The sequence below is a fragment of the Mobula birostris genome, chromosome 1, assembly GCF_030028105.1.
Source record: "Mobula birostris isolate sMobBir1 chromosome 1, sMobBir1.hap1, whole genome shotgun sequence".
Classification (NCBI taxonomy): domain Eukaryota; kingdom Metazoa; phylum Chordata; class Chondrichthyes; order Myliobatiformes; family Myliobatidae; genus Mobula; species Mobula birostris.
Window position 1 is genome coordinate 41013692 of NC_092370.1, and position 1037857 is coordinate 42051548.

At 42.3% G+C, this 1037857-nt stretch overlaps 4 protein-coding genes and 2 pseudogenes across 9 annotated transcripts; 3 read left to right on the top strand and 3 right to left on the bottom strand.

The window, feature by feature from the left end:
- Positions 1–151546: 151546 nt before the first annotated feature.
- ythdf3 (YTH N6-methyladenosine RNA binding protein F3) lies at positions 151547–188805 on the bottom strand. Of its 3 annotated transcripts, XM_072254450.1 has the most exons (5): positions 187991–188527; positions 187700–187724; positions 182056–182135; positions 171413–172972; positions 151547–152489 (listed from the first exon to the last, which is right to left on the bottom strand). In XM_072254450.1, exons 1-5 carry the CDS (start codon positions 188012–188014, stop codon positions 152469–152471), a joined length of 1710 nt encoding a protein of 569 aa, XP_072110551.1. In that variant the 5' UTR covers positions 188015–188527; the 3' UTR covers positions 151547–152468. The 3 variants fall into 3 exon arrangements, with proteins under 3 accessions (XP_072110551.1, XP_072110552.1, XP_072110553.1); XM_072254451.1 differs by lacking the exons at positions 187700–187724; positions 187991–188527 and adding an exon at positions 188557–188805; XM_072254452.1 differs by lacking the exon at positions 187700–187724 and having other exon boundaries at positions 187991–188525.
- A 12433-nt stretch (positions 188806–201238) lies between these two features.
- LOC140196657 (dnaJ homolog subfamily A member 2-like) lies at positions 201239–205954 on the bottom strand (annotated as a pseudogene).
- Positions 205955–229849: 23895 nt separating this feature from the next.
- On the top strand, positions 229850–304023 carry ttpa (tocopherol (alpha) transfer protein). 4 transcript variants are annotated; one of them, XM_072254473.1, is made up of 5 exons: positions 229850–230102; positions 277916–278069; positions 279784–279977; positions 302006–302116; positions 302977–304023. In XM_072254473.1, the coding sequence occupies exons 1-5, from the start codon at positions 229902–229904 to the stop codon at positions 303148–303150; spliced, it is 834 nt and encodes a 277-aa protein (XP_072110574.1). In that variant the 5' UTR covers positions 229850–229901; the 3' UTR covers positions 303151–304023. The 4 variants fall into 4 exon arrangements, with proteins under 4 accessions (XP_072110574.1, XP_072110554.1, XP_072110566.1 ...); XM_072254453.1 differs by lacking the exons at positions 302006–302116; positions 302977–304023 and adding an exon at positions 284785–285502; XM_072254465.1 differs by lacking the exons at positions 229850–230102; positions 302006–302116; positions 302977–304023 and adding exons at positions 231557–231670; positions 284785–285502.
- On the top strand, positions 248524–250156 carry LOC140205739 (paraneoplastic antigen Ma2 homolog; annotated as a pseudogene).
- A 40340-nt stretch (positions 304024–344363) lies between the features above and the next one.
- ggh (gamma-glutamyl hydrolase (conjugase, folylpolygammaglutamyl hydrolase)) lies at positions 344364–402207 on the top strand. Its single transcript, XM_072254494.1, has 9 exons — positions 344364–344779; positions 372798–372909; positions 376043–376093; positions 383786–383870; positions 388647–388785; positions 391360–391466; positions 397260–397353; positions 399112–399249; positions 400105–402207. Exons 1-9 carry the CDS (start codon positions 344674–344676, stop codon positions 400239–400241), a joined length of 969 nt encoding a protein of 322 aa, XP_072110595.1. The 5' UTR covers positions 344364–344673; the 3' UTR covers positions 400242–402207.
- Positions 402208–409484: 7277 nt separating this feature from the next.
- LOC140187780 (sodium/potassium-transporting ATPase subunit beta-1-interacting protein 3) lies at positions 409485–931044 on the bottom strand. The gene is made up of 6 exons (XM_072243537.1): positions 930991–931044; positions 668393–668530; positions 656133–656213; positions 509942–510139; positions 460176–460236; positions 409485–409526 (listed from the first exon to the last, which is right to left on the bottom strand). Exons 1-6 carry the CDS (start codon positions 931042–931044, stop codon positions 409513–409515), a joined length of 546 nt encoding a protein of 181 aa, XP_072099638.1. The 3' UTR covers positions 409485–409512.
- Positions 931045–1037857: the final 106813 nt, after the last annotated feature.

Genomic DNA, 1037857 nt, shown 5'->3' on the forward strand with positions numbered 1-1037857 from the left:
AGTCTGAGGTGATCTTACTTTTCTCTTAAGTGACCAACCTGACAGTTATGGACATCCAATTGTAATATGATATATCTATATATAAACCTGATTTCTTTTTATCTTTTTGTACCTATACAAAATAAAAGGCAATCATCCAGCACAATGAACAGATTGCGCTTCTTCAAATAAATGTGTGAGTTTCTAACCAATTTCCTTTAGCAGTACAAATCCCATCTAGAATCGATTGAAATGTCATGGATGATTTCTACAAAACCAAAGATTATTGTATGAAAGGAATTAATTTATTTACCAATTCAGTAAAGTTGTAAGAAAAGCCACTGGGATTTAAGTTGATCCTTTTCTGTTTTCTATCACCTATTTTACCGAGAGATGCCTGCAAAGGTTGGACCATTAAGCTTGAAGACTTAATTATTTTAATTTCAGCTATATAAGGTCTTAATGCCTCTTCAGATACATAGAAGGTAATCATTATGAAGGATTCATCACAATTCTAATTTTCTGCAGTGAGTTCGGTAGAATTTTTTATTAAACCTTTTCATTTTAACATTCTGCTGAATCTTCTGTGCACTGCACAGATCGTGGCATCTTTATGGATGTATAAAACAACCCTCTGGTTATTGTTAACCAGACAAGAATGCCTGTCCATGAGCACTTTCTTAAACATTAGTGGATATCTACAGGATGCTTATAGCAAATCTACAAAATTTACATTGTACTGAAGTTACTGAGCAGGTGGGCATTTCTTTCAGTGGCTACATGGGGAATTGAGCAAATTATGAATTAAGTTGCTTTGCATGTCTGATTTAAATGCCTCGCCTGCCGGTGATTAAAATCAGCAATGTTGGGCACATGGTTCCTTATATTTTATATATAACTGCGGCTTCCTGGCTATGCATTATAGAGGCAGGTTTCTGGCTATTACAATAGGATTTTTTAATCACCTTATTTTCTTCAACATTTTGGGTGGGGGGTATAGATTGAAAGATTTGCACAATTTGCCGTTCACACTCAGCTTCTATAGTTCAGAACTCTGCATGACTTTGATCAAAAGCAACTTGAGCACTGCTGCAATATGCAGTGCTGAAGTTTGACAAATGCTACATAGAAATAGCTGTAGCATTAACCTGCACGCGAGGTTCCATCAGGCAATGGAAACATTTGAACTGGGGCTAAATCTAGAACTAGAACTCATGTGTTAAGGGTGAAAGGTGAAGTGTTTAAGGGGAACATGAGGGGGAAACTTCTTCACTCAGAGGGTGGTGAGAGAGTGAAATGAGTTGGCAGATGCAGTAGAGGATGCTGGTTTGATTTCAACATTACTTGGATCGGTACATGGACGAGAGGAGTATGGCAGGCTATGTTCCAGGTGCAGGTCGAAAGATCTAGGCAGAATAATAGTTCAGTACAGACTAGATGAGCCAAAGGGCCTGTTTCTGTGCTTAAGTGTTCTATGACTCTCTGACTCTATGACTCTAAATCCCAAATGCCGCTGAGAATTGCTCCAGATCTTTGACCTGGACGCCCCGGGGGAAATTTTTTCCCTTTTTTTTTGCAGTGGCTTGAGTCATCTTAACATCGCACCAACCTCTGTGTAGCTTTTCATCATTTTGTTTCTTTTAAGATGACTTTCTGCTTTGACTATTCTTCTGGAAGCAATGAAGCCAGTATTTGGGATGTGATGCTGAAATTCTATAAGATGTTGGTGAGGCCTAATGTAGAGTATTGTGGCTGTTCTAACTAAGTACCTGCAGGAAAACTATCAATAAGATTGAAAGAATACAGAGAAAATTTACAGGGATAGTGCCAGAATTTGAGGACTTGAGTTAATAGGTTAGAACTTTATTCCTTGGAGCGTAGGAGAATGAAGGGAGATTTGCTAGAGATAAAGAATGAGTATAGATAGGGAAAATGCAAGTTGGCTTTATCAACTGTGGCTGGGTGGGTGGGACTAAAACTAGAGATTAACAGTTGAGGGTGAAAGGTGAAATGTTTAAGGGGAACATGAGGGGGAAATCTCTTCACTCAGAGAGTGATGAGAGGGTGGAACGAGCTGTCTGCAGAAGTGGATTATAGCTCAGCACTGACTAGATGGGCTGAATTGGCCTGCTTCTGTGCTGCAGTCTTGTATAACTCTCTGACTCTATTAAATGTGAGGTTGGTTGCAAGCATGTAGCCCAATATTGTTCAGGAAGCTCAGAAGTCAGTTTAGCCAGTGGTGCTTAAAGTCAGCCGTTGGCATTTTACTTCTAGATTTGAATTGATCTCAACTCCCGCATCACAATGGCAACCTGAGAATTAAACCAGAGGTTGCTAAAAAAGGAATCAGAGAATTAAATAATGGATTTTGAGATTTGAGAAATGTCGAATAGCAGGGAGCATAGTTTTAAGGTAGTTGTAGGTAAGTTTTTTACACTGAGAGTGCTCAATGCGTAGAATGCCCTGCCAGGGGTTGATGGTAGATGCAGATATATTAGGGACATTTAAAAACTCTTAGATAGGCACATTGATGCTAGAAAAATTGAGGAGAGAAAGGTTAGGTTGAAGTTAGAGTAAGTTAAAAAGTAACCCATCATTGTGAGCTGAAGAGCCTGTAGGTGCAGGCCCTGTACTACATTCAATAATAGGATATGCTGCTACAAAACATACATAACTGAAATCCAATTGTACAGTAAAATTCCAATAATCTGGGACCTCAAAGGCTGGCAGATTTTCCAGACTATTCGATGTTAACACTTACTAACCCACCTGCTATATTTCCCTTTTTTTCTCCACATGTTCCATGGTAGTATTATAAATTTTCCAATGAAGCTGGTGAATTTAAAAGAACCAGAAATTGATGTCCAGCAAGCTTACACAAAATGCAAAAGATAAACAAGTATGTGTCATCTTGATTTTTTTTCCAGCTTGTCACAACAAATGAAGTCATTCTGGACCTCACTCCAGCCATAAACTAAATTTCCTGACCACTAATATTCCTGATATTGACCCCAGCCACACACCCAGCTCACAGTTCAGAGCCTGGGCATGACCACACAACCAGCTCACATTCTGGACTTTGGACATTTGTCTCTCTGAGTAAATATTTCCAAACAGTTGGATAACGGATTATTGGAGTTTTATTTGCTCTGTGAGACTCCTGCCAATTGAAATGTGGAGGGTGGTGTGTCTATCTGGTAGCCTCCATGAGGTGATGAGGGCGGTATTACTACCACATTAACAAGAGGACAGGAAGAAAGATCAGAGATCGGTGAAGCATTGTAAAGCAGACTATCCTGTACAAGGTCATCGTCAATTTAATCAGCTCTATTCTGGGGTTTTACTTCACTCAGATCAGGCGTAACAGGCCAAGGTCAGTTATCCATGTGCTACCCAAGGACAAGGTCCCCTGGATATAGGACAGCGGGTGGGCTCGCAAAACTAGGACTGGGAGAACCCCATGATGGACTTGTTTTCCATGGGGTTTGGGAGGAAATCTGCAATTGGATTTGACTGTTAACATGAACATCAGTTTAAGCCCATGTGTGGAAAATGGTAAGTTTTCTGATCAAATCTGCAGTCAAACAATGCTCCCCCTCTCTCCTCTGTCTTGTTAGTTTACGTCAACTGCTTGCCAAATCTATCAGGAAGGGTCAGGCAGAAAAGGGGGATGATCCCAGCAAGCAGACAAAGTCATCACATCATCTCCTTCTTGGATCCACTGTCCATCTGCACGCCTCAAGTACAAGGACTGATCACAGTAAAAGCAAAGTTGAATTCTTTGGCAACTGGTCCCTTTAATTTTTATCCTTCAGGCTGTAACGGACATCCAGGGTAAAGCAGAAGTTGGGAATGTGGGGTAGGAGCAGAAAAAGTGTGTCTCATCTTCCATCCCAGTGTTGCAATAGTCAGCTGAAGAAGGAGGAGAGAGATACCCTTTGTCATTCCGATGACTATCTTTCTTTATGGCTGCATTGAGCTACACATAGAACCTGGTTAGGCAAACAGCAAATGCCATTACACACAGGTTCTCGCTGTCCATGGTGCTGCAGCATCGTTGCAGACCATTCCTTTCAACTGTGGTGTACTGTCCCAACTGCCCCTCATAGAAAAACATGTGCAGAAGAACTTCCTTAACCATGAGACATTCAGGGAGTGGAGTAAATCCATAACTTCCTGAAAATGGCAAAACAAGCGAATGAGGTGGTAAAGAAAGTTGCTTGCTTCATTGTTTGTGGCACAGAGAATAAAAGTTGAGAAGTCATATCACAACTATACAGACATTGGATAGATTACATTTTGGAGTATTCTGGTCACTGCATTGCAGGGAGGATCAGAATCAGGCTTATTATCACTGACATGTTTTCAAATTTGTTGCTTTGTGGCATCAGTGCAGTGCAAAGAATAAAATTTACTTTGTTACAATAAAGCAAGCAAACAAATAAATAAATAATGCAAAAGAGGAATAGTGAGGTGGTTCATTGGTTCTTGGACCGTTCAGATATGTGATGCTGGAGGGGAAGCATCTGTTCCTACAATGTTTAGTATGGGTCTTCAGACTGTTGTACCTTCTCACTGATGGCAGTAAGGAGCAGAGGACATGTCCCAGATGGTGAGGGTCCTTAACGATAGATGCTGCCTGCTTGGGGCACTGCCTTTTGAAGATATTCTTGATGGTGGGAAGGCTGTGCCCATAATGGACCTGGCTGACTCTACAACTTTCTGCAGGCTCTTTTGACCTCACGTTGGAGTCTCCATACTAGATCGTGATACAGCCAGTCAGAATGGTCTCCACAGTACATCTGTAGACATTTTTTTAGAGTTTTTGGTGACATACCAAATCTCCTCAAAATCCTAATGAAGTATAGCCTTTAGCGTACCTTCTTCATGATTGTATTAATATGTTGGGTCCAAGTTAGATCCTCTAAGATATTGACACCCAGGAACCTGATGTTCCACTTCTCTTTCCACTGCTGACCCCTCATTGAGGACTGGTGTGTGTTCTCCTAAATTCCCTCTCAACCAGCCGATTTATCTCACTCCTGTATGCCTCTTCGTTGCCATATGATATTCTGTCAACAACGGTGGTGTTATCGGCAATGTCAAGGGTGAGGTCAACAGTGGTGTGGGGGTTTTGAAGAGGGTACAGAAGAGATTCACCAGGATGTTGTCTGGACTGGAGAGTATGAATTATAATGAGAAGTTGGACAGACTTGAATGTTTTCAGTGGACCAGTAGCTGAGAAGTAACCTAGTAGAAGTATACAAAATTATGAGAGGCATAGATAGGGTGGATTGTCAGAATCAAATGCTAAATCCAAGAAGGCATAAATATGATATGAGAGGAGAAAGTTTAAAGGAGATTTATGAGGCAATTTTTTTCCACTGAGAATGGTAGGAATGTGCAAGCACTGTGGGGTGATGGTAGAACCAGAAATATTTAAGTGACATTAAGACAAACACATGATCAGCAGGGATAAGAAGTAAACAGACAATGTACAGTATATGCAAATGGAATTATTTAGATTGGCACCATGGTCAGCATCAACATGGTGAACCATAAGGTCAACCAACTGGTGGGCATGTTGAAAGAAGTTTTCAATCTCTCATTGCTACAATTGGAAGTTCCCACCTAACCAGTGAAAAAGAAGTATCAGTTTTGCTGAGTACATTGGGCTTAAAAGCACAAAGTTTGCATCAAATTTTAACTGCTCCAATGAAACCAGCTTTGTTGAGATTGTGAAAGTGATATGGGAACATGAAGAACCAAAACCATTCTTGATTGCAGAACACTTTAGATTTCAAAAGGAAGGGGACATAACTAAATTGAAGAGATTGTCTGAGCATTGTTGGTTTAGTAATTGACTTAATTATGCACTGAGAGATCATTTAGCTTATGGAATCTTACAAGAAAGCATTCAAAAACAGCTTATAACTGAAGCACAGCACCTAAACAGAGACTGGCCTGGCCAAACAAATTATGTTACAGGTTTCCCCCGCCATCCGAAGGTAGAGCGTTCCTATGAAACGGTTCGTAAGCCGAAATGTCGTAAAGCGAAGAAGCAATTACCATTTATTTATATGGGAAAAATTTGTGACCGTTCTCAGAACCAAAAATAACCTACCAAATCATGCCAAATAACACATAAAACCTAAAATAACAGTAACATATAGTAAAAGCAGGAATGATATGATAAATACACAGGCTATATAAAGTAGAAATACTTTTCCACAATCATTACTGCACTGTTCTCTGTAGCGAAAATCTCGCGCAAGCGCCATCTGCAGAAAATCTCACGCAAGCGCTGTTGGCAAAAACACAACGCAAGCGCTCTCCAGTAACCTTTAAGCTATGAAGCTGCCAAATCATACCAAATAACACAGCCTATATAAAGTAGAAATAATGTATGTACAGTGTAGTATCACTTACCGGAATTGGTTCAGTACCGAGCACACTGATGGTGGTGTGTTAGACTGAGTCGTTGCAGGTTGGGTGGTGCAGTGGCCCCACCCTCCAGGCCGCCAACAGATACCGAACCGTGAAGCATGCAGGGGTACAGCGGTAGCCAGGAGGCATACAGCACATCTTTAAGAAAAAAGCCGAAATAAACATGCTAATTAATTATGTGTCGGGCGGCACCTAATTAATTAGCATGTTTATTTCGGCTTTTTTCTTAAAGATGTGCTGTGTGCCTCCCGGCTACCGCTGCATTCTCCGCGAATTGTGGGGTGGTGGGACACTGGGGTGTCATCTCATCGTCTGTTTCCATTAGAGCAGGCAGCTCATCTTCTCCTATGACTGCCTGCCTCAATGTCAAAGGTCGAGGTTCGTTGTCTGCTGTGGCTGATGCGGAAGGCTTGCTTGACTGCTGAGCCTCATGCATTTTTCTATCATACAGTTCTTTGTAAGGACTCAAACCATCCTGCAAATATCCCCTAAACCTACGTACCCTTTCAAAATTAAAGTCGTACTTTATCATTGCAGCGAAAACCTCACGTAGTTGCTTCGCATTCAGTTCCTGGATGACTTCACTTTCGGTCCGTTCGCTACTGTATTCCATTTCAATTGTTATCCTTTCCTCTTCCAATTGCATCAACTCTTCACCTATCAGTTCTTGGTCATGGGATGCCAAAACCTCTTCAACATCATGTTCGTCAGCTTCCACAAGCCAAACTCACTTAGCTCAATTAGTCCTTACTTCGTTCACCACAATCGAAATGCCTAATTATGTCTAGTTTTACGCTAAGTGTAACACCCTTACGAGCTCTTTTAGGCTTTTCCAATACCTTAGAACTCATCTTGCAAATGGCTGCTCACAGGCACGTGTTTAAGCAATGCGGGCGAGAATGCAGTTCCGAATCTGGGGGAGAGCAGCTGCTCGGGGCGCGCGCTGCCTTTTATCGCGCTCTGATTTTTTTTCGTAACAGTGAAAACACCTTCTGAAAGCGAAAACAGAGTACTAATGTAGGTCTTTCGTAACAGTGAGGTTTCGTAAAGCGAACGTTCGAAAAGCGGGGGACACCTGTACCATTGAGGCAGGAGCTCACATATACCAGAATAATACAGGTGTAAAGGCAAAACACAGAAAATGTAACAAAATAGGACACATACAAAGAGTGAGTTGGGCAAATAAAAATAAATGGACTGCACAAGCGCAAGATAAAAAATCAAATTGCAGTTTCAGAATGAGCACTGATCTGCATGTTGTTAATGAAAAATCTGATAATGATGAGAGTGACTCAGGATTGTGTAGCCTTATGTTTACAATATGAAAACTAACAATAGACAAGCAATATGCTTACACCAGAAGTGAATGGCAAATTAATTAAAATAGAATTTGACACTGGCTCGGCTGTTTCAGTCATTCCACAAAATGAGTTTGAAATGCCATTTCAAAGATACTAAACTGAAGCCTTCAAAGATCCAGCTAAGAGCTTATACTGGGAAAAAAAGATCATTTCTGTGGGAATGACATATGTAACTGTGAAATACAACAAACAACAAGCCACATTGGGCTTGTATGTGGTTAAAAACAGGAGAGCCAGCACTGTGGGGCCACGATTGGCTGAGACAACTGCAATTTGATTGGAGATCCATCCTCAATTTGCATGCCACATCCCCTGCAATAGAGTCAACTGAAAGTGATTAGGAAAGGTACTGGATGATGCCACAACTGTCTCCATGCTGTACACCATGAAGCGTTGCCCAACAGAGGGCTAACAGGTGCTGATGCCAACCTCTATGCTTTTGGTTAGAAAGCATTTTGGATCAAGGAAGGACAATGCTGCTCAGAGGGATCATGAAAGTGATGAAAGCAGTGGTCCAATCACAACGGTTTTTGTAGGCAACATATTTGAGAAAGCTTCTGATATGTTAGTCAGGCAATTACTTGCAAAATGTTCACGGAGCTTTAGGTAGGTTCAAGCACTTGGCTTTTGTGAGCATAAAGAACCAGAGTCCATGCTGCATGCATTAGGATTATTGCATGAACATGTGGTGCACAAACGTGATGTTTCTGTCCCAGTCCTGCTCACCCAGCCTGGAACATCTAGCAGTCAAGTGTTGTCCATTTTATCTGCTGCAGGAGTTTTTAAACATCATCTTGTTAGCGGTGTATATTCCACCTCAGGCCCATGCCAAACAGTGAGCGACATAATGAACAAGCATGAAGCAATGCACCTTTCCCACCAACTTGGGGGATTTCAATCAGTCCAGCTTGAAAAGTTCCTAAATAATTATCACCAACATATCACTTGTGGAACCAGATGAGTCAACACATAGTGACTCTGTAATCTACCATCAAGAACCATGCTATTACAGGCCCACACTTTGGAAAGTCTGATGACCTGGCTGTACTTCTATTCCTTGAGGATATGCAGAGACTGAAGACCCCAGAACCAGTAATGAGGACCAAGAAGGTATGGACAAGGGAAGTGGAAGAGTGCTTACAGGACTGCTTTGTGTCGGTGGATGGAACAGTATTCAGGAATTCATTTTCAAGTCCAATTGAATACACCACAGTTGTCACTGACTTCATTAGAACCTGTGTGGATGAGTGTGTGTCTGTGAGAACATAGCATACATCCCTGGATCAAAAACTGTGGATGAACCAAGAGATTCATAGTCTGCTGAGGGCTGGATCTGTGGCATTCAAGTCTGGTAATCCAAAACTGTACAAGAATGCCAGGTATGACCTACAGAGGGCTATCTCAAGAGCCATAAGAACAGTTCCAATTGAGGTTAGAGGCAGATTCGGATGCATATCATCTCTCAAAATGTTTGCATGCCATTACCTACTATAAGTAAAGCTTAACATCAAGAATGACTGTGGTTCTTCACTTGAGATGAGCTCAACATCTTTCATGCATGCTTTGAAAGGGAGAATAAAGTTACAGCCATGAGAATACCTGCAGCATCCAGTCACCCTGTGACCTCTGTCTCGGAGGCAGACGTCAGAACGTTTTTCAAGAGGGTGAAAACTCATAAGGCAACAGGTCCCAATGGTGTATCTGGTAGGACTCTGAAAACCTGTGCCAACCAACTGGCAAGTGTGCTCAAAGATATTGTCAATATCTCATTGCTACAGTCAGAAGTTCCGACCTGCTTCAAAATGGCAACAATCATAACAGTGCCCAAGATGAGCAGGACAAAGCTGCCTTAATAAGTATCATCCAGTAGCAGTTACATCTATGGTGATGAAGTGCTTTGAGAGATTGCCTATGGCTAGAATCAACTCCTGCCTAAGCAAAAGTCTGGACCCTCTGCAATTTGCCTATTGTCACAATAGGTCAACAGCGGGATGTGATCCCATTGGCTTTTCTTGCAGCCTTGGACAATACAAATACTTATGTCAGGGTGCTAATTATTGACTACAGCTCGGTGTTTAACACAATCATCCCTACAGTTCTGATAGAAAATTTCCAAAACCTGGGCCTCTATACCTCCCTCTGCAAATGGATCCTTGACTTCCTTACCAGAATACCGCAGTCCACAAGAAGCTGAAATAACATCTCCACCTCACAGATAATCAACACTGATGCACCTCAGGGGTGTGTGCTTAGCTCACTGTTCTACTCTCTCTACACACATGACTGTGTGGCTAGGCACAGCCCAAATGCCATCTATAAATTTGCCGACGACAGAACTATTGTTAGCAGAATTTCAGGTGGTGGTGATGAGGCATATAGGGGTGAGGTAGATCAGCCGGTTGAGTGGTGTTGCAACAATACCCTCACATTCAGTAAGACCAAACAATTAATTGTGGACTTCAGAAAGGGTAAGATGAGGGAACACACACCAGAGCTCATCAAGGGACCAGAAGTGGAAAGGATGTTCAATTTCAAGTTCCTGGTGTTAAAATCTCTGAGGATCTATCCCAACATATCAAAGCAGTTACAAAGAATGCACAAAAGCAGCAATATTTTGTTAGAAGTTTGAGGAGATTTGGTATATTACCAAAGACACTGGATAATTTCTACAGATGTTACGTGGAGAGCATTCTAACTGGTTGAATCACTGTCCAGTATAGGGTCGAGGGCACTGCACAGGATTGAAATAAGCTGCAGAAAGGTGTGAACTCAGTCAGCTCCATCATGGCCACTAGCCTCCCCAGAATCCAGGACATCTTCAAGGAGCAATGCCTCAAAAAGGCGGCATCCATCATTACGGATCCCCATCACCCACGACACACCCTCTTCTCATTGCTACCATCAGAGGGGAGACGCAAGAGCCTAAAGACACACATTCAACAATTCAGGAATAGCTCCTTCCCTTCTGCCATCAGATTTCCAAATGGACATTGGACCCATCAATACTACCTCACTACTTTTTTTCCACTCTTTTCACACTACTTATTTAATTTAACTTTTTAAATAAGTTTCCTACTGTAAATTAGTTTTTATTATTATGTATTGCTATGTACTGCTGCCACATAACAACAAGCTTTACAACATATGGTGGTGATATTAAACTTGATTCTGATTCATGTAGGAGACAAAAAGCTGCTTGTAGATGTAGATGCAAAGACCAAAGTACAACTGGATGAATAGAAGGCCAAAAAGAATGAAGTCAATGGAGATAGGAAAAATGGAGATAGGAGAACTCATCAGATGGGAAGTTTTAAACTAATTTGGCAGGGGATGGGAAGCAGAGTGGTGGGACTGAGGATGGGGTAGTTGGTTCATAAACAGAGGCAATGTGTAGTGAGACTGCTAGCAAAAAGAGGCTGATGATAGGGTAAAATTTCAGTCCACAAGATCATCTATAGTTGTACCGTGAAGAGCATCCTGACAGGCTGCATCACTGTCTGGTATGGAGGGGCTACTGCACAGGACTGAAAGAAGCTGCAGAAGGTGGTAAATCTAGTCAGCTCCACCTTGGGCACTAGCCTACAAAGTACACAGGACATCTTTAGGAAGCGGTGTCTCAGAAAGGCAGTGTCCATTATCAAAGACCTCCAGCACCCAGGGCATGCCCTTTTCTCACTGTTACCATCTATTTGTCATGGTCCGGTCCATGAAGTCCGTATTCTGGTTCACGGTCCAGTCCATCGATCCTTGCTCCAGGTTTTTCTGTCTACCCAGTTTCTGTTCTTGTTGAGCTCTAATTGAGGCAGCTGATGCTTGTTGGGACTGGCTGCATAAATACCTCGAGAGACCAGGGCATGGCTGCTGGATTGTTCTTGTCCTTACTCCTTGTATCCCTTCCTCTGCCTTCTGTTTCCTTGCCTGGAGCCTTGCCGGTAACTCTCGCCTCGCTTGAGGTGCTCGTTTCGCCTTGCAATGCCTGAAGCCCTGCCTTGTCTTGCCGGTAACTCTTGCCTCGCCTGAAGTTCTGTCTTGTCTTGCATGGCCCGAAGCCTTGCCTTGTCTTGCTGTCTTGTCCTGGAGCCACCCTATACCTAGCTCCCTTCCTGTTCCTTGCCTCCGTCGGGTAAGCCAGGCCGTATTGCCATTACCTCCGGTTGGTTTTGACCCTTCCTGTCCCTTGCCTCTGTCAGGTGGAGTACCACGCCCTGCCCGGGAGTACCGCGCCCTGCCCAGGAGTAGTTTCCAGTCTTCCGCCTCCAGCCTCCTGCCAAGCCTCGCCTCGTCTCAAGCCTCCAGCCTCCTGCCAAGCCTCACCTCGTCTCAAGTCTCCAGCCTCCTGCCAAGCCTCGCCTCAAGTCTCTAGCCTCTAGCCTCTAGTCTGAAGACTCCAGCCTCCTGCCTAGCCTCAAGCCTGAAGACTCCAGCCTCCTGCCTAGCCTCAAGCCTGAAGACTCCAGCCTCCTGCCTAGCCTCAAGCCTGAAGACTCCAGCCTCCTGCCTAGCCTCAAGTCTGAAGACTCCAGCCTCCTGCCTAGCCTCAATCCTGGACTCCAGCTTCCTGCCTAGCCTCAAGCCTGAAGACTCCAGCCTCCTGCCTAGCCTCAAGCCCGAAGACTCCAGCCTCCTGCCTAGCCTCTAGCCTGAAGACTCCAGCCTCTTGCCTAGCCTCAAGCCCGAAGACTCCAGCCTCCTGCCTAGCCTCAATCCCGAAGACTCCAGCCTCCTACCTAGCCTCTAGCCCGAAGACTCCAGCCTCCTGCCTAGCCTCAAGCCCGTAGACTCCAGCCTCCTGCCTAGCCTCAAGCCCGAAGACCCCAGCCTCCTGCCTAGCCGCAAGCCCGAAGACTCCAGCCTCCTGCCTAGCCTCAAGCCCGAAGACTCCAGCCTCCTGCCTAGCCTCAAGCCTGAAGACTCCAGCCTCCTGCCTCCTGCCAAGCCTCACCTCAAGTCTCTAGCCTCAAGCCTGAAGACTCCAGCCTCATCCTGCCTGCCAGCCTAGCCTCATCCTTGCCTAGTTCTGGGGTCCGAGCCAGAGGCAAGACCCAGGTACTTGTCCAGTCTCTGGCTCGGAGTCCAAGCCCGGGCTCCTTGCTGTCTTGTCCAGTCCTGTTCTGGGTTTTCGGTTTTCATGTCCATGTCCTTGCTGTCACCCTGTATCCTAGTCCAGTCCCTAGTCCTTCAGTGTCTGTGTCTTGGACTTGGGTCCGTTCCTAGCCACCGCCTTATGACACTATTAGGAGATACAGAAGTCTGAAGGCACACACTCAGCGATTCAGGAACAGTTTCTTCCCCTCTGCCATCCAATTCCTAAATGGACTTTGAAGCTTTGGACACTTCCTCACTTTTTTTAGTATACAGTATTTCTGTTTTTGCAGATTTTTTAATAATCTATTCAATATATGTAGTTGATTTACTTGTTTATTTATTATTAGGGGGACAAAATTGAAAAAGGTGATGAATACAGGACTGCAGATGTTATATTTGAATGCATGCAGCATCTGGAATAAGGCAAGTGAACTTGTAGTACAGTTACAGATTGCCATGTATGACATGGTAGGCATCACTGATTCATGGTTGAAGTGAGACTATAGCTGGAAGCTTAATGTCCAAGGATACACATTGTATTGAAAGGACAGGCAGGTAGGCAGAGGGGGTGTTTCTTTTGGTAAAAAAGTGAAATCAAATCCTCAAAAAGAGATGACATAGCATTGGAATACATAGAATCATTATGGATAGGGCTAAGAAATTGCAAGAGTAAAAAGACCCTGATGGGAGTTATATACAGACCTCTGAACAGTGGCAAATATGTGGTCTACAAATTACAATGTAAGATGGAAAATGCATGTTAAAAGGACAATGAGGATTTCAATATACAAGTAGATTGGGAAAATCAGATTGGTGCTGGATCCCAAAAGGGGCAATTTGTAGAATGCCTATGGGATGTCTTTTTAGAGCAGATAGTGTTTGAGCCCACTAGAGAATCAGTTATTCTGGATAGGGTGTTGTGCAATGAAATGGAACTGATTAGCGATGTTAAGGTAAGAAACCCTCAGAGGACAATAATCACAATATATTAGAATTCACCCTGAAGCTGAGAATCATAAGCTAAAGTCAGATGTATCGGTATTGGAGTTTAGAAGATTGGGGGGAGACCTCATAGAAACATTTCGAATGTTGAAAGGCATGGACAGAGTGGATGTGGCAAAGTTGTTTCCCATGATGAGGGAGCCTAGTACGAGAGGGCATGACTTAAGGATTGAAGGGCGCCCATTCAGAACAGAAATGTGAAGAAATTTTTTTAGCCAGAGGGTGGTGAATCTATGGAATTTGTTGCCACAGGCAGCAGTGGAGGCCAAGTCATTGGGTGTAGAGATTGATAGGTATCTGAGTAGCCAGGGCATCAAAGCTTATGGTGAGAAGGCGGGGGAGTGGGACTAAATGGGAAAGTGGATCAGCTCATGATAAAATGGCGGAGCAGACTCGATGGGCCGAATGGCTGACTTCTGCTCCTTTGTCTTATGGTCTTATGGTCTATTACAGTGGAGTAAAGGGAATTACAGAGGCATGAGCGAGGAGATGGCCAAAATTGATTTGAAGGTGAAAGTAGCATGGATGACGTCAGAGCAGCAATGGCTGGAGCTTCTGGAAACAATTTGGAAGGTGTAGCATAGATACATCCCAAAGAAGAAGCTTTCTAAAGGCAGGGCGATGCAACCATGGCTGACAAGAAAAGGCAAAGCTAACATAAATGCCAAAAAGAGCGAATATAGTATGGTGTGGCGACCCACTTTCTACACAGCGAACCGGCTCACAAAATGCCACACACGTCGGCAGAGAGGCCAGCCCCAAGATGGCGCTGGGCCTTCTTCTTCACCAGCAAGGGGAGAAAGCCTGCACGCGGGAAGAGACTTTTGTAATGCACCTCTGACGTCATTTCTGCCCGGAGAGGGCGGGAATGGAATTGCATAAAAGCCAGTGCCGCGAAGTTTGAATACACTAGTCTCGAGTGCAACTTACAGACTGCGTGTCGTTATTTCTAGCTCTGTGTGTAGCACATCGCTACAATAGCAAAACATAGTGGGAAGTTAGAGGGTTCATTAGCTTTCAAAAACCAACAGAAGGCAACTAAAAAAATAATAAAGAAAAGATGGAATATTAGATTATGAGAACACTCAGTCCTCTTTTATTGTCATTTAGAAATGCATACATGTATTAAGAAATGATACAATGTTTCTCCGGAGTGATATCACAGAAAACAGGACAAACCAAAGACCAACACTGACAGAACCACATCATTATAACATATAGTTACAGCAGTGCAAAGCAATACCATAATTTGATGAAGAACAAACCATGGGCATGGTAAAAAAAGTCTCAAAAGTCCCCGAGTTGATCGACTCCCGAGTCCCCGATAGCAGCCGGCAAAAGGGAGAAACTCACTGCCATAACCCTCCAGGCACCGTCAACTTGCCAATGCCTTGGAAGCAGCCGACCACAGCCGACATGGAGTCCATCCATCCGAAAACTTTAAGCCTCCGACCAGCCCCTCTGATACAGCCTCCCGAGCGCCATCCTCTGCTGAGCGCCTTCGACCTCGCCCCAGCCGCTGAAACAAGCAAAGCCGAGGATTTCAGGGCCTTCTGCTCCAGAGATTCCAGTTACCACACAGTAGCAGTGGCAGCGAAGCGGACATTTCAGAAGTTTTCCAGATGTTTCTCTGTACTCTCACGTCTGTCTTCATCAAATCAGGACTGTGCACGGTCCCCTACTTGACAGATAACAGATATTCATCACCGGAAAGGCCGCGCGCGCTGCCGTCGTGCCACCATCTTCTCCTCCCATATGAGGTTAAGTTAGCAAATAATATTAAAGAGGATACCAAAAGTTTCTTCGGATATCTAAAGTGTAAAAGAGAGGCAAGAGTAGATATCAGATTGTTGGAAAAGAGGGAGGAGTGGGGGACAATGAAATGCCGAATGAACCAATTGCTTGTTTTACATCACACTAGCAGTATGCTGGAAATTCAAGAGTGTCGAGGGGTGAGGGGAAGAGGAAAGTGAAGTTGCCATTACAAGGGAGAAGGTGTTTGGGAAGCTGAAAGGTCTGAAGGTAGATAAGTCACTTGAACCAAATGGTCTACACCCCAGGTTTCAGAAAGTGGTTGCTGAAGAGATTGTGGAGGCATTAGTAATGATCTTTCCAGAATCAATAAATTCCAGCATGATTCCAGAGGAATTGAAAATTGCAACTGTCACTCCACTCTTCAAGAAGGGAGAGAGGCAGAAGCAAAGAAATTATAAGCCAGTTAGTCTGACCTCAGTTGTTGGGAAGATGTTGGAGTCCATTGTTAAGGATGTGGTTTTGGAGTACTTGGAGGCACATGATAAAACAGGTCTAATTCAGTATGGTTTCCCTGAGGAAAAATCTTGCCTGACAGATCTGTTGGAATTCTTTTAAGAAATAACAAGCAGGATAGGCAAAGGAGAATCAGTAGATGCTGTGTACTTGGATTTTCAGTAAGGCCTTTGACAAGGTGCCATGCATGAGGCTGCTTAACAAGTTAAGAGTCCGTGGTATACAGAAAAGATATTAGCAATGGATAGAGCATTGGCTGATTGATAGGAGGCAAAGAGTGAGAATAAAGGTTAGCCTTTTCTGGTTTGCTACCAGTGACCAGTGGTGCTCCACAGGGCTCTGCTTCTTTTTGCATTATATGTGAATGATTTGGATGATGTAATTGATGACTTTGTGGCTAAGTTTGTGGATGATACGAGGACAGGTAGAGGGCAGCTAGTGTTGAGGAAGCAGAGAGGCAACAGAAGGACTTGGACAGATTAGGAGAATGGGGAAAAAGTGGCAGACTACTTTCTAAATGGAGAAAAATTTCAAAAATCTGAGGTGCAAAGGAACTTGTGAGTCCTCATGCAGGATTCCCTAGAGGTTAGTTGCATGTTGAGTTAGAGGTGAGGAAGGCAAATGCAATGTTAGTGTTCATTTTGAGAGGACTAGAATATAAAAGCAAAGATGTAATGTTGAGGCTTTGTGAGGCCTCACTGCAGATTTGTGAGCAGTGTTTGGCTCCTTATTTAAAAAAGGATGTGCTGGCATTGGAGAGAATTCAAAAGAGGTTCATGAAAATGATTCCCTGATTGAAATGCTTATCATATGAGGAGCTTTTTATGGCTCTGGGCCTGTACTCACTGGAATTAAGAGGAATTAGGGGGGATCTCATTGAAACCTATTGAATGTTGAAAAGCCTCAGTAGAGTGGATTTGGAGTGGATACTTCCTATGGTGGGGGATTCCAAGACCCGAGGACTTAGCCTCCGAGTAGAGATGAGGAGGAATTTCTTTAACCAGAGAATCTGTGGAATTCATTGTCACAGGCGGCCATGCAGGCCAAGTCATTGGATTCATTTAAGGCAGAGATTGATAGGTTCTTGATTAGTCAGGGCATGAAGGGATTTGGGGAGAAGGCAGGAGATTGGGGCTGAGAGGGAAATGAATCAGCCATGATGAAATGGCAGAGCAGACTCAATGGGCCAAATGGACTAATTCAGTTCCTAAATCTTATGGCCTTATGGTCTTGTGGTCTATGGATGAGAAAACGAAGAGGAGAGATCAAATCTAAAGGGAGCAATAGAAGGATCAGTAAGAGAATACTGCAGTGAATTCTAATGCACCTTCCCAAGATCAAGATAAATATCCTGGAAAGAAGGAAAAGGAAAAGAAAAAGAAAGAGGAGGATGCCATAAGTGACATGGAAAAAGAAGAGCATCAATGAGACCTGACACAGATAGATAGATAGATATATAGATAGATAGATAGATACTTTATTGATCGCAAAGGAAATGATGGTATTATAGTCGCGTTACAAGTGCACAGATATAAATATTAGAAGAGAAGCATGAAACAACAAACAATAAGTTACCTCAAACAGTCTAACAAGAGAGTGTCATCACCTCCCTGGCTATAGGTTGACTCATTATAAAGCCTAATGGCCGAGGGTAAGAATAACTCCATATAGTGCTCTTTGGAGCAGCACAGTTTCCTTAGTCTATTACTAAAAGTGCTCCTCTGTTCAACCAAGGTGGCATGCAGAGGGTGAGAAACATTGTTGAGAATTGCCAGGATTTTCTGTAGGGTCCTTTGTTCTACCACAGACTCCAGTGTGTCCAGTTTGACTCCTATAACAGAGTCAAACTTTCTAATCAGTTTATTGAGCCTGTTGGCATCACCCATGTTGATGCAATTGCCACAGCACACCGCCACACAGAAGATTGTACTAGTGACAACAGACTGGTAGAACATGTGAAGGAGAGGCCTGTATACTCCAAACGACCCCAGTCTCCTCAGGAAGTAGAGGCGACGCTGGCCCTTCTTTTACACCGCTCTGGGTTGGTGCTCCACTCAAGTCTGTTATCCAGGTGCTCCCCCAGGTACTTACAGGTAGATAGGTAGATAGATACTTTATTGATCCCAACATAAATTACAGTGTCACAGTAGCATTACAAGAGCACAGATATACAAATATTAGAAGAGAGGTAAGAAAGAATTAAAAATAAGTTAGCTCAAACAGTCTAACAAGAGGGGGTTATCATTTCCCTGGCTTTAGGTTGACTCATTATAGAGCCTAATGGCCAAGGGTAAGAATAACTCCATATATTGCTCTTTGAAGCAGCATAGGTTTCCTATGTTTCTATAGTTGTCTTAGTCTATTACTAAAAGTGCTCCTCTGTTCAGCCAAGGTGGCATGCAGAGGGTGTGTAACTTTGTCCAGAATTGCCAGGAGTTTCTGTAGGGTCCTTTGTTGTACCATAGCCTCCAGTGTGTCCAGTTGGGCTCCTATAACAGAGCCAACCTTTCTAATCAGTTTATTGAGTCTGTTGGCATCACCCGTGTTGATGCCATTGCCAAGCACACCAAGGTGGCATGCAGATGGTGAGAAACAATATAGATATGCACTCTATACTGAGTTGGAGTTTAAAGCTAAGCAGGGAGGAATGTTGTGTATTGAATATTTCGGTAATATTTGAGTAATATTGTAAATATATTGTTGATTAAGCATTCTGTGTTGCTTATGTAATGCATTTAGGGTTATCTGGAAAAGTAACTACAACAAATGATGTACAAACATTTGTACATCAGCATGCCACCACATGATAACTGTGTGCGCCTCACTTAAGGCAAAATCTAAGCTAGACTGGCATTAGATGGCACCTCTTAGAAAGAAGCTCCAGAATCATTACTAGATTGGAGCCAAGTCCCAATCAAACTTAGTTGGAATGTTCCAGCTTCACAGTGTTCTGGTGAAACTGCCTCTTAAATAGGGTGTTCACTTTAGCTCCCCATGTTATAGTCATAGTCATAGTAATACTTTATTGATCCCGGGGGAAATTGGTTTTCATTACAGTTGCACCAGAAATAATAAATAGTAATAGAACCATAAGTAGTTAAATAGTAATATGTAAATTATGCCAGTAAATTATGAAATAAGTCCAGGACCAGCCTATCGGCTCAGGGTTTCTGATCCTCCAAGGGAGGAGTTGTAAAGTTTGATGGCCACAGTCGGAATGACTTCCTATGACACTTTGTGCTGCATCTCGGAGGAACGAGTCTCTGGCTGAATGTACTCCTGTGCCCACCCAGTACATTATGTAGTGGATGGGAGACATTGACCAAGATGGCATGCAACTTAGACAGCATCGTCTTTTCAGACACCACCGTGAGAGAGTCCAGTTCCATCCCCACAACATCACTGGCCTTACGAATGAGTTTGTTGATTCTGTTGGTGTCTGCCATCCTCAGCCTGCTGCCCCAGCACACAACAGCAAACATGATAGCACTGGCCACCACAGATTCGTAGAACATCCTCAGCATCGTCTGGCAGATGTTAAAGGACCTCAGTCTCCTCAGAAAATAGAGACGGCTCTGACCCTTCTTGTAGACAGCCTCAGTGTTCTTTGACCAGTCCAGTTTATTGTCAATTCGTATCCCCAGGTATTTGTAATCCTCCACCATGTCCACACTGACCCCCTGGATGGAAACAGGGGTCACCGGTACCTTAGCTCTCCTCAGGTCTACCACCAGCTCCTAGTCTTTTTCACATTAAGCTGCAGATAATTCTGCTCACACCATGTTACAAAGTTTCCTACCATAGCCCTGTACTCAACCTCATCTCCCTTGCTGATGCATCCAACTATGGCAGAGTCATCCAAAAACTTCTGAAGATGACAAGACTCTGTGCGGTAGTTGAAGCCTGAGGTGTAAATGGTGAAGAGAAAGGGAGACAAGACAGTCCCCTGTGGAGCCCCAGTGCTGCTGATCACTCTGTTGGACACACAGTGTTGCAAGCACACGTACTGTGGTCTGCCAGTCAGGTAATCAAGAATCCATGATACCAGGGAAGCATCCACCTGCATCGCTGTCAGCTTCTCCCCCAGCAGAGCAGGGGGATGGTGTTGAACGCGCTGGAGAAGTCAAAAAACATGACCCTTATAAGGTATGTCAGAGCTTTCAGGCTGATTCCAATCATCAACGGTCTGAGGGAAAACTGATGAAATTTGGGTTTTTCAACCACAAAATGTGACTGCCTGCAAATTCATTCCTACTCTAAGGTATTTCTCAGAGTTACATGATTGAAAATTGATTACTTTTTTCAGTCTGCAGGGTGACAGCCACTATTTCACATCATTTAAGTGAACACTCCGGGAAGTTGGACCGAGTGACTATCGATGGACGATCCAGGGAAAACCATGACTTACTACGCAGTGCAGGATGACCGCCTCTGGAAGGTAAGATTCACATTTACCCTGATATTATTGTGCCTGACCCAAAGAACAATGGCAAACCCATCACTCAAACACCTTCCTAAGGACCTGGTCCCAACCTCCAAATTTTCTGAGCTTCCTTCCTCTTGACGTTCTTTGATACTTCCGAAGCCTATAATCTTCCTGAAAATCAGCTCTGTCTCCCATTCTGACAATCCAGACGATCACCCACTCTTCAAGCTCGTTCTGATGCTTTGGGATATTTCACTGTCCTTCCACTGATAAAGATACGACTGGCTTTACACAGACTCGACTTCCCTCCCTGCCTCCCCTAGTGAAGACATTGTCAGTTTACCAATTTTTTTCAGTGGTGCACCAAAAAAAAAACAAAATGAAGAAAAAAAAAGCAGAAAACAAATGTCAGTGCCCCATTACAGAGGCACTAACATATCTGCCTCTGTGCACTAGAATTCACAGTCTAACCTATTTGTTGGACGGGCAGTTAAAATAACAAAAGGTATAGAAAAACTTGGAAAATTACTTAAAGCAAAATGTTAAGAGTTGAGTATGGAGTGTCAAACTGAAAATAGGTAAATTGGAGTCTAATGTGAAAAGTATTATAATGCCAATGTAACTGGAGTGAGCAGCAATGTATCTTCCACGCACACAAGAGGTACTGCAGATGCTGGAAATCCAGAGCAATACACACAATGTGCAGGAGGAGCTCAGCAGGTCAGGCAGCATCCATGGATGGGAATTAACAGTCGATGTTTTGGGCTGAGACCCTTCATCAGGATCTGCCACCCCGACTTACAACTTCACTATCTTCTTTCTCTGCCGCAGTTTATAATTAGCCCTGATAATGATCCACTTAAAGAAGCAAATGGAGCCATCAATTATTGTAGCCATCAGTTTGTACAGTCAGCCTGAGATCTCTAATCTGCAGGAAGAAGGGGATTGACTTGAAACTATGCTGTGCAATATTAATGCAAAATTATATAAACTTCCTTTGTCTGCTGCTTGACTAAAGGTATTAACCCGTTTGTGCTACTATATCACACAGCATGATTTCAGTCCACTTGCCTGCTAATGGCAATGACTGTCTCCAGTGCGCTGTTTACTACAACAGGAAACACAGAGCCAATTAAACCATTTGGAAACAATCAGCACTCAGTAACTTCATTTCTCCTGCTCTGTCAGATGGCAAAAGAACAGCCGAAGGCTCAGGAATCTGACCCCAACACCAACTGGAAGCTCTGAGAAAAACACAGAAACTGTTCTCGGGTATCAGTGTGCACGAGACAGATTGTCCGAAGTCCTAATGCATATTTACATGCTTCAGGAAGCATCTGCTAATTCAGCATTTAAACTTCTGCACCTAGTAGACAGGGTTCAGATAATGATAGTGCTGGTAGTGTTTTTGTGAAGTCTAGTTACTGGTATTCTCAGGAGAATATCTGAGAAATATTTTTAATCAGTTCTGCCTCTTAGCTTAGTAAATGAAAACAGCCAAAAAAAAAACTCCAGGAAATTTGCCTTTCATAGTGACTGATTTGAATGCACTGAAACTCTCTGAGATTCTACATGAGATGTTGCAGTTATTTTCTGCTTACAGCAAGCATTTCAAAGATCTAAGATTTTCTAATACTCTTGAACAACACACAGACGAGTGATCTCATTTTCTTATGCAAACGTTAATTGCTTGAAAAATGCTATCAGGAGATAGGCGCTAATGGTTTTTATTTTAAGACAAATTAAATTTCCTTCCATTTCTGTCAATAACTTCTGACCGATTGTTTCAGTTTTACTCATAATCCATTCTGAGCAGAGAAATGCTGACATTCTTCTTGACAAATTAGACAAAGCGACAATTAGATATAATTATTGTTTCCTTTCAGCTATATGTTTCCCTATAAATGTACGTACAAAACCAACCAGGGTGATTTTTGTCTCACTGTTCCCATTTGTGTCTAAAATAGTGTGTACTGGGTCAATACTCAGAAGGGGAACTGACCTGCTGACTTACTACCATAAGAACTATCCGTTCTCCTTTTGGGGGAACATCAGTTCAGACACCTGTAACTCATGTCGGAGTCAGCTGGGAGCCCCATCAGTTTGTGCAGTTAAGGATCAAATGTTCCTTTCCTTTCTTATCCTGTCCTGCTGCTGCCAGCATGTCATGCTGCATACAAAACATTTCATCACGTAGCACGGATTATTTCAGCAGTACTTTGACAGAGTGAAACATGATAACAAACCATTTCGTCATCTATGCTAGTCCCCAATAACGTTCGAAGGGAAAATTGAGCAACGAACCCCTTGCTCAATGTCGGCAAGACCAAGGAGCTGGCTATTGACTCCAGGACAAGGAAACCAGGGGTCCATGAGCCAGACCTCATTGGAGGATCAGAGGTGGACAGGGTCAGCATTTTCAAATTCCCCAGTGTTATTATTTCGGTGGATCTGGCCTGGGCCCAGCACGTAAGTGCAATTATGAAGAACATAGAAGTCTACACCACATTACAGGCCCTTTGGCCTATAATGTTGTGCCATCCATGTGATCTACTCGAGAACTTGCCTACAATTTCCCTGCCATATAGTAAAGCACGGCAGCACCTCTACTTACTTAGGAGTTTGTAAAGGTTCAACATGACGTCTAAAACTTTGACAAGCTTCTATAGAAGGAAACAACAGGAATTCTGCAGATGCTGGAAATTCAAGCAACACACATCAAAGTCGCTTGTGAACGCAGCAGGCCAGGCAGCATCTCTAGGAAGAGGTGCAGTCGACGTTTCAGGCCGAGACCCTTCGTCAGGACTAACTGAAGGAAGAGTGAGTAAGGGATTTGAAAGTTGGAGGGGGAGGGGGAGATCCAAAATGATAGGAGAAGACAGAAGGGGGATGGATGGAGCCAAGAGCTGGACAGGTGATTGGCAAAAGGGGATACGAGAGGATCATGGGACAGGAGGTCCGGGAAGAAAGACAAGGTGGGGGGGGACCCAGAGGATGGGCAAGAGGTATATTCAGAGGGACAGAGGGAGAAAAAGGAGAGTGAGAGAAAGAATGTGTGCATAAAAATAAGTAACAGAAGGGGTACGAGGGGGATGTGGGGCCTTAGCGGACGTTAGAGAAGTCGATGTTCATGCCATCAGGTTGGAGGCTACCCAGACGGAATATAAGGTGTTGTTCCTCCAACCTGAGTGTGGCTTCATCTTTACAGTAGAGGAGGTCATGGATAGACATGTCAGAATGGGAATGAGATGTGGAATTAAAATGTGTGGCCACTGGGAGATCCTGCTTTCTCTGGCGGACAGAGCGTAGATGTTCAGCAAAGCGGTCTCCCAGTCTGCGTCGGGTCTCGCCAATATATAAAAGGCCACATCGGGAGCACCGGACTCAGTATATCACCCCAGTCGACTCACAGGTGAAGTGTTGCCTCACTTGGAAGGACTGTTTGGGGCCCTGAATGGTGGTAAGGGAGGAAGTGTAAGGGCATGTGTAGCACTTGTTCCGCTTACATGGATAAGTGCCAGGAGGGAGATCAGTAGGGAGGGATGGAGGGGACGAATGGACAAGGGAGTTGCGTAGGGAGCGATCCCTGTGGAATTCCGGGGCGGGGGGAGGGAAAGACGTGCTTAGTGGTGGGATCCCGTTGGAGGTGGCGGAAGTTACGCAGAATAATATGTTGGACCCGGAGGCTGGTGGGGTGGTAGGTGAGGACCAGGGGAACCCTATTCCTAGTGGGGTGGCGGGAGGATGGAGTGAGAGCAGATGTACGTGAAATGGGGGAGATGCATTTAAGGGCAGAGTTGATAGTGGAGGAAGGGAAGCCCCTTTCTTTAAAAAAGGAAGACATCTCCCTCATCCTAGAATGAAAAGTCTCATCCTGAGAGCAGATGCGGCGGAGACGGAGGAATTGCGAGAAGGGGATGGCGTTTTTGCAAGAGACAGGGTGAGAAGAGGAATAGTCCAGATAGCTGTGAGAGTCAGTAGGCTTATAGTAGACATCAGTGGATAAGCTGTCTCCAGAGACAGAGACAGAAAGATCTAGAAAGGGGAGGGAAGTGTCGGAAATGGACCGGGTAAACTTGAGGGCAGGGTGAAAGTTGGAGGCAAAGTTAATAAAGTCAACGAGTTCTGCATGCGTGCAGGAAGCAGCGCCAATGCAGTCGTCGATGTAGCGAAGGAAAAGTGGGGGACAGATACCAGAATAGGCACGGAACATAGATTGTTCCACAAACCCAACAAAAAGGCAGGTATAGCTAGAACCCATACGGGTGCCCATAGCTACACCTTTAGTTTGGAGGAAGTGGGAGGAGCCAAAGGAGAAATTATTAAGAGTAAGGACTAATTCCGCTAGACGGAGCAGAGTGGTGGTAAAGGGGAACTGATTAGGTCTGGAATCCAAAAAGAAGCGTAGAGCTTTGAGACCTTCCTGATGGGGGACGAAAGTATATAAGGACTGGACATCCATGGTGAAAATAAAGCGGTGGGGGCCAGGGAACTTAAAATCATGGAAAAGTTTAAAAGCGTGAGAAGTGTCACGAACATAGGTCAGAAGGGATTGAACAAGGGGGGATAAAACCGTGTCGAGGTATGCAGAAACATGTTCGGTGGGGCAGGAGCAAGCTGAGACAATAGGTCGGCCAGGACAGGCAGGTTTGTGGATCTTGGGTAGGAGGTAGAAACGGGAAGTGCGGGGTGTGGGAACTATAAGGTTGGTAGCAGTGGATGGGAGATCCCCTGAGCGGATAAAGCCGGTGATGGTGTGGGAGACAATGTCCTGGTGCTCCTTAGTGGGGTAAGCTCTCCCCACCACTGAGCACATCTACACAAAACACTGTACTTACACTTGTGTTCTTAATATTATTTTTATTTGCATAGTTTTCCTTTTTTTTGCACATTAGGTATTTGTCTGACTTTGTCTGTGTATAGTTTTTCATATAATCCTATTGTATTTTTTTCTCTAGAAGAAAATCAATCTGAATATAGAGTATGGTGATGTACACATACTTTGATAATAAATTCACATTGAATTCTGAGCGTACAACACATCTGGTTAAGTCCACTGATTACTGGCCTAGTGCACAACCACACCAGTTTGATGCTAATCACTCATTCCTGCAAATACCTTATCTACTGACCACTGACCATCAGTCATGCCCCAATGCATTGGCCTGCTACCTTAACCAGCAGCCTTTGAGTCTGCCTCAGTCTCCAATGGCACATCTTCCATGAGATAATATTGTAGCTCAATAAAACTCTGGTTATACCACACCGAGTACTGTGTTCAGTTCTGATCACCTCAGTACAGGAAGGATGTGGAAGCTTTACAGAGGAGATTTACCAGGATGCTGCCTGGATTAAAGAACATGCCCTATGAGGAAAGGTTGATCAAGCTGGGGGTTTTCCCTTTTGAGGAAAGGAGGATGAGAGGTGATTTGATAAAGGTATGAAAGATTATGATAAGCATAGACAAAGTGAATAGCCAGCACCTTTTTCTCAGGGTGACAATGGCCAATACCAGAAGCTATCTGCTTAAAGTGAGTGGAGGAAAGTTTACAGGAGATGGCAGGAGTATTTTTTTTACACAGAGTAGTGGGTGCCTAGAACGCACCGTGAAAAGTGATGGTAGAGACTGATACAATAGTGACAGTTAAGAGACCTTAGCTGGGAACATGAATGTATGAAAAATAGAGGGTAATGGGCTTTGTAGGAAGGCAAGGTTAGATTGGTTTATATAGTTCAGCACAATATCCTAGGCCAAAAGAACTGTACTCTGCTGTACTGTTCAATGTTCTATATTTCTTAACATACTGTAGAGTCACCCGCTATATCTATCTGGGTCTCATCTTTTCTGAAAAAAAATTTTAAAGTATTTTATTCACTATTAAGTACAATGGTGGAAAATATAAGGAAGTGTTTTGTTTGCATTACATGGGGATGTTGCTTGGCTCTACAGACCATGTCTAATTCTCTAAGAGGCTGCACAAGCTGATGAATTCGGAAGGAATCTTTGATGGGGTCTTTAGATCATTCCACCTTGACTAGATAATAAAGAAGAAAAGGAGGAATCACGGAGAACAAACGAAAATAAAAATTTGTGCTGAATGAAATTTATTTCACCTTCCCACCAGTGTTTATGGATCTCTCCCTCATAAATCACATGGATTTTTATGCCTGTGCTTTCTAGGTTATGAAGGTGACAGTATACCTTTGGAAATCTTCACTCTTCAGTCCCTCAGTCCAGTGGTAGCAGAACCTGAACTACTGGATCATCCAAAGAGAATGCTCAAGGAAGTAAGTTAGCAAGTTGATAAAGTGGACGCAGGAGATGAACAGTAACATAATGCAATCCCCTGCCATCGTACCGAATGAGTGTGTGAGGGAGCAGGTTGCATGTAAGGAGAAAAAGATGAGGAAATGCTCATAAAGCCTCTGGTACAGGTGAGCTGCCGACTAACAATGTATTTCACTGTAAATGAGGCCCACGAGACAACTGATCTGCTGATCTCATCACACAAGCAGAGAAGAATCCCACCCCAGATAAACTAAACTGAAAGAACTCTCACTTCAATCTGTGGTCTTTTTATTGAAAATAGAAATAGTTTGAAACACTTTTATCTGCTTCCACCATTTCCCATGGCAATGAGTACCTACCACTTTCTGCACATAAAACAAACTTGCCTCACAAATCTCCTTTAAACTTTCTCCCTCTCACTTAAATCTTTGTCCTCCATTTTTTGACATTCCCAAAGGAATCTGAGGTAAATAGATTCTAACCTTTCATAATGCCTTTCATAATTTTATATATTTCTGTTAGCTTCCTCCTCAGACAAAGAAATCAATTCAAATTCATCCAACCTCTCCTTATAGCTAAAACTCTTTAATCTACTCAACAGCCAACACTTTCGCAACCTTCTCCAAAGTCTCAATCTCTTCCTTTAATGTGGTGACCACAAAGCACTCAGTACAGTACTCCAAATGTGGTCTAACCAAGGCTAAAAACAGCTGTAACTTGGCTTCTTGGCTTCTATACTTTATCCCCGACCAATTAAGACAAGTATGCCATTTGTCTTCTTCACCACCCGAACTGCTTCAGGGAGCTATGGATTTGCACCCTAAGATTGTACAGCAGTGCTCCTAAGGATCCAACCATTTACGATATAATTCCCTCTTGAATGTGGCCTCCCAAAGACTAAACTCCATCTGTTACTTGTCTGCCTACATTTCCAAATGATCCGCATCCTGTTGTATCCTTTGTTGACCTTCCTTACTATCTGCAACTTCATCAATATTTGTGTTGTGTGCAAACTTATGAATCAGTCCATCTACATGTTCATCCAGTGGAGGCCCCGGCTGTGTAACACCACTGGTCATAGACCTCTAGTTAGAATGACGCACCTCTCCCACAACCCTCAATCTTCTATGGCCAAGCCAAATCTACCAAGTCATTGTAGATCCTATGTGCTTTAATCTTCCAGATCAGTCTGCCAGATCAGTTTTCTTCGGCAGTTGAACGGGCCACGACTGCGCGAGCGCGTGCAAGTCGGACCGTGAGGCAGCGGGAGTATTTAAATGAGAGCAGTTTGTGGAAGTCGGTCATTTTCTTTGGCAGTTGAACGGGGCACGACTGCACAAGCGTGTGTAATTTGGACCGTGAGGCAGCGGGAGTATTTAAAAGAGAGCAGATTAATGGAGCGGGCAATGTTGTAGCGGGTGACGGAGTAGAAGGAGACAAAGTAGGAAGGTTTTGGCTCCTGAGGCTTCGGCGAGCAGAGGGTGAGGAAGAGCTACACTCCAAGTGAGATAAGGCCGGGTAAGTTCCTTTAATAAATCTAATTACCTTAGGAGTAGGTAATGGAGGCAGCAGTTAGGGCAGTTGAGTGCTCTGTTTGCAGGATGGGGAAGTCAGGGCAACCACAATCATCCCTGATGACTACACCTGCAAAAGGTGCATCCAGCTGCAGCTCCTGACAAACCGAGTTAGGGAACTGGAGCTGGAGCTGGATGAACTTTGGATCATTCAGGAGGCAGAGGCAGAAATAGAGAGGAGTTACAGGGAGATAGTCACCCCGAAGAGTCAGGAGACAGGTAGCTGGGTGACTGTCAGGAGAGAGAAGGGGAATAGACAGAATGAGCAGAGCACTCCTGTGGCTGTTCCCACCAATAATAAGTACATCGTTTTGGATACTGTTGATGGAGCCGACCTACCAGGGACAAGTTGCAGTGGTTGCGTCTCTGGCACCGTGATGGGACCCTCAGCTCAGAAGGGAAGGAGGGAAAAGAGGAGAGCAGTAGTGATAGGGGATTCGATAGTTAGGGGGACAGATAAGAGGTTCTGTGGAAGAGATTGCGAATCCAGGATGGTCTGTTGCCTCCCTGGTGCCAAGGTCCGTGATATCTCGGATCGAGTTCTCGGAATTCTCAAGAGGGAGGGTGAGCAGCCGGATATCGTGGTCCATGTAGGGACCAATAACATGAGTAGGAAGAGTGAGGAGGTCCTGAAAGGTGAGTTTAGGGAGTTAGGCGCCAAGTTAAAGGACAGGACCTCCAGGATAGCAATCTCAGGATTGCTACCAGTGCCACGTGCAGGTGGGTTTAGAAACAGTAAGACAGCGCAGATCAACACGTGGCTGAAGGCATGGTGCAGGAGGGCGGGCTTCAGATTTATAGATAATTGGGCAGTTTTCCAGGGAAGGTGGGACCTGTTCTGACGGGACGGTCTACATCTGAATTGGAGGGGGTCAAATGTTCTTGCAGTAGGTTTGCTAGAGAGGCTCCGGTGGATTTAAACTAGATATGAGGGGGGAGGGGGACCAGACTGTAGGAGCAGATATAGGGAAGAAGGAGGAAAAAGAAAATAGTAAAGTTGTTTGTACCATTAGTGATAAACAGAGAGTAAGAGGTGGAAAATTTCTTAACTGCATCTATTTTAATGCTAGGAGCATTGTAAGAAAGGTGGATGAGCTTAAAGCATGGATTGATACCTGGAAGTATGATGTGGTAGCTATTAGTGAAACATGGTTACAGGAGGGGTGTGATTGGCAACTAAATATTCCTGGATTTAATTGCTTCAGGTGTGATAGAATCGGAGGGATAAGAGGGGGAAGTGTTGCATTGCTTGTCAGAGAAAATATTACAGCGGTGCTCTGGCAGGATAGATTAGAAGGCTCATCTAGGGAGGCTATTTGGGTGGAATTGAGGAATGGGAAAGGTGTAGTAACACTTATGGGGGTGTATTGTAGACCACCAAATGGGGAGCAAGAATTGGAGGAGCAAATTTGTAAGGAGATAGCAGATATTTGTAGTAAGCACAAAGTTGTGATGGTGGGAGATTTTAATTTTCCACGCATAGACTGGGAAGCCCATACTGTAAAAGGACTGGATGGTTTGGAGTTTGTAAAATGTGTGCAGGATAGTTTTTTGCAGCAATACATAGAGGTACCAATGAGAGAAGGGGCAGTGTTGGATTTCCTGTTAGGGAATGAGATAGGTCAGGTGACGGAGGTTTGTGTTGGGGAGCACTTCAGGTCCAGTGATCACAATGCCATTAGTTTCAATATAATTATGGAGAAGGATAGGGCTGGACCCAATGTTGAGATTTTTGATTGGAGAAAGGCTAACTTTGAGGAGATGCAAAAGGAATTAAGAGGAGTGGATTGGAACAATTTGTTTTATGGGAAGAATGTAATAGAGAAATGGAGGTCATTTAAAGGTGAAATTTTGAGGGTACAGGATCTTTATGTTCCTGTTAGGTTGAAAGGAAAGGTTAAAAGTTTGAGAGAGCCATGGTTTTCAAAGGATATTGGAAACTTGGTTCGGAAAAAGAGAGATATCTACAATAAATATAAGCAGCATGGAGTAACTGAGGTGCTCAAGGAATATAAAGGATGTAAAAAGAATCTTAACAAAGAAATCAGAAAAGCTAAAAGAAGACATGAGGTTGCTTTGGCAAGTAAGGTGAAAATAAATCCCAAGGGTTTCTGCCGTTATCTTAATAGCAAATGGATAGTGAGGGATAAAATTGGTCCCTTAGAGAATCAGAGTGGACAGCTATGTGAGGAGCCAAAAGAGATGGGGGAGATTCTGAACAATTTCTTTTCTTCGGTATTCACTAAGGAGAAGGATATTGAATTGTGTAAGATGAGGGAAACAGGTCGGGAAGTTATGGAAACTATGATGATTAAAGAAGAGGAAGTGCTGGAGCTTTTAAGGAATATAAAAGTGAATAAGTCTCCGGGTCCTGACAGGATATTCCCTCGGACCTTGAGGGAAGTTAGTGTGGAAATAGCAGGGGCTCGGACAGAAATATTTCAAATGTCATTAGAAACGGGTATGGTGCCGGAGGATTGGCATATTGCTCATGTGGTTCCATTGTTTAAAAAGAGTTCTAAGAGTAAACCTAGCAATTATCGGCCTTTGAGTTTGACGTCAGTGGTGGGTAAATTAATGGGAAGAATTCTTCAAGATGGTATATATAATTTTCTGGATAGACAGGGACTGATTAGGAACAGTCAACATGGATTTGTGCGTGGAAGGTCATGTTTCACAAATCTTACTGAATTTTTTTGAAGAGGTTACTAGGAAAGTTGGCGAGGGTAAAGCGGAGGATGTTGTCTATATGGACTCCAGTAAGGCCTTTGAAAAGGTCCCACACGGAAGATTGATTCGGAAGGTTCAATCATTCGGTATTAATATTGAAATAGTAAACTGGATTCAGCAGTGGCTGGATGGGAGACGCCAGAGAGTGGTGGTGGATAACTGTTTGACAGATTGGAGGCCGGTGACTAGTGGTGTGCCTCAGGGATGTGTACTGGGTCCAATGTTGTTTGTCATAAACATTAATGATCTGGGTAATGGGGTGGTAAATTGGATGAGTAAGTATGCAGATGATACTAAGATAGGTGGAGTTGCGGATAATGAAGTAGGTTTTCAAAGCTTGCAGAGAGATTTAGGCCAGTTAGGAGAGTGGGCTGAAAGATGGCAGATGGAATTTAATGCTGATAAATGTGAGGTGCTACATTTTGGTAGGACTAAACAAAATAGGACATACATGGTAAATGGTAGGGCATTGAAAAATGCAGTAGAGCAGAGGGATCTAGGAATAATGGTGCATAGTTCCCTGAAGGTGGAATCTCATGTGGATAGGGTGGTGAAGAAAGCTTTTGGTATGCTGGCCTTTATAAATCAGACATTTGAGTATAGGAGTTGGGATGTAATGTTGAAATTGTACAAGGCATTGATGAGGCCAAATTTGGAGTATTGTGTACAGTTTTGGTCTCCGAATTATAGGAAAGATGTCAACAAAATAGAGAGAGTACAGAGAAGATTTACTAGAATGTTACCTGGGTTTCATCACCTAAGTTACAGAGAAAGGTTGAACAAATTAGGTCTTTATTCTTTGGAACGTAGAAGGTAGAGGGGGGACTTGATAGAGGTATTTAAAATTATGACGGGGATAGATAGAGTTGACGTTGATAGGCTTCTTCCATTGAGAGTGGGGGAGATTCAAACAAGAGAACATGAGTTGAGAGTTAAAGGGCAAAATTTTAGGGGTAACACGAGGAGGAACTTCTTTACTCAGAGAGCGGTAGCTGTGTGGAACGAGCTTCCAGCAGAAGTGGTTGAGGCAAGTTCGATGTTGTCATTTAAAGTTAAATTGGATAGATATATGGACAGGAAAGGAATGGAGGGTTATGGGCTGAGTGCAGGTCGGAGGGACTAGGTGAGAGTAAGAATTTGACACGGACTAGAAGGGCCGAGATGGCCTGTTTCCGTGCTGTAATTGTAATATGGTTATATGGTTACCATGAGCAACATTATTGAGTGCTTTACCAATCTAATTTCAATGCAGAGACAGGTGTGTAAAAATGGCCCAAAGGATCATTGGGGACCCAAGTCACCCCAACCACAAACTATTCCAGCTGCTACCATCTGGGAAATGGTACCACAGCATAAAAGGCAGGACCAACAGGCTCCGGGACAGCTTCTTCCACCAGATCATCAGACTGATTAACTCATGCTGATACAATTGTATTTCTATGCTATATTGACTGTCCTGTTGTACGTGCAATTTATTACTAATTACTATAAATTGCACATTGCACATTTAGATGGAGACATAACATAAAGATTTTTACTCCTCATGTATGTGAAGGATGTAAGTAATAAAGTTAATTCGATTCAATTAAATTCAACACATCCTTTTTATGCTTCATTTCCTAATGCCCCTCCAGTCCAGTTTTACATTATATCGCAGACACGAGGAAATCTGCAGATGCTGGAATTTCTGCAACACACATAAAAGTTGCTGGTGATCACAACAGGCCAGGCAGCATCTCTAGGAAGAGGTACAGTCGATGTTTTGGGCCGAGACCCTTCATCAGTGCTGGAAAGGAAGGGAATAGGGTTTGCTGCCAGGTGCCTGTGGATGATCCTTGCATTTGAGAAATGAACTGGTCCAGTTGTGGCTGCCTGACCTGCTGAGTTCCTCCAGCATTTAGTGTGTGTTAATCGGGATTGAAATGAAAACAACATCTTTTCTTTCTTCTTTGGTTTTAAACTTTATGTATTTTACAGCTAAACAGTGAAGCCATTTATGTCGCAATTGCCTCTGTGACCTTTCTCTACAAAGTATACCCTGTGGCATGTGACTTATCTTTTTATAGCAGCCAAAACAGAACTTCCTGTCTGTACGCAAGCAATTATTTTCATTGAGGTTCTTGATAAAGAAACTCACACCGTTAGGGTCTAGGTTGCTAAAAATGCTGGAGGAACACTGCCAGTCAAACATCTATGGAAAGAGAAACCAGTCAATGTATGAAATCAGTGAGTCTACTCTTCCCAAATTCGAAGGAAGAGTCACCAACCTGTTAACTTGACTGGTTTCTCTTTCTACAGTTGCTGTTTGACTGGCTGAGATCTTCCAACATTCCTGTTTTGGTTTCCGATTGCAGCTTGCACAGTTTTATCACGACACTTCAGTATTCCATTTCAGAAACGTGTGCGATCTTGTGCTCCCTTCACCCTGAATGAACCCTGATAATTGGCCACAGTGGGATCTTTTCACGCTCTTTATCAGGGTTTCTCTGCCCAGTTTAATGTGATGCCTGGCAAATGCTTAACCACAACTGGTTGTTCCTCACAATTTCACACTTGGCAAAATACAAAGTGTGTATCTATTTATTTATTTATTGAGATACGGTGCGAGGTAGGAGCTTTCAGCCCTTTGAACCGCACCACCCGGCAACCCCGATTTTACCCTAGCCTAATCACGGGACATTTGACTAAGACCAACTAACCCATGAACCAGTACGTCTTTGGACTGTGGGAGGAAACCAGAACACCCGGAGGAAACCCACGTGGTCACGGGGAGAACATACAAGCTCCTTACAGACAGCAGCAGGGATTGAACCCATGTTGCTGGTACTGTAAAACATTGTGCTAACCACTACACTACCCTGCTGCCCTGCAGGGCACCAATCTCCGATTCTTAAAGTGGCGGAGCACCTGGCTAATATCACTCTTGTCACCAACTCCCTCACATTCGTCCATAAACATTAGAGTATTTTATTAGTATACACTTAAACTTGAGTAATGTATCAGAACCTGTCAGAAGTTACAATGCTATTAATGCACAGACAATGGCCACAGAGTCACATAATTTGTTACGGCAAAAGGAATAAGGCTGAGCATTCCAAATCAGTGACAGTGGTTCTGATACAGGTTTATCTTTTCAGTATGAACTCCACCGCTGATCATTACTCTCTTCCCGCTGCTCCAGCTACACAGCGCAAAGGGACATGGTTATTATGGTATTTAGGCTGTCTCTCTGTCACAATTAGAATGAGAAATGGAGCTTGTAAAAAAAATATCAACAGCTTCAGATCACAGAAAATGCAGCCTGGTGTCAGCTGGTGATCCTGTTAAACATCATGGACAAGTCCCGAGCACAGTTATCTCAAATGAACTCTGCAATTTTGAGCTCTTTTCAAATACTTTGCCTGGAAAACAATTACCATGAATTGCCATAGATTTTGTTGTCAGAAAATTTGCCATTGTGTCCCTAGGTAACAGTAATATGTTTATTGGTGTGACTGTAATAGCATTCTTATTGCTCAGCAGACATGGGAGATGTCATGAATAGCCCAGTTAGCTTATGGAAGGCACGCCCTCTGCTGCATCAATTGAAGTCGGCAGATGAGTTCACCTCTTTCAGTCCTCCCCTGGAGAAACCATTCTTCAAAGATGAAAATTGGAGCCCAATATCAGATTGCCATTTCTGGCACCCCTTAAGATGGAGATGAGGAAAAGTTTCTTCTCTCATGGGATTATGAATCAATGAAATTCTTAACCCAAGACAGCTGCAGAGAATAAATCATTTAATAATTTTGGACAGATGTTAATACTATGGCACGGTTAAGGATAATGGGGAGCAGGTAGAAAAGTGGATTTTAGAGGCCATGATCAGACCAACATGATCATATTGTTTGGTGGAGCAGGTTCAAAAGACTACATGCAAAATATCCTGCTCATGTTTTATATGATCACATGTGGCACAATTGACGTCGAATCGAGTGACCTTTAATCATCTGGGTACCCACGTGACCTAGTTTTTCAGAAAATGGACCTGTGCCTTCTGTAAACCTTTAAAAGGAAATGGAACAGGAAGCAGATGGAGCACATCCTTCATCAGTTCCAATTCTTTCTTCTCAGCTTTGAGTGGCTTCAGCTGCAGATTTTACAGGGACAGCCGGAGGGTGTGGGGAAGTTAGTATTGGTATCTTGTATAGTTGGCTGGTATGGTCTGAAGGGTTCCACAGTACGTATGGGGACAGCTGCCATCCCTCAGCTGCCCTCCCCTGAGAATCACCTCCTCCTCATCTTCTGCATGGCCTGCTTGAGGGCCTATGGAGCCAATCTAAACAAGTATGATTGTTGCCTGCTGCCTGTAGATGATGTTTGCATTTGAGAAAAATGTTGCTCCAATTGTGACAGCATTACAGTGGATGTGCTTCCCATCTTCAAACCCATCTTGTTCCCAACAAATTCTATCATTTAACCAGTATTTCAATGTGCCCTTTAACATAGGGATGTTCATCATGAAAACGGATGCTTATTAATGTCAATAAGATTGTTATCGATCCCATTTTCTACTGCTTCTCTTTCCCAGTGCCTCCGGAAAATTACTGAGGAGAGACAAAACTGCTGCTTACTGCAAAGCTTAGCAAACAGGCAAGGAAACCCTCTGCCTATGGGCTGCCGGCAGAATGTGGAGAAGCAGGAAGCAAAGAAGGAAGAGGAAAATGAGTAGGAAGGAGATTGAAGACCAACATGAGAAGTTTCTTTAGCTGGGACCAAATGGAGGTAAGAATGGCAAGTGAGCAGCAGGGAGGTAATATGTGGGTGTGCTATCAGGGACCATCTCATGGAATACGGAAACTCAAGACAGACAGCGCACTGGTTTCATGGGCTAGAACAGCCAGTTGCTTGTACTTGAGAAGAAGCTTATTGCAACAGTTTACAAAGGCTCCATACCATTCTTCCATACTCTTCCATTGATTCTCCCAGGAACAAGCTACTTAAAGACGTGCTTAAAATTACAAAATTTTTCTCAGTACTAGGTTCATATTATCTAATGGAGAACAATACCACAATATCAGGCATCTAATAATAACCCAAAACAAAGATGAATGTTACTTGTCTAGTGTCCTGTTACTAATGGATGTTTGAAATAACATGGGTAAGGTTTACTTTGGCCTGGGCTTATTGACCTTCTGTGGCAGCTACCTTCATTAAGTATGTATCAAAATGCAAAGAGGCTTACAAACAATTGCTTCAATAAATATGTTCTGAGTCAGCAAGAGAAACAAAAATAGTATCTTGTCTTGTAGCTAAAGGGATCATAGCTCAGTAACAAATACAGGGTCTAGAACTCTCCTCATAACAATCTCGTGAGGATACAATTCTTCTATCTTTCAGAGTACAGTATCTTCCTCCTGGAGGAAGTGGCTGCCACTGTCAGCCAGGAGACCCTGGGTGTTGCTCCAGCTGGCTCCCTGGCCATGCGAGTGTTGCCTATGCTCTGTGTTGGTCCATTCAATGACTGTAGTACAAAGGTCGCAGCTGTGTGGCAAAGTGCTGGCAGCCACACAAGATTCAATTGCGGTTATGTTACTGGTGTAATCAATTATCACAATCCTTTGCCATCATTTTAGCACTGGTATTTAGGGGCAAATGAATTTTTAGTTAAATCTCTTTAACACTTTTCTTCAATTAAATTAGACAATTGTTTCAGGGATTTTACTCTGTGAATTCTTTGTCCAAGATTTTACAGAATAAAACCAATCCCACGACTGTTCTTCACCATACGGAGTCTGGCCAACTGTTTTGATTACACCAATCTCTTGTATTCTCATTTCATTAAAATAAACCTTCAGACATTGCAACTTAAATCCTGCTTTCTTTACTGCGCTAAAATTCGGTTGCACTGGCTCATGATCTAATAGTAGTGGTCATTAGGGAATTATTTTTAAGTAAAGCATACTACCTTCTAGCCACATATCAATGGACCAAAAAAAAATTACAGTCTCTGTATAGTCCTGCCATTAGCTTGTCAGAAATAAATGGAGTAGATTTGTCAATAAATTACTGCGTAGAAGAGGGTTGAAAATGTGGAATTCAAAGCTCAGACAATATAATTACTACCCTTGAAACAGAGTCTCAACATCAAAAGATACAAAGAAAGGTTCATTTTGAAACCATTGCTGATTCAGTTGGCAGGCAGACATTAATTACTATTAGAAATCCGGAGCTTGTATGACAAGAGCTGAACTGATATAAAAGGGGAATAGGAGGACTTTCCAAGAGTAATAGGCTTTATCATCATAATTAACATTGAGAACAAGAATTAAAAAAAGCTTAATTCTGAATGACAACAATCCAAATATATTAAATGGTGCTAAAAATGATCCATTGCACCAATAACTATAGAAAAAGAAAATTTATTTCTAGTTGAAGAACAAAGCCTTACACCTCTATCATTATTGTTGTCCAAAAATGGCAATTAAATAAGCCATGTTAAATAGTTTAGTGGTTAGCTTCATCTCTAAGTAGTGAAAGAGGAGCCGTATTGGGCTTTGACGTGAGTGTCAAAACCATTAACATTCATTGAGCATCAGGAAATGTCATAACAAACGAGATCGTTGGCACCTGAACATTTGAAGACTGTGTTATGAAGTAAAGTGACGTGGGGCCTCTGCACCTCAGGAAATTGTGACATTGACACTGCTCAGTAAAATAATTTGTATATTGAGAGCTGGGGAAACTGTACTAATACAGCCCGCAATGCATCTGATATGTCCAGGATGGAATCTAACACGTATTTTAAATGAAATGTAAAATTACATTTATATAGTATGGTTTATGACCTCAGGATCTTCCAAAGCACATTACAACCAATCAAGTACTTGACAAGCTTAGATACTGTTATAATGTAGGAAAGAGCATCTGCTAATGTAAGAAAAGACCTCGGGGTACTTTCTTGCTGCTCTCCTACTCCTCTTTACGCTGGCCATTCTCAGTCCTGATGCAAGGTTTCAACTGCTTATTTCCTCCTACAGATGCTGCGTTCCTCCATTACGTTGTTTGTTGACACGAGTAGAGAAGGTTGGTGGAGTTGTGGATAGTGTAGAAGGCTGCCATGGCTGACAACAGGACCATGACGTGATGCAGAGCTAGGCTGAAAAGCGGTAGATGGCGTTCAACATGGAAATTCACTTTGGAAGGTCGAATTTGAAGGTGGAGTACAGGATCCATGTCCATAGATCTTTCAACTTGCCACACAGGCTGAAAGGGTTGTCAAGGAGGTGTATGGTATATTGGCCTTCATTGGTCAGGGGATGCAAGAGCTGTGAGGTAATACTTATTTATTTTAATTATTGAGGTATAGCACGGAATAGGCCCTACTTGCCCTTTGACCCGCACAGCCCGCGACCCCTGCTTTAGCCATGCCTAATCACTGGACAACTTACAATGACCAATTAACTTACCAACTGGTATGTCTTTGGACTGTGGGAGGGCACCCAGGAGAAACCCATGTGGTCACGGGGAGAACGTACCAACTCCTTACAGGCAGCGGCGGGAATTGAACCCAGGTCACTGGTAATGTAAAGCGTTGTGCTAACCACTACACTACCCTGCCGCAGTTCTATAAAACCCTGGTCAGATCAGATTTGGATGACTGTGCTCAGTTCTGGTTGCCTCATTACAGGAAAGATGTGGAAGCTTAAGAGAGGGTGCAGAGGAGATTTATTTTTAAAATTTAATTTAGGGATGCAGTGTAGAATAGACTTTTCCAGCCACACAACCCAGCAGCCCCTGATTTAACCCTAGTCTAATCACAGGGCAATTTGTAATGACCAACTAACCTACTAACCGGCATGTCTTTGTGGGAGGAAACCAGAGGACCTTTAGAAAAGCCACATACGCATTCCTTGGGAAGGGCGTACAGGCTCCCGAAAGATGATGGCGGAATTGAACTCTGAATTCTAATGCCATGAGATGTATAGTGCCGTGCTAACCACTATACTACTGTGGCACTGGTATGCTGCCTGGATTAAAGAGCATTGGTTGAGTGAGATAGGGCTTTTCTCTTTGGAGCAAAGGAGGATGAGTGGTGACTTGATAGAAGAGTATGAGGTGATCAGGGGCATAGATCAAGTGGATAGTTAGAGAGTTTTTTCTCAGGGTGGAAATGGCTAATATGAGGGGACATCATTTTAAGGTGATTGGTGGAAAGTATAAGAGAGATGCTAGAGGTTATGATTTTAACACAGAGAGCGGTGCATTTGTGGAATGCTCTGCCAGGGGAGATGGAAGATGCAGATATCTTAGGGACACTTAAGGAACTCCTAGATAGGCACTTGAATGATATAGAGGTATGTAGGAGCAAATGTTTGGATTGGTCTTGGATTAGGTTAAAAGGTCCGCGCAATATTGTGGGTTGAAGGGCCTGTACTGTGCTGTAATGTTCTGTGTTCTATGTTCTAAGAATCTAATTGTTCCCATTTACAAACAAGAGAAACTCTGCAGATGCTGGAAATCCCAGCAACGCACACAAAATGCTGGAGGAACTCATAAGGCCAGACAGCATCTATGGAAAAAAGTACAGTTTACGTTTTGGGCCGAAATCCTTCTGATTTAATCCATTTGACATGGTCTTCCCCAGCATAGATTTTCCCTTCGTCCTTTCTCTCCCTCCCACCATCTTCTCTGCAATTTAAAAATATGATATTTTATCTCCCTTTCCCAGTTCTGCCAAATGGTCTCTAACATAAAATGCTTTTTCTGAGTTTCTTTCCACAGGTACTGTCTGACCTTCCGAGTGCTTCCTGTACTTTCTGTTTTCATTTGTTTCTGTGTCACTATCTGAGTGTGATGTAGCCTGAAATTTTATTACCACAACCAACATGACCCCAACAAATGTGAAAATCATTGAAAATCCCCCAAACTGTCCTGCTGATAAACGCTATGTATATATTCTCCACATTTGCGTAACACAACGCAGCCTAATGACAAAGCTTAGTTTGGTGCGCTGGTAGCAAATCGTCTGCTCCCAGCTTTACAGATTTACAGCATATGCACGCAATATCTAGTAATCTGCATGTCATCCTAAAAATATGAGGCCATCACTTCCTGGAGTGAATAGAAAGGATCTAAGGTGCCCAATTTCTCAGCTACACCTCCCTGGATTTCCTACAAGTTGACCATTGGCAATTCACTTCAACGTTCAAACTGACCTTAAGGAATATCACCTGACACTCAAATGTCCAGTAATGATTAGGCATCAGAAGTGACCTGGTTAAATAAATCAAAAATAACCAACTACTCACCTGCAAATGGAAAAACAATTTGTTTGCTCGAAGGATCAATGAAGTCCGCTGTGCAGCTATTTAATCTCAGGAGTGTTGAATCAGTGAACAACCCATTCCTGTAGCCAAGAACATGGTGGGGTCACTGGATTTGATTAATCTTCTATATGTATCAGCTCGAGGTTTAGTGAGCTGCTAATGTTTCGTGCCATCACCTACAGTACTGTGCAACAGTCTTAGGCACATACTGTATGCGTATAGCTCCTTCTTCATTATTGTCATCTCCTGACCTGTGCTGGCTTCAAGAAAATTAGATCAGAAAATTGGATGGCTTCTGTGACAAGAAAGATGGAGATATCTGAGGCATTAGCAGAGTGCTATCTAGCCTGCTGCGACTTTACAGACTCTCTAAACCAGTGATTGTGGTTTAACTGTTTAAATTGTAGTGTTCAAAAGACAGTCAGATTACTATCTGAAAGGAAGGAATTTTCAGGACTATGCACGAGGTGTTGCATTAGCTGGATTACTTTAGCACAGAGCCTGTACTGACCTCACTCTGTGCTCTACCCACTCAGTCCTGAGATCCTCTGAGAAATGATGGGGGTCACTGGGGAAACCTTCAAATGGTGTATGATTGCTTGAAGAAGTGTGGCAAAGGAATTTGTTGGGGGAGTGGAAGAAAGGCCATTATGGATTCTGGTAATTCACATCTGCAGCTGCAACCCATGGGCATCTATTGTGTCATAAACAGCAATGTGAACAGCGAGAGGTCAACCCACAGGGTGACTGAACACTAATGACATGAGTTTTGTTAGCCCTTACTCCTTTGCAGTTTGAAGAAAGAGCTCCCAGTCAAATCACACCTTCTAGCACCATACAAGTCACAACTCCTCAAGTACAACCCAAATATGCTTAAATATGACGAGGACATCAATTCTACCATCCTTTCAGACTGTGCTGCAGAAAATGTTTTCCTCAGTCCCCTCCAATCCTTCTCCTCTGAGGAAGAGGATCAGCCTCATATCCCCTCCTTTCTCTTACCCTACGCCTATGTCCTCGAGATTTATCTACCTCAGATGGGTGAACAGGTTTTCTGCTGCCTACCCTGAGCATAAGAAAATCTGCAGATGCTGGAAATCCAAGCAACATACACAAAATGCTGAAAGAACTCAGCAGGCCAGGCAGGCAGCAACTATGGAAAAGAGTAATCAGTCAATATTTTGAGCGAAGACCCTTCATTGGGACTGTGGTAAAGGACTAGGAGAGTCCTAGTGAAGGGCCTCAGCCCAAAACATTGACTGTTTACTCTTTTCCATAGATGCTACCTGGCCTGCTGAGTTCCTCCAGCACGTTGTGTGTGTTGTTATGTCCTTTATAACCTCCTCTGCTCCAGGGAGAGCTGGCCTAACTTCTCAAGAGTCTCATACCTGAACTGCTCCATCCCAAGCAACATCCTGGTGAATCTCCTCTCCAGTGCTGTCATATTCTTCCTGCACCATGGTGACTAGAACTTCCTATCGTTCTCCAGCTGAATTCTGACTAAGGTTATACAGTGGAATATTTGAAGGCTGCTGGTAATTCAGCCAGCAGAGAGCAGCACTTCTTCCAGCTGACCTGATAAACAGAGATTCCTGAAACACCACTGCTTGGCACATAAATGAAACTAATGCACTGCCAGAAGACACTGTCCTATATGCTGTGAATTGCTCCCCCCTCTCCAGCTCCCCACGCCGTCTTCCTGCCAGGGTTCTGCTATTGGTCAATTAGGCTCTAAACTCAAGCCCAATTAAAGGCAGTTATACAAATAACCTTGCCAAAATTAGAACCTAGATTTCCAAGTACAGCATGTACCCCTTCAGCAAGAAAACTATGGGCAAGCCAAGAGCAGGTAAGAAAACTTCCTGGTGCATTTCCCTGAGCTAAGTTTCCTCTTTGGATACTGCTGGGGGTGGGGGTGACCAGCAGATTACAGCAGCAACAGTCCGGCTTGTGGCACTACAGCCAGCTTTGAGGCTCAACAAGGAAGGGTAAAGTCGGGCAGTGCGGTAGTTATAGGGGATTTGATAGGGGGGCAGAAAGGAGATCCTGTGGCTGAAAATGAGATACCAGGAAGGTGTGTTGCCTCCCAGGTGCTAGGGTCAGAGCGGCTGCAGGATATTCTCAAGGGGGAGGGGGAACAGCCAGAAGATGTGGTCCAATTTGGCACCAATGATGTAGGCAGGAAAGGGGAAGAGGTCCTACGCAGAGAGCATATAGAGTTAGGACAGAGGCTCAAGAGAAGGACCTCCAAAGTAGTAATCTCCTCTTGGTTACTTCCTGTGCCCTGAGCAGGTAGGAATGGGGCGATAGTACGTATGAATGAACGGCTGAGGAGATGGTGCAGAGGACAGCATTTCGAGTTCTTACATCACTGGAACCTTTTCTGGAGAAGGGATGACCTGTACAAGAGGGACAGGTTGCACCTGAACAGGAGGGGAACCAATATCCTGTCCGGGACGTTTGCTGATGCTACTCGGGAGGGGTTAAATTATTTTTTGCAGGGGCTGGGAACCAGAACCCCAGGCCAGTGATGGAAGAATCTGACCAGAAGGTAGATGTCAGGGAAAGTTCTGAAAGGCAAAGTTGAAATAAAAGGCATGATGGGTCAGATAGTTTGAAGTGTGTATATTTTAATGCTGGGAGATTTATGGGTAAGAGTGGTGAACTTAGAACATGGATCAGTACATGGAACTATGATGTTGTGGCCAATACTGAAATCTGGTTGAGAGAGGGGCAGGAATGGGTGATTAATGTACCAGGTTTTCAAAGTTTTAGAAAAGATAGAGAAGGAGGTAAAAGAGGTGGTGGGGGTGGGGTGGAAGTTCCACTACTAATCAAGGACAATATCACAGTTACTTTCATGAGAGATATAATGGAGTGGTCAGACACAGAGACCATTTGGGTAGAGCTCATAAGTAGGAAGGGTGCAGTCACACTGAAGGGATTGTACTACAGACCTCCCCAGTAGCCACATTGAGGAACAGATATGTAATCAAATTAAGGAAATGTGTAAAAATTATTGGGTTGTTGTCATGGGGGATTTCAACTTCCCTAATACAGAATGGGACCTTCTTAGTGCAAGGGGTTTAGATGGAGCGGAATTTGTTAAATGCATCTGGGAAGGTTTCTTAAATTAATATGTGGACAGGCTAACTAGGGGAGGGGCTGTACTGGACCTGGTGTAGGGTAATGAGCCTGGCCAGGTGACTGACCTTTTAGTAGGTGAACAATTAGGGAACAGTGATCACAACTCCTTAAGTTTCAGGACTGCTATAGATAAGGATAGGTTTGGTCCTTGTGGGAAAGTTTTAAATTGGAGCAGGGCAAATTATGAGGGCATTAGCCAGGAACTAAGAAGCATTAATTGTGAACACCTTTTCTCTGGCAAGTCCACATCAGACATGGGGAGGGAATTTAAGGATCAACTGCACAGGCACGCTCCTGTTAGAAGGAAGGGCGGGGATGGAAAGATAAGAGAGCCTCAGATGTCCAGTGAGGTAATGAATTTAGTTACGAAGAAAAAGGAAAAGTATGTAAACCTTTGGAAGTTAGGATCAAATAAAGCACATGAGGAGTATAAAGGAACTAGAAAAGAACTAAAGAAGGAAATTAGGATAACTGGGAGGGGCCATGAAAAGTCCTTGGCAAATAGGATTAAGGTGAATCCCGAGACATTCTATACATACAGCAAGAGAAAGAAGATAACTAGGGAGAGGGTGGGACCACTCAAGGGTAAAGGAGGGAACATTTGTTTGGATGTGGAAAGTGTGAGTGAGGTACTTAATGAGTACTTTGCTTCAGTATTTACCAAGGAAAAGAATACGGAGGACCAGAAGTTCGGTGCTAAGTGAATAAATATGTTAGTGCGTTCAGCGGTCAAGGAGGAAGATGTGTTGGGCCTTCTAATGAGTAGTAAGTTGGATAAGTCCCCAGGTCTGATGGGACTTACCTCTTGACCAGTATCTTTGTGTCCTCTCTAGCCACAGGCCAGGTCCCAGAGGAACTGTGAATGGCTAATGTACTTCTGTTTAAGAAGGAATCAAGGAAAAATCCTGGGTACTGTAGAGCTGTGAGACTCATTTCAGTTGTAAGGAAACTGTGAGGAAAAAATTCTTAGGGATAGGATATATGAGCTTTTGGAAATCCATGGCCTAATTAGGGAGAGCCAGCATGCCTTTCTGTGTAGCAGGTCATGCCTTACTGACTTGATTGAGTTTTAGAGAAGGTGACAAGAGAGATTGATGAAGGTAGGGTAGTGAATGTTGCCAACATGGATTTAGTAAGGTGTTTGACAAAGTCCCTCAGGGGAGGCTAATCCAGAAGATGAAGGTGCTTGGGGTCCATAGTGAATTGGCTGTTCTGATTCACAACTAGCCTGCGCATAGAAGACAGGGTAGTGGCTGGAGGGACTTATTCAAGCTGGAGGTCTGTAATTAGTGGTGTTCCACAGGAACCTGTGCTGGGACCTTCTCTGTTTGTGATGTACAGAAATGACCTGGATGGAAACGTCGGTGGGTGAGTTAGGAAGTTTGCAGATGATACCAAAAATGGTGGAGTTGTGGATAGTGTAGAAGATTGGCAAAGCATACAGCGTGATATATGTCGCTGTAGATATGGACAGAGAAATGGCAGATGGGGTTTAACCCAGATAAATGGGAAGTGTTGCTCCTTGGTAGGGCAAATACAAGGAGACAGTACACCGTTAAGGGCAAGATTCTTAACGGTGTTGCTGAGCAGAGAGATCTTGGGATCCAAGTTCATAGCTCCTTGAAAGTAGCTACACAGGTCGATAATGTGGTTGAGAAGGCTTATAGAACGCTTGCTTTTATTAGTCGTGGCATTAAGTTCAAAAGTCAAGAGGTTATGTTGCAACTTTATAAAACTCTGTTTCGGCTACATCTGGAGTATTGCATATAGCTCTGGTCCTCCCCACTGTGAGATGGATGTTGAGGTTTTGGAGTGGGTGCAGAAGAGGTTTACCAGGATGCTGCCTGTTTCAGAGGGCATGTGCTATCATGGGAGGCTGGATAAACTTGGGTTGCTTTCTCTGGAACACCGGAGGCTGAGTGGAGATCTGATGGAGGTTTATAACATTATGAGAGGTATAGATAGGATGGACAGAGTACCTGTTTCCCAGGGTGGAATTGTCTAATACCAGAGGGTGACAGGGGTTAGGTTCAAGGGAGATGTGAGGGGAAGCATCTTTGATGCCTGGAACATGCTGTTCCTGTGCTGTACTGTTCCATGTTCTCTGTTCTACACTACTGTGTATTCACCTTAATTTTGCTGTCAACTTTCAGGAACTTTAGAGATACCTGGATCCAGCACTGAAATGAGGGTCAAATCTCTCTATTTGATGAATGACAATTGGCGACACAGTTCTCCCAGGGTGAGTGAGCTTGAGTGAAATCCAGATGCAGCTGACTGGACTGGCTGCCTGATGAGCTATCAATTTCAATGGTGTTAACCCCACACTCAGACTGAAACCCTGACATCCTGTGAAGTAAAATTCAGCTCTTATCTGGTTAGCATCACTCTGTGATTTGTAATAATGATTATATATACGTACCTAAAAATGCTGGTGCATTGATGGATGTGTTAAGTCTGTCCAGCAATGTGGGACCAGTGACTGTTGCATTTGTTCCACCCAGTATTCCTATTGCACGGTTAGATTCATGGGCTCAGCGATCACAGGATGCAGCAGAGACCAGTATTTTGGATGCTGTGATTGGCAGAGGGTGAAGCAGTGATGGTATTGAGGAGTGTATACTTAGTACAGGGAGCAGAAGGCTGAATCCCAGGGTACAAGGGAACAACAGGCCCAAGGCATGAGTATCAGGAGGCGATAAGTTCAGAGCAAGGGTATTGCAGGGAAGGAGTTGGGAAGCAGATTGAATGAAAGGATGTTTGAGAGCAACAGACTTGTTGCAACAGCAATAAGGAGCAACAGATGCAGTGCGAGGGTGTCAGGAAGTGGAAGATTCAATGGACGGATATCGGGGAGCAGTGGGCAATGCAAGAAAATAAGGGAGGGTTAGGTTCAAGATTCAGGGTTGTGGGGGGAGGCGGTAGACAAAGGTCTGAAACTTTGGTAATCATAAGGTTAGAGACCCACTGGAATTTGCAAAGAGATGGAAATAAAGTGTAAATGGGATGTTCCAAAGGATTGAAGTAAATTCATGAAAAGTGCAAAAACTTCAAATGCTGGATATCCAGATTAAATAGTAAAAACACTAGAGATACTCTCCATGTCAAGCACCATCTGTGAAGAAAGAAAGAGTTAACATTTCAGCTAGAAGAATGAGGGGAGATTTGATAGAGGTATACAAACTTATGAGGGATGTAAATAGGGTAAACAGAACAAGTTTTTGCCACTAAGATTGGGTGAGACTACAAGTAGAGGTCATGAGTTAAGGCTGAAAGGTGAAAAGTTTAAGGGGAACATGAGGGTAAACTTCCTCACTCAGAAAGAAGAAAGAATTATACGGTAGAGTTTTTGTAACAGTCCAGATAGTGCCAGAACCCTTCTGCTTCTTCTTCTTTTCCAGTCAAAATGGCAACCTGTCCTCTGTGAGAGTGTGGAATCAACTGACAGCACAAGTGGTGTGTGTCAGCTCGGCTTCAATATTTAACAGAAGTTTGGATAGGTACATGGACGGTAGGGGTATGTTGAGCTATGGTCCCAATGCAGGTTGATGGGAGTGGGCAGTTTAAATGGTCTGGCATAGACTAGATGGGCTGAAGGGCCTGTTTGGGTGCTGTACTTTTCTAAGACTATCTTATATCAGAAGGTAGATACATATTTTACTTGCAAGTGCAGCATTTAAGGCAATGATACAGTGGTAAAACCCAATTGTTTGCAGTCATTAATCCTTATCAAACTGAGAATAACTGACCTTCAACTACACAACACACATCAATAAAAAGTTCAATTTGTGAGCAATAACTTATACAATACGAGTGCATACAATGCTGAAAATCTTGAGTAGCGCGCACAAAATGCTGGAGGAGCTCAGCAGGTCAGGCAGCATCTATGGAAAGGGAAAAAACGATCAACATTTCAGACTGAGACCCTTCATCAGCATTGGAAAGGAAGGGGGAGGAAGCTAAAGTAAGAAGATGGGGAACAGAATGGAGTAAAAGCTATAAGATGATAGGTAAAACCAATTGAGGGGGAAGGTAGCTGGGTGGAGGAGGTTGGGGAGATCAGGTGAAAAGCTGGGAGATGATAGGTTGGAAAAGTAAAGGCGTTGGAGAAGAAGGAGTCTGATAGAAGAGGAAAGTGGAGCATGGGAGAAATGGAAGGAGGAGGGGCACCAGGCAGAGGAGTTCAGCAGGTGAGGAGAAAACCAAAAGATCATAAGGCATAGGAGCAGAATTAGGCCATTTGGTCTATTGAGTCTGCTCCTCCATTCCATCATGACTGATTTATTATCACTCTCAACCTCAGAGAAGAGATAAGAGGGGAGCCAGAGTAGGGATTGAAAAAGAGGGATGGAGGGATGGGAAAAAATTACTGGAAGTTAGAGAAATCGATGTTCAAGTCATTGGGTTGGAGGTTACTCAGACAGAATATGAGGTTTTGCCCCTCCAACCTGAGAGTGATCTCACCAGGGTAGTAGAGGAGGCCACGTAATGACATTTTGGAGTGGAAATCAGGATTGGAATTAAAATATTTGGCTATCAGGACATCCCCTGTTTATTACAGATAGAATGAAGGTGTTCGACAAGGCAGTTACCCGATCTACATCAGGCCACTTTGATGCAGAGAAGTCCGCAAAAGGAATATTGGATTCAGTAGGTGACCCCCGACAGACTCACAGGTGAAAGGTTGCCTCACCTAGAATGACTTTTGGGGCCCTCAATGGAGGTGAGGGAGGAGGTGAATGGATAGATACAACACTTCTTCTGCTTGCAGAGTTAAGTGCCAGAAGGGTGATTAGTGGGGAGAGGTGAATGGGCAAGGATGGTGGAGAGAGCCATCCCTGCAGAGAGTGGAGATTGGGGGTGGCAGGAGGTAAAGATGTGTTTGGTGGTAGGATCTCACTGAAGGTGGAAGATGTGGAGGCTCACGGGGTGGTAGGTAAGGTCAAGGGGAACTCTATCCCTGTTAAGGCATTGGAAAGATGGGATGAGAGAGGTCATTCAGGAAATGGAGAAGAGGTAGGTGAAGGTAGCATCGATGATGGAGAATATTTATCTGCTATAAGCAGTAAAAAACATGCACAGTACTGCGCAAAAGAGGTGAACATTAAAAGCTGTAGTATATCTGAGAGGTTTTAGTCTTGCTGGTAGAATAATGATTTTCTTGCATTTGGTTACTTCTCTACTCATTAATACCAGGTGATAAATGCCCTTGACCGAAATGCCACTCTCTGATTGGCCCCATGGGGTTTCTCACTCCAGAGGGCATTTTACCTTGATTGGACAAGCTTGGTAACAATTGATACCCGCTGTTGTAATTTCAAACCTGCTCTTAGAAGTAGAATCCTTTCAACCTTTAAATTGCATATGAATAGCTGCAGTTTTTACATAAATAGAGCAGGAGTCTGGGCTTGGGCTTTCTACGTGTAGTTTCCTTTTCAAAAAATCATCAGCCCAAATTTACCTCCCTCAGCTGAATATTTGTGCTCATCTAACTACCAGTGTGAAACATGATTTCTGGTTGAAAATGCCCAATTCCCATCAACGGTGAATTAAAAATTTAAATGCGTAATTAGTATCAGCCAGCAGGAAATAGCCAGGGCAGAGACCCTAACTAATTTATACTGATAGTGAGGCCTTGCATCTACTCAGCTTGATGTAGGCCCCATTGTGTTTTGCTTTTAGAAGCTCTAATTCATTAACAGCATAGTAACTATTAGTGCTGATGTTGTAAAGTGCTTGGTGTGTCCCAGGTGCTTCTTTACATTGAGACTTAGAAAACAAGTTGCCCAGATTGCTTTTATCACCTTTATTTAAACAGGTGCAGTATAGTATAGACAGCAAATGTATTGTCTGATGCAGACAATGCAAATGAAATGCATTATTTTAAAATAGCAGCTTCATTTAAAATGAATGCTAATATATTAAATTAAGCTATGGAAATAGCAAGTCTCAGGAAAACAGGCCCAGTGAATGTTAACTAGCTGCTGTTCAAATCAATGCCTGCAAAATGTTTGCTGCCTGTTCTTTTTAATGATTTCAAAACCCAGCCACAGTTAACCATGTTTGCTTCAAGCAGGGCATCTAATTTGTGAGGATGCATGGCAGTTCAAGCTACAAACATAAAATGCTGCAGATGCTGGTGATCTGAAGCAAAAACAAAAAGCACTGGGAAAAGCTCTGCAGGTGAGGCAGCACCTGTGGAAGAGAAACAGACTTACCATTTCAAATTTGGAACCTTTCATTAGAACTGGGAAAATGCAGACCAAAAAATGACTTTTAAAATGAACAATAAGTGGGAATTGAGGAAGCAGTGGAAGGGAAAGCGTGTGAAAGGTGAATAGAAAAAGAAATTTAAAAAGTTTGAAAGTGAAATTTATTGGTACAAATAACAATAAGAGGCAAATCTGGAGGGGTGTAAATGTGGAAACTGAGAATGATATCTGAAACTACAGAAGGTAAAAATAGTGTATATTTGAAATTGAAAATGAAGGTGCTGAAACTGACATTTATCTAAAATGGTTGAATTCATTGCTAAATCCAGAAGGCTGTAGGTCAGCAGATGAAACAAAGCTTATGTCGAGAGTCCTAGGGGACTGAAGGTTGAGCACTTAAAATGCAGGTGGGATTGATGACTAAACTGGAAAGCTGATAGTTTGGTGTCATACTTGTGGGCTGAGCTGAGGTGTTTGGGCAAAGTTGCCACCCTATCTGCCTGTATCGTGAGGAATTGCACACCATACCTGCAGTGTGGTGGAACTGATCACATCTCACCAAATGATGGAGGGAAAGAAACTGGCTTCAGTTTTCCAGTGGAGACCTTGACAGAGAAGGTAGAAGAGAGAAGACCCCTAAGGCTCGTGTTGGAAAAGCAGTGAAGAGGGTCAGCTCTGGAGGAATACTCCAGGAGTCAAGCCAAAGAATTTTGATGCAGCATCGCAATCTGCTCCTAGTGACTATTCAAACATTACAGCATAATCACTCGAATACATTATGTTACATGGACCAAGGCACTTCCTTCTCTTTTGTAGGGCAAGGTTGAGGAAGACTAGGAAATTAGTGAGAGACAGGCTTGACTACATAACTCACCTACTCCTCTCCAGAGCCTTCCTGGTTGAGGGGAACTTTTCATAATTTGATCAGCTGTGACTGGCATCACTCCTCAACTCTCCTTAATGTTGATACTCTAGTTACAGGCTTCCACACTGCCCTCAAATTCACCCTTTCAGATGCCACTCTCCACTTTCCGGATCTTTCTGCCTCCACCTCAGGAGACCAACTACAGACACCTATCAACATTACTATAAACCCACTGACTCTCTCTGCTACCTTGATTACATTTCCTCCCGCTCAGTCTCTCGTGAGGATGCCATCCCTTTCTCTCAGGCTTTCTATTTCTGCCTGCATCTATTTCCAAGATCAAGTTCTTCACTCCAGGACTCGCCTGGTTCCACCTATCACCTTCCAGCCCCTGTTTTACCCCTCCTTCTCACATCTTTATGTTGCCTGTCTCCTCTCCACACTTTCAGTTCAGACCCAAAACCTTCCATATGCCTCCTTGGTTGCTGTCTGACCTGCTGAGCGCCTCCAAGACTTTGATTTATGACCAGCTGCAGAACTGAGACCTGAGAAGACTTCCCATCCCTATTCCTCCTCAGCTTACACTACCTTCTCATCTACGCCTCTTGCTGCTTTCCCTTCCCTTTACTACAACATTTTTAAAATTTTCCTTATTTCAAATAACCCACAAAATGTAACCCTGACAGTAATGCCAGAAGAGGAAGGAAAGAGTGAAAATAAAACAATATCAGTCCTCGACCACCACCTCAGATACAGACACTCCGTGCACTGTAGATGATAACTCAAAGGCCCCTCCTGCAGCCGAGGCAGAGTAAGTGAGGAGTACTTGAACAGATCCCTGCAGGATGAGAATGTACATGTGTTTTGTGCAGAGGCAGCCCACAGGAGAAAGCTGAGGTGTAAGCAGAATGAAAGTCCCAGCACGCTGCCAGGATTTCCAGAATGCTACAAGCAATGTCCAGGAGCATGGGATATATAGATTCAGCCTCGTTCAGGGGCTTGCAGAGAGCTTAAAGCCTATCTCTACCATGGAAGTAGTGGCCAATTACATTAGTACATTGGCAGATTAGTCATATCAAAGCCTACTGGCACAAAATCACAACTTCCTTTACAACACAAGTGCCCAAGTCATTAGTGCTGCCCTGGACTGTCAGACATGCACCATGCAAGCTCGGGCTAAGCCTTTGTGGCAAAAAATACCTGTGGCAAGGACTCTTCCTAGGCCTCACCACATTGCTGCAATCTGTCCTCTAATTGATTACTAAGACTGCTGAGGTGCCCCGCGGAGAGGGTGACAGCAGCTCCAGATAGTGTGTAGCAGTACAGCAGCATTTTGGGATCTCATCACTGCCACTCTCTGGTACTCTCGCTGAAGCCTGTCAGCCAGGCAGCCCCTCCTGCTTCCTCTTATCACAACAATGTGCGGTCTGAAGCCAAGCCTTTGGGGCTCAGAGCTGACGTCCAGTTCCATCTGTGGTCTCCCCACAGAAAGCTGGCAGCCCGTAGCTTCCCACACAGTGGGAGGGGGTTCACTAAGCAGAAAAGCGGGGACTAGTGAAGACACGAATACAGGCACAACGTGATGGTGCCTACATGGTACTCGATATATTTTAAGTCAAAATCTGTTTTGAAGTGTTTACCTATTCTTGTGCATTTTTGTTTTCACATCTTGGTCAACAAAATGTTGTCTTCAATCAATAAATGGAAGGGAAGTTGCGAAACAGAATAAACAGAGAACTGGGTTTTAGTTGAATGATGGTACAATCTGAAGCTGGTTACACACAGAATGTGGAGGAGAGGACCAAGTAAAGCGTACGTAACTAAGTTGCTGATGAAACCAAGTGGAAAAGCAAATTGTGCGGAGGATACAAAGGGATATAGATATTTAAGTAAGTGGGCAAGAGTCTGGCAGATGGAGCGTAATGTTGGTAAATTTGAGGTCATCCACACTTTGCACAGTTTACAGTTCCTGATGCTTACAGCTTACAGATCCTGTTGACAGTTACTGATCTCTAGATTTGATAAGTATGCCCACAGAAAAAGAAAATCAGGATTGTATGTGGTGACATGTATGTGCTCTGATAATAAATTTTACTTTGACTTTGGAAGGAAAGTAGAAGATCAGATTATAATTTAAATGGTGGAAACTTTCAGCATGCTGTTGTACAGAGGGCCCTGGGAATGCTTGTGCATGAATTACAAAACGTTGGTTTGCAGATGCAATAGTTATCAAAAAATCGAATGGCTGGTTTAGGGTGGTGCTGCAACTACTTATTGGTGGCAAACAAAACAAAGAATACAACTAAATACTTTATTAATAATACTTTTCTGGAAAAATTTATGGCAAATGATCACCACAAACAATGGAGAGATAAGCAAAAGTAAGGCTGAGTTGAGAGTCAAAGCGAGCGGGTGTGAGGCAAAGTTGAGGCATATTCGAGGCAATGTCGGGGTGAACAGAAGAGAGGCAGATTCGAGGTCCATCCACCTAAACAAACAGTGAATTTGATCGACCAAGCCAATTTGGAAACATCAGGTGCAGGACAAAACATGGTGGTGGGGTCCAGTGCGTATCAACCAGACAGGCCCAGGCCCTAGAGTGAGAAACAAACCAAATTCTGGACCACTTCAACACTGGGCCAGATGGATTGAAAAGGCAGGATGTCTGGACCACAACCGAGGACTGGACCAGTTCTGCTCACTGCTCCACGATGTTACTCAGCTCTGGGTTGAACTCGGGCTGGGGCTGGGGCTGGGGCTGGGGCTGAGGCTGCTCTGGGCTTTGTGCCTGTGGGCTTGCTTTCATTCCGAATGCTTTTTGCTTACTTTTATTTTTTATTTCTCTCTCTGCATATTGAGTGTTTGATTGTCTTTTTTTTAAACGGATTTTTTGGGTTTCTTTGTTTTGTGGCTGCCTGTAAGGAGATGAGTCTCAAGGTTGTATAATGTATACGTACTTTGATAATAAATGTACATTGAACTTTGGAATGTTGGCCTTCATTGTTGGAAGGGCTGAACTTAAGAGCAGAGAGATTATACTGCAACTGCACAATGTACTGGTGAGGCCATATTTTGAGTACTGCATCCAGTTCTGGTCCCCTTACTTGTTGAAAGATGTACTGGCTTTGGAGGTAGTGCAGAAGAGATTCACTAGGTTAATTCCAGCGATAAGTGGATTAGCCTATAAGAAAAGAACGAGTCATCTAGGACTATAATTCATAAGAACAAGTGGAGATCTCACAGAAACATAAAGAATATGTACAATATAGATAAGATAGAGGCAGGAAAGTTGTTTCAACTGGTAAGTGAGACTAGAACAAGAACTAACTTTTGTACTTCCTCTTCCAGTTCCTATGTCAGAGATATTCCGTGCATTGCTGCTATCTAGATCAAATCTTTAATTGTGCTTCAGCATCAATAAAACATGAAGAGAAACAGAACTATTTGGGTGAGCTGCTCCATGAGTTGAGGGAAGAGATTGCTGAGCCTTTGCCTAGGATCTTTATGTCCTCGTTGTCCATGGGAATGGTACTGGAGGATTGGAGGGAGGCGAATGTTGTCCCCTTGTTCAAAAAAGGTAGTAGGGATAGTCCGGGTAATTATAGACCAGTGAGCCTTACGTCTGTGGTGGGAAAGATGTTGGAAATGATTCTTAGAGATAGGATCTATGCGCATTTAGAGAATCATTGTCTGATCAGGGACAGTCAGCATGGCTTTGTGAAGGGCAGATCGTGTCTAACAAGCCTGATAGAGTTCTTTGAGGAGGTGACCAGGTATATAGATGAGGGTAGTGCAGTGGATGTGATCTATATGGATTTTAGTAAGGCATTTGACAAGGTTCCACACGGTAGGCTTATTCAAAAAGTCAGAAGGCATGGGATCCAGGGAAGTTTGGCCAGGTGGATTCAGAATTGGCTTGCCTGCAGAAGGCAGAGGGTCGTGGTGGAGGGAGTACATTCAGATTGGAGGATTGTGACTAGTGGTGTCCCACAAGGATCTGTTCTGGGACCTCTACTTTTCGTGATTTTTATGAACGACCTGGATGTGGGGGTAGAAGGGTGGGTTGGCAAGTTTGCAGACGACACAAAGGTTGGTGGTGTTGTAGATAGTGTAGAGGATTGTCAAATATTGCAGAGAGACATTGATAGGATGCAGAAGTGGGCTGAGAAGTGGCAGATGGAGTTCAACATGGAGAAGTGAGGTGGTACACTTTGGAAGGACAAACTCCAAGGCAGAGTACAAAGTAAATGGCAGGATACTTGGTAGTGTGGAGGAGCAGAGGGATCTCGGGGTACATGTCCACAGTTCCCTGAAAGTTGCCTCACAGGTAGATAGGGTAGTTAAGAAAGCTTATGGGGTGTTAGCTTTCATAAGTCGAGGGATAGAGTTTAAGAGTCACGATGTAATGATGCAGCTCTATAAAACTCTGGTTAGGCCACGCTTGGAGTACTGTATCCAGTTCTGGTCACCTCACTATAGGAAGGATGTGGAAGCGTTGGAAAGGGTACAGAGGAGATTTACCAGGATGCTGCCTGGTTTAGAGAGTATGCATTATGATCAGAAATTAAGGGAGCTAGGGCTTTACTCTTTGGAGAGAAGGAGGATGAGAGGAGACATGATAGAGGTGTACAAGATAATAAGGGGAATAGATAGAGTGGATAACCAGCAACTCTTCCCCAGAGCACCACTGCTCAATACAGGAGGACATGGCTTTAAGGTAAGGGGTGGGAAGTTCAAGGGGGATATTAGAGGAAGGTTTTTTACTCAGAGAGTGGTTGGTGTGTGGAATGCACTGCCTGAGTCAGTGGTGGAGGAAGATACACTCGTGAAGTTTAAGAGACTACTAGACAGGTATATGGAGGAATTTAAGGTGGGGGGTTATATAGGAGGCAGGGTTTGAGGGTTGGCACAACATTGTGGGCCGAAGAGCCTGTACTGTGCTGTACTATTCTATGTTCTATGTAGCTCCAGATGAGATCATCATTGAATGTAGAAGTTAAGTACAATTGAGTGTTTGGCAGGCCTTGGCAAAGCAGCTCTAGCCCTGTGTGTAGCTGGCATAACAAATAACACTTGCCATACATCTCAGAGAGATACAGTGTTCAGAGTTCAAGGTACATTTTTATCAAGGTATGTGTACATTACACAACCTTGAGGTCTGTCTCCTAACAAACAGCCACAAAACAAAGAAACACAAAAACAAACCCCATATATATGAAGAAAGACAGTCTGACACCCAGTGTGCAGAGAATAAATAAACGCATCATGCCTGTAAGAAAATCAAATAAAATAAATCATAAGAAAAACTGTCAAACAGCCAATGTGCAATGAAAAAGAAACATCCTGCAAACAGTAACCGCAAGTAAGTAGCGTTTCTGAACTGAAGTCCAGAGAAGAATCCGAGCCACATCGTTCAGTGCAGAGCTGAGTAAGCTTCATGGAGCAGCGATCTTAATCTGCCCGTGATTCGCCGCCCTGACCTTCTACAGGTACTGAACCTTGACCTTTTCAATCTGGCCCAGCGCTTAACTCTGCATCCGAACATCAGCTTCTGCCACTTTGGGCCAGCGATCTGAATCAGTTCACTGCCCTTCAACTTTTACTGACTCTGTACTGAATTACAGATTCCTCATGAGCCTTCCTTTGCTCAGGAGCACAGAGGAGTACTATTGGCAAATGTGGTCTCCCTCTGAGAGCCCCTTCACCCCATTCTCCAGCACCACCCTGGGAAGATTATCCTGCCCGGCATGACTTCTGCTCATTCGTCTAATCATACTGCTGTCCAAGAGAAAGGGTGATTTAAGAGAGAAGTGTTGAAATCAAGTCGAATCCTGTCAGTTCTTGGCATACCATCTTTGCAGACTTCAGCAAGTTGTGGATGACACAGATTAGTGGAGTTGTTGATAGTGAGGAGGGTTGTCAAAGGATTCATCAGGACAAAGACCAGCTGGAAATATGGAACAGAGAAATGGTTGATGGAGTTCAATCCGGATAGATGTGAGGCATTCCATTTTGGTAGGTCAAATATGAGGAGAATATTCAGAATGAATGGTAGTAAAGAAGGCTTGGCTTCATTGGTCAGGGCATTGAGAAAAGAGTCAGGAAGTCATGTTGTAGCTTTACAAAACTTTGCTTAGACAGCACCAAGTATTATGCGCATAAATACAATTACAAAGAAAGCACATAGTACCTCTACTTCTTTAGAAGTTTGCGAAGATTCAGCATGACATCTAAAACTTTGACAAACTTCGACAGATGTGTGATGGAGAGTATATTAACTAGCTGCATCACAGCCTGGTATGGAAACACCAATGCTCTTGAATGGAAAATTCTACAAATAGTAGCGGATATGGCCCGGTCCATCGTGGGTAAAGCCCTCCCCACCATTGAGCACATCTAAATAGAGTGCTGTTGCAGGAAAGCAGCATCCATCATCAGGGACACCCACCACCCAGATCAAGCTCTCTACTTGCTGCTGCCATCAGGAAGAAGGTATGTGAACCTTACCTTCACACCACCAGGATCAGAAACAGTTATTATCCCACAACTATTCAACCATCAGGCTCTTGAACTAGAGGGGATAAATTCACTCAACTTCATTTTCCCCAACTTTAAACTGTTCCCACAACCTATGGACTCACTTTCAAAGACTCTTCATCTCATGTTCTCAATCGCTTATCATTTATTATTATTATTATTTCTTTTCTATTTGTATAGTCTGTTGTCTTTTGCACACTAGTTGTCTGCCTTTTTGGGTACAGTCTTTCACTGGTTCAGTGGCTGACAAGGGAAGTAAAAGACAGTATAAAGATAAAAGAGATGAAGTATAACATAGCAAAGATGGGTGGGAAGCCAGAGGATTGGGAAACTTTTAAAGAGCAACAGAAGATAACTAAAAAGGTAACACACAGAGAAAAAAATGACGTATGAAGGTTATCTAGCCAAGAATATAAAGGAGGATAGTAAAAGCTTCTTTAGGTATATGAAAAGGAAAAAAATAGTTAAGACCAAAATTGGGCCCTTGAAGACAGAAAAGAGTGAATTTATTATGGGGAACAAGGAAATGGCAGACGAGTTGAACAGGTACTTTGGATCAGTCTTCACTAGGGAAGACACAAAAAATCTCCCAGATATAATAGTGGCCAAAGGACCTAGGGTAATGGATGAACTGAAGGAAATTTATATTAGGCAGGAAATGGTGTTTGATAGACTGTTGGATCTGATGGTTGATAAGTCCCTGGGACCTGATGGTCTGCATCCCAGGGTACTTAAGGAGGTGGCTTTAGAAATCGTGGACACATTGGTAATCATTTTCCAATGTCCTGTAGGGGGTTTCTTCTTTTATGTTACTGCGTAGTTTATTAAAATGGCTTCTTTGTTATGTTATAATTGAAATGGCTTCTTTGTTATGTTAACTGCTGAGAAAGTCCTCCCACTAGCAGTTTGTTTGGATCATGTTACTGATAAGAGGATGTTACGAACCAAATGGGATAGTTGTTATGCTTACTGTGTGTCTGAGATATTGTGATGCGTGGGTTTTTGGGGAGAAGGCGGGAGAGGGAGACAGAGGATGGACCAGGTGCTGTGAATCCTCAGGAGTCCGAGGTCCAAGGTGTTCGGCGAGGAGAGGAGACGGAGATGGACTCGTGTGGAGCGTCTGGTCAACCACCATTGTTGGTCCCAGGCAGCAGGTCAAGGTGGTCCGAGGGGAGACGCGGGGTGAAGAAGGAGGGTCCTGAGCTCCAACTGTTTGTGCACGAAGATTTGAACTTTGATAAGTGTGCCGCCTTTTATTTTCCTTTTATATTTTATTCTCTATTAATTATATAGTTCCAGTAATATCTATAAACTGTAAATCATTTAATCGTATCTGGTATATTGCCTGTTATTTGGGTGGGGTGGGGTACATCACACAGCATCCACACAAACTAATTACCCAGTTTGGCGGGGCCGAGGGCTATTTCCCTAGACGACAGAGAGCTGAGTGACCCTAAGGCTGGCCAGGGGGGTTACAGTTCTATAGATTTAGGATCAGATCCTGTGGATTGGAGGGTGGCTAATGTTGTCCCACTTTTCAAGAAAGGAGGGAGAGGGTAGTTAAGAAAGCTTATGGGGTGTTAGCTTTCATAAGTTGAGGGATAGAGTTTAAGAGTTGCGATGTAATGATGCAGCTCTATAAAACTCTGGTTAGGCCACACTTGGAGTACTGTGTCCAGTTCTGGTCGCCTCACTATAGGAAGGATGTGGAAGCATTGGAAAGGGTACAGAGGAGATTTAGCAGGATGCTGCCTGGTTTAGAAAGTATGCATTATGATCAGAGATTAAGGGAGCTAGGGCTTTACTCTTTAGAGAGAAGGAGGATGAAAGGAGACATGATAGAGGTGTACAAGATAATAAGAGGAATAGATAGAGTGGATAGCCAATGCCTCTTCCCCAGGGCACCACTGCTCAATACAAGAGGACATGGCTTATGGTAAGTGGTGGGAAGTTCAAGGGGGATATTAGAGGAAGGTTTTTTACTCAGAGAGTGGTTGGTGCATGAAATGCACTGCCTGAGTCAGTAGTGGAGGCAGATACACTCGTGAAGTTTAAGAGACTACTAGACAGGTATATGGAGGAATCTAGGGTGGGGGCTTATATGGGAGGCAGGGTTTGAGGGTCGGCACAACATTGTGGGCCGAAGGACCTGTACTGTGCTGTATTATTCTATGTTCTATGTTCTATGAGGGAGAGAGAAAGCAAGGAATTATAGACCGGTTAGCCTGACGTCAGTGGTGGGAAAGATGCTGGAGTCAATTATAAAAGATGAAATTATGGCACATTTAGATAGCAGTAACAGGATCGGTCTGAGGCAGCATGGATTTATGAAGGGGAAATCATGCTTGACTGATCTTCTGGAATTTTTTGAGGATTAACTATGAAAATGGACAAGGGAGAGCCAGTGGACGTAGTGTACCTGGACTTTCAGAAAGCCTTTGATAAAGTCCCACATAGGAGATTAGTGGGCAAAATTAGGGCATATGGTTTTGGAGGCAGAGTACTGACATGGATTGAAAATTGGCTGGCTGACAGGAAACAAAGAGTAGTGATTAACGGGTCCCTTTCGGAATGGCAGGCGGTGACCAATGGGGTACCACAGGGTTCAGTGCTGGGACCACAGCTGTTTACAATATACATTAATGATTTAGATGAAGGGATTAAAAGTAACATTAGCAAATTTGCAGATGACACAAAGCTGGGTGGCAGTGTGAAATGTGAGGAGGATGTTATGAGAATGCAGGGTGACTTGGACAGGCTGGGTGAGTGGGCAAATGCATGGCAGATGTAGTTTAATGTGGATAAATGTGAGGTTATCCACTTTGGTGGTAAGAACGGGAAGGCAGATTATTATCTAAATGGAGTCAAGTTAGGAAAAGGGGAAGCACAACGAGATCTAGGTGTTCTTGAACATCAGTCACTGAAAGCAAGCATGCAAGTACAGCAGGCAGTGAAAAAAGCTAATGGCATGCTGGCCTTCATGACAAGGGGAATTGAGTATAGGAGCAAAGAGGTCCTTCTGCAGCTGTACAGGGCCCTGGTGAGACCACACCTGAAGTATTGTGTGCAGTTTTGGTCTCCAAATTTGAGGAAGGACATTCTTGCTATTGAGGGAGTGCAGCATAGGTTCACGAGGTTAATTCCCGGGATGGAGGGACTGTCATATGTTGAAAGATTGCAGCGACTGGGCTTGTATACACTGGAATTTAGAAGGCTGAGAGGGGATCTGATTGAAACATATAAGATTATTAAGGGATTGGACATGCTGGAGGCAGGAAGCATGTTCCCGCTGACGGGTGAGTCCAGAACCAGAGGCCACAGTTTAAGAATAAGGGGTAGGCCATTTAGAACGGAGTTGAGGAAAATCTTTTTCACTCAGAGAGTGGTGGATATATGGAATGCTCTGCCCAGAAGGCAGTGGAGGCCAAGTCTCTGGATGTTTTCAAGAAAGAGATGGATAGAGCTCTTAAAGATAGTGGAATCAAAGATTATGGGGATAAGACAGGAACTGGATACTGATTGTGGATGATCAGCCATGATCACAGTGAATGGCGGTGCTGGCTCGAAGGGCCAAATGGCCTCTCCTGTACCTATTGTCTATTGATTCTATTATGGCTATTTGTTTTACTGAGTATGCCTGCAATAAAATAAATCTTAGGGTTGTATATGCTGACATATATGTACTTTGATAATAAATTTACTTTGAACTTTGAATTCTGGTTGCCACATAACTGGAGGCTTGGAAGGTGTGGAGAAGAAAATCACCAGGTTGCTGTCTGGATTAAAGAGTTTGAGAGCTCCGAGAGAGGAGGCGGCACACAGGTCCAGGAGCAGAGTTAAAAAGGGGAAAGCTTCGCGGAAATTTGGCTATAACCGGAGCACCAATCGTGAGCTGGAGAGCAGGAGAACTTTTTTGGAGGAATGGAGAGCATGTCTGTAGGGTTAGTACTTTGCTCTGGGTGTCAGATGTGGGAATCCCGGAAATCTTCCAGTCTCCCAGATAGCCACATCCGTGCCAGGTGCACCAAAATGCAGCTTCTGAGAGATCGTGTTAGGGATCTGGAGCTGTGGCTTGATGAGCTACAGCTTATTAGGGAAAGCGAGCAGGAGATCGATAGGAGCTATAGGGAGTTAGTCACCCCGAGGCTGCAGGAGTTAGATAAGTGGGTGACTGTCAGGGAAGGGATGGGACGAGCTCAGATAGTACAGAGCACCCCTGTGGCCATCCCCCTCAGTAATCATTATCTCATTTTGCATGCAGTTGGAGGGAATGACCTGACAGAGGTCAACCACGGTGATCGGGTCTCTGGCACTGAGCCTGGTTCCATGGTGTAGAAGGGAGAGAAGAAGATGAGGGATGCGGTAGTCATAGAAAATTCCATAGTCAGGGGAACAGACAGGAGATTCTGTGAGCCTGATGGAGATACCCACATGGTGTGTTGCCTCCCAGGTGCCAGGGTACGGGATGTCTCAGATTGGGTGCAGAGTATTCTGAAGGGAGAGGGTGAACAACCAGAAGTCTTGGTACACGTTGGTACCAATGACATAGGTCGAAGAAGGGAGGAGGTCCTGAAGAGAGAACTCAGGGAGTTGGGTAGGAAACAAAAAAGCAGGACCTCCAGAGTAGTAATCTCAGGATTGCTGCCTGTGCCACGTGCTAACGAGCACAAGAATAGCATGATCAGGCATATTAATGCGTGGCTGAGAGACTGGTGTATGGGGCAGGGCTTCTGGTTCCAGGATCATTGGGGCCTCTTCTGGGGGAGGTACAACCTGAACAAAGAGGATGGGTTATACCTGAACCCAAAGGGTCCAATATCATAGCAGGCAGGTCTAATAGAGCTATCAGGGAGGGTTTAAACTAATTTGGCAGGGGAATGGAAACTGGAGTGATTGGGGTGAGGAAGGGGAAAACAGAAATAAATCAAAGATAGCATTCAACAGAGATGATAGAAAGGACAGGCAGGAGATGAGGTATAATCATAGAAACATAGAAAATAGGTGCAGGAGTAGGCCATTCGGCCCTTCGAGCCTGCACCGCCATTTATTATGATCATGGCTGATCATCCAACTCAGAACCCCGCCCCAGCCTTCCCTCCATACCCCCTGATCCCCGTAGCCACAAGGGCCATATCTAACTCCCTCTTAAATATAGCCAATGAACTGACCTCAACTGTTTCCTGTGGCAGAGAATTCCACAGATTCACCACTCTCTGTGTGAAGAAGTTTTTCCTAATCTCGGTCCTAAAAGGCTTCCCCTTTATCCTCAAACTGTGACCCCTTGTTCTGGACTTCCCCAACATCGGGAACAATCTTCCTGCATCTAGCCTGTCCAATCCCTTTAGGATTTTATACGTTTCAATCAGATTCCCCCTCAATCTTCTAAATTCCAACGAGTACAAGCCCAGTTCATCCAGTCTTTCTTCATATGAAAGTCCTGCCATCCCAGGAATCAATCTGGTGAACCTTCTTTGTATGCCCTCTATGGCAAGGATGTCTTTCCTCAGATTAGGGGACCAAAACTGCATACAATACTCCAGGTGTGGTCTCACCAAGGCTTTGTACAACTGCAGTAGTACCTCCCTGCTCCTGTACGCGAATCCTCTCGCTATAAATGCCAGCATACCATTTGCCTTTTTCACCGCCTGCTGTACCTGCATGTCCACTTTCAATGACTAGTGTATAATGACACCCAGGTCTCGTTGCACCTCTCCTTTTCCTAATCGGCCGCCATTCAGATAATAATCTGTTTCCCTATTTTTGCCACCAAAGTGGATAACTTCACATTTATCCACATTAAATTGCATCTGCCATGAATTTGCCCACTCACCCAACCTATCCAAGTCACTCTGCATCCTCTTAGCATCCTCCTTACAGCTAACACTGCCACCCAGCTTCGTGTCATCCGCAAACTTGGAGATGCTGCATTTAATTCCCTCATCCAAGTCATTAATATATATTGTAAACAACTGGGGTCCCAGCACTGAGCCTTGCGGTACCCCACTAGTCACCTCCTGCCATTCTGAAAAGGTCCCGTTTATTCCCACTCTTTGCTTCCTGTCTGCTAACCAATTCTCCATGCACATCAATACCTTACCCCCAATACCGTGTGCTTTAAGTTTGCACACTAATCTCCTGGATGGGACCTTGTCAAAAGTCTTTTGAAAATCCAAATATACCACATCCACTGGTTCTCCCCTATCCACTCTACTAGTTACATCCTCAAAAAATTCTATGAGATTCGTCAGACATGATTTTCCTTTCACAAATCCATGCTGAATTTGTCCGATGATTTCACCGCTTTCCAAATGTGCTGTTATCACATCTTTGATAACTGACTCCAGCAGTTTCCCCACCACCGACGTTAGGCTAATCGGTCTATAATTCCCCGGTTTCTCTCTCCCTCCTTTTTTAAAAAGTGAGGTTACATTAGCCACCCTCCAATCCTCAGGAATTAGTCCAGAATCTAACGAGTTTTGAAAAATTATCACTAATGCATCCACTATTTCTTGGGCTACTTCCTTAAGCACTCTAGGATGCAGACCATCTGGCCCTGGGGATTTATCTGCCTTCAATCCCTTCAATTTACCTAACACCACTTCCCTACTAACATGTATTTCGCTCAGTTCCTCCATCTCACTGGACCCTCTGTCCCCTACTATTTCTGGAAGATTATTTATGTCCTCCTTAGTGAAGACAGAACCAAAGTAACTATTCAATGGGTCTGCCATGTCCTTGCTCCCCATAATCAATTCACCTGTTTCCGTCGGTAGGGGACCTACATTTGTCTTTACCAGTCTTTTCCTTTTTACATATCTATAAAAGCTTTTACATCAGTTTTTATGTTCCCTGCCAGTTTTCTCTCATAATCTTTTTTCCCCTTCCTAATTAAGCCCTTTGTCCTCCTCTGCTGAACTCTGAATTTCTCCCAGTCCTCAGGTGAGCCACTTTCTCTGGCTAATTTGTATGCTTCTTCTTTGGAATTGATACTATCCCTAATTTCTCTTGTCAGCCACGGGTGCACTACCTTCCTTGATTTATTCTTTTGCCAAACTGGGATGAACAATTGTTGTAGTTCATCCATGCAACCTTTAAATGCTTGCCATTGCATATCCACCGTCAATCCTTTAAGTGTCATTTGCCAGTCTATCTTAGCTAATTCACGTCTCATACCTTCAAAGTTACCCCTCTTTAAGTTCAGAACCTTTGTTTCTGAATTAACTATGTCACTCTCCATCTTAATGAAGAATTCCACCATATTATTGTCACTCTCACCCAAGGGGCCTCTCAGGACAAGATTGCTAATTAACCCTTCCTCATTGTTCAAAACCCAGTCCAGAATACCCTGCTCTCTAATTGGTTCCTCGACATGTTGGTTCAAAAAACCATCCCGCATACATTCCAAGAAATCCTCTTCCTCAGCACCTTTACCAATTTGGTTCACCCAATCTACATGTAGATTGAAGTCACCCATTATAACTGCTGTTCCTTTATTGCACACATTTCTAATTTCCTGTTTAATACCATCTCCGACCTCACTACTACTGTTAGGTGGCCTGTACACAACTCCCACCGGCATCTTCTGCCCCTTAATGTTACGCAGCTCTACCCATATCGATTCCACATTTTCCCGGCTTATGTCCTTCCTTTCTATTGCGTTAATCTCTTCTTTAACCACAGCCAGTGGGATGAGTTACAGGGCAATGGAGGCATGGTGCAGTTAAAACAAAAAGCAACAAATACCGGACTGAAAGTGTTATATTTGAATGCGTGCAGCATAAGAAATAAAATGGACCATCTTGAAATTCAGCTACAGATTGGCAAGTATGACGTTGTGGCCATCTCTGAAACTTGGCTAAAGGATGGCTGCCATTGGGAGCTGAACGTCCAAGGATATACGGTGTATCAGAAAGATAGGTTAGTAGGCAGAGAAGATGGTGTGGCCCTGTGTGTAAGAAATAATACGAAATCATTAGAAAGGGATGACGTAGGATCGCAAGGTGTAGAGTCTCTAGGGGTTGAGTTAAGAAATGGCAAGGGTAAAAGGACCCTAACGGCAGTTGTATACAGGCCTCCAAACAGCAGCCGGGATGTGGATTACAAATTACAACAGGAGATAGAAAAGGTGTGTCAGAAGGGCAATGTCATGATAATCATTGGGGATTTTAACATGAAAGTGCATTGGGAAAACCAGGCCAGTACTGGAACTCAAGAAAGAGAATTTGTTGAATGTCTCGGGGATGGATTTTTAGAACAGCTTTTTGTTGAGCCCACTAGGGGATCGGCCGTGCTGGATTGGGTGTTGTGCAATGATCCGGAGGTGATTAGAGAGCTTAAGGTTAAGGAACCTTAGGGAACAGTGATCACAATATGATCAAGTTCACTTTGAAATTTGAGAAGGAGAAACTAAATTACAATGCGTTGGTATTTCAGTGGAATAAAGGAAATTACAATGGCATGAGAGGGGAACTGGCCAAGATTGACTGGAAAGAGACACTAGCAAGAAAGAGCAGAGCAGCAATGGCTGGAGTTTCTGCGAAAAATGAAGGAAGTGCAAGACAGATATATTCCAAATAAGAAGAAATTTTCGAATGGAAGAAGGACACTACCAAGGCTGACAAGTGAAGTCAGAGCCAAAGTATAAGCAAAAGAGAGGGTATACAAGGAAGCCAGAGCTAGTGGGAAGATACAGGATTGGGAAGCTTTAAAAACTTTCAGAAGTGAACTAAAGAGGTCATTAGGAAGGAAAAGATGAATTATGAAATGAAGCTGCCAACTAATATCAAAGAAGATACTAAAAGCTTTTTAAAGTATATATAAAGGGTAAAAGAGATTTAAGGGTAGATATTGTACCAATAGAAAATGACGCTGGAGATATTGTAATGAGAGATGCAGAGAAGGCACAGGAACTGAATGTGTACTTTGCATCAGTCTTCACAGTGGAACACATCTGCAGTATACCGGACATTCAAGAGTGTCAGGGAAGTGAAGTATGTGCAGTGAAAATTATGACTGAGAAGGTGCTCAGGATGCTTAATCGTCTGATGGTGGATAAATCTCCTGGACCTGATGGAATACACCCTAGGATTTTGAAGGAAGTAGCTGGAGAGATTGTGGAGGCATTAACAATAATTTTTCAAGAATCGATAGATTCTGGCATTGTACCGGATGACTGGAAAATTGCAAATGTTATTCTGCTATTTAAGAAGGGTGGGAGCCAGCAGAAAAGAAACTATAGACTTGTTAGCCTGACATCAGCGGTTGAGAAATTGTTGGAATCGACTGTTAGGGATGAGATTACAGATTACCTGGAGGTACATGACAAGATAGACCAAAGTCGGCATGGTTTCCTGAAAGGAAAATCCTGCCGGACTAACCTACTGCAATTTTTTGAGTAAGTTACAAGCAGGATAGCCAAAGGAGATGCAGTAGATGGTCAGAAGGTCTTTGACAAGGTACCGGACATGAGGCTGCTTAGTAAGATAAGAGCCCATGGAATTACAGGGAAGTTATTAGCATGGGTGGAGTATTGGCTGATTGGCAGAAAACAGAATGGGAATAAAGAGTTCCACAGGGGTTGGTGTTGGGACCGCTGCTTTTTACGATGTATGCCAATGATTTGGACTATGGGATTAATGGATTTGTGGCTAAATTTGCCGATGATACAAAGATAGGTGGAGGAGCGAGTAGTGTTGAGGAAACAGAGAGCCTGCAGAGAGACCTAGATAGTTTAGGGGAATGGGCAAAGAAATGGCAAATGAATTACAATGTTGGAAAGTGCATGGTCAGGCACTTTGGTGGAAAAAATAAATGGGCAGACTATTACTTAGATGGGGAGAGAATGCAAAATGCAGAGATGCAAAGGGACTTGGCAGATTACCCTAAAGGTTAACCTCCAGTCTGAATCGGTGGTGAAGAAGGCGAATGCAATGTTAGCATTCATTTCTAGAGATATAGAATATAAGAGCAGGGATGTGAAGTTGAGGCTCTATAAGGCACTTGTGAGACCACACTTACATAGAAACATAGAAACATAGAAAATAGGTACAGGAGTAGGCCATTCGGCCCTTCGAGCCTGCACTGCCATGATTCATGGCTGATCATCCAACTCAGAACCCTGACCCAGCCTTCCCTCCATACCCCCTGATCCCCGTAGCCACAAGGGCCATATCTAACTCCCTCTTAAATATAGCCAATGAACTGGCCTCAACTGTTTCCTGTGCCAGAGAATTCCACAGATTCACCACGCTCTGTGTGAAGAAGTTTTTCCTAATCTCGGTCCTAAAAGGCTTCTCCTTTATCCTCAAACTGTGACCCCTTGTTCTGGACTTCCCCAACATCGGGAACAATCTTCCTGCATCTAGCCTGTTCAATCCCTTTAGGATTTTATACGTTTCAATCAGATCCCCCCTCAATCTTCTAAATTCCAACGAGTACAAGCCCAGTTCATCCAGTCTTTCTTCATATGAAAGTCCAGCCATCCCGGGAATCAATCTGGTGAACCTTCTTTGTACTCCCTCTATGGTAAGGATATCTTTCCTCAGATTAGGGGACCAAAACTGCACACAATACTCCAGGTGTGGTCTCACCAAGGCCTTGTACAACTGCAGTAGTACCTCCCTGTTCCTGTACTCGAATCCTCTCACTATAAATGCCAGCATACCATTTGCCTTTTTCACCGCCTGCTGTACCTGCATGTCCACTTTCAATGAATGGTGTATAATGACACCCAGGTCTCGTTGCACCTCCCCTTTTCCTAATCGGCCACCATTCAGATAATAATCTGTTTTCCTATTTTTGCCACCAAAGTGGATAAACTTCACATTTATCCACATTAAATTGCATCTGCCATGAATTTGCCCACTCACTCAACCTACCCAAGTCACCCTGCATCCTCTTAGCATCCTCCTCACAGCTAACACTGCCGCCCAGCTTCGTGTCATCCGCAAACTTGGAGATGCTGCATTTAATTCCCTCATCCAAGTCATTAATATATATTGTAAACAACTGGGGTCCCAGCACTGAGCCTTGCGGTACCCCACTAGTCACCGCCTGCCATTCTGAAAAGGTTCCGTTTATTCCCACTCTTTGCTTCCTGTCTGCTAACCAATTCTCCATTCACATCAATACCTTACCCCCAATACCGTGTGCTTTAAGTTTGCACACTAATCTCCTGTGTGGGACTTTGTCAAAAGCCTTTTGAAAATCCAAATATACCACATCCACTGGTTCTCCCCTATCCACTCTACTAGTTACATCCTCAAAAAATTCTATGAGATTCGTCAGACATGATTTTCCTTTCACAAATCCATGCTGACTTTGTCCGATGATTTCACTTGGAGTATTGTGTGCAGTTTTAGGCTCCTTATTTTAGAAAGGATATACTAACATTGGAGAGGGTTCAGAGAAGATTCATGATGATTCCAGGAATGAAAGGGTTACCGTATGAGGAATGTCTGGCAGCTCTTGGGCTGTATTCCCTGGAGTTCAGGAGAATGAGGGGGGGATCTCATAGAAACATTTCAAATATTAAAAGGCCTGAACAGATTAGATATGGCAAAGTTATTTCCCATGGTAAGGGAGTCTAGGACAAGAGGGCACAACTTCAGGATTGAAGGATGTCCATGTGGAAGAGAGATGCAGAGAAATTACTTTAGTCAGAGGGTGGTAAATCTGTGGAATTTGTTGCCATGAGTGGCTGTGGAGGCCAAGTCATTGGGTGTATTTAAGGCAGAGATAGATATGTCCTTGATTAGCCAGGACATCAAAAGGTATGGGGAGAAGGCATGGGAGTAGGGATGACTGGAAGAATTGGATCAGCCCATGATTGAATGGCAGAGCAGACTCGATGGGCCGAATGGCCTACTTCTGCTCCTATATCTTATGGTCTTATGGTCTTATTAATGATAGAGAATGGTTGGACAAACAGATTATTTTCACTTGGAGCTGGGGAGAGAACAACCTGATCGATAAATTATGAAAGCATAAACAGATGAGATAGTCTCTTTCTTAGTATGGAAATATCGAAAATTAGATGCCACAGTTTTAAGGTGAGAGGGAAAAGTTGAAAGGAGATTTGCACGGTAAGTTTGTTACACAGAGAGTGGTAGGTGCCTGAAATACCTTGCCAGGAGAGATGGTGAAAACAGAAATGACAGCAATGTTTAAGAGGAATTTAGACAGTCGTATGAACAAGCAGATGAGAAATAAGCCATTTACAGGCAGTTGTGCAGTTTAAATTGGCATCGTAGTCAGCACAGATATGAAAGCCCTGTCCCTGTGCTGTATTGTTCTGCGTTCTATGTTCTATAAAACAAAAGAAGGAGTGACATTTATTGTAGTGCATTTCACAGCCGATTAATTTCTATTAAAGTGAGTCACAGTTGAATGTAGGAAATCAGTTTATGAAATGTCCCGTAAAGAGCAAAGTGATAATGAAATGGTTTAAGGTCGATTGTGAATGGTAGTTCCACAGATAATGACCACCAGTCTATGCTCTGGTGTTTTGTGGATCTCCAACTTCTGCATATATCACAGATATGTGGGATGCCAGTTGTCAGCCCTTCTCACCCCACACTCTCCCTCAGGAAGCTTACACCCTCACTTAAATGAAGTCTCTAATCTTCATTAAAAGGGTATATTCTGCTTTTTTTCACTATACGTTTGTTTCAGAAATGATATACAGTAGATGCATGTCTTTTTAACGGATTTTATTTTTAAAATGTCTATGTCAGCAATGCATATAAAATGCTGGAGCAACTCAGCAGGTCATGCAGCATCTATGGAAAAGAATAATCAGATGACTTTTCTTGCTGAGACCCTTCATCAGGACTGGCCAGACCCAATGAAGGGTCTCAACCTGAAACCCTCAACTGTATCTTTCTTTCCACAGATGCCGCTTGACCTAAACACGAGGAATTCTGCAGATGCTGGAAATTCAAGCAGCACACATCAAAGTTGCTGGTGAACGCAGCAGGCCAGGCAGCATCTCTAGGAAGAGGTACAGTCGACGTTTCAGGCCGAGACCCTTCGTCAGGACTAACTGAAGGAAGAGCTAGTAAGGCATTTGAAAGTGGGAGGGGGAGGGGGAGATCCAAAATGATAGGAGAAGACAGGAGGGGGAGGGATGGAGCCAAGAGCTGGACAGGTGATAGGCAAAAGGGGATATGAGAGGATCATGGGACAGGAGGTCCAGGGAGAAGGAAAGGGGGGAAGGGGGAAAAAACCCAGAGGATGGGCAAGGGGTATAGTCAGAGGGACAGAGGGAGAAAAAGAAGAGAAAGAATGTGTGTATATAAATAAATAACGGATGGGGTACGAGGGGGAGGTGGGGCATTAGCGGAAGTTAGAGAAGTCAATGTTCATGCCATCAGGTTGAAGGCTACCCAGACAGAATATAAGGTGTTGTTCCTCCAACCTGAGTGTGGCTTCATCTTTACAGTAGAGGAGGCCGTGGATAGACATATCAGAATGGGAATGAGATGTGGAATTAAAATGTGTGGCCACTGGGAGATCCTGCTTTCTCTGGTGGACAGAGCATAGGTGTTCAGCAAAATGATCTCCCAGTCTGTGTCGGGTCTCGCCAATATATAGAAGGCCACATCGAGAGTACCGGACGCAGTATATCACCCCAGCCGACTCACAGGTGAAGTGTTGCCTCACCTGGAAGGACTGTCTGGGACCCTGAATGGTGGTAAGGGAGGAAGTGTAAGGGCATGTGTAGTACTTGTTCTGCTACAAAGATAAGTGCCAGGAGGGAGATCAGTGGGGAGGGATGGGGGGACAAATGGACAAGGGAGTCGCATAGGGAATGATCCCTGTGGAAAGCCGGGGGGGGGGGGAGGGAAAGATGTGCTTAGTGGTGGGATCCTGTTGGAGGTGGTGGAAGTTACGGAGAATAATATGTTGGTGGTGGAAGTTACGGAGAACTCCATCCTCCCGTCACCCCACTAGAGATAGGGTTCCCCTGGTCCTCACCTACCACTCCACCAGCCTCTGGGTCCAACATATTATTCTCCGTAACTTCCGCCACCTCCAACGGGATCCCACCACTAAGCACATCTTTCCCTCCCTCCCTCTCTCTGCATTCCGCAGGGATCGCTCCCTACGCAACTCCCTTGTCCATTCGTCCCCCCCATCCCTCCCCACTGATCTCCCTCCTGGCACTTATCCGTGTAAGCGGAACAAGTGCTATACATGCCCTTACACTTCCTCCCTTACCACCATTCAGGGCCCCAGACAGTCCTTCCAGGTGAGGCAACACTTCACCTGTGAGTCGGCTGGGGTGATATACTGCGTCCGGTGCTCCCGATGTGGCCTTTTATATATTGGCGAGACCCGACGCAGACTGGGAGACCGCTTTGCTGAACATCTACGTTCTGTCCGCCAGGGAAAGCAGGATCTCCCAGTGGCCACGCATTTTAATTCCACATCCCATTCCCGTTCTGATATATCTATCCACGGCCTCCTCTACTGTAAAGATGAAGCCACATTCAGGTTGGAGGAACAACACCTTATATTCTGTCTGGGTAGCCTCCAACCTGATGGCATGAGCATTGACTTCTCTAACTTCTGCTAATGCCCCACCTCCCCCTCGTACCCCATCCGTTATTTATTTATATACACACATTCTTTTTCTCTCTCTCCTTTTTCTCCCTCTGTCCCTCTGACTATACCCCTTGCCCATCCTCTGGGTTTTTTCCTCCGCTTCCCCCCTTTCCTTCTCCCTGGGCCTCCTGTCCCATGATTCTCTCATATCCCTTTTGCCAATCACCTGTCCAGCTCTTGGCTCCATCCCTCCCCCTCCTGTCTTCTCCTATCATTTGGGATCTCCCCCACCCCCTCCCATTTTCAAATGTCTTACTAACTCTTCTTTCAGTTAGTCCTGACGAAGGGTCTCAGCCTGAAACGTCGACTGTACCTCTCCCTAGAGATGCTGCCTGGCCTGCTGCGTTCACCAGCAACTTTGATGTGTGTTGCTGCTTGATCTGTTGAGTTCCACCAGCATGTTGTATGTGTTACTCTGCATTTCCAGCATCTGTAGAATCAATTTTTTGTTCTACATGAGCAAAATTCAAACTTCAAAGTAAATTTGTGATCAAAGTACATATATGTCACCATTTACAACCCCAAGATTCTTTTTCTTGCAGGAGTTCACAGTAAATACAAAGAAACAACAATAAAAACAAGCAAAATAATAATAATAATTAATAAATGAGCAATAAATAATGAGAACATGAATTGAAGAATCCTTGAAAGTGAGTTCATAGGTTGTAGACAACAGGAATTCTGCAGATGCTGGAAATTCAAGCAACACACATCAAAGTTGCTGGTGAACGTGCCCCACCTCCCCCTCGTACCCCATCCGTTATTTATTTTTATACACACATTCTTTCTCTCACTCTCCTTTTTCTCCCTCTGTCCCTCTGACTATACCCCTTGCCCATCCTCTGGGTCCCCCCCCTTGTCTTTCTCCCTGGGCCTCCTGTCCCATGATCCTCTCATATCCTCTTTGCCTATCACCTGTCCAGCTCTTGGCTCCATCCCTCCCCGTCCTGTCTTCTCCTATCATTTTGGATCTCCCCCTTCCCCTCCCACTTTCAAATCTCTTACTAGTTCTTCCTTCAGTTAGTCCTGACGAAGGGTCTCGGCCTGAAATGTCGACTGTACCTCTTCCTAGAGATGCTGCCTGGCCTGCTGCGTTCACCAGCAACTTTGATGTGTGTTGCTCGTAGGTTGTAGGAACAATTCCATGCTGGGGTGAGTGAAGTTGAATGAAGATCTCCTCTCTCATTCAATAGCCTGATGGTTGGGGTGATAACTGTTCCTGAACCTGGTTGTGAATCTTTAAGCTGCTGAACCTCCTTCCTGGTGGAAGTAGCAAGAAGAGAGCACGGCCCCTGATGATGGATGCTACTTTCCTGCAACAGGGCTCCATGTAGATGTGCTCAATGGTATCAAGGGCTTTACCCTTGATGGACTAAGCTGTATCCAATACTTTTGGTAGACTTTTCTGTCCAGGAACATTGGTGTTTGCTTGCAAAGCTGTGACATGACCACCCAGTATACTCTCCTCTGCACATTTATGCAAGTTCGTCAAAGTTTTAGATTACATTGCGAATCTTGGCAATCTTCTGAGAATGCTGGCTGCTGCACCCAGGTCAGATTCTCTGAAATGATAATACTGAAGAATTTAAAGTTGCTGACCCTCTCCATCTCTGATTCCCCCTATGAGGACTGGGTCAAGGACATCTGGTTTTCTCCTCCTGTAGTCAATAACCAGCTCCTTGGTCTTGCTGACATTGAGTGAGAGATTGTTGTTGTGGCACCACTCAGCCAGATTTTCAATCTCCCTCCTACAGTAGATGCTGATTCGTCCAATAAATCTGTGCTTGGCCTCACAGTTCATAAGACCATAAGGCATAGGAGCAAAGTTAGGCCATTCAGCCCATCAAATATGTTCTGCCATTCCATAATGCCTGATCCCAATTCCACCCAACCCCATACACCTGCCTTCTAGCCTTAAGTATACCCATGGATTTGGCCTCCACCACAGTCTGAGGCAGAGCATTCCACAGATTCACAATTCACTGGCTAAAATATTCCTCCTTACTTGTGTTCTAAAAGGTCACCCCACAATTTTGAGGCAGTGCCCTCTAGTTCTGGATACCCTCACAACAGAAAACATCCTCTCTACATCCACCCTATCTAGTCCATTCAATATTTGGTAGGTTTCAATAAGATTTCCACGTATTCTTCTAAAATCCAGTGAGTACAGGCCCAAGCTGCAAAACACTCCTGATATGTTAATCCATTCGTTCCTGGAATCATTCTCATGAACCTCCTCTGGACTATCTCCAATGACGACACATCTTTTCTGAGATATGGAGCCCAAAACTGTTGACAAATCTCCAAGTGCAGCCTGACTAATGTCTTATAAAGCCTCAGCATTATCTCCTTGCTTTTATATCCTATTCCCCTTGAAATAAATGCCAACATTGTATTTGCCTTCTTTACCACAAACTCAACCTGTAAATTAACCTTCTGGGAGTCTTGCACAAGGACTCCTAAGTCCCTCTGCACCTCTGATGTTTGAACCTTCTCCCATTTAGATAATAGTCTGCACTATTGTTCCTTTTACCAAAATGATGGGAGGAGAGAGAGCAGTGCGCTGTGCGTGCGCAGCTCTCTGGTGAAAAATGATATCATATCCATTAAATCGGGGCCGTGGACAATTCTGATTTGATGGAGATGGACGTGAAAGCACAGAGGAACATCTAGAGAAATTTCTGAAATGCACTTTCGCTGCTGTCATTACTGCGCAGTCGGGAAGCTTCCGGACGGAAGGCCTCAAAATCCACGGCTTTGTCTGCTCTTGGCGACCAAGATTGAGGTCTAATCGTTCAGACAGAGATGGCGCTCAGTACCCGGTGTCAGAGAGCTGATTCAGAGACTCGAAGTTTTCGGATGACTCAGTGATGGATTGTGGTCGAGCACGGCAGGGAGAGTTTCTCTTCCTTCTCCCATCTGCGTGAGATGTGGGACATTTGAGAGAATTTGAGCTTTTTACTGTGCTCATGGACTTCTTCATCAAGTTATGGTATTGTTGCACTGTTGTAACTATATGTTATAATTATGTGGTTCTGTCAGTTTTTTCGGTCTTGGTCTGCCCTGTGTTTTGTGATATCACACCAGAGGAGATATTGTATCATTTCTTAATGCATGCTGACAATAAAAGAGGACTGCGTGTCTTCATAATCTAAAATAAAATATGCATTATCATAATTATCATACATTTCCCAACACCTTTTTTTCCCATTCTTCCAATTTGCCTAAGTCCTGCTGCAATCGCATTGCTTCCTCAGCACTATCTACCTCTCCATCTATCTTTGTATCATCCGCAAACTCTGCCACAAAGCCATCAATTCCATTATCCAAATCATTAAAAAAACAATGCGAAAAGTAGTGGTCCCAATACTGACCCTTGAGGAACAGCACTAGTCACTGGCAGCCAACCAGAAAAGGCCCCCTTTATTGCCTCACTGCCTCCTGCCTGTCAGCCATTCCTCTATCCATGCCAGTATCTTTCCTGTAACTCTATAGGACTTTATCTTGTTAAGCAGCCTCCTGTGTGGCACCTTATCAAACGCCTTCTGAAAATCCAGGTAAATGCTATCCACTGCCTCTTCTTTGTCCACCCTGCTTGTTACTTCCTTGAAGAACTCTAACGGATTTGTCAGGCAAGATTTTCCTTTACGGAAACCATGCTGACTTTGACTTATTTCATCATTAGTTTCCAAGTACCCCAAAACCACATCCTTAATAATAGATTCTCACACTTTCCCAGCCACTGAGGTTAGACCAACTGGCTTATAATTTCCTTTCTTTTGCCTTCCTCCCTTCTTAAAGAGCAGAGTGACATTTGCCATCTTCCAGTCCTCTGGGACGATGCCAGAATCAAGTGATTCTTGAAAGATCATGACCAATGCATCTGTTATCTCTTCAGCAACCTTTCTCAGGATTCTGGGATGAAGTCCATCTGGTCAAGGTGACCTATCCACTTTAAGACCTTTGAGCTTGCGTAGCACTTTTTCCTTTGTTATAACAATGGCACCCACTCCTGCTCCCTGACACTCATGGACGTCCAGCACACTGCTAGTGTCTTCCACAGTGAAGACAGATGCAAAGTACCCATTAAATTCATAAGTATAAAGTGAGTAGAGCAGGGATCTAGGCACACAGCCTTGTGGTGCACCTGTGCTGATGATGATTGGGGAGGAGACACTCTTGCTAATCCAAACTGTCTGGAGTCTGCAAGTGAGGAAGTGAGGATCCAGTTGCACAAGGAGGTATTGAGGCCAAGATCTTGAAGCTTTTTGATTAATTTTGAGAGGATGATAGTGTTGAATGCCGAGCTGTGGTCGATGAGGAACATCACGGTGTAAGCCTCTTCACTGTCCAGATGTTCCACCAGGATCGAGTGAAGAGTCAATCAAGTGACATCTGCTGTGGACCTGTTATGATGACAGGCAAACTGGGGTGGAACCAAGTCTCTCCTCAGGCAGGAGTTGATCCGTCTCATCACCAATCCCTTGCAGCACTTCATTGCACTTCTACTGGACAATAATCATTGAGGCAGGTTACTACATTCTTCTAAGGTACCAGTATAATTGAGGTCTGCTTGAAACAGGTAGGTACCTTAGACTGCCAAAGCGAAGGGTTAAATATATCAGTGAACACTCCATCCGGCTGATCAGCAACAGGTCCTCAGCACCTGGCCCAATTCGCTGTCCAGGGTAGACGTTTTCTTGTGGGTTCACCCTCCTGAAGGGTGCTCTCATGTCGGCCTCAGAAACTGAAATCATAGGGTCTTCAGGGGCTGTGGGAGTTCATGAAAATGCCTCCATGTTAGGATGGTTAAAGTGACCATAAAATGCATTGAGCTCATTTGGGAGTGAAACCTTGTTGTCACCTATGCTACTTGGTTTCACTTTGTAGGACATGATAGTGTTCAAGCCCTGCCACTTGGTTCAAGCATCCTTCAGTGATTCATGTCTGGTCCAGAATTGTCACTTCTCATGTGAGGTGGCTTTCCAGAAGTCATTCCTGGAACTTTTGTATTTTACTTGGTCACCAGACCTGAATTCCACTGATCCGGTCCTCAGCAGATCACAGATCTCTTGGTTCATCCAGGGCTTCTGGTTTAGGAAGACTGAATGATTTTGTGGGGACATCACCTATCAACAACTGTGACAACTGTAGCATATTTATTTAGATCCTCTGATGGGTCCTTGAATACAGACCAGTCGACTGAGTTGAAGCAATCTCATAGCAGCTCTTTTGCCTCCCATGACCACCACTTTATTATCCTTATCTCTGAGCCTCTACTTGTATGCAGGTGTATGCAGGACAGCCAGATGGTCACACTTCCTGAAATACGGTTTATCCACATTAAATTAAGGTAGGCATTCTTAATTGTAATATTGCAGTGGCTGATTGTGTTAGAACCTCTTCTGCTGCAAATGATGTGTCAATGATAACTGAGCAGAGAATTCTTCAAACAAGCCTTATTGAAGTCCCCGACAATGATTTGAAAAGCACTGGGGAAGGGTGTTTCTTGTTTTCTAATCACTGTCCTCCATACCTTGAGTGCCTGCTTAACATTGGTCTTTGGAGGTATGTAAACTGTGGTCAGAAACAGAGCGAAGGACTCTCTTGATAAGTAGAACAGTCAGCACTTAATCATTAGATGTTCCAGGTCGGAAAACAAGAGAGCGACAAGACCACTACATCCGAGCACCATGAAGAGTTTATCATGAAACACAGTCACCGTTTGCTCAGTCGGTAGTCCAATCCATCCGGCGTATCAAAAATCTCTTGGGTACTGATGTATTCAGCATGTCTTGAGTAAGCCATGCCTCTGTGAAACAAAGAATACAGCAATCCTTCATTTCCTTCTGATTCAGCAACCTTGCTGTTTGATCCTAAACGTTCTCCAGTGACTACACCTTTGTTAACAAGATACTAGGGAAGTTGTATACCCCAGTGTTTAGTCTGGCTTGGAGTGGGTGTAAATGAATCAGGAGCTTTGTCGTCTTTTGAGGGCTAGATCTGTGGCATTTAAGTCTGGCAATCCAGGCCTGTACAAGAAAACCAGAGATAACTTGCAGAGGGCTATTTCAAGAGTAAAGAAACAATTCTGAGCGAGGTTGGAGGCAGCATCAGATGCGTGTCAACTCTGGCAGGGTTTGCAGGACGTTACTTCCTACTAAGCAAAACCCAATTGCCCGAATGGGTGTGATGATTCACAACCAGACGATCTCAATGTATTTTATGCCCGCTTTGAAAGGGAGAATGTAACTACAGCTGTGAAGGTCCCTGCTGCACCCCGTGACCCTGTGATCCATGTCTCGGAGGTCAATTTCAGGCTGCCTTTCAGGAGGGTAAACCCTCACAAGGCAGCAGGCCCCATATCTGGTACGCTCTGAAAACTTGAGCCAACCAACTGCGACATGTACTCAAAGACATTTTTACCCTCTTGTTGCTATGGTTGGAAGTTCCCTCCTGCTTCAAAAGGGCAACAATTATACCAGTGCCCAGGAGCGAGATATACCAGCTAGTTGAGTGGTGTCACAGCAACAACTTTACATTCAATGTCAGTAAGACCAAAGAGTAGATTGTGGACTTCAGAAAGGGTAGGATGAGGGAACACAAACCAATCCTTGTAGAGGGATTAGAAGAGGAGAGAGTGAGCAATTTCAAATTCCTGGGTGTCAAGATCTCTAACCTGGTCCCAATGTAGTTATAAAGAAGGCAAGACAGCAGCTATGTATCATTAGGAGTTTGAAGAGATTTGGTTTGTCACCTAAAATACTCGAAAGCTTCTACAGACATACCATGGAGAGCTTTCCTACAGGCTGCATCACTGTCTGGTATGGTGGAGGGAGGCTACTGCACAGGACCAAAAGAAGCTACAGAAATTTGTAGAATTAGTCAGCTTCATCTTCATTACTAGCCTCCATAGAATCCAATACATCTTCTTGGAGTGACGCCTAAGAAAGGAGGTGTCCAACATTAAGTATTCCCACACCCAGGGCATGCTCTCTTCCCATTGTTACTGTCAGGAAGGAGGTACAGAAGCCGAAAGGCAATTCAGGAACAATTTCTTCCCCTCTGCCAATTGATTCCTAAATGAACATTGAACCCATGAAAACTACCTCACTTTTATTATTTCTGTTTCTGTACTATTTTTAATTTAACTATTTAATATACATAATATATGTACTATAATTGATTTACTTTTTTTTCTATTGTGTTGTACTGCTGTTGCTAAGGTAACAAATTTCACAACATATGCCAGTGATATTAAACTTGATTCTGATTCTGCATTTACCTCTCTTCCAGCCATGGGAGTGTACCTTTGTCCGCTTCAAGGTTGTGGCATTCAAGTCAATGAATATATTCAAGGTCAAGGTGGAGAGATTTTAATCTAATGGAGATCGAAGGTTATGGGGATCAGTCCGGTGTGTGCATTGAAGTCATGTTCTAAGTCTAGTTTGAGGGCCCACATGGTCCAATCCTCCTTATTATTGTCTTATTCTTAATTTTGTTTTAATTATTTTGTTTACTTATTGAAAGCCATTTCAGCGGTTTTTAAATCACCAACGCTCAGAGACATTTTTTTTCATTGTTTATTTATTCTTTCTTTTCTTTATTTCGAGCAGTGGGGATGTCAGGCAGGATAGTGGAATCTCCTCTTGCAGGATGTGGAAAGGCAGGGGGAGATCTTCAGTGCCCATGACCACTACACCTGCAAGAAGTGCATCCAGCTGCAGCTTCTAACGGACTGCGTTGAGGAGTTGGAGATGGATCATTTGTGCCTGCACAAAAAAAATAAACAAAAATGCAACAATAACAGTGACCCCCAAACCCACTCCCCCACACAAAATGCAAAAGAAAATCGCCCTCCAAATCCCCCTCTCCCCGCACAAAGAAACTAACAAAAAAACACAAGATTGACATCTACCCCCCCCAGACACCTCTCCCACTGCACAAGAAACCACAAGAACATCAATTCACAAAAAAAAGAGAAAGAAAGGGAGAAAGCACAGAATATTAAATAAAAAGACTAAAAAATGTCCATAGTTCATAGTCCAGTAATATATACAAAATATATGCCTATATTTAGTATTAATACTAATATAGTGGAAAACCAGTACAGGGACCCTTTACAACTTCTCCAGATTTGTTCATTTTACTTCAAATTTGTTTTAACTTGTTGAGGCCTCAAATAAGATAGCTGCCATCTAGAGTTAGGCAAGCTTGCATGCATAAAGAGCACTCATGTTTTATTGTGAAACTGGCTCATGGCCAGGTGTCTCACCCCTGTTACTGTGTGATGCATGTGAGTATATGTTGCGCTCAGCACACAGAACACACTTAACAGCTCGGTGTGTACTGGGAACCTGGTAGACCAGCTATCTCAGAGGGGGAGCATCAAGTGTTCATCCTCAAAATCTATCTGGTTATGTGGGAGACGATGATTTTCTTTGCAAAATTAGAAGTGTTATTAAGTTAGTCTTCAAAGATATTTTCATCAGGTGGCTTGTTTCAGCAATCAAACTAAATTTTAAGTCCATTTTTAGGTAACTTTTACGGATAAGGAGAAGTGCTTCCTTTATATGGCTCCTTATCATAAGAAATACTGTAAGTGGATTATAAACACCTTCATTTAATAGCAGCCCATAAAAGCCTATAAGTGTCAAATGAATGAATTGAATATGTTATTCCTTTCACCTTTTAATAGAGTTAGAATCTCCCATTGCAGCAGAAATGATTTGTTATGTCTACAAGCAAATCCTCAGCTAAGAATGACCTTTCTTGACAGTGGGATAAGCAGTAATATAATGATTTGATAGCTCATTTAAAATACTTTCATAGTTCAGTAAGTAGGTACAGGGCCAGTGTGGTACTGAGCTGCACAAACCAAGTCTATTGTTGGTTTGATGCTTAGCCTGTTCTAGTTTAATTGATCTTCTAGCTGTAGAGTTCAAGGCATAGAAAATTTTAGACACATTCCCACTTGGCTGCTGGGAGATTTGAATTGAAGAGCTGGGGAGGATTGGATTTGGATGCAGTTTTCCTCCATTTCTGTTGCTTTGAAAGAACCGCTTGGAGTCTGGAGCTGTAAATGTACCAAGTCTTTAGTCACCAGAAGCAAATATCTGGGTGAGACTAGGTAAAATAATCTTTCAGAACTCACAGAGTTTTTAAAAGCCTTTAGGTACAGAGATAGTAACAGCTGGTCAAATATAAATAGTTATAATGCATAACTTATCTTAATATTTTGGGAGAGAACAAATGATTACATAGATTTATCAATTTACATTGAGAGAATGCCTAAAAGATGCGATCATCTGTAAATATTCGTGTCTTTTGCTGAAATCAGGTTATTCACATTGATATTTCAGAAGCTACCAAGGACAAAACCCAAACATCTTCCTCAATGACTCAATCTTCAGGCTCTTGAATAAAGGAGATAACTTCACTCCACTTGCCCCATTATGGAAATGTTCTCACAATCAATGGACTCACTTTCAAGGACTCTTCATCTCATGTTCTTTATATTTATTGCTTATTTATTTATATTGTTATTTCTTCTTTTTGTATTTGCACATTTTGTTGTCTTCTTCACTCTGGTTGAACGTCCTAGTTTGACGACCATTCATTGATTCTGTTATAGTTACTGTTTAATACATTTGTTGTCTATGCCCACAAGAAAATGAATCTTGGAGTTGTATATGGTGACATATATGTACTTAAATAATAAAATTTAGTTTACTTTTATACCACAGTATTGTAAGGAGTGGTTCACTGTATACACCAATACCCCAAGTATTGATTGACAGAACAAATATCACTATAGCCATGTTTGCTCTGCCAGGTGAAAAATTTGCCAGTCTGAAATCTCCTTTGATCACTTTTTAGGACTGTACCCACAGGATTCTCTTCATCTGTGTCACAATAATGCAAAATATATTTGCTGAAGATGTCTGATGCTGCTTCTAGTGCCTGACATTCATCTATTAATCTCAGTATCAATGGATGTTTCTGAATGTGGTTGTGTCAGGGTTTGTGACATGACACTTTTAACATACCTCCATGCATTGGGTCAATGGATATGAGTATGACTCATTTGCTCTGCTCCAATAAATATCTTTATGCAGGTATTGAGAGATTATGATTTGTATTGTCAATTTCCAAAGAGTATCTCTTAAGTGGTAATTTACTGTGAACTGGTAGTCTATTCCCCACTCAGACAGCAGTATTTGTTTGTGTAGCGGCACTTGTAACTTTAAAGCCAATTACTGCTTGTGAGCTACCTATGGAAGTCGCTTGAGGACAGGTTACTATACCTCTCCCTCTCTCTCTCTCTCTCTCTCTCTCTCTCTCTCTCTCTCTCTCTCTATCTCTCTCCATCTCTCTCTCTCTCTCCATCTCTCTCTCTCTCTCCATCTCTCTCTCCATCTCTCTCTCTCCATCCCAGAAGATAGTGATGGTTCCTTTCAGTCAGTTAGTGGGGTTTGATATGTGCATTCTGGTGAGGGTGTACAGGCCAATCCTTGACAGGCACTGCTTGCCACATACTTGGCAAGTGAGGCCTGGAGGGGCAGCAGGGGCAGAAGCTCTGTTGTGGCGCTTCCTGGGCCTTTCCTCCATTGCCTCGTTGAGCCTCTTCTCAGCAGCGTCCACGCCTTTTCTGATGGCGTCCCTCCAGGGTGAGTGATCTTGAGCCAGATCCTCCCATGTTGATGGGGCAATGTCAGCTTTCTTGAGGCTACTAGACAGGTATATGGAGGAATTTAAGGTGGGGGGGATTATATGGGAGGCAGGGCTTTTAGGGTCGGCACGGCATTGTGGGCCGAAGGGCCTGTACTGTGCTGAACTATTCTATGTCCTATGTTTAACATGTCCTGCCCAGCACAGTTGGGTTGGCATCACCAAGGTTGAAACTGCTGGCATTCTGGCTCGAGAGAGGACCTCGGTATTGGGGACCTTGTCTTGGGCACAGTAACATAGTGGTTAGAGTAATGCTTTACAACACCAGTGATCTGGCTTCAATCCTGCTGCTATCTGTAGGGGTTTGTAGGTTCTCTCCACGACTGCATGGGCTCCCACCAAGACGAGCACATGATAAATGACTTCAACTCACCTTCTCTTTAGTCAATTTTACCCCATTTACCCTGCCTACCCTATTCATTTTATACACTGCTTAGATCAACTTTCTGTCACATCAGTTCCCCGCCCCCCCATATTCTAACAAATGTACGGATTAGAGTTAATTCGTTGTAGACATGCTATGTTGGCGACAGAAGCATGGCCAATACTTCCGGGCTGCCTCCAGCACATCCTCGGACTGCGTTGGTATTGACAGAAACGACGAATGTCATATCTTTCGATGTACATGTGACAAACGAAGCTACTATAATGCAATACACCCATGGACTATGGTTCCCTACTCCCTGATAGTCTCTTCCACCCACCACCCCAAAAACTCACTAAGCATCCACTGAAGAAGTCACCACACTGAAAAGGTGACACTGTCCATGGAAGTGGGCCTTCTGTGGTCGTGAGAAAGGCAGAAAAAATGCTAGTGGGGTTTGAAAAGATCCTGTAAAGGATATAAAGCTGCCTGTGGAACCAACAAAGATATGGTATGAAGAGAAGACGAATGAAATGTTCCACATTCTCAATTGCCAGCATGCCACTCCCTCTGCTGACTAACGTGACCCGAGTATGATGAGCAACTTCAACTCATTTTCTATTTGGCCAGATTTCACTTACAGCCTCCCCCAGTCATTTATACATTGACACCTCAGTTTTCATTCCACCCTTTCCAGCTCTCATATTACTCCTTCCCTCCACTAAAATCATTGACTTCAAGTGCCTTTAATACAATGCCAGGATAGTGAGCTTTATCAGCCCATTGAGTTCGTCCAGCAGTTTGTGTTTTGCTAATAAGTGGCCAGCTTTTGCTGTCACTTTTCATCCTCCTCCGTCCTTCAACCAACCAATGGTGTTTTCTTCAATTCCCTCTGTCTTTGGGCTCCTTACCTAAGAAAGGATGTGCTTGCATTGGAGAGGGTCCGGAGGAGGCTCACGATAATGATCACAAGAATGAAAGGGTTAACTTATGAGAAGCGTTCCAGGCTCCGGGCACTCACTGGAGTTTGGAAGAATGGGGACGGTGTGATCTCTCTGAAACCTATCAAATATTGAAAAGCCTAGATAGAGTGGACGTGGAGAGGATGTTTCCTATGGTGGGGAAGTCTAGGACCAGAGGACACAACCTCAGAATACAAGGACGATCCTTTAGAACAGAGATGGGAAGGAATTTCTTTCGCCAGAAGGTGGTGAATTTATGGAATTCATTGCCATAAATGGCTAAGGAGGTCAAGTCATTTGGAATATTTAAAGCAGAGGTTGATAGATTGTAGTCCTGATGAAGGGTCTCGGCACGAAACGTCGACTGTACTTCTTCCTATAGATGCTGCCTGGTCTGCTGCGTTCCACCAGCATTTTGTGTGTGTTGGTTGATAGATTCTTGATTAGTCAGGGTGTCAAGGGTTATGGGGAGAAGACAGGAGGATGGGATTGAGAGGGATAATAAATCAACCATGATGGAATGGTGAAGCAGACTCGATGGGCCAAATGGCCTGATTCTGCTCCTATGTCTTAAGCCCTTATCTCAGGTGCTGCTTTTCATCAGCTGGAGCTATGAGACAACATCTCTACTGACCCATTCATAGTATTATTAGCAGGCAAAATTATAATATAATCCTTTGCATTCAATTGTTCAGTAGGGGATTGATGTCACAAATAATACAGGCAGAGCATTATCACATAAATGTGTTCAGTTTTCCAATTTTATTGCAACGAATCTTGCTGGACCCACTGATACCATGATGTTTGCGTTTAGTTTCTCTGTATGCAGGGGGCCAAAGGACTGGCATTCTGCCCATCTCAGGCATCCTGAAGAATATAGAGGATTTCCAGCAGTGACTTAGCCTCAGAAGTCAGATCCAGAAACCCCATCCGAGATGTCCTTTGAAACCTTTGACAAATCAAAACTTTTGAACAAGCTTTAAATATTTCTGATAGAAAAAGTTTAAAATTATTCAAAATATTTAAACAAATTGATATAACTAAAATATTTCAAAAAGTTTAAAATTAATGAAGGATATTAAATCTCAACAAAATAATTATAATAATGAATAAATCTGAAGATAACTCAAACACTTACATTCTCAACGGGTTTGGAAGCATTTTGCATACTTAGGAATGGGTAGGGTCACATATCTTCACTTGCCAGCCAGCCCTGCTAACCCATCAACTGTCAACCACCTTGATTCAACCTGAGATTAGCAAAACTATTACAAAAACAGAATGTGCTGGAAATATTCGGCAGGTCTCCAAACTGAAGCATTGATTCTGTTTCTCTTCCCACAGATGCAGCCTGACCTGCTGAGCATTTTCTGCTTTTGTTTTAGACTTCTAGTACATACAGTTTCTGTTTGATTTTCACAAGCCTTTTGTTTAAACTCTAATTAACCTACAGCACTCCTATCATGTATAGTAGGGATGCCAGCTCCCTCTACTGTTCACTAAAAGCAATGCAGTTTTATTGTCCACATTTTTCTGAATGTGCTTTGGGGAGTTGAATAAAATTGGAACAAAACAGAATAAAATACTCCGATATTTCCCATTTTAGAGGCAATATTTTAATAGGAAGGACTATAACACTTTGTGTCTCTGCGGGCAGCCTTTCTTTTCAAATTTCAGCTATTCCCATTAAGTGTTTACTGTACATATTCTGGACTTACAAAGCTATCTGCACATAATGAAAATTTCACCAATATTTGCATATATTGTATTTTGTGCAGTACTTCTTCCTCCTACCATTTTGACTTCTTTGGCATTGTAATGCCTTATTGTTGCCTTAGGTTGTTATTGGGATTCATCAGAATTAATTCTGTGCCTCCTACTGTCACAATGGGGGCGCTGGGAGCGGACCCAAATGCAAGACACAAACACGTCTTATGAGGTTAAGTAAACTGAGTTTATTGTTCGTTACAAGGAGAGAAAAGCAGAAGCAGGGATAGCGTAATGGACAAGGACTCAGGCCCTAGACTAGGCTGGGACTAAGGGTCTGGGCTAGGACTTGGAATCACGGACCTCGGAGGCAGGACTCGGAACACGGACCTCGGAGCCAGGACTCGGAACACGGACCTCGGAGCCAGGACTCGGAACACGGACCTCGGAGCCAGGACTCGGAACACGGACCTCGGAGCCAGGACTCGGAACACGGACCTCGGAGCCAGGACTCGGAACACGGACCTCGGAGCCAGGACTTGATACTTGAAGCCTCCGGAGCCAGGAAATCTTCTTATTCACGGGACAGACTCAGACAGAGGACATAAAACACTGAGCCAGGAATCCTCCTTAGACACAGGACAGAGTCAGAATTCTTCTTGACACAGGGTCAGGACCCTTCCAGGGTACAGGGCCAGGACCCCTTTTAGACACAGGACATGGATACGGAGACCACACAATGATGGACAGTACTATAACTGGGCACAAGTACGCTCCAAGCAGCAGCGAGCTCTTGACTCACACCGGCGGGTTAACTTTGACTGACCCACTCTGACAAGGGAAGGCGGCTTGCTGGCACTTGCTTCGGGAGGAGACTAGGCTTGCTCTGGCCAGATGACATTGGTTCACAGTACCTTCGGTGACTTTGTTAACACTCTCGCACCGAACGTCTGAAAGCCGGAGACTTATAAACTGCTGGTTCAGCCGAAAGTAAATTGCCTCGGATCACCAAGCCTGAGGGACACGGGAAAACAGGGAACCAAAGGGAAAGAGGGAGTCAATGGTCCGGATCGTAACACAAACAAAGTAAATTTAAAGGGAAACCCAATCCGGACCATGACACCTACAAGGTGGCTTCTAAATTCTAAGGGTAACATCTCCTTAAGAAATCACAGCAAAGCATGAACTATAATATCAAGCTGGATAAATGAAAAGAGGTGGAAAAGTTGAGCACTTCTAGATAGCTGTTCATTAAGAGATATTCTTTGAAAAATGTCAGAGCATATCTTAATCTCTCAATATATACCTACATATGAATATTTGTTAAATATTAGGACAAAGCGAATGAGATATTTACAGTGTTGACTAATCTTTAACAATCTTCAAAAGGAACTGCTGGAAGTGAATTCAATAATATTAAGGAAAGAATAGAAAATAGGTGAGCATGTAATTAGAAGACTCAACATCAATGATGAGAACTTTTGGGTTTGATAATGGGAAAATGTAATCATTAATGGCAAGACCTGAAAAGATGTCAGGACTCTTATGGATCCTTTGAAGGAGTTGATATGTCCAAGGCCACCCATGGCAGCCTTATATATTTCGAGAAACCGGGAAAACTTGGGGCCAGGCAGCAAGTGCAGATATTGAGGCAGCAGAAATACTTCCCATGGAGCTGTAACCATTGAGGAGGTGGCTACTTTCCACAGGAGATGTTTAACATAGATGAGACACTGTTCCTGTGAAAAGGAATACTTTCGCCCATGTTCATCTTGAAGAATGGGAAACTGCTCCAAGTTTTAAGGCATCTGAAGATTGCCTTCCTCTTCCTCCTAGAGTAGGATTGCTATACCTGTCACTGAGGGATCTATAGAGCACTGAAGTGATACTCAAAGTCCAAACTTGCAGGGTACAGCAATCCTAACAAAACTCCCAGACAACAGCACTGCTCTACCAAGCCAACATCTTTTCTCTCATGGAGCCATACTGCACAAGGATGACCTGGAAAACAGAGTCCTGCTCATCATTAGCAAAATCCCTGTTCGTTGTCCTCAATGTCACAAACTCCATCTGCCCTGTTGTCTGGTGTGGCAGAGGCATTTGATTATGCTGGTTGCTTTGCCAAGGCAGCTAGAAGTATGGACAGAGGCTGTGGAGGCGAGACAGGCTATGGAGGTTTTCATGATGTGCTGAGCTGTGTTCACAGCTCTGCAGTTTCTTGCAGTCTCGGGCAAAATGGTTGTCATACCAAGCTACAAAGCATCCAGGTAGGATGCTTTCTGTGTGCGTCTACTAAAGCTGGATATTTCTTCCCCATCACAATGAGCAGTAGATACAAAAGTCTGAAAACACTACAAGACTTAAGGACAGCTTCTATTCCATTGTCATAAGACTATTGAATCAACTTTTTGTAAGGTAAGATGGACTCTTGACCTCACAGTCTCTCAAAGTGATCTTACACCTGACTTCTGCCTTCTCTGCACACCCTCAGTTAATGTAACACATTCCCTTATTGCTTTTCCCTTGTGCTATCAAGATGTAATGTGTAAACATTTCACTGGACTTCAGTACAAGTGGCAATAGTAAACCAATTTAAGTTTATTAATTTGCATCAACAGCATCATTATCCAAGCATTAGAAACTCAGCGGGTCGGGCAGCATCTGTGGAGAGGAATAAACAGTCGATGTTCAGGCTGAGATCCTTGACGTACAGACACCCTTACACCACTATCATATTTCTATATATGTATAAATATGTGTGTATATGTATAAATAATATATAATATGAGAGAGAGAGAGAAATTAATCAGAATTATGAGTAGGGGTAGACCACCCATGACTTCAGTCCCTTTCCACTATTCAATAAAATGAGCTGATGGCAACTTCAACTCTGCATTCCCATCTATCATGGCAACTTTTCAAGAACCTGCAACAAAGGAGATTCTGTCTCCATTTGCCCCAGAGCAAACGAATATGAAGGATCTACTGTACTGAGGGTCTCATCTCTATCAAAAGTGTGCCAGCCCTTATTCTGAAACAGTGATCCTCCTTCACAAAAGGAGCAATCTACACAGTTTGGGTCACTCAGGATTTTATATATTTCACTTGGTGGGAACTCTGAAAGAAGGTATTTATTATTACCTTACTCTAAGATTTAGTTATTATAATGACATTTCATTATTTCAGATTCTTATCTATTTGGTTTTTATCTTACTCAGATTGCTAAGCTCTGGAACTCTGGAACTCTGGTGAGACCACACCTGGAATACTGTGTACAGTTTTGGTCTTCAAATTTGAGGAAAGACATTCTAGTTATTGAGGGAGTGCAGCATAGGTTCACGAGGTTAATTCCCGGGATGGACGGACTGTCATATGTTGAAAGATTGGGGCAACTGGAATTTAGAAGGATGAGAGGGGATCTGATTGAAACATATAAGATTATTAGGGGATTGGACAAGCTAGAGGCAGGAAACATGTTCCCGATGTTGGGGCAGTCCAGAACCAGAGGCCACAGTTTAAGAATAAGGGGTAGACAATTTAGAACGGAGTTGAGGAAAAACTTTTTCACACAGAGGGTTGTGGTTCTGTGGAATGCTCTGTCTCAGAAGGCAGTGGAGGCCAATTCTCTGGATTCTTTCAAAAAAGAGTTAGATAGAGCTCTTAAAGATAGTGGAGTGAAGGGATATGGGGAGAAGGCAGGAAAAGGGTACCGATTGTGGATGGTCAGCCATGATCACAGTGAATGGTGGTGCTGGCTCGAAGGGCTGAAAGGCCTACTCCTGCACCTATTGTCTATTGTCTATTGTCTATTGGAACACTAAGTTTTTATACTGAAATAATGGGAAATTCTTTTTTGATTTACAAAATTTTGCTTAACAAAACATGTTTGAGGAATAAAATCCTTTCATAAATTGTGAACACTGAATTGTTAACTGAGATTCAGCAGAGGAATGTCCTGACATTCACACTGTTAATTCTAGCTCCATTAACCTTCCATCTGAAATAAGGATGTGTGCCCGTGTTAGCAATGTACCTGTGTGTGCCACAATCACAATTCTTTAAGTTGATGAAGTGTGTTTTAGAACTAATTTACTTGATGGTTTTGATTAGATGATATTGAGGTAGTGATCCCGGAATTAGAGTCTGAGGAAATCTATTCTGGGATTGGCAGTTTTATGAAATGGCATTGTCCAGGGAATGAAGATGGTGCCCAAGTACAGAAGTGATGTTTTTCTAAGTCTGAAGCTAAAGAGCTTTCATACCTACTCTGTTTATATATAAATGTAGAGTTTGTGAATCCGTGTTTTTCTCAGCATAAAAAAAGAGCTGCTGGAGGAATTTATCAGATCCAGCAACATCTGTAGACAGGAATGGACAGGTGACATTTTATATGAAGCCCCTTCACGTGGACTGCTCCATTTCCCTCCACAGATGCTGCCTGACCCATTGGGTTGCTCCAGCAGCTCGTTTTTTGCTCCAGATTCCAGCATTTGCAATTCACTATGATCTCCCTTCCCGTGTTGTTCTGGCTAAATTCAGTAGGAGCTGAAGATGTATTCACTGCTCCAGAGCCTGGATAGACTGAGACCCGATCTATCCAACAAAGCGTTCGCAAGGCACAGGCTCTCTGCTTTCCCCAGAATGCGGTGTGCAGTTTAAAATGCAGCAAAGCCAGAGAGAATAATACCAATAAGAAATTAGTTACAATTTTTATTATTATTCCTCCTGGTTCTATTGCATTCTAAATTCACAGGGAATGATTTCTGGTGCAATTCACCAAGAGTCTGTCATCTTATCATTGGACACCATGTATTCAGGTCTATTTGTGCAACACATTGAAAAGAATTGAAAGGTTTTTTTTTCTTTCATTAAAAGACATTCTGAGGTACCTTACTGTGTTGAGTTTCAAGGTTAAGTTTAACACAAAAATTCACAAAGTTAAAAGAACAATCCTTGCATTTTAAAAGGTCACAGTTCTTTATATTCACATCGATATGCTATTTCAATACGGTTATAACAATTTCAGGGGTGAGTTCCCAAGCCCTGGTTGGGTAAAAGGATTTTTCCTTATCTCGCCATTAATTCTTGCCGTTAATATGGCCACAGTGTTTATTTTAACTAAATTGATTATTTTAAAATTGCTTTTAATTATTTAAATCTATTTCAATTGCTCTTTTTATGTTTCTAGTCATCATAGTCATTTCAAAAGAAATTCAAATTAGAAGCAAGCTCTCAAAAAGGAATTAGAAACACCTTGTGGACAGCCTCAGAATCCAGTTCCAGAGACTTAGTTGCTGTCCACTCCATGGGAAGTCCATTATAGTAAGGGCTAGAGCTACAAATATTAGGGCATTTGTGGCCATCTCATAGGGGTGTGTCAGAAAATGTCGAGAAGGCTTGACCCTAAAGTAGAGATTCAGGGACAATTTAGCAGTAAACAATATTTTACTAATAAGCTGCAAAATAACAAGCTACAAGGGGCCACAAAACAGGAGGGAACAGATTGTTAACATGACAAGGCAACAAGGATACTGCAGTCTAAGAGCCACTGGTTGACGCTGGCTTGATGGGTGAACAAATGATTGTGGATGAGAGCTGGGTTTAAATAGGCTGCAGGTGATGAGTTAGAAATGAGTGGCATGTAAATCTTGGTAGCTGGGTGGAGACTGGGTGATGTCTGCCTGTGCAGACCTGACAGGACCCTTCCTCCTCCTTTGGTCAGCACTCGACAGCCCAGAGTGTTCCAGATGGGTCCAGTGGAACTCTTCGATGAGCGATGGATCTGAGATGACAGTTGATGGCACCAAAGACCTCTCCTCTGGGTTGCACCCTTCCCTGTTGACCAAGTACTGCACACCTCATCCTCGATGATGTGAATCCATTAACCTGCACACTGGACATCCTTCAACATGCAGAGGTGCAGGGTCAGGTGCGTTGGTTGGTCCAAAAGCGCAGGCTTGAGACAGGACACGTGGAAGGTAGGTGTGATGGTGGTGCTGGAGACGGTGAGTGACTGTGCTGATGTGATGGGTAAGCATAAAGGGACCAATGAGCTTGCAGGAGTCGGTGTGCAAAGGTAGATCTCAGGTGGATAGCTGGACACAGTCCCCAGGCCAGGGCAGTGTGGCTGGGCACAACTGGCTGCAGTAGGTGAGGTTGGCAGCTAGGATGGCCCTCCATGCCCTTTTCCAAGCATCCCAGCATTGGCAAACTAAAGCCCTGGCAGACAGGACCTCCACCGTTGGCTACTCTGTGGGGAACAATGGGAGCTGGTAGCCTTGAAACACTTCAAAGGGTGACGTACCCTGGCAGAGGAGGTGCGTAAATTGTGGGAACAGGTCAGCCCTGAGGAGATACTTCTTCCATGTGGAACGGTAGGAAGCAGCAACACATTCCAGAAGCTTCCCCACTTGCTGATTGGCTCTTTCTCATTGACCGTTGGTCTGCGGAATATTAGCCAGAGGACAAACCCATGAGGTGTGGGGGAGGGAGCGGAAGGCTCGCCAGAAACGGGAGACGAAATGTGGGCTCTGGTCTGACACAGTGTCCTGAGGGGAATAGTGGTGACAAATGACCGGTTGGAGAACCAGCTTGGCCATTTCAGCGACTAATAGAAGTTTGGAGAGGGCAATGAGGGGGCCACCCTGGAGAACTGGTCCTCACTGTTGTGATCACTGTGGCCCCGGCGGAAAGTAGCAAACCCCCGATGAAATCCATGGTGATGTTGGACCATGGGAGTGAGGGAACCGGTAAGGGCCGCAGGAGCCCAGGGAGCCACTGCTAGGAGAAATTACACTGGACACATCAAGGGCAAGCAGCAATGAACTGAAGTACATCGGCAATCACGGTGAGCCACCAGAACTGGTGTTACAGAAAATCCAGAGCTGTTGTGCACCTGGATGGCCTGAGAAGGGTGAGGAATGGGCCCACTGGAGAGCCTCAGAGCACACAGCCACTGGCATGTACATGCAGTTGTAAGGTGTGTCGGCCAAAACAGGCTCATGCTGTAGGCCCTGGCAGACCGCATCTTCAATATACCAGATAACTGGGGCAAGGATCTGCATTATCGTTCTCGCAGGCTGAGGGTTGACGTCCACTTCAGCTGGGCCTAACTGTTGTGATAGGGCATCCACCTTAGTGTTTTCGGAGTAGAGTCAGTTGGAAATGGTGAAGTTGAATTGCTCGAAGAAGAGGGCCCGGTGAGCCTGAAGCAGGTTGAGTGGTGGGTCTGTTGTATGGATATGTAGTTCTGGTGGTCAGTCAGGCTGAAGAAGAGCATGGTGTACTCCATCATCTAACGTCTCCATTCCTCCAAGGTGAACATAATGGTGAGTAGCTCCCTGTCACTGATTCCATAATGGTGCTACGTAGAGTTCCACAAGAAGGAGGCACAGTGGTGTATCTTCCTGTCCTGTCCTCACTGAGGGAGGATGTCCTTGGCACCTATGTCAGATGTATTCACCTCTACCACAAAAGGTCAAGAAGGGTTTGGATGACAGAAAATGGGAACGGCAATGAAGCGTCTCTCGAGTTCCTTGAAAACGTAGGCCATGACAGCAGACCAGGTTATCCTTGAGGTGTTGTGAGGTGGGGAGGGAGGTGAGAGGAACAGCAATTTGGCTGCAGTTCCTGATGAAACAGCAGTAGAAGCTGGAATAGCCCAAGAAGGGCTACAGCTGTTTGAGGGAGCACAGTCAGGGCCATTCAACAATGATGCACCCTTTCTCTGAGTCCATGGTTATGCTTTAGGGTGAAAGGATGGAATCCAGGAAGAAAATAACTTCGGTGTGAAACTGGCATTTTTTAACTTGCAGTACAGCTGGTTTTTCAATAGGTTTAATAGGTACATTTAATGTCAGAGAAATGTATACAATATACATCCTGAAACTCTTTTTCTTTGCAAACATCCATGAAAACAGAGGAATACGCCAAAGAATGAATGACAGTTAAATGTTAGAATCCCAAATCCCACCCCCAGCTCCCCACTCCCACGCACAAGCAGCAGCAAGGCAACAATCCTCCCTCTCCCCCACCAGCTAAAAAGCATCAGCACCCTCCACCAAGCACTCAAGCAAAGCATCAAGAAAGACACAGATTTGCAGTACCCGAAAAACTACTCATTCACCCGGTAATTCCGCATGCTACAGGCTCTCTCTCTCCCTACTAAGGGGAAAAGGGGTGTCTCCATTTCACAGTGAGAGGGGAGACATAACAAACAACTCACTGATTTATGATGTTAAAAGTCTGTTGCGTCACTTTTTCCGAGTTCTGCGCCCAGAGACTTGGTCCTAGGGTCAGGTCCCTGGACACACAGCTCCTGATGTTTTGTGTTCTCCCACTATGCCTCAGTCATGGGCACCAGCCTTGAATCAGCCTGTCTTCAGAGTCATGAAAATCCAGCACCCTGAAGGCGTGCTAGTTTTTCCATCTGTGTCCTTGGCATATCAAAAAGCGGCCGGTCGTGAGGCCCGGAGAACGGGCCCCATTTCTGCAAAGAACCAAAGTCAAAGCATAACCCCAGGTCAGGGTCTTCAAAAGAAACTTGAAAAGGGAAAAAAGAGATATCAAAGATAGAAATAGAGCTGCTTCTGAAGATGGCAAGCAAAAGGGTTGCCTTTTAGCACCACCTTAACTTTGCTCCACCCTCTTAGAGAGGCTGAAGGACTGAACGGACGTGACAGACGTGGTCTTGGGGATCTTTGGAGAAGATGAGGATGTCACTGAGATAGACAAACACATAGTTGTGTAGCACGCCTTGGAGGATCTCGTTGGTGAAGGTTTGGAAAATGGCTGGACCATTGCAAAGTCCAAGTGACATCACCAAGTATCGGTAGTGCCAGTGGGTGTTATGAATGCCATCTTCCACTCATCCCCCAGCAGTCGTGGATCAGGTTGTCTGCACTCAATAGATCCAGTTTGGTGAATGTCTGAGCCCCCTTGAATGCTTCGAATCCACTCTCCATCATAGAAACATAGAAACATAGAAAATAGGTGCAGGAGTAGGCCATTTGGCCCTTCGAGCCTGCACCGCCATTTATTATGATCATGGCTGATCATCCAACTCAGAACCCCGCCCCAGCCTTCCCTTCATACCCCCTGACCCCCGTAGCCACAAGGGCCATATCAAGGGGAGAGGGCAGTGGTTCTTAATGATGAGTTTGTTGAGTCCACAGTAATCAATGCAAGGACGAAGACCCCCATCTTCCTGTTTGACAAAAGGGAATCTTGAACCAGCTGAGGACTGGGATAGTCTAATGAAGCCATGCTGTGGTGCTTTGATGTTGTAGTCATTCATGGATTGGGCTTCAGGAGGGGAGCAGAACAGATGACCTCGGGGGCGGCTGGTGCCTGGGAAGAGGTCGATTGTGCAGACGTGTGGTCTGCGTGACAGCAGGGTGCTGACTTCTCCTTTACTGAAGGCAATGGCTAAGTCAGAGAGTCTGGGGAGGTTGAGAGTTTCCTGCGTCTCCACGGACTTACGGGGTGAAGTCAGCTGAGGTTGGGTCCCCAACTCAGCTGTGAACCGGATGACCAGGCATAGCGAGGATCATGAGTGGAGAGCCAGGGGTAACCCAAGATGAGAGGACTGTTGGGTAGGTCGATAAGGAGGATTCGCAGTGTACATAGTGCTTATGTGCATAGGCTGTGTGCAGGCTCTCACCGTCCCAGGCTGTGATGTAGAAGGTAGAATTAGGTTCAATAGGATGTTCAAACTGCACACAAACAATGTCCGGTCTAGAAAGTTGCCTGCCGTGCCAGAATCCACCAGAGTCTCCTGTGCACTTTGAGCAGCTGGGGTGTGGAACAGTACAGAGAGAGAGAGTCAGGCTATGTCGCTGGAATGAGAGGGCGGTGGGGGGTTGATGGGGGTGAGGCTTGCAAGATAGAAAGCCACTGCTCTCTACCTGGTGGTGCCATTTTCCCAGAATCAGAATCAGGTTTATTATTACCAGCATGTGACGTGAAATTTGTTAACTTAGCAGCAGCAGTTCAGTGCAATACATAATCTAGAAGAAAAAAAAACACAAAATAAAATAGTAATAATAAATAAATAACTAAATCAGTTACAGAATACATATATTGAATATATTGAAAATTGTGCAAAAAAAGAGAAATACTGTATTTTTAAAAAGTGAGGTAGTATCCAAGGGAATCAGATGGCATAGGGGAAGAAGCTGTTCCTGAATCACTGAGTGTGTATCTTCAGGCTTCTGTACCTCCTCCCTGATGGCAACAGTGAGAAAAGGGCATGCCCTGGGAAGTTGAGGATCTAATTGCAGAGGGATGCAGTGAGCATTTGATACGTGGGTGATCAATGGCTCAACAGTAAACACAGAAGTTGTTTCCCCACTGATGCTCACGCTCTTTGGGGGTGGGGGTGATTAAGGGAGCTCTTCCGAGCTGCATGGATACTGAGGGCATTGATAATGGGGGTCCTGCAGCCTGAAATGGTTCAGGGAATAGAACTGAGGTTCTAGCAGATGATCTGGAGGGCCATTCCATAAGACACTTGTCGATTCGGATGGTCAGAATGATGAGACTTTTAAGGTTGGTGGGCATCTCCCAGGTAGACCGCTCATCTTTCAATCTCTCTGAGAGGCCGTGATGTTAATGAAGCCAGCAGTCCTTCCACATTCTAGCCATACTCTGCTACAAGGGTCCTGTATTCGACAGTGTAATCCAGCACCAAGTGTGAACCTTGATGTAGGCAAAATATCCAATCCACTGTCCCCCTCCCACTCCCAGGATGGTCAAAAACCCAGTGCATCTCAGCGGTGAATTCCATATATTTATTGCAAATCTTGGCTCAGTCCATAGAATGCAGGGATGGCTGCAGCAGAGAGTGTAAGATGCACTGTTACAGGAAGTTGCGGCATCAAGTTGGGGACCAGTCAAAGCATTCATGGAGGACATTGACTGGCATGGGACTGCCTTATCAAGACAAAGAGTTGGTTCAGAGTGACGACGGATGGTCAGTGGTTTCCTGCTGCTGTGGGATTGTTTGATTCTGTCAATGGGTTACTTCCTTAGGTGAGCATACTCTGCTGGCTCAATCGTTGGTTCACTGATACTATCAGGAAATGAGGAGGAGTCTTGACCCAACAGCAGAACAGTGGAGACGATTTAGCTCTAAACAATATATTAATAATAAAAGGCAAGATAACAACCCCCAGAACAAAAGAACAAAGGAGAACAGATACTTAACATGACAAGATAGCTAAGGGCTAGGAGCAACTGGTTGAGGCTGGCTGATTTGATGGGTGAACAAAGGACAGTGGATGAGAGTTGGGTTTAAATAGGCTGCAGGTGATAAATTGGAAATGAGTGGCAGATGATTCCTGTTGGCTGCATAGAAATTGGAAGGTTCCTGCCTGTGTAGGACTGATGGGGGCAAACTCAGAGCAAAGTCTGGGTTAGGAATAATTCAACTATTTATATACAGTATCTGTAAAATGGGAATGTAATCGGTCATTGCTTTTCAATAAAGATAAGCGAGTATCACACTTTGGTAGGAAAAAATAAAGATATACTGTATATATTGGCAAATTAAGTGTAAATAGAATGAAGATATCTCAGGCTTCAACTGTATGCCAAATACTTAAAGCAGCCATGCCAGTTAATAAAATCATTTTTAAATATACAGACCAAGAACTAGTTTTATTTTCTGGGGACAGGATCGCAGAGGTTATGCTAAACATGATTTGAAGCAGGTTAGCCAATATTTAAAGTACACAGTATTAGTAAGCATATTACAGAAAGCATGCATGGCATTAAAGAATATTCAGAAGGTTTAAGGATGATATTGGAAACGGGACATCTACTTTTCATGGCAGGATAAAATGCATTCACAAAAGATGATGGGTGACCCTTTAAAATCTTAGAAAGCAATAATAGTGCAGACATGGAGTAAATCCATTAGTACAAGGTGACCTTAAAGGGAGTGTGAGGAACAGGATTCCGGTAAATCTAAAGGGAAGTGAAGCCAGATGCCGAACCATCAGAAATTCCGAACAATCGGACATCAAATTATTTGAATTTCATTACAGTATTTCAGAGGAGGCCAAATGGCCTTACTGTAGAGAAGGAATTAGAGGTTATATGCATAAGGATTTTTAAAAACTGACTGATTAGTTTTCAGGTGATTACATAGGGCCAGATGATAATAGTATTAAGTGATGAGTTCAACATTGTAATGATTCATTATGTGAGTATTTTAAACATGGACAGACTGGATTTAGGATTCTTGGAAGTAGATACAGAGGAGATGTCAGGGGTAAGTTTTTTACGCAGAGAGTGGTGAGTGTGTGGAATGGGCTGCCGATAGCGGTGGTGGAGGCGGATACGACAGGGTCTTTTAAGAGACCCCTGGATGGCTACATGGAGCTTAGAAAAATAGATGTCATGGTCCGGTCCGTGAACTCTGCATTCTGGTTCACAGTCGTGGACTCCGGACTCTGGGTCTTCCATCTGTCCCTTGTTTCACAGGCACCTGATGCTTGTCTTGGGGCTGGGAATATAAGAGGCCCTGGGTTCGAGTGCAGTTCCTGGTTTGTCTCGTCAGTATCCTGTCCTCGCCTCCGTGGGGTAAGTCAGGCCGTCTTTGCCGTTACCCTGCGGTTGGACCTGTCTCTTCCTGTCCTTGCCTCCATTGGGTAAGCCAGGCCATCTTTGCTGTTACCCTGAGGCTGGACTGTTCCTTTCCCGTCCCCTTCCTTCTGAAGCCTTGCCTGCAACCTGTGTCTGGAGCCTTGCCGCTACCTAGTGTTGGGAACCATCTCTCTCTGTGTCCATGCCTTGGCTAGGCAGGTCTGGCCGTTTGCCGCTACCTAGTGTTGGAAACCGTCTCTCTCTGTGTCCACGCCTTTGCTTGGTAGGTCCGGCCGTTTGCCGCTACCTAGTGTTGGGAACTGTCTCTCCCTGTGTCCACGCCTTCGCTTGGTAGGTCCGGCCATTTGCCGCTACCTAATGTTGGGAACCGTCTCAACGTGCTCAGCATTCTGTGTAGAGCCCTGGCCCCAAGTCCTGTTCCCAAGGAGGGATCCCGGCTCTGTGTTCCGTGTACGAGTCCCGGCCCCAAGTCCTGTTCCCAAGGAGGGGTCCCAGCTCTGTGTTACATGTCCCTGTGTTCCTGTATCTCAAGGCCAAGTTCCGTGTTCCCATGCTCTGTACCAAGGCTCTGTGTTCCTGTCCTCCCCAAGACCAAGGCTCTGTGTTCTGTGTTCCTGTTGTCCCAAGTCCAAGGTTCCGAGGTTCCTGTCGTCCCACATCAAAGGCTCGGCTGTTCCTAAGTACCAAGTCAAGGCTTCGTGTTCTCGTCCTGTCCATGTGCCTCGTCCTGTGCTGGAGTTCCCTCGTCCTGTACTGGAGTTCCCTCATCTTGCCCAGGAGTCTCTCGTTCCGTCCTGTAGCCTCGCCTAGTCCTGTCTCCCAAGACCATGTCATGTCTTTGCCTAGTTCCGGAGTCTGAGCCTGAGTCAAGACCCAGGTTCTGGATCCTTGTCCAGACTCTGGCTTGGAGTCCAAACTCAAGCCTCATCATGACCTCGCCTCGAAGTACCCAAGCCATGAAGTACCCAAGCCATGAAGAACCCAAGCCATATCCAGCCCTGTAGCCACATCATGTCCTCGCCTAGTTCCGGGATCCGAGCTCAAGTCAAGACTCAGGTTTTGGGTCCTCATCCAGTCTCTGGCTTGGAGTCCAAGCCCAGGGTCCTAGTTCCCAGTTCCTTGTTCTGGTCCCGCTTGCCTAGTCAATGTCCTAGCCCAAGTCTGTGTTCTTGTCCCAGCCCCTAGTCTGCATCCAGTCATGTCCCTAACTCTAGTCTCTAGTCCTGTCCTGTTCCTAGCACTTCAGTGCCTGTGTCTTGCATTTGGGTCCACCACCAGCACCCCCTTATGACAATAGAGGGCTATGGGTAAAGCCTAGGTAGTTCTAAGGTAGGGACATGTTCGGCACAGCTTTGTGGGCCGAAGGGCCTGTATTGTGCTGTAGGTTTTCTATGTTTCTATGATATTTGAGTATTAAATGAGGTGATATCATCATGACTCACTTGGTTAGATAAAACTACATTTTGTTCAATAATTGTGTTGAAGAAATAAGGGAAAACGTAGATTGTTTAATATCAGAATTATTATCTTTCAGATGGCTGATAATCTATATTTGGTAATGTAAATGCACTAGCTGTCAATGGATCACTTAAATGATCTGTCTTGTCTGTTCATGAGGGATTGAGAAACCAACACACTTCTCCCCACGACAATCCTTACCCTGGCACCTGAGATTTTAGTGTAAAGGGCCTGTGATCTCATTTGGCTTGAACTCCAAGGCAGTACTGCTCAATCCACAGGAGACACCAGCGATTATGCCCTTTAAGTGTGATCTTTATCCAAATGTTTTGTCAAAACCTTTCCCTCACAAGGGCAATTAGCACAATGCATCAAGCACTATTAATGGGCTGTGATTTTTGTTTGTAGAGGGTTTAACCATCTTTAGGCATCAGAAGACATACACTGAATAGCTAATTGCATGTGATCTGGAAGTTGCACGTTAGACGGTTCCTGCTGTAATAGCTGCATCACAACCACATTTTAATATCTATGAAACTTTGGACACTACCTCACTTTTTTATATATAGTAATTTTTTGCATGATTTTTAATCTATTCAATATATGTGCACTGTATAAAGTATACTGAATAAGATTTACTTATTTATTGTTATTATTACTATTATTTTTTCTTCTATTTTATGTATTACATTGAACTGCTGCTGTTAAATTAACAAATTGCACATCTCATGCCAGTGATAATCAACCTGATTCTGAATCTGAAGCTAACTACATGCCAGAGATCATCAGCTAGTCTCAAAACAAATATGTGTACATCCCTTCTCATCTCAAAGCACTCTTAGTATCTACTGCTAAGCTGAAACACAATTTCCCTCCTCTTTCTGCTTCAGCTCAGAGTTAAAGTTATCTAACTTTGTGTATAAAATGATGAAAAGCATTAATCATGTGGATAGCCAGAGGCTTTTTCCCAGGGCTGAAGTGACTAATACAAGGGGGCATAGATTTAAGGTGCTTGGAAGTAGGTACAAGGGGGGATGGCACAGGCAAATTTTTTACACAGAGAGTGGTGGTTGTGTGGAATACACTGCTGGCAATGGTGCTAGAGGTGGATACAATAGGGTCTTTTAACAGACTCTTAAAAAGGTACTTGGAGCTTAGAAAAATAGTGGGCTATGCGGTAAGGTAAATCTAGGTAGTTTCTAGAGTAGGTTACATGGTTGGCACAACATTGTGGGCCAAAGGGCCTGTAATGTGCTTTTAAGTTCTATGATTGTATTATTTCCTGAAGGCATTTAAAAAAATAAGTATCTGTCACAGTAGTCAAAGTTGACATGAAAGAAATGTAGCTTTTGAAAGGCAGTATTATCTAGTTTTTTTGCACTACCCATTTTTCTATTTACGATTTACAATTTAAATATTTAATATTTACTAATTGTAACTACTTTTAATATTTAATATTTGTAATCCAGGGAGTGTGAAGCGCAGAATCAAATATCGCTGTGACGATTGTATGTTCTAGTACCAATTGTTTGGCGACAATAAAGTATAAAGTATAAAAAGTATAATCACTGACGTCCTTTGCATCCTATTACTCAAACTGTAGTCAAGTCAAGTCAAGTTTATTGTCATTTCGACCGTAAGCTGCTTGTACAGTACACAGTAAAAATGAAACAACACTCCTCCAGGACCATGGTGCTACATGAAACAACACCAGACTATGTGAGACAGCACAAGGCTACACTAGACTATGTAGAACAACATAAAAACTGCAGACCTGCACAGAACTACATAAAGTGCACAAAACAGTGCAGGGCAGTACAATAATTAATAAACAAGACAATAGGCACAGTAGAGGACAAATTACAATATAATAATAAATGATGTAGATGTCAGTCTAGACTCTGAGTATTGAGGAGTCTGATAGCTTGGGGGAAGAAATTATCACACAGTCTGGTTGTGAGAGCCCGAATGCTTTGGTACCTTTTGCCAGATGGCAGGAGGGAGAAGAGTTTGTATGAGGGGTGCGTGGGGTCCTTCACAATGCTGTTAGCTTTACGGGTGCAGTGTGCAGTGTAAATGTCTATAATAGCGGGAAGAGAGACCCTGATAATCTTCTCAGCTGACCTCACTATCCGCTGCAGGGTCTTGCGATCCGAGACGGTGCAATTACCGAACCAGGCAGTGATGCAGCCGCTCAGGATGCTCTCAATACAACCTCTGTAGAATGTGGTGAGGATGGGGGGGTGGGAGATGGACTTCTCTCAGCCTTCGCAGAAAGTAGAGATGCTGCTGGGCTTTCTTTGCTATGGAGCTGGTGTTGAGGGACCAGGTTTGATTCTCTGCCAGGTGAACACCAAGAAATTTGGTGCTCTTAACGATCTCAACGGAGGAGCTGTCAATGTTCAGCGGAAAGTGGTTGCTCCGTGCTCTCCTGAAGTCAACAACCATCTCTTTTGTTTTGTTCACACTCAGAGACAGGTCTTAATTAAATTAAGAAATATCAAGGGCAGTATTTAACTTGCTATTGCATTACAATTGGATACCCATCTCACTGAGTCCCAAAAGTTAATCAATATCAGTAGAATTTCATACTACTTCTAAAATAAGAACCCAATACATGGATGACCAGTTTGACACACTGAAGCATAGTTGAAAATTGCCCTCCATTCACTTTTGAGGTACTTTGAAGCCAATCCTCACACTTATTTTTAAATTGATGTTGCAGCGTTGTGGTACTCTGGTGTTTAAAGATTTCATGACACTCATTGTACTGAAATAGAAGTTTATACTCTTAGGAGTCTCTTTATGTATCTACTCATCAAGGATTCTTTTGTGCAGCAACACTTCTACAAATATTTAAGCTGCAAAATATTTTCAGGTTTTTTCCTCTGCATTTGCACAGTGCCATCACCTCTGCAGTCCTGAGCCAAGTTAGACCTGCCTCTGGATCTGAGATGCCACTGATATCCTCAGGGATTGTAGGACTAGAGATTTAAGAGGCAAAGCGGAAGTGGATTCACATTCTTCAAAATTATTTTACTTTTGTTCAGTAGTTTTTATCATTTTTTAACATATTATTTGCTTTAATTACTTATTCCAATTTTAATCTTAGATAGATTTTAAGATTAGCTTTATTTGTTGCATGTAGTTTGAAACATCAAAACATACAGTTGAATTTGTCATTTTCATCATTGTTATGCGCTGGGTGCAGCCCACAAGTGCCACCAAGTTTCCAGCGCCAACATAGCATACCCACAACTCACTAAACTTAGTTGTACACCTTTGGAGCGTGGAAGAAAACTGGAGCATAGTCATGGGAAGAGCATGCAGACTCCTTACAGCCAGCAAATGGAATCGATCCCCAAACAGTGATTCTGGCATCCTAAAGTGATAGCACTAACTGCTACGTTACCATGCATTAGCCTCCCGAAAAGGCGTTCTTCTTCATTTATTCATTTATAAAACGTGGACATCAGAGACAATGTCAACAGTTGTTGTCCAGTCCTAATTCACCCAGGACTGAGGAGGCAGTTAAGGACCAAACAAGGCACGGACACTAGATATCCTTTCCTGAAGAATTTTTTGAACTACATGGTAGTTTGCAATGTATCAGTGGTTGCAACGTTAATGCTACCAGGTCCAGCCATTTTTTAATTCCAGGTTCATTTTAAGTACTTTAATTTAAATTCCACAGCAGCCACAATGGGAGGAAACTTCTACCTCTGGGTCGATGCAAATTAACCACAGCACTAACATATCCAATCATCCAGATAGAAACTACAATGCTCCCAATTAGCTCCATTTTTGTAAATGAAATGCTCTAAACCGTAGAAGTTACAGTTCTAATATGTAAAGGCAGTGATTATTTTGAATACAACTCATATACTGTCTTCTTTAAAATTACTTAATTTCCATTTGCATGAATTCCTACACCTACCTTTGATCGATGAGCAAACAACAAATATCCTTACAAATTAAAGCAATTTTATGTTATTACGAATGTTATTATTTGTGTAATTGGCCACATGAAAATAAATTCTCAAGTAATTGCTTAATCCATTTTGCAACCATCCATTGAATTTAATTTGCAAATCAATGTCATCTGTTCTTCGGCAGACCACTTATTTCTTGTATTTAATGATTCCCTATGTTTTACTGTGTAATTAGAACTTACTTGCTGCTATTGTCATGAATCATTTATCCTTCTATAAGCAAAAACAATATTATACTAGGCTTAGCGTTCAGCACTCAGAACCGCCGCTCTGGTGACCTAGATTTCGGTTCACTTTGCAAGCTATTTGGCTTCACTGGAATTTACATTGATATTGAAATGTTTAAAAATAATAATAATAATAATATGTTTATCAGTAACAGTAAAGCTGAGAGATGCTGTAATAATCAATGGAATTAATCATAAGAACATAAGACATAGGAGCAGAATTAGGCCATTCAGTCCATCAAGTCTGTTCTGCCATCCCATTATGGTTGATTTATTATCCCTCTCAACCCATTCTCCTGTCTTCTCCCAGTAACCTTTGACACTCTTACTAATCAAGAACCCTATTAATCTCTGCTTTAAATATACCTAATGACCTGGCCTTCATAGCTGTCAGTGGCTGCGGATTCTACAGATTCACCACCCTCAGGCTGAAGAAATTCCTCCTCATTTCTGTTCTAAATGGTTATCCTTGTACACTGGGGCTATGCCCTCTGGTCTTAGACTTCCCCATTATAGGAAACATCCTCTCCATGTCCACTCTATCTAGGCCTTTCAATATTTGATAGGTTTCAATGAGATCACCAGTCATTCTACTAACTCAGCGAATTCAGGCCCAGAGACATTACTAGAATGTAGGAATGGCCACTTCATCTCTCAACCCATTCCAGCATTCAAGACTAATTTGTGACTTACAAAATATACCTGTATTTTCCCTTAATGTCTTTAGTTAAAAAATATTTGTTAATTTCACGTTTAACAGTAACAATTGACATCTTGCTGTCTTGGCGTCTTATAACTGTCAATATATGTTACAGATTTCAAATCTCTGCATTTATTGTCAACTGACTGACTTCTCTGGGTCTTCATTACCGTCTGCACTTAGAATGTTGTGCACTGTTCTGGACAAACAATGTTGGAAGGTTGCTACACAACCGTTCAATATTTATCAGGAAAACTTGAAAGGCCTGGGTTCTTTAGGAAGAAAAAAAGTTAGGTAGGATTGACTGATCCCAGGATTTTAAAATGTGAAGACACAAGTGACTGCAGGTGCTAGAATCAGAGCAAAACACAATTCGCTGGAAGAGTACAGGAAATGGGTGTTATGCTTAAGTTCTATAAGACATTGGAGAAGCCTAACTTGAAATATTGTGTGCAGTTTTGTTCACCTACCTACAGGAAAGATATAAGTAAGACTGAAAGAGTACAGAAAAAAATTGCAGGGCTGTTACTGGGACTCAATGACCTGAGTTATGAGGAAAGATTGAATAGGTTAGGAATATATAGCTTGGAAAGTAGAAGATTGAGGGGAGATTTGATAGAGGTATACGAAATCATGAGGCATATATATAGGGTTAATGCAAGCAGGCTTTATCCACTAAGGTTGGGTGGGACTACAACTAGAGATCATGCGTTAAGGGTGAAACGTGAAAAGTTTAAGGGGAACATGAGGGAAAACTTCTTCACTCAGAGGGTTGTGAGAGTGTGGAACAAGCTGCCAGCGCAAGTGGTGCATGCGAGCTCAGTTTCAATGTTTAAGAGAAGTTTGGATAGGTACATGGATGGTAGAGGTATGGAGAGTTATGGTCCCCAGTGCATGTCGATGGGAGTAGGCAGTTTAAATGGTTGATCACAGACTAGATGGGCCGTAGGGCCACTTTCCTTGCTGTACTTTTCTATGACTCTAATTCAATGGGTTAGGCAGCATCTGTGAAGGGAAATGAATTGCTGAGGCCCTGCATCAAGACTTCGTATTTCTGCATTATGCTGTTCCACCATTCACCTGGGATTCTGAATCTTCCACATGATATTTTAGCTATATTTTGGTTGAGTTAGTCAGCTTATTCCATTTTGTTGCTCTTCATTAGCAACTGCTGTCACAGCAATTAGAACAATAAACATGAAATTGATGACTTGAAAATGTCCAAAGTGATAAATTAGGGAGCATGCAATTACTGTTGTCCTGTCAAGCTCTACTTCTGCCTCACTTTGGTGGTTACATTCAACTGCTACAGTGATCTTTCAAAATCCCTGTATATGTCAGGAGCAATAAACACTACCTATTGCCTCAGGGTCTTCCTAGACGCATGTTGTTAACTTAGAAGTATACAGAGATCCTGTTTAGCATTGTATCATTATATTATCCACCAAATCATTTTGTAAAAGGCCCTATACACCTCCACTGAAAGAGTATAGAGAAAATTTACAAGGACATTGCCAGGGCTTAAGGACCTGAATTATAGTGAAAGACTGAATAAGTAAGACTTGTGTCCTTGGAATGAGGGGAGATTTGATAAATTACTGTATACAAAATTATGTGTGGCATAGGGTAAATGCGAGTCTGACAAAGTTGAAATCTGTTCAATTTAGTGATAAATAGTAGTTCAAGTATTTTTATAAAAGAGTTAAAATAAATTATTTAATGTGAATATTATTTCATTTTGAGGAAAAAAGGATATTACTTTAAAACATGCAAATATATTTCGTTGAACATGCTGAGAATGTGCATGCAAGGTATTCTTCTAAAGTATTGAGCAATGAATCTGTCATTGACTTGTAAAGTCCTGAATTCAGTCTTCAACGCATGATTGATTGCTCACGCCTGCCAGAATGCATTTGTCTTCAGTAGGGGGGTTACGTTGTATTCCTCATTCGCCATAAAAGTACTGAGGAGTAAACAGTACAGCGTGTATGTTTCATTCATATCTTCTTTTTCCAAGAGGGAAAAGAAATACAGAAAATAATTGGAATTTTAAGTGAATTGGCAAATTTATGTTCTCAGAAAAATGTTGTAAAGCACTTTTTCTCCAAAGTTTTGTATAATTCTTTGAGTTATATGTTTGCTTGAAACCGTGAGAAAAATGCTGTTTTCACCCACATGGCTTGTACAATTGAAGTGTTAAAGCTGCATGGAGACAGTGCCATAAGCACGCAGTTTGGATGCAAAGAATTGCTGTTAACAGGAGATAGTAGTTAATTGGAGTATTTTTATATTTTGTTTTATATTTTTGATAATTTGGAATTGAAGTGATATATTCCAAAGAAATAACAGAAATGATAGTTAAACCAAAAAAAGGCCTGAATGTTAAATGAGTGTCAGTATAAACAGGAAAAGAATTGAAGGTGATTTCAGAATCCGAATAAGGTTTATTATCACTAGCATGCAACATGAAATTTGTTAACTTATCAGTGGCAGTTCAATGCAATATATAATGGAGAAGAAAAAGTTAAAATAAAGCTAATAGTAAGTAAATCAATTACAGTATACGTATGTTGACTAGATTAAAAAAACGTGCAAAAAACAGAAATACTGTATATTTTTTAAAAAAGTGAGGTAGTGTCCAAGGGTTCAATGTCCACTTAGGAATCGGATGGCAGAGGGGAAGAAGCTGTTCCTGAATTGCTGAGTGTGTGCCTTCAGGCTTCTGTACCTCCTACCTGATCGTAACAGTGAGAAAAGGGCATGCCCTTGGTGCTGGAGGTCCTTAATAATGGATGCTGCCTTTCTGAGACACCACTCCATGAAGATGTCCTGGGTACTTTGTAAGCCAATACCCAAGATAGAGCTGACTAGATCTGACAAGATGGAGCTGACTAGCTGACATCAGCCTCTGAGACAGAGATCACAGGGTCATCAGGTGCAGCAGGGATCTTCACAGCTGTAGTTGTGTTCTCCCTTTCAAAGTGTGCATAGAAGGCATTGAGTTCATCTGGTAGAGAAGCATCGCTGCCATTCATGCTATTGGTTTTCACTTTGTAGGAAGTAATGTCTTGCAGACCCTGCCAGAGTTGCCGGACATCCGATGTTGCCTCTAACCTCATTCGAAATTGTCTCTTCGCACTTGAAATAGCCCTCCGCAGATCACACCTGGTTTTCAGGTGCAGGCCTGGGTCACCAGACTTGAATGCCACAGATCTAGCCTTCAGCAGACGACGTACCTCCTGGTTCATCTATGGCTTTTGGTTTGGGAATGTACAGCAAGTCTTTGTGGGCACATACTCATCCACACAGGTTTTACTGAAGTCAGTAACAACTGCAGCATACTCATCCAGGTTGAAAGATGAATCCCTGAATACAGTCCAGTCCACTGATTCAAAGCAGTCCTGTAGGCACCTCTGTACTTCCCTTGTCCATAACTTCCTGGTCCTCACTACTCGTGCTGCTGTCTTCAGTCTCTGCCTATACTCAAGGAGTAGATGTACAGCCAGGTGATCAGACTTCCCGAAGTGAGGGTGTGGAATAGCACGGTAAGCATTCTTGATGGTGATGTGGCAATGGTCCAATGTGTTGCTTCCTCCAGTATTGCAAGTGATCTGTTGACGGTAATTACTTAGTGATTTTTTCAGACTGGCCTAGTTAAAATCTCCCAAAACAATGGTGAAGGCGTTAGGATGCGCTGTTTCATGCATGTTGATCCCATTGCTCAGATCTTCTAAAGCCTGCTTGATATTGGCCTAAGATGGAATGTATACTGCTACCAAAATGACTTCCGAAACTCCCATGGTAGGTAAAAAGGACGGCACTTAACTGCTAGATATTCCAGGCCTGGTGAGCGGAATTGGGACAGCACTGATATATTTGTGCACCAAGAAGAGTTGATCATGAGGCATACTCCTCCACCTCTGCTTTTGAGAGACTCTATAGATCTATCCTGATGGTGTATAGTAAACCTGCCAATCTGAATCACTGCATCCGGTATGGAAGGAGTTAACCAGGATTCCGTGAAACAAAGGACACACGCGGTCCTAATGTCCCTCTGATTCAGCAGCCTAGCTCTGAAATCATCGATTTAATGCACATCTCACCGCCTTTTGTTATACAATTACTGGATGTGCTATAATTTATTTTCGTTCACCATTAAGTTACTGAGGAGTAAATTCATATCTCCCTTTTTCGGGGATACTACGAAATTTTGGAGGCAGTGCTAAGATAGGTGTGCAGGTGGAACATCTCCTTGCCAGACTGGGTTCATCCAAGCCACACCCAGCCTTTTCTTAATCACATAGAGCAGCAGCAGAGTGCGGCAGTCGATTGGGGAAGGTGAGGCTGAGAGCTGATGGAGCAGTATATGCACTTGAGACAGTGAATGCTAGGGGCTGCCAAATCCATTCAGCAGCACCTAGTGTTACAGTCACCACAATAACTCGCACCGCTGCCAAGGGGCAAAGAAAATAGATGTGCTTAGGAACTTCCAAGAAGAAATTAGTGAGAAAGTGTGCGAATTACCTGTAGAACTCAGTAGTTTCCTTCAGCTCCCTGCTGCACCTGATGATCTCTGTCTCAGAGGCTGATGTTTGGCTGACTTTAAAGAGGGCGAACCCTCGCAAGGTGGAAGGTCCCTGGTAAGGCTCTGAAAACCTATGCCAAACAACTGATAGGAGTATTCAAGGACATTTTCAACCTCTCACTGCTACGGGCGAAAGTTCCAATTACTTCAAAAAGGCAACAATTATATCAGTGCCTGAGAAGAATACTGTGAGCTGCCTTATTGACTATCGCCTGGTAGCACTCACATCTACAGTGAAGAAATGCTTTGAGAGGTTGGTCATGACTAGATTGAACTCCTGCCTCAGCAAGGATCTGGACCCACTACAATTTGCCTATCCCCACAATAGGTCAATGGCAGATGTAATCTCAATGGCTCTACACATGGCTTTAGACCACATGCACAACACAAACACTTATGTCAGGATGCTGTTCATCGACTATAGCTCAGCATTTAATACCATCATTCCCACAATCCTGATTGAGAAGTTACAGAACCTGGGCCTCTGTACCTCCCTCTGAGATTGGATCCTTGACTTCCTAACCAGAAGACCACAATCTGTGCGGATTGGTGATAACATCTCCTCCTGGGTGACGATCAACATTGGTGCACCTCAGGGGTGTGTGCTTAGCCCACTGCTCTGCTCTCTATATACACATGACTGTGTGGCTAGGCATAGCTCAAATACCATCTATAAATTTGCTGATGATACAACCATTGTTGGTAGAATCTCAGAGGGAGCATGCAGGAGTGAGATATGCCAACTAGTGGAGGGGTGCCACAGTAACAACCTTACACTCAACGTCAGTAAGATGAAAGAGCTGATTGTAGACTTCAGGAAGGGTAAGATGAAAGAACACATACCAATCCTCATTGAGGGGTCAAAAGTGGAGAAAGCCAGTCGTTTCAAGTTCCTGGGTGCCAAGATCTCTGAGAATCTAACCTGGTCCCAACATATCGATGTAGTTATAAAGAAGGCAAGGCAGCTTCATTAGGAGTTTGAAGAGATTTAGTACGTCAACAAATACACTCAAAAACTTCTTTAGGTGTACTGTGGAGAGCATTCTGACAGGCTGCTTCACTGTCTGTAATGGGGGGCGGCTACTGCACAGGACCGAAAGGGGTTGCAGAGGGTTATAAATTTAGCCGGCTCTGTCTTGAGTACTAGCCTACAAAGTATGCAGGTTATCTTCAAGGAGCGGTGTCTCAGAAAGGCAGCGTCCATTATTAAGGATCTCCAGCACCCAGAGCATGCCCTTTTCTCACTGTTACCATCAGGTAGGAGATACAGAAGCCTGAAGGCACACACTCAGCGATTCAGGAACAGCTTCTTCCCCTCTGCCATCCGATTCCTAAGTGGACATTAAACCTGTGAGAACTACCTCCATTTTTTAATGTATATTATTTCTGGAGTTTTTTATAACCATATAACCATATAACAATTACAGCACGGAAACAGGCCATCTCGGCCCTTCTAATCCGTGCCGAACTCTTACCCTATCCTATTCCCACCGACCTGCATTCAACCCATAACTCTCCATTCCTTTCCTGTCCATATATCTATCCAATTTATCTTTAAACGACAACATCGAACCTGCCTCAACCACTTCTGCTGGAAGCTCATTCCACACAGCTACCGCTCTCTGAGTAAAGAAGTTCCCCTTCATGTTACCCCTAAACTTTTGTCCTCTAATTCTTGTTTGAATCTTCCCCACTCTCAGCGGAAAAAGTCTAACCACATCAACTCTATCTATCCCCCTCATAATTTTAAACACCTCTATCAAGTCTCCCCTCAACCTTCTATGCGCCAAAGAATGAAGACCTAACTTGTTCAACCTTTCTCTGTAACTTAGGAGATGAAACCCAGGCAACATTTTAGTAAACCTCCTCTGTACTCTCTCAATTTTATTGACATCCTTCCTATAATTCGGTGACCAGAACTGTGCACAATACTCCAGATTTGACCTTACCAATGCCTTATACAAATTCAACATTACATCCCAACTCCTATACTCAATGCTCTGATTAATAAAGGCCAGCATACCAAAAGCTTTCTTCACCACCCTATCCACATGAGATTCCATCTTCAGGGAACTATACACCATTATTCCTAGATCCCTCTGTTCTACAGCATTCTTCAATGCCCTACCATTTACCATGTATGTCCTATTTTGATTAGTTCTAGCAAAATGTAGCACCTCACATTTTTCAGCATTAAACATTTTTGCACGATTTTTAATTTATTCAATATATGTATACTGTAATTGATTTATTATTATTATTTTATTTATTTTTTCTTCTTCTTCTATGTTATGTTTTGCATTGAACTGTTGCTAAGTTAACAAATTTCGCGACACATGCTGATGATAATAAACCTGATTCTGATTCTGAGAGGACGTAGCTAAGAAAACATGTTCGACTCTCGTGTCCTTGATAAGTGATCATCTGAGAAGTGAGAAAGCTGGGAAATCTGGAGGACAGTGGCATGTCTGAACTTCTGCAGGGTAGAGACAAGTTAAGTGAGCTAGTGATTGCTACAACTGCTGTGGGTGATGAAATGAAGGAAGAAAGCAGGGAAATTGCAGTAACCAGCAGTTCAATACAAAGGTCAGCTCGTAACAGGCTGAACTCTAGTGATTAGCAGCAGTTAGTTCAGAGGAAAATTGTCCCACCAGCATGATGCAAAGACTTTAAAGTATCTGGTCAAGTTGGTGAGTCCGATCAGAAAGACAAGTTGTCGTTCTCTAGCCTTGTTTGCCAGATAGAAAACACCCTAAACAGAGGCTATCCAGAGGAGGAGGTAATCGATACAGTGACCAGAGCGATTATACCTGGGCTCCAGTTGTGCGGATATCTTCAGGGTAAATCAGACTTGAACTTGCCTACCCTTAGACGGACATTATCAGGAAAAAGGGGGAACTGAACTGTATAAGCAGCTGACAGCAGAAGTCCAACGCAGTACAGAGATGCCACAAAGTTTCTTAATACGTGTTCTTGATCTGAAGCAGAAAGTACTGTTTGCCTCACAGGAAGGGGAGCCTGGTCTGAAATATGATCCGTCCTTAGTGCAGAGTATGTTTTCGCATACTGTGCTCACTGGTTTACAAAGTGATTGTATTCACATTGATCTCCAGCCATACCTTGTAAATCCCAAAGCTTCAGATGAGGTACTATTTGAGAAGCTAAACCTTCATGTGCAAATGAAGCAGAGAGGAAGACTAAACAGCAGCCAACTGGGTCAGCCCGCACTACCGCCCCCCATTACAGACAGTGATGTTAGAGGAACATCCGTAAGTGTCGAGTAGAAAGGACTCATATAGACCTAGTGTTAGAGTTGAAAACATTTAGTGAAGACATTGCACAGGTTAAGGAGTAACTTCAACAGCCCATACCTGTGTGACAACAATGCTTCTCAGTTTCAAATAAAAAACAAGAGGTGAGAGCAACTCCTTCTGACACCATGTAATATTGATGTGACTTGGACACTGCTGTAGATTGAACAACCACGTTTATTCACCAGACTTCCATTTTCACTTTTCCACGTCCTGACATTATACACACTCTGATGCTACGAATACTCACACAATACATTACATCCCCCTTCTCAAGATTTTTTTTCTCTATTTACAACAGTGTGGATTACCAAAGCAATGCCTCTAGGTATGCCCTTCTTACAATGCAACAACTGTGACATAAACTAAAAAAATCTTACCTTCTTGTACTGTATTCTGCATTGTATCTTACAATACTAACAGCAATGTATTTTCTTCTACTAACATAGACTAATAAACCTTTTATTTCACACCTTGGAACTTATGACATGTGTGACTTTGGGTAGCAGACACCAACAGAATCAACAAACTCATTCGTAAAGCCAGTGATGTTGTGGGGATGGAACTGGACTCTCTCACGGTGGTGTCTGAAAAGAGGATGCTGTCTAAGTTGCATGCCATCTTGGTCAATGTCTCCCATCCACTACATAATGTACTGGGTGGGCACAGGAGTACATTCAGCCAGAGACTCATTCCACCGAGATGCAACACAGAGAGTCATAGGAAGTCATTCCTGCCTGTGGCCATCAAACTTTACAACTCCTCCCTTGGAGAGTCAGACACCCTGAGCCAATAGGCTGGTCCTGGATTTATTTCATAATTTACTGGTATAATTTACATATTACTATTTAACTATTTATGGCTCTATTAGTGTTTATTATTTATGGTGCAACTGTAACGAAAACCAATTTCCCCTGGGATCAATAAAGTATGACTACTACTACTACTGCCTCAAACTGTGTGAGACTGTATGTATGTCTAGTCTCTGTATCTGGCTGGAAGTTTGACTTGTCTCCCAGACCGTGTGTGATACAACTGTGACTGTGCTTGACCTTTATCAGTGTCAGTCTCTCGAGTGGCCTCTGTGTCTTTGGGGTCTGCATCACTCTTAGTGTCGTTTGTTTCCATGTCTGTATCTGTGGAAATGTCCTGTGCATCTGTACGTGGAAACTCCCTCTCGCCTGTCTTCAGCAGATGCTTCCTGTTCCTCCTGTGGACTCTACCATCCGGCGTGCGAACTATGAAGGATCTTGGTTGCTGATGTCTGTTCACAACCACAGCTGGTTGCCAAGTGTCTCCTCTCTGTACTCTGACATTTTCACCTGTATGCAGATCTGGCAACTGTCTTGTATGTCTGTCATAGTAGCTCTTTTGCTTTATTTGCTTGTACTTTTGCTTGTCATGTACTTGAGCATTACCTTCAGGAGTCAGTAGAGTTGTGGATGTTGGCAGTTTGGACTTCAGACGACGTCCCATCAACAGCTGCGCAGGAGAGAACCCCACACCCTCAATCGGTGTGTTGTGGTATTCAAGCAGAGCAATGTAAAGGTCATCGTTGCTGCTATGTGCCTTCTTGAGCATGTTCTTGACAGTTTGTACAGTTCTCTCTGCTTGTCCATTAGACTGAGCGTGCCCTGGACTGGAAGTAACATGTTGAAATTCCCAGCTTTCTGAGAACCCTCTGAACTCACCAATGGCATATTGTGGACCATTGTCACTAATGACAATATCTGGAACACCATGTCTTGTGAATGTCGACTTCATTGCGGTAATGACACCTCGACTGGACGTGTCACTTAACTTGGTGATCTCCGGATATTTTGAATAGTAGTCCACACAAAGCAGATATTCTGTACCATTGTAGTGAAAGAGATCTGTGCCAATCTTCTCCCATGGTCTTCCTGATAGTGGGTGGGGAAGCAGAGGCTCGCTTGGATTGCTGTTTTTGTTTTCATTACAGACAGCACACTGAGACACAATGTCTTCTATCTGAGTTGACATGCCTGGCCAATAGAGAATGTCCCTTGCTCTTTCTTTACATTTCACTATCTCCAGGTGTGAATCGTGAATTCTGTTGAGCATTTCCTGTCTCATTTGGTTTGGTACGATGAGTTTTGCCATTTTGAACATTAGTCCTGATGCATAGCTGATTTCCTCTTTAAATGTCCAGTATTTCTGCATTTCCTTTGGAACATCTTTTCTTTCTGCTGGCCATCCATTCATTGTAATGTCTCTTAGCATTTGCATTCCAGGATCATCTGCAGTCGCTTTCATGAACATGTTCAACTTCTCCTCAGAGATGGTAGCTGAGGTGTAACCCAGTTGACCTCCAGCTCTCTTCCTAGCAACTCTTCCTTTTGCTCTTTGAGGTAAGCACGGCTCAAAGCATCAGCATGTACAGTTCTTTTCCTGGCTTATAGGTGACTGTGAGAGTGTACCTCTGTAGCCTGAGAAGCATCCTTTGCAGCCTCATAGGAGCTTGGTGGAGTGGCTTTTTGAAGATGCTCTCAAATGGTTTGTGATCACTCTCAACCTGGATTTCTTTGCCATATACATATTGGTGGAACTTCTCACACCCATAAACTAAGGCGAGTAATTCCTTCTCAATTTGAGCATATTGGCGTTGACAGTCCGTAAGTGCTCGTGATCCATACGCCACAGGCCTCCCATCCTGCAGTATAACAGTCCTATTCCCTCCGAACTGGCATCCACAGACATCGTCACTGGTTTATTGACATCATAGAACTTGAGTATTGGTGCATTGGTAACCAACTGCTTCAATGTGTCAAAACTTTTCTTTTGTTTGTCTTCCCAATGCCATTCAGTGTTGCTCTCTAGTAGCTTTCGGAGTGGAGTGCTGACCTCTGATAAGTTGGGAATGAATTTGGCAAGATACTGTATCATGCCCACGAACGTCAATAGTTCTTGCTTGTCTTTGGGTGGTGGTAGCTGTACCACAGCTCTGACCTTTTCATCATCTGGTTTCAGCCCATCAGCACTGAGTACATGACCTATGTATTTGATCTCTGTAGTTCTGATCTTACATTTACTTTTGTTCAGTTTTAGGTTGTACTCACGTGCTCTCTCCAGGAGCTTCCTCAGTCTCTGATCATGTTCCTCAATTGTATCACCCCATATCAGCAAATTATCAATGATGATGACCACCCCGTCCAGGTCTTCAATCATTTGTGCCACAGATCTCTGGAATACCTCTGATGCAGAAGAAATCCCAAACGGTAGATGCAGGAAACAATATCTCCCTATGGGCGTGTTGAAAGTGCATAATTTGGAACTTTCTTCATCCAGCTTGATCCGCCAGAAGCCTTGGTTTGCGTCTAATACTGAGAAGTATTTTGCATTAGGCATGTGGGAGACAACCTCTTCAAACGTGAGCAGCGGATAGTGCTCTCTTTTGATGACTTGGTTGAGATCTTGTGGATCCATGCAAATCCTCGTCTTTTTTTCTGTGACTACTGTCACCATACTATTCAACCAGTCGGTCGGTTCTATTTGTCTTGTTATGACTCCCATCTGCTCCATTCTGTGTAGCTCCTCCACTGCTTGATCCCTGAGAGCTACTGGAATCTTTCTTAGGGCATGCACGACTGGTGCAATAGTTGGATCAATCTGGATATGGTGTTTCCCTGGTAAACATCTTAATCCAGAAAACAAGTCATCCAAGTCTTTGAGAATGTCATTTTCTTTTTTAACACCATAGATTCCCTTCACCAGGCCTAGCTTTGTGCACGTTGCTTTGCGCAGTATTGCTGGAACATGTTGCTGTACTATTTCAAACTCAATCTTGTATTTTTGATCTTTGTACACACAGGTGAGTGCTTTTTTGCCCAGTGGCGCCATCTTGTGGCTGAAATATGCAACAAGCTTGCAGGTGGATTTTTCCAGTCTTCCTCTGATGTCCAGTGAGTTGAATGTTTCTGCCGACATTACATTGCACTTTGCCCCAGTGTCAAGCTTAAATGTCACTTTCCTCCTGTTTATTATCAGATCTTGGATCCAATCATCTTCATCCTCCATCCCTGCATTGTTAATACTCTTGATGCATACCTCCTGTTCCACTTCAACTGTGCCAATGAACATGTCACTGTTGCCCTCACTCTGTTCCACAGCACACATTTTCCTTGCGTGCTCCTTCGACTTGCACATCTTTGCAAAATGATTTCTTTTCTGGCATAACTTGCATGTCTGACCAAAGGCTGGAGATTTTCTGTATCCATGTTTATAACCACACCTTTTGCAATTAACTGCCTTTTGATCATCCTGTGGAGCTGGCTTTGTCCTACTCTTGTCAGTTTTCACAGTGTTTATTCTGTGCATGTCAGTCTCTTCATTGAGCACCTTAACCTGACTTGATGTGATCTCGCTGGCACGGCAAACATCAATCGCCTTTTCTAATGTAAGATCCGCCTCTCTCAGTAGCCTGCCTCTCACTTGATCATCTCGTATGCAGCATACAATCCTGTCACGTATTAAAGAATCATGCAGTTGTCCGAACTCACAGTCTTTTGCCTTGCTCTTCAAATCTGTTACGTAGGCGTCTATGGTCTCCGTTAGTCCTTCAGCCCTCGTAAAAAACCGGTGTTGGAGGAACGGTAGGTTTTTTCTCGGTTTGCAGTAATCTTGAAACTTTTTCTCAACGCTTCAATTTTATCTTGCTCATCACCTTGGAAGACAAATGTGTTGCAAACCTTTATTGCCTCTTCTCCCGCCACGTGCAGAAACGTAGCACACTGCACTTTCTCCGTCTTTTCAGCTAGGCTGCTAGCGGTGCAAAGCAGCTCAAACTTCTGGATCCATATTTTCCAGTTCTCAGCAAGATGACCTTGTCGGCTTAAACTTGACGGTTGCTGTAACTGTGACATCTTTTACGTGTCTTCTCTTCCTTTATTTTCGCGATTTCTTCTGACACCTTCTAATATTGATGTGACTCAGACACCGCTGTAGATTGAACAACCAACTTTATTCACCAGACCTCCGTTTTTACTTTTCCACGTCCTGACGTCATACGCACGCTGACGCTACGATTACTCACACAATACATTACACTGAGCTGCAGGACCCAGCACAGAGATACCGGCAACCACCAGAGGCCTGAATTGTCCGTGAGGCAAAACATTGTCAGGTCTGAACTCCAGAGAGGACCAAGCATTGAACAAAACCGTTTATTGAACCTGCTCTGCCTCAGTCATACCCAGCCCCACAACAGCAAATTTTTCCCATTTCAGCAGTATGCAACAGTATCATATGATTGCTGTCCGAAGCGCAGTAGTCACGTCAAGTAGCTCCACAGAACTATTCATTTTTAACACAGCAGCATGGAGTTGCACGACAGTATCCAGTCCCAATATATCTATATCCTGGCCTGCCACAGCAGTTTCATTCACCATGAACAAGAAAGTGTTTCCACTGTCAGCAGAGAGGGTGTGAGGAAATTCACACTCACTGTTACAACTGTGGTAACAGCGAGCACTAGTTAGTAGGATGTAAAGCACGAGGGATAAACCTACCCAGAGAAGATCCTTTAAACCAAGACGAGTTGCTTCCGTGGGACAGGAAGTAACCAGTATTATGAGATGTGTCTATTTTAATGTAAGAAGCATCATGAACAAAGCGGATGAGCTTAGAGCGTGGATCAGTACTTGAGCTATGATGTTGTGGCCATTACAGAGACTTGGATGGCTCAGGGGCAAGTGCCAGGCATTAGATGTTTCAGAAAGGACAGGGAGGGAGGCAAAAGAGGTGGGGGTGTGGCACTGCTGATCAGAGATAGTGTCACGGCTGCAGAAAAGGAGGAAGACATGGAGCGACTGTCTACGGAGTCTCTGTCGGTGGAGGTTAGGAACAGGAAGGGGTCAATAACTGTATTGGGTGTTTTTTATAGACCACCCAATAGTAACAGGGACATCGAGAAGCAGATAGGGATACAGATTCTGTAAAAGTGTAACAATAATAGGGTTGTCGTGGTGGGAGATTTTAATTTCCCACATATTTATTGGCATCTCCCTAGGGCAAGGGGTTTAGATGGGGTGGAGTTTGTTAGGTTGTTCAGGAAGGTTTCTTGACACAAAATGTAAATAAGCCTACAAGAGGAGAGGCTGTACTTGATCTGGTATTGGGAAATGAACCTGGTCAGGTGTCAGGTCTCTCAGTGGGAGAGCATTTTGGAGATAGTGATCACAATTCTATCTCCTTTACCATAGCAACACACACGTGACGAAGGGTCTCGGCCCAAAACATCGACTGTACCTTTTCCTATAGGTGCTGCCTGGCCTGCTGCGTTCACCAGCATTTTTTATGTGTGTTGCTTGAATTTCCAGCATCTGCAGATTTCCTCGTGTTTGCGTCCTTTACCATAGCATTGGAGAGGGATAGGAACTGACAAGTTAGAAAGGCATTTAATTGGAGTAAGGGGAAATATGAAGTTATCAGGCAGCAACTTGGAAGCATAAATTGGGAACAGATGTTCTCAGGGAAATGTACGGCAGAAATGTGGCAAATGTTCAGGGGATATTTGCGTGGCGTTCTGCATAGGTACATTCCAATGAGACAGAGAAAGGATGGTAGAATACAGGAACTGTGGTGTACAAAGGCTGTTGAAAATCTAGTCAAGAAGAAAATAAAAGCTTACTAAAGGTTCAAAAAACTAGGTAATGATAGAGATCTAGAAGATTATAAGGCTAGCAGGAAGGAGCTTAAGAATAAAATTACGAGAGCCAGAAGGGGCCACAAGAAAGCCTTGGCGAGCAGGATTAAAGAAAACTCCAAGGAATTCTACAAGTATGTGAAGAGCAAGAGGATAAGACATGAGAGAATAGGATCAATCAAGTGTGACAGTGGGAAAGTGTGTATGGAACCAGAGAAGGTAGCAGAGGTACTTAATGAATACTTTGCTTCAGTATTCACTACAGAAAAAGATCTTGGTGATTGTAGAGATGACTTACGGTGGATTGAAAAACTTCAGCATATAGACATTAAGAAAGAGGATGTGCTGGAGCTTTTGGAAAGCACCAAGTTGGATAAGTCTCTGGGACCGGACGAGATGTACCATAGGCTACCATGGGAGGTGAAGGAGGAAATTGCTGAGCCTCTGGCAATGATCTTTGCATCATCAATGGGGACAGGAGAGGTTCCGGAGGATTGGAGGGTTGCAGGTCTTGTTCCCTTATTCAAGAAAGTGTCAGAGGTTACAGCGGGACATCTATAGACTGCAAAACTTGGCTGACAAGTGGGAGATTGAGTTCAACCCAGATAAGTGTGAAGTGGTTCATTTTGGTAGGTCAAGTATGATGGCAGAATATAGTATTAATGGTAAGACTGTTGGCAGTGTGGAGGATCAGAGGGATCTTGGGGTCTGAGTCCATAGCTGCCGTGCAGGTTGGCTCTGTGGTTAAGAAGGCATACGGTGTATTGGCCTTCATCAACTGTGGGATTGAGTTTAAGAACTGAGAGGTAATATTACAACTTTATAGGACCGTGGTCAGACCCCACATGGAGTAATGTGCTCAGTTCTGGTCACTTCACTACAGGAAGGATGTGGAGACTACAGGAAGGATGTGGAAACTATAGAAAGGGTGCAGAGGAGATTTACAAGGATGTTGCCTGGATTGGGGAGCATGCCTTATGAGAGTAGGTTGACTGAACTTGGCCTTTTCTCCTTGAAGTGGCGGAGGATGAGAGGTGACCTGATTAGAGGTGTATAAGATGACGAGAGGCATTGATCGTACGAGTAGTCAGAGGCTTTTTCCCAGGGCTGAAATGGCTAACACGAGAGGGCACAGTTTTCAGTTACTTGGAAGTAAGTACAGAGGAGATGTCAGGGGTAAGTTTTTTACGCAGAGATTGGTGGGTGCGTGGAATGCACTGCCAGCGACGGTGGTGGAGGCAGATACGATAGGGTCTTTTAAGAGACTTTTGGATAGGTACATGGAGCTTAGCAAAATAGAGGGCTATGGGTAACCCTAGGTAATTTCTAAAGTAAGTACATGTTCGGCACAGCTTTGTAGGCTGAAGGTCCTGTATTGTACTGTGGGTTTTCTATGTTTCTATATTTCTTAACCAAGATGAGTTGCTTCCGCGGGATAGGAAGTAACCAGTATTACGTAAGTGATCCACCAACGTGCCAGCAGTGGTAGTGGGTGTAAATACAAGGTACCCCAGATATAAAGTCTCTCATTACTGCTCAGACCAAGCACTGGAATAGGTGTAGGATCAAGACAGATAACAAGGGACAGCCATCCACCAGTGTTTTAGTTGCTCAGTCCAAGTCAGCCAATGTTCATCTGTAACTTCACTGGTGGGCAGACCGTGCCTTGTGGAATGATACTTACAGGGAAGCGATATGGGACACAGGCTCACAGATGAGCAGTGGAAAACTAGGCACTTACCTGGAGTTAAACCAAGGGACGGTTCAGAAGCAGTAGAGACACCCAAGGCAATACAGCTGGTGGCAGCTAATGGTGCAATAACCCCATATGTAGGGTGGGTTGAGGTCACTTTCAAGTTGGCTTCACCTGGTGCGAAAGAATTGATCGTACTGGTTCTGCTTCGGAAAGGCAAACCCCTATCTCATCCCATCACTGGATTCAACATGATTGAACAGGTTATAAAGGAAAGTGACAAAAGAAGTCTTAAAGACAAGAAGGGAAGACCTTTATATGAAACAGTAAGAGCTGCATTCCCTAGCCTTAAGAGAAGCAAAATCAAGGCATTAATCAATCTGATTTGCATTGAGAATTCAGTGAGTATTGAATAAAGGTAACAAAGGAGAGAGTTAACATACCAAAAACACACAACAAAGCAAGTTCAATGCTATGTCCATCAGGGGCGGCACTAAGGTGGTGCTCGCTGGTGCTATAGCCCCAGCAGAAACTGCAATAGCACCAGCATAGCACCACCAAGAAATTAACTGAAATTTCACATACAAATGCAGCTGCTTTGCTTTCTCCGTATAGTTTTGAATACAGCTTGTTTCTCCAGTTGATCTAGTGAAACAGTGCCCCCAATTACCATAGCACCCACGCAGCAATAATGCTATAAACTCTGTCAGATCCATTGACTTCGTTCGTTGTCAATGCCTTGCCATTGCTGTCCTCAGATCAGTTAAGCTGATCTAAGATCACTTAAGGTGGTGATGTCACTCGCTCGACAGATGGATAGTATACATCCAGGTGCAGATCCATGGTCTCGCGAGACTGACAGATGCCACACACACACACACACAGTGTGCTTTTACAAACTAGCGTGGGCCTGGTATGTGCATTATTTTGGCAGCGTGGAAAATTGATCGATTTTTAGTGAGAAAACGACCTCATCCAGAGGAATCAGTGGTGTCTCAGCCTGAGCCTGTCTTAATTGAAAGTGACATGCAGAAAGAAGTAAGTGGGTATGAGGACGACAGCAGTTCATTGAAGGAGCGTGAGGGTGAAGTAGAGAAAGAAGAAATGGAGCAGGATTCGGAAGAGTACGTGGATGAAGCTGCTCTTAGTGCTGGTGGGAATACTGTCAGTGATGTTAGCCAGCAGCCTGAGGAAGGAACCCATCGGCCAGCATTAAGAAAGTACCCTTCGCTGCTAGCAACAGTTCGGCAATCAGCAAAGGAATTTTATTCGTGGCTGGTTTGACTGACTGGAATATTCGATCACGAAAGATACTATGTTCTGCTTCGCATGCAGGCATTTCCTATGTGGAGGACATGGGTTCCATTCTGAGTCTACCTTCACTGTCACTGGTTACCGCAACTGGCGGAAAGCTACAACAGCTTTCAAAACCCACCATGTAAGTGCAGCTCATAAGTTTGCTATGGAGGCATGGGCCGAATTCAGATTGAGAAAACAAGATGGTTCAAGATTGGGAAATATGCTTGACAAAGGACATGCAAAGATTGTCCAAGAAAAGCGTGAGTATATGAGAGCAGTGGTTGAGCCTCTAGAAAGGACAGACAGTGAATGACACAGTGGAATTTCTAGCTCCAATGAGACCCTACCACGATGCATTTATAGATTTATACAAACTAATCTGCATATCACTGACTCTACCTGTGACTTCTGCCTCAAGTCCTTATGTTTCCTGCAAATCCTAAACTATTACATTTACTGCTATTAAGTCCATTGGTTTTGCTTTAGGCTTCCAAGCGGTGATTCTGTTGATTTTTGTTTTAAATTCAGTATCCGAATTAATTGAGGTATTGCATGGTCAGAGTACGATTTGTCCAATTCCTGGTAAAGCCTTGCATCTGTTGTTTGCCTTTTTTGACTTCAATAACGGTGTATCTTTTGGCATTTTCTGTCTATGTCATGCGAATAGCAGAGGCCATTGTGGGTTAGTGTTGTGTTTTTCAGTTGAAAAGCAGGCATTTGACGCTGATTGCGGGATTGGTGCTCTGTTGGTTTGCTTGTTTATGCTCTGTGTAGCCCGGGTTGTCTCTGATGCTGTTGACACTGTCACAGTTCACTTCTATATTATATTTATCAATTGCCGTTGCTTGTGAATCAACAGAGGCATTTAAAGTAGGCACATAATGCTTGAAACTGTCTTCTGAATTCCACGCGTCTGGTCTTGCGAATACATATTACCATAGGGTACCCCCTCAGCACCATCACTGAATAATTCAGCCCTACTATAGCACCAGCAAGAAAAAATCTCTGGTGCCACCACTGATGTTCATTTGTGAGGGAAGACAAAATCATACTCTTTGAGAAGTGAAACCACAGTAGGCAGAAGGCCTTGAACTGTGTGGAACACTCATAACACTCCAGAGGGGTGCATGTCCATACATTGCTATTGATGTGCACAACAGAACAGACCGTGACATCGTACTTGCTGAGAAGACAGTGCTCGGGATGTTACAACCAGTTACGTCCATGTTCCCTGTCACTGTGCAAGAAGGTGCCGTATGCGACCCAACCACTCAGCACCAAATAGAGGATGATATGAGTGAACTCGACTCTAATTTGTCAGATCTTTCAATCGATGTGAGCCACCTAAATATAGAACAGCAGCAGATCATGAAGCAGATGCTACGAGAAGAATGTCATTCTTTTTCAAAATCAGACAATGACATCGAATGTATCAAAGGATTGCAGCTGAGCTTCTCTCTCAAAGATGATGAACCAGTTACCCACTCTTATATTTCAGTTCAAAAACCCCGCTACAAAGAAGTGAAGAAATACTTGCATGACTTAATCGTCCAAGGGTGGATCGAGAAATTTAACTTAACTTACACCTCGCCAATCGTGTGAGTCAGAAAGAAAGGTGGATGTCTTCACCTCTGTATTGACTGTAGGGACCTAAACAGGAAAAGTATTCCTGACCACCAGCTCATTCCATGAGTACAAGACAATATGGACAGCTTAGGGGGTAGTGCTTAGTTCTTGTTACTTGACCAGGGGAAAGCATACTACCAAGGATTCAAGATGAAGGAAGGCAGGCCACTAACAGCCTTCATATGATTAGGTTCAAATTCCCTTAGGACTCATGAATGCACCCACCAATGTTTCATGGAGGAGTGCCTTGAGGGATTAAGAGAAAAAGTCTGTGTACCATACCTGGATGACACGCTGGTGTTCACTAAGACCTTCGATGAGCATGTTGATGCGGTGAGAGGAGAGCTACGGCAAATGCAGGCACATGGAGTGAAACTTAAACCCAGCACGTGTGAGTTCTTTCAGGCTAAGGTTTGCTACCTGGGGAGAACTTTCAGCAGAGGAAAATTGGATGGATCCTGCTGGTACAGTGGCAGTAACAGCACTGGAAGAGAAGGGGCCAGGCACAGTGGGAGAGCTGAGGAAGGTTCTGGGTTTATTAAGGTACTATCGGCAGTACATTAAAAATTTCTCTAGAATTGTGAACCCGCGCCCCCCACCCCTCCATGATCTGGTAAAAAGCAGAGATGATAGTGACCAAAATCAGCTTAGTAGCGGTAGCATCAGAAAGACAAATAAGAAGAGGAACTGTGTGCCTTCTTGCAAACCAATCACTTGGACAGAGATGCATCCAAGTATCCAAGACATCTTCAAGATCTACCATCCAATTCCTAAATGGATATTGAACCTGTGAACACTACCCCACTTTTATTATTTCTGTTTCTGCACTATTTTTAATTTAACTATTTAATACATGTATATACACTTACTTATTTATATTTATTTATTTGATTTGTTTATATATATTTTCCCTATATTATCATGTATTGCATTGTACAGCTGCCATTAAGTTAACAAATTTCACAACACATGCCGGTATTAAACCTAATTCTGAATTAAGAAACTTTGGAGAAGCTGATTGACTGCCTAGTAGAGTCACCTGTGCTGGGATTCCCAGACTCTGTACAACCATTCATTCTCCACTTGTTGCCTCCATTCAGGGGCTGGAAGCAATCCTGTATCAAAAGCAAGATGGCAAACTGAGAGTCATAGCCCATGGTTCATGAACATTGGTGAATGCAGAAAAAACTATCACCTACACAGTGGGAAATTGGAATCCCTTATCTTGAAGTGGGTAGTTGCTGAAAATTTTTAGGGATTGTGTGTACTATCCCCCAACATTCGCAGTTTACAGTGACAACTAGCCCCTCACGTATGTTCTGTCTTCAGTAAAGTTGGATGCAACTGGATATGGATTGGTTGGGGAACTTGCTGATTTCTACTTCATTATCTGTTATCACCGAGGAAAAGAAAATGTTGATGCTGACTCTTTGTCTCTAATACTGGTAACCATGGAAATGCCTGAGAGTGGGAGTGCAGAGAAATGTGATCCAATTCAGTGGGAGCCACAGTCCAGGACATTGAAGTGCAGCAAAGTGCAAACGTACCCTGGTCCATGGCAGTGACTGTACAGTTAGATGCAGTAGAAGTCAATTTGGTGATCACGTCAGTTCCACCACTGTCCGGAAGAGAGATCCAGCAAGACAGGAAGAGAATGGAGATATCAAAATGGTAATTGACTTTGTATGCTCATGTTCGAAGACTACTTTTTAATAAATAAACGAACCAGGTGCTTTCTGCGAGAGTGGGATAAATGAGTATTGGATGAGGATGGTATCCTTCATTGGAAGACTACCCAACGAACACAACTGGTGCTACCTGAGAAGTTCCATAGAAACCATAGAAACTACAGCACAGAAACAGGCCCTTTGGCCCTTCTTGGCTGTGCCGAACCATTTTCTGCCTAGTCCCACTGACCTGCACACGGACCATATCCCTCCATACACCTTCCATCCATGTATCTGTCCAATTTATTCTTAAATGTTAATAAAGAACCCGCATCTACCACCTCGTCTGGCAGCTCCTTCCATACTCCCAGCACTCTCTGTGTGAAGAAGCCCCCCCTAATGTTCCCTTTAAACTTTTCCCCCCTCACCCTTAACCCATGTCCTCTGGTTTTTTTCTCCCCTTGCCTCAGTGGAAAAAGCCTGCTTGCATTCACTCTATCTATACCCATCATAATTTTATATACCTCTATCAAATCTCCCCTCATTCTTCTACGCTCCAGGGAATAAAGTCCTAACCTATTCAACCTTTCTCTGTAACTGAATTTCTCAAGTCCCGGCAACATCCTTGTAAACCTTCTCTGCACTCTTTCAACCTTACTTATATCCTTCCTGTAATTTGGTGACCAAAACTGAACACAATACTCCAGATTCGGCCTCACCAATGCCTTATACAACCTCATCATAACGTTCCAGCTCTTATACTCAATACTTCGATTAATAAAGGCCAATGTACCAAAAGCTCTCTTTACGACCCTATCTACCTGTGACGCCACTTTTAGGGAATTTTGTATCTGTATTCCCAGATCCCTCTGTTCCACTGCACTCCTCAGTGCCTTACCATTAACCCTGTATGTTCTACCTTGGTTTGTCCTTCCAACGTGCAATACCTCACACTTGTCAGTATTAAACTCCATCTGCCATTTTTCAGCCCATTTTTCCAGCTGCTCCCTCTGCAGGCTCTGAAAACCTTCCTCACTGTCTACTACACCTCCAATCTTTGTATCATCAGCAAACTTGCTGATCCAATTTACCACATTAACATCCAGATCATTGATATAGATGACAAATAACAATGGACCCAGCACTGATCCCTGTGGCACACCACTAGTCACAGGCCTCCACTCAGAGAAGCAATTCTCTACCACCACTCTTTGGCTTCTTCCATCGAGCCAATGTCTAATCCAATTTACCACCTCTCTATGTATACCTAGCGACTGAATTTTCCTAACTAACCTCCCATGTGGGACCTTGTCAAAGGCCTTACTGAAATCCATGTAGACAATATCCACTGCCTTCCCTTCATCCACTTTCCTGGTAACCTCCTCGAAAAACTCCAATAGATTGGTCAAACATGACCTACCAGGCACAAAGCCGTGTTGACTCACCCTAATAAGCCAGTGTGCAGTCCTGAGAGAGCTACATGATAAAATGGGGCACCAAGGCATTGATCGCACAGCAGCTCTGGTAAGAGAGTGAGGTTTCTGGCCTCACATGCAGAGGGACTTTGAGCACCATTTTATTAACAACCTGGATGTGGGGGTAGAAGGGTGGGTTGGCAAGTTTGCAGACGACACAAAGGTTGGTGGTGTTGTAGATGGTGTAGAGGATTGTTGAAGATTGCAGAGAGACATTGATAGGGTGCAGAAATGGGCTGAGCAGTGGCAGATGGAGTTCAACCTGGAGAAGTGTGAGGTACACTTTGGAAGGACAAACTCCAAGGCAGAGTACAAAGTAAATGGCAGGATACGTGGTAGTGTGGAGGAGCAGAGGGATCTGGGGGTACATGTCCATAGATCCCTGAAAGTTGCCTCACAGGTGGATAGGATAGTTAAGAAAGCTTATGGGGTGTTAGCTTTCATAAGTCGAGGGATAGAGTTTAAGAGTCGCGATGTAACGATGCAGCTCTATAAAACTCTGGTTAGGCCACACTTGGAGTACTGTGTCCAATAGATAGAGTGGATAGCCAGCGCCTCTTCCCCAGGGCACCACTGCTCAATACAAGAGGACATGGCTTTAAGGTAAGGGGTGGGAAGTTCAAGGGGGATATTAGAGGAAGGTTTTTTACTCAGAGAGTGGTTGGTGCGTGGAATACACTGCCTGAGTCAGTGGTGGAGGCAGATACACTAGTGAAGCTTAAGAGATGACTAGACAGGTATATGGAGGAATTTATGGTGGGGGGTTATATGGGATGCAGGGTTTGAGGGTCAACACAACATTGTGGGCTGAAGGGTCTGTACTGTGCTGTGCTATTCTATAAGAGCCTGTACCTGTCTCAAGCAAAGGAAGCCATGTCGGGAAACAATGGCACCACTCAAGAGCATTTTGACAATGCAACTATTTGCACATGTGTCAGTTGACTTTCTTCACTATACCGGTGCAAGGATGGATACAAATACAGTCTGGTGATGGTTGACCATTTTACACCATTTGCTCAGGTATACACCATAACCTCGAAGTCAGGAAAAACTGTTGCTGACCATCTTTTCGATGACTTTGCCCTGAAGTTTGGGTTCCCATCACAAATACACCATGACCAAAGGGCCAAATTTAAGAACCAACTCTTCACACAACTGAGAAAACATAGCAGTGCAACTGGATCAAGAACTACACCGTACCACCCCCAGGGAAATGGATGAGAACTACACCGTACCACCCCCAGGGAAATGGACAAGAACTACGCCATATCACCCCCAGGGAAATGGACGAGAACTACAGTGTAACACTCCCAGGGAAATGGACAAGAACTACGCCATATCACCCCCAGGGAAATGGACGAGAACTACAGTGTAACACTCCCAGGGAAATGGACGAGAACTACACCATAACGCCCCCAGGGAAATGGACGAGAACTACACCGTACCACCCCCAGGGAAATGGACAAGAACTATACTGTACCACCCACAGGGAAATGGACAAGAACTATACCGTACCACCCTCAGGGAAATGGACGAGAACTACACCATAACACCCCCAGGGAAATGGACGAGAACTACACCGTACCACCCACAGGGAAATGGATGAGAACTACACCGTACCACCCCCAGGGAAATGGACAAGAACTACACCGTACCACCCACAGGGAAATGGATGAGAACTACACCATATCACCCCCAGGGAAATGGATGAGAACTACACCATATCGCCCCCAGGGAAATGGACAAGAACTACACCGTACCACCCCCAGGGAAATGGATGAGAACTACACCGTATCACCCCCAGGGAAATGGACAAGAACTACACCGTACCACCCCCAGGGAAATGGACAAGAACTACATGGTACCACCCCCAGGGAAATGGATGAGAACAACACCATAACATCCCAGGGAAATGGACGAGGACTACACTGTACCACCCCCAGGGAAATGGACGAGAACTATACCGTACCACCTTCAGGGAAATGGACGAGAACTACACCATAACGCCCCCAGGGAAATGGACGAGAACTACACCGTACCACCCCCAGGGAAATGGACGAGAACTACACCATAACACCCCCAGGGAAATGGACGAGAACTACACTGTACCACCCCCAGGGAAATGGATAAATTGAGAGGTTCTGCAAATGTTGAAAACACTAACAGAAAGACAAATGAAAATTGGAAAGAGTCATGGTTTATATCTATAACTGTCAAGGTCAGCAGTAACACCCAGTTCCACCTTCTCTTTGATAGATCACTGAGGTTACCAATAGATATATTCTTTGGCCAGAACACTGACAAAAGCCCTGCAACCTACAATGAATACTTGGAAAGGTGGAAAAGAGGCGTGCAAGAAGCTCATTAGATTGCCAAGGAGTACATGCAAAAGGTCTCAGGGAGAAATAAGAGAAACTATGACAGCAGAGTGAGATTTGCAGAGTGAGATTTACAGCGTTACGACCTGGGAATCATGTCCTTGTAAAGAATCCGACGCTCCGCAGAGGCCTGGGAAAGCTTCAAAGTTATTGGGAGGACTATATCTGTGCTGTTGTATGGAAAGTTAGGGAGGATGTGCCAATCTATGAAGTAAAACCCGAACAAGGATAGGGAAAATCCAAAGTACTACATCACGATCTTCTCATGCCATGTGAACACCTGTCTTTGGATGTTGAATCACGAGGATACCACAGCAAAGCAAGGGTATCTGCCGAAATGGAGCAGCAGGGCTCATCCACCTAAAGAAAGTGAAGAGAGTGAGCCAGCCAGCGACAGTGAGGATAAATATTACTACCAAGTTGAATATTTCCAACCTCATAGTAACAAGGACAGCAATAATTTTGAAGTAGAGCCTATACAACCTGCTGAACAGCAAATGAGGTTTGAGGATTCACAATACTTCCCACAACAGACGGGAAACATTCCAAATGTTAAAAGGCCTGAACAAATTAGATATGGCAAAGTTATTTCCCATGGTAGGGGAATCTATGACAAGAGGGCGCGACTTCAGGATTGAAGGATGTCCTTTTAGAACTGAGATGCGGAGAAATTATTTAAGTCAGAGGGTGGTAAATCTATGGAATTTGTTGCCACGAGCGGCTGTGGAGGCCAAGTCATTAGGTGTATTTAAAGCAGAGATAGACAGGCTCTTGATTAGTCAGGGCATCAAAGGGTATGGGGTGAAGGCAGGGGAGTGGGAATGACTGGAAGAATTGGATCAGCTATGATTGAATGGCGGTGCAGACTCAATGGGCCGAATGGCCTACTTCTGTTCCTATATTTTATGGTCTTATGGAATGTTTTGTGCAAGGAAAGTAATGTAGGGACTGTTGATTGAGAGGACTTTCTATGCCCTAAACTAGTGAATGTCATATCATAAAGCAACCAGCAAGATGGCATAAGGAAATGCTCGTGGACTGCTGTTACACCCTCTTGTGATTGAGAGGTATGCTCCAGGTACTCAAATACTGTTGCTGTCAAAGAGCACTTTAGAGAGAAAACTGCATAAACCTCTTCTCATTGGAGCCCAGAAATGCCCTGGTAATCACAAACCCTTGTTAGAAACCAGGACGTGGCAGCCATGGTCCATTTAAGTGCACTTGTGATTGTCATCTGCTTTCATCGTCAAGCAATTTTTAGCATTGAATGACTGTGATTCATAGCTAAGTATAGGGAAAGAAGTGCCTGTAAACAACTTCTCTGTCCAAGTTTCTACAGTGTGATAGCCTTGAGATTGAAATAAGAAAAGTAACACCGGAAGATGTCAGGACAACATCTAAATTTGAGGGGGAGAGGATGGAAAGGTTAAAATCTGTTCAATTTAGTTATAAATGATTGTTCTAATAATTTTAAAAAGAGTTAAAATCATTTATTTAATGTGAATATCAATTCATGCTGAGAAAAAAGGGATATTACTTTTAAAACATGCAGATGTGTTTAGTTGAAAATTCTGAGAATCTGTGTGCAAGGTATTCTTCTATAGTATTGCCATTGACTTGTAAAATCTTGCATTGAATCTCCAGTACACGACTGATTGCTCATGCCTGCCAGAGTGCCTGGTGTTGAAGGGTGAGGGGGTGGTTATACTGTATTCCTCATTCACCATAAAGGTACTGACAAGCAAACAGAACAGTGTGTATGTTTCATTCATTTCTCCCTCTTTCAGGTAGGAAAAAAAATACAGAAGATAATTGGAATTTTAAGTGAATTAGCACATTTTTGTTCTCAGAAAAATGTTGTGGAGTACTTTTCTCCAAAATTTTGCATAATTCATATATGTTTGCTTGAAGCCGTGAGAAAAATGCTGTTTTCACCCACATGGCTTGAACGATTGAGGTGTTAAAGCTGCATGGAGACAGTGCCATAAGCACGCAGTGTAACTGTTTGGATGCAAGGAATTGCTGTTAACGGGAGATAATAGTTCATTGGAGTATTTTCATATTTTATGTTATATTTTTTGATAATTTGGAATCAAAGTGATATATCGCCATGGAATAACAGAAATTATAGTTAAACCAAAAAGGCCTGAATATCAAATGAGTGACATTATAAACAGGAAAAGAATTGAACCTGATTTAATGCATATCTCATTGTCTATTGCTATAGTTAACTGGGTGTGTTGTAATTTATTTTCATTTACTATAAAATTACTGAAGAGTAAACAATACAGTGTGTATGTTTCATTCATACCTCTCTTTTTAGGGGTACTATACAAGCAGGCTTTTTGCACTGAGGTTAGGTGAGACTTGAACGAGGGGTCATAGGTGAAGGATGAAAGGTGAAATATCTTAGGGGCACCTGAGGAAGAACTTCTTCACTCACAGGGTGGTTCTAATGTTGAACAAGCTGTCAGTGGAAGTAGTGAATGCAGGTTCAAATGCAACTCTTGAGAGAAGCTTAGGTAAGTACATGGATGGGAGGGCTATGGAGGACTTTGGTTCGAGTGTGGGTTAGTGGAAATAGGCAGAATAACAGCTTACCATGGACTAGATGGACCAAAGGGTATGTTTTGGTGCTGTAATGCTCTAAGACTCTATAACTTATATTTGAATCTGTCCATGTGCCAAACTACCTAACCTCATTTGGAACAAAGATGCTAAAATTTGCTTAGCATCTCATTGTCAGTTTATCAGTAGCTATGCACATTTGACTGTTTTAATTATAATGGGCCCTTGTATTTTTTTATTTTTTCTTTATTAACTGTTTGATTAAATGACATTCATAAACACACTTTTATTATAATTGTATCAGTGTACGATCTGTTATTTCTTGCTGACAGGTAATTGCTAGTGGACAGCATTTACACAGCATTCACTCAGATTGGGGTGCAAGTGGTGAAAACATCATGGCTCTCACGCTCTGGTAGGACCCACGTCATATCGACCCTAGATGTACTGGGTTCGAGTAAGGTGGTTTTCTCACCGCTAAGGCCATTGGATTGTTAGCAAGGGGCTAACCAGCTGTGTTTCTTGAGACGCCCAGCATTGCACTTCAGGAACCCTCAGCCCTGTTGACACTGAGGCCTATTCCCATCTTTCTGATTTGGCCAAGCTTGCTGGAGGGAAGGGAACTGAAACAAAGCCATTAGCGTTGTACAGTGAACTTTTGATGCTCTGATAATTCCTTCTCTCAGATAGACTGGGATTACATTGGTTGTGGATTTCCTGCTGGAAAAACAGTACTGCTGACTCCTTCCAAATACTTGGATGCCTAGCTAAATGTGGCAACATACTCTAGACTGGAAGCTTGAAATGTACATATAGTTGCCAAGCCTTGCCAATATTGCTCCCTAGAATGATATTAGAGGGGGAGTGGTGCAGCTGGATCAGTCACTGCCTCTGACTCCTGGAGTCAAGTTCAATCAGAACCGCTGTTACTGTAGAGTTTGCATGTTCTCCTTGTGACCACCTGGGTTTCCTCCAGGTGCTGCAGCTTCTTCCCATATTGTAATGATATGAGAGTTGTGCATTGAACATAGAACAGCAAAGCATAGGTACAACACTTAGAATGGTACAGCCCTTCAGTCAACTATAACTACACAGTCTGTGATGCCAATCTAATCTAATCCCATCTGCCTGCACATGGTCCATAACCCTCTGTACACTGCCTGTTCACGTGTCTCTGTAAATGCCTCTTAAACATTGCTATCGTTTCTGCTTTCCCCACCTTCCCTGACCGCACGTTTCGGGCACCTGTGTGTAAAAGAAAATCTTTATACTTTATACTTCATTGTCGCCAAACAATTGGTACTAGAACATACGATCATCACAGCGATATTTGATTCCGCGCTTCACACTCCCTGGATTACAAATATTAAATATTAAAAATAGTTAAAATTAGCAAATATTAAAAATTTAAATTATAAATCATAAATAGAAAATAGAAAAATGGGAAGTAAGGTAGTGCAAAAAAACTGAGAGGCAAGTCCGGATATCTGGAGGGTACGGCCCAGATCCGGGTCAGGATCCGTTCAGCAGTCTTATCACAGTTGGAAAGAAGCTGTTCCCAAATCTGGCCATACGAGACTTCAAGCTCCTGAACTTGCTCCCGGAGGGAAGAGGGGCAAAAAGTGTGTTGGCTGGGTGGGTCGTGTCCTTGATTATCCTGGCAGCACTGCTCCAACAGCGTGCGGTGTAAAGTGAGTCCACGGACGGAAGATTGGTTTGTGTGATGTGCTGCACCGTGTTCACGATCTTACCCCACAAATCTCTTGTAAACCTACACTCCGAATTTATACTTATGCCTTCTAATATTCAACCTTTTCACTCTACCCTGTCTACGCCTCTCATAATGCCCCTTTTATCCTCTGCCCCTCATCCTCTGCTATCCCGGAGAAACAATACAAAGTTAACCAACTTCTCCTTGTAGCTAACACACTCCTATCCAGGCAAGATCCTTGTGACAAACAAGAGAAAATCTGCAGATGCTGGAAATCCAAGCCACACATACAAAATGGAGGAACTCAACAGGCCAGACAGCATCTATAGAAAAGAGCAACACACATCAAAGTTGCTGGTGAACGCAGCAGGCCAGGCAGCATCTGTAGGAAGAGGTGCAGTCGACGTTTCAGGCCGAGACCCTTCGTCAGGACTAACTGAAGGAAGAGTGAGTAAGGGATTTGAAAGTTGGAGGGGGAGGGGGAGATCCAAAATGATAGGAGGAGACAGGAGGGGGAGGGATAGAGCCAAGAGCTGGACAGGTGATAGGCAAAAGGGGATACGAGAGGATCATGGGACAGGAGGTCCGGGAAGAAAGACAAGGGGGGGGACCCAGAGGATGGGCAAGACGTATATTCAGAGGGACAGAGGGAGAAAAAGGAGAGTGAGAGAAAGAATGTGTGCATAAAAATGGCCATTCCCATTCTGACATGTCTATCCACGGCCTCCTCTACTGTAAAGATGAAGCCACACTCAGGTTGGAGGAACAACACCTTATATTCCGTCTGGGTAGCCTCCAACCTGATGGCATGAACATCGACTTCTCTAACTTTCGCTAAGGCCTCACCTCCCCCTCGTACCCCATCTGTTACTTATTTTTATACACACATTCTTTCTCTCACTCTCCTTTTTCTCCCTCTGTCCCTCTGAATATACCTCTTGCCCATCCTCTGGGTCCCCCCCCCCCCGTCTTTCTTCCCGGACCTCCTGTCCCATGATCCTCTCGTATCCCCTTTTGCCTATCACCTGTCCAGCTCTTGGCTCCATCCCTCCCCCTCCTGTCTTCTCCTATCATTTTGGATCTCCCCCTCCCCCTCCAACTTTCAAATCCCTTACTCACTCTTCCTTCAGTTAGTCCTGACGAAAGGTCTCGGCCTGAAACGTCGACTGCACCTCTTCCTACAGATGCTGCTTGGCCTGCTGCGTTCACCAGCAACTTTGATGTGTGTTGCTTGAATTTCCAGCATCTGCAGAATTCCTGTTGTTTTTGTCTATAGAAAAGAGTACAGTCAACGTTTCAGGCCAACGGGTCTTGGCTTAAAATGCCGACTGTACTCTTTTCCAGAGATGCTGCCTGGCCTGCTAAGATCCTGAAGAACCTCTGCTGCACCCTCTTCAAAGCCTCTGCATCCTTCCTGCAATGCAGTGACTAGAACTGCATCAAATTTGGCCTAAACAATGTTTCATACAGCTACAACATGCCTTCCCAACTTTTATACTCAGTACCCTGACCGATGAAGCCGTACGCCTTCTTTACTGACCTGTCTCTCTGGGTTTCTATTTTTGGGGATCTATGGACTTGCATCTTTAATTCTTAGGGTGCTGCAATTTATTGTCCTCTTGCAGTGGATCTCCCAAAATGCAATATCTCACACTTGTCCAGGATGAGCCCCATGTGCCATTCTCCACCCATGTTTCCAACAGATCTACATACTACCATATCCTTCCTCATTATCCACAACTCTATCCATTTTTGTCTCATCTGCAGACTTATTAATCAGTAAGTGGTAGGTTAATTCACCACTTTAAATTGTTCATGCAGGGAATTAAAGTGGAAATGGAGAGAATAAAATAGGTGAGGGTAACATTGGTGTAGATGGATGGACTTGCTGGGGCAAAAGGCTTGTTTTGTGTTATATGATTCTATGAGATATTATACACCATAGATCTTTCCATCCACAATGACTGCTTGGTCTCCTGGAAACTTCTAAGGCAGGACAGAGACTGAAACTGCGATTCAGAACAAATATTTCTCAACAGCTTTAAGCTTATACTGGACCTTTAGTTAAATTGAATTGAATTTATTTAAATCTTACATCCACCCCACAACGTGAGGGAGTAAAGATCTTCGGTGTTCCAACCACATGAAATAAAAACAGCTGAGCTTTTCAATTTTTACAAATATAAGCTTGAATGCTGTGAATATTCATAATTGTAGATAATCACCGGAACTTTTCATCTCACAGATCGACCTCCTGTCATAAATGGTGATACTTTAACTAAATGTTCCCAAGTGCTAACTTATTTCAAATACAACAGTGACACCAAATGGCTGCTTAAAAGATTTCCCTGACAAGATGGAGCTGAAAAACTCAGAAGTTTGGAAACATTGACTGAAATTAAGGACAATTATTTATTTGGAGTTAATTCTCTGAAAGATGTTCAAGATGGCGCCAATAAGTGGTGAATCTTTGACTGCAGCTCAGATGGGAATTACTAATTATTCCTGTTGAGGACTACTACAACTGAAATCCACAGTCACAGCCATGGGTAATTCAGTAGGCAACATCACTGTAAGATGTTTAAAAAGTCTATTGATACTCAAATCTAGTGATATTGGACAGCAGACTCGGGTTGCGAGTGCAGTTCCCCTTGAAGAAACAGAAGCAGGGACGGTGCGCCAGTCTACAAGTACAATTGAAATCCAAAGGCATCAGACTCCCCCTTCTGACTATCCTGCTGGCAAATGTACAGTCTCTGGAAAACAAAATCGAAGACCTCAGAATAAGGTTGCAGTACCAAAGGAATATCATGGACTGCTGTGTACTTTGCTTCACAGAAACCTGCCTCACTTCCACCATTTTCAGTGCAGCGCTGCAGCCTCATGGCTTCACCATTCACCATAAAGACAGGAACGCTGAGTCTTCTCAAAGTTGAGAAGGTGGAGCATGTTTTACGATTAACTTATCATGATGCACAGGTGTGGCAGTCTGTCTCAATCTTGCTCACCCGACCTGGAATACTTAGTGATCAAATGCCCATTTTACCTGCCTAGGGAGATTCCCACCATTATCCTGGTAGCGCTGCCAATATAAGGCAGGCACTGGAAGAGCAAAGCACCACAATCAGCAGTCACAATGACTTCTCTACTTTTCTGGGGGATTTCAATCAGGTCAGTGTCACAAGAATCACCCCTTGTAATAATGATCAGAGAGGCACAGAAAGGACTGTATTTACTGACCTTTATTGTCTAAGTCCACAAGTACGTGAATTCATACACTAGATATATTGTATGCACACCAACTAAGTTTTCCTGACTTTCCATGAACATTCAAAGAATAGAAAAGATATTACCAGTTAAAAGGGAGTTTCTGCTACTGGCCACATGTTCCTCGTTGTGCCATTTGGAATCTCTGCGTCTTTAAGGCACCTCACATCTGCCATAGTTGTTTTCAAACCGAGTTACCGCCACCAGCGCACTTGAAATGTCAGCTTTTAATATTCATTCCTTATCAATTCAAATATTGCACTCCAGCGTCATTGGATGTAGGTCATGTGTCTGACCTGTAACACCTTTTTATTGGCTCTGTTCCAGGCCAACATCCATTTATTGTCCTCTTCCCAGTAAGTAACAATTGGTGGATCTTTGTTCCCAATCACCTTGAACCATGCAGACCAGACACAGACCAACATTCACAAACCTGCATGCTGTATCCAACTAAAGGACAATTCACAAACAACTCCTTATTTGGAAATGATCCCTAGTTCAGCAAATTACCTGAGGCATCATTGTGTCAACTTTAAAACACTGACTCACAAAATGGAGAACCCAGTCTTCTTCATAAAATGGCAGCCTCCATCTCATCCCTCATGGCAAGAAAAAAGGCAATTGGTCCGTTTGCTTCCACTGTCCTTGATTCATAGAAACATAGAAACATAAAAAACCTACAGTACAATAAAGGCCCTTCGGCCCACAAAGTTGTGCCGAACATGACCCTACCTTAGAAATTACTAGTCTTACCCATAGCCCTCTATTTTTCTAAGCTGCATGTACCTATCCAGAAGTCTCTTAAAAAACCCTATCATATCCGCCTCCACACCGTTGCCGGCAGCCTATTCCACACACTCACCACTCTCTGCGTAAAAAACGTATCTCTGACATCTCCTCTGTATCTACTCCCAAGTGCCTTAAACCTGTGCCCTCTTGTGGCAGTCATTTCAGCCCTGGGAAAAACCCTCAGACTATCCACATGATCAATGCCTCTCAACATCTTATACACCTCTATCAGGTCACCTCTCATCCTCCGTTGCTCCAAGGAGAAAAGGCCAAATTCACTCAACCTGCCTTCATAAGGCATGCTCCCCAATCCAGGCAACATCCTTGTAAATCTGTTCTGCACCCTTTCTATGACTTCCACATCCTTCCTGTAGTGAGGCGACCAGAACTGAGCACAGTACTCCAAGTCGGGTCTGACCAGGGTCCTATATAGCTGCAACATTACCTCTCGAATGCACTGATTTGGAGACTGTAGTTCTTCCTGGGCAACTCCAGCTTGAAGAATTCTCTGAACGACTACCACCAACATATCACCAATGGAACTAAAGGAGCCAAGAACACTGACCATGCGATCCCTTGCACCCACTTTGGAAAGTCCAATCATCTGGCTGTACTGTACTGCTATTCTCAGCCGAGACTAAAGAACCTATAAGATCAAGGGAGGAAGAGGAGCACTTACAGGACTGCTTTAAGTCAGTAATTGGACAGTATTCAGGGACTCATCTACAAATCTGAATGAGATGCCACTGTTGTCACTGACTTCATCAAGACCTATGCAGATGAATGTGTGCCTTCGAGAACATACTGGACATACCCAAAGCATAAGTCATGGCTGAACCAGGTGATTTACAGTTTGCTGAGGGCTAGACCTGTGTCATTCAAGACTGGTGATCCAGCAATATACAAGGAGTCCAGGTACAACTTGCAGAAAGCTGCTTTATGAGTTTAAAAAAAAACAATTTCGATTGAAGTTAGAGGTGGAATCAGATGCACGTCAGTTCTGGCAGGGTTTGCAGACCATTACTTCCCACAAGGCAAAACCTAACATCCTAACAATGAGTAGCTGTGATGCTTCACTCCCAGGTGAGCTCAACGCCTTCCATGCACACTTTGAAAGGGAGAATTAAACTACAGTTGTGCAAATCCCTGCAGCCATGGGTGATCCTGTGATCTCTGTCTCAGAGGCCAACGTCAGAACATCTTTCAAGACCCCATCTCAAGGCGTCAAGCATTGATGGTATACCTGGTAGGTCATTGGAAACCCGTGCTAACCAACTGGTGGGAGTATTCAAGGGCATCTTCAATCTCTCACTGCTGCTGTTAGAGGCTCTCTCTACTTCAAAAGGGCGACTATTATCCCAGTGCCCAAGAAGAGCAAGGTGAGCGCAGTTGCACTCACATCTACTGTGATGAAGTGCTTTGGGAGGTTGGTCATGGCCAGACTCGACTCCTAACTACCTGGACCTGCTGCACTTTGCCTATCATTACAATAGGTCTACAGTGGATTCAACCTCACTGGCTCTCCACTTGGTCTTTGATCACCCGGACAATAGTTATACTTAAGTCAAGCTGCAGTTTATTGATTACAACTCAGCATTCAATGCAATCAAAATCTCAGTTCTAATCAACAAACTCCTTCCTCACTGGGAGACCACAAGTGATTGTTGTTGAAATAATCATGTATTCAACATCAGTAAAACCAAGGAATTGATTGTGGACATCAGGAAGGGGAAGTAGAGGGAACACACACCAGTCCTCATTGAGGGTTCTGCAATGGGAAGGCTCGGTAGTTTGAAATTCCTGGGTGTCAACATCTCTGAAGATCTATTCTGGGTAAAAGAAGGCATGGCAGCTGCTGTATTTCATCTAGAGTTTGAGGAGACTGGGTATGTCACAAAAAAAAATCTCTTGCAAATTTCTACAGGTGTACCATGGAGAATACTTGAACTGGTTGCATCACTAGTTGAGGCCTCAAGGCAGTGGCATCCATCATTAAAGAGTCCCATTACTCAGGACATGCCCTTGTCCCATTGCTACCATCAAGGAGGTACAGGAGCCTGAAGACACACACTCAAAATTGTATGAGCAGCTTCCCCTCCGCCATCATATTTATAAATGGACAATGAACCCACATACACTAACTTACTATTTGTTTTCTTTTTTTTTTGCTTTCTTTTTGCATTGCTTACTTAATATATATGACCAGCAGATTTTGGCCTAATTAAGCAGCTATCTTAATTAGCCAAAGTTTCATGGAAATAGTTAAAAAGGTATCAAAAGACAAACTACCAGTTAACTGAGTAACAGATTATGCATTTAAATGAAATGCAGAACAAATTAGAACACTGTCAATACCACTACAGTACGATGGAACTGTATATTAGCTCCTAATTATTATTAATGGAGGAACTCATCCAGTGTACCTGTATGCTGTTGTAGTCTTTTGATTGTCTGTAAATGGAAAACAATCTGCACAGATACCTAGTGTAGATAATGGACTGCCTTCATACAATGTTGTTGACTATTGCATCCTCCAGATTTTAACTTTCAAGCTGATTGTTGATACCTTCAAATTCTTTGTAGTTTCTTACTTGGTGAAGTGTGAAATTATTTCATTGTCACTCCCAGCCATCTCTGGTTTCTAGAAACCTGAGTGCTTGAAACTGCAGTGAGCAACACAGTTCTGAGTTGTCTTACTGCCTATTTCTTGCCAAATACCAGTGAGAAAAAGGACTGCTTTTTGAACATAAGTGCACACAACCATTTATTTAAAACAGTTTGCTCGATGTATGGTGTAATGCCTAATGGCCACATGTGCCTGATGTTAATTAGAAACTGTCCAGTAGGTTTCATGCCCCTGAAAAGCAGCAGAATATCCCAAATAAATGAAGGAAATCCAGCTATTTTCTTGATTAATTTTTGTTCTTTAAGAGTTGTCACAAATAACCAGCTGCCCCTATTAACGGATTGCCCAATTAACTGGAACATACTGTATATAGTATATATCTTATTGTAATTTATAGCTCTTTTTTATTACTATTGTAATGCACTGCTGCTCCAAAACAACAAATTTCACAACATATGCCTGTGACCTGATCTACCTCTATCATCCCCCTATGCTTTCCTCTAATCACTTCAAAAGTATACCCTCTTGTATTAAGCATTGCCACCCTAGGAAAAAGGTGCTGGCTGCCCACACTGCTTCTCATAATCTTTTACATTTATATCAAGTTACCTCTCATCCTCCTTCACTCCAAAGGAAAAACCCCTGAACTCACTCAACCTTTTCTCATAAGGCATACTCTCTAGTCCAGGCAGCGTCCTGGTAAATCTCCTTGGCACTCACTCTGAATCTTCCACATCCTTCCTATAATGAGGTGACCAGAACTGAATACAATACTCCAAGTGTGGCTTAGCTGCAGCATTACCTCATGGGTTTTGAACCCACCATATACCTTCTTAATCATGCTAGCAACTTTGAGGGATCTATAGACTTACACCCTAAGATCCTTGTGTTCCTCCATACTGCTATCAATCCTGCCATTAACTTTGTACACTGCTAACCTGTATCACTTCACATCTTTCCCAGATTAAACTCCATCTGCCACTTTGCCACCAAGCTCTGCATCCTGTCAATGTATTGTTGTAACCAACAACCTTCTACTCTATCCACACCACTGACCTTTGTGTCAGCTGTAAACTTTCTATCCCATTCTTCCACTTCCTTATATGTTAATTATAAAAATCACAAAGAGCAGCGATCCTGATGCCTGCAGTCTATTCGTCACAGACCAGCAGGCGGACCCTTTGATTTTCTACCACCCTCTGCCTTCTGTGGTCATGTCTCCTAGATCTCATTATGTTCTCACTGAGCCTACCACAGGCAAGGCAGTTTTTTAAAAAAGATATATATAAAGAGATGGAATATAACCATATAACCATGTAACAATTACAGCACAGAAACAGGCCATCTCGGCCCTTCTGGTCCATGCCGAATGCTTACTCTCACCTAGTCCCACTGACCTGCACTCAGCCCATAGCCGTCCATTTCTTTCCTGTCCATAAAGCTATCCAATTTAACTTTAAATTGCAATATCAACCCTGCCCCAACCACTTCTGCTGGAACCTCGTTCCACACAGCTACCGCTCTCTGAGTAAATTAGTTTCCCCTCATGTTACCCCTAAACTTTTGCCCTTTAACTCTCAACTCATGTCCTCTTGTTTGAATCTCCACCATTCTCAATGGGAAAAGCCTATCCACGTCAACTCTATCAATCCCCCTCATAATTTTAAATACCTCTACCAAGTCCCCCCTCAACTTTCTGCGCTCCAAAGAATAAAGACCCAACTCGTTCAACCTTTCTCTGTAACTTAAGTGATGAAGCCCAGGTAACAGTCTAGTAAATCTTCTCTGTGCTCTCTCTATTTTGTTGACATCTTTCCTATAATTCAGTAACCAGAACTGTATACAATACTCCAAATTTGGCCTCACCAATGCCTTGTACAATTTCAACATTACATCCCAACTCCTATACTCAATGCTTTGATTTATAAAGGCCAGCATACCAAAAGCTTTCTTCACCACCCTATCCACATGAGATTCCACCTTCAGGGAATTATGCACCATTATTGCTAGATCCCTCTGTTCTACTGCATTCTTCAATGCCCTACCATTTACCATGTATGTCCTGTTTTGATTAGTCCTACCAAAATGTAGCACCTCACATTTATCAGCATTAAACTCCATCTGCCATCTTTCAGCCCACTCTTCTAACTGGCCTAAATCTCTCTGCAAGCTTTGAAAACCTACTTCGTTATCCAGAACGCCACCTATCTTAGTATTATCTGCATACTTACTCATCCAATTTACCACCCATCATCCAGATCATTAGTGTATATGACAAACAACATTGGACCCAGTACAGATCCCTGAAGCACACCACTAGTCACCAGCCTCCAATCTGACAAACAGTTATCCACCACTACTCCCTGGCATCTCCCATCCAGCCACTGCTGAACCCATTTTACTACTTCAATATTAATACTTAACGATTGAACCTTCCTAATTAACCTTCTGTGTGGAACCTTGTCAAAGGCCTTACTGAAGTCCATATAGACAACATTCACTGCTTTATCCTCGTCAACTTTCCTAGTAAACGCTTCCAAATCCATGTTGACTGTTCCTAATCAAACCCTATCCAGATAATGATATTCCATCTCTAAGAATAGTTTCCATCAATTTACCCACCACTGATGTCAAACTCACAGGCCGATAATTGCTAGGTTTACTCTTAGAACCCTTTTTAAACAATGGAACAACATGAGCAACTTGCCAATCCTCCAGCACCATCCGCGTTTCTAATGACATTTGAAATATTTCTGTCAGAGCCCCTGCTATTTCCACCCTAACTTCCCTCAAGGTCCTAGGGAATATCCTGTCAGGGGACCCGGAGAACCATCCACTTTTATATTCCTTAAAAGCACCAGTACTTCCTCTTCTTTAATCATTATAGTTTCCATAACTTCCCTACCTGTTTCCCTTATCTTATACAATTCAGTATCTTTCTCTTTAGTGAATACCGAAGAATAGAAATTGTTCAAAATCTCCCCCATCTCTTTTGGTTCCACACATAGCTGTCCACTCTGATTCTCTAAGGGACCAATTTTATCCCTCACTATCCTTTTGCTATTAATATAACTGTAGAAACCCTTTGGGTTTATTTTCACCTTACTTGCCAAAGCAACCTCATGTCTTCTTTTAGCTTTTCTAATTTCTTTCTTAAGATTCTTTTTACATTCTTTATATTCCTCGTGCAGCTCACTTACTCCATGCTGCCTATATTTATTGTAGATATCTCTCTTTTTTCCGAACCAAGTTTCCTATATCCCTTGAAAACCATGGCTCTCTCAAACTTTTAACCTTTCCTTTCAACCTAACAGGAACCATTCTGTACCCTCAAAATTTCACCTTTAAATGACTTCCATTTCTCTATTACATCCTTCCCATAAACAAATTGTCCCAATCCATTCCTTCTAAATCCTTTCCCATCACCTTAAAGTCAGCCTCTCTCCAATCAAAAATCTCAACCCTGGGTCCAGACCTATCTTTCTCCATAATTATATTGAAACTAATAGCATTGTGATCACTGGACCCGAAGTGCTCCCCAACACAAACCTCCGTCACCTGACTGATCTCATTCCCTAACAGGAAATCCAACACTGCCATCAGAATATGCTGTCAGAACTGATAAAAGCAAATTGGAGAGCGTAGATTTCATGTCAGAGGGGCACATTCCTAGAATATCACCTATGTCACTATTTTCCATATTGCAACTTCATATTTCCCATTGAATCTCATGATAGCATTGGAAATATGTTTCTGCAAAATGATTTTCTTTTAACTCTGAATAAAACAGCTGCTGGTTCATCACAGGCTTTCACTTAGCACATTTGCTTTGGAAACTGCTAAGGCAATCTCTTAAATGAGTCCTGGTGAAGGGTCTTGGCCTGAAACATCAACTGTATTCTTTTCCATAGATGCTGCCTGGCCTGCTGCATTCCTCCAGTATTTTGTGTGCGTTGCTTGGATTTCCAGCATCTGCAGATTTTCGTGAAGGCAATCATTTAAATGGACAGCAGCTGTGTTTGGAGAGATAAACCAATACAGATGCTTTCACCATCCATCCTTCAGTGTGAATGGACCCTATTTGATATGAATTTAAACGTGTAAGCTGATTTAATGATGTAACTCACAATGGACAAGTGGCTGTCTAGGTTTACAACTCGGTGACTGGGCAAATAATATGGAAAATTCTGGGGAAAAGATCTGACAACAAACAGAACCTTCTGAAAGAAAGAAAATAGTTTATCATCAGTGCATGTGTAAGGAAATGTTAAAATGACAAAATTTGATTGTTTTGTATTTAATTCAATCCCTCACAACCACTCCCCCACCACCTCAAAATTCCTTAAGTGAATTTTATTCCATATCTTCGATTTTTGGGTTTTGATTTGTGAATTCTGTGAGGCCAAATTCCTCTAACCAAACAACCACAATGCAGAGACTGGATTAGCTCTAAGGAGAAGTTCGAGAAGGTTGGATTATTTTCTCCGGAGTGGCAACTGAGGGATAACCTAATAAAATTATGACAGGAATAGAATGAAAATGCCAAGTAGAGGGCATAGGTTTAAGGTGAGAGATAAACTTTAAAAGGGATAGAAACATAGAAAACCTACAGCACAATATAGGCTCTTCCGCCCACAATGCTGGGCCAAACATGTAACTTTAGAAATTACCTAGGGTTACCTATAGCCCTCTATTTTTCTAAGCTCCATCTACCTATTCAAGAATCTCTTAAAAGACCCTATTGTATCCACCTCCACCACTGTCGCTGGCAGTGTATTCCATGCATTCACCACCCTCTGAGTAAAAAAAACTTACCCATGACATCTCCTCTGTAGCTCTCCACACAATCAATGCCTCTAATCATCTTATACACCTCTACCAGGTCACCGCTCATCCTCCGTCACTCCAAGGAGAAAAGACCAAGCTCAATCAAACTATTCTCATAAGGCATGCTCCCCAATCCAGGCAACATCCTTGTAAATCTCCTCTGCATCCTTTCTATAGTTTCCACATCCTTCCTGTAGTGAAATGACCAAAACTAAGTACAGTACTCCAAGTGGGGGCTGTAACATTACCTCTCAGCCTTGAACTCAATCCCACGGTTGATAAAGGCCAATGCACCGTATGCTTTCTTAACCAGAGTCAACCTGCGCAGCAGCTTTGAGTGTCCAATGGACTCAGACCCCAAAATCCCTGATCCTCCACACTGCCAAGAGTCTTACCATTAATAATATATTCTGCCATCATATTTGACCTACCAAAATGAATTACCTCACATATATCTGGGTTGAACTCCACCTGCCACTTCTCAGCCCAGTTTTGCATCCTATCGCTGTCTCGCAGTAACCTCTGACAGCCATCCACACTATCCATAACACCCCCAACCTTTGTGTCATCAGAATATTTACTAACCATTCCCTCCACTTCTTCATCCAGGTCATTTATAAAAATCACGAAGCGTAGGGGTCCCAGAACAGATCCCTGAGACACACCACTGGTTACTGACCTCTATGCAAAATATGACGCATCTACAACCACTCTTTGCCTTCCGTGGGCAAGCCAATTCTGGATCCACAAAGCAAGGTCCCCATGGAACCTATGCCTCCTTGCCTTCTCAATAAGCCCTGCATAGGGTACCTTATCAAATGCCTTGCTGAAATCCATATACACTACATCTACTGCTCTACCTTCATCAGTGTGTTTAGACACATCCTCAAAAAATTCAATCGGGCTTGTAAGACACAACCTGCCTTTGACAAAGCTATGCTGACAATTCCTAATCATATTATGCCTCTCCAAATGTTCATAAATCCTGCCTCTCAGGATCTTCTCCATCAACTTACAAACCACTGAAGTAAGACTCACTGGTCTATAATTTCCTGGACTATCTCTACTCCCTTTCTTGAATAAGGGAACAACATCTGCAACCCTCCAATCCTCCGGAACCTCTCTTGTCCCCATTGATGATGACAAGGCAAGGTTTTTTAAAAAAAAAATTAGTGCACTGCTGGGACAACTGATAGAAGCAGCTATGATTGTTAAGAAGCAATGAGAGAGACACATGCATACACAGGGTGTAGAGGGATACATACCATGTGCAGGCAGTTAGAAAGTTACAGTGAGCTAGAGGGGCAGTTCTGCTATGCTTCCACAACATTAAAACATCTATGAATCCACACTCAGTGGCCACTTTGTTAGGTACACCTGCTCCTTAATAAATATCTGATCAGCCAATCATGTGGCAGCAACTCAATGCATTGAAGCATGTAGACATGGTCAAGAGGTTCAGTTGTTGTTCAGACCAAACATCAGAATGGGGAAGAAATGTGAACTAAGTGACTTTGACAGTAGAATGATTGAAAATCTTCTTGGATTTTCAAGCGCAGCAGCCTCTGTAGTTTACAGAATAGTGCAAAAAAAAATCCAGTAATGGCAGTTCTGTGGGCAAAAATGCCTTGTTAATGAGGTCAGTGGATAATGGCCAGAATGGTTCAAGCTGACAAGAATATATAAAGTCACTTGTATTTGCCAAGTGTTTCCAGATCTGTATGATCCTTTTATTGCATATTTTGCCATTCTACATACAAAACTCAACGCTCTTCCATTTTACTACTCCTAAAAAAAAGGTCACATTTCAAAAGGTAGAGGAAGCAAGTTTTCTATAAATGAAAAACCTGCTATCAAATAGTATTTGGTGAATTTAACCAGCACACTAAAGTTGGGATCCACTGCATGTTCCTTAGGCTTTTCAACATCAACAGAGATAAGGACTTCCAGGGTTAGTACTTGGTAAGATAGAAGACTAGTTATTGAGAGAGGTTAGTGTCACTTCTCAACTCCCAGCTCATTTTTCTCCCTCCCCCCCCCCCCACCTACTTGGCTTCACCCATCACCTTATAAGCTTGTGCTCCTCCTATTCTACCACCTACTTAATTCTGGCTTCTTCCCCTTTCAAGTCTTGATGAAGGATCTCGACCCAAAATGTCAATTATCGATTCCTCGCCATAAATGCTGCCAGATGTGCTGAGTTCTTTCGTATCCTCTCGTATCCCTTTTGCCAATCACCTGTCCAGCTCTTGGCTCCATCCCTCCCCCTCCTGTCTTCTCCTATCATTTTGGATCTCCCCCTCCCACTTTCAAATCTCTTACTAACTCTTCCTTCAGTTAGTCCTGACGAAGGGTCTCGGCCTGAAACATCCACTGTACCTCTTCCTAGAGATGCTGCCTGGCCTGCTGCGTTCACCAGCAACTTTGATGTGTGTTGCTGAGTTCTTTTGTGTGTCTTGCTCTGGATATCCAGCATCTGAAAGTTCTTGTGTTTAGTCCGCTTAAGTTGCCAGTTTCAATACTTCTACGAGTTCCCACCCCAGAGCAAACAGTATGCTCCTACTCCAGTGGTAAATCATGGGCTTCAAGCTTGTTTTTCAGTGATTCGGTCGATCTCTTCATAGGTGTGGGAATGGAAATGGAACACTATTCAACTGATCTTATCTCCATCCGTCCCACCCCAAACTTTGAAATGGCAAATGAAACTGTTTTTCTTCAGACACTGACCTTATTAGGCTATGAGACACACACACACTGAAAAATAACTCTAGGCAAATGGTTGACTTTGTTCAGGAAACAACCTGGTAAACATTAAGCACCAGCTCCATTCTTGAGTCTTCTAGCAAAAGTTTTATCTTTGCAAAGTCACCCATAATCTAAAAATCATTGAATCTGTAAGAACTAAAGAGGCTGTAAGGTACAATCTCAGAAATGAAGAACCTCTTGGTTAAAAACCTCACTCACAGCATATATATTCAAATATTTAGGACTATCCAGAGATTAATGAAACCAATATCTCCACCTCCTTGCTTAAGATTCAATTTGAGACACTGGATTATAAATTGTTTTATTGAATTGACTTGTTTCTGCTGAAAATCTACCGTCAAGAGGTAAATAAAAAATTTCATTAGCCAACCAATGTGTGACCCATTTCCTCCTTATCTTTCCAGTTATCTTCCTTTAAAACTCTACTTTTGACCAAATTTCTGGAAATTTTATTGCATTTTATGTGAAATCTATAAATCAATTTGGAGCATACCATGGCAAAGTGACATGAGTAATCTGGAGATAACATACGGGGAAAATAAAACAAATACTTAATAGCAGAATGCATTAGGGTATAAATCGAGCAGGGGAACACATTCCTTGAGATTGCTTTTGTAAAAGTGAGATAGATGAGGAAATAGTTTAATGGAACTAACATGCTGTAAAAAGAGACAAAAGTGTATTCAATTCAACCAGCACAAAGCAGAGAAATAAACACTGGTGGAAATCTTGAATCTCACACAAAATGCTGGAGAAACTCAGCAAGTCAGACAGCATCTACAGAGGGGAATAAACAGATGACATTTCAGGCCAAGACCCTTCTTCAGGACTGAAAAGGGTGCAGAAGCAAGAATGAGATGGGGGAGGGGAATGAGTACAAGCTACTAGGTAATAGGTGAGGACAGAGGGGAATGTAGAAAGAAGCTGAGAGGGGCTAGGTGGAAGAGGCAAGGAGCTGAAGGAGGAGGAATTTAACAGCAGTGAACAGTCACCTCAACTGAAAGGACTAATTGGGGCTCTGTATTGTGGTGAGGGAGCTGGTATATGGCCAGATGCAGCACTTGTCAAACTTGCAGAGGTAAGTGCCAGGAAGATCAATGGGAAGGACAAGTGGACAAGGGAAACATACAGAACCTTACGGTAAGCAAAAGGCATGGGAAGGGAAGTTGTGCTTAACTGTAGGATCCCGTTGGAGATTGCTGAAGTTTTGGTGAATGATGTGCAGGATATGGAAGCTTGTTGAGTGATAAGAACAAGGGGAACCCCATTACTGTTGTGGCAAAAGGGAGAATGGGGCAAGGGCAGATGTGCGAGAAATAGATGAGATGCAGGTGAGGTCAGTATAGATGGCAATGGAATGGAAGGGGAACCCTGTTCTTTGGCCCGGGGGGGGGGGGGGGGGGAGAAATTAATACATTTCAGACATTGAAATGGACAGCCTCATCCTGAGGACAGATGGAGGATTTGAGAGGACTGGTTGGGAAGAGGTAGTCAAGATAACTGAAAATTAGTGAGTTTGCAAGAGGTCAATGGATAGCCTTGTTCCTAGAGATGGAGACAGACTGATTGATAAAAAGCAGAGACATGCCAAAGATGGACTAAGTAAATTTGAGGACAGGGTGGATGTTGGAGGCAAAGTTTGTGAAATTGACGAGCTCAGCATGGGTGCAGGACGTAGCAGATAACTGTTCTACACAGCTGATGAAAAAACAGGTATAACTAGCCTCCATGATGAGTGCCCATGGCTGCATCTTTGGTTTGAAGAAAGTGGGTGGATCCAAAAGATAAATTTTTTGAGGGTATGAACCAGTTCCACCAGACTGAGGGTGGTGGTGAAAGGTTAGGTTTGCTACCCAGAAAGAAGTGGAGAGCCTTAAGGCCTTTTGGACCAGGGAAATGAAAGTGACTTAAAGGGTGGATGCAAATAGGAAGAGACTGAACCAAGAGGGAAAAAATGGAGTTGGTATATGTAGACACAATTTCAATGGGGCAGCAGGCAGAAACAATAGGCCTACAGGGAGTCAGATTTGTGGATCCTGAAATACATCTTGCAAAGCAGAAATATGCCCGCAGAAAAAATGAAAACATCAAATACACAAATCAATGAAATGAGACAATTTGATCTTTTAACTTTTAATTATACATGAAACAGCAATTCAAAATTTGTGAACGAGAAAGTGACCGATGGTGCATGGGAAGATAAAGTATAACTTGTGGGTTATCAGCGCAGGCATAAAACAGTAATTACTTTTATTTTAAATAAAATAGAACAATAAGCATTTCATTGAGATGCATATAAAGGTATGGGAATATTATTGGCTATGAGAAAGAATAGAATTTTAAAGTTTATGATTGCATTATTCTATTTCTTGGATAACTATCTGAATAACAAAAGTTCAGTTTTACAAAGCCATTCCAAAATAACCTTTACTAAACAGGTTATATTAGCGGTGTATTAGAATGAGAGTTCCCTTTAGGACTTCGAGTTTCATAACTTGACACTTCTACAATGTCAGAGATAAAAATTGAACTTCCTCAATCAAAGACTTGTGCTATTGCATTTATGCAATATTTTCACTTCCTTTAATACATACGCTGTTGTACATATTCTTTTAATCCATCTCTAATTTTAAATGTTCTTCTTTCACTAACCCAGAATTAAAAGAAATTAAACACATGACTTTCTGATCGTGTACATTCAATTAATTTTGAAACATGGGAAGAAACCGTATTATTAAACCTCCCATCTGTACTGATAGTTCCGTTGTAAAGGTCTGCACAAGATTATGATTTCATACAACATACTGAACCAGAGACAAAAATGCATGCAAGGTTTGTGGATATTAAGGCTACAGATCTAATCTTAAAATTTTCTCAATGAATGGAGTTAGGAATTTACATATAATATCATACTTTTACCCATTATAGGTGCCGAATGTTATTTGGGACAACATATAAACAGCATACAAAGATTAAATCAAAGGAAAATTAAGAGCAATTTAGAAAGTAAGTCAGAAGACCAAGAAATGGCTTCAAAAGTCTGCGAAGCTTAGCATTTTTGCATTCTTATTTCTCCAATTACTGCACCAACTTATGTCAGTATAATAGTTGGATTTCAAGAAAAAAAAATTACATTTGAATCATGGAACTCCATGATGTAAATGCATAGAAGTTATACATATCGATGCTAATTCACACTCAAATGTCTTCATACTAGTTAATTTAATTCCAACATATGCAAAAATGAAGCGATGAAATCATATGTGATAATGACTTTGTGTACACAATGCAGTTTTAAACTACTTGGGCACTGCAAACTCTTAAGTATGCACCCCTGACAAAGCCATAGATTTTAAATGACCCAGGACATTATACATGACAACTATAGGATCACATTGGAGACTGCCAAATTTAAATACATTGAAAATAATGCACTAAAATAAATTAAATAGCCTTCAAGGGATGAACAGTGATTTAAGTACTGTGCTTATAAAAAGTCCATTTTGTTTCTATTAGGCTATTGGTACCTACTGAAAATACACATTATAAATTAAGGCAATTACATCACTGAGACCGAATATATGTGGTATATGTAAACAGGAGACAATGGGCTCAGTATCTCCTAAATCAGTTCATTCCCTGTAAAGTAGTACTCAGAAAAATGAAAATGTGAAACCACATTGTAAATTAACTCATGCCATAACACTCACTAAAGAAGTAATGGATTTATTTAGCTAATGAATCATTTAGAGGAAAAAAATCACTTCCATGATAGTTTCCTGCCAGAAGGGCATATATTCAAAGCAAGGAAGTTGTATTTAAAAGATATTACATAAGTCTAAAATTTAAAAATCAAACTGAGGTACATTTACTTAGGACAGTTTCATCAATGGTCGTATCAAACATCTAGTATCTCCTCAGACAAATGTACTTTTCTGAAGCCTATGTAATACAAAGTACAAGAAAAAAAATCATTGCATTCAAATGGTTGCACATACACTTTTAAAAATATTTCAAAACCATGAATAATTTGGGTAAGAATCTTGCATAACTTATGGTTTGTTTCACATTTGGCAAAATATTAATTGAATTTATTTGCTTTATTGTCTACAATAACTTTCACATAGGCATTATATCGGATTTATCTGATTGAACTAAAAATTACACGATATCCAAATTGTTTCAAAAGAGCTAGAATTAACTTAAAAATCCCACAACAGAAAATATTCTGAAGAGCCAAGCATTTTGAAATCTCATATCATTGACCAACCTACACTCATTGTTAGTATTAGACGAATTCAAATCAAAAGTTATTGGTTTCTCACTTTCACTCAATTTCTGTAATTCATCTAAGAGGGTTAGCTCAGAAAGACAGGAATTACTGATAAAAGCTTAGGATGGCAGAAAGTGCTTGACAAAGTTATAGCGCTCAAATGTGTTTTGTGAGACAAGTGTACAAGGGCAAATGCATTAACGAGAACCAACACAGAAAGCCAATTTTGTGTTCAAGTGTTCTGTAGAGGTTGCCTTGAGCAATAAAGTTCCAATAATCATGTTCCTTGAAGATACTAGGCATTTCCAAGGTTTGTATCATTAGTGTTGTAAATGTGGTGGAGCTTCTCCATTCAGTTCCTACTTGCTTCTGTTCCGCTCCTGCAAACATCAGGAAAACATTCATGTCATAAAGATAAATATCTAGTAAGTAGCAACTTCAAACAGGTTACATCTGTAACTGTATTAGATACAAGGTGTGAGGAAAAGGATTCACAGCAACATGAGTTGTCATCAATGTGTACGTAACATTTGTCCTTCTAACTGACCTAATACCTTATTGATTAATTGCTTTTTGCATATTGAAATTGGCAGGAAGATGAAAGAAAACAAGCATTTAAAGTACTCCCCAAGTATTTTGCACAACTGGGTAAGATCCATGTTCATCAGAAAATTGATGGCAAAAAAAAACTTCTAAGGAATTCAATATTTGCAAGTAAAGGGGAGGGCGTCAGGAGGAAGAGCAAGAATTTTTAAACAATCTGAGATTTTAGGCAATTTTGTTTCAGCTCCCATAAGAGAAGAGTGTCATAAGTGGGAAAATTCTTATAACAATATGAAGAAAAAGAGTAAAGCAAAGCAAATAGTCATACAGTAATTGATTTCTTGCTCACAAGTTAAATAGCTGATCCCAAGAAAAGTAATTGTAAGATTAAGCTCAATCACCAAGTTACTTAAGAATTACTTTTTAAATCATGCACTTAAAGCAGTACTTTACTGAAAAGCATTAAAAAAAAGTTTGAAGTTGTGGGACATTCAAGCTCATCTTGCTGTTAACAACTCCTGGCCATTCGAATTTAAGTATCCAGTGTGATATGGGGGCTGACCCTATTGGTTCTGCAAGTCAGGTAGCAAGATCTCAGTGGTGACTACAATTTGGGTGCAGTGTTCAGAAGAATTGAAGTAGGGTTTCAACTCAATGCATCACCCATTCTTTTGCTGCTCCACCTGCTGAGTTCATTCAGTTTTTCGAGGAATTTGCGATAGCTTGGAATATTTCAAAGCTGGAGGTACAGGGGTTATATCTGCAGAGCCAGTGTTCTGTTCTGGGTGTCAAATCTGGGATTTCTGGGAGGCTACCAACGTCCCCAATGGCCACATTAGTACCAGGTGCATTGAGATGCAGCTCCTTAGAGACCGTGTTAGGGAACTGGAGCCGCAGCTCGATAACCTTTGGCTTGTTAGGGAAAGTGAAGAAGTGATAGAGAGGAGCTACAGGGAGGTAGTCACCCAAGGCTACAGGAGACTGATAAATGGGTGACTGTCAGGAGAGAAAAGGCCGAACGTCAGATAGTGGAGAGCACCCCTGTGGTTGTCCCCCTCAACAATAAGTACTCCATTTTGAGTACAGTTTGTGGGGGGGGAGAGGTGTACCTGGGGGAAGCAACAGCCACCGTGCCTCTAGTACTGAGGGTGGCCCTCTGGTTCAGAAGAGTCGGGAACTGAAGAGGATGGCAGAAGTAATAAGGGACTCTATAGTTAGGGGGACAGATAAACAGGTGTATGCGGTAGAGTGGGATCTGGAATCAGCCATTATGGAAAGGTGGAGAAGACTCGATAGGCTGAATGGCCTAATTCTGCTCTTACACCCTATGGAGAGAGAGCATTTTCTATCACTGTCAATTACTTCAAAGGATGTTAAATGATTCAAACAGATCTTTGAAAACTATTACGGTTGAAATTTATTAAAAATATTTTAAATTAATTAGAAACAAAAATTTTGGTATCATTAAGCCATGTATAAAAATTGAAAAATACTTACCTTCCCCTTTGTCCTCTAAGCAGCAAGCCTGGAATGTACACTGAAATTAATGTTATATCAGATTCTACACAGGTATGATGTAGCATATGATCTGAGTAGGAATTCCCAGGTGAAAAATTTCAGTTCTTTACTAGACTACACTGGGAGTCATGTCAGATGTTTGACAACAAATCAAGGCACAATCTTACTGAAATGTCAATGGCTGGAAGTTGATTTGCCTTGTTATAATAAAGGAATATATTTAAATATCTACTGAAGAGGCTGCCAATACAGCATAATACTTTTCAGTTTAATAAAAACTGAGCAGAATCTGTGGCAGGCGGGTTGGGGTCCAGGGGAGGGAGTTGCTGAAAGAATTGCCCACACTATTGAGATGCTACTGAGTGGAGAGGGAAATGAATCAGTATAAAGAGGAGGAGGGGTTAGTACATATTTGGTGGACCAAGGAGGAGTGAAGGATAATGGGCAAATGGAGCCAAGTAGGGAAGAATGGGTGTAGTTGCGATACAGAGGCAAATGGATGCAGTTATTATCAACTAGAATGGAGCCAGGTGGGGAAAGGGGTGGGTGAAGCTGGTGTGATGGCGGCCACTATTAAAGGAAGGGTGAAGAGCAAGAGAAACCAGATGGTAGCGAGGATGCAGTGGGTGAAATGCGTGCATTGTAGGTGAATGGAACCAGGAGCAGCACAGGTAGCCATGGAAAAGCAAACAAAAATGGGAGTACTAGAGATGATGTCAGATGTGCAATGGGGAAAATAATGGAAACACAGGAGGATACGGGTTAGCCAAAATTGGAGAAATCAATTTTACCACTGGGCCATAGACTTGCCAGGCAGAATACAAGCTTTGTACCATTAGTTGTTGTGTGGGTAGGACTCACTGTGGCAGTGAAGGCGGCCAAGGACTTATAGAGTAGTGTGGCACTGGTAAGGGGAAGATATGATAAGATCAGAGGGGATGGTTGGGGGTGGGGGGGAGGGGAGGGGAGTGAAGAAATGGTAGAAACCTGGCAGGAATTGGAACTAGGGTGAGGAGTGGGGTCAGATTTCAGGCAAGCAGGAAAACAAGTGGAAAAGTATGGTGGAGGATACAAGATACAAAGTCTGAAGGCGGCGAGGGCCATGGTAAGAATGGCTGCGGGGTAAGAAGAAAAAAAACTTTGGGAGCTCAGGATTAGGTGGGAGAACCCGTGGTATTAGTCCAACTCCATAAGCCTGAAATTAGACAGGAGTCCTCTTTCCCCATACCCCTCTGCAACTCCCATCATCTATTTTCATTCCTTTTCCTCCAGCTGCCTATTACCCACAAATTTCTCCCATGAGATCAACTTTCACCATCTGATTCTAACCGTCCTTTACCTCTCCCCTTATGATTTCCACTATCAAGTTCCTTACTCATCCCTACTTATTGATTTTCCAGTGTTACGTACCCCGTAACTGGGTTGCCAAACCAGCAGAAATGGATCACTCAGTTGCAGTCTGGATTACTAGAACTAAGAAAGTTTTATTAAAGAAACAAGCAACACAGTACTCTAATCAAAAGGATAATGAAGGTAACAGTTCAGCAATGATAAACACACATGTACACAGAATTCAGATAACAGGATCAATCAAGCTCTATCGTTGTCTAGGGGTAAATGACCAGTTTCAAAGTGACGCAAAGTTCAGTTCAATTTAGTTCAGTTCGCAGTAATCGCTGCCGTGGGAGATGAACAGTGTGGGAGAAGGAGAGAGAGAGCAGAAATGAATGAATATTCAAGGCTTCCACACAGACCTTCGCAGTCAGCTTTCGGGCGAGTCCTTTGTGACGTCATCTGAGGTCACCGACCGTGACCCCTCCGTTTCCAGATATGATCGTTTCCCTGCGGTGAACCTGGCACCCAGGCAAGGGTGGACACACACCAGGTTCCCGCCGATCGTGCCTTTCCACCCTGTGCGTTTATGGCCCGGTACTTCCCACCGACTTGTGAGAGACGCACCGCTTCCAGGGGTCTTATTACCTCGGGTGTCGTGTGTGTCCTGCCTTAGCGAACCTGTCCCTTTTATCCCCCTGCTGGGGTATCGCCTGTCCATCAATTCAAACAGTTCGGGGTTCAAAGGGGGAGCCGATCATGATAGCTCTCCTTCCTTCATTAACATCTCCAAATGCTGCTCCATTGTTTTCCTTATCTCTCTCTCTCCTGAAGACAGGTGGCAGACCAACTGCTGATTCCACTGGTGCCAGCCCAGGCCAGCTACATCTTAATCTATGTGTATTCTTGTCACACTTCCCCCCTTTAAGGATTTTTACCGGGGGTAAAAATTACAAACATGAATACATTATTTGATACACACAAATATACATCTTTATCAGCTATTTGGCTAATACAGCGAGTTTGAAGTTGTCAACACCTTGACAGACAGTCAGCAATCACATTTCCTGTTCCTTTTATATGTGTTATTAATAATCCCTTAGACCAGGCTCCAACTTAGCAAACTTCATAGTGGCCAAAAACACTGATGAATTGCGATCAATGTAACCTCTCATTGGGTTTCGTCCCGGACCACAATAACAAGGGTTGTCCCATTCCAACTTAGTTTTCTCTCGCAAGGGCTTAGTAGGAGGGGGAGGGGTAGTAACCGCAGAGTTATTGCAAAACTTCCTACAGTACCCTACCATCTCCAAGAGCCTTCTGAGGGCCCTCTTGTCTGTTGGGGTTGGGATGTCAGGGATAGCCCGCACCTTAGCCTGCATCGCTGCCAGCTGCCCGTGTCACCACAATTCCCAGGTAAGTGACCTTCGTGTGGCCGAACTCATTTTTTTCAAGGTTCACTATCAAGCTGGCTTCAGACAGCCGTATTACATCGCCAATACACACCTCTGTGTTCGTCAGCCCTTTAGTCACTGAATTACTCATTCTATAGGACATTGCTCGCTAGGCTGACCTGTTATAACAAGCACCACCCAATGTCCCAGTTCTTTGCATCGCCTTGGGACAATCAAACACACGTGTGCGAGTCGTTTAATTACTTCTCCTAAAGAGTCGCTTTGTTTGGGGATTAAGGGAGAGACCTTATCAGCAGAGCTGGCCAAAACAATAGCCTTCTCCCATCTGGTCGATCCCATACTCATCTTTTCAAAATGGTTTTTTTCTCTTATCAGGGGGACCCTAGCTTCATTGATTTCCGCGCTAACACCGACTAGGTTTGTTAGCATATCAAAAGCCTGTGACCGTCTCAGTTCGCGTCGGCCATAATCAATAACATCCTTCCTCCTGGGCAGCCGGTAAACCTCTTTCATGATTCCACCAACTGTTTCCTCCAGCACCGCAAAATGTCCACCAGGGGGTACCTTGTGGGCCAGGTTAAAAACCTCATCCCCATAACTCTTTTGCACCACCCCCCATTCCTCATCTGCGGGTACGGTACTTGGTCTCCCTTTCTTCCTTAGCACTTCCTCCTCCAACAAAACCATCAGCCCCTCGTCTCGCTCCTGCACCTGCACAAATTCTTTCCTGGCTAATGTTACGTCTGTCCCAGCTCCCTCACTACCTCTTGTCTCACTACACTCCTTCTTTTCACTTTCTACCCCCTTCTCGTACAAGGCTGGCAGAAACGTCTCAGCTAAATTTACTACCGCAGTCCCGTGATGAACCTGTGAGTCCATGGGCGGAGCCTCAATGCTGGCAGGCTGACCTGTCAATCTCACAACTGGAAACACGATTTCCCCGGCGACGTCATTACCGAGCAAGACTTCCACGCCTTTCATCGGTAATTCGGACCTCACCCCGATCGTGACTAGTCCAGAGACCAGGTTGCTTTGTAAGTGTACCTGGTGCAAAGGGACTGTCTCTGTCCCTTCTCCAATACCTTTGACCTTGACCTCCCCAGTCTGGGTCTCTGAGCTAAATTCTAATACACTCTTCAGTATTAGTGACTGACACGCTCCCGTGTCTCTCCAGATCCGCACTAGAACTGGTTTTAACCCCTCCTTCACTGACACCAATCCGGCCAAGATAAACTTCTCGTGCCCTTCCTGAACTTTGGCAGACCTGTCCTGTCCTAGCGGTTCACTTACCAGCTCGATACAGCCAGTCAAAATCGCGGCTTTTCCTTTTCCCGTCTCCTTCTTTGGGGCAAAGCACCTGGACGCAAAGTGTCCGACTTTTCCGCAATTATAACAGACGACCCCAGGAGACTTCCTACCAGACTGCTCCCGGTCTACCTTATCCTTCTCACTAGTCCCTGGCTTACTTTCTGACTTTTCCAGCGGACTCTCCCCGCCGTCCTGACTACCCTTCTGGTAGCCTTTACTCGGGACAAACTTCATTTTATGCGTCAACGCATACTCATCCGCTAACTTAGCGGTTGCGGCTAACGTGGCTGCCTCTTTCTCATCTAGGTAGTTCTCATACCCTCAGGGACGCCTTTAAACTGCTCAATCAGGATCAGCTGTAGCAGTCTGTCATAATCCCCCTCTACCCCCTTCGAGGCGCACCAACACTCACAATGTCTGCATCTCACGAGCAAACTCTAAATACGTGCGGTCCCACTGCTTCCTCGCATTCCGGAACCTCTGCCGGTATGCCTCCGGGACCAACTCATAAATCCTGAGAATGGCCTCTTTCACCACCTCATACCTCTGGGCACCTTCCACGGACAAAGCTGAGTAAGCTTGTTGGGCTTTCCCTTTCAGTACACTCTGAAGTAAAATAGCCCACTTATCCCTCGGCCAGTCCTGACTTGTAGCAACTTTTTCGAAATGGAGGAAGTACCGATCCACATCGGTATCGTCAAGTGGGGGAACCGGCCTAACCTCCTGGGTCGCCCAGAACCCTCCACCTTGGTTCGGCACGGGCCCCTGCTCTGCCCTTATCCTTAACTTCTCCAGCTCGAATTCCCTTTCCCTCTGTTTCTCCAACTGCCTCTCTTCTCGCTCCAACTGCCTCTCTCTCTCTTGCCTTTCTAACTCTCTCTCCTTCTCTTCTCGCTCCAACTGCCTTACCCAGAACTCATGCTCGAGTCTCAGTTTTTCAAGCTGCACCTGTACTGCGTCTCCAGCAGGTTTTTCAATAGACACCACCTCCAGCTCGCCTTGGGGAAACACACCTTTAGATACATAGTGCTCTACGATAGCTCTGTGTATCTCCTCTCTCCTCATTGTCGACTTTCCCTTAGCAAGATTCAACTGTTTGGCCACAGCTACCAATTCCGATTTCCTGGCATCCTCTCATGCCTCCAAGGTCGGCGCCTTTATAATTTCCTCAGCCTCCACTTCTGCTGTTGGTCTTTTCTTTCTTTCGGGAATTTTGACCCAATCAATTTACTCTGCCCCAAATTTAGCGTTCAAAATCGCCGACGAGCACCCCACTTATGTTACGTACCCCATAACTGGGTTGCCAAACCAGCAGAAATGGATCACTCAGTTGGAGTCTGGATTACTAGAACTAAGAAAGTTTTATTAAAGAAACAAGCAACACAGTACTCTAATCAAAAGGATAATAAATGCAACAGTTCAGCAATGATAAACACACATGTACACAGAATTCAGATAACAGGATCAATCAAGCTCTATCGTTGTCTAGAGGTAAATGACCAGTTTCAAAGTGACGCAAAGTTCAGTTCGCAGTAATCGCTGCCGTGGGAGGTGGACAGTGTGGGGGAAGGAGAGAGAGAGAGCAAAAACGAATGAATATTCAAGGCTTCCACACAGACCTTCGCAGTCAGCTTTCGGGCGAGTCCTTTGTGATGTCATCTGAGGTCACCGACCGTGACCCCTCCGTTTCCAGATATGATCGTTTCCCTGCGGTGAACCTGGCACCCAGGCAAGGGTGGACACACACCAGGTTCCCGCCGATCGTGCCTTTCCACCCTGTGCGTTTATGGCCCGGTACTTCCCACCGACTTATGAGAGACGCACCGCTTCCAGGGGTCTTATTACCTCGGGTGTCGTGTGTGACTTGCCTTAGCGAACCTGTCCCTTTTATCCCCCTGCTGGGGTATCGCCTGTCCATCAATTCAAACAGTTCGGGGTTCAAAGGGGGAGCCGATCATGACAGCTCTCCTTCCTTCATTAACATCTCCAATTGCTGCTCCATTGTTTTCCTTATCTCTCTCTCTCCTGAAGACAGGTGGCAGACCAACTGCTGATTCCACTGGTGCCAGCCCAGGCCAGCTACATCTTAATCTATGTGTATTCTTGTCACACTTCCCCCCTTTAAGGATTTTTACCGGGGGTAAAAATTACAAACATGAATACATTATTTGATACACACAAATATACATCTTTATCAGCTATTTGGCTAATACAGCGAGTTTGAAGTTGTCAACACCTTGACAGACAGTCAGCAATCACATTTCCTGTTCCTTTTATATGTGTTATTAATAATCCCTTAGACCAGGCTCCAACTTAGCAAACTTCATAGTGGCCAAAAACACTGATGAATTGCGATCAATGTAACCTCTCATTGGGTTTCGTCCCGGACCACAATAACAAGGGTTGTCCCATTCCAACTTAGTTTTCTCTCGCAAGGGCTTAGTAGGAGGGGGAGGGGTAGTAACCGCAGAGTTATTGCAAAACTTCCTACAGTACCCTACCATCTCCAAGAGCCTTCTGAGGGCCCTCTTGTCTGTTGGGGTTGGGATGTCAGGGATAGCCCGCACCTTAGCCTGCATCGCTGCCAGCTGCCCCTGTGTCACCACAATTCCCAGGTAAGTGACCTTCGTGTGGCCGAACTCATTTTTTTCAAGGTTCACTATCAAGCTGGCTTCAGACAGCCGTATTACATCGCCAATACACACCTCTGTGTTCGTCAGCCCTTTAGTCACTGAATTACTCATTCTATAGGACATTGCTCGCAAGGCTGACCTGTTATAACAAGCACCACCCAATGTCCCAGTTCTTTGCATCGCCTTGGGACAATCAAACACACGTGTGCGAGTCGTTTAATTACTTCTCCTAAAGAGTCGCTTTGTTTGGGGATTAAGGGAGAGACCTTATCAGCAGAGCTGGCCAAAACAATAGCCTTCTCCCATCTGGTCGATCCCATACTCATCTTTTCAAAATGGTTTTTTTCTCTTATCAGGGGGACCCTAGCTTCATTGATTTCCGCGCTAACACCGACTAGGTTTGTTAGCATATCAAAAGCCTGTGACCGTCTCAGTTCGCGTCGGCCATAATCAATAACATCCTTCCTCCTGGGCAGCCGGTAAACCTCTTTCATGATTCCACCAACTGTTTCCTCCAGCACCGCAAAATGTCCACCAGGGGGTACCTTGTGGGCCAGGTTAAAAACCTCATCCCCATAACTCTTTTGCACCACCTCCCATTCCTCATCTGCGGGTACGGTACTTGGTCTCCCTTTCTTCCTTAGCACTTCCTCCTCCAACAAAACCATCAGCCCCTCGTCTCGCTCCTGCACCTGCACAAATTCTTTCCTGGCTAATGTTACGTCTGTCCCAGCTCCCTCACTACCTCTTGTCTCACTACACTCCTTCTTTTCACTTTCTACCCCCTTCTCGTACAAGGCTGGCAGAAACGTCTCAGCTAAATTTACTACCGCAGTCCCGTGATGAACCTGTGAGTCCATGGGCGGAGCCTCAATGCTGGCAGGCTGACCTGTCAATCTCACGACTGGGAACACGATTCCCCCGGCGACGTCATTACCGAGCAAGACTTCCACGCCTTTCATTGGTAATTCGGACCTCACCCCGATCGTGACTAGTCCAGAGACCAGGTTGCTTTGTAAGTGTACCTGGTGCAAAGGGACTGTCTCTGTCCCTTCTCCAATACCTTTGACCTTGACCTCCCCAGTCTGGGTCTCTGAGCTAAATTCTAATACACTCTTCAGTATTAGTGACTGACACGCTCCCGTGTCTCTCCAGATCCGCACTAGAACTGGTTTTAACCCCTCCTTCACTGACACCAATCCGGCCAAGATAAACTTCTCGTGCCCTTCCTGAACTTTGGCAGACCTGTCCTGTCCTAGCGGTTCACTTACCAGCTCGATACAGCCAGTCAAAATCGCGGCTTTTCCTTTTCCCGTCTCCTTCTTTGGGGCAAAGCACCTGAACGCAAAGTGTCCGACTTTTCCGCAATTATAACAGACGACCCCAGGAGACTTCCTACCAGACTGCTCCCGGTCTACCTTATCCTTCTCACTAGTCCCTGGCTTACTTTCTGACTTTTCCAGCGGACTCTCCCCGCCGTCCTGACTACCCTTCTGGTAGCCTTTACTCGGGACAAACTTCATTTTATGCGTCAACGCATACTCATCCGCTAACTTAGCGGTTGCGGCTAACGTGGCTGCCTCTTTCTCATCTAGGTAGTTCTCATACCCTCAGGGACGCCTTTAAACTGCTCAATCAGGATCAGCTGTAGCAGTCTGTCATAATCCCCCTCTACCCCCTTCGAGGCGCACCAACACTCACAATGTCTGCATCTCACGAGCAAACTCTAAATACGTGCGGTCCCACTGCTTCCTCGCATTCCGGAACCTCTGCCGGTATGCCTCCGGGACCAACTCATAAATCCTGAGAATGGCCTCTTTCACCACCTCATACCTCTGGGCACCTTCCACGGACAAAGCTGAGTAAGCTTGTTGGGCTTTCCCTTTCAGTACACTCTGAAGTAAAATAGCCCACTTATCCCTCGGCCAGTCCTGACTTGTAGCAACTTTTTCGAAATGGAGGAAGTACCGATCCACATCGGTATCGTCAAATGGGGGAACCAGCCTAACCTCCTGGGTCGCCCGGAACCCTCCACCTTGGTTCGGCACGGGCCCCTGCTCTGCCCTTATCCTTAACTTCTCCAGCTCGAATTCCCTTTCCCTCTGTTTCTCCAACTGCCTCTCTTCTCGCTCCAACTGCCTCTCTCTCTCTTGCCTTTCTAACTCTCTCTCCTTCTCTTCTCGCTCCAACTGCCTTACCCAGAACTCATGCTCGAGTCTCAGTTTTTCAAGCTGCACCTGTACTGCGTCTCCAGCAGGTTTTTCAATAGACACCACCTCCAGCTCGCCTTGGGGAAACACACCTTTAGATACATAGTGCTCTACGATAGCTCTGTGTATCTCCTCATTGTCGACTTTCCCTTAGCAAGATTCAACTGTTTGGCCACAGCTACCAATTCCGATTTCCTGGCATCCTCTCATGCCTCCAAGGTCGGCGCCTTTATAATTTCCTCAGCCTCCACTTCTGCTGTTGGTCTTTTCTTTCTTTCGGGAATTTTGACCCAATCAATTTACTCTGTCCCAAATTTAGCGTTCAAAATCGCCGACGAGCACCCCACTTATGTTACGTACCCCATAACTGGGTTGCCAAACCAGCAGAAATGGATCACTCAGTTGGAGTCTGGATTACTAGAACTAAGAAAGTTTTATTAAAGAAACAAGCAACACAGTACTCTAATCAAAAGGATAATAAATGCAACAGTTCAGCAATGATAAACACACATGTACACAGAATTCAGATAACAGGATCAATCAAGCTCTATCGTTGTCTAGGGGTAAATGACCAGTTTCAAAGTGACGCAAAGTTCAGTTCGCAGTAATCGCTGCCGTGGGAGATGGACAGTGTGGGGGAAGGAGAGAGAGAGAGCAAAAACGAATGAATATTCAAGGCTTCCACACAGACCTTCGCAGTCAGCTTTCGGGCGAGTCCTTTGTGATGTCATCTGAGGTCACCGACCGTGACCCCTCCGTTTCCAGATATGATCGTTTCCCTGCGGTGAACCTGGCACCCAGGCAAGGGTGGACACACACCAGGTTCCCGCCGATCGTGCCTTTCCACCCTGTGCGTTTATGGCCCGGTACTTCCCACCGACTTATGAGAGACGCACCGCTTCCAGGGGTCTTATTACCTCGGGTGTCGTGTGTGACTTGCCTTAGCGAACCTGTCCCTTTTATCCCCCTGCTGGGGTATCGCCTGTCCATCAATTCAAACAGTTCGGGGTTCAAAGGGGGAGCCGATCATGACAGCTCTCCTTCCTTCATTAACATCTCCAAATGCTGCTCCATTGTTTTCCTTATCTCTCTCTCTCCTGAAGACAGGTGGCAGACCAACTGCTAATTCCACTGGTGCCAGCCCAGGCCAGCTACATCTTAATCTATGTGTATTCTTGTCACACCAGCCATCTGCAGCTTCAACCTCCCCCCATCTGGCTCCATTGACCTTTTTCTTCTGCTACAACCTATCACATGCCTGTCTCCCAACTCTACCCTTCCCCTTGTGGCTCCATATGCCCATCATCTCCCAACATTTTTCAATCCGCAAATTTCCTACTGGCTCATCTCACTCCTCTCCCCTTCTCTTTATACTTGCTATCAGGCCTCTACTATGTCTTGACTCAGGGTTTTTAAAGTAGAGTTTTTTGTCATATGCACAAGTACATATGTGCACAGGTGCAATGAAAAATTTATTTGCAACAGCATCATACAAGCAACATTCACAAGAAAAATAAAAGTATGCACAATTTTTTTTAAACACAACTAGAACAAAAAAGGTTAATTTTCACCCAAAACATCAACAATTCCTCCCCCCCCCCACAGATGCTGCTCAACTTGCTGAGTTCCTCCAGCAAAATGTTAATTGCTCCAGATTCCAGTATCTGTAATCTCACCTCCATTATCTGCTCATTTGGCATTTATGAAACTTACTAATAACGTGAGTCTGCAACAAATTTTCTCTCTGAGACTTTTTAGTTAACATACAAACTATTAAGTAGGAACTAGCCTTCAATCTATATCCAATGAATGTACTAATACTCAGAGGCAGTATCATGTGGATCAGCTGTGGAAAAGACACCAAACAACTATTTAACACAAGGTCTATATAACAGTGAGCAATACACTAGAGTTGAAAAATGTACCAAGCAACCAAGAACAGCCATCAATAGTGAGAAACAATGGATAAGTAGGCCATGAACTAATTAACTAAACATTCTAGAGTTAAGGTATTTGGCACCACTGAGCAGCGCTGACCATAGCTCTTCAATTAAAATTGTATTTAAACACATTTGTGTTAATGTGCTCAGAACCATCTTTCTCTGAACAAGAACATATGAAAATAGGAGCAAGAGTAGGCCACCGGACTCCTTAGTCCTGCTCAATCATTTAGTATAAACAGGTTTAAACTCCCTTGTAGTCCTGAATTACAAAGCATTCAAAAATTAACTTCCTTTTTAAATATCTCCTATAATCCACCAAACACAAACATCTAGGACAGAGACCACCACAGAAGTAATTTCCACGTACCCCAATTGGTCACTTTGTTCATGATTTCTCCCACTCATGGAATTAAATATTTACTTTGCCATGACTTCTCATGCTTCATTAAGATTAACCTCATTCTTCAAAATTCCCAAGAACACAGACCACACCCACATTACCTGCTTATGATAAGACAATTCTGTCAACCAAGGAGTTTTGGACATCCTCCAATGTTAGTATGTCCTTTCTTAAATTGTGGCTCAAAACTGTAATTACTCCAGAATAGACCAGCCATTAGATTACTGTGCACCAACAATGAAAGTTCATTCGTTACGTGCCATGCCTCTGTATGAACATAACAAACTCAAATTCACTTTTAAAAGGCCAATATTGCCTTGATTTCTTAACTACTTGCTGCACCAGGCAGCTAGCTTTATGATTCATGCACAAGAACACCTAGATCTCTACACTCAATTTCCAGTTTCTCTCCAATTAGGAAACATTCTACCTTTTGATTCTCAATGCAGCCCAAGTTTTTTCCCACTCAATCTATAATCCTGTTGCAGAGTCTAAATGTCCTTTGTAAATATGCCTTGACTCCTATCTTAATGTCATTAATATTTAGACTCAGTGTTTCAATCTGGAAAGCCATGTTTCCCACAGAAATCTCAAGGTGCACCTTTATGGGGGTCTGTAAAAGGATCTAGTGCTTTCCCGGCATATACGACGAATAAACTCTTCTTGGGCTTCCAGCCAGGTACAGGTATCGATTATAACCAATGTTTCGATGACAAATTCCAACATCTTCATTGATTGTAAACCAAGTGGGATAGCAAGAACATGATTGGTTGAGGACTAACCAATCAGGAAGGATGGATGACAGGGGTATATATACCCCTGGACTGGACGAGCCTAGGCATCGTTCCTGATGAAGATGGTGGAGTTTGTCATTGAAATGTCAGTTAAAGTTGATACTTGTACCTAACCGAAAGCCCGAGAAGAGTTTATTTGAGGTCTGCAAACGTAACCAGTACATAGGAATGGACAGGGGTTGAATTTCCAATCAACCTTTTGAACAAAATTTTGTTCTGTTATTTCTTTTCTCCCTTTATTCCGTTATTTTACTAATGGTGTCTTAGAAATCATAGAATGACAGGATAGTGTTAAATTTGCAACAACTTAAAAAATGACAGAAAAATAGGACAGGACCCACAGACCTCCAATTTATCTGAATATTTTCACTCCGAGCTAATTTTAGTGTTTTAAAAAAAACACCTGCCCGGAACATCGTCTCCACACCCCGCTGCCCACGAGAGGACTGCAGTGAGGAGAATCAGTGACCCACCTCTTTGCACACTATGAGTTTGTGGAGAAGGTGTGGAGGAGGATGGACGGGCTAGTGTTACGCTTCATCCCCAGCAGCTGCGTAACAGAGGACTCTGATCTACGGGCTGTTCCCAGGGACACACACAGAGACCAACATCTGGTGCTGCCGGCAGATCATTAACTCGGTGAAAGACGCACTTTGGTCAGCCTGAAACTTGATGGTCTACCAGCACATGGAGATGTCCGTGGCAGAATGCTGCTGACTGGGACATACCCGGCTCCAGGAGTATATGCTGAGGGACGCACTGAAACTGGTGGGGAAGGATCACGGTTCAGGGCTGTTCCCCCGCGGGAGTGGGAGGGGTCAGGTGGCGGGGAGTATACCCCTCAACAATGGTGTGTAAAGATGAAACAGAGTGTCACGTGAGTGGCTATAAGTGTGGAAATGTATAGAATACAGTGGAAACATCTGTAAAGGATTGAGAGTCATTGAATGGTTTATTGTACATAATTTTATCTTGGAATGAAGTATATTTTGTTAATTAAAAAAAAACACCAGTATGGAAGCCAAACTGCAACAGCAGTATGTTCTTCAAGCAATGAACTGGCAGAAATGAAAGGCTAACAATGGCTTGGCTCATTTTCCCAATACATAAAACGCTGACAGAATCCTACAAAGGTGGAAGTGTATCAAACATACGTATCTACCTCATGTTTACACTATACTGTTCAACAAATTAATTTCCATGAAGTTAAGTTCCTCACATTGCTTTGAGAGAGCATCCCTTTGCCTCAGGAGGTAATTACAGCCAATCCAAATTTATCTACCAGATGGCATGGTAACACATGTGATGAGGACAAACAAATTATCAACCAAAACTGCACTATCAAATATCAGCCAGAGGTAAAAGATGCAGCTGGTGTTACAAGACCCAAGTTTAGAAAGTAAGTAAATACCCAAGTCCTCATTGGGCCTCCTGACTTTACCAGAGGGGATAACTTCCTTCACTGAAGTTTACTCCTCCAGTCACTGAACTGTTCCAACAACCTAGGACTCATCTCATGTTCTTGATATTTATTACTTATTTAGTTATTATTTTTTGTATTTGCACAATTTGTCATCTTTTGCACAGTGGCAGGATCCTTCATTGATTCCATTATAGTTATTGGATTTATTATGCCTGAAGAAAATGAATCTGAGAGTTGTATATGCTGACGTATATTTACTCCGAACTTTGACAGCCAATGTAACTTTAAGACCAAGAACAAAATGCCAACATGCATTTAAGCAGAATCCATATCAGCCACGTCATTCCAAATCATTTTGTTCCACAGCTCCGAGTAATTAAACAAAAATTGAGAAAATTTTCTATTACTTTCTCAAATTTTGAGTAATTTGGGAATTTTAAAAGGGTGAATTTCCATAATCCAGATGACAGTGCTGGGTAGACCATTTGTAATCAAAGTTAATTCAAAAATCTAGGCATTAAAAAAAAAGCTTTGTGCACCACATAAAGTGAAATGCACCAAACATCTTATCAAGTTTCTAAGAGGTTGTACTAAACGTTTTAAAAATCAACATTATAATGCATTTATCTTGATGTAACATGGGTGTCAGAACATGAGAAACACAACGCACAATATACTTATTGTCATCAATTCCTTTCCTGTGTTTCAAGGAAAAGATTTTGATCTTGATCAATTCAACCACACTTTGACATTTATGGCTGTAATTTAAGAATGTTTGTAAAAAGAACTCACACAATAGCTGCGTGTTTGCAAAGATTAAAATGTTCTCTTTGCAACTCATGAAAAGCTGCTCCTTCAAAACAAAAATGACTATTGGCCCTATTGATTTGAACATTAGAATGACTGATTTTCATTGAAACAGCAAAATCTTTGTTATCAAGCTCTTTTTCAGCCCTTTCACATTTTCAAATTATAAACACTCTTTCCTCCAATCAGAAATGGCAAAGTTCACACTACAAATGTCCTACCAACTGTTTCTGTTACTTAAACCGAAATTCAGAGCCGTACTACAGATCATTAAGTCCGCAATAAATTTCCATTCATAGACAGGGGCCAGAAAATAAAAGGTACTGGAAACAGCACAAAGTAAACTATGATGGAAACAGCTTGCTTAATTTACGGAAGTGCCCTTTTCATTAATTCATAGTACATGGACATACTTAAAGCCAGCATTTATTACCGATACTTAATTAGCCTTGAGAAGTTGTGGTGAGATTCTGTTTTGAATTGCTGCAGTCTATAAGGCCAACGTATTTCCACTCTGTTAACAGTTCGGAAATTTCATGATTTTAAACAAGTCACAACAATGAAAGAACAGCCTATTATTTACCAGCAAGGATGGCACATAAGTTTTGAACAAATTTAGATTTTAATGTTCATTTGTGTTTACTGTCTTTTCCTTGGGTGGTAAAGATCCTGCAGCTGGTAGATACTCCTAAACATTTTGTAGATGGCACAACCTGAAGGAATGAATGCTTACATGTTGATCAAACAGGCTGCTTTATCCTAGATCATAATCCTAATTTTTTCTGTATATATAGTCTTTGCATCATTGTGATTTTAAAAGCATCTAATCAGACCTGTTCTTGTAGACAGAGTATCAATGTGCCTTATCCAATTAAGTTTCTATCTCACTACTGACCTCCAGAGATCTTGGTGGAGAATTAACTGATAACAACATGAAGGTAATAGGGGGGGAGAGAGAGAGAGGGGGGTGACAAAACTCGTAGCACACTTCCAAGTGAATGGAACAAGTGCCGCAACTGCCCCTACACCTCCACCCTCACTACCACCTTCAGGGCTCCAAACAGTTCTTCCAGGTGAGGCGACACTTCACCTGTGAGTCTCTTGGGGGGGGGGGGGGGTCACCTACTATATCCAGTGCACCTGGTGTGGCCTCCTTTGTATCGGTGAGAACCGAGGTAGAATGGGAGACCACTTCACCAAGCACTTATGCTCCAACCACCAGAAAAAGCAGGATCTCCCAGTGACCACCCATTTCAATACCAATTCCCATTCCAACATGCCAGTCCATGACCTCATCTACTGCCATGATGAGGCCACAATCAGGTTGGAGAAGCAACACCTTATATTCCATCTGGAAGCCTCTAATCTGATGGTATGAACAGCAATTTTTCAAACTTCTAGTAATTGCCCCCCCTCACCCTCTTCATCATTCCCATTTCCTGTTTTCCTCTCTCTCCTGATCTCCTTACCTGTCCATCACTTCCCTTTCTTCTATGGTCTCCGTCCTCTCCTATCAGATCCCCAATTCTCCAGCTCTTTACCTCTTTCACCAATCAACTTCTCAGCTCTTCACTCCTCCCCTAGTTTCACCTATCACATGCCACCTTGGACTTCTTCCTCTGACTTCCCCCCTTCCTTTCCAGCCCTGATAAAGGGTCTCGGCCCAAAACGGCAAATGTTTACTCTTTTCCATAGATGCTGTCTGGCTGCTAAATTCCTCCAGCATTTTGTGTGTGTTGCTTTGGACTTCCAGCATCTGCAGATTTTCTTGTGTTTGTGACACCCTTTAATTCAATCATATTTTCTTAAAAACTCTTGGTATAATGACTCTTCTGAATGTTTCTCTTAATTTTTCAGTTTGTCCCCTCTCACTGGTGCTTGGAATGCAACAATTATGGCTTTCCCTACTTTAGCACTCTTTTACATGAGTTCAGAATATCTCCAGTGACAGTGTGATCTTTGTTTTATATCGGTCCTATATTATACTGGACTGTAACATCCTGGTTGAAGGTTTCAAATCCAATAGCCTGTCCTAGTCCAATCCACAGACACCACAGCCATGAAAGCTCATCAATTCTTCTACTTCCTCAGGAGGCTAAAGAAATTTGGCATATCCCCATCAAGCTCTACCAACTTTTATCTATGCACCAAAGAATGCATCCTGCCTGGATGTATCATGGCTAGGTTTGGCAACTGCTCTGCTTATGACTACAAGAACATGCAGTGTTATGGACACAGCTCAGCATATCACAGCTGCCCTCCAAAAACTTAGTAGAGCAGTCAGCATAATCAAAGGCAGCAAAGAAATATGGACAAAGACCCCACTAATCCCAAACATTCTTCTCCCCTCTCCCCCATTGGGCTAAAGATACAAAAGCTTGGAAGCACGTACTACCACGCTCAAGGACAGGACAATTTCTACCCCATTGGCATAAGACTACTTAATGGTAAATGGTACGATAAGACTCTCTTGAGCTCACAATATACCTCTTTATAACCTTGCACTTTATTGTGTGCCTGCACTACACTTTTTCTCTAGCTGTTACAGCATATTCTGCTATTGTTTTCCCTTGTACTACCACAATGCACTGCGCAATGAATTGATCTGTACGAACAGTATGCATGACAAGCTGTGCCTTGGTATATGTGACAATAACAAAGCAATTCCAATTGTTATAATGAAAGAAAAGGCAATCTGATTCCTTTACTGCAGTATCTTGCACCATGCCAATACAAATCGTATACATCAAATTGTCTAAAAACTCATTTAATTCATGAACTGTGCATCATTAATCAAAGTCTTAAATATTTCAAGAATCTAAGACCGACACTCAATAGCTCATCAATACAGACATACTTCATACAAATATTAAGCGGTTACCTGATTTATGGTTGTCTTCTCAACAGTAATCTGAAAAAATAAGCAGAACCACATGGCACAAGTGGAAACCACAGGTACAATTTCTTCCATACTTACCCTACGTATGGCTTCCTCCTCTTCTTGACGCTTTTCATAATGTGCAAAATCATCAAAGATTGAAGTGGTATGCTTGTAAGTAGCAATAATTTTAAGCACTTGCTTGGCTTTTTCTAGGGGCACCTCCTGTGTGTCCCTTGAGTTGGTAACCGGTTTGTTATCATTATTTTCCAAACGAATATGCCGTAGCTGGTTATTGGGTACATCTTTTACAAAGATCCACTTCACTTCAAACTTGCCTTTCCATTTATCCTGCGACCATACTCCAGCGTAAGCATTATAGTCCACGGCCGACTTCATCTCAGCCACTCCACAAAAATGTCCACTTCCATTTACACTAAATAGTAAATAGAGTGGCCCTTTACTGTTCAAGGAACGAAAAGCAGCATCCAAACGTTTATTACCATGTTCAGTACTGCACCAAATAGAATATTTGATGGAACGGTGTATATCATCCTCAGAGTAGCTTTTAATTATAAATACTCGACCCGTCTTCAGACTCCAGTCAAAATCTTTGGGGTTGTAGTTGTGTATGCCTTTCAGTTTTTCCAATACAGGATGTACTTCTCCACTTGGCGGTGAAGTGCTTAAAGAGGCAATACCCAACACAAAACTCTCACTATTAGTACCACTGTTCTGATTGAAGCCAGCTCCCCGATTGCGAGGAGCAATCCAGCGGCTTTGCAACTGCTGCTGAACCTGAGGTTGCTGAGGCCCTACATGCTGTGGTGGGTGATGTGCTGGTTGGGTCTGAATAGCAATTGGCTGCTGTGGAAGCTGATGTTGCTGGATAACAACTTGAGGAGGCAGAACTTGCTGTGTAGGTGGGGCTTTGGGCACATTACCTTTGTCTTCCCAAGTTCCAATATTCATGTTATGTTTTATAGGTGGTGGTGGCACTGCAGACCCACCTATTCCTACGTTAGTCTTAGGCTTTAGCTTAGGCTGAGGTTTTGCAGGTTTCCTAGCGATAGCAGCCCATGACGTTGGTTTAGGCGCTGAAGTGGTTGTTGCTGGAATGCTATTAGCAACAATGCTACTGCACATACCAGTACTACTCAGAGCAGAACCTACAGTTTTAGTGACAGCTGTTGTCATATCTCCTCCAATCTTCAGTCCAGTCATGCCTTGCTCAATGCTATTTATGCCAGGCACTTTGCTCAAAGAATCACTTCCAAATCCAGCTTGTCCGTCAGCTATGGCTCTTCCGAGAGAACTTGGCGGATATCCATAACTGTTGTTATATGCAGAACTTTGTGTTGACTGCCCTTGAGATCCACTTGCTCCCCATGTAGAAAAGTCTGCATTCCCAGGAAAAAAGTTAAATCCATGTTGATTCAAAAATGGTGGGGTGCTCCCCAAGGCCCCTGGTTGATTAAATACACCATCTGGTATAAAGTGATGTTCACCATTGCTCATTTGTCCATATGTTGTTAAATATGGCATTGGAGGATCTCCTCCTGTTGACCAGGGAGCTTCACCAAGTGAATATGGAAATCCAATGGAAGGAGCATAGTAACTGGGCATGTATGGGTCTGACATTGGTGGGTAGCTGTTGCTCTGCAAGAAAAACAAACAAAATTTATTCTACCAACACTGGTGAAGTACTATATTTTTGTCACACATTCTTTTAAATCTACAGTGCCACTCACTCCAAACCAGCACACATTGTTACACATATCTGCAATAAAAACAACTGTATTTAAATTAGTGCCCCTTTAAAACCAGAAGGTGTAAATTCTTGATTGATTGAGGCCCAAGTTTCATTACGAACCCCACCCCTCCCCCAGCAAATGTAAAAGTTATACTTTAAACTAATTTTACAATTTATAACTTTCAATCACAACACACTTCCTCAGTAATCATATCCCAAAAATATTATTCAACATGTTTAGTTGGACATTTTAATCACAGCTGGCAAATTGTTCCAAATGCTCTATGAGAATTATCTACAGAAAAATAAACAGAACTTCAAATAACTTTTTACACATAGAAAACTCAGACTTCAAAGATACGTAGCAATTTGAGTAATTTAATTCTACCAAGGATGTCACTACAAATCTCACTAAAAATTTTTGTCGACCCAATGATCCAGAAAGTACAGATGAATTAACAGCAGGTCCCTTAAAAATTGAACTAGCACATTCAAAACTTCTGCACCTGCACACTATAGTGTAAAATTCAATGGGGGTCAGATGTCAGCACAAACAATGTTCTGTCGAGTCCCTGAAGCTGCCACTTAGCCTGGGCATTGTTTTTAATCTTACCCACCCAAGGACCCAGAAACACTGTAAACAGACCCTCAACCTTCAACCTTATGCATCTAACATGGCCCAATGAGATCATCAAAAGCAACTTTGTTCAATTGATTTGCACCTTTTATGTAGTAGAAAACATTTCTCAATAAATTTCCATTGCTTCCAAACACCTGCAAACAAAAATATTTAGTGACAATAGAAAATTCTTTCTGGTAGTATAAAGCATGGTGGCAAGGCTTTACAGTTGTTTAGAGCCATGCTACTACTAGGATCAGGTTGGAGGCAGATATGAAGTACAGGCCAGTCAAGGCAATTTGGCCAATAGCTTCTATTAAATGTGAACTTGCACTTTCAAAACTTTGCAGTTTTTTCCATATGACAAAACATATCTTGCATAAGAATTTCTCTATAAGACCTTGTACATGCAAGCTTATTTGAATACCCTAGTGAACTGAGCCCCCATTAAATCAAACTGGTTTCTACAACAATAAAGGTGAGGAATAATCAAATGCCTCAGCAAGTATTGTTGGTTGGAATAACAAAACTTTCTTCCTTTTCTGCTATTTGCCTAATTATAAGTAACCTCTCTAGTTCTGCCCAACAAAACCTCCCAAGTAGCAGCTTGATTTTGTGCACCAAGCAAAGGAACACAGCCAAAAATAATTTTATCAAACGCAATGATTCTGGTGGGCAAGTGGGTAGTATGCAAGGCTTGATTTTTGACTGACATAACTGTACACCATTCAATCGTAATCAGCTAACTCAATATGCATAAGACACCAAACCAAAGTATTTCTTCTTCACAGGCAAGCACTCCCGCAAAATCTAATTTACAAAATTAAAATAGCTATCCTAATATTCTTGACTGCATTCTCCGTTTGATACAAAAAGCCCATATAATGTGAAATTATCCTGTATTTAAAAGTAGCTAGAGGACCCAGAAAATATAACAAGTTTCTGACTCAACCTCTCATCTCCACCTCCTCCCCCCACCCCATTTATTTGGTTCCAAACATTGACTTACAGAGCTGTTTCTCAGGCCTCAATCCATAATCATTTCCTTATATCCACTGACTAAAATAAACCTTTCCAGGTAAATAACTGCAGTTGAATTCAATGACATACATAGAATCCGTACTGTCATCACCATAAGCGCCAATGTGGTAATAAATCAACGTACAGTTCAAATAAGTAGTGCCACAAACAACACTTTAAAACAGTGCCCTAATTTAACTCTCATCTTCCTTCTCCTTTCCATAAATGCTATATATATTGAAAATAAAATTCCTCTTGTATATGAATTTAATTCAAACTAACTTCAAGTTGCAAGTATTCAAGCAACACTAAAGGAATTAGACCATGAGACACAGGAGAATTAGGGCACTTGGCCCATCAAGTCAGCGCCATCATTTCATTATTGTTAATTTATTATCCCTCTCAACCCCCTGAATCTCAATCCCATGATTTTTCTTCAAGTGAGGAATTCCAAACTTTATATAGTTCAGAAACAGGTTACTTGGCACATCATGCTAACAAAGGTGCTTTCTTGATCTAGTCCTACTTACCTGTATTTGGCCTATCCTGAAACCCATCCAAATGTTTTTTTTTTAAAATGTTAACGTTCTTGCCTCTCACCTCCTCTGGCAGCTTGTTCTACATACCAACCAGCCTGCATAGAAAAACTTGTCCCTCAGGTCCTTCTTCACTTTAAATCCATGCCCTCTAGTTTTAGTGCTTAAAAGGTAAAAAAAATGCACTTCCAAAAGTTCAAAACCCCCAAGATCATCTGCTTGAAATGTACTCAACATGCTTTAAACCACAAATCTTACTCAGATGTAAACGCCACCACTTAGGCTTTCAGGTTCTTACCCCCATCTCAGGTCACATAATACTCAGGACATTTAATAATGAAAGGCTCAATGCCCTGGGCATGCTTTCTTAATATTGTATCACAGGAGACCATTCAGCCCATCGGATCTAAACAACCCCCACTGGAGCAATCATTCAGTCTCATTTCCCCTCTATTAGTTCACTTCCATTTCACTTTATTCTCTGGCTTACACAAGACTTTTACAAAAATATTAATCAACCAAGTTAATTTACTGTAGCAAATCGAGCTGCTTAAGTGGCACCCAGAAGAAACACAGCAAAAAAATCTGTAGATAGCACCTGAAATCAGAATTGAACATCAGTCCCTAAAGTTGTGAGGTAACAGCACTACCTGCCATGTCATCCTGCTACCCAATTAATGGTACATTTTAGGCAGACAACCTCTTTCTGAACAGGTACTGAATCACTGGGAAGATGACTACTGCAAAGTCTTACAACTTTAAATTGGCTTGGAACTTAGCATAACAGCATGTGGTGGCACTTCCCCAACAACCACAGTCTGTCACTTGTTCAATCTATACCAAAAGCACATTTCTTAGTTCTACTTAACGTACGGGTGCATTGCGCATTGATCATGAAGTACAACATGTGGCTCAGGCTGAATGAAAGCCCCTTCAGTTTGTCTAGACTAACACTCTAGAACTTAACCAAGAGCTCGTTACATGTAAGGTTTTGTGTTTTTTTTAAAGAGATGCTAACCAAAATTCCATCTATTCCTTCAGAAGTGCATAGAGTTACTGAACTTCAAAAGTATAGCAGGGCAATTACTTCCATGCCTGGCAGCACCCGTCTTCCCTTTTAACTTATGTTGACTGAGCAGCGAATCTATCGCTTCACTACTAGTCACCATATTTCCTCCATGACAATGCTAACTTCAAAATAAGTGTAACTGGGTATGAAGAGGATGTTCGTAGGCAGCAAAACATTATATCAACAAGTTACATCTGTTCAATATTTCAATGGTGAATGAGGATATCAAACAATGTAATTTACTTTTGTGATTAAGGTACATTGAAATATTAATATTCATAGATATAAGCTTTTCTATTTTAGGTCTATACTAAATATTTCACTTCTAAAGTGGTCCATATTTTATGTGAACAAATTCTTCAATCTTTAAATCATATTTCAAATTTAAGACCATCTATCACTAGTTTATCTTCCATATTTTCCTCCAGCAGTATCCTGCAATCCTTACAATATTGTTACCAATCCCAAATGAGGGATGCTGTACACTGAATGGCTATTACAGGTGGAAAAGAGCTTGAATTCATTCACTTTATTTCAAACAAGAATACTGCAGGTAAACACAGCAGTCTTACCCTGATGGTGAAACATACTTCTACTTTAAGGCAATTGGTACATCAACTAATAAAATGAGAAGATTTTTTTTTACTTGTTCTACCATTGTATTTATATTTCACTTACTTAAACACAAGTTATCCCAGAAACACACTAATCCATACGCACTTAGTGTACATTCCATCCATTCAAGGCTTTTGCAAAACTTCCTTATTATAGCTAATCCACAATATTTAAACATAAACAAGCTTAGAATGAGTGTGAACAAGAGACAATACTGTACACGGACCCACTAAGCTTCACTTGAATTGGAGAGATTAAAATCTGTCATTTGATTGTCAACCTTCACTGTTAATTGAAGTGCTGTAAATGAACGGCATAGTATGTAATTTTCTAAAAAGTGCCATTTCTTCATAATTCGAAAAAATTCCATTTGAATAGAATTATAAACTAAACCATAATTTTCGTGTGATTGCAGATAAATGGGATTAGGAGAAAAGCAATAAGGAAGGGTTGAGCCATATATCAATCCAAATTGATCAAGGTATTACCAGTGTCAATGAGAAAAACTTCAAAGTTTTATACTGTTCAGATGACCCAATGATCATATTTTTTTCCAAATTTTACTCAAAGATTTAAATGTCTAACCACTTTGACAGATTAATAATTTTGTGGTAAGTGTAAAGCATCCCTAAAAAGGACAACAAAGACTTGTAATAAGTTTAATTAAGTTTCATTATGTTTTGGTGTAAATTGGTACTTGGTGTAAATTTCAGTGTTTACAGGTCATTTAGCTAAGCTGAGGATTTTCTAGCTATATCATTCTAATTTTACTGCCATTTCATTGTTTAATATTATTTGTAAATATCATTAATTAAAAGATATGCAGCTTCAGAGTAAGCAAAACACTAACATATCACTGTTGTTCAAGGTTCTCTATCCAGATTCAATTACATAAGAATAGTACCAAAAATCACAGACTCATTGAGAGGTCAGGATTTGAAATTATGAAGGAGAAGCCTAACAAGTGAAATTATTGAAATTCTAGTGTGGCCACGAAAAAAAGGCATTTACAACAACTGTCAAAGTATTCCACAGTAAAATTTAGAAATTCATGAGCATACTCAGTATATTTTTAAATATCAGGCATATTGTCACATGCAACTGATCCTTTACTTTTAATAGCAACAGCAAAGTTTAATTAGCTCAACAGAAGAAAAATCAGATGGTCCTTCAACACTTCTACTGCCTTGGGAGGTAGAATGAAGTGAAAATCTCTAACACAAGAATGTCATTCAATGAGCAAGGAAATTTGTTATGAAAGTTAAACAACTAATCTTCGAGAGCAACTTAATGTTTGAGGTCTAATGCTAGTAGATAATTTATAAAGCATTGTCAAGGTTGTTTTACTAAACAGAAGGAATTTTGGCATGCAAATACACAGTGACAAAAAATAGTCAAAATATAGATCACAGCTTATGCACCATGGATCAATCTCCCATAGCAGCATCCTTCCTCTGCCCATGGTAATCTATGATTTTAATTATGGGTAAATTAAGGAGAATTAGAGAAAAAAAGCAGTCCCGATTTCAGTTGGATGACCCAGATAATTACCTGCAGGGGCTCACAAAACACAGATGGCAAGGGCCCATACATTACTGTCCTGAAGCCATGAATGGTAACTTAGTGGCAAATGACATGTAAAAGCTCTATTTGAAACTTTCCCAACAGTTATGACTGTTTGCAAAACCCTGCAGCCAAGTATTAACTTATTCCAATAGTTCACTTTTAGGAGATGTCTTAAAAGAAAAGCCAGAAAGACTCAGGAAAGAAATTCTTGTCTTTGTCTGGTTGACAAAAGGCACCGCCAAAGATGGCTTGAAAAGAATCAAGTCATGCAGAAGATCAGAGTTGAAGCAAAACAAAGATATCAACAGAAAGAATGTCTGATTCACCAGCAAGGCCAGCATTTATTGCACATCTCCCATTCTCCTTCTGGAAGGTGGCAATGAAGTGTTGTCCTTTTGGATTACCACAGTTGTGTGACAAAAATAGTGAAAGTCCCATTAGGCAAGTAGGAAATTCCAAGTTTTCAGGAACTGTAGTGCTTTTGAAACATCACTTCATGTGCATATGGAGATTATTCAAAAACATTCATTGTAGATGGTGTGAAAGCTTATGTCAGGATATAAAACAATCATTGCAGTATATCCAGCATCTGAACAACTTTTATAGCTGAATTATATGGCTGATCTAGGCAAGCTTTTGGCCCATAGCGTAGTGATACTCAGACTACTGATGGTGGGAGTATTCAACGGTATTACACATAAATTACAGCATTAGGTAGTTAGACTTCTCCTTACTGAAGAATGCGGCTGATGTGTCACTATTTTACATTTTCCCAAGCTGAAAATTTTCCAGGTCTTCGACATGCTTTCCTAGTAAGTTGCAAAGAATACTAAATAAAATGCAATGCCATAGATAAACACGTTATGAAGGGAAGGTCATCGATGAAGCAGCTGAAGATAGTTGGAAATAGGCAACTTCCCTAGGGCCCCATGCAAGATAATTTGTTTAAAACTATCATAATCACCTTCTTTTGTACCAGGTTAATACCAGATAAATTACTCTAATACTATCCCAGGCTCCTATCTTGCACCACATGCAAATATAGGCTCATCCAAAATTCTACAATATGTACTTGAGCTCACACAAAGTATCACTATTCCATCATCCCTGCACCCAACTGTCTCTAACTTTAATTTTACTCAGACTCCCCAATATCAAAGTCAAATGATGCCCTGATTGAGATTGCATGCCTTTGATTCAATACGAGAGGTTCAATTATTAATGACCCATCACACAAGAGTAGTGATGTGATCATCTGCAGTTGTGTTCTTTTTCATCCACAAACCATGTTCACTACATTTTAGTGTCTTCAGTAGTGGAAGGGGTTAAGAGATGGAATTGGGGGGAAAAAAATCGCAGCTTATGCCCTCAGGTCAAGAATAGAATTCTTGCTTCTGAGATGCGAAGATAATGAAATTCTTAATTTATTTTTTAAGATATTTCTTTAGCCCTTTTAAGATCCCTGAACTCTGACTTCGCCCCCTCAAATAATGCTTGTAAGCTTAACGCTGATTTATACTGAAGAGCAAATGCTATATCACAGAAGGTATAGCTGTGTACAGGGACTGTCAAATATTTCCACAATGACATTTTAGAAATATTTCTCATTTTAATGAAAGCACTGTTACAACTTTGTAATCTTTGATGCATTAAGCTGTGACCCGAAACCATCTAAGACCGCACTAGAAATGCATGTTGCTTGTGGTGATGCAATTTAAAGTTATTTGATTATTTGAGTATCTCCGTTGGATCACCTCTGTCGACTGGATCTTGCAATGTAATATTCTCACATATAATTTTACTCCATTCAGTGTGGATCAGCATATGCAATTTCCCCTACCTGTTCTTTCTCCTGGTCTGTCAGACAGACCAGGAGCAGAAATGAACTGCAAAGCTCGAGTACCCACCTGCCGCCTTGGTCATTCACAGAGTCGAGAATTCCCTTTGGCTGAGCAACGGACTGGGCAATGCAAACACACGCGATCCCATAAACACGAGCCAGGCACCTTCACTTTGAAAAGGCCGACGGTGACTCGCTCCTTCATTTCAAATAAAGGACAGAGAAGGACCTCATGGAATTTGTAGAGGCACCACAAGCAGGGACAAAGCAATCTGGAAAAGAAAGTCCAAATCCCAAAGTGCAAACTCTACTTCCCTAAGATTTTTCTCACAAGTTACTTGCAGCAGATTCCTGTAGGTAATTTTCAACTCTTGAAGACTCCTGCCAATACAGCAGGGATGGAAATGCTACTTCTATTACAGCATAACCAATCTGCCCTAATGCAGGACACACATGTATGGACATCCAGCAAGAATCATTGGACAGCAATTAACAATGAGCACTGTGGGCAAGTACACACCTATGCTAGTTAAAATTAGGAACAATTCAGTGTTTGGTAAAATGACTAAACAGATCAAAGCTTTTATTTTCAAAATTCTACTTCACTGCACATGTAGAGTGAACAAAATCCTTCAAAATCATGCTATACTGATAATTAATTTCCTCTCAAAAATTGTTCAAGAATAAAGAACAATTTTTTGATATATTTAACAGGACTTTGAAAATTCTGCTTTCTTAGAAGTGGTAGTATTTTGAACTCTAGGGTTGGTCCACAGTAAGAAAATACAAAGTGGGTTGGAAGAATTCTTCAAGTACCCTGCTCGTTTATTTATATAATTGGGGCAACATTTTATATTCCAACTAATTAGACATGCAGCAAATCACAGCATCCAATTTGATTGAGGAAAACCACAGGATTTAAAGCATAAATCAATGAATTTTAAAGAATAATTAATAAAGTTGAAAAACTGAATTGCACAAACCTATCTTAAGAGTTTTCCTGTAAATCTTCTTTCTTTAGACCAGCATTTTCCAGACCATGCCTGGCCTGCAGACCACCATCTCGTCCAAGAATTTCTCTCATTAAAGCATCAATGATAAGCTTACAATGGGAAAAAATCATCTATGCTTTGGGAATTATTGATTAGTGTAGATCAAAACAGCCAAATCTTTCAGCATTAGACCAATTTCATTGCCAACCGTATTAAGTGCCTATAATGCTGTTGTGCTTATCTGACAGCACTGAATTCAAGGACTGCAGAGAAATCTTAAGTAAGGCAATACAGAGTTGTTCAAGATATCATGCAGGCAACAGAGCTTATGCGGCAACATCATAATGCTGGTACTAACGATGATTAGGATTGGGAACTGATCCCTTTGGGTTTAAGACCTATGGACCTAACTTAAACATATCCATGATGTTTGCCATAAGGTGTTTTCCTCCCTCATCAAACATCAATGTTGCACCATCCATACAACTTATTTTGCTTCACTAATTTATTTGCCTATTTTTGACCTAAAGACAGGAATATTTTACCAAGTTCAATCAACTTTTACTGCTCTATAACTTACTACAGTAATTGTATCAGCAATTAGCAATATAAAACACGACAAAGAAAATTGAAAGCAACATCCTTCCACTGTGTAAATCTGCTTATGAAACAGCAGCGTATACAATGTTCTTCAATACTCAGTGAAAACACTTTGATAATTAAGGTACTTACCTGATTTGCCTGGGTTGTTAAATAAGGTTCAAAATCATCATCGTTCACTGTGTCTTTTTGATGCATCGAACCGTTCTGAACTGAAATTAAAAATATTCTATTAGTAACTCCTACTAACCAATGCAGCCACTTTTTAAAATACAATTTTCTGGAGTTTGTCTTACGTAAGCTAGTTTAACAATGAGCACAACATAACATTATAAATTCAGTGACGAAAAAGACAGGTGCCCCAAGAAATGCTAATGAAATTATAAGCAGTTTCAGGTCATCCTGTACGAAGGTATATAGTACATCAAACTGAAAATTATGTAGTTTCTGAGCTGCAGGTTTTTTTTAAAGTTGCATTCCCACAATACTCAGAGATTTAGGACAATTAAGAATAATACGAATGCACAACACAGCCAGGCCAATATATTGTAACATGACCAACATCTGCAGGGCATGTAAACAAAAACCACCATAGAAAAAATGCCATGTTCCAGTAAAAATTGAAACTAAGAAGTCACTCTGAAAACAGATTTGTAATGATCTGAGCATTTAATTTTGTAATACACATCATTTTGCAGGCAAGGGGCAACTTAACGCCAAAATAAGACTCAGTACAATTAAAGAGACCTCAAGTCCAAACTTCAACTAACTACTTGGTCAACAATGTGCACCAGAATGTTTAAAAGTATTTGCATATTACCTGTGTGTGCAATAGTCTATTACAAACATTTATCCTTTTTAATCTATTACTCAGTTGAAGCATAACTTACATTAAATACTGATGCAGATTGTAGTCGTCTCAGTTTCTTTTCATAATTAAATATGCTCAGCACTAATGATTTTCTTACATATTTCCCTCCCCAAAAGAAATTATGGTTTTACAGCCGTAGTAAGACTGATCCATACACAGCTGCATGCTATTTTGAATAAAAATTTAATAAGTCTTGTTTTGAAATGTTAATAGCAAGATAAACTATTTACTAAAACAACAGAGATATTGTAGCGCAATATGTACAGATGTACATACAAAGAACATTTATTATTAATTGCTTGGCAAGTCCATACCATGGTGAGTTCACCTTTTCTTAAAACAATATCATGTGACAATTGAATTTTCACTGGAGAGAAGTGTTACCAAATTTTTAACAACCCTAAATTGAGATATGCTACAAGAAGTAAAGCAAATCATGAAATGTATGTTGTATTACTTTAATAATAAATTCTTGCTCATCTGAATTGCACTTTAGAATTGGTACTAAACACTGAACTGTCCTAAATCAATTCAGAAGCTACTACTGATAAATTACATGAAAACTGCTGCAGCTGGGTTCTGATGACTGTTCAATTCCACATATTTCTTTGAAAGGGAACATGCTTATGGCCAGCTTGGAAAGCAGATCCAATTAATTTACTTCTAACTAGCAAATAAAGAGCGGGCATCCAAGCTCACTATTTACAGTCAAATTGTTGAAGTATGTCTACTGTAACACTTTGGTGATTAGATAGTAAGAATGAAAAGCAAATAGTACAAGTATTTGTTTGATGGTTGATTATGTCACTACTTGTTTGGTTAGTGTGACATAATTGCATGTAGAAGTTTCACTCGAATTGCAAAACCAATTCATGATGTGAAAGTAGCACCATATCCATACCTCTACCTGCTCTGCAATACACAAGGAAAATGCAAAAGATTCTAAATGGACTCACTATTCCTCTCACACTATTTACCGATTTATTTCATTTCTTTGTCTTGCACTACACTGCTGCCACAAAACAGATTTCACAACATATATCAGAATCAGATTTAATATCACGGGCATATGTCATCAAATTTGTCAACTTTACGACAGCAGTACAAAGAAATACATTATAAATAGAGGGAAAAAATCAGTTACAGTGTGAGTGTATATTATATATATATATATATACACACACACACACATATATGTATATATAAAATAAGTTTATTAAATATTTAATTTAAAATTAGTGCAAACAAAAACAAATAAAAAAGTAGTGAGGTAGAGTTCTTGGGTTCAATGTCAACTTAGGAACTGGGTGGCAGAGGGGGAAGAAGCTGTTCCTGAATCGCTGCATGTCTGCCTTCAGGTACCTGCACCTCTTTCCCGATGGTAACAATGAGAAGAGGGCACGTCCTGGGTGGTGTACACCCCGATTCTGAAATGATGCACGAAATATCTGATTGCTATGGGAGGCCAGCTAATTTCCTTCCTCTTGGGTAAAGATCTAATTCCATTTTTGATCCAACGTCAAACATCGGTGCATGTGACACATACAAAGTTCAAGAACAAAGTTACTGAACTTTAATGAAATCCACAGTAGTCTGCTTATATTGAATGGCAATGCAGAGTTCAAATATTCTCTCAAAAGATATAGTAAAATTATATCTTGCTTTCCATTCTTTGCTATTACATATTCCCCTCAATGTAGAGAGAAAAAAATAGAACTGTCTGAAATCCAGGTACAATGCGTAGAAGGCCATTGTGAGGGTGAAATGAGAATTCCATGTGAAGCTAGACACCTAACCGGATGCACAACAGTTGTGGCAGGGTTTCCGCGCTATTACTTCCTAAAAGGTGAAACCAAACAGTGATACTTCACTCCCGGATGAGCTCAATGCCTTTTAAGCACAACACCAGTGTGAATCATCACAGCATCTGGCGATACTGTGATCTCGTCTCAGAGGCTGATGCCCAAACATCTTTCAAGGAAGTGAACCTGCTGCAATTTGCTTACCACAACAAGTCCACAGCAGATGCAATCTCACTGGTTCTTCAGTCTGCTTTCAAGCAATTGGACAACAACAAAACACGTCATGCTACTATTGTGATTACAGCTTGGCATTCAGTATCAGTAGCCCAGTTAAGCAACTTTCAAAACCTGCACCTCCGCATCTCCTACAACTGGACCCTCAACCTCCTGGGAGACCACAGTCAGTGCAGATTGGTAACAACTTCTCTTCACTGGCCATCAACATAGACACACCTCAAAGATGTACTATTAGCCCACTGCTCCGCCTTCTACATTCATAACAGTGTACCAAAGCATCCATAAGTATGCCGATGACACCACTCCAGTTGGTGGTATCTCAGATGCTGTTGAAAAAATTTACAGGAGTAAGATAGATAGGCTGATTAAGTAGTATCACTACAACAACCTTGCACTCAACATCAGTAAGACTAAGGAACTGATTATTGGCTTCAAGAAGGGGAGGCTGATAGCACCACCAGTGATTGAAAGAGTGAGCAGCTTTAAGTTCCTAGACATCAACATCTCAGATCTATCCTGGGCCAAACACATTGGTGCAATCAAGAAGGCATGCCAGAGGCTCTACCTTGTTAGGAGTTTGAGGACATTTAGAGTTACCAAAGACGACTGCAAATTTCTATAAATGCACAGCAGAGAGCATTCTGACCGTTTGCATCACAGCTTGGTAATCACAAGAGATTACAGAGGGTTGTAGACCCAGCCAGCACCATCATGCAGGACCACCATCACCTGAGATACGCCCTATGTCAGTGAAAATAAATCTGATTCTCCTGATTTTGTTCCTTCAACATAACTCAATGGTCATTTGCAAATCAAACAATGTAAGCTTTCCTCCATGCAAGTTATCAAACATGGCAGCTCAAATAGCAATAAATTTAAGATTTTTTACGGCTAAAATGAATGTTTTCAGATCTCTGCAGATTGGAATCAGTCCATCAACCCATCCAAATGTCAACAACTCAAACCATTTAAGATCCAATCAGCAGTAAACAATGCACACAATTGACTGGGCTCAGGCAAATGGGTATAAACAGGAAATGAATTCAAAGCTTGGTACATTCTTAAACACTTAGTTAATTTTATTGAACAATATATGCATCTTCCATGTACTGAAATTCTCAATTTTTCCTGAAAAATTGTGATATTTCACAGTTCTAATATTCAGTTGCATACAAAATGACCAAAACTTTTTTAAAAAATCTCAAGAACAATGGAGCATTCTGCTATTACAGTAAAAGGGTACAGCAACTTCAACTGAGGGGCAAAATTTGATTTAAGCTCTGACATCCAAATGCTGCTGGCTGGTTTATGCCATTTCACCTTAGCTTAGCAAAACTCCACTTCCTGTCTTCCAAGAGAAATTCATTAAATAGCACAAAACTGCAGCACTTGCAACAAAGCTTTTCACAGTTATTCAGTATGGAAACTCAGCACATCAAGTTTTTATTGCTGCTTAAGAGAAATTGAATTTAAAGTACACTTTAAAAAATACTTAATTTTCCCATCAGTAATCTAGTGTTTGTTTCCTTCTGCTTTCTGTACGTGATTTCAACTATTCTAATATTCTTCCTTCCCAATCATTTCACTGCTTATTGCACAATACCTCAAATTTCATTAATAAATAACCAGATTGACTGCTAGATTCCAGATGTTTTTTATCACCCTCATCACACTGGTCAAGTTGCCCTCAAACCAGAGATAAAATTAAAAACTTGGAGCAAGTCTTAGTAATGGCAAAAGGTGAGAAATACCATGTCAAAATAAATTATGATCCTAATTGCAAATAACTGAAGATACTGTAAACAATTGAACTGAAGACTGCAATGAGATTTACAAGCTGTTAGCTCATCTCCACATTGTTGGTGTTGAGTATGTTACAAAAGTACAGTATTTGTAAAATTAGAAGAATGAGCAATGTTAATTTTAATGAGCATTATAGTATCAAGGCATAGTTTGGGAGTCACTTGGGAAATTACTGATTATGACTAGCAAGTTGGAAAGTGAAGTTGAGACCCAGAACATATCAGCCTTGATTTCATTTAATGAAAGAGCTACACTACTACTGTTTGAAGGTTTCAAATGCATGTACACCAGCTGCTGATTAAATTAGATTACTGTACAAAATTTGCCGAGGCAAATTTCATATTTTTAAAAAGCAGTGTTATTTTCAGAAGTAAAAGTTTTGGGTTACAAATATTGCCAATGTAAATCGATATTGTTGTGAACACACACAAAATAGCAGAAATACTCAAAGAGATCAGACTGCATCTGCGAATAAAGAAACAACATTAATGTTTCAGGTCAATGGCTCTTCAGAGATGGGTCCAATAAAGAGTCACTGAGCTAAGAAGATTACTTCATTTCTTTCAAGGTACTGCCTGACTTACTCAGTATTTTCACCATATTCTGTTTCAGATTTCCAGCATCTGCAGGTCTTTTCTTCAATTACATCTTAATCTCATTTTCAGAGTTTGAATCAAAATAAAATACTTATTTTGAAAAAAGCCAGAAGCAAAATTCAGACAAATGAAACACTAAAGCCACTTAAGTATCAACTTCAGACTGAATAATCGTAAGACATGTGCCCTGGCTGAACGCAATCTACATCTGTCAATTTAATTAACTCTCTTGGAGAAATTACCCTAAATCAGAAAAAAAATGTCCTCCAATATGAACATTAAACATATCCTCAAATTATGTAAAAGGGAAAAAATAGTTTCCAAATAGAGACGAGCTCCGAAATTTTTTAAAAAAGTGATATTAGGAAAAGCTTCGGGTTAAAAAAAAAATTGCTTTAGAAACAAACACAAAAAAAAGCAAAAACAGTCAATCTGTGAAACTAACAATGAGTTACGGACCAACTCACCTTTACTTCCCTGTCCTTTCGGTCTCTGATGTAGTATCGTGTTTAATAGAAAGCAAAAATGCAAAAAGAAAAAAAAAACAAAAAAAGAAAACACCCGTCAGTACCTCATGGAAATTCGAAATTCAATATTAAATTAGCTAATATTTAAACTAATAAATCAACCTTGTTACTAGAGTGCAAGCGACAGGAAATATGTAAGGGAGGGAGGGAAGGAGCTGTGGCCTGCGAGGAGGCGGCAGCGAGCCGGACTCGAGTACTCGCTTGCCCGCCAGCCAGCAGCCAGCACATTACCTGCTCCACGCTGGTGGCAGACATTCTTCATTAAACAACAGCGGGCAGGGTCTCGGCCGCGGCCTCAGGCTCCGCCGACTCTTTTTATATTAAAAAAAAACGAGCTCCCAGTGGATCGCGCAACGGCCCAGGCCAATGGTGGTAAATCCCAGGAGGAGGCGGTGGAGCGGGCAGCTGTCTGTGTTGCGAGCAGGTCGCGGTCTCCCCTCGGGCCGGGTGGCGGTGACTGACTGTGTGTACGTGTCTGTAGATGTACGGTTACTACTCCTCTCGCACACAATGGCGGAGCGCTCCTGCACCCACTTCCGCTCGGAGCCTCTGACCTTCCGGCATCTGACGTCAATGCGAGAAGGACAACCGGAGGAACGGCAGAGAACTGGGCAACAGCTACGACGCGGGTCCTCCAAGGAGGGGGCGCAGTACACGAATCCGCCGCTCCTTACCCCAAACACTGCCACCTGTTGGAACCGACCTGCACCGCACCGAGAATGGAGTTCCGTCCACCGCTTGTACTAATGTGGACTAAATTCGTATTCACAAAATGCCGTGGTCAAAGCAACACTCACACCACGCTAGAGAGCTCAGCAGGCCGGGCAGCATCCGTGGAAACGATGAGTCGACATTTCAGGCCGGAACCCTTCGTCAGGACTGGAGGGGGAAGGGGCAGAGCCCCATAAAGAAGGTGGGGGGAGGGTGGGAAGGGGAAGGCTGGTAGATTCCAGGTGAAAAACCAGTAAGGGGAAAGATAAAGGGGTGGGGGAGACGAAGCAGGGAGAGGGTAGGCAGGAAAGGTGAAGAAAGAATAGGGGAAAACACAATAGGTAGTAGAAGGAGGCGGAACCATGAGGGAGGTGATAGGCAGCTGGAGGAGGGGCAGAGTGAAACTGGGATGGGAGAAGGGAGGGGGAGGGAATTACCGAAATTTGGAGGATTCTATGTTCATACCAAGGGGCTGGAGACTACCCAGACGGTATATGAGGTGTTGCTCCTCCAACCTGCGTTTAGCCTCATCATGGCAGTAGAGGAGGCCATGTATGGACATATCTGAATGGGAATGCGAAGCAATTTCTCCCTCTGAATGCACTGCCCTCCACTCTCTCCGCACTAATCTCAACCTCACCATCAAACCCGCAGACAAAGGTGGTGCCGTAGTAGTTTGGTGGACGGACCTCTACCTTACTGAGGCCAAATGGCAGCTCTGTGACACCTCCTCTTACTTACCCCTGGAACAGGACCCCACCAAAAAACATCAAACCATTGTCTCCCGTACCATCACCGCCCTTATCAACTATGGAGACCTTCCATCCTCAGCCACTAAACTCATAATTCCCACACCCCGTACCGCTCGGTTTTACCTCCTCCCCAAGATCCACAAGCCTGACTATCCTGGTAGACCCATAGTTTCTGCCTGCTCCTGTCCCACCGAACTTGTATCTGCCTACCTGGACTCAGTTTTGTCACCCATAGTTCAGTCCCTTCCCACTTACATCTGGGATACATCCCATGCCCTCCACCTCTTCAATAACTTCCAGTCACCAATCCCGACCACTTCATTTTCACTATGGATGTCCAATCCTTATACACCTCCATTCCCCATCAAGAAGACCTCAAAGCCCTCCGCTACTTTCTGGACAATAGACCTCACCAGTTCCCCACCTCCTCCGGTTGGTGGAATTGGTACTCACACTTAATAACTTCTCTTTTGGCTCTTCCCACTTTCTTCAGATCAAGGGTGTAGCTATGGGCACTCACATGGGTCCCGGCTATGCCTGCCTCTTCGTTGGTTATGTGGAACAGTCTGTGCTCCAAATCTGTTCTGGTACTGCTCCCCAACCTTTCCTTGGCTACATTGACGACTACCTTGGTGCTGCTTCCTGCACCCATGCTGAGCTTGTCAATTTCATCAAATTTACTTCAAACTTCCACCCAGCCCTCAAATTCACTTCGTCTATCTTGGACATTTCTCTCCCCTTTCTCGATGTCTCGGTCTCCATCTCTGTAGACAGACTGTCCACTGACATCTTCTACAAGCCCACTGACTCTCATAACTACCTCGGCTATACCTCTTCCCACCCTGCCACATGCAAAAATGCCATTCCCTATTCCCAGTTCCTCCGTCTCTGCCGCATCTGCTCCCAGGATGAGGTTTTCCGTTTCAGGACATCTCAAATGTCCTCTTTCTTTAAGGATCATGGTTTCCCTTCTGCCGTCATCAATGATGCCCTCACCAGCATCTCCTCCATTTCACGCACTTCGGCCCTCACCCCATCCTCCTGCCACCACAACAGGGACAGAGTTCCCCTTGTCCTCACCTACCACCCCACCAGCCTCCGGATCTAGCACATTATCCTCCGCAACTTCCGCCACCTTCAACAGGACCCTACCACTAAGCACATCTTTCCCTCTCCACCCCTCTCCGCTTTCCACAGGGATCGTTCCCTCCATGACTCCCTGGTCCGCACGTTCCTCCCCACAGATCTCCCACCCGGCACTTATCCCTGTAAGCGTAAGTGCTACACCTGTCCCTACACCTCCTCCTTTGCCACCATTTAGGGCCCCAAACAGTCCTTCCAGGTGAGGCAACACTTCACTTGTGAGTCTGTTGGGGTCACCTATTGCATACAGTGCTCACGGTGTGGCCTCCTCTACATCGGTGAAACCCGACGCAGATTGGGGGACCGCTTTGTCGAGCACCTCCGCTCCGTCCGCCACAACAGACAGGATCTCCCGGTTGCCACCCACTTCAACTCTGCTTCACATTCCCATTTGGATATATCCATTAATGGCCTCCTCTACTGCCATGATGAGGCTAAACTCAGGTTGGAGGAGCAACACCTCATATACCATCAAGGTAGTCTCCAGCCCCTTAGTATGAACATTGAATTCTCCAGCTTCCGGTAATCCCCTCACCCTCCCTTCCCAGTTTCATTCTGCCCCTTCCCCCAGCTGCCTATCACCTCCCTCATGGTTCCACCTCCTTCTACTACCCATTATGTTTTCCCCTATTCCTTCTTCACGTTTCCTGCCTATCCCCTCCCTGCCTCCCCTCCCCGCCTCCCCTCCCCCACACCTTTATCTTTCCCCTTATTGGTTGTTTGCCTGGAACCTACCAGCCTTCTCCTTCCCACCCTCCCCCCACCTTCTTTATAGGGCCTCTGCCCCTTCCCTCTTCAGTCCTGATGAAGGGTTCCAGCCCGAAACGTTGACTGATGGTTTCCACGGATGCTGCCTGACCTGCTGAGTTCCTCCAGCGTGTTGCGAATTTTGAACGAACGTCTTATTTTTAAATCAGAATCAGGTTTATTATCACTGGCATGTGACGTGAAATTTGTTAACAGCAGCAGCAGTTCAATGCAATACATAATCTAGCAGAGAGAGAGAAAAATAATAATAAATTAACAAGTAAATCAATTACATATATTGAATAGATTATGGAAAAAATGTGCAAAAACAGAAATACTGTATATTAAAAAAGTGGGGTAGTGTCCAAAGCTTCAAAGTCCATTTAGGAATCGGATGGCAGAGGGGAAGAAGCTGTCCTTGAATGGCTGAGTGTGTGCCTTCAGACTTCTGTACCTCCTACCTGATGGTAACAGTGAGAAAAGGGCATGTCTTGGGTGCTGAAGGTCTTTGATAATGGACGCTGCCTTTCTGAGACACCGCTTCCTAAAGATGTCCTGGATACTTTGTAGGCTAGTGCCCAAGATGGGGCTGACTAGATTTACAGTACAACCTTCTGCAGCTTCTTTTGGTCCTGTGCAGTAGCCCCTCCATACCAGACAGTGATGCAGCCTGTCAAAATGCTCTCCACGGTACAACTATAAAAGTTTTACCATAGAAACTACAGCACAGAAACAGGCCTTTTGTCCCTTCTTGGCTGTGCCGAACCATTTTCTGCTTAGTCCCACTGACCTGCACACGGACCATATCCCTCCATACACCTCCCATCCATGTATCTGTCCAATTTATTCTTAAATGTTAAAAAAGAACCCGCATTTACCACCTCGTCTGGCAGCTCATTCCATACTCCCACCACTCTCTGTGTGAAGAAGCCCCCCCCCAATGTTCCCTTTAAACTTTTCCCCCCTCACCCTTAACCCATGACCTCTGTTTTTTTTCTCCCCTTGCCTCAGTGGAAAAAGCCAGCTTGCATTCACTCTATCTATACGCATCATAATTTTATATACCTCTATCAAATCTCCCCTCATTCATCTACGCTCCAGGGAATGAAGTCCTAACCTATTCAACCTTTCTCTGTAACTGAGTTTCTCAAGTCCCGGCAACATCCTTGTAAACCTTCTCTGCACTCTTTCAACCTTATTTATATCCTTCCTGTAATTTGGTGACCAGAACTGAACACAATACTCCAGATTCGGCCTCACCAATGCCTTATACAACCTCATCATAACATTCCAGCTCTCATACTCAATACTTTGATTAATAAAGGCCAATGTACCAAAAGCTCTCTTTACGACCCTATCTACTTGTGACGCCACTTTTAGGGAATTTTGTATCTGTATTCCCAGATCCCTCTGTTCTACTGCACTCCTCAGTGCCTTACCATTAACCCTGTATGTTCTACCTTGGTTTGTCCTTCCAACGTGCAATACCTCACACTTGTCTGTATTAAACTCCATCTGCCATTTTTCAGCCCATTTTTCCAGCTGGTCCAAGTCCCTCTGCAGGCTCTGAAAACCTTCCTCACTGTCTACTACACCTCCAATCTTTGTATCATCAGCAAATTTGCTGATCCAATTTACCACATTATCATCCAGATCATTGATATATATGACAAATAACAATGGACCCAGCACTGATCCCTGTGGCACACCACTAGTCACAGGTATTTGTTGAGCGTATTTGTTGACATGCCAAGTTGCTTCAAACTCCTAATAAAGTGTAGCCGCTGTCTTACCTTCTTTATGACTACATCAATATGCTGGGACCAGGTTAGATCCTCAGAGATCTTGACACCCAGGAACTTGAAGCTGCTCACTCTCTCCATTTCTGATCCCTCTATGAGGATTGGTATGTGGTCCTTCGTTTTACCCTTCCTGAAGTCCACAATCAGCTCTTTCATCTTACTGACGTAGAGTGCCAGGTTGTTGCTGTGGCACCACTCCACTAGTTGGCGTATGTCACTTCTATACGCCCTCTCATCACCACCTGAGATCCTACCAACAATATTTGCATCATCAGCAAATTTGTAGATGGTGTTTGAGCCAATCCTAGCCACACAGTCATGTGTATATAGAGAGTAAGCACACACCCCTGAGGTGAACCAGTGTTGATCGTCAGCGAAGAGAATATGTTATCTTCAATCCGCAGACTGGTCTTCCAGTTAGGAAGTTGAGGATCCAATTACAGAGAGAAGTACAGAGGCCCAGGTTCTGCAACTTCTCAATCAGGATTGTGGGAATGATGGTATTAAATGCTGAGCTATAGTTGATGAACAGTACCCCGACGTAGGTGTTTGTGTGGTTTAGGTGGTCTAAAGCCCTGTGAAGAGCCATTGAGATTGCGTCTGCCGTTGACCTATTGTGACGATAGGCAAATTGCAATGGGTCCAGGTCCTTGCTGAAGCAGGAGTTCAGTCTAGTCATGACCAAACTCACAAAGCATTTCATCACTGTTGATGTGAGTGCTACCGGGCGATAGTTGTTAAGGCAGCCCACATTATTCTTCTTTGGCGCTGGTATAATCATTGCCTTTTTGAAACAAGTGGGAACTTCTGCCCGTAGCAGTGAAAGGTTGAAAATGTGCTTGCATACTCCCGCCAGTTGTCTGGCACAGGTTCTCAAAGCCATACCAGGTACTCCATCAGGACTTTCTGCCTTGTGAGGGTTCACTCTCTAAAGACAGTCTAACATCGGCCCCTGAGACACTGGCACTGTCTAAACAGTGTTTTGGTTCTCACTGTCTCGTATGATTTACATATAATTTATATTGTGTGTTGTCTGTACCTACGCGCCTGTTACTTGAATTTTTTCATTCTACCCGTACTCACTGTACTCGCGACAAAAAAAAGAGCTCATTTGAATTTTTAAAAATTTTGCAAATATATATTTTTATTTTTTATTACAAACAAAAAAAACAAAAAAAAATACAGCACATCCACAAAAACCACGACCTTTACAAAATCAAATTAAATATTGAGCAGCAAAAGGGAGAAAAATATAAAGGCAAAAGTAAACATAGACAGCAGAGGTGCACCACACTAAAAAACCTCAGTCCTCACCCCGTAAGAAAATCCAATACAAGGCCTTATATCCTTTCAAAGATGTCCCCTCTGTCATCATTACATAGTCTCAGTCTCTCCAAATGTAAAGTATTTGGTAGTTCTCTCAGCCACAGATTGTATGTAGGCACAGAGTCCATTTTCCACATTTGCAGGATTAACTTCTTAGCAATCATCATTCCAAACAATACAGCCTTTTTTCATACATATTGGCTGAAGATAGGGAGCTTGTTGCTCCAAGGATGGCTATGAGCAGGTCTGGTTCCCACTGCTTCCCAAAAGCCTCAGATATAAACTGTATTCATAAGAACACGACGACTGTTTACTCTTTACCATAGATGCTGTCTGGCCTAATGAGTTCCTCCAGCATTTGGTGTGTGTTGCCACACTAAAGTAAGTTCCTTAGTCGGTAACCTGAAACCTGAAATGTCACTTATGGATATGTTGCTCTGTTGGCAGACTACAAGATGTATAACTGAATTATAAATACTGGAAATGTTATTTATTGGCTCTCAAAATACTCACAGCAATGCTCAATGATACAGCTAAGTACTTCATAGGTATTAGAAGATCACATGGGGCTCACCAAACTGAACAAATTGAAGCTAATTGAGACATGCAGATGAGAGATGGTAGAAATTAATGGACAATTTAATCCATTGTTTTGCTATTTATCAACATATATAAGATAGAAAGATAGCTCTTTATCTCTAGCAGCCCATGCAAAATGCTGGAGGAACTCAGCAAGTCATGGTTCAAAGTAAATTTATGACCACAACCATGAGATTTGTTCCCCTGCGGGCATAAACAGCAAATCCAAGAAACCCAATAGAGTCAATGAAACACCGCGCTCAAAAGGCCAGATAAACAACCATTGTGCAAAAGAAAAATACAAATATAAAAGGGAGAGAAATAAATAAATAAATAATAAATATCGCGAACACAATATGAAGAGTCCTTCAAAGTGAGTCGATAGGTTGTAGGAACAGTTCAATGATGGGGCAAATGAAGCTATCCCCTCTGACCGCAAGGATAGGAGCAGAATTAGGCTCATTGAGTCTGCTCTGCCATTTCATCATGGCTGATCCATTTTCTGTCTCAGCCCCAATCTCCTGCCTTCTCACCGTATCCCTTAAAGTCCTGACTATTCAGAAATCTATCACCCTCTACCTCAAGTATCCCAATGACTTGGCCTCTACAGCCACCTGTGGCAAAGAATTCCACAGATTCACCACTCTCTGGCTAAAGAAACTCCTCCTCATCTTCATTCTAAAAGGACACCCCTCTATTCTGAGGCTGTGTCCTCTGGTGGTATCAGACTCCCCCACCATAGGAAGCATCCTCTCCATATCCACTCTGTCGAGGCCTTTCAATATTCAATAACTTTCAATGATGTCACCCTTCATTCTTCTGAATTCTAGTGAGTATAGGCCCAAAGCCATCAAACACTTCTCATATGTCAAGCCTTTCAATCCTGGAATCATTTTTGTGAACCTCCTTTGAAACCTCTACAATATCAGCAAACCCATCTAAGATAAGGGACCCAAAACTGCACACAATACTCCAAGTGAGGCCTCACGGTGCTTTACAAAGCCTCAACATAACATTGTTGCTTTTATATTCTAGTCCCCTTGAAATGAATGCTGACATAGCAATTGCCTTCATCACCACTGATTCAACCTGCAAATTAACCTTGAGGGAATCCTACACAAGGACTCCCAAGTCCCCTTGCACCTCGGATTTTGGAATTCTCCCCATTTAAAAAATAGTCTTCCTTTTAATTTCTTCTACCAAAGTGCATGACCTTACACTTCCCAACAGTACAGTATATCCTGTAAACCACTTCTTTGCCCATTCTCCTAATCCGTCTAAGTCCTTCTGTAGCCTTTTTACTTCCTCAAAACTACCTGCCCGCCACCTATCTTTGTATCATCTTTGAACTTTGCTATCAGGCCATCAATTCCGTCATCCAAGTCATTGACATAACATAAAAAGAATTAGTCTCAATACAGACACCTGTGGAAAACCACTAGTCACCAGCAACTAACCAGAAAAGTCTCCCTTTATGCCCACAATTTGCCTCTTGCCAATCATCCACTGCTTTATCCATGCTAGTATCCTTCCTGTAATATCGTGGGCTCTTAACTTGTTAAGCAGCCTCATGTGTGGCACCTTGTCAAAGGCCTTCTGAAAATCCAAGTACACAACATCCACCGATTGCCCTTTGTCTACCCTGCTTGTTATTTATTGAAAGAATTCCAACAGATTTGTCAGGCAAGATTTTCCCTTGAGGAAACCATAGCTTATTTTATCACATGCTTCCCTGATGCCCCGAAACAACGTCCTTAACAATCAACTCCAACACCTTCCCAACCATTGAGTTCAGATTAATTGTCCTATAATTTTCTTACTCCTGCCTTCTTGAACAGTTGAGTGACATTTGCAATGTTCCTGTCCTCTGGAACTATGCCAGAATCAATTGATTCTTGAAAAATCATTACTAATGCCTGTAAAATCTGTTCAGCCACCTCCTTCAGAACTCTGGGGTGTATAATATCTGGTCCAGGTGACTTGTCTAACTTCAGACCCTTCAGTTTCTCAAGAATCTTCTCCAAGTAATAACAAATTTGCACACTTCTGCCCCCAGACACTCTAGAATTTCCATTATACTACTTGTCTTCCACTGATGCAAAATACTTATTTAGTCCACCTGCCATTTCCTTGTCCCTCATTACTACCTCTCCAGCACCATTTTCCAGTAGTCCAATATTTACTCTCGCCTCTCTTTTACACTTTATGTTCTGAAGAAATTTTAGAATTTTAGGCATCCTCTTTAATATTATTGGGAGCTTACCTTCATATTCAATCTTGTTTTTCTTAATGACTTTTACAGTTGCTTTCTGTTGGTTTTTAAAAGCGTCCCAATCCTCTAACTTCCCACTAATTTTTACTCTATTACATGCTCTCTCTTTGACTTTTGTGTTGGCTTTGACATCTCCTGTGAGCCATTGATTTGTCATCTTGCCTTTAGAATACCTCTTCCTCTTTAGAAGGTATCTATTCTACATCTTCAGAATTGCTTCCAGAAATCCCAGCCATTGCTGCTCTACCTGTGTTCTTTTCCAGCCAACTCTGGCCAACTCCTCTCTCATGATTCTGTAATTCCCTTTACTCCACTGTAGTACTAATACCTCTGACTTTAGCTGCTCCTTCTCAAATCGTAGGATGAATTCAATCATTTATGATCATCTGACCCTAAGGTTTCTTTTACCTTAAGCTCTTTATCAATTCTGGTTCATTGCACAACAACACCCAATCTAGAATAGCTGATCTCCTAGTGGACTCAAGCACAAGTAGCTCTATAAAGCCATCTCCTAGGCATTCTAGAAATTCCTCCTTTTGGGACCCATCACCAACCTGATTTTCCCAATCTACCTGCACATAGAAATCCCTCATGACTATTGTTACATTGTCCTTTTGACATGCATTTTCTATCTCCCATTGTAATTTGTAGACCACGTCCTTATTACTGTTTGGGGGTCTGTATATAGCTCCCAGTGCCTTTTTATCCTTGCAGTTCTTTAGCTCTATCCACAATTCTAGGGTGCATCACAACCTGGTATGGAAGTTGTCCTTTCCAAGACCGAAAGAAGCTACAGAAGATCGTGAACACGGCGCAACACATCACACAAACCAATCTTCCATACGTCGACTCATTTCACACCGCACGCTGTCGGAGCAGTGCTGCCAGGGTAATCAAGGACACGACCCACCCAGTCAACACACTTTCCGTCCCTCTTCCCTCCGGGGGAAGGTTCAGGAGCTTGAAGACACGTACAGCCAAATTTGGGAACAGCTTCTTTACAACTGTGATAAGACTGCTGAGCGGATCCTGACCCGGATCTGGGCCGTACCCTCCAAATATCCGGACCCGCCTCTCAGTTTTTTTTGCACTACCTTACTTCCTATTTTTCCATTTTCTATTTATGATTTATAATTTAAATTTTTAATATGTACTAATTTTAACTATTTTTAATATTTAATATTTGTAATCTAGGGAGTGTGAAGCGTAGAATCAAATATCGCTGTGATGATTGTACATTCTAGTACCAATTGTTTGGCGACTATGAAGTATAAAGTATGATTCAACACCTTCCGACCAAATGTCACGTAGTTCTAATGATTTGATATAGGCGGGTACGATAGGGTCTTTTAAGAGACTCCTGGATAGGTACATGGAGCTTAGAAAAATAGAGGGCTATAGGTAACCCGAGGTAATTTCTAAAATAAGCCCATGTTCGGCACAGCATTGTAGGCCAAAGGGCCTGTATTGTGCTGTAGGCTTCCTATGTTTCTATTTACCAACAGACAACACCAACCCCTCTGCCTCTCTTCCTGTCCTTTCGATACAGGGTATATCCTCGGACATTGAGCTCCCAAATACAACCTTCATTCAGTAATGATTCAGTGATGTTCACAATGCCAAACGTGCCAATCTGTAACTGTGCTACAGGTTCATCTACCTTATTCCAAATGCTGCATGCATTCAAATATAACACCTTTAGTCCTGTATTCACCTTTTCAATTCAGTTTTCACAGTGGAAGACATCTGTAGTTAACTGGACATTCAACAGTGTCAAGGAAGTGAAGTATGTGCAGTGAAAATTATGACTAAGAAGGTGCTCAGGAAGCTTAATGGTCTGAGGGTGGAAAAATCTCCTGGACCTGATGGAAGGCACCTTAGGTTTTGAAGGAAGTAGCTGGAGAGATTGCGGAGGCATTAACAATGATTTTTGAAGAATCGATAGATTTTGGCATTGTACCAGATTACTGGAAAATTGCAAATGTTACTCCGCTATTTAAGAAGGGTGGGAGGCAGCAGAAAGGAAACTATAGACCTGTTAGCCTGACATCAGTGGTTGGGAAGTTGTTGGAATCGATTGTTAGGGATGAGATTATGGAGTACCTGGAGGCACATGACAAGATAGGCCAAAGCCAGCGTGGTTTCCTGAAAGGAAAATCCTGCCTGACTAACCTACTGCAATTTTTTTTTGAGGAAATTACAAGCAGGGTAGCCAAAGGAGATGCAGTAGATGTGGTGTACTTGGATTTTCAGAAGGCCTTTGACAAGGCACCGCACATGAGGCTGCTCAGCAAGATAAGTGCCCATGGAGTTACAGGAAAGTTACTAGCATGGATGGAGCATTGGCTGATTGACAGAAAACAGAGTGGGAATAAAGGGATCCACAGGGTTCAGTGTTGGGACAGCTGCTTTTTTACGATATGTGTCAATGATTTGGACTATGGGATTATTTGGGGGTGTTGTGGATAGTGTGGAGGGCTGTCAGAGGTTATAGCGGGACATTGATAGGATGCAAGACTGGGCTGAGAAGTGGCAGATGGAGTTCAACTCAGATAAGTGTGAGGTGGTTCATTTTGGTAGGTCAAATATGATGGCAGAATATAGCATTAATGGTAAGACTCCTGGCAATGTGGAGGATCAGAGGGATCTTGGGGTCTGAGTCCATAGGACACTCAAAGCTGCTACACAGGTTGACTCTGTGGCATATGATGCATTGGCCTTCATCAATCGTGGGATTGAGTTTAAGAGCCGAGAGGTAACGTTGCAGCTGTATAGGACCCTGGTCAGACCCCACTTGGAGTATTGTGCTCAATTCTGGTTGCCTCACTACTGGAGGGATATGGAAACCATAGAAAGGGTGCAGAGAAGGTTTACCAGGATGTTACCTGGATTGGAGAGCACGCCTTATGAGAATAGGTTGAGTGAACTCAGCCTTTTCTCCTTGGAGCAACAGAGGATGAGAGGTGACCTGATAGAGGTGTCCAAGATGATGAGAAGCATTGATCGTGTGGATAGTCAGAGGTTTTTTCCCAGGGCTGAAATAGTTAGCATGAAAGGGCATAGTTTTAAGGCGCTTGGAAGGAGGAACAAAGGAGATGTCAGGGGTAAGCTTTTTTTTTTTTTCCGCAGTGTTGAGTACATGGAATGGGCTACCGACGGCTGCGGTGGAAGCTGATACGATAGGGTCTTTTAAGAGACACCTGGACAGGTACATGGAGCTTAGAAAAAAACAGAGGGCTATGGGTAGGCTAGGTAATTTCTAAGGTAAGGACACGTTCGGCACAGTTTTGTGGGCCGAAGGGCGTGTATTGTGCTGTAGGTTTTGTATGTTTCTATTAATGGATTTGTGGCTAAATTTGCCAATGATACAAAGATAGGTGGAGGAGTGGGTAGTGTTGAGGAAACAGAGAGCCTGCGGAGAGACTTAGATAGTTTAGGGGAATGGGCAAAGAAGTGGCAAATGAAATACAATGTTGTAAAGTGTATGGTCATGCACTTTGGTGGAAGAAATAAATGGGCAGACTATTATTTAGGTGGGGAGAGAATTCAAAATGCAGAGAGGCAAAGGGACTTGTGAGTCCTTGTGCAGGATACCCTGAAGGTTAACCTCCAGGCTGAGTCAGTGGTGAAGAAGGAGAATGCAATGTTGGCATTTATTTCTAGAGGTATAGAATATAAGAGCAGGGATGTGAAGTTGAGGCTCTATAAGGCACTTATGACACAGGGTACCCTTGTGCAGTTTTGGGCTCCTTATTTTAGAAAGGATATACTGACATTGAAGAGGGTTCAGAGAAGATTCACAAGAATGATTCAGTACACTCTCAGTCTTCCTAAAGTCCATCACCATCTCCTTTGTCTTACTGATATTAAGCTGCAGATGATACAGATTGCACCATTTGACAAAGTCCTCCACCAGGGCCCTGTATTCATCCTCGCGTCCTCCTTTATACACCTGACAATTCCTGAGTCATCAGAGAATTTCTGCAGGTGACGTACCTCAAAGTTGTATCTAAAGTCCGAGGTGTACAGCATAAACAAGAAAGAAGTAGTGCAGTTCCCTGTGGGGCCCATCAAAGCCATCATTGTAGGCCTCCCTCTGGTGCTGTCCAGCTGAGCTATGTGTCAAACTCCTCAGTGTCACCAGTCACCTCAGGGACTTACGGCTTGGCTAGTAGCAAATATTTCAACTATTTTGTCCCAGTTAATCCAATTATTCGAAAATCAAATTTGATGAACAAGTCTCCTTTTTCAAATGGATTACGATACCACAGCGTTCCTTCCCCTTTAGCAATACGAACACAACCTGGTTTGATAACTTTTCCTGGAGGATACTTCACAATATATTCCATCCATCTAAATGGTGGAACATGAATTGAAAACCACTTCAACAGGACCAGTTTTGTGTGTCATGTGCAAGCCATTCTTCTCTCTGAAACACCACATGTTCCTTCTCCTGTAGTACAAGGATAATGTCACCAGGTTCCACAGCAGGCAATTAGAAAATAGCTGCAGGAGTAGGCCATTCAGCCCTTCGAGCCTGTACCGCCATTCAGTATGATCATAGAAACATAGAAAATAGGTGCAGGAGTAGGCCATTCGGCCCTTCAAGCCTGCACTGCCATTTATTATGATCATGGCTGATCATCCAACTCAGAACCCCGCTCCAGCCTTCCCTCCATACCCCCTGACCCCCGTAGCCACAAGGGCTATATCTAACTCCCTCTTAAATATAGCCAATGAACTGGCCTCAACTGTTTCCTGTGGCAGAGAATTCCACAGATTCACCACTCTCTGTGTGAAGAAGTTTTTCCTCATCTCGGTCCTAAAAGGCTTCCCCTCTATCCTCAAACTGTGGCTCTTCGTTCTGGACTTCCCCAACATCGGGAACAATCTTCCTGCATCTAGCCTGTCCAATCCCTTTAGGATCGTATACGTTTCAATCAGATCCCCCCTCAATCTTCTAAATTCCAACGAGTACAAGCCCAGTTCATCCAGTCTTTCTTCATATGAAAGTCCTGCCATCCCAGGAATCAATCTGGTGAACCTTCTTTGTACTCCCTCTATGGCAAGGATGTCTTTCCTCAGATTAGGGGACCAAAACTGCACACAATACTCCAGGTGTGGTCTCACCAAGGCCTTGTACAACTGCAGTAGTACCTCCCTGCTCCTGTACTCGAATCCTCTCACTATAAATGCCAGCATACCATTCGCCTTTTTCACCGCCTGCTGTACCTGCATGCCCACTTTCAATGACTGGTGTATAATGACACCCAGATCTCGTTGCACCTCCCCTTTTCCTAATTGGCCACCATTCAGATAATAATCTGTTTTCCTATTTTTGCCACCAAAGTGGACAACTTCACATTTATCCGCATTAAATTGCATCTGCCATGAATTTGCCCACTCACCCAACCTATCCAAGTCACCCTGCATCCTCCTCACAGCTAACACTGCCACCCAGCTTCGTGTCATCCGCAAACTTGGAGATGCTGCATTTAATTCTCTCATCCAAGTCATTAATATATATAGTAAACAACTGAGGTCCCAGCACTGAGCCTTGCGGTACCCCACTAGTCACCGCCTGCCATTCTGAAAAGGTCCCATTTATTCCCACTCTTTGCTTCCTGTCTGCTAACCAATTCTCCACCCACACCAATACCTTACCCCCAATACCATGTGCTTTAAGTTTGCACACTAATCTCCTGTGTGGGACCTTGTCAAAAGCCTTTTGAAAATCCAAATATACCACGTCCACTGGTTCTCCCCTATCCACTCTACTGGTTACATCCTCAAAAAATTCTATGAGATTCGCCAGACATGATTTTCCTCTCACAAGTCCATGCTGACTTTGTCCGATCATTTCACCGCTTTCCAAATGTGCTGTTATCACATCCTTGATAACTGACTCCAGCAATTTCCCCACCACCGACGTTAGGCTAACCGGTCTATAATTCCCCGGTTTCTCTCTCCCTCCTTTTTTAAAAAGTGGAGTTACATTAGCCACCCTCCAATCCTCAGGAACTAGTCCAGAATCTAACGAGTTTTGAAAAATTATCATTAATGCATCCACTATTTCTTGGGCTACTTCCTTAAGCACTCTGGGATGCAGACCATCTGGCCCTGGGGATTTATCTGCCTTCAATCCCTTCAATTTACCTAACACCACTTCCCTACTAACATGTATTTCGCTCAGTTCCTCCATCTCACTGGACCCTCTGTCCCCTACTATTTCTGGAAGATTATTTATGTCCTCCTTAGTGAAGACAGAACCAAAGTAATTATTCAATTGGTCTGCCATGTCCTTGCTCCCCATAATCAATTCACCTGTTTCTGTCTGTAGGGGACCTACATTTGTCTTTATCAGTCTTTTCCTTTTTACATATCTATAAAAGCTTTTACAGTCCGTTTTTATGTTCCCTGCCAGTTTTCTCTCATAATCTTTTTTCCCCTTCCTAATTAAGCCCTTTGTCCTCCTCTGCTGAACTCTGAATTTCTCTCAGTCCTCAGGTGAGCCACTTTCTCTGGCTAATTTGTATGCTTCTTCTTTGGAATTGATACTATCCCTAATTTCTCTTGTCAGCCACGGGTGCACTACTTTCCTTGATTTATTCTTTTGCCAAACTGGGATGAACAATTGTTGTAGTTCATCCATGCAACCTTTAAATGCTTGCCATTGCATATCCACCGTCAATCCTTTAAGTGTCATTTGCCAGTCTATCTTAGCTAATTCACGTCTCATACTTTCAAAGTTACCCCTCTTTAAGTTCAGAACCTTTGTTTCTGAATTAACTATGTCACTCTCCATCTTAATGAAGAATTCCACCATATTATGGTCACTCTTACCCAAGGGGCCTCTCACGACAAGATTGCTAATTAACCCTTCCTCATTGCTCAAAACCCAGTCCAGAATAGCCTGCTCTCTAGTTGGTTCCTCAACATGTTGGTTCAAAAAACCATCCCGCATACCAAGAAATCCTCTTCCTCAGCACCTTTACCAATTTGGTTCACCCAATCTACATGTAGATTGAAGTCACCCATTATAACTGCTGTTCCTTTATTGCACACATTTCTAATTTCCTGTTTAATACCATCTCCGACCTCACTACTGCTGTTAGGTGGTCGGTACACAACTCCCACCAGCGTCTTCTGCCCCTTAATGTTACGCAGCTCTACCCATATCGATTCCACATCTTCCCGGCTTATGTCCTTCCTTTCTATTGCGTTAATCTCTTCTTTAACCAGCAACGCCACCCAACCTCCCCTTCCTTCATATCTATCCCTCCTGAATATTGAATATCCCTGAACGTTGAGCTCCCATCCCTGGTCACCCTGGAGCCATGTCTCTGTGATCCCAACTATATCATAATCATTAATAACAATCTGCACTTTCAATTCATCCACCTTATTACGAATGCTCCTTGCATTGACACACAAAGCTTTCAGGCGCGCTTTTACAACTCTCTTAGCCCTTATACAATTATGCTGAAAAGGCATGGCTGATCATCCAACTCAGAACCCTGTACCAGCCTTCCCTCCATACCCCCTGATCCCTTTAGCCACAAGGGCCATATCTAACTCCCTCTTAAATATAGCCAATGAACTGGCCTCAACTGTTTCCTGTGGCAGAGAATTCCACAGATTCACCACTCTCTGTGTGAAGAAGTTTTTCCTCATCTCGGTCCTAAAAGGCTTCCCCTTTATCCTCAAACTGTGACCCCTCGTTCTGGACTTCCCCAACATCGGGAACAATCTTCCTGCATCTAGCCTGTCCAATCCCTTTAGGATCTTATACGTTTCAATCAGATCCCCCCTCAATCTTCTAAATTCCAACGCGTATGAGCCTAGTTCATCCAGTCTTTCATCATATGAAAGTCCTGCCATCCCAGGAATCAATCTGGTGAACCTTCTTTGTACTCCCTCTATGGCAAGGATGTCTTTCCTCAGATTAGGGGACCAAAACTGCACACAATACTCCAGGTGTGGTCTCACCAAGGCCTTGTACAACTGCAGTAGTACCTCCCTGCTCCTGTACTCGAATCCTCTCGCTATAAATGCCAGCATACCATTTGCCTTTTTCACCGCCTGCTGTACCTGCATGCCCATTTTCAATGACTGGTGTATAATGACACCCAGGTCTCGTTGCACCTCCCCTTTTCCTAATCGGCCACCATTCAGATAATAATCTGTTTTCCTGTTTTTGCCAGCAATTGTTCTCCTTCTCCACTAAGTGGAATATGCTGTCCATGTATCATACCCTTGTCTATATGAACTTCTAGAATCTTCACTTCCATTATCATTTTTAACCCCTCACATTTTTTTGCATTGATCCTTTTCATTGATATCTGCACCTTCTCCATCACAATCAGAGCACACGTCTGCTGAACTGTCTAGCACCAACTGTCTAATCATGATCAATACACCTCATCTCCTGCAAGCACTGCATTTCTGAACAGCACCTGCCTTGATGCCTTGACCACTACGTGAACTGCATAGGACATTTTTGCTCAGCTGTAGTTTTGGCGTGTTTGCATTATACAAATCTTCCGAGGAAACCTTGAGGGGGGATGCACCATATCCTTTCCCCTTCATCTGCTGTTGAAGTTTCTACCTTGACTGTCCATGAACTCAAGGAGACATGAGAAAATATCATCCATTGCACCTCGTCCATCACCACAACTCTCATAGAACTTGTTCACCATAGCATCATAAAGTTCCCATTTCTCTTGATTTAATAAAACTTCATAAGCAAAGCTTATTTCTTTAAACTTATCACCAGCATGTGGGTTTTTATCTGGATGGTATTCCTTAGCTAACCTGCAGTATGCCTTCTTGAGCATCATGGCACCAGACAGGACCCCAAGAATATCATAGGGCTCCTGATACCATCATGATAGAGGAGGAGGAATGCAATCAGCAGTCACAAGTAGACTAAGGAATACCATCCTGTCACACCATGGGTTTCGGTGAGGGTCACATGCCCTTATGAAAGGTTTTTAAAAAAATCAGATGACAGGCCTCAATAACTCATTCAGTGCATAGGTGTCCATGCTATGCCATGGTAAAGGTGCAAAAACATTTACGGTGCAAAAAATGGCAAAATAACAAAAATCACAAGAGAAAATACAGATATATACCATCAGATCTTTAGGACTAAGCTCCAAAACATCCGTCTGAAGTAATGCACCTCATCTTACCACACCCCTCTCCCTCACACCAATATGAGCCTTTAAATAAGGATCTTCTTACTCAAGGAGAAAATGGATAATCCATTCTTTGGAATGCGAGGGAAGTTGTTACCATGAGCCCGAACAATTACAGGAAACTGAAACACAGAATTTCGCATCTTCCTTCACAAGCATAAATGTCCACAAATACAGTCATTGCAATAAGATCACAATGACAATGTGCATCGAAACTCATCAACAACTACCCATTTTCCTGGAGCCAGCACTCTTCCCATCCTCGAAAATGAACTCTTCCACTGAGCCAGCACAGAGCATGTGCCACCACACACACAGGCACCTTGTTTAAGACCCTGACCCCACCCATCAGTTGGGTCCCCTCCCTGTAACTGGAAGCAACAACATACAGGGTGTGTCACAGAATGTCACTGTCCTGGAGTGTGCGACTGCAAGCAAAAGTGTCCATGCATTATCCCAGAATGTGCAGCTGATAAGCATAACGTCAGCAATGTCAGACAGAGATAATAAGAATTATGGGGCTACTTGGGGTGGGAGGAAAAAGATACTTGTGGCAGACCTCCTCTGTCACAAATACCAAGATCTGTTAGTCTCAGCACGATTTAAACGAAATGTGAATTTAGCATTTTTATGAGTTTGACATAAAATGTAACTATGTAATCAGAAAAGGCAAAGATTACCTTGAACTTTAGGTCACCAAAATTACAAGCTTTCTGGACCCCCAGCAATATCCAATGGACAATGCCTAGCTTATAAACATAGCAGACTGAATTTGCCAAAATATGGAATGGGCAGCTATGTTGGTACATGTATATCATAAATGTGTCAGAAGTTGGGCTAGAGAGGTACCAGAAATAACTTGACATAAGGTGACATAAGAAAATATTATAAAGATAAACTTAATGACCATTTTATATGAGGAAAGAGGTTCAGAACGTCAGGACATGGCATCCAATGCTTAGTGACCAAAGGTGGAGGAAACCAAAATTAGGATTGCATAAGAGAACAAATTGGAGATAGATTTTGTGATATATCAGTCACTGTTTCGGTTCTGTCAAAACATAATTTGTGATTTATTTTTGCCTTTGTATGTCCCATTCTCCCTTAAAACTCCATGTCCCTTCTTATATCTCTACATCCATTTATTTCAGATGAAACACAGTGAGTTTCCTTGATATGGGTTTATTATGCCACAGGTGCCGTTTAAGAGCACGCTGCATGAATGTTACTATTATTGTGCAGATTAGAATCTATCTTAGTTCTTTTTGTTAGTTGAGGCATTGAGAGGATATCCTTGCTACACTCAGTCATCACTTTATTCGGTACTTCCTGTACCTGATAAAGTGGCCACTGAATTTAGGTTCATGGTCTTCTGCTGCTGTAGCCCATCCACTTCAAGGTTCAACATGTTGTGCATTCAGAGATGCTCTTCTACACACCACTGTTGTAATACGTGGTTGTTCACGTTAATATCTCCTTCCTGTCAGCTTGAACCAGTCTGGCCATTCTCCTCTGACCTCTATCATTAACAAGGGATTTTTGTTCACAGAACTGGCACTCACTGGATTTTTTTTTCCTCTTTTGTTTTCCCCGGAAACTGTTCCCACACAACTCTAGAAAATGTTGTATGTGAAAATCTCAGGAGATCAGCAATTTCTGAGATACTCAATCCACCCGGCCTGGCACCAATAATCACTCCAAAGTCAATGTCACTCAGATTACATTTCTTCCCCATTCTGAGGTTTGGGCTGACAACTGAACTTCTTGATCATGTTTTCATGCATTGAGTTACTGCCCCATGATTGGCTGATTAGATATTTATAATAACAAGTGTACAGGTGTACCTAATAAAGTGGCCACTGAGTATATATTTCAACTGTTACCACAGGGTTGAACTTTAACATCCACCTGAGCAGACACACTAACCCTCATTCACCATCTCCAAAAGTGTAGCACTCTTTCTTGAATGTCCGGTCTAGTTTAAGTGTTTAAATCTCGGATTGATTGTCTTCTGAACAGAGGGCAAGCAATAATGGAAGTTAATACATTTGTAAGCATTTTACAGTGTATTTAGTACAATTTTGGCAAATCTAGTATTCAAAGCTGTGGGCTGCTGAATTAACCTGACAGCTAACCAAAAGTTTGATTTCCAGTTTGAAACCAGTTCTGCTGAAAAGCCCTGGAGTTGAAATGTTAACAGTTCCTCTTCCCAAAGATGCTGTCAGACCTGCTGAATGTTTCCAACATTTTCTATTTCTGGTTCTGAAGCTTTTCTTCATAACTGATTGGAAATGCTGCACAGATGCAGTTTCTGTATTGGTCTTTGATCTACATTGTGCAGAGAAGACTGCATTGTGAACAATGCATTACAAGTCACTGCTTCATTAGAAATCATGTTCCTCAACCCAGCCAAATGAGAGTGTAAATTTTTTTTATTAAATAAGTGTTGAGATCTTCTCCACATATGTGCAAATGGGATCATAGGAAGGGGAAGAACTTATTGGGAGTGAATGAGAAATGGACCAGAGTGCTGTAGAGCAGCGGTCCCCAACCACCAGGCCGCAAAGCACATGCTACCAGGCCGCGAGGAAGTGATATGATTTGGCGATACGAGTCAGCTGCACCTTTCCTCATTCCCTGTCATGGCCACTGTTGAGCTTGAACGCATGCGAGATCATTACGCACGCATCATCCATGTCAGCGCGGGAAGAAGAACAACTCTTCGAGCTTGCAAATGACGGTGGGCTGAAAAATATGTTTGACATAACATCTCTGCCGGCATTCTGGATCAAAGTCAAGGCTAAATATCCTGAGATAGCCACGAAAGCACTGAAAACGTTGCTTCTATTTCCAACATATCTCTGCAATGAATGCAATGAAAACCAAATTGCGGAATAGACTGGACATAAGGAACCCCCTTCGAGTATCGCTGTCTCCCATCACCCCTCGATGGCACCGTCTTGTTGCAGGGAAACAAGCCCAGGGCTCCCACTGATTCAGCGATATTGATGTGTTGCAATGATTTTATATGTTCATACAGGGAAAATATGTGCTGCGTGTTTAATATCCAAACGTTACTTAAAATGTTATGATGCTATTGACTTATAAAACCATATAACAATTACAGCACTGAAACAGGCCATCTCTGCCCTTCTAGTCCGTGCCGAACGCTACTCTCACCTAGGCCCACTGACCTGAACTCAGCCCATAACCCTCCATTCCTTTCCTGTCCGTATACCTATCCAATTTTTCTTTAAATGATAATATCGAACCTGCCTCTACCACTTCTACTGGAAGTTTGTTCAACACTTACTTCAAGATCCCCTGTCCTCTCCTGATAATTGACTTATCACTATATTCATGCGAGGAAAATATGCGCTGTGTGTTTAATATAAAATTCATTCGATAAACCCTTTAGATCATTGCCCTCCTTTCTCTGCGATTAAATCATGTTCAACTTCTAACATATCAGAAAAACACAAGTAGGAGCAGGAGTTAGCCATTTGCTCTTTGAGCCTATTCCGACTCTCTAAGATGAGAACTAAACTGATCTCCACCTAACAGCCTTTTCCCCACAGTGAGTAATTCCCCTATGATGTGTAAAATTATCTAACTGTGTCTTGAATACATTTAATGAGGTAACCTGTACTGCATCCATGGGCAGAGAATTCTACTAATCCCCAGGAAAAGCAATTCCTCCTCATCTCTGTCCAAAATATACTCCCCAAATCTTGGAGCTACGTCTCCTAGCTCTCATCTCATCTACTAGTGGAGACAACTTTGCTGCCTATATCTTATATATCCTTTTCATAATGCTAATCCCCTCCTCTCTGGTATCAACCTGGTGAAATTGTCCTAAAGGGGGGCACTGGGAGCAGACCCAAATGCAAGACACAGACAAAGCAGGGGGAAGTGGGGAAGAAATGACGCTGGACATTGACACAGGCCCTAGACGAGACTAGGATACAGGGCCTAGGCTAGGAAAGCAGAACCAGGACAAGGAACTAGAAACTAGGAGCCTGGGCTAGGACTCCAAGCCAGAGACAGGACAGGGACCCAGAACCTGGGTCTTGACTCGGGCTCACGACTCCAGATCTAGGCAAGGACAAGACGTGGCTACAGGACATGGCGTGGAACTCCTGCATAGGATGAGGCATATGGACAAGACGAGAACCCAAAACTTTGACTTGGTCTTGGCAGAACTGGAACACAGACTTGCTCTTGGCAGAACTGGAACATGGAACACAGGGCCAGGGCCCCTCCTTTGGAACAGGACTTGGGGCCGGGGCTCTACACAGAGTCAGGACCCCTCCTAGGGAGCAGGACATAGGGCCAGCACTCATACAGTTCTCCACTCAAGGTAGCGGCAAACAGCCAGACCTACCTAGCAAAGGCGTGGACACAGAGACAATTCCCAACTCAACATAACAGCAAACAGCCAGACCTACCTGGCAAAGGCAGGGACACAAAGATAGTTCCAAACAACAAAAGACAGTTCCTTATCTAGACACAGCAAGGCTCCAGTCTTGTTCCGGTAGTAGAATTTGACAGTGATGGGAGGGGGGAGGGGGGAGGGGGGAGGGGGGAGGGGAAACAGTCCAGCCCATGAAGCTGTCTGTCTGTATCTTGTTTTACGGCGGTTGGCATCCAGCTTAATGGTGCATTACCGCCACCCTCTGCTCCAGAATGTGCACTAGACATACATTCTAAATCCCTTCACCCAATCTCACACACACACACACACACACACACACACACACACACCTACACTTCACCTTCCCATCTCTGACCATCCTAGTATCCTATTCCTGTTTATTCGTCATATTCTATAAAAAACCCCTGTACCCCTTAAAAATGCTAAAAATACCCAGACTTGTGCTCTCTCACCCATGCCCAGCAACCCTTTTAATGTGAATTCCTGCATCCCCAACTCCCTTAATTTATTTCTCATCATCTCTCTCTGTATCCCATACTTCCTGCAACACAAAACTACATGTTCTACTGACTCCTCTTCCTGACATTACTCTCACAATCCTGTCTGGTGTTTCCCTATCATTTTCAATGTTTTGTTTAATGCACAATGCCCCAGCCTTAACCTAGTCCACACAATTTCCTCTCTTCTGTTTCCATTACCTACCCTAGTAACTGCAACACTTTTGTATTTGATATAAATGCCTCCCTTTCCCTTCCCTGTCCCATCTTTCTTGCCACATTCGGTTGACTTTTTCCCCAGATTACACACTTAACCTCTGCTTTACTGATACTAATGTGCATTTCCACATTTTCTTTCTTTAACGCCCTCTTTGCCAACTCATCCACCCTCTCATTCCCCTTCACCCCTACATGTGCTGGAACCCATAGAAATTTTACCTGACCTCCCTGATTTGCAATCCTTGCAACTAACTGAAGGACTTCGTAAAGTACATCTTGCTGACTGTTTGTGTGAAAAGACCTTAAACTTGCTAGAATAGAGGATGAATCTGAACATATCAATGCTTTGACTTGGCTGGCTTTCTGCACCCATTGCAACGCAACCAACACTGCCAGCATCTCCACTGTAAACACTCCTAACTTATTAGATGTTCTTCTGCTGATTCCAATTTCTTTTGCTGGTATGACCACCCCAAACCCTGTCATTCCTGTTGCAGGTTCCTTCGCACCATCCGTATAAATGTGAGTATAATCGCTATACTTTTCCATCACATGACAGTTAAATGCATTTACCAAATCTGTTTTATATCTTTCTTTCCTTTTTACCTCTAACAAATGCCAGTCTATGTCAGGCCATACAAGCTTCCATGGAGCTACAACCAGATAAACTACTGAAGGACTTATCCTCAGATCAAATACTCCACATTCTTTTGCGATATCATTCCCTACCCGACTAAAGGTATCCCTCTGAAACCTCCCATTTTCCCAGCACTCCTGCAACACTCCTTTAGTAGGGTGAGAATCATTGTGCCCCTGCAAGTTAGCCTAGTAGTTTGCCATCAGTTGCATCCTTCTTAGTTCCAAAGGCATTATTCCCATTTCTACCTGTAGGGCTGACACTGGTGATGTTTTAAAAGCCCCACTGCACACGCTCAAGGCCTGAGCCTGAATCACATCCAGTTTCCTTATAAGAGACCAGCTGCTGATCCATATACTATATTTCCATAATCCAATACAGATCTTACTAAAGCCACATACATTCTCTTCAAAGCTGAACAACTTGCTCCCCATTCCCTACCAGTCAAACATCTCATCACATTTATTACTTTTTTACATTTCTCCTCAACTTTCCTGATATGGTCTGCCCATGTTAATCGTGAATCAAATATAACTCCCAGAAATTTAAATGATGCAACCCTTTCTAATTCAACCCCATACATCCTTAACTTCTTCCCTACCTCAACCCTTTTCCTGGTAAAAAATACAGATTGAGCTTTGTCTACTGAAAATCTACATCCCCAATCATAACCCCACTCCACCACTTCATCAATTGCTTCTTGTAGTTTCCTGATTATATGGTCCATGTTCCTGCCTCTTTTCCACAAGGCCCCATCATCCGCAAAGTGACCTACCTATATCCACTGGTACCTTTGTGAAGACATCATTGATCATAATCATGAAAAGTAATGGGCTAATCACACTACCTTGAGGTGTGCCATTTTCCACTATGTACTGTTTTGATAATTCTGATCCAATCCGAACTTGAATTTTTCTACCAAACAAAAAATCTTTAATTCAATTAAAAACTCTCCCACCAACCCCCATCTTGTGCAGTTTAATTAATAATCCTTCCTTCCACATCATATCATAGGCTTTTTCAATGTCAAAGAACACTGCCACTACTGACTCTCTATTTGCCTGGGCCTTCCTTATTTCAGTCTCTAACATAATCACTGAGTCCATGGAATTCCTTCCCTTTCTAAAACCACTCTGATAACTTGCCAGCATTCCCCTTTTCTCAAGCTCATATGATAACCTTTCTGTTATCATCCTTTCCATTATCTTACATATACTTGATGTTAATGCAATTGGTCTGTAGCTAGTGGGTTTTGACAGATCCTTGCCAGGCTTCCTTATTGGAATTACTACTGCTTCTTTCCATGCACTTGGTAATCTTTCCTCCTCCCACACTGTTATAAAAATGCAGCAACTTCAAGAGCGCTCCTTCTCCTAAATTTTTTAGCATCACAGAGCATATCAGATCTTTCCCTGGGGAGGTTGGTCTCGATCTCTTTATTGCTCTCACCATTTCTGCTAATGTAAATGGATCATCAATTATATCATCTGTTCCTTCCTTCCTGCTTAACACACCTGGGTGTTGGTTCATTATTCTTTCCCTCCTTCTTCAGACAAATTTTCTGAACTGTGTATCAGTACGAATGACTTGGCCATGACCTCAGCCTTATCCCTACTGGAGACTGCAGTTTCCTCCTCAGATATCATTACTGGATATTCCCATTCCCTTCTATCTCCTCCCATCCTCTTAATCATTCCCCATATCTCTCCCACAGGTGTTGTTCTTCCTACCTTGTCGCAAAAACTCCTCCAACTTGCCTTTTTAGCTTGATGTATAGTTCTTCTCACCACTCCCTGTGCTTTCTTATATTGAACCAAATGCTGCATATTATGGGTTCTTTTAACTAGCCTGAATGCTCTATTTCTGTTTTTTTACAGCCTGACAACATTCCTCTGTCCACCATGGTACCAGTTTTCTATTCATCCTATTTTTACTCCTAGGTATAGATCCTTCTGCTGCCATGATAATTGCTGAAGTCACCTGACTGTTTAATTCATCTACATTTCCAGAAATATCAATCTTTGTCAACCCTTCTTCACTCAACTTCTGGAACTTACCCCAATCAGCTTTTTCAAACACCCACTTTGGGGTTCCGCCACCTGGTCTTACTTCAACTCTTTCACCCACTGAACACAAAACTGGGTAGTGATCACTGCCTACTGTTGAAGCAGTCCAAACCCCCCAGTTACTAACGCCAGCCAAGGTATTAGACACTAACGTAATATCTAACACTGACTCAGTTCCTGTTGTTATATCTATCCTTGTGCCGCTACCATCATTCATACACACCAAATCCCTTTCTTCCATCAAATCTTCAATTACCTTTCCATTTGGATCTGAAATCTGATCCCCCCAGATTGTGCTATGAGCATTGAAATCTGCACACCACACTACTTTATGTCTGTTTTGTCCTTGTATCTTTAATAGGCTGTCCAAATCCAACCTTTTACATGGATTGTAGTAGTTAATTATAACCACTCCCTTCCCTCTCTCCCACACTTCCACCACTATGTATTCCTGGTCATCTCCTTTTTCCAGTACCCTATATGGTATACCTTGCTTGATTAACATAGCACAACCCCCTCCTCCCCCTAGATTTCTATCTTTCCTTATCATTGTATACCCATATACCACAAAGTCTAAAGTTGGTTTCAACCAGGTTTCCTGAATACACACTACATCCGGTTTTACAACCATTTCTTTAATAAAGTGCTTGAATTCCTGGCTATTGGCCAGTAAGCTCCTTGCATTCCATTGTAAAAGAATCACCATAATTAGTATTAACCAATACATGACACTTCCTGGCTTGACTGATTACTGAGGTTCTCTCTCACTTCCTCCCATGTCAGTCCTACTAACCCTAAATGGTTTACTGCTGCTTTTACCACCAGCTGAATTTTGTCACTTTTTGACTTTACCTCAGCAGTACTATTAATCACTCCTGCAATGAATGTTACTAGAGCCTTTTTGTCTACATAAATCCTGTCATTTGTTCTTTGTTGCATCTCTCGTATCCCTATTGCTCCCTGTTCATTAGGAACATTATTCTGTTCTCTTGACATTCTTACAGCTTCTGCATAAGTGATCTTTCTTTTCACTTATTTCTTGAATTTTAGTCTCCCATCTCACAACCACACACCCACTATATGCAACATTATGAGCTCCTCCACAATTGCAGCATTTTGGTTGAACTCCTGTTCCGCACTTTCCATATTCATGATCACCCCCACATCTAGCACATCTCCTCTGCCTTTTACAGTTTTTAGCCACATGTCCAAACCTTTGACAATTATAGCACCTCAGTGGCTTTGGCACATACACCCTTACTGGGTAACTCATGAAACCCAGAAACACCTTCCTTGGCACTCTTTCTTCTTCAAATTCAATCAATACTGATTCACTTTCCTTTTTCACTCCCTCCTTTGTTGTTTTCAGTCTTTGAACATTCATTACTTTCCCTCCTTTGATATTCCTCTTTATCTCCTCCATATTTATACTCATTGGTATCCCCATGATCACTCCTTTACAACCACTGTTTCATGCTCCCACCCTCCCAGTGTATTCCACCTTGCATTTTCCTATCTCTTTTAGCTTGAGTGCTTTCTCAAGTTGTTCCTCATTCACACATCTTACCAATAAGTTGCCATCATTAAGGACTTTTGCAAATACTATTTCCCCTACCTTATTTGTCAGAGTTGTTGTTAGCACAAACAGGTTAATTTTCTTCATATGTCCCTGAGCCTTCTCATTAAACCTAATTACAACAACACCTCCTCTCTGAGCTTGTTCATCTTCCTCACTTTCAGAGCTTTCTCCACTATCATTTCTTATTCTTTTATTCCCTTTGTCTTGGTTTTTATTCATCCAACCCCTCACTACCTCCTCATTCCCTTTATTTCTCCCTTCACAATAATCCACCTCTCCCCAGCTGCCTACCTCTGGTCCCAAGTCTCTATCCCTCTCCTTCTCCACTTTCTTTCCCTCAACCCCACCTCTTATCTTGTCCACCATTACCAGACCCACACAACCCCCTCCCAGCAATTTCCATTCCTTCCCCACTCTCTTTCCCTCAACAGGTTCCAAAACACACTCACACATCAAGCAAAACACAGCCAGCTTCCAGTCCAACCACTCTAGCCCATGAAGCTGAACCCTTGAGCTATTTATGTAGCCAACCCAAAATGAGAATCAGGTGCCTCAATTAGAGCACCCAACAGAACAAGGGAAAACCAGAAAACCTGGAATAAGGAATGATGGACCGGACCGTGAACCGGAATGCGGATTTTCTGGACCGGACCATGACAGAACTTCCTCTGCACTATCTCCAAAATCAGTATACCTTTTCTCAAGCAAAGCGACCAAAAGAAGCACACAGTACTCAGGTATAGCCTCAGCAGTACCCTGGACACTTGCAGAATAACTACTCTTAAATTCAATCCCTCTAGCAATGAAAGCCATCAGTAAACCTGACCTCAATGGCTGGGAAGATATTGGAGTCAATTGTTAGGGATGAGATTATGGAGTACTTGGTGACACAGGACAAGACAGGACAAAGTCAGTATGGTTTCCTTAAGAGAAAATTATGCCCGATGAACCTGTTTTCGGGAGATTACACATGGGATAGATAAAGGGGATGCCGTGGATGTTGTATATTTGGAAGGCCTTTGACAAGGTGCCACACATGAGGCTGTTTACCAAGTTAAGAGCCCATGGTATTACAGGAAAGCTACTGGCACAGTTAGAGCATTGGCTGATTGGTAGGAGGTAGTGAGTGGGAATAAAAGGATCATTTTCTGGTTGGCTGTCTGTGACTAATGGTGTTCTGCAAGGGTCGGTGTTGGGACTGCTTTTCATGCGGTATCCATGATTTGGCTGATGGAATAGATGGTTTTGTTGCCAATTTTGCAGAAGATACGAAGATTGGTGGAGGGGCAGGTAGTGTTGAGGAAACAGGTAGGCTGCAGAAAGACAGATAAGGAGAATGGGCAAGAAAGTAGAAAATGAAATACAATGTTGGAAAATGCATGGTCATGCACTTTGGTAGTAGAAATAAATAAATGGGGAGAAAATCCAAAAATCTGGAATGCAAAGGGACTTGGGAGTCCTTGTGTGGAACACCCTAAAAATTAACTTACGAGTAGAGTTGGTGGTGAGGAAGTCAAATGCAATGTTAGCATTCAGTTCAAGAGGTCTAGAATACAAGAGCAGGGATGTGATGCTGAGGCTTTAAAAGGCACTGGTGAGACCTCACCCTGAGTATTTTGGACAAATTTGGGCTCCTTATCTACGAAAAGATGTGCTGACATTGGAGAAAGTTCAGAGGAGGTTCACAAGGATGATTCCAGGAATGAAAGGGTTACCATATGAGGAACGTTTGGTAGCTCCGGGTCTGAACATGCTGGAATTTAGAAGGATGAGGGAGGGATCTCATTGAAACATTTCAAATGTTGACAGGCCTAGACAGAGTAGATGTGGAAAGGATTTTTCCCATGGTGGGAGAGTCTAGGACAAGAGAGTACAGCCTCAGGATAGAGGGGCATCCATTTAAAACAGATATGCAGAGAAATTTCTTTAGCCAGAATGTGGTGAATTTGTGTAATTTGTTGCCACAGACATTTGTGGAGGCCAGGACGTTGGGTGTATTTAAGGCAGAGCTTGATAGGTTCTTGATTGGACACAGCATCAAAGGTTACAGGAAGATGGCCAAGAAGTGGCGCTGAGGTGAGGAAAAAAGGATCAGCCATGATTGAATGGTGGAGCAGACTCCACGTGCCAAATGACCTAATTCTGCTCCTGTGTCTTATGGTCTTATTCCATTTCCTTTTTCAATAATCTGTTGCACCTGCAAGCCAAACTTTTGCAATACATACAAAATCACCCCCAAATCCCTCTGCACAGCACATGCTGTAATCTTTCACCATTTAAATAATAACCTGATCATTTTCTCCATCGTATAGATGATCTTAAATTTACCAACATTGTACTCTCTCAGCCAGACCCTTTCCCACACGTTTACCTATCTGCATCTCTCTGCAGTCTCTCCACGTCCTCTGCACAATATGTTTTTACATTAAGTTTAGTGTCATCAGCAAACTTAGATATGCTACATTTGGTCCCTTCTTCCAAATTGTTACTGCTTATCATGAACAGTTGTGGGCCGAGCACTAACTCCTGCAGCATTCTGCTCTCTCCTGATTGCCAGCTACAGTAACACCCATTTATCCCAGCTCTCTGTCAATCTTCTATCCAAGCCAAAACATTACCCTCATTTCCACGTATCCTTATGGGTAAGTCTTTTATGCAGCACCTTAGAGATCACTTTCCCGAAATTCACCCATTTCCCTATATCCACTGCGCTCATTACATTCTCAAAGAACTACAGTAAGTTTGTCAAACAGGGCCTGCCCTTCCTGAACCCATGCTACATCTCCATGATGGAAACTCTTCTATCCAGGCACCTCACTATTTCTTCCTTAATGATAGCTTCAAGCATTTTCCTGATTGCAGATGTTGAGCTAACTGGCCTATTTACCTGCCTTTTGACTACATCCATTTTGAAACATTTGCAAGTTTTATGCCTCATTCTTACTTCCAAAGAACCTTTAGATCACAAAATTGCCAGGATTGAACATCAATCTACTCTAGCCAACTTTCCTCTCATTCCATTGTAGTCTCACTTTTTAGGCATAGCACATGGTTTTAGATTGAACTACTGCACCCTCCATTTATATGACAATTTCAACCATTCTGTGATCACTCATTCCAAGAGGATCTCTAACTATAAAATTGTTAATTATTCACACCTCATTGCACAGGACCAGATCTAATATAGCATTTATAGTCATAGTCATAGTCATACTTTTTTGATCCCGGGGGAAAATTGGTTTGCATTACAGTTGCACCATAAATAATAAATAGTAATAAAACCATAAATAGTTAAATACCCTCTGGAGAAGCTAACGAAGCACACGAGCAGAAAGCAGCAGAAGATAGCACTGATAAGGAGAGGTAAAGGCAGGTGTGGGGAACACCAGACACACGGACTGGCTGAGCTGAATGGACTTGCCCTGTGTTGCCCCTAGAGCCATCTTCTAGCTTGCTTCCTGAACCTCTCTGCAAACCTCCATTTGTAGGGTCAGTAAAATATGGTTCAAGAAATCTATCACAGATGCATTCCATGAAGTCCTCCTCAAGAATGCCTCAACCAACTTGATTCACCCAATCTATGTGCAATGCAGTCCCATTTTTGCATGCATTCCTTGGTTTATTGCCTTGTGCCACTTAAGGTTATTATTTGCCAACCTATATAGTAAACAACTTCCATCAGTGATGTTTTCCCTTTACTGTTCATAATCTCTACCCAAATGAATTCAATATTGTGCTCCTTCGATCTTATATCATCTTCCACTATTGTCCTGATCCCATCTTTAATAACGAGCACTGCCCAACCTCCATTACCTTCCTGCTTATCCTTCAGTATTACCTGATACTATTGGATATTTAATTACGGATCTTCTCTACCCTGCAGTGACATTTCTGTAATGGCCACTAAATTATATCCTTTGGACTGATCTGTAGAAGTTCATTTAACTTGTTTCAACTACTATGGGCATTTAGATAAAGTGATCTTACACTCATTGTCCTTTAAGAACGTAATAATTTTTTATGTCCTTTGCTTTTGAATTTTCTGTATTCCACTCTTATTTTTCTCTTTTCTAACTTCTGCTTTGGTCTCTGCAATTGTTTTCCTGCCTTTCTGCATGCATTCCTGACCCCTCCCATATGTTCAAACACTCTCTAATAGCACTAGGAAACAATTCCCCTCAGACATTGATCCTGATCCTGCCCAGGTATAGACCAAATGGTTAGTGCTGGTCCCACCTTCCCCAGAACCATTTTCAATGCCCTATGAATCTAACATCCTGCACCACTGCGCAAGTCATATATTCATCCTAACTATGCAGCTGTTCCTAATCTGACTAGCATGTCAAGGCAGAATCCTGAGATTATTATACTTGAATTGAATTGACTTTATTTCTTACATCTTTCACATACATGAGGAGTAAAAATATTTACGTTATGTCTCCGTCTGAATGTGCAATGTGCAAATTGTGGTAATTTGTAATAAATAGTATGTACAGTAAGATAAACATGTGGCTTAGGAGGCCACATGTTTTAATTTGTTTCCTTGCTCCCAGATTTCAACTTGTAGGACTTCATCCCACTTTTTTCCCCCTATGTCTTTGTTACCTACATGCCCCATGACAACTGGTTGTTCACTTTCCCTTTTTAGAATGTCCCGCTGCCACTCTGAGACATCTCCTGGAGGGAGAAGGATGCAGGGGACTCCTGCACTACCTTCTCTGCCTTTTGGTCACCCACTCTCAATCTTCCCTTCATTCTTAAATTGTGGTGTGCACAACTCACTAAATGTGTTATCCACATCATTCTTAGCACTGCTGATAGTTCTGATGAAAACTTATTGACCTGTAATGTTGGCTTTTCAGACCAATGACTTGTCACATTGGGATCCAGTTGGCCTTAGCATAAGTTCTGTTCTTATTCTCTCTCCACAGCTACTACCTGACTTACTGAGTATTTCCAGCTTTTCCTTTCTTGCAATTTCTAACATATGATTTTGTTTTGTTTTTGCTTTATTGATGATATAGCTAATACCTGGTGGGTTTACATATTTGAATCAAAACAATTCTAAGATGAGACAGAACTGTGTTGAATAGGCAGTGAACGAGCCACAGTCCACCTGGCGGGTGGGGGGAGGTGGTGAATTGCAGAATGGTGATGAAGAGTGGACAGGGACAGAGATTCAAGATAATCAAGCAGAATTGTTGCTCAAAGAAAACTGGTTAAAATCAAATTTGTAATGTAAACTTTTATGTTCAGAAAAATAGCACGGCAAAAGATTATTGCTGATATTACAACTGGTTAATATGGTATAAATCCTAGTGATATTTTGTAAACACATGCATTTATCTGCTTGTTATTTATTACAATTAGGCTCAAAGGTTGAGCCTTCATGTATTAGGCATCAGTGCAAATGTATTAAATTAGGGTGGAGTGTTAGGTATGTTAAAAATTTCCACAGTTCGACAGATCTTAATGGTTATGCAAGTGTTTCAAGAGGCATCAACATGTGATGCAATAGAAGATGTAACCAGGAAAAGCACAATGCAATAGACTGGTGTGAAGATCGCAAAGAATATTAATGAACCTGCAGTCTTTCCACACCTAGTAGCGAACAATTAATCACCTCATGGGAGAAAGAGGGTCCATCAACATCGTGCTCCTTAACAATAGCAAGACTCAGCATGTGTATGCTAAGGACAAGGCTGGGGCATCCACAACAATATTTGTCAGAAGTACTGAATGAATTACCGTATCTGTCTTGCTTCCACTTGAGATCCGCGCTATTGCTGAGGCTAATCTTTAGACAATTGGTTTACTCCCTGTAATATTCAGACATGGCTGACAGCAAAAACGAAGCAACCACACAAGGTCACAATTGTAGTGCTGAAAACCTGTGCTTGAGAGCGAGCTGTTGCCCTTGCCTAGCTGTTGCAGTACAGCTACAACACTAGCACCTACCCGACAATATGGAAATACAAAACCCAGACAATTAGCCTAATTACTGCTCAACAGCAAAGTGATGGGAGGGGTGACTGAGAGTGCAATCAAGCAGCATTTAGTCACTATTAACTTGCTTACCAAAGCCTGGTTTGGATTCATCCATGGCCACTTGCCTTCAGGCCTCATCACTGTTCTGTTTCAGATATGCACCATGGAGATGAAGTTCAGAGGGAAGATGAGAGTGAATGCCATCGATATCAAGACAACGTTTGACCAAGTGTGTCATCAAAGGGCCCTCATTAAACTGAAGTGGATGAACATCAAAGAGAGATCACTCCAGTGACTGGACTTATATCTCACACAAATGAAGATGGCTAACTTTTCAGAGGTCAAACATTTCAATCAAAGGACATCTCCGCAAGAATTACCAAATGCAGTGGTGCTAAACCCAATCACTTACAGTTGTTTCACCAATGACTTTTTTCTATGATAAGGTCAGAACTGGGCATGATCACTGATGATTAGACAATGTTCTATTCCATTCACAAATTCTCATAAAATGAAGCTGCCCATGCAATATTTCATACAAAGATCCATACAATGCTCAGCATGGGCTGATAAGTACAAATAACGTTTATGCCACAGAAGTGCCAGGCAATGACTACTTCCAACAAGCGAGGGACAATCACTTACCGTTGATGTTCAATAGTGTCCTTTAGTTGTTGTGTGTGTTTCACATCCTTCCCTATCTCGCCTGTCTCTGGCACGCCCTATTGTGTAAAGTGATGCTGTGTTTTAGGAAGACCCTTTTAGAAAAGTCTCACCACAGAGACCCCCCACTCGTTTGGCTTGAGTACTCACTGTAGCAGTCACAGCTGCATATCTCATCTGTAGTAAGCAGAGGTGTCTCTGGTGGTCTTGCTTGACTACAACTGTCCTAGACTGTTCTAGCCTGGACTTTGTCTTTAACCCTTGCCTTAACACAACCTCCATGTACCCTTCTTCTTGTCCTGCAGAGGACAACATAAATCTTACTGAATTTCCATAGCGCAGAGTCTCTGAAACTCCATGACAGTTTCACCAGGGCCATATGTACAACACTCCTGGCTAATAATGGCACCAGTACCACCTCTCTTAGATAACAAGTCTAGTGCTATTCAATTTCAAGGGGCCACATTACGGATTGCAAGCTTCAAGACCTTGGCCTCGATAACTCCTTATGCAATTGGAATCTCAATTTACTCACTTGCAGACCCCAGTCAGTTCAGATTGGCAACACCTCCTCCATAATCTCCACCAACACAGGTGCGCAACAAGGCTGTGTGCTGAGTCCCCTGCTCTCCTCACTGTACATTTATGACTGTGTGGCTAAGCTCAGTTCCAATGCCATATTTAAATTTGCTGACAACACCACTGTTGTATGCCAAATCAAGGGTGGTGATGAGTCAGCATATAGGAGTTTGATTGAAAATATGGCTGAGTGGTGCCACAACAACAATCTTTTACTCAAAGTCAGCAAGACAAAGGAGCTGATTATTTATATCAGGAGGAAGAAACTGGGATTCTGTGAACCAGTCTTCATTGGAGGATCAGAGATGGAGAGGGTCAACAAGTTTACATGCCTCGATCTTGTCATTTCCAAGAACCTGTCCTGGGCCCAGCATATAAGTGCAACCATGAAGAAAGCACGGCAGTACCTTTTCTTTCTTCAGAGTTTCTGAAGATTTGGCATGACATCTAAAACTTTGACAAGCACCTATGGATGTGTGGTGTAGGGTATATTGACTGGCTGCATCATAGCCTGGTATGGAAACAGCAATGCCCTTGAATGGAAAATCCTACAAAAGGTAGTGGATACTGCCCAGTCCATCATGGGTAAAGCTCTCCCCACTATTGAGCACATCTACATGGAGCATTGCACAAAAATGCAGCATTCACCATCAGGGACTTCCACCGCCAGGTCCAGGAACAGTTATTACCCCTCAACCTTAAACTTTTGAAACAAAGGGGGTAACTTCACACAACTTCACTTGCCCAATTACCGAACTGTTCCCACAACCTATGAACTCACTTTCAAGGACATTTCATCTCACATTCTCAATGTTTAAGACTATAAGATACAGGAGCAGAATTAGGCCACTTGGCCCATCACGTCTGCTCTGCCATTTCATCATGGCTGGTCCGATTTTATTCTCAGCCCCAATGTTCTGCCTTCTCCCTTCTTGTCTTCATGCCCTGACCAATCAAGAATCTATCAACCTTTGCCGTAAAGACTTGGCCTCATCAGCTGCCTGTTGCAAAGAATTCCATAGATTCACCACTAAAGAAATCTCTCCTCATCTCCATTCTAAAAGAACACTCCTCTATTCTGAGACTGTGTCCTCTGGTTTTGGACTCTCCCAGCATAGGAAACATCCTCTCCACATTCATTCTATCAAGGCCTTTCACCATTTGATAGGTTTCAATGAGGTCACCACTCATTTTTCTGAATTCTAATGAATACAGGCCCAGAGCCATCAAACACTCGTCATATGACAACACATTCAATCCTGGAATCATTTTCATGAACCTCCTTTGAACCCTGTCCAGTGTCAGTACATCCTTTCTAAGATAAAGCACCCAAACCTGCTCACAATACTCCAAGTGAGGCCTCACCAGTCCTTTATAAAGTCTCAACATTACATCCTTCCTTTTATATTCTAGTCCTCTTGAAATGAATGCTATTTATTGCTTATTTCTTTATTTTCTTTGTTTTTGTATTTGCAGTTTGTTGTCTTTTGGACACTGGTTGTTCACCATGTTGGCGCAGTCTTTTATTGATGCTACTATGATTATCGGATTTATTGAGTACGCCAGCAAGAAATGAATCTCTGGGTTGTGTATGGTGACATAGACTTTGATAATAAATTTACTTTGAGCTTTGTAGGTAGGTTGATACTATCCCTCAAAACAGTTGCATTGATAAGAGTTTCTCCTCTGGGCAATGTAATCCCGTTCACCTTTTACAGTTCTAGTTTCATTATCAAAGTAAAACCTGGAACGAAACTCACTATGATTCAAGGGTGTTAATGCATTGGCAAGCCACCTTCTGAATGTATAGGCTCCTCTCTAGAGTACACCCAACAATCTGACTGGTTATACGACACGTATAATCAAAACTAAGATGAGGTGTTAGGAGTGTTAGTGTCGTGAGGTACTCTTGTATTTAGGTGGAAAATAGATGTATAGATTTTCTGAAACTTATAATGCATATTGGTTACCTAAGATGGCAAATAGCAATGATCAGGAGTTTAGTCCATCAATCCTTTTCATCGGTGCTCTTCCATCACTTGTTCCCTGGTCCGGTGGCAGAGCTGGCTTAAAGTTCGAGGTATGTATCCAAAACGGCTTTCCTCGTTACTTTAAAGTGGTATATGTGGTCAGCCACAATTGGAATGGACCTACCCAGCAGTCCTTATTTTGGTAGGCTCTTTTCAATAACCAATCTCCCAGCTGGTAGGTGCGGCACTCTGCAGTCAGCACGATCTTCTTAGCTTTAAATACCTGTTGGTGGAAACCTTTAAGAGCTTATATTAGTGCCCTATAATAATGCAACATGTTTCCATTCATAATATGGATGTCCATCTGTTTAATTGAACAGAAAGGGGCGATTGGCAAACGCATAGGACATCCCAGAACGACAGTATCTTATGTGGAGTTAGGCCTGTTACGGAGTTTGGAGGGCAGCACATTGTCTTGAGGGCCAGAGGAAGTACCTCTGGCCCCTTTGATCCAGTCTTGTCACACAGCTTAGCTAACCCGAATTTCGGAGCCCCATTCTGCCTTTCAGCTGCTTCTCTAAGGGCAGGCGAAATGATATCTTCACTACAAAACTTTTGTCCACTCATATGTAACTCTATGAGTGAGGACCATAATCCAAAACCTAGGAATAAATTCTCATAATAAAAATTAGCAACAGTTACTGCATCATTTCTCTGAGTTGGATAATCTTTTACCCATAGATGAACAAAATAACAAGTGCATAATCACAACCCATACATTTACATAACTGACTGCATAAAGTCCATTTGGAGATACACAAATAAATTTCAGGAGGAGGGGCCAGCAGCTGCAGCTACTGACAATGTCTTTCAGGATTATGTGTCTGGCAAATCATACAGTTGCTGCTTCTTTTCTTGCTGTAGGCAGGAATCTCTCATTTTCAATTAAACCCAACATTTTTTATAGATTTGCATGTCGTGTGCTTTAGTCCATGAAGTCCTTTCCGCTACTGACGAATCATACTACCAGTTCATCGAAGAATTTGGAAAGTGTAGGCAGACTGATCACACTGGAGTGCTATGAGGCCATAAAGGTCTGCTGTTGCTGCCTTAGCAAAAGAGTCAATTTGTTTGTTCCATCAAATTAATTCATCCTTCCCGTTATTATGGTCCGCAGAGTTTATACAGCAATTGCAGTAAGTAACTTAAAAGGTTCATAGTTAGTTCACCATGTTTTATTGGAGTTCCAAAGGGGTGTGAAGCCCAGCTGTCTATTGTCATGTGTTACTCCTAAGACGTAATGAGATTCAGCACACTGGCTGCAAGGATGCAGGCTTTTGTTAAGGCAAAAAGGTTGGGCTGCTTGAGCAGAACCAGACGGAAGGTAGCTGAGCTGTGCTGTATCAACTGTTATATAGCATGTATATACCACTGAAGCTTCCCACTATTTTTTTCAGTATAGGATCAGGAGGAAAAGCCGTCAAAGAAAAACATACATGTGGGTTTACATCAGGCGGCATTTTACAATGGGCAGAATTAAAATTGTACAAGTTCTTAAGTACAGTTTGGGAATGGATTATTTAAACTGCATAATCTATGGACTTGGTGAGGTGGAGGCAGGAATTGTTATCAAAGCTGCCTTGGCCCGATGTCATCTTCGAGCATCTTCGGCTGTCCGCAGACAAAACACACCCCTCACGAACATCTAGATGTTTTATCACTGTGTCCACTGCCCTATTAGATCAAAGAACTGTAAAACCCATTTTACAATGAAGAGCAAGAGGATAAGACGTGAGAGTGAAGAGCAAGAGGATAAGATATGAGACAATAGGACCAATGAAGTATAACAATGGAAAAGTGTGTATGGAACTGGAGGAGATGGCAGAGGTACTTAATGCATACTTTGCTTCAGTATTCACTACGGAAAAGGATCTTGGCCATTGTAGGGAAGACTTGCAGTGGACTGAAAAACTTGAGCATGTAGATATTAAGGAAGAGAATGTGCTGAAGCTTTTGGAAAGCATCAAGTTGGATAAGTCACTAGGACCAGACGGGATATACCCCAGGCTACTTTGTCAGGTTCCCTGAAACGTCGACCGATCTTTTCCACTGATGCTGCCCGACCTGCTGAGTTCCTCCAGCGTGTTGTGAGTATTGCTTTGACCCCAGCATCTGCAGATTATTTTGCGTTTCAAATAGAACGCCTTTTGTATGTGATACTCCATCAGAGTATTGTCACATTTAGATAACCATAACCAGCCTCCGGGTCCAACATATTATTCTCCGTAACTTCCGCCACCTCCAACGGGATCCCACCACTAAGCACATCTTTCCCTCCCCCCCTCTCCCTGCATTCCGCAGGGATCGCTCCCTTCACAACTCCCTTGTCCATTCGTACCCCCCATCCCTCCCCACTGATCTCCCTCCTGGCACTTATCTGTGTAAGCGGAACAATTGCTACACATGCCCTTACACTTCCTCCCTTACCACCATTCAGGGCCCCAAACAGTCCTTCCAGGTGAGGCAACACTTCACCTGTGAGTCGACTGGGGTGATATACTGCGTCCGGTGCTCCCGATGTGGCCTTTTATATATTGGCGAGACCCGACGCAGACTGGGAGATCGCTTTGCTGAACATCTACGCTCTGTCCGCCAGAGAAAGCAGGATCTCCCAGTGGCCACACATTTTAATTCCACATCCCATTCCCATTCTGACATGTCTATCCATGGCCTCCTCTACTGTAAAGATGAAGCCACACTCAGGTTGGAGGAACAACACCTTATATTCCGTCTGGGTAGCCTCCAACCTGATGGCATGAACATCGACTTCTCTAACTTCCGCTAGGCCCCACCTCCCCCTCGTACCCCATCTGTTACTTATTTTTATGCACACATTCTTTCTCTCACTCTCCTTTTTCTCCCTCTGTCCCTCTGAATATACCTCTTGCCCATCCTCTGGGTCCCCCCCCCTTGTCTTTCTTCCCGGACCTCCTGTCCCATGATCCTCTCGTATCCCCTTTTGCCTATCACCTGTCCAGCTCTTGGCTCCATCCCTCCCCCTCCTGTCTTCTCCTATCATTTTGGATCTCCCCCTCCCCCTCCAACTTTCAAATCCCTTACTCACTCTTCCTTCAGTTAGTCCCGACGAAGGGTCTCGGCCTGAAACGTTGACTGCACCTCTTCCTAGAGATGCTGCCTGGCCTGCTGCGTTCACCAGCAACTTTGATGTGTGTTGTCCACCAATTTTTGCTAGGTTGCTACAACATGTAGACATGAGATTTTCAGTGCCAGTACTCCTTTGGGTGCTTCATAAACCAGTAATTCCCAGGAGCTGGATGCGATGTCGCTTCCTTTCCCTGAGGAGATTTTGAGCCGAATGTAATTATTAGTTCAGTGGGGGGAGGGGGATTGTTGTCTGGGAATCTATATTCTCTTATCTCCCAGTTGATATGGAAAACTTTGCAGCGGCAGTGTTGGTTATTCCTCGCCGTGAATTGGAAGTGGCTTACACGTCAACATCTGCATCATCTGTACCCCTTGTTTGTATGTGCGTGCAAGCAACATTGGGAGCGTGTACAGAAGCAGATATGGATGACCTTCGGTCTGGCGTGAAGGCACCTTTGGCTGAATAGTTTGTCACTTGACCAGCAGATTAATTTCACTCTGGTGGTCAGATCGTCGAAGGCAGGGTGCATCACTCCACTGAGTGAAAATGTCGGGGTGAATACGCTTATACCAGAGTGCACTGAGATTGTATCTATTGAGAACCCTTTGGTTAGGATCAAGGCTTACACACCTTTACACACCCTCGTGAAGTAAATGCAAAACGGATATCGGACCGGAGGGCAGTACTCAGACAAGTTTCTGCTGACAACCTGTTCGTCAGGTATGCAAATAAAATCACAACGATGTTTATTGCTTCAGGCTGTATTTCACTGATCAACGCAGGTCACGGGGCATATTGATTTGCTATTGATGGTATATAATGTTGTATAGATGGGGGGAGAGGGAATGCAACTTGACAGTATTGTGTAGACTTTCCTCGTTAATTGACAATTCTGCTGGCACTGGGGATCTGGGTTTTACTTTCTTAATATAGTAAAAGAACATCAGTATAAACATAATTGAATCTGGTTTTACTTTTCATCTCTGGCGGGAGGAGAAGATGGCGGCGCGACGCAGCACACGCAGCTCTCCGGTGAAATGATATCATATTTGTAAGTAGGGTGCCGTGCACAATTCTGATTTGATGGAGACAGACGTGAGAAGGCACAGAGGAACATCTGGAGAAATTTCTGAAATGCCCGGTTCACTGCCACTGCTACTGTGCGATTGAGAATTCCGGAGGGAAGGCCCCAAAATCCCTGGCTTTGCCTGCTGTTGGCGTCCGAGGCTGGGGTCGAAGGGTTCGGCAGAGATGGTGCTCGGTACTCGGTACCGGTCAGAGGGGTGATCGGAACTCGAAGTTTTCGGACGACTCAGAGTCCGACTGTGGTCGGGCATGGCAAGAAGAGTTTTCTTCCTTCTCCCATCTGCATGCGATGTGGAACTTTCAAGAGACTTTGAACTTTTTTGCTGTGCCCATGGCCTGTTCTTCATCAAGTTATGGTATTGTTGCACTGTTGTAACTATATGTTACAATTATGTGGTTTTTGTTAGTTTTTCAGTCTTGGTCTGTTCTGTGTTTCTGTGATATCATACTGGAGGAATATTGTATCATTTCTTAATGCATGCATTACTAAATGACAATAAAAGAGGACTGCGTGTCCTCATAATCTAATCTAATCTAATCTAATCTATGCAGACTAGATAACATATTAAAACAAATCGATCCCTGGTTACATTCATAAAACAGGAACGGAATTAAACTTGTGATTGGAGGACTGCTGCCGCCACCCACAATATAAAATTAGGCGTAACTTTGAACGCCACTGTGATGAACCCGAGACGGTTCATCGTTTTTTTTCCGATTGCAGCATGTCGGCAAAGTGCTTGGCCGAGGAAGAGATCCCGGGGCACGGCGGCTCTGAGTTTCACCCGGACTCTGTTCTACGCTCCGTGTCGCAGCTGAGACTGAGAGCGCGGAACCAGAGAGCGATTTGGCCGCTGGGCTTGGAGGACGAGTTCCTGTTGAAGTTTCTGAGAGCCCGCGACTTCGACATCGACCTGGCGCTAGAGGTAGGTTTACGAGAAACAGACGAGCCACCGGAATCTAGCCGTGTCACGGAGGGGGGCTGGAAGGTGGGGAGAGATCCGATCTTCCCTAAATTCATTGGGGTCTTTAGAAGAGGACGGTGAGCTGAAGGTGAAAGGAACATTTGAAATTTTTGAAAAACGCTGGAAGCACTCACGGACACAGGAGATTCTGCAGACGTCGGAAGTTCTGGGTGTTCTCGGTGCAGATGTTGGAAGGGTCTCCGCCGAAAATGTCGACTGTTAATTAAATGCGCCTGACTTGCTGAGTCCCTGCAGCATTTTGCGCGTGAAACTCTCACGGGCGATAGGCACTATCTCTGGACAGAGAACGAACCAGCATCTTAGATGGACGACTTTCACAAGTTTAATAGCTAGAGTGAAACGTGTTTAAAATTGCAGAGAAGAAACAAGAAGATGTGCGGGACGATGGAACAGGGAAAAAAAATGAGTGCAAGAGAGTGTCAAAGTCTGGCGAATGACTCGGGTGGAGATGGGGTGATGTCAATGGGGCAGGAAAAGATTTGAGGTGTTATATGATGAAAAAATCACTACAGAAGTTGGAATGGGGGAGATAGGAAGCCGACACAGCTGACTGTCTGAAATTGCTGAATTCAGGGTTGAGTCCCGAAAGCTGTGATGTCTCCAACAGTAAAGTGAGGTGTGTGTATTGAGCTTTGGCGTCTGAAGAACGGGAATGAGATGGAGATTTAATGTCAGGATGGGTGTCAGGACGCTTGATGTCACTTTTCAAGTTCAAGTTTATTATCATCCAACTATGCACGTCGATGCAACTAAATTAAATATCGTTCTTCTGGAGCCGAGGTGCAAAACACAGTACATATACTGTAGTCATAAACACAGAGTTATAAAATATTAACACAGCTCCGAGAGGCATGACATGAAGATTGACATACTGACATATGTAATGTTACTGCCACTATTCTAATACAACAAGCAGTAGTATAAACATGTTCATTCTTTTTTCATTATACATAACTTTTGATATTTGCCAGCCACACAAGCCTACGCTAGCGCCACTTTTATCAATCTTCCCTGTTTACACACAACGATAAACTTTCCTCTTTGATCTCTGCCCCCGCACTCCCTTCCCCTCTCCACCTCACGTTTCTCTGTGCCCTTAATTTAGTTCTAGTTTCGAAGCCAGATCATCAGCCTAAAGCATTAACCACGTTTCACTTTCTAGAAATGCCGCCTGTCTTGCTGAATACTTGTTTCTATTGAAAATGGAGCTCACATTGGCGATACGTGCGCAGCCTTTTTTAAAACTTTTTTCCACTCATCCGCTTTGGTGCACTGATAACACGATCTAAAAGGGATTGCACAATATTGGGATATTAAACTTCATCATGGCGGATGAGCTAAACATAGTACAGTGTTAAAACAAAAGTTTCCTTGTTTATGAATTAAGTTTACCGGTGGCACCATTGGGAACAAAGCAGCAGAATTTACATTGGAACACCTCCCATCGATGATTGGTTCTGGTGATACAGAGACTGCCGATGCTGTACAACCTGTTCCAGTGGAGAAAGGTAACACTCTGTCGCAAGTATCTGGTAGGGCAATGTGCAAAGGATTTAGTGATAATTATTCATGCAGCCATCATCCAGGCAAACCACAGGAGATGTTGATCTAGTACGATCAATGATGTTTTGCAATAACAAGATTCCTTGTGTTGTCTTCTACGAATGCAGGATCATCCACTTCAAACCGACAACTGCAAACACTGACCTGCTGTTTCATCTACTCAGCTTGTTGAGAATTTACGGATGGAATTGGAATTGTTGATTATTGTCATATGCAGTGAGATACAGTGAAAAGCTTGCTTTTTCATATAAAACAAAGTGCATTGAGGTAGAACAAGGTAAAACAATAACAAAGCAGAATAAAGTGTAACAGCTACAGAGAAAGACCAGTGGAGGTAAACAATAAGATGCAAGATCATAGTGAAAATAACGTGCAATAGCTTTGGCTTCACAAAATTTAAATGTGTTCTGACACATCTACCAATCAGTAGTTCAGTATATGTTTGTTCTGTATTTTAATGTAGGGTATTCTATAATACAGTAAGGATTAGAAATTCTCCCATCTTCCCCCCTGTCCCCACACTAATGAAGAATCTATTATCCTCTGCTTCAAATATACCCAATGACTTGGCTACAACAGCTGTCTGTGACAATGAATTCCACAGATTCACCGACTTCCAGCCAAAGAAGTTTCTCCTCATCTCTTTTGTAAAGTAATTTCCTTCTACTTTGAGGCCATGCACGCTGGTCTTTGATTCTCCCTCTATTGAAATCATCCTCTCCGTGTCCATTCTTTCCATGCCTTTCAGTATTTAGTAGGTTTCAATGAGATAGCCCTCATTCGCCTAAACTCCAGTGAGCTATCAAACACTCATTATATCTTAACCCTTTAATTCCTGGGCTCATTCTCATGAACTTCCTCTGGACCCTCTCCAATGTCAGCACGTCCTTTCTTATATAAAGGCCCAAAGCTGCTACAATATTCCAAGTGTGGTCTGACTCTGACCAATGCCTTATAAAGCCTCTGCATTACATACTTGTTTTTATGTTCTAGTTGTCTTGAATGATCCAGGGTTTACTCTAGTAAATCTCTTCTGGACCTTGTCTAAGGCCAGCACATGTTTTGTCAGATTGGGGCCCAAAGGTATGACCAACCAGAGAACAGAACTTCTGCTAACTTGCTTGATGTGAGGTAAACTCAGTATGTTCTACTTGCATTGATATCACAATAATTGCTTTTCCCTCTGGCGAAACATCAATGCTGGATCTCCAAAGAATCACATCATTCTGGATACATAGATCATGCCTTCATCTTCACATTCTCTTTCCATCTGTGCTGTTTTTGTACACCTTAAAGGGCTGTAGTTATGTCTCGATGTGCTAGCTGTTGGAGTTTGAATACTTTATACTTTATACCTTATTGTCGCCAAACAATTGATACTAGAACGTTCGTCACAGTGATATTTGATTCTGCACTTCCCGCTCCCTGGAATACAAATCAATAGTAAATATTAAAAATTTAAATTATAAATCATAAATAGTGAATTATCCATGTGTTTTGGTAATGATATGATTCACCTGGTATTGGTATTTGTCACGGTCCGGTCCGTGAGGTCCGCATTCTGGTTCACGGTCCGGTCTGTAGACTCCGGACTCCAGGTCTTCCGGCTGTCCCTTGTTTCAGTTGGGCTTAATCATAGACACCTGATGCTCATCTTGAGGCTGGGAATATAAGTAGCCCTGGGATCAAATGTGGGGATTAGTTTGTCTTGTTGGTATCCCCCTGGAGCAACCTGCCGGTGGAAGGCTAGAGTAGCCATTTCTGATCTCTAGGCCTGGTTTGAGGACCACCGCTTCATGGAGCCTTGTTGTCTCTCATTGCAGCAGTCATCGTGGTATGGATTTGGCTGTTTCTGGGGCCAGCTGAGTGGCTGTCTGTCACTCCGAGCTAGGTATGGATTCGGCTGTTTCCGTGGCCAGCAAAGGTTGCTGGCCATCCCGAGACTCAGAGCCACCCTGGACTGAGCTCCCTTCCTGTCCTCGCCTCTGTGGGGTAAGTCAGGCTGTCCTTGCCGTTACCCTGCAGTTGGATCTGTCCTTGCCTCTGTTGGGTAAGCCAGGCCGTCTTTGCTGTTACCCTGAGGGTGGACTGTTCCCTTCCCCTCTCCATCTGAATCTCTGACAGTTTCCTCGGCAGTTTACCTTGGCAGTTATCCCGGCTCTGCATCCTAGTAAGCATCCTGGCCCTGCGTCCTAGGAACGGTCCCGGCCCTGTGCTCTAAGAAGGAGCCCTGGCTCTGTACTCAAGGGCTTAAGTGACCTGAGCCTTGAAGAACCCAGGCCATGTCCTCGCCTAGTTCCGGGGCCTGAGCCCGAGTCAAGTCCCAGGTTCTGGGTCCTTGTCCAGTCTCTGACTCGGAGTCCAAGTCTAGGCTCTTAATTCTCAGTTCCTTGTCCTGGTCCCACTTTCCTAGCCCAGGTCTGTGTTTCCGTCCCAGCTCCTAGTCTGTGTCCAGTCCCGTCCCTAACTTCAGTCCAGTCCAGTTCCCAGTACTTCAGTATCTGTGTCTTGCATTTCTGTACGCCTTCAATGCCCCCTTATGACAGAATTTCACAAAATAATGCATCAGTTTAGCACATCAGCACTCTGTTCTGCCCTGTTGTACTACCAAATGTGCATAGAAGTTAGAATAACACAGCACAGGAACAGGCCCTTTGGCACTTGATGCCTGTGCCAAAGAGTATGCCAAGTTAAACTGAATCTCGTCTGCCTCTAAGTGTCAATGGATCCTCTCAACCCATGGTTCTAACTGAATAAACCATGAGCAGGGACACATGTGATTTTCAGGCCCATTTATGGAAAGAATTATCATAATAATGGTAACTGCACATTCAAAGAGAATACATGCAGCTTTGAATAATTTCACATCACAAATGATGATTTTGAAGATTGAAAATTCAAGATAAGGCTTTTCTCTGGAGTGAAGAAGAATGAGAGTCCTATCTACAAGCCTCTTGAATGCTACTATCACATCTGCGTCAACTGCTCTGCTTGGAAGCCCATTCAAGACAACTAGCACTCCTAGTGCAAAATAAAACAGGCTGCACACATCTCATTTAAACTTTAACCTTCTCTCCTTGTGCATGTCCTCCAGTATTTGATACTTCTATCCTATCTATGCCTCTCATAATTTTATAAACTATTATCAGATCTCCCGTCAGCTTCAGACACTCCAGAGAAAACTACCCTGGTTTGTCTAATCTCTCCTTATGGTTCATGTCCTCTCTTCCAAGCAGTATATTGCTAAACCTCTTCTGTATGCTGTCCAAAGCCTCCACATCCTTCCTGTAATGGGGTGATCAAAATCATGCACAATGCTCTGTGCAGCTTAAGCAAAGTTTTGTATAGGTACAACATGTCCTCATTACTCTTCTAATTAATGAAGGCAAGCATGCCATATCTACTTGTGTGGCCACTTTCAGGGAACTATGGACCAGAATCCCCAAATCTCTCTGTACATCAATGACTTTCCAAAGTGCAACACCAGACACATATCGAAATTAAAATCCATCTGCCATTGGTGGAGTAACCAGATGCAGCCAATGACAATGTCACCTCTTCACTTTAACCAAATCAGTCTGTTTATTCCCTTGGAGCTACTAAAAATTCTCAGAGGCTTATGATAACCACAAAGTTCTGGCCTTGCAAGTATCTGTACAAATTCATTACTCCATTGATAAAAGTTAAACATTCATTGTTCAGATGTAAGTAACATTACTTTACCTTGGGAAAGGAGCTTGATGTAAACCTGACAGTTTGCTCATCATTCTTCTGGGGGTGTGGTAATTTAGGACCAACCCTGCAAGGACATGCATCACAGGACAGAGGCTTCACTCAATCATAATGAATAGGAACATGAGAATTAAACCTTGCTTCAAATCTCGGATCACAGCTTCTTGTTCATTTCTATTTTCGTATTGGTTGTGGTCCAGCAACTATTATAAATGTTCAAACATTTTGGATGAAGATGGCAGGAATTATCGTAGTATTTGAGAAGTCATAAGAAGATCTTCAACTGTCGAGATCTTTGGACTAGGTGGATCCAATGTAGCTTTAACCTTGTATTGAAATTGGTGGAGTTTTTCAGTCTCCACTGTTTTCCAGATAAGCTACATCTGAGGTAGCAAAGATGCATGCCTTTCTTCAGCTGCATTTCTACATCTCAGAATCTTTGAAGTATCTTCCAATTTCCTTCTCATGGTCCTACTGTCCTTCCAGGCACAAATGCAGCAGTTAGAAAAACTACAGTGCCACTTGTATCGAACAATCCGTTGTCCCCAGAAAATGCACAGAGCTGATATGATCCTAAATAGAAGTCTAACAGTCCAAGGTGTTCATTTATCTTTGAGTGTTCCTTTAAACTTATTTATCTTTGAGTGTTTCTTTAAACTTATGTCATACCTGATTTTCTGGTCAGCATTGTGAAATATTCCTGCTTGCAGTCTTGTCAACTTCCACTGATGTACAGAAAGGTTTGGTATAGTTCTGACAGTGTGAACAGTTTGGTCACATTAAGGTCTCCTACTTCAATTAGTTTGTTTATGATACACTTTACTTTTCTTCCCAGTGGGGTGTGTATTATTTGATTTCAGCCGGTCTTCTTTTATGTAGCTTTGCTTTCAATAAAACTGTTGGTAAATTTCCCCTGAGAATATTGATTACAGGGAAGAGGCACTTTGTATTCATTACCTCTGGGTTTGTGTTGTCACAGTGATAACAATTCCCATTTGGATAGTTCCTCGGTTTTCCCAAAGATGCCAACAAAGTTAGGCTTCAACATCTCAACAATCCAGGCCTTTGCTTGGTGGTGTTCCAAATCCTGTGCTTGCTCAGCTAATGTCTGTATAAAATTCAGTTTCTTTACAGTGAGCATCCTCTTTAGATGTTACGGAATCCCAAAACATCACTTCCAAATTTCTGCCACAATAGGATGAACAGCAATCTGCAGTGTTACTTGCAGCAAAGTAAAATTGTTCTATCCTTTTGACGCAGTCTGTCCATGATTCAGTGAACTACTGAAAAATTCCAAACTAATCATGTTCAGTGCAACATATCTAATAACATTTAACAATTATCAATGAGACCTACTGCTTCATGGCTCCAGAGAAAGAGACCTCAATGTGTTACGAAAGGAACCTGGGACTTGACCTGACTAAATGAGCAAGCTGGAGACTCAGAAGATTGCAGATAAGACCATAAGATATAGGAGCAGAATTAGGCCACTTGGCCCATTGAGTCTGCTCTGCCATTTTATCATGTCTGATCCAATTTTCCACTCAGCCTCAATCTCCTGCCTTCTCCTCGTTTCCCTTTGTGCCCTGAATATATCAACCTCTGCCTTAAATATACATGAAGACTTGGCCTCCATAGCTGCCTATGGCAAAGAATTCCACAGATTTACCGTCCTCTGACTAAAGAAATTCCTTCTCATCTCCATTCTAAAAGATGCCCCTCTATTCTGAGGTTGTGTTCTGGTCTTAGACTCTCTCATCATTGAAAACATTCTCTCCACATCCACTCTATCAAGGCCTTACCCATCAACAGGTTTCAGTAAGGTCACCACTCATTCTTCTGAATTCTAGTGAATACAGACCCTGAGCCATCAAACTCTCTTCATATGACAAATCATTCAACCCTCGAATTATTTTCATGAAACTCCTTTGAACCATCTCCAGTTTCAGCACATCCTTTCTAAGATAAGGGCCCAAAACCTGCTCTCAATACTCCAAGTGAGACCTCACCAGTGCTTTATAAAATCTCAGTATTACATACTGGCTTTTATATTCGTGCCCTCTTGAAATGAATGCTGGCATTTCATTTGCCTTCCTCACCACAGACTCAACCTGCAAGTTATCCTTTAGGGAACCTGCACAAGGACTCCCAAATCCCTTTGACCTCAGTTTTTTGTATTTTCTCTCCATTTAGAAAACAGTCAAATCTTCCACTTCTATCAAAGTGCATGACTATACAATTCCCGACATTGTATTCCACTTGCCATCTCTTTGCCCATTCTCCTAAGTTCTTCTGTAGCCTCTCTACTTCCTCAAAACTATCCGCTGTTTCCAGCTATCTTCATATCATCTGCAAACTTTGCAGCAAAGCCATCAATTCTATCATACAAATGATTGATATATAGCATAAAAAGAATTGGTCCCAACACAGATCCCTGTGGAACATTACTGGTCACCAACAACCAACCAGAAAAGGCTCCCTTTATTCCCACTCTTTGCCTCCTTCCAATCAGCTACTGCTTTATCAATGCTAGAATCTTTCCTATAATTCCATGGGCTCATAGTTTGTTAAGCAGCCTTATGTGTGACACCTTGTCAAAGGCCTTCTTAAAATCCCAGTACACAACATGAACCGATTCTCATTTGTCTATCCTGCTTGTTATTTCTTCAAAGAATTTCAACAAATTTCCCTTGAGGAAACCATGCTGTCTATGGCCTATTTTATCATGTGACTCCAAGTACCCTGCGACCTCATCCTTACTAATCGACTCCAACATCTTCCCAAACACTGAGTCAGACTAACTTCTGCCTCTCTCACTTTTTGAAGAGTGGAGTGACATTTGCAATTTTCCAGTCTTCCAGAACCATTCCTTAATCTAGTGATTCTTGAAAGGTCATTACTAATGCCTCCGCGATTTCTTCAGCCACCTCTTTCAGAACTCTGGGCGGTACACAGTCTGGTCCAGATGACTTATCTACCTTCAGACCTTTCAGTTTCCCAAGAACTTTCTCTCTAATTATGGTAACTTCACACACTTCATGACCCCTGTCAGCTGGAATTTCCATTATACTGCTAGTGTCTTCATCCTGAAGACTGATACAAAATGTTGATTCAGTTCATCTGCCATTTCATTATGCCCCCATTACTAACTCTCGAGCATCATTTTCCAGAGGTCCGATATTCACTCTTGCCTCTCTTTTACACTTTACGTACCTGAAGAAACTTTTGGTATTCTCTTTAATATTATTGGCGAGTTTACTTTTGTATTCCATCTTTACCTTCTTAATGACTTAGTTGCATTCTGTTCATTTTTAAAAGCTTCCTAATCCTCTAAGCTCCCACTGATTGTTGGTCTATTATATATTTCTATGTTGACTTTGACTTCTCTTGTTAGCCTTGGTTGTGTCATCTTTCCTTTGGAATACTTCTTTTTTTGGATGTATATATCCTGTGCCAGAAATTCCAGCCATTGCTGCTCTGCCGTCACCCCTGCCTGTGTTCTTTTCCAATCAATTCTGGCTAAATCCTTAGCAAATCCCTTTACTCCACTGTAATAATGATACATCTGATTTTAGCTTCTCCTTCTCAAATTTCAGGGTGAATTCAATCATATTATGATCACCTGCCCTCAGGGTTATTTACCTTAAGCTCTCGAATCAATTCTGGTTCATTACACAACACCCAATCCAGAACAGCTGATCATCTAGGGGGTTCAACCACGAGCTGCTCGAAAAAGCCATCTCATATGTACTCTAGAAAAGCCCCCTCCTGTCATCCAGTGCCAAACCTGATTTTACCATTCTACTTGCATATTGAAGTACCCCATGACTATTGTATCATTGCCCTTTTGGTATGCATGTTCCATCTCCCATTGTAATTTGTAGGCCACATCCTTACCTCTGTTTGGGGGTCTGTCAGGGTACTTTTTACCTTTGCAGTCCCTTAGCTCTATTCACAATGATTCAGCACCTTCTGACCCTATGTCACTTCTTTCTAATGATTTGATTTCATTTTTTACCAACAGAGAAACGCCCACCCCCTCTGCCTTCCTGCCTGTCCTTTCGATACAATGTGTATCCTTGGACATTATGCTCCCAGCTGTAATCTCCTTTCAGCCATGATTCAGTGATATCTACATCATACCTGCCAATTTGCAACTGTGCTGCAAGTTCATCTCCCTTATTCCATTTACTACGCACATTCAAATGCAACATATTTGAATGCCTTTTATGTTGCACCTCATCCTGTTGACTGCAATTTTGCCCTATCAACTTCCTCTCTTCACTGCACATTGCCTCTGTTTGTAAACCAGCTACCTCATCTTCAGCACAATTAGCTGCCTTCCCTATGATACCTCTTTCATTTGAGTATAGGCTCAGGACACTATTCACACCATGCTCAACCTTTTGATTCCTCACTTTGTCTGAGGTCTTACCAACTTCTACCTCCACAACCTCTCCACTAACTGTTCTGGCACTCTGGCTCCCATCCCCCTGCAACTCTAGTTTAAACCCCACTATGCAGCATTAACAAACCTTCCCACCAGGATATTAGTCCCCTCCAGTTCATGTATTCAGGTCCCACCTACCCTGGAGGAAAACCCAATGATCCAAAAATCTTTTGCCCCCCCTCCTACACCAACTCCTTAGCCACGTACTAAACTGTATAATCTTCCTAGTTCTGGTCTCACTAGCACATGGTAGGGGTGGCAATCCTGAGATCACAACTCCGGAGGCCCTGTCCTTTAACTTAGCACCTAACTCTCTGAAATCCCTGTGCGGAACCTCACTACTCGTCCTACCCATGTCACTGATACCTACATGGACCACAACTTCTGGCTTTCACCCTTACACTTTAGAATACTGAGGACTCAGTCTGAGATATCCCGGACCCTGGCACCCAGGAGGCAACATACCATCTGGGAATCTTGTTCTCACCCACAGAACCTCCTGTCCATTCCCCTAACGAATGAATCCCCTATCACCACAGTGTGCTTCTTCTCCCCCACCCTCTTCCCTTCTGATTCACAGAGGATGAGACCCACCACTGTGACTTTCCTCTGTTAGGTCATCTTCCCCTGACAGTATCCAAAGTGATATACCTGTTGTTAAGGGGGATGGCCATGGGGGCATTTGCTCCTTAACACTTTTCCCCTTCCTGAATGTCACCCAGTTTCCTGTGTTCTGCACCTTGGGTGTAACTAACTCTCTGTATGTCTGATCTATTACCCCTAGCCTCCTGAATGATCATCCAGTTCCCGCTCCAGCTCCATAATGCAGATTGTTAGAAGCTGTAGTTGGATGCACTTCTCACACTTGTAGTCATCAGGGACTCAGGACATCTTCTTGTCTTCCCACATCCCGTAAGAGGTTGAGCGTTTCACTGTTTGACAGATGTAAGACTCTAGAGAAAAACACAGACTGTTGGAGGAACTGGGTAGGTCAGGCAGTATCTGTGGAGGAAATGGATATTTCATGTTGAGACCAGTCCTCTGGACTGATACTAGAGGGGAGGTAGCCAGTGTAAAGAGGGATAAGGAGGAGTGGTGCAGGCTTCTCTGCATCTCACTGGTGATCAACATCGATTACTTCACTGAAATTTGCAAGAGGACAGGCCTTAAACTAAACATCCTGTTGACAAAGGGCCTTGAATAAACTATACCAGCTACACAGTGTTGTCCCTGGTGACCAAGAGCATGATAAGCTCCTATGAAATGCGAGTCATCCTTATTTTGAGAGCTGTTTCTCAGCAAGGGCAGCATTAGTTAATGTGATTAAAAAGAAAACACTGGGGAATCATGGACAACAAATCAATAGGAGCAAGCATTGATAACAGGAGAGGGAGTTTGCTGCCTTTTGGATGTATTGATTTCATTAATGACCCCTTGCACTTTACAGTTTGTACAGTGCAGTTAACTTGCACAGCTACATGAGGATCCTCTTCTGCTTCGGGAGGAAGCAAAATGAAAGTGCTAAACCTTAGTTTCCAATTGGATCTACCCATTGTCAGCATATTTAGTGATTACAGAAAAGTTAGTCAAAGTATAAACTGGCATGACACTGAAAAGTTTGTGTCGAAGGTTGAGTTGGCTATGTCTGATTGCAGCATTCAGTGCAACTCCCTATCACAGCTTTCTTGTTGAATCTTGGTTAATATATAGATAAGTCCTCCTCTGAACTCATTCCCCTGAAAACATGGCAAAAGTCATTTTCAGATGTTTAGTTCTTTGCACTTCTAGCCGAAAGGTTAGAAAAGCCAACTGCACCATGGTATTTGATCTATCACAGTGGCATTCATGTTAGTGTTCTTGCTTACAAATAGTGCTCTGCTTACTTATTTATTGATTACAATGCGGAGTAGGCTCTTCCGGCCCTTTGAGTGACATCGCCCCGGCAACCCCTCAACCCTCATTAACCCTAACCAACCCTAACCTAATCACGGGACAATTTACAATGGCTAATTGACTTACCCGATATTTCTTTGGACTGTGGGAGGAAACCGGTCTGTAATAGCATCGCTCTAACCGCTATGCTACCGTGGCGCAATATTTACAAATAAAGAAATAGGCACAGCTCTTGGAGTAACTTGCCGTGTTGAACATGAGGGCAAAGTGTTGTTCTCCTTTTTAGAGTATGTTCATGTTCTCCAAAATGTAGAAAGTTTTGATATGAAGCTTTGAGAATAGGTTGGGTGAACTTGGCCTTTTCTTTTTGGAGCGATGAGAGGTGACTTGATAGATGTGTATAAGATGATGAGAAGCATCAATTGCGTGGATAGCCAGAGTCTTTTTCCAAGGCCTGAAATGGCCAATATAAGGGGGCATAGTTTCAAGGTGCTTGGAAGTAGGTACAGGGGGAATGTCAGAGGTAAGTTCTTCACACAGAGAGTGGTGGGTGTGTGGAATGCACTGCCAACAGCAGTGGTAGAGGCGGACACAATAGGGTATTTTGAGGGACTTTTAAATAGGTACATGGAGCTTAGAAAAATAGAGGGCTATGCAGCAGGAAAATCCAAGGCAGTTTCTAGAGTAGGTTACATACTCGCCACAACACTGAGGGCCAAAGGGCCTGTCATGTTCTGTAGATTTCTATGTTCTATGTTCTATACGATAGTGATGACTGAACTCAGAGACCTGAACTAATAATTCAGAGAGCATCCGTTCAATTACTGTCATTGCAGTTTAAAAATGCAAAATCTGGAAGTAAGGTAATATTGGCAAAATCAGAATCAGAATTAGGTTTATTATACCGGCATGTGACGTGAAATTTGTTAACTTAGCAGCAGCAGTTCAATGCAATATATAATCTAGCAGAGAGAGAAAAATATAATAATAAATAAAATAGAACATAATAAAAAATAAACAAATAAATCAATTACATGTAATGAATAGATTTTTTAAAATGTGCAAAAAGTAGAAATACTGTGTATTAAAAAAGTGAGGTGGTGTCCAAAGCTTCAATGTCCATTTAGGAATTGGATGGCAGAGGGGAAGAAGCTGTTCCTGAATCGCTGAGTGTGTGCCTTCAGACTTCTGTACCTCCTACCTGATGGTAACAGTGAGAAAAGGGCATGCCCTGGGTGCTGGAGGTTTTTAATAATGGACGTTGCCTTTTTGAGACTACTACTACTACTACTACATCGACTCAGGCCTAGGGGGCCGGCGTCGGGCACGATGACGGACTCTCCACTTCTCCCTCTCCCTCATCAGTGTATTCAGTTCATCTACATTAGCCGCGCCACTGTCTTCTAGGGGCGTGTTGACCATAGTCTTGGGAGGGTGCCCAGGGTTCATCCTCCCGTGCTTGGGCTCCCATATGATGACTAGGCTGGCAGGTAGCTCGGGGTGGCGTAGACAGTGCCCCGCTAGTTGCAGTCTTCTCACCTCGATTTTAGTGGAGAGCATCGGTAGGTTGTTACAGAGCTCAACATTCGTCATGTGCTGTTGCCAACTCACATCAAGAGCCATCCGGAGCATTCGTGTATAGCAACCATCTAGAGACTTCCGCATCGTCTTGGTGAGTGTCCACGTCTCGCATCCATACGTGAGAATGGGCTCTATGACTGCTATGAAAATCCTCTTTTTAAGCCCTCTGGTCAGGTTCGACTTCCAGATTTCCTTCATGTCGTTCATAGCCCTCCACACCAGCGCCTTTCGTATCTTTATGTCCTTCTCCGAATTTATCATTCTTGACCCGAGGTACTTGTAGTCAAAGACTTTCTTAATGGTATCATTCTCTACGGTCTTGAGAGTACCTTCGTCGCAGTTAAACGCCATGTACTCTGTCTTTTTAGCCTTTAGGTGAAGTCCAGCTTTATGGCACTCAATTTCCACTTCTGTCAGTAGCTGCTGTGCTTCCTCCATCTGATCAGAGAGCAGGACTATGTCATCTGCACAATCGAGATCTGTGAGTGTAACTGGTCTGACCCTTTTGGTTGGTCCTGGTTTTATGGTAACCAAGCTTGTCATGATCTTTGGTAGCTTGACGCAGAGTGTAATCAAGGACAATTATAAAGATGTAGGGTGCCAGAGTGTCTCCTTGCAGCACACCAGCTAGGAGCTCGAACACTGCTGTTTCTCTGTCTGGCGTACAACTTTCGCCATGGTTTTGGTATAGCTGGACTCTATTGCTGTCAGTAGATGGTTTGGCACTCCGTAAGCTTTCAGGATCTTCAGCATTTTACCTCGGTGAATGGAGTCAAAAGCTTTGCGAAAATCAATGTAAGCAAGCACGGCTGGTAGGTTGTTCTTCTTGACTTCCTCGATGATCCTACGGAGAGCAAGTATTTGCATTACTGAGACACCGCTCCCTAAAGATGTTAGATTATTAAAAAAAATCTAGTGAGTGAAATAATATTAAGTTAAAGAAATGAGCCTTTCTTTACCAACAAGATACACTTGCTTCTAAATCCATCCCATGATGGGTTGCTATTAACTGCCTTCTAAAATGGCCTTTCTAGCCATAGTATTGCTGGGAGAAATAACAAGCAAAACTGGAAAAACAACTCCCCTGCAGCCCAGGCTTTAATCAGGACACAAAAGGTTCATTCTGCCTAGTTGGCCTTGAAAAATACTCCTCATCGACATTGAGGGATTGGTGCCAAAATCAGGAGAACTGAACCACAAACTAGTGAAGCAACAGCTTAAAAGAATGGCACTTATTTATCCGCAAAGTGTGCCAAATTCCTTCATTGTTCTTCAATATTTTAGATCCCAACACATGCAGTATCTACGCATTGTCTGGAGCTCTGCAAAAATTTGTTTGTGGTGAAATGTGGTTTAGGAAGTTTATTATGCTGATCATCAATGGACTCCCCCTCTCCCCACGGATACAAGTCACGCACCTAAAGAGAAAGCATTTTTCATATTGAACCTGCTTCCAGGAAGCACTTAGTGGGAGGGGGTGGGTAAGTAAGAGCCTGCAATGTATTCTCTGCACCTTAATCTCTCTCCCTCAGAGTGATTCTTTAGCTCCACCAATAATGTGATCTTGAAGGGCATTCAGTACACATTGTTTTTGTTTGACTTCAACTTCAGCAGATATGTAATTTCAAGATTGACCACTTTGCATTCCTTTGGTACAAAATGAGGTAGATTTATAATGGATAGAATCATACGAAAGTACAGCACAGAAACAGGCCCATCCGCCCATCTAGTCTGTGCCAACCCATTTAACCCGCCTACTTCCACTGTTCTCCATACCCCTATCATTCATGTACCTATCCAAACTTCTCTGAAACGTTGAAATGGAGCTCACATGCACCACTTGCAATGGCAACATTCCACATTCTCAAAACCCATGGCAAGAAGATGTTTCCCCTCACATTCCCCTTAAATTTCCCATCTTTCACCCTTAACCCATGTCCTCTAGTTGCAGGCCATCCAACCTCTATGGAAAAAGACTGTTTGCATTTACTCTATCTGTACCCTCATAATTTTGTATATCTTTATCAAATCTCCTCTCAATCTTCTACATTCCAAGGAATAAAGTCCTAACCTATTCAATCTTTCCACATAATTCAGGTCCACCAGACCCCGCAACATCCTTGCAAGTTTTCTCAATACTCGTTCAACCATATTTATATCCTTCTGATTGGTAGGTGACAAAAGCTGCACACAATACTCCAAATTAGGCCTCACCAATGTCTTATACAACTTCAACATAACATCCCATCTCCTGTACTGAGTACATTGACTTATGAAGGCCAGTGCACCAAAAGCTTTCTTTATAACCCTGTCAACCTGTGCTGCCACTTTCAATGAATTATGGACCTGTATTCCCAGATCCCTTTGTTCTACCAAACTCCTCACTGCTCTAACGTTCACTGTGTAAGACCTACCCTTTTTGGTCCTACTGAAGTGCAATACCTCACACTTGTCTGCATTAATTTTTCACCCCATTTTCCCAGCTGGTACAGATCCATCTGCAAGTCATGATAGTCTTCCTCGCTGTCCACTACACTCCCAGTCTTGGTTTCATCCTCAATTTTGCTGATCTAGTTAACCTCATTATTATCCACATTGTTGATACAGATGACAAACAACAATGGAGCCAGCACCAATCCTTGCAGCACTCCACTAGTCACAGGCCTCCAGTCAGAGAGGCAACCATCAACTACCACTCTCTGGCATCTCCTGCGAAGCCAATGTCTAATCCAATTTACTACCTCATCTTGAATGCCAAGTGACTGAACCTTCTTGACAAACTCCCATGTGGGCCCTTATCAAATGCCTCACTAATGTCAATGTAGACAACATCCGTGGCCTTGGCTTCATCACCTTTCCTGCTAACTTCCTTAAAAAAAACTCTATAAAATTGGTTGGACATGACTACTACACATAAAGCCATGCTGACTATCCTTAATCAGTCCAAGTCTATCCAAGTACTCATATTTCTGGTCCCTTGGAATATCTACCAATAATTTTCCACTACTGATGTCAGCCTCACTGGCCTATAACTCTCTGCATTATTTTTAGAGCCTTTCTTAAACAGCAGAACAACATTAGCTATCCTCCAATCCTCTGGTACCTCACTGGTCGCTAAGGATGATTTAAATATCTCTGCTAGGGTTCTGAAAATTTCTGCACTTGCCTCTCGCAGGGTCTGAGGGAACACTTTGTCGGGCCTTGGGGATTTATCCACCTTAACTTGTCTCTAGACAGCAATCACTACCTCCTTTGTAATCTGTACAGGGTCCATGAACTTGATTCCACTTTGCCTCACTTCTATAGATTCTGTGTCCGACTCCTGAGTAAATACAGATGTGTATACGATGATGAGAGGCGTCGATCGTGTGGATAGTCAGAGGCTTTTTCCCAGGGCTGAAATGGTTGCCACAAGAAGACACAAGTTTAGGGTGCTGGGGAGTAGGTACAGAAGAGATGTCAGGGGTAAGTTTTTTACTCAGAGAGTGGTGAGTGCGTGGAATGGGCTGCCAGCAACGGTGGTGGAGGCGGATACGATAGGGTCTTTTAAGAGACTTTTGGATAGGTACATGGAGCTCAGAAAAATAGAGGGCTATGGGTAAGTCTAGTAATTTCTAAGGTAGGGACATGTTTGGCACAACTTTGTGGGCCGAAGGGCCTGTATAGTGCTGTAGGTTTTCTATGTTTCTAAGTTTAAAAAAATACATTTCAGATCTCCCTGTCTCTTTTGATCCCATGCTAGGGTTACTATTCTGGTCTTCTAGAGGACCAATTTTGTCCCTTTTTCTTAACATATCTGTGGAATCCCTTCAGATTTTCCTTCACCTTGTCTGCAAAGTGAACCCTATGATTTTTAAAGCCCTCCAGATTTCTTTCCTAAGTATTCTCTCACGTTTCTTATTCTCCATAAGCACCTCCTTTCTTCCTAGTTTCGTATACTTACGAAGCATCTCCATTTTTTAATTTTAAACAGTGTCTCAGTATCTCTTGAAAAACAAGGCTCTTATCTTATCTCTTATCTTACCTCTTATCTTTCCCTTTTATTCTGAAACCTGCATTCGAGCTTTGTACTCTCAAAATTTCACTTTTGAAGACTCCCCACTTACTAAGTACACCCTTGTCAGAAAACTGCCTGACCCAATCCACACTTGCCAGATTCCTTTTTAATGGCCTTTCTCCAATTTAGAATCTCAGCCTGAGGACCAGACATTTTGTTTGCATATTTACCTTTGAAACTAATGGCATTGTGATCTCTAGATGCACAACATTCTGCTACACAGATTTCTGTCACCTGCCCTATATCCATCCCTAACTGTAGATCAAATATTGCTCGTGGGGACTTTATGTAGTGATTAAGAAAAATGCTCCTGAACACATCTGACAAACTCTATCCTATCTGGTGTTTTTACAGTATGGGAGTCCCGTCAATATGTGGAAAGTTAAAATCACCTACGATAACAGCCTTGTATTTCTTGCAACAATCTGTGACTTCTTGACAAATTTGTTCTTCTAAATCCCTTGGATTCTTGTGTGGTCTGTAATATAGCCCCATTAATGTGGTCATACCTTTCTTATGTAAGGAGTTTCTTCTTTTATGTTACTGCGTATGCTAATCAAAATGTCTTCTTTATTATGTTATAATTAAAATGGTTTCTCTATGATGTTAACTGCTGAGAGAGTGATTCTTTTTCTAGCAGCTAGCAGCTTGTTTGGGTTATCAATAATGATAAGGAGGGAATGAACCAATGAGTGTCCATGTTATTTTTTGGGGTGATATTCTGTTTCATAAGGCTGGGAAGCAGTGTGTTTGGCGGGCTTGGGAGGCGACACCGGGGGAAGACGGACGTGCTGGGAGCGCTCTGTTCAATCACCTTGGGTGGTCCTGAGCGGCGAGTCGAGGAGGTCAGGGTGGATCGCAGGGTGAAGGTAGAAGACCCCGAGTATTTGAGCTCCAACTGAGTGCACGAAGAAATTGAACTTTGATAAGTCTGGCGCCTTTTTCTTTCTCTTTTATATTGTATCTCTATTAATCTCATAGTCCCAGTAAGATTTATAAAGTGTAATCTGTAAAGTGTACACTGTGTGCGGTCTGATGTTTGATGTTTGAGGTCGAACCAGGTGGCATTGCACAGAAACCGACACAACCGGGAGACACGGTTGGGTGGCGGACGGGGTTTCCCCTAGATAAATACGAGCCGATATTGCTGAGCGTTACATTTGTGGGGGCAATGTCTGGGATTGAATTTTCAGTAAGCTGTATAAATCTCCACGTTAAGTAATGCAGAGATGGATCGAGATAAGATTGTAAGCTGGTGTGAATTAGAGGAGGTACCGGTTAATCATGCGTGTGTGTTAAGTGGGGTGGATTTCCGCACTTCAGGAGAAGTACTAGTGCAAGGGTTGAGTTTGATCAAAGCTATCGGCCAGGTAGAACTGATAGCTAGAAGGTGCGGTAAAGAAGTGGAATCCAGCTGGGTGTTGGTTCGTACGAGTGCTGACGTCATGACGTTGGAACTGCCAGCGACAGTCAGCGTCCGGGGGAGGCGGGGCCATGAGTCTCCACAAACTCCCGGAGGAAGAAAGTAAGGAGACACCGGAGGAAGAGATGAGACCCCAGGGGAGGTGCCAGTAGCCAGTGGTGGAGGGTCAGAGTGGGAAGGCTTGGCCAGGCCCCGTCCCCCAGCTAGAGGTGAGACCTCCGAGTTAGCAGCCGCCATTACCTCCATGGTGAGAAGGGCCGAGGGGCCCCGCCCGAAGCTGAGAATTTTCTCAGGATCCATGCCCACCCCGGAAGGGGAGGACGATTATGAAACATGGATCGAAAATACGTCCCAGTTGTTAGAGGCGTGGCCAGACTCGGATGAGGAAAAGAGACAGCGATTGGTGGAAAGTTTGCGGGGAGGGGCGGCCAGTGTCGTCTGGAATCTGAAAGCTGAACAGCCCTCGGCTTCCCTGGCGGAGTATCTGGAAGCTTTGGAGGGAGTGTTTGGAATGTCGGGAGGTTCCTGGGAGCTTTTAGTGGAGTTTCACCACATGCAGCAGGGAAGAGGGGAAAAGCTCTCAGAATACATTTTTCGGCTGGAGAGAAGGCTTACTGGTTTGTGGCGCCGGGGGGTAGTGAAGGCGGACGAGGTGGCAAGGTTGAGGATGAATCAGATATTTAGTGGTTCCCTGGGGGAGGACAAGGTGGCTTGGAGTCTCCAGCAGTCCTATAAAAGGAGCCTTCCTCCATCATTCGGGCAGCTGATTCGAGAGGTGCGGGAGGATTAGAGCGCGTTGGGCCGGAGAGAGGACTCTGGCCACCGGGGACGATCCTTAGCGGTACAGGAGGTGGTGGCCGGGTTGAGAACCAAGAAACCCAAGGGGTCCCGGGGGGTAGGGACCCCTCACTTGAGGGGATGGACAGGGAGAGTACACCCTTCAGGGGACAGCCCGTGCAGTGGGCTGGGAATGGCGGACGTCTTGGGAGGACAGGGGCGGCGGGTAGCGTGTGCTATTACGGTGGCAAAGAGGGGCATTTCCGGCGGGAGTGTGAGCGGCTGGGGGTGTGCTACAGCTGTGGGGAAGAGGGACACTTTGGAGGGATTGTGAGAGACAAGGCGCCCCGTGGAGGGCAATCTCCCGGGCGACTAAGAAGGGAGAGGTGTCGGGAAACTCAGTGAGGGAATGGACTGGAGTCTCTGGAGGACCACGTTCCCAGAAATCAGGTAGGGGACCACCGAAAGCCCAAAGAATAACATGGAAACTCATTGGTTCATTCCCTCCTTATCATTAGTGATAACCCAAACAAGCTGCTAGCTGCTAGAAAAAGAATCACTCTCTCAGCAGTTAACATCACAGAGAAACCATTTTAATTATAACATAACAAAGAAGCCATTTTGATTAGCATACGCAGTAACATGAAAGAAGAAACCTCTTACACTCTCCTCCCACCAAGTAAAAGTCATGCCCTCATGACATTAAAGGAGTTCACCAATGCTCCTTGCAAAACACAAAACCCAACCCAGGTGCACAAAGCAGTGACATAACTTCCCAGGGCAGTAGAGACCACACCCTGTTCTCCCGGCGCTGTATAGGTCAACCTCTCTGGGGGGGGTGCCTACTTCTCTGAGACCTCCGTACCTCCTCTGCCAACCCTTCCGGCTCAGACACTACGGGAGATACACCGGGCCTACCTGTCGGACCCTCACCCTCTCCCTCACTGGGACCCCTCGTCACCTGTGAGCTCTCTGTCTCGGGTTCTGGTTCCACCCTTCCCCCCCCCAATGCCGGCTGTATCTCAGGCTGGTCCTCAACACCCTCCCTCCTCTCACCTAACTCAGTGGGGGAAGGGTCAGGAGCCTCTTCTTCCGGTACTGGGGAATTAGTGAATGGAATTAGGTACCACACATCCGAATCATGACTTCCGTAGCAGTATCCCTTTCCGGGGTGGGGCCCGGCCCCATCTCTTTCGCAGCGGCCTCTTCCCTCGCCTTCGCAGAGTCCTCGTACTAGCATCTGGCTCTCTACCACATAGGGGGTGGCCGCCTAGCGATCCGCCAACTTGTGTTTACCAGGGAGTCCTAAATTCCGTGGGAGGACCTGGTCCCCTGGCAATAGTTGGGCGAACTTCACTTTCTGATCATACCTCCTCTTATTCCCTTGATTCTGCTTGGTGGCCGCCGCCTCAGCCAACTCGTACGCCCTTTTCAACTCTCTCCTCATATCAGACACATACTTACGATATGGCTTCGAAGATAATTCACCCACTTCAGTCCCAAAACATAGATCAATGGGCAACCTCGCTTCCCGTCCGAACATCAGATAATAAGGTGAGTACCCCGTAGCATCATTGCAAGTACAATTGTAATAGTGAACCAAATGCCCGATGTGCTGACTCCACTTACTCTTCTGACCAATCTCCAGAGTCCCGAGCATGTTCAACAGGGTCCGGTTAAACCTCTCGGGCTGAGGATCACCCTGCGGGTGATAGGGTATGGTCCTGGATTTCTTGACCCCAAGCATGTCCAGTAATTCATGGATAAGCCTGCTCTCGAAGTCCCGTCCCTGATCACTATGGATCCATCTGGGGAGGCCATAATGAACAAAGTACTTCTCCCATAACACCTTCGCCACTGTAGTTGCTTTCTGGTCCTTAGTGGGAAATACCTGAGCATATCTAGTGTAGCGATCCATGATGGCTAAGACATTCTCAGTGTTGCTGGTGTCTGGCTCAATAGACAGGAAATCCATACCAGGTCCATGGGTCCCGCACTCTGCAAGTGGGACAAAGGAGCCGCCTGCGCAGGCAAGGTCTTCCTCCTGACGCAACGGCTACAGGTCTTACAGTATTCTTCCACCTCCCCCCTCATCCGGGGCCAGTAAAACCAGTCCTTGACTAATCCATAGGTCTTTTCCACCCCCAAGTGCCCGGAATCATCATGTAGAGCCTGGAGCACAGTCTTCTGATACTTCTCAGGCATGACCAGCTGCCAGTGCCGGGGGTGGTCTGGAGGTGACGTGACCCGGTACAAGATTTGGTTCTTCAGCTTCAACCGAGGCTATTCTTTCAGTAGTAAGGGCACTGAGGCGTGTTTAGCCTTCTCCTCCTGAGCCATATCCCCCTCTTTAGCCGCATACCAGATAGCGCCAATGCCCGGGTCATCACACTGAGCCACCCCCACTTCCTGGGGGCTCAACTCCAGCAGCTGCCTGTTCCTCAGAGCAGTCAAATTACAGTAAGCAGTGGGTAGCGCGTCATCGTCAGCTCCCAGTTGATCTACTGCCCGATCCGACCCCATCGGGTCTCCTGCTTTAGCATTGCTTGCAAGTTGACTCATGGCCTTCACTCCCGGGGCAGGGATGCTCTCCCACTCCTCGTCCGTGGCCGACCCCTCGTGCGCCCGACAAAATAAAGCATCCGCATCGATGTTCCGACTCCCCAGCCAGTACTTCAGGCTGAAATCATAGGCAGACAAGGCCACCAACCACCAATGCCCAGTAGCGTCCAGTTTTGCTGGGGTCAGAATATAAATGAGAGGATTGTTATCCGTTCTCACCTCAAACTTGGCCCCGTATAGATAGTCGCTCAAGTTGTCCACTACCGCCCATTTCAGCGCCAGGAGCTCCAGCTTGTGAGTGGGATAGTTTCTCTCAGATGGCGACAAACTTCGGCTGACAAACGCCATCGGCCTCAATCCATGGCCCTGTTCCTGGTACAGGACAGCCCCTAGACCCTCTCGGCTGGCATCAGTGTGCAGCACATACGGCTTCCGGGGATCGGCAAAAGCCAACACCAGGGCCCGTGTCAACGCCCTTTTCAGAGATTGGAATGCTTCCTCGCATTGGGCATCCCACCTCGCTCCAAAGGGCTCTGATGGGTTCAAGTACCTTCCAGCCTCCTGCCGTCGGTCCCCCTTCCTTTTCTTCCCCACAGGTGGATAGCCACACAAAAGCTGGTTCAATGGGTGACTCATTTTAGCATATCCTTTCACGAATCGCCGGTAATACCCACAGAACCCGAAAAACGAGCGCAGGGCGCCTCACCTTCTGGGGTCTCGGCCAGGTGGTCACTGCGTCTATCTTAGCCAGATCAGTAGCCACCATCTCGCGAAATTATGTGTCCAACATAGCTGACCGACGCCTTACAAAACTGCCATTTATCCAGGGAAAGTTTCAACCCTTCCTCCTTCAGCCAGCTTAACACCTTCAGCAGCCGCTCCTCATGTTCCTCCAACGTAGATCCAAACACTATCAGGTCATCCAGATACACCAACACCTCCAGCAGGTTCATGTCCCCCACTGTCCGCTCCATGAGCCGCTGGAAGGTGGCTGGGGTCCCCGATATGCCTTGGGGCATTCGTTCGAACTGAAAGAATCCCAGGGGGCAGATAAAATCCGTCTTCTCTTTATCGGTCTCACTCATCGGAATCTGGTAATACCCACTCCGCAAATCCAATACGCTGAACCACTGCGCACCCACTCAGACAGGCCAAGGCACCTTCCACCCTCGGGACTGTATATTGGTCGGGAACAGTGTGCCGGTTCAGGGTCCTGTAGTCCACACACATGCGTACCTTCCCATTTTCCTTCCTAGCCACTACTATGGGGGATGCATAGGGGCTCCACGACTCTGTGATAAGCCCTGCATCCTTCAACTATCACAAGTGCTGCCGTACATCTTCCACATCTGCTGGGGCCAGCCGCCGCGACCTTTCTCTAAACGGGGTGTCATTAGTCACCCGGATAGTGTGACGAGTGCTCTTGGAACAACCCACATCCAACTCGCCCGGAGAAAAGACATCCCCTAGCTTCAGCATCTTCTCCATCAGTCTCCTCTTATACTCCGGTGGTACAGGGGAGTCCTCAAAATTAAAGGCCTCCTCGGTCAGCCGCCCCCGTTCTCCAATAGTTCTCCTCCAGTGGGCCTCACGGGGGCGCTAGACATCACCGTCACTGGGAACAAGTGAGCAAGGGGCATCCCGCGCTTAAAGGTGATCTCCCTCTCTGTTGTGTTCCTTACAATCACCCCCATCCGGTGTGCATGTAGAACTGAGGGCCTCTGCAATTCAGGTCTCACCAGCGCCCCAGCCGGGAACCGAAACTCCCCTTCAAGGTCTTCCAGGGCGACTACTAACAGGGCCTCGCCTGCCAGTACTCTGGGGGTCGCCATCACCAGTGCCACCTCCCCTGGCCGTATCACTTTAGGCCTCGCCTGAGTACACCACATCGTCCCTTGTTTGAACTCAGGATCCAGCCCCATGGGGTCACCCGCTTCTTCTAACGCGACTGGGTGTACTGAGAGGGTTTCCAGAAAGTTCTCCCCCACCTTCTCCTTACAGGCTTCCAGGAGCTGTCGCCCAAGAGGGGAGTTAGTCCCAACTAGAAGGGCAGTGCCACCTGTTTCCACTGGATCCGGACAAAAAAACACCAACGTCTCAAGGGCTTCTGGGAACACTCCCACATCGCCCTCCGAGAATTCCAATCTCACTGACAGGTACCCTTCGTATGGGCAATCACCATCACTTATACCCCAAATCTCCAGGGCATTAAACGGGGTTACAGAAAAATGCTTTAGATATTTGTTGTTGAACGACCGGTACAATAAGTTAACCTGCGACCCTGTGTCGAGGATGGCTCTTGCAAGGATTCCCTCTATCTGTAGGGACACGCTGGAACGGGGTCCCACTAATCCATTCGGAATAAGACACGTTTGGGTGGCGGACAGGGTTTCCCCAGATAAATACGAACCGATATAGCTGAGCGTTACACTTATTACTCATTTCCACCTATAACACCTCACTAGATGAGTTCTCCAGTCCATCCTGACTGAGCATTGCCGTGACATTTTTCCTGTCCAGTAACACTACCCCTCCTCCTTTAACCTCTTCCGCTATGTTATGCCCGAAACAACGGGATGCTGGAATATTGAATTGCCAGAACTGACCCTCCTGCAACCAAGTTTCACTAATGGCTGCAATATCATAATTCTAGGTGTTGATCCGTGCCCTGAGCTCATCTGCCTTTCCTAGAATACTAGAATATGCGCAACTCAGACCACTAGTCCCACCATACTCAACTATTTGATTCCTGACTTCGTCTGAGATCTTAACAGCATCTTTCTCCACAACCTCTCCACTATCTCTGCTTCCCATTCCCATTCAGACAACTCTGCTTCCCATTCCCATTCAGATATGCCCATACATGGCCTCCTCTACTGCCATGATGAGGCTAAACTCAGGTTGGAGGAGCAACACCTCATATACTGTCTGGGTAGTTTCCAGCCCCTTGGTATGAACATTGAATCCTCCAAATTCCGGTAATTCCCTCCCCCTCCCTTCCCCTATCCCTATCCCTATGTCACTCTCCCCCTCCCCCAGCTGCCTACCACCTCCCTCTTGGTTCTGCCTCCTTCTACTACCCATTGTGTTCTTCCCTATTCCTTCTTCACCTTTCCTGCCTATCACCTACCTGCTTCCCCTCTCCCACCCCTTTATCTTTCCCCTTACTGGTTTTTCACCTGGAACCTACCAGCCTTCCCCTTCCCACCCTCCCCCCACCTTCTTTATAGGGCCCCTCTCCCCTCCCTCTACAGTCCTGACGAAGGGTTCCGGCCTGAAACGTCGACTCATCGTTTCCACGGTTGCTGCCCGACCTGCTGAGTTCCTCCAGCGTGTTGTGAGTGTTGCTCTCCACTATCTGTTATAGACAATAGACAATAGGTGCAGGAGCAGGCCATTCGGCCCTTCGAGCCAGCACCACCATTCACTGTGATCATGGCTGATCATCCACTATCAGTATCCAGTTCCTGCCTTATCCCCATAACCTTTGATTCCGCTATCTTTAAGAGCTCTATCCATCTCTTTTTTGAAGGCATCCAGAGACTTGGCCTCCACAGCCTTCTGGGGCAGAGCATTCCATATATCCACCACTCTCTGGGTGAAAAAGTTTTTCCTCAACTCCGTTCTAAATGGCCTACCCCTTATTCTTAAACTGACACTCCGGTTCCCATCCCCCTGTAACTCTCATTTAAACGCACTAATAACTCAAATCACAGCATCCTTGAGGGTTAGGATGTAGCACAGCTGGGAACTACCACGGACACACAGGAGAATCTAGAGCAAATCGTGTGGTTCGTCCATCGTTGCTGATGAAGACCTCGATATCATTAGTCACTTTGAGACTGGATGCGGTGTGTCCGAAGATGACTGGTCAGGCCAATTCGGACACAGAATGTCCTGACACATGTTGGGCAGACAGGTGTAGGCACTGCAGTTGTTGCGCTGGTGGCTCTGGACCTGCGCAGCTCGTGTTTATGTTGTGCTTCAGCAATGCACCTTGCTTCATAAGCTTGACAGCCCTTGTGGATGCGGCCTGCGCCAGGTAGGGCGGTTTTGTGCCAGCATTTCCCGAGAGGTCGTGCCTATGTCAAATGACTTCAGGGAGGCCTTTAGTGTGTCTTTGTAACGTTTCTTCTGCCCTCCATGCGAGCGTCTTCCAGCAAATAATAACTTTCTGGAGGAACACAGGGGATCAGACAACATCTGTGGAGATAAAGAGATCGTCATTAATTTGGGTAGAGACCTGCATTAGGAGACTGGATATGAACATGACCTTTCCTTATCTCATTACTGTCAAACAGATGCTCATCCCTTGTTTAATGACAAATGCGTATGCGAATGAGTACTGAAATCACCTAGCAGCTAGGTCTAGCCTACCAATAAGTGGATCTCAACTCATGAAGGCTGTAAGGCAGAACTGTAAGGGTGTCAAATGGGGAAACTGCATGCATGTCGGAATAAATCATGGAATAGCTCTGAAATGTTATACATCCTCAAATCTACTCACGGCATCCATTCATGAGTGATGGGGAACAATGAAGTAATTAGCAAGACAAGATGGATGCAAGATCACCCAAGACCATAAAACCATAAGATATAGGAGCAGAATTAGGTCATTAGGCCCTTCGAACCTGCTCCACCATTTCATCATGGCTGATCCAATTTTCCTCTAAGCCCCAGTCTCCAGCCTTCTCCCCATATCCCTTCATGCTCTGATCATTCAAGAACCTGTGAACCTCTGCCTGAAATATACGTAAAGTCCTAGCTGCCACAGCTGCCTGTGGCAACGAATTTGACAGATTCACCGCTCTCTGGCAAAAGAAACTCGTCCTCATCTCCATTCTAAAAGGACACCTCTCTATTCTGAGCCTCTGGTCTTAGACTCTCCCATCATAGGAAACATTCTCTCCATATCCACTCTATCAAGGCCTTTCACCATTCGATAGATTTCAATGAGGTCACCACTGATTCTTCTGAATTCTAGAGAATACAGGCCCAGAGCAATCAAATGCTCTTCACATGACAAGCCATTCAATTCCGGAATCATTTTTGTGAATCTCCTTTGAAATCTCTCCATTTCAGCACAGCCTTTCTAAGATAAGGGGCTAAAACTTGTTCACAGTACTCCAACTGAGGCCTCACCGGTGCTTTATAAAGTCTCAACATTTTATTCTAGTCCTCTTGAAATGTATGCTAATATTGCATTTGCCTTGCTCACCACAGACTCACCCTACAAATTAACCTTTAGGGAATTATGCACAAGGACTCCCAAGTGCCTTTGTACCTCAGTTTTTGTATTTTCTCTCCATTTAGAAAATAGTCAATCCTTTCATTTCTTCTACCAATGTGCATGGGCAAACACTTCCTAACACTGTATTCCATCTGCCATTTCTTTGCCCATTCTCCTAATCTGTCTAAGTCCTTCTGTAGCTTCTCTATTTCCTCAAAATTACCTGCCCCTCCACCTATCTTCATATCATCTGCAAACTTTGCAACAAAGCCATCAATTCCATCATCCAAATCATTGACATATAAAGTAAAGATAATTGGTCCCAACACAGGCACCTCATCTTTAGTTGAAAAACACTAGGTTTCAAAGTTTCAAAGGTACATTTACTGTCAGAGAAATGCATACAATATACATCCTGAAATGATTTTTCTTCCCAACCATCCACGGAAGTAGAGGAGTGCCCCAAGGAATGAATGACATTTAAATGTTAGAATCCCAAAGCCCCCCCCCAGCTCCCCCCCATGCGTAATCAGCAGCAAGCAACAATCCCCCTCCCGCACTAGCAAAGAAAGCATTAGCGTCCTCCCCCCACTGAGCACTCAAGTGGGCAGCAAAGCATCAATAAAAACACAGACTTGCAGTACCCCAAAGACTACTTGTTCACCTGGTAATTCGACATACCACAGGCTCTCTCTCTCTCTTTCCCTAATAAGGGAAAAAGAGGTGTCCCTGTTTCACAGCGAGAGGGGAGACATAACAAACATCTCGCTGATTTAAGATGTTAGAAGTCCATTGCATCGCTTTTTCCAAGCTTTGTGCCCAAAGAACTCGGGTCTTGCTGCTTTCGATCTTCCACCTCCCATGACACACCAAATTCCTGCAGAGACACCGACCTTGAGTCCATCCGCCTCCAGAGCCACAAAGTCGCAGTCCTTCGAAGACAAGCTAATCTTCTAGGCCATGTCCTTGGTACCTCGAATAACGGCCATTTGTCAGACCCCGAGAGCGGGTCCCATTCCCACAAAGAACCGAAGTCAGTGTGTAACTCCAGGTCAGGGTCTTCAAAAGAACCCTGAAAGGGAATAATAGAGATATTAAAGATAGAAATAGAGCTTTTTCTGAAGATGCAAGCAAAGGAGTTGGCGTTAGATGCCATTAGCGCCTTAGCTCCACCCACAACATATTTCTTGAATAAAAACATACAGCTAGAAATACTCAGCGGATCAGATAAGAGACGTCTGAATCCCTGGGATCATCTTTTTTCCATTGTCAGCCTTCTAACTGCTTGATTTACTTAATATGATATGAAGAAGCATGCATCTATATACTACTAAAACTCTCATGCACTGTTTGTCTATTTGTGACCTCCAATTAGCGCAAACGGTGCATTACAGTGGCACTTTTTTGGCTAAATTGAATTAAAATGCGCTAACTTACAAAATGCAGGCAAAGTTCAGGGTTATATATTCATATAAGATTGCTTATTCGCAAAAATCAACAGGCTTGCTTTCACCCTAGAGCCAATCTGCCATCATGGAAATCGGGACAGCCCGATGCATGCGCACGCCAGCCTCGGCAGTGACACCTACTGGAACAGAAGGGCAGGGCAGCTCTGTTTTGAAGGGTTGCATTCTGCTAATCACCATCAGCGTGTGCAGGATTGGGACAGATCAAACTGCCACCCATCAATAAGAGATAATTAAATCTTATTGTAATGATGTACCTTGAGACACCCATAAAACCCTTTGCTGCAGTCAAATGACAGCAGTGACTATATTACGGCTATTTAAGGGAGCGCCAACCACACCATCAAGAATTGGTGTTACTGCTTCGTATCTTCTATCCAGCATTAGGGTTAAAAAAATGGTCAGCCTAATTATGCCACGTGGAAAGGGAAGGGGGACATTATGGTCAAGAGATGATGCCAAGCATCATTGGGAAGCAGTAAGGAGAGGGAGAAAATAAGAATCGGATGAGGCCAGGGCTGCATGACTCCAGGATCAAAGAGTCAGGACAAAAAAAAAATGAAAGAAGAGACAGAGGAGGAGAAGCATGCACGTCTCCAGGATCAGAGACAAACAACAAACAGAAGAGATGAAGAGACGGGGGATGAAAGGGCTGCATGTCTCCAGAATGACAAAAACAGGCACAGAAGGAGGAGAGAGGAAGAGACAAAGGAGCTGAAAAATTCACATCTCCAGGATCAGAGACAAAGAACAAACAGCAGAAGAGATGAAGAGACGGGGGAGAAAAGGACTGCACATTTCCAGAATGACAATGAGAGGCACAAGGGTGGCAGATCAACCAGACATTATGCCATCAAAAGTGTCCTTCATTAAACGAGGAGGAGCTATATTTGCTTTGCTACACGTCGTTCTTCTTTAATAAACTGAGGTTTCCTACTTCAGTTTCTAAAGCAAAGCGATACCAATAGCATTCAGGAAAATTTAATATTCATTCTGGTCACATCAGACTGCACTAGACTTCTCTCAAAGTGTGGCCCAATGGGTCACCCCATTGTCTAGTAACTACTAAAACTCTCATGCTCTTTTTGTCTGTTTGTGACCTCCAATTAGCACAAACAGTGTATTACAGCGGCACTTTTTTTGACTAAGTCGACTTAAAATGCACTAACTTACAGAATGCTTGCAAAGTTCAGGGTTATATATTTGTATAAAATTGCTCACTCGCCAAAATCAACATGTCCCGTTTCACCCCAGCCGACCAGAGATGATTCCAGCCATCATGGAAACCGCTGACACGACACTATGACACATGTGCACGGCCAGCCTCAGCAGTGCAAACCAGTTCCCGATACAGTCACGCTGTGCTATAACTATACACAAGGCGCAAGGCCAAACCGTGGAGAATGTGTCGATTTATCTGGAGAAACTGGTATTCCAGCATGGTCAACAGTATGTGGCTTTAAGCCGGGGAAAAAGAAATGAAAACGTTAGAGTATTCCTGAAGGGTGGCAGATCAACCAGAAATGTTGTCATCAAGAGTGTCCTTCGTTAAATGAGGAGGAGCTATATTTGTCTTGTGTTTACACCGGAGAGGGATCACTGTAGAGTTACTGGTCAAACACACCCGTTGGGGCACCCTCTGAGAGAAAGGTAGTGTAGTCTGATGTGATGTTCTTTGAAAATTAAAGAAGAAAAACTCAGTTTAGTAAAGAAGAAAGACACGTAGCAAGACAAGTATAGCTGAGGCTGGCCGTGCACAAGTGTCGTGGTGTTGCGTCAGCGGTTTCCATGATGGCTGGAATCGTCTCCGGTCAGCTCGGGTGAAACGGGAGGTGTTGATTTTGGCGGATGAGCAATTTTATACGAATATATAACCCTGAACTTTGCAAGCATTCTGTAAGTTAGCGCGTTTTAAGTCAATTTAGTCAAAAAAGTGCTGCTGTAATGCACCATTTGTGCTAATTGGAGGTCACAAACAGACAAACAGAGCATGAGAATTTTAGTAGTTACTAGACAATGGGGTGACCCGTTGGGGCACCCTTTGAGAGAAGTCTAGTGCAGTCTGATGTGACCAGAATGAACATTAAATTTTCCTGAATGCTGTTGGTATCACTTTGCTTTGGAAACTGAAATAGGAAACTTCAGTTTATTAAAGAAGAACGACACATAGCAAAGAAAATATAGCTCCTTCTCGTTTAACAAAGGACACTTTTGATGGCATCATTTCTGGATTATCTACCACCCTTGTGCCTCTCGTTGTCATTCTGGAGATGTACAGTCCTTTCACACCCCTGTCTCTTCATCTCTTCTGCTGCTTGTTCTTTGTCTCTGACCCTGGAGATGTGAATTTTTCAGCTCCTTTCTTCTCTCCTCCTTCTGTGCCTGTTTTTCTCATTCTGTAGACGTGTAGCCCTTTCATTCCCCGTCTTTTCATCTCTCATCTCTTCTGCTGTTTGTTCTTTGTCTCTGATCCTGGAGACGTGCATGCCTCTCCTCCTCTGTCTCTTCTTCTCTCATCTGTTTTTGTCCTGACTCTTTGATCCTGGAGTTGTGCGGCCCTGGCCTCATCTGATTCTTGTTCTCTCCCTCTCCTTGCCCCTTCCCAACGACGTTTGGCATCATCTTTTGATGCCACGCAGCATAATTAGGCTGACCATTTTTTTTTACCTTAATGCTGGATACAAGATACGAAGCAGTAACACCAAAGGATGCTGATTATTCTTGATGATGTGGTTGGTGCTCTGCTAAATGGATGTGATATAGTCACTGCCGTCCTTTGACTGTAGCAAAGGGTTTTATGGGTGTCTTGAAGTACGCCATTAACCATATATATAACTATATAACAATTACTGCATGGAAACAGGCCATCTAGGCCCTTCTAGTCTGTGTCCAACTCTCACTCTCACCTAGTTCCACCAACCTGCACTCAGCCCATAACCCTCTATTCCTTTCCTGTCCATATATCTATCTAATCTAACTTTAAATGACAACATCGAACCTGCCTCAACCACTTCTTCTGGAAGCTCATTCCACACAGCTACCACTCTCTGAGTAAAGAAGTTCCCTCTCATGTTACCCCTAAACTTTTGCCCTTTAACTCTCAACTCATGTTCTCTTGTTTGAATCTCCCCAACTCTCAATGGATCCACGTCAACTCTATCAATCCCCTCATAATTTTATATACCTCTATCAAGTGTTCTCTCAACCTTCTACGCTCCAAAGAATAAAGACCCAACTTGTTTAACCTTTCTCTGTAATTTAGGAGATGAAACCCAGGCAACATTCTAGTAAATCTCCTCTGTACTCTCTCAATTTTGTTGACATCTTTCCTATAATTCGGTGACCAGAACTGTACACGATACTCCAAATTTGGCCTCACCAATGCCCTTTACAATTTCAATATTACATCCCAACTCCTACACTCAATGCTCTGATTTATAACGGCCAGCATACCAAAAGCTTTCTTCACCACCCTATCCACATGAGATTCCACCTTCAGGGAACTATGCACCATTATTCCTAGATCCCTCTGTTCTACTGCATTCTTCAATGCCCTACCATTTACCATGTATGTCCTATTTTGATTAGTCCTACCAAAATGTAGTACCTCACATCTATCAGCATTAAACTCCATCTGCCATCTTTCAGCCCACTCTTCTAAGTGGTCTAAATCTCTCTGCAAGTTTTGAAAACCTACTTCATTATCCATAACTCCACCTATCTTAATATCATCTGCATACTTACTCATCCAATTTATCACCCCATCATCCAGATCATTAATATATATGACAAACAACACTGGACCCAGTACAGATCCCTGAGGCATACTACTAAACTCTGTCCTCCAATCTGACACACAGTTATCCACCACTACTCTCTGGCATCTCCCATCCAGCCACTGCTGAATCCATTTTACTACTTCAATATTAATTCCTAACAATTGAACCTTCCTAACTACCCTTCATGTGGAACCTTGTCAAAGACCTTACTGAAGTCCATATAGACAACATCCACCGCTTTACCCTCAACTTTCCTAGTAACCTCATCAAAAAATTCAATATGATTTGTCAAACGTGACCTTCCATGCACAAATCTGGCAATAATTACAATAAGATTTAATTATTTCTTATTGATGGGTGGCAGTTAGATCTGTCCCAATCCTGCACATGCTGATGGTGATTAGCAGAATGTGACCCCTCGAAATGGAGCTGCCCTGCCCTTTTGCTCCGGGAGGTGTCGCTGCTGAGGCTGGCCGTGCGCATGTGTTGGGCTGTTGCATCCCGATTTCTATGATGGCGGATCGGCTCTCTGGTGAAAGCGAGCCTGTTGACTTTTGCGCATGAGCAATTTTATACGAATATTTCACCCTGAACTTTGCCTGCATTTTGTAAGTTAGCACATTTTAATTCAATTTAGCCAAAAGAAGTGCCGCTGTAATGCACCGTTTGCGCTAAAATTGGAGGTCACAAACAGACAGACAGACAGCATGAGAGTTTAGTAGTATATAGCTTTAGCGGGAGAGATGGCAGCAAGGAAAATGTCACAGCATTGCTTAGTCAGGATAAAGGGAAGAACTTGTCCGGTGAGGTTTTGTGCATGGAACTGAGGAATAAGAAAGGGATGACCACATTAATGGAGCTATATTATAGACCACCCAACAGTCTGCAGGAATTAGAGGAACAAAGTTGTGGCGAGATCGCAGACTGTTGCAAGAAACGTAAGGTTGTGATAGTAGGTGATTTTAACCTTCCACATATTGACAGGGACTCCCTGTTACGTAACCGGCAACAATGAATATTAAGCAAGACAGGTTATATCAAAAACAACCAAACATTTATTAAACACATATAAACGATGAGGGAAAAAAAAGCAAAGGAAAACTTTAACTGGAAGTTAACAGATATGCAGCCGCTCACCAACTCCACTCGGCTCTGGTTCTTAAAGCGTTAAATGTGAAAACAGTTCTTAAAACAATACAGTCAGATATAGTTCTTAGAGCGATAACTTCAAAAGTCCAACAGATTTACGCGTTCAATTGGGAGAGACTTCTCTGGAGAAAGATTTCTTCACAGACGCACCTCTACTGCTGGTTCTGTCCACAGGATTCACGATGCCGAAAATAAACAGTTTAAATCGACTGACCTTAAATTCCTTTAGAGACAGAGAGCACCTTTGTGCATGAACTCATTGCTCTTTCTGGCAAGAGTTATCTCGATGCAGGTACTCTCCAACGAAGACTCAATAAGGTCGCTTCTTTATTAAACTGCCAAACGATGCCGACTTCTCTCGATCCTTCACTTCGATGAATTCTTCACTCTCCCTTCAACTGTCGGAATTGAGTAAATTGGCACTTCCAGCCACAACTTTCCAGTCCAAATATACTACATCTTATAAGTGAACACACCCTCCATTTTAAAAATGAAACTGCGTCACAAAAACAAACACAACAGAAACGGAGGCACAACACGTTCTACCTGGAAATCTTCAAACCCAAAAAAAAACTGCGTCACCTGGGTCGACCCTTATATAGTCACGGGCCACATGTCATCACGTGACCTCACATCGGCAGGAAAATCACATCAGGGGACCTCCAAAAGACCATTACATCATTCTCACAAAAAAAAACAGATCCCCTTGAGCATGTAACACTCCCATACTGTAAGAGGACTAGATGGGACAAAGTTTCTTCAATGTATTCAGGGAAGTTTCCTTACTCAATACGGCAGTCCCATTGAGAGAGGTGTAATATTAGTGAATGAGATAGGGCAGGTGACAAAAGTTTGTGTGGGGGAACACTTTGCATCTGGTGATCATAATGCCATTAGTTTCAAGGTAATTGTGGAAAAGGATCAGTCTGGTCCTCGGGCTGACGAAAGTGAGGAGAATCAGCGTGGCTGCCTTTCTTTTGAGAGGGAAGGGCCTGGTACTGGGGCCTGGAGAATGTTGCCCAGATTTTCTGCATTTTGGATGTGGACTTGGAGTGTAGACTTCCAGTCTTATAGTTCTTTATATTCTGTGTTTTTCATTCAATCTTTCTTGTATATTTCTGTGTAGGAGGAGGCACTTGGGGATTGATATGCCTGTTCCATTTTGTTAATTTTTTTTGTGCAGGAGTGATGTGCCTGTTTCATTTTTGGAGGGTGATAATCATGCTGCCTTTCTTTTCTTTCTTTTTTTCATGGCTACTTGGAGATGAAGAATTTTAAGTTGTATACTTTGATAAGAAATGAACCACTGAACCTTTGAAATCACAGCACAAGGCACATATAACACATACAAGATAATAAGTAAACATGCAGTCATACAAATTATATATACTGAATAGCCCAAGTCCCTGAGTGACATGTCCTGTAAATTAATGGTTAATGGGTGTTGTCGGTAACAGAAAAGTTTTCTCAGCAGTCCGCAGATGAATGCATGCAATCCAGCTGGTCATTTCACTGATTGAACACTAGATGGCAGCACCAACATGAGAGGCCAGCCTCCAAACGAGCATGGACTCTACGGTATGCCACCTCCAGCATCTCCTCTCCTGGACTGCTGCAAAAGGCAAGCCCACGGCTTGAGATGCCCGCTCCTCTCTACAACCAAGGCCACGCAGCTCCCCTGCCGCTTGTCTCACCAATAAACAAGGGAAGTGGACTTGCGACATTTTACATTATCAATGCCCAAACAGTGTTCTTGCAATTGCAAGAGAAAAGTCCAAGACAATCATTCATTGGTAGACTTCACACCACTTTCACGCACTGACTACAATGCCTTCCTGTAGCAGGCAGTAACACAGTCCACACCAAGCCCAGCTCCTCCACCAACAAGCAGCTCACTGATGGGGTAGACCTGCAGTATGTGAAGTCCTAAATGTCCAACATTGTCCTGTGATTGTCAAAAAAGGCCAAAATCAACTTTGTTTGGCTCCCAAGAGGCTGCTGTGTCTAAACATGCCGCCATCTTACCGGAAGCTGTGCCAGTGATCAGAACAGCACTTTAAATGCTTCACCAAGTAGAGGTATTTTAGTGGAGGAATTTGAAAAGTCGAGGAGTAAGATGAAGCCTGGTTTATGTTTTCAAAAAACACAGTGATCTTGATAAATTGATCATTTAGCTTATAGACCCTGGTCAGGGCTGTGATGTATTATAATCAGTATGGAAATTGTTACAATGTGAGGCATTTTGAGTTCCATGACCTGTGGTAAGGATTGTACACTGAGGTTTAGAAAGTGTGAGAGCATTGCATGCAATTAACCAAACCTGAAAAGGGATCCTCGTTTGAATCAAGCTTTATTTCCCTTCTTTGTGCTATCATATTTGTTTTGAAAATGGATCCAATTATTATGCAGACAAGTTGGTGATTATTTTCTGTTACCACAGAAACCAGAGGAGTCTGAAAATACTCAGGATGACAGTGCAAATGTGGTATGATGGAATTCCTCAGCTGAGCCGATTGTGACAACTGTTGCAAGATGAGCTAATTTATGCAGCTCATCAAAAAGTGGTGTGGTAGTATTGAAGTAGCCCTTTAATTGAACGTTACTCTCACGGGATACAAACGCAGGGCATTTTGATAAATTAATATGATCCGGTAATTCGTGTTACCCAATCATAATCAAGGGTCACCGGAGCTCCAAGCTGAACTCCTGTGTTCATAGTCATGCAGGGAGATGTGACTTGTGATCAGTGGGACTCAGAAACTTAGGGCTTCTCTGGAGCCAGGAGCAAGTGATCCTTATGGGGTCCTGTGAGAAGGGAAGTTTGCACCGCATCCTGACTCTGAAAGTTACAGATATCACAGCCAGAAGAGAAAACAGTTACTCAGAGGCAGAAGTAATACTGAATGAACTGCTTAATGGATACCTTCTCAGTAAGGTGATCTGTAGGCTGAAAAGCAGCCAGACTTCCGGCAAACCAATCATTCAGAGGGTATCATATATACCATATTTTCTGAGTATGTAAAGGATCTAGTGTTTGCTTGAGTTGTGGGTGAAGGGCAGAATGTATTTTAGGCAAATATATGCACGTGCTTCATTCCCATCAGTAAGTGTAGGGAGACTGAGACTGCACTGTACCTTGACCAAAACGTCATTTGTGATGGAAAAAAATGTAAATGCTTTGTACAGAATGGGGAAGCAATAAAACAATACAATTCACTCAATTAGATGAAGTTGAGTGTATTTCTATACACTCTCCAGGGTGTGTTTCACTGGCTGTCAAGGTGTGAAGAGGCTGATAGAGGCAATGATGATAATTCTTACTCTGTCTGGGCATTCAGCTTGTGTGTGCTGAGGAATTAAATCACAACTGAATAGACCAAATCACAAGCACGAGAAAATCTGCAGACGCTGGAAATCCGAGCAACACACACAAAATGCTGGAGGAACTCAGCAGGCTAGGCAGCATGTATGGAAAAGAGTATAGCCGACCTTTTGGGCTGAAAAACTTCGTTAGCCCTGCCTACTGTCCTATCCCACGCCCTCACTTCTGGAAGTCTGATCACCTGCCTGTACTTCTACTCCCTGAGTATAGGCAGAGACTGGAGACTGCAGCACCAGTAGTGAAGGCCAAGAAGGTATGGACAAGGGAAGCACAGGAGCACTTACAGAACTGCTTTGAATCGGTGGATTGGGCTGTATTCAGGGATTCATCTTTGAACCTGGATGGGTATGCTGCAGTTGTTACCAACTTCATTCAAACCTGTGTGGATGTAAAGACTTACTGTACATTCCCAAACCAAAAGCCAGGGATGAACCAGGAGGTACACACCAAGCTGAAGGCTGAATCTGTGGCATTCAGGGCTGGCAACCCAGGTCTGTACCAGAAAACCAGGTATGATTTGCAGAGGGCTATTTCAAGGGCGAAGAGACAATTTCAAAGAAGGTTGGAGGCAACGTCAGATGTAGGACAACTCTGGCAGGGTCTGCAAGACATCATTTCCTACAAAGCAAAACCCAATAGCATGAATGGCAGCGATGCTTCACCTCAACACTTCTATGCCTGCTTTGATAGGGAGAACACCACTACAGCTGTGACGATCCCTGCTGCAGCCAGTCATCCTGTGAGCTCTATTTCAGATGCCGATGTTAGGCAGTCTCTAAAGAGGGTGAACCCACATGAGGCGAAAGGCCCCGCTGGAGTGCCTGGTAAGGCTCTGAAAACCTGTGCCAACAGCTGGCGGGAGTATTCAAGGACATTTTCAACTTCTCACTGCTACGGATGAAAGTTCCCACTTACATCAAAAAGGCAACATTTATACCAGTTCCTAAGAAGAATAATGTGGGCTGCCTTAATGACTATCGCCCAGTAGCTCCACATCTACAGTGATGAAATGCTTTGAGGGGTTGGTCATGACTAGAATGAACCCCTGCCTCAGCAAGGACCTGAACCCATTGCAATTTGCCTGTCGCCACAATAGGTCAATGGCAGATGCAATCTCAATGGCTCTCCACCTGGACAACACAAACACTTATGTCAGGATGCTGTTCATCGACCATAGCTCAGCATTTAACACTATCATTCCCACAATACTGTTTGCGGACTTCAGGAAGGGTAAGGTGAAGGAACACATACCAACCCTCACAGAGGGATCAGAAGTGGAGAGAGTGAGCAGTTTCAAATTCCTGGGTGTCAAGATCTCTAACCTGGTCCTGACATCTCGATGCAGCTATAAAGAAGGCAAGACAGCGACTATACTTCATTAGGAGTTTGAAGAGATTTAGTATGTCAACAAATACACTCAAAAACTGCTATAGATGTACCATGGAAATCACTCTGACAGGCTGCATCACTGTCTAGTAGGGGCGGGGCAGGGGGGGCTACTGCACAGGACCGAAAGAAACTGCAGAGGATTGTAAACTTAGTCGGCTCCATCTTGGGTACTAGCCCACAAAGTACCCAGGACGTCTTCAAAGAGTGGTGTCTCAGAAAGGCAGCATCTATCATTAAGGACCCCCAGCACCCAGGGCATGTCCTTTTCTCACTGTTACCATCAGGTAGGAGGTACAGAAGCCTGAAGGCACACACTCAGCGATTCAGGAACAGCTTCTTCCCCTCTGCCACCTGATTCCTAAATGGACATTGAACCCATAAACACTACCTAACTACTTTTTTTATTTCTGTTATTTTGTATTACTTATTTTAACTTAACTATTAATAGACATACATATATTTAATGTAACTGAATTTTGTTCTCTATATTTATTTATCATGTATTTCATTGTGCTGCTGCTGTAAAGTTAACAAATTTCATGACCCATGTCCTGATATTAAATCCGATTCTAATTCTGAAGATGAGGTAGCTGGTTGATAAACAGAGGTAATGTGTAGTGAAGAAAGGCTGTTGATAGGGCAAAACTGCAGTCAACAGGATGAGTTGCAATGTAAAAGTTGGCCAAAATTGAAACGGGTGAATACAGGACTGAAGGTGTTATATTTGAATACAGGTAGTATACGGAATAAGGTAGATGGATTTGTAGCACAGTTACAGGTTGGCATGTATGAAGATATAGGCATCACTGAAAAATGGCAGAAAGAAGATTATAGCTGGGAGCTTCACATCCAAAGATACATATTGTATCGAAAGGACAGGCAGGAAGGCAGCAGGGGTGGTGTTGCTCTGTTGGTAAAAAATTAAATCAAGTCATTAGCAAGAGATGACATAGGGTCAGAAGGTGATGAATCATTGTGAATAGAGCAAAGGAACTGAAAGGGTAAAAAGATCCTGATGGGAGTTATATACAGACCCTCAAATAGTCGTAAGCATATGGACTACAATTTAAAATGGGAGATTGAAATTGCATGCCGAAAGGGCAATGTTACAATAGTCATGGGGAATTTCAATATACAGGTAGATTGGGAAAATCAGGTTGGTGCTGGATTCCAGTAGGGGGAATTTCTAGAGTGCCTATGAGATAGCGTTTTAGATCAGCTCATGGTTGAACCCACTAGGAGATCAGCTATTCTGGATTGAGTGTTGTGCAATGAACTGGAAGTGATTAGAGAGCTTAAAGTAAAAGTGGCAAGTGATCATACAATATGATCGAATTCACCCTGAAACTTGAGGAGAAGCTAAAGTCAGCTGTATCAGTTTTACAGTGGAATAAAGGGAATTACAGAGGCATGAGAGAGGAGTTGGCCAGCATTGATTGGAAAAGAACACTGGTAAGGATGACAGCATGGCAGTTTTGGCTGGAATTCCTGGAAGCGGTTTGGAAGGCACAGGATATACATATCCCAAAGAGGAAGAAATATTCTAAAGGCAGATGACACAACCGTGGCTAACAAAAGAAGTCAAAGCCGACATAAAAGCCAAAGAGAGGGCATATAATAGAGCAAAAATTAGTGGGAATGTAGTTAGAGGATTGGGAAGCTTTTAAAAACCAGCGGAACGCAACTAAACAGTCATTAAGAAGTTAAAGATGGAATACAAAAGTAAGCTAGTCTGTAATATTAAAGAGGATATCAAAAGTTTCTTCAGATACATAAAGTGTAAAAGAGAGGTGAGAGTGGATATTGGACCAATGGAAAACGATGCTAGAGATGTAGTAATGGGGGACAATGAAATGGCAAATGAACATATTAAGTACTTTGCATTAATTTTCACTGTGAAAGACATTAACAGTATGGTGAAAGTTTTAGGTGTCAGGGGTCATGAAGAGTTTGAAGTTAGCAGTACTAGAGAGAAAGTTCTTGGGAAACTGAAAAGTTCAAAGGTAAAGAGGTACCTGGACCAGATGGTGTACACCACAGGGTTCTGAAGGAGGTGGCTGAAGCGATGGTGGAGGCATTAGTTATGATCTTTCAAGAATTACCAGATTCTGGAAAAGTGCAGATGTCAGTCCACTCTTCAAGAAGGGAGAGAGGCAGAAGAAAGGAAACTATATGACAGTTAGTTTGGCCTCAATGGTTGGGATGATGTTGGAATCGATTATTAAGGCAGGGTACTTGGAGGCACATGATAAAATAGGCTGTAGTCAGCATGGTTTCCTCAAGAGAAAATCGTGCCTGACTAATCTGTTGGAATTCTTTGAAGAAATAATGACAGGATAGACAAAGGAGAATGGGTTGATGTTGAGTACTTGGATTTTCAGAAGGCCTTTGACAAGTTGCTACACATGAGGCTGTTTAACAATCTATGAGTCCATGTTATTAATAATAGGCATCCGTTAGTCTCGTGAGACCATGGATTTGCGCCTTGGAAGGTTTCCAGGGCGCAGGCCTGGGGAAGGTTGTATGGAAGACCGGCAGTTGTCCATGCTGCAAGTCTCCCCTCTCCGCGCCACCGATGTTGTCCAAGGGAAGGGCACTAGGGCCGATACAGCTTGGCACCGGTGTCGTCACAGAGCAATGTGTGGTTAAGTGCCTTGCTCAAGTACACAACACGTTGCCTCAGCTGAGGCTCGAACTAACGACCTTCAGATCACTAGACCAGTGCCTTAACTACTTGGCCACGCACCATGGTATTACAGGGAAGGTTCTAGCATGTATAAAACAGGAGGCAAAGAGCGGGAATAAAGGGAGCCTTTTCTGGCTGTCTGCCAGTGACTAGTGTTGTTCCACATGGGTCTGTGTTAGGACCTATTCTTTTTACGATATAAGTCAATGATTTGGGTGATAGAATTGATGGTTTTGTTGCAAAGGTTGCAGTTAATATGACGATAAGTGGAGGGGCAGGTAGTTTTGATGAAGTAGAGAGGTTACAGAAGGACTTAGACAGATTAGGAGAATGGGCAAAGAAATGGCAGATGGAATACAGTGTCACGAAGTGTATGGTCATGCACTTTGGTAGAAGAAATGAAAGGGTTGACTATTTTCTGAATCGAGAGAAAATACAGAAAACTGATGCGCAAGGGGACTTGGGAGACCTCGTGCGGTATTCCCTAAAGGTTAGTTTGCAGGATGAGTCTGTGGTGAGGAAGGCAAATATGATATTAGCATTCATTTCCAGAGGACTAGACTATAAAAGCAAGGATGTAATGTTGAGACTTTGTAAAGCACTGGAGAGGCCTTGTGAGTGGTTTTGGGCTCTTACCTTAGAAAGGATGTGCTGAAACTGGAGAGAATTCAAAGAAGGTTCACAAAAATAGTTCCAGGGTTGAACGGCTTGTCGTATGAAGAGCGTTTGATGACTTTGGGCCTGTGTTCACTAGAATTCAGAAGAATGAGGGGTGACCTCATTGAAACCTATCAAATGGTGAAAGGCCTTGATAGTGTGGATGTAGAGAGAATGTTTCCTGTAGTGGGAGAGCCTAAGACCAGAAGACACAGCCTCAGAGTAGAGGGGCGTACTTTTAGAGTGGAGATGAGGGGGAATTTCTTTAGCCTGAGATTAGTGAATCTGTGGAATTCTTTGCCACAAGCATCTGTAGAAGCCAAGTCATTATGTATATTTAAGGCAGAGTTTGATAAATTCTTGATTGGTCAGAACATGATAGGATATGAAGAATAGATAGGAGATTAGGGCTGAGAGGAAAATTGGATCAGCCATGATGAAATGGTGGAGCAGACCTGAAGGGCTAACTTCCCTTGCATTTTATAGTCTTATGGGCTGAACCTGTCCTTAATCGCTCCATAAGGAACTAAAGAGGCTACTGTCGATAAATGTGAGAAAATGGGCACAAAGCACAAACACTTGTTTCTGTTCAGGCAAAGAGCCTTCATGTTTAGCTGAAGCTAGCTGAGGAGCATTAGATGCAGAGGGTACAGATCCGGAGATGATTAGCATGGTAGAGACATTCCACTTTTGCAGTCATTTGACCTGGGGATTAAGGAGGCTGCCAGACTAGCTAATACAATGATGTTCATGAAGTAAATGATTTGGAAGGGATGAAAAGCACAACCATTCACTTCAAGTGCTGAATTCTACAAGGTTGTGAATGACACATAGGAAAGAACCCCACATTTGGCATGACAGTGGACAGTGGAACTGCAGAAATGCCACACCTCAGATCAAACAAAGTTACAACAATGGAAGTCATGATATTTTGAAGCACCAACCATCTTGAAGTCTATTGAAGGGATTTGCTTGTTTGGAAGATACATCATTTAGCATGACAGAACATTATGGAACTTGATTACTCTGTCATAGTCGATAACAGATTGACCATAACAATTACAGGTGGCAATCCAAATTCATTGTGTTAGTGAGACTGAATTCAGCAGCAAATCAGTACTGGTCTGGTTCCATGAAAAACTGACTCTTGTATGACATTTTTTAATGGCCAGTCATCGGTGATCCCATTGATTGTATATTTCCTCTATCTTTTGGAGGACCTGACACCAAGTTGTTTTTCCTTCCATCAGTCCTGTCAGAATGTGGAGTATGCACATTTTCCCTGTTGCAGCTTGCATTTCCTCCATTGCTCTAGTCTTCTCCCACATTCCCAAAGATGTGCCTGTTGACAGGATAATTATACAATGCAAATTGCCCCTTGTGTGTAGGTACAATGGGGAATTTGGTGGAGCATTGAAGGAATATGACGAAGGTGAACCGGGATTAATTTACGGGGATCTTTGATGGTCAATGTGGAATCAGTGGGCCAAAGGTATGTTTCCACTATCTATGAATCTAATCATTGTGGAAGTTGTATAGTCATAATCACTCATGAGCTTAAACAGTGAAAGTTACCAAATGCTTCAACCACTGAGGAACCATAAGTTATTTGTTTTCAATAGCCTGTTCATTGCGGCTTTGAGTATCACATTGACAATTCATTCAAGATTCAAGATTACAAAATAATTGTTACTCTGGCTCTGATGCAGCAGAAAATGAAACACAATAAGATAAAGAAAATTATAATTTTAAAAAAACAATAAATATAAATACATAAGAGTTTATATACATAGATTGATTGTATGTCCATGATGTAATGTGAGGCACAGGAGTGTCTGTACATAATGAGACTAACAGGAAATGATAAAGTAATGAAGTTGGTGTATGGGGGGCTGAAATGATGGGTGAAGGTGTTGATGAGCCTTATTGTGTGGGAAAGTAACTGTTTTTGACTCTGGTGGTCCTGGCATGGACACTACATAGCATCCTCCCTGATGGGAGTGGGACAAACAGTCCATGAGCTGGGTGTGTGGGATCTTTGTCCATCCTGCTTGTTACTTCCTCAAAGAACTTCCGTCAGGCAAGATTTCCCTTTACAGAAACTATGCTTTGACTTATTTTATAATTAGTCTTTGTACCCTGAAACCTCATCCTTAATAATAGACTCCAACATTTTCCCAACCACTGAGGTTAAGCTAACTGGCCTATAATTTCCTTTCTTTTGCCTTCCTCCCTTCTTAAGTAGTGGAGTGTCATTTGCAATTTTCCAGTCCTCCAGAACCAGGTCAGAATCAAGTGATTCTTGAAAGATCATGAGCAATGCATCCATTATCTCTTTAGCAACCTCTCTCAGGACTCTGGGATGTAGTCCTATTAGTTCAGGTGACTTATCCACCTTAAGACCTTCCAGTTTGCCTAGCACTTTTTCCTTTCTAATAGCAATGGCACTCACTCCTGCTCCCTGATACTCTCGAAGGTCTGGCGCGCTGCTAGTAAACTGATGCAAAATACTCATTCAGTTCATCCGCCATTTCTTTGTCCCACATTAGTACCTCACCAGCATCATTTTCCAATGGACCAATATCAACTGTCACCTCCCTTGTACTCTGTATATAACTGAAAAAACTTTTAGTATCCTGCTTTATATTATTGGCTAGTTTGCCCTCATATTTCATCTTTTCCCTTCTTATGGCTTTTTTAGTTGCCTTTTGTTGGATTTTAAAAACTTCCCAATCATTCAACTTCCCACTCACTTTTCCTACATTATATGGCCTTTCCTTTGCTTTTATGCAATCCTTAACTTCTCTTATCAGCCACGGTTACCTACCTCTGCCATTTGAGAACTACTTCATCTGTGGGACATTTCTATCCTGCGCCTTGTGAACTATTCCCAGAAACTTCAGCCATCTCTGTTCTGCTGTCATCCTTCTAGTATCCCTCTCCAGTCCACCTGGGCAAGCTCCACTCTCATGCCTCTGTAATTCCCTTTATTCCATTGTGATGCTGATACATGTGATTTATGCTTCTCTCTCTCAAATTGTAGTATGAATTCAATCATATTATGATCACTGGCTTCCAAGGGCTCCTTTACCTTAAGCTCTGTAATAAGATCTGGGTTATTACACAACATCCAATCTAAGTTAGCCTTTCCCTGAGCAGGCTCAAGCACAAGCTGCTCTAAAAAGCCATCTCATAGGCATTCAACAAATTCCCTCTCTAGTAATTCAGACACTCATCTTTTCTGTCTCTTTTCTGCAATTAAAGGTAATGCTTCATTATTGAGACTTAAAAATAGTCACATGGGACAGTAAGTACATTACTGGGCAAAAAAATTCTTCAGTGTACATTTTCCACTGTGAAGAAGAGCTGCACTAGGGAGCGTGCAATTCAGTGATGATATATTGTATACAGAGTCAAAAAGGCATTTCATCCTCAATTTATGAACACAATCAAAGTGGTAGGAGCCTATGGACATGGAGGAGATGGTGGTGGGGAGTGGGGAGACCAGTTGTGCTGGGAAAAGTATTCAATGGGTGATGGTCAGGCCAGTAGTAGAGCTACTAGATGTTTCAATCCCTATAGTAGGTTGGCAGTCTCGATGTTGGCAGTGGGTTTGGATATGTGGTGACAAGGAGGGAGGGTAGGTACGTCATCAGAGTCATCCGGTGGGCACCCTCCTTCTTTGACGTTTCGTTGATAAGCCCATGACGTCTCCAGAGGGCTCAGCGGTGCTACCTGGCATCCCAAATACACCCCACTCAGTTCCATACCCTCCTGTCTTCATCTTGCAGCCCGGTTGTTGTCTTTCCTGATAATCCAAATCCAGTTGCTGCTTTCTTCTGCTGCATTTGACAAGGACTTGATTGCTTGTTGGAGGAAATGACCCCTCACCCCCATCTTCTTCAATAGACTGGTCGTAGATGTAGCAACAAATCCCCTGCATCCCACTTCTACAGGGAAAATCTTGGTCTTCCAGCCATTCTGGGCAGCTTCAGTTGCCAGTTCAGAGTATTTGGTCTAGAGGATAATCGAGAGGGGGGAATGTCAAAGTGAGCTAGGGAGATGATCTGGGACCAAGTGAGAATATGAAAAGGGGAGCAAAAGAGTAGATGTAGAATTGTAGAAAAGTTTGGTGGTAGTGGAGAATATTGTGGATAAAATCAGAACTGGGTAGAAAATTGGTACTTATTATACAATCTATAGAAGGCTTCTTGAGACCTTGAAAAGAATGGAGATGAATTGTAGGGTTAGGAAATGTCATGTCTTTTTGGAGCAGGGCAACTACTGTGGATGAGAACATAGAATAAGGCTGCATTGAATAATACGGTGGCAGAAAGCCAGGTAATGTCAGGTCCTTTAACACCACACCATGGCTCATCCCTTCAGTTCAGGCCTTCTGCAATGTTTGTGTTCTGTGCGCTGGCAGGATGCAAATACATTGTTTAAGAACTAGATTTGTGGCTAAGTGATAGACACAGATTGACATGTTGGGCTTCATGAGTACATGCAATATGCTTATGGAAGGTGAGAAATTTTTTCCTGGAGTGTGCAAGTGCTGATTTGACTTTTAGTAAAATTCATTTATGGTACCATTTAAACATTTGTATATAGAACACAGAAACATATAACGTAGAAATCTGCAGCACATTAGAAGCTCTTCAGCCCACAATGTTGTGCCGACCATGTAACCTACTCTAGAAACTGCCTAGAATTACTCTACTGAATAGCCCTCTATTTTCCTAAGCTCCATGTACCTACCTAAGAGTCTCTTAAAAGACCCTATTGTATCCGCCTCTACCACTAACACTGGCAGTGCATTCCATGCACCCACCACTCTCCGTGTGAAGAACATACCCCTGACATCCCTCTTGTACCTGTTTCCAAGCACCTTAAAACTAAGCCCCCTCATGTTAGCCATTTCAGCCCTAGGAAAAAGCTTCTGGCTATCCACATGATCAATGCCTCTCATCATCTTATCCACATCTCTATCAGGTCACCTCTCATCCTCTGTCGCTCCAAGGAGAAAAGGCCAAGTTCACTCAACCTATTCTCATAAGGCATGCTCTCCAATCCAGGCAACATCCTTGTAGATCTCCTCTGCTCTCTCTCTCTATATAGTATCCACATCCTTCCTGTAGTGAGTTGACCAGAACTGGACACAGTACTTCAAGTCGGGTCTAACTAAGGTCTTTTACAGCTATAACATTACCTCACAGCTGTTGAACTCAATCCCATGGTTGATGAAGGCCATCATACCATACGCCTTCTTAATAACACTGTCAACCTGCACAGCAGATTTGAATGTCCTATGGACAGGGACCCCAAGATCTTGCTGATCCTCCATACTGCCAAGAGTCTTCCCATTAACATTATATTCTGTCTTCAAACTTGACCTACTGAAATGAACTACTTCAAACTTATCTGGGTTGAATTCCATCTGCTACTTCTCAACCTAGTTCTGCATCCTATTGATGTCCCGCTGTAACCTTGACAACCTTCCAGACTATCCACAACACCCCCCAGATTTTGCCATTTGCAAACTTATTAACCCACCCTTCTACTTCCTCATCCAGGTCATTTATAAAAGTCAGAAAGAGAAGGGGTCCCAGAACAGATCCCTGCAGAACACCACTGGTCCCCGACCTTCATGCTGAATACAAACCATCTACAACCACCCTTTGCCTTCTGTTGGCAAGCCACAAAGCAAGGTCTCCTTGGATCCCATGCCTCCATACTTTCTGAATGATCCTTGCATGGGGAACCTTATCAAATGCCTTACTGAAATCCATATACACTATATCCACTGCTCTACCTTCATCTGTATGAGGAATTGTGCATTAAGAAAGATAACTTCCAGAGAGACATAATAACAGTGAATTTTTAAAAATAAAAGTAAAAATTTGGCATTACTTTTCAATTATTCAAGGAGTGAGGAATCCTGTTGCCCAAATAATACCTTTCCATGTTCACTTCACAGTTACTGTCAAACTACCATAAATGGAGAGCTGAATGCCCTGAGATCAGCGCAGATCTGAGGCCTTCATCCATTATAGGTCTCCTAAAGGCTGGTTACCATGCAGTTTTGAGGTCTCGTGATTCTAGTGGAAGCAGAGTTTTGATATACAAGATTGGTAAGTACTGCATCTTCCCTTTGATTCTGTAATTAAAGAAGCTCATTGTACTGCACATGAGTCTCATTAATCTGTACTCCCTAGTCTTCAGGGGAATTCTTTGCTAAATAAACGAAGCATTAATATGAGGAATGTACAAGGAAATATCCTAGTTAGCATGAGAATGATTGCAAAACCAATGTTGATTGTTTTCTCCTTTCAAGATTCTGTTATTTTGAGTATATTAGCAGTTTTGTTATACTGTTCATGGAGACAGCATTTTCATGCATTGTACTTTTCCCCATGCCATCTCCTGGTTAAGCCGGCAACACACTGCACCTCTGTAGTTTTTGGAATTATTACAACATTTAGTATTTTTTATTTGCATGAAGCATGTAACGTGAATATTGCTAAGGACATCTAGTGATCTCTTTATTGTTCAAATCACTTATCACCTTCTAGCTTGTACTCCTTCATCTCTCCCCACCCCCACCCTGCCATCTTCTGATTCTGCTCCTTCCCCTTTTCTTTCTAGTCCTGATGAAGGGTCTCAGCCTGAAATATTGGCTCTTTATTCCATCCATTAGATGCTGCCTGACCTGCTGAGTTTCTCCAGTATTTTGTGAGTGTTGCTCTGGATTCTTTATAGCATATCTACTGTCGCATGGCTTGCCTTTCTGTTTTGCTGGGAGCTATAAATTGAGGTCATAGGTTGCACATTATTAGTTCATCTTGTTTTTTGCTGGCAAGGCAGAAATGAGCATTGCGGATGTTGGTTGCATCATCTCATGGGGAAATAATACAAACAAAGCATCAGCTACCCTACAGTGAGTTGCATCCAGAAGCTGCAGTGGGTGGGACTTCTATCAGAAATGGTCACCATTTTTCAAGGCATTTACAAAACAGTGTGTACTTAAACAAAATAAGCATAATTATATCTGATTTCTCGGCTTATGTGTGTATTAGGATGTCACATGAGAGTTTATCCTTTTGACGAACATAAACATTTCATATATCTCAATATTTCTCTGCCGCTTATCCACCTGTACGTATCTCGTTGAAGGCCGTTACTGTCCCCTGTATTTCATTAAAACTCTAAATGTTAAAGTCTGCATATTTGGAAATTCTGGCTTGTACATCCAAATCATAACCATTAACACATACCATATTTTAATAAAATTGGCTGCACTACTAACTTCTGAGGAAGTTGACTGTAACTTCCCTCCAGTGTGAACATTTCTTCTCTATTATTCTTTCCTGCTATTTAACAAACTTCCTATTCATGTTGTTGCAGCCCTTGTTCTAGCCTTCAATGTCTTTGACAAGCCCAGTGTTCCCAATTAAGTGAAAGGGGCCGTGCCAAAGTTGAGGATCTGGAAACAAGTCTATCTGGCCCCTTGGTTCAGTCTGACTGAGCCTCATCCTGATTTCCAGTAGATTCTTGCCTTCTGCATTACAACTCCTGGTTGCAGGTCAACATGATCCTGGCAGTCATGTTGGTGTTGTAAGGTAAGGATGTCTTGAGATTGTGTGAAAATGGAGCTGGGGGTAAATAATGGATGGAATTAGAATCATGTATGATGTTTCTCACAGGTTACCAAACAGTGGAGATGAAATAAAAAGGGAAATCTGAAGCAGTTCTATTAGATGATATTGAGTGAATTTATCTTTTCTGAGTGAGGTTGAAGTAAAGGAAAATGACTGGTATCTGATCACTGTCCATTTCTTTTTCTAGGACATTGGGATCCCAAGCTGTTTTCAGTCTACGAAGTATTTCGTGTCAGCCTGATCACATCAGAATTAATTGTGAAGGAGGTCAAGACACAACAAAATGGTGTAAAGGTTATCTTTGATCTCTATGGATGGCGATTTGCTCACGTTTTACAGATCAATCCAATAGTTGCTAAAAGAATTGCTGCAGTAATTGTAGTAAGTTTTTTGTCTTCAGTTAAATTTTGAATTAAATGTTTGCTTTATAACCAACCGCAGTGACAACAGTCACATTTTCTACCATTGAATATGAGGTACTGTACTGGCAGACTATGTTCAGTTTCACACTACACCCAGATTTTTTTCTGAAGCTTGCAACTAAGTATTAAAATCCAACCATTGTAGAAAATTTCTCAGCAAAAAGGATCACTTTTACCCCCACCAACTTTAATTTTCTTAAACCTGAATTCGGTGAATGTGAGCAAAGTTTATCAAAATACCAAATAAGAAGAAGCAATAAAATCACTATCTAAAAGATATTTGAAGATCATTCCAGCCTTAGTAAATCTAGCCTGCTTCAATGAAATAAGTATGATACAGATTTACTGATCAAAAACCCAGCTGAAGGAATAAAATTACTCAAAAATATGGTCTGAAATTGTTTCTTTTCCCATAAATCTGAATTAGTTTCTTGTATGCGAGAATACATATAGCTAAACATTTGTTAAATCTTAAACAACTGTTAAATATTTTAACATATTATGCTAAAAAGAAATTAACAATGCTCTACCTTGCCGAGGCACAGTGACAACTCGCGGATACCTCCTCTTATTTACCCCTCGATCGTGACCCCACTAAGGAGCACCAGGCCATTGTCTCCCACACCATCACCGACTTTATCCGCTCAGGGGATCTCCCATCCACTGCTACCAACCTTATAGTTCCCACACCTCGCACTTCCCGTTTCTACCTCCTGCCCAAGATCCACAAACCTGCCTGTCCTGGCCGACCTATTGTCTCAGCTTGCTCCTGCCCCACCAAACTCATTTCTGCATACCTCGACACTGTTTTATCACCCCTTGTTCAATCCCTTCCGACCTATGTTCGTGACACTTCTCACGCTCTTAAACTTTTCGATGATTTTAAGTTCCCTGGCCCCCACCGCTTTATTTTCACCATGGATGTCCAGTCCTTATATACTTCCATCCCCCATCAGGAAGGTCTTAAAGCTCTACGCTTCTTTTTGGATTCCAGACCTAATCAGTTCCCCTCTACCACCACTCTGCTCCGTCTAGCGGAATTAGTCCTTACTCTTAATAATTTCTCCTTTGGCTCCTCCCTCTTCCTCCAAACTAAAGGTGTAGCTATGGGCACCCGTATGGGTCCTAGCTATGCCTGCCTTTTTGTTGGGTTTGTGGAACAATCTATGTTCCGTGCCTATTCTGGTATCTGTCCCCCACTTTTCCTTCGCTACATCGATGACTGCATTGGCGCTGCTTCCTGCACGCATGCAGAACTCGTTGACTTTATTAACTTTGCCTCCAACTTTCACCCTGCCCTCAAGTTTACCTGGTCCATTTCCGACACCTCCCTCCCCTTTCTAGATCTTTCTGTCTCTGTCTCTGGAGACAGCTTATCCACTGATGTCTACTATAAGCCTACTGACTCTCACAGCTATCTGGACTATTCCTCTTCTCACCCTGTCTCTTGCAAAAACGCCATCCCCTTCTCGCAATTCCTCCGTCTCCGCCGCATCTGCTCTCAGGATGAGGCTTTTCATTCTAGGACGAGGGAGATGTCTTCCTTTTTTAAAGAAAGGGGCTTCCCTTCCTCCACTATCAACTCTGCTCTTAAACGCATCTCCCCCATTTCACGTACATCTGCTCTCACTCCATCCTCTCGCCACCCCACTAGGAATAGGGTTCCCCTGGTCCTCACCTACCACCCCACCAGCCTCCGGGTCCAACATATTATTCTCCGTAACTTCCGCCACCTCCAACGGGATCCCACCACTAAGCACATCTTTCCCTCCCCCACCTCCCTGCATTCCACAGGGATCGCTCCCTACACAACTCCCTTGTCCATTCATCCCCCCCATCCCTCCCCACTGATCTCCCTCCTGGCACTTAGCCGTGTAAGCGGAACAAGTGCTACACATGCCCTTACACTTCCTCCCTTACCACCATTCAGGGCCCCAAACAGTCCTTCCAGGTGAGGCAACACTTCGCCTGTGAGTCGACTGGGGTGATATACTGCGTCCGGTGCTCCCGATGTGGCCTTTTATATATTGGCGAGACCCGACGCAGACTGGGAGACCGCTTTGCTGAACATCTACGCTCTGTCCGCCAGAGAAAGCAGGATCTCCCAGTGGCCACACATTTTAATTCCACATCCCATTCCCATTCTGACATGGCCATCCACGGCCTCCTCTACTGTAAAGATGAAGCCACATTCAGGTTGGAGGAACAACACCTTATATTCCGTCTGGGTAGCCTCCAACCTGATGGCATGAACATCGACTTCTCTAACTTCCGCTAAGGCCCCACCTCCCCCTCGTACCCCTTCTGTTACTCATTTTTATGCACACATTCTTTCTCTCACTCTCCTTTTTCTCCCTCTGTCCCTCTGAATATACCTCTTGCCCATCCTCTGGGTCCCCCCCCTTGTCTTTCTTCCCGGACCTCCTGTCCCATGATCCTCTCATATCCCCTTTTGCCTATCACCTGTCCAGCTCTTGGCTCTATCCCTCCCCCTCCTGTCTTCTTCTATCATTTTGGATCTCCCCCTCCCCCTCCAACTTTCAAATCCCTTACTCACTCTTCCTTCAGTTAGTCCTGACGAAGGGTCTCGGCCTGAAACGTCAACTGCACCTCTTCCTACAGATGCTGCCTGGCCTGCTGCATTCACCAGCAACTTTGATGTGTGTTGCTTGTAACAATGCTTATTGTTAGATTTTGAATTACGTTGGATCTTCTTCCCCAGAATTAATGGACTGTAACCTAGAAGGAAATTCCATCTACCATTTTTGGCTGCCATACTTGACGCAGCTAGGAAGGATGCGGAATTCCTCATTATATTTGTCACTTCTAAGTAATCTTACAAAGCATTTTGGAAAACTTTTAAAACTCTGAAGTGTGAAATGATTCATTTTGGTAGGGCAAATATGATGGCAGAATATAGTATTAATGGTAAGACTCTTGGCAGTTTGGAAGATCAGAGGAATCTTGGGGTCCGAGTCCATAGGACACTCAAAGCAGCTGTGCAGGTTGACTCTGTGGTTAAGAAGGCGTATGGTGTATTGGCCTTTATCAATCATGGGATTGAGTTTAGGAGCCGAGAGATAACGTTGCAGCTATACTGTATAGGACCCTGGTCAGACCACACCTGTACTGTGCTCAGTTCTGGTCGTCTCACTACAGGAAGGATGTGGAAGCCATAGAAAGGGTGCAGAGGAGATTTACAAGGATGTTGCCTGGATTGGGGAGCATGTCTTATGAGAATAGGTTGAGTGAACTCGGCCTTTTCTCCTTGGACCGACGGAGGATGAGAGGTGACCTGATAGAGTTGTATAAGGTGGTGAGAGGCATTGATTGTGTGGATTGTCAGAGGCTTTTTCCCAGGGCTGAAATGGTTGCCACAAGAGGACACAGGTTTAAGGTGCTGGGGAGTAGGTACAGAGAAGATGTCAGGGGTAAGTTTTTTACTCAGAGAGTGGTGAGTGTGTGGAATGGGCTGCCGGCAACGGTGGTGGAGGCGGATATGATAGGGTCTTTTAAGAGACTTTTAGATAAGTACGTGGAGCTTAGTAAAATAAAGGACTATAGGTAAGCCTAGTCATTTCTAAGGTAGGGACATGTTCGGCACAATTCTGTGGGCCAAAGGGCCTGTATTGTGCTGTAGGTTTTCCATGTCTATGTTTCTATGTTTCTTTGATAAACTTATGTTAAATTATGATTAAATGCTACATTTTTATTACTAAGGAAGTGCATGAGAGTGATTACAATTCAAAATGGCAATTTTTAACCTTCTGGAACTTACAGTGCAAGGTGAAAACAAAAAATTCTTTGAAACTGCACAAATGTAAAACTGTAATGTATGTAACTCTCAGGCTCGCCCAGCTCGTATTCTTCGAGGGGAAACGGCCTTTGGCCCCACCAAACGGGGAAAGCACATTTGTGTGGATGCTGTGTAATGTACCTCCCAGTTACAAACCCACAATGCAAAATATCAGACAGTACACCATATACAATTAAATGAGTGAACTTTATGAATCTTAACCTGAATATAGGGTTAGTAATGAAAATAAAAAAAAGAGCCCAATTCAAGGAAAAGTCAGAAGTGCACATTGGAGTTCACTCAGTAGTCATTCTTCCATCATCAATCTCCTCTGAGCATGGTTGACCTTCGGCCCCTCAGATCCCAGTCCAGTCCGTCCAGTGGTCTACCAGCTCTCTCCACACGTGTCTTCCCTCTTCATCTCTCCTTGACCAAGGACCGCGAAAACAACATCTTTCCAGATTCACAACACAGAGCAACAATCTCTGACTGGCTAACAGGCATACCATAGTCCTGTTATCTCCAGCCATAACCCAAACATTGCTGCTGCAGAGAAACCATTACCTCAGCAGTGAACATTACAGAGAAGTCATTACATTAGCAGTGAATCCTTACAGCGCGTTACATGTATATTGCAAGAACACCAGGTACAACTATTCTGCTTTTATCACTAAGTATAAAATTATTGGTTCCTCAAATGTGAAATTAAAGGCAGCATTAACAGTATATGTTTTAGTGAAACATAGATTAGAAACTGTTAACTTGCTTTGAGGTTTTGGTGTTATGCAATAGAGAAAATGATTGAGGTGTGTGTTCTACTTGAAAGAAGAATCAAATAGTAATGTAATGAGTAAAAAGATCAGGCTTGCTAAAATGACAAAGCATATGCCTCAAGATAGTGTCCTCAGAATGAAGTATTCAAGTCCCTTTTGTAACAACCCCATGCTAAGTGTTTTCTTTGAATAACAAGGTGGCCTACATGAAAGAAGTCATCTCTCTGACACAGTGGTGTCAAGAAAACAACCTCTCCCTCATTGTCGCAAAAAAACAGGAGCCGGTTGTGGATTACGGGAGGAATGGAGACGGGCTAACCCCTATTGACATAAATGGACCTGGGGTTGAGAGGGTGAACAGCTTCAAGTTCCTCGGCATTCACATCACTGAGGGCCTCATGTGGTCTGTGCACGCCAGTTGTGTGGTGAAAAAGGCACAACAGCGCCTCTTTCACCTCAGATGGTTGAGGAAGTTTGGTATGGGCCCCCAGATCCTAAGAACTTTCTACAGGGGCACAATTGAGAGCATCCTGACTGGCTGCGTCACTGCCTGGTATGGGAACTGTATCTCCCTAAGTTGTAGGACTCTGCAGAGGGTGGTGCGGACAGCCCAGCGCACCTGTAGTTGTGAACTTCCCATGCTTCAGGACATTTACAAGGACAGGTGTGTAAAAAGGGCCCGTAGGATCATTGGGGGCTCGAGTCATTCCAACCACAATATATTCCAGCTGCTACCATCCAGGAAGTGGTACCGCAGCATAAAAGCCAGGACCAATCGGCTCCGGAACAGCTTCTTCCACCAGACCATCAGACTAATTAACTCACTCTGATTTTAGTGTATATTACATTGACTGTTCTATTTATTATAAATAATTATGAATTACTATGATTGCACATTACACATATATATGGAGACATGAAGATATTTACTCCTCAGGTATGTGAAGGATGTAAGAAATAAAGTCAATTCAACATTCATCTTCCCAAGCTTAACTGGCCAAGGAGTATCTGATTGGCTAAGTGAGGAACACCATGTGAAGATTTTCTTAGGAATCCTTATAGGATGATTTAATGAGGCGAACAAAATCTGCAAAAATTTAACTGGGGTTAAAAAGGAGGTAAACTTAGTGGCAGATGAATGCAAATATAACATTTATGAAAAATGAAGAAACCTATTATAATGCATTAATTTGATATGATCTGGAAGATACAGATGGAACAGTAATGGTAGTGTATCCAATAATAAACTTTCAAAAGGGAGTTAGCGAAGAAATGTGCTGGAAATAGAACATAGAACAATACAGCAGAGGACTAGGTCCTTCGATCCACAAGCTGTACTGAACCAATTAGTGGTCAAATGGCCAACTAAACTAATTCCTTATGAGAACGCAATATCCATATCCTTCCATTTTGCTCACATTCATGTGCCTATCTAAGCATCTCTTAAAAGTCTGTAATGTATTTGCTTCTACCACCACCCCAGGCAGCACATTTCAGGCACCCTCCACTCTCTCTCTGTTAAAAAAAAGTCCCTTATATCTCCTTCAATATTACCCACCCCCCACCTTACCTTTGTAAGCAGCAACCCAGTACTGAAAGTAAATTAATACCCTCTGCCCAGGATGGAGGATGGCTTTGTAAACCTGTCTGGAAGGCAACACCAGTAAAGTGGACTTAGCTAAGGCCTACCTACAGATGGAGATTGAGAGGAGTCCAAAGTGTTTCTCACCATAAACACTTACAAAGGGCTTTATCACTATAATCAGCTTACTTCTGGAGTAGCAACTGTACCTGCACTCTGGCAGAAACCTATGGATCAGGTGCTGCAAGGCAGTCTACTCAAGCGTTACCTTGGTGACATCATCGTTACTGGTGAGGATGACAAGGAACACTTCCGAAATCTCAAGACAGTGCTGAAAAGATTAGAAATATATGGGCTCGGAACATGACTCAACAATTGTGAATTCTTTAAACCAAACATCCCTTGCTATGGACACACCATTGTTGCACAAGGATTACACAAGTGTGCTGAGGAAATTCAGGCAGTGTTGGATACCCAGAGTGAAAGGGCGTGTCACAGATATTGTCCTTTTTAGGATTTGTCAATTACTATAACAGGTTCCAGCTAAACCCGGCTACTGTGCTCCACCCCTTGAACTCATTACTACAGATTGGAAAGAAGTGACAACGGACAATGCAGTATGAGGTAGCTTTCCAAGGACAAAGGCACTGTACTAAATTATGATCCACATCACCCAGTCATGTCATATGTGTGATGGAATTAGCCTTTGCATCACATTCCCTTACTGCTGCAGAGAAGAATTACGCACAGACTAACAGAGTGGCTTTAAATCTGAGTTGGGGTGTAAAACGTTTCAACCAGTTCTTGAATGGGAGTTTACCCTCATTACTGATCATGAAGCACAGTGTCCGTTATCAATCCACGGAAAGTTGTTCCACTAACACCAGCAGCATCAATGCAGGGATGGGATCTGTGTCTTGGAGGACACGGTTACAAGACTGAATTCAAGAGAACAACTAATTATGGAAATTTTGATGGATTGTCCCATTTACCCTTGCAAAAGGAAATACTTGAAAAACTTACAGCACAGGACCCTTCTTTTGATGTATTCTCCAAATGCAAATTGAAAGTCTCCCTTTACAGAAGAGATGATCCACAGGGAAACCAAAATGGCTGTAATGTGTAGCAGAAATTCCAGTTCACCTATCTCTACCAGTACGGGGATGAACTTACCCTTAATGGGGGTTGCCTTATGCGTGGATTGAGAGTTGTTGTACCATCCAAGCTAAGATCTGAAATGTTGGAGGAACTACATGCTGGTCGTATAGGCATGGTCAGAATGAAAGCATTGGCTTGAAGGATAGTCTGGTGGCCTAGAATTGATCAGCAGATCAAGTACCTTACGATGCACTGTTTGGGATGCCAACACGTCCTGAAAATGCCAAGAGCAATGCCCCTCTGTTCCTGGGAGTGGGCTGCATTGCCCTGGCAGAGAGTTCAGTTGGATTTTGCCAGGCAAATTTTTTTTTGTAGTAGTGGATGAAACTACAACATGGCCAGAAGTATTCCCAATAGCTTCCACAAAAGCCTCGCACACTGTTGATGTGTTGAGAAACCTCTTTGGCAGGACTGGAGTTCCAGAACACGTAGTCAGTGACAACGGTCCACAGTCATTCCTGAAAATGAATGGAATGGGCCACCCAGCTGCAAATGGCTTGGTGTAAATGTTTGTCCAGAGTCTAAAGAATGCACTGCAAGCAATGTCAGCAGAACACACTGCACTGACACTGAATCAGAATCTCACCAATTTCCTCCTTGCATGTCACAATGCAGCACACGCCACAAACGAGAACTTACCAGCTATGCTGTTCCTGCGTTGTCTCTTACACTCGTGCTTGGATCTGCTGAAACCCAATCTCAGAAGGAGTAGGCAGGACAAACAACTGAGACAAACTGAGGGCTCCTCAAACAAGGAGGTTTAATGTTTCACTCCTGGAAATACACTCCTGGTAAGGAACTAGAGGTGATCAAAAGTGGGTACGTGGAAAGATTCAGGACAGAATAGGACCACTGTCCTACACAGTGGAGATTACATCTGATATCATCTGGAGGCGACACATTGATCGGTTATGGAGAGCAGAGTCAATTGTAAGTGAAGGCTGGTATCCAGAGCTGTCAGAACCACTTCCTGCAGATCCAGAGTCAACTCCTACAGCCACCACGGAGGAGGCCCCCAAATCTGAAATTGTTTCACGGCCACAAGAGTAAGAAATCCTCCATAGCGATTAAATCTTTAGACCTGATTTTAAATTTATTTAGTTTAAAATTTACTATCACAAACAAGAGAAAATCTGCAGATGCTGGAAATCAAAGCAATACACACAAAAATACTGGAGGAACTCAGCAGGCCAGGCAACATCTATGGAAAAGAGTACAGTCTACGTTTTGGGCCGAGACCCTTCATCAGGATGAAGTGTCCTGATGAAGGGTCTCAGCCTGAAATATCAACTATTTACTCTTTTCCATAGATGCTGCCTGGCCTGCTAGCTCCTCCAACAATTTGTGTGTATTACATTAAAATTCACTGTGCTGTGGATGTCTCTATATTGTTGTATTGTTTATGCATGCCTCTGTGTTTGTGTGTATATATATATAGACTAGAGTTGAGATGCATTCTATATTGGATTGTTTATAGCTGAGCAGGGAGCAGTGTAGTGTATTTATTATTTCAGTAATACTTGAGTAATATTGTAAATATATTATTTGATTAAACATTCTTTGCTTACATAGTTCATTATGTGTTAAATTAAGGAGCACATGAATGGCATTCGTCATTTAGCCTCCTTATCATATGTGAGCGCATCACTAAAGATAAGAAACTAAGTACACATGTCCTGTGTTTTTCTTTCAATTAGTTTTTGGAGTTGCAAAACATAACACCCAGTAATCACTTAACTTGTCTTTCTCAATAACCTGGGGTCTACCCCTCAGGCCTTGGAGACTTATCCTCCTTCGTGCTCTTTATGAGACCCAGCACTATCTCCTCCTTTACTTGGAAATGTTGTGGCATATTAATACTCTCGGCACTAATCTCCGTATCCTCCGTATCCTTCTCCTTGGTGAATGCTTTTATTTTATTTTACAGCATGGGACAGGCCCTCCTGGCTCTTCAAGCAGCGCCAATCAGCCACCCCTGGTTTAACCTTAGCGTAATCATGAGACAATTTACAATGACTGATTAACCTACCAACCAGTGCAGTATGTCTACAGACAATGAGAGAAAACCCACGCGGTCACGGGAAGGATGTACAACCTCCTTACAAAATTTAACCCGTGTCACTGGTACTATAAAGCATTGTGCTAACCCCTACACTACCATGCTGCCCCACTGGTGTAAAGTAGTCATTAAGGACCACACCCACATCATTTGCATCCAACAAATGTTCCCATCTTTACACTTTACTCTCTCCCTAGTTATCCTCTTGCGCCTAACGTATGTATAAAAACGGCTTGGGATTTTCTTTTATCTTATCTTGCCATCCTTATCCCTCCTTCTGACTGGAACATACCTGTCCAGTACTCTATGAAATTGGCCTTTAGACACCTTCCATGTGACATGTATGGATTTGCCCAAAAATAACTGTTTCCAATTAACTCTCACTAGTTCAATGCTCTTGTAATTTGCCCTGCTCCAATTTAATATTCTCCTACAAAGTTCATACTTATCCTTATTTATAACTATCTCAAACTTAGGGAGTTGTGGTCACTATTCACCCACTGAAAGGTTGAACAGGCGGCAAGGCTCATCGCCTAACACCAGACCCAGTACAGCCCCTCTTCTTGGACAGTCTGCATATTGATGGAGAATTCCTCCTAGTGATAAGGAGTTGTACCTACCAAATTCTGCCTCATCTAAACCACTTGCGCATAGAAGGTCCCAGTTTATGTTAAGGAAGTTGAAAGTAAATTTTGTTATCAAAGTATATCTATATCACTACATATAACCTTGAGATTCATTTTCTTGTGGGCGTACTCATTAACTATATAGAATAATAACCACAACAGAATCAGTGAAAAACCACTCAAATGGGGCATTTACCCAGGGTGCAGAGACAAAAAACTGTGCAAATAGAGAAAGAAAAAAATATAATAAATAAATATTGAGAACATGAGATGAAGATTCCATGAACACTAAACAACAATTAACCAGCTCATGTGCTGTATACACCTTGGAGCCCAGTGCTCTCTGGCTTCCTGCACAGGCCTGAAGAGCTCATTACAATCTGATACTCAGTGCCCCAGTGGCTAATGGGGGGGGGGGGGGGCGGGGAAAGTAGGAGATTATGAATTGTAGTACAATCCTATCAAAGTGATTACACCCTTACTATTTTTGGGTTCTAGCCATATAAACTCAGTGGATGAGCTCTCCACTATATTATATTCCCTCTGAACACAGGTGTGACATTGTCGCTGATTAGTAGTGCACCTCTCACCTCCCCCCCCCCCCCCCGACTACTCTTTTACCTCCCTCTCTGTCTTTTCTAAAACATCACAACTCTGGGCTATTAAGTACCCATTACTGTCCTTCTCTCAACCGTCTGTTATTTCCACAATGTCATAGTTCCATGCTCTAAGTTCATCAACTTTACCCAGAATACTCCAAGCATGAAAATACACACGCTTCAAACTATCCATCCCTTCATATCTACGACTTTGCTCCTGTCTGTTTCTACTGTCCCTGACATCTAACTTCCTCTCCATCCCTCCACTTTCTGACCTGGTGCTTTGGTTCCCGTCCCTCTGCGATACTAGTTTGAACTCTCTCAAGTAGCACTAGTGAATCTCCTTGCCAGGATATTGGTTCTCCTGCAGATTAGGTGCAACTAATTCCTCATGTACAGGTCCCCCTGCCCCAGAAACGGTTACAATTATCCAGGAATCTGAAACCCTGTCCCCTGCACCAATTCCTCAGCCATTAATTCATCTGTACTATCATCATATTCCTGCCCTGACCAGCACATAGCACTGGCAGTAATCCTGAGATGAAAAAATGCTTTCCTGTTCTTATCAGTGCCTTCCTTCTGAAACTCTTGAGTTTCACACTCACCTACGTCACTTACTCAGCCTCTTCTCACCAAGCTTGTTATACCTTTGGATCCAACTTCTCAAGCCCAAATTCCAGAATCATAATAAATAATTAATGATTCAGCACCCTTGACCTGTGCCTGTTTTTGCCAAAGCCTGACCACTCTAACACTAGCCCACTCCCACAATGGCCCAATGAGAGCAGGAAAGTGAGACTGATTTGATGTCTCTTTCAAAGCTGTCACTTTGATGACTGGCTGAATGACATCTTTTAAAGCATCAACCCACTCTACTCTACTTCCCTCTGTACTGTGTGGCCAGGTTCTGCTCTAACTCCAGCTACAAGTCTGCAGATGACATCACCATGGTGGGTTGTACCTCATTTAATGATGTCGGAGAACAGGTATGAGATAGGGAATCTATTAACATGGTGTCATGACAATAAATTTTCCCTCAATGTCAACAAAACAAAAGAGCTACTCATTGTCTTCAGAAAGGGTGGCTGTGTATAGACTCCTGTCGACCTAGTGCTGAGGTTGGGTGGATTGAGAGCTTCAATGTTCTAGGTGTGTGCATCCTGATCCAACCATGTTGATATCGCAGCCAAGAAAGCTCACCACTGCCTTTACTTCCTCCAGAGCCTAAAGAAATTTGGCATATCACCGATGAATCTTGCCAATTTTTATCAATCCTCCATAGAAAGCATTCTCCCTGTACGGGAACTGCTCTGCACATGACTGCAAGAAATTGCAGAATTGTGGACACAGCGCAGCATATCATGGAAACCAGTCTCCTCTCCATAAGCTCTATTCATGCTTCTTGCTGCCTCACTATCGCAGCCATCATAACCAAAAACCCCACTCACCCCAGAAACTCTCTCTTCTCCCCTTGCTCATCAGACGAAAGATACAAAAGCCTGAGAGTATGTGCCACCAGGCTGAAGGACAGCTTCTATCCCACTGTTTTCAGACTCCTGAATGGACTTCTTGCAGGATAAGATGGACTCTTGACCTCACAATTTACCTTGAACTTTATTGTTTACTGCACCGCACCTCCTGCAGTTTTACCTTGTTCTACCTCAATGGTAGAACAACGGAGGAGGAGAAGATGGCAGCGCAACGCAGCTTGCAGTGGCCACTCTGGTGAATGATATCTGTTATCTGTCAAGTAGGGTGCCGTGCACAATCCTGATTTGATGGAAACAGACGTGAGAGCACAGGGGAACATCTGGAGAAACTTCTAAAATGCCTTCTTTGCTGCTGCTGCTACTGTGTGATCCAGAATCTCCGGAGGGAAAGGCCTCAAGTCCTTGGCTTTGCTTGTTGCTCGGCGGCCGCGGCGGAGTCGAAGCACTCGGCAGAGGTTGGTGCTCGGAGAGGCTGTGTCGGAGGGGCTGGTCGAAAGCTCAAAATTTTCGGACCGATTCAGAGTCGGCTGTGGTCAGGTGCTTCCAATGCATTGGCAGTTGTCGGCGTCTGGAGGTTTATGACAGGAAGAGTTTCTCCCTTTTGCCGCCTGCTATCAGGACTATCAGGAGTTGATCGGAACTTTGAGACTTTTTTTTACCGTGCCCATGGTCTGCTCATTATCAAATTATGGTATTGCTTTGCACTGCTGTAACTATATGTTATAATTATGTGGTCTTGTCAGTGTTAGTCTTTGGTTTGTCCTGTTTTTTTGTGAACACAAAACAATCTGCAGATGCTGTTGTCAAAAGAACACTCACAATGCGCTGGAGGAACTCAGCAGGTCAGTCAGCATCAGTTGAAAAGCTTAGTCGACGTTTCAGGCCGAAACCCTTCGTCAGGACTGAAGGAAGAACTTTGGGGAGAGTTTGAAGAATGCTGGTAGTTGAAAAAAACAGTAATTTGAAAGACAAAGGGGTGGGGGAGGGGAAGCAGGGAGGTGATTGGCAGGAGAACAATAGTAGGAGGCGGAACTATGAGGGAGGTGATGTGAAATAAGGATAGAGGAAGGGCGGGGGAGGGAATTACCAGAAGTAATATTTTGTGATATCATTCTGGAGGAACATTGTATCATTTTTAATGCATGCATTTCTAAATGACGATAAACTAGGACTGAGTGTCATAATCTAATCTAATCTAATCAATGCACTGCATAATGATTTGATCTGTATGAACAAGACAAGCTTTTCACTGTACAGTATCTTGCTTATAAACCAAAACCAATCATAATAAACCAATAACAGAACATGGAGCTGGAAGCACAGCTTGAAAAATTGTTAAGGTTGTGACCCAGAGAAGGTGACAATGTATCAGAGGCCTAAAGAGACTAGTGGGGTTTAACGACAGGAATTCATGAGGAGGTTTAAGAGAAGTAACGGTGCAGAATTGGCTAATGGGGATCATGAACTGGAGCGATCAGCTAGCTGGAAGAGAAACAGTTGGAGGTGGCAGCACTCCAGAACTAAAGAACATACCCAAGAATGGTGGACATGAAACATTGGCAGTTAATGAACTAACTGAGCAAACTACTGGGAAGATTGGGGGGGGGGGTGTGGTCAGGGACAGCATGGGCCTGACTGCGAGTCTGGGAACTTAATTAAAACAGGGAAGGCAAGGAGAGGAATTACTTAAAGTATACAATAAAGGCATCATGCTTTTAAGGTTAAAAAATATTTTGAGTTTAAAAACAATTACCCTTGAACGATAATCACCTTTCAAGAAATAAGAATGGCATCCAATTATCAGAACCATTCTTATATCCCTAATTCCTATGACCAACAGACTCACTTCTGTGGACTCATTACAACTCGTTCTCTATTATTTTAATTTGCAAAGTTTGTCTTCTTTTGTATATTGGTGTTAGTCAGTCTTTGTTCATGTATGGGTTTTCAATAAAATTCTTCTTTTCCTGTAATTGTCTGCAAGAAAGTGAATGTCAAGGTAGTATATGGTAACATATATGTACTTTGATTATAAATTTAATTTGAAATTTTTGAACTTTTAATGCCGGTATGAGGTGAGAGTATGAAAGCAAATTCTGACCTTAACTAGTTCCTTCATCATAGCTGCCATGTAAAAGGTTCACCAGATATACAGTTAATCGTCACAGAAATTTTTTAAAAGATATTGTTAAAATAGAACTTTTCAACATAAAGCAGGAAAAAGGCATCATTTTAGTAACCTATGTGATCATGTTATGAAAACAGATTTATTTCTCTTTTATAAACTTAGCATCACTTGATTCATTGGATCAATACCAGCTGGTTTTCAAATGATTTGATCATAAACAAAGCCATCATTGAAGCTTTATATTGAAAAGACTTACTGGGAGAAATAGGACCTGTATTTTGTGCTGAAATAAAGCCAAAAGCTGAATTTTTGACATACAATAACTGCTGATCTTGTGGGCCCCACTTGGTGCATCTAGCCCATGCCCATAAGAGACAAATAATTGGAAACAAGCACCTTTAGGGCACAGTGTGCGACTGAGCAGGAGCAAATGGGAAGGGCAGAGGTTTAAAACTGATCTGAACAAAGGGCAAGGCACAAATGCTGTGACATTCTCAAATTCTAATTTAAAGAGATTTATTCAAGAGAAGTGTTTCAAGTCATCCATTGTTAATATGTGGAACATGTTGTTTGTCATATTGGAAGATCTTTAGAAATGCTGTTTTAATGTCGCTACAGTAAATAAAGAGGGAGAGGGACTGGAAATGTTACAGTCTATTTTGGAGTCCTGAGCATTTTGCTGTTTAAGGATAAGCAAGATTCAAATTCAAACAATGCTGGTCAATTTTAACTCCAGAAGCTACAGCACCGGATATTGGGGGGATGGGATTTCCAGTCTGTGTGTGTCATCAGTTTCTCATTGGAGCTCTGGCTGGTTGGTGAGAGCATTCACTCAAAATGGGCAGAAGCTTCATGAATATGCGGAAGGGATACCATGTGCGCATGAGTGATTCCTACCACATTACCCCGATTGTGATCTTCTCCAAAGAACTTGGGACGTATACGGATATAATTCAAGTGTTTTGAATGTAATCATGCAAATGTGCTTGTAGCATTTTCTTTTCATGCTGTATGAATTTCATGTGCATGAATTCTCAAATCATTTTTTTCGTATTCAGTGTGAAAGAAGTTTTGAAAACCTTCTAGCTTTTGGACAATGGGTGACCATTTGAAAATCCTTTGTCTGGAGAAAGATTAATAGGAAGACTGGAAGGATGCTATTGAAGGAGCATCATCTAGCAGGAGGTATGCATTTATCTCAGCAGAGGAGCAGATAGGGAGATAGATTCATTTTAGGAAGGCACTTACTCCGTGCAAGGCTTATTGAGAAAGTAAAGAGGCATGGGATCCAAGTGGACATTACTTTGTGGATCCAGAACTGGCTTGCCCACAGAAGGCAAAGAGTGGTCATATTCTGCATGGAGGCCAGTGACCAGTGGTGTACCTCAGGGATCTGTTCTGGGACCCTTACTCTTTGTGATTTTTATAAATGACCTCAATGAGGAAGTGGAGGGATGGGTTAGTAAATTTGCTGATGACACAAAGGTTGGGGGTGTTGTGGATAGTGTGGAGGGCTGTCAGAGGTTACAGTGGGACATTGATAGGATGCATAACTGGGCTGAGAAGTGGCAGATGGAGTTCAATCCAGGTAAGTGTGAGGTGGTTCATTTAGGTAGGTCAAATATGATGACAGAATATAGTAATAATGGTAAGACTCTTGGCAGTGTGGAGGATCAGAGGGATCTTGGGACCGAGTCCATAGGAGATTCAAAGCTGCTGTGCAGGTTGACTCTGTGGGAAGGCACACGGTGTATTGGCCTTCAATCATGGGATTGAGTTTAAGAGCCAAGAGGTAATGTTGCAGCTATATAGGACCCTGGTCAGACCCCACTTGGAGTACTGTGCTCAATTCTGGTCGCCTCACTACAGGAACGACGTGGAAACCATAGAAATAGTGCAGAGGAGACTTACAAGGATATTGCCTGGATTGGGGAGCGTGCCTTAGGAGAATAGGTTGAGAGAACTTGGCCTTTTCTCCTTGGAGCGACAGAGGATTGAGAGGTGACCTGATAGAGGTGTACAAGATCATGAGAGGCATTGATCATTTGGATAGTCAAAGGCTTTTTCTCAGGGCTGAAATAGCTAGCATGAGAGGGCATTGTTTTAAGGTGTTTGGAAGTAGGTACAGAGGAGATGTCATGGGTAGAGAGTGGTGAGTGCGTGGAATAGGCTGCTGGCAGTGGTGGTGGAGGTGGAAACAATAGGGCCTTTTAAGATACTCCTGGATGGATACATGGATCTTAGAAAAATCGAGGGCTATGGGTAAGCCTAGGTAGTTCTAAGGTCAGGACATGTTTGGCACAGCTTTGTATTGTGCTGTAGGTTTTCTATGTTTCTATGTTTCATATTTAAAATGGCTGCCTGATTTTTCTGGAAGTGCCAGAGTAGACCACACTTTATCAGAGAAGCAATGTCAAGTTATCTCGTGTAGAATATGACCAACATTTAATCTCCTGCACAAGCAAGACATTTGTTGGAAACACTGCAGACTTGATCTTTTATTTTTAACTCCAACTCCTTTTGTCACCAGAAGAGCTCATCATTGTTATAAAGCATCTAAGTAATGTGTGAAATCCTTTTATCATCCAAAAAATGCTAGAACATTATGTGCGAATGGGTTAGTCTGTAAAAGTACCATGTTGAGATGGTGAGATAAATTTGCTGAAAACCAAACAGAAGAACATAGGAGCAGGAGCCAGCCTCCTGCCATCCCCACTATTCATGAGATCATGCCTTAAGACCTCTTCTGTGTCAATCCACATTATCCTCAATTCCTAGATATTTAAAATAAATGTTTACTTCCTCTTTATACATCTCCACAACTCCAGTCTTCATGATGCTCCAGGACAGTTAATTCCAGCTGCAAGAAGGAATTCCCATATGCCTCAGTTCAAAGTGGTGAGCCCCTTATCTGATTACTATACAATCAGTGGCTACTTTATTAGATACAGGAGATCTTCTACTGCTGTAGCCTATCTACTGCTTAGTTCAATGTGTTCTGAGTTCAGAGATGTTCTTCTGCACACCACTGTTGTCACGCATGGTTACTTGAGTTACTCTCAGCTTGAATCAGTCTCGCCATCCTCCTTTGACCTCTCTCTAATTAACAATGCATTTTTGCCCACAGAACCACTGCTCACTGGATATTTTCTGTTTCTCGCACCATTCTCTGTAAACTTTAGAGACTGTTGTGCATGAACATCCCAGGCGATCAGCATTTTCTGTGATACTCAAAGCACCCCATCTGGCACCAAACATCATTCCACGGTCAACATCACTTAGATCAAATTTCTTCCCCACTGTGATGTTTGAACTGAATAATAGTTGAACTTCTTGAGCATGTCTGCATGCTTTTATGCAATGAGCTACTGCTATATGATTGAATGATTAGATATTTGCATTAACTAGCAGATGCGCAGGAGTATCTAATAAAGTGGCCACTGTGTGTATTTTCCCATTTGAGACTTTCACTAATGGAAACTGCTTGACCTCTATCCTGTCATGCCCCCTAAGTTTTCCCTCATTATCAAACGCCTCCTCTTGGATTAGCCTTCTTTGCAATCTCACTGCAGGATCCTGAAAAAATCCCAGTCTTCTGGCCTTCCACTAGACTTTGCTACCTTGTAAGCTCTAGCCTTAGACTTCATAGTTTGTTTGATCTCTCGTGTTCCTCTGGATGAGGTGGAGGTCAATTTGAAAAACCTTGCAATATTGTAAAAGAGGTGATAAATAATCAGCAGTACATTTTCCATATCTCCTGACGCTATTTTCCATTTGATTTCAATATGTTAATGATTAAGGCACTACAATCAAGGTGGTGCCAATAAATGGAACTCCGACTGGGTTCATCATATATTCCCATTTAGGACTACAGTACTACAGCTGAAATCTACAGTCACAGCCATGGGTACTTCAGTAAGCGATATCATTTTATGATGTTTAGAAAATTGACTGATATTCAAAATCAGTGGGCCCTGAATGGCAGACTCATGTTGCGAGTGCAGTTCCCATTTCAGAAAAAAGGCGAGTGGGTCTGCAGGTATGATTGAAACATAGAGTCCTTAGACCCCCACTGCTGACTATCCTATTGGTGAATGCACTCTATGCAAAATAAAATTGATAACTCAGAACAAGTTTGCAGTACCAGAGGGACATTAGGGACTGTTGTGTACTTTGCTTCACTGAAACATGGCTCAAGCCCACCATTTCAGATGCAGCACTGCAGCCCAAAGGCTTCACCATACACCACAAGGACAGGACAGTAGGACTTTTTAAGGATAGTGCAATTGGAGTATGCTTCATGATTTACTCATCGTGATGCACAGATGTTTCTCACTCCCACTCTTCCAGGCTAGAGTATTTATTTTAGCTGAGGGAGTTTTCTGCTCTCATCCTGGTAATAGTGTACCTTCCACCTCTGGCCAATGTCAGGCTGGCACTGGAGAAGCTGAGCACCATGATCCGCAGTCACAAAACAGTGCACCCTGAAGCCTTCACTATCATTCTGAGGGATTTCAACCAGGCCAACTCACAGAAATTTCTGAACAACTTTCACCAACATATCACCTGTGGAACCAAAGGAGCCAACACACTTGACCACTATTGTACTACCATCAAAAACACCTACCATGCCATCCCACATCCAGACTTTGGAAAGTCCAATCATCTGGCTGTACTTCTACTCCTGATGTACAGGCAGAGACTAAAGACTACAGCACTAATTGTGAGGACCAAGAAGGTATGGTCAAGGGAGGCTGAGGACTGCTTACTAGAGTGCTTTAAGTTGGTGGACTGGACAATATTCAGGAATTCATCTTTGAATCCAAATAAATACACCACTCTTGTCACGGACTTCATCAAGACCTGTGTGGGTGAATGTGTGTCTTTGAGAACATTCCGGATATACCCAAGGATGAACCAGGAGATTAGTAGTCTGCTGAGATGGCATTCAAGACTGGTGCTCTAGACTATACATCGATATATGACCTACAGGTCACTATTTTAAGGCTGAAACAAGCATTCCATTTGAGGTTAGAGACAGAATCGGATGTACTTCAGCTCTGGCAGGGTTTGCAGGACATTATTTTCTACAAACGCGAAGGTGAAACTTAACATCATGAATGGCTGTGATAGTTCATTCCCAGATGAGCTAAAGACCATTCTATGCATGCTTTGAAGAGGAGAATAAAACTACACCTGGTGCAAAGCCCCGCAGCATCTGGTGACCCTGTGATCCCTGAGTTGAAGGCTAACATCCGAACATCTTTCAAGCTGGTGAACCCTTGCAAGTCATCAGGCTCTGATTGTTACCTGGTAGGAGCCAACCAACTGGCAAGGACACCTTCAGTCTCTCACTGCTGCAGTCGGAGGTTCCACCTGTTTCAAAAGGGCAACAATCATACCAGTACCAGAGAAGAGCAGAGGGTGAGATACCTCAATGACTGCCACACCTTTGCACTCTCATCTACTGTGGTGAAGTGCACCACAGAGAGGTTGAGAGGTTGGTCATGGCCAGAATCAACTCCTGCCTAAGCAAGGACCGGGACCCACTGCAATTTACCTATCACCACAATAGGTCTATAGCGGATGCAATCTCACTGCCTCACTTCTTTTTTCCTTTCTTTTTTCACTATTAATTTAATTTAATTTTTAATATATATTTCTTATTGTATTTTATGTTTTTATTGTTATGTATTGCAATGTACTGCTGCTGCAAAAGAACAAATTTCACAACATATGCCAGTGATATTAAACCTGATTCTGATTCTAATTCTACTAATGGGAAATTTTGGAACTATGTTTTCAAATGGAAAGCATTTGAAATGTCCTGGTTAAAGTTGCATTTCTACTGTTATGCTGTTGGGCATTTTATTTTAGCAATTTTCTGCAAACACAGTGTGTTCTGTCAGTTAAGCTTCATAGACTAGTGTTTTGACTTCAGCTGAGATAAGAAGCATTTGCTCAGCCTAGGAATGTTATTCAGCCAGTCGGGGGTGGGGGTGTGAAACGCCATGGAACGTTCGAGAAAGCTGGGCAAGATAATATTTCTGAAGGAAAGTAGTCTGGTTTGGGGGTCTGTCACTAGGAGGTACAGAAAAGAGCACAAGGGAAGACGCTTGGCGGATCCCACCCGAGGGGAGAACCTACCGCAAGGAGTGTTTTGTGCAGATGAATGTTTCCAGGAGGAAGTGATAATACTTCTGGGTTAGCCAGTATGTTCATGATGTTCTAAGAGGGAAGTTTGACCTGTGGCTGGTGATGAAGATTGAGTGCCGTGAGTAAAACGATACACCCAACTACTACAGAAACGAGCTCCAACATTTATGTGCACTTTTAGACTAGTTTAACTGTAATGGGCCCTTTTTCTGTTAAATGTTAAAGTTGAAATATTGGTAAATATATTTCCACTGTAATTTCATTGATTTCCATAGTAACGATCTGTTATTTCCTGCCGAACGATAATTTTGCATGGGGCAATATTTACAACAGCATTCACCACAATTTTCAATCACTCATCAGAATATTCCAACTTTCCTGTTTGGTTGAATCTTAACCATACAGACCCCGGACGTGTGTTGTTTATTGAAAGTGGCCTTCTCACTGTTACCCATGTGATGCTGAGTCACGTGGCCGTTCATTTAGCCAACGAGCCGAGTTTGTTACGAGGCCCGGTGAGAGAGTTACACATCTGTAATTACTGAGTAGAATCACATGTCAATGAATCAATGGAGATTAATTGTGGCAATATTTATTTCTTGCTCAGGCCCCCTTAACGAAGTGCTTCCTTAATTATTGTAAATATTGTGTTTCTGAAGCAGATTTTGCAAAACCTGCATAACCACCCGCCATTCAGTAGCCTTTCCTAGTCTGAAGTGTCAAATTGTAACACATCCAGCAAAGGGTAGTTTATGCTTAGGTATTTCCCTGGCTGGAGGTCTGTGACTGGTGTTCAAGGAAGGATCAGTACTGGGAACCTCTCTGTGATATATTTAAATAATTTGGACAAGATGTAGCTGGGCAAGTTTGCAAAAGGCACAAAAATTGATGGAGGTTGAGGGAGATGGTCAAAGAATACAGCAGGAACTAGACTGTTAGAAATATGACCGGAGAAATGGCTGATGGAGTATAATCTGGACACGTGTGAGGAACTGCACTTTGGGAGATCAGTGCAAGAGGAGAATATATATTTTTATGATTATTATTATTTCTCTTTTCTTTCTTTCTTTTTGCACAGTTTATTGTCTTTTGCACATTGGTTGCCCACCCTGTTGGTGAGGCCGTTCATTGATTCTATTATGGCTATTGGACTTAATGAGTATGCCCGCAAGAAAATGAATCTTAGGGTTGTATATGGTGACATATATACAGTTTGATAATAAATTTACTTTGAACTTTGATTCCACCCTGCTGTTCAGATGAAGCTGAGCCTTTGGCTCTGAGAGACTACACTAAGTATGGACCCCAGTTCTAGAATTATCATACTCATACACTCCCCCTGTAATAGTTAAGTGTCAGATCTCATGGATAAGATGTGGTCAGACAGGGTTTGAAAGAATATGAAACAGCAGCTAGAAAAAGTCACAAATATCAGTCTAGTGGAAAATAAACTAGAACTTGTTAGTTTTTGCCTGGTCTTTATTCATTTCTAAGCAAGGGTGTGTCTGCTCAAAGCATCTTGATAACTGGTGGATCTTAAGAAGGCTGTATTTTATTGAAATGTAGATATGCTAAAATATGAAGTATAATGAAGGCCACTTTTTTTATTATTATTCCTAGGACTCCTTTCCTCTGAAGGTCCGAGGCATTCACATGATCAATGAGCCAGTGCTATTTCATCCAGTCTTTGCTATAATTACAAAATTCTTGCCAGAAAAAATCAAGGGACGTGTGAGTAAACTTGCACACTTCTTTTTAGTTCCAGAGAGAGTAATTATTCTCAGTTCAGTTATTCTAACAACAATAATAAAACTTAATTTTAGTTGAACCATAATCACATCAATAGCATCCTTTAGAAGCCCATTCTTTGCTTGGGAATGTTGTCATTGGGACAAAGCATTGAATGATTATTTCACTTATCAGCATGAATATTTCTCATTTAAATGAACAGCAAATTAATTGGTTTTAAAGTTTAAAACCTTAGATGTCTGTATTTTAACTATTATGTTTCAAACTGATGAATTGATGCTTCACAGATTTCAGTGTTAATATTAAAGACAGAATGATTATAACAGTCTTGACATGATCTGTGTATAATCTGACAAAATCAAAATGCAGAAAATGTCAATTATCTGAAACAATCAAATACAAATTGTAGAAAATACTCATCAGCTCAGACCGAATGAATGGACAGTTTCTGTGTCTTCAAAGATCAAAGTTCTTCAAAGAACTTTGTGCAATCTGCTGTATTATGGATCCTGTTCCACCCAAGTGGTCTACTGGGGGAAATTTCAGAGGCATTTCACAGACATTCAGAAATATTTAAAACCCCTGCAAGTTTAACATCTGCCAAGGCTGGAGGCGAAACTTTGCCGATTGTCAAAGTTTTAGTGAATTTTCTCAGGTAGAGCTCTTCCAGTGTCCCAATAGAGATCCTTTCATCCTAATAATATCAAATCCATTGTCTTTATTAGTTATTTATATTTTTGTTTAGTTCACACAGAAAATATACTTTATGAGTACTTTTAAAATGTGAAAAAGTGTAAATAAGGATTCCCTGATTTCAATTAAATCCATTGTGCTTATTTCAGATTCACATGCATGGAAATAATTATGAGTCCAGTCTTAGAAGGTACTTTCCAGCCCAGATTCTTCCACCTGAATATGGCGGCCAAGGACCTCCTTACGAAGAACTCTGTCAGGAATGGACCAATTTTGTGCTGCATTCTGAGAAAGAACTTCTTGAGCTCTCACTTGTTACTTGATGCCATATGCCAGTGAATAGAATCTGAAAAACAGTGGTTTTTCATGGTGTTAAGTCAACGTAACCCAAGTGCCAAAAAAAGATGAAATCTTACAGAACAAATCTATATCTACTAATGCACTGCAATGTATTATAAGTATGATTCTTTATAGAGATATTAAATATTGAATAAAATTGATAGTTTATTTGGGATTGCTGATGATTGGGTATTTAGTTTTTTACTGTATATTTTTTGTTTCCAAAATGTTCGTTTAAATTTCAGAACTTTTAGGAACTGAAGTCTTTTTAGCTAGATTTCTACAAATTTGTTCATGAAGTTAACTTATCTACCCTTTTTGGAGTACAGAGCCTTAATCCAAGTTCAAAGTTCAAAGTACATATACTATATGTAAACTTGAGATTCATCTCCTTACAGGCAGCCACAAAGCAAAGAAACCCAATAGAGCCCATTTAAAAAAATGTCGAACATCCAATGTGTAAAAAAAAGAACAAGTCAGGCAATCAATAAAAAGTAAGCAAATAATATTCAGAACTAAAGTTCATGAAAGTGAACTCACAACCGCAGATGTTGAGCAAGGATTTCCACTCTAATTTTAACTGCTACAGGGATTATTTGACAATAAGGGCTTTAAGAAAAAGTGATGATGTCCATGGATTTTGAGATATCAAAACCAGTAAATTAGTTTCTCGAGAGAAGCCCTGGTTGGTCAGATCAGGGTTGAAGGTAAATATGTTTAATTCTTTGGTGTGTGCTTCCACACATTGAGTGCATTGACCAATTTTAAGATCCATGTTTTGTAAGCAGTACTCTGCTAGCATGATGTTGGAAGGTATGTTATATAATATTCAACTGATAAATCAATGTACTTAAATAAAGGCGAATTATCCAGGTTCTGACCATAAATGGGAGCCATTTTTCAGTGGGGAATTCACCCAATGCTTCAGAAGTGATACCCTGAGTATTTTAAATCCTGGGACAAGTCCTTATCTTTCAGTGAAGTTTTGATTGATCAGTATTTTCATTCCATTTACCTACCTTTGTTCATAGCACACACAGCCCTTTGAGTCTACTTCATTATTCAATAAAATCATAGTCAGAGTCATAGTCATACTTTATTGATCCCAGGGGAAATTGGTTTTCGTTACAGTTGCACCATAAATAATAAATAGTAATAGAACCATAAATAGTTAAATAGTAATATGTAAATTATGCCAGGAAATAAGTCCAGGACCAGCCTATCGGCTCAGGGTGTCTGACCCTCCAAGGGAGGAGTTGTAAAGTTTGATGGCCACAGGCAGGAATGACTTCCTATGACGCTCTGTGTTGCATCTCAGTGGAATGAGTCTCTGGCTGAATGTACTCCTGTGCCCACCCAGTACATTATATAGTGGATGGGAGACATTGTCCAAGATGGCATGCAACTTGGACAGAATCCTCTTTTCAGACACCACCGTCAGAGAGTCCAGTTCCATCCCCACAACATCACTGGCCTCACGAATGAGTTTGTTAATTCTGTTGGTGTCTGCTACCCTCAGCCTGCTGCCCCAGCACGCAACAGCAAACATGATAGCACTGGCCACCACAGACTCATAGAACATCCTCAGCATCGTCAGGCAGATGTTAAAGGACCTCAGTCTCCTCAGGAAATAGAGACAACTCTGACCCTTCTTGTAGACAGCCTCAGTGTTCTTTGACCAGTCCAGTTTATTGTCAATTCGTATCCCCAGGTATTTGTAATCCTCCACCATGTCCACACTGACCCCCTGGATGGAAACAGGGGTCACCGGTACCTTAGCTCTCCTCAGGTCTACCACCAGCTCCTTAGTCTTTTTCACATTAAGCTACAGATAATTCTGCTCACACCATGTGACAAAGTTTCCTACCATAGCCCTGTACTCAGCCTCATCTCCCTTGCTGATGCATCCAACTATGGCAGAGTCATCCGAAAACTTCTGAAGATGACAAGACTCTGTGCAGTAGTTGAAGTCCGAGGTGTAAATGGTGAAGAAAAAGGGAGACAAGACAGTTCCCTGTGGAGCCCCAGTGCTGCTGATCACTCTGTCGGACACACAGTGTTGCAAGCACACGTACTGTGGTCTGCCAGTCAGGTAATCAAGAATCCATGACACCAGGAAAGCATCGACCTGCATCGCTGTCAGCTTCTCCTCCAGCAGAGCAGGGCAGATGGCTACTTCAATACCAAATTCCCACTTTCTCCCTGTAACCAAGAACCCTGTAAAACCCTGCTGAACTCCTATTTCCATTATTTTTAAATATATTCAGTTATATGATTGCCACAGCCTTCATTGGTGGAATTCCAAAGGGTCACTACTTAGGAGAAGTTTCGCCACAACCCAATCCTTGAAGGTCTTGGAGTCCTTAAAGTTCTTCCTAAAGATCCTTGGGTCTGTGAGCCATGCTTCTAGATAACCATAGAGAAGGAAAACATCCTCTTTGCACCTAGCCTGTAAAACACTTCCAGAATTTTACCAGCAACAAACTCAAAATGCTGGAGGAACTCAGCAGGCCAGGCAGCATCTATAGGGTCTCTGTCTAAAACGTAGACTGTTTTCTCCTTTCCATAGACGTTGCCTGACCTGTTGAGTTCCTTCAGCATTTTGTGTGTGTTGCTTGGATTTCTAGCATCTGCAGATTTTCTCTTGTTTTTGGACAGAATCTTGTGTTTTGTCTTCTATATTCCAGTGAGTACAGGCCTAGTTGATCAATCTCTCCTCTTATGGCAGTCCTGGGGCACTGTTGTTGTACTCCCTCCATGGTAAGTACATAATTTCTTAGGTAAGGAGAAAAAAAGTACACACATTACTTTGGGTGTACTCTCACCAATGTATTATAGTTAGACATCTTTGCTTTGGTACGCAGAACCTATTGCATGAAAAGCCAGTTTACCATTTGCCTTCTTGACTGTTCGCCACATCTATTGTCGATTTCAGTGATTGGTATACAAGAATACCCGTATCCTATTGTACATCAATATTTCCCAATCCATTACCATTAAATTATACTCTACTCTTCTTCTTTTCTTACCAAAGTGGATATTTTACAGTATTATCCCATATCAGACTGTACGGTTAAAAAAAAATAATCCACTATTCAATTCTTCAGAACATGCAGTGAGTGGTTCAGCCTCTGGTTGTGTTTAAATCCACAGGAGTCCATCTCTTACACTCCTCTTAAACTCACCAGGGCCCCTCTCTTGATCTACTTTCAAACTCAACCAGGCTCTGTATCCATGTTCTTTTGAAACTCTCACTGAGGTCCTCTTCTCAGGCTCCCTTAAAACTTACAGGCCCCTGTTCCCACAATCTATGGTTACTGATGCCTCTTTTGTGATGCTATAATTAAACTATCTGGGAAGCTCTTCCCTCACTCTCTTTTAAACTCACCTGGGTAAATGTAAAATTTATTATCTTACTGTGTAAGATATAAAACAAAACTGAATATAAAAAGTGTTAGGTTATTAATAACACCCAGCAGTCCGGAAATCATGCCAGTGCCACTCCAGCACCACAAAATCCTGAGGGTATTTTTAGAGAATTACTGTATTTGCCACTCCTTCAGTTTGTATGAATCACCTCGAAGCATTTTTGTGCTCTCCTCACAAAACCCAATGTCCATATTGTTGGCGAATTTAGAAATAGTACATTCTGTTCCCTCATCAAAGTCATTAATAAGTATTGTGAATCGTTGATGCCCCAGCACTGTTGACTGCAATGCTTCACTAGACACAGCTTGCCACCCTGAAAAGCCCGTTTATTTTTTTTCTTTGTTTCCTATCTATCCATCAGCTTTTTATCCATACCAGTATATTGCCCTGACCCCCCCCCCCCAGTGCATTCATTTTAATTTTTCACGTGATTTTTTTTGAGGAACTTACTTTAAATCCAAGTACTTTCTCTCTTACCTATTTTGCCATGTATATCTTCAAAAACTCCAGTAGTTTTGTCAAACTTGATTTCCATTTTCAGACTTTTATGCTGAGTTTGTCTAATCTTATTAACATTCTCTAGGTCTCCTTTTATCACATCATTCATAATGGATTCCAAAATGTACTACTGAGGATAAGCTAACCAGTCCATAGCTCAGTTTTCTCTTTTGTTTAAGTAGACAGTTGTCACGCACCAATCTACAGGAAATGATTCATAATCAACAAGCAGCTTGGAAGATGATGACCAATATTTCCCAGCTATTTCTTTAACCTGTGATGCAGACCATCAGGCCTTGGGGATTTATCAGCTTGCAGCTCCATTAATTCTTCCACCATACCAATAAAACTTGATAAGGCATTACCAAAATCAGTCAATTCTACCAACACAACACTCGGGCACACTTGGGGAAGGTTCTTAAATTATGCTGGTTGACATAACCTACCCTTCCCAGTTTTATTGGAAACTTCTGAGGTTTGATTGCTACAAAGGATGAGTTACGTCTGTCATGCTACCTTGTAATTAGTCAATTAGTAAACATGTGGCAATTTAGTAATAATAAATAAACTCTGAAGAGTTCGTCATGGCATTAATAATGATCCTTCAAGAATTACTAGATTCTGGAATGGTTCTGGAAGACTACCAAATTGCAAATGTCACTTCACTCTTCAAGAAGGAAGAGAGGCAGAAGAAAGGAAATTATAGGCCAGTTATTCCGACCTTAGTGGTTGGGAAGATACTGGAGTTGATTGTTAGGGATGTGGTTTCGGGGTTCTTGGAGGCACTTGACAAAATGGGCCATAGTCAGCATCGTTTCTTCAAACTTAACAAGCTACGAACCCTTGGTATTACAGATAAGATTCCAGCATGGATAAAACAGTGGCTGATAGGCAGAAGGCAAAGAGTGGGAATTAAGGGAGCCTTTACTGGTCGGTTGCCAGTGACTAGTGGTGTGTTGGGATCAAATCTTTTTATGTTATATGTCAATGATTTGGATGATGGAATTGATCGGTTTGTTGCAAAGTTTGCAGATGATATGAAGATAGGTGGATGTGCAGGTAGGAAATGGAAAGGCTACAGAAGGACTTAGACAGATTAGAATGGGCAAAGAAGTGGCAGATGGAATACAGTGTAAGGTTCATGTTCTTTGGCAGAAGAAATGTAAAGGTTAACTATTTCCTAAATGGAGAGGAAATACAAAAATATGAGGTACAAAGGGGTTTGGGAGTCCTTGTGCATGATTCCCTAAAGGTTAAATTGCATGTTGAGTCTGTGGTGGGCAAGACAAATGCAATGTTGGCATTTATTTCAAAAGGATAAGAATATACGAGAAAGGGTGTAATGTTCAGATTTTATAAATCAGTGGTGAGGTGTCTCTTGGAGTATTGTGAGCAGCTTTGGGCTCCTTATCTTAGAAAGGATATGCTGAAACTGGAGAGGGTTCAAAGGAGGTTCACGAAAATGATGCCAGAATTGAATGTGTTGTCATGTGAAGAGCGTTTGATGGCTCTGGCCTGTATTCACTGGAATTCAGGAGAATGAGGGGTGACCTAACTATCAAATGGTGAAAGTCCTTGATAAGGTGGATGTAGAGAGGACGTTTCCTATGCTATGAGTGTTAAGACCAGAGGCCGCACCCTCAGAATAGAGGGGCGTCCTTTTAGGATGGAGATGAAGAGGAATTTCTTTAGCCAGAGGGGGATGAATCTGTGGAATTCTTTGCCACAGGCAGCTATAGAGGCTGAGTCTTTATGTATATTTAAGGCAGAGGTTGATAAATTCTTGATTGATGAGGGCATGAAGGGATACGGGGGGGTGGTGGTGGTGGAAGCAGGAGATTGGGGCTAAGAGGAAAATTGTGTCAGCCGTGACAAAATGGCGGAGCAGAATCAATGGGCCAAATGGCCTAATTCTTATGGTCTTATTGTAGTCTAAGTTATAGCTGCCAAGAAAAGTTGAATGTCTCTCCGTGTAGAAAAGAGTTAATTTCACATAGAAATATGCAAACTTGTAGAAGGTACTGTGTGTTAAATTACAATCCTAATGGTTTGAAGTGCAATTGTTGAAATGAACCACCTCTGAATTGAGATCAATCCAGACATGAGAAGTTTGAGAGGGGGTGATTTCAAACAGGTCCACTGGTCGAGTAGAAAAAACCAGTGTTGGTTCGCAGCAGTGTAATTGAGCTCTGACTAGCGACCAACTGGCGTTTGGGATTGATTAGACTAATTCTTATGGTCTTATTGTAGTCTAAGTTATAGTAGTAACAGTAAACAGTAAGTTAAAGGAAGGCAGGAGCAAGGGCTGTGGTCACCATCGCAATGGACAAAGTTAGAGTGATGATCTCGAGGCTTTAGCTCTATGAGGCTTCAGTCAGAGAAAGCAAAAATAAAAGTCTGAGGTAAAGTTTTTTTATTCATTCCCTTCTTCATATCTGCTCAGCTAGAATAGTATAGATGCCAGGCAGAATAGTTGAGTGCTCCTCTTGCAGGACGTAGGAAGGCAGGGAGACTTCCAGTGAGGAGTGGATCCAGCTGCAGTTTCTGACAATCTGCGGTAAGGACTTTGAGCTGGAACTGGATGAAATCCGGATCATTCGGGAGATTGAGAGTGTGATAAATAGCACATATAGAGAGGTACCATAGTTATACCTAAGGTGCAGGACACAGAAAATAGAGTGACAGTCAGGAAAGGGAGAGGGTTTAAGGAGCCAAGGCAGAGTACTCCTGTGGGACGTCCTCCTCACCAACAAATATCAACAAGTATATCACTTTGATACTGTTGTGGGGGAGTGACCTAACAGAGGAAAGTCATAGCGGTCAGGTCTCGGGCACTGAGTTCGACTCTGTGACACAGCAGGGAAGGGGGAGAAGAGGCATGCTGTGGTGATAGGGGATTTGTTAGAAGACTGGACAGGAGGGTCTGTGGGTGAGAATGAGATTCCAGAATGGTATGTTGCCTGCCGGGTGCCAGGGTCCAGGACATCTCTAACCGAGTCCTCAGCTTTCTTGAGTGGGAGGGTGAAAGCCGGAGGTTGTGGTCCATGTAGGTACCAATGACATGGATAGGACAAGTGACAAGGTGCTGCAAAGGGAGTTCAGGTCGTTGGGTGCTTAGTTTAAGGCAGAACCTCCAAGGTTGTGATCTCACGATTGCTACCTGTGTCACGTACTACTGAGGCTAGAACTAGGAAGATTATACAGTTTAGCATATGGCTATGGCATTGGTGTAGGAAGGAGGGCATAAGATTTTGGATCATTGGGCTCTCTTCCGGGGAAGGTGGGACCTGTACAGAAGGGATGGTTTGCACCTGAACTGGAGGGGGAGTAGTATCCTAACGGGAAGGTTTGTTAATACTGCACAGTGTGGTTTAAACTAGAGTTGCGGGTGGGTGGGAACCAGGGTGCCTGAACAGTTACTGGAGAGGTTGTGTAGGCAGATGTTGCTAAGACCTCAGACAAAGTCAGGAATCAAAAGGTTGGGCATGGTGTGACTGTTGTCCTGAGCTGCGTATATTTCAATGCAAGAAGTATCATAGGAAAGGCGGATGACGTCAGAATATGAACTAACATATGGAATTATGATGTTGTAGTCATTAGTAAGACTTGATTCTAGGAAGAGGAAGACTGGCAGTTTAATATCCTGGGGGTCCTTTGTTTTAGACATGACGGAGTGGGAAGGATTAACAGAGGAGGGGTTGCATTTCTAGTTTGGGAAATTGTCACAGCAGTTTCCTGACTGGAAAATTCAACTAGTGATATGTTATGGGTGGAATTGAGAAATAAGAAAGGTTTGACCACGTTAGTGGGGTTATATTACAGACCACACAGCAGGGATTTAGAGCAGGGGTCCCCACCCTTTTTTGCACCGCGGACCGGTTTAATATTGATAATAGTTTTGTGGACCGGCCGACAGGGGGTGGGGAGTTGTTCAAGTAGGGTTAAACTCACCTCAGCATGTCTTTTACAGTTGGGCTTGCCAACTTTCTCACTCCCAAATAAAGGACAAAAGTAGCAGTCAAATCCCGGGACACTTTACCGCAGGAAAGACTACCCTGACCATGAAGCCTTGCGCGGGCACCTATGTGCGCATGCGCATACGTCCCGCTTTCTCCCCCACAAATCGGTTTTGCCTTCATCTTCCCAACTATACTCTACATACATTATTTCTACTTTATATAAACTGTGTATTTATCATATCATTCCTGCTTTTACTATATGTTAGTGTTATTTATTTTCGGTTTTATGTGTCATTTGGTATGATTTGTTAGGTTATTTTTTGGGAATGCTGAAAATTTTTTCCCATATAAATTAATGGTCATTGCTTCTTTGCTTCACACCATTTCGGCACGAAAGGTTTCATAGGAACGCTCTACCTTAGCGGGGGAAATACAGGACAAGGGCGGTCCCGTATGGGACAAATCAATTTAGCCCAATATACAGGATGTCTCGGCAAATACGGGACAGTTGGCAACCCTATGTTCAAGTTCAACAGTGCGTGACAGGGAATGAGGAAAGGTACAGCTGACTCATATCGTTTCCTCACGGCCCGGTAGCACATGTCTTGCGGCCCGGTACCGGTCCACAGCCCAGTGGTTGGGGACCTCTGATTTAGAGGAAACAAATTTGTAGAGAGATCACAGACTGTTGCAAGAAATATAAGTTGATATAGCACGTGATTTTAACTTTCCATATATTGACTAAGAATCTCGTACAGTAGAAGGACTAGATGGGATAGAGTTTGCCAAATTCATTCCAGAAAGTTTCATTCATCAATACGTAGAATTCCCAATGAGACAGTGTGCCTGATCTGCTGTTAGGGAATCAGGGCAGGTTACAGAAGTTTGTGTAGGGGAACACTTTGCAACTAGTGACCACAATGCCATTAGTTTCAAAGTAAATATGCAAAATGATAGGTCTGGTACGCTGGTTGATATTCTATGTTGGAAAAAGGCCAATTTTGACGATCTGTAAGTGTGGATTAGGACAGGCTGTTTTCTGGCAAGGATGTACAGTACTTGGAAAGTGGGAGCCTTCAAAAATGAAATGTTCAGAGTACAAAGCTTGCATGTGCCTGTTAGAACAAAAATATAAAGATAACAAGTGTAGGGAAGCATGGTTTTCAAGAGATAGTGAGGCCCTAATGAATAGAAAAAGCAGGTGCATAGCAGGTATAGGCAAGTAAGAACAAATGAGGTGGTTATGGAGTATACGAAATGCAAGAGAACACTAAAGAAAGAATTCAGGAAAGCTAAAAGAGGGCATGAAGTTGCTCTAGCAGACAAGGTGAAGGAGAATCCTAAGGGATTCTACAGGTATGTTAAGAGCAAAAGGATTGTAAGAGACAAAATTGGTCCTCTGGAAGACCAAAATGATAATCCATGCATGGAGCCAAAACAGATGGGAGAGATCTTAAATGAATTCTTTGCATCTGTATTTACTCAGGAGACAGATAAAGAGTATATAGAAGTAATGCAGAGTGGCATCAACTTCAGGGACCCTGTAGAGATTACAGAGGAGGAGGTGATTGCTACCTTGAGACAAATCAGAGTGGATAAATCCCCACGGCCTGACAAGGTGTTCCCTCAGACCCTACGGGAGGCAAGTGCCCTAGCAGAAATATTTCAAACACCCTGAGCAACAGGAGAGATACCAAAATATTGCAGGATAACCAATGTTGTTCCACTGTTCAAAAAAGATTCTAGACAGGCACAAGGAAATTATAGGCTGGTGAGTCTGAAGTCACTAGTGGGAAAGATACTGGAAGGTATTTTAAGGGTGTATTTGGATAGACATGGATTGACTAGGGGTAGTCAACATGGCTTTGTGCGTGGAAGGTCATGTCTAGCTAATCATATAGAGTATTTTTTAAGGAAGTTACCAGGAAGGTGGATGAAGGCAAGGCAGCAGATGTCGTCCACATGGATTTTAGTAAGACTTTTGACAAAGTCCCGCATGGGAGGTTGGTCAAGAAGGTTCAGTCACTTGGCATTCAAGATGGGGTAGTAAATTGGATTAGACATTGGCTTTGTGGGAGAACACAGAAAGTGGAAGTAAAGAGTTGCCTCTCTGACTGGAAGTCTGTGACTAGTGGCGTGTCACAGGGATCGGTGCAGGGTCCTTTGTTGTTTGTCATCTATATCAATGATCTGGATGATAACGTGGTTAACTGGATGAGCAAATTGCGGATGACACCAAGATTGGGGGTGTAGTGGATAGTGAGGAAGGCTATCATGGCTTGCAGAGGGATCTGCATCATTTAGAAAAAATGGACTGAAACATTTAGCCCATTTTGAATGGCAGATGGAATTTAATGCAGACAAGTGCAAGGCTTTGCATTTCGGTAGGACCAACCAGGGCAGTTTTACACAGTGAACGGTAGGGCACTGAGGAGTGTGGTAGAACAAAGGGATCTGGGAATACTGGTCCATAATTATTTGAAAGTGGTGTCAAAGGCAGATACAATCGTCAAGAAAGCTTTTGGTACATTAGTATTGAGTACAGGAGATGTGATGTCATGTTGAAGTTGCATAGGATGTTGGTGAGGCCTAATGTGGAGTGTTGGGTGCGGTTTTGGTCACCAATTACAAAACAGATGTAAACAAGTTTGAAGGAGTACAGAGAAAATTCACAAACATGTTGTTGGGTCAGAAGGACCTGAGTTATAAGGAATGATTGAATAGGTTAGGATTGTTTTCTTTAGATCGTAGAAGATTGAGAGAAGATCTGATAAAGGTATACAAAATTATGAGAGGTATAGATAGGGTAAATGCAGGCAGGCTTTTTCCACTGAGGCTGGCTGGGACTACAACCAGAGGTTATGGGTTAAGGGTGAAAGGTGAGAAGTTTAAAGGGAACATGAGGGGAATCTTCTTCACTGAGAGGATCATGAGAGTGTGGAATGAGCTGCCAGCACAAGTGGTGCATGTGAGTTTGATTTCAACATTTAAGAGAAGTTTGGATAGGTACATGGATAGTAGGAGTATGGAGCACTATGGTCCCGGTGCAGGTCGATGGGTGTAGGCAGTTTAAATGGTTTTGGCATGGTCTGGATGGGACAAAGGGCCTGTTTCTGTGCTGTGCTTCTCTGTGACTCTATGACCTTCTCAGTGCAGCAAGATAGCAGCACAGATTATTATCCTTGGATTTTCTAATGTTACGCAAAACAAAAAGTATTACTGGAAATGCTGAGCAAACTAAGAAGCAAATGTTGAAAGAGACATAAATGTGTCAGGTTGACATGTCTAACTTGTTTCCAGTACTTTCGGTTGTATCTAAATTAAATCCTACCAATAGTGACACAATAATTGATCAACCACCAGAGGGCAGTACAGTGCAGCTATTAAAGCTCATTTTGGTGGGTTACTTGAAATCTCGAGAATTTACCAAAAAAACTGTAGATTAATAATGTAGACATTTAAGGTGACGATTTTCTAGCCCATTATTCACAAATGCACCTCCATTTTGGGACAATAGGAACTACGAGGTTTTAATTAACCATCAAATTTGAAATCCCTTGGTGGAGCTGAACATTTTAATGAACCACTGACTGACCTAACTGTATCTGGAAACTGACTGAAATATCTGATTGAATTGTGCATCACCTGTGGTGAGTGGGTGCATGGAGCCTACATTACATTGCAAGGTCACCAAGGAAAATAGTTATTTGCCTTTTTCAGGTTGTGCAATTGCATAATCAATGCACACACCTACTCTGCAGTAGTTGTAAGAGAAGTGAAAATAGAAAATGCTGGAAATGGCCAGGCAGTAGTAGCAGATAGAGTAAGAATTAATATTTTAGGTTGATGACCTATCATCAAGTTTTTACCTTGAAACACTAATATTAATATTTTCTCCACAGATGATTTATTTCGGATGCCCAGCATCTAAGGTATTTTATCAGCTTAAATTACATTGACTTCAAACTACTATCTGTGTTTTCTTTTGTCTGTAGGCAGATACTCCTAGAAGAATCTTCCTTGGTGCTTGTTCTACCTTCCAGCTTCACTGGCAGTGTATGCCTGAACCCCTTACACATGCACCATCACCCCAGGTCCAACCCTTCCCCATCAATTCACTGAACTTAATCACCAATCCTACATCCCTCAATGTTCCAATCTGTTGCTGTTCTCTTTGCTATTTAAAGACCAAATATTTCATTGTTGTGATGTAATTAGACATTTAGGCTTATGAAAACAATCCTAAATGCATTTAAAAAGCAGATTATTGGACCTTGACTGTAAAATGAAACATTCCACGCATCATGCTTTGCACAAGTTTGAGTGTGAACGGCATTGCAATGTGACACAACCTACTGCTGGATCTTACCAAGAGTTTAGTCTTTGCTGCTCTACTCAAGACCCCAAGAAGTTGCAGTGAATTGCAGTCTATCAGCCATTTGAACAAACCTCCCTTCCACTGATCCTATCTAAAATTCCCACTGCCTCGAGAAAGCAGCCAACACAATCAAAGACCCCTCCCATGCCAGTTATTCCCCCCTTTCCATTGGGCAGAAAATAGAAAATGCTGTGTTTCATACCAACAGGCTTAAAGCAGCTTCAATCCTGTTGTTCTAAGTCTCCTGAATTGACCTTTTGTATGATAAAGATAGAACTTTTGCTGAAGATGCACACTCAGCGTTTTAGGAACAGAGTTCTCCCATCTGCCATCAGATATTTGAATGGCCCATGAACCCACGAGCACTGCCTTGCTATTCCTCATTTGCACTTTTTATTTGTTTGTTTATTTATTGCAACTTATAGTAATTTGTTATGCATGTGTAACACCCTGGGAATGGTTTCACTGCTAACGTAATGGTCTTTTTGTAGAAGCAGTGTTTGGGTTATAGTTAGAGATAATGGATGCTTTGGAATGCGAGTTGGGTCTTTCTGTTCAGCATGAGATGAGGGAGAAGACACTGGAGAGAACTGGTCATCGGATACGACCCTGTGGGGAGATCGTGATTTGATGGAGCCAGATGGCGAGGTCGACTGAGGATTGGTGAATTGAGCTTCAACTGGTGCACATTTGACTGTTTAATTATAATGGGCCCTTTTTGGTTTTTCTTTCTTTTCTTTGCTAACCCTTTAGTTAAGATTCATAAGTATAATTCCTTTAATCGTATGCAGTGTGTTGTTTCTTGGCACCGAGTTATAGCAGGGTTGCAAATTACACTGCATTAACACATACCAGGGTTTGGGATGGGAGGGGCGTCACGATCTCACGAGTTTGGTGGGACCAGAGTGTGTCTTCCCTAGAGTTGCGCAGCCAAGGAAACCGGCGGGGTTTCGCGTGCAATGTAATTTCACCACTAATGTCAGTGAGGACAAACTTGATTCTGATTCTCAATCTACCTTGTCATGGCCCTTGCACCGTAATTGCATATCTGCACAGCAATGCACTTTCTCTATAACTTCAAACCTGTGTTCTACATTCTGTTGTTGTTTTGTCATTTACCAAGCGCTTTTGTATAGAATGATCTGTTTGGATGGCATGCAAAAAAAGAAGCTTTCCATGCTTGTTATTATTGTACATGTGCCAATAATAAACCAATTACCAGTTATTAATTATGTAGAGACACAGAATCTACTAGGAGAAAAGCGTGGATAAAATTGAGCTTTCATTATAATCAGCTGAAGTACTGCAGGGAGACAAATCAAGGTGACACCTTTATGCACAGTTTCCATTTACCAATTTGCTATTACATTTCCCACTTTCCAGAGTAACTGCATTTTAATAATTCTTCAAATTACTGTAGTATTTTATTCTAATATACAGTATCCAGCATTTAGAAAACACATTCTTGGAACTTAACACGTAGACCAGGCATCCCTTGTGCTGTATCAAAACTGATGTGCAATAATCAGCAAGTCACCCGTTGATGAGGCTTCAGGAAACCAATGATGCCTATGTATCCTGACACTACATTTAAAGATCTGTTCGACTTGCTGTATCATTCTCCACTCCCTAGGCATCACTGCATCATGCTCCCACTGTGTCTTATTACTATTCCTTCTTGCCAAAGCTCTTACAGTGGTCTAGTCTGTCCAATACATCTGCACTAAGACCACTAGGAAGTGTGAAAGATGGCTCTGTTGACAGTACTTTTGCTTCTGAATTGGTACATTGTGGGTTTTAGTCCCACATCAGAGATTCAAGCCCAAAAAGCTAGATTGACCTTTCAGTGCAATATGAGGAAGAGCTGCAAGATTATTGTTCTAATTCCCTGGTATTATTCCAAAGAGTAGGCTTTGCTGGTTTATGTCTATCTCTCAACCTACCCCTGATTAAAAACAATTTGTTTCATTATTACCACATTGCACTTTATGCACAGCTTCTGTTTATCAATTGGCTATTACTTTTCCTACATTTCAGAGTAACCACACTTTAATCGTCACCATCATCAGATGCTGTGCCCAGTTTGAGCTTTGACTGCCATGGCCCACACACTCCTGTTTCGGGTCAAGTGGATCAATTCATTGGTATTCATTTCCAGTTCTCTGGCTGCTGTCTCCATCATCATTTGTCTTTGTCTTCCTCTTGCTTTCTTCCCTTCAATCTTTCCCATAATTACCATGCATTCTAACTCCTTTTTTCTAATCACATGTCCAATGAAGTTATATTGCCTTTTCATGATCTCATACATTATTTCTCTTTTTGTGTTTGCTCTGTTCATGACATCCTCGTTAGATAATCGTTTCGTCCACGATATTCTTTGTATCCTCCTCAAGAACCACATCTCTGCTGCTTCAGTTTGTTTCCTCATGTTACTAGATATTGTCCAACATTCTGAGCCACATAACATAACTGGATAAAGGTAACATTTCAGTACTCTGAGGCGGGTTGTCATGCCTGGTTTAGTGTTGGTCAGTATACTCTTAATTCTCGTAAAGGTGTCTTTTGCCATCCCTATTCTTCTTTTGATGTCCATGTCGCACCTGCCATCTGATCTCACCCAGCTTCCTAAGTAGCAAAAGTTCTGTACTTGTTTTATGTCTTCCCCATTTATTCTCAGCCTGCAGATAGGATTCTCCTTCTTTTTGGATATCACCATACATTCTGTCTTTTTGCAATTGATAGACATCCATTTCTGCACTTTCTTCAACAACTATATCAATTAAGTTTTGTAGTTCTTCCTCCGTACTTGCAATTAACACAGTGTCATCTGCATATCTGAAATTATTGATGTTTTCACTGCCAACTTTGATAAATAAGATGTCTCTTATATTTTGTAATATTGTTTCACTGTACACATTAAATAAATCAGGGGAGAAAACACACCCTTGTCTAACGCCTCTCTTGATTTTCGTAAACTGACTCACTTCTCCATCTATTCTTACAGCAGCAGTTTGTTCCCAGTACAGATTTCTGATTAGGCAGAGGTCTTGCGAATCTAGATCTAGAGTTCTCTGTAATATTTCAAATAACTTATTGTGCTTCACTTTATCAAATGCTTCTGTGTAGTCGATAAAACAAACAAATCTTTTTGCACTTGAATAGCTCGTTCTGATAGTGTCCTTAACATCAATATTGCGTTTCTTGTACCTTTGTCTTTCACAAAACCACATTACCTATTTCAGCTTGTACCTTACTTTTAGCTCTTGTCATCAAAATTCTTAGAAGTATCTTGGTGATATGACTCACTAAACTTATGGTCCTATGTAATTCACATTCTATTGCTCCAGCTTTCTTAGGAAGAGCGATAAATACTGATTTTTTCATCTCTTCTGCTATTATTCCAGTCTCATAAATGTCATTGATTAAATCAGTAAGTTTTTCAATTCCATAATCTCCAAGGGCAATAATTTGTTCTATTACTAATTCATCAGGACCTGCTGCCTTTCCTTTCTTCATCTTATTTATTGCATTACGAACTTCAGATTTAAAAAAACTTGGACCTTCAATGTTTTTCTTAATTTCTGGTTTTTCGCCTCCATTGTCTTCAAACAATTCCTGAATATACTCAGTCTATCTGTTCATGTTGGCATCTGTTAGTCTCATGAGACCATGGATTTGCGCCTTGGAAGGTTTCCAAGCCTGGGCAAGGTTGTATGGAAGACCGGCAGTTGCCCATGCTGCAAGTCTCCTCTCTCCACGCCACTGATGTTGTCCAAGGGAAGGGCACTAGGGCCGATACAGCTTGGCACCGGTGTCGTCGCAGAGCAATGTGTGGTTAAGTGCCTTGCTCAAAGACACAACACGCTACCTCAGTTGAGGCTCGAACTAACGACTTTCAGATCACTAGACCGACAATTTAACCACTTGGCCACGTGCCAACACACATAATCTCTTCATAATCTCATATTTTTCCATGATAATGGTAGCGTCCTTTGCTTTCAAACATCCACCTGAAGAACAGAGGAGCATTTACCAGTTATATTCTTGATTTGTTGATGTAACCTTTTTGGATCAGTAATAAGGATTCTTTCTATTTGCTCACATTCCTGGTTTAACCATTCTTCTTTGGCTTTTTGACATAAGCTTTTAACTTTTTTGTCTAAGGAATTATATTCTATAGGATTTGCTTTCTTCCGTCTCCTTTCTTCCATTAGATTTTTGATTTCATCTGTCATCCATTTATTCTTTGTACTTTTTCCTTTTTTAGGAATCACTGACTTTGCTGATTCTACCAAGGCATCCTTTAGTCATAGTCATAGTCATAGTCATACTTTATTGATCCCGGGGGAAATTGGTTTTCATTGCAGTTGCACCATAAATGATAAATAGTAATAGTAATATTACTATTAGTAAATAGTAATAGTCATAGAAATAATAAATAGTAATAGAAAATAGTAATAAATAGTTAAATAGTAATATGTAAATTATGCCAGTAAATTATGAAATAAGTCCAGGATCAACCTATCGGCTCAGGGTGTCTGACCCTCCAAGGGAGGAGCTGTAAATTTTAATGGCCACAGGTTAAATTTAGAGAGTTAAGTTTCATTTCTACATGATTGTTATCATATTCAACAGATTCTATTTCTAGTCTTTGAAATCCATTCCTTACTTCAATTGTAAATTTTTGTCTAAGTTTTCTTCTTTAATTAATTGCAAGTAGTCAAAGTATTGTTCAGGTTTTTGCTTCTTTAGTTTTTTTAAGTTTTACTTTTACATGACATACTACTGGGTTATGGTCACTATTACAGTCTGCACCTGGATATGTTTTGCATTGAGTCACTGAGTTTCTAAATCTTTGGTTTATAGTAATAAAGTCAATTTGATTTCTTGTGTTATCACCTGGACTTTTCCAGGTCCACAAGCGTCTTGGATAGTTTTTAAAGTAGGTATTCATAATGACCTGATTATTCATCTTGCCCCATTCTACCCATTCCTCACCTCTTTCATTTCTTTCCCTGGTCCAAATTTTCCTATGGTATTTCCATCAGCACCTTGTCTTATTTTAGCATTTAGATCTCCCATGACAATAACAATATCTTGAGATTTGTATCCAGTCTTTGCTTGTTCAAGCTCTTCATAGAATTTATCTATATCCTCATTTGTTCCATCTGTTGTTGGTGCAGATACCTGTGTAATTGCTAAATCAAAAGGTTGTCCTCTGAATCTAACAAGGAGCACTCTTTCTGATATTGCCCAATGTCCTAAAACACTTTTTGCCGTGTTTTCATCCATAAGAATTCCTAGTCCATTAGTACGGGATGTTCCACAAGAACAAACTAGTGTTTTATTTCTATTCTGACATGTTCCAGTACCTATCCAACGAACTTCGCTAATTCCCATAATGTTAATCTTTAGTCTTTCCATTTCATTTATCACAGGGTCCAATCTTCCTGCTTGATATAGGGTTCTTACATTCCAAGTGGCAATAATTTTCTTTTGTGTTACTTTAATTTTATGAGCAGTAGCTTGATGATGGTCGGGGATCCCCTGCTGGCCAGAATCAACCATCCGAGCGAAGCAGCTTTAAAATTGTCTTGAAGATCCTCGTGGCACTGTTGTTGTGTGATACATTTTGTGAGTTTGACCATGGTTTTCTTTGCAAATAGATTCTAGGAAACCTAGTATCTAGCAACGGTGGTTTGCTATTGCCTACCGTTGGGCGAACTAAAGAAATTGTGATTTCTCTTCCCAAATGTTCATCCACCTGTACTATAGTTGTGGTCATTTGAGGTCCTAGATCATCTACCTTCTCCGCCATAAGTTTAGTTACTGAACCTGCTGGATCTGCCGTTGGCCTTTGCTTGTATCCTGAGCAGGAACCCTTGCAGGTGCTACCGTTTCGGGTCAGAGTGGCCCTGGGAGCAATGAATGACTAAGGGGTAACTCCACTTTCCCCAAAGCTCTGAAAGTCCCCAGTCAGAGCCTCATCACCGGTTGCAGTTTAGAGTCACACCCAGGACTTCACACTTTAATAATTCTTCAAATTTCCTGAAGTGTTTTGGAGTGCACTAAGGTTATGGAAATGCTACATTGTGAAGTAGGGATTTCCAAAAAATCTTTTGGAAGATCCCAGACATAAAGTGTCAGTTCTCTTTTGACTAATGCTGTCCAATTTGTTCAACTTCTCTAATAGTTTCTGTATTTATTTGTTATATTTGAAGATACTATTCCTTCATTGCTATTTATGTCTTGTGTTTTTGTTAATCAATAATAAAAACTAGCTCTCATGTGTTGCGGATGAAAGTGTACATTCTGTACTTAGATTTCCTGATAAGGTCTCCATCAAAGTTTAGTAAAGGAAATAAAAGCATATAGTATAAGCATATTCTGCGTTTTTTGCTTGTTTTTTTAAAGTTTGTGCGATTTGGTTTTTTTGTACATGGAGGAGTGGTCGATGTTTCTTTGAAAGGGTTCTATGGTTTTCTTTGTTTTCTGGGTATCTGTGGGAAGATGAATCAGGGTACACTGCATAACATTTTGAAAATAAATGTACTTTGAATCTGAATGTAACATACTGGCATGCAAAACAAGATTGTCTGGTTAGCAGGAAACAGATTTAAATAGACATAAATGGGCCTTTTCTGGTCGTCAGTGTGTAATATATACAACAGGGTGCAGGGCTGGAGCTCTACTTTTACATAACGGCCTTGAGGCTATGGTTACTAAATATGCTGATAGCACAACAATAGGAAAGCTATATGTCAGGAACACGTACACGGTTTTAAAATGCATATAGATAGGTATGAAGGAGTAAAGATCTGGCAAATGGAGTGTAATGTGTGAATAAGAGACATTGTCCATTTTGGCAGGAAAAGTAATATATATTTAAATTTATTTTTGAACGGTGAGATTGCATTGCAGAACTCTGAAGTGCGAGGAAAACTGGATATCCTTGTTCATGTTTCACAGAAGGCTAGTGTGCAGATACAACAAATAATCATGAAAGCTGGCTTTTTTATGAGAGGAATTAAATACAAAAATGGGGAAGCTATGCTTAGACACGAGGAATTCTGCAGATGCTGGAAATTCAAGCAACGCACATCAAAGTTGCTGGTGAACGCAGCAGGCCAGGCAGCATCTCTAGGAAGAGGTACAGTCGACGTTTTGGGCCGAGACCCTAGGGTTCACCAGCAACTTTGATGTGTGAAGCTATGCTTAGGTTGTTGTTGAGATTTGATTTGGAGCATTGAGCTAATTTTTAAGGAAGAGTGTTATTGCATGAATCAGCACAGAGAACATTTAGCAGACAAATACCTGGAATGGGTAGATTGCCCCATGACCAATACCTCAACATGCTGACATTTAGAAGAGAGATAAAGAAATTGATTGACGCTCTGAGAGTTATTGACAGGACAGGTGTGGAGAGGATATCTAATCTTATGAGGGAATCTAGACCAAGGAGGCACTGTTTTAATATAAGGGTTGCACTTCTATGATAGAGATGAGATGATTTTCTTTATTCTCGGAGAGTCTGGTATTTTTAGAATTATTTTTTAAGCAAATATAGATGAATTATTGATAAGCATGTAGGGAGAATATTTATGGTGCATAGATTGTAATATGGTGTTAAGATAGAATGAATCAACCACAATGCTATTCAGTGGCAGGACAAATTTTTGCTATGACTTCATATGTTCACATTAACAAGTGGGACAAGCGAACTGGGGACAAGGCCTTTAAATGTATTGTGTCACTAAAAGACTCTAAGGTAGAGAATACTTAAATCACTGATGGAAATGACATTAAAGAAAACTGAAGCACATCGACATCACAGATTCAGGACCTCTCCAGCTGGCCATGTAAATCTTATCACCGGCTGTCAGCAACAATTACACAGCCTCAAGACCATTACCATGACATGCTGAACTCTTTGATCTCCTGTCTCTTATCAACCTCAACCAAGGCAATATTTCAGGACAAGGATGCTTCATCAAAACTCAAAAAGTGAGAGAGTAAGAGCTAGTTAAGATGAAGAGAGAAAGAGAGGAGGAGAGAACAGAGGGAACATCTGTGCAAAGGTACACACCAAGAATGTCATGGGAACAATTGCTTGGAAAAACTGACATAATAAATTGAAACAGGAAATGACTGCTCTGACTGCGGGAAAGAAAAAGATTTGGGGGCATTTCTTTTATGTTAGACTTTAAATATGTCCTGAGGATTGAGGATAGGTTGAGTCCTTAAGAGAATAGGCTGAATGAACTTGGCCTTTTCTCTTTGGAGTGACGGAGGATAAGAGGTGATCTGATAGAGGTGTATAGGATGATGAGGGGCATTAATCGTATGGATAGCCAGAGGCTTTTTCCCAGGACTGAAATGGCTAACACAAGGGGGGATAGTTTTAAGGTGTTTGGAAATAGGTACCGAGGGGATGTCAGGGGTAAGTTTTCACACAGAGAGTGGCGAGTGTGTGGAATGCACTACCGGCAGCGGCAGTGGAAGCAGATACAATAGGGTCTTCTAAGAGCATCTTAGACAGGTACATGAGCTTAGAAAAATAGTAGGGGAGGAGAAGATAGTGGCGTGACGCCGTGTGCGCAGCCGCTCCAAATTGATATTGTATTTGTTAAATAGGGGCTGTGCACAATCCTGATTTGATGGAGATGGACCTGAGAGGCACGGAGGAACATCTGGAGAAACTTCTGAAATGCCTGCTTCACTGCCGCTGCTACTGTGCGATCGAGAATCTCCAGAGGGGAAGGCCCGAAATCCTTGGCTTTGCCTATTGCCTGTTACCTGGGCCGGGGTTGAAGCGCTCGGCAGAGATGGTGCTCGGTGTTGGAGGCTGGTCGGAGGCTCAGAGTTTTCAGATGGACTCAGATTCGGACTGTGGTCGGCTGCTTCCAGGATGCTGCATCGGCAAGTTTGCGGCGCTGGAAACTCATGGCAGGGAGAGTTTCTCCCTTCAACTGTCTGCGTGAGATGATGGGACTTTCGAAAGACTTTGAGACTTTTGTTTTACTGTGCCCATGGTCTGTTCTTCATCAAATTATGGTATTGCTTTGCACTGTTGTAACTATATGTTATAATTATGTGGTTTTTGTCAGTTTTTTTTCGTCTTGGTTTGTCTTGTGTTTCTGTGATATCATTCTGGAGGAACAAATTGTATTATTTCTTAATGCATGCATTACTAAATGACTATAAAAGAGGACTGCGTGTCCTCCTCATAATCTAAATTTAAATTTAAATTTAATTTAAATAAAAGGTTGTGTGCTAGGGAAATTCTAGGCAGTTTCTAGAGTTGGTTACATGGTTAGCACAACATTGTGGGCCGAAGGGCCTGTAATGTGCTGTAGATTTCTATGTTCTATGTTCTTTGTTATGATGTGACTGGTCCGAAGATGAGTAACTGTTCCTTATTGGAACAATATCAGAGGCCAACAATGGAGAGGTCAGAGTGTGAGTGGCGGAGATAATTAAACTGAAAACTAAAAGCAACTGGATTTTGTAGAATGAATGGAAATGCTTTGCAAAGCAAACCTCCAATCTTTATTTGGTTTCCCTGGCGTAGAAGGGAGCATTTTGTGACCACTGAATGCATTACAGTAGATAGGGAGTAGTGCAGGTGAACAACTGCTTCATCTGGAAGCACAGTTTAGGACCCTGGATGATGGGGAGGGAAAAGTAAAAGGCTGGTGCGTTTCCTCCTCTAGTGAATGAGTGGGTGAAGCCAATGGAATCCATATAAATGCAAATTATTGTTGTTGCTATCTACAAACTTGTTCAAATGTCTTTTAAACCCTGGTCTTGAATCATATACAGGCAATAATGGATAAGTAGAGATTTTCTTCAATTAAGGACCTAAATGAACTGGATGGAGTTTTACTCCAAATCTGTAGCTTTGTAGGGTAACATAATTGGGAGAAATGTACATAATTCACGACCACCAACATTGAGTTGAGGTTTTGCTTTAAGAGGCTGGTCTGATGGGATGACGTGGTTATGTAAGGATTTTTAGCATGTTTTTGTGTGTTCAATAAAATGTGTTACGGGTTTCATTAAACATAAAACGTCTCACTCTGTTTTATTTGCAAAAACCTCCATCGGTGACCCAGAAGGGAGCAAAACGTCATCACTTGCTTTGTACAAGCAGCGGCCCAGTTTGCTCTGCGAGAAATCTCCACCATCAACATCAAATTCTATTATGTGGTAACGCCCTTCAGCAACTCCAGGGCTGAGAGAATGATGAGTCCACTTGGACACTTGCCTGAATATGATAAATACCAATCGCTAAGACTCACCTTTTACAGACTTTTGGACTGTCGGAGCCTGAGCACGCCAAACAGTTGCTCTCCTTGCCCGGTCCCAGTGATGGCAAGCCTTCGGAGCTAATGGACCACGTGCTGTCTCCCCTGGGAGATCACCACCCTTGTTGTATTTTTAAAGAACTCTTCATGCAGCAAATACCTGATCAAGTTCGCATAGCCCTTGCTATGCACCCATGAAGTACTATAGGGAGCTTGCTCAAATGGCTGATAGTCTACACTTAGCCAGGTGGGCTGCATCATTCCTCCTCCTTTCCCTGCCTCACTAAGCCCAGTCAGCAAGGCCCCCAACATAAGGATGCCTGTGGCTGCCAAACTGATGACGCCAGGCCTGTGCTTTCACCATGCTCACTTTGGCATGAATGCTAGAAAGTGCCGACCATCTTGCAGTTTTGACAGTGCCAGCGCATTGGGAGATCAGAGGTCTATGAACACCATGGGTTCCAGCTGCCAGGGTCGTCTACTGTTCATTACGGACACCCTTTTAGGGCGACGCTTCCTGTGTGACAGGATCCAGACCTACGGGACACGATGGGCAACATTCTGCCTCAGTGGGTGACATCACACATGGGACTTCATCCTGGCTATAGTGGCTGGACCTCTACTTGGTGCAGATTCCCTGTGTGCCCAGGGACTGTTAGTTGATTTTAAGAACTGCTGGCCTGTGGATGTCAAGGACTTTGGTTTGTTACCCTGCTCCCCCAGTAAGTTCCCTGCCATGACTCTGCCAAGCACATACACCACTGCCTGTGAGTTTACTCAACAGCTAGCGAATTCCCAAACCTCACCAAGCCTCGCCAAACATGGGCTCAAGCACCACATTCCCACCAGTCCATGTCGGTGTGCATTGACTACACCCACAACAGCTGGCGATCACAAAGGCTGAGTTTACCAATGTGGAAAGACTCGGCATTGTACACCGGTCAAATAACCTCTGGGCTTCATCCTTAGGTCCGAGGGTGGTTGCCGCCCGTGGTGATTACCGACGCCTCAACAAGACCACTCCCCCAAATCACCTCCCCCCAATCGTTACCCGGTCCCACACATTCAAGGCTTTTCAACATGTTTAGCCAGTAAGTTAATTTTTTTTCAAAGTTGATTTAGTCAGGGGCTACCATCAGGTGCCTGTGCGCTCGAAGGACATTCCCCACCCGGCTTTGATAACCCCGTAAAGGCTCTTTGAGTTTCTGCACATGTTGTTTGGGCAGAAAAATGCAGCATAGACTGAAGGACTCTGTATTAAATGACTTAGATGTTCTTTTGTTTACCTGAATGATATATTTGTTGCCAGTATGTCCAAATCTGAACATGTATCCCACCTCCACACTTTTCAAGTGCTTAAACCAACACGGGTTGATTATTAACCCTGCTAAATACCAGTCTGGGTCTCTCCGCCAACACATCTCTGCAGAAACTGTGAAACCCTCCCATCAAAGGTAGCCACTATTATAGATATCCCACCACCCCACACTACTAAAATAATACAGGAGTTTTTAGGTATGGCGAATTTCTGTCACCACTTCATTCCGTGAACTGCTGTGTAGCTCCCCCTGTACAGCATGCTTAAAGGCAATATCCCTATCAACTGCTTGACTGGCAGCAGACATGACCAGGGAATTTGAATATACCAAATGAGCTCTTTCTAATGCGCCGCTACAGGTGCACCCATTCCGCAGCACACCCAAAGCCATTACCACTGACACTTCAGCCTATGCTGTGGGTGCTGTGTGTGACCAGCTGGCCGGAGGTGTATGGCAGCTCCACCCCCCAGAAAGAAAGTACCATAAGTTTGACTGTGAGCTTCTCAGTCTCCATCTGGCCATCCACCATCTTGGTTTTCTTCTAGAGGATCACCATTTCACAATATTCATTGACCACAAACTCCCCTGCACACGATGGCCAAAATATTAAACCCTTAGTCTGCACGGCAGCAACGGCACTTGGCCTATGTATCAGAGTTCACAATGGATATACAACATACCAAAAGGAAAAATAATGCTGCCTCTCATGACCAGCCATTGAGGCCATACGCATTGGGGTTGACTATGCTGACATGGCAGACGATCAGGTTACTGACCCAGAGGTCCAGGCTTACCGAACAACCACTGGCTTGCAGTTGGCTGGTATTAAGTTCGGAGAACACACACGAAATGCTGGAGGAACTCAGCAGGCCGGGGAGCATGTATGGAAAAAAAGTGGAGGCGGACTGTTTTTTGACTCCATAAGTGGCCTCTCGCATCCGCGCCATAAGGCCTCACAGAAACTCGTTGTACTAAAGTTTGTTCGGCACGGTCTCAGATAGGACACGCGTGATTGGACTGCAGCCTGTGTGGAGTGCCAGCAGGCAAAAGCTAACTGTCATGTTCAGGCACCATTGACACCTTTTGAGGCCTATGATTGATGGTTTGACCATGTCATTGTGAACATTGCAGGACCTCTTTTCCCCCTCCCACGGTTTCATACAGCTTCTTACCGTGGTGGACCGCACCACCAGGTGGCCAGAGGTTATCCCTCTAGCAACGACGATGGCTACAGATGTGGATCAGGCCGTCGTCAGCACCTGGGCTGGCACCCCATCTGTTATTTCCCCTGACCATGGTCCCCAATTCATATCAGACATCTAGGCTGCAATGGCCTAGAACCTCGGCGTTAGGCTACATCACACCATGGCATATCATCCACAGTCCAATGGCCTATGCAAGCGGTTTCACTGCTCCTTAAGGGCTGCTCTGAGGGCTTCCCCGACTGATGAGTGTTGGCAGGATCAGCTCCCGTGTGTCCTGCTCGGGCTCAGAACAGCTCCAAAAGAGGACCTGCAGTCGTGTGTGGCTGAGTTGGTATACAGGAACCATGAGTGCCAGGTGATTTCACTCCTGATGCTACGTCTGCCTGGTTGGCCTCTCAACAACATTCCACTCTCCTCAGTAAATTCAGTTCCTTTTCACTTATTCCTACCTCCCATCATGGTGTACAGCACCCTTGGGTTTCTGTTAACCTACATTCTGCCTTGTTTGTTGTCGTCCGCCACGGCACACACCAACATCCACTTAGGCCCCCTTACGATGGCCCATTCCGCATTTTTGAATGGGGAGGAAACACATTTACCATAGATAAGAGGGGTAAACCTGAACGTATTTCAGCAGATCACCTTAAACTGGCCCACCAGGATTTGGAGCATTCCACTGCCGTGCCCCTGGCATCACAACATGACCAGGAGCATGCCAAGACCCCTCTGGATGAGCCAGAGGCACCTGCCGTTCCTTCGCCCATGGAACACAGGACCCGAGCTGGGAGGCTCTTCCAAGTTCCAGACAGGCTCACAATGCCGGCTTTAGTGAATTCTGCGGGGTCCTGTGAAGGGTAACGTAACTGGGAGAAATGTACATAATTTACAACCACTAACATTGAGTTGGAGTTTTGCTTTTAGAGGCTGGTCTGACGTCATGACTTTGTTACATAAGGATTTTTAGTGTGGTTTTGTGTTTAGGTTTTGGAGTTCAATAAAATGTGTAACTGGTTAAACATAAAAACATTTCATTAAACATAAAATGCCTCACTTTGTTTTATTTGTGAAAACCTACAGTTTCATGTTTGCTATTATAACTTTAGATTAGTTTAATTAAGTTTATTTTCCCAAATTCCAGGGCATGAATTGAACTCCTATCTCCATTCCTTGGCCTCTAGATTACGTGAGTAATTTCATTGTTCATTTAATATAAAGCTGTATTTTGTTGCCCTGTTTCAATGTACCAAGTACCATGTAAATTTTATTGCCATGTTTACAAGGATCGATGTATTAGGTATCATATAAAGTACGTACTAACTTCGTAACTTTTGTTCTAAGTCAGATGCATCCATAAACTCATTGAAAGAATAAATTTCAAGCCTATGAATCTGGACTTAGTTCTATTTTATTTTCTTCCACATGATTTTAAAAGATAAAAGACAGTGTTTTCTGCCACCATGCTTTTAAGATGTTGGCTGAGACAAAATATAGAGCAAGCAGGATCAGAGGGTGACGAATGAAAATTTTATAATCAGGTAACCGATGAAGTAGTTGAATAAATATTTCAGCATCTGTTATTTTGTTCAGATGCTTTTCAAAGTCAAATGTTCAAGAACTTTCCTAAACATCCGTTGCAATAATTGCAAACCAAACTTTTGACAGGAAACTACACAACTGGAGTGTTTGTCAGAAGATAGGAATTAGCAAGGTTTTTATTTACTATTGCTTTACATAATATGTTTTGAATAACAACCTTTTTTTTATACTGTATAGTTCCATGGGCCTATAATTGCAGTGCTTTTATTTTATCTGCTACAATGTTCATGTATAAACATAACCACAAACTGAATAGATGGGTAACTCCATCGCATCCATGCAATACTTTGTTATGTTTAAGCATGAAATACAAAATAATGGTTGTCATCATAAATCAATAGCAAAATTATAAAAGTCTGGAAAACTGTAGATTGGACAAACAATGTTATCTTTCATGTAATTATTTAAATTATAAATTTCAGTTGATTGTGTTTTGCTGACTTCATGGGCCTTCACAACCTTCTTAGGACAGGGAATTCCAGAGATTTGTCATCCTCTGTGATATGAAGATTTTACGCACCTCAGTTCAACGACTTTCTCCTAATCTTGTAGCTGTGTCTCCTTAACCAAAGTACTCCCACTTGCAGTTAAGATCTCAACATATGTCATATAAATCACGCTTCATTTTTCTCAACTCTAGGGAATATAGATCTAATTTCTTTCGCCACTTGTGACCGGGAAACCCTCTCATTAGAAGATTGAGGGGGGGATCTGATTGAAACGTATAAGATCCTAAAGGGATTGGACAGGCTAGATGCAGGAAGATTGTTCCCGATGTTGGGGAAGTCCAGAACGAGGGGTCACAGTTTGAGGATAGAGGGGAAGCCTTTTAGGACCGAGATTAGGAAAAACTTCTTCACACAGAGAGTGGTGAATCTGTGGAATCCTCTGCCGCAGGAAACAGTTGAGGCCAGTTCATTGGCTATATTTAAGAGGGAGTTAGATATGGCCCTTGTGGCTACGGGGGTCAGGGGGTATGGAGGGAAGGCTGGGGCGGGGTTCTGAGTTGGATGATCAGCCATGATCATAATAAATGGCGGTGCAGGCTCGAAGGGCCGAATGGCCTACTCCTGCACCTATTTTCTATGTTTCTATTTCAGGACAAGTCTCTGCAATTGTCGTGATACTTCTTCAGTTAATTGCAGCGCTGTGATTTTAATGCATCACTTTAGCATTATTATTTGTACTCAATCTTGATAGCTAATGAAGTCAGCAAAACATAATAATTTGAAACTTACTATTTAAGTAATTATATGAAAAGTAATATTGTTTGCCTGTTTAATTAAATCCACAGTGTAAGAGACTCATTCTGAAAAGGGAACATAACTATGAATAGCAAGATAAATATTATTTCTAGTTGCTTTATTTGAAATTGGAGGATTTATGCCACAACAACCTGGGTAATTATTTTAATTAATTAATACCTAATAGTTTTCAATATTAAGTCAATTGCTTTGTGTGAGCATACAATTCATATTTCTTATGCAGGCTAAATTTTATAGCTTGCCGGCACAATAGTGTGGTTGCACAATATATACAGTATATCATAGATACTTACAGATTTGTTAATTTATTTTAGTTTTCTCAGAATTCTTTATTATGCATTTCAGAAGTTCACAAAAAATGAATTCTACAGAGCCCTGTGTACAAATATGGGCAGCCAACAAGTAGAATTTGTCTTCTATGGAAGGTAAATTCAAATAACAGGAGCTGATTTTAAGTCTTTGAACAAAAGATTTTAATTATACACCCCACATGTAGAACATATTAGCTTTTATCTGGGTTAGAAAAGCTGAATCTGATATTCCTATTTGCATCATTAAGTTTTTCTTAACCTTGTAAATATCTGATTTATTGATGTTGTCAAATGGCCCCATCCATTACAATTAAGCATAGGAAATGCTGGTAAATGATTAGAGAAAGCTGAAAGAAAAGACAATATTCCCCAATGTAGTTACAATAGTTATGAAGCTGCACATTCAGTTTCAAAGGTCATTTATTGTACCAAGTACACTTTACAGCTGTAATAAGCTAATGCTAGTTATTGCATTACCTGCACACCATAATGTAAAAAGGGTTCGAGTTTGAATATTTCATCTATAATAGTTTCATTAATTTTCCAGGAGAAAAGGACTGCTTGTCTTGTCACATTTCCGAGGACTTTAACAACCCTAGGCTTTCTTTGGGTAGCTGGGAAATAGCTGTTTGCAAATTACAGTAATTTCTTGTAAATAACTTGACTGTCATGCTGAATGATTCTACTTAATGTAGAGCACTTAAAAATTTTGAAGATTATTTTACCACTATAGCATTTGAATTTGAATCTAACACGACCTTTATAGTGAACGTTAACAATAAATTTAACCTTAATAGCACAGCAGTGAAACCAAATCATCTTTCTCACCTTGCGACTGTTTATTGCCACATTAGGCAGAGATCACCAGATGTCTATCTGAAATGGGAGCCTTGTTTTATTTTTATGTATTAAATTTGCTAAGCCCTGTTGAGGCCTACTGAAATCTTCTGATACCCACAGGCTGAAATCAAGTAATTTCTCATAAACCAGACCAAATCTGGGTCTTCCAATATGGAGATGCTGGACATGCAGAATTTCCAGACTATTAAACATTACTTCTATGATATTCCAACACAATTTTAATTCCTTTTAAAATATGTCTCATAGTAGTATTATAAGTTTGCCAGTGAATCAGGTGAGGTTTTAAAGACTGGAGGAAACAGTGCTGCAGTGAGTTTAAAGGGGATGCAGGAAATGCAACGTGGGTATATTAAAAGTGGGAAATAGGGTTGCAGTATGAAAGGAGTGTGGTAACTGGGGCCCTGGGCAGTCTAAGAGTAGTGCTGGAAGTGAAGTCTTACAAGCCATTTGTCATAACAATTGGAATTTCTGTAACAATTGGATGGCAGATAACTGGAGTTTATTTACTGGCTAAATACATGAGCTATTGAACAAATTTTATTTGTGCAGGTCTTTAAAACACCAATAGACTTTGCAGGAAATGTTCTATTTCTTAAAGAAATTAATCAAGAATGATTTTGTGGATTGCAGTTTCCTTGGATAAAATTAACTATTTTATGAATAGTAATCTGTTAATCATTTTATTTTGCACATTCTCATCATGTAATGAAGTGAATGTTGATCTGCTGTACATTACGTTATGTGTTTGTAGCATTTATCATTTGGTTTATATAATTTTGTACTACTTTCAAATTACAAATGGACTTCACCTATTTCAGTGAGTGGAAAAGTGAGTATGAAATGGTACAAGTCCCCACAGCTCCTCAGAATCTGTTTGTAAAATCATTTTACTATTACATTTCTGTGTGCATTCACATTAAACTTTGTGACAGCACTTCAGCTTGGAAATTTTCAATATAGTTTTAACCACTTGCTGTCGAGAATGTGCTTTAAATGTCATGTAACAGATAAACTTTTGCATGTGGTAGTCCTGTTTTGTCTGATCACTTGCTCTGTAAATGTGGATTACCGATAGCTGATTTTTGCAGTACAGTGGTACCCAGAGATCGTCCTTATCAGCGGAAATCAACGAAGGAACTCCCACATTCCTCTGAAGCAATTAAAGTCTCTTGGCATTTAGCTGATTTATTTTGTTAATGAAGGTATGGTTCACAACACACAGTACAATGTTTTCTGTATTTAGCTTTTTATAGCTTATGGGATTTCTAAACAAGTAATGAAATATTCTTGTTCAGTTTATATATGCAAATATAAGAAATTGTCAACAAAAAAATTCTCCTAAGAAAAATGCAGTTCGTTTCTCAGCATGGAAGAAGTTCCATCACTTTTCTAATCGTGCAGAAGCCAAAGTATTAATATATATTTATTTACCTGTTTACATGCAAAACGTTGAACAAATTTATATAATTGATTGAATTCAGCTATGTTTGTCTCAGTCAAATAAAGTTAAATAATTACTTGTTATAGCTTTTTCATTCTTAACCTATTAATAGAAACATCGACTGTTTAATCTTTTCCATAGATGCTACCTGGCCTGCTGAATTCCTCTGGCATTTTGTGTGTGTTGCAGTAGAAACTGATTACTTGCTGTGTTATGCTTGCTAATGTGTGGGGAAATGCCTTTCATTTGAAAGTAAGTATGGGTCAGAACCTATAACTTTGTCAGGTGAAGTAACTGATGCAATAATTTTGGTTAAGACAATGGTGTCTTAACAAAGGTTAAGAAAAGGAAGTTAAATCTTAAGACTTCCAAGCAATTCCCTCAGAATCCACACACAACTTTTACTTTTACTCAGTAATAATATTTTGACAGTAAGTAATGCTTTTGTTTTACGTGGCTTTAAGTACATGTTGCTACTATTCTGAAGTTTTGTTGTCATGGAATGTTTTAACATTATTCATATTGGCACATAAATAGGAAATCAATAGTAATAAAGTGAGATCTTACCAATCTTCGCAAGATGGGCCAGCTTCCATTGTTTGTTTCTTCAGGCTTCAGTGCACAGAGCCAAGTTATGGAGACAGAAATACAGTACGACTGCCAGAATTGAGTATATATTTTCAATCTGCTGGATATGTAACTCAGTTATATCCATTGCACATATTTGCCCTTAGACTTAAGTAGTTCAGATTCAAAATTCTGTGCAGTCGCTGTTTCTATTTGTAGATCTTAAGTGTCAATTTATTTCCTTTAAGGGTATTTAAGCTGTTCACAACTTTATCGGCCAAGCTCTAAAAACAGGAGGGTGTATTTTTGCACAGATTGCGGGAAGTTCTGTCAAGGCCAGTAGTTATTGCCTTGGAGAGTTCGAGAGGGAGTGTTCACCAGTGGAGCGGCATTCCCTTTGGTGAAAACACTCCTGCAGATGGTTGGAGAGTTTCAACATACATACCTAGTCATAATGGAGGATCAGCAATATACCTTGAAGTCTGGATATCGTGTGATAGTGAGGAATTGCAGGTAGTGGGATCCCCATGCATCAGTCTTTATCTTTCTAGGTAGCAGGGATCATGGATTTGAGAATAGCTGTCAACCACTATAAATTGCAAACCAAATTGCATCAGCAGTGGAAGAAATGATTTTTTACGTGCTAGATCTCACAACAATTTCTATGTTCCATTACTGAATAAAAATGTAAGGGGGTTTCGATTTTTATGTTACTGCGGAGGCTAATTAAAATGGCGTTTTTGTTATGTTAATCTGGGGAATGCGGCTTTGTTGTGCTTTAACGCTAAGAAAGTTTGCGCTAGCAGCTTATTGTGGTTTAGAGGGTGATAAGAGAGTGCTATTAACCAATTGGGATAGTTGTTATGGTTTTGGTGTATTTGAAGATACTGTATGCGCGGGGTTTTGGGGCAGAAGGCGGGAGAGCGAGACGGAGGATGGACCAGGTGCTGTGAGTCCGCTAACGGGGTCGGACCCCGAGCGGGACGTTCGGCAAGGAGACGGAGACAGACTCGTGTGGAGCGTCTGGTCGACCACCGTTGTTGGTCCCAGGCGGCCGGTCGAGGTGGTCCGAGGGGGTCGCAGGGTGAAGAAGAAGGTCCTTGAGCTCCAACGGTTTTTGTGCACGAAGAGATTGAACTTTTATAAGTGTGGCGCCTTTTATTTTCCTTTTATATTTTATTCTCTTTTAATTATATAGTTCCAGTAATATCTATAAACTGTAAATCATTTAATTGCATCTGGTGTATTGTCTGTTATTTGGGCGGGGTGGGGTACCTCACACAGCATCCACACAAACGAATTACCCAGTTTGGCGGGGCCGAGGCTGTTTCCCTAGACGACAGCGAGCCGAGCGACCCTGAGGGTGGCCAGGGAGGCTGCAAAAACATAAACTTTGGATCATCATCAGTGGCGTAAATTAAACAGAAGTCAACCATCATGGAACCCCAAGTCTCAAGAGGGAAGGAGAACACACACTAGTCTTCATTGAGGAGTTAGGAGTAGAAAGGATGAGCAGCTTCAAGTTCCTGGGTGTCAACATCTGTGAAGGTCCAAGGCATACTAAGAAACAAATAATAATAATACTGATGGTTGTCCATTGTGTCCGACCCTGACAGGAAACCATTGCAGGTGTGTTTTTAAAGTTTAACTCTCTTGACTTGTAATGCCAACTCTTTTGACCTCAGAACTCCAAGTCCAGTGGTATGAACAAGCGTTACAAACTGAGGTCTTCCCATTTGCAGTGGCTTTCCGTGGGTTCACTCTGCTGAAGGATCCCCTCACATCAGCCTCAGAGGCTGAAATCAAAGGGTTGTTGGGGGCCGTAAGAGTTTGGGATAGTTCCTCCCTGCTTTGATGGTCAAAGTGAGCATAAAAAGCACTGGGAGTGAAACCTTGTTGTCATATGTGTCACTTGGTTTTACTTTGTAGGAGGTGAGAGCATTCAAATGCTGTCACAGCTGTCAAGCATCCTACAGTGATTCAAATTTGGTCCAGAACTGCCACGTTGCATGTGAGATTGTATTCTGAAGGTCATACCTGGACCTTTTGTATTTTACTTGATCACCACACCTGGACACCACTGTTCTGGCCTTCAGCAGACTGCAGATCTCTTGTTTTATTCAGGGCTTCTGGTTGGGGAAGACTCTGATTCACACTCAAAGCCCGTGACAACTGTAGAGTATTCATTCAGATCCTCTGTTGAGTCCTTGAACACAGCCCAGTCTACTGACGTGAAGTAATCTCATAGCTGCTCCTCACCCTCCCATGACCACCTCTTCGTTGTTCTTATTTCTCGAGACTTGCTCTTTAGCCTCTGTCTGTCTGCAGGTGTAAGGAGGTCAGCCAGATGGTCAGATTTGCTGAAATGTAGCCTAGGATAGAACGTTAACTATTCCTAATTGTAGTACAACGGTTGCCGAGTGTATTGGGACCCCTGGTGCTGCAAGTGATATGTTGATGATAAATGGGGAGAGATTTCTTCAAACAAGCCTGAATGAAGTACCCGACAATGATTTGAAAAAAAAAATCAGTGCCTAGCGATTGCTTTAGTATCGCTTCAAGTACTATCATCAGGTAGGGGAGTTGGAAAGTTTTCTGTAGTGAGGAATGTTGCTAAGTTTTAGAACTAGAGCAATAGCGTCTGTCATTGCAGTCCATCTTTGTAACTGGTTTGCACATTTCAGGAAGTGGGTGAGGGGCAGAAGCTGAGAGTGCAGTCAGGAAGAGAAAGTGAATCAGAAATGTGCAGGCACGAAGATGCTCTCAGATTATTATTAGGTTCTATGTACTGATGGGAAGGGTTTCCCCGCGAGGCGCAGTCAGAGCCAAAACCATAGCACTGTGGTTGGCTTGACTGCACAGGAAGGGAGAAGAAAAACCAAGCAAGCAATATTCACAGGGGAGTCTCTCGTTAGAGCAGACAAGCGTTTCTGTGGTTGCCAGTAAGACTTGTTGTCTCCCTCAAAATGAGCTTAAAGGTATCTCAGCAGAAAATTCTGAAGGGAGAGGCCAGGCGTCCACATCAATATAAATGATTATGAAGGAAAATGAATGGGGCCCTGTAGGGAAATAAAAAGCAGGACCTCTAAGGTAATAATTTCACAGTTACTCCCTGGCCCGCAAGCTAATGAACACAGAACTACGGCATGAGTTACTGTATTGTAGAGGAAATGTTGTAGAACAGAGAACTTTAGATTCTTGGAGCATGTGGACCATTTCAGGGAGAGGCGGGACTCGCACAGACCAGAGTGATTACACTTTAGCAGAGCTGCAACCAATGATGATACAAAGTCTTTAGAAGAAATAGGGAAGGGAATAATAAGTAAGCAGAATGGCAGTAATGATACATATGAGGAGTATTTGGTGGCTCTGGGCCTGTACTCGCTGGAGTTTAGAATGGGGACAGGGATCTCATTGAAACCAGGTCCAGATAGAGTGGACAAGGAGAAGATGTTTCCTACAGTGAGGGAGTCTAGGACCAGAGGGCTCAGACTCAGAATAGGAGGATGTCCTTTAGAAGAAAAATGAGGATAAACTTCTTTAGCCAAAGGTTGATAAGACAGTGGAATTCGTTGCCACGGATGGGTGTGGAGGCCAGTTCACTGAATATATTTAAAGTGGAAGTTTTAAATATATCCACTCTCTCTCCAGATGGGAACTGAAATGAGAATGCTGAAGGTGAGGTAGCTGGTTTACAAACAGAGGCAGTGTGTAGTGAGACTCCTAGCAAGGAGAGGCTGATGATAGGGCAAAATTACAGTCAACAGGATGAGTTGCAACGTAAAAGGTGAAAAGAATCAAAAAGGGTGAATAAGGTGTTATATTTGAATGCGTGCAGCATACAGAATAAGGTTGATGAACTTGTGACACAGTTAAAGATTGGCATGTACGATGTGAGCATCACTGAATCATGGCTGAAAGAAGATTATAGCTGGGAGCTTAATGTCTAAGGATACATATCGTATCAAAGGACAGGCACATAGACAGAGCAGGGTGGCATGGCTCTGTTGATAAAAAATTAAATCAAGTTATTATCAGAGGTGACACAGGGTCAGAAAGTGTTGAATCATTGTGGATAGAGCTAGGGAACTGCAAGTGTAAAAAGACACTGGTGGGAGTTATGTACAGATCCCCAAACAGTGGTAAAGATGTGGTCTACAGATTACAGTGGGAGATAGAAAATGCATGGCAAAAGGGCAACGTTACAATAATGCAGAAGACTGTGCAAATGCAAATATTAATAAATAGCAATAGATAAAGACAACATTAGATAATGAAATAAAGAATCCTTAAAAGTGAGATCATTGGTTGTGGTAAGATTTCAATGATGGGGCAAGTGAGTGTAGTTATCCCCTTTCGTTCAAGAGCCTGGTGGTTGAGGGGTAGTAACTTTTCCTGAACCTGGGGGTGTGAATCCTGAGGCTGCAAGTAGCTGCAAGAAGAGAGCAAGACCTGGGTAGTGGGGATCTCTGATGATGGATGCTGCTTTCCTATGACAGTGTTTCATGTAGATGTGTTGACTGGTTGGGAGGGTTTTACCCGTGATGTACTGGGCTGAATCCACTACCTTTTGTAGGATTTTCCATCCAAAGGCATTAGTGCTCCCATATCAGACTGTGATGCAGCCAGTCAACATACTTTCCATTACACATCTGTAGAAGTTGTCAAAGTTTTGGAAGTCATGCCAGATCTCCACAGACTCCTACTTTCTTCGCAATTGCACTTACATGCTGGGTTCAGGACAGGTCCTCGGAACACCCTGCAATTTAAAGTTGATAACCCTCTCCACCTTTGATCTTCCAATGAAGACTGGCTCATAAACCTCTAATTTCCCTCTCTGGAAGTCTAATAATCAGTTCCTTGGCTTTGCTGACATTGAGTGAGAGGTTGCTGTTAAGACACCACTGAGCCAGATTTTCAATCTCCCGGTGATTCATCACTGGCTTTTGATTCGGCCCACAACAGTGGTGTCGTCAGCAAACTTAAATATAGTTTTGGAGCTGTGCTTAGCCACACAGTCATGGTAGAGAATTGTAATCATTGTAAGGAATTGTATTATAGCATACCCCAATGTCAGTTTGAGAACCACAGTATTTTGTCTTATATCGATGACCTCGACCTGGATGTACAGGGCCCTGTTTGTGAATTTCAGATGACACAAACATCAAGCCACAGTCTACTGTGAAGAGAGTAACAGCATCCAAGTAGATACTACCCAAATACTTTGCTCTCCTTTTGGACTAATTGCTCATTTTTAAATATATTTCATATTGTAGCATATATTTTATTAGTGCACATCTAGTGCGCATGCGCTGGTCGTGCACGCAGCCTGGTACAGCTGCTCCGATCTATTCTTACTTTCTTCTTCTTATTTTTTAACCTACGTTATTTTTCGTCTTTTTTTTTCTCACGGTAACACGTCGAAGCTGCACCCTCTCTAACATGCTGGTAGACAGAGTTTTATCTGGGTTTTTAGCGCTGGAAATAGTTACATCCAGACACGCGGGACAGAAGCAAGGTCGCATTGTGTATTCCAGGGACCAGCTGTTTGCACTAATACCGGCTGGTTTAGCGAGCAGAGCGGCGGACACCCCTGCTGAGATCTGGAGGAAAACACACAGAGGATGCAGAGGGGGAATCACAAAGCCGAGAAAAGAAGACCGGGTCGAGACAACAGAGACTTATGGAGAAGAGGAGTTCGGTGGGTAATAAAATGGACGAATTCATGGCACTAGCCAGGCGTCAGAGAACATTTCGGGAGTGCAGTGTTATGTGTTTCACTGGAACGGGGCTGCACGAGGACATACCCGATCAAAACTTCTCCATGGACGGCTTCCAGACCGTTCCAGCTGACCGGAAGTGCACTGAGAGCGGTAAGCGTAAAGGAGTTGGGTGCTTACTGTTCTGGTTAACAGCAGATGGTGCAATCCTTGTCATATTACGATCGAGGAACGTATTTGTAGACCGGATATTGAACTTTTTACTGTTGGACTTTGGCCACATTCCACCGAGATACAACACTGGGCGGCACGGGAGGTCGTTCCTGCCTGTGGCCATCGACCGTGCAGCTCCTCCCGTGGAGGGTCAGACACCCTGAGACAATAGACTGGTCCTGGACTTATTTTCCATCTGGCATAGTTTGTATTTTGTTGTTTGATTGTTGGGGTTTTTTGTATTGCTATATTTACGCTCTATTCTTGGTTGGTGTGACTGTAATGAAACCCAGTTTCCCTTGGGATTAATAAAGTATATCTATCTATCTATCTTATGTATTGCACAGTAGACCTGTGAAATATGCAGGGGTTCCTTAAGGTAGTTATAGATGAGCATAAAAATGGGGACAGGCTCCCGCTACCTATTAAATGTTCCCAACGGCATGCACCTCAAATTGCCTCTGACAACCAAGTCCAGCCCCGGTCTTCATGTGTGGATTTGCTACTAAGCCCAGTGGAACCATTTCTACTGAGAGGAGAAAGAGTAAACACATGATTCTAGTACCATAAAATGAGTCACTTTGGGCAGATGGGGCTTGTCAGCCATGGTTGGCCGCTCATCTAGGAGAAGGAAAACTCTGATCTCAAACCTCCGCTGCCTTGGGGCTATACCCACTCACGGGGAAAGCTTCCGGAGTAAACCGCGAGGGAAAAATGCAGAGCTGGAGTCCTTAAGGCAATGTTGACTGGCAACTCTTACTCGGCGGCTGGTGACAAACTGTATCGGTCCTTGCTGTTCCTTTGGGTTCATCAGAGGCTTGGAGAGTGGGAGCTTGCTGCATAACAACAGCTTGCTCTCCATATATACTGCCCTGACTTGCATATCTAGGCAGCTAAATGGAATGGGTTATAGGTGGTAAATGAAATTTAATGCTGAGAAACAATGAATGTTACAGTTTAGGAGGAAGGAAGAAAAGAGGCCACAATTCTAAAAGGGCTACTAGAGCAGAACTGGTGACATGACAGATTGAGACGGTGTTTCCAAAAAGACATATGGGGCCCGGGACTTTATAAATAATACAAGGACAACTAATTTATGATGCACCTGCATAAAACATAGTAACGGAACAAATGTAGTATTGTGTCCAGTTCTGAGACTGTATTTTGGGAAGGATGTAAAGAGAGAACACTGAAGTTACTTACTAAAAAGATTACTGCAATGAGTGTCTATAATTATTTGGACAGACTGGTGAGTTTGTGGTTCTCTTGGAGCAGAGAAAGCTATGAGGCAACCTTCCATAATATTACCGATATATAGAGAACGCTGTTGAAGGACTTCAAGAACTAGGTTTCATAGAACGATGGTGACTGGCAAAAGAACGGCCACGTTTCAGGGTGGAAATGGAACTTAAAAATTGATGACATAAGGAATTGAAAAAATAGAGAATGCTGACAATTTTTTAAAAAAAATCATAAAACACTATTTTTTTCTTTCCACCGACGCTGCATGACCTACTGAGTGTTGTCAGCATTTCTACTTTTATTTATGAAAGTGGAGCAAGCTTCAAATACAGAGCTCGAATGGGAACTGAATGTTTATATGAAAGAGACCAAAGTTCAAATTTCCACATATATCAGTAAAATACAGTCACACAAAAACATATCGGTCCATGAATGTTGATGAAATCTGCAGCCGAACATTTGTCTTCTGCCGAGCGAACACTGGGGGCAGCACCGACTCCAGCGTTGACGCTGCGCCACACTGCCTCCAGTGGAGCAAGGACTCTGACGCCTCTCTCCTGGCCGACACTGTGGTTTGAAACCTGGACCTCGCTATGTCCAAGACCATGCACCTACCCCACCGTCCACCGATAACTCAGTGAATCGGTCTTGCAGCATTCCACATTAACAATGTTCAACAGGGTCTTGTGATCACAAGGGAAGTGACTAAGACAATCACTCGCTGTTAGACTGCACACCACCTTCGTGCACTGACCTCCGTTGGGAGGCAGCAGTGCGATCCACACTAATTCCAGCTCCTTCAGTTTCTCCGCCAACGAACCACTCAATGATGGGGTGGACCAGCAGTCCTCTAAGTTCTTAATATCCAGCAGGGTCTTGCGATTGTAAAAAAAAGTTTTAAAAGGACAATAACTCCTTTGGTTGAACTCATAGAAGCCACTGAGATCGAACAGCTGCCATCTTACCAGAAGTTATGTAACGTTTTCTTGCATGCATCTATATACTACTAAAACTCTCATGCTCTGTCTGTCTGTTTGTGACCTCCAATTAGCACAAACGGTGCATTACAGCGGCACTATTTTTGGCTAAATCGACTTAAAATGCGCTAACTTACAGAATGCAGGCTAAGTTCAGGGTCATATATTCGTATAAGATTGCTCACTCGCCAAGATCAACAGCCCCGCTTTCACCCAAGAGCCACTGTCAGCCATGATGGAAACTGCAACGCGACACCACGGTGCATGCGCACGGTCAGCCTCAGAAGCGACTCACGATGCTCACAGCAGCGACACCAACTGGAGCAAAAGGGCAGGGCAGCTCTATTTCGAGCGGTCACATTCTGCTTATCACCATCAGCATGTGCAAGATTGGGACAGATCAAACTGAGACCCGTCAATAAGAGATAATTAAATCTTATTGTAATGACATACTTCGAGACACCCATCAAACCCTTTGCTGCAGTCAAAGGACAGTGGTGACTATATCACGTCCATTTAGGAGAGCGCCAACCACATCATCAAGAATAATCAGCATCCTGGAGGCTTTGGTGTTACTGCTTCGTATCTTCTATACAGCATTGGGTTAAAAAAAATATGGTCAGCCTAATTATGCTGCATGGAAAGAGAAGGAGGACATTATGGTCAAGAGATGATGCCAAACCTCGTTGAGAAGCGGCAAGGAGAGGGAGAGAACAAGAATCGGATGAGGCCAGTGCCGTACAACTCCAGGATCAAAGAGTCAGGACAAAAAAGTTGGGAGAAGAAGAGACAGAGGAGGAGAGGCGTGCACGTCTCCAAAATAACAACAACGGGCATAGAAGGAGGATAGATGAAAAGAAAAAGGAGCTGAGAAATCCACGTCTCCAGGATCAGAGACAAACAACAAACAGCAGAAGAGATGAAAGGACTGCACATCTCCAGAATGACAACGGGAGGCACAAGGGTGCCAAATCAACCAGAAATGATGCCATCAAAAGTGTCCTTCATTAAACGAGGAGGAGCTATATTTGCCTTGCTACACATTGTTCTTCTTTAATAAACTGAGGTTTTCTTCTTCACTTTCCAAAGCAAAGTGATACCAATAGCATTCAGGAAAATTTAATGTTCATTCTGGTCACATCAGACTGCACTACCCTTCTCTCAAAGGGTGCCCCAACGGGTCACCCCGCTGTCTAGTTTACAAATAAATGCAATGGAATCAAAGAAGATCTACATACTAACAAAGACTGATAAACAACAGATGTGCAAAGGAAGACACATTCTGCAAATAGGAAAAAACAGATAATATAATAATAATAATAGTCAGAATGCCCCAAATTATATTATAACCGATCAGTTATTACAGACAGGACAATGCATAATAACAGTCCAGATATAATAATACAGGGTGAGCAAGCAAGAACAACTTATTTAATAGATACAGCCATTCCAAACACATATAATATACAGAAATCAATAAGTGAAAAACACCAGAAGCATGCTGAATTAAAATAGGAATTTGGAAGTATTTGGAAAATGAACAGGGTAGATATTGTCCCAATAGTAATATCTACAGTCGGTGTCATCCCAAAGGCACTACAGAATAGCATTAAACAATTAGGGCCACACAGTAATATCTATATAAATCTTCTGAAACCCACAATACTAAACATCACTAGAATAGTCCGAAAGTTCCTACCAATTGACAAATGAGCGTGCATAGCTATGCCCGTTCCTCAGGGATTTACCAGCTTGAACTGAGAAAACTAAAACCACAACAATAAGTAAGTAATACCGAGAACATGAGATGCAAAGTCCTTGAAAGTGAGTCCATACATTGTATTCAGTGATCATTTCCGTGTTGAGGAGAGTCAAGTTATCCCTGCTGGTTCCGGTGCGTAACTGTTCCTGATCCAGTCTGTGATGATGGACGCTGCTTTCTTGTGCGGTGATGGTGGGGGGGATTAAATGGGCTCTTCCGTGTCGTGACCTTTTGGCTTTTTGAGCATGTGATTGATTTAATTTCGCTTTTGACAGCGGATCTCGATTTCTTAAGGTAGTGCTCGTAGGACGGAAGTGCGGAACGGTTACTCAAACTCCGCTGAGCAAGCAGTCTGGGTGGGCATTAGGCTGCGGGAATTCAGCTGTCGTGAATTTGGTTTATAGAAAACCTCCTCGCAACAGCTCTGAACTTGTGTCGATATTTTCGTAAAGGGATAATGGATATTCTCCGGCCGCACACATTTGTACTTCTGCTGTGTGTCTCCGTGGCTCTGCGAGGGCGGACACTTTGGGCTGCCGCGATCAACCAGCGACCCCTAATCGGTAAGAGAGGCGAGTTCTTCACAACCGGCCATTGCTCGCAGTGAAAATAACGAGAACTGGTGATTGTGCAAGGATATTTGTTTCTTTTTTTCGAGTCACTCCCAATCAGAAAGCCAACTCAGCTTTCTACCGACGTTTACAGCCTATCGTTACGTGCTCTGACACCGCCGGGAATGCTCACAGTTTGATTTATTATTTTTAAATGACTCACCTAAAAGCAAATTGCTGGAGGAACCCAGCAGATCAGGCAACACCAATCAATTATGGGGGCATGGAGGGGTGTGTGTGTGTGTGTGGGGGGGGGGGAATGGATAGTGAACGGATTGCCGACTCCAAAGGTCGTCTCCTCATTTCCCTCCGCAACCTTTTGGTGTGTGCAGGCCCATCCAGCGCCAAAGAGCCGTAATTTCTGCGATTTTTTTGTATCTCAAGGGAACGGATGGAATTTGTTGCATGCATGGTCAGTGGCTGATTCAGACTCTCAAACTTGTCGCCCAGAACCTCTGTGATAGAGAAGGACCAGCAGAACCTTAACATAGTTAGTTACAAGGCTGTTGCTGGGTCATCCTCTCGCGGTGAACCTTTTAGAAGAATCATATAACATATAACCATATAACAATTACAGCACGGAAACAGGCCATCTCGGCCCTTCTAGTCCGTGCCGAACTCCTCCTCTCACCTAGTCCCACCGACTTGCACTCGGTCCATAACTCTCCATTCCCTTCCTGTCCGTTTATCTATCGAATTTAACTTTAAACGACAACGTCGAACCTGCCTCAACCACTTCAGCTGAAAGCTCGTTCCACACAGCTACCACTCTCTGAGTAAAAAAGTTCCCCCTCATGTTACTCCTAAACTTTTGCCCTTTAACTCTCAACTCATGTCCTCTTGTTTGAATCTCCCCCAGTCTCAATGGAAAAAAGCCTATCCACGTCAACTCTATCAATCCCCCTCATAATTTTAAGCACCTCTATCAAGTCCCCTCTCAACCTTCTACGCTCCAAAGAATAAAGCCCTAACTTGTTCAACCTTTCTCTGTAACTTAGGAGATGAAACCCAGGCAACATTTTAGTAAACCTCCTCTGTACTCTCTCAATTTTATTGACAACTTTCCTATAATTCGGTGAGCAGAACTGTACACAAGACTCCAAATTTGGCCTTACCAATGCCTTATACAATTTCAACATTACATCCTAACTCCTATACTCAATGCTCTGATTAATAAAGGCCAGCATACCAAAAGCTTTCTTCACCACCCTATCCACATGAGATTCCACCTTCAGGGAACTATGCACCATTATTCCTAGATCCCTCTGTTCTACAGCATTCTTCAGTGCCCTGCCATTTACTATGTATGTCCTATTTTGATTAGTCCTACCAAAATGTAGCACCTCACGTTTTTCAGCATTAAACTCCATCTACCATCTTTCAGCCCACTCTTCTAAGTGGTCTAAATCTCTCTGCAAGCTTTGAAAACCTACTTCATTATCCACAACACCACCTATCTTAGTATCATCTGCATACTTACTCATCCAATTTACCACCCCATCATCCAGATCATTTATATATGACAAACAACATTGGACCCAGTACAGATCCCTGAGGCACACCGCTACACACCGTCCTCCAATCTGACACACTGTTATCCACCACTACTCTCTGGCGTCTCCCATCCAGCCACTGTTGAATCCATTCTACTATTTCGATATTAATGCCTAATGATTGAAACTTCCTAACTAACCTTCCGTGTGGAACCTTGTCAAAGGCCTTACTGAAGTCCATATAGACAACATCCACCGCTTTACCCTCGTCAACTTTCCTAGTAACCTCATCAAAAAATTCAATAAGATTTGTCAAACATGACCTCCCACGCACAAATCCATGTTGACTGTTCCTAATCAGACCCTGTCTATCCAGATAATTATATATACCATCTCTAAGAATACTTTCCATCAATTTACCCACCACTGATGTCAAACTCACAGGCTGATAATTGCTAGGTTTACTCTTAGAACCCTTTTTAAACAATGGAACCACATAAGCAATACGCCAATCCTCCGGCACCATCCCCGTTTCTAGTGACATTTGAAATATTTCTGTCAGAGCCCCTGCTATTTCCACACTAACTTCCCTCAAGTTCCTAGGGAATATCTTGTCTGGACCCGGAGACTTATCCACTTTTATATTCCTTAAAAGTGCCAGTACTTCCTCTTCTTTAATTGTCATACTTTCCATAACTACCCTCCTTGTTTCCTTTACCTTACACAATTCAATATCCTTCTCCTTAGTGAATACTGAAGAAAAGTAATTGTTCAAAATCTCCCCCATCTCTTTTGGCTCCGCACATAGCTGTCCACTCTGATTCTCTAAGGGACCAATTTTATCCCTCACTATCCTTTTGCTATTTATATAACTGTAGAAACCCTTTGGATTTATTTTCACCTTACTTGCTAAAGCTGCCTCGTACCTTCCTTTAGCTTTTCTAATTTCTTTCTTTAGATTCTTTTTACATTCTTTATATTCCTCGAGCACCTCATTAACTCCAAGCTGCCTATATTTATTGTAAATCCTGCTCTTTTTCCAAACCAAGTTTCCTATATCCCTTGAAAACCATGGCTCTCTCAAACTTTTAACCTTTCCTTTCAACCGAACAGGAACATAAAGATCCTGTACCCTCAAAATTTCACCTTTAAATAATCTCTATTTCTCTATTACATCCTTCCCATAAAACAAACTGTCCCAATCCACTCCCTCTAAATCCCTTCGCATCTCCTCACAGTTAGCCTTTCTGCAATCAAAAATCTCAACCCTGGGTCCAGTCCTATCCGTCTCCATAATTATATTGAAACTAATGGTATTGTGATCACTGGACCCGAAGTGCTCCCCAAAACATACCTCCGTCGCCTGCCCTATCTCATTCCCTAACAGGAGGTCCAACACTGCCCCTTCTCTAGTTGGACCCTTTATGTATTGCTGCAAAAAACTATCTTGCACACATTTGACAAACTCCAAACCATCCAGCCCTTTTACAAAATGGGCTTCCCAGTCTATGTGTGGAAAATTAAAATCTCCCACAATCACAACCTTGTGCTTACTACAAATATCTGTTATCTCCTTGCAAATTTGCTCCTCCAGTTTTCGGTCCCCATTAGGTGGTCTATAACGCACCCCTATAAGCGTCACTACACTTCTCCCATTCCTCAATTCCACCCAAATAGCCTCCCTGGACGAGTCCAGTAATCTCTCCTGCCAGAGGACCGCTGTTATATTTTCTCTGACAAGCAATACAACACCTCCCCCTCTTGCCCCTCCTATTCTATCACACCTGAAGCAACGAAGTCCTGGAATATTTAGTTGTCAGTCACACCCCTCCTGCAACCACGTTTCACTCATAGCTACAACATCATATTTCCAGGTATCAATCCATGCTCTAAGCTCATTGACCTTTCTTACAATGCTCCTAGCATTAAAATAGATGCATTTAAGAAACTTTCCACCTCGTACTCTCTGTTTATCCCAAATGGTGCAAACAACTTTGTTATCTTTTTCTTCCTTGGCCCCTACATCTTTGGTCTGAGTGCTCCTGATCTCTGTCCCCTGCCTATCCTCCTTCACACACTGTCTACTAGCTTTCTCTATTTGTGAACTAACCTCCTCTCTCCTACTGTCTTTAATTTGATTCCCACCCCCCAACCATTCTAGTTTAAAGTCACCTCAGTAGCCCTTGCAAATCTCCCCGCCAGGATATTGGTCCCCCTAGGATTCAAGTGTAACCTGTCCCTTTTGTACAGGTCATACCTGCGCCAAAAGAGGTCCCAATGATCCAAAAACTTGAATCCCTGCCCCCTGCTCCAATCCCTCAGCCACGCATTTATCCTCTACCTCATTCCATTTCTACTCTTACTGTCGCGTAGCACAGGCAGTAATCCTGAGATTACTACCTTTGCAGTCCTTTTTCTCAACTCCCTTCCTAACTCTCTATATTCTCCTTTCAGGACCTCTCTCCTTTTCCTATCTATGTTATTGGTACCTATATGTACTACGACCTCTGTCTCCTCTCCCTCCCACTTCAGGATATCTTGGACGCAATCAGAAATATCCCGTTTCAGGTTCAGGATTGAAGATTCCACATTATTTAATGTCATTTACAGTGTAAGTGTGTAAACCATAAAAACCATAGAAACTACAGCACAGAGACAGGCCTTTTGTCCCTTCTTGGCTGTGCCGAACCATTTTCTGCCTAGTCCCACTGAGCTGCACACAGACCATATCCCTCCATACACCTCCCATCCATGTACCTGTCCAATTTATTCTTAAATGTTAATAAAGAACCCGCATTTACCACCTCATCTGGCTGCTCATTCCATACTCCCACCACTCTCTGTGTGAAGAAGCCCCCCCCCCCCAATGTTCCCTTTAAACTTTTCCCCCCTCACCCTTAACCCATGGCCTCTGGTTTTTTTCTCCCCTTGCCTCAGTGGAAAAAGCCTGCTTGCATTCACTCTATCTATACCCATCATAATTTTATATACCTCTATCAAATCTCCCCTCATTCTTCTACGCTCCAGGGAATAATGTCCTAACCTATTCAACCTTTCTCTGTAACTGAGTTTCTCAAGTCCTGGCAACACCCTTGTAAACCTTCTCTGCACTCTTTCAACCTTATTTATATCCTTCCTGTAATTTGGTGACCAAAACTGAACACAATACTCCAGATTCGGCTTCACCAATGCTTTATACAACCTCATCATAACATTCCAGCTCTTATACTCAATACTTTGATTCATAAAGGCCAATGTACCAAAAGCTCTCTTTACGACCCTATCTACTTTTGACGCCATTTTTAGGGAATTTTGTATCTGTATTCCCAGATCCCTCTGTTCTACTGCACTCCTCAGTGCCTTACCATTAACCCTGTATGTTCTTCCTTGGTTTGTCCTTCCAACGTGCAATACCTCACACTTGTCTGTATTAAACTCCATCTGCCATTTTTCAGCCCATTTTTCCAGCTGATCCAAGTCCCTCTGCAGGCTTTGAAAACCTTCCTCACTGTCTACTACACCTCCAATCTTTGTATCATCAGCAAATTTGCTGATCCAATTTACCACATTATCATCCAGATCATTGATATAGATGACAAATAACAATGGACCCAGCACTGATCCCTGTGGCACACCACTAGTCATAGGCCTCCACTCGGAGAAGCAATTCTCTACCACCACTCTTTGGCTTCTTCCATTGAGCCAATGTATAATCCAATTTACCACCTCTCCATGTATACCTAGCGACTGAATTTTCCTAACTAACCTCCCATGCGGGACCTTGTCAAAGGCCTTACTGAAATCCATGTAGACAATATCCACTGCCTTCCCTTCATCTACTTTCCTGGTAACTTCCTCGAAAAACTCCAATAGATTGGTCAAACATGACCTACCACGCACAAAGCCATGTTGACTCACCCTAATAAGTCCCTGTCTGTCCAAATGCTTGTAGATTCTGTCTCTTAGTACTCCCTCCAATAACTTACCTACTACCGACGTTAAACTCACCGGCCTATAATTTCCCGGATTACTTTTCGATCCTTTTTTAAACAACGGAACAACATGAGCCACTCTCCAATCCTCCGGCACCTCACCCGTAGACAGCGACATTTAAAATATTTCTGCCAGGGCCCCCGCAATTTCAACACCAGTCTCCTTCAAGGTCCGAGGGAACACTCTGTCAGGTCCCAGGGATTTATCCACTTTAATTTTCCTCAATACAGCAAGCACCTCCTCCTTTTCAATCTGTACAGTTTCCATGATCTCACTACTTGATTCCCTCAATTCCAAAGACTTCATGCCAGTTTCCTTAGTAAATACAGATGCAAAAAACCTATTTAAGATCTCCCCCATTTCCTTTAGTTCCGCACATAGCCGACCACTCTGATCTTCAAGAGGATCAATTTTATCCCTTACAATCCTTTTGCTCTTAATATACCTGTAAAAGCTCTTTGGATTATCCTACACTTTGACTGCCAAGGCAACCTCATGTCTTCTTTTAGCCCTCCTGATTAAGTTCTTAAGTATTTTCTTGCACTTCTTGTACTCCTCAAGCACCTGATTTACTCCCTGTTTCCTACACATTTCATACAACTCCCTCTTCTTCTTTATCAGAGTTGCAATATCCCTTGAGAACCAAGGTTCCTTATTCCTGTTCAATTTGCCTTTAATCCTGACAGGAACATACAAACTCTGCACTCTCAAAATTTCCCCTTTGAAGGCTTCCCACCTACCAATCACATCTTTGCCAGAGAACAACCTGTCCCAATCCACGCTTTTTAGATCCTTTCTCATTTCTTCAAATTTGGCCTTCTTCCAGTTCAGAACCTCAACCCTAGGACCAGATCTATCCTTGTCCATGATCAAATTGAAACTAATGGTGTTATGATCACTGGAACCAAAGTGCTCCCCTACACAGACTTCCATCACTTGTCCTAACTCATTTCCTAACAGGAGATCCAATATTGCATCCCCTCTAGTTGGTCCCTCTGTATATTGATTTAGAAAACTTTCCTGAACACATTTTACAAACTCTAAACCATCTAGACCCCTAACAGTATGGGAGTCCCAAGCAATGTATGGAAAATTAAAATCCCCTACCACCACAACTTTATGTTTCCTGCAGTTGCCTGCTATCTCTCTGCAGATTTGCTCTTCCAAGTCTCGTTGACTATTGGGTGGTCTGTAATGCAATCCCACTAATGTGGCCATACCTTTCCTTTTTCTCAGCTCCACCCATAAGGACTCAGTAGACAAGCCCTCTAATCTGTCCTGCCTGAGCACTGCTGTAATATTTTCCCTAACAAGCAATGCTACTCCCCCACCTTTCATTCCTCTGCCTCGATCACATCTGAAACATCGGAACCCTGGAATATTAAGCTGCCAGTCCTGCCCCTCCTGTAGCCAAGTTTCACTAATTGCTATAACGTCATAATTCCACGTGTCAATCCACGCCCTCAACTCATCCGCCTTCCCCGCAATACTCCTAGCATTGAAATATATATACACCTCAGAAGATTTTTACCACCACTCACAACCTTTCTATCAGCGGATTTGCTTGAACTTTTAACATCATTTATTTTCACCCCCACCACACTGTCAGCTCTGGCACTCTGGTTCCCACCCCCCTGCAAATCTAGTTTAAAGCCTCCCCAATAGCACTAACAAACCTCCCTGAAAGGATATTGGTCCCCCTGTGGTTCAAGTGTAACCCGTCTCTATCGTACAGGTCCCACCTGCCCCAGAAGAGGTCCCAATGATCCTGAAATCTGAAACCCTGCCCCCTACACCAGTTCCTCAGCCACTTGTTTATCCTCCAGAGCATCCTATTCCTATCCTCACTGGCACCTAGCACAGGTAGCAATCCTGAGATTACCACCCTTGAGGTCCTGCTTTTCAACTTCCTACCAAGCTCTCTATACTCACACTCCAGGACCTCCTCACTCTTCCTTGCTATGTCATTGGTACCAATGTGCACCACGACATCTGGCTGATCACCTTCCCACTTCAGAATGTCATGCAGTCGATCAGAGACATCCTTGACCCTGGCACCTGGGAGGCAACAAACCATCCTGGATTCTCTGTCACGACCACAGAACCTCCTATGTGCACCTCTAACTATCGAATCCCCATCACTACCACTCTCCTCTTTTTCCACCCTCCCTTCTGCACTGCAAAGCCAGACTCAGTGCCAGAGATCCAGCTACTGCAGCTTGTCCCAGGTAAGTCATCCCCCCCAACAATATCCAATGCGGTATACTTGTTGTTGAGGGGAATGGCCACAGGGGAACCCTGCTCTACCTGCCCTTTCCTCTTCCCTCGCCTGACAGTGACCCAATTTCCTGTCCTCTGCTCCTTTGGCGTAACTACCTCCCTGTAACTACTATGTATAATCTCCTCATTCTCCCGAATGATCTGCAGGTCCTCCAGCTCCTGCTCCAGTTCCCTAACGTGGTTTGTCAGGAGCTGCAGCTGGATGCACTTCTTGCAGGTGTCGTTGTCAGGGACACCAGAGGGCTCCCTGACTTCCCACAGCCTGCAAGAGGAGCATTCCAACGTCCTGCCTGGCATTCTCACTGCACTAAACAATCTGAACAAAAAACTTACCGGAACCTACCCTGGCCTCTGCCTGTTCTCGCCGAAGTCTGTTGAGCCAAAGCCGTCCCACTCTGACTCAGTCCACTCCGACGATGTCCGCTACAACGATGGCCGCTGTATATGGAGGTCTGCTTTTTAAACCTTGGCGCGCTACGTCACGCGCCTGTGCAGTGCAGACCCTTCTCCCCAAGCAGTGTTTAAAAAAAAATGACTTTTTCTACCCGATTTCTTCTCTCCCTTCTTCTCAGCTAAAGGAAAGCAAAATAATTGTTACTTTAGATCTAACTATGCCCAAAAAACATAATAAGATAACATAACACATAGGAATCTACTGCATGTTACAGGCGTATCAACCCACAATGCTGTGCTGACCATGTAACCTACTCTTAAAAACTGCCTAGAATTTTCCTATAACATGGCCCTCCATTTTTCCAAGTTCCATGTACCAATCTAAGAATCTCTTAAAAGACCGTATTGTATCTGCCTCTACCACCTTCGCTGGCAGTGCATTCCACACACCCACCACCCTCTGTATGGAAAAACTTACCTGACATCCCCCCTGTACTTACTTACAGGCACCTTAAATCTATGCCCCTTTGTATTAGCCATTTCAGCCCTGGGGAAAAAGCCTCTGACTATCCACACAATCAATGCCTCATATCATTTTATACACCTCTATCAGGTCACCTCTCATCCTTTGTCGTTCCAAAGAGAAAAGGCCAAGTTCACTCAACCTATTCTCATAAGGCACACTCTCCAATCCAGGCAACGTCCTTGTAAATCTCCTCTGCACTCTCTTTATAGTATCCACATCCTTCCTGTAGTGAGGTGACCAGAACTGAACACTGTACTCCAAGTGGGGTCTAACATTACCTCACGGCTCTTGAACTCAATCCCACTGTTGATGAATGCCGACAGACTATACGCTTTCTTAACAACACTGTCAACCTGCACAGCAGCTTTGGGTGTCTTATGGACATGGACACCAAGATCCCTCTGATCCTCCACACTGCCAAGAGTCTTACCATTAATACTGTACTCTGCCATCATATTTGACCTACCAAAATCAACCACCACATTTACCTAGGTTGAGCTCCATCTGCCACTTCTCAGTCCCATTCTGCATCCTATCGATGTCCCACTGTAACCTCTGAAAACCCTCCAGATTATCCACAAGGCCCCGCAACATTTGTGTCATCAGCAAAATTACTTACCCACCCTTCCAGTTCCTCGTCCAGGTCATTTATAAAAATCCTAAAGAGGAGGGGTCCCAGAACCATAAGACATAGGAACAGAATTAAGCCGTTCAGCCCATCAAGTCTGCTTCACCTTTTCATCATGGCTGATCCCGGATCCCACTCAACCCCATACACCTGCCATCTCGCTATATCCTTTGATGCCCTGACTGATCAGGAAATGATCAACTTCCGCCTTAAATATACGCATGGACTTGGCCTCCACCACAGTGTGTGGCAGAGCATTCCACAGATTTACTACTCTCTGGCTAAAAAAATTCTTCCTTACCTCTGTTCTAAAGGGTCATCCATCAATTTTGCCCTCTAGTTCTGGATACCCCCACCATAGGAAACATCCTCTCCATATCCACCTTATCTAGTCCTTTCAACATTCAGTAGGTTTCAATGAGATCCCCCCTGCCATTCTATTAAATTCCAGTGAGTACAGGCCCAAAGTTGCCAAATGCTCCTCATATCTTAACCCCTTTATTTCAGGAATCATCCTCATGAATTTCCTCGGAATCCTTTCCAATGACAACACATCTTTTCTGAGATATGGGGCCCAAAATTGTTGACAATAAACTAAATGCGGCCTGACTAGTGTCTTATAAAGGCTCAGCATTATCTCCTTGCTTTTATATTCGATTCCCCTTGAAATAAATGTCAACATTGCATTTGCCTTCTTTACCACAGTTTCAACCTATAAATTAACCTTCTGGGAGTCTTGCACGAGGGCTCCTAAGTCCCTCTGCACCTCTGATGTTTGAGCCTTCTCCTCATTTAGATAATAGTCTCCACTATTGTTCCATATACCAAAATGCATTGTCACACATTTCCCAACACTATTCCATCTGCCACAATTTTGCCTATTCTTCCAATTTGTCTCCTCAGCACTACCTACCCCTCCACCTATCTTCGTATCATCTGCAAACTTTGCCACAAACCTATCAATTCCATTATCTAAATCATCAACAAACAATATGAAAAGCAGTGGTCCCATACTGACCCTAGTCACCAGCAGCCAACCAGAAAAGGCCCCTTTTTTCCCACTGTAACAAATTTGACAGATAAGATTTCATTCACAGAAACCACGCTGACTTTAACTTATTTTATCATTGGTCTCCAAATACCTCGAAACCTCATCTGTAATAATAGACTCCAACATTTTCCCAACAACTGAGGTTAGGCTAACTAGCCTATAATTTCCTTTCTTTTGCCTTCATCCCTTCCTAAAGAGTGGAATGACATTTGCAATTTTTCCATGCCAGAATCAAGTAATTCTTGAAAGGTCATGACCAATGCATCAGTTATCTTTTCAGCAACCTATGTCAGGACTCGGGGATGTAGTCCATCTGGTCCAGGTGACTTATCCACCTTAAGACCTTTGAGTTTGCCTAGCACTTTTTCCTTTGTAATAGCAATGGCACTCACTCCTGATCCCTGACACTCACAGACCTCTGGCACACTGTTGGTGTCTTCCACAGTGAAGACAGAGGCAATGTATCCATTAATGTATCCATTTCTTTGCCCCCCCCCCATTACTACCTCACCAGCATCATTTCCAGTGGTCTAATTTCAAATCTCACCACTATTTTACTCTTTATATAACTGAAAAAATCTTTTATTATCCTGCTTTATATTATTGGCTAGTCTGCCCTTATATTTCACCTTTTCCCTTCTTATAGCTTTTTAAGTTGCCTTTTGTTGGATTTTAAAAGCTTCCCAATCACCCAACTTCCCACTCACTTTTGCTACCTTATGTGCCCTTTCCTTGGCTTTTATGTAGTCCCTAACTTCCTTTGTCAGCCATGGTTGCCTACCCCTGCCATTTGAGAACTTCTTCCTCTGTGGAACATATCTGTCCTGTGCCTTGTGAAATACTCCCAGAAACTTCAGCCATCTCTGCTCTGCTGTCATCCCTGCCAGTATCCTCCCATCCACCTGGGCAAGCTCCTCTCTCATGCCTCTGTAATTCCCTTTATTCCATTGCAATACTGATACATGTGACTTATGCTTCTCCCTCTCAAATTGCAGTATGAATTCAATCATATTAAGATCACTACCGCCTAAGGATTCCTTTACATTAAACTCCCTAATTATAGGCATCCGTTAGTTTCATGAGCTCATGGATTTGCGCCTTGGAAGGTATCCAGGGCGCAGGCCTGGGCAAGGTTGTATGGAAGACTGGAAGTTGCCCATGCTGCAAGTCTCCCCTCTCCACGCCACCGATATTGTCCAAGGGAAGGGCATTAGGACCCATACAGCTTGGCACCGCTGTCATCACAGAGCAATGTGTGGTTAAGTGCCTTGCTCAAGGACACAACACGCTGCCTCAGCCATGGCTCGAACTAGCGACCTTTTATCACTAGACGAACACCTTAACCACTTGGCCATGCTCCAACACTCCCTAATAAGATCTGCGTTATTACACAACACCCAATCTAAGATGGCCTTTCCCCAAGTAGGCTCAAGCACAAGATGTTCTAAAAAGCCATCTCGTAGGTATTCAACAAATTCCCTCTCTTGCAATCTGACACCAACCTGATTTTCCCAATCCCTTTGCATATTGAAGTCCCCCATTACAATTGTGTCATTATCATTATTACATGCTGTTTCCAGCTCCCTTTGCAATCTCAACCCCACATCTTGGCTACTGTTTGGAAGCCTTTATGTGATTCCCAGAATGTTTTTTGTACCCTTGCAGTTTCTTACTTCACCCACAAAAATTGAACACTCTCTGACCCTCTGTCACCTCTTTCTAAAGATGTAATTCCATCTCTTACCAACAGAGCCACACTATTGCCTTTCTGCCTGTCCTTTCAATACAAAGTATCTTGCCCAGGTGGATTGGAGAAGGATACTGGCGGGGATGACAGCAGAGGTGGCTGAAGCTTTCAACTGTGGCCGCCTTTCAGCCATGTCTCAGTGATGCCCACAACATCACACCAACCAATCTCTCATTGTGCCACGAGTTCATCCACCTTATTCCGAATGCTACGCATATTTAAATACAGCATCTCTGTCCTGCCCTTTTGAATTTTGCCCCTGTGGAACAATTTAACTCTTTGCTCTGTTTGTATTTGTACCCAATCATTGGCTTGTTCTTCCTTACATTCCCATAATCGGTTTTGTACTCTTGCAGTTTCTTAACTCCACCCACAAAGATTCAACATTCTCTAACCCTATGTCACCTCTTTCTAAAGATGTAATTCCATCTGTTACCAACAGAGCCACACCACTGCCTATGCCTTCCTGCCTGTCCTTTCGATACAAAGTGTATCCTTTGATGTTAATTATCCTATGGGCTTCTTTCAGCCATGACTCAGTGATGCCCACAATGTCGTACCGACCAATCTCTAACTGCGCCAGGAGTTCGTCCAACTTATTCCGAATGCTACGCATATTTAAATACATCATCTTCAGTCCTGCATTCTTCACCCTTTTGAATTTTGCCTCTGTGGTACAATTTAACTCCCTGCTCTGTCTGCATTTGTGTCCACTCATTGGCTTGTCGTTCCTTACATTCATTTTACACCCATTATCTATTTGTAACTCTGATGGGTCATCCTCAGCTCTATCACAAACAAGAGAAGATCTGCCCAAGCTGTAAATCCAAATAACACACACAAACTGCTGGAGGAACTCAGCAGGACAGGCAGCATCTATGGAAAAGAGTACAGTTGACGTTTTGGGCCGAAACCCTTCAGCAGGCCCGAAACGTCGACTGTGCTCTTTTCCATAGATACTGCTTGGCCTGCTGAGTTAGAAACATAGAAAATCCTACAACACTGTACAGGCCCTTTGGCCCACAATGCTGTGCTGAACATGTACTTTCATTAGAAATTACCTCAGGTTACCCATAGCCCTCTATTTTTCTAAGCTCCATGTATCTATCCAGGAGTCTCTTAAAAGACACTATTCTGCCTCCACCACCGTCACCAGCAGCCCATTCCACGCACTGACCGCTCTCTGTGTAAAAAAAACTTATCCCTGACATGTCCTCTGTACCTACTTCCAAGCACCTTAAAACTATGCCCTCTCTTGTTAGCCATTTCAGCCCTCGGAAAAAGCCTCTGACTATCCACACAGTCAATGCCTCTCATCACCTTATACAGCTCTATCAGGTCACCTCTCATCCTCCGTCGCTCCAAGGAGAAAAGGCCAAGTTCACTCAACCTATTCTCATAAGGCATGCTCGCCAATCCAGGCAACATCCTTGTAAATCTCCTCTGCACCCTTTCTATGGTTTCCACATCCTTCCTGTAGTGAGGTGAACAGAACTGAGCACAGTACTCCAAGTGGGGTCTGACCAGGGTCCTATATAGCTGTAACATTACCTCGTGGCTCTTGAACACAATCCCATGGTTGATGAAGGCCAATTCACCATATGCCTTCTGAACCACACAGTCGACCTGCGCAGTAGCTTTGAGTGTCCTATGGACTCGGACCCCAAGATCCCTCTGATCCTCCACACTGCCAAGAGTCTTACCATTAATACTATATTCGGCCATGATTTTTGACCTACCAAAATGAACCACCTCATACTTACCTGGGTTGAACTCCATCTGCCACTTCCCAGCCCAGTTTTGCATTCTTTCGATGTCCCGCTGTAACATCTGACAGCCCTCCACACTGTCCACAACACCCCCAACCTTTGTGTCATCAGCAAATTTACTAACCCATCCCTCCATTTCCTCATCCAGATCATTTGTAAAAATCATGAAGAGAAGGGGTCCCAGAACGGATCCCTGAGGCACACCATTGGTCACCGACCTCCATGCAGAATATGACCTGTCTACAACCACTCTTTACCTTCAGTGGGCAAGACAGTTCTGGATCCACAAAGCGATGTCCCCTTGGATCCCATGTCTCCTTACTTTCTCAATAAGCCTTGCAGGGGGTACCTTGTCAAATGCCTTGCAGAAATCCATATACACTACATCTACGGCTCTACCTTCATCAATGTGTTTAGTCACATCTTCAAAAAAATTCAGTTAGGCTTGTAAGGCATGACCTGCCTTTGACAAAGCCATGCTGATTACTCCTAATCATATTATGCCTCTCCAAATGTTCATAAATCCTACCTCTCAGGATCTTCTCCATCAACTTACCAAACACTGAAGTAAGACTCACTAGTCTATAATTTTCTGGGCTATCTCTACTCCCTTTCTTGAATAAGGGAAGGACATCCGCAACCCTCCAATCCTCCAGAACCTCTCCCATCCCCATTGATGATCATTGCCAGAGGCTCAGCAATACTCCTACCTCGCTTCTGAGTTCCTCCAGCATTTTGTGTGTGTTGCTCTGCTCTATCATCCTGGATCCCATCCCCCAGCCATATTAGTTTAAACCACTCCCAACAGCTCTAATAAATCTGCTCGCAAGAATATTGGTCCCCGTCAGATTGAAGTGCAACCTGTACAGGTCCATCTATCCCAGAAGAGGTCCTAATTATCCAGAAATCTAAATCCCTGCCCTCGTCCCAATTCTTCAGCCACACATTTATCTCCCACCTCATTTTATTCCTATCCTCACTGCTTTGTAACATAGGGAGCAATCCTGAGATTACTGCACTTGTGGACCTGCTTCTTAGCTTCCTTCCTAATCCCCTGTATTTTTTTTCAGGACCTACTCCCTCCTTCTTCCTACGTCATTGGTACCAAAATGTACCATGACTTCTGGCTGCTCACCCTCCATTTTCAGGACACTGTGGGCGCATCCAGAAACATCTTGGACCCAGGCATCTGGGAGGCAATCTACCATCCATGTTTCCTTTTTGCATCCACAGAATCACCTATCTGTTCCCCTGTCTATAGAGTCCTGTATATCTTCTGCCATTCTCTTCATTTTCCTACCTTTCTGAGCCACAACGGCCAGACTGAGTGCTGGAGGCAAAGCCACTATTGCTTCCTCCAGGTAGGCCATCTCCCCCCCCCCCCACCTCACAAAAGTACTCAAAATAGATTACTTGTTGAGAACAGATCCCAGCAGAACACCACTGCTCACCGACCTCCATGCAGAATGCGAACCCTCTACAACCTCCCTTTACCTTCTGTGGACAAGCCGGGTCAGGTCACAGATCTCTCAGTGGGTGAGCACCTGGGGGACAGTGACCACCGCTCCCTGGCCTTTATAATTATCATGGAAAAGGATAGAATCAGAGAGGACAGGGAAATTTTTAATTGGGGAAGGGCAAATTATGAGGCTATAAGGCTAGAACTTGCAGGTGTGAATTGGGATGATGTTTTTGCAGGGAAATGTACTGTGGACATGTGCTCGAAGCTTAGGGACCTCTTGCTGGATGTTAGGGATAAATTTGTCCTGGTGAGGAAGATATAGAATGGTAGGGTGAAGGAACCATGGGTGACAAGTGAGGTGGAAAATCTAGTCAGGTGGAAGAAGGCAGCATACATGAGGTTTAGGAAGCAAGGATCAGATGGGTCTATTGAGGAATACAGGGTAGCAGGAAAGGAGTGTAAGGGGCTGAGGAGAGCAAGAAGGGGGCATGAGAAGGCCTTGGCGAGTAGGGTAAAGGAAAACCCCAAGGCATTCTTCAATTATGTGAAGAAAAAAAGGATGACAGGAGTGAAGGTAGGACCGATTAGAGATAAAGATGGGAAGATGTGCCTGGAGGCTGTGGAAGTGAGCGAGGTCCTCAATGAATACTTCTCTTCGGTATTCACCAATGAGAGGGAACTTGATAAAGGTGAGGACAATATGAGTGAGGTTGATGTTCTGGAGCATGCTGATATTAAGGGAGAGGAGGTGTTGGAGTTGTTAAAATACATTAGGACGGATAAGTTCCCAGAGCCTGACGGAATATTCCCCAGGCTGCTCCTAGAAGCAAGGGAAGAGATTGCTGAGCCTCTGGCTAGGATTTTCATGTCCTCGTTGTCCATGGGAATGGAACCAGAGGATTGGAAGGAGGCGAATGTTGTCCCCTTGTTCAAAAAAGGTAGTTGGGATAGTTCGGGTAATTATAGACCAGTGAGCCTTACGTCTGTGGTGGGAAAGCTGTTGGAAAAGATTCTTAGAGATAGGATCTCTGGGCATTTAGAGAATCATGGTCTGATCAGGGACAGTCAGCATGGCTTTGTGAAGGGCAGATCATGTCTAACAAGCCTGATAGAGTTCTTTGAGGAAGTGACCAGGCATATAGATGAGGGTAGTGCAGTGGATGTGATCTACATGGATTTTAGTAAGGCATTTGACAAGGTTCCACATTGTAGGCTTATTCAGAAAGTCAGAAGGCATGGGATCCAGGGAAGTTTGGCCAGGTGGATTCAGAATTGGCTTGCCTGCAGAAAGCAGAGGGTCATGGTGGAGGGAGTACATTCAGATTGAAGGGTTGTGACTAGAAGTGTCCCACAAGGATTGGTCTGAAACCTCCACTTTTCGTGATTTTTATTAACGATCTGAATATGGGGGTAGAAGGGTGGGTTGGCAAGTTTGCAGACAACACAAAGGTTGGTGGTGTTGTAGATGGTGTAGAGGATTGTCAAAGATTGCAGAGAGACATTGATAGGATGCAGAAGTGGGCTGAGAAGTGGCAGATGGAGTTCAACCCAGAGAAGTGTGAGGTGGTACACTTTGGAAGGACAAACTCCAAGACAGAGTACAAAGTAAATGGCAGGATACATGGTAGTGTGGAGGAGCAGAGGGATCTGGGAGTACATGTTCATAGATGCCTGAAAGTTGCCTCACAGGTGGATAGGGTAGTTGAGAAAGCTTATGGGGTGTTAGCTTTCAGAAGTCGAGGGATAGAGTTTAACAGTCTCATGGTAATGATACAGCTCTTTAAAACTCTGGTTAGGCCACATTTGGAGTACTGTGTCCCGGTTCTGGTTGCCTCACTATAGGAAGGATGTGGAAGCATTGGAAAGGGTACAGAGGAGATTTACCAGGATGCTGCCTGGTTTAGAGAGTAGGGATTATGATCAGAGATTAAGGGAGCTAAGGCTTTACTCTTTGGAGAGAAGGAGGATGAGAGGATACGTTATAGAGGTATACAAGTTATTGAGAGGAATAGATAGAGTGGACAGCCAGCGCCTCTTCCCCAGGGCACCACTGCTCAATACAGGAGGACATGACTTTAAGGTAAGGGGTGGGAAGTTCAAGGGGGATATTAGAGGAAGGTTTTTTAGTCAGAAAGTGGTTGGTGCGTGGAATGCACTGCCTGAGTCAGTGGTGGAGGCAGATACACTAGTGAAATTTAAGAGACTGCGAGACAGGTATATGGAGGAATTTAAGGTGGGGGGTTATATGGGAGGTAGGGGTTAAGGGTCGGCACAACATTGTGGGCTGAAGGGCCTGTACTGTGCTGTTCTATTCTGGATCCACAGAGCATCGTCTCCTTGGGTTCCATGCTGCCTTACTTTCTGAATGAGCCTTGCAAGGGGAGCCTTATCAAATGTCTTGCTGAAATCCATAAACACTACCTTCATCAATGTGTTTTGTTACATCCTCAAAGAATTCATTTAGGCTTGTAAGGCACGACCTGCCCTTGACAAAGCAATGCTGACTATCCCTGATCAGATGATGTCTCTCCAAATCCTCATAAATCCTGCCTCTCAGGATCTTCTCCAACAACTTGGCCACTACTAAAGTAAGACCAGTTACTAGTCTATAATTTCCTGGGTTCTCTGTACTACTTTTTTTGAACAACATTTGCATCCCTCCAATCCTCTGGTACTTCTCCCATCCCTACTGGTGATGCAAAGATCATCACCAGGGGCTCAGCAATCTCCTCCCTCACTTCTCATAGTAGCCTGGGGTATATCTTGTCCGGAGCCAGCGAATTATCTTAGATAATGCTTTTCAGAATCTCCAGCATATCCTCTTTCTTAATGTGTATCCATACTGGCTTAGTCGACAATTCCTCCATGACTTCCTCCTTCTCTGCAGCTGTGATACTATCCTTAATTAGCAATGCCACACTCCCACCTCTTGTGCCTCCCTCTCTCTGCTTTTTGAAACATCGAATGCCTGGCACGCTCAGCAGCCATTCCTACCCCTGAGACATCCAAGTCTCTGTAATGGCCACAATGTCATAGTTCGACATAGTCATCCACACTCTAAATTTATCCGCCTTGTTTATGATACTCACTGCTTTAAAATAGACACATCTGAAACCATCTGGCTGAGTGCATCTTTGCGCTATCATCTGCCTATCCTTTCTCACAAACTCACTATAATCTGTCGCTCCTGGTGTGCCAATCGCCCCCATCCTCTGCCTCTTCATTTCAATTACCAGCACCCTGCAAATCTAGTTTAAACCCTCCCTCGCAGGATATCAGTTCCCCTCCAGTTCAGGTGCAACCTGTCCCACTTGTACAGGTCACCCCTTCCCGGGAAAAGGTTCCAATGATCCAAGAACATGAAACCCTGCCCCCTGCACCATCTCCTCAGCCACTCATTCGTCTGCGGGTATCTTCCTGTTCTGATCTTCCCTAGCTCGTTGCACTGGGAATAATCTGGAGATTGCCACCTTGGAGGTCCTACTTTTCAGCCTCTTTCCTAACTCCCTAAACTTACTGAGCAGGACCTCTACCCCTCTCTTGCCTATGTCATCGGTACCAATATATAGCATGAACTCTGGCAGCTCACCCTCCCGTTGAAGAATATTCTGCAACCACTCAGAGACATCCTGGACTCTAGCACCTGGGAGGCAACACACTATCCTGGTGTCTCTTTTGCTGCTGCAGTATCTCCTATTGAGTCCCCTGTGACGATTGCTCCAACTGACTTCACCCATTAAATATAAATAAATAAGGTACATTGATTGTATGTCCGTGAAGTGACGCTAGGCACAGGAGTGTCTGTACATAAGGTGACAGACAGGAAATGATAAAGTGGTGGTGGTTGGGCCTGTGGTGGGTTAGGTCAGTGGGTGAAGGTGTTGATCAGCCTTACTGTTTGGGGAATGTAGCTGTTTTTGAAATGTAGCTGTTTTTGAGTTTAGTGGTTCTGGCATTTATGCTGCATAGCCCCCCCCCCCCCCACCCCACCCCGATGGGAGTGGGACAGACAGCCCATGAACAGTGTGGGAGGGATGCTTTATGATGCTACTAGCCTTTTTCAGACACCTTTCTTTCTGTACGTCCTTGATGGCAGGTGTGCTGGTGATGCATTGGGCAGTTTTGACTTCCTGTTCACTGCAGTGCGGATTCTGTACCAAGCAATGAGGCAGCTTGTCAGGAGTCTCCCTACTGCCTGTCTTGAGAATGACGTACATCAGTATAGATGTGCAAAGTCCAGCTCTCTTCAGCCACCTCAGAAAGTAGAGGTGTTGGTGAGCTTTTTCTGATTGTGTAGAATGTGTTCTGGGACCGTGAGAGGTTGTGCAAGATGTGCTCTCCCAAGAGGGTGAAATTGCTCGCAGTTTCCAATGCTGAAGTAAAGAGGGGTCTGACTGGTGTGAGTTCTGCTGAAGGCGCTCACCATCTCCTTTGTCTTGTAGACATTACAGAAGAAGCTTTTTGCCTGGTACCAGGCTTCGAGTCCTTCGTCCTCCTCTCTGTAGGCCATCTCATTGTTGGTGCTGAGCCCCATGTGAACTTGACATTGTGATTACTGTGCAGTCATGTGTGAGCAGAGTGTACGGCAATGGGCTCAGCACACAGCCCTGGGGGTCGCCAGGATCAAGGATGATGGGGAGGGGGGTGTGGTTGTGCATCCTGACTATCTGAGGTCTGTTGGTTAGGAAGTCCAACACCCAGTAGCACTGTGGTGAAAATCTCATTTTACTTGATGAGGTACTTGATCTGGATATGAAGGTGATCATGAAGAATTCTGAAGCAAAGAAACCTCCTCTCTCGGAGCTGCTCCCTCAGATTCACCTCCTTTAACTGCAGATCGGGCAGATTCAGCAAGCTTTTTTGAGATCAACTCCCTGTAACTTTACCCTGAACATCTTTGAGGATGAAGAAGCTGTTGTTACTCTGCTTAATTTCTTTCTTCCAAGTACATAGGGGAATTAAAGATGGGCTTCTGTGTAATACCTCTTCAATTCCTTTATGTTTTCTACAGTCAGCAGCTTCATTTTCAACTTTGATTTATTCATGCCTGCCTTCTTATCTTTCTGTGGTGGAACTTTTCTGGTTCAGCATTCTTATCTTTACAGGCTTCCCTGTCAATGTTGACTGCTCTAAGCCGAGCTTTAAGATTTGTGCAAAAATGTTTTTTTTTTATCATGGTGCTCAGTACATGTACTATTATTACATAGAAACATAGAAAAGCTACAGCACAATACAGGCCATTCGGCTGCCAATGCTGTGCTGAGCATGTACTTACTTTAGAAATTACCTAGGGTTACCCATAGCCCTCTAAGCTCCATGTACCTATCCAGGAGTCTCTTAAAAGACCGTATCGTATGCCTCCACCACTGTCGCCGGCAGCCCATTCCACGCACTCACCACTCTCTGTGTAAAAAAAACTTATCCCTGACATCATCTCTGTACCTGCTTCCAAGAAACTTAAAACTGTGCCCTCTCATTTTAGCCATTTCAGTCCTGGGAAAAAGCCTCTGACTATCCACATGATCAATGCCTCTCATCATCTTATACACCTCTATCAGGTCATCTCTCATCCTCCGTTGCTCCAAGTAGAAAAAGCCGAGTTCACTCAACCTATTCTCATAAGGCATGCTCCCCAATCCAGGCAACATCCTTGTAAATCTCCTCTGCACTCTTTCTATGGTTTCCACATCCTTCCTATAGTGAGGCGACCAGAACTGAGCACAACACTCCAAGTGAGGTCTGATCAGAGTCCTATGTAGCTGCAACATTACCTCTCGGCTCCTAAACTCAGTCCCACGATTGATGAAGGCCAATGCACCGTGTGCCTTCTTAACCACAGAGTCAACCTGCGCAGCAGCTTTGAGTGTCCTATGGACTCGGACCCCAAGATCCCACTGATCCTACACACTGCCAAGGGTGTTACCATTAATACTATATTCTGCCATCATATTTGACCTATGAAAATGAATCACCACACACTTATCTGGGTTGAACTCCATCTGCCACTTCTCAGCCCAGTTTTACATCCTATCGATGTCCCACTGTAATCTCTGACAGCCCTCCACACTATCCACAACACCCCCAACCTTTGTGTCATCAGCAAATTTACTAACCCATCCCTCCACTTCCTCATCCAGGCCATTTGTAAAAATTAAGAAGAGAAGGGGTCCCAGGACAGATCCTTGAGGCGCACCACTGGTCACCGACCTCCATGCAGAATATGACCTGTCTACAACCACTCATTGCCTTCTGTGGGCAAGCCAATTTTGGATCCACAAAAAGCAATGTCCCTTTAGATCCCATGCCTCATTATTTTCTCAATAAGCCTTGCATAGGGAACCTTATCAAATGCCTTGCTGAAATCCATATACACTACATCTACTGCTCTGCCTTCATCAACATGTTTAGTAACATCCTCAAAAAATTCAATCAGGCTTGTAAGGCACAACCTGCCTTTGACAAGCCAAGCTGACTATTCCTCATCAACCACTGAAGTAAGACTCACTGGTCTATAATTTCCTAGGCTATCTCTACTCCCTTTCTTGAAAGAGGAACAAAATTTGCAACCCTCCAATGCACTGGAACCTCCCCGTCCCCATTGATAATTGAAAGATCATTGCCAGATGCTCAGCAATGTCCTCTCTCGCCTCCCACAGTAGCCTGGGGTACATCTTGTCCAGTCCCAGAGACTTATCCAACTTGATGCTTTTCAGAAGCTCCAGCACATCCTCTTTCTTAATGTCTATATGCTCAAGCTTTTCAGTCTGCCGTAAGTCATCCCTACAATAGCCAAGATCCTTTTCCATAGTGAATACTGAAGCAAAGTATTCATTAAGTATCTCTACTATCTCCTCTGGGTCCATACACACTTTTCCACTGTCACACTTGATTGGTCCTATTCTCTCACATCTTATCCTCTTGGTCTTCACATACTTGTAGAATGTCTTGGGGTTTTCCTTAATCCTGCTCGCCAAGGCCTTCTCGTGGCCCCTTCTGGCTCTCCTAATTTCATTCTTAAGCTCCTTCCTGCTAGCTTTATAATCTTCTAGATCTCTATCATTACCTAGTCTTTTGAACCTTTCATAAGCTCTTCTTTTCTTCTTGCCTAGATTTACAACAACCTTTGTACACCATGGTTCCTGTACTGTACCATCCTTTCCCTGTCTTATTGGAATGTACCTATGCAGAGCGTCACGCAAATATCCCCTGAACATTTGCCACATTTCTGCCACACATTTCCATGAGAACACCTGTTCCCAATTTATGCTTCCAAGTTCCTGCCTGATAACTTCATATTTTCCCTTACTCCAATTAAATGCTTTTCTAACTTGTCTGTTCCTATTCCTCTCCAATGCTATGGTAAAGGAGATAGAATTGTGATCACTATCTCCAAAATGCACTCTAACTGACGGATCTGACAACTGACCAGATTAATTTCCCAATACCCGATCAAGTACAGACTCTCCTCTTGTTGGCTTATCTACATATTGTGTCAGGAAACCTTCCTGAACACACTTAACAAACTCCACCCCATCTAAACCCATTGCTGTAGGGATGCCAATCAATATTTAGGAATTTTAAATCTCCCACCATGAAACCTCTGTTATTATTACACTTTTCCAGACTCTGTCTCCCTATCTTCTCCTCAATGTCCCTGTTACTATTTGGTGGGCTATAAAGACTCCCAGTAGAGTTATTGACCTCTTCCTGTTTCTAACTTCCACCCACAGAGACTCAGTAGATAATCCCTCCATGACTTCCTCCTTTTCTGCAGCCGTGACACTATCTCTGATCAGCAGTGCCACGCCCCCATCTCTTTTGCCTCCCTCCCTGTCCTTTCTGAAACATCTGAAGCCTGGCACTGTAAGTAACCATTCCTGCCCCTGAGCCATCCAAGTCTCTCATGGCCACAACATCATAGTTCCAAGTACTGAACCACACTCTCAGCTCATCCGCTTTGTTCATGATGCTTCTTGCATTAAAATAGACACATCTCAAACCATCGGTCTGAGCGTTACCCTTCTCCTATCATCTGCCTATCCTCCCTCTCGTAATGTCTCCAAGCTTTCTCTATTTGTGAGCCAACTGCCCCTTCCCCAGTCTCTTCAGCTCAGTTCCCACCCCACAGCAATTCTAATTTAAACTCTCCCCAATAGCCTTAGCAAACCTCCCTGCAAGGATATTGGTCCCCCTCGGATTCAAGGCAACCCGTCCTTTTTGTACAGGTCACTCCTGCCCCAAAAGAGGTTCCAATGATCCAGAAATCTGAATCTCTGCTCCCTGCTCCAATCTCTCAGCCATGCATTGATCCTCCACCTCACTCTATTCCTATACTCACTGTTGCATGGCACAGGCAGTAATCCTGAGATTACTACCTTTGACATCCTGCTTCTCAGCTTCTTTCCTAATTCCCGGTAGTCTGTTTTCAGGACTTTCTTCCCTTTTCCTACTTATGTCATTGGTACTTCTGGCTGTTCACCTTCCCACTTCAGGATATCGTGAACACAATCAGAAATAACCTGAACTTTGGCACCTGAGAGGCAAACTACCATCCGTGTTTCTTTCCTGCGTCCACAGAATCACCTGTCTGACCCCCTAACTATAGAGTTCCCCATCACTGCTGTCATCCTCTTCCTTTCCCTATCCTTCTGAGCCACAGGGCCAGACTCTGTGCCTGAGGTGTGACCACTGTTGCTTCCCCCAGGTAGGTCCCCCCCCCCACCCCAAGCAGTACTCAAACAGGAGTACTTATTGTTAAGGGGGACAGCCACAGGACTAGTATCTGACTCTTGCCCTTTCCTCTCCTGACTGTTACCCACTTATCTGTCTCCCGAGGCCCCGGTGTGACTACTTGCCTATATCTCCTATCTATTGCCTCCTACCATCCCTGACAAGATGAAGGTCGTCGAGCTGCATCTCCAGTTCCCTAACCCAGTCCCTAAGGAGCTGCGGTTCAACTCACCTGGTGCAGATGTGGCCATCCAGGAGGCTGGGAATCTCCCCGACATCCCACATCTGACACCCAGTGCAGAACACCGACCTCACACATATACTTCCTATTCCTCACAAGTAGCTTACCTCGCCTCAACCTGTTATCGCTGAAGCCCCATTGATTTCAGTTTTACCAGCAAAGCCACCTCACTCCTTCTGCCCACCTGCCTGTTCTTTTGATATAATGGGTATCCTCGCATTTTAAGCCTACAATAGTGATTTTTTGTCAACTGCAACTCTGTGAGACTCACAAATGTCATAACTGCTGACATGATGAACAAGATGTAATAACAACTTTTATCAAATATGCTGATAACAATTTAATCCAATATGGGCCTAAATCTCCTTTGCCAAGTTGCTCAGAATTGGAAGTACCCAGCAAATCTTTATGTAAACTAAGGATTTAGGCTGCTGGCAGAGGCAATTAATTGCTGATTGATCAGATGCTTTCCTCACAAGTGGAAGTTCAAAATCTGGAAACTCTTGAGAATCAGGTTTATTATCACCGGCATGTGAAGTGAAATTTGTTAACTTAGCAACAGCAGTTCAATGCAATACATAATCTAGCAGAGAAAAAAAAATTAATAAATACACTAATAATAAATGAAGTAAATCAATTATGTATATCGAATAGATTTTTAAAAATGTGCAACAACAGAAGTACTATATATTTTTTTAAAAGTGAGGTAATGTCCAAAGATTCAATGTCCATTTAGGAATTGGATGGCAGAGAGGAAGAAGCTGTTCCTGAATCACTCAGTGTGTGCCTTCATGCTTCTGAATCTCCTACCTGATGGTAACAGTGAGAAAAGGGCATGTTCTGGGTGCTGGAGGTCCTTAATAATGGACGCTGCCTTTCTGAGACAGCGCTCCCTAAAGATGTTCTGGGTACTTTGTTGGCTAGTACCCAAGATGGAGCTGACTAGATTTACAACCTTCTGCAGCTTCTTTCGGTCCTGTGCAGTAGACCCCCAAACCAGACAGTGATGCAGCCTGTCAGAATGCTCTCCACAGTACATCTACAGAAGTTTTTGAGTGTATTTGTTGACATGCCAAATCTCTTCAAACTCCTAATGAAGTTTAGCCGCTGCCTTGCCTTTTTTATAACTACGTCTCTCACCTGGTCTGCAGCAGCAGACACACCTGAGGCTTGAGTCCTGGTTCTCGCTAAAGCTGAGGTTACACAACTCCCATGTCAACTGTCCCTCCACCAGACAATGGTAACAGGCTTGTGGCAACTTACGTTATCACTGACCATCAGAGACTTGCGATCGCAAGTGAAATGTCCTAGACAATACTGCACCAACTCGCATGCTTCAGAGTAGCAGGCAACAACACAGTCTGCAGCCAAGTTAGCTCCTCTGTACCCAAACCGGCTCCTCCGATATCCCGACCAGCTCCTTTCACACCTCAGCTGACCCATTCACCATCTCGGTTGACACCTCAGCCGGTTATGCTGCTGACACCAGTTCAGCTACTCTGATCAACGAGCATCTCACTGATGGAGTAGCCCTGAAGTACCGAATGTTACATAGAATAGTACAGCACAGTACAGGCCCTTCGGCCCACAATGTTGTGCCGACCCTCAAAACCTGCCTCCCATATAAACACCCACCTTAAATTCCTCCATATACCTGTCCAGTAGACTCTTAAACTTCACTAGTGTATCTGCCTCCACCACTGACTCAGGCAGTGCTTTCCACGCACCAACCACTCTCTGAGTAAAAAACCTTCCTCTAATATCCCCCTTGAACTTCCCACCCCTTACCTTAACTACATTGATATGTTGGGGCCAGGTTAGATCCTCAGAGATTTTGACACCCAGGTACTTGAAGCTGCTCACTCTCTCCACTTCTGATCCCTCTATGAGGATTGGTATGTGCTCCTGACCCAAGAACCCAGCCTGTCTAAGTGTATCCTGTTGCAGAATCACAGTGTCCTCCTCATCACAGCATGCTCTTCCAGGTATTTTCCATATCATCAGAGAACTTGGAAACTTGACATTTTGTTCCCTTCCCCAGATTTTTAATGTAAATTATAAACAATGGAGAGTGCAGAATCAAATCCTTGTGATATTCCATTAGCTGTATTCCTCTGGCCTGAAAAAGACCCATTTATCCCAACTCTTTTTTTCGAAGCCCATTTTCAATCCATGCTAGCACACTTCCTCCAATATCCTGTGCTCTTAATTTATAAAACAGCTTCCTTATGTGACACCTTATCAAATACCTTTTGTAAATCTAATGTGATACATTTACGGGTTCCCATCTATCAATTCTCTCCTGTCCCATCTTCAAAGTGTTTGAGCAAATTCGTCAAATGTGACTTACCTTTCATGAAACCACATTGAGTAAGTTTGGTTATCCTAAATAATTAGTTGCTTCCTCTTTGATTGCTGACTCAAATATCTTGCCAAAGGCTGGACATTGAATTAACTAATCACAACAAGAGAAAATCTGCAGATGCTGGAAATCCAAGCGACACACGCAAAATGCTGCTGGAATTCAGCATGCCGGGCAGCATCTATGAAAAAGAGAACAGTCGACGTTTCAGGCCTGCTGAAGGTTTTCGGCCCAAAACGTCGACCATATGCTTTTCCATAGGTGCTGTCTGGCCTGCTGAGTTCCTCCAGCGGTTTGTGTGTGTTGATTGAATTAACTAGCCTACAGTTTCCTGTTTTCTATCTTCTTCCCTTTTCAAAGGAGGGAGCTATATTGTCTATTTTCCAATCTTCTGGCATCCTGCGGAACTTAGTGAGTTTTGCAAAACTTCCATTCATAGGTCCACTGTCTCTGCAACCAATTCCTCTAAAATCTTGGGTGCAGGCTTCTGACGATTTGTCCAGGTTTAGCCCCGTGAAATTCTCGAATGCGTCTTTAATCTCTTCCGATTGGGATTTTTACAAATTCTTCAGTATTTCTTAAAATTAACCCATCCGTTACCTGGAATATTTTCAGCGTCATCCATGGAGAAGGCATGCAAAACATTGTTTTAACTTATTTGACATTTTTTTGTTTCATTTATTGATTCACCATCTTTGTTCTCCAGAGGTACCACCTAAACTTAGTTGTCTTTTTCTGTTTTTATGTCCATACAAACTCTTTCCATTTGTCTTGATGTTACCTGAAATTTTACCCTCTGACTTTTTACTTGTTGCTGGATCCTAAAAGCTTCTCAGTCATTCTACCAACCGCTAGGCCTGGCAAATTTGTGTGCCCTGCTTTTCAATTTGACTTCCTTTGTTAACCATAGTTTATGCCTCTTTCTCATGAAATCCCTCTTTCCAATTGAGAGAAATTCCTGCTGGGTTTCATGAATCAACTGTCCCTCAGTGTTCAGCTGGTGATGATCTTTGAATGGCTCATTTTGTGGGAATGAATTACTTAAATTTTGGATTGAAAGTGGTATGAGGTAAAGTTGGTATGAAATAGTCCAGATTTAGAGCTTTAAATTTAACTGGCAGTGATGGACCTGAAATAGTAAACTTTCTCCAAAAGTGTTATCTATTCTGTTATGTATTTGTAACATCTTATTTGCTTTAAAAATGTCCAGCATATTCAGTGTTATGATATTGGCTTTCCCAATGCATATTTAATAATTTTATTTTTTACTGATGCCTGTACTTTTGTTTGGTCAGGTATTTTGGCTCAGGAAATACCTGATAAATTTGCAGACTATGGCAGTAGCTACATTGCAGCATCGTATGTGAAGTACTTGGAATCGGCTGGAGCAAGAGTTGTACCCATTAGGTCAGTATAGTAAACTTCCATTTATACTTTTTACTCAGTATGAGGTTAATTTATTGTAAAGGACTGTATTGTAAATCTGTTAAAATGAAAGTCCCCATGTTTAAACATTGATAATCAACCATTTAAGTTGTTTTACAAACATATTTAAGGCATATTTCTAAAGCTACACCATCCTCATTGCACCTTGTTTAGCTTTGCTGACCAGGATCTCCAAATCTAGTTTGCATTCAACACGTTTGTTTCAAGCATCTTTCTGACATTAACTTCATCGATTTGCATCAAATACAGAGAAAATTGTACTGGGCTGTCTGGAAGTGTCAGTATGCTTTGGCTGCCAAAAGAGCATGCCCTCAACTCAGTAATCCTGACCATACTCTTTGGAGTGTAGGAGAAAACAAGAGCACCCGGACAAAATCCAAACGATCACAGTACAAACTCCTTACAGAAAGCGATGGCAATTGAACCCTGATCTTACAGCTGGTTGCTGTAAAGTATTGCACTACTGTGCCAACCCAGCAGTATTTATCCAGGAGTTAATCAATCCTTAAGTGATAAAATCATGCTAATTAATTTCTAAATTTGCTCTTCCAATTTATAATGTACCATTTAAACTGTAGCACAATTCTAGATTTAATCTTTGATGTATCATGCAATGTCATTTGCAGACCAGTGAAATCTGCTAACTAAATTGCATTACTGGAGACAAAAAATGTAGTTAGTACTTTGATGCCAGAGAGTGTTACCATCAACCTGGGTTCAGTGGACCCCTTGCTTAATGGTATTGGTCCATGGCATAAAAAAGGATGGGAACCCCTGACCTAGAGACTCAATATAGCTTTGGTATTCCAGAACTATTAAAAAGAAAAAGGTTTGTGTAAGTAAATCAAATGAAGTAAAAAAGTTTGGATCATTAGGCTGTCTTCCAGGAAAGGGGAGGACCTGTACGGAAGGGAAGCATTGCTCCAGAGCTGAAAAGGGACTAATATCCTAGGGGGAAGGTTTCCTAATGCTACACGGAGGGTAGGGGGTTAAATTAGAGTTGTAGGGGGATGGGAACCAGAGTTCTACGACAGATAGTGGAGAGATTGTGGATAGGGATGTTGTTAAGACCTCAGACAAAGTCACGAATGAAAAGGTTGCACATTGTGCGACTAATGTCCTGAGATGCATATATTTCAATGCAAGAAGTAATGTAGGAAAGATTAGGAGAGAGTCCCGAGGAGGTTCACGAGGATGATTCCAGGAATGAAGGGGTTAACATATGAGGAGCGTTTGGCAGTTTTGTGCCTGTACTTACTGGAATTTAGAAGAATGCGGGGGGATCTTATTGAAATCATCCTTACCCACAAGTGACCTATTGGAGGATAGCCATTGTTGTTCTGCTGTTTAAGAAAGGCTCTAAAATTAAACCAGGAAATTATAGGCCTGTGAAGTGTAGTGGGAAAGTCATTGGAAGATTTTCTAAGGGACTGGATATTTGAGTACTTGGATAGACATGGACTGTTTAGGGATCATCAGCATGGCTTTGTACGTGATAGGTCATGCCTAACCAATCTTGGAGAGATTTTCAAGAAAGTTACGAGGAAAGTTGGTGAAGGCAAGGCAGTGGATGTGGCCTGCATATACTTTAGCAAGGCATTTGATAAGGCCCCACATGGGAGGTTGGTAAAGAAGGTTCATTCGTTTGGAATTCAAAATGAGGTAGTAAATTGGATTAGACATTTGCTTTGTGGGAAAAGCAGGGGAGAGGTTCTGGAGGCCTGTGAGTAGTGGAGTGCCTCAGGGATCAGTGCTGGATCTATCGTTGTTTGTCAAGAATGTCAATGATAGTAATGTGGTTAACTGGATCAGCAAATTTGTGGAAGACACCAAGATTGGTGGTGTATTTGACATTGGAATTTGGAATATTGTGTGCAGTTTTGGTCACCAATAAGGTTGAGAGAGTACAGAAAAAATTTAAAAGAATGTTGCCAGAACTGGAGGATCTGAGTAATAAAGAAATATTGAATAGGTTGAGTCTTTATTCCTGGGAATGCTGAAGATTGAGGGGAGAATTGATAGTGGTATACAAATTATGAGGGGTATAGATAGGATAAATGCAAGCAGGTTATTTCACTGATGTTAGCTGGGACTGCAACTAGAGGTCACAAATTAAGAGTGAAAAGTTTAAGGGGGACGTGAGGGGAAACATCTTCAGTCAGAGAGTCATGAGAGTTTAAAATGAGCTGCCAGCACAAGAGGTGCATGCAAGCTCAATTTTGGTGTTTCAGCAAAGTTTGGGTAGGTACATGGATGGTAGGGGTATGGTGGGTAATGGTCCTGATGCAGGTTGATGTGAGTAGGCAATTTAAATGGTTCAGCATGGACTAAATGTGCCAAAGTGCCTGTTTCTGTGCTGTACTTTTCTATGACTCTGAAATGTCATACATTTCAAAGTAGCTTTATGATTTTATGTATTGTTTATGACACCACTAAGAAAATCCAACTAAAATACAAGAAGTTAATGTGTCAACGTTTTCTTTTCTCTTAGTCTCCAGCAGGGAGTTCCCTTTCAAATAATAAGTTTGTCGCTTTCTCTGCAAATCCATGTATCCCTTAAGCAATATCACAAAAGAGCGAGTAGACGAGAGTACCTTTCTAACTGTATTTGTTAATCTCCTTTGGTAAAGAAGTCAAGACAAGAAATAAGGATCAACTTGAAATTTTCAGGGCCAGTGAGCTTAAATTATAGGGAATAATGAAATTGATCTAAGATAGCAAATGGCTGGAATCACACTTAGTCGGAACATAAGGTCTCCAAATCTTGCTAATGGAGGGCCAAGGCCTTTCATGGTTCAAGTTAATGTGATATTTATTTCAGTGTCTGGCTTTTAAGCTGGTTTATAATTATACTTGTGACATTTTGGTTGTTTGAACACAGTAATTCTATCCACTCATTTGCAATGGTGCTGCACTCTTCGAGATGCCTAATTTTGTCATTGGTAGTTGTGTTTATTTAGTGTACTTAGCCCGAGTTTGCCAAACTTCAGATCAGAATTCAAATTTTAGTTTACTCCAATGAAGCTGTTTATCAGCTGACACTGCTTCCAAATAAAGAAGTTAATATAATCTTTATATTTCTGTTCTCCTGTAGCACTAAACTAAGTGAAGCTGAATACCGGAAACTATTTTATTCTATAAATGGGTGAGTACTTTTATTAAGCCATACGAGTTTTGTTTTTATATTTTGATTATGTGAACAATGTATTACTAAAAGCTTGTATTTTTTAAATCTGCGTGTTTTTTTTCAGAAAGAATGAATAAGCATACAGTAAGACTCAGTGGACGTTTTACTGTCAGGGAATGGGTAGTGAATTTAGGTCCTGTGTTACATTAAAAATATTTAATTATTGAAATGCTTGGTAAATCAGTTTGCTTGAACTTGACCGGATAGGATGGAGAAATATCTGGGTTGTTATTGCTGTTTGTTGATAGTGAGGATGCTTACCTATGGATACATAGGGCATAGATCAACCTAAACTTGGGCAGACGCTGGAAGTTAATCCAGACGGGTGTAAGTAATGAACTGGTTAGACATATACAGTAAACAACAAGGACCATTCAAGTGTTGATGTAAGAGAGATCTATTGTGTGCAAGATTGTAGTTCGCTGAAAATACCTGCACGGGTGAATTGGGTAAGGAAGAAGGAATTTAGCTTGCTTGTCTTCACAGATGGGGTATTAAATATAAGAGTTGGATCATTATGTTGCAGTTGTGCAAGACTTAAGCTGAGCTGCTTTTGGATAACTGCGTGCAGTTCTGCTCACCACAATATGGAATGAAAAAGTGCAGAAAGGATTCAGCAGGATGTTGTCAAGTGTGAAGGGACTTAGTTACAAGGGGAGATCAGGTAAGCTGGGATAGTTCTCACTAGAGCACAGGAAGATGGGAGGTGACCTTTATGAAATCTATAAAATTATGAGGGCATAGTCAGGGTAGATAGCTGCAGTCTTTGTCCAAGGATAGAGGAGCTTAAAACTAAAGTTTAAGGTGAGAGGGGAAATATTTAAAGGGCACCTGAGGGGCAAGTTTTTCCGGACAGTTTGATGGATAGATGGAACAAGCTGTCAGAGGACTAGCACGGTATTTAGAAAACACTTCTAAATGAATAGGAATATACATGGATATATAAATAGAATTAATAATATGATCAAATTCACCCTGCAGTTTGAGAGGGAGAAGCTAAAGTATCAGTATTACAGTGGAGTAAAAGGAATTACAGACGTCTGAGAGAGCAGCTGGCTAACATTGATTGGAAAGGAACACTAGGAAGGATGAAAGAGGAGCAGAAATAACTGGAGTTTCTGGGAGCAGTTTGAAAGGTGCAGGATATATACATCTTGAAGAAGAGGACATATTCTAAAGGCAGGATGACACAACTGTGGATGACAAGGAAGGTCAAAGCCAATATAAAAGCAGAAGAGAGAGCATATAATAGAGCAAAAATTAGTGGGAAGTTAGAGGATTGGGAAACTTATAAAACCAACAGAAGGCAACTCAAGAAGCCATGGGGTGGAGGGAAGATGAAGTATGAAGGTAAGCTAACCAACAATATCAAAAAAGATGCCAAAAGATTTTTCAGATATATGAAAAGTAAAAGACAGGTGAGAGTGAAAATGAAGCTGGAGATATAGTAATGGGGTCAAAGAAATGGTGGATGAATTGAACAAGTACTTTGCATGAGTCTTCAGTGTGGAAGACGCTAGCAATATGCTGGAAGTTCGAGAGTGTTGGGGCGGAAGTGAGTGCAGTTGTTATTACTAGCAAGAAGATGCTTAGGAAAAGGAAAGGTCTGAAGGTAGATAAGACACCTGGACCAGATGGACTAAACCCCAGGGTTCTGAAAGAGGTAGCTGAAGAGATTGTGGAGGTATTAGAAATGATCTTTCAAGAATCACTAGGTTCTGGAATGGTTGTGGAAGACTGGAAAATTGCAAATGTCACTCCACTCTTCTGGAGGGAGGGTGCGGGGGGACACAGAAGAAAGAAAATTTTAAGCCAGCTTGCCTGACCTCAGTGGTTCAGAAGATGTTGGAGCCGATTATTAAGGATGTGGTTTCGTCGTTCTTTGTGGCCCATGATAAAATTGGCCAAAATCAGCCTGGTTTCCTTAAAAGAAATTCTTGCCTGAGAAATCTGTTAGAATCCTTGAATAAAATATCAAGCAAGATAGAGAAAGGAGAATCAGTGGGTGTTGTGTACTTAGATTTTCAGAAGCCTTTGATGAGGTCCCACACATGAGGCTGCTTAACAAGATAAAATGTTCTTGGGATTACAGGAGAGATACTTGCATGGATAGAGCACTGGCTGATTAGCAGGAGGCAAAGAGTGGGAATAGAGGGAGACTTTTCTGATTGGCTGCTAGTGACCAGTAGTGTTCTGCAGGGTTTCTGTGTTGTGACCTATTTTTACAATATATGTCAATGATTTAGATGATGGAATTGATGACTTTGTTGCAAAGTTTGTGGATGATATGAAGATAAGTGTAGCTACAGTTACTGTTGAAGAAGCAGGGAGGCTACAGAAGAACTTGGACAGATTAAGAGACTGGGCAAAGAAGTGCCAAATGGAATACAGTGTCGGGAAGTGTAATGGTCATGTACTTTTGTAAAAGGAATTAAGCATAGACAATTTTCTAAATGGAGAGAAAATTCAAAAATCTGAGGTGCAAGGGGACTTGAGAGTCCTTGTGCAGGATTCCCTCAAGGTTAATTTGCAGGTCGAGTCAGTGGTGAGGAGGGCAAATGCAATATTAGTATTCATTTCAAGAGGGCTAGAGTATAAAAGCAGGGATGTAATGCTGAGGCTTTAGAAGGCACTGGCGAGGCCTCACTTGGAGTTTTGTGAGCAGTCTTGAGCCCCGTATTTAAGAAAGGATGTGCTGACATTGGAGAAGCTTCAGAGGAGGTTCACGAGAATGACTCCAGAAATGAAAGGCTTATTGTATAAGGAGTGATTGAAGGCTCTTGTCTTTATATGCTGGAATTTAGAGGATGAAAGGAGATTTCATTAAATCCTGTTGAATATTGAAAGGCCTAGATTGAATGGGTGTGGAGAAGGGGTGTTTCCTGCGGTGGGTGAGTTTAGGACCAGAGGGCACAGTGTTAGAATAGAGCGACATCCATTGAGACCAGAGACCAGGAGGAATTTCCTTAACCAGAGTGGTGAATCTGTGGAATTCATTTCCACATGTGGCTGTGGAGATCAGATCATTGGGTAGATTTAAGGCTAAGTTTGATAGGTTTTTGATCAGTCAGGGTGTGAAAGGTTACGGGGAGAAGAGAGGACAATGGGGTTGAGAGGAAAATGGATCAGCCACAATGAAATGGCGGAGCAGAATTGATGGGCTGAATGGCCTAATTCTGTGCCATTGCCTTCTGGTCTTATGGAAAATATTAGATGAATATGGGCCAAATGTCGGAAAAAAAGTGATAGCATAGGTAGGCACCTTGGTTAGCATGGATAAGTCAGGCTGAATGGCCTGTTTCTGTACTGTACAGCTCTATGGCCAGCTACCTGCTATATTTGCATGAACAAGAGTTAATCTATCACGCAAACAAGAGAAAATCTGCAGATGCTGGAATTTCAAGCAACACACATAAACGTTGCAGGTGAACGCAGCAGGCCAGGCAGCATCAATAGGAAGAGGTACAGTCGACGTTTCGGGCCAAGACCCTTCGTCAGGACTAACTGAAAGAAGAGATTTCAAACCTTCCAAATCTGTTACTATCTCTTCTTTCAGTTAGTCCTGACGAAGCGTCTCAGCCCGAAACGTCGACTGTACCTCTTCCTATAGATGCTACCTGGCCTGCTGCGTTCACCAGCAATTTTTAAGAGTTAATCTATGTTTAATTAGATTTTGGATTACTCCTGGGGGAACTTGTAGTCTCCAGGTCCTCAGAACCTAAACCCATGTTCAATTAACAGAAACTGTGCTGGCACACAGGAGATAGTACTGAATTTCATCATCAATGTCTGCCTTTTCTCTGAGGTGGTTCCCAAGATTCTGAGTGTGATCCATGATTTTGCAGATTCAGTCCCTGGGTCATGAGTGCCGAGGGGAACGTTGAGTGGTGGGGGACAATTGGGATGAGATTTATTATCTTTCAGTTGTTTGGTATGTGCCCATTCTTTTGTAATCCTCAGTGAGTGAGTCAGTAGTAACTTGTTGCTTCGTCTCTAAATGTGTACACATACAATCCACATCTGTGTACTGTAATGTGACAGGAGTTGAGCAGCTTTCCATTTGTCCTGTGGATTAATTCCACCTCAGCTGGAAGCTATCTAGAGGTGAGCCACACCATTGTGTTGTCTCAGTCCCACGATGTGATGAAATGATCTGTACAGATGGCATGCATAACAAACTTTTTTTATTGTAACTCGGCACATGTGACACTAATAAACTAATTTACCAATTATTTCAGTGAAGAAGATTGAGAAGAGGCTTCTTCAAGCACAGTCAGCACTGGGATTAGATAAGGTGAACTTGTTAGTGAGGATCATAGTTTGCATGTCATTTTATAGTAGATGTAGAATGATAATTACATAGTGCAGCCAAATTCAAAAATATTCTTTCTAATTCCTAATGGTTGATGGAGTCAAAGGCTTTTGAGAGGTTAAAAAACCTGCGTTCAATGCTTATTGCTATGCTCATGTTTTTCTTGGGTTTGGCATCCAGTTTTTGATGAGTGAAGTATTGATTGCAACCCCTGAGCAAAGATGTTTCAGGAAGATATCTGCAAAGACTTTCCCCAAGTAAGCAGCAGGCAGATGGCCTAAAATTATGACAATTGGATTTATCACCTTTCTTAAAAATTATCATGATTACAACTTCTCTATGATGCCTAATCACACTCCCCTCTTCCCAGGGTGAGGGTGATGAGATCATGAATCCACATCAGAATTATTTCTTCAGCTTCTTTTAAAAGTTCAGCTGTGATCTTGTCTGCTGAAAAGGTTTTTGTTTTCCAACTTGTGGGTGGCCATTTCATCCTCTTCCTGGGCTGGGGCAGCACCAAAATTGTGGTGTCCAGCATTCTTTGGAATGAAGCCAATGAAACTTGTGTCAAAGGTGGGGTCTTGATTGAGGACATCTTCAATTTACCTCTTCTGGAGGGCACTAGCTTGATCAGTTCTCTTCATGGCTGTGTCTAGACTTGATCATAGGTCATTTGGGATGAGCTTGTGTCACTGATTAAACAATAAAACATCAGATTTACTACATAGTTTCAAACAATTATTTAATTCTTCAGTTTCATAACTCTTTTAATTACGACTCTTTGGTTTACTTTAATAACTTCCAAAACCCATTACCCCTACGCAGATATTACCCATACTTCATGAACCTGGCTGGGGTTCAATCTTATAAAACCTTAAAATATAGGAGCAGAATTAGGCCATTTGGCCCACTGAGTTTGTTCTGGGAGTTCTTTGTGTCCCTATTGCAGACAGGGTCATCTTTTTCCATGGTTGGTCTCTGGAATCACTGCTGTCAATTTACTTATAAGACACTCTTTTGCACGTCTCTGCATATCTTGCAGAGATTGCTTAGTTCTTCATTGCCAATTATCTGACTACAAGTCCAGAGAAGCATGTGATTCTTAAGTTTATTCAAGTTCCTGCTGATGCTGTTTCATAAAACTTGAACCATCGGTTGCTTAATTAACAGAGTGCCTGTGTGAGCTTTTGCAATTTATCAGGCTCTTCCTTTCACAACATCCCCACTTGCTTCATCTCCAGGTGGTTCACAGAGGGATGTGAGGCTACCTCAGCTTTGTTCTCATATATTGATAATGACCAGGTGTAGATCATGTCACCTTCCTTCACTCTACCCCTTTGTTCTTGGTTCCCAGCATCTCTTAATGGCCACAAGTGTGTCATCCCAGAGCCTGATAGGATACATAGTCATAGTAGTCATAGTCATACATTATTGATCCCGGGGGAAATTAGTTTTTGTTACAGTTGCACCATAAATATTTATGGTTTTATTACTATCTAATTAATTAAATAGTAATATGTAAATTATGCCAGGAAATAAGTCCAGGACCAGCCTATTGGCTCAGGGTGTCTGACCCTCCAAGGGAGGAGTTGCAAAGTTTGATGGCCACAGGCAGGAATGACTTCCTATGACACTCAGTGTTGCATCTCAGTGGAATGAGTCTCTGGCTGAATGTACTCCTGTGCCCAACCAGTACATTATGTAGTGGATGGGAGACATTGTCCAAGATGGCATGCAACTTGGACAGAATTCTCTTTTCAGACACCACCGTCAAAGAGTCCAGTTCCATCCCCACAACATCACTGGCCTTACGAATGATTTTGTTAATTCTGTTGGTGTCTGCTACCCTCAGCCTGCTGCCCCAGCACACAACAGCAAACGTGACAGCACTGGCCACCACAGACTCGTAGAACATCCTCAGCATCATCCGGTAGATGTTAAAGGGCCTCAGTCTCCTCAGGAAATAGAGACGGCTCTGACCCTTCTTGTAGACAGCCTCAGTGTTCTTAGACCAGTCCAGTTTATTGTCAATTCGTATCCCCAGGTATTTGTAATCCTCCACCATGTCCACACTGACCCCTTGGATGGAAACAGGGGTCACCAGTGCCTTAGCCCTCCTCAGGGCTACCACCAGCTCCTTAGTCTTTTCCACATTAAGCTGCAGATAATTCTGCTCACACCATGTGACAAAGTTTCCTACCGTAGCCCTGTACTCAGCCTCATCTCCCTTGCTGATGCATCCAACTATGGTAGAGTCATCAGAAAACTTCTGAAGATGACAAGACTCTGTGCAGTAGTTGAAGTCTGAGGTGTAAATGATGAAGAGAAAGGGAGACAAGACAGTCCCCTGTGGAGCCCCAGTGCTGATGATCACTCTGTCGGACACACAGTGTTGCAAGCACACGTACTGTGGTCTGCCAGTCAGGTAATCAAGAATCCATGACACCAGGAAAGCATCCACCTGCATCGCTGTCAGCTTCTCCCCCAGCAGAGCAGGGCGGATGGTGTTGAACGCACTGGAGAAGTCAAAAAACATGACCCTCACAGTGCTGGCTGGCTTGTCCAGGTGGGCGTAGACACGGTTCAGCAGGTAGACGATGGCATCCTCAACTCCTAGTTGGGGCTGGTAGGCGAACTGGAGGGGATCTAAGTGTGGCCTGACCATAGGCCGGAGCAGCTCCAGAACAAGTCTCTCCAGGGTCTTCATGATGTGGGAGGTCAATGCCACTGGTCTGTAGTCACTGGCTGGGGCGCGGTGTCTTCGGCACAGGGACGAGGCAGGACGTCTTCCACAGTACAGGAACCCTCCGGAGCCTCAGGCTCAGGTTGAAGACATGGTGAAGATACTGGCTGCTACACTGGTCTTGATAGCACTGAAGAACCCATACAGGTCATGGTAATTGGCTAATTGCTGGATCTTCTGCATTATTCTGTAGATCGCAGATTGTTGGACTTTTAACATTCAAATGACAGTGAACCCCCTGCTTAATCTTAAAGTTAAAACAGATTATGCTTGTGTGCAAATCTGCTGCCCCACTGTGCCATTTGGGAGTCTAACTTAGTGAAGTTAAATCTGATATTCTCTTCAGTTAACCTGGTAGTTGTGGCACATGATGTAACTGTGAGGAAAAAGGGTCTGAATTGGAAGAGTGTTTGTTCACTCTCACTAATACTTTAAAGAGTAGGTACATCTTGCCAAGCGGATTGATGAGCACAAAGTCAGAAGAGTTTTTTTTGTTATGAGACTTAAAGTCAGTTTAACATAGTTTTCTTCAGCTATTACAATGTGTACTTCAAGATATCCTTGTAAATTAATAATATGTGCTAATTATTTTCAGGGTGCTTTTCCCAGGTGGTCACGTAAACCTTCAGTCATCACAATATGCCAAGATTGCATCTTTGTTTTATGATCTTGCAATACAGGTAACTGCATTTGTTTAGTAGAAAAAAAATCGAGTATGGATGACCTTGTATATGTATAAGTGCTATTTTCAGCACGTGGTTTATATAGAGTGATTATTGTGTCTATACATTTTCAAAATTGTACTTTGGGCTTCTGCATAGGAGATAAGATAATGCAAATGTACCATTATGTATAGGAAGTCTTTGAAGGAGAGAAAGGTAGCTATTTTTTTCTTTGTACTTAAATCTAGTGCTCATTTTTCTTGGTTTATATTTATCCTGTATCCAAATGTAGTACAATATTCAGAATTACAGAAGGAGATTAGTGAGTATGATTAACCATTAAAAGGACTCCAGATGAATTCAGAAGAAATTAAAAGATTGAGTTGATATTTGGCTGATTAATGCTGATGCTAGGAATGATTCATTATGGGGTTGGTTTCATATCAAGCAGTGGATCAGAGACATTTAAGTTTCTAATTTAGCAAGCTTTATGAGCAGACCGTTTGGCAAAGTTGTATTTCTTAAAAATGAAAGTAGTACATGTGATCCCAGGTTTTATAAACAAGATCTTAAGCCTGTGTTTCACCAATCCCACTTGGCTTATCATAGCCAGGGACCAAATTTGGACTAATGAGCAGAATTCCAGTGGTTAGGTAGGAGTGACTGCCCTAGATATCAAGATCGCATTTTATTGAGTGTGACATCAAAGAGGCTAAGTAAAACTGATATCCATAGGCATTAAGAACAAAACCCTCCTCCAGTTGGTAGCATACTTTGTGAAAAGGTGATTGTGGTTTTTAAAAGTATTATTTCAGCTCCAAGACATCACTGTCTACATTCAGGGATTCAGTCCCAGCCATCTTCAACTATTCATGGATGACTGCTCTTGCTTCATAAGTGGGAATGCTCATTGATGATTGTGCATGATTCAAATCAACGAGTAACCCACACGTGTATGCGGTGAAACCTAAACAAACTTTAGACATTGACTGATCGTGTAAAGTTATCTTCATCTGACGGTGTTGACTGACTGCAGCTAGGAAAACCACAGGCCTTCTTCAGATCCACCCACCCCAGTCATTGACCATGGACTTCTAGTTTACCCACGTAAAACTGGGTCTCCAAGAGCAGGACAGTAGCTGGGTGTCCTGCAATGTTTTGCTTCCTAACTTTCAAAAGCATTTCTGTCATTTGGTGTCAGGAGTACACTATCCAGTGGCCTGGAGCCATGCAGTTCCAAAAATACTCAGGTCAATTGACATCATCCAGGAAAAGGCAGTTTGTCCGATTGGTGTGCCAGCCACCATTGTTAACTTTCACCTCCTTCCTCGCTGTTACAGCTCCAGTAAGTATCATCAGCTACACACCATATTTAGTTGCCTAGGTTACTCTGATAACCCCTTCTAAACCCATTTCCAACAAAGTTTGGGGATGTTCGACAACTGTGACAGGGCTTGAATGCTTTTACCTCTGACAAAGTGAAACCAACTGACACAGGTGACAACAAGGTTTCACTCCCACATGAGCTCACTGGCTTCTGCGTTCATTTTAACTGTGAAAACCTGGAGGAACCTTCATGAACTCACACAACCCCGAGCACCCTGTGATTTCAGTCTCTGAGGCCAACATGAGAGCACCCTTCAGGAGGGTGAACTCATGGAAAGCAAACAGCTCAAATGGGGTTCCTGGCCAAGTAGTAAAGACCTGTGCTGATCAACGGCTGCAATGTTCACCGATATCTTTAACCTCTCGCCTCAGTAGTCTGAGATACCCACTTGCTTCCAGCAAGCTTCAATTATTCCGGTGCCTATGAACAACATAGCAACCTACCTCAGTAACTATCGTCCAGTAGCACTTATGTCCACAGTATTGAAGTGCTTTGAGAAGTTCATTATGAAACATGTCAACTCCTGCTTGAGAAGAGACTTCGATCCATTTCAATTTGTCTACCAGCACAACAGGCCCACAGTAGATGCCATTTCATTGGCTCTTCACTGAACCCTGGAGCATCTGGAGAGCAAAGGTGCATACTTCAGGATGTTCTTTATTGACTATAGTTCGGTATTCAACAGTATCATTCCCTCAAAACCAGTCAGTAATCTTCAAGTCCTTAGCCTCATTACCTCCTTGTACAATTGGATCTTGGATTTCCTCACTTGCTGACCGCAGTCAGTTTGGATTGACAACAACATCTCTTTCATAATCTCCATCAACGTACTGTAAGTGCACCACAGAGCTGTGTGCTTATCCCCCTGCTCTAGTCACTTTATACTTCTGACTATAAGGTCCATGAGTCAGTCCTCATTAGGGGATCAAAGGTGGAGAGAGTCAGCAAATTTTATTTCAGAGGATCTGCCCTGGGTCCAGCATGTATTGGAAAATGCAAATGCACACATTGTATTTTCTATGGTATTACAGTATTTACTCAAATGTATTACAGTATTTACTCAACAGTATTTACTCAAATACACACATTGTATTTTCTACAATATTTACTATGTAACCACTGTTAGCTCATTAGAAGGTATTCGCTATGTAGCCATGACTTTTGACCTGTTCACTATTAATTCATGAAGACAACTAGAATGAAAGATAACCGTGGCGGGCAAGATGATGAAATATGGGGCAGTATGTCGATGCAAGGCTAATTAAGAAATAACTGTGGTTAGGGATGAGAGGACATCTGGTCTAAAAATGTAAACTAGGACATAATTAAGTTGGGGAGTAAAACAATAGTGGAAAGTCAAGAGCGGCTATATTGATGATATGTAATCATAGGCTGATTGGATATGATAATGTAGCTAAGATAGGAGAATTGCTATAAAAATGCTATGTACAAGGTTCGACGGACAGTCAGCAACTAGCTTTCTGATTGTCTCAGATTTGATTTGCAAATTAAAGTTTAAAATTTCTTGAAGGATTTTCTTGTCGTTTGTGAGAAACGAGAAACCACGACACATGTAAGTGTAGTTATGAAGAAAGCAAGGCAGCACTTCTATTTCCTTAGAAATTTATGAAGATTCAGCATGATGTCTGAAGCTTGGCCAACCTTCTATAGATGTGTGCCGTAGAGTTTATTGACTGGTTGCACCATGACATAGTATGGAAAATCCTGCAAACAGTAGTAGATATGGCCCAGTCCATCACAGGTAGAGCCCTAAGCACTATTGAGCACATCTACGCAGAGCGTTGTCACGGGAAAGCAGCATCTATCATCAAAGACCCTTACCGCCTAGGCCATGCTCTCTTCTTGCTGTTGCTGAAGGTACAGGTGCCTCAGGACCTACAGCACCAGGTTGAGGAATAGCTATTACCCCTCAACCATCAGGCTCCTGAACCAGTGGGGATAACTTGGCTCAACTTCACTTCCCCGTCACTGAGTTGTTCCCACAGCCTATGGACTCACTTTCAAGGGCTCTTAGTCTCAGGTTCTTGATATTTATTGCTTATTTATTGAGTTATTATTATTTTCTTTTCTTTCATATTTGCAGAGTTTGTTATCATTGCACATTGGTTGTTTGTTTGTCTTGTTAAGTTCTGTCTTTCATTTATTCTATTGTATTTCTTAGATTTATTGTGCATACCTGTAAAAAAAACCCCAGGGTTGCATATGGTGATGGGGTGTGTAAGTTGATATATTATCACTTAGATAATAAATTTACTTTCTACTTTGAAATTCTAATATAATGACATTCGTCAGGTATATTATTCTTTTAATTCATCAGTTTCTTTTTTGCTATTAGGAGGACATTAGGTCCCTTTTTAAGTAAAAAAAATATTATTTATTGTGCACGTCCAGGTTTGCTGTTTATTACTGGGTGCAATGTCCACAGCAAGATGCTATATGTATCATTCACTTGCACAATGTCATTTCTAAAGGTGTTCATTGTGAATATGGCTGTGATATTATTCAAACTTAAGAATACAGCAATTAGAAAGGCTGTAGATAAAAAGATGGAAATAGAGGGAGGAGAAGATGGCGGCACGACACAGCACACGCGGCCGTTCCGAATGAATATCGTATTTGTGAAGTAGGATGCCGTGCACAATCCGGATTTGATGGAGACAGCTGTGAGAAGCGCAGAGGAACTTCTGGAGTAACTTCTGAAATGCCTGCTTCGCTGCCGCTGCTACTGTGCAATCGAGGATCTCTGGAGACGAAGGCCCCAACTCCTTGGCTTTGCCTATTGCCTGTTGCTGGGGCTGGGGTCAAAGCGCTCGGCAGAGACGGTGCTCAGTGTCAAAGAGGTGGTTGGAGGCTCGGAGTTTTTGGACGGACTCGGAGTCAGGCTGTGGTCGGATGCTTCCAGGATGCTGGACCGGCAAGTTGGTGGCGCTGGAGGTTTACCGTCTGCGTGAGATGATGGGACCTTGGAGAGACTTTGAGACTTTTACCGTGCCATGGTCTGTTCTTATCAGATTACGGTATTGTTTTGCACTGTTGTAACTATATGTTATAATTATGTGGGTTTTGTTAGTTTTTAAGTCGGTTTGTCATGTGTTTTCGTGATATCATTCTGGAAAAACATTACTGCATGCATTACTAAATGACAATAAAAGGGGACTGCGTGTCCTCATAACATAATAGTAGTAACCTACCTAAATATTGGTACAATATTTGCCTGCTAGTATACTGTAAATGCAGTGGAGTAACTTAAGCAGATTTAGACCTGTCAATTTAAGATATCTGTAATATCAATTATAAATACAAAGCATTACTTGTAGTACTTGACATGGTTGTTACTGTCAAAGGCTGGCAGTAAATGCAACTTTTCTGATTCTGTTTTAAAACAGGCCTATGATCATGGGACTTATTTCCCAATCTTGGGGGTTTGCCTTGGATTTGAACAGCTGACTGTCCTTACCAGTGGAAAAAATCTTCTGGTTGCTACAAACACCAAGAATGTGTCTCTTCCTTTGAAATTCAGCCAAGGTAAAGCTTTGATTGGGAGGGTGAGATCATTTTGGTTATGGAAATGAAAATTGTGAGATCTGTAAGTGTAAGAAATTGGCTGCATTAACATTTTCACGTTTTTGTGTGATCGAAGTGACAAAGAATTTCTGCACTATGAAATTGCATAACATTGCAACCAACCTTCAATGGTTTCTGAAAAATAAAGAGCTTTGTGGTTATTAAATGTTACCTTGTATGAAAATGTACTGCCATAAACAGACTTTGGTTTTGTTCACTGTTATCAAAGAGACTTTGATTCTCTTCACTGCTATCACCTCCTTGTCATCTTGTGTACTTTTAATCTTTCATCTAGCTCCATTTCTTATGTATATATCTGTAGTGACAATTTATTATCACTCTTGTTATTCATTTATTTCTTTTTAACATGGTTCATTCCGCCCAGTCTACTTCTAGCAAGGGATAAAACCTAATTAAATGGCTTGAAAGAAACACTGCACCAGATCTCTATATGGCAAAGAATAAACTCCAGGGACTTAGTGTGTGTTAGAAGCTAATAGTCTAATGCAGTAATTGTCCAATTTTTGCCAGTTGCAAATCCACATGCTTGTTCAGCTGAATTTAGCATGAGACAAAAAATTAGCTCTTTTCAGCATTTCCCCCACTATCCATTAAACTATAAGCAAGACAGTGGTGTTAGCTGCTACAGTGATGAGATCAAGAGTTAATCCAGTGATTCTGTTACAAATTCTTATCTGGCTGTGAGACTTTTTTCAATGTGGCACAATCTACTGTAGCTAGCCTGATATGTGTGAAGGTGAGGTAAGATGCAATTGACTCTGCTGCTGATCTCTCCCCATTTGTCCTGGGCAGGTTTCAAAGCCTCCAGTGTTATCTGTGCCCGTGCAGGGATTTGATTTCTTATAACTCCAGTGCAACTAGCAAGCCTTGTTTTGAAATTTTTCTTGTTTGAATTTGCTAAGTTTGTAGACTAATGAAAACAGGCCCTCTGGCTCACTGAGACTGCACCAGCCATCAAGTACTGCTGCACCCCATTTCCTGACACTTCGCCCAGAGCCTTCTGCGTCATGCAGTTTCAAGCACTCGTCCAAATGCTGCTAATATCTTCTGGGAGTGCCTTCCTTCATCACCCTCACTTACCTCTTCCTGCAGAGGGTTCAAACAAAAGGCTTGCTCAAATTCGCTTTAAATCTCCTGCCCAGTACTTTCAACCTATGCTTGCTGACTGTAGCCACTTAGGCTATGGGGAAAACTTCCTCACTGTCTATCTACAGCAAATTCCAAGTATCTTTAAATGTATATGACAATGGAGTTAATCCTTGATCTTTCCCCCCCAGTACATATCACAATCAGGTCATCTCTCATCCTTCTCTGTTATAAAGAAGCAGATCAAGCCTATCTGGTATCTCCTCATAGCTGATATGTTCCATCCCAGGCAACATTCTGGTTAATATTCGTTGTGCTGTCTCCAATACAGTCACATCTTCCACTGATGTGAAGATCAGATAACAGCACAGTATTCCATGTGTGGCCTACTCCTTTATCATGCCTTCTCTGATCTGCATTCCATGCCCTGTCTAATGAATGAAAGTATTGCACGAGCCTTCATAATCGCCTGTCTGTCTGTCTTGCTACCTTTGGTGAACCTTGGTCCCAATTATAAACCTTGGTTCCTCAAGGCTTCTAATTATCATATTATTCATTATATACTGTTTGTGGCTTGAATGGGTGGTAATTATATTCAGTAAATGTTTCCTATGGGTTTTTTCCCCCTCTTTTTTTTCTTTTGGGGAATAAGGATTGTTACATTTAAACCAGTCTTGGCTAGCCCATTCAAACTCATATTTTCATTAAGAAAGTGCACAGATTCATATTTATATATCTGTATGTCTCATATGGAGTGCAGATCTACCAATATATCTTTGCATGAACATTACCTTAACCACTATGTGTCATAGTATTGATTATGTCTAGATCTTAGCAAGGCATTGTAGCTGCTGCAGATTTCAAGCGAATGTTCTGTACAATAAACTTCAGGTGCCAAATAAGATAGCTTGTTGGCGGAAGGGATTTAAGTGCACTGTTGAAAATGCAACATATTGGAATATACTTAGTTGAAAGAAAGTTTTATTTAGAACGTAGGCCATATAATAGAATTAAAATGTTAATGAGCTAGAAAGGAAACGACTAACTTATCCACAGAAAATAAGGAATTGATGCATACCCTTGAACAGACATAGGAAAGCCAGAGCATAAGACTGCCCTTGAACAGACATAGGAAAGCCAGAGCATAAGACTGTTTGGAGTGCACATTCAGGGATATCCCTGATTTATAAGGAACTACTGTAAAAGAAAAATAGCTGTAATTTATTGAAATTACAGAAGCTGTAATGGTTAGTGCAACATTATTACAGCTCCAGGCATCGAAGTTCAGAGTTCAATTCTGGCATTCTCTATAAGAAAATTTGTGTGGGTTGTTGGGCGATGTAGTTCCTTGAGACAGAAGGGCCTGTTCTACACTATATCTCTCTTTAAAAAAATGTTATTCTAAATCGTTTATTTCATTTTGTTCAGCTGCAGCAACCAGTCGGATGTTTAAGAACATTCCTGAAGATTTGATGAAAGCATTGGCTGTAGAACCTTTAACTGGAAATTTCCACAAGTGGAGTCTTTCTGTAGAGGTCCGGTAACTAGCACCTTCCAGCCATAAAGCTCTTGGACATATAAAGTAAAAGCTAATGCACAGTATAAGTAACCAGATGATTCTCTCCACACATTAAAACTACTTTGTGTGGTGCGTTTTGTGCTGTTTATAGACATTACTTGTTTCAAGTTGTTAAAATATTGCCAAGGTTTTAATTGAAACTGCAAATGTAATATTCAAAGAATTCAGTTAATCTGTAAACACCGTCTACGATGATCTGCTAAAAAAACCTAAAGGGACTTGACTGCTTCTAAGAAGATTCCTCATAAGACTATAAAGACATAGGAGCAGAATTAGTCCATTCAACCCATCGAGTCTGCTCCACCATTCCATCATGGCTGATCCTGGATCCCACTCAACCCCATACACCTGTCTTCTCACCGTATCCTTTTATCCCCTGACCAATCAGGAAACTATCAACTTCCACTTTAAGTATACCCACGGGCTTAGCGTCTACCACTGTCTGTGGCAGAGCATTCAACAGATCCACTATTCTCTGTCTAAAATATAATCCTCCTTACTTCTGTTCTGAAAGATCACCCCTCAATTTTGAGGCTGTGACCTCTAGTTCTGGATACCCGTGCCATAGGAAACATCCTCTCAGTATCCACCCTGTCAAGTCCTTTCAACAATCGGTAGCCTTCAATGAGATCGCCCCCCCCCCCCGCCCCGCATTCTTCTAAATTCTGTTGAGTACAGGCCCAAAGCTGACAAACATTCCTCATATGTTAGCCCCTTTATTCCCAGAATCATCCTCATGAACCTCCACTAACTCTCCAATAACAACATATCTTTTCTGAGATGTGGGGCCCAAAACTGTTGACAGTACTCTCTAAGAGTGGTCTGACTAGTGTCTTATAAAGCCTCAGCATTATCTCTTTTTTTTTTATATAATCTATTCCCCTTAAAATAAAATGCCAACATTGCATTTGCCACCTTTACCACAGACTCAAGATGTAAATTAACCTTCTGGGAGTCTTGCATGAGCACTTCTAAGTACCTCTACACCTCTGATGTTTGACTTTTCTACCCATTTAGATAATAGTCTGCATTATTGTTTCTTTTACCAAAATACATTATCATACAATTCCCAACACTGTATTCCATCTGCCACCTTTTCCCCATTCTTCTAAATTGACTGAGTCCTGCTGCAATCACATTGCTTCCTCAGCACTACCTACCCCTCCACCTATCTTCGTATCATCTGCAAACTTTGCCACAAAGCCATCAATTCATTTCTCCAAATCATTGACAACAATGTGAAAAGTAACGGACCCAATACTGGCACCTGAAGAACACCACTATCACTGGCAGCCAATCAGAAAAGGCCCCCTTTTATTCCCACTTGCTGCCTCCTGCCTGTTGGTTGTTCCTCTATCCATGCCAGTATATTTCCTGTAACGCCATATGATTTTATCTTGTTAAGCAGCCTCATGTGTGGCACCTTATCAAATGCCTTCTGAAAATCCAAGTAAATGACATCCACTGCCTCTCCTTTGTCCACCCTGCTTGTAACTTCCTCAAAGAACTCTAACAGATTTGTCAAGCAAGATTTCCCTTCCCAGAAACCATGCTGACTTTGACTTATTTTATCATTAGTCTCCAAGTACCCCAAAACCTCATCCTTAGTAATAGACTCCAACACTTTCCCAGCCACTGAGGTTAGGGTAACTGGCCTATAATTTCATATCTTTTGCCTTCCTCCCTTAAAGAGTGGAGTGATATTTTCAATTTTCAGTACTCTGGGGCCATGCCAGAATCAAGTGATTCTTGAAAGATCATGACCAATGCATCTGTTATCTCTTCAGCAACCTCCCTCAGGACTCTGGGATGTAGTCCATCTGGTCCAGGTGACTTATCCATCTTAAGACCTTTGAGCTTGCCTAGGACTTTTCCCTTTGTAATAGCAATGGCACCCACTCCTGATCCCTGACACTAACAGACCTCTGGCACACTGCTATTGTCTTCCACAGAGAAGACTGTTGCAAAGCACTCATTAAGTTCATCTGCCATTTCTTTGTCCCCCATTACTACCTCACCAACATCATTTTCCAATGGTCCAATATCTGGGACTGAAAAAAAACTTATGCTTCTCCCTCTCAAATTGCAGTATGAATTCAATCATATTATGATCACTACCTCCTAAGGATTCCTTTACATTAAGCTCCCTAATAAGATCTGCGTTAGTAAGCAACACCCAATCTAAGATAGCCTTTCCCCAAGTAGGCTCAAGCACAAGATGTTCAAAAAAGCCATCTCGTAGGTATTCAACAAATTCCCTCTCTTGCAATCTGACACCAACCTGATTTTCCTAATTCCCTTGCATGTTGAAGTCCCCCATTACAATTGTGATATTATCTCTATTACATGCTGTTTCCAGCTCCCTTTGCAATCTCAACCCCATATCTTGGCTACTATTTGAAAGCCTATATATAACTCCCAGAATGTTTTTTGTACCCTTGCAGTTTCTTTCTTCACCCACAAAGATTGAACATTCTCTGACCCTCTGTCACCTCTTTCTAAAGATGTAATTCCATCTCTTACCAACAGAGCTACACTATTGCCTTTCTGCCTGTCCTTTCAATACAAAGTATCTTGCCCAGGTGGATTGGAGAAGGATACTGGCGGGGATGACAGCAGAGGTGGCTGAAGCTTTCAACTGTGGCCGCCTTTCAGCCATGTCTCAGTGATGCCCACAACATCACACCAACCAATCTCTCATTGTGCCACGAGTTCATCCACCTTATTCCGAATGCTACGCATATTTAAATATAGCATCTCTGTCCTGCATTCTTCGCCCTTTTGAATTTTGCCTCTGTGGTACAATTTAACTCTTTGTGCTGTCTGCATTTGTACCCAATCATTGGCTTGTCCTTCCTTACGTTCATGTTACACCCATCATCTACTTGTAAACCTGCTGACTCCTCCTCAGCTCTACCATACTGGTTCCCATTCCCCTGCCATATCAGTTTAAACTACTCCCAACAGCTCGAGTAAACCTGCACACAAGAATACCTATCATTCTTTTTTCAGTAACTGAAATTTCTAATGTCCAAGATAAGAAATTAGATGCAAAACTTTTAAGGAATAATATCTTAAAACAGTATAATTAATATATTAAAGCCCTGTCTTTACAAATAATTAAAAGAATTGGTGGAGACAAAAGAGATCTATGATTGCCAGCCTTGTGTCTCACATATCTAGTACTCCTATTTTTTTTTCCACCTTTTCCTGTTTTGACCTGTTCCAGACATGATGTACTATTTACTAACCATTTCTATCCTCTTTCAACAAGCTCTGTTCTTTGATCTTTCTTGTCTTCCACCTTTTTAATTCTTCTAACTGTTCCCTGTTCTGATGCAGGGTTATCAACCTTAAATATTAGCTCTGTTTCTCTCTTCATAAATGCTGATCTGAGCTTTGATACCATTTTCTGTCTTTGTTTAGATTTCCATGTCTGCAGTGTTTTGCCAAAAGCCACACAAAGAATCAGGATGTATAAGCTCGGTTGTTGAACTGGATCACGTGACCTGCCTTGCTTTGATTGGATCAGCAGAGTGGCTTATCGATCACTGACCAGCCATCACTGAGATCCATCCCTCATTGCAATCCATGACACTAGATTCACCAGGCATTTACTGGCATCCCCAGAGATGGCAGTGAACCCTCCCCCCCAGCCAATCATTCCTTTGTTCAGTGCCACTTGGACCTTTTTTGGCACAACACTATTTTTCTTACCTTCTTTTGTTGGATCGCAGCATATGCTACTCATTGGAGAAGATCCTGGCCATTGCTGGGATGGTCTGGATCACTGAGATAATGCGTAAGAAATGGGGAAAATTATGAGGAAGTTAGTTTTATGAACATTTTCTGCCCATATAATTGTTTGCAGAAAATAGCAGCAAACAATGAAAATTCTTTGGGGGCAAGTATCTAAATAACCAAACAACAGGAATTCTGCAGATGCTGGAAATTCAAGCAACACACATCAAAGTTGCTGGTGAACGCAGCAGGCCAGGCAGCATCTGTAGGAAGAGGTGCAGTCGACGTTTCAGGCCGAGACCCTTCGTCAGGACTAACTGAAGGAAGAGTGAGTAAGGGATTTGAAAGTTGGAGGGGGAGGGGGAGATCCAAAATGATAGGAGAAGACAGGAGGGGGAGGGATGGAGCCAAGAGCTGGACAGGTGATAGGCAAAAGGGGATACGAGAGGATCATGGGACAGGAGGTCCGGGAAGAAAGACAAGGTGGGGGGGGACCCAGAGGATGGGCAAGTGGTATATTCAGAGGGACAGAGGGAGAAAAAGGAGAGTGAGAGAAAGAATGTGTGCATAAAAATGAGGCCCTTACACTTCCTCCCTTACCACCATTCAGGGTCCCAGACAGTCCTTCCAGGTGAGGCAACACTTCACCTGTGAGTCGACTGGGGTGATATACTGCGTCCGGTGCTCCCGATGTGGCCTTTTATATATTGGCGAGACCCGACGCAGACTGGGAGACCGCTTTGCTGAACATCTACGCTCTGTCCGCCAGAGAAAGCAGGATCTCCCAGTGGCCACACATTTTAATTCCACATCCCATTCCCATTCTGACATGTCTATTCACGGCCTCCTCTACTGTAAAGATGAAGCCACACTCAGGTTGGAGGAACAACACGTTATATTCCGTCTGGGTAGCCTCCAACCTGATGGCATAAACATCGACTTCTCTAACTTCCGCTAATGCCCCACCTCCCCCTCGTACCCCATCCGTTATTTATTTTTATACACACATTCTTTCTCTCACTCTCCTTTTTCTCCCTCTGTCCCTCTGAATATAGCCCTTGCCCATCCTCTGGGTACCCCCGCCCCCGTCTTTCTTCCCGGACCTCCTGTCCCATGATCCTCTCGTATCCCTTTTGCCTATCACCTGTCCAGCTCTTGGCTCCATCCCTCCCCCTCCTGTCTTCTCCTATCATTTTGGATCTCCCCCTCCCCCTCCAATTTTCAAATCCCTTACTCACTCTTCCTTCAGTTAGTACTGACGAAGGGTCTCAGCCTGGAACGTCGACTGCACCTCTTCCTATAGATGCTGCCTGGCCTGCTGCGTTCACCAGCAACTTTGATGTGTGTTATCTAAATAACCATGGAATTTTGGTTTTATTGATGTTTTTCATGTTAGTACTTCCTATTGGGTAACTGACCGTGCAATACTATAAGATATAGGAGCAGAAGTAGGCCATTTGGCCCTTCGAATCTGCTCCGGCATTCATTCATGGGCTGATCCAATTCTTCCAGTCATCTCCACTCACCTGCTTTCACCCCATACCCTCTGATGCCCTTGCTAGTCAAGAACCTATTTATCTCTGCCTTAAATACACCCAATGACTTGGCCTCCACAGCCGCTCGTGGCAACACATTCCACAGATTTACCACCCTCTGACAAAAGTAATTTCTCCGCATTTCAGTTCTAAAAGGACATCCTTCAATTCTGAAGTCATGCCCTCTTGTCCTAGACTCCACTACCATGGGAAATAACTTTGCCATATCTAATCTGTTCAGGCCAGTGATTCCAGTGAGGTTTCTCACAAGTATCCTTGTTTTTGTGGTTTGATATTACACACCATCCAATAAAATTTTCAGCAGAGAATAGTGAACAAGGGTTTCTGTATCAATCACTATGAATTGAAGGAAATTGCATCATCTTAGAGTGTCTTGCTTTGCCCAGATCAGCAGAACATCATTGAAAATCTTGTTGATGGCGTGCATTAATTATTTTATGATTTAATTTTAGCAATTTGAAAAGAATGAAGATTTGAAAAACTTCTACAAGATCTTGACCACTAATACAGACAGCCAACAGATTGAATTTATATCTACAATGGAAGGTATTTTCAAATTAACAGTTCTAATTAATAAACACATGAGTTTCCTTGGATTGATTTAAATCCATTCTAAGTGTTGTAATTTTCCTCATTCTTCAGAAAATAGGCTACTGCTGTGATTTCTTCTTTCCATTGTTACTATTGCTAAAGGTTTCTGTTTGTATGACACCACCAGATGGTACAGGTGACTGGAGAAACAAGCAGCCAGCTTGGGAGTGATAGAGATGAGCATTCTCCAGCTGTACACAGATTGTACATTTGGATGTATCCAGAATGTCTTTGCCCCATTCTGCCAGTAAAATAAAGTTTTTTTTCTTATATATTTAAATGTTTTCGTTTTCGGCAGCAGTGTTCCAGCATATCCTAACAAGAATGCAAGGGTGCTAATGGACATGGTTCAATTCTAATACAAATAATTAGGCTTGCATTATTTTGCTGATGATTAAAACACCACTCTCGTACAATTAGATTAGTGAAATACTTACGTTTTTATGTGCATTTTTGATATACATTAGTTCATATAAATTCTTAATTGACAGCCTCAGTTATTTCCATTAATAATCTATTTTTACAGCCAAAAATACAGTTTAATTGCTACAGTTCTGGTTAGCATATCAAAACATTTAGTGTAATACATTTGACTGGTCTAAATATAACACTGAGTGTTGGGGTGGAGATAAGTCTCTTCCAAATGAGATGCAAGGCGCTCCTTCCCTCTGCTAGTTTGCAGGTCACCCTTGGGCAAGGTGTAGCACCTCTTTAGTCCGACCGATCGGGGTCACATGAAGCCATGGGAGCAGGAGGTGGATGGTCAAGTGAGCAGCTAATACATGCCACGAGTCCTGGTTATGTGACCACTGATGCCAGACGATCTCTGAAGGGTATTGATAATGGCTGGGGTCACCTGTCTTGTAAAGACACTGGCCTGAAGAAAGCAATGGCAAACCACTTCATTAGAAAAAAATCTGCCAAGAACAATCCTGACCATGATCGCTCATGACAGGGCACATAATGAATGAACAAATGAAATAGAACAAATCTGGACCAAAAGATTTATACCCCTTCCCTGGATTTTAGTCAGTTGTGTCTCTTATCCCAAAGTCCACAAAAAAGCACACCTGATTTAGATTTCATTAATGCAAGTTAATCTAATTCTATAGCTTTTAATTCATTAACACTTTACTAGTTTAATAAAATCTTTATTTCTATTTTAAAAATATTTTTATAATCCTTCAGTGTCATCAACTCCTACCTCTTGACAAATTTAGCATGGAGCCGCACATGCAGAATGATTAAACTATGGATTGTATGTAATTTCCACAGAGCAGTGTTTTGGAATGGAAAAGTAACTATTCAGGTGCACATTGTATTAATGAGGAGAGAAGAATGAAAGAATTAAACCTGATTAACAATTTTGTGTTTGCATTGCAGTACTTTTCCAGTCCTACTCTGCAAAATCCAATCAGGAGTAACTTTTATAATGAAATTTGTAATTTCTGTATTGATTTTTCTTTCTCCGAAGGATAATTACAAACGTTTGTACATTCCACAGAGAAACATCTGTATTTACTCATTGATCTGAATCATGTGTTTTAAGAACTTGTGTAAAGAGAGAATTAAACACTTTTTAGATGTAGTGTATGTAGTTGAAGCATACATTTTCCGGTAAGGATTTCAGTGAGTTACTGTGAATGAATTTCATAGAACAGTTATGCTCATTGATTGTATAAAGGAAATGATGAATGGTTTGTGTTGTTGCAGCACACAGCTACCCCATTTATGGAGTTCAGTGGCATCCAGAGAAAAACCCTTATGAGTGGAATCCAAACATCAGCATCCCACATACCAGCAATGCTGTCAAACTAACATGGTACATGGCTGACTTTTTTGTTAGTGAAGGTATGACCACTTAACATAATTAATCTATGATACTAGATTTGTTTTAATTGTTTGTGATTCGGGAAATGATTTATAGCAATTAACCAAATTGATGATCTACTTTGGAGAATTTGAGGAGTTGAACATGACCTGAGAAAGCTTTTAAATGGAAAAGTAATATTGGCATCTTTCTGCCATCCGAGGCATAGGCATTCGCAGGTTGTTCAAGTTACACTAAGGCTACCTCATCAAAACTGAGACTGGAATTAAAAACAGATTCATCAAGTTTGCCACCATCAAAGGTGATAATGCACTAATTGTAAAGATTAACGAAAATTGGGCAAAACTTGCAGGTTAAAATCCATTCTGATCCCCCTCATGACAACATCCTCTGCGCCCAATCTATCTTACTTGCACAAGTTCATAACGTTTATTAGAAACAGAAATTTCCTCTTTGAACTGACTCATTAGCTGTCTCCCTTCCTCAGGCCAATTCTGAGACCTCCCCCATTTTCCATGAACTCTTTCAGTATATCTACCTGTATATCATTTATTATTTGTAAGCATGCTCTTATAATTGATACTTTTGATTTATGTTCCATATTTAGATAATTTGGATTACCTTCTATAGCCCCTGATAATCTCAATATGGAATCTACCCTTACATTTATTTCTCATAGACTAGCAGAAATCCAAGCTTTGGTTGTTTCTGCACTCACTGTTAATTCATCTCTTCATCACATACATGATGTAATTCCCTGGCACTGGCAATGCCATTTCATACATTTTTTATTTCCTTTATTCACTTCAAAATTGCAAATGTTGTAAGTCAGTACATAAGCTTTAAAATCTGATTGTTACTTTCTTCTTTTGCAGCTCAGAAGAATTGGCATCATTTTCCTAATGAAAAAGAAGAAGAGGGGGCTTTGATCTATAACTATGCACCAATTTATGCTGGCAACATCTCCAGCTTTGAACAGATTTATGTAATTGATAAACCCTCCTTCAGTTAAGAAGTGGGCTTTGGCAAATAAATCATCTGTGTGCCAAGATGTGGAGAACCATTTGAAATTGTATGGCTTCCCAACCATGTATCCTTTAAATGTAATCACTTGATTCTATTAGTTCTAATATAAAAATGGTTATGTTAACTTTGTGGCCTATAGAAAATAATGTATAATTCTGTGGACACTGACACTGTCAGGATAAAGTTAATGGATATTGTGAGATATTTTTGCTTTTTGCTCACTTTTCCTGACTAACTTGGATCATCTGGTGGGTAAAGCTACAGTTTTGGCTATAGAAGTTGATATTGGCAAAAGCACATCATCGCTGCTTCATTGTACTATCGGTACTGGTTTCTGCATTTCTGAAATAACAAACTCCACGAGGAATATGTTTACTATCTTGAGGGTGAAATTCCTCCAATTCATACTTTTAGCAAATCACACTAAATTTAAAACCAGATTCTCAATTTTGTACTTGTATAGATTCTAAAAGAATTTTAACTGAATAGTGTATCTGAATACATTATGGCTTTCCCATCCAGAATACTTTGACAAAAATAAATTGATGTCCTTAGACAATGAACATCAGAGAGTCTCGCAAATTGAGCCCACGTCTGAGTAGAGAATCACATTTAATACTAAATGACGACATTTTGATGTGAATCTCTCCTGTTTAATTCCGAAACGCTAGAAGAAGACAATTTATCCTGTGTTGTCTTTGGGCAAAGGATAGATTTTAAAGTTCAAAGTAAATTTATTATCAAAGTACTTATATGACACCATATACAATCCTGAGGTTGATTTTCTTGCGGGCATTCACAGTAAATACAAGGGATCAATGAAAGGCTGCACCCAACAAAACAGTAAAACAGCAGTGTGTGAAAGACAACAAATAATGCAAATACAAAAAGATGATGATAATAATAATAAAATATGCAATGAATAATGAGAACATGAGGTAAAGAGTCCAGAAGTGAGTACCTAGGTTGTGGGGACAGTTCTGTGATGGGGTGAGTGAAGTTATCCCTTCTGGATCAATGAGCCTGGTGGTTGAGGGGTAATCTGAACCTGGTAGTGCGGGTGTTGAGCCTCCTGTACCTTCTTCCTGTTCCAGCAACAGTGCTCCAAGTAGCTATGCTCCGTGATGGGGAGGGCTTTATCCATGCTGGACTGGGCTGTATCCACTACTTTTTGTCATCTTTTGTAGAAGTTTGCAGGTGAATTATATGTATGTCAATTCACTAAAATTCATTTTCTTAATTATAAGCCCCAACATACCTTTACCATAAATCCCATTTCAATGCAAAATGCACTTTGCCTTCCACATTTTTAGTGGGGTGCACTTGCAAAATGACTAATTCGATCAATACATTTTCCAAGCTTCTATGAAGGCTAAAATTAACTGAATTACGTTTGTAAATTTGAATTTCTGTTTTTATTGTAATAGAAGGGCGAGAGATTGTTTTGTAAAAGAAGTGTGGAAAGGAGAAACCAAATCATACAGCTTGTACAATTGCCTCCCTGGTCACCTCTCATACTCTTAATACTGTCAGCCCAATTTCCAAAGATTTTGTTCAGGAAGTGCTGCATTGTTTTGTCGTGAAATAGCATTAACCAGGTAAGGTGACATGCAGAATTTTTTTATATCGACTGGACAAATTGGATCAGCCCATGACTGAATGGCGGAGCAGACTCGATGGGCCGAATGACCTACTTCTGCTTCTGTATCTTATGGTGTTATTATTATAAGCTTTAACAGTTAAAAGGATACAAATAAACTTCTATTTCAGTATTTGATGTAAGTTTCTGGTTTTTGGTCTTTGTAGGAAGTAAATGAGTAAATGTCTTTGCCAATTGTATTGTGCTTCAGTATAATGATTTGCTGATTATCAAAGGATTCTTTATGCACTGCACAACACTGCAAATCTGTTTTCCAGTAATGCAAGGTGTAATAAAGCTTTTGGAAATTTAATTTGTGTTTTTGATCTGTGATAAAGCTCAACAAAATTAAACATTGTATTTTGTTCTTATTTCCCATGTAGTGAACTTAACCATATGTAAAATACTCAAAGTATAAAATGTAGTAGATCATTACGGAAGTCAATTTTCAAATCTGCTTTAGTTACTTTGAAATTTGTTTGAAACTTATTATGGACCAACCCACTTGTAATAAGCTTGCAGCATTTTATTACAGATCTGTGCTCCATTCAGATTCCTCATGAAGAAACTTAGCACCTCAATGTACTTAATTCCTTAGCACTGTTTAAGGTGAGTCTGAGTCAGGGTGGAACTGCGTAGTCTACATTCTGGTAATGCAGTGTGCATAACTTTAAAAAAGAATGTGTTGACCTTAATGTTTTTAACACGCGCTTAGATGCTGTTCGCCAATTGTGAGAAATCGTGAGCTTCGGATTCCTGCAAGTCACTGAAATACTACACTTACCAAGATGGCTTCCAGAATCATTTCCTCTGACCTTCAGCAGCAGAACTCTGGTGCTTGTTTCTGATATCTGGTGTCAGGTATAACATAACATGATTACTTTGGCTCTGTCTTCACTAAGGAGGACATAAATAATCTTCCAGAAATAGTAGGGGACAGAGGGTCCAGTGAGATGGAGGAACTGAGCGAAATACATGTTAGTAGGGAAGTGGTGTTGGGTAAATTGAAGGGATTAAAGGCAGATAAATCCCCAGGGCCAGATGGTCTGCATCCCAGAGTGCTTAAGGAAGTAGCCCAAGAAATAGTGGATGCATTAGTGATAATTTTTCAAAACTCATTAGATTCTGGACTAGTTCCTGAGGATTGGAGGGTGGCTAATGTAGCCCCACTTTTTAAAAAAGGAGGGAGAGAAAAACCAGGGATTATAGACCGGTTAGCCTAACGTCGGTGGTGGGGAAACTGCTGGAGTCAGTTATCAAAGATGTGATAACAGCACATTTGGAAAGCGATGAAATGATCGGACAAAGTCAGCATGGATTTGTGAAAGGAAAATCATGTCTGACGAATCTCATAGAATTTTTTGAGGATGTAACTAGTAGAGTGGATAGGGGAGAACCAGTGGATGTGGTATATTTGGATTTTCAAAAGGCTTTTGACAAGGTCCCACACAGGAGATTAGTGTGCAAACTTAAAGCACACGGTATTGGGGGTAAGGTATTGATGTGGATAGAGAATTGGTTAGCAGACAGGAAGCAAAGAGTGGGAATAAACGGGACCTTTTCAGAATGGCAGGCAGTGACTAGTGGGGTACCGCAAGGCTCAGTGCTGGGACCCCAGTTGTTTACAATATATATTAATGACTTGGATGAGGGAATTAAATGCAGCATCTCCAAGTTTGCGGATGACACGAAGCTGGGTGGCAGTGTTAGCTGTGAGGAGGATGCTAAGAGGATGCAGGGTGACTTGGATAGGTTGGGTGAGTGGGCAAATTCATGGCAGATGCAATTTAATGTGGATAAATGTGAAGTTATCCACTTTGGTGGCAAAAACAGGAAAACAGATTATTATCTGAATGGTGGCCGATTAGGAAAAGGGGAGGTGCAACGAGACCTGGGTGTCATTATACACCAGTCATTGAAAGTGGGCATGCAGGTACAGCAGGCGGTGAAAAAGGCGAATGGTATGCTGGCATTTATAGCGAGAGGATTCGAGTACAGGAGCAGGGAGGTACTACTGCAGTTATACAAGGCCTTGGTGAGACCACACCTGGAGTATTGTGTGCAGTTTTGGTCCCCTAATCTGAGGAAAGACATCCTTGCCATAGAGGGAGTACAAAGAAGGTTCACCAGATTGATTCCTGGGATGGCAGGACTTTCATATGAAGAAAGACTGGATGAACTGGGCTTGTACTCGTTGGAATTTAGAAGATTGAGGGGGATCTAATTGAAACGTATAAAATCCTAAAGGGATTGGACAGGCTAGATGCAGGAAGATTGTTCCCAATGTTGAGGAAGTCCAGAATGAGGGGTCACAGTTTGAGGATAAAGGGGGAAGCCTTTTAGGACCGAGATTAGGAAAAACTTCTTCACACAGAGAGTGGTGAATCTGTGGAATTCTCTGCCACAGGAAACAGTTGAGGCCAGTTCATTGGCTATATTTAAGAGGGAGTTAGATATGGCCCTTGTGGCTACGGGGATCGGGGGTATGGAGGGAAGGCTGGTGCAGGGTTCTGAGTTGGATGATCAGCCATGATCATAACAAATGGCGGTGCAGGCTTGAAGGGCCGAATGGCCTACTCCTGCACCTATTTTCTATGTTTCGATGTTTCTATGATGTGCTGTTTAATAGTTGACAAAAACGTAATTAGAACATTGATAGGGGGATTTTGGTATGTATTGGTTTATTGTCCCAAGAATGTATTTGGTGGATTTTGTGTTTGCTGCATGTTGATTCCTCTCCAGTGCTTTGCAATTGTCTTTGTAGATTATGTGTGTTTGAGAAACAAACAGGAACCAGGGGATCAATGCTATTCAGTGCACCACAAGCTTTATGCTGGATTGAGGCCCTAATATTCAAACTTTGATTTCCTAGGAAGGCCACTGGAGGCACTGCTGTCTCTATTAGCTGAGAGGTGGCTCCTAATATATGAAAATTAGTCCACATTTTTCAGGTTGCACTTGCTATTGTAGGGGATTGGTGCTCTATTTGCAGGGCAGCTGATAAAAGGCTCATATCTCCCAGTGTTTCAGTGGATGAATTAGCAATGACTTGAAGCAACCTTTGAGGTGCCGGTGGAACTCAGCGAGTCGAGCAGTACCTACAGAGGAAAATGGACAGTTGATGTTTTGGGTTAAAAACCTATACTTGCATTGAGAGATGCTGCCTGACCTGCTGAACTCCCATAGTATCTTGTGTCTTCTCATCCAGATTCCATCATCTAGTGTCTTGTGTATCCACAATGACTTGAAATTTAGCCATGCCAGTATCATCTGTGCCTGCAACTTGGAGTGAATTTGGAAAGAAAACAGCAGCTTAAGTGATCTTTGTAATCGGTACTCAACAAACTGAGTTTGAGTACATTTGGTTCGTGTGAGCACCAGAGCAAAGGGAACTATCTGGCCAAAGAGCCCAAGGTTCCCCATAGATTAATTTAGTAATCAAGATACAAAAAAAAGGAATACTTACAAGTTGGTTGTAATCCAATGTATAGTTTAATCATTTTCAGCTGACGAGTATTTGCCATCCATATGAGTTTTTACAAGGTACCCAAGTGATGGGCTTTCTACATAAGTAAAAATTGTTTACATAAAATACTATCAACAAACACCTCAATACACTTACTGTGCATATATGTACAAGTTCTTTTTTTCTCAAAAAAAATGTTATGCACAATGTGCTTTGTTCATCAGTACTATGCAGTAGGTCCGGTATCCAAAGAACACCAATAACATACATGTATTAGCAATATTTGAAATAAATAGGATCTTTGCAGTTTCCTTTGAACCCAAAATAATTGCAGTCAATTATTAAACATATTTTTAGTTCCTCCCCCACATGCCTTTGCTGCAGATGGCTACAGGGAAAATGCAATGAATTTATTTGAGCATGGTGCATAGTGAGGAGTGTTGCCCAGGAACCTTGTCTAGTAAGAATAGTTCAACAGCATCAAACAGGAAGAACATTATGAAATTGAGAGTTAAACTTTGCTTAGGTTGTTCCAATCCTGACAGAGGAACAGAAAATTGTTGTGTTTACAAGATATTTGAGAAGGACTTGGCAACAGATGTGCTTGATCAGAATTTTGAGGCCGTCTCTGTTTAGATATTTTGTTATAAAAATGTGCCCTTGATATTGCTGAAAGCAAAACACCTCTGGCTCAAATATCTCCACAAATAGGTTTGCTGAGGATTTTAGTCAGCTTTCCCTCTTTGTGCATATTTTTATTCTCTAGGTGCTTTTGACTTCTGGCAACAAATTTTATGATGGTGGCTGAGGTCTCCATTTTGCAATTTATTCTGAGTATGGTTAATATTGTTGCCCAGCTGTTGGAAGATAGGAGCAATCCCGAAGATGGGAAGAGGAGAAGGCAAAAATAGCTCAGTGAGTTGACAGCTATTTCAACAATGTATTGAATGAGCATATCTTGTACCTCAAAACAATAAAGACCAACAGTTCAGATGATTTTGCTCAGTAAAGACAATCTGATCAAAATGCATTACCAGTGGAAACCACAATCAATCATTGTTATCTTTGTATTTTATGCCATGGCGCTCTGGCTGCTTGGATAGCTGACATCTCATTGTGTGCACCTTCGTGATAGCGGGATGGCACTACGTGCTGCATATTCTCAGAGGAAGAGCAGAGTTATGACTTTGCTAACATTGCAAGCTGCCCATAGACTACAACTCAGGATCACCTGAGTATATTAATTTTTTTCAGAAGTTTGAGATAATCTTCCTGAATGCAAAGTTTGTTTGTAACCACACAGAGCACACCATGCAAGTCTGCACCTACTGCTCCTTTTATTCTGCCTCGGTGTCAATGGTTACTGCTTCCAAATGTAATTCATGATCTCTGAAGTTGTCAAAGGCATAATGTTGGCAAACAATGCAAATTGCAGTGGTTCCAGAAATTGGGTTATTGATGAATATGCAGCCTTGATTATTTGAGGAGTTACGCAGTACATCTCTTACCTAGCTTATTGTTTGGCCACATGCTAAATAAAAACATTGGAAAGTGTAGGCTATTCAGTTCACTGAACCACCGTCACCATTCGATAAGGTCATAGTGAATCCAATTCTGACCTCGGCCTGACTTTCCCACTCAATCCTCATACTCCCAACTCCTTTGTGGCTTAAATGTCTGTCAAATTATTCACACACCTAGCACCCACAAATCCCTGTGTTGGATACTTTTAAATATTCATGACATTGAGAAAAGAAATTTCTTCACATCTCTATTTGAAGTGGGTGATACTCCTTCATTCTAAGAGTGTACTACTTAGTTCTGTATATGTCCACTGGTAGAAATAACCAATCAGCATCTACCTAGTCCACCTTTTGTTTCACCCCGGTTACCTCATTCTTCTGTGATCTAATAAGTATAGGCCAACACAAACCCATTGTTGACTACTTCATACCAAGCATGTCATTCCTTAAATATAGACCGAAGTAGTCACCGGTTACTACAAAGTTGCATCAAAATTTCTCAACTGTTATACAGCATTCAACCTCAGTCAAGGACAATATTCCACTATCATTCTTAATTGTTTTGTGACCTACATGGTAATTTTGTGCTTAAAACCCTTCTGATCTCACTTATTTCTTTTACAATGTACTTCACTGAAGACAAGGAAACAATTCTGGTTGAGTTGACTGTGCCATGGGAGGAGGGATGGGAAGAGGTCCACGAGAGAAAGGCCTTGAAGTACCAGCCCTTAGTGCAGGAGTGTAAAGACAGGGGATGGTAGGCATGGTTGTTCCCTGTGGAGATCGGCTGCAGAGGTTTCCCAGCCAAATCAGCATGGCGGTTGTCAGATCTGGGCCTGGACGAAAGGAGCAAAAAACAAGCAGCTCGTAGGATGGGGGAAGAGGCAGAACGAGCCTCTTGTTGGATTTGGAGTAGGCAAGAGGAGGGGAGCTGGACGCCAGGAGCAGATGGGCAGTGATTTGGCCACCACCGCCGGCCCACCAACTGGAGAGTGTCGTGGTTAAGGGACAAAACAGTCGGTGAAGGTTGAGAACCACCTGATGACATCTGCTCCTGGCTGAAGGCTATGGTTACCTTATAAGGTAACTGGAGAATGCACCCTCACAGGTGTATGTAACAAGCACAGTCTTGCATTTTTCATATTCAACTCCATTTTGTGACCTCTGGCCCACTCATTTCACCTAACTGTCCTTTTGCAATCTTTGTGTCTTCCTTGCGATGCATTAACTGTTCTATGCTATCCTTTGCATCAAAATTGGAAGAAGAGGAGAAGATGGAGGAGCACTATTGACCTTTGTAGGGAGTTTGGAGTGATGCAAGAGCATGGCACCTGAATTATCTACCATTCATTAGCTGCACTTACCACCTTTAGCTATTGGTTGTTAAGACAATGTTTATGAGTACCTTTATAGTGGCACTGATAACACACGGTTCTTTTACTTTCATAGATTCAGTAGACACATCATTTTGTAAGAGAGATGGCTGAATGCCTATAGATCAACACCCATGTTTCTTCTAAGGCAACTTCCTGGGCTGAAGGATGACTTGATTTTTCTCCACATCTGTGACGGATGAAGGACCCAATGTAAGACATGCAAGTTCACCCCAAGTGTGGTGGGAAATGTTTGTTGATCAGTAGCATAGGAAGCAGTGTGGTTTTTCCAGTCTCATCATCGGGCTTTTGACCACTCTGGACAATGATAGTCGAATACAATCCTGAATAAACAGATGTCCGTAGGTAACCCACCCCCAACCACCCACTTGCTCCACTTTAGGCATGATGGAATTCCTAGTCTCCCACATTTAGAAGTCTGTGGTGTTTTAATTTAATTATTATGTGTTCCAGTTAAAGGCTTTGAAAGTGACTTTTAGTAGGCTCTGAGACCAGGATTTTTAAAACTGTCATGTGCCTTTAAGAATATCAGTGTTGTAAATTGGATCTGGCAGTTAGGATAATACAACCATGTCACATGCTGCACTCAGCAGAAGACTTACAAGATCCTCAACTACATCAGAGAGAGAAATGCAGCAATAATGAGAATGAAAGGATTCCTTTAATCGCCTACTCTATAATGCATAAATAGCCTAAAAGATATCTTTCACATAAAATGCAACATTCACAAGACTACAAAATACTGGGGTGCTAACATTATCTTACAAATATGTTAAGAATTAATAATTCATAAATTCATAAAAAAGTGTTTTATACAAGTTGAAAACAGAATCATTTAAATATTCTACAGAGAAACTGTTGCTACTGTCAAAGGACTGATTCATTCTCAGCACAAATCCAGCAATGCTTTCTTTTTGCACAGTGCGGTTTTACCTGAAAGAAATCACTTTACCAAATTCACTGTCTGCTACAGTGTACATACTTTAACTAGACGCTCCATACAAGATACCATTATTGTACAGCAAAGGACAAAAAAACAGTCATAACTAGAACCAAGAATTTCATTCTCTACTTGGATTTGTCTAAAATTAGTCCTTGACTTGAGTTTTGGTCAGAAATTAATGATGTGGGAGTACCTGCCCACATCTGATATTACATATAACCTTTTCCTCTGATCTGTAGTTTGAAATATATCATCGCCAGAGGCCTCTGCATCGACGGTCATCTGTTATCGGTCATTTACTTCGACCTGCAATAGAAGCAAAACCTTCAGTAATATCACCTTTGGACATTTTAAACTATATAAACCTGGAAAGCATTAACCTTTCCAGCATAAGATATCAGAAAAGTTATCTGACTGCATGGTGCAGTCAACTTACACATAATAAGTCTGATGGTGCATCAACTTACACATCTTATTACAAATCCCTGAATGGATTGTCAGATGCTTTAATTGATAACTACAATATATGGTGCAACCATACACACAACACCAATTGAAATATTAAATGATCCTGAATGAACTGACCTCATCTCAGCAATCAGCAACGTTCTTGCAAATCTGGGTATGAATGAGCATACCTTGTACCTCAAAATGATAAAGACCAACAGTTCAGATGATCTTGTTCAATAAAGGTGATCTGATCAAAATGCATTACCAGTGGAAACCACTATCAATCATTGTTATCTTTGTATTTTATGCCATGGCACTCTGGCTGCTTGGATAGCTGACATCTCATTGTGTGCACCTTAGTGATAGCAGGATGGCACTACGTGCTGCATATTCTCAGAGGAAGAGCAGAGTTATGACTTTGCTAACATTGCAAGCTGCCCATAGACTACAACTCAGGATCACCTGAGTATATTATTTTTTCAGAAGTTTGAGATAATCTTCCTGAATGCAAAGTTTGTAACCACACAGAGCACACCATGCAAGTCTGCACCTACTGCTCCTTTTATTCTGCCTCAGTGTCAATGGTTACCTTTTCCAAATGTAAAAAGTTGTCAAAGGCTTAATGTTGGAAAACAATGCAAATTCACAAGATCACAAGACAAAGGAGCAGAAGTATCCCTCGAGATATATTCTTAGAACAGCTTGTACTGGAGCCTACCAGAGAGAACACAATTCTAGACTTAGTGTTGTGCAATGAACCGGATTTGATCAGGGACCTCGAGGTAAAGGAGCCATTAAGAGGTAGTGACCACAATATGATAAGTGTTAATCTACAATTTGAGAGGGAGAAGGGAAACTCGGAAGTGTCAGTATTACTGTTGAACAAAGGGAACTATGGTGCTATGAGGGAGGAGCCAAAATTCAATGGAACAATACCCTAGCAGGGATGACAGTGGAACAGCAATGGCAAGTGTTTCTGGGAATAATGTGGAAGGTGCAGGATCAGTTCATTCCAAAGAGGAAGAAAGATCCTAAGGGGAGTATGTGGAGGCTGTGGCTGACAAGGGAAGTAATGGACAGTATAAAAATAAAAGAGAAGAAGTATAACATAGCAATGACGAGTGGGAAGCTGGAAGATTAGGAAACTTTTAAAAAATGAGGTATGAAGGTAAACTAGCCAAGAATATAAAGGAGGATAGTAAAAGCTTGTTTAGGTATGTGAAAAGGACAAAAATAGTTAAGACCAAAATTTGGCCCTTGAAGACAGAAACGGGTGAATTTATTATGGGGAACAAGGAAATGGCAGATGAGTTGAACAGGTACTTTGGATCTGTCTTCACCAGGGAAGACACAAACAATCTCCCAGATATAATAGTGGCCAAAGGACCTAGGGTAATGGATGAACTGAAGGAAATTTATATTAGGCAGGAAAAGGTGTTGGATAGACTGTTGGGTCTGAAGGCTGATAAGTCCCCGGGACCTGATGGTCTGCATCCCAGTGTACTTAAGGAGGTGGCTTTAGAAATCGTGGATGCATTGGTAATCATTTTCCAATGTTCTATAGATTCAGGGTCAGTTCCTGTGGATTGGAGGGTGGCTAATGTTGTCCCTCTCTTCAAGAAGGGAGGAAGAGAGAAAACAGGGAATTATAGACCGGTTAGCCTGACGTCGGTGGTGGGAAAGATGCTGGAGTCAATTATAAAAGATGAAATTACGACAGATCTGGATTGCAGTAACAGGATCAGTCCGAGTCAGCATGGATTTACGAAGGGGAAATCATGCTTGACTAATCCTCTGGAATTTTTTGAGGATGTAACTATGAAAATGGATAAGGGACAGCCAGTGGATGTAGTGTACCTGGACTTTCAGAAAGCCTTTGATAAAATCCCACATAGGAGATTAGGGCACATGGTATTGGGGGCAGAGTACTGACATGGATTGAAAATTGGCTGGCTGACAGAAAACAAAGAGTAGCGATTAACGGGTCCCTTTCAGAATGGCAGGCGGTGACCAGTGGGGTACCGCAGGCTTCAGTGCTGGGACCGCAGCTGTTTACAATGTATACTAATGATTTAGATGAGGGAGTTAAAAGTAACATTAGCAAATTTGCCGATGACACAAAGCTGGGTGGCAGTGTGAAATGTGAGGAGGATGTTATGAGAATGCAGGGTTACTTGGACAGGCTGGGTGAGTGGGCAGATGCATGGCAGATGCAGTTTAATGTGGATTAATGTGAGATTATCCACTTTGGTGGTAAGAACAGGAAGGCAGATTATTACCTAAATGGAGTCAAGTTAGGAAAAGGAGAAGTACAATGAGATCTAGGTGTTCTTGTACATCAGTCACTGAAAGCAAGCATGTAAGTAGAGCAGGCAGTGAAGAAAGCTAATGGCATGCTGGCCTTCATAACAAGCGGAATTAAGTATAAGAGCAAAGAGATCCTTCTGCAGCTGTACAGGGCCCTGGTGAGACCACACCTGGAGTACTGTGTGCAGTTTTGGTCTCCAAATTTGAGGAAGGACATTCTTGCTATTGAGGGAGTGCAGCGTAGGTTCACAAGGTTAATTCACGGGATGGTGGGACTGTTGAAAGATTGGAGTGACTGGGCTTGTATACTCTGGAATTTAGAAGGCTGAGAGGGGATCTTATTGAAACATATAAGATTATTAAGGGATTGGACACGCTGGAGGCAGGAAGCATATTCCCGCTGATGGGTGAGTCCAGAACCAGAGGCCACAGTTTAAGAATAAGGGGTAGGCCATTTAGAACGGAGTTGAGGAAAAACTTTTTCACCCAGAGAGTGGTGGATGTATGGAATGCTTTGCCCCAGAAGGCTGTGGAGGCCAAGTCTCTGGATGCTTTCAAGAGATGGATAGAGCTCTTAAAGAATAGCGGAATCAAAGGTTATGGGGATAAGGCAGGAACTGGATACTGATTGTGGATGATCAGCCATGTTCACAGTGAATGGCAGTGCTGTCTCGAAGGGCCGAATGGCCTACTCCTGCACCCATTGTCTATAAGTAGGCCATTCGGCCCATCGAGTCTGCTCCGCCACTCCACCATGAGCTAAACTATTCTCCCATCTAGTTCCAATTTCTGGCTTTTTCCCTATATCCCTTGATACCCTGACTAATTAGATACCTATCAATCTCCTCCTTAAACACCCTCAATGATCAGGCCTCCACAGCTGTATGTGGCAATGAATTCCATAAATCCATGACCCTCTGGCTAAAATAACCTCTCCTCATCTCTATTTTAAATGGGTACCCTCTAATTCTAAGATTGTGGCCTCTTGTCCTGGCCTCACCCACCAAGGAAAACAGCCTTTCCACATCTACTCTGTCCAACCCTTTCAACATTAAAAATGTTTCTATGAGATCCCCCCCCTCATTCTTCTATACTCTAATGCATACAGTCCAAGAGCCGACAAACGCGCCTCATTTGTTAGCCCCTGCATTCCAGGAATCATCCTCTTAAATCTTCTCTGAACTCTCTCCAACATCAATCCATCCCTTCTAAGATAGGGGGCCCAAAACTGCACACAGTATTCCAAATGAGGTCTCATGAGTGCCCCATAGAGCCTCATCAACACCTCCTTACTCTTATACACTATTCCTCTTGAAATGAATGCCAACAGTGCATTCGCTTTCCTTACTGCAGATCCAACCTGGTGGTTAACCTTTAGGGTATCCTGCACGAGGACCCCCAAGTCCCTTTGCACTTAGGATTTTTGAATTTTCTCCGCATCTAAATAATAATCTGCGCGATTATTTCTTCTTCCAAAATATACAACCGTACATTTCTCAACATTGTATCTCATCTGCTATTTCTTTGCCCCCTCTCCTAAACTGACCAAGTCTCTCTGCATCCTTTCCGTTTCTTCAAAACTTCCTGCTCCTCCACCCATCTTGGTGTCATCCGCAAACTTAGCCACAAAACTATTTAATCCATAATCTAAATCATCGATATACATTGTAAAAAGAAGTGGCCCCAACACCGACTGATGCAGAACGCCACTAGTAACCGGCAACCAAACAGAATAGGATCCCTTTATTCCCACCCTTGGCTTTCTGCCTATCAGCCAATGCTCCACCCATTCCAATATCTTTACTGTAATTCCATGGGCTCTCATCTTATTAAGCAGCCTCATATGCGGAACCTTATCGAAGGCCTTTTGAAAATCCAAATACACAACATTCACAGCCTCTCCCTTGTCAATTTTATTTGAGATTACCTCAAAAAGTTCCAATAGGTTGGTGAGGCAGGATCTTCCCTTCATGAAACCATGCTGGCTTGGACCTATCTTGTCATGCACCTCAAGGTATTTCATAACCTCGTCCTTGAGGATCGACTCCAATAACTTTCCAACTGCCGATGTCAGGCTAATAGGTATGTAATTTCTTTTTGCTGCTTCCCTCCTTTCTTAAACAGCGGAACTATATTTGCGACCTTCCAGTCCTCCAGAACCATGCCAGAGTCTATTGATTCCTGGAAGATCATTTCCAATGCCTCCACAATCTCCAAAGCCCCTCCCTCAGAACCCGTGGGTGCACGTCATCCGGTCTGGGAGACCTATCTATTCTTAATCCATTTAGCTTCCCAAGCACTTTCTCTTGACTGTACCTAATTCTGTTCCCTGAGACCTCTGGCTGTCAGGTATGTTACTAATGTCTTCCACCATGAAGACTGATGAAAAATACTCATTTAGTTCCTCTGCCATCTCTTTGTTACCCATTATAATTTCTCCAGCATCCTTTTCAATCGGTTCTATATCTACCTGTGTCACTCTTTTACTCTTCATATATTTAAAAAATACTCTTAGTATCCTTTTTTATGTTAATTGCCAACTTCCTTTCATAATTCATCTTTTCTTTCCTAATGATTTTCTTAGTTTCTTTCTGTAAGAGTTTTTAAAAGTCGTCCAGTCCTCAGTTTTCCCACTAATTTTTGCTTCCTTGTACACCATCTTTTTTGCTTTTATTTTAGCTTTAACCTCTCTCGTTAGCCACATTTGTGCCATTTTTCCATTCATGATTTTCTTTTTTCTTGGAATATATTTTTCCTGCACTTTCCTTATTTCTTGTAGGAATTTCATCCAATTCTACTCTACCGTCCCTCCATCTAGCTTACTTTTCCAATTGACTTGGACTCTCTTATACCACTGTAATTTCCCCTGTTCCACTGAAATATCATAGAAACATAGAAACATAGAAAATAGGTGCAGGAGTAGGCCATTCGGCCCTTTGAGCCTGCACCGCCATTTATTATGATCATGGCTGATCATCCAACTCAGAACCCCGCCCCAGCCTTCCCTCCATACCCCCTGACCCCCGTAGCCACAAGGGCCATATCTAACTCCCTCTTAAATATAGCCAATGAACTGGCCTCAACTGTTTCCTGTGGCAGAGAATTCCACAGATTCACCACTCTCTGTGTGAAGAAGTTTTTCCTAATCTCGGTCCTAAAAGGCTTCCCCTCTCTCCTCAAACTGTGGCCCCTCGTTCTGGACTTCCCCAACATCAGGAATAATCTTCCTGCATCTAGCCTGTCCAATCCCTTTAGGATCTTATACGTTTCAATCAGATCCCCCCTCAATCTTCTAAACTCCAACGAGTACAAGCCCAGTTCATCCAGTCTTTCTTCATATGAAAGTCCTGCCATCCCAGGAATCAATCTGGTGAACCTTCTTTGTACTCCCTCTATGGCAAGGATGTCTTTCCTCAGATTAGGGGACCAAAACTGCACACAATACTCCAGGTGTGGTCTCACCAAGGCCTTGTACAACTGCAGTAGTACCTCCCTGCTCCTGTACTCGAATCCTCTCGCTATAAATGCCAGCATACCATTCGCCTTTTTCACCGCCTGCTGTACCTGCATGCCCACCTTCAATGACTGGTGTATAATGACACCCAGGTCTCGTTGCACCTCCCCTTTTCCTAATCGGCCACCATTCAGATAATAATCTGTTTTCCTATTTTTGCCACCAAAGTGGATAACTTCACATTTATCCACATTAAATTGCATCTGCCATGAACTTGCCCACTCACCCAACCTATCCAAGTCACCCTGCATCCTCTTAGCATCCTCCTCACAGCTAACACTGCCCCCCAGCTTCGTGTCATCCGCAAACTTGGAGATGCTGCATTTAATTCCCTCATCCAAGTCATTAATATATATTGTAAACAACTGGGGTCCCAGCACTGAGCCTTGCGGTACCCCACTAGTCACCGCCTGCCATTCTGAAAAGGTCCCATTTATTCTCACTCTTTGCTTCCTGTCTGCTAACCAATTCTCCACCCACACCAATACCTTACCCCCAATACCGTGTGCTTTAAGTTTGCACACTAACCTCCTGTGTGGAACTTTGTCAAAAGCCTTTTGAAAATCCAAATATACCACATCCACTGGGTCTCCCCTATCCACTCTACTAGTTACATCCTCAAAAAATTCTATGAGATTCGTCAGACATGATTTTCCTTTCACAAATCCGTGCTGACTTTGTCCGATGATTTCACCGCTTTCCAAATGTGCTGTTATCACATCCTTGATAACTGACTCCAGCAGTTTCCCCACCACCGACGTTAGGCTAACCGGTCTATAATTCCCCGGTTTCTCTCTCCCTCCTTTTTTAAAAAGTGGAGTTACATTAGCCACCCTCCAATCCTCAGGAACTAGTCCAGAATCTAACGAGTTTTGAAAAATTATCACTAATGCATCCACTATTTCTTGGGCTACTTCCTTAAGCACTCTAGGATGCAGACCATCTGGCCCTGGGGATTTATCTGCCTTCAATCCCTATCGATACACCTGATATCAGCTTCTCCTTTTCAAATCTGAAACTGAACTCAATCATATTATGACCACTACTTCCAAGGGGTTCCATTACCTCCAGCTCCATAATCACCTCAGGTTCATTACACAGCACCCAATCCAAAACAGCCGATCCCCTGGTGGGCTTATGGACAAGCTGCTCCAAAAAGCCATCCCGTAGGCATTCTACAAACTCCCTCTCCTGAGATCCAGTACCTTCCTAACTTTCCCAATCCACTTTCATATTAAAATCCTCCATAATTATCTTGACATTTTCCTTCTGACATGCTTTTTCTATTTCCAGCTGTAACTTGTAGTCCACATCCGGCTGCTGTTTGAAAGCCTGTATATAACTACTATTAGTGTCTTTTTACCCTTGGCATTACTTAGCTCGACCCATAAGGATTCTACCTGTTCTGATCCTATGTCCCTTCTTTCCAGTGATTTGATATTGTTGCTTACCATCAGGGCCACCCCACCCCCTTTACCTACCTTCCTATCCTTACTGTACACTGTGTATCCTTGGACATTCAGCTCCCAATCACATCCATCGTTTAGCCATGACTTGGTGATGGCCACAATGTCATATCTTTTAACCTGTAGCTGTACAACAAGGTCATCTACTTTATTTCTAATGCTGCATGCATTTAAGTACAGTACATTTAGATCCCTATCTGTTACCGATTTTGCTATATTTCTATCGCACAGCAAATTATCCTGTCTGTTCACTTGCCTGTCCTTCTTGCCATCTTTGCTGCACAGAATCTTTGACTTATTTCTTTTTTCCTCTTCCATGATCCTAACACCCTGGTTTCCTTCCCCCTGCCAACTTAGTTTAAACCCTCCCTAACAGCTATATTAAACAATCCCGCCAGATATTAGTACCCTTTGAGTTCAGGTGTAACACATTGTTTTTGTATAAGTCATAACTCCCCCAAAATAGATCCCAATGATCCAAGAATTTGAAGCCCTGCCCCTGCACCAGTTACTTAGCCACACATTCATCTGCTTAATTCTGCTATTCTTACCTTCATTAGCGCATGGCTTAGGCAGTAATCCTAAGATTATTACTCTGGAGGTTCGGCTTTACTTCCTAGCTCCCAGTAATCTTCCTTCAGGGCCTCCTCTCTTTTTCTGCCTATGTCATTGGTACCAACATGTACCAGGACTTCTGGCTGCTCGGCCTCTCTCCTCAGAATACTCTGGACCCGATCTGAGACATCCCTGGCACCAGGGAGGGAACACACTATCCAGGTATCCTTGTCCGGCTCGCAGAATCTCTTGTCTGTTCCCCTCACTATGGAATCCCCTATAAGTACTGCATTTCTCCTTACTCTCTTGATCATGGCACTGGGCAGAGTGCCACAATCCCGTTCACTGTGGTCTTCCTCTGTCAGGTCAACCTCTCCAACAGTATCTAAAACGATATATCAATTTCTAAGGGGGACTGTCACAGAGGTGCTGTCCACTATCTCTCTATAGGTATTATCAATCACCTCTTCACTTTCCCTAATTAGCTGAAGGTCATCAAGTTGCAGCTTCAGATCCCTAACATGGTCCTTAAGGAGCCTCATCTCAATGTACCTGGTGTAGATGTAATCCTTCAGCAGGCTGGGAGTCTCCCAGGGTCCCCACATCAGGCACTCCAAGCACAACACTAATCCTAGACAAATACCTCTAAAGCTACTGTTATTACTAAATAAATAAACCTGTAACTTACCCCTTTGCTATGAGACTCAACGGTCGCAGGAAGCCTCTCCCTGTTTCTGCTTAAGCCCGTTGAGCCAAAGCCCTCTCACTCTGCATCCTCTCACTCTGCTGTGAGTGGTTCCACAATTTTGCAGTGATTCCAAAAATTGTGTCATTGATGAACATGCAGCCTTGATTATTTGAGAAGTTACGCAGTACATCTCTTACCTACCTTCTTATTGTTTGGCCACACGCTAAATGAAAAGTGTAGGCCATTCAGTTCACTAAACCACCATCACCATTCGATAAGGTCATAGTGAATCCAATTCTGACCTCGGCCTAACTTTCCCACTCAGTCCTCATACTCCTGACTCCTTTGTGGTTTAAATGTCTGTCAAATTATTCAAATACCTAGCACCCACAACTCCCTGTGTTGGAGACTTCTAAACATTCATGACCTTGAGAAAAGAAATTCCTTCACATCTCCATTTGAACTGGGTGATACTCCTTCATTCTAAAAGTATACTTCTTAGTTCTGTGTAAGTCCACTGGTAGAAATAACCAATCAGCATCCACCGAGTCCAACTTTTGTTTCAGTCAGGTCACCTCATGTTTTTCTGTGATGTGATAAGTATAGATCCAACCCAAACCCATTGTTGAAACAATGTTTCAATGTTTCAGAGGTAACTCATTAATACTACTGAAGGGGCAATGTAAATAAAAATATTTTTGTACAATCATGAGTGAGGGTATTTACGCATGCTTTGAAAGAGAGAATAATGCTATACCTGTGCAAATCCCCACAGCATCTGGCGACCCTGTGATCTCTGTCTTTGAGACCTTACAGCGTACCTGGCCGAGTATTGAAAACCTGTGCCAACCAAGAGGTTAGTGTATTCTTGGACATCTTCAATCTCTCACTGCTGTAGATTGAGGTTCCCACTTGCTTCAAAAGGGCAACAATTATTCTAGTATCCAGGAAAAGCAGGGTGAGCTGTCTCAATGACTATTGCCCTGTAACACACACATCTACAGCAACGAAGTGCTTTCAGAGGTTATATATGGCTAGAATTGACTCCAGTCTGAGCAAGCACCTGGAGCTGCTGTGATTTGGCCATCAACAGTTCTACAGCGGGCATAATCTCACTGGCTCTCCCCCTCACTTTTGCAGCACCTAGAAGATTGCAAGACATACGCAAGGCTACTGTTCATTGATACATCTCAGCATTCATCATTCCCTCAGTACTAATAAGCAAGCTTCAAAATCTGTGACTCTATCTCCCTCTGCAACCGGATCTTTGACCTTCTTATTGGGAAACCACAGTCAGTGCTGATCAGCGATAGTATTTCCTCCTTGCTGTCAACACAGTCGCACCTCAAGGATGCACGCTCAGTCCACTGTTCTACTCTCCCTCTCTCTCTCTGTTCATGACTGTGTGGCTTGGTGCAGCTGAAATGCTATCTACAAATGTCCTGATGACACCACAGTTGTTGCTGGAATCTATGATGATGAAAAGGAGGTTTACAGAATTGAGGTAGGTCAGCTGGCTAAGTGCTGTTGCAACATCAATCTTGCATACAACTTCAGCAAAACTAAGGAACAGATTGCAGACTTTGCAAGGGGAAGTTGGGAGAACATACACAGAAGTGGAAAGGGTAAGCAGCTACAAGTTCCTGTGCTTCAGCATCACAGGGGACCTAACCAGGGATCAATGCAAAACAATCATAAAGAAGGCATGCCAGCAGCCCTGCTTCATAATGAGTTCAAAGAGATTTGGTATGTTATCAAAGACTTTTACATATAGTGGAGGGGATTCTGACTGGTTGCATCACAGCCTTCAACAGAGCCTCCAGTGTACAAGTTCGCAAGAGTGCGTTATAAACTCAGCCAGCTCCATCATGGACACAAGATTTCCTACCACAAAGCATGAGGATGCCGTCAGGAGATGGTGCCTCATCAAGGCAGCATCCATCATTAAGGACCATCACCATCCAAGACTTGCCCTCTTCTCATTACTACCATCAAAAAGTATAAGTTACAGGAGCCTGAAAACCCACACTCAATGATTTAGGAATAGTTTCTTACCCTCTGCCAATGGATGTCTGAATGGTACGTGAACTCATGAACACCATCGCATTTTTCCTTCTTTTATACTCTTTATTTACTTTATACTTTACTTCATACTTTATTGTCGCCAAACAATTGATACTAGAGCGTACAATCATCACAGCGATATTTGATTCTGCAGTTCGAGCTCCCTGGAGTACAAATTGACAGTAAATATTAAAAATTTTAATTATAATCATGAATAGAAAATAGAAAATGGAAAGTAAGGTAGTGCAAAAAAACCGAGGGGCAGGTCCGGATATTTGGAGGGTACGGCCCAGATCCAGGTCAGGATACGTTCAGCAGTCTTATCATAGTTGGAAAGAAGCTGTTCCCAAATCTGGCCGTACGAGTCTTCCAGCTCCTGAGCCTTCTCCCGGAGGCAGGAACTAGTAATTTACTTGTAATTTATAGAGTTTTGTGTTTGTACTGCACTGCTGCCAGAGAACCAATTTTATATCATAAGACCAGAAGACAAAGGAGCAGAAGTCAGCCATTCGGCCCATCGAGTCTGCTCCGTCATTTTATCGTGAGCTGATCCATTTCCCCATTTAGTCCCACTCCCCCACCTTCTCACCATAACCTTTGATGCCCTGGCTACTCAGATACCTATCAATCTCTGCCTTAAATACACCCAATGACTTGGCCTCCACTGCCACCCGTGGCAACAAACTCCATAGATTCACCACCCTCTGACTAAAAAAATTTCTTCGCATTTCTGTTCTGAATGGGCACCCTTCAATCCTTAAGTCATGCCCTCTCATACTTGACTCCCCCATCATGGGAAACAACTTTGCTACATCCACTCTGTCCGTGTCTTTCAACATTTGAAACGTTTCTGAGGTCTCCCCTCATTCTTCTAAACTCCAAAGAATACAGTCCAAGAGCGGACAAACGTTCCTCATATGTTAACTCTCTCATTCCCAGAATCATTCTAGTCAATCTTCTCTGTACCCTCTCCAACCGTCAGCACATCCTTTCTTAAATAATGAGACCAAAACTTCCCACAGTACTCCAAGTGAGGTCTCACCAGTGCCTTATAGAGCCTCAACATCACATCCCTGCTCCTATACTCTATTCCTCTAGAAATGAATGCCAACATTGCATTCGCCTTCTTCACCACCAATTCAACCTGGAGGTTAACCTTAAAGGTATCCTTTACGAGGACTCCCAAGTCCCGTTGCATCTCAGAACTTTGAATTCTTTCCCCATTCAAATAATAGTCTGCCCATTTATTTCTTCTGCCAAAGCGCATAACCATACACTTTCCAACATTATATTTCAATTGCACTTCTTTGCCCATTTTTCCAATCCATCCAAGTCTCTCAGCAGACTCTCTGTTTCCTCATCACTACCGGCCCCTCCACCTATCTTGGTATCGTCAGCAAACTTAGCCACCAAGCCACCTATTCCATAATCCAAATTGTTGATGTACAATGTAAAAAGAAGCGGCCCCAACACGGACCCCTGTGGAACACCACTGGTAACCGGCAGCCAACCAGAATAGGATCCCTTTATTCCCACTCTCTGTTTCCTGCCAATCAGCCAACGCTCTATCCACGTATGTAACTTTCCCATAATTCCATGGGCTCTTATCTTGTTAAGTAGCCTCATGTGTGGCACCTTGTCAAAGGCCTTCTGAACATCCAAATATACAACATCCACTGCATTTCCCTTGTCTAGCCTACTTGTAATTTCCTCAAAAAATTGTAAATGGTTTGTCAGGCAGGATTTTCCTTTAAGGAATCCATGCTGCATTCTGCCTATCTTGTCATATGCTTCCAGGTACTCTGTAACCTCATCCTTGACAATCGACTCCAACAACTTCCCAACCACCGATGTCAAGCTAACAGGTCTATAATTTCCTTTTTGCTTCCTTGCCTCCTTCTTAGATAGCAGAGTGACATTTGCAATCCTCCAGTCCTCCAAAACCATGCCAGAATCTATCGACTTTTGAAAGATCAGCGCTCATACCTCCGCAATCTCCACAGCTACTTCCTTCAGAATACACGGGTGCATTCCATCTGGTCCGGGAGATTTACCTACCTTTAGACTATTCAGCTTCCTGAGTACTTTCTCTGTCGTAATAGTGACTGCGCACACTTCTCTTCCCTGCCACCCTTGAGTGTCCCGTATACAGCTGATGTCTTCCTCAGTGAAGACTGATGCAAAATACTCGTTCAGTTCCTCTGCCAAATCCTTATCTCCCATTACAATTTCTCCAGCATCATTTTCTATCTGTCCTATATCTACTCTTATCTGTCTTTTACTCTTTATATACTTGAAAAAGCTTTTAGTATCCTCTCTGATATTATTTGCTAGCTTCCTTTCATAGTTAATCTTTTCCCTCTTAATGACCTTCTTAGTTTCCTTTTGTAAGCTTTTAAAAACTTCCCAATCCTCTGTCTTCCCACTAATTTTTGCTTTCTTGTATGCTCTCTCCTTTGCTTTAACTATGGCTTTGACTTCTCTTGTCAGCCACGGTTGCATCCTTTTTCCATTTGAAAATTTCTTCTTTTTTGGAATATACCTGTCTTGCACCTTCCTCACTTCTCGCATAAACTCCAGCCACTGCTGCTCTGCCATCTTTCCTGCCAGTGTTCCTTTCCAGTCAACTTTGGCCAGTTCCTCTCTCATGCCACTGTAATTTCTTTTACTCCACTGAAATACCGACACATCGGATTTCGACTTCTCTTTTTCAAATTTCACATTGAACTCAGTCACGTTATGATCACTGCCTCCTAAGGGTTCCTTCACCTCAATCTCTCTAATCACCTCCGGTTCATTACACAATACCCAATCCAGTACAGCCGATCCCCTAGTGGGCTCAACAACAAGCTGTTCTAAAAAACCATCTCGTAGACATTCTACAAATTCTCTCTCTTGAGATCCAGTGCCGACCTGATTTTCCCAATCCACTCGCATGTTAAAATCCCCCACAAATATCATAACACTGCCCTTCTGACAAGCCTTTTCTATTTCCAGTTGTAATTTGTAGTCCACATCCCTGCAGCTGTTTGGAGGCCTATAAATAACTGTCATCAGGGTCCTTTTACCCCTGTGATTTCTTAGTTCAACCCATAAAGATTCTGCACCTTCCGATCCTATATCACCTCTTTCTAATGATTTATATCATTTCTTACCAATACAGCCACGCCTCCCCCTCTGCCTACCTTCCTATCCTTCTGATACACCGTGTATCTTTGGACGTTCAGCTTCCAGAGACATGCATCCTTTAGCCAGGTCTCAGCGATGGCCACAATATCATACCTGCCAATCTGTAGCTATACGACAAGATCATCCACCTTATTCCTTATGCTGCGTGCATTTAAGTGTAACACCTTAAGACCAGTATTTGATACTTTTTGCTTTGATTTCACTGCAACTTTATTGCACTGCCACTCATCCCAATGGCTACACATTTGCCCCATCACCTGCCTGTCTTTCCTGACATCGTCACTGCTCACTATCTTAGATTTATTTCTGTTTTCCCCTTTCTCCGCTCTATCATTCTGGTTCCCATCCCCCTGCCAAATTAGTTTAAACCCTCCCTAACAGCTCTATTAAACTTTCCCGCCAGGATATTGATCCCCTTCGGGTTCAGGTGTAACCCGTCCATTTTGAACAGGTCATACTTCCCCCAGTAGAGATCCCAATGATCCAAGAATCTGAAGCCCTGCCCCCTGCACCAGTCTCTCAGTCACGCATTCATCTGCCTGATCCTACTATTCTTGCCCTCGCTAGCATGTGGCACAGGTAGCAATCCTGAGATTGCTACCCTGGAAGTCCTGCTTCTCAGCTTCCTTCCTAACTCCCAGAAATCTCTCTTCAGGACCTCCTCCTTTATCCTATCTATGTCATTGGTACCAACATGCACCAAGACAACTGGCTGCTCGCCCTCCCCCTTCAGAATATTCTGGACCTGATCCGAGACATCCTGTACCCTGGCACCTGGGAGGCAACACACCATGCGGGTATCTCTACCAGGCTCACAGAATCTCCTGTCCGTTCCCCTGACTATGGAATCCCCTATGACTACCGCATTCCTCTTCTCCCTCCTTCCCTCCTGCATAACAGCGCCAGGCTCAGTGCCAGAGACCCGGTCACTGTGGGCGTACCCTGTCAGGTCATCCCCCTCAACTGCATCTAGAACAAGATATTTGTTGCTGAGGGGGACAGCCACAGGTGTGCTCTCCAATATCCGGGCATTTTCCCTCCCTCTCCTGACAGTCACCCAGTTTTCTGACCCCTGTAGCCTAGGAATGACTACCTCCCTGTAGCTCCTGTCTATCACCTCTTCACTTTCCCTGATAAGCAGTAGGTCATCAAGCTGAAGCTCCAGATCCCTAACATGGTCTCTGAGGAGCTGCATCTCGGTGCACCTGGCGCAGATGTGGCCATCAGGGAGGCTGGAGGTCTCCCAGGATTCCCACATCTGACACCCTGAACAAAGCAGTAACCCTGCAGGCATGCTATCTAATTCTACAGGAATGAAACAGGAAAAAATAAGTCTACTCACCCACTTACCTCGCCAAACAGATGAACTTTTTAAACTGTTAGCTTGTACCGTTAGCTGTGTGAGCCCTGCTGTTCCTGTCTGTCCGGGCCGATTCGCCAAAGGGGGGGGGAAGAGTTGGTGCTTCGCTCTCGCCTTTTCCCGTTTACCGCCGAAGCCCGTTGAAGCCAAAGCCCTACACTCTGCTATCGCTCACTCCGCTGCCCACTCCGACAGCTGCTCACTGTATAGGGTGGTCTCCTTTTTAAACTCTCCGCGCTGTCCTGTTTATGTCACGCGCCTGCGCAATCTCGTCTTTCTTGCACTCGAAGAAGTTTTTAAAAAAACTGCCTTCCTTCAGAATTCAGCTCCCACGCCGCTCTGTTGTCCCAATCCAAAAGAAAGCCTATCATACTTTATGTCAGTAATAATAAATCTGATTCTGGTCCAAGTCCATCCATAATTTTTCCTTGAACTAAATAATATCCCTTGAATTGAACCAATTTTAAGGGGCAGTTTAGAATCAAACACAATGCAATGGGGTTGGAGGTACATTATAATCAAATAGGACAACGAAGGCAGATTTCCTTCCCTAAAAGGACATTGAAGCAGAGATATTTTTATTATGTTCAGTTAATAAACAATTACCCTTTAAGGTGCTGTCTTGTTATTCCACTTTATTTAATTAACTGAGTTGGAGTTCCTTAGCTGAATGTGGTCTGATGGGATTTGAACTTCCATTGCACATCTTTAAATCTCACTTTAAAAAGCTGGATAAGAAAAGGAATATTGGATGCAAATCCCTGATCATAATCCAATAACCCTTTGCTTGAACATGCACACATATTAATATCAGGTCAGGAAGGAGACTGGATTTGGCTGTAATAGTTCAATTCTCTGTCAATTCTCTATATCTACAATAAAATGCTAATCATGGCTACTGAGGAAAGTGCTGCTGGATGGAAAAATGTTCCTGAGAGGTCAAATGTTTCAGCAGATGGAGAGGAAATTTTACCCATACAGATTTCTCATTTTTACTCATGAAAGGATAGTGCCTATGCTTCAGTAATTCTTCGGCTGTAGGTAATTTCAAAGGCATGTTGATTAGAGCGGGCTAATGTTCTGCTAATTAGTAAGTTCTGCTAAAGTAATTCCCTCGCGTTTGAACACTTTGCCTTCTTGATATTAGCTAAAAAGATTCTATCCCTTACTGTGAATTGTTCCTGAGTTTGAGATTTGAATTAGAATTTCAGAATGGGAGTTAATCTCTCAACTCGTATGTTACTATGTGGAGCTTTTGTTGCTATTCTTGAAATCTGGGCCAGAATCACACAAACCAGTGCTACAGAACTACAAACAAGAGCAAATATTCAAAATCTAAACCAAACCCCCATCCAAAAGGTTTATCACAGGTAACCTGACTAGATTCAGCCAGATGCAGTGAGGTCTTGGGAATCTTCAAATTCTGCTCATTTTCTATGGTGCAAGAAACCTTATAAACTTTTCTTACATGAACTGAGGTTATAGGCGCCATTTTTTAAAATACTAATTAGCATATGGTTATTAAGGTATATTTTCTTTCAGAAGGTATCTTCAGTGATTTTAAATTAGATGTGGTGGAGGATTGAGCACCCTAACTAAAATGCCTTATTTTCACTATATTAAGCTCGTGCAGTTAAACTCTTAATAAGAATAGTGTGACGAGAATACACATAAATTAAGATGTTTGCTGGCCTGGGCTAGCATCAGTGGCATCAGCAGTTGGTCTGCCACCTGTCCTCAGGGGAAGGAGAGATAAGGAACAATGAAGCAGCATCTGGAGATGTGTAATGGTGGGACGGGAGAGAGAGCTGTCTAGAACGGCTCCCCCTTTGAACCCTGAACTGTTTGAAGTGATGGACAGGCGATACCCCAGCAGGGGGATAAAAAGGGACAGGTTCGCTAAGGCAGGACACACACACGACACCCGAGGTAACGAGACCCTGGAAGCGGTGCGCCTCTCACAAGTCGGTGGGAAGCTCTTGAACGGCTGATCGGGGGATCAGCCTTAAACGCACAGGGTGGAAAGGTACGATCAGCGGGAACCTGGTGTGTGTCCACCCTCGCTTGGGTGCCGGGTTCACTGCAGAGGATCGACCGCATCTGGAGGAGGGGTCACAGTCGGTGACCTCAGGTGACATCACAAAGGACCCGCCTGAAAGCTGCTTGTGAGCAATATCGCCGGTCTGTGAGTGGAAGCCGTTTCTGAATGATCAGTCGTTCCTGCTCTCTCTCTCCCTCCCCCCATGTTGTCCATCGCCATGGCAACGATTACTGCGAACTGAACTAAATTGGACTGAACTTTGTGTCACTTTGAAATTGGTCATTTACCCCTAGACAACGATAGAGCTTGATTGATGCTGTTATCTTAATTCTGTGCACATGTATGTTTATCATTGCTGAACTGTTGCATTTATTATCCTTTCGATTACTGCGTTGCTTGTTTCTTTAATAAAACTTTCTTAGTTCTAGTAATCCAGACTCCAACTGAGTGATCCGCTTCTGCTGGTTTGGCAACCCAGTTACGGGGTACGTAACAATAGTTAAAGAGTCTGCACTGATTTATGGAAACTTTGTAATAGCAATTGGTGTGGGCACATGGCCAGGTGGCTAAGGCGTCGGTCTAGTGATCTGAAGGTCGCTAGTTCGAGCCTGAGCTGAGGCAGCGTGTTGTGTCCTTGAGCAAGGCACTTAACTACACATTGCTCTGCGATGACACTGGTGCCAAGCTGTATCGGCCCTAGTGCCCTTCCCTTGGACAACATCGATGGCGTGGAGAGGAGAGACTTTTGCCCAGGCCTACGCCTTGGAAATCTTCCAAGGCGCAAATCCATGATCTCGTGAGACTAACAGGTGCCTAATAATAATAATAGTAATTATTCATCTTAATCTTAGAGGAAACTTGGAAGCCTGGCCTAACTAATTTAATTTCAAGTATTTTTTTGGTGCAATTGTGCCTAAAGCAGATGCTGTAATGTCTGTGCTGTAGTTTCTATGGTTCTATGGTTCTAAATAAGTGATTTTGCCATTTGACTGCTAAGGCATGTATTGCTTCTGCAGAGGATGGTGTTTTAGTGGTTAAATTACTGGGGTTACAATATAGAGACTTGAAATAATGACATGGAGACTGTGATTATACAACCCCTATGGCAGTTCATTAGGTAGTAAACAAATATTAAATAACAATGAAAAGTTGGCCTGGATAATGGTGCCAATGAAGCTGGTTTGTCATTAAATAACCATTTAATTCTCTGTTGCTCCTTGAGGGTGGAAAGTGATACCCTTTCACCTCTACCACAGTAGTTGGCTCCTAATTGCCCTCTTAAACAGCATCCCAACAGACTGACTATGTTGGAAGGACTGAGGACTAGACATCACAGGTAGAAAAAAGGGAAAGAGAGTTTATGAGTGACATAAAGAAAATCCTTTAGATCTGGTAGAGGTGGGATCCACTGATATCACAATATGGTAAGGCAGCAACACTAGACAGCAGGTTTGATAGAAACAAAGGACGCATGGAATAAAGCCAAACAATATTAATCACCATTCAGATCATATCAAGCCTTGAATGATAATGAGCAATTAAGTAAGACTCAGCTTCTAATACAACCTCATCCTCAATTATGGCTGAGTCAAGCACTTATAATTATCTTAAGCAAGATCCAATTTGGCTTCTGCCTGAAGTCCCCACAGTGGTCATTCTAAGTTGTATCAATAACTGAATGAATTCAGGCAAAGGGTCATCCTTTGTAGATGCTAACTGATCTTATCTCTCCATATGTTTCCTGAGCGTTTCCAGCATTTTCTGTTTGTATTTTATATGGCATCAAAAGTTGCTAAACTTGGCTAAAACTAGTACAAGTAGACAACACTTCACCTGGAATGCTGAAGCCTTGTGCTCCAGAACTAGGTGATACTATAGCTAGCAGTTGCAGTACAGTTATAGACTGGCATCTAACCGGCAATGAGGTAAATTGTCCGAGTATCACCCATCCCGAAAAGTATGACAAATCCAAAGCAAAGAACGTTCAATCAATCTCCTCTCAAAGGTTTGCAGAATGACTAACAATACCCAAACAGTGCTAGTAAGCAGCATTGTCCCATCAATAACATGTTCACAATTGCTCAGTCTGGCCTTTGCCTAGACCAGTCTTCATCAGTAACTTAGGCAAAATAAGGACAAAAACCTGAACTCCAGATGTCAGGGATGATTTTGAATTGAATTGAATTAACTTTATTACATACATCCTCCACATACATGAGGAGCAAAAATCTTTCCATTACATCTCCGTCTGAATCTGCAGTGTGCAATTTATAGTAATTTGTAAGAGATAGTATGTACAACAGGAAAGGAAACATAACATAGAAATACAATTGTATCAGCATGAATTAAACAGTCGGATGGCCTGGTGGAAGGAGCTGTCCCGGAGCCTGTTGGTCTTGGCTCTTACGCTACGGTACTGTTTCCCAGATGGAAGCAGCTGGAATAGTTTGTGGCTGGGGTGACTTAGGTCCCTTAATGATCCTTTAGGCCCTTTTTACACACCTGTCTCTGTAAATTTCCTGAATAGTGGGAAGTTCACATCTACAGATGTGCTGGGTGTCTGCACCACTATCTGCAGAGTCCTGCAATTGAGAGAAGTACAGTTCCCATACCAGGCAGTGATGCAGCTAGTCAGAATGCTCTCAGCTGTACCCCTGTAGAAAGTCCTTAGGATTTGGGGACCCATACCAAACTTCTTCAACTGTCTGAGGTGAAAGAGGCATTGTTGTGCTTTTTTCACCACACAGCTGGTATGTACAGACCATTTTGAGATCCTTGGTGATGTTTATGCTGAGGAACTTAAAGCTGTTCACGCTCTCAACGTCAGATCCATTGATGTCAACAGGGGCTAGCCTATCTCCATTCCTCCTATAATCCACAACCAGATCCTTTGTTTTTGGGAAATTGAGGGAGGGGTTGGTTTCTCGACACCACTGTGTCAGGGTGATGACTTCTCTGTAGGTTGCCTTACAATTATTTGAAATTAGATCAATCAATGTAGTATTATCTGCAAGTTTAATTAGCAGATTGGAGCTGTGGGTGGTGACACCATCATGGGTATACAGAGTAAAGAAGGGGGCTTAGGACATAGTCCTGAGGGGCACCTGTGCTGAGGGTCAGAAGGCAGAGGTGAGGGAGCCCACTCTTAGAAACACAGAAATATAGAAAAACATAGAAAACCTACAGCACAATACAAGTCCTTCAGCCCACAAAACTGTGCCGAACATGTCCTTACTTCAGAGCCACCTTACCCATAGCCCTCTATTTTTTTAAGCTCCATGTACCTATCCAGGAGCCTCTTAAAAGACCCTATCGTTTCCGCCTCCACCACTGCCACCAGCAGCCCATTCCACGCACTCACCACTCTCTGCGTAAAAAACTTACCCATGACATCTCCTCTGTACCTATTTCCAAGCACCTTAAAACCTTGCCCTCTCATGCTAGTCATTTCAACCCTGGGAAAAAGCCTCTGACTATCCACATGACAAATGCCTCCCAATATCTTGTACAACTCTATCAGGTCACCTCTCATTCTCTGTTGCTCCAAAGAGAAAAGGCCAAGTTCACTCAACCTGTTCTCGTAAGGCATGCTCCCCAATCCGGGCAACATCCTTGTAAATCTCCTCTACACACTTACATGGTTTCCATGTCCTTCCTGTAGTGAGGTGACCAGAATTGAGTACAGTACTCCAAGTGGGGTCTGACCAGGGTCCTATATAACTTCAACATTACCTCTTGGCTCCTAAACTCAATCCCACGATTGATGAAGGCCAATACACCATATGCCTTCTTAACCACAAAGTCAACCTGCGCAGCAGCTTTGAGTGTCCTATGGACTCAGACCCCAAGATCCCTCTGACCCTCCACACTGCCAAGAGTCTTACCATTAATGCTATACTCTGCCATCGTATTTGACCTACCAAAATGAACCACCTCACACTTATCTGGGTTAAATTCCACCTGCCATTTCTCAGCCCAGTTTTGCATCTTATCAATGTCTTGCTGTAACCTCTGACAGCCCTCCACACTATCCACAACACCCCCAATTTTTGTGTCATCAGCAAATTTACAAACCCATCCCTCCACTTCCTCATCCAGGTCATTCATAAAAATCACAAAGAGAAGGGGTCCCAGAACAGATCCCTGAGGCACACCACTGGTCACTGACCTCCATGCAGAATATGCCCCGTCTACAACCACTCTTTGCCTTCTGTGGGCAAGACAGTTCTGGATCCACAAAGCAATATCCCCTTGGATCCCATGCCTCCTTACTTTCTCAATAAGCCTTGCATGGGGTACCTTATTAAATGCCTTGCTGAAATCCATATACACTGCATCTACTGCTCTTCCTTCATCAATGTGTTTAGTCACATCCTCAGATAATTCAATCAGGCTCATAAGGCATGTCCTGCCTTTGACAAAGCTATGCTGACTATTCCTAATCATATTATATCTCTCCAAATATTCATAAATCCTGCCTCTCAGGATCTTCTCCATCAACTTTACCACCTGCCGGCTATCTGACAGGAAGTCCAGAATCCAGCTACACAAGGCAGGGTCAAGGCCGAGGTCTCTGAGCTTCTTGTCGAGCCTGGATGGAACTATGGTGTTGAATGCTGAACTGCAGTCCAAGAACAGCATCTCACATAAGCATCTTTCTTCTCCAGATGTGTAAGGACGGTGTATAGAGCAGCGGCTATTGCATCATCTGTCGATCGGTTGTATTGGTAGGTGAACTGTAGGTGGGCCAGTGTGGGTAGTAGCATGCTGCAGATGTAGTCCTTGACTTATTATTGAGGTGAGTGCGACAGGACACCAGTTGTTCAGACATGTTACCTTGGTCTTTTTGGTACAGGGACAATGGTGGATGTTTTAAAGCAGGAGAGCAGTCTTCTGCAGCTGAAAAAAAATACCAATGGAGATGTGTCTACTGATTCAAGTAATGCACAAACAAAGATATTTGCATTTCTTGGAGGATATTCATCTCAGCACAGCGCAACAAGAGCTTTCAGGGAAATGTCATGGACTCAAACCACCTTTTCCTACTTAATCAGCAACCATTCTTTCATCACGTTCAGAAATGCGATTGTTTACTAATGACTACAAAATGTTATTTGACATTAAGAATTCTTTAATACAGTAGAAACCCACATGAGGCAATGAGCTGAAAAATAGTAAGGAATATACAAATCACACAAACACCAGGCAATTTCCAGTGCCTAAAACTGAAATAGGTCTCAAATTGTGAGCTGAGAGTTGCTTCAGAAACTAATGGGCTTTATCCTGCCTGGTTCACTGAAGGTCAATGTGGGCAAGATGGTAGATATGGTGTACCATGTAGGGACTCCTTAATTTCATTAGACAGAATTTACCCAGACTGTTAAGAGTTAAATTCGCCATTCGCCATGTATGTATGTTGTATGTTATATGTTATTACTTTGGGGGTGGGTTTGTTTCTGTTATATATACACACAACATCACCATTTGTTTGCTGATGGAATAAAGTGTACATTGGAAGTAATTAAACATGTTGATTTTTGTCGACACTCCTACAGCCACCTCGTTAAGGCCTTTGATAAGGTTCGGCATAGTAGGCTGCTATGGAAAGTTAGACCAGATGGGATCTAGGGGGATCTAGATACACAATTGGTTTAATAATAGGATACAGAGTGTGATGGTGAAAAGTTGTTCTTTGGACTGGAGGCCCGTGACTCATGGTGTTCTGTAGAACTAGATGCTACCTACATTAATGATTTGGATGAGAACCTACAAGGCATGGTTAGTAAGTTTTTCAGATAACACTAAAATAAATGTTGTTGTTGACAGTGAAGATGGTTATCAGGATGTAAAAGGGATCTTGATCAACTAAATAAGTGGGCCAAGGAATGGCAAATCCAGTTTAAATAGGACCACTGTGAGCTACTGCCTTTTGGGAAGTCAAATCAAGGTAGGATTTTTTTTCCAGTGAACAATAGCGTCCTGAGGAGTGTTTTAGAACAGAGGGATTTAGAAGTACATGTACATGGTTCCTTGAAAATGGCATCACAGGTACTGTAGATTGGATAGTGAAGAATGCTCTTTGCACATTGGCTTTCATTCGTCTGGGCAATGGGTATAGAAGTTGGGATGTTACATTGCAGCTGTACAAGATGTTGGTGAGTCTACGTTTGGAATACCATGCTTGGCTTTGGTCACCCTGCTGTCATCAAGGTCGATACAGTCGAGAGGAGATTCACACGGACGTTGCAGGCACAACAGTAAGTGAGCTATAGGGAGAGGTTGAGCAGACTGGAACTTTTTCATTGGCACTTAGGAGAATGACAGGTGATCTTACAAAGCTGTGTAAAATCATGAGGGGCATAGACAGGGTATATGCACAGTCTTTTTCCCACAGAGTTGGGGAATAAAGAACCAGAGGATATGGGTTCAAAGTGAGAGTGAAAAGATTTCATAGGAACCTTTTCAGCCATATGGAATAAGCTGCTGGAGGGAATAGTTGGAGCAGATACATTTAAAAGGTACTTAGGATAGTTACACAAACAGGAGATGTTTAGAGAGATATGAGCCAAATACAGGCAAATGGAACTAGCTTAGACAGAAATGTGGATTGGCCTGGCCCAGATGGGCTGAATGGCCCATTTCCATGCAGAATGACTCTGTGATTCTAAAACACTTAGAATATCAGACAGAGAAAAAACACATACCTAAATTGTAAATTACTTTATTCTTAACCTTCACTCTTACAGATGTTCTGTCCAATTCCAATGGATGGGCTTGTTTAACTTGCACCACGTCTGAGCATCTGGAATTTCCTAAATATCCACACCCTGCCTAAACAGAGAACCACCTGGCATTCCTTAGGTTTCCTCTGAGAAATCTGTGGAATTGTGTTCTGCTGCGGGATTCCACTGGAATACCAACTTCTACACAGTTCCCACAGTTCTACACAAAATTGATGGCATTACTGCTGATGATGTGGGTCATTATTATATCACAAGGCAATAGATGAACGATTGCAGGCACTGAGGCTGAGATGTTGATAAACTGGTGTCAGATCCACTGTGAAATGTTGTGCTGAGCCACCGGATGGCACAGCTGCATCAAAGTGCACTGTTAGAAGTAACAATTGCTGTATTTTTAGCAGCAAGTAGAAAATACATCAATCAGACAGCATATTACTTGCTTCTGCATGGATGACTATTTCCAACATTGTGATTTTTATCTATGAATTTTATAACAAGTGCCTCATTTATATGTAATTTAGCTACGAAATGTTCAATCTTAATTGTATTTGCAAGTGAATAGACTTTGAACAACCCATGAGATCAGGGTGACACTATAGTCAGAAGCCAACACTCTCTAATAGCCTGTCATTCCGTTAACATTTCATAAGCTTTAACTGCAGACACAATTCATGCATAATACTGAGTAATATAAAACAGTAAGATATAGGAGCAGAATTAGGCCATTTGGCCCATCGCCTGATCTGCCATTTTATCATGGCTGCTCCATTTCCCTCGTAGCCCCAATCTCCAGGCTCCTCCTTGTAACCTTCATGCCCTGATTAATCAAGAATCTATCAACCTCTAACTTAAATATACCAAATGACTTGGTCTCCACTTCTGCCTGTGGCAATGAATTCCACAGATTCAGCACTCTCTGGCTAAAGAAATTCCTCCTCAGCTCTGTTCAGAGGCTGTGTCCTCTGGTCCTAGGCTCCCCGCCATAAGACACATTCTCTCCGCATCCACTCTGTCGAGGTTTTTCAATATTCAATAAGTTTCAATGAGATCCCCACTCATTCTCCTGAATTCCAGTGAGTACAGGCACAGAGCCATCAAACACTCCTCATATAATAAGCTTTCCAATCCCAGAGTCATTTTCTTGAATCTCCTTTGAACCCCCTGAAATATCAGCACATCCTTTCTTAGATAAGGGGCCCAAAACTGCACACAATACTCCAAATGAGACCTCACCAGTGGCTTATAAAGCCTCAACATTGCATCCTGGCTTTTATAATCTAGTCCTTTTGAACTAAATGCTAAAATTATGCTCTATGCATGAACAAGGGTTGGTCACAGTGAAACCTGTCAATAGTGGTTTTGGACTGTCATGTGTGAAATAATTTTCCCGATAATTATACTTTATACTTTATTGTCGCCAAACAATTGGTACTAGAACGTACAATCATCACAGCGATATTTGATTCTGCGCTTCCCACTCCCTGGATTACAAATATTAAATATTAAAAAATATGAAAAATAGTAAAAATTAGTAAATATTAAACATTTAAATTATAAATCATAAACAGAAAATAGAAAAATGGAAAGTAAGGTAGTGCAAAAAAACCGAGAGGCAGGCCCGGATATTTGGAAGGTACGGCCCAGATCCGGGTCAGGATCCATTCAGCAATCTTATCACAGTTGGAAAGAAGCTGTTCCCAAATCTGGCTGTATGAGTCTTCAAGCTCCTGAGCCTTCTCCCAGAGGGAAGAGGGACGAAAAGTGTGTTGGCTGGGTGGGTTGTGTCCTTGATTATTCTGGCAGCACTGCTCCGACAGCATGCGGTGTAAAGTGAGTCCAAGGACGAAAGATTGGTTTGTGTGATGTGCTGCGCCGTGTTCACGATCTTCTGCAGCTTCTTTCGGTCTTGGACGGGACAACTTAATAAATATAATTTATAAATATCAAAGGTACATGTCTATATATCAAACAACACACATAAAAGTTGCTGGTGAACGCAGCAGGCCAGGCAGCATCTGTAGGAAGAGGTGCAGTCGACGTTTCAGGCCGAGACCCTTCGTCAGGACTAACTGAAGGAAGAGTGAGTAAGGGATTTGAAAGTTGGAGGGGGAGGGGGAGATCCAAAATGATAGGAGAAGACAGGAGGGGGAGGGATGGAGCCAAGAGCTGGACAGGTGATAGGCAAAAGGGATACAAGACGATCATGGGACAGGAGGTCCGGGAAGAAAGACAAGGCGGGGGGGACCCAGAGGATGGGCAAGGGGTATATTCAGAGGGACAGAGGGAGAAAAAGGAGAGTGAGAGAAAGAATGTGTGTATAAAAATAAGTAACAGATGGGGTACGAGGGGGAGGTGGGGCATTAGCGGAAGTTAGCGAAGTCGATGTTCATGCCATCAGGTTGGAGGCTACCCAGACGGAATATAAGGTGTTATTCCTCCAACCTGAGTGTGGCTTCATCTTTACAGTAGAGGAGGCCGTGGATAGACATGTCAGAATGGGAATGGGATGTGGAATTAAAATGTGTGGCCACTGGGAGATCCTGCTTTCTCTGGCGGACAGAGCGTAGATGGTCATTTATATTGTTCTCTGCAGATTAAAAAGGGAGGAATCTGCTAGAACTATTCCTGTAAGAGATAAGGAATGCCATTGGTATTGAGTCAGCCATTGTCAAAATTCATTTTAGGGGCTGGATCCAAGAAAAATTAACCTCGCTTCCTACTCAGATTACTGTTCAGTGAATTCTTCAAATTCTTTGATTTTAAACAGAATGAATTTAGCAGTAGGTTTCTTGAACAAAGTTCAAAAGGAATTATGTTTTATGAGCAGAATATTCATACCTGTAAATCAACCTTTAAGATAAGCAGTGAGGTAAGATAAACAAGCTTTTTCAGGTCCTGTTACTGATACTGCAAACATGCAGTATGACATTACAATCTTTCCCTTTCATTATACCATAGAGAAATGCAAGGAGTGAAACTGACAGGAGAAAGTTGATCATCTTTATACATGTCTATAGAAAGTAAAGAAAAATGTGTGGGTCAGATTAAAGGCAAGAGATTCAAAGCTGCTCATTTTCTCTCACCTGCTAAAGTTGAATACCACTCTCAAAATCTGGTAACAACTCCCCTTTATGCAAATTTAATCATTTGACTGTTTATAGCCATGTCAACAAAAGAAAGCAACTATTCAGTACCAAGATATAATTGTAAGCTTACAGTATACGTTTGTGGAAGAGAGCACTTCCAAAAAAAATACATTTTAAAGAAGTGACTTTAGTTGCATTTATCATTTCCTCATTCAATGTGTCTATTCGTCAAAAAAGCTACTAACTTTCTGAAGCAATAAGTTATTGAATGAAAGGAAAAATGTCAAATTATGAAAACCCATTTTCTTATAGGTATTAGTAAGAAATATGATGGTGTTTGTAATTTTGTTTTCTCCAATTCCACTGGAAGAAAGGAAAGTACTAACTTTGACCCAGATATTTTTTATTTTGGCCCAATATTATATGCTAATTTTTTATTTTTAATGCTGCATCTATTCTTTATTTCACTTTAATCAATAGGATTTCCTTCATTCTTTTATTTATTGACATATTTCCTGTTTATGTAAATAACCTTAACCGTCAAAAAATTATTATTTAAATATTTTCTAATGACGAAAACGCAAAAGCTCCGTTATTAGTTTCTAGCTGTTGAATTGTGACTGTGAGCTTTAGCCTTTACTCCAGTGCCACACCAGCATGAAGTTAAGTGGTCCTTTTCACCCTCACCATTTGAGAACGGAATACCTGCCAGTTATACAATAGACCTGATCTTCATTTCATTTCAGGTGAATGGACATGAAAGTCAGTCAGCCCTAGTGAATAGGGGATGGATCACTAAGAGCTAATATTACACAAAGAGCAAATATGTGCAATACAAAGTTCAGTAGAACATCCTGTCTTTTCTATTTCCCTAATAAAGATGCAGGAAGAATTAGTATTTACAAATGAAGTTCAGAAGATTCCGATTAACTCTGACACATCGAGACCAGTATATTTTGGCCCAACTAAGTGGCTGCCCCAATTAGCCAAAGTTTCATGGAGAAAGTTAAAAAGGTATAACAAAAAGGCAAACTACCATTTAACTGAGTAACAAATTATGTATTTAAAAGAAATACAGAACATATTAGAACACTAACAAAACTAAGTACTATAAAACTTGGTATTAGTTCCTGATAGTGATCAATGGAGAAATGTATTCAGTGTATGCTGCTGTGTTCTTTTGATTGACTTTAGATGAACAAATCAATGCATGCCTCGTGCTGATAGTGGACTGCTTTCATCCAGTGCTTTTGACAATTGCATCCCTAAATCTTCATTTTCATTGTAACATTCAAGATGATTGTCGATACCTTTAAATTCTTCATTGTTCCTAACCTGAAGTAGTGAAATCATTTCACTTCCACTCCCAGCTGTTGCTGACATCTCCAAGCCTGAATGCTTGAAACCACAGGGGGCAAAATAGTTCTGAATTGTCTTACTGTTAATTACATACCAACCATCAGAGACAAAATCACTGCTTTTTGAACACAAGCACACACGTGACGCTATTTTAAAACGGTTCACTCTAAGCAAGGTGTAGTGTCTAATGAAGACATGCATGTGACTGATGCTAGTTGTAAACTGTTCAGCAGCAGTCTCCTGTTCCAATTAAGTGACAGTTCCAAATAAATGAAGGGAATCCAGGCTATTTTCTCAATTTGTTTTTGTTCTGTAAGATTTGTCCCAAATAGGTGGTTGCCCTGATTAACTGATGGAACAATTAATCGAATCCATTGTACTTCCATTTTCAGAATGGAAAAACTCTCCCATACCAAGTGTAATATTTAGAAGAGTAAAGCCCTTGATCAGATACCTCAGCAAAAACTTTGGAAGAGCATCTTCCACTACGTTTGTACTTTAATGTGGTATTTTATCAAAATTCAAAGTTCAAAGTTAATTTATAATCAAAGTTCATACATGTTATCTAATACAACTGTGAGATTCATTTCCTTATGGGCATACACAGTAAATCCAAGGAAAAAATGAAAAAAATGAAAAAAATGCATTGAACAGGATGGGTAAACAACCAAAGTGTAGCAGACAATGAATAGTAAAAGTACAACAGAAATCAGTAAATAAACAAATAAATAAGCAATAAATATTGAGAGCCGATGAAGAGTCCTTGAAAGTGAGTCCGTAGTTTGTGGGAACAGTTCAATAATAGGGCGGGTGGAGTTATCCCCCATTGATTCAAGAGCCTGATGGTTGAGGGGTAATAACTGTTCCTGAACCTGGTGGTGTGGGTCCTGAGGTTCCTGTACCTTTTTCCTGATGGCATCAGTGAGAAGATCATGGCCTGGGTGGTGGGGGTCCTTGATGATACTTTCCTACAACAGCAGTCTGTACAGATGCGCTCAATAGTGGGAACGGCTCTACCCGAGACAGACTGGGCCGTATCCACTAATTTTGCAGGATTTTCCATTTAAGGCCATTGGTGCTTCCATACCAGGCCATGATGCAACCAGTCAATATACTCTCCACCACACATCTACAGAAGTTTGTCAGAGTTTTAGAAGTCATGCCAAATCTTTGCTAACTTTTAAGGAAGTAGAGGCGCTGCCGTGCTTTCTCCATAACTGCAATTACATGCTGGACCCAGGACAGATCCTCTGAAATGATAACACTGAGGAATTTAAAATTGCTGCCCCTCTCCACCTCCGATTCCCTAATGACGACTGGCTCATGGACCTCCGGTTTCCCCCTCCTAGTCAATAATCAGCTCCTTGGTCTTGCTGACATCGAGTGAGAAGTTGTTGTGGCGCCACTCAGCCAGATTTTCAATCTCCCTCCCTTATGCTGATCTAGCGTCAGCTTTCTTTTAGCAATAACGGTGGTGTCATCAGCGAGCTTAAATATGGCATTGGAGCTGTGCTGAGCCTCACAGTCATAATTATAAAGCATGCAGAGCAGGAGCTAAGCACACAGCCGATTGCTGCACCTATGCAGATGGAGAATGTGGAAACAAGCTGGGGTCTGCAAGTGAGGATATTGAGGATTCAACTGAACAAGCGGGGTATGAGGCCAAGGTCTTGGACCTTAGTGTTTAGTTTTGAGGGGATGATAATATTGAATGCTGAGTTGTAGTCAATAAAGAGCACCCTGATCTATGCACCTTTGCTGTCTAGATGTTCCAGGGTGGAGTGAAGAGCCGATAAAATGGCATCTGCTGTGGACCTGTTGTGCCAGTAGACAAATTGGAGTGGATCTAAGGCACTCCTCAGGCAGGAGCTGCTATGTTTCATCACCAACCTCTCAAAGCACTTCATCACAGTGGACGATAGTCATTGCAGTAGGTTACTATGTTCTTCTTAGGTACCAGTATAATTGAAGCCTCATACTGCTGAGGCAAGAGGTTACAGATATCGGGGAACGCTGCAGTCAGTCGATCAGCACAGTTGTTTAGTACTCGGCCAGGTTCTCCACCTGGGCCGTAGGCTTTCCATGGGTTCACCTTCCTGAAGGATTATTTGCCAGATCCTTTGAACAAGGTTTAAGATTGGCAACAGTTTCGCTCGGTGTTGATTTAGAATGAAACATTTTGTAAAGCTGCTTGTTCCATAGAATTGCCTAATCTAATTTGTGAGAGAATTGTATTCTCTATCACACATTCTAACTGCACAAGATAGTAGTTTCTGAATTGTAGTGACTTTAAACCAAAGTTTGAAGTTGCCGTTCAATGAATATGTGTTACTGTTTAACATTTAATGCATGTAGCCAGGGATGAATTTCTTGATCTGGAATCTAGTAAGGAAACTAGAGCTATATTATTTGCTAGTTCTGTCAATTGAAATAATAATCATTTTGTGTTTAAGTTGTTTACTTTTTTTTCTGATTACTTTCAAGAAGTTGGTTTTGCTTTGCAACCATACTCTTAACATTGTTCAATTAAGCTATTTGAAAAGGATGCACACTGGTTATGATATTTTTAAATAAAGCCATTTGAATAACTTCAATAATTTTAATTTAAGTTTGATATCACAAAGAAAACTTGAATACACCTTTAAAATGTGTCCTGATTATGTTATATTATTGGCCATAATTCCACTATATTATTGCAAGAAGGGAACATTAGTCTTTTAAAAAAATGACGAATGAATGCTGAAGTAGGTTGTGTTGTAAAATATAACCTAATTTTCCTACGTTCCTCTTAATCATTAGTAATTTCGTCTTTGAAAAATCAGCATTAACAGTTGATATTAATTAATTCTGCAGAACAAGAGGAAAACTCCCAACCAAAAGAACTCATCAGTTCCTGGCCTACACAAATAATCCAACCCTAATCTTCTAACATAACTTGTTTTTGATTAAGTTGTTGTTTTTAGCCTTTGAAATAAAATGGTTTCAACTGCTTAACTTTTACTTATCTCTGGGTAAATTCAGAACAAACTATTGACATGGACAAAGCTCTGAGAAACCCTTTACCTAATGTTTATAAATAAAAATAAAAGAATGTTATTTAACTTCCCTAGGGATACATTCTTTCTCCTTATCAAAGTGATTTTGGCTGCAGATTTAAATTAAGAAAATAAATCCCAACTTCAAAAAGCCAATTTCAAATATTATCTGCTTAGAACGCTCTTTCATGTAAAGCCATTTTAAATTTTCTGTCTTTTGTTCTGTGTATTTCTTACAATTTGTACTGTCACCTTACTGCCCTAACAATGATTCCATCTCTGGGATTAGTTAAAGAGACAGACATCCTATGAAAGGAATATCACCTGAAGATTTTCTCTAACCGTAAGCACCACTCAGTGCAATTCCATCAAACAAATCTTCAGTGACAAGTTAGTGTGTGTGTCCTAACATACAAGTAAGCCAATCAGAAACTTGAACATAATGCATAGCAGTCAACTGCCATGGATTATAAACTAAGATGACTTTTTGTGATGTATTTAGTGGGGTACCGCAAGGCTCAGTGCTGGGACCCCAGTCATTTACAATATATATTAATGACTTGGATGAGGGAATTAAATGCAGCATCTCCAAGTTTGCGGATGACACGAAGCTGGGTGGCAGTGTTAGCTGTGAGGAGGATGCTAAGAGGATGCAGGGTGACTTGGATAGGTTGGGTGAGTGGGCAAGTTCATGGCAGATGCAATTTAATGTGGATAAATGTGAAGTTATCCACTTTGGTGGCAAAAATAGGAAAACAGATTATTATCTGAATGGTGGCTGATTAGGAAAAGGGGAGGTGCAACGAGACCTGGGTGTCATTATACACCAGTCATTGAAAGTGGGCATGCAGGTACAGCAGGCGGTGAAAAAGGCGAGTGGTATGCTGGCATTTATAGCGAGAGGATTCGAGTACAGGAGCAGGGAGGTACTACTGCAGTTGTACAAGGCCTTGGTGAGACCACACCTGGAGTATTGTGTGCAGTTTTGGTCCCCTAATCTGAGGAAAGACATCCTTGCCATAGAGGGAGTACAAAGAAGGTTCACCAGATTGATTCCTGGGATGGCAGGACTTTCATATGAAGAGAGACTGGATGAACTGGGCTTGTACTCGTTGGAATTTAGAAGATTGAGGGGGGATCTGATTGAAACGTATAAGATCCTAAAGGGATTGGACAGGCTAGATGCAGGAAGATTATTCCCGATGTTGGGGAAGTCCAGAACGAGGGGCCACAGTTTGAGGATAGAGGGGAAGCCTTTTAGGACCGAGATTAGGAAAAACTTCTTCACACAGAGAGTGGTGAATCTGTGGAATTCTCTGCCACAGGAAACAGTTGAGGCCAGTTCATTGGCTATATTTAAGAGGGAGTTAGATATGGCCCTTGTGGCTACGGGGGTCAGGGGGTATGGAGGGAAGGCTGGGGCGGGGTTCTGAGTTGGATGATCAGCCATGATCATAATAAATGGCGGTGCAGGCTCGAAGGGCCGAATGGCCTACTCCTGCACCTATTTTCTATGTTTCTATGTTTCTATGTATTTCTAACTAGAACAAACTAATGACTTGAATATATGCAAAGTTTAATATTTTTCATAGTCCCCAGTTCACAGGTTTATATCTAATCCTTTAATCTGTGACTCTTTGGTTTACTCATCGGTCCTGGCGCATCACTGCCCAGGCACTTTCCAACCTCTCGACCCTCTTCCTCCTCTCTCACCACTAGAGAAGTTCCTGGATGCATGTCACTTTAATTCCCCTTCTCATTATCATACCAATCAACCTATCCATGGCCTCCTCTAATGTCATGATGAGACCAAATGCAAACTAAAGGAACAGCATCTCATATTCTACCTGACTAGTATAGAAACCAACGATAGGTAAGTTAAATGCTCCAGTTTCAGGTAACCAGCTCCCATTCTGTTCCTTTCCCTTCCTTTTACTCTATCCAGGCCTTCCCAAATACCACTTTCTTTCCAACTACCACCCCAACAGCCACCTATCACAAGGTTTATTGTTCCTTCTGCACCTATTCCATCACTCACTCTTCCTCCAAATTGGTCTCCTTCTCTATCTACACCTGTCTACCCACGCCATCTCTCTGCTTTGGCTCTATTGGAAACCACTGTTCTGTTTAGTAATACATTTTTTTTAATAAAATTTGTACTTTTTAATAAACTCGTGTATTTTTCACACACAAAACATATAAAATGCTGGAGGAACTTGGGAGGCCAGGCAATATCTATGGAAAAGAGTAAACAGTGTTAACATTTCAGGCCGAGACCCTTCATCAGGACCGGAAAAAAGATGAGATGTCAGAGCAAGAAGGCGAGGGGAGGGGTAGGAAGAAGTACAAGGAGGTAGGTGACAGGTGAAACCAGGAGAGAGGGAGAGGTGAAGTAAAGAGCAGGGGAGCTGATAGGTGAAAGAGATAAAAGGCTGGAGAAGGGGGAATCTGATAGGAGAGGGAAGCATGGAAGAAAGGAAAGGGGGAGGAGCGCCAGAGGGAGGAGACAGAGAGAAACAGGAATGAGAACGGTGAGGGGGTGGGCTGCAGCTCGATAACCTTCGACTCCAACAGGTAAATGAGGAGGTGATAGATAGGGGCTACAGGGAGGTAGTCACCCCTAGGTTGCAGGAGATAAGTAACCAGGTGACTATCAGGAGAAGGAAGGGAAATGCACAGCCAGTGCAGAGTACACCTTGGCCGTTCCCCTCAATAATAAGTATTGCACTTTAGATACTGTTGAGGGGGACAGCTTTCTGGGGGGAGCTGCAGCGACCTTGTCTCTGAGTCTGGTGCTGTGGCTCAGAACAGCAGAAAGCTGAAGAGGACAGCAATGGTGATAGGAGATTCCACAGTCCGTGGAACAGAGATGACGTGCCTTGCACGCGATAGACACCGGATGGTATGTTGCCTCCCAGGACCAGGGTCAGGGACGACTTGGATTGAGTCCATGTCATTCTCAAGGGGGAAGGTGAGCAGCCAGAAGTCATTTGGTAGCAGTGACACAGGTAGAAAAGGTGAGGTAGTCTTGAGGAGAGATTTTAGGGGCTGAAAAAACAGGACCTCCAGGATAGTAATCTCTGGATTGCTGTCCGTACCATGTACCATTGAGGACAAGAATAGAATGATCTGGCAGGCGAATGTGTGGCTAAGGAACTGGTGCAGGGGGGCAGAGGTTCAGATTTATGGCTTATTGGGATCTCTTCTGAGGAAGGTACGACCTGTACAAAAGGGACGGGTACACTGGAACCCGAAGGGGACAAATATCCTTGCAGGCAGGTTTGCTGGAGTTGTTCGGGAGGGTTTAAACTAATTTGGCAGGGGATTGAGAACTTGAGTGATAGTGCTGAAGCTGAGGTAGTTGGTTTACAGTCAGAGGCAGTGTGTAGTGCGACTTCTAGAAAGGAGTGGTTGATGATAGGACAAAATTTGATGATTGGCGTGTATGATATTGTGAGCATCACTGAACCATGGCTGAAAGAATAGTCTATCTGGGAGCTTAACGTACAAGTATTGAAAGGACAGGCAGGAAAGCAAAGGGAGTGGTGTGGCTCCGTTGGTAAGAACTGAAATCAAATAATTAGAAAGTGGTGACATAGGGTCGGATGGTGGTGAAAAATTGTGGATAGAGCTAAGAAACTGCAAGGGTAATAAGATCCTGATGGGAGATGTATACAGATCTCCAAACAGTAGTAAGGATGTGGTCTACAAATTACAACGCAAGATCAAAAATGTATGCTAAAAGAGCAATGTTACAATAGCCAGGGGGGATTTCAATATGCAGGGAGATCGGGAAAATCAGCTTGGTGTTGGATCCCAAGAGAGGAAATTTGTAGAATGCCTACACTATGGCCATTTAGAGCAGCAGTGTTTGGTGTTCCCAGAACCATGGCAAATTTGCAGGCTGTCCAGCAAAATCCTTGCTAATTTGATTTGATGCAAATAACATGTTTCACAGTATGTTTCGTTGTGCATGTGACAAAAAGGACAATCTAATCTAATTAAATGACTACCATTGGCAAGGATGTGCAGGAGCCTGAAGATGCACATTCAACGTTTTAGGAACAGCTTCTTCCACTGCACCATCAAATTTCTAAACAGTCCATGAACACTAACCCTATATTTGCTCTCATTTAGCATTATTTATTTATTTTTCCTATATTCTTATTGTAACTTACAGTAATATTTTATGGATTTGCACAGTACTGCTGCACAAAATAGTAAGATTCACAACAAATGCCATTGAAAAGAAACTCTGAGCAACACACACAATGCTGTGAGCCCATTCAACTGAATGGAGCTACACTAGATGCAACCAGATATCACTGGCTTTATAATGAAAGTTGTGTCCAATCCCCTCAGCTGAGATGCCCCAATATCTGACCTGAGATACCCCAATATGTTCCGTACTTGCTTCCTTACGGGACTGCGGGTTTGCATCAGCATGACCTGGCCCATTACCTCTCCTTGCCCTCGAACTTTTACAGAAGAGTTGCTTGGAATGTTACTGGAGATAAGTGCTTTTCTTTAGACCATCCACATGCTGCTGAAGTTGAAGAATATCAGAAACATAATTTTCCAATGCGCACACCCAAACGTTGAGTCTGTAAGCTTTTCGCCAAACACTGCAATGTTGTAAAATTACCATTGTGCACCTAAATTATGAATACTATTTTAGCCTCCTTCCTCAAATTATATAGTTAGAGGTATAGCTACAGTGGGAACCCCAGTTTCACTATACTATTGAAAGTTCTCAAACTCCCATTCAGGACCACAGATTTCTGCTCCCAGTCTGGATGAGCTGCCAGAGGGTAAAGTGTGGAGGATATATGCCCTTTTCTGGCGTGGCACCATTTATTCAAACCCTACTACTAGATACAGCCACAATTTCCAGTGAGCATGGTTGTGTTATCTTCAGTGTAACATCCACACTATATTAACTGTGCAGGCTAACCAATGCTTCACATTTCTGCTTTCAAAGTAAGTAATACCTCAAGTGAATATGCCACTTTAATACCAATTAATATCATTTTGTGGGCTGTGATGCTTCACTCCCAGATGTCCTCAACACCTTTTATGCACGCTTTGGAAAAGAGAATAAAACTACAGTTATGAGGATATCTGCAGCATCTGATGACCCTCTGACCCTTGCTTGGAAGATGACAACAGAACTTCTTTCAAGGGATAGGTTCTTGATTAATCAGGACATCAAAGGGTATAGGGTGAAGGCAGGAGAGTGGGGATGACTGGAAGAATTGGATCAGCCCATGATTGAATGGTGGAGCAGACTTGATGGGCCAAATGGCCTACTTCTGCTCCTATATCTTATAGTCTTATGGTCAAGAGGGTGAACCCTCGCAAGGTGACAGGCCCCAATGTTGCATCTGGTAGGACTCTGAAAACCTGAGCCAACTAACTGGTGGGTGGGTTCAAAGATATTTTCAATCTCTCATTGCTATGATCAGAAGTCCCCACCTGCTTCAAAAGGGCAACAATTATACCAGTGCCCAAGAAGAGTAGGGTGAGTTGCCTTAAGGACTATCATCCAGTAGCACTCATAGCTACAGTGATGAAATGGTTTGAGAGGTTGGTTATGGCTGGGATCAATTCCTGTCTCAGCATCAACCTGGACCCACTGCATTTGCCTATCACCACAACAGGTCTACAGTGAGTGGATCTCATTAGCTTTTCTCATGGCCTTGGGTCACTTGGACAATACATATACCTATGTTAGGATGCTGTTTATTGACTAAAGCTCCAAAACCTGGGCCTCTGCACCTCTCTCTGCATCTGGATCCTCAACTTCCTCACCAGCAGACCACAATCTGTGCGGATTGGAAATAACATCTCCTCCTCACTGATAATCAACACTGGCGCTTCTCAAGGATGTGCTCTTAGCCCACTGCTCTACTCACACTGCACCCATGATTGTGTGGCTAGGCATAGCTCAAATGCCATCTAAAATTTTGCTGACAACAAAACTACTGTTGGCAGAATTTCAAATGATGATGAGAAGGTGTACAGGACTGAGATAAATCAGCTGGTTGAGGGGTGTTGCAGCAACAACCTCATACTCAATGTCAGTAAGAACAAAGAATTGATTGTGGACTTCTGAATGGCTAATTGCCTTCACTATGTTGGCAAACGAGCAGCCTGCTACTTAAGGCCTTCCTTCTTTAAAGGAAACAATGAATGTAGGTGACATCAACCTAAGAGGTAGATTCTTGTCAAATGACTAATGTAGCTAATTGACTAATTCCAAGCCTCAGTTACACTTTAACACAGCAAACTCCATTAGTGACTGGGTTTTAATTGAAAGCTCAGTTGAGGGCACTCAAGTAGTTACTGGGCACTGGTGAACATTAATTATCACATACTTAGCTGTGCAATGTAATGTAACTCTAACCCACCCTAGGTGTTATAATCTATCAAATGAATTGATTTATTCTTATAGGTATATATCCTGGAATTTCTCACACTGCAGTACCACAATGCCACATAAAAGCACACTTCAAGGAGGGAGAATAGTCAGACTGATTTGCTGCTAAATCATTGTTGATAATAAGCCGGTTGATCTGCTCTCCAGTACAAATTCAGGAAAACAAAGGAGTCTTTTTTTTAAAGTCTTTTGTAATGCCTATAATGAAATAGCACAAATTATTTCTTCATAGCAAAAATGCATGAAAAGAAAGCAAAGCAAAGGGAGATAAGTAAACCTGTGACTAAGTCTTTGAAAGGGGAGAAATAGAGCAAGGTAGACACTCAAAGCTGCCATGCAGGTTGAGACACTCAAAGCTGCCACGTAGGTTGACTCTGTGGTTAAGAAGGCATACAGTGCGTTGGCCTTCATCAATCGTGGGATTGAGGTTTAAGAGCCGAGAGGTAATGTTGCGGCTATATAGGACCCTCAGTCCTGGGTATGACTCTAAACTGCAACCGGTGATGAGGCTCTGACTGGGGACTTTCAGAGCTTTGGGGAAAGTGGAGTTACCTCTTAGTTATTCATTGCTCCCAGGGCCGCTCTGACCCGAAACGGTAGCACCTGAAAGGGTTCCTGCTCAGGATACGAGCGAAGGCCAGCAGCAGATCCGGCAGGTTCAGTAACTGATCTTATGACGGAGGAGGTGGATGAGCTAGGACCTCAAATGTCAATGGCTATAGTATAGGCGGATGAACATTTGGAAAGAGAAATGGTGATTTCTTTAGTTCACCCAACGGTAGGCAATAGCAAACCACCATTGCAATTTGCTAAGAAAACCATGGTCAAACTCACAAAATGTATCACACAACAACAGCGTCAAGAGGATCTTCAAGACAACTCCGAAGATGCTTCGCTTGGTAGGGTTGATTGTGGCCAGCAGGGGATCCCCGACCATCGTCAAGCTACTGCTCATAAAATTCAAGTAACACAAAAGAAAATTATTACCACTTGGAATATAAGAGCCCTATACGAGCAGGAAGATTGGACAATGTGATAAATGAAATGGGAAGACTAAAGATTAACATCATGGGAATTAGCGAAGTTCGTTGGATAGGTGCTGGAACATGTCAGATTAGAAATAAAACACTAGTTTATTCTTGTGGAACATCTCATACTAATGGAGTAGGAACTCTTATGGATGAAAACATGGCAAAAAGTGCTTTAGGACTTTGGGCAATATCAGAAAGAGTGCTCCTTGTTAGATTCAGAGGACAACCATTTGATTTTACCAGCACGTGCCGTTTGAATTAGAGCAAGGTTTATTGTCAGTTCTGGAAGGCACAACAAAGCAGTTAATTGTCAGAAGATCTCATAGCTGTCCAGCTGTATTGCTATTTGTGTTATAGAACATCTTATTTCTGCCTTTCCCATTGAGAACTGGGTTAAGATAAAGACTGAAGAGGAGAGAGAAAACCCTTTAAACACAGGTTATGAAAATAATTATTCAAATCCTGTAGCTATATAATTTAATAATAACTATATTGGGTCATGCTGCAGCAAGTGAATTCTAATTGATGAATGTTATTATTGTGTAAGTGCAGGCTTTACAATAGCTCTACATGATCCCTGTTTTTTAAATGCAGGTAGTTTGATGTTCATATTAAAATGTCACACTTTGAATCAAAATCAACTGATTACATTTAATTTTACATCAGAGCTTAAAATACAGTGTTCAAAGAGAAAATAAATCTTTAAGAAATTCTAAGCTGCGGTTGACCTTCAGCTAACAGCCACAAATTTTATGGTGGGACCTATCAAGTCAGGAAAAGACTGCAATGAAATTCCGTGGTGCGGTTTCAGCACAGAACGTGATTCAAGTCTTGGAATTTGCCTATCAATCGCTCTTGGAATATTTTTAGACGAACTGCCAATTGCTTCTGGTTATGTGTATTACTGGATAATCACACTAAACCAACAATTAGATTTCAAAAGTTCTACATTGTATCATAAATTAAACTGGCATATATACATGAATATATGCATTGAGCACGTTTCCTGCTTTAAACAAAACACTGGCGTTGTTTGCATTGTAACACAAGACAGACTCTGATGAAAAATCTGAAAATAAAACAACTTTGAACATTAGATTTACCACCTAATGCTAGGGATCAGCATTTAAAGAGGCCTTTTTGGTCAATATTCCTGAAAATTCATGCCCTAGAAAGAACGTGGAAGAAGTTAATGCCCTTCCATAGCCAAGCATCAAGAGGTAACGTCACTGCATTAGAAGAGTTTTCACTGTGCTCCAGTGCTTTATTTAAATTATGGATTAAATAACTATGATTTCACACGGGTTCAATGCAAGCTCTGCATATTATTACATTATGGTTAATATTAATCAGAAAGCTGGATAGGCTGGAAAATAGGTGGCCAATTCATGACCAGTAACAGTAAGAATTCAGCCCAATTCTGCCATTTGGATTCAAAATTGACTTGTCCGGGAAACTTATTCTGGCTGGAAGTCTGTGACTAGTGGTGTTGCATAAGTATCCATACAGAGACCTCTGTTGTTTGTGATATATTCTGCCTAAGAATGCAGCAGAGTACAGATCACTTGCAGATATGGGTGGGGAATATGACATGGCTGAATATGAAGCTATGCAACTTTAGAAGATCAAATGTAAATAGAGAGTACCCTCCTAATGGCAAAACCCTTAACAGCATTGATGTGCAAAGAGATCTTGGAGTCCAAGTTTTTAATTCCCTGAAAAGTGGCTACAGAGGGTGTTAAAGATGGCATTTGGCATGCTTTCCTTTATTTGTCAAGGAGTTGAGTTCAAGAGTTAGGAAGTTATGACAGAATCACTTTTCAAAATTAGGTTGATTTTCAGACATGTTGTGAAATTCTTTTTTGTGGCAGTAGTACCAGTTCAAATTATTGGCATTCAACTATACACATATAGAGCTATACGAAACATCATTCCTCTGGGTGCAAATCACACTACATATAATCACACACAACATATATAGTTACGATCCAGCACATAGAGTCACAAAATAATATTAGCACAAGTCCCTGGGTAGTATGTTGACATAAAGGGGGAGATGCACGTTTATGTAAGGCAGTGTAATGTTACTGGCACTATTATAACAAATTTGTAAAACAATAGCAATAAAAGATGAAAAATGACCAATGTAAGATGAGAATGTGCCAATGAGTTGGGAAGCATTCCCAGATCCCTTTGTTCTACCACTCTCCTCAGTGCCCTACCATTCATAGGGTAAGACCTACCCTGGTTGGTCCTACCAAAGTGCAAAACCTTGCACTTGTCTGCATTACGTTCCATCTGGCATTTTTCAGCCCGTTTTTCCAGCTGATACAGATCCCTCTGCAAGCCATGATAGTCTTCTTCACTGCCCACTACACCCCCAATCTTGGTGTCATCTTCAAATATGCTGATCCAATTAACCATATTATCATCCAGATTGTTGATATAGATGACATACAACAACAGACCCAGCATCAATCTCTGTTGCACAGCACGAGTCACAGGCCTCCAGTCAGGGAGGCATTCATCTATTACCACTCTGACTTCTCCCACAGAACCAACGCCTACCTCATTCTGAATGCCGAGTAGCTGAACCTTCTTGACTAGTCTCCCATGTGGTGCCTTATCAAAATGCCTTACAAAAGTCCATGTAGACAACATCCACTGCCTTGCCTTCATTCACTTTCTGGTAATTTACTCAAAAAAACTCTATAAGATTGGTTAGACATGACCTAGCATGCACAAAGCCATTCTGACTATCCTTAATTAGTCCATGTCTATCGAAATACTTATATATCTGGTCCTTTAGAATACCTTCCAATAACTTTCCCACAACTGATGTCAGACTCATTGGCTTATAATTTCCTGGTTTCTGTTTAGAGCCTTTTTTAAACAGTGGAACAACATTGGCTACCCTCCAATCCTCTGGTACCTCTCCTGTCACTTGGGATTTTTAAAATATCTCTGCTAGAGCCCTGGCAATTTCTGCACTTGCCTTCTAGGGAACATCGCATCAGACGCTGGTGAATTATCCACCCTGTTTTGCTTCAAGGTAGCAAACACCTCCTCCTCTGTAATCTGTACAGGGTCCATGAAGTTGATGCCACTTTGCCTCACTTCTATAGACACTGTAGCTACCTCCGGAATAAATACAGACGCAAAGTATGCATTAAGATCTCCCCCATTCTGATTTGGTTCCACAGATGGGTTACCATTCTTTGTCCCTAGCAATCCTTTTGCTCTTAACATACCTGTAGAATCCTTCAGAATTTTTCTTCATCTTGTCAGCTAGAGCAACTTCATGCCTTCTTTTAGCCTTCCTGATCTCTTTACGTGTTCTCTTGTATTTCCTATACTCCATAAGCACCCCACTTGTTCCTACCTGCTTGAACCTGCAATGCTTTTTTTCCTTAACTAGGGCCTCAATATCTCTTGAAAGCCCAGGTCCCCTACACTTGTTATCTTTACCAGAAAACCGCCTGTCTCAATCCACATTTGCCAGATCACTTCTGAAAGTGATCACCATCAAATCTGGCCCTTCTCCAATTTAGAATCCCAACCTGCAGACCAGACCTATCTCTCTGCATATTCACTTTGAAACTAATAGCATTGTGGTCACCGGATGCAAAGTTATACACAAACGTCTGTCACCTGTCCTGTCTCATTCCCTAACAGCAGATCAAGTATCATATGCTCTCTCGTTGGGACTTCTACGTGTTGATGAAGGAAACCATTCTGAACACATTTGACAAACTCTATCCCATCTACTCCCTTTACAGTACAAGATCCCCAGTTAATATGTGGAAAGTTGAACTCACTACAATAACAATCTTCTATTTCTTGCAACAGCCCGCAATCTCTTTTCAAATCCCTAGGAATGTTGGGTGGTCTGTAATATAGGCCCATTAACGTGGCCATACTTTCTTATTTCTCAGTTCCACCTATAATGTTTCACTGCTTGAGTTCTCCAGTCTGTCCTGATGGAGCACTGTCATGACATTTTCCCTGACTAGTAATGCCACCCCTCCCTCCTCCTTTAATCCTTCCTGCTCTGTCATGTCTAAAACATCAGAACATTGAAACATTGAGCTGCCAGTCCTGTCCCTCCTCCATCCAAGTCTCAATAATGACTACAACTTCAAAATTCCAGGCGTTGATCCATGCCCTAAGCTCATCTGCCTTTCCTATGATACTTCTTGCATTGAAGTATACACAGCTCAGGACACCAGTCGCACCATGCTTAAACTTTCCATTCCTGACTTTGTCTGTCTCACCAACATCTGCTCCACAACCTCTCCATTGACGGCTCTGGCACTCTGGTTCCCATTCAACTGCAACTCTAGTTTAAACCCCACCGTGCAGCATGAACAACTCTTCCCATTAGTTCTGGTTCTTATGCTGTGGTACATTCTGCCTGACAGCCAAAGAGGTCGTGGGAAGGATGGGAGTGGTCTATGACAACTTTGTAGGCATCGCTTCTGATATACATATGTCCTGAATGGGGGCGGAAGAGAGATCCTGATGTTTCCAGCAGTCCTCACTATCTGTTGCAGTGTCCTGTAATCAGATGCATAACAATTTCCAGTCTCATACCAGATGGTAATGCAACTGGTCAGGATCTTGATGATACTCCGGTCGAATGTGCTGAGAATGGCGGAGGGGGGGCTTTGCTTGTCTCTTAGCCAAAGAGATGGAGTTGAGGGACCAGGTGAGATTGTCAGTAATGTGCATGCCAAGAAACTTGGTGTTCCTGACTTTCTCGATAGAGAAGTCATTGACATGTGGTAGGGAGTGGTATGCCTGCATCTTCCTGAAGTCCACAATCATCTCTTTAGTCTTGCCTATGTTGAGACTCAGTTTATTGGATTTACACCAGTCCACGAGATGCTCTACCTCCTCCCTGTACGTTACTTATTCTTTGTTGCTAATGAGGCCAATCTCTGTTGTGTTGTCAGTGAAATTAATGATGCGGTTAGAAATGGATTTAGCAGTATTGTCATGTGTTAGCAGTGTGAACAGCAGTGGGCTGAGCATGCAGCCCTGGAGGTGCTGGTGCTCCATGTGATGGAGCTAGAGATGTTGATGCTAAAAGGGTCTGTCTATGGTCTCTTTGTCAGGAAGTCTAAGATCCAGTTACAGTGGGGAGTGTTGAGATTGAACATGGACTGTTTTCCCAACAGCCTTTGGGGAATGATTGTACTGATTGCAGAACTAAAGTTAATAAACAACATTCTGACATAGGAAACACCGCTGTCCGTCAGGAACAGGACTGTGTAAAGGATGGAGCTATGCATTGTCAGTGGACTGATTTAGACTCTATGCAAACTGATAGGGGTGCAAAGTGGTGAGAAAGCTGGATTTAATGCAGTTCATGACCAGCCGTTCAAAGCACTTCACTATTACTCCACAACCCGGATCAACACATTGATATCGTGTGGAGGCTTGCATGCTTCAAGGAACTCCATCAGGTGACGCCAACTCAAAGCCACCGATGTTGGAACGGCTGTGGACGAGATGCTAGACAGAGATTGATCCAATCCTGGCTCCCGAACGGACAACCTTGCATCTGCCCCTCCTGGGCCACACCTCAGTTAGAAGTGTTCATACAAAACAACAAACATTACTGATGTCACCAGCACATGACAGAGTCAATGAGGTAGGATACAGTCAGCTTCTTGGGCACTCGGATGATGGCGGTGGCCTGACAGCCTGTGGAGGTGGTGGTCTGATCCAGGGAGAGGTTGATGATGTTAGTGAGAACGTCTGCCAGCTGGGCTGCACAGTCTCAGATTACATAGGCACATACATTGTCAGGCCCCGTAGTTTTGCATGGATTGACCCCGGCTAGGGTCTTTCTCAAATTGACTGTGGCCAGACAGGGGGCCTGCTCCTCAGGGGGAGGGGGACCTTTTGATGTTCTAAATGATGTACCGGCAAGAAAGCTCCCCCATAGAAGACAATGCATGCATAACAAACTACTACAAAATAAAGTAATATAAAAAGAGGAATAGCAAGGTATTGTTCATTAGTTCATTGACTGTTTAGTGTTCCTATGGTAGAGGGGGCTTTATAAAACTCTGATTGGGAGCATCTAGTCACAAACAAGAGAAACTCTGCAGATGCTGGAACTCAGCAGGTCAGGCAGCATCTATGGAAAAGAATACAGTTGACGTTTCAGGCCGAAGTCAAGAGGCTTTTAGATTCACACATGATATGCAGGGACAAATGATATGAACATTGTGTAGGCAGAGGGGGTTAATTTATTTGGACATTTGATTACTAATTTAGCTAGTTCAGCACATCAATGTGGGCCAGAGGATTTAATCTTGTGCTGTACTGTTCTGTGTTCTACAAATTTTATCATATCCTCCTGGAATAAATAGAAGAGATTACATCTTACTGCTGAAGTACATTCTCTCCATATGTATGCTTTAAAACTTCAAAGCTATTGACTTTGATTTTCATCAGGTTAAAAAACCTTATTGATTTTTGACTAACCATGACACATTAAATAGAATAAAATTGCCTTTCATTAGCCATTAAAATAAATTTCAGTAGGCGTGACATCACTACCAACAATTTTAGCGGAGTAACACTTAATAGGTTCTAATAGCATTTCCTTTATCCATTATCTTAATGAACTTCATTTATTTTAAATGGGTGTCTGCACTGGAAATGGGGAGATAAAACAATATAATGCTAAGTGAAAACTTCTGGGAGTTTCCCTGAGGATCCAGCACTGAAGGAACTTGGTGATTGACAGAGAGACTGGATTCATGCAGAGTGCGGTCACCACTGCAACTTGTAAAATTGACCAGATTGACAGGAATACCTGGGGGCCCATTCAAAGGGAATGTCACAGCATTGTGATAAACAGCTGTAGAATATAGAACATTGGGAAACAAATGAAGATATCTAAAAAAACATTACAAGTTATTTTGGAAGTTGGAACAGATCCTGGGCATCAAGACTTGGAATGAGCACAGTGTCGAGAGCCTTCTATTCAAAGTTCATCATTCTTTGTAACCAATTGCATTTGACCATGAGGCAAATTGGTACAGTTAGGATGGCCATTTCACAGGTAAGCAGTGGTGCAGAGTGAGCATCTGATGCTAACGGCACAACAGAAGCAAGACATGGACAATGATGCTGTTAAGGGATAGCAAGAGCAGCTCTTTTGCTGGCTCTATCCAGTGGCCACTCACCCATGCAGCAGATCGAAGGTACAGCCTGCAGCTAGATGAGAGCTGGTCCCAAATTTATGTTTCCTTGACACTCAGCTAAGACCTTGGAAGACCAGAGGCTTGGATTTATGAATACCCAGTTCACTCACTTATGCCAAGCAATGAAGAGAATCAAGACGCACATTACTTCAGATATTACGGGAAAGGAAAGTAGGTTGGTGAGATACAGTAAGGACATGGGTACATCAACAGTTTCATTGGAAAAGCAGTAAAACATTTGATCCTTTTGCTCGTTCCAGCAATCAAGGAATTGATACCAAAACCCAAGCTAATCAGTGAATTATACAAAATGCTGGGTCTAAGGAGGGGAATAAACAGTTGACGTTTTGGGCTAAGACCATTCATCAGGACTGGAAAGGAAAGGGGTAGAAGCAGAATAAAAAGGTTGGGGGGTGTGGGTGAGGGGAAGTAGTACAAGGTGGCAGATGATATGTGAAACCAGGAGAGGAGGAGGGAGGGTAGGTGGGCCATTCTCAGGTTGAAGGGGCAGCATCACAGATTTCATATGGATTGCCTCCAGCCTGACAGTGTGGACATCGATTCCTTTGACCCCCACCCCCCACTTCTTTCTTTATCCATTCCTCATTTTGCTCCTTTAAGGCCATAAGACATAGGAGCAATATTAGGCCATTCTATCAGGACTGATTTATTATCCCTCTCAACTGCATTCTCCTGCCTTCTCCCCTAACTTTTGATGCCCTGACTAATCAATAAACTACCAGCCTCTGCTCTGCTTGGCCGCCGTAATCATCTGTAGCAATGAGTTCCACAGATTCAACACCACCTGACTAAAGAAAGTCCTTTTCATCTTTGTTCTATTTTATGAGGCTGTGCCCTTTGATCCTAGACTCACCCATGACAGGAATCATCCTCTCCACATCCACTCTATCTAGACCTTTAAATATTCAATAGGTTTCAAGGAGATCTCCTCTCATTCTTCTAAACACCAGCAGGTACAGGCCCAGAGCAATCAATGCTCGTCATACATTAACCCTTTCATTCCTGGAATCATTCTTGTGAACCTGCTCTGACCCCTCTCCAATGTTAGCACATCCTTTCTTAGATAAGGGGCCCAAGATTGCTCACAATATTCTAACTAAAGCCTTAATGTTACATCCTTACTTTTATATTCTAGTCCTCTCAAAATAAATGCTAACAATACATTTGCCTTCCTCACCACCGACTCAAATTGCAAGTTAACCTTTGGGAGAATCCTGCATGAGGACTCCAAGTCCTTTCACACAAGGACAATTCAAACTAACCCATCAGGAATAGGCAATTCAGATGCAGCCAATCAGGATTGAGCATTAAGTCCCGCCCATGCCCTGCTCACACAAGAGAGTATATAAGGAGGTGTCTCCAGCGGGACTTGCCATTTGAACATGTAGTTTTGTGTTGTAGGAAGTATGGGATACAGAGAGAGATGATGAGAAATAAATTAAGGGAGTTGGGGATGCAGGAATTCACATTAAAAGGGTTGCTGGGCATGGGTGAGAGAGCACAAGTCTGGGTATTTTTAGCGTTTTTAAGGGGTACAGGGGTTTTTTATAGGATATGACGAATAAACAGGAATAGGATACTAGGAGTCAAAGATGGGAGGGTGAAGTGTAGGTTTGTATCTGTGTGTGTGTGTGTGTGTGTGTGTGTGTGTGCGCGCGCGCGCGATTGGGTGAAGAGATTTAGAATGTATGTCTAGTGCACATTCTGGAGCAGAGGGTGGCGGTAATGCACCATTAAGCTGGATGCCAACCGCCGTAAAACAAGATACATACAGACAGACAGACAGGGACTTGCCATTTGACTAAGCTGTGCCTGAGGAAGGTGGCTGGGTTTACTGTTGAAATGTCAGTACCTGTAAAAATGTGACTATTAAGGCCAAAGGATAATCTGGATAGAACTCTAAATCATGTAAAAAAAAAGTTCTGCTACTCTGATCTGTCAAATGTTCAACTCTCCCTTTTCTGGTGTGACCTCCAATCTTGATCTCGTGCCTCCTTGCAGCAGATGCTGCAAATCTCTTGCCCCGCACTCGTATCCTCACAGTAATGCCCTAACCTCATGGTGTCCTGATTGTCCTCCTAGTCCTGAGCTCTCCCCTTGTTTTACTCTCCAGCATGCCCCTACAAATTAGCACCTATCCCCTAAGCACCTCCCCATTAATCAACCTCTTTTCACCCTACTTGTAAGGTGAGTGCAGAGTGTATGCCTTTTAACACCACGGTGATGGGAAGGCAGCTGCATGGAACCTTAGGCCTTTCACAGTGTGGAATTGTCTACCAGTGGGGTCTTGAAGAAACATTTGTTGGGTCTTTTCAGCATGTCTTTGTGAGCATCAGAATATTTTTAATCCAGGCTATTGTTCCAGAAAATCTATGCTGCACTCCCTCTAATACCAGACAGCTCATAGCTCCAGGTATGGTTATAAGTTTGCAGCATAACTCTTTTACCCTCTTGTTCTATAGGTTTCTAGACATGAGGGACAATAAAAATACCATGTTATCATTTATTGATTATTTTCTGTACTTGCCCATTGCAGCCCAATGATCAATCTACCTGTGTCCCCAAGCCTCTTTGAACTTCCGCTGTTTCTAGCATTTCGTCCTCTGGAACGTACTTCATCCTTGTTTGGACTGAAGTCACATTGTTCCAAGTTACTACAATGTTGCTTAATGGCTTAATCTACTAATGCTGGTACTTCTGCCACTCAGTAGCCCAGAACTGTAGCTTGTTATCTAACCATTTAAAGCAGTTCAGAAATAGTTACAGCCCCAAAAACAGAGGCTTCAGAGGCCCCACCAGTCACCTCCTTCCCATAGTGAGCGCCAAGCCCACACCTACAATTTTTCACTTATTCCTAAGCCTTTTTCCTGATTTTAAAATAAGTATTAGCCTTCAGGTTCATAAACACTGGCCTTAATTGCTTCTTTATCAGATGCCTTCTGGAAGGCCATGTAAGTAACATCTACAAAGCTCATCCTGTTTACTATGTTATTCATCTTGTCTAAAATCTTAAAAATCAGTCATTGGAAGCAGTTATTTCCAGCAGCATACCTTTCTCCCCATCACAACCAAGAGAAAATCTGCAGATGCTGGAAACCCAAGCAACGCACGCAAAATGCTGGAGGACCTCAGCGCCAGGCAGCATCTATGCAGTCGATGTTTTGGACCGAAACCCTTCGGCAGGATAGATTTCACCCTGAAACGTCGACAGTACTCTTTTTCCATAGATGCTACCTGGCCTGCTGAGTTCTTCCAGCATTTTGTGTCTTACTATGTTATTCATCTTGTCCAAAATGGTAACAATCAGTTATCGGAAGTAGCCATTTCCAGCAGCATATTTCTTTCCCACTTAACTATTAAGTTCAAAGATTCAGCCATCTCCCAAATCCTGATTTTTTTTTATGACACTTCCATGCAGATGACATGCAACATTTAAAGCATCACAGTCATCATTAACGAATCTCCTGGAATAATTAATAACAGACAGGTAACATATCTGTGAACTATATGCATTGAACTATTTCATTTTAGCTGTTTGCTATGTGGAAAACTTTTGCATTTTTCTAAATTCAGCTGGGTAATTTTAGAGGGTGTTTATCTGCTTTGGAAAGTTAATGATTTGAATTAAGAGCTGTGGAGATTTGGATCGCAGCTCAGTTGTGATTCCCCACACAAAAAACTAAGCAGGTTTTTTTTATTGTGTGTAAATATCTTATCAAATGCATGACCTTTGTTGCTGAGGGGGAGAGAAAGGGCAATGGTGATCAGTCAATTTATACATATCCACCAAGGCAAATGGAAATATTAATGGCAAATCTGTTTAAAGAGCAGCTAATCTGCATTATCACCCACCAATGTTGGAAATTCTATCCTGTAATTCCAACGATTCTTTTCCCTCACCTTCTCGTGCACCCCACCCAACTCACCACCAAGAATGGAATAACATGTAGGCATTTTTGAATGCACTTTCAATAATAAAGTAGAATTGAACTTAATTTGTAACCCAAACAATTAATCTTCTGAAAGAAATGAGTACCAGCCAGGAATGCAAATCCTGTCCAATTATAATAAGTAACTCTTACTGAGTAACCTTGAACATTGCTTTCCATAGGTTCTGAAACCAGTGCATCCCATAGAACATTAATCTGAGAGATAAGTGGTAATAATTACCTTTATACCCTTGCTTTGTGTTGGAAAATTAAAACTTTATATTATGAGATTTGTTATTGGTTCGCCAAAGCCGAAAAGAGCTGCTGAAAGAAAGTTCTAATTACTTTAATTATAAATTGCTGAAATGCAGTCTAAACCCATGTCAAATTATTTATTACAAAGGTCATGTCTCACCCTGGAGTGATCCAGAGACGGGCGTTTTTTCAGTACTTACAGCTGTCCTCTTCTTCAGTGAAAACGCTGATCACATAGCAGGCATAGACAAAACCAATGAGCTGTAGGGAGATGTAACAGGGAAAAGCCAAGGTTATCCAATGTTTTCGGGTAGCTTTCAACATATCCATCCGAGGCTGATCAAACTAGAACTATCTATACCTTACCTATGGACCAGTTCTGTCAAACAAGATTTTTTTTTGATAACTGTTATCATATCAGGGTGTTTTAATATCAATTCACCAAAATGCATGTAGAAATTGAAAGCTATGTTCATGACATGGAAAAGTCAGATTTGATAAACTATCTCATCTACTATTCTGAAATGCTTTTTAAAAAATAAAATCAAATGAGCAACCAAGGTATTTCAGAAACAATAATTCAGTCCCTAGAAATCAGCTTGATATCTATTAAGTGGTGAAAAAATGTCGTAAGACATATTCTTTCTCTGACTGCTGCATTTCATTTTCACCTTCCTGACTGGGAGATGGTTAAGATCAGTTCTGTTGGACAACTTCTCTAGCAGAAGGAAGCTTCATATAAATAACAGGGCCTGGAATGGAGCTATCATTTCTGCCTGATGGACATACAGGACAATGTCTCCAACATATAAAACCTGACAAGATCAAAATTTTGTCTGAGCATGTGTTAAGACCGAAGACTTTAATAGTAATATCCCTTTGATAGGCCATTTCTCCTTTTTTTTTAAAAGAAAGGGCTATTCCCCCTACTGGTACTTCTGGTGCAAGGATATTATGATATTTCTTCCAGTTGCCCTTGCATTGGTATTTTGCTCCGATCTTCCTCTGTAGATATCACAGTAAGTGATATCAGAAGCTTTGAGCTGATGTGTTTACCTGGAAATGACAATAGATATAATTGATGCTTAGATGAAGTGTTCTAGTCCAGACCTGAATCCTAATATATTTTGACCAATAATGTCCCCAAGATGGTACTAGCAATGGCAGACACTAAGGAGGCGATAATGAGAGCTGAATAACTACCTAACATTTCTGTTGGAATACTTTCCAGTGGCATTTTAATCATAATTTCCCATGATTTACATGGCACTGCATCAAAGAATATACTAGTGATCTCACTTTTAAGATGCTATAAACTGCCTGACATTTAGACAAAATTAGTAACAAGCAAAGACACAGTGGACTCTCCAGTTCCAAATAATAGCGCTAGTTTTAAATTCCTAGATCATGTTTCAACGTTTCTAGTCAGGAAGTTTAGCCAACCAAAGCTCCACAAGTACAATGTGGCCATACTCTTAGACAAAATTACTTTTGAGCCACTGACGGCAGAGTTAATAGTCATGTTCAACAGACGAGGGATTCCATGGACACCAGATTTGGTGACAGTGATCTGGCCAAAGTGCCAGACGCAGGCAGTGTAAGAGGAAGCAGAAACGTAGCAAGTGGAGCCAGAGCACCTCCCTGGCTGACAGTTAACCTTACCAGGCCAGCAGAATCATCATCCTTCCTGGCCAATATCCACTCACTAAAAAATAAAATGGACTCACTGGGACTGAGAATGAATGCACAGAAAGAGATGAGAAACTGCTGCATTCTGGTTTTCATTGAAACGCAGTTAAGCAACAACATGCCCGACTCGGCACCTTAGCTCGATGCAATAACTCTGCTCCACGCAGAGATAAACTCCATCTGTCAAATCCAAAGGTGTGTACATTAACAAACGTTGGTGCAGAAACTCATCTGTAGCTAGTAGTCACTGTTCTGGGGCAAATAAATTGAACGCCGGCCACATTAACTGTTCAGGGAGTTTATAGTTGTGTTCATCACCACTGTCACAACTCCCCAAGTGCAACCACCAAGGATGCACTGCGAGAGCTTTATAGCATCATCAGCTCTCTACAAAACAAGTATCCAAGAGAATCTCTTCATAAATGCAGGAGACTTCAAATATGTTAACCTGCAGGACATTTTACCCAGATTTCTCCAATACATCACCATGGCCATTAGGGGAACAATCAGACTCAACAATGTTTATGCAAGCAGACGCAGTACTTACAAAGCCACCCCACACTGCATCTTGGCCTCTCTGACCACATCTCCACAATGTTAATCCTCGCACACTGACCACTGCTGAAAATGGAGAAACCAGTAAAAAGGACTATCATTGTATGGTCCAATGAGGCAATCTATAAGACCATAAGGTATAGGAGCAGAATTAGGCCATTTGGCCCATCAAGTCTGCTCTGCCATCTCATCATGGCTCATCCAATTTTCCTCTCAGCCCCAATCCCCGTATCCCTTCATGCCCTGACCAATCAAGAATCTATCAACCTCTGCCCTAAATATACATACAGACTTGGCCTCCGCAGCCGCCTGGGGCAAAGAATTCCACAGATTCACCACTCTCTATGCTTGTTTTGAACAAACTAGCTGGCAGATGTTCAAGGAAGTCACCAAAGACCAAGAAGACACCGACCTTGAGGAATATGCCTCATCTGTCATCGGCTACATCAGTAAGTGTGTAGATAACAATGGTACCTCAAGAACTGTTACCTCACGGGCCAACCAGGACCCTACTAAAAGCCCGAGATTCTGCCTTCAAGTCTGGTGACAGAATACCTTTCTCAGCAGCTAAGAAAAACATCATCTTAAGCATCAAGAGGGCTAAGACCACCTAAGCTCAAAAAATTCAGGTGCACCTGTCCGATAACAATCTCTGCAGTACGAGCATGCAAGGAAAAACAGTGTCAACTGTACCTGCGATACTTCCCTCCCTGGCACCGCAAAAACAATATTTACGTAAGAAACACAATGTCTGTCATGAAAGCTACCCCACTCCCAGGTGAGCAACCACTGTCTGTAACAGCAACAGACGTGAGAAGCCCACTGCAGAGAGTCAAACCCCAGGCCAGATAACATCCCAGGCTGAGTACTCAGCGAGTGTATACACCAGCTCACTGACCTCTTCATGGACATCTTCAACACATCACTCATCCAAGCTACTGTCTCCACATGCTTCAAATCAACCAGCATCATCATCAAAGAACTTTGCATCTTCAGAACTAAATGTCTACTGCCTAGTGGCAGTGATGCCAATCAGCATGAATGGACAGTAATGGTACATATCAAAACTCCATTGCAGCCACAAGTCAATGACAGAACCACTTACCAACAGATGCCATAGCATCTGTCATGTCCCTGGTTCTGATACACCTAGAAAACAAAGACACTTATGTCAGAAAACTGATCTGAAGTGCAGTTCGTTATTCAATACTATTGTCCCACAGACCTTGGTGAACAAATTCCTTACTCCTCAGCCTAAATACACAACTGTGCATCTGAGTGTTGGGCTTCCTAACCAACAGACCTCAGATAGTCAGGATGTACAAACACTCCTCCCTCCACATCATCCTCAACATGGGTGCTCTCCCGGGCAGAGTGCTGAGCCTATTGCCGTACACTCTGCTCACACATGACTGCACAGCGAAGTACCCGGGTAACTGTATTGACAAATTCACTGATAACATGACAATGATAGAGCTCGTCACCAATGATGATGTGCCGGCAGATAGGAGGTGGAAGAGCCAAGCAAATAACCTCTTCCTGAAAGTCAACAAGACGAAGGAGATGATTATCAACTTCAGGAGAACTCGCACTACTCACACCCCCACTTTACATTCACAGCACAACAGCGGAAATTGCGAGCAGTTTCAATCTCTTGGGAGCGCACATCACTCACAACCTGTCTTCGTCGCAGAACACATTCTACACCATCAGGAAAGCTCACCAACACCTCGAATTTCTGAGAAGGCTGAACAGAGCTGGACGTTGCACATCATTCTACAGATGTGCAGCATCCCATCGAGCTGCACCACTACATACTACGGAAACCAAACTGCAGCAGACGGGAAGGCTCCACAACGGGTAGACATACTGCCCAACACATCACCAGCAACACCCTAACTACCATCAAGGACATACATACAGGAAGGTGCCAGAAAATGGCCAGTAACTTCATGAAGGATCCCACCTACCTTGCTCATGGACTGTTCATCCCAGTCCATTAAGGGAGGAGGCTACATAGCAAACATGCCAGGACCACCAGATTCAGTTACTTACCCCCAGCACTAAGGCTGATCAACACCTCCACCCACTAATCTACCCCTTCACACATCTAGTCACTACTACTTTATTTCCTGTCAGTCGCCTTATGTACAGACACTCCCGTATCTATGGACATACAGTACAATCAATGTATATAAACTATATTATGCATTTGTATTTATTATATTTTTGTTATTATTGTGTTTTTTACCTTATTGTGTTTTTTGTGCTGCATCAGATCTGGTGTAACAACTATTACGTATTCCTTTGCGCTTGTGTACAGGGAATGAAAATAAACAGTCTAGAATCTTGATAAATTGAAGTAGGAATAGTTGTGGTAATGTTGGAAGCTACCAGCTAATCTCATCTCCTGTCAGACACTTTATAAATCAGATTAATTGACTCTTGTACCTTCAGAGAACCACATGGAGTGTCAAGTGGAATGACATTCTCTCAAGCACCACTCACAACAATTCCTTCAGGCAGGAGGGCAGGTACTGGACTGCATGATTCACTCCCACATCCTTATCTTTCCCTGCACCCTAAATCCTTCAGACTTTGAGAAATTTGCACTCATTCCATACTTTCGCGACCCTCTGAATGAAGAAATTTTCGCTCATGTTCACATTAAATTTTTCACCTTTCACACTTAACTCATGACCTCTAGTTATAGTTCCACCAAACTCAGTGGAAAAAGCCTGTTTGCATTTACCCTATCAATGCTCTACTATTCACTATATAAGACCTCCCCTGTTTGATCCTACCAAAGTGCAACACCTCACACTTGTCTGCATTGGATTTCACCTGCCATTTTTTGAGCTGCTCCTTATCTCAATGCAAGCTCTGATACTCTTCTTCACTGTCCATTACACCCCCAATTTTGGTGTATTCTACAAATTTGCTGATTCAATTAACATTATCATTCAGATCATTAATATAGATGACAAACAACAATGGGCCCAGCACTAATTCCTGCTCTACTCCACTAGTCACAGGCCTCCAGTCGGAGAAGCAACCATCTACTACCACTCTCTATCTTTTCCCACAAAGCCAACGTCTAATCCAATTTACAACCTCATCTTCAATGTTAAGTGTCTGAACCTTCTTGACCAACTCCTCGTGTGGGACCATGTCAAATGCCTTACTAAAGTCCATGTAGACAACATCCACTGCCTTGCCTTCTGGTAACTTCCTCGAAAAACTCTGTAACGTTGGTTAGACACTACTTACCACACACAAAACCATGCTGACCATCCCTAATCTGTCCATGTCTGTCCAAATACTCATATATCCCATCCATAGAAATATAGAAACATAGAAAATAGGGCCAAAAGTCCTGTAATGTGCTGTAAATTTCTATGTTCTATAAATGCTCTAACAGGAAGTTTTGCTAGTGCGGCATGGGGAGAGGGGCAGCAGGTGATGTTTAAACTGGAGTTGCAAGGGAATGGGAACCAGAATGCCTGAACAGTTAGTGGAGTGGTTGAGGAAACAGATGTTGTTAAGACCTCAGACAAAGTCAGGAATCAGAAGATGACTGGTGCGACTAATGACCTGAGGTGCGTATGTTTCAAGTATTGTAGGAAAGGCAGATGAGCTCAGGGCATGGATCAACACATGGAATTATGATATTGTAGCCATGAGTGAGACTTGGTTGCAGGAGGAACAGGACTGGCAGCTCAGTAATGTTGTGCTGACCATGTAACCTACTCCAGAGACTGCCTAGAATTTCCCTACCATATAGCCCTCTATTTTTCTAAGCTCCACGTACCTATCTAAGAGGGTCTTAAAAGACCCTATTGTATCCATTTCTACTACCACTGCCGGCAGTGCATTCCACGCACCCACCACTCTCTGTGTGAAAAACTTATCCCTGACATCTCCTCAGTACCTATTTGCAAGCACTTTAATACTATGCCCCATCATATTAGCCATTTCAGCCCTGGGAAAGAGCCTCTGGCTATCCATACAATCAATGCCTCTCATCATCTTATACACCTCTATCAGGTCACCGCACATCCTCCGTCGCTCCAAGAAAAGGCCAAGTTCACTCAACCTATTCTCATAAAGTACCCCTCCAATCGAGGCAACATCCTCGTAAATCTCCTCTGCACTGCACATTTGTCCCCTTCCAGTTCAAGTACAAACTGTCTCTTCTGTGGAGGTAAAGGTTCCACCTTCCCCGGAAGAGAGCTAAATGACCCAAAAATCTGATGCCCTCTCTCCTACACCAACTCCTTAACCATGTGTTAAACTGTATAACCTTCCTATTTCTGGCCACACTAGCATGTGACATGGGTAGTAATACTGAGATCACAACACTGAAGGTCCTTCCTTGCAAGGTGGAAAGTCCCAATGGAATACCTGGTAAGGCTCTGAAAACCTGTGCCAACCAACTGGCAGGAGTATTCGAGGACATTTTCAACCTCTCACTGCTACGGGCAGAAGTTCCCACTTACTTCAGAAAGGCAAAAATTATACCAGTGCCTAAGAAGAATAACGTGAGCTGCCTTCATGACTATTGCCCAGTAACTCACATCTACAGTGATGAAATGCTTTGAGAGGCTGGTCATGACTAGACTGAACTCCTGCCTCAGCAAGGACCTGGACCCGTTGCAATTTGCTTATCGCCGCAATAGGTCAACGGCAGATGCAATCTCAATGGCTCTTCACATGGCCTTAGACCACCTGGACAATACAAACACCTATGTCAAGATTCTGTTCATCGACTATAGCTCAGCATTTAACACCATCATTCCCACAAACCTGACTGATAAGTTACCGAAGCTGGACTCTGTACATCCCTCTGCAATTGGATGCTCGACTTCCTAACAGGAAGACCACAATCAATGTGTATTTGAGATAATATCTCCTCCTCACTGACGATCAACACTGGTGCACCTTGGGCGTGTACTTAGCCCACTGCTCTACTCTCTCTATACACATGACTGTGTGGCTAGGCATAGTTCAAATACTATCTATAAATTTGCTGATAATACAACTATTGTTGGTAGAATCTCAGGTGGTGACGAGAGGGCGTACAGGAGTGAGATATACCAACTAGTGGAGTGGTGCCATAGGAACAACCTGGCACTCAACGTCAGTAAGACGAAAGAGCTGATCGTGGACTTCAAGAAGGGTAAGATGAAGGAACACGTACCAATCCTCATAGAGGGATCAGAAGTGGAGAGAGTGAGCAGTTTCAAGTTCTTGAGTGTCAAGATCTCTGAGGATCTAATCTGGTCCCAACATATCGATGCAGCTACAAAGAAGTCAAGACAGTGACTACACTTCATTAGGAGTTTGAGGAGATTTGGTATGTTAACAAAAACACTCATAAATCTCTGACAGGCTGTATCACAGTTTGCTACTGCAAAGGCTGCAGAGGGTAGTAAATCTAGTCAGCTCCACCTTGAGTACTAGCCTACAAAGTACCCAGGACATCTTCAAGGAGCAGTGTCTCAGAAACGCAGCATCCATTATTAAGGACATCCAGCACCCAGGGCATGCCCTTTTCTCATTATTACCATCAGGTAGGAGGTACAGAAGCCTGAAGGCGCACACTCAGCGATTCAGGAACAGCTTCTTCCCCACTGGCATCCGATTCCTAAATGGATATTGAACCTGTGAACACCATCTCACTTTATATATTATTTCTGTTTTGGCACAATTTTTAATCTATTCAATATACATATACAGTACTGTTATTTATTTATTTATTTTCTTCTATATTATGTATTGCATTGAACTGCTGCTGCTAAGTTAACATACATGCCGGTGATAATAAACCTGTTTCTGATTCCCCTTAACTTAGCACGCAACTCCCTGAACACTCTTTGCAGAGCTTGTCAATCTTCCTACCTGTGCCACTGGTACCTACGTGGACCTCTGGCTGTTTGCCCTTCCACTTAAGAACGCTGAGGACTCGATCCAAGATGTCCAGGACCCCGGCACCCGAATGGCAATGTACCATCCAGGAATCTCGTTCTTGTCCACAGCACCTCATTTCTGTTCCCCTAACTAACGAATCCCCATTCACCTCAGCTCATACTGGAGATTTCTTCATTATTTGTCTCTGTTGTTTTAAATCTATATTGTACTGCTCCTGAACTGTGCTAAATCTGCAGGAATTTGCAAGCAATTGTATTATTGGGGATACAACAGGTAATTGAGGGCAATTAGCTTTTGGGATTTAAAGGGAATTAAATCAACGTCAATCAAACTACAACTATTTTACATTAAAAGATGATCACCTTCATTATTTTATCATTGACACCATGTTGAATTTGTAACATTTCAACAAGGATTATAACATTTATTTTCTAGTCAAGTAATTCAAACCCACATAGAAAGATACCTTGGAGATTTGAAGTTCTCTTTAGCAAAGAGAAAGATTGGTCCTAAATTCTAACAATTAATTGTCCATAAACATTGTCTTTGTGGTTTTGCTTTCAGTCTCTTCTACCTTGTCAGTGATTAGATGACACCCAGATAAGAGCTCTCATTTATATGCCTAAAGCAGACAAGACAGTGAATGCAAATAATTCCTTGTAAATAATACACAATTGTTTCCAAGACTCTACTGAATTACTAACCTGTAGAGCTATCAACAGTTCATTAATAAACTTGACTTCAATATTATCAGAAAACATGCATTCAGCAAGAAATCACTGGTCAGTTTGAGGGCTGGCAATGTTAATGCTTAATGAAAAATTTGGTACGGTAGTGAATGTTAACTGTCAGTCCAACAGCTCCTCTTTAGTATTGGTTGCAGCAAGATACCGCTTTGTCTTTGGTATCTCTCATGGGGGTCTACTATATGTAAGATCTGGTAACGCATTATTTCTAAAAGTGGATTATTTTTTCCATGTGTTGTTTTAGCATTCCACAAGCATTTATTTAAATTGATTTCCTTTGTTCCTCACTGTAACAAATATCAAGAACCTTCTATTGTCCTTTTTATTTTACAATAAGTTTACATCCATGCCAGATTTAAAGAGTATTCCATGAGATTGAATTTTCATGGAGGTAAAGGAAGCATTCAATTTCCCATCATTATTCCATAGTCCATTTCTCCAGGCAAAACTTCAGAGAAAATACCAACAGACAATTCCTTGTTGGATTTTCCAATAAAATTATGACAAACAGTCAGCAGTACACCCACACAAACACCAGTCCCAACTCATGATCACATTTTAGTGCCCCCGTGTTTCATTCCTCTCATAAGCATTTCTCTTTCTCTACTTAAGAACCTTACAGAAAAGGATGGAAGTAGAGGCAAGTACAAGATTAATGCTTCAGGATTTGGGAAAACATTTCCGGCAGTGATTAAATATTGATTGCTATTCTGCATGGAAAAGCCCTGAAATGCTCAACTAATTTTACCCTGCGCAGCAAAGTCATACCTATTAATCACTTTTAAGAACGCGAAACGTCCAGAAATAGAAGCAGAGTAGGACACTTATCACTGTAAATTTGTCATATTATTCAGAACCATTTAACATGTTACCTCAATTTCCCAAATACAAAACAAAACTTCTTAACCCTGTCTTTAATATACTCAAGTTTCTGAAGACATATGACATTTTGAGATAAGAAATTACTCTTCACACCTTCCCCTTGTAGCTAAGTTCCTATTTTAAGACTGGTATTTTCAGTTCAAGCTAAGGGAAATACTCGCTGATCATTGACCAAGTAAACCCCCTTAGGTATTTAACATATCACGTTTTCACCTCCTGTTCTAAATGAGGCCACATCGGTCCAGTCTACCCATTTTATTGGACTACTTTAACAGCTGTACTTGAGGAGTCTAACTTGCTGTCTAACAACCTCTCACTCAGCCTGTTTATTAGTCGTGCTCAAACTTCTCATCTCAGGCCCACATGGCCTAACCCTTATTTTGAAACTGAGACATGTGGTTTGACATTCCTTAGTGAGGGGTAACATCCTCTCTGTATCTATTCTCAAGCCCTATACAACTTCAGTGCTTTTATTGAACTCAACTCTCATACTACTAAGCTCTAGAGCATACAGGGCTGGTCCGGTCAATCACTCCTCATGTAGTAAACCCACCATCCCAGAAACCAGGCTAGTAAGTCTCAGTTGCATTTCCTCCATAACAAATATTTCAATTCTTAGTTTAGGAAACTGAAACTGTAAGCACTGTCAAAGTGTGGTCTTAATGCAGTAAAATATTGCAGTCTTGTATTTATATCATGGATTAATTAAATTACACTTTTATTCAAACTCAAGTTTAGAGCCGGCCACATTCAGAATTGCAAATTATGGACAATGTTCCCTCTAAGGTGTACACATGCGCACGTGCGCTCATGTCTTTTGCTACTAGCGCACAAATGAATATAATCTGTTCACAAAAAGGTGTCACCCACTACCTCATTGGCATGTTAAGTACATTTCACGATCATACACAATCACGTTTCATTTTCCAGTTTCTGATGCAGATGGCGTTGACAACGAGGAGTTTGTGATGATTTGTCTGCAGAATTTAGAACTGGTTTTTTAATACTATTTTTTATTGAAAAAAAAATTGATTCACTAAGTTGAATTCCAAAGAAGCAAAGGGCGTGAAGCACAAAAGAACTGCTAGTTCATCTGAAGTGGAATAGCTTAATGAAACAGTAGAAACTGCTGCACCCGAAAGCTCATGAGATCAGGAATATGCAGTTACGAGAAATATTTATGTACAATGCAGAAACTGGTGTTACCTGCATGTGCTGTTGCATTGCACAAGTTGCTAGAGAGTTTGCAAGTGGGAAGAAATGGAGTGATATTTGGAAATTTGACTTCTTAAAATGCCATTTAGCAAGCAAATCACCTATGGACAATGTGCAAAACTTCCAGCGAGAAACTCGCGTGACAGGCCTGATATGTATTCTTTCTGAGAGTGCAGACAGCGAAAACAACCAAACCCAGAGGAGATCCCAGTTCTTTAGATCAGTGTTTTGCTAGCTGTTCAAATGAATACCTCTATACATAAAATTCAGTCCGCACATGTTGTCATCACTGGGCAAAAAATTGCACAGCACAATGTTTTTATACTCATTGGTCATTTCAAATCAGAGGGAACAGTGATTATGGATATGCCATGAATAAGACCCATTTAATATTTGTTCTGCTTTAAGATGATTAGCAATATATTCTTTTTGAAGCAGCCGAGATACAAAATCCTCCTTGAAAATCTGGTTATACTAATATCTGATTACTAACAGTGATATAAAATATCTTTAAACTTCTGAACAATGATTGTGATCTGTTTTGAGCCTGTCATCTTGGGAATGTAGTTTAGTAGTGAGAAGAACTGTAATATAATACTTTCAGATCTTAACACTTGAGCACTATGTCAATGAAGTATTTAATAAAACAAATTAGCTTCGAATGCTATTATTTTAATATGGTAAAATGAATTTAATTAAAAATATAATGATCTAATGAATATGTTCACTTATTAAATAACTTGGTGAGTAACCTCGAGCACAGTGTATATATTAATACTATATAGAATGTCCCCAGTGTGTTTAGTGGAGTTTCACTTAATGTCAAGAATATACTGATGGCCAAAATTTAGTGTCTGGCATTTACGCCAAATTTATAAGACTACTTAATATAACTACACTCTGAGGAGTCTATCAGATACTTGCTGTCTAAAAAAGTAACCTTTAAGCTTGTTTATTAAAATCTTTCTCAAATACAAGGAATTTCTTACTCTTAGTTTATGATTGAAATAACTATGCGTGACTGACAGCGTGAAAATTGCTTGCTATCTGTAACTTGTCTGAAGCCAACATTTTATTTGAAATGAGAGTGCTTCACTGCACTGCTTTGTGGTAATATGTTTTTGTTTGATTTTACTTTCAAAATCATTCTGGGACTTAGAGATTCCCAACATCACATTTTGATACATGCTAGACGAACCTTCCCATAAAAGGCTGTAAGTTGTGGAACTAGCTCAATTGTCTCATGGCCTCAGAAGAGCCACCTTCCAGAGTGTCTATCAAGCTTTGTACTAAGAGGATAAGACAAGCAACTGGGGCGGGCGGGTGGGGGGTGTCTTGGAAAAATAGTTAAATAGTACACAGCTTGGGAGGCAGCGCACACTGGTGTAGATGTGGCTCCAATTTAACACCAGTAGGAAAGAATACCTTTGCTACCAGGAGTGGGCAGATGTTCACTATGTTCACTATGGCACTGGAAAAAGGCAGAGTTTGGAACTTTAATGAAACAAAACTCCTGAATGAAAAGCTGGGAAATAGATAAAGATCTCTGGCATGAGAACTGAACTTGGAACCTGAGATTACCAGGCTGCTTCTTGACAATTGTTGGGCGGCACAGGGAGAGTAGTGGTTAGCACAACGCTCTACACAGGTGACACAGGTTCAATTCCTGCTACTGCCTGTAAGGAGTTGGTACGTTCTCCCCATGAGGGGAGGAGGAGAAGATGGCGGCGTGACGCAGCGTGCAGCGGCCACTCCGGTGAGTGATATCTGTTATCTGTCAAGTAGGGTGCCGTGCACAGTCCTGATTTGATGGAGACAGACGTGAGAGCACGGAGGAACTTGAAGAAAGATGGCGCCGGTAACTGGCGACTTTGCGTGTGCTCTCCTGAGCAAACTGCCCTCTCCACTATCCTATATACGAGAAACCCTTCTAAACCTTCAATCTGGTACATCTAGCAAGATCAACAACACCCTGGCGAAGCTACTGACCCAGCTGGAGACCACCGCGCCAGAATTGCTTCTTAAATTCCGGACCGCACCTGGACCCGACCAGCGAGGCCCACCACGTTCCTGGAGACCCGCGGTCTGCTACCGTGCTGGAGCGCTTGGAGACATGGCCCATTCCGACCAGCACCTCTCCGGAGCAGACGACCACACAGAAGTGACGGCGGAGACCTCAAGGTACCCCAGAAGCTTCCCCGGAGTGACCACCGTAAAGCCCCATTGGTGGCCATCCACAGCTGCCGGAAGTGAGGCCTCCGCCGCCGACCTCGGAAATCAAGCCTGAGGCTCGGCTGGAGCGGAGGCCTCCACAACCGTGACTCGGCTTACGGACTTGTTTCAGCCAGGAGCCCGGCCATCCGGGATTAAGTGTAAGCTTTAGGGCCCGATCCAATTGACAGCCCGGGCCCCCCGCAGCTGGAAGTGGCAGCAGAGCCTCCCCCGTCACTCGGCCCGACCCGGAACACCTGACGATGCGACCCACTGACCGATCTCTGTGGGATGCATCCACAGACCTCAAAGAGCTGACAACAACACACTGCATCGATGGAAACCTGGAAAGATGCACTATTTACTGAGGAAGCATAGAAACATAGAAACATAGAAAATAGGTGCAGGAGTAGGCCATTCGGCCCTTCGAGCCTGCACCGCCATTTATTATGATCATGGCTGATCATCCAACTCAGAACCCCGCCCCAGCCTTCCCTCCATACCCCCTGACCCCCGTAGCCACAAGGGCCATATCTAACTCCCTCTTAAATATAGCCAATGAACTGGCCTCAACTGCTTCCTGTGGCAGAGAATTCCACAGATTCACCACTCTCTGTGTGAAGAAGTTTTTCCTAATCTCGGTCCTAAAAGGCTTCCCCTCTATCCTCAAACTGTGGCCCCTCGGTCTAGACTTCCCCAACATCGGGAACAATCTTCCTGCATCTAGCCTGTCCAATCCCTTTAGGATCTTATACGTTTCAATCAGATCCCCCCTCAATCTTCTAAATTCCAACGAGTACAAGCCCAGTTCATCCAGTCTTTCTTCATATGAAAGTCCTGCCATCCCAGGAATCAATCTGGTGAACCTTCTTTGTACTCCCTCTATGGCAAGGATGTCTTTCCTCAGATTAGGGGACCAAAACTGCACGCAATACTCCAGGTGTGGTCTCACCAAGGCCTTGTACAACTGCAGTAGTACCTCCCTGCTCCTGTACTCGAATCCTCTCGCTATAAATGCCAGCATACCATTCGCCTTTTTCACCACCTGCTGTACCTGCATGCCCACTTTCAATGACTGGTGTATAATGACACCCAGGTCTCGTTGCACCTCCCCTTTTCCTAATCGGCCACCATTCAGATAATAATCTGTTTTCCTATTTTTGCCACCAAAGTGGATAACTTCACATTTATCCACATTAAATTGCATCTGCCATGAATTTGCCCACTCACCCAACCTATCCAAGTCACCCTGCATCCTCTTAGCATCCTCCTCACAGCTAACACTGCCCCCCGAGCTTCGTGTCATCCGCAAACTTGGAGATGCTGCATTTAATTCCCTCATCCAAGTCATTAATATATATAGTAAACAACTGGGGTCCCAGCACTGAGGCTTGCGGTACCCCACTAGTCACCGCCTGCCATTCTGAAAAGGTCCCGTTTATTCCCACTCTTTGCTTCCTGTCTGCTAACCAACTCTCCACCCACACCAATACCTTACCCCCAATACCGTGTGCTTTAAGTTTGCACACTAATCTCCTGTGTGGGACCTTGTCAAAAGCCTTCTGAAAATCCAAATATACCACATCCACAGGTTCTCCCCTATCCATTCTACTAGTTACATCCTCAAAAAATTCTATGAGATTCGTCAGACATGATTTTCCTTTCACAAATCCATGCTGACTTTGTCCGATCATTTCACCGCTTTCCAAATGTGCTGTTATCACATCCTTGATAACTGACTCCAGCAGTTTCCCCACCACCGACGTTAGGCTAACCGGTCTATAATTCCCCGGTTTCTCTCTCCCTCCTTTTTTAAAAAGTGGAGTTAGATTAGCCACCCTCCAATCCTCAGGAACTAGTCCAGAATCTAACGAGTTTTGAAAAATTATCACTAATGCATCCACTATTTCTTGGGCTACTTCCTTAAGCACTCTGGGATGCAGACCATCTGGCCCTGGGGATTTATCTGCCTTCAATCCCTTCAATTTACCTAACACCACTTCCCTACGTGGGAAAAGAGCTGGGCCAGATTGAAGCTGAGGAGTTTCAGGGTCCCTATGCCCACCATCCTACTAGCTAAGCCATAGAGACCAAGGAGGATGATCTTAAAGGGAGACTCACCTACTGCAGGGAGATGCAGAACTGCTGAGTATTCTGTTTCACCGAGACCTGGCTCTCCCCTGCCACCCCCAACTGTGCCATCCGACCAGAGGGATTTTCGATCCATCGGATGGACCGCACGGCATCTTCAGGCAAGACGAGGGGAGGTGGTGTTTGCCTATCATCATTTACACCTCGGACTTCAACTACTGCACAGAGTCTTGTCATCTTCAGAAGTTTTCTCATGACTCTGCCATAGTTGGATGTATCAGCAAGGGAGATGAGGTTGAGTACAGGGCTACGGTAGGAAACTTTGTCACATGGTGTGAGCAGAATTATCTGCAGCTTAATGTGAAAAAGACTAAGGAGCTGGTGGTAGACCTGAGGAGAGCTAAGGCACCGGTGACCCCTGTTTCTATCCAGGGGGTCAGTGTGGACATGATGGAGGATTACAAATACCTGGGGATATGAATTGACAATAAACTGGACTGGTGAAAGAACACTGAGGCTGTCTACAAGAAGGGTCAGGGCCGTCTCTATTTCCTGAGGAGACTGAGGTCCTTTACCATCTGTTGGATGATACTGAGGATGTTCTATGAGTCTGTGGTGGCCAGTGCTATCATGTTTGCTGTTGTGTGCTGGGGCAGCAGGCTGAGGGTGGCAGACACCAACAGAATCAACAAAATCATTCGTAAGGCCAGTGATGTTGTGGGGATGGAACTGGACTCTCTGACGGTGGTGTCTGAAAAGAGGATGCTGTCTAAGTTGCATGTCATCTTGGACAATGTCTCCCATCCACTACATAATGGACTGGGTGGGCACAGGAGTACATTCAGCCAGAGACTCATTCCACCGAGATGCAACACAGAGCGTCATAGGAAGTCATTCCTGCCTGTGGCCATCAAACTTTACAACTCCTCCCTTGGAGGGTCAGACACCCTGAACCAATAGGCTAGTCCTGGACTTATTTCCTGGCGTAATTTACATATTGCTATTTAATTATTTATGGTTTTATCACCATTTCATTATGGTGATAAAACCATAAATAATTAAATAGCAATATGTAATGAAATCCAATTTCCCTCGGGATCAATGAAGTATGACTATGACTATCGATCAACACTGCGTGGTGCTCGGACACAGTGGCACTGACAAGCTCCTGCAGCCCGGACCTGGAACACCTGTCGGTGAAGTGTCGTCCCTACTGTCTGCCACAGGAATTCACCTCGGTCATACTGACAGCGGTCTACATTCCCCCCCAGGCGGACGTGGAGTGTGCTCTGAACATACTGTATGCCAACATCAGTGAACTTGAGACCAGGTATCCGGAGGCTTTGCTCATTACAGCCGGGGACTTTAACCAGGCCAACCTCAGAAAGGCCCTGCCAAAGTTACACCAACATGTCTCCTACCCCACTAGAGGCCTGAATATACTTGACCACTGCTGCACAGCAGTCAAGGATGCCTACCGTTCCGTCCCACGACCTCACTTCGGAAAATCGGACCATCAGGCCGTACTTCTCCTCCGGGCTTACAAACAGAAACTGAAGCAGGAGGTCACGGTGTCAAAAGCAGTGTCGCGTTGGATGGAGGAAACGGATGAGGTCCTCCGTGACTGCTTTGAATCGGTGGACTGGTTAGTATTTAAGGACCTGGCAGCTAACCTCGATGAGTGTGCCTCAGCTGTCATGGACTGTATTTGGAAATGTACGGAGGACTGTGTGTCTCGCAAGACGATCCGGGTATTCCCTAACTGGAAACCTTGGATGAATTATGAGGTCAAGTCCCTTTTAAAGGCTAGAGCTGCGGCTTTTAGGTCCGGGGATGCCTGTCGCTACACAGAATCCAGGCGTGAACTCCGGAAAGCCATTAAGGGCGCCAAGAGGCAATATTGAGCCAAGTTGGAAGCCCAGGCTAACCAGAGGGATGCCAGTAGACTATGGCAGGGTCTAAATGAGATCACTGGGTGCAAAGAAAAGGCTGGGAATATCAATAACTGTGGCGCTTCTCTTCCTGATGAACTTAACGTATTCTACGCAAGATTCGAACAGAAGAAGAGCGTCCCGCTCCCTCCGAATGAACCGCACCTGGTGGCATCAAGATTCATCGTCACTGAGGAGGACGTTAGAAGGGCCTTCCTGAAGATAAATCCAAGGAAGGCGGGTGGCATCCCAGGACAGGTTCTCCGGGCCTGTGCAAGCGAGCTAGCTGGAGTGTTTGCTGACATCTTCAACTGCTCCTTGCTTCAGTCTAAGATCCCATAGAAAACCATAGAAACTACAGCACAGAAACAGGCCTTTTGGCCCTTCTTGGCTGTACCGAACCATTTTCTGCCTAGTCCCACTGACCTGCACACGGACCATATCCCTCCATACACCTCCCATCCATGTATCTGTCCAATTTATTCTTAAATGTTAAAAAAGAACCCGCATTTACCACCTCGTCTGGCAGCTCATTCCACACTCCCACCACTCTCTGTGTGAAGAAGCCCCCCCTAATGTTCCCTCGTGTTTTAAGAAGGCAACGATAATCCCAATGCCGAGGAAGAGCAAGGTGGCATGCCTGAATGACTATTGACCTGCGGCTCTGATATCAATTGCTATGAAGTGCTTCGAGAGATTGGTTTTGGCACACATCAACCACAGTCTACCGGTCAATCTCGACGCTCTGCAACTCGCCTACCGGAGCAACAAGTCAACCGCCGATGCCATCTCTCTGGCCCTACATTCCTCCTTAGAACACCTGAAGAATAAAGATGCATACGTAAGGCTCCTTTTCATTGACTACAGCTCTGCCTTTAATACCATCATTCCAGATAAACTGATTCCTAAGCTCCGGAACCTGGGCCTTAGCACTCAGATCTGCAGCTGGATCTTCAACTTCCTCACAGACAGGACCCAGGCTGTAAAAATAGGGGACAAGCTCTCCTCTACAATCACTTTGAGCACCGGTGCCCCACAAGGCTTTGTACTCAGCCCCCCTGCTGTACTCACTGTACACTCATGATTGTGTAGCCAAGTTTCCATCAAACTCAATATATAAGTTTGTTGATGACACAACAATTGTAGTCTGTATCTCGGGTAATGATGATTTTGAGTACAGAAGGGAAATTAAGAACCTGGTGGCATGGTGCAAAGACAATAACCTATCCCTCAACGTCAGCAAGATGAAGGAATTGGTTGTTGACTTCAGAAGGAGTAGTAGACCACACGACCCAATTTACATTGGTGGTGCTCAAGTAGAACAGGTCAAAAGCTTTAGGTTCCTCGGGGTCAATATCACAAATGACCTGACTTGGTCCAACCAAGCAGAGTTCACTGCCAAGAAGGCCCACCAGCACCTTTACTTCCTAAGAAAGCTAAAGAAATTTGGCCTATCCCCTAAAACCCTCACTAATTTTTATAGATGCACCATAGAAAGCATTCTTCTAGGGTGCATCACAACCTGGTATGGAAGTTGTCCTGTCCAAGACCGAAAGAAGCTGCAGAAGATCATGAACACGGCGCAGCACATCACACAAACCAATCTTCCGTCCTTGGACTCACTTTATACCGTACGCTGTCAGAGCAGGACCCACCCAGCCAACACAATTTTTGTCCCTCTTCCCTCCGGGAGAAGGCTCAGAGCTTGAAGACTCGTACAGCCAGATTTTGGAACAGCTTCTTTCCAACTGTGATAAGACTGCTGAAGGGATCCTGACCCAGACCTGGGCCGTACCCTCCAAACATCCAGACCTGCCTCTCGGTTTTTTTGCACTACCTTACTTTCCATTTATTCTATTTATGATTTATAATTTAAATTTTTAATATTTACTAATTTTTACTATTTTTAATATTTAATAATTGTAATCCAGGGAGTGGGAAGTGCAGAATCAAATATCGCTGTGACGATTGTACATTCTAATATCAATTGTTTGGCGACAATAAAGTATAAAGAAACTTCTGAAATGCCTTCTTCGCTGTCGCTGCCACTGTGTGATCCAGAATCTCTGGAGGAGAAGGCCCCGAGTCCTTGGCTTTGCTTGTTGCTCGACGGCCGGGGTGGGGTCAAAGCGCTCGGCAGACATGGTGCTTGGTGCTCGGTGTCGGAGACTCGAAGTTTTCGGACCGACTCAGAGTCGGCTGTGGTCAGGTGCTTCCAATGGATCAGCAGTTGTCAGCCCCTGGAGGTTTATGGCAGGGAGAGTTTCTCCCTTTTGCCGCCTGCTATCGGGACTATCGGGAGTCGATCGGAACTTTGAGACTTTTTTTTACCATGTCCATGGTCTGCTCTTTATCAAATTATGGTATTGCTTTGCATTGCTGTAACTATATGTTATAACTATGTGGTCTTGTCAGTGTCAGCCTTTGGTTTGTCCTGTTTTTTTTGTGATATCACTCTGGAGGAACATTGTACTGCTCCCCAACTTTTCCTTCGGTACATTGATGACTACATTGGTGCTGCTTCCTGCACCCATGCTGAGCTCGTCAATTTCATCGACTTTACCTCTAACTTCCACCCAGCTCTCAAATTCACTTGGTCTATCTCGGACACTTCTCTCCCCTTTCTCTATCTCTCGGTCTCCATCTCTGGAGACAGACTGTCTACTGACATCTTCTACAAGCCCACTGACTCTCATAACTACCTCAACTATACCTCTTCCCACCCCACCACATGCAAAACTGCCATTCCCTATTCCCAGTTCCTCCGTCTCCGCCGCATCAGCTCCCAGGATGAGGTTTTCTGTTTCAGGACATCTCAAATGTCCTCTTTCTTTAAGGATCTTGGTTTCCCTTCTGCTGTCATCAATGACGCCCTCACCCACATCTCCTCCATTTCCCGCACGTCGGCCCTCACCCCATCCTCCCGCCACCACAACAGGGACAGAGTTCCCCTTGTCCTCACCTACCACCCCACCAGCCTCCGGATCCAGCACATTATCCTCCGCAACTTCCGCCACCTTCAACAGGACCCCACCACTAAGCACATCTTTCCCTCTCCACCCCTCTCTGCTTTCCGCGGGGATCGGTCCCTCTGCGACTCCCTGATCCACACATCCCTCCCCACGGATCTCCCACCCGGCACTTATCCCTGTAAGCGTAAGTGCTACACCTGTCCCTACACTTCCTCTCTTGCCACCACTCAGGGCCCTAAGCAGTCCTTCCAGGTGAGGCAACACTTCACTTGTGAGTCTGTTGGGGTCATCTATTGCATCCGGTGCTCCCGGTGCGGCCTCCTCTACATCGGTGAAACCCGACGCAGATTGGGGGACCGCTTCGTTGAGCACCTCCGCTCCGTCCGCCACAAAAGACAGGATCTCCCCATAGCCACCTACTTCAACTCTGCTTCCCATTCTCATTCGGATATGTCCATACATGGCCTCCCCTACTGCCATGATGAGGCTAAACTTAGGTTGGAGAAGCAACACCTCATATACCGTCTAGGTAGTCTCCAGCCCCTTGGTATGAACATACAATTCTCCAACTTCCGGTAATTCCCTCCCCCTCCCTTCCCCTATCCCTATTTCACTCTGCCCCTCCCCCCAGCTGCCTATCACCTCCCTCATGGTTCCACCTCCTTTTTTCCCCTATTCCTTCTTCACCTTTCCTGCCTATCACCTCCCTGCTTCCTCTCCCCCACCCCTTTATCTTTCCTCTTATTGGTTGTTTGCCTGGAACGTACCAGCCTTCTCCTTCCCACGCTCCCCCCACCTTCTTTATAGGGCCTCTGTCCCTTCCCTCTTCAGTCCGGACAAAGGGTTCCGGCCCGAAACATTGACTGGTCATTTCCACGGATGCTGCCCGACCTGCTGAGTTCCTCCAGCATGTTGTGAGTGTTGCTTTGATCCCAGCATCTGTAGATTATTTTGTATTTGTATCATTTCTTAAGGCATGCATTTCTAAATGACAATAAATGAGGACTGAGTGTCCTCATAATCTAATAATCTAATGTGGGTTTTCCCACTGTTCAAACACGTACCGGTTAGTGGGTAATTGGTCATTGTCAATTGTCCTGTGATTGGGCTAGGATTAAACTGGGGGATTGCTGATGAGCAGGCTCAAAGGGCCTACTCCATGCTGTATGTCCATATATAAATAAACCCAGGAGAGCAGAGAGTCTTTTATTACATTCTTAATCCTTGTCTTTTACATGGTGGATGGCTTCGATGAATCGGGAGTGGAGTCACTCACTTCAGGTTATCGAGACTGAGCTACTTTGACAACTGCAATGTTTATGTGGCTGGTCCAGTTGAGTTCTGGTTAGTGATGAGCCTCAGGACATTGAAGATGGCAGCCTAGATAAAGATAATGCCACTGAGTGTCAAGGATGGGTATGTCTCTCTCTTGATGGAAAAGGTCACTGCTCGACTCTCTCGCCGTAAAATGTTAACTGCAGCTTTTGAGCCTTTAAGGAAATCTTTTTCAGATCTTGTTGAATAGAAACATAAACTGGTCCATTTTCAGCTGAGATGCCAAGGCAATTTAACACTGTACATTTAGAATAAGGGGGTTGGGGATTGTTATTGTCGATGATTTTTTTCTGTGGGGAGGGGGTGGAAGATTTGTTTCTATTATCGCTGTTTTTTTCAGCAGAGAGGAATGGGGTTTTCTGGAGTCCTGCAAGTTTTGTTTCTTTTTCTTTTTTGTGTGTATGTTATGGCTATCTGGAGAAGACAAATATCAGAGTTGTACTGTGCATGACAATAAAATGAACCTTTGAATATAGAATACAGGACAGGAGCAGGCCTTTTGTCCATGCTGTTGTGCCAAACTCATTCAGTTAGTAAGTAAATGCCTGTCTAAGCCAACTCCCCCTTCTCACGCAATCACATCCCTCCATTCTCTGCACAACCATGTGCATGTATAATAGCCTCTTGAATGCCTCTCTTGTAATTGCTTCCACTATTACCCTTGATAGCACATTCCAGTCACCCACCACTCTCTATATAAAAAAAATGCCCCGCAGTTCTCCTTTGAACTTAGTACATCTCACCTTATATGCATACCTCTAGTACTAGACATTTCAATCCTGAGTAAAAAATCTGTCCACTCCATCTGTTTCTCATAATCTTACAAACCTCAATCAGATCTTCCCTCAGCCTCCCTCAACCACTCCAGCTAAAACATGTCCAAATTCTCCTTATAGCTCATGTCCTGATGTTTGCTGAGTTTGCTGACGATACGAAGATAGGTGAAGGGGTCGGTAGTGCTGAGGAAACAGAGGGTCTGCTGAGAGACTTGGATAGATTGGAAGAATGGGCAAAGAAATGGCAAATGAAATACAATGTTGGAAAGTGTATGGTTATGCAATTTGGCAGAAGAAATAAATGGGCAGACTATTATTTAAATAGGGAGAGAATTCAAAGTTCTGAAATGCAACGGGACTTGGGAGTCCTCGTACAGGATATCCTTAAGGTTAGCCTCCAGGTTGAGTCGGTGGTGAAGAAGGCGAATGCAATGTTGGCATTCGTTTGTAGAGGAATAGAGTATAGGAGCAGGGATGTGATGCTGAGGCTCTATAAGGCCTCACTTGGAGTACTGTGGGCAGTTTTGGTCTCCATATTTAAGAAAAGATGTGCTGACGTTGGAGAGGGTACCAAGAAGATTCACTAGAATGATTCTGGGAATGAGAGGGTTAACATATGAGGAACGTTTGTCCACTCTTGGACTGTATTCCTTGGGGTTTAGAAGAATGAGGGGAGACCTCATAGAAACATTTCGAATGTTGAAAGGCATGGACAGAGTGGATGTGGCAAAGTTGTTTCCCATGATGGGGGAGTCTAGTACGAGAGGGCATGACTTAAGGGCGCCCATTCAGAACAGAAATGCGAAGAATTTTTTTTAGTCAGAAGGTGGTGAATCTATGGAATTTGTTGCCACGGGCAGCAGTGGAGGCCAGGTCATTGGGTGTATTTAAGGCAGAGATTGATAGGTATCTGAGTAGCCAAGGCATCAAAGGTTATGGTGAGAAGGCGGGGGAGTGGGACTAAATGGGAGAATGGATCAGCTCATGATAAAATGGCGGAGCAGACTTGATGGGCCAAATGGCTGACTTCTGCTCCTTTGTCATATGGTACTGTAATCCAGGCAACCTCCCATTGAACGTCTTCTGCACCCTTGCCAAGGCCTCCACATCCTTCCGATAACGAAGCAACCAGAACTGAATGCAATATTCCAGATGCTGCCAGATTAGAGTTTCACTAATCCGCAATTGTCATTCATTCTTTGGGGCACTCACCTGTTTTTGCAGATGTTTGTGAAGAAAAAGAATTTCAGGATGTATATTGTATACATTTCTCTGACATTAAATGTACCTTTTGAAACCTATTGAAACGTGATGTCTCAACTCTTGAACTCAGTGTTTTGACTAATCAAGTCAAGCAAACTTTTTGCCTTTTCTTACCATCCTGTCAACCTGCGCAAGTACTTTCAGGGAGCTCTGGACTTGAACTTCTGCACACCAACACTGTTAAGGGGCAACCATTAAAACTGTTTTATCCATCTACATTAGATCTCCAAAGAGCAACACCTTACATTTGACTGGATGAAACTCCATCTGCAATTTACCATCCAGTTCACCTTGGATTTGACACTTCTTAATCTTCTGGATGAGCCTCCCATGAGGGGACTTGTCAGACACCTTACAAAATTCTAAGTAGCCAATATCCACAGCTGTAGCTTCGTCAATCCCCTTCAGCACCTTCACACATTAGTTAGTCCATATAAAACAATGCTGATTGTCCCTAATTGGGCCATGGTATTCAAATTGCTCATGGATCCTATCCCTAAGATCCATCTCCAGTAACTGATTGACCACTGGAGATACTCACAAGTCTATAGTTTCCAAGACTAACATTATTTCCTTTCCTGAATAACAGAACAATATTAGCTACTCACCAGTCCTCTGGGACCTCGCCTGAGGCTGGAAAGGATTTGAATATTTTGGACAAAGCTTCAGAAATCTCATCTTTTGTCTCTCTCAATAACCTGGATTATATCAAATCCTGCCCTGGGAACCTATCCAACCTTAATGTTCTTGAAGAGAACTAACACGGCCTTTATTTATCTCAAAATGTTAAGCATATTAACACATTCCACACTGCTCTCCACGACTTTCTCCTTGTAGATATTGATACAAAGTGCTCAAAGAAGCAACATATTTCATGACATGCCTCTGATATTTAACCTGATTCAGATTCTTTAGGACTTGTCTCACCTCCTCTGTCTCCAAGCTGATGCTCCCTCCTTCATACTCGAGTGGCCCTAGCTATTCCCTAATTATCCCCTTGTTCTTGCTGTATGTATAGAATGATTTAGGATTCCCTTTAATCTTACTGCACTTGCCAAGTATTTTTCACACCCTCTCCTGTTCCTAATGCCCTCTTGAGTTTCTTCTTGTTTTTTTATAATTCTCAAGGGCTCTGTTTCAGTTTAGCTTCCCAAACCTTACATATGTTTCCTTTCCTTCCCAACTAAATTCACCTGCCCTCTCATAATACAAGGTTCCCTTACCTTGTCATCTTTGTCCTTCCTTCTTACTGGAACTTAGTGGTCCTGTGCTCTGTGCAGTTGGTCTTTAAACATCTTCTACACAACAATTGTAAACTTGCCCAAAAATAGCTGTTCCCAGTTAACTCTCCCCAGTTCCTGCCTAAAGCTCTTGTAATTTGCCCTACTCAATTTAATACTGTCCTACAAGGTCCATATTTGCTCTTATTTAGAGCTACTTAAACTCTTGCAGAGTTGTGATCACTATTTCCTAACTATTCTCCCACTGAAGGAGCAGTCACTTGGCCAGACTAATTCCCGAACACCAGGTCTAGTATGGCCCCTCTTCTTGTTGGTCTACGCACATAATCCTTTAAGATTTAAGACGGGGTCGACTTGTTGGAGTACAAGCATGTTTCTGATCTAATGACGGAAGCAAGTAAATTGATAAAGCAAATGAAGATGGTTTGGCCAAGGTTAGTGCCGTGAAGAACTCCTGAATTATGTATCCCTGGGCTGCTATGATTGATTTCTAAACACACAACTATGTTCCTTTATACAAGTTTCAACTCCGATTATTGGATGTTTTTCAATGCACACCCATTGACATCACTTTTATTTGAACTCCTTGATGCCGCTTTACCACTGGGTCAAAAGTACCTTGATGTCAAGCATGGTAACCCTCAACTCACCACTGGAATTTAGTTCTTTGATCCATGTTGGCCCAAGGCTATGATGAGGTCTGGAGTTGAGTGGTCTTGGTGAGATCCAAATTAGACTTTTTTTTTTAGCAGATATTGGCACTTTCAGAGACATCCCTATCATTTCACTAATAATTGAGATTAGACTGAGTGTCTTTATTGGAGATGTCTTGCACTATCTGCAACAGGTTGTTCGGGAATGCAGGTCTGCTATTCTGCAGCAGTAATGTTCTTTGGTTTAGTTCCCTCAGCTGTTTCTTGATAAATCAATGAAATAATTGAATTGGTGTAATGCTGTCTTTGGTGATGGCTGCAGTATCAAGTGGAAGCCAGGTTAGTTCTTCTGCCTGAACGTGGTGGCAAGTGTTTGCCTTGAGCATTCAGATGCTAGGTGCCACTATTGTTTAGCTTGGGAAAATCCTTGAAGCATCTTTTCTGCTAGATGCGACACTGTCTACCACAATTCATAACTGGATGTGGCAAGACTGTAGAACTGCTGTCTGATTCATTGCATGTGGCATCACTTAGCTCTAAGTGAAGATAATGCTACACTGTGTGATGAATGGATTCCTCCATGAGGATTGTGTTGATTACTCCTATTAGTATGGCCATGGATGGATGCATCTGTGACAGATGGATTGAGTAGGGCCACATGTTTACTTATCTAGTGCTAGTTCACTCATAACCTGTCACAGACCCAGTCTGGCAGCTGAATCCTCCAGGACCTGGCCAGATGAAATCTATTAAGCTGCTCTTTGTGATGAACGTTGAAGTGATGTATCTTCCACACTAGTGACTTGGGAGCTAGGGTAGTACATAAAAATACACTCTGTGTAACCCAGTTTCTAGGTTATTGGCTTTGTCAAATTGGGAAGTAATTTTACAGTAACAAATAATGTGCTTTTGTTGTCTTTCCTGTTGCTTTAACAGATAGTTGAAGCCATATGAATCATCCATCATTACTGTTGTTCCTTTGTAAAACTGAATCCAGGAAACTTTTATACATCTTAGCATAGCCGCATATATACCCAGCTTTTACAAACAACGATCGCCTGTCACTCCATCTATTTATCTGCTAAACACTTGATTCACTGAACTCCATTACACTCTCTAATTTTCTGCAAACTAACAATTTAAACATAATTTATCTTGTATGTATGTTCTGTTCTAGTGTCAGCACCTCTCTCCTTGTATTTAATGCACGGAGCATTAAAACAGTTGCACTGAAAGGGGACTGATTAAAGTCTGCAAATAAAGCCAATAGCTTTGTCTTGCTGAGGAATCCAGAGGACTGCAGCACTGCCTGCCCAAGCCCTAAAAAAGGAACTGTGTTTTGAAGATCCTCAGCCCATTGAAAAAATGCACTGAAATAGTGCTAGGCATGACACTTGTACCACAAACATGAGAAAATCTTCAGATGCTGGAAATCCAAATCAACACACACACACAACGCTGGAGGACCTTAACAGTCCAGGTAGCACCCATGGAAAAGAATAAACATTTGACGTTTCGGGCCAAGACCCTTCATCAGGAGTGAAAATAATAGGAAGAAGTCAGATTAAGAATGTGGGGGGAGGGGAGGGAGAAATACAAGGTGATAGGTGAAACCAGGAGAGAGAGGGAGCTGGGAAGTTGATGGGTGAAAGAGATAAAGGGCTGGAGAAGGGGGAATCTGATAGGACAGGACAGAAGACCATGGAAGAAAGGGGGAAGGGGAGGAGCACCAGAGGAAGGTGATTGACAGGTAAGGAGATAAGGTGAGAGAGGGAAATGGGAATGGGGAATGCTGAAGTGGGGGGGGGGGGGTGGCATTTCCAGAAGTTCGGGAAATCGATGTTCATGCCATCAGGTTGGAGGCTACCCAGATGGAATATAAGGTGTTGCTTCTCCAACCTGAGTGTGGCCTCATTGTGGCAGAAGTGGAAGCCATGGACTGGCGTGTCAGAATTGCATTGAGTGACCATCAGGAGATCTCGCTTTCTGTGGTAGATGGAGCAAAGCTGCTCAGTGAATCGGTCTTCCCAACCTACATCCGTTCTCACTGATATACAGGAGGCCACATCAGGAGCACTGGATATGAGTAGATGACCCCAACAGACTTGCAGGTGAAGTGCTGCCTCACCTGGAAGGACTGTTTGGGGCTCCAAATGGTAGTGAAGAAGAAGGTGTAGGGGCAGGTGTGGCACTTGTTCCACTTGTATGGAGAAGTGCTGGGGGAAGATCAGTAGGCAGGGACAAAAGGACAAATGAAACACAGGGAGCAATCTGTGGGGGACGCCAAAAGTGGGGGTGGGGGGGGTGGGGCTGAAGATGTGCTTGGTGGTAGGATCCCACTGGAGATGGTGGAGAATATGGAGAATTATGTGCTGGATGCGGAGGCTAGTGGGGTGGTAGGTGAGGACAAAAAAAACCCTATTCCCGGTGTGGCGGCGGAAGGATGGGATAAGGGCAGATGTGAAAGAAATGGAAGAGACGCAGGTGTGGGCAATATTGATGGTGGAGAAACAGAAGCCCCTACCTTTGAAGGAGGAGGACATCTCAGTTGCTCTGGAATGAAATGTCTCATCCTGAGAGCAGGAGTGGCAGAGTCAGAGGAACTGAGAAAAGGGAATGGCATTTTTACAAGTGACAGGGAGGAAGGGGTATGGTCCAGATAGCTGTGACAATGTGGGTTTATAAAAGATATCAGTAGATAGTCTGTCTTCAGAGATGAAGTCAAAGAGAGCAGAAAGGGGAGGGAGATGTCAGAAATGGACCAAGTAAATCTGAGGGCATGGTGGAAGTTGGAGGCAAAGTTGATGAAATCAATGAGCTCAGCATAGGTACAAGAAGCAACGCCAATGCAGTTGTCAATGTAGCATAGGAAAAGTTGGGGAGTGATACCAGTGTAGGCTTGGAACATGAACTGTTCCACATAGCTGACAAAAAGGCAGGCATAGCTCGGACTTATGCAACTGCCCATGACTACACTTTGGTTTGAAGAAAGTAAGACGAGCCGAAGGAGAATTATTGAGGGTGAGGACCAGTTCTACACCTTGTCCTACAACCTTCTCCCTCATCACTACCAATCAGGGCCCCAAACAGTCCTGCCAGGTGAGGTGACACTTCATCTGTGAGTCCATTGGGGTCATCTACTGTATCTGGTGCTCCTGGTGTGGTCTCCTGTATATAGGTGAGACCCAACATAGATTGGGAGATCGCTTCATCAAGCACCTTTCCCCCTTCTCCAACCCTTTATCTCTTTCACCAATCAACTTTCCAGCTCTTTACCTCACACCCTCCCCATCTCCTGGTTTCACCTATTACTTACCACCTTGCACCTTTTCCTCTCCTCCCCCCACCTTCTTAGTCTGACTCCTTCCCCCTTCCTTTCCAGTCCTGATGAAGGGTCTCAGCCCGAAACATCCCATAGACACTGCCTGGCCTGCTGAGTTCCTCCAGCATTTTGTCTGTGTTGCTTTCAACTAATCTCAGTGTGTTCCTCTGTCTTTTGTGTATTTTTTTTTGTATCCACGCTTCTGGAATTTTGGAAGCATTAATCAGGATTTTCTTTTTTGCCCAAGTAATTTTAGGGGTCCCTGAAACCCTGTGAAATGGACCAGTGCTAAATGGCATCACACCAGAATCATTAAATTAGATACGTCCACTGTAGGAAATTATTATGGAGCTTGGGGAGCAGTCACACTAGCACATTTCATAGTCCCAAGACATTTTATTGGAAGTTGTGGATATGTTCAGGGAGGCCCTGGATAGTGGGGATGATGAAAAAAGCCCTTTATAACAGAAATGAAGCACTACTGGAAGCCTTGGTAAGAGAACATTGCACATAATAACCTGAGGGCTTGATCCCAGAGCCAATAACAAAATATCATTGTTATGAACCCATAGGTTTCATTTACTGTGGACTGTTACTTTAAGAGCGCCTAAGTGAGGCGGGACTATGACGTCAGTCACGGGCTGCTGCAAACTTAAATTCATATACAGAAAGCAACTGTCAGGGGGGAGAAGGGGGGAGAAGGGAGGGGGGAGAGAGACAGTCTGGGGAAGCCAGTAGCTTCAGCTTGTCACAGCTGGGGCTTGGAACTCTCCTAAGCCCACAAGGGTGGGTTAAACATCGGCATGGAGTGCATATAGAGTATGTGTCTGTCACTTCGTATCATCAAAAGGAGTGGACTTCGCGGGATATCCTGTGGAGACCACCTTTGTGTTAACCCTTGCCTGGGTATGTTGTGTGGCAACCACTTGAAGACGATATCCCTGTGACAGGTCACTTTTGGTGATAACTCGTATGTGGATTTGGAACAAAATGACGGGCAAGATCTTTGACAATGATACTTTTGTTTACCTGTGGAATTTGACATAACCACCTTTTCTCTACGTTTCACCCTGGATTACAAATATCTCTCTCCTATCATTTATTTTGAGGATGACTGAACTTTCCTACTTTACCATCTCAAGACTCTAAGCCTTGTTTCCCAAAACTCAACATAGTTTGGGAGCTATATTTGCACACATATATACACATAACACTGTTAACATTTGTTTATCTTGGTTAAGTTATGATATTATAGGTAGATACTAATAAAGCTAGTTGTTTTAGCATTAAAACCCAACAGTGTGAAATCTCCGGCTGCTGGTTTATTTCTAAGACGTCACAGTTCATAACAATCATAAACTTGCAGTTCTGGTCAAAGTCCTTGTATACAGCAGTTAGTTTGAAGCTTATCTTGGGAAAGTGTTCGTAAGGGACTCAGAGAATGTCAGCCTCAGTGGCAGCTCCAACATTATGAATGAGCAAACACCCGGCAAAGAGAAACCATTTGCCAGTGACACTGATGTATGTTTTTCTGTATATCTAGCTGCCTTGCCTTTCTAGGAGCTTCTCATTGTGATAGGGACAAAATTTTCATAAGTTATGGCTTCCCAGCTGAATCATGCCAGGATCGTGGTATAGTGATACCTTAAACCCAAGAGATTCTACAGATGCTGGAAATCTACAGCAACCAACACACACACACAAAATGATGAAGGAACTTAGCAGGGCGGGCAGCAACTATGGAGATGAAAACAATCGATGTTTTGGGCCGAGACCTGATGAAGGATCTCGGTCTGAGATGTCGACTGTTTATTCATTTCCACAGCGGTTAGCAGAATGCTTCACTGCACCAGCAATCGAGGTTCAATTCCAACCGCTATCTGTCAGCAGCTTGTACGTACTCCCCGTCACCGTGTGGGTTTCCACCTTTATTCCAAAGACGTACAGATGAGGGTTAGTAAGTTGTGGGCATGCCAGAAGTAGGGCAGCATTTGCGGACTGCCCCCAACATACTCTCAAGCTGAGTTGTTTGTTAACACAAAGGACACATTTGACTCTGTTTCAATGTTTTGATGTACATGCGACAAACAGAGCTAATCTTTACCTTTTATACAGTATTTATCTTTGTAAGTGAACTCATAGAGCCAAATGAAAAGCACATTACAATCTCTTTGAAATAGTAGATAACTTCTTTTACAGACATACTTGAGACTTTCAGATGCTGAAACAACTCAAAACGGATTGAGCTCTTGATACGGCATTCAGATCATCCAACACACTCTTGTAGTGCAAGTAATCGTCCCAGTCAATATCGATCAAAATGATGCTTCATTTGGAAAATGACAATAGGATCATCACTTAGGCTTTATAAGGCATTGGTCAAACCCCACTTAGAGTATTGTAATCAGTTTTGGCCCCATATCTAGGGAAGGATGTACTGGCATTGGAGAGGGTCCAGAAGAAATTTACAAAAATTATGCTGGGAATGAAATAGTTAATGTAAGAGGAGAGTTTGATGGCTCTAGACCTGTTAGTTATTGGAGTTTAGAATATGCATTGAAATTTATCAAATATTGAAAAGTCTTGATAGAGCAGATGGGAGAGACTGCTTCCTGTAATGAGGGAAGTCTAGGGTCAGAGGACGCAACCTCAGAGTAGAAGGGTGTCCCTTTAGAACAGAGATGAGGAGGAATTTCTTTAGCCAGAGAGTTGTAAATCTGTGGAATTCATTGCCACAGACAACTGTGGATATCAAGTCATTAGGTATATTTAAAGCAGAGTTTGATAGGCTCTTGATTAATAGGACATCAAAGGTAATGGGGATGAGGGGAAAACAAATCAGCCATAGTAGAATGGTGGAGAAAACTCAGTGTGCCAAATGGCCTAATTCTACTTATGGTCTTAGAAAAATCTAATCAAACATACCCCATGAGTGCAAGAGATCCATGTCACTTTTGATTATTTTGTTAATCATCTTCATTCTACATTCCCGAGTTCTTGACCCTCCCATGAATGTAAAGGTACACTCAATCAGCTCTGGACACAACTCCAGCATCTCCAGATAACTAAGCCCTCTCACGCCTGACATTATTTTAATAATTCATCTGCACCCTCTCCAAAGCCTGCACACCTTTCCTAAAACTGTGGCATCCAGAATTGACTACAATTTTCTAGTTACAGTTGAATCAATATTTTATAAAGGTTCATCATGAAGTCCTTGTTCTTCTGCTGTGCTCCATGTTATACACTGCAGGGTTTATATGCTTTTATAATCACTTTCTCAAGCTGCCCTTTCACTTTCCTCAAACAATAAGCATGCACACATACTTCCACGTCTCTCTGTTTCTGAAAATCATTTAGATTTATAATTTTTAAGTTATACGCATTATAATTTTTGAAACCAAAATGTAACATTTCATGTTTCTCAGTTGGTTGTAGGGGATTTGTAGCCCATTCTTTAGTAAGAGCCTTCAGCATCTTGGGCATCGAGGGAGAGAGGAAGAGGACAGCCATCCACAGTACCACTGATGCGGCAGAGAGGGCCTCAAGATGGCTGTGGCTCAAAAGAGGGGAGCCATGGAGTCATAAGTAGCTAGACATCTGGACACAAGCTGGGGTCTGATCAGCCCCGGCTGGGTCACCTGGAGGAGGTTGTATGATGTTGAAAGACCCGAAACACCCGATGATTCCAGGAACATCACTGAAGATGTGTCCAGAAGCATCAATAGATGTATGTACACAGCTGCACATATTCGCCCATTCTACCAGCTGAGTTGTATCCCCCGATGACTACTAAGGCAAGATGACCAATTTTTCGGTCAAGGTGGATAGTTTTAAAAAAAAAAATCTTTCTATGAGAGGGAAACAAGGCAGTGGGCTAAAGTGGAGTGGTGGGTGGGGTGATGTCAGAAGCAAGGAGGGTTAATGCCATGGAAAAGTCTGAAAACAGAAGTAGAAATTATATTCAGACCATGGGAAGGAAATATTGGTGGTTTGGAAGGCAGGGTATCCAAGGACTGGTTTTTCATGAACAGGATGTTAATGAGATTTCAAACCACCCATCATCTGAGAAGCAATATCAATATCAGCAATCAGGGAAGTCAAGAAGGAAAGCTGTTTACTTGGAATAGTTTGAATAGTTTTATGGACAGGGTAAACTCTGAGAGTTGCCAAACAGAGAAAGGAATCAAGTTAGAGATATTTGTGATCATGGGGCTACAGAAGTCTCTTGAAGTGTGTTCAGAATTTATGGAGGCATTGGAAAAGCACATGAACAGACATTCTCAATTTTACTGTCTTCAATTTGAAATGATGACAGCCATTTATTTCCCACTGACACTGCTGACCATTTCCCTTGTTCTTTGTTTTATTTCCGATTTCCAGCATTTGATTTTCATTTAGGCTTGGAGGATCAAACGTGGTTGGAACCTTCAAATTTCACTGCAGTTTAGGGTCAGGCAATAGAGAGTTCACACAAAGAATAATTAGAGTTTTATTACTGGGAAAGTGTGTTCAATTATAGTAACAGATGTTTGTATTACTGGAAAGCTAAGAAAGTAGTTTTGCCAGGACTTCACCACCCTGTGAGAATTTGATTACTCAGCAATGGCACACCTACATCTGACTCAGAAGTTTGCAAGTTTGAGTGGTCACATAACTCAGGCCTACATCCTATTGCAATAGTCAGCCAACATTGCCGTGATGGACTGCCATCTTTCAGATATGCCTTTACCATAGTTTTGGAAAAGACAGAGGTCTACTCACTTAAATTCATGTTCCTTCACAGGCTCTTTCTGTCCTCCTCAGCTTAATTTGTATTGTAGAGATTGATGTGCATTACACACTGGTTCCGTCATTAAGATCATTGTTGACTGTGAACAGCTGAGTCCCACAGGCGCACCAGTTGTACTTCCTAACCCAAAGATGGCCTGTTTAATTCCAATACTCAGTTAATCAATTCGCAGTTAGTCCATGCTAACACAATACCCTCATCCCCTATGACCTAATTTTGTGGAGAATCATCTTGGTGTTACTTCACTGAAACTTTTTGAATATAGAGATACACACATCATGATCCTTCTTTGTTCTGATTCTGAACAATTACATCCTCAGAAATATATATATTTGCTTATCAAGAATGGATTGCTTTTTCTTGCTCAGTAGGGTTTTTTTTCTCTTTTTTTTAAAATCAAATTTTTTTCAATCTTTAAAATAATGTTTTTTTTCTTGAGACATTGTAAGTGTTGCTTACTTCAATGTACTCTTGTTAATTTTGGATAATAATAATAATAAAAAGATTTGAAAAGAAAAAGAAAGATTGCTTTTCCTAAGTCCATGTTGCAGCTACCCTACTATGTCATCCCTTTTCAGTAGCTCCAAGCAAGTCCCTATAAAAAGATTAAAGCATTTTCTGCCTGACCCACAGAAGCCTAAATGAGCTTTGGTTCTCTAGTCTTTTCTTCTTGAAGAGCTAAATTATATTTACTATGTAGCCATCCAAAATAAAAAAAAATCACTTTAAGTTCTAAGTACATTACAATGGCTGAGTCATCACAGGTTCAGGTACTCAGTGGTTCCACTTTCTCCATCTCAGTTCTCCAGTACTTACATCTTTTTCACCGCTGATTTCAGATAAGATTTTTAGTTTCCTTAACTTGTACTAACAGCATCCTCTTTCACATTGTCCCATTGGCCCACTTTGTAATCAACTTGGCAAGGAGTGGAGGTGAGTTATGAGGGAATATGCGTGCAGAGGTTGAGGGTTGGAAAACACAATGGATCTGAATGTAAAACAGAAAATTCTCAAAGCAAATCAATGCCTTCAATTTATCAGCAATAGTCCAGTTAGGGACAGGTATTTTAACTAATTCCTTAGCAGACTCCAACGAGAACTGAACCATAAGACCATAAGACATAGATGCAAAATTAGGCCATTTGGCCCATCAAGTCTACTCTGCCATTCCATTATGGCTGATATATTATCCCTCTCAAACTCATTCTCCTGCCTTCTCCCCATAATTTTTGACACCATTGCTAATTAGGGACATATCAATCTCTGCTTTAAATATACCCAATTACTTGGCCTCCACAGCCAACTAGCTACATAAGTTCCTCCTCATCTCTACTCTAAAGGGGTGCCCTTCTATTCTAAGGCTGAACCCTCTGGTCCTTAACTCCCCACTATAGGAAACATCCTCTCCACATCCACTCTGTCTAGGCCTTTTAATATTCAATCGGTTTCAATGAGATCAGCCTGCCCCTCCCCCACATTCTTCTAATCTCCAGCGAGTACAGACCCAGAGCCATCAGATGCTCCTCATGTATTAACTCTTTAGTTCCCAGGATTATTCTCGTGAACTTCTTCTAGACCCTCACCAATGCCAGCACATCCTTTCTTAGATAAGGGGCGTAAATCTGCTCACAATACTCCAAATGCAGTCTGACCTATGCCTTATAAAGCCTCACAATTATATCCTTGCCTTTATATTTTATTCCATCGTTGCTTTTATTTCTAGTCCTTTTTAATATTAATGCTTACATTGTGTTTGCCTTCCTCACCACTGACTTAGCCTACAAGTTGACCTTTAGGGATTCCTGAACCATTCAGGAATATGGCAAGACTTAGTATAGGGGATGTCAGTTGTGTGCTATATACCAAATGTCATCACAGGAGATGGCCAGCGGCTAACATGCATACATTAGCCATTTGATAAGGTGCCACACATGAGGCTGCTTAACAAGATAAAATCCTCTGGCGTTACAGGAAAAATACTGGCATGGATACAGGAATGGCTAACAGGCAAGAGGCAGTGATTGGGAATAAAAGGAGCCTTTTCTGGTTGGTAGCCAGTGACTAGTAGTGTTCTTCAGGGGTCAATACTGGGACCGCTACTTTTCATATTGTTTGTCAATGATTTGGATAATGGAATTGATGGCTTTGTGGCAAAGTTTGTGGATGCTACGAAGATAAGTGGAGGGATAGATAGTGCTGAGGAAGCAATGCGATTGCCTCAGGACTTAGACAAATTGGAAAAATGGGCGAAAATGTGGCAGATGGAATACAGTGTTGGGAAATGTATGACAATACATTTTGGTAAAAGGAACAATAGTGCGGACTATCATCTAAATGGGGAGAAGATTCAAACATCAGAGGCGCTAAGGGACTTGGGAGTCCTCGTGCAAGGCTCCCAGAAGGTTAATTCATAGCAACACACATCAAAGTTGCTGGTGAACGCAGCAGGCCAGGCAGCATCTCTAGGAAGAGGTACAGTCGACGTTTCAGGCTGAGACCCTGAAACATCAACTGTACCTCTTCCTAGGGATGTTGCCTGGGCTGCTGCGCTCACCAGCAACTTTGATGTGTGTTGCTTGAATTTCCAGCATCTGCAGAATTCCTGTTGTTTGAGGTTAATTCATAGGTTGAGTCTGTGTAAAGAAGGCAAATGCAATGTTAGCATTTATTCCAAGGGGAATAAAATATAGAAGCAAGGAGACAATGTTGAGGTTTCATAAGACACTAGTCAGGCCACACTTGGAGTATTGTCAACAGTTTTAAACATAGAAACATGGAAATCTACTGCACATTATAGGCCCTTCAGCCCACAATGTTGTGCTGACCATGTAACCTACTCTAAAAACTGCCTAGAATTTCTCTATTGCATAACCCTCTATTTTTCCAAGCTCTATGTACCTATCCAAGAGTCTCTTAAAAGACCCTATTGTATCCACCTGTACCATCTTCACTGGCAGTGCATTCTATGCACCCACTACTCTCTGTGTGAAAAACTTGTCTCTGACATCCCCCTAGTACCTACTTCTAAGTACCTTAAAACTATGCCCCCTCATGTTAGCCATTTCAGCCCTGGGAAAAAGTGTCTGGCTATCCACACGATTTGGGACTCATATCTCAGAAAGGATGTGTGGTCATTGGAGAGAGTCCAGAGGTGGTTCATGAGGAGGATTTTGGGAATGAAAGGATTAACATATGAGGAGCCTATGGAAGCTTTGGGCCTGTACTCACTGGAATTTAGAAGAATGTAGGGGAATCTCATTGAAACCTACCGAATGTTGAAAGGACGAAGGAGGGTGGATGTGGAGAGGATGTTTCGTATGGTGAGATTATCCAGAGCTTGAGGGGGCAACCTTTTAGAACAGAGGTAAGGAGGAATTTTTTTAGCCGGAGACTAGTGAACCTGTGGAATGCTGTGCCACAGACTGAGGTGGAGGCCAAATCTGTGGGTATATTCAAGATGGAAGATGATAGTTTCCTGATTGGTCAGGGCATCAAAGCATATGGCGAGAAGGCAGGTCTATGGGGTTAATTGGGATCTGGGATCAGCCGTGACGGAATGCTGGAGCAGACTTGATGGGCTGAATGGCCTAATTTTGGTCCTATGTCTTATGGATGTGTATACAGAATAGTTAAAATGAAGGAATCTCCCAAATAAATACTGTCATTAAGCACCACTTAATTATTTATCATGATTTTTCTAATTCTTATCTTCAAAAGCTGAGGCAAGCAAACTAATGAATGGTCCACGAGCACATGAACACTACTTTGCCATTCCTCTTTTATGCTATTTATTTATTTATTTATTTATGTTGTTATTGTATCTTAGTCATTTTTATGTCTGACAATATACTGCTGTTGCAAAACATCTAATTTAACAACACACTGTATCAGTGATACCAACCTGATTCCTTATTACATTCACTTCAGTCCAATTCTTTTTGAAGCAATTATATTTAATTACATTGTACCTATTTTAATATTTGATTATTAATGTCAAAGCTGATTTTGTTTAAACTAGGGACAACTTCAGATTATAATTCATATTAAGATGTAACACTTACGATGTGTCAGGAGTACATAGAACAGTACAGCACAGGAATAGGCCCTTTGGCCTAAAACGTTGTGCTGAACCAATTAAGTTCTTAGTCAAATGGCTAATTAATCCCCCGTGCCTACACAATGTTCACATCCTTCCATTTCCCTCACACTTATGTGCCTACCTAAAGGCCGCTGAAAAGTCTCTAATGTATCTGGCTCTACCACTACCCCAGGCAGCACATTCTGGGCACCCACAACACTCTGCATAAAAAATTTCCCATTCAAATCTCTGTTGAACTTACCCCTCTCACCTTAAATGTGCAACCTCTAATACTTGGCATTTCAACCCTGGGAAAAAAGCTGTCTGTCTACTCTTTCTATGCCTCTCATAATGTATTAAACCACGGTCAGCTCTTCCTTCAGCAACTGCCGCTCCAGAGAAAACAACCCAAAGTTTGTCCAACCTCTCATTACAGCACACGTGCCCTGTAATTCAGGCAGCGTCCTGGTAAAACTCTTCTGCACACTCCCCGAAGCCTCACCATCCTTTCTATAATGGAATGACCAGAACTATATGCAATACTCCAGATGCGGCCTAACTAAAGTTTTATGAAAATGCAACAAAACTTCCTGACTTTTAAATTCAATGCCCAGACTAACAAAGGCGTACACGCCACATGCATTCTTAACCACCCTATCATCCAGTACAGGAGTCACTGCTCACAGAGTGTGGAGCATTTTCATTATTGGGTAATTCTGAATTGAATTAGAGGTCATTGTTTAATATTAGCCTTATTTGTCACGGGTGCATCAAAATGGCAAATCAAATCAGCGAGGATTATAATGGCGCCAACATATCATGCCCACAACCCACTAACCCTAATCTAACAATTTTGGAGTTAAAATCCTGCTCACATTTCTGTGATGTCAGCATCACTTAAATACTGAAGGCTGTTGAAAACCGCCACCTTCATCAGAAAATGAGAATAATCTGAGCAAGACCTAGAAAGATTTAATGGTCAATGAACACTATTAAAGCTATTATCTGGCAATTACTATAGAATAGGTGTGAAACCACAGGATAATTGCATGTTTCTAGGTTCCTGGAATTGACCAACAGAGCAGCAACTGAAACAATATCAATAATACAGATAATGGGCTGTGAACAGCAGCTGTAAACTGCTGTAACAACTGAAATGATTTGGGAGAGGGCAAAACGGTTTTCTTTCCTTAGCTGTATGAGAATGCAATATAGCATAGTTAGAAAAATATTTTTGGTGACAAACCAAATCTCAAAGTCCTGATGAAATTTAGCTGCTGTCTTGTCTCCTTTCTAACTGCATCGATATGTTGGGACCAGGTTAGGTCCTCAGAGATGCTGATACCCAAGAACTTGAAGTTGCTCACTCTCTGCAGTTCTGACCCTTCTGTGAGGATTGGTTTGTGTTCCCTCACCTTACCCTTTCTGAAGTCCACAATCAGCTCTTTGGTCTTGCCGATGTTGAGTGAAAGATCATTGCTCAACTAACTGGTATATCTCACCCCTGTAAGCCCTCCCGTCACCATCTGAGATTCTGCCATGACCAACCTCTCAAACCATTTTATCACTGTCATGTGAGTGCTTGGATCAACTTGCCTCAGTGTTACACAGTGAATAGTGGGGCACCGAGGAGTGTGGTAGAAATAGGGATCTGGGAATACAGGTCCATAATTCATTGAAAGTGTCATCACAGGTAGATAGTGTCATAAAGGAAGTTTTTGACACATTGGCCTTCATAAATCAAAGTATTGAGTACATGAGATGGGATGTTATGTAGAAATTATATCTTTGTGAGGCCTAATTTGGAGTATTGTATACAGTTTTGGTCATCTACCTTCAGGAAGAACGTTGAAAGAGCACAGAGAAAATTTACAAGGATGTTGCTAGGTCTGCGGGACCTGAGTTATAAGGAAAGATTGAATAATTTAGAACTTTATTCCTCAGAACGTAGAAGACTGAGGAGATTTGATAGAGGTATACAAAATTATGGGTGTCTAGATTCTGTAAATGCAAGCAGGCTTTTTCCACTGTGATGGGTGGGACTACAACCAGAGGTCATGGCTTAAGGGTGAAAGGTGAAAAGTTTAAGGGGAACATGAGGGGAAACTTCTTCACTCAGAGGGTCATGAGAGTGTGGAATGAGGTGCATACGAGTTTGATTTCAATGTGAAAGAGAAGTTTGGATAGGTACATGGATGGTAGGGGTATGGAGGGCTTTGGTCCTGGTGCAGGTTAATGGGAGTAGGCAGTTTAAATAGTTTTGCCATGAATTAGATGGGCCAAAAGGTCTGTTTCTGTACTGTATTTTTCTATGACCGTAATCTAATCTTACACATAAAGCTCATCTGCTACCAATCTAAATGCATTAAGATCATCTGAGCTAATGCTTTATGAATGAGCTGGCCAACTTTCTACTCTGGCTTTATTTTTTTATACCTATGTAGATGATTGGTAAAGTGGCAATGATAGAATCACAGAAAAAATAACATTCGGCCTTTTATGAGGGCACTGGATAATAAAGAGCCCCTTGTCTAAACCCATCACGTGATCCTTAGCCCTGTCTGGGATGACTAGTCAAGTACAATCCAAATACTGTTTCAATGTAAGGAGAGTTTCTGTCTCTAGCACCTCCTGTTCAATGGTACTAGCACAGACATCCCACCCCGCAAAAACTCACTTCAGGGAGGTCTCAACCGGAGGTCTCAACCTCTTAGCAGTCTGTGTCAATGAATTTGTTAATTTTGCAAGACATCAGATTCACAAGTGTTTTGTGAGACAGCTGACTTCTGAATTCTGTTTTAACGTGCCATGTTCACAATAGCTGCTGTCTTGGTTGATGAGCAGACATAGTTTTTTGCTGTTTCTGAATCAGGAAACATTTTCCTGAATAGCTTGCCGGTGTGCGTGCACACCTGGAATGGCAGGTTATGCTCAATGATGAAAGATGTAAAGTACACCTCAGCTCTAGTGACCTTCTCTGTTAGACTTTGGTTTTCTGCTGAAAAGAACTGTGAAATACTTGAGTAGCCTTTCCTGTGCTTAGCCTCCCTAATATGTTGCGGTCCCTAAAAGAAAAAAAAGCATAAGGTGTATCCCTATTATAGGTGTGCGCTGCTTAACGTCCATTCGGACAATATCCAATCGCATATACATCCGTAGCCACACGCACACACATTGCCCGCAATAGTGGGGATCAGAACTTACTTTTTTACATCGAGATGGGGGATTTTAAATGAGTGATTTAGAACAGCCGTCCCCAACCACCGGGCCGCAAGGAAACAATATGATTTGATGATATGAAACGATATGAGTCAGCTACACCTTTCCTCATTCCCTGTCACGCACTGTTGAGCTTGAACGCACGCGAGGTCATTACCCGCGCGTCATCCATGTCAGCACGGGAAGAAGATCAACTCCTTGAACTTGCAAATGACGGCGGGCTGAAAAGTATGTTTGACATAACATCTCTGCCGGCATTCTGGATCAAAGTCAAGGCTAAATATCCTGAGATAGCCACGAAAGCACTGAAAACGTTGCTTCCATTTCCAACATATCTCTGCAATGAATGCAACGAAAACTAAATTGCGGAATAGACTGGACATAAGGAACCCCCTTCGAGTATCGATGTCTCCCATCACCCCTCCATAGGACCGTCTTGTTGCAGAGAAACAAGCCCAGGGCTCCCACTGATTCAGCGATACTGGTGTGTTGCAATGATTTTATATGTTCATACGGGGAAAATAGGTGCTGTATGTTTAATATCCAACTGTTATTTAAAATGTTATGATGCTATTGACTTACTTATATAACCATATAACAATTACAGCACGGAAACAGGCCATCTCTGCCCTTCTAGTCCGTGCCGAACGCTAATCTCACCTAGTCCCACCGAACTGCACTAAGCCCATAGCCCTCCATTCCTTTCCTGTCCATATACCTGTCCAATATTTCTTTAAATGATAATATCTAACCTGCCTCTACCACTTCTACTGGAAGTTCGTTCAACACTTACTTCAAGCTCCCCTGTCCTCCCCTGATAATTGACTTAGCACTATATTCATGCGAGGAAAATATGCGCTGTGTGTTTAATATTAAATTCGTTAGAGAAACCCTTTTAGAAACAAAATTGAGTGTATTAGCCACTTATCACTTATATTCCAGTCGTGATTAAAACCCTGCCCCACCCAAACAGAATCGCCAAAAACGATTTGTAGAAAAAAATCGGGACGCATGCGCACTGGTGCCTGCGCAAGGCTTCATGGCCATTGTAGTCTTTCTCGGGGTAAACACAATGTATTTGACTGCTATTCTTGTCCGTTGGCAACCCTACCCCCGACCCCCCCAGGTCGGCCGGTCCGCAAGAATATTATCAATAATAAACTGGTCCGCGTTGCAAAAAAGGTTGGGGACCCCTGATTTAGAAGTTCTGTATCTTCAAGTTCAAGTTTATTGTCATAGAAACATAGAAAATAGGTGTAGGAGTAGGCCATTCGGCCCTTCGAGCCTGCACTGCCATTCAGTATGATCATGGCTGATCATCCAACTCATAACCCTGTCCCAGCCTTCTCTCCATACCCCCTGATCCCTTTAGCTACAAGGGCCATATCTAACTGCCTCTTAAATATAGCCAATGAACTGGCCTCAACTATTTCCTATGGCAGAGAATTCCACAGATTCACCACTCTCTGTGTGAAGAAGTTTTTCCTCATCTCGGTCCTAAAAGGCTTCCCCTTTATTCTCAAACTGTGACCCCTCATTCTGGACTTCCCCAACATCGGGAACAATTTTCCTGCATCTAGCCTGTCCAATCCCTTTAGGATTTTATATGTTTCAATAAGATCCCCCCTCAATCTTCTAAATTCCAACGAGTATAAGCCTAGTCGATCCAGTCTTTCATCATATGAAAGTCCTGCCATCCCAGGAATCAATCTGGTGAACCTTCTTTGTACTCCCTCTATGGCAAGGATGTCTTTCCTCAGATTAGGGGACCAAAACTGCACACAATACTCCAGGTGTGGTCTCACCAAGGCCTTGTACAACTGCAGTAGTACCTCCCTGCTCCTGTACTTGAATCCTCTCGCTATAAATGCCAGCATACCATTCGCCTTTTTCACCGCCTGCTGTACCTGCATGCCCACTTTCAATGACTGGTGTATAATGACACCCAGGTCTCGTTGCACCTCCCCTTTTCCTAATCGGCCACCATTCAGATAATAATCTGTTTTCCTATTTTTGCCACCAAAGTGGATAACTTCACATTTATCCACATTAAATTGCATCTGCCATGAATTTGCCCACTCACCCAACCTATCCAAGTCACTCTGCATCCTCTTAGCATCCTCCTCACAGCTAACACTGCCACCCAGCTTCGTGTCACCCGCAAACTTGGAGATGCTGCATTTAATTCCCTCATCCAAGTCATTAATATATATTGTAAACAACTGGGGTCCCAGCACTGAGCCTTGCGGTACCCCACTAGTCACTGCCTGCCATCCTGAAAAGGTCTCGTTTATTCCCACTCTTTGCTTCCTGTCTGCCAACCAATTCTCTATCCACATCAATACCTTACTCCCAATACCGTGTGCTTTAAGTTTGCACACTAATCTCCTGTGTGGGACCTTGTCAAAAGCCTTCTGAAAATCCAAATATACCACATCACTGGCTCTCCCCTATCCACTCTACTAGTTACATCCTCAAAAAGTTCTATGAGATTTGTCAGACATGATTTTCCTTTCACAAATCCATGCTGATTTTGTCCGATATTTTCACCACTTTCCAAATGTGCTGTTATCACATCTTTGATAATTGACTCTAGCATTTTCCCCACCACCGATGTTAGGCTTACCGGTCTATAATTCCCCGGTTTCTCTCTCCCTCCTTTTTTAAAAAGTGGGGTTACATTAGCCACCCTCCAATCCTCAGGAACTAGTCCAGAATCTAAAGCGTTTTGAAAAATTATCACTAATGCATCCACATTTCTTGGGCTACTTCCTTAAGCACTCTGGGATGCAGACCATCTTGCCCTGGGGATTTATCTGCTTTTAATCCCTTCAATTTACCTAACACCACTTCCCTACTAACATGTCATCTGGCTGATTGTCCACAAATGAAACAACCTCTGTCGGGACCACTGTGTAGCCACAATACATATATCACACACACTACATAAGACAATATATTACCATATTATTTAGTAAAGTGTAATTCAAAATGCATATAAAGTGCGCAGCGCAGGTAAGCAGTTCACTGTCCTAATGACGAGACCTCGGTGGGGGCTAGGTGTTTATTAAAATCAGTTTTTCTTCTGAAAACGGCTGAACTTAAACTGAGACCATCGCGGGCTTCGATGTACCTGTAAGTGGAAGTGTTTCAGAAAAAAAAATGAAGAATTTGCTTGCTGTGAGCGCATTTTTAAAGATGTCTTAGCAGACGATTTTGGAACTTAAACCCCGCTCTAATCCCCTTTAAGATGCCAACGGGCCCCACCCGTGGACAGCCTTGCGTAGTCAGGTTGTCACCGCCAGCCTTGGGAATTTCTTCGCCACGCTTTTGTACTTCATCACCGACAGTTGTCTGGATGATTTCAGCATCATTACAGATGGCAGTAACTGAACTGATGGAATATGGAAGAGAGAGAGAGGTCGACTGTAAAGCCCACCCACAGAGAAAACTGATAGGTCTACTTAGCACAAAGAGAGATCAAGCAGAATTCATTCATTTTCTTTCTTTCTCTTTTTTCCCTCTCCCTCTCTAAAAAATCGATTTCCGGGATATTGTATATAATTTGCGGGCATCAGGGAGCCACTATCAATATGCAGGAGACTCCTGGAACTCCAGGGAGAGTTGGTATGTCTGCTCGCAACAAGAGAGCATGGCCTGCTTGATGGGAGTCCTTAATGATGAATGCTACTTTTTAGTGGTAGCGCTCTATGTAAACATTCTCAATGGTGGGGAGGGCTTTACATGTGATGGACTGGGCTATATCCAGCACTTTTTGCAGCCTTTTCCATTCCTGGGTATTATGTTTCCATACCAGACTGTGATGCAAGTGGAATTTTAAAGGTGATGTGAGGGTTAAATTACTTACTCAGTGATAGGTGTCTGGAACAGGTACGAGGGATAGTAGAGGAAGCAGACAGTTTGGTTGGGTGCAAGAAACTTTTAGATAAATACATGAATATGAAGGAAATGGACGGATTTGGATGATACACAGGAAGAGGATGCTTAGTACAAACTGGAGTCAATATCAGCACAACATTATGGGCCAAATGTCCCTTCCAATGCTGAATTGTTCTATGTTCTAAATCTCTGCTGAAGTCTAGCTATTACTCCCTGGTCTCCTTTGACATTCACCTGGGCTGGTAAGCCATTGGTTCCTTGTATTAGCAATCAAAGTCTGCTTAAATTGTTACACACGGCTACATTTTGCGATCCCCTATCATGTGCTTTTTATGCTATCCTGCGCTATTAAGCCCCCTGCTCTACTCGCTTTATATTTATGACTGTGTGGCGAAGCACAGCTCCAATGACATGGTCAAGCTTGCTGACAACACTGCTGCTGTAGGCTGAATCAAAGGTGGTGACGAATCAGCATATGGGAGGGAGGTTGAAAGCCTCGCAGAGTGGTGCCACAATAATAGCCTCTTACTCAGCAAGACCAGGGAGCTGATTATTGTCTTCAGGAGGAGGAAATCAGGGGTCCATGTGCCAGTCCTCACCAGGGGATTAGAGGTGGAGAGGATCAGCAACTTTAAATTCCTTGTTATCATTTCAGAGGACCTGTCCTGGGCCCAGCACGTATGTGCAATTACGAAGAAAGCATGGCAGTGCCTGACTTAGAAGTTTGCAAGGACTCAGCACGACTTTTGACAAACCTCTATATACGTGTAATGGAGAGACTATTGATTGGCTACATCACAGCCTGGCATGGAAACACTAATGCCCTTGAATGGAAAACCCTACATAAAGTAGAGGCCCAGACCATCATGGGTGAAGCCCTCTCCACCGCTGAGCACATCTACATGGAGCATTATAATAGGAAAGCAGGCATCCATCATTAGTGACCCCCACCCAGGTCGTGCTCTATTCTCACTGCTACCATCAGGAAGAAGGACTCTCACCACAAGGTTCAGATACAGCTATTAGCCCTCTACCATCAGGGTCTTGAACCAAAACGGTTAACTTCAGTTGACTTCATTTGCGCCATAAGCTTATGGACTCACTTTCAAGGACTCTTCATCTTATGTTCTTGATATTTATTGCCTATTTATTTATTATTATGTCTTGCTTTTTGTATTTGCACACTTCATTGTCTCTTACACACCCAAGCTGGTGCAGTCTTTCATTGACTATATTATGGTTATTACATTATGGAATTATGGAAAGTGAATCTCAGGAATGCATGTACTTTGATAATAAGTGTACTACATCAGCCTACGTGCAAGAGCAGAAGAGGTAACTTTTGCAGTAGGTGAAACAAAGTGAATGGAAACCCTGACATGACAGCATTTACCTGTGAAACTTTCGGCAACTTCAGGGTTCCTGCACGAAATGCAGAAGGCTTGAAATTGTGATAGCTCTCTCTGTGGTTTTCCCAACTGCACTGCCATGATGGGCTGTAGCAAAGGAGTACAAAACAATCCCAATTCCACACTACTAAAGGAACTCAGCAGGCCAGGCAGCATCTGCGGAAGTAAATAAATAGAGAACATTTTGGGCCAAGACTCTTCATCAGGATTGGAAAGGAAAGGGGAATAAAGGTCTCAGCCCAAAATTTCATCTGCTTATTCATTTCCATAGATGCTACCTGGCCTGCTGAGTTCCTCCAGCATTTTGTGTGTGTTGCTCTGGATTTCCAGCATCTGCAGAATCTCCTGTGTTTATCCACACTACTGAAGAGTGGTGACCCACAGAAACATCCTGTGGTAATTTGGACCTTCTTGAGAGCTGGTTCTCCATGAGGCTAATGGAGAGGAAATACTATGAATGACTAAGGTTAGATTTCCTTAATTTGGATTTTTAAAAATTGGTTGGTTTGAATTACCTTTTCTTAAGTGTTTTAGGGTTTTAGATTTAAAGTGCTTTTAAAATGTTGAAATTTGAAAACCGATAGTAAGCCAGTGGTGTGACCTAGTAAGTTACAAAATTTACGAAAGCCCTATTTTGGGCAAGGCTTTCTCACCAAATGAATCTGTAACATCATGGAATGACAAACCTGGCTATCAGACATGATTCTGTGGATGGAATCTCACAAGTAGTTTAACTTTGAAGCTTAGCTGTGAGCAATGCTGTCTCCCTGACAATTTCTGGTCCAATAGTTTCTGCAGTAACTCTGCCATGGACTGTCCCAAGCCCAGCTGTGAAAGGAGGCAGGTTGTGCATGGGAATAGCAGCCCCATCCATGTAAAAACCCAGAGCCACAGAAACACCAACAGAAGCTGCAAAGACCTCATCCCTGGGAGATGAGGTTACACCCAAGAACAATTTGAAAAACTAGCCGAGGACAGTGGAATCTGTCGAGCTGCTGTCAGGGTCTATGTCCTAGTTGGGGGGGGGGGGGGGGAGGTGGATTTACAGTAAGTTTAGTTTTCTGCAGTTATAATACTCTGAATAAAAATCACAGAAATAAAGTAGTAAAAATGTAACGGGTCAAAGAAACTCTATTTCTACATTTGTTAATATAAGAATATTTACATTTTTGAAATTTCTGCTCAGTTTTTCTGATGGTCCAAGTTGCTTAACTACACAGCATATGAATTGTGGCAATGTTCATTATTGATATCAGTTAACAGGAATTGTTGATTTGTTGCAGCAAACTGCCTCTGAAGTAAGTCAAGAACTGGAAATTTAACATCATTACTTGTTTAGCTTCTCTGTACATAACTTTCCATCATAAAGTAAGCATCTCTTATTCTAATATCAGAATCGAAGGTTCAATTTCTTTTGGCCAGCAGAAATACAGGGGCAAACAGAAATGATCTTACTCTGTGAGCTGCGGTGCCAGTACAGAGATACTGTCTGTATTGTATAAATAGTGGGCAATGTCTCAAGTATTGAATTGGCCCTAAATTTCAAAACACTTGATCAGTAAGTAGTTTATCAAAGCCTGAACCTGCTCCATACTCGTGTTCACATCAGCACTTAACAGTTATATCTTGGCTGCTTATTATATTCACCAGCAGTACATTTGACTGCGAGATGCACCATCCAGCCATTATGTCCTATAAATGCTGAGCTGATTAAATCCTAATGCAAATACTGTGTGCAAAATCAAGAGGGGCATAGGGTGGAAGCACAAGAAGCACAAAATGTGCTTCTCAAGGAAGTGATGCTAGAAAACAAGAGAGTTTTGGCTTAGGGTCAGAGGTGAGAGATATAAAAGGAACATCAAGGACAGCTTCTTCATGCAAAGGATTATGCATATTTGAAATCAGCTGTCAGAAACAGTGGTGGAAGCAGGCACATTAACAATGTTTAAAAGCCACCTCGATAGGAGTGGTTTGGAGGGCTATGGAACGGATGCGGGCAAATGGGACTGACTAGCTTACTGAGCAGCATGGATGAGTTGGGCTGAGAGCCTTTTCCCTGCTGTAAGGCTCTATGACACCATAATGATAACAATTACGTTAAAAGTGTCCATTAGCATTTCCACAGAATGAGCCACTCAAAGATAGTCAAAAGGCTGGGAAGCAGATTTGTTCATGTAGTGCTGCTCTTGGGTGGTTTAAAGTTTAAATATTTTTACTGTATGTTTGGTGAAATGATTGAGTACCAAACAAAAACCTTTATCAAATAAGATTTAGGAGCCTGGGACAAAACGTTTGGTCACCTCACATAAGCTTTGCCTTTGTTTATGTATCTGAAGTTACCACAGTGGATGCATTGGTACACAAACTCTGAAAATGGCAGGTAAAATTTAAACTATGTCCAAAGGAGAATGCTAAACGGTTCAGGAAAGTATGTGTTTAACTCTTCTGGTACTGAGCTAGGTTTGGATAGAAGAGTGTGTTTGGCAAAACATAATCACTTTTAGTTTTTTATAATTAAGACAGGCCCAACATCTATAATAGAACAAGAATTTCGACGTACATTCCACCTTCAATGTATTAAAATGTTCTAACAGGAACAGACAACGATAACAATGACCAGAGCAATAATTTCTGCAGGGGTAGAATTATTGCATTTTCTGGGACTGGTGAAGAGGATGGCGGCAGCGAACAATGCGACCAAAGGTGACATCCTTCAGACAGTTTGTGAAATTACTTCTTCTACTTCCTTTACTATTACTACTTCTTTCAAATATGATTCAGCTACTATTGGAGTCGGTACTCTATAGTTTGATGGTGTGCGATTGAGCGATCTGGCACTTTGTTGTCTCCGAGGGAGTTCGCTGAGGTTTCAAGTGGTCTGTGGCCTGGAGGCCAAGAAGCCTGGGGATGGGGTACGAGCCCATGATCAACTCCATTTCTCGCTGATCCTGCCGATTAAAGCATTGAGGAAGATTTAAATTAACGAGGATGAGAGCAGAAGGAGAGCAAGTGTTCAGCGCCGTCTGCCTGCGAGTGACGGCTCTCTCTCTCATTCTCGCTCACTGCTCCTGGAGGAAGGGGCCTGCGTATGATCAGCTCCTCTCCCACTGCCTCCAGAGGAAGGTGTCCGCACTCAATTGGTGTGTGTCTCTGTCTGTCTCTCTGTCTCTGTCTCTGTCTCTGTCTCTCTCTCCCTCTTGCTCGTTGCTCCTGGAGGAAGGTGTCTGCATTCGATGGGTCTCTCTCTTCCTCTCACTTGTTGCTGCTGGAGGATGGTGCTGGAGACTTAGGTCCTCAGCAAGGTTTAATCGACTCACTTTGTGGACTGGGCTCTGTAATTCATGTTATGACATGTTTCTGGTTGCTCTGTTTTCTCGGTTGCTATTTTTTTGCAATTTTGATCAGAGTTGACGGGCTCTATGGCCTGCACTCAATGAACAACACAGCACCAGACTGAACTGAAATGAGCTGAAACTGAATATCTCTGACTGTTTCACTGACTATGTGCTTTGATGTTTTATATTGTTTTTTTGGGGTTTTTTTTTGCCATTTGTATGATTTGGCTTTTCTTTGCCTGTTGGGGGTTTGATGTTTTTCTTTGAATGGATTCTATGTTTTTCTGTGTTTTGTGGCTGTCTGTGGGAAGAAGTATCCCAGGGTTGTATATTGCACACATACTTTGATAATAAATATACTTTGCATCTTTGACTGTATTCTCTAACATGTAAACCATTTTTTCCAAGGACCATACTTACTGACAGTAGTATTTGGAAGGAGCTGTGAATAACCTCCAGGTACTGAAAATCAACAATGCAGCCTGTCACTGAGATATAGGTGCGATCATCCAAGCTTTTGCTGGCTGAAGCAGTCAACTCCTTCCGCACACACCCAGGCCCATGTTCCCTCCACCACGAGCGGTGCATCGAGATATTAAAGGTCATCAGATCACTATCCTGCAAATATCATAAAACAGGCAATTTAAATCCTTTTTACTTTAACCATATCACAAAAACCACAGTATTAGACAATGAAACTCTTGATTGTGTGCTAGATCCTTTATGTATTGCTACAATGCAAAGCTGTGCCAGGTATCAAAATTAAGTCATTACATAGAGCACACTGCTTTATTTGTTTCCTAGTTTGAGCTGAAGCTGACAATTTCATCCAATCATCTGCAGAGATACTACAATTATAGGGCATCTGAGTCAGCAGAGAGGAGGTGGGCAGCATAGAAGTTGGTGCATCATTTTGCTGCAACAGCGATCACTAGTTGGTGTCCAATTCCTGCCGCTGTATGTAAGGAATTTGTACATTCTCCCTCAGCTCTGAATATACATTAAGGACTCGTCCATGATACAGTTGGAGAGAAATGACCTCCCGGGGAGGCGACATCGTCCTGGTCTCTAGCACTGAGTCTAGCTCTGAGGCTCAGAAGGGAAGGGGAGAAGAAGAGGAATGCAGTGGTGAAAGCAGGTTCCATAGTTAGAGGAGCAGACAGGAGATTCTGTGGACTTGAAAGAGACACCTGGATGGTATGTTGCCTCCTAGTTGCAGGGTCAGGGATATCTCTGAACGGGTCTACAGCATTCTGAAGGAGGAGAGTAAGCAGACAGAAGTTGTAGTACATATTGGTACCAACAACCTGCGTAGGACAAGGGAGGTGTAATGATCGTTCAAGAATCACTAGATTCTAGAATGGTTCCAGGGGACTGGAAAATTGCAAATGTCAGTCTACTCTTTAAAAAGGGAGAGAGACAGAAGAAAGGAAATTATAGGCCAGTTAACTTGACTTCAGTGATTGGAAAAAAGTTGGAGTTCATGATTAAGGATGAGGTATCAGGGTACTTAGAGGCATATGATAAAGTTAGCCAACCCCAGCATGGTTTCCTTAAAGGGGAAATCTTGCCTGACAAATCTATTGCAACTCCTTGAGGAAATAACAGGCAGGATAGACAAAGGAGAGTCAGTGGATGTTGTTTACTTGGATTTTCAAAAGGCTTTTGACAAGGTGCCACACATAAGGCTGCTCAACAAGATAAGAGACATTGGTATTATAGGAAAGATATGAGCTTTCCTGGTTGGTGCCCAGTGACTACTGGTGTTCTGTAGGGGTTGGTGTTGGGACCATGTCTTTTCGCGTTATATGCCAGCGATTTGGATGACTGAATTGATGGCTTTGTGGCTAAGTTTGTGGATAATACAAAGACAGGTGGAGGGGCTGGTAGTGTTGAGGAAGAAGGGACTCTGTAGAAGGACTTAACCAGATTGGGAGAGTGGGAAAAGAAGTGGCAGCTACAGTATAGTGTAGGGAGGTGTATGGTCAGGAATAAAGGTGTAGACTATTTTCTAAATTTGGAGAAAATTCAAAAATCTGGGTCTTGGGAGTCCTTGTGCAGGATTCCCTTAAGGTTAACTTGCAGGTTGGGTAAGGCAAGTGCAATGCTGGCATTCACTTTGAGAAGGCTAGAATATAAGAGCAAGGATGTAGTTCTGAGGCTTTACAAGTCATTGGACAGACTGCACTTGCAGTTTTGAGTCCTTTATCTAAGAAAAGGTGTGCTGGCATTGGGGAGGGTCCAGAGGACCTTCACGAGAATGATTCCAGGTTAACACATGAAGGTGGTTTGATGGCTCTGGGCCTGTGCTTGCTGGAAATGAGAAGAATGGGGTGGGATTTCATTGAAACCTGTTGAATATTGAAAGACCTGGGTAGATTGGATGTGGAGATATAGGAAACATCATGTGTAAGTCTTGGACCAGAGGGCACAGCCTCAGAATAGAGAGACATCCATTTAGAACAGAGATGAGGAGGAATTTTTTTAGCCAGAGGGTAGTGAATCTCTAGAATTCATTGACACAGATAGTTGCGGATGCCAAGTCACTGAGTATATATTTAAAGCAGAGGTTGATAGGTTTTTGATTATTATGTTTATTTTTTAATCCTAGCCTAATCACAGGACAAATACAATGACCAATTAACCTACTAATGAGTACTTATTTGGACTGTGGGAGGAAACTGGAGCACCCAGAGGAAACCCATGTGCACATAGGAAGGAACATACAAACTTACTTACAGAAGACGGCAAAACTAAATGTTGAACTCCAACGCACTAAGCTGTAAGAGCGTTGTGCGTTAGCTGTAGCATGGATTAGTCAGGGCATCAAAAGATATGTGGAGAAGGCAAGAGAGGGATAATAAATCAGCCTTTATGCAACGGCTGAGCAGACTCAGTGGGCCCAATGGCCTAATTCTGCTCCTATGTTTTATGATCTTGTGATTGACTGTAGTGTTATCAGCCTGGCAAGGTGTTAAACTGTCTTACATCACACCCTAGATTGCCAATGAAACACTGTCAGCTGAGTGAGGTTCTTGAGGATGGTTTCCCAGCAAGAGTGTATGTCACCATCGGCTCCTGAACCTTGGCTTTCTGCTATATTCTCCATTGTTTGTTTCAGCTCGTTAACTTTACGCTGGCTCATGAAAGTAATCACATTCCTCAATTTTCTCAGTAACCTATTCTCCTCTTATTCCTATCAACTTCCCACCTAATCCCAACATTCTCCCACGCACTTACCCACCAGCAGTACAGTAATTCGCAGTTATCCGTTAACCTATCAACATGCAGCTCTTTGGGCTTTGGGGAGAAACAAGAGTGCCTGCAGTAAATCCACACTCTCAGCTATAAAGGCACAGGCAGTAGGTACATGGCGGCAGCGGTAGCTGTACGTTATTCACTACCCTTCTTTATGTACCTTCAGGCCGAGAGTTAGGTCTTGCCTGAGTGATGTCAAACATTTCCCTTTATTGATCGCAGCACTTAAACAAAAGGCGATTGACCATAGCCATTAATCTATAACAAAAATGGCAGAAGCAGACCAAGTGACAAAGGCAGTATAGCGCAGAGTTTTTTATACCAGTAAATATTATTATTTATACCAACAGCAAGGTTCCTAAGGTAGTCTTAGCCGAAGGGTAGTAGTGGGGATGAGCTCCCACTGCTAAACAAATTCTCTTCATGGCGTGCGTCTCTAACAGCCTCTGACAACCAAGTCCAACTCCTGGCCTTCACGTGTGACATAGCTCTTATGCCTGGCGGAGCTGGTCTCACTGACAGGGGAAGGGGCAAAGGCGGACCAGAGGCGCCTTAAAACCAGTTGCTCCAGGCAGATGGGGCTCGTTAACCACAGATGGTAGCTCATCCAGGAGAGGGAAAACTCCGATTTCAAACCCCTGCTGCCTTGCAGCTATACCCGCACACGGGAAAGGTTTCGGGAGTAAACCCTGAGGAAATACCTGGAGTCTGAGTCCCGGAGGCGGCTGACTGCTGTACCCAGCACAGCAACTCCTGCGATGCTGCTGGCACCAAACTGTATCGACTTTTATCATTCCTTTGGACCTGTCATCAGCATGGAGAGGGGAGTCCCACTGCACGGGCAACCGATGGCTCTCCATCTCAACTCTGCCCTGGCTTGGGCCCTGGAGAGGCCACTCCAGCTTTGCTTTATAGTGATGGACAAACATGGGAAGCAGCAGTTACCATCAGCCTAAAGAAAACAAATGTCCTTGTCCAGAACGTAGTGGAGATATTAGTCATTACCATCGACAACTACGATCTAGAAGTGGTCAACGAGTTCACATACTTGGGGTCGACCATTAGTGACACTCTCTCCCTCGATGCTGAAGTCAATAGGAGTATCGGCAAAGGAACATCGATCCTTGCTCGACTCTCCTCGCAGGTCTGGGAGAATCCGAAACTCGCTACAAAGACCAAGACTGCTGTGTATATTGCATGCGTTATCAGCACCCTCCTGTATGGTAGCGAGACTTGGACCATCTACTCCAAGCAGGGGAGGAAACTCAATCGTTTTCACCTGCGCAGCCTTCGCCGCATCCTCGGCATCACCTGGAGAGACAAAGTCCCAAACTCTGAGGTCCTCTCCCGCGCTGGACTTCTCACAATGTTCACGCTTTAAGACAACGCAGACTGTGCTGGCTGGGCCATGTCCGTCATATGAAGGATGGTAATACTCACAACACGCTGGAGGAACTCAGCAGGTCGGGCAGCATCGGTGGAAAAGATCAGTCGATGTTTCGGGCCGTAACCTTTCATCAGGACTGACGAGGGAAGGGGCAGAGGCCCTATAAAGAAGGTGGGGGGGAGGGTGGGAAGGAGAGGCTGGTAGGTTCCAGGTGAAGAACCAGTAAGGGGAAAGATAAAGGGGTGGGGGAAGGGAGGCAGGGAGGTGATAGGCAGGAAAGGTGAAGAAAGAATAGGGGAAAACACAATGGGTAGTAGAAGGAGGCGGAACCAAGAAGGAGGTGGTAGGCAGCTGGGGGAGGGGGAGAGTGACATAGGGATAGGGATAGGGGAAGGGAGGGGGAGGGAATTACCGGAAGTTGGAGAATTCTATGTTCATACCAAGGGGCTGGAGACTACCTAGACAGTATATGAGGTGTTGCTCCTCCAACCTGAGTTTAGCCTCATCATGGCAGTAGAGGAGGCCATGTATGGACATATCTGAATGGGAGTGGGAAGCAGAGTTGAAGTGGGTGGCTACCTGGAGATCCTGTCTGTTGTGGCGGATGGAGCGGAGGTGCTCGACGAAGCGGTCCTCCGATCTGCGTCGGGTTTCACCGATGTAGAGGAGGCCGCACCGGGAGCACCGGATGCAATAGATGACTCCAACAGACTCACAAGTGAAGTGTTGCCTCACTCGGAAGTACTGTTTGGGGCTCTGAATGGTGGCAAGAGAGGAGGTGTAGGGACGCTTTTGAGACAATGCAGACTGAACTGGCTGGGCCACGTCCATCGTATGAAGGATGGTAAACTGCCAAAGGACATCCTCTCTGGAGAATTAGCAACAGGCAAGAGGAATGTTGGTAGACCCCAGCTTCGCTTCAAGGACCTCTGCAAGCGTGACATGATCCTTAAAAATCAAGACAGAGTGCTGGGAGGACACAGCAGATGACCCCAACAAATGGCAAGTTACCCTTCAGCAACACCTAGAACAAGACGAAAGAGTGATCCTGAGTCAGTTTGAGGAGCGGAGAGCTGAACGGAGAGCACAGCAGACAGCAGACAACAGACAACAATTCCACGATGCCCTACACATGCAGCAACTGTGGCAGAGCCTACTGTTCCAGGATCTGCCTCAATAGCCACAGTTGACGCTGTTTGCCAAACCAGTGACTACCAGAAGCACAGTACCCATGGTTGACCATGACCGACAGAGGCCACACACACACACACACACACACACAACCAGCAACAAGCAACCAACAGCTGGCACTGTGTCTGTCGTGTGAAGTATATTTTTCAAATGAGGCAATGAAACCATTCAGATTCCTTGAACAATTGAAGAAAGCACACTATGACAAAGCAAACAATAAACTTGGCTTATTTTCAGTCACTTCATGAAAGCTTTCAGAAACAGAAAAATCTTCAAAACACCTTTGCCAGCACTTCTCAACAAAACAATGATGTTTGCGTGCTTTGTACAAAGTTTCATTGCTCATTGCTAAATCTGGAAAGCTCCGTACTACTGGAGAAAAACTGATCCTGCCAGCAGTAAGGGAGGTTCTGAGTACGGTTTTGCATTAGTCACCAGACCAAATAATTAAAGCAATTCCATTCAGCAACAACTCTATTCAAAGTTGGATAAATGAAATGTCTGGAATGTGGAAGATTATTGTGCAACATACTTAGGTCAACAGAATTTGCTCTGCAGCTGGATGAGTCAACTTTGTCAGGCAATGGATCGTTGCTTCTTGGTTATGTTTGTTTCAAAACAGATGGTTCAAGAGTTATTTGCAATGGGACTAAAAACAGATACAGAGGGGGAGTCAATATTTCGGTTTTTGAGAAATTTTTCAAACGGAAGGACATTCCATTCACCAACATTCAATGATAGGATGCCATTTATTGTTTTCTTGATAAAAGCTGTACCTAACATACTTATCATTCTGTGGCTATCCATCCCATAGGATGATGATGGTTCCTTTCAGTTGGTTAGTGGGGTTTATACCCCACTCCTCAGAAAGGAACAGCATGTGCGTGAGTGGATTTTAGGTGAGTAGGGGGTTGCACAGGTCCAGACCCACCCTCTCGACATCCCCTCCCGGATCCAGTGGCATGGTAGGGTCCAAGACGGCTGGGGGAAGTTCTGTTGCAGTGAATAGCCAGACCAAGCTTTGATGTAAGGGATGCCCTTTCCGTGCTTCACAGCACGTGTTTGCTAGATGGTCATTGACCCTACGAGAGGGTTAATCTGCCCTTTGACAGGTCTTGTTTTTCGTCTTGCAGGGTGTCTAGCCACCCTCCTCACCAGGCAAGCCTGGTGGGGGAGCCAGTTTAGTCACCGACCACCCGACCACGCAACAGGTAGTACTGGGTTACATGGTACCAGTAGCACTCAGACGAGTGACCTGACTCATTCAGTGTGTAATTCACAGACACCATCTTGTCACAAACAAACTTAAATGATTGGCTGCACAAATCATTATATCCTGTTTTCACAGCGGTAAATAAAATCAAGTCCCATGCTCTTAATACTCTCAATTGAAGAGGTTTGTACTGAGAATGATAAACAGTTTGAACACTTGCTGTTGGACACTGAGGGCAGATAGCTCTCAGAAGGAGACTGGCTGGGATGCTTTTATGTGCTTTCTGAAACTGCGAATAATTCTGACAAATAAGCAATGTTGTTATTAATATTCTTGAGTTGATTACTGAATGAAGCATTTCAGTCTTTAAAGAATTTTATTCCTTGCAATTGAAGTTTAATGAAATTAATCTTAATCACAAGGAAATGAAGTGAATTTTATCAAAGTCAAATCAGTCTCCATTGTTCTGTCTAAGTTAATCCTGTTTAAGTGCACCTTTGGCCGTTGCAATCTTTTTCAATTTCTGAACCTCTCAGAGTTGGAAGAGAAAGAACACCAGATTTTCAAGCATACTGTGCCCAGTGGGGTGAGCTACATAAAGACATATCAGAGAGATTTCAGGATCTTCTCTTACTGTTCTGGTAATAAATCCATTCCTTAACACTTGTAATGAAGAATTAACAGGGAGGATGCAGGAAGAACTGATCTCATTACAAAATGACTTTGAGTTGAAGCTGAGGCTTAAAAACTCATATCAAGACTTTTAGTTGCAGAAAGGAGTCTCTGAACGCAATCATGCACTTTGGGAAAAGGATGAGCTGTTCTTTATTGCCCTTCCAACATCATATCTAGTGGAGCGTGCTTGCACTGCAGTCACCAAACTTCTTTCGAAGCAATGAAACTGACTGCAAATTACTGAAGGTGGGGAATCTGAGACTCCTGAGTGACATTCAGCCTGATATTGAGAAGCTGATATCACTGCACTAAGCACATCCAGCTCATTGAAAGGTGAAAAGCAATGAAGAAGTGAATAGTTGGACTATGAATATACCCTCTAAACTTGTTGATGAAAATCGTTTTTGTTGTAATTAAACGAAGAAATAATTTATTTGTAGCTTTAAATAGATTTGAATAATTTTTGCAATTATTTGTCACTGCTCTGAATTTGCAATTCCTACTTTCTTTCACTGTGCTTCATAAATCAAAATTCTTTATAGTCTTTACGTAATGGCTGGAACGGGGGGGGGGGAGGGCGGTGCTGGGGTTGTGGTCTGGGAGCCAAGGGGACAGTAAATTTTAAAAAGTTTGGAAATCACTGCTCTAGGTAATGCGTTTTGGCTAGGAAATTTAAGTCTGATTAGGTGTATAAATTGCATTGTATCACGGTATTCTATCGTCAATATTTATTCCATTGAAGTTATGATCTTCCCAGCTACCATACAGCGTTGCTCTGCACATCTATTATTAGGGCATTGCAAATCTATCATTTGATACCATCTATTCAAAATATTTCCTTAACATCAGCTTTGAGTTCTTTCATTATTTGCTCTCTATTAACTTTTACTCAGCCTCTTTCCAGCCTTTTTTTGGCAGCTGGGCAATTTTATTTCTGCATCAGAGACAGGTTAGGACAGATTTTGTTGTTAAGCTGAAATGCTGATGGCTCTTTCCATCAGTTGTACGCAAACTACATTGACAACAACTTCAGGTGAAGTCAATGAGAAAGCATTACAGGTGCTGGGAATATGAAGTAAGGGTTATTTAAAAGGCTGGAAATATCAGATCAGATAGCCTCTGTTGGAGAGAAGAACAGAATTAATGTTTAATGTCAATGACCTTTCATTATGACCTTCATCACCAGTTCTTATTAAAGATAATCCATCTGCAGCAGAACTCCTCTCCACAAGAGCTGTGATTTCCATTTTTTATTTCAGTGGTTCTGTAGTTAAACGAGCTCTTTTGATTATACTATAAGTGTAGATCACTGCTAATCAAGCTTATTGGCCCATTGGTGGTGCAGCTCATGGAGCTGCTGGCTCAGATAGCCAAAGACATGAACTCAGTTCTGACCTTGGCAGCTACTTAGAAGGAGTTAGTACATTCTCTTTGTGACTGCATGGGGCTTAACTTGGTGCTCCAGTTTCCCCGTACATCCCAAAGAGAAGCACGCTGGTAAGTTAAGTAACCACTGTAAATTGTCCACAATGCGTCGGTGAGTGGTAGAATCTGGGAAGAAATTTTCAGAATGAGGATCAGGAAGATTTTGAAATGATCAAATATAGATTTCATTATTTTAGCTCTTTTCTATCCCTCTAAATCCGATCTCTCTTTATCTCTTTTTATTTTTCCTCCAGCATTAGCTTTGACACTGCATTCCTTCCATTATTTTACCCTCCTGGGGTTCTGAATTTTCTTTCCCCGTCCTTCCATATTTTTTGTCAAGGCTAGCTCCTCTCTTTGCACAGAGTTAAACATTGTATTTTTTTTTCCGCAAACATGAGGAAATCTGCAGATGCTGGAAATTCAAGCAACACACACAAAATGCTGGTAGAACGCAGCAGGCCAGACAGCATCCATAGGAAGTAGTACAGTTGACGTTTTGGATCGAGACCCTTCGTCAGGACCGGAAAAAAGAGATAGTAAGAGATTTGAAAGTGGGGGGGGGGGGAGACCCAAAATGATAGAAGACAGGAGGGGGAGAGCTGGGAAGTTGATTGGCAAAAGGGGTACAAGACTGGAGAAGGGGGAGTATCATAGGACGGAAGGCTTTGGAAGAAAGAAAGGGTGAGGGGAGCACCAGAGGAAGATGGAGAACAGGCAAGGAGTTATTGTGAGAGGGAAAGAGAGAAAAAAAATTAAATTAGGGATGGGGTAAGAAGGGGAGGAGGGGCATTAACGGAAGTTAGCGAAATCAACGTTCATGCCATCAGTCCACTTCTTTTACTATTATTCCTTCAGTTCTATTATTTGCTTACAAGTTCAACTGCTTGGTTGGAAAATTTTATGGAGCTGGGGAAGGTCCAATCAAGAAAAGGCAAGGTTAAATGCACTGCTACTCTATTTCTGGCCCAATGATCATTCTTTTTCAAAGTGGGAAAAGGTTGTACCAGGTCATATCATGGCATATCAAAAGACTTAATAACATTTCTACTGAGAGCTGCTAATGTATGCTATTAGTGGTAAGACCTCTTCAGAGACCCTATTTCGACAACATTCAAACTATGCTGCAAATAGTGCTGAGGGCATGAATACAATCTATCATAATTACCTGCAAACCAAAGTAACAAAATGCAGATGCTAAAATATTCCATTCTGTGATTTTTGCCGTCATGATTTTTTTTATATATAAAAATGAAAAGCTTGCAAAACCTTGATCCTGATCAGAGTTCTTGGCAGGTGTGGTGCCTGTACTGCTATCTTGATCTGTTCCACTGAGATTTGGTCATTAAGTTAAATGCAAAGCAATTTTTTCCTGCAGTATCCCAAGAAATCCATAGTCTAATTATGTTTATTTCTGTGCATCAGCATTCTCAAAGCTTTTTATTTTAAGACCGTAAGACTATAAGATATGGAAGCAGAAGTAGGTCATTCAGCCCATCAAGTCTGCACCGCCATTCAGTCATGGCTGATCCAAATCTTCCAGTCATCCCCACTCCCCTGCCTTCTCCCCATACCCTTTGATGCCATGGCTAATCAAGAACGTATCTAACTCTGCCTTAAATGCACCCAATGACTTGGCCTCCACAGCTCCTAATGGCAATAAATTCCATAGATTTACCATCCTCTGACTAAAGTAATTTCTCCATATTTCAGTTCTAAATGGACGTCCTTCAATCCTGAAGTGTGCCCTCTTGTCCTAGATTCCCCTACCATGGGAAATAACTTTGCCGTACCTAATCTGTTCAGGTTTTTTAACATTCAGTATGTTTCTATGAGATCCCCCCCTCATTCTCCTGAACTCCAGGGAATACAGCCCAAGAGCTGCCAGACATTCCTCATACGGTAACACTTTCATTCCTGGAATCATTCCTGTGCTTCTCTGAACCCTCTCCAATGTCAGTATATCCTTTCTAAAATAAGAAGCCCAAAACTGCACATAATACTCCAAGTGTGGTCTCACAAGTGCCTCATTGAGCCTCAACATCACATCCCTGCTCTTATATTCTATACCCCTAGAAATGAATGCCAACATTTCATTCGCCTTCTTCACAATCGACTCAACCTGGAGGTTAACCGTGAGGGTATCCTGTGCAAGGACCCCCAAGTCCCTTTGCATCTCTGCATTTTGAACTCTCTGTCCATCTAAGTAATAGTCTGCCCATTCATTACTTCCACCAAAGTGCATGACCATACACTTTCCAACATTGTATTTCATTTGCCACTTCTTTGCCCATTCCTCTAAACTACCTAAGTCTCTCTGCAGGCTCTCTGTTTCCTCAACACTATCCGCTCCTCCATCTGTCCTTGTATCATCGGCAAATTTAGCCACAAATCCATTAACCCCATAGTCCAAATCATTGACATACATCGTAAAAGGCAGCATTCCCAACACCGGCCCCTATGAAACTCCACTGCTAACCGGCAGCTTTCCAGAATAGGATCCCTTTATTCCCACTCTCTGTTTTCTATCGATCAGCCAATGTTCCACCCATGCTAGAAACTTCCCTGTAATATCATGGGCTCTTATCTTGCTAAACAGCCTCATGTGCGGCACCTTGTCAAAGGCCTTCTGAAAATCCAAGTACACCACATCTACTGCATCTCCTTTGGCTACCCTGCTTGTAATTTCCTCAAAAAATTGCAGTAGGTTAGTCAGGCAGGATTTTCCTTTCAGAAAACCATGCTGGCTTTGGTCTATCTTGTCATGTGCCTCCAGGTATTCTGTAATCTCATCCCTAACAATCGATTCCAACAACTTCCCAACCACTGATGTCAGGCTAACAAGTCCATAGTTTCCTTTCTGCTGCCTCCCACCCTTCTTATAATAGTGGAGTAACATTTGCAATTTTCCAATCATCTGGTACAATGCCAGAATCTATCGATTCTTGAAGGATTGTTGTTAATGCCTCCGCAATCTCTCCAGCTACTTTCTTCAGAACCCGAGGGTGCATTCCATCAGGTTCAGGAGACTTATCCACCCTCAGACCATTAAACTTCCTGAGCACCTTCTCAGTCGTAATTTTCACTGCACATACTTCACTTCCCTGACACAGTATATTGTTTTTAAATAATCTATTGCCTGTTGACCACAAAGCACATTCAGTTGGTTTACATTGGCTTCTTATTGTTTTCGTTCATTCTCTCCTGAAGCTACAGTGAGGATTTTGAGGTTATTCTGAGTCCTCCGCCACGACTTGGATCAACATGTTGACATCGTGTGAAGGCTTGCATGCTTCCAGGGCTCCATCTGGTGATGCTTAGTCAGGGTCACCCATGTTGGAATGGCTGTGGACGAGATGCCAGATGAAGGTTGATCCAATCCCGGCTCCTGAACAGACAGACTCACATCTGCCCCTCCCGGGCCACACTTCACCATGAATCAAGGCATCTTTTCTGCTCCTCTCAGTCTTTACCACAGCTACCAAAAAAAATAAATGGACAGCCACAAAGTAGACTCGGAAGTCAACATGCTAAAACAGCACAAACACTACACTGACGGGGCGCCTGACAAACCCAGCTTGTCCCTGTGGCGCCCCAACCCAAGATGTCCTCCACCTGGTCCAAACATGCTCTAACGCCGAGCTCCAAGGTGGCTTTGCCATGGTCTATTGATGCGGTCTATTGATGGACGTATGGCTTGGCAAAAGTCAGTTAGAAGTGTGAAGAGAAAAAGAACTGCCATATGAAACAACAACTCTGAGTGTTTTCTCCAAAGAAGCATTCTTTAAGTGGAAATCCAGATAATTAATTTTGCTTGACTATTTGACTGGAGAGGCATCACTTCCTATTCTCATGCAGACTTGTGCACGAACCTTCAGATGTTTACTGCATGGAAGAAGACAGTTTGGCACATCAAATCCATGTTGACTCTCTGACTCAGCAGTCTGAAAATACACTCATGCCCCTTTTCATCTGAGTTCTGCAAATCTTTCTGCTTCAAGTATTCTTTTCCCTGTGAAGTATCGTTGTGTAGGAATTAGTATGCACTTGTGTGCTGTACGATAATTGAAAAAGTATCGATGTACCTGTGGACCAATTTGTACTAATCATCATGAGAAATTCATCCCACACTGAAATTCACAGTGCGTTGTCTTAAGTTGACTAGATGGACACTGCAAACAAATGCCAATGAGCACATGAACAACCACTGACAAACTCTTCCAAGAACCTAGTTAAACTTTAAATATGAAAGGTTTATTGCCTTACAAACTGTGGATGTTTTTCAAAGGTTAAAAAATGTTGTTTTGTTGGGGTTAACAAAAATCTTACATTGTAGATCTAGAAAAACAGGAATGCTCCCCAGATTTCACAGGAGTCACTGTCAAACACTTTATTCTAGCACAACCTGCTCCAATTGTCCTTAAGGGACCTAACTGTGGGCTATCTGACAGCCTGACAAGATACCACACCACACTTCATAAATGTTTTATCACTTTGCACTCTTCCATCAGTAGAGTCACCAGATATTTCTTTTCATGAGATAATATCATTAGAGCTTGACAAATTGATGAGCTATTTTAAATATAAATCTAAACTAGTTATTGTGGATTGTGCCACACAAAAGCACATATGGGTGTACATGCAGATGCACACTCACATAATAAATTACTGTGCTAAGCTGTCACAGTGTTGAGAACTTTGTCTTCATCAAATTCTTGGATTCAGCAATACTCACTACTTTTTTTCATATCTTGCCTTACAGCAATGGTGTGAGGTGATTTGAGATGCAAGTTCTTCTTTTCATAATTTCTTTTATTTGAAGTGGAAAAGGTAGAGCAATTTCAAGTTCCAGGGTGGCAACAACTCCAAGGATCTATCTTGGGCCCAACGTATCAATGCAGTTACAAAAGTGGCACAACAGTGGCAATATTTCATTAGGAGTCTGAGGTATGTCACCAAAGACACTTGTAAATTTCTGCAGATATGCCATGGAGAGGGGGCACTGCATAGGATCGATAAAAGCTGCTGAAAGTTATGAGCTCTGTCAGTTCCATCGTGGGCACCAGCCTCCCCACATCCAGGACATCTTGAAGGAGCAGTGCCTCTAAAAGGTAGCATCATCATTAAGGACCCCACTACCCAGGAATTATCCTATTCTCATTGCTCCCATCAAGGAGGAGGCACAAACTCAACAATTCAGGAATAGCTTCTTCCCCTCTGCCATCAGATTTCGGAATGGGCATTGAGCCTATAAACACTACCTCACTACTTTATTTTTCTCTTTCTAAACTGCTTATTTAATGTACTGCTGCTACATAACAACTAATTTCATGACATATGCCAGTGATATTAAACCTGGTCCTGGTTCTGATGCTGCTATTGTACCTATTGCCTCAGCTGTTTTGATTTCTTCACTAGATTGTGCGAGCAATACTAGTGCCAATATCAGAAAGCTTATTAGATTTCCAAGATAGTAGTAGCTTCACTCACCTTAAATGGTTAGAATGAGTAAAGCTACTATCTTGAAAATCTAATAAGTTTTGCTTCACAAACACCTCCATGTTTTTTTCAAGAACAGTAGATTATTTGTAATATTTGCTAATATATTAAAAAGTGTTTTCATGGGTCACCATTCCTAGTACAACTGTATCATTCATTTTATGTTAATAAGACAGCACTTTTCATTTACATGTATTTGAATAAGGATTTTCATGATGATTCCAGCTCCTCACTATGTAATGATGAAGGGTTGGGCACTGCATTGTGACCTTTCCCCATTCAGACTTTGCAGCACAACATTAACTATTAGCACATTCCTCAACACGCATGGATATGCAACACTGGGATGTGGACTGCAAGTCTTGGCAAGACAGAAGGTGAATTCTAACAACCTTCAAGCAGTAACTTCACAACCATCTCTGTGATTGTCTTGCTCTCAGTTTGGTTCCCATTTAAGGTTTAATGCCAGTTTACTCAATCTTTAAATGGTGCCAACTTAAAGATCACCGAGTCCTAATAACACTTGGAAATCTCTATCTGTAATTATTCTGCAGTCTCCTCCTTCTGTGATGGTCTTCCTAACACCTATCAGTGTCAAATTTAAAGCTGTGATTAAATATAACCAGCTAGCTTCGTAGTATCGTCCAAGCGTGTTCCATACACCATCTATAGTTGTGTAAGGTATGATTATGCACAAAACTTGAACACCACTACCTTCCTATTTAAGAAGTGATTAGTTGAATTATTGAACTTTCTGTTCATGAAGGTGCAAACCAAGTTCAATATTATTATCGGTAATGGGAAGTTGTAATTCTGATAAAACAATTTTATGATAAATCCTCATCATAAATATGGACACAATAACTTTGAATGTAGCAGCGATAGATGCAAATGTTGCAAAATAATAGTTCACTGCTGTGTGAAAAGTGCATTGGTCCACAAAAGAATAATAACTGCAAAAACAAGCTTATTGGATGTTAAATGTTTTGGGCTGTACTAAGAGATCTGATAAAGCACAGTGTAAAAGTAATATTTTTCTCTATTTATTAGGTAGTGCCAATTATAAGCTGCCTATTTGTCTTTGGAGCATAGAACTAGAAGACACTGGATTAAAATTACAAGCCTCAAGCAAGACAATAAATAAAAAAACACATTTCTTTCCACTGAAGAAGAATTGATATATATAAAAATCCTTGCAATAAAAAGCACTTATTGGCATCTTCAAGAGAGCCAAATAAACATCTACTTTTACACACAACTGAACATGGAGAGATATGAAAATCAAATAATGTCAGGTATACACAGAATCTGGGGTAAAGAATGCTCGAGTCTGAATTAGGCTTTGCAATTTATAAAACATATTTATTAATTGTGGTTAAATCTTGATTTTGGTCTCGTATCTCTTGCCTTGGGAGTTGGATTGAATCTTTAGATGAAAGATTTTACCACTGAATTTGGTACAATTGTGTTGACGATTATACTGATGGCTGTGCTTCCTTTCAAATGTTGCACAAAACCAAGAACCCAACTCTCTTCTCCCTTGGACAACAACCTTTCCATAGCTCTACACGAAGAAGATATTGGCAGCTCATTATACTACGGTTTGTGGAAAACAATATAATTTCATTGATGGGATATTGGTCTGAGATCTAAGAGATAGTTTTGAAATTTCAGAGGAGATACTGAGATTTCAAAGGAATGCCCATCCTGATGGCAATCAGGAAATCCTTCCCAGCAGAGACCACAAAATCCTCCTCAGTGAGCACTAATGCTGGGTAATGTTTACACATGTTTGCAATTACACTGAAGACAACAGACCATTCGGCCCACCAAGTCTGCTCCACCATTCCATCATGGCTGATATATTATCCCTCTCAACCCCATTCTTCTGCTTTCTCCCAGTAACCTTTGATACCCTTACTAATCAAGAAACTATCAACCTCCCCTTTAAGTATAACCAATGAATTGGCCTCCACAGCTGTGTGTGGTAATGAATTCCACAGATTCACCACCCTCTGGCTAAAGAAGTTCCTTCTCATCTCTGTTCTAAAGTGGCTTCTCTCTGTTCTGAGGCTGTGCCGTCTGGTTCTGGATTCCCCTAGTATAGGAAACATTCTCTCCACAGCCACTCTATCTAGGTCTTTAAATATTCAAAAGGTTGGAAAGAGATCCCCCCTCATTTTCGAGACATCAGCCAGTACAGAAACATCAAACGCTTCTCATATGTTAACCCTTTCATTCCCAGAGTCATTCTTGTGAACAACCAATGACAGCACGTTCTTTCATAGATACGGGGCCCAAAATTGCTCACAATACTCCAAGTGCAGTCTGACCAATACCTTATGAAGCCTGAATATTACATCCCTGCTTTGATATTCTTGCCCTCTTGAACAATGTAATATTGCATTTGCCTTCCTAATGCTAACTCTAACTTCCAGTCACCAGGGTCTATGATAGTTCTTAATATTTTTTTGTGTTCTCTTTCAGTATTTTCTTGCAGGTTTGAGCTTTCACCAGTGACCAGTCTAGACATTGGGAGTTTGAGAGGAGAGGATTTCACTCAGGCCCACTGCCCGAGTAGAAAAAGGTAGCAGCAGACCACGGCAGTGTCATTGAGCTTTGACCAGTGACCATTCCGTGTCTGGGATTCATAAGCATGAGCATATTTAAGGAAGGCAAAGGCAAGTGCAGTGGCTGTCATCTGAGTGGGCAGAGTTATTGGTGATCGTGAGGCTTTTGCTCTCAGAGGCTTCTGTCAGAGAAAGCAAAGCAAAGAAAAGCTCAACGTTCTGTTTGTTTTCCTTCCCTTCTTTATATCTGCTCAGTTAGGACAGCAAAGATACCAGGAAGGATAGCTGAATACTCCTCTTGCTGGATGTAGAAAGGCAGGGAGACCTCCAGTGCCCCTGATGACTACAACTGCAAGAAGTGCATCCAGCTGCAGCTTCTAACAATCCATGTTAGGAGCTGGAGCTGGATCTGTATGAACTCGGGATCATTCGGAGTCTGAAGGGCTGATAGATAGGACATATGGAGGGATAGTTACACCCAAGGTGCAGGACACAGGAAACTGGGTGATAGTCAGGAAGGGGAAAGGGTTAAGGAGCCAGTGCAGAGCAGCCCTGTGGCCATCCCCCTCAACAACAGGTACATATAATTTGGATCATTTTAGATACTGTTGGGGGGGAGGTGAGGATATGACCTAACAGAGGAAAATCACAGCGGTCTCTGGCACAGAGTCTGGCTCTGTGACTCAGAAGGGAAGGGGGAGAAGAGGCATGCTGTGGTGATATGGCATTCATTGATTAGGGGAACAGACAGGAGGTTTTATGGGCAATAACAAGATTCCTGGATGGTATGTTGCCTCCCAGGTGCCAGGGTCAGGGAAATCTCAGATCAAGTCCTCAGCATTCTTAAGTAGGGTGGTGAACAGCTAGAGCTTGTGGTCCATGTAGATACCAATGACATGGGTAGGACGAGTGAAGAGTCTCTGCATAGGGAGTTCAGGGAATAAGGTGCTAAGTTAAAGGGCAGGACCTCCAGGGTTGTGATCTCAGGATTGTTACCTGTGTCATGTGCTAGTGAGGCCAGAACGAGGAAGATTATGCAGTTTAATACATAGCTAAGTAGTTGGTGTAGGACATAGGGCATCTGATTTTTGGATCATTGGGTTCCCTTCCAGGGAAGTTGAGAAGGGACAGTTTGCACCTGAACTGGAGGGGGACTAATATCCTAGCAGGAAGGTTTGTTAATGGTGCATGGTGGAGTTTAAGCTACAGTTACAAGGGGATGGGAGCCAGAGTGTCCGAATAGTTAGTGGAAAGGTTGTGGAGGCAGATGTTGATAAGACCTCAGACAAAGTCGGAATCAAAGGTTGGGCATGGTGTGACTAGTGTCCTGAGCTGCATATATTTCAACGCAAGAAATAGCGTAGGAAATGTGGATGAGCTCAGTGCATGGATCAACACCTGGAATTATGATTTTGTAGCCACTAGTGAGATTTGGTTGCCGGAGCAGGACTGGCAGCTCAATATTCAAGAGTTCCATTGTTTTAGATTTGACAGAATGGGAGGGATTAAAGGAGAAGGGATGGTGTTACTAGTCTGGAAAATATCATGGCAGTGTTCTGACAGGACAGAGAACTTGACTAGGGAGGCGTTGTGGGTAGAAGTGAGAAAGAAGAAAGTTATGACCACGTTAATGGGGCTACGTTACAGACCACCCAACAGTCCTAGGGATTTAGTGGAACAAATTTCTAAAGAGATCACAGACTGTTGAAAGAAACATAAGGTTGTTATAGTAGGTGATTTTAACTTTCCACGTATTGACTGGGAATCCCATGTCGTAAAAGGACTAGATGGAAAAAAGTTTGCCAAATGTGTTCAAGAAGGTTTCCTGCATTAGTACATAGAAGTCGTAATGAGAGAGCATGTGACACTGGATCTGCTATTAGGGAATGAGACAGGGCAGGTGACAGAAGTTTGTGCAGGGGAACACTTTGCATCCACTGACTACAATGCTATTAGTTTCAAAGTAAAATATGCAAAAAGATAGGTTGGTCTGCAGGTTGACATTCTAAATTGGAGAAAGGCCAATTTTGATGGTATCAGAACTAATCGGGCAAGTACATTTTCTGGCAAACGTGTACTTGGAAAGTGGGAGGACTTCAAAAGTGAAATTTAAAGAGTACAAAGCTTGTATGTGCCCATCAGAATAAAAGGAAATGGTAAAGAGTGTAGGGAACTTTGATTTTCAAGAGATATTGAGGCTCTGGTTAAGTGAAAAAGGAGATGCCTAGCAAGTATAGGCAAGTAAGAACAATTGAGATGCTTATGGAGTACAAGACATGCAAGAGAAAACTTAAGAAAGAAATCAGGAAGGCTTAAGAAAAAAAAGGCATGAAGTTGCTCAAGCCGAAAAGCTGAAGGAGAATCCTAAGGGATTCTACAGATATGTTAAGAACAAAAGGATTGCAAGGGACAAAATTGGTCCTCTGGAAGACCAGAATGGCAATACATGTGTGGAGCCAAAACAAATGGCGGAGATCTTAAATGCATTCTTTGCATCTGTATTTACTTGGGAGATGAATAGAGAGTCTATAGAAGTGAGGCAAAGCGGCATCAACTTCATGGACGTATACAGATTACAGAGGAGGAGGTGTTTGCTACACTGAGGCAAATTAGGGTGGATAAATCCCAAAGGCCTGACATGGTGTTCCCCTGGACCCTACAAGAGACAAGTGCAAAATTGCCAGGGCACTTACAGAGATATTTAAATCATCCTTAGCGATAGCAGAGATACCAGAGGATTGGAGGATTGTCAATGTTGTTCTGCTGTTTAAAAAAGGCTCTAAACAGACAGCAGAAAATTACAGGCCGGCGAGTCTGACATCAGTTGTGGGAAAGTTATCGGAAGATATTCTAAGGGCTTGGTTATATAAATATTTGGATAGACATGGACCGATTAAGAATAGTTAGCATGGTAAGTCATGTCTAACCAGCCTTATGGAGCTCTTCGACGAAGTTACCAGGAAAGTGGATGAAGGCAAGGCAGTGGAAGTTGTTTACATGGACTTCAGTAAGGCATTTGACAAGATCCCTCGTGGGAGGCTGGTTGGGAAGGTTCAGTCATTCGGCATTCAGGGTGAGGTGGTAAATTGGATTAGACGTTGGCTTTGTGGGAGAAGCCAGAGAGTGGTAGTAGAGGGTTACTTCTCTGACTGGAGGCCTGTGACTAGTGGTGTACGCCGGGATCAATGCTGGGTCCTTTATTGTTTGTCATCTATATCAATGATCTGGATGACTGGAGGTGCAGTGGGCTGTAAGAAAGGCTATCGTGGCTTGCAGAGGGATCTGCATCAGCTGGAAAAATGGGCTGAAAAATGGCAGATGGAATTTAATGCAGACAAGAGCCAGCTTTTGTACTTCAGTAGGACCAACCAAGGTAGGTCTTACACAGTGACCAGTAGGGCACTGAGGAGTGTGGTAGAACAAAAGGATTTGGGAATACAGGTCCACACTGTAATTCACTGAAAGTGGAGTCACAGGTAGATAAGGTTCGTCCATCGTCATCGATGAAGACCTCAACACCATTAGTATTTTTTACGAGGTCGAGTTGCTAGCTCAACACTCAACCCAGCACAGGTGGAAAGCGTGCCCAGGCGCAGCTCGCCTGGATTTGAACTCGGGAACCTTCGCTCCCGGAGTCCGGCGCTGATGTCACTGCGCCACCAGCCAGCTGATGGTGCCAAGACTAGTGCTTGATTTGGATTTAGGTGAGGAAGAGTTGTGCAGCGTCAGCCTCACTCTCTCTTCCCAGTTCCCATCTGGATCCAGTGGCAAGGCAAGGCTGGAGATGGGACTAGGCGCAGTGGATGACCAGGACACCTTCTGTGTCTTGTCGTGCTCTACGCGTTCCACGACGCTTGCAGAGACCACCTTCTTGACCATTGGACCTTCCATTGGTCTCGTCTGCTCAATCCGCCAGAATTTGTCTACACATGCTGGGATAGACAACTCCCTAACTCACCGAGGGTTTGAGACCCATAGGCTACCTTCACCTGGTTTAGCCGGCTTGTCAAAGCTGTTGCCTGGGGTGTGGCCGCTGTCGCATGCAAACAGCTATGGGGAGCCACAGGTGAGAGCTGAGTTCCAGGTGGGGACCAAAGGTGGACTAACCGCCCTGAACTGGACGCGACACGTTCCCCCACCAGAGGTGCTACCCCTCCCTGACAACCCCTGACACAGGTAGATATGGTTGTAAAGAAAGCTTTTGGCACATTGGTCTTCATAAATCAATGTATTGAGTTCAGGAGATGGGATGTTATGTTAAAGTTGTATAAGACATTGTTGAGGCCTCATTTGGAGTACTGCGTGCAGTTTTGTTTACCTACTTACAGGAAAGATGTAAACAAAATTGAAAAAGTGCAGAGAAAATTTACAAGGATGTTGCCAGGTCTGAATGACCTGAGTTAGAAGGAAAGGTTGAATAGGTTAGGACTGTATTCTTCAGAACGTAGAAGATTGAGAGGAGATTTGATAGAGGTATACAAAATTATGAGGGGTATAGACAGAGTAAATGCAAGAGTTTTTTTTCCATTGAGTTTGGGTGGGACTACAATCAGAGGTCATGGGTTAAGGGTAAAAGGTGAGAATTTTAAGGGGATCATGAGGGGAATCTTCTTCATTCGGAAGGTCGTGGGAATGTGGAATGAGCTGGCAGCACAAATGATGCATGTGAGCTTGATTTCAATGTGAAAAAGAAGTTTGGATAGGTATTTGGATGGTAGTGATATGGAGGGCTTTGGTCCCAGAGCAGGTCGATGGGACCGGGCAATTTAAATGGTTTTTGGCAGGGACTAGATGGGCTGAAGGGTCTGCTTCTGTGGTCTACTTATCTATGAAGAGGCTAAAAACCTAGCCTCTTGTACCATGCTAAATTTATTTCTGAACACTCCCCACTGATCTGTTGTTTTACTTTTAAAAATATATTTACTTTACCACATTTGATATCTGGGAGTTCGACTTACCCAAACAAGAAGCTAAGTTGCAGTTTTGTATTTCTTCTTTTCGACGCTCTACTGAACTCTGATTTTATAATCACTATTCAGTACAACTCATTCATTACTTGCTTGCTAAATAGATCAGGAATAGATATTTTTATATCTATTTTGGCCTGCCTCTTTGTTGACTTGGATGCAGAAAATAAGTTACTAATGCGCTATGGAATTTGAAGAACTTCCTCACGAGCTGTTCTACTTGATTCAGTTTTCATGGAAGTTAATACTCCCATTAAAACCACTACACATGATTGTATATGGCGCCATAAAACTATTTGTTTCAGGCAGATGGGGCTTGTCAGCCATGGTTGGCAGCTCATCTAGGAGAAGGAAAACTCTGATCTCAAACCTCTGCTGCCTTGAAGCTATACCCACTCATTGGGGAAGGCTTTAGGAGTAAACCCCAGGAAAGATCCGGATCTGGATTCCCTAACTATGTTGAGTTCAACATTGACTGGCAACTCTTTCGACGCCACTGATGCCAATCTGTATGGGTCTCTGCCATTTCTTTGGATTCATCAGCTTTATGGAGAGGGGGAGCCCGCTGCATTGGCAACAGCTTGCCCTCCTTATCGTACTGCCTCACTATCACATAGACAGCTGGGACAAATATCCGTGGTTGACCCCAACCAGAGGGCATCAATGTGGCCATCTTATCGATTCCTAAGAAGAACATGGTAACCTGCTGCACTGACTATCATCCAGTAACACTTATTTCCACCATGATGATGCACTCTGAGGGGTTGGCCATGAAGCGTAACAACCGTTGCCTCAGGAGTGACCAGGATACACTCCAATTTGCCTGCAATCAAAACAGGTCAACAGCAGATTCGATTTCATGGACAATGAAGATGCATACATCAGGATGCATACAGCTCAGTATTCAATATAATGAATCCCTTGAAGCTCATCACTAAGCTCCGAGACCAGGGCCTCAGCAGCTCTCTGTGCAAATGCATCCTCAATTTCCTCTCTAGCAGACTCCAATCAGTATGGATTGGCAACTACATTTCCTCCACACTCTACATCAGTGCAGGTAAACCACAGGGCTGTGTGTTTAGCTCTCTGCACTACTCACTTTACATTTACAATTGTCTGGCTCAGTATAGATCCAATGCCATATTTAAGTTTGCTGGTGATGGCACTGTTGTTGGCCAAATCAAGGATGGTGATGAACTGGCATATAGGAGGGAGAATGAAAATCTGGCTGGGTGGCATCTCAACAACATCCTCTTGCTTAACATCAGCAAAATCAAAGAGCTAATCATTGACTACAGGAGGAAGAAGATTGAGTTCCATGAGCCAATCCTTATTAGGGGAATGGAGATGGAGAGGGTTAGAAGCTTCACATTCCTTAGCATTAACACACAAAAGGAACTAGGACCAGCATATAAATGCCACCACGAAGAAGGCACAACAGCACTTCGACTTCAATAGACTGTGAGAGATTCAACGTCACAGAGTAACTCAATAAATTTCTATGGATGCTCAGTGAAGAGCGTCCTTACTACTTACATCAAACTTTGTATCGAAACACCACTGCCCAGGAATGGAAGAGAATACAAAAAGTGCTGGTCACAGCCTAGTCCATCCACAGGCAAAGCCCTCATTACCACTGAGTACCTTTACGTGGAGTGCGGCCACAAGAAAGCAGCATCTATCATCAAAGAACCCGCCCCACCACCACCCAGGCCATACCCTCCTCTTGCTACTACCATTAGGCAGGAGGTACAGAAGCTTTAGGTCCCACAACCACCACGACATGAACAGTCATTATCTTACAATCATCAGGCCCTTGAAATGGTGTGGATAACTTCATTCACCACTACTCTGAACTGATTTGACGACATAGACTCAATTTCAAGCATCCTTTACACTCATGGTCTTGGCGTTATTTTTATCTGGACAGTTTGGCTTCTTTTGCACATTGGTTGTTTGCCAGTCTATTTATGTATAGTTTTTTTTAAATAAAATTCTATTTTATTTCCTCTTTTCCTGTAAATGACTGTAAGAAAATGAATCTCAAGGCAGTATATGGTGATATATACTCAGTCTTTCAAAAACTGAGTTGATTAATATCTCTGTTAGATAAGGCCAAAATCTACTCAAGTGAAGAGTAAATCACACATTGGGGTTTGAGGAATACATGCAGTGAGGTCAAAGTGAGCCAAGTTCACAGTGACACTCAAGCAAGTAACTGGATCTATCCTCTGCCAGAAGCTTCCTGTCACTGGACATAAATTTACTATCAAGATAATGGCTGTGGCAAGTTTAAATGTGCCTGATGTTATTGCTGTGTAAATCATCTGACATCTTCTGCTGAGGAAGAGGCAGGCAGTGATTCGCGAATTGCCACATTGCTGGATGATCTGCACCACTCTGCCATCAGCCTCGTGAAAGCGGCAGTTTGCTCTGAGTTTCTCCATTAGTTGCTGTATTTGCATTCTAATTGCCAGTTAAATTAGATGTAGAAAGTTAGAGCCACTATTAGCACCTTTTCACTGAGAATTATGTTCCTGCAACATCAATCAACTCTCTGGCTCAGAAAGGGAAAACTTGAAACTGCGGGTTCTGATTCCTAAAGTTGTTTATATATGTAGAAGAGTGAAGCAAAAAAAAACCCCTCTTAAATAATGAGATATACTGTTAATGCAAGGTTCCAACAAAGTCAAAGCCTTAATTACTTTTAATTGACAAATCGATAATGGGGTACTGCTATTGACCTTTAAGGATACCACTTACTTCAGAAAAAATCTAGAAACAAGATTGCTTAACAGTTACGAGGGTCTCGGCCTGAAACGTCGACTGTACCTCTTCCGAGAGATGCTGCCTGGCCTGCTGCGTTCACCAGCAACTTTGATGTGTGTTGCTTAACAGTTACGATTATTTTCTGGGGGGGGGGGGAATAACACGGTAAAACATCTAGAACCAATGCACAGGATCTTTTATTGAGATTCACTATTTCTCACAGTATCTGAAAAAGACACTGGACAACTAACATTTTGTTCAGATGTAACTGTTGCCACGAGCTCTGTAAATATTTTTCAGTTGGAATACTAAACATCAATGACATTGCAGGTACTGGTTCCAGTTTTTGCAAATTAGTGAAGTAAATTCATTCAACAATAAATTGTTGCAAATGACATTGCTTTACTGGTATTGGAATGTAACACAGAAATATTTTAGAGCAGTAAACAAGCCACGTCCATGCTGACCTACTACATTAATCTCACTTTTTATTCTCCTGCATTCTCATTAACCCCAATCTCTACCCAGATTCATCCTAGGACCAATTTACACCGGCCAACTGGCCTACGAACCTGAATGCCTTTGGGATGAGAGAGGGATCCAGAACAACCCGACGAAAACACCCGTTTATTTATTTATTGAGATACAGCGTGGATGAAGCTGTTCCAGCAACGCCACCAAGCGATCCTCCAATTTTAATTCTAGACTAACCATGGGACAAATTACAATGACCAATTAACCTATCAACCGGTACACCTTTTGACTACAGGAGAAAAACAGAGCACCCAGAGAAAACTCACGCTGTCATGGGGAGAACATACAAACTCCTTACAGGCAGTGACTGGAATTGAACTTGAGTGCCTGTACTGAAAAGCGTTGTGCTAACCACTACGCTACCATGTGTCACCCAACACGGTCACGGAGAGAAACTGCAAACTCCCCACAGGCAACACCAGAGGTCAGGATTGAACCCGAGTTGCTGGCACTACGAGAGAGCAATTCTACTAGCTGCCCCATTGTGCTGAGACAATATTTTCTTCATCCTCTTGTTATAGAGTGGTTGCTGGCTATCGTTCACAGTGGAGCCATTAAACAAGCTCACAGGAATGTTTGCATATCCACTCTGCAATGTTCAGCCAGGCATTAGCTTTCAGGTGTCAGAGTTTGGGTGCAATTACCCTTACTATATTTCCAAGAATTGATTTATTTATAGACCAGTGTAAATATAATCGTCAGACTGTAGAAAAGAAATCAAACCTTCTCAGTTCATGATGGCTCCATGTAGTGCATTATTAAAAACACAAATGTATTGATGGATGAATTATTATGTCTTTTAGATGTGATTCAGTCATCTATTGAATGGTTGGGTGATGTATTGGGTTAAATATGGTGCAGGAGCAACTTACCCTATTATAAAAACTGTAAGATTTTACAGCTTTTTAATTGCATCAATTACCTAAACAAATACATTTCTAAAGCTTCATGGCATGCTTTTCAATAATTTCATAAGAGCGACAGAGCAGGGGATTCCTGTATTGCTACATCTTAAGCCAAACAACATTAATTAGACTTTTTTGATTTGTCACACTGTATGCACAACTCAAATTGCTGATATTGATCTGACATCACCTGAGCCCTGTCAATGTCTGGGATCTCACATGTATCATACACACTGGGTTAGCTCACTGGACCATGAAATAAATGGATCGAGAAAGGAAGCAAAAGACAGCAAAGGAAATAAGTGAATGAAAGTCAAACTTAGGACAGAAAGTTAAAAAAGAATTGATTTAGTGAGAAATATAAAGAGAAATAAAGCCAAAGGAAGTATTAATGAGAACAATAAGGAGAGGACAACATAATAATTCACTTGAATTTCAAAAGTGTTATAGTAATCCTTAAAGTTAATGTGTAAATGGCAAGTTATGTGTGAGGAATATATGAACATTTTTGACCATAACATATAGGACCAGGCAGCCCCATCCTTCATGATCAGGATCAATGCAATAAGCTAGGTTTTGTCCACTTGTACTATTTTATAGGAATATGGAAAATGCTGGATAAAATAAAAAGAACAAGGACTGTTTGGTTCATTTTCTGGTATATGAATGATACCATAAGACCATAAGACACAGGAGCGGAATTAGACCATTTGGCTTATTGAATCTGCTCCACCATTCAATCATGGCTGATCCTTTCTTTCCCTTCCTCAGCCCCCACTCCCCGGCCTTCTCCCTGTACCTTTGATGTCACGTCCAAACAAGAACCTCTCAAGCTCTGCCTTAAATACATCCAATGACCTGCCTCCACAGCTGCCTCTGCTAATAAATTCCACAAATTTTTCACCAGCTGGCTAAAGAAATTTCTCCGCATCTCAGTTTTAAATGGATGCCCCTCTATCCTGAGGCTGTGCCCTCCTGTCGTAGACTCCCTCACCTCAGGAAACAATCTTTCCACATCTAATCTGTTTAGGCTTTTCAACATTCAAAAGGTTTCAATGAGATTCCCCCTCATCCTTCTAAATTCTGGCAAGTACAGACACCCAGAACTATCTAACATTCCTCGTATGATAACGCCTTCATTCACAGAATCATCTAGGATACAATTGTAATTCAGTTGCTGACTAATTAAAGTATTTAATTGCATTCAATGAACTTATAGTTTCAGAAATAATGCAAAGAAATATCTTCTATCCTCTTTTTTATTTGTTCAACTGGTAATTTATTGCTGTGATGAAGCTCATACAAAAGTTCCTGCTTCAGAAAGATGTGGTTTGAAAAGTTGCAATTAAATCCTTGATACTGGAAGTATTAGCCAGGAGGAGGGCACTGATGTTGGTTCAATAACAAAAGCAGAAATTTGATGGATGTAACTAATTTTGACCTTCATCATGTGTAAAAGAGGTGGCTTCAAAGATCCTGGAATTGCTTCACACCTTCTGGGGTCATTGGACCTTTACTATCAGGACACTATTAGCCGCCTTTTTGAGGTTTCAGAGGCTAACACCCATGATGGAGCTGGCTGATTTTTCAATCTTCTGCGGCTTTTTCCGATCTTGTGCACGGCCCCTAGCAGACAGTGATGCAAACAACTAGAATGTTCTCCACAGTGCATCTGCGAGAGTCTTCAGTGACATACCAAGTCTCCTCAAACTCCCAATCAAATATAGTTGCTGTTGTGCTTACTTTGTAATTGCATCAGTACGTTGGGCCTAGAGATGTTGACACCCATGAACTTGAAACTGTTCACCCTTTCTACTGCTGACCCCTCGATGACGACTGGTGTGTGTTCCCTTGACTTCCCCTTCTTGAAATCCACAATCAATTCCTTGGTCTTACTGATGTTGAGTGCAAGGCTGACACCACTTAACCAACTGATCTATCTCACTCCTGTACACCACCTCGTCACCATCAGAGATTCTGTCAACAGCTGTATCGTTAGCAAATTTACAGATGGTGTTTGAGCTGCTCCTAACCACACTGTCATGGGTGTTTACAGAGTAAAGCAGTGGGCTAAGCACGCATCTTTGAGCTGCGCTGGTGTTGATTGTCAGCGAAGAGGAGATGTTACTTCTGATCCATACTGACTATGGTTTCCCGATGAGGAAGTCAATATTTGACTGTACATTAACTATGTTGTAGTGGAAAGCCTGTTGGATTTGAGGTACAGTAATGCAATGAGAATGAATGAGAAAATATTGCTTGATGCATGGCTGTGCTAAAATTGGGGTTGCAGTAGATCTAGTGATTAAGATTATGGCATCCATGCTATGACATACTAGGCTTAGGGTGGAGACTAAGCACATTGTAGTAACTAAAAGCCATACAAATGCACGCTAGTGAGAAATTGCTAGGCAATAGTCTCCTGTCCCAATTAAGTGGCGCAGTCTGCCAAATAAATGACAGAAATCCTGGCTATTTTCTTGATTAGGTTTTGTTCTTTAAGAGTTGTTCCAAATAAGTGGCTGCCAATTAACTGAAGGCCCAATTAACCAGAATCCATTGAATATCATTGCCAGTGTATGCTGCATACAGTAGGTGTTACCTACACTGTGTATTACTACTATTACTTCACAAGGGATGCATGATCAATTGCATCAGTTCAAAAAATGAGCTAAGTGTATATTTTCTCACAGTTTTTCACAATATCATGTCATATTCATAATACTGGCATGTATTTTTAGCAAAATCTGGGAGAACTTTTTTAAATAAACTTTTTGGTGAATTGGCTCACGTGAGGAAATTGGCAGCACAGATTTTTATAAGTAAAAGCTTCACCTTCAGCATCTAATAAGCTTTTCATGCTTCCTCCTTCTTTCCTTCCATGTACACCCCTTGCTGAAGGGAGATTAAAAGGAAAATGAAACCAGGTCATCAAATTTAAGATGAAGAAATGATATAGAAATGAATCAAAAGAAATATTTTCCAAAAGGGATCCTTTCTGTTACTATATTGTCAAAGGGAGTGGGTTTTGATGATGTGGAGCAGGATGATAGTTCATGTGGCTAGTGCATTATCACGTCGATTAGTTGTCGAAAGTGAAACATTGTACAGGGGGATAATGAGAGGCAGAATGACCAAGTTAAATGTCTATGGTGCATTCAATGTCATGAATCCAAAGAAAAATTATTTCATGCCACAAAGCAAAATACTAGGATGGCAAAGTGGGGTCCCGTAGTCCCAATGATATGGGTCCAATCCTGAAATACGAGCAGTTCTACATAAACAGCACCATTCTCCAAGTGACCAATTCGATTTCCACCAGATGCTCCGGTTTCCTGCTACTGTGCATCCTCAAGGCGTGCAGTTGGTTAATTCACTTGCTGACAGTGAAACCAGACAAATTAGGATTCAAAGCCAGAAAAGTGAGTACATAGCAGGTTCTCAGAAGGATTTGAGTTGACTCTAACCTGTTACCAGAAGGAACTGCTACTCCAGAGTAGCTGGACAGAATATGTCCAAAAGGCCACTGAACATTTTAAGTCACATAGAAATCTACTGCTTGATGTTACCTTGTTGCTCCTCTCCACACCTTGAGGTGCATCAGGCAGCCGTTTCTTTCTCGTTTGTCTGCGGTTTTTTTAAAAAAAAGGATGAGTTGCTAGCTTGACCTCAATCCAACATGGATGGAAAGCATGCAAGGAATCTGGGACAGCGCGCCTTGAAGTCTGGTGGGGATGCCACTGCACCATCAACCAGCCACATGTTGCTTCCAGCACCGGTAAAGTGGACCAACTGCACAAGTAGGGGCAAGGTAAGGCAGCAACTGGCAATGCTCTCTACCACAGGAATGGCAGTTAATGCTTCAACACCAAACACGAGGAAATCTGCAGATGCTGGAATTTCCAGCAACCACATAAAAGTTGCTGGTGAACGCAGCAGGTCAAGCAGCATCTCGGAAGAGGCACAGTCGACATTTCAGGCCTAGACCCTTCATCAGGACTAACTGAAAGAAGAGCTTTCAGTTAGTCCTGACGAAGGGTCTCAGTCTGAAACGTCGACTGTGCCTCTTCCTATAGATTCTGCTTGACCTGCTGCGTTCACCAGCAAACTTTATGTGTGTTGCTTCAACACCAATTTGTTTTGTCATCACTATTTTAATTGCTTTGCCAGAGAATCTCCTGTTGCTCTCTGCTTGGATCCTATTGGGACATCATGCATATCTGTTTCCAAATGCTCCCACAATTTCCTGTTCTTTCACCAGATACCTCACCATCTTGCCAAGTACCTCTGAACAACTTGAAGGAAAACTGTGAAAATGTTTACAACAATTTTATTAATGAAGAGAGGTCTGAACACCTATCAAATTTGCTAGACTAGAAAAAAAAATCATTTCAGGCACCATAATCAACCCCTGTATATGACTGAATTTGAATTTTGGCTTGATGCATCATTTCAGGCAATCCCTGAATGGCTGGTTGAAAGGGAAGGAGATGCAATCAGGTCAAGTGAACAGTGGATAGGGATGAAGGGAGAACAGAGTCAGCTGGATGATCAGAATGGGAGTCAATTCTGTGATCTAGATAGAGGTGATCAGAACTCAGGTGGAGAGTACATTGTTTTACAGCTGCTAAAGAGGACCTGAGGTGGCAGTGGGCAGGTGTGACGAGGTAATCAAGTGTACCCTACAATTTTCACTTAGATCAGCAGTCTGGAGAAGGTACAGGCAAAACTTTTTCGAAAACCTATCTTTGAAATGGCTATTACTTTGAGCACCACTGATTATTCAGCCCACAGCCGGCTGTGGAGGCAAAGTCATTGGATATACTTAAAGCAGAGATTGATAGATTCCTGCTTAGAAAGGGTGTCAAAGATTACAGGGAGAAGGCAGGAGATTGGGGTTGAAAGGGTTAATAATTCAGCCATGATGGAATGACAGGGCAGATATGATGGGCTGAATGGCCTAATTCTGCTGCTATATCTTATGGACTGTGTAATTTAACTCCATATTGTTTATAACATTTGATTAATCATTAACTTTAGAGAAAACAAACTTGGCCTCATCACAACTCCAGGTTAGTATCCATACATGTTGCAGAGACCCTCACTGGTTTCTGGAGCACTGTGTTGAAATATTTCAATGAACGCCAATGTACCCACCCGAATTAGATGCATAAAAAGAGGGTTATCAATTATCTTGAATGCCTGAGTGAAATACCAGATGCAAGTCCTTGCCCAGGGAATAACACCCCAGCAAGATTCAGGGCTATTAGGTAAAAACTGGAAGACTGAGAGGAAATAAATTAGTAAAGGGGTTGATGATTATTACAATTTAGACAGCGGCCATTTATCACAGCGGAGGTCTTGCTGTATAATTTGGGGAGCTGACTTGAAACCCACCATCAGCAGGCAAAGAGATACAGAATTTGTTTCGGGATTGTTTTGGAATCTTGTCTCACGCTTGCCAAATAGAAGGCTAATGAATTTAATTTATTCTGGCTATTGCTTGAATAGACAGACCTAAGCAGGCTTGGAGGAGAGGTAATAACTTTTGTTTAGCATTCAGCCTCCAAACACACTTGCTATACACTGACAACTCCTACAGGCTCTCCCTTTAATGGGACAGCAATGTAAATGTCACGAGCACAAATTAATGTGGACTCTGCTCCTTTACCAGCACAGTACCACACTAGGAATAACTGGAATATAAAACCTGTCAGGCAAAACAAGATGTAGCTTTCAATTGCAGTTGAAATTTACTTCCCAGCTGAAGAATACATTCAGTGCCGCAGCAGTGTGTGTGATAAATATTTGTGCACATTCATTTGTCTTCCTGTTGCCAAATACCTGTCAGTGTGGAAAATTTAGCGCATTCATTTCCAGGCTGAGTTAGGAATATATTCTTCAATCCTGAATTATTGTTGCAAATAAATTTTGTGACCTTTATAAGGCAAATCAGAGCTTTTGTTTTTGTACCTTCAGCGCAATAGTACAAAAGGGTTAGAACGGAATCTTTCACTATAACAAATTTTCAAACCTAGAAATTTTTTCATGAGGTTTATACACTGTGGAAAAGAATTTAGTTAAAGGCCTGATTGCTAAATATGATTGTGCATGTTGCATAAGATGGTTTTAGTCCTTCTGTGCACGTGACCTCAGGACTTGCTCAGTAATGTCAAGCAACATACAATGATAAAGATTAAAGAGATTTAAAGATTAGCTTTATTTGTTACATGTACATCGAAACTTACACTGAAAGGCACCATTTGAGTCAACAACCAACACAGCCTGAAGATGTGCTGGGGGCAGCCTGAAAGTGTTGCCATGGCTGTGGCACCGAACACAGCACGCCAACAGCTTACTAACCCTCAACAGTGTGTCATTTGGAATGTGGGAGGAAATGGGAGCACCCAGAGAAAACCCATGGGGTCATGGGGAGAACATACAAACCCCTCATAGCCAGAAGCAATACAATCTTTCCTCACCAGTGTAAAACTCACTTGTGCACTCATGCCAGTCTCTTAAACTGTATTAACCCTTTATCAGATTATTTTGTGTTTACGGCTGAATTCCTCCAGCGTGTTGTGAGTGTTGCTTTGACCCCAGCATCTGCAGATCATTTTGTGTTTACGGCCACCTTCAACAGGACCCCACCACTAAGCACATCTTTCCCTCTCCACCCCTCTCCGCTTTCCGCAGGGATCGGTCCCTCCGCGACTCCCTTATCCACACGTCCCTCCCCACAGATCTCCCACCCAGCACTTATCCCTGTAAGCGTAAGTGCTACACCTGTCCCTACACCTCCTCTCTTGCCACCATTCAGGGCCCCAAACAGTCCTTCCAGGTGAGACAACACTTCACATGTGAGTCTGTTGGGGTCATCGGTGCTCCCGGTGTAGCCTCCTCTACATCGGTGCGACCTGACGCAGAATGGGGGATTGCTTCGTCGAGCACTTCCGCTCTGTCCGCCACAACAGACAGGATCTGCCGTAGCCACCCACTTCAACTCTGCTTCCCATTCCCATTCAGATATGTCCTCCACTGCCATGATGAGGCTAAACTCAGGTTGGAGGAGCAATACCTCATATACCATCTACGTAGTCTCCAGCCCCTTGGTACGAACATAAAATTCTCCAACTTCCGGTAATTCCCTCCCCCTCCCTTCCCCTATCCCAGTTTCACTCTGCCCCTCCCCCAGCTGCCTATCACCTCCCTCATGGTTCCGCCTCCTTCTACTACCCATTGTTTTCCAGCCTATCACCTCCCTGCTTCCCCTCCCCCATCCTTTTGTCTTTCAAATTACTGTTTTTTCAACTGAACCTACCAGCCTTCTCCTTCCAACCCTCCCCCACCTTCTTTATAGGGCCTCTGCCCCTTCCCTCTTCAGTCCTGACGAAGGGTTCCGGCCCAAGATGTCTACTCATCGTTTCCACGGATGCTGCTCGATCTGCTGAGTTCCTCCAGTGTCTTGTGAGTGTTGCTTTAATCCTTTATCTGACACGAGCTGCCACGGCATTTCTTTAAGAGGTCCAGCCTCACCTGATCCATCGCTATTGATCTCACTGCATTAATTCCTGCAGGCAGGTCCTCTTTAACGCATTCATGCACACTCCGCAGCCCAGTATTCCCTGCGCATGTGTTACGGCCCCCACCAATGGACCTCAATGTTTTTGTGAACGCTGAGCCTGAAGCCCCAGTGCAGCATGTGCAACCATCAATATTGCTTTCACATAACACCTAACTTTTGGTATCACACCTTTCCCAAGTCTATCTCATACTGCCCACTAGACAGTGCCCAACTCTCAAATTGGAGGGGAGGGAATTGAACTGGTATGATTGCTTGGGGCAATAGCTCAATAGGTGGCCTTGTTACCAACAGTTCTTGCATGACATTAATGAGGTTACTGATGGGAGAGAGTAGGTCCATCTCTGATTGGTTAACTCATTCAAAAGTTGCTTTTCATTTGCTGATTTCATGAAGAAAGTCTTTGAAACTTTTCTTTCTTATTTTAGTAAATGGATGCCTTTCATTTCAAATAATTTTCCAAACTTAAGTTTGCCTTTTAATTCAACATGTCTGCAGCAGAAGTTTTTGATCACAATATAAATTCATAAATTGGTTTATTTGTGTCATAGAATGCTATAACACAGAAACAGACCTTTTGGCCCATCTAGTTCATGCTGAACCATTAATCTGCCTAGTCCCATCAACCACAGTCCTCCATACCCTTCCCGTCCATGTACATACCCAGATTTCTCATAAATATTGAAATCAAATGCATATTCACCATTTGTGATGCAGCACATTCCATACTCCTACCATCCTCTGAGTGAAGACTTTCCCTCTCATGTTTCCCTTAAACATTCACCCTTAATCCATGTCAGCCTTCCCGACTGTCCACCACACCGCCAATCTTCTTGTCATCGAGAAATTTGTTGATCCAGTTAACCAAATTATCATCCAGATCACTGACACAGATTAAAAACAACAATGGACCCAGCATCAATCGTGTGACACACTACTAATCACATGCCTCCAGTCAGAGGGTCGACCCTCTCCCACCACTCTCTGGCTTCTTCGATGAAACCAATGTCTAATTCAATTTACTACCTCATCTTGAACCTTTTTTTCCAATCTCCCATACGGGATCTTGTCAAAGGCCTTCCTAAGGTCCATATAGATAACATCCACTGCCTTTCCTTCCTCAATTTTCCTGGTGACTTCCTCAAAATACCACCACTTGAGTTTGGAAGATGCCAAATGCTGACATCCAGGTAAATGGCAGGGGAGGTCTTGTGTAATGGGTAGAAGGTGATGGTGTCAGCAGGCTGCAAGTTTTATTCCCGGAGGCAGCAGAATTATCCATTATTTCAGAGGAACGAAAGCAAGTTGTGTGACTTGTGTGCTTTACACAACCCATTTGCTTTATAATTGGTGAGGTATCAGTGGCAGGTTTAATGCTCAGGTCCTGACTCCAACAACTTGAAGGTCCTAAGGATTAATAAAATTTCAAACTCTAGCTCCAGACCTGCCTGCAGGTTAATATTATTGACAGCAGAAACAGTTTACATCAGTAACCTCTTCACTTTAAACTATCACCTACTGACAGTTCTTGCTGTGGGAACCATTGCCTGATTCACAGTTCCTGCTGCTGGGACCAGAACTGTTCACAGGAACAGCTTAACAGTGGCATCTACATGATGTTCAGCTGCTCTTACAACTGATTTAATTCTATAATAATTAAATGTTGGTAAAATAGAAGCATTTTAGACAACCGAACTAATCTTTGTGGAAGAAGGTGAAAAGGTACACTTTTTTGATAGAATAGCAAGTAACTGATTATATATCTGTCAGTAATGAATAAATACAGTACTGTGCAAAAGTCTTAGGCATGTACATATAGCCTCATAGACTTCCGCACAGTACTGAATTTGTCAACGTGGAGCAGAGAGTCAGTTTGTAAGTCTGGCAGTAGCAAAGGAGTTTGGTAATGGCGAGGGTCGAGTGTTGCTGGACAGGTGTGGGACAGGTGGCAGAGAAGGACTGCAGGGACGGGAGGTGGTGTGGGTGCAGACACCCCCAGTCCTAAGACTCCATGCAAAATCATTTGATTCCAAACAATTGGTTTATTGATTACTGCAGAATGCCCCTCTGGTACTTCATGGTCCCTCCCCTCTCACTTCTCCTGTTCCCAACCAGATTCCCTTCTCTCTGCCCCCTTCGCACTCTCAGTTCACAATAGAGACCCATATCAGAATCAAGTTTGCCATCACTCACATATGTCATGAATTTTTTTTTTGGCATAGTACAGTGCAATACATAATTACGACAGTACTGTGCAAAAGCTTTAGGCATCCTAACTATATATACAGTGCCTAAAGAAGTATTTATCCCTCTTGAGTTTTCATGTTTTATTGCTTTACAACATCAAATCACAGTGGATTTAATTTGGCTTTTTTGACACTGATCAACAGAAAAGGCTCTTTTGCGTCAAAGTGAAAATAAATTTCTAAAATTGGTCTAAACGTATTAAAATTATTGAACACAAAATAATTGATTGCATAATTACTCACCCCCTTCAAGCCAGAATTTAGTAAATGCCCCTTTGGCAGTAATTACAGCCTTCAGCCAGTGTGGATAGGTCTCTATCAGCTTTGCACATCTGGACACTGCAATTTTTCCCCATTCTTCTTTACAAAACTGCTCAAGCTCTGTCAGATTGCATGGAGATCATGAGTAAACAACCCTTTTCAAGTCCAGCCATGAATTATCAATTGGATTGACTCTGTCTTGGCCGCTCCAGGACATTAACTTTGTTGTTTTTAAGCTATTCCTGTATAACTTTGGCTTTATCTTGGGCTCATTCTCTTGCTGGAAAACAAATTTTCCAAGTCACAGTTCTCTTGCAGAATGCATCAGGTTTTCCTCCAGGATTTCCCTGTATTTTGCTGCATTCATTTTACCCTCTACCTTCACAAGCTTTCCAGGGCCTGCAGCAGTGAAGCACCCCACAGCACGATGCAGCCACCACCATGCTTCATGGCAGAGAAGGTGTATTTTTGATGATGTGCCGTCATTTGGCTTATGACAAATAGTGCACTTACTCTGATGGCCAAAGAGCTCGATTTTGGTTTTATCAGACCATAGAACCTTCTTTCAGCTGACTTCAGAGTCTCCCACGTCTTCTGGCAAACTCTAGCCGAGATTTCATAAGAGTTTTTTAAACAGTGGCTTTCTTATAGCCACTCTCCCATAAAGCTGTGACTGTTGAAGCACCTGAGCACAGTTGTTGTATGAGCAGTCTCTCCCATCTCAGCCACTGAAGCTTGTAACTCATTCAAAGTTGTCATAGGTCTCTTGGTGGCCTCCCTTCTTGCATGGTCACTCAGCTTCAGAGGACAGCCTGCTCTAGGAAGGTTTACAGCTGTGCTGTATTCTTTCCATTTCTTGATGATTGATTTAACTGTACTCCAAGGGATACTCAGTGACTTGGAAATTTTATTGTATCCATCTCCCAACTTGTGCTTTTCAATAACCTTTTTGCAGAGTTGCTTGAAGTGTTCTTTTGTCTTCATTGTGTAGTTTTTGCTGGGATACTGACTCACCAGCAGTTGGACTTTCCAGATACGGGTGTATTTTTACTACCATCAATTGAAACTCCTTGACTACACACAGGTTTATATATAGCTAGGATACTATAACTAAATATGTGACTTCTAAAACCAATTGGCTGCACCAGTGATGATTTGGTGTGTCATATTAAAGAGGGTGAATACTTATGCAATCAATTATTTTGTGTTTGAAATTTGTAATTAATTTAGATCACTTTGTAGAGATCTGGTTTCACTTTGACACGAAAGCATTTTCTATCGATCAGTGTCAAAAAAGCGAGATTAAATCCATTGAGATTCAATGTGGTAAAACAATAAAACATGAAAAGTTCCAAGGGGGAGGGGTGGGGTAAATGTTTTTATAGGCACTGAATATGTACCTAAGACTTTTGCACAGTACTGTAATATTAATTCATGTAATGAAACCCACAATATAAAATGAAGGTGTATATTTTGGGAAATTCGATAGCTGAACAAAGCATTTTTGAACCATATTACAAAAGGCAGAGTCAGCACTTCAAAGCAACCATTAATGGTTTCTATATGTCACAAATCATATGAAATTTTACCACTGATTTTATTCTGAGCTTATATTTGTTCTGGATTTACTGTAATATTTTACCATGCATTAGTTCACAAATATTTAGCACTTACTTTATAGATGTGCATTTGTAAGTTATGTGTGTACATTGTTGTGAAGTTCTAATGCTGGCATATTAGAATGTCTTCTCTCATTCTCAGGATGGAAAGCACAGTGCAACACTAAATTTACTACTGTTGCCTTAGGATTCTTCTGAAGTCAATGATTATATAATTACTATAACAAAGTTTCAATAAGTACTAGTGGGCACTCTCTGCAACATTGATTCATGCTTTGGAGGCTGGTACTTACTGTAAAATGTACTGCATTTCCTTATATTGATACTAAAAGTATACCCAACTACCAAAACTTTATTTACTGAATTGCAGTGTAAAATTATATTATGTTTGAAGCTTATTAAGACCTATATGACTGAATGATGTCCATTGTCTTATTGAAAAATATAGGACTTTCTAAGTAATCAGACACAGGGAAGGAACAGAAGGGATTACAAATAACTGTATCTATTAAGTTGAAGGATATTAAAGACAGCAATAGTAATCAGTAAACAGGTATTTCTAATTGTTGGGATTTTCTCCTTAAAAAGCATCAACTTTATAGGTGTTCTTGCATAATGTACTGACTATAGCATAAAGTCTCTACATAAAGAAAGAAGGGGCCAAGACTTAATCATTAATCCATGCAATCTACTTAAATATTTTGTCAAAGGGTGCCTATGATGCAGGTTCAGAAAAATTTAGGTAGAATCTACACTACAGAAACTGGCCTATCTGGCCAATAGCCTATGGGAGCATTTAGCCTTGGCATGCATGAGTTCCCTCTTCATCTATCTTCCAAACACCTAACTTTGCATTTCACCATTCAGAACATCTTCCTTTCGCTTCTTACCTTCCATACTTATCTGGCTTCCTTTGTGTTCTGATTAATCTATTTTGATATGAGATGATGACATAGCCTCAGTTTGGAAATTAAACAAGATTCAGATTGATAATTTGTAAATGAGGAATTATAAGCAATCTAGGAACATGTGGGAGAGTGCAGTAGCACAAATTTCAACCATAATAGCAGGTTGAGGCTATGATTGACATTAAGTCCACATTACCACATTATCAAAATCTGATGGTGGGTAAATATATACACGTGTATTCTGAACCACATAGTGTGAAAAGCTTCCGTGTTAGAGTCCTGATCTGTGTCGTGTTATTTCACCTTATCGGGCTTCTGGTGATGTTGCACACTTACCTCCATACAACAGATTCAGAATGGAAAAAAATAACTATTGTTCTTAGTTGCTGTCCAAAGAACTCTGCTGGAGAGTTATTTCTGTTAGATCAGACCAGAATTGCAACTAAAACAACATTCCCCCCAATCACAGTGCTCGAACAGCGTACAGATATTCAAACTTCACAATGCTACACAGAGTTCCTTAAGTTAAAAAAAAGGAAGGTTGGAACACCTGCTATAATTATAAACTTCCTCAACACCTTTAGGGGAGAAAATGTAGCTGGGTTTTTAACTCACAACAGTTTCCTGGCAGTTTGGAACTCCATTCTTGCATGCTAAATGCAGCTGAAGTCTGCATCCATTTTTATTGCTGGATTGACTAGGAGTCAGATATCGAGCTCCAAGTTTGTCTCGTGGATAACTTGTAGGCTTCTGAAGAATCTTACTTTCTTTGGTGGGAACTTGTGGGACACTCCTACACTTCTTCTTCCAACACAGGAACATCCAGATTCTTTTTACCAGCTGTCAACCAGCTTCATTTATCGAGAAAGGTTGTAGCAGATTTTGCTCCCAAATCCAACTAACAATACCCTTGGAGTTCTACTGAAGTGCCAAGATCTGTTACTTGCATGATGCCAGTGTTTCACTTGCACAAGCTCATACTGAACTCTAGCAAAAGCTGCTCATCTCCAATCACTCATCTGTCTGAGTTTAGGCCAGGAAGGGTTATTTAGTTTTGAGACAGAAACATCATTTTGAATGCACCTATGTCACTGCAAATAGAATATTTTCCTTGTGGTTTCTGTCACTGAGTTGATGACTGCTAAACAAAGAAAGAAGGTTTTCTAAATGTTTATCATGAAAGAAGTGTTACACTTCAAAAGGTTTTTCTCAGTTGAATACAATATGAAACAGATTTTGTAAAAGTGGTGAATAATGAAAAGTACATTAAACATTTATTATAGCTGTGACATCAGTGTTTGAAAAGTGTTGGAGCTTTTGCATCCAGAAGCCGCTCTGGCTTCAGGTGTCTTTGTGTCCAAGAACTGCAGAAATTACAAAAACTGCATAAACTATTGAAAGGCAGACACTTACCATTGTCATCATGTATCACCAAGGGATTTTGCTGTCCATTTGCTTCATTTTACTTCTAAAATATGGATCAGTAAATTCCACCAACATCCATCCCAATCTACACTTAGGGGCCACTTTATTAGGTACCTACTTAATAAAGCGGCCATTGGTTGAATGTTTGTGGTCTTCTGCTGCTACAGGCCATCCACTTCAATGTTCAATGTGTTTTTCATTCAGAGATACTGTACTGTTCTGCACACCATTGTTGGAACGTGTTGTTATTTGAGTACTGTCGCCTTCTTGTCAGCTTCAACCAGCCTGGCCATTCTCCTCTAAACTCTCTCTAATTAACAGAATATTTTTGCCCACAGATCTCCGACTCACTGGATGTTGTTCTGTCTTTCACACCATTCGCTGTAAACTATAGAGACTGTTGTGTGTGTGACAATTCCAGGATATTAGCAGTTGCTGAGATATTCAAACCACCCCATCTGGCACCAACAATCATTCCATGGTCACAGTCACTTAGATCATATTTCTACCCTCTTGTGCTGTTTGGTCTGGACAACAACTAAACCTCTTGACATGTCTGCATGCTTTTATGCGTTGAGTTTCTGCCACATGATTGGCTGATTAGATACTTGCATTAACATACAGGGGTACACATCCATGTACACCTCTGACAACAGTGGACAACAGTGCTGAAGACGTAATCGATGGAATTTCAATCTGCAATAGTTGGAACAAGATGGTACACAAGTTCTTTTTGAACCCAACTTTGAGTTTTCTTGCCATAAACAGCACACATGATTGAACTTTACATCATAACATCAACATTAATTTGCATTGCAGAATCAGACCTTTCTTATTCAGTATGCAGGATTCAAATCCACTGCTTCTTTGACATCTGGTACCATCCTAGTCCTCCATACCCATTAAGTCAACTTCCCATTCAGGACAGACAGCAGAGAAACAAGCACGATTTTAAAGTGTAAACCTAATGGATAGATACAATACGAAAGTAAGAGCTAGAGTGGGATAAAGGTTTAGTCATTATACAACCAAATATCCACAGGGGTTCACATTTCTCCATAGATTGAGAACTTATTTTATAATTAATTAAATAAAATTTGGAATTGAAAGGCGTAAAACTACTGCTGTCATAAAAATCCAACTGATCCACCACAGTCCTTCTTAAATGAAAACCTGATTGTATGCCTACATGTGACTCCAGACCTATCAATGTGGTCACAAAAACACAAGGAATCCTGCAGATGCTGGAAATTCAAGCAACACACATCAAAGTTGCTGGGGAACGCAGCAGGCCAGGCAGCATCTCTAGGAAGAGGTACAGTCGACGTTTCGGGCCGAGACCCTTCGTCAGGACTAACTGAAGGAAGAGCTACTTAACTGCCTCTTCAGTTCAGAAGCAACTCAACATGAACCACAGATGCTGGATTTGCTAATGACGTATGCAAGTTATGGATGCTTAGTTAAAAAATTAAAGTAACGAAGTAAAATATAATTCCATCTTTGAAAGGTCCTTTCCAGAATCTTCGTTCTTAGACACCAGTGCAACTTTGTGAGGTTTGTTCTATCCTCCACTTTCTGCAAGTCAATTAGGAATTGGAATGAACACTACAAGCATTGGAATACTTGCTAAAAATACCACACTCTGCAAGCAGATGGCAAATATAAAGAAAATAAATAACATATGGATATATTGAACCATTTTTTAAAATTATTAAAGAATGAAAATTAATTTTAATATAAACAAATATAAAATAAATCATGTTAGAAAAGTAAACAGCAATGATCTGTTAGAACAGATATTAACAACGAAGAAATAGAGTCTCAAAGCGATTTATCATTGTTTGCTGAATGTTTCCATTGGCATAGTCATCAAAATTACTAAAATCTACATTAAAGTCATTTGTCTACAGATTATAAAAAGCTTCTATGGTAAAATTTCTTATGCATAAACTTTATCATGGGCACTGTGTGTGGCCTCCGTCCGTCGTGGTCGACCATGGGTACTGCGCCCCTGGTAGTCACTGGTTTGTCCAGCAGCGTCGACTGTGGCTATTGAGGCTGATCCTCGAATGGTAGGCTCTGCCACAGTTGCTGCATGTGTAGGGTGTCGTGGAACCGTCTGCTGTCTGCTGTGCTCTCCGCTCCTCAAACTGACTCAGGATCACTCTTCCGCCTTGCTCTAGGTGTTGATGAAGAGTACCTCGCCATTTGTTGGGGTCATCTGCTGTATCCTCCCAGCACTCTGTGTTGATCTTTAAGGCTTTCATGTCACGCTTGCAGAGGTCCTTGAAGCGAAGCTGGGGTCTATCAGCGTTCCTCTTGCCTGTTGCTAATTCTCCGCAGAGGATGTCCTTTGGCAGTTTACCATCCTTCATACGACGGTCGTGGCACAGCCAGCGCAGTCTGCGTTGTCTTAAAAGCGTGAACATTGTGAGAAGTCCAGCGCGGGAGAGGACCTCAGAGTTTGGGACTTTGTCTCTCCAGGTGATGCCGAGGATGCAGCGAAGGCTGCACATGTGAAAACTATTGAGTTTCCTCTCCTGCTTGAAGTAGATGGTCCAAGTCTCGCTACCATACAGGAGGGTGCTGATAATGCATGCATTGTACACAGCAGCCTTGGTCTTTGTAGTGAGTTTCAGATTCTCCCAGACCCGCGAGGAGAGTCGAACAAGGATCGATGCTGCTTTGCCGATACGCCTATTGATTTCAGCATCGAGGGAGAGAGTGTGATATTGTACTTTCGACAGCAAAAGTTTCCACTCAAAGAAAACATGCTATAATTTATTCTTATATTTGCTTTTCTCCTACCTTTCAGTTCAGATATAAAAATCTTGTGGGATGTATTCAAATATGTGTTTATTTGATACCTTTTTTGTATTTAGGAACTTCTTAAATCTGCTTCTGCTTTCTCTGGCTTTCAAAAAAGTATTTTGCAGTCTGGCTTGATTTTCACATTCATTCAAGGGATGTGGTCTTTGCAAGCTGAGCAAGCAATTATTTGCCATCCCTGGTTGCCCTCAAAAAGATGGTGGTGAGCTGCCTTCTTGAAGCACTGCAGTCCTAGAGGCAGGACTATGTGCAGGGGGGTTCCATGATCATGATACAGTCCATTACACTTAACTAAAGATTTTTGTGGTAAACATTCTATTGGTCTAAAGAAGTTTATTTCTCTTACTTTCAGAGCCTTAGGTACTAGAAAGCAACAGCATTAATATTTCAGAGTGATATATTTTCATCAGCATTGGCAAAAGTTAGAGGTAAATGTGTTTTAAAATGCAGAGAAAGGAGAAGAGAGCAAAACACATGCAAGGGACTTTGTGATGGAGTGGAAGACAGGAGAAACCTTTTGACAAAAGTGATGATGGTACCAGAAGCAGGAAGGTGCTAAGTTGCAAAAAGTAAACAAAACAACACACACAGAATGCTGGAGGAACTCAGCAGGCCAGGCAGCATCTATGGAAGAGTAAATAGTTAATGTTTCAGGCCAAGACCCTTCATCAGGCGTGGAAATAAAAGGGAGAATTCAGATTAAGAAGGTGGGAGGAGGGGAGGGACAAGTACAAGGTATAGGTGATAGGTGAAACCAGGAGAGAGGGAGAGGTGAAGTAAAGAAATAGGGGTGACGAAAGAGATAAAGGGCTGGAGAAGGGGAAATCTGATAGGAGAAGACAGAAGACCATGGAAGAAAGGGAAGGGGGAAGAGCACCAGAGGAAGGTGATGGGCAGGTAAGGAGATAGGGTGAGAGAGGGAAACAGGAATGGGGAATGGTGAAGGGGGGGTGGACAATTACTGGAAGGTCACAATATCGATGTTCATGCCATCAGGTTGAAGACTACCCAGACGGAACACAAATTGTTTCTCCTCCAACCCGAGTGTGGCCTCATCACGGCAGTAGAGGAGGCCATGGACTGGAATGTTGGAATGGGAGTGGCAAGTAAAATTGAAATGGGTGGTCCACTTTTTGTGGCGGATGGAGCAAAGGTGCTTGGTGAAGCTGTCTCGCAATCTAACTATCTAAAATTACTATGAATGATGGAAATTTGAAATTAAGGTATTGGAAATGCTGAATATTTCAGTGCTTTGTTGAGTCCAGATGGTTATAATGTTCTTAGAGAAATTGTGTTGTCCTTTGAGCTTATTTTGAACTTCACTGGAACAGAATGAGCTGGAGATTTATAACGATGGGTGATTGGAGGTTCAGTTCCATGCTTAATCTCTAAATGTTGGTGATCCACAATCCACTCACAATCTATGCCCAGCGTCTCCAGCATACAGAAGGTTATACAGACAGCAATGAATATTTGATAAATGGAAAGAAGCTCAAGCAATTTACTCCTTTACGAAGGGATTCATGGAGAGTGTGACAGGAGGAAGTAAAAGGGCAGCATAACTCCAGCAACTGCACAGGAAGTTTTTTGCATTTCATGGGAAACGAGGTGAAGATTGCTAGAGATGGAAGAGAGAATGAGTCCCCAAAGGGAAGACTCTTTCTTAAACTGCTGAAAGTGGACAAAAGAGGGATTGTGCTGGATGATTTGTTGAATGTGGAAACCTCTGAGTGGAATTTCCTGACAGAGGGAAGCTCATCCCAGTTCTCAGTGAACAGCAGAGTGAGGGTATAAGTGTAGCAACAGGCATTACTGAAACCCTGTGAACAGCAACTGCAGTTCAGGAAAATAGATGGCACATTAGAAGCACTGGAATGAAAAGTGGCATCAACAATACAGCTGTGGTGTGAATGGTGAAGCTGGGAGAGTGGTATGGATTTCTTACCACGAAACAGCATGTAGTAAAGATAGTTGTGGGGGTTCAAGAGCTTGTGGTGGATATTGGTTGATAACCTCCCCAGTGCACTGGACATGGAGAAGTCAAGGAGAGTGGAGGAAGGACCAAACAGAGAACTACTAAATAGATTACTTAAAAGAAAAACAACCTCAGGTGAGTTTGTAGAACCAGTCTCAACAAATGAGGAGCTTTATGCACTGTTGAAGCAAAGACCACAAGAAGTGCAAAGGGATTTCTCTACCGCTTTTTAAACTTGATATACTTTCCTTTTCCAAAGAAATCATGTCCTGCACTTTAAAAAAACTAGAAAGCCTCTCCGCGATTTGTTTTAACTTGAATGTCTCTTTTAGTTGTCTTGGGTTTGTCTTAAATCTTGCTCATTGCGACTATTATGTTTTGTAACTCCAAAACATAAAACTAATTGAAAAAACCCACAGAGCTGGGAATGACATATGTAATTTATTTTCGTTTTTACTTTAGCAAGGCATGCACTGATGAAACGGTGGTGTGATTACATATTTCATTGACGTATTTTGACAAATAATCTGCATTAATTATTTAAATGAACAATGAATGCTTAATCTAACAATATATTTACACTATTATTCAAATATCACTGACATATTATACACACTGTGACGAATGATGGAGTTGTAAATGTTCCTACTGGAAAATTAGCTAATAGTCCGATTCCTCTGGTCTACTGCAGTTTCTAAACCAGACACTTAGGTAATAATGCTATTAAAAAAGACATTGATCCAGACAACACATAGAGCCTTGCCAAACAGGTTTAGCATTATATAGGTTTGCAGTAAATAATTAATGTTTGATGCATTGTAGAGAATTTCTCACACCGGATATACTACATGGTAGGGCATAATTTTGCATAAATCTATTAGTATTCTGGCAGGTTAGTGATCTATTCTTCCTTCAGGATTTCATTAGTTTAATAAATTCAAGTCATTATGAGAGTGAAAGTTGACTCAGAACATTATAACATTTTGTATCTCAAAATTTTAAAGTGGCCTTGTTATCAGACACGTGGTTAGAGGTCACTGTTGGTAAACTAACCCTTCAGCTTTGTAATTCTTCACCTTGTAGGTGGAGGTAGATCATAGATTTTGATGAAATACAGAATTGGCTCCGGTTACAGCCAAGTGTTCCTATGTTCCATGAGTTGTAAATGTAAGCCATCAATTATAGATATAGGTCTTATCTTATTGCTCTATTTTGTTTAAGAAAAATGTTCCTGAGGTTGGGGCTTCACATTCTGATGGCCCCCGCTATATTTTTACTTTCTCTCATATGTTAAAATTACTCCAGAGATTAAAAGATATGAACTGGACTAAGACTTGCACGTTCAGTATTTGTAAGAAAAAAAATGGCCAAGTCTGTAAAATGCCACCAATTTTGTTTATGTTGACATTATGTGAAGGAGGACTTTTAGCTCTTAAATATATAGTTTGTGCTACAAAGTGTTATTCAATGACAAAATACATAACAGCAGTTTTTTTTTCCTGCATCCTCTAATATTATATTAAGTTAACAGTTTTACTCGGAGAGCCCACAAGACTGCTAGTGAAAAATCACAATTGTTCTCAAGTATCTTGTAAAAGTACAATCATTAATTTCTGAATTCTTGCTAAAGTATTAGTGATTACTTTGCTTTAAGGATGTTACAATAATCCTTTCCCCACCTTCACCTTTCTGTCCATACATGGTCACTTTCACAAGAGTTTCTTGAATCAGAACCGGGTTCATTATCGGTGACTTATATGACATGAAAATTGTTGTTTTGCAGCAGCTTTTCAATGTAAAGACATAAAATTACTATAAATTACAAAACAAATAAATAGTTCAACAGAGTCAGGGTAATGTAGCTTGGAAAAAGGACCTTTGGTCCAAATGTTCTGTGCAACTACAGCATTTTCTCTGCTACATCCAGGCGCTCGCATTCCGCCCATAGTTCTCCAAGCCTCTCCCCTCCACGTACTTATCCGAATGCCACTTAAATATTGCAATTGTACTTGGCTTGACCACTTTTTCTGGCAGTACGTTCCAGGTACTCACTACCTAATATGTGCAGTGCAGCTACCTCTCAGGTCTCTTTTGAATCTCCCTCTCTTATATTGTATCTGTGTCCTATTATTATTGTCTCCCCAATACATCTTAAAGAGGAAGAAGTATTCTAAAGGAAAGATAACACAACCGTGGCTAACAAGCAAAGTCAAACCCAACATAAAAGTCAAAGAGGGCATATAACAGAGCAAAATTTAGTGCAAAGTTAGAAGATTAGGAATCTTATAAACAAAACAGAAGTAAGCTAACTAATAATATTAATGAGGATACCAAAATTTTCTTCAAATACATAATGTGTAAAAGAGAGGTGAGAGTGGATATTGGACCACTGGAAAATGATGCTGGAGAGGTAGTAATGGGGGACAATGAAACAGCAGATGAACTGAATAAGTATTTTGCATCAGTCTTCAGCTGAAGTGTGTGAAGTTACCATAACTAAAGAGGAGGTTCTTGGGAAAAGTTGTAAGTTAGAGAAGTCACCCGGACCAGATGGTGTATACCCCAGAGTTCTGGAAGAGGTGGCTAAAGAGATCATGGCACCATTAGTAATGATCTTTCAAGAATCATTAGATTCTGCAATGATTCTGGAAGACTGGAAAATTGCAAATGGCATTCAAGTCTTCAAGAAGGGAGGGGGCAGAAGAAAGGAAACTATAGGCCATTCAGTCCGATGTCAGTGGTTAGGAAGATGTTGGAGTCGATTATTAAGGAGAGGTCTCAGGGTACTTGTAAGCACATGATAAAATAGCCAGCATGGTTTCCTCAAGGGATAATCTTGCCTGACAAGTCCGTTGGAATTTTTTGAAGAAGTAACAAGCAGAATAGACAAAGGAGAATCGGTTGATGTCGTGTGCTTGGATTTTCAGAAAGCATTGACAAAGTGACACACATGAGGCTGTTTAACAAGCTGTGAGCCCATGGTATTACAGGAAAGATTCTAGCATGGATAAAGCAGTGGCTGATTAGCAGGAGGCAAAGAGTGGGAATAAAGGTAGCCCTTTCTGACTGGCTGCCGGAGACTAGTGGTGTTCCATAGGGGTCTGTGTTGGGACCAATTCTTTTTATCTTAAATGTCACGGATGATAGAATTGATGGCTTTATTGCAAAGTTTGCAGATGATATGAAGATAGGTGGAGGGGCAGATAGTTTTGAGAAAGTAGTGAGGCTACAGAAGGTCTTAGATTAGAATGGGAAAAGAAATGGCAGATGGAATACAAAGTCAGGAAGTGTATGGTTATGCACTTTGGTAGAAGAAATGAAAGGGTTAACTATTTTCTGAATGGAGAGAAAACACAAAAAACTCAGATGCAAAAGGATTTAGGAGTCCTTATGTACAATTCCCTAAAGATTAATTTGCAGGTTGATTCTGTGCTGAGGAAGGCAAATACAATTTTAGCATTCATTTCAAGAGGACTAGAATTTAAAAGCAAGGATGTAATGTTGAAACTTTGTAAAGCACTGGTGAGGCCTCACTTGGAGTATTGTGAGCAGTTTTGGGCCCCTTATCTCAGAAAGGATGGGCTGAAATTGGAGAGGATTCAAAAGAGGTTCCTGAAAATGATTCCAGGATTGTATGGCTTGTCATATGAAGAGTGTCTGATGGCTCTCGGTCTGTATTCACTAGAATTCACAAAATGAAGGGTGACCTCATTGAAATCTATCAAATGGTGAAAGGCCTTGATAGAGTGGATGTGAACAGCTTGTTTCCTATGGTGGGACAGTCTATGATCAGAGGACACAAACTCAGAATAGAGGGGCATCCTTTTAGAATGGAGGTGAGGAGGAATTTCTTTAGCCAAAGAGCGTAAATCTGTGGAATTCTTTGCCACAGGCAGCTGTGGGGGCCGTCTTATTGCATATTTAAAGCAGAGGTTGATAGATTCTTGATTGGTCAGGGCATGAAGGGATACGGAGAGAAGGCAGGAGATATGGGCTGAGAGGAAAATTGGATCAGCCATGCTGAAATGGCAGAGCAGACTTGATAGGCCAAATGGCCTAATTCTCCTCCTGTATCTTATGGTCTAAATTGTGCACTTGTATTCAGGTCCCTCTGTTCCACAACACACATCGGTGCTCTGCCATGCACTGTATAAGTCTGATCCTGGTTTGGCCATCTGTTTGCAAATCATCAGTCCATCTCCCTATCTGATTAATCTGCAATTCATTCTAAGCTGTTTCATCAACAAGATACCCTAAATTAGTATCATCAACAAACTTGCTAATCATGCCATGTACTTTAATATCTAAATTACTTACATAAATAATGATCCAACACTGACCTCTGAGACGCTCCACTACCCACAGGACTCCAAGTTAGAGAATAAACCTTCAACCATCACTCTCTGCTTCCTATCAAGCCAATTCTGAATTCACCTTGTTAGATTCCCCTGAATCCCATGCAATCAAACCTTCCAGATCAGCCTGCCGTGTGGGTCCTTGTCAAAGGCCTTATTAAAGTCCATATAGCCAACATCTTCTGCTCTACCTTCACCAATCCCCTTAGTTACTTCTTTGAAAAGCTCCAAAAAATTTGCCAGAATCACTCCCCACTCACAAAGCCATGTCGATTACTCTTCATGAAGCGTGAACTATCCAAGTGATGGGACATCCTATCCTCCAGACTTCCCTCCAGTGATTTCCTTGCAACTGAAATCAAGTTTGCAGGCCTGTCTTTGTTATCCTTTTTGAACAATGGAACAACATCAGTCACCCTCCAGTTTTCGGAAACTTTTCTGGAACTTATGATAAAGCAAATTATTCTACAAGGGCCTCTCTAATTTCTTCCCTGACCTTCTATAAGGTCCAGGGATTATCTGGTCAGGCAGTGGAGATATGCCACCTTAATGCACTACAGGGCTGCAAATACCTCTTTCCTTGTTATATGCATATGTTCCTTATTTACTCCCTTTCTCAGGTATCCATGATCCTTACTAAAGTTGAAGAGAAATGGACATTAAAAATCTCAGTCATCTGCTGCAGCTCCACTCATTGGTGGCCCTGATGGCCTTGAAGGGGATCTAATTTTTCCTTGGTCACTGTTTCACTGCTAACTTAAATGAAGAACTAACCAGGCCTGCCAAATACATCTCAGATCCTGTTTTCACCCACCTGATTTTCCTTTTAAGCCTATTAAACCGTTTTTAACATTTATGAATGTATTCATTTGTACCCAGCTGCCTAAAATATGATGCATCCTTTTTTTTTCTGACCAGAGCCTCAATATCTGCCATCAGTCAGGATTCTCTGACCTGATAAGTCACCCTCACAAAGACGTGCTCTCCTTGGACTCTTAATATGACTTTTTTTTAAAAAAGTCTCTCATTTGCACTTTGGGCCTTAAGTTCCTTCATCCATCTCCCCACTAACCACAGACTAGTTTAAATCCCCCTGTTGGAAAAAGCAGATTTCCTGACTAGGACATTGGTCCCACTTCAGTTCAATAAAAAGGATTAACGGGGTAGTGCTCATAGGTTTATGAACCATTCAGAAATCTGCTGGTTGTGAGGAAGATGCTGTGGGTCTTCAGACTCCTGTACCTCCTCCCCAATGATACTAATGAGAGGAGGGCATGTCTCACATTGTGATGGCCCTTATTGACAAATATTGACTTCTTTAGGCACTGCCTCAATGGTTGTGATGTGCTGGGTGGGAGGGTTGTACCTGTGACGGAGTTGCAACATTGAGACTGAAATACAACTGGACAGAATGCTCTCCACTGTACATTCAAGATTCAGGGTTCATTTATTATCATGAATGTATGAATTATACAACCTTGAGATTTGTTTGCTCACGGGTAGCAAACCTGAAAGAACCCAAGTAAGGAAAAAAAATAAAAATAAAAATAAAAGACCAACCTTCAGTGCAACTTAGAAATTTGAAAAAGTCTTTGAAGACATATCAAATCTCCTCAAACTCCTGATGAAGTAGAGTTGCTGGCTTGGCTTCTTCGTGTGTTGGGCCCAGGACAGATCTTCTGAGATGTTGAAGCCCAGGAATGAGAAGCTGCTCATCCTTTCCATTGCTGATCCTGCACTATGAAATCCCCCACAGGACTGGAAACAGTATCTGCGTTTTCCCAGAACACCGACGTAACTCCCATCCTGCTCGGCACATTCAGATCAGCTAACCTCACACAAAATGCAGAGTAAAGCTAATGCCTTCACTCACACTAATCTAAGTTACTGGTATTACTATAGAATATTTCATGAAAACAACATTCAAAGTTCAAAGTAAATTTCTTATCAATGTCACCATATACTACCTTGAGATTCATTTTCTTTTGGGCATTCACAGTAAATACAAAGAAGCACAATAGAATCAATGAAAAAACGTACACAACAAAGATGGACAAACAACCAATTTGCAAAAGACAATGAATTATGCAAATACAAAAAAAACAGAATAATAAATACATAAATAAATAACGAATATTGAGGACATGAGTAGTAGAGCCTTGAATTTGAGTCCATTCCTTGTGAAATCACTTCAATGTTGGGGCGAGTGGTTATCCCTGATTGTTGAGGGGTAACAATTGGTACTGAACCTGGTATGTGGGACCTGAGGCTCCTGTACCTTCTTCCTGATGGCAACAGTGAGAAGACAGCATGGCCTGGATGGTGGGGGTCTTTGATGATGGATGCTGCTTTCCTGTGACAGCGCTCTGTGTAGATGTGCTCAGTGGTGGCGGGATGGGCTTTACCTGTGATGGACTGTGCTGTATCAACTACATTTTGTAGGCTTTTCAGTTCAAGGGCATGATGGAACAAGTCAGTATTCTCTCTACCACACATCTACAGAAGTTTATCAAAGTATTAGATGACAAGCTAAATCTTCACAAACTTCTTAGAAAGTAGAGGCACTGCCATGCCTTCTGTGTAACGGCACTTACATCTGGGGCTCAGGACAGATCCTCTGAAAAGATAAAGCGGAATTTGAAGTTGCTGACACTCTCTACCTCTGATCTCCTGATGAGGACTGGCTCATGGACCTGCAGTTTTCTCCTCCTGAAATCAATAGTCAGCTCCTTGTTCTTGCTGACATTGAGAGAGGGGCTGTTGTTATGGCACCACTCAGCTGGATTTTTCATCTCCCTCCTCTAAGCGATTCATCACCATCGTTGTCAACAACTTAAATATGGCATAGCTGTCAGACATTTGATGTCTCCCTGTTCTCCTACATTTCACAAGGGGAACAATCTCTCCTCAAAATCTCCCTCCTATATGCTGATTAATATACCTTTGATTCTGCTAATGACTGTGGTGTCATCAGCAGCTTAAGTATGGCATTGGAGCTGTGCTTATCCTCACAGTCATAAGCATAACACAAGTAGAATAGGGGGCCAAGCACAAAGCCTTGTGGTGCGCCTGTGCTGATGGTGATTGTGAAGGAAATGTTGCCAATCCAAACTGACTAGAGTCCACAAATGAGGGAATCAAGGATCCAGTTGCACAAGGAGGTAATGAAGCCAAGGTCTTGGAGCTTATTGATTAGTTCTGAGGGGGTGAATGCAGAGCTGTAGTCGATGAAGAGCATCCTGATGAATGCACCTTCACTATCCAGAAGTTCCAGCATGGAGTGGAGAGTCAATGAAAGGGCATCTGCTGTTAACCTATTGTGATGGTAGGCAAGTTGGAACGGATCCAAGTTACTCCCCAGGCAGGAGTTGAAATGTTAAACTACCAATTTCTGAAATCACAGTGGATGCAAGTAGTGAACGATAGTCATTGAGGCAGGTTGCCATTATCTTCTTCAGCACCGGTATAAATGAAGCCTGTTTAAAGTGGAGGGGGGGGGGGTTACCTCAGTTTGGTGGAGCGAGAGATTATAGAAGTATCAGTGAACATTCCAGCCAGTTGATCAGCACAGGCCTTCTGTACTCAGCAAGGTACCTGGTCTGGGCCAGGTGATTTCCGTGGGTTCATCCTGCTGATGGGTGCTCTCATGCCGGCCTCACAGACTGAAATCACAGGGTCATAAGGGGTTGTGGGAGTTTGTGAAGGTGCCTCCTGTTCAAGATGGTGCTGATGATACATGGTGACGTTTTGCACGGAGCTCACAAAACTTCTTGATATACTTCTCTGAACTACAATCTCGGCAATCTGCAGCCTGTAATTTCCCTCTAAGTAACATGCTTTTGAATCCTCTAAGCAAACTAGCAATTTTATATCTCCTGAAGAACTCAGCAGACCTGACTCAGGAATGCAAGTGCGACACTTTAAAGCAAATGCAGATCCATCACCCTGGCCGGAAAAGAGGAAGGAGGGAAGACTAAAACAGTGGGATATTAAACTTCCTCCACCCAGCATCATGTTAACAAATGTACAGTCACTAGAGAGCAAGATTAAGGAGCTAAGGGCAAGATTGCTATATCAGAGGGAAATGAGTGATTACTGTGGTTTCTGTTTCACGGAGACGTGGCTCACTCTGGACATGCCAGATACAGCACTCGAGGTAGAAGGGTTCTTGATCCACTAGTTGGACAAAACTGCTGATCCAGAGAAGGGAACAGGTGGGGGTCTGTGTTTCATGATAAGCTCTCAGACCTTGTTCTCCTAATCTGAAACATCTGATGATTAAGTACTGTCCATCCTACTTACCGAGAGAATTCTCCTCCATGATCCTGACTGCAGTTTCCATACTGTGAAAGGCTAATGTTAGGCAAGCAGTCGATGTATTGAGACCCATGATTAGCAAAAAAGAAAGAGACTACCCTGAAGCCTTTCAAATTATTGCCGGCAACTTCAGTCAAGTTTGCTTAAAAAAGTCTCTGCCCATTTATCATCAGTGTATCACTTGCATCACTAGGGCTGTCATCACACTCAACCACAGTTACATTACAATTACTCTCGACCGCATTTTGGGAAATCAGATCTGATCATCTGGCCGTCCTCCTACTTGCACACAAGCAGAGGCTAAAGAGCAAGACTCCAGAGGTAAGGAGAACAAAGAGGTGATCGCAGGAGACAGAGGAGAAACTGTGGGATTGCTTCAATTCAGTGGACTGGGCCATGTTCAAGAACTCACCAAGGTCATCACGAACTTTATAAAGTCAGGTGTAGATGAGTTTGTCCCTTAAAATAATTCAGTCTTCTCCACCCAGAAACCCTGAACGAACCAAGAGATCTGCAATCTGCTGAGGGTCAGATCAACGGCGTTCAGGTCTTGCAGCAAGGTAAAATACAAGTGGTGTAAGTGTGACCTCCAGAAAGCCATTTCATATGCAAAGCGGCAATCCCAGGCAAAATTTGAATCACAGAAGCACATCTGCTTGTCAGTTGTGTCAAAGCTTGAATGCTATCATCTCCTATAAAGTAAAACCAAGTGACATAGTTGACAACAAGGTTTTGCTCCCATTTGAGCTCATTGTCCTTTATTTTTGTCTTGACTGACAAAACATGGAGGATTTTGAAGAGAAAACATAGTATAAAGCCGAAATCTTTCTGCTTTGCCACATTCACCTTTGTACTAGATAATTCACTTGAGCCACTGAGAAGCTTGATGGAATTGGTTTCTTTGAGGGTGTCAGATTACAAAACTCTGTTCGCTGCATTAGGATTGTACTTTTCTTAAGTAGGTGGACATCAATGCATTTGTCATTGACAGAAGTTATCAATCAGTTTGGTTTTGCTTAAGTGCTAGAGATTGCTCTGATAGAATTGCTTCCAGCAGCCAATCAATACTGCAACACAAGTCTGAAAATTAACAGATTTCTCTTGTTCGGTCATATCACTGAACGTTCTGTCTAGAGTGGTTAATTTGCATTGCTTTGCCCCAGGCTATAATCCCGGGCATTTATTTTTAAAAAAATCTATTATCAGAGGAATGTGTGATGCAGTGTGACAAAGATTGTTGTGGTATTGTGCTTTAAATCCAACACAGACTGCTTTAATACAATTATTTTTTGATTGTAAAGGGTAAGTTTGATCTTCATTTCATCCCATATTGGTATTGAGTTAATAGTTGCACTGGGAGAGGTCAGAAGATTAGATTCAAGAATTATCACATGCTACTGGAGGATAGTAGATTGAAGTTCAATTGGAATGCATCTTCTTGAATATTAAAGGCAGAGCGATGAAGGGATATAGACCATGTGCAGGCAGATAGCATTAGCTTAATTTGGCATTACGTTTGTCACAAACTCGTGGGCCAAAGAGCTTGCTCCTGTACAGTACTGTTTTATGCTCTATGTTCTATTACATACTTGATAAAGAATTGCTTAATACTAATTTGCTCATTACCTTACTTCACCTCCAGCCATGATCAGTCTTTCATTATTTTTCCTAATCTGGCCCATATCGGATTACCCCAACCACAGTCTCTCTGCAACTCCACCACCAGGCTTTTATTCATTGCGTCCTTATGGACCTGCCAGGCAGCTAAAGATTTTGCCTGCTGGACAGAAGAGAGAAAAGAACTAGAATTTATCAGTGAAGCTGCATTTCTAAGGTCCCCATATCCCCGAACACATAGCTCATATAGGGGCAAAGCCAAGAAAATGCTTTGTTTTTTTTTGTTTTTATGTTAGATTTCTTGTATCTGAAGAAATTTGCTTCGTAAATTTATTTTGCTTTCTATTTTCCTTTTTTTTTCAAATGATCAATAAAAGAAAAGTTCCCAATCCTCAGAATCTGAATCGGAATCAGATTTATTGTCATTCACGTGAAACATAAAATTTGTTGTCTTGTGCCAACAGACTTCATGCCATATGCTTAGTAGCAATGGCTATCCCATCACACCCAGCATGGCTGAATTTCAAATGACAGGTAACCTGTTGCTTCTTAAGAGTGAGGTTGTTAATTTAGTGATAGCTATGAGTCACAGACAAATATCTACTTCAAAATCGAAGAGCAACAAAAAAAAATTAATAAGATGAAAATCTGAAATAAAAAAAGAAAATGTTAGGGATGCTCAGCAGATCAGGCACTTTTCCAAAGATAGAAATGATTGATGACCCTTCAGAAGTTCCAATAAAGTGTTTCACTCTCTACGGATGTTGTCTAATCTACTGAGTATTCCAGCCATTTTCTGTTTTGATTCCTTGAAGAGTATTGAGAAAGAGAGATAATCTTCACTGAGCAGTCTAACCTAGGATTAAAGCTGAAGTACTCACTGCAACCCCATTCACTGGGGGGAAAAGTTAGAACGGAAATGAAAGTATTTGGAAGACAAAATAGCTTGCGACATTTTAAGAACATTATTTAAGGCATCCGTTAGTCTTGTGAGATCATGGATCTGCGCCTGGAAATTCTTCACTCTCCAGGGTGCAGGCCTGGGCAAGGCTGTATGGAAGACCAGCAGTTGCCCTTGCTGCAAGTCTCCCCTCTCCACGAGACCGATGTTGTCCAAGGGGAGGGCAAGGGCCAATACAGCTTGGCACCAGTGTCCTCGCAGAGCAATGTGTGATTAAATGCCTTGCTCAAGGACACAACACGTTGCCTTGGCTGGGGCTCGACCTTCAGGTCGCTAGTCCAATGCCTTAACCACTTGGCCACGTGCCCACACTTAAGAACATAAGAAGATAAGAAATAGGAGCAGGACTAGGCCATCTGGCTCATCAAGCCTGCTCCGCCATTCAATAAGATCATGGACTCATCTCCACTTAACTGCCTTTTCCCCATAACCCTTAATTCCCTTACGATGCAAAAGTCTATCCAACCTTGTCTTAAATATATTTACTGAGGTAGCCTCCACTGCTTCATTGAGCAGAGAATTCCACAGATTCGCTACGTCTGGGAAAAGCAGTTCCTCCTCATCTCAATCCCAAATCTACTCCTTGAATCTTGAGGCTACGTCCCCTAGTTCTAGTCTCACCTACCAGTGGAAACAACTTTCCTACCTCTATCTTATCTATCCCTTTCATAATTTTATATGTTTCTAATAGATCTCCTCTCATTCTTCTGAACTCTAGCTAGTACAGTCCAGTTCAATCTCTCCTCATAGTCTCTCTTCACTTTGGTGTGTCTGCTTAGTGAAGTAGGAATTAAAACTTATCCATTTCTCTGAAAACAAGTCTCATGATGCAGTACACTTCTGTTTTATCAGGATAACTTTATCCATTCTTTTTCTTCCCATTTCTGAACTGATAGCCTCTCAGTAAAGAGACAGAAATCTGAAGACATGCCTGACAAAGTATGTAATCCCGATGGGTCTCAAAACTGAACAGATGTTTTCAAGTGAAAATGTTTCCATTTCCTGTAATAACTTGACAGATCCATTTTTCATGTTGATATATGGCATGAGTATTTTACCTGTAGCCATTTGAGTACTGGTATAGGAAATCAATCATTCAGCATATTACTTTAAAGAACTAAGATTTCATTGGGTCTGTGGTCAAAGCTGATTCTCTCAATAAGCTTTTCAGGACAAATAGGCATTTGTTTTAATATTTTAAAGAGGAATTTCTGGTATGTTTCCTTTAATGACTGGGGGTGATTTCTGCACAATAACTTGACTTTCCAACAACTTTAACTTCTTTGCCCACAAATTACAATGGTAGTTGTCACAATTAGGCAGTCTCATGTGGTGTAGTCAGGGCTGTAGAAAAGTAAAAGTTTGTTGACCAAATGGAGACCACTTGGGTCACATTTTCTGTTCCGGCTCTTTGCTGGAGCAACAGAAACCTAATTACAATGCTCTTTTTTCAGTGAATTTGCATCTCCTCCAAATCAAATATTTTCTTAAAAGGTTAAAAGATCTTTGCCTCAATGTTCTCTGCAGTGCAACTGAGAAATCTCTGCAGAAAGGGCCTGATTTTTTTACCCCGCTGTCATAGAAACCATAGAAACTACAGCATAGAAACAGGCCTTTTGGCCCTTCTTGGCTGTGCTGAATTATTTTCTGCCTAGTCCCACTGACCTGCACACGGACCATATCCCTCCATACACCTCCCATCCATGTATCCGTCCAATTTATTCTTAAATGTTAAAAAAGAACCCGCATTTACCACCTCGTCTGGCAGCTCATTCCATACTCCCACCACACTCTGTGTGAAGAAGCCCCCCCCCACGTTCCCTTTAAACATCTTCATAACAATTCTGAATTAAAGACCAAAAACCAAATAAATCATTTAATCGATGTGTATTGCAGCAAATATTTTGGTAATTATAAAAAAAATTCACAAAACTCTCCTCTCAATTTCATCAGTGGAAATAATCCAAGCATGGTGAGCATGTTTATGTTATCCTTCTTTGCCCTTGAGAAAATGGCTGTCGGCTTTCTACTTCAAACACTTAAATACTTGTTACAAAGATATTCCTGTAATATAGTGAGGCAGAGAGCTCCAAGATCTTGACCAAAGGATAACATACCAAGTGGTAAGACTCTTGGCAGTGTGGAGGATCAGAGAGATCTTGGGGTCCGAGTCCATAGGACACTCAATGTTGCTGCGCAGGTTGACTGTGTGGTTAAGAAGGAATACGGTGCATTGGCCTTCATCAATCGTGGGAATGAGTTCAAGAACCGAGAGGTAATATTACAGCTATATAGGACCTTGGTCAGACCCCACTTGGAGTACTGTGCTCAGTTCTGGTCACCTCACTACAGGAAGAATGTGAAAACTACAAAGATGTTGCCTGAATTGGAGAGCATGGCTTATGAGAATAGGTTGAGTGAACTTGGCCTTTTCTCCTTGGAGCGACGGAGGATGGGAGGTGACCTGATAGAGGTGTATAAGATGATGAGAGACACTGATCATGCGGATAGTCACAGGCTTTTTCCCAGGGCTGAAATGGCTAACATGATGGGGCACAGTTGGAGGCGGATGCAATTGGGTCTTTTAAGAGACTCCTGGATAGGTACATGGAGCTTAGAAAAATAGGGGGCCATGGGTAACCCTAGGTAATTTCTAAAGTAAGTACATGTTCATCACAGCATTGTGGGCCAAAGGGCCTGTATCGTGCTGTAGTTTTTCTGTTTCTACATATCCACATCAGAATAGTGTGAAACTTGAAGTGAACTTGAAGGTAATCACGTTTCCATTTAGCTGATGCTCTTATCCCTCTAGGTATTGGAAGTCAGGGACACTTAGATATGTCATGAAGCATCCTGTGGATTATCTGCACTAAAGCCACAGTAGATTAGTTGTAGAGAGGCTGCTGATATACATTGATAAGTGCAATTTTGACCAAATAAATGATTTCTTTCTCGATAGTGCTAAGCTGCTTAACCATTGTTCCAATTATCAAGGCAAGCATCCTTGTTACAAACACCTTAAATTCTCAAGTGAAAGTCGCGATCCAGGGACTCAAACTGTCTTTTCAGGTGAAGCAGTAGTTTAGTTGCATTTTTTCCAATCTGTTGCATTGAGTCTGATATTCACAATGTGGTCTCCTTTACAATGGAGAAACCAAACACAGACTGGGCGATCGCTTGGAGGAGAACTTGCATTCATGAGGCGAGCCTGGTCTCCCCGTTGCCTGCCACTTTGATTTGCTCTCCCAATCCCACCCTGATCTACAGTTCTGTGGCTTCCTGCATAGTCAACCCAAACTCATCAACTCATCATCTTCGGCCTGCTCATGTCGCTGCGTTTGGACTTAATACTGAATTCTACAAGTTGAGGTAACTTGATATCTCTGTCAGCATCAGATGCCCAGTTTTTTTATATTGACTCGGCTAATTTTTATCTTTCCTTTTTTTGTTTCTTTTTGCTTTCCTCTGGGAGAGGAGGATGTGTGCAGCCTGACCTGCTCTCTTACCCTCCTCTGTAATTTGCCACTCCAATATCTATATTCTCAGCGAATAAATAGTCATTCACTTACAGACCACACACCTTGATTTTACCTTATCACAGACATCCCCCACCCACCTCACCCTCTCTACTGCTTAGACCTATTTTGTCCCCTGCTCATTCTGATGAAGGGTTTTTGACTTTAAACACTAGCTCTGTTTTCTCTTCTTGCAGATGTGGGCTGCTCCACTGAGTGTTTCTCTGTTTTTATCTTCAATACTCATGCCTTTTGCTAAAGTAAAACTTGGCACCTGAAACATGAACATTCATTTTCAAAGTCCAGTTCTTGTTATTGTCCATCTCACTACCTGAGGAAATGTGAGTAGAATTTAACACTTGCCATTTCAGCATTATGCTAAGTCATGTTGGGTTTGAGAATTACCATGAAGAGTACCTATGACAATGTCCTCAATCTAAGACAATCTATGCTTGAACAACCACAACATTCTTTCCTTTTACTGGGAGTAAATCCAAGCACAGATATAATTCTCTGTTGTCTTTCACTGAGCTATTTTTTGTTAAGGCTCTTTTGTTCTGCCTGATTCAAATTCTGCCTTAATGTCAAAGATAATTGTTTTCATTTTATTCAGTTCTTGAGTGTGCTGCCAGAATAACCTCAGTATCAGTGAACAAGTTATTAGTAACTAAGTGGCACTTCATGCCCATGTTAACACATTTTCCATTGTTTTTCTATTGAATGAGAGCAGGCTAATAAGATACTTGGACAAGAGTTGGAATTGTCCTGTTCACCTAGACAATTATATACAATTTTCTGATAACTATGTTGTTGCTGGACTGAAATTACTTTGTTAGTGGCCCAGTTAGTTCTGCAGCACAAGTTGTCAGCAATAAAGCTAAGATGCTGCCAGAAACCGGAGCCTTTGCTCTTTCCAATGCACTCTGCTATTCCTTAATGTCACAACGAATTAAGCAAATTAGCTGAAAAACATGCCGTTAGGCTCCCAGGAGGTGGCCAAGAAGAATCATCCACTTAGTGCTTCTGGCTTAAGAATGTGCTCTTCAAGTCAAAACCATCTATATATACTGACAACATCACTGACTCTCGAGATACATCACTTCATTCTGGGTCCACTACAATACATGCCGATTTGCTGTAACACTCATATTTGTACCCATCAGCCAGCTTTTAGCCCCAAAGGATGCATCTTCCCCTACGCCAACCACTTGAGTTTTTTCAAACATGTCTCTTGTGAGGGTTCTTACTGAGATCTTCTAAACATCCACGCCCACTTCATTGATCTAATGTAGCTTCTTTTCCACAAATCAGAGTGTAGCCTATGCAATTTTAGATGGTAAGAATTTCATCTTGCATTATGTCATTCATCATATGTCAAAGTTCACAACCACCTTTAGACAATCTGGTCTACAGCTGCTTAGGTTATGCAGCTACTGCACCTGTGAACTTGAATTACCCCCAGTTGCTCTCCGGCAGATAATGATGAGCATCGTTTTGAATGGCGGGAATTCTTCCAGTGTTTAGCATTTGTGCAGGATTTAGACCCAGTGATGGAACCTAGGCTCTTTGGCCCCCGATGCTGTGCTGGCCCTTTAACCTTCTCTAAGAACAATCTAGTCGTTCACTCCCACATGGGACTCAATTCTTCTTTCATCCACGTGCCTATCTAAGAGTCTCTTAAATGTCCCTAATGTACCTGACTCTTCTACAACTTTGGCAGCATGATCCACGTACCAACCACACTGTGTGAAAAACCTATGTCTGACATCCCTCCCAACACATTAAAGTTATGCCCCCTTATATTAGCCATTTCCGCTGTGGAAAAAAGTCTGACTGTGCATTTGATCTCAAAGATTCAAAATACATTTATTATCAAAGTATGTAAGCAGTATAGAACCCTGAGATTCGTCTTCCCATAGACAGCCACAAAACAAAAAAACACCACGGAACTCATTCAAAGAAAAGCATCAAACCCTCAATATGCAAAAAAAGTATAAAACACAGAATATAAAACACCAAACTGTAACTCATCGAACTAGTGCAGGCATATTCAGTTCAATTCAATTCAATCTAGCTCTGTGTCATGGTTAACTTCAGGCTGTGGAGCCACGATCAAAATCACACAAAGTGTCTCTGATCATCTTGTACACCGCTTATCAAATCACCTTTCACCTTCTTCCTCTCCAAAGAGAAAAGCCCTAGCTTGCTCAGCCTATCCTCATATTGAAAGAATGACTGCATCTTTTCAAGCTGGCTTGGTATGTGAATTTAGCTCTTTTGTCCATGCTTGGACCAGGGCTATGACGAGGTCTACAGCCAAGTGTTCCTGATGAAAACCCAAACTGGGCATCTGGGTTATGCAGTTATTGGTAAGTGTCACTGGATAGAACATCTTTGTTGAGGACTTCTTTCATTACATTGTTGTTGATTGAAAGGAGACTGATGGCTGTGATGAGAAAGGAGACTGCAGATGTTGGAACAGAGCACTGGAAGAACCAGCAGGTGAAGCCAGATCTGTGAATACAAAAGGTGTACGTTGATATTCGGTGTTGAGACTGTGCTGTGCAATTAGCTGTGTTGTAGTTGTCTAACTCTTGGAGAACAGAATATACTCTAGCAATAGATGCCAATGCACAAACAGTACTGGAATCGCTTGGCTTGAGAAATCAGGTAGTTAGGAGCGTAGCACAGCAGGAATGTAGTTTTAGAGCCAGAGACATTGTATTCACATGGGAGTGAATCAAGATGCCTGAAAACTGGCCTAACATTGAACCCATGAACACCGCCTCACTACTTTTTGTTTTCACTACTTACTTAATGTAACTTTAAAATATATATATACACTTCTAACTATAATTCAGTTTTTATTATTATATATTGAATTGTATTGCTGCCAGAAAACAACAAATTGCCCAACATATGCCGGTGATATTGAACATGATTCTGATTGGTGATCTCAGTTGGAACCCAAGATTAAATTAGCTTTATTTGTCACCTGTACATTGAAGTGTTGAAACACACAGTGAAAAGCATTGTTTGCATCAAATCAAATCAGTCAGTGAGGATTTGCTGGGGACACCCTGCAGGCGTCGCCACGCTTCCAGTGCCAATATAGCATGCCCACAACTTACTAATGCTAACCTGAATTGTACGCCTTAGATAGGTACATGGAGCTTAGAAAAATAGAGGGCTATGTGGTAGGGTAATTCCAGGCAGTTTCTAGAGTAGGTTACATGGTCAGCACAACATTGTGGGACAAAGGGCCTGTAATGTGCTGTAGATTTCTAAGTTCTAAGTTCTATGAAAGGAAACACCTGAAGGAAACTCACATAGTTATGGGGAGAACATACAAACTTCTTACAGGAATCTGTGATTATTGACGCTATAAAGCAATTGCGCAAACCACTACTCCACCATGCCGTACCTACCTCCGACCTTGGTGTTATCATTACCATGCCAACGCAGACCCAACAGTCAGAACTTCTGACTGGCAATAATTATAAATACTCCCGCCTTGTCTTTCACAGTCACATGTGCTTGAAGTCTTCATCACCTCCAAGCTATTTAATAATTTATCACTATTCTAGACTAGATAACTAGCAATCTCTGATCTAATATTAGTTGTAAGATTACTCAGCACTATTACATGCTAGTTTTGTTGTTTCAGATTTACTTTGCAGCTTTCACCAGGTCAGCACATTATTTTTCTGCATGTTTGAATAAATGAAAATGATAGAGTTAGGAATGCGGCCAGGATGCTACAGACTCTTGTACTTTCCAACTGTTGCCATGGTCCACAGCTCAGGCAAATGTTCCATGTGCTCCAGCATTAAATATTCATATTACTTAAACCTAGAATGGCATTTAATTTCTATATGTTTGTAAAGCATGGGCTGATTCCTTTCAACTTTTTGCTCGCCGATTTTTGGAGCTTTACTCCTGTTACATTTCAGTAAGGTAATATTGGAGAATTGACAAAGTATGTGCAGTACAGCATGCATGGTGCATTTTGTGGCACCGCTGTTCCCCAGCCACATTTTTGGTGCGGTTTTGCTTTTTTTTCCAATGAAGTTACATACCAGCACTATGCTGCTAACTACAGAATGTCCTGAATTTGACACGAATCAACTCAATGTTATTTTGCAAAGGTACAAATCTATTGAGCCAGTTAACATGTAATACCAAGCATATTCACAGTGACAACATGTGCAATGAAATAATTAGTTAAGCCGACTTGAAATCTGAAAGTACTGCTCTGCAAAAGTAATGTTAGCTACATGTAGAGATCAAAAGACTGTTCCATAACATCACTGGGAGAAGACTGTGTATATTCTACAAGCCATCCAGTAATCCTGAGAATTTGGCTCTGTCCACCAGAAAATTTAATCTATAGCCTGCTCATTTGAGGAATGCTACATTACAGCTTTTTAGAGCTGAACAAAGCTGGAGCTTAAATGAAGCAGAAAAAGAGTCAAACTCCCAAGATGAACCAAAATAGAAACTATTATCTATGAATAATATGTGCTGTTTTTAAAGAATTTTGAAAAAAAATATTAAAAACTCATTGATAATTAAGCAATGGGAGCTTCTTTCTTTCATGAATAGAATATTTAAACACAGTTGCTTGTATAAATTCACAAATTGAGCATTTATATTTCTTGAACATACAGGTTTTACAATTTAGACTGAACTGAATATTCAGAACTCCAGGTCAGAAAGGTCACTAGCATTGAAATATACAAATACTGACCTTAAACCCACATACAGTGCAATCTAGCAAAAACTATCTTTGGTATTTTAATTTGACTAATGTAAAAAGATCGAACTGGTGCCCGGGCAAGTTGCAATAATTTCACATCCCTCTTCCATTAGTGTGAGATTCCTGCCAGTTGAGTGTAAGGACAGTCAGGAGATTAAAGGCCAGTAAAACTAAAAGAGCAGGAGAAAGCATGCTCAAACCTCAAAGCTCTGCTGATAACTTCCTACTGCAAATTCCCTAAGCTCCAGTCAGCACTCATCAATAATCTGCCTTTGTCATGGTATTCCTGTTCAATTTAATTTAATTGTAGTGGTGCCAAGGACTGAAACATACAGTCCTTTAGCAGTCAGTCTGTTAATGTGCTAAGAGATTTTGTAAGTATGCATTTGTGTTTGATTGAATATGGGCATATTTGTTTGTGGACGTGTACTTGAATGTCTGTATGTGTATTTGTATATCTGTATATGTTTGTATCTATTTGTATGTATATTTAGTGGATGTACAGTATAGTTGTGCATGTATTAGTCTATGTGTGTTTGTACATAGAGCCAGGGGCTCAATTTCATGAGGACTTTTGAAGAGATTTGGTGTGTCACCAAAGACTAGCAAATTTCCTCAGATGTACCATGGAGAGCATTCTGACTGGCTGCACCTCCACCTGGTGTGGAGGCTCCAATGTGCAGGAACACAGGAGGTCGCAGAGCATTGAGGACTCAGCCAGCTACTGTACAACATGGGTTCAATCCTCCTTGTCACCGAGGTCATCTCCAAGAGGCAGAGTCTCAAAACTGTGGCATCCAACATTAAGGATGCTCACCATGTGGGACATGCCCGCTTCTTATTACCACCATCGGGGAAGTTACAGCAGCCTGAAGATCCACAATCAATGTTTAGGATTAACTTCTACCCCTCAACCATCAGATAACTGAACAGTCTATGAACCAATGAATACTTCCTCATTTATCCTTTTTTGCAATGTTTACCATTTATGAAGTATGGTTATTTAAGTCTTGCACAGAACAAATTTCATGACACAAACATAAGAAATTCTGCAGATGCTGGAAATCTCGAGGAACACACACAAAATGCTGGAGGAACTCAGCAGGTCGAGCAGCACCGATAGAGGGGAATAAACAAACAGTCAAGGTTGTGGACTGAGACCCTTCATCAGGACTGGAAACAAAGGGGGCAGAGGCCAGAATAAAACTTCACAATATATGTCAGTGATATGTTAGTAATTTAAGATGGTGGCCTGCTTGGTCACAATGGCCTCTCAGTGGTACAATTGTTCATCCTTCATGTCTTTGTTCTGATTGTAAGATGATGCTGGATATTAAGAAAACCAAGTGCTGCAATTCTACCTCACTAGCGAGTTGCTGAACAGCAGAGGAGTTGCACAACGTAGGTTTATGGCATACAGTACTCTGTTGTCGCTTGCTACAGATGAGCAGGGAAGAAGTCATCAGAAGCAGCGCATGGTCCAACAAATGGTGCAAAGGCTTCACTTAACTATTTTTCCTGTGATATGAAGACCCTGTTGGATATTGGTAACACAAAATCCTGCAAGTCCAGTTCATTAGCATGACCGACAGTGGGGAAAATGCATGGCCTCGGTTGTTGCACGGACCAGGGTCTCATTCCACAGCATTGCCTGTTACAGTCACCCAGGGCAGGAGATGCTGAAGGGCGTGTGTGAAAGAACAGAGGCACAGTGGGCGTTCTGCGTTGGGGGCCGACCCCTCCTGTCAGTGCTGCTCTCCTGGAAGAAGAGCTGGATAGCCTGTGGCTGAGCCAATGCGAGGCAAGCTGATTTGCCTTTGTCTGTGGCTGATGCGAGATGAGGAACTGCTGCATACTTGCTCTTGCAGAAACGTGGCTCCAGGACAATATCTCATGCACCATCAATCTTCATGCAATGCCTCTCAGGGTCTTGTGCTAATGTTATTTTCCTGACTGTATGTGCTATTGTGCTGTGTGTGACTGTACGTACTGTGTTTACTACCTTGGCCCTGGAGGAATGCTACTTCATTTAGTTATATCTGTGTGTATAATTGAATGAAAATTAAACTTGAATTTGAATAGTAGACCTGATTCTGATTTTAACATACCAAATTTTAAGAGCCTCAGAAATCACACTTACACAACAGAAATTTCCTGTCACATTCCAGCATTTTCAAAGGCTTCTTACATTTTTCTACACTATTTAGTTTCAGTCATAAAGGTCATGTATAGCTCCTGCTCAGCTATCAAAGTTCAAAAACAGCTTACTCTCATAATATGATCATGATATTAACTGGAAAGGTGTGGGAGAGCTCAGAGGCTCTGGGAAACTATTGCACGACAGGGACCTTGCTGATTTTATTAGCAGCCCTCATATTTAAAATTCATCTTCTGAGCTGCCTGGAAGGAATCTTTGCTCCGGGAGATTTGGGGAGATTTTAGGGATGGAATCCTGCACAGTGAGGGGAGCTAGGGGTGAGATATTTGGAATGTGTGCTTCTCTGAGGAGCCAATGGCGAGAATAGGACTGAAAACATCTAAGTAAGAATTCAAATGAAGCCTAACAATGTGCTAGGACTATAGAACAATTGGTGAATGAAGGGGAGGCAAGTGAGAATTGCGGCTTCCTACAGAGTTCTGGAGTAAACACTGCGGTTCCTACTGACCGATAAGGCATGCTAAGAGAAACCCTGTGCTGTACAACCAGCAGTTCCTTCCTTGGATTAGCTGCGAGGAAACCATAGATCATTAAATTATCATCTAATAAGGCTTATTAAGGAGTAATACAAGTTACATAAGGAGCAAAGGAGAAATGCAAGTGGATATCAAACTTCTGGAAAATTATGCTGGAGAGTTAGAAGTGGGGGACAGAGAAATGTTGGAGAAACTTATTTAGTACTTTGCAACAGTCTTCACTGTGGCAGATGCTAGCAGGATGCCAAAAAAGTGAGAGTGTCAAGCGGTCAGAAGTGAAAGTCATTCTAAGAAGAAGGTGCTTGGGAAGTTGAAAGCTCTGAAGGTAGATAAGTCACCTGGACCAGATGGACTACACCCCAGGATTCTGAAGGAGGTTGCTGAAGAGATTGTGGAGGCATAAGTAATGATCTTTCAAGAATCACTAGATTCTGGAATGGTTCCCAAAGACAGGAAAATTGCAAATGTCACTCCATACTTCAAGGAGAGAAGGAGGCAGAAGAAAGGAAAGTATACCTGCTTTAAGGATGGGGTTTCGGGGTACTTAAAGGTCAAATCAGCAAGGTTTCCTTCAGGAAAAATCTTGTCTGACAAATCTTTTTTTAAGGAAATGTATTTTTTTAAGGAAATAATAGGCAAGATGGACAAAGTCAGTGGATGTTGCTTATTTAGATTTTCAGAAGGCCTTTGACAAAGTGCCACACATGAGGCTGCTTAACAAAAAAGGAGCCCATGGTATTAGCAGAAAGATATGGGAATGGACGGAAGGTTGTCTGACTGACAGAAGGCAAAGAGTAGGAATGAAGGGGGGCCATTTCTGGTTGGCTGCCAGTGACCAGTGGTGTTCCGCAGGGGCTGGTGTTGGGACTGCTCCTTTTTACATTGTTTGTCAATGATTTGGATGATGGAATTGATGGCTTAGTGGGCAAGTTTGTGGACAATATGAAGATAGGTGAAGAGGCAGGTAGTGTTGAGAAAGCAAGGGGTCTGCAGAAGGAATGGGCAAAAAACTGGGTGATGGGATATAATGTAGATCATGCACTTTGGCAGAAAGAATAAAGGCATGGACCATTATGCAAATGGGGAAAAAATTCAAAAACCTGAGGTATAGATTCCTTATAGGTTAATTTGCAGGTTGTGTTGGTGGTAAGGAAGGCAAATGCTGTGTTCGCATTTATTACAAGAGGACTAAAATACAAAAGCAATGATGTAGTGCTGAGGCTTTATTAGACATCCCAGCTCTCCCGGAAGTTCCAGGAGTCTTCCACATATTGTTAGCGGCTCCCTGACACCCACAAGTTATATACAATATCCCGGAAATCGATTTTTTTTTGAGAGCGAGAGAGAGAGAAAGCGAGCGCACGCGTGCGCGCACCATGAGAGAGTGTTCCAAAAAATATATATAAAACATACGTCACCCCAGACTACACTAAAGTGTACCCCTGCCTAATAGGGGCCAAAAATAATGACAGTGTTGCTCGCTGCACTGTTTGCAACAGTGACGTTTCTATTGTCCACGGTGGGTTAAGACTGTAAAAGACATGTTGAGGTGAGTTTAACAGGTGTCATTCATTCATTAGCACAGCTAATGTTCTTTAAACTAGCTGGCTAGCTGCTAAGGAGCTACTCTATTGCAGACATCCCACCTCTCCCGGAAGTTCCAGGAGTCTCCTGCAAATTGATGGTGCTACCTCTCTGAAATGAGTTTTTGCAGGGTGGAATGTCTGCCTTATAAAGCACTGGTTCGACTGCACTTGGAGTATTGTGAGCAGTTTTGGACTTCTTATCTAAGAAAAGATGTACTGAGAGAGTCCAGAGGAGGTTCACAAGAATGATTCCAGGAATGAAAGGGAAAACATATGAGGAGCGTTTGATAGCTCTGGGCCTGTACTCACTGGAGTTTAGAAGAATGAGGGGGAATCTCATTGAAACCTATTGAATATTGAATGGTTTAGGTAAAGTGGAAGAGGAGAGGATGTTTCCTAGGACCAGAGGGCACAGCCTCAGAATTGAGGAACATTCATTTAGATCAGAGATGAGGAAAGATTTCTTTAGCCAGAGGGTGGTGAACTTGTGGAAATTCTTTGCTGCAGATGGCTATGCATGCCAAGTCATTGAATATATTTAAAGTGGATATTGAGAAGTTCTTCATTAGTTAGGGTGGCAAAGGTTCCTGGGAGAAGGCAGGAGAATGGGCTTGGAAGGGGTAATAAATCAGCCATGATAAATGATGGAGCAGTTTTGATAGGCCAAATGACCTATTTCTGCTGCAAAATCTCTTATAGTCTTACGGTCTTATTAATAAAACAGTATTATGGACTGGTTCCTGCATTAGGAGATGAAAATGAGACAAACTGCCTAAATCCTAAGATTTTAAAACTTCCCTCCAGATGCCTTGATTCCACATGTTCCCTTCCTGATGAGGAGGGATGGAAATTAAACCAGATGTCCATGGATGATGGGAAATTGGATTCAATGTTGGGTAACCTATGGGCTGATATTATTGTGAGAACTATGAGATAATTGTAAAATTCCCTCTGATTTATTCATGATTTTCAGGGAAGGGAGCCCATCACCTTTACTTAGCTTGACCGAAGAGTATTTAGTTGATCTTCTCTCCCTCTGCACCAGGGCACTGAGTTATAAATCAATCCCGACTGCATGGAACAGTAACGTAAATAAGTACACAGGAAAAATAACTGAGGCACTGAGTCAAGGTCAGGCTCTGACACTACCAATCCTATCAGTCCCATCAGCCCTCTGACCGAGCTGGGAGAGCTCCCTCTGAACACAACATAAGGAAGGATATGTTGGAATTTTACTCACTAAATCATCCTGTAATCCTCTGTAATTTTACTTGAGTGTACCTCTTCACCAGGGATAAAGTTTAATCCTGAGTCTAAAGATCCGTGAAGCACCTTTGGGCCCAGAAAAACAAAACAATGTACCACTTTTCTGTCAGGATATTAAATAAATACCATATTTTGTCCCTCAGATAATGTGATAGATTCCATAGCACCATTCCAAACAGGAGAAGATGACTTTGTGATCACATTGTTCAGCTGTTATCCCCTCAACCAAAGCCCAATGCCAATGTATTTTCTATCCAGGCTGTGATCCTCGTCTGGACTCTTTTTTTTGCAGAAGATACTCTATGGAAGTATTTCAGGCTTCCCGCAAAATGGGGAATTGTTTTGTTTAGGGAAAGGATCCCTGGCTCTCCCACTGAAACCAATTAATTCCTTTGATTATAGGTGTGAATTAATGGGATTTCGATTGGGCCATCTGTGGAGGTGTCACATAGACACAGCCAGCACACACCGAGAGCTGACAGCTCAGAATTTTTCAAGTTTTTTTCCCTAATTGCTGTGCTTTGGCGACAATCCACTTTTGTGTAAAAACACCTCTTCACAGTCACTTCTGAATTCTGACTCGTACTCCAGCCTCTCAGAGGTAGTTGCCCTCAAAAGAAATTCAGAATCCCCACATACAAATGCCCAGGATTCATCCCATTGATAAAACAATAACAAATAAATAATATTGATTTTAGTTTTTAACTGAGGACGGTCATAGGACAAAAACTCATTGTGTTATCCTGTTACTGGTAAGGTAAAGATGGTGGAAAATGCTTTTCATTTTAACTGATGTTCCTCCTCAGTTACAATAAATACGGTGACTTCAGTGAGGTGATGTGTAATATGAAAGCATTCACTATGCAGCATACACCACGGTGGCACTTCTGTTCATTAGCGATGAAAGAAATAGTTGGGGTATTGCTCATCCCTTCAACTGTGCGGTGTCCTTTCGGATTCATCTTCATTGTGTTGTGCTCTGTGTACTTCAGCAGTGATGCAGGACAACATGAACGACACATCACGGCAGAGAAATGAAAAATATTTTTATAACTAGTTAGACCAGACTATTCTGCAGGATGCAACAACATCTTGAAGCACTGATTACATAGGATCAATATTTCTACTTTATTCTACTAACACTGAAGAAGGAACAGTGTAAATCTTTACTCAGAATCTTGAGTTAATAACAATGTTTGTGAAAGTTTGCACATAAAGTTGGTTAGGAGTGAGGATGAAATTTGGAAAGAGATACTCAACTACACTGCTCAGCAGCTGAGGTGAAGACAGATTGTCTGCTGTTATGTCAGGAAACCCCGTGGTTTTCACAGCCTCTGCTTGAGAATTGGCTTCTAACGGTGAGCCAGAGTTTGGTGGGTTTAGTACAGCAGGTGGAGGGGAGGGTGGGTTTGGAGTCTTAGTTCATCTTATCCTCAATTGTTTGGTAGGAGTGAGCTGTCGTGAGGTGTACAGTAGCTGGTGAGAAAGAGGGAGAGGCAAACTCTATCGGGTGGTTTATACCTCTTTAGGATTTTTGATACCCAACCTCATTTAGAATGATACAATTCCTATCAAGTGAATTGGGGATTGGTAATAGGTAGACCTCCAATTGCAGTGTTGTGAATGTAAAGCAAGGCTTATGGGGGCTGTAGTTGAGTAGTGTTTCTGATATCAGGGAGTCTTTGGGTGCAAGGCCCCCTCATTATTTATTCTTGCAAGCTTATATGGGTGAACACCTTTTTTCCAAAACTGTCCTCACTGCCCCTCCCACCTTAAACAATAGGATTTCCAAAGGTATTCCACCGGTACTGCAGTGGAGAGGGGAGACTGCTTTTTTACCGCTGGAGAGATCGCTCAGCTATGGAGAGGGAGAATTTTGCCCAGGTTTTCTGTGTTTTGGATGTGGACTTGGACTGTGGACTTTTATTCAGTCTTCTGGTTTTTTTTGTATTCTGTGTTTTTCGCTAATCCTTTTGTTTTGTTCTTGTATGTGGGGGAGGGGAGATGTGGGGGTCGATGTGGCTGTTCATTTTTTTGTGTGGGGGGTTGGGATTTGAGGGCTGATGATCATGCTGCCATTTCTTTTTTTTCTTGGTTTCATGGCTATCTGGAGAAGAAGAATATCAGAGCTGTAAACTGTACTTTGATAATAAATGAATCTTTGAACCTTTGAGGTATTGGAAACTTAAAATAGCTAAAGTCTCCTAGGAGAAAGAATTAAAAGATAAGCAGTTTAGAAGAATCAATTTATCATTTCACTGAAGCCTAAGGAGAATGGTTGCTAATGGTAAACCTAAAAATGAGGGCATTAGAGATGCTCAATAACATTTAAAAAGTCCGTCTCTATCAACAACAAGTAGCGTCTTGCTGTGCACAGTGTGTACTTAGCTTCAGTCTATCATTGAAATACTCAGAGCAAAGAAATTGATAATAGAGACAGAACTAAAAAGTCTGCAGGTGCTGGGAATCCAAGCAACACACACAAAATGCTGGAGGAACTCAGCAGGCTAGGCAGCATCTATGGAAAAGAGTATAGTCGACGTTTTGGGCCGAGACCTTTCAGCAAGTCTGGAGAAAAAAAGTCCTGCTCCAGTCCCACTGAAGGGTTTCGGCCCAAAACATTGACTATACTCTTTTCCATAGATGCTGCCTGGTCTGCAGAGTTGCTCCAGCAGGGCCTCAGCTGAAACCTTGATCGTTTATTCTTTTCCATCAATGATGCTTTGCAGAGAAGCAGGGCTGAATTTTCCTGGGAAGGCCTGCCTCTGACTGAGTCGCACACATCATTTGCAGGATAGGCATGCACACCTGAAGCGAGCAGCATCAATTTACAATGCGATGTTATTGCCTATGCCTAGTGGCTCTGTCCATTGGCACATCACATGCACGTTTGGTCCAGAATAAATTTAGTAACCAATCCAACTCAAGCAGAAAGAATCTGATTTTGTTTAACAATTGTTTTTTTTTAAATAAACCCTTTCATGCAGCACCTAAGAACATTGAAGTATGGAGAGGATGTTCCAGGTCACATCACATACCACTTAAAACCTTCAGTTTCTTTGGATTCATACAGTTCTAACTGTTATTGTGGTATGCCAACACACATAAGCTGTATCACATTTCTAAATTTCCACTTTCATCTGTTATGCTATTTACTGTGATTCCTAATGTAGTATCTTCCAAAACTCTGTTCCGTCATCCAAGTCAACAACATGTCAGAGATGGTTCCGTCAAACAGTGGATTATGATAACCCAAGTAATGCTATTATCCAGCAGTTAAGGTGAGAAATCTTAAGTGTGTTTCCAAGATAAAAGACATTACCTGCCTATAAGAAGCTCATAGACACCCCAAGAACCTATAAACTGTGTGAAGGGGTGTTTATTAAAGGGAAAAACAAGCTATAACAATAATATATTTATTGTAAAGCTGTTGCCCCTCTCACTATCATACATCACCCAGCAACATTTTTTCATTCCTCTATTCTCTATTGCCCACTTACCAAAGCGAGATGAAACCTCACTTCAGGTTTGATTACATTTTTTTTTGTTTCTGCATCTCTTGTGTGGAGCTGCTGATTTTTTTGCCAAACAGATCAAAGTTCGCTGAGATGGAACATCAGAATCAGTATTAAGTTTATTATCACTGACATATGTTGTGAAGTTTTTTTGTTTAAGTCCTGAAGACTTATGTCGGGTCCCATTGCTCTGTTCATTACCATTTTTCTCTTAAACTTATCCTAAATCCGTTAAATTCTTTCCCCTGAAACAATTTTAGATTCTCCTTATGCAGAGTGACGGAGTTTTGCAGAAACAGGCCCTCCAGCTCACTGAACCTACGTCAAGCACTGAGGAACCATTTCCTCTGATCCAAAGGCTTAAAGGTACAATTTAATGTCAGAGGAATGTATACAATATACATCCTGAAAACCTATTTCATTTTCACTAAATTCTTATTAACTCCTCCCAGATTCTGCTACCCATCTGCACACTAGGGCCAATTTACAATGACCAATTCGCTTACCAACCTACAGAGTTCCGGGAAGTGGAAGGAAGCCGGAATATCCAGTGAACTCCCAAGTGATCACAGGAAGAGTGTGCAAACTCCACACAGACAGTGCCAGGGACCAGGAGTGAACTTGGACTACTGTGGCTGTTAGACAGCAGCTCTACTCTACCCACTTCATCTTAGTCCATATACAGTCCTTATTTACCATGGAAGCCATTTCTTTATTGTTGGTTGAAGTCTTACCAGCATTAATCTTTACAGAATTAAATTTTCCTTTCATCCTTTTATTTTTATCAACATATTTAAAAATTTCTTACTGGTAGCTTTCCACAATTATATTCCAACTCCCTTTTTCTGGCTGATTGCTTTTGCCATCTGCTTTAATAACAAATATCACTGATGAATTTTTAGCTATCCTTGAATCCATGTAGCCTTTTCCTTCACTTGATGCTGTTTTGTTGTCCATTTGTTAGTCAGGGAATTGTAATGGCAACTAGTTCCTTTAACTTCTCAGCACATGCAGAGGTGGGTAGATTCTCTTTCAGTACTCTCCCTTCAACTTCTTGCTGATGAACATCCTATAACTTTAGCAACTAAGCAAGCTCAGTTTATTCTGGTTACTTTATCCTTCAGATTTTACCCTACTTTAACTTAATTTAAAACCTTGGTTTGCAACTCTCAAATTTACAATTCTTTGGCCTCCTTTTCACCAGCTCCTCTCCGGCTACCATGTGGATAAGGATTTATTATCTAAGCACGCATGCAGTAAACAAGCTGAAGATTTGTTTTCACCACAGCCAGCCGTAAAACAAAAAAAAGGAACACATTCAAAGAAAAACATCAACACCCATCCCCCCATGTGCATATGACAACAACAAAAGAGCGAAAAGCACAGAATATAAAACACAAAATCAAATGAGTCCAGGCATATTCAGTTCAATTCAGTTCATTATCTGCAGGCTGCCCCAATCAAAAGTCGCCCAAGATAGCAACAAAAGAACAGAACGACTAGCAACCAGAAGCACATGATAATGTCAACTACAGAATCCAATCCACAAACCATGTCAACTAAATCTAGCCCAGGACCCAGAACCTAGAACCCAGAACTCCGACAGCATTGCGAGAGACAGAGAGAGACCATTCAAACACAGCAACCTTCCTTTGGGAGCAGTGAGCAAGGGGGAGAGAGAGACCATTACATGCAGGCACCTTCCTCCAGCAGCAACAAACGAGAGGATGGTAGACGGTGCTGAACATCTGCTCACCTTTCACACTTGCCTCGATGATTTCAATATTCCTCAGTGCTTTAAGCAGCAAGATCAGTGAGAAATGGATTCGATCATGGGCTCGTGTTCCATTCCAGGCTTCTTGGCCCCCAGCCTGCACCCTTCATTCAAAGCCCCATGGAACCCTCTCAGAGATGGCAAAGCACTAGATTGCTCAAGAGCCCAAAAACACACCACCAAACTGTAGATCACAGGCAGAGCCACTTTTGAAAGAAAAAGAAGATGGAAAAGAAGTGTCATCCGGCTGGAGGATGCCATCCTTGGTTGCATTGTTTGCTGGTGCCATCTTCTTAAATTAAAATCTTTAGGTTTCTTTTCTTTCTGCTACATACCCATTGACGTGAGAACATGAGGTTAACAGCAAACTTCCAGTAATGTCTCATAAAAAAAAACAGGGAAGGTCCAAAGGAAATTAACACTCATCAAAGAAATTCCTCATAAAATAGAAATAAAATCCTCTTCAAGATACGTTGTAATTGGAGGAGGCTGTGGTAAAGGGCTGGGTTGGATAGAGCTATGAAAGATATGAGGGGCACAGATGGAATAAGGTTCAAGGGTTTACTTACTATCAAAGTATACAACTCTGAAATTCTTCTTCTCTGAGTAGCCATGAAACCAAGAAAAAAAAGTAAGACAGCAAAATCATCAAACCCCAAATACCCCCTCCCTTCAAAAAGAAATGAACAAAACAGAACAGGTATGTCAACCCTCAAGTCCCTCATCCCACACAAAAAAAAAACAAACAAAATGGAACAGGCACGTCAACTCCAAATCCCCCTCCTCATACAAAAAAACAAGAAAGATCAGGCAAAAAACATAGAATATAAAATCTATAAGAATAAAAAAAGTGTATAGTCCAAGTCCACATCCAAAACGCAGAAAACCTGGGCAACACACTCCGGGCACAGCAACAGCCGGGGGGGGGGGGGGCCCATAGCAGAGCTATCAAAAGACAGGCAGCCGGCACTCACCCCTCCTCACTCGCCTCAATGCTTCAATCTCCCTCTTCACTTTATTCAGAGAACATCAGCTTGCGACCCATTTCATAACCTGCCCGCCATAAAGTTCGCGCAGCCGGCCTCAGCCTCCCAGAATCCTCTTACGAGAGTGCAGAGTGCTGGAACACCCAAGCGATCTCCAAACAGCAAATCACAGGCTCCAACAGTTCCAGAATCACACTCAAGATGAAAAACATAAAAATCATAAAAGAAGTGAAATATATGGTTCCATGTTCAATCCAGAAGATGTCAGCTGAAGGAGCTGAGGTAAACCATATATATGTTGTAACTGGGTTAACTGTCTGGACACGCCCCTCTGCTGACTGCCCCGGTGGCTCCTCCCACAGAATCCTGTATAAAGCTATTTCACCTTGCCCCTCCCCTTCAGTCCAGGGGCAGACACTCACCATGGAGGTTGTATTTTACAGTGAATAAAAGCCTTTTGGTATTTTACCTAACCTCAGTCTTTTGGAGTTATTGAAGGTGCTTCAGGAGCATTGTACATAGGCGGCATCTTGACCGGCTGTCCCATTCTGACCAGGTAATCTTAGTGAAATAGAAGAAGTCATAAAAACAGAGAGACTAGTCAAGTGTCAAGTTAGGAAAAGGGGAAGTACAACGAGATCTAGGTGTCCTTGTTCATCAGTCACTGAAAGTAAGCATGCAGGTACAGCAGGCAGTGAAGAAAGCTAATGGCATGTTGGCCTTCATAACAAGGGGAGTTGAGTATAGGAGCAAAGAGGTCCTTCTGCAGTTGTACAGGGCCCTGGTGAGCCCACACCTAGAGTATTGTGTGCAGTTTTGGTCTCTAAATTTGAGGAAAGACATTCTTGATATTGAGGGAGTGCAGCGTAGGTTCTCGAGGTTAATTCCTGGGATGGCAGGACTGTCATATGTTGAAAGATTGGAGCGACTGGGCTTGTATACACTGGAATTTAGAAGGGTGAGAGCGGATCTGATTGAAACATATAAGATTATTAAGGGATTGGACACGCTAGAGGCAGAAAGCATGTTCCCGCTGATGGGTGAGTCCAGAACCAGAGGCCACAGTTTCAGAATAAGAGGTAGTCCATTTAGAGTGGAGTTGAGGAAAAAGTTTTTCGCACAGAGAGTTGTGGATCTGTGGAATGCTCTGCCTCAGAGGGCAGTGGAGGCCAATTCTCTGGACGCTTTCAAGAAAGAGTTAGATAGAGCTCTTAAAGATAGCGAAGTCAAGGGATATGGGGAGAAGGCAGGAACGAGGTACTGATTGTGGCTGATCAGCCATGATCATGGTGAATGGCGATGCTGGCTCGAAGGGTTGAATGACCTACTCCTGCACCTATTGTTTAATGTCTATTGTCTATTAATAGTTGAGGACTAGGTGTACTTGTGAGTCTGGTATATAATGACAGAAGCAGGAACTTTCACTCCATATCTAGACACGCATTTGAATCATCAGTTCATAGAAGGCTAAATGCTGGTAACTGTGATTTAAACAAATGGGTCATGTTGATCAACATGGACATGCTGAGCTAAAAGATCTGCCTCTGTGCTGTATGACTCCATAACTCTATGATTCTATGAAAGTGCTTATTCTGGACATCACTGTTAGTTAAAATAGAACCAGAATTCATCTCTCTAAATTTTTTTTTTTATCTCTTCAGGAATCTGTTAAATCCCTTAGAAATTGAGAAGTGATGTATGGAATGAGCTCTCAGAGGAAATGCATGAAGTAAGTAAAGTAGTTTCGTTTAAGAAAAAATTGGAGGTGAATGGAGGGACAAGGCTCAGAATCAGGTTTAGTATCACTGGCATATCAAAGTTCAAATGAAACTTATTATTTGTCCCCATATACAACCCTGAGATTCATTTCCTTGTAGGCATTCACAGTAAATACAAGAAACACAATAGAATCAACGAAGGACCACGTCTAGGAGGATGGACAAACTACCAATGTGCAGAAGACAACAAGCTGTGCAAATGCAAAAATAAATAATATTAACAATCCAACAGCAGTTTAACTCAATCTGATTACCTACAATGCCACAATCAAGAGGCAAACATCATTCACCAAAATCTTGCTTTAAAATACAAACTCATAAAATATATCATACCTTATTATAAATACAAGCCTGATCCAGTTTTAGTCAGAGTCCTGCAAATTATATTATGACTGATCCATTATTACAGATAGGACAATCCATAATAACTGGTCAGATATAATAATACAGGATAAACAAGTAAGAACAACTTACCTTAATAGATATAGCCATTTCACACACACATAACATACAGAAATCAATAAGTAAAATTACCAGAAATATACTGAATTAAAAGGGGAAATAAAACTACTATGGAACATGAACAGGGTATACATTGTCCCAACAGTAATATCTACGACTGCTGTCATCCCAAAGTCACCACACAATAACATAAAACAATTAGGCCTACACAGCAATATGTATGTAATTCTCCAGAAAGCCCAGTAGAGGTGAGCGCAACTGGGCAGAATGTGGTAAATTGGAACTTTCTCTGTCTTGGCAACTTTTCGAAATGATTCAATGAACTGAAGTGAAATATTGAGGCATCTCACTTAATAGATACAGAGAGCTGTACTGTTCTATGATTAAAGAGACTGTGACACCTTACTGCACTCTGTACCATTTGTGACATGAAGAGTAAGTCACACAAAATATTCAATATAATCTCTAATACGATGTATAAATTCTTCAGATATTTAATCATGTCCAAATAGAAGACAGTGGTCTTTTATGAAGAACAAGAATGTCAAGGCCAGCACGTAAATGAAAAATTAAAAAAAAACAGATGCAAATGTTGGAAATATAAAATGGAGAGAAACAGATTCAATGGTTTGGGTGGAAGATCTGTTCCTGCATCCACAGATGCAACCTGACCCGCTGAGTACATCCTGCATTTTCTGATTTTATATCAGGGTCACTAAGCCTGTTCCAACCAAATCATTTCCTCAGGTAGCTAATGTTTTAAATATATCAACAGAAGTCTTTAAACAGAGCAGTACATCTGGGACAACTCTACACATAAAAACAAATGATTTATTTCATTGATTTATCTTCTTCGCAGATATGCCCTGGACATTAGATGACTTATTTCTTCAATACCACTGCATTTAGCCAACATAAATAGCCTGATTTGAAGGCATGACTAAAAAAAATCATTGGACACCATTTTCTTTACAAGGGTGGAGAGCTGGGTTTGTGTAATGCTGTTCTTAAAGGCCTTGATGTCATTCCAGCTCCAGCAGGTTTTAGAAGTTAGTTGGATACTGCTGAGTTACTATAAAATTCATAGAATCACTTCATGGAATCACCTCCTTGTGTGTAGTTCTACAAAGGAGATGCACTGCAAGAGACTGCTGTGCTGTTGTTAGGCATGTTAAGCCACATCAATTCATTTCTGATCTCGTATTTCAGGTTATTTCAAAAGATACGCGTGTTGATAATGAGATAACCTAGTAATATGGTAAATACCAATTCCAACAGCTCTTAAGAAGGAAGACAGGTTAATAATTTTCAACTGAAATCATAAGAGTAAAAATTATACCTGTTCTACAATGGGTGAAATTGGAAACTAACCTCTCATTGTCAGACTTCTCTGCATTTCTTCAGGTGAGATTTCAGACCTTCATTATTATGTTCAGTAGAAATCTCATACTGTTTACAATATTTAGAAAAAACTATTTTTCATATATTTCACATACAAGATTGTTAGATTTAATCTTCTAACATCAGTTTCAAATTCCCAAAAGTAAAGCTGAGAAAAATAGGTTTATAATAGGTCCCCAGGGAAATCCGAAAGGGCTGTTTCAGAGACCCAGATCACCTATTTTGCCTTTTGTGTCAACCTCTCTCCCGAATGGAGAGACATTATTCATCAACACTGACATTTCTCTAATGTGGGGAGACACCGAGCAAACAATCCAGCTGATGACTTTTGCAAATAGCAGTCAGTTCTTGTGGATTTCTAAGCACAAATCTTTTAGAGGGGCATTAACATTTCCAGCCAATTTCTGACAGTTAAGGATACTTCCAATTTGGATGAGTTTGGATACAAGGACTTCCCTGACTGAAGAAATGTTATAACTGAGCTGTGAAACAGGCTTTTCATCTCCAGTCCAAATTATTCTCATACATCACAAATATTGCTAGTGGGCTCTGGAAGATCTGAAGAGTGTTTCTCCATTTAAGGTAGTAACTTTCAGAAAAGGAGCCATGTGTTCAAATTGAAGGTAGTAGCTTTCAGAAAAGAAGCCATGTGCTCAAATTTAAATCCTCTCAAGTTTATTTTGTGCTTATCAAGGTTGAGAAAATTTGAAGTGTAGAATTATAAACTAATAGTCTAAGTTATGTATCAGATACAATTCTGGCTATAAAAGCAATTTTAACATTGAAAGGTCACTGCATAATATGTAACTGCATGAAATCAATAATAAATGTACTTCGAAATTAAAATGTAATTGAACTTTCATTTATGAACTGGTTGGTTGCCTGGCATGCTGATCACACACATTAGGAATGGATTTTGGGAAACTGCAGGCAATCTCCTTGTTGAATGAGTGGAAAGGCCAGCACAGCAGGACTAGTGTTGCTGCAGAGTAGACACATTCCCCAATTCTGTTCTTTCAGCAATTCTTTATGCCTAGAAAACTATTTTCAGTCAATAGAACTAAACATACTTAAAGTACCAACAACGCATTGCTCTTTGCCTGCATTGGAACGGGTGACCAAATAAATATCAGGGTACAACATGCCTCTAATATAGTTAGTGTTATGTTTTGTAACTCCAAAACATAAAATTAATTGAAGGCAAAAGAACAGATCCAGGAATAATGTGTCTAAGTTCATTTTTACTTTAAGTGATGCATATACGTATGACGCGGTGGTGCGATGACGTACACCGTACACATACTTTTATATATGTAACCCTTTCACCAGGCTCGTATACCAACTTGGCTTTACAGCTAACTTGGCTAACAGCCAACTTGGCTAACAGCCACGTGACTCAGTGGTGGGAAGGTCACCTTTATAAACAATACATGTCTAGGGTCGGTATGATTTGGGGTTCAACCAAACAGGAAAGTTAGGATGTTCTGATTAACGGAACCTCGATTTGAACAAATGCTGCGTAAGTACTGCCCATACACGATTTTCAGTCAGCATGAAATAACAGATCGTACATTGCATAAAATTATAAAGGAAGTATATTGCCAATTTCTACTTTATCAAACAGTTAATAAAAAACTAAAATTAAAGGGCCTATTGCAGTTAAAACAGTCACAACATGCACATGACCATTGGAGCTCACCTCTTCCAAAAGCTGGCTATAACTGTTAGTTACAGCACCAAACCCACGTCATAGTCTCAACTTCCCTCAAAGTCCATCTCGAACAAACTAGCTCTTTCTCCAGGGTATTGGCCTTCCTCTTTGGAGCCATTCATCTGCACAAAGCACTTCTTGTAAGAGTCTCTCCTTCCCATGGCACTCTGCGGCATCTTCCCTTGTGTCCCACTCCCCAGCTCCCGCCAAAAGACCCCAAACCAGACTACTGTCCTTCAGAAAACTCTTCCCCACAGCTCTCTGGAACCTTCTCTCACATTCCACAATCCTGATTGGCTGACTCACATTCCTAAGTTGGACAACATGTGCCCTTATCTTAGCCAAAGCCAAAACACACTTTTCAGCATGGCACACTGCTTTTACAGAAAACTGCCAACAGAAACTACCTCACAGTACAGCAGTAGAAATCTTAACCAGGGCATTACACACATAACCCATAATGAATTATTTAAGCAACAAAGAACATTTAACCAAACGATATATATATACAATTTAACTCACATATTATTGAAATATTAAATGCACAACACTCCTCCCTGCTTAACCATAACCATGCACTCAATATAGAATGCATCTCAAATTATATACAGTACATACATACACACAATATACTGTATATAATACAACTATTGTAAAGACATCAACAGCATAGTAATTTTTAAACTGTTCCATTCAGGCCAAAAGATTTATTTGCTGTGGAGGCTTTCTTATCCTTACGGGATAATTACTTTCTTGACAAGGCAGAAATCACTCCGATTGGCAAGTGAGACTTGTGACTATGAAATAATCTCAGATTCTGGGTGTTCGTCTGTGGTGTTGTAGGAATTGACTTTGGGAGTGCTGGAAATAGTTCTGACAGCAGTGGACACCTTCATTCTCCTTTCTCCAAGATGCTTCATCAGCATTTCCATGACTAGCTGCCCTCTAGAATTCAATCTTGTAATTGTGCCCTCCATCTCTGCATTTGTGCTGCTACTGTTGGTGGGTCACCCTTCTGTGGATTGAAAATGGACTAGAGGTTGAAGATCAGTAATGAGGATAAACTCTCTCATACAAGATCTGTTTGAAATGTTTTTAACACCACAAATCAGACTCCAGGCCTCACTGTCAATCTGTGCATAATTTCTCTCTGCAGCAGCAAGGGAACGTAATGCAAAGGTAATGGGACGTTCACTTCCATCACTCATGACATATGACATGACTGCACCTATGCTATAAGGCATAAGGAGTCATAAACAAGCTTCACTGGACAACGTGGATCATAAAGTGTGAGCACAGTGTCTGATGTCACTATTTCCTTTGTCTAGTGGAAAGTCACCTCACAATACCTTGTCCATTGCACTTCTTCTCAATCTGTTGTAATGAATGCAAGGGGTGCAGCATAGTAGCCAGGTTTGGCAGAAATCCATTATAATAATTGACAAATCCTAAAAAAGGACTGCGATTGTGACATATCCTTTGGACTTAGTGCATCCACTAATGCTTGGAGTTTCTCAGCACACTTGCATAATACTTTTGTGTCAAAGGTGTAACTACCGTAAGTGATGCTTGGTTTAAAGAATTCACACTTCTTGTGTTGTGCTGTGAGCACATAAACTTCTAGTCTTTTTAACACTGTCTTGAGATTTTTGAAATGTTCCTTGTTATTCTCACCACTATAATGATGTCATCCAGGTAACACTGACAGCCTGGGCAGCCTTGCAGCACCTGTTCCATAGCTTTCTGCCAGAGTGCAGGTAAAGATGCTACTCCAAAAATAAGCCTGTTACATTGATAAATCCCTTTATAAGTGTTTATGGTGAGAAATGCTTTGGACTTTTCTTCCATCGCTATCTAGGCAGGCCTCAGCTATCCACTTTGCTGAAATGTTTTCCTCCAGAAAGGATTGCAAATATATTCTCTATCCTGAGCAGAGGGTACAGATCTACTTCCAGTACTGGGTTGATGGAGACCTTAAAGTCACCACAGATACTGACTGACCCATTCTGACATCACTGTTGTTGCCCATAGGCTCTACACAACCTTGGAACAAATTCCTTTAGCCTCCATGTGATCTAGCTCACTGGCTACTTTGTCATGAATGGTATAAGGGACCGGATGGGCTTTGTAAAACACGGGTGTGCCATTTTCATTTAATACTATTTTGCCCTTGATAAGTTTGAGTTTTCCAATGTCATCCTTGAACACTGCTGTGACACCACCCAGTATCTTTCTTAATTCGCTTTCAGTTGACTCTGTTGCAGGAGGATCTCCAATCAAGCAGGAGTTGTCTCAGTCATTTATAACCTCACTTCTGTTCTCAGCACAGTATGGCCTGTGTGTTGTTTTATCTCACTGTTATGAATGTCATTCATACAGGAGTTTTCTTTTCTCTGGTAGAAGTTCTTAGATGCATATCTGCAGGCTAATGCATATCTTCAATATCTTTGAAATGGAATTCAAGCTTATTTTGTGCAATGACTGATGCAGATGAACCAGTGTCCAATTCCATTTTAATTAATTTGTCATTCACTTCTAGAGTAAGCCATAGTGCTTGCCTATTACTAGTTTTCACATTGTAAATCTCAAGGTTATCCAGTCCTGTGTATTATCAGATTTTTCATCAACAACATGCAGATTAGTGCTCTTTTTGAAACTGCAATGTGACTTTTTATCTTTTTCTCTACCCTGTACAGTCCAGTTATTTTTATCTGCCCTACAGTTATTTCTGCTTTTTGTATGGGTCCTACCTTGTTGCATTTTCTGCAAGTTTCAATGTTAAATCTGCACTGGACTAATGAATGCATGCCTCTGCCACAATGATAACCCAATTTGTTTGGCCAGGCTGGTTTCTCCTTAGATGCTGCAATTTTGTTCACACTCACTTTCATTCCTGACTGCAACTCAATTATGTCTCTGTGTGCTGTTTCCATTGATACAGCTATGTCAACTGTTGTATTAAATGCAAGTTGTGCTTCTGTTAGGAACCATTTTTGAAAGTTTTCTTGTAAGATTCCACAAACTAAACGATCTCTCAGTGACACACATCAAAGTTGCTGGTGAACACAGCAGGCCAGGCAGCATCCCTAGGAAGAGGTGCAGTCGATGTTTCAGGCCGAGACCCTGCATCATTAAGCCTATTACCAAACTGACAATTCTCAGTTTCTTCAGTTCAGCCACGCACGCTGAATGGACTCCCCTTCCTTTTGATTCCACTTATGAACTAAAGCATCCTGCAATCAACAACGGTTTCAGTTCTAAATGTTCCCACATTACTTTCATGACATCATCAAAGCTCATTTTGGCTAGTATGGTTTCCCACCTATTACACTTGGTGAAACTAGTACTTGTTTCTGATTGACTATTCCAGTTGCTTTAAAATACTGCTCAGTTTGCTCAGTATACATATTCCAGTTATTTCTTGTGCAATTGAACACATCTATTTTTCCGATGTAGCCAGCCATTTCTGTTTTTTATTTATGATTATTATCACCTGGTTTTCACTATCTATACACCCGTGAATTTGTTTGTTTTCTGCCTTGTTTTAAACTCGATCATCTTCTCTCTCTCCCTTCCAAAGAGACACGGCTGTGCTGCTTTTTTTAAAAACTCAACCATTTCACACTGCAATTTTTAAAAACTGGAGTGTCTCACTGCATTTCAACAGGTAGGTAGTTGTCTTGAGTTCATTTAAAACTTCTTCACCATCACTGTTGTTTTTTTAACTCCAAAACATAAAACTAGTTGGAAGAAAAAAGGGAGTCTGGAATGCAAGTCTAAATTCTTCTTTACTTTAAGTGATGCATGTACTTTTACATATAGCCAGTAATGAATTATTCACACACACAATATTACTGAAATATTGAATACACAACAGTGAGTGCTCTTGGCTAAAAAGTATCCTTAAATCTCATTTATTAGCATTCCCTCATCAGTTATAAAGTTGGTCTATGAAAAGAGCACTTAGTTGAATATTGCTGTATAAAATACATTTTCTTTATTCTGATCACTAGTTGCAGAAACAGGCCAGTTACAGAACATAGTTTTGAAGCTAGGCCAGACAACAAATTACTCTATGTCATGTAACTGTGAGTCACATTAGTCAGATCAAACATCACATTACTTCAATGATGTGTCATCTCATCTCTACGCCTTTCTAAAAGCTGGAAGGCAAGGTGTCTGTAAAGCAGGGGTTCCCAACTTCTTGTATGCTTTTGAGCCTGACCATTAACCAAGGGGCCATTGAACCCAAATTGGGAATCCCCACTCTAAAGGAATTGTCTTAAAGCAAGTCGTAAAATAAAATCACCTTTGATACTGCCCTCACCCATACATCCACACTTACTCCATCCTCCCACTGTCATAACAGGGATAGGGCTCCCCTTGTCCTTGCCTACAACCCCATGAACCTCTGTGTCCAGCACAACATTCTCCACAACTTCCACTATCTCCAACAGAATCCTACCGCTAAGCACATCTTTCCCTCCCCCACTGCATCCTCCTCTGCTGTCTGAAGGGATTATACTCACAGATTACATGACTCCCGTGCCCACTTATCCTTCCCCAGTAATCTCTTTCCTGTACTTATCTCTGCAACTGAGACAAGGGCAACATTTGCCCCTAAACTTCCTCCCTCACAACCGTTCAGGACCGTAATCAGTACTTCCAGGTAAGGGTGAGTTCACCTGTGAGGCTGATGGGGTCATATATTGTTCCCCAGTGCACCCAGTAAGGCCTTCTTTACATCAGTGAGACCCAATGCAGATTGAGGGGCAGCTTAGTTGAGAATGCTTACTCTGCCCTCTGCAAAAGGCGGGGTCTCCTGGTGCCCACCCTTTTCAATTCAACTTCTCATGTCTGTCCATTTCCCTTCTTTACTGTCATGATGAGGCCAAACTCAGGATGAAAGAGCAACACCTCACATTTCATTTGGATAGCTTCTAATTTAATGGTATAAACCATTGATATCTCCAATTTACAGTAATTTCTCCCTCCCCCTCCATCCTTCTCTTTTTTTCTATTTCCCTTTCTGGTTCCCTTCTCACCCTTTCTCTTCTCCTCACCTACCATACCACCTCCCTTTAGTTTCCCTCCTCCTTCCCTTTCTTCCATCATTCACTATCTTCTCCTATCAAATTCCTTCTTCTTCATCCCTTTATCTTTCACCCACCCCCTCCCAGCTTCCTACTTCATCCTCCCTACATCACCTGGTCTCACCTATCTCCAGCGAGCCTGTACTGTTTCTTCGCCTTCTTATTCTGGCTTCTGACCCCCTTTCCCTTCCAATCTCAGCCTGAAATGTTGACTGCTTATTTCCTGCCATAGAATCTGCCTGACACTGAGTTCCTCCAGCATTTTGTGTGCATGTCTCAAATGTTATGGAGACTAGAAATCTGAAATAAATGTAGAATGTGTAGGGAACATATCTAGACAGTCAAAAATTATTAAATTAATAAACTGTTCAGAAGACCAAACAACATACGTAGAGATAATTTGTGGTTCAGTATTTGTGGTCAGTAGCTCCCCACTGTTTTCTTTTCTTGTGCAGATTTCCTGAGGGTAAATTACTGATTAAAGGCTGTTCTGTCTCCTGGGCAACAAGGTCCCATGCTTATGTAGTTAAATTGTGGGGGACTAGAAAAAGCCAGAACATTTCTGGAGCAAAAATTCTGACGGATGGTTAAACCATATCTCAAATTAGTCAACTATCAAAGCTATCCAAATACTATGAATGTTTCTGACTTGATCCAAGTCTAATTTGGAGCAGGATGCTTGACCTGGTTCCCCATATGCCAGAAACTTAGGACATATGTACTTGCTGGCATTTCCATGCAAAACTGTCAGGGACAATATTTCAGAACTGGAAAATGCTAGGCTTGTACATGTTCCTTCTCTGTCTTTTCTCCAACTCAGATTGAGGGTCAACAGTATGAAATTTTTAATTCAGTTTCTCTCTGTGTGGCTTACTGAGTACTTCAAACATTTTCTTCTTTTAATTCCAAAGTCTCCTGAAAATACTTCCACTGTTTGCAACCATTATAAATTATGATATTTATTCGGTATCAGTGGTATTCTGCTTAGCTGTTTTTTAAAAAATAAATATTAACACACTTAAGCAGGCACCTTTATTGCTCACCTTGGAAGTGTTAGGTTCAGATCTGACAGCTGCACATCAGGTCAGATTGGGAGTGCATATTGTTGCAATCATATTATAAAGCCTGTTGTCTGAGTAATTAGTACAGGCTTTTCCTCAGCAAGTGCCCATAATGGCTCTATCAACCATTCAGAGAAAATGGGCTTGGGAGAGAGCTGTGGGAGAAAATTGCTGGCCTGAGTGAAAGACTCTTCATCAAGTAGATTTGTGCAGAGCTGTGTGCAAAGTGGGGAAAACAGCTCTCCACAATGAGTTTTAATAAAAAAAGTGAGGTTGTGAATACATGAAAACATTTATCGCATTAACATTGCAAGTACCCATGAATTTCATCTCCAAAAATTGGCAAGTTTAATTTCCTATTGTTGTAATAGTTGGTTTTTAATCTTCCCGTATAACAGCTAAATCCCTTATTTGTTTCTCAACATTTCAGCTATGTGTCCACAATTTTTATTTCCAAAATTCTCTGTTCTCTGTTCCATTAAAAAAATACTTGACACTTGTGCTTGGTTTTGTTTGAGATTTACAGAATTTTCAATTCACTTACAAGGGGAAAATGAAAAAAAAATTCTGCTATACTGATAATACATCTGGGGCCCTCTCTGAGATTGGTTTGAGGCATGGTAACACTTCACAACCTAGCACATAGCCAACCTGTGAATGCTTTGTATTGAAACTCAAATGTGCTCCATTCCCCCAGTTTAATATCCTCACACTGCTCACTTTAATATTAACATAAAAGCAAAAATAGTTTATTTAAAGTGAAGAGAGACTATACAGCCTAAGACAAAGGAGCAGAATTTGGCCCATCAAGATGTTAATATTTCAAATAAGGCCTTCTTGCCAGAGATTGATTAAGATGCTGTGGCAGGCATTCTTAATGTTTACAGACTGACACTTTTTCTCAGTAGTTCAGACATGTACTGTATGTAAAATACTTTTGTTTTAGTTTTCTAAATTATTCCACGTGCCACGGGCTAATACAGGTAGGAATGGGGCAATAGCATGGATGAATGAGTGGCTGAGGAGGTGGTGTAGAGGACAGGGTTTCAAGTTCTTGAATGATTGGAACCTTTTCTGGGGAAGGGGTGCCCTATACAAGAGGGACAGATTGCACCTCAACTGGAGGGGAACCAATATCCTGGTCATGAGGTTTACTGATGCTACTTGGGAGAGTTTAAACTAGTTTTTCCAGAGGACTGGGAACCCAGTAAGGGAAGGATTAGACCAGAGGTAGATGTCAGGGAAAGTATTGAAAGGCAAAATCGAAATAACCGGTATGATGGGTTGGATAGTTTGAAGTGTGTATATTTTAATGCTAGAAGTATCATGGGTAAGGGTGATGAACTTAGAGCATGGATCAGTACATAGAACTACAATATTGTAGCCATTACTGAAATTTGGATGAAAGAGAGACAGGAATGGGTGATTAATGTACCAGGTTTTCAAAGTTTTAGATAAGACAGAGGAGGAGGTAGACAAGATAGGGGGGAATTGCACTACTAATAAGGGACAATATCATAGCTGCACTCAGAGGAGACATAATGGAGGGTCAGAAACTGAGTCCATTTGGGTAGAACTCAGGAATAGGAAGAGTGCAATTATACTGGTGGGATTGTGCTACAGACCCCCTAATAGCCACTGGGACATTAAGGAACAGGTATGCAACCAGATTAAGGAAATACGTAAAAATAATAGGGTTGTTGTCCCTAATACAAACTGGGACCTTCTTAGTGCAAGGGGTTTAGATGGAGCAGAGTTTGTTAAGTGTATCCAGGAAGGTTTCTTCATTCAATATGTGGACGATCTAATGAGAGGAGGGGCCGTACTAGACCTTGTGCTGGGTAATGAGCCTTCCCAGGTGACTGACCTTTCAGTGGGTGAGCAGTTAGGGAACAGTGATCACAACTCTGTAACTTTCGGGATAGCTATAGATAAGGATAGGTTTGGTCCTCGTGGGAGAGTTTTAAATTGGAGTAGGGTAAATTACGAGGGCATTAGGCAGGAATGAAGAAGCTTAATTGGGGACACCTTTTCTCTGGCAAGTTCATATAAGACATGTGGAGGGAGTTTAAAGATCAATTGCACAAAGTACTGGAAAGGTATGTTCTTGTTAGAAGGAAGTACGGCGAAGGGAAGATGAGAGAAAGTGGGATATCCAGAGAGGTGATGATATTAGTCAAGAAGATAAAGGAAAAGTATGTAAAGCTTCAGAAGCTAGGATCATTCGAAGCACATGAGGAGCATAAAGAAGCCACAAATGAACTTAGGAAGGGAACTAGGAAAGCCAGGAGGGCCGTAAAAAGTCTTTGGCAAGTAGGATTAAGGTGAATCCCAAGGCATTCTATACATACATCAAGAGAAAGAGGATAACTAAGGAGAGGGTGGGACCACTCAAGGATAAAGCAGGGAACAATTGCTTGGATGCAGAGAATGTTTCAGTATTTACCAAGGAAAATGACATGGAGGAACACAAGATCAGTGCTGAGTGTATAAATACTTTAGGGCATTTAGAAGTCAAGGAGGAAGAAATGTTGGGCCTCCTAATGAGTATTAATGGGGAAAGATCCCCAGGGCTTGATAGGATTCATACCATATTATTGAAGGACGCAATAGACGAGACTGCTGGGGCCTTGACCAGTATCTTCATGTCCTCTCTAGCCATAGGCGAGGTCCCAGAGAACTGGCGGGCGGCTAATGTTATACTTCTATTTAAGAAGGGAACTAGGGAAAATCCTGAGAACTATAGACTTGTGAGTCTCATGTCAATTGTAGGGAAATTGCTGGAGAGAATTCTTAGGGATAGGGTATATAGGATATTATTTCCTGCGGAGCATCAAGAAAGCTCACCTCTGTCCCAGGATACTGACGGACTTTTACCGCTGTACCATTGAGAGCATACTCACCAACTGCATCTCAGTATGGCATGGCAATTGTCCTGTATCGGACCGCAAAGCACTCCAGCGTGTGGTGAAAACTGCCCAGCGGATTATTGGTACCCCATTGCCCACCATTGAGAATATCTACCATAAACGCTGCCTGGGCAGGGTGAAAAGCATTATCAAGGTTGCATCTCACGCTAACTACGGAGTTTTTACTCTCCTCCCATCCAGTAGGTGCTACAGGAGCCTCTGCTCCCGCACCAGCAGGCACAGGAAGAGTTTCTTCCCTGAGGCTGTGACCCTGCTGAACCTCACATCACAGCGCTAAACAGTTTTGCACCCATATTGTACTGTCTCAGTACTTATAGATCTGTGTGCTGTAGCACTTACTTTTTATTTGCAGTTATTTTGTAAATAACACTATTCTTTGCATTTCTGGTTAGATGCTAACTGCATTTCATTGGCTTTGTATCTGTACTCGGCACAATGACAATTAAGTTGAATCTAATCTAATCTAATATGAGCACTTGGAAACCCATGGGCTAATTAGAGAGATCCAGCATAGTTTGTGCAGGGCGGGGTATGCCTTACCAACTTGACTGAGTTTTTGACAAGATGATGAGAGAGATTGATGAGAGTAGCGCAGTGGATGTTGTCTATTTGGATATTAGTAAACTGTTTAACAAAGTTCCTCATGGGAGACTAATCCAGAAGATTAAGATGCATGGGATCCACGGTGAACTGGCTGTTTGGATTCAGAACTGGCTTGTTCATAGATGACAGAGGGTAGTGGTTGAAGGGATTTATTCAAGCTGGAGGTCTGTAATTAGTGGAGTTCTGCAGGGATATGTGCTGGGATGTCTGCTGTTTGTGATGTATATAAATGACCTGGATGAAAACGTAGATGGGTGGGTTCGTAAGTTTCCAGATGATACCAAGATCGGTGGTGTTTTGGATAGTGCAGAAGACTGGCAAAAAATGCAGTACAATATAGATCAGCTGCAGATAAGGGCAGAGTAATGTCAGATGGAGTTTAACCCAGATAAATGAGAGGTGTTGTCCCTTGGAGGGCAAATGCAAGGACAGAGTACACTGTTAAGGGCAAGATTCTTAACAATGTTGATAACCAGAGAGATCTTGGTGCTGAGCAGGGAGATCTTGGGATCCAAGTTCATTACTCCTTGAAAGTGGCTACGCAGGTCAATAAGGTGGTTAAGAAGCTTGCTTTTATTAGTTGAGGCATTGAGTTCAAAAGTCAGGAAGTTATGTTGCAGCTTTATAAAACTCTGGTTGGGCCACATCTGAAGTATTGCATACAGTTCTAGTTGCACCACTATGGGAAGGATAGGCTTTGGAGAGGGTGCAGAAGAGGTTTACCATGATGCTGCCTTGTTTAGAGAGCATGTGCTATCATGAGAGGCTGGGTAAATTTAGGTTGTTTTCTTTCGAACACCAGAGGCTGAGGGGAGATTTGATAAAGGTTTGCAAGATTGTGAGATACATAGATAGAGTGGACAGAGAGCATCTGTATGCCAGTGTTGAAGTGTCTAATATCAGAGGCAGGCATTGAAGGTGAGAGACAGTAGGTTCAAAGGGAATGTGAGGGGTAAGTTTTTCACTCAATGAGTTGCGGATGCCTGGAATCTGCTGCCTGGTATAGTGGTAGAGGAAAATACGTTAGAGGCTTTTAAGATATGTTCAGATGGATATATGGATATAATGAAGACGGAGGGATATGGACATGGTTATAGGTAGGAGGGACTAGTATGTGAATGTTTTTGATTTGTTTTTTTAGCTGGCTCAGCACAGCATTGTGGGCGGAATGGCCTGTTCCTGTGGTGTACTATCCTATGTTCTATTATCATCTTTGCCTAGTATTTCCAATAATTTAGTTAATTGTAAATTCTTTAATTTTATTACTTTTCATTCATTTACCCCTTTGAGGCAATTCTTACTGAGATACTGTAACCCCTCAATTTGTATAAAAAGTCTAATCTAAGGAAATCACTCAGATTACTGTGCACTAAATTATTGCAGCATTGCTTGATTTATTATACTGTTGCAATTTCGGCAAATTCTAGAATATTCCTGTATGAACTCTTTTCTTGTTTCACTGTAAATAAGACCCACTGTCAGACTGTCAACTGAAAGAAGTCTCCTTTCTTTCTTGATAGGAAGTATCTATTTGTGTAGGTCACTTTGATGTACTTAACTCTCCCGTAGTTAACTACTGAGAGATACATCTATTGAATCCTAAAAAAAATGACGAAAATTTATAAAACAAAAAAAAAACACACATTATCAGAGATGTGACGGTACTGTGGGTAAATTAATTCTTACCTATTCACAGTTTAAGAGGAAATTAAGGGATTGCCCACTGGAAAAATTAGGTAGAGTCAATAGTTCTTTCCAAGTGTCAATTTAAAAAATAAATACTTCTAAAAGGTGCTGTTCCCTCAATTTAATATTATTGTGTCAAAGGAACTATACAACAAAAATCTATTTGCCTTACTACAACTACTAGATCTACAATGGGGAGTGGGGTGACGCTGAGACGGCAGAAGTCATCTTTGAGCCCTCTGAAGATGTAGTGGGCTAATCGATGAAACACTGAGGAAGGAGGGTGCCCACTTGAAAACCCCTGCATATCAATCCTGTGCCACTCCCAACATCAAGGCGGTCTCAAGCACGTGCTCAGGACCCATTAGCATGAGCGATATTAACATCTTGTCCCGTGCTTTTTTATTTTGATTAACTGGACCTGCCCAGTGACTGCTGTGAAAGGGCAGTTGACAACAAGGGAAAGACCTTGTGGCAGCATGGAAAGACAGCTGACAGTAGGGAATAGACCCCAATGGGGCTGGCACGGGATAGCTACCCATGGCGGCAGTCCTCAATGCTGCTTCAGCATGTTACAGACACCCGTTAACGGCTATGAAAAGGCAACAAAGGAAGATACTCCAGGAGTCTGCAGGAGCAGGAATGCAAGATGGCTCAATAACACGAATACAGACCGAGGAATGAAATCTACCATGAATAAAGAGAGCTCTGCACAAGAGACCACCAAAGCACCAGCGGCAGTGTCGGGTGTGCTTCTGTGGGTGGGAGAAAGTAACATCAGAAAAGGGGTTGAAGATCCGTCAAGAGAGGAAAGGGGGCTTGAGGGGGCATTGCATTGACCAGTACTTCTTGCGAAGTCAATTCACTAAGTCGAGTCACAAACAAGAGAAAAACTGCAGACCCTGGATATCCAAGCAACATACACCAAATGCTGGAGGAACTCCTCAGCAGGCCAGGCAGCATCTATGGAAAAGAGTACAGTTGACTTTTTGGGCCGAGACCCTACAGCAGGACTGGAGGGTCGAGTGAAATGCAGCGACCTGACATAAACCAAAGTTCGCAGAACATCAGCACCCCTGTCACTGAGGTTAGCAGAGAAATCCCAGCTGAGGGACCCCACCCACCCAAACACAAACACCTCCCAAGGAGAGAAAAATCAAAGGGCACAGACTGCTCGTGAAGCAGCCCAAAACTGCTGATAAGGAACAGTGGGAAACCACCAACAACGACTTGATGAAGATTTTGGAGCAATTAAAATGGAACAGCAGAAAGTAAGTTGGATGCAATGGGAGACATTGTCTATTGCTATGGGAAAGAGAGGTTTGGAGTCATGCAAGGAAGAGTGGAAAGACAACATCACCACCATTAAAATCCAGGAATAAGCAGGAGATTGAGTGATGTTCAAGAAAGGAGAGTTGAGGAGGCTTCTGTACCTCCAACCTGATGGTAACAGTGAGAAAAGGGCATGCCCTGGGTGCTGGAGATCCTTAATCATGGGCTCTGCCTTTCTGAGACATCACTCCTTGAAGATGTCCTGGGTACTTCGGAGCTGACTAGATTTACAACCTTCTGCAGCTTCTTTCAGTCTTGTGCAGTAGCCCCTCCATACCAAACAGTGATGCAGCCTGTCAGAATGCTCTCCAAGGTACAACTATATAAGTTTTGAGTGTATTTGTTGACATGCCAAATCTCTCCAAACTCCTAATAAACTACAGCCGCTGTCTTGCCTTCTTTATAACTGTATCGATATGCTGGGACCAGGTTAGATCCTCAGAGATCTTGACACTCAGCAACTTGAAGCTGCTCACTCTCTCCACTTCTGATCCCTCTATGAGGATTGGTATGTGTTCCCTCGTCTTACCCTTCCTGAAGTCCACAATCAACTCTTTCATCTTACTGACGTTGAGTGCCAGGTTTGGTGCTCATAGTCTGGACTCCTACCCTGGGTGATGTGGCCACTCACTGTCTACGAGGTCCCACTAACAATCACATCATTTGTAAAGAAGCGGTACAGTGTCACTAAGGTGTGTCAGTAACATCAGTCTCTATGATAAAGGAGTCCTTGAACTACCTATCACTGGCCTTATTCAAGGGTTCTAAGGTGCGTCTACAGATGGCACTCAAAGACTCTGGTGACAAGACCATTTGTGACGCTGCACTGGCCTTACCAGCTGGGTGGAAATGGACCCCAGCTGATGGTGGTGCAGCAAGCAACAACAGTCCTTGCCCCACAATGTCTCTGTGCCCAAGTCCAATAGGGCAGGGGTGGCTTTGGTCTGGCAGCAAGTGGACCCACCTGGCTCAAGGCCACAATTCCAGAGCAACGGAAGGTGGCTGTCGAGGAAGTGCGGCGGCAAGAAGAGTCAGACAGAAGTGAGAAGGCCGTCTCCCTGGCTAAGCAGGGGCCATGGACATGGTGGAAAGCACTGAGAGGAGGAAAATCAGCTGGAAGGACATATGGGAGATGGAAGCAAACAGACTTAACTTTCTCATCGGAGCTACATGTGATGTGCTTCCCTCACGAAAAAAAACATCCAACAATGGTTCGGTGAAGACTCAACTTGTTCCCTGTGCCTGATTCTGGCAATGCTGAAGCATGTCCTAGCAAGCAGCAAAATCCGCCTCACTCATGGCGTCACAACCAGATCTTTAGCAGTTTGGCAGCAGCAATAACGACCAAGAGGATAGCAACTAGCTCTTCATCTCCCCAAAATGCTCTGACACCAGCAGCATTTGTCCAGGATGGAGTGAAAAGACCAACTAATCTCCTTCCTATGCCAGAAACAGGACAGATGGACATGCCCAGTGACGGGGAAATGCTGGTGGATGTTAATAAACAACTCACCTTTCCACCAGAAATTGCTATCACCAACCTCAGGACAGACTTGGTTCACTGGTCCAATTCATTATGGATTGTCTACATCGTGGACCTCACAGTCCCATGGGAGGATTCAGTGGCTGAAGAATACGAGAGCAAGAGGTTATGCTACGCAGATGTAGCAGCTGAAGCTCAGCAACGGGGCTGGAAAACCAAAGTTTGTCCTGTGAAGGTGGTTTGTGGGGGATTTATAGCCACATCCACCATCAAATTGCTGAAAGAGCTCGGGATCCATGGTCAGACTCTACAGCAAATCATCATAGTCACATCAGAGGTGGCAGAAATAAATAGTCACTGGCTTTGGATCAAGCAGAAAGGCATCTCCTGGTGCCAAGTTAACATCAAGAGAGTGGGAGAACACAACGCAGGGTGAGTCTGGGACACCTGAAGTCATCGTCCGGAGACGTAGTGGATTAATTGATGAAATATGGAGGAAGGAAGCTGCCCACTTGAAAATCCCTGTTGGTCAACCCTGTTCCAACATCAACGCCGTCCCGAGTAAGTGCTCACAACCCACTGGCATGAGGGTTTCGATTTTTTTTTATTCACAGTTTATGAGAAATTTAAGGGATAGTTGTAATTGATTCAGCCTATGTGAAAACCATAGACAGAATCAACAGTTCTTTCCAGATATCAATTTAAAAAGGTGCTGTTCCTTCTATTTAACATTATTGTGTAACAGGAATTGTGCAGCAAAAATCTATTTACTTTATTAATACTACTAGAGTCAGGTTTTAAAACCAGGCATGGCTACGTCATTGGACCCAGGATGCATATAAAGAATGGCAACCTTATTATATGAAATTCGGAAAGATTTCAATCCGGGTCATCTGTCCACATTTGAGGTAATAGTCCCCAGCGCTATGTATGCAAAGAGTTCGGCTTGATCAGATGGAGTCTATGGTTAGGGTCAGACAGAGGGTATCCAAGATTTCCTCGTGGTTCAGCAGCAACACATGAACAAACAACGATGCTCTTTAAAAAATAAACCAGCGAGCTTCCCGGGGTTTTTCTTGCTGACTTTTTTGGTGGCCTGAGCTTCACTAGCATATACGACCTCACGCGTGATGTCCAGGATCCACAGAGAAAAAAGTGCCACAGGTTCTAATATTTGAAAAGTAATGTTGTGGGTGTCATCTCTGAGATTAAAAGCACTGGATTATTGGGAGAGGTAGAAGCTCTCATCCAAGCATGTTAACATAGCAATGAAAAGGCAATTTAATACAAAAACTGGAATTATCATGAAATATGCAACTTCTCTCACTCTAATTTTGCTAAATTGAATCTCCAAGAATGACAGAAACTTTTAAAATACAGAGAAGAGTTTGAAAATTGCGGCTGCCCAAATTGCACAAAGTGATAAATTTAATACGGCATATTTAAATGTAAATCTAAAGTACGAATACATAAAACAGAACTTGGAACAGGTCAGGAAGGAAATGGGCCCATCAGCCCACCATATAAGACCATAAGTTACAGGAGCATAAGTAGACCATTCAGCCCATCGAGTTTGCTCCACATTTAATCATGGGCTGATCCAATTCTTCCAGTCATTCCCACTCCCCTGCCTTCTCCCCATACCATTTGATGTCCTAGCTAATCAAAAAACTATCTATCTCTGCCTTAAATGCACACAATGACTTGGCCTCCACAGCTGGTCGTGGCAACAAATTCCACAGATTTACCACTCTCTGACTAATTTCTCCGCATCTTTGTTCTAAATGGACTTCCTTCAATCCTGAAGTTGTCCTCTTGTCCTGGACTCCCCTACCACGGGAAATAACTTGGTCATATCTAATCTGTTCAAGCCTTTTAACATTCTGAATGTTTCTATGAGATCCCCCCTCATTCTCCTGAACTCCAGGGAATACTGCCCAAGAGTTGCCAGACGTTCCTCATATGGTAACCATTTCATTCCTGGAATCATTCTCGTGAATCATCTCTGAACCCTAGCCAATGTCAGTATATCCTTTCTAAAATAAGGAGCCCAAAATTGCACACAATACTCCAATTGTGGTCTCACGAGTGCCTTATAGAGCCTCAACATCACATCCCTGCTCTTATATTCTATATGTCTAGAAATGACATATAGAATATAAGAGTCTGGCCCTGTAGCTCAGATGGGTAGGGAAAGGAAGAGGAGGGCAGTAGTAATAGGGGACTCAATAGTTAGGGGGTCAGATAGGCGATTCTGTGGACGCAGTCAGGAGACCCAGATGGCAGTTTGCCTCCCTGGTGCCAGGGTCCGGGATGTTTCTGATCGCGTCCAAGATATCCTGAAGTGGGAGGGTGAGGAGCCAGAGGTCGTGGTACCTATAGGTACCAATGACATAGGTAGGAAAAGGGAAGAGATCCTGAAAGAAGAATATAGGGAGTTAGGAAGGGAGTTGAAAAAAAAAGGACGACAAAGGTAGTAATCTCAGGATTACTGCCTGTGCTATGCGACAGTGAGAGTAGGAATGAAATGAGGTGGAGGATAAATGCGTGGCTGAGGGATTGGAGCAGGGGGCAGGGATTCAAGTTTCTGGATCACTGGGACCTCTTTTGGCGCAGGTGTGGCCTGTACAAAAAGGATGGGTTGCACTTGAATCCTAGGGGGACCAATATCCTGGCAGGGAGATTAGCGAAGGCTACTGTGGAGACTTTAAACTAGAATGGTTGGAGGTGGGAATCAAATTGAAGAGACTAGGAGAGAGGAGGCTAGTTCACAAATAGAGAAAGCTAGAAAACTAGTAGACAGTGTGTGAGGGAGGATAGGCAGGGGACAGAGAATGGGAGCACTCATACTGAAGACATAGGGGAGAAGGAAGAAAAAAAAAGATAACAAAGTTGTTTGCACCATTAGGGATAAACGGAGAGGAAGAGGTGGAGAGTTTCTTAAATGCATCTATTTTAATGCTAGGAGCATTGTAAGAAAGGTGGATGAGCTTAGAGCCTGGATTGATACCTGGAAATATGATGTTGTAGCTATTAGTGAAACATGGTTGCAGGAGGGGTGTGATTGGCAACTAAGTATTCCTGGATTTCATTGCTTCAGGTGTGATAGAATCGGAGGGGCAAGAGGGGGAGGTGTTGCATTGCTTGTCAGAGAAAATATTACAGCAGTCCTCTGGCAGGATAGATTAGAGGACTCGTCTAGGGAGGCTATTTGGGTGGAATTGAGGAATGAGAAAGGTGTAGTAATACTTATAGAGGTGTATTATAGACCATCTAATGGGGAGCGAGAATTGGAGGAGCAAGTTTATAAGAAGATAGTAGATATTTGCAGTAAGCACAAGGTTGTGATTGTTGGAGATTTTAATTTTCCCACACATAGGCTGGGAAACCCATTCTGTAAAAGGGCTGGATGGTTTGGAGTTTGTAAAATGTGTGCAGGATAGTTTTTTGCAGCAATACATAGAGGTACCAACTAGAGAAGGGGCAGTGTTGGATCTTCTATTAGGGAATGAGATAGGTCAGGTGACGGAGGTTTGTGTTGGGGAGCACTTCGGGTCCAGTGATCACAATGCCATTAGTTTCAATATAATTATGGAGAAAGATAGGTCTGAACCCAGGGTTGGGGTTTTTGATTGGAGAAAGGCTAACTTTGAGGAGATGCGAAAGGATTTAGAAGGAGTGCATTGGGACAATTTGTTTTATGGGAAGGATGCAATAGAGAAATGGAGGTCATTTAAAGATGAAATTTTGAGGGTACAGAATTTTAATATTCCTGTTAGGTTGAAAGAAAAGGTTAAAAGTTTGAGTGTGCCATGGTTTTCAAGGGATATTGGAAACTTGGTTCGGAAAAAGAGAGAGATCTACAATAAATATAGGCAGCTTGGTGTAAATGAGGTGCTCGAGGAATATAAATAATTTAAAAAGAATCTTAAGAAAAAAATTAGAAAAGCTAAAAGATATGAGGTTGCTTTAGCTAATAAGGTGAAAATAAATCCAAAGGGTTTCTACAGTTATATTAATAGCAAAAGGATAGTGAGGGATAAAACTGGTCCCTTAGAAAATCAGAGTGGACGGCTATGTGCGGAGCCAAATGAGATGGGGGAGATTTTGAACAATTTCTTTTCTTCGGTATTCACTGAGGAGAAAGATATTGAATTGTGTAAGGTCAGGGAAACAAGTAGGGTAGTCCTGGAAACTATGATGATGAAAGAGGAGGAAGTACTGGCGCTTTTAAGAATATAAAAGTGGATAAGTCTCCAGGTCCTGACAGGATATTCCCTAGGACCTTGAGGGAAGTTAGTGTGGAAATAGCAGGGGCTCTGACAGAAATACTTCAAATGTCATTAGAAACGGGGATGGTTCCAGAGGAATGGGGTATGGCTCATGTTGTTCCATTGTTTAAAAAGGGTTCTAAGAGTAAACCTAGCAATTATTGGCCTGTGAGTTTGACGTCAGTGGTGGGTAAAATGATGGAAAGTATTCTTAGAGATGGTATATATAATTATCCGGATAGACAGGGTCTGATTAGGAACAGTCAACATGGATTTGTGCGTGGAAGGTCATGTTTGTCAAATCTTATTGAATTTTTTGAAGAGGTTATAGGAATGTTGACGAGGGTAAAGCGGTGGATGTTGTCTATATGGACTTCAGTAAGGCCTTTGACAAGGTTCCACACAGAAGGTTAGTTAGGAAGGTTCAATCGTTAGGTATTAATATTGAAGTAGTAAAATGGATTCAGCAGTGGTTGGATGGGAGACGCCAGAGAGTAGTGGTGGATAACTGTTTGTCAGATTGGAGGCCGGTGATTAGTGGTGTGCCTCAGGGATCTGTACTGGGTCCAATGTTCTTTGTCATGTACGTTAATAATCTGGATGATGGGGTGGTAAATTGGATGAGTAAGTATGCAGATAATACTAAGATAGGTGGAGTTGTGGATAATGAAGTAGGTTTTCAAAGCTTGCAGAGAGATTTAGGCCAGTTAGAAGAGTGGGCTGAAAGATAGCAGATGGAGTTTAATGCTGATAAATGTGAGGTGCTACATTTTGGTAGGACTAATCAAAATAGGACATACATGGTAAATGGTAGGGCATTGAAGAATGCAGTAGAACAGTGGGATCTAGGAATAACAGTGCATAGTTCCCTGAAGGTGGAATCTCATGTGGATAGGGTGGTGAAGAAAGCTTTTGGTATGCTGGCCTTTATAAATCAGAGCATTGAGTATAGGAGTTGGGATGTAATGTTGAAATTGTACAAGGCATTGGTAAGGCCAATTTGGAGTATTGTGTACAGTTCTGGTCACCGAATTATAGGAAAGATGTCAACAAAATTGGGAGAGTACAGAGAAGATTTACAAGAATGTTACCTGGGTTTCATCTCCTAAATTACAGAGAAAGGTTGAACAAGTTGGGTCTTTATTCTTTGGAGCGTAGAAGGTTGAGGGGGGACTTGATAGAGGTGTTTAAAGTTATGAGGGGGATCGACAGAGTTGACGTGGATAGGCTTTTTCCATTGAGAATGGGGGAGATTCAAACAAGAGGACGAGTTGAGAGTTAGAGGGCAAAAGTTTAGGGGTAACATGAGGGGGAAACTTCTTTACTCAGAGAGTAGTAGCTGTGTGGAATGAACTTCCAGCAGAAGTGGTTGAGGCAGATTCGATGTTGTCATTTAAAGTTAAATTGGATAGATATATGGACAGGAAAAGAATGGAGAGCTATGGACTGAGTGCAGGTCGGAGGGACTAGGTGAGAGTAAGAGTTCGGCATGACTAAAAGGGCCAAGATGGCCTGTTTCCGTGCTGTAATTGTTAAATGGTTATATGTTATATGAATGCCAACGTTGCATTCGCCTTCTTCACCACCGACTCAAACTGGAGGATAACCTTTAGGGTATTCTGCACAAGGACTCCCAAGTCCCTTTGCATCTCTGCATTTTTAATTCTCTCCCCATCTAAATGATAGTCTGCCCATTTAATTCTTCCAGAAAAGTACATGACCATACACTTTCCAACATTGTATTTCATTTGCCACTTCTTTGCCCATTCCCCTAAACTATCTAAGTCTCTGTGCAGGCTCTCTGTTTCCTCAACACTACCCACTCCTCCAACCTATCTTTGTATCATCAGCAAATTTAGCCACAAATCCATTAATACCATAGTCCAAATCATTGACATACATCATAAAAAGCAACGGTCCCAACACCAACTGGCAGCGAGCCAGAATAGGATCCCTTTATTCCCACTCTGTTTTCTGCTGATCAGCTAATGCTCCACCATGCTAGTAACTCCCCTGTAATTCCATGGCATCTCATCTTGCTAACAGCCTCATGTGCAGCACCTTGTCAAAGGCCTTCTGACAGAAGATATTTAATGAAAGCAGAATAACAGAAAGGTAAAGAAGTGAAGACAAGAAATGTACACTGACTTAAAATTGTAATGCACAGGTCTTTAAAAATTCCACACGCACAGAGACAGCACATCCAATGTTTGGTTATGTTGAATCAAGGTATTTTAAGTTATAAATTCCTTAGCTCTGAAAGGAAACAAAAGGCTGCAAAACTTACCACCTCAGTGTAATTCTGATGGGGAAGTAAGATGAAGAGTTTTCCAATGTTAGAGAGATGTTCACCCACAACCAGTCAGAACTGCATTAAAAAGCTAAAATACTTTAAGAATAAATCACGTGCTGCACCAATCAAATTTCCACAGGTTTGTCACCCATTCACAGAACTGGCAGAACTCCCACATCAAATTAATCTGATAATTGTATCCATTTGCAAACTCTCAAGATCTTCTCAAAATTAATCTATTTTAAGGATGCTATTGGGCACCACTTGAAAGTTTTGAAATTTTAAAAATTATCTAACTAGCTGATTACTGCAGAGTGTGAAATTAGTGAAGATTTGATAGCTATTTAACATATCCCTGATAAAGAATGGACTAATTTCAAATTTCATGGAGGAATTTGTGAAAATCCCAATTGAAAGGGATAAAGTATTAGAGAAGTTCTCAGGGCTAAAAGTGAACCAATAGCTGGGACCTGACAGCCTGCACCTTAGGGTTTAAAGGAAGTGGCTGCAGAGATAGGGAACCCATGACTTTCAAAACTCACTAAATTCTGGGAAGGTATCAGAAAATTAGAAAACAGCCAGTGTGATTCTCTTGTTCAACTGCAGGCTAATTAGTTTAACAACTATTGTTAGCAATAATTGAAGATGAAATATTTAATCATTTAGGAAATCTGAATATAACCAAATCTGGTCAGCTTGGTATTGCAAAAGGTAAATTATGTTCAACAAATTTGATTGAGTTATTTGAGGTTGTGAAGGGGCAGATAATAGACGAGAACTTGTAGGATATAGTGTATTTTTATTTTCAAAAGGAATTTGATAAGGTGTCACATGGAGGCCTGTGATCAAATTAAGAACCAATGAACAGGAGGAAGGATGCTGACACAGATTGAAAACTAGCTGTCACAAAGATAACAGAGTTGAAATATTAATCCTTTTCAACAATAGAAAACATAGGTGGAAGGGCATACTGTGATGTAGGCAGGGGGATTCTGTAATGGGATATATACATATGAGAGAGAAAGATTGTGCAAAGAATTGATACATAGTAAGAGTAATCAAAAGGTGTATTATTATCTGAATGGAGAGAGACTACAAATGAGTGAAGCCAAGATGAATCTAAGTGTTGTAGTGTATGAATCAGAAAGAGCATATAGGTTCAATTGGTCATTAGAGAGCAAACAGCATTTTGGCTTTTATTGCAAAGGGTTGGGATACAAGTAGAGGAAGGTCTTGTTACAGTTGCACAGGGCATTGGTGAAGCTACACCTGAAATACTGTGCACAATTTTGGTTGCCTTACCAAAAGTAAAGGATATAGTAGAATTATAGGCAGTCCACAGGAGATTCACAAGGTTAAAGGGTTGAATGGGTTGTTATTTCAAAAGCGACTGGAGAGTCTGTATTCCTTGGAGTGTAGAAGCATGCAGTGCAACCTTATTCAAACATGTAAGATGCTAACACTTGGGCAGGACTGAGATTAATGTCTTCGGGGGATTATTTGGTAGTGCTGTTGGGAGGGTTTAAAGTAATCTGGCAGGGGGATGGGAATCCAGACAGAAAGACAGAGAGAAGCATTGCAGAGACCAGAGCAAAGAAAAGAGAAGAGAAATGTCAGAGTGGAGTACGGGAAAGTCAAAAGCAAAGGACACAAAGGTTAATAGATTTGAAAAGACCATGAGTGCAAGGGTAATTATCTGAGTGACCATAGTATTTGAAAGAGGTCATAGAACCTGTGGTACTAATCAGTACAAAGTGGTAAGACTCAGTGGCCAGTACAGAAATGTGATTACAGGGTGAAAATGATTGGGAATTAAGTGGTATCAGATAATAGGGAAGAATAGGCAGGAAGGGGAAGGAGGTCTGATAGTGCTCTTAATTAAGGTTGAGATCAGGGTGATAGTGAGAGACAATGAAAGATCTGAGGGGCAGGCAATTTTCATGGAGTACTTCAACTTGCACATTAATTGGACAAGTCAAGTTGGTCAAGGCAATTTTGAGGATGACTTCATAGAATGTAACCATGATAGCTTTTTTGAACAGCATGTTAGTGAAACTACAAAAATGCTATCGTAATCTCACAACATGCTGGAGGAACTCAGCAGGTCGGGCAGCATCTGTGGAAACGATGAGTCGACGTTTTGGGCCAGAACCCTTCGTCCGGACTGAAGAGGGAAGGGGCAGAGGCCCTATAAAGAAGATGGGGGAGGGCTGGAAGGAGAAGGCTGGTAGGTTCAGTTGAAAAACCAGTAATTTGAAAGACAAAGGGGTGGGGGAGGGGAAGCAGGGAGGTGACAGGCTGGAAAAAAATGGGTAGTAGAAGGAGGCGGAACCATGAGGGAGGTGATAGGCAGCTGGGGGAGGGGGCAGAGTGAAATAGGGATAGAGAAAGGGAGGGGGAGGGAATTACCGGAAGTTGGAGAATTCTATGTTCATACCAAGAAGCTGGAGACTACCTAGACGGTATATGAGGTGTTGCTCCTCCAACATGAGTTTAGCCTCATCATGGCAGTAGAGAAGGCCATGTATGGACATATCTGAATGGGAAGCAGAGTTGAAGTGGGTGGCTACCGGGAGATCCTGTCTGTTGTGGCGGACAGAGCGGAGGTGTTCGACGAAGCGGTCCCCCATTCTGCGTTAGGTTTCACCAATGTAGAGGAGGCCGCACCGGGAGCACCGGATGCAATAGATGACCCCAGCAGACTCACAAGTGAAGTGTTGCCTCATCTAGAAGGACTATTTGGGGCCCTGAATGGTGGCAAGAGAGGAGGTGTAGGGACAGGTGTAGCACTTACGCTTACAGAGATATTGCATCTTGAAATATACTCACTGGAATTCAGAAGAATGAGAGTGAATCTTACACAAGCATGTGAAGTTATGAGAGGGATAGATACAATAGAGGCAGGAAAATTGTTTCCACTGGTAAGTGAGAGTAGAACTAGGAGACGTGCCTCAAAATTTGGGGGAATAGATTTAGTACAGAGATAAGAAGGAACTACCTTCTTCAGAGAATTGTGAGTGCCATGATTAACAAACAAGAAACAACCTACCCTGCCCTCTTTCAACTCATTGTCGGGGACATCAATTCAGCTTGTTTGAAGAAATCTCTGCCCAATTATCGTCAACAAGTGAACATGTCTAGAAGATAATAGTATTGCCATTTAAAACTGATGTGCATCGAAATTTTCTCTTGCAGAGGGTTGAAAACCTTTGGAACTCTCTGCCCTGAGCGTTGCAGAGGCCAGATCTTCAGATATATTTAAAGTGGAGACAGATAAATATACAAATGATCAAGGATTTGAAGATTGATGGAAATTGGCACAGAAAAGCCCTCTCTTTTTCTGTGATCATGGTTGACCCTGAAGTCAGCATAGGTCAGCCCTGACCACACTGAATGGCCGAAAGGTCTGAGAGGCTGGAGGCTGAACTCATGCTCTCCTTTGCTTGTGTTCTTGGATGTGCTTGAGGTAGTATGATATTAGAGTGCATTCATTGAGTTAATGTTAACACCTAATTGGCAACCTTTATTACTGATGTACTAACCCTGTAAGCACTTCAGAAAGTCGTCACTTCTGTAATAAAGCTTGGACTTGTAACAACACATCATGAAAATGCCAACAGTGGGGAATTTGTATTTTAGTCAGAGCTTTCAATAAAGCAGAGAAAAATATTTGAAGCTTAATTTGATGTAGATCTCAGAAGTGCAATTGCAGAATGTGTATGCAAGTAATATTAAGCTGAAGTGAAGACTAATTGTAGCTGTAGTATGTTATCTGCAGTGCATTAAAACTTCCTCACAACACCTCTTAAACCTCCAGTTTTCATAACCTCAGTCAATGAATGGTATTACTGCTCTTGGACATATCAGACATTCATTATGTGCAATTATCAGGGAAAATGTCAGGTGATACAGCTCAAACTTAGAATGGGGCTATCTAAATGATGAATCAAGGGACAAGGTCCATCATTAATAGTTGGTGGAATACATTACTTGGGGGTATAAATAAGGGGAAATATCAAGATAGATATTGAGAAAGCTACATATTAATATTAGAACATTCAACTTCAGGGGAAAGTGGAAGGAATGAATCAGCCCATTAACCACATCTCCAGCCATCCGTCATATAAGCCTGCAGGCTATAAGGAGGCTCAGCACCACATGCATCACTACACTATAATAGGGTAAAGCTGCAATTCCCCTCTGCAATTTATTATCTTTTGACAAACTCACCAGTTACTGCCATTTGCCAACATTAAGACAAATCTTTGCTCACAATGGGCTGCATCATGCAAATTTGCTGGATCTAATCATTAGTGTCAGGATCAAAGAAGAGGATTCTTTCTCCAGCTCCATTTCCCTTCAGAGCTGCCATGTGACTGCAGATCAGCTTCAGAAGAACTTGATTGGAAGAACTAGTCACTCAAGAGAGGTGGCTGATCTGAAGTCATCAATTATTAACCGTGTCACTTGCACAGTTCTCTTGCACACAAGGTACTCAGAGACTGGAGTCAATTTTTCAGGGCCACTAAAATCTAAACCTCAAAGTCAAACTAAATTGATGACTATAGTACATATATGCTACCATATAGTAACCTGAGATTAATTTTCTTGCAGGCATTTACAGGAAAATAAAGAAGTACAATATAATTAAAGATAACTACTGTATACGTAAACAAAGATTAACAAACAGCCAATGCACAAATTAATCAATTGTGCAAATAAAAAATAAATCAATACCACTGAGAACATGAGATGCAGAATCATTGAAGGTGAGTCTGTAGGTTGCGGAATCAGTTCAGAGTTGAGGTGAGCGAAGTTATCCATGCTGGTTTAGAAGCCTGATGGTTGTAGGGCAATTACTGCTCCTGAACCTGGTCGTGTGGGACCTAAGGCATCCGTACCTCTTGCCCGATGACAGTACTGGGAAGCAGCCAGGAATAATCAACAGCTACTTTCAATTGCTAAATACATTTCCAATAGCATGTGCTTGACAAGTTGGTAAAGATAAGAATCAGAATCAGGTTTATTATCACCGGCATATGACGTGAGATTTGTTAACTTAGCAGCAGCAGTTCAATGCATTTCATAATATAGAAGAGAAAAAATAAAATAAAAATAATAACAAATAAATAAATTACAGTATACATATATGAATAGATAAAAAAACATGCAAAAACGAATACTGTATATTAAAAAAAAAATTGGGTTTAATGTCACCGGCATGTGTTGTGAAATTTGTTAACTTTACAGCAGCAGTACAATGAAATACATGATAAATAAATATAGAGAAAAAAAATTCATTAAGTATATATATGTCTTTTAAGTAGTTAAGTTAAAATAAGTAGCACAAATAAAAATGTAGGGGGCTAATGTCCATGGGTTCAATGCCCATTTAGAAATCAGATGGTAGAGGAGGAGAAGCTGTTCCTGAATCACTTAGTGTGTGCCTTCAGGCTTCTATACCTCCTTCCGGATGATAACAATAAGAAGGAGGCATGTCCTGGTGGTGGGGGTCCTTAGTAATGGACACTGCCTTCCTAAGGCACTGCTCCTTGAGGATGTATTGGATACTATGGAGGCTGATTCCCATGATGGAACTGACTAATCTTACAAGTTTCTACAATTTACTTCGATCTCGTGCAGTCGCACCCCCCTCATACCAGACAGTGACGCAACCAGTCAGAAAGCTTCTTTATAGCTGCATCAATAAGTTGCATCCAGATACCACTTAAATTGTAGTACATAAGGAAAGCAAGGGGAATATTCTGAATTCAACATTCCAGTAAGGAGTCACACCCACTGGAGATGGAGGCTTAACATAAGCAATGGAATTGCTGATTCTTTCTCCCACCGCAAATCAGTAAATATCAGTCAGTGTCCCTTTCGGTCTGGAAATGACGGCAAAATTATTCCATGAATTTTAATAACTGAAGAACAGGTTCCTGTGCCACTCCTGGTTTTAATTCCAGATCTCAGCTGTTTTCGTCTGCCTTTCAGTTTACTCAACTGCTGAAATGAGATAATTTAGCTAATGCCAAATGAGCCCAGAGCTTCCCTGATGATTCTAAAATACATGAAAAGGGATATTTATTTATCCACAAGGCAAATCCATGGAGATCTTCACAGGGGATGCCTAATAACACAATGAAGTTAAATCAGTGTTCAAAGTACAAGAAAAAAGCAACTTGCTGTAAGCGTACAATATAATTGAGAACAGGATTAATCAGTTTGCACTGCAGTTTAAATTCCTCATTTCATATTCAATGAACTTTGATAGTTTTGTAAAAAATAATTTTTTTTAAGCAGATTCAAAAACTGACTCGAGAGGACTGTGTTCTGCTCATACTTACTCACAAAATTTGAAGGCCCTCAAAACATCCACATTATACGCATGTACTCATAAGCTCATTCTGTAAACATTAGTTTTAGAATGATCACAGCAGCATTTGGTCTCTGTATTTTAGTTTCACATCATTAACCAGATTTAGCTGCTATTGTTAGACGTATTCAAAAGAGCAACTGAAGTCATGGGTAGTCGCAAGACATTCATGATGCATAGATCCTTTGCAAGTTCCTGATTCGGTCTTTATTCCAAACAAGCCTGGTGTTATAGGCTGGCTGCCAGACAATAGATTTATGATTTGAGGCAGTAAGCCATATACTGAGACATCACTGTAGGGCAGAAATGAGATGATGTGATCTGGGGAAAAAGGAGGCACATATAGTGCTACACGTTATTTCACGAAAACTGGTGAGAAGTTACAATAAACATCTATATTGACTACTGTACTTAATCCTAGCAAACAATACCAGCAAAAATAGCAAGGAAGGGTGCAAGACTAAAGAAGCATCTACAATGAAGGCAGCTGCTAGCCAAGGAGAGTCCACATATGACATTTCTAATGAGGAGCCAGGACAACATCCTTATGTCCAGAGGTGATTGATACACCAATAACATTTGGAGAATTTATAATTTCGACAGAAGTAGCATCACCGCTCTTTGAAACTTACAAAGAATTTGATGATTCAGTAAGTTCATAAAATGTTTATGTACATGCTAAATAATTTTTTCATTTATTTGATAGGAAAGTAGTGTAGTGCATGTTATTTTAATTGTGCATGATGATTATAATTTTAAGGTCATCATTCTGTTAAGTGTTTTGTGTGACAAAATGCACTCTGTGATGTAGAAACAAACTCCAGAGAAATGATGTGTGACGAGCCTTTGACTAAACGCTTTGAGCTCCTCATATCACATATACAGTACATACACAAGTTTTAACATTTTGCAATGGACTTTGTTCAAGGTTAAAATCAAACTGAGCGCATGATTGTGTACAGAAATGTTCTGTGAGTATCGTACTCTTAATTAGTCATTAACTTTTCACTACAAGTCATGGCCAGTTGTGCTATGACCACAGAACTTTGATCTGCTCAAGACAAAGTTTCTTTTTTTTCATCATCCTTAAGGATGTATGGGTTGTGAGGTTATTTGTCCACTGTGAATTATGCCTAGAAGTCAAGGTTGAGTTTATTGTCACATGCACAAGTACATACATGCACATGTGCAATGAAAATCTTGAGGCGGTATTAGAGGCACATAACGTGTAGGTGATTAGTAGAATCTGGGCGGGTGTGGGAACTCTGAGGAGAATAAAATGAATTTGGTGTCAGATCAGCATAAATGGTGCTTGATGGTCGGCATAGCCTTGATGGGCTGAACACCCTGCTTCTCTGCAGAATGACTCCTTAATCCCTAGGGGAACCTATAAAGTCGTTAGCAATAAATTATTGTGCTAATTTAGGGCACAGTTTTAAGGTGCTTGGAAATAGGTACAGAGGAAATGTCAGGGCTAAGTTTTTTTTCTTTTACGCAGAGAGTGGTGAGTGCATGGAATGGGCTGCCGGCAGATACGATAGGGTCTTTTAAGAGACTCTTGGGTAGGTACATGGAGCTTAGAAAAATAGAGCGCAACCCTAGGTAATTTCTAAAGTAAGTACATGTTTGGCACAGCATTGTGGGCCGAAGGGCCTGTATTGTGCTGTAGGTTTTCTATGTTCCTATTCCAGACATCCCACCTCTCCCAGAAGTTCTGGGAGTCTCCCGCATATTAATAGTGGCTCCCTGATGCCCGCAAATTATATACAATGTCCCAGAAATCAATTCTTTTTGAGAGCGAGTGAGCGAGAGAGTGCAAGAGAGCGCGAGTGCGAAAGCGACAACGAGAGACAGCGTGAGAGAGAGCGAGAGAGCGCACACATGAGCGACCACGAGAGCGAGCATGAGAGTGACCACAAGAGAGAGAGCACGAGAGCGAGAGAGAGCGAGTGCGAGAGTGACCACGAGAGAGAGAACGAGACAGAAAGAGCATGAGAGCGAGAGCGCGCGAGAGAGCGAGCGCAAAAACGACCACGAGAGACAGCGAGCGAGAGCGAGCACGAACGCGAGACAGAGGGAGAGAACGCATGCGCGCGCACCATGGCAGAGTGTTCCAAAAAAAAAATATAAGATGTATGTCACCCCAGACTACACTAAAGTGTACCCCTACCTAATAGGGGTCAAAAATAATGACAGTTTTTCTCGCTGCACTGTTTGCAACAGTGACTTTTCTATTGCCCATGGTGGGTTAAGACTGTAAAAGACATGTTGAGGTGAGTTTAACAGGTGTCATTCGTTCATCAGCATAGCTAACGTTATTTAAACTAGCTGGCTAGCTCCTAAGGAGCTACGCTATTGCAGACATTCCACCTCTCCCGGAAGTTCTGGGAGTCTCCCGCAAATTGATGGTGTTACCTCCCTGAAATGAGTTTTTGCAGGGTGTATGCTATTCTAATGAAGGCCTAATGCAGGTAAAGGTGCCCAGAGAAAAGAGCATCATCATGGAATGGGATGGTCGTGGCACATACTGGTACCAATGACATAGGTAGGAAAAGGGAAGAGGTCCTGAAAACAGACTACAGGGAGTTGGGAAGGAAGTTGAGAAGCAGGACCGCAAAGGTAGTCATCTCAGGATTACTGCCTGTGCCACGCGACAGTGAGTATAGGAATAGAGTGAGGTGGAGGATATATGTGTGGTTGAGGGATTGGAGCAGGGGGCAGGGATTCAAATTTTCAAATCACTGGGACCTCTTTTGGGGCAGGTGTGACCTGTACAAAAACGACGGGTTTCATTTGAATCCCGGCGGGACCAATATTCTGGTGGGGAGGTTTGCGAAGGCTACTGGGGAGTGTTTAAACTAAAATTGTTGGGCGGGTGGGAACCGAACTGAAGAGAGTGGGGAAGAGGCGGTTGGCTCACAAATAGAGAAAGCTTGTTGACAGTGCGAGAGGGAGGATAGGCAGGTGATAGAGAAGGGATGTGCTCAGACCAAAGTTTTGAGATGTTTCTGTTTTAATGCAAGGGGTGTAGAATAGTACAGCACAGGCCCTTCAGCCCACAATGTTGTGCCGACCCTCAAACCCTGCCTCCCATATAAGCCCCCACACTAAATTCCTCCATATACCTGTCTAGTAGTCTCTTAAACTTCACTAGTGTATCTGCCTCCACCACTGATTCAGGCAGTGCATTCCACGCACCAACCACTGTCTGAGTAAAAAACCTTCCTCTAATATCCCCCTTGAACTTCCCACCCCTTACCTTAAAGCCATGTCCTCTTGTATTGAGCAGTGGTGCCCTGGGGAAGAGGCGCTGGCTATCCACTCTATCTATTCCTCTTATTATCTTGTACACCTTTATCATGTCTCCTCTCATCCTCCTTCTCTCCGAAGAGTAAAGCCCTAGCTCCCTTAATCTCTGATCATAATACATACTTTCTAAACCAGGCAGCACCCTGGTAAATCTCCTCTTTACCCTTTCCAATGCTTCCACATCCTTCCTATAGTGAGGCGACCAGAACTGGACACAGTACTCCAAGTGTGGCCTAACCAAAGTTTTACAGAGCTGCATCATTACATCGCGACTTTAAACTCTATCCCTCAACTTATGAAAGCTAACACCCCATAAGCTTTCTTAACTACCTTATCCACCTGTGAGGCAACTTTCAGGGATCTGTGGACATGTACCCCCAGATCACTCTGCTCCTCCATACTACCAAGTATCCTGCCATTTACTTTGTACTCCGCCTTGGAGTTTGTCCTTCCAAAGTGTACCTCACACTTCTCCGGGTTGAACTCCATCTGCCACTTCTCAGCCCACTCCTGCATCCTATCAATGTCTCTCTGCAAACTTTGACAATCCTCTACACTATCTACAACACCACCAACCTTTGTGTTGTTTGCAAACTTGCCAACCCACCCTTCTACCCTCATATCCAGGTTGTTAATAAAAATCACGAAAAGTAGAGGTCCCAGAACAGATCCTTGTGGGACACCACTAGTCACAATCCTCCAATCTGAATGTACTCCCTCCACCACCACCCTCTGCCTTCTGCAGGCAAGCCAATTCTGAATCCACCTGGCCAAACTTCCCTGGATCCCATGCCTTCTAACTTTCTGAATAAGCCTACTGTGTAGAACCTTGTCAAATGCCTTACTAAAATCATATAGATCACATCCACTGCACTACCCTCATCTATATGCTTGGTCACCTCCTCCAAGAACTCTATCGAGCTTGTTAGACACGATCTGCCCTTCACAAAGCCACGCTGACTGTCCCTGATCAGACCATGATTCTCTAAATGCCTATAGATCCTATCTCTAAAAATCTTTTCCAACAGCTTTCCCACCACGGACGTAAGGCTCACTGGTCTATAATCACACGGACTATCCCTACTACCTTTTTTGAACAAGGGGACAACATTCACCTCCCTCCAATCCTCCGGTACCATTCCCATGGACAATGAGGACATAAAGATCCTAGCCAGAGGCTCAGCAGTCTCTTCTCTTGCCTCATGGAGCAGCCTAGGGAATATTCCATCAGGCCCCGGGGACTTATCTGTCCTAATGTATTTTAACAACTCCAACACCTCCTCTCCCTTAATATCAACATGCTCCAGAACATCAACCTCACTCATATTGTCCTCACCATCATCATGTTCCTTCTTATTGGTGAATACCGAACAGAAGTATTCATTGAGGACCTCGCTCACTTCCACAGCCTCCAGGCACATCTTCCCACCTTTATCTCTAATCGGCCCTACCTTCACTCCTGTCATCCTTTTTTTCTTCACATAATTGAAGAATGCCTTGGGGTTTTCCTTTACCCTACTCGCCAAGGCCTTCTCATGCCCCCTTCTTGCTCTTCTCAGCCCCTTCTTAAGCTCCTTTCTTGCTTCCCTATATTCCTTAATAGACCCATCTGATCCTTGCTTCCTAAACCTCATGTATGCTGCCTTCTTCCACCTGACTAGATTTTCCACCTCACTTGTCACCCATAGTTCTTTCACCCTACCATTCTTTATCTTCCTCACCGGGACAAATTTATCCCTAACATCCCGCAAGAGATCTCTAAACATCGACCACATGTCCATAGTACATTTCCCTGCAAAAACATCATCTCAATTCACACCCACAAGTTCTAGCCTTATAGCCTCATAATTTGCCCTTCCCCAATTAAAAATTTTCCTGTCCTCTCTGATTCTATCCTTTTCTATGATAATGGTAAAGGCCAGGGAGCGGTGGTCTCTGTCCCCCAGATGCTCACCCACTGAGAGATCTGTGACCTGACCCGGTTCATTACCTAGTACTAGATCTAGTATGGCATTTGCCCTGGTCGGCCTGTCCACATACTGTGACAGGAATCCGTCCTGGACACACTTAACAAACTCTGCCCCATCTAAACCCTTGGAGCTAATCAGGTGCCAATCAATATTAGGGAAGTTAAAGTCACCCATGATAACACCACCATTATTTTTGCACCTTTCCAAAATCTGCCTCCCAATCTGCTCCTCTGTATCTCTGCTGCTACCAGGGGGCCTATAGAATACCCCCAATAGAGTAACTGCTCCCTTCCTGTTCCTGACTTCCACCCATATTGACTCAAAGGAAGATCCTGCTACATTACCCACCCTTTCTGTAGCTGTAATAGTATCCCTGACCAGTAATGCCACCCCTCCTCCCCTTTTTCCACCCTCTCTATCCCTTTTAAAGCACTGAAATCCAGGAATATTGAGAATCCATTCCTGCCCTGGTGCCAGCCAAGTCTCTGTAATGGCCACAACATCATAATTCCATGTATGTATCCAAGCTCTCAGTTCATCACCTTTGTTCCTGATGCTTTTTGCATTGAGGTACACACATTTCAGCCCTTCTACCTTACTGTCTTTACACCATTTATTCTGCTTCTCTTTCCTCAAAGCCTCTCTATATGTTAAATCTGGCTTTACTCCATGCACTTCTTTCACTGCTCTATCGCTCTGGGTCCCATCCCCCTCACAAATTAGCTTAAACCCTCCCGAACCATGCTAGCAAACCTACCTGCAAGGATATTGCTCCCCCTCGAGTTCAGGTACAACCCATCCAATCTGTACAGGTCCCACCTTCCCCAGAAGGGATCCCAATGATCTAAAAATCTAAAACCCTGCCCCCTGCACCAACTCCTCAGCCACGCATTCAACTGCCATCTCCTCCAATTCTTACCATCACTGTCACGTAGCACTGGCAGCAATCCTGAGAACGCCACCCTTGAGGTCCTGTTCTTCAGCCTTCTGCCTAGTTCCCAAAACTCACACTTCAGGACCTCATCCCGTCTATGTCGTTGGTCCCAACATGTATCACGACTTCTGGTTGCTTTCCCTCTCGTACCAGGATGTCGTGCACCCAGTCAGAGACATCCCAGACCCTGGCACCCGGGAGGCAACAAACCATGCGTGTGTCCTTCTCACGTCTACAAAATCTCCTGTCTGCTCCCCTGACTATAGAGTCTCCAATGACGACAGCTCTCCTCTCTCCGTCCCACCCTTCTGCTCCACAGGGTCAGACTCAGTGCCGGAGGCCCTGCCACCGTGGCTCACACCTGGTTGGTCGTCCCCGCCAACAGTATCCAGGATGGTAAACTTATTATTCAGAGGAACGGCTACAGGGGTGCTCTGCACTACCTGTCTGCTCACCTTCACTTTCCCCCCTCTGACTGTCACCCAACGACCTGCTTCCGACAGCCTAGGTGTGATTACCTCCCTGTAGCTCTCATCTATGACTGCCTCATTCTCCCTTATGAGTCGAAGGTCATCCAGGTGCTGCTCCAGATTCCTTACACGGTCTTCCAGATCGCCCAGCTGTATGCACTTCTGGCAGGTGTGACTCTGCGGGAGAGGGGAGCTCCCCCAAGACTGCCACATCTCACATGAGAGGCACATCACCGTCTCAGGAGGCATTGTAAAAACTAACTGCGAGCTAGCTTGTCCTCCTTCTCCTCTCCTCGAAGCCTCTCGAGTCAAAACCTCAAAGCTCCACTCCATCACTGGCCCATCATGCACTCTCCGTGTTGTGAACAAAGCGGATGAGCTTAGAGCGTGGATCAGTACTTGGAGAGATGATGTGGTGGCCATTACAGAGATCTGGATGGCTGAGGGACAGGAATGGTTACTTTAAGTTTTTAGATTTTAAGGTTTTAGATGTTTCAGAAAGGACAGGGAGGGAAGCAAAAGAGGTGGGGGCGTGGCACTGTTGATGAGAGATAGGGTCATGGCTACAGAAAAGGTGGATGCCATGGAGGGATTGCCTATGGAGTCTCTGTGGGTGGAGGTTAGGAACAGGAAGGGTCAGTAACTTTACTGGGTGTTTTTTTATAGGCCGCCCAATAGTAACAGGGATATCGAGGAGCAGATAGGGAAACAGATCCTAGAAAGGTGTAATAATAACAGAGTTGTCGTGTTGGGAGATTTTAATTTCCCAAATATCGATTGGCATCTCCCTAGAGCAAGGGGTTTAAATGGTGTGGAGTTTGTTAGGTGTGTTCAGGAAGGTCTCTTGACACAATATGTAGATAAGCCTACAAGAGGAGAGACTGTACTTGATTTGGTATTTGGAAATGAACCTGGTCAGGTGTCAGATCCCTCAGTGGTAGAGCATTTTGGAGATAGTGATCATAATTCTATCTCCTTTACAATAGCATTGGAGAGAGATAGGAACAGACAAGTTAGAAAAGCGTTTAATTGGAGTAAGGGGAATTATGAGGCGATCGGGCAGGAAATTGGAAGCTTAAATTGGAAACAGATGTTCTCAGGGAAAAATACGGAAGAAATGTGGCAAATATTCAGGGGATATTTGTGTTGAGTTCTGCATAGGTACGTTCAAATGGGACAGGGAAGTTATGGTAGGGTACAGGAACCACGGTGTAAAAAGGCTATAATGAATGTAGTCAAGAAAAGCTTACAAAAGGTTCAGAGAGCTAGGCAATGTTAGAGATCTAGAAGATTATAAGGCTAACAGGAAGGAGCTTAAGGAGGAAATTAGGAGAGCCAGAAGGGGCCATGAGAAGTTCTTGGCGGGCAGGATTGAAGAAAACCCCAAGGCATTCTACAAGTATCTGAAGAGCAAGAGGATAAGACGTGAAAGAATAGGACCTATCAAGTGTGACAGTGGGAAAGTGTGTATGGAACTGGATGAAATAGCAGAGGTACTTAATGAATACTTTACTTCAGTATTCACTATGGAAAAGGATCTTGGTGATTGTAGTGATGACTTGCAGCAGACTGAAAAGTTTGAGCATGTAGATATTAAGAAAGAGGATGTGCTGGAGGTTTTAGAAAGCATCAAGTTGGGTAAGTCGCCGGGACCGGATGAGATGTACCCCAGTCTACTGTGGGAGGTGAGGGAGGAGATTGTTGAACCTCTGGCGATAATCTTTGCATCATCAATGGGGATGGGAGAGGTTCCAGAGGATTGGAGGGTTGCGGATGTTGTTCCTTTATTCAAGAAAGGGAGTAGAGACAGCCCAGGAAATTATAGACCAGTGAGTCTTACCTCAGTGGTTGGTAAGTTGTTGGAGAAGATCCTGATAGGCAGGATTTATGAGCATTTGAAGAGGTATAATATGATTAGGAATACTCAGCATGGCTTTGTCAAGGGCAGGTTGTGCCTTACGAGCCTGATTGAATTTTTTTTTGAGGATATGACTCAACATATTTAGATTATGAGAACACTCAATCCCCTTTTATTGTCATTTAGAAATGCATACATGCATTATGATACAATGTTTCTCCAGAATGAAAAACAGGACAAACCAAAGACCAACACTGACAGAACATCATTATAACATACAGTTACAGCAGTGCAAAGCAATACCATAATTTGATAAAGAACAGACCATGGGCACAGTAAAAAAAAAGTCTCAAAGTCCCGAGTCGATCGACTCCCGAGTTCCTGATAGCAGGCGGCAAAAGGGAGAAACTCCCTGCCATAAACCTCCAGGCACCGTCAACTTCCCGATACCTTGGAAACAGCCGACCCCAGCCGACACTGAGTCCATCCGTCCGAAAACTCCGAGCTTCCGACCAGTCCCTCTGATACAGCCTCCCGAGCGCCATCCTCTGCCGAACACCTTCAACCTCTCCCCGGCTGCTGAAACATGCAAAGCCGAGGATTTCGGGGCCTTCAGCTCCGGAGATTTTGGTTACCACACAGTAGCAGTGGCAGCGAAGCAGGCATTTCAGAAGTTTTCCAGATGTTCCACTGTGCTCTCACGTCTGTCTCCATCAAATCAGAATTGTGCACGGTCCCCTACTTGACAGATAACAGATATTCATCACTGAAGTGGCCACGCACGCTGTCGTCGTGCCGCCATCTTCTCCCTCCTCCTGGGAGGATTCACATTGATGAAGGAAGAGCACTACATGTAATGTATATGGGTTTCAGCAAGACATTTGATAAGGTACTCCATGCAAGGCTTATTGAGAAAGTAAGGAGGCATGGGATCCAAGGGGACATTGCTTTGTGGATCCAGAACTGGCTTGCCCAAGGAAGGCAAAGAGTGGTTGTAGACGGGTTATATTCTGCATGGAGGTCAGTCACCAGTGGAGTGCCTCAGGGATCTGCTCTGGGACCCTTACTCTCCGTAATTTTTATAAATGACCTGGATGAGGAAGTGGAGGGATGGTTTAGTAAGTTCTCTGATGACAAAGGTTGGGGGTGTTGTGGATAGCGTGGAGGGCAGTCACAGTTTACAGTGGGACATCGATAGGATGCAAAACTGGGCTGAGAAGTGGCAGATGGAGTCAACCCAGGTAAGTGAAAAGTGGTTCATTTTGGTAGGTCAAATATGATGGCAGAATATAGTATTAATGGTAAGACTCTTGGTAGTGTGGAGGGTTAGAGGGATCTTGGGATCCGAGTCCATAGAATCCTCAATGCAGCTGTGCAGGTTGACTCTGTGGTTAAGAAGACATATGGTGTATTAGCCTTCATCAATCGTGGAATTGAATTTGGGAGCTGAGAGGTAATGTTGCAGCTTTATAGGACCCTGGTCAGACCCCACTTGGAGTACTGTGCTCAGTTCTGGTCACCTCACTACTGGAAGAATGTGGAAGCCATAGAAAGGGTGCAGAGGAAATTTACAAAGACATTGCCTGGATTAGGGAGCATGCCTTATGAAAACAAGTTGAGTGAACTCGGCCTTTTCTCCTTGGAGCGGTGAGGATGAGTGGTGACCTGATAGAGATGTACAAGATAATGAGAGGCATTGATCATGTGGATAGTCAGAAGCTTTTTCCCAGGGCTGAAATGGTTGCCACAAGAGGACACAGATTTAAGGTGCTGGGGAGTAGGTACAGAGGAGATGTCAAGTGCAAGTTTTTTTTACTCAGAGTTGTGAGTGCGTGGAATGAGCTGCCGGCAACGGTGGTGGAGGCAGATACGTTGAGGTCTTTTAAAGAGAATTTTGGATAGGTGCATGGAGCTTAGAAAAATAGAGGGCTATGGGTAAGCCTAGTAATTTCTAAGGTAGGGACATGTTCGGAACAACTTTGTGGGCCGAAGGGCCTGTACTGCGCTGTAGGTTTTCTATGTTTCTATGACACCAAGAGAAGGGGTGTCAGTGTCAGATATGTGTTTGGGTGGTGGAGGTGTGGACAAGTGTCAGGCATTTGATCACCTGGGAACTGGACTGTGAGGCTCAGAGACATGGGCTGAAGAACATCAGACATGTAGCACCCAGTTTCTAGGCAAAATCCAATCTACATTCAATTATACCAAGAGTTGTTTATGCTGGGAATCATTTCCAAGTGAAACTGCATCAGTTTCAAAACTGAACTGTGATCCAACTTATTGCACCCAAGTTCCTCTCCATGTTTCTGTGCGCCAATTGACAAGCTAGTTGCACACCACCTATTTCGTTCTGTAACAATATAAGCGGGAGCAGAAGGCTTCACACTGCCACTGTCATGATACAGTCCAAGTAGATACAATAGCTCATTATTTGAGATGCTTTTCCTACTATTTAAAGCAAAACGTCACTGGAAGTGTTCTCAGTGCAGGCTAGTTTAGGACTTCAGGCACAAAACAAAGATGTGCCCACTGTTGAGGAGCCTTATCCCCCCCCACCCAACTTCAGGGACACTCAGTCCTACCTGAAACTCTCTCATGAACAATGCAGTTGCAGGGTCAGGTATTTTGACACTGGGATACTCAGGATTCTTTGGAAGGCCAACAATAATCCTCTCCTTCCTGGACTGACCTCTCCATGGTGCTCGGGGTCATTGTGGGAGACATGTACTATTTTCTATCTGCCTTGTATTTTGTGTTACATACATTATGTTTATTAGGTAGTCAAGTGGGTGGGGGCAATGGTCAAGTGTGTTGGGTGCCCTGGTGCTTCAGAAGTTGATGATAATTGAACAGAAATCTCTTCAAACAAACCTAACTGAAGTCCCCATCAATAACTTGAAAGGCATAGGGGTAGGTTGTTCCTTGTTTGCTAATCACAGTACTCAATACATCAAGTACTTGCTTAACATCAGCCTTCGGTGTTATGTAAGCTGCATTTAGGATCACAGAGGAGAACTCCCTTGGTAAGTAGATCGGACTGCACTTAATCATTAGATGTTCCATGTCAGGAGAACAAGAGTAAAACAAAACTGCTGTGATCAACCACCAGAAAGAGTTTATCATGAAACACAGACACCAACTTTTGCCCTCTTCAATTCAGCAGTTCAGTCCATCTGGTAGATTAAGAAGCCCTTGAGTCTGACCATCGTATCCAGCCTGCCTGGATTGAGCCATGACTCTGTGAAATCAAGACCGCAGCAATCCCTCATTTCTCTGTAATCCAACAATCTTGCCCATAGGTCCTCTATTTTGTACTCCAGAAACTGTACATATGCTAACAAGCTACCAGATAGAGGAAGTTTAATAGCCATCGTTTTCATCTGGCTTGGAATCATATCTGCTGGCCTCTCTTCAGGACAAGACAATGACACTTCTCCCACTTAAAGGTGTCGTACCTGCATTCCTGAGGGTTGAGTCTGCTGAGTCCTTCAGGATATCGTAAAATTGCTTCTTTATTTAGATGTTTATAAAGAATCCTTCCTAAAGGAAAATTACAGGCTGTAGATTGCAGTGACAGGAGTTTAGAAGTTTTGAATGATGTCTGCCAAATATTGCCATGCATCATCAGCACTATATTTGGTAGGACCATCATTCTCATGGAGTCCACATTTGCTGGACACTCTGTGGCTGATGATGCTCAGACAAATATATCATTGATCTCACTGATAAATAGATATTATGAAGACATACAGTCCTCTTTTATTGTCATTTAGTAATGCATGCATTAAGAAATGATACAATTTGTTCCTCCAGAATGATATCACAGAAACACAAGACAAACCAAGACTAAAAAAACTGACAAAAACCACATAATTATAACATATAGTTACAACAGTGTAAGCAATACCGTAATTTGATAGAAGAACAGACAGTGGGCACAGTAAAAGTCTCAAAGTCTCTTGAAAGTCCCATCATCTCACGCAGACGGTTGAAGGGAGAAACCCTCCCTGCCATGAGCTTCCAGTGCTGCAAACTTGCCGATGCAGCATCCTGGAAGCACCCAACCATAGTCCAACTCCGAGTCCATCCGAAAACCAAGCCTCCAACCAGCTCTCCGACACCAAGGACCATCTCTGCCGAGCGCTTCGACCCTGGCCCCAGCAATTGGCAATAGGCAAAGCTGAGGATTTGGGGCCTTCCCCCCTGGAGATTCTCGATCGCACAATAGCAGTGGCAGCAGCGAAGGAGGCATTTCAGAAGTTCCTCCAGATGTTCCTCTGTGCTTCTCACAGCTGTCTCCATCAAATCATGATTGTGCACGGCATCCTACTTCACAAATACGATATCATTCTGAGCAGCTGCATGTGCTGCGTCACGCCGCCATCTTCTCGTTTCCCCCCTCCCAAGGATACATATTGAAGAGCCAATACTAAAACCAAGGAAGCCCAAAATCATTCAACAAAGCAAGATTACTCAGAAGATTCTAACAGAGGTCCTTTTAAGAGCCAGTACAACAGGTTACACAATATGGAACACACAGCAGCAATAGAAACACCACAATTGATTTATCTCACAATTGGATCTGATCAATATACAGTAGCTTCATACTTGTCTGCATAAACCATCAGTTCTCCATAGTATTTTCTCATTTAATTATATGCTTTCAATTCCCTACATAAAGGAGTACTTCATGAAAAGAGGCGGTGTACAGCAAATATTATTCTCAGCGTGCAAATTCCTACATATTTCCCAGCATCTCCTAGGAATCCTTTCTTTAGAAATGGCTACAAGAGCTATTTTAAGATTAGAACAAGCGGCGGATGAGATTTGCAAGACAGTCATCAATGTCACATTGGGGGGGGTCATACACATTCATTGCCAGAACAACATAGGAGCTTTGGTGTGAATCTAAATATATCCCAATTATGTGTTCTGCTGCAGTGGATCTGTAGCTGATAAGGTGAAACTATCTCTGTGTCTAACTACAATCAAGATTTAGATCAGACACGTACACATGACATGAACAACCTTTCCAGGTGAAGCATTGCACAATATGCAGCATTTGCCACAGCAGTAAGACTCAGTGCTGAAAATTTGAATATGTTTTTTGATTCAAAATGGGAACGCATTTCAACAATCTTACTGTGTTGAAACTATTGAAATGTCAAGTAAAATTGATCCATTGATGGAAGTCATAACAACTGTCAATAAAATGACATACCCAGGTGCTTTTTCCATTTCACAGCCCTGCAATGTGGGCACTGAGGGTGTGTTTGGATGGTATGAGTGAGTGCACTGTAAGAGTTTTAACTGGAAGCAAATTACTTTGTGCAATGTGCCAAGAAATGTTGCTCTGTGCAAACCAATTTCTAGACAGCTGAGCTAGGAGCCAAAATGTTGAGAAACTTCACCAGCTTCAGCTGATTCACTTTAAAATTACTTCTACCGCAAGTTAATTGCTTTGGTTACTTTTGCCTCCTATACAAGAAGCAAAGTGTTATTTTTGTAAGTCATCAGAGCTTGAAGGGTTTCTTTGCGTTAATCTCAAAGAGAATTTCTCCTGATACAGTTGTCATTGGGAATGCTGTTCTCCCCGAAAGTTTTGCTATACTATTGCTTGACTTTTAGTATTTAGTACACATCAGTACTTGTATGAAAGAACAGTATTTATATAAGATAACAGGCAATTCAGTCCATCTATTAACAATCAATGAGTCAGAATCGATCAATATATTTTATATTGTGTTTTCATCCATTTGAACACAATAGCATTACAATAAGACACATGCCATAACTTCAGAATGTCAGGAAATGCAGAAAGGCTTGAACCAAAAGCAGAGCAGCAGAGATGATTTAGTGGTGAGCGGTAACTTCACGAATAAACTGCAAAATAACAAGCCACAAGGGGCCACTAAACAAGACAGAACAGACACTACATATGACAGACAACAAGGTAACTGAAAGCTAGGAGCAACTGGTTGAGGCTGGCTAGTTCTATGAGTGAACAAGGACTGTAGAGGAGAGCTGGGTTTAAATAGGTTGCAGGTGATGAGTTGGAAACAGGTCACAGGGGACTTTTAGCTGGTTGGAGACTGGGAGGTGCCTACCTGTACACAGAATATCCAATACTATAAGGTACAAACTTTTAATCCAAAAATGAAACCAGCTTTGAACACAGAACACCCTTGAATTAAGTGCTCATTCAAATTATGAAGACAGATGATGATCTCAAGCAGAGGGGGGCAGTCTGGTCCCTATGGATGGAAAATGTCACCATTCTGCTCAGATCCACTGTCCACTCACAGACCAATGAACATCAAGAGCAAGTTCGAACTGGCTTGGAAACCAGAGCCAATTACAACAAATTAGAGAACATGTCCTTTGACAGGTGGTCCAACCCATTCTTTACTATCTGGTCTGATTATGTGAAGGTGCTGGGAATTTGGTTTTGACATGTTCGGCCATGTAGCAAAAATTGGATGGAAGGAATACTCAAGGTGAAACAGAAAGTGGGAATGTATGTTCACAACTCTCTTGATCACCAGAAAGAACCTAGCCATTAGTGTGAGGTGCTCTCAGCCCAGCTGTACGTCACCTGTACCCCACACCATTGCAGTCATCTGAATTACTTTCCATTTCATATGGAGATGCAAAATGGACTAGTTCCATAAGGATTTTGTGTTGGAGTCTCCAGAGAAAGTGGGGAAAAATGTCCCAACATAGAGTTCATACTGATGACCAGCTTTTTGTATGGTTGCACCCGCGCATTAGGGTTAGGGTGCTGCTGGGGTATGCACTATATTTAGTGATGTGTAGAGAATGGTCTACAACCACAGCAAAACATATTACTGAGAAATAGAGTAATATCAGATAAGTTTAACTAATATGTTGAAATAGGAGGAAACACGATCCTGAAACAATGAAATCAACCAACTTAAATTATCTTCAGATTTGCGACAGGTAGTCTTGGCCCTGTTGTTGCAGAACTGTCCATTCAGTTAGACTATCATAACAGCTGACCCTTGTGGAAAACCTTCTGCAGGTACACCATAGACCACGTCAATAGAGCAGAGGTCCGAGAGGCTCTGTATGTATATAGCAGGGTGGTCTCCAGATTACACTGCCAAAGTCATTTGGGAGAATGCCTCATCACCAGAACTCTCAAACAAGCACCAGGATCTCATGGCTGGTGTTGACAAGCACCCTCCCCATCAACTACTTCACACGCAGTCTGAGTCTCAATCCTGCCCCGTGCTCCTCTCAAGGTGACTGCAGTGCAAGTGAGATAATAGTTCACCTCTTTGCATTTTCCAAGCTAGAGGCATAATGCAATAGTTTTTGTCAATGTTCTAACACAAGCTTTTGTGCTCTAGGAGCTGTTCCCAGGAAGGTAAGCTGAGACAGTAATCAATTGCTGCAATTCACTTTTTGATCTGCATGAAACTTGGTGCTGTGTAATAACTTCTCAGATAGTTATTTTCACTGACAGACTGTTTAGGGATGAAACAATGGTGATATGTTGACATATTTTAAATGCTGTCAGAGAATATAAGGATTTTATTTCCACAATGCCTACTTGTTTTCACTCTGCGCTATGATAATTAGCTTTGTTTGATACACAATGCTTTTTACATCGGTCAGCAGGGATGCCAGAAGCCTGCATGCAGTCTGACAGAATTGAAATTGCCATTTATGTGCTTCAAATTGGCTGCAATGGATAATAGATCCAGTTCATGTATATTACCAAGATGGCAAACATTTTGAGATAGTGGAATGCTGGAAGGTCTATCAGGTATGAGTTGGGTTCTAGAGATACTTATCCTGAGGAACGTGAGGCTTTGCAATGCAAAAGTGAGTGATAATGTAAAAAGAAACACCAATATAGCACCTCAGCAGCAAAGAGAAATGGTGCGTGAAACTGAATTGATGTAGCTTAGGGTAATTCAGAAAATAAATTTGGGAGAAGGTCAAAGTGCAGACATTGCCTACTGCACTCACACAAATGTCAGAGCTTTCACAGAAAAAAATTTAGGTTCCCGAGACCAAAAATAGACACAAGAAGCATTGACTGAAACCAGGCTGCCTGTCTATGAAATAAGCACAAATTCTTAGCTCCGAACTGGTAGATTCATAATTGGGGGACAGAGTAAGCAATTTACCCTTAATTATTCACTCTAGCTTGCGCTTGATTATTGGCAATTATCGTCACTTTTGCATTTCTGGCTCTAATGAAGTCAATCAAATCAAATGAGTGGAGGTGAGCTTCCACAAGCTGAAAATGTTTTCGCATTCATTTAACACTCACACCAAAAACAAATTGCTTCTGCCTAGGTGTTCTGATCCAATCGTAACTGGCAGCATTAAGACAACGCTAAGAATTGCTGCCACTAGGTGTGCCAAAAGGACAGGTGGGGAATCCACGAAGGATGCTGCCTCGATTTTGATAAATTGTACAGATTACATCCAGAATGCCATGGATAAAATAACTAAACTGTTGCAAATATTCATAATTTTACAATTAATGCACTTATTTATTAGTAACATAGTAATTCCTTTGTCTTGCACTGTACTGCTGCCACAAAACAACACATTTCATGACATATGCCAGTGATGCTAAAATTGATTGTCATTGGCTTCCATGGACTGCTTTATTTGGAGAAGCCCATACTCAGTCCTTGCAGGAAAACACATGGAAGAAGAAATAACAAGTAGTCCATAGTCTTTAAAAGAAGCTTCAGGCCAGCAAATGAAAAGACCATGAGATACAGGAGCAGAAGCAGGCCATTTGGCCCATCGAGTCTGCTCCACCATTGGGCTAATCCAATTCTTCCAGTCATCCGCACTCCCTTGCCTTCTCCCCAGACCCTTTGATGCCCTGGCTAATCCAGAACCTATCTCTGCCTTAAATACACCCAATGACTTGGCATCCACAGCCACTCATGGCAACAATTTCCACAGATTTACCACCCTCTGACTAAAGTAATTTCACCACATCTTTGTTCTAAATGGACGTCCATCAATCCTGAAGTCGTGCCCCCTTGTCCAAGACTCCCCTACCATGGGAAATAACTTGGCCATATCTAATCTGTTCATGCCTTTTAACATTCTGAATGTTTCTATGAGATTCCCCCCCCCACCTATTCTCCTGAACTCCAGGGAATACAGCCCAAGAGCTGCCAGACGTTCCTCATACAGTAACCCTTTCATTCCTGGAATCATTCTCGTGAATCTTCTCTGAACCCTCTCCAATGTCAGCGCATCCTTTCTAAAATAAGTAGCCCAAAACTCCAAGTGTGGTCTCACGAGTGCCTTATAGAGCCTCAACATCACACCCCTGCTCTTATATTCTATACCTTTAGAAATGAATGCCAACATAGCATTCGCCTTCTTCACAACCGACTCAAACTGGAGGTTAACCTTTGGAGTCCTTGTGCAGGATACTCTAAAGTCCCTTTGCATCTCTGCATTTTGAATTCTCTCCCCATCTAAATAATAGTCTGCCCATTTATTTCTTCCAGAAAAGTGCATGACCATACACTTTCCAACATTGTATTTCATTTGCCACTTCTTTGCCCATTCCCCTAAGCTATCTAAGTCTCTGCAAGCTCTGTTTCCTCAACACTACCCGCTCCTCCACCTATCTTTGTATGATCAGCAAATTTAGCTATTAATCCCATAGTCCAAATCATTGACATACATTGTAAAAACCAGTGGTCCCAACACTGACCCCTGGGGAACTCCACTAGTAACCGACAGCCAGCCAGAATAGGATCCCTTTATTCTCACTCTGTTTTTTTTGCTGACCAGCCAATGCTCCACCCATGCTAGTAACTTCCCTGTAATTCCATGGGCTCTTATCTTGCTAAGCAGCTTCATGTGCAGCACCTTGTCAAAGGCCTTCTGAAAATCCAAGTACAGCACATCTACTACATCTCCTTTGTCTACCCTGCTTGTAATTTTCTCAAAAAATTGCAGTAGGTTAGTCAGGCAGGATTTTCCTTTCAGGAAACCAAGCTGACTTTGGCCTATCTTGTCATGTACCTCCAGGTACTCCATAATCTCATGCCTAACAACTGATTCCAACAACTTCCCAACCACTGATATCAGGCTGAGAAGTCTTTAGTTTCCTTTTTGCTGCCTCCCACCCTTTTTAAATAACAAAGTAACATTTGCAATTTTCCAGAATCTATCTCCAGCTACTTCCTTCAGAACCCAAAGGTGCATCCCATCAGGTCCAGCAGATTTATCCATCCTCAGACCATTAAGCTTCCTGAGCACCTTCACAGTCGTAATTTTCACTGTATATACTTCACTTCCCTGACGTTCTCGAATGTCCGGTATACAGTCTGCCCTCCATATCTGCGGATTCAACCAACCACGGATGGAAAATATTCAGAAAAAAAATTCCAGAAAGTTCCAAAAAGCAAAACTTGAATTTGCCACATGCCAAGCACTACACTGAATCCACACGAATGAAGTGATGTGTAGGCATACCCTGCTGTAGCCTCCTGCCATTTCACAGATCCTCAGTCTCTCTCCAGCACTCGTTGTTTCAGCATTGTTCATTCACTTCTTGTGTTGTGAGCGAGAGGAGGGAGTTTAAGGCTCGTAAGGGATGGCTGGCTAGCTATGTAAAGCGCTACAGCCTCAAGAACTTAAAGATCACGGGAGAATCAGCATCGGCTGATGTTGAGACAGCATCAGCGTTCCCAGAAGAGCTACGATGGTTGTGTCTGTACTGAACATGTACAGACTTTTTTTTCATTATTCCCTAAACAATACAGTATAACTATTTACATAGCATTTACATTGTATTAGGTATTATAAGTAATCTAGAAATGATTTAAAGTATACGGGAGGATGTACGTAGGTTATATGCAAATATTACGCCGTTTTATATAAGGAACCTGATCATCCGCGGATTTTGGTATCCGTGGGGAGTGCTGGAATTAATCCCCCGCAGATACCGAGGGACGACTGTACTGCAAATGTCTTCCACTGTGAAGACTGATGCAAAATACGCATTCAGTTCCTTTGCCATCTCTGCATCTCTCATTACAAAATCTCCAGCGTCATTTTCTATATCCACCCTTGACTCTCTTTTACCCTTCGTATACTTAAAAAAGCTTTTAGAATCTTCTTTGATATTAGTCGCCAGCTTCTTCTCATAATTCATCTTTTCCTTCCTTATGACCTTCTTAGTTTTCTTCTGCAAGTTTTTAAATGCTACCTAATCCTCTATCTTCCCACTTGCTTTGGTTTCCTTGTATGCCCTCTCTTTTGCTTTCACTTAGGCTCTGACTTCACTTGTCAGCCACTGTAATGTCCCGCTTCCATTCAAAATTTTCTTCTTATTTGGAATGTATCTGTCTTGCACTTCCCTCATTTTTTGCAGAAACTCCAGCCATTGCTGCTCTGCTGTCCTTCCTGCTAGTGTCCCTTTCCTGTCAATCTTGGCCATTTCCCCTCTCATGACATTGTAATTTCCTTTATTCCACTGAAATACCGACACATTGGAATTTAGTTTCTCCTTCTCAAATTTCAAAGTGAACTCGATCATATTGTGATCACTGTTCCCTAAAGGTTCCTTAACCTTAAATTCTCTTATCACCTCCGGATCATTGTAAACACCCAATCCAGTACAGCCGATCCCCTAGTGGGCTCAACAACAAGCTGTTCTAAAACACCATCACTTAGACATTCTACAAATTCTCTCTCGAGGTCCAGTACTGACCTAGTTTTCCCAATCCATTTTCATGTTAAAATCCCCGATTATCATGATATTGCCTTTCTGACACATCTTTTCTATCTCCTGCTGTAATTTGTAATCCACATCCCGGCTGCTCTTTGGAGGCCTGTATACAACTGCCATTAGGGTCCTTTTACCCTTGCCATTTCTTAACTCAACCCATAGAGACTCTACACCTTCTATGTCATTCCTTTCTAATGATTTAATATTATTTCTTATACGGAGGGCCACACCACCCCCTCTGCCTATTAACCTATCTTTCCAATACTCCATATATCCTCATCTCTTGCCTTTCTATCATCTCTGTTGCATGCTACCTTTGATTTATTTCTGTTTTCTCCTTCCTCAGCCCTATCACTCCGGTTCTCATCTGCCAGCCAAATTAGTTTAAACCCTCCCTAACAGCTCTATTAAACTTGCCAGCTAGGATATTGGATTCCTTTGGGTTCAGATGTAACACGTCCTTTGTATATAGGTTGTATCTCCCCTAGATGTCCCAGTGATCCAAGAACCTGAAGCTCTGCTCCTACACCAGTCTTTCAGCCACCTGTTACTATGTCTGATCATGCTATTCTTGCGCTTGTAAGCACATGGCACAGGCAGCAATCCCGAGATTACTACACTGGAGGTCCTGCTTTTCAGCTTCGTACCCAACTCCCTGATTTCTCTCTTCAAGACCTCCTCTCTTTTTGTAGCTATGTCATTGGTACCAACATGTACCAAGACTTCTGGCTGTTCACCCTCTCTCTTCAGAATATTCTGGACCCGATCCAAGACATTCCGTACCCTGGCACCTGGGAAGCAACACACCATGTGGGTATCTCTATCAGGCTGACAGAACCTCCTGTCTACGTTCACCTCACAAGGAAGTACAAGTATTGAATGGACTATGTTAAGCTTTACCCTGCAACCAAGGGTAAATTCTGGAGATTTTTAACAGACTTATTGGCAGTTTCCAAAATCTCAACACCTACCCTGATGGGAGTTATATACAGGCCTCCAAACAGTAACCAGGACACGGGATACAAATTACAATGGGAGATAGAAAATGCACATCAATAGGGCAATGTTACAATACTTCTTTCTATATGCAGGTAGATTGCCAAAGTTGGGTTGGTGCTGATGTTGGATCTCAAGAGAGGGAATTTGTAGAATGCCTACGAGATGGCTTTTGAGAGCAGCTTGTGGTTGAGCTCACCAGGAGATCAGCTATTCTAGATTGGGTATTGTGCCATGAACCAGATCTGATTAGGGAGCTTAAAGTAAAAGAACACCTTAGGAAACAGTGATCATAATATGATCAAATTCACCCTACAATTTGAGAGGGAGAAGCTGAAGACATGAGTATCAGTATTACAGTGGAGTAAGGGGAAATCACAGAGACATGAGAGAGGAGCTTGCCAAAGTTCATTTGAAGGGGACACTAGCTCTGATGATGTCAGAGCACCAATAGCTGGAGGTTCTGGAAGCAGTTTGGAATGTGTAGGATAGATACATGCCAAAGATTAGTAGTATCCTAACGGCAGGTTGATGCAACTGTGGCTGACAAATGAAGTCAAACCTAACATATAAGCAAAAGAGATGGCATGTAATACAACGTATTACTGGGGAATTAGAGGATTGGGAAGTTTTTAAAAGCCAACAGAAGGTGACTAAAATGCAATGACGGAAAACATGAAGGTAAGCTAGCCAATAATATCAAACAGGATACCAAAAGTTTTTTCAGATGTATAAAAAGTAAAAGAAAGTTGAGAGTAGATTTTGGACTGCTGGTAAATGACACTGCAGAGGTGGGGGGCGGGGCAAGGAAATGGCATATGAACTGAATAAGTATTTTGCATCAGCCTTCACTGTGGAAGACACCAGCAGGGAGCCAGAAGTTTGAGAGCGTCAGGGGGAAGAAGTGAGAGCAGTTGCTATTACGAGGGAGAAGGTACTTGGGAAGCTGAAAGGTCTGAAAGTAGATAAGTCACCTGATCCAGATGGACTACACCCCAGAGTTCTGAAAGAGGTAGCTGAAGGGGTTGTGGAGGGTTAGTAATGATGCTTCAAGAAACTAGATTCATGCATGGTTCCAAATGACTGGAAAATTGAAAATGTCACTCCACTCTTCAAGAAGGGAGGAAGAAAGGAAATTATAGGCCAATTAGCCTGACCTCAGTGGTTGGGAAGATGTTCCAGTTGATTGTTAAAATTGAGTTTTCAGGGTACTTGGAGGCACATGATAGAACAGGCCAAAGACAGCATAGCTTCTTTAAGGAAATATCTTGGCTGACTAATCTGTTGAATTTCTTTGAGGAAATAACAAGCAGGATAGACAAAGGAGAGAGTCAGTGGATGTTATGTACTTGGATTTTCAGAAGGCCTTTGACAAGGTGCAGTGCATGAGGTTGCTTAGCAAAATAAGAGCTCAAGGCATTCCAGGAAAGATACTTTCATGAATAGAGCACTGGCTGATTGGCAGGAGGTGAAGAATGGGAATAAGGGGAGCCCTTCCTGATTGAATGTCGGTGACCAGTATTGTTCTGCTGGGATCAGTGTTAGCATTTAATTTGGGAGAACTAGAATATAATAATAAGAATGCAATACTGAGGCTTTTTAAGGCACTGGTGAGGCCTTACTTGAGCAGTTCTAGCCTTTTTATCTAAGAATAGATGTGCTAAATTTGGAAAGAGTTCAAAGAGTCCACAAAAATGATTCCAGGAATGAAAGGCTTAACATATGAGGAATATTTGATGGCTTTGGGCCTATACTCACTGGAATTTAGAAGAATGAGGGGGATCTAATTGAAACCATTCGAATGTTGAAAAGCCTAGATCGAGTGGATGTGGAGAGAATGTTTCCTATAGTCGGGAGTCTAGGACCAGAGGGCTGTCCATGTAGAACAGAGATGCGGAGGAACTCCTTTAGCCAGAGGGTGGTGTTTGTGTGTAACTCGTTGCCACAGGCAGCTGTGGAGACCATCATTGGGAACATTTAAGGCAGAGGTTGATAGATTCTTGATAAGTCAGGGGTGTGAAAGGTTACAGGAAGACAGGAGAATGGGGTTGAGATGGGAATGGATCAGCCATGATCAAATGGTGGGCAAGACTCAATGGGCTGAATGGCCTAAGTCTGCTCCAATGTCTTATGTTTTTTTGACTAAACACTTCCACAATTTAATCCCACACTAGAAACCAAAGTCTCAATTTCTCTTCACAAATTTACCTGCCCTCCTCACACTACTTTAGTTTAATGAAGTTACATGATCCAAAATTGATGTACGGATAAACAAGAAAATGACAAAATTGCTTAGATATTTTCACAGTGCTGCTCCGCATCAACTGTCTAATTTTTCACCTTCAGTGATTCAGAAGCTTTGGCAGCTTTACCAGCCACACCATCTCTCAAGTGGGAGCACAGACAGTAATGGAATATATGAATGAGCTGATATACTTCAATTTCATCTTTATGCCTTAGCCGTATTTCAATATTTACTAACTCAACACACTGCAAACATGCAGTCAAAAATGCCAAAAGAATTCTGACAAATTTAAAGTAAACAGTTGTTACTCAATGTGAGAAAAAGTTGCAGCCTTTTTGTGCTGTATAAATTAAGTTGGATGCTCTTATTACTTTATATTAAATGAATTTTGGCCATTAATAATTTGATATACCATGCCAAATTTCACTTTTAATTGCTCCTCTGAAAAATGTAGTGAAGTAGACAAAAGTTTAAAAAGCAGTCTAAAACTTTTCCAGTTTCAAATTTTGGGTTTGCTAGGATAAATTATACGGACAGTTTGCCAATAGTTTTAAAACTAATGAGATTGTTCAACATCTTCCTTGCGGAGTCTTTACATTATAACAGCATTGAGCAAATCTCTACAGATCGCTGGTGAAATTCAAAGTTCAAAGTAAATTTATTGTCAAAGTAAACACTGTATATGTCACCATATATTACCCTGAGATTCTTATTTTTGCATATATTCACCGTAAATACAAAGAAACTCGAATAGGTTCAATGAAAAACGATCCACAAATAAAGATGGACAACTTAGGTAGAAAAGGCAAAAATTTGTGCAAATACAAAAAGAAAAACTAAATAATACTAATAGATAATTAAGTAATAAATAACATTGAGAACATGAGAACATGACATGTAGAGTCCTTGAAAGAGAGTCCATCGGTTGGGGTGAGTGAAGTTATCCACCCTGGTTTAGGAGCCTGACAGTTGAGGCCTAGCAACTGTTCCTGAATCTGGTGGTGAGGGTCCAAAGCCTTTTGTACCTTCGTCCTGAAAGCAACAATGAGAAGAGAACAAGGTCTGGATCCTGGGGTTCCTTAATGATAGATACTGTTTTCTTGCAATAGCGTTCCTTGTAGATATGCTCGGTGGTGGGGAGGGCTTTTCCTGTGATGTATTGGGCTGTACCCATTACATTTTGTAGGCTTTTCCATTCAAGGATATTAGTATTTCCATACCAGGCCATGATGCAATCAGTCAATATACACTCCACCATGCATCTATACACGTTGTCAAAACTTTAGGTGGTGTGCTGAATCATCACAAACGTCAAAGAAAGTAGAGGCACTGCCAAGCTTTCTTTGTATTGGCACTTATATGCTGGACCAAGGACAGATCCTTTGAAATGGCAATGCTGAGAAATTTAGTTACTGATCCTCTCCACCTCTGAACCCCTAAAGAGGACTCTGGTTTTCTTTTCCTGTAGTCAATAAGCAACTCTTTGGTTTTACTGACATTGAGTTGTTGTTGTTTCACCATTCAACCAGATTTTTAATCTCTCTCCTGTACAATGATTCATCACCAACTTTGATTCGGCCAACAATGCTGGTGTCATCAATAAACTTAAATGCGCCATTGGAGCTGTGCTTTAGCCTCACGGTCATAAGTGTAAAGCAAGTAGAGCAGGGGGCTACGCACCCAGCCTTGTGGTGCACCTGTGTTAATAACAGTTGTGGAGGAGATGTTGTTGACAATACAAACTAACTAGGATTTGCAAGTGAAGGAGTCAAGGGTCCATTTGCACAAGGAGGTATCGAGGCCTAGGGCTTGGAGCTCATTGATTGGTTTTGAAGAGATGATAATGTTGAATGCAAAGTTGCAATCAATGAAGAGCATCCTGATGAATGCATCTTCACTATCCAGATGTCCCAGGGCTGAGTGAAGAGTCAAAGGAATGGCATCTGCTTTTGACCTGTTGTGATGGTAGGCAAGTTGGAGTGGATCCAACTTGCTCCTCGGGTACGAGTTGATATGTTTCATCACCAATTTCTCAAACTACTTCATCACAATAGATGAGTGTGCTTCTGGATATCTGATATCTTTATGATATTTTGTAAAATATTTTCATTGAACTCATGTCAGTTTTTTTCAGTTTCTTTTTTTTCTTCAATTAAACTACTTCCATACTTCTTCATTCAGCGAGGTGGATGTTGCAAAAAAATGGCAGAATTTATGGACCATTCTTATTGCTCGAGAAGTAAGGCAAGCCATCCACCAGACAACTGAATGCATTCGTTGGCTGCTTCAGAGGGTGGTGAAGGATCAACTACATTGCTGCGAATGAAAGGTGCTGACCCGAAATGTTGACTACTCACTTTGTTTTTACATAGATACTGCTCGACTCATTGAGTTTCCCCAGCATCTTTGTTGCACATTGCTGCGTGCATGGAGCCATACGGGACATAATATATGAGAGGCATTGCTCGTGTAGATAATCAGAGGCTTTTTCCCCAGGGCTGAGATGGCTAACTCGAGAGGACACAGTTTTAAGGTGCTCGGAAGTAGGTACGGAGGAGATATCAGGGGTAAGTTTTTTTAAAACGCAGATCTTACGCAGAGAGTGGCCAGTGCGTGGAATGGGCTGCCAGTGACGGTGGTGGAGGTGGATGCAATAAGGTCTTTCAAGAGTCTTCAGGATAGGTACATGAAGCTTAGGAAAATTGAGGGCTATGGGTAACCCAAGGCAATTTCTAAAGTAAGTACATGTTCAGCACAGAATTGTGGACTCAAGGGCCTGTATTGTGCTGTAGTTTCTCTGTGTTTCTATTCTAATGCAGGCCTAATGCAGGAAAAGATGCCCAGAGAAAAGAGCATCATCACGGAAAGGGATGGTCGTGGTACATAATGGTACCAATGACATGGGTAGGAAAAGGGAAGAGGTCCTATAAAAAGATTACAGGGAGTTAGGAAGGACGTTGAGAAGCAGGACCGCAAAGGTAGTAATCTCGGGATTACTGCCTGTGCCACATGACAGTGAGAATAGGAATAGATTGAGGTGGAGGATAAATGCATGGCTGAGGGATTGGAGCAGGGGGCAGGGATTCAAATTTTTGAATCACTGGGACCTCTTTTGGGGCAGGTGTGACCTGTACAAAATGGACAGGTTGCACTTGAATCCCAGGGGGACCAATATCATGGTTGGGAGGTTTGCTAACGCTGTTGGGGAGAGTTTAAACTAGAATTGTTGGGGGGTGGGAACCGAACTGAAGAGACTGCGGAAGAGGCAGTTGGCTCACAAATAGAGAAAGCTTGTAGACAGTGCGAGAGGGAGGATAGGCAGTTGATAGAGAAGGGAAGCACTCAGACTGAAAGTTTGAGATGTGCCTGTTTTAAACGCAAGGAGGAACACCAGGAAGTTAATTTTAGATTTTATGATTCAGTTCAATTCCTCACCAGCTAAAGTTCCATAGAACTTTCATATCTGGATCATTCGTCTGACTTAGCTTAGCCATCGTATGTGATTTCCTACAGTGTGATGAGAGAAAGTCTTGCTAATTGGCTCGTTTCTGGTGAGTGACAATAGTGTTATATTTCTCTTCTGCTGAAGTCTGAAAAATAGCTGTGCTGTTGTAACTGTGAATTACCATGATGAGAGAGATGTACAATAAAGCAACATGTCTATTATATGCTGACAGTTAGCTTGAAGCACACACTGGGGTTTAAGGAATTTGTTTTACTCTGATTCTGTGTATTTTCACTTTAAAAATCTTCCACGCTGAAATTCTTTCCTTTTGTGTTTACATCCATTTGCTTCCCTTGCTACTGAATGAGGCAATAAATACTTGGGAAGCTTGATGAACAGAAATTGGTTTGAATCATGCCAGCTTAAAAGTTTTACAGTACCTGATCCAGTGGGAGAAATTGTGCTTATATTTAATGTTAACATAGACATCATGGGCAAAGGGAAAAATCTGCATCCCCACTGTCTAAAGCCATACTATGGTGGCAAGAGTCATGGTTGATGCTAAAAATTAAAATGTTAACCAATCACCCTTCTCTTGAGAACAGAATTGATGACTTAGTGACCAAGTTTATGGATGATATGAAGATACAGTAGGTTTGGAAAATAAGGGCAGGCAGTGTTTAGGAAGTCTGCAGAAGGACTTAAATAAATTTGGAGAATGGAGTAAGAAGTGGCAGATGGAATACTGTACAATGTCAGGCAATGTATGGTCATGCACTTGGCAGAAGGAATTAAGGTGTAGACTATTTTCTAAACAGGAAGCAAATTCAGAAACCAGAGGTGCAGAGGGATTTGGGAGTCCTTGTGCGGAATTCCCTAAACCTTAGTCTACAGGTTGAGTCACATAGGCGGTAAGGAAGGCAAATTCAATGTCAGCATTCATTTTGAGAAGGCTAGAATATAAAAGCAAGTATGTAATGCTGAAGCTTTACAAGACATTGGTCAGACTGCACTTGGACTATTGTTGATCTAAGAAAGGATGTACTAGGATTGGAGAGGGTTCAGAAGAGATTCACAAGAATGATCCTGGGAATTATTCCAAAAAGTACAGTTAATTTGTTAGGTTGGTTGTAAATTAATTTTAAGTGCTTTAGAAATTGTCAAAAAAAGCACTTAAAATTAATTTACAAACCAACAAATTAACTGTGCTTTTTGGAATAATTCCTCAAAATATCCATGGTATCTCTTTGACTGACCAACATGTTATTGCATTTGTTACATTGATAGCTAGGAGGGCCATTTTGTTGAAGTGGAAGGATACATCAGCTCCCACTTTGTCACAATGGTTCTCTCAAGTGATGCTATGTCTTAGCTTGGAGAAAATTAGAAGTCGAACCTTTGAACCTATGTTTAATTTTGAGAAAAGATTGGCTTCATTTGCTTGTTATTATCATTTGAGTTAATTGATAGATTTCCTCCATGATCTAATTGTAAATTTTAGGTACTTTTTTTTTCCCTGCTGGCGGTTTGAAGTTTACCCTCAGAAGCTTTTTGTATGACACATGGCTCCAGGGGTTGAACTCCTAATGGGTTCCCCCCCCCCCCTCACTTTTTCTTGCTTAGTAGAGGATTTTTTTTCCTCTTATTTTTTTTTTAAAATCACCAAAATTTTTTCAATCTTTAAAATAATGTTATTTTTCTTGAGACATTGTAAGTGTTGCTTACTTCAATGTACTCGTTAATTTTGGATAATAATAATAATAAAAAGATTTGAAAAGAATAATTCTGAAAATGGAAGTGTTTACGTATGAAAAGTGTTTGCTGTCTCTGGGCCTGTACACACTGGAGCTTAGAAGAATGAGGGGGTATCTCATTGAAACCTATCAAATAATGAAAGGCCCAGACAGAGTGGACGTGGAGAGGGTGTTTCCTTTAGTGGGAGAGTCTAGGACCAGAGGGCAAAGCCTCAGATTAGAAGGACATTCCTTTACAAGAGAAATCAGGGGGAATATCTTTAGCCAGAGAGTGGTGAATCTGTGGAATTCATTGTGGATGTCTCAAAGTGGAAGCTGATTAGCTCTTGATTAGCATGGGCATCAAGGTTTATGGGGATGTGGTAAACCATGTATATATGTTGTAACTCGGTTACCTGTCTGGACACACCTCTGCTGACTGCCCCTGTGGCTCCTCCCACAGAATCCTGTATAAAGGTGTTCGCCTTGCCCCTCCCCCTCAGTCCGGGGGCAGACACTCACTGTTGAGGTCGTATTGTACAGCGAATAAAAGCCTTTCAGTATTTTACCAAACCTCAGTCTTTTGGAGCTATTGAAGGTGCTTCAATTTTATTCGCTGTACATTTTAAAACATGGAACAGGCCCTGAGACCAGACAAATTAGACCTCGATCCGCAAATGCCTGACGCTAGAAACGCTTTCGAACTCTGGCTGGCCTGCTTCGAAGTGTATCTAGAGGAGATTAAAGCGACCGACCCCGTAGCGAAGCGCAGAGTTCTACTCTCCAGGGTCAGTCCACGGGTCTATTCGCTGATCAGAGACCAGCCGAACTACGACGGCGCGATGAACGCACTCAAAAGACAATGCCTGCGGCCGATAAACAGCGTCTATGCTCGGCACCGCTTAGCGACACGGCAACAATGGTCCGGGGAATCGAGTGCTGAGTTCGTCCAGGCCCTACAGACACTCGTGCGGGCCTGCAATTGCCAGGAGCTGACGGCGGCGCAGCATGCAGAACTCCTAGTGAGAGACGCCTTCGTCACGGGGACCAGGTCAGTGTATGTGTGCCAGCGGCTGTCGGAAAAAGCCGATCTTACCCTAAGTTCGGCGATGGAGCTGGCTGATACGTTGGAGGCCGCTCTGCGTAACTCCGAGGCTCTCCAGGCACGCGATCCCTCGATGGCCTCGTGGGTGCCGCAGACCCTGCAACCTGCCGGCAAATCGACCTCGGCTGCAGCCAGTCGTGACCTGCTCCAGCTGCAGAAAGAAGGGCCACTTCGCCAAGGTCTGTAAGTCAAAACCGCGAGCGGGATCGAGCAGCGCCGCATGCGAGACGTGGGGACCGCCATCTTCCCTGCACACCGCCACCACGTGCAAGACATGGGGGCCGTCATCTTGGTCGGCGCCACCTCCCACTGCCTACGACCAATGGGTGCTCACGGGCCACCCCACCGCGCCGGATCAAGACAGCGACCCCACCCTGGCTTCCATGACCCTCGACCAAAGCGCTCCCCACCAGCTCGCAAGGTCAATGATGGACATCCTGGTGGAGGGGCACAGGACAAGCTGCCTGTTTGACACAGGCAGCACGGAGAGTTTTATCCACCCGGCCACGGTGCAGCATTGTGGACTCATGATACGGCCGGTAAGTCAGAGGGTCACCATGGCCTCCGAGTCGCATACAACAGACATCCGGGGGGGTTGTGTAGCGATGCTAGTGGTGCAGGGCACAGAATATTGGGACTTTAAGTTATTGGTCTTGCCTCGACTGTGTGCCCCTGTGCTGATATGTCACGTACCCCGCTACTGACCACACACACACACCGACCCGCGCATCCCACCCAACCTCATGCCAACTGCCACACTACCGACACCACTTGCGGCCTCTCCACCCTCAGGATCCCTCCCCCACCGCTGTTCGCCAACCTGACCCCCAACTGTAAACCTGTGGCAACTAAAAGCAGGAGGTACAGCGCGGGGGACAGAGCTTTCATTAAGTCGGAGGTGAAGCGGCTGTTCAGGGAGGGGGTCATTGAGGCAAGCACAAGTCCTTGGAGGGCGCAGGTGGTCGTTGTTCAGAACGGGGAGAAGAATAGGATAGCCGTGGACTATAGCCAGACCATCAATAGGTTCACACAGCTCGACGCGTACCCTCTATCCCGCATCGCGGATATGGTCAATCAGATAGCACAGTACAAGGTGTACTCGACCATAGACCTAAAATCCGCTTACCATCAGCTCCCCATCCGCCGGGAGGACCGCCCTTACACTGCCTTCGAGGCGGACGGCAGGCTTTATCAATTCCTGCGCGTCCCCTTTGGTGTCACGAATGGTGTATCTGTCTTCCGGAGGGCAATGGACCAGATGGTGGACCAGTGCCAACTGAAGGTCACGTTCCCATATCTGGATAACATCACCATCTGCGGTCACGACCAGCAGGATCACGACAACAACCTCCAAAAATTTCTCCAAGCGGCCAAATCTTTCAACCTCACCTATAACAAGGACAAGTGTGTATTTGGGACCACCCGACTTGCTATCCTTGGGTGTGTTGTGGAGAATGGAGTCATTGGCCCTGACCCCGACCGTATGCGCCCCCTGTTGGAACTCCCTCTTCCCAATACCCTCAGAGCCCTCAAAAGGTGCCTGGGCTTCTTTTCAATGGGTCTCTAACTATGCAGACAAGGCCCGCCCCCGGTCAAGTCCACCACATTCCCCCTCTCTGCCGAGGCCCACACGGCCTTCAACCACATAAAAGGGGACATTGCCAAAGCAGCAATGCATGCGGTGGATGAGGCCATTCCCTTCCAAGTAGAGAGTGACGTCTCAGACTTTGCGCTGGCTGCTACCCTCAACCAGGCAGGAAGACCAGTGGCGTTCTTCTCCCGTACCCTTCAAGGCCCTGAAATTCGGCACTCTGCGGTAGAGAAAGAGGCGCAGGCCATAGTGGAAGTTATTAGGCACTGGAGGCACTATCTTGCCAGCAAAAGGTTCACTCTGCTAACTGACCAGCGCTCAGTCGCGTTCATGTTTAATAATCAGCAGCGGAGCAAAATCAAAAATGATAAAATTCTGAGGTGGAGAATCGAACTCTCCACCTACAACTATGACATCATGTACAGGCCTGGGAAGCTCAACGAGCCCTCCGATGCCTTACCCCGGGGAACATGTGCCAGCGCGCAGATCGACCGGCTATACGCCCTACATGTAGACCTTTGCCACCCGGGAGTCACTCGGCTTTTCCACTTTGTGAAAGCCCGGAACCTGCCTTACTCCCTTGAGATCAGGATGATGATCAGGGACTGCAAAGTCTGCGCAGAGTGCAAACTGCACTTCTACCAACCCGAAAAGGCACCACTCATCAAGGCCACCCGCCCCTTTGAGCGACTGAGTGTTGACTTTAAGGGCCCCCTTCCCTCCACCGACCGCAATGTGTACTTTCTTAACGTAATTGACAAGTACTCGCGGTTCCCCTTCGCCATCCCCTGCCCCGACACCACTACCACATCAGTTATAAAAGCCCTGCGCAAGCTCTTCACACTGTTCGGATACCCATGCTATATCCACAGTGACAGAGGGTCCTCGTTTATGAGTGATGAGCTGCGCCAATATCTACTGGCTAGGGGAATTGCAAAAAGTAGGACCACGAGCTATAATCCCTGGGGGAATGGACAGGTAGAGAAGGAGAATGGCACAGTGTGGAAAGCCACACTCTTAGCCCTCAGGTCAAAGGGACTGCCGGTCTCCCGCTGGCAGGAGGTCCTTCCCGAGGCACTCCACTCCATCCGCTCCCTGTTACGCACGGCCACCAATGCCACCCCTCATGAGCGGCTCTTTTCTTTTCCCAGAAAATCGACCACTGGAACCACCCTACCAACTTGGCTGACGTCCCCGGGGCCAGTGCTGCTTCGGAAACATGCAAGGAGCAATAAATACTCCCTGATGGTCGAGAGGGTTCACTTACTTCATGCGAACCCCCAGTATGCCTATGTGGTTTTACCTGATGGGCGGGAGAACACGGTCTCCATCCGTGACCTGGCGCCCGCAGGAGCTCCGAGCCTCTACCCTGAACACTCCGTGGTGACTATTGACCCCGTACCCACCAATGTATGTACCTACGAGACACCGTGCACCCCAAACCCTATACAGACACCACACGACACTCCCATACCGGGCGTGACGCACACGCACGAGGGATTACCGACGCCTAACGTGCTGGCACCTGAAGTCAGGCCGGAGCCAGCACAACCGCCATCACCGGTGCTACGTAGATCACAGCGACGGACTCGACCGCCTGATAGACTTAACCTGTAAATATACTTCTTGTAAATATTGTCAGTCACTTCACCCCGCGGGACTCTTTTTAAAAAGGAGGGGTGAATGTGGTAAACCATGTATATATGTTGTAACTCGGTTACCTGTCTGGACACACACCTCTGCTGACTGCCCCTGTGGCTCCTCCTGCAGAGTCCTGTATAAAGGTGTTCGCCTTGCCCCTCCCCCTCAGTCCGGGGGCAGACACTCACTGTGGAGGTCGTATTGTACAGCGAATAAAAGCCTTTCAGTATTTTACCAAACCTCAGTCTTTTGGAGTAATTGAAGGTGCTTCAGGGGAGAAGGCAGGAAAAAGGGATTGATAATGGGCTAATAAATCAGCCATAATGGAATGGGGAACTGAAAATGGGCTGAATGGCCTAATTCTCCTCATATGCCTTATGGTCTCTTACAGAAAAAAGGTCCATTACCAGAGCTTTGTCTTTAAATCAATTTTGCATCTTGTTTTTTGTGTAAATAGACAGGACTATTCGTGTATTAATATTAAACACTGGATTGTTTTATTGCTCATTTCCTATAACAATCATTGAATCATAGTAGAGTGAGGAGAAGTCTCCACAACAAGGCTGTTCTTCTTTAACATGCAATTGTACAGCGTGTCCATCAAAGTGGTTTGGGCCAGTTTGTAAGTGGGCATGATTATTCAAATTAACCATTCTCACCATGCTTGAAGCAGGACAGCAAACCAGTGTTCTGTTCTGCATCTCAGTACAAATTTACTTTTAACTGGAATCAGTGAAAAAAGAGAATAAGTATCTATATAAGACAAGGGGCAAATTATTATTGTTGGTTTTATGACCAGAGAAAATGGAAATCAAAATTGGCCCTGCTAGGTCAAAAATGATCCCTATGAAAATGCTGCCCAAACTACATAAATGCCAAATATCCAGTTTGAACTTTGGATTAGGTCAGAAAGGGTACAGGATAGCAAAGTGAGAAATTGGGAAAAAATTGAATAAATGAAGGTCACCAGTGAAAAGGACCTTGGCAATCGTGAGGGTGACTTAAAGCGAACTAAAACGCTCGAGTGTATAGACGTTAAGAAAGAGGATGTGCTGGAGATTTTGAAAGGTATTAAGTTTGTTAAGTCACTGGGACCAGATGAGATATACTCCAGGCTGCTGTGGGAAATGAGGAAGAAAATCGCTGAGCCTCTTGCGATGATCTTTGCATCATCAACAGGGACAGGAGAAGTACCAGAGGATTGGAAGGCTGCAAACACTGTTCCCTTGTTCAAGGAAGGGAGTAGATAAACCAGGAAATTATAGACCAGTGAGTCTTACTTCAGTGGTGGGCAAGTTGTGGGAAAAGATCCTGAGAGGCAGAATTTAATGAGCATTTGGTGAAACATAATCTGTTTAGGGATAGTCATCATGGCTTTATCAAGGGCAGGTGATGCCTTATGAACCTGATTGAATTCTTTAAGGATTTAAAACACATTGATGAAGGTAGAGCAGTGGATATAGTGCATATGGATTTCATTCAGGCATTCGATAAGGTTCCCCATGTGAGGCTCATTCAAAAAGTAAGGAGGCATGGGATTCAAGGAGACCTTGCCTTGTGGATCCAGAATTGGCTTGCCCACATAAGGGAAAGTGTGGTTGTGGATGGTTCATGTTCTGCATGGAGGACCGTGACCAGTGGTGTTCTGCAGGGATCAGTTCTGGGAACCCTCCTCTTTGTGATTATTACAAACGACCTGGATGAGGAAGTAGAAGGGTGGGTTAGTAAGTTTGCTGATGATACAAAAGTTGCGGGTGTTGTGGATAGTCTGGAGGGTTGTCAGACATTACAGCGGGCCATTGATAGGATGCAGAACTGGGCTGAGAAGTCACAGATGGAGCTCAAGCCAGATAAGTGTGAAGTGTTCACTTCAGAAGGTCAACTTTGAAGATGGAATATAATATTAATGGTAAAGCTCTTGGCCATGTGGAGGATCAGCGAGATCTTGGGGTCCGTATCCATAGGACACTCAAAGCTGCTGCACAAGTTGACAGTGTTGTTCAGAAGACATATGGTGTGATGACCTTCATCCACTGTGGGATTGCCTGGATTGGCGCGCATGCCTTTTGAGAATAGGTTGAGTAAACCTGGCCTTTTCTCTTTGGAGTGATGGAGGATGAGAGGTGACCTGATAGAAGTGTATAAGATGATAAGAGACATTGATTGTGTGGATAGCCAGAGGCTTTTTCCCAGGAATGAAATGGCTAACATGAGGGGCATAGTTTTAAGGCGCTTGGAAATAAGTACAGGGGTGATGTCAGAGGAAACTTTTTCCACACAGAGAGTGGTGGGCATGTGAAATACCCTGCCAGCGACAGTGGTGGAGGCAGATACAATAGAACTCTGAAATAGGTACATAGAGGGCAGTGTTGTCAGGAAATTCCAGGCAGTTTCTAGAGTAGGTTACACGGTCGGCACAACATTGTGGGTCAAAGGGCCTATATTGTGCTGTAGTTTTTCTATATTCTATGTTTTGAAAAGAGCTGGGAGTCTTGGTGCAGAGTTCCTAAAGGTTAACTTGCAGGTTGAGACAGTAAAGCTGACTGAAGGTGAAGTTGAAAGTTTCTTAACTATTAAGGATGTCAAAGCTTATGGGGTGAAGGCAAGAAAATGGTCAAGAGGGGGAAATTAAATCAGCCATAACCAAATGGCAGAGCAGACAACATGCCAAATGGACTAATTCTGCTCCTAGGTCTCATCATCCGAAAGGGACTTTTGAAAGACAACATTTACTACATTCACTATCTCCACAGCTACATTTCTCAAACCTTGTGGAAAGTGTCATCTTATGCTTGGGATTTATCTGTTTTCAGTACCATTAATTTCTCTAATACTATTTTTGCACTAATATTAATTTCTTTCACAGAAGAAATTAATTACACAGGTTATTCTAATTATTTCCACGTGATCAAAATGGACTGGGCAGGCCCAAATATGAAAACGATGAATGACATTCAGTATCTAACTGCAATTTGCATACATAGCCACTGGAAGTAGGTCACTACTCACCTGATAACAATGTAGGAGTTTTTAAACATTGAGATCAGGGTCTAAACTGACACTGTTCGCCAAATCATAGTTTGAAAAATGTAAGTGAGCTTAGAGGAAGAGCAATAGGTGACTTGATAAATGACATTCCCACTGTGTCATTAGTGGGAAGCTCAAGGAATGTGATGAATTATAATGTTCATTGAGGATGATCAGATTTCATACGCCAACTTGACCCAACTACAGAGTACTACTAGTCTCTTTCACTCAGTAATGTTAGCTATTCATGTGTGGTTTTTATTCATTTTCTTCTTGACTTAATTTGATGTCAGCTGAAACTGGAACATATCCACTGAAAGAGTTTCAAAATATAACTTATTTTGAATCATACCTTATAATAATTGTCCTTATTCTCTACAGGCAAAAGCAGCAAAGACATGCAAGTATTCTGATCAGATTTGTCATAGTTGTATACAAAGGCACTTAGTTTGATGTCCAAAAAATAATAAGATTAATTATTATCTCTAAAAATATTTCACCTTGAACTATCCAGTACAAGATGCTTCATACAGTCAAGAGAAATTGCAGCAATTAATAAAAGATGGTTAATTATCCTGCAAACAATTTGCCCAGAGGATGTACTTTACCTAACTTCAAGGATTCAGAGGCATATTTTATTCCACTGTTTTTTGTTCAGATAAATAAAACCCAGAATATAGAGACACATTTTATTGTAAAGACTCAAATTGACTAACAACATAAAAACTAGCATGAGACTAACGGTATTGGAAGAAAAAGATTTGCTACAGCAGACTTTTGTTAGTTAAACTGAGCACCCATTAAAAGGATGGAAGGTAAGGAGAAAGCAAATGACATGCTTGTTGAACTAAAGGGAGAACTTCCTGTAGCAAGACATAAACATACTGTAGCATTCATTCCAAGACCATTACAAGCCAAGAACTCCAGCTACTTTGGATATAACGCAAACACGAGGAAATCTGCAGATGATGGAATTTCAAGTAACACACAAAAGTTGCTGGTGAACGCAGCAGGCCAGGCAGCATCTGTAGGAAGAGGTACAGTTGACGTTTCAGGCCGAGACCCTTCGTCAGGACTAACTGAAAGAAGAGCTAGTAAGAGATTTGAAAGTGGGAGGGGGAGGGGGAGATCCAAAATGATAGGAGAAGATAGGAGGGGGAGGGATGGAGCCAAGAGTTGGACAGGTGATTGGCAAAAGGGATATGAGAGGATCATGGGACAGGAGGCCTAGGGAGAAAGAAAAGGGGGAGAGGGGAAGCCCGGAGGATGGGCTATCATTTCGGATCTCCCCCTCCCAATTTCAAATCTCTTACTAGCTCTTCTTTCAGTTAGTCTTGACGAAGGGTCTCCGCCCAAAACATCGACTGTACCGCTTCCTAGAGATGCTGCCTGGCCTGCTGCGTTCACCAGCAACTTTGATGTGTGTTGCTACTTTGGATATAATGCTGGTTGTCAAAGATGATCCTTACCTTTGAGAGTCCTCCAACCTCCAAATAGAAGCAGAAGATGAATACGTTCCAGGCAACCCACAAGGCTGTCCAAATAGTGTACTAGTCACAAAAAGAGAAAGAAAAATAGTTAAATCATTAATAAAGTACCCAAGTGAATGCACGTAGAATTTTGTTTCTCTTGCCCCTCTCCCATCAACTGTCCAACAAACCTTAAGGAATTAAAGCCAATAATATGAAGACACTAAAAATAAACCTTAAATAGAAATGCATGCTTTGTCAAAAATATGCTTAAAGCAGTTCCATTTTTTGAGATGCTGGCAAAACATTATTGCCATTGCTCATAGGCAGAGAGTGGAGAGAAAAGCATGCTTGAAAGCAGAAATTTTAGATTGTTTCTTTTTATAGCTGTTGTACAGCAGAACCTCAGCAATTATTAGTAAAGCAGATTTTGGAGTGTTCAACATGATCTGATTAAATATTCTCTCCTTGAGATTTAACCTTCTTCAGCTCTTAAGTACTTAGGAAAGCAATATCGTACTGAGTGATAAACCCTTGAAATTCCATAAATTCCTCATATCTCCAGTTAACTTGTCCATGTCAACATTCAACATGTATGAAGCTGGATAATCTATTTAAATTTGGGAGTGTTCGCAACTGTGCATTTTTGAGATGGTACACATTGCAACTGCAATGTGCCAATGAACAAGGAAATGATCACTGTGCCATTAAGAACAAAGTACAGGAGCCTCAGAAGCTAAACCACCAGGTTCAGGAACAGTTATTACTCCTCAAACATCAGGCTCTTGAACCAGAGGGGGATAACTTCACTCACCCCATTACTGAGCCAATCCCACCATCTATGGACTCACTTTCAAGGACTCTTCACCTCATCTTCTCAATATTTATTGCTCCCCCCCCCTTTTGTATTTGCACAATTTATTGTATTTTACACTATGGTGTTTGTCTGTCTTGTTGGATGCAGTCTTTAGCCCATAAGACACAGGTGCAGAATTAGGCCATTTGGTCCATCGAGTCTGCTCCACATTTCATCATGGCTGATCCATTTTCTCTCTTAGACCCAATCTCCTGCCTTTTCTCCATATCCTTTCATGCCCTGATTAATCACTGATTCTATTATATTTCTTCACTTTTACTGTGAATGCACACAAGAAAATGAATCTCAGGCTTGTATATGGTGACGTATATGTATTTTGATGATAAATTTACCTTGAACATTATCCTTAATAATAGCAAATATACTCACTTCTGCCCCTGCACAATCTCATATTTCTGATACAGGTTTCTGTTGCCCCTGTCTGCTTTTGGATTCACCTTCCTCGAGAGATAATACTTAGTTCACATATAGGTGCACAGGATTTATCTAGTGCAGCTAGGGAAGTTAAGGATTCCCCTTTCAATATCGCCAAAGAATGTCTCATTGGTACAAGATATAGGTATTGTGTACTGTGGCCATAATAGAAAATCCAAGTGCATTTCAGAAGGGGGTGATATTATCTTATTTGTAGCCTTGACAGCCTCATCAATAGACACATTTACATATTGTGCAAAGAGTAACTGTTAATTTTAAAATCAGTGTGCATTATACCAGTTATCTTTGAATTACTATAAACTAATTCCCTTTCACAGTATTAGTCAGTGATTTGAAAAAGCATTAACCAGATTTATGGAAGTGATCTTTGTTGGAAAAGCTAGAAGGATCAATCTTGTACCTTAGTTGAATTTTTGGTGAGTATGACTTTCTTCTACTTCACTTAATTGTTCACTTTGAGAAACTTCTTGAGAAAATTTCCTTCTAGCACCCCGGTGTCACCTGCTGCTTGCTGGGAGGATTGGCCATAACAGCTGAACGTGTTTGTTCCATGGTACAGTTGTATTGGTACGTTAGCATTCACCAAAAAATAAACAGGAGGGGACGAAGAGAGTTGACGTGGGAGTGGGTGCTGAATGACCCACTGAACAAGCTACCCAAAGCAGATTGACTGCCAGGGAGTAGAGAGACAGGACATAATGATGGCACTCATGATCACAAGGGAGGCTGCTAACTCTCCTTACCATCTGGTCCACAAACCTCCAGTGACAGACAACCAAATGTTGTGTACTGCTTGAGGCAGTTAAGGTCACAGCTGCTCTCAACTCTTCAACCAGTAAACCTGATAAGGGCACCCATAGGGATATCTCAGGAGTCAGTTGTCCTGTTCATTGTATTATTAAGCAGTTCACTTGGCTCTCATTGCACTGAATACTCACTTGGCATCGTGAGTGTAGTCTGAGAAAAACCTCAAGCAAGTAACCCATGTTTATTAAAGCTCTTTGTGTTTTCCATCATTAACCACACATTGGAACACCTCTGTACTCAAAACTGGGAACCCAGAGTTGTATACATACAGGGGACAATGGGAAATTGAACTGGTAATTTGGTTCATTATTATTACTACATGTGGTGAGGTACAGTGAAAAACTTGAGATCATAAGACACTCAATGGCCACTTTTATTAGGTCCCTCCTGTTCCTAATATATTGGCCACTGAGTGCATGTTCATGATCTTCTGTTGCTGTAGCCCATTCACTTCAAGGTTCTGCATCTCGTGCATTCAGCAATGCTCCTTTGCACACCACTTTCGAAACGCCTAGTTTCTTGCGTTACCATTGCCTTCCTGTCAGCTTGAATCAGACTGGCCATTCTCCTCTGATCTCTCTCATCAACAAGGTGCTTTCACCAACAGAACTGCTGCTCACTGAATGATTTTTGTTTATCACACCATTCTCTGTAGACTCTAGAGACTGCTGTACATGAAAATCCCAGTTTCTGAGATACTCAAACCACCCCATCTGGCACCAACAATCATTCCACAGTCAGTCACATAAATCACATTTCCTCTCCATGCTGATGTTTGGTCTGAACAACAACTGAATCTTTTGACAATGTCTACATGCTTCTATGCATTAAGTTGCTGCCACGTGATTAGCAGATTAGATATTTGAATTAATGAGCAGATATGCAAGAGTGCCTAATAAAGTGGCCACTGTATAGCCAACATATTGATGCAATCCTGAAGAGGGGGTGCCAGTGATTATACTTCACTATGAGTTTGAGATTTGGTTTGTCACCAAAGACTCTAACAAATCTCTGCAGATGTACGGCAGAGAGCGTTCTAATTGGTCAAATCACCACCTGATACAGAGGCTCCAGTCGATAAAAGTCGCAGAGGGTTGAAGATTCAGTCAGCTCCATCATGGATACTAGCCTCCATATCATCAAGGACATCTTCAAAAGGTGACATCTCAAGGCAGCAGCATTGAGTTAGATATGGCCCTTGTGGCTAAAGGGATCGGGGGTATGGAGAGAAGGCAGGTACAGGGTTCTGAGTTGGATGATCAGCCATGATCATACTGAATGGTGGGGCAGGCTCGAAGGACCAAATGGCCTACTCCTGCACCTATTTTCTATGTTTCTATGTTTCATCCAATATTAAAGACACTCATCATCAAGAACATGTCCTCTTCTCGTTACTACCATCAGAGGTGGTGGTACAGGATCCTGAGGACACACACTCAGTATTTTAGGAACAGATTCTCCCCTCTATTAGATCCATGAAGCATAAACATTACCCCACACTTCTGCTCCCTTTTTGCACAATTTTCATATATATTTCTGATTGTAACTAATAGTTTTTTAATGTATTTCACTGTACTGCTGCACAATTTTCACAGCAATATGAATCTGATTCTGAGCCACATGAGCCAAAAGGTGACTTTTGATTCATTGTTGTATCAGCCACTGCTGTTAGTTGAGTGTTGTTTTCCTTCAATTATACTTTCTTCAGGTTCACAGGTTGCAGGTATCGCCAGCAACATTTTCCATTTTTATTTACCCTGAACAAAGGAGGCAGTTAGAGTCAATAACATTTGTGGATCTGGAGTCCCAGAGGCGTGACTAAGCAAAGACAGCAGATTTACGGGAGGGGGGGGAGAGAGAGGGAGGGGGGGGAGAGAGAGAGAGGGGGGGAGAGAGAGAGAGGGGGGGGGAGAGAGAGGGGGGGAGAGAGAGGGGGGGGGAGAGAGGGGGAGGGGGGGGAGAGGGGACGGAGAGGGGGAGGAGAGGGGGGAGAGGGGGGAGAGGGGGGAGAGAGAGGGGAGAGGGGGGGGAGAGGGGGGGGAGAGGGGGGGGAGAGGGGGGAGACACACGTATGTTCAAAATTGAACTTTTTACAATAGTTCAATTCTTTTATGCTTACTTTTGTTTTTAATTCCAGATTTATTTAACTACTGAATTTAAACTCTGCATTACCATGGTGGGATTCAGCTTCATCAATCAAGATCAGTGGGTTCGAACTCTGGTGTTGGTTCTCGTGATTTTAAAGCCTGTCTCCACTCTCTTTTACTTGCTTTACTATACAGCAAAACAAAACCAATTTACTGATGCTGCAATGGCACTGAATTTGGGAATATTGCTTCTCGGAAATGCAAGGCCTTTGTGTTCAGCAGAGATAGAGAATGGGGGATTGAAAGCAGGAAATTAATCTTCAAATACCTGATTTCCACAGTGTGATTCTGGATGGTCTTGCAAAGAAAATCAGAAATGTGTATCTTAGGTCTTAATGAGACTTGGTTGCAGGAGGGGCAGGACTGGCAGCTCAATAATAGAGTTCTGTTGTTTTAGATGTGACAGAGTGGGAACGAATAAATGAGGGGTGGCATTACTAGTCAGGGAAAACGTCACGGCAGTGCTCCGTTAGGACAGACTGGAGAGCTCATCTAGTGAGGTGCTCTGAGTGGAACTGAGGAAGAAACTTATGACCACATTAATGCAGCTATATCACATACCACCCAACAGACTGAGGAATTGAGAGGAACACACATGTAGAGAGATCGCAGACTGTTGTAAGAAACATAAGGTTGCTATAGCAGGTGATTTTAAATTTCCACGTATTGACTGGTACTCACATACTGTCAGAGGACTAGATGGGATAGAGTTCATCAAATGTGTTCAGGAAAGTTTCCTTAATTAGTACGTAGAAGTCCCTATGAGAAATGTACAATACTGGTATTAGGGAATGGGACAGGGCAGATGACAAATGTTTGTACAGGGGAACACTTTCCATCTAGTGACCACAATGCCATTAGTTTTAAAGTAAATATGCAAAAAAAAATAGGTCTGGCCCACGGGTTGAGATTCTAAATTGGAGAAAGGACAATTCTAATGGTATCAGAAATTATCTGGCAAGTGTGGGTTCAGACAGACTGTTTTCTGGCAAAGGTGTACTTGTAAAATGGGAGGCCTTCAAAAGTGAAATTTTGCGAGTACAAAGCTTAAATGTGCCTGACAGAATAAAAGGAAAAGATAACAAGTGTAGGGAATCTTGGTTTTCAAGAGATATCGCGGCTGTGATTAACAGAAAAATCGAGGTGCATAGCAAGTGTAGGCAAATAGGAATAAATGGGGTGCTTGTGGAATATAATATATGCAAGCAAACACACAGGAAAGAAATCAGGAGGGCTAAAAGAAGGCATGAACTTGCTCAGGGTGAAGGAGAATCCTAAGGGATTCCACAAATATGTTAAGAGCAAAAGGATTGCAAGGGACAGAATTGGTCCCCTGGAAGATCAGCATGGTAATGGATGTGTGGAGCCAAAAGAGATAGGGGAGATGTTAAATGGATTTTTTGCATCTGTATTTATACAGGAGTTGGACACAGAGTCTATAGAAGTGAGGCAAATCAGCAGCAAAGTCATGAGCCCTATACAGATTACAGAGAAGTTGTTTGCTATCCTGAGGCAAAATTAGGGTGGATAAATCCCCAGGGCCTGACATGGTGATGACTCGGATCCTATGGGAGGCAAGTGCAGAAACTGCAGGGGCCATAGTAGAGATATTTACAGTATATCATCCTCAGTGACCAGAGAGGAAACAGATGATTGGAAGATAGCCAGTGCTGTTCCACTGTTTAAGAATGGCTCTAAACAATAACCATGAAGTTATAGGCAGGCGAATCAGAGATCAGTTGTTGGAAAGTTTTTGGAAGGTATTCGAAGGGTCTAGATATACAAGTATTTGGACACACATGGATTGATTAAGGATAGTCAGTCTGGCTTCATGCATGGTAGGTCATGTCTAACCAATCATAGTTTTTTGGGGAAGTTACTAGGAAAGTGGATGAAGGTGAGGTAGTGGATATTGTCTACACTGACTTTAGCAAGACATTTGACAAGGTCCCACATGGGAGGTTGGTCAAGAAGGTTCAGTTGCTTGGCATTCAAGATGAGATAATAAACTGGATTAAACACTGGCTTTATGGAGAAGCCAGAGAGTGGTAGTAGATGCCTGCGACTACTGGTGTGCTGCAGGGATCAGTGCTGGGTCCATTGCTGTTTGTCATCAATATCAATGATCTAGATGATAATGTGGTTAACCGGATCAGCAAATTTTCAGATGACACCAAGCTTAGGGCTTAGGTGGACAGCAAGGAAGGCTATCATGGTTTTCAGCATCAGCTGGAAATATGGGCGGAAATATGAGCTGAAAAATGGCAAATGGAATTTAACACAGACATATGCACCCTCCCTCCCACTTTCAAATCTCTTACTAACTCTTCCTTCAGTTAGTCCTGACGAAGGGTCTCGGCCTGAAACGTCGACTGTACCTTTTCCTAGAGATGCTGCCTGGCCTGCTGCGTTCACCAGCAACTTTGATGTGTGTTGCTTGAATTTCCAGCATCTGCAGAATTCCTGTTGTTTGCGTTTTCAAATGCATATCAATGTGTTGCACTTCAGCAGGACCAACCAGGGTAGGTCTTACACAGTGAAGGGTAGGGCACTGAGGGATGTGGTGGAACAATGGTATCTGGGAACACAGGTCCATAATTCACTTAAAGTGGCGTCACGGGTAGATAGGATTGGAAAGAAAGCTTTTTGGAACATTGGTATTCATAAATCAATGTACTGAGTACAGGAGATGGGATGATATGTTGAAGTTGTATAGGACATTGGTGAAGCCTAGTTTGGAGTTTTCCGTGCAGTATTGCTCACCTAGCTACAGGAAAGATGTAAGCAAGATTGAAAGAGTACAGAGATAATTAACAAGGATGTTGCTGGGTCTGGAGGACCTGAGTTATATGGAGAGATTGAATAGGTTAAGACTTTATTCCTTTGGATGTAGAAGATTGCGAAGAGATTTGATAGAAGTATACAAAATAATGAGGGGTATAGATAAGATAAATGCAAGCAGGCTTTTCCACTGAGATTGGCTGGGACTACAACCAGAGGACCTGGGTTAAGGGTGAAAGGAGAAAAGTTTAAAGAGAACATGAGGGGAAACTTCTTCACTCAGAGGGTCGTGAGAGTGTGGAATGAGCTTCCAGCACAAGTGGTGCTTGCGAGCTCGATTTCAACATTTAAGTGGTTTGGATAGGTACATAGATGGTAGGGGTATGTATCAGAAATTTAATAGTGGAAGGGAAGAAGCTGTTCCTAAATGTTGAGTATGTGTCCTCATGCTCCTGTACCTCCTCCTTGATAGTAGCAATGAGAAGACAGCATGTCCTGGGTGATGGAGGTCCTTAAAGATGGATGTCCCTTTTTGACGCTGGAGAGACTAGTGCCCACGATAGAGCTGGCTGAATGTACAACCTTCTGCAGCTTTTTCTAATACAGTACTGTGCAGTGACCCCTCCATACCAGATGGTGATGCAACCAGTTAGAATGCTTTCCACGGTACATCTGAAAGTTTGAAATTTGACAGTGTCTTTGGTGACATACTAATTCTCTTCAAATTCCCAATTAAATATAATCACTATTGAGCCTTCTTTGTAATTGCACCAACATACTGGGCCCAGGATAGATCTTCACATTTTCCACTGCTGATCCCTCGATAAAGACAAGTGTGTGGAGCTTTCCTCTTCAAGTCATCAATCAATTCCTCGGTCCTAATGATGTTGAATGCAAGGTTGCTGTTGCAACACAATTCAACCAGATGACCTATCTCACTCCTGTACGCCTCCTCATCACCATCTGAAATTCTGCCAAAGATAGTTGTGTCATCTACGAATTTATAGAAAATGTTTGAGATGTTCCTAGCCACACAGTTGTGGGTATAAAGAGAGTACAGCAGTGGGCTAAGTACGCATCCTTGATGTGTCAGTGTTGATTGAAAGCGAGGGGGTGATACTATTTTCAATCTGTATAAATGGTTGCAGAGGAAAACACAAAGGCCCAGGTTTCAGAGCTTGTTGATTAGAATAGAGGGTATAACTGTGTTGAACATTGAGCTGTAATCAATAAGCAGCAGACTGATGTCAGTATTGATATCGTATATGTGATCAGAGGCCGACTGGAGAGCCAGTGAGATTGCATTCACTGTAGAACTACTGCTAGCGAAAGGCAAATTGCAGGGGTTCCAGTTCCTTGCTTAGGCTGGAGTTGATTCTGGCCATGACAAACCTTTTAAAGCAGTTCATCACAGTAGATGTGAGCGCAACTGGGTGATAATTGTTGAGGCAGTTCACCCTGCTCTTCTTGAGTACTGGTATGACGTGTCACCCTTTTGAAATAGGTGGGAAACTCTGACTGCAACAATAAGAGATTGAAGATGTCCTTAAGCACTCCCACCAGTTGGTTGGTACAGCTTTCCAGTGCCCCACCAGGTACATCATCAGGGCCTAATGCCATGTGAGGGTTCACCATCTTGAAAGATGTTCTGAAGTTGTCCTCTGAGACAAAGATCACAGGGTCACCAGATGCTGATTGGATTTACACAGGTGTAATTTTATTTTCTCTTTCAAAACACATATAAAAGGTGTTGAGCTCAGATGAGAGTGAAGATCATGGCCATTCATGATGTTAAATTTTGTTTCATAGAAAGTAATAGCCTACAAACCTTGCCAGAGCTGATGTGCATCCAATTCTGTCTCTAACTTGAATCAAAGTATTTCCTTCACTCTTAAAATAGCCTTCATAAGGTCATACCTGGACTTCTTGCATAGTTCTGGATCACTGGTCTTAAGTTCCATAGATCTAGCACTCAGGAGCTACGAAGCACCTGGTTCTTCAATAGCTTTTGGTTGGGGTATGTCTGGCATGGTCTTGAAGGCACACACTCATCCACACAGGTGTTGATGTAGATGGTGACAACTGGAGTATTCATTCAGATTCAAAGATGGATCCTGAATATTATTCAGTCCACTGACTCAGAGTAGTTCTGTAAGTCCACCTTACCTTGACCATACCTTCTTGGTCCACGCTGCTGGTGCTGCGGTCTTTAGTCTGTCTGTATGCCAGGAGTAGAAGTATAGCCAGTTAATCAGACTTTCCAAAGTGTGGACGTGATATGTTATGATTATCATTCTTCTTGATGGTATAACAGTGGTCAAGTGTGTTGGCTCCTCTGGTTCCACAGGTGATATGTCAGTGGTAACTGGTCAGAGACTTCTTCAAGCTGGTCTGGTTGAAATCCCCAGCAAGGATGTGGTGTTTCGTGATGGCTGATCATGGTGCTCAGCTTCTCCAGTACATGGCAACCAGGATAATGGCAGAAAACTCCCTCGGCAGATAAAATGGATGATGACTACTAGATGTTTGAGGTCAAGTGAGCAGCACTGAAACAGAACCGCCATGTCTGTGCACACAATGAATTCATCATAAAGCATACTCTACTTTCTCTACCCTTAAAAGACTTGGGTGTCCTGCCTTTCTGGTGGATGGTGACACCATTGTAATGCAGCACTGCATCCAAAATGGTGGAGGTGAGCCATATTTCTGTGAAGCAAAGTACACAGCAGACCCTGATGTCTCTCTGGTATTGCAATCTTGCTCTGAGGTCTTCAATTTTATTTTCCAGAGATTGTATATTTGCCAGCTGGATAGTCAGGAGTGGGAGTCTAAGGCCTCTGTGTTTCCATTGTACCTGGAGACAAGCTTCTATTTTCTTAAAGGGGAACCATACTAATGTAACACACAAAATGCTGGAGGAACTCAGCAGGTCAGGCAGCATCTATGGAAAAGAGTAAACAGTCAACATTTTGAGCCAAGGCCCTTCTTCAGGACTCCAGTCCTAAATTTGCCGTCCAGGGCCCGCCGATTTTGAGGGACAGTAGATTTTTTAATAGTCTTAAAACAATGTTGCTTACCGAAGTACCCATGGCTGTGACTGTGGATTTCAGCTGTAATAGTTTCAAACAGGAATATTTGTTGACTCCCATTGGAGCTGCACACCAAGCCACCACCTATTACTCCATCTTCCTTTGTCATTATTAATTTTTGATGATTAGAGCACCTAGCAGTCAAGTTTCTATACTTCTTGAATTATTTTTTTTTGCAGGGGCATGAGAAGATTAATTTGCATAATAGAGGCTACTTGACACAATTTCTGAGCCATACATTTTAATCTTTAAAACACGAAACAACAGCCTTTCAAAGAGAAGGAAATGTGGGGCTTATGACACTTCCCGTTCCCCTTCTTTCTAGTTTCCTAGTTCTAACTATTTCATTTTCATTAATTCACCTGCACTGGAACAGCATCTCCCTTGAATGGAGACCTCATCAGATCCAGAAAAAATCATTACCATTTGATCTAGAATTGCAGAAATCAGTTACATTCCATCTACACAATACACTGCAAAAAGACAAGTGTTTCTTTTATATAGAGCTTTTACTACAGTAAAACACCCCAGGACATCTCTTAGCAGTATTGTACAACTAAAAACGATAACAAGTCCAAAAAGATAAAAGGGAAGATGTTCACTTGTGATCAAAGAGATGAATTTCAAGGAGAGCTTTAATGGTAGGAATGTAGAGAGGTAGAGAGATTTACAGGGGGAATTTTAGTGCATGGCAGTTGAACACATGGAATAAGTACCATTAGGGATGGCAAATTCATCCCAGAGGGAATACCCTATGAGGATAATTGAACTGGGAAATGTTCACAGGTTGGGATTGACAAAAGGGGTTTGAAAATATTGGCAATAATTTTAAATCAGTGCTTAAGATGATGGCAGCACGCCGCGTGTGCGCAGCTCTCCGGTGAAAAATGATATCGTATCTGTTAAATAGGGGCCGTGGACAATTCTGATTTGATGGAGAATGGACGTGAAAGCACAGAGGAACATCTGGAGAAATTTCTGAAATGCCCATCCACTGCTGTCGTTACTGTGTGGTCGGGAATCTTTCGGAGGGTAGACCTCAAAATCCCCGGCCTTGCCTGCTTTTGGCAACCGAGAAGGAGGTCGAATCGTTCGGACAGAGATGGCACTCAGTACTCGGTGTCGGAGAGCTGATCAGAGCTCGAAGTTTTCGGATGACTCAGAGTCGGATTGTGGTCGGCATGGCAGGGAGAGTTTTTCTTCCTTCTCCCGTCTGCGTGAGATGTGGGACATTTGAGAAACATTGAACTTTACTGTGCTCACGGACTTTCTTCATCAAGTTATGGTATTGTTACACTGTTTGTAACTATGTGTATAATTATGTGGTTTTGTCAGGTTTTTCAGTCTTGGTTTGTCCTGTGTTTTGTGATACAGGAGGAAATAATGTATCATTTTTAATGCATGCATTACTAAATGACAATAAAAGGGGACTACGTGTCTTCATAATCTAATTGGAGGTTAATCCATATCAGAGGTGATGGATTAACAGGTCTTGTAACCAATTGAAACATTGGTAACAGAACATCAGATGACCTCAGCTATACAGAAGGTGGAGTGAGGAAGTTGTTGGAACTGTGATGCCTAGATATAGAACAGACATAGGTGATAATTTCAGGGATATATAAACTGAGGTTATCTGCTGAGGTAAAGTTATCCAATATTACATGGGTGATATCATAATGATAGCATGAATTTATCGTTCAAAACTCATTTTGGTTATTGAGACTGAGCAACACAGATTGTGATCCAAACTGAGGGCTGTAGATTCAGATTTCAACAAGTAGTTTTACTAATGAAGTACAAAATATAATATAAATTGATTATTATTCCTGAAATTATTGTCAGCATCTTGTATTTCCTTTTTAGTGCAGACATGAAGTAGGATTTCTTTCTATGTAATCATTAAAAGGAACAAAAGGACACACATTCACAGTGTGATGGTCCCAACCTAGCTGTGTTTACAATAATGAATTCTTAATGTCTTTCTTTTTTTTTGAGATTGAATGCAAGGTAGTTTTTGCATCACTAACTGCCCTCCAAGATATGACTCTATTCATGGTAATATTATTTGTCACAGGATGAATTTTTTTTATTTTAATGCAAATATCTAATTTCACAACTTACCACCACAATGTAGCGAGGCCTGTATTGAATTGTCCCAAACAATCCCAGAATGACAACAATTATATGAAGGAAGTTGGCCAGTATAGGAGCCCACTGGTAACCCAGAAAATCAAAGATCTGTCTCTCCAATGCTGCCAACTAAGAGAGAAAACAAGAAAATGCTTTTTAGAAGTTGTGCAATACACATTCACCTCATAGACTTATGGTACAGTACATATTATGATTGACATCTATAAATGCAGTTCACCAAGCTTAAAATACCAGAGACATTTTAAGTTAAAAGCTCACAAGGTATAAAATATAAATAGCTATGAATATCCCCTTTAGAATCTCATAAATTAATTAGAAACACTTATCACATCAACGTTTCAGAATAAACTGAGTTTCCATAAACTTTCACAATCATCTACGCCAGTTTTCTGAACCTTGACAAATGTCCATTATTAAGAGTCACCACTAATTACACACTTCAGGTAAGCTTTAACATTTCAGCTAGAACTTTCAGTCACAAAGCTAGCATTAGGTATTATCTTTAGTTATTTCTGAAAATACTTTTTGCTTTGTTTACTCAGAGATTAAACCACTGTACTCTAAAAAGTGAGTAATAGCTCTACATATGCTTCAAGGTCAAATCTCAAAATCTAAAGACTGTAAAATGCCAGCTTACTTTAATGGAAGCTCTTTTTGACACTGTTGCCAAATTAACAATCTTAAACATATGAGGAATTTTCCAGCTTGTACGTTGGGCATACGCAAAGGAATGAGAGTGGAAACTCGGTGGGGGTAGGAAAAAGACTATTCAAAACTGGAAACAACAGGAATTCTGCAGATGCTGGAAATTCAAACAACACACATAAAAGTTGCTGGTGAATGCAGCAGGCCAGGCAGCATCTCTAGGAAGAGGTGCAGTCAGGACGAAGGGTCTCGGCCTGAAACGTCGACTGCACCTCTTCCTAGAGATGCTGCCTGGCCTGCTGCGTTCACCAGCAACTTTTGTGTGTGTTGCTTTTATTCAAAACTGGATTAATTTAGACTAAATTTTGAGTGATTGCACCCAAAGCAGAAACTCAGTTAAATTTACAATGACCGTTTAAAATAGCATCACACAAAAAATGTCCACAATGGAAATAGTAGATTGAAGAATTGGGTTACTCCGCTCAGTCACACATACCCAGTGATCTCTCAAGCTTTTCATTGTTCCATGCCTTGCTATACTCATGTCATTAAACACCAAATCAATATAAAATATTCAGTGTTAATCCAGAGAAGAATGAAATAAACTATCTGCTTTGACAGTTACAGGAACCTTAATTTATCTATTAATATATGCAACCATAATAAGAAAATTCTAACATTTAATTGCATTTTTCCTAATGCAAATTCATGAAAATCCATTATTGATTAAAAACTGTCAGTAGAACACATGTGACGGTTTCATTAAATACTTACTTGTTATACTGTGTGGATAAAAATTGACCACAATTTCTCTAGGGAGAATATGAAGTACAATGAAAGTAGCCAGAACCCTTAATACTGATCATTATCAAACAGTAGCAGATGGCACAGTACTAGAGCTGGTGTCTCATAACTCCAGCAACCCAGGTTCAATCCTGACTTTGGGTGCTGCCTGCTTCCTCTCTCATCCCAAAATGGATAGGTGGTTAGAAAGTTTAATCAGCCACAGTAAACTGCTCTGGTAGTGTCATGAATGAGAGAGTCTGGAGAAAGCACATGGGAATATGGAGAGAATAAAATGGTTAGGGTAGGATTAGCATGAAAATGGGTGCTTGATGGCTGGGGAGCTACAAGGCCTGTTTCCATGCTGTCTCTCTCTATGACTTCTGCTGTAGAGTGAACATTTATGGACATTGTCGGGAACCTGATGATAACATGTTCTAATAATTCTCTTAGCCAGAGTTTATCTATAGATACATGCTTTCTGGAGTGAGCTACTCAGTGTAAAAGAACTATTCATCCCTGTCCTACACAGGGTTTGGTCACGTGAATAGAAAAGGCAATAGGAGAACAGATAATGATCTGCTTCTGATTATATCTAGCAATCAATATTTTTAATATTGATTCACAGGATATTTGCTGCCCATTTTGAACTGAACTCCGGCATTTGGTCATGAGCTATTAGCTGAAGGAACTGAATGACTTGCCAGGACATCTCAAAGGCTTGGTTCAGAGTAAACTACATTGTTGCAGGTTAAGAACAGCATGTGTGCTGGACCAGCTGACTTCCTTCTCCTGGTAAGTGCAGGTGATTTTCCCCCCCAAAACCTGGTAATAAATAAGGTCAGTTTTACAATAAACAGAAAAAAGAGCATTATAGCACGGTAAAGGCCCTTCTACATATCTTTGAACCTACTCTAAAATCAATCTAACCTTTCCCTCCTACATAGCTCTCCATTTTTCTAACATCCATATGCCTATCTAAGAATAAAACTGATCAGGTTCATTGACCCCAAAATCCCTCTTCCCGCACAAAAAAAAAATCTGAACACAATATTCCAAGTGTGGTCTAACCAGGGTTCAACAGACCCATGAATGTGATATTTTCAAACAAAGGGAAGAATCCAAATGTAGTAATAACAGGGATTTACCCTTTGTCCAACACAGGGATGGTCGTTATAGGAATCTTTCCAAAGCAGCTCACTCCATTGGCTGAAGAGTTCCTTCTAGAAATGCACACATGCCATCAATTGGTAAAATGGACTTACACTTCATGTGCAGCAAAAGCATGAGCTTCTTCAACCTGAAACTAAATCCCTGACTCCTTTATCTGACATTGAATATGAAAAGTCTTTTTTTCAAATTTAGCAGTCTTTTGAAATTATTTTTACTGTTCTACGCTTGCTACATGATGCCATGATCCTAGCCAACAGTCCCACAATTGACCTGGTGTATAAACAGGAATCAAGCAAGAATGTATCATCCTCAATCTTACTCAGCACAAAAACACACTCATGTCCAACAATATCCCAGCTGGAATGAAATGGATGAATAAGGAACCCTTCAACCTTCATAATCCACACTCCAGGACCATAAGTATGCCAGTCTCAGTCAGAACACATAGTGCATACACCTACACGTCTATAAGCATGCACATCGAGTCTACACCGTGCATAGAGCTTTATCTGGGCACAGTGGATGGTATCCTGACAGGTTGCCTCATGGCATGGTAAGGAAACACCAATCCCCAGGAATGAAAAAGCCTACAAAAATTGGTGGACACAGCCCAGATCACCACAGACAAAGCCCTCCGCACAATTGAATACCTCTGCAAGGAGCATTGCTGGAAGAGTATCCATCATCAAGAAACCCCCCGCACCGACCCCCCCAGCATCTAGGACATGCTCTCTTCTCACTGCCACTGGGAAGGAGGTACAGTACTCTTAGGTCCTACACCAACTGGTTCAGGAACAGTTATTACCCTTCAACCATCAGGCTCCTGAACCAGAATGGATAGCTTCACTCACCTCAATTCTGAGTGAATCCTGCAAGCTCTGGCGACACTTTCAAGGACCCCACAGCATATGTTCTCATTATTTTTTTATTTACATAGTTTGTCTTTTAGTTGTTTGGAAATCATTGCTTGTGTGCAATTTTTCATTGATTCTATTGTATTTCTCTGTTCTACTGTGAATGCCTGCAAGACAATGAATTTCAAGTTGGTATTCGGTGACGTATGTACTTTGAACTTTGATCTGTCATTGCTGATTCCTTCACTGAAATGTAGAAGAGGATAGGCTTTACACCAAACATCTAGAAGGCAGTGGAGATAGTTATCAGGATTTACAGAGGGATTGGGATCAGCTGGGCAAGTGGACTGAAGAATGGCAGGTGAAGTTTAATTTGAATAAATGTGCCGTATTGCATTTTGAGGAAGCAAATCAGGGTAGTAATTTCACAGTGGAAGGTGGGGCCCTGGAGAATGATATAGAACAAAGGGACCTGAGAGTACAAGTACATAGTTCACTGAAAATGGTGTCCCCGATAGATAAGATGGTGAAAAAGGCTGTTGACACATTGGTCAGTGCATTGAGTACAGAAGTTGGGATTTTCTATTGCAGTTATACAAGATTTGGCGAGGCAGCATTTGGAATATTGAGGTCAAATTTTGCCAGACTGCTAGAGGAGGGATGCAATAAGCTCGAAAGTGTGCAGGAACACAAGGATGTTTCCAGAACCCAAGGAACTGAGATATGGAGAGACTTTAAGCTAGTTGGCACTTTATTCATTGGAGCATTGGAGATGATTAAGGTAGTGGGTAGTGGCTCCATATGTCACTACTACAGGGCGTGACGACCCTGCCTTACACGAGTCCCAGGCTCAGCTGCCTCCAGCTGACAGCATCCGGTATGGGCCCCTATCCAGGGTTACGGATCCCACTGCCTTGTGGGTATCCTTGGGAGAAGAGAAGGCTAAGGAGTAAACCCTACACAAATCCGGAGTGGAGCCCCTAAGGCAGTTGGATGACGTATCACGTCACCTCCCAGCAGCTCCTGCAGCCAAGCTGATGCTAAATATACTGCTTCGCATTGCTTTGGACCACATTCGCGAGGCTGAGAGGGGGATCTTGATGTCTGGGCAGCCCAGTAGGGCTGAGGAGGGGGGAAAAAAAAACAGCCATGATTGAATGGCAGAGCAGACTCGACGAGCCAAATGGCCTAATTCTATTCCTATGTCTTATGGTCTTATAGCCCAGAGGTTCAGTTACTCAAGTGATTCTCTAGATGCTTGAAATTCAAACCAACACACACAAAATGCTGGAGAAACTTAGCGGGTGAGGCAACACCTATGGATAGGAATAATGAACTGACGTTTTGGGCCAAGATCATTCTTCAGGACTGGAAAGGAAGGGCGATGATGCCAGAATAAAAAGCTGGGTGGGGAGAGGGAGGAGGACGAGCTAGAATAGGTGAAGTCAGTTGGGTAGGAAAGATAAAGGGCTGGAGAAGGTGGACTTTGATCGAAGAGAGTGGACCATGGGAGAAAGGGAAGAAGGAGAGGCACCAGGTGAGGAGAATTCTTAAGAGGCCAGAGTGGGGAATAGAAAGAGGGAAAATGGAGGGAAAAATACCAAAAAGAGAAATTGATGCAACCGAGACAGGATATATGCTGTTGCTCTTACATCCTGAAAGTTGCCTCTTCACAGCAAAAGTGGAGGCCATGGACCGACATGTCAGAATGGGGACAGGAATTAAAATAGCTGGCCACTGGGAAATTCTGCTTTTGGTGGATGAAGCAGAGATGTTTGACATAGTGATCCCCTAAAAGAGTTTCATTTGCTGTTCAGACCAGACTTCAGAATGGGAAAGAAATGTGATCTAGGTGACCTTGACTGTGGCATGATTGTTAGTGCCAGAGACGGTTGTTTGAGTATCTCAGAAACAACTGATCTCCTGGGACATCCACGCACAACAGTCTCCAGAGCTCACAGAGAATGGTGTGATCAACAAAAAAGCCTCCAGTGAGCTGGAGTTCTTTTGGGCGAAGATGCCTTGTTAATAAAAGACGTCAGAGGCGAACAGCCAGACTGATTCAAGCAGCCAGGAAAGGGAAAGGAACAGGAGCACAAGTAACAATGCAGCAGACCAGTGGTGTGAAGGAGAGCATCTCTGAATGCACAACATGTCGAAAGTTGAAGTGGATAGGCTACAGCAGCAGGAGACCACACCGGGTTTCACTCTGGTACCTAATAAAGTGCCCACGGAGTGCATGTTTAGGGAAAGGACATGGAGCTTTAATAGGAACCTGAACAGTAATCTTTTCACCCAGAGCGCTGCCAGAGGAAGTGTTTGAGGCAGGTACATTGACATTATTTAGAAGATATTTGGGTAAGTACATGAATAGAAAGGATTTTGAGGGATCTGGGCAAGTGTAGCTGAGATAGGAATGTCGGTTGGCATGGGCCATTTGGACCAAGGGGTCAGTTTCTGTTCTGTATGGCTCTATGCCTCCATAAATTTCTTCTGGCCTCTCCCCACACAACACCACTGATTAAAATTTATCCTGCAAGCCTTGATAAGTGAATAAATTTTCACTTCTGAAGAACACCTTTCAGTGATTGCCAAGCTCAATGATAATATTCACCAACAGTTCCAATGAGCAAGCACAGCCTTCAGCCAAAGACATCCTGTGAGCTTTGAAGCTCAAACAATCTGCACAAAGCAACATAAAGCAATGGAGAAATAATGTCAAATCTGTCTCTGCAGAATTCTCCAATTTGGCAGAATAAACAAACAAATGTTCTCTCCCAGGCTAACAACTCCAGGATCGAGATCCTGTTCATGCTTAACCAGCTCCTAAAATGAACACTCAACTGCAAGCTCCATGACTGCAAGAAACTTCCAACTGGGCCCAGAAAACAGTCAAGGACATTCTCAAAGTCTCTTTGAAAAATACAGCATGCTCTTCAGCATGGCCCATGATACCTCAAGATGCAAAAGGAAAGGAGCTTCCAGGCAAACACCAAACGTCTTGTGGCTATTTGCAAACTGTATGAGGACTGAAGCAGCCCTATCTAGCACCTCCTACTCTACCTCTAACAGGATCTGGGGTTCCATACTGACTCATCACAACCTCAGAGCCAAAGAACTGGAATGGAAGTAAGTCACCCGCAGCCCTGAGAGACCGCCTACAAAGAGACAAAATGACCAAGCATGACAAATATCTTACCAGTCCCTGCAGATCAAGAAACTATAAATAAATTAACTGGGATCAAAGCAAGCAAGCTACATTTTTGAGATAAATTGAAAGGGAATAAAAATATAATACTTTTAAATTGTGCACGCTGGTGGTTATATGTACATATCCAGAGCAGCAGTCAAATTTGGCACAGTGATGATAAAACAGATATTTTATTGTGCCTAGGGTTAACTCTAATGGAATTGTGCTGTGTTCCTCTACTCCCACTTGCAAATAAAGCGGTGTGCTTTGCAAACTATGTCATTACAAAGACTGATTTACAATATATGACCGTGCTTTATATTCAGTACTGAATGCTACATCAATTCCAGATTTTTACAGCCACTGTTACAAATACAAACACTAAAAATAAATAGCTGCAGAGACCCAGGAGCCAAACCACAATTTCAACCACACCGGCTGGCATCAATGGGACAACACTAAAATAGTTTAACTTTCTAAGTGAAGACAAAGACAAATTCCTGTCAAGAGGCCACCAAATGCCAATTTTTGTGAAATGTATCACAGGAAAACAAACTAGTATTTATCTGAAAGCCTGCTTTCAAAGGCCAATTCAATGGTTACTACTTAATCTTTTTGATAATGTGCTATGGAGGCTTCATGTTCGGAAATGGCTTGTTCTGAATGTCTTGATCAGATTCATCTTGTTGACAGATCAGGAAAGTTAATGTAGCAAAAGATTTATTAAAAAAGATATATCCAGCTGTTCATTTTTTCTTGTATTAATTGCAACTTACTGCTTAGGTACTGCATAATGTTCTTCACACATTACAGACAAGATGCAATTGCACTGGAGACGGTACAAAGGAGATTTACCAGGATTTTGGCAGGACTCTAAAACTTATTTTCTGAGGAAAGATTGGGAAAACTTGGGTTGTTTTCTAAAAACATAGGAAGCAAGTGAAAGATTTAATTAAAAGGGTATAAAATATGAGGAACCCAGACTGAGTACATGTGGAATTTATTCTCTTAGCAGAGGTCAAAACATAGATATTAAGACATAATTTTTTTAAAAATACTTGGTTGAAAGGTTAGTTGAGACTGGGAAGTTTTTTTTAAAAAAAAAAATCAGCACCATCACAATAGGCCAAATAGTTCCACCTGCATCCTGAATTCCCAATTATTCTATTTGGGAATCCTGAAAATGGAATTTAGAAAATTAAGCCTGACTTACACATTATGTTTCATATTGGAAAAAATGTAAGCTTACTTTCAAAGTTGAAGAATCCTTAATGTAAAATCTCCTTAGAACTCAATATCACTGTTTTTGCTTTGTACATTTTTATATACATTTCAATTTTTTGGGGATATGGGCATTACATTCATACTATATCCCTGAAGACCCATAAGATAAACAAAACAGCCATTTCCAGGGTTGTAAGACTAGCTGTAATGCACCATTGCAAGGATTACACAGTGTAACCTACTGAACTGGCCTTTGAAAAGCCAGTATTCAGCTGGATCCTAATTTACATCTTTGTGCTGACAAGATTTGGCTTGAGGATTTACAGCCAGTGAAGATAAAAGAATTGCAATATATTTACAAGTCACGTAGTGGAGAGCACACAAGTAGCAAACTTAGTGGTCCAACTGCTACTCTTGTACTTGGTGGCAGAGACTAACAGTTTGGGAAATGTTGCTGAAATAGGAGCCAAGGACAGTCACTAGAGTCTGTTCTGTACATTATACATATTGCAGCTAGTGAAGGAAATAAATATTTAGTGCAGTGAATGGGGTATCAATAAAGTCAATGACTTTGTCCTGAATGACATGAATCTACTGAGGGTTGTTAGAGTTACACATTCAGGCAAGACGACAATATTCCATAACTCTCTATATTTATTCCTCGTGGACAGTGATAAGATTTGAGTGCCAGGAGATGAGTAAATTGATTCAGAAGAGCAGCCCCTGTCCAATATCTTGTAGCCACAATATCTATGCCACTGTTCCAGAGGGTTTCTAGTAAATGGTAATACCCAGGAAACTGATAAGGGATAATGCCTCCTTGTGGAACTGAATCTGCAATATCCTCACTTGCAGACTCTAGTAATTTTGGATTAGCAACAACTTCTCCTCCATGGTCACATCAGCACAGGTGCACCACAGGGCTGAGAGACTAGGTACAGCTCTAAGGCCATATTTAAGTTTGCTGACAACTATTGTTAGCTGAATCAGCGGTGGTGACAAATCAGCATATAAGAGTTTTTCTTTGCACCTGCGCCTAAATGTACTTATGCATATGACAATCAACTCAACTTGATTTGGCAAGCAGCAAAGTGGTGTGTTCCCCTTGTGAAACACAGGAGAGCAGGGAGACATCAGCTGTCCAACAGCTATGCCATATTTACGTGGTGAGAAATTAGCTTAAAAGAAGGGATCAAAAATCTGGCTGAGTAGTGCCATAATGACTACCGCTCAGTCAATGTCAGCAAGAACAAGGAGCTGATTAGAGACTTCAGGAGGAAACTGGACTTCAGGGGAATCAGAGGTGGAGAGGGTCAGAAACTTTTAATTCCTTTGTGTTATCATTTCAGAGGATCTGTCCTAGGTCCAGCACGCAAGTGCCATTATGAAGAAAACACAGCAGCACATCTACTTTCTCAGAAGTTTGCAAAGATTCAGCATGTCATCTAAGAGCTTTGACGAACTTCTATAGATGTGCAGTGCAGAGTATATTGACTGGTTGCGTCGAGGCGTGGAGTGGAACCACGAATGCCCTTGAACAGAAAAGCCTACAAAAAGGTAGTGGATACCGCTTAGCCCATTACAGGTAACACCCGCCCACTGTTGAACACTGGAGCACGGTCGCATGAAAGCAGCATCCATCGTCACGGAGCCCCACCATCCAGGCCACACCCGCTTCTCACGGCTGCCATCAGGGAGGTGGTACAGGGGTCTCAGGACTTACACCACCATGTTCAGAAACACGGCCCTCAGCCAAGCTCTTGAACCAGAAGGGATAACCTCACTCACCCTTTCACTGAACTGTTCCCACAACCTATGAACTCACTTTCAAGGACTCTACATCTTACGTTCTTGATATTTATTGCTTATTTATTTTTTTTTGTATTTGAAAAGTTTCTTGCCTTTTGCACATTAGTTATGTGTCTGTCCTGTTGGGTGTGTTTTTTCATTAATTCTATTGTGTTTCTTGTATTTACTGTGAATGCTCACAAGAAAATGAATCTCAGATGTATAGGATGACATATATATGTAGTTTGATCATAAACTTACTTTGAAAAATGTTTCCAGGTACAGCTCCTCACAGGCTTCATGGGTCAAAGTTCAAAGTACATTTATTATCAAAGTATGAATACTATATACGTCTCTGAGATTTGTCTCTTTACGGGCAGCCGCAGAATGAAGAAACACAATTGAACCCATTTAAAAAAGACCATCAAACACCCAATGTGGAAAAAAGAACAAAATCATGCAAACAATAAAAAGTAAGCAAATAACATTCAGAACTAAAGTTCACGAAAGTGAGATCACAGTCACAAAGCCAGTCATCCCTGCAGCCAGCTCAGGAGCCTGTTAGTTGCAGGCCATGGCCTCAGTTCAGCACAGAGACAAGTAAACCTCCCAGACCAGTGAGCCAAACACCAACCCGTCCCTCGCCTCTACCCCTGACACCCAGACCGTTTCAACCTGACACGGCATTTAAATCGGCCAAATATCGAGTTGTTCCTCGCTCTCCTCAGACCCAGGCCCTGCTGCTTCAATGCATTCTCAGGCCTGAAGCCCCCACCTCAATTCGGCCCATATCCAACCTTTCCAATCTGACCTGGCACTTAAATCAGTCAGCTATCAGCTCATTCCTCACTCTCAGGCCCAGGCCCCACTGTCTCGACTCTGCCTTGCCTTGGATCTGCTGCTTTGACTCAGCTCTGTCCACTCCAGCAATGGCCAAACATTGGCTTGTTCCTCACTCTCAGGCCTGAGCCCCATCACCACGTGACAACTATCCTGTACCTTTGGGAGTTCAGTTCACACCCCAAAAATACCTCATCTAACAGGCAATTCGAAAGCTCAACTCCGAAAGGGAAATTTCAGGCTGAAGCAGCAGCTGTAATTACTCTGAAGCATACAGAAGATCAGAAGGTGTCATAGGTAGGACATTCCTTGCAGTCGCCACACTGCAGGTTCAGCCAATGCCAGGAGACCCCCGAGATATGCACCAGTGAAGAGCGTGGAAGGTTTTATTAGGGAAAAGGAGGACGTAGTATGTATTATGCATAGCAATTCAGGAACAGTTTCTGCCCCTCTGCCAGCCGATTCCTGAATGGACTTTGAAGCTTTGGACACTACATTTAATATACAGTATTTCTGTTTTTGCACATTTTTTAAATAATCTATTCAATATACGTAAATTTATTATGTTTTATTTTTTTTTCCTCTCTGCTAGATTATGAATTGCATTGAACTGCTGCTGCTAAGTTAACAAATTTCACGTCACATGCCGGTGATAATAAACCCGATTCTGAATGGTTACCACTTGAACGAAATGAGGAATACCAGGGAAAATTTAAGGAAGAAATTCAGAGGGCAAAAAGGGGCCTTGAAATTACCATAATATATAGGAGTAGAATAAGGCCATTCAGTCCATCATGTCTGCTGTACCATTGAATCGTTGTTAATTTTTTTCAACCCCATTTTCCCACCTTCATATGCAACCCTTAATCGTCTTGCCCATCAAAATTCTATCAATCTCTGCCTTAAATATACTTGGATCCTAGACTGTCCCACTAATGAAAACACCCTCTCAATGCCCCTTCCCCCCTGAATCCTTACAGCATTCAGCAGGTTTCAATGAGAACCCTTCACCTTTCTGAATTCCATCAAGTGCAAGCCCAGAGACACCAAACATTAAGCCTTTTGTTCCCAGTATCATTCTTGTAAATCACCTCTCCAAGGCCAGCATATCTTTCATTAGATATAGGACCCAGAACTGCTCACAATATTCCAGATGTAGTCGTATCAACACCCTATAAAATCCCAGCAGTTCATGCTTGCGTTTACATTCCAGTTCTCTTGAAGTGAATGTTAAGATTACATTTGCCTTCTTTATTACCAACTCAATCTACAAGTTAGTCTTAAGGGAATCTTGACCTAAGATGTACAAGTCCCTTTCTACTTCTCCCTTCTGAATTTGCTCCCTATTTATAAAAGTTTACAGCTGTACTCTTTCTACCAAAGTGCACAATCCCTCACTTCCCTAAACTTTATTCCATCTGCCACTTCTTTGCCCATTCTCCCAACCTGTCCAAGTTCTTCTGCAGACTCCCTGTCTCTGTGACAACAGTTGTCCCTTTACCTATCTTGGTATCAACTGTGAACTTGGCATCAAATCTTTCAACCAGGTAGTTTGTGTATAAAGTAAGACGTTGCAGTCCCAACACTGATCCCCAAGGATCTCCACTAGTCACCAGCAGCTATCCTGAAAACGACCCATTTATCCCCACTCTGTGACTTCTGCCAGTCAGCCAGTCTTCAATCTCAGCTTCTACTATGTCTCGAACACCATAGGTTCCATCCTGTTTATCAGACTTGTGTTCGGTACCATGTCAAAAAAAACCTTTTGAAAATCAAAGCAAATAAAATCCATCAACTCTCACTTGCCTCACTTGTTCATTGTTCATGAACTTGTTCATTGTTCATGAACTTGTTCATGACCTCCTCAAAGAATTCTAACAGATTTTTCAGGCAAGATGTCCCCTTAACAAAAGAGTACTGACTTTGTCCTATTGTGTGATGTTCAGTAGAATCTGGTTAATTGGGCCAATGGATTATTGGGGCAGGCACTTATTTGGGTCAACTCTTAAAGAGTTAAAACTTACCGAGGAAATAGCGGGATTCCCTCCATTTATTTAGGATACTATGCCATTTAATTGGGACAGGAGACTTGCGGAAAAGTTTTTAAACTATCGTCAGTCATGTGCACTTATGTGAACATTAGATACTACACCATACTGAGAGAGCAAGCAGTTTTTAAATAGAACAAGTTGCAGGTGTTTGGGTTCAAGGACTTAATCAGGCAATCCTCTAACCATGCTAGTAACTTTCCTAACATCATGGGCTCTTATCTTAGTAAGCAGCCTCATATGTGGCACATTGTGGCACCTTGTCAAAGGCCTTCTAAAAATCCAAATATACAACATCCACTGCATCCCGTTTATCTAAACTACACATAATTGCCTCAAAGAAGTCCAACAGATTCATCAGGCAAGATTTTCCCTTAAAGAAAACATGCTGAATTTGCCCCATCTTGTCCTGTGTCACTAGATACTCCATAACCTCATCCTTGACAATTGACTCCAACATTTTCCCAACCACCGAGGTCAGGCTAACTGGTCTATAATTTCCTTTCTGCTACCTCCATAATTTCTTAAAGAGTGAAGTGACATTTGCAATTTTCCAGTTTTCCAGAACCATGCTAGTGTCCAATGATTTTTGAAAGAGTATTACTATGTTTAACCCCAGACATTCAGCTCCCAACTACAACCATCCTTCAATCACGATTCAGTGATGACCACAACATCATACACAGCAATCTGTACAAGTGCAATAAGATCATCCACCTTATTTCTTATATTCTATGCATTGAAATGTAACACTTTGAGTACTGTACTTGCTACTCTTTTTGATTCTGCATCCCCTAGGCACTGATACTCACTTTGATAGGACAGAATTGCAGCCAGCATCTGCCTGCCCTTCTTGACAGTCTGACTGCACTCAATCCTTGCTTTTTTACAATCTGTCTTATACGGAGACCCTTCACTTTAGTTCCCATATCCCTGCCAAATTAGTTTAAGTCCTTCCCAAAAGCTCTAACAAACCTGCCCTCAAGAATATTGGTCCCCCTTGGGTTCTGGTGCAACCCATCCCTTTCGTACAGGTATTACCTCCCCCAGAAGAGATCCCAATGATCTAAGAACCTGAAGCCCTGCCCCCTACAGCAGATCCTTAGCCACGTATTTATCTGCCCAATCATCCTGTTTCTACCCTCACTCGCAGGTTGGCGGCACGTGTTTAAAAGGAGAGCGCAGGTGTTCGACATCATTCCGGCAGCGCAATCAATGGCGGGAGCAGCGTAGACAGAAGTAAATAAAAGTACAGAAGGGACAGCGGAGTGGCCACTATTGGGAGTTAGTCAGTGGTCAGAGTGGGAGTGTCAGGGTTTGGCTCAAAGAAGGCTTCAGCTTAGGAGAGGTGTTGGCTCTGGGTAAGTTGTCTGGGTAAGTTTCGGGTAAGTTTCCCTTTTTTCTTACTGTGTCAGGGGTACAGTGTAGTTTAAGTGGTCATTGTGTGTTCTTCACGCCAGATGTCGGAGGCCTGGGAGACCCAGAGTGTCCCAGGGAACGACATCTGCGTGAAGTGTATCCAGTTGCTGCTCCTTAAAGACCGTGTTAGGGATCTGCAGCAGCAGCTGGATAAGCTTCAGATGGCTTGGGAGAAACAGGGGATCATCGATCAGAGTTACAGGGAAGTAGTCACCCCTCAGTTGCAGGAGGCAGATAGTTGGGTGAGTGTCAGGAGAAGGAATGGGAAGGTGAATAGGCAGTTGGCGCAGAGCACCATGGCCGTTCCCTTCAATAACAAGTATACCACTTTGGATACTGTTATGAGGGATGACATCCCAGGGGAATGCCACGGAGACCAGGTTACTGGCGCTGAGCCTGGGTCACTGGTGCAGAAGGGAAAGAGGTACTGGAGGCTAGAGAGTTAAGGGAGATGTACATTAATATTCTGGACCGTATCTGTATCAGGAAGAAGGTACTGCTAGAAATATTGGAGCTTATTCCAGAGCCAGAGGTCTCTATCTCAGGACTCTAAAGAAACAGGGGAGGAGATTGCTGGGATTCTGACAGAAATTTTTACCATGGGTGAATATCAGAAGACTGTAGGTTGGTTAATGTTTTCCCCTTGTTCAAAATGGAGAGTAGGGACCAGCCTGGACTGACAGGTCAGTGAGCCTTAGATCAGAAATAGGGATGCTGCTGGAAAAGATTCTGGGTGAAAATACAATTATGTTCACTTGGAAATGGTAGGGATTCACACAATTTTCCTCAAAAACTGGAATAATTCTAAGATGATGAAAAAAATTTTGACCATATCTAACATAATTTCAGAATAAAATGTTACCTCATGCTTATCTGGGTCCCTTTTAGCACTTCTCCAATCAAGTAAATATTGGCATTATTCCTGCATCTGATCTAGCTTGCAGCAAATTTTTATAGGAATCCTAGATCCCCAATTGAAAACTGCTCTAACTACATTCCTGATGGTGGCTTCTGTGTCCAGTATTGTAGTTCAGCAAAGAAGACGCTGGAGAATCATTAGGTTATCTACGTTTGTATATGTATATATATTAGGGAATCTTGAAGCTCTGAGCATTCCCCTGCAAGATCTTATTCATTATGAATTATTCATCACAATCTAATATCTGAGAAGATCTTGATTCCTTGAAACAGCTTGTGGCATTAACACAAATGATATTATTCACTTGCCAAGGTTGGCTGGCTGCCTGCCACTCAAATCTATGCAGAACAGCTGGGTTCCATTTTGTCAGTTCTCAGCTGATCAAAGGATTAAAAGCAGCATTTGCATGTATCCTTTAACGATCGACCAAAGTGTATACCCGGCAATAAACGATAGCTGAGGTGTAGGTATTGTTGCCAATTCACAATGATCCATAAAGAGTAACAAGAGAGAGTTTTAATAATATTGGGTGGGTAGATCTTTTTCTTTGCAGTATTGTTTTCCTTTGCATTAATCTACAGTATTTAATATAACTATTTTATATATACTATGTACACTTACTATAATTCAGTTTTTCCCCTCTATTATCATGCATTGTATTGTACTGCTGCTGCAAAATCAACAAATTTCACGACATACGCTGAAATATTAAACCTGATTCTGAGAGTATCTGTACATAAGACCATAAGACAAAGGAGCAGAAGTTGGCCATTCGGCCCATCGAGTCTGCTTCGCCATTTTATCATGAGCTGATCCATTCTGCCATTTAGTCCCACTCCCCCGCCTTCTCACCATAACCTTTGATGCCCTTAAAGCAATTCTGACAGGGAATGATAAAGTGGTGGGGAGTGTGGTGGGGTATGTTAATGGGTGAAGGTGTTGATCAGGCTTGGTGAAAGTAACTAATTTTGAGTCTCGTGGTCTTGGTGTGGACACTGTGTGGCCTCTTCCCTGATGGGAATGGGACAAGCAGTCGATGAGCAGGGTGGGTGGGATCCTTCATAATATTGCTTGCCTTTTTCCGGCACCTTCCTGTATGTGTCCTTGACAGCAGGCAGGCCGGTGCCCGTGATATGGATAGAGAGTTGTAATCTTCCTCTAAACTGCTCTGTTTTAAAATTCATGTTTTTGAAACTTTGTTCACTGATGTCTGATGTTTTCTGAATGAGTGTGGTATATAATTATATCACTCTTTAAGAAGATTAAATTGATGGTAACTCATTTTTCTCTTCTTCTCATTGAGTTCTGTAGTTGTGCTGCAATAAATTTGCTTTCTTCTAAACCTTCAATGTGAGATGAAATAGATAAGGCTTGTCATTTGCTGAGTTCTTCATTTTATATCCATGTAAATATGAGTATCATCTGGATCCTCCAGCAAAGTATTTTAGACCCTGAAATTAAAATTGCCTATCTTTGAAGGCCTCTCGTTCAGTAACTCACTATCATAGGTGACAAGCAGGATCCCTGAATTTCATCCAGCTAGGTCTTCACTTACCATGTGGTGAAAAGCATTTTCTCAAAATCCATTTTCAGTCACAAGTATAATGCAAATGTCCAGCTGTAATTAGTGCTTGCATCTGTCAGGCTGCTTCAAAATATTCAGTTCTTGTTAATTTTTTTTCCCCTAAGTTTTAAGTCCTCATACAATAGTTTCAATATTTTGGCTCCTCACAATGGTTATGTTTCTGGATGGTTAGTAAATGCTCATTCCTAAACAAATCTGCTGCTGCCCAGCGGAAAGGAGCCATTATTTGCAGTGTTGGAGAATGGATATCCCTGGGTTCTATTTGCCTTCTTTGCACTTGGTGATCGTAATCTCTTCTGTCACGTCACTCCATATTCACTTTTGGTTCTGTTGGTGGCACTCTTGTCACAGAGTCTAAAGGTTATGTGTTGTGTGTTATTCCCAGTCAGGTGACTGCAACAGAATATCAACTTTCCGGTTTAAGATGGCGCCACCTAATGTGGGCAACAGCTTACTGATGGTTCGCAAGGCAAGGTATCCAACTAATTACTCTATTAATAACAGTTTCTATATGGAAAGTGTGGTAAACAATCATTACAAACAATGAAGAGGCAAGCAAAGGCGAGGCTGATCTGAGGGCGGAGGCATGCGTTTGCGAGAGAGCCAGAGCGAGGTCGAGGCACGTTCCAGGAGAAGATGGAGTTGAAGTTGCAGGTGGAATCGGAGATGTGGTTGGAGCAAACGGAGTGCAGAAAAGCTGAAGTGGAGCTGTTTTGGAGCCTGTCCTCCTAAACCGGGAGCGAGGTTTGATACATGTAAACGCTGTGTGGATTTGCAATGGTCAAGGATGGGCCGGAACTGGCCCAGAGTGTATCGCTGCGGTGGAACCCAGGCCAGAGTTTGGGGGATGAACCGGTGCTTGGACAATTTAAACGGGGGGCCAACTGGACTGAAAAGGCAGGGTGTCAGGACCGAAGGTGAGCGTCGAGCAGGTACTGCTCTGCGATGTTCTACTCCACTCTCTTCAGGACTGAGGCTGGGCTGTGGCCCAGCTGCTCCGGGTTTAATGTCTGTAAACTTTGCGGCAATTTGCCTCCGTGTGATAGACTGAGACTAAGACTATGGACCTACTTCGGCTGCTCCCGGCTTCGGGTTTATGGACTCAATTTTGTTCCGAATGCTGATGCTTGCTTTATTGCTTGCACAATTTGATTTGATTTGGTCTTTTTTCTTTCTGTGCACTGTGTGTTGGTCTTCTTTTCAATTGGGTTCTTTTGAGTTTCTTGTTTTGCAGCTGCCTGTAGGCAAATGAATCTCAAGGTTGTATAATTTATACTTACTTTGATAACAAATGTACCTTGAACTTAGAAGTTCTTATTTAAACAATGAAGGAGTGCCACATTATCACAGATGCTGTCTTTGGGTTGAGGTGTTAAATCAGAAGGTTGCTTGTTCCCTTAGTACATACAGTATTTAATTTAACTATATATACTGTAAGTAGTGCAAAAATTATGGAGACAGCTGTGAGAAGCGTGGAGGAACACCTGGAGTAACTTCTGAAATGCTTGCTTCGCTGCCGCTGCTACTGTGTGATCGAGAATCTCCGGAGACAAAAGCCCCAAATCCTCGGCTTTGCCTATTGCCTTTTGCCAGGGTTGAAGCGTTCGGCAGAGATGGTGCTCAGTGCTTGGAGTCGGAGAGCCGGAGTTTTCGGACGGACTTGGAGTCGGACTGTGGTCGGATGCTTCCAGGATGCTGCGTTGGCAAGTTGGCGGCACTGGAGGTTTACCATCTGCGTGAGATGATGGGACTTGAGAGACTGAGACTTACCATGCCATGGTCTGTTCTTATCAGATTACGGTATTGCTTTGCACTGTTGTAACTATATGTTATAATTATGTGGTTTTTGTTAGTTTTTAAGTCGGTTTGTCATGTGTTTTTCGTGATATCATTCTGGAAAAACATTGTATCATTTCTTAATGCATGCATTACTAAATGACAATAAAAGAGGACTGCGTGTCCTCATAATCTAAATAGGAAATAAAAAGGTAGTAAGGTGGTGTTCATGCCTTGAACGTCCATTCAGAAATCAGATGGCAGAGGGGAAGAAGCTGTTCCTGAATCATTGAGTCTAGTGTCACTTCATGTACAATTAACCTATGTATATAAGCTAATGTGTTAATATTGTTTGTGTTTTTATTGTGCTCTTTCTGCTTGGTGTTTTTATGCTGCATTGAATCCAAAGTAACAATCATTTCGTTCTCCTTTACACTGGTGTTCTGAAGAATAACAGAGAACAATCTTAAATCTAAACTGTGCATTCACACATCGCTTTGTATTGTTAAGTCACTTCAAGTGTTTCTTACATATAGTGTCATACAGTACAGAAATAAGCCCTTCAGTCTAACTCATCTATACTGACCATGTTGCCCAGCGAGTTGGTCACATCTGCCCACATATCTGTGCATCTATCTGGATGGTGTCTAAATGTTGCTGGTGAGCCTCTCTCAACAACTGTTTCTGGCAGCTCATTCCAAATATCCACCACCTTGAGCATTGTTAATTTATCTAAAGTAGCTTTACCTGCAGGAATTTCCAGCAGTCCTTCAACAGAATTGATATGCAATTAATGGTTTGAAATAATCAACTCTTCAGTCTTTCAGATAAAATAATGGCCCAGAATTTCAAAGTTCAAGGTTCATTTATCATCCAGGAATGTATACGTTATACAACCTTGAGATTCATCTCGTAACAGGCAGCCACGAAACAAAGACAGCCTGAAAAATAATTACTATATACATACACACATACATTTATTTATATATAAAAACTGTCTAACACTCAATGTGCAGAGAATAAAAACATATCTTGCCCATAAAAAAGAACCCATAAGGAAATAAAAGAACCCATAAAAAGGCCATCAAACACCCAATGTGCAATATAAAACAAAAGACATCATGCAAACAGTAATCACAAGCAAATAGTGTTTCTGAAATGAAATCCACAAGAGTGTCCTATAGTTCAGCACAGAGACAAGTAAACCTCACAGAACAGGGAGCTGAACCGGCCCGTTCCTCGCCTCCAGCCCCGACACCCTGACCTCCTCAATCCGGGTTGTTCTTGGCTCTCGGACCCGGGCCCTGCTGCTTCGATACGCTCTTGGGCCCAAGCCCAGCTGCCTCGACTTGGCCTATAGCCAAACTTGCCAATTCGGCTTGGTGCTTAAATCCATCACACCTCAGGTCTTTTCTTGCTCGGTCCCAAGCCCCACCGCCTCGACTCTGCATCGCCTCCGCTCACCATGCCTGAGTTCTGCCTCATCGAATCAACTTCAAGTCCGCCCCAGTAACCGTCAAACAATAGCTCATACCACACTCCCCTGCACGGGCCAAGCCGTTTCTCCGCTTCCCTTCAGTAGTCGCTCTTCTGGATTCCACAAAATTCTTGGCTGCTCCGCGGATCAGCGTTCTCCAGCAGCCTCTGTCACAAGCCAGCTGCTGCCACTCGTTGACTTTGATATTTGCTTGAAGCAGCTGCTGCTTAAGTTGGTCTTTGTACCTCTTGCACGGGGCACCACGATCTCTATTGCCCTGAGAGAGTTCTCCGTAGAGTACTGCTTTCAGCAGCCTGGAGTTGTCCATGCGAGACACGTGGCCTGGCCAGCAGAGCTGCCTGAGCAGCAAAGTGGCTTCTCTGCTGGAAATTGAGCCTTCTCCAGGACCTCGTTTTTGGAGACACGATCCTGCCGGCTGATGCCCACGATGGAGCGGAGGCAGTGCTGATGGAAGTGCTCGAGCAACCAGATCTGCTTGCGGTACAAGAACCAGGCTTTGAAGCCGTATAACAGTGCTGTGACGATGGCAGCCCTGTACATCTGGATTTTTGTGGACAGACACAGCTGGTGGTTCTTCCACACACAGTAACAGGCTATTGATTGTAGTGATCGTATCTGATGGTGTGACTAATACAGTAATTTTTTTTTTTTTTTTTTTAATTTTGTTTGCTACCCATAAATCATCGCTGTGCTTCCCCAGCACCACTTCAATCTGCAAATCCATGCTTGGTAAGCAGTAATAAATGTGCTCTCTAATGGCATCAATGAGTTGCATTTGATCTCTGAATTTCATTCCATTATCTTCAACGTGCATTAGCAATGCTGAGGGTGGATTTTCAAGCAGCAATCCTTTGTTCGTTGACATGTATTTGAGCTTTAACTGACATAGTAAGTATAAATACTCTTCAGTGCATTCTCTAGTCCAAGACAACTAGATTTCTGGTGTGGTTTTATCATTCTTAGAGAATATTTAATTCTAATTTTTAACGAGTATGCCAAAAATATATAGCTTTTCAAATTTTAACTAATATGTGTTAAAACATTTCAATGAACATCTCCTTGGAGTGACGGAGGATGAGAGGTGACCTGATAGAGGTGTATATGATGATGAGGGGCATTGATCATGTGGATTGCCAAAGGCTTTCTCCCAGGGATGAAATGGCTAATACAAGGGGGCATGGTTTTAAGGTGCTTGGGTACTGAGGGGATGTTAGAGGTTAAGTTTTTCCACACAGAGAGTAGTGGGTGCGTGGAATGACTGCCAGTGGCAGTGGTGGAAGCAGATACAATAGGGTCTTTTAGAGCCTCTTAGATAGGTACATGGAGCTTAGAAAAATAGAGCGCTATGCACTAGGGAAATTATAGGTAGTTTCTAGAGTAGGTTATATAGTCAGCACAATATTGTGGGCTGAAGGGCCTGTAATGTGCTGTAGATTTCTATGTTCTATGTTCTAATGAGGAGTGACCTCATTGAAACCTATCCAAAGTTGAAAAGAGTGGAGGTGGAGTGGCTGTTTCCTATGGTGGGGAGTCTAACACCAGAGGACACAGCCTCAGAATAGAGAGACATCCATTTAGAATGGAGATAAGGAGGAAATTCTTTAGCCAGAGTGGTAAATTTGTGGAATTCGTTGCCACAGGCAGCTGAGGAGGCCAAGTCATGGGTGTATTTAAGGCAGAGGTTGGTAGATTGTTGATTAGTCAGAGTATGAAAGGATATGGGGCGGGGGGGGAGGCAGGAGATTGGGGCTGAGTGGAAAAATGAATCAAGAATGATGAAATGGCACAGCAGACTCGATGGGCAAATGGTCTAATTCTGCTCCTAGGTCTTACAGTTTTATTATCCTTAAAAGCTCGAGCTTTTCTAATTTAGGGATTGCTGTTTTCCAAAATTCTTTAATGTGAATTGTTACTCTGTGAGCATATCCTCTATAAAATGTACCTGACACCAACTGATGTCAGTTAAAAGGATATCCAACTGAAATATATTTCTGAAGTTTTGTGGATGGGTTTCTCTGAAATAAACAATGAGCGTTGTCAATTGGATCCACACCGCAATATCACGGCCAATTTCAACAAAAATGAGTGAACGATGCACATGAAATTAAAGGGTACAATCCAAATCATTCTATTTTGAAGCATCTAGATTTGGAACTTTAAATTTAATATAATAATAAAAAAGTTAACTATTTATGGAATACAATTCCAGGCTGGCGAAGTGGGTAAAAGAAGTGATCCACACAATCTGAACCTTTCAGGACACAGGATGGAAAACACACTGAGAGATCCAACCAACCCGTGCCCATCCGGTGGTGAACAGAGGGGGGGAGAAAAAAAAAGGTAAAATATTGAGATAAGAAGTACGACTATTTAAAGGACAAGCTCAGAATACACTTTAAGGGTATAAAATGAATGCACCTTTTCTTCACATGGTAAACAGTAAACACTGGAACATTATTTGCTGACATTATTTTGTTGTTCATTTCTGTAATAGGTAGTACAATAGATAGCAGAAGCTATAACTAATTGGTATAAAATCAAATGTGAACGTAAAGTCATTTTGAGTAGAAAGCAGTGAGCAGAGATGACTGCCCACCCGTATGAGTGTTTTATCTCTCGGGCTTCACTTAATTATGCTGACCATAAATCCCACCCATGATGGCACCAACATCACAAATCCTACAAATGGGATGAGAATGTGAAAAATGGCAAGCTGCAACCTGTGGGGACCAGTAGGAGCTCTCCCCAACCAACACGTGGAGAAAGGTTAGGAAGTCAAGGGAACACATACCAGTCCTCAGTGAGAGGTCAGCAGTGCAAAAGGTAAGCAGTTTTAATCTCCTGGGTGCCAACATCTCAGATCTACCCTACGCTCAACATATTGATACAATTACAAGTAATGCACACCAGTGGCTATATTTCATTTGGAGTTTGAGAAGATTTGGTGTGTCACCAAAGACTCCAGGAAATTTCTACAGGCTTACCGTGGAAAGCATTCTGACTGGATGCAAAACCATTTGGTACGGAGGGGCCACTGCACAGGATCAATGCTGGAAAGGGTTGTAATCTCAGCCAGCTCCATCATGGGCACTGGCATCCCCAACATAGGGGCATTCTCAAAAGGGAATGCTTCCAAAAAAAAAAGTCTATTATTATGGACACCCACTGTCATTCCAACTCCAAGCAAGTGAATGGTAGTACATACATTGTTAACTTTTGTGCAAATGTTTTAGGAGTCAAAAACAATGAAATGTATAGAAAAAAACAACAGGAATTCTGCAGATGCTAGAAATTCAAGCAACACACATAAAAGTTGCTGGTGAACGCAGCAGGCCAGGCAGCATCTCTAGGAAGAGGTGCAGTCGACGTTTCAGGCTGAGATCCTTCGTCAGGACTAACTGAAGGAAGAGTGAGTAAGGGATCTCATCTCCCCCTCCCCCTCCAACTTTCAAATCCCTTACTCACTCTTCCTTCAGTTAGTCCTGACGAAGGATCTCAGCCTGAAACGTCGACTGCACCTCTTCCTACAGATGCTGCCTGGCCTGCTGCGTTCACCAGCAACTTTTAGACGTATAGAAAATTGCAATGATAGTATTGTATTTATACTGTGTGGATTTGAACAGCAAGCAATGGGTTAATGTGTATACACAGCGCTGAAATGGTGCTTTTAGTTCCACTAAAACACTTCTGTCCAGAATAAGGATTGAGTTCTGCTTTGCAAATTATAAGCAATAAAATAAGCCCAGTAGTGCTCCAGCTCTTTAAAATTAGCATACTGAAAAGCCTCACTCCATTAAACAAGAGCTTCCTATGCTAGCGCTTGCAGATTCCATGCCAGTGTATGTACATCCACTCTGATTTCCAGTGCTGTAGGTGTCATGCAGTGCAATCTACGAAAACGGAGATGGAATTAATTCATAGAGAATAAGAAAGGCCACTCAGATGAGAAAAAGAAAACCAAACTTGCATTTATATATGATTTTAATGTACATGGTTTGGAGCAAATCACTTTGCAACCAATCAAAAAAGTTTGTAGTGCCGAATCTACTTTCAATCGGGCAAAAGAAGTGATAAATCAAGATTCCACAAACAGGTCCAGCTGAGACCATGGACTGTTAACCATGCGAGCTTCACCCTTGAGATGCAGCTGCTCCATCCTCAAGATTTGCCATAATAGAAGTAGCAAAGCTTATAGCAGGGCCAGGTGGATAGCTTGATTGTAATTCCCCAGGCTCCATTGTGCCTGCTGCCCGCACTGAACAACAGGAGGTAAAAGGCTGAAGATATAATGATAATGATCTATTGAGAGACTTGAGAATAATGGAGAGTTTTTTTTTAAATAAATTGACATCATGGTGTTCCTTCCCGACAGAAACTATTTGAATCAAGTTTGCTACAGCTAACCCATGCCTATATTAGCTAAATTATGTATATGACAAACATTAAAAATAATGTAAATTGCAATCAAATAGCTCAGCACTCAACTGAACAGCTGTTCACACCTTTGTCTGGAAATGATTGATATTGTTAATATTCTGATTACTTGATTAAAAATACTTCAGCAGCCCATTAGAATTGCATGCATTTTTTGATATTTTCAGCCATCCTGTTTGGATTATGTATCACAATGAAGCAATGCTAATTGATAATTACACATATAACATTTTATCAAAATCTAAGATTCAAAGCTTTCAAATAGAGTTTTGGAGACAATATCTCTTACTATTTTGGAATACTTACTGTGCTAAGTATTGTACAAGTAGATTCTTGCACTGAGTTGGTGGCACTTAACTAGTCCACTAGCAAAAAATATTGAATTATTAATCTGACTTTATTCACTATTAATCTGACTTTAGTCACATTATAGAATGGCCAGAGAAATGAAGTGGGCATCCCGCAAAATCACTGTTGTACCGTGAAAAAGAAAAACGCCACTGATGCAACACACCATCTCACTCAGGCATCTCGAGCACCTCAGCAACACCGCAACAAGCAGGGTTCTCCAGTGGCCAACCACTAATTCCAAATCCCATTCTTATTTCGACATGTCATTCCATGGCCCCCTCTACTGCCATGAGGAGGCAACACTCAGGCTGGAGGAGCAACAACTCAAGATCCCTCTGGGTAGCCTCTAACTTGACAGCATGAATATTAATTTCTCTAGCTTCCAGTAATTTCTCCCCTTTTCTTTTCTTCCATTCCCGAATCTGGCTCCCCTTTTACCTTCTTCCCTGCTCCTTACCTGCCTCTCACCTCCCTCTGGTGTCTTTCCTCCTTCCCTTTCTCCCGTGGTACATTGCTGTCTCCAATTGGATTCCTCCTTCTTCAGCCCTTTGCCTTTTCCACATGTCACCACCCAGTTTCTCATTTCATCCCACTTTCCCAACCACTTACCTTCTCCCTCACCTGGCTTCACCTGTCACCTTCTAGCTTGTACTCCTTCCCCTCCCCCACCTTCTCATTCTGGCTTTTCCTCCTTCCTTGCCAGTACTGATGAAACATCGACTCTTTATTCCTTTCCATTGATGCTGCCTGACCTTCTGAGTTCCTCAAACATTTTGTGTGTGTTACTCTGGATTTCTAGCATCTGCAGAATCTCTTGTATTTCTCTCACTCAGTTAACACATAATATGGCAAATTTTCACTTTCAGAAATACAGGTATTCTTGTAAAAGCACACTCTGTATACTCAAATGCTGACTAATGAAGAAGAGGGAGGAGGCTATATTTTAAAACCTTTGAATTCATTCCTAATTCACTGGCCCAAAATATTAATCTAATTCTCCCTGTACAGATGCTAACTGACCTACTGGCTTTTTCAGTTTTCTGCTTTCATTTCAAATTTCCAGCATCTGCATATTTAGATGTTTTAACCATTTCATTAGATTGAGCATAGTTATGGGAAACGATTACTTTGTACTGGAGTTAAAATACTAAATGAGAAAGGATATGTTTAAAAAAAAATTGAGCAGTGACTAAGTGAACCGGAACCAGCTTCTTGAAGACAAATCATTGGCAGAGCAATGGGTGATAGACAATATGATGGGCTATCATCGATGGGCAGAATGGCCTAATTCTGCTCCTATATCTTATGGTCTCATGATAGTGGGAGCTTAAGGCAGATGTGCTTCTACAAGGGAAAAGTGTGGGAATACAGTTCTAAAACTGTCAAGAATGTTAGCAGACAAGAAAAAAGTTCTGTCAGATACTGAGAGGATAAAGAAAGTTCAGGGGAGGCATGTAAAAAAGAAATTGGGAAAGCCAAGAAAAAATAATAAGAAAAATAATAAGAGTAAAACAAAAATGAATATAAATCCTGTAGACTCAAACGTAACCAGAAAGAATTGATTTTGATTATACAGCTAATGCTGTAGTAATTAACTCATTATCAAGAGGGAGTGAGTAATAGTATTACAAAAATGTGTCCCACATTCAATGCATTCGGTTCATCACCAACCATCAACCTAACCAGAGACTCACAGACGCCAGTCAGATTCTGACAGTTCAGATAGTGTCAAGGCTACTTCAGCAGTATTGTCATCAAATGTGAGGGGCAAGGTGCAAAGTAACTCTGATATCAGTACATCCAAGAGATGGAACCCATCTGTTCAGTCACAGAAGACTCAGATAAGGACAGCTGACAGAAAAAGTCTGATATATATGCGCATGATGAAATAGCCAATGGACTGACAGGCCTGTCTGGAAGCATAAACACAGCATTCAGTTTTATGGAGTCTTCCAACATTGGCTTGCACATAACTGTTCTTTACTAGAGCCCATAAAGTGGCCAATTCTTTTACAACACCTGTGGATCCAACCCTCATGCCATGTCTAATGGATGGTTTCTCAGCCATCATTGCACCTCAAGCTGGAGACTATCTCTGCAGTGAAACCTCAGGATCTTGCCATCATCCCTCTGGGCAACATTAAATGCATAAAATTCACAGAGACTGAATGCAAACTGTCATTTCCATGAAGCTGACTCCGTTATGATGCAAATCATCTGCCAATTATTGCTAATTTGCAGACCCCGTGGCATCTTTTCCTCTGCATAAATTGTTATATCATTTATGCCATGTGTCCTCATTTTGCCAGCATATTCTGGGCTAATAATTGATTTAATTTGGATTTCATGTTTCTAGTTCCAATCAACATGCTCAAACGGCTACTTCAATAACCTGCCACCACTGAAAGGCTATTTCTTCATCATACTAAGCAAAGCACAAGAGTCCATTAACCTTGACACCACAGCTGCTAGTTTGTCATGGCTAATTTCCTCTCCTCATACAACCCCAATTAAGCATTGAACTAATTAATTAACATGCCTTAAAAGAATAAACATTGATTATAATGCTTTGCATTAAAAAATTTCACAAAAACATCAGATGCAATGATCTGAAGGAGGACATATTAAAATGAAAAAGGACCTAGTGCTTCTGTAGCATATATGATGAAAAAACTGTTCTCGGGCTTCTAGCCAGGTAAAGGTATAAATTTATTAAAATGAGCTTGCCAAAAGAGAAGCTTTCAAAATATTAGGTTGAATTGTGGTTGGAAAGTAGGTCTTATCATTGTACAATAGTGTTAAACAAGCTGTCAGTTCACTATTATCCATTTTCTATCAGTACAAAAGGTCTAAATCAGTCCCTGTGAAAAGCAGTAGGATAAAAGCTAGTGGGTTGTTCTGTTTTATGGTATACTTGTTCAACAGTTGCATTTCACTGTTTGCAGCAGTTACTTGAAACAAACCAAACCTGCTTAAAGCCAAGCGCAGGGGTTTATACTGTATGACACGCTATCAATCTAATAACGAACTTTCAAAGTCGAAGAATACGGTTGATCCTTTGTGAAGAAACAAGCAAAACAAACAATCTTGAAACGTTAAATACTAAGACCAGCAATATAATGAAATAAACGGTCTTAGTGTATTACATGTACTTAAACCAAGCGTTCTTAAATGTATTTGAGTATTTAAGTACTCATAGTTGTCACCCCCAGCCCACTCACTAGCTTTATCCAAACTAGACTGACTCAAAGACAAAGCATGAATACATAACCAAATTCTTCACTTCTACCACACCTCAACCCATATGACTACTCACAATAAACTAAGGCTCAGCATAAAATATACTACGCAAACAGATACGTAGCTCCTACACTGTTAATTAAGGAATGTTGTAAAACATTATCCTTACATGTTGCCAGAAAATACCATTACATACTTCTGGAGGAAAAATAAACTGGCATTATATATGATATTTAAAAAATAGTTTCACCTTTCTTCCTCACCGACTGGACATAGGTACAAATGTGTTTAAATGTACGAAGTATCACTAGCCTTTGCAGCCCAGTTTTTTCCAGATTAGTGCATTCTCAAAGTATAGTTTGATTTGTACAAACTGAATATTATAGACTATCTTCAATTCTCAATAATTTACACAGAAGTACTCTCAATTTCGGTAAAACATTTTGGTGAAATTGAATATTTAGAAGAGATCCACAGGAAAGATAACTGTCATAATATTACTCTCATAAACTGTAATCAGCATAGAGCATTTGCAGATGCTGGAAATCTAAAGCAACAGACACACAATACTGGAAGAACTCAGCAAGTGAGGTAGCATCTACAGAAGGGAATAAACCGACAATGTTTCAGACCGAGACCCTTTGTCAGGTTTCCTAATGCAATATTGTATATTTATTCCACTCCATAGATGTTGCCTGAGTTGCTGAGTTCATCCAGAATTTTCATTTTGTGTTTGTTGCATAACATTACTTTGTTACTTAGTTTCTATGGTATAGTTTTTCTAAATATGAAGAACGAACTCAGAAGACATTTTGTCTTCTGGGAAATAGAAGTGTTTATTCCCAGAAATTCACCAAAAAAAGTGTTCTAACAAAGATCATATGAAAAAAAAATTCTAGCAGGCATCTCAAGGAAGAGAAAAATGTCAGTTTATACAAAAGCTTGGATTGGCAAAGTGTAACATTATACTTGACGGAGAGGGAGAGACAAGAAACAAAACTACATTCAGATGTCTGGTTTTATTTTATTTATTCTTCAAACTGTGCAGCTATGTACTCCTACAAGATAATCAACCATTATACTAATGCAGCAAGAAGCCTACTTCAATCAGGCACACATTATCCTGATTTGAAGAGGAAGGAGAGGTAATGCTTCATCTCCCTGTCTGCCTTATTTGAAGCATTGAAATTATTAAAATATATTCAGTGACTCATATAGATACATAAGAAAGATAGTTTTGGTAAGGTACAGTGTGATACTGAAACCTTCTCTTGCAATAGTTCCTGGGTGAAAAGCTGTCAAGATTAATTTTCTTTTACAGTTGATTTTCTTTTACTGTTGAGCTGCAGAAAATACTAGAATAGATCTTTATAAAATAGTCTACAATTCATTACAGACCATTCTAGTTATTCATATGATGCATCTGAGGAGCTGCTAAGCCTCTTCATGGGTAATTGACGAATAATCCAAGTTTAATACCCTGAAGTCACATTAGGCAGTCCAAGTAAGAACAACGGATTTCCTTCATTAAAGGGTGTGGGCGAGCTGGTTCAGTTTTTTTGAATTTTGATATTAGAAAATGGCATCAGATTTATTTCTCAGGACTCTATGAAACTGTGCTCACTGTCAGGATAGGACTTGAGTTCACCTTCTCTGGATTTTATTATTCAGTCTGTCCAGTAACCCAACCATTAAACAACTGATAATCTGCAGAAACACGAAAATCTGCAGATGCTGGAAATCCAAAGCAACACACACAAGATGCTTAAGGAACTCAACAGGTCAGGCAGAATCTATGTAAAAGTGTAAACAGTCAATGTTTCGGACCAGGACCCTTCTTCAGTGCTTGAGTTCCTCCAGCGTTTAGAGTGTGCTGCAGATGTCTTCCTGTATTGACACTTCATATTGCTATGGATCATGCCAATTATTCAGTGCCAGGAAAGCCTTGCCCAGTGGGCACAAGTTGCTGAAATGTATGTCATCCCATCCAAAATCAATTATCAACTGTTGAACCTTTCTGAACACACACACACACACACACACACAAAGTGTTGAAGGAAGGGGATAAGCAGTCAGTGTTTTAGGCTGAGAGTTAAGTCCTGCATCTGCAGAATCTCATGTTTATACATTGGTTTTACAATGCCAATGCACTTAATATCATTATATGTGCTGGAAGCAAGACATCACAAACCAGAAAGAAAATATTCTGCTTCTTTCTGTAAAAGTCATATGAAGCAACATATCTCTTCAACCATGGTAATTCTATTTACCAGACTGCAACATGAAACTCTACTTTGGTGTAAATGTATGACAACAATTTTGGATAGTAAACCATGCAGAACGCATACCCCGATATAAATAATCTCAGTCATGACTTCCTGATTCCATCTCTCTTGTACATTCGCCCAAATCATAATGCTCCAAAGAACATTAAAATTGAAAATTAAAATTGATCATTGAAAATCAATGAAACTGCAGATGTCATCAATCTGAAATAAAATCAGGAAATACTGTAGATACTCAGCATGTCCATGGGAAAGTCATTGATCTGAAATATTAACTTTATTCCTATCCAGAGATACTGACCTGCTGAGTATTTCTACCATCTTCAGTCTTTATTTCACAAAACATTTGTGTCTTTACTTTTGGAATAAGATTTTTCAGCCAGTATTATTTGGAACTGTTTCTCAATGCCAAATGAAGTACAGATGATCATAATGATCTTATAATAATTATTATTAATATACTCACATAAAAGCTGCTTTGATTGCACCAGACAAACTAAAAATGCTATTTTTATTATGCTTCATTTTATTCTGTGCCAAGAAGATTTTATTATTAGCATGTGGTTCCGAAAGTATTATGGCATAATTAATAACAACATAATATTTTTGGTACCGGTGTTAATAATTCATTCATGGAACAGTCTGTTTTGACTCTTGGACATAACCTCTGGAAGATGTAGGATGTTTGGGGGAAAAGATGAATCATTTAGCACATCTTTGAGCATTAAAGCGGCATTAGGAAATGCAAAGCAGCAGGATTTGCATTGGCCTGAAACTGGGATAAAGACAGTACAGAGAGAAAAGAATATAAAGTATTTAAATAATCTTATTTATAATGATACAGAAAGTGGCATTTTGGCCCATCAAGTCCATGCCAGCCTCATGCAGCGTAATCTCAATGGTCCCAATTCCCCTCATTTCCCTGTTACCCTGCAATTTATTCTATCTCAATGCGCTGTCTTTAGCTAATGTAACTGCAGCTTTAAAATTATCCACAAGTTCTTTCAATCTAAAACAGAAAGAAAGGCCCTTTATACTTTGAATAGGTGCTGCTTCTCAGTACTTTCACTAAACGTGTCTTTTTCTGATCATGCCAAAATGTTTATGTGTATCAACATTGAAATTTGTTTTAGATATACACCAAGCCAGTAACTAAAATACACTGGGGAAAGTTTACATTTTGTATGTGAGAACAGTGACTGAAAATGAGTAAGCAATTTTTTTTTATACATTGTGGTGTATTTGAGTTAATTAATCTCAGGACAGACAATGAGGTTGCAGTGAACACACTTAAATTCAGTGTCAACAAAGGCAGGGAAAGGATCCAGCTACTCTATTCTCTTGCTCTTGCATGCTGGGATAACAGCATCTCTGGTTTGTAAGGACAGGATCATCAATCTGCAGATCTTCTCTTGTTTGTGACAGGATCATCTAAAACCCTCTTTAGAACAAATAATATGGTAAGTTCTCAGCCAGCAAATTTGAGAAATTTGAAAGTGTCACATCAAAATTCTGAAAAGGCACTAGGCAGACATCCTTTTCCCTCAGGACCCTTTGCCATTGGAGGCACGGCAACACACTAGTAAAGTCATGGTTGTGTCATATGCTTGGCATCCTGATTGCCCACAAATGAGCTTATAACAAAGTATTACTTCACAATGAATAAGAAAGGGTTATTATGCTCCAGTATATTCAGGGACTATATTAACAACCATCTCTCTTCTGATTTAATATAAAATTAGTTTTATACCTTGCTATAACTATCCAAACTTTATCATTATTCTTTTTTCAATACATGAACAAAAGAATTATCATTCAATTGCCAGTGCAGAGATTTTCCCGATCAGTTCACTGCCTATTATTTTGCTGCACATTACTCTGCTATATAAAGGAAAATATTAATGGGCCATTTAGAGGTAATAGGTATCTATATGATGAGTTGTTACACCCATTACCAGTGGTGTTCCACAAGGATCTGGTCTGGGACCCCTCCTCTTTGTGATTTTTATAAATGACCTGGATGGGGAAGTAGAAGTGTGAGTTAGTAAGTTTGCTGATGACACAAAAGTTGGGGGTGTTGTGGATAGTGTGCAGGGTTGTCAGAGGTTATAGTGGGGCATCGATAGGATGCAGAACTAGGCTGAGAAGTAGCAGATGGAGTTCAAACCAGATAAGTGTGAAGTGGTTCATATCAGCAAGTCAAATTTGAAGGCAGAATTTAATATTTATGGTAGTACTCTTGGCAGTGTGGAGGATCAGAGAGATCTTGGGGTCTGTGTTCATAGGACTCTCAAAGATGCTGGGTGGGTTGAGAGTGTTAAGAAGGTGTGTGGTGTGATGGCCTTTATCAACCATGGGACCGAGCTCAAGAGCCGTGAGGTAACGTTAAAACTACATAGGACCTTAGTTAGCCCCCACCTACAGTACTGTGTTCAGTTCTGGTCACCTCACTACAGGAAGGATGTGGATACTATAGAGAGAGAGCGAGAGAGAAAGCAGAGAAGATTTACACGGATGTTGCCTCGAATGGAGAGCATGCTTAAGAGAATAGGTTGAGTGAACTTGGCCTTTTCTCCTTGGAGCAATGAAGAATGAGAGGTGACTTGATAGAGGTGTATAAGATGATGAGAGGCATTGATCGTATGGATAGCCAGAGGCTTTTTCCCCCCCAGAGCTGAAATGGCTAACACGAGGGGGGAATAATTTTACAGTGCTTGGAAGTAGTTACAAGGTGGGTGTCAGAGGCAAGTTTGTTTGTTGTTTTTTTTAAACTACAGAGAGTGGTGGGTGTGTGGAATGCACTGCCAGCAACAGTGGTAGAGCTGAATACAACAGAGCTGCGGTCCCCAACCACAGGGCCGCGGACCGGTACCGGGCCGCAGAGCATGTGCTACTGGGCCGCGAGGAAGCGATATGATTTGATGATGTGAGTCAGCTGCACCTTTCCTCATTCCCTGTCACGGCCACTGATCAGCCATTACGCACGCAAGGTCATGAACCGTACGTCATCCATGTTAGCGCGGGAAGATCAACTCCTCGAGCTTGCAAATGACGACGGACTGAAAAGTATGTTTGACATAACATCTCTGTCGGTATTTTGGATCAAAGTCAAGGCTAAATATCCCGAGGTAGCCACGAAAGCACTGAAAACGTTGCTTCCATTTTCAACATTTTTCTGCAAAGCGGAGTTTTCTGCAATGAATGCAACGAAAACTAAATTGCGGAATAGACTGGACATAAGGAACCCCCTTCGAGTATCGCTGTCTCCCATCACCCCTCGATGGCACCGTCTTGTTGCAGGGAAACAAGCCCAGGGCTCCCACTGATTCAGCGATATTGGTGTGTTGCAATGATTTTATATATTCATACAGGGAAAATATGTGCTGTGCATTTAATATCCAAATGTAACTTAAAATGTTATGATGCTATTGACTTATAAGTGACCTATATAACTGTATAACAATTATAGCACGGAAACAGGCCACCTCGGCCCTTCTAGTCCATGCCCAACGCTACTCTCACCTAGTCCCACCGAACTGCACTCAGTCCATAACCCTCCATTCCTTTCCTGTCCATATACCTATCCATTTTTTCTTTAAATGATCATATCGAACCTGCTTCTGTCACTTCTACTGGAAGTTCGTTCAACATTTACTTCAAGCTCCCCTGATAATTGACTTATCATTATATTCATGCAAGGAAAATATGCACTGTGTTTAATATTAAATTCGTTCGATAAACCCTTTTAGAAACAAAAATGACTGTATTACCCACTTATCACCTATATTCTGGTAGTGATTAACACCCACCCCCACAAACAGAATCGCCAAAAAGGATTTGCTGAGGGGGCGGGGGAGGAATCGGCAGGTCACGACGCGCATTGGTGCCAGTGCAAGGTTTCATGGTCGTTGTAGTTTCTAATGTAAACAATGCATTTGACTGCTACTCTTGTCCGTTGGCAACCCTACCCCCCGCCCCCGGTCGGCTGGTCCGGAAGAATATTGTCAATATTAAACTGGTCCGCAGTGCAAAAAAGGTTGGGGACCCCTGCAATAGGGTCTTTTAAGAGACTCTTAGACAGGTACACGGAGCTTAGAAAAATAGAGGGCTATGCGGTAGGGCAGTTCTAGGCAGTTTCTAGAGTAGATTACATTGTTGGCACAAAATTGTGGGCTGAAGGGCTTGTAATGTGCTGATTCTATGATTTCCTTATCAGAAAACCATCCATGCCTCTCTGACCAGTAGTAAAAATTTGCTTAAAAAGAGTAATTACATCTTATTTTACAACTAGAAAACCTGAAATCAATGTCAACATCAACTTTAGTGTGAACCATATTAGACCTCTGGTCTACTGAAAAATGAGCTCCTAGAGCACTATTTTAAGCACTGATAAGTCAATAAAAACCATTCAAACACCAATTATTATTAATTGAAAGCTGTTGATTTTTGTGTTATTCTTGTTACATTGAAAGCTATGGAATGGATTGTGGTGCTTTCCAAATAGTTTATCTACTATTGATATTTTAATTTTATAAGTCCTATTTTTCACCAACGTGTTCATATGCATGATATTCATTGACACACAATTCATCTAAAATTCCATAAAAAATGTGCATGCCTTTCAGAAAAAGGAATGAAAGGCCCAGGCAAATAAATAATCAGTAGTTGCAGTGTTTTTTGACATTGAAAAAGCCTATGATATGATGTGGAAGGAAGGATTATTAATTAAACTGCATAAGATGGGGGTTGGTGAAAGAGTTTTTAATTGGATTAAAGATTTTTTTGTTTGGTAGAAAAATTCAAGTTTGGATTGGATCAGAATTATCAAAACAGTACATAGTGGGAAATGGCACACCTCAAGGTAGTGTGATTAGCCTGCTACTTTTCATCATTATGATCAATGATATCTTCACAAAGGTACCAGTGGATATAGGTCGGTCACTGTTTGCGGATGATGGGGCCTTGTGGAAAAGGGGCAGGAACATGGAGCATATAATCAGGAGCAATTGATGAAGTGGTGGAGTGGGGTTATGATTGGGGATGTAGATTTTCAGTAGAAAAAACAAACTATTTTTTAAACCAGGAAAATAATTGAGGTAGGAAAGTAGTTAAGGATGTATGGGATCAAATTAGAAAGGGTTGGATCATTTAAATTTCTGGGAGTTATACTTGATTCACGATTAACATGGGCAGACCATATCAGAAAAGTTGAGGAGAAATGTAAAAAAGTAATGTGATGAGATGTTTGACTGGTAGGGAATGGGGAGCAAGTTGTTCAGTGTTGAAGAGAACGTATGTGGCTTTAGTGGGATCTGTGTTGGACTATGGAAATATAGTATATGGATCAGCAGCTAGGTCTCTTATAAGGAAATGGGATGTGATTCAGTCTCAGGCTTTGAGTGCGCGCAATGGGGCTTTTAAAACATCACCAGTGTCAGTTTACAGGTAGAAATGGGAGTAATGCCTTTGGAACTAAGGAGGATGCAACTGATGGCAAACTACTAGGCTAATTTGCAGGGGCACAATGACTCTCACCTTGCTACAGGAGTGTTGCAGGAGTGCTGGGAAAATGGGAGGTTTCAGAGGGATAACTTTAGTCGGGTAGGGAATGATATTGCTAAAGAATGTGAAGCGTTTGATCTAAGGATAAGTCCTTCAGTAGTTTATCCGGCTGTAGCTCCATGGAAGCTTGTATGGCCTGACATAGACTGGCATTTGTTAGAGGTAAAAAGGAAAGGAAAATATAAAACTGATTTGGTAAGTGCATTTAACTGTCATGTGATGGAAAAGTATAGTGATTATACTCAGATTTATATGGATGGTGTGAAGGAACCTGAAACGGGAGTGACAGGGTTTGGGGTGGCTATACCAGCAAAAGAAATTGGAATCAGCAGAAGAATATCTAATAAGTTAGGGGTGTATACAGTGGAGATGCTGGCAGTGTTGGTTGCGTTGCAATGGGTGGAGAAAGCTAGACAAGTAAAAGCATTGATATGCTCAGATTCATCCTCAGTTCTAGTAAGTTTAAGGTCTTTTCACTCAAACAGTTGGCAAGATGTACTTTATGAAATCCTTCAGTTAGTCACAAGAATTGCCAATCAGGGAGGTCAGGTAAAATTTCTATGGGTTCCAGCACATGTAGGGGTGAAGGGGAATGAGAGGGTAGATGAGTTGGCAGAGAGGGCGTTAAAGAAAGAAAATACAGAAATGTACATTAGTATCAGTAAAGCAGAGGCTAAGTGTGTAATCTGGGAAAAAAAAACAACCAAATGTGGCAAGAAATATGGGACAGGGAGGGGAAAGGGAGACATTTATATCAAATAGAAAAAAGTGTTGCAGGTACTAGGGTAGGGAGTGGATACAGGAGAGAGGAAATTGTGTGAACTAGGTTAAGACTGGGGCACTGTGCATTAAACAAAACGTTGAAAATGATAGCGAAACACCAGACAGGATTGTATGAGGAACGTCAGGAAGGGGAGTCAGTAAAACATGTAGTTCTGAGTTGCAGGAAGTACGGGATACAGAGAGATGATGAAAATTAAACTAAGGGAATTGGGCGTACAGGAATTCACATTAAAAGGGTTGCTGGGCATGGGTGAGAGAGCACAGGTTAGGGTATTTTTAGCTTTAAGGAGTACAGGGTTTTTTTTAAAAAATAGGATTTTTGTGTTGGGCACGTGGCCAAGTGATTAAGGCGTTCGTCTAGTGATCTCAAGGTCACTAGTTCGAGCCTCAGCTGTGGCAGCGTGTTTGTGCCCTGGAGCAAGGCACTTAATTACACATTGCTCTAGTCTGTGCGAGGAGTGGCGCCCCACACTGACTTCCAATCTGCGCCTTGTAAGGCATGAAAATACCCGACGCAGGCCTCTCATGGTCTGAGTCGACGTTCCCTCTCTTCCCTCCCTTATAAGGATATGATGGATAAACAGGAATAGGGTACTAGGATGGCCAAAGATGGGAGGATAAAGTGTAGGTTAGGGTATGTGTGTGTGTGTGATTGGGTGAAGGGATTTAGAATACAAGTCTACTGCACACTCTGAAGCAGAAGGTGGCGGTAATGCACCATTAAGCTGGGTGCCAACCACCATAAAACAAGACGGAGAGAGAGACAGAAAAGGGAATGGCTGCACTGATAGTCCAATTTCTCAAGTTGGTCATAACCTGAGCAGTTAAATTCACAACTTAGTGCTTCGCTGGCAACAGCCAATGGCCCAAAGTACATACCCAACCAGTTTCTTCCTAATCTCTTCATTACAGTGGACAAGAAACTTAACTCAATCAAGAAGGAAAATACCAAATGAGGTCAAGGGTAGTTCATTTTTTAAAAAAAGGTATGGTTATTTATTGTTATGCAACTTGTCATTCAGATAAAAAATGCATAGAGCTATGCTTATTTTCTCATTACAAAGCCGCAACATTGCACTTTCACAACTATCTAATTTTAAATAGTAATCAATTCCTCTTCAACATACTTGAAATTTGCAACATTAAAAATCTGAATCAGGTTTAATATCACTAACATATGACATGATTTGTTGTGTTGGGGCAGTACATTGCAATACTTTATAAAATAACTTACAATGTATATAAATAATACTTAAAATAGGTAGCACAAAAAGAAGGAAAATACTGAAGTAGTGTTCAAGGTTCATTGTCCATTCAGAATAATAACTACTAATTATAATTACTAACACCCTATACACTTGGAACAGCAGTTCTAGAATAGCAGACAATTGTAACTGCTATTCCATTTGCACAATATCTACTGTTGAAGCTTAACTATGAATTCTACAGTCTGTGTAATCCCTCTTGCTGGGAGTGAGCTGATCTATCATTCACATAATAACTTGAAAAGAAAATGGAGTATGCTAATAATGAATTAAAATAGTTTTATTAAAGCACTTAAAAATATAACTTAAGGCTAAATTGATGTCATATGGCCATTGCAGCCATTACAATGAAATCTAAAACAATTGCCAGTCCTGTCAGTGTGCGATACTTATTCTTTCCTGTCACTTCTCACTTGCTCAGTAATTAAAATTGTTTAGATAGCCTGAAGGGATAAGACACGATGTTTTAAGAGTTGCTACATGATGGAAAGAATTACCATTGTACTGTAGGATCTAAAGGCATTTAGAATATGTGATTTATGCCACTGAGATTTACCGCTTGCAGCAAGATATGTCAAAGAAAAATGGAAATATATGCTTGACAATTGATTTAAAACACACATTTTTAAAGGTTAAGATATATCATGCTTATCAAAGCATTAGAATTTGAGATTATAGGTGATAGTTTTTTATAATGATTCACAGATGAAAAATATACACAAAAATCATTCCACAAAATCAGTAATGTGAATTTTTCACATTTGTGGTAAATTCTATACTTAGATGCAACTGAAGTTATTTGGTTTCAGCTCCAAAACAGAAACTATAATTGTTGATTCATTTAATTTTAAATTATATTTTGTTCTATTTGCAAATATTCTATCTTGTTTTATGAATCTATAGGCCTTTTTAAATACACCAGCTTCTCATTTTTTCACATTGTCCCAGTATCAATGATTCACAGAAATGCAAATTACTTATAGCTGTGGAATATGGCAACACAGCCCAGGTCCACTCTGTATGTGAGAAATGCGTTTAGTCTCATTCTTCTGCCCCCAGCTCACTACCGTGCAAATTCCTTCCAGTCAAATATTTCAAAGTTCAAAATTCAAAGTAAATTTATTATCATATGTCACCAAGTATGAACTACCCTGAGATTCATTTTCTGGCAGGCATTCACAGTAGAACAAAGAAATACAAAAGAATAATTGAAAAGCACATTTTTATTTAAACTCTCCTACTGAATGGCTTCCTGAACCACAGTGCTCATCTTTCCTACAGTCCTCACTCCTTTCCGGACAGGGAAGGAACAGCAATCTCAGACCTGTGGGGCAGGCTCAAGTTCCAAGACTTCTCCAGCACTAACTCTGCAATTCACATATCTGCTTCACTTGCAGTCACATCCTCTTGTCCCTGACCACAGACCAAATCTAATTCAGCCATTAATCTGATGGGTGTGACTGCCTCCTGAAACACAGTATCCAGGTAGCCCCCCCCCCACCCACCCACCCGATGCATCACACCGTTTGAGGCTCAGATTCCAGGTCGACAACTTTGAGCCTGAGTTCCTCAAGCAACCAACACTCACTGCAGATGTGGTCACCAGGAACCACAATGGAGTCTACCAGCTCCCACATCATGCACCCACAGCACATCAACTGATCCTGCATCACTACTATATTTAGTTGTCATTTTGTGTCTTTTTGTTTAATGATTATAAAGAAAACTTATCTGTTCTTACCTGCTACTCAGCTATGCCTTCTCACTGATGCCTCTCATGCCAAGGCCTCAAATTCCCTCTCTTACACCAACCCACTCACACAAGATCATTCCAAGATGCATCAGTTAGTAGGCTAATTGGTCATTGTAAATAGTCCTGTGATTAGGCTAATATTAAATAAGTAGGTTGTTGGATGGTGTGGGAATTGGGGGGAGGGCTGAGGGCCAACAGCCAACAATGTAAGCAGAACAAGGAAAAAGGCTCTGCTGATGCCATTTGAGCTGTTAATAAGCTCTGGATTGTTCAAATAAGCCACAGGTAAATTGACATGAGGTTAATAAGATTGGAGAGTTAAAAGCGTGTTTCAAAGATAGGTGTGGGAGAAGTGGGTTTGAATTTATAGGACACTGACAACAGAATTATAGAAGGAGGAAGCTGTTCCAATGGGAGGGGCTCCATCTGAACTATACTGGGACCAGGGTCCTGGCAAATCACACAACTAAGATTGTGGATAAGGCTTTAAACTAAATAATAGGGAGAGGGGTTCAACAGCTCAGAAAAGTAAGGATAAAGTAAAAGGAAAGCAGCGTGCAAGAGAGATTACCGAAGTCTTCAAAATAAAGAAAAAGATAAAGTTCAGAAAAGGAAAAGAATAAGCAGGACCTCAAGGGTAGTAATCTTGGGATTGCTGCCTGCACCACGCAACAGTGAGGATAGGAATAAAGTGAGGTGACAGACAACTTGACTGAAGAAATAGAGCAAGGGGCAGGGATTCAGATTTTTGGATCATTGTGACCTCTTCTGGCAGCTGGGACCTGTATAAAAAGGGACAGGTTGCACTTAAACTCAGAGAGACCAATATTCTTGTGGGCTGAGCTGAGGATAAGCTGCCGGATTTAGGAGTAGATGATGGGTAATGTAAGGAAGGACAAGCCAATGACTGGGTACAAATGCAGACAGATCAAAGAGTTAAATTGTACCACAGAGGCAAAATTTGAAAGGGCGAAGAATGCAGGACTGAAGGTGCTATATTTGAAGGTGCATAACATTCAGAATAAGGTGGATGAACTCGTGGTGCAATTAGAGATTATTTGGTATGACGTTGGGGGCATCAGAGAGTCATGGCTGAAAGAAGATCATAGTTGGGAGCTTAATATCAAAGGATATATTTTGTATCAAAAGGACAGGCAAGAAGGCATAGACGGTGGTGGCTCTGTTGGTAAGAGATGGAATTATATCTTTAGAAAGAGGTGACAGAGAGTCAGAGAAAGTTGAATCTTTGTGGGTGGAGTTAAGAAACTGCAAGAGTGGAAAAAAAGCATTATGGGAATCATATATAGGCCTCCAAGTAGTAGACAAAATGCAGGGTTGAGATTGCAAAGGGAGCTGGAAAAGGCATGTAATAAGGGTAATGTCACAATTGTAATGGGGGACTTCAACATGCAAGGGGATTGAGAAAATTAGGTTGATGTCGGATTGCAAGAGAGAGTATTTGTTGAGTGCCTACGAGATGACTTTTTACAGCAGCCTGTGCTTGAGCATACTTGGGGAAAGGCTATCTTAGATTGGGTGTTGTCTAATAACCCAGATCTTACTAGGGAGTTTAATGTAAAGGAACCCTTAGCAGGCAGTGATCATAATATGATTGAATCCATACTGCGATTTGAGAGGGAGAAGCATAACTCACATGTATCAATATCACAATGGAATAAAGGGAATTACAGAGGCATGAGAGAGGAGCTTGCCCAGGTGGATTAGAGGAGAATACTGGCAGGGATGACAGCAAAACAGAGGTGGCTGAAGTTTCTGGGAATAGCTCACAAGGCACAGGATAGATATGTCCCACAGAAGAAGTAGTTTTCAAATGGCAGGTGTAGGTAACCGTGGCTGACAAGCAACATGAAGGACTGCATAAAAACCAAGGAAAGGCGTAGCAAGGTGCTGGCCCACCACCTTGAGGGAATCTTGATCATAAGCGGGCCAAAACTCCGGAAGACGGGTGGCAGATCAACTGATGATCCCACTGGTGATAGCACAGAACAGTTAACATCTTAGTCCATGTGTATTCTGTAACTCTGTAGCAAAAGTGAGTGGGAAGTTGGATGATTGGGAAACTTTTAAAATCCAACAAAAGGCAACTAAAAAGGTTATAAGAAGGGAAAAGATAAAATATGAGGGCAGACTAGCCAATAATATAAAGCAGGATAGTAAAAGTTTTTTCAGTTATATAAAGAGTAAAATGGAGGTGAGAGTTGAAATTAGACCACCGGAAAATTATGCTGGCGAGGTAGTAATGGGGGGCAAAGAGATAGCAGATGAATTTAATGGGTACATTGCATCAGCCTTCACTATGGAAGACACTAGCAGTGTGTCATACTTCCCTTGACATCAATGTCACATAAAGGAGCCTGAGTAGAACCACAATCAATGGTCAGCAAAGGAAAAACACTCCAGCGACTGGAGTCATATCTTGTACAAACCAAGATGAACATAACAATTGCAGTTCAATCAGTGAGAGGACACCATTGCCAAGGATACTCAAGGAAGTTTCCTGACCCAACCAATTTCAGGTTTTTTTTCATCGTTGGATCTTCCTTCCATCATAAGATCAGAAATTTTAAAAATCTTGCTGATTATTGTAAAATGCTCACTTCCATTTAGAAATGCTCAGCAAATGAAGCAACCCATGCTTACATGCAGCAAGACCTGGACAATATTCAGACATGGCCTGAAATATTCCCAGCTATTAAGTTCCAGAGGGCTGCAAGTGACCAGAAACTCATCTGGGTAACCACATAAACACTGTGGCTATAGCTACATGTCAGAAGCTGGTATCTTGCGGTGTGTAACACACAACGTCTTTCTGTCACCTCCAAGGCATAAGGCAGAAACTGGAATAATCCCACTTGCCGGATGAATTGAGGAAACTAAATGCCATCTAAAGCAAAACCAACCCATTTGACAGGTACCACATCAACAACTATAAAGATCAATTTCCTCTACCAATAGTTCACAGTATCCACAGTGAATGCCATTGACAAAATTCACTATAACTAGTCACCCTGGCAATTCCAGCAGAACATTTGAAACCCACAACCTCTATTCTACAAGAAGGATAAGAACAGCAGGTCCTTCTTGCACCAAGACCTGCAGGTTTCCCTCCATTTCGATGATACGTCATCATAGCCAAGTCAGACGCATGGAATTCCCTATCCAATGATATTTTGAGACTACTTTCACATAGAACTCTCGTAGTACAAGAAGATGGTGCTCCAACAACTTCTCAAAGGCAACTAGAAATGGGAAATTAATGCTGACATTACTTTAGTTGCCCAGATCCCAGAAATGAGAAAAAGTCCTCAGCATTAACTGTTCTAAATTAGACCACCTTGAGTAAGGGTCAGTAGAAATGGAATACTCTCCTGTTACATACAAGACATTCAAGCAGTCTTGCTGTTTCCAATCATTAAAACTAATTCTTGCCTAAAAAATTATACATACACAGCTTTAGTTGACAGGATACGTATTTAAGGTTGGCTTACATAGATTCACTCATAAAGAAAACCATTTCATTAAGTTAACAATTAGGACAAAGTGCCTGGTTTGATTCATGAAGAAAACTGGGAAGTTAGAAGATAAGGATTTTTGCTTTTCCACTTGACATTGTAACAGTAAACTCGCAATTGTCCAGCAACCATGGGGAATGATGGCTGGTGAATGCTAGTTGCATGAGAATTACAGTATTCAGAAAATAAATTACTTCACATCACAGATGTATTCAGTGCATAAATATTTAAATAAATTGACTAACTATATGTCATCTCCGTACCTTTGAAATAACATTTTGCAATGCAATTCTATATTTTAAGGATAATCAGTGTTGATGTGAAATAGAGCAAAACTAAATTAAATTACCTCAAAAAGTACTCACCATCACATGAAGTGTCCCATCTTCAAAGAGGATGTTGCTGTTAATCAGCTTTTATGTATAAATGCAAATAAATATTTTTGCATAATATTTCAAGTAACATTCATTGTTTGCACTTATTTTCATTAAAACAAAACCTTATGGAAGCTTTGCAAGCAATTTATGCACGCTCTAGTCTTCGTTTGCACAATAGTCAGATCACGTTCAAAAATGGAATTATTGTAAGTTTCACAAAAATAATCAGCTGGAAACATCTTATCCTTGAATTCCATGTGGAACATTGAATAGTGCGAGCCATCCCTGAGAAAAGGCACTCTAATCTTCACAGTGGTCAAAATGCCTCATACTAGAGGGCATGCATATAAGATGAGAGGGGGAAAGTTCATAGAAGATGTGTAAGGCAAGTTTTTGTTTAACACAGAGTGGTGGTGCATGGAATGAACTGCAAGGGTAGAAGTTGAAGCTAACACAATAGAGGCATTTAAGTTCTTAGATCAGTACATAAATATGCAGAGGTTTGATTGATATAGGCATTGTATAGTCTGAGGGATTAGATTAGTTAGATATTTAACAACTAGTTTAATTAGTTTGGCATAACATCTTGGGCCAAAGTGCTGTACCATTCTATGTTCAGTTATCAAGTTTTGCAGTGTGCATCGTATGCTGCTTTTCAACTCCTTTATTACTCAGTTCAGGAAGACCTTGTAAGCTTTTCACTTTGCGATCTAACATAATAAATCTTTGAGGAACCAATCTTGAATTATTTCGTAAGAGTATTACTCTTTTTCCAATCTTCCACTTGCTTCCAGCTTCAGTTTCAATGTTAGAGCAACAAGCTTCTCTTTCTACCTTTGCAGGGAGTGTTCCTGTCCAACACCGTGGATAAATTGAAAACTACAATGCAGTTTAGGAAAAGCAACTGGAACCAACCAACACTAGTAAACACATGTGGAGGACTAAAGGTGAGCCAATGTGCTGTGGGGTGATGGTAGACGATGTGTGAATAATATTAATTTGGAATCTTGCAAGGGTAAATTTAAATTTGCTATTTTTGTAAAGTCAACTTATGAAATTGTTTTCATTGCTTCTTAAAATAGCTATTGCATGAAAATTCTGGGTGAATAAGTACTGCATAAATGAGAGTTTACCATAGTAGTTTCTCGTTACTGTGTCTACACACAGTAGGTTTTAGGAAGCAGGGTAATGAAACTTGAAGCATTTCATGGTGATTATACAATTAATGATGGTTCAAATTATCATCTAAATTGTAATTCTCAGCTATGCAAAATAGCTCCACATGGATTCAATAACGTAAAAATAAATTTCAGGCATCAATAAAAATTCATTTCATGATAATATTTGCACAAAAAAGAAAATTTTACTTCTACTGAATGACTTACAGAGTTAAAATGATCTTAGTATCTCTTTTGTTAACTCTCTTAGGTACTGGAGGTAGTCAATGAGGGTATTTTATTCATGAAAGAGTGTAGGGAGCCAGCAAGCAAGTTTACAGGTGGGGTGCTTTCTATAAAACAGCATCTTATTCTGAATCTGCTCTCCAAAATTGTTGAAAAATGAGTCTCCAGGAAAATCACATTGTACATTCCTTAAAAGGATAACAGCATACAAACAACGATTGTTGCTCATTTGTTATGTTACATCTAGCACGCATGCTACAAAATGGGTTTCATTGTAACTGCCAAGAATCTTCTTTTCTTGCGACATATCCATTCATTTTTGAACACAAAATACAAATGTTTGTAGATTTCACATGGTTAATAATAACTAAACTATATGAAGAATATTAAAACAGATGAATAACGCATTTAGTCCCTCTTTTCTGGGTCTCAAATCAACAAGAAGCCTAATCTGTGATCTAACTTCAAATTGCATCTTTGCCCCATATCCATCAGAATTTTGGTAAAAAAAAAGATTTCAGATATACAATTGATAATTGACTGAGCATTTCAAATTCCTGTCATCCTTTGAATCTAGTCGGGTTCTATAGTTTCAGGTCTGAAGGACATAGCTCTAATTTTAAAGCCATTCCAGTTATCCTAGATTGATCAACAAGTGGAAGAGATTCCTACACACTTAATTTCCTGAATGTGAAATGTTAATTACTGTCTCGAGGTAAGAAAAGCACAAGTTGGAAGATGAGCTGAGTGATATTTCTGAGCTGGGAACCAAGTCTCTCAGAAATAATGGTGATTTTAGATACAAAGTTTTATATGGAATCAAGTGTGACATCAGGATTTTTCATTTTCACACACAGACTCCGATGGTAAAGAATGGCAGTCAGGAAATAGAGTTTGATATAAGAATTAAATTCAATAGTTTCAGTCTTTTCTATATTTAATTAGAGGAATTTTCTGCTCATCCAAATTTAATATTGAGCCTGATCCACTATTTAATAAAGTTGAGGCTAATCTAACTGTGACTTCAATTGAAATTCCTGTCCATCATAGACAACCTTTCACCCGTTTGCTAATCAAGAATTTTTCTACCTCTCGTATTCATAGACTCTTGTCCTTTGAGCAAGACAGCTCCAAAGATTCACTACGCTCTGAGGGAAAAAAATCATGTCACTTTTGCCTTAAATGAGCAATCTTTTATTTTTAAACACTGACTTCTAGTTGTGAATTTCCCGCCAAGAGGAAACATCTCCTCCACACTCACCCTATCAAGGTCTCTCATAATCTTTTATAAGAACATAAGAAATAGAACGGGGTCGGCCACCTGACCTGTTGAGCCTGCTACACAATTCAATGAGATCATGCAGTCTGACTCTGAACTCAGTTCCACCTGCCTGCCTTTTCCCCATAACTCTTATTTCCCCTACTATTCCAAAATCGATCTAACTGTGTTTTAGATGATGATGTAATGATGAGCCTCTGCTGCTTCCCTGGGCAGAGAATTCCACAGATTTACTACTCTCTGGGAAAAGCAGTTCATCTTCATCTCCAGCCTAAATCTATTCCCCCAAATCTTGAAACATGTCCCCAGTTCTAGTCTCGTGGACCAGTGGAAACAACTTTTTTGCCTCTATCATAATCTATCATTTTCATAATTTTCTATGCTTCTATAAGATCCCCTTTCATTCTCCTGAAATGAATACAGTCAAGGGCAAGTCAATCTCTCCTCATAGGATGAACCTCTCACCCACAGAATCAACCTAGTGAACCTCCTCTGCACCATCTCCAAAGCCAGTACATTTTTCCTCAAGTAAGGAGACTAGAAATGAACACAGTATTCTAGGTATAGCCTCACCTGTACCCTGTACAGTTGCAGCATAATCTTCCTGTTCTTAATTCCTTCTAGCAATGAAGCCCCACCATTTTATTTACCTTTTTGCATCTGCAAACCAACGTTTTACAACTGATGCACAAGCACGTGCAAATCCCTCTGTGCAACACCATGTTGCAATCTCCCAGCATTTAAATAATAATCTGATCTTCATTCCAAAGTGGATAACCTAGCATTTGCCAATATTGTACTCCATCTAGCAAACCCTTACCCTCTCACTTAACCCATCTAACTCTCTCTCTCCAGACTCCCTGCATCCTCTGCACAATTTGCTTTTCTACTCAGTTTAGTGTCATCAGCAAAATTAGATGTGCTACTCTTGGTCCCCTCTTCCAAATCATTACCAGTTGCAGACCAAGCACCAACCACCGTGGTATTTTGATCAACGGTCACAGTCAACCAGAATAACGCCCATTTATCCCAACTTAATGCCTTCTGTTGGGTAACAAATCCTCTATCCATGCTAGTGCATAAACCTCAGCTCCATGCTTCCTTATACTATAGATATCTTTGATGTGGCATATTAGCAAATGCATGCAAACAGCTACTTGGAGCCAGAGGTAGGGACCAAAGGTGATTGAGTTGACCCAATGGTGATTGAGTTGCCCCAACGTGGACATGACAAGCCCTTTCACTGGAGGTGTTACCACCCCCCCAGACACCCCATGCACATCACGCTATGGGTATCTAGGATGGGGTATTGATGTAGAACAGGGTAAAACAATAGCAGAAAGCAGAATAAAGTGTAACAGCTATGGAGAAAGTGCAGTGCTGGTAAACAATAAGGTACAAGATCATAACTAGGTAGATTGTGAGGGAAGGAGTCCATCTCATCGTACCAGGAAGCCATTCAATGCTTTTCTAACAGCAGGGTAGAAGCTGTCCTGAGTCTGATGGTATGTGTTTTCAGACTTTTGTATGGAAGAAGGGTGAAGAGAGAATGTCCAGGGGGTGTGGGATCTTTGATTATGCTGGCTGATTTACTACAGCAATCAGAAGTACAGGCTGAGTCTGTAGCAGGGAGGCTGGTTTCTGTGATGTGCTGATATGTTTTACAAATCTCTGCAGTTCCCTGGGTCACCTGCAGAACAGTCTCCGAACAAAGTCTCTATGCATCCAGATAAGGAATGATGAAGGTCAACAGGAAGATATAAAATGAGGAAGTAAAGGCATTGTTGAGCTTCCTTGGCCATGGCATCTGTGTAGATGGACTAGGGCAGGCTATTGGTGATCTTAACTCCTAGGATCCTAAAGGTCTCAACCTTCTCAACTCCAAAACCACTGATGAAGACAGGATCATGTGCATTGGCCCACCTCCAAAACCCTCTTTGTGAAGTCAATGACCAGCTACTGTTAACACTGAGGAAAGGCTGCTACTATGACACTGTTGTAGTAACAGTCAGTGCTGATAATAAAAATGATTTTTATTTTTCTTGTGCGCAAGGAGAAGAGCATGGACCCCTGTCACCCAAACTGTTCTAATGTCTTAACAGAAAACTAACATTTTCGTACAGAATTGGCTTATCAGCTATGGATATTGATTATATTAAACTGTATATGGTATGTTTGAATTCCTTACTCACAAGATCAATCGCCATTCACAACAGAGGTGTTAAAATCAATCAAACCTGCAAGCAGACAGCTGATGATATTTTGCAATTAGTAGGGAGAATAGAGGTGTTAAAACTCAATCAAAACTTTGAATAGAGAGCTGATGATATTTTGAAGTTAGTAAGATAATACAGCCTTAATTGTTGGGTATGTTTCCCATCCTTCTGCTATCTCATCTGTTTTCGGCACTCACTATTGTGTAAGGGGCCACTATGTTTTAGGAAGATCCTTCTGGAAAAGTCTCACTGCCAGAGGTGTCTCCAGTGGTCTCATTTCACTAATTGTATCCAAAGAATATTTCTGCATTATCCTTTGGATAATACAGCCCACTTCAGTGGCATTATCTACAAACTTGTTGAAGTGTAACTATCCAAGGCTTGAAATGCAAGTACTGTGCAGACATTAAATGGGAGAAATTTCCAAGAAACAGTTTATCCTCTGTACGATAATGACAATTAGTATTTTAGAGAGATGTAATCCATGCCAATAGTTTTTGGGACTGCCTTTTTGGGAAGCTATTGAAATAAAACTAGAGGAAAAGAATTTTAACGAAGACCATTGTCTCGTTTTAAGTAAGAATTGGAATTGGATTGTAAACAAGGTGGGACACCTGACTGGATGAGGACTAGCCAGTCAGGAGGGACAGATGACTGGACTAGACATGCCCAGGCATCATCCTTGATGAAGATAGCAGAGTTTGTCATCGAAATGTGGTTAAAAATCGACACCTGTACCTGGCTGGAAACCCGAGAAGAGTTTGTCCATTGTTTGGATTGACATAATTATCAATGTTGGTCTTTAATGTCTCTCTTGGTCTTTGATCGGAGTCCATTTATAGGAGGATATAAGGACATGCATTGGGCCAGAAATTTGACAATAGTAGTGCAAGCAAACATGGATCATTCATTTAAAGGGCTGCTCATTACATTTCTGCTAAAGAGTTCTGGCAGCCAGCTACTGTTGCAACCATCCCACCCCCTCTTCCTTCACACAGTCACCTTCATCAGCTCTCTCATCATAATGAAAGTCCCATTTTGTTGGTGCCTTGATATGATGTTTCAAAGTTGTACGGTCTGCTGCATTATATGGGATAATTTTTGCGGGCTGACTTGCACAAGCCATCACCAGGGCTGTTGCTTCAGAACGCAAGTGAGCTCCATGGATCCGATTATGGCATGGTGCCCCTGGGTGAGGAAGGACTCTTGAAAGAAACTATGGGTTAATAGTAGAGGGAATCCTCTGGCCTCTAAATAGCTCTCATCAAGCAGTCTTTGACGAACAGTTCTATATTATAAAGCAAGAGATTGAATATTGAAGCAAGAGAAAAATATGGCAGTCGGTAGAACAGATAGCAAAGACCTAGGATGGACAACACAATGGTACTCCTAGTAGAGCTGCTGTCTCACAGTACAGAACATTCAGGTGCAATCCTGACTTTGGGTGCAGTCTCAATGGACTTTACACATTCTCCCTGTGTGCTAGTGGGTTTCTTCTGGATCCTCTGTGACTCAGTGGGTTTCTTCCGGATTCTCTTTTTAATTCCCACATCCAAAACTTAGTAGATTAGTAGTTAGTAGATTAAATGCCCCTGATATGCCCCCTTGGATCCAGAAGGTCAAAATGCCTGAGTTCAAAGGTGACTTGGTAGTTTAGGTTCAGAATTGGCTTGCCTATAAGAGACACCGGGTGGGTGTTAGGGTAGTGATGTGTTTCAATTTGTTATACTGACTGGAGGCCAATGGCCATTGGTGTTCTGCAGGTGTTGGTGCTGGGACTTCTGTTATTTATGAAGTATATATATTACTTGAATGCAAATGTAGATGGTTGGCTACATTTGCAAATGACGATGGTTGGCTACATTTGCAAATGACGATGGTTGGCTACATTTGCAAATGACATAAAGATTGGTGGAATTTTAGACAGTTTAGGGGACTGTCAAAGGAGTAGTAATCAGTTACATTTATAGGCAGAGAAATACAGGTGGAGTTTAAACTTAGCAAGTGTGAGGTGTTACACTTTGGGAGGTCTAACATAAGAGCAAAGCACACAGTTAACAGCAGCACCATTAACAGTACTGATGTACAGAATGGTCTTGAGGTTTAATTCCATAGCTCAATGAAAGTGACCACACAAGGATGGGTAAATAAGGCATATGGCATACTTGCCTTCTTTGATCAGGGCTTTAAATATAGGAGCCGGGAAGTCATGTAACAGCTATATAACACTATGGTTAGGCTGCTTCTGGAGTACTATGCACAATTCTGGTTGTAGCATTATTGGATGTGGAGTCTTTGGAAAGGGTACAGAAGAGGTTTACCAAGATGCTGCCTGTTTTAGAGAGTATGAGCTGTAAGGAGAAAATGGACAAACTTGGCTTGTTTTCTCTGCAGCATCAGAGGCCAGGGGGAAACCACATCACAGTTATTAGATTATGAATCTCTTTCCCAGGTGAGAGGAGGAAATTTTAAAGATGCCTAGAGCAAGTGTTTTTTTTTACAATGAGACTGGTATGCACCTGGAATGGTTGTTGTGGGCAGACCATAAAAACATAAGATATAGGAGCAGAAGTAGGCCATTCAGCCCATCAAGCCGGCTCCGCCATTCAATCATGGGCTGAAGGCCCATGGGTAGTGGTAGAAGCAGATACAATGGAGTGTAAGAGGCAATTGGGTGGACACATAAATAAGCATAGAATGGAGGGATATGGATTGTGTACATGCAGAAGAGAATTCAGCATCACGTTTGGTGTATACATTGTGGACCGAAGGACCTGTTCCTGTCTCAACAATTTTCTAGGCTGAAGTGTTAGAACCTGGGGGGAGTCGACAAGTATGTGGGTGGAATAAAAATGGTAATATAGGATTAGTGTAAGTGGATGTTTGATGGTTGGCAAGGACCCAAAGGCTTGTTTCCATGTTGTATGACTTCATAACCTGTGCGATGCTTGACATCACAAAACCAGCTGCATATGAATGGACTAGAACCGTTTTCATTCTAAATTGCAATAGAATTTTGAATACTATCACCTAACCAAAGAAAAGAAATATTAAAATGATGGTTCATTACAGTTAATTCCAATAGCACGCTGTCAATAATGTCTGTGATACTTTGGTTCTGCAGTGACCAGCATGAATTGCAAAGGAATTTTCCTCAGGAAAAGGCATTCAGTTAGTGCATGGTTAACACTCAATTAAGATAATCTTATCATAATTGTACACATCACTAATTTTAGTTGCTGTTAAATTTTAATTAATGCTTCTTTCCCCAATGGCTTTTGTTCACTTCCAAGAAGACAGAATGTGCTCAGAATCACAAAGAACTTTTCATCACTGGAACACTTTGAAATAGGTGAGAAGTTATCTACTTCTTAATTACAGAAGTAAATGACAGGAGTTGTTGCAAAGAATAACTACAAAAATGATCATTCTTTCTGCTATCAAGATAACAAGAATATAGATCAAGCCAGGAATGCAATGTATTCAGCTAATTTTGAGTACCTTCTTTTGCTAAGTTAAATGCAACAATGAGAAATTACTTCCAAAGTTAGCTGACATTCTTTCAGAATTTGAGATTCATAATCCACCAACTCGTTCATCACTTGGCAAAGATGGTGTTATTATGGGACGGGTGAAGACCTTCCAAGCTCAACTTTGGGAATCCAGCCTCAGCCATTTTTTTTAAATACAATAATGAATTGAATGGAAAGTAAACACAGATCAGGCAGCATTTTAGGTGTCCAACAGTTAATTCAGTGTCCAACATTCCACTATTTAATTTGGATATTCAGCACCTGAAGCTTATTTTTTGATTTTCAAAGGGCAATTGTCTTACATATATAAAGTACTTAAAGCTCCCAGCATCAAATCGCATTCTTATGAGCATAGCGCCAGAAAATAATCAAAACAGACACAGTTACTTGAGAACAAGAAGGTGAATCTACAAATACGAGAATCTCATCAGACACACTGGTTGCTGGTGATCCTTCTCACAATGCCAAGACATCAAAGGAACATGTCAGTGAAATACCACTGGATAAGTGATCTTTAGGTAGTTAATCGAAGAGCATCCCTTCATCACAAGAGCAAACAAAGGAATGTATAGTTATGCTTCTACAATTTATTTTTATACACAGCTCCTGTGATAATCAAACAGTCCACCCCTTCACCCAAAAAGCATATGAATTTAGGGTGATAATTGTTGATGATACTTAAATGTTAGGCAATTTTGAACTTGAGACGTAGAAACATAGAAGCATAGAAACCTACAGAACAATACAGGTCCTTCGGCCCACAACACTGTGCCAAAAATGGCCTTACCTTAGAAATTACCTAGGGTTACCCATAGCCCTCTATTTTTCTAAGCTCCATGTATCAATCCTGGAGGCGGGAGGAGAAGATGGCGGCGCGACACAGCGTGCGCAGCTCTCCGGTGATATGATATCGTATCTGTTAAATAGGGGCCGTGGACAATTCTGATTTGATGAAGACAGACGTGAGAAGCAGAGGAACATCTGGAGAAATTTCTGAAATGCCTAGTTCGCTGCCATTGCTTCTCGTTGCGATCGAGAAACTCCGGAGGGAAGGCCCCAAAATCCCCGGCTTTGCCTGCTGCTGGCGGCCGAGGCTGAGGTCAAAGCGTTCGGATAGAGATGGTGCTTGGTACTCGGTGTCGGAGGGCTGATCAGAGCTCGAAGTTTTCGGATGACTCAGAGTCAGACTGTGGTTGGGCGTGGCAGGGAGAGCTTTCTTCCTTCTCCCGTCTGCGTGAGATGTGGGACTTTCAAGAGACTTTGAACTTTTTTACTGTGCCATGGACTGTTCTTCATCAAGTCATGGTATTGTTGCACTGTTGTAACTATATGTTATAATTATGTGGTTTTGTTAGTTTTTCAGTCTTGGTCTGTTCTGTGTTTCTGTGATATCACACCAGAGGAATATTGTATCATTTCTTAACACATGCATTAATAAATGACAATAAAAGAGGACTGCGTGTCCTCATAACCTAATCTAATCTATCCAGGAGTCTCTTAAAAGACCCTATCGTATCTGTCTCCACCACAGTCAACACGCACTCACCACTCTATGCGTAAAAAACTTACCCCTGACATCCCCTCTGTACCTACTTCCAAACACCTTAAAACTGTGTCCTCTCGTGTTAGCCATTTCAGCCTGCAAAAAAACCTCTGACTAGCCACACGATCAATACCTCTCGTCATCTTATACACCTCTATCAGGTCACCTCTCATCCTCTGGTGCTCCAAGGAGAAAAGGCTAAGTTCACTCAACCTATTTTCGTAAAGCATGCTCCCCAATCCAGACAACATCCTTGTAAATCTCCTCTGTACCCTTTCTATAGTTTCCACATCCTTCTTGTAGTGACGTGACCAGAACTGAGCACAGTACTCCAAGTGGGGTCTGACCAGGGTCCTTTACAGTTGTAACATTACCTCTTGGCTCTTGAACTCAATCCCACGGTTGATGAAGGCCAATGCACTGCATGCCTTCTTAACCACAGAGTCCACCTGCACAGCAGCTTTGAGTCTCCTATGGATTCGGACCCCAAGATCCCTCTGATCCTCCACACTGCCAAGAGTCTTACCATTAATACTATATTCTGCCATCATATTTGGCGTACCAAAATGAACCACCTCACACTTATCTAGGTTGAACTCCATCTCTCAGCCCAGTTATGCATCCTATTGATGTCCCACTGTAACCTCTGACAGCCCTCCACACTATCCACAACACGCCAAACCTTTGTGTCATCAGCAAATTTACTAACCCATCCCTCCACTTCCTCATCCAGGTCATTTATAAAGATCATGAAGAGAAGGGGTCCCAGAACAGATCCCTGAGGCACGCCACTGGTCACTGACCTCCATGCAGAATGTGACCCATCTAGAACCACTCTTTGCCTTCTGTGGACAAGCCAATTCTGGATCCACAAAGCAATGTCCCCTTGGATTCCATGCCTCCTTACTTTCTCAATAAGCTTTGCATGGGTACCTTATCAAATGCCTTGCTGAAATCCATATACACTACATCTACTGCTCTACGTTGATGCTTTTACTTCAAATGGCCTACCACTGTAGAGTCTGTTAGCAGCTAAATGCTGGGTGTAGAGATGAGGTGGGGGTCATATTGCTAACTGTTAGTCACAACCTTATCTGAGCCAGCCACATGAGTCACACGAACAAGACTTTGCAATCTGTCGAATGCTTTGCATCATAGAACCATAGAACCATAGAAACTACAGCACAGAAACAGGCCTTTTGGCCCTTCTTGGCTGTGCCGAACCATTTTCTGCCTAGTCCCACTGACCTGCACACGGACCATATCCCTCCATACACCTCCCATCCATGTATCTGTCCAAATTATTCTTAAGTGTTAAAAAAGAACCCGCATTTACCACCTCGTCTGGCAGCTCATTCCATACTCCCACCACTCTCTGTGTGAAGAAGTCCTTCCTAATGTTCCCTTTAAACTTTTCCCCCCTCACCCTTAACCCATGTCCTCTGGTTTTTTTTCCCCCTTGCCTCAGTGGAAAAAACCTGCTTGCATTCACTCTATCTATACCCATCATAATTTTATATACCTCTATCAAATCTCCCCTCATTCTTCTACGCTCCAGGGAATAAAGTCCTAACCTATTCAACCTTTCTCTGTAACTGAGTTTCTCAAGTCTGGGCAACATCCTTGTAAACCTTCTCTGTGCTCTTTCAACCTTATTTATATCCTTCCTGTAATTTGGTGACCAAAACTGAACGCAATACTCCAGATTCGGCCTCACCAATGCCTTATACAACCTCATTATAACATTCCAGCTCTCATACTCAATACTTTGATTAATAAAGGCCAATGTACCAAAAGCTCTCTTTACGATCCTATCTACCTGTGACGACACTTTTAGGCAATTTTGTATCTGTATTCCCAGATCCCTCTGTTCCACTGCACTCCTCAGTGCCTTACCATTAACCCTGTATGTTCTACCTTGGTTTGTCCTTCCAACGTGCAATACCTCACACTTGTCTGTATTAAACTCCATCTGCCATTTTTCAGCCCATTTTTCCAGCTGGTCCAAGTCCCTCTGCAGGCTCTGAAAACCTTCCTCACTGTCTACTACACCTCCAATCTTTGTATCATCAGCAAATTTGCTGATCCAATTTACCACATTGTCATCCAGATCATTGATATAGATGACAAATAACAATGGACCCAGCACTGATCCCTGTGGCACACCACTAGTCACAGGCCTCCACTCGGAGAAGAAATTCTCTACTACCACTCTTTGGCTTCTTCTATTGAGCCAATGTCTAATCCAATTTACCACCTCTCCATGTATACCTAGCGACTGATTTTTCCTAACTAACCTCCCATTCATACAACACATCTGTTACCTCTTATTCCTCTCATCATACATCCATATAAATTGTTTTTTCAGAAATCTATTTAATCTTCAAAGTAGGTTTTTCTTCTACATGGCTTAAAGATTTCCTTGAAACTGCTATGCTGTTGACTATGTTGCATGTTTCTACTAGCCCTTTACCTTCTTGTGTTCATAAATAATTGATATTGCTTTATTTTAAACAAATGTGCTCAACACCAAGTTGACCTTTGACTTGCCCAACAACCACTGATTCTTACGCTGTGCTCTCCATTGAATTTTACTTTTGTTATTCATTTTCTTGACCACTACAGTGTCTGGAGATCAAAAATGTTTATTCTGAATGCACTGGATTTATATATCTAATTTTAGTTCAAAGTGTCAAAGTGTGGAACTGCAAGTTATAAACTGGATTATTGTTAATAAACATTTCCACAGCAGACTGAGCTGTAGTTCCTAGACTTATCCTCATTCCCTTTTTTTGAACAAAGCAGCAATTTCCACAATTCTTCAGGCCTGCTTTTATCTGAGGATAACTGAAACATCATGGCCAGTACAATTTTCACCCTCATTTCCATCAGCAACCTAGAACACATCTTATACACCCCCTTATTTGTTATGACTTTGGTAGTATCTTCTTCCCAAGTAAAGACAAATGCAAGCACACGTAGTGTCTCAGCATTATCTTTCATCCTGTCTCTGCTTGGTTTCTTATTGTCCTCACTTCTCCTTTAACTAACCGTTCAGCATTTACAAGTCTATAGAAATTCTTCAAGTTTCCTTTCTTTTGTGTTAGTCGCTAGTATGTTCTCATTTTCCTTCGTCCTGCCAATTTTCTTTTGCACTTCTCACCTAAGCCTTCCGCATTCTGCATAGTTCTCACAGTATGTACTGTGAGAGAGCTGTCAATATTGTAGAGTAACTGATGTGTGAACGGGAATGTGGCATACATCTACTGCAGAGGGAGCTGAGTCAGCTGTCAATTGAAGAATGATAAAAGTAAATCCATGAAGTAAATTGAAGATAGCGCTGGGGAGACATGGCAACACTTTGAAAGCAGCCAACAAAAATACTAACAATTCTGTTAAGTATACTTTTTCAGGCCAACAACCAATGCAATCCACAGCCTGTAATTTCACTGGGAGATGTTTTTGAACAGTCTATGACCTGGTGTTTCTGTGGTGTTCCGAAATGTTTGTCCAACTGGACTCTCAAGAATGCAGGTGCATCCGCAGCGGTTATTGCTGGAGTGGACTTGGATCCGAACTGAAACGCTGGACTGGATTGAAATGGTGGGGCCCGGGCCTGGGCCCGAGAGTGGATTAACAACCTGATGTTTGGCCAATTTAAGCACCAAGCCAGATTAAGAAGAGTAAAGCACCAAGGCCAAGGGTGGAGGACAAACCGGGCTTCAGCTCATTACTCTAGAAGGCTTTACTTGCCCCAGCTCTGAATTGAGTCTGCAGCGGTGGCCTGCAGCCACAGACACACACCTCAGCACTGAGCCTGGCTCCAGGGCCGTGGCCAGCAGCTGTCGAGCTCCTGGACAGGCTGCGGCACTGAACTGGCTACATGGCTGAGGACTTACTTTCAGGGACATTGCCGCTCATTTTCTGTGGATTGTTTCTTCGCACGATTTGTTCTTTCTTTTTCACACATTGGATATATGTGTGTCTGTCTTTGTGGTGTGGGATAGTTTGTGAATTCTGTTGTGTTTTTTTTTGTATTATGGCTGCCTGCAAGAAGATGGGTCACAAGCTTGTTTATATTACACATACTTTGATAATAAATATACTTTGAGCTTTAGACTGATCACTATTAACCATAAATTGTATTATGTTTATGATGCAAATATGGAATATTCAGTGTGTATTGATGCAGTAAGCACAATGCTATTGAGACCTCATATTTTGTGCTATATTAAGAAATGAATGAATAAAGATCCATATGCCGCTGTGTCAAGCTGCAGTGAGGACATGTGGAGATAAAGCCGATCCCATAACTTGTGTCATAAATAATATTGCTCTGCTGTCAATGATCTCAGGCAGTACGTTGTTATTTAATCACCTATAGTTCAATACTAACTCAAGGAGGAAGAAATAAAATGTTAACACATTGAAACAATGCTGCCAAGCCTTTTTCTTCAGATCCCATTTACTCTAATTTATTTTCACTATGCAATTATTATTCTAATTCCTTTTTCATACATATTTCTACTTTATTAAAATTATTTTTGATCTTTCTATTCACTCAATACTTTCTTGACATTTTTCTTAAATATTTTTTTCTCTCTTTCCTCACCAAGACCATGCTGATGGTTAGACAGCGACCTTGTCAGAAACAGCGAGCAGTCCCACTGACCATAACAGCACATGCATTACTTTCAGATTGTAAGCTGGGGAATGCACTGCAGGGCACAGATGTGTACACAAGTCCATTTGCAGACTGGTAAAAGGGGCAGATATTGTAGATGGAATTTACTACAGTGAAATCTGAAAAAGATGGGAATATATTGAAAGTGTTTTAGTGTGTTTTTCAGATTTTAAAAGTAATTTATGTATTTTTAAATATCTAAATGTAAAGAAAATGTCTAAATATTTGCACATAAAGAGTAGGAAGGAGAACTCTGGGAGTTTGAATTTATCAGTACATGGAAGAAGATTCTATCCCTGTCTTCCATAGTAAATTTCACAGCACTGTCTCAATTACGGACTGTCCATTTAAGGATTGCTAAATCGGCAGCATCCTTGCATTAGAACAATGTATTCACTGTTGAAGCCCAAGCTGTTTTATTATTATAGGTATCTTCAAACTCAGGCACAATGATTGACGTTATAGTCATGTGCCCTGAAGCCTCCTTGCACATGTGTGTTATGACCACAAAAGCATGCGATTCAATTTTCCATTATATGGCACGATAAATGGAGCTTAGAAGAATAGAGAGCTTAGTGAAATTCTAGGCAGTCTCTAGAGTAGGTTACATGGTCGGCACAACATTGTGGGCCGAAGGGCCTGTAATGCGCTATAGATTTCCATGTTCTATGTGCTCTGGGAAGTTTTGATCACCTTAACAATTAATTTTACTCTTCAGTTCAATTGCATAAAATAAAGCGAAGTGTTTGTTTTTCATGAACTCGAGAGATTCTGCAGATGCTGGAAATCTAGAGCAACACACAAAGTGCGGGGCGGGGGAACTCAGCAAGTCAGATATTGCCTTTTGTGTGTGCTGCCTTTGTCTTCCAGTCTTCGTCATTTTTCCACTTATTTCAATTTTTTTTGCATTTTTGCTGTTTCCTTCATTTTATTTTTCATTCTAATTGCTCATACAGTATTTTACACTTCTTATTTTTTTTCTGGATGTTTCCCAAAATATCTTCTGTAACCTGGCTTTACTCATACACATTGCTGCAGCTACTCATAACCACATATGAAATTAGTATCGCACTACCGCACTGCCCTGGCTTCACAAATCCATTGCAGCATGTATATGTAATTGGCAAAGGCACTCTGAAGTATTAACTCTGAGTGTGTGTGTGTTTATACTGTGATCAGCAGCAGTGTCAAGTGGTGTGCCTGCACATCGAAGTATGTAACGGTCTGATAGACATACAGGTCTTAAAGATTGGACATAGAAACATTCTCACAAATAAACCTTTACCTCTCTTTGGATATATTTGTGTCTCATTGCTTCCGTGACATAATTGAAATATGGACAGAAACTGCAAATGAATCAACAACAATTTTTTCAATCTCCCACAGCTAAAGGGTGAATCTGTGTGCCACAGTTCCCTTGGAGACATTGGATTTTGTGTGCAACACACAGATAATGCTGGCGGAACTCAGCAGGTCAGGCAGCATCTTTGGAAATGAATATACAGGCGACGTTTGGAGCCATTGGTTGTGGGAACAATTCAATGATAGGGCAAGTGAAGTTGAGTCTTCCTCTTTGGTTCAAGAGCCTGATGGCTGAGGGGTAGTAACTCTTCCTGGATCTTGTGTTGTGAGCCCTGAGGCTCCTATACGTTTTCCTGATGGCAGCAGTGAGAAGAGAGCACGTTCTGGGTGGAGGGGGCCCTGATGATGGATGCTGTCTTCCTTCAACAGCATTTTGTGTAGATGTGCTCAATGATGGGGAAGACTTTACCTGTGATGGACTGGACAGCACCCATTACTTTTTGTAGTGTTTTCCATTTAAGTCTGTGATGAAGCCAGTCAATATACTGTCCACTAAGCATCGATAGAAATTTGTCGAGGATTTAGATGACGTGTCAAATCCGCAAACTCCGAAGGAAGTTCTGTTGAGGTACTGCTGTGCTTTCTTCATAATTGCATTTCAGTGCTGGGCCCAGGACAGGTCCTCTGACATAATAACACTGAGGAATTTAAAGTTTCTGACCCTCTCCACTTCTGATCCTCCGACGGACCTCTGGTTTCTTCCTCTTGAAGTCTGACATTGAGAAAGAGGTTGTTGTAATGTCACCACTCAGCCAGATTTTCATTCTCCCTCCAATATGCTGATTCATCACCACCTTGATTTGGCTCACAACAGTGGCGTCATCAGCAAATTTGAATACGGGATTGGAGTTGTGCTTAGCTTCATGGTCATAAGTAGAAAGCAAGTACAGCAGGGATCTATGCACATAGCCTTGAGGTACACCTGTGCTGATGGCAATCGTGCCAATCCAAACTGACTGGGGTCTGCAAGTGAGGAAATTGAGAATCCAATTGCACAAGGAGGTATTGAGGCCAAAGTTTTGAAGCATAATGATTAGTTTTGAGTGATGATAGTATTGAATTCTGAGCAGTCGATGACGAGCATCCTGATGCATGCACCTTTGCTGTCCAGATGTTCTAGGGTTGAGTGAAGAGCAAATGAGATGGCATCTGCTCTGGATCTGCTGCTCCTGTATGCAAATTAGAGTGGATCCAAGTTGCTTCTCAAGCAGGAGTTGATATTTTTCATCACCGACCACTCAAAACACTACATCACCGTAGATGTAGGTCCTACTGGACGATAGTCATAGAGACAAGTCACCACATTCTTCTTAAGCACCAGTACAATTGAAGCCTGCTTGAAGCAAGTGGTTACCTCAGACTTCCAAAACGAGAGGTTGAAGATCTCAGTGAACACTTCAGTCTTTTAATCAGCACAAGTTTTTAATATTTGGCCAGGAATGCCGTCTGGCCCGGATGCTTTTTGTTGGTTCACCCTAAAGAAGGCTGTTCACACGTCGTTGGCCACAGAAACTGAGATCACAAGATCATCGGGGGTGGGGGGGGGCTGTGGGAGCTCATGATGGCTCCTCCATGTTCTGAAGTCAAAGCACACATTGAGCTCACCTGGAAGCGAAGCCCTGTTGTCGCTCATGTTACTTGCTTTAACTTTATTAGAGGTGACAATATTCAAGCCCGGCCACATCTGTCAAGCATCCTTCGTTAGTTCAAGTTTAGTTCAGTATAGGCAGGAAGGAACATATGAGATACCTGAGAAGGAGAATCTAAATGACCTCTAGAGATACTGCATTCAGTATTAAGAGCAAAAGGATAGCTGAATCAGGTTTACTATCAGCGGCATGTGTCGTGAAATTTGTTAACTTAGCACCACAGTTCAATACGATATAGAAGAAGAATAAATAAATAAATAAATAAATAACGATATGCGTATACTGAATAGATTAAAAATCGTGCAAAAACAGAAATAATATATATTAAAAATGTGAAGTAATGTTCACAGGTTCAATGTCCATTTAGGAATTGGATGGCAGAGGGAAAGAAGTTGTTCCTGAATCACTCAGTGTGTGCCTTCAGGCTTTTGTACCTCCTGCCTGATGGTAACAGTGAGAAAAGGGCATGCCCTGGGTGCTGGAGGTCCTTAATAATGGACGCTGCCTTTCTGTGACACCGCTCCCTGAAGATGTCCTGGGTACTTTGTAGGCTGGTACCCAAGATGGAGCCAACTAGATATACAACCTGCTGCAGCTTCTTTCTGTCCTGTGCAGTAGCCCCTCCATACCAGACAGTGATGCAGCCTGTCAGAATGCTCTCCACGGTACAACTATAGAAGTTTTTGAGTGTATTTGTTGACATCCCAACTCCTAATGAAGTATAGTCACTGTCTTGCCTTCTTTATAACTGCATCGACATGTTGGGACCAGGTTAAGTCCTCAGAGATCTTGACACCCAAGAACTTGAAACTGCTCAGTCTCTCCACGTCTGATCCCTTTATGAGGATTGGTATGTGTTCCTTCATTTTACCATTTCTGAAGTCCACAGTCAGCTCTTTCATCTTACTGACATTGAGTTCCAGGTTGTTGCTGCGGCACCATTCCACTAGTTGGCATATCTCACAACCTCCTGTCTCCATCTGAGATTCTACCAACAATGGTTGTATCATCAGCAAATGTATAGGTGGCTTTTGAGCTATGCCTAGCCACACAGTCATGGGCATAGAGAGAGTAGAGCAGTGGGCTAAGCCCACATCCCTGAGGTGCACCAGTGTTCAGCAATGGACAAAATTGATGATCAGTGTGGTCATTATGCATGAAACCAAAAGAAATAGAAATGATCTTAAATGGTTTTTTGCACCTGTATTTCCTTGGGAGATAGACACAAAGTCTATAGAATTGAGGAAATTCAGCACTGAGGTCATGGATCATATACAGTTTACAAAGGAAGAGGTAAACACAAAATACTCTGCAGATGCTAGGGTCAAAGCAACACTCACAACACGCTGGAGGAACTCAGCAGGTCAGGCAGCATCCGTGGAAACGATCAGTGGACGTTTTGGCCCGGAACCCTCTGAAACGTCGACTGATTGTTTCCACGGATGCTGCCTGACCTGCTGAGTTCTTCCAGCGTGTTGTGAGCATTACAAAGGAAGAGGTATTTGCTGCCTCAAGGAAAGTTAGGATGGATAAATCCCCAGGGCCTGACAAGGTGTTCCTTGTCAAATCCAGCTCATGACACAACACCCAATCCAATATTACCCTTCCCCTAGTGGGCTCAACATCAAGTTGCTCTCAAAAGTCATCCTGTAGGCTTTCTACAAATTCCTTCTCTTGTGATCAAGCAGCATCCTGATTTTCCCAATTTGCCCGAGTATTGAAATCCCCCATGACTAACATAACAATGCCCTTTTTATATTCCTTTTTGAACTCCCACTGTAATTTGTACCAAACATCCTGGCTACTGTTTGGAAGGCTATAGAAAACTCCCATCAAGGTATTTTTACCCCTGCAGTTTTTTTAACTCTACCCACAAAGAGTCTACATCATATGATTCAATGTCATCTCTTTTCACAGTGGAAAATTAGCCAACAGAACAGCAATGGCTGGAATTTTTGGGAGAAATTCGGAAAGTGCAAGATAGATACATCAAAAAAATGAAGAAGTATTCAGAAGGGAGGAAGAGGGTACGGTAACAAACAAGAGAAGTCAAGAACAGCATAAAAGTGAAAGAGAGGACATAAATTACTGTGAAAGGAGACAGGGAAAGGAAGGTAAGGTACAGGAACCATGGTGTATTAAGGCTGTTGAAAATCTAGTCAAGAAGAAAGGAAAAACTTACTAAAGATTCAGAAAACTAGGCAATGATAGAGATCTAGAAAATTACAAGGCTAGCAGGAAGGAGTTTAAGAATGAAATTAGGAGAGCCAGAAGGGGCCATGAGAAGGCCTTTGCGGAGAGGATTAAGGAAAACCCCAAGGCATTCTACAAGTACGTGAAGAGCAAGAGGATAAGACATGAGAAAATAGGACCAATCAAGTGTGACAGTTGAAAAGTGTGCATGGAACTGGAGGGGGTAGCAGAGGTACTTATACTTTGCTTCAGTATTCACTATGGAAAAGGACCTTGGCAATTGTAGGGATGACTTACAGCGGACTGAAAAGCTTGAGCATATAGACATTAGGAAAAAGGATGTGCTGGAGCTTTTGGAAAGCATCAAATTGGACCAGACGGACAAGATATACCCCAGGTTACTGTGGGAGGTGAGGGAGGAGATTGCTGAGCCTCTGGCAATGACCTTTGCATCATCAATGGGGATGGGAGAGGCTCCGGAGGATTGGAGGGTTGCAGATGTTGTTCCCTTATTCAACAAAGGGAGTAGGGATAGCCCAGGAAATTATAGACCAGTGTGTCTTACTTCAGGGGTTGGTAAGTTGGTGGAGAGGATCCTGAGAGGCAGGATCTATGAACATTTGTAGAGGCATAATATGATTAGGTATAGTCAGCATGGCTTTGTCAAAGGCAGGGCATGCCTTACAAGCATGATTGAATTTTTTGAGGATGGGATTACACACATTGATGAAGGTAGATGTAGTGTATATAGATTTCAGCAAGGCACTTGATAAGGTATCCGATGCACGGCTTATTGAGAACGTAAGGAGGCATTGGATCCAAGGGGTCCTTGCTTTGTGGATCCAGAATTGGCTTGCCCACAGAGGTCAGAGAGTGGTTGTAGACAGGTCATATTATGCATGGAGGTCGGTAACCAGTGATGTGCCTCAGGGATCTGTTCTGGGACCCCTTCTCTTCATAATTTTTATAAGTGACCTGGATGAGGAAGTGGAGGGATGGGTTAGTAAATTTGCTGATGACACAAAGGTTGGGGGTGTTGTGGATAGTGTGGAGGGCTGTCAGAGGTTACAGTGGGACATTGATAGGATGCAAAATTGGGCTGAGAAGTGGCAGATGGAATTCAACCTAGGTAAGTGTGAGGTGGTTCAATTTGGTAGATCAAATATGATGGCAGAATATAGTATTAATGGTAAGACTCTTGGCAGTGTGGAGGATCAGAGGAATCTTGGGGTCCGAGTCCACAGGACACTCAAAGTTGCCGTGCGGGTTGACTGTGTTGTTAAGAAGGCACGCAGTGTATTGGCCTTCATCAACTATGAGATTGAGTTTAAGAGCTGAGAGGTAATGTTACAGCTTTATAGGACATAGGTCAGACCCCACTCAGAGTACTGTGCTCAGTTCTGGTCACCTCATTACAGGAAGGATGTGGAAACTATAGAAAGGGTGCAGAAGAGACTTACAAGGATGTTGCCTGGATTGGGGAGCATGCCTTAGGAGAATAGGTTGAGTAAGCTCAGCCTTTTTTCCTTGGAGCAACGGAGGATGAGAGGTGTCCTGATAGAGGTGTATAAGATGATGACAAGCGTTGATCGTGTGGATAGTCAGAGGCTTTTTCCCAGGGCTGAAATGGCTAACACGAGAGGACACAGTTTTAAGGTGCTTGGAAGTAGGTACAGAAGAGATGTCAGGGGTAAGTTTTTTTACGCAGAGATTGGTGAGTGCGTGGAATGGGCTGCCGGCAACTGTGGTGGAGGCGGATACGATAGGGTCTTTTAAGAGACTCTTGGATAGGGACATGGAACTTAGAAAAATAGAGGGCTGTAGGTAACCCTAGGTAATTTCTAAAGCAAGTACATGTTCGGCACAGCATTGTGGCTGAAGGGCCTGTATTGTGCTGTAGGTTTTCTATGCTTGTTCCTAAGGATTTGATTACAATTTTTGCCAATAGAGCCATCCCAACCCCCCCCCCCCACCTTCTTGCCTCTCCTTTCGTTACAATGTACATCCTTAGATGTTAGGCTCCCAAATATGATCTGCTTTCAGCCACGACTCAGTGATGCCCATAATATTATATCTGCCATTCTTTCATTATGCTCTAAGGTCATCTAATTTATTTTGTCTACTGCATACAAATATAAAACTTTCAGTCCATCATATCCCAATGTTACACTTCAATTCATCCCACTGACTGGTACTTTGCCCTATCTTCTGCCTGCCCTTCATCACAGTGTCACTACACACTGCATTGACTTGTATAGCAACTGCCCCACCCTTAGCCCCATTATGCCATTTCCTATCCCAAATTAGTTCAGCCTCTTTCTGTGTTCTGTTTTTTTATGATTCCATGTCTCCATGCTAGCAAAGAACAAGATGATGTAGGATGTTAGATCCCTTGTCGTGGGGAGGATAAGTATGGCAATCATAGTTGATTCACTTCACTGTTAGAGGTGGGCAAGCTTATAGAAACTGAGAAATACAGTTGGGCTCATGCAGAATAATATGGACTAAATATAGACTGCTATTAAGAAAGGAGAGCCAGCACAGATTTGTTAGGGCAAAGGCTGCGTCTGTCTAAGTCAGTCCTGAAGTGTGTGTTTTTTCTTGGGAGAAGTGATTGAGCTGTACACTCCACAGTTGAGCAGAATGAGAGATGATCTCATTGAAGCAAACAAACATTCCTACAGGGGCTAACAGGGTGATATGGAGGAATGATGTGCTCTTTAACTAGCAATCACAATCTCAAAAGAAAATCTCACCTCCCAACTTCTCAATTCACTCCCTGCCTCCACCAACCCTGCTTCACCCTCACCTGGTTTCACCTATGACCTACCAGCTTGTCCTCCTTCCACAACCCAAACTTATGTAGCTTCTTTCCCCCTTCCTTTGAGACCTGATGAAGGCTCTTGTCCCAAAATGTCAAATGTTTATTCCTCTGCAAGAAGGCCACCTGATCTGCTAAGATCCTCCAGCACTTTGTGTGTGTTGCTCTAGATTTACAGCATTTGCAGAATCTCTTGTGTTCTCCAAATAATGGGTCTTTCCATTCAGAATTGATTTGAGAAGAAATTTCTTCACTGAGATGATAGTGAATATTTAATTCTCGACCCTGTAGTAGCTCAGTCATGATGTATATTCAAGACTGAGATAATTAGATTATTGGATATTATGACAATCAAGGGTTATAATGCAGATTTATTTTTGCCTCAGTGTCAGACTTGATCTTATGGTTTGGCAGAGCAAGTATGAGGGGATTCGGTTTTCCATGTTCATTATTAAAATTCTTGATGAGATGATAGAGCAGGCAGATAAGAGCCACATACAAGTGAAAGGGTTGAAAGGGTTACCGTATGAGGAACATCTGGCATCTCTTGGGCTGTATTCCCTGGAGTCCAGGGAAATGAGGAGGGATCTCATAGAAACATTCCAAATGTTAAAAGGCCTGAACAGATTAGATATGGCAAAGATATTTCTCATAGTAGAGGAGTCTAGGACAAGAGGGTACGACTTCAGGATTGAAGGATGTCTATTTAGAACAGTGATGCGGAGAAATTTCTTTAGTCAGAAGGTGGTAAATCTGTGGAATTTGTTGCCATCAGCAGCTGTGGAGGCCAAGTCATTGGGTGCATTTAGGGCAGAGATAGATAGGTTCTTGGTTAGCCAGGGTATCAAAGAATATGGGGAGAAGCCAGGGGAGAGGGGATGACAGGAAGAATTGGATCAGCCCATGATTGAATGGTGGAGCAGACTTGATGGGTCGAATGGCCTACTTCTCCTCCTATACCTTATGATCTTATGGTCTTAAGTGTGATCAAAGTGCTTGATGCCGGCTTGACAGCCATGGAATGAAAGAGGAAAGGAGAAAGGAAATTTCAAAATCTATTGTTCAGTCAATAACTGGTTCTCACACCGAAGTGAGGGGTGTTTCCCAGAAACCAGACCAGATCGGAGGAAAATAGGAGAAGTTAGATGGCATGGGGAGTAGCGAGGTTGGAGTTGGGAGGATATGCAAAGTGAACTAAGTAGTGCTATTTTAAAGGGATCTGGAAAGTAAACCCTGTGGATAAAAGTACAAGGTCATAGGTTGGACAATTTGAAAAGGCTGATTAAAGAAAAGCACATGTGATTTTTTTTGAAACTGGCAACAAAATCCAGGTAAGTAAAATAAACATGTATAGGTCTGGTTTAACTCAACACTGAATGCCATTTTCAGCTTTGAGGTAGTTAGGCATGATTGAAGAAGGAACTGAAGCTTTTGGAGAAGTTGTAGAAATAATAAAGATTTAATGTGCCAAGATGAGGCCACCCTCAGGGTGGAGGAGCAACACCTTATATTCCGTCTGGGTAGCAAACAACCCGACGGCACGAATATCAATTTTCTTCTAGTGAATAAATCTCCTTTATTAGGTGGGAGGAGAAGATGGCAGCGTGACGCAGCGCAGGCAGCTCTCCGGTGAAATGATATTGCATCCGTTAAATAGGGGCCGTGGACAATTCTGATTTGATGGAGACAGACGTGAAAGCACAGAGGAACATCTGGAGAAACTTCTGAAATGCCAGTTCGCTGCCGCTGTTACTGCGCGATCGAGGACCTTCTGGAGGGAAGGCCCCAAAAATCCCCAGCTTTGCCTGCTGCTGGTGACCGAGGCTGAGGTTGAAGGGTTCGGATAGAGATGGTGCTCGGCGTCGGAGGGCTGATCGAAGGCTCAAAGTTTTCGGACGACTCAGAGTCGGACTGTGGTCGGGCATGGCAGGGAGAGTTTTCTTCCTTCTCCCGTCTGCGTGAGATGTGGGACATTCAAGAGATTTGAACTTTTTTATTGTGCCATGGCCTGTTCTTCATCAAGTTATGGTATCGTTGCACTGTTGTAACTATATGTTATAATTATGTGGTTTGTCAGTTTTTCAGTCTTGGTCTGTCCTGTGTTTCTGTGATATCACACCGGAGGAATATTGTATCATTTCTTAATGCATGCATTACTAAACGACAATAAAAGAGGACTGCGTGTCCTCATAATCTAATCCAATCTAATCCTTCCGTCCCTCCCCCTTCCCCTATTCCCCACTCTGACTTTTCACTTCTTCTCACCTGCCAATTGCTTCCCTGGGACCCCTCCTCCTTCTCTTTTTCCTATTGTCCATTCTTCTCTCTTCTCAGATTCCTTCTTCTCCAGCCACCTTTCCCACCCATCTATCACCTTCCAGCTCGCCTCCTTCCCCTCCCCCCACCTTCTTATTCTGGTATTTTCACCCTTCCTTCTCAGTCCTGAAGGAGAGTCTCAGCCTGAATCATTAACTGTTTATTCTTTTCCACGGATGCTGCCTGACCTGCTGAGCTCCCCCAGCGTTTTGCTTTGGATTCCCAACACCTGCAAACTTCCTCTTGTTTGTAATTTACTAGAATAGTTTCAAAGATAAAAGATAAAAGTTAAACTGTTTGGACTTGGTGCCACACATGAGGCTACTTAACAAGATAAGAGCCCATGGAATTATGGGAAAGTTACATACGTGGATAGAGCGTTGGCTGATTGGCAGGAAGCAGAGAGTGGGAATAAAGGGATCCTATTCTGTTGGCTGCCGGTTACCAGTGGTGTTCCACAGGGGTCCGTGTTGGGGCTGCTTCTTTTTACATTGTACATCAACGATTTGGATTATGGAATAGATGGCTTTGTGGCTAAGTTTGCTGACAATACGAAGATAGGTGGAGGGGCCGGTAGTGCTGAGGAAACAGAGTGTGCAGAGAGACTTGGATAGATTGGAAGAATGGGCAGAGAAGTGGCAAATGAAGTACAATGTTGGAAAGTCATAGTCATAGTCATAGTCATAGTCATATTTTATTGATCCCGGGGGAAATTGGTTTTCTTTACAGTTGCGCCATAAATAATAAATAGTAATAGAACCATAAATAGTTAAATAATAATATGTAAATTATGCCAGTAAATTATGAAATAAGTCCAGGACCAGCCAATCGGCTCAGGGTGTCTGACCCTCCAAGGGGGGAGTTGTAAAGTTTGATGGCCACAGGCAGGAATGACTTCCTATAACGCTCTGTGCTACATCTTGGAGGAATGAGTTTCTAGCTGAATGTACTCCTGTGCCCACCCAGCACATTACGTAGTGGATGGGAGACATTGACCAAGATGGCATGCAACTTAGACAGCATCCTCTTTTCAGACACTACCGTGAGAGAGTCCAGTTCCATCCCCACAACATCACTGGCCTTACGAATGAGTTTGTTGATTCTGTTGGTGTCTGCTACCCTCAGCCTGCTGCCCCAGCACACAACAGCAAACATGATAGCACTGGCCACCACAGACTCGTAGAACATCCTCAGCATCGTCCGGCAGATGTTAAAGGACCTCAGTCTCCTCAGGAAATAGAGACGGCTCTGACCCTTCTTGTAGACAGCCTCAGTGTTCTTAGACCAGTCCAGTTTATTGTCAATTCGTATCCCCAGGTATTTGTAATCCTCCACCATGTCCACACTGACCCCCTGGATGGAAACAGGGGTCACCAGTACCTTAGCTCTCCTCAGGTCCACCACCAGCTCCTTAGTCTTTTTCACATTAAGCTGCAGATAATTCTGCTCACACAAAGTGTATGGTTATGCACTTTGGCAGAAAAAATAAACGGGCAGGCTATTATTTAAATGGGGAAAGAATTCTAAGTTCGGAGATGCAACGGGACTTGGGAGTCCTCGTACAGGATACCCTTAAAGTTAACCTCCAGGTTGAGTCAGTAGTGAAAAAGGTGAATGCAATGTTGGCATTCATTTCTAGAAGAATAGAGTATAGCAGCAGGGATGTGATGTTGAGGCTCTATAAGGCGCTGATAAGACCTCACTTGGAGTACTGTGGGCAGTTTTGGTCTCCTTATTTAAGAAAGGATGTGCTGACGTTGGAGAGGGTACAGAGAAGATTCACTAGAATGATTCCAGGAATGAGAGGGTTAACATATGAGGAACATTTGTCTGCTCTTGGACTGTATTCCTTGGAGTTTAGAAGAATGAGGGGAGACCTCATAGAAACATTTTGAATGTTGAAAAGCATGGTCAGAGTGGATGTGGCAAAGTTGTTTCCCATGATGGGGGAGTCTAGTACGAGAGGGCATGACTTAAGGATTGAAGGGCGCCCATTCAGAACAGAAATGCGAAGAAATTTTTTTAGTCAGAGGGTGGTGAATCTGTGGAACTTGTTGCCACGGGCAGCAGTGGAGGCCAACTCATTGGGTGTATTTAAGGCAGAGATTGATAGGTATTTGAGTAGCCAGGGCATCAAAGGTTATGGTGAGAAGGCAGGGGAGTGGGACTAAATGGGAGAATGGATCAGCTCATGATAAAATGGTGGCGCAGACTCGATGGGCCGAATGGCCGACTTCTGCTCCTTTGTCTTATGGTCTTATGGACAGGCTATACTCTTTAGAGCAGAAGTAGCTGGGAGGAGACTGGTTTGATAGAAATTATAAGAAAATTGAAAAAATAAATAAGGAAAATTATTTCTATGAATGAAACAAAATGGGTTTATGGAAATTACCTGAAGCAGCGGAAGTCACATGAACAAAAAAACTTTTTTAATGCGATTGATAGGATTTAGAAATTCTCTTCCTGAAAGGGTATTGCTTACAAATGCAGCAATAGGTTTTAGGAGAGAATGGAATAAATTGCAGAAGATGAAAAAGAGATTGGAAATGTAACTAATGTTATTCAGAAGAGATTAATGGGTTAAATGGCTTTCTGTTGTCCTCCATTATTCTGTGTGTCCTTCATGCATTTGGGCATATTGAACGTATAGGGCAAATGTTCAAGGGAATTTAATCTTCAAGTTGAGGAGGTGATACAACAATTATACAGTCCCTTGCTCAGAGCTATTATAAAGAACAGTTTTGGAGCATCTTAACCATGGATAAAGAACTACACAGACATATTAAAGTGATAGTTAGACGTAAAATCTTAACCTCTGAGGACAGCTTGCAGAAATTTGTCTTGTCCTGTGACTTCAAAAGTTGGTGGGTGATCAAAGTTCTTAAAATGATTGAGGGGTTAAAACCACAGAAATGCCCTTTGGTGTTGGTATGTAGAACGAAGTAGCAGAATACATTTTTAAACAGAGTAATGCAAATGCAAAACTAATTTCACCAGAAGACTGGTTCGACTGAAATGCTCAAGACTCAGGTCAATAGATTTTAAATTCATGGGTTATCAGTAATGAGCAAAGATGGAGTAGTGGGACAGATCACCCACAATTTAAGTGAATGGAAGAATAGGCTTGAGTGACACACTAACTTTTAACCTTGTATTACTTCAGAAAAGATAAATCTCAGAATCTATAGTCTTTTCTTCTGCATCATATAATTATCTCATTTTCACTTAGTAGATGCAGTAACCTCTGTGGTAAACCACAGGTTGCTCCAGTACTTAACTCAATAGAGTACAAAACAGAAACAGGCAACAATCAAACTGTGCATGGTATGTATCCCTACCTGCTCACAGGTCTGTCTAAATGCCCCTTAAGTGTTGCTATTACATTGGCTTCAACTACTTCCACAGGCAACACATTTCAGGCATCTACCACTCTCTTTCGGAGCCCCACAAAGCTCCTTTAAATTTTCCCTATGTCACCTTAAACCTGTGCCCTCTTGTATTTGGCATTTCCAATCTGGGAAAGAGAATCTGATCATGTACCCTAGATTTGTTATTTTTCTGGGAGTCTGACTATCAACCAGCTTCTGGCTCAGGCTCCTACTCTGGAAACCCACCACCTCCCTCCTTTGCACAACGTCAGCTGAGTTTCACAGATCCATTAGGATACTGTCAATAGTATGTGACATGGAATATACCTGATAGGATTTGGTAGTTTATCTTCTTAATGCAGTTCAATGGTTTTAGTTTAAACCATCACTTTACACAAGATAAACTAGGATTCATAGTTGTAATAATATCCTTTCTGTGAACAGAGACTAAAATTATGCCAAATGAGCTCCATCGAATTGCAATAAATCTTTACTCTTTTACTCCATCTACTTTGCAATAAACTACAATTTTTGTAGATATCCTATCTACATGCTGTGCCCGCATGTCAATTTTCTGTGTTGCAAGTAAAAGAACATCTTATCTCTCAAGATTTACTAGGTCAGACATTTGACAATTTTTCCATTCTCTGTACCAAAGTGAATTACCTCACATTCCCCCATGTTATTCTTCATTTGTCTCCTCCTTTCAAGTTCAGTTAATCAATGAATATTCCAGAAAATCCCTTAGCAGGTTGTTTTCTCTACTCCCTACAGCTAAGTTGTGCATCTCGACTTGTGCCACCAGCAGTCTTTCTCCTTTCATCTCATACGTCCACATAAAATAAATAGGATGAGGCCCTGCAGTGATGGTTGTGCCAACTCAACCTCACTACATCTGACTTATAACTTCATGCTAATCCACTAACCAGTCTCTGTTCATGCTTGCATATTCCCTAACCCAATCAGCACTCATTTTATTTAACAATCTTTTGTGTGGGATCTTATAAAATAGTTCTTTCTAAAATTTGACCTTCCTCATGTAAGTTTGCCCTCACAAGGATGCCCTTTAAATGCATCTATACAACTTGCATCAATTGGTTAAAAATAAGGTTGAAAGAGTACAAAGAAAATTTACAAAGATGTTACCAGGACTGGAGGACCTGGGTTAGAAGGAAAGGTTGAGTAGGTTAGGCCTTTATTCGTTGGAACGGTGAAGACTGAGGGAGATTTGTGAGAGGTATACAGAATTATGAGGGGTGTAGATCAGATAAATACAAGCAGGCTTTTTCCACTGAGACTACAGCGGAAACTACAACCAGAGGCTATGGGTTGAGGGTGAAAGGTGAAAAAATTAAGGGAAACATGAAGGGGAACTTCCTCACTCAAAGGGTTGTAAGCGTGCGCAACAAGATGCCAGCAGAATTGGTAGACGTAGGTTTGATTTCAACATTTAAGAGAAATTTGGATAGGTACATGGATGGGAGGGGTATGGAGAGCTAATGTCTGGTTGATGGGAGTGGGCAGATTAATAGTTCTGCATGGACTAGCTGGGCCAGAGGGCCTGTTTCTGTGCTGTACCTTTCTACAACTCTACGCTCCTTATCATGGTGAGTTCCACATTTTCACCACTCTCTGATCAAAAGGGTTTTCTTCTTCATTCAGAGAAATTACACTCAGTGGTCACTTTATTAACACCTGTACATCTACTCATTAATGCAAATACCTAAGCAGCCAATCATTTAGCAGCAACTCAATGCATAAAAGCATGCAGATGTGGTCAAATGGTTTCGTTGCTGTTCAGACCAAACATCAGAATGGAGAAGGAATGTGATCTAAGCGACTTAGTTTATGGAATGATTGCTTGTGCCAGACAGGGTAATTCGAGTATCTCAGAAACTGCTGAGCTTTTGGGATTTTTGTGCACAGAAGTCTCGAGAGTTTACAGAGAAAAAGAAAGAACGGAAAGGCTGGTGGTGCAATGATATCGGCCCCGGACCGGGAGCGGAGGTTCCCGGGTTCGAACCCAGTCGGGTCCGCTCCCAAGTACGCTTTCCATCCGTGCCGGGTTGAGTGTTGAGATAGCAACTCGACCTCGTAAAATAAAGGGAAAACACTGCGAAATGTCTGTGTGAGGAGTAACGCGCCACACAGCCTCTCCCTCTCTCTCTCATTCCGTGCCTTGTAAAAAAAAAAGCCATGAAAAAGATATAATCACAGACGCACGCACGCACGCACACGCAGACGCACACACACAGACTCGCACGCATGCAGGCACACGCCAAAAAAAAAGAAAAAGAAAGAACATCTAGTGAGCGGTAGTTCTCCCAGTGAAAACACCTTGTTAATAAGAGAAGTCAGACTAGTCCAAGCTGACAGTAACTTAAATAACCACGTGATACAACAGATGTTGTGTGTTTAGATTATTTAACACTTATTGACATTTCCATTACAAATGTAAAAGAGTACAAGGTAATTGTTACTACAGATCTGATGCAATATAAAAAACACAATAAATAATACAATGTAAAACAATAAACATAAACATATAAGGTAGCTCATATACCATACATAGATTGATTGCACATCCATAAGGTGGCGCTAAGCACAGGAGTTTCTGCACATAAGGTGACTGACAGGAAATGATAAAGTAGTGGAAGTGTTGATCAGCCTTACCGCTTGGGGAAAGTAACTGTGTTTGAGTCTGGTAGTCCTGGCATGCATGGTACTCACCCCTTCCCTGATGGCAGTAGGGCAAGCAGTTCATGAGCAGGGTGGGTGGGATCCTTCATGATATTACTGGCCTTTACCCCACCTTTCTGCATAGATGTCCTTGATGATGTGCTGGTGATGCTTTGGGCAGATTTGACTACTGTTGCAGAAACTTCCTGTTCGCTGCAGTGCAGTTTCTGTACTGTACAACGATGTGCATATGTGGAAGGACAAGAGTATAGATGCGCAAACTCCAGCTCTCTTCAGCCTCCTTAGAAAGCAGAGGCATTGGTGAGCTTTCCTGATGACGTAGAATGTGTTCTGCGACCATAAGAGGTTTGCAGCGTGTGCACTGTCAGGACATTGAAAATGCTCTCAGTTGTGCAGATTTAAAGAGGGGTGCAAGTTCTCTGGAAGACGATAACCATCTCCATTGTCTTATTGACATTGAGGAAGAAATTATTTTCCACCTCCTCTCTGTAGGGTGTCACATTATTGTTGGTTAATTGGCGAACTTGACAATGCAGTTAACTGGGTGCTCGGCCGTGCAGTCATGTATGAGCAGGGTGCACAGCAACAGGCTCAGCACGCAGTCTGGGAGGCACCCGTGTTGAGGCTGATGAGGAAAGAGGAATGGTTGTGCATCCTATTGGGAATTCCAACACCCAGTTGCACAGTGGTGTACTTAGACTGAGGAGCAAGAGTTTGTTCACCAGGATTTGTAGGTAAATAGTGTTGAATGCCAAACTGAAATCCAGAAAAAGCATTCTGATGTAAATCATTCTGTTTTTTAGGTGTGTCAGAGCCAGGTGCATGACAGATACTAAGGCCAGTACCAGCTGTTAAAAGCACTTCATGTAGATTGGCATTAGTGCCACCGGATAGTAGTCATTTAGGTCTGAAGGTGTAGAATTCTTTGGTACAGGAATGATGGTGGATGAATTGAAGCTTGTGGGATAGCAGCCTGAATGATTGAAGCACTAAAGATGTCTGTGAAGGCATCAGAGAGCTGGGGTGCACACTCTCTGAGTACTTGGCCTGGGATCTTGTCTGGCCCGGCTGCCTTATGAGGGTTAACGCTCTGCAGACTCCTCCTCACTTGTGCTGTTTTACAGACAGTGGCTGCTCACCTGGGCGAGGGCTAGGGTTTGGTGGCTGCCATTGAGTTGCATGCCTCGAAGCCTGCAGAAAAGTTGTTTAAAAGGTCAGGGAGGGAGGCTTCACTGGAGCAGTCAACGCTGTTTTTCCTTGCATGGTCAGTAATGTGCAGAAGAGCATCTCTGATTGCACAACATGGCAAACCTTGAAATGGATGGGCTACAGCAGAAGACCACGGACATACACTTGATGGCCACTTTATTAGGTACAGGGAGTATTATTATTATTAATTATTATTTAATAATTTAGTCACAGCATAGATTAGGTACTTCCAGCCTTTCAAACTGCACCACGCCAGCAACTTACGACAACCCCGATTTAAATCCCATTAGTTTATCGGCTCAGAGAAAAAAAAATCCCTTCCATCATTCACTCAGTCAAAACCTTTCACTATTTTAAAGATTTATATCAGGTCACACCTCTTCTAGAGGAAAGAGATCCAGTCTATTTATCCTTTCTCAGTTTAGCCTTGAAGTTCTGATATCATTCTTGCAAATAGTTTGTGCACATTGTCCAATTTAAAACAACCAGAGATATTCTAGTCTAGTCTTACTGCCTTTCAGTCCAAGCTGACCATAATTTCTCTACTTCTCAGTTCCATCTTACTAAAATAGACACATTGTCAGTTCCTCTTTGCAGCCTTATGAACTACTGGTAATTGGTGATATTCATGATGTCTTATTGCAACAGTGCAAAATTTCCTCTAATTCAGTCCTAATTAGCACCTTCGGAAACTATTTCATAAAGATCATAAGCTGATTTATGTTGATGAAAGTTAGAAATGCCAAATAGTTAAATGCAGGGCTAAAAGCATGCCTAACTCTGCTTTTCATAGATCTGAATGTGCTTAAAGCTGACACCCAGTGACTAAATTATCTGGCCGGAAATAATGATGCATAATCATGATGATTCCCAGTTTTTTCAAATTACTTTAGAAAGTTTTTCAACCACATTCCAAAGAGAGTTCAAGTTGCACATTGCGTGTGATTTCAATCACATTAATTGGTGTCATATCTCAATCAGGTCCCAAGTGTGATCACAGTTAGTCACTTCAGAGATAACTGTATGTTTACATCATAGAAGCAGACTAACATACCATAAATTTAAGTTGCGTATTCACTTCCAATCCCTCAAGGCCTCCCTCTCCATGATCCCAACCATACTCACTACCCAGTTATCTCAACAATTCTTCCCTGGCCACTAGATTGGCTCAGCTCCCTCCTCCAAGCAACAAGCTGAGGACGGCCATTACCCTCCCCCCCCCCCACTCAACTAATGCTGCACCTTGATCTTGACTTTGACTGTTCCCTCACTACTCAGGTCCCAATGCTCACAATTAGCCCCCTTTCCCCCTCTGATCAACTCCATCAACTTCAATTCTAGTGACACCTTGACTATGAAGCTCTGATCCCAAATATGCCTTGACCCATCATTACCCCCATTTCCTGGCGGCGCTTCTAATCAGCAGTCTATTCTACTACCTCACTGGACTTAAGTCCTGTCCTTCAAGCCCTCCTCCAGAACAGATCATTGGCACTCTGTTCTACAACTTTAAAGAGCCCCCTTGATGGTGTACTGCAATTTTTCAGTCAATGAATACCATCCAACATCACCAAAATCCTGCCTGTATATTAATCTATACAACCACTTGCTCATTTAAAATGTGTAACCTCTTTGCCAGACTGACTACTTTATATTAGTTGAAAAGACATAACAGTTATCAGCTCTCATTACCTGACCCAATCTTCATTTTGAGATATGGTATTTTATCTCAAGTATTGCAATGGATTTATAATGCTGAACAAGTAGCGTGACTGCTTCACATTTCACAGATGACTCATTTTCCAATACTCAGAGTTGCCTGAGTGAGAAAAAAAATAATTGCAATGATAAAATGATACAAAGAATCAGGCTGTTATTTCAGTCTACAGATCCACATCGGTCAGTGTTATTGCTGTAAAACATGCTATTTAAAACATCTACACTTTCCATTTCCTTTTTATCTGCTGTATTCATTTTCTTTTGAAACCTGATGTTATTTGTTTGAATCTTAGTTAGTGGATGCACAATTGACCAGTGAGATTTATGGACAAAATCCACAGATCCTTGCAAACCTATTTGCCTTCTAATCTACCAACAATGTTTATATTCCAGCGCTAAGCAGCTCACTATGTACTGAAGTCGCACTCCATCTTTCCCATAGATTGGTTTTGAACTAAAGAGACCAGAAGGAGTTGCATTTGCAACTCTGCCCGAAGGAATAGCTGGAACAATTACTACTGGTAAAAATGTGTATGGACGTGTTTAGCAAGTGAAATATCACCCAAAAATAAAAGCTGTTATTTATGATTTCAAATTGTTTGCCATTCACAATTGTTTTCTATCTCTATCAATTCTGTAGAATCATACCTACAGCAAGGGAGCCAAGCAGAAGCAATTTTATTATCTACTTGGGAGTCATGACTAACAGTCAATAGTCATGGGCCGTCCCTCCCTCCTGCAACTTCAACCCCTACTCTTCTCATTCCTGTCTTCCTCCTGGCTCCACGCCACCTTGGTTCCTATTGTCAATATTTCCCACAGATGGACTAGCTGAAAGAAATGTAGTACATACAAAAAGTATTCACCCTCTCACCTACCAGCCGCACCTGGAAGTTTTCAGGTTTTGTTGTTTTATAACACTGAATCACAGTGGATTTAATTTGGCTTTTTTGACATTGATCAACAGAAAAAGACTCATGTCAAACAGATCTCTACAAAGTGATCTAAATTAATTATAATTATAAAACACAAAATAATTGACTGCATAGGTATTCACCCCACCCCTATTAATATGACACACCAAATCATCACTGGTGCAGCCAATTGGCTGTAGAAGTCACATAATTAATTGAATAGAGACCACCGTGTGCAGTCAATTGAATGTAGTAACAATACACCTGTATCTGGGAAGTCCAATTGCTGGTGAGTCAGTATCTTGGTAAAAACTACACCATGAAGACAAAAGAACACTCCAAGCAACTCCTCAAAAGCTTATTGAAAACCACAAGTCAGAAGATGAATACAAGAAAGTTTCCAAGTCACTGAATATCACTCGGAGTACAGTTAAGTCAATCATTAAGAAATGGAAAGAATATGGCACAGCTGTAAATCTGCCTAGAGCAGGCCGTCCTCAAAAACTGAGTGACTATGCAAGAAGGGGACTAGTGAGAGAGGCCTCTAAGAGACCTATGACAACTCTGGAGCGGTTATAAGCTTCAGTGACTGAGATAGAAGAGACTGCGCATACAACAGCTATTGCCTGGGTGCTTCACCAGTTGTAGTTTTATGAGAGAGAGGCAGAGCCATTTGTTGAAAAAAAACTCACATAAAAACTCAGCTAGAAATTGCCAGTAGGCATGTGGGAGACTCTGAAGTCAGCTGGAAGAAGGTTCTATGGTCTGATGAAAGCAAAATTGAGCTTTTTAGCCAGCACACTAAACACTATGCTTAGTGTAAGCCAAACCCTGCACATCATCAAAAACGCACCACACCTACCATGAAGCATGGTGGTGACTGCATCTTCAGTGCAGCAGGTCCTGTAAAGTTTGTGAAAGTAGAGGGTAAAATGAATGCAGCTAAATATAGGGGAATCCTGGAGGAAAACCTGATGCAGTCTGCAAGAGAACTACAACTTGGGAGATTTCTATTTCAGCAAGACAATGACCCCAAGCTTAAAGCCAAAACTACAAAGGAATGGCTTACAAACACCAAAGTTAGTGAACTGGAATGGCTACGTCAGAGTCCAGACCCCAATCCAATTGAGAATTTGTGGCTGGACTTGAAAAGGGGTGTTCACTCACGATCCCTCCGCAATCTGACAGAGCTTCAGCAGTCTTGTAAAGAAGAATGAGGCAAAATTGCAGTGTCCAGATGTGCAAAGCTGATAGAGACCTATCCACACAGACTCAAGGCTGTAAATGCTGCCAAAGGTGCATCTACTAAATACTGTCTTGAAGAGGGTGTGTAATTAAGCAATCAATTATTTTGTGTTGAATACTTTTTATAGGCACTGTATACTGTTTGGTGTGATCTGATGTCAGGATTTATAGGACCAGCAGAAGAGCGAGTATCTAGTTCTCATTTAATCAAATGCACAATTTTTGGCTGCAGGGATGAATACTCATGGACTACACCAAAGGAAGAGTATTTCCTGCAAACTGCAGAGAAATCTGCGTCCATCATTAAATTACATTGAAACATACAAACACTGAAGAAGTATAGCACAACATCAAACGCTTTGAGTCACTATGATGACAACTAAACTAATTCCACCTGCCTGCATGTTGTCTCTCTATTCCCTATTTGTTTATAGGTCTGTTTAAATGCTTCTTAAAATATCGCTATCATCAGCACACTTGGCAGTGCATTCCTGGCTTCTACCATCCTCTGTGTAGAAACCTAGCTCACAAATCTCCTTTAAACATTTTTCCCTTGCACCTTAAAACAATTCCCCCTGGTTGTAGACAGGTCATATTCTGCATGGAGGTTGGTGACCAGTGGTGTGCCTCAGGGATTTGTTCTGGGACCCCTTCTCTTCGTGATTTTTATAAATGACCTGGATGAGCAAGTGGAGGGATAGGTTAGTAAATTTGCTGATGACACAAAGGTTTGGCGTGTCGTGGATAGTGTGGAGGGCTGTCAGAGGTTACAGCGGGGCATCGATAGGATGCATAACTGGACTGAGAAGTGGCAGATGGAGTTCAATCCAGATAAGTGTGAGGTGGTTCATTTAGGTAGATCAAATATGATGGCAGAATATAGTATTAATGGTAAGACTCTTGGCAGTGTGGAGGATCAGAGGGATCTTGGGGTCTGAGTCCATAGGACACTCAAAGCCCCTGCGTAGGTTGACTCTGTGGTTAAGAAGGCATACGATGCATTGGCCTTCATCAACTGTGGGATTGACTTTAATAGCCAAGAGGTAATTTTACAGCTATATGACCCTGGTCAGACCCCGCTTGGAGTACTGTGCTCAGTTCCGGTCGCCTCACTACAGAAAGGATGTGGAAACTACAGAAAGGGTGCAGAGAAGATTTACAAGGATGTTGCCTGGATTGGGGAGGATGCCTTACGAGAATAGGTTGAGTGAACTTGGCCTTTTCTCCTTGGAGCAATTGAGGATGAGAGGTGACCTGATAGAGGTGTATAAGATGATGAGAGGCATTGATCGTGTGGATAGTCAGACACTTTTCCCCAGGGCTGAAATGGCTATCACGAGAGGGTACAGTTTTAAGGTGCTTGGAAATAGGTACAGAGAAGATATTAGGGGAAAATTTTTTTACGCAGAGAGTGGCGAGTGCATGAAATGGGCTGCCAGCGATGGTGGGGGAGGAAGTTGCTTTCCTGGTAACTTCCTCAAAGATTTCTATAAGACTGGTTAGACATGATTTACCACATGCAAAGCTATGTTCACTATCCCTAATCAGTCCTTGTCTATCCAAATACTCATATATCTCATCCTTAGAATATCTTCCAATAACTTTCCCACTACTGATGTCAGGTTCACTAGTCTATAATTTCCTGGCTTTGAGAGTACATACAAACTGTACTCTCAAAATTTCACTTCTGAAGGCCTCCCACTTACGAAGTACATCTTTGCCAGAAAACAGCCGTCCCAATTCACATTTGCCTTTTCCTTTCTGATACCATCAAAATTAGCTTTCATCCAATTTAGAATCTCAACCAGACCTATCCTTTTCCATAATTACCTTGAGTCTAATAACTTTATGATCACTAGTTGCAAAGTGTTTCCCTACACAAACTTCTGTCGCCTGCCCTGACTTATTCCCTAATTGGAGAATGAGATAAGTCTTTTTTTAGCTTCTTGTCGGAAATGAGAACCAGTCTTCAGTTCTTCATATAAATAGCAAGCAGTAATCAGTTTGAATTTAAAAGGCCACCTTTGAAACAAGTACTTTCTGTAGAGCAGACTTGCTGTCCCATAGCTCCTGGGCTAACTGCTCAAGAGATGCAGTGTAAAACAATGGGATTATTTAATTTGGCTTGTTTCAAACAGACAGTGCTGGCTAAGTTACTTAGCTCAAAGAACCCTGCAGACCGGATTGATACTATCACTTAGCAAATCAAATAGCTGATTGATTAATAGTTGGAAAATCTGTGTGCTCAAAGAGTCAGCTTCATAGCATTAACTGTGGGAATCTGGGAGCCCTGTCTCCGGAAGCTTTAAGACCACTGAATGAAAAATATCGTGTGTGAAGTTATCCAAGTAGCAAAAAATGACATAAATGTAAGAGAACAGGCAGGTCCTTTAGGAATAGTCCAGCAACAACAAGAAGAATGACAGAAAGATGACACAAACTAGAATCCATTCCTCTGCTTTCGATTTCTGTGATGGATGATTCAATCATCTGCAGCTCGTGGGTATGCCTTTTTAGCTTAACAGAACTGTACCTGTGTTTTGGAAATCCTTTGTGTTTCAGAAATAGCTTGTAATTCGAAAGTATTTTATAATATAGGAATCCTCTGAGTTTTAAATGTGTTTTAAGATTGTTGTTTGGATTTAAATGTGTATTACTAAAAATAAATGAACTGTGTTTAAGCTACTTTGTTAGCATCCTTGGTAAGCTAGGGTGACCCACCACCCAAATAGTGGGTGTTCTGGCAAGATGGCACTAGTGACCAATGGTGACATCTTGCAGGCAGCTTACAAAACGACTGCATTTGCTTCTTTTTCTAGATATACTTTTTCTTCTCCTTCTGAACTGTAATTGATTACAGCCTGAAATTTCCCTTTTTAAGAATATATTTCTTGGCTGAGTGAACAATCTGGTGCTTCTGCAATCTCCTGTGTGATTTGGCGTGGAGTGCAATTACGGCCGTCTCTGGGGAGTGGCTGAATCGAAACCTAATGGCAAAACGCCAGCCTATGGTTGGCTCCATTATTCTGTTCCAACTGAAAAGTCGAGCAGGGTTAAAAGCAACGAGGATGAGAGCAGGAAATGAATGAGTGTTCGATGCTGTCTGCCTGGGTTTGACTAGTCTCCCTCTCGCCTCTGCTGGCAGAGAATGCAGGTGTCCTGGGTCCCACATTCAGCAGCTCGTGGATGTATACTCACTTCCAGCTACGGTTTGATGTTTAATATCCTCAGTGCTGAACCCACTTTACTCTTTGTGCGATTTGATCAAGGTAAAGAACTAGATCTGCGGCTGTCGCCTGCAGCCATCGACACAGTGCTGACTCAGTGGCTGTGGCTGCGGCCATTGGCTGCTGGACTGGCTTCACTCACCTCAGCAGCTCATGGCTGTAAACTCACTCCTGGGGATTCTCCCGTTTGATGTTTAATGGCCTGTGTGTTATTTGTTCACTTACAGCTGTTTAAGTGATTTGTTCTTTTTCACGTCTTTTGTTTGGGGCTTTTCTTTTAAATGGGTTTGATGGTGCTTCTTTGTTTTGTGGCTGCCTGCAAGAAGACAGAGCTCAAGGTTGTATGCTGTACATTGATAATAAATGTACTTTGAAGTTGAGCAGCTAAACTTGACATGGAGGATAAACAGAGAAGTGAACTTGTCTTTGAAGAGTAGGTTGTACATTATAACCCCCCCCCCGCTTTATTGAGGGTAGCTGTGGCTATCTATATCAATAGGACATAACACCTTTGTTTAAATTCAGACTTCAGGGTCAGCAAACCTAACACCATCACAAGACCATTAACTTTATCATTTAAAGTGTACTTCAATATTCTGCATGGAGGCCCATTTGGTTTTAATAAATATGTCTGCAGACTGTAGCCTTCTTTGAATAAAAGGACCCCAGCAAATACTTCAATCTTAAAATACAACACTTAAACACAACTCTGTGTTTAAAAAAAAGCAAAATTAAAATCAGAAATCCAGAAGTATGTCAGGTTCCTTGTATCAAGCCCAGCTCATGCCTATACTGGGTAAAGCAATTGGCCCAGCATGACTCCAGTTAATAGACAGTGCTATTCAAATTAACACAGCTCAAAAAAATTATATAGCACACTTATTTGTCAGCGTTTCTGCAACCAAGCCTTGCTGTAGCACTCCTTTTAATACACTCAATCCAATTTTTATCAACAAACTTTCCATGTGTCACGTTATCAGAGCATTTTGAATATATGTACACACACCTAATTCATTTTCTGCATCAATAACCTCCAGCATTATCTGAAAGAACCCCATTAAATTTGTCACACCTGGCTGTCTATGATTAATCCATGTTTTTTTTCAGATATTAGCTTTATACCGCATTGTGGCCTCTGGACAGAAACCCGTGACCAATGTTGCACAGACCAGACTGGAGGTTGCAAGCTTATCCTTTGGAACATAGGCATTTATCAGTCCATTGGTATAATTTTCATATTCAATTACATTTGAAAAACTGTGGCCGGATTCCCTCTGGCATTGGTCAGTGGACTTCTTTTTTCCATTTTAGGTTTACATATTTTCAGTACTGCTTCTTCATCTATATTCATCCTGTTTAGTTGTGTCACTTAAACAATGTCACTGTCTCCTGCATCAACGTTTAAAGCAAAATGCATTTGATCACTCTGATAGCCCAGGGTGAAAGTAGTGCTCCTGAATGATGATGTAGAGATGGATTGAAGAAAACTTGCGAACACTTGCCAACACTCTCATCATTTCAGCCTCTATCCTATTATCTCTCTGTCCCAGCTTCCAATCCCATACAAAGTACTGTAGGTCAACAGTAGTGTCGAGTGGTGGGGTGCCAAGTCTTCAGTGCTTATTTTTACTGTAACAGAAGCTCTTAGCTGTCATTTTACTAAAAGTAATTTCCCTTGTTTACTTTCAAAGGCAATCAATACAGCGATGGTCAAAGCGGGTTTTATATTTTGCCAGCATATCTATTGCAGCTGATTTTCACACTGTCCTTAAGCCAATTTGTTAATCTTGAAGCAAGCAGCATATGCTAAGGAATCTTGAGACGGTTTACTAAGATCATGCTAATACAAGGAATGCTTCAGTGTTATTTAAAAAGATATCTAACTTGGGGAAACACACTTTTTAAAGAACCAACTAATATGTTCAAAAACCTGTTAACCTGAATTGAGTAACCTGGTCACAAACACTTTGACAGATATTGGAGGCAATTTAGCATCTCCTTAAAGGAAATTTAAAAAATAATAATTTAAATTAATTATAAACATAGATTAACTAAAACAATGGACGGTGCCAACAGAAAAGCAAAACTACAGCTGCTGAAAATCTAAATAAAACCATTAAATGCTGGGATAATCAATAGGTCAAGTGGCATCTGTGGAGAGAGTTAATTGTTCTGCTTAACAAGTTCATCAGAATTTGAAAACTAAGAAAGCAAGTATGTTTTAAAATTGCAGGAAGAGAAAGGGTGACAATGAGAGCAGAGGGAATGTCAGCTTTAGGATGAGGACCAAGAATGTCCAAGTGTTAATGCTGAAGCACTCGAACGATTTCAGATATCAACCTTTCCCATCTGTATCAAAAGTGGCCAGTTCCAACACAAGGGCATCCAACTATAACATCAACATCTTTTCTCTTTCTACAGATGCTGACTGCTCTGCTGAATATTTCCAGCATTTTCCTTTTTTTCAGATATTTTACTGCTGAGTTCTGTATCTCAGAGTCCTGGCATTGTTGTTTCCTTTCCCTACTACCCTCAGTCATTTACCTCTATTTACATTACTCCAGAACAATCTGCTGTGATTACTTAGCTTTCACCGCCCTCTTGCACAGTACCAACAGCATTCGTGTACCCTGGTTAATCTTAAGCAGCTTAACCTGTGGTCCTGTAATGCATTAGACAAACACTTCTCTGGAGCAGTATTAATATGTAAAAATATCTTTATTACATTTATGTTTGGGTGTTTTTGTGTCTGCATTATGTATCCAGGAATCCATGCTTTAACTTCTCCATTTGACTTTCTACATGAGTCCAAAAGACATGGGAGCAGAATTAGGCCATTCAGCCCATCGAGTCTGCTCCGCCATTCCATTATAGCTGATCCCGGATCCCACTCAAACCCATACACCTGCCTTCTCATCATATCCTTTGATGCCCCGACCAATCAGGAAACTATCAACTTCTGCCTTAAGTATTCCCATGGACTTGACCTCCATCACAGTCTGTGGAAGAGCAGTTTACACATCTATTACTCTATGACTAAAAAAGATATCTTCCTTACCTCTGTTCTAAAAGGTCGCCCTTAATTTTGAACAGTGCCCTCTAGTTCTGGATACACCCACCATAGGAAACATCCTCTCCACATCCACCCTATCTAGTCCTTTCAACATGTGGTAGTTTTCAATGAGGTACCCATGCATTCTTCTAAATTCCAGTGAGTACATGCTCAAGACTGTCAAATGCTCCTCATATGTTAAACCCGGAATCATCCTTGTGAAACTCCTCTGGACTCTCTCCAATGACAACACGCCTTTTTTGAGATAGGGGCCCAAAACTGTTGACAATACTCCAAGTGCAGCCTGAGTAGTGTCTTATAAAGCCTCAGCGTTATCTCCTTGCTTTTATAGTCTATTCCCCTTGAATCCCCTAGGGACGTGATGTTGAGGCTCTATAAGGCGCTGGTGAGACCTCACTTGGAGTACTGTGGGCAGTTTTGGTCTCCTTATTTAAGAAAGGATGTGCTGACGTTGGAGAGGGTACAGAGAAGATTGACTAGAATGATTCCGGGAATGAGAGGGTTAGCATATGAGGAACGTTTGTCCACTCTTGGACTGTATTCCTTGGAGTTTAGAAGAATGAGGGGAGACCTTATAGAAACATTTCGAATTTTGAAAGGCATGGACAGAGTGGATGTGGCAAAATTGTTTCCCATGATGGGGGAGTCTAGTACGAGAGGGCATGACTTAAGGATTGAAGGGCACCCATTCAGAACAGAAATGCGAAGAAATTTTTTTAGTCAGAGGGTGGTGAATCTATGGAATTTGTTGCCACGGGCAGCAGTGGAAGCTAAGTCATTGGGTGTATTTAAGGCAGAGATTGATAGGTATCTGAGTAGCCAGGGCATCAAAGGTTATGGTGAGAAGGCGGGGGAGTGGGACTAAATGGGAGAATGGATCAGCTCATGATAAAATGGCGGAGCAGACTCGATGGGCCAAATGGCCGACTTCTGCTCCTTTGTCTTATGGTCTTAAATAAATGCAAACATTGCATTTGCCTTCTTTACCACAGATTCAACCTATAAATTAACCTTCTGGGAGTCTTGCATGAGGCCTCCAAAGTCCCTCTGCACCTCTGATGTTTGAACCTTCTCCCCATTTAGATAATAGCCCACACTATTGTTTTTTTTTTACCAAAATGCACTATCAGACACTGCCCAATATTGTATTCCATCTGCCACTTTTTGCCCATTCTTCTAATTTGTCTAAGTCCTACTGCAATCACATTGCTTCCTCAGCACTAGCTACCCCTCCACCTATCTTTGTATCATTTGCAAACTTTACCACAAAGTCATTAATTCCATTATCCAAATCTTTGACAAACAATGTGAAAAGTAGTAGTTTCAATACTAACCCTGGAGGAACACCACTAGTCATTGGCAGCCAACCAGAAAAGACCCCTTTTATTCCCAATTGCTGCCTCCTGCCTGTCAGCCATTCCTCTATCCATGCCAGTTGTCAGCCATTCCTCTATCCATGCCAGTATCCTTCCTGTAATGCCACAAGATTTCATTTTGTTAAGCAGCCTCAAGTGTGGAAGTTTATCAAATGCCTTCTGAAAATCCAAGTAAATGACATCCACTGACTCTCCTTTGTCCACCCTGCTTGTGTCATGTAAATTTAATTTCAATTGCCATTGTGTTGAATTTAAGTTCCTCCTTCTGTGTAAACTCATGTATTGATGCACACCTTGCAGGAGTAAATCCAACTATTTAAATTGTGATTTGGATTACTGGATTTATTTGTACTGTAGCACTTCTGAATTTGTTCACTACATTTTTAAGTAGATTTGATATTTCTTAATACCACACATTGGAAAAAGTTGTGTGTGATTTCCATTTGTTCTTCAAAGTAAATTAATCAAAGCTCCAGACAATCTATCTAACCTTCTATTCCACATAAACTAACATTACATTGTACATTATATATACAAATAACCTTCACATCTTTTGTAGCAGTTCATAAACATACTTCATATGGCTGTCAATGATCTCCACCAAAATATCCTTACTACTGTTCATTCTGTCCTTAGATATAAAACTCCTTTCTAATCAGTAAACTTTAACTGCATTAACTGAATGGGAAAAGTGTTTTTTCCTGATTGAGGTTTGTTAATTTTATGCTTTGATCACCTTTATTCCTTACAAAGTTAAAACAAAAGCTATTTTCTTCTAATGACCATTCCCGTTATTGATAGAACTTGGATCATATCATTATTATTCAATATTGTTTATGTCTTCATTGTCAAAATTCTAATGAAGTTTCATTTCTATCTTTTAATTCACAACACAAGACACTATTTCCCACCTCCATCTAAAATATCTTAGTGTCTGGGTGAAAGGATATTGGTCAAAACCATGCAGACCCAACCTCCATTCCACTAAGTGTTGAATAACGAGATAATGAAAAAGGAGCATTTTCAATCACTCATGCAAAGCAAGCCAAGAAATTTCTCCCATACACAACCACAAAATAAAAGCATAAAACACTGGAAATAGCCTGCAGAGCAAGTAGCATCCGTGGAGGAAGAAACAGAATTAACATTTTCTGCTTCTAATATAGATTTCCAGCAGCTTTTTGCCTAAGAAAACTCCAGGTCTTTTTTACAATTACCGTACAATTAAAATCTTTAACTTAGTTAAAATATTTTAAATAAAATTTGGTGTGTGATTATTAGGCACAATTTATAGCAGATTTTGAGATAATTTCTGGCCTTTTATGCAATTAATAAAAGTGAGATGCAACAATTTTCATCTAAGATTGGTTCTTACTAAGCTTATTAAGTTGAATTTTTTTGTTCGAAACAACAGCATTGTGCATTTCATCATTTTGAAGAACCCAGCAGACATTGTTGGCCCTGGGTGCTCATTATCCTGTAATGGATAACAATGAACCAGTAATCACTACAAACTGCCCCAGACAATGCTGTTCTATTCAGTGCCTGCAATTTATTTTGTTTGAATAAATCATGCCGGGACGACAGCCCGAATACTCATTATAATTATTCCTGAAAAATTGTACAGACTTCTTCTCAGCCATCTGGCATTGCAATTTTTACAATTAAACCAAAGACATGGAAATGTATTAGATGAAGAAATACTGAACAGTACCCCTGATTTCTAATTTATGAACAACCAAACAGGGTGATAGCAATAGGGAAGTACAACATTTTGCACTTGCTTTTATATTTATTATCAAACCTTAATCAATCTTTTACTTCCCTGCTCCAATCACTTACATTTCAAACAGTTAAGCTCTCTTTTCCACAGGAAAAGGCAGCATACAATGTTAACAAAATGATCAAGGTCCAAATTATTATAATCCTCAATGAACCACTGCAATAACTCCATCTTTCTCAATGTCATTGATAAACTCAGAATCATAAACACCAGGCACATATAAGATTTGGGCTTAAATTGCATGCATAATACTTGAAACTATTATTTTGGACCATTAAGAATATTCAATCTCCTCTACAATTTAATTGCACAATAAACCTTTATCTGATTACCATCTCCACCAAACACCAATTGCCTGTCTTTGCTCCACATCTCTCGACATCCTTAGCCACAAATATACACGATTAGTCCTGAAAGATGCATCCTACTGTGCTTCATCAAAAAATGTCCTGATTTTGCCTCTGACTGACTAGTCTGTAAATTTAGAATTGTACTTTAGAATCATAGAGTACTACAACACAGATTCCTAGTCTGTGCCTATCTGTTTTTCTGCCTAATCTCATCTATCTGCACCTGGGCCATAGCCTCCCATACCCCTCTCATTCATGTACCTATCCAAACTCCTCTTCAGTATTGCAAATGAGCTGACCTTGGTCTGCCCCACCAGAACAAGTAGTATATCCATCTATATTTTAAAAGCGTTCTAACATATTAAACAACGCATACAAATGCTGAAGAAACTCAGCAATTAAGGCACCATCTATGGAGGGGAATAAACAGTCAACGTTTCAGGCCAAGACCTGTCATCAGAACATGTTAAAACATCTCATTTACATTTCTCATTAAATTATGGATATGTCTTCATAGTTTAACTTTCTGATCTGACGATTTCTTTTTATCCCTTCAAAGGCCCATAAATTTTAGGGTGTACTGCCCAGAAGTGATATTCCAAAAGGCATTTGGCCAAGGTTCTCGATTTGCTCTGCTTTTCATTCCTCAGTATTTCCACAGTCTTTCTGATGGCTTTTTGTACATTTCCATCAGCTTTGCATTTTTACTTGGATTTTCAAATCTCTCTGCTGTCGGTTCACACAACCTATATTTATCCCAACCAACTGGACGACCACTTGTATAGACCACATTAACCTGCCACAGCACCTTAGTTTAATTTGATGCACTCAGTTAAAGTTGCCTTCCTGTGAAGTCAGTCCTAAATTAGCTTAAATCCTGGCTTATAACTTGTCTCCATCAGAAACAGATCCTATTATTGTTACAAACTGGAAAATGCTCTTCAATGCCAGGTAATTAATTAATTCTTACTCAATTGATTAGATTAGATTAGATTCAACTTTATTGTCATTGTGCCGAGTACAGATACAAAGCCAATGAAATGCAGTTAGCATCTGAGCAGAAATGTAAAGAACAGTGTTATTTACAAAATAACTGCGAATAAAAAGTAAGTGCTACAGCACACAAATATAAAAGTACTGAGACAGTACAATATGGGTTCAATACTGCTTAGTGCTGTTCAGTGAGGGTCACAGCCTCAGGGAAGAAGCTCTTCCTGTGCCTGCTGATGCAGGAGCGGAGGCTCCTGTAGTGTAGTGCCTACCGAATGGAGGAAAGTAAAAAGTCCATGCTTAGGGTGAGATGCATCCTTGATCGCATTTCGCCCTGTCCAGGTAGCGTTTATGGTAGATATTCTCAATGGTGGGCAATTGGGTGCTGATGATAATTTAGGGTGAGCCCTAAAGCCTGAAACTATCTCTGTTTTTCAGAATCATTGGCACAATAATTAACTTCTTCACGGTATTGAGCAACTAAATTGCCGGTACCACTTTTCTTTTCTTCACCAATCATTCTGAATTAAAGATTATTCATTACTTGCCCAGAGGAGATCTTTGCTATCTGTTTCTCCCACCCACTGGAGGTCAATGGACATAGGTCCTTCTGCATGTCCCACTCTCTGGTGAGACTTACAAGTGTGCATTGCATTCAATTCCTGTTCTTAAAATCTGTTGCTAACACTTGGAAACCTACAGCAGCAGTTCTCTCTTCTTCAGGGCTGACCTTGGATCTCCTTTTGGCAGTAAGTAGGTATACAGACAAGAGCCCCGCAAATATTTGCACATAAAGTCATCAGTCTCAGAAGCAGTATCATATTTTATCACTAATATATATTGTGAAAATTGTTGTTTTTGTGTCAGCAGTACAATGCAAAATATAAACATTACAGCAAGTAACAATACAAAGAAGGAAGAGAGGCAGAAGAGAGGAAATTATAGGCAGTTAGCCTGACCTCAGTGGTTGGGAAGATATTGGAGTTTATTGTTAAGAGTGTGGTTTCGGGGTACTTGGGGACACATGGCAAAATAAGCTGGAGTCAGAATGTTTTCCATAAGGGAAAATCTTGCCTTACAAATCTGTTGGAATTCATTGAAGAAATAACAAGCAGGACAGACAAAGTTAAACCGGTACTTTTCAGATGGCCTTTGATAAGGTGACATACATGAGGGAAAGATAAGAGCATGGATAGGGCATTGGTTGATTGGCAGGATGCAAAGATTTGGAATAAAGGGAGCCTGTTCAGATTTACTGCTGATGACTAATGAGGCTCTACAGGGGTCTATGTTGGGACCAGTACTTTTTACATGATATGTCAACAGTTTGGATGACGGAATTATTGGCTTTATGCCAAACTTGCAGATGATAGGAAGATAGGTGGAGGGCAGGTAGTTTTGAGGAAGCAGAGAGGCTGCAGTAGGATTTACACAGATTAAGAAAATGGGCAAAGAGGTGGCAGATAGAATACAGTGTTGGGAAGTGTTTGGTCATGCACTTTGGTAAATGAAACAAAAGCATAGACTACTTTCTAAATGGGGAGAAATTTCAAAAATGTGAGGTGCAAAAGGATTTGGGAGTCCTCGTGCAGGATTCCCTAAAGGTTAATTTGCAGGTTGAGTTAGTGATGAGGAAGGAAAATGCAATGATGGCATTCATTTCAAGAGGACTCGAATATGAAAGCAAGGATGTAATGTTGAGACTTTATAAAGCACTGGCAACATCTCACTTGCAGTATTGTGAGCAGCTTTGGGCCCCTTATTTAAGAAAGGATGTGGTGGCATTGGAGAGGATTCAGAGAATGTTCACAAAAATGATTCCAGGAATGAAAGGGTAAACATATGATCAGCAATTGAAGGATCTGGGCTTGTACTTTCTGGAGTTTAGAAGAACAGGGGGGAATCTCATTGAATATTAAAAGATAGAGTGGACATGAAAAAAATATTTCCTATGGTGGGAGACTCTAGGACCCGAGGGCACATTCTTAAAATAGAGGAATGTCCATTTAGAACAGAGATGAGGACAAATTTCTCCAGCTAGAAGGTGGCGAATCTGTGGAATTCACTGCCCCAGGCGGCTGCAGAGGTCAGGTCATTGGATGCATTTAAAGTGGAGGTTGATAGGTTCTTGATTAGTCAGGGCAGGAAAGATTATGGGGAGAAGGTAGCAGAATGGGTTTGAGAGGCAGAGTATTCCACACAGCCACCATACTCTTTGTAAAGAAATTACCTTCAAACCCCACCCCCCCACACACATATCATAAGGGTGGGAGTTGTCAGAGGTATGCTATGCCACTTTCCCAATACACCCTATGTTAGAGAACCCCAAAAGTGATTCAGGATTAACAGCATTTTTCCAAACCATCTTCAATACGTTTAGAGGAAGTTACTTCCAATTCTAAAGCACTGTTAATGTTCCTCTATTTAAATAATGAAATAACAATATTCTTCATAATCATAACATTGTGAATTTCCACATTCTTTTTATGCTCCAAAGTTGCCTCTTCAATTTGTTTTGTATATTATTATATACAGATCTGTTCTCACATAGTGTTCTAATGACTTGGTGTAAATGAACATCGAAAAAATTAGACTAAGGGCAAATGGAAAGACATTGTAATAGCCATGGCTGTAATAGTAACAAATATAATAAACTCCCATAAAAATTAACCAAGTGCCAAAGTCTGATTATAGACCCTCCCTATTATTTTCATAAATATATCTGACCTGACAATGTTTGCTAACCCATTCATTAGATAGTTTTTCCATTGGCCAAGCTGTTTATTTTAGTCACTGAAGTGTGTCTGTTGTACAGTGCCTTCAATGCCTAATGCCATTCAGAGTTTGCTGTAAAGATTTGCTGCCGTCAGTGTCAAAAACACAGCCAGCCAATAATGAGTATCACAGAGTATTTACTAGTAACAATATCAAAAGTTCATATCAGTGTTATTAACAAATCCTGGGTGAGACCTTGAGTGTGTCAGTCCTAGTATTGATTCTTTTGCCTAATAAATATATAAACTTTATAGACTGGATAATTTACAATCAGCAATATATTCTGCACATTTGGATTAATCTCCTGAAATTACTTCAGGTACCAGAACTTTATTTAACGCCCTTGAATCTTACACACTATAAGGTCATTTTGAAACATGAAAAATCCGCAGGCGGTTAACTTGTTGGTTGAAGTATAGGCTAAGGCCACACCAGGCACCTCCTGCTAAACACAAAATCAGAAGATCCACCAATTATTGATGGTGAATCCGTGAGTAGTGATTGCTCAATCTTCCTACTCTCTTTAACAAATAACCAAAAAATGTGATAACAGCAAAACAAAATGTGATGCACCATTTGAACACAATTACTACAAGGTCAAAACTTGGACTTACTTCACAGCATTACCTAACAAGTCCAGAAATAAATAATAAACAGTTGACATTTAATCATTTTAAAAGTTTTACTTACAGACGAGGATTTTTTTTAAAGAGCCACAGCACAAGACAAGGCTTTTTGTCAAAATCCCACTAAAATGCAAACAATGCTGGAAGTGTGCAGATATCCAGCTGGCATTTTAAAAGTACACATTTTCATTTATTCGTCCATCAGATCTGCCATAGAGAGGCCACAGGGAGTCTTATTTCATATTCACTAATGCGGGCAGAGAGAATAAGACTCAAGTGTTTAAACATGCAAGTATTTTCAACTAAGGCTGCTAAGTCCATTCATTAACCGAGTAACAGGTTTTAAAGTGAGCATTAGAATTCTATGTTAATAAATGATCATCTTTGGCTATAATCATCTCCTCCGGACGGAGGAGAAGATGGTGGCGCGACGCAGCGCGTGCAGCCGTTCCGAATGATATCGTATGTGTTAACTAGGGTGCCGTGCACAATCCTGATTTGATGGAGACAGCCGTGAGAAGCATGGAGGAACACCTAGAGAAACTTCTGAAATGCCCGCTTCGCTGCCGCTGCTACTGTGCGATCGAGAATCTCCGGAGGGGAAGGCCCCAAATCCTTGGCTTTGCCTATTGCCTGTTGCCGGGGCCGGGGTTGAAGCGCTCGGCAGAGATGGTGCTTGGAGCTCAGTGTTGGAGGGCTGGTCGGAGGCTCGGAGTTTTCGGATGGACTCAAGAGTCGGCTGTGGTCAGGTGCTTCCAGGATGCTGCATCGGCAAGTTTGCAGCGCTTGGAGGCTCATGGCAGGAAGAGTTTTTTTTTCTTCCTTCTACCGTCTGCGTGAGATGATGAGACTTTCGAGAGACCTTGACACTTTTTTTACTGTGCCCATGGTCTGTTCTTCATCAAATTACGGTATTGCTTTGCATTGTTGTAACTATATGTTATAATTATGTGGTTTTTGTCATTTTTTCAGTCGGTTTGTCTTGTGTTTCTGTGATATCATTCTGGAGAAACATTGTATCATATCTCAATGCATGCATTACTAAATGACAATAAAAGAGGACTGTGTGTCCTCATAATCTAATCTAATTTAATAAGAGATATTTATCTCAAACTCAGCATGAAATGCCACTTCCAGAATCCACTTTAGGTCTTACATAAGTAACATCGGCTCTAATGAGGCCAAAGTAGAATCAGAATCAGAATCAGGTTTAATATCAGATATATGTCATGAAATTTTTGCTTTGTGGCAGTAGTATAGAAGAATATATTTTTAAAAATTATGAGTTATGATAAGATATATATAGTTTTATATATATATTGAATTTAGCTTATATATATAAAAACTAAATTCAACAAGTAGTGCAAAAAGACAGCCAAAGAATAATAGTGAGGTAGTGTTCATGGTTGGTTCATTGTCCTTTCAGAAATCTGATGGCGAAGGGGAAGAAACTGTTCTTAAAATATTGAGGGTATACCTTCAGGCTCCTGTACCTTGTCCCTGAAGTTAGCAATGAGAAGAAGGTGCACACTGGTTAATGGGGGCCCTTAATGATGGATGCTACCTTTCTGAAGCATCAGCTTTTGAAGATGTCCGTGATGCTGTGGAGGCTAGTGCCAATGGTGGAACTGGCTGAGTTTGCAACCCTTCTGCAGCTTTTTCTGATCCTGTGCAGTGGCCCTTCCGTACCAGACAATGCAACCAATTACAATGCTCTCCATAGTACATCAGTTTAAATTTGCTGGAATCTTGGGTGACCTACCAAATCTGCTCAAACTCCTATGAAATATAGCCACTGTCGTGCTTCTGTGTAATTTCATCAATATGTTGGGCCCAGGATAGATGTTGCCCCTCTGGAACTTGAAACTGCTTACACTTTCCACTGCTGATCCTTCAATGAGGGCTGGTGTGTGTTCCTTCGATTTCCCCTTCCTGAATTCCACAATCAGCTTCTTCCTTCATCGTACTGATGCTGAGTGCAAAGTTGTTGAGACATCAATCAGCTGACATATATCAAACCTATACGCCTCCTCGTCATCATCTGAGACTCTGCCCAAAAACAGTTTTGTCGTCAGCAAATTGTATAGATGGTGGTTGAGCTGTACGTAGGCACACAGTCAAGGGTGTAGAGACAGTAGAGCAGTAGGCTAAGCATGCATCCTTGCAGCGTGTCCACATCGATTGTCAATGAGGAGGAGATACTATTTCCAATCCACACTGACTGGTCTGATGATCAGGAAGTCAAAGATCCAGTTCAAGATTCAAGATTGATTAATGTCTCTTGTACACAAGTGTAAGGAGAATGAAATAATTGTTACTCTGGATCCGATCCACCATGAAAGATAAAGAACACAATTTAAAAAACCATTATAAACATAAATACATAAGATAACTTACACGCATATATTGATTGTATGTTCAAAAAGTGACTCTAGGCTGTACATACGATGACTGATGGGAAATAATAAAGTAGTGGTGGAGTTAGTGGGTGAAAGTGTTCATCAGTCTTGGGGAAAATAACCGTTTTTGAGTCTGGTGGTCCCATGTTATGTAGCCTCCTCCCTGATGGAAGCAGGACAGACAGTCCATGAGCTGGGTGTGTAGGTCCTACATGATGTTACTGGCCCTTTTCCAGAACCTTTCTGCATATACAGTATATCCTTGCTGCAGAGGGGGGTACAGGGACCCAGATTTTGAAACTTGTTGATTAGTGCTGAGGGTATGATGGTGTGGAATGCTGAGATGTAAACAATAAAGAGCAGCTTGACATAGGTATTGCTGTCTTCCAGGTAGTCCAAAGCCAAGTGGAAAGTCAATGACATTGCGTCTGCTGCAGACCTATTGTGACGGTAGGCAAGTTGCAGTTGGACAATGTTCTTGGTCAGGCAGGAGTTGATTCCAGTCATGACCAACCACTCAAAGCACTTCATCACAGAAGATGTGAGTGCGACTCAGCAATAGTCATTGAGACAGTTCACTCTGCTCCTTTTGGGCACTGGTATGATCAACGCCCTTTTGAAGCAGGTGTGAACCTCTGATCGTGGTGGTAAGAGATCAAAAACGCCTTTGAACTCTCCAAACAATTGGTTGGCACAGGCTTACAGTGTCCAACCAGGTACACCATTGGGGCCTCACGCCTTACGAGGGTTCACCCCTTTTGAAAGATGTTCTCACATCAGCCTCAGAGACAGAGATCACAGGGTCATCAGATGCTGCAGGTATTCACACAGGTGCAGTTTCATTCTCCCTTTGAAAGGATACATAAAAGTCCATCTGGGAGTGAAACATCACAGCCATTCATGGTGTTAGATTTTGCCTTGTAGGAAGTAATGGCCAGCAAACCCATCTCTAGCCTCAATCGGAATTGATGTTTTGCTCTTAAAATAGCATTCCTTAGGTCATACCTGGACTTCTTGCCTAGTTCTGGTTCACCATTATTGAACACCACAGATCTAGCCCTCAGCAAACCGTGAATGTCATCAAAGGCTCATTTTATTATCAAAGTATGTATGGAGAAAACTACTCCGAGATTTGTCTTCTCCAGACAGCCATAACATACAGAAAAACCATCGAAGGAGCTGAAAGAAGGACATCAATTCTCCCCACCACATGAAATTAAAAAGAAACAAAAAACTTGCAAACCCCAACCGCCCCAACCCCTCCCTCAGGCAAAAACCAGCAGATCACCCACATGGAGAAACAACAAGAACATCAAACCCCAAACCCACAGCCTGCTAATCAGCAACGTGAAAGAATAGGCGAGAACATGGAAAAAACTATAGAACTGAAAGAGGCCAATATGAACTAGAGTTAGTTTGCACGAGTCCAATCCATAAATGTCAGAATTTTGATAACATCTCCAAGAGCATCGGAACCCAGTAGCCCCTCCGAGGGCAGCGACTCAAACCAACAGCCCCTCCGAGGGCAGCAACTTGAACCAGTGGCCCCTCTGAAGGCAGCGATTTGAACCAGCAGTCCCTCCAAAGGCAACTGGTTCATCCACGTTTTTTGGTTTGGTTATGTCCTTGAAGACACACACTCATCCACACAGGCCTTCATGAAGTCTGCAACAACTGTGGCATATTCATTCAGATTTAAAGATGAATCCCTGAATATTGTCCAGTCTCCTGACTCAAAGCAGTCCTGAAGTGCTCCGCCACTTTCCTTGACCATCCCTTCATGGTCCTCATTATTGTGCTGCAGTTCTGCATCTCTGCCTTTACGCTGGGAGAAGAAGTACAGCCAGGTGATCAGACTCGCTAAAGTGCAGGCGTGGGATGGCACGGTAAGTGTTCTTGACGGTGGTGTAACAGTGGTCAAGTGTGTTGGCTCCTTTGGTTCCACAGGTGATATGTTGGTGGGAGTTGATCAGAGACCTCTTCAAGCTGGCCTGGTTGAAAACACTTGCAATGATAGGGAAGGCATCAGGGTGCACTGTCTTATGACTGCTGATCATGGTACTTGGCTCCTCTGGTGTCTGCCTGATGTGGTTCAGAGGTGGAATGTGGACTGCTATCAGAACGACAGTTGAAAACTCTCTCAGCAGATAAAATGGATGACACTTGACCACTAGATGCTTTCGGTAGTCGAGCAGGACTGAGTCAGAACTGCCATGTCTGTGCACCATGATGAGTTAATCATGAACCTTCTACCTTTAAGGGGCTCAGCTGTTCTGTTGATGCGGTGCATGGTGAAGCTCTTTGGTGGAACTACATCCTGTGATAATGGCAACGTGATGTAAACTTGCAGTAAACACTCGGGGGGGGGGGGTCAATGAGCAGAACTGTTAACATGATCTTCCTGCCTCCACACGTTTTCTGTTTCTACTAGTGAGGGAGAGGAGGAGCAAGATTGCGAGTGAAGCCAGTGATGGTGATGTTCCGGGACTGGGAAGGATCTTTCTTTCTTTCTTTCCAAATCTTTTTATTGTATATATAGGAAAAATAACATGAGTACATCGAAGTAACAACACTTACAATGCCTCAAAAAAAACCATCATCTTAAAGACAAAACAAAATTTTGTGATAACAAAAAAAACCTACTGAGCAGAAAAGTGAGAAAAAAAAGAGCTTTATAGACTGGAGGGAAATTTGGCATTGGGGCTGTTACTTTTGGGAGTAGATGTTGACTTTGGAAGTTGAGAAGCAGATGTTGGCCATCGGAAGGTTGACCTCGAGGCTAGGTTTGGCATTTGTTGATGTGACCAGCAGCTGTGGGTTGTAACTGGCGGTCGGCGGCTGATGTTCACTGGTTGGGTGAATGCCATACTGAGCTATGACATGGTGGGTGGAGGGGGGGCTTTCTGCTGGTTCTGCATTGTGGGTGGATTAGACCAGGTGGGTGGTTTCTCTGGGAGTGAAGCTGCAGTGATGATTGGGGATGTGCTAATGGAAATTGGTGAGAACCAATCTAAAATGTGTTCTGACCACTGCTTGCTCGAGTAAGCCCAGGTTAAGTAACTCTGCAGCAGGCTTCACAGTGGTTCTGTGCAGTCCAAGCTGATGAAAAATTCTGTCTATAATTCAACAGTTGCGAGTCGTTTGGTTTGAGCAGAGTATTAGAAGAACACTGGGTAAGTTATTTCTTTAAATCAGGATGTACAACATGGACCCTACAGACACCAGGCCCTGAACCTCAAATATCAGGATGAGAACCAGGATCATCTCTGGGCCTGGCTCGAAAGACTATGGGATCATATTAGACTTAGACTGATTTTCTAGCTGTTTGTCCAGATCAATATCCAAGATGTTCTGTGCTGGTGGACGTCAGCCGGCTATTGCAATATTACACATTATTGTAGGTACAGGTCTGTTACTAAATAAGACTGGGTGTATTTCAGGTGGGAACAGGAGTAGCGAGATAGGTAAGTGCACTGCAGGTGTAGCTAAGGATACAGTAGGTGGAGGATGTCTCGGACTGGAGAGGAGAGGGAGAATGAGTGACAAAAAGAGGGCAGTGGCTGGAACCACAAACTGACAGTGACTCAGTGACTAAAGGCAGCAAGGCAAGGGACAGTGAGTAAAGCAGTGAACAGGCAGTGGGTGAAGCATGTACAGGGCAGTCAGTGGAACTGTGGAAGGGACAGTGAGTGATGTGTGGGAGCGGTTCAACGTGAGGGGCAGTGAATGGGTCTGGATGAAATTGTCAGCTGGGTGACAGCCAGGTAGTATCAGAAGCCAGTGATTGCAGCAGCAAGGATATGTGAGAGCAAAGAGAACTGTAGATATGGAAAAACTCAATTTTTATCATGAACAAACAATTATAATACAAACATTTAATACTTCGTTATTAAGTCTGAAAGATGCCTGTTCTTCCAGGTGGCTTGCCCTGCCCTATCTTTAGCCAGCCTGGCTATTTTAGTGTTAACTTGAGACCTGGCTATTTTTGGGGATAAGCTTCATTACTACTTAGTAGGTCACTGATGAGCAAGTGCCTTTTGCAATACTGTATTAAGGCACCTATTGGACTCTGGCCAAGACACATATTTGTTCATGGAACCCTTCCACCTCAGCCAAGTTGCATTCCCAGAGTGGAAGCTGCCAAGGCTGGCTTTGGGTATGGCAATTTTGCTTTTTCTAGCAATATAACAGTAAAATAAAACTTTCTGTAGCTGTATAATGATCTATCAGAGTAGGTGCCGTGCTCAATCGCTCTCCTAGTGCCCTGCAGCATAGAATCACAATCTACACATTCAAAGACAGATCACAAATGATTTCCTAATAGGTTGAATATGCTATTCTTCCATTTAAAGTAGGAAGCTTTAAGATCTTCCTATGTGTCCTCTATAATAAAAGGATTCATTGAACTGACCGAACCTAAGTATTATCTAATTATATAAATCTTTATTCAGACCTCACAAAGTATTGTATGTATTTCTGGTCACCCCGTTATCCAAAGGATGTGGAGATGGCGCAGAAGAGGTTTGCAAGAATGTTGCCTGGATTACAGGGTATTAGATACAAGGAAAGTTCGCACCAACTTGGGCTGTTCTTATAACATCAGAGGTTGAGGGGAGACCTGATGGAGTTTAAACTATGAGATGCATAGATCGATAAACAGTCAGAATCATTTCCCCATGGCAAAAATGTCAAACATCAGCGGATATGCTTTTACAATTAGAAGGGAAATGTTTAAAGGATTTTTTTTTACACAATTAATTTTACACAGAGAACAGTGGGCAACTGGGATGAGTTACTAGGGGTAGTTGTGGAAGCAGCAGTTTGGTGGTGTTTAAAAAGGTTTTTAGATGGGCACTTGGACATGAAGGGAATGGAGGGATATGGATGAGACACAGAGAGCAGACAATAAGTACAAATTGGCAGATCATGGGCTGAAAGGCCTATCCAGTGCTGCTCTGTTAATGTTCTCTGCACCTCTTCAGAAGTACAGTCAGCTATTGGCTTTGAGAGATCATTGCATCTTTAATCAATGACATTTGAACTGTTTGGTAACCCAGCAAAGATCTACTGTTGTTTGTGCACCCAAGGTTATCTGATGTTGCTCCAAATATAAACTGGCTGGCTGGAGATTGCAACCACCACCCCACAGTCCCCCTGAAAAATATAGATTACCTGAGGGCTTTTAGGATTAATATTCCATTATTAAGTATAACAGAGGTGATTATTTTGACACTCATGGGAAATTTCTAAATAATGATAGTTTAACCAAGGTAAACGGAGCCATGAAGGTGCATCACATGGGAAATCTGCCTCTGGGTACAAGGATTTATACTGGCATATTAATGTGTCTGTTTACGTTGTATCTTAGATTTACAGGGATATTACTCGAAATGGTTTCTCGAAGTAGAAGTAGGCAGAAGTTAACTGCTGCAATTTAGCTGCCTTAATATCTCTTATCTGCCTATGATTCTGGAGCGAAAATGAAACCAGCAGCCAATAAAACCCAAACTTCCACATTAGCTCAGGGAGTTCGTTCAGTAATATATTGTGCCGCACAGATTAGAAGAGTGATGGATTCAATCCAGTGAGCTCTTTTGAAGATCTCAGCTGGGATGAAAATACAAAAGCTACAAATAGCTTCAGGTGCCCTGGGATAAACACTAGCACTTTCAAATGAGAGCAGCATCATAAGATGCAATGACAGTAAGAAGAGACTATGGCATCAGGGCTTCAAAGAGCTATTCAGATTTCACGACGTGGAGATTGGTGCACTGTAGCTTGCATTCAAAGACCAGGACAAATGTTCAGCAAGACAGTCAAATCACATTTACTGGAAAGAAGTGTATTACCTATCTGGGTGGAGGCCGCAGGCTGCATTCTCTGCAGCATTTCGGCAATCTCCAGGAGATATTCAAGCCAGTCCAGGAACAAGGGTACGCAACTAAAATATCACTAACAGTCAGAGTAACGCACACAAAATGCTGGAGGAGGTATGAAAAGGGATAAAGACTCAGCTTTTTGGGACAATTTTTCAACTCCCTTCACACAAGAAAACAGAAGTGGGCAGTTCGCCCTGCCCTCCCCCACCCCCATAATTATTTCAAACAAAATCATTAAACACTTTAACAACAACACCAAGTGCTGCTGGAACTCAACAAATCAGGCAGAATCGACAGAGGAAAATAAACAGTTGACGTTTCAGACCAAGTCCCTTTGTTAGGATTGGAATGGAAGAGGGAAGAGGCCGGAATAAAAAAGTGGGGGTGGGGGGGGAGGGGGAGGGACAGAGTACAACCTGAGGGGTGAAATAAGAAGCTGGGAGGTGCAAGGTGCAAGAATGCTTCTGTACAATGATGAAAGAATGAAACATTAATAAAACACATTATCTCATCACAACCATATTGCTGTCTATGGGACCTTGCTGTGCATCACAGACATCCCACCTCTCCCGGAAGTTCTGGGAGTCTCCCGCATATTGATAGTGGCTCCCTGACACCCGAAAATTATATACAATATCCTGAAAATCGATTCTTTTGAGAAAGAGAGGGAGAGGGAGAGTGAGCATTCTGATTGGTCTCTCTTCGTGCTAAGAGTGGTCCCCAACCACCAGGCCATGAGGAAACAATATGATTTGGCGATATGAAACGATATGAGTCAGCTGCACCTTTCCTCATTCCCTGTCACACGCACTGTTAAACTTGAATGCACGCGAGGTCATTACCCACGTGTCATCCATGTCAGCGCGGGAAGAAGATCAACTCCTCGAGCTTGCAAGTGACGGCAGGCTGAAAAGTATGTTTGACATAACATCTCTGCCGGTATTCTGATCAAAGTCAAGGCTGAATATCCTGAGATAGCCACAGAAGCACCGAAAACATTGCTTCCATTTCCAACATCATATCCCTGCAAAGTGGGGTTTTCTGCAATGAATGCAACAAAAACTAAATTGCGGAATAGACTGGACATAAGGAATCCCCTTCAAGTATCGCTGTTTCCCGTCATCCCTCGATGGGACCGTCTTGTTGCAGGGAAACAAGCCCAGGGCTCCCACAGATTCAGCGATATTGGTGTGTTGCAATGATTTTATATGTTCATACGAGGAAAACATGCGCTGTGTGTTTAATATCCAAACGTTACTTAAAATGTTATGATGCTATTGACATAAGTGACTTATAATTGACTTATCACTATATGCATGTGAGGAAAATACGCGCTGTGTGTTTAACATTAAATTCGTTAGATAAACCCTTTTAGAAACGAAATTGACTGTATTAGCCACTTATAAGTGACTTATAGTTGACTTATCACCTATATTCTGGTCGGGATTAACACCCGCCCTCCCCGGTCAGCCGGTCTGCAAGAATACTGTCAATATTAAACTGGTCTGCGGTGCAAAAAATGTTGGAGACCCCTGCTAAGTAGACCTATCAGTTTTCTCTGTGGGCGGGCTTTACAGTCGACCTCAAAAATAATGACAGTGTTGCTCGTTGCACTGTTTGCAACAGTGACTTTTCTATTGCCCATGGTAGGTTAAAATGTAAAAGACATGTTGAGGTGAGTTTAACTGGTGTCATTCATTCATTAGCATAGCGAACGTTATTTAAACTAGCTGGCTGGCTGCTAAGGAGATACTCTATTGATGATGAGGCCAAACTCCCTGTAGACTTGCTTAAAGTTGTAATAAAATAAACATGATAATATAATATAAGTACGTATTTTAAAGTCACATTTTCTGCATATACCCAACTTGGTTTACAGATTAGACAAAATCACTAAACAAATTATTACATACACCCTTAGAGGCTGACCGGGGATGCTGAGGGGGAATGGGGAGGCGCGGGTGCTATCTCCCTGAAATGAGTTTTTGCAGGGTGTGATATCTGGCATCAGTTAGCTTCAACGCATCCTACATTGCCATGTTGACTAGATTTCAAAGTATTTGATTGAATTTTGATACAGTATCAAAGCATGGAAGATGTAATAAAAATTTAAGTCTTCCTTCATTACCCCACCCATACATCCAAGTCACTTATACTTTGGAGTCTGGAAGGTGAATAAGCTTTGGCTGAATACTTAATCAATTTTGATGGTTTAAATGCAGTGGAAATCTGTTCAGGTTGGTCACCCTGAACAGTAACTACTCATTGCTTGAAAGGGCAGAAAATCCAGAAAGACAGGGGATTATCACAGGCTGACAACAGCATCCAGTAGAGTTATAAAAAAACAATCTGAGTGCATACATCAGCAAGGCAGTGACATGGTGAAGTGTGTTGAAAAGGAGGAAGGAAAAGGATGGAACCCTACATTTCTTTGCTTCAGTTTTAATGTTTCATGAAATAGCTCTATTACTGATTTCACTTGTCCCACGGAGTTTCTGATACATGAGCTATACTTCTATGCAGCTCAAGATGTGTCTGTAGTCCAATGCTCTATTCCCTGTAAACTCATAACTTAGGTACAGCTCAAATGCCATCTATAAATTAGCTGAGGATACCACCGTTATTGGCAAAATCCCAGTTAGTGACAAGGTGGTGGATAGAAATGAGATAGGACAGCTCTTTGAGCGGTGTTGTACTAGCAACCTTGTACGTATCATTAGCAAACTAAGGAATTGATTATGGATTTCCGGAAGAGGAAGTTGGGAGAATACTTACTAGCCTTTATTAAAGGGTCAGTGATAGAAAGGGTGAGCAGCTTTAAGTTCCTAGGTGCCAACATTAATGTACAACACATTAATGACGTCAAAAAAGACATGTGCCAATTGGTCTACTTCATTAGGAGTTTGAGAAGGCTTGGTATGTCATAAAAGACCCTAGCAGATGTACAGTGGAGAACATCCTGACTGGCTGAATCACTGAGTTGCCAATGCACGAGATTGCAAGAAGCTGCAGAGGTTTGTAGATTCAGCTAGCTCCATCATCGATAATAATCTCCCCACCATTGAGGACATTTTCAAAAGGCGGAACCTCAAGAAGGTGGCATCCATCACTGAAGGCCTTCACCAAGGACATGCCTCCTGGCATCACTACTTCTCTTTCGCACTATTTATTTATTTCACAACTTATAATGATTTTTATGTCTTGCACTGTATTGTTAGTTCAAAAGTACAAATTGCATGACACATATTAATGATAAACCTGATTCTGATCCTGATCCTGCCAAGGCCGCCAATGACTGTGGATCCAATTCCTAGCTATGCTATTAAATATCAAGGGAAAATCATCGACCTTCCTCTTTTTGGGTATGGCCAATACTTGGCACTTGCACGGCATAAACTTATTTTTCACTCAAAGCCCCATCACCGAATGTTATCCAGTAGGTGCTTCATTACCTGAAAAATTGCAAATGGTCCCAGGGCGTAATCCTAACTCTGACCCCATAAAGGGGTAAAATTATCAGGCAGTGTGATGGTATTGGGTTTGATTCTCTAAACTCAAAAGAATACTTTAAGCCCTCTCCAATATAGATACCTACAGGTACTCTCACCGTAACTATCCAATCTTCAAAACTAGTTCACCTCCCTGTTTATTGTGTCTATGAAAGTTCTCAGTCATGCACATCGCAGTGTATCAAGCAGTAGTAAATCAAGGCAACTGGAATTGCTGTCTATGTTTTGCCAGTCATTGAGAGGCCTCTTCAGTTCTGATCCATGGTGGGCAGTTTTCCGGCTTATAGACTCTGAGAGTTGTTTAAAGGTACAGCAATCACATGAGGGTTGTTAAGAGTTGTAGAGGCAATGAGAGTCCTATCTTTGCACGAATGGAGGCGTGAACTGTTGTGGAGATGCTGGGTTAAGAGATGTTAGGACTGTATTGTAAGTAGCTGATAGGTGGTGTCGTACTCCACACCCTTGGTTCACGGATGGGTTTTCCATTTTGACAAAAATGGCTTCTTTAAACTCTCTTTCAAACTCTCTCCTGTCCTTCCTGTCCAAAATGTGCCCATTGTTATTATCATGGATTAGGACCAAGAAACCAAAAAAGAAAAGAAAGGCAGCACAATCATCAAACCACAAATCCCTCCTCTCCACACAAAAAACTCTCCTTCAGTCTAGATTGTTTATGAAACCATATATTTCACTTTTTTATGTCTTTTAAGTTTGTATTTTTTATCTTGACTGTGATTCTGAAACTGTTGGAGCCTGTGATTTGCAGTTTGGAGATCGTTTGGCTGTTCCAGCACTCTACAGTCTCCAAGGGATTCCAAGGCAGCATGCAGGAACCTTGAGGCGAAAAAGCTGCGAGCCAATGTTCAATTCCATTTGACACCGATTAAAGTGACGAGGGAGATTCAAACGCCAGCTGTCTGCCTTTTTATCGCAGGGCAAAATCCAGCTGCATGAAGAGGAGAGACTGCCTTTTTATCACTGGTAAGATCACTCTGCATGGAGAAGGGAGACGGCCTTTTTATCATTGGTGAGATCGCTCAGCACAGAGAGAGGAGGCTTCCTCTTATTGCTGGTGGGATCACTCTGCATGGAAAAGGGAGACTGCCTTTTCATCATTGGTGAGTTCATTCTGCTAAGAACAGGGAGAATGTTGCCCAGGTTTTCTGCGTTTTGGATGTAGACTTGGACTGTGGACTTTTTTTTCAGTCATAAGGTTTTTCTGTATTCTATGTTTTTTTGTCCAATCTTTCTCAGGCTTTTTTTGAGTGTGGGGGGAGGGGGATTTGGGGGACTCCATTTTCCTTCCACGTCCCAAAGATGTACAGGTTCATAGGTTAATTGGTCACTCGGGCGTACTTGAGTATCACAGGCTCATTGGGCTGGAAGTGCCTGTTACCATGTTGTATCTCTAAATAAAGAAAATAAAGATACTACAAGGGATCCTGAACTTTATAAATGGAGGCATTGGACGCAAAATTGTGATGAACTAGTAGCTATCGAACAATGGCTCACTGCAACTAATTCTGGTCACCACAAAATTGTTAGAGGGGATTTGGAAAAGATCAACAGGACTGGTCCATGGTACTGCATCATATGAAGAAGCTTGAGAACTCAAAGTAATGAAGGAATAGAAGGAGCAAGGAGAAACAGAGTGGCATGTGAAAGAGTCAAGAATCTGAGTGTATATATTTTTGACAAAAAAAACGTAAGTGGCAAGAGGGAAAACTATGTCATTCAGCTTGTGGTTAGCATCTAGAAAACATTGTTGGGGAGAGTGTTGGAAGTGCATTCAATTGTGCCTTTAAAAATTGAGTTAAATCAGGACTTGGAAAAAAAATTGCAAAACTAAAATAAAAATATGTGGGTGCGACTAACTACAATGCTCTTGCATGGCTTTGAGGGAATAAATCATGTCCTCTGCTGTTATCACTCCATGAGTAGCTACTGGAATAAAGATTTCTGACACCAGTTAGCTTTTTCTCCTCCAGCACATTTAGCTTTTGAAACCAGTTCCAAATGAATAGGTTTAGTCAATATTACAAAAGGCCATAATACGCTCAAAGAGAGAATCTTACTGTATCCCCAGTTACGAAGAATTTTTTTGCACCTTAAGCTTTAAATTCCATTTTCATTGCAAAAGTTGCTGAAAGTTTTAATAGAGAATAATGAATTCAGATAATCTTGGAACTGAGTGAAAAGGTCAAGCATCTGTGCACTCCTTCACAAATTATATTGAGGGGGATTACAGGTACTGAAAAGCTACTGTAAATTGGAGTAATTGAGTTCATTACAAATCAAGTACAGAATTAAAAGTAAATGTAAAGAAAGTCAAGTTAAACTTGAAAGGAAGTAGACAAAAAGGACAAATAAAACACGTTTTTAATTTTAAATGATGGAAGTTACAGAATAAGAAAAATGGGAAATAATTTGACATTATATTTGCAAAAATTAACTTTCAATGGCAGAAAGGTAATTAGCAATAATTAGAATTTATCACATCATAACAATTATACAGAATAAAATGGACAACAGTCAGTAGCAAGTTTCGTGCTCAAGGCTAGACAGCAATATCTTTTGAGTTTCAATGCTTAACCTCATCTGCACTTCCTGATGTTAATACAGCATCTGAACATTGATAATGGTGGATGTTATATGGTGCATGTTAATTTGGAAACAAATTATGGGCCACTGGGTTTATTACAAACTGTAATTACTGTAATTTTAAGGTACTGAAGTGTGTGGGCCTTTGAAGGGAAAAGCTATACAGTAAAGTATATCATTTCAGACTTTCATACTTAGCACTACGTAATTAACATGATTCAGTTACCAATTCTTTGCCAGTGAGTTATCACAGCTTTTTGCTGACCTTAATTGATTTTGCAATTTCTATGCAGTGCAGATGCAGCGACGTGCATCCAATAACATTGTGATGACACTGCTGTGAGGACAGCACCTTACACATACATATCAACATCTATAACTCCTGTTTGTGTTGTTGCTTAATTGCAGGGAAATATGTAAATGTCAGGGCAAAGTCAGAGCTGAATGTCAATATTATTTTGTACCTTTGAGAAATTATAGGACTGCAAGAGTTAATAGATGAAGTAGAAGAGTAAAATAGCATAGAAACATAAAACTTCTATTAACTAACGTATTAAATTGGATTTTCTGCAATTTTCACCTACTGATGGACAAAATGGTGAGAAGTGGGAGCCAGAGTCAGCTGCAATGGGGAAGGTAAAAAAAATGCAGCTACCAGACTGAAAATCCTGAAATTCATAAATGCAACTACAGTTTGAGTACATTTTATCATACAATCCAAAAATCTCTGAAATCCAGTTTTTTTCAGCACTGACATGACACTACAAACAGAAAATTCCATAAGGCATCGGGCAATGCGTAGGTCTCTGCACACCACAGACAGTTCTGAGAAGTGACCTCACATATGTAATAAACAGAATTTAATGAAAAAGAGAAAAACACTGCATAAAGTGAAAAACAAAGATCTTGAAAGTGTATTGAAAGACTGGATTCGTCAGTGTTGAAGTGAACATTTGTGGCTTAACAGTATGCTGATCATGAAACAAGCAATGATCTATCACAACAAGCTGAAAATTCAAGGTAATTGTGAACATGCAGCAGGATGGTTGCAGAAAATTAAGGCACAGCATTAAATTTTTAAAGATTTAAAAAAACATTAAAAATAAGGTATCTGCAGGTCACAGAGCAGCAAAGAAATTCATTGATGAGTTTGCCAAGATAATCGCTGCTGAAAATTGAACACTAGAAGTCTACAATGCAGATTGCTTCTGTATCTTACATAAAACCTAAATAAAAGTAAAATACAAATACAACATACTGTAACCTTTTAATTAAAACACGACCTCATTGGTGGAGTTGATTCAGGCATTCTCCTGATGCTGCTGTGCTGCTTTGCTTCCCTGCACACGCTATGGTCTGTAATAATTTCTTTTGAGGCTGGCTGGTAGTGTAGTGGTAACAGCACTGGACCTCGAGGTGGATGGTCCTATGTTCGAATCCGGCCAGGTTCCAGCAGCAGCAGATTCTGCACGGAAGAAATCTACTTCTGTATCTTGTTACGAAAACTACACTATCTATACCATGGCTATGAGTCAATACGACTCACTGGCACACAACAACAATTACTATAACTAAGTTGGTTGCAAACAAATATATTACATCATCATTACAGAATGTAACAACACCAGGCAGCAACAAGCAGCAGATTGCTTTCCCAATTTTTATTCCTTTGGAAGAAAAATTAGGTGAACAGTACCTCACAGCTAGTAATGTTAAAAAAAAATGCTGCCATGTTTCTTCAAGAATGTACAGCATAAAGAATGATGGGGAAAACAATTGAATAGAATAAATATCATCCATATCAGAAATGTCTACAGATCTCAAGATAGGTGAGATGAATGAGTCTAATAAACTACAGGTAAAGTTGCAAACTCAAGAAATTCTGCAGATGTGGAAATCCAAAGCAGCATACCCAAACTGTTGGAGGAACTTAGCAGGTCAGGCTGCAACCATGGAGTGTTAAATGAGGAAGATAAAGTTGCAAAATACCAAGGACTTCAATAAATTCCAGCACTTGACATGTCCTAATCAACACAGGGCAGCAATTAAACAAAAATAAATTGGAAGTCTAAACCACAGAACTAATACATGGAAATACAGTACTAAAAATAACCTTTCAAACCTGGACCTCTGTGCATCCCTCTACAGCTGGGTTCCTCATCAGGAGATCACAGTTTGGGCAGATCATTAATAACATCTCCTTTGCGCTAGGGATCAACACACCTGAAGTATGCTTGCCCACTGCTCTACTCTCTACTCTCATGACTGTGGGGCTGGGCACAGCTCAAATGCCATCTACTGTACAAATTTGCTGATGACACCACTGTTGGCAGAACCTCAGAAAGTGATGAGGAGGCGTACGCTAGTAAGATACTGTAGATCAGCGGGTTGAGTGGTGCCACAACAACCTTGCACTCAATGTCAACAAGTCCAAGGAATTGATTACGAGCTTCAGGAAGGGGAAGTCAGGAGAACACACACCAATCCTCATTGAGATGCCAGCAGTGGGAAGGATAACCAACTTCAAGTTCCTGGGTATGAAAATCTCAAAGGAGCGATCTGGGCCCAACATATGGATGCAATCACAAAGAAGGCACACCAGTGACTCTGCTTCATTAGGAGATTTGGTTTGTCACCAAGGACACTAGTAAATTGTAATTGATTGCAGCCTGCCTGGCAGGGAGGCTCCAATGCACAGGATTGACAAAAGCTGCAGAGAGTTGTAAACCCAGTGAGCTCCATCACAGGCACAAGCCTGCCACTATTAAGGACATCTTCAAAAGGCAGTGCCTCAGGAGGGCGACATCCATCATTAAGGACCCTTACCACCCAGGACATAAGCAGCAGGACTAAGCAAGGCTGTGTTCTCGCCCCAGTTCTCTTTGGGATCTTCTTTACCCTTCTCCTGAGGCATGCGTTTGGCACTGCAACTGAGGGGATCCACCTCCACACCAGGTCAGATGGTAGACTTTTTAACTTCACCCGCCTAAGAGCCAAAACTAAAGTTTGCGAAGCTATGATCAGAGATGTAGAAATTGACAAGTGCATTGGGAAAGCTGCAACAGCACTTGCCTGCCTCACTACGTAAGTATGAGAGAACTCCAAACTCTCAGTCTAGACAGTGATAGCAGTGTCACCGTACAGCAGCGAAACCTGAACAAGCAGGAGACAAGGCTCAACACCTTCCATTTAAGGTGCTTTTGTCACATCCTGGGCATCTGCTGGAGAGACAGAATACCCAATGCTGAGGTTCTATCTCGTGCTGGCCTTCCTAGAATGTACACCCTGCTCAGGCAGCGTAGGCTGTGCTGGCTGAACCACGTCTGCTGCACGCAGGGTGGCCGTATCCCAAAAGACATCCTCTATGGTGAGCTGGCTTCAGGCAAGAGAAATGCTGGCCGCCAGCAACTGCGCTACAAGGATGTCTGCAAGCGGAACATGAAGGCGCTGGACATCGTGGCCTGGGAGGAACTTGCAGCCGACCGCGGCAGATCGAAAAGTACTCTGAAAAATACCTTAAGTCAGGCGAGGAAAAATTCCTGAAAGTGGCAGAAGACAAACAGACCCATAGAGAGGAACGCTGCATCTCCACTTACAGGTGTGACCTTTGCAACAGAGATTGCCACTCTCACATTGGTCACATCAGCCACATATGGCGCTGCACCAACAATGCAGGTAGCTAGGACACAACATCATTGGTTTCCCTCAACCAACAGAGGGCCACCAACAAGGACATGCTCCTTCTCATTGCTACCATCAGAGGGGAGGTAAAGGAACCTGAAGACCCAGAGTCAATCTTTCAGCAACAGCTTCTTTCTCTCTGCCACCAGATTTATGAATGTTCCATTAACCCTTGAACACTACCTTGCTATTCCTCTTTTGCACTATTTATTTATTTTTATTGTTTTTTTGTATTTATTTATTTTATTCTTTTAGTCACTTATGTCTTGCACTGTGCTACTACCACAAATCAAATTTCATGACAATTGTCAATGGTAATAAACCTGAAAACTTTGCTTTACCTTCTGTGAACGTATCCAATCCTTGTCAACAAGGGACACATTAAAGTTCTGAAAGCAAACAAAGTATTATATCCAAAGATACTAAGAGTCATAAAGTTGATTCTTGTTGTTTGAAGTCTGGAAAGACTTTATAGGAAGGACTGGAAAAAAATGTGGTCTTCTAAGTTTGCTAGTGAGATATCAGAGAGTTGATGTTTCTATAACATGAATGCTACTGAACTAGAGAAGTAAAACCACGATAACTTTCAATAATTGCAAATGCCGTAGTTTCATATTTTAATGTAGGACATATTACAGTCTTTGCTAATTATCCTTCCATAGATTTCTTCCAGTTTAGCAGCCAGTACTTATTAAGTGCTTGGCATCTCACTGACCCAATTCAAAATGAGATGCAAATTTGAAAATGATTCATTCCATGAGCTCCTGATATTTTGTGGTTGGTGGAATACCTGACCTACGTACCACCCAGCAATTGTGGGCAATTTGATGAAAAACACTTCACAATTTCTTTGAAAAAATCTTCAAGTGCTATATTCTCCAAATATCCCCACCCATCCGAACCAGACACTAAATCCATTCTTCCATCTAGGCTCTCTTGTGATTTATGCTGCCAACTTACTCCATCACTAACACCAAAGATTTTAAGCTGGCTGACCTGACTTCGGAACTCCCTTGGAAGGTGTCCCAGTTGTCTGCCTTTTTTATGTCTCTCATCCATTTAAAGGCATTCAGTCAAGCCATCCTATATATTTCTTCATTCTGGGTCCTTACATTCACCTGTGAACTGTCTTTGGATTGTAATTATATAAAAGTCCTTAAATTAATGTAAGCTTTTACTGTTTTATTTATTATAGTTACATATTATCTTTTAATATTTTTACAGTGTATTTATAAAAAGCCTCATTTAATCTATGTGAGAAGCTTGTGCCCCACATTGTTTGGCAATAAACTATCTGATGTAAGTGCATACTGGGCTAGTGTCACTCAGAATCTGTGTTCCAGACAAGTACTGCAATAGATGCTATGATCCTTTAGTCTGTTTATAAAAACGCAGGAACAAAATTTTAGTTCTATACTAAGAAATGGAAGCGAAATCTAGTCTATATAGGTCGACCTAGTCATCTCCTGTTCTAATTCTTTAGGCTGTGCCTTGGGGCAGGAAGCTATTTATATTGCTAACTATAATATCAAAGCCATCGATATCCAGACTCCACTAATCGTGATATTTGCTGTGATGACTTGTTTTGATATTGATAAGACATACTCACTCACGCTGTTACTCCTTTTACAGGATGCAAGCCAATATCTCAGAGCAATTCTCAGAGTACACATTTTTTGTTTATCAGTTTCGTGTCAGACCTGTACTGCTCTTTGAGCATTTACAAATTCACTGAAAAGTCTGATTTTGGTTCGAGGTATTCTGCTATGATTCAGTTCATAGACTGTGTTCATGTACTGCACAGGAACAGGCCTATTGGCCCTTCTGCTGTGCAACTTCATTTTATCAATCAGTTTAACAACCATGATACGCAAGAAAACAACTCTTAGAAGATTTAAGTGAGTCTAGCAGCATCTGTGGAGGTAAAGGAGTGGTCGATGGTTCAGGATGGAGGTGCTAAAAACAAGAACTTAGGTTTAAGATCAGAGGTGAGAGATTTAAAAGGGACATCAGGGGCAGCTTTATCACAAAAAAGGTGGTGCATGTTTGGGATGAGCTGCCAGAAATGGTGGTTGAATCAGGCATGCTAGCAATATTTGAAAGCCCTCTAGATATGTACATGGATAGCAGAGGTTTAGAGGGCTGTGGGCCAGACACAGGCAGGTGCATCTAGCTCACTAGGTAACAAAGTCAGCATGGACGAGTTGGGCTGAAGGGCTTGTTTCATTGCAACAACACCACAGGTCAATGATAGCAATGGCACTTGTCGTGATTTTGTTGATATTTCTTCATCGGGAGAGGTATCAACGTCTATCAACTGGTTTGCTTTTGGTGGGTCCACAGAGGAACGCAATAACTTCACTTTGGTGGGCAGGAAGTATTCACGTACCGGCACATTGTTATGCTGCATTCCTGTTGTACTGTTTGAAACAACAAATTCTTCCAGTCTCTGTCAGGATGCATCCATATAGTGAAATCACAATGAAATTTATACTACTGGCATCCCGCTCGTCACGAGAACGCTTAGTACTGTCTGCCATTTTTTAACCTCATTCCATACTTGGCATAGCAATGTGAAATTTTAAGCTGAAAGTGGCCATGTAGATTGAAATGCAACAATGTAGCAACCCTAAAAGAAAACCTAACATTTTACACTGGGATTGTGCATCATTCTTATCAACCAACCAACTCAGCAGCAAATGCACTTCTATTATAAGACATTCCACCACCAATTAACCTGCTTGCCGGAAATCAAAATCAATATATTGGATTTTAACTGCACCAAACAGTTGCCGAATTTGAAGAGGTAACATGATTGGATGCAGGATGGGATCACAAACCACCAGGGCCAGTCAATTTCCCCACTGCTGATCATGCACAAACTTGAGAAAGTGAGGCTTAAACATGAGTTGTGGATTCTGATTTACTGTTTATAGATTTGAAATTTTTTTTAATGTTATTAAAATCTTAATTTGACAAAGGAACTTTTTGAGATAGGTTACCATTTTGAAACAATAGGAGGGCCACATCATCAAAGATATCAGCCAAGGGCAGAAATAGGCCATTCAGCCCCTAAACTTGTTCTGCTACATAACACCACCATAGCTCAGCTACACATTCCTCCCATCCTCAGTCATATTCACCCTTTTGTTTACCAAGAGTCTGTCTGCCTTGGCCTGAAAAATGCTCCAAGATTCTGATTATACCTCCTTTCTAAGAAGCGAGTTTCAAAGGTAATCTTTTCTCTAATCACTTCTCTTTTTTTTGATACTTTCTGTTCCTATTGATATCTTTTTATTCTAAGAAACGCAACAGTAAATTTTTTAAAAAAGCAAAACCCTGTAATCAAGATTGTGGTAATGATTATTCAATGGTTTAAGTCCTCACTCCTGAAACTGGTGAGTAGTGGGTTCCTTCAAGGGTGAAGTTGGAAAAAATCTGGAACAAAAACCTTAGCTAGTCTCAAACCTACCCCCTTCCCACTTTAACAGAGACAGTGAAGGTTAGGATATGGGTTGGTCACAAAAGCATAGGATCATAGCTATAGAGCATTACAGCATAGAAACAAGATCCTTGGCCCATCTAGTCCATGCCAAACTGTTATTCTGTCTCATCCAGTCAACCTGCACCTGATAGAGTCATAGACCACTACAGCACAGAGACAGAATCATTTAAATGGCCATTTAAAAATTTTTGTCAGGTTATTTTCTTTCATTTCAAGTTTATTATTTTTAAACTAAGCTGAGGTTAAAAGAAACCTACAGAATATTGAGAGGTATTGAGAGTGGATGTGGAGAGAATGTTTCCTATAGTGAGGAAGCCTAGGACCAGATGACACAGCCTCAGAATACAAAGACATCACTTTAGAACATAGAAAAGGAAGAATTTCTTTAAAGGGTGTTGAATCTGTGGAATATATTTCAACAGACAGCTGTGGAGGCCAAGTCATTGGATACATTTAAAGCAGAGGTTGATAGGTTCTTGATTAGTGAGGGTGTCAAAGGTGAAGGATAATGGAGTTGAGAGGAGGGATAATAAATCAGCCATGAATGAATGGTGAAGTAGACTCGATGGGCCGAATGGCCTAATTCTGCTCCTACTGTTTGTCTTATGGTCTCGAGGTTTCCAATCTCCGGGAAACCTGGCACATGGAAGTTTGAAAGAAGGGCTGATTACGTGAGGTAAGTGCATTTATGACACTACTTTCAACTCAAGACAGTCATTCACAGCTCAAGCATTCTCCACAGCACGCTGTCCATAAGCTTTCTGCCTCCTGCAATCTGTTGGTTTGACCTTTCCACACCCATCGCAGCCACCTCCAACCATCTAACTCAAGATTTTTGTGGTTTGCATGGCTACTCTATCAAAGCAGGCCCTCAGTTTTCCTTCCTTGTAGTATGAATTTGCTTTCCTTGAGCCTGAGTCCAGAATATCTTCAAAACATCCCAGGTGAAATTAGGAGCATGCCAGTTAAAGAACAATGCAGCAATAGGGCGGGTAGTGTGATTCAATAATCATTCGTTTTAATAAAAATTTCACCATCTGTGCCAGTTTATTGGCGTGTCCTGTAACTAGTGTGTTATAGAGAACTGGAATTGGTTTATTATTGTCACATGTATCAAGGTATGCTGAAAAGTTTGGTCTTGCCTAGTGCTCACACAGATCAAATCAATACACAATACACTGAGGTAGTACAAGGTAAATCATAGAAGATAGTACATAGAACAGAATAGGCCCTTTGCTCTACAACGTTTGCTAAACTTTTAACCTACTTCAAGGTCAACCTAACCCTCCCTCCCATACCATTCTCCATTTTTCTTTCAATCATTTAAGAGCCTCTTAAATGTCTTTTATAAATCTGCATTTGCTACTGTAACCCTAGGTTCGGTTGGCAGTGTTAGTCTAGGGGAAGGCACTCTCTGGCCCACCAAACTTGTGAAATCTCATTTGTGTGGATGCTGCAAGATGTTTTCCCCTGTTACAAGTCAGTACCATGAAATGACAAACAGTACACTATATGCAATCAAACTATTTAGCTTTATAATTCTTAATTTCACTAGAGGGTTAGTAAAGAAAACAAAAATAAAAAGGCCCATTTTAATAAAACAGTCTAATGTGCACGTTGGAGCTCACGGTTTTCCGTCTGTTCATTCTCCATTGACTTCCCCTGGTGTCATCATCTCCCAACCCCATTCCACGTCCACTCAGTCCTGCAGTACACAACATCTCCGTTCTGGCACCTTCTCTCTCCACCCTCTGCCAAACAGAAGCCTGCAAATACCTCACTCTCGGTCACACAAGAAAGAAAAACCTCCCCCATTGGGCGCCGCACATTCCAAAGCCCCCATTATAGCCAGTCATAACCCAAACACTGCTGCTGCAGAGAAACCATTACATTAGCGGTGAAACCTTTCCCAGGGCGTTACTCTACTATCCCCACCAGTGGGTCCCACGCACTTACCACCTTTTTACAGAGGTGTAAAAAAAAACACCTCTGACATCCTCCCCCCATACCCTTTTGGATACTGCTGGGGTGGGGGTGGGGGGAGAGGAGAATGATCTATCAGGGCACAGCAGCATCAGCCAGGCCAGTGGCACTGTGGTGGACTCTGAGGCTCAACAGGAAAGGGTAGACAGGTAGAGTGATAGTGATAGGCCACTCAATAGTTAGGGGGATAGACAGCAGATTCTGTGGCCCTGAAAAAGACTTCAGGATGGTGTGTTGCCTCCCAGGTGTGAAGTTTCAGCATATCTCACTGCGACTGCAGAGGATTCTCAAGTGGGATGGTGAGAAGCCAGATGTCATGGTGCACATTGGCACCAATGACAGGTAGAAAGGGGGGAAAAGCTCCTGTGCAGAGAGTATAAGGAGTTAGGGAAGAGGCTCATAAGCAGGACCTCCAAGGTGGTAATCTCTGGATTACTCCCAGTAACATATGCTACTCAGGGAAGGAACAATATGAATGTTTAGATGAAAGAGTGGCTGAAGATGTGGTGCAGGGGGCAGGACTTGAGGTTTCTGGATCATTGGGATCTCATCTGGAGAAGGCATGACCTATACAAAAGGATGAGTTACACCTGACCCTAAGGCAGACAAACATCTTTGTGGGCTAGATAGGTAGAGTTGTTGGGGAGGGTTCAAACTAATTTGGTGAGGAACAGGAATGGGAATGATAGAGCAGAGGATGGGGCAATTGGCATCCAAGTTGAGGCAGGATGCAGTGAGACTGTGAGGAAGGACAGGCATTGTAGCATGAGGGTAAGACAGAAAAGTGTGATGAATATATGACTAATGAAGTTATATTTGAATGCATGCATAATATGGAATAAGGTAGATGAACTTGTAGCACAATTAGAGATTGGCAGGTATGACGTTGAGGAAGGATAGGCAGATGATTGGGCAAACTTGCTGTCAGTGAGATGAGGTGCCCTGTAAAGGACAAACAGGTAGACAGAGAGAGTCTAGTGGCTCTGTTGGTGAAAGATGACATCAAATCCTTAGTAAGAGATGACAGAGGATCAGAAAATATAGAATCCTTGCTGGTAGAATTAAGAAACTACAAGGGTAAAAAGACATACAGGCACCCAAACAATAGCCAGCATGTGGGATATAAAATTTCAATGGGAAATAGAGAAGGCATGTAATAAGGTCAATGTTACGATAGTCATGGTGGATTTCAAAATGCAGGTGGATTGCGAAAATTAGGTTGTTGCTGGATCCCAAGAAGGAATTTTTAAAATGATAACGAGATGGCTTTTTAGAACAGCTTATGGTTGATTCAGGAGCTGAAGGTGAAGGAACCCTGAGGAGCCCATAAGCATAACACCATAGAATTCGAGCCGCGGTTTGAGAGGGAGAAGATAAAGTTGAATGTATTAGTATTAGTGAGAAGTAAAGGAAATTACAGAGGCATGAGAGAGCAGCTGGCCAAAGCTGGGATAATGACAGAACAGCAATGGCTGGATTTATGGGGGGCAAATCGGAAGGTGCAGGATAGATAAATCTCAAAGATACTGAAGTACTCTAAAGGAAAAATGAGGCAACTGTGGCTGATAAGGGAAATAAAAGAACATAAAAGCAAAAGAGAGGGCACATAATAGAACAAAAATTAGTGGGAAATTAGAGTATTGAGAAGCTTTTAAAAAGTAACAGAAGGCAACTAAAAGAACCATAAGGAAAGAAAAAATGAAATATGAAGGTAAGCTAGCCAATAATATAAAAGAGGATATCAAAAGTTTTCTCAGATATACACTATTAAGCATAAAACAAAGCAAGAGTGAATATTGAACCACTTGAAAATGACACTGGAGATGTAGTAATGGGACAAAGAAATGGCAGACGAACTATTTAGTGTCATTCTTCATTGTGGAAGACACAATCAGTATGCCAGACATTTGAGAATGTCAGGGAGCCAACGTGAGCGTTGTTGCTCTTACTAAGGAGAAGGTGCTCAGCAAGCTGAAAGTTTGAAGGTAGATAAGTCACCTGAATGAGATGGGCTACACCCCAGGGTTCTGAAGGAGGTAGCTGAAGAGTTTGTGGAGGAATTAGTAATGTTCTTTCAAGAGTAACTAGTTTCTGGAATGGTTCTGTAGGACTGCAAAATTGCAAATGTCACTCCACTGTTTAAGAGGTTTCGGGCTTCTTGGAAACATATGGTAAAGTCGGCCAAAGTCAGCGTGGTTTCCTTAACGGGAAATCATGCCTGAAAAATGTGTTGTAATTATCTGAAGAAATAACAGGCAGGATAAGCAAAGAAGAGTCAGTGGATGTTGCATACTTGGATTTTCAGTAGGCCTTTGACAAGGTACTACACATGAGGCTGCTTAACAAGATATGAGCCCATGCTATTACAGGGAAGGTACTAGCATGGATCGACATTTGGCTGACCGACAGGAGGAAAATAATTCAATAAAGGGGGCCTCTTTTGTTTGGCTACCAGTGAATAGTGGTGTTCCACACTAGTTAGTATTGGGACCGCTTCTTTTCACAGTATATGTCAATGATTTGGATGGTAGTATTGATGGCATGGTGACCAAGTTCACTGAAGATACAAAGATAGCGGCAGGGGCAGATATGTTGAGGAAGCAGGGAGTTTGCATTAGGACATGGACAGTCTGGGATAATGGGCAAAGAAGTGGCAGATGGAATATAGTGCAGGGAAGTGTATTATAATGCACTTTGGAAGAATGAAAAAAGATGTAAACTAATTTCTAAGTGGGGAGAAAATTCAAAAACCAGAGGTGCAAGAGGACTTGGGAGTCTTTTTACGGGATTTCCTGATTAATTTGCAGGATGAGTCGTATGCAATGTTAGCATTCATTTCAAGATGACTAGAATACAAGAGCAAGAATGTGATGCTGAGGCTCTATAAAGCATTGGTCAGACTGCACCGAGTATTGTGAGCACATCTTTTATCTAAGAAAAGATGTGCTGGCATTTGAGAGGCTCCAGAGGAGGTTCACGAGAATGATTCCACGAATGAAAGAGTTAATGCATAAGTAGCATTTTATGGCTCTGGATCTGCTGGAGTTTAGAAAAATGAGGGGGGACCTCTTTGAGATCCATTGAATATTGAAATGTCTAGATAGAGGAGATGTGGAGAGTATGTTTGCTATAATGTGTGTCTAGGACCAGACGGCACAGCCTCAGAATAGAGGGACGTCCATCTGAACAGAGATAAGAAGGAATTTATTTAGCCAGAGGGTGCTGAATCTGTGGAATTCATTGCCACAGATGATTGTGGAGACCAACTCATTGGGTATATTTAAAGTGCAGGTTGATGGCTTCTTGGTTACTCAGGGTGTCAAAGGTTTACATGGAGAAGGCAGGAGAATGGTGTTGAGAGGGCTAGTAAATCAGCTGTGATGGAATGGCAGAGCAGATGCAATGGCCAAGTGGCCAAATTCTGTTTCCATGCCTTATGGTCTTATTGTCGTATACTTACCCTCAATCACTTTAAATGTATGTCCTCTCATATTAACCATTGGCACTTGAGCCACTCAAACTATGCCCCGTAAGGGTTCCGGCCCGAAACGTCAACCGATCTTTTCCAAGGATGCTGCCCGACCTGCTGAGTTCCTCCAGCGTGTTGTGAGTGTACTCTTATCAAGTCTCCTCTTATCCTCCTTCACTCCAAAGATAAAAACACCAGCTTGCTCTACCTTGCCAAAGAAAGCAATGGTAGAATGTGGAATAAAATGAAACATGTAAAATGAAAGTGTACTGCATGTAGACAGTAAGGTGCAATATCATAATGAGGTTGACTGTGAGGTCAAGGATCCATTTGATCAGACTAACGAAGTATTCAATAGTTTTATAACTGCAGGGTTGAAGCTTTCCTTGAGCCACAATAGAGTACAAAAGATTCAAAGAGGGACTATTACTAAATTCTGGTCGGGAAATCTGCCTCATCACTTTTTCATACTTATCTGTGACTAACTACATAAAGAAAGTAAGCAACAGCTTACTTGTTCTTCAGCATCCATCAAGGTGAAATTAAAACCACAAACTCACAACCATTTCCCTTTTCTCTAAAGACTTTATAATGAATAATGCTTTTTTTTTGCTAAATCAATCTTGACTAGCTGCCATCTCCAAATCCCTAATAGCTGCTTGTGTTTAGATTTAACTGGGGGAAACTGACTGTTGAAACAGTATCTGCATTTTGCGCAGAGCTGTTAGAAAGATCAATCAAATTACTCAATACAAATCTGATCTGTACTACCAAGAAATTCTGGCAGTGTTAGGATTCTGCAAAAGGGAATCCTTCATCATAATGTCTTCCCTCCTCACTGAATCAATTATATCACTAATACCAATCGATATGACTTGGCTATCTTTCCAAAACACAGAAGGAATAGTTTAATCCCAAATGTGGTCATTAATTCCTCAAGCAGACAGGTTTTTTTGAATTATCTTGTTTCAATGCGTCACTTTAAAGTAAAAGATGCTCAGATTATATATACATTCTGCAGTCAATGAAAAGAGCAAGGCACTGAAAGGGTTACTGTGTTGGTAATACACTGCAAGAGCAGAAAGAGCAATGCTTGAGTGATATATAATGTCATTTCGACCACATAATATATTAATGTCTTGGAAGTAATAAATCAGACAGATCAGAAGATCCCTGTTCAATCTCCATACAGCTGAATTAGCTTATCTCAGCGAGGAAAGCAATATGGATGCCCTATTTGGAATCAGAAGTACAGGAAACTCTTGGTGGTTCAGACCTTTATGGTAATAATTTATGTTTTGTGAAGTTGAAAATAACTTCCAAGAACACTGATAATTAGTGTAAGGAATGACATATTTCCATCAGAAAAATGGTACTGGGTTAGAAAATGCCCATTCACTTTCCCGTCTACCTATTCCTGTCAAGAAGCCATTCATCTCTCAGCTTTAGTCTGATGACTGCACATACGTTTTAAAATTTCATCTAGCCTCCAAACTCTGCACATTCTGCCCAAACTGCCGACCTTGGGATATTTTTATTCTTTCACTTTGGCTTTCCAGCATCTGCAGTATTTTGTGTATTGTAACTTAACTGGCCTTCTCCAAGGGTCGTCACCTCATTGTGGTAGAGAGGCTTCTGAGTTCCTGAGATTCTGATCGCAATGCCGTCTGGAATTGAGTCATCTGGTGCTTAGCTCCTGCTAGGGTCACCGATGGTAGTGAGGTCACGGGGGAGGTTCCAAAGAGCAATCCAACCAAGACCTCAATGGTGGAACAGGCACAAGATGAAGACACGTCAGAACAACAGGGAAGGCAGAGGAAGGCTGTAGTAAATGGACCCCAGTATCCTTGCATTCCTGTCCCTGGACCCAGAACCTGATCTGTCAGGGACCATGTGGTGGTTCTGTGGGAGGTTAGGATGGATTCTCTTAATGGTGAAATCCTGTGCGCGACTCTGTTTAATGTGGGGAGGCTGATACATGGGCAACTTCCCCACACTAAACAAAGTCACATTCAGGCATTCTCCATTAAGGGAATCACACTAACCTCCAGAGACAATCGCTGGTTCAAGTGATCACACTACTACTAGAACTAGCAACACACATAAAATGCTGGTGAACGCAGCAGGCCAGGCAGCATCTATAGGGAGAGGTACAGCCGACGTTTCAGGCCGAGACCCTTCATCAGGACTAACTGAAAGAAGAGATAGTAAGAGATTTGAAAGTGGGGGGGGGGGAGATCCGAAATGATAGGAGAAGACAGGAGGGGGAGGGATGGAGCTAAGAGTTGGAAAGTTGATTGGCAAAAGGGATATGAGAGGATCATGGGATGGGAGGCCTAGGGAGAAAGAAAGGGGGAGGGGTGAAGCCCAGAGGATGGGCAAGGAGTATAGTGAGAGGGACAGAGGGAGAAAAAGAGAGAGAGAAAAAAATATATATAATAATAATAAATAAATAACGGATGGGGTATGAAGGGGAGGTGGGGCATTAACGGAAGTTAGAGAAGTTTAAATTCACTACTAGGACTAATTTAAATGAGCAATTCAGTGGATTGGCACGTTCAAAATGCTTCCATGAGAACCTGAGATAGTGGGATGACTATATTTGTCAACACACAGCGTGAGTTTAGGTGGCTGAGATGCTCATCTGAGGTATTTTAATAGAAATAAGCCTTGAAGATATTCAGGGATGGGAAGTTAGTTGGAGATACAGGAAGACACAAATGCCCACACGATATCAGTGCAATCTGGGCACCTGATAGTGGAATGACAGAAGGAGAGCAGAACTGGGCAATTGTTCCAAACATGCCTTAAAAAAAAACAATTACTTATTGGCTCCTTTTACACAGAGATTACTTCTTCCAAGTGCACTCATATTTTCCTTCTGGACTAGGTATACCTGTGGCCACTTTATATGAAAAATGTAGGTGATAACCAGAACAGGAGAAACCTTTCCCACAGGCTTTAGTTCCTTTGGTGCCACAGCCCATGATCAGAGCACAGCTACCTCAATATAAAGCAATCTTAACGTTGCACTGGTAGAAGATACAACTGTTCTTGCTCCTACTCTCCCCCTTACATTTTCTGCCATCATTGGATCTACCCTACCAGTACCCTACCCATGCACAGTACCCCCTCCCATTCCAGTTCACCTTAACATGATCAGTCTGAACCTGGAGAAAATAAGGGCCCTCTCAGGTTAAATTTGGATATGCCATTTTAAAAGCTTGCTTTAAATTAGGAGGCACAGTTGGCAAGAAATAAGAAATAATGGAAAATAAACTACTTCATGAGTTTCAGAAACCATTTATATGTGAGGTCTGTGTAGGAGACTCTCAGTGGTGATTATTCCCAGCCTCTCTCACATTGCTTGGTCAAGGTTACTCTACGGAGAAGTTCTCCTAGTTTATGACTTGCAGTGCAATTCCCAACTTTATAGAGTCTTAGCCAGCTAAATTTTAGCCTGCTAATGCTGGGAATTCAGCTCTATCAGCTTTTCGCCGAAGCAAATGAGAAGGTGGAGAGGATAAGTTATCTTTTAACATTGGGGCAGAACATATAGAAAACATCTAGCATAGTTCCTTGGAATCTAACGGTTTAGTGTACTCATCTTTGTAAGTTAAAACAGAATCTGGACTGGCCAGTCCATCAGTGCAATGATCCCTTGTTATTCCAGGTAAGGTAGGCTTGAGGCTGAGAAAGGCTAACCCAACAAACAAACCAAATTCACATCCCAACAAGACTCTGAGTCACATTGCAGGAAAATACAGGAAAACTTGATCAAATTATATATTAAAAAAACATTTATTCATTTGAAATGGAGACAGAGAGTAATTGTTTTTACTGAATTAATAAAGATACTTGAACAGAAGGTCGTGAATGCTAATCTTTCCTCTGGCACATACTTTATTCGTTGCTTTGGAAATGCAATTATATAATGACATTTTATTTCAGATCTTCATGCATTAGAGTAAAAGAGCCATATGTTTTAAAGCAGTTGATATGAACTCCCTATTTATTTGCCGTGTTGAAACAATAACGCTCAACCTCTTCCAGATGGACTCACATGAAGAGGTGCAAATAGATCCCTTTCTTTGGCCAGCACTTTTCCCAAAAGCGCCCTTGCTATGTCTCTTTAAGTTTTTTGCTGCAAAGGGACTGTCATTGTAATCCTGGCAAAATTCTCCTTCCAGAAGTAGAAATGTAAACAGCACAGCAGCTTCATTTGGAAAATGCAAGCCTGATGTTCCTCTTGAGATGCAATTACACGGAAATTGGGAATTTTATAAAGTACTATTAGATTGTTTAGTGTGCCTTTGAAAAGCTATGTATTTGAAGAAGTGCTAGTTATGGAAAGGTATAATATTACCATGCAAGGGGTATTCAAAGAATAGTGTGATTTTACTTTGCACCCTGTAATATAATGTTCTTCATTAATGATTCTAATGTATCATTAATGAAGGACATCTACAAAGCACAGATCTGAAAGACTGTAGCCTTGAAATTCAGCATTGTTTAAAACATTAAAAAGGAAATGCACCATGCCTCTTCGATTGGTGTCAGAAGGAAATGATTTTTGCACGCATCATATTATTTATTCAACCCCCCTCAGACAACCTCAACACACTGCAATTCGCATACTGCAGAAACAGGTCTATGGCAAACGTCATCTCCCTGGCCCTACACTCACCCTTGGAGCATCTGGATGCCAACTGTAACCTCAGGTATGCAGCTGACACCACTAGAGTAGGCCATACCTCAAATAACAATAAGTTGGAGTGCAGGAGAGAGAGAGGAAGCCTAGTGACAGGGTGTCATGAAAACAAGCATTCCCTTAGAATCAGCAAAACAAAGTGGCTGGTCACTGACATCAGAAAGGGGAGCACTGCACATCAACGGTGCTGAGGTCAAAAGGTTTTGAGAACTTCACGTTCTTAGAAGTGAACGTTATGAAAAGCTGTTCTGGTCCAACTACATTGATGCCATGGCCAAAAACTGTCATCAGTCCCTCTACTTCCTGATAAGATGGCACCGTGCCATGGTCTCTGTCCAGGTCATGGCTCAGACAGTTATTTTTTCAGCCCTTTCTTTAGATTTGTAGAGATGGTTTAGAGGAGAGAGGGGGAAGCTAGGAGTCAAGTCAGGTTAGAGTTAAGGGACAGGAATGTGGAGGTTTTAGAGGTCAGGCTGAAGTACAGGCTCCTGCTCCACACTCCACGTTTGAAGTCCAGTGATGGGGACATGCGACAAAGGACATCTGTGGTTGGATGTTGAGCCAGCAGGCCAGCAAGGACTAATGCCACCACCTCCCCCCCCATGTTTAAGGGTCATCGGTATGTCCTGGGATTAGAGTTCCGTGCAGACAGGAGGCATAAAGGCCGCCGAAGCCTACGTACGTGAATCGGCGAGACTGAAGTTCAAGGCCTAGTGTTCGGGGTTCCATCAACAATGAGTCCAGAGTTCGAGGCCTGGAGCTCAGAGTGTCATCATCAGGGAGACCGCAGGTCGATACTGAAGATTGAAGGTTGATTGGAAGTCTGAAGTTGGAGGCCAAGAGGCCAGAGCCTTGAGTCTGCAAGTCCCCTAAGGAAGCCAAAGCCCAATGTCTGCAAATCCTCGAATCTACTGGGGGCCGGAGGCCAGAGATGGATGGCCTATCGTGCAGTTGGAGGACTGTGTGTGTGTGTGTGTGTGTGTGTGTGTGTGTGTGTGCGCGCGCACACACATGAGAGGGTGGATGTGAGGGAGAAACACGACTTGTTTTGCTGCAGTTGTTTTGTTGCTTGTTGTGTTTTGTACATATATGCACACACAGACACTTACTGTAATGTTTTCTTTCTCTATTATTATGCATTGTATTGTACTGCAACTGCAAAGGCAACCAATTTCATGACATACATTGGTGATATTACACCTGATTTTGATTCTGATTCTAACCCGTACCAAGCTGGTAGATGGTAGTTAATGAAGGAATGTAATGCACTCACCAGCAGGGATCATTCCTTGTCAGCTGCAAATGGATTTACCAAATCACTGCCAATTAGGCATTGGATATGTCAGATAAAAAGGAACAGCAGTGGAGATGTTAAACAACATGGTTTTGTGGTAGATAAATATCATGCCTCTCCGAAGTGCAATGAGGAATAGATTTGCATTGACTGAAATTGAGCTACAGCGGTACAGAGGAGGCTGTTCCCTCATTGAAACGTTCAGTACCTGGGCTGAAAACTGTAGATTACTCACCCACTCTCTCACTTTGAGCCACAAAAATATCTTTAAAAAATTGAAATGTGTGAATATGCATGCCTGTGAAGAAAGTAATTTTATAGCAAGATAATAAGTTTCATCCACTCCAAAGAGAAACCTAACACAAGGGAAATGACATGAACAAGAGAAAATCTGCAGATGCTGGAAATCCGAGCAACACACACAAAGTGCTGGAGGAACTCAGCAGGCCAGGCGGCATCAATGGAAAAGAGTACTGTCGACATTTTGAGCTGACACTCTTCCTCAGGACTTGAGAGGTAAAAGATGAGTCAGAGTTAGAAGGTGAGGGGAGAGGAGGAAGAAGCACAAATGGATAGGTTAAACTGGGACGGGGAGGAGTGAACTAAAGAGCTCAGAAGTTGAATGGTGAAAGAGATAATGTAGTGAAATGATATGATTTACTTTTAGCTAAACACAAGAGGTTCTGCGGATGCTGGAAATCTGGAGCAGCACATACAAAATACTCAAGAAACTCAGCAAGTCAGGCAGCATGTATGTTGGGGATTCAGAATCAGGTTTAATATCACTGGCATACGTCATGAAGTATGTTGTCTTTGTGGCAGCAGTATGATGCAATACATGATAATACAGGATAAACAAATCAATTTAATGATTTATTCTATATAAAATAAATAGTTAAATGTAAAATACTACAAAAACAGAAATAATATTAAAAAAAGTGAGGTATTGCTCATGGGTTCAATGTCCATTTAGGAATCAGGTGGCAGAGGGGAAGAAGCTGTTCCTAAATCACAGAGTGAGTGCCTTCAGGCTTCTGTACCTCCTTCCCGATGGTAACAACGAGAAGAGCGTATGCCCTGGGTGATGGAGTCCTTAATGATCGATGCAACCTTTCTGAGGCACCGCTCCTTGAAGATGTCTTGGATAAGACAGAGGCTAGTACCCATGATGAAGCCTACTAATTTTGAAACTTTCTGTAGCTTCTTTTGATCCTGTGCAAGAGCTCCCCCCCACCCCACACCAGACAGTGATACAGCCCGTGAGAATGCTCTCCACAGTACATCTGTAGAGGTTTTTGAGTGTCTTAGGTGACAAACCAAATCTCATCAAGCTCCAAATGAAATATAGCTGCATTGATATTTTGAGACCATGTTAGATCTTCAGAGATCTTGACACCCAGGAACTTGAAACTGCTCACTCTCTCCACTTCTGATCCCTCTATGAGGACTGGTTCATGTTCTCTCATCGTACTCTTTCTGAAGTCCACAATCAGGTCCTTGGTCTTACCGACATTGAGTGCAACACCACTTAACTAGCTGGTATATCATGCTCCTGTACGCCTTCTCATCTCCATCTGAGATTCTGCCAACAATGGTTGTATCATCAGCAAATTTATAGATGACATTTATAGCCACACAGTCATGGGTATTGAGAGAGTAGAGCAGTGGGCTAAGCACACATCCCTGAGGTGTGCCAATAATTGTCAACAAGGAGGAGTTAGTAATACTAATCCACACAGACTGTGGTCTTCCAGTAAGGAAGTCAAGTATCCAATTGCAGAGGGAGATACAGAGGTCCGGTTCTGTAACTTATCAATCAGGACTGTGGGAATGATGCTCTCAAATGCCAAGCTGTAGTCAACAAACAGCATCCTGACATAGGTGTTTGTATTGTCCAGGTGATCTAACGCCAGGTGAAAAGTCATTAAGATTGTGTCTGCTGTAGACCTATTGTGGTGATAGGCTATGTTCCCTCTAAGCTCTGTGCATGTGTGCGCGCACACACGTTTTTCAACCAGCGCACAAAGGAAATTAATGTGCGCACAAAAGGTTAGTTACCTAAAATAATGTAGTAATTAATAATAATATTTATTGAAAATAATCTTTTAGCTAAATGTTTCGTTAACTAGTTAGTTGGTTTTTCAAATACCACAATGCACATCACTAATTTACGTCACCTCACCTTTCCTGTTTCGATTTGTACAGCTGCATCACGGCGGCAGCCATCTTTGGTGGACAGTGTTCATATTGTAAAGTTTACAAAGATCTGTTTCAAATCCTGTAGTTAGCTTACTAAGTTTTTATTGAAAAAAATATTGATTCACTATGTCGAATTCAAAAGAGGCGAAGGGCATGAAGTGCAAAAGAACTGCAAATTTGTTTAAATTTGAACGGCTTAACAAAATAGCAGAAACTGCTACACCGAAAGTTCATGAGGTCATGAATGTTCAGCTACGAGAAATATTTATGTATGATTCAGAAACAGGAGTTATCTGCTTGTATTATTGTGATGCGAAAGTTGCTAGAGAATTTGCTAGTGGAAAGAAGTGGGATGATATTTGGAAACTTGACTTTTTGAAGCATCATTTGGCAAGTAAATCACATTTGGACGGTGTACAAAAGCTCAGGCAACAGAACCCGTTATTACCCATTACAGGAATGCTACGCATGTTACGGTTGAGGGCAGATGAGCAAGAGCGAAAGTGATCAAACCCAGAGGAGATCAAAGTTCTTATCGACAGTGTGTTGTTAGCTGTTAAAATGAATAACTCTTTACACTCAGTTCAACACATTAATGAACATATGGAAAAGTATGTTCAACTCCCAAACAGCTGGCAAAGCAAAAATTATGCGTTTGAATTTCTGGAGACTATCCAGAACAAGTTAATGCCTTATGTCAAAAATATCATGATTTTCTAGCTGAAAATACTGTAATAGTTAGACAGTTCAATGATTTCAAATTTTCCGTGCAAGAAAAAATTAAATCCAAACTGATTTCAAACTTTGTTCAAATGGTGGCATTTGTACTTCAATATGAACAATTTTGTGACCTTGCACAGTTGACGGACATTGGGGGAACCTTTCTTGCGTCTAGTGCAGACTGTCAGCGAGGTTTTAGCCTAATGAATTAACTCAAAAACAAGCTGAGAAACGTTTAGGTGAGTGTCATTTGGATATGTTAATGAGAATCAAAAGCTATCAATTGGATGGAAGTTCTATTAGTCTAGATAGAGTTTACAAAGAATGGATAAATACTAAAGACAGGAGAGAGAAGAAATAACTGAGTGATTTAAATATGTATGTTATTTTGTTGTTGTTCTGTGCAGTTTTATGTCCAATATTTTGTAAACCTACATAAACTGTGCCATGTGTGCATTCAGAGTACACATACTTCCGTCACAGGAAAAAAACTTGCACAACATAAGATTTTTGCACACACTGACTACTAAAAATTAGAGGGAACATTGGTGATAGGCAAATTGCAGTAGGTCCAGATCTTTGCTGAGGTAGGAGTTGATTCTGGCTATGGCCAACCTCTCAAAGCATTTCATCACTGTAGATGTGAGTGCTACTGGACAATGGTCATTAAGGCTGTTCACACTACTCTTCTTAGGCACTGGTATCATTGTTGCCCTTTTGAAGCAGGTGGTAACTTCCAACCATAGCAGTTAGAGGTTGAAAATGTCCTTGAATGTTCCTACCAGTTGGTTGACGCAAGTTTTCAGAGCCTTACCAGGAACTACATCGGGGCCTGCTGCCTTGCATGAGTTCACCCCCCCGAAAGACAGTCTGACATCAGCATCCACGACAGAGATCACAGGGTCACCAGGTGCAGCAGTGATCTTCACAGCTGTAGTTATATTCTCCCTTTCAAAGCGGGCATACAAGATGTAGACCTCATCTGGTAGTGAAACATCGCTGCATTCGTGCTATTGGGAATAGACAGTTGATGTTCTGGGCTGAGACCAAAATCTTTATTATTTGCTTTTTGTGCAGTATTTATTCTGATCACCCATATCAAGTTGGAAAAGCTACAAAATGTTATAACAAAATAGAGACAGGATTTCTAGGTCTGCTTGTTACAGTGAGTTTTGGAAACAAAGGTTTAGGAATATAAGTAACTTGTCTGATTTACCCCAGTCAGTTAAACACAAGTTAATCAAAAGTTCAGCTGCTGGTCCACAATTAGGTTTGTAACAGTCATTGTGCACAAAGACAATGGATCTACTGGGCAAGTACCCCAGTAATTCTCCCCATAGTGTCAAGTGCAAACCAGAGTGATGCTAAGTAAAAAGAATTAAAGTGGCACTAAATAGCTGCCAGCTCACAACTTCAATAAAATTCACTGGGGAAATCTCATAACACAATAGATACTCAACTGTTTATGTGAATACTATCAATATTTAACATTTACCCTCATAACAAATTTAAAATAATTATATTAAAATCAGATATGAAATCAGAATTCAAGTGGGCCAGTCATTTCTTTTCAAAATCTGAAAGTGGAAAGTTGTAGCTGTAATTTGTAAATAAAGAAGGGATGGACATTTCAAGAGAATTTCAAAGGCATTTCTCTCATATTTATCTTCAACCTGTTATTGTCATTTTTTCTGCAGCAAGCACTTTCTTAATTAGTAATTTCATCCCATTAACCCATCAAATAGTCTACACACAATTTATTTCCAGGTCAGAAATTTTTCAGCCACAATAACTCGTTGAAAATTAATCACCACTGGTTATCTGGAGTCCATGAATTTATTAATGGTAATTGATACCTAAACTAGCAGCTAAAAATGCTTTTAGCTGCAGCTGCACAGAGCAGGAACCAAACCATAGAAATAACTGATGGCTGTGACTGACACAGTGTATCAAGAGCTTTAATGATATTGGCACTGGGTTATTAATGAATTCAGATGACAGAACCAGAGATAAAAGTGGGGAAAAGATGTGTGAAACCAAAGAACGAACTGTGAATATCGAGTTAAGTGTAGCATTTACAACTCCCCAATGGTCTCCTTGCTGGGTAATTGGCATTCCCAAAGTGGCATTGAACCAGACAAACTGGAAGTCTTCGGATCCATCATGCATTAGCTAATCTCAAGTGGGCAACAGTTGGAAAGTTATAATTGACTTCAATTCTCATGCAGTAGTGAGGGGAAAGGTCAGCCAAGATTCCTGCTCCTGTTTGCTGACTGGTAACTGCTGCAAAATGCACATCTGTAGACAATGGCTAAAGAATCAAATTATGGATGGTGCAGAAGCCAGACACACCCAAATCACCTCTGAGACCCATTATATATGCTTAAAGGTGACTGAAGACAACAACCTCAGTGTTAGCATTTATACCTATAGATTGGAAGGTTTTACATTGAAGCCCCACTTCAGGTCTTAGACATACATTATAAGTTGACATGGTAACACAGTCCAGCACAGGGACAGTGCTACAATGTTAGAAAACCATTCTAGCAGCCATGTTAAATTCTCATCTGGATGCAAAGGTGTCCCAGACAGGAGTCATCCTTCAACTTATACCATCGAAGTAAAATGGGATCACCCGGTCATGCATCCTATGACTGTGCATCTTGCCTTTAAATTGGCCTTTTCCTACATTGCAGCGACAGAAAAGCTGTAACTTTGATTGTGAAAATTCTGAGATTGTGAAAGACACAGAATATAAATACAAACTATTAGGAATTTTCCTACTGTCGTCATAACTGTCTGGTAATTTTTATTCTTAAATGCATGTGAATTGTTATTAATTAATGCCCTAGACACTGGATTACAGAACATTTATTATTTTCAGCATGAAGCAATCAGAAATTTATACATTCTGCAGTAGATCGCACAAGAACTCAGTTCCACCCCAATCACAAAATTGTACTGGATATGTCCTATTTGCAGCCATGCTAGCATGTCTGACACTCTCCTTGTATTATATGTACAGCTAACGATGACAACTGCTGTATGCACATATTTGAAGACTTCTTGAATCTATCCATTACAGAGATAATCTGTTAGCAGTCACATAAACACAAAGTGTAAAAGGCTCTGAGATCTACATTTACATGACAAGCAAAGGGGACATTTCTGAAGACAGCTTCAAAGTTCAAAGTAAATTTATTATCAAAGTACATATATGTCATCATATACAACCTTAAGATTCATTACTTGGCAGTAGCAAACATAGCAAACACAAGAACCACAATAGAATCAATGACAGAACACACCCAACAGGACGGACAAACAACCAATGTGCAAAGACAACAAACTCTGTAAATACAAAAGAAGAAAATAATAAATAAATAAACAAATAACTTATAAATAAATGTGTGGCACATGGCCAAATGGTTAGGGCGTTGGACTAGCGATTTGGCCGGGGCAGCGTGTGTGCCCTTGAGCAAGGCACTTAACCACACAATGCTCCAGTCTACCTAGCTGAGAATGGGTACCAGCAAAAACCTCGTGATAGACTGGTGTCCTATCTGGGGGGGAGTCTCGTACTCTCAGTCGCTTCACGCCGCGGACACCGGCATAAGCACTGGCCTGATGGGCCACAGAGCTCGTGACAGACTTTAATAAATAAATAAATAGATAAATAAATAAGCAAGCAAGCAATAGATATTGAGAGCATGAAGTGAAGAGTCCTTGAAAATGAACCCATAGATTGTGGGAACAGTTCTGAGATGGGGCGAGTGAAGTTCAGTGAACTGAACTCTCTGGTTCAAAAGCCTAATGGTTGACTGCTCCTGAACTTGGTGGTGTGGGTCCTTATGGTGTATCTTCTTCCTGATGGCCACAATGAGAAAAGAGCATGGATGAATGGATGGATGCTGCTTTCCTATGACACGGATCTGGTCAGTGGAGGGAGGGCTTAACCTGCAATGGACTGGGCTGTATCCATTACATTTTGTAGTCAATCTACTCTCCACCACACATCTACAGAAGTTGGTCAAAGTTTTAGATGACATGCCAAATCTTCGCAAATTTCTAAAGAAGTTGAGGCACTGCTGTGCTTTCTTCATAATGGCACTTAAGTGCTGGGCCCAGTACCGATCTTCTGAAATGATAACACTGAGCAATTTAAAGTTGTTGACCCTCTCCACCTCTGATTCCCCCGATGAGGACTGGCAAATGGCTTCCTCCTCCTGAAGCCAATAATCAGCTCCTTGGTCTTGCTGACACTGAGTGAGATGTTGTTGAGGCATCGTTCATCCAGATTTTCAATCTCCTTCCTATATAGTGATTCATCACCACCTTTGATTTGGCTATGCCAGGGTGTCGTCAGCAAACTTACATATGGCATTGGAGTTGTGCTTAACATCACAGTAATAACTATAGAGCGAGTAGAGCAGGGGTCAAAACACACACAACCTTGTGATGCACCTGTGCTGATGGAGATTGAGGAGGTGATGCCGTTGCCAATCCAAACTGATTGGGGTCTGCTAGAGAGGAAATCGAGGAGGCATTAAGGTCAAGGTCTTGAAACTTACTGATTAGATTTGAGGGGATGATAGTATTGAAAGCCGAACTGTAGTCAATGAAGAACGCCTCTGATGTATCCATCTTCACTGTCCAGATGCTCCACGGTTGAATGAAGAGCCAGTGAAATGGCATCAGCTGTTGACCTGTTGTGACGGCAAGCAAACTGGAGTGGACTTAAGTCACTTCTCAGGAAGGAGTTGGTATGTTTTATCACCGACCTCTGAAAGCACTTCATCACAATGGATGTAAATGCTACTGGATGATAGTCATTGAGGCCGGTTACCACCTTGTTTGTAGGCACCGGTGTAACTGACTGCTGAAGTGAGTTGTTAAAGATATCAGTGAACACTCTAACTAGCTGATCGGCACAGGTCTTTAGTATGCAGCCAGGTACCCTGCCTGGGTCAGTTGCTTTCTAGGAATTCACGCCCCCTGAAGGATGCTCTCACGTCAGTCTCAGAGACTGATCTCACAGGGTCATCAGGGGCTGTGGAAGTTTGCGAAGGCTCCCTCCATGTTTTGACGGTCAAAGTGAGCATAAAAGGCATCAAGCTCACTGAATAGCTCAAAGCTTAAAGTACATTTATTATCAAAGTATGTATACCTTGAGATTCATCTCCTAACAGGCAACTACAAAACAAAGAAACCCAAAAACAAACCCCATATATATGAAAAAGACTGTCTAACACCCAATGTGTAGAGAATAAAAACCACATCATGCTCATAAGAAAATTAAAGAGCAAAATAACCCATAAAAATGACTGAACACCCAATATGCAATGATAAAAAAAATCATGTAAACAGTAACCGCAAGAAAGTAGCATTTCTGAAGTCCACAAAGAGAGCTTGAGACCCATAGTTCAGTGCAGAGCCAACTAAACGTCGTGGAGCAGCAATCCTCACACCTCACCTCAGGCCCTGATGCCTTGACCTTTTCAATTTGGCCCAGTGTTCAACTCTCCATCCAAACTTCAGGTTCTGCCGCTTCAAGCAGCAATCCAAACCAGCTTGCTCCTCAACACCCTGACCTTTTCAATCAGGCCAGGTGCTTAAATCTCTGTCCGAGCACTGCAAACATCCCACCTCTCCCGGAAGTTCCGGGAGTCTCCCGCATATTGATAGCGGCTGCCTGATGCCTGCAAATTATATACAATATCCCGGAAATCGATTTTTTTGAGAGCAAGAGAGAGAGAGCGAGCAAGAGAGAGAGCAAACACGAGAGTTAGAGACAGAGCGAGCGAGTGAGAAAGAGAGAAAGAGTACAAGAGAGAATGAGAGAGAGAGAGAGAGAGAGAGAGAGAGAATGAGAGAGAGAGAGAGAGAGAGAGAGAGAGAGAGAGAGAGAGAGAGAGAGAGCATGCACCATGGCAGAGTGTTCCAAAAAAAGAAAATATAAAACATACGTACTCACCCCAGACTACACTAAAGTGCACCCCTGCCTAATAGGGATCAAAAATAATGACAGTGTTGCTCGCTGCGCTGTTTGCAACAGTGACTTTTCTATTGCCCATGGTGGGTTAAGACTGTAAAAGACATGTTGAGGTGAGTTTAACAGGTGTCATTCGTTCATCAGCATAGCTAACGTTATTTAAACTAGTTGGCTAGCTGCTAAGGAGCTACTCTATTGCAGACATTCCACCTCTCCCGGAAGTTCCGGGAGTCTCCCGCAAATTGATTGTGCTACCTCCCTGAAATGAGTTCTTGCAGGGTGGGATGTCTGGCACTGCTCAGACTGCTCAAGTCGGCAAAGTACAGTTTTTTGGAGAACTTAACTACCAAAGAATCTATTTAATTGAAGCTGCAGGGATGGAAGGAATTTCGCCTCAGCACGGTGAGGTGCTCTGCCCGAAAGGGTTCCCTTCTGATCTGACAAACAATCTGCTGGAGGAACTGAATGAGTCCAGCGGTACCTGGCAATTTAGTTCCAGCTGTCCTTGTACTACTGATTAGGGCCTCTTCCATAAAGTGGAGACATGAAAGTTTGCAGATGCTGGAACCTGGAGCAAGCAAGATGCTGGAGGAACTCAGCAGGTTTGGCAGCAGGAGTGAAGGGAAATATTCAATGTTTTGGGTCCAGGCTCCAGGGGTTGTACAAAAACAGACTTCTCTGCTGTACCATCTCCAGCGATATTCGACTTGTGCCATCTGGAGTTGGCACAAGCTGTCTTCTCCAGCCATGGGTAAGACTCCCTAAGGGGTTGGAGAATGGGGCTGAGGTGAGCAGGCCATCTGGAAGACAGCTGTGTTAACTGAGCTTTGGGGAGGGTAGTGGGGAAAAGACAGACAGACTGGTCGTGAATCTCCATTAATTCAGATCTCATCAGTCCAGCCTCATGGAGAGGCAGAAACAGAAAATACTAGAAGAATAATCAACAAATCAAGGAGGATCTGTAGAAAACTGTGACCTGCTCAAACTTTGCAACATTTTCAGAAGTACAGTTTTATTTATATTTGCACAGGGATGCAGAGTGGGGTAGAAGAGACAAGTAGAAAGAGAGAAGCAAAATTGTAGGTGTACGAGGGAATCAATTCTTGTTTGATGGTATTGAGTTGGAAACAAACAAATTTGCTTTAGATCTTGTATAACCCAGAGTAACAGATGTGCTCTCTCAGCTCTGGCAGTCAAACAGGCTTCTGTATACACAGCTCCCTCTGACATCACAGGAAAGAGAAAAACTAAAAGTGTTACGAAGAGGGGAAACTATGCTACTCCAGTTTACTCAGGTGACCAGCCACCACTTGACTGGAAGCCATGGTGCTCGAAAATGTACCTGTACAGAGAAAACATAGAAAACCTACAGCACAATACAGGCCCTTCGGCCCACAAAGTTGTGCCGAACATGTCCCTACCTTAGAAATTACTAGGGTTACCCTTAGCCCTCTATTTTCTTGAGCTCCATGTACCTATCCAGGAGTATCTTAAAAGACCCTATCGTATCCGCATCCACCACCGTTGCCGGCAGTCCATTCCACGCACTCACCACTCTCTGCGTAAAACACTTATCCCTGACATTTCCTCTGTACCTCTCGTGTTAGCCATTTCAGCCCTGGGAAAAAGCCTCTGACTATCCACACGATCAATGCCTCTCATCATCTTATACACCTCTATCAGGTCACCTCTCATCCTCCATCACTCCAAGGAGAAAAGGCCGAGTTTTCAGAAGGCATACTCCCCAATCCAGGCAACATCCTTGTAAATCTCCTCTGCACCAGAGGTTTCCACATCCTTCCTGTAGTGAGGCAACCAGAACTGAGCACAGTACTCCAAGTGGGGTCTGACAAGGGTCCTATATAGCTGCAACATTACCTCTCAGCTCCTAAACTCAATTCCACAATTGATGAAGGCCAATACACCATATGTCTTCTTAACCACAGAGTCAACCTGCGCAGCTGCTTTGAGCATCCTATGGACTCAGACCCCAAGATCCTGCAGATCCTCCACAATGCCAAGAGTTTTACCATTAATACTATATTCTGCCATCATATTTGACCTACCAAAATGAACCACTTCACACTTATCTGGGTTGAACTCCATCTGCCACTTCTCAGCCCACTTTTGCATCCTATCAATGTCCCGCTGGAACCCCTGACAGCCTCTGACACTATCCACAACACCTCCAACCTTTGTGTCATCAGCAGATTTACTAACCCATCCCTCCACTTCCTCATCCAGGTCATTTATAAAAATCATGGAGAGTAAGGATCCCAGAACAGATCCCTGAGGCACAACACAGGCCACCGACCTCCATGCAGAATATGACCCATCTACAACCACTCTTTGCCTTCTATGGGCAAGCCAGTTCTGGATCCACAAAGCAATGTCCCCTTGGATCCCATGCCTCCTTACTTTCTCAATAAGCCTCACATGGGGTATCTTATCAAATGCCTTGTTGAAATCCATATCCACTACATCTACTGCTCTTCCTTCGTCAATGTGTTTAGTCATATCCTCAAAAAATTCAATCAGGCTCGTAAGGCATGACCTGCCCTTGACAAAGCCATGCTGACTATTCCTAATCATTATACCTCTCCAAACATTCATGAATCCTGCCTCTCAGGATCTTCTCCATCAACTTACCAACCACTGAAGTTAGACTCACTGGTCTATAATTTTCTGGGCTATCTTTACTCCTTTTCTTGAATAAGGGAACAATATCCACAACCCTCCAATCCTCCGGAACCTCTCCCATCCTCATTGATGATGCAAAAATTATCGCCAGAGGCTCCACAATCTCCTCCCTCACCTCCCACAGTAGCCTAGGGTACACCTCATCCAGTCCCAGCAACTTATCCAATTTGATGCTTTCCAAAAGGTCCAGCACGCCCTCTTTCTTAATAACTACATGCTCAAGCTTTTCAGTCCGCTGCAAGTCATCACTACAATCACCAAGATCCTTTTCCATAGTGAATACTGAAGTACAGTATTCATTAAGTACCTCTGTTATTTCCTCTGGTTCCATACACACTTTTCCATTGTCACACTTGATAGGTCCTATTCTTTCACGTCTTATCCTCTTGCTCTTCACATACTTGTAGAATTCCTTGGGGTTTTCCTTAATCCTGCCCGCCAAGGCCTTCTCATGCCCCTTCTGGCTCTTCTAATTTCCTTCTTAAGCTCCTTCCTGTTAGCCTTATAATCTTCTAGATCTCTAACATTACCTGGCTCTCTGAACCTTTCGTAAGCTTTTCTTCTTGACTAGATTTACTGCAGCCTTTGTACACCACGGTTCCTGTACCCTACCATAACTTCCCTGTCTCATTGGAACGTACCTTTGCAGGACTCCACACAAATATCCCCTGGGCATTTGCCACATTTCTTCCATACCTTTCCCTGAAAACATCTGTTCCCAATTTAAGGTTCCAAGTTCCTGCCTGATAGCCTCATAATTCTCCTTACTCCAATTAAATGCTTTTTAAACTTGTCTGTTACTATCTCTCTCCAATGCTATTGTAAAGGAGATAGAATTATGATCACTACCTCCAAAATGCTCTCCCACTGACCAGATTCATTTCCCAATACCAATATCAAATACCAAATCAAGTACAGCAATACCAAATTCAGCAGAGCCTGCTCCACTTCATAATGAGCAAGCTTTCATCATCCCAGTTATACATGTGGCTGACTGGTAGACCTGTCCTTGGTGCACACCCAAGGCTGTTTGCAGCCAGATGTGCCCTGGGCTGAAGGGGGTGGGGGTGGGGGAGGTATCAGCAAAAGACTACAGTGGAGAGCAGGCAACAGTCAAGAAAAATGTTGGCAGCACATAGAGTTGTTTGTGAAAACGCAAAGTAAATGCCTTCGTGTGCTGAAAAATAAGGGGAAATTTAATTTCCAGGCAGTTTTTTAATGTTCAAATCAAATTATTCTAATTTCCATTTTCACTCTGTTTTTCAATTTGTGTCAAATTATACCAGAGCACTTTGGCACAATAAAGACAGTTTCCAAATCAAATTTACAAATTGTCCTTGCAAACCTAGAAGCAAAAATGAAATTATTGATTTTCTTTGTGCAATTCACAGAACAAAATACACAGTATGTGCTGGGAAACATCATGAGCTTAGAGCTTGATTTCTCCTATCTAGTTTTGCAGCATGATTAAAGCAACACTGCTTTAAACCTGCCACCTGTTATACGTTGGCCTGGAATGTTTTCAGCCTGCTTTGGAAGTGAATGCTGCATTTAGTTACAACAGACATTTGTCTGAATTTATCTGCAGAGATCACTTACTCCACCACCTAAATAACTGGGGATCTGTGAATACAACATTCAATTCACAAGTCTTTCCTAGGATTTGAGTCAATTGAATTTAAAATGTGAGTTTTGATTGCCATCATCAGTCATCTGTGTTCAAACTTCCAACCTCAGGACCAAAGACAAAAAAAGTCGTCAGAAACAAATGCCACTTCAAATATTGATTAAATGAAAATCTATGTGCCAGTGGGTGTAAACGACAGTCCGTACTGGCAACTGCCCTGTTACAATTGGCCAATTTATGCAGACCAGCTTCTTAACTTGGTTAGAATGTCAAAGGAAAAAAGTGCTGTTGGTCAACATATTTGAGACTAGTTTTAATGCAAAAGCAGTAAGTAGAATAGGAATGAAAAACCAGCATAGGATAAAAGAGTATACAGTATATGTGATCATCTAAATACCACTTCCTCATAGGAAGTGGAAGACTGAAAAATGCATTCAGTTTAAGGAACTATTTCATCAGTTTTGTTATCAACGTTGGCAAATACCATTGCATGCCTTCTATCCATAAGAATCACTTTGCTTCCTCGGCAGTAAAACAGATTTTACAGATGGCATGATTAGGCAATTCAAAGTATGAAAAGCTCTTACAAAAACTTGTAACAAAATATAAAACCTCCAAGAAAGATGGCTGTGAAAATGTAAAGAAACTGCTCAGTCGAGTGCAATTTACAAGTCTTACTATCTTAACAATTTTCAAATTGTGGAAGAATGCATTGTTCTGTAAGGATCACAATTCCCAAGACTTTTGAGGAGATCACAAGGTATGAGAAAAACAAAGCTTATTCCTGCCCTCGAGTCATCCATGCAAGAACACATTAAGAATTTTCTTTTAGTGGTTACTGACCCCATTCCATTTCCAGTATATGCTTCACCTTTTGTGAACTAGACTAAGTTGAGCAGCATATCCCAGAGTTCTCTCATGCACTAAATCATAGAGCAGTCAAGCATTATACATTGCAGCTCTGACTCCAAACTACTTGGCCTGTCTCAATGTATATCTGATTTAAAATAATCTGTTTTGTTTTCACATATTCTATATTTCTTTGCAGATTGACCTCCCCACCTCCTGCATTGTCTGTTGGGTCCATGGTAAACCTATCATTTAGGCAGTGACTGATTCTGCTGTGAGAAATTCAAGTATTAGGCAACCCAGTTGCTCGAAGAGACCTTAATTGTGCAATGGGTCTGATAATCAGTTTCAAATTACCACACAGACTGCCTAAACTTCATCCAATGGCAATAGCATTTACATATTATGCCAGATATAGAAACAGGTCAGTACTGGAAGACAGATTTAGGTCTGAATTACAGATATTTCACCGCAGATTGTATAGTCAAGAAGAAATCAACATAGTTTCAGAGTACTAAATAAATGGAGTACAGTCCTTGAATGTGCTCACATTTGCAAGGTGCGCTGCCTCAGAAAGCGGTATCCATCATTAAGGACCCCCATCATCCGGCCTACACCACCAGCTGCAGGAACAGTTATGACCCTACAACCATCAGTCTTCTGAAACAGTGTGGATAACTTCACACATCTCAACACTGAACTAGTCCACAACCAGTGTAGATTCACTTTTTTACCAACAGGTGGCCTCCACAGCCACCTGTGATGACAAGTGCCACAAATTTACTACGCTCTGGCTAAAGAAATTTCTCGGCATCTTTTTTTTAAATGGACACCCCTCTCTCCTGAGGCTGTACCCTCTTGTCCTAGATTCCTCTGACATGTGAAACATCCTATCCACATCTAATCTGTTTAGGCCTTTCAACATTTAAAAGGTTTCAATGAGAATCCAACTCATCCTTCTGAATTCCAGTGAGTACAGACCCAGAGCAATCAAATATTCCTCGTATTCAGTCCCGGAATCATCCTTGTGAACTTCCTCTGAACCCTCTCCAATGCCAGCACATATTTTTTTAGATACGGAGCTCAAAACTGTTTACAATACTCAAGGTGAGGCCTCAGCAGTGCCTTATAAAGCCTCAGCATCAAATCCCTGCTTTTATATTCTAGACCTTTTGAAATGAATGCTAACATTGCATTTGCCTTTCTCACCACCAAATCAACCTGCAAGCTAACTTTTAGGTTATTCTGCACAAAGACTCCCAAGTCCCTTTGCACCTCAGATTTTTGGATTTTCTCCCTGCTTAGAAAATCCTCTGCTCATTTATTTCTTCTACCAAAGCGCATGACCATGAATCTTCCAACATTGTATTTCATTTGCCGCTTTGTTGCCCATTCTCCTTGTGTAAGTCCTTCTGCAGCCTTCTTGTTTCCTTAACATACTCTGCCCCTCCGCAAATCTTTGTATCATCTGCAAACTTGGCAACAAAGCTATCTTTCTATCATCTAAATCGTTGATCTACAGCATAAAAAGAAAAGGTCTCGACACTGACACCTGCGGAATACCACTAGTCACTGGCAGCCAATGAGAAATGGATGCTTTTATTCCCACTCGCTGCCTCCTACCAATCAGCCATTGCTCTAACCATGTTAGTAACTTTCCTGTAATACCACGGGCTCCTAAATTGGGAAGCAGCCTCATGTGTGGCACCTTGTCAAAGGCCTTCTGAAAATCCAAATATACAACATCCACTACATTCCTTAATCTATTCTACTTGTAATCTTCTCAAAGAATTCCAACAGGCATGTCAGGCAAAATTTTCTCTTAAGGAAACCATGCCTGACTTTGTCCTATCTTGTCTTGTGTCACCACATACTCCATAACCTCATACTTAACAATTGACTCCAACATCTTCCCAACCACTGAGGTCAGGTTAACTAGTCTGTAATTTCCTTTTTGCTGCCTCCCTCCTTTCTTAAACAGTGGAGTAGACATTTGCAATTTTCCAGTCCCCCAGAACAATGCTAGAATCCAGGGATTCCTGAAAGATCCTTACTAATGCCTCCACAATCTCTACTGCTACCTCTTTCAGAACCCTAGGGCGCAGTTCATATGGCCCAGGTGACTTATGTACCCTTATGTCTTTCAGTTTTTTGAGCACCTTCTCCCTTGTAATAGTAACTGCATTCACTCTTCTTCCTTCACATCTTCAACACCTGGTACACTGCTACTGTCTTCCACAGTGAAGACTAATCCAAAATATTCATTTAGTTCATCTGCCATCTCCTTGTCCCCCATTATTATTTTTCTGGCTTCATTTTCTAGTGGTCCTATATCTACTCTCATCTCTCTTTTATTTTTTCTAAACTTGAAAATGTTCTTTCTCTCCACCTTGAAATTATTTGTTAGCTTGCTTTCATATTTCATCTTTTCCCCCCTAATGATTCTTTTGTAGGTTACTGTAGGTTTTTAAAAAGCTCCTAATCCTCCATCTTCTGGCTAATTGTTGCTTTGTTGTGTATCCTCTCTTCTGTTTTTATGTTAGCTTTGACTTCCCATGTCAGCCACAGTTATACTATTTTGCCATTTGAGTATTTCTTTGTTTTTGGAATACATATATCCTGTACCTTCCACATTTTTCCCAGAAACTCAAGCCACTGCTGCTCTGCTGTTATCCCTGCCAATTCACTTTGGCCAACTCCCCTCTCATATCACTGTAATTTCCTTTACTCCACTGTAATACTGCTTTGTCAGACTTTACCTTCTTCCTATCAAATTTTAAGTTGAAATCGGTCATATTGTGATCACCGTCTCCAAAGAATTCCTTTACTTTAACCTCCCTAATTGCTTTTGGTTCATAACATAACACCCAATCCAGAATAGCTGATCCCCTAGTAGGCTCAATGACAAACTGCTCTAAAAAGCCATCTCGTAGGCAATTCAACAATTCACTCTCTTGAGATCCATTACCAACCTAATTTTTCCAATCTACCTGCATGTTACAATCTCCCATAACTACCATAACATTCCCCTTTTGACACGCTTTTTCTATTTCCTGTTGTAATCTGTAGTCCACATCCCAGCTGCTGTTTGGAGGCCTGTATATAACTGCCATCAGGGTCCTTTTACCCCTGCAGTTTCTTAAATCAACCTACAAGGATTCAACATCTTCTAATCCTATGTCACATCTTTCCAATGATATGAAGTCATTCTCCTCACCTACTTTCCCATCCCTCCAATACAATGCATCACCTTGGACATTCAGTTCTCAACTACATCCACCTGCCGCCAGATTGACACCTAATGCCCACGGAGTTCTCCTTTTAAACAAGTGGCGCCAACCTGCGAGTAACGTCTTTGCTGTGTGCTGCTCCTGCCACTTATTGGGCTGCCGGTTGTCAAACTTTGTGTGTAGTTTGACATTGATTCTTTTGTATTTCGTTGTTCTGCTGGGAATAGCTTCAGGTAAATGTATCTCAGTGTAGTATTCAGTGACGTATGTGTCCTTTGATAATAAATTTACATTGACTTATGACATACAATCCGGGAGAAAGAAAGGATATGAAGAACAGAATGCATGATATTTTTCCTTAGGATAGTAGTTTTTCAAATCAAAAAAATGGTCAAGAAAAGGCTCAATTTATATTCCAGATAACCTTTTAAATCCTTTTCATGTTTTTGTTAGTGGTTTGCAACCTTTGCAAGTGATGACCATGGATAAATCACCAATTTCATTCAAGGTGCGATTGACAAAATGGGCACAATGAAGGAAATGTTGGACATACACACTGATACCCAGAATAAATAAAGCTTCACTTCTATAATTTTCAAGAAAATCAGAGGAAAACTGAGACAAACATTGGCTGATAGAAATCAAAACCACTTTCCAATGTTAGGTTTGCAATTTGTACTGTTGACATTTTAGATTCCTGTGACTGCCATAGTAGCAGTACACTTGATTAAACACTGCTAAGCTACATTATTCATTAACTCCTGTTCTTCTTTTGCATGCAGCTGCGTAAATCTATTGCTAAGGGAGTTTTTATCTGTTTTGCACTGTCAATGCTGCTTCGAGGTTGTCACAGGAGTTCATAGTTGATGCCCTCAAGCACAATCACCTCGCAATGATTCCTCCCACTGATAACAAAGGTCACTTGCATTGGTGAACAGAAGCCCAACTATTTCCTGATTTGTTCAATGAATCTGTATTACTAATCCTTTCTCCTCACCCCACTTTTTCATTTTTCCTCTGCAGCATAACAAAGGAATACATGAGGACTAACATTCTTTTATCTCCATGAAACATAATATTTGAAAATCTAGGTACTGAAAATACTCTTCATCTTCCCACTTTAACTCTCTGTCTCTTGTATTATTCCAAAATACACTGTACCGTTACCATCTTTTGAAGATGATATAATCCAAGGTCTGTCTTGCATCTCAGGAAGATGAGAGTTTGAAGAAGAGCAAAAGTGTCTTTTCTGAAATTTTGGCCAATATTTATTCTTATTCTTATTTATTCTTACTCAATATTTTTTTACAAATTAACTGCTCAATTATCTCACTTATTACAAGATGGCTCAGGATCATTAAAGCCACATATAAATGCATATCTTTCTTATACGGAGGGAACTGATTAAAAATTCTGCTTCTCATCACTAACTCATTAAGCTCAATGTTGTAGATGTCAAGCTGAGTAGATAAATGTAGTTCAATCTTTGTTCTTTTGTCTGTTCTCATTAGGAACCCCTATGCTTAGGTCTTCCTTAAGAGTATAATAAAGACGGAACCCACCACAATAGTGTTAGAAAAATACATGTGATACCGAGTAACTTAGTATTCTACAGTATGTTAATACAAAGAGCTAAATTGTCATATGGGTTGAATTTTGTATTTTTATAGTATTCATAGAATTGCAGGTTAATGAAAATTTATAATGCAGAAGGAAGTGATGTGGCCCAGGATATCGCATTATTAACCTATGGAGACTATACCCACTTTCCTATTCTTGGTTTGTAAGTGATTTCATGCTAAGTGCTCATTCAGGTACTTTTCAACCACCCTTTCAGTTATTGCTCATAATAAGCAGGTTAATTTACAAGGTTATATATGACACTATGCTTTGCACTTTACTAATATCTCCAACTTCTCTAAATAACTGAGTGCCGGTCAATCAGATTAAACATGAGATCAGGAAAATTTGCAGAATGCTTGATGCTTGTTTATTCCAGCCATATGGAATCATATGGTAATTATCAAATGGTAATTATACCAATGTAATGTCTTGGCAGTGATGGCTAGCAATAGGTTCAACAGCAACGTGTATTTATGGAATATTTTATTACAGTGCCTGTTGGTACAAGGCTGGAAGTACCTAATTTTAGTAGCAATTTATATTCAGGTTGATTAGCACTTGGATGTTTGACAACAAGGATACTTGGAGCAGCTAACTGGAGAGAGAATAGGCACTACTTAGTGTCTCTGCCTGCCATTTCACCTGTGACATAAATCAAGCTAAACCACCTGAGTTCCAGAGATAACACTGATACTGAGCCACATAAGATAATAAGGCAAAAATTTGGAAAATAAGGTAGACTTTAAAGACCAAGAACCAAAAAATGAAAATAGGCATTTGGATAATATCTTTCTCAGCTTCACTGGGTTTCAAAGCATTTTGCCAATAATGAACTAAGGCTAGTTGAGTCACTTTTAAATTGCATTAAACACAGCCAGTAATTTGCAAACATAAACACACAAAAATCTGACAATACCCAGCCAATCTGTTCCAGTATTATTTGGAAATAAAAGACCTCAACATTATTTTTTAAAAATCCTTTCCACTCCCTTGCAATGATGCAAAGTGATATATTAGAGAGTTTAGAATGCTGACAGGACCATGGACAGCACCTAAGTAGAGACCACTGTTCTTCATATGCTGAAGTTGAACTTAAGCACACAACTATGTACCTGTGATGTCAGAGCCCTACTAAATGTAACACTACTGCAGTCTAAACAATTCCTCAACTGCAGTTCTAATAATGTGTACATATTGCAGAAGGGGGGGTGATGACAGTCTTGGCTGGAGGAACAGATGCCATTTGTGAAATGATTATATTCCAGGGCAATAAAAGAGCCTGTAAATGGGACAATACAAATTGGGTTAATAAAAGTCATAGACAGAGACTACAGGAGGAGGAAGCTGGAGGTCTATGAATTGAATTGACTTTATTACAAACATCCTGAGGAGTAAAAATCTTTACATTACATCTCCATCTAAATGTGCAATTTAAAGTAATTTATAATAAATAGTATGTACAACAGGACAGTTAATATAACAGTACAGTTGTGTCAGCATGAATTAATCAGTCCGATGGCCTGGTGCAAGAAGCTGTCCTGAAGCCTGTAGGTCCTGGCTTTTATGCTGTGGTACCATTTCCCAGATGGTAGCAGCTGGAAAAGTTTGTCGTTGGAGTGACTCACACACCCAATGATCCTTTGGGCCCTTTTTACACACCTGTCTTTGTAAATGTCCTGAATAGTGGGAAGTTCTCATCTACAGATGTGCTGGGCTATCTGCACCACTCCCTGCAGGGTCCTGTAATTGAGGCAAATACAGTTCCCGTACCAGGCAGTGATACAGCCAGTCAGGATGCTCTCAATTGTTCTTGGGATTTGAGAGCCTATAGCAAACCTCTTCAACTGTCTGAGGTGAAAGAGCCATCCTCGTCAGGGGTGGGGAGGACTTTACCCCAATGGACCTGGTGAGGATCAACGACTATAGACCTCTGCATTATTATTTCAGAGGAGCTGCCCTGGATCCAGCATGCAAGTACCATTCCAAGAAAAATGGCTGGCAGCTCCTCTGTCTTCAGAGACATTCAAAACATTCACAAACTTCTATAGATGTGTGGCAGAGAGTATAATGACTGGTTGCATCGTAACCTGGTACAGAAATACTAATGCCCATGAATGGAAAAGCCCATAAACTGTAGTGGTTGTGGCCCAGTACATCAGGGGTAAAGCCCTCCCCACCTTTGAACACATCTACATGGAGTGCTGTCACAGGAAAGCAGCATCCATCAAGGACCCCCACCAACAGGTTGAGGAACAATTATTACCCCTCAATTATCGGGTTCTTGAACCAGAGGGTAATATCACTCAACTTCACTCATCCCAACACTGAACTGATCCCTATGGACTCACTATCATGCTATCTTCATCTCATGTTTTTGATAATTGTTGTTTATTATCATTCTGATTTATTCTGTATCAGTTTATAGTCTTTTGAACATTGGTTGTTTGCCTCTTTTTGTTGTGTGCATTTTTCATTGATTATATTGTGCTTCTTTGTATTTACTGTGAGTACTTGCAAGAAAATGAATCTCAGGGCAGAATATGGTGACATATATGTACTTTGACAATAAATTTACTTTAAACTTTGAAAGGCAACATAAAACAAACTGGAGGAATTCAGTTAGTCAAGCAGCACCTGTAAGGGACAAGAAGTCACATTTTGGCTCTAGATCCTGCATCTGCATAGTGGGAGCAGAATCAGAAAAAAGTATTTGAACAAAGTTCGGAATGAGAAAATCAAGTTGTTTCATAATTAGGACATAATGTAGGGGCGAGCAACTTACTGATGTCATTTCCTTTCCCTCACAGATCTATTGATGTCATTTCCTTTCCCTCTGCTTGACTCACTGAATTCCTCCAGTTTGTTTTATGTTGCCTTTGAAAGTTGGGGAGTTGGATGAAACTTAACTTCACTCACCTCAACTCTGAACTGATTCCATAACCTACAGACTCATTTTCAAGAACTCTACAATTCATGTTCTCAGTATTATTTACTTATTTATTTATTTTTATTCTTTGCATAGTTCTTTTGTGTATTGGTTGTTTGTCAGTCTTCGTTTATGTATATTTTTTCATTAATCTATATCATTATTTTCCTGGTAAACACCTGCAAAAGAAGAGATCTCAAGGCAGTATAAGGTGACATGTCCAAATTTGATAACAAATTTCCTTTGACTTGAGTTCGAGGGCCAGTGACTGGAAGTTGGTGACGTTACCATGGAGGGAAAAGGCACCATGGACATGGTGTAGATATATGACCCAAAGCACATCTCAGGGTCATTTGATTTGGTTTTATGCAATTGTCAGGAGAGAGGAACATAGCAGTTGAAGAGTTGTATTTGTGGGCAAGGGAATAGGTGGTGATGAGGGATTTATGTGTTCAGTTGGCAGGAGCTGAAGTCTTCGCCAAGTTTCACCTACCTAGACAGAATTAAATGTGAATGAAGAAAGCCAACACTACCTTACAATTACACTCACAAGGGGTTTCAAATTCAAACTCAAGTTTATTGTCACATGCACAAGTACATGTATATACAGTTGCAATGAAAAACTTACTTGTAGCAGCATCTCCAGCTCATAGCATCATATAATTAGAATTCCCAAGAAAAACATAAATTAAGCAGATATTTTACAAGGAATGCAATTTGAACAAAAGTAAAGCAAAGTCCATTTTAGTGCAAAGTCATCCTTGTGTTCCTAAACTCTAGAAATTAAGGCTACGCTATGTGGTCCAGGAACTAAACGGTTGAGGAAAGTAGTTACACCAACACTCCTGAATTAATATATTATTATTATTATTTTATTAGCTGGTGTCATGAAGTCATCACACAAATAATTAGAAGCCACCATGAACAAGGTATTGAAGTTAGATAAATACTGTCTGCACAAACAAGACAACATTTCGATTGCAACTGCAAAAGGAGGAAAACCTCTCAATATTTGATAAAGGCCATGAGGAGACTGACAACATCACAACAATTCTACCTTTGTACAGAAAGAAATGTCTGGTCCAAGCAAGGACACAACTGGTCCAGAGCTAACAAGGAAAAGGGTAAGGTAATTATCAAAGCTGTCACTGATATTCAGCACAACATTGTGTCCAAGACAAGAGTTCAAGGTGGGGGTTCAGGTGAGCAGAAACTTCAATATTTCAAAAAGATAATATCAGTCAAAGCAGCAGTGGATACCTTGTTTAAGTTTACCAGTCTGCTTCAGACCCCAACATCTTGCTCTAACATTCCACCCACAGCTTGAGTATTTTTCTGCCACCCAACTTCATGCCTTTTCAAAGTCAAAACAAAATTTATTATCAAGCTATGTATACTACCTTGAGATTATTTTCCTATAAATGCCTGCAAGAAAATAAAAGGAATACAATAGAATTTATGAAAAGCTGTACAAAAACCCTTTGTTAACTTAACCATCCCCCAGCTAATCATGGACCTTTACCTCTAACCAGCACTTGCACGCTTTCTCTTTTGAGTCATCAGCAACTTTAATTACCCCACTATACTTCCCCACAAGGATGGTCTTCCCTTCAAAACTCTGGACCTGGTCATAGCCCAGGATCTTTTTTTTTTATCTCTTTTGCACTGCAGCACAGAAGAAAAGGCCTTTCTTCATGGAATACCAATTCAGCAGTGTGCAGTCAGAGCTGGTCCCAGAGTTTCAAAGAAAGAACACTTACTTTTCAAACACTATAGTCTAATTCCCATGTGAGACATTGTATTGCTATCCTTTCCCCTGCCTGCATTTCAACAACGGGATGTGCACTGTGGAATTCCAAGCCCAGGGCCCAGGCACACCACAGTGATCATTAAATATACCTCTGCAATGACCATAGCGATTCCAGTACAATCTGCGTCCTCAGTCTGTAGGTAATTTAGCTTTTGTATTCAATTTCACAGTTAAATGTAGGGATTGTATTTACGCAATGCCTTTCACTCCATCAAGATACCCCAAAGGTTCTAAACTTAGCCAGCACCATCATGGGCACTAGCTTACCCAGCATTGAGGAAATCTTCAAAAGGTGATGTCTCAGAAAGGCGTCATCCATTATTAGGGATCCTCCCCCCCACGCCCCACCCCCATCACTTAGGAAGTGCTCTCTTCTTATTACTACAATCAGAGAGGAGGTACAGGAGCCTGAAGACACACATTCAATGTTTCAGGAACAGCATCTTCCCCTCCGCCATCAGATGTTTGAATGGACAATGAACCAACCCATAAACTATCTCACTTTCTCTGCAGCCTCCATCATCTTCAACAGGATCCTATCACCAACACATCTTTACCTGACATCCCCCCCTCACTCTTCACTTTCAGCAGGGATTACTGCCCCTGTGATTCCCTGTCCATTCATCCCTCCCCACTAATCTCCCTCCTGGCACATAACCTTGTAAGTGACAGAAATGTTAAATGATATTAAACCTGATTCTGATGTTTCTGCAATTCGTTAGGGAGTGTTTCTGTGCCATTATTGTAGTTACGTGTGTGGGTATGCAATTATAAATATCAAGCACTCTTCTAAAGTTAATAGCCCAGCAAATATAATTTTTAAAAACTTCAGCAGAAGGAATTCATCTTTAGTTTCCAAAGTTAAACATGGACTAGGATAACAGCCTCCCTTTGACCTCTTCCCTCAGCACCTACTTCCACTTAGGTCAATGGAAATGAATGTGATGAGGTGAATCTAGATGATGCTTGCTACTCTAGCAGTAAGTAGGCAACAGAACTGTTTGGTTTACATAATCTACAATGCCAAAGATTCAGGTTCTGGAAGTAGAGGCTCTTTCAGAGTCTGCAGATTCCTCATATGCTCTGTGGCCACTTTATTTTGTACAAGAAATGGAGCCCTGCGTGATCTTCTGCTGCTGTAGCCCATCCACTTCAAGGTTCGATGTGTTTTGCATTCCGAGAAGCTCTCCTGCACACCACTGTTGTAACATGTGGTTATTTAAGTTATTGTTGCTTTCCTGTCAGCTTGTACCAGTCTAGACATTCTCCTCTGACCTCTCTCATTAATAAGGCATTTGTGTCCACAGAACTCAGAACTGCCACTCAACGGATCTGTTTTTTTTTGCACCATTCTCTATAAACTCTAGAGAGATGAAAATCCTAGAGATTCTAAGATACTGAAATCCACCCCCCACCCCAGCTGGAACCAACAATCACTCCACGGTCAAAGTCACGTAGATATAATTTCTTTCCCATTCTGCTGTTCGGTCTGAACAACAACTGAAACTCTTGACCATTTCTGCAGGATTTTATGTAATGAGCTGCTGCCACATGATTGGCTGATCAGATACTTGTATTAATGAGCATGTATACAGGTGTACTGAGTGTATATAAAAAAAGAAAATTCATTTAAATTGGCATTAGCTTTGTAGATTCAGATGAGTTAGTTTCCATGACTGAATGAGCAGAAAGTTAGATTGATGTGTAATGAATTAGGATGTTGATTTAAATTGCTAATGACTGTTTTTAATGTAAACAGAGGAAGTTATTTGAAACAGCTGTTTATTGTTCATTTTCAACCTCTTTTTCATATTTAGCTTCCTCACATTTATCAGGAAATGTGTAGGAGAGAAACCCACAGTGCAAAGCCAATTTATTACTATTATTTAGTGTGAGATTTAAATTAAATGTAATACATTTATGGAATGAATACTCACCATCCAGCATTTCATCCCATTCTTGGGCTGTGGTCATAGTGAAATCCCCCAAACCTCTATTATACACAGAATAATTAAAAGGCTATAAGTACCAAAAACAAAGAAGAATGAAGTTCTCCAACCAAAGGCTGTTTCTTCCTCGGAACACTTAAGGATCTGATGCTGGTTAGACCATAACACCATAAGACATAGGAGCAGAATTAGGCCACTCAGCCCATCACATCTGCTCTGCCATTTTATCATGGAGGATCCATTTCCCTCTCAACTCCATTTTCCTGCAATCTCCTTGTAACCTTTCATATCCGGACTAATGATGAACCTATCAATCTTCGCCTTAAATGCACCAAGTGACCTGGCCACCATGGCTGCCTGTGGCAATGAATTACCCAGGTTCACCACACTCTGGCTAAGGAAATTCCTCCGTTCTAAATGAATGTCCCTCTATTCTGGCGCTGTGCCTTCCGGTTCTAGACTCCTTCACCAGAAGAAACATCCTTTCCACGTCCACTGTATCAAGACCTTTCAATAGGTTTCCACTCTCATTCTTCTGAATTCCAGTGAGTAAAGGTCCAAAGCCATCAATTGCTCCCCATACGATAAAACTTTCATTCCCACAAACATTCTTGTAAACTTCCCCTAAACCCTCTCCAAAGTCAGAACATCCTTTCTTAAACAAGGGGTCCTAAGCTGCTCACAATACTCCACGTGAGGCCTCACCAGTAACTTATGCAGCCTCAATATTACATTGTTGCTTTTATATTCTCGTCCTCGCAAAACAAATCCTAACGTTGCATTTCCCTTCCTCACAAAAGACTCAACCTGCAAATCAACCTTTAGGGAATCCTGCAAGCAGACTCCCCAAGTCCCTTCAGACCTCAGATTTTTTTAAATTTTCTTTCAATTTAGAAAATAGTCTATGCATTTATTTCTTTTACTAACGTGCATGACCAAACACTCCCTGACATGACATTCCATCTGCTATTTCTTTGCCCATTCTCCTAATCTATCCAAGTCCTTCTACAGCCCCCCTACTTCCTTAACACTACCTGCTCTTCCACCAATCTTTGTATCATCTGCCTACTTGGCCACAAAGCCATAAATTTCACCATCTAAATCTTTGGCATATGAGGGGCGATTGATAAGTTTGTGGCCCAAGGTAGAAGGAGATGAGTTATACAGCTCTTGTTACATACACGTGCAGTTCAACTCTGAGTGATTATGCAGCAAGTTTGAAGTTAATAACGCATTTTCTTCTACCTTTTGCCATGAAGTTATCGATCACCCCTGCTGTGGACCACTTTCTGGAGGTCCAAGACAGCAACTTCAACAAAGAAGGGATCCGTATGCTCCACAACCGCTAGGAGGGGACTATGTTGAAAAATAAATGTGCTAGGTTTTGTGAAATTGACTCCTTCTACCTTAGGCCACGAACTTATCAATCACCCCTCGGATATTGAGAAAAGAAGCAGAACACCACTACTCACCGGCAGCCATAAAAGGCTCCATTTATTCCCACACTTTGCCCTCTGTCAATCAGCCAATGCTCTATATTCATGTTAGCATCTTCCCTGTAATAGCATGGGCTCCTATTTTGTTAAGCATCTTCAGGAGATCATTGTGGACCTCAGGCATGCCAGGAGTCACATTCACGTCCCCATCTACATCAACGGAACTGTAGTGGAGTGTGCATCAAGCTTCAAATTCCTTGGTGTCCACATTCCCAAGGATCTCACCTGGTCCCTGAGCTCCTCCATCCTGATCAAAAAGGCACAACAGCGACTTTATTTCCTGTGGAGCATGAAGAAAGCTCACCTCTGTCCCAGGATACTGACAGACTTTTACCGCTGTACCATTGAGAACATACTCACCAACTGCATCTCAGTGTGGTATGGCAATTGTCCCGTATCGGACTGCAAAGCACTCCAGTGTGTGGTGAAAACTGCCCAGCAGATTATCGGCACCCAATTGCCCACCATTGAGAACATCTACCGTGAACGCTGCCTGGGCAGGGTGAAAAGCATTATCAGGGATGCATCTCATCCTAACCATGGACTTTTTACTCTCCTCCCATCCGGTAGGCGCTACAGGAGCCTTCGCTCCCACACCAGCTGGCACAGGAAGAGCTTCTTCCCTGAGGCTGTGACACTGCTGAGCCACTCATCACAGCGCTACGCAGTATTGCATCCGTATTGTACTGTCTCAGTACTTCTATATTTGTGTGCTTTTATTTGCAGTTATTTTGTAAATAACATTATTCTTTGCATTTCTGGTCAGATGCTAAATGCATTTCATTGGCTTTGTATCTGTACTCGGCACAATGACAATAAAGTTGAATCCAATCTAATCTAATCTAATGTGCATCACCTTGTCAAAGCCCTTCTGAAAATCCTCCTGCCAAATTAGTTTAAACCCTCCTGAACAGCTCTAGATAACCTGCCCACAAGGATATTTGTCCCCCTCGGGTTCAGATGTAACCGTCACTTTTGTACCGGTCATACCTTCCCCAGAAGAAATCCTAATGATCCAGAAGTCTAAGACATTGGCACCTGCACCAGTTTTTTAGCCTCGCATTCATCTGCTTGTATACCAACTGCCCCATCCTCAGCCCTATAACTCCAGTTCCTAACACTCCAGCTCCTATCGTCTGCTCAGTTTCCTGGATGAGCCAAAGATCATCGAGCTGCAGCTCCACTTCCTTAACACGTTCTCTCATGAACTGCAGCTCGAGGCTGGAAGTTCTTGAAATTGAAAGTGTTTCTACTCCACTCGTGTACAAGAAGCAGTGTGTCAATTTGCCTATTAGTACACTGAGAGGACACAAGCTGGCCTTGATAGGAAAAAATTGATTCGGCTTATTGAAACTAGATTGGATATCTTGTTTAAAAAATCGAAATTCACATCACAAGGTAAAATTGTATCTGAAGTGTTTAAACTAAATGGCAATGCATTTCACTGATTCATGTTTGGGAGGAGGTTTGAGAGGATTGCAATAACTGTTTGCTCCAACTCACACCCACTACCCTCTTCTCTCAGAGGAAATGCAAAGCCTGAACTGAGAAGATTTGAATCTGAGAAAATCATGCCAAGACTGAACAAATTCATTGGGCTATGTTCATAGTTATGAAGCCAAAAATCAGAGTAAGTGGTGATTATAAAGTAATTACTACTCATTTTCTTTTGAAATACATTGAAAGAAACCATGCAGCCTAGTCAGTCTATACTGGCAGCCAGTAGAGCATCCCATTCCCCCTCTCCTAACAAGTAGCCCTGCGACTTTTTTTTCTTTCTTTCTCTCTCTCTCACACACACACACACACACACACACACACATATTCATGAACACCTCCACAATTTATCAAATCTTGAAAGTAATTCACCTGATACTTTATCAAATTGGAAGATTTATACAGTCTTGACAGGAGATCTTTTCAATATTTCATCCGTCAAACATTTATCTTGAATTCAAGTTAGATGAAGGTTCCAAATCATACTTCATTCTCAATGTACAGTGTCTTTTTGCAGCTCAGGAGGCTGTTGTTTTGTGTTTTCTTTGCCCAAAGAGAATCAAAGGGAGGAAATATTCACAATTCATTTCCAAACAAGCAGCTTGATAATGACAGGCTGGAAGAAGTGTTCCAACTTTTGGAAAGCATGGAGTAGCTATAAAAGGATGCAACTGGGAGGTATTTCGGAAGTCTTTGGATCATAGTGTGGGCGAGGATAATTTATGTCTTATCGAGGAAAAACTTAATGCCATCAAGAATGTTCATACTCCCAAAGCACATCTCTTGAGCTTCGTAAATTACAATGATAAACTCATGCTGTTTGAATGAACGGCACAGCAACAGGCCTATTGGCCCACAATGTTGTGCCAAACCAATTAAGTTAGTAATCAAATGGCTAACTAAGCTAATCTCTTTCTGCCTACACAATGTCCATATCCTTCCATTTCCTCACATTCATGTGTCTACATAAACGTTTCCACCACTCTGTGTGTAAAAAAACCTGCCCTTCACGTCTCCTTTTAAAGTAACCCATCTCACCTTAAATGTATGCCCTCTTTTATCAGTACCTCTCATAATCTTATAAACCTCTATCAGATCTCCCCTCAGCCACTCCAGTGCTTGTCCAACCTCTTGCCCACGTTTGTCCAGCTTCTTGTTTTAGTACATGCTCTCTAATCTAGGCAGCATCCTGGAAAATCTCTTCTGCACCTTCTCGAAAGCCCTGACATGCTTTCTATAATGGAGTGACGAGAACTGCTGGAAGTTGGGAATTTGTTCTACTGACGATTGTGACAAAAATTCAAAGACAAAAGTCAATTTCTTGAGCATACTATATTTGTACATCATGTCAAAATAGATCAGACTAATTCTCCTTTGCTACAGGTGGTCTCTTGTATCTTCAGTGCACATGAGCCAAACTATGCAAAAATTGAAAAAGATGCCCTGTCCCTGATTTTGAGGGGCAGAATGCCTCATAGGATGTCCGTGCAGTCATAGGTTTTGCTATCATAACTGATCAGGAGCTGTGGGCAACTAGTATAAATGAAAAACAAATAATAAAAAACTTCAGACAGGAGACAATTCAGTCCATCATATCTCTGCTAGTTTAAAAGCAGGTAACTAACATAATCCCAACACTAAAGCCATATCCCTCTGGATCATGGTTCATCAAAATACATATCCAAGCACTCCTTAAATGTGATGAGGACTTCTGCACCTAATATCCTTTCAGGCAGCGAGTTCCAGAATCTACCATCCTCTGCGTGATTTTTTTTCCTCATATCCCCTCTAATCTTTCTACAAATTGGTTACACTCGCTGCTCTTTGACCCTTCAATCCATGGAAATAGGCCCTTCCTACTTATTCCATTTAGTCCCTCAGCTGATAGCTGAACACCCCCTACCTAAAGGAATTATAGAGTTACAGAAAAGTACAGCACACACAGAAACAAGCCCTTCAGCCCATCTAATCTGTGCCAACCTATTTAAAACTGCTTACTCCCATTGACCTGCACCAGGACAAAAGCCCTCCATATCCCTGCTATCCATGGACCTAGCCAAACTTCTCTTCCCTCTAGGTGAAGAAGTTTTCCCTCATGTTCCCTTAAACTTCTCACCTTTCACCCTTAACCCATGACCTCTGATTTTAGTCCCACCCAACCTCAGTGGAAAGTGTCTTCTTGCATTAACCCTATCTATATGCCTCATAATTTTGTATACCTCTATCAAATCTCCTCTCAATCTTCTATGTTCTAAAGAATAAAGTCCTAACTTATTTAATTTTTCCTCCAAGTCCTCCAGATCTAGCAACATCCTTATAAATTACCTCTGTACTCTTAGATTAGATTAGATTATGAGGACACGCAGTCCCCTTTTATTGTCATTTAGTAATGCATGCATTAAGAAATGATACAATGTTCCTCCAGAATGATATCACAGAAACACAAGACAAACCAAGACTGAAAAACTGACAAAAACCACATAATTATAACATATAGTTACAACAGTGCAAAGCAATACCATAATTTGATAAAGAACAGATCATGGGCACAGTAAAAAAAGTCTCAAAGTCTCTCGAAAGTCCCATCATCTCATGCTAGAAGGAAGAAAAAACTCTCCTTGTAATGAACCTCCAGCGCCACAAACTTGCCAATGCAGCACCCTGGCAGCATTCAACCACAGCCGACTCTTGAGTGTATCCGAGAACTTCGAACCTCCGACCAGCCCTCCGACACCGAGCAGCATCTCTGCCGAGCGCTTTGACCCTGGCCCCAGCAACAGGCAACAGGCAAAGCCGAGGACTTGGGGCCTTCCCCTCCAGAGATTCTCGATCGCACAGTAGCAGCGGCAGTGAAGCGGACATTTCAGAAGTTTCTCCAGATGTTCCTCCATGCTTCTCACGTCTGTCTCCATCAAATCAGGATTGTGCACGGCATCCGACTTAATAAATACCGATATCATTCGGAGCGGCCGCGCGCACTGCGTCGCGCCACCATCCTCTCCTTCTCCTCCCCTTTTCAACTCTTTCAACCTTGTTTACATCTTTCCTGTAGGTTGATGACCAAAACTGCACACAATACTCCAAATTAGACCTCACCAACGTCTTATACAAATTCAACATAACATCCCTTCCCCTGTGCTTAATACTTTGATTTATGAAGACAAACATGACAAAAGGTTTCTTTATGACTCTATATGTCACCACTTTCAATGAATTTTGGACCTGTATTACTAGATCCCTTTGTTTGAACACACTCCTCAGTGCCCTGTTCAGTTGGTCCAACTGAAGTGTAACACTTTGATATGCACTTGTCTGCATTAATTTCCATCTGCCATTTCTCAGCCCATTTCTCCAGTTGATGCTGATCCCTCTGGATGCCATGATAGCCTTCCTTGTTGTCCTCGACACCACCACTCTAGGTGTCATCCACAAATCTGCTGATTGAGGTAATCACGTTATCTTCCAGTTCATGAGAGTCCCACTCAATATGTGGAAAATTAAAATCACCTACTATAACAATCTTATGTTTCTTGCAACAGTCTGCAATCTCTCTGCAAATTTGTCCCTTGGACCATTGAGTAGTCTGTAATATAGCCTCATTAACCTTTCTTATTTCTCAGTTCCACCCAGAACACCTCACTAGCCCTCCTTTAATCCCTCTCACCCTGTTTCATCTAAAGCAACGGAACCCCAGAATATTGAGCTGCCAGACCTGCCTCTCCTGCAACCAAGTCTCACTCATGGCTACAATATCTTACTTCCAGGTGTTGATCCATGCCCTGAGCTCATCTGCCTTTCTTACGATACATCTTGAATTGAAATATATGCAGCTCAGGACACCAGTTACACCCTGCTCAACCTTCTGATACCTGACATTGTCCAAGCTATTAACATCTGCCTCCACAACCTCTCCACTAACTGGACTGTCGCTCTGGTTCCCATCTTCCTGCAACTCCAGTGTAAAACCACACTAAGCAGCACTAGCAAACCTTCCTGCAAGGATATTAGACCCCCTCCACTTCAGGTGCAAAACTTCGCTTCTGTACAGGCCCCACCTTACCTGGAAGAGAGCCCAATGATCCAAAAACCTTATGCTTTCCCTCCTAAACCAATTCCTTAGCCATGAGTTAAACTGTATAATCTTATTATTTCTGGCCTCAGTAACATGTGGCATAGGTAGAAATCCTGAGATCACAATCCTGGAGGTCCTGCCTTTTAACTTAGCACCCAACTCACTGAACTCCCTTTGCAGAACCTCATAACTCTTCCTACCTATGTCATTATACCTACATGGAGCACAATCTCTGCCTGCTCACCCCCTCCCCTAAGAATGCTGTTGACTCAATCTGAGATGGCCTGGACCCTGGCACCCAGGAAGCAAGGTACCATCCGTGAATCTCGTTCTCGTCCATGGAACCTCTTTTCTGTTCTCCTAATTAATGAATCCCCTATCACCATAGCTCGCCTCTTCACCCCATCCCTTCTGGGTCACAGAGCCAGACTCAGTGCCAGAGACCTGACTGCTCTGACTTTCCTCTGCAAGGTCATCACCCCCAACAGTATGCAAAGTGATATACCTGTTGTTGAGGGGGATGACCACAGGGGTACTCTGTACTGGCTCCTTAACCCCTTTCCTCTTCCTGACCGTCACCCAGTTTCCTGTGTCCTGCACCTTGGGCGTAACTACCTCACTGTATGTCTTATCTATCACCACGTCAGCCTTGCAAAGGATTCAGAGTTCATCCTGCTCCAGATCCAACACCTTAATGTGGGTGTTTGAAGCTGCAGCTGGATCCTTATTAAGCAAGTGCTGGAACAAAGAAACATCCATTATCACAACACCACAAACGCTTTCTGATGAGGCACTGGAAAAGTGGTCACATGACCACTGGCAGAGCACCAGTTGAGCTGTTTCTCAGACCACAGCCATGAACATGATTCTCATTGCTGAGGGCAAATTGAATGAAAACAGAAGACAATTAAAATAGTCAGAATTCCAGCAGAGCTCAGAAAGAATTCTGAAAATGAAATAAAGGCTGATTTGAAAAACTTCACTATAAACTTTGTTTATATAAATGATTTTCGCATGTGGTCAAGATGTTTGCGAGTGGCAAGGTTAGCATTCAGCATATTGACTGCATCATCCCCTCCGAGATCAAAGGAGATGAAACAAACTGTCCTGATGAGTCTGAAGGTCTGGCTCAATGTGAGTTCCAACAGTTAATCCAAAATCGCCTGCAGCAGAAACAGAGCGAAGGGAGGGTCAACATTCAGCTCGGAGGTGGGGGAGTGGGAGAAAAAATAGGGTTAAGGGCACAGATATGGGAAAGGTAACAGAATTGAATGGATTGGGGTGGATAAGAATGGGGGGGAGGTGAGGGGAGGCGAGGGAGAGGTGGAGAAGGCAAGGGAGAGGGGGAGGGGGATGGGAGGTAAGGGAGGTGGGGATTGGGGAAGGTGAGGGAGAGAAGGTGAGGGAGAGAGGGAGGTGAGGGAGTTGGGGAGGTGAAGGTTATCTGGAATTCAGTATTCATACCAATGCTTTGGAGACTACTCAGGCAGAATATGAGGTGTACTTGTGCTAAATTTGGGGCTCTTTTCCCCAAACATTATAGAACTACTACACTGTATTTAGTGAGATATTATTTTTATGACCAGACACTGCATTATAGCTGTAAGGACTTAAATATGTATATACAATTGCTAACATAATTATTATCTGTAGCCTTTCACTAGGTTGGAAAAAGTGTGTATAACAGCACTCTCTTGCAGGTGGAGTAATAAATTACTAATCTGAGCAGACTGAACTCAGGTTCTGTAGTCCTTCAACAATATTCAATACCTCATCTCGTGCCATGCTACAGCAACACCACGGTTGACGGGGGCTTTAACCATATTTGTTTTATAAACTACACTTCCACACTCATCCATTTCACTCTGACCCAGAACAAGAGTAAGATAGCCCTTGCTCCAGCTTCCACACTTGCACAATGCCACAATAAGACACAGCTTTCATTCCCCCTTCATCATTCTGAAGAAAACATTTCCTCTGGGACAATCAAGTTCCAGTCCTGTTCACTCCCCTTCCATGACACCTTCCTGTGAAACCCCAGGAGATACATTTCCTCCTTTTTCCTCTTCCCATAGGGCAACAAATACTCTTGCCAGGTACAACAGTTCAGCTGCACTTCTTCCTGCTCTCTGCATAAGGGAGAATCCAAGTCCAGATTGAACGACCATTTTGCAGTACATTTACCATTAGTCCCTTCCAGTTGCTTGCCCTTTAATTCTCCATCCGAAATCCATACTGACTTCTGTCTTCAGAATTTTACATGGTTCCAAAAATAGCTCAAAGCAAGCTTCAGAAACATCACCTCATGTTCCAAACAGACATGTTAAAATCTTTTGGGCATTACATTGAATGTCAAATAATTAGCATGACTTTTCATCAATCTGGTCTTAACCTCCATATCACTATTTACTACCATCCCCTTTTGTGTGGTGAGTCTTTTTCATGAATCGCAAAAATGTTGTTCTTTCAGTCCCTTCACCCCTGCGGTATATTTGATATTTAACTTTTTCCACTAAAATGTGAATGATCTGAAACAATAACTCTTTCTCCCTCCACAAATGCTGCCTGATCTGCCAAGTATTTCCAGCACTTTATTTTATATATGCCTTTTCAGTTGAATGTAAGTGACCCTATGAAACTATTGCTAAGTGTAAGAATATGTCTGTGGATGTCGGAATCTGGACAAACAATCCAACTCCTGAATCACTCAGTGGTTCAAGCAGAATCTTTAGAGGGAAATAGGCAATTGACATTTTCCGATGAGACCCTTTATCGGGATGGGAGCACGTATAATCTCCCTGATGACCAAAATGTTCTGATGGAAGTCACCTGTACGAAATATTAATTATACTCCCCTATCCATGAATGATTTTTAACCTGCTGATCACACTCCTGACTTGACTAAATATTTATGCTTCAAGTAGATTTACTGAAACAAATCAATAGGTCATTATCACACGGTTGTGTGCGGGGCCTTCCTCTGCTACATTTCTGCTGTGCAATAGAGACTGTGCTTCAAAAAGTAGGGATTTCACTCACTTTTAACCACTTTCTGCCTGCATGAAGGTTGAAAAGCAAGTAATAAATGCAATTCCTTTTATCTTCTTTAGGCCTTCAGGCAGCCCAGGGCAAACATAATCTGTCCTCAAGAAACTGCTTCTACTCTAAGAAACAGCTTACATCTTTTCATTCAGTTCCTCTAGCTCTGGGGCTGGTATAATGTTGGTCTTCTTTCTCTAAATACAGCTGGTATGACTTGCACAGATCTCCTGACCTAGTGTTTAGTTGACCAGTCTGAAATCTGTAGTGGGATCCATAGCATTTTAATGGCTGGTCAGACCTTTAAATTCCTGTGACCCCAAAGAAAGAAAAATACCGGAAGTATTTAAATTAGACAAAATGTTAAAAAGTAAATAAGAAGAAGTTTATACAAAACTGCAGAAGTACTAAACCAAACAAATTTGGACTAAATAGCATGAGAACTCCCATGTTCAGACATCACCTCCTACTCTGAACTCAGAATTTAAATATTGCTGCTGATGGTCCTGGGTATCAAACCTTTGGGGGAACTTGGAAAGGAGGTAGCATGGAGCACAATGACTTCTGTACAAAAAGCACAATAATTAATCCTATTAAGCTACATTAAAGCAAAGGGCTGATCATTCTACTGGAACTACAAATAACAAATAAAGGAATCAAGGATAACATTCATTGTCAAATTAGAGAGGTGTGCATTCTGACAGTTGTATGCATTAGAGAGCTCAATTATTCATAAATACAGTTGAATGTGGAAACATTTCTGCAAAAATGTGTTTACACAAGTGAGTGTAAAATTTCTACACTTGGTTACTCAGATGTACAATTACTTTTTTAAGAATAATTTTAAAGGTTTCAGAACAATTGTTAAACATTTGACCTGTGCTTTGAATATGACAAAGTATAGATTCTGCATAATTTTTGACTGGACTATCAGTGCCTTCCAAATCAGGCTCCCAGCAGAGCAATATGAAAGGCAATCTCCCCCAGGCAATTGCAGTCGAAGATAGTTGATAACATGGTTCATTTTAAAAGCTTATTGTCCAGAGACCTATGGCAAGGCACTAAAAATAACAGCCATCATCAAGTTTTATTGAGGTCACACCTCTCCATTTTCCTCTGTGTAATAAAACAATGGTATCCTTTTATTTTTAATTTGGCTTGCACTAAACATCATAAAACACCGGCAACTTTCTGAATTACTGTTATTACTTCCATTCTGCCTCAAATATTATGTAATTTTTACTGCTGGCAGCTCCAATGTACTTATTTTAATGCCAGAGAAGATTATGAAAAAATAGGTTTACATCTCAAAAATGTTTTGTAGAACCCCTTTCATAAATTCACAGAATGTTTACAGCACAGAAGGAGGGCACTAAGCTTGCCAAGTCATTCACACTGTGTTTATTATACTTACTTGGTGATTCTGGGCCTTGTTATGGAACAGATAGCTTTCAGACTCCATTCTGAAATGGAGTGAGACAGAACTCGGCAAGCTGTCAGTCATGTGCTACCAGTTGGAAAATGTGGAAGGTGGCTGAAATGAATACAGTGTGATTATCAGATGGCACTCAATGTTCAAAATTCAAAGTAAATTTATTATCAAAGTACATAAGTGTCACCACGTACAACCCTGAGATTCATTTTCTTGCGGGCATTCACAGTAAATCCAAAGAAACATAGAAACATAGAAAATAGGTGCAGGAGTAGGCCATTCGGCCCTTCGAGCCTGCACCGCCATTTGTTATGATCATGGCTGATCATCCAACTCAGAACCCCGCCCCAGCCTTCCCTCCATACCCCCTGACCCCCGTAGCCACAAGGGCCATATCTAACTCCCTCTTAAATATAGCCAATGAACTGGCCTCAACTGCTTCCTGTGGCAGAGAATTCCACAGATTCACCACTCTCTGTGTGAAGAAGTTTTTCCTCATCTCGGTCCTAAAAGGCTTCCCCTTTATCCTCAAACTGTGACCCCTCATTCTGGACTTCCCCAACATCGGGAACAATCTTCCTGCATCTAGCCTGTCCAATCCCTTTAGGATCTTATACGTTTCAATAAGATCCCCCCTCAATCTTCTAAATTCCAACGAGTACAAGCCCAGTTCATCCAGTCTGTCTTCATATGAAAGTCCTGCCATCCCAGGAATCAACAGAACAGAATCAATGAAAATCTGTACACAACAGAGACGGACTAACAACCAATGTGCAAAAGACAACAAGTTGTGCAAATACAGAAAGAACAAACAAAATAATAATAAATAAGCAATAAATATCAAGAACATGAGATTTAGAGTCCTTCGAAGTGAGTCCATAGGTTCTCTGATCTCCTGACGTGGACTGAATCATGGACCTTTGGCTTCCTCTTCCTGCAGTCAATAATCAGCTGTTTGATTTTGCTGACGTTGAGTGAGAGGTTGATGTTGTGGCACCACTCAGCAAGTTTTTTAATCTCCCTCCTCATTCCCTACATCCTTTGATTTGGCTAAGACCATCAAACATAAATATGGCATTGGAGCTGTATTTAACCTCACGGTCATAAGTATAAAACGAGTAGAGCAGAGGGCTAAGCACACAGCCTTGGGATGCAGCTGAGATGATGGTAATTGGGAAGGAGATATTGTTGCCAATCCAAACTGACTGGGGTCTGCATGTGATGAAATCGAGGATCGAGTTGCACAAGGAGGTATTGAGGCCTAAGTCTTGGAAATTGTAAATTAGTTTTGAGAGGATAACAGTATTTAATGCAGAATTTAATGTCAACGAAAAGCATCCTGATACATGCATCTTCACTGTCCAGATGTTCCAGGGTTGAGTTGAAAGTCAATGAAATGGCATTTGCTGTGGACCTGTTGCACCAGGAGGTAAATTGGAGTGGATTCAAGGCGCTCCTCAGGCAGGAGTTGCTATGTTTCATCACCAACCTCTCAAAGCACTTCATCACAGTCGATGCAGATACTACTGGATGATAATCATTGAGGTAGGTTATCAGCTTCTTCTCTGGCACACTCGATCACTGCTACTCTACCCAGAACTGTCTACCATTCCATACCTAGACCACATTTCCAGAAATCTGACTGGCTATGGGATTGCTCTTTGAGTTGATGGACTGTGGCATGTTGAAAGACTCATGAGAAGATTTGAATGAATATGCCACAGTTATCAGTCGTGGATGAGTGTGTCCCACAAGATCTTTCAGAGCCTTCCCCAACCAGAAGCCCTGGATGAACCAAGAGATCTGTAATCAGCTGATGGCCAGATCAGTGGGGTTTGGGTATAGCAACCAAGTAAAATACAAGAGATCCAGGCATTGTTACGTACCCCGTAACTGGGTTGCCAAACCAGCAGAAATGGATCACTCAGTTGGAGTCTGGATTACTGGAACTAAGGAGGTTTTATTAAAGAAATAAGCAACACAGTACTCTAATAGTAAGGATATAAATGCAACAGGTTAGCAATGAATAAACACACATGTACACAGATCTAGGATAATAGGATCGATCAAGCTCTATCGTCGTCTAGGGGTAAGTGACCAGTTTCAAAGTGACGCAAAGTTCAGTTCAATTGAGTTCAGTTCAGTTCACAGTAATCACTGCCGTGGCGATGGACGGGGGTGGGGGGGGGGGAAGGAGAGAGAGAGCAAAAGCGAATGAATATTCAAACGGCTTCCACACAGACCTTCGATATTCTTCGCAGTCAGCTTTCGGGCGAGCCCTTTGTAATGTCTTCTGAGGTCACCGACTGTGACCCCTCCGTTTCCAGATACGATCGTTTCTCTGCGGTGAACCTGGCACCCAGGCAAGGGCGGACACACACCAGGTTCCTGCCGATCGTACCTTTCCACCCTGTGCGTCTATGGCTTGGTCCCGCGATCAGCCCTCCAAAACTCCCACCGACTTGTGGGAGGCGCACCGCTTCCAAGGTCTCGTTACCTCGTGGTGTCGTGTGTCTTGCCTTAGCGAACCTGTCCCTTTTTATCCCCCTGCTGGGGTATCGCCTGTTCATCACTTCAAACAGTTCAAGGTTCAAAGAGGAGCTGATCTTGACAGCTCCCAGACTGTGTCTCCTTCCGTTAAACTCTCCTGTCCCTTCATTAACATCTCCAAATGCTGCTCCATTGTTTTCCTTATCTCTCTTTCTCCTGAAGACAGGTGGCAGACCGACTGCTGATCCCACTGGTGCCAGCACAGGACAGTTAACATCTTAGTCTATGTGTACTTTCATCACACCCCTCACCTTTAAGGATTTTTACCGGGGTAAAAATTACAAACATGAATACATTGTTTGATACACACAAATATACATCTTCATCAGCTATTTGGCTAATACAGCGAATTTTAAGTTGTCAACACCTGACAGACAGTCAGCAATCACATTTTCTGTTCCTTTTATATGTGTTATTAATAATCCCTTAAACTAGGCTCCAATTTAGCAAACTTCATAGTGGCCGAAAACACTGATGAATTGCGATCAATGTAACCTCTCATTGGGTTTTGTCCCGGACCACAATAACAAGGGTCGTCCCATTCTGACTTAGTTTTCTCTCGCAAGGGCTTAGTAGGAGGGGGAGGGGTAGTAACCGCAGAGTTATTGCAAAACTTCCTACAGTACCCTACCATCTCCAAGAGCCTTCTGAGGGCCCTCTTGTCTGTCAGGGTTGGGATGTCAGAGATAGCCCGCACCTTAGCCTGCATCGCTGCCAGCTGCCCCTGTGTCACCACAATTCCCAGATAAGTGACCTTCGTGTGGCCGAACTCATTTTTTTCAAGATTCACTATCAAGCTGACTTCAGATAGCCGTATTACATCGCCAATACACACCTCTGTGTTCGTCAGCCCTTTTGTCACTGAATTACTCATTCGATAGGATATTGCTCGCTAGGCTGACCTGTTGTCACAAGCACCACCCAACGTCCCAGTTCTTTGCATCGCCTCAGGACAATCAAACACACATGTGCGAGCCGTTTAATTACTTCTCCTAAAGAGTCGCTTTGTTCGGTGATTAAGGGAGAGACCTTATCAGCAGAGCTGGCCAAAACAATAGCCTTCTCCCATCTGGTCGATACCATACTCATCTTTTCAAAATGGTTTTTTTCTCTTATCGGGGGACCCTAGCTTCATTGATTTCCGCGCTAACACCGACTAGGTTTGTTAGCATATCAAAAGCCTGTGACCGTCTCAGTTCGCGTCTGCCATAATCAATAACATCCCTCCTCCTGTGCAGCCGGTAAACCTCTTTCATGATTCCACCAACTGTTTCCTCCAGCACCTCAAAATGTCCACCGAGGGGTACCTTGTGGGCCAGGTTAAAAATCTCATCCCCATAACTCTTTTTCACCACCCCCCATTCCTCATCTGTGGGTACGGTACTTGGTCTCCCTTTCTTCCTGAGCACTTCCTCCTCCACACAATAGCCTACTGGCTCCCTTCTTATTTCTGCGTCAGAGAGAGCTGTCTCCGCCAAAACTATCAGCCCCTCGTCTCGCTCCTGCGCCTGCACAAATTCCTTCCTGGCTAATGCTAAGTCTGTCTCAGCTCCCTCACTACCTCTTGTTTCGCTACACTCCTTCTTTTTACTTTCTACCTCCTCCTGGTACGTCTCAGCTAAATTTACTACCGCAGTCCCGTGATGAACCTGTGAGTCCATGGGCAGGGCCTCAATGCTGGCAGGCTGACCTGTCAATCTCACGGCTGGAACACGATTCCCCCGGCGAGGTCATTACCGAGCAAGACTTCCACGCCTTTCATCGGTAATTCGGACCTCACCCCGATCGTGACTAGTCCAGAGACCAAGTTGCTTTGTTGGTGTATCTAGTGCAAAGGGACTGCCTCTGTCCCTTCCCCAATTTGACCTTTACCTCCCCAGTCTGGGTCTCTGAGCTAAACTCTAATACACTCTTCAGTATCAGTGACTGACACGCTCCCGTGTCTCTCCAGATCCGCACTGGAACTGGTTCTAACCCCTCCTTCACTGACACCAATCCGGCCGAGATAAACCTCTCGCGCCCTTCCTGAACTTTAGCAGACCTTTCCTCTCTAGCGGTTCGTTTACCAGCTCGATACAGCCAGTCAAAATCACTGTTTTTCCTTTTCCTGTCTCCTTCTTTGGGGCAAAGCACCTGGACGCAAAGTGTCCGACCTTCCCACAATTATAACAGACGACCCCAGGAGACTTCCTACCAGACTGCTCCCGGTCTACCTTATCCTTCTCACTAGTCCCTGGCTTACTTTCTGACTTTTCTGGCGGACTCTCCCCGCCGTCCTGACTACCCTTCTGGTAGCCTTTACTCGGGGCAAACTTCATTCTATGCGTCAACGCGTACTCATCCGCTAACTTAGCAGTTGCGGCTAACGTGGCTGCCTCTTTCTCATCTAGGTAGGGTCTCATACCCTCAGTGACACAACCTTTAAACTGCTCAATCAGGATCAGCTGTAGCAGTCTGTCATAATCCCCATCTACCCCCTTCGAGGCGCACCAACGCTCACAATATGTCTGCATCTCATGGGCAAAGTCTAAATACGTGTGGTCCCACTGCTTCCTCGCATTCCGGAACCTCTGCCGGTATGCCTCCGGGACCAACTCATAAATCCTGAGGATGGCCTCTTTCACCACCTCATACCTCTGGGCATCTTCCGCGGACAAAGCTGAGTAAGCTTGTTGGGCTTTCCCTTTTAGTACACTCTGAAGCAAAACAGCCCACTTATCCCTCGGCCAGTCCTGACTTGTAGCAACTTTTTCGAAATGGAGAAAGTACCCATCCACAATGGTATCGTCAAAGGGGGGAACCAGCCTAACCTTCTGGGTCGCCCTGAACCCTCCACCTTGGTTCGGCATGGGCCCCTGTGCTGCCATCATCTTTAACTTCTCCAGCTCAAATTCCCTTTCCTTCTGTTTCTCCTCTCGCTCCAACTGCCTTTCCCTCCCCAACTGCCTCTCTCTCTCCTGTCGTTCTAACTGTTCCTCTTCATGTTCTAGCTGCCGTACCCGGAACTCGTGCTTGAGTCTCAGTTTTTGAAGCTGCACCTGTACCGCGTCTCCGGCAGGTTTTTCAATAGACACCACCTCCAGCTCGCCTTGGAGAAACACACCTTTAGATACATAGTGCTCTACGATAGCTCTGTGTATCTCCTCTCTCCTCATTGTCGACTTCCCCTTAACAAGATTCAACCGTTTGGCCACAGCTGCCAATTCCGATTTCCTGGCATCCTCTAATGCCTCCAAGGTCGGCGCCTTTAGAAATTCCTCAATCTCCATTTCTGCTGTTTGCCTTTTCTTTCTTTCGGGAATTTTAACCCAATCAATTTACTCCGTCCCAAATTTAGCGTTCAAAATCCCGGACGAGAACCCCACTTATGTTACGTACCCCGTAACTGGGTTGCCAAACCAGCAGAAATGGATCACTCAGTTGGAGTCTGGATTACTGGAACTAAGAAAGTTTTATTAAAGAAATAAGCAACACAGTACTCTAATAGTAAGGATATAAATGCAACAGGTTAGCAATGAATAAACACACATGTACACAGATCTAGGATAATAGGATCAATCAAGCTCTATCGTCGTCTAGGGGTAAATGACCAGTTTCAAAGTGACGCAAAGTTCAGTTCAATTGAGTTCAGTTCAGTTCACAGTAATCACTGCCGTGGCGATGGATGGGGGTGGGGGGGGGGAAGGAGAGAGAGAGCAAAAGCGAATGAATATTCAAACGGCTTCCACACAGACCTTCGATATTCTTCGCAGTCAGCTGTCGGGCGAGCCCTTTGTGATGTCTTCTGAGGTCACCGACTGTGACCCCCCCCCCCCCACTGTTTCCAGATACGATCGTTTCTCTGCGGTGAACCTGGCACTCAGGCAAGGACGGACACACACCAGGTTCCCGCCGATCGTACCTTTCCACCCTGTGCGTCTATGGCTTGGTCCCACGACCAGCCCTCCAAAACTCCCACCGCTTCCAGGGTCTTGTTACCTCGTGGTGTCGTGTGTCTTGCCTTAGCGAACCTGTCCCTTTTTATCCCCCTGCTGGGGTATCGCCTGTCCATCACTTCAAACAGTTCAAGGTTCAAAGAGGAGCCGATCTTGACAGCTCCCAAACCGTGTCTCCTTCCGTTAAACTCTCCTGTCCCTTCATTAACATCTCCAAATGCTGCTCCATTGTTTTCCTTATCTCTCTTTCTCCTGAAGACAGGTGGCAGACCAACTGCTGATCCCACTGGTGCCAGCACAGGACAGTTAACATCTTGATGGACTGTGGCATGTTGAAAGACTCATGAGAAGATTTGAATGAATATGCCACAGTTGTCAGTCGTGAATGAGTGTGTCCCACAAGATCTTTCAGAGCCTTCCCCAACCAGAAGCCCTGGATGAACCAAGAGATCCATAATCAGCTGATGGCCAGATCAGTGGGGTTTGGGTATAGCAACCAAGTAAAATACAAGAGATCCAGGCATAATCTCAAAAAATCCGTCTCACATGTGAAGTGAGAAATCCAGACCAAACTTGAAGCACTACACGATGCTAGGCAGCTGTGTCAGGGCTTGAACGCTATCACCTGTGGATTTCACTCAGGTCCACTGAGAGTAGAAAAAGGCAGCGATGGATCGTGGCACCTTATTATGGAGTTCTGATCAGCAGCCAATTGGCATTTGGGATTGATTAGCGAGAGCAAATTAAAGGAAGGCAGGGGCAAGCGCAGTGGCCATCGCTGGAGCGGGAGTGGTGAGGCCTTAGCTCTTCGAGGCTTCAGTCAGAGAAGGCAAAAAGAAAAGCTCTGGGTAAAGTTTTTGCTTTCCTTCCCTGCTTTACATCTCCTCAGTTAGCACAATAGAGATGCCAGGCAGGATAGCTGAAGGCAGCGAGACCTCCAGCATCCCTGATGACTACAATTGCAAGAAGTGAATCCAGCTGCAGCTTCTAACATCCACGTTAAGGAGCTGGAACTGGATGAACTCCAGATCATTCGGGAGACGGGTAAGACATATAGAGAGGTAGCTACACTCAAGGTGCATGACACAAGAATCTGGGTGACAGCAAGGGTAAGAGGGTTAAAAAGCCAGTGCAGAGTACCCCTGTGGCCATCCCCTCAACAACAGGTATACCACTTTGGATACTGTCTATGGGGGGATGACCTAACAGAAGAAAGACACAGTGGTAGGTTCTTTGGCACCGTGTCTGCCTTTGTGACTCAGAAGGGAAGGGGGGGTGGTGGAGAAGAGGCATGCTGTGGTGGCAGGGGATTCATTAGTAAGGAGAATGGACAGGAGGTTCTGTGGGCCAGATTGAGATGCCTGGATGGTACGTTGTCTCTGTGCCAGGGTCCAGAACATCTCGGATCAAGTGCTCAGTATTCTTAGGTGGGAGAGTGAACAGCCAGAAGTCGTGGTCCATGAAGGTACCAATGACATGGGTAGGACAAATGACAAATACAAGTTAGAGGGCAAGATCTCCAGGGTTGTGATCTCAGGATTGCTACCCGTGCCATGTGCTGGTGAGGCCAGAACTAGGAAGATTATACCATTTAATACATGACTTAGGAGTTGCTGTAGGAGATGGGATAGAGTTTGTCAAATGTGTTCAGCAAAGTTTCTTTAATCAGTACATAAAGTCCCAATTAGAGAGTGTGTGATACCGATCCTGCTATGAGACAGCGCAGGCGACTGACGTTGGTGTAGGGGAACACTTTGCATCTACTGACCACATGCCATTAGCTTCAAAGTAAATATGAAAAAAGATAGGTCTGGTCCACTGGTTGAGATTCTAAATTGGAGAAAGGCCAATTTTGATGGTATCAGAAATGATCTGGCAAGTGTGGATTGGGACAGACTGTTTTCTGGCAAAGGTGTACTTGGTGAGTGGGAGGCCTTCAAAAACTAAATTTTCAGAGTACAATGCTTGTATATGCCTGTCAGGATAAAAGGTAAAAGGTCAAGAGATATTAAGGCCCTGATTAAAAGAAAAAAGGTGTATAGGGGGTATAGGTAAGTAGGAACAAATGGAGTATAAGAAATGCAAGAGAACACTTAAAGAAATCGGGAGAGCTAAAAGAAGGCATGAAGTTGCTCTATCAGACAAGGGGAGGACAAATCCTAAGAGATATTACAGATGTTAAGAACAAACGGATTACAAGGGACAAATTGGTCCTCTGGAAGACTAGAATGGTAACCCATGTGTAAAGCCAAAACAGATGAGGGCGATCCTAAATAAATTATTTACATCTGTATTTACTCAGGAGATGGACACAGAGTCTGTAGAAGTGAGGCAAAGCAGCATCAACTTCATGGACCCACAGATTATAGAGAAGGAGGTGTTTGCTACCCTGAGGCAAATCAGAGTGGATAAATCACCAGGGCCTGACAAGGTGTTCTCTCGGACCCTGTGGGGGGCAAGTGCAGAAATTGTCGGGGCCCTAGCAGAAATATTTAAATCATCCTTAGTGACAGGGGAGGTACCAGAGGATTGGAGGATAGCCAATGTTGTTCTGCTGTTTAAAAAAGGCTCTAAACATAAACCATGAAATTATAGACCGTTGAGTCTGATATCAGTTGCGGGAAAGTTATTGGAAGGTATTTTAAGGACCGAATATATAAGCCTTTGGGTAGACAGGGACTGATTAGGGATAGGTAGGTCATGTCTAGACAATCATATAGAGATTTTCAAGAAAGTTAACAGGAAAGTAGATGAAGGCAAAGTAGTGGATCTTGTCTACATGGACATTAGCAAGGCATTTGACAAGGTCCCATAGGGGAGATTAGTCAAGTAGCTTCAGTTGCTCAGCACTCAGGATGAGGTAGTAAATTTGATTGGATGTTGGCTTTGTGGGAGAAGCCAGAGACTGGTAGTAGAAGGTTGCCTCTCTGACTGGAGGCCTGTGACGAATGGTGTGCCGCAGGGATCGGTGCTGGGTCTTCTGTTGTTTGTCATCTATATCAATGATCTGGACGATAATGTGGTTAATTGGATCAGCAAATTCGCGGATGACACCAAGATGGGGGTATAGTAGTGCACTGTGAGGAAGGCTATCATGAGGGATCTGCCTCAGCCAAAAAAAATGGGCTGAAAAATGGCAGATGGAATTTAATGCAGACAAGAGCAAGTTTTTTATATTTTGGTAGGATCAATCAGGGTAGGTCTTACACAGTGAACAAAAGGGCACTGAGGAGTGTGGTTGAACAAAGTGATCCGGAAATAAAGGCCCATAATTCTCTGAAAGTGGTGCACAGGTAGACAGGGTCATAAAGAAAGCTTTCAGCACATTGGCCTTCATAAATCAAAGCATTGAGTACAGGAGATGGGATGTTATGCTGAAGTTGCAGAAGTTGGTGAGGCCTAATTTGGAGCATTGTGTGCAGTTTTGTCACCTACCTACAGGAAAGATCGAAAGAGTACAGAGAAAATTTACAAGGATGTTGCCAGGTCTGGACAACTTCAAAAGGAAAGACTGAATAGGTTATGATGGTATTCTTTAGAACATAGAAGATTGAGAGGATACTTGATAGAAGTACATAAAATTATGAGAGGTATATACAAGCTGGCTTTTTCCACTGAAATTGGATGGGACTGCAGCCAAAGGTCATGCGTTAAGGGTGAAAGTTTTGGTCACCTCACTACAGGAAGCATGTGTATGTTATAGAAAGAGTGCAGAGGAGCTTTACAAGGATGTTGCCTGGATTGGAGAGTGTGCCTCATGAGAATAATTTGAGTGAATTTGGCCTTTTATCGTTGGAGCAACAGAGAATGAGAGGTGACTTGATAGAGGTGTATAAGATGGTGAGAGGCATTGATCATGTGAGTAGCCAGAGGTTTTCTCTCAGGGCTGAAATGGCTAACACAAAAGGGCATAGTTTTAAGGTGCTTGGAAGTAGGTACAGAGGGGATGTCAGGGGCAAGTTTGCTTTTTTTTTTTACACAGAGAGTGGTGAACGCATGGAATCAGCTACCAATGACAGTGGTGGAGGCGGATACAATAGGGTCTTTTAAGTGATTCTTAGATATGTACATGGAGCTTAGAAAAATAGAGGGCTATGCAGTAGAGTAATTCTTGGCAGTTTCAAGAGTAGGTTACATGGTTGGCACAACATTCTGGGTTGAAGGGCCTGTAATGTGCTGTAGATTTCTATGTTCTATGAAAGGTGAGAAGTTTAAGGGGAACATAAGGGGAAGCTTCTTCACTCAGAGGGTCAGGAGAGTGTGGAATGACCTGCCAGTTCAAGTGGTGCAACCAAGATTGATTTCAACATTTAAGCACAGTTTGGACAGGTACATGGATGGTAGGGGTATGGAGGGCTATGGTCCTGGTACAGGTCAATGGGAGTAGGCCGTTAAATGATCTTGGCATGGACTGGATGGGCCGAGGAGCCTGTTTCTGTGCTGTACTTCTCCAGGACTCTATGACCTCCTACAAAATAAAACCAAGAGACCAATGTGACAATAAAGTTTCACTCCCAGATGAGTTCAATGCCCTTTATACTTGCCTTGACCAACAAAACATGGAGGAACCTTCACGAAGTCCCTCAGCCCCCAATGACCTGTGATTTCAGTCTCTGAGGCTGATGAGGGAGTATCTTCAGGAGGTTGAACCCACAGGCAGTATACATAGCTGAGTCCTGATTACCCGTGCTAAGCAATGGGCTGGAGTGTTCACTGATAACTTTCATCTCTCACTTTGGTTGTCTGAAGTACTGTACCCATTACCTCAAGCAGGTTTCAATTATAATGACACTGGAGATATGCTGGACAAAACGCTCATGTTCCTTGCAAACTCAATGACCTCCAATAAAAAAAAACAATAGAAGCTTGTCAAAGATTAAGTTGGGAAAGTAGGAAATGCAATCTAAAGAAAATGGAGTGGCAGAGTATCCTGCTGGCATAGAGAAAAGATCTGACGGTGGGCCACATATGTGTATGCTGTCTCTAGCTGGCAGTTCATGCTGGCATGCACATTACTAGACTACTGCCCTTGTCACCTTGGTATTTGTATCTCACTAGAACTTGCATCACAAGCAAAGAGCTTGGGCTGTTGTATCTTTATTTGTTTTTGATCAGTTGATTGCCGTTTCTGAGCCACTGCTTCAATGTCATCAGTTTTTCTTCTGCATATAATCTGCCCACAAATGGGTGCCTATTTTAAGAAATCATGCTTAATTGCAATTTTATTTTAAGCACAAGCCACAATGTGGAGTGCAGCCACTCTGAGGTCCGTGGTGTTCTATCAGCAGTTTGGTCTGGACATGACCTTTCTGAACCAGAGTGCGGGCATCAAAGTGAAAGACAATCTAAAAACGAATAAACAGATTTAGTTCTAAAATTATCAGTAAGGTGAAGGACTAAATAATGCACGTGGCCTATCAGCGGCTATAACTGGATTACCAATCGTGAATTAGATAGCAGGGAAGGTTCAGGCGTAAAAGGCAGACACTGCCTAGTGGAGTGGACATCAATGGAGTGATCTGACGCAGAGTGGTAGGGCTTTGGCTCATTTGGGCTTTGGTGATATTGAGTCAAGGCGAGGTAAGTTACCCGTAAGGAATAGAAACAGGAAGTATGTCTGTGAGGCCGGTGTCCTGTCCTGGCCTCCCCGACAGGTACATCTCTGCCTGGTGCATCAAACTGCAGCTGCTTAGAGACTGCATTAGGGAACTGGAGATGCACCTCGATGACCTTCGTCTGGTCAGGGAAAGTGAGGAGGTGATAGAGAGGAGTTTTAGACAAGAGTCATACCGGGGCCTCAGGAGCCAGATAAGTGGGTAACAGTCAGGAGAGGGAAAGGCAAGAGTCAGATACTAGAGAGTACCCTTGTGGTTGTCCTCCTTAACAATAAGTACTCCTGTTTGAGTACTGTTGGGGGGACGGCCTACCTGGGGGAAGCAACAATGGCCATGCCTCTGGCACAGAGTCTGGCTCTGTGGCTCAGAAGGGATGGAAAGGAAGAAGGCAGCAGTGATAGGGGACTCTATAGTTAGGGGGTCAGACAGGCGATTCTGTGGATGCAGGAAAGAAATGCAGATGGTAGTTTGCCTCCCAGGTGCCAGGGTCCAGGATGTTTCTGATCGCATCCACAATATCCTGAAGTGGGAAGGAGAACAGCCAGTGGTCGTGGTACATACTGTTACCAACGACATAGGTAGGAAAAGGAAGGAGGTCCTGAAAACAGACTACAGGGAGATTGGAAGGAAGTTGAGAGGCAGGACCTCAAAGGTAGTAATCTTGGGATTACTGCCTGTGCCGTGCATCAGTGAGTATAGGAATAGAGTGAGGTGGAGGATAAATGCGTGGCTGAGGGATTGGAGCAGCGGGCAGGAATTCAGATTTCTGGATCACAACAACCTCTTTTGGGGCAGGCATGACCCGTACACTAAGGACGGGTTGCCTTGAATCCCAGGGGGACCAATATCCTTGCAGGGAGGTTTGCTAAGGCTATTGGGGAGCTTAAACTAGAATTTATGGGGGGTGGGAACAAAACTGAAGAGACGGAAGTTGGCTCACAAATAGAGAAAGCTTGGAGACAGTGCAAGAGGGAGGATAGGCAGGTGATAGACAAGAGATGCGCTCAGACTGATGGTTTGAGATATGTCTATTTTAACGAAAGAAGCATCAAGAACAAAGCGGATGAGCTTAGAGAATGGATCAGTATTTGGAGCTATGACGTTGTGGTCATTACAGAGATTTGGATGGCTCAGGGCAGGAATGGCTACTTAAGAGTGCCAGGCTTTAGACGTTTCAGAAAGGACAGGGAGGGAGGCAAAAGAGGTGGGGGCGTGGCAGAAAAGGAGGAAGTTATGGAGGGATTGTCTACTGGGTCTCTGTGGGTGGAAGTTAGAAACAGGAAAGGGTCAATAACTCTACTGGGTGTTTTTTTATAGACTATCCAACAGTAACAGGGGCATCAAGGAGCAGACAGGGAGATAGGTTCTGGAAAAATGTAATAATAACAGGGTTGCTGTGGTGGGGGATTGGAATCTCCCTAGAGCTAGGGGTTTAGATGGGGTAGAGTTTGTTAGGTGTGTTCAGGAAGGTTTCTTGACACAATATGTAGATAAGCCTACAAGAGGAGAGGCTGTACTTGATCTGGTATTGGGAAATGAACTTGGTTAGGTGTCAGGTCTCTCAGTGGGAGAGCATTTTGGAGATAGTGATCACAATTCTATCTCCTTTACCATAGCATTGGAGAGGGATAGGAACAGACAAGTTAGGTAAGCGTTTAGTTGCAGTAAGGGGAAATGTGAAGCTATCAGGCACGAACTTGGAAGCATAAATTGGGAACAGATGTTCTCAGGGAAATGTACGGCAAAAATGTGGCAAATGTTCAGCGGATGTTTGTGTGGCATTCTGCGTAGGTATGTTCCAATGAGACAGGGAAAGGATAGGAGGGTACAGGCACCGTGGTGTACAAAGGCTGTTGAAAATCTAGTCAAGAAGGAAAGAAAAGCTTATGAAAGGTTCAAAAAAACTAGGTAATGATAGGGATCTAGAAGATTATAAGGCTAGTAGGAATGAGTTTAAGAATGAAATTAGGAGAGCCAGAAGGGGCCATGAGAAGGCCTTAGTAGACAGGATTAAGGAAAACCCCAAGGCAAAGATGGAAAAGATACTGAGAAGCAGGATTTATGAGCATTTGGAGAGGCATAATATGATTAGGAATAGTCGGCATGGTTTTGTCAAAGGCAGGTCGTGCCTTACAAGCCTGATTGAATTTCTTGAGGATGTGCCTAAACACGTTGATGAAATGTATATGGATTTCAGCAAAGCATTTGATAAGGTACCTCATATGCAAGGCTTATTGAGAAAGTAAGGAGGCATAGTATCCAAGCAAATCTTGCTTTGTGGGTCCAGAATTGACATGCCCACAGGAGACAGAGTGGTTATAGACGGGTTATATTCTGCATGGAGCCGGTGACTAGTGGTGTGCCTCAGGGACCTGTTCTGGGACCTCTACTCTTAATGATTTTTATAAATTACCTGGATGAGAAAGTGGAGAGATGGGTTAGTAAATTTGCTGATGACACAAAGGTTGGGTGTGTTGTGCATAGTGTGGAGGGCTGTCAGAGGTTACAGTGGGACATCAATAGGATGCAAAACTGGGCTGAGAAGTGGCAGGTGGAGTTCAACCCAGATAAGTGTGATGTGGTTCATTTTGGTAGGTCAAATATGATGGCAGAATATAGTATTAACGGTAAGACTCTTGGCAGTGTGGAGGATCAGAGGGATCTTGGGATCCATGTCCATAGGACACCAAAGCTGCTGCGGAGGTTGACTTTGTGGTTAAGAAGGCATACAGAGCATTGGTCTTCATCAACCGTTGGATTGAGTTTAAGAGCCAAGCGGTAATGTTACAGCTGTATAGGACCCTGTTCAAACCCCACTTGGAGTACTATGCTCAGTTCTAGTCACCTCACTACAGGAAGGATGTGAAAACTATAGAAAGGGTGCAGAGGAGATTTACAAGGATGTTGCCTGGTTTGGGGAGCATGCCTTATAAGAATAGGTTGAGTAAACTCGGCCTTTTCTCCTTGGAGTGGCAGAGGATGAGAGGTGACCTGATAGAGGTGTACAAGATGAGAGGCACTGATCGTGTGGATAGTCAGAGGCTTTTTTCCCTAGGGCTGAAATGGCCTGTATTGTACTGTAGGTCCTCTATGTTTCTGTTTCTATGTTAGAATAAGCAGTACATATATAACTGTAAGAAAACAAAGTGTGATTTATTTGTATCAGTCGTAAATAGGGAATATTTCGATTGTGAGAAAATTGTTACAATTTACCTTTTAGTTCCTTGTGTTGTGTCAGAAATGAGAACAAAAGCCAAAGATCTCTGTAAGGCTTATATTTGCAGACACATGCTCTTAGCAAGTTTTAGTACATACAGTTCCAAACAAACAAAAAGCTTGAGTGGGTCAAACTCACGGTAAGGCAGGCTATGTTTCTGACAGCTGCCTAATGCAACTGCCTGTTCAGAATCTCCACAATTAGTGCTGAGAAATATGCCCAACTTGTCCTTCGTTTACCCACTTCCTCATTCACTTTTTCTTCCCATGAGGACCTTACTGCTTCTCTAGGTACAGCAAGGTTTGGTGTAGGCTGGTATGATCCCCATCAATACACAGGGGTACAGTTAGGGTAGAGCTTAGTATATCAGCACAGGGTACTGGGTAAGCTTCCTTCTCTTTTCCAACCAAGAATACTATATTAAAATGGATTTAACATTCCAAAGCTAACTTCAGCCCAGTAATAAAAAGCCCTTACCCCTGTACAAAAGCATCTCCAATTTCTTCATTGGTTCTGCTTGCATCCTAGAAACTTTGTACTTTAGCATGAATGAATATGCAAAGATAATTACTATCACTTTAATATCATTAAAATAATGAAACATCAGAACCCATCAAATTCCCCAAAAAAATGAAAATGAAAAAAATCATGTCTGCATTCAGTCCCAATCAGCGTTCCCAAAATTAGGGTAATGCTGAACAGAAAATGTTGCCTATCAATAAAACTTTGGCTACAGTGGGTGACTTGCTTAGTTATGGAAGAACTTAGAACTGATCCTTTAAGGCAGGCTCGATAATCACTGTTTCACAGTAGATGTCACACTGTAATTAAGGTAACAGGCTTCCACATGTCCTTGACAGTCAAATATATTCAGGTAACGGTCACAAATTTATACTGATCACGTGAATGACTCCCAGCGCAGAAATACCAGCCTTATAGAAATCAAGAATACTGAATACACAGAAATATTTATGGAAAACAGAATTTATTTGAGTTCATGAAACAAGCTGTATTAATTTAAGGGTCTTTACCTTTCTGAAATTTTCATATATGTAAATCCTGACTTGAGCAAGTTGTGATTCATTTAATATAATTCAGGCTCTTTCCGATCTTTATCATACTGTTATTTTCTTACCTTTAACAACACAGTAGAAAGTGATTCATTTAATTGGGTCCCTGCTCATTCCCAGTAGAGCATTCCCAAAGGCTTCATTTGGCCTCTATTTATTTCCCTGTGTCTCGACCTCTAATTGTCTTTCACATGTTCATCTACTGTGAAGAATCAACTCCTGCTTAAGCAAGGACCTGAACTCCCTGCAATTTACCTTTCACCACAATAGGTCTAAGGGTAGATGCAATCTCTCTGGCTCTCCACTCAACCTGGACAATAGCAATTCTTACATCAGGCTGCCGCTTATTAATTACAGCTCAGTGGTCAACACCATCATATTCTCAGTACTAATCAACAAGCTCCAAAACCTGGGCCTCTGTACCTCCCTCTGCAATTGGATCCTTAACTTCCTCATCAGGAGAGCACAGTCAATGCAGATCACAAATAACATCTCCTCCTCACTGTCAACCAACACTGGCTCACCTCAAGGATGCATGTTTAGCCCACTGCTCTACTTTCTCTACACACACACAACTGTGTGCCTAGGCACAGCTCAAACACCATCAATAAATTTGCTAATGACAGCTATTGTTGGCAGAATTTCCGATGGTGATGAGGAGGCATCCAGGAATGAGATAGATCAACTGGTTGAGTGGTGTTGAAACAACAACCTTGAACTCAGTGTTAGGAAGACCAAGGAACTGATTGTGGACTTCAGGAAGGGGAAGTCAAGGGAACACACACCAGTCCTCGTCGAGAGATCAACAGTGGAATGGGTGAGCAGTTTCAAATTCCTGGTGTCAAAATCACTGAAGATAAATCCTGGGCCCAACATATCGATGCAATTGAGAAGAAGCCACAACCATTGCTATACTTCATTAGATCTTTGAGGAGACAAGGTATGTCAGTAAAGCCACTTACAAATTTATACAGATGTACTGTGGAGAACATTCCAACTGGTTGCATAATCATTTGGTATGGAGGGGCAACTGCAAAGGATCAGAAAAAGCTGCAGAAAGTTGAACACTCAGACAGCTCCACCACGGGCCCTAGCCTCCTTGGCACCGAGGACATCCACAAAAGGCAACTTCATCACTACAGGCCTCCATTACCTAGGGCGTGCCATTGCTAACATCACGGTGGTGGTACAGGAGCCTGAAGACACATACTCAACTTCTTAAGAACAGCTTCTTCCCCACCGCCATCAGATTTCTGAATGGACAATGAGCCCATTACACTACCTCTATCTTTTTACTCTTCTTTGCTCTCCTTATTTAGTTTGTATATTATGTTTTTGTAATATATACAATAATCATTTCTATGTTGTGTATTTATATTATTGTAATTTATAGTTTGTATTATAGAAACATAGAAACATAGAAAATAGGTGCAGGAGTAGGCCATTCGGCCCTTCGAGCCTGCACCGCCATTTATTATGATCATGGCTGATCATCCAACTCAGAACCCCGCCCCAGCCTTCCCTCCATACCCCCTGACCCCCGTAGCCACAAGGGCCATATCTAACTCCCTCTTAAATATAGCCAATGAACTGGCCTCAACTGTTTCCTGTGGCAGAGAATTCCACAGATTCACCACTCTCTGTGTGAAGAGAGTATTATGTATTGTAATTACGTACCGCTGTTGCAAAACAGCACATTTCACAATGTATGCCAGTAATATTAAATCTGATTCTGAAATTCTGGGTGACTTGGAATTCTGTCTATATGGCAGCCTAAGTCTGAAGAAAATGAAACTAATCTCTAGGCTATTGATTTTATGATATTTAAAATACAATGTAAAACTGTAAAGTACAACATTCACAATACTATACATGTGGAACAAAAATTAAGCTGAATAATACAAAATAATTATTAAAAATAAGAATTATTCCTAAATTTAAGCCTGTTGGTAATTTTAATAGGAGTTAAATCACCAAGTTCTATCGATTATATAGCATTCGTTTCACCACCTGCTCTGTCATTCAATAGTCTGCAAGTTCCCGTTACCTGTCACAAAGGTTAAACAGTTTGCTGTACAAATACATAGAAAATATGTCAGAGTGAAACTGATTAAAAGTCAGATTTTGTATGTTGCTCATAGAATGAATTCATGAAGTGTATCTTAAACCAGCATGAAATCATGAACAGAAAGCACATCAGGCGTAGATCGTAGAGTGTACATTATCTCTGAATGTTTATTAATTTTTGTTTATGAGCCAAGTGATTTTGGTTTGAAATATTCTCATTTGCATAACACCTTTGAGAATAATATCCATTTTCATTTGCAAGTTATGACACGAACAGCCCTAGGTGGTATCCTCAGAACAGCTTGTCGTCCCATGGATAATGTGAATAAACTGAATTTCACCCCTCAGTCAAAGTTGGTCAGATGAAGGAAGGAATTTCTTTTGATTTTATTGTGCAGTTTTGTTTTGAAATCTTTAATTTTGATCAGTAGTTTAGTTCAGATTAAATCCAAATAAAATCTACCAAAGCAGACAGGCTTTAAAAAAAAACTGTAGAGTGGAATGAATTAATCTCCAAGTAGAGTTAGGTTTCAATTTAGATTTAATCAGAGGTAACAAAATCAATACTTCACTGCATGGATCTAAGTACAGACTTAATGAAGAAAAAAGCCGGATTAGAGCTTGAGAATCAAGGACATAAACACAGAAAGGTGCTGAAAAGGGCCAGTAACATCATGAAGGATCACCCACGCTGCTCACGGGCTTTCTGTTCCTCTGGGGGGGGGGGGGGGGAGGCTACATAGCATACATGCCAGGACCATCAGCATCAAAACCAGTGACTTTCCCCAAGCAGTAAGGCTGATTGACACCTCCAGCCACTCCCAAATACCAATACTTCATCATTTCCTGTCAGTCACCTTATGTACAGATACTCTGGTGCCCAGCATTACTTTACAGACAATCTATGTACGTAAGCTATCTTGTATATTTACATATAGTTGTTTTTATTATTGCTTATTTTTTTCATGCCGCATTGCAGCTGGAGTGACAATTAATTTTGTGGAACAACCTATGTTCCATACCTATTCTGGTATCTGTCCCCCACTTCTCCTTCGCTACATCGATGACTGCATTGGCGCTGCTTCCTGCACACATGCTGAGCTCGTTGACTTTATTAACTTTGCCTCCAACTTTCACCCTACCCTCAAGTTTACCTGGTCCATTTCCGACACCTCCCTCCCCTTTCTAGATCTTTCTGTCTCTATCTCTGGAGACAGCTTATCCACTGATGTCTACTATGAGCCTACTGACTCTCACAGCTATCTGGACTATTCCTCTTCTCACCCTGTCTCTTGCAAAAATGCCATCCCCTTCTCGCAATTCCTCCGTCTCCGCTGCATCTGCTCTCAGGATGAGGCTTTTCATTCCAGGACGAGGGAGATGTCCTCCTTTTTTAAAGAAAGGGACTTCCCTTCCTCCACCATCAACTCTGCTCTCAAACGCATCTCCCCCATTTCATGTACATCTGCTCTCACTCCATCCTCCCGCCATCCCACTAGGAATAGGGTTCCCCTGGTCCACCAGCCTCCGGGTCCAACATATTATTCTCTGTAACTTCCCCCACCTCCAACGGGATCCCACCACTAAGCACATCTTTCCCTCCCCTCCTTTCCGCAGGGATCGCTCCCTACGCGACTCCCTTGTCCATTCGTCCCCCCCCCATCCCTCCCCACTGATCTCCCTCCTGGCACTTATCCTTGTAAGCAGAACAAGTGCTACACATGCCCTTACACTTTCTCCCTTACCACCATTCAGGGCCCCAGACAGTCCTTCCAGATGAGGCGACACTTCACCTGTGAGTCGGCTGGGGTGACATACTGCGTTCGGTACTCCCGATGTGGCCTTCTATATATTGGCGAGACCCGATGCAGACTGCGAGACCGCTTTGCTGAACACCTACGCTCTGTCCGCCAGAGAAAGCAGGATCTCCCAGTGGCCACACATTTTAATTCCACATTCCATTCCCATTCTGACATGTATATCCACGGCCTCCTCTACTGTAAAGATGAAGCCACACTCAGGTTGGAGGAACAACACCTTATATTCCGTCTGGGTAGCCTCCAACCTGATGGCATGAACATCGACTTCTCTATCTTCCGCTAGGCCCCACCTCCCCCTCGTACCCCATCTGTTATTTATTTTTATACACACATTCTTTCTCTCACTCTCCTTTTTCTCCCTCTGTTCCTCTGCCTATACCCTTTGCCCATCCTCTGGGTTCCACCCCCACTTGTCTTTCTCCCTGGGCCTCCTGTCCCATGATCCTCTCATATCCCCTTTGCCAATCACCTGTCCAGCTCTTGGCTCCATCTCTCCCCATCCTGTCTTCTCCTATCATTTTGTATCTCCCCCTCCCCCTCACACTTTCAAATCTCTTACTAACTCTTCTTTCAGTTAGTCCTGACGAAGGGTCTCGGCCTGAAACGTCGACTGCACCTCTTCCTAGAGATGCTGCCTGGCCTGCTGCGTTCACCAGCAACTTTAATGTGTGTTGCTAACAATTATTTAGTTTTCCTTTACATTAGTGTACTGGAAGTGGAATTAACCAATCTTGAATCTTGAGTAAAGTAAGATCTCTCTCTCCCTGATTCCCTTGCTTTTCTTTCGTGCCCTTTGTTCTTTTCCTTCTCACTATTTCCATTCTTGATCCTTTCTGCATCCTGAAGTGCTTTCTTCAGTAAACAGCCTCAAAATCGATCCCTGCATCCAGCAGCGGGGTTACCTGGCTTTCCTTACCCATGACTTCACAACATTAACCAGATTAAACTGGGCATATTGGATGTTTACCTGGTGGGGAAAATTACTGCACAAATTTTAAGTGGTTTATTGCATGATGCCTGACATAGGATTTAGGGCCCTATACATCCCCCACTAAAAGTGAATAGCAAATTGATTTACTGAATTTCTTCATTGGAACATGAAAATCAGGAATGGCTGAGAATTCTTATTTAATATAAATTGATTCTGGTAAATGATATCAATAGAATGGACGAGAAGTAAACTGACAACTGAAAAAAAATCAATGTAGGGACCTATAAAATTTTTGATGAAGTAAGCTTTTTGACGATGCATTTACTTCCTCAGCTTCTTTTAGATACCATAATTGCACCTTAAAGACCTGTTCAATGCTTCCTGCTAACCATTATTTTTTTCTCTCAGTGAATGAAGCAGTTTCCATCTGAGATATTTCAGTGTGGGTCTTGTGGTGAAATATATAGAAATCAAGATGAAACATTCCTAACCTGCCTTCATAAATACCAGCAACACGTTAAGTAGCATCTTTAACACAGTAAATGCTTCATGGTACTTCACGGGAACCTATACAGCAAAATTTATGGCCAATCCAGATAAGGATATTACCACTCCATTACAAATATGTTATGACAGATATCAAATAAAGTTTCAAGGAATATGAATGCCTTTGACAAGGTGCCACACATGAGGCTACTTAACAAGATAAGAGCCCATGGAATTACGGGAAAGTTACATACGTGGATAGAGCGTTGGCTGATTGGCAGGAAACAGAGAGTGGGAATAAAGGGATCCCATTCTGGTTGGCTGCCAGTTACCAGTGGTGTTCCACAGGGGTCCGTGTTGGGGCCGCTTCTTTTTACATTATATATTAACGATTTGGATTATGGAATAGATGGCTTTGTGGCTAAGTTTGCTGACGATACGAAGATAGGTGGAGGGGCCGGTAGTGCTGAGGAAATGGAGAGTCTGCAGAGAGACTTGGATAGATTGGAAGAATGGGCAAAGAAGTGGCAAATGAAGTACAATGTTGGAAAGTGTATGGTTATGCACTTTGGCAGAAGTAATAAACAGGCAGACTATTATTTAAATGGGGAAAGAATTCAAAGTTCTGAGATGCAACGGGACTTGGGAGTCCTCGTACAGGATACCCTTAAGGTTAACCTCCAGGTTGAGTCAGTAGTGAAGAAGGCAAATACAATGTTGGCATTAATTTCTAGAGGAATAGAGTATAAGAGCAGGGATGTGATGTTGAGGCTCTATAAGGTGCTGGTGAGACCTCACTTGGAGTACTGCGGGCAGTTTTGGTCTCCTTATTTAAGAAAGGATGTGCTGACGTTGGAGAGGGTACAGAGAAGATTCACTAGAATGATTCCAGGAATGAGAGGGTTAACATATGAGGAACGTTTGTCCACTCTTGGACTGTATTCCTTGGGGTTTCGAAGAATGAGGGGAGACCTTATAGAAACATTTCGTATGTTGAAAGGCATGGACAGAGTGGATGTGGCAAAGTTGTTTCCCATGGTGGGGGAGTCTAGTACGAGAAGGCATGACTTAAGGATTGAAGGGCGCCCATTCAGAACGGATATGCGAAGAAATTTTTTTAGCCAGAGGGTGGTGAATCTATGGAATTTGTTGCCACGGGCAGCAGTGGAGGCCAAGTCATTGGGTGTATTTAAGGCAGAGATTGATAGGTATCTGAGTAGCCAGGGCATCAAAGGTTATGGTGAAAAGGCGGGGGAGTGGGACTAAATGGGAGGATGGATCAGCTCATGATAAAATGGTGGAGCAGACTCGATGGGCCAAATGGCCGACTTCTGCTCCTTTGTCTTATGGTCTTATGAATATCTTAAATGAGAAAGAGCTATTAAGAGTCAAAATTAGTTAGATACTTCCTGAGCTAGAGTTCTCGGCAACTGAAGGCATGAAATGATTGACTGAACGATTAAATCGGGGATGTTCATGGTGCCAAGTGGAGAAATACAGATGTCTTGATTGAGTGTTGAACTGGAGTTTATTGTAGAGTAGGGAGGAACAGGCTTAAAGAAAGAGCTGAATTTCACTTTGAAAACAAAAGGAGAATTTTAAAACAGTGGAGTGGCTTAACTGGGAATCAATGTGAATTGTCAAATGCACATTAGACTATTGGAACCCGATATGTGTTCGGACACTGACTGCAAAGATAATTGGAACTTGGTATGCCTCCGCAAGGAGACTGATCTGAAGTGACTCGACTGCTGCTGGATCCTTTATAATTATAAATCTGGATGTAAGACACACACATAGGATTTCAACAGCCCTTGAACTTGAATAAACAATGTTGCAGGGCAGAGAAAGCTTTTCATGAGGCTGTGACTTAGTGTGAATTCAGATTGCAGCAGTTACTGAAAACAAACCAAAACCGCTCTGAGATTCAGCACGCAGGGCTGACACTGTACAACACGCTCCAAAAATAACAAAATTCTAAGTTGAAGAAAGTACGCTTGATCCTTTATTAAGAAACCAGGAAAAACAATCGTGTAATAATAGAAAGCAAATGAAACTAAAGCTAACGATTTATCAGAATAAGCAGACTAAGCACTCTTAAACATATTTAAATATTAGCAATAAGTGTAGCTTATTTAAATGATAGCGTTAAATGGTCAACAAAAAACTCATTCCTTCGACCCACCAGTCTAAACAGACTAAATTTCACTAAAGACAAAGCATGAATGTGTAATTACACTCTTCGCTTCTACCACGTCCCAACCCAAATTACCCATAATAAACGAGCTACAAAATACAATACAAACAGTCAGAAAATAGATACGCAGATATTTAACCCTGGTTGTAAGTAGTCTGGTTCATCACTCAGTAGAAATAAAGAATGGAACCTGTGACAGGAATGAAGTTAGCTCACAATATTTAGTCCGAGAAACTTTATGCTCATTTCGAGTTGAAAATATGGTGGTGGGAGGGGGGGGTGGATGAACATCAAGGTTAAGTTTATTTAAAAAACGGGCTTGGTTATGTAGAACACCTAGCCAGGAGTGCTGGTAGCTGGCAAGTACATCAGGAACATATAAGAAACTCAGCTTGGTACATGGATGATAGGAAAATGGAGGCATATGTAGGAAGAAAGGGTTAGATTGGTCTTACTGTAGGTTAAAAGGTCGGTTCAACTTCATAGGCCAAAGGGCCTGTATTGTGCTGTAATGGTCCACGTTTCAAATAGTGCAACTATTCAATAAAAAGTGGGGAAATTTTGAAAGGTGATGGCGATGTGGCAAGGGAAGCTATCTGCATCGATTTGAAAAGAGTGAGGCACGTCCTTAGTTCTGTGTATGTGCAGACCTGCAGCCCAACAGCCCTGCACAGGAGCAGCCAAACCAAAACTTGTGAGCTGCACACAGCTCTTTTACTGTTCTCAAAGGTCCACAACAAACACACACTGTGACATTTTCACTTCAGTGAGAGGGCTGTAGCGTACAGCTCATACAGTAATGGCAGGCTAGCCCTGGAGGCCTGTGACTTCAGATGCCGCGGGCAAAATGTGCTCAGCTTACAATACATGTCCTGAATATTTCTGCCAAATACAGGGCAAATCTAATACAGCTGTCCTCCCTACCTGAACTTTTTCTCTGTATTAATGGTCCCACATTACTTTTTTTGGGTGACAATGACATTGAATTTTAAAAAAACACAGGAGTGATAAAATTCTAAACCAGCCAGAATGGTGAGAAGACTTTGCATTTACCATTAATAATTGTACCTTATCTGTGTGCATCACTCACTCATTCATTACAAACAGAGCAATTCAACACATCACCATCAATCACAATGCATTCTGGTTTTGAATTGTTAAAACCAGACAACTACTTTTAAACCAAGCCTAAACAGCAACTAATTCCAAATTCCGCATTCAGTAAGGACAGCAAGATTTATTATTATATCATAAATGATACATCTATCACCTTATTTCATGGAATGTTTATATTTTGATGGACAAGTTGTTAAGAATGAAACTGCAGAAGTGTCTGTAATTTTAGATCAGTGCAAATTTCGGCACCAGAGCATCAGGAGCAGAGACAAACTACTGTTGTGTCAGGAATGTATGGCTTGTTCTCACAGTTGAGATACAAGCTGGTTGAAGGGGTAGGCTCTGAATTTCTTGGTTGGTCCTAAAGTGAAACAACTCTCCAAGCCCACAAACAAACCTCCCCTTGTGAAAAAATAATTAGCTCATTGCCCTTATTCTGGGCATTGTGTGCTCTTTAGCACACCGTGCTTCCAGGGAGGGAGGCAGCTGGCACCAAACAAGACAACTAGGCATTGATCTGTATTAAGTCCAAATTATTATTGATGCAAGGATCCTACTGGCAAGCACCTGCCAAAAGAGGGTGGAGCACGGTCTGATGGGGATCATTGCAGCTTAACATACAAAGCATTTTAGCTTCAGCGAAGAGGCAAGAATGGAATAGGCCCTCTATTATTCATAGGTATTTACTAACATAACGCCTTGGATGAACAACTGTCTGCCTCAGTTACCTTAATTCTAATCATTCGCTCTCTTTTCTCCCCAGCAGAGTTTCCACAATTACGCAGATTTTGATTCCCATAATATTTTTTCCTGTTGTTATAAATAAATGCAATGGTGTGATGGATGGATTTGTTTTAGTGCTGAAACAGAACTTGTGGTTGTTAAGTAAGATGAGCATTCAGAACGGTTGCCAAATGTTTTGTGCATTCCCAGTTCCATTTTCAATTTCTCACTTGAAATGAGCAGATGGAAATTTATCTTTATCCACAAGCTGACAGGATTGATGACAGAGGAACAAATTGAGAGACTGGGGCAATAAATACCTAGGTATCAAGTGGGAAAGGTCTGTTACAATATTCAATATTCCCACATCCTCGTCTTGGCCCCTTTGACCACATCTCCATAATGGTAACCTCAGCATACCAACCGCTGCTGAAACTGGAGAAACCAGGCAAGAGGACTTTCATGGTATGGCCTAATGAGGCAATCTCTGCACTTCAAGACTGTTTTGAATGGACCAACTGGCAGATGTTCAAGAACGCTACCACAAAGAGAGTATGCACAGACTGAGGAATATGCCTTATCTGTCATTGGCTATACAAGTAATTGCGTAGATGACACTGATGATCTTTACGGACTCTTTATCTTGTTATTTCATGCTCTCGTTATTTATTGCTATTTATTTATATTTCCATTTGCAGAGTTTGTTGACTTCTATGTTCTTGCTCTTTCATTGATCCCCTTACAGTTACCATTCTATAGATTTGTTAAGTACGCCCGCATAGAAAAGAATCTTGGGGTTGTATGTGGTGACATGTATGTACTCTGAGAATAAATTTTTCTTTGCGGTTATCTCATGGCTCAACCAGAAGCCTTGGCTGAAGGCAGAGTTGCACTCCCTACTAAAAGCCCGGGACACTGCCAGAACATCTCTCAGAGCAGCCAGGAGAACCCTCATGTTAGGCATCAAGAGGGTAGAGATTGCCCTTGCACAAAAAAAGTCAGGAACATCTGTCTGATAGCGATCCCTGGCAGACGTAGCTGGCTATCAAGGGGATGACAGACAACACAAGGAAAAACCGTGTCAACTAAACTTTTGTGCACGCCTCAAAGCATGCAACACAATGCCAGCCACAAAAGCCACCCCCTCATGGGTGAGCAGCCACTGTCTGTAACAGCAGCGAATGTGAGGACTCTGCTGAGAGTCACCCACAAGGGGCTGGACCAGAAAACATCCTAGGCCAACTACTCAGGGAGTGTGCACAGCAACTCACTGACATCTTCAACACTTCATTCATTGAGGCTTCTGTCCCCATATACTTCAAATCAGCCACCATCATCCCCGTACCAAAGAAATCTACAACTTCAGAGCTACACGACTACTGCCCAGTGACACTGACACCAGTCATCATGAAGTGCTTTAAACAGCTGGTAATATCATATATCAAAAACTCCATTCCTGCCACACTGGGCACTCACCAATATGCTTACTGACAGAACTGCTGTACAGCAGATGCCGTAGTATCTGCCATACACTTGGCCCTGATACACTTAAAAGCAAAGACACATGTCAAAGTGCTGCTTCTGGATTTCAGTGTGGCATCAAACACTACTGCCGATAGACCTTGCTGAACAAGTTCCTACTGCTCGTTCAAAATACGCAACTGGGTGCTGGATTTCCTAATGAACAGACTTCAGATAGTCTGGAAGCACAACTGTTCCACCCTCCCCATCATCCCCAATATAGGTCTCCCCCCCCCCCCCCCAGGGCTGGGCACTGAGCCCATTGCTTATACATCACTACACAGCCAAACACCCGAGTAATGACATCGTCAAGTTTACCAATGACACGACAGTGGTGGGACTCATCACCAACAACAACGGGATAGCCTACAGAGAGGAGAGGGAAGAGCCTGAGGTCTGGTGCCAGGCTAATAACCTCTTCCTTAGTGTCAACACGACAAAGGAGATGGTTATCAGCTTAAGGGGACCTCACACCACTCACACACCCTTTATATCACAGGCACAGCAGTGGAAACTGTCAGCAGTTTCAAACTGCTGGGAGTTTGCACAGTGATGTCCACTCCTGGGACTGCACATCACACAAAAGTTCGCATAATCCCAGAACACATCCTACACAGTCAAGAAAGCTCACCAATGCTTTTACCTTCCAAGGAGGCTGAAGAAAGCTGGATTCCGCACATCCATACTCACATCATCCTACAGATGTGCAGTAGAGAGCACCCTGACAAACTGCATCACAAACTGCATCATTGTTTGGTACAGACACTGCACTGCAGCAGACAGGAAGGCTTGACAATGGGTAGTCAAAACTGCCCAACGTATCACTGGCACCAGCCTACCCACCATAAAGGACATTTATACAGGAAAAAAGCCAGTAAAATCAGGAATGCTCCCACACACCCTGCTCATGAACTGTTTGTCCCACTCCCATTAGGGAGGAGGCTATGTAGCATCCACGCCAGGACCATCAGACTCAAACACAAGAAGCAAGACTGATCAACACCTCCACCCATTAACTCCACCACTATTTTATTATTTCCCATTAGTCACTTTATGAACATACAATCAATCTACTGTATGTATATGAACTATCTTATGTATTTATATTTATTGTGTTTCTGTGGGCACGTGGCCAAGTGGTTAAGGCATTGGACTAGCTACCTGAAGGTCGTGAGTTCGAGCCCCAGCCGAGGGAACGTGTTGTGTCTTTGAGCAAGGCACTTAATCGCACATTGCTCTGCGACGACACTGGCTAAGCTGTATGGGTCCTAATGCCCTTCCCTTGGACAACATTGGTGTTGTGGAGAGGGGAGATTTGCAGCATGGGCAACTGCTGGTCTTCCATACAACCTTGCCCTAGAGAGTGAAGACTTTCCAGGCACAGATCCATGGTCTCGCAAGACTAACGGATGTGTTCTTTATATTTGTGTTATTTCTTGAGCTGCATCACATCCACAGTAACAATTATTTTGTTGTCCTTACATTTGTGTACAGGAAATGACATTAAACAATATATCTAAATGGGAATACATGTTAAAAGAATCCTTGAACAATAGTATATCTAAAAACTTAGGCAGATACCACAATTCAAAATCCCATGTGTTTTCTGAATGTTTCATTTTCTATGAAAGGTTAAGCCATCTTTCAATTTACTCTCATAAATGCAAAACACCAGCATTTTTATTTCCAAATTCTGTCACTGAAGCAGAGGCACCACCAAACTGGAGTGCAAATACGAAGATTGTTTTAATTTCTATAAACTGGTGCATTTTTAAACTTTAAAATCATACAGTATAAATGAGATCAAGGGTGCAATTATATTTGAACACGGGTCCTGCATTTTAGAGATTTAAATGTCAGCTAAGCTTTATAAAGAATTCACTAAAGGCTACAGTAAAGTCTATTTCATTAATTATTTGTGACAGAATTTGATTTTAACTGGATTTATCTTCATAGTTAATTAGTTTGACTGACAAGTTGTGAGAAAGTTGCGAAGTATCAATGATGTTCCTTTTTATAATATTTTTATGTGTAATCCCTTGCCTGCACTGTGGCTTTTCAAAAGGAAAGTTCATCTATTCACTCTCTAACTTGCAAGGAGGGAAGAGTGGGTTATTGGCCCTGAGGCTTGCACTATCCAAAGACATAGAATTATAGAACATTATAGCACAGAAACAGGCCTTTTGGCCCTTCTTGGCTGTGCCGAACCATTTTTCTGCTTAGTCCCACTGACCTGCACCTGGACCATATCCCTCCATACTCCCTTCATTCATGTACCTGTCCAAGTTTTTCTTAAGTGTTAAAAGTGAGCCCACATTTACCACTTCATCTGGCAGCTCATTCCACACTCCCACCACTCTCTGTGTGAAAAAGACCCCCTAATGTCCCCTTTAAACTTCCCCCCCCCTCACCCTTAACCCATGTCCTCTGGTCTTTTTCTCCCCTTGCCTCAGTGGAAAAAGCCTGCTTGCATTCACTGTGTCTCTACCCATCATAATATTATATACCTCTATCAAATCTCCCCTCATTCTTCTAAGCTGCAGGGAATAAAGTCCTAACCTATTCAACCTTTCTCTGTAACTTACTTTCTCAAGTCCTGGCAACATTCTTGTAAACCTTCTCTGCACTCTTTCAACCTTACTAATATCCTTCCTGTAACTTGGTGACCAAAACTGCACACAATACTCTAAATTCGGCCTCACAGAAGCTGAAGAATTTAAATTCCGTGAATTAAATAAACTAATTTTATCTTTAAAATGTTGGTTTCAGTAATGGTGATCATAAAGCACTGAGTTGTCATAAAGTTCTTCTGTTCATTACGATTCCTTACAAAAGAAAACCTGCTACACTCACCCAGTCCGATCACTATGACTACCCATTGTGCTTCCCCTATTCCTTCTTCACCTTTCCTGCCTATCATCTCCCTGCTTCCCCTCCCCCACCCTTTATCTTTCCCCTTACTGGTTTTTCACCTGGAACCTACCAGCCTTCTCCTTCCCACCCTCCCCCCACCTCCTTTATAGGGCCTCTGCCTCCTCCCTCTTCAGCCCTGACGAAGGGTTCCAGCCCGAAACGTTGACTGATCATTTCCACAGCTGCTGCCCGACCTGCTGAGTTCCTCCAGCATGTTCTGAGTGTTGCTCTGCCACCCTTGTGCCTCTCGTTGTCAGTCTAGAGACATGCAGCCCTTTCATCCCCCATCTCTTCATCTCTTCTGCTGTTTGTTGTTTGTCTCTGATCCTAGAGACATGCATGCCTCTCCTCCTATGTCTCTTTTCCTCTCATCTTTTTTTGTCCTGACTCTTTGATCCTGGAGTCGTGTGGCCCTGGCCTCATCCGATTCTTGTTCTCTCCCTCTCCTTGCCGCTTCCCGACGACGTTTGGCGTCATCTCTTGACCATAATGTCCTCCTTCCCTTTCCATGCAGCATAATTAGGCTGACCATTATTTACCCAAATGCTGGATAGAAGATACGAAGCACTAACACCAAAGGATGCTGACTGCTCTTGATGATGTGGTTGGCGCTCTCATAAATGGATGTGATATAGTCACTGCTGTCCTTTGACTACAGCAAAGGGTTTTATGGGTGTCTCGGAGTACATCTTTACAGTAAGACTTACTTATCTCTTATTGATGGGCGGCAAGTAGATCTGTCCCAATCCTGCACATGCTGATGGTGATTAGCAGAATGTGACCCCTCGAAATAGAGCTGCCCTGCCCTTTTGCTCCAATAGGTGTTGCTGCTGAGGCTGGCCGTGCACATTGTCGGGCTGTCGCGTCCCGATTTCCATGATGGCCAATCGGGTCTCGGGTGAAAGCCAGCCTGTTAATTTTTGGCGAATGAGCAATTTTATATGAATATATTAGATTAGATTAGATTCAACTTTATTGTCATTGTGCCAAGTACAGATACAAAGCCAATGAAATGCATTTAGCATCTGACCAGAAATACAAAGAATAGTGTTATTTACAAAATAACTGCGAATAAAAAAAGTGCTACAGCACACAAATATACTCAGACAGTACAATACGGATGCAATACTGCTTAGCGCTGTGATGCGAGGTCCTCAATGAATACTTCTCTTCGGTATTCACCAATGAGAGGGAACTTGATGACGGACAGGACAATATGAGTGAGGTTGATGTTCTGGAGCATGCTGATATTAAGGGAGAGGAGGTGTTGGAGTTGTTAAAATACATTAGGACGGATAAGTCCCTGGGGCCTGACGAAATATTCCCCAGGCTGCTCCACGAGGTGAGGGAAGAGAGTGCTGAGCCTCTGGCTAGGATCTTTATGTCCTCGTTGTCCACGGGAATGGTACTGGAGGATTGGAGGGAGGCGAATGTTGTCCCCTTGTTCAAAAAAGATAGTAGGGATAGTCCGGGTAATTATAGACCAGTGAGACTTACGTCTGTGGTGGGAAAGCTCTTGGAAAAGATTCTTAGAGATAGGATCTCTGGGTATTTAGAGAATTATGGTCTGATCAGGGACAGTCAGCATGGCTTTGTGAAGGGCAGATCGTGTCTAACAAGCCTGATACTTTATACTTCATTGTCGCCAAACAATTGGTACTAGAACGTACAATCATCACAGCAATATTTGATCCTGCGCTTCCCACTCGCTGGATTACAAATATTAAATATTAAAAAAATTAAACACAGTTAAAATTAGTAAATATCAAAAATTTAAATTATAAATCATAAATAGAAAATAGAAAAATGGGAAGTAAGGTAGTGCAAAAAAACCGAGAGGCAGGTCCGAATATTTGGAGGGTACGGCCCAGATCCGGGTCAGGATCCGTTCAGCAGTCCTATCACAGTTGGAAAGAAGCTGTTCCCAAATCTGGCCGTACGAGTCTTCAAGCTCCTGATAGAGTTCTTGCAGGAGCTGAACAGGCATATAGATGAGGGTAGTGCAGTGGATGTGATCTATATGGATTTTAGTAAGGCATTTGACAAGGTTCCACATGGTTGGCTTATTCAGAAAGTCAGAAGGTATGGGATCCAGGGAAGTTTGGCCAGGTGGATTCAGAATTGGCTTGCCTGCAGAAGGCAGAGGGTCGTGGTGGAGGGAGTACATTCAGATTGGAGGATTGTGACTAGTGGTGTCCCACAAGGATCTGTTCTAGGACCTCTACTCTTCGTGATTTTTGTTAATGACCTGGATGTGGGGGTAGAAAGGTGGGTTGGCAAGTTTGCAGATGACACAAAGGTTGGTGGTATTGTAGATAGTGTAGAGGATTGTCGAAGATTGCAAAGAGACATTGATAGGATGCAGAAGTGGGCTGAGAAGTGGCAGATGGAGTTCAACCCAGAGAAGTGTGAGGTGGTACACTTTGGAAGGACAAACTCCAAGGCAGAGTACAAAATAAATGGCAGGATACTTGGTAGTGTGGAGGAGCAGAGGGACCTGGGTGTACATGTCCACAGATCCCTGAAAGTTGCCTCACAGGTAGATAGGGTAGTTAAGAAAGCTTATGAGGTGTTAGCTTTCATAAGTTGAGGGATAGAGTTTAAGAGTCGCGATGTAATGATGCAGCTGGATGCTTCCCTGGTATCATGGATTCTTGATTACTTGACTGGCAGACCACAGTACGTGTGCTTGCAACACTGTGTGTCCGACAGAGTGATCAACAGCACTGGGGCTCCACAGGGGACTGTCTTGTCTCCCTTTCTCTTCACCATTTACACCTCTGACTTCAACTACTGCACAGAGTCTTGTCATCTTCAGAAGTTTTCAGATGACTCTGCCATAGTTGGATGCATCAGCAAGGGAGATGAGGCTGAGTACAGGGCTACGGTAGGAAATTTTGTCACATGGTGTGAGCAGAATTATCTGCAGCTTAATGTGGAAAAGACAAAGGAGCTGGTGGTAGACCTGAGGAGAGCTAAGGTACCGGTGACCCCTGTTTCCATCCAGGGGATCAGTGTGGACATGGTGGAGGATTACAAATACCTGGGGATGCAAATTGACAATAAACTGGACTGGTCAAAGAACACTGAGGCTGTCTACAAGAAGGGTCAGGACCGTCTCTATTTCCTGAGGAGACTGAGGTCCTTTAACATCTGCCAAACAATGCTGAGGATATTCTACGAGTCTGTGGTGACCAGTGCTATCATGTTTGCTGTTGTGTGCTGGGGCAGCAGGCTGAGGGTAGCAGACACCAAGAGAATCAACAAACTCATTCATAAGGCCAGTGATGGTGTGGGGATGGAGCTGGACTCTCTGATGGTGGTGTCTGAAAAGAGGATGCTGTCCAAGTTGCATGCCATCTTGGTCAATATCTCCCATCCACTACATAATGTACTGGGTGGGCACAGGAGTACATTCAGCCAGAGACTCACTCCACCGAGATGCAGCACAGAGCGTCATAGGAAGTCATTCCTGCCTGTGGCCATCAAACTTTACAACTCCTCCCTTGGAGGGTCAGACACCCTGAGCCAATAGGCTGGTCCTGGACTTATTTCATAATTTACTGGCATAATTTACATATTACTATTTAACTATTTATGGTTCTATTACTATTTATTATTTATGGTGCAACTGTAACGAAAACCAATTTCCCCCGGGATCAATAAAGTATGACTATGACTATGACTATATGGAGAAATTTAAGGTGGGGGGTTATATGGGAGGCAGGGTTTGAGGGTCAGCACAACATTGTGGGCCGAAGGACCTGTATTGTGCTGTACTATTCTATGTTTTATGTTCTATGAGAGGTTCAGCAGTGTCACAGCCTCAGGGAAGAAGCTCTTCCTGTGCCTGCTGGTGCGGGAGCGGAGGCTCCTGTAGCGCCTACAGGATGGGAGAAGAGTAAAAAGTCCATGAGATGAGATGGGTGAGATGCATCCCTGATAATGCTTTCGCCCTGCCCAGGCAGGGTTTATGGTGGATGTTCTCAATGGTGGGCAATTGGGTGCCGATAATCTGCTGGGCAGTTTTCACCACACATTGGAGTGCTTTGCGGTCCGATACGGGACAATTGCCATACCACACTGAGATGCAGTTGGTGAGTATGCTCTCAATGGTACAGCGATAAAAGTCCGTCAGTATCCTGGGACAGAGGTGAGCTTTCTTCGTGCTCTGCAGGAAATAAAGGCGTATTGCGCCTTTTTGACCAGGATGGAGGAGTTCAGGGACCAGGTGAGATCCTCGGAAATGTGGACACCAAGGAATTTGAAGCTTGATACATGCTCCACTGCAGTTCAGTTGTTGTAGATGGGGACACGAGTGTGGCTCCTAGCATGCCTGAAGTCCACAATGAACTCCTTGGTCTTCTGGGTGTTAAGGGCCAGGTTGTTGTCGGCACACCATGCGGCCAGGTGCTGGACTTCGTCCCTGTAGGCTGTCTCGTCATCCCCTCTGATCAGACCAACCACCGTGGTGTCGTCTGCGAACTTGATTGTGGAGTTAGAACCATGTACAGGAACGCACTCATAGGTGAAAAGGGAGTACAGAAGAGGGCTCAGCTCACAGCCTTGAGGCAAGCCGGTGTTCAGGATGAGAGTCGAGGAGGAGAGGTTGTCTAACTTATAACCCTGAACTTTGCCTGCATTCTGTAAGTTAGCGCATTTTAATTCGATTTAGCCAAAAAAAGTGCTGCTGTAATGCACCATTTGCGCTAATTGGAGGTCACAAACAGAGAAATAGACAGACAGAGCATGAGAGTTTTAGTAGTATATAGGTAAGTACAATGTTGATTCAACATAAATAGGAAAGACTTTAAATACAAGTTTGAAGTTTTGCAATCGTTAGACTATTTCTTCACAGTGTTGCTGTACATTGACACATCTCCCTTTTGTTGATCTGAGCTTATCCTGCAGTATGTCACTGAAGCTCACACACTGTGCTACAGGAATTTCACAATTCTAGCATTCTCAATATCCTCTCTGGTACTCTGTAAATGTAGAGGATATCAATTGCTGAATCTTCATGCACAACACTGATGGAACTCAGAAGTTCCACTGAGCTGCTTTTACCGCAGAAAGTTGATGTTAAATCAATCAGAAATATTTATTACCTGTTCAAATCCAGGTGTAGTATTAAATATTTAAATACAGAAAGCCTATTTTTTAAATAAAAGGACTATTGGTTTGATTCTTTCAGCAATTTCCTAGCCACTCTCCTTGTTCCATTTTGCTCCAATGGTTTTCCAATAGGGATCTCTCCCTGACACCTCTCCCACCTTTACTGGAGAGTAGGTTCTTGAATCCAATTATTGCTGCAAAGTGTAAAACAATTTGATACTAAACTTTTGATTTCCCAGATATGCTATCAGGCTGTCAATGGTTGAAAGGAAATATGAGAATGAAACTTTGACCTTGCTGCTTGAATGTACAGACAGGGCTGACGGATATAAAAAGAGCTCTAAGTAAGAACATTATTTTTCCTCAATGTTTTCCAAATCAACAGTAATCCCAACATTCTGCATTTGGAATTATCATTTAAACCTACAAAACTGGGAGTTATAAACATTAATTGGTGGTTAAATTCAAATGACAGCTTAATGAAAAATGGAATACTACCCAAGAACAATGAAATGACTCATTACTTCTATGAAGGAAAGGCAGTCACCATTATCAATTTTAATTTGCGGTGAGAAACGTGAAAGCCTGTAATGGCTGGTTGAGTCAGCAAGCCAGGTTTCATTCGCACTTACTCTGCATGTGATATCAGCCCACCTACAACACATAGTTTCCATCTGGACCCATTCTACAATGTGAAGGGTGAATGCATTTCTTATAGGAAGTTGAGATTCACCGAAGGTCAACTCTGCATTGACTTCTATATTCTATTTTGTGCTTCCACTGCACATACTGGCTAAAGGGTAAAGTTGACACTTGAGACAATGCTCACTGCAGTGAGAGCCAGAGGGAAATACCATTTCAATAAGTTCTAAGAGAAATAAAAACAGTAAGTGCTGGAGCCACTCAGAAGCTCAAGCAACATCTGTGGAAAAAGAAGCAGAGTCAATATTTCAGGTCCAGATATTGTCCCAGTTACATGTTGCCAACTGCAGATCTGCGAGGTATGCCCGCTATGGTAATGGAAAGAGGAAAAAGCTGAGCCAAATTCCGAGATGGAACTGTGAGAAAGCCAAGTAGTCTGAATGGAGATGATAGAGAAGGATCTGGGCACAGTGCTGCAAGTAATTCAACAATATTTCCAAAGGTAGGTGAACTTCCTCCCTCCACCATGTCAATCACCACCACTCTTGTCACCAATGATCACAGGTCCTGAAAGTACTCTGAAAGTATAGCACTTAGAATTGCAGAATGAAAGATTGGCTCATGATGTGCAATGCACATGGTTGTTTTGAATGCAGTTAGAAAAGGGAATTCAGATAATACTCAGGTGCCTCAAACAACTTCCACTTGAATCCCAGATGTCTATATCACTGTCCTGCCCAGGAGAACAGCTTCTTTCTGCCATGTTGCCCCGTAGGCTGTCCTGGAAGGAACTTTTTACCATTAGTGTTTGCTCTTCCATACATATAGATTCTGAATGGGTTCCTGTAATTAATAATCTTTGAGCCCAGGGCAATGCCAGTGACCTCACTTCTATTAGAGAGCGCTGCATTTCAATAAATCTGGCAAGAGATAAAGCAGGTAGACTGCTCAGAAATTGAATGGAAGGAAAACAGTTTATTCATTTATATTCGAGGGGTGTTGACAGAATTCCATGCAATAAATTTCATCAATGTGTTTTTTATGTCCTGATTATGAATGCAGTTAATTAGTATGCCTCTTGGCAGAATAAGAGAAAGGAAAAGTCTAAAAGATGGGTCAATAGAGAGTATTAAGCTAAAATGAATAATGCATTAACTACATCATGCAGAGATTACTCTGCAATTATACACCCAGACCAAAGAAATTCTTGCATTTGTGATTGTGGATTTATCGGTAAAACTGCAGTCACTCAACGTAAGAAGCTTCTCCCTTCCACTTGCTTATGCTGCACACTGAGGACAAAGTATCCAACAGATTTACTTTAATCCATTGTTATTTACACAGGTCAGAGCAGTTATGCCTCAGCACCAATTTAAATTGGAAAGCTTGGCTGAATCAATGGGACTACAGACACAGGGGAAAGGAGAGTAATCAAATCTGATGATCTTTAATTCTGAAAGCCTCACGTAAAAACTCTTAAAAGAGTGACCCTCAAGACTCCAGAATGAAAAACCGTTCTAAGGCCACCAGAATTCAATTATCACAGGTGCTGGCAGCTGGAATGTAGACAAGAGTATTTATCTGCAGACCACGACACAACTTCAGAACAGACACATAGATGAGAAAATAAGACAGTCTCTGATATTAGCCAGGACCCTGCAGTAGGTATATCTACATATTATTGTTCTGCAATTTGCTTGAAATTGTTCTTAGAAATCACTTTCTCCTACAATATGTTTCAAGATAGAGTAGAACATGGGTGGGTGAAACAAACACAGGGATGCTAAATGTTATACTGTGTTCAAAAAAATTAGAGAGCACAATATTTATTTTTATTTATTTAGAAATACAGCATTGAACAATCCGTTCTGGCACAATGAGGCACACTGCTCAGCAACCCACCTATTTAACAGTAGCCAAACCATAGGACAATTTACAATGATTAACTAACCTACTAATCAGCACGTCTTTGGAATGTGGGAGGAAACTGGAGCACCCAGAGGAAACCCATGTGATTCACAGGGAACATAATTGAACTCTAAACTCCAGAGTAACCCAAGATGCAATAGCGTTGCGGTGACCGCTATGCCACCGTGATGTCCCAATAAACTATCCTAAAAGGAGATTGTAGTTGGGGTGGGGATGTACATGTGTTAAATTCATTAGAACTAGAAGGGCAGGATGAGAAAGTGGTTAGAAAAGCATACAGGAGCCAGGTAGATTGATGTAGAGTGTACAAGGGTAAGGAAGTTAGCATGGACCTTTATAAAGTCCTGACGAAGGGTCCCGGCCTGAAACGTCGACTGTACCTCTTCCTATAAATGCTGCCTGGCCTGCTGCGTTCACCGGCATTTTTTTTTTTGCGTGTGTGTTGCATGGACCTTTATAAAACATGTTTGGCCATAATTGTGCACACTTCTGGTCACCACACCTTAGAAAGATATGGCTGCGGATCAGGGACCTCAGTGACGTGGATGTCAATGATCCTTCATCAGAACTGCAAAAGGTGACAAGACGTCGGAATTCAAGTAAGACTGAGGCACAGGGTCCTAAATCACGTGCCCCCCCCCCCAATCCCAGCACTCTCTTGGCTAATGCACAGTAATTACAAAACAATACTGAGCAAGATTGCTTTGCACAGGCCTGCAGCCAACAGGCCCCGCACCGGTTGCAGCACTGAAATGAATCAGTGGCTGTGGCCTGCCAGAACTGGGCTCCTGGACCGGCTGCAATGCTGAACTGGGTCCATGGCTATGGACTCACTTCAGGGACTCTGATTCATGTTCTGTGTGTTACTTGTTTACTTTTTTTTCTTGTTTGCACTATTTGTTCTTTTTTTGCACATTGGGTATTTGACTATCTTTGGTGCATGGGGTTGTTTTTAGTGGGTTCTTTTGTGTTTCTTTGTTTTGTGGCTGCCTGCAAGAAGACAAATCTGAAGGTTGTATATGGTATACGTACTTTGATAATAAATGTACTTGGTGCTTTTGAACTTTGAGGAACTGCTCTGTATTCTGTTTCAGATTCATGGCTCATCCCAATTCTCCTGACACAGTGCTCAATCCACTGCATGGACCAGATGCCAGCGTTGGGGAAAGGGAAAGGTGGCCATCTCTGCTTTATGAAGAACTCATCATAGTGCATGGGCAAGACTATCTTATTCTATTCCTGCATCCCTAACCTGTAACTCCAGGCAGTGAAGTGCCAAACATTCTACCTTCCTTCACTTGATTTACAGGAGGACAGCAGGGGCAGATGGTGAAGGAGCTGCATCATAGCATGAAATAGGGCTCAAGCCGCAGAGTCACCTGTTTACAGTTGCCCAGGAGAGAGGTATCAGGATTGGTGCACTGCACCAGAGGCGGTGTGGCGCAGCGTCCACGCTAGAGTCAATGCTGCCCCCCAGTGTTCACTCAGCAGAGGACGAGCTGTATTGTGCTTCACTGCAGACTGCCGCAACATTCATGTACTATATTTTTATGTGCGACTGTATTTTACTGATATCTTGTATGTTCTTGTTATCTTATGTGTGCTATATGTGCCTTGTGCTGTGTGTGACTGTTGGTATTTTGTTTTGGACCTTGGCCCCAGAGTCACACTGTTTCGTTTGGCTGTATTCATGTATGGTTGAATGACTGTTAAACCTTGAACTTCCAGTGGTTCTCTGCTAACATCCTGACCGCAGTCTATGTCTCACCTCAGGCAGACATCAAGCTGGCATCTGAGGAACTAAGTTTTGTGATTAATAAACGTGAAGCTGCATGCCCTGACGCCTGGTATGTCATGGTGGGAAACAGTAAGCAGGCTAGGCTCTGTCCAACTACTATCAACACCTCACCTGCAACATTAGTCTGCCTGATAAACTCATCCACTGCCATGGGATCATCATACCAGCCTCTTGCTCTGTCCTTGCCTGCACTTTGTTAGCTCCAACCACATGTCTATCCTTCTTCTGCGTGCATATGGACAGACACTGAAGAGTGATTCATCAGCGAAGGCTACAAAGTCCATAAGACCATAAGATATAACAGCAGTAAGTCATTCGGCCCATCTAGACTGCTCTGCCATTCAATCATGGGCTGATCCAATTCTTCCAGTCATCCCCACTCCCCTGCCTTCTCCCCCATACCCTTTGATGCCCTAGCTACTCAAGAACCTGTCTATCTCTGCCTTAAATGCACCAACGGCTTGGCCTCCACAGCTGATCGTGGCAATAAATTCCACAGATTTACCACCTCTGATTAAAGTAATTTCTCCGCATCTCTGTTCTAAATGACGTCCTTCAATCCTGAAGTCGTGCCCTCTTGTCCTAGTCTCCCCTACCATGGGAAATAACCTTGTCAGATCTAATCTGTTCAGGCCTTTTAACATTCCAAATGTTTCTATGAGATCCCTCCTCATTCTCCTGAACTCCAGGGAATACAGCCCAAGAGCTGCCAGACGTTCCTCATACGGCAACACTGTCATTCCTGGAATAATTCTCGTGAATCCTCTCTGAACCCTCTCCAATGTCAGTATATCCTTTCTAAAATAAGGAGCCCAAAACTGAACACAATACTCCAAGGGGAGTCGGCAGAAGTGTGGAAGTGAATTCGGGATTGCTTCAAGTCGGTAGACTGGACCACATTCTACAATTCATCAGTAGACCTAAATAAACATACCGAAGTCTACACCAACTTCATAAAGACATGCATGGACGAGTGTGTACCTACTAAAACATTCTAGGCATTCCCCAACCAGAAGCACTGGATGAACCAGGGAGTTAGAAATCTTCTAAGGATTAGATTTGCAGCATTTCAAGCTGGCAGGTACAGGTACACCGTCTGGAAGGGGTTTGACAGCACAAAGAGGCAGTTTTGGACTAAACGGAATCACAGATGGACACTCTCAACAGCTGCGACAACTTCCCACAAGGTAAGATCAGGAGGCATAAGTGGCAACGGCCCATCAATGCCTTTCACATATACTTTGTTAAAGAGAACTATGACACAGGCACACAACCCACTAAATCTCTAGAGGACTCTGTAATTTCAGTCACTAAAGTTGACGCCCAGGCATTCTTCAAGAGGGTGGATTCACCAGACGTATCTGGTCCAAACAGCGTAACGAAGTAAGCATTAAATATCTTTGAAGACCAGTTACTGGAGCATAACTAAGCGCGGTTCCAAATTCACTGAAATTTCAACATATTGTCAGGCTCTAAATTCATTCAGGTGGGGACTTGGGGTAATGAAGCTAATAGTTCTTCTGAGGACTGATTACACGGAATCACAAAGGGGACAATAAGGAGGGATAGTGATAAAAAAAGGCCAGGGCTAGAACTTGGAGGAGAGACAGGAATTATAGGAAAGCGAAAAAGGGAGGAAGATCTGAAAAAGCATTCAGTTCAAGAGCTGTCCATTTCCAGCAGTTGCTCCTGCCTGCTGCATGTCCAATGCACTACTTCTCCTTTCTGTTCTGTATCCTGCCCATTGCATTTCTCAAGCACTGGTTACCCACCCAGCTTGTTCCACATCTTTTTTAAATCACATGTGACAACTTGCTTCCCTTTCATACATGTCAAAGGAAAGGAAACTTTGGCAACATAAACAACAGATGGCCAATCCTCAGCCAATTTTGCTGTCAAGTTCTCTACTCCAAAATGTTTAAAGAATAGTTATTGGTCATTAGTCAAAAGAAACCAGCTTTCCCTCCTTTTACCAAGGGCATTATGAGAATCAGGAATATGCAAGGAAGTGACAACGATCTTATTCAGTATCAGATCAGGCTACTTCAGTATCAGAAGAGGTGTCAATTGGCTACCTCTTGTTCCTGTTCCTATCATTCTTGACAATCTCAATCCCTCTGTTTTTTCGCATCCAATTGTATTTGAATTCTTTTACATAGAAGTTATAATAGGTAGATTATTAAACAATGCAACTTGCATTAGGGTTCCAGTTCATTACATATCAATAGTCTCCAGTTCATACTCAATAATAATTAAGCAGTTTTTGAAGGCTACTTGAAGTAAGACTAGGAGGTGAGAGACTGGACAACTACATATCCAAGCTTCTGTTGGTGGTTGCAGACATTTGGCCCCATGTATCTTGCTCCTCTCGACCTCTAACTGTGGCTCCCTCTCTCAATGTTAGGCAATAACAATGCCGCAGAGAACAGGTGGATGCAAACTTGCCCGAAGTAGCAAAATCATGACCCATATCCTCTTGCTCTTTCATAAACATTCTTAAGGTTTGTTCAAAAAAAGAAGGCAACCTAGGTTAGGGTCCTGTATTATGACATTGTGCTGTCAGATCACGTACTCCCTATGTTTACAGTCATTAGTCTAACAACAGAGAACTAACAAGATATAGGGACTCTAAGGGTTCTGAGACCCTAACCTTGTAGGAAAGAGTAGGTCATTACAATTTGAGCTCAGACTGACAGGCAACCTGTCAATTCAGTAGTCTCTTGGTGTTATGTAACAGAACAGTACATTGTGCAGATAAAAAAAAGCATAATATGAACCAATGGTGAGCGATATATGCTGCTTCAACTAAGTGCATTTGGCCTTGCACATCTTCATGACTTTCAATTTCTAAGAAGGGCATGAAGGAAACTAAATAACACAAAGCTTTTGCTCAGATACTAATAATAAAAGGAAAAGAAAAAGGAACAAAAAATATAGCGATTCTGACTGAGCTCATCAATTAGCCTTTCAAATGGAATAAAAGTGCTAGCCACAAAGAAACTGAGGTAAGGTCAAGCAAAAATTAACCAAGTATATAGGTATGCAAACACAAGAGAGAAATAGGAAGAATGCAGTATTGATTCAGAAAGCAATGAGGCAGAATGAGAATTAAAACTTAAATGCTGCACTTGTTTGGCAAACATCAGATATTCAGCAATTTCCTGCTTTATAAATTTAAATTATTCTTATTGGGGTTCGCCAAAGCATTTTGCAAAGCGAGGCTATGCCGATACAAGTTACTGGAAGGAAGCGCTACATTGGAGAAAAAAATGTATTGATAGGTTTGCAGGTAAATATTTACAGTTTAGCTTTTTTAATTAGAAAGAGAGTCACTCATTCATGACAAAGAATAACGAAGAAAATATCAGTAAAATACGGAAGTTGGATGCATCAGCAAGGGAGATGAGGCTGAGTACAGTGCTACGGTGGGAAACTTTGTCACATGGTGTGAGCAGAATTATCTGCAGCTTAATGTGAGAAAGACTAAGGAGCTGGTGGTGGACCTGAGGAGGGCTAAGGCATCGGTGACCCCTGTTTTCATCCGGGGGTCAGTGTGGACATGATGGAGGATTACAAATACCTGGGGATATGAATTGACAATAAACTGGACTGGTCAAAGAACTCTGAGGCTGTCTACAAGAAGGGTCAGAGGTGTCTCTATTTCCTGAGGAGACTGAGGTCCTTTAACATCTGTCAGATGCTGAGGATGTTCTACGAGTCTGTGGTGGCCAGTGCTATCATGTTTGCTGTTGTGTGCTGGGGCAGCAGGCTGAGGGTAGCAGACACCAATAGAATCAATAAACTCATTCGTAAGGCCAGTGATGTTGTGGGGATGGAACTGGACTCTCTGACGGTGGTGTCTGAAAAGAGGATGCTGTCCAAGTTGCATGCCATCTTGGACAATGTCTCCCATCCACTACATAATGTACTGGGTGGACACAGGAGTACATTCAGCCAGAGACTCATTCCACTGAGATGCAACACAGAGCATCATAGGAAGTCATTCCTGCCTGTGGCTATCGAACTTTACAACTCCTCCCTTAGAGGGTCAGACACCCTGAGCCAATAGGCTGGTCTTGGACTTACTTCCATCTGGCATAATTTACATATTATTATTTAATTATTTATGGTTTTATATTGCTATATTTGTACTCTGTTCTTGGTTGGTGCAACTGTAAGGAAACCCAATTTCCCTCAGGATCAATAAAGTATGTCTATCTATCTATCTATCTAAGTGTTGCAATTCTCAAAAGAATGGCAAAATCACATGGTCATTTGTGACTTGCAAATAAGTGCTCATTTTATTCCCTGATGTAAAGGACAGTCAATTCTGTACTGAAGCAGACTCCAAGACTGCCACATAATTTTCTTTGAGACTATCATAAGCATGTTATTAATTAGACTGGTATTACTTAAAAATATTCAGTTACTAGCCATGGTGTAGTTGAACTGAAAACAATTACAGAAGGTACTGCAGTATTGAAGAGCTTCAAAACAACGAGCTTGCATTAACTCTCAGTGACCACTTTATTAGGTACACCGGCTCATTAATGTAATACATCAGCCAATAATGTGGTAGGAACTCAGTGCATAAAAGCATAAAACCAAACATCAGAACAGTGAAGAAATGCGATCTATCTGACTTTGACTGTGGAATAGTAGTTGGTGTCAGATGGGGTGATTTGCATATCTAGGATACTGCTGATCAAGAATTTTCACACACAGGAGTTTCTAAAGTTTATAGAAAATAGTGTGGAAAAAAAAAGTGAGCAGCAGTTCTGTGAGCAAAAACTATCTTGTTAACGAGTGAGTTTAGAGGAGAATGGCCAAACTGGTTCAGGCTGACAGGAAGGTGATAGTAACTCAAATAACCATCTGTTACAATAGTGATGTGCAGAAGAGCATCTCTAAAAACACAACATAATACACAAGTATTAAATACACAAGAGGTAATGTTTCAGCTATATAGGACCCTGGTCAGACCCCACTTGGAGTACTGTGCTCAGTTCTGGCTGCCTCACTACAGGAAGGATGTGGAAGCCATAGAAAGGGTTCAGAGGAGATTTACAAGGATGTTGCCTGGATTGGGGAGCATGCCTTATGATAATAGTTTGCGTGAACTTGGCCTTTTTTCCTTGGAGTGACGGAGGAAGAGAGGTGACCTGATAGAGATGTACAAGATGATGAGAGGCATTGATCGTGTGCATAGTCAGAGGCTTTTTCCCAGGGCTGAAATGGTTGCCACAAGAGGACACAGGTTTAAAGTGCTGGGGAGTAGGTACAGAGGAGATGTCGGGTAAGTTTTTTACTCAGAGAGTGGCGAGTGCGTGGAATGTGCTGTCGGCAATGGTGGTGGAGGCAGATACGATAGGGTCTTTTAAGAGACTTTTGGATAGGTACATGCAGCTTAGAAAAATAGAGGACTATGGGTAAGCCTAGTAATTTCCAAGGTAGGGACATGTTCGGCACAACTTTGTGGGCCGAAGGGCCTGTATTGTGCTGTAGGTTTTCTATGTTTCTACAACATGTATTTGAAGTGAATGGGCTACAGCAGCAGAAGACTACAGACATACACTCTGTGGCCACTTCATTGGCTACAGGAGGTACCTAATAAGGTGGCAACTGTGTATTTAATTCCATTTACCACACTAAAATATTCATAAGCCTTCTTACACAGAAATACAGGGGATAGAAATGAACTTATACACCTTACAGATCTCCTTTGCTCATCTTTGGACAACACTATGGCATTTTTTTTTTGCGTGTGCCATATTCTGCCAGAGCCTTGGTGACCACTTTTTCAAGCGGTTGTCCTGGAGGAAAGATTCGGTGAGTGGTCCCCCACGTCCTTCTCACAGCGCAGTTTTTTTTTTACGAGGTTGAGTTGTGAGCTCGGCACTCAACCCGGCACGGACAGAAAGTGTACCCACTACTGGGTTCAAACTCGGGAACCTTCGCTCCGGAGTCCGGCGCTGATGTCACTGGGCCACCAGCCGGCCACACTATGGCAGATGTTATTTTGTTTATTGAGATACAGAGTGGAATAGGCCCTTCCAAACCTTCAAGCAGTGGCACCCAGCAATCCCACGATTTAATTCTAGTCTAATCACTAAACAACTTACAAAGACCAAATAACTTAATAACCAGTACATCTTTGGACTGTGGGAGGAAACCAGAGCATCCGGAGGAAAACATACAAACCCCTTATAGGCAAAGGTAGGAATTGAACCTGGGTTGCTGTACTGTAAAGCATTGTGCTGTAACTACACTACCAAGCGGTCCATATGGCTGAGTAGATGGAGTCTCAGTATAATACATCAGATGAGAAATGAAAAATTTCATTCAGCTCTCCAATTCTCATGTGGAAAAATCCACTTGTTTGGTTCCCTGGACTCCTACAATCATTGGGGAAAAGGGACATGCTTTAGCAGATCAAAAAGTAATTTATTGAATCGATCACTTTTATATTACTTTGATATCCTTAAGTTGAATACAAAACTTAGCATGTTGCTAGGAAACTCCTTTTCCCTTTTGGATTGTAATCTTCAGGATAATGAGTCTAAGAACTTCTGATTAAAAATTCTGATTTATTTCTCCTGCGATCATTCAAAGTAATAAAACCACAAAAACGTCCTTCAAGCATATGGCATGTTTTAAATTGGCTTTCCAAAATCACACTTCTCCAGATATTGAAAGGTCACAAAGCTACTGACACTTTCTGACACATACCCACTATAACTTCACAGAAAATTTACTGGACAAACCAGGACTTTGTATAGCAATTGGTCAAGTTCTATACTTACAATTTGGGTTTTCTCAAATTTAAAGTCAGACTGAATCTTATCAGGGCCAGCAATACTAATGTGGGTTGGATGGAATGATGGTGGGGAAGTTTGTGTTCTCAGTGCATCAATGTGGATTGCTCTGGCACAATAACTCCAGAAGTTCTTAGTTGTTTTGAAACAAAATGCTAAAATGAAGACAAATAAAGAGATTAGCTTTATTTATCACACATACATCAAAACATATAGTGAAATATGTCGTTTATGTTGGTGACCAGCACAGTCCAAGGACTGTGTCAACATACTTCCAGTGCCAACATAGCATGTCCACAATTTACTAGCCTTAACCTGTACGTCTTTGGAATGTGGGAGGAAATCAGAGCAATTGGGGGAAACCCATGCAGTCACCAGGAGAATGCACAAACTCCTTATAGACAAAAGCAGGAATTGAATCCCAATCGAAATTGCTGGAACTGTAAAACATTACATTAACTATTAGTCTGTCGTGCCACCTGGAGATCAATGGCACTGCATGAAGACTCATGCCAGCTTCTTCTAGTTGCTGAGAAAATTTTTATCTGCACACGTTATACAAGGCTATGCACAAGTGAAAGACAAATGCGATGAATTTTCCACTGCTGTATGATTAATCATGAATAATTTCAGGATTTGTGCACAAAGTAGGAACAATTCTGCACAATGGCTGGGTTTTTTCTAAACTCCAGAGAATACAGGGCTGGCTGAACTAATCTCTCCCTACACAGCCAACTGCCATCCAAGGAACTAGGCTGGTTAACCTTAGCCATATTCCACATGCAATCTATATATCTTTTTTCTTATTTAATAAAGAAACCAAAACTGTACATTATATTCCAAGTGCATCCCCACAACAATCTTTTATTAGTGCAGCTAGAAATCTTGAATCCCGTGCTCAAATATCTCCTTCAGTAAAAACAGCATATTATTTCCCCTCCAAAATATTTGCTTTCAAGGACTTCTGTACAAGGACACCCAGGTCCTTGTGAACATCAACATTTCCCTATTGGTCACCATTTTCAAAACACTTTTTTCTGTTTTGTACACCAGTGTGACTTAGCTCATTCCATATCGAATGAGGGATATGCATTTCTCCCGTTCACCTGCTCATCCTGCTCATGACTCACAATCTCACTAACTCAGGAATACGGCAATCTGCAGATCACTGATAAATTGTAAATAACTGGGATCCAGGAATCGATCCCTGCAGCCACCAATTTATTCCCACTCTGCCTTTTTGTCAAATCGGTGTTAGTGTATTAAGCCCAATTCCATGTGTTTGAATCTTGTGCAAGAGTCCTTTACAAAAGCCTTCTGAAACTTTAAATGTACCACATCCCCACACTTCGCTTTACATGCAGTATTGTGCAAAAGCCCAAGGCACATATATGTAGCTCGGGTGCCTAAGACTTTTGTACAGCATTGTATTTGTTAACGTGGTGCGGAGAGCGAGTTTGTAAATCTGGCGGGAACAAAGGATGTTGAGAATACTGTACTGAGAGTGGAGTGCCACAGGAAGGGTGGCAGAGAAGGAGTGCCAGGGGCTGGGGAGCATGGCACGGGTGAAGACACAACCAACCCTGAAGCACCAGGCAAGCTCATTTGATCCCAAAAAATTGGTTTATTGATCACTACAGAAAGTCTCTCTGGTGCTTCCCACTCCTTCCCCTCTCCTTGCCCCCTTCCCACTCTCAGTCCACAATAGAGACCCACATCAGAATCAGATTTCTCGTCATTCACATATGTCATGAAATTTGTTTTTCTTTTGTGGCAGCAGTACAGAGCAATACATAAAATTACTACAGTACTGAGTAAAAGTCTTAGGCGCCCTAGCTACTGTTTGTGGCAGTACAGAGCAATACATAAAATTACTACAGTACTGAGTAAAAGTCTTAGGCGCCCTAGCTACTGTTTGTGGCAGTACAGAGCAATACATAAAATTACTACAGTACTGAGTAAAAGTCTTAAGCGCCCTAGCTACTGTCTGTACCCAAGACTTTTACACAGTACTGTATTTTACGAATCAAATTCTCAATAAACTAATAGCTCAGTCACACACGCTTTTCTCTCCATAAATGTACAATGATCATCTGAGCTCATTCGATGCCTTCTGTTGCAAACACCGCAAAGATGCTGGTAAAGTTACACCTTCTCGCCAATTCCTGAGCACATTTGTTTTCCTCTCTTAGAGCCTGCTTTAAGCCTTGTAGTTCACATTCTCCAAGCAGGAAATGAGTGGTTCGATGCATCGCCAGTAACAGCAAACATGGGATGCATAAAGAGTGAACCTCAATGCTGTATTCCCAGCACCCTTAATGTGAATGTGTAACATTCCCTTGAAAAGCTGTGCACACTGGAACTCTCTACCATTGTAAGAGTGAGTGGTCAATTTCTCCCTCAATTCAATAAGTAACATGCACAATTTCCTGGCTTAGATGAACTAGGTGAACAGCAGCTCTGCTAACTCCGCAGCAATCACTGGTAACACAAGAAAGCAGCGACCACCATCAAGAACCACATTCAAGAGTGTCAGGGAGGTGAAGTTTGTGCAGTGAAAATTACAACTGTGAAGATGCTCAGGAAGCTTAATGGTCTGAGGGTGGATAAATCTCCTGGACCTGATGGAACGCACCCTTGGGTTCTGAAGGACGTGGCTGGAGAGATTGCAGAGGCATTAACGATGACCTTTCATAAGAATCCATAGATTCTGGCATCGTACCGGATGACTGGAAAATTGCAAATGTTACTCAGCTATTTCAGGAGGGTGGGAGGCAGCAGAAAGGAAAGTATCAGGTGATATCAGGTGATTAGCCTGACATCAGTGGTTGGGAAGTTATTGGAATCGACTGTTAGGGATAACGAAGTACGTGGAGGCACATGACAAGACAGGCCAAAGCCTGCATGGTTTCCTGAAAGGAAAATCCTGCCTGACAAACCTACTGCAATTCTTTGAGGAAATTACAAGCAGAATAGACAAAGGAGATGTAGTAGACATGGTGTACTTGGATTTTCAGAAGGCCTTTGACAAGGTGCTGCACATGAGGTTGTTTAGCAAGATAAGAGCCCATGGAATTACAGGGAAGTTACTAGCATGGGTGGAACATTGGCTGGTCGGCAGAAAACAGAGAGCGGGAATAAAGGGATCCTCTTCTGGCTGGCTGCCGGTTACCAGTGGAGTTCAACAGGGGTTGGTGTTGGGACTGCTGCTTTTTACGATGTATGTCAATGATTTGGACTGTGGTATTAATGGATTTGTGGCTAAGTTTGCCGATGATACAAAGATAGGTGGCGGAGCGGGTAGTGTTGAGGAAACAGAGAGCCTGCACAGAGACTTAGATAGTTTAGGGGAATGGGCAAAGAAGCGGCAAATGAAATACAATGTTGGAAAGTGTTTAGTCATGCACCTTGGTGGAAGAAATAAACTGGCAGACTATTATTTAGATGGGGAGAGAATTCAAAATGCAGAGATGCAAAGGGACTTGGGAGTCCTTGTGTAAGATGCCCGAAAGGTTAACCCCCAGATGAGTCGGTGATAAAGAAGGTGAATGCAATGTCGGCATTCATTTCTAGAGGTATAGAATATAAGAGCAGGGATGTGATGTTGAGGCTCTATAAGGCACTCGTGAGACCACACTTGGAGTATTGCGTGCAGTTTCTGGTTCCTTATTTTAGAAAGAATACACTGACATTGGAGAGGCTTCAGAGAAGATTCACGAGTATGATTCCAGGAATGAAAGGGTTACCCAAAGAGGAATGTCTGGCAGCTGTTGGGTTGTATTCCCTGGAATTCGGGGAGAATGAGGGGGGATCTCATAGAAACATTCAGAATGCTAAAAGGCCTGAACAGATTAGATATGGCAAAGTTATTTCCCATGGTAGGGGATTCTAGGACAAAAGGGCACAACTTCAGGATTGAAGGATGTCCAGTTAGAACTGAGATGCAAAGAAATTACTTTAGTCAGAGAGTGGTAAATCTGTGGAATTTGTTGCCACAAGCAGCTATGGAGGCCAAGTCATTGGGTGTATTTAAGGCAGAGATAGATAAGTTCTTGATTAGCCAGGGCATCAAAGGGTAAGGGGTGAAAGCAGGGGAGTGGGGATGACTGGAAGAATTGGATCAGCTCTTGATTGAATGGTGGAGCAGACTCGACGGGTCGAATGGCCTACTTCTGCTCCTATATGTTATAGTCTTAGGGACCCACAATCCAGGTCATGCACTCTTCTCACTACTACCATTGGGCAGGAGGTACAGGAGCCTTAGGTCCCACGCCAGCAGGTTCAGAAACAGCTATTACCCTACAAACATCAGGCTCCTGAACTGGCAAGTATACCTTCACTCACCTCAGCTCTGAGCATCCCAATGCTACCTGTAAGGAGTTTGGACATTCTCCCTGGAACCAGGTGGGTTTCCTCCATATTCTGCAGTTTCCTCCACCCTCGCCATTCTCAACATCCTCTGCTCCTACCAGATTCGCCCCATGATCCAAAGGTGTGTTGGTTGTTAGGTTAATTGGACATTATAAATTGTCCCATGATTATATCGGGGGATTGCAGGGTGACGTGGCTCAAAGTGCCTATTCCATGCTGTATTTCAATAAATAATTAAAAAAAGGATTCTACAACTCATGTTCACAAAACATTTATTTACACAATTTGTCCTCTGTTCACATTGGATGTTTGTCCACCCTCGTGAATAGTTTTCCATAAATTCTATTGTATTTATTTATTTTCCTGTAGATATTTGCAAGAAAATGAATCTCAGGGCAGCATATGGTGACAGATACATACTTTGATAATAAATTTACTTTGACTCTGACTGAGACTTAGATTTACATATCCTGGACTATAAAAGGCTTCTTTTGGCATTTTTCTTGCCTTGATTAAAGATTCACCACGGGCAGGAGTTTGGGAAAGTCACTTCTCGGCAATTTGTCTGCTTTATATTGGATGTACTGAAGATATAGAGTGGGGACAGAGAGAAGAGGGGGAGAGAGGTGGGGTGTAGGTGTTTGAGGATTTGTGTTTCTGTGCGCTTCGGGTAGGGTAGCTGGTCACGCCTGTCTCATTTTGGCTCTAGCAGTTTACCCTCAGTAAAAGCTAAATACTTCCAGGGTACTAAAAAGTATCTAGTTAATTTGTAGCCAATAACGAAAGAAAAGAAATAATCTGCAATTACCACATTACACCATTAAAATACCACTGATGATGGGTCTTCCTACCGGTTTGTGCCACGTTGCGCCATGAGAGGCAAGCATGTAGCAAATGAAGCCCTGATGTTTTCAAACACTATAAAACACATACTGCAGAGTGCAGTGCCCACTGTGAGACAAAATATCCCGCTCTTTAAATAATCACAAAATACAGTCTCATTAACTGTACCCTCTTACTCGATCTGATGTGCATTACACTCGTGGCTGGAAACGTGCGAGCACTTCCTGTCCTCTAAATTGGGTCAATTAGTCCCCAAATAATATTCACCATTTTTCCAAGTTTCTGGGCTAACCTATTTTCCTCTGCACTTAATTAACTTGCTGGATCTATTCCGCACCATGCCTATTTATTAAATGTCCTGTACGAATGCAACAATTTACCCTTTAGAGTGCTCTGTGATTGTTGCAAATACCAAATACATCATTTGTCAGATATCATGTGCAACAGTGATAATTCCATAATTTAAGGATGGATAGTGTGAAATGGACCATTTACTCAGTGGAGAAGCTAGCCTTTGAAGCTGTGCCTTACACTTAGATAAGAGTTTTGCAATTCTATTATCCATGGGTGAAGAGATTTATAAACAGAGGGTAGGAGAAAATTCTTCACACAGAGCTGGGAGACAGTGAAATATATTTCAAGGGTAAGTGAGATAAATAAAAACTACGTTATGGAGCTTTGCTCTGCAGTGAGGTGGCTGGGCTCACAGCTGACCTTCAAAGAAACTCCCCACAAAGTTCCATCAATCTTGGTGGTGTAGATTTCACTTTGCCAGGTGTCAGCAGATGTCAATGAAGAAATGTACTATCCAATAACAGTGATATTATTAAGTATATTAAGCTGGCTGGAGAGTCTATCACATCGAAGATGTATCAAATACTGAAATCCAGCAAGAAAATCTTACAATTTTTGATTAATGTTTCAAACATTTCACAGACATAAAGCTTGGACTATAAACTGAATTAAGATAAAAGTTAAAATACAGTGAACATATTAAAATCAAAATAAAAAATGTTTTAAATACATCATGAATTTTTCAAATATTTATATGAGAGACTGATGATACTCACATAAATTATTTGCTAGAATCAGAAAGGTTGTTAGATGGTAATTACAGCCTAGACTACCATTAAAAATTCAGCTGTATCTCATAAATCAAAGCACAACTTCTTTTGTGTTTTTTAGAGCGTTGACTATATTATAAATATTGCTCTCATCTGCTTACTGGTTATACCAGAGATAGCTTCAGTGGTGCTCCCTATGCAAAAGCAAGGAACCTGCATACAGCAAGCTTCAGGATTTCCAAGTTTAATTCTGTACTTGGAGCATAAAAGAACAACTGCACACTCTAAACCACCATATTCCCTCTCTTACAATATGCTGCACCTCAATGTATTATTACAAATTCAAGAATTTGTAATAATACATGGCAGGACTTTCATATGATGAAAGACTGGATCGACTATGCTTATACTCGTTGGAATTTAGAAGATTGAGATTGAGATTGGGATCTTATTGAAACATATAAGATCCTAAAGGGTTTGGACAGGCTAGATGCAGGAAGATTGTTCCTGATGTTAGGGAAGTCCAGAATGAGGGGACACAGTTTGAGGATAAAGGGGAAGCCTTTTAGGACCGAGATTAGGAAAAACTTCTTCACACAGAGAGTGGTGAATCTGTGGAATTCTCTGCCACAGGAAACAGTTGAGGCCAGTTCATTGGCTATATTTAAGAGGGAATTAGATATGGCCCTGAGGCTAAAGGGATCAGGGGTATGAGGGGAAGGCTGGTACAGGGTTCTGAGTTGGATGATCAGCCATGATCATATTGAATGACGGTACAGGCTCGAAGGGCTGAATGGCCTACTCCTGCACCTATTTTCTATGTTTCTATGTTTTAAGAATAGCTTGAATAGGTGAAAGAACAAAAAAAAAATCAAAGTCCAAAGTAAATTTATTCTCAAGGTACATATACCATGTCACCATATACAACTCTGAGAATCATTTACTTGCTGGCATTAACAGTAAATACAAGGAAACACAATAAAGTGAATGAAAGATACGTATATCAAATCAGTGATAGATGAGTATAAATAAGATGGAGATAATTTCTGACATGGGCACTAAACCAATACTGCTTGGTTTGCAAACATGAGAAAATCTGCAGATGCTGGAAATTCAAGCAACACACACAAAAACGCAGCAGGCCAGGCAGCATCTATAGGAAGAAGTACAGTCGATGTTTCGGGCCGAAACCCTTCGTCAAGACTAACTGAAAGAAGAGATAGCAAGAGATAGAAAGAAACGTCGACTGTACTTCTTCCTATAGATGCTGCCTGGCCTGCTGCGTTCCACCAGCATTTTGTGTGTACTGCTTGGTTTGACTGACTAACCTGTTATGGTTCAGAGCATTTGTATATGGTATGTCAGTCTTTGACTGCATTAGCTTTCTCGGCACCATCTGGGAACCTGGTCAATAGGATTTAATTATATTTGATATGATAAATTTTATATATTTTTGTGTATATATTTTATACACTGTTGGGCCTACAAGTTGACCAACTGGCTGTATGAGCCAGTTCAGTCCTCAGTCTATGCTGTTGGCTCTTCTCAGTAAGGGTGGCATTATTCATTCTCCAATAGGACTGTGTGGATGTCAGAGAGGACAGGAATTGGATAGGAGGGGAGTAGAAAGTACCATTTTTCTTTCCTCAATTCCCCATACTGAGGGTTGGAGAGGGGTGGAAAAATAGCAGATTAAATTAATGTGAAATGAAAGATATAGTCATTGTTACATTAACTTAAAGGTATAGATAACCAGTCTAAAGTTGTTACATATATACCTGAAGCTTTGATATAACTTGAAAACTAGAAACTAGCTCCTTTGCAGAGGAGATAGATACCTTCACTATCTAGCAGTAATAAGAAGTCCAAATCAGACAACCGAAAATTAACATGCTAAACCATTGTGAATTATTTGCTGATCTCTTTATAATTTGTAACTGTTTCAATTTTGTTAAAAAACATAATATCCGTCTTATTTGAATATCTATATCCTGTCACCAAAAATGAAACACTTGCATATCAATTGCTATTTCATTAAATGAACTTATACTTTCTTTAGGGGATCTGCTACTTCAGTTTTTGTTTCAAATCTCATAGTAATCTGGTTGATCATTTTTACTTAGGATGAAGTTTACATGTGTGGCATAACAGTACACATGTCAAACAAGAGTGTAAAATTTTCAGGGTGTGCTCTCAACTTCAAATACATGGGCTGAGACAGAGTTAAAATAAAGCACTCAGAAATTAAATGAATCTATGAATGACGCAATTACTCCCACGTACTCTCCATCCAAGAGGACATCACTGCAGCCCATTCCTTATGCCTCTATTTTGCCCAGCTGTTTGCTAGTGTTTTAAAACAGCCTAAGGCAACATTCTGAAATTTCCTCCATTAACTTCTCTATTCCTACATCAGCTTCATTTCTACCTTTCAAAGCATTGCTGAAGTCATTACCACAACTATTTCATCAAGTTTTCTGACCAATAAATAATTTAACCTTCAATTTCACTAACTATTTGAGTTATATTTTCCTAATTTTCTGTAAAATCTTACTTCAGAACTGTCTTCCATGCATTTTCCTTCCAAATACCAGAATTATAGTGGAAGTACACCCGCCTGTAGCTCTTTTTCAAGTGCTTGTCAATGATGGTGACAGATCACAATTTCTTTTGCTCTAAGCATTCTGCTACCTTTCCATGCACTGTGACTGCATATCAACCTAATTTCTACAAGCAGTTTGGTCAATACTAACCAAAGGCTAATTGTGCTCTGAGCCCTTTCATTTCCTGACCACCAAAATGTTATCTGGATTTCTTGTAGGACCAGTTAAAAGCATAGTACTCCACCTGTCATCATGACAGGTCAGCTTGTTACTGCATGCTATTCTCCAAGCTATTAGAATGATTCTAGAAGAGAACAAGGGATTTTATAGCCTAAGAAGTTATGTACCGCTTAAGTAAGCAACGCACTGTATCACTCATTCCTTAGGAAAAATAAAAAATATACCCAAATTAAATTCCAATTATCTGGTTATCAAAAACAACCTTCAAGCATTATTCAGACTTCTCAATGCTTACTCTTTTGCAATTATTGATGTCTCTCTTTAAAATTGCTTAAACACTTGCAACATGGAAAATAGTGTGATAATAGTGTATTGATTCAGAGATAGAATTTCTGACTTTCAAAATCTTAGTCATTTCCTGATCATGATCCTACATCTTTTGCCAAAATTTATCACCAGTCAACTTGGTGCTCTCTCCACAAACGCACGTCATATTTTACACTGTAAAAGTAAAAGATTGCAGAGCTAGAAAACTTAAATAAAAACAGAAAATGCTGGAAATGCTTAGCAGTTAGGTAGCATCTGTCGAGAGAATAATGGGGATAATTCTTCAGTTCAAAGAGTTCCCCCGCCCCCACAGATGCTGCCTAAGTTGCTCCATATTTCAAGCATTTTTTTAAATTATACTCTGTACTGTGAAGAATGAAGAGCCAAAAACTGAAAATTGAATCAGTTTCCATTGGTTAATTTCACATTAAACTTGGGCCCTGAAAACTACTATCAGCCTTACACTCAATAAAAAGATAAGCAAATTCTTCTTGAGTGGAAAGTTTTATTTTTTTAGAAAAGACTTCTCCCAAAATTCTAAAATGTGCTTTAAACCTAAACTTGATAAGTTACTTGAAGTTTCAGCTGCTACATGTACTATGAGGGCAACAGGGTCCTTTAGTTTCAGTGAATGATGGCTGCAAAAACAATATACTTCCCAAATTAACAGCTACAGTTTGGAGAGAGTGAAGCACCTTCAATTACTCCAAAAGACTGAGGTTTGGTAAAATACTGAAAGGCTTTTATTCGCTGTACAATAGGACCTCCACAGTGAGTGTCTGCCCCTGGACTGAGGGGGGAGGAGCAAGGCGAACACCTTTATACAGGACTCTGTGGGAGGAGCCACAGGGGCAGTCAGCAGAGGGGTGTGTCCAGACAGGTAACCGAGTTACAACATATATACATGGTTTACCACAGAGAGGCAAAGGAATAATAAAGAACAATTAGAGTTGGAGTTGTATAGTTTAGAAACAGGCCTTCAGCCCAACTCATCAAGGTGCCTACCAAAGCTAGTCCCATTTACTTGCATTTGACCCTTGACCCTCTAAATCCTTCCTATCCATTAACCCAGACCTCCCACCTCTCCCAGATGTTCTGGGAGTCTCCTGCATATTGATAGCCGCTCCCTGATGCCCGGAAATTATATACAATATCCTGCAAATCAATTTTTTTGAGAGGGAGAGGGAGAGCGAGAGCGAGCATCCTGATTGGTCTCTCTTCATGCTAAGTAGACCTATCAGTTTTCTCTGTGGGTGGGCTTTACAGTCGACCTCAAAAATAATGACAGTGTTGCCCGCTGCACTGTTTGCAACAGTGACTTTTCTATTGCCCATGGTGGGTTAAGACTGTAAAAGACATGTTGAGGTGAGTTTTACAGGTGTCATTCATTCATTAGCATAGCTAACGTTATTTAAACTAGCTGGCTAGCTGCTAAGGAGCTACTCTATTGATGTCTTACGTGATGAGGCCAAACTCCCTGTAGACTTGCTTAAAGTTGTAATAGAATAAACATGATAATATAATATAAGTACATATTTTAATGTCACATTTTCTGCATACACCCAACTGGGTTTACAGATTAGACAAGATCACTAAACAAAGTTTTACATACACCCTTGGAGGTCGACGGGGGTGGGGGGGGGGAGCGGGTAGGTGGATATGGGGTTGCTGGGGGCAGGGTGCTACCTCCCTGAAATGGTGGTGCTACCTCCCTGAAATGAATTTTTGCAGGGTGGGACATCTGATTAACCTGTTCAAATGTCTTTTAAATGTTCTACTTTTACCCACCTCTACCACTTCCCCTGGTAGCTCATTCTATATACTCACCACCCTGTGTGGAAAAACTTACCCCTCAAGTCCCCTTTAAATCTTCTCTCTCTCACCGTAAACCTTTGTCCTCTAGTTTTAGATTCCTCTACCCCAGGAAGAGGACATACCATACACCTTATCAATACCCCTCAGGAATTTATAAACCTCTATACGGTCACTGCTCAATTGCCTTCACTATCGGGAAAACAGCTTCTCATAATTCAAACCACTCCAGTCCCAACAACATCCTAGCAAATCTTGTATGCTTCTTCTCTATCCTAATAACATCCTTCCTATAGTATGGTGACCAGAGTATACAATATTCCAACTATGGTCTCACCAGTTAACATGGCACCCCAACTCTTGTCTTCAGTGCCCCTTCCAATGAAGTCAAACATATCATACACCCTTTTCACCACTCAGTCTACCTGTGTTGCCTTTTCCAAGGAACTCTATACTTGTACCCGTTAGACTCTCTCTTCTACATAGATTAAGAATGCAGAGATATATTGGGTTTAGAAAGAGAAAGAATAGAAAAGGAAAATTATTTGAAGCAATGAAACAGGATTTTTTAAGTTTCTGTTTTCTAGTTTGATTACTATCTTGTCAACAAGACATTTAAGCTACCATTATAATTATTGGTCCAAACATTACACAGAACCCACAGTAAACAATTGATAGGAGATTTAAAACATAGGAGAACAATTAGACCATTTGGCCCATCGAGTCTGCTTCACAATTCCATCATGGATGATTTATTATCCCTCTCAATCCTATTATCCTGCCTCCTCCCCCCTTATCTTTGACACCCTGACATATCAAGAACCTAGCAAACTCCGCTTTAAGTATACAAAATGACCTGGTCTCCACAGCCCATCTGTGGCAATGAATTTCACACATTCAGTGCCCTCTGGCTAAAGAAATTCCTCATCTCTGTTCTAAATGGATATCCCTCTATACTGAAATGATGCCCTCTGGTCCTAGACTCACCCACTATAGAAAACATCCTCTCCAAATCCACATATATCTAGGCCTTTCAATATTCAATAGGTTTCAATGAGATCCTCCTTCATCCTTCTAAACTGTAGCAAGTGTAGGCCCAGAGACAAACACCCCTAGTTAACCCTTTCATTTTCAGAATCATTCTTGTGAACCTCCTCTGGATACTGTCCAATGCCAGCACATGCTTTCTTAGATAAAAGGCCCAAAACTGCTCCCAATTCTCAAGTGCGGTTTCACCAATGCCTATAAAGCCTCAACATTTCATCCTTGCTCTTATATACTATTCCTCTCAAAATGAATGATAACATTGCAGTTATCTTCCTTATCACCAACTCAAATTGCAAGTTAATCTTTAGTGTACCCTGCACAGACTTCTAAGTTCCTTTGCACCTCTGATATTTGAATTTTCTCCACATTTAGAAAATAGTATATGCTTTTATTCTTTCTACCAAAATGCATGACTATACACTTCCCAAATCTATATTCCATCTGCCACTTAATTGCCCATTCCCCCAATCTGCCTAAGTCCTTCTGAAAGAGTCCCTGCTTCCACAACACCATTTACCCCTCCACATATCTTCATATCATCTACAAGCTCGGCCACAAAGATATCAATTCTATTATCCAAATCATTGACATATAACATGCAAATAAGTGGTCACAACACCACCAGAACACCACTAATCACCGGCAGCCAACCAGAAAAGGCCCCTTTATCTTCCCACTCTTTGTCTCATGCCAGTCAGCCAATCTTCTGACCATGCTAGTATCTTTTCTGTAATACCATGGGCTCTTCTCTTGTTATGCAGTCTTATGTGTGGCACCTTGTCAAAGGCTTTCTGAAAATCCAGGTAAATAACATCCACTAACTCTTCTTTGTCTGTTTTGCCTGATCCTTCTTCAAATAATTTCAGCAGAATTGTCAGGCAAGATTTCCCCTGAAGGAATCTGGCCATGCCTAATTTGGCCTATTTCATCAAGTGCCACAAATTAACCCAAAACCTCATCCTTAATAATGGACTGCAACGTCTTCCCAACCACTGAAGTCAGGCTAACAGGCCTATAATTTCTTTTCTGCTGCCTCCTTCCCCTCTTACAGAGTAGAGTGACATTTGCAATTTTCCAGTCCTCCAGAGATTCATGTCAGATCATTAATAATACCACTACAATCTCTTCAGCCACTTCTTTCAGAATCCTGGGATACAATCCACCTGGTCCAGGTGATTTATCTACCTTCAGACCTTTCAGCTTCCCAAGCACCTTCTCTTCAGTAGGAGCAACTACACTCACTTCTGCCCCGATACTCTTGAATTTCTGGCACACTGCTAGTGTCTTCCACTGTGAAGACCGACGCTAAATGCTTATTAGGTTTGTCCACTACTTCTTTGTCCCCCAATACTACCTCTCCAGCAGCATCTTCCAGCAGTCTGATATCCATTCTCCCCTCTCTTTACTCTTTAAATAGACTCTTTTATATTATTGGCTAGGTTACCTTTATATTTCATCATTTCTATCCTCATGACCTTTTAGTTGCCTTCTGTTAGTTTTTATAATATAAACTGTTAGTTTCCTAGTCATCTGATCTTGCACTAATTTTTGCCATTTTATATGCCCTTTCTTTTGTCTTTAACTTCCCTCGTCAGCCATGGTTGCCTCATCCTCCTTCAAGAATACTTATTTTTTGCTTTGGGGTGTATCTATCGTGTGCCTTCTGAATTGTCCCTAGAAATTCCAGCCATTGCTGTTCTGTGTCATACCTGATAGTGTCCCCTTCCAATCAACTTTGGCTAGCTCCTCTCTAATGCCAATGTAATTCCCTTTACTCTACTGTAATACTGATATATCTTGACTTTACCTTCTCCCTCTCACACTGCAGGTGAGTTCTATTATTTAATCTTAAGCTCCCTAATCAAACTTGGTTCATTACACAATACCCAATCCAGAATTGCCTTTCTCCAAGTGGGCTCAAACACAAGCTGCTCTAAATGCCATCTTGTAAGGTTTCTACTAATTCCGTCGCAAATTAGCTCAAGCCTGATTTTCCCAGTGTAGCTGCATGTTAAAAAACCCTCATGGCTATAACATTGCCCTTTTTATATGCATTTTCTACCTCCTGTTGTAATTTATAGCCCACAACCAGGCTAATGTTCAGGGTCCTGTATATAACTCCCATCAGGGTCTCTTTACCCTTGCAGTTTCTTAACTCTGTCCACAAGAATTCTACACCTTCCTATGTCTCCTCTTTCTAAGTACTTGATTTCATTTTTATCAACAGAGCAACACCACCTCCTCAGCCTACCTGTCTGTCCTTCCGATAAAATGTGTATCCTTGGATGTTAAGCTTCCAACTATGATCTCATATCAGCCATGGCTCAGTGATGCTCACAATGTCATACCCGACAATCTCCAACTGCACTACAAGATCATCTACTTTATTCCGTATGCTGCTTGAATTCAAATATAGCACCTTCAGTCCTATATTCATCATCCTTATCAATTTTGCCCAATGTTATAGTTCAACTCATCCACTGAATACAATTTTGCCCTAAATTTGCCTGTCCTTCTTCAGTCTCACTATACACTACATTGATTTGTATACTATCGGCCCTGTTCCCAGTTCAATTACTCCACAAATCCAATACATTCCTATAAATGCAAACACGCAGATATCTGCAGATGCTGGAAATTCAAGCAACACAATACTAGTGGAACGCAGCAGGCCAGGCAGCATCTATAGGAAGAAGTACAGTGGACATTTTGGGCCGAGACCCTTCGTCAGGACGAAACGTCGGCTGTACTTCTTCCTATAGATGCTGCCTGGCCTGCTGCATTCCACCAGTATTTTGTGTGTGTTGCCATTCTTATAAATGGCAGCAAACCTTAGGGTGAAATATGTTTTGCACAAAGAGCATAACAAACCAGATCCAACCATGTTCTTGATTCACAAGGTTTGATACATTACACAATCTATTAAACTTATTGGTCAACTTACACATTAATTATTAAAGAAAGCAGTCCTGACCAAGGGTCATTGACTCTAAGCAATTAGCTTTGCTCATATCTTTCCATAGGTGCTGCCTGGCCTGCTAAGTGTTTCTATCATGCATTGTTCGTGTGCTAATATTAAGGAGGAGAAGATAGCGGCGCAACGCAGCTTGCAGTGGCTACTCCGGTGAATGATATCTGTTATTTGTCAGGTAGGGTGCTGTGCACAATCCTGATTTGATGGAGACAGACGTGAGAGCATGGAGGAACATCTGGAGAAACTTCTGAAAATGCCTTCTTCGCTGTCACTGCTACTGTGTGATCCAGAATCTCCGGAGGAGAAGGCCCCGAGTCTTCGGCTTTGCTTGTTGCTCGGCGGCCGGGGCAGAGTCGAAGCACTTGGCAGAGGATGGTGCTCGGAGAGGTTGTATCGGAGGGGCTGGTCAGAGGCTCGAAGTTTACAGACGAGCTGAGTCGGCTGTGGTCAGGTGCTTACAATGCATTGGCAGTTGTCAGCGCCTGGAGGTTTATGGCAGGGAGAGTTTCTCCCTTTTGCTGCCTGCTATCAGGACTATCAGGAGTCGATCGGAACTTTGAGACTTTTTTTTTACCGTGCCCATGGTCTGCTCTTCATCAAATTATGGTATTGCTTTGCACTGCTGTAACTATATGTTATAATTATGTGGTCTTGTCAGTGTTGGTCTTTGGTTTGTCCTGTTTTTTTTGTGATGTCACTCTGGAGGAACATTGTAACATTTCTCAATGCATGCATTTCTAAATGACAATAAATGAGGACTCAGTGTCCTCGTAATCAAAAATATTTTCCAACAATATTTAACCCTTAAACAGAACACAGTGTGATAGAATTTTGGCCTTCATCTCCAAGGGTTGGAATAAAATGGTGTGGGAGTAAGATTACAGGTGAGCCAAGGCCTGTCTGAAACCTTTCTAGAGCACAGCATTTGGTTCCACACTCTTAACTCAGGAAGAACATACTGATCTTCAGCTGGATCAGTGCAAGGGGCATGACAAAACAAGAGCAAGGATATTCAGGGCTGACATTGGAAAGCTCTTTTATTTTACAGGGCAAGGACATTTTGAACTCTTTACTTCAGCGAACTGTTGAGGGTTGCCCAAGACCAAAGGCCCAGCCAGCCTTTGCCATAGTAGGGCATGTTTTGTTCCAACACCAGTTCTTTTTTTTAGTTGGACAGTGGTAACCAGTAGATTGATTGGCTCTAGGGTATCAAAAATCAACTTCATTCACCAAATACATTTACATGTACAGTATCAGGAGTTTGCTGGGGTGGGTTGGCGCAACATGCAATAAAGAACAATATTCAACAATTATAAAGAATAAAGAATAATATAAAAATAAAGTTAGAAATAATGAAATGGAATGTATGTGCAAAAATACATAAATACCACAGGGGCACTGGCTGGTACGGGAACTGCACTTCCCTCAATCGCAGGACTCTGCAGAGAGTGGTGTGGACAGCCCAGTGCATCTGTAGATGTGAACTTCCCATGAGTCAGGATATTTAGAAAGACAGATGTGTAAAAAAGGCCTGAAGGATCGTTGGGGATCCAAGTCACCCCAACCACAAACTGCTCCAGCTGCTACCATCTGGGAGATGGTACCGTAGCATAAAAGCCAGGACCAACAGGCTCCAGGCCAGCTTCTTCCACCAGGCCATCAGACTGATTAATTCATGCTGATACAATTGTATTTCTATGTTACATTGACTGTCCTGTTGTACATACTATTTATTACAAATTACTATAAATTGCACATCGTACATTTAGATAGAGACATTGCATAAAGATTTTTACTCATCATGTATATGAAGGATGTAAGTAATAAAATCAATTCAATTCAAAATTTACAATGTAAGCAGCATTGTAAAAGCGGTTGAAAGTATTGGGAAGGTCTCCTGCAGTTGAAATTCAAGATCTTAGACAGATGTTAAGAATAAGGGACCAAGATCTAAATGTGAAGATCTAATTGAATAGCTGTTTTCTTTCAGATATTCTAACATTAATAGAGGTTCAGTTCTTGATGGATCAGAGATAGATAGCTGGTCAAGGCTGTTGTTGAGCAACAACAACTTATTAGATTGGAGTAGGTGAGCACACTCGTTATGGTGCTCGGTCCACTACCCTCCAGCTGGTCAAAAGTTAATTTATGCACAAAGGTAATTAGGTGGAACATCCCAATGTCAGAAAAATGCTCCATCAACTCATTAGTAATAGTAAAATTTTCTCCAAATTCACTGTACTGTGGATGCTGGAAATATGAACCTTGCCCCCACCTTCCATAATACAAGTACCCTGTGAGAGAAATCAGTAAAAGTTAGAAATACTCAGCAGGTCAGCCAACATTACCAGAGCAGAAGCAGTTAATCCGTCAGGTCACAAACAAGAGAAAATCTGCAGATACTGGAAATCCAAATAACCACAAAATGCTGGAGGAACTCAGCAAGTCAGGCAGCATCTATGGAAAAAAGTACAGCTGACATTTCAAACCGAGACCCTTCAGCAGGACTGGAGAAAAAAAGCTGAGGGGTAGAGTTAAAAGGTGGAGGGCTGAGGAAGTGGAGAGAGAAACACCAGGTGATAGGTGAAACCGGGGGGTGGGGGGGGTGCGGGTAGGGATGAAGTAAATAGCTTGTAAGTTGATTGGTGAAAGAGATATAGGGCTGGAGAAGGGAGGACAGAAGGCCATGGAAGAAAGAAAAGGGGGGAAGAGCACCTGAGGGAGACAATGGGCAGCCAAGGAGTAGGGTGAGAGAAGGAAAAGGGGAAGGGGACAGATGAAGGAGAGGGCGGGGGGTGGGGGGCATTAACGGAAGTTCGAGAAATTGATGTCCTTCAGGTCAACGACCTAGAATGTGAACTTTGTTTACTCCCCCATCCTTTCTCCGTCAATGCTGTCTGACCTGCAGGAAATGTATTCCCAGCATTTCCTGGTTTATAGCATAAAGACACAAGAAATAACCGAGCAGGGATTGAAATCAGACTGCCAAACTATTTAATATGGTCATGCTAATCTTTGTTGACCTCAACTCTTCTTCAGAGACAATTCCCCATGCCCCTTGTATTCCTCAAATCTATCAAAATTCTGGAGGAACTCAGCAGACCAGGCAACATCCATAGAAGTCCTGATGAAGGGTTTCAGCCCAAAATGTCAACTGTTTACTCTTGTCCATAGATACGACCTGGCATGTTGAGTTCCTCCAGCACTTTGTATGTGTTGCTTGGATTTCCAGCATCTGCACATTTTCTCTTTTTTGTGAGTATTGATCCACCTCCACTTTAAATACTTCTACTGATCCAGCTTTCAGAACCCACCAGTGCAAGGCATTCTGGAGATTCACCACCATCCAGGAGGAGAGCTTTCTATATACCTCAGTTATAAATGACCAGCCTCTTATCTCGTAGTCAGATATCTTTGTTGACGACATTCCCAGGAGAAAAAGTATCCCAATGGCCACTCTGTCAGACCACTTGAAGATCTTGTGTTAGAATGAGGTAACCCCTCTGTCTTCTGAACTCCAGAGAATACAGATCCAGAATATTTAGTCTCTCTTAGTAGGACAATTCTCTCATTCCAGGGATTACCCTGGTGAAAAACTAATTGTTTGAGGAACTCAGTGAGTCAAACACATCTGTAGGCAAACGAGTGGAATCTGCATTAAACTGTAATAAATGGAACCTGCCCCTCTAACCACTGCGCACTGTAAAAAAAACACCTTACTCTCAGATTATCTAGTTTTCCATCGAGATTGCGAAGGCCAGAGGTAATTCCCAAGACTCTTTCTTGTCATAAAGTACAATCTTGTCTTAATATTTGTATCTTTACCTTTACATTTTCAAGTTGGTTGTAATAATGATTGGACATCAACTCATCCACCCGACCCCCATGACACCACTCACAACCCCTCTCCTACCCCCTACACCCTCCCCACACCATTGTAATCATTTTCCATTAAAATTTCAAGGGCTTTCTTTCAAGATCCTGTAAAGGAGAGGAAACGTGATTCTGTCTGGCAAGCTGTTTCCTGATTGCACAATTTATCGTTTTAAAGGGAAAATTCAGCATTACTTTTAAACAGCTAGTTAAGTTTTAAGATGTAGGGAGGCCCTGATCTGTGAAAAGCACAGCTGCAAAACAAAGCAAACAGCCAGTGACATGACCAGGGCTCTAATTACAAATTCCGGTGGGCGTCAGAGCAGCTGGGATGCCTGTTTATCTGTAATGAATAAAGGGTTGGTTAGCACTAATTTTTTAACATCTCAAAGGCACAATTAAAATCGTCCATGCCTATCCAGGTCCACCTGTGCCCATGAAGTAACTCCTCAAATGGTGTGTCAGCCTAATATTCCCATTGCCCCGCACAAAGCCTGCATTACTTATGCCTTCACTACACTGGTTTCCAAGGGACTTCATGCAATATGATTAAGCCCATAGCTTAAAAGTCATGAAAAGGCATGTATATTTTCCTTGCTATTCATTGACATGTAACAATTATCCATTTACCCACCTCAGTAGAGGCAAGTACGTGGGCATGCAGGATATTTGAGTGTTTCATTTTAGGAACATTCAAATATCCTGAAAATATCAATGAAATGAACTCATAAACACAAGAGATTCTGCAGGCGCTTGAAATCCAGAGCCACACACGGAAAATGCTGGAAGAACTCAGGCAGCATCGATGAAGAGGATTAAAGGGCCATTATCTCAGGCTAAGATGATTCTTCAGGACCAGAAAGGAAGGGGGAAAGATGTCACAATAAAAAGGTGGGGGGGGGGGGAAGGAGGGGAACTAGAAGGTGATAGGTGAAGCCAGGTGGTTGGGAAAGGTAAAGGGCTGGAGAAGAAGGAATCTGATAGGAGAGGAGAGTGGACATGGGGTAAAGGGAAGTACAAGGGGCACTGGGGCAGGTGAGGAGAAGGGGTTACTGGAAGGAGAAATCGACGCTCACTCCCTTCTTCCCTTTCTCCCATGGACCACTCTCCTTGCCTATCAGATTCCTTCTTCTCCAGCCTTTTACCTGACTTCACCTATCACTTTCTAGCTTGTCCTTCTTCCCCTCCCCCCACCTTTTATTCTGGTGTCTTCCTCCTTCCTTTCTAGTCCTGATGAAGGATCTCAGCCTGATATGTCGACTTCATTTCCAAAGATGCTGTCTGATCTGCAGAGTTCCTCCTGCAATTTGTGTGTGATGCATTGAAATACACTCCAATATCCTGAAAACATCCATGGTGCTCCCCAACACAGAGGACATTTTCAAAACCCAATGTTTCGAAAAGGCAGCACCCATCATTAAGGGCCCCCATCATCTAGGACACATCCTTTTCTCATCGCTACCATCAGGGAGGAGGTACAGGAGCCTGAAGACACACACTCAACATTTTAGGAACAGCTTCTTCCCCTCTGCCATCAGATTTCTGAGTGGACAATGAACCAACTCATGAACACGACTTCAGTATTTCTAGTTTGCCTTCTATTTGCACTACTTATTTATTTATATAAGTTTCTTATCGTCATTTGTTAGGTTTTTTTATGTATTGCACTGTCTGCAGCTGCAAAACAACAAATTTCACAACAACGGTCAGGGATGTTAAAGCTGATTCTGATATTCGGGTGCTGGCAGGCAAAGAGTTGGTCTCTTTATTGAGATTGTGTACAATTACACTATAAACAGCAATATTACGTTGCATCTTTTACCACAGGTGTTAACTGACCTGCTGGCTATTTCCAGCATTTTCTGCTTTTATTTCAGGTTTCTATTAGTTTTTGATTTTCATATTTACAGATCTGGTCAGTTAACAACACTCAGCTGTGAGCAAAAAAGTTTTAAGGATTCAGAATAAGGCCAGAAACTTCTAGGCTGCTACTCCAGTGCAGAAGTGAAAAGCTACTGCACCACCTGGGGCTGAGTACTTCAGTCGAGACATTAAGCAGAGGATCTACTTAATGTTAAAGGACCCCTTGACAACATTTTGATGTATAATGAAAAAAACTAAAGAAATTTGGCCTGTCCCCTAAAACCCTCACTAACTTTTATAGATGCACCGTAGAAAGCATTCTTCTAGGGTGCATCACAACCTGGTATAGAAGTTGTCCTGTCCAAGACTGGAAGAAGCTGCAGAAGATCGTGAACACAGCCCAGCACATCACACAAACCAATCTTCCGTCCTTGGACTCACTTTACACGGCACGCTGTCAGAGCAGTGCTGCCAGGTAATCAAGGACACGACCCATCCAGCCAACGCACTTTTTGTCCCTCTTCCCTCCGGGAGAAGGCTCAGAGCTTGAAGACTCATATGGCCAGATTTGGGAACAGCTTCTTTCCAACTGTGATAAGACTGCTGAGCGGATCCTGACCCGGATCTGGGCCGTACCCTCCAAATATCCGGACCTGCCTCTCTGTCTTTTTGCACTACCTTACTTTCCATTTTTCTATTTATGATTTATAATTTAAATGTTTAATATTTACTAATTTTTACTATTTTTAATATTTTAAATATTTAATATTTGTAATCCAGGGAGCGGGAAGCGTAGAATCGAGTATCGCTGCGATGATTGTACGTTCTAGTATGGATTGTTTGGCGACAATAAAGTATAAGTAATGGGTGAATTACTCCAGAACTTCAGTCACATATTCAACCCACCAAGTATTAGCAAGGCTTATTTGGTCATTATTGCACTGAAGCTTCAGAGTCTGATGGCTGTAATAGCAGGGTATACACATCAAAAATGCTTTGAATGTATTTTGGGGCCTGGAATAATCTACAACATTTCTCCCTAAGCAACCTTTGGAAATATTTTTAAATCATCTAATACACAAAAAAGACTAATGCTTACTACATCATGTTATAGAGTAAATCTATAATAACTCAGAATTCTCCTATGCATAATACCCCTCAGTAAAAGGGCTCAGTATCAGAGAACGGGGTTGGTTTAATGCATGCTCCCACTGGGAACAATATCTTGCAGATGTGAATGACAGACCTCACGCATGAAAAGGCAAACAAAGGCCTTTCTCTGCCAGATCATGACTATGATTCAGCAGAATGATGAACAGTTTTAAAAAGTTAAATGTTGAGGACAGGTTGTAATAATGTTGTTCTATTCTCTTAAACTTAGTGGGTTTTGGTCTGTAACTGAGAAAAGGAATCATTACAGTAGGCATGGAGACATAATCTTCAATCTAAGAAACAAAATAGGGAGAATTTTGTCACTCAAGAGTTGATAAAAATCTGAGAGTTGTCCTCCAAAATGTCAGTAAATGCTAGTTCACGTAAAATCTTCTGGAAGGGGACTAACAAACATAAAATGCTAGAGCAGGTCAGGTGATAGAGTTGATCTTTCATCAGACTGCTTGACCTGCTGAGTTCCTCCAGCATTTTGTGTGTGATATTCTGGATTTCTAGCATCTGAAGTATCTCTTGTGTTCCGGAAGGAGACTGGTAGATTTTGAGAGCTGAGGTTTTTAAGGAATATAGGGTAACAGTAAGTAAATGCAAACATTCAGCAGGTTAAGCATTTTGGTAGGTCAATGATGGCAGAATATCGTATTAATGGTAAGACTCTTGGCAGTGTGGAGGATCAGAGTGATCATGGGGTCTGAGTCCATAGGACACTCAAAGCTGCTGCGCAGGTTGACTCTATGTTAAGAAGGCATATGGTGCATTGGCCTTCATCAATTGTGTGATTGAACTTAAGAGCCAAGAGGTAATGTTGCAGCTATAGGACCCTGGTCAGATCCCACTTGGAGTACTGTGCTCAGTTCTGGTTGCCTCACTACAGAAAAGATGTGGAAACCATGGAAAGGATGCAGAGGAGATTTACAAGGATGTTGCCTGGTTTGGGGAGTGTGCCTTATGTGAATAGGTTGAGTGAGCTCGGCCTTTTCTCCTTGGAGCGACAGAGGATGAGAAGTGACCTGATAGAGGTGTACAAGAGGCATTGATCGTGTGGATAGTCAGAGGCTTTTTCCCAGGGCTGAAATGGCTAGCATGAGAGGGCACAGTTTTAAGGTGCTGGGGAGCAGGTACAGAGGAGATGTCAGGGGTAAGTGTTTTACCCAGAGAGTTGTGAGTGTGTGGAATGGGCTGCCAGCAACGGCGGTGGAGGCAGATACGATAGGGTCTTTTAAGAGGCTCCTGGATAGGTACATGGAGCTCAGAAAAATAGAGGGCTATGGGTAACCCTAGGTAATTTCTAATGTAAGGACATGTTCGGCACAGATTTGTGGGCGGAAGGGCCTGTATTGTGCTGTAGGTTTTCCATGTTTCTATCTATGCAGGAAAAGCAAAGTTAAACTTCAGATCTGAGATCCTTTATCAGAACAGGACAAAGAGAAAACAAGTTACTTTTAAACAGCAGAATGGATGGTTAGAACAAAGAGCATCTCTGATAAGGAAACAGAAAAGGAGTTGAGATGACAAAGGATCTTGTGCTTTACCGGCATATATGATAAATAAATTCTACTTGGGCTTCCAGCCAGGTACAGGTATCGATTATAATCAATATCTGTACCCGGCTGGAAGCCCGAGAGTTGAGATGTTGATCAATCATGATCTAACTGAGTGGAGGATAAACTCTGGGGATAAAATGATTCATTCTTTTTCTGACAGACTGACTGTCCTAACTTAATTATATTTTCCCTTACATATGATTCATCCTGCAGCCTGTCACTCTGCACTAACAATGGCTTTTAAAAAATGTGATATTTTCATCAGTGTTAAAAACATACTCCTGAAAATTTCAAACAAATATCTAAAAAGCTCCTGCTGAAGTAGAATTATTGGATGAACAGAAAATGAGTGAGAATGCATTTGATTAAAGGGAATGAAACATGATAAATATTGCATTAAGTCTGGTGTCTTATGGTTTTATGAAAGGAAAATCAGGACCAAAATGCATTTGAATAAAGAATAAATTGATATAATGTTTGAATTCAGGCTAGACTTTGGTGTGTTAGTTTCTTTATTTGTGCATCATTTGTTTAAAATCAATTATTCATATAGATAAACATACAATTTTTAAAAAGATGCAACTGGATAAATAAGGCTTTAGAGAAAAAGACGTCTACATTTATGTTTTTCTACAATTCCAAATCAAAAATAACACTGACTTTAAATAATTTGCTGATGACTATGTCCCCAGCCCACACTTTTACACAATTAAGACAGTGTTTGCCTTTATCAAACCACAAGTTTAAATTTTTGTCTATGTGCTATGTAAGACAAAAAATGAAATAGTGTACCTGATTAAATACTTAGATTTATACTTTTGACCGCCCTATAGAGACCTTAATTCAAAGCACTGGAGCAAACAATAGATGGTATGGCCTTTAACTTGACCGCACATTAATGTACGCCTCTGGACATCAGTAATATTTATTTTCCTAATTATATTTCTTCAATGCTATTTTGCAATTCATGCAACAATTGAAGAACACTAATCCAACAAATACTGTTGAATACCGTGTATGATATATTTATCTTGTGTGTGTGAGTTTATTTGAGAGACTGGGTGCCTGCAGTAGCGTTTGTATTGAGATGTCAGAATTTGAGTGGATGTGTGTGGTATGGGTGTGTGTTTTGCTTGCCTGTGTTTGAATGGTTTTGTTTTTTGTTTTATATATATATCTATACACACACACACACCCACACACACAAAGGTCTGTGTTGTGTGTAGAGTGTGCTTACATGAATTAGGTCAATGTACTCCTATATGGACTTAGAAGAATTCCAAAGTTTAACTTTTACATCTGTTCTATAGTCAATGCAAACAAAACAAGCATTTACCAATTTTTTTTTTCCTTTTTAAATTTAACTTTGAAATACTCTACTTAAAGAGTGCTTAATTTTCTGGAATTTTCTTGGCAGTGGTGGATTTTAAAAAGAACTACAACATAATACAGAAACGTTGTGCACAAATATTTTTATAATGTGCTGACACAAAGAAAACAGAACTCCAAACATGACAAACGTTTCCTTAGGACAATGGTCTTTAAAGATATTTGTAGTTTGAAATCCAACCCCATGTCTCATACATTTCAATGACGTGATTCTGTCCCGTTTGCTTCACCTTGAACAGAAAGCAAGAACATTGGGCTGAAGATAATATAAAAAAGAATTTTCTGCCCACTGGTTGCTCAAGGCACAATTCACTTTATTCTACATTGTCCTCATGAGGGATACCACTGTCCTTGGCCAAAGAGGCTTATTAAGGTATTTTAATCAAGATCCTCAGGCATTCATGACAATTACAGAAATTAGAATAGCACCTAGAAGAGATGCGTCTGAACCTGTTGATAACTCTGAGGCAGGACGGACGTAAGTATTACCTACACTATGTACAATATATCTTTCTGTCCCTGCTATTCAATTAATGTACCAGCTCCTCAATTGACTCCAATCCTTCTAAATACCTTTTGATGGAAGTGCTTAGCTCACAATCAGACACTATGTCTGATTTGCCCATCCACCTTCTTTCCTATTACTCTCTCACCCCTTAACTGAATGCTCATCAGAACCAGTGTAACACTTGATCAAATTAAACTGATGCCTGGCTGTGAAAATTGTTCGGTCCACACAAGTGTGGTTTCCATGTGGTCTGCATGAATAAAATTATAAATTGTTCAACAAGAAAAATGTTTATATTTTACAAACATTTTGAGATATACTAGAGTTTTCTCTCTCAGAAAATTGACTCATACAGTGTACATCCCATCTTGGAACTCTTATTCCGTACAAACAGCACAAATGGATATGTCAGGAGATGGTATACTGCAAAATGTACACAGTCAGCTAGTCCTCACTGCTTTTTCATAATGCAAAAGGAAATGCATTCTCTACATTTAGCTTAGTCTGAAGATATACATATAGGTTTGACAGAATTTAATTTGTATCAATAAAGATCAATAAATTGTAATTTCACATTGTACTCAGACAGATAAAATAATATTTCTAGCATATAGGCTCAGCATTTATTAATGTCTGCACAATGATGCTTAGATCTTTTATTTGGGATGCTGGAGAGAACAGAAATTTGTCATGGATGTGTTCATTCAGCAGTCAATATTAAGGGATTTTTTAAAATGTTTATTTTCTTTATCGATATAGCAAGGAACAGGCCCTTCCAACTTAACGAGATGCACCATCCAGCAGCCCGTCTATTAACCCTAGCCTACTCACAGGACAATTCCTAATGACCAATTCACCTACAAACCAGTAGGTTTTTAGACTGTGGGAGCACCCAGAGGAAACCCACTCGGTTCACGGGGAGAACATACAAGCTCTTTACGAATGGCGCCGAAATTGAACTCCAAACTACCCCGAGCTGTTAGCACGATCCTATTGCTTCTACGCTACCGTGGAGTAGTGTATAATATGGGGATAGAGTAAGAAAAATGTCACTGAGGTACAAGATCAGCCCTGAAGTGATGAATGGAGGTGCAGGCTCAAAGGCCTAGACGGCCTAATCCTGCTCTTAATACCATCAGGTACAGGAACAGAATTAGGCCATTTGACCCATTGAGTCTGCTCCACCATCTCATCATGGCTGATCTGTTTTCCCTCTCAGAGTCAATCTCTTCATGCTTATGTTCTTACATATCCTAAATTCTTACACAGGAAAATAGGAGCATGACTTGTCATTCAATATGATCATGAGTGATCTACATAGATCCAGAGCATTTCCATTTATGTAAAACATCATTCCTGTAAACTATATGGACAGTTATTTACTGGGTTGAAAATACTAGGATTGACAAACGTTTTACAAGGGGATAATTTTTAAATGCTCATATGTCAAGAAAATATTTCATGAACTGTAAAACTGATAGATTTCATGCTTTTGGTTAATAATTTTAATGATACTTGCCTCACGCATGGATACCAAATCATTAAAACATCTAGTGCGGAGAGGATTGGAGAGTCAGCTGCATTCAGATTATCCCAATCTGCACCTGGCTGCTTGGGGTGCAAGAAGGCATTTAGTGCACTGACAAAGGAAATAAGGGAGGCTTTCGTAACGCCATTAATAAAGATGCAAAGTAGATTCTGTTTTTCATAAGTGTAGAGTCCTTCTTATGATATTATAAATGGTCTCTCACACGACTACAATACAACTTGAGCCTTATAAGAGACAAGCGCTTAAAGCCTGCACTTGATGCATTATGTGAAAGAAAGAGTCTCCCCTCGGGAAAATACCCATCTGGACAATATGATCCACAATGATTTCAGGCTAAGGGACACCAGCTTGGGAGACTCCCTTGTTTAATTCTTCCTAAATATTAGCTCCCTTTGATTATGCTTGCCTTTGAAAGGTTTGAATGGGTCCAGAAGCAGATTTTCAGCCTTTACCGACTCCGAAAGAAAAAGGGCCAAAAGAGGGCACCACTTACACTCAAATGCTCATCGCATAGAAATAATTACTTTCTGTAACCATGGACTTCATTCAAATTCACCAGCTGTTAGGGAGGAGAAATAACGTTTGTTTACATCTCATCCACCGCCACCACATATCGTTATTTTAACAATGAGAACAAGGCATGATTAGCTCATAGTAAGAAGCACAATACTCCAGCCTTTGTTCAGCAATAAGAACGAGTTCTTAATCTTTGTTAGTAATACATTTCATTTGCTCTGTAGTATGTAACCCTATTTTAATAGGTGATGAATAAATATCAGAAAACAAGAATTAAATAATGTATAAGGAGTGTTTAATCAATATCTAAATTTACAACATGCAATCAATTCCAAAACTATCATGTCACTGATATATGAACTTCTTTTTCTCGTGATATGTAATAGAATGACAATGGGCAGCAAAGTAATCATTTCTTAATCTGACCTTTCAATTCATACGTAAAAATTCTATACACAATGTCTGCCAGACAGACATCAGCACATTGAACAGACAAACGTTAAAGCCATAAACCAACAATATAGTCAGTCCATGTTGGTAAGTAAGCAGTAGACATCATTAACTGGTCATTACTGCTGTTGCTTTGTCCAGCCCCTGTATTGTGCTGATATCCCCATTGTTAGATTCGTTGTGAAGCAGCGCTGACTGGTTATAAGAAAAAACTGGCTTCTTGCCAGTCTGTTTCTCAATCCAAAATCCATGGGGAGTTTTTTTTTATTTTACCTAATTTGCAAGTTTATTTGTTCTTCACAATCTAGAAGATTGGGCTCATATCAGGATGCCTTTTAAGCAGAATAACATGAAGCTTGTTGTACCAATGTAGAATTGAACCATCCATACACATAACCCCTGGTCCACAATGAATGAATGCATTCATTTCATTACAGGAAAAGAAAGGCCAAAAATAAATTGTTTTAAAATAATGCTTTTTGTGCCCTCAGAGCATCCCGACTAACTGCATCACTGCCTGGTACGGGAACTGTACTTCCCTCAATCGCAGGACTCTGCAGAGAGTGGTGTGGACAGCCCAGTGCATCTGTAGATGTGAACTTCCCACCATTCAGGATATTTACAGAGACAGGTGTGTAAAAAGGACTCAAAGGATCATTGGGGACCCAAGCCACCTCAACCACAAACTTTTCCAGCTGCTGCCATCCGGGAAACAGTACCACAGCATAAAAGCCAGGACCAACAGGCTCCAGGACAGTCTCCTCTGCCAGGCCATCAGACTGCTTAATTCACGCTGATACAGTTGTATTTTTATGTTATATTGACTGTCCTGTTGTACATAATATTATAAATTACTATAAATTGCACATTTAGATAGAGACGTAACGTAAGGATTTTTACTCCTTGTGTATGTGAAGGATGTAAGAAATAAAGTCAATTCAATTCAATTCAATTCCACACTTTGACCAAATTATCTAATTTAGTGCTTTTATAACTATGGTTATTATAATGAAATATGATGGGAAAAGTACACAAAGCAGGGTTCTACACAAAAAAGGTCAGTGATTATGTTCAGTTAATCTGTTTTAGGGATTTGAGTGAGTGAAGAATAAATGTTCTCTAGGATCACCACTTCTCTTTGAAATTCCAGGCACAGTATCTTTTAAGTCCATCACAGGCAGTAGATATGATAGTCACATAATCTCAGATAGGAAGAATTCTGCCAGAGATCATGCTCTTGATTATTATTATCCAGACATTCCTGCCAGAAAGTTTAACATTTAAAAGGAGATGGACCTGGTTTTGCCAATAATATCTCATGAGCAGCTGGACAGCAAGTTCTCACTGACTAATTTAGCAAGTGAATTGATGAGCACTTAAGCAAGGCAACACACATGGAATCATACTGTATGAGAAATTACTGCCTTCACTAGAGGATGCAAGTCAAAAGGTATGAGACGTGAATTAGCTAGGATAGACTGGCAAATGACACTTAAAGGATTGACGGTGGATATGCAATGGCAAGCATTTAAAGATTGCATGGATGAACTGCAACAATTGTTCATCCCAGTTTGGCAATAGAATAAATCAAGGAAGGAAGTGCACCTGTGGCTGACAAGAGCAATTAGGGATAGTATCAATTCCAAAGAAGAAGCATACAAATTAGCCAGGAAAAGTGGCTCACCTGAGGACTGGGAGAAATTCAGAGTTTAGCAGAGGAGGACAAAGGGCTTAATTAGGAAGGGGAAAAAAGATTATGAGAGAAAACTGGCAGGGAACATAAAAACTGACTGTAAAAGCTTCTATAGATATGTAAAAAGGAAAAGACTGGTAAAGACAAATGTAGGTCCCCTACAGACAGAAACAGGTGAATTGATTATGGGGAGCAAGGACATGGCAGAGCAATTGAATAATTACTTTGGTTCTGTCTTCACTAAGGAGGACATAAATAATCTTCCAGAAATAGTAGGGGACAGAGGGTCCAGTGAGATGGAGGAACTGAGCAAAATACATGTTAGTAGGGAAGTGGTGTTCGGTAAATTGAAGGGATTAAAGGCAGATAAATCCCCAGGGCCAGATGGTCTGCATCCCAGAGTGCTTAAGGAAGTAGCCCAAGAAATAGTGGATGCATTAGTGATAATTTTTCAAAACTCATTAGATTCTGGACTAGTTCCTGAGGTTTGAAGGGTGGCTAATGTAACCCCACTTTTTAAAAAAGGAGGGAGAGAGAAACCGGGGAATTATAGACCGGTTAGCCTAACGTCGGTGGTGGGGAGACTGCTGGAGTCAGTTATCAAAGATGTGATAACAGCACATTTGGAAAGCGGTGAAATCATCGGACAAAGTCAGCATGGATTTGTGAAAGGAGAATCATGTCTAACGAATCTCATCGAATTTTTTGAGGATGTAACTAGTAGAGTGGATAGGGGAGAACCAGTGGATGTGGTATATTTGGATTTTCAAAAGGCTTTTGACAAGGTCCCACACAGGAGATTAGTGTGCAAACTTAAAGCACACGGTATTGGGGGTAAGGTATTGATGTGGATAGAGAATTGGTTAGCAGACAGAAAGCAAAGAGTGGGAATAAACGGGACCTTTTCAGAATGGCAGGCAGTGACTAGTGGGGTACCGCAAGGCTCAGTGCTGAGACCCCAGTTGTTTACAATATATATTAATGACTTGGATGAGGGAATTAAATGCAGCATCTCCAAGTTTGCGGATGACACGAGGCTGGGTGGCAGTGTTAGCTGTGAGGAGGATGCTAAGAGGATGCAGAGTGACTTGGATAGGTTGGGTGAGTGGGCAAATTCATGGCAGATGCAATTTAATGTGGATAAATGTGAAGTTATCCACTTTGGTGGCAAAAATAGGAAAACAGATTATTATCTGAATGGTGGCCGATTAGGGAAAGGGGAGGTGCAACGAGACCTGGGTGTCATTATACACCAGTCATTGAAAGTGGGCATGCAGGTACAGCAGGCGGTGAAAAAGGCAAATGGTATGCTGGCATTTATAGTGAGAGAATTCGAGTACAGGAGCAGGGAGGTACTACTGCAGTTGTACAAGGCCTTGGTGAGACCACACCTGGAGTATTGTGTGCAGTTTTGGTCCCCTAATCTGAGGAAAGACATCCTTGCCATAGAGGGAGTACAAAGAAGGTTCACCAGATTGATTCCTGGGATGGCAGGACTTTCATATGAAGAAAGACTGGATGAACTGGGCTTGTACTCGTTGGAATTTAGAAGATTGAGGGGGGATCTGATTGAAACGTATAAAATCCTAAAGGGATTGGACAAGCTAGATGCTTCCCGATGTTGGGGAAGTGCAGAACGAGGGGTCACAGTTTGAGGATAAAGGGGAAGCCTTTTAGGACCGAGATTAGGAAAAACTTCTTCACACAGAGAGTGGTGAATCTGTGGAATTCTCTGCCACAGGAAACAGTTGAGGCCAGTTCATTGGCTATACTTAAGAGGGAGTTAGATATGGCCCTTGTGGCTACGGGGGTCAGGGGGTATGGAGGGAAGGCTGGGGCAGGGTTCTGAGTTGAATGATCAGCCATGATCATAATAAATGGCGGTGCAGGCTCGAAGGGCCGAATGGCCTACTCTTGCACCTATTTTAAAAAGAAAAAAAAAGAAAAGAATATAGAGTCAATGCCATTAGTGATCTTTGATTATTAGAACTTATGCACATTGCTGTATATTAAAATTCAATCATTACGGTACTAACCCTAGTGTTGGAAGATATTAAAGACTCTCAGTCTCTAAACTCTGATGTATATTTTGTGTAAGAATTATAGCAGATATTAACCATCAACAATAGCATTTCCTGGGAAAGGTTCATTGTTCAAGGAGCAGAAAGCAGTGCCCTATTCATTGATAGTTTTTTTTTTAACTCACCATGTCAAGAACTTTTGTTCACTGCCTCTTTATCATGAAATGCTATTTCATAGACCCGGCTGGTAGCGTAGTGGCATCAGTGCCGGACTTCGGGACGAAAGGTCCCAAGTTCGAATCCAGCTGGCTCCCCTGCACGCTTTCCATCGTGCTGGGTTACGAGCTGGTGATCTCTTTGGAAACTCACCTGGCAGAAGACAATGACAAACCACTGCTGTAACTTGCTTCGTACACAGTTCCCCACTACGTCAGAGAGGCGTGGAGGGAAATGGTCTGCTAACCGGAAAAACTCCGGATGCGGCGTACCTTTCCTTTACTGTTTCATCATCACACCTGTCATAACGGAAGATATTTCAATGGATAAATTCTAATAATTGATTACTGGGCTAACTGTGTAGGATTGTTAGCATTAATCATTAAGTAATGCCAAGAAAATGGAAAAATATAGTTTATCATTCAATTATAGTGCAGAAAAACATTTGTTTTCTGGTTGATTATATTCAAAAACTTGTGGGAAATACTTGTTATGATTAAGAAGCACAGTATGTCATAACCTAATAATTCTACACATTCGCACACAGATTCAGTCACAAGTTCAGTCTTCATTTCTGTGCTTGAGAAATTACAATGAAAATATCACAGTTTACATTCAGTGAAATACCTCCACTTTCTTTCATTGTTTTAAAATTAAACACAGCAAAAATGTTTTAACAGTGGAAAGCTTGTTAGTTGGTCTGCATTACATCCAGAATGATCAATTTATCAAATTCATTATCAGAACCCTGAAAAGATTCTGCAAAGTTCTGCACACGTTGAGGTTAAACAGGAATAACAAACACTATACGACTGGTTCACACACAATATGCTGGAGGATCTCAGCAGACCAGGGGGCATCTGTGGAAAAGAGTACAGTCGATGTTTCGGGCTAAGACCCGTCATCACAGCTGGGAAAAAATAGATGAGGACTCAGAATAAGAAAGTGGGGAGAGGGGAGGACAGACCACAAGGTGGCCGGTGAAACTGAGGGGGAGAGGCGAAGTAAAGTTGATTGATGAGAGAGATACATGGGGAGTCTGATAGGAGAGGACAGAAGGCCATGGAAGAAAGAAAAGGTGGAGGACCACCAGAGGGAGGTGACAAGGTGAGAGAGGGAAATGGGAATGGGGAACGGTGAAACGGAGGGTGGATGCATTATCGGTAGTTCAAGAAATCGATGCTCATGCCATCAGGTTGGAAGCTGCCTCTGGTGCTCCTATCAGACTCCCCCTTCTCCAGCCCTGTATCACTTTCACCCATCAACTTCCCAGCTATTTACTTCACCCATCCCCCAAGAGTTGCGGATGCCAGTCTGATATGATGATTTATCATGACGTTTCTCTTTTACTGTAATAACAAAAGCCAAGGTCTCTTGTGCTTTTTAATTCATTTCTCAAACTGGCCTGCCACTTTCAATGAGATATGCATATATGACCCAGTTCTCTCTGTTCTTATACATCTTTTTGAGCTGTCTCTTCCTTTTTTTGTTATTCTTTGTATAAAATGTAATGCTTCTATCAGCATTAAATTTCATCTGCCACCATTCTACTTGTCTGTCTATATTCCTGTTAAGTCTATTGCTCCTCTCCTCACATTTCTCCATGCCTTCAAATTTTATGTCATCTGCGGATCTGCAATTTGGGTCCTACATACTCAAGTCAGAGGCATTGATCGATAAAATCAGGGACAGTAATTCCAATCCCTGGGAAATTCCAGGCTGAGAAGTCTCTTTTCCTACTAGTTTGCCAATGTTGGAACAGCAGCAGTCCCTTTTATTTCAAATTCTAAGTTCTGATAACAAATGAACTTATGGCATTTTGTCAAATATATACTGTAATGAAAATTCATAGATAGCACATCAACACCGTCTCCTCACTGTTAGTTAATCATCATACCTAATGCACTGCTGACCAAATAATCACTAATGCTGGTCTAGTTATCTTTTATAGACCTTACCCTATTATCAAAGATAACACTGATTTGTCCATAGTGACTGAATTTATCCCTACAGTTTTGTTTTCCAATCCTCAGGTACCAGCTCTGAATCTATAGATTCTAAGGCCTCTGCAAATTTCCTGCTTTAGTTCTCTCAGCAATCACAAGTTGATCCCATCTGGAACTAGTGATTTATCTACTTTGAATTAGGCCAGTCCATAAGACCGTAAGACATAGAAGCAGAATTAGGCCATTCAGCCCATCGAGTCTGCTCCAGCATTCTATCATGGCTGATCCTGGTTCCGACTCAGTCCCATACAACCTGCCTTCTCATCATAGCCTTTGATGCCTGACTGATCAGGAAACTATCAACTCTACCGCAGTCTGTGACAGAGCATTTCACAGATTTACTACTCCTTGGCTAAAAGGAAACATCCTCTCCATATCTACCATATCTAGTCCTTTCAATATTCGGTAGGTACAGTCCTCCTTGTACCTCCTCTATTGCCCTTTCAGAATCTCAATTACACATTCATTTGCCGAGACTCCAGCAGCACCTCTCTGGGGTAGATTGGTCAAGTACACAATCAGCACTTCAGCCATATCCTCTCCTCCATCAGTAGAGCTCCTGACTGCTTTCTCTTCATCTCCAACCTTCTGCTCACAACCCCTCTCCTGATAACATCCCTACAAAACCAAAAATCAGAAACTGAGCAATTTTACCAGTTTTAGCATCATTGCACTGGCTGCCTATGCCCTTTAGGATTAATTTTAAAATACTCTAATTGTACATAAGGCTCTGAATAATCTATCTCCTCCGTATATTTTGGAGTGAAAAAGGATCTAGTGCTTTCCCGGCACATATGATGAATAAACTCTTCTCAGGCTTCTAGCCAGGTACAGGTATCAATATAATCAATACCTGTATCCGGCTGGAAGCCGGTCATATACGCTGGGAAAGCACTAGATCCTTTTTCACCTTCCTCTGCAGGGAAGAAGTTCACCTCAATATTCGTCGTTTTGAATCATTGCGTAAAGAGAAAGTGATGCTTCTTTGTTCTTTAGCCTTCCTTCAGAGATGCCAGGACAAGGACATCATCCCGAAGATCGTGGGGGTGCATTCCACAGTGGGGTCTCTGGTGGCTCAGCACATTCTACGATGAGCCAACCAAGCATTGATTTTGGATGAACCTGCCTACAGAGTTCTACAGCAGGATCCCACTGATTCAATGGTCAAGTCGACCTTTGCTTTACTGAAGAAATCTGGACTGCCAACACACATATGAAAGACCATTCTGCCTCAGGTGCCAATACCACCAAGACTTTCCAGGCTCCGAAGATACACAAAGAGGGATCCCCCTCGAGGCCTGTCGTCAGTGGGACAGATTCTCTGACTGACTGCCTCACTAAGCATCTAACGACCACGCTGCTTTTCTTTGTTGGGGACTATGAGCACCACACCACAAATTCGACCAACTTCATTAAAATAATAACCAACATCCAGCTGACATAATGGTCGGTTTCGACATGGTGTTCACAAGAGTTCCCATTAAGGACAGCTTGGTCCTCCTGCGGTCAAGGTTAGATAAGGGTATCACTGATCTTTTTGAACATCCCTTCACATCTTTACACTTCCCCTGTAAAGGTTCAAAGCTCCATTTATTATCAAAGCGCATATCCTTATACAACTCAGAATTTTGTATTTCTCCAGAAAGCCATGAAACAAAGAAAAAACATGAAAGCCATTCAGAGAGGAACATCAAACCCACCTCCCCCCATACAAAAAAGAATAGCATGCCAAATCATTGACCACCCTCCCCCTCAAAACAGGAAGATTGACCCCCAAAAGATCAGCCCCTCCCCACACTAACAGAACACTAACAGAGTATCAACCCCCAAACACCCTCCCGTCACACAACAAAGCTGAAAAGGGATGGGTGATAAAAGAACACAGAATATAAAAACCATAAGTCTGACAAAGTCCACAGTCCACAAGCTCAGTAGTCCAATTCATAAACACAGAACCACAATACCGTCCTACGATCTTACAGACATTCTTTGAAAGACAGGGACACCACATGAGCTAGAGAGCCCTACCTGCCTGCCGCAGTGAGCCGCACAGCGATAGGCCGCTCACTGACTCCTTTTCCGGCATCAATCAAAAGGAAGGCAGTCTGCGCTGAACTCCCGCTCACCTTCCACATTCACCTCGATGTCTCAATCTGCCTCGATGCCTTAATTGGTGATTAATGGACGCTTTAAAGGGCAAAATGGAGTCGAACATCAATGAAGTTTTTCCACAGCAAGACCGTCCGAGTGTGCGCTCGTTTCCCAGAATTTTCTCAGAGCCAGCAACAGGCTGGGCCACTCTAACAAACTCCAAGCTGTAAACCACAGGCTCTAACAGTCCCAGAAACACATTTAAGGTGAAAACATAAGTAAAAAAAGCTATTTCCATCAGTTATCTGGAAGACGTTGACCAAGGAGCATTGCACACTGGTGCCATCTTGACTGGATTCTGGTCTGATAAGGGGAATCACGATGAATAAATGGATGGAGTGGCCATGGGATATAGTCTTTGTTGCCAGCTAATGCTAATTTCTACATGGAAGACCCTAAACGCTTCTTTAGATACATTGATGAGACCTTATTCATAGTGTTGCCTCATGGACTCCATGCACTCCAACGGTTTCATGACCATCTGAACAGTACACATTTAAACATTCAGCTTACAATGGAGATGGAGAAGAATGGTTGCCCCCCTCCCCACTTTCCTGGACATTCTATTCCAATAGAAATCTGACATGGTGTCTACTGGAAACCCACCCACGTGGACCTGTACCTCAACAATAAAAGCCACCATCATGCCTCTCAATGTAGATGTCTCTTTCTGCTTTGATTAACCATGTGAAAACTATTTCGAGCCTGGAGAGTCTGCCAAGGAAGTAAGATGATTATGTATGACATTCCTACAGAATGGCTACAAGTTGAAGGAAATCAATTAGGCCCTTAAACGGGCCAACAGATAAACCAGAAAACCTAGCAATGAGGAGGGACTCGTCGCCACCAGCAGCCTTCCCTACATTTCCACGATGTTTGGAAGATCGCCAGGATCCTGAAGAAATACCGGATTAATACCATCGGCAAACCCATAAGGAATCTCATCACAGCTCAAGGAGGTCAAAGATGACCTGGGACTCAGGTTGGCTGGCAATTACAGGATTCCCCCTGAATGCAGAGCAGTGTATATTGGCCAGATGGGACTCACGGTGGAAACCCACATCAAGGAGCACAGGAGGTGTATCCCTTCCGGTTACCCGGAGAAATCAGCAGCAGCAGAACATTGCATCACCATAGTCATAGGATTGACTTCAACAGCACAAAACCACTGTGCTGTGCCAATGGTTTTTGGGACCACCTGGTGAAGGAAGCCATTGAAATAAAACAAGACATAAAGAATTTTAACAAAGACGAAGGTCTTGCTCAAGTAAGAACAGGAATTTAATTGTAAGCAAGGTGGGCAAGTGGAAACCTGATTGAACGAGGACTAACCAATCAGGAGGGACGGACTACAGTACCACCAAACTAGACATGCCCAGGCATCATCCCTGAAGAAGATGACAGAGTTCATCATCGAAACACCAGTTATAATCGATACCTGTACTCGGCTGGAAGCCTGAGAAGAGTTGATATTTTGGAGCATCTATCCCCTTACATCCCTAACCATAATCTTAGTTCCACAAACACTGGTTTGCTTTGTGTTCCTGGAGCCAAGTATATAAGAACTGGTGATGTGGCCTTCTGTACTTATGCACCAAAAATCTGGTATGCTCTATTGATGGAGATATGCCAGGCTAGTACTGCACTGTGGAACATTTCAAAACACATTTGCAAACCTACTTTTTAAAAAAAATTTGGCCTGCTTGTAGGAGTATTTATTGACTGCTGATGTTACTACATTTATATAATTCTGTACGTTCAATTACATTTTATTCTATGTAATGGATCAGAAGTGGAAAAAGTCAGCAATTTCAAGTTGCTGGGTGTCAACATCTCTGAGGATCTGTCGTGGGCTCAACATATCAACGCAGTTACAAAGAAGTCACGACAGTGGCTGTATTTCATTAGGAGTTTGAGGAGATTTGGTATGTCACCAAAGACACTCAAAACTTTCTACCCATGTACCATGGAGAGCATTCTAACTGGCTTCATCACCATCTGATATGGGTGGTGGTGGGGGGTGGGGGGGGGGAAGGAAACTATTGCGCAGGATCGAAATAAAGCTGCAGAGAGTTGTAACTTAGTCAGCTCCATCATAGGCACTAGGCTCCGTAGTATCCAGCATATCTTCAGTGAACGGTGTTTCAAAAAGGCATCACCCAGAACATGTCCTATTCTCATCTTGCTACTGTCAGGAAAGGAGGTACAGAAGCCTGAAGGCACACACTCAGTGATTCAGGAACCGCTTCTTCCCCTCTGCCATCCAATTTCTGAATGGACATTGAACACATAAATGCCACCTCACTCCTTTGTTATTTCTATTTTTGCACTACTTAATTAATTTAACTATTTAATATATATCTATTCTTACTGTAGTTAAGTTTTTTCTACTACATATTGCTTTGTACTGCTGCACAAAGACAACAAATTTCATGGCATTTGCCGGTGATATTAAAGCTGATTCTTATTCTTTACTTATGATTTTTAATTACGTTTCATATTTTATGACATTGATTTATCTTTACAATCTATGTAAAGCACTTTGAGCCTGCATCTTAATGTATGAAAGGTACTATATAAAGTCATTATTATTATTAAAAAACACAGTCAGTTGCCTAGAAAATACACCGCTGGATTCCCTTTAATGCTTACTGACAGCCTTTACTCATGGTTCCTTTTTTCATCTCATTTCTTTTATTACATTCCCTTTGAACTCCCTGTAATCAACCTGGTTCTCACTTGTACTAGCAATCTTGCATCTATTCTGCTTATCATTCTGCTGTCTTTTTGGTCATCCAAGGAGCACTGGCTTTAATTTCTCTACCATTGTTCCCTATGGAAATATATATAGAATTGTAGCTGAAACATCTCCAACTTCAAAGCTTCCTATTTTTCAAAACAGTTTTGCCTGCCAAGCTGTGATTCCAGAATATCCAGGCAAGTTTGTTCTTTCATTTCATTGAAATTGCCCCTTCACTGATTGACTTTTCTTTTACCCTGGAATGGTCTATATACTTTTCCATAATTATGTCTCTAAGAGACATTGGATTGTGTGTAGCGTGAGAGAGATTTCAAAAGAAGTGATCAGAGACAGTCAGGACATTCTGCACGCCACACATCACTAGGACACACTGTAGTGTGTGTAATTAGGCACTTGGCAAGGTCCAATAAGTAGTTAGGGTTAAGTGGCTCGGCCATTGTGTGAGTGGACCAGTATTAGAGTGGGGATTTCAGGCTTAGGCTCATAGAGGCTTTGGTGAGGAAAGGCTGCAGGTAGATATTTTCATTTAATTTTTCTTACTTTCATTCTTATTGCACAGTTTGAGCAGTGGGGATTCCAGGATAGTGAAATGCTCCTCTTGCAGGAAGGTGGGGGGGGGGGGCGCGGGGAGAACCTCTGTCCCTGACAACTACACCTGGATGAAGTGTATCCAGCTGCAGCTTCTTACAGACCATGTAAAGGAATTGGAGCTGGAAATGGATGAACTTTGAATCATTAGGGAGGCTGGGGGATTACAGGGAGATAATTACTCCCGAGGTGCAGGACACAGATAATTGGGTAATCATCAGAGTGGGAAAGGGGGAGGAGGCTATTGCAAAGTACACCTGTGGCCATTCCCCTCAATACTGGTGGGGTATGAGGAAAGCCACAGCAGTCAGGTCTCTGGTACTGAGATTGGCTCTGTAGCTCAAAAGGGAAGGGGGAAGAAGAGGTGAGCTGTAGTCATAGGGGAATCAATAAATTTCTGTGGACAAAAACAAGGTTCCCGGATGCCAGAGTCAGGGACATTTTAATCAAGTCCACAGCGTTCTTACGTGGGAGGATGAGCAGCCAGAGATCATGGTCCCCTTTAGTATCAATGTCATGGGTAGGAAGGGAGATGAGGTCCTGTAACAAGAGCTCAGGGAGATGGGTGTCAAGTTAAAGGACAGGACCTCCAGGCTTGTAATCTCAGGATTGCTACCCATATCACAAGCTAGTGAGATGAGATACAGGACAAGAGTACAGTTCGACACGTAGCTAAGGAGATGGTACAGGAGGGAGGATTTCAGATTTTTAGATTGTTGGGCTCTCTTCCAGGAAAGGTGGGACCTACACAGATGAAGCGGTTTGCACCCTAATTGCAGGGCGATTGATATCCTTGCCGGAAGGTTGCCCCTTGCAAGAAACACAAGGTTGTATTTGAACTTTCCACATTTTGATTGGGACTCCCATACTGTAAAAGGGCTAGGTGGGATAAAGTCTCATAAGTTTCCTTATTCAATACATAGAGGTCTCAACTAGAGGGAACGTGATACTAAATGTCCAGTTAGGGAATGAGGCAGAGCAAGTGACAGCAGCTTGTGTAGAAGAACACTTTGCATCTAGTGATCATAGTGCCATTAGTTTCAATATAATTATGGAGAAGGATAGGTCTGATCCTTAGGTTGACATTCTAAATTGGAGAAAGACCAGTTCAGAAAGGATCTGGCAAGTGTAGATTGGGATTGGTCATTTTCAGTCAAAGATACGGTTGGTAAATGGGAGGACTTCAAAAGTGAAATTTTGAGAGCACAGAGTACGTTCCGATCATAATAAAAGACAAGGATAACAGATTTAGGGAACCTTCATTTTCAAGAGATATTGACACCCACATTAAGGAGGAGGAGGGATTACATAACAGATATAGACATCATCAGCATCATCATCAGGTGCCATGCCCAGTTTGAGGTTTGATTGCCATGGCCCACATACTCCTGTTTCGGGTCAAGTGGATCAATTCATTGGTATTCATTTCCAATTCTCTGGCTGCTGTCTCCACCATCATTTGTCTTTGTCTTCCTCTTGCTTTTTTCCCCTCAATCTTTCCCATATTTACTGTGCATTCTAACTCCTCTTTCCTAATCACATGTCCAATGAAGTCACATTACCTTTTCCTGATCTCATACATTATTTCTCTTCTTGTCTTTGCTCTGTTCATGACATTCTCGTTAGATATTTGTTTCGTCTATGATATTCTTTGCATCCTCCTCAAAAACCACATCTCTGCTGCTACAATTCGTTTCCGCATGTTAGTAGATATTGTCCAACATTCTGAGCCATATAACATAACTGGATAAATGTAACATTTCAGTACTCTGAGGCAGGTTGTCATGCCTGGTTTAGTATTGGTCAGTATACTCGTCATTCTCGTAAAGGTGTCTTTTGCCATCCCTATTCTTCTTTTGATGCCCAAGTCACACCCGCCATCTGATGTCACCCAGCTTCCTAAGTAGCAAAAGTTCTGTACTTGTTTTATGTCTTCCCCGTTTATTCTCAGCCTGCAGATAGGATTCTCCTTCTTTTTGGATATCACCATACATTCTGCCTTTTTGCAATTGATAGATAGACCCATTTTTGCTCTTTCTTCAACAATCATATCAATTAAGTTTAGTAGTTCTTCCTCCGTACTTGCAATTAACACAGTGTCATCTGAATATCTGAAATTATTGATGTTTTAACTGCCAACTTTGATTTCCAAGACGTCTCTTATTTTTTTGTAATATTGTTTCACTGTACACATTAAATAAATCAGGGGAGAAAACACACCCTTGTCTAACGCCCCTCTTGAATTTTGCAAACTGACTCACTTCTCCATCTATTCTTACAGGGGCAGTTTGTTCCCAGTACAGATTTCTGATTATGCGGAGGTCTCTTGAATCTAGATCTAGAGTTTTCTGTAATATTTCAAATAACTTATTGTGCTTCACTTTATCAAATGCTTTTGTGTAGTCGATAAAACAAACAAATCTTTTTGCACTTGAATAGCTCGTTCTGATAGTATCCTTCACATCAATATTGTGTTTCTTGTACCTTTGTCTTTCACAAAACCACATTGTTCTTTGCCTATTTCAAATAGTATCTTACTTTCAGCTCTTGTCATCAAAATTCTTAGAAGTATCTTGGTGTTATGACTCATTAAACTTATGGTCCTATGTAATTCACATTCTATTGCTCCAGCTTTCTTGGGAAGAGCGATAAATACTGATTATTTCATCTCTTCTGGTATTATTCCAGTTTCATAAATGTCATTGATTAAATCAGTAAGTTTTTCAATTCCATAATCTTCAAGGGCAATAATTTGTTCTATTACTAATTCATCAGGACCTGCTGCCTTTCCTTTCTTCATCTTATTTATTGCATTACGAACTTCAGACTTTAAAATACTTGGACCTTAAATGTTTTTCTTAATTTCTGGTTTCTCGCCTCGATCGTCCTCAAACAATTCCTGAATATACTCAGTCCATCTGTTCATAATCTCATCTTTTTCCATGATAATGGTACCGTCCTTTGCTTTCAAACATCCACCTGAAGAACAGAGGAGCATTTACCAGTGATATTCTTGATTTGTTGATGTAACCTTTTTGGATCAGTAATAGGGATTCTTTCTATTTGCTCACATTCCTGGTTTAACCATTCTTCACAAGATCACAAGACAAAGGAGCATAAGTAGGCCATTCGGCCCATCGAGTCTGCTCCGCAGCTCCCCCATGAGCTAAACTATTCACCCATCTAGTTCCAATTTCCGGCTTTTTCCCCATATCCCTTGATACCCTGACTAATTAGATACCTGCCAATCTCCTCCTTAAACACCCTCAAAGATCGGGCCTCCACAGCCATATGTGGCAACGAATTCCACAAATCCACGACCCTCTGGCTAAAAAAATTTCTCCTCATCTCTGTTTTAACTGGGTACCATCTAATTCTAAGACTATGGCCTCTTGTCCTGGACTTACCCACCAAGGGAAACAACCTTTCCACATCTACTCTGTCCAACCCTTCAACATTCGAAACGTTTCTATGAGATCCCCTCTCATTCTTCTATACTCTAATGAATACAATCCAAGAGCCGACAGACAGTCCTCATATGTTAGCCCCTGCATTCCAGGAATCATCCTCGTAAATCTTCTCTGAACTCTCTCCAACATCAGTATATTCTTTCTAAGATGGGGGCCCAAAACTGCACACAGTATTCCAAATGAGGTCTCACTAATGCCCCATAGAGCCTCATCAACACCTCCTTACTCTTATACACTATTCCTCTTGAAATGAATGCCAACATAGCATTCGCTTTCCTTACCGCCAATCCAACTTGGTGGTTAACCTTTAGGGTATCCTCCACGAGGACCCCCAAGTTCCTTTGCACTTCCGATTTTTGAATTTTCTCCCCATCTAAATAATAATCTGCCCGATTATTTCTTCTTCCGAAATGTACAACCGTACATTTGTCAACGTTGTATCTCATCTGCCATTTCTTTGCCCACTCTCCTAAACTGACCAAGTCTCTCTGCAACCTTTCCGTTTCTTCAACATTTCCTGCTCCTCCACCTATCTTGGTGTCATCCGCAAACTTGGCCACAAAACCATTTAATCCATAATCCAAATCATCGATATACATCGTAAAAAGAAGTGGCCCCAACACCGACCCCTGCGGAACACCACTAGTAACCGGCAACCAATCAGAATAGGATCCCTTTATTCCCACCCTTTGCTTTCTGCCTATCAGCCAATGCTCCACCCATTTCAATATCTTTCCTATAATTCCATGGGCTCTCATCTTATTAAGCAGCCTCATATGCGGCACCTTATCAAAGGCCTTTTGAAAATCCAAATACACAACATCCACAGCCTCTCCCTTGTCAATCTTATTCGAGATTACCTCAAAAAATTCCAATAAGTTGGTATGGCAGGATCTTCCCTTCATGAGACCATGCTGGCTACGGCCTATCTTGTCATGCACCTCGAGGTATTTCATAACCTCGAGGTATTTCTTCTTTGGCTTTTTGACATAAGCTTTTAACTTTTTAAACTAAGGACTTATATTCTATAGGATTTGTTTTCTTCCGTCTCCTTTTTTCCATTAGATTTTTGATTTCATCTGTCATCCATATATTCTTTGTGCTTTTTTCTTTTTTAGGAATCACTGACTTTGCTGATTCTGCCAAGGCATCCTTTAGAGAGTTAAACTTCACTTCTACATGATTGCTATCATCTTCAACAGATTCTATTTCTAGACTTGATTTGATTTCTAGTATTATCACCTGGACTTTTCCAGGTCCACAAGTGTCTTGGATGGCTTATTCATCTTGGACCATTCTACCCATTTCTCTCCTCCTTCATTTCTTTCCCTAGTCCAAATTTTCCTATGGTATTTCCATCAGCACTTTGTCCTACTTTAGCATTTAGATCCCCCATGGCAATAACAATATCTTGAGATTTGCATCCATTCTTTGCTTGTTCAAGCTCTGCATAGAATTTACCTATCTCCTCATTTGTTCCATCTGTTGTTGGTGCATATATCTATATAATTGCTAAATCAAATGGTTGTCCTCTGAATCTAACAAGGAGTACTCTATCTGGTATTGCCCAATGTCCTAAAGCACTTTTTGCCATGTTTTCATCCATAAGAATTCCTACTCCATTAGTATGGAATGTTCCACAAGAATAAACTAGTGTTTTATTTCTAATCTGACATGTTCCAGCACCTATCCAACGAACTTTGCTAATTTCCATGAAGTTAATCTTCAGCCTTTCCATTTCATTTATCACATTGTCCAATTTTCCTGCTTGATATAGGGTTCTTACATTCCAAGTGGCAATAATTTTCTTTTGTGTTACTTTAATTTTATGAGCAGTAGCTTGATGACGGTTGGGGATCCCCTGCTGACCAGAATCAACCCTACCAAGCGAAGCGTCTTCAGAATTGTCTTGAAGATCCTCTTGATGCTGTTGTTGTGTGATACATTTTGTGAGTTTGACCATGGTTTTCTTAGCAAATTGCAATGGTGGTTTGCTATTGCCTACCGTTGGGCAAACTAAAGAAATTGCCATTTCTCTTCCAAAATGTTCATCTGCCTATACTATAGCCATTGACATTTGAGGTCCTAGCTCATCCGCCTTCTCTGTCATAAGTTCAGTTACTGAACCTGCCGGATCCGCCGTTGGCCTTCGCTCGTATCCTGAGCAGGAACCCTTGCAGGTGCTACCGTTCCGGGTCAGAGCGGCCCTGGGAGCAATGAATGACTAAGGGGTAACTCCACTTCCCCCAAAGCTCTGAAAGTCCCCAGTCAGAGCCTCATCACCGGTTGCAGTTTAGAGTCATACCCAGGATTGAAATATAGATAGGAAGGAAAAAAAATAGATACATGAGTAAAAGAAATGCAAGAGAACACAAGATGGAAATCAGGAGAGCTAAAGAAGATATGAGGTTATTCTAGCCAACACGGTGAAGGAGAGTCCCAAGGGATTCTATATATTTTGCATCTGTAGTTACTTAAGAGACAAAGAGTCTACAGAAGTTAGACAAAACAGCAGTGAGGTCATGGACATTACAGAGGAAGCTGCGTTTGCTGTCTTGAGGCAAATTAGGGTGATAAAAATCCCCAGGGCCTGACAAGATGTTCCCTTGGATCTTGTGGGAGGGTAGTGCAGAAATTGCAGGGGTACTAGCAGAGATATTTACAAGGTCCTTTGCAATTGGGGAGATGCTGGAGGATTGGAGGATAGCTAATGTTCTGTTGTTTAAGAAAGGTTTTAAAAATAAGGTCAGTGAGCCTGACATCAGCAGTGGATAAGTTTATTTACAGTGCGAAATAAGTCCTTCCAGCCCTTCAAGACGTGCTACACAGCAACCCCCAATTTAACCGTAGCCAAGTCACGGGTCAACTTACAACAACCAATTAACCTACCAACTGTTACATCTTTGGATGGTGAGAGGAAATCGGTAGACACCTGCAGTCATGGGGGCGAGTACACAAATGCCTTACTGACAGCAGCAGGAAGTTTTTGGAAGGTATTCTAAGGGACTGAATATGTGTATATATTTGGATAGACAGGGATTGATTAGCGGTAGTCAGCATGGCTTTGTGTGTGGTAGGTCGACACTAACCTATCTTTTAGAGCTTTTCAAAGAAGTTACCAGGAAAGTTAATGAAGGGCAGGCAGTGGATGGTATCTACACAGATTTCAGCAAAACCTTTGACAAGGCCCCGCAGGGGAGGTTGGTCAAGAAGGCTCAGTCTCTTGGCATTCAGGTGAGGCAGTAAATTGGATTGGACATTGGCTTCGCAGGAGAAGATAAAGAGTAGTAGTAGATGGTTGTCTCTCTGACTGGAGGGCTGTGACAAGTGGTGTGCCACAGGGATCAGTGCGTGGTCCATTGTTGTTTGCCATATATAAACCAACAATCTAGATAATAATACAGTACACTGGATTAGCAAATTTACAGATGGCACCAAGATGAGGATGTAGTGAAGAGCAAGGATGGTGATCAAAGCTTGCAGCAGGATCTGGACCAAGAAGAAAAATAGGCTGAAAAATGACAGACGGAAATTAATGCAGACAAGCAAGAGGAGTTACACTTTGGGAGGACAAACATGGTAAGCAGTAGGACATTGAAGAGTGCAACAGAATGGAGGGATCTGGGAATACAGATCCACAATTCCTTTAAAATGGCATCAGAAGAAAGAGAGTGTTTTTGGCACATTGACTTTCAAAGTATTGAGTACAGGAGTTATGATGTTATATTCAAGTTTATAAGATGTTGGTGAGACCTAATTTGGAGCATTGTGTACAGTTCTGGTCACCTACCTACAGGAAAGTTATCAATAAAATTGAAAGACTGCAGAGAAAATTTACAACAATAATGCTGGAATTTGTAGACTCAAGTAAAAGGGAAAGATTAAATAGATTTACTCAAGCTTAGGAGAATAACAGGAGAGTTGATAAAGGTATACAAAATTATGAGGGGTATTGATAGGACAAATACAAGAAGGCTTTTTCCCACTGAGGTTGGGAAATACTAGATCTAGAGGTCATGGGTTAAGGATGAAAGGCGAAACATTTAAGGGAACTTCCTCACTCAAAGGGTTGTAAGCACATAGAACAAGCTGCCAGCAGAATTGGTGAATGTAGGTTTGATTTCAACAGTTAAGAGGAATTTGGATAGGTACATGGATGGGAGGGGTAAGGTCTAAGTGCAGGTCGATGGGACCAGGCCGATTAAAAGTTCAGCATGGACTAGATGGGCCAAAGGGCCTTTTTCTGTACTGTAGTGATCGATGACATAATCAATTTTTAGAAGGTGTTACACTACTAATATTTGCTGCACTTGACCCGGCTTGCTTTTCACAACCAAGTCCAGCAGTGCAGCATTCCTCATTGGGCCAGAGAAAAAACAGTGGTAAAGAAATTTATCCTGAACACACATTGGAAATTCCTCCCCACCTTGCTCCTCACTTCATTGCTACTCCTGCGTATGTTTAGGTAGCTAAAGTTCCCACTATCACTGCCCATAGCTTTCACATGACACTGAAATATCCCTGCAAATATGCTCTCCTGTATACTCACAACTAGTTTTTAAGTCAGGTCACTTTTATTGCTGTGATATCATTAATCCACTTGGTTAATTACCCTGAGAGCTTACAAATCCTATTTAATGTGCTTCTTCCTGTAAACATATGCACTGTTAACCTATCTTGGATACTTTTGGTCTTGTTAAAAACTTTAATTTATTATCTGGTACTTTTTTTTTGAACTTTTTTGCAGCTTTGTGTTCACATTTCCAGTGTTCGATTTCTGTGTCCAAGCCACTGCCAAATTAGTTTAAAACCTCTCACCAACAGCACTATGAAATTTTCGTGAGAACATTGGCCGCACGTCAGGAAGCTGAATCTATCTGGCTGGTTATAGGTTCTACCTCCCCAGAACTACTTTCAGTGCCCCAAGAATCAAAGTCCTGTCTCTTGAACCCTCTCACAAGCCACACTATTGTTTTTTTTTCCTGTATTCATTCATGCTTGACACCAAGGGTAATCTGGAGATTATTACCTTTGCTCCTTAATTTCTTTCCTAACTCCTTAAAAATTTCCCTGGAGGACTTCATCCATTTTTTTCCCCTGTGCAGGTTATTTATGCATTGACCAAGACTTCTAGTTGTTCACCCTCCCCTATGGAAGTCCATGCAGCTGCTCAGTGATATCTTTAACTTTTATTTCCCTAGAGAAAATGTACCATTGCTTCGGCAATTACAAAAACACCATCCTGGTCCCCAAGTACAGAGAAGGGGGAAAAGGAGTAAATATTCAGACTGGGGAAAGACAAAAAGCAGTGGTCTACATGAAATAGACCTGGGACTATTGATATTTATTATATATTAACGATTAAGACTTAATATCAAAATTTGCAGACTATACCAAATGAAGATTTAGCTAACGCTTAAGAGGGATGCAACATACTACAATAACATATTAGAATATTTACAGAATAAATGACTAAGTTTACTGTAAATGCCAGGTGATACACTTTCAGAAAAATAATAACACAATCTAAACTTTAGAAAGAAAGAAACTCAATAAATTATCGGAGCCCTGGAATAAATGCAAAAGAAAAGATTTACTGAAACAGCACCAAAACTGACTCCTTCCAACTATAACAGGAGTAAAAATAGTATCAGGAAAAACTGCAAAGATCTGAGCTGGGAGACCAAAAATTGCTTCGCTCATTCCCCATTGAACTTTCTCATAGGCATTGATATTCCCCAAAGTTTTAAAAACTGCAACATAATAATCCATCTGAACTAGAGTAATATTCATGTGCATAATTGTCATCTATACAGCCTTTCAGCATTCAAAAAAAATGAAGAAAAGGATAAGCTAAGTATATTATTTCACTGTTTAACCTTGCATTAACAATTAACACTTGGTTACATCTCCAGTAAAAATGTGATTAATTTAATTGTTATTAGAAAGCATACTGACAAAATAAATCATTATAATTTGATTCAATTGAACTACAACTAAAATCAGCTTGTTGCAATGGCAGTCATGTCTTTGGGTTTGTGCATATGCATATATAGGGGAACATAGTGCTCCTATATGCATATAAAGAAACTGAAATGCTACACTTGGGTCTGCTTCATAGTGAAGGATCCAGCATGGTTGTAGTATTCAGGACCAATATAATATTCAGTCAACAGAAAACTATAAAACCTGGAGTACATAATCAACAAAACCTTTCTGATAATTCTTTATGAAAGATCAATAAATTCTACCAGAAACAATAATTGCTACAGATTTTAAGGGAAATGTTTAGCAATATTATTAATGATCTCAACTGGCAGTATACTATAGTGAGGGAAATTAAACTACGTGAATGAAATGACACCTTGTAGAGCACAGCTAAAGCAAATTGTTTTCTTTAAAATACATATTTAATAGTTTTGAAATACTGTTTCAGTATATAAATGGCATTATTTTTTTCATTCACTGAGATAAGATATTGAAATATTTTTCTACTTATGCACAAGGGACTGTGACTAGTAAAGGAAAGCATCAATCAGTTCAATCTAAAATTAACCCTAACCAAATATATTTAAGTCCAAAATGTTTGACCCAATTTGTTATAAATTGTGCTGTGAAGTTCCAGAACTAGGAAAAATACTGGGTTGAGAATCCATAAATGCAGAAGAGGCAACAGGACTCAAAGGCAGAAATTTTGAAACTGAGTCCAAAAATGAAAAATACGTTTGCTTTTACAATTTGTTGCTCAGTGTTTACATTAAGTTACCTTTGATACAGCTTTTTGTTAAAATATTTTTTCCAAACGATGGCATTTACACACATAGCAGAGAAACCAAAGTTAACTTAGAAATTTTTTTATTTTGGTGGCGAAATCTCTTTAAAATAAATTACACGCATTTGTGATTAAGTACAGTGCTCTAGAAAGCATTGCATTTTAGTGGTGATTAGGTCACTGAGCTGTTACTAATCAGTTCTTGATTTCAAATCACCATAATCCCTTCCACCTCTTCATTACTTAATATTTCATGGCTCGCTCTTGCAAAGCGTTTGCTCTGATGGTGAAAGTAGTCACACCAGCAAGTAGATCTGAAGCTTTCACATGCAAGTCCTCCTGTCACACAAGGAGCAGGGCAGCTGCTCGTGGCAGTAATCGTAAATGGACAACTTAGAGATACAGTAAATGTGCCGTCACAAAGCATATCATAAGTCAGGTGAATTGATAAAGTGTGAACACAGAAAATAATCCATTTTAGAAAGTGCAAAGAATTTCCTAAATGAAAAAGAAATATATGTGATACTGACGCAGACTGATCAGGCGTTAATCTCGCCACGATGATAAGAGACTAATTAGTTACACAGTATTTCTGCAACAGGAAGAGCAAGATATTAGACCTCCACCCATGATCACGGATGAAAACAATGTGAGAATCTCAGTTACAAGTCCACCCTCCCCCATTCTGACACCCCACCCAGGGTGATTAATCTGCCCCACCGAGTGGTAGGGTAGGTTTGCTCCTGGTATCTTCAGTCTCTTCACTCAGCTTGGGTCAACGCACGGGATGAGGAAATTAAAAGGCACGGCTGGTAAATTGAAAACAAAATCTTTCAAGTTGGATCTGCTGAAAAAGGACGATGGGCTGAAATGATATAGTTAATAATATGACACGAAGCTCAGGCCTTTTGAGTCCTGAACGTCATCCCAATAATACCAGCCTATCCTATAATTTGTGACAGGAATAACGTTGCTGGATTTCTGCCTGTAGAAGGACACTATTGTGCCGGGAACCTATTGGGATCAATTAATAATCAGGTCTAAAGGTAGTATGGTCTGGAAATAGTTCATTCCTCTGCTCCTTCATTCACTAGAAGCCTGCATCGCCTAGATAACTGAACAAAGCAATCAAAATAGTCTAAATATATGCGATTTCTTATGCCAACGATATCATCTCTTCCTTAAATATTTATTTACAAATAGCTATCTATAATATGAGCGTCCGGTCCACTCCGGAACAAAATTCAAAAGACGCGATATGTACTTTCGTCTGAATATCCCAGGTGGAAAAATCGTTCGCAGGACCACACCGCACCTGCTTCGAGCGCTCACAGCAGCAGGCGTTCGGTGGCAATCACTGCCTTTGTCAACTGCGTTATCCATCCGGTCCGGCTTCATTTTATTCACCAACAGCCAGATGCTTCCATGCTTGCCCTCTTAAGAAAAATCAATACAATGCAAGCAGCCCTGCCTCTAGCACATTATTTGCCCGACGATCTTTCCATTTAATTTCGTGGTTTCCTAAAAGGCGTTCTTTCCGCTGGGAACAAACGTTTGTTCTGTGGCACATCGGACTTCAGCAATGTGCACCGACAAAATGAGCAAGCATCTAAAAACAGATCCACAGTGCAGCTTACAGCATCCAGTTTCAATGCACATACCACAGCACCAAACAACAAAATGTGCATCAAGAAAAGAAATTTCACTCCTGCCTTTATCTGGTGAAAGAACAATCAATTGGAGCTGGTGAGATAAACCAGAGCTCGCAATGTACCGCGAGCCCGACACTCAGCATCCCGCCCCCATTCCCCGCCAATCCCGGGGCTCCCGGTTGTTTTGGGCTCGGGCCGGTGAATGAATAGCTACTCGGCTCCGCGATGTTGCTGTTGGGTTGGGAGCAAACAGGCTGCCAGTCATTGACAGTATAGGGGCGGATTTGGGTGAACTCGCGAAAGAGATCCCGGTGATACCAATTTTTAAAAAAACAGTTGAACTACAGCAACACAACCACAAACTGAAGTGTCAGCGCGACTCAAAGTGCCGATGGCAAATACAAAAGAGATAACAAACAAGCATAATTTTATTCCATCTCCACAGCGCACAGACAGCAACCCAGCAGAGCGCGATTAAACACAAAGAGATGGTAGGATAGTGAGACGAAACGGAGCGCAGCCCCTGAATGTTATTTGGCAATAGATTGCCAGCGATTCATGTTTTGGAACCAGGTGTACTGTCATTCTATCTTAAAAGTTGACGGGTTCCAACACACACAATATATTAACCGTGACATACTAACTCTAGTATACACTTAATAAACACAGAGATTTCAGCAAATAACTGCTCGGTTTTTCTTTTGCGACTAATGAAAGTACGCAGATCCCTTCAAACGTCCCAGATCATTTTTGTAAGCAATGGTATTTTTGTAAGCAATGGTTACACACTGCCCAAGCACAATGGGTCGGCGTGGAATACTCACCAACTGTAAAGTACAGAGGAATATTAAAGTACAGCGACCCGTGCAGCAACCCATTCCAACCGGAGAGAAAGTCTTGCCGGAAGAATCTGATTAGGTCTCGACACCTTTTGAATCGCAATCAGCGAAGTCTAGTTAACAGAGTCTGGTGTAGGATGTCACTCCATGTACGCGGTGCAGAGAATGGAGAGGAGGCAGGAAGGCGGCTAGTACAATCCAACAGCTCTGGGATTGTTGCAGCTGAGAGGATTCGAGACGCTTCTTATACAGCCGCGAGCCCGATCACTTGCTGGGGAAACCAACTATTAAGTGGGAAGACTGCGTGGCCGGGGTTTATGGGGTAGGTCGGAGAAAGTTTAATTGAGTTGGTGGGATTCGTCAGGACGCTCTGGGCTGGGCGGGGCAGCCCTCCCCCCCCCCAAAAAAAATGAATTCGAAAAGCGGAGGGGCTGGTGTAAGCTGTAGAGTTGGAAACAGGGCAGTTGAGGGTTATGGTGAGCGGGTCAGTGGGCGGAGGTCGGGAATGCTTGGGAAATTCAAGGGGCTGAGCAGATGAGGTGAAACATGCTGGGGTGTGAAGGCTGCCTTGAACATCATGGCTGGCAAGGAAAACAGTGATAGACTGTGGTAAATTGACAGAAACTCGTCCATCTCCATTCAGACTAACACGGGAAAGTTCGGAAACTAAAGAGAAAACAGGAAATGTTGCAGACTCTCCGCAGGTCGGGCAACATTTCTGAAACAGAGCTAATCGTTCGGGTGGAAGACTCTTCGTCGGAATTGGTAAATGAGAAAACAAATTGGTTTCGAGCTACGGAGGTGGTTGGGCGAGAGGTTTGGGATAAAGGGAGTCTCTCCGAGAGGGTGAGGCCAGTAATGGTCAGATGATCTCAATATGTGCAGGAATCCGGGTTAATAGATTAATGCGGGAGTTGGAGGCATTTTTTAAAGGGCCAATGAAACCCATGAAATACTAATCACTAGTATAAAGCACTACAGCACAGAAACAGGCCCTTCGGCCGATCTAGTCCGCAGCGAACTATTATTCTGCCTCATCCTGTCGATCTGCGCCTGAACCTTAGCTCTCCGCACCACCCCCATGCAGATACTTCCCGAAATGTCCTCTGAATGTTGGAATCAACCCCGCATCCACCGCTTTCTACGCTCTCACCACCCTCTGAGTGAAGTTCCCCCGATGTTACCCGTAAACATTTCGCATTCTACCCTTACCTATGTCCTCTAGTTCTAGTCTCTCCCAGTCTTAGTGGGGAAAAACCCTGTCTATACCACTCATGATTTTGTATTCGGAAACAATTATGACTTACTGAAAGTTGAAACAAAACGGGAATTCTTAAAATGCCCAGCGTATCAGGCAGTAGAAGGAGAAAAAAACAGTTAAGGTATTGTTACAGAGGGATAACCTTACAGCAGAGAGTGCCATTTCTGTTACGTGGGAACGTCAGTAACTTGTAATTGTTGAATTTGATATTGAAATATGAAGACTGCGATATGCCTGGACAAAAGATGAAGTGCTGTTCCTTGACATTACGCTGGACCTCTTTGGAAAACATATACAGTTGGGTCAGATTGGAAGTGGCGCGGGAAATTGAAGTGACCAGGCAACTGGAAGGTCTTGATTGCCCTTTCAGACTGAACAGAAACATACTGCAAAATGGGTAACCAATCTATATTTGGCTTCTCCAGTGCAAAGATCATTAGTATCAAATGCAGTGCATTAAAATCGAGGAGATACAAGTGCATGCTGCTTCAGCTAGAAGGAGCATTGGTGAGAACGGACGATTGGAAAAGGGCAGATGGTGAATTGTTTGTTGTGTAGGAAGATGCTGTGACATGATGAGTGTATTTTATTGGTGTGTTTCTAGGCACTTGCAAAGCGGATGGTCCAATAAGTGTGCTGAGAGGAGGAGAAGGGAAGACGTGTTTGATGATGGCATCCGACAGAAGGTGGCAGAAACTTAGGGAGGATAATCTGTAAAATGTGGAGAGCATTAGGCTGGAAAAGAGGAGGAGTAGAGTGAAGCAGATGTACAGGCAATGAAGCGGTTAAGTTAACAGTTCTGTGCAGTAAAAGGAGGGTAGGTCATTGGAGGGATAAGGAATTTTAGAGGAACTGCTGTGGAAGGTGTGATCATCATGTTACAGATAAACTGGGAGAACAAATGGAGCCCTTACAGCAGTGCGGATGTGAGGATGATAGCCAAGGAAGTGATTTGGTTTGTAAAGGGCATTAACCCATCCCCTGCCAAGGAGGTAGTGAAGACAATACAGGGTAAAGAGTCAGAGCTGGACCATGTGAAAGAGAGAACAGTGTGTAAATTAGCTTCATACATTCGATTTCAGGAAGCAACATTGATATGTCAGCAACACACTAGAAAAACAGGTGGAGATGGAGCCTAGTTTGGCCTGAAACAAGGATTGCTCCATGAATTCCATCAAGACTCTGCATAGACAAGGAAATCTGCAGTTGCTGGACATCCAAAACAATGCCCACAATATGTTGGAGGAACACAGCAGCCCAGGAACCTACAACTAACAAGATGCTGGAAGGCACTCAAGATCTAATTAGAGTAGAGATTAGTGAGAGTAAGGCAGAAAAAGGGTGAAATAGTCAAGACAAAGTAGGAAGTAATAATCTCTGTGGGGCAACAACTAGTTGAGAGGTTGGGTTTACCAGGGCACAGCATTTATGGGCTGTGTAAAGTTGAGAACCTATGAGTCCAGAAACTGTGGAGGAAATAATCTGCCATATTATTGGAAACTTACTTACTGTTATTGAAAATTATAAAAATGCTGGAAATACGAAATACAAACAAAAACTAATGTAAATACTCTGCAGGTAAGGTCCACCTGTGGAGAGAGAAACAATGTTTTGGTATCAATAACTTTTTATAAGAGCTAAAGAACAGCAAAACTCTAGCATAGTTTAAGTTGCAGAAAGTAAGTTGGTAAATTTTTCAAGCATTCTTTGTTTTATCTCATATTCCATTGAAGTGGTTTGTATTTCACACTTGATGTTTTTTTTCTCTATCTCTTACTCTCATTTGTTGCTTTTTTGCATCTCATCCAGACAGATCAGATGTGAGTAACAAGCTTTCACCACCCTCTCTCAGACAGCACATTCACCACTTGTGTCATTCATTTTCTCTTATCTACCCTCAGACATACAATCTCTTTGTTCTTTGCATTCATCCTTCACTCCTGCAACAAGTTTGACTTCAGATTTGTCTACTAACGTTTGGAAAGCCAAGGCCTGATTAGTGAGAGTCAGCACGGCTTTCTGCATTGGAAATCTCCTCTTGCAAATTTGATTGAGTTGTTTGAAGATAGTTGATGAGGTAGGACAGCAGACTTTGGCTACATGGAAGAATATTTGCCAAGGTTACACAATGTAGGGTAGCTGAGAAGATTAGATCATATCGGATCCAGTGTTAATTGGCCAATTGGTTACAAAATTAGCTTGGTGGAATGAGTCAGAAGCTGGCAATAGAGGATTGTATTTCAGATTGGAAGCCTATGTCCAGTAGTGCTCCTCAGGGATCGACGCTGGGGCCTCTGCTGTTTGTAATCTATATAGTAATATGTTTTAGATTGTAGTTGGCATGGTTACTAAATTTAGGAGTGACAACATAATTGGTAATATAATGGACTATGAAGAGAGTGATCTAAGATTACAATAGGATCTAGCCCAACTGGATAAGTGGGCCAAAGAATGTCAGATGAAATTAAACTCAGGCAAGTGGGAGGTGTTGCACTTTAATACATTAAATAATGGCAGGACTTACTAAGTAGTAAGGCCCTGGAGAGTGCTGCGGAACAGAGAGACCTACGACTACGGATGCATAGTTCGCTGACAGTGGAAACGTAAGTAGAAAGGGTTGAGAAGATGATGCTTCATTGTTCAGCATGTTTAATACAGGAGTGGGCACGTGGCCAAGTGGTTAAGGCATTGGACTAGTGACCTGAAGGTTGTGAGTTCGAGCCCCAGCCAAGGGAGTGTGTTGTGTCCTTGAGCAAGGCACTTAATCACACATTGCTCTGCGACGACACTGGTGCCTGTATGGGTCCTAATGCCCTTCCCTTGGACAACATTGGTGTCATGGGCAACTGCTGGTCTTCCATACAACCTTGCCCAGGCCTGCGCCCTGGAGAGTGAAGACGTTCCAGGCACAGATCCATGGTCTCGCAAGACTAACGGATGCCTAATGTTAATACAGGAATTTAGTCTTCATTTTACAACTATATATGTCACCGGTGAGACCACACTTGGACTATTGCAAGCAGTTCTGGTCACCCAGCTAAAAGAAACTATAAAGGATGCAGAAAGGAATCACAAGGATGTTATCTTGACTGAAGGACTTGCGGTTTGAGGAAAGCCTGAATAGTTTGGCACTTCCTTTCATGAAGGCTCAGAGGCTGAGGGGTGACCTTATAGAAATACATGAAATCATGAGCAGCATAAATGAGGTGAATGGTCAAAGTCCTTGGAAGATACAGGTTTAAGGTGAGAGTGGAAAGATTTAAAAGGGATCTGAGGGGTAACTTTATCACACAGAGATTAGATTATGAGGACACGCAGTCCTCTTTTATTGTCACTTAGAAATGCATGCATTAAGAAATGATAGAATGTTCCTCCAGAATGATATTACAGAAACACAAGACAAACCAAGACTTAAAAAAACTGACAAAAACCACATAATTATAACATATAGTTACAACAGTGCAAAGCAAAACCGTAATTTGATAGAAGAACAGACCATGGGCACGGTAAAAAAAAAGTCTCAAAGTCTCTCGCAAGGCCCATCATCTCATGCAGACGGTTGAAAGAAGAAAACACTTCCTGCCATGAGCTTCCAGTTCCGCAAACTTGCCGAAGCAGCATCCTGGAAGCACCCAACCACAGTCCGACTCCGAGTCCGTCTGAAAACTTTGAGCCTCCGACCAGCTCTCCAACACCATGCACCGAGCACCATCTCTGCCGAGCGCTTCGACCCCGACCCCGGCAACAGGCAATAGGCAAAGCCGAGGATTTGGGGCCTTCCCCTTTGGAGATTCTTGATCGCACAGTAGCAGCAGCAGCGAAGCAGGCATTTCAGAAGTATCTCCAGATGTTTCTCCATGCTTCTCACGTCTGTCTCCATCAAATCAGGATTGTGCACGGCATTCACAAATACGATATCAATGCGGAGTGGCCGCGCGCGCTACATCGTGCCACCATCTTCTCCTCCATCTTCTATGGTGGGTATATGAAATGAGCTGCCATAGGAAGCTGTAAAGGTGGGTATAATTACAATGTTGAAAATATATTTAGGCAGGTGCATGAGTAGGAAAAGGGATATGGGTCAAATGTAGGCAAATGGGAATAGCTCAGGTAGGTAATTTGGTTGGCATGGACAATTTGGGTCTCAAGGACCTGTTTCCGTGCCATATAACTGAATGAATTCTGCCTCAGACGGCATATTCTCATTATAAATGATTAGCTCAGCAATCACTTGCACTATATATTTTTTCAAAACAGCAGCAATGTATCCTCTGTCACCTGATACAACCCTTTACATGCCAATATTGATTCTGATGGATCAATCTATGAGAATATATGGTAGGTTCTTTCTTCAATTTACCTTGCATTGAAATATACACAGAAAGCTAAATAATAACTATTAAACCATGAAAATGTACAATTATAAATATATTGAAAAACTTCAACATCACAATATACTTTTGCAATTGGATCCAATTATTTCTTGATGCTACACACATAATATACAAAATTTGACAAAGAAACACATACTATCCACTGAGATAAAACTTAATACCAGTTACGAATTAAAGATTTCATCAGTGGAGTTGATCATGGAGACAAAAATTTCTTACGCATTCCATTGATATAATAGATTATTTTTCGACCTTTCAGTGTCAAAATTATTTACCATTTTTTTTCCAAATTGCAAAACACGAATTGCACCGAAAATACTTCACTTGCTGTAGCTAACATTGGATTGCTGAATTCATGAAAGGGGCTTTTGACTATCATTATTATTCACTGCACTTATAGAAAAGACAGCACCACTCTGCTTTTCATAACTGTCACTACCTTTCACAATTTAGGTCAAGAGACCTGTAGGATGTGAGTGTTTGCAGTTCTCTGAATATTTAAAATGGGAGAGTGTGACAAAAATTGTAGTAGTCTCATACCGAAAGATCTTGAGAAACAATTGTATTTTCTTTCTTAGGCAGTCCTTTGCGATAGACAGTACCTTGCTTCCACTCAGGTCCTGTGAATTCTTAGGTGACTGGTGAGACCAGCAGACTCTAACAAACATGGGGGAAGAGTTTCTTGGCACAGCAGGCAGGTGGGTGGTTTGTGAGTTACAATGCTTCCTCTGTACTTATGGCAGTCTATTCCTGAGGAGATACCAGATTGTTTGGAGGGAGGGAGAGTATCAGAGAAATGAATAGGTCAGTCAGCACAGTCCTGAGGAGATGTTGGATTGTGCATAATTGGCAAGGACTAATTAAAAAAAAAGTTAGGTTCAAGTGGAGTGGCCATTGTTTCAGCAGGCCAGTGTTGGACAGGGGAGCTGAGGCTTGGCTAGGCCATAGGTAGATTCTTTTCATTATTTATTCTTTCTTTATTTCTTATTGCACGTTTAGAGCAGGGAGAATGCCAGACAGGATTCTGAAGTACTTCTCTTGTGAGATGTGGGAAGGTAATATGACTACTCCCACTTGATGACTACACCTGCAAGAAGTGCATCCTGCTGCAGCTTCTATCAGACTGCATTAAGGGGTTGGAGCTGGAACTAGATGATCTCTGGATCATTCAGGAGGCTGACTGGTTGATAGATAGGGCACGCAGGGACATAGTTACACCCAAGGTGGCAGTACCTGTGTAACTGAGTAATTGTCAAGAGGGTGAAAGGGGATAAACCGCCAGCACAGAGTAGCTTTGTGGCTGCTCCCCTCAACAACAGCTTTGGATACTGTTGGGGGGAATGACCTAGCAGAGGAAAGTTACAGTGGTCAAGTCTCTGGCACTGAGACTGCCTCTGTGTTCAGAAGGGAAGGGGGGAGAATTGTCGAGCTGTAATGATAGGAGATTCATTAGTTAGGGGAACAGAACGTAAGTTCTGTGGGCAAGAAAGAGATTTCTGGAGGGTTTGTTGCCTCCCGAGTGCCAGGGACATCTCGGATCAAGCCCACAGCATTCAGGGGGGAGGTGGCAGTGGGCAGCCAGAGGTCGTGGTCCACCTTGGTACCAATGACATGGGTAGGACGGATGACGAAATCCTGCAAAGTGAGTTCAGGGAGTTAGGTTCTCAGTTAAAGGACAGGACCTCCAGGGCTGTGATCTTAGGACTGCTACCCATGTCACATGCTACTGGGGCCAGAAACAGGAAGGCCATGCAGTTTAACACATGGCTGAGGAGTTGGTGCAGGAGGGAGGGCTTCAGATTTTTGGATCCTTGGGTTCTCTTCCTGGGAAGGCGGGACCTGTACAGAGGGATATTTTGCATCTGAATTGGAATGGAACTAATATCTTAGTGGGAAGGTTTGCTAATTCTTTATGGCATGTTTAAACTAGTGTTGCAGGGGCATGGGAACTGGAGTGCTAGAACAGATAGTGGAGAGTTTGTGAAGAAGGGTGTTGATAAGCCTACATACAAAGACAGGAATTTAAATGTTGAGTATGCTGGGATTAACGTTCTGAGCTATTTCAATACAAGGAGTATTGTAGGAAAAGTGGATGAGCTTAGGGCATGGATCAGCACATGGACTTTTTGTAGCCATTAGTAAAACTTGGTTGCAGGAGGGGTAGGACTGGCAGCTCAGTGTTCTGGGGTTTCGTTGTTTTAGAAATGATAGAGTGGGAAGGATTAAAGGGAGAAGGGTGACATTACTAATCAGGGAAAATGTCGTAGCAGTGTTTGGCCAGGACAGACTGGAGAGCTTGTCTAGTGGAGATTTATTAGTAGAACTGAAGAATAAGAAAGGTATGACCACGTTAATCAAGTCAAGTCAGGTCAAGTCACTTTTTATTGTCGTTTTGACCATAACTGCTGGTACAGTACACAGTAAAAATGAGAATGTTTTTGAGGACCATGGTGCTACATGAAACAATACGAAAACTACACTGAACTACGTAAAACAACACAAAACTACACTATATAAAAGTTGCTTGAATTTCCAGCATCTGCAGAATTCCTGTTGTTTGCGTTTAAAAACAAAACTACACTAGATTACAGACCTACCCAGGACTGCATAAAGTGCACAAAGCAGTGCAGGCATTACAATAAATAATAAACAAGACAATAGGCACAGTAGAGGGTAGTAGGTTGGTGTCAGACCAGGCTCTGGGTGTTGAGGAGTCTGATGGCTTGGGGGAAGAAATTGTTACATAGTCTGGTTGTGACAGCCCGAGTGCTTTGGTGCCTTTTGCCAGACGGCAGGAGGGAGAAGAGTTTGTATGAGGGGTGCATGGGGTCCTTCATAATGTTGTTTGCTTTGCGGATGCAGCGTGTGGTGTAAATGTCTGTAATGGCAGGAAGAGAGACCCTGATGATCTTCTCAGCTGACCTCACTATCTGCTGCAGGGTCTTGCGATCTGAGATGGTGCAATTTCTGAACCAGGCAGTGATGCAGCTGCTCAGGATGCTCTCAGTACAACCTCTGTAGAATGTGGTGAGGGTGGGGGTGGGAGATGGACTTTTCTCAGCCTTCACAGAAAGTAGAGACGCTGCTGGGCTTTCTTTGCTATGGAGTTGGTGTTGAGGGACCAGGTGAGATTCTCCGCCAGGTGGAGACCAAGAAATTTGGTGCTCTTAACGATCTCTATGGAGGAGAGATTATATTATAGATTAACCAGGATTTAGAGGAGCAAATTTGTAGAGAGATCATAGACTGTTGCAAGAAACATAAGGTTGTGATTGTAGGAGATTTTAGCTTTTCACATATTGACTGGGACCTCCATACTGCAAAACGGCTGGATGGCGGAGAGTTTGTCAAATTTGTTCAGGAAAGTTTCCTTAATCAGTATATAGAAATCACTAGTGATAGTGCTATACTACATATTCTATTAGGGAATGAAACAGGGCATGTGACAGAAGTTTATGGTAGGGGAACACTTTGCATCTAGAGATCATAATGCTATTATTTTCCACATCACTGCCTGGAAGATAAACTGGATTGCCTACATCTGCAGCTGACCCAGCATGAAATGAAGAACTACTGCGTGCTTGTTCTTACAGAAACATGGCTTCAGGACAATGTCCCATGCACCAGCAATCTTCAGGCCATGCTAATCAGGGACTTCTGTTAATATTATTTTGTGACTGCATGTTCTATGATAACTATATGTGCTGTGTGTGACTGTACTACGTTTTGCAACTTGGTCTCAGTGGAAGATGTTTTGTTTGACTGAATAAATGTGTATGGTTGAATTACAATTAAAGTTGAACTTGAACCCAGAGAAAAGTCATTTCTGCACACCTCAGTTTTAAGTGACTGACCTTATATTGTGTCCATGTCCTCTGTTCATGACTCTCCCACTAATGGAAACATTTCCACATCTGCTCCGTAAAGTCCTGTTAGGATTTAATGTTTGAATAAAGTCACCCTTCTAATATACCAACACATAATATCTAGATCTCTTCTTAGCAAAATCCTCTCGTCACAGAAATTAGCCTGGTGAATGTTATTTGAATCGTTCCAGTGCCAGTATATTCTTTTCAAGTTAAGGTTCATCTTTCCCAGCATGGTCCCACCACCACCCTGTATGACTGTACCAAACAGTCTCTACTTTTAAACTCTGACCCCTTTGCAATAAATGCCAACATACTGTTTGCCTTTTTAGCCACTTGTTAGACCTGCCTGCTACCTTTCCATGAGTCATGCACAAAATCCCAAGATCCCGTTGAACTTCCCTCATTTTGCAATCTCTCTCTATTTAGTTCAGAATCCACCTTTCAATTTCTCTTGCAGAATTTGCCAGATCTTACACTTCCCCATGGTAAATCCATATCCCAGATTTTCACCCACTCAATCTATTTATGTCCCATTGCAGAATCATAATGTCCTCATCACAACTTTTCCTTTGATCTATTCGGTATTATTTGCAAGCTTAAAAACATTACATTTTGTTCCCTCCTCCAGGTCATTAATGAAAAATAGTAAACAACTGCAGACCAGGAACATCACTAGTTACAAACCTCAAGTCTAAAAGAGATCAATTTATTCCAAATTGCTGTTTTCTATGATACAGTTTTTTAATTCATGCAAACACGCTATTCCAACACCTTTAGTTCTCAATTTAATCACCAGCCTTCTATAAGGCACCTTGTCAAATGCCCTTTGGAAATCTAAGTTACCATATTTACAGGTTTCCCTCTACAAGCTCTCCCTGATGTATCCTTGAAGAACTTGAGCAAGATTGGCAAACATAACTTACCATCCATTCGTAAAACCTTAGAAACCATAGAAACTACAGCACAGGAACAGGCCTTTTGGCCCTTCTTGGCTGTGCCAAACCATTTTCTGCCCAGTCCCACTGACCTGCACACGGACCATATCCCTCCATACACCTCCCATCCATGTATCTGTCCAATTTATTCTTAAATGTTAAAAAAGAACCCGCATTTACCACCTCGTCTGGCAGCTCATTCCATACTCCCACCACTCTCTGTGTGAAGAAGCCCCCCCTAATGTTCCCTTTAAACTTTTCCCCCCTCACCCTAAACCCATGTCCTCTGGTTTTTTTTCTCCCCTTGTCGACTAGATTTGCTTATATTTGGCATTGCAACAGCCAATAATAAATATTTTCACAAGTTATGGACCTAAAGTTCAACTGTTTCTCTCAAGCAGACGACACATACATTTTGACATGTTTCATTTTACTCATAGTGAAAATTCATACTGAAATAATTCTATCTGGTGGTTGGGTGCCATGGTAGCATAGTGGTTAGTGCAACGCTATTACAGCTCAAGGCGTTCCTGGGTTCAGAGTTCAATTCTGGTGCCGTTCTTTACGAACCTCTGTATGTCCTCTCCGGGTCCTCCTGCAGTTGCCTCACACAATCCAAAGACGTACCGGGCAGGTTCATTGGTCATTGTAAATTGTCCTGTGATTAGGTTAGGGTTAAATGGGTTTGATGGGGATGCAGGGGCAGCATGGCTTGAAGGACCAGAGAGGCCTACTCTGTGCTGGATCGCCAAATAAATAATAAATAAATAAATTATCTACTTTAATTATCTCTCTCTGGAGTCTCTTCTGTTTATTCACCAAGTTTAATGCATTAATGAGGGTAATTTTAATCTAACAATTAGACAGCAAGCCCAGGGGATCAGATGGAATGGTGATTTTGCACTCTATTCAATAATATTCTCTACTGATGTTAATGTAAAACCTTAAGGCTCAGGCCATGTGCTCTGGAGAAGGTGAACACAAAACCAAATTCAGGTCATCCTGGGCAGGTGATAGTGAGGCTGGTAAATTTCCTCTTAAGGCAAGTCAGTCTTCTTATTTCTTAATAACTGTTGACAAAATATGCTTCAAGACAATGCTTCTACTCTTTCTGTGACAGGTTGTTATTTTAGAAAATAATTGTTAGAGGGAAATTCCAAACCTGTCTAATGGATTTATTTTATTTAGCTGAATGTGAGGGATAAATTGGCTTCCTCAAAAGCACATTTTCTTTTCTGTCCTACTATCAAAGAGTGTCAGCTTAATGTTATTTGTTATGTTATTCATTTCCTGGGACAAAAAAGAAATATATTTTAATTCATGAATTAATAAAGCATCACATAAATACAGAGAAAGAATGAATGGTTTAGGTAATGGAAAATACTATTTGTCATTTAAACTTCACACTCAATTAAATTGTCTGGATTCACTTTTTAATCAATTAGAGCTCAGCTTAACCGATTTAATGAAGCAAACATTAATTTTACAGTCCATTATCACATCTTTCAAGAATTTCCTACATACATTTTTAAAGAAAAGACTTCCTTTTTATGTTGACAAACCAAATGAGGAAGAAAAACAAAGTGGAAACCATAGGGTTGAGTGAGTGAAGCACAACACACAGACCTGTTGGGCTAGTTGAACAAATAACCAAATAAATTTGTTTCATCTTTATGAATATTTATTAGAAATCCCATACTGAAGTGAATGAACTGCTAATCCACTTTTTTCTTGGATTACTGACAAACATTGGTGGAAATTCCTTTGTTTTCTTCAATAGCTAATGATCCAAGATTGCATACACTTGAACACAAGTGTACGGAGAACAAAATAATTGTTACCCTGGATATGATGCAGCACAAAGAAAAACAAAAGGTATAGAAATCAACAGCAACAATAATAATGATGATAATAAACACAATGAGTATAAATATATAAGAGCTTCTATACATAGATTGATTGTGTATCCAGGCTGTACATAAGGTTTCTAATTGGAAATAACAAAGTAGCAATGGAGTTGGGAGGCATTGATCAGCCTTACTGCTTAGGGAAAGTAACTGTTTTTAGACCATAAGACCATAAGTTACAGGAGCAAAATTAGGCCATTTGGCCCATTGAGTCTGCTCCACCATTTCATCATGACTGATCCATATTTCCCCCAGCCCCAATCACCTGCCTTCCCCATATCCCTTCATGCCCTGAACAATCAAGAATCTATCAATCTCTGCCTTAAATATACATAAAGACTTGGCCTCCACAGCCGCTTGTGACAACAAATGCCACATATTCACCACTCTCTGGCTAAGGAAATTTCTCCTCACCTCTGTTCTAAAAGGATGTCGCTCTGTTCTAAAGCTGTTTTCTCTGGTCTTAGACTCTCCCATCATAGGAAACACCCTTTCCATATCCACTCTATCAAGGCCTTTCACTATTCAATAGATTTCAATGAGGTCACCCCTCATTCTTCTGAATTCCAGTGAATTCAAGCCCAGAGCCATCAAACATTTTTGATATGACGAGCCGTTTAATCCTGGAATTGTTTTCGTGAACCTCTTTTGAACCCTTTCCAGTTTCAGCACATCCTTTCTAAGATAAGGGGCCCAAACCTGCTCACAATACTCCAAATAAGGCCTCACCAGTGCTTTATAAAGCCTCAAGTCTAAAGTCTACTCCCATTCCTATTTCTTATGTTCTCAACATTACTTCCTTGCTTGTATATTCTAATCCTCTTGAAATGAATGCTAACATCACATTTGACTTCCTCATCACAGACTCAACCTGCAAATTCACCTTTATGTACAAGGACTCTCAAATCCCTTTGCACCTCAGATTTTTGTTTTTTCTCTGCATTTAGAAAATTATCAACCTAGGTCGGGTGGTCTTAGCATGGATGCAATGTAGTCTTCAATGGACCATGGGCACAATTTGACCATTTCTCAAATGAAGACTCATATGAAAATTACCATTTCTAACAATGTAACATGCTGGCAACACTGCACTGAATTGTCTATCTTCTTTATGCATATAAATATTAAAGGAGACAAACGGAAGCAAAACCAAAACAATTACCACTGCTGGTGACCCTACAGATTTGTTAAACTTGCATGATGTGTCCTCACTCCATAATGATTGCTCCAAAAATTGAGAATATGTACTCGATCCTTTATTTGCAATTAGCAAACGAACATCTTGATGTGTTGAAACTTAAGCGTACCCAAGTGTCAGCAAAGTGTAATTGAATGTTATTGAGCGGTCAGCAAAATGATACGACATCTGCCGGCCTCCAGCTACTAGAAACTGCAAAGAACAAAGCATGAATACATAACTTATTCCCCTCACTTTTACCATGCTCCCACTCATGCGACTAATTACCATAATAAACACTTAACACAGAATACAATGCAGATAGAGAACCAATGCATGACTCCAACAGGGCGACCGAGGAAGATTGAGTTAATAATGCTGGAACACAGCTTAATGGACAATTTCATCTGCTCAGGTCAAGAAACAGGCTTAAAAGGCATTTTCGAAGAGATAAATTTGGATCAAACTTGATTTTCTAGAAAAGCAAACATGCTGTGTAAGCATATTTAAACATGGTCCATGCACACTGTTTGTTTATTGGACGAGCTGGGAAGAGAATGAAGTTAGTGTAGCTGATGTCCTACTTAAAGGTTTCAGCTCATTACCCGGTAAATTTCACTCCTACCATCTCGCAGCAAGTAATCTCATCCCGAATCCGTGACCACATAAATAGCAGAAAACTCTAAATTAGTTTGTACTTTGACTAATCAAACATATAAAGACTTTCATCTTTGTGGTAAAATGTTACCTCCAATACACCAACCATGTGGTCCAATATGCTGCACTGAAATCTTTTCCCCTGGAAAAAGTGTATTTCTCTGAAGCCGCAGTTACATATGATTTATGAAGAATATCCAGATGGACATCTTCTGGCTTAATCTGGGTTACATTGCCTGGCTACAAAATAATTGATTCTTACTAGGAAATAGCTTCAAGCGCAGAAGCTTATATACAAATGCGGGACTCTGCTGTAAGGTAGCATGTGCCAAAACAGATTCAGAATCAGGTTTATTTTCATGGGCATTAGTCATAAAATTTGTTGTTTGGTGGCAGCAGTACAGTGCAATACATAAAATGTTCCTATAAGTTACAACCAAGAAATATGTAAGAAAATAGTGCAAAAGAGGAAGGGGAGGTAGTGTTCATGGATCTTATAGAATATGGGTCTTCAGGACTTTTATTTCCTCCCCAAAAGTAATAATGGGAACAGGGCATGTCTCAGATGGTGAAGGTCCTTAATGATGGATGCCACCTTCTCGAGGCACTGCTAGTTGAAGATGTTCTTGATCCTGGGGCTGGTTGTGCTCTGATGGAGCTGGCTGAGTCCGCAGCCCTCTGGAGCTGCTTTCGATTCTGCGCATTGGAACCTCCAAACAAAGATCAGTCAGAATGTTCCTCACTATACATCTGTAGAAAGTTGTTAGAGTCTTTGGTGATGTACCAAATGTCCTCAGGCTCCTAATGACGTATAGCCACTAGCATGCCTTCTTCACGATTGCATCAATCCGCTGGCCCAGGACAGATCTCTGAGATGGTGATGTCCAGGAACTGGAAGCTGCTCACCATTTCCACTGCTGACCCCTCGGTGAGGACTGGCGTGTATTCTCCAAACTTCCTCTTTCTGAAGCCCACAATCAATTCCTTAGCCATGTTGACACTGAGTGCAGGGCTGTTGTTGCAATAGAATCAGAATCAGGTTTATTATCACCGGCATGTGACATGACATTTGTTAACTTAGCAGCAGCAGTTCAATGCAATACATAATCCAGCAGAGAAAAAAGAAAAAAATCATTAATGAAATAAAATAAAATAATAATAAATAAACAAGTAAATCAATTGTGTATATTGAATAGATTTTAAAAAGTGCAAAAACAGAAATACTGTATATTAAAAAAAATGTGGTGGTGTCTAAAGATTCAATGTCCATTTAGGAATTGGATGGCACAGTGGAAGAAGCTGTTCCTGAATTGCTGAGTGTGTGCCTTCAGGCTTCTGTACCTCCTACCTGATGGTAACAGTGAGAAAAAGGCATGCCCTGTGTGCTGGAGGTCCTTAAAAATAGACAGTGCCTTTCTGAGACACCACTCCCTAAAGAAGTCCTGGGTAATTTGTAGGCTAGTACCCAAGATGGAGCTGACTAGATTTACAACCTTCTGCAGCTTCTTTCAGTCCTGTGCAGTAGCCCCTCCATACCAGATAGTGATGCAGCCTGTCAGAATGCTCTCCATGGTACAACTAAAGACATTTTTGAGTGTATTTGTTGACATGCCAAATCTCCGACATTGGTACAATCAACCAATCTATCTAGCTCCTGTACACCTTGTTGCCATCTGAAATTCTGACAACAAAGGTGGTTTCATCAACAAATTTATAGATGGTGTTTGAGCCATGCCTAGCCACACAATCATGAGTGTAGACAGAGTAGATTAGTGCGTGAAGCACACATCCTTAAGGTGTGCCTGTGTTGATTGTCAGCAAGAAGAAAATATTATTATTGATCGCTACAAACTACTGTTTCTTGATGAGGAAGTCAAAGGTTCAGTTGCAGAGGGAGATAAAGAAGCCCAGGTTTTGAAGCTTGCTAATTAGAGTTGAGGACATGATGGTGTTGAACTTGTAATTGATAAAATGTAGACTGCAGTATGTGTTGCTGTTATCCAGGTGTTGTGACAGTAGGCAAATTAATGAAGTTACCAATGTCAAATCCAAAGACAAAGTAACATAGTTTCTTAATATTTATCTTTACTACATGCTGCAGACAAATTGAAACACAATTTGCCTAATGACTATATCTTTCCAGCTTTTGGTTTTGTATCCCATATGTGTGGCCCTTGTACTTTATTTCTTGATGCAAAGTATGTTCTACCTGTGAGCTTCAAGTAACAACTATATTATGTTTTTGCACTAAATCAAAAGATTTAATTTAAGAGCAACAGAAAAGGAGAAAATTAAAATTGTGGATGTTAGAAATATAAAATAAAAACAAAGAGCTGGAAATAGTTAACAGTAGCTAACATCAGTAGAAAGAGAATCAGGGTTAACAGGCCAATGACCCTTTATCAGATTCATTTTACAGCTTTAGCAGGATTCACATAGATGTTATATTTTAAAAATTGTTAGCTTACAGAGCACAGAATGTTTTAATGCATTGGATGCAAACGTTAATATGCTGCCTTCTATTTTCCAAGATTTTATTCCCTACTAAATATGGATAGAGTGCTAGAAGCAAAATTAACTTTTCAGGACTTCATAGCTGATGTTGCCTTCATCTACCAACTTGTCGAATCTTTCTAGTTGGGCTCAAAATCCTTCAAGTCCTCAACTCTCATGCTTATTCCAAAGTTTGGTTTGTACTTGGTTGTCCAGAGAACAGCACAAGTTAATGAACTTTCTGTCAAGGTCTATGGATGCCCCTCCTGATGAAGTTATGTATAATTTCTTGCAATAATCTCTTCAATTCCTCCATAAATAACGGTATTTTCAGAATAAATTATTTTTAAAAAGTGCTTTAGTTTGCTGTGCAAAAACAAGAATGATGTGAAATTGGTATTTGAATCAGAAGGTATCAGAATTCACCAATATAAGGTGGAGAATATGATAGTAACATTTGGTATATGCACATAATATGATAAACGCAGAAATCCAGAAGGCACGGTCCATTCTTCCCCTTGTTTCACATTGTGTTCATTTGCAGTATCCCATGGTGCAATCAACATAAATCAATGAATCTGATAATAGCTTAATTTATAGGTTAACTGTTCTTATTTTAAAAAATCCTTGTTCAATTAACTGTTACTTTATTGTTAATAGTGCACAACTATAATTACTGTATTATGAACTCTCTGGCCCTAAAAATAACTGAAATTTATATTTAGTTAAAATAAATTTGTTTACATATGTTTATATTTTGTTGAGCAAATACTTGCTTTATTTTTGCTACCTGTGAGAATTCAGCAATGTGATTGGTACTATATCACTTTATGACATCACTGTTGTTGGATGTAGAGTTCCCAAAGGTATCAGAGATAAGCCCCCTGGGCCAGATAGGATATACCCCAGATTACAATAGGAAGTGAAAGAAGAGATTACTGTACCTTGGCAATCTTTCCATTCTCACCAGCCCAAAGAATAGTAACAGAATCCTAATAGTAACAGGGGTCTCTTCCGAGATCCCTGCTCTTTGTGATTTTTATAAATGATCTGGATGAGGAAATGGATGGGTGTGTTAGTAAGTTTGCAGATGGCATGAAGGTTGGTAGAGTTGTGGATGGTGTGGAGGGTTGTTGTAAATTAAAATGGGATATTGAGAGGATGCAGAGCTGGGCTGAGAAGTGGCAGATGGAATTCAATCCAGGAAAGTGTGAAGTGATTAATTTTAGAAGGTCAAGTTTGAAGGCAGAATACAGGTTTAATGGCAGGAATCTTGGCAGTGGGGAGGTACAGAGGGATCTTGGGGTACAAGTCCATAGATCTCGCAAAGTTGCCACTCAAGGAACATGAAGTTCTCGACCTCCATACTGTAGGGTGTGGGGCAAAGAATTGCTCTTATACGGAGATCATAAGGAATTAATGGGTCAAATGCTTTCCTTCCCTTCTGTAACTACTCTCTGATTCTGTGAAGGAGAGAGAAATGGGGAGGCGGAGAAGTCTACAGGGAAATTTTCACAGATAATAACCCAAAGACATGGCAGCCAAAAGTGCAGCAAAGCTGAGGGAGGATGCATAAGAGGCCGGAGTCAAAGAGCTGTAACATTCCTGAGGTTTGCAGGGCATATGAATATTAAGGGTTGAGGGTTTGCGTACAAGGAAACATACAGTTAAGCAGCATCTGTAAAAGAGGGAAACATTGTTAATATTTCAGATGTTTGACCATTCATGAGAAATGGGAATAATTGGTGATATATCGGGTCAAGCACACTGGATTGATATGGATCAAAGGAAATCTCTGGCTGGACATCCATGTCTTAATATTGTTTTCATTGTGATCTACCCTTATTCAATTATTTATGTGCTGCTTTCTCTGTTAAGTGTCGAGCTCTCCTTAGTCAAGCTGAAATAATAAATATGAAATAAAAATAAAAGCTATGTTCTATATCAAAAACAGTATCCAAGTGAATGATAATCCATATCTTTTCTGGGTCTGAGAAATAAATTGGCAGAGTTGTGGATTAATGTATTATTAGAAGCTCATTTTTTCTTCATGGAGTAAAGTCGTTTATTTTCAGTACATTTTTAAACAGTGAATTAGGGAGAATTAATTGAAGTTCTTGATTTACTGTTCTCCATTGATTATGCAGAGGAGGTTACAATAACAGTCCATGTGGATGAGGGAGAGATCACTGACAGCAGTTTCTGAATTTTTCCAGTTGTTGTGAAATTTGACTACTTGGCAAGATGCTGTCAGTTTCATAATCCAGTAAACACAAACAACCCTTCCTTCAGAATCGGAACCCAACAAAATCTTATATATTCAGCTACTACTTTAAACAGACTGATCCTTCTGGCAACCTCAGACAAACCTCTTGAAATATTTCTCTTGGTATCCTCATCATTATTTGTAACCAGGGTGGTCTGTAAGGAAGATATGAGTGGTGAAGACATTTGTAAATATTACGTGTCCTTGATTTCACATCAGCCCATTTCAGATCAGAATCATAAATGACTTAGCGAAGCCTGATGTGCATTCTATGTTACAAAAAATCAACATTTGTTAAGAAGGATCCAAGCAAAAATATCTCTGTTTGAAACTTAATTCCTGTGAGATGCAGTACTTCTCTGGTACTCAGCTATGCAGTGAATGGAACAGTTATGAGGTTTATGAGTTTGCGAGGAAATTTATCACACCCAGGTTTTTATAGCCTGTCTTTTTTTCTCACTCTGGTCTTTTGAAGGTGGTTAGAGCAATGAGAAGTTTCATTTGTGAGGATATGGGTGGAGAGACTGAGAATCTATTTTTATTTGTAACACACAAAATGCTGGAGGAACTCAATAGGTCAGACAGCATCAATGGAGAGGAATAAAGAATTGATGTTTTGAGCTGAGACCTTTCTATAGTTTAAAGTTTAATTTAATATCAGAGAAATGTATGCAGAATACATCCTGAAATTCTTATTCTTCACAGGGCATTTTCAGCATCTGCAGAATCTCTTGAGTATGATATTTATTTTTATTACTTTTTATTTCCGATTGCATTAGAATTGATTTTTGTGAGCTAGCTGGTGGGGCGCAATGACATCAGTGCCGGACTCTGGAATGGAGGTTCCCGGATCCGCTCCTGAGTACGCTTTCCATCCGTGCTGGGTTGAGTGTCGAATGCGCAACTCGTCCTCGTAAAATAAAGGGAAAAATACTGCAAAATGTCTGTGTGAGGAGTGGCATGCCACACAGTCTCACTCTCTCTCTTGCTCCGCGCCTTGTAAAGGCATGAAAAAACAGACATCGTCCTGTCAACATCACACACGCACGGATGGACGCACACATGCACACGCCAAAAAAAAAAGAATTGATTTTTGCAATGCCTATACAGTGAAAAAGTAATTGACCACAATAAAAATGGATGCAGCAACATGCTCCCTGGCTGACTTAGTAAACTGGTAAATTGATAAACTGTTTTATTATTGTCACAGTGAAAAGTTTGTCTTGCGAGGAAGTGCAAGGTAAATCAATAAGAGAGCGCAGAATAACGTGTTACAGAGACAGTGCAGTGCAGGTAAACAGCAAGGTGCAGGGTCACAATGAGGTAGATTGTAAGGACAGGAGTCCATCTTATAAGGGTTAGAAGCAGCGAAGCTTATCAGAAACTTCTCCACTTGCTGATTGGCTGAGCTGGGGTTCTGGCTGACGCGAAGGGTGTTTCCAAAGACACTTGTCAACGTGGACGGCCAGAGTGATCAAGCTTTCAAAGTAGGTGGGCCATGATGTTAATGGTCCAGCAACACTTCTGCACTCTAGCTGTCACTTTGCTTGGGTCGGGCTTGTTGTAACGAGACGGAGAGTTGGTTGAGTATAGTGAGCAGATAGTCAGTGGTTTCCTGCTGCTTCTGGATCATGTACTCATTAAGGTGGACACCTTACTTCAGGCAAGCAAACTCTGTTGGGTCAATCGTGGGTTTACCCGTTCTGCTGACTGATCTGCACAGGATCCAAGGACATCATCAGGGACACCATGCTGGCCAGTTGCTTTCCGCAGATTCATTCTCTGGAAGACTGGTCTTATGTCCTTACTGGTGACTGTGCATTCAGGCGTAATGGAGACTGCTGGGGTTTGCTACAAACTGCAATGCCTGCAGCAGATTTTGCTATTTGAAGTTTGCTATAAACTCAAGACCATAAGACCAAAAGACAAAGGAGCAGAAGTCGGCCATTTGGCCCATCAAGTCTGCTCTGCCATTTTATCATGAGCTGATCCATTCTCCCATTTATTCCCACTCCCCCGCCTTCTCACCATAACCTTTGATGACCTGGCTACTCAGATACCCATCAATCAAATGTATTTGCTACAATTAGAAAGTTTAATCTTCTTTCCCTGAAGGACTTCTACTGAGAGTAGTGGGATACTTCTTTAAATGTTCAGCCCACAGTTTTAAACAAATGTCTGAACAAGGAAAATAGTAAAACCCTGACAGAACACCCAGTGGGACTCAAGGAGTAAAATCATTTATGTTTCTCATCCTTATAATAATCTTTATTTCCAGGACCATTTAGTTGGTCATCAGCTAAGGCACGTTGTCACCTAAAGTTCTGTGACTTCTTGCAAGCCAACTTGCACATTCTTGTGAACGTAGGTGGGGAAACCAGCATCAGTTGCTACCTGAGGTTTCCTAGTTTCATTTAATTATTATCTTCCACTGCTTTAATCTCAGTACAAATCAAAACGCCTGTCAAGGTCCTCTAGTGTAAATTAGCAAATAGGAATCATGAAACAATCCTTCACCAAATACTGAGAGGGGACAAGACAATATAAATGGAAATGTTTGTTAAGTACACAGAACTCCATGGTCTAAATTTCCTTTTTTTAAAATATTTTATCACCTTAGCATGAGCTGATGCAACCTTACTTAAAATGATTTATGCTCCAATATAGTAATTTCAATCATGTCTCATCAAGATTAAGACACGATTCAAGATTAATTTATGTTTCTTCTAGATGCAGTGCTTTGCCAGCAATTCGTGTTTCAATTGTAATTAAGGATGTTTTAAGCCTGTGCATTAATATCTTAATTGCTCCATTTGTATTTTTAAGGCAGACACCAGCAGCAGTCAAGATAGGTATCTCACTGCAGGTATGGACTCAGAAAATATAACCTTTAATGTCTTCTCATTGTCTGACAGCTCTGTGCTCACATTAATATTTATTTGAAATGATCAAATGAAAGATGTAAATTTTTAGTGAAATAAAATATTTATTTATTTTAAATTATTTCTTAAGACCTAGTCATTGACCTCATTTGGTCAAACTTATTAAATTATCATCATTACCATATGACTGTTAGAAAATTAAAAAGACAGTAAGGAAAGTTACAGCATAGCTTGTTAGAAATGAAAATAAAAATGATGTTGAATCTTCAGCTGTAGATGCTTAATATATGAGAGACACCAAGAAGGACTCCGAAATCATAGCTGTGCAAAATTTGTAACAATTATGTTAATTTCTTTCAAATTGCGCAGTTATTTAATGGAAAACATAAAAGGCTTGTTATAAGAAGATTAGAACATTGGTCAAGACAGGTTTACATTTGTAGTGTAATTAGAAGTATAATTTCAACTCAGAACATTAAGGTATTAACCTATTTTTGTTAACTACGGGCAGCAGGAATAAAGAGAACATTTCAGACCAGATCTACTTTGCTCATATTTTCTATTCCTACTTCAGATTTGTAATATGTCTTTTTTTAAAAAATCTGGAAAGAAATTCAATTGAGCGCTCTGATTATTTTGGTTACAGCGGCCTTTGATTGTGTTGCATTGCTCAAAGTAAATATCAAAATAAATGATAGGTTTTTGTAGTTTGAATATTTATGAGTTACTTTCATAATATGTAACAGGAAATGAATATTCATCTCTGCCAATTATTTTCTGCCAGAATTTTACCTTGAATTTAAAACCCTTAAGAAAATGTTAATTATACAGTAATCACAGAACATTGTGATAACTCTCTTCAAACAGCTATAGCCAGACTGGAAAAGTGAAAAAAGAGACAATGTATCAACATAATTGAAAAATGTGTACTTAATACTCAATATAAGAGAAAAAAAACACGTATTGAAGGCAGCAATTTTTCATCCTCTAGAGAAATATTTCTGACAATGTTATAGTTCAAGCTCATAGGACTAGATGTTTTAATCCCTTTGATAAGCAGATCCTAACTCAGGTCCTGGCATAGAGATCGTGGGGTGAGGCTTGGTGGGTGGCAGATGCCTCCCAGGGGTCATCAGATGGGCACCCCCCTTCCTAAATGTTTTCTCAATTTAAGCCCATTACATTTCCAGAGGGCCCAACAGTGTGACCCAGCATTCCCGTGTGCACCCCCCTTCACATCTGGCCACTCATGGGTCATTTTAGGGCCCAGCTGCCGTCATTTGTCTTCATCGATAACCAGTGGCTGCTTCACTCAGCTGCCTCCAAGTGTTCTTTTAAAGCCTGCCGCTGGCCCTGGCCTTGGATTCCCAACCCCTTCAGCAACCTGACCATGGAAGTAGCCACAGATCCTTTGCGGCCACAAATCTACTGGGAAAATCTGCACCTTCCATCCACACTGCTCAGCATCTCTGGCCAGCTCAGCGTATCTTACATGTTTCCACTCATACGCCTCACAGACTGCATCTTCCCAGGGCACTGTGAGCTCTCAGATTACTGCAGCCTTCCGCCTGCTGGACCACAAGACCAAATCTGGTCTGAGGGTGGTAGTGGCTATCTCCGGGGGAAATATTAGCCTTTGTCAAGGTCGACAGCCATGTTCCAGTCACGACCCGGCTCCAGTATGCCTGACACCAACCGTGTCACTGAGGTGGCACTGTCTGTTCTTGCCGGACAAAGGGGATGGTGGTTCTTCCAGTCACATGGAGCTGACCGTTATTACTCAGCCCTTGCTTCTCCACAATGGATGCCAAACATCTGAGTACCTGGTTGTGCCTCCATGTGTAACTACATTGAGAGAGGCTTACTTTGCAAGGTGGGAGGACGTGCTTGAGGTTTGCTGTTCCTCCACAGAGTGGACAAGCTGGGTCTTCACCGAGCCACTGGGTCAGATTTTTGCAAGTTGGGAGAACATCGTAAACTTAAATTGAAGCTAATCTTTCTTCCTTCCTTTTCCGATGTTTTTCCGGCTGAATTTTCTTTTCTCAATGTTTTCCCACCTTGTCCACTGTCTTTGTTTTGTCTGAGACACTGCTCTTGCTTACCTCCTGTCGCTGTACTTCCTCCACTACCGTAGCTCACCTTCACCTTTGTGTTGTCGCCTTTTGCCGAATGGACCCTGTTTTTGCTATTTGACCCTGCTCCAAAGCCCCCTCTTCCAGATTGCACCTGGCCCACCATGCTTTTCCCTGTTTTACCGACTCTGCTGGACACTTCTTTCTCCCTTTTAAGGTCCTGGGTGCAGTATCCTGGACAACAGTGTCACCAGATACCGAGAGAGTAATCTCAAGCCTCACCTTGGCTCACATGAACTCTTCAGTCAGCCCATGAAAGGCAATGTCAGAGCTCCTTTGCCATACAGGTAGATGTTACTTAGTGATCTTTGTAGTCCCATCCACTTCTTAATGAGGGAACTAACTGTCCTCTCCAGCTTTTCAACATGAGTGATGGGGACTTCATACAGAGTCAGTGGCCAGAACACCTGAGGGAGCAATCCAAACTGAAGGCACCAGAGCTTGAGGTTTCCTGGCAGCAAGGTCTTATCGATGTCTTTAAGCTCTTTGATGATTTCTTCTCTCAGCAGTTTCACTTGATTTGTATCACTGTATCATCGTCCCAACACCCCAAGCTTTTAACTGGCATTTCTGATACATTCCCATCCACATGGAACTTATAGTCGACCAGCCTTCCTTTGACTATAGAAATGCTCCTGGACTTCTTTGTTTTAACCATCACTTGGGCGCATTTGATGTTTGAATAGAGCTTCTCAAGCAACCATTTGGTACATGGGATGGTAGTTGTCAGGATGGTTAAATCATCCATAAATGCCTGAATTGGTGGTAGATATAGTCCTGACTTCAGTCGCTCTTCTCCTACTACCCATTTAAAAGCTCCAATGATTACTTCCATTGCCGTGGTAAAAGCCAGTGGAAACATGGTGCAACCTGCCATTATGCCTATCTCCACAGGCTGCCAGGCTGTGTTGTATTCTGTAGTTACCAATGAAAACTAGGGATCTCAAAAGTAGGCTTTGACTAGGGCTGTAACACATTCTGGTACATGAAAGAATTCAAATGAAGGCAACAGCTGGACATGTGAGACTGACCCAAAGGCATTGGCTCGGTCCAAGAACAAGACACGGAGGTCTCTTCTTTCCCTTTTAGCAGTTTGTATTTGATGCCAAATTATACTTGGGTGTTCCAAGCAGCTGGAGAAACCCGGCATCCCTGCATTCTGCACGTGTACAGGGTGAGTACAGGGCTACGGTAGGAAACTTTGTCACATGGTGTGAGCAGAATTATCTGCAGCTTAATGTGAAAAAGACTAAGGAGCTGGTGGTAAACCTGAGGAGAGCTAAGGTACCGGTGACCCCTGTTGCCATCCAAGGGGTCAGTGTGGAAATGGTGGAGAATTACAAATACCTGGGGATACGAATTGACAATAAACAGGACTGGTCAAAGAACACTGAGGCTGTCTACAAGAAGGGTCAGAGCCATCTCTATCTACTTCCTGAAGAGACTGAGGTCCTTTAACATCTGCCGGACGATGCTGAGGATGTTCTACGAGTCTGTGGTGGCCAGTGCTATCATGTTTGCTGTTGTGTGCTGGGGCAGCAGGCTGAGGGTAGCAGACACCAACAGAATCAACAAACTCATTTGTAAGGCCAGTGATGTTGTGGGGATGGAACTGGACTCTCTCACGGTGGTGTCTGAAAAGAGGATGCTGTCTAAGTTGCATGCCATAGAACATAGAACATAGAACATAGAATAGTACAGCACAGTACAGGCCCTTCAGCCCACAATGTTGTGCCGACCCTTAAACCCTGCCTCCCATATAATCCCCACCCCCGCACCTTAAATTCCTCCATATACCTGTCTAGTAGTCTCTTAAATTTCACTAGTGTATCTGCCTCCACCACTGACTCAGGCAGTGCATTCCACGCACCAACCACTCTCTGAGTAAAAAACCTTCCTCTAATATCCCCCTTGAACCTCCCACCCCTTACCTTAAAGCCATGTCCTCTTGTATTGAGCAGTCGTGCCCTGGGGAAGAGGCGCTGGCTATCCACTCTATCTAGTCCTCTTATTATCTTGTACACCTCTATCATGTCTCCTCTCATCCTCCTTCTCTCCAAAGAGTAAAGCCCTAGCTCCCTTAATCTCTGATCATACTTTCTAAACCAGGCAGCATCCTGGCAAATCTCCTCTGTACCCTTTCCAATGCTTCCACATCCTTCCTATAGTGAGGTGACCAGAACTGGACACCTCACTATAGTGTGGCCTAACCAGAGTTTTATAGATCTGCATTATTACATCACGACTCTTAAACTCTATCCCTCAACTTATGAAAGCTAACACCCCATAAGCTTTCTTAACTACTCTATCCACCTGTGAGGCAACTTTCAGGGATCTGTGTACATGTACCCCCAGATCCCTCTGCTCCTCCATACTACCAAGTATCCTGTCATTTTCTTTGTACTCTGCCTTGGAGTTTGTCCTTCCGAAGTGTACCACCTCACACTTCTCCGGGTTGAACTCCATCTGCCACTTCTCAGCCCACATCTTGGTCAATGTCTCCCATCCACTACATAATGTACTGGGTGGGCACAGGAGTACATTCAGCCAGAGACTCATTCCTCCAAGGTGCAGCACAGAGCGTCATAGGAAGTCATTCCTGCCTGTGGCCATCAATCTTTACAACTCCTCCCTTAGAGGGTCAGGCATCCTGAGCCAATAGGCTGGTCCTGGACTTATTTCATAATTTACTGGCATAATTTACATATTACTATTTAACTATTTATGGTTCTATTACTATTTATTATTTATGGAGCAACTGTAATGAAAACCAATTTCCCCCAGGATTAATAAAGTATGACTATGACTATATGTGTCGATGAATTTGTTTTTCTCCAAGTAAGTAGACATCTTTGTGCTAGGACACTGAAAAATATTTTCCCTTCAACATTTAATAGATTTATTTGCCAAAACTGTCCAATTTTTGAGGAATCTTTTTCTTTAGGAATTAGAATTCCTCCTGCCTGCCGCCACGCTCAAGGAATAAGTTTATTCTTCAGAACCTCCTTCATCTGTTTCCATAAGAAGTTCAGGACCCCTGGTGCATTTTTGTAGAGTTTGTACGGAACTCCATTTGGTCCTGGTGCTGAAGCAACCCTCGCCCGCTTTACTACTTTTGTTATCTCACTATACCTGCGGGGACTGATGTCAAACTGCTGATGTGGAGGGTGGATGTGTGGCATATCTGAAAGTAATGAGATATGCTCGGCTCTCAAGCTGTCTGAGTATGTCAGCTTCAGATGATACTTCCAGATCTTCCTTTGACATCTCAGGAGTTCAATTCTTCTGTTTGGTGAAAATGCTTTTCACGAACTTGTAGGGGTACTTATAGAATCATGTCGGAGTGTGTTCTTTCTTCTTGCTTCAAAACCTGACATTTTCTGTCCTCCTTAGAGTTGACAGTCGTGCCTTTGGTTCTGCCTGCAGATGTTGATTCCTTCTCTTTCCTCCATGGTTGATTTTCTGCACTGTTTATTCAGTTGCTGTCTCTCCTTAATGAGGCCCTCTATCTCCTTTTGTCTTCTTGATTTGATTTGTGCTATGCTAGCAGCATTGTCTTAATTATTTCCCCCACTCCAAAGCTTTCTGCTCCGTAGTTGTATAGGAGGTCGTCCATCCTCTCAACAGGGCCCTTGAGACCACCGAGGAGTCTGCATCGATCCTCGTTGACCATTGCCCACTCTTTCTTGTTGCAGGTTTTTGGCCATTTCACACATGGCTTTTTCACCTGCAGCTTCTTTTCTGCTGGCTGGCCTTGTCTTTCCTGTGAGCTGTGGTCTTCAGTGCTGACGTGCTCCTCTGAGACCGCGCCCGGGTTACTGATGCTCGTGCCTGGGTTACTGATGTTTGTGCCCGGGTTACTGATGCTTGTGCCAGGGTTACTGATGCTTGTGCCTGGGTTACTGATGCTTGCGCCTGGGTTATTGATGCTCTGCGGACTTTGGGTTCCATCCTGCTGCTGAACTTCATTTGGCTTACTCGTCCTTTCCCTCAAGAAATACTGGTCGATGCAAGGCCCAGTCTTGTCTCCTTGAAGCACTTCATCCTGCCCTGGTGTATCTTCAAGCTCCTAGCTGATTTTACCTTAGATCAGCTGCAGCTGCAGCTCTGCAGTGTGTTTCCTGCTGATGTCACTAACTCAAGTTCTATACTGCCTATGTTTCTCATGGTTGAAGTCATGCCATATTCTGTTACCAGAATATCCATACTTGAGTCATCTTGCACCCCCGCTGTCACTGACTCTGGGGTATCTTTTTTTTATAGTTCTTGTAGCCATCAGTGGTTGACCCCTCTATGCTACCTAGGCAAGAGGAGTCTGCTGCCATGGATAGCTAGCCCATGGCAACCCCAATGGGGTCTTTTCCTCCTGTCATCTGTCATCTGTCTTTCCAGGATGTCATCAGGACTTTCCCTGGTTGTCAGCTGCTCTTTCACAGCAGTCACTGATGAATCAGATGTATAGCTCGAAATCATAGGACTGATGTTTCCAGACCTTAACTCGGGTCATAGCAAAGTACTGATGATGCAAACCTAAAATTTTAAAAAAACACCCATTTGTACTCAACAAAGATAACATTTCAGGTCAAAGACCTGTCATCAAAACCATAAAAAAGGGATATGTCAAATTGTAAAGAAGTACAAATACACAGAAAAAGTAGAGAGTAGGAAAGAAGAAAAGGGAAAACTTTTAAAAGGTTATACAAGAGTCTGGTGGAAACAGGGGTATGGCCTCCCTTAAAAAACTGAAAAATATATCAATAATTGCAGCTTATATCTTGCACATTACACTTTCAACACACACAATGGATGCGCAGATAGGCCCTTCCAAAAAGCAGCTAATTTAATTTCTCCTTCAGGACTCCCACCACCTGGGACATGCCCTCTTTCCATTACTACTATTGAGGAGGAGTCAAAGAAGCCTGAAGGCCCACAGTCAACAGTTTAGGAACAACTTTCCCTCCTCCAGCATCAAATTTCTGGGTGGTCCATGAACCAGTGTACATCGCTTCAATATTCCTTTTTCTGCACTATTTATTTATAATTTGTAGAATTTCTGTCTTTGCATAAATGAGGTCAGTGTGGGAATTGCAGACCCTTCCATTGATGGGACAGGTGGGTGGATAGTACAATGTTCCTTCTGCCATCCAAACAGGACCTCTGTGGCTCCTTAATCACTAAACTGAAGGTTTTCAACACAATCCAGAATAGTCAATGTAATGAGTTCTTCAGGCCCGTGTGGGGCGCCAGAGAGCATTGGGCTCCGATATTTTTAGAACACCAGAATTGGCTAATTGTTGTCTAATGACAGTTCTTAACCATTTAATATTCCTTGTGTTTTTCCCAAGTCTTTGTAATATGGTCTTCTGGTGCCTTTTGCTCAAGCTTGTTAAGTTTATTTTGATTGGCTCCTGGCATAATTTACATATTACTATTTAACTATTTATGGTTTTATTACTATTTATTATTTATGGTGCAACTGTAATGAAAACCAATTTCTCCCGGGATCTATAAAGTATGTTTATGACTATGACTATGATTCCATGTTACTTGTATTATTTAAGTGAATGCCTGATTAGTGCTAATTGCAGGGTCCTAGTTTTGAGAATGTTCTTTTGGAAATGTTATGAATAAACTCTCATCACCATATCTACATCGAAGTCTGTCTTTCCTCTGTACTTGAGTTCCAGTATTGCCAGTGTACATCCTGACACCATGGATCAGAGATTCCCAAGAGTTAGTGGGAGTAAGAGCACATCTTTGACTCTTTACCTCTGTACACTGCTAAGCTCTAGCCATGACAGAGCTCAGATTGTGTTGAGAGTCTGGAATCCGGCATATGAATGACGTGCCTGACTGCCCAACCAGATTGCGTGTACCCAGGGCCTCAGAACTGCAGAGATTGTCCTGGGAGAGGATGTGGACTATGCTTTGTCTCTGCAGTTACTGAGAACCTTTTGGGAATCTATTTCAATTTGAAACCAAGCACCTTAATGGAGCTAATTTTAAGGCTTTTCTGAGAAAAAAATAATCACAGATTGTTTATGTTTCATTTCAAAATAGAGTTTGGTTTTACAGGTAAACAGCTTCTAGCTATGATCACTTCTTCAGAAAGGATAGCAAATAATCCAGTGACTGTATTTGATCTTATCCTGGTGAACAAATATGTCCTACATATTTACAGAACAATGTTAGATTTTCTTCCATGTAGTCTGTCTGAATTTGATTAGCTAAGCCCCAAACAATAAAGGATGCTAGTTCATTGTGTCTGAAATTAAATAGTAAATCCCTGTGCAGTTTATTGCACTGAAAAAAAAATTAAGACAGCTATTTGAGCACTGATTATGGAAAACAATCCCTTCCATCCAGCTTATTGTACAGAGGAACTTAGAGATTTGAAAATGTGCTTGGCAGGTATGTTGTTTATTGGAGTCAGGGTTTTCTGGTCACCTCTTCAGAGAGCAGAGCTCCCTCCTTTTTTTGAAATCATACTACAGACCAAGAACTACCGGCTCTGAGCAATAACCGATAATTAAACATTGATGACTCCAGCACAGCCCCATTGTTAAATGATTTTAATTTTGTTGGAAACTATATTAACAAGAGGCAAAGTTTACTTTTACTTTTGAAAGTGAGGTTGGGAGGTGATGGGTAGTGGGATAGTTCTACTTATCAAGGTTAAAAAAAAAAGTTAACACACAGCATCATTTCCTGCGTTCACTACTTTTAACAAGGTATTGTTTTTGTCACTTTATTCTAGTCACGACCATTCCAGCTTTGGTGTTCCTCCATTTTCCACCCTACCATATCTCAGGGTCACACAAGACTTTCTTTTCAACAATGCACTCAATACCGAGTCTGATTTACATTGCCTCACCGTTAAGTAGGCAGTCGGTTTTAAAATGTACGATCTTATTTCAAATTATTGCATTGATTTAATCCTCGCAGAATATCTCCAGGCCTACAACCCTCGCAAACATCTGACCTCTTGCAAGTCTATCCTTTAACAGGTCCCCAAATGTCAAGTCCCAGCCATTGGCTGGCATCTTGCAAGCAAGGAACAAGCCTCATCCGAATCACTGCTGCACGAATCCCAGCTTGCAACTGGTCAGGAACACCCGTCACTGCCGTGGACGTTGACTCTTCTTTTGTTCTTAGCGACTTAATTTTAAAATGGATTCAGCAGTGGCTGGATGGGAGACGCCAGAGAGTAGTGGTGGATAACTGTTTGTCAGATTGGAGGCCGGTGTGTAGCGGTGTGCCTCAGGGATCTGTATTGGGTCCAATGTTGTTTGTCATATACATTAATGATCTGGATGATGGGGTGGTAAATTGGATTAGTAAGTATGCAGATGATACTAAGATAGGTGGAGTTGTGGATAATGAAGTAGGTTTTCAAAGCTTGCAGAGAGTTAGCCCAGTGAGAAGAGTGGGCTGAAAGATGGCAGATGGAGTTTAATGCTGAAAAGTGTGAGGTGCTACATTTTGGTAGGACTAATCAAAATAGAACATACATGGTAAATGGTAGGGCATTGAAGAATGCAGTAGAATAGAGGGATCTAGGAATAATGGTGCATAGTTCCCTGAAGGTGGAATCTCATGTGGATAGGGTGGTGAAGAAAGCTTTTGGTATACTCGCCTTTATAAATCAGAGCATTGAGTATAGGAGTTGGGATGTAATGTTGAAATTGTACAAGGCATTGGTGAGGCCAAATTTGGAGTATTGTGTACAGTTTTGGTCTCTGAATTATAGGAAAGATGTCAATAAAATAGAGAGAGCACAGAGAAGATTTACTAGAATGTTACCTGGCTTTCATCACCTAAGTTACAGAGAAAGGTTGAACAAGTTGGGTCTTTATTCTTTGGAGCATAGAAGGTTGAGGGGGGACTTGATAGAGGTGTTTAAAATTATGAGGGGGATAGATAGAGTTGACATGGATAGGCTTTTTCCATTCAACGTGGGGGAGATTCAAACAAGAGGACATGAGTTGAGAGTTAAAGGGCAAAAGTTTCAGGGTAACATGAGGGAGAACTTTACTCAGAAAGTGGTGGCTGTGTGGAACGAGCTTTCAGTAGAAGTGGTTGAGGCAGGTTCGATGTTGTCATTTAAAGTTAAATTGGACAGCTATATGGACAGGAAAGGAATGGAGGGTTATGGGCTGAGTGCAGGTCGGTGGGACTAGGTGAGAGTAAGATTTCGGCACGGACCTGAAGGGCCGAGATGGCCGTTTCCGTGCTGTAATTGTTATATGGTTATATATGAATCCCTGTGCTCAAATCCTCTGGACTCTGGTGTGCCTGTGAACTCAGCGGCAAGAACACCGTGTGTTTCTAATATGCATAGCATAGTCTGACACGATGGTCTGCAATCCCTGAACCCAACATCGTAAAGTCAGAGCATCTGTACATCACATTGTGGGGAGGCCTTCACCAAACCGGGCAGTGTGAATGCAATACACCCTATGAACTCGAAAACCCATGCCCACTACCTTCTCTGGCATCAGCACTTTTTCCATTTTGTCAGTGTGGATTAAGGTCTTCTCTGATCACAAGCACGAAAAAGTCTGTAGGTGCAGGACATGCAAAGCAACGTACACAAGATGCCAGAGGAACTCAGCAGGCCAGACAGCATCTATGGAAATGAACAAACAGTCAATGTTTCAGTGCGAGGATCGACTTCAGGTCTGAAAATGAAGGAGGAATGACACCAGAAGAAGGGGAGGAGAATAGCTAGGAGGTGATAGGTGAAGCCAAGTGGGTTGGAAAGATAAAGGGCTGGAAAAGAAAGAATCTGATTGGAGGGAAGAGTAGACAACAGGAGAAAGGGAAGGAGGAGAGGTCCCAGCAGGAGGCAGAGTGCTGGATCCTTCAATCAAGTTCCAAACTGAACATCACAGGCTCCAACAGTTTCCACAGCACAAACAAAACAAAAAGAACAAGCAGGAGGCGTAAAAAAGGTGTGCTCCCCCTGCTTGCTGGGAGGAAGAGTGAAATGAAGCCAGATAACCTGAATGGTATCATTTATATAGTAGCTGGTAAATTGCAAAATAATGCTAACATGACGACTTAAGCAATATTAAATAATTCCAAGCAGTTGTACAATTTCTGAACAGTCCATGAACACAACCTTGATATTTCTTTCTTTTTCACTATTTTTGTAATTTGTTGTAATCTTATATATTTGCACTGTACTGTAGTTGCAAGACAACAAAGTTCACATCATATAAGTCAATGATATTAAATCTGATTCTGATCAGCATCTAAACTGTGAGTAGTAAATGAACCACTTTATTGGTACTGGAAGCGCAAGAGGATCTTTACAGCAGTTCCAACAGTACAGTGCAAATGTCTTGTTCTCATTGCTACCATCAGGAAGGAGGTAGAGGAGCACGAATGCACAAACTCTACAAACTCAGGAGCAGCTTCTTCCCCTTTCCCATCCGATTTCTGAATTGACATTGAACCCATGAACACCACCTCACTACTTGTTTTATTTCTATATTGCACTACTTATTTAATTTAACTATTTTATATATAAATATATATACTTACTGTAATTCACAATGTTTTCTCTATTATTATGTATTGCATTGTACTGCAGCTGTAAAGACAATAAATTTCATGACATATGCCAGTGATATTAAACCTGATTCTGGTTCTGAGCTGAATGCTGGTTCAGATGTATAAGTGTAATGGAAAGGCACCAGTTTAAGCAGCGAGCTCAAAAATGGTTGTACGTCCATTGATGACTGCACAGAAAGAAAATAGATCTATATTCATTGGTCATTAGAAGTTTGGGAGGTGGTTTTACTAAAACATCTAAGATCCTAGACAAAAATAGGGTAACTGGTGAGATGCTTCCGCTAGGGGGAGAAATTCAAATGAAGGGGCATAGTTATAAGATTAAGAACTATTATTTGAATCCGAAATGTTTCGGAACTTATTCTCACAGGTAGTAAACCTCTGGAATTCTTCAACCAGAGGTTTGTGGAGGATGGATCATGGGAGTCTTTAAAGAGGAAATAGATATATTTTAGAAATTTCACGGAACTGTCAGCTATGGACAACTGGCATAGAAGAGATGAGGCTTGGACAGATCAGTCACTGTCACACCGTAAGGGGCTGAATGACCTTTGTCTGTTCCTGTTTTCTTATGTTGATATCACAAGCTTCCTGTGATGCATACCTCCTGCAGGTGTTAGCTGTGCACACGTGAATGCCCAGGACAACAGGTCTCATACCATCCTGGAATGATATTGCATCAGCAATGCTTGTACTTCATGGTTTCAAATTGTGTCCAAATTTCTAACTTCCAGGACAAACTGTTTCTACAATTTGATTGTTCCAAAGGCATTTTGATAATAGATTTCAACTATTTTTTCCACATTGGCTAGATGTGTTGAAATGTCTGTCTATTCTGCTTCTGTATAAATGTTAGACACCTGCTGAAGGAAAATGATGACAAAGTTAAGCTTTTATCAAATTACCATGACTGCACATGATTCATCTTAATCTTCTTAAATTACATAATGGTATAATCTCAGTACGTCCTATTGCACTTTATTCAAGAATCAAGATTCAAAGTCCAAGATCGCTTAATGTCATTTCCAGTACACAGGTGTAAAGGTGAACAAAATAATTGTTACTCTGGATCCAATTCAGCACAAAAAAGCACAGTAAGATAAAGAACACAATACACATAGATTTGATTGCATTCATCAAGTGATGCTAGGTCCTGCATATAAGATGACTCTGACAGGAAATGATAAAGTAGTGGAGGTGGGGGATGTGCTGTGCTGGGGTGGAGTTATTGATCAGATTTACTGCTTGGGGAAAATTCTTTATAATGGGCATTTTAATAAAGGACATCAGCATGATGTGGGAAATATGGCTACCACTTTACCCACTAGTTTGAAAAATTGCAGTGAGTGAAAGACCAAAGTCATTTTTTTCCATTTATTTTGTTGAAGAACAATGTTGGACAGGATAAGGGTCAAAGGATTTGGATAAGGTTCTGGCATTTAAAAAAAATCATAATCATCAAGGATAAAAAAGCATAATCCTGAATTATATCTGGAGTTGTCTTGAACCACATCTTGTAGACATAGAATAACACTTCCGCTATTAAACCAAAACTAGTACATAAAGATGGTTACGTTAATGTCACTGGAAGAAAAAATGCTTAAAAACAAGGCTCAAAATATGTCAGCTGTAATGAGTCATAATTAAACCGTGAAAGAGGGCTAAATTAAGAGTTGGATACTGGATTTCACTGAATTTGGACAAGGCCTTTGCCCCTGGATTGTGCATGGGGAAGGTTGGTGTGGCCATTCTTCCACCTGGACCCTCTCAATAGCAGCATTTTCCTAGCTCCTAGTTAAAATTTCTCCCTATACATACACGCATGATTAGACCACACTTTTCCGCTCAGACAAAATGCCAGTTTTGGTCTGCTAAAGAGCCCAGATTTTTACTCAACTGATTTCATTGATCTTGGCAAGCAGTGTGGGAAGTGGGAATGGTGGTAACATCCATCTGACCGAGTTGCGACTTGAGGTTTCCTTGCTCCTGGGACAACCATTCAAGTTGTGTCCCTGTGGAAGACCATAACCAATTCCAAGTCTATGAATTTCTCTGGATATGAAGCTTAGTTCTGAAATGCCAGATTTAGTGAAGTCAGTGCACTTTCTGTTTAGTCATGCTGATGTAAGTATAATGGGTCCAGGAATTTCCCATCATGTTATTCATTTTCAATTTTAATACAGGGCTTTTCAATGCAATAGCGTGTTCCATACTGTTCACAAAATGCCTCATTGGCTCTGAAATCTTTTCTGATATCACTTTATAATGCCAGACCTTCTTTATTTAGTTCGATATATTTTTTGTCCGTTGTCTTGCACACCCTGGGGAAGCTAGCAAATCCATAAAAGGATTAGATTGAATTTTATATAAGGATTTGGATTTATAGAAGGCAAAGACTTTTGTCACCTTTAATTCTATCATAAGATTTTGGCTGTATGTGGATAGAGGATAAAATCATCTGAGATAGTCACACAATCATCCAATTGGATCCTCTATGAAGCAGTGATAACGCGCAGTCAGATCCTCAAAAATACAGAATATTATTTGCAACCATTACATCCAATAGGTGGTTCAGCAGCATATCCATTGTAATCTCCTTCAGTGGTACTTCTCCTTGGGTACATTTCCCTTTTCCTCCTCTGACGTTATGAAAAGCAGTGGTACGACCATAAAAAGAGATTTCTTCTTTCATTTAGTCAGGAATATCCTGCTGAACAGTTTCCTATCACATGAAAAAATGACAGTGGTTTCATCACTCTTTTGGCTAGCTGGTTTGCAATTCCTTCAGAAATTTATGTGATTAAATATCTGGACCCAATAAGAAACCGCCAAGTGTAATTAATCGTTCGTCTTATTTCAAACTCATACTCGATAATGTGAATAGAGCAACACATTTCTATGTGAGAAGAGATTGGTTAACAATCAGGATTTATAAACAGACTAATACATAAAAATCTGCAGAGGGAATTGCATTTATGCAAATAACTTATTTAAAAAACATGTAATACTTGTGAAACATGATGGCTTCCAGTTAAGATAGTGCTACCAAACATGTGTGACAGCTTCTGGTAGTCAAAAAGCTAAGAAACCTGACAAAAAAAAAATCACTAAAAATACCTCTGAGGAAATTGTGTGTGTGAAATTAACACCACAAACAGTGAAGTGGCGAGTGATGGCGAGGCGAGTTCAGGCGATCAATTGAGATGGTGTGTTGCAGAGTCTTTACAGTTGGAGTTCTGATGCTCATTCAACTGGCCAGGTGTGAAGTTATATCACTCAAGGCACCGAAAGGAGAAGTCTTGGCCCGAGCAAAGAAATTCCAATGCTCGTTCAACTGGCCCAGGTGCGAGGCTGGATTCTTCTGGGAGCCGACCTGATTTGAAGAGCTTGAGAGCGGCTTTGAGCTGGGTGACAAAATCTGGGCCTGGAGAAAATTGCTGGGCAGCATGGTCTAGGCCTGGAGCCTTTTGTAGCAGCAATACCTGAGTCCTCGTGTGAGATATGATACACTGTTTAGACAATTTAAATGCCGGCCCTGATCGGAGGCGAGAGCTGATTTCGCTCTGTCTCAATGATTTTCACTCCTCTCTTCAGGGTGCCAGAGCCTTTCACTGTTCCATTGTTTGATCAATTTACATGCCAGCCCTTATAGACCGAAAAGCCAGAGTGTCAGGACCAGAGGCAAGAGCCAATTTCACTCGTTCTCCGCAATGGTCATCTCCATGACGCTGAGGCTATGAAGACTGCCCCAGCTGCTGTGCTCTGTGTCCATTAATATGATGAACTGATAAGAAAGGCTTTGGGTCAACTCCAGGATGCTCCAGGGTTTGAATCTGTGGTTTGGAATGCTGTTGTTCGTTCAATAGTTTGCATGATTTTTTCTTTCTCCTGCGCATCGAGGGTTGGTCTTTTATTTTTATTTTTTTCTTGAATTGGGTTCTTTTGGGTTTTCTTGCTTTGTGGCTACCTGTGAGCAAGAAAATCTCAATGTTGTACAATTTATATGTTCTTTGATAACAAATGAATCCTGAATCTTGAATCTACTTAAGTCTTGTAATTTCTGTGTTGAATTTACTAGTTGTCTTAAGAAATATGTTTCAAAAAACAGACATGAGAATAGAGGTTACCATTCATCAATACTCAGATTAACATGTTGATATAAAATCCTTTGTCAATTCAAGCTGTACGTATGAATATATGAAGCTTCAGTACACTATATTTCACACTGCGTAATTTTACAGCATCAGTTCCCAATGCAATCATATCAGCATCAAAATGTATTATGCAAATTCTATGTGTATTTTCTGAGAACTGTACAAAGCTTTGCTACTTAAGTGCGATCAACAGCTTCTCCAGATAGAAAATGGATCTGGCAATGCACAAGGTGAAGGGAATGCTAATTGCTTAGTGCCAGTCAAAACACCCAGTTTAAGTACAGTTAGATGATTGCGTTTTATCTGCTGAACATTACGGGAATAAGAATTATGTCATTGACACTAATTCCAAAATCTGAGTGAAAGGCACTGAACTATACTGCAAGGTAGATAAAGCTTGGAATATTTTTATGAAGATGCTTAATGAATAGCATGAGCCCAGTGTATTTGCCTTTTTGACCACACAGTGTTACGATTATTTAATTTAAGGTATTTTGTTTAGAGGAGAAACAAAGAAACTAGAAATATTCAGCAGGCCTGGCAGCACCTGTGGAAGGATTTAAGGTCCAAGACCCTTCATCACAACTGGGAAAAAGAACAGAAGGTGCTTTTCATAGCAAAGGAAATTGGGAAGAGAGACAAAATGTCACAGTCTGATCTAAATCCATATTATTCTCTGCTCCAGCTACAGCTCTGTTTTTGTCAACTCTGCTGGATTTCCCATCTCTGGTCCCAAACAATCAGTCTTCAGTAGAAGCCTCGGCTTTGGTGCCTATGAGCCCCAATCTAACTGAAATATTTCAGTTCTGAAAAGTTAAATTGGTTTCCTTTTCCACAGATGCTGTCTGACCTCTTTTTATTTCAGATTTCCAGCAACTCCACATATTTTAGATTTTCATTCTGTTTTTCAAAGGACCATTTGGATCACCTCTGATATATGAGAATAGCTAGAATTATCAGTTCAATCCAAAAACAAATTATTGCCTAAAAAGATGCATAGGGCATTTTACATTTCCTTAAGATTACTAATTATATATTATTAAACAGTGCAAATATGCAGAATTACTGCGGGACAAAATTTACTTCATTTGTTACTTTAATAATAGTTGTGCAAGAATAGTGAACATTCACAACCCCCTGAACATTCTTTTCAGAAAGACGATTTCTAATTGCAGATCAGACATCAACAGTCTCGACTATAGCACCCCTGTTACAAAACTAACCCAACAGTGCCAGCTTCTGGGGTTTAGGCACTCTGGCTCTCTGGAATAGATAGCTGGCACCACCCCTTTAAAGATCCATGTCCACCCTGCTAATTGGCGGCCATGTTTTGGCACCAGGATTTCAATATTTAACAGTATCTGAAATGAGGTTCAGCGCTCGATCATCAGCTCCACTTTGGATTCTTGTCTAGCATCTAGTTTTGTACCCTGTCTTCATTTAGTCTCAATTTGTGTCTGAGTCTAGTCTCAGATATTCCAGCAGTCGAATCGTAACCATTCACGCTTCGGTCTCTAATCACAGTATGATTGAGCCCAACATGGACTTAGTGGGATATCGGAGCCTCTCGTCCACTGAGGCCAGCCACAACAAGAGAATTTCAAGACGGAGCCTGGAGATACACGACCTCCAGGTCATTGTGTGCCTAATATTGCAAGGAAGAAGCCAGAGTCATTTGGGTGAGTCTCTTGGACACACTCCGGAGCCAGACTATCTTCCGGCCCCAGAGAGATTCGGCAGTGACCCCGGTTCTTCCTTATCCAATGGTTATTGGTGTTCGAACTCCACCCACCCAGTTCCCCAGGGGTGTGGAAAGATGGCCTTTATGACTTCTCTCCTGACTGGGAGGGCCCTGGCCTGGACCACCACACATTGGGAGCAAAGGCCAGAGATTTGCCTGGATTCGGGGGAACTCATGGCCACTGTGAGGAGGAAACCAAGCCGCAGACTGTCTGATGAAGATGTGTTAGGTCACTCGGTCAGTGGCCAACAACTGAGTTTCATACTTTGGCCCAGGACAGCAGCTGGAACAGGGAAGCCTCAACCACTCTATGCTGCCACAGACACGGAGACAAAATAAAGGATGCCCTTGCCTTGGAAGAGCCGGTACAGGATTTAGATGCACTGATTGACCAGTCCATCTGCCTTGATAATCGTCTGCCTGAGCAAAAATGGGACTACCTCAAGAAGTCGAAGCGGGCTACCCTGAGCCCAGTCTCAACGCATTGCAGTTCCACTTCCCGACTTTGGACAAAGGCCAACCCGTCTTCTGCTCAGAATCCTGTTGAGCCCTTGCGAATCGGCTGCACAAGAATCTCTGCCAATAAGAGGTTCCAGCATCGGAGTTCAGTTTGCTGCTACTACTGCGGGGAAGCAGGGCACCTGCAGGCCAAATATCTGAAGCCGCAGTCATCGGGAAACTGCTAAGACCATCCAGTGTCGGGAGAAGCGTGACAGTAGCAGCCTCTGTTCCTGGCCCCATGGACTCTGGGGTCACGCTGAAGGCAGCGGTCTCCTGGAATAAGAACCAAAGAGAGGTAAATGTTTTTGTGGACTCTGGGGCAGATGGTAATTTCCTGGACTTTGGAACCATCCGTCAGCTCAACATATTGCTGCAGGAGTTAAGCCAGCCCGTGCCTGCAACAGCCCTGCATGGCCATCCGCTAGATTCCCAGCAGATCCAGCAGCATTCAATGGCTTTGCGGATGAGGTTGGAGGATCACGCGGAGGACATCAATTTCTATATCATGGAGTCTCCTCATATACCCCTGATCCTCTGGCACCCTTGGCTGTCCCAGCGTAACCCTTCCGTGAACTACAAGCAAGAGAGGATCATCACATAGTCCAGTTACTGCGGGGAGGTATGTTCTCCGCTTGCTGTTCTGACGCCTACACTCTCCCGAAACCAGTGGATGACAAGGGGGAAGACTTTTGTTCGGGGTAACATGGAGTCTTCAGAAGAGCCAGTCCTGCTTTCAAGTGCAGACAGGCCGGCTCCAGCCGACAGGACTGTGTGAGTCCGGGCCCTGTCCAGTCTGTCCAGTGGGGTGGGGGTGTGCTGGAACTAGAGAGTGAGGACCTCTAGTTCAGGAGCAAGCCAAGGAGGTGCCCACGCAGTCTGGTACCCTAGTAGCTAAGCCGAAGGGCTCCAATCACCGGCTCCCATCTAAGTGAAAGGCTCCAAAACGTAAACCCTGGAGCCTAGTCCCAGAGCACAGGGACCATTTGTAGTGCCTTACTGCTGATGTCAGGATACAGATGAGGCTTTGGACTCTGACTGGGCCTCTGTTTAAACTAAAGTCTCTTGTGAACCTATGAAGGAGACTCTGAGGTCTGCAGAATCAAACCCACTACCTAAGGATCCTCAGGAGTAATCCTTGGAGGGTTCAAGGGTAATCGTAGCACCCGAGCTGGTTGAAATCCCTTCTGTCTACAAGGACTTGGAAGAGGTCTTCAGCAAGTGAAAGGCTTCAACTCTTCTACTGCACTGACTCTACGACTGTGCTATACGTCTGCTGCCTGGTATGAAGGAATACATATGGAAGCCAATTGCCATGGGATTCATTCGGCCATTCACCTCTCCTGCCAGCGCTGGCTTCTTCTTCATGCAGAAGAGGGTAAAAAGCCTGTGGTTATGCATTGATTACAGAGGACTGAATCGCGTAACGATTGAGAATCTTCCAATCATGAACACTGTCTCTGAGACTCTCCAAGAGACAAGAGCATTGTCGAAGCTGGACTTTGGGGAGTGCGTACAACCTGGTTCGCATCAAGGAGTGGAAGATGGCATTCATCACACCGACAGCGCATTATGGGTACATGGTCATACACTTCATCCTTGTAAATGCGCCAGCAGTTTTCCAGACCTTTATAAATGATGTGCTCTGGGATACTCTCCATAAGTCCGCCTTCATCTACTTGGATGACATCCTAATTTTCTTGAAGTCCATGGAGGAGCACGTTGCTCACGTTGGAGATATCCTGAAGAGGCTTCTTGATCATGGATTTTACGTCAAGCTGGAGCAATCTGAATTTCATGTCACCACCATATTTCATTTTTGGGATTCATCATCTCCAAAGGCAATCTCAGGATGGACCATAGTAAAACACAGGCAGTCAGAGATTGCCACAACCATCGATGTGAAACAAGTCCAACTATTTCTGGGATTTGCCACTTTTTACCAAAAGCCCATCAGGAACTTCAGCTCAGTGGCAACTCGACTGAAAGCACTGATCAAGAGATCCACGGGCCCTTTTGTTTGGACTACCAAAGCGGAGCCTGCTTTCATAGAGCTCAAACAGTGGTTCACGACAGCTCCCATTTTGGTTACATCTAACCTGGACCTTCCCTTCATTGTGGAGGTGGATGACTTGGATGTTGGAGTGGATGCATTGTGTTGTCTCAATGGACACCTTTGGACAATAAACTGCACCCATGTGCGTTCCTTTCCAGCCGGCTATCCCTGGCAGAGGTGAACTACAACAGCGGAAATAGAGAGCTGCTCGCCATCTTGACTCTGGAGGAATGGCACCACAGACTTGAGGGGGCCAAGAACCTTTTTATTGTCCAGACAGACCACAAGAAACTGGCTAACATTCAGGAGGCCAAGAGATGGAATATCAGGCAGGCCAGATAGTCTCTTTTCTTTAACGCTTTAATTTAGTCTTGACCTATTGACGGGGTTAAAATACCAGAAAACAGATGCCTTGTCCTATCAGTTCAATGAGCTCAAATGAGGGGAGCAGCCTACCACCATTTTGCCCCAAGCCAAGATGGTAGAACCAATTCATTGGAGAATCGACGCACTTACCGGAACAAGGAACCACACACCCAAACTAAAGGACTCCTTCACCCTCTGTCTGATCCAGACAGACCATGGGTACACATCTCCATGGACTTTGTTACGGGTCTGCCTCCTTCCAAGGGGAAGACCGTCATCATTTTTTGAAGGCCTGCAAATTCATCACCTTGGACAAATTACCATCTGCAGTGGAGACGGCTGAGATTGTCCTACACCAGGTCTTCAGGATCCATGGATTTCCAGTGGACATGGTGTCGGATCGAGGTCCTCAATTTGCATCACGCTTTTGGAGGGTGTTCTGTAAGCTGATTGGGGCAACAGCGAGCCTTTTCTCTGGGTTTCACCAGCAGCCTAACGGCCAGATGGAGCTGGTGAGCCAAGGTTTGGAAGGAACATTGGGATGCCTGGTTGTTATGACAAGCACTCACTCACACCTGCTTCTGTGGTTCAGGCACTCCAACTCCCTGGAGTACAGCTAGCTGCCACAGTCCCTTTACAGATTCAGAACATTCCCGCTAATTAGCAATTATGCTTTGGGTGTCAGGGGCTGCATATTTAAAAAGCATCTGAACTGAGGTTCAGTGCTCAGTTGTAAGCCTACTCATGATTTCACCTAGTATTAGTTTGGTGTTCCGATTGTGACGGACATGGACTGTGCCTTTAAAAAGGAGAGATAGAGAAACTGACTACAGTACTACTGCCTGTTTCTGGGTTGCTATGGTGAGAGAGAGGTGGAGTTATATGATGGACAGTTGATGTTTACAGATGTTTCGCAGCGTGTTTATTTAAGCAAGGTCAGATGACTCTCTCACAGACACAGAGTGGAACACCGGTTAAGGTTACCGGTCAAAGAAAAGAAGCTAGTGACAGAAGAGTCACTGGGTGAAACTTTCGAGTACCCACAAGGGTGGGTTGAGAATCAATCAGTGGCTGTCACGCTGTGTGGCAGGGCGGACCCTGTGGAGGCTACCGGTGTGCCTACCCTCGCCTGGGCGGTAGGTTTCCCTCGAAGACAGTACCCTTTTGTGATAAACTACATTTGGCTAACTTGAGAGTGGATTTGGAGTCCAACAATGGAAGACCAACGGCACCTGTTTATTCGTTCTCCTCCTATTGTGGATTACAAACACCTCTCTCTCCACTACCAACTCCAAGCATTGAACTGACTTTCCTTACATTACCATCGTGAGACTTTAAGTCTTGCCACCCGAGCTTGAACAAGTTTGAGAATTATATTTACACACATATACATGCATAACACTGCTAACTTTTGATTTACCTGGTTTAAATTACTATAATAGGTAGTTACTAATAAATAGTGGTTTTTAACATCAAAACCAGACTCCAGGTGTGTTCTGTTGCTGCTGGTTCATTTAAACTTGGTGCTTACTGATCTGGCTAACAACGGATGGTGCAATCCGGGGTTTATTACGATCGAGGAGTGTGCTTGCAGACTGGATACTGAACTTTTTACTGTTGGACTTCGGCCACATTCCACCGTGATACAACACTTGGCGGCACAGGAGGTCGTTCCTGCCTGTGGCCATCGAACGTGCAACTCCTCCCGTGGAGGGTCAGACACCCTGAGCCAATAGACTGGTCCTGGATTTATTTTCCATCTGGCATAGTTTGCATTTTGTTGTTTGATTGTTGGGGTTTTTTGTATTGCTATATTTACGCTCTATTCTTAGTTGGTGCGACTGTAACGAAACCAAATTTCCCTCAGGATTAATAAAGTATATCTATCTATCTATCTATCTAAACCGTTGCGTGTACGTAACACAATTCTTGATCTAGTTCAGAACCATATCTTGTTCCTAGCATCAGACACTCCAGCATTTAGGTCCAAGCCATCTTTGTCAAGGTACTGTTGAGCCAATATGGACTCAGCAGGATATCAGAGCCTTTCGTCAGCTCTGGCCAGCCATAGTGAAAATATTTCAAGACAGAGCCTGGGGATACACGTACTCCAGGTTGCCGTGTGCCAACTTCTGCAGGGAGGAGGGCAAAATCGCTTGCGTGAGGCTGTTGGTCATTCTGAGGAGCCAGTCCATCTTCCAGTCCTGAAGAGATTGGATGATGACCCGGGTTCTTGCCGTGGTCTCCTTGTCCAGTGCTCATTGGTATTTGAACTCCAGCCATCCTGGTTCCCCTTGGAGCATGGGAAGGAGGCCTTCATTATCTTGCTTCTGATTGGAAGAGGAAACGGAGGTCAGAGGTTTGCTCGGATTCAGAAGAATTCATGGCTGCCATGAGGAAAGCATTCCATCACTCCACTGAAGCCAGTCAAGCCTCAGACCACCTGATAAATATTTGACAGGGTGGAGGGTTAGCAGCTGAGTACGCAATTGAATTTTAGACCTTGGCCCAAGAGAGTGGGTGAAACGGAAAGGCCTTGACCATGCTATACTGCCACAGACTCCAAGATAAATGGAAGAATGCCCTTGCCTTGGGAGAACCAGCTGAGGACTTAGAGGTTCTGATTGACCAATCCATTCATCTCGATAATTGCAGAGTGTAAGTGGGTCTACATCACGAGGTCATAGATGGCTTGCCCAAACCCAGACTCAACACATCGTTGTTCTACCCCTCTGCCCACCCCCACCCAGATCTCAAACCATGATCAGCCCAGCTCCTGCTCAGGATGCTGTTGAGCCCATGCAAATCGGCCAGATAAGAATCACCGCTGAAGAGCGGTTCCAGTGTCGGAGTCGAGGCTGCTGCCATTACTGCAGGGAAGCAGGTCACATGCGGGCCAACTGCCTAGAGCTGCAGCTGTCGGGAGATCTGTTCCCATTTTGATTGCACCTAACCTGGACCTTCCCTTCATCATGGAGATGGATGCCTCGGAAATCGGTGTGGGCGCAGCGTTGTCTCAATGGTCACCTTTGGACAATAAACTGCACCCATGTGCATTCTTCTCCAGGTGGCTAACCCCAGCAGAGGTGAACTATGACATCAGGAATCGGAAGCTTCTTGTGGTTAGGTCAGCTTTAGAAGAATGGCAGGGCTGATGATGGTGGGTAGAGGGATTTAGGAACCCTTTCATTGTTTGTTCAGACCACAAGAACCTGGATTATATTCAGGAGGCCAAGAGGCTGAAATCATGGCAGGCCAGGTGGTCTTTGTTCTTTAACTGCTTTGATTTCATCCTGATCTGTCAACCGGCTCAAGGAACCGGAAGCCAGATGCTTTGTCCCGTCAGTCTGATGAAACCGAATGAGAGGATCAGCCTACCGCCATCTTGTCCCAAGTCAAGTTGGTACCGCCAGTTCATTGGGGAACCAACGTTCTTGTTCACAGAACCCAAGCGCAAGAGGAGATTCCTAAGACTGGTCCTCCACGTTCGTCCCAAGTTCCGTCTGGTCCCAGGTCCCAGAGGCTGAGGTTGGAGTCCCTGTGGCCAAGGATCTCATCCAACACTGCAAGCAAAAACAGATTAGGGCAAGAGAGATTTTGCTGGACTCTTCCTGGAAAGCGGAGGCCTAGCAGTACTAAAAGACAAGACGGGGACCTGCTTTATAGTCTGGGCAACCGATCCGGTTGTCATGATTTGCCTCTGGAGTCCGGGAAATTGGTGCCCAAATTCATTGGACCCTTCAGGGTTCTCAGGAAAGTAAACCCAGTGGCCTACCCCTTGATCCTCAAGATCAGTCCCATTTTCCACATTTCCAAGTTAAAGCCTGTGAACACCAGCCCGTTAGCCCCACCACCATCAGCCCTGCCAACACCCAGGTTTGTTGATGGAGATCAAGTTTTGATCATGAGGGGAATTTTGGACTCACATACTGTTTGAGGTGTTTGGCAATATCTCGTGGACTGGGAAGGATTCGGACTGGAGGAGAGGTGCTGGGTGCCTTGGAGAGACCTCTTGGATCCAGATCTCATCCGATACAACGATGATACAATCGTCATCTCTCCGAGCAGCCAGGGCTGTCAGGAGTTGGCCGTAGGAGAGAGGAGGCCTGTTACAACACACACCCATTCGCACCAGCTTCCGAGATCCAGGTACTCCATCTCCCCAGATGGATAGCAGGCGTAGGCCCTTTAAAGATTCAGGACGGTCCCACTAATTGCCAATCATGTTTTGGGTGCCAAGGATTGAGCATTTAAGGAGCCCCTGAACTGAGGTTCGGTGCTCAATTGTAAGCCTACTCATGACTTTGTCTAGTGTTTGTTTGGTGCTCCGATTCTCGATCCAGTTTGAAACTGTGTCTCAGCCCCAGCCTGACACTCCAGCATTTGGGTCTAGGCTGTCCTCATCAAGGACTCTCATCACACTGGCTTCAGAAAACCAGATGAGTGGTGCGACCATATGATGTGGGCAGAGATCACCCACAGCACTTTACAGCATTCGGTGCATGGGATGTCCCCATTCAAATGCCAATTTGGGGATTTTCCGCCACTCTTCCCTGAGCAAGGGGCTGAAATCGGGGTTCCTGTGGCCAAGAACCTCATCGGATGCTACAAGGAGAAATGGTCTAGGGCAGGGGAGACCCTGTTGTCCTCTACCCGGAGAGCTGAAATAAAGGCTAACCGCAAGAGCAGACAAGGACCAATTTTGCAGCCTTGCCAACAGGTTTGGCTGTCCACTCATGATTTACCTTTTAGGGTGGAGTCTAGGAAATTGGCACCCAAGTTTATTGGACCCCTCAAGGTTCTCAAGAAAGTAAATCCTGTGGCCCTCCCCTTGCAGCTCCCCAAGACCCTCATGATCAATTCCACTTCCCAGATTTCCAAACTAAAACCTGTGAACACCAGCCCTTTATCCCCACCTCTATTAGTCCCTCCGCCACACAGGTTTGTTGATGGGGAGCTGGTTTTCACTGTGAGAATTTCGGATTCACAGTCTGTTTGGGGTGTTGGTCAGTTCCTCGTGGACTGGGAAGGGTTCAGATCCGAGGAATGGTGCTGGGTTCTGGAAAGGGACATCCTGGTTCTGGCTCTCTTCCATGATTACCATCATTGTCTGTCCATGGAACCAGGGCTGTCTGGTGTTGGCCATAGGGGAGGGGGGTCCTGTTGCGATATGTACCCAACTCTCCAGCTTCTGAGCTTTAGGTGCTCCAACTCACCCGAATATGGATAGCTGGCATGACCTCTTTAAAGATTTAGGTCCGCCCTGCTAATTGGTGGTCATGCTTTGACATCAGGATTTCAATATTTAAGAGCACCTGAATTGAGGTTTGGCGCTCAATCATCAGCTGTACTTTGGATTCTCGTCTAGCATCCCATCTTGTGCCCTGTCTTCGTTTAGTCTGGATACCTGCCTCAAACCTAGACTTGGATACTCTGGTACATGGGTCCTAACCATCCTCGCTTAGGTCTCTCATTACAACTCCTCACTCCTCCTCAAACCTTACTCCCTCTGAACCAAAACTCTCTCTGCGCTAATCCCAAACTGACCATCAAACCCGCAGACAAAATGGGTGCAGTTGTGTTGCAGCGGACTGACCTCTACCTTGCTGAGAAGAGGTGGCAACTCTCAGACACCTTCTCTTAACAACCCCTTGAAGTGGACCCCACTCCTGACCATCAGAAAACTGTCTCCAACACTATCACTGACATCATCAACACTGGAGAACACCCATCTATTGCCACCAATCTTATAGTTCCCTTACCCTGCACTCCTCATTTGTACCTCCTACCCAAGATTCACAAACATGATTGTCCACTATCTCTGCCTGCTCCTGCCTCACTGAACATGTGTCCTCATATCTAGGCTCTGTTCTATCCCCTATCATTCAGTCCCTTCCCGCCTACATCAATGAAACTTATCATGCTATCTACTCACAAACTTTCCTGGCCCTGACTGCTTAATTTTCACCAGGAATGTTCAGTCCCTATATACCTTTATCCCCCATCAACAAGGCCTTAAGGCTCTCCACTTCTTTCTCAACAATAGAAGCAACCAGTTTCCCTCTGCCACCACCACTGGTAGAACTAGTCGGCACCCTCAGCAATTTCTACTTTGAGGGATAACCATGTGACACCTGCATAAGCCCTAGTTATAGCTATGTAGAACACTATGTTCTAATCTTCCCTGATAATGCTCCTCAACTCTTCATCCACTACATTGACGACTGCATTGGTGCTGTTTCATGCATCCACGCTGAGCTCATCAATTTCATTACCTTTGCCTCCCTCTACCAAACTGTCCTTAAATTCACTTGGTTCATCTCTGACACCTCCCTCCCTTTCCCGATCTCTCTGTCTCCATTTCTGGACACAAACTGTCAATCAAAGTCATTTATAAACCTACCAACTCCCATGACAACCTTGTTTATACCTCTTCCAATTACTATCTCCTGTAAAAATGCTATTCCCTTTTCTCGGCTCCATCATCTTGCTGCTTCTGTTCCCAGGATGAGGTTTTCCTGGCCAGGATATCAGAGATATCCTCCTTCTTCAAAGGATGTGGCTTCCCTTCCTCCACCATTGATGCAGCTCTCATCCACATCTCCTTCATCTCTCAGAAATCCACGCTCACCCCATCACCCTGTCACCTTAACAATGATAGTTCCTTTTTTCCTTACCTAACGCCCCATGAGCCTCTGTATTCAACGTTTCATTCTCTGCAACTTCTGTCATCTCCAAAGGGATCCTACCCACTCTGGGCTCTTGCCTCTTCTCTACCTGCCTATCACTTCCCCCTGACGCCCCTCCTCTTTCTCTTTCTCCAGTGGTCCACTGTTCTCTCCTATCAGACTCCTTCATCTCCAGCGCTTTACCTTTCCCACCCACCTGGTCTCACCTATCACCTTCTAGCTATCAATCTTCCTCTTCCCCCACCTTTTTATTCTGGCACTTTTTCTTTTCTTTTCCAGTTCTGAAGAAGGGTCTTAGCCTGAAACATTGATTGCTTGTTCATTTCCTTTATCATTAGTCATGTGTATTTATCTGTCAGTGTATCATTGAAATTAGCAGAAAAGAACTTAGCCGATCTACTCCCTGAACGAGTAAGAATAAAGAAACACAAATGAGTAAAAGGTAACAAAGGTGTGATTCCGAGGCTGAGGTTTCTAGTAAATGACCCTGGGCTGAGCTAGAGCAAAGGTCTAGCTGTGGGGGATAGCCTCTCCTACCCGTCCCCTGCTTTCTTGGTCCTCCCACCATTTCCCAGGCGGAGCAGGATAGCTGCTCAGCCAGGCTTTCCCTCAGTGTGATCACGTTGACGGGCAGTCCTCTGTTCTTCATGTCTGCAGTCGCCCCCTCCACTGTCTGGTACAGCCGCGTCCCATTCTCATAGAACACTCGTAGTTTAGCAAGGTACGGAGTCTGGAAGCTAATCTTTCTCTGTTTTAACACTCGCTTCATTTCAGAGTATTCCTTACGTTTCTGCTGGACCTCTGGAGGGGTAATTTTGACCAAAATACATTAATCTCTCATCCAAAAATGCCTTCTTCTTTCCCCAGGCCTTGCGCAGAATCTCTGCTTTGGTTTTGTCACGGAGGAATCTGATTATTATTGACTCTGGCTTGTCTTCCCTATCCCCGGAGGGTCTTGGGGCAAGCGTCTGATGTGCTGTCTCGATGTCAAGTTCCGTAGTTGGGGGAATCTCCAGCGTGTCCTGTAGTAACTTTTCCACAAATTCCACTGTAGACAACCCCTCTGTTCCTTCGGGAACATTATATATCCTTATATTCTTCCGTCAAGAACTTCCTTCTTGGTCAAGTAGTTTATTTTCTTGTTGATTCATCACTTTTATCATCATGCTTAACACCTGTTCCACATTTTGAATGCGATCTTCCACCTTTTCAACTCGTGTCTCTGCTTCCGCTATTTTTTGATTAACGTTGGTGAGCTCAGATTTAATATTGTTTAGTTGTTGTTTTATGTCTTTACGAAAGTCCCATATCTCCTCCAGAACTTTTGCTAAACTTGCTTCTTCATTTGAATGAGGGTTAGCATTAACTTCGCCATCATGTGCCTGTGTGAGAGAGCTGTTCCCTGTATTTTCTTTGTTTATAGGCTCTGCAATGGCACTTTTTTTGTTTCCATCCCTTTTCCCCATTCTTGCCCCCCTTATTTGTTCAAGTATTATCGAGAGATTTTGTACTTGACGGTTTAACGGGGCAATATAAGCGTTTTTCCGGAGGAGCTATTACTTTAGGCAGCCATTCTGGGTGATGATGTCATTGGAAGTCTGTTTGTTCATTTCCATGGATGCTGCCTGACCTGCTGAGTTCCCTCAGCATTTTGTGTATGTTGATTTGGATTTCCAGCATTTGCAGAATTTCTCGTGTTTGAAAATGACAATTTGACTTGTCTTCAAACTTTGTGTTACCTCTGTTTAAAAAAAATCATCTGTGACCACCCTCTACTGGCCATTTGCAGAGTATTTGATCATGGGCATATAAACAAATTCTCCATGGACTTTAATTCAGTCATTGTCCTGACAACAGTTTGTTACAATATGCCACTTGGCAATGAGATGTAGACAATTTTCATAAAAGTAAAATCATTGATAGTTAAACATTGAAAGGACTTGATGTTTTTACCATACCAATTTTGCATGTAATGTCCAATTTCAAAACATTGCAGTAGACATAGAAAAAAGAGCTAAATAGAAATGGCTTTCATCCATCACATAGTGGACAGTTCTTACATGGTGGAGAGATGTTGAACTGCCTCACAACTGCAGCAGAAAGCAAACACACATTCTAATTATAACTAGGAAGCAACATTTCATTTCAATCAACCTTGATGCTCAAAATAAGTTCCTTGAGTCACCCAGGACTTATGCACATTTCAGCACAATAAACTGCCACATACTAAAAGGTCATTTGGTTCTACGAAGATAGTGTAACAGCTCTTAATTTTCACTATTCTTCAGAAGTCCATTAGCTGAATGTAGAGTTATAGAGTCATAGAACACTACAGCACAAAACTGGCCCTTCACCATCAAGTCTGCGCCAAACTTTTATTCTGTGTAGTCCCAATGCACCCAACCTAACATTTATCCTATCTACACTCCTCATAATTTTGTATATTTTCTTTTGCGTTTTCACAGTAAATACAAGAAACACAATAGAATCAATGAAAGACTGCCCCCAACAGGATGAACGAACAATCAATGTGCAAAAGACAATGAACTGTGTAAAAACAAAATATTAATAGTAATAATAATAATAAATAAACAAGAAATATAAAGAACATAAGATGAAGAGTCCTTGAAAGTGTGTCACTAGTTTGTGGGAACAGTTCAGTGATGGGGCGAGTGAAGTTATCCACTTTGGTTCAAGAGCCTGATGGTTGACAGATAATAACTGTTCCTGAACTTGGTAAACAACAGGAATTCTGCAGATGCTGGAAATTCAAGCAACACACATCAAAGTTGCTGGTGAACGCAGCAGGCCAGGCAGCATCTGTAGGAAGAGGTGCAGTTGACGTTTCAGGCCAAGACCCTTCGTCAGGTCCTCTTCCTACAGATGCTGCCTGGCCTGCTGCGTTCACCAGCAACTTTGATGTGTGTTTCCTGAACTTGGTGTTGTGGGTCTTGGTGTGGGTACTTCCTTTCTGATGGCAGCAGTGCTATTTATTGCTCATATATTATTATTACTATTTCCTTTTTTTTGTAACTGCACTGTTTGTTGTCTTTTGCACATTGCTTCCTTGTCCATCCTGTTGGGGGCGGTCTTACATTGGTTCTATTGTGTTTTTTGTATTTACTGTGAATACCCACAAGAAAATGAATTTCAGGGTCTATTATGCGGGATCTACATTGTTGTATTCACTCGCGCATAATACTGATGAGACCAGAAGCCAGGAGACAGGGCAAATCCAGAATTTAAAATATTACTTTATTCAGTATGTTACGAACTGTAACATTTTAAAAGCAAACCAGCAGCAAGAGATTTCACACTGGGTCAGGTTTTAATGTTAAAACCACTATCTTTATTAGTATCTACTTATGGTAACTTAACAAGACAAACGAAGTTAACAGTGTTATGTGTATATATGTGTGTAAATATGACTCCCAAACAATTGAGCTTGGGGGAACAAGGCTTAGAGTCTTGAGATGGTAAAGTAGGAAAGTTCAGTAATCCACAAAATAAATGATGGGAGAGAGATATTTGTAATCCAGGGTGAAACGTAGAGAAAAGGTAAATGTGAAGTATTCCACAGGTTCCACGTCAAGTAAACAAAGAAATACGCCGAAGATCTTGTCCATAGAATCTGTCCACATACGAATTATCACCGAAAGCAACCTGTCACAGGAATATTGTCTTCCAGTGGTTACCACACAACATACCCAGACAAGGGCTACACAAGTGGTCCCACAAGATAACCCCAAAAATCCACTCCTATGGATTATACGAAGTGACAGTCACTTACCTGTTATGCACTGAGTGCCGAAGATCAACCCACCCTTGTGGGCATAGGAGAGTTCCAAACCTCAGCTGCGACAAGCTGAAACTACCGTCGGAGTCAGTCTCTCTCTCTCTCTCATCTGCACAGACCGCAACAGCCTGTGACCGACGTCATAGACCCACCTCACTCAGGCACTCTTAAAGAAACACTCAGTAAACGACCGCAGACTCATAACAAGTAAAACCAGGCAAGTACAAAATCTCAAATTCAAAACTCAACTGTACATGCCAAAGCATGAATTACCCAAAGAACATTCAAGACCTTGGTTGGAACAGCGATCAATCAGTGAAAGTCAGCTTGGGAACGGTTGTCAGCTGGCATTGGTTGTTTCGGCTCTCCATAACATCTCCTTCTCGAAGATGATTACCTGAAGGATTTGAGCTGATGGTTGATATGGATGGGAGCAACTGGCTTATGCTAGTGATCAGTGGTTGTAGGCTGTCACTTCTTGTTGCAATGTTGCTCGTGGCTGTGCTGGCACTGGAGGTTGATTCGGTCAGGGTAAATTGAACTCTTGCAGGAAGGAAACTTTGGTGTTTCCATACCAGGCTGTGATGCTGACCCTCTCCACCTCTGGTTCCCTGATGACAACTCGCTCATGGACCTACAGTTTCCCCCTCCTGCAGTAAATAATCATCTCCTTGGTCTTGCTGACTTAGAGTGAGAGTTTGTTATAAATTTTCCTGTATATAACTGACCAAAACTGTACACCATACTCTATGTTAGGCCTCAGCAACAGCTTATACAGTTTCCACATAAGATCCCAACTCCTGTACTCAATACTTTGACTTATGAAGGCCAATGTGCTGAAAGCTTTTTTAAGATAGTATTTACCTGTGATGTCACCTTCAAGGAATTATGGGCCTGTATTCCCAGATCCCTCTGTTCTACCACAGTCCTCAGCGTCCTACAACAACAGACCCAGTACTGACCCCTGCAGTACATCACTAATCACAGGATTCCAGTCAGAGAGGCAACCATCTACAACCACTTTGAGTCCTCTTGCAAAGCCAATATCTAATCAAATTTACTACCTCGTCTTGAATGCAGATTGCGACAGAGGGGGTTTGCCACAAGTAATTTCTTCCTCCTTCCCCGTGTGGGTGCTGAGCCGAAGGCACGGAGCCTCTTCTTGATCCAGCGAGACCATACCAGATGTCTGACATCACGACTGTCCCAGACAAGTTCCTGACTTGTCAGCAGGAACGGGAGAAACAGGTAATCCAGGAGTTCTGGGAGCTGAAAACTCATCTCACATCACTACCCCACCAGAGGACATGGGGAGAGCCAGTGCAGTTCCTGCTATGCGGACACCCGCTCTCTGCAGGCAGGTGCAGGAGGTGCAGTGCAGGACGCCACTGTGAGACCCGGAGACTTCACTTTCAAAACAGAGCCTTCACTTACAGAACAGAGCCAAAAATGTCTGCCTTCCAAGACAGAGAGAACATTGAAAACTATTTGCTGCACATTGAGTACTTTGCTAGGATTTGCAAAAATTGCTAAAAGTGGTATCACAGGTAGATAGGGTCGTAAAGAGAGCCTTTGGTACATTGACCTTTATTAATCAAAGTATTGAGTATAAGAGCTGGAACGTTATGATGAGGTTGTATAAGGCATTGGTGAGGCCGAATCTGGAGTATTGTGTTAGTTTTGGTCACCAAATTACAGGAAGGATATTAATAAGGTTGAAAGAGTGCAGAGAAGGTTTACAAGGATGTTGCCAGGACTTGAGAAACTCAGTTACAGAGAAAGGTTGAATAGGTTAGGACTTTATTCCCTGGAGCGTAGAAGAATGAGGGGAGATTTGATAGAGGTATATAAAATTATGATGGGTATAGATAGAGTGAATGCAAGCAGGCTTTTTCCACTGAGGCAAGGGGAGAAAAAAACTAGAGGATATGGGTTAAGGGTGAGGGGGGAAAAGTTTAAAGGGAACATTAGGGGGGGCTTCTTCACACAGAGAGTGGTGGGAGTATGGAATGAGCTGCCAAACAAGGTGGTAAATGCGGGTTCTTTTTTAACTTTTAAGAATAAATTGGACAGATACATGGATGGGAGGTGTATGGAGGGATATGGTCCATGTGCAGATCAGTGGGACTAGGCAGAAAATGGTTCGGCACAGCCAAGAAGGGCCAAAAGGCCTGTTTCTGTGCAGTAGTTTCTATGGTTCTATGGTTCTATGATTTGGGCATGGCCAGAGGAAGAGTCGGCCTGTGGCTCACTCCACTACTGAAGGGGAAAGCACTTGAGGCCTACTCTGTGATAGATGAGACAGTGTCCAACCAGTATCCTCAGCTGAAGGAAGCTCTCCTTACCAAGTCTGACGCCCACTGGGAGAAGTTTTGAGCCTGGTCTACACCACCGAAGGAGACCTACCACTACCTAAAGGGATTATATCGCTGCTGGGTGAAGACCAAGGAGGACATCGGAGAGGTTATTGTGCTCGAGCATCTGCTGCAAGTCCTGCCAGGAGATGTCTGTACATGGATACAGGAACACGATCCTGCAAATAGCTCAGCTGCATCCCTGCTGGCTCAACAGTACCTGAATGCCTGCCGAGGGGTCTTCCAGCCACAGAAGCAGAGGACAGCTGCAGTGAGTAAAGGTACTCCAGGACCTATGGAAGTTACACCTGGTCTACACAGGAGAAAGAAAGTGGGAAGACCAAGCCTTTCATTTGCTTCTTCCATCAACAGCCAGGCCACAAAGCTTCTTGTTGTCCCCTTGAGCACATAAAACTGTCAAACTACTGCATTTTCTCCTTTGTCAATTTTGTTATTTTGCCTTTTATTTACACTGTAGATATTATAGTGCTTTTAACCTCAGGCACACAATAAACACCTTTGCACTGTATGTGCTATTGCGGCCTGCCATCTGATCCTTAATGTCCACATCTTCATAAGGGCATGCGACTCTCACCAAAGCCCACAGTGTGACACCATATGACTGAACCTGCTTGACCAAGCTCCCATGCCAGATCTTGTCAAAGACCTTGCTAATATCTATATAGACAACGTTCACTGCCCTGCCTTCATTAACTTTCCTGGCAACTTCCTTGAAAAACTCTTTAAGATTGGTTAAACATGACCTACCACGCACAATACCATGTTGACTATTCTAATCAGTCCCTGTCTAATGTAATACCTATATATGTGGTCCATTAGAATACCTTCCAATAACTTTCCCACTACGAATAATGGATATCAGGCTCACCAGCCTATAATTTCCTAGTTTATTGTTAGAGCCTTTCTTAAACAATGGAACAACATTAGCTATCCTCCAATCCTCTAGCACTTCACCCATGACTAAGAACGTTTTAAATATCAATCTGAGGGACCTTGCAATTTTTCCACTAGTCTCCCATAGGGTCCACGGGAACATATTGTCAGGCCCTGGGGATTTATCCACTTTAATTTGTCTCAAGACAGCAAAAACCTTCTCTTTTGTAACCTGTGTATGGCCCATAATCTCACTGCTACTCTGCCTCACCTCTATAGACACCGTGTCTGTCTGCTGAGTAAATGCAGGTGCAAAATAGTCCATCTGATATTTCCCCCATCTCTTTCAGTTCCATACATAAAGAGTAGATCTCAACATAGAACATATGGCCTCACCCCAGGGAGCCATGCCGGATTTTTTAGGGGCCACAGGTGAAAAATGAGAAACTGGGGGCCACACAAGTTTCTGACTGGTCCATGATAAGTTTATTGCTTTATTGACATATTACTAAAAGATATAAGTAATTAAAGAAATAAATATATTTAATTTAGTTGGAACTCTGAGTGAAATGAATGGGAAAATATGCTGGGTAATGCAAATGAGGCAGCAAAGCAGCTTTGTGTGTGTGTGTGTGTGTGTGTGTGTGTGTGTGTGTACACACACAAATCATCATCATCATTCATTCACACCTGCCTGACCATGCACAAGTCATCATTCACACCTTGCAGGGCGACCTCCTGAGCCCCACTCCACATCTGCCCCATATCAGTGACCAGGCAGGCGTGACCCTACAGGACACCCTGCAATGTGCTCCACCAGCTAGTGATTCTGCTCACTTTGTTATACTGTAGATAATTATATGTTAATAGGGAACCATCTGCATTTAATTCCAACTGAAAGACTGTCAGAAGTTGCCAGGTTTCCATATCAAAACCCTTATCAGAAGGGGATTAATATGGAAAGCCTGGCATGGTCCATGTTGTAGAAATCTAATTAAAATGATTATGAGTATCATGAACAAACTGCAGATTGGGCAGGGCTGTCTGCAGCAAGGCCAGTCAGTGGGTATGCAGCAGGAGGCTGGTTCTGCTTGCCTGCCTCATGCACTGACTCATGCATGTTATAATACTTATAAAATGTGACATGAAAGGCTCGGGTTACTGCAGTGGGATCATCTGCCAGAAATGTCCAAGCTGCAGAGACGAGAATGTGTGAAGTCCAGTGCTACATCACCATCTACCACTACAACTTCCATTAAATCCCTGATACTTATCATAAGACCATAAGATATTGCAGCAGAATTACGTTATTTGGCCCATCGCGTCTACTCTGCCATTTCATCATGGCTGATCCAATTTTCCTTTCAGCCCCAAACTCCTACCTTCTCCCCGTATCCCTTCATGCCCTGGCCAATCAAGAATCTATCAACATCTGCCTTAAATATACTGTACATAAAAACTTGGCCCCCAAAGCTGCCTGTGGAAAAGAGTTCTACAGATTTACCACTCTCTGGCTAAAGAAATTCGTCCTCAACTCCAGTCTAAATGGATGCCCCTCTATTCTGACACTGTGCCCTCTGGTCTTAAACTCTCCCATTATAAGAAACGTCCTCTCCACATCCACTCTTTCAAGGCCTTGCACCATTCGATAGGTTTCAATGAGGTCACCCATTTTTCTTCTGAATTGTAGTGAATACAGGCCCAGAGCCACCAAACACTCTTCATATGACAAGCCATTCAATCTAAGAATCATTTTTGTGAACCTCGTATGAACCCTCTCCAGTTTCAGCACATAGTTTCTAAGGTAAGGGGCCTGAAACTGCTCACAGTACTTCAAGTGAGGCCTCACCAGTGCTTTATAAAGTCTCAACATTACATCCTTGCTTTTATATTCTAGTGCTCTTGAAATGAATGCCAACATTGCATTTGCTTTCCTCACCACTGACTCAATCTGCAAATTATCCTTTAGGGAATCCTGCACAAGGACTCTCAAGTCCCCTTGCACCTCAGTTTTTTGTACTTTCTCTCCATTTAGAAAATAGTCAACTGTTACATTTCCTCCACCAAAGTACATGACCATATACTTCCCGACACTATATTCCATCTGCCATTTCTTTGCCCATTCTCCTAATCTGTCTAAGTCCTTCTGTAGCCTCTCTACTTCCTCAAAATTTTCATATTTTAAAAGGAAGTTTATTTTGCTTTTTTTGGTGAGTACAAACTCTTTATTATCACATAGAATCTGCATATATGTTAACATTTAAAAAATTACTTATGACATGTATCTATGAACTGCCTAAAAAGTGTATTGATGAACTGTCAGCTGATGTTGAAAAACAACTAGCTGAACAACTGCAAGTTAAGAACTTTGCCTTGTAAATCAATGAAAGCACGTTACCAGATAACAAAGCCCTTCTGATGACATATGTTAGGTTTTTGAATGATGATCAGACCAGTGTGCAAATGCTTTTTGACAAAAAGCTTAAGACAGATACCAAAGGTAAAACTATTTTTGAAGAAGTCAAGAGCTACAGTGTTTCTTAGAAAAGAATATTCTGCAGGAAAACATAATGGCTTGTGCAACAGATGGTGCCTCTTCAATGGTAGGAAGATACAGAGAACTTACTGCTCATTTAAAAAATGCCATGCCTGATGCTTTTTGCACACACTGTGTCATCCAATATCAGCGTTTCTTTACAAAAAAATTGAGAAGACATTTACATGACACCCTTGCTGCTGTAAAAATGGCTATCAACTTTATCAAATCAAATATACTTCAAGGTTGTTGTTTTCAACCACTTTGTGAGAAAAACAGAAAAGATTTTGAATGGCTACTAATGGATACAGAGGTCCAGTGGTTATCAAAATGTAGTTGTCTTCATTGCTTTGTTGCACTTTAGGATAGAACTGTAACATTTCTAAGTGATAAGCAGTTTGGAAAACCAATTGTCACTGGTAGTCTGACATATCTTACCTGAATATCTGATTTTATTAAACAGAGGAGGGAGGAGAAGATGGCGGCGTGATGCAGCACGTGCGGCCGTTCTGAATGATATCGTATGTGTAACTAGGGGCCGCACACAATCTGGATTTGATGGAGGCAGCCGTGAGAAGTGCAAAGGAACATCTGGAGTAATTTCTGAAATGCCTGCTTCGCTGCCACTGCTACTGTGCAATCAAGAATCTCTGGAGACGAAGGCCCCAAATCCTTGGCTTTGCGTATCGCCTGTTGTCGGGGCCGGGGTCAAAGCGCTCGGCAAAGATGGTGCTCGGTGCTCGGTGTCGAATAGGTAGTCGGAGGGTTGGAGTTTTTCGGACAGACTCAGAGTCGGACTGTGGTCAGATGCTTCCAGGATGCTGCACCGGCAAGTTGGCAGCACTGGAAGTTTACTGTCTGCGTGAGATGATGGGACTTTCGAGAGACTTTGAGACTTTTACCGTGCCATGGTCTGTTCTTATCAAATTACGGTATTGCTTTGCACTGTTGTAACTATATGTTATAATTATGTGTTTTTTGTTAGTCTTTAAGTCGGTTTGTCATGTGTTTTTCGTGATATCATTCTGGAAAAACATTTTATCACTTCTTAATGCATGCATTAATAAATGACAATAAAAGGGGACTGCATGTCCTCATAATCATAAAAATCATAAATAGTTACAAGGAAAAAAACTGCTATCTCATATCAGTCAAAGAAACTATTACCACTTTCCGTGGAAAACTCAAACTTTTCAGCAGCAGTATTGGATGTCAGAGAAGAAGTGTAGGTGCTACTCCAAAAATAAGCCTATTATAGCGACTAAGCCCTTTGTGAGTGTTTATGGTGAGAAACACTTTGGATACTTCTTTCACCTCCATCTGTAGATAGGCCTCAGCTAAGTCTACTTTGCTGAAGTGTTCTCCTCCAGAAAGGTTTGCAAAGATATCCTCTATCCTGGCCAAAGGTAATTGATCTATTTTCAGTATTGGATTGATGGTGACCTTAAAATCACCACAGATCCATTCTTCATGGCTACTGGGGCCACTGGTATTGCATAGCTCTACTCAAATATGGAAAGAATTCATTCAGCTTTCGTGTGAACTAGCTCACTGGCTACTTTATCATGGATGGTATAAAGAACTGGACATTGTAAAACTTGGGTGTGGCATTTTCATTTAACACTATTTTACCCTTGATATGTCTGAGTTTTCCAATGCCATCCTTGAACACGACAGTGGCATTATCTAGTACATTTCTTAATTCGCTTTCAGTTGATGAGGGGATGTGACATGCAAATAGTGGATGGATCTCCGGTTATGTTGAGGTTGTCTCAGCCACTCTTCTCCTCAATGCTGGCCCTCCTGTTTTTATCACATGCAAGCCCAATGTGGCTTATTGGCTGTTGTATTTCACTGTTACAAATATCACTCCCACAGGGTTATTTTCTTCCTCCAGTATAAGTTCTTGATTGGATATCTGCAGGCTTTAGATCAGTATCTTTGAAATGCCATTCAAACTCATTTTGTGCAATGACTGAAACAGCCAAGCCAGTGTCCAATTCCATTTTAATTAATTCACCATTCACTTCTGGCATAAGCTACATTCCTTGTCTATTGTTAGTTTTCACTTTGTAATTGTCAAGGCTATTCAGTCCACTCTCATCACTGACAAATTTCTCATAAACAGCATGAAGGCTAAAGCTCTTTTGAAAACTGCAACTTCACTTTTTATCTTTTTCTCTTCCCTGTGCAATTCATTTATTTTGGTCTACCTGACATGTTCTTTGTACGTAGCACTCATAACATGCTGGAGGAACTCAGCAGGTCGGGCAGCATCCGTGGAAACGATCAGTCAACGTTTCGGGCCGGAACTCTTCGTCAGGACTGACGAGGGAGGGGGCAGAGGCCCTATAAAGAAGGTGAGGGGAGTGTAGTCGGCAATGTAGTGAAGGAAAAGTTGGGGAGCAGTACCAGAATAGGTTTGGAGCACAGACTGTTCCACATAATCAACGAAGAGGCAGGCATAGCTGAGGCCCATGCGAGTGTCCATAGCTACACCCTTGGTCTGAAGAAAGTAGGAAGAGCCAAAAGAGAAGTTATTGAGTGTGAGAACCAGTTCCGCCAACCGGAGGAGGGTAGTGGTGGTGGGGAACTGGTGAGGTCTATTGTCCAGAAAGTAGTGGAGGGCTTTGAGGCCGTCTTGATGGGGAATGGAAGTGTATAAGGATTGGACATCCATAGTGAAAATGAAGCAGTCGGGACCAGGGAACAGGAAGTTATTGAAGAGGTGGAGGGCATGGGATGTATCCTGGATGTAGGTGGGGAGGGACTGAACTATGGGTGACAAAATGGAGTCCAGGTAGGCAGACACAAGCTTGGTGGGACAGGAGCTTTCCAACTTTTCCTTCGCTACATTGATGACTACATTGGTGCTGCTTCCTGTACCCATGCTTAACTCGACAATTTCATCGACTTTACTTCAAACTTCCACCCAGCCCTCAAATTCACTTGGTCTATCTCGGACACTTCTCTCCCCTTTCTCGATCCCTTGGTCTCCATCTCTGGAGACAGACTGTCCACTGACATCTTCTACAAGCCCACTGACTCTCATAACTACCTGGACTATACCTCTTCCCACCCTGCCACATGCAAAAATACCATTCCCTATTCCCAGTTCCTCCATCTCCGCTGCATCTGCTCCGAGGATGAGGTTTTCCATTCCAGGACATCTCAAATGTCCTCTTTCTTTAAGGATCATGGTTTCCCTTCTGCCGTCATCAATGATGCCCTCACCCGCATCTCCGCCATTTCCCACACTTCGGGCCTCACGCCATCCTCCCGCCACCACAACAGGGACAGAGTTCCCCTGGTCCTCACCTACCAACCCACCAGCCTCTGGATCCAGCACATTATCCTCCCCACCTTCCGCCACCTTCAACAGGACCCCACCACTAAGCACATCTTTCCCTCTCCACCCCTCTCCGCTTTCCGCAGGGATCGATTCCTCCACGACTCCCTGATCCACAGGTCCCTCCCCGCGGATCTCCCACCCAGCACTTATCCCTGTAAGCGTAAGTGCTACACCTGTCCCTCCACCTCCTCTCTTGCCACCATTCAGGGCCCCAAACAGTCCTTCCAGGTGAGGCAACACTTCACTTGTGAGTCTGTTGGGGTCATCTATTGCATCCGGTGCTCCCAGTGTGGCCTCCTCTACATTTGTGAAACCCGATGCAGATTGGGGGACCGCTTCGTCGAGCACCTCCACTCTGTCCGCCACAACAGACAGGATGTCCCAGTTGCCACTCACTTCAACCCTGCTTCACATTCCCATTTGGATATGTCCATACATGGCCTCCTCTACTGCCATGATGAAGTTAAACTCAGGTTGGAGGAGCAACACCTCATATACTGTCTAGGTATTCTCCAGCCCCTTGGTATGAACATTGAATTCTCCAACTTCTAGTAATTCCCTCCCCCTCCCTTCCCCTATCCCTATCCCTATTTCACTCTGCCCCTCCCCCAGCTGCCTACTACCTCCCTCATGGTTCCGCCTCCTTCTACTACCCATTGTGTTTTCCCCTATTCCTTCTTCACCTTTCCTGCCTATCCTCTCCCTGCTTCCCCTCCCCCACCCCTTTATCTTTCCCCTTACTGGTTTTTCACCTGGAACGTACCAGCCTTCTCCTTCCCACCCTCCCCCCACCTTCTTTATAGAGCCTCTGCCCCTTCCCTCGTCAGCCCTGACGAAGGGTTCCGGCCCGAAACATCGACTCATCGTTTCCACGGATGCTGCCAGACCTGCTGAGTTCCTCCAGCGTGTTGTGAGTGTTGCTTTGACCCCGGCATCTGCAGAATATTTTGCGTTTATGATTCTTTGTATGTAACCTACTTTGTTGCATTTTCTGCCATTTTCACCTTTAAACCTGCATTGTTCTGGTGTATGTGTGCCCCTGCCACAAAGTTAACAACATTTGTTCAGCCAGTCCGTTTTCTGTCTAGACATGCAATTTTGTTCATGCTTGCTTTCATTCTTGACTGCAACTCAGTTGTACCTCTGCCTGTGGTTTCATTGAAGAGCTATTTCAACTGCTCTAAGTATTCATGTTAAATGGAGCTGTTTTTGAATGCTTTCTTGTAGGATTCCATGAACCATCTCTTAGTGTAGCATTAAGCCTTTACCAAACTGACAGTGCTCAGAGAGTTTCTTCAATTAAGTCATGTACGCTGAAGTGGACTCTTCTTCCTTTTGAATCCACATATGAAACCCAAAGCATTCTGCAATCAACAATGATTTTGGTTCTAAATTTTCCTGCATTATTTTCACAATATTTGAAAAGCTCATTTCAGCTGATTTGGTTGGAGCAGTTAAACTGCAAAGCAAACTTTCTGCCTTTAAACCCAATGAACTCAGTGAAACTGGTACAGTACTTGTTTCTCATTGGCTATTATATTTGCTTTAAAATACTGTTCAATCTTCTCCATATATAGTATCCAGTGTTACGTGTCCACAGTTTCGTTTTCCTGGAGTCCATAGTTTCATTTACTGTGGGTGTCATGTGTCCCCAGTTTTGTTTTACTGGGAGTCCACAGTTTCGTTTCTGTGAGCGTTACCTTATGACATATGCCGACGCTATAAAAGAAACGTGGACGTAAGTGCTGAGAGGGAGTCAAAGGAAAGAGAGGGAGAGTGAAGACCACAGACATCGAGCTATCAGGGAACAGCTCACGATCGAGAATGCTTACCCTAACCCAAAGGATTGGGTTAATCAGTGGCACACTGTGCATTGTGGAGATGTGTCTTTCCTTTGTATGATCCATGGCTGTGGATTTGATGACAGTCACTTTGTGAAATCGCTCTTCGTGAACTTCAGAACAGTATTCCTCAGCTGGGATCTTCAGTAACCGTTTCTTCATTCACCAGCCGTGGAATCTTCGAAATTTGTCGTGATTGCCTCGTCGCTGCACTGTGAATCCACAAGTCTCTCCTCTCACTTATTTTGTGAATTACTGGGACTCTCTGAACTGCCACTTTAAGACTGTGCTTGAGTAAGATTTGTTAAGAACGGGTTCTAAGTTTGACTGTAAGGGAGCTATAGACGCATAACACTGTTAACTTCTGTTTAAGAAAGTAGTTTATTTAATTTTCTATATTTTTGAGTAGATGTAAATAAATATGGTGGTTATAATATTAAAACCTGACTCAATTTGTCATCTCTTGCTGCTGGTATGTTACGAAATTGTAACACCAGTAAGTAGGTACAGAGGAGATATCAGGAGTAAGTTTTTCGCGCAGAGAGGGGTGAGTGTGTGGACGACATGGAGGCGAATACAATAGGGTCTCTTAAGAGACTTCTGGATAGGTACATGGAGCTTAGAAAAAACCCTGGACAACTTCTAAAGTAAGTACATGTTCAGCCAGCATTGTGGACTGAAGTGCCTGTACTGTGCTGTAGGTTTTCTATGTTTCTATATTCTGCACATTACAGTTCTCAAGAGATGTTAGATTGTGCATAATTAGGCAATTTGCAAAGGCCAATAAAAAGAAGTTAGGTTTAAGCAGAGGAGCCATTGTGTTAGAGTGGGGCAATCAGGCTTTGACTCGTAGAGTCTTTGGTGAGGAGCGATGATGGCTGTAGGTAGATTTATTTCATTTAATTCTTCTTTCCTGCTTTCGTTTTGCACAGCTAGAGTGGTGTGGGTGGCAGGCAGGTAGATTGTTCCTCCTGCGGGATGTGGGAAGGCATGGAGATCTCCAGTGTCCCTGACAACTATACCTGCAAGAAATACATCCAGTTGCAGCTTTTGTCAGACTGTGGCAAGCAGCCGGAGATGGAACTGAATGAATTCCAGATCACTCAGAAGGCTAACAGGTTGATTGACAGGACATAAAGGGAGATAGTTACACCCAAGGTGAAAGGCACAGGTAACTAGGTCACTGTCAGGAGGAGGAAAGGGACTAGGCAGCCAATGCAAAGTGCTACTGTGGACATTCCCCTCAACAGCACATATGCTGCTTTGATACTGTTGGTGGGTGACTTAGTAGAGGAAAGCCACAGTGGTCAAGTCTCTGGCACTAAGTCTGGCTCTGTGGCTCAGAAGGGGAGGAGGGAGAAGAGGATTGCAGTAGTGATGGGGGATTCCATATTTGGAGGAACAGACAGGAGATTCTGTGGACGTGAAAGACACATCCAGATAGTATGTTGCCTCCCAGGTGCCAAGGTCAGGGATGTCGCAGATCAGGTCCACGGCATTCTAAAGGGGGAGAGTGAGCAGGCAGAAATTGTAATACAAATTGGTACCAACAACATAGGTCAGAAAAGGAAATAGAATATAGGGAGTAAGGCAGAAATCTGAAAAGCAGTATCTCCAGGGTAGTAATCTCTGGATGGCTTCCTGTGCCAATGTGTCAGTGAGGATAAGAAAAGGATAATTTGGCAGATGAATGTGTGGCTGAGGAATTGGTGCAGGGAGCAGGATTTCAGATTTCTGGATCATTGGGATGTCTTCTGGGGAAGGTGTGATCTGTACAAAAAGGAGGGTAACACCTGAAGCTAAGGGATATCACTATCGTTATGAGTAGGTTTCATAGAGCTGTTGGGAAGGGTTTATACTAATTTGGCAGGGGGATGGGAATTGGAGTGATAGAGCTGAGGATAGGGCAGTCGGGGTACAAGTGGATGCAGTGTACAGTGTGACTGTGAGAAGGACAACAGATGATAGTGAAAAAAGGAGTCAGTGGGATGAGTTGAGATGTTACATGAGAGATGTTATATGGATGGATATGCTTGGATTTTCAGAAGCCCTTTGACAAGGTACTGCATATGAGGCTGCTTAACAAGAAAAGAGCCCATGATATTACAGGAAAGATACTAACATGAATAGAAAATAGGTTGACTGCCTAGAGGCAAAGAGTGAGAATAATCTGGTTGGCTGCCAGTGACCAGTGGTATTCCATGGAGGTTGGTGATAGGACAGCTTCTTTTCACGTTATATATCATTGATTTGGATGATGGAATTGATGGCTTTGTGGCCAAGTTTGAAGATGATATGAAGATAGGTGGAGCGGCAGGTAATCTTGAGGAAGTAGGGTGTCTGCAGAAGGACTGAGACAGATTGGAAGAATGGACAAAGAAGTGGCACATGGAATATAGTGTAGGGAAGTGTATGGTCATGCACTTTGTAGGAGAAATAAAGGGATAGGCCATTTTTTAAATGGGGAGAATTTCAAAAATCAGAGGTGCAAAGGGAGTCAATGAAGGATGCTCATCAGTTGTGGCAGGGTTTGAATACCATCACCTCATAAAGTTAAATTAAGTGACATAGGAAACAGGAGGGCTTGGTTTCCAGATGAGCTCAATGCCTTCTATGCTTGTTTTGACCGTCAAAATATGGGGGAACCTTCACAAACTCCCACAACCCTGACGATCCTACGATTTCTGTATCAGAGGCCGACATGCAAGCACCCCTCGAGAGGGTGAACCCATGAATAACATCTGGCCCAGATGGAGTACCTGGGCAAGTACTGAAGACCTGTGCCGACAAACTGGCGGGAGTGTTTACTGAGTTCTTTAACATCTCACTTGTGCCTAAGAAGAGAGTGGTGACCCGTCTCAGTGACTATAGCCAATAGCACTTACATTCACAGTGACTAGGTGTTTTGAGAGGTTGATAATGAAACATATCAACCCCTGCCTGAACAGTGGCTTAGATCTGCTTCAATTTGCCTACCAGAGCAGCAAGGCTCCATTCAGGCTCGACAGGTAACTCAGAGACCTTGGCCACTAGCATGTGGTAAGAATGGACACCTTCACCTCCACCCTTCTGACTCTTAACACAGGAGTTCCTCAGGGCTATGTACTAAGTCCCCTCCTTTACTCCATGTATACCCATGACTATGTTGCCACCCACAGCTCTAATCTGCTAATTAAATTTGCCGACGACACTACATTGATTGGCCTAATCTCAAACAATAATGAGGTGGCCTACAGGGAAGAAATTATTTCTCTGACATAGTGGTGTCAAGAAAACAACCTCTCCCTCAATGTCGCAAAAACAAAGGAGCTGGTTCTGGATTACAGGAGGAATAGAGACGGTCTAATTCCTATTAACATCAATGGATCTGGGGTTGAGAGGGTAAACAGCTTTATGTTCCTCGACATCCACATCACCGAGGATCTCACGTGGTCGGTACGCACCAGCTGTGTGGTGAAAAAGGCACAACAGCGCCTCTTTCACCTCAGACGATTGAAGAAGTTTGGTATGAGCCCCCAAATCCTAATAACTTTCAACAGAGACACAATTGAGAGCATCCTAACTGGCTCTATCACTGCCTGGTATGGGAACTGTACCTCCCTTTATCACAGAGTTCTGTGGAGAGTGCTACAGACAGCCCAGCATATCCGTAGTTGTGAACTTCCCATGATTCAGGACATTTACAAAGACAGGTGTGAAAAAAGGGCCCAAAGGATCACTGGGAACCCAAGTCACCCCAACCACAATCTATTCCAGCTTCTACCATCTGGGAAATGGTACCACAGGATGAAAGACAGGACTAACAGGCTCTGGGGCAGCTTCTTCCACCAGGCCATCAGACTGATGAACTCACACTGATTTGAGTGTATTTCCATATTACATTGACTGTTCTATTTATTATAAATCACTATGATTGCACATTGCACATTTAGACGGAGATGTAACGTAAAGATTTTTACTCCTCATGTATGTGAAGGATGTAAGAAATAAAGTCAATTCAATTCAATTGAAGTCCACAGCAGATGCCATTTCCGTGGCTCTTCACTCAACCCTGGAACTTCTGGATAGCAAAGATGCATACGATTTCAACAAAGTTGAAAGAGTACAGAGAAAATTTACAAGCATGTTGCTGGGTCTGGAGGACCTGAGTTATAAAGGAAGATTGAATAGGTTAGGACTGTATTCTTTAGAATGTAGAAGATTAAGAGGAGATTTGATAGAGGTTTGGATAGGTACATGGATAGTAGGGGTATGGAGGGCTCTGGTCCCAGTGCAGATTGATAGGAGTAGGCTGTTTAAATAGTTTGGCATGGACTAGATGGGCCAATGAGACTGTTTCTGGGCTGTACTTCTCTATGACTCTATGACATCAGGATACTTTTTATCAAGTGCAGCTCAGCATTCAACGGCATTGTCTGCTCAGAACTAATCATTAAGCTCCAACACCTTGGTCTGAATATCTCCTTGTGCAATTGGATCCTTGATTTTCTTGCTTGAAGACCCCAGTCAGTTCAGATTGGCAACAACATCTCCTCCACAATCTCTACCAGCACAGATGTATAACAAGGTTGTGTGCTTAGCCCCCTGCTCTACTAGCTTTACACTTATGGCCGCATGGCTAAGCACAGCTCCAATGTCATATTCAAGTTTGCTGATGACACTACTGTTGTAGGCCAAATCAAAAGTGGTGATGAATCAACATATAGGAGGAAGATTGTAAATCTAGCTGAGTGATGCATAACAACAACCTCTTCCTCAATGCCAACAAGACCAATTACCTGATTATTAACTTCAGGAGAAGGAACCGAAGGTCCATGAGTTGGTTATCATCAGAGGATCAGAGGTGGAGGGGATAAATAACTTCAAATTCCTTGGTCTTTTTAATTTGGAGGATCCATAAGTGCAATTATGAAAAAGCACAACAGCAGTTCTACTTCCTTAGGAGATTGCACAGATTCATCACGACATCTAAAACTTTCACAAACTTTTATATACTGCAAACACACACAAAATGCTGGAGACACTCAGCAGGTCAGGCAACGTCTATTGAAATGAATAAACAGTTGACTTTTCAGGCCGAGACCCCTCTTCAGGACTGGAAAGGAAGAGGGAAGATGCTGGAATAAAAAAGTGGGTGAGGGAAGGACGATAGCTAGAAGGTGATAGGTAAATCAGGTGAGTGGGAAAGATAAAGGTCTGGAGAGAAAGAAATCTGATATGAGAGGGGAGTGGACCATAGGAGAAAGGAAAGGAGGAGGTGAAACTTCTATAGACGTGTGACGGAGAGTATATTGACTGGCTGCATCACAACCTGGTGTAGAAACATCAACACCCTTGAACGGAAAAGCCTACAAAAAGTAGTGGATACAGTCCAGTCCATCACAGGTCAAGCCCTCTCCACCCCTGAGCACATTCACATGAAACATTTTTGCTGGAAGGCAGCATCCATCATCAGGGATCCCCACCACCAAGGACATGCTCCCTTCTCGTTGCTGGCACCAGGAAGAAGTTACACGAGCCTCGGATTCACACCACTAGGTTCAGAAGAGTTATTACCTCTCAACCATCAGGCTCTCTTCACTTGACCCATCATTGAAATATTCCCACAACCTATGGACTCACTTTCAAAGACTCTTCATCTCATGTTCTCAATACTTATTGCTTAGTTATTTATTATTATTATTTCTTTCTTTTTGTATTTGCACACTGGTTGAATGCCCAGGTCTTTCATTGACTTTGTTATGGTTATTATTTTTTGAATTTATTGAGTATGCCCACAAGAAAACAAGTCACAGGGTTGTATATGGTGACAGGTATGTACTTTGACAATACATTTACTTTGAACTTTGATCTTTGAACATTGGAGTTCTTATGCAGGATACCCTGAAGGTTAACATGCAGGTCGAGTCAAGTGGTAAGGAAGGCAAATGCAATGTTAACATTCAGTCGTTTTGAGAGGACTAGAATATAAAAGCAATGATGTAATATTGAGGTTTTAAAAGGTATTGGTCAGACCATACTTGGGAGCATTGTGCGCAGTTTTGAGCCCCTTATCTATGAAAAGATGTGCAGGGTTTGGAAAGGTTTCAGAGGAGGTTCATGAGAATGATTCTAGGAATGAAAGGATTAACAAATGAGAAGCATTTAATGGCTCTGGGCCTGTACTCGCTGAAGTTTAGAAGAATGAGGAGGGATTTCATTGAGGGTGGTTAATCTGTGAAATGCATCGCAACAGACATCTGGAGGCCAAATGATTGGATGTATTTAAAGGGAAGGTTGACAGGTTCTTGATTAGTCAGGGTGCCAAAGGTTATGGTGCAAAGGCTGGAGAATGGGATTGAGAGGGATAATAAATCAGCCACGATGGAATGGCGAAGCAGACTCAACGGGCCGAATAGTCTAATTCTGCTCCTATGTCTCATGGTCTTATATTAAAGTATTTTCATATCTTTATCACCAAGAGATTGCATAAAAGACAACTGAGAAATCACATTTAACATTGTGGAGGAAAGTTAATCCTGGAAGACTAGAGATTATTGCACATTGCAGTGTGGTGTTACTAATTTCTAAGTTGTTTTATAGATACCCAAGTTTATTTAAGTTCATGCTTCCTGATTCAGTCCAGTTTTTATATTGTTGTAGCATGTAATTGATTGTAGGCTCTATTTGTATATTTAAAGTGTCACCACAACTTTTGGATAGAACTCTGAATAACAATACAGTACTTTTAAAAAGAAATTACAAGCTATGATTTGCATTATAGAAAGTTTGGAATGCATTTTCAAATTCTTTCCTAATCTTGCTTTGTATATATATATATATAAATAAATGTGTTTACTACTTCTGCTGGGAACACATGCTGTGCATTCACCATTCTGTGCAGGTAAACTCAAAATGTTTTTCCCAGTCAAGATGGTTTCTGTTTATTATTGTACCTCACTATTATACAACCATTCGCTCGCTTCAGGTGACATCTTCCTAAAGCAGAAAATCTCTTCCTGCTGTGGTCAATTCCAGCTCTACAAAAGTGATCTAATGCACCTAAACTGTTCTGAATACCTAATTAACATGTGTTTGTTCTGCAGGCAGCTAATTTCAAAACTCTTTTATTTTTCCAGCAAAAAGATTGTAAAGTGGAGGAAGAAAATCATTTGTGTGCATCAGGCAGAGCTAAATATAAAAAAAACTTTTGCTTTTAAAGAGATCATATTTGAGGAGAAAAGGAAGGGCTGCTAACTTTCCAATAAATTGGAACTTATTGATATTCCAGCTGCATGCATTACAAGCAAGACTGGTATTTGTTACCCATCTTTAGTTGCCCTTGAGCTGGTGGTGATGGGCACATTTATCTCTTGCCAAGGTACTCTCAGTGTTGTTACATAGGGAGAGCTAGGGCCCTATGAGATAAAGGAGCAAAGCTGCTTTCCTGTATATTTCAAGTCAGGAAACAGTAGTCTGTGACTTGGTTGTTAAGTTATTTCTTGCATATGTCATTCTTTCCCTTCCATATGGTGGCAGTCATAACTTGGAGGATAAAGCAGGATTGCCCTTTGAGATTACTCTGGACAAGCTGGATTGAGGCTGTGATTGAATTCGAAACCAAGGATACAGCTACAATGCCATACAGAGTTTAATTATCTGTCAAGGGCAAAGATAAGTACTGTGGCATCTATGCACTGTATAATTAACTCTATATCATTACAGAGAAAATGACATTAACTCAGTCACCTGGATGTCTCTTTGCCTTCCCTGTTGCAAATCCACAGCTGTCTTCTCTACGCCATAGCACATTTCACACTTTTCATCTATCTGCCAGTCTTCTTCCTCAAGAGAAGCATATCATCCAGATTTCTAAAGAAAAGTGTAGAAAAGTTAAATGCAAATATAACCATTCATTTTATACAGGATAAAGCTGTCCATAGTACATGAGAACATTAAGTAACAGGCAGATGACTACTGGCATAGACCTTGAGGAAATTTGGAAAATATATCAATCCTGCGGCTGTGGAGGGGTTACTCAGAGCACAAAAACATGATGTAGTGGAAGATAACGTAAGATAACGTAACAAAAGTTTAACTATTGCTCGTATTGAATAAAGGTGCCCAAAATTAATAAAACTGTTCTATTAGAGGTATAATGACATTACAATAATTCTGTTTGTTTTTCAAAGAAGCAAGTAGTCATGCTGAATAAGAAAATAGAGAAGATAAATTACCTTGACTTCCAGCATTAAGTAACAATCACCTTTCTCCCATTCAGACAAACAACCCCATTATTAGCACTCACCAACAAATGGTGCATTAAATAACTTAGGTGATTAATAGCTGCTGGGTGAGTTAAAGGACACAATAACATTTAAAGATCCTGTCCTTAATTTAAGGCTCATAAGATATTAATCATTGCTTGTAAACTATGAAGACCATGATTCCAAAGATCCTACATTAATGAGGACATCATACAGAACATCAAACACATATGGAGGCTCTGCAATCTCTCAAAAGAGACAACAAATATGAAAATGTTTGAGGTTAATTGACTTCCTGTGCTACCCTGCTAAAGAGATACCCGTTGATGCAAAGCATTCTGTAGCATATGGGTGATGCAGGAACATCTGCATTCAATTCCCATAACAAGAAAAATATTACTGATGAGCTGCAATTCCCACGACATTGACAGAGGCATTCAGTAACTACCAGATTGCAGAGCAGCATCTATGCGTCTGTCGTGTACTACCTACTGAATTAGGAAGCTTTTTATTTGATGTCCTTCAGGTCAATCTGACTTAAGCCTGTTATGATTCTGGTAATTCTAGAAAGTTTAATCTTCATCATTGAGTTGTCTCGAACAGCTACATAGCCTGTGCCCTGCAATACCTTCATTACCATGATTAATTATACTGACAAAAGCAATTGGTGAACTTATCCCAGAGGTATAGCCTTTGTAGATCTATCTTGGTAGCCCTGAAATAAAAGTCATTTCTTCTCAAGGAAACTTCATGTAAAATATTTATTCTCATCATAGCCTTGGAAACAATACTGTATCCGTATAAAATTAAACCAGATACAGGGTCTCGCACCAATTATGAATGACCTGACTTGTAAAGTCCAACTTTACACAAATTCTCTGACACATTTTAAAGCATTTTAGGCCAATAATAATTATAAATAGTCCTGGTATTCATTAATAACTGGATGTGATACATCCTCTGTTAATAACTGAGGGTATTAAGAATGATTATTCAGCTACTAGGGAAATCTCGGCATCCAAAGCCTCTTACCCAAAAGAGTGGAGTTGGCAATATAATGCCAACTCCACATGCAATATGGAGCTCCTGAAGGATAGAGAAATTCCACAAGAAACCTGAAAACTTACAGCTCCCAATGAAAACCAAGTGATCTTCTCCACTCTACAACTCCCAGATGAAACAAAATAAGCAAGCGATAAGCCAGGAGGGCCCTGTCAACTCTCACATCATGCTGTGCAAATCCACCTGTACTGAATGTAACATTTCAATGAATGATTCTCTGATTCCCGAATTTAAATAACGTGTTACCAAATCTCTGGACTTACTCTGAGTGATCAATTGTGTAAACAGCATTGACCTTGCAAAAAATACTTCTTCTTCTGACCAACTCCATTCTGTAGCTCTAAATGTCATTTGCCATCTTCAACCCCCTCAGTGTAGACCCAAACACAAACAAGGGAAAATCTGCAGATGCTGGAAACCCGAGAAACACACACAAAATGCTGGAGGAACTCGGCAGGCCAGGCAGCATCTAGGAAAATATTACAGTTGATGTTTCGGGACAAAATGTTGACTGTACTCTTTTCCTAGTTGCTGCATGGCCTGCTGAGTTCCTACAGCATTTTGTGTGTGTTGCCCTCAATATACATGATGGCTAGTCAGCATAGTAGTCACAGCTGTTAAGAGTATTGCACATAACCATATCTTGATCTGATTATTATTATGCTGTTTAAAATTAATTTTAATCAACTTTACAGTATTTTGCGGGAACCCAATCTGCTGCCAGCTCTAAACGCAACAATATTTTAGTGCACAAAAAAATAAAGTGTAATACAACTTCTTGGTAAATGTGTTTTAGTAATATTGAGGATGCATATTGCCTGTTCTGCTGGAATGCTTGCTGGCACTTCTCGGGAAAGCTGATCCTGTCCGATTTTAGAAGCTGCACAGCTCAAGGCTAAATAGCATTTGGATGGAGGACTGCCCTAAAAATACGTGGTACTATATGCTAACTTCATCTGACAAATACCTATGGTGTACATTAAGATGCAGTGTCAAAGAAACAATGACCACACAGATAATATTGATTTCTTGACACCAGGAATCGTTTTCTTCGTTTTTTTTTTATGGCTGATTGGTAATGATTTAATGTCCCATCTGAAAGAAAGGACCTTTGACAGTGCAGCAATACCTCATTACTAAACAGAAGTGCAAACCTAGATTTTTCAGCTCAAATGCTCCTTGGTTGAACTTGGATTCACAATTCTGTTGCTTAGAGCTGAGACTGTGACACAACACTGACACCAATATTACTTTTCTTGCTTAATTGTTGCTTAAATCCCTTAATCTCTTTAGCATAAATAATCATTTAGTATCTAGGCCTGTGGCTCATCCTTACTACAAAGCCTTGATAGAGTTGGAGTCAAGTAGATAATTACTTTACACATTGAGTTATCATGTTAGCAGCCAATTACATGTTTGAATAATGATCCTAGATGCAGGTTTTACGAGCATTCATCTGTAAAGATATGTAAAGATATGCCTCCAAATGGGAACAATGCATTACTGTCCTCAACTGGGTTCAAGAATGGAAATTTAACACTATGAATTAATTATACATTTAAATTTGTTTGCTACTCATTCATTAACATGGTAGAAATTACTCTGGCCATCATACAGAAAATTAGATAGATAAAGTGGAAAATAAATACTTAAAATTTAGTTCCATTAGATGTAAAGACCTTTAATGTAAATCCTGCATTAACTGTTACACTGAATATTAACAATGAAAGAAAATCTATTTCCCATTGCCAATACTTGTGCTCTAATGAAGATAGTGGCTGTCCTATTTTATATTAAATAAATACCTCTAATGAACTATCACACTAGAAAGGATTTCAAATGAAAGTGTGCTTCTTAGGATGAAAATGAAATCAGAGAATTTATTTAAGTTTCTGTAAAATGCAATTGCAATGCAAACATACTTTTAAATCAGCTCCCTTTTATTCTGATGTTTTCGCCACAAGTGAAAGATTTCAGATGTGATGGTGGTACAGCCTAGAAATCTGTGGGTGACAGAAAGATCTGGAAATAAATCCAAACACCTATCAGAAAACGTGATCAGATAATTTAAAATCCTAAAGCTTCTGTAAAGCCAGTAAAGTAGAAGCTATTGTTGCTGATGCTATAAGATTCCTTTCTGATGGTACGTTTTATGTTTTCCATGTGATGTTACTTCCATCAAGATAACTGAGAGAATGATTTCATATAAAAAGTAATTTTTCTCCAAAGATCTTTTTGAATCTCTGTATTATTAAAGCATGCCTGTTGCTACTAACCGGCACCACTTTAACCTTGAGCTGGATCCTCATTTATGTGACTGCAACCAGTGCCAACGGCAGTGTTAAATAGCTTCACACCTCAGCTGGAGGATGATGCACTAGCATTAATAAAGCCATTCAGAACTGTGGCTCAAGCTTTTTCCTTCTTGGAGAATTGTGAAGAATTGCTCAACATGGAGGAAGACTGACTTGAAGATTTTCTGATGTTGCTCTGGACACTTTGGCTCATTAAGCCAAGAGGAATTGTACTCTACCACTGGGGTCCAGGAGACCCTCCTGACAAGCTCGGCAAAATAGGACCAGATAAGCATAGTTACTCTTCTTCTTCTTCTTTTGCCCGTTATCCTGCTGGTATTAGGGCAGCAATGAAAGTCCTCCTTCTCTGGCGGTGTTCACTGCTTTCTTCATCATGTCATTAGCTTCCTCTTGGTTTACTGCCAGTCATGTAAGTCCTGTGTGAAGACTCAGGAATACTGTCGCACTCAGATGCAGAAGGATTCTTCATGGCTGTTTCCAATAACACTTTTGTTTGACCATTCAGACTTGTTAACACTGAGCTGAACCCCAAAACCTGGAGGATCAATGGACCACTCTTAGTCTGGCATTTACCCTTTGACCTGCTTGGCATGGGTATACCAAAAGCCAAAACATAAAGCCCTGATTCCAGCCAGCATAGCTCTCTGGGTCATTGAGGCATGCAAGCCTCCAAGCCCGATGACAAGTTTGTGGTCCTCTTGGAGGATAGTTACTGTTACGAAGACTCAATCCCAATGAACTTAATGCAATATTATGAAGTTCAACAACCTTTCAAGTGGTTAAGCTACAGTAGGTGAAAGCATCTTCAAATGACATCCCAGTAGTCATATCACTAGTCTCAATCACAGCTCTTTACACCACATCACCAACACCAACTTACCAACAATAGTTAACAGTCAGTCAGGTCTCGTACTCTATATTCCCAGGTTCACTCATACAATGAACACTGCTGCAAACTTTACACCTACATCTCATTCATCATGTCACATCCTTTCCTGACATAAGGTTACACACAGTTGAATGCTGCAGTAGTTTACCTGTAGGCAACAGTCATGGATGCAAGACAACACAAAGAGACGGTATTGAAGCAGTTACCGCCGAGGCTCAGCCAGCACTAGGGTGGAAATGAAGATGGCAGCATATTCCAAACTAATCTTTCTCACACTCCAGTTTTCCTTCTACAACTCTTCTAATTTACTTAGTAAGTCGTGGTTCCACCTCTGAGTCACAACTTCACTTCCTGGGCATGAGCACAGCAAAACAAGTCTTGAACTCTAGAGGGTAATGAGGAGGTGATGTACAATGGGATCTGAGGCTCATTCTGACCTGAAATACAGGGAAGGTAGACATAAAAGAATCTACAGGACAATTCTGAAAAACGTTGGGAGCTACATCTAGTCTTGTACCCAATAGTTATCCCTCAGCCAATATAAAAGGAAATAAATTTGTGTTTGCTTTGCTATTAGTGAGACCCTAGTGCATAAATTAGCTCTGAAGTTTCTCACATTAAAATAGTGATTATACTTCAAAGAAGCTCATTGGCCACAGTGTTTTTGGTGTGCCATGTGGGCACGTGGCCAATTAGTTAAGGCATTGGACTAGCGACCTAAAGGTCGTGAGTTCGAGCCCCAGCCGAGGCAACATGTTGTGTCCTTGAGCAAGGCACTTAATCACTCATTGCTCTGCAATGACACCAGTGCCAAGCTGTATGGGTCCTAATGCCCTTCCCTTGGACAACATCGGTGGCATGGAGAGGGGAGACTTGCAGCATGGGCAACTGCTGGTCTTCCATTCAACCTTGCCCAGGCCTGCGCCCTGGAGAGTGAAGACTTTCCAGGCGCAGATCCATGGTCCCGCAAGACTACGGATGCCTTTACTTTGAAGGTGCTATGGAAATTTATATGAATTTAAATTTATATGAATATAATGTTAACTTTCCTTTCAAGAGGACTAGAATATAAAAGCAAGGACATAATGCTGGGGCTGTTGCAAGATAGTGATGAGGCCTCATTTGGCATTTTGTGGGCAATTTTGGGCCCCATATCTAAGAAAGGATGTGCTGACTTTGGAGAGGGTTCAGAGGAGCTTCACGAGAATGATTCCAGGAATGAAAGGGTTATCATATGAGCAGCTATTGAATGTTTTGGGCCTGTACTTGGTGGAATTTAAAAGAATGAGGGAGGATCTCATTGAAGCCAATTGAGTGTCAAAGAACCTAGTTAGAGTGGATGTTTCCTTTGCTGGGGGAGTCCAGGACCAGGGGGGCACTGCTTCAAAACAGAGTGACTTCCATTTAGAACAGAGATGAGGAAGAATTTCTTTAGCTAGAGAATGGTGAATCTGTGGAATTCTTTGCCAAGGACAGCTGTGGAGGCCAGGTAACTGGGTACATTTAAGGTGGAGGTTAATAGATTCTTGATTTGTTAGGGCATGAAAGGTTATTGGGAGCAGGCAAGAGAATGGGGCTGAGAGGGAGATGAATCAACCATAATGAAATGACAGAATAGGTTCAATGGGCTGAATAGCCTAATTCTGCTCCTATTTCTTATGGTCTATATATTTCATTCTTTCTCTATCCTCCCTCCTCTCACTAAATCCCTACCCCTATTTCTTTCCCTTTATCTTTTCAAATAATCAAAACTGGAAACCTAGCCAGGCCATGCTGCTAGAGAACAAAGATAAACAAGTAATCACTAAATTTAATACTTGAATTTACGAGCCCACACTCTGAGAATGCATTTTCTGTAAGGTTCATAGTCATAGAGCACAGAAACAGGCCAGTTTTCCCAACTCCACCATGTTGACTTGGTTGTCTAACTGAGCTAGTCCCATTTGCCTACATTTGGCCTAAACCCTCAGACCCTTCCTATCCATAAACCTGTTCAAATGTATTTTAAATGTTGCAATTGAAACCGCCGCTACCACTCCCTCTGGCAGTTCATCCATATTTCCATTGTCCTCTGTTAAAAAACTTTTCCTCAGATTCCCTTAAAATGTTTTTCCTCTCACCTTAAATCGATGCCTTCTAGAATTATATTCCACTATTCTGGGAAAAAGACGTAATCATAACTTTAGATTTTCCTGAAGATTAGTTTGAGACTTATCTGCATGTAGTCAGACACAAGAAATTGACCATGAAGGGGAAGTTTGGAGAAGAGCAGTCTGGCCGTCATCATGTTGGTGATGGAAAATCTGAGCAGTTTCAAGTTTTTGGGCATCGGCATCTCAAAGGGCATACCATATTGATGCAATCACAACAAAGGCATGTCAGTGGCTATACATCATTAGGAGTTTGATGAGATTTGGTGTATCAACAAAGACTCGAGCAAATTTCTATTGATGCAATGTGGGGAGTATTCTGACTGTGCATTGGCACCTTCTGCTAATGCACAGGATCATAAGGAGCATCAGAGGGTTGTAGACTCAGGCAACTTCATCATGCCCACCACTGACAAGACCTTCAAAAGGTGTTGCCTTAAGAAGGCAACATCATTCACTAGGGACCCCACCACCCACGATATGACCTCTTCTCATGCTACCATCAGGGAGGAGGTACAGAAACCTAAGAATACACGCTCAACATTTTGTGAACAGCTTCTTGCCCACTGCCATCAGATTTCTGAATAGTCTCTTTTTGCACTAGTTACTTTTTTTAATATATTTCTTATTGCAACTTACAGTAATTTTATGTCTTGCTCTACACTGCTGCCACAAAACAACAAATTTCATGATATTTGTCAGTGATAATAAACCTGATACTGACTCTAATTCTGATACAATTACAATTTTAAAAAGAATTGACACTGATGGGAACAATTAGGAGGGATGTCAGTCAAATGCAGGCAAATAAGATTAGTTTAGATGGTCACCTAGGTTGGCCTGGATGAATTGGGATGAAAGCCCTGTTTCTGTGCTATTTAACTCTATGACTTTATGAACCTTTGAAAGACTACTCATGACATACCAGTTGATAATTAGTAGACATAAATAAGAAATCATGATCAAGGAATCAAAGAAGTTTGAAGTTTTTTTTTGCTTAAGGTTGTTAGAACCTAGGATGGCCAACTACAGGGAATACTCACTTATTGTTCATTATGTTGCTGGTGTTTAGGGCAGCAATGAAGGTTCTCTATCTGTGTCTGTCCTTGGTCATTCAGATGTAGAAGGATTCTTCATTGCTGTTTCCTTGTTTGATCAATCAGGGTTTTTGTCCTGAGCTGAACCCCTGAACCTGGGGGACTGGTGAACCACTCTCAGACTGGCCTCTACCCTTTGACCTGTTTAGCATGGTTACCCTAGCAAGATCCAAAGTATAAAGCCCTGACTCCAGCCAGCATGGCTCTCTGGGTCATTGAGGCACACAAGTCTTCATACCATGACAATGTTGTGGTCCTCTTGGAGGTCTGGACAATACTGGGAGAAGAATCCTAAATATATTTTTAAAATGGAGGTGGATAGAAGAAAATCTTTAAAAGGGTCAGGAAATAGAATAGTGGAATAGTGATCTTGTTCAGAAAACGTAGGATGAATATCCTACATTTATGACACAATGTATGATTTCTTAATTATTTACTGTTAACGTATAATTATGATGTCACCTATGATTTCAAAAGCATACTGGTAGCCACTTTGTCAGAGGTCATTGAAATATGTTTGTCAGCTTTAGTATAATCCCATTAATTCTTCAGCACAAGCTCACACATTGGAATTCAACTAAGGTGCCTTCTTGGCATATTTCTTAATCTAAGGTTTGTTGATAAAACACACAAATATATAAAGTCGGTTACTGGCAGGTTTATAATAGTTGAAATGTCTAAATATTATGAAACTAAAGCCAGGGCTGCCAGGCACATTATGCTCTGTCACCACATATATACAAAATAGATTCCCGTTAATTGGGACACATTGGGACCTGGCCCATTTAAGCAGCTGTCCCAATTAGCCGAAATGTCATGGAAATAGTCAAAAAGATATAAAAAAAAAGACCAACCACCATTTAATTTTGGAACAAATTATGTATTGAAATGAAATATAGCACAAATTAGCACACTATCAATACTACTACAGTATGATAAAGCTGGGCATTAGTTCCTAAAAGTTGGTTTGGTGGTTGTCCATCGTTTCTGAAAATAGCAGGAAACCTGTGCGGGAGAGTTTTTAAAGTGGAAATGCTGTTGCACAAGGGCAATTCCACTCACTTGGTCTCAGAAGTCTGGGTCCAGTGGTACAAAGATCGTCACAACTGGGGTTCCTTGTTTGCAGTGGTTGACCATGACTTCTGTGCCTCATCATGCCCTTCGCTCTCTACAGAGTGTTGCAGAACTGCTATGCTGGCCATTGGATCTTACTGTAAATCTCATCTCCAGTCTGCTGGAGCTGATCTTGCCTGCTAGGACAAGCATGGCCCTATCTCTCCAGGGTATAAAGGCCTCCAGCTACCCTCACCTAGTTTAGCCCACCTGTTGAAGTGGTACTAGGGTGTGCCCACTGTCACATTAAACAGCTCTTTGGAGCAACAGATGAGAACTCTATGTATACTGCTGTGTTCTTTCGATTGACTGTAAATGAACAAAATTAGCACAGACTCCTAGTGCCTGTGTACAAGTTTTGATAATTGCATCCTCCTTTTTAATTGTAACATTAAAGATGATTATTAATACCTTCAAATTCTTCATAGTTCCTAAGTAATGAAGTAATGAAATCTTTTCATTTTCACTTCCATCCATTACTGGCATCTCCAAGCCTAATACTTAAAACTGCAGTGAGCAACACAGTCCTGAATTGTCTTACTACTTACTTCTCATCAAATAACAGTGACAAACATCATTGCCTTTTAAACAGAAGCACAATCGACTGGCACTATTTTAAAACTGTTCACTCTAAGCACAGTGTAGTGTCTAACAACCTTACAACCTTACAAGTACACACATCTGACAATAGTTAGAAGCTAGTTGGCAACAGTCTTCTCCTCCAATTAATGGCATAGCCAAATAAATGAAGGGAATCCCAGCAATTTTCTCAATTAGCTTTTGTTCTATAAGCATTTTCCTAAATTAGTGGCCACCCAGATTAAACAATGGCCCAATTAACAGCATTCAAATATTATCATCAGTAAATCACTTACACTTTTTTAAGGGGTACAGGGGTTTTTTTTATAGAATATGACGAATAAACAGGAATAGGATACTAGGATGGTCAAAGATGGGAGGGTGAAGTGTAGGTTTGTGTGTGTGTGTGAGATTGGGTGAAGGGATCTAGGATGTATGTCTAGTGCACATTCTGGAGCAGAGGGTGGCGGTAATGCACCATTAAGCTGGATGCCAACCGCCGTAAAACAAGATACAGACAGACAGACACTTATTCTTCAGCAAATAAAATTTGTGACCTGTTTCTCAAGAAAGTCTTTTGTGTTTGTAGCTTTACAGGTTGCAGGTTGTTTTCTGTCAAAGATGTACTTAGTAAATGAGAGGCCTTCTAAAATGAAATTTTGAGAGTATAGAGTTTGTGTATTCCTCTCAGAATAAAAGGTAAGGATAAGAGGTTTATGGACTTTTTTTTGCTCAGGAGATGTTGAGGCCCTGTTTAAGATAAAGAAAGAGGTGCATAGCAGGTATAGGCAGACAGGAACAAATGAGGTACTTGAGGAGTATAAGAAATACAAGAGAATACTTGGGAAAATATCAGGAGGGCTAAAAGAAAATATAAGGTTGCTCTAGCAGTCAAGGTGAAGGAGAATCCTAAGTGTGGATTTGGATAGGTTGTTTTCTGGCAAAGGTATACTTAGCCCATTATGTTACTCCACCCTATTGGACGTGTAGTCTGAGTGATTTCTTCACCCACCCTTAGTGGTTAGAGACATCTGTAATAGAATGAAGTGTCATTTGGAGTGATTTGTGTTTTGTCAGGGTTGCAGTAGCAAGGGACTACTTGGTTAAGCCCACCGCTCCTTGTGGGGCACAGACCGTTCACCAGGCCTGTCTGTCCTGGGGTAGTCATTCAAGTTGTCTGCAGCTGTAGCTCATCAAAAATCCTTCCTCTCCCAAGGTTGAGGTCCTTGAAGCTTCTTTTGGTGCAACTGTAGCACTGGGTTTTTACAGGATGGAGTTACTAGTCCCATGCCCAAACTGCAGCTGGGTTTGAGACCATACATGGTGGAGTTAAGAGACCATGGAAGCTTTCAAACAAAGAGGCATAACTTTCTGAAATTAACATTTTTAATCATTTCATGACAATGCATGGGCTCAAGGTTCTCAAGGCTAATGGACCCTCAAAGGTAAGCAGGAATGTTGTATTTTTTTCCAATGTTCCCCTAGTCATCTCTTCCCTGATGGGGTTCACAATAGATTAGAATTTTGGGAGTCTGGTGTTGGGCCTACAAATTAAATGCCGTGACTACCACCAGGCCTCGGTGCGAGGGATGTTGGCCCAGGGAGGCCACTGAATTGATTCACTTGTCCTTACAGTGAACTTGAAGGATTTTCTGGAGGTGCCATTGGTGCTGTCATTCCAATGCCTTCAACTGTGCATAGTCAAGGTATCAGCAATATATTTCAAGTTGGGATCACTGCTGTCCAAAGGAGTTTGTGTCAGATTTATGGTCAAATTTGGTTTCATCTACTCAACCAAAGGCTATGCTGATGTTTTGAAGGCAAAGTGAAGTTAATCATTACATTTTGAGAGGTGACTTCTATTTGAGAGGTAGACAACATTTCTGAGGGTCTCACCATAGATTTTTATTGTCAGAGGCCAGTATTTTGCAGGGGGCAGCATTTTGCACTTTTGGCCTCCTTAATTTAATTAATTGGAGCATATTTTGCTGATGATGTAACAAAAACTGTGAATTTTATCTGCAGTTATCCCAGTTATCAAGTAGATGCCTTATATATTGGCTAATTTGGAAATTTGGCATTGCAGATGGCAAATTTAAAATTGAGTAATTAAGTAATTCTTAAGTTGAGAGTGCTTTACAAAGACTGTTCGTTTTATGTTCACCATCTGCAATGGTCACATGGGTGTAAGTGAGCTGTGCAGGCCTGTTGGGCCCAAAGGTCAGTTACCATGCTGTATCTCTAAACGAAGAAGATAATCATGAGGTCTGCGATAATTGATTTGATGCAGAAAGCATTTGTCCTGGGTGTGACTCTAAACTGCAACCGGTGATGAGGCTCTGATTAGGGACTTTCAGAGGTTCGGGGAAAGTGGCGTTACCCCTGAGTCATTTATTGCTCCCGGGGTGACTCTGACCCGGAATGGTAGCACCTGCAAGGGTTCCTGCTCAGGATTCGAGCGAAGGCCAACAGCGGATCCAGTAGGTTTAGTAACTGAATTTATGACAGAGAAGGTGGATGAACTAGGACCTCAAATGTCAATGGCTATAGTACAGGCGGATGAACATTTCAAAGAGAAATGACGATTCCTTTTGTTCGCCCAACGGAAGGCAATAGCAAACCACCGTTGCTGGATAAAAGGGTTTCCTAGAATCTATTTGCTAAGAAAACCATGGTCAAACTCACAAAATGTATCGCACAACAACAGCGTCTAGAGGACCTTCAAGACAATTCTGAAGATGCTTTGCTCAATAAGGTTGATTCTGGTCAGCAGGGGATCCCCGACCGTCTTCAAGCTACTGCTCATAAAACTCAAGTAACACAAAAGAAAATTATTGCCACTTGGAATGTAAGAACCCTATATCAAGCAGAAAGATTGGACAATGTGATAAATGAAATGGAAAGACTAAAGATTAACATCATGGGAATTAGCGAAGTTCTTTGGATAGGTGCTGGAACATGTCAGAATAGAAATAGAGCACTAATTTATTCTTGCGGAACAACCCATACTAATGGAGTAGGAATTCTTATGGATGAAAACATGGCAAAAAGTATCTTAGGACATTGGGCAATATCAGAAAGAGTGCTCCTTGTTAGATTCAGGGGACAACCATTTGATTTAGCAATTACACAGGTGGAACAGATGGAACAAATGAGGATATACATTCTATGAAGAGCTTGAACGAGCAAAGAATGGATGCAAATCTCAAGATATTGTTATTGTCATGGGAGATCTAAATGCTGAAGTAGGACAAGGTACTGATGGAAATACCATAGGGAAATTTGGACTAGGCGAAAGAAATGAAAGAGGAGAGAAATGGGTAGAATGGTGCAAGATGAATAATCAGGTCATTATGAATACCTACTTTAAAAAACATTCTGCTTGTGGGCCTGGAAAAGTCCAGGTGATAACACCAGAAATCAAATTGACTTTTTTTTTCACTATAAACCAAAGATTTAGAAACTCAGTGACTCAATGCAAACCATATCCAGGAGCAGACTGTAATAGTGACCATAACCCAGTAATATGTCATGTAAAAGTAAAACTTAAAAAAAACTAAAGCAAAAACCTGTACAATCCCTTGACTACTCGCAATTAATTAAAGAAGAAAACTTAAGACAAAAATTTACAATTGAAGTAAGGAATAGATTTCAAAGTCTAGAAGTAGAATCTGTAGAAGATAATAGCAATCATGAAGAAATGAAGTTTAACTCTCTAAGGGATGCCTTGGTAAAATTAGCAAAGTCAGTGATTCCTATAAAAGGAAAAAGCACAAAGAATAAATGGATGACAGATGAAATCAAGAATCTAATAGAAGAAAGGAGATGGAAGAAAGCAAATCCTATAGAATATAAATCCTTAGATTAAAAAAAAGTCAAAAGCTTATGTCAAAAAGCCAAAGAAGAATGGTTAAACCAGGAATGTGAGCAATTAGAAAGAATCCCTATTACTGATCTGGAAAGGTTACATCAACGAATCAAGAATATCACTGGTAAAAAGCTCCTCTTCTTCAGGTGGATGTTTGAAAGCAAAGGACGGTAACATTATCATGGAAACAGATGGACTGAGTATATTCAGGAATTGTTTGAAGACGATCGAGGTGAGAAACCAGAAATTAAGAAAAACATTGAAGGTCCAAGTATTTTAAAATCTGAAGTTCGTAATGAAATAAGTAAGATGAAGAAAGGAAAGGCAACAGGTCCTGATGAATTAGTAATAGAACAAATTATTGTCCTTGAAGATTATGGAATTGAAAAACTTACTGATTTAATCAATGACATTTATGAGATTGGAATAATACCAGAAGAGATGAAAAAATCAGTATTTATCACTCTTCCTAAGAAACCTGGAGCAACAGAATGTGAATTACATAGGACCATAAGTTTAATGAGTCATATCACTAAGAATTTTGATGACATGAGCTAAAAATAAGATACAAGCTAAGATAGGTAAAGAACACTGTGGTTTTGCGAAAGACAAAGGTACAAGAAACGCGGTGTTGATGTTAAGGATACTATCAGAACGAGATATTCAAGTGCAAGAAGTTTGTTTGTTTTATCGACTACACAAAAGCACTTGATAAAGTGAAGCACAATAAGTTATCTGAAATATTACAGGAAACTCTAGATCTAGATTTGAAAAACCTCTGCCTAATCAGAAATCTGTGCTGGGAACAAACCGCTGCTGTAAGAATAGATGAAGAAGTGAGTCCATTTACGAAAATCAAGAGAGGCATTAGATAAGGGTATGTTTTCTCCCCCGATTTGTTTAATGTGTACAGTGAAACAATATTACAAAAAATAAGAGACATCTTGGGAATCAAAGTTGTTGGTGAAAACATCAATAATTTTAGATATGCGGATAACACTGTGCTAATTGCAAGTACGGAAGAAGAACTACAAAACTTAATTGATACAGTTGTTGAAGAAAGTGCAAAAATGGGTCTATCTATCAATTGCAAAAAGACAGAATGTATGGTTATATCCAAAAAGAAGGACAGGCAGGCTGAGAATAAATGGGGAAGACATAAAATAGGTACAGAACTTTTGCTACTTAGGAAGCTGGGTGACATCAGATGGCAGGTGCGACATGGACATCAAAAGAAGAATAGGGATGGCAAAAGACACCTTTACGAAAATGAAGAGTATACTGACCAATACTAAACTAGGTATGACAACCTGCCTCAGAGCACTGAAATGTTACGTTTATCCAGTTATGTTACATGGCTCAGAATGTTGGACAATATCTAGTAGCATGAGGAAATGAATTGAAGCAGCAGAGATGTGGTTTTTGAGGAGGATGCAAAGAATATCATGGACGAAATGAATATCTAATGAGGATGTCATGAACAGAGCAAGCACCAAAAGAGAAATAATGTATGAGATCATGAAAAGGCAATGTGACTTCATTGTCATGTGATCAGGAAAGAGGAGTTAGAATGCATGGAAATTATGGGAAAGATTGAACGGAAGAAAGCAAGAGGAAGGCTAAGAGAAATGATGATGGAGACAGCAGCCAGAGGACTGGAAATGAATACCAATGAATTGATCCACTTGACCCGAAACAGGAGTGTGTGAGCCATGGCAGTCAAAGCTCAAACTGGGCATGGCACCTGATGATGATGAGGCAGAAAGCATGAGATTCTTCAAAACCTGAAACTACACATATTGATTATTTTTTCAAAACTGTACACAGCTGATGGTGGCTCCTTAAAGATTGAAAAGAGGTAAATAGCATCATGATTGAAAATCCTGTGTAGATAGCTGATAGTCTAAAAAGGCTAAATGTCAAGGTCCTAACTATCTATTGCTTAAGAAGTGCTGAATTATTGCTTGGCTAAAGTTTTTCTCAGAACCTATCATATCCTAGCTGGCTTTAGGACAGATAGAAGATCAAAGTTCGAAGTAAATACATGGAATTATGATGTAGTGGCCATTACAGAGACTTGGCTGGCACCAGGGCAGGAATGGATTCTCAATATTCCTGGATTTCAGTGCTTTAAAAGGGATAGAGGGTGGGGGGCGAGGGGAGGAGGGGTGGCATTACTGGTCAGGGATACTATTACAGCTACAGAAAGGGTGGGTAATGTAGCAGGATCCTCTTTTGAGTCAGTATGGGTGGAAGTCAGGAACAGGAAGGGAGCAGTTACTCTACTGGGGGTATTCTATAGGCCCCCTGGTAGCAGCAGAGATACCGAGGAGCAGATTGGGAGGCAGACTTTGGAAAGGTGCAAAAATAACAGGGTTGTTATCATGGGTGACTTTAACTTCCCTAATATTGATTGGCACCTGATTAGTTCCAAGGGTTTAGATGGGGCAGACTTTGTTAAGTGTGTCCAGGATGGATTCCTGTCACAGTATATGGAGAGGCCAACTAGGGGGAATGCCATACTAGATCTAGTACCTGGTAATGAAATGGGTCAGGTCACAGATCTCTCAGTGGGTGACCATCTGGGGGACAGTGACCACCGCTCCCTGGCCTTTAGTATTATCATGGAAAAGGATAGAATCAGAGAGGACAGGAAAACTTTTAATTGGAGAAGGGCAAATTATGAGGCTATAAGGCTAGAACTTGCGGGTGTGAATTGGGATGTTGTTTTTGCGGGGAAATGTACTATGGGCATATGGTCGATGTTTAGAGATCTCTTTCAGGATGTTAGGGATAAATTTGTCCCAGTGAGGAAGATAAAGAATGGTAGGGTGAAGGAACCATGGGTGACAAGTGAGGTGGAAAATCTAGTCAGGTGGAAGAAGGCAGCATACATGAGGTTTAGGAAGCAAGGATCAGATGGATCTATTGAGGAATATAGGGAAGCAAGAAAGGAACTTAAGAAGGGGCTGAGAAGAGCAAGAAGGGGGCATGAGAAGGCCTTGGCGAGTAGGGTAAAGGAAAACCCCAAGGCATTCTTCAATTATGTGAAGAAAAAAAGGATGACAGGAGTGAAGGTAGGACCGATTAGAGATAAAGGTGGGAGAATGTGCCTGGAGGCTGTGGAAGTGAGCGAGGTCCTCAATGAATACTTCTCTTCGGTATTCACCAATGAGAGAGAACTTGATAATGGTGAGGACAATATGAGTGAGGTTGATGTTCTGGAGCATGTTGATATTAAGGGAGAGGAGGTGTTGGAATTGTTAAAATACATTAGGACAGATAAGTCCCTGGGGCCTGATGGAATATTCCCCAGGCTGCTGCACGAGGTGAGGGAAGAGATTGCTAAGCTTCTGGCTAGGATCTTTATGTTCTTATTGTCCACGGGAATGGTACCAGAGGATTGGAGCGAGGCGAATGTTGTTCCCTTGTTCAAAAAAGGTAGTAGGGATAGTCCGGGTAATTACAGACCAGTGAGCCTTACGTCTGTGGTGGGAAAGCTGTTAGAGAAGATTCTTAGAGATAGGATCTATGGGCATTTAGAGAATCATGGTCTAATCAAGGACAGTCAGCATGGCTTTGTGAAGGACAGATAGTGCCTAACAAGCCTGATAGAGTTCTTTGAGGAGGTGACCAGGCATATAGATGAGGGTTGTGCAGTGGATGTGATCTATATGGATTTTAGTAAGGCATTTGACAAGGTTCCACATGGTAGACTTATTCAGAAAGTCAGAAGGCATGGGATCCAGGGAAGTTTCGCCAGGTGGATTCAGAATTGGCTTGCCTGCAGAAGGCAGAGTGTCGTGGTGGAGGGAGTACATTCAGATTGGAGGATTGTGACTAGTGGTGTCTCACAAGGATCTGTTCTGGGACCTCTACTTTTTGTGATTTTTATTAACGACCTGGATGTGGGGGTAGAAGGGTGGGTTGGCAAGTTTGCAGACGACACAAAGGTTGGTGGTGTTGTAGATAGTGTAGAGGATTGTCGAAGATTGCAGAGAGACATTGATAGGATGCAGAAGTGGGCTGAGAAGTGGCAGATGGAGTTCAACCAGGAGAAATGTGAGGTGGTACACTTTGGAAGGATAAACTCCAAGGCAGAGTACAAAGTAAATGGCAAGATATTTGGTAGTGTGGAGGAGCAGAGGGATCTGGGGGTACATGTTCACAGATCCCTGAAAGTTGCCTCACAGGTGGATAGGGTAGTTAAAGCTTATGGGGTGTTAGCTTTCATAAATCAAGGGATAGAGTTTAAGAGTCACGATGTAATGATGCAGCTCTATAAAACTCTGGTTAGGCCACACTTGGGAGTACTGTGTCCACTTCTGGTTGCCTCACTATAGGAAGGATGTGGAAGCATTGGAAAAGGTACAGAGGACATTTACCAGGACGCTGCCTGGTTTAGAGTGTATGCATTATGATCAGAGATTAAGGCAGCTAGAGCTTTACTCTTTGGAGAGAAGGAGGATGAGAGGAGGCATGATAGAGCTGTACAAGATATTAAGAGGAATAGATAGAGTGGATAGCCAGCGCCTCTTCCCCAGGGCACCACTGCTCAATACAAGAGGACATGGCTTTAAGGTAAGGGGTGGGAAGTTCAAGGGGGATATTAGAGGAAGGTTTTTTACTCAGAGAGTGGTTGGTGTGTGGAATGCACTGCCTGAGTCAGTGGTGGAGGCAGGTACACTAGTGAAGTTTAGGAGACTACTAGAGAGGTATATGGAGGAATTTAAGGTGGGGGGCTTATATGGGAGGCAGGGTTTGAGGGTCGGCAAAACATTGTGGGCTGAAGGGCCTGTACTGTGTTGTACTGTTCTATGTTTAAAACGTATTATGAAAGTACATATGTGTCACCATATACATCCCTGAGATTTGTTTTCTTTCTTGCGGGCATACTCAGTAAATCCAAGTACCAGAATAGAATCAATGAAAGACCACACCCAACAGGATGTACAAGCAGCCAATATGCAAAAGACAATAAATAGTGCAAATACAAAACAAATAATATATAAATAAATAAGCAATAAATATTGAGAACTTGAATTGAAGAGTTCTTGAAAGTGGGTCCAATGATTGCGAGAACATTTTAGTGATGGGGCAAGATGGGGATTCAAGTTTTTGGATCATTGGGACCTCTTTTGGCGCAGGTGTGACCTGTACAAAAAGGACGGGTTACACTAGAATCCTAGGGGGACCAATATCCTGGCGGGGAGGTTTGCGAGGGCTACTGAGGTGACTTTAATCTAGAGTGGTTAGGGGGTGGGAATCAAATTAAAGAGACTAGGAGAGAGGAGGTTAGTTCACAAATAGAGAAAGCTAGAAAGCTAGTAGACAGTGTGTGAGGGAGGATAGACAGGGGACAGATATCAGGAGCACTCAGAAAAAGATAACAAAGTTGTTTGCTCTATTATGGATAAAAATTGAGTAAGAGGTGGAGAGTTTCTTAAATGCATCTATTTTAATGCTAGGAGCATTGTAAGAAAGGTGGATGAGCTTAGAGCATAGATTGATACCTGGAAATATGATGTTGTAGCTATTAGTGAAACATGGTTGCAGGAGGGGTGTGATTGGCAACTAAATATTCCTGGATTTCATTGCTTCAGGTGTGATAGAATAGGAGGGGCAAGAGGGGGAGGTGCTGCAATGCTTGTCAGAGAAAATGCTTATAGGGGTGTATTATAGACCACCTAATGGGGACCGAGAACTGGAGGAGCAAATTTATAAGGAGATAGCAGATATTTGTAGTAAGCACAAGGTTGTAATTGTGGGAGATTTTAATTTTCCACACATAGACTGGGAAGCCCATTCTGTAAAAGGGCTGGATGGTTTGGAGTTTGTCAAATGTGTGCAAGATAGCTTTTGCAGCAATACATAGAGGTACCAACTAGAGAAGGGGCAGTGTTGGATCTCCTGTTAGGGAATGAGATAGGGCAGGTGACGGAGGTATGTTTTGGAGAGCACTTCGGGTCCAGTGATCACAATACCATTAGTTTCAATATAATTATGGAGAAGGATAGGACTGGACCCAGGGTTGAGATTTTTGATTGGAGAAAGGCTAACTTTGAGGAGATGCGAAGGGATTTAGAAAGAGTGGATTGGGACAATTTGTTTTATGGAAAGGATGTAATAGAGAAATGGAAGTCATTTAAAGGTGAAATTTTGAGGGTACAGAATCTTTATGTTCCTGTTAGGTTGAAAGGAAAGGTTAAAAGTTTGAGAGAGCCATGGTTTTCAAGGGATATAGGAAACTTGGTTTGGAAAAAGAGAGGGATTTACAATAAATATAGGCTGCCTGGAGTTCGAGGTGTTCAAGGAATATAAAGAATGTAAAAACAATCTTAAGAAAGAAATTAGAAAAGCTAAAAGAAGATACGAGGCAGCTTTAGCAAGTAAGGTGAAAATAAATCCAAAGGGTTTCTACAGTTATATAAATAGCAAAAGGATAGTGAGAGATAAAATTGGTCCCTTAGAGAATCAGAGTGGATGGCTATGTGCGAAGCCAAAAGAGATGGGGGAGATTTTGAACAATTACTTTCTTCGGTATTCACGAAGGAGAAGGATATTGAATTGTGTAAGGTAAAGGAAACAAGAAGGGTAGTTATGGAAAGTATGACAACTAAAGAAGAGGAAGTACTGGTGCTTTTGAGGAATATAGAAGTGGATAAGTCTCCGGGTCCTGACAGGATATTCCCTAGGACCTTGAGGGAAGTTAGTGTGGAAATAGCAGGGGCTCTGACAGAAATATTTCAAATGTCATTAGAAACGGGGATGGTGCCGGAGGATTGGCAAATTGCTCATGTGGTTCCACTGTTTAAAAAGGGTTCTAAGAGTAAATCTAGCAATTATCGGCCTGTGAGTTTGATGTCAGTTGTGGGTAAATTGATGGAACGTATTCTTAGAGATGGTATATTTAATATTCTGGATAGACAGGGTCTGATTAGGAACAGTCAACATGGATTTGTGCATGGAAGGTCATGTTTAACAAATCTTATTGAATTTTTTGATGAGGTTACTAGGAAAGTTGACGAGGGTAAAGCGGTGGATGTTGTATATATGGACTTCAGTAAGGCCTTTGACAAGGTTCCACATGGAAGGTTAGTTGGGAAGGTTCAATCGTTAGGCATTAATATCGAAGTAGTAAAATGGATTCAGCAGTGGCTGGATGGGAGATGCCAGAGAGTAGTGGTGGATAACTGTGTGTCAGATTGGAGGACGGTGCGTAGCGGTGTGCCTCAGGGATCTGTACTGGGTCCAAAGTTGTTTGTCATATATATTAATGATCTGGATGATGGGGTGGTAAATTGGGTTAGTAAGTATGCAGATGATACTAAGATAGGTGGCGTGGTGGATAATGAAGTAGGTTTTCAAAGCTTGCAGAGAGATTTCGGCCAGTTAGAAGAGTGGGCTGAAAGATGGCAGATGGAGTTTAATGCTGAAAAATGTGAGGTGCTACATTTTGGTAGGACTAATCAAAATAGGACATGCATGGTAAATGGTAGGGCCTTGAAGAATGCTGTAGAACAGAGCGATCTAGGAATAATGGTATGTAGTTCCCTGAAGGTGGAATCTCATGTGGATAGGGTGGTGAAGAAAGCTTTTGGTATGCTGGGCTTTATTAATCAGAGCATTGAGTATAGGAGTTGGGATGTAATGTTGAAATTGTATAAGGCATTAGTAAGGCCAAATTTGGAGTATTGTGTACAGTTCTGGTCATCAAATTATAGGAAAGATGTCAATAAAATTGAGAGAGTACAGAGGAGGTTTACTAAAATGTTACCCGGGTTTCATCTCCTAAGTTACAGAGAAAGGTTGAACAAGTTAGGTCTTTATTCTTTGGAGCGTAAAAGGTTGAGAGGGGACTTGATAGAGGCATTTAAAATTGAGGGGGTTTGATGGAGTTGATGTGGATAGGCTTTTTCCATTGAGAGTGGGGGAGATTCAAACAAGACATGAGTTGAGAGTTAAAGGGCAAAAGTTTAGGGGTAACATGAAGGGGAACTTCTTTACTCAGAGAGTGGTGGCTGGTGGAACGAGCTTCCAGCAGAAGTGGTTGAGGCAGGTTCGATGTTGTCATTTAAGGTTAAATTGGACAGATATATGGACAGGAAAGGAATGGAGGGTTATGGACCGAGTGCAGGTCGGTGGGACTAGGTGAGAGTAGGAGTTCAGCATGGACTAGAAGGGCCGAGATGGCCTGTTTCCGTGCTGTAATTGTTATATGGTTATTGTATACAGTTGTTATAAGTTGAGTGAAGTTATCCCCATTGGTTCAGGAGCTTTATCACTGAGGGGTAATAACTGTTCCTGAACCTGGTGGTGTGAGTCCCCTGTACCTCCTCCCTGATGGCAGCAGCGAGAAGAGAGCATGACCTGGGTGGTGGGAATTCCTGACGATGGATGCTGCTTTCCTGTGACAGCACTTCATGTAGATGTGTTCAATGGTGGGGAGGGCTTTACACATGATGGACTGGGTTGTATCCACTATTTTTGTAGGAATTTCTGCTCCAGGGCATTGGTGTTTCCACAGCAGGCTGAGATGCAACCAAGTCGATATATTCTCCACCACATAACTATAAAAGTTTGTCAAAGTTTTAGATGTCACGCTGATTCTTTGCAAACTCCAATGAAGTAGAGGTACTGCCGTGCTTTTTCTGTAATTGCACTTATGTGCTGGGCCCAGGACAGCACATGATAATGCCGAGCAATTTAAAGTTGCTGACCCTCTCCACCTCTGATTCCCCCCAGCAAGGACTGGCTAATGGGCCTCTGGTTTCCTCCTGCTGAAGTCAATAATCAGTTCCTTGGTTTTGCTGACATTGAGAGAGGTTATTGTTGTGACACCACTCAGCCAGATTTTCAATCTCATTCCTTTCTGCTGATTCATCTCCGCCTTTGATTCAGCCAACAGTAGTGGTGTCATCAGTGAACTGTGTGCTTAATCAGGGGGCTAAGCATAACACATCAGTGCCTGGGCATTAGTACTGGCAGTTCACCCAGAGGCCAAATTAAAAACAAGGACAACATTTGTAGTCCTTTCCTCTGAAGATAATACAAATTGGGGAAAAAACTGCTAAAGTAAGTGACTTTTGTCTAAAACATTAATAAATATGATATTTGGGATTTCATGTACACTTTGACAATAATATAATCTACTGATAAGGATGAAAAGATTATCTTGCTCAATGGTATGTTCTTTTACCCATTGTTTTCAACTTTCACACAGTGGCGTTGCAATAGTTATCTGATGATATGGCATTGATTTTGCAACATGATGCCTTTCAGAAACAGTTTCTGAAAACAATCTGTACAGCATTGAGCACTACTTCTGACCTTGGATTTGCAGTCTAAAAGAGCTCATTCCATCATTCCATCGCAACAGCTTTCTTCTCAATAAGAAGGTCACATGTGCCCTTTGGTGGAATGAAGGTAATGAACAGAGAACCAATATAACTTGAAGTTCACTTAGATTAAACTTTCAGTCATTGCTAACATCTCAAGATTACCAAGAAAATTACAAGAAAGGCAAATATATTTTTAAATTTAGAGATACAGCTCTAAACAAGCCTTTCCTGCCCCTTGAGCTGCTCTGCCCAGCAACCCATTGATTTAACCCTAGTCTAATCACGGAACAATTTACAATGACAAACTAACCTACTAACCGGTACATCTTTGGACTGTAGGAGGAAACTGGTGCACCTGGAAGAATACTAAGTTTCTCTTCCTGTATAGTGGCAAAGAATTTGGACACATTTTAATAAAATGAATACTGACCCTGAGTCATTGCGTAAAGATATTGTCTAAATGCCAAAAACAGGCTTAAGCCAAGGAAACATTACTGATCACATGCAGCATGAGCTGCGATGACTATTGATGTTGTGACACAGTCTTGGTTGTTTAATGCTTGTAGGGATGGTTTGTGGGACAGCGTGAGGAGTTACGGGGTCGGGCTAGGGTTTTGGGACAGAAATGAGTGAGAGGTAGAGGCAGGGGCAGTAAGTGAAGAGTCAGGGGCAAGAAGAGGTACATGGAGTCCAGGCTGGAGCGGAGGTTGGTTCAGCAAGTGCTGAGGAGACCAGCAATTCCCAGGTCAATGAGTGCCAGGTCACTGGTCCCTATGGGCAGAAATTACGAGGGCTGGTAGCTCCCCCACCACCCTCAGGTCGTCAGGGTCGGTGGTCCATGCAAGTCCAAAAATCGAGGCCCAAACCTCAAACGTGTGATCGGTGAATTCTGCAGTCAATACCTAGAAGTCAGCAAAGTCTGAAGGGAAAGCCGATGGTTGAAGTTGAGCGCTCAGCATGTCAGAGGGAGAAGCCCAAAGGTCAAACATCAAAGTCAGCATGTCTGGAGGTAAAGGCCTGAAGTTTGGAGGCCCGATGTCTGAGAGTCTGGGGCCAGAAACTGGAGGTCCAGAAGCAGCCTGTCCTCAGTTGGAAGCCTGTCTGTATGTGCATGGGTGGAAGAGTGGGAAAGCAGGGTTCTTTGTTGTTGTTGTCTTGTTTTCTTTTGTGGTTGTTGCTGCTGCTGCTTCTGTTGTTATATTGAACACTATGGGTGTTAGAATGAATGCTCCACTTGCAGGCTGTCCCAGGCACATCTTGGGTGTTTCGGTTGTTCATGCAAATACACTCTGCACTGTATGTTTCAATGTACACGTGATAATTAAATCTGGATAAACTTTTAATCAGACAGAAAAAGACAACTTGGCAAAACATTGAATGCATATATACGGAAAGAACTTATTTGAATTGAAATGAATTTAATTGACTTTATTTCTTACATCCTTCACATACATGAGGAGTAAACATCTCTATGTTACGTCTCCAACTAAATATGTAATCACTATAATTTGTAATAAATAGAACAGTCAATGTAACATAGAAATACACTCAAATCAGCGTTAATCAGTCTGATGGCCTGGTGGAAGAAGCTGTCCCGAAGCTTGTTGGTCCTGGCTTTTATGCTGCAGTACCATTTCATAGAAACATAGAAACATAGAAAATAGGTGCAGGAGTAGGCCATTCGGCCCTTCGAGCCTGCACCGTCATTTATTATGATCATGGCTGATCATCCAACTCAGAACCCTGCACCAGCCTTCCCTCCATATCCCCTGATCCCCGTAGCCACAAGGGCCATATCTAACTCCCTCTTAAATATAGCCAATGAACTGGCCTCAACTGTTTCCTGTGGCAGAGAATTCCACAGATTCACCACACTCTGTGTGAAGAAGTTTTTCCTCATCTCGGTCCTAAAAGGCTTCCCCTTTATCCTCAAACTGTGACCCCTCGTTCTGCACTTCCCCAACATCGGGAACGATCTTCCTGCATATAGCCTGTCCAATCCCTTTAGGATTTTATACGTTTCAATCAGATCCCCCCTCAATCTTCTAAATTCCAACGAGTACAAGCCCAGTTCATCCAGTCTTTCTTCATATGAAAGTCCTGCCATTCAGGAATCAATCTGGTGAACCTTCTTTGTACTCCCTCTATGGCAAGGATGTCTTTCCTCAGATTAGGGGACCAAAACTGCACACAATACTCCAGGTGTGGTCTCACCAAGGCCTTGTACAACTGCAGTAGTACCTCCCTGCTCCTGTACTCGAATCCTCTCGCTATAAATGCCAGCATACCATTTGCCTTTTTCACCGCCTGCTGTACCTGCATGCCCACTTTCAATGACTGGTGTATAATGACACCCAGGTCTCGTTGCACCTCCCCTTTTCCTAATCGGCCACCATTCAGATAATAAAAACAACAGGAATTCTGCAGATGCTGGAAATTCAAGCAACACACATCAAAGTTGCTGGTGAACGCAGCAGGCCAAGCAGCATCTGTAGGAAGAGGTGCAGTCAACGTTTCAGGCCAAGACCCTTCGTCAGGACTAACTGAAGGAAGAGTGAGTAAGGGATTTGAAAGTTGGAGGGGGAGGGGGAGATCCAAAATGATAGGAGAAGACAGGGGGGGGAGGGATAGAGCCAAGAGCTGGACAGGTGATAGGCAAAAGGGGATACGAGAGGATCATGGGACAGGAGGTCCGGGAAGAAAGACGGGGGGGGGGGGGGACCCAGAGGATGGGCAAGAGGTATATTCAGAGGGACAGAGGGAGAAAAAGGAGAGTGAGAGAAAGAATGTGTGCATAAAAATAAGTAACAGATGGGGTACGAGGGGGAGGTGGGGCATTAGCGGAAGTTAGAGAAGTCGATGTTCATGCCATCAGGTTGGAGGCTACCCAGACGGAATATAAGGTGTTGTTCCTCCAACCTGAGTGTGGCTTCATCTTTATAGTAGAGGAGGCCGTGGATAGACATGTCAGAATGGGATGTGGAATTAAAATGTGTGGCCACTGTGAGATCATGCTTTCTCTGGCGGACAGAGCGTAGATGTTCAGCAAAGCGGTCTCCCAGTCTGCGTCGGGTCTCGCCAATATATAAAAGGCCACATCGGGAGCACCGAACGCAGTATATCACCCCAGTCGACTCACAGGTGAAGTGTTGCCTCACCTGGAAGGACTGTTTGGGGCCCTGAATGGTGGTAAGGGAGGAAGTGTAAGGGCATGTGTAGCACTTGTTCCGCCTCCCCCTCCTGTCTTCTCCTATCATTTTGGATCTCCCCCTCCCCCTCCAACTTTCAAATCCCTTACTCACTCTTCCTTCAGTTAGTCCTGACGAAGGGTCTCGGCCTGAAACGTCGACTGCACCTCTTCTTACAGATGCTGCTTGGCCTACTGCATTCACCAGCAACTTTGATGTGTGTTGCTTGTATTCAGATAATAATCTGTTTTCCTATTTTTGCCACCAAAGTGGATAACTTCACATTTATCCACATTAAATTGCATCTGCCATGAATTTGCCCACTCACCCAACCTATCCAAGTCACTCTGCGTCCTCTTAGCATCCTCCTCACAGCTAACACTGCCGCCCAGCTTCGTGTCATCCGCAAACTTGGAGATGCTGCATTTAATTCCCTCATCCAAGTCATTAATATATATTGTAAACAACTGGGGTCTCAGCACTGAGCCTTGCGGTACCCCACTAGTCACCGCCTGCCATTCTGAAAAGGTCCCGTTTATTCCCACTCTTTGCTTCCTGTCTGCTAACCAATTCTCTATCCACATCAATACCTTACCCCCAATACCGTGTGCTTTAAGTTTGCACACTAATCTCCTGTGTGGGACCTTGTCAAAAGCCTTTTGAAAATCCAAATATACCACATCCACCGGGTCTCCCCTATCCACTCTACTAGTTACATCCTCAAAAAATTCGATGAGATTCGTCAGACATGATTTTCCTTTCACAAATCCATGCTGACTTTGTCCGATGATTTCACCGCTTTCCAAATGTGCTGTTATCACATCTTTGATAACTGACTCCAGCAGTTTCCCCACCACCGACATTAGGCTAACCGGTCTATAATTCCCCGGTTTCTCTCTCCCTCCTTTTTTAAAAAGTGGGGTTACATTAGCCACCCTCCAATCCTCAGGAACTAGTCCAGAATCTAACGAATTTTGAAAAATTATCACTAATGCATCCACTATTTCTTGGGCTACTTCCTTAAGCACTCTGGGATGCAGACCATCTGGCCCTGGGGATTTATCTGCCTTTAATCCCTTCAATTTACCTAACACCACTTCCCTACTAACATGTATTTCGCTCAGTTCCTCCATCTCACTGGACCCTCTGTCCCCTACTACTTCTGGAAGATTATTTATGTCCTCCTTAGTGAAGACAGAACCAAAGTAATTATTCAATTGGTCTGCCATGTCCTTGCTCCCCATAATCAATTCACCTGTTTCTGTCTGCAGGGGACCTACACTTGTCTTTACCAGTCTTTTCCTTTTTACATATCTATAAAAGCTTTTACAGTCAGTTTTTATGTTCCCTGCCAGTTTTCTCTCATAATCTTTTTTCCCCCTTCCTAATTAAGCCCTTTGTCCTCCTCTGCTGAACTCTGAATTTCTCCCAGTCCTCAGGTGAGCCACTTTTTCTGGCTAATTTGTATGCTTCTTCTTTGGAATTGATACTATCCCTAATTTCTCTTGTCAGCCACAGGTGCACTACCTTCCTTGATTTATTCTTTTGCCAAACTGGGATGAACAATTGTTGTAGTTCATCCATGCAATCTTTAAATGCTTGCCATTGCATATCCACCGTCAATCCTTTAAGTGTCATTTGCCAGTCTATCTTAGCTAATTCACGTCTCATACCTTCAAAGTTACCCCTCTTTAAGTTCAGAACCTTTGTTTCTTAATTAACTATGTCACTCTCCATCTTAATGAAGAATTCCACCATATTATGGTCACTCTTACCCAAGGGGCCTCTCACGACAAGATTGCTAATTAACCCTTCCTCATTGCTCAAAACCCAGTCCAGAATAGCCTGCTCTCTAGTTGGTTCCTCGACATGTTGGTTCAAAAAACCATCCCGCATACGTTCCAAGAAATCCTCTTCCTCAGCACCTTTACCAATTTGGTTCACCCAATCTACATGTAGATTGAAGTCACCCATTATAACTGCTGTTCCTTTATTGCACACATTTCTAATTTCCTGTTTAATACCATCTCCGACCTCACTACTACTGTTAGGTGGCCTGTACACAACTCCCACCAGCGTCTTCTGCCCCTTAGTGTTATGCAGCTCTACCCATATCGATTCCACATCTTCCCAGTTTATGTCCTTCCTTTCTATTGCGTTAATCTCCTCTTTAACCAGCAATGCCACCCCACCTCCTTTTCTTTCATGTCTATCCCTCCTGAATATTGAATATCCCTGAACGTTGAGCTCCCATCCTTGGTCACCCTGGAGCCATGTCTCTGTGATCCCAACTATATCATAATCATTAATAACAATTTGCTCTTTCAATTCATCCACCTTGTTACGAATGCTCCTTGCATTGACACACAAAGCCTTCAGGCGCTCTTTTACAACTCTCTTAGCTCTTATACAATTATGTTGAAAAGTGGCCCTTTTTGATGCTTGCCCTGGATTTGTCGGCTTGCCACTTTTACTTTTCTCCTTACTACTTTTTGCTTCTACCCTCACCTTACACCCCTCTGTCTCTCTGCACTGGTTCCCATCCCCCTGTTGTGAACTAACCTCCTCTCGCCTAGCCTCTTTAATTTGATTCCCACCCCCCAACCATTCTAGTTTAAAGTCACCCAGTAGCCCTCGCTAATCTCCCTGCCACGATACTGGTCCCCCTAGGATTCAAGTGTAACCCGTCCTTTTTGTACAGGTCACGCCTGCGCCAAAAGAGGGCCCAATGATCCAAAAACTTGAATCCCTGCCTCCTGCTCCAATCCCTCAGCCACGCATTTATCCTCCACCTCATTGCATTCCTACTCTCACTGTCGCGTGGCACAGGCAGTAATCCCGAGATTACTACCTTTGCAGTCCTTTTTCTCAACTCCCTTCCTAGCTCCCTATATTCTCCTTTCAGGACCTCTTCCCTTTTCCTACCCATGTCATTGGTACCTATATGTACCACGACCTCTGGCTCCTCACCCTCCCACTTCAGGATATCTTGAACACGATCAGAAATATCCCGGACCCTGGCACCAGGGAGGCAAACTACCATCCAGGTCTCTGGACTGCGTCCACAGAGTCGCCTATCTGACCCCCTTACTATTGAGTCCCCTATCACAACTGCCCTCCTCTTCCTTGCCCTACCCTTCTGAGCTACAGGGCCGGACTCTGTACCGGAGGCACGGCCACTGCCCCCCCCCCCCCAACAGTACTCAAACAGGAGTACCTATTGTTAAGGGGCACAGCCACCGGGGTACTGTCTATTACCTGACTCTTCCCCTTCCCTCTCCTAACCGTGACCCAATTGTCTGCCTCCCGTGGCCCCGGTGTGACCACCTGCCTGTAACTCCTCTCTATCAACTCCTCACTCTCCCTGACCAGACGAAGGTCATCGAGCTGCAGCTCCAGTTCCATAACGCGGTCCCTTAGGAGCTGCATCTCGATGCACTTGGCGCAGATGTGGACGTCCGGGAGGCTTGGAGACTCCAGGGCCTCCCACATCCGACACCGAGAACAACAAATGTGTTTTTTCACATTTCCTGGATGGTAGCAGCTGAAATAGATCATGGTTGGGGTGACACCGGACCCAATGATCCTTTGGGCCCTTTTTTCACACCTGTCTTTGTAAACATCCTGAATCACGGGAAGTTCACAACTACAGATGCGCTGGGCTGTCTGCACCGCTATCTGCAGAGTCCTGCGATTAAGAGAGGTACAGTTCCCATACCAGGCAGTGATGCAGCCAGTCAGGATGCTCTCAGTTGTGCCCCAGTAGAAAGTTCTTAGGATTTGGAGGCCCATACTAAACTTCCTCAACCATCTGAGGTGAAAGAGGCACTGTTGTTCCTTTTTCACCACACAGCTGGTGTGTACAGACCACGTGAGGTCCTCAGTGATATACAATTGCATTACAATTGTTTCATAAATATTTCAAAATATATGGGTTCCTAAAATATTTTTAAACTACCTTTCAAATTTGAATTGAAACCAATGCACAAGGTTCAGTCTTTATTTAGAATAATGCTCAAAACATGGTTACTCCCTTGTCCATTCGTCCCTCCCATCCCTCCCCTCCGACCTCCCTCCTGGCACTTATCCTTGTAAGCGGAACAAGTGCTACACATGCCCTTACACTTCCTCCCTTACCACCATTCAGGGCTCCAGACAGTCCTTCCAGGTGAGGCGACCCTTCACCTGTGAGTCGGCTGGGGTGATGTACTGCGTCTGGTGCTCCCGATGTGGCCTTTTATATATTGGCGAGACCTGATGCAGACTGGGAGATCGTTTTGCTGAACACCTACGCTCTGACCGCCAGAGAAAGCAGGATCTCCCAGTGGCCACACAGATGAAGCCACACTCAGGTTGGAGGAACACCTTATATTCCGTCTGGGTAGCCTCCAACCTGATGGCATGAATATTGACTTCTCTAACTTCCGCTAATGCCCCACCTCCCCCTTGTACCCCATCTGTTATTTATTTATATACACACATTTTCTCTCTCTCTGTCCCCCTCCCCTCCCCTCCCCTCCCCCCCTTTTCCTTCTCCCTGGGCCTCCTGTCCCATGATCCTCTCATATCCCTTTTGCCTATCACCTGTCCAGCTCTTGGCTCCATCCCTCCCCCTCCTGTCTTCTCCTATCGTTTTGGATCTCCCCCTCCCCCTCTCAAATCTCTTACTATCCCTTCCTTCAGTTAGTCTTGATGAAGGGTCTTGGCCCGAAACGTCGACTGTACCTCTTCCTAGAGATGCTGCCTGGCCTGCTGCGTTCACCAGCAACTTTGATGTATGTTAAAAACTGAACCTGATTTGCTCTCTGCAGGAATGTATAAATGGGAGTGGCTGTCGAAGCAGCTTGATCATATCTGGATGTCCGGGATGCTGATATGATGAGGTCTAACAGCTGTAGGTGATGCAAAGAGGAGCTTGCTTAGAGATCTGCTGCATGCATCCTTCTGAGCTATTGTTTTTGGTATTGCAGGGTTCCACATTCCCCTCCTCTCATGATCCAATGCCAACATGTCCTAGTGCCTCATCTATATGAAGGGACTTTGCAGGATGCTTGGAAGGGAAAATAGAGAATCTTCTACAGAAGTATAATCGATTGGCAGAAGTTCAACGTTTGTTGACATTCATTCATGGTATTTAAGTGAGAGTACTGTCATTGTCTGGTGTCTAACGATTGGTATGAGGACTGTCACCACATGTTACGGGGAAGCAGATTCATGGGTTTGGTAAGTGAGACAGAAGGTACTGATTGCAAATAAGCACATTAACCATTTATTTTCAGAGAAGGGGTAAAATATTCTAAACATCTAAGCTACCATAAGTTACATGAACAACAATACCAAACATTCAGCAACACTTCAGGCTCAACAAGTACCTCATTAAGTCTCCCCAAGTTACACAACTACAAGGCTAAATGATCAACAAACAGATACATAGCTAAGAGTGCAAGTGGGCCTTCCTGTATCTGCAGCACACTTTCCCAATGGTTCTTCAGAATTGGTGATGACCTCAGTGTGAAGATAAGTGCCTGGAGACAAAGGAAAGCCCCTAAGGTGCCTGAAACTGGACACCAGTGTCATTGCACACAAGGTAACCAATGGTTCTATTGGTAAGAGATAGAATTACATCTTTAGAAAGAGGTGACACAGGGTCAGAGAATAGCAAATCTTTCTGGGTGGAGTTCAGAAACTGCAAGGGTGAAAAAACATTAAGGGAATCAGAGAGACATGAGAAAGGAGCTTGCCCAGGTGGATTGGAGGAGGATATTGGTGGGGATGATGGCAGGGCAGAGGTGGCTGAAGTTTCTGGGTACAGTTCACAAGGTACAGGATAGATATGTCCCACTGAAAAAGTTGTTCTCAAATGGAAGGGGTAGGCAACCATGGCTGGCAAGGGAAGTGAGGACCGCATAAAAGCCAAGGAAAGGGCATATAAGGTAGCAAAAGTGAGTAGGAAGTTCGATGATTGGGAAGCTTTTAAAATCCAACAAAAGGCAACTAGAAAAGCGTAAAAAGGGAAAAGATGAAATATGAGGGCAAACTAGCCGATAATATAAAGCAGGATACTAAAAGTTTTTTCCAGTTATATAAAGAATAAAAGCGAGGTGGGAGTTGATATTGGATCACTGGAAAATGATGCTGGTGAGGTAGCAATGGGGGGACAAAGAAATGGTAGATGAACTTAATGAGTACCTCAGTCTTTACTGTGGAAGACATTAGCTGTACGTCAGAGGTTCATGAGTGACAGGGAGCAGGAGTGAGTGCCATTGCTATTACAAAGGGAAAAAGTGCTAGGCAGACTCTAAGGTCATAAGGTCGATAAGTCAACTGGACCAGATAGACTACATCCCAGAGTCCTGAGAGAGGTTGCTGAAGACATAATGGATCCATTGATCAACACACAGATGCTGGTGGAATACAGCAGGCCAGACAGCATCCATAAGAAGAGGCAGTTGACGTTTCAGGCCGAGACCTGACGAGGGTCTCGGCCCGAAACGTCGACTGTGCTTCTTCCTATGGGTGCTGTCTGGCCTGCTGTGTTCCACCAGCGTTTTGTGTATTGCTTGAATTTCTAGCATCTGCAGATTTCCTCGTGTTTGGATTCATTGATCATGATCTTTCAAGAAACACTTGATTCTGGCATGGTCCCAGAGAATTGGAAGATTGCAAATGTCATTCCATTCCTTTAAAAGGGAGGGAGACAAAAGAGAGGAAATTATAGGCCAGTTAGCCCAACCTTACTGGTTGGGGAAGTGTTGGAGTCCATTATTAAGGATGAGGCTTCGGGATACTTGGAGACTAATGATAAAATAAATCAAAGTCAGCATGGTTTCTGTAAAGGGAAATCTTGCCTGACAAATCTGTTGGAATTCTTTGTGGAATAATAAGCAGGGTGGACAAAGGAGAGGCAGTGGTTATCATTTATTTATATTTTCAGAAGGCATTTGATAAAGTGCCTCACATGAGGCTGCTTAACAAGATAAAATCCAATGGTGTTACAAGAAAAATATATGCATGGATAGCAAGATGGCTGACAGGCAGGAGGCAGCAAGTGGAAATAAAAGGGGCCTTTTCTGGTTGGCTGCCAGTGACTAGTGGTGTTCCTCAGGCATCAGTATTGGGACTGCTACTTTTCACATGGTTTGTCAATGATTTGGATAATGGAATTGATGGCTTGGTGTTAAAATTTGCGGATGATACGAAGCTAGCTGGAGGGGTAGGTAGTGCAGAGGAAGCAAGGTAATTGCAGCAGGACATAGACAAATTTGAAGAATGGATTAAAAAAAAGTGGCAGATGGAATATAGTATTGGGAAATGTATGATAATGCATTTTTGGTGAAAGAAATACTAGTGCGGGCTATTATCTAAATGGGGAAAAAAAAATCAAACATCAGTGGTGCAAAGAGACTTAGGAGTCCTTGTACAAGACTCCCAGAAAGTTAATTTACAGGTTGAACATAGAATAGTACAGCACAGTACAGGCTCTTCAACCCACAATGTTGTGCCAACCCTCAAACCCTGCCTCCCATATAACCCCCTACTTTAAATTTCTCCATATACCTGTCTAGTAATCTCTTAAACTTCACGAGTGTATCTGCCTCCACCACTGACTCAGGCAGTACATTCCATGCACCAACCACTCCCTGAGTAAAAAACCTTCCTTTAATATCCCCCTTGAACTTCCCACCCCTTACCTTAAAGCCATGTCCTCTTGTACTGAGCAGTGGTGCCCTGGGGAATCCACTCTATCTATTCCTCTTAATATCTTGTACAGCTCTATCATGCCTCCTCTCATCCTCCTTCTCTCCAAAGAGTAAAGCCCTAGCTCCCTTAATCTCTGATCATACTTTCTAAACCAGGCAGCATCCTGGTAAGTCTCCTCTGTACCCTTTCCAATGCTTCCACATCCTTCCTATAGTGAGGCAACCAGAACTGGATACAGTACTCCAAGTGTGGCCTAACCAGAGTTTTACAGAGCTGCATCATTACCTCGCGACTCTTAAACTCTATCCCTTGACTTATGAAAGCTAACACTCCATAAGCTGACTCTGTGGTAAAGAAGGCAAATGCAGTGTTGGCATTTATTAAAAGGGAAATAGAAGATAAAAACAAGGAGATAATGCTGAAGCTTTATAATATACTAGTCAGGCTGTACTTGGAATATTGACGACAAATTTGCGCCCCATATCTCAGAAAGGATGCATTGTCATTGGAGAAAGTCCAGAGGAGTTTCACGAAGATGATTCTGGGAACGAAAGGGTTAATATATGAGAAGCGTTTGGCAGCTCTGGGCCTGTACTCACTGGGGTTTAGAAGAATGCATGGGGATCTCATTGAAACCTACCAAATGTTGAAAGGACTAGATAGGGTGGATCAAGCAACACACATCAAAGTTGCTGGTGAACACAGCAGGCCAGGCAGCATCTCTAGGAAGAGGTACAGTCGACGTTTCAGGCCGAGACCCTTCGTCAGGACTAACTGAAGGAAGAGTTAGTAAGAGATTTGAAAGTGGGAGGGGGAGGGGAAGATCCAAAATGATAGGAGAAGACAGGAGGGGGCGGGAATGGAGCCAAGAGCTGGACAGGTGATTGGCAAAAGGGATATGAGAGGATCATGGGACAGGAGGTCCGGGGAGAAAGACAAGGGGTGGGGGAAACCAGAGGATGGGCAAGGGGTATAGTCAGAGGGACAGAGGGAGAAAAAGGAGAGTGCGAGAAAGAATGTGATGTTCTCTCTGGTGGGGGTAACCAGAACTAGAGGGCACAGCCTCAAAATTGAGGTGTGACCTTTTAGAGCAGAAGTAAGGAGGATTTTTTTTTTGCCAGAGAGTGGTGAATCTGTGGAATGCTCTGCCACTGACTGCGGTGGAGGACAAGTCCGTGGCTATATTTAAAGCAGAAGTTGATATATTCCTGATTGGTCGGCGCATCAAGGGATATGGTGAGAGGGCTGGTGTATGGGTTGAGTGGGATCCGGGATCAGCCATGATGAAATGGCAGCGTGATCTTGGGCTGGATGGCCTAATCCTCCTCCTATGTCCTCTGGTCTTATGGGAAAGAGCTGCTGCGCCCTTCGAATGGGTCATCCGATGACCAGCAAGGCAGAAATAGCTTTTGACCGACACGTAAGCTTACCCTTCACGTTACACTGCAGTGTTTTATGCAAAATGTCCTCTGCC

Coding starts and splice junctions, on each gene's coding strand:
- ttpa (XM_072254453.1), top strand. CDS start 229,902: ATGTCGGCAAAGTGCTTGGCCGAGGAAGAGATCCCGGGGCACGGCGGC. Junction 278,070..279,783: donor AGTTTTGATATACAAGATTG/GTAAGTACTGCA, acceptor TTCTTTTTCTAG/GACATTGGGATCCCAAGCTG. Junction 279,978..284,784: donor GAATTGCTGCAGTAATTGTA/GTAAGTTTTTTG, acceptor TTGAATAACAAG/GTGGCCTACATGAAAGAAGT.
- ythdf3 (XM_072254450.1), bottom strand. CDS start 188,014: ATGTCTGCCACCAGCGTGGAGCAG. Junction 182,136..187,699: donor GAAAGGACAGGGAAGTAAAG/GTGAGTTGGTCC, acceptor TTTTAATTTCAG/TTCAGAACGGTTCGATGCAT. Junction 152,490..171,412: donor AGGAGGAAGCCATACGTAGG/GTAAGTATGGAA, acceptor TGATGTTTGCAG/GAGCGGAACAGAAGCAAGTA.
- ggh (XM_072254494.1), top strand. CDS start 344,674: ATGGATATTCTCCGGCCGCACACATTTGTACTTCTGCTGTGTGTCTCC. Junction 376,094..383,785: donor CTATTTTATTCTATAAATGG/GTGAGTACTTTT, acceptor AATTATTTTCAG/GGTGCTTTTCCCAGGTGGTC. Junction 388,786..391,359: donor TCCTTTGAAATTCAGCCAAG/GTAAAGCTTTGA, acceptor CATTTTGTTCAG/CTGCAGCAACCAGTCGGATG.
- LOC140187780 (XM_072243537.1), bottom strand. CDS start 931,044: ATGGGTTGCTGCACGGGTCGCTGTACTTTAATATTCCTCTGTACTTTA. Junction 510,140..656,132: donor AGGTTGGAGGACTCTCAAAG/GTAAGGATCATC, acceptor TGATATTTGCAG/GATAGTGATCTGATGACCTT. Junction 460,237..509,941: donor CCTTCCAAATACTACTGTCA/GTAAGTATGGTC, acceptor ATCTCCCTACAG/CTCATTGGTTTTGTCTATGC.